Source organism: Hemiscyllium ocellatum, chromosome 6 (assembly GCF_020745735.1).
Source record: "Hemiscyllium ocellatum isolate sHemOce1 chromosome 6, sHemOce1.pat.X.cur, whole genome shotgun sequence".
Taxonomy (NCBI): Eukaryota; Metazoa; Chordata; class Chondrichthyes; order Orectolobiformes; family Hemiscylliidae; genus Hemiscyllium; species Hemiscyllium ocellatum.
In genome coordinates this window covers 3,581,717-4,396,716 of record NC_083406.1, presented here as the reverse complement: position 1 = coordinate 4,396,716, position 815,000 = coordinate 3,581,717, and the positions used below count along the sequence as shown (strand labels likewise).

Below are 815,000 nucleotides of genomic sequence, written 5' to 3'. Positions count from 1 at the left end.
ACCACAATAGAATGAGAGGCTGCTGCCAACATCACAGGTGTTCTTGGGTAACCATAGGCGCTGTCAAATCCAGGTGAGCCCACAATCTCAGCAGGGCTGTGCTGGCAAGCCATGTCAAGCAATGTGTGTGGGGGAGGGCAGAGGGGGATGGGCAGTGGATGTGGGGACATCTAATTGGCAGTGGGGTCCAGGAATAAAACATCCATTACCTCTAACCCCTTCGTTGACAAGCAGGACGCAAGCTTAATTAAACCTGAAGGATATGTGGTGATGTATCCTTTCTCATTGCCTATTAAATCAGAGTAGCAGCAGAATTATTGGATTTTATTGGACACTAATTGCCTACCGAAGGGCCTCAGTTGTGGCATGGGCCTGTGGTCCATAGGTGCTTCCCCCAACATGGGTAAACATGTTAGAACAACAGGTTGGCATTGTACACAAATGTACATGTCAACCCCATCTGCCGTTATAGGTGGCCAGTAAAATCCAGCCTGGGGTTCACACAATCCACCTTCAGCATAACTCCACACATGTGTGTATTGGGACATATTTAATAGCTTTATCTTGCCTGTCCTTTCACATGATTGCATGTACTTCACACTAATAAATATTGTCAATATGATAATTTAGAAATTATAACAGCAACATAATTATCAAACATCCTTTACTGTGATGAGTGTACCTCAGAAGCTAATGCCTGGGTACTTGTTTACAGATTCAAAAAGCCTGTACAATCTAACTCAGATAGAAATAAATTAATTGAAGAGCTTGTTTCAACATTAATTAGGAAATAGATACCGCAGTGATCTGACTGTCCTCGATATCTTCACCCTCCTTCATTGGTCTGAAGACTTATATGTTGATACAGGAGATGCCTGGGGAGAAATTAGCTTCTATTAATTGAAGAGACGATGTTGTTAACAATTTCTGAAAAAAAAATGTAAGAGATATTTTAAACTGGAACTGTGCTATGAAAAGATAGTTACATTCCAGGCTACAGGGAGAAGACTTTGCTTTCAGTAGATGCACCATAGGAATCCTGTTTAATTAAGACGACCAGATGTTAGCGAATGAAACAGACAGGAGGGTTAAAGTGCATGGCTGAATAAAGAATTTCTCAAGAGGACATGAAGATATCACTCTATTCCTGGATTATATTGGTCTGGATTTTTGTTTGACAGGATGAAAATAAGGATGAGTGGGAGAATGGGAGCAACGGGGCTGGCAAAATAAGTGTCCTCATCAGTTTGACATCACTAAGGGAAACTGATGCAGAGATCCTACAGGAATGAATCTCATCACTTTCCTTCAGGACTGTCTGCTTTTTGATGTGGGGATATTATTGATGGAAATTACAATAAAATGATAAAAATGTACATTGAGTTGACTGAAACTACTGTCCATCCTTCATATCACTGGTGGTGATCAAAACTGTTTGAAATTTTAGGATTGTGGCCTGAGTTTCCAATTTAATGGGGCCTGTCGGAGCAGGCATAATGGCAGGAAGACCAGGAGAATCCAAAAGGAGTAAACAGGGGAACAAACAACCCACTCTTGTACCTAATCCTCAGCCTTCCCCTCCTTTGCTAATAATTTCTCCCCAAGGGCCTCCACTGATTTCACTCTCCATAAGCAGCTTCAGATATTCTATTCTATTAAGTGCGCTACATAAATGCAAGAATTTGTCATTGTTAATTTTGTGAGTTGCTATGATGAGTGCACATTTTAGTTCTGCATTTAAACTACACTAAGAACAAGAAAATATTGCCTATGTTTAAAATGTGGTACGTGTATGGAATGAGTTGCTAGAGGAAGTGGTGGAGACTGGTACAATTACAGCATTTAAAAGGCATCTCGATGGGTACATGAATAGGAAGGGTTCAAAGCGATATGGGCCAAGTGCTGGCAAATGGGACTAGATTAGTTCAGGATATCTGGTCAGCATGGATGAGTTGGACAGAAGGGTCTGTTTCCAAGCTGTACATCTCTATGACTCTATCTGACCCAGCTAAGAAACGCAAGGCCAATTTTGTCTACACATACCTGAGACAGGAAGGAATTTCTTCAGTGGTGACTCTGTGGAATCCATTGCTGCAAATGGCTGTGGTTTTTTTTTCCCAACAATGGATTCACATTCATCATTAGACCCTTAATTCCAGATTTTACTAAATTCAAACTCCTCTATCTGCCATAGTGGGAGTTGAACTCAAGTCTCCAGAACATTCCCTGAGTCTCTGGATTAATACTCCAGTGATAACTTCACTTGACCATTGCCTCTGTATTTAACACAGAGTTAGTTGGTAAGTGGATCAGGGGTTACAGGAGAAGGTAGGACAGTGGGGTTGCGAAACATATCAGCCTTGATCAGATGGCAGAGCCAATCCGAAGAGCTGAATGACCTAATTCTGTCCCTGAATCTTACAGCAGTAAAATAGGAGTTATTCTATGGCAAAAGTGACTGTAATAACTTTACAATAAATTCCCAGCATCAACCTAAAATAACCTTCTTGACCTCTTTCAAGAGTTACAAATACTTGAGCTTTTTGTAAGATAGTTAATTTGGAGTTTCAAAAAGCTTTTGGCAGTAGTTGACAAGAAACACTTAATTAATTAAAAGCCACTGAAATGAGGGTAGAACATCAAACTAGATAAGACATTTATTTGAAAAGTAGGACACAGAGATTATTTGTGACTAATGTCATCATGGAAAGAAATATTTAATAAAGCCCCATAGGAATCAGTGCTTTGAAGCATATTTTTTGTAATGTTTACTTAATAATGAAATTTTACTAATGATACAGAGGCTAAATGTACACTTAAAAAGTTTGTGGTAATACTAGCAGAGAGAATACAGCAAAAGTTTTGAGAAACAAATAGATTGGGCACAACTGGACTTAGCAATGGAGATGTAAAATGTTACATAATAATCAAAAAAGTGCGCAAATATACAGTAAGCAATGTTAACTCAGATAGGAAGAACTGGAAAGGAACTTGAGTGATAGAAAATTCATTATTTTCCACATACAGAGACAATACTGATGCCATTAATAAAGTACATTAAATGACAGCAACAACAAAAACAAAAATTGTTGGAAAACTCTGCATGTCTGGCAGCATCTGAGGAGAGAAATCAGAACTATTCTGAGGAAGGATCACCAGACACAAAATGTTAACTTTGATTTCTCTTCACAGATGCTGCCAGACCTGCTGAGCTTTTCCAGCAACTTCTGTTTTTATTTCTGATTTCAGCAACCTCAGTTCTTTCGATTTTTATAAATTAGCTGCCAAATCGTGTAGCCAGAAGAACAGAATAGAAAGCACGGCTGTTCGGACTATCTAGAATAATCAGCTGACAATTTCCTCTAGTGGCAATCCCTTTGGAGGCTTGATGGGGGTAGGACTTCCGCCTACACAGTTGCAAAGCAACTGACTTACAAACTTCCTGGAGTTTGGTTAATTAACATTTCGACAGACTGTTCTTCGTGATCTTCCAGTTCGAACCATCAATATGTCCCAGGAGGCAGGGAACAGCTGCTGAGAACTTCAGGCACCTGCATATCACAGTGGATGCAGCTGCTTGGATAGCAGTAATAAGGAAAGTATCCTATTGTGTGAGAAACGTAGCAATCCAATGGTGTGGAATAGTATGGTCCTATTAAAGTAAAGATTCACAACTAGAAATGTGATTATCATTCTAACTTTCTTTGGAAACCTAAAATGAGAGATTGCTTCTTTACTTGTTAGATGAATAGTTTATTTAATATTGAGTCAGCATGTTCAAGAAATAGACTTTCATCACTACCATTATTTTAGTTCATTCTTCCCCAAGGTGTGATGTTTTCACTGGTCAGGACAGTATTTGCTGCTACTGCCTATAGCTCTTGATAAGGTCACCTTCTTGAAACCCTGCAGTCCATTTGTTGAAGCTCACCTAAACCCGTTAGAGAAAGAGTTCCACAATTTTAAACTGGCAACAGTGAAGGGATAATTAAATAGCTGTAAGTCAGGATAGTGTGTGGCTTGCTGGGAAATTCGCATACAGTGGTGGTCTTATGTGTCTGCTTACTGATAGAGGGTATGAGCCTGAAAGGTGTGGCCAAGAGAGATTTGGCAAGCTCCTATAGTGCAGCCAGTAAGACCAAAAGACCATAAGATATTGGAGCAGAAATTAAGCCATTCAGCCCATCAAGCCTGCTCTACCATTCATTCATGACTGACAGGTTTTTCAATGCCATTCTCCCACTTAGTCCCCGTAATCCTTGATCCTCTTGATACTTAAGAACCTATCCATCTCAGTCTTAAATAAACTCAATGACTTAACCTTCACAGCGTTCTGGTGCAGTGAAGTAGAGGGAGTATTTAGCGAGGTGGATCCCTACTGGTTGAGCAGCTTACTTACAACAGCTTAATGCTCTTGAGACCTTTTTAAAGCCACACTCATCCAAGCAAATGGAGCATATTCCATCATGCGCCTGATTTGTCGATGGTATTCAGGCTTCAGAGTCAGGAAGTGAGTTATTAACAGTAGAAATCCTAATCTTTGACTTAATCTTGTAGCCACAGTATTTACATGGCTTATCAAGTTAGTTTTCTGGTCAATGCTAATCCCCAAGAATGTTGATTGTTGGGGCTCCAGTGATATTAATGTTGATTGTCAAAGGGGGTGGATACATTGTCTCATGCTGGAGACATTCATTGTCTAGCATTTGTGCGCTACGAATTTTGTAATTCTCAGTCCAAGTTTGAATGCTACCCAAGTTTTGCTGCATACAGGGACACATTGATGCAGTAACTCACGCGTCACAAATATTACTGAGCACTGTGCAATCATTAATGAACATCCCCACTCCTGACCTTATCATTGAGGGAAAGTCATTGATGAAACAGTTGAAGATGGTTGGCAGTACTATTGATTTCATTACTTTGCTGATGATTAAGTGTAGATTGGTGCAAAGGTAATTGGACAGATTGAATTTTTTTCCACTTTGTGAAAATTACCTTAGCAATTTTCCACATTGACATGTAGACATCAGTGCTGTAGCTATACTGCAATAGCTGAGTTAATGGCAGAACTAGTTTTGGAACACAAACCTTCAATACTACAGCCAGTGTGATGTTAGGATCCATTGTCTTTCCTGTATCCAATACACTCACCACTTCTTGATATCTCATTGGGTGAATCAAATTTGTTGAAAACAGCCATCTTGCTGAGACTTTGAGAGAAGGCCAAGAGGGTCATCAACTCAGCACTACTGGCTGAAGGTGGTTGCAAATAAGTCAGCCTTGTTTTTGCCCTAATGTGCTGGACTCCCTCATCATTAAGCTTCTCCCTCCAGTTGGTTGTTTAATTATCAACCACCATTCATGACTGACCATAGCAGAGCTTTAATCTAATCCATTAGTATATGATCTCTAACAACTCTTTTATTGCATCCTGGTTATGTTTGTAGCCCTGTGCTGTAGCTTCATCTAGTTCGACACTTTGATTTTAGGTTTACCCGATGCTGTTCCTGTCATGTTTCTGTGAATTCTTCATTGACTCGGCATTGATCCCTGGCCTGATAGTAACAATAAAATGAAGGATGTGTTGGGCCACAATGTTAAGGAGGGCAGTTTGTGATGATATTATGGTTTTAAGAGGTGTATTTTGTCATGGGATTTTTATTTGAAGAGAGGTTTTCAGACAGGTAGAAAGCTGTCTATTGAAAACCAATAAACAGCTTATGAGGCCATGGTTTTTGTTTTAAGTTGGAACAATAGAAGCAGGCTGAATGGGTGGGTCAAGCTCCCATACACCAAGATTTTTAGTTTTAGTTCTCAGCAGTAGTTGCTGGGGTTTTGAAGCTGGAAGCTGTCTTTCCTCCCATTGTGTGGTGAAAAGTTTCCTGCTGCCGAGGTTACATATGAGATAATCCATTTTTTCTGATTTTGTCTTTGTCAAGGATGTGTTTATAGAATGTACTATATTGGAACAGTTACTGTTAGTTGTTAAATAATCTATTATTCCGTTAAGTTTTCCATTACAGTTAAGTTATTCCAATTTCTTCTTTCGTTTGTGGTATTCTAATTATAATGTGTGAATAAGGTGTATTTTGCTTAAAGTCAAGTAGATTGACCAATCAAATTGCATCTGGAATTTTCTTTAAATTAGGAAACATTTAGGATCGAGACTATCTTCTGAAATTTAAGGGGATTTGGTCTGATACATAATGGATGGAATATGACCCTCCACTGTTAATGCTCCACAGTGCCTCTTAGATGCTCAGTGTTTAGCTGTTCGATCTATTAAGAGATTATTCTGCTTCGCACAATGGTAGTGCCAAACAATAGAATGGATTTTATGCTCAGTATGAAGACAGCATGATTTAATTAGTGTTATTTTATTGTTGCAGTTTATAATTAGCTGAAAATACTTCACAGAAGTAAAATTAAACAATTCTACAAATGCATTTCTGTTTGTTTTCAAAAGAAAAATCTGAATTCTCAACACATTTCAGGCGAATGAAGAACATCTTACATGTGCTTATCTTGTTAATGAAATTGCAAGTTTATGCTCTTAATTTATCTTTGTGGTTTTGGAAGTGCTTTTTTATCTCAGTGCAGCAACTTGCCCTGACGATACTAGAATTCTACACACTGATGATCCATTTTGTAACAGAAATGTTTGCAATTATGTAAGTAATGTTAAGCTTATATCAATTTAGATGACATTTACAGTTTCAAGATTGGTCTGCAGATTTGGGTGCGTGGCATTTTCACCTTTCTCTTCTGTTAGATGTCATTGTACACACACCACTTCCCAGGCCAAAATGCAGACACCACCTAATTCCAAACACAGCCAACAATATTCTGTGGCCAGACCCGAGGCATCTCTTTGTTTAAGATTTAAGAAAACACTTGCCCGGCAATCTAGCTGACACCAAAAACTCACTCTGGGGGGTAATTATATGTGTGACATAATTGTATTTGTAACTTGAGATAAATCCATAAGATATTCTCCATTTACAGCACCTTAAATTGCTGTAATAAAAGCTATATTTCACAAGATTTTTAAAACTATCTTTGTCATTCCATACTCTTGATCCACCAAATCTTGACTGCAATCTTTTACAAGTTTGTTTCTTCCAGTACAGCCATTACATTGAACTGTACATTTGCAGTCATTCCACAACTCGATGGATTTCAGCATGTGTGGAGAATTTTGGGCAGGTTTCAGGAAAATCCAAAAAAACTCTGTGAATCAGATATTGACAGTTTCAATATTACTCATATATGGCAGCACAAAAGCTATTGTCACACAGAGATTGCAAAGCATCAAGTCGCACTCAAGAAATGAGTGCTATCACTAGAATGACAGGAAAATTGCAATGAGGACAGGACATGTTACACTTAGATTAATCGTCCTGCAGGATCTCATTAAATCAATGCTATTTGTTCTTTATGAATAAGTGTTGATAATGTGCTATTATTGGACAAGCTAGCCACCATACTAGCCTGGTTTTTCACTTCTTTTGTAACCAGCTAAAAACTATAGATTTTGTGCCCATTAATATGTTTTCAACAGGTAGGCACTGAGTTAGTTATAAATGATCATTTTATACCAACTCTCCTCCTTTCAGACTACAGTTCCATGAGTTGTAAGCAAACTCTGAGTGATTAATCGAGAGGCCACATTCTACAAGTGATCGGAGGCAGTTACTGCTGGAAGACTGACCACTGGGCATCATAAACAGCCCAACCCCATCCTCAGCCAAAATCTGCACTTGGACGTCATCTGCAGAGAAAGACAACTGCTGTAATTTTGTTTGATTACCCTGTTCTGATTCAAAGGTACTGAGACAAATTTCTGCCCCTTTGTTAAAGCCAACTCATGCAGAGCAGATCAAAAACTGGATGCGACATTGCTTAGTTTGTATGGGGAATCTGGTATACTAATTCCTCCTGCTTTTCTCCATATTGATTTAAACAAATTTGGTCCCGCTATTTCATGCCTCCCTGTGTAATTTGCAAATACCAAACTTATTGGACAAGAGCAAAATACCAAAATCGTTCCCTGGTTTTGTTTGAGAGAAGGGTAAGGCCATAAGACTGTAGGGACAGAAGTAGGTCCTTCAGCCCTACAAATCTGCTCCATCAATCAATGAGAACATGGCCGATCTGATAATTCCCAGCTTTCACTCTACTGCCTTTTCACAACAATCCTTGGTTCCCTTATGATTGAAAGTCTTTCTGTCACGGGCTTGAGTATACTTAATGACCCAATCTCAACAGCTCTCTGCAGTAGAGAATTACACAGGCTTATTACTGTCTGACAGAAGAAATTCCTCCTCACGTCTGTCTTATACATGTGACTCCTTATTCTGAGATTTTGCCTTCTGGTTGCAAACTCTTCGAAAAATGGAAACAACCTTCCTGGATCTACCCTGTCAAATCCTCCTAACAACTTGTATATTTCAATAAGTCACCTCTCTTTCTTCTGAATTGCAATGAGTACCACTCTGTTCCTTTTTAAAATGTCTTCACAAAGTAGCCCGTGCTTCTGTGACTGCTTGTATCATCCTCAATGCACTGACTGACAGAAATAAACAATACCGTTTATCTTAGCCTGCTTGGCTCTCTCTCTTATTCCTGATGAAGGGCTTATGCTCGAAACGTCGAATTCTCTATTCCTGAGATGCTGCCTGGCCTGCTGTGCTTTGACCAGCAACACATTTGCAGCAGAAATAAACAATAATCCTGAATAATCAAATACCATGAGTTCTTGATCAGATGAGCCAATGGGCCGAGGAGTGGCAGAAGAATTTTAGATAAATGTGAGATGCTGTATTTTGGGAAGGCAAATCAGAGCAGGACTTATACACTTAATGTAAGGTCCTGGGGAGTGTTGCTGAACAAGGAGACCTTGGAGTGCAGGTTCATAGTTACTTAAAAATGGAGTCTCAAGTAGACAGAATAGTGAACAAGGCATTTGGTATGCTTGCCTTTATTGGTCAGCACATTGAGTAGAGGTGTTGGGATGTCAGCCCTTCCTGATGAAGGGCTCTTGCCTGAAACGTTGATTTTCCTGCTCCTCGGATGCTGCCTGACCTGCTGTGCTTTTTCAGCACCACTCTGATCTAAGCTCTGGTTTCCAGCATCTGCAGTCATTGTTTTTATTTAGTTGATTTTAACCCTACTGTGAATCCTCTTGCAAGGATGCCTACCTTGAAGAAGTTTTCCTCCTCTCTCCACAACAATCTCAGTGAGTCTCTCTCTCATTACAACCCCCAGGTCATCTCCTCTGCCCTGAAGCTCTTCAACCATGTCCTGAAACAGTCTCGCTACCACAGCCACATTTGCTTTCTCAGTGCCTGCCTCCGTATCCAACTGATTCCACTTGGACTCCGGACCACCTTTAAACCAGCAGAGTTCGGACCCTAACAGGACAAACAGTACAGACTACAGATTCAAAAACACCAGAGACAGTTCTCCTTCAGGATCCTCAGCTCCACGCTTGCAGCAATGCGCTGGCATCTAACCTCTCTACAGTCAGCCCTGCCTCAGCTGAGGACCACACTCTCTCAGAATTGCAAAGGACCCACTCTGTACTACATCCTCAGGAGAATTCATACTCTCAACAAACAGTATTTCAACTCCATCTCAAACATCAAAAACTGTAAGTACAACAAACTTTTACACATCCACCTCCATAACCAGCACTCCTAAAACATTCCAGAAGATTTCCCTGGCCTCTAGAACTGCTCGGACACCATTAGCTGTGTGGCTGGTACAGCTACCATCCCCATGGTGATCGATGACGTCACTTCCGCTCCCATCACGGCCACTTCCACAGCCACTTCCGCCCCTCACAATTCTTCATGTACCACACGTGACATCACTTCCGCCCCCCACCCACGTCATTGCTGATGTCACAAGCTCAGTGATTTCTGCCTCCTCTACTGCTGTATTCACCACTTCTACCCCCACCAACGCCACTCACCTGCATTCTGCCAACATGCCCCCCACAGACCCCACTGTCACCATCCCCGACCCCCAGAACCCTGAGGGGAACACCACCCCTGCTCATGACTCCACCCCGATTCCCCCCACCATCACACCCACTCCAGCTACAGGCTCCACCCCTACTCTCAGCTCCACACACACACCAGATCCCAGCTCCCAGCCCTGCCAAGTTTTCACCATTCCCCAGGCCGTCCCCTCACTGAGGACGAACAATCAGTCCTCAGCAAAGGCCTTACCTTTATCCCCCTCCGTCCATGCATCAATAAATTTAATATGCATCGTGACATCGAACACTTCTGCCGCCTCCAAGCTTACTTTCACAATCAGGACTCCCACCCACCATCCGAGGACCCTTTCGCCCACCTCCAACACACTGCATCCACCTGGACACCCCGCGCTGGCCTATTACCCGCCCTCGACCTCTTCATTTCCAATTGCCGCAGGGACATTAACCACCTCAACCTGTCTATCCCCTCCCCAACTCCAACCTATCTCACCCTCACAACGTGCAGCCCTCCATTCCCTCTGCTCCAATCCCAACCTCACCATCAAACCAGCAGAGAAAGGGGGTGCAGTGGTAGTTTGGCGCACTGGCCTCTACACCGCTGAAGCCAGACATTCCTGATGAAGGGATTTTGCCCGAAACATTGATTTTCCTGCTCCTCAGATGCTGCCTGACCTGCTGTGCTTTTCTAGCACCATTCTGATCCAAAAACAAGAGTTGGGATGTCATACTGTAGCTGTCCCGGACAGTGGTTAGGCCACTTTTCGAATACTGAGTGCAATTCTGATGAGACTCCTGTCGGAAGGATGTTGTGAAACCTGAAAGGGCTCAGAAAAGATTTACAAGGATGTTGCCAGGGTTGGAGGATTTGAGCCATAGGGAGAGGCTGAATAGGTTGGGGCTGTTTTCCCTAGAGCATAGGAGGCTGAGGGGTGAGAGGCAATGGTGAATAGAAAGATCTTTTCTCAGGGATAGGGGAATCCAAAATTAGAGTGCACATGTTAAAGGTGAGAGGGTTAAGACTTAAGGTACAACTTTTTCATGACAATATTTAAAAAGCATCTGGGCGAGTATATGAATAGGAAGGGTTTAGAGGGATATGGGTCAAATGCTGGCAAATGGAACGAGATTTACTTCGGATATCTGATCAGCATGGACGAGTTGAACTGAAGGGTCTGTTTCTGTCCTGTACATCTCAATGACTCCAATTACATTGGATTGTTATTGAAGCACTCACATACTGGGACTCTGTAGGCCCTCTTACAACAGGGCAAGGGTGAAGCACTGATTGGATAGCTGTTTCAAAGGGCTAGCCTGAACATGATGGGGTTAATGGTCTCCTTCTAATCCTAAGGTAACAGCTTTTTGAAAGGATGTAATATATCAAATGTGATTCTACAATTTCCCACAAGATTGATTGCCAGTAAACTTCAATGTTCAAACATTATTGAAATAAATGTTAATAAATTTAGAATTTGACATTGTACACAGATGTACGATTTTGTGGAAAAGGGCATTGTACATTAGCTCTTTATTCCAAAGGTGAAAAATAATTCTCAATCTTGATTGCTGTGTGTGCAAGAACATTGTGAGTTGGTTGATGGGGAGGAGTAATGTAGATGAGAACATCTGCTCTCAAGAATAACAGCTGGCATGAAAATTGTTCAAATTGCTTCTTAAACAAGAATGTTTTTGTAATTTTACTCTCATCACAAGTTAAATTGATGCCAATATAAAAGAGAGACACACTAAAACAAAAAGATTCTCAGAAACAGGAAGCCATTAAAACTAATATTCTTAGAAGTTGAATTGTCTGTATAGCACGCAACAATAGGCAGGAGATTGAAGGGATGGAACTCTTCCCTTTCAGAAATGATGAGACCAACCATAACTTGGTAAATCAATTGTTTAAACACTTGACTTAAAGCAGAAGATAATGTGTTCTACCCTAAAGACAGATATCACTAAAATAGAATTTTCTGCTAGAAATAGAAATTTCTATTATAAACCCACACTATTCAACAAAATATTCTTTGCAAGTTCCAATAAGTAATGCCCAAGGCTCACCAAAAGTAACCTGAGATTTTATTGTACATTTTAAGATTATTCTTAATATAGTCACTGTGTGGTATGGATTCTTGGTAGCCTGTCACATATTGGCCGGTTCATGCAGTGCCAAAAGAATAAATGAAAAAGAGGAACTAGTAGTTTTCTAGTTTGAATCTCATTTGCATTTCACAGGCACATCTCACCTAATGGTTTTCCAACTGGTGTCACTGAGAAAGGAGAAAACAGCCAGGGTTCTCATTTTTGATCATTACCTATTGATTACATCTTGGGAAGTGTGGGTATTAAGTGAAGGTTGGTTCAGATTGAGCTGTGATACTCTGCTTCCAACTCTCAGTCCCATGGACCTTCGACATGAAGAATGGATATGAGCAAAATTCCAGAAAGGCTTTCTGTGACTTGCAAAATTTTTGCTTCTTGAGCCTTCCAAATTAGGACATCTGGGCCAGATTTTCAACTTACAATTACTCAAGCTGTCCAGTTTAACACAAGTGGGATTGTCGAAGTAACCATTCCAATAACAAACTATATCTCTGTAACATTTTGCAGATATCATTAGGCACACTGCACACATTACAGAAATATATGATCCCATAGATTTGGTCCTTAAAATGAATGCTAATAATGAATTTGACATTGTACACAGATGTACAATTTTGTGGAAAAAGGTATTGTATTCAGTGCACTCAGTCCCACAACCTTTTATTGTTGCCCTGTATCCATTGTGCTACACCTTGATGCAGGTTTGACATCTCATCTGCCTACATATTACCACATTACAGAACTGGAGAAGACAGAAAACACAACAGAATCTCAGCAGACATGGGTCATTCAATCCCTTAAGCCCATTCTGCAATTCAATTGGATTTTTGATTTGTATCTTAAATTCATTTACCTGCCTTAGTTCCACATTCCTCGATACGCTTACAAGATTCTATGAATCGCAGTTTTGAAATTTTGAATTAATCTAGCCTCAACAACGATTTGGAGGAGTCTCAGAATTCTACTTTCTCTGTGTAAAGAAGTCCCTCCCTGATATCACTGAACAGCCGAGCTGGAATCTTAAAGTTATGAACATTTGTTCTACACTCCCTCAACGGGGGAAATAGTATCTCGATATATAGTCTTGTAAATGCTTTAATCCTCTTAAATACGTCAATTAGATCGTACTTAATCCATGTTTAATGGAATACTAGGCTGGTGTGTGCAATCTGTCCGTAAAGCTTAACTCTTTGAGCTCTGATATCATGCTGACGAATCTACATTGTAGGTTCTACAAGGTTAGTGCAGCATGATGCCCAAATCTGAATGCAGTTTAACCAGATAGTTATACAATTGTAATGTAATATCTAGTCTTCATATTCTGGCTCCCTCAAGTAGCACATTAACACGCCTTTAGAGTTGTTTGTCATCCGTCCAATTCATTTCCATGATATTAGATTACTTACAGTGTGGAAACAGGCCCTTCGGCCCAACAAGTCCACACCGACCCGCCGAAGCACAACCCACCCATACCCCAACATTTGCCCCTTACCTAACACTACGGGCAATTTAGCTTGGCCAATTCACCTGACCCGCACATCTTTGGACTGTGGGAGGAAACCGGAGCACCCGGAGGAAACCCACGCAGACACGGGGAGAACGTGCAAACTCCACACAGTCAGTCGCCTGAGTCGGGAATTGAACCCGGGTCTCAGGCACTGTGAGGCAGCAGTGCTAACCACTGTGTCACCGTGTTGCCCCTAAAGTCTCTATACTATCTATATCCATACTTGACTCCTGAAGCTTCACAGTTCCTGAATTTATGATTTAGAAAATATTCTGATTGCGCTTCTCATGCCTGGATTAGATCACCGCACATATTCCCACATTGTGTTAACCCCTCATTTAAATTCTCAATGTGCTGTTGCAAATTTCTTGGCCTAACTACATCATTCTTCATAAGTGCTTAATGTCACAAGAAGACTTTGTTTCCTGGCAGTTCACTGGTTGCAAACAGGTTTCATTCTGGAGTCCGCGCGCAAGTCAATTTGTACAAATGTTGGAACACAATGCAGGACAATATAAAGGATCCGTTCATAAATGCAGGAAATGTTCATATGTTGAATCATTAAAATTACATCCCTGTTTGTGATCATGTTCATAAGTTCAAGTGTTAATAAGTCAGATGCTCAGCAATTGGGGAACCCTGTGTATGCATTCTTTCAGAGTTGAGAATGTGGTGCTGGAAAAGCGCATCAGGTAAAGCAGCATCCTAGGAGCAGGAAAATCGACATTTCGGGCAAAAGCCCTTCATCATTCCCGATTCTCCTGTTCCTCGGATGCTGCCTGACCTGCTGCGCTTTTCCAGCACCACACTCCCGACTCTAATCTCCAGCATCTGCAGTCCTCACTTTCGCCTTGTTGATTTTAACCTCACTATGAATTCTCTTCCAAGGATTCCTACTTTGAAGAAGTTCTCCTCTCTCTCCAATGATCTCAGTGAGTCTCTCTCTCACCGCAACCCCCAAGGCTTTTGACCGAAACATCGATTTTCCTGCTCCTTGGATGCTGCCTGACCTGCTGCGCTTTTCCACCACCACACTCTCGACTCTGATCTCCAGCATCTGCAGTCCTCACTTTCAACTATGTATTCCTTTATCCAAGTCACTTATAAATGTGAAAATTGAGATCAAAGTATAGATCAATGGATAGTACCACCAGTAGGATCCTCCAAAATGGAGTACATGTTAATCCTATTTTCTACATTCTACCTGTAGTCCTGTTATCAATTGTAAACTAATCCCATTGTCTGCTTTGTGTCCAACAATGGTTTGTTAATTAAAAAATAATCCCACTGACTCATTCTCTTTCAATTATCTGCTATCAATTACATTCTGATTTCATTACCCCATTCTGTCTCCATTGCCTGATCACAATGTAAGACCTCTCTGCCCCTGATATCTCTATTTCTCTCGATCAATCCCAAACTAATCTCATAGTCTGCCCACTCTATGTAGCCTTGCATAATGTGCTGCTTTAAACAAATCTGCACTTTTAATTAAAAATACAGTGGTCTCTGCCCAATAATTCCCTATGGCAAAGCATTTCATACTGCAACAATTCTCTGTAAAAGCTGCAAAATATATGATGCATATTTACAAACCAAGCAAAGGGGAAAGATTGGGTGATTACTTATTGAATAATTTAAAGATTTTAATAACTGTTGATTTTTTAAAACCCTGCTGTGATTATCAAACAAGCTTTTATTTTCTAATGCTAATTACAAACGCTGATTTCATTATTTAATAAGTTTTGTAAGTCAGTGTAATTTACATATACCAAACTAACAAATGTATGACTTCTCATTCACACGCAATGCTGACGAGCAGCAGTTAGAATAAAGATGTCAATAAAATGGTGACTCCCAATTTAGTGTTTGGCCGTATATGTATAGTGCTAAACTTTGAAGTGGTTGGCATGGGTTCATTCCCCATATTAATACGTGTAATTTAAAAACAAAAATATTCTACTGAATTATCTAAGCCACTAATAGCTAAAAACTCATGCACGCGTTACATTATCCCTTGGGCAATGTCGTGTACCCACCACGACTTGCCCCTGAGATGAATTTAATTCCTGGAGAAACTTATTGCTATAAATAACAAGACAGATAACTGAAGATTTCATCTCCTCTTGTTAGCATAACTTGCGCTGCTTCAAGAGTGTCTTAGAGCAGTAGTTTTGCATGTAAACGTCCAATGATGTTACAGTTTTGAACAGCACATTCCACATGGAGTATAAGGGATTTGGGTCAAGTTTGATGCGATCACCAAATCTGATGTTCATGATGTTATGCAAAGGGAACTAAATATAAAATAACTATTCCTAGACCGTCCCTAACCAGCTCCTTCAAAACAAATAAAGTAGTAACAATGGACAGATGGGAGTGAAACACACTAGTAGGTTCACATTAAGCTCCCTTTAAAACAATTAAAAAGTGAAACAATTCAGAAGAATGCACATGTTCTATAAACAATTTCAACAGATTAAATTGGACCTGATCAGAACTGAAGGCCTGAGCACAGAGGGTAGGAACAAAGTTTTCAACTCGCAGTCCCTGGTGAAAGGAGGAAAGCTACAACATCTCAGCAATCAGATTGCTACCAAAGCTGACTGTGCCCTGGTTGCACCTCTCAGCCACAGAATTAGCATTGCGCTTTCAGATTTTTAGGCTAATCAGAAAGAGTGGATTGGATCATGCATCAAACCTGACGACCTCTGGCAGGGTGTGAATGACAAGAGGAAATCCTGGGAAGCTGCAGAATGAAAATAGAACTACAAGGGAAAGTTACCCCAACCACTCTAACGCATCTCTGAAATCATGATGGAGACAGTGAGAGCCAGGAAATAAAGTCCTTTTTCCTGGGCAAGGGAGGAGAAGACTGGGCAGCTGTGCAAAACTAACAGGAAATGGACCTGGCACAGATGGGTATGGCAGGGATGGTCATGGCAGGGATGGTCATGGCAGAAATGGGTATGGCAGGGATGGACATGGCAGGGATGGATATGGCAGGAATTGGTATGGCAGGGATGGACATGGCAGGAATTGGTATGGGCATGGGATGGTCATGGCAGGGATGGACATGGCAGGGATGGGCCATGGCAGGGATGGGCCATGGCAGGGATGGGTATGGCAGGGATGGTCATGGCAGGGATGGATATGGCAGGAATTATTCAGGGATGGTCATGGCAGGGATGGTCATGGCAGGGGTTGACTTGGCAGGGATGGGTCTGGCAGGGGTGGACATGGCAGGGATGGACATGGCAGGGATGGATATGGCAGGAATTATTCAGGGATGGACATGGCAGGGATGGTCATGGCAGGGATGGTCATGGCAGGGGTTGACATGGCAGGGATGGGTCTGGCAGGGGTGGACATGGCAGGGATGGACATGGCAGGGATGTGTATGGCAGGAATGGTCATGGCAGGAATGGTCATGGCAGGGATGGACATGGCAGGGATGGACATGGGATGGTCATGGCTGGGATGGACATGGCAGAAATGGGTATGACAGGGATGGGTATGGCAGGAATTGGTATGGGATGGTCAGGGCTGGGATGGGTATGGCAGCGATGGACATGACAGGGATGGACATGACAGCGATGGGTATTGCAATAATGGGTATGGCTGGGATGGGTATGGCAGGAATGGACATGGCAGGGATGGTCAGTGGCACAATTATGGTGCCTAGGATTTGGAGCTAGTCCAGTAAAGGTTTCACTGTCTCATTTCTCATTCCCTCCGGAGATGCATATATCCTGCAAATCTCAGCTGGTTGCCATCACTGTCTCATCTTTTTAAAAAAATTTATTTATTTTAGTGGGACGTGGACACTGCGGACTGGACCAGCATTAATAGCCCATCCCTTGTTCACTTGAGACAGTGGTGGCGAGCTAGCTCTTTGAACTCCGTTACAGAAAACTTGCTGTGGGTTGACCCACAATGCCATTCGGGTGGGGGTTGCAGGAATTTGACCCAGAAACACTAAAGGAGCAGTGATGGAGTATTTCAAAGTCAGGCCGGTGAGTAGCTTGGAGGGGAACAGGAAGGTGGTGGTGTTCCCATATATGTGCTGACCTTATCCTTCTAGATGGAAGTGATCATGGGTTTGGAAGGTCCAATCTGAGCATCTTTGGTGAATCTCCCAAACGTTCTTCATGTAGGGTTCCTCTACTGACACACGTGCCATTACCCAAGTCCCTTTCACTCCAGCATTACCTCTCAAACCATCTCACAATGATTCAACATTTTCTTCAATTTTTTTTCCCTAAACCTCCTGGGTTTTTTTTCTCTTTTAACATTTTCTTCTATTAATTTCGAGAGGGCTGGAATACAAGAGCGAGGATGTAAACTGAGGCTGTACAAGGCTCTGGTCAGAGAGTATTTGGCATATTGTGAGTAATATTGGGCCCTGTATCTAAGGAAGGAAGCGTTGGTAATGAACGGGTCCAGAGGAGGCTTCTGAGAATGATCCTTGAGAGGAAGGGTTTGTCATTTGAAGAGCGGTTGAGGATTCTGGGTGTGTACCCAATGGGGTTAGAAGGATTCAGGAGAATCTACAGAATGCAGAGAGGCCTGGCTAGAGTGGATATGGAGAGGATGTTTCCATGAGTAGGAGGGACTAGAAACCAAGGGCACAGCCTCAGAGTAAAGGCATGATCCTTTAGAAATGAGATGATATGGAACTTCTTCAGCAACAGGATTGTTAATAATGTGGAACTCATTGCTGGAGAAGACTGTGGAGGCCAAGTCATTGTGTGTATTTCAGACAAAGATATAGGTGGGTAAGTAGGTCAAGGGTGAAGGGGAGAAGGCAGGGGAAGGGGGCTGAGGAACATACCAGCTATGATCGAATGGTGGAGAAGATGGGTTGAATGGCTTAATTCTGTTCCTATTTCTTATACAAGATATAAGATATAGCATATAAGACTGAGGATAAGATCCTCAGCACTCAATTTACTTTACGCACTTATAACTTTCTTGTTTCTTTCAAAAGCTAAGCAGAGGTAAAAAAAAAACTTGGGATAGACCTGCAGCTCAAACGACAGTGTCCACAATGGAGGAGGATGTCCTGGGGATTGGCAAGGTGTCACAAGCCATGGGCTGGCCCAACACCTATGAACTAATGTTTACTTTGTGTAAGGGGTTCAGCTTTGAATGGGTTAAAATTGTACTTCTGATGACAGCAACAGACATTACTTAGACATGCCTCATGTTGAATTAATATCAGCAATAACTTCACTGTCTTTGATGAGCACTGTGCTGAGATTGTACCCTTTCTCAATGTCAGACATAACCTATGTCTTTCATTTCCACAGGACCTTTATAGTGACGATGGAGATGATGGAGGAGCAGGATGAAGAGTCCTCCAAGAAAGCCGAGCAATCCAACAATGTACCACCTGATGGTTCTTGCGTACCCTCCACCAATACAGATACATACCTCTCGGGGGACTTTGTATTAGAAATAGATCATTTGACATATGATGAACATATCACATGTGAGCAACATCTGGAGACAGCGATAGTAGCGAGGAGTCCCTGGTGAAGAATACTAAACAATCCAAGGTGGGGCTGAGCTAGACAAAACAGCTCAGCCTCTGGAACTGGCCATTGCTGGAGCAGCAATAAGAAATGCCTGTGCTTCTGCCAGCAGTTCCCGAGTTAGTATGCAGCCTTGGAGAGAGTTTGAAGGAGCACAACATGAGCAGAAGTGTGATGATGTGCCAGGCATTTGTGCTGATCTCTGCTACCACACAGAGTGTGCCCACACACGTGAAGAATTGGCAACAACAGATCATTGAGAACAGACAAACCCTGACCAATGGCCTGCACACTGTCTGACACCTCACACAGGACAGACAACAGCCTCATCTCCAAAACTCTTCACTGGAATGCAACGGAGCAGGAAGCTGCAGGTGACATGGATAATGGAAAAAGGGTACACAGCTGTCAGGAACCTTGCAGTCCTCTGACTGAGCCTCCTCTTCAATGAGGGAGGATGCCACTGTGCAACTGCTGATGAGACAACATTTATCAGGGTCCTCAGAAACTCCAAATGCACAGGGTTGCACAGTGGCTCAGTGGTTAGCCGTGCTGTCTCATTATACCAGGGGCCTGGATTCGGTTCCATCCCCGGGCAGCTGTCTAATTGGGGCTTGCACATTCTCCCCATGTCTGTGTATATCCCCTCCGGATGCTTCACTTGCTTCCCACAGTCCAAAGGTTAAATGGACTGGCTAATGGAAATGCAGGGATAGGGCTAGGGATTGGTCTGGATGTGATATTCTTCAAATGGTCAATGGGCTGAATGGCCTGCTCCTACACTGTAGGGATTCTGTGATCATGCACACTTTGTACGTTCAGAACAGGGAATCAAGTGTCTAGCAATGCTGAAGTCACAGTGCCTACATCATCTATGGTTTATAGTAGACGTGAAAATTACTTACTAGCATCACAAGGGGATTCACTTTCACATGTGCAGAAATGTTCATTGTGTTATAGTAATCTTTATTTCAATGAAAGGAGTTGTACTCGTTCTCCTAGCCTCGGTTTTGTTGTTCTTGCAAACAAGGTGCCAGTCAGCTAAGGCAATGTACTTGAAGGCAGCTCACTATGATATCCTGAATCTGTCTCCTGCAAGTTCTGGAGGGAGCTGGAGGTAAACAAGTTCAATGTTGTAGTAGCTATGACACCCCCTGGGGATACATGACTACCTCATCCTCTCAATAGAAGATAATAGGTGTCAGCCAGAATACCCTGACCTTCCTGAAACACAGTCACTCTCTCATGTTTTGAGGTCCCTTAAACCTGATGCTGGGCTGGAGGTTTCCATCCCTGCTGTCTGTCTGTGGAATAATATGTACATTATGGCTGTCCTTGTTATTGCTGCTACTAGTTTGAATCATGGAGTCCCTACAGTGTGGAAGCAGGCCATTCGACCCATTGAGTCCACACCGACCCTCCATACAGCATCCCACCCAGACCCACCTCATCCCTGTAACCCTGCATTTCCCATGGCGAACATATCTAGCCTACACAACCCTGGACACTGTGCACAATTTAGCATGGCCAATCCATCCAAGTTGCACATCTTTGGGCTGTGGGAGGAAACCGGAGCACCCGGAGGAAACCTGTACATACACGGGGAGAATGTGCAAACTCCACACAGTCACCTGAGGGTAGGATGGAACCCATGTCCCTGGCACTGTGAGGGAGCAGTGGTAACTATTGAGCCACCATTTGCTTGTTAATATTGCTCCTCCTTAGAACCCTAAGTGACCACTACATACCGCCTTTCCATGCTGCAGGGAAGGATAATGATAAGGAAGATGAGATATTGCAAGTCACTTGGAAGGGAATGCAAAAGCTGCAAATTGAGCCTCAGGTTTCAGGTTGCCAGAACGAATCCTGTAAGTGCATGTCTTTTGTGGAAGTTCATTCAAGCTTGTAATTTTAGTCTCTAAAGCCTTCCCAATACCAATATGGCAGTGACCTTCCTGTCACACCTCCTCCAGGTATGCCCACATTGAAGAAGTTCTGCTCCTTTCTACCCAACCAACACTTTTCCAGCTACAATCAGTTCTGAAGAAGGATCACTGGACCCAAAATGTTAACTCCATTTCTCTCTCCACAGATGCTACCAGACCTGCTGTGTTTCTCCAGCAACTTCTATTCTTGTTTAAAAAAGAGAAGCAGCCCGATGATTGCACCATGTCCTTGTGTATGAGAAGAATCACAATGGCTTCATATGTGCATCTACTATTGGGGAAAGCTCACCGGTACAAAGAGAGACTTTTCACTCACTTGCCTCTAAACAGAAGCGGCTATACCTTAGTTTTGTCATTTTTACAACTGACTAATTTTGTTGATAGCTGACATGCACAGAAAACCAATCAGCCCTGAGTAACCATTTTTGTAAAAAAAAAGATGCTGGAAATCTGGAAATTAAATGTTTGAAATACTCTTTGGGCACTTCTCTTCACTTCACCTGATGATGGGACAGAGGTCTGAAAGTTTGTGATTTGAAATAAACCTGTTGGACTATAACCTGGTGACTTCTGACCATCCCCATCCAATACTGACAGCAAGTGGTTTAACGTGTACAGTGAATAAGAGTTAAGTTTTGGGCTTTGTCCCAGCTGGAATGGAAGAACCTGTTTTATGGTCTCCATTTACCGGCAGACTTGCTGAATAATTTCCAAAAACCAACTATTCTAAGATCAAACTAACAATACCGCACTTAGATCCAGAAAATGGGCAAAACTGGCCCAGCAACAAGTCATCCTTCAATAATCTTGATATGGAGATGCCGGTGTTGGACTGGGGTGGACAAAGTTAAAAATCACACAACACCAGGTTATAGTCCAACAGGTTTATTTCGAAGTAAAAACTTTTGGTGTCCTATGATCCTGCCCCACTAGCTCGCTGACCAAGGAGCAGCGCTCCGAAAGCTAGTGCCGCAAATAAACCTGTTGGACTATAACCTGGTGTCGTGTGATTTTTAACTTCAATAATGTGCCCCTCTCCTACCCCTGGTGTTGTATGATTTTTAGCTTCAATAGTATTCCCCTCTCCTCCCACAGCTTTTCTGTAGAGGTTGGGGTGGGTGGGGGGGGGGGGGGGGGGGTGGAGGTGGTTATATCCACTATCTTCAGGCTTTGCTACTCAAATGCCCAGTATTGGTGAGGAAAATGCAGAGAAGCTTCAGTGCAATTAAGACAGGCCGACTGTGTGGGTGAATGCTTGGCAGATGCAGAATAATGTGGATAAAGTGGTCAGCTACTTTGGAAACAAAAACACGAAGACTGATTATTATCTGAATGGCTATAAACTGAGGAAGTGGAATATGCAACGAGACCTGGCTGTGCTTGTACATGCAAATGCAGTGAGTGGCAAAGAAGGCAAATTGTTATGTTTGCCTTCATACCCACAGGATTTGAGTACAACAGCAGGGAGGTCTTGCTGTAATTATACAAGGCCTTGGCAAAATCACATCTGGACTATGAATGCAGTCTTGGTCTCCATGTGTGAGGAAGGATGTTCTCACTATAAAGGAGGTGCAGTGAAAATTTACCAGACTGGTTCCTGGCATGGTGTGACTGGGGTATAAGGAGAGGTTGAATCAGTTAGGATTATATTCACTGAAGATCAGAAGAATGAGAGGGGATCTCATAGAAACCTATAAAATTCTAACAGGCTGAGACAGGATAGATGCCAGGAGGATGTTCCTGATAACTGCAGAGTCCAGAACTAAGGGTTATAGTATAAGGACTATTCAGGGGTGAGGTGAAGAGAAATTTCTTCACCCAGGAAGTGGTGATTCTGTGGAATTTGCTCCTACAGAAAGTAGTTTAGGCCAAAACATTTAAAAATGAGTTGGAAATAGCAACTGGGGCTAAAGGGATCAAAAGATATTTGGGAAATGCAGGAGTGCAGGCTATTTGGAGTTAGATAATCAGCCATGATCACAGTGACTGGTAGAGCAAGCCCAAAGGGACAAACCACCTGCTCCTCTCCTATCTTGTTTCTATGAGATCAGCTTCTTGACCTTTTCTTCTCTCACTCTGTTCAGTTTAATGTTTGTGACAGGAGCAGATACTTTTCCTGTTTTTAAACAAGATATATTACACAAGAGAAACTTACTTTCCCTTAAATAAAGCAAAGAACTGCGGATGCTGGAAACCTAAACCAAAAACAGAAATTACTGGAGAAACTCAGCAGCTCTGGCAATATCTATGGAGAGAAAATAGAGTTAATATTTTGAGTCCAGCAACCCTTCTTCAAAACTTCCTTTTCCTTGTTGTCCAGAGTTGGGACACCTGTGCCTGTCTTCATACATGTTGTTCTACTATAACACATGTTTCGTTAAAGCTATTTCACTATAACAAGATTGGTGAACTGCGGGCAATGTTTCAATAGCACAAACTTTCAAAGCACATATTGGTTATAATGGAATTCTGGCTCCACTAGTTTAAATGGTGCTGCTATTGTGCGATTTTCTTATAACGTGGGGTTGCATGAGAACAGAACTACTGCATTATAACAGAACTGACCGTACAAGAAAACGATTCAGTGATCGCACCCTTCCTTCCATTGAAAGGCTGTGTTTCGGTTCCCACTTGTGTTTTGAACACATGCTCTTGTGCTACGTTGCTGGAGGTGCTATCTTTTGAGTAAGACATTTCAATGAGGTTCTTTCTATTTTCAGGATGTAAAGAACTCTTTCAATATTTGAAGTCGTGTTGCTGGGGTGACTTTCCCCATTGCCTTAACATTTTCATCCTTCAACCAACTTCATGGAATCACTGAAAGGCAAAATGAGAATGACTTTGGCAGACATCAACGCTGCATTTGACTGAGTGTGTCAACAAGCAGCCCTGACAATACTGCACTCAAGGGCAATGAGGCTGAACACTCTCCGCTGGTTGGAGTCATGGCTGGCATAAATGAAGATGGTTGTGGGTTATTGGAGGCCAGTCACCTCAGACTCCAGGACATCTCCGCAGGAGTTCGTTACAGTAGTGCCCGAGGCCCAACAACCTTCATCTCCTTCATCAATGACCGTCCCTCCATCAGAAGGGGGGATGTTTGCTAATGATTGCACATTAAACAATGCTATTTGTGACTCCTCAGGTACTGAAGTAGCCCATGAATAAATGTAGCAAGACTTGGACAATTTCCAGGTTTGGGTTGACAAGTTTCTATTGACATTCATGCTGCACAAATACCAGGCAAATACCATCTCTAAATAGAAAATAAGTAACCGTTGCCCCTTGACATTTGTTGACATTACAATTGCTGAATTCCTCACAATCAAGTGGTTACCATTAACTAGAAATGGTATGGCCATGTAAATACTATGGTTACAAGACCAGGTGGAGGATAGGAATCCTGTGGTGAGCAACTGTTTAGAGGGAGCAGATTTCAGACTAAATTGAGAAGGAACTCCTTCACCCAGAGGGTTGTTAATCTATGGAATTCCCTGCCCAGTGAATGCCACTTCAATAAACGTTTTGCAAGGTAAGGTAGCTTTTTATTAAAAACAATAAAGGAATTAAGGGATACAGGGAGAGCGCGGATAAGTGGATCCGAGTCCACGAAAAGATCAGCCATGATCTTATTGAATGGCGGAGCAGGCCTGCAGGGCCAGGCGGCCGACTCCTGCTCCTCGTACTTATGTTCCAAAGCCTGCGCATGAAACACAAGGCATAATTCAGCAGTGTGATGGAATACACTGCACTGGCCTGCAATGGGTGCAGCTCCAAAAACACTCAAGAAACTTGACACATCCAAGACAAAGTAGCCCATGTGATAGGCACCACATCCACAAACGTCTACTCCCTCTATCGCTAGCGATTACAGCAGCAATGTAGACCATCCTGTAAAAATTCATCGAATCTTCTTAAACAGAACCTCTGAACCCACCAGCACTTCCATCAGGAAGGACAAGGGCAGCAGATGCATCGGAACATTATCCCCTGCTAGTTCCCTTCCAAGCCACTCACCATCCAGACTTGGAAATATATCACCATTGTTGTGGTTCTGCTTGCCGAGCTGGAAGTTTTTGCTGCAAACGTTTCGTTCCCTGGCTAGGGAACATCATCAGTGCTGTTGGAGCCTCGTGTGAAGCGCTGCTTTGATGTTTCTTCCGGTATTTATATTGGTTTGTTCTTGCCACTTCCGGGTGTCAGTTTCAGCTGCAGTGATTTGTATGTGGGGTCCAGGTCGATGTGTCTGTTGATGGATGTTCTTGCCGTTTCCGGGTGTCAGTTTCAGCTGTAGTGGTTTGTATATGGTGTCCAGGTCAATGTGTCTGTTGATGGAGTTTGGGGATGAATGCCATTCCTTCAGTGTCATTGAGTCAATATCATGGATAGCGACTGCTGCAGTTTATAAAGGAAGTTCCCCAACACCTGATCAAGAATACTTACAAGTGAGCAGTAAATCCTGACCCAGCCTTGAAGGCCACCTTCCATGAATGATACCAGAAATTGCGTCAATTGGTCATTGCTGTTTTTGGGAACTTGCTGCACATAAATATGATGGCCAGCTTCCTGTTTTCGAACAATGATATGCTGCAGTAATCAATTGGCAATGAAGAGCTTTGCAACTTCCAGAGCTAATGAAAGACACAATTACACATTTTTCCTGATTGGGGTGGAATTGAACAGGGAGGAGATTATATACTCGGGTAGATTTGCCAATGACAATATAAACACAGGGATGGAGGTTACGTTAGGGCCCGGGTGTCCTTGGAGAAGGAGCACGCGGTGTCCACCAACACCCTGGAGTTGTTCAGGGAGAGGTGGGCGCCGCAGGGAGTGGAGTGCATCATTTCCCCTTCCAACTCTATTTTGATTTAGTCCCTGCCCTCCCCTTCACTGTTTGTTCACACAGCATTGCCCTTTGATGTGAAGGGCACTGCTTGTCACAGGCCACTCGGGTGTTTTTCCTACTTTTCCTGGTGGTGGAAATTGAATAAAGATTTGTACACCTTGTCTCTCACACCTGCACACATACACCATGGGTGCTGGGGATAAAAATAATAAGCACTACCGCAGTTAGGCGGTAGTGTGGGGGTTAAGAGAGAAAAAAAAATAAAAAAATAAACACAGGGATGGAGGTTACGTTAGGGCCCGGGTGTCCTTGGAGAAAGAGCATGCGGTGTCCACCAACACCCTGGAGTTGTTCATGGAGAGGTGGGCGCAGCAGGGAGTGGAGTGCATCATTTCCCCCTCCAACTCTATTTTGATTTAGTCCCTGCCCTCCCCTTCACTGTTTGATCACACAGCATTGCCCTTTGATGTGAAGGGCACTGCTCATCACAGGCCACTCAGGTGTTTTCCTATTTTTCTGGTGGTGGAAATTGAATAAAGATTTGTGCACTTTGTGTCTCTCACTTGCACACACACACCCCATGGGTGATGGGGGAAAAATAAGCACTACCGCAGTTAAGCGGTAGTGTGGGGGTTAAAAAAAAGAAAAAAAAAGAAGAAAAATAAATAAGTAGGAGTGTTCTGCCCTCAAAAAAAAACACAGGGATGGAATCGGGAACACAAGAACTAGGAACAGTAGATCATTCAATCCCTCAAACAAATTCCACCATTTGACGTAATCATGGCTGATCCTATCTTGGCTGCCACTCCAGTTTCCTGCCTGATTTTCACAACTCTTCGACCTGTTAGGAATTCAAAATCTGTCTGTCTATCTCATCCTTAAATTCACTCAGTGCCCAGCATCCACCACCCTCTGAGCAGTGAATTCCATAGATTCATGACCATTTGGGAGAAGTCATTTCTCCTAATATCTGTTTTAAATCTGTCCCCTTCCCCTCCAATCCTAAAATGATGATGAAGAGGTGAATGTGATACAGGCACTATTGTATTTTGTGATATTACACACTCAGGTCAGGTCTCATTTCACAGTACGCAGCACATTGTTTTAGGGCTCTGGCCACGTTGAAAGAACCAAAAACATTTGAATACAGTAGAGAGAAGCCACAAGATGAGAGACAACTGTAAATTCACCAGCTTCAAATGCACTGTAATGTTGTGCAGTAAGACAGCATGACCTTGTTAAATATTTAGCAAATTATTTAGAGTCATACAGATGTACAATACGGAAACAGACCCTTCGGACCAACTCATCCATCGAAAATAAATCTCATCCCCTTTGGCAGATGTCCCTCTAAAATTCTATTCACATACTCATTCAGGTGCCTTTTAAATTGTACCAGCCTCCACCACTTCCTCCAGCAGCTCATTCCATCCTCTGAGTAAAATAAAATGCCCCTTACCTTAAACCTACGCCCTCTAGTTCTGGACTCCGCCACCCTGAGGAAAGACCTTGTCTGTTTACCATGTCTCAAAATGATAACAAAACTGATTAAAGGCAAAACTGAAGCGTTTTCTTCATTGAAAGTAATGAACCAAACCTGCGTTATAACCCTCAGAAATGTATTTCCTCTTACTTTAAAAATTCTGTCACCTACATCAGATTTAAAAGCAAAAGTTCTAACGTTTACCGGATACAACATTAGGAATTTTAAAAGGCCTCCAGCATTTGTAGGTAATTTTGTTATGGATATCTGTGTCTGTGAGACGCTGCTCCCTAGACTGAGGAGCCTGAATTACACTGAGAAGGGACGATATCATCGCAGGAACAATCCTCTGGCCATTTATCACGATTTCAAGCAGAGAACAGAAATCCCCCAAAATTCTCCTGACAATTTTTTTTTGCAATTGGACCGTGCAGTGCGGTATCAGCCAATATATTAGTCACTGTGCACTTTAATTGCAAATCAAATGGCCAATGAATCCAAATGCGCCGTGGAAAGGGATGTTTAACGAACAGGAATGCGAGATTTTGTGTTGTTTTTTTTAAATGAACTTGTTTGATCCGAGCAGCTTTCAATCGCCCTGATTTCCTAAGGGAACATCATTTTATGTTAAATCCACGCACGCAGCAGCCACACACACACAAAAAAACCTCCAATGACATGTGAAGGTCTTTCGTTTGGAGAATCACTAATATAAATGAATGATATGACAGGGCAGCCTACTCTCGCGTTATGGAAATGGACTGCGGAAAATTCAGGGAGGCAGAGGAGGGGATAAAAACCTACAAACTCGAACGCTGAGCTGGACGCGATTTTATGGATCAGAAATTAACTTGCATCCATTCTGTGCTGTGGGGAAACAAAGCGCTGTCTTTGCATCGTGACATTTTGTTACAATTTAAATCCAAGCTTGCTCTAAGAGTCATCTCTTGCAATTAAAACAATGACAATGTCTACGCGTAAACAGAGGGGTTTTATCTTTCACTAAATCGGCTGTGAAACTCTCTGTGCTGTGGCTCACTAATTACGAGTGTCATATTATAAATAAAAGCATCTGTGCACGCTTAAGTCTAATGGGTAGCCCCTCCTGCACTAATGAATTATAATTGATGGCGTCCAGCGTGCTTTTAGCTTTCTTTGACGAGGTGGATGTGCCCTTCTGCTCTCTGTGAATAGAGTGTATGCAGGAGAACTGTAGGGCACGGCTGGTCACCATACAGAGAGACACACCGTTAGAGATTTCTGTTCATCAGTCATTTCCCGTCACAGCGTCCCTATAGTTTACTAATCAACTCTGGTCTGTGCTGTCAGAATTACAGGGACAATAGCTTACAATGCACTCATCGATTAAAGATGTTGGAAACCTCAAATGTTGCGTAGATGAGATTCTTTTTAATGGCAATGCTTGTTTGTGCATTAAAACTCCCCTTCTAAAAAATAGTTATATGTGTATGAATTTATTTCCTAATTTTCTGCATCATGAGAATAGGTGTGTATCAAACGCCGTAGTTTCTAAAACAAAATTATACACGTTGCTGCATTTAGAACTGAGGAATCCGATTTAGTCATACTGATTGGTTTAAAAACAAGTACAGAATATCTGCTGTGTAATCCAGAACAATGTATAAAATTGTTAAAACTGAGAAGGAAAGTTACATAAATTTCACTGACTTGTTGCTGTCATCACTGTTCAATTTTCAAACTGTAGAACTGGGCTAAATTTTAATAAAAGGCATATTTCAATTGCTAAACTCCACCCACACTACCTGTCTTTGAACTGTGCAAGGAAACGCACACAGACACAGGGAGGATGTGCAAAACTCCACACAGTCACCTGAGACTGGAATCGAACCCAGATTCCTAAGCCTGGGAAGCAGCAGTGCTAACCACCTTGAAACGAATTCCCTGCTAGCCTATCAGCTCTCGTAGTGGTGAATCTTATCATCCCGAAAGAGTCGAAATGGCACCAGAACGGGTCGAGAATTTTAATTCAGTTCTGAACCTCTGAGATTAAAACAGTGGGAGCAGTAAAAGTGATCATGAAGATGCCGGATTATCTTACCAAAAAAACTGGTTCGTTATCTGCATTTGGAAAGGCAAGTTGCCAAGATTACCGAAGTTGATCTATACCTGACTTCAGTTCGACACCAGCGTTTCCATCCTCTTTATTAAAACAGTGCATCATTGTGAGGCCACCTTCACCATATACACGGCAGCATTTCAAGGTGAATACACACTCTCACCTCAAGGCTAACTAGATATGAGCAGGACATTCCAGGTTAGCTGTCAGTATAACAACAAATCAAAAAGGTGTTTTAAAAAAAATAACTGCAGTCATCCTGATTTTGCTTGTTAGACTGACATATATTCATTCAACAAATGGTGAATGAGTTGGGAAGATTCTGATTGTTTGCTAACTAACTGGTCTGATTTTTGATTTGATTTATCATTGTCACTTGACCCAAGATCTAGTGAAAAGTATTGTTTTACATGCTGTCCAGTCAAATCATAATGTGAGTTCCCAGAATGAATCAGTGAGCCCAACAAGCTGAAGACATCTCTAGATAATCATAACCGTATCTCTTTTCCATCTCAGAAATCAGCCAACATCACTCGCCAAAGATCAAGATTACCTTTTGAACTGTGACCATGAAACTGCTTGTGAACACCCCTAGCATATCCTGAAAACAAGGATAGCAGATAATACAGCTCTTATGATTTATTTAACCAAACAGCTATTCATCATTGGAGAGCAGAGGCAGTCTCTGGTATGGGTCTGAAATACTTGTTGATGAATGTGAATGCTCCAGTAAAATTGACACCTGGAAAATGTTTTGTCCTCAGTCTATCACTTTGCATTTATGAAAAATGCCACAGCCAGTATGTCTGAGACCAAGCAGACGGGATGCCTTTTGAGAAAACATCGGATGATACTGATTAACACCGTAGATTCTGATTTAAGCAGTGCAAAAACACAAGTTAAACCATTCAGCACAGTGAAAAATCCATTTTGCTATAACAGTCTTGTGTGTTGAGAGTTCTGTATTATTCACTGTTCCCAAACTACACATCAAAATTCTTAATTGGCTGTAAACTACTTTGGGATGCTTTGAGGCCATGAAAGGCCTTATATAAATGCAATTCTTCTTGTGTTTTTCTTATTGTATCAATATATTTGGAGTGTTAGCAATGTTTGAAAAGATTTGGAGCTCAGGTTGAGCTTTTGGATGTGAGTTTCCTCCCTGAGCCAGAGGTTCAGTTTCAGATGTTACCATACTAGGTAACATCATCAGTGAGTCTCCAGTGAAGTGCTGATGGTATATCCAGCTTTGATTAGGTTCCCTATGGTGTGGAAACAGGCCCTTCAGCCCAACCAGTCCACACCGACCCTCCGAAGAGTAACCCACCCAGACCCAATTCCCTCTGACTAATGCACCTGACACTATGGGTAATTTAACATGGCCAATTCACCTGGGCTGCACATCTTTGGACTGTGGGAGGAAACCAGAGCACCTGGAGGAAACCCATACAGACACAGGGAGAATGTGCAAACTCCACACAGACAGTCACCCGAGGCTGGAATTGAACCTGGGACCCTTGTGCTGTGAGGCAGCAGTGCTAACCACTGACCCACCATACCTCCCTGATATGAATAGGAGGGATATAAGCTGAGTGCTGACAGATGGGACTAGATTGGGTTAGGATATCTGGTCGGCATGGACGGGTTGGACCAAAGGGTTTGTTTTCCTGCTGTACATCTCTATGACTCCAGTGTATTTATGGGTTTAGGTTTCTGTGGGAGGGTGATATCATTTCCAGTTCTTTTTCTCAGAGGATGGTAGATGGGGTCCAAATCAATGTGTTTGTGTATAGAGTTCTGGTTGGAATGCCATGTTTCTAAGAATTCTCGGGCATGTCTCTGTTTGGCTTGTCCTAGGATGGATGTTTTGTCCCATAGGAAGTGATGTTCTTCTTCGTCTGTCTGTAAGGATACTAGTGAGAGAAGGTCATGTTGTTTTGTGGCTAGTTGATGTTCAGGTATCCTGGTGGCTAGTTTTCTTCCTGTTTGTCTGATGTAGTATTTGTTACAATTCTTGCAAGGTATTTTGTAAATGACATTCATTTGGCTTGTTGTCTATAAAGCGTCTTTCAAGTTCATTAGCTGCTGTTTAAGTGTGTTGGTAGGTTTGTGGGCTACCATGATGCACAAATGAATAAACAAATGTCATTTACAAAATACTTTGCAAGGACTGTAACAAACACTACATTGGACAAACAGGCAAAAAACTAGCCACCAGGGTACATGAACATCAACTAGCCACAAGATGACATAACCCTCTCTCACTAATATCCTTACAGACAGATAAGGAAGGACACCACTTCGATTGGGACAACACATCCATCCTAGGACAAGTCAAACAGAGACATGCACATGTATTCCTAAAAGCATGGCATTCCAACCAGAACTCTATCAATAAACACATTGATTTGGACCCCATCTACCATCCTCTGATAAAAAGAACTGGAAATGGTATCGTCCACCCAAAGAAACCTAAACACATAAATAGAAAATGGGACATAACACCAGCACGTCTCTGGACGCTCACTGATGATGTTACCCAGTATGGTGATGAAATGTCTGAAAATAAACCTTCCAGCTCAGCGAGCAAACTCATTCATATTTGGAGTGTGGTGTAATGAAGTTACATAGCATTGATAAACATTTGTCTGCACACAGTGTAGTTGTGTTCAAAAATATGATTATCTACTGAGTATTAGTGTGTGTCTGTATGTGATGTGAAATTCTAGTCACCTTTGGTATCATATACGTTAAATCTGGTATAATCTAAGGTATTGATGCAGGCGGCAGAAGTAGCACACTTATAAACATATTCAGCTTCACTTCACTCAATATAAGCATTCACTCAAATGGAGTCGTTAAGATGTAAGTTGTAGTTTTTAGATTAATAGTAACAGGAGTAAAATGTTTTGGCATGGTGTTAATGCTGTGGAAAAAAAGTTATCACAATATCTGCCACTAATCCAGAACAAAACCACATCAACTTTGAAACAAAAAGAATGGTAATTCCTGTTACACAGGGTAAACCTTTGCCTGGTATAAAGAGGCAGGAAGATGCTAATCCAGTATTTATCTGCCTCATGCTGGATTACTTTGGAATGGGGTTGCTAGTGAGGTGCAGAACACTCAAAGGTGAGACATGCAGCCAATTAGGATAACTTCAAAGCCATTAAAGAGTGTTTTTTTTCAAACACATTGCACGCTGTGCTGCCAACTCAACAAATTAAGGAAGGCGTGCGCTTAGCAGGAAGTCATTGAAGACTCAACCCAACATCACAGACAATCAATAGACCAACCACAGTCAGCAGTGGCTGCGTCAGAACAAGGTGCTCTCCTGCACACAGGCTCGATCACAGGACAGGTATTGATTCATTCACCCTGTTGGAGCAGCAGTGCCTGTGAAGGCTGTCTCTGAATCATTAGGTGGTTGTTGATCTGTGCACTCCACAGGAGGCTGACATCATGTCATTAGAAGCAGGCCGACCCCTATGGCTTTTGGGGGTGGTGACCTTGGAATTTGTGCTCCCAGTTCATTTCTGCCACAGATCACTGCAGAATTCAAAATCCACAACACACAATTGCATTATCCAGGTCATGGATACCTTGATTTGAGGACCTAAAAAATATACATTTAATCATGTATACAGCACATCAAAGTGGAGGGTTTAAAACTTAATTTTGATGACTCTAGTTCCTTGGGCCAAGGGAATAAGGACCTGGACCCCTGTGACGACAAGACTCCAAATCTCCATCCAGATGTGTTTGGTAAACTCAAAGGCTAAATGTATGGCTGGTGAAAGAGAATCTTGCAGGTATGTGCTAAGTTTTCAGGGAGTGGAGCTGTCATTTTTCCTCTTGTAGCCCTCGTTTGCCTCAGGTCTTCCCACTTCCAGTGGCTTCTGAGGATGGCTCCTGATTTCTCAGATAATCTGCTGAAGATCTTGCCGAAGACACCTGTGCTAAATTGGATCACTGAGGTATGAGCGCTCCAATACAATGCTTTTGAAATACCATGGCCAGAGTGGAGGAAGCCAATGGTTTGTTCAAAATGTGGTTCAGGTGCCACCCATCACTGCTGGGCAGAAAGATAAAGGAGTGGTAAGCTGTACCCTGGCACTTACAGAGGAATGAGACATGGCACCGCCCTTTTCTACTGGTAAGATGATGGTGAGACTGTGGTTTGTCTGCTCTGTCTGCTTTTGCTTTGATTTCTCTCTTTTTCTCATTTCTTTCTTCTTTTTTACTGACCTGTTGTTGAAGAGTTCAGTCACAGTGATGGCATCAGTGGCGAGTGGGCGCAGCAACACAGACCTGAGTGGTCCCAGCAACACAGACCTGAGTGGGCCCAGCAACACAGACCCGAGTGGGCCCAGCAGCACAGACCCGAGTGGGCCCAGCAACACAGACCCGAGTGGGCCCAGCAACATAGACCTGAGTGGGCCCAGCAGCACAGACCCGAGTGGGCCCAGCAGCACAGACCCGAGTGGGCCCAGCAACACAGACCCGAGTGGGCCCAGGAGCACGGACCCGAGTGGGCCCAGCAACATAGACCTGAGTGGGCCCAGCAACACAGACCCGAGTGGGCCCAGGAGCACGGACCCGAGTGGGCCCAGCAACACAGACCCGAGTGGGCCCAGGAGCACGGACCCGAGTGGGCCCAGCAACATAGACCTGAGTGGGCCCAGCAGCACAGACCCGAGTTGCCCCAGCAGCACAGACCCGAGTGGGCCCAGCCGCACAGACCTGAGTGGGCCCAGCCGCACGGACCTGAGTGGGCCCAGCAGCACGGACCCAACTGGGCCCAACAGCACGGACCCAAGTGGGCCCAGCAGCACAGACCTGAGTGGCCCAGCAACATAGACCTGAGTGGGCCCAGCAGCACAGACCTCAGTCGACCTAGCAGCACGGATGTGGGCTCCTGGTGATGTCTGTGTCTGGTGCAGGTTCATTGATGTGGCGATGAAATGATGCTGCATGTTGGCGACTCTTATTTGAGCGGCAGAGCTATGAAGGGTATTGGTGCCTGTCCACAAAACCAATGGCGGGGCATTTAACAGGAAGGGCTGCCTGGTTAAACACTTTATTTGTTTCTTCATTTTGCTGCCTGTATATTCTACATTTTGGTTTATCTTTCTGTGGATTAAGACGACACCAGAGAGTGGTAACACTGTATTTACACTATTTTGTAACAAGATACACATGACAATAAATAAATCAATCAAATTAAATCAAAGAAGAAGTTAAAATCACACAACACCAGATTATAGTCCAACAGGTTTAACTGGAAGCACTAGCTTTTGGTGCGCAGTTCCTTCATCAGGTGGATGTGGAGTACACAATTGTAAGACACAGAATTTATAGCAAAAGTTTCCAGTGTGATGTAACTGAAATTATACAGTGAAAAATACCTTGATTTTTTTGTAAGTTGCTCATCTGTCAGATCGACCATGATAGTTTCACTTCTTTCATTTGTAAATCACAAAACATTTTTTAAAAAAGTTACATTCTCAGGTTAATTGTAACAATTGGTGTCAGCCCAGATAATATGCTGAAGGTGCTAGCTGTGATTTATATATGAAAGAACTGAAACTATCATGGTCATTCTAACAGATGAGAGATTTAACAAACCATCAAGGTATTTTTCACTGTATAATTTCAGTTACATCACACTGGAAACTTTTGCTATATATTATGTGCCTTACAATCGTGCACTCCACAACCACCAGATGAAGGAGCAGTGCTCCGAAAGCTAGTGCTTCCAAATAAGCCTGATGGACTATAACCTGGTGTTGTGTGATTTTTAACTTTGTCCACCCCAGTCCAACACCGGCATCTCCAAATCATGAAAAGAGACAGCTTTCCTGAGATGAGGAAGATGACCATATGGAGCATAACCATTGACAGTTTCAGTGATGTATTCCGACAAAGACCTGCATGCCAACAAAGCCTGGGGTACAATTGCAGAAACATGTTCAGTGCCACTCCTGAGAACTGAAGCTCTCTTTTCCATCAATGAAGACAGGAAATGGTGCAAAGTCAGGATTATAAGTGCAGTGACCTTTGATGAGCTTCTCTAGATGGGATTCACAATGTCATCACCAGGGCTGAGTATGAGTGCTGTCTGGGTGAATGAATGGCCGGAAACAAACCCTGACTCGCTCCTCTTTGTTTCTGCCAAGAGTTTTTTTTTAAACAGCCTTCCTGTACAAATAACTACAAATGAGATGACACTCACCCAGCAGCAGTTCTTAAAGGGAACTGCATTGTATTCAGGTCCTGAAGACTTCACCTCCTTAGCTACCTGCGGTCTCTATTGTTTGCCCACACTAATTGGCATTCTTCACCCACTCTCAGGAAATAATGCCTGCCTCCCTACACTTCCACAATTACTTCCCAGGAGCTGCCAGTGAAACACGTTGGACCATTGACCCGAAATCTTTACTCTGTTTCCCGCTTCACAGATGCTGCCAGACCTCCTCAGAATACTGCAGCATTTTCTGCTTTTATTCCAGCCCTTCCCCATCTTATTTTCATTACTCGCAGCAGTAATCCCTGTCATGATCCCAAAGATCAATTCTCAATTGGATATCTTCTGGAAGATTGAATGGGAGGATTTGCTATCACATATAGGGAGGCACACTGGCTCAGTGGTTAGCCCGGCTGCCTCAGAGCACCAGGGTCCTGAGTTTGGTTCCAGCCTTGGGTGACTGTCTGTGTGGAGTTTGCGTGTTCTCCCTGCTTGGGTTTCCTCTGGGTGCCCTGGTTTTCTCCCACTAGGGATGTGCAGGCTAAGTGAATTAGTCATGGAAAATGCAGGGTTGCAAGTATGGGGTGGGTCTGGGTGGGATGCTCTTTGGATGATTAATGTGGACTTGATGGGCTGAATGGCCTGCTTCCACACTGCAGGAATTTGCTGTTTCTAATGCAGAAATAGCTTCACACACGTGAAATTAGTCAGCATAATTCCACTTGTGTTTTCAGTGGAGGGATTCAATGGAGGTGCAAGTTTCAATTTAGTAAGATGTTCTTCACAGAACTTGTACAATGTAAAAAAAGTCTACACTTAAATACTATAATTAATTTTTGATAATGCATGGGAGCTTAATTTCATTTCATAGCACTCTGCTAGGATCTTGGTATTATGTTCCTATTGCAATGTTTTAAAAGATTTATTTTATTTCAAACAGGATAAGATGAACAGTAGATGTGTTGAAAATGGCGTCCTCATGTGAATGAAGTAGACAGGAATTGAATTTAATGTGAGTTCCAAAATCACTGCAAGTAACTTGAAACTGTTTGGAACAGTGGCATTTTTGATTTTCAGTTTTGAATATATTTCTGATATTAATATGATCAAGTTTAAAAGGTAGAATTCTTTTTTTTTATTTATTCATTCTCAAGAATATTCCATTAAATGCATAAATGAAAGGAAGCCAGAGATTAAATCCATCGCAGTGAAACCATTACTCCTGAGTGTGGAGACATTGACAGTTTTTTTTTGCTGAGAATTATTCCATTCTTTGTAAAAATAACCAAGTTAACAGTTTTATGAAGTTCAGTTGGATTCTTTCTCTGGATAAATACACATAAACAGCCAAAACGACTCAACAGTTTGAAGATTAAAAAATAGAAAAGCAAATAAAATATTCCTTTGGTGTGTACTTGCTCAGCATGACAACTTACAGATATACAAAAGCGAATTTTCCGAGAGCAGAAATTGAAAGAAAAAGCTTAGGGTGCCAACATTTTCACGACAGCTAAAAACTCTGGCAGCTTTTAAAATATATATATATATAGAGAGAGAGAGAGAGAGAGAGAGTTATTGACTGTATCACTGTGAACCATTTTCTTTAACAGATTGAAAGAAAACGTGCTTCTTATATTGTCCAAGTTCCCAAAGGAACTGGTCAGTTCAGAACAAAAACATTCAAATTGTGTCACTCTAAATGCAGAAGCTGAAACTGGAATTTTGGGCTCTGGAGATGGATAAGGAAAACAAAACAAGGCAGGAAGCAGGATGTAGATGACTAGACAGCCTTCTGATCAGACACATTTAGTCACTTTACAGGATAAGAACCAGGATGAATCTTAAACAATGGCCTAACAGGAAAAATTTTAACAACCATATGCATTTGCTTCCTTTCGATCAGCAGCTTGGCACGTATGCTGTCTGATAATTCTATATAACTAAGTAGCAAAGCATTCCTACAGATGAGTAGATCTGTAAAGGTAGTCTCAGGAGGGAGCCTTGTCAATATGTAACAATATTTTAAAATAAGGCCGTTTAAAAGCTATTTCCTTGACAGACCCTCGAGACAAACACGAGAAGTAATTCAATTCCAAAGTATTCTAACAGGAGAACATTTTAAAATTAGATAAGTTTAATGGGTCAAATACATAACTGAATAAATGTGAGCATAAAAACCATCAGATCCTTGAATGTTTGTCCAAGGACATTCCAGTATAAATAAATAGTTTAAAATATATTGACATATATGAACTTCCACACATTGCATGCCACGTTTTGCATGAATATTATTTGAAGTCTATTGGTGAACTCATTCAATTTATAGTCAGATCGAATACATCAGCCAGAACTCTCAACCCACTGAGTGCTGAGAAATACACTGGTTTTAAAATAATTGACTACATCCTTGTCATGGCGCCAGGTAAAGTCACAGTTTGTCATAAGAATGTGCAGAAAAACAGAGGTTCAAGTCGATGGAATCCAGTGACTTTGTAGTTCTGAGGCGCTGAGTGCTGGAGTCCCAGAGTCTTCCTTCACAGAAAAGGGAAAGATTATTGCGTGAAAAACAAAACTGCTATGTAATTATATTCAACCTTTAATGTAGGACAAAAGGTGCTTCTCAGAGGTGTAATTAGATAAAATTGAATACTAAGCCAAAAAAAACTGTAAAGCAAGGAATCTTAAAATCTGTGTTGAAAAATGTTAAATCAATGTTTAAAGGAAGACAGGGAGCTGGAGAGGCAGAGAGTTTACAGAAAACTAGCAGAGTAGGGGTCATTGAGATTTGAAGGCAGAGCCACCAAAGAGAGAGCATAGGAATCGATGGTTGGTGGGGATTATGGTTTAAACCCGAAAGGCAAAGAAATTCTTGTAGCTCTTGAGCGCCTTTTAGTGGTTGTTTGTAGATTGCAGCAGAATGCAAAGCATGCTGACAAACTCTTCATCAGAAGAAAATTGTGGGATAGAGAGAGAGAGAAGGATGTAAAATGAGGGTGTGCTTGTTGTGAGAGGGAAGGGGGGTGTAGTGGGAGGGTGCCAGCTGACCAGAAGCAAGGATTTTAAAGAAAGTAAAATCTGCTACTTCAGTTGCATTTTATTCATTTTTCATGCATTAATGGCAAAAGCCACTCTTAGTGTCTCACTCCTCTGACAATTCACAGATTTTTCTCCATTAAACTCAGCACCTGCCAAGATTGCAACATGTTTTTCATCCTGCAGTACACTGTGAGTAGGTTTGGCCCCTTTATCTAAGGATGGATATGCTGACCTTGAAGGGAGCCCAGAGGAGGTGTACACGTGCAATCCTGTAGATGAAGAGCTTATCGCATGAGGAGCGATTGAGGACGCTGGGTCTGTACTTAATGAGGTTTAGAAGGATGAGAGGGGATCTGATTGGAACTTAGAGAAGACTAAGGGTCTGGAGAGAGTGGACATGGAGAAGATGGTTTTACTAGTCGGAGAGACTAAGAGCTGGGGGCACAGCCTCAGAGTGAGGGTCAATCCTTAAGAACTGAGATGAATTGGAATTTCTCCAGCCAGAGGGTGGGGAACGTGTGGAACTCGTTGCTATGGAGGGCTGTGGAGGCCAAGTCATGAAGTCTTTATGAGTGAATTAGATAAGTTCTTGATTGGTAAGGGGATCAAGGGTGACGGTGAACAAGGCAGGAGAATGGGGTTAAGAAACAGTTGTGATTAGAATGTGGAACAGAGTTGAACAGAATCATCGTAACCTTCCACGTAATGTCCACAGCTTGAGCAGGAATAATAAACTAGATACTCACTGAGGCATCAGCTCAGGTGATGTCTACTTTTTTCCGGTGTACATTTCTCTTGGCAATACCTACTATATACTCCACTCCAGCGTGGTTGATGCACACATTGCTAATTGTTTTGCTCTCTTCTGACCATAGTCCAATCCATGTCCCTTTTTTTTCATTTCAGTTACCTGTAAACGAAAGCTGACCTGAGCAAAACCAATGTAGTGTACAAAATCCCATGCAAGGACTGCACAAAACACTACATAGGACAAACAGGAAGACAGCTAACGATCCGTATCCATGAACACCAACTAGCCACGAAACGACACAACCAGCTATCCTTAGTAGCCACACACTCAGATGACAAACAACATGAATTCGACTGGGACAACACTACTATTATAGGACAAGCCAAACAGAGAACAGCCAGGGAATTCCTAGAGGCATGGCACTCATCCACAGATTCTATCAACAAATACATCGACCTGGACCCAATATACCGGCCACTGCAGCGGACAGCTGGAACTGACAACCGGAAGCGGCAGATACAAATCACTATAAATGCCGGAAGAAACATCACAGAAGCGCTTCTCAGGAGGCTCCCAAGCACTGAGGATGTCACCTAGACAGGGGACGAAACGTCTGCAACACAAATTCCCAGCTCGGCGAACAGAACCACAACAATGAGCACCCGAGCTACAAATCTTCTCCCAAAATAGGAGAAAGGCAGTGAAGGTACAAGACACCTTCTGTCAATGGGGTTGACTTGCAGCCATCAGCTCAGACAGTAGACCTGTGATGCCAGGACTTTCCAGGCTCCAGTTCTGGGTGTGAAGTACATCTGCCTGCTGCAATGTTGGCATTACTGTGGCTAATTGCGTGAATGGGAATTCCATGGACAATGGGGATTGTGACATCTCTCAATGTGCAACATGGATTTGGCATCAGCAGCGACAATTTTGACCTGCTCACTTCAGCTAATGACCTCTAATGAAGAGTCACCTAGACGAAACGTAAGCTTGCTCTGTCTCCATGGATGCTGCCTGACCCACTGTGACCTTCAGCATTTGTTGTTTTCAGTACAGATTCCAGCATCTACAGTAATTGACTCCTAACTTCCCACTACATCTGTGCTGCAAAACGTATTCCGCAACAAAAGGAATAGCTTTTTGAAGAGATCGCCAACTACTTTCCAATTAGTTGCTCATTGATTTCTGTTGGCTCCTGCTGTGGTTTGATGGTTTGTATTCTTATATAAAGTTGTAAATGTAAAGGAGGAGTGTTCCATAACATAGGCCTTCCTTCTGACTTCAAGGATCCTTGTTACCTTGCCCCCAGTCATGAGTGCTGTATTCAGCAACCCCTTCATCAGCAGCATATCAGAGCAATGAGTAGGGATAACATGGGCAGGACCTAAGTGGGAAAGAGTAAATAACTGCATTTACATCTGAAATGGAATCAAGCAGATCATTGGAGGTCATCAGCAATGCCTCTGCTGCCTGATTGTTCTGGAAATATTCTGCCTATTCCTCTCTGTGGATCTTGTACAACTTTAGCACAATGAGCACAACAAGTCTACAAACTGCAGCTGCAGAGAACGTGGCCTCCACATCCCCTTTCTGACTGACCATGGGTTACCTCTCCTGCCATACTATCTGTGATCACAACCCAAATTTTCCATTTTAGTCTCCAACTCAAAACTTACCCTCCGTCTGTTCCTGACTCCTACTGTACCCCGTTGGAGACAATGGCGAGATAAAAGTCAATACAAACAACCATGAAAACATCATGTTTATCAAACATGCCATCTGATATTCCATACCATTCCAACTGGTTAACATTATGCACTCCTAGATGTCTTTCTTCCCTATACCACATCCATGTTATTGTTTGGCTGGTGTGAGACTGAAGGACAATCTAAAGAAACTGTTATTCTAGAAGGTGTTTCATTGAATTGCATCACTTGAACATGGAAAGAGCAGTATAAGCTGACCCTCTGAGTCTCCCTGTACGGATGAGGAAAAGGGCTCTGGACAGGATGAGCCAGCTGACCACGGCACCATGGTACAGAAGGCCATTCAAGAGGGGGGAGTAAAAAGACAAGTAGTGGTTATAGGGGATTCTATAATTAGGGGGACAGATAGTATCCTTTGCAAGCCGGACCGGGAGTCTCGCATGGTGTGTTGCCTGCCCGGTGCCAGGGTGCGGGACATCTCCGACCGGCTTGAAAGGATATTGGAGCGGGAGGGGGAGGATCCAGTTGTTGTGGTCCACGTTGGTACTAACAACATAGGCAAGACTAGGGTGGAGGACCTGTTTGGGGATTACGAAGCACTAGGAAGGAAATTGAAGTACAGGTCCTCAAGGGTCATAATCTCCGGATTACTGCCCGAGCCATGTGCCAATTGGCATAGGAATAAGAAAATTAGGCAGGTACACACGTGGCTAAGGGATTGGTGTAGGAAAGAGGGATTCCACTTCATGGGGCATTGGCATCAGTTTTGGAACAGGGGGGATCTGTACTGTTGGGACGGTCTCCACCTGAACTGATCAGGTACCAATGTTCTAGAGAAGAGGACAAATAGGGTGGTCAGTAGGACTTTAAACTTCTGAGTTGGGGGAAGGGAAAGTGAAAGCGACAGGGAGTATAGAGTTAAATGGAAAGATAAGCAACAGGATAGCATGTGTGCAGGCGGATTTAAACTCGAGGCAGACTGAGAATGCAGCAAAAAGGAAGGATAACTTAGGACATCTTATGACTTCCAATATCTCTAATGATAAAGTTAGCATTAAGGCACTTTACCTGAATGCTCGTAGCATTCGTAACAAAGCAGATGAACTAATGGCACAGATCATAGTGAATGATTATGATGTGGTAGGCATCACAGAGACGTGGTTACAGGGGGGGTCAGGACTGGCAGTTAAACCTCCAAGGATTTTCAACTTATCAAAAAGAAAGGGAGGTGGGCAGAGGGGGTGGGGTTGCCTTGTTAGTTAAGAACAAAATTAAATCTATGGCACTGAATGACATAGTGTCGGATGATGTGGAGTCTGTGTGGGTGGAATTGAGGAACCACAAAGGCAAAAAAACCATAATGGGAGTTATGTACAGACCTCCTAACAGTGGTCAGGACCAGGGGCGCAACATGTACCGGGAAATAGGGAAGGCATGTCAGAAAGGCAAGGTCACGGTGATCATGGGAGACTTCAATAGGCAGGTGGACTGGGTAAATAATGTTCCCAGTGGATCCAAAGAAAGGGAATTCATGGAATGCTTACAGGATGGCTTTTTGGGACTTGCAATGGAGCCCACAAGGGAGCAGGCTATTCTGGACTGAGTGCTTTGCAATGAACCAGACTTTATAAAAGATCTTAAAGTAAGGAAACCCTTAGGAAACAGCGATCATAATATGGTAGAGTTCAGTCTGCAGTTTGAAAGAGAGAAGGCAAAATCGGATGTAATGGTGTTACAATTAAATAAAGGTAATTATGTGGGCATGAGAGAGGAACTGACGAAAGTAGACTGGAAGCAGAGCCTAGCAGGGAAGACAGTAGAGCAAAAATGGCATGAGTTTGTGGGTATAATTGAGGACACTGTACAGAGGTTCATCCCCAAGAAAAGAAAGATTATCCAGGGAGGGATTAGACAGAATGGCTGACAAAGGAAGTCAGGAAATGTATTAAAGAAAAAGAGAGATCCTATAAAGTGGCCAAGAGCAGTGGGAAGTCAGAAGATTGGGAAGGCTACAAAAACAAACAGAGGATAACAAAGAGAGAAATAAGGAAGGAGAGGATCAAATATGAAGGTAGGCTAGTCAGTAATATTATAAATGATAGTAAAAGTTTCTTTCAATACATAAGAAACAAACGACAGGCAAAAGTAGACATTGGGCCACTTCAAACTGATGCTGGAAGCCTAGTGATGGGAGATAAGGAAATAGCAGGAGAACTTAACAAATACTTTGCGTCAGTTTTCACAGTGGAAGACATGAGTAATATTCCAACAATTAAAGGGAGTCAGGGGGCTGAGTTGAGTGCTAGAAAAGCTAAAAGGTCTTAAAATTGATAAATCTCCTGGCCCCGATGGGATACATCCTAGAGTTCTGAAAGAGGTGGCTGAGGAAATAGCGGAGGCATTGGTTGAGATCTTTCAAGAGTCACTGGAGTCAGGGAAAGTCCCGGATGATTGGAAGATCGCTGTTGTAACCTCCTTGTTCAAGAAAGGATCAAGACAAAAGCTGGAAAATTATAGGCCAATTAGCCTAACCTCGGTTGTTGGTAAAATTCTAGAATCCATCATTAAGGATGAGGTTTCTAAATTCTTGGAAGAGTAGAGTCTGATTAGAACAAGTCAACAAGGATTTAGTAAGGGGAGGTCGTGCCTGACAAACCTGTTGGAATTCTTTGAAGAGGTGACAAGTAGGTTAGACCAGGGAAACCCAGTCGATGTGGTCTATCTAGACTTTCAAAGGTGCCACATGGGAGGCTGTTGAGCAAGGTGAGGGCCCATGGTGTTCAAGGTGAGCTACTGGGATGGATTGAGGATTGGCTGTCTGACAGAAGGCAGAGAGTTGGGATAAAAGGTTCTTTTTCGGAATGGCAGCCGGTGACAAGTGGTGTCCCGCAGGATTCAGTGTTGGGGCCGCAGCTGTTCACATTATATATTAATGATTTGGATGAAGGGACTGGGGGCATTCTAGCGAAGTTTGCCGATGACACAAAGTTAGGTGGACAGGCAGGTAATACTGAGGAAGTGGGAAGGCTGCAGAAGGATCTAGACAGTTTGGGAGAGTGGTCCAGGAAATGGCTAATGGAATTCAACGTGAGCAAATGCGAGGTCTTGCACTTTGGAAAAATGAATAAAAGCACGGACTACTTTCTAAACGGTGAGAAAATTTGTAAAGCCAAAGTACAAGGGGATCTGGGAGTACTAGTCGAGGATTCTCTAAAGGTAAACACGCAGGCTGAGTCCGTGATTAAGAAAGCAAATGCAATGTTGTCACTTATCTCAAGAGGGTTGGAATATAAAAGCAGAGATGTGCTACTGAGAGTTTATAAAGCTCTGGTTAGGCCCCATTTGGAGTACTGTGTCCAGTTTTGGTCCCTACACCTCAGGAAGGACATACTGGCACTGGAACGTGTCCAGCGGAGATTCACACGGATGATCCCTGGAATGGTTGGTCTAACATACGAGGAACAGCTGAGGATCCTGGGATTGTATTCATTGGAGTTTAGAAGATTAAAGGGAGACTTAATAGAGACGTACAAGATAATACATGGCTTGGAAAGGGTGGACGCTAGGAAATTTTTTTCCGTTATGCGAGGAGACTAGGACCCATGGACACAGCCTTAAAGTTAGAGGGGGTCAATTCAGAACCGAAATGTGGAGACATTTCTTCAGCCAGAGAGTGATGGGCCTGTGGAATTCATTGCCGCAGAGTGCAGTGGAGGCCGGGACGCTAAATGTCTTCAAGACAGAGATTGATAGATTCTTGATGTCTCGAGGAATTAAGGGCTACGGGGAGAATGCGGCTAAGTGGAGTTGAAATGCCCATCAGCCATGATTGAATGGCAGAGTGGACTCAATGGGCTGAATGGCCTTACTTCCACTCCTATGTCTTATGGTCTTATGGTCTCACTAGCCATGAGGCAGTGGTAGGAGGATGAGGCTTGTCATTTACGACTGTGCATGGCATGTTCATCTCCACAAAGTTTTGCCACGGCTCTGGGCTGAGACTCAGAAATTCTAGTTATAGGTTGGAGGACATATGGCTGGACAGCTGTGAGTCTATGCTAGTATGTTCAAACAGCCTTATCAGCAGCTATATCAGAATGCATTTTCATAGTTATAAGTTGAGTTTACATGAATTCAGGCTAGATTTCCATTGCAGTTCCCAAATATACTATGGATTATGTTGATGATGCAATAGAAACAGCTACATTCACCATCAGGTGCTATATCATTGGTGGATCTACATGTATTCTCACACATTTTATCCAATTGGAAAGGATGTGCTCCAAGCACACTATAAAATCCCGTGGCAAGTTAATGATAACTTCCTCCACTTTCTTTGGCCACAGGATTTGTTGAAGGCGTGCCAACATACCCAGCCTTTTTTCTGCATTGTTATGACTCCAGCTGATGTTTTGACTGGACAAGTTGATGCCAATATCAGTGAGAGTTTGTTTCTCTATTATAGCTATAGGTTTAACTTAGCTGTGTTTTTTTTCACATTCTGTATGTTGAGAGTTTGGTAGTCTCTTCTTTGGTTATGTACAACTGAGTTTAGCCTTTCTCAGATTCGATTTACCCCATTAGGATTCTAACCTGGTCTGGAATTTTCAAACTAAAATTCATACACTAGGGTAACCTGGTGTATAAGGTAAAAACAATGACTGCAGATGCTGGAAACCAGATTCTGGATTAGTGGTGCTGAAAGAGCACAGCAGTTCAGGCAGCATCCAACGAGCAGCGAAATCGACGTTTCGGGCAAAAGCCCTTCATCAGGAATATAGCATTTTTAAACCATCTTGTTTTTTTTCCAGAGAAACTGCTTCACACATTTAACTTCCACACAGACCTCTACAAACTAAACAACAAAAGCTTTCATGCAATGGGTTTTTCCCTTAAGTAAAAAACAAAAACTCCTGATCATTCTAAACAGAAAGCAAGCTGGTGTTTCTTAAATTTTACTGTGGTTGTTGGTGAAACTTATCGATGCAAACACATTGCCTTTATCAGGCCAGAGTCACCCTTTTAAAAAAATCATAGTTCCAGAAATACTGACAATGTAATCATTAAAGTCCCTTATACACAGAGACCAAAGTCCACATGCCACTAGTTCAAAATCCACTAGTTAAATTTTTATTGAAATATATATAAATCACATACCTCATAGCACAGAATGCCAGCACAATGATGCCTTTATCTATGTCCACTGCAATAGAAATTACGTCTGACCTCTCCCCCTGGAGAACAAGTACATGACTAACCCTAGCCCCCTGCCCTGGTTACAGGCCACCCACCCACACCATTGACTCAGTACCTGTCTCACTGTTATCCTGTTAAGTGTGAGTGACATCACTGTGTGAGAAGATGGCTGTTGGTGGGCAATCATGTAACAAACCTTTACTGTCATTGGGCATTCTTCCTCTCACACTTCATGCTCTTCAAACATTGCCTTCCCAGTTCTTCAGTATCTGAAAGGAGAAAGGTGGGATTGTGGTTTTATACAAGAAACTATCGTGGAGGGATGTGTGAGTGTGTGTGTATATGTGTGTGTGTGTGTGTATGTGTGTATGTGTGTATGTGTGTGTGTGTGTGTGTGTGTATGTGTATCTGTGTGTATGCGTGTGTGTGTGTGTGTATATGTGTGTGTATATATGTGTGTGTATATGTGTGTGTGTGTATGTGTGTGTGTATATGTGTGTGTGTGTGTGTGTGTGTATATGTGTGTGTGTGTTTGTGTGGGAATGGTGGAACATTAAATTCAAGAAGGAGGATTTGAAAGACTAATGTGACAGCCCAGAATGTGCTGAGAAAGGGTCTCATGTTTTCAAAGGTTTCATCTTGTATTCACGGGAAAAACTCACGAATTACCAGGTAGAGGGAAAACAGCATTTAAGGAAGGTGAGTGCTCTTTGGTTGGCAGTAGGAGTCTGATTGGTACAGGGTTTGCCATGGAGTAATTACCAGTGAGATGATGATTGACCATTCACTGTCAACTTTGCTTAGTCCTCAATGTTAAAGCAGGCAGGTTGACTCTGATTGCTCAGGGCAATTCCTTGAAAAATTAAGCAAGAATGGCTGTTCCCAATTTTGTTGAGTTGAAACAATACAGTGCATGTACATGTTCTTTCTGTTTGTAAAGAACAGGCCCCTCACTATTATATATGGGGCTTCCAGTACATGCAAGTGCACCACAATGAATCCTGAATTGGTTATCAGTGTAATTCTTTGCACATTCAGGATGTTTTAGTAAGTATTGTCCAATTGTGTATTTACATCTAGTTCCACTGCATCTTGAATTCAGCAGGTATGGACTGATTGGGCCTGGTCAGGGATGGACTGATTGGACCTGGTCAGTTTGTAGTGTGTTAAAGTTTGCAGATGGTCAGGGATGGACTGATTGGACCCGGTCAGGGAGGGGCTGATCGGACCTGGTCAGGAATAGACTGAATTGGGCCCGGTCAGGGATGGGCTGATTGGGCCTGGTCAGGGATGGGCTGATTAGGCCTGGTCAGGGATGGGCTGATTGGGCTTGGTGAGGGATGGGCTGATTGGGTCTGGTCAGGGATGGGCTGATTGGGCTTGGTGAGAAATGGGCTGATTGGGCCTGGTCAGGGATGGGCTGAATGGGCCTGGTCAGGGATGGGCTGATGGGCCTGGTCAGGGATGGACTGATTGGGCCTGGTCAGGGATGGGCTGATGGGCTGATGGGCCTGGTCAGGGATGGGCTGAATGGGCCTGGTCAGGGATGAGCTGAATGGGCCTGGTCAGGGATGGGCTGATGGGCCTGGTCAGGGATGGGCTGATGGGCCTGGTCAGGGATGGACTGATTGGGCCTAGTGAAGAATGGGCTGATTGGGCTTGGTCAGGGATGGACTGATTGGGCCTGGTCAGGGATGAGCTGAATGGGCCTGGTCAGGGATGGGCTGATTGGGCTTGGTGAGGGATGGGCTGATTGGGCCTGGTCAGGGATGGGCTGATGGGCCTGGTCAGGGATGAGCTGAATGGGCCTGGTCAGGGATGGGCTGATTGGGCCTGGTCAGGGATGGGCTGATTGGACCTGGTCAGCCAGGTGAATAACTGAAGGAATATCCTGTTGAATATGTCCTGCCAGTCTTTGGGATACAGGTCACACTAGTTCTGAAATTTGCACTACATTACTCATTTATGAGATGGACAAAGGATTTTTCTGGCTTGATGGCAGTATCCTGTTAGTGATGAACATCACTCGTGTTACTATTGGACAGTAGCAGCTGAAGTCAGCCAGCTTCACCTGTCTCTCAAACATCTGAGATGTCTCACACTAAATCTGAGGTCAATTCAACATATTCAGGACCAAGAGCGACTTCTAAAAAGCCGTTCATGAGCTTGTACAGTTGGAGAGTGATCTGATCTTACTGCATCATCCGGCAGGAAGGCACTATTTCAGCATCAAACCCAGGAGGAGAACAAACTGCTGTCTGCCAACAATCAGCACTCCACAAGATTTCGGTTTAGGTATAGGTGTAGGTATTCATTGTCATCTGTACTCAAGTACAGAAATACAGGAGTACAGCGAAAAATGTATAATGTCACCACCCCGGCACCATCTGAGGTACAAAGGTACCTAAGTACAAAATCTTAGGTACAAAAGTAGAAAAGTAAAGAAATAAGTTTAAAAAATTCAACACTGCAGCCTCAGGTTAAATGGTAGCTCTCAGCTGATGGGACTTGGGCTCTTGCCAAGTTAATCTTGGGGCCAAATGCTACCATCCAGCTTAGTGGCCATTAGTTTGGCAAGCCTTCCCATAAAGAGATGGATCAGGACTCTGAACAGTTCTATAGCCTGTGAGTGAGACCCCCTTTCAACCCCACTGAATCGCACCCCATGTGTAAGTTGGAGTACACACCTGGAAATGGCAGCGCTAGCACCAAATATGGTGTTGTACATTGAGTGACCATTTTCTGCCTATTCAACCAGCCACCAGCAATCATTAGAGGATTCTTGTCGTCTAATGCAAACAGATAACAAGGTGTTCATACATATTACGCCATCAGCATCATGACTAGGAAGCTGATGGAATAGGGAATGAAGGATGGAATAATCTGTATCAGAGGACAATGCACTTGCAGAGAACCATATTACATACAAGAATGTACATGAAAGAGTTTACAGAAACCTACTAGAGTCCAACACTGGTTAGGTTACTGGCCACAAACTGCCATTAATACAAGGATAGTCCTATCCCCAGTGTGCACATTATAACCCCAAAGCCACAAGCCTCAAAGCAATGCAAACCACCCTTTACCAAGATGGTGCCCAGAACATTTCCCATTCAAAATAAGGATCACATTTTCAAGCAGGAGGCCATGTAGTAGCTAAAAAAATGATACTTTTACAGTCCAAATTTACAACCTTATATCTGTATATCTATGTTTTGTTTTTAAATTTTGCAATGAAGAACAATCAATGATTCAAAAGGCAAAGAGATGAATTTAGATGAGGACCTGGAAACAATTATCAGGGAAGAGGTCATGTTAGGAGAAAGTGAGGACTGCAGATGCTGGAGATCAGAGCTGAAAATGTGTTGCTGGAAAAGCGCAGCAGATCAGGCAGCATTCAAGGAACAGGAGATTCGACGTTTCGGGCATAAGCCCTTCTTCAGGAAAGGGCTTTCCTGAAGAAGGGCTCATGCCCGAACGCCGACTCTCCTGCTCCTTGGATGTTGCCTGACCTGCTGTGCTTTTCCAAGAGGTAGTGTTGGGCAAGCTAATCGAGCTAAGGATAGACAAGTCTCCTGGCCCTGATGGAATACATCCCAGGGTACTAAAAGAGATGGTGGGAGAAATAGCAAATGCACTTGTGGTAATTTTCCAAAATTCGCTGGACTCTGGGGCAGTTCCTGCAAATTGGAAAACAGCAAATGTAACGCCACTGTTTGAAAAGGGTAGTAGACATAAGATGAGGAATGAAAGACTGGTTAGCTTAACCTCTGTAGTGGGAGCCATGCTTGAGTCTATTATCAAGGAAGAAATAGCAAGGCAGCACGATAGAAATTGTCCCATTGGGCAGACTCAGCATAGGTTCATGAAGAGAATGTCGTGTTTAACTAATCTTTTGGAATTCTATTAAGACATTTTGAGCACGGTGGACAACGGTGACCCAGTAGATATAGTGTTCCTAGATTTTCAGAAGTCCTTTGACAAGGTATATCACACGAAGCTGCTGCATAAGATAATGATGCATGGCATTATGGGTAAAGCATTAGCATGGATAGAGGATTGATTGACTAACAGAAACAAAGAGTGGGATAAATGACTGGCAATCAGTGACCAGTGGTGTACCTCAGGGATCGGTGTTGGGACCACAATTATTCACAATTTACATCGATGATTTGAAGTTGGAGACCACGTGTAGTGTGTTAAAGTTTGCAGATGACACTAAGGTGAGTGGCAGAGCAAAGTGTGCAGAGGACTGTGAAACTTTGCAGAGGAACATTTCAAGGGAGTGGGCAAAGATCTGGCAGATGGAAGACAATGTTAGTAAATGTGAAGGCATCCATTTTGGTAGGAGGAACAGTAAAGAGGATTATTACTTGAATGGTAAAATGTTGCAGCATGCAGCTGCGCAGAGGGACCTGGGTGCCCTTGTGCATGAATTACAGAGGGTTGGTCTGCAGGGACAACAGGTAATTAGGAAGGCAAATGGAATTTTGTTCTTCATTGCTAAAGGGATTGAGTTTAAAAGCAGGGAGGTTATATTACAGCTGTACAAGGTGCAGGTGAGGCTACACCTGGAATACTGTGTGCAGTTTTGGTCTCCTTACTTGAGAAAGGATGTACTGGCGCTGGAGGGGGTGCAGAGGGGGTTCACTCGGTTGATTCTGGAGTTGAGGGGGTTGGTTAATGAGGAGAGGCTGAGTAGACTGCGATTATACTCATTGGAATTCAGAAGAAGGGGGGGAGGATCTTATAGAAACATATAAAATTATAAAGGGAAAAGATAGGATAGAAGTAGAGAGGATGTTTACACTGGCTGGTGAAACTAGGACAAGAGGGAATAGCCTCAAAATTAGGGGGAGCAGATTTAGGACTGAATTGAGAAGGAACTTCTTCATCCAGAGGGTTGTGAATCTATGGAATTCCCTGCTCAGTGAAATGGCTGAGGCTTCCTCAGTAAATGTTTTTAAAGCTAAGACAGATAATTTTTTGAACAATAAAGGAATTAAGGGTTAGAGGGCAGGTAAGTGGAGCAGAGTTCGTGAAAAGATCAGCCACGATCTTATTGAATGGTGGAGCAGGCTCGAAGGGCCACATGGCCTACTCCTGCTCCTGGTTCTTATGGTCTTATGAAAGTTTCCTGTGGATGATCGAAAAACCCTGAAACATTAACACTGCCGAATGTGGAGACCTACGGTTTCTTTTAGTGATGCATTAGAGATGTTAAAATAGAGCAGTCATGGACTTTGGAGACTCACCCAATCCCCACTAGCCATTTTGGTTTCCTTGCATTCTCCAGCTCCAGAATGTTCAATGTATTCTGTCGGAGCTAAGGTTACCAAGCCACCTGGGATGAAATTTAAATCTCCGGGAAACGGCTGTGAGTAATCCTGGAGAAAAATCATTGAAACATTAAAACAATTTAACAGTGTTGCTATTTTCTCTCAACATTTCTCACTCCCAGATATAAGCATATTGATAATAGGAGGGTGAAAACTATTGGTTCACACATAAACATCACCCAGTTAGTTATTGAGACTTTTTGCTTTCGAATTAGCCTATGAAAACAGTGTGTCATAAAGATGGATGTGTTGGTGGGCTAGTGGCTGGAGCCTGGGGCAAGTCATGACATAAAAGCTCCAGGAATACATTGAAATACCACTGGCAACTCTGATCGGAGTTATAACCTGGAGTAAGAACACGCTTGAAGCCTGTCCAATCTCAGACTAAGCTTTTCTCTTCCTCCTCCACTCTGAAATTTCCAGCAAATGTGCCCAACATTCTCTGACAACATCTACCCTCTACTAGTCACTTGTGGCATCATTTCAAAAACCGAGTAAAATATCCAGCTTCTCCCTCGATGGCACATGTTTGAATGATGGGAGGCCTGGTGCCACAAATAGGTAGCATTCCTGCCTCAGAGCCAGAAGCTCGGTGTTTAGGTCCTGCTCCAGCTCTGGTTGGCCAGAGAAAGCAAATTCAAAATGTCGCCAAACCGGTGAAGTGTCAACTTACTAATTCTACAAAGACATGAGGTGGGAGGTGATGGGAGTAGGAGAAGTTTCTGGTCAGCCATGTAATAGTGAGAAACTGGAACGTCCAATATCACTGTCTAAATCTGACAACATTTAAAATGTATCGGATTACTTACAGTGTGGAAACAGGCCCTTCGGCCCAACAAGAGCACACCGACCCACCGAAGCAATTTAGCATGGCCAATTCACCTGACCTGCATATCTTTGGACTGTGGGAGGAAACAGGAGCACCCGGAGGAAATCCACACAGACACGGGGAGAATGTGCAAACTCCACACAGTCAGTCGCCTGAGTCGGGAATTGAACCCGGGTCTCTGGCGCTGTGAGGCAGCAGTGCTAACCGCTGAGCCACCGTGCCACCCACTGCATATTGCCACTGCAGCTCAGACTCCCTCAGGGCCACTTGGCTCAGGTGACTAGATGGCTGGTGTTTATGCGGTTCAATCCCTATTCCAGCTAATGGGAATTTAGGACATGACCTCTTGGTGTGGAAAAAATTAAATTCCCTACAGTGTGGAAGCAGGCACCTCAGCCCAACAAGTCCATGCCCGCCCTCAGATGCTTTGGGAGACCTGTATTTGGACAAAGAACTCAAGGCACAGCAGTTCTGGAGTATTTTAGACATATCAGAATTGATACTAACAAACAAATACTTTGCCTTTACTTTTTGAGATTTTCCTCATGCTCATTTTCATTTGGATAAGAACCTCCAGAATACAGCAAAGCAAATCATCTGTAAACAGTTTTTATTAAGATTACATTAATTATTACCCAAGTCCTTATTTCCCACTGACAGGAGTATGACAGTGCCTACGTTGTTGCTCTTTACTTGCCTGTAAACAAGTCCATGAAGCAAGGACTGATTAAAAAAAGCCAAAAGGCAACACACTTTTAATTAAATTTTTCTGTTCATAAAGCTGATGAAAGCTCTCACTGGGGAATTAGGCCCAAATGACATTTCAGGGCCTCCAATTCAATCAGTGTCAAGAAGCCCCATGACAACATGTAAAACTCCACCTGTTCAACCACAACAGTCTGCTACAGTCAGCCACTCTCTGTAAAGCACTCAGCATGAATGTCCCCATCAATGACCTTCGTGGAAATTTCATTCCGTGAGATTAATTTAGTACCCACTTTGGAATACATTTGCCCCATGGGCCCTAAATCAATGAGGGAAAAAACATTCAAACTCTCCCAGCTTCATCCAGTTAGCAAACCGTGAAAAGAGGAACACTAACTGTCTGATATATTCAACAGGTCAGGGTGTGTGTGTGTGTGTGTGTGTGTGTGTGTGTGTGTGTGTGTGTGCGCGCGCGTAGACAGAAACAGTCAAATGGCTGAAGCTTCTGTCTTTTTGGCAAAGTGCAAGTTGCACCAATTGTGGTGGAGAAGCTGAGCACATTGACTGAATTTACAGCATTTCTTGTTGTTATTGCCCCTCAGGGATGAGTCACTCCAATGTCTGCCCATATTTACTACATGTCGTTCCTAGAACAACTTACCAGTCACCAGTGATCTGCTCTGGGACCAGAGTCTGCCTCCGTTGAGTCCGTGCCATCTCTGAAAGCCCACAGGCACTTGGGGCATCACCAGGCAACTGTCAGACTCTTTACTGGGGAGTGAGAAGAGACAGTCCCATTGTTTTCTGAGAAGGGACCTGTAGGTCCTGGTCAACAGGACAATGCTGAGGAGGACTATCCGACTTCAAAAGGACCAGCAGGGGAGGCCACACCTTGCCATCCTGCTCAGAAATCACTACCTGGGTCAGTGCCATCTGAAAGGGTGCTGAGGATCAGGCTGCCATACTGAATGAAGGACATTGACCTTCTTCACCCTGGCAGGGTAAATGCCACACACAGCTCCCTGCCACCCAGCTGCCACCAAAACTGACGCTATGACACTCCTTCTGTCACTTGCAATATCTTCTCTCAACCATTCGTATCACCCCCCCAACCCCCATCCTTCCATGCAGTTAACCCTGCATTCCCTCACACTGCCTCCTCACTCCCTCTGAAAGCTCATCCCCTTGCTCCACACCCACCCCATCTCACGTGCATCAGCAGTAACAGCTGTGCCATTTACTTACATCAAGTTCAGTCACCCCCTTTATGTACCTTTAGGAGTTGGCATCCCATAACCAGCTCAGATCAATGCCATCTGGGTCGGGGGGAAGGGACTGATACGGCATCCTCACCCCATACAAGAGAGGATACTTGGCCGGACAGGACAGGAGAAGACCAGAACCCCTCTACCAGGGGTATGGAGATATCCAAGGCCCAGCAGCACAGCAAGTGTCACTTGTTGTTGCACTGAGACTCTGACAATAGACAGGCAGGGAGTATCATGCATCAGGCACCTCTGATATAACCAGAGGCTGCGATGGCTTCTGCCTCTTGTGCTTACGGATGCAGCCAGTGTCACGACCACATTAGCAGAGAGCCACCATCTCCCCCACACAGCACACATCCTCAAATTCGCTGTCTAGGGCCTGGAGGAAGCAGCAACCAGGCCTGCCTCCTGAACCCCCTTACCACCAGCTCCAATATGGCAATGCTAGTTGGTTGTGTTCGGTGAACCAGGTGTGGCATTGCAGGTGGCACAGCACTTCACTGTTGTGCCAATGGGCCAGGGAGAAACAGCCGAGGCCATTGTCACTCGGAGGAATGCTGGAGACCAAGGCACCTGCCCTTGAGCTGGGAAACACATCGAAGCATCCCCCCACCTCACAGCCTCGCTGCAGCCCACATCTCCATACCTCCACACGGAGAGGTTGATGTGATACAACCCTCTGCGATATCAGCTAGGGCAGTACTCAGATCACCTTTCGGGGGTTTCTTCCTGTGAGGTTTGGTGCAGCTGTCATCGTTCCGCCAACACTTGGTGTTGTTGGCCAGGTGGCACTGTTTGGGTTTCTGAAATCAAAGTAGAAAGTTAGTTTGAGGAAACAGGGTGCAATGTGAGAGATTCACTGCCTCACCAACAACAGCTGACAGGTCATAAGTTAGAAATAAGGTGTTATCTTGAATGGTTTCAGTAGTACTGGATGTCATGACCTCTGCACCATGATACAGAGCACACTCAGCTGAGGTGATGGCTGTCCAACAAGTAACCACAAGGGGGCCACATCTTACCTTCGGTATGTGCTCAAACATTACAATAAAGAAACACCATCCCTTCATAACAAGATGTATGAAGCACAAACAATACGGATCTTAACCTGAACACCTCAGTGAATTTTCTCATTCACAAATGCAGCTATTGTGCATTATCTGCGGCAAATCAAAGTAAGTGAGAAAGCGATGTATCACTTTGTGAAGGACAGGATAGAGACTTTCAGATAATGCAATGATGGCAATGTACTTTTTCAAAAATAGATGCTTCCTAACCCGTGTAGAGATATTGCCATTACCTTAATTATTAAAATATGATCTAAAAGGACATCTTTGTTTTTGCAGAGTGTGTAAGTGAGGGACGTTCCCCAAACGGTGCTGTCTCCATTTTTGTTTTCATACAGGTGACTCCAAATGTTGTTTTGAGGCAAACTGCACTCCATCATTTTCCTCTCCCTGACCTTCCCTTGCCCATTGTCCCTCACCTGACCTCCCTGCTCCTTGACCCTCCCACTGTCTCAGATTGCACTGAACCTTCTGCTGGGTGCCTGTGTTCCACTGGCAAGTTGGAGGAGACACAGGTATTCCTCACCTTCTGCCTCTACCCTACCCCCTGGAGGTATTGGGCACTTGGTCTTGCAAGAAAGAAAAAAAGGATGTTAACGAATGCGTTGAACTATGTTGTGCTGTCCAGTGACTCACCTTACCTACACACCATAGCTGAGCAGCTGAAGGTATGTAAATGTAGGAAGTGGTGGGGGTGAGGCTGAGTGAGTTTTTGTGGTGGTGTAGTGTAGTGTTGAAGGTTAATAGTGTGATGGGGAGACAACTTTTGAAAATGCATTGACCTTGAATTAACCCTCCTGACCATTTACTGTAATTTCCTTTGTTACATGTTCCATTAAAGCGTCTCGTCTCCTGTGGTAACACGACAGTTGGAGTTTTACTGGAAACAAGACAGTGTTACCACCAAAAGTGACAGCAATGGCTTAGCCTCGCAAACATCAAATGGATGTGAGAATGGTATGTTGTCAGTGCCATGCAGGGCCGTAGTCAGGGGTATTAGGCATCGTGGGTGAGGGAGTGTCTGCTCCTGAAATGTTCGTGCCATCTACAAAAGGTCGCCAACAGAACTTGTTCACCGTTGGCACAGCTGAAAGGAGTTCAAGGGTTGCTCTAAGATTCAGTGATGCCATCATGGTGAGAGCTGCCCAGCTGTAAGAGGGACGTTCGGTCCCATAGCAATGAAGAGGAGACTGGTTCACCATACCAAGTAGGTCAGGTCAGAGATACCTGATCTACAGGGGCTCAGCAACTTTGAGCTGGTCGCAGTGTTAACCGAGAGTCAATGGCATGACGGGGTCTGACAAGGCAGCTGTAATGCATAGAATTCAGTTTGCAGTCTGAAACATAACTGGAGGTGAATAAGGAATCCACCAGATCTACCCTTTTATTAGACCACACCCTTTTATGTTTAGAAGTCAAACTAGAGACAGACCAGGTTAGGCCCCAAGCCCTGGTCACCCCAGGGAGGTGAGTGGGGAGCTGGCCCAAGATCAGGCTTTGGGTTTCACGAGCAAGGGCCGTGTGTTTGCTTCTGGTTGTGCACACCATGAGCTGGTCTCACTGGAGCTCAGAGCCTGGGTTTTCTTCCTCTCCCAGCCTGCCTTGTGGATAGGGTTTTAGGGAAGGAGAGGAGGAAGGAGGCAATGGAATTTGTGTTGAAAGCAAAAGACTCTGGAGATCACAGTGGGTCAGGCAGTATCCACGGAGACCGAGCAAGCTAATGTTTTGAGTCGAGATGACTCTTCATCAGAGCTGAGGTGAGGTGTGGAGGGAGCAGCATTTACTCAACAGTAAGGGGGAGTGCTGGGAGAAGAAAGGGAGTTGATAGTTCAGGTTAAGTGCTTGGAGTGTGAGAATGAACCTGCACTTTCAGCATCTTTTGTCCTCGAGTCATCCAGAGTTTTGTAGAGTCATTGAGACTTGTAAAGTTAGCTTGCGCTCTCTCCATGGATGCTGCCCGACCTGGGCCGGGCTCCGATCAGTCTGGTTTGGATACAGTGCATTCTGTCGGGGTTCTTTATTCCGTTCTTTGTGTTTCATTGTGTTATTTTGTGAATAAATTTTTGTCTGTTTTAAAACCTTGTCGTCAACCTCGCTAACTTCCTCTGGGTAATTTTCACTGTACACTTACTGAAACAAATTGCAAAGTTATGATCTGGGTTGCATGCTTAACAATGTTTCGAGTGGTCTGGCCTAGTCCATAACATTCCTCAGTAATATATGTTTGTCCAGGGTCAGCCCCAGGTTAACACTCTTTCTTCCTCCTTCCTTCTCTCACTTCCTCATTGATTCCCTTCATCAGGTCCCTTCTTCAGAGACTCATTCCTTACGTTACAGATTTATCTTTTCACACTCCCTCACTAGCATCTACATCACTTCCTCCTCCACTTCCTCCCCTTGTACCTCCATGAAAATTGACTTATTGGGAATAGTCATCATGGAGATGTTGTCTCATAAACGTGATTGAGTTCTTTGAGGAAGTGACAAAGATGATTATGAGGAAAGGGCAGTGGATGTTGGCTAAACGAACTTTACTGAAACATTTGACAAGCTCCCCCACGGAAGACTGGTCCAGAAGATTAAATCGCATTTGGATGAAAATGTAGGTGACCTGAGTCATGAAGTTGGTGGAGTTGTGGATAGTGAGGAAGGTTGTCAAAGGATACAGTGGGATATAGATCAGTTGGAAAGTTGGGTGGAGAAATGCTAGATGCACTTGAATCTGTACCAGTGTGAGATGATGCATTTTGGGATGTCAAATTGGGAAGGTATACTGTAATGGCCAGACCCTTAGAAGCATTGATATATAGAAAGAGCATGGGGTCCAAGTCCATAGTTATGGTAGGTTAAAAAGGATATGGCATGCTTGCCTTCATTGAGATTGAGGCATTGAATATAAAATTTGACAAGTCATGTTGCTGCTGTATATGACTTTAGTGAGGCCACATTTGGAGTATTGTGTGCAGTTCTGGTCCCCACACCACATAAAGGATGTGGAGGTTTACCAGGATGGTGCCTGGATCAGAGGGTATGAGCTATTTTAGAGGTTGGACAAACTTGGATTGTTTTCACGAGAGCATTGTAGGTTGAGGGGCGGCCTGACAGAATTATCTAAAACTATGAGAAGCATGGATGAGGTGAACGGTTAGAGTCTCTTTCCTGAGGTGGAATGTTGAATATTCAGGTTTAAAGTTAGGGGGGGATGTGTGAGGAAAGTTTTTTTTTACACAGAACGTGGTAGGAGCCTGAAATGTGCTGCCAGGGGAGGTGGTGGAAGCAGATATGTTAGCAACATTTAAGGCATGTACATGAACAGGCAGGGAATAGAAGGACACGGACCATGTGCAGGCAGATGGCATTAGATGAGGATGGTATCATGGTCAACACAGACATTGTGGGCTGAAGGGTCTATTCCTGTGCTGTATTGTTCCACGTTCTATGTGTTTAAGCTCTTGTGCCTAAAAGAATCAAGGAATTTGGGGGGAGTGTGGGATTTAGGTATGGGGTTCGATGATCAGCCATGTTCAGATTGAATAGTGGACCAGGTTGGAGGGGCAGAGTGGCCTACTCCTGCTCCTATGTTTCTATGCTCCTGTTTTATTGGCTAGGTCCAAGGAGTTACCATGCACAGCTCCTTATATTCGCCCGAGACATGGTAGACTGATATCAATCAGCACCATGTACAGTGTTTCTCCGGCCCCCTACAGGATTCTGTTCCATTGTAACCCCCTATTTACCAACAGCTCACCAACTGAGCGCACTTCCTGAAACTTCCACTCAGCCTCCTCCTGGCTGCCTCTTTCACCTTGGCTTCTCCTGGTGCCCATCCCATTCCCTGGCTGCCAACATTTTGGGGCTCATTCCTCTGCCCCTACCTGCCCCATCACTTGCAGGAATCTCCTGCTCTTGACTCGCCTGCTCACTGTTTTCTCCAGAAGGTCCTGTGAGTGAGAACTCTGGCAATGAATCTAGTCTGAGCTCTTATGCTAGTTAATATTATTAACAGTTCTCTCTCCTCACATTCTGTTGCCCCTGGCTTTACATCTGTCATCATCACAACCTCCTCAAAAACAAATCTTGCAAACTGTCGCCTCCCCCCTCCCCCCATCTCAAACCCCCTTTCCTATTCAAAGTTCTTAAATATTTTGTTGCTTCCCAAATCTACACAAATTTGCTTTCGAACTGCAAGTCTGAATCCCTTAACTAACATTTCTTTAATATCCGTAGTATCAAAATGGCTCTAATAAAGTTACAAATGACATTCTGTAGGACTTTGAGCAGGCAAGTCAAGAGCAGGAAATTCCTGCAAGTGATGGGGCAGGTAGGGGCAGAGGGACGAGCCCAAAATGTTGGCAGCAAGGGACAATAGACAATAGGTGCAGAAATAGGCAATTTGGGCCTTTGAGCCAGCACCACCATTCATTATGATCATGGCTGATCATCCTCAGTCAGTATCCTGTTCCTGCCTTATCCCCATAACCCTTGATCCCACTATCCTTAAGAGCTCTAACCATCTCTTTCTTGAAAGTATCCAGAGACTTGGTCTCCATAGCCTTCTGGGGCAGAGCATTCCACACACTCACCACTCTCTGGGTGAAGAGGTTTCTCCTCAACTCTGTTCTAAGAGTGGGACAGGCACCAGGAGAAGCCAAGGTATACGAGGCAGCCAGGAGGAGGCTGAGTGGAAGTTTCAGGAAGTGCGCTCAGTTGGTGAGCTGTTGGTAAATAGAAGGTTACAATGGAACAGAATCCTGTAGGGGGCCGGAGAAACACTGTACATGGTGCTGAGTGGGAACAGAGTCCCAAGGGAAAGAAATGTTTCTCATGGAAGGAGTGAGCTTGGAAAGGGCATTGAGGAAAGATAGAAAAGAAATGAGGAAAAAAAAATGCCATTTTATGTTTGGGCAGATGGTATTTTAGTCTGCATTGGAAAGAGTATAGGTTGAAGGATGAAGTTGAAAGGAGAGCACGATGATTATAATTTTGAGTGGTGCTGGAATAAAGAGACGTATTTATCATGATGGTACAGTATGAGGTTAAAGAGAAGTGGTGGGATATTGGGTGGAGAGGACATGAAGAGAGTCCCATAATATCATGCACTAAGTTGCAAACTCCTGCAATTTTAGATTCCCTACAGTGTGGAAACAGGCCCTTCGGCCCAACAAGTCCACACTGACCCTCCGAAGAGTAACACACCCAGACACATTTCCCTTTGACTAATGCACCGAAAACTATGGGCAATTTAGCATGGCCAATTCACCTGACCTGCACATCTTTGGACTGTGGGAGGAAGCCGGAGCACACCCACGCAGATGCAGGGAGAACATGCAAACTCCACACAGATAGTCTCCAATGGCTGGAGTTGAACCTGGGACGTTGGTGCTGTGAGACAGCAGTGCTAACCATTGAGTCACCATGCCTATGCAATAGTGGAATCAGAGATAATGAATGGAAGCAGAGATGATAAATGATTTTGAAAGAAAATTGGATAGGCATTTGAGGGAACAAATTGACAGACCTACAGGGACGTGGGAAATGGGACTGATGCATTGCTCCACAGAGAATTAGCAAGAACTAATGACCTGTGGATTTTCTGATATATTAACTTTATGACAGTGGATTCCATGGTATAATGCACAAGTAATCCTAAAGGAAGTTCTTCTACACTGTAATTTATTGCAGTAGGCATGGGTATAATTCAAAGTTATAAAGAAATATATTATTGTATGAAACCGTGATAAATTGGATAATATCCTGCCTCTGAAATGGGAGCTCCAAGTTGGAGTCCCACTTCAGGCTTTGATGTCCAAGGTAGATGGATCATATTGCAGCAAAACAGATTGAGTATGAATTCCTTTCAACGAAACCAATGGCAGGCATTAAGAGCGGGAAAGATTTCTGGTCAGCCATGTGATGAAAAGAAACTGGAGCTTCTATCATTACTGTTCTTAGCTCAAGTTACAACATGGTGAGACACATCATGTTGCTGTGCAACTTGGAGTCCTTGCAAAACCAATTGCCTGGATAGCTGGGGTGGTTCACAATGGTACCTTTAATTCTCCCTGTATTCCATGAGATCTAACCTTGCTAATCAGTCTCCCATGGGGAACCTTGTCGAACGTCTTTCTGAAGTCCATATAGATCACATCTACTGCTCTGACCTCATCAACCTTCTTTGTTACTTCTTTAAAAAAACTCAATCAAGTTTGTGAGACATGATTTCCCATGCACAAAGCCATGTTGACATATCCCTAATCAGTCCTTGCATTTTCAAATACATGTACATCCTGTCCCTCAGGATTCCCTCCAACAGCTTGCCCACCACCGAGGTCAGCCTCATCGGTCTATAGTTCCCTGGCTTGTCCTTACCACCCTTCTTAAACAGTGGCACCATGTTTGCCAACCTCCAGTCTTCCGGCACCTCACCTGTGACTATCGATGATACAAATATCTCAGCAAGAGGCCCAGCAATCACTTCTCTAGCTTTCCACAGAGTTCTCGGGTACACCTGATCAGGTCCTGGGGACTTATCCACCTTTAACCGTTTCAAGACATCCAGCACTTCCTCCTCTGTAATCTGGACATTTTGCAAGATGTCACCGTTTATTTCCCTACAGTCTATATCTTCCATATCCTTTTCCACAGTAAATACTGATGCAAAATATTCATTTAGTATCTCCCCCATTTTCTGTGACTCCACACAAAGGCAGCCTTGCTGATCTTTGAGGGGCCCCATTCTCTCCCTAGTTAACCTTTTGTCCTTAATATAGTTGTAAAAACCTTTTGGATTCTCCTTAATTCTATTTGCCAACACTATCTCATGTCCCATTTTTGCCCTTCTGATTTCCCTCTTAAGTATACTCCTACTTCCTTTATACTCTTCTAAGGATTCACTTGATATACCTGACATATGCTTCCTTCTTTTTCTTAACCAAACCCTCAATTTCTTTAGTCATCCAGCATTCCCTATACCTACCAGCCTTCCCTTTCACCCTGACAGGAAATACTTTCTCTAGATTCTCGTTATCTCATTTCTGAAGGCTTCCCATTTTCCAGCCGTCCCTTTACCTGCGATCATCTGCCTCCAATCAGCTTTTGAAAGTTCTTGCCTAATACCGTCAAAATTGGCCTTTCTCTAATTTAGAACTCCAACTTTTACATCTGGTCTATCCTTTCCCATCCCCTAAAACGAATAGAATTACGGTCACTGGCCCCAAAGTGCTCCCCCACTGACACCTCAGTCACCTGCCCTGCCTTATTTCCCAAGAGTAGGCCAGGTTTTGCACCTTCTCTAGTAGGTACATCCACATACTGAATCAGAAAATGGTCTTGTACACACTTCACAAATTCCTCTTCATCTAAACCTTTAACACTATGGCAGTCCCAGTCGATGTTTGGAAAGTTAAAATCCCCTACCATAACTACCCTATTATTCTTACAGATAGCTGAGATCTCCTTACAAGTTTGTTTCTCAATTTCCCTCTGACTATTGGGGGGTCTATAATACAATCCCAACAAGGTGATCATCCCTTTCTTATTTCTCAGTTTCAGCCAAATAACTTCCCTGGATGTATTTCTGGGAATATCCTCCCTCAGCACAGCTGTAATGCAATCCCTTATCAAAAATGCCACTCCCCCTCCTCTCTTGCCTCCCTTTCTATCCTTCCTGCAGCATTTGTATCTTGGAACATTAAGCTGCCAGTCCTGCCCATCCCTGAGCCATGTTTCTGTAATTGCTATGATATCCCAGTCCCATGTTCCTAACCATGCCCTGAGTTCATCTGCCTTCCCTGTTAGGCCCCTTGCATTGAAATAAATGCAGTTTAATTTATTAGTCCTACCTTGTCCCTGCCTGTCCTGACTGTTTGACTCACTTCTGTTCTCAGCTGTACCCGTCTCAGATCGATCTCTTTCCTCACTATCTCCCTCGGTCCCAACCCCACCACCACCACCTTACTAGTTTAAATCCTCCAAGCAGTTGTACCAAATCTCCCTGCCAGTATATTAGTCCCCTTCCAATTTAGGTGCAATCCATCCTTCTTGTACAGGTCACTTCTACCCCAAAAGAGATTCCAATGATTCAAAAATGTGAATCCTTCTCCCATACACCAGCTCCTCAGCCATGCATTCATCTGCTCTATCCTCCTATTCCTGCCCTCACTAGCTCGTAGCACTGGGAGTAATCCAGGTATTACTACTCTTGAGGACCTCCTTTTTAAATTTCTGCCTAATTCTCTGTAATCTCCCTTCAGAATCTCAACCTTTCCCTTCATATGCCATTGGTACCAATGTGGACAATGACCTCCTGCTGGCCCCTCTCCCCCGTGAGAACATTCTGCACCCTCTCTGAGACATCCTTGATCCTGGCACCAGGGAAACAACACACCATTCTGCTTTTTCTCTGCTGGCCACAGAAATGTCTGTCTGTCCCTCAGACTACAGAATCCCCTAATACAATTGATCTCTTGGAAGCCGACGTACCCCTTACTGCATTAGAGCCAGTCTCAATACCAGAAACTTGGCTGTTTGTGCTACATTCCCCTGAGAATCCATCACCCCCTACATTTTCCAAAACAGCATACCTGTTTGAAATAGGTATATCCACAAAAGACTCCTGCTCTAGGTACCTAACTTGCTTACCCTTCCTGGAGTTGACCCATCTATGTGAACTGTATCTGAGACTTTCCCCCCTTCCTATAACTGCCATCCATCTCATATTGTTGCTGTTGCAAATTCCTCATCGCTTCTATCTGTCTCTCCAACCAATCCACTCGATCTGATATGATTCGCATCCAACAGCATTTATGGCAGATATAATCCACAGTAACCCTTAAACTCTCCTTAAACTCCCACATCTGATAAGAATTACATATCACTGCAAAGGCCATTTTTGCTCCATCACAATCTACAGACCCAGAAAATAACACCGTCTTATTCCTCTACAAACACTGCCCCAGGTTAAATTAATAGTTATGGCTTATATTTTAAGTTTAATCAAGAGACTTATCTCCAAAAACATACACTCAAGAAAGAACCCACTGTACTCACTAATACAGCCTTTTTCTTGGACAAACTCAAAACAACAATTAACGTATCTGATTATGTGTTGTGAATTTCGCCCAAACCGGTTCCTCCAAGATTAGTTGTGGAATTTACAGTTTGTTAATTTTCCCAGAGGCACTCCGATGTCCAGTGACACATGAATTCAAAAACAGCAAAGGCAGTAACTGTGCAGGTTCTCTCTCTCTCTCTCTCCTGCACTGTCCTCACCATGTGCTTCCTTTGTCTGCTCTTCTCCCTTTTAAAACTGCTGTTGTTTTGACTTTTTTTTCCCAAGGTTTCCCACAATATAATGTAAGTGATAAGAATTTGATAGTATAGTAGATGGTATCCAATTTATAATCCTTTGAAGAGCAGGTTCTAATATGGACTGAAAATGAAAATGATGGAAATCACGATGGATCAGGCAGCATCTGTGGAGAGAGAGCAAGTTGACTGGAGATGGCTCTTCACCAGGATGCTGCCTGACCCACTGTGATGTCCGGTAAGTTCTAATATAGGTTTTATTCCAGTGTGTTTAAACTTTGACAGTAATGGGGACAGGCAGGTGCCAATACCCAAACCTGTTTCTTGAGACCCAGGGATTTTGGAAGTTGGTCACTGTGTACAACACCTGCCCAATGGGATTTTATTTTATTGTGTGACACCAACAGCTGATGGTAACGGCTGCTTTCACCAGATCGACAGGAACATTTGTACTTTTTTGTCAAAGCATTCCCTCTGTATCTGAAATGCTCACAGCACTATAACCTGAGGAGTCTTATGACCTTTAAAGATGAGATAAAAATTTCAATCATACAGAAGATGACCTAAAATGTTATAATTATAAGATATTCCCTCTAGTTATCATCCTAGCCAACAAACACATGAGGTTCAATGAACCCATTAGTGTACAGCTGTTATCTCTGATTCGTGGCCAAAACAAACTCTATGCAGAACATACGATTACATATGTAAACGTTTACAGTTTAAAAGTGAATATTTCTGGAGAACTTCAAAGACAAAGATCCCAGAATGATTCACAATAGATGACTTTTATCATGGTCAATGATGAAATACAATTACTTTGAGAATAACCATGAGAATAACCATCTATCCAAGTGCAGTGAAACGTTTGCCTTCTGGAAAATACCAGATCCTAAGGGTGCCAGAGCTCATCATCTGCAGTTACAGAACTTCATGTATCAAGTAATGATGAAAGCTTCCTGCAAGATAAAAACCCTCCACTTTTTTGTTCTCAGTCATCTACATGACTGTTTTACTCTACATCCTAACTGCAAATGCTTTCATAATGACGTAAATTACACATGTCCAATTTTTGTTTCAGTTGTGCACAGGGACTCAAAAGGTTTCTGACTTTGTCCACTAAAGCTATGACAAATACATTGTTTTAATGTTTGAGCTTTTACTTTGCCCAACTTTTCAAACTTGTTTTTGGTGAGCTGAGGTTTTGTGCATTTGTAGACAAAACTGCATTCAGTAATACTGGACGGTCCTCCCTACGCAGCTAAGCCTGGGCAAACGCTATGGAGACCTTGAGATGTCCAAATATTGAATTAGAATTAGAATTCCTACAGTGTGGAAACAGGTCCTTCGGCCCAACAAGTCCACACCGACCTTCCAAAGAGTCACCCACCCAGACCCAGTCCCCTACCCTATATCTATCCCTGACTAATGCACCTAGCCGACACATCCCTGGACATAATGGGCAATTTAGCTGGCCAAAATATGATATCCTTCCTTCCCAACTTCCCTGTTTGAGATAAAAAGGAATATACATCATATTTGACATCTGCTTTGTTGTAGGGGTTGTTGGAAAGATTACTGAATTAGGCATTAGTTCAGCTTTGGGCTCTACTCCAGACTTTCTATTAAGGTTTTCACCTTAATGATGTTTTCAGGAAAAGACGTGGTTGCAATGAACCAATTCCATTTTTAGTTTGTCATGCCTGAATATGTAATATACAAATCATGTGGAATGAGTAAATTTCAACTTGGAAGCCCACATCCTATATTAATTTTAACCAAAAAATTAAGTTTCTCAATATGCTTAGCATTTCCAGAACTTCTGGATTCGGATGCAAAACAATAAAACAATTACTAAAAGCTTAACAAATACAGTTGTTAAAGAACACGTGGAAAGGTAATAATAGATAAAACTAAGGCGGTTGGTTTCATAAGGAAAGGCTTTCAGTCCAGTTGAATAGGAGAACAAAGATTGTACAAACAGCAAATAACTCGTTACATAATGTGACAGATAAAATTAATTCCATTTTATCTCCAAACAGTGAGTGTTACCTCAGCTCAGATTTGCTTCACATTTTCTATAGATAAGATACTTACACACACAAAAAAGTGTCATATACTCAAGTTTCAAATGTATTTCTCTACTTAATGGAGAGTGAAGCATTTTACTTTTAATATCTAATGAGTTTTAAGTCCAATTTTCTGGAACAGGAAATATGGAGAAATTAATGTCCATTGGGAATTGAAAGATGACACCGAGAGAATAAATCTTGTTGATTTTCTGAATTTTAAACAAAAAAAAAGAATTATACAGGAATACGAAAGAATTTGACAACATCCTGGAACAGAGTGAACTAAATATGTTCTTAAGCCTGGTTTTCCGCTGTCATTTAGCAAAAACAGACACACATTTACAGAAAGTCATTCACATCAACCACAGTTTTCTGTATGGTAATGTTATTTTAAAAATATCTGTTAGTACATCATCACAAAACAAGTCAAGTGCATGCTAAAGTGTTCAGTCAGGCTATTTATATAATGTAAATAACAACGCGATTAGCACAGCTAATATTTTAGAATTTATTTCTCCACATGTTTAGTTGTGCCCATGTTAATGAAAACCTAATGAGGAAAACCTTTACAGAGGTTCTGCTGCAAAGCCTGACATTAGGCAACTGTCCCCAAACGTTCTTTCCCTGCATGAGGTGTTATTCTGTTGTATCGAGGGGGTGGAGATGATGAGTTGCTAATCCTTTTACTTGATTAGGAATTCACAGTCCCAGGATTCTGAAGGACCTGGCTATGAATCCCACATGGCAGACGGCAGAATTTGAATCCAATAAAGATTTGGAATTAAGAATCTAATGATGACATTGTCGATTGTCAGAAAAATCTATCTGGTTCACTTTAGGAAAGGAAGCTACCATCCTGTCCTGATCTGGCTGACATGTGACTCCTAATCCATAGCCTTGTGTAACCTCTGGGCAATTAGGGATGGACAATAAATTCTGACTTAGCCAGCAGCGCCCACATCCTGGGAATGAATAAACTTGGTGCCTCTTGTCAAATGTCACATGAGAGTGAAAACATATTTTGTGACAATTGGGAGCATGATCAACAACTAAGTACCCAACATGCTTAAATAACAAATAAAACTGAAGGAACTGCAGATGCTGTAAATTAGAAACAAAACAGAAATTGCTGGAAATGCTCAGCAGGTCTGGCAGCACATGTGGAGAGAAATCAGATTTAATGTCTGAGCGACCCTTCCTCAGCTCTGAGGAAGGGTCACTGGACCCAAAGCATTAACTCTGATTTCTCTCCACAGATGCTGCCAGACTTGCTGAGATTTTCCAGCAATTTCTGTTTTCGTTTGTATTTGCTGCTCAAATTCCAGGCAATTTTGGTATTTTAAAAGCCTCTAAGACATTCCTATGTCAAGAGTTGGCAAATTCTCAACCACATTAGGAACTGTCAAACACATAAAACAAACCTGCATGTGCTCCACTGGAAGTGTTTTGTGAACATAAAGCTGTTATTAATGGTGTGTCACATCTTTGGGTCATGTCTGCACTTAAAATATTCCTTTAAAGAAAAATTATGATTATTATTCATGGATCTAGACAAGAAACGTTCCCTGCCAAACCTGATAATGGTCAGATGTGTTGTCTACCTACATTTCTTTCATCCACCAACCAGCAAGCAGTACTCATTTTTGATTCGTTGTATTTAACAGGATCATGTTGCTTGTGGAATATGAAGAGTTGGTGCTGAAGAACTGGTAGGGAAGATTTTGCTGGTGAGAGGAAGGGAATATAAATTGAACCTGATGCTTGAAGCCTGATGAAGTGATCATGTGATCTTGAAGCATGTGCAACCATCACCCATATGTAGAAAAAAAAGCACCTTTCTGTTATCACATCTTAATCGTTCATTTGTCTATTTACATTTGGTGTCTAAATGATTAATTCAGATAACTGAACTGTTTGCACAATGTCAACTTCAAATAAAAAGAAAGATTTGCATGTGTACAGTTATTTTCATGATGATACAATATCCCAAAATATCCTATATCGAATGAAGTATTTTTGAAAAGCAACACTAGAAATGTAGCAGCCAATTTCTGAATGATAAATTCCCACAAACAGGAATGTGTTAATGACTAGATAATCTGCTTCTATGGTGTTGACTGAGAGATAAATTTTGACCGACACATTCCCTGTTCTTGCTCGAAATAGTGCCACATGATCCTGTATATTCACTTAACGGAGCGAGATGTAGCCTTGGTTTGGTATTTCATCATTTCTGACAGTACAGCACCTCTTCAGCGCTGCACTGGGGAACTGGCCTAGATTTCAGAAGTCAACATCTGGAGTGGCACTTGAACCTACAACCTTTTGATTTAGAACTTCTCCAAGTATCAGAAAACTTCCAACCTAAAAGCGACTTATTTGTTCGTATTTTAATCTGCACTTGTCACTTTGAAAGAGATACACAATAAATAAACCGCATCCGCAGTTCTCATGTTTTTTACATAATAAATAAAGATTAGTGTTCTGTGTAAATATAAAAACGGATGGAAATTTTGTAAAGTGCCATACTTCTGTTATTGCAATGGAATACCTCAATGTACAATGTTGCAATTCCAAAAACTGCAATGCAAGTGATTTATATTTTCCGAAAATCTTCTGGATCATTTATGTCTTTCTGCTGAAAGAATTCTGAAATCCTAAAAATACATCATGCAAATGTCAACACAGTCATTCCCATGGAAGACTGGAAAATGTAGGAGAAATTGGGAGAAGAGAGGACACAACCCCCTTTTTATAACATTAGCTGCCGTAGATAAGTTTGTGAAGCTCTCAAGTCTTTTAATGGTCTGCTGAGTGAATGAGTGAATTGGTGAGTGATTTGGTGGTTAACAGAGCAAGTCTGTAGACTGGGGATTCAGTGGGTGACCATCTAGGTGTAAATAAGTGGGTGGGTGTGTAGTCGGTAGGGATAGATGGATGAGTGAGAGAGGTCAGATTGGGGCATGGTCAAGTGCAAGGATATTATGAGTTGGGGAGTAGATTGGATGAAGTGTGATCGGGTTGTGGCATGGGGTTATTGTTGTGTTTTGTTGTGTCGCTCAGTTCAGTTATGCTGGTAAATCAGAGAATTAGACGAGGTAGTAACCAACACCACATTTCAAGGGTAAATACTCCAGTAAGTTCCTATGTCTCTGAGAGCTTGCACATTTTAAACCCACAAAGAACCAATTATCTTAAATATAAATTTAATTAAATTACACTTTCATTGACAATCTTTGTAGAGATTTTCTTCTATTTAAAACTATTAGATGCCCTACTGTGTGGAAATGGTCCTTTCAGCCCAACCAGCCCTCCGAAGAGTAACCCACCCAGACACATTTCCCGCTGTGGGCAATTCACCTGACCTGCACCCTTGGATTGTGGGAGGAAACCGGAACACCTGGAGGAAACTCACACAGACACTGGAAGAACATGCAAACTCCACACAGACAGTCGCCCAAGGCCAGAATCAAACCTGGGACCCTGATGCTATGAGGCAGCAGGGCTAACCACTGAACCACCGTGCCACCCTATCTTGGATTTACATCAAAACATAACAATGAAAATAACAATCATGAATAAAAGTGAACTGTGAAAGTGTGACATTTTGGCATGTGAAAAAAGGAACATGTATGTGATGAAATATGTCCACCTTCCCTCACTTTGTGATATTATTCATGTCCTTTCTTCTTTCTGGAGCTCAGTGTTGGTATCTTTTGTGGAGAGTTCTGAGAAACCAGCCCATCGGAAGTTTAAACTTTGGAGCCAGTTTCAGTGCCTGTGTGTGCGTCAGGGCTTCCACATGTTCCGGATAATTGCCCCCGAGATAGTCCAGATTTCAATGATCTGGATACTAAAGAGTTTGAGTCAATGTTTTTGCAAAGTTAAACAGAAAGCAACACATCCCTGTCAAACTCTGATTTTGAGTTTTTGATTTTGATTTGATTTTTGATTTCCACATGTACTCAAGTCCAGTGAATCGTTTTGATTTGTATGCAGAACAGGCAGATCATCCCATATCCTTGACAAAGGGTCAGTTAGACTCAAAACATCAGCTCTTTTCTCTCCTTACAGATGCTGCCAGACCTGCTGAGATTTTCCAGCATTTTCTCTTTTGGTTTCATCCCATACAAAGTCGATTAGGGTCATAGAACAGAGGCAGAAATATGGCTGCAGAGAAAGTGCACAGTGAGTGAAATCAACATTAAATTAAAAATTTGAGAGGTCCATTCAGAAGTCTAACAACAGTGGGGACGAAGCTGTTCTTAACCTGTTGGTCTGTGTGTTTAAGCTTTTGTACTTTCTGCCCGATGGAAGGGTTTGGAAGAGATTACAACCAGGGTGGGAGAGGACTTTAATGATGTAGCATGCCTTTCCAAAACACTGGAAACCACTCACTCATTCACTCATGCAATCACTCATTCACTCATTCAATCACTCACTCACTCAATCACTCACTCATTCACTCAATCACTCACTCATTCACTCACTCACTCATTCACTCAATCATGCACTCACTCACTGAATCACTCACTCACTCAACACTCACTCACTCATTCACTCAATCATTCAATCACTCACTGAATCACTCACTCACTCTTTCACTCACTCACTCATTCACTTAATCACTTACTCATTCACTCTCTCAATCACTCACTCACTTAATCACTCACTCAATCACTCATTCACTCACTCAAGCACTCATTCACTCAATCACTCTCAATCACTCACTCACTCACGCAATCACTCACTCACTGACTCAATTACTCACTCACTCACTTAATCACTCACTCAATCACTCATTCACTCACTCACTGACTCAAGCACTCACTCATTCAATCAATCACTTAATCACTTACTCACTCACTCACTTAATCACTCACCTTCTCAATCACTCACTCACTTGATCACTCACTCACTCACTCATTCAATCACTCACACACTCAATCACTCTCTCAATCATTCAGTAACCTATTAAAAGACTGAAACCTTTAAAAGCTTGCCTGAATATGACAGCTATTATCATTAAAAAAGGCTGTGTCTCAGGAATGACTGTGTTGAAAATTCCACAATATATTTTCAATTTCTGTATTTAACCACACGTCTGCTGTTGACTGAAATTACTGCAGTGTTGGGCATAAATAATGGTGAGCATTATTAGCATTTCCATTATTTTGACAGCAATCTTTCAGACATTATGTTACAGAAGCTGTAATGTGATTGTAGATCTGGGGACAGGATTCATGTGATGGAAGGGTTTTAAAATTAGAATTTGCTTTATAAAATAACACGAAGTTCATTTATGATGATGCATGAATGACATATTTATAATAGATGGTATAACTGCTGGTCTTCATTACAGATTTGTAAATATTACAGCACCTACGTCAGAATAAGTGAATACTAGGCAGAAAGGACATTAATAATATCACAAAGCGAGGGAGGGTGATCATATTTCATCACACATAAATCTTCTTCTTTTACATGTTAAGATACAACAACTTCGCAGTTCACTTTTATTTGTGATTGTTATTTTCACTATTATGTTATAAACGTAAATCCAAGATAGTTTGATGGGGTCTACAAAGGTTCTTCACAACTAAATGAAAACTTTGCATTTAATTCATGTTATACATGAGATAACTGGTCTTTTATGGGCCTATAAAATGCAAGGAAAAGTTTGATTTTGCTAATTGTGCTTCCTCTAACCGCAGTGTATTTAATCATTTTCATATTTGTACTTCGCAAAAACATATGTACAGTACTATATTAAAAAAATAACTAAAATATCTAGTTAACTAATATCAGAATATCTAGTTATTATAGCAAATACACCTGTTGATTAAAAATTTAAGATTTCCCCAGATTATGAGTGCCATTACTGATATATGATGAAATTCCCAACAAATTACACCCAAATCCCCCTGGAATCACTATTAAACAGCAACCAGTCTTAGTTAAACTTGCTCGTGCCCATTTCAAATCCATATTTTGTCCTCCAAGCAGCTTTAAAATGTAAGAAGGAAATTATGTCTCTTTTTTAACACAGTCTTTGAATATGAGTGTCACTGAAAAGGCCAGCATTGGTCATTCATTGCTAACTGTACTTCAGAAGGTAGTTGTGAGTCACCTTTGAGTACCACTGCAGTCTCTAAGGTGTCAATACACCCATAGTGCTATTAGGAAGAGTGTTCCTGTGCTTTAACCTGTTACCAGGGGAAAGTGCAGCTGATGGCATTCCGATGTCTCTTCCTTCCAGGTGGTAGAGGACACAGTGCTGTATAAAGAGACTTGGTGAGTTGCTGCAGAGAATCTTATACATGCTATGTACTCCTGCCACTGTGTGCCATTGGTAAAGGGAATGTAGGTTTAAGGTGGTAGATGGGGTGCCAATCAAGCAGGTTGCTTTGTCTTCCATTGTGTTGAGTTTCTCGGTTGTTTGTGGTAACTCATCTAAGTAAGAATATGTAATCACAGTATTGACTTTGCCTGTGGGCATCAGACAGTCGAGAAGTGAGCCCTCAGAGAGTCGAGAAGTGAGTTATATGCTGCAGAATTCCCAGGCATTTGTCAGCTCTGTAGCTACACTACATATGTGACCAGTCCAGTTAAGATTCAAGTCAACGTTATCCCCCAGAGTGTTAATGTATAGTGGGGAATAAGCAATGGCAATACAATTGAATGCCAATGAGTGATAGTTAAACTTCCTCTTGTATAGTAGTCATTGTCTGGCATTTGTATGGCAAGAATATGACTTTTTATTTGTTAGCACAAATTGTTGACCAGACCTTACATATAGACATGGACTGGATCTCTATCTGAGGAGTTGTGAATGGTACTGAACACTGTGAAATCTTTGCCAAACATCCCCGTTCTACAATCCCATATTGTTGAAACACTGAAGATATTTGGGCTGACAATGAAATCCTGAAGACCCCTGGCAGTATATCCTTAGATCGAGATGACTGACCTCAAACACCACAACCATCTTCCTTTATAATGGGTATGTCTAGCCAGTGGAGAGTTTTCTTCAATTCCCTTTGACTTCAATAAAAGCAAAGTATTGTGGATGTTAGAAACTAGGAATAAAAACAAGAAGTGCTGGAGAAAGTCAGCAGGTCTGGCTACATCTGTGAAGACAGAGACAGAGTTCATTTGAGCTTTGAAAAAGAGACTTATCAAACTTAAAACATTAACTCTGTTTCATCCTTTGACCTCAATCTTGCTAGTACTCTTTGCTGTCATTCTCAGTTAAATACTGTCTTGATGTAAAGGCCAGTTCCTCCTGGCTCCTGTTTGAAATTTTTAAAATTCACTTGTGGGACACGAGTGTCAGTGGCTGGGCCCAGCATTTACTGCCTGTCCCTAGTTGCCCCTTGAGAAGGTAGTGGTGAGCTGCCCTCCTGAACCGCTGCAGTTCCGGGGTCTTATTCCTGTTTGTACTCAGGTTGTGATGGGGTCAGAAGCTGAGTTGTCCTGATGGAATTGAAACGCAGAATTGGTGAGCATTCCTGAGTAATTACTGCTTGATAGCTGTCAACTTTGCTGTTCATTCAGTGTAGATTGATGGGGTTACTTGAGGTGCACTGATTCATCAGTTGAGAAAGAACAGCAGGAGATTCCTCATGCATGATTGATCATGCCATGAGACTTGAGGCAAAATTTCTCCCCTGAATGGCATCATTGAATAAGTTGGATTTCTATAACAAGCCAGTAATTTCATGCTTATTATTCTTAATACTTGTGCCTTTTCGAGATTTAATACTTAAACATGAAATTCACCATCTGTGGTGAGACTTGAATACACATCTCCAATGTGATAGCGCAGACCTTTGCAATTCTAACTCAGTAAACTTTACCAGAATAATATAAAACAAAAAAACTGTGGATGCTGGAAATCTGAAACAGAAACAGAAATTGGTGGAGAAACTCAGCAGGTCTGGCAGTATCTTCAGAGGGAAGGCAGCGTTAATGTTTTGGGACCAGTGACCCTTCTTTGGAACAGATCAGAGTGATGCGTGCATTTGGAATCTGAGTAAATGGGAGTAAGCGAGAATCTTCTCATCCAACCACATAGAAGAATTGTAATGTGAACAACGCAGGTTCTGGATCAAGAAGGGTCAATGAGAATTTTTAATTTAATATTATATCAGCTAGAATTAAAGTTATACAAAGAAAGATTGGATTAAAAGAGAGAGAAAACTGTGGGAAAGGACTGAGAAGGTGGGGCGATGGGATGTTGGGAATGTGGCTAATTTGAAATATTAGGCAGAACCTAATACAATCATCCATTCGGAGCTTAATGTTGGGGGCATTTAATCAGGTGGGAGACTGTCAGATTGGGACCCTGATGCCATTTTTAAAATTTATTTGTAGGACTTAGGCATCGCTGGCTGGGCCAGCATTAATGGCCCGTCCCTATTTGCCCCTTGAGAAGGTGAGGGTGAGCTGCCTTCTTGAACCACTGCAGTCCACCTGCTGATGGTTGACCTACAATGCCCTGAGGGAGTGAATTCCAGCTTTTTGACCCAGTAACAGTGAAGGAACAGTGATATATTTCCAAGTCGGGATGGTGAGTGGTTTGGAGAACTTGCAGGGGGTGGTGTTCCCAAGTACCTGCTGCCCTTGTCCTTCTAGATGGAAGTGGTTGTGGGTTTGGAAGGTGTTGTCTAAGGATATTTGGTGAATTTCTGCAGTGCAACCTGTAGATAATACACACCGCTGCTACTGAGCGCCTGTGGTGAAGGTATTGAATGCATATAGATGTGGTGTCAATCATGTGGGTTGCTTTGTTCTGGATGGTGTCAAGCTTCTTGGATCTGCATCCATCCAGGCAAGTGGGGAGTATTCCATCACACTCTTGACTTGTGCCTTGTAGGTGGTGGTCAGGCTTTGGGGAGTCAGGAGGTGAGTTACCTGCTGCAGTATTCCCAGCCTCTGACCTGCTCTTGTAGCCACTGTGTTTATGTGGTGAGTCCAGTTGAGTTTCTGGTCAATGGTTACCCCCAGGATGTTGACAGTGGAGGATTCAGTGATGGTAATCCTGTTGAATGTCAAGGGGCAGATGGTTGGAGTATCTCTTATTGGTGATGGTCATTGTCTGGCATTTCTGTGGTGTGAGTGTTACTTGGCACTTGTCGGCCAAGCCTGGATGTCGTCCAGGTCTTTGAGCACGGATTGCTTCAGTATCTGAGAAGTTGTGAATGGTGCCAGATATTGTGCAATCTTCAGAGACCATCCCCACTTCTGACCTTATGACAGAGAGAAGGTCATTGAGGAAGCAGCTGAAGATGGTTGGGCCTAGGATACTACCCAGAGGGACTCCTGCAGAGATGCCCTGGAGCTGAGATGACTGATTCTCCACAACCACAACCATCTTCCTTTGTGCCAGGTATGACACTAACCAGTGGAGTGCTTGCTCCCAGATAAATTGATTCCAGTTTTGCCAGGGCTCCTTGATGCTATACTCAGTGAAATGCAGCCTTGATGTTAAGGCCTGTCCCTCTCCCCTCCCCTCTGGAATTCAGCTCTTTTGTCCATGTTTGACTCAAGGCTGTAATGAGGTCAGGAGCTGAGTGGCCTTGGCAAAACTCAAACTGAGCATCACTGAGCAGATTATTGCTGAGCAGGTGCTGCTTGATAGCACTGTTGATGACATCATTCATCACTTTACTGATGGTCGAGAGTAGACTGATGGGGTGTTAATTGACTGGGATGGATTTGTCCTGCTTTTGTATACAGGACACACCAGGGCAATTTTCCACATTGTCTGGTAGATGCTAGTGTTATAACTGTACTGAAACAGCTTGGCTACGGGAGTGGCAAATTCTGGAGTACTAATAGGCTTCAGTACTATTGCCAGAATGTTCCAGGGCCCATTGCCTTTGCAATATCCATTGCCTTCAGCCATTTCTCGACATCACGTGGAGTGAATCAAATTGGCTGGTATCTGTGACACTGGGGACCACTGAAGGAGCCTGAGATGTATCATGCACTCGGCACTTCTGACTGAAGATTGTTGCGAATGTATCAGCCTTATCTTTTGCACTGATGTGCTGGGCTCCTCCATCATTGAGGATACTGGTGGAGCCTCCTCCTTCAGTGAGTTGTTTAATTGTCCACCACCATTCATGATTGGATGTGAAGGACTGCAGAGTTTAGATCTGATCTGTTTGTTGTGGGTTGGCTTAGCTCTGACTATTACTTGCTGTTTATGCCATTTGACATGCAGGTGGCCCTGTTTGATGGCTTCACCAGGGTGAAACCACATGTTTAGGTCAGCCTGATGCTGCTCCTGCCATGCCCTCCTGTAATTACCATTGTAACAGGGTTGATCCCCTGGCTTGATGGTAATGGTTGAGTGGGGGATATACCGGGCCATGAGGTTACAGATTGTGCTGGAGTACAGTTCTGCTGCTGTTGATGACCCACAGTGCTTCATAGATGCCCAGGTCTTGAGTTGCTAGATCGGTTCGAAGTACGTCCTATTGAACTCGGTGATAGTGCCATGCGATGCAATGGAGGTTATTCTCAACGTGAAGGCGGGACTTCATCTCCACAAGGACAATGTGGTGGTCACTTTTACCGATACTGTCATGGGCAGATGCATCTGCAGCCAGCAGATTAGTCAGGATGAGGTCAGGTATGTTTTTCCCTTGTGCTGGTTCCTTTACCACCTACTGCAGCTCTGCCCTTTGTGACCCGACCAGCTCGATCAGTAACGCTGCTGCTGAGCCACACCTGGTGGGGGACATTGAAATCCCCCACCCAGAGTACATTTTGCACCCTGACCACCCTTAGTGCTTCCTCCAAGTGTTGTTCAACATGGAGGAGTAATGGTTCATCAGCCAAAGGAGGACGGTACGTGATAACCAGTAAGAAGCTTCCTTGCCCATGTTTAACCTGAAGCCATGAGACTTCATGGGGTCCGGAATCAATGTCAAGGATTGCTAGCCCAACTCTCTACCGAATGTATCCCACTGTGCCACCACCTTTGCTGGGTCTATCCTGCTGGTGGGACAGGACATATCCAAGGATGTTAATGGTGGCGTATGGGGTGTTATCTGAAAGGTGTGACTCTATAAAATGACTAAGTCAGGCTGTTGCTTGATCGGTCTGTGAGACAGCTCTCCCAATTTCGGCACTAGCCCCCAGATGTTGGTAAGGAGGACCTTGCACGGTCGACAGGGCTGTTTGTGGCTTTGCCATTGTCTTTTCCGGTTCCAAGGTCGATGCCAGGTAGCCAGTCCATTTTCATTTTTTTGTTGTGACTTTCTAGTAATTATACAACTGAATGTCTTGCTGGGTCATTTCAGAGGGTCTGGAGTCATATGTAGGCCAAACCAGGTAAGGAAGGCAAATTTCCCTCCCTAAGGAACATTAGTGAACTAGTTGAGTTTTCCCACAATTGATAATGGTTTCATGGTCATCAGTCAACTCTGCATTCCAGATTTCTGCTATTGAATTCAAATACCACCATCTGCTGTGGCGGGATTTGAACCCAGATCCCCAGAGCCTTATTCTGGGTTTCTGGATTAATAGTCGAGCAATAATACCACTAGACCATTGCCCCCCCTGGTCTCCTCTTGCCTTGCCTATTCACCTCCAGCCTAATTCCATTTATGGCACAGAGACCCAATGAGAGTCTTCCCTCTCTGTTAAAAGCTAAAGTAGACAAACCACTTGAGGGCTCATTCCCCTTCTGCCAATATTACCCAGCAGGGGGCATGGTGTCATCATGTGGAGAATGCTGTAAGAAGCCCATCTTCCGGTTGTTGGTGAATTCCTGGAGTGGAGGTGTCCATCATTCAAACACAAGTTGTGCCCCATTGAGGGAGCTGGCACCTACTGACAATTACCCCCCTGCATCTAGTCACTCTTTTTCCCGTGAGACTTCCCCCTCCCCTGCACCACTAATCTCCCTTATTCCCACCATCACTCCCTCCAGCACGTGCCCCAGCAAGAATCCTGGGACTGACCAGCAGCTGTCCTTGTGTAGGACTTCAATCTGTGTGTGGTCCTTGGTCTAGGAGAAGATCTGCTGTCATCCAGGTAGGTGACATTTCATTCTCACAAATGGAGATGTGAGACTTCCACCGTCTTTTCAGGCTACAATCAACCCCAAGAGCCTTACCAATGCCATTACATCCAACTGATTAAAGTCAACATTTTCAGGAATGATGAGTGGTGAAGTTTTCAGTTGACTTTTGTATAGAACAGTTAATTTTGATTGCCAGACTTGTGTTTGAGTCGAGATGTTAAAAGTGGAGGAGCTTCTACTCAGAATCAATTCACGCTTTGATTTGAATAAAAAAGTTTTGAGTATCTCTTACTTGCCACACACTTATAATTTATTCATTATTCTTCCCTTCCGGTTAATCTATTGTACACACAACTCCAACAATGTGAAACATGTTGTAAGATTTCTGCAGTTTCCGATGAGTCACTGGGAAACGCATGAAATTGGAGATAAAATATAATCCTCACTCTGCCTTAGTTTACCCACCTGAGAATAATATACTGGCAAGAGCTGGTGAATTCGAACAATGGGTCAATACTGTTAGAGTCACAGAACATTATAACACAAACAGATAGAGAATTTGGATCCAGTTTAATGCCAGAAAGATATTTTTCACCTAATTAATCCATCTTAAATTCATGATCAATTAATTATTAAGCAACTAATTAATTATGGCATGGGTCCAATTTACAAAATAGCCAATACTGGCACATAGACCAACCTCCCTGCTTTGTGAGCTGCCACTATAATGTGCTGTCCCAGAATCTCAATCTTCTTCCTTGGGTAGAAGCTGGATATGACAGTCAAAGCTGAAACCATTACGTTAATGTCAACTCTATCCAAGTCTCCATTTAACCTTGTTAGAATGACACCAAATTTTGAGGGGATTTTTTTTTGTGTGTTCATTCATGGGAAAGAGCATTGTTGGCAAGGCCAGTGATTGTTACTTAACTCTCGTTTAACATCAGAAGGGAACTGAGCTCCCTTCATCACTCTGCGGTCACACGGTGCAGACACATTGGCAAGACGGAAGTAACGGAAGCCTTGCATGTCATCTCCTTTCACAAAGAACCACCACATTAAGTGCCATTCAGGCAGTTAACTGGGTTTAGATTAGATTACTTACAGTATGGAAACAGGCCCTTCAGCCCAACAAGTCCACACTGACCCACTTAAGCGCAACCTACCCAGATGCATTCCCCTACATTTACCCCTTCACCTAATACTATGGGCAATTTAGAGTGGCCAATCCACCTAACCTGCACATTTTTGGATTGTGGGAGGAAACCGGAGCACCAGGAAGAAACCCATGCAGACACTGGGAGAATTTGCAAACTCCACACAGAGAGTCATCTGAGGCGGGAATTGAACCCGGGTCTCTGGCGCTGTGAGGCAGTTGTACATCAAGGATTAAGGAGTCCCAGACCTAAACTCCCAACCCTGAGGACTGTGGGCCAATCTGAGGCCAGCAGCTCTACACTACCATCAGTGGGAAGTTGACTGTTTCTGGTAATGGCTGAAAATGTGTTGCTGGTCAAAGCACAGCAGGCCAGGCAGCATCTCAGGAATAGAGAATTCGACGTTTCGAGCATAAGCCCTTCATCAGGAATGCATTCCTGATGAAGGGCTTATGGTTGAAACGTCGAATTCTCTATTCCTGAGATGCTGCCTGGCCTGCTGTGCTTTGACCAGCAACACATTTTCAGCTGTGATCTCCAGCATCTGCAGACCTCATTTTTTACTCGATGTTTCTGGTAATGAACCAATAGAGGCCCAGGATTGTTGAGGAAATCAGGCTCCCATACAGTAATGGTTAGAGGACAGCCCTACACTGGGGGTCACTTGGAAAGGGCGATAGGCAACAAAGGTGACTCTGAGGGACCTGTACTGGGTCCACTCTTGTTTGTCATTTATATAAACAATTTGGATAAGAATTTAGGAGGCATAGTTAGTAAGCTTTTGAATGACACCAGAATAGTTGGTAGAGTAGTCAGTGAAGAATATTATTTGAGATTACAAAGGGAGTCAATTGGGTCAACGTGTTGAGGAGTGGCAGATGGAATTTAATTCGGATAAATGTGAGGTCGGCATTTGGGAAAAACAAACAAGGGCAGTACTTATACAATTAATGGTAGGACCTTGGGGAGTTTTGTTGAACAGAAAGACCGAGGGGTCCAGAGATGTAATTCTTTGAAATTTGCGTAACAGGTAGACAGGGTGGCTAAGAACACATGCCTTCATTGTTTAGACTTCTGAGTAAATAATTGGAATGGAGTTTGAGTTATAAAAACAGTCTGATAGGCAATTGGAGCATAGGAGGTCGAGGGGTGACCTTACAGAGGTTTATAAAATTATGAGGTGCAAAGATCAGGTGAATAGCAAAGGTCTTTTCCTGAAGGAGGGGGAGGTACAAGGAGAAAGGATGTGAGGGGCAACTGTTTTACAGAGTGGTTCGTGTGGGGAATGAAATGTCAGAGGAAGTAGTGAATGCAGGTATAGTTACAACATTTAGAAGACAGTTAGATAAGTCCATGAATAGGAAAGGTTTGAAGGGATATAGGTCAGGAGCAGGCAGGTGGGACCAGTTTTGTTTGGGACATGGCTGGCATGGAGTGGTTGGACCGAAGGGTCTGTTTCCGTGCTGTACGCCTGTGTGACAGGATCGACTCCACCCTTCCTGATGACAGCTTGTTTCTATTCTGGATTTTCCACGTCCCTTGGAGCATTCCAGAGCAGATGGCATGAAGCTGTTCTGCGGGCCTTCAAGTGGAAACGTAGATAGAAGCAGCAGGGACCTCTCCTACCATCCTCCCCCAAAACATTACATTGGGCTGGCAGGGATGTTCAGAAGGGAGTGTCAGGATTTCTGCTCAATGATGGATCGAAACTCCAGATCCTGATTGGAATTGTGGTTGGCTTCGAGGGAGCCTTGTGGGTGCTGGTGTTACCATGGCCTTTCTGGCATCAGAGGGCAGGGGTTTGCAAAGTGCTGTCAAAGTAGACTTGGTGTGTTGCTGTCAATGGTACGCATTGCTGCCGATATGTGGCAATGGTGGAGGGCACGATGTTTAAAGTGGCAGAAGGGATACCAATTAAATAAATTGTTTTATTGTGGACGTTGCTGAGCTTCTGTGGTGTTGTTGGAGCTGTACTCATGCAGGGGAATTGGGTAAATTGTTTCCCATCATCTCCTGCTAACTTGTACCTGCACATGGACTGGTGTTGCAGTGTCAGGAAGTGAGTTACATGCCATGACATTATTACTGTTGAAGGTCAAGGGGAGATGGTTACACACTCTCTGGTTATAGACAGTCATTGCTTGGCACTTTTACACATCTACATATGTTACCTGCTACTAATGTGCACAAACTGACAACATCATCTGAAATTAGTTGAAACAAAACTTCACTTGCCTCTTGTGGTTTGCTGCGACTCTGCTAAAAGCCTGTTAACTGAACTGGTATGAGGTGGGAATATTGCAGGAACACAATACAGTGTTTCTGTCTGACTGGCGTTATAACTTTATGCCTTTATGACTGCCATTCCTGATGAAGGGCTCCTGCCCGAAATGTCAATTCTCCTGCTCCTCGGATGCTGCCTGACCCGCTGTGCTTTTCCAGCACCACTCTAATCTTAACTCTAATCTCCAGCATCTGCAGTACCCACTTTCGCCTTTAATCCCACACCAGTCTATTTCTGATGAAAGCTCATCGACCTGAAATGTTAACTGCTTCTCTCTCTCTAGCTGCTGCCAGACTTGAGTATTTCCAGCATTTTCAGTTTCTTCCAATAGATTTTGTCTCTGAATCTTAAATTACATGTGCATCACTGCAGCATTTTGATACTTTGCAATTGGGATAGAGCTTCAATTTTTAATGTGAATTGCATAAAAGAAACAGAAAATAGAGGAATGAGTCACCAGTCAAAAACATGAACCTTTCTATTCTAAACCCAATTTCCAGCTTTTGGCCCATAGTTTTGGATCGAGTCAGAGTTTGGTGCTTCCCATGACTGGGGAGTCAAGGTCAGGGGTCACAGTTTAAGGCTGCAGGGTCGGTCATTGAGGAAGATGATTAGTTTCTTCACCCAGAGAGTGGGGAGCCTGTGGAATTCTCTGCCAGGGAAAGTGGTTGAGGACAAAACATTGAAGGGAGGAGTTACATAAGTTCAATACGCTAATGGGATCAAAGGGGAGAAAGTGGGAATGGGTTACTGAGTTAGAGGCGACTGACTGTGTGGAGTTTGCACGTTCCCCCCGTGTCTGCGTGAGTTTCCTCCGGGTGCTCCGGTTTCCTCCCACAGTCCAAAGATGTGCAGGTTAGGTGAATTGGCCATGCTAAATTGCCTGTAGTGTTAGGTAAGGGGCAAATGTAGGGGTATGGGTGGGTTGTGCTTCGGCGGGTCGGTGTGGACTTGTTGGGCCGAAGGGCCTGTTTCCACATTGTAAGTAATCTAATCTAATTGAACAGCAGAGAAGTTCAAAGGGGCTGAATGGCCTTCTCCATCTTCTAGTTTCAATGTTTCTTTGGGAATGAGTTGCTGAGTAATAACTCAGACTTTGTCTTGATTGCACTTGCTATTTGATACGCACTGTGGGTATTCAATTATAGTCTGTTACCCATATTAACATGGTCATTTTGGATAATCTGGTAGTATTATTGATGGACCAACCAAAGAAATGCAATTGGAGCACACTAGTATGTGAAAGTTAAGTCTTATTCACATGGAGGACTGGATGGGAGTAAAAGGTCAAGTAATGGTTGGATATAATTCAATAACTTGTGCTGCTTTTTCATTGGGCAGTTCAGAGTCAGCCACATTGCTGAGGATTAGGAGTCACACATAGAGCAGGTCAGGTAAGACAATCAGGTTTCCTTCCTGAAAGGACATTGGTGAGCCAGATGTGTTCTTCTGACATTTGGCTTGCTTTAATTCCAGACTTTTATTGAAACCACATTTCACCATCTGTTACAGTGGGATGTGAACCCATGTCCCCAGAACATTAACCCGGGGTTCTGCATGACTAGCCAGCAAAGTTACAGCCATGACACTGTCCAGGTAATGTAGCTCCGCAAATAAATGACATCCAAAATTCCCCAGTATCTTAAATCCTGTAATTTGCTAAGACAGTGGCAAACCAGTCAAAATAGGATAAGTGTTCCGAGTAAAGGTCCTCAGCGCAGAGCTGTAGCTGATTGGGTTGTGTACTGGCAATTTGAGTATAAAGGCCACTTTGTGATTTAACATTCACATGATTTTTTTTCCGTCCAGTTAATTTTAATGGATGAAGTATCTCTCAGGTTATCAATGGGAGTTGATAATCTGCGTTCAAATTCTTGATATGCATTTTTGAAACATGTATCGCTGCAAAAGTAATTGGTGAACATTTCCCCTTTGATTTTTGTCCAAGCAGTACGTTATTATGCTTTAGTCAAGACATCACCTGGGTTCTGGCCACAGAGACTCAGCGAAGCAGTCAAGCTGAGATAGTGGTGCGGTGTAAACACTGTGAGACATGGTGTCAGCTGGCGGGAGAATTAATTATGGAGACATTTTAGAAAAGCTGAGATTCTGAGTTTGAGACATGAGGACACAATTGACTGTGCAGAGATATACAAATTAAGTGGAATAGAAATGTCAATCTTGAGCATATTTCATTTTAAGCAACAAAAGAAAGACAAGTAAGTATAGTGTAAGACTGATGTCGAGAAGCACTTAACTATCTGAAGGGCCAGTTTTAGATAATGTGATCTGCTGGACATATGAACAGATGAGTTTGGAGCCAAAGTATATTTGGCACTTGAGCCAGCTCTATTATTTGGTAAGATCATTGTTGATCTGATTGTGACCTTAACCCACCTTCCTGGCAATCTCCTAAATATGTCTTAGAAACATTCAATGACTGAAAATGTGTTGCTGGAAAAGTGCAGCAGGTCAGGCAGCATCCAAGGAGCAGGTGAATCAACGTTTCGGGCATGAGCCCTTCTTCAGGAATGAGGAAAGGGCTCATGCCCGAAACGTCGATTCTCCTGCTCCTTGGATGCTGCCTGACCTGCTGCGCTTTTCCAGCAACACATTTTCAGCTCTGATCTCCAGCATCTGCAGTCCTCACTTTCTCCTAAAATATTCAATGACCCCAACTCCATTGCTGTCCAAGGAAGAGAGTTCTATGGACCCACAGCCCTTGCAGCAAAGAAAACTCTGAATAATCCCAGTTTGTCAGAACTTCACCTGATTTCACCAGTTCCTGAGCTTTAATGATGGAGAAAGCAGGAGTCTGAAAGGGAAGGGCTGGTGGATGAAAGTAGAATGTTTGGAAAGAATCCTCAGTGCTGCCATCCAGAGGTGGAGGATATGTTGCTGCATTTCAGTGAGGCACTGTTGTACCAAGGTGAGGTAAGGTGTTCTTCCATCCTATTTGAAATAGCAGACAGAATCACAACTCATTGGCCAGCATATACCCACTTACATGTCCATGTCACAATCTGGTTAGGGGTCAGTTAGCCTTTTTTTCAAAAATAGACAAAATGTGAGATCCAGAGGACTTTCGAAGAGAATAAACAAATGCATTTCCATGGTTTTGAACAAACAAAAATAAAGTTGTCTACGCAAAATTTGCTAAACTATTTAGAATTCAGGTATAACTTTTCTTCTGCTATCCCAAAATGACCATGTTAATATGGGTAACAGACTATAATTGAATACCCACAGTGCGTAATAAAATAGCAAGTGCAATCAAGACAAAGTCTGTGTATTACTCAGCAACTCATTCCCAAAGAAACATTGAAACTAGGAGATGGAGAAGGCCATTCAGCCCCTTTGAACTTCTCTGCTGTTCAATATGATCATGGTCCTTTCCACCAACAGTAACCTGTTCCCACTTTCTCCCCTTTGATCCCATTAGCATATTGAACTGTATGTAACTCCTCCCTTCAATGTTTTGTCCTCAACCACTTTCCCTGGCAGAGAGTTCCACAGGCTCCCCACTCTCTGGGTGAGGAAACTAATCATCATCCTCAACGGCCAACCCTGTAGACTTAAACTGTGACCCCGACCTTGATTCCCCAATCATTAGAAACATCCTTCCAGTGTGGACCCTGTCTAGTCCTGTCAGTTTCTTTGAGTTCTATGAGATCCTTACTCATTTCTAAACTGCAGTGAATATAGTTCTAATAGATCCAGTCTCCCTTCATATGTCACTCCTGCCATCCCAGCCATCACTCCCTCCGTCACCAGAATATCCTTCCTCAGACAAAAGATTGAAACTGCACACAATACTTGAGGCCTGGTCTCTTCAAGGCCAGTACAAATAAAGAGGATCCTTGAGAGCAGAACGGCAGATGTGTGATTTATATGGACTTCAGTGAGGCATTCAACAAAGTTCCCCATGGGAGACTGGTTAGCAAGGTTAGATTTCATGGAATACAGGGAAAACTAGCCATTTGGTTACAGACCAGGCTCAAAGGTAGAAGACAGAGGGTGGTGGTGGAGGGTTGTTTTTCAGACTGGAGGCCTGTGACCAGTGGAGTGCCACAAGGATTGGTGCTGGGTCCACTACTTTTAATCATTTATATAAATGATTTGGATGGGAGCATAAGTGGTATAGACATTAAGTTTGCAAATTACACCAAAATTGTACTGGACAGTGAAGAAGGTTACCTCAGATTACAACGGGATCTTGATCAAATGGGTCAATAGGCCGAGAAGTGGCAGATGGGGTTTAATTTAGATAAATGTGAGATGCTGCATTTTGGGAAAGCAAATCTTAGCGGGACTTATACACTTAATGGTAAACTCCTAGGGAGTGTTGCTGAACAAACAGACCTTGGAATGAAGGTTCATAGCTCTTTGAAAGTGGAGTCGCAGGTAGTTAGGATCGGGAAGAAGGCGCTTGGTATGCTTTCCTTTATTGGTCAGAGTATTGAGTACAGGAGTTAGGAGGTCATGTTGCGGCTATACAGGACATTGGTTAGGCCGCTGTTGGAATATTGCATGCAATTCTGGTCTTCTTCCTATCGGAATGATATTGTGAAACTTGAAAGGGTTCAGGAAAGATTTACAAGGATGTTGCCAGGGTTGGAGGATTTGAGCTGCAGGGAGAGGCTGAACAGGCTGGGGCTGTTTTCCCTGGAGTGTCGAAGGCTCAGGGGTGACCTTATAGAGGTTTATAAAATCATGAGGGGCATAGATAGAATAAAAATAGACAAAGTCTTTTCCCTGGGGTCAGGGAGTCCAGAACTAGAGGGCATAGGTTGAGGGTGAGAGGGGAGAGATTTAAAAGAGACCTAAGGGGCAACTTTTTCTCGCAGAGGGTGGTACGTGTATGGAATGAGCTGCCAGAGGAAGTGGTGGAAGCTGGTACAATTGCAACATTTAAAAGGCATTTGGATGGGTATATGAATAGGAAGGGTTTGGAAAGATAATGGCGGTACTGGCAGGTGGGACTAGATGGGTTGGGATATCTGGTTGGCATGGACAGGTTGGATCAAAGGGTCCGTTTCTGTGCTGTACATCTCTATGACTCTAAAACATTCTTGCTCCTGTATTCGAATCCTTTCGCTCTGAAGAACATACCATCTACCTTCTTCAGCACCCGCTGTACCTGCACACTTATTTTCAGTGACTGATGTACAAAGGCACCCGGGTCTCATTGCTCCTCCCCCTTGCCCCAATCTATCACCATTCAGATCATAATCTATCTTCTGTTTTTGTTATCTTGGGGTATATCCTCATAATTATCCACATTATTCTGCACCTGCCATGTATTTATCCACTAATTCAGCCTGTACAAATCTCACTGAAGCATCTTTGCATCCTCCTCATTGTTCACTCTCTCACCCTTCATAGTGTTCTCCGCAAATGTGGTGATATTACATTTAGTTCCCTTATCTAGATCATTAATGTGTATTGTGTGATGTCAATAGCAGACCTTAGTAACACAGTGGTCATTAAATTTCACATGGGTTTACAATTAGTAATGTTTGCCAATCTGACCTTAAAAACGCCTCTCCTGAGCCATTCTGTCACAGACTATTCTGTCAAAGACTGCTCCAGTTTTGGTCAATAACATCTCTTTCCCGTGTCAATGGGAAGTGTACTTCGACACTGACTCACTGCTAGTTGGCTTCATCAAGCTGAAATTACCTCTGGTATTTTCCCTGAGCTGTAATCTTGCTCCACTGCACCAAGCAAATACTGCCTGTGGGCTTTTCAAACTCTGACCCAGTTATTACCCACGGGGATTTTTTTTTTGATTTCTTTGAGACCTAACTCCATAGTGCTATCCAACTGCTGCGGAACTTCCCTGAGTCCCCAAACAGAATCTAAGTCACACAATTCTGAGGAAGGGTCATTCAATCTGAAGTGTGAACCCTGATTTCTCTCCACCTGCTGAGCTTTTCCAGCTATTTCTGTTTTTGTGCCCATGTCATGCAGTTGCCTTTCTAAAAGTAGTTAAAAGCTTCTCTCTCTCTCTCTTTCTGTCTCTCTCTCTCACACACAAACTTTCTGACTTTCCCATATGCCCATGACTTTTAACTGCCTTGATCTGCCACGAGTGACTAATTGAAAACCTTGCGACCAGCTCCATCCCAGCTTCTGGACAGAATTGTATGTAATTTATAATTTGGAATAGTCAAGTGTAGCAGCCCTAGAGTTGAATATGTTCTGAACATTGGAATCTCACAGAATGCAGCATGAAACTGAGTTTCCTGAAGAGGAACTGACCAGGCATGCCTGAACCTCCATGTAGGTGGACACTGTTTATATGGAGCTGGGCATTGGTGCAAATGCAAGACTGTTTCTGAAAATCCTGACAGGAACAATCACATGTCTCTTCAGCTTCGCAAATTCCCTTTTCATGGAAGGACCCTGGACCAGCCGCTACATCGATCTAAGTAGCATTTTGGGGTGATATTAGACCTCCCAGAGGATCTCCCCACTGCCGTCCCCATCACTGAACATGCAATATACATCTCACCATGTAACAGACTGGCCTTCTCTACTCCATACCCACCAAATTGTCTATATTTGCACTGATGCAGCACATGCCCAAATTATGTGATGATGCATCTGCAGAGTACTTGTCCTCCTCCAAGGATCCCTCTATCACCTTTGAGAGGTCTGTGGGAAATCAAAGGAGATGAGTTCATGCTGACATGGGTTAAGTCTAAAAACTCTACATTTGCATTTCATGGTATTTCAGTTTATGGTGACATCAACTTCATATGAGTTTCTATTATATGCCAAATGGTGTTGAAAAAATATCTTGTAATATCATTCAGTGCAAGGGACCCCCACCTTATAATGGCTAATCCCTGGGAGTGTGACATTCCGTAGATTCAGAACTATAGACTTGTTTGTTTGACACAGTGACAGGTAAGTTGGAGGTGATTCTAAAAGATAGCATTTCTATGCATTTAGAGAGACAAGGATTGATTAGGGATAGTCAGCATAGTTTTGTGCAAGAGAAATCATGTCTCACAATTGATTACATTTTTTGAACAAGTAACCAAAAAGACTAATGAGCACAGAGTGGTTTACTTGGACTTTGGTAAGGTTCCACAGGGTACACTAATTCGTAAAGTTTGATCACATGGGATTCAGGGTGAGATTTGGATAGAAATTGCCAGTTGGATCGAAAATTGGCTTAGCAACTGGAGATAGAAAGTGATGGAGTGTTGCTTTTCAGACTGGAAACCTGTGACCAGAGGTTCTCCGTGGGGATCGATTCTGGGTCTACTTTTGTCATTTATGTAAGTGATTTGGATGAGATTTAGGAGGCATGGTAAGTAAGTTTGCAGATGACACCAAAATTGGAGGCACAGTGAATAGTGAAGAAGGATATTTCAGATTACAAAGAAATCTTGATCAACTGAGTCAATGGGTTGAGGAGTGGCAGATGGAGTTTAATTTGGATAAATGTGAGGTATTTCAGTTTGGTAAAACAAACAAGGGCAGGACTTATACAATTAATGGTGGGATCCTGGTAGTGTTGTAGAACAGAGAGTTATAGGGGTTCAGGTACATAGTTCTTTGATATTTGCAACATATGTAGACAGGGTAGTTAAAAAGGTGTTTAGCATACTTGTCTTCATGGCTCCTTTGAGTATAGGAGTGGGAATGGCATGTTGAGGTTATACAGGATGTTGGTAATGCCTCTTGTGGAGTACTGTGCACAGTTCTGGTTGCTCTGTTAAAGGGAGGATATTATTAAATTGGACAGGGTTCAAGACGATTTAATAGGACGTTGTTGGGAATGGAGGGGTGACTTACAGAGATTTACAAAACCACGAGGGGCATAGATTAGGTGAATTGCTAAGGGTTGGGGTGGTTCAAAACTATGGGGCATATTTTTAAGGTGAGAGGACAATGATTTAAAAAGGATGTAAGGGGCAACTCATTTACATGTTTGTATGTGGAATGAACTGCCAGAGGAAGTGGTTGATGCACGTACAGTTACAACATTTAAAAGAAATTTGGTTAAATACATGAATAGGAAAGGTTTGGAGGGATATGGGCTAAATGCAGGCAGTTAGGACTAGTACAGTTTGGGAACATTGTCAGAGTGGACTAGATAGATGGAAGGATTTGTTTTTGTGCTGAATAGTTCCATGACTCTATAACATCTGTTCCTACACAGCTGTCTACATTACTATGATTTGGAGATGCTATGTTCTAGCACTTGAGGTCCAGTTTCCCCCATTTTTTGTTTCTTCCTGGAGTTCTGCACTGTTCCCTCAAACAATTGAAGAAAGCAGAGCTATCAGTGGATTATATCGAGAGAATGGAATGACAGTATTTGTAAAGGGGTTACTGTGAAGCACGGGTGCAAGGTGTTGATTGATTGGATTAGTGGGCAAAAAATCTGTCAGATAGAATAGAATGTGAGATAATGTAAAGTTGTTCTCATTGGCAGGAAGAATGAAAAAGCAGTGCATTACTGAAACAAGAACTACCAAACCCCGGATCCACCATTCTGCTTTGGTTTTGTAGAAAAATTTGCAGCTCATTTGCAGGTCTCTCATGATTAATAATTCCATAATGTTACATGAGAAGGATCATAGACCAAGAAAAAAAAGGAAGCCAAAAGAAAATTTATTATTTTTGTGATGTTTTATTATGTTGTTCTTCGTATGTTTTACTTGAAGACAGAGTTTCAAAATGTGGGTACGTATAAGCTGAAGATTTTGCAAGGAGTTGCTGCTCCTCTGTGTGTGTACTGCTACAGGTTTACTGACAAGCCTATCAGGAGCAAGTACAAGAGAACTCAGTTGCTGATTGGAGGAACAGTTTAATGCCTGAAGCCAGGCAGTGAGTCTTTGGCCTGGCTTTGGGAATAGGAGAATCTCAGGGAGAGGAGGAGGGGAAGGAAGTGAGAGCACTATAATGGGGAGGAGGCCATGAGTCGAACGGCGGAGGGGAACTGCCAGAAATCCAGTCCAAAATGGCAGCAGAGTTGGGCTCCTCTGCCAGAGCTCATCTACTGTAAGCACTTTGCTTTACTTTTCCCTCCCTTTTATTGTTTTCTGACTTATTTTCCTTGTCCTGGCTTGGACAACATTGACAGAGGTGAGCCCAGTGCTTGAACCCCAAGCAGTCCCGAGCTGGGACAGGGTGTAGGCCTCAGGTGGGCCCACTGCAGACCTTGAGTGGGCCTAGTGGGGAGGGCAGTGAGCTCCTACTTACTCTTCCGGAGGAAGCAGTGGACCTGAAATCGGCGGCTGCTCCAATGTCGATGAGGCAGGCCAGTGGCAAAACATGGCGCCTCAGGATCAGTGACTTTGATATTGGTTGGGTCTGGTGTAGATGGTGGCAGAGAGTTGGTGACACAGGTGTCCTTGATGACGATGAGCTGGTTCAGGACTAACTGATGGATGCTGTTCAAGCTATATCGTTCTTTATTTTCCTTATCCTTAAATTATTCAAAATGGCACCATTTCATGGCAAAAAATGGAAGCTTTTCATTGTGTTTTATTGCAGTCTAAAGTAAAATACACATGACAATAAAATTAAAGTTAAACTGTGAGCTGGGGTGTGACGATGAGTTTGTGCGCTAGGGGCATGATTCCATGAAAGTTACTCTGTGAAAGAAACCTTGGCCATTTTCATTTAAATGTGAAATGTTTGCAGGTGGGGTCAAAGGATGGGTGAACATTTTTTGGAGTTCGAAGCCCCATGAATTATTTTCTTGAAGTGAAAGAAGGCAGTGTAAGTCAGGGAGAGTGAGAGAAGGGGAAAACAGAGTGTGAGGACTAAAAGAGAGGGAAGGGGTGAGGAGAATGGAAGGTATGAGGAAGAGAGAACAGGATAAGAGTGTGAGAGAGGGAAAGAAGAGTCGGAGAGGGAGAAAGCATGTACTTGTATTGAGGAGGAAACCCAGATTGAAAACCAACTAACTTTGAACTCTCACTTTTAGGTGTATTTCACCGAGGTTATCTCTGAGTGAGCCCACCAGGGGTGACCCAAGGTCAACAATAGTTAAGCCTAACTCCTTAGCTCAGTCCCAGTTGCTGCTCCCTTTCCCTGGTGATCATGAATCGAGGGTAATCCTTTCTCTCTCTTGCTCTGTTAGTTGCTCATTTGTCTGATCAATTTACAGCTTTTGAGTTCATCAAATGGAGTTTCATGTTACTGTTGGGGCAGCCTTACCTTTCTGAAATGTGTTAATCCCCCCAACCACAAAGAGGTGAGAAAATTGAAACATGTCTTCCCCATGCTAGACATTTGAACAAGCCTGACTTAAACGGAGAACAACTGCAGAACTCTGAGGTGAGGAGGTAGCAAGGTGTTCTACTGTGTATCACAGAAGGTAGCATGCAGCTGCAAAATGTAATCAAGAAGGTTGATGTTGGTCATTTTTTATTATGACAAGAAGTGAACACAAAAGTTCTTATGGTGTCATTGAATACTTTCAAGGCAGAGTTAAATGAATTCTTGTTAGGACAAGGGAATCTAAGGCTGTGGTGGGTAGGTAGTAATGTGGAATTCAAAACAGAACAGACCATCCACAATCTCATTGAACGGTGGGCAGGCCTGAGGGGCTACATGGTCTACTTCTCCTCATGTTTCATATTAGCTGAGGGAAGTTGGGAGATGACAATCACAAGATTTTATTATGCATATTTAACCTGATATCATGAGACCTTGTTGAGTACCGAGTCATTATTGAAGACTCTCAGGGCCACTACCAGCAAATTATATACCACTCTGCCACAAGCTCTGCTGGACCCGGGATAATTGGTGTCTACTTGACATCCCTTCCAATTTTGGCCCAGGTCTCCATTTGTTAATGACTGAGTTGGTTGGGCCAGGTACACCGTTTTCATTTCTGGTGCATCAATCAGTGACAGATGTTCAATTGAGTTTTGTTCTGAAGAAGAATTCCATCCAGAAATGTATTCAAATGCTGGCCTTTATATCTAGACTGTTGGAGTCCAGAAGTTATTCTGCAGTTATCCAAAATCCTGGCTAGGCCCCACTTGGAGTACTGTGAGCAGATCTGGGAACCACACTTTGAGAAGGATACAGTGACCACAGAGGAAGTATAACATAGGTTTACAAGAATGGTATCTGGATTTCAGGAGTTATGAAGAAAGATTATACCAATTAAGCCTGTTTTCCCTAAAATTTAGAAGGTTAAACAGTGATCTGCTTGAAGTCTTCAAGATATTAACAGGAAAAGACAGGGAATATAAACTATTTCCACAGGTTGGGGTTTCTAGAACTAGAGACATAGTTTGAGAATTAGGGCCAGACTGTTTTGGAGAGATGTTAAGAAGCTACACACAAAGGGTGGGAGAGGTGTAGAACTCTCTTCCACAAATGACAGTGGGAGCAGATCAGTTGCGAATTTTAAATCTGTGATAAATATTTGTTAAGCAAAGATATTAAGGGATGTGGGCCAAAGGCAGGTATATGGCGTTAGGTCACAGATCAGCTATGATCTTGTTGAATGGGGCAGAATAGCCTACTCCTGTTCCTACGTTCCAAGGGTTGTGAAGTAGAGTCTTATCAAATTTGAAACATGAACTCGGTCTACAGATGCTGTAGACCCATTGAGTTTCTCCAGCATTTTCTGTTATTTCAGATTTCTAGCATCCACAGAATTTTCCTATATTTGAGCTTTGTTCTTATTGAACTTCTCTGAAGCAGTTTGATACAACCTGGTGACTTGCTAGGCTATTTCAAGCAGCAGTCAAGAGCCAACTGCATTGCTGCAGGCCTGGGTTCACATGAAAAAATATGGCTGGGGGTTAAAGATCAGCCATGACCTTATGAAATGCCAAAGTAGAATCAATTCCTGCTCCTATTTGTTTGTGTTGTGATCCATATAGTTGGGTCTTCTTATCTAAGAAAGGAAGTACTTGTATAAGAGAGATTTAAGAAGATTTGATTGTTTTCTTTTGTGCGTGTGTGAAGTTGGAGTGGGGGATGAGAGGAAGCGGTGGTGGTCATATCCTCTCACAAAAGATTGATGAGAAGGGGCATCTAATCATTGGAGTTTAAAAGAAATGGGAGGTGATCTCATCAAACTGTATCAAATTCTTACAAGGCTTGACAGGGTAGATGTTGAGTGGCTGTTCTCCCTGGCTACAGAATATGAAGTAAAGGGAAATGTCATCACAAGCGGGCTAAGATTCTTTGTCATTTTCAACTTGAGAAGTCTGTGGCTAAAATGTTGGACAAACAAGTGTTTAAGACCAAGATTAATACAATTTTTGGGCACTAAAGGAGTCAATGGAGAGTGGAGTTGTAGAATTTCAACAATTAATTCATTCAATGGTGGATCAAATGCGAAGGGCTGCACCATTGACTTCACTCTGATTTTTTTCTGTTCTTAAGTAGCAGCACAAGTATAATTTTAATGACATGATCATCCTTAATGACTGCCACACAGTTTCTTTTGTTCAAAAGGTAAACATAAATGCAGTCTCATACCTTCAGGTTGCTAATTATTTCTGGATTTTTAAAAATATTGCAGTTTCTCAATCGACACCTGCTTTGGCATAAATTCACTGAGTGAGATCCACCTTATCAGCTAGTGTATTTCTCCAGCTTCTGATCTAATTTGTTAGGGAGGTACATTGGTTATCCCATTATTAACCAAGACACCAGATGCTTCCTGCTCTCTTGCTCCATCAGTTTCAATACCTCACAATGTGGGCAGTGCAGTAGGCAAATAATAATGAATTGGGCAGTACAATCCCTAGTTACTCAATATCAACACCACAAGTGCATCTGCTACTATAGGACACATTAACTCTTTGAAGATTAATATAATTTCAATCATGATTATCTTTGCTTTCAGAGCCTGAAATAGGTTAATCGCACTGCAAAACTCAAGTTTACTTTACCAGAAACAAGCAATGGAACTTATAGAATTGACCCTTAATATAAATCACTTGATTCCTGAAGAAGGGCTCATGCCCGAAAGATCGATTCTCCTGCTCCTTGGATGCTGTCTGACCTGTTGCGCTTTTCCAGCAACACATTTTCAGCCTTAATATAAATCAGTCAATTAAATGATAACCAAGGTTTTTTAGCTATTTCCTCAAAGGAACAAATACAATGTATCTGTATAAGTCACATTTTCATTATAGAAATACTTCAGTCCTACATAATATGCCTCATCCCTTATTCCAGTGAGTTATTTGCTAACCACTGCTTTTGACAAATGAAATTCAGGAAATCAGAGATCAGAGCATCAGGTACAACGATAATATAAAGTCACAACTTTAGGTCTGTAAATATTTTCGTTCTACAATGACACAGATACAAATGTCATACATGGAACCATTCTCATACATTCTTGGATGTATTGCATGGAAAGTCAAGATAATTTGCAAATATTAAAATTCTTTGCAAAGTAATTTGTGTCGTCCATTACAGAAAGAATTGCATAACTTCCTCACTAACATACTAACATTTTTTAATAGAATTAATATTTTAATTTATTTTGTGGAATATATTTACATGTAAAATAGCAAATGACCAGGTGGAATTACAGATCAGAATTAATGTGTGGTCCCATATTTGTCCATATAGACCAACTACTCACACACAAAAACCAAAAAGGACTTTTATAACAATCAGCTATACAGTCCTTGATCATTGATTACTTGGTGTAGCATATACAGAGTACCTTGTTCCATCAGCACCAACACTGAAAAGTAGTGAGTCGTCAGTATGGAGAGGGGTGAGCAACCTGCTTCCAATAAAAACAATACACTTGTGCTACAAGATCCCAAAGGATGACCAATTAAGCAAGCAAGGTAAAATTCAGATGGGAAGCTTAGCAATCCTGGCCACTGATTCTGAAGACTTGGCTCCTAGAATACAAACTGAAAACCAGAACATGAGATGAAGGAGAAGGAAAATAATTGGAAATCAGGCTGCATATTTAGAAATAACATACAGAAGAAAATGCTCTGGAAATTATCTTTATATTCATATATATTCAATTATAATTGATGCCAAAATGTCAATACAATGATGGTAACCAATACCTTTCTGAATGGATCATGCAAAATATCCAAAATAAATTTCTGCTCTAACAATCAATGACTATAACAATTAATAGAGAAAATATATAATATGTTTTTGTGCATTTGAAAATATTTTAGGGATAACAAAGAAAAACTAAAGAAACTTTTGTTCTACAAAAGCTGATAATGGTATTCTTTGGTACATAAGCAATCATCTACTGTGCAATACTTGATAAGCATATATGCCACTGTAGTAGAATTATTATTGAGATATGTTGGTAGTAAAGGAGGGTATAGTTTGCACTGGGTGTCTGCTGGATATGTCTGTGTCAGTCCTGCAAAGGCACAAACTATATTACTTTATAAATCAAGATGGCTACAAGTATTAAAAATAAAAATCACCCAATTCACATGGCAAACACCAAATAAGTTTTATATTTAACATGCATCTGCATGAATCAAAATGCATCAATGAAGCATTCACTGTTGCAACTGAATTAAAATTTTCATTGTAATGCAAATATAAAGGTGATTAAAACCATAAAGCATCAGACAAATGGTCTGATGTGAAATCCTACTGACTTCCTGCAAATGCACTGCATGTGTCATATTGTGAATTGAAAACATTTGATGCATACATAACCTGATTTAGGGATAAGGTATTGTGCAAACAGCAAGGAAGAAGGAAGTCAATTTGGATAAGTAGACTTCCCATAGAAATTGGGCAAATAAATGCAAGCACACAAAGCAGATACAGAATTCCTGCTGCTTTGCTTCACCAGGACTGAAAAATAGATTCTGAACCGTAACCTCGTATTTTGTTATTATAGGTTCACCTCTACACACAAAATGTCTTTACGAGTTGTTCGGAAATTTGTATCTGACAGTGTTTATTACATTATTCAGAGCAACTTTAATATTTCGGCAGCTTTTAAGTCATAGTTAGATCTCAATGTTTACTGAGGTTTATAGAGCACGTAACCTAGCCAGGAGTGCTTCTACTTCAGGAACAGCATTATTCTCAGCGTCAGAAATAACAGTTCCCATCTCCTTCTTCCTTAGGTCTGAAAAAGCATGTCCCTCCCGTTTCCTGACAGCTTTACTCCTTGTGTTAGATGAATATGCTTCTGTTTCATAACTGGGCTCCTTGGTATTTGGAATTCTAGCTGTGTTCAAGTGGATATTCTGACCAGAATGTGACCTTTCCAGTTCAGCCTTTTGATTTTCTGCAGTGAGAAAAAAAATATAAAGGGAATGAAGTTACAGAAGAGCTGAAAAGCAACGATGTAATGTGGGACAAACAGCATGCAAGTAGCAGAGATGCAAACTGAAAGTGTTAGAAATGACAAGAAATGTCTATCATACACAGAGTCACATAAATATCACTAGTTAAATACAGGATTAAGCATAAATCTGATGATTCCAACTGAGCAATCATGCTTTTCCTCTCAGTAAATGCAGCTCTGGGGGAATGATGTCAACAAAAGATAACGCATCTTTAATAAACTGATGAACATTTACATGTCGAGTGAGACAGGTGGGATGTACCTAATAAAAATGTCAGTCCATCAACTCCCATTAATACAACAAAACTTTTTGTTATTACAAACTGCAGTGCAATGAGACCCACCTCAAAATGCTTCGAGGCACAGCAAAAGCACAATTAAATTTTCAAACACAATCTATTTTCTATGTATCTGATATATTTGCAGCATGTTACTAATAATTGACAGTGATCTTGACTTATCACATCTGCTATAGTCGTCAGCTGTACAGTCAATGATTTAATGGCTTTGCCTGATAGGAGCAAGAACAGAAATTTTATCAGCTAGTTTGCAGACATCTTGCAAACAATATGAATTATCCTCTCTCATATCTTCAACTAAAAAAAAGGAACACTCCATATTCATGTAACCTTGAGCATAGCCTGAAAACTGTCTCAACAAACTTGACATGACATTTAAAGTTTTTGGTTATTCTCTGAAAGATGTTCTATCATCCAAACAGTAATGACTTTGGAACAGAAGCAGTCACTCATGACTGTGTGTTTTATGTGGAAGCTGAAAATTCCTACAGAAAACAGCTTGTACTTTAAAAGGCTGCTGCTGAAGATATTTACTGCACTGTCATTTCATGACCAGAGGGCTCACGGTGATGGATGAACACTTTACACAGCAGCTTGGACAATCTCAGCAAACCTCTGTAGTATGATCACCTCTAGACCAGAGGCAAGAAAATAAACGTTTTTTTTCTAAAATATAGCGGCTTTCTTGGCTAGCAGTATTTCAGAATGGGTTTTTGAGAAACTGTTGGCATGCAGGCAGTGACATGATATATTGGACTATGATGTATTGTCTCTCTGCATTGTAGCAAAGCTCAACCCAGAACCTGATTAAAAGTTCACCACTTTGCATTGAGTTAGGAAGAAAATAGAGGAGGAACTACCAGCACAGACTCATACATTAAAACTTTTATATCAGTTTGTCCAATTTATTTCTTCTTGAATGAGTTTAAATTTAGAGGGAAAAAAAGACCTCAAAAATAGTGAAGTGTCGACGTCAACACTTCAAATGCCAGCTGGATATCCAGTAGATATTTTTAAAATGAAAGCTTCCACCTCGTATTATTGAGGTGATTTAATAGTTTTGACAGTATTAGGCAAGACCTTTCAAAAGCTGATTGGGGGCAGATGTTCACAGGTAAAGGGACAGCTGGAAAATGGGAAGCCTTCAGAAATGAGATAACGACAATCCAGAGACAGTATATTCTTGTTAGGGTGAAAGGAAAGGCTGGTAGGTGTAGAGAATGCAGGATGACTAAAGAAATTGAGGGTTTGGTTAAGGAAAAGAAGGAAGCATATATCAAGTATGGAAAAGATAGATCGAATGAATCCTTAGAAGAGTATAAAGGCAGTAGGAGTATATTAAGGAGGGAAATCAGGAGGGCAAAAAGGGGACATCAGATAGCTTTGGCAAATAGTTAAGGAGAATCCAATGGGTTTTTACAAATACATTAAGGAGAAAAGGATAACTAGGGAGAGAACAGGTTCCCTCAAAGATCAGCAAGGCAGCGTTTGTGTGGAGCTGCAGGAGATGGGAGAGATACTAAACAAGTATTTTGCATCAGCATTTACTGTGGAAAAGGACATGGAAGATATAGAATGTAGGGAAATAGATGGTGACATCTTGAAAAATTTCCATATTACAGAGGAGGAAGTACTGGATGTCTTGAAACACATAAAAGTGGGTAAATGAATTTATTGTCACGTGTACCGAGGCACAGTGGAAAGCTTTGTCTTGTGAGCAATACGGGCAGATCACAGAGTTAAGTAGCACAGATAGTAAATAATAGGTAAACAGCGGCAAAAACAAAAACACAGGTACAAGCGAATGTTAAGAGTTTGTGAGTCCATTCAGTATTCTAACAACAGTAGGGGATAAACTGTTACAAAACCAGCTGGTGCGTGTGTTCAGGCTTCTGTACCTTCCCCCTGATGGTAGAGGTTGTAGAAAAACATTGCCAGGGTGGTATGGATCTTAGAGAATGCTGATGGCCTTTCCTTGACAGCGGGCCTGGTAGATGGGAGGTTGGTCTTTGTGATTGTCTGGGCCAGGTTCATCACTCCAGGACCTGATCAGGTGTACTTGAGAACTCTGTGGGAAGCTAGAGAAGTGATTGCTGGGCCTCTTACTGAGATATTTGTATCATTGATAGTCACAGGTGAGGTGCCGGAAGACTGGAGGCTGCCTAATGTGGTGTCAATGTTTAGGAAGGGTGGTAAGGACAAGCCAGGGAACTATAGACCAGAGAGCCTGAAGTCGATGGTGGGCAAATTGTTGGAGGGAATCCTGAGGGACAGGATTTACATGTGTTTGGAAAGGCAAGAACTGATTAGGGATAGTCAACATGGCTTTGTGTGTGGGAAATCATGTCTCTCACAAACTTGATTGAGTTTTTTGAATGAATAATAATGAATATTGATAAGGGCAGAACGGTGGACGTAATCTACATGGACTTTAGTAAGGTGTTCAACAAGTTTCCCCATGGGAAGCTGGTTAGTAAGTTTAGATTTCATGGGATACAGGGAGAACTAGCCATTTGGATACAGAACTGGCTCAAAGGTAGAAGACAAAGGGTGATGTGGAGGGTTGTTTTTCAGACTGGAGGCCTGTGAACAGTAGAGTGCCACACAGATTGGTGCTGGGTCCTCTACTTTTTGTCATTTATATTAATGATTTGGATGTGAACATAAGAGGTAGAGTTAGTAAGTTTGCAGATTACACCAAAATTGGAGGTGTAGTGGACAGTGAAGAAAATTACCTCGGATTAGAATGGGATCTTGACCAGATGGGGCAATGGACTGAGGTGTGGCAGATGGAGTTTAATTTAGATAACTGTGAAGTGTTGCATATTGGAAAAGCAAATCTTAGCAGGACTTATAGACTTAATGGTAAGGCCCGAGGGAGTGTTGAGGAACAAAGAGACCTTGGAATGCAGGTTCATAGTTCTTTGAAAGTGGAGTCGCAGGTAGATAGGTTAATGAAGAAGGCGCTTGGCATGCTTTCCTTTATTGGTCAGAGTATTGAGTACAGGAGTTGGGAGGTCATGTTGCGGCTGTACAGGACATTGGTTCTGCCACTTTTGGAATATTGTGTACAATTTTGGTCTCCTTCCTATCGGAAGAATGTTGTGAAAATTGAAAGGGTTCAGAAAAGATTTACAAGGATGTAACCAGGGTTGGAGGATTTGAGCTATAGGGAGAGGCTGAACACGCTGGGGCTGTTTTCCCTGGAGTGTCGGAAGCTGAGGGGTGACCTTATAGAGGTTTATAAAATCATGAAGGGCAAATAGACAAAGTCTCTCCTCTGGGGTTAGGGAGTCCATAACTAGAGGGCATAGGTTTAGGGTGAGAGGGGAAAGATATAAAAGACCTAAGGGGCAACTCTTTCATGCAGAGTGTGGTATGTGTATGGAATGAGCTGCCAGAAGAAGTGGTGGAGGCTGGTACAATTACAGGATTTAAAAGGCATGTGGATGGGTATATGAATAGGAAGGGTTTAGAGGGATATGGGCTGGGTGCTGGCAGGTGGGACTAGATTGGGTTGGGATATCTGGTTGGTATGGACAAGTTGGATCAAAGGGTCTGTTTCCATGCTGTACATCTCTATGACTATAACAAGACAATCCATTTTGGAGATGCCTGATTTTTATGACGTGGGGAGATCTCAGTTAATGTTTAAAAATGGCAGGTGGGACCCGGATGTAGGAGTGTCAACTCCATTTCTGACATATTCAATTTTTGATGGTAACAGAACTGGACTGATCACTCATGAGGCAAACCCAAAGTCCACAAGGCCGTTTAAACTCGGTGCTGAGCTTGACTGTTGGAAGGCTGTTTGGCTACAAAATGCGAGTCGAAAAGGGTGGTGCTGGAAAAGCACAACAGGTCAGGCAGCATTCAAGGAGCAGGAGAATCGAAGTTTCAGGCATCAGCCCTTCAACAGAAATGGGAGTCATGAACTGATGAAGTATACACAAATACACTTGAAAGGCAGATAAAGTCTGTACAAATGTCATGATCTGATTTTGATTTTAAATATATGGCTCTTTAAGCTACTTGCAAGTCAGCAAACATAAGAATATAAGCAGGAGTGGGCCATCAGGCCCGTCAAGCCTGCTCCGCCATTCAATAAGATCATGGCTGATCTTTTCATGGACTCAGCTCCACTTACCCGCCCTCCCACCATAACCCTTAAATTCCTTTACCATTCAAAAATATATCTGTGTTTGCCTTAAAAATATTCAATGAGGAAGTCTCAACTGCTTCACTGGACAGAGAGTTCCACAGATCCACAACTCTCTGGGCAAAGAAGTTCTTCCTCAACTCAGTCCTGAATCTACTCCCCCTTATTTTGAGGTTGTGCACCCTCTTTCTAGTTTCACCCATCAGTAGAAACAACCTCCCTGCTTCTATCTTATCTATTCCCTTCATAATTTTATATGTTTCTGCAAGATCCCTCACATTCTTCTAAACTTCAATGAATATAATCCCAGTCTACTCAGTCTCTCCTCATAAGCCAACCCCCCACAACTCTGGAATTAACCGAGTGAACGTCCTTTGCACACCCTCCAGTGCCAGTACATCCTTTCCCAAGTAAGACGACCAAAACTGCACACAGTACTTCAGGTGTGGCCTCACCAGCACCCTATACACTGCAGCATAACCTCCTTATTTTTAAATTCCATCTCTCTAGCAATGAAGGACAATATTCCATTTGCCTTCTTAATTTCCTGTTACAAACCAACTTTTTGTGTTTCATGTACAAGGACACCCTGGTCCTTCTGCACAGGAGCATGCTACAAGTTTTCACCATTTAAATAATCGTCCATTTGCTGTTACTCCTACCAAAATGGATGATCTCACATTTACCAACATTGTAACTCCATCTGCCAGACCATAGCCCACTCACTTAGCCGATCTATATCCTGCTGCAGACTTTCAGTGTCCTTTGCACACTTTGCTCTACCTCCCATCTTAGTGTTATCTGCAAACTTTGACACACTACACTTGGTCCCCAACTCTAAATCATGTGCAATGTAAACAATTGCAGTCCCAATACTGATCTCTGAGGCACATCATTGGCCACTGATTACCAAACAGTAAAATAGCCATTTATTTCCACTCCTGCTTTCTGTTAGTTAACCAATCCTCTATTCAAGCTGATACATTACCCATAATGCTGTGCACCCTTATGTTCTGCAGCAGCCTTTCTGTGGCACCTTATGTGGTCTTTTGGAAATCTAGATACACCACATCTACCAGTTATCCACCGTGCTTGTAATGTCCTCAAAGAATTCCAGTAAATTAGTTCAATGTGACATGCCTTTCATGAACCCATGCTGTGTTTACCTTTTGGGACAGTAACGTCCTGTCATAAAGATTCAATTGAGTTCATTTTTCAGAATTTCCCATAGGCTATCATGATGTCAATAGGAATGCTTACTTCAAAAGTTTCAAAAGCTTAATAGCTCTGTGGGGGTTTTTTTTTAGATTAGACTTACAGTGTGGAAACAGGCCCTTCGACCCAACAAGTCCACACCGACCCGCCGAAGCGCAACCCACCCATACCCCTACATTTTACCCCTTACCTAACACTACGGGCAATTTAGCTTGGCCAATTCACCTGACCTGCACATCTTTGTGACTGTGGGAGGAAACCGGAGCACCCGGAGGAAACCCACGCAGACACGGGGAGAACGTGCAAACTCCACACAGTCAGTCGCCTGAGTCGGGAATTGAACCCGGGTCTACAGGCGCTGTGAGGCAGCAGTGCTAACCACTGTGCCACCGTGCCGCCCTAAAGTTCTTGGGTTCTAAGCTCCAAGTTTAATTGAGTCTATGAAAAGACTAATTGACTTGGAAGGTCAGTCTGAGTAGAAGTATTTTTTGTTTAATTAAGCACTTAAGGAGATTTTTAAACTTTGAATGTATTTTTATAAGTGGGAGGCTTTTCATGATCAAATGTATAAGGGTGAGAACTGTATTGAACTGTAAGACTTTTTTTTATTTCCACATGGTTCCTGGGGTCTACTGATGGTGGTGAGAGTGTGGAAGGCATGAGTTGGTGTGGAGGGCTTGGAGGGCAATGGGGGTTATGCAGGTGACGGAATGTGAATGTTCAGGGCATGCGACCCTAACAACTAAAACAACTAAAGTCCAAAAGAACTGAAATGGGTTTTCTAACCATCCGGCCTCCCAGATCAGGGAAACCCCAGTCCCGTGCCCATCTCCACTCTGTTTCAGGTGTTTGGCAAGCCTGCCTTTATATTGCAACTGTCCTCCCCAGATGATTTTGCATTTCAGGTGAGTTTAGTATGAGCTGGGATACTCCCTGATTCAAGATCCCTGACAAAAATCTGACCATTTATTTCAAGAATTATTCAGATCAGAATCAGAACACTGAAATTTTTAAGTAGGGACGTTTTAGCAGGATGAAACGATAGTAATGACTTTATAAAATGGCACACTCTGTGTGATCGAGAAAGAACAAAAGTATATAATTTGCTTCTGAAATTCATGCAAAGAATGTTAAACAGTAGAAACGATGAGATTGTGTAAAATCTATTTCAATTTTACTTCACATACTCTCTGCTGATTGTTCAGACTAGCATGGATTTTACCTAGACCAACGTTCAATATTTGAAAGAAAGGTTAGGTATCATCAAGGGACGTTAATTATGCAAAAGCAAGCAAAACGAATTTGATCAGAAAGGGGTAGGAAGGTTCTATTTCTTTCCAACAGCTGAGGTTAGAAAAACATTTATGTTAATACTGAAGCATCTGCTGATTACATCTGAAACTGTGGGACATCGACATTAAATCATTGAACCATTTTGGCAGCTTCTAGGTTCCTTAGCTCTACAGGGGCCTCATTTCACTGGTAATTTGCAAAGAATTTCACCAAAGTTTGACAGATGGCCAAAAAGATTTTGTTATAAGAAAGATATTTTTGATCATTTAAATGTCACATGATATTTAAAATAAGGCATGTTAAGCCTGCTGCAAGTAATCACTGGAGTCCAGTCCTTGTAAACGGTAGTGCTGTGCTTTTCCCCCATTGTGACTGTTCAGTGAGCAGTGCAGGAGAGAGGAGACCTGTGAAGGCAATGAGGAAGAGTTGCCCCTTGCTACCTTGTCGTTTGTGACCCTCAAATTTCGCTTGTGCTCCCACTTGGGGTAGTGAGCTACACTTTACTAGCTCTGTGGCAGTACTTTACAGGAGTATCAAATATTAAGATAGGTTTTAAAATGTTGTGATGCTCATTTTGGTGATAGCTATATTTATTCATTTTAATTAATTGTGCTTGCATCAATAAGTTTCAACATTGCATTCAGAAGGATCGTTTATTTGCATTTTACTGATCAGCTGTTTTTGGAGTGGCTTAAGTCAACACCAGCGAATGGCAATGCATAGATCTGAATGAGACATTGCAGTTAGCTTTTTAACAGCTCCTGACATATGCTTAATGGTGTGGTGAAGCATTGCTGAAATCAGTATATATTACTTTTTAATAGTCAGTGGCTGCAAATACGGATGTATGAATTTATACTAGAAGTTGTGCACTAACATACACTTAAAATAACACAGAAAGGGATAATGATACCTGTATCTAAAGCCAAAAGGGGATTTATAAAACATCTTTTGCATGGTTTATAACATCATAAAGGGTATGAGTAGGATAAATAACCAAGGTTTATTTCTAATGTGGGGGAGTCCAAAACTAGAGGGCATAGGTTTATAGTGAGAGGGAAAGATATAAAAGGGATCTGACCGGCAACTTTTTCACACAGAGAATGGTGTGTGTATGGAATGAGCTGCCAGAGGAAGTGCTGGAGGCTGGTACAATTACAACATTTAAAAGGCAATTGGATGTGTACATGAATACAAAAGGTTTCAAGAGATATGGGCTAAGTGCTGGCAAATGGGACTACGTCAGATTGGGATATCTGGTTGGCGCGGACAAATTGGACTTAAGGGTCTGTTTCCTTGCTGTATGACGTGATGACTCTCTGGTGGTAAAGCAGTTTGGGATATGCATCAGTGGGAAAGCATTAGTGTAACTTGGAAATCAGGCTGTTGTTCTGCCTCTTCATTGCACTGAAGCCAAGCTACATGAAACCTGCTCCAGAAAGCACTGTCACAATACTTTGGACTTCGCAGCAGATTGATGTATACTTCCAACCTAGTGTGAAGCCAATTTTAACAAGCTCTCCATTTGGGAAAACGGACCTACCAAACAGCTCCTTAAACTTGGTATTTCTTCTAATGTTTAGAAATTGACCACACATCAATCTATGTTACATTAACATTAAAAATTAATATTTGATCACATATCAGTATAATCATGGAATTTGAGGAGTTATGTAAATATGTTAATTAAATGCATACAGTGTCGACTGAAGGCAGGAATATAGAGGGTATCAAATGGACAACTGGGTCACATTAGAGGCTGGCAGCCTCTAAGGAGCAGAGGAATCAATGTTTCAAGCATAAGCTCTTCATCAGGGATCCTGATGAAGTGCCTATGCTTGAAACATCAATTCTGCTCTTCGGATGCTGCCTGATTGGCTGTGCTTTTCCACCACCACACTCTCCTGACTGATCTCGAGCATCTGCAGTCCTCACTTTCTCCTAGGATCACATTAGATGATATTTGGAAATATTCTTCTACATATCCATTCACTAACATCCCATAATATTGGGCAGCACGGTGGCTCAGTGGTTAGCACTGCTGCCTCACAGTGCCAGGGACCTGGGTTCGATTCCAGCCTTGGGTGACTATCTGTGTGGAGTTTGCACATTCTCCCTGTTTCTGCATTGGTTTCCTCCCACAATCCAAAGATGCTAAATTGCCCATGGTGTTTGGTGCATTAGTCAGGGGTAGATATTGGGTAGAGGAATGGGTCTAGGTGGGTTACTCTTCGGAGGGTCAGTGTGGACTTGTTGGGCTGAAGGGCTTGTTTCCATACTGTTGGGAATCTAATCTAATCTATTGGTTGTCTCAGCTAGCTCATAAATAACATGTAGCCAATAATACTAATATATTTTGAAGTGTGATGGTCATCACAGAACAAGCAAACAATTCACATGTTCAGAAAACCTCTGCTGCATTCTGCCCTGAAACCATAAAAGATGTTGACAGAGAAGCAACCAAAAAAAATCATGAGAAGAAATTAAGCTGCAGAAACGCAGTTGCCAACGGAAACAGATTGATGTTTGCAATTTCCTACATCCTGAGTTCATGATATGAACAGAGCCATTTGGGGAGATGGCAGTAACTGCCCCAAAAAAAGGAAGGGGGAAGGAAAATAAAAATAACAGTAAAAGGTCGGCAATTCTGCCCCTTCTGTTAAGTCTCAGCAATAGACTACACTATTAGCAGCCTCAGAGCAGACAGGTTTGTCATTTTGGTTTAGGAACAGACCACAATCCCTGGAAGCATAAACTAAATATAAACAAAGGATATGAATACTTTAAAAAAATGTCCTTGGCAAATGGAAGACCAGCCTTGTCTTTTTTATAACTGCAGTATCTTCGAGGCTTGATTGTAAATCTAAAATATGTATTTTCATCTAACAAATAGCACTTTAGACTTGGCAACAGCTTAGCACCTGACACAAAGGTCTAATGGATATGTTATCAACAATCAATAACCTAAACAAAATGCACATTTATTGCAATTTGAAAAAAAGTGTTTAATTTCTTGACATTTATTGGCATATCATGTTTAGTCAGGTACAATCTAATAATGAAGAGAAGCAATAGCTCAATGAGAAAACCGCTCTGCTAGATCAGGTAGTGTGAAATTACAGAGGGAATCAGTTAGAAAGTAAGTGCAATATTAAAACCACAAAACATTTTAGAGAGAAAATTCAACAGTGATGTTTCCTGGCATACATATTTTTATTTCAAAACATGATGTGAGAAAAAAATCGTATTATTGTTCAAAAGGACTCTGTTCCCGATGTATTCGCATAAGCAATGAAAAGGAAAGTTTGGGATTTATATCAATTTTTATTTTCAAAAATAAGTTTTGACCAGATACACAAACGCAATGCCATTTATTACATTTATCCTGAAATTATGGTCTCTAGGAACTGGTAAAATATGTAATTATTAGACAAATTATTATTATGCTGGTTGGAACTTTGATTCCAAAAGTTTAAAGAGACCACTTGAATGGGCATAGTATTTGTATCAAAACAAATTAATTAACGGAACCAATTGAGGTTATTGGCCATCTTACTACCATTTTGGAGACATGGTTACAAAGAGATAAAAGCTGAGAACTAAATATTCAGAGGTATGTCACTTTTCAAACATACAGGCAGGAAGAAAAAGATTGCTTTGTATATGCAGATGTAAACAAATAAGATAGCAAGAAAGGATCTTGGATCAGAATATATAGAATCTATATGGGTATATGCAGGAAGTAACAAAGGGAATAAGACACAGGTGGGAAGAGTCTTTAGTCCCCTAAGAGTACTTATTTGGTAGCACAGAGAATAAACCATGAGATAATGAGGGCATGTAAAACAGGCATTAAATTAAACATGGGGTCTTTAGTCTTTGTGAAGATTGAGAAAGAGCTGAAAATGTGTTGCTGGAAAAGCGCAGCAGGTCAGGCAGCATCCAAGGAGCAGGAGAGTCGACGTTTCAGGCATGAGCCCTTCTTCAGGAATTGAGAAAGACAAATTAGCAGATGTATGGGTAGGAAAAATATGCATGTATGTGAAGAATGCATTTGGAATAGTTTCCAAGAACAATATGTTGTCAATGCAACCAGGGATCAGACTATTTTACCAACATGCAATGCCTCATATTTATCCAAAGTAACCTCCACCTGCCACTCCTCAGTCTATTGATGAGATAAACCTTAATCTGGATTAATGTGATGTATCCATTTTGGTAAAATAAACAAGAATAAGGCTTATATGATTTATGGTAGGACTCTGGGTAGAGTTGTAGAACAGAGAGACCTAAGGGTTCAGGTGCATAATTCTTTGAAATCTGCATCACGTACAGACAGGTTGGTTAAGATGGCATTTAACGTGATTATCTTCATTGCTCAGACCTTGGAGCATGGGAATTGAGACATGGTGTTAAGGTTGTATAGGAAGTTGATAAGGCTGCTTCTGGAATATTGTGCGCAGTTCTGGTTGGCCTGTTATAGGAAGGGTATTATTAAATTAGAGAGAGTTCAGAAAAGATTACCAAAACGTTGCAGGGAATGAAGGGTTTGAGTTATAAAAATAGGCTGGGGCTTTTTTCACTGGAGCATGGAAGGTTCAGGGGTGAAGAGGTTTATAAAATCAGGAGGGGGCATAGATAAGGTGAATAGCAAGGGTGAATCCCTAGTGATGGAGTTCAAAACTAGGGGCTTATTTTGAAAGTGAGAGGAGAAAGTTTTAAGAAGGGCATGGGGGCAACTTTTTTACACAGAGATTGGTGCATATGTGGAATGAACTACCAGAGGAAGTGGTGGATGCAGGTAGTTACAATATTTAAAAGACAGTCCGGTCAGTACATGAATAGGAAAGGTTTGGAGGGATTAGGGCCAACCACAGGCGAGCAGGGCTAGTTTAGTTTGGGTCAGCATGGATTCATTGAACTGAAGGATCTGTTTCCCTGCTGTGTGACTGTATTTTGAATCTGACAATATGATATAATTCAGATTTAATAAAAGTTATCAGAGTAAAAGATGCCCAAAAAAACAATAAATGTAACATGGTAGAGTTTAGCATTCAGACTGAGAAGAAGAAATTTAGATCATTAACCATTGTGCTGCAATTATACTCCAATTAGCACCTCCCTACATTGTTATGAAACAGCTCTTTCATTATTAATGAGCATCAGTCATCTCTGAATCATGAAAATAAAAAATCTGAAGATCACAGTGGGTCAGGCAGCATCCACGGAGAGACAGCAAGCTAACGTTTTGAGTCTGAAAGATTCTTCATCAGAGCTGAAGTGAAGTGTGGAAGGGACAGCATTTATGCAATAGTAGGAGTCGGAGTTAGAGTGTAGGGGGAGAAAGGATGTTGATATTACAGATTAAGTGATCTGAATGTGAGAATGACAGAACAGTGGTGTGTCTAACTGTCAGATTTGAAAGAACAGACAGTCCCACTGGACTGGGTGACTGTCATGTTCTGATACACTATTGGTATTGTTTTCAAATGCTAACTTCCTACTCCTTGTCTGAAAGATGGGAGTGGAGGAAGCCTGATGGATCTCTAAGATACCTATTGCCAGTTAATGAACCAGCTATTCAAAGCCAGTTTAAGTAAACTTAGCTTGGACTCTGACTTAAATGTAGCCAATGAGCTGTGAGCATCAAGTGGATGCTCTGCTCCAGGTTTTGATCCAGAGAGAATAAAGAAAGTCTCTGAGCTGAGTTAGCCACTGGGCCCAGAGGGGGAGAATGGCCTTAGGTTGGCTGCAAGTCACATTATGCCTATGGGGCCGAAGGAGCTCTGTTGTTCCCCTGGCTCCTTAATAAAGATGATTTGTGGCCCTTCAGAGACTAGTTACTGGTGGTTTCTATACAGATTCTGGCTTCTCTGCTGACATACTTAATGTGTTACTGCACAATGTTAACAGAATTATGTACCTTCAATGATCATCTACAATACAGTTGTACAGTTGATAGTAAAGACGCAGGAGTTTATCTTCATTAAGCAGGGTACTCTGAGAGCCCTGTGTGCTGCTGGCAGAGGAACACTGAGGAAGATTCCTGAAGAAGGGCTTATGCCCGAAACGTCGATCACCTGTTCCTTGGATGCTGCCTCACCTGCTGCGCTTTTCCAGCAACACATTTTCAGCAGAGGAACACTGAGGTCCCGTAGCCTTGACTGGGTCCACCCAATACTGGTGAAGCTGCTTAAAGCAAATGTGCACTAGATCTGTTCATTCAGCATAATTCAAGTGGAGTAAAAAGTGAGGTCTGCAGATGCTGGAGATCAGAGCTGAAAATGTTTTGCTGGTTAAAGCACAGCAGGTCAGGCAGCATCCAAGGAACAGGAAATTCGACGTTTCGGGCCAGAGCCCTTCATCAGGAATGAGGAGAGGGTGCCAGGCAGGCTAAGATAAAAGGTAGGGAGGAGGGACTTGGGGGAGGGGTGATGGAGATGTGATAGGTGGAAGGAGGTCAAGGTGAGGGTGATAGGCCGGAGTGGGGTGGGGGCGGAGAGGTCAGGAAGAGGATTGCAGGTTAGGAGGGCGGTGCTGAGTTCAAGGGAATCGACTGAGACAAGGTCGGGGGAGGGGAAATGAGGAAACTGGAGAAATCTGAGTTCATCCCTTGTGGTTGGAGGGTTCCCAGGCGGAAGATGAGGCGCTCTTCCTCCGACCGTTGTGTTGTTATGTTCTGGCGATGGAGGAGTCCAAGGACCTGCATGTCTTCGGTGGAGTGGGAGGGAGAGTTAAAGTGTTGAGCCACGGGGTGGTTGGGTTGGTTGGTCCGGGCGTCCCAGAGGTGTTCCCTGAAGCGTTCTGCAAGGCGGCCTGTCTCCCCAATATAGAGGAGGCCACATAGGGTGCAGCGGATGCAATAGATGATGTGTGTGGAGGTGCAGGTGAATTTGTGGCGGATATGGAAGGATCCCTTGGGGCCTTGGAGAGAAGTAAGGGAGGAGGTGTGGGCGCAAGTTTTGCATTTCCTGCGGTTGCAGGGGAAGGTGCCGGGATTGAAGGTTGGGTTGGTGGGGGGTGTGGACCTGACGAGGGAGTCACGAAGGGAGTGGTCTTTGCGGAACGCTGATAGGGGAGGGGAGGGAAATATATCCCTGGTGGTGGGGATTCAATATAACGCAGTGTCCCATCTTAAGTAGCAGTCTGCATGAAAACATTATTTCATTCACCCTATCATTGTGCCCTCCAGGTTAGTCAGCAATTTGCAAATCGATGTGTTCAATATTGGACCTTAGACTGTGGGATCTCATTTGAAAAATAAAATGAACATTTGCTTCCTAATGTTTTACATTGCAATCTCTCAGCAGATCTAAAAGATCTAATGGATTCAATCAAGTCTACCCTCTCACTGATTAATATGTCATTGTTCCAGGACCCAACACAAGTAGCATGGCTAGATTCAGCCTTCATCATGCCACCCTCACTCTCCTGATGTCTGTTCATATAGAGTCACACAGCACAGAAACAGACCCTTTGGAACAAGTTTCTCAACTAAACTAGTCCCACTCACCAGTGTTTGGCCCATATCCCTTTAAACCTTTCCTGGTCATGTGCCAGTTCAAATGTTGTATCTGTACCTGCATCTACCACTTCCTCTGGCGGTTCATTCCATACATCCATCACCTGACCAAGCTGAACATACACTGGCAAAAGTCTCCTTTGGGATTCAAACAATTTGAGATAAATGCCCCCTTGCTTCCAGGAGTTTGATGATACCACAGCCTAGCTAAGCATTACTTGGCCCTCAACTTGCACCTCGGTGAAGTATGAAGATAAATAGAAGAACATAAGACTGGCACTAGGTGATACCCAGTCAAATCAATTTGTAACATGAAGCACTTTGTTCAAACATGTCATTTTTTTGTTTAATGTGATGCTTGTAAGCCACTTTACTCCCATTAGCAAATCTTTCCTGGTTTGCAGACGCTGGTGAAAGGATACTTCAAAACTGATGACGTTATTCTTTGGTGGAGCTTTAATGAACATGATTCTCATTCACTTTTCATCCTGCTCTTATTTTGCCTTCAGATTGTATGGACTGTTCATAGTGCACCTCATTGTTAGGACGCCTTAGCAAAGGGTGGGAACAAAACAGTTCCTTGCCTAAAAATACTGAGAGGCCACTTGCAGACTGCTTTTTGGCAGCATAATTAAGAAATTATATTTCCAGACATTTTAGTCAAACCAATATTCCAGATGAAAGTGAGTTGATGGACGTCCTACCAAGACACCCAGGTACCTGTAGTGTGTATTTTACAATGACCATAATTTAGAAATTGGAAGCAGGAATAGACTATTCAGTCATTTTGCCTGCTCCGATCTTCAATAAGATCCTGGCTGACCTGGTTATGATCTCAACTCCACAATCCGCTCCCCTTCTCTGTAAGGTTCAACTCTTTTATCTTCCAAAAATCTATTTAACTCAGCCTTCTTGAACCACATGCTGTAGGCAAACCCACAATGCTGATAGAGAGCAAGGTCCATGATTTTGACCCAGTGACAGTGAAGGAGCGGCAATATAGTTCTAAGTTAGAATGGAGATTAGCTTGGAGGGGAACTTGAAGGTGGTAGTGTTCCCATGTATCTGCTGCCCTTATCCTTCTCGATGGAAATAGTCATAGGTTTGGAAGGTGCTGTATAAAGATCTTTGGTGAATTGCTGCTGTGCATCTTGTAGATAGTATACACTTCTGCTACTGAACATCAGTGGTAGAGGGAGTAGATGCTTGTAGGTCTTGTGGATGCGGTGCCAATCAAGTGGGCTGCTTTCTCCTGAATGGTGTCAACCTTCTTAAGTGTTGTTGGAGCTGCACCCATCCAGGCAAAGGGAGAGTGTTTCATCACACTCTGGACCTATGCCTTGTAGATGGTGGACAGGCTTTGTGGAGTCAGGAAGTGAATTACTCACCTCAGTATTCCAAGCCTCTGATCTACTATTGTCCCACTGTGTGTGTATATATGGAGAGTCCAGTTGAGTTTCTGGTCAATGGTAACCTCCAGGATGCTGATAATGGGGACTCAGTGATCATAAATAATTGAATATCAGGGGGAGTTACATTGTCTCTGACTGGAGTTGGTTACTACTCTGCATTTGTGTGGTACAAATGTGATCTGCCACTTTTCATTGTCCAGGATTCTGTCCAGTTCTTGCTGCAAGTTAGCTGACAGAAAGCAGAGAGTGGGATAAATTGGCTTTTTTCAGTTGGTAAGCTGTAACAAGATGAGAGCCACCGGGATCAACACCGAAGCCTCAACTATTTATACTTTATAGGAATGACTTGTAAGCAACTAAAATCCATTGCAAGAAAATTAATCCTCTTCATCTACATCTTAAAAGTGAAGCCTCTTATTTTTAAATTAGATCCCATAGTTCTAGTCTCTCCTACAAGAGGAATCACCCTCTCAGAGTTTACCTCATTTAGTCCCCTCTGGATCTTATCTGTTTCACTAAATTCACCTCACATTCTTTGAAACTCCAATGATAAAAGCCGAAACTGCTCAACCTTTCTTCAAAAGATAAAGCTTTCACCCGATGAATGAGTTAAGTAAACCTCTATGAGTTGTGTCAAATGCAATTATAGTCTTTGTCAGATAAAGAGACTAAACTTGTACACAGTATTCCAGACGAAGACTCACCAAGGCCCTGTACAGCTGCAATAGAAATTCCCTCGTCTTATATTCTACTGCAATAAACACCAACATCCCATTTGTCTTTCTAGTCATCTGCTGAACCTACAAACTAAGTTTTTGTGATTCATGTACCAAGACACCGAGGTAACTCTGTATCTCTAGGTTTTGCAATCTCTCTCCAGGTAAATACATATTTTTGATTCTTCCTGATAAAATGGACAAATTCAGATTTTTCATGTTGTACACTGTCAAAACTTTTCACATACACCTGAACTATTTATAATCCTATGGGGACACGCCACCTCCTCCTGACAACTTCCTTATTTCCTTCGTGTGAATGATAAATTTAGCTACCATACATTTGGCCCCCAGATTATACTATTTGTTTTTAGAGTCTGTCAATCTTCAGACCTAGCACTAACTTTTGTAGAATTGAACAGCTTTCCTTTCAATACGAAATTATTTTTAATTTCCTCATGTAATCATATATAAGGCATCCTTCTCAGTCTTTCTCTTCCAGTTATTGATAAATCGTTGATGTGAGTCATCAAAAGTCTCCTTAAAAATCTGCCACTGTATCTGTACTGTGAAACATTTTAACCATGTTTACTGATTCACTTTAGCCAGTTCTGCCTTCACAGCACTACAGTTTCCTTCATAGGACTATAGTTTCCTGTATTTCGAATTAAAACATGAGTCTTATGGCCACACTTCTCCCCTTCAAACTGAATGTGAAATTCAACCAAGTTATTTAGCCTCAAAGTTCCTTTATTGTTAGGTTGTTGATCAGAAGCATAGGAACACAGGAACCAGAATAGGCTATTCAGCCCCTTAAGCCTGCAGTTCTTCATCAAAGCTATTTCCTGTGCTATCCTCCATGATGTCATCAGTAATGAGAAATATATCAAATTCAAGTACAATATTTACTTAACCATTGAGTTTTCACAACTCTGTAATTGAGAATTTCGAAGATTCACCACACTGAGTCAAGACATTCTTCCTCATCTCAAACTTAAATGGCTTGCCTTTGAATCTGAGAATGTGTCCACTGAGCTTGCACTCCACAGTCAGGGGAAAAGACCAATATTTGAACAGGTGCAATAGGAGCAGAGGTAGACCAGTTAGTTCCTTGAACTTACTTCACCATGTGATAAGATCATGGTGGATCACTTTGTGTTTTGAATTTCATAATCCCATCTACATCTGATCATTAGAGCCTATTACAAATCTATCCAATTCTGTCTTAAAAGTAGTTAATGATCCTTCTCAATTGCATTCTGAGGCAGAGTTCCAAAGTTGCAGATCTCTTTGATATGACCTGTCTGAATTTGTGTTCATCAAACTCAAACTTAGCAACTCATGCAGTTGAGATCAGTTTCAATGGCACTATGTGCGCCCAATTAAATGGCATTGCCAATGGATATCCTCTAGGTCCAGCCCTCGACAACACCTTTGTTGGTTCCCACGAAAAGCCCAGCTTTGATGGAATAGAACACCTACAGTGTGGAAACTGGCCATTTGGCTCAACAAGTCCACACAGACCCTCTGAAGAGTATTCTTCCCAGATCCATCCCCTTAAACCCATAACCCTACATTTCCCATGGCTAATGCACTTAACCTACACATTGCTGAACACTATAGACAATTTAATATGGCCAATTCACCTAATTTGCACATCTTTAGACTGTGGGAGGAAAGCAGAGTATCCAGGGGGAACCCACACAGACATGGAGAGAACATGCAAACCCCACACAGAAAGTTGCCAGAGGCTGGAATCTAACCTGGGACCCTGGCGCTGTGAGGCAGCAGTGCCAACCACTGTGCCACCATGGCACCTTGACCATGAATATCGTACCCCCGAAATATTTTTGATTTGGTGATTACATGCTTGTGATATTTGAATCCACAGATGCATTGAAGAATTTCTTAAGATAAATTCTACCTTGACTAAAAGTTACCACTGTAATGGAGCAATCAAATGGTTTGGTTGATAAATTTGTCAATGGGTTCTCAATTACTATCTACCCGAAGCCTACATCACTGGTCAATTTACAGGCTGAGATTCCCAAGGTCCCACATGGTACATGATCAACCTTACTGGCCACCTTGATTGCATATCTCTTTCCAGATGCTTACCATGGACTTGCCATAGGTCATATCAAAACTATCCAGCATGACAACAGATACCTTCATCAAATCATTACTTACTGAATGTCAATCTAATGAAAGGACAACATGCAACTCTTTTGGTCCCAAACTATGTGTACACTGGAAGGGGGAGAAATCTCACAAATTTGACCAACAGGTGAGACGAGCTGTCTCACATTGCTACTTTGCAGTAAATCCAACCGGTGGTTTTCTCCACTAACAGAATGCTGCCATGAAGCTAAAAAGGCATTCTGCCGACCACGCAAATGAGGCACTGTCAGAGAAAGTGGTGGAGGCTGGTACAATTACAACACTTAAAGGGCATCGAGATGGGTATATGTTTAGGGAAGGTTTAGAGCGGCAAGGGGCAAATGCTGACAAATGGCATTTTGTCAGATTGGGATGTCTGGTTGGCATGGATGAGTTTGACCGAAGGGTCTCTTGCCGGGCTGTATGACTCTCAGAGTATTGTAATATAGGAACTTTCAGTGCCAGAGTGATGCCAGGTATGAAGATGTACATTCCAATAACTGGCAGACCATATCAAGCAATATGTCTGATCATTCATTTTCAGCAAGTAGCATACTGATTGATGTTGCTCAATAAGCCCATGTTTGTAAGCCTCATAAACGTATATCCACCATCAGATGTCATTCTGCAACTGGAAATAATATACTAAATAATCCAGGATGTGCTATAAATTGCATCAGAAGCCAATTTAAGACTATCAGTGGGACTCAGTGTCATGTATTTGCATGTGCTAGAAGCTACACATATGTTGCCTGTTTAATGCAGGCAAAAGGAATTTGCCTTTTTCATAAACAAGAGGGTTCATTCACGGAGATGGCCAATCTCTGTTGCATCCCCATGGTAGCACGCTGGCCAATCAAAATCTGCCTGCCTGATCTGAGAATTAAGTTTGACATTTAACAATTCTTGCTACAATCCATGGCAATGATATCCTGATCTGTTAGCATCCTTATCTCATATGACACATAATATGTGCCTTCTTTCAAGTCTATTTTTTGTGTCCCAGTTCTGATGAGTGCAAGATAAAAAAGCTTCAAAACCCTGTCTCACTTTAACAATGTTTAAACACTAGCAGAAAGATAAAATTCTCAGCTTTGCCCTAAAAAGGCAATCCCTAATTTTAAAATAGTGTCTCTGAATTCTGGAATAACCCAATATCCTTTCCATATATACCCATAAAGCCACTCCACAGGTACCTTGGACAAGTACGCCACCCCCATCACAGACTTTATCAGCCACTATGTGGAGGACTGCATAGCGAGGGAGTCAATCCTGGTGTTCCCTCACAGGAAACCCTGGATGAAGGAGGACATATGGAACCAGGTGTGAGGCCTTCAGATCAGGAGACTCACTCAAATATAAGGAATCCAAGTAGGACCTTCACAGAGGCATTAAGACAGCCAAGGAACAATACTGATCCAAACTAGAGACCCAGACAACCGGCGACTATGGCAAGGACTGAATGACATCACAGGTTCGAAAAAGAGACAGTGCAAGATAACAGACGATGACACATCCCTCCCAGATCGTCTCAACACCTTCAATGCTCACTTTGAGCAGAAATTCAGCGGAGAGGTAACATCTACTCTGACAAGTCCTGACGAACCTATCCCAACAGTCATTGCATCAGAGGTCAGATCAGTTTTCCTTCGTGTGATTCCAAGGAAAGCGATGGGATTAGATGAGTGCCAGGCCATGCACTCAGAGCATGCGCAGATCAACTGGCTGAAGTCTTCTCAGACATCTTCAACCTCTCCCTGCAGCAGGCTACTGTCCCTGCATGTTTCAAGAGGACCAACATCATCCCTGTGCCTAAGAAGGCTCATGCAGCATGTCTCAATGACTACCACCCAGTGGCCCTAACTCGGTGGTCATGAAGTGCTTTGACAGACTGGTCATGGCATTATTCAACTCCAGCCTCCCCACTACCCTTGACCCACTCCAATTTGTCTATCGGACCAACAGATCCACATCAGATGACATATCACTTGCCCTTCACTTGTCCCTAGAACATCTTGACACCAGTTCAGCCGTCATCATTATTATCCCCTCGAGACTGATTACTAAGCTTGGTGATTTCAGACTAAGACCCACTCTCTGCAACAGGATCCTCAGTTTCCTGACCAACAGGCCACAATCAGTGAAGATTGGGGACAATACTTCATCCTCACTAACACTCAACACTGGAGCCCCACGGGATGTGCACTCAGCCCCCTACTGTACTCACTGTACACCCAGACTGTGTTGCCAAATACCAGACTAATGGCATTTACAAGTTTGCTGATGACACCACCCATAGTTGGTCAAATCTCAGATGGTGACAAACAGTCTACAGGCGGGAGGTGGAAAACCTGGAAAAATGGTGCACTAAGAACAACCTAGCTCTCAATGCCGGCAAAACTAGGGAACTCATTATTGACTTTCAGCAGGATGTTACTCATGCCCCCCTACACATTAACAGCGCAGAGGTGGAACGAGTGGAGAGTGTCAAGCTCCTGGGAGTGGTCCTCCACAAAAAGCTTTCTTGGATTCTTCATGTGGATGCACTGGTTACAGAGGCCCAACAATGTCTCTTCTTCCTCAGGCAGCTGAGGAAATTTGGCATGACGGTGAATACCCTTGCCAACTTTCATAGGTGTACCATTGAGAGCATTCTGTCTGGATGCGTCACTGCCTGGTATGGCAGCTGTACCATTCAAGATCGGAAACGGTTACAGAGAATGGTGAACTCAGCCCGGACAATCACAAAGGCCAAACCCCCATCTATAGAATCCATCTACCAGGCCCGCTGTCAAGGAAAGGCCGCCAGCATTCTCAAAGATCCATCCCACCCTGGCAATGTTTTTCTACAATCTTTACCATCAGGGAGAAGGTACAGAAACTTGAACATACTCACCAGCTGGTTTTGTAACAGTTTCTCCCCTACTGTTGTTAGAATACTGAATGGACTCACAAACTCCTAACCTTCGCCTATATCTGAGTTTTTGTTTTTGCCGCTGTTAACCTATTATTTACTTATCTGTGCTATTTAACTCTGTGATCTGCCTGTATTGCTTGCAAGACAAAGCTTTTCACTGTGCCTCGGTACATGTGACAATAAATTCAATTCAATTCAATTCACTCAGAATCTTAAACATTCTTTTTGAGTCTATTCTATCTCCTAACACATTTTGTTTTCCTATGCAATTGTCTCATGTTCTACTGAATGCCACAGAATACAGGGAGAAAGTGAGGTCTGCAGACGCTGGAGATCAGAGCTGAAAATGTGTTGCTGGAAAAGCACAGCAGGTCAGGCAGCATCCAAGGAACAGGAAATTTGACGTTTCGGGCATAAGTCCTTCATCACAGAATACAGGCCTAGATTCCTCAATGTCTCTTCATAGGATAGTACCACCTTCCCAGGAATCAGTCTGGTGAAGGTTCCCTGCAGCCCCTTTACGCAAACATATCTTTTCTTAACCAAGGGGATGAGAATTGCACATAATACTCCCGATGCAGGGATCACTAGGGTTTAATACAAGTGAAATAGCATTTTTCTGAGCCTTCGCTCAAATTATTTGCAATGAAGGGCCATTTGAATTATTGCTGCACCTGAATGCCAGCTTTCAGTGATTTATGAACAAGAATACCTGGATTGCTTTGCACATCAACACTTTCCAATCTCTCACCAGTTAAATAAATATTTTACACCATTGTACCTCCCAGCAAAGTGCATAATCTTACACTTATCTACATTATATTCCAACTGCCATGCTGCTGCCCAGTCACCCAGTGCTTCTAAATCTCCTTGAAGCCTCTTTGTATCATCTTCACAATCACATTCCTACCAAGTTTCTATCAGCATCAAAGTTGGAACTGGTCCCCAAAAGCAAATCATTGATATAGCTGTGAACAGCTGGAATCAAAGCACTGATCCTTGCAGTAACCCGCTGGTCAAAGCCTGCAAGCCTGAGAATGACCCACTCATCTCTATTAAATACTATTAGCCACTAACAGTCTCCATTAACAGCTATTCACCATCCCAGTCAAGTCGCTATCGATTCCTTTGTCGGTCCAACTGTTCTTCTCTCTCTGTGGCCTCTATCATAGAGCCATACAGCATGGAAGCAGATCCTTCGATCCAGTTTGTCCATACCAATCAAGTTTCCCAAACTAAACAGTCCCACTTGCCTGTGTTTGGTCCATATCCCTGTAAACCTTTCCTATTCATGAACCGCTCCAAATGTCATTTAAATGTTGTAATTGTTGTAAACATTTCATCTGGCAGTTCATTCAGTGTATTAGTGAGAGAGGTTTACTAGTCAGATAAACAGGATGTAGAGTGTGTTTAGGTGGTGTTAAGAAAGGACAAGGAGCAGAAAACATTGGTAAGGGTGGTTTATAGACCACCAAACATGTGATAACATAAGGCATAATATAGATCCTGAAAATCAGAGGTGTATGTGCAGGTGGAATGCAGTAATCATGGGTGACTTCAATCTACATAGAATCGGGATAAGGCATGGAGAATGTATTCCTGAAATGTGCTTGAAATAATTTTTTGAAGCAATCTGGTGTTAAAAAAAAATCTGGACAGGCATATGGACGTACATGGAATAGTGTAGGAGGGATGGGCTTCAGATTAGTATGACAGGGCGGTGCAACATCAAGGGCCGAAGGGCCTGTACTGCGCTGTAATGTTCTATGTTCTAAAATAACCAGGATACAGGCTAGATCCAGTATTAGGGAATGAATAAGGGCTAATTGATAAGTCTTGATTACAAGCGGTATTCAGAGCCTTTAAGAAATAGTGATTATATTCTGATTGAATTTTCTGTTGAGTTTGAAAAAATAGATTTCAACTTGAAACTAAGAATTTAAAGAAGAGAAATTATGAAGTTACAAGGAGGAAATTGGCTGTGGTGGATTATATTAAAAAAATCATTAAAAGGTTCAACAGCAAATCGGCAATGACTAGTGTGAGATTAAAACATCTGCCAGAGCCATGGCTAACAGCAGAGATTAAAGATAGTATTACATCAAAGAAGGGCATTTAGAAAATTGCCAAAGTGCAGAAACATAGGAAATAGGTGCAGGAATAGGCCATTCAACCTTTTGAGCCTGCTCCACCATTCAGTATGATCATAGTCGATCATCTAACCTCAGGACCCTGCTCCCTGTTTATCCCCATATCTTTTGATCACTTTATTCTGGAAGAACCGCATCTGACTCCTTCTTGACTTCAACTGCTTTCTGTGGTAGAAAGTTTCACAAATTCACCACTTTCTTGGTGAAGAAATCTCAACTTTAGAAGATTAGTAAAGTCAAACACAGTTCCATTACAAGAAGGGACAGGAGCATTTATAATAGAAAAGAGAAATAGTGGTGAAGCTAAATTCCCACTCTGCACAGAGGACAGAGGTTTCTCCAAAATAATTAAGCTCCAAGGGTCTAGTGAGAAACTCAGCAGGCCTGGCTGCATCTGTGGAGAAACAGTTAATGTTTAGGAGGTTCTGAAGCAGGGTCACTGGACTCAAAATGCTAACTCTGCTTTCTCTCCATGGACCTGCTGAGTTTCTCCAGCAATTTGTGTTTTTGTTTCAGGTTTCCAGTATCCGCAGCTCTTTGTTTTATTAAAGAATGGTTAGAGTTAGAACAGTACATTGGATGCTGGAAGCGCAGAATTCAACAAAATATCTGCTCTAAAATGCTCAGTGTAAAAGTACGAGACCGCAGCTTAAGCAGCAGTCGATAGTTTAATATCCAGCAATTGTGATCTATATCATAAAATCCTGAAGAACTCTTTTGGCCTTATTTTGGAATATTAGCATATAGAGTGTCAACTACAAGTGTTTTTTAAAGATGAGCCAGTTGTGACATTTAAGAAGGAACCAGATAAATTCTTGAAAGAATGAAAACATTACAACAGCTGAAAGGAAAAAATATTGAAAAAAAATAGCTTTGAGTTGAAGCTGGCACCTAATAGACACTGTGAGCTGAATAATTCTTTGCAATTCATTTTTATCTCAGCTTTGCATAAAAAAAATGAAAACTCAGCTTGTGTTCCCTGATATACCCAAAGGGTAAAAATGCTCCTTTAGTTGATCCTGCTCTCAGACTGGGGCGAATGACAACGAGAAAACAGTAATGATGGTGAAATAGACATAATCTGCTGGGTAAAATGGACATGGCATTTGAAGTTATTATGTAGCAAACACAATAGAAGATAGATTGTGTGGGCATATGCAACGTTCCCTATGCCACAGCAACATAGAATGGTATGTATAGGTTATGCACAAGTCTTCTCCCTTAGGTGTGAGTAAGGAGCATGGTCAATGCACACGAGACCTCAGCAGTGTGAAGTTAAGACCAAATGAGTATTCTGACGATACTGTTGAAATTTCATTCAAAGTTGGAATTTGGTGAAAAGGGAGACAGAGATCCTTTCACTAGGGTTTATTGCAATAAGTAAACTGTCCATGCTGAGAGGTAAATAGAAGGGGACAAAAGGTGTGGATCGAGACAGTGACCTTCAGCAGTGGATTAATGTCACAAACCACAGCATGACGAGTGCAGGGGAAAAAGCTAATTAGTGAGTAGGATTTAAAGTCATCTTTGAAGTAAAAGGACTTCAGTTTGTCTTCGGCTTTCCAATGCTTAGACCATAAGACATAGGAGTGGACGTTTGGCCATTCGGCCCATTGACTACACTCTGCCATTCAATCATGGCCGATGGGCATTTCAACTCCACTTACCCGCACTATCCCTTTAGCCTTTAATTTCTTGCAAAATCAAGAATTTATCAATCTCTGCCTTGAAGACAATTAGCTTCCCAGCCTCCACTGTGCTCCATGGCAGTGAATTCCATAGACTCACCACTCTCTGGCTGAAGAACTGTCTCTTCGTTTCCAATCTAAATTGACCCCTTCTAGTTCTAGACTCGCTGTGCTCATTGGTCCCAGTCTCCCTGCCTAACGGAAACAAATTCCCAGCATCCACCATTTCTAAGCAATACATTATCTTGTAAGTTTTTATTAGATCGCCCCTCAACCTTCTAAACTCTAATGAATACAATCCCAGGATGCTCAGCAGTTCTTCATATGTTAGGCCTACCATTCCAGGGATCATCCGTGTGAATCTCTGTTGGACATGCTCCAATGCGAGTATATCCTTCCTGAGGTGTGGGCCCAGAACTGGACACAGTATTCTAAATGGGGCCTAACCAGAGCTTTATAAAGTCTCAGAAGCACTTCGCTGCTTTTACGTTCTAACCCTCTTGAGATAAATGGCAACATTACATTTGATTTCTTAATCACGGGCTCAATCTGCAAGTTAACTTTTAGAAAATCCTGGACTAGCACTCTCGGATTCCTTTGTACTTCAGCTTTATGAATTTTCACATTGTTCAGAAAATAGTCCATGCCTGTATTCTTTTTTCCAAAGGGCAAGTCCTCGTATTTGCTCATGTTGAATTTTATCAGCCATTTTCTGGACCACCGTCCTCAACTATCTAGATCTTTCTGCAGCCTCCCTACCTCTCAGTACTACCTGCCTGTCCACCTAACTTCTTACCATCAGCAAACTTCGCCAGAATGCCCCCAGTCCCTTCATCCAGATCATTAATATATAAAGTGAACAGCTGCAGCCCCAACACTGAACCCTACAGGACACCACTTGTCACTGGCTACCATTCCGAAAAAGAACCTTTTATCCTAATTCTCTGCCTTCTGTCAGACAAACCACTCCACAGTCCAGGCCAGTAGCTCACCTCGTCCACCATGGGTCCTCACCTTGCTCAGCAGCCTCCCCGTGAGGCAATTTATCAAAAACCTTTCGGAAGTTGAGATAGGTAACATCCACTGGGTTTCCTTGGGCTAAATGATTTGTTACCTCTTCAAAGAATTCAACAGGTTTGTCAGGCATGACCTTCCCTTACTAAATCCATGCTGACTTGTTCTAATCCAACCCTGCACTTCCAAGAATTTAGAAATCTCATCCTTAATGATGGATTCTAGAAGTTTACCAACATCTGAGGTTAGGCTAGTCGGCCTATAATTTTCCATCTTTTATCTTAATCCTTTCTTGAACAAGGGGATTACAACAGCGATTTTCCAATCATCTGAGACTTTCCTAACTCCAGTAATTTTTGAAAAATCACAACCAACACCTCCGCTATTTCTGCAGCCACCTCCCTCAACACTCCAGGATGTAGCCAGAAGTTTTATCAATTTTTTAGACCTTTTAGATTTTCAAGCCCTTTCTTTTTTGTAATAGCTACCATACTCAACTCTGCCCCTAACTCTCCTTAATTGTTGGGATGTTATTCATGTCTTCCACTGTGAAGACTGACGCAAAGTACTTATTAAGTTCTTCAGCTATTTCCTTATCTCCCAGCACTAGCCTTCCAGAATCAATTTGGAGTGGCCCAATTTCTACTTTTACCTTTCTTTTATTTCTTATGTATTGAAAGAAATGTTTACTATCATTTCTAATATTATTGGCTAGCATATCTTCATATTTGATCCTCTCCTTCTTTATTTCTCTCTTTGTTATCCTCTGTTTGTTTTTGTAGTCTTCCCAATCTTCTGATTTCTCAGCGCTTTAGGCCACTTTATTGCTCTCTCTTTTTCTTTGATTCATTTACTGACTTCCTTTTTCAGCCATGGCTGTCTAAACCCCCCCTCCCTCCACCCCCGGATCATATTCCCTTTCTTTGAGATGAACCTCTGTACTGTGTCCTCAATTACACCCAGAAACTTCTGCCACTGTTGCTCTACTGTCTTCCCCACTAGGCTCTGCTTCTAGTCGATTTCCGTCAGTTCCTCTCTCATGCCCCGGTAATTACCTTTATTTAACTGTAACACCATTACATCCGATTTTGCCTTGTCTCTTTCAAACTGTAGACTGAACTCTACCATATTATGATCGCTGCTTCCTAAGTGCTCCCTTACTTTAAGATTTTTTATAAAGTCTGGCTCATGACATAGCACTAAATCCAGAACAGCCTGCTCTCTTTATGGGCTCCATCACAAGCTGTTCCAAAAAGCCATCCTGCAAACATTCCATGAATTCCCTTTCTTTGGATCCACCGCAACATTACTCACCCAGTCCACCTGCATACTGAAGTCCCCCATGATCACCATGACCTTGCCTTTCTGACATGCCCTATCTAGTTCCCTGTACACCTTGCACCCCTGGTCCTGACCACTGTTAGGAGATCTGTACATAACTCGCATTATAGATTTTTTGCCTTTGTGGTTCCTCAACTCCACCTACACAGACTCTACAGCCTCTGACCTATGTCATTCAGTGTTCGTAGATTTAATTTTATTCTTAACTAACAAGGCAACCCCAGCCCCTCTGCCCACCACCCTGTCTTTTCAATAAGTTGTCAATCCTTCCAACTGCCAGTCCTGAACTTCCTGCAACCATGTCTCTGTGATGCTTACCACGCCATAATCATTCACAATGATTTGTGCTGTTAATTCAGCTACTTTGAACATAGAACATAGAACAGTACAGCACAGAACAGGCCCTTCAGCCCACGATGTTGTGCCGACCACTGATCCTCATGTATGCACCCTCAGATTTCTGTGACCATATGCATGTCCAGGAGTCTCTTAAATGTCCCAAATGACCCTGCCTCCACAACTGCTGCAGGCAACGCATTCCATGCTCTCACAACTCTCTGTGTAAAGAACCCACCTCTGACATCCCCTCTATACTTCCTCCAATCAGCTTAAAACTATGACCCCTCGTGTTAGTCATATCTGCCCTGGGAAATAGTCGCTAGCTATCGACTCTATCTATGCCTCTCATTATCTTGTATACCTCAATTAGGTCCCCTCTTCTCCTCTCTTTCTCCAATGAAAAATGTCCAAGCTCAGTCAACCTCTCCTCATAAGATAAGCCGAGCTGAAAATATGTTGCTGGTTAAAGCACAGCAGGTTAGGCAGCATCCAAGGAACAGGAAATTCGACCTTTCGGGCTCTGGCCCGAAAGGTCGAATTTCCTGTTCCTTGGATGCTGCCTAACCTGCTGTGCTTTAACCAGCAACATATTTTCAGCTCTGATCTCCAGCATTTGCAGACCTCACTTTTTACTCATAAGATAAGCCCTCCAGTCCAGGCAGCATCCTGGTAAACCTCCTCTGAACCCTCTCCACATCTTTCCTATAATAGGGCGACCAGAACTGGACGCAGTAATCCAAGTGCGGTCTAACCAAAGTTTTATAGAGCTGCAACAAGATCTCATGACTCTTAAACTCAATCCCCCTGTTAATGAAAGCCAAAACACCATATGCTTTCTTAACAACCCTGTCCACTTAGGTGGCCATTTTAAGGGATCTATGTACCTGCACACCAAGATCCCTCTGTTCCTCCACACTGCCAAGAATCCTATCCTTAATCCAGTACTCAGCTTTCAAATTCGACCTTCCAAAATGCATCACCTCGCATTTATCCAGGTTGAACTCCATCTGCCACCTCTCAGCCCATCTCTGCATCCTGTCAATGTCCCACTGCAGCCTACAACAGTCCTCTACACTGTCAACGACACCTCCAACCTTTGTGTCATTTGCAATCTTGCTGACCCACCCTTCAATCCCCCCATCCAAGTCATTAATAAAAATTACAAACAATAGAGGCCCAAGGACAGAGCCCTGTGGAACACCACTCACCACAGACTTCCAGGCAGAATATTTTCCTTCTACTACCACTCGCTGTCTTCTGTTGGCCAGCCAATTCTGTATCCAGACAGCTATGTTCCCCTGAATCCCATTCCTCCTGACCTTCTGAATGAGCTTACCATGGGGAACCTGCCTGTAATCCTCTAGAGCTGAGCTTGACCCTAGCTTCCTCCACCTTTTGATGAGAAGCTCCACCGCTCTCGTCATCCAAGGTTCCTTTATCTTACCACTTCTTGCCTGTCTCAGAGGGACATATTTATTCATCACTTGCAACAACTGTTCCTTAAACAGTCTCCACATGTCTATAGTGCCTTTACCATGGAACAATCGCTCCCAATCCATGCTTCCTAACTCATGTCTAATCGCATCATAGTTTCCTCTTCCCCAATTAAACATTCTCCCATTTTGCCTAATCCTCTCCTTCTCCATAGCTATGTAGAATATGAGGCAGTTGTGGTCACTATCACCAAAATGCTCTCCCACCACAAGATCTGATACCTGCCCCGGCTCATTTCCGAACACTAAGTCTAGAATGGCCTCTCCCCTCGTCGGCCTGTCAACATACTGAGTTAGGAAACCCTCCTGAACACACCTTACAAAAACAGCTCCATTCAAATGTTCTGCTCGAAGGAGGTTCCAATCAATACTGGGAAAGTTAAAGTCATCCATTACAACAACCCTACTACGTCCACACTTTTCCAAAATCTGCTGACCTATGTTTTCTTCCATCTCCCTGCTGCTATTGGGGGGCCTGTAGTAAACCCCTAAAGAGGTGACTGCTCCCTTGCTGTTCCTAATTTCCACCCATACTGACTCAGTAGGCAGATCTTCCTCAACAATGGAAGCTTCTGTAGCTGTGATACCCTCTCTGATTAGTAGTGCTACACCACCTCCTCTTTTCCCCCCTCCTCTTTTTCCCCCCTCCCTATTCTTTTTAAATGCTCTAAACCCTGGAACATCCAGCAACCATTCCTGCCCCTGAGAAACCCATGTCTTTGTTATGGCCACAACATCATAGCACCAGGTACTGATCCATGCTCTAAGTTCGTCACTTTTATTCCTGATATTCCTTGCGTTAAAGCAAACACACTTTAACTGATCCCTTGGTTCCTTGCCAGGAAAATCCTTCCCACTAGCTGGTCTACCTCTTGCTATTGCCTCATCTGCATCAACTCTCACCTCCGGTATACAGCTCAGGTTCCCACCCCCCCTGCCATACAAGTTTAAACCCTCTCAAACTACTCAAGCAAACCTTCCACCCAGGACATCAGTCCCCTTCCAGTTCAGATGCAACCCGTCCTTCTTGCACAGGTCCCGCCTTCCCCAGAAGGCATCCCAATTATCTACATATCTGAAGCCCTCCCTCCTACACCAGCTGTACAGCCACGTGTTAAGCTGCGCCTGCTCCCTGTTCCTCGCCTTGCTATCTCGTGGCACCGGTAGTAAACTAGAGAACACTACTCTGTTTGTCCTGCTTTGCAGCTTCCATCCTAACTCCCTGAAATCACTTTTTATATCTTCAATCCTCTTCCTGGCTATATCATTGGTGCCAATATGTAACAAGATTTCTGGCTGTTTGCCCTCCCATATTCGAACCTTATACACCCGATCGGAGACGTCTCGGACCCTGGCACCAGGGAGGCAACATACCTTCTGGGAATCCCGATCCTGACTACAAAATCTCCTGTCGATTCCCCTAACTATCGAGTCCCCTACCATGAGTAGTTTCCTATTCTGCCCCCTTCCCTTCTTTGCCACAGTGTCACTCTCAGTGCCAGATAACTGACTGCTATAGCTTTCCTCTGGTAGGTCAGCCCCCCAGCAGTATCCAAAACGGTTTACTTATTGCTGAGGGGAATGTCCACAGGAGATCTCTGCACTGTCTGTCTGTCCCCTTTCCTCCCCCTAACTGTAACCCATCTATCCTTGTCCTGAGCCTTAGGAGTGACCAACTCCCGGTAACTCCTCTCAATTACCCCCTCAGCCTCCCGAATGATCCGTAGTTCATCCAGCTCCAGCTCCAATTCCCTAACACGGTTTTCAAGGAGCTGGAGTTGGGTGCACTTCCCGCAGATGTAGCCAGCGGAGACGTGTGCCATGTCTCCCACCTGCCACATTCTGCAGGAGGAGCAAGCAACTGTCCTAGCATCCATACCCCACTTATCTTAACACACACTCAGTACGAAAGTAGAAAGCTTAGTTCAAGTTGCTATAAAATCAATAACAAACTTAAATTCAATAGAGGAGGTTTAGAATGAACCTTACCTTTTGAACTAGGTTATGAATACTATGAGCATTCAGGTAAAGTGACTTAATGCTAATTTTCTTATCTTCATGATTTCCAACATCTCTAGTAATATGTCCAGTTATCCTTCTTTTTGCTTCATTCCTAGTCTGCCTTGAACTTAAACCCTGCACACATGCTAACCTGCTATTTTCCCTTATACTTAATTCCATACTCCCTGTCACTTTCCCTCTCCCTTCTCCCGACTCACAAGTTTAAAGTCCTGGTGACCACCCTATTTACCCTTTTCTCCTCTCTTTTCTCAAAAAATATTGCTTAAGTATTACATTGATGAAAACAAAATATTATTACAGTGAAATGCCAAGAGCAAGGAGCCTCAAGTTGTAAGGTCAAATAATATGCTAGTGATGGCAGGATGGGTGGTGTGGTACTACTGCAACATATGGAAGCTGGTGGATGCCAATGTGATCCAGAGAAAAAACATCAGAATATGTACCCAACTTGAGGAGCAGGAATCTGGGATGCAGACACTGTTCCATACTAAGTGGCAATTGTGAGCTATAATTGTTGATTTCTACATCATAGTCCTGCTCTCTCCCTATACCCACTGATACCTTCAGAGACGAGACGTCTAGTTCCTTTTCAATATATTCAGTAACTTAGCTTCTACAGATTATCTGTGGCAGATAATTCCACAGGGGCAGCACCTTGACAATGTACTCTCGTATTTTCCATACTACTGATGTTATTCGATAGTCTGTAATTCCCTGCTTTCTTTGTCCCTCCTTTTTTTAACAGTGACTTTACATTTTCTATCCTCTAATCTGTGAGGACTGTTCCAGAATCTACAGAATTTTGGAAGGTGATATCCAACTTATCCTTAATATCTAGAGCCTTCTCCTTCAGTACCCTGGGATGCAGATTATCAGTTTGTGAGGATTTATCAGCTATCAGTCCAATTGATTTCTCCCGCCCTATATTTTGCTAATCTGAATTTCTTTTACTTACTTCTCCTCAATACAGCATTGCTGTACTAGTAATTCTGAAAAATCATTTGTCTCTTCTTCTGTGAAGGAGGAACTAAGGTACAAGTTTAATTGCTCTGTAACATCTCTGAAACCATGTGAGCGGCACGGTGGCACAGTGGTTAGCACTGCTGCTTCACAGCGCCAGAGACCCAGGTTCAATTCCCGACTCAGGCGACTGACTGTGTGGAGTTTGCGCATTCTCCCCGTGTCTGCGTGGGTTTCCTCCGGGTGCTCCAGTTTCCTCCCACAGTCCAAAGATGTGCAGGTCAGGTGAATTGGCCATGCTAAATTGCCCATAGTGTTAGGTAAAGGGTCAGGGGTATGGGTGGGTTGCACTTCGGTGGGACTTGTTGGGCCGAAGGGCCTGTTTCCACACTGTAAGTAATCTAATCTGTAACGTCCTTGGTCTCCATTATCGATTCTCTGCTTTCAGACAGTAAGGGATCAACATCGTTTTTGCTAATGCTTTTCTTTCTCCATACTTTTAGAAGCTCTAAAAGTCTGCTTGCATTTTTAATGCAAGTTTCTTCTCATATTCCATTTCACGTATTTTAATCAATCTTTTGAACACTCCCCCTCCCCCATTGTTGAACTCTGTATTGTAAATGGGAGCTTATGGGTCATAAGCTTAGCCAGTACAATGTGTAGGTACAAGGGTGTCAGGAGAAGGGGTGTCTTACAGCCCCACACACTCTGGCAGGCAGGGTACCAGGGTTTCCCAGTGAGAAACTAACACCTTTTCTGCCCATTGGTGTTGCAGGTGATCAGGTTGAAGTTGACCACTTAAGGGCCTTAAATGGTACGAGGTTATCACTATCGGTGAGGTATAAGAGGATGAGTTTACATACTTCCTCTGCTTCCGTCTCCCAGAAGGTGAAAGTCACATCTTGTGAGAACAGATGGACAGCTAACATAAAATGAAATCCAGAAGTCTTCTAAAAGCATATTAGAGGTGGTACTGATCAGGAACCAAAAAAAGAGGTGTATCCATGGAGACAAAGAGAGTACGTAGGTACTAAGTGAGTGCTATGTGTCTGCTTGGAGCAAGGAAGATGTTGCTACCTAAGTTGTAGTATAGGAGGGTGAGTTAAACATTATTAAACCAAGAGATTTAAAATATTAAAAGGTCTGACTATTGTTAAAGTTGATAAGTCATGAGAACACAATGATTTGCAGCCTTATTGAAGAAAGTAAGAGTTGCAATGATCAGGGCACTTGCCTTTATCTTTCAATTGTTCTGAGATATAGGGGTGATACCAGAGGCCTGGAGAACTGCAAATGTTGCAGAAAGGCTTGATGCACCTTCTCCCATGTCTCAACCCCCAATACACGAGGCTGTGATATCACATGGTCTGCTATTACACACTGCACATTGTTAGCTACTAACTGTTCATATTAGCAGCCATTCATTCTTCCAGGCTTCATCATCCACTCCTTCATCTGTCCAACTGTTCTATCTCTTTAGGCTCTATCTCTACCTATAGTTTACACCCGTGCCCTCTCCCCCCACCCCCTCTTTACATAAAATCCAACATTTTCCTCACCACCATCAGCTGCGAAGAAGGGTTACTAGACCTGAAAGATTAACTGATTTCTCTCCAGATATTGCCAGCCCTGCTGAGATTTTCCGATTTATGTTTTAGTTTCTGATTTACAGCATCTGCAGTTATTTTGTTTTGTCATTTTACAAATCTTACACCATCATTTGAAGAAGTGTCGAAGAATATACCCAGCAATTACATGTCACAATTATAAAATATGCAGCTTGCACAGAACCTAGAAGTATTGTGAACTGTGGGGAGAATATTGTGATTTAATGAGTCATTTTCATTCTAACAAACTCATGTATTTAGTCCTGTAGTTACACAGTACCAACGCCTCCTGTATTTGGACTCTCATAGAAGCAAAATTCAAAGAATTCATCATGATCCTCAATAATTATCAGTCTTCCATCGAATTTAAAACCATAATGCACAAGGAAAACATTAATTTCTTAGACACAATATCTAAACTGGCACAATAAAACTGGTAAAAGTTATTTTTCTTTCAAAACAGTTGCTGCACTTTTCTATATAAAAAAAACTTAAAACAAAATCTCTGTGGCCGGTGATGTCACATTAAATGCATTTCCATTGCAGATGTGCATTGCTGGACATTTTAACCAAGCAATTACAACACTTTTTACTGCATCTCAGGAAAGTTTAACATTTGTCATAATTTTCATTTCAATAACATCCACTACATTTTCCCCCATACAGTAGTTCTTGAACTTATGTTGCTTTAAGCTGGAGATTCCAAATTCATTTGCAAGGAATTCATTAAGTCAGCGATTTCACAGTTTCCTGACTCCCCATTAGCTGAATATTCCTTTGTTGGAAGGTTCAAAATAGGTTTCTTTTGTTTGAAGCCTCCCTCTTCCTCTACCTTGCAAGTTCCCTTTTGCTGCTCCTCCCACAGTAGCCTCCTAAAGTCACAATTTTGAAACTTTAAAGGATTTTAAGGGAAGCAACAGCAAGTAGAATTGAGGAGAATAACTTAAGATTGGTGAATTCAACAACAAAATTGGTAGAGAAACAGATTAAAAAGTAGTAAAAAGTATAGGATAAAGAGAAGAAGAAATATGGAAGCAAACGGGAAAAAAAAATAACATAAAATTTGACACTTTTAACAGCATTCTGAGCAATTCAATACCTGGAGGAATAATACTCCATTCTTATAATTGTTGATTTTCAGTGCCAGAGAAATTGTTTGGCATTCAATAATGATCTCATGACCACTAAAAACCAATTTATGTTAATTCTTACTCCTAAATATATGAAGATAATTTATTTCCATATTTCCTCAGCTAAGGTTGCTGTATTATTTATTCATAAGTAACAGTAATGAAACCTCATTGATAGTTTGCAGCAAATTCTGCCTAGCAATGTTACAGGCAGCAATAGTGTGTTGTCTTAGGGCTGTGAGGAAACTCTATGAGGATCTTAACCCTTCCCATATACCAACATGACTGGCAAAGAGATTCAAACTGAAGCCGTGAAGTATTTCATAAACAACAGTTCTTATGCAAACCAAAGATCAAACACACTAACAGCTCCATCTTATTTTACTCACTTTTGAAATATGGGAAACTGTAGAACTGTAACCATACAAACTTATTTCAAAATAATATGTGATAGCATATCAGTGCAGATTCCATGAGAAACATGATCTCTGCAGCAATCTCCATTTTAATTTGCCACCAAAAAAATGCCTCTGTAATTATCTACAAATAATACTTTAAAACATAGAGTGCATGAAATAAATTAATGGTATACTAGGAACAGTAAAATAATGAACCGTAAAATACAGAACACAATCTTTTAAAATTTTCTTTGAGAATATTATCTCCAGTAACTTAGATGGTTAACTATTGCTATAAGGTTTATGCTGCATTTCATTTAGCTATTAATGAAGAATTATTCCTGTGTGATCTGAAGTCAGTCACTGATCAAAGATTTGCACTGCAGAGAATGATGAACTGGTCAAGATCTAAGGTCATATATGCTCTTGCATTCAAAACAGCATTTTTCATAAGACTTAAAATATGTCTCAGCATGCATCCCCTATTAGAAAAGAAAGCTTATTCCTGTGCAGACTAAATAGAGGATCACTGAGATGTGCCACAATGTCTGAGTATTTATTTAAATTAGAATTGGCTAAAAATTTTAAATGTTGTAGGTGTTTGAAAATTATTATGTCAAGCTTAAGTAATCTAAGCTAGATCTGAAAACAACTAGTTACTTATATGAGACTCATATTAGACTCCCCAAATTTCTTCCTCAATTCACATGAGCATGTTCTTTCCCCAACTAAATATTTTGCGCCTCTCAAATTAAATCAGAACATGCTGGAGAAACTCAGCAGGTCTGACAACATCTGTGGAAAGAGAAACAGGTAAGTTTTTGAGCGGGATTAGAATTTTTTTGGAATGGTTCCAAAGTTGCAAATCTGGAACTGTCTGCCTATAAAGGTGGTAGAGGCAAAAACCCTGAATGATGTGCACTTGGGATAACAATACATAAAAGGGTATGGGCCAAGTGATGGAAAATGGGATAATATTAGAATAGTTTAGTGCTTGCTTTGACCGGTGCAACCATGGTGGGCTGAAGGGCCTTTTTCTGTGTTGTACACCTCTCCGACTATGACACCTTGTGCCCTGACAAGGAAGTCAAGAACCTTGCACAACATCTTGCTTATGTTGACAGCGTTAGTGCTGAGTGTTTGGCATGAATACCAGCACATTTGCTGCCTACAGCAAATTTTCAGGACTTGTTAAAAGACTGGATATTCATGATTATGAGAAAACAAAACCTTTAGCAACACATCAAAATGTATTTCCTACAATGGACAAATAGTACCTTGTCCTAAATTTTTTTTTATTATTAGTCCATTCACAGCAGTCCAGGTTGAGCAATCATTTCACCTTAGCTGCACAATTGACTGTAATATGGGCTGACAATGGGAGAATACATCACTCTCAGAGATTCAGCTCACAAAATGAAATCAGTTGAAAGTTCCGTTCCCATTGTTATGGACCAGACCAGACTCCTCAAAACATTTGAAGAAGGTAGTCCAAACCATAACTTTGCTAGTTTTGTTTTAAGCAGGTGTAAAGTGGATGTTCCAGGTGAGAATCAGCTGGTCAAACCACTTAGTTTTAAACAAAACAGAATTTATTTACAAGGTTACTGAATAAAACACAAACAACATAAACCGAATACCAAATAACTTAACCCATCCAAAAACCCAACAGACCATCCCAACTTAATGATGCTGTTCCTATTACTTGCAACAATCTTGATAAACACCCTTTGGCACAAAAGGTAAAATCAAACATAATTTCTTACAGGATAGAAATCAGAGACAGTACCACCTGCTTCTGTGGGTCCAGCAGCTGTTTTTTCACACGACTGCTAAAAACTAAACCAAACCAGAGAAAGGCTGAGCCAGGAGAACTGGCCACTCCCCTTTCATTGCACAAGTGTTTTTTTTTAAACTTGAAAGCCTGTGCCTGATGCAGTCTCTGTTAGCTACAATCAAACTGGTCCTAAAACTCTTCAACCCCCAGATTTTTCCAAGTCTGTGTTGTTTACAAACTCTCTGAAAAAAAAAAGCTAAGGACTGCATAACCGTGTTAAAGGAGCAGCTTCGTCACAACATTTACATGTTCAAGATAGAAAATGTTTTGTGGCAACTATCAGAGGAGGGTACGGAGATTTCCTGGTGTTTTGGCCAACACCACCTCACTACCAAACCAAATCAGTTTCTGTGGCAAAAGTATGTTTGTATTGTCTGTGTATAATTTTGAAAATTATTACTTTGAAATGCTGGAAACATTGTATCAGGGCTTGTGCAAACTAATGGATCACAGAAAACCATTCTATCAGAACAGACAAGTTGTTTCTTTTTAAATTTATTCTTTTGTGGGATATGGGCATCGCTGGCAAGGTCAGTATTACTTGCCTATCCCACATTGTTTGAGGTGGTGCAGTCCATCTTCTTGAACTGTGATAGTTCATTTGGGTTACCAAGAGCCACAACACTGTTAGAAGGAGTGTGGTTAGTAAAGAAGCAGCACTCATAAGCTAGTTCACCCCAGTCCAACATATTAAACTCCATTTGCATCCTTTCAGCCTAGCTCTGCACCTTATCTATGTCCCTCTGTAACCTGCAACATCCTTTGGCACTATTCTCAACTCCACCGACCTTAATATCATCCAAAAATTTACTAACTCATGCTTCTACATCTTCATCCAGGTCATTTATAAAAATGACAAACATCAGTGGCCCCAAAACAGATTCTTGTGGTACACCACTAGTAACTGAACTCTAGGATGAACATTTCCCATCAACCACCACCCTTTGTCTTCTTTCAGCTATCCAATTTCTGATCCAAACAGGTAAATCACCCTCAATTCCATGCCTCCCTATTTTGTGCAATAGCCTAGCGTGGGGAACTTTATTAAATGCCTTACTGAAATCTATATATACCACATCAACTGCTTTACTCCCATCTACTTATTTAGTCACCTTCTCAAAGAACTCAGTAGTTTGTGAAGCATGATCTACCCTTCTCAAAATCGTGTTGACTATCACTAATCAACTTATTCCTTTCTAGACGATGATAAATCCTATCTCTTATAACCCTTTCCAACACTGTACCCACAACCAAAGTCAGACTCATTGGTCTATAATTACCAGTGTTGTCTCTACTCCCCTTCCTGAACAAGGGGACAACATTTGCTATCCTCCAGTCCTCTGGCACTATTCCTGTAGACAGTAAAGACAAGAAGATCAAAGCCAAAGGCTCTGCAATCTCCTCTCTGGCTTCCCACACAATCCTAGGATAAATCCCATCCAGCCCAGGGGATTTATCTATTTTCACACTTTCCAGAATTGCTAACACCTTCTCCTTGTGAATCGCAGTCCCGTCTAGTGTCACACAACATAATGGATAGTACCTTCAAATGTAAAGATGGGATTTAGCCTCCGCAACTGCACGATGGGCACTCCTACCGATACAGTCAGGCACAGATGCAGCCATGACAAGTAGATTAGTGAGTCTGATACCAAGTATGTTTTTCCCTCTTGTTGTTTCACTCAGTCTGCTAAGAACCCAGCCTAGCAACTATCTCCTTTTGGACTCAGCGGCTCAATCAGTGGTGGTGCAACTGAAGCATTCTTGATGGTGGGCATTGAAACATTCCAATTCAAAGTACATTCAGCCCTTGCTGTTCTCAGTGCTTCTTCCAATTGGTGCTTAATATGGAAATGTATTGATTCATCAGCTGACATGAGATAGTAGGTAGTATTCAGCAAGAATATTTCCTAACTGTGCTTGACCTAATGTAGTCAGACTCCATAAGGATTAGAATCAATGTTGAGGACTACCAGGTAACTCAGTCCTTATTATATACCACTAGGATGCCACCTTTGGTGGGCCTGGCCCGCTGATGGCACAGGATATACCCAAGGATGGCAATATTAGGGTCATTGCTTGTAAGGTATGATTCCATGAGTATGGCTATATAAGTTACCTGGGTAAGGTTTTTTTTTCTCTCCCCTTATTTAAAGGCGTAGGCGAGTCACCCGAGGCACTACACGAGTAGTGCCTCCCACCCTTCCACCTCCTCTAACCTAATAATAAGACCAATTGTGACTAGCGGGTAAGTGCTGCATTTTCCTTGTTTGTTTCTTTAGATTTAGTTGGTTTTTGTTGTTTTTTTTAAGGAAAGCTTACTTTTAGAGGGATGGCAGTGCAGAGAGGGCAATGTTCCTCTTGCAACATGTATGAGGTGAGGGAAGCCATTAGCGTCCCTGCTGAGTACACTTGCAAGAAGTGCACCCATCTCCAGCTCCTCCAAGTCCGTGTTAGGGAACTGGAGCTGGAGTTGGATGAACTGCGGATCATTCGGGAGGCAGAGGAGGTCATAGATCGGAGCTTTAGGCAAGTAGTTACTCCGAAAGTTCAAGATAGATGGGTGACAGTGAGGGGGAGTGGGAGGAGGAAGCCAGTGCAGGGACCCCCTGCGGTCATTCCCCTCAAGAACAAGTATACCGTTTTGGATACTTGTGGGGGGGATGACTTACCAGGGGCAAGCAACGAGGTTCAGGCCTCTGGCACGGAGCCTGGCCCCGTTGCTCAGAAGGGTAGGGTGGAGAAAGGTAGAGCAATAGTTCTTGGGGACTCAATAGTGAGGGGTACAGACAGACGGTTTTGTGGGGGCGACAGGGACTCACGTTTGGTATGTTGCCTCCCAGGTGCAAGGGTACGTGATGTCGCTGATCGTGTTTTCCGGGTCCTTAAGGGGGAGGGGGAGCAGCCCCAGATCGTGGTCCACGTTGGCACCAATGATATAGGTAGGAAGAAGGGTGAGGATGTCAGACAGGCTTTCAGGGAGCTAGGTTGGAAGCTCAGAGTTAGAACAAACAGAGTTGTAGTCTCTGGTTTGTTACCCGTGCCACGTGATAGAGAGTCGAGGAATAGGGAGAGAGAGCAGTTAAATGCGTGGCTACAGGGATGGTGCAGGAGGGAGGGATTCCGGTTTCTGGACAACTGGGGTCCTTTCTGGGGAAGGTGGGACCTCTATAAAAAGGATGGGCTACACCTGAACCTGAGGGGCACCAGTGTCCTTGGGGGGAGGTTTGCTAGTGCTCTTTGGGAGGGTTTAAACTAACTCCGTGGGGGCATGGGAACCAGGACTGTAGCTTTACGGTACAGGACCTTGAGTGTAGGGAGGTTAGGAATAATGCAGCGATCTCTAAGGAGGGTGCCTGTAACCAGAAAGGTGGATTGAAGTGTGTATACTTCAATGCCAGAAGTATAAGGAATAAGGTAGGTGAACTTGCAGCGTGGGTTGGTACCTGGGACTTCGATGTTGTGGCCATTACAGAGACGTGGGTAGAACAGGGACAAGAATGGCTGTTGCACGTTCCAGGGTTCAAATGTTTTAGTAGGATCAGACATGGGGGTAAAAAAGGGGGAGGCGTGGCATTACTTGTCAAAGACAGTATCACAGCAGTGGAATGGACGATGGAAGAGGACTTGCCATCTGAGGTAGTTTGGGCTGAGGTTAGAAATAGGAAAGGTGAGGTCACCCTGTTAGGTGTTTTCTACAGGCCTCCTAATAGTCCTAGAGAAGTAGAGGATAATATTGCGAGGATGATTCAGGAAAAGAGTGAAGGTAGCAGGGTGGTTGTTATGGGGGACTTTAACTTCCCAGATATTGACTGGGAGAGCTATAGCTCGAGTTCATTAGATGGGTCGGTGTTTGTACAATGTGTGCAGGAGGGTTTCCTGACACAATATGTCGACAGGCCAACAAGAGGGGAGGCTATATTGGATTTGGTTCTAGGTAATGAACCAGGCCAGGTGTTAGACTTGGAGGTAGGTGAGCACTTCGGGGACAGTGACCACAACTCGGTGACTTTTACTTTAGTGATGGAGAGGGATAATCGTGCGCTGCAGGGCAAGAGCTATAGCTGGGGGCAGGGAAATTATGATGCAGTGAGGCATGACTTAGGTTGTGTGGATTGGAAAAACAGGCTTCAAGAGAAGAACACTAATGAGATGTGGGGATTGTTCAAGGAGCAGCTACTGTGTGTCCTCGATAGGTATGTACCAATCAGGCATGGTGTAAAGGGCCTTGTGAGGCAGCCGTGGTTTAGTAAGGAATTGGAGTCCCTTGTGAAAGGGAAGAAGGCGGCATATGTAAAGATGAGGCGTGAAGGTTCAGTAGGGGCGATTGAGAGTTATAAGGTAGCCAGGAAGGAGCTAAAGAGGGAGCTAAGAAAAGCGAGAAGGGGACATGAAAAGTCTTTAGCTGGTAGGATTAGGGAAAACCCAAAGGCTTTCTATAGGTATGTCAAGAATAAAAGGATGACTAGGGTAGGTATCGGTCCAGTCAAGGATAGTAGTGGGAAGTTGTGTGTGGAGGCGGAGGAGATTGGAGAGACATTAAATCAGTACTTTTCATCAGTATTCACTCAGGAACAGGACACTGCTGATGTGAATATGGAATCACAAATAATTAGAATGGATGCCCTGGAAATATGCAGGGAAGAGGTTTTGGGAATATTGGAGAGGATGAATATAGATAAGTCTCCTGGGCCTGATGGCATTTACCCCAGGATCCTATGGGAAGCTAGGGAGGAGATAGCAGAGCCATTGGCCTGGATTTTTATGTCGTCATTGTCAACGGGAATAGTACCAGAGGACTGGAGGATAGCAAATGTGGTCCCATTGTTCAAGAAAGGGAGTAGGGATAGCCCTAGTAACTATAGGCCAGTGAGTCTGACTTCAGTGGTGGGCAAAGTCTTAGAGAGAATGGTAAGGGATAAGATTTATGAACATCTGGGTAGGAATAACGTGATCAGGGATAGCCAGCATGGTTTTGTGAAGGGCAGGTCGTGCCTCACAAACCTTATTGAGTTCTTTGAGAAGGTGACTATGGAAGTGGATGAGGGTAAAGCAGTAGATGTTGTGTATATGGATTTTAGTAAGGCGTTCGATAAGGTTCCCCATGGTAGGCTAATGCTAAAACTTCGGAGGTATGGCATTGAGGATACATTAGAGGTTTGGATTAGGAATTGGCTGGCTGGAAGGAGACAGAGGGTAGTAGTTGATGGATTATGTTCATCTTGGAGCGCAGTTACTAGCGGTGTACCACAAGGATCTGTTTTGGGACCATTGCTTTTTGTTATCTTTATAAATGATCTAGAGGAAGGACTTGAAAGCTGGGTAAGCAAGTTTGCGGATGACACGAAAGTCGGTGGAGTTGTGGATAGTGAGGAAGGAAGTGGTAGGTTACAGCGGGATATAGATAAGTTGCAGAGCTGGGCGGAAATGTGGCAAATGGAATTCAATGTAGCTAAGTGCGAAGTCGTTCACTTTGGTAGGAATAACAAGATGATGGATTACTGGGCTAATGGTAGGCTACTTGGTAGTGTGGATGAGCAGAGGGATCTTGGTGTCTATGTACACAGATCTCTGAAAGTTGCCACCCAGGTAAATAGTGCTGTGAGGAAGGCATATGGTGTACTGGGCTTTATTGGCAGAGGAATTGAGTTCCGGAGTCCTGAGGTCATGTTGCAGTTGTATAAGACTCTGGTGAGGCCTCATCTGGAGTATTGTGTGCAGTTTTGGTCGCCATACTATAGGAAGGATGTGGAAGCTTTAGAACGAGTGCAGAGGAGGTTTACCAGGATGTTGCCTGGAATGGTAGGAAAATCTTATGAGGAAAGGCTGAGGCACTTGGGGCTGTTCTCATTGGAGAAGAGAAGGTTTAGGGGAGATCTGATAGAAGTGTATAAGATGATTAGGGGTTTAGATAGGGTAGATACTAAGAACCTTTTACCGCTAATGGAGTCAGGTGTTACTAGGGGACATAGCTTTAAATTAAGGGGTGGTAGGTATAGGACAGATGTTAGGGGTAGATTCTTCACACAGCGGGTTGTGAGTTCATGGAATGCCCTGCCCGTATCAGTGGTGAACTCTCCTTCTTTATGTTCATTTAAGCGGGCATTGGATAGGCATTTGGAAGTTATTGGGCTAGTATAGGTTAGGTAGGACTCGGTCGGCGCAACATCGAGGGCCGAAGGGCCTGTACTGCGCTGTATCCTTCTATGTAAGTCTAGTCAATGGGATAGCTCTCCCAATTTTGGCAGAAGCACATTGATGTTAATAAGGAAACCATTGCAGTTTTGACAGAGGCAGGTGTGCCTTTGCTGTTTCTAGTGCATATGTCAATGCTGGATTGTCTGTCCGGTTTCATTTCTCTTTTCCACTTTAGAATAGAATTCCTACAGTGTGAAAACAAGCCATTCAGCCCAACAAGTCCATACCAACCTTCCAAAAAGCATCCCATGCAGACCCAGCCTCCCCCCCCCCCCCATCCTATTTGTGTAACCCTGCATTTCCCATGGCTAATGCATCTAACCTACATATCCCTGAACACTAAGGGTAATTTAGCATGGACAATCCATCTAATCTGCACACCTATGGACTGTGGGAGGAAACTGGAACACCTGGGGGAAACCCACACAGACACGGGGAAAATGTGCAAACTCCACACAGCCTGAGGCTGGAATCAAACCAGGGTCCCTGGTGCTGTGAGTCAGCAGTGCTAACCACTGATTTACCATACTGCCCCAAATGTAATGGCTTGATATAATTGAATGGCTTGTAAGTCAGAAGGCAGTTAAAAATTGACCGTATTACTCTGGGTCCAGACTTACACGTAGGCCAAACCAAAACTAAGGTCAGATGTCATTAGCTAAACGATAATAGCGAATCAAAGGTGACCTTAAAGAGTGTGTTCCCATAGCCAGTAAAATTGCATTGACTACTCTATGTTGGATTTCTTCCCAGTTATTAATTGTGTTCCAAAGATTGTTCATTCTGTTTATCTTAAAATGTCTTGAGCTTCACAAAATTTTGCTTTCTTCAATCCACCCAGTTTAGCAGTGGATCACTCAGGCTTGGATATCTTAGAGTTGGAAGAGACGGTGGTGCTTGGTCAAGGGGCATCTATCCGGGGCATGCACATTAGATTCAGCTGGTAAACGAACTTACACCTAGTTGGCCTCACTTGGGTTTTCAAATAAGGATGTGTGCAACTTTATTATCAAATGTAAAGCATCACCCTGTCTCCTTGCAGTAGATTAATTGCCTGCTTATCATTTCTCCTTCATTAAAACCAGGCAATAGTGGTTGGAGGTTTGGGATGGGATTCAGATTCTTTTTTAATATTCAAACTGCAGTTTTATTCAAATCAGCTTTTGAGTTAAAAATTCCCATTTTGGTTTAACTTTTATTTTCAGGCCGTAAATACAAATGAGTTTGTGATCAGATTTGTGCATTGAGGTTGGTATTAAATTCAATTCCTTATTCCTAAATGGTTTAGAATAAGTCTCCACAAACAGGTTTTAAGCAATTTTTACTCTAAAGACAACCTGAAAAATGTTGTTTTGCTGATTAAAATATAATGTTATTTTACAACACAATTCACATTCATTTATTCAATTGAAATCTCATAACATTAAACTGTTTTTGCAGGAATCAAATAAATTGGTGACCACATTATCCCTCTGCCTATTTCATTACAGCTTCTTCCTTTTATTACTAAAAGAAAGCAAATTACTTTACTAAGTTCCAGGTGAAGGGTGACACTCTTTAAAAAAATACTAAATGTAAATTGAAAATAAGTTATTTCAAGGAAAATGAGAATTTTAATTTATTCTTTGAAAAGAATTGCATTAATGACCCTTTTTAAATAAGTAAAAATGCTTAGATTCTAAATGAAGATTCTACTAGTTATGAAGAGAGATTTAGAGGATAAGAATTTGACCTTTTACTTTTGCACATTAACTAACTTCACAACATTATGAGTTGAATCTACTTAATATAAAGGAAACAAAATCAATTCTAGATTTAATTACTTTCATTCTAATTATTACTTTCCATTCACTAAATCATTTTAGTGAGCCTTATCCTTCTTTTTTCAATCAAATTGACTCTAGTGGGAATATGAACAAAATGCAATTTCACAAAGGACAACAATCTTCAGGTACAATTTAGTTTTCTTAACAATAAAACAAGAATCATATCCAGGAGCTTTATGTTAATTTATTAGCCTAGTAGCACTTAATATTTCCTGCTTGATTGTTAAAAAAATTACCAATGCTAAAATGAACAACAGTGGCATTATGCTGAGCTCGTGAGCAAATATTCTCAGCAATGGGTTAAACTCTTAGAGATAAGAGAATTGCAAAATGTATGATTGCAACCTTTACACATTGCATTTAACCTCTTTAGAAGTTCCATAAATATTTCTGCTTTTCTAAATATGCAAGCTTTGCCTATTTCACATGCAATGTGTAGGATTTTACTGCAGGTCTTACTGTCAAGGCAAATGGCTGTCATTGGAAAAATTTTGAAATTTTCCTGGAGGCAGCTTGCTAATTGATCACCTGCGGGCTCACTGACCAGTTATGGAGAATGAACGAGATCTAGGTGGCAGTGCAAGATGGACAGGTGGGCACGGTGAGGTATGTCTTGAATCAAGAAGATATGCTGACAGAGTGAAGTAAAAAATTTAAAATAAGCAGCCAAGGAGGTAGAACCCTTTGGATTATCCATTCAAGCTGTGGGGGCATTTGTCCCTGCCTCTTCTTCCTCTCTAGGGCATGGTACTAGTGCTAATAGTATCTCTGGTCATAGTGAGACCATTTTTTATGATGTTCGAGATAAGATTCCTGGGCAGCGGACTGCAGTGATAAGGATGATATTCAGCTGTGGCATCCCACTATTTCCCCATTCCTAATTCTCCCATCGACCACCTTGTAACTTCAGGACCAAGAAAACCCCAGCCAGACTGTTTGCTATTGTACAATCTCATTAGGGTCAGGTGGCTTCTCCTACTTCTGGGCCACTTACTTCCACACAGGGCACTGTAACAAAATCAAGTTTCCAATTAAATTGATACATTGTGAAGATGACTGTATTTTGTTTTGTGATAACTGGAAATATTTCTGCATACAGATTCATCACGATATAATTTTCCCGTCAATGATCCAGAACATTAACAAAGCTGTCCTGTTTAGGATAATGTTATGTCCCCTTGTGTTCTCCTTCATGAAAACATTTTCATTAGACTGGTCACCCAGATGGATCCAGAACTCAAGCCCTAGCCATTCTGACACTTCACAGGCGATCCTTCTTGACTTCCTCTATCTCCTCCCACACATTTACACTTCCGTGCCCCTCCTGCTTGACATTCCTCTCCTGACTGTTCACTTGCAGCAAGAGCTTGGATGAGGGACATCAAGTAAGATGGAGTGATTAGGTCTGTCTTTTAGGATCAAGTAGGGGCACTTTACCATCCAGAGTGGATCTGTAGACAGTTGACACAATGCAACAGAGGAGCTGGAGCATTGCATTAGGAAACTGAGGCAGAATGAGGAGAGGCTGATGCTTTACGTTATACAACAGGTCTGAAGAAAGCACTCAGTGAATCATCTGCCATTTGACCCTTGACAAATAGCACTCCCCTCACATCAGTCTAGCAAGTAAGGAGGGACTGCAGAATTTAGCATATCCTAATCAGCTCATGCTCGATACAGTTCTGGCACTGTCTAAAAGGATCATCCTGACTGACAGGCTACTCAGCCAAAGATTGCTGTTGTTCTGGCAGTGCGTGGAAAACATGTGTTTGAGCCAGGGCCCCTGAAACTTGGGCACCCTCCTATTCTGGGCCTTGCATCTCACCGTGAATTGATGTAACAGATTTCACTCGAACTGCTTAACACATTTTACAGAAAGAAAGGCAGCACATCACATAAAACTACTGGTTCAATTACATTTTATAATGTTAGCAGGGATCCAAATACCTTTAGCAAAAGTATTAAATGTGCCTTCTTCACTAATTTTTCAGATCATCACATACAATCTGCAATTTATCTGAAAAGTCATGACCCAACTTGAATCTGTTGCTATTTCAATGTTTCAACTTGATTGTTTACGGAGTCAAGAATGAAGACAAAGGCAACCTAGTGATACAGTACAAAATGGATTAAGGAGTAAATCGAAATTATTCTGCTATTTGTGGCAAAGTATTTTTCTGAAGCAGCTATTCTATGTCCTCCATGGTATAATATTCCCTCCAGCATGTAAATGAAAATCTCAGGCAGAGTTGGAATTACTTTCTTAAAATACAATAGTCCATTGTGATCCACGGTAGGAATGGTCCACTGAGACACAGCTTGCAAATTCTTTAAGTTATCATAAGCAAGTCCAATCATGAATGTGGGACTGTATCTAATCCAGCTGCCGGGGCCTCAGTGCTGATTGGAGAGGTAGTGAGAGCCCCATATTGCCTCTTCTGGAGAAGCTCCACTGTAGCAAGTGCCAGTCAGGCATTTAACTGGCCAGGAGCAGACTTTTCAACACTTGACAGGCAACCTTTCTTGACTTCCTCTACCTCCTCCCGTACAACCACCCCTTCTAGTCCCTCGAGGACCAGGAGACAGAAGTCCCACGCTGACAGCTGCTGGTCCAAGAGAAGAGGTGGCAGCTGTCCAGTGTAGGCACTGCCAGTGGAAAGTATGGTAGCTGTCAGCAATGCATCCATCTGAGGGTCAGGAGTGGCAAGGTAGCTCGACCAAAGGAGAGTAAGGATTGGACGGAGTTCACATGTGGAGAGGGCCACTGCCTGCACAGAGTAGGAGTGAGACAGGCTCCACAGAAGGGCCCGAGTCAGCTCTCAGTAGATCCTCTTTCTGGTGACGGATCCCTCAGTCAGCAACTGAGAGAGTTTGCTTTATAGTTTGCTTGGGTAGCCTCTGTCCCATTCGCTGCTGGTTGAATACCATGTGCAGCAGACAAAGGCAACAAAGTAGCCATTCATTTTCCACTTCAAAGGCCTCAATCAGACTTCATTGAGGCAGAGGCAGTGTATGATGGAGCCCTCAGTTGAATATTCTCACGTCTGCAAACTGGCCTTGGTAGGGGGGGTATTCAGTTCAGCTCATAATTTGCAACTTAGCTTTTAGTTGCCAGACTTTAATGGAGAGATTTTTATCTGCTAGGATCTAGTATGAATTGTGAAAAACATTTTGCACTTGATTTTAACACGTCTGTGCAAATATTTAGAATTTGATTGTGCAGAACGCTTTATAAAATGCACAGGTACAAATTAATATTACAATCATGATAAACCAATACTTCTCAGAGGTTAACACATTGCCATTTTTAGTTTTTTTTGTCTGTTTGTGGTGATATTCATTATTCTCATCACCTTGTTTAGATACAATCTTTATTATAAAGATCCAACACACTGCCTCTGTACAAAACATTTGTGTTCAACTCATACAGAGGTGTGTCACAGCATGTCTGAACAAGTTGATTTAAAAAGAATCAATGTACATCTATTTTCCACTGACTATGTCTGATTTTGAAAGATTGCTGACTTTGGTGGAACATACTCATTCTTTGAATAAACGTTGCTTCAATTTAAGGCAATACATAGAATGGCATAGTCTATATGGTACAGAAACTGATCGTTTAGTCCAACCAGTCCAGACTTGTGTTTGAGCTCCATTTGAACATTTCCACCTTTCTTTACCTAAATCTATCACGTAATCTTTTATTCCCTTCGCCCACACTGGTTTGTCTAGCATTTCCTTAATGCATCTAAACGAATCAATCCAACTATTCCCTGTGGTAGCTAGTTTCACATTTTCATCAGTCTTTGGATAAGAAGGTTTTACATGAATTTCTGATTAGATTTCTTGGTGCCGATCTTACATTTGGTATCCTATAGTTATACTCACATGCAGGAACATTCTCTCTGCACCTGCTCTATTCAAACCCTCCATAATTTTATTTATTGCATAAGGTCACCCCTCCGCTACATTTTTCAACAAGGAAGAGAGCCGGCTTGTGTGTACTTATCTGATATACTCACCCATTTCTCGTATCATCCTTGCAGATCTTGTGTTCCCCTCTCTTTTGTTTCAAGTTCTTTTATAATATGGCAACTAAAGTTGAACACAGTACACAGTAACTGAGCTTTGAAACAATTGTCACATAATTGTTGCTTGTCTTAAGTTCTCTCCCTCCAGGTACAAAACTTAGTGACAGTTTACCTTTTTGTGCCCATAACATGGCCCACTTATCTGTGCTTGGCCCATATCCCTCCAAAACTTTCCTATTCATGTATGTATCCAAGTACCTTTTAAGTGTTGTAACTGTACCAGCATCCACCATTTCCTCTGATAGTTCATCCACACACAAATCAACCTCTATGTAAAAACGTTGCTCCTCAAATCCTTTTTAAAACTTTCTCCTCTCACCATCTAGATTTGCAAGCTTCAAATAACATTCTGCCTACCAAAATGTACTCCCTTACATTTTTCTGTGCTGAACTTCATTTGTCAATTGTTTGCCCACTTTTAAAATGGGTCTCCTGTAATTGGTTGTGGTCATCTTCAATATTGATTATCCTATTATCAAAGGCCTTTTAAAACTCCAGTTAAATTATATTTACTGCTTATTCATTGTCCACTCCATTATCTTTTCATAAAATGCAGTCAAGCAAGATTTTCCCTTTTGAAATCACTTTCTAATTCTCCATTCATCTTTAAAATTACTGGATGTTTTCTATTTTATCCTTTACAAAGGACTCCTACCACTAATGTTAAGCTGACTGGCCTCTAATTTCCTGGACATGGTATGTTCATCTTCTTAAATACAGGAATTACATTGGAAATTTGCCAGCCGTCTCAAACTACACCTTTTCCTAATAATTTAAAAGTCTTTTTAGGAATGTCTGTTACTTCTTCCCTATTTTAAAATATATCGATACAATCCATCAGATCATTGGATTTTTTTTAGCTTATTTAATTCTCACCTTTTTATTTCAAATGCATTTTATCATTGCTCATCCTATCATTCAATGTCTTGTCTATCTGTTCTGCTTCCCTGATAAATACCAAAACAAAGCAACTATATAATATTTTCAAAATGTTTAGATTACTTACAGTGTGGAAACAGGCCCTTCGGCCCAACAAGTCCACACAGACCCATTCCCCTAACACTAGGGGCAATTTAGCATGGCCAATTCACCTAACCTACACGTCTTTGGATCATGGGAGGAAACCTGAACACCCGGAGGAAACCCACGCAGACACAGGGAGAATGTGCAAACTCCACACAGAGAGTCGCCTGAGATGGGAATTGAACCCAGGTCTTGGGCGCTGTGAGGCAGCAGTGCTAGTCACTGTGCCGCCCGTTTCTCTTGCTACTTATGGTATCATCCTCTTTCATTATGTTAGTATCTGACAGATTCTGTTGACAAATGTTAAACGCTAAATAGTTGAAGGTAATAAGAAACACATCCTTAGGTATTGATATGTTAATCACACTTATATGTGTACATAAAGAAGAGCATGAGAGGGGATTGTTTAGAGTGGAGACATTAGCTCCGTGGCAAGCAATAAAGAGTCTCCGCAAAGCATTCTCATGTTAGTATATTCTTCACAAATAGGCTTGGAGGTTTCCAGCTATGGCCCAAATCCCATCGCAGCCATCTGTTTTTTTAATGATGTGCCTGTAAGATATTTTATTATTTTGTTTCATCTTCCTTGATAATTAAATTTCAATAGTTCCTTTTACCATCCAATTTTTTTTACTTGTCTCCTAATTTCTTCACATTCTCCCTTATCATGCACTCCTCTGCAGTTGATGTACTAAATATATGCCTCTTTCCTGGTGCCTAATTGTTCCCTTATGCCTTTATTTATGCAGAAAAATCTCACTGGCATTTATTCTGTTCTTTCTTGTTAGCTGGATGTATTTTTCCTGCAGTCTGTTGAATATCATTTAAATTTTTCCTAACATTGTCCTACATAGTTGATTGCCAAAATTGCTGCCAATTTCTTCTACTTTTTACTTTTCTTATATGCTCTGCTTCACTCCCCATTACTTGATCTAACAGTGAATCTTACCTTGTTGGGTTTTTTACATATTATTTTATAAAAGAAAGTCTCGTTCACATTTTAAGTACTCTATTTTCATATTTCTTTTACTTACTTCTGTCTAAGTAATTTGAAGGTATTTGAAATTTCCAACAGTCATTATTATTGTTCAGTGACTTATCCAAGTTTGAGTAACTATGATGCACTTCCAGGTTATCCAGGACACAAGAAATGTCATGGAAGAAATGGGTCTTCACATTTCTTCTGGCGTTTGTTACAATCCTTGCACGGTAAGTCCTTGTCCTTACAAAATACTGTGCAAGGACTGTAACAAACGCTACACTGGACAAACAGGCAGAAACCTAGCCACCAGGATACATGAACATCAACTAGCCACAGAAAGACATGACCCCTCTCTCACTAGTATCCTCACATACAGGTGAGGAAAGTCACCACTTTGACTGGGGCAGTACATCCATCCTAGGACAAGTCAAACAAAAACACACACGAGAATTCCTAGAAGCATGGCATTCCAACCGGAACTCTATCAACAAACACATCACGTTAGACCCCATCTACCACCCCTGAGAAAAGGAACAGGAAGTGGCTTCACCACAGGAAATAATATCACCATAGGAAATGACATCACCAACCCAAAGAAACCCAAATACATAAATAGAAAGCAGGAATTTTCAGCATTGCTTCGCCTGAGGCCCACTGAAGATGTTACCTAGTAGGATAACGAAACCTCTGGAAATGAACCTTCCAGCTCAGCGTGCAAACGTACATTCAAAATGCAAAAACTAATTGGCAGTGTTTCAGCTTCCATTGCAGAACAGGCAGAAGCCAACCAAAGTCCCAGTTCTACACCAGTCATGGTGTTAGAGCTTTACTGATACCTAACAGGTTTCATCTTTATTAATTATCAGCAGCAATCTGAATGGAATCTCAAAAACATTAGTAAACATAGCTTTTATTTTGTGTGGAGTTTTTAAGATTGGAAACAATTGCAAAGACAAGGAAGACCTATGAAGAGAGTTCAACAGAGGTTTGTTCAAGGTGGTGGGTTATGAGCAAGATCAATGGAAGAAGCAGAATATCACATTGTACTGCTGTGTTATCTTTTTATACCTTTTATGTAAGCATCATTTAATAACAGAAAACATGAAAGGCTTGAAAATGTCGGATAAAGCAGCAGTCTGACTATTGCAAGGTGAATTTAGCATTTCAGTCAGCAACCCATTACAGCAAGAGGTACATCTCTGAGTACTAATGAAGTCGCTTAGACAATCATGCACTTAAACCCCACCATGCCACCTTCCTTCTAGCATAGTGTCAAATAAACAAAATAATTATAACTCCTAAACAATCACTTCATTTATTTTCACATACACAAATAAAAATTCTAAATGTTTTTCATGGCCATGCTGCAGCATGCATCATGAATGGTTTCAACCAATGTATATACATATACGACTCAAAAATGGCACATGGAATAGAAACGTTCTGCATTTGTGAGATCAGATTATTTCCTCATAAGCACAACATGAGTGCCCTTTAAAAATATTTCACTGGTGCTATGGAGATGGATTAGTCTTGACAAAAATGATTGACACTGGAGAATCACCAGTGAGAGAGACTCAATGAAGAACAAAGGTTTTGTTATTTTTCTTGATAAATTTACGTCTTACTGTATGCTTACTTTCACGTTCAAATGTTGTTTTACTCTTTGTTCACATTGCAGACATTGCTATATCAACGCAAACATCATTACTGAAATCAATATGCGCACAGTGAAGTGCATTTTATAAAATGTTACTTTAACAGACAGTAGGATTGAGATCACACCAGATATAATGAAATAGTGGAGCAGGTTTGAAAGGAGGCTGAATGGCCTTCTCCTGCTCCTAAGTCCAAAGTCCCAAACAATTTATTCAGTTACTAGTCACATGTGAATATTTCATCATCTCTTACACTAGTCAGTGAAGAGTCCATCAAATAACTATTGGCTTTTATAAAATCATAGAATCCCTACAGTATGGAAGCAGGCCATTCAGCTCATCAAATCCACATCAACCCTCTGAAGAGCAAACAGCTAAACCCACCCCTACGCTTTCCCTGTAACCGTGTAGTTTTGCATGGTTAACCCGCCTAGCCTGCACATCTATGGACACTATGGGCAATTTAGCATGGCCATGATCTGACCTGCACATCCTTAGACTGTGGGAAGAAACCAGAGCACCTTGCATAAACCCACATAGACAAGAGGAAAGTGTGCAGACTCCAGGAAGTAGTCACCCAAGGGTAGAATCAAATCCAGGTCTCCGGTTTTGTGACGTAGCAGTACTAACCTCTGAGTACAGCAAAGTCAGTATGAAACCAGATGGAAATTTTAATTTCCACTAACGCAAAGCTTGTAAGAAATTATTCTGTAGAACATAGAGACATTAATTCGATGTTAATTCTAAGAGTATGAGATACAATTTACATGGAAATATGTTAACTATTTGACAGCTGTATATTGTTACAAAATTGCTCCATCTTCTTGTATTTTCAGCTATAGGACAATGATTCATCAGCATAAATACGCTGAATTTGACTCAATTTATGTTCATTAATGTAGAATCACAATATTACATTGGATTGCAATATTCCATGCTTAAACTAAAAGAAATTGACAATATACATCAACTGGAACAGCTGGCATTCTAGGAAGAGGGGCCTGGAAAATTTCTACTGTCTTGCAATTTCAATTCTGTGGCAGCATTGCTTCTTATTAAAAAACTTGGGATGTCAAAATACTATCTAATTACCCTATTCATATTATAGAGAAGAAAGGGAAGGGATCCCCAGTGAATACTGTTAACAGAGAGTTCACATTTAAATTCATAATTTGGAATGTCTTGAAACTAGTGCCTTATTACAACCAATGTTATTATGTATTTATTCCCATTCTTTAACTATTTCGTTGCATCTTAAGAATATAAAAAATGTTCCTACAAGTAGGGCAATGAAAATTGGTAAGAAAATCATAATTAATCAATTTAATACATGCACATGTAATCCCATGGTGTTACTACTAATGAGTTTTGAATTATCACTCTCTGCAAATTGATCTTTCCAGACCATCTCTTAAACTAAAGTGTTCTATTAACATGATTGAAAATAACAATTCTGAAATTTACCCACAATGGAATAGCAGTATTGCCTCATTTCATCTGACATTGCATAGTTAATTAATCTTACAAACTCGGTTAATTTCATTATGTATGATCTTCTCCATGCTCTATCATCAGACCCACTTAGAGAACTGGAATATTTTGGTTCAGTGGTTGGATACCATTTGCACATATTTTGTTGTCGATGAGAAACAGTTTACCTTCCTTTGGCAGCATAACATACACTAGGATAACAAGTCTTTTCTGTTTGAAGGCTGCAAAGATATGCAACATGGAGCTTTTGAGCTCATCTCTTCAAGTTATATCTATTATTCAGAATAAATTACAATCACACATAATAATACAACTTGGTATTAGAGCTGAGACTTAGCCACTAAGGAAGCAACATACAGGACAATCTTTTCAAATGACCAGACTCACTGTATTGATAAAGGAGAAACTATACACATGATTTAGTCACAAACAGGAGTGAGCTAAATGGCTCTGGCGGCCAACCTCCCAATATATGTGATGTTAACAATGCTAACATGGATACATATAAAAGGGTTGAGAAGGTTAAATGACCTATATGAGATGGGAACAGTGAAATTTCTAGAAAGGAATCTATTGGAAATTTTTAAAAATACCGAGTTCATCTTCCATGATATTGATTACACAAGGGAAACCTTGGAGCATGTGGCAATTCAAACACAAGGTAGAGCAGGAAATGAATAGAAAGCAAAGTTGAAACCCGTTAACAATCAGAAGTGATGGAAAGCAATAGGGTAAAAGAAGTGAATGGCTCAGCCACTGATGGCAGTTAAGGAGATGCTTGTAAGGAAAGTGCTGTTAGGCCAGTGTTTGAGGCAATGCCATGACCATTAAAAATTGCTTAAATCTGAATACCATCTGTTCTCCTTTCTCATGCTGGACCACACCGCCCTAAACAGGGCCCTGGGGCTGCTCCTGTTTCTGGACCCTTTGTTCCAACCCCTACTTCAGTTATTCAATCTTCCTTCTTGAGTCAGTCTGGAAAGGCTGGGGTAGAAATGAAAATGTGTTGCTGGAAAAGCGCAGCAGGTCAGGCAGCATCCATGGAGCAGGAGAAACGATGTTTTGGGCATGAGCCCTTCTTCATGAGCGCTTTTCTAGCAACACATTTTCAGCTCTGATCTCCAGCATCTGCAGTCCTCACTTTCTCCTCGAAGGCTGGGGTAGAGTCAGAGGGTCAAAGGAGTATCTGAGTTGAGTTGGATAGTAGGTCAGATCAGACCAAATTGGTGTTGTGGGAGACAATCAGATGGTGAGGTTAGGAGTCAGGAAAGGGACTGGTGAATGGGAGGAACTATCTCAGGCGACCCCATTCCGACAAGACCACTCCCTCCGTGACTCCCTCGTCAGGTCCACACCCCCCACCAACCCAACCTCCACTCCCAGCACCTTCCCCTGCAACTGCAGGAAATGCAAAACTTGCGCCCACACCTCCTCCCTTACCTCTCTCCAAGGCCCCAAGGAATCCTTCCACATCCGCCACAAATTCACCTGCACCTCCACACACATCATCTATTGCATCAGCTGAACCCGATGTGGCTTCCTCTATATTGGGGCGACGGGCCGCCTACTTGCGGAACACTTCAGGGAACACCTGTGGGACGCCTGGACCAACCAACCCAACTACCCCGTGGCTCAACACTTTAAGTCCCCCTCCCACTCCACCAAGGACATGCAGGTCCTTGGACTCCTCCATTGCCAGAACATAATAACACGACGGTTGGAGGAAGAGCGCCTCATCTTCTGCCTGGGGACCCTCCAGCCACAAGGGATGAACTCAGATTTCTCCAGTTTCCTCATTTCCCCTCCCCCCACCTTGTCTCAGTCGATTCCCTCGAACTCAGCACCGCCCTCCTAACCTGCAATCTTCTTCCTGACCTCTCCGCCCCCACCCCACTCCGGCCTATCACCCTCACCTTGACCTCCTTCCACCTATCACATCTCCATCGCCCCTCCCCCAAGTCCCTCCTCCCTACCTTTTATCTTAGCCTACTGGACACACTTTCCTCATTCCTTATGAAGGGCTTATGCCCGAAACGTCGAATTTCCTGTTCCTTGGATGCTGCCTGACCTGCTGCGCTTTAACCAGCAACACATTTCAGCTGCTTGATAGCTCTGTTGACAACACCTTCCATCACTTTCCAGGTGATCACGAGTAGATTGATTGGGCAGTAATTGACTAGGGCTGGGTTTGTCCTGCTTTTTGTGTATGGGATATACTTGGGCGATTTTTCAATATGGTCAGGTGGTTGTCAGTGGTCTAACTATACTGGAAACAAAAACAAAAACAGAAGTTGCTGGAAAAACCTAGCAGGTCTGGCGGCAAGTGTGAAGAATTAATGTTTCGGGTCTGGTGACCTTCCTTAAAATCTGAGCTTTACCAACAAATTCTGTTTTTGTTTGTGATTTACAGCATCTGCAGTTCTTTCGGGTCGTAACTACACTGGAACAGCTTGACTTAGGGGAGCAGCATGTTTTCGAGCACAAGTCTTCGGCACTATTGCCAGAATGTTGGCAGGGCCCATAGCCTTTACATCGGCCACTGCCTCCAACCATTTCTTGATATCACTTGGAGGGAATTGAATTGGCTGAAGACTGCTGTCTACAAGACTATAAATCAAGAGTTGGAAAATGGATATGACTGGAATGTTGCATAGCTGGCAGAAATAACCTCATTCAGTTCGTAAATTTTATTGAGTCTAGTTGGGTTTAACCAATCAGAACTGGGAATGTAGTCTGCATTGAAAAATATCAGAAAGTTTGGACATAAACTTGGGTTGTTAATATTAGTTCCTAATTTACATTGTTTTCTTTTAAATAGTATTTAGTGCACACAAACAGACATCACAGTGCTCTGTACCAAGCAAGGTGTCTGGGTCTTCCATTTATTTTTCAATTTAAAAATAGTATCACTTGATCTCTACTTTTGCACAGTTCTACATTATTCTTTTCAAACCTCTAATTCCTACAAAGGACTTCCTGTTAATTTTCAAAGGAATGTTTGACGTTGGTGCATTGTCATCTCAGGTATAGAAACAACATCAAGGCCTCGATATCAGATGTGAACATACAAGTCAAGTACAAAACATCACAGCAAAACTGATGAGCAACAGGACCACGTGAAATCACTAGTTTCAAAACAGATGGAAATAGGGTTCATTCCCTGCACAGGCATTAAGCCCAATATCTGTTTCAGTCGGGTTTCCTGGAGCATTAAACTGACTAATCACTATGCAGTACATTTAATTGGACCTTCAGTGCCTGTTTTTCTCCTGACAAATTGCTCATCGGTCACAATGCACTAAGCTCAACATGTCTGCTTCCAACTTCCAAGTTTCCTGGTTAATTCTGAGATGCTACTTTTATTTCAACTTGATAAGTTCTAGTTTAAAAAAGCAAATACACTGAAGACAATAGAGGCAAATATAGACTCTGGCTGTGGCATAAAAGCAGCACCACAGCAGTTAATTTTATTTAAGTTGAAAACAATTGTCAGTGACCAGTGTTCAAACCAGGCTCCAGGGATAAATGGCCTGCTCCTATATATCTGCCAGATTACCAGTCAGCTTTGAATTATTGAACAGAACTATTTTATTGAAAATTTCCTAAACTCTCTGAATCATGAAAATTCTGGTTAGAGTAAACAGCATATCTCGACATCCCTCTCCCTCAGTTTTTCTAAATGAGTACAGTGTGATGCCAACAGCGTGAGTTCAATTCCCTTCACCAGTTTAAGGTTACCATGAAGGACTCTCCTTCTCAACCTCTTTTCTCGCCTGAGGTCTGGTAGCCCTCAGGTTAAAGCTCTAATGAGAGAGCTGTCGATGCTCTGGTAAGACTATGGTGACACAATACCAATGCTATACCACATGGCAAATACTTGCTGGTACTACTCTGAAGACAGAGTCACTAGTATATCTTGCAGGACAGTAAAGAAGTGACTCTTTATTGTTGTCAATGTTCTGTATCTTCTTTGTTTCAGTAAGATCACCTCTCAGAGGTTTTGGAACTCTCTTTCCCCAGGGAGATGAGGAAATGAGGTCATTGAATACGTTTGAGGCAGAGGTAGATTCTTGATTCATATGGGAATCAGAGGTTATCAGAGATAGACTGGAATCTGGATTTGAGACCACAATCAGATCAGTCACAATCTTCTGAATTCTAATTGATGCAGGCCCAACTTGACCAAACTTTTCTCATATGATAACCTATTCCCCACCCCCACCCCCACCTCCAACCAACCTCTTCTCAGATATAAGTAAAATAAACCTCTCCTGAATTGCTTCTAATGCAATTATATGCTCTTTTAATAAAGGAACTGAAACTATAGATGTGGCCTCACCAACATACTATATAAACATAGCAAATCATTTATACTTTCATATTCTATTCCTCTTAAAATAAACAACATACTATTTGCTTTCCTAATCACACTTCGTAGCTGGATACTGACTTTTTGTGATCCATGTACCAGCATACCAAGAACCCCCTGTTTGTTAGAATTCTGTAATCTCTCTCCATTTATATAATATGCTGCCTTTCTATTCTTCCTGCCAAATTGGGCACATTTTCCTACATTATATTTCATCTCAAATATTGCTTTTCAAATCAATTAATCTATGTCCCTTCATAGACACCTTATGTCTTCCTCACAATTTACTTATCTACCTAATTTTGTGTCACCAGTAAATTCATCAATGATACATTTTGTTCCTTCATCCAAGGCTTTCCTATGTCTTGGAAATAACCGAGGCTCCAACCTTATGGTGCAATTCTTGTCATATGCTTTCAGCCGAAAAATTATGCCTGCCAATCCCCAATCCTCTATCCATGGTAATTTGTAACATCTTGACCATTAGCTCTTATTTAGAATAAATTCAAAAATCATGCAATCTGTTGGACTTTCACCCAGTGGCATGCGAGTTTTGACTTTGTCCACCCCAGTCCAACATTGGCACCTCCACATCTTATTTTATCTTGTATATGTTAATATGGTATTTTGTCAAATGCATCCTGGAATCTAAATACACTATGTCCATTGGATCCTTGTTTTTTTTTATCTCTGTTGCTTGTTACTTCTTCTTTCCTCAAAGAACTCTATTAAATTAGTCAAACATGATTAGGCTAACCAGCTTATACTTTTCTGCTTTCCATCTCTCTCCTATCTTGAATAGAGGAATCAGATATGCTATTTCAATCTGATATGGCCTTGCCAGAATTTAAGGAAGTTTGGAAAATTAAAATCAATGAATCGTGAACAGTCACTTCTTGTAACATTCTAGGATGCAGTCCATCTGGCTCAGGGAACCTGTCACATTTTAGTTCAAATAATATTCTCAGCACCATTTCCATAGATGGTAACTATTTCAAGTCTGTCGCTCACTTTCACATTTTAATTCACAATCATTTCTGGGATATTATTTGTATCTACTACAGTGAAGGCAGTTTTGAAAGTGTGTTCAGTTGCCAATTCTGTTTTTTCTCAGATTCTCTTTCAAGAATGAACATTCACTTCACCTACACTTTTCCATTTTAAATACATGTAGAAACTCTGAATATCTATTTTTATTTTTCGAGCTAGTTTTCTCTCATTGTCTGATATCTCCCTCCTTATTAATCTTTTAGTCAGTCTTTATTGTTCTTTATATTCTGTCCAATCCTCTGGCTTGCCACTCTCCTTTGTGGAACACATACTTTTTCTTTCAGTTTAATAGTCTGCCTCACAGATGTGATCTATTCTCCAGATTAAACGACCTTCACAATGTTTCATTGATGTGCTTATGGAATGCTGCTCTAAGTGTGAATATCCTATTCCCAGCCTTGCTTTTTAATGGCTGGCACTTTGCCCAACCGACCTGCTCTTTGGCACTGACATTGTAGCAATCAGGGGCTTAAACCATCCTTTAGTTATCCCGTACACAATCAGAGGTATAGATAAGGTTGCATATCTCTCCACCACTGTTACAAATGATTGGCACTGTATCTTTTCACCGGTTCTGTAAAGGATTGGTGCTGTGTAGAAGCCATCAACTTTATTCACCTTAGCTGCTTTGTGAGAGATTACAAACGCAGATAAGGCTGCAAGCATACTCGCCTTCTTTGTGAGGGACTGCCAGTGTCCCCAATTGCTTGTCTATGAGGGATAATGTGTGCAGAAATCTGTCATGCCTAGTCACCTGCTCAGTGCAGGACTACTGTTGGGGAGAAACCTGCATCCCCATTGATCTGCTCTAGTTACTGTCAACTCTGCATGGGAATCTAAATTTCTCTTCAACTTTATAGTAACAAACCAAAAATGAATCCTCAGCAGGTTTAGGTTGTAAAAGAATGAAACGAGTAAAAGTTGTATGTGGGTCACAGGGCACAATGCTAAATTTATTTGAATTTGCCTTTCTGAACTCAGAACAGTACTTCACTTTGGTCAAGGACAATCATTAATATATTGATATTATTCTGGTTACTTGCTATTTAACAATTAATTGTTTACAAATTATAAAAATGGTGCATAACCTTGAATGAAAAAATGACACAAGCTTAATCACATATCTCACCATGTTTCCTATTCGGTTTTTAATATAATCTTTCTGAAATATTGTCCATGTAAAAATGTTGCTAACCTTTTTACAATGAGCAGTTGAAAACTAACAGTTACAATGCTGAAACTATAGCCCATTTATTTCAATTTGAACATATTTATTTGTACAGGCCTTTTTATGTTTCTGTGTTGAAGTTGCAAATTTCTGAACAGGTAATTACTCACATTCACTGTTGACAAAAACCTTTCAACCAGTTGGTATTGGTAATAATATCTATGTACTTCCTCATTCTACCTCAAAATAATTTCCATTTCTTTCTCTCCCATTAAAACAAGTAAATAAATAATTTGCATCTGAAGAAAAGTTTCAATTTGCTTGCATGCTACTCCTTTGCTTTTTTGTTATTCATTCATGGGATGAGGGCAGCACTGGCCGGGCCAGCATTTATTGCCCGGGGGCAGTAAATAGTCAACTGCATTGCTGTGGGTCTGGAGTCACATGTAGGCCAGATCAGGTAAGGATGACAGTTTCCTTCCCTAAAGGGCGTTAGTGAACTAAATGGGGTTTTCCAACAATCGACAATGGATTCACTGTCATCGTTAGACCCTTAATTTCAGATTTTACTGAGTTCAAATTACACCATCTGCCGTAGTAGGATTCAAACTCGTGTCCCAGGACATTACTTGGGTCTCTGGATTAAAAGTCTAGTGATAATATCACTAGGCCATTGCCTTCCTTGATAATTGGCTATCTAATAATAATAATAATAATAATAATAATAATTGCTATTGGCTGTGGTTTCAGTCAAATCAAAACATTAAATAAATTAACTCAGATCTAAATTATCTTGCAGAGGTATCACTGAGAACAATAACAATTATTCTTGGTAGCTAACAGTAAAACAGTCTTTTGTTATACTGACATTTATCATGTATGAATCTCAGTTTTATCAGTCAAAAGTATCTGTTAGCGTTACACATTCTATCTGTCCCAAACAGGTTTTGAAAGTTCTTGGAAACAAATGTCAGTAAGTTACTTGGAACACAATAGCTTGATTAATGAGAAATAAGTTAACATTGCAGTCTAGGTACTTTGAATAAAAAATGACAGTAAACACAATTTCCCAGATCTTCCACTTGTTGGACTCTGCAATGTTCTACAGCAAAAGGATAATGGACAGGCACTGGGGAGATAAGAGGTGAATTACTTGCTGCAGAATTCTTAGCTTCACACTGGCTGTTGTAGCCACAGTATGTATAAGCTTGGTTGGTTCAGTTTCCTGTCAATGGTAACCCCAGAGATGTTGACAGTGGCAGATTTAGTGATGGCAAAGCCATTGAATTTCAAGGGATGGTGGTTGGACTCTCTTGCTGGACATGGTCATTGTTTGGCATTTGTGTGTCATGAATGTCATTAGGCACTGATCAGCCCAAACCTGATCCAGGTTTCAACTGCATTTGAACATGGATTGCTTCAGTATCTGAGGAGTCATGAATAGTGCTGAACATTGTACAGTCAGCGAGTATCACTACTTCTGACCTTGTGATGGAGGGAAGGTCGTTGAGGGAGGAGCTGAAGATGGTTGGACCTCTGACACTCCCCTGGGGAACTCCTGCACAAATGTCCTGGAGTTGAGATGACTAACCTCCAAACACCACAACCAACGTTCGCTATGCCAGGTAGGACACATGCAGCAGAGAGTTGACTCCTGATTCCAGTTTTTGTTAGAACAGTTTTGTTAGGGCTGTCACTGTCACCTCACTCTTTTGTCCATTTTTGCTGTAATGAGGTCAGAATCTGAGTGGCCCTACCTGAAACCAAACTGAATATCTTTATGCAGGTTGTTCCTTTGCAAATGCACTTATTAGTACCCCTTGTATCACACTCAAGAATACAACGATAGGGTAATAATTGGCTACATTGCATTTGTCCTGCTTTTTGTGTACTGGACGTATCTGAGCAATTTTCATCTTTTTGGGTTGATGCCAGTGTTGTAGATGTTCTGGGACCACTTGTATATGGGTGGGGCTGGTTCTGGAGTTCAAATGTTCAGGGCTATTGTGTTAATGTTATTAGGGTCTTTGTCTTTGTGGTATTCAATGTCAGGTGCTGCATCCAGTTTCATTCCTTCTTAGATTTTGCAATGGTTTAATGGGCCATTTCAGTGGACAGTTAGATTCAACCACATAGTTGTGGGTGTGGATTCACGTGCAGGCCTGGCCAAGCAAGGGTGATAGGTTTCCTGCCCTAAAGGACATATGCTTACTCGATGGGGTTTTATGACAACTGGCATTTGGCTAGCTTTTAATTTCAATTTTGTTTTTTCAAATTACTTTTGAACCCATGTCCCCAGAACTTTGACCTGTTCCAGATAAGTTGTAACATTATTTTTCTATTAAATTCAAACTTCACCATCTCCAAACGGGATTCAAACCTATGTATCCAGAACATTAGCCTGGAGTTTTGCAGTATTAGTTCACTGGCATTACAATTACATTACTGCTTCCCTCTTATTGCTGTGATAGTTATCCAGGAAATTGGAGACTGAAAAATCCTAGTCTAATGCCAGTGTAACCACAGAACTGGCAGTCCCTACTAATCACACACACTACCCATGACTCCCCCTCAAAATCCCTTGATTTCCCACAACCTGAATGAACTCCACTACCCTAACTTCCCTCAACCCAACCCAACTAACCCTAGCTCTGACCTGACCAACCCCCAACACAACCTGACACCCTCCAATCTAACTAACCGTTTTGAACTAAGGTGACTCTCCCTTGGCCTACTACCACCATATCCACTTGCCCAGTTAGCTCACACATGCCAGCCCCTCACACACTTGCCTTTGCTCATTGGGATTTCAAAGACGCCTTTGGGGTAAATATGTTCACTACTTACTGGAATACAGCAGCTTGGGAAAATGATGATACAGTGATATCAGTCCCAATCCAAAACTCAACCGACTTGGGTTCAAAACCCACCATAGTGGCTGATGAAGTTTAAATTCAAATTAATAAAATGTGAAAAATAAAGGTAGTGTCTGTAATAGTGATCATGATGACTATTATCAATTTACTTCATTAGTGTCCTTCACAGAAGGAAGGACATTGTCCTTAAATGTCTAGTCTATATTTGACTCCAGGCACAAAGCAATGTATTTGACTTTTAACTGCTCCCTAAAATAGCTTTGGACATCAATCAGTTCAAGGGCAATTAGGGATGTGCAACAAATGCTAGCCATTCCAGCAATGCTCACATCTCATGAAAGTATAAAGAGAGACATGTTACTGTGAGAACTCTCAGTGTTGTTTATTCATTGGAAGATCTCTTAGAAAAACCAGGCAGAACGGCAAATGAGTACTTATTTCTGTCTGATTGTGGTTGGAAATGGGGTTTCTGATCCTGATCAGAACATTGGAGCTAATGTTTCCAGTTTTGTTCTGATAAACCATACAGTAATTAACTTTGTGATAACCATTCGGTTGACCCACTGTAGTCTCAGTATAAACATGAAGTTAAAGATTATGAATGTATATCTTCTTGGAATAGAAATTTCCTAGAGCCAAGCAAATTCATTTTTTGCTCTGATAGTACTTCAATAGTTGCAAATAACACAGAAAAGACAGGATAGCCATGGCATCTGCACTTAAGCCCTCTTGGGTGTCTGTTGTGTTTACTGCTGTGTTGATGCCTCCTAAAACAGTTGTTCTAATTTGACACAGACTCATCTCAGAGGGGCTGGTGTCAAATTAATCTTCCTGTCATCAGTCTCTTTTCCCCAAAAGATTCCAAACTGCATCCATTTTCAAGTCCCTAATCAACAATTGGCAGGACTGAAGCCAAGTGTACTTCTGCCCACACAGCAGCACTGCAAGTAATGCCGGCTGCTCGTACAATTTTGAACAGAGCAGCCGGTTGCTTTCAGCAGAACTGCTTCTGGGGGCAACATCATGCTGTTAGCCTGGAGATTCAGGCAGCTCTGCAACTGCGCAAGTTAAAGAACGACAGAAGGAACAACAAATGGCTGCAATTAGCATTTGCCCTGTTTTTGCAGCAGAATTCTATCACCATGGCAACTACACTAGCCAGACAGGACCCTAGCTGAGACATGGGTAGTTCTCAGGCTTCATGGTTTGCACAATCCTGATGTATGAACTGATAATGTTGTGATACAACTCATAATAGAGATGTGGTCATTCACGCTCTGCTTACAGCAACTCGAATCGGTTTTCAAGGAGCCATAAAATGAGGCAGAGAGATGTTAATTGTTATGACTGGGAGCAATTTGATACCCCTATCACATCTGTTGCACGAACACAGAGTAGGCTTGGCATTTAGCCAGTGAGCCTGATGCACAGCTCTACACAAAATGCAAATTTGTATTCAGGTGGTGTGCCTTTGTTCAAGCTAGTTTGAGGAGAGGGAGGAATTGATATTAAAGAGGCAAAGTCACAAAAGCAACTGTTAGCAGTGACACAATTAGCTTGATGTATGTGGGTGGGCAATGGCCTTCATGGCAAGTAAAGATAAGAGCAGAGTACAATTTAATTATCCTGAAGCAAAGGCAGCAATCAATTTGAAATGAAATGCAATTATTCACAAATATTTTCCAAGGATTTTGAAAATAGAAAGCTCCAGAAATGGATAAGAATGTGACATTCAACTCCAAACTACAATCTGAAATTTAAGGGATGTGACATTCTTCAACATCATAGACATATAGAGTCATTGAGATGTACAGCATGGAAACAGACCCCACGGTTCAACTCGTCCATGCCGACCAGATATCCCAATTGAAAATGTGTTGCTGGTTAAAGCACAGCAGGTCAGGCAGCATCCAAGGAATAGGAAATTCGACGTTTCGGGCATAAGCCCTTCATCAGGAATCCCAACCCAATCTAGTCCCACCTGCCAGCATGCGGCCCATATCCTTCCAAACCCTTCCTATTCACATACCCATCCAAATGCCTCTTAAATGTTGCAATTGCACCAGTCTTCACATCCTCTGGCAGCTCATTCCATACATGTACCACCCTCTGCGTGAAAAAAATTGCCCCTTAGGTCTCTTTTATATCTTTCCCCTCTCACCCTAAACCTATGCCCTCTAGTTCTGGACTCCCCAACCCCAGGGAAAAGACTTTATCTATTTACATGATCCATGCCCCTCATAATTTTGTAAACCTCTATAAGGTCACCCCTCAGCCTCCGACGATCCAGGGAAAACAGCCCCAGCCTGTTCAGCCACTCGCTATAGCTCAAATCCTCCAACCCTGGCAACATCCTTGTAAATTTTTTCTGAACCCTTTCAAGTTTCACAACATCTTTCCAATAGGAAGGAGACCAGAATTGCACGCAACATTCTAACAGTGGCCGAACCAATGTCCTGTGCAGACGCAACATGACCTCTCAACTCCTATACTAAATACTCTGACCGATAAAAGAAAGCATACCAAACGCCTTCTTCACTATCCTATCTACCTGCGACTCCACTTTTAAGGAGCTATGAACTTGCACTCCAAGGTCTCCTTGTTCAGCAACACTCCCAGGACCTTACCATTAACTGTATAAGTCCTGCTAAGATTTGCTTTCCCAAAATGAATTTATCTGAATTAAACGCCATCTGCCACTTCTCAGCCCAGTGGCCCATCTGATCAAGATCCTGTTGTAATCTGAGGTAACCTTCTTTGCTGTCCACTACACCTCCAATTTTGCTGTAATCTGCAAACTTACTAACTGTCCCTCTTATGCTCGCATCCAAATCATTATGTAATTGACACAAAGTAGAGGACCCAGCACCGATCCTTGTGGCAATCCACTGGTCACAGGCCTCCAGCCTGAAAAACAACCCTCCAACACCACCCTCTGTCTTTTACCTTTGAGTCAGTTCTGTATCCGAATAGCTAGTTTTTCCTGTATTCCATGAGATCTAACCTTGCTAATCAGACTCCCATGGGGAACCTTGTTGAACGCAATACTGAAGTCCGTATAGATCACATCTACCACTCTGCCCTCATCAATCTTCTTTGTTACTTCCACAATAAACTCAATCAAGTTTGTGAGACATGATTTCCCATGCACAAAGCCATGTTGACTATCCCTAATCAGTCCTTGCCTTTCCAAATACATATGCATCCTGTCCCTCAGGATTTCCTCCAACAACTTGCCCACCACCGATGTCAGGCTCACTGGTCTATAGTTCCCTGGCTTGTCCTTACCACCCTTCTGAAACAGTGGCACCACATTAGCCAACCTCCAGTCTTCCAGCACCTCACCTGTAACTATCCATGGTACAAATATCTTAGCAAGAGGCCCAGCAATCACTTCCCTAGCTTCCCAGGGAAGAATTCTAGGGTGCACCTGATCAGGTCCTGGGGATTTATCCACCTCTAACCGTTTCAAGACATCAAGCACTTCCTCCTCTGTAACATGACATTTTGCAAGATGCCATCATCTATTTCCCTACAGTCTACATCTTCCATATCCTTTTCCACAGTAAATACTGATGCAAAATACTCACTTAATATCTCCCCCATTTTCTGCAGCTCCACACAAAGGCCGCCTTGCTGATCTTTAAGGGGTCCTATTCTCTTCCTAGTTACCCTTTTGTCCTTAATGTGTTTGTAAAAACTCTTCGGATTCTCCTTAATTCTATTTGCCAAAGTTATCTCATGTCCCCTTTTTGCCTTCCTGATTTCCCTCTTAAGTATACTCCTACTTCCTTTATACTCTTCTAAGGATTCACTCGATCTATCCTGTCTTAACCTGACATATGCTTCCTTCTTTTTCTTAACCAAACCATCAATTTCTTTAGTCATCCAACACCCCTATATCTACCAGTCTTTCCTTTCACCCTAACAGGAACATACTTTCTCTGGATTCTTGTTATCTCATTTCTGAAGGCTTCTCATTTTCTAGCCGTCCCTTTACCTGCGAACATCTGCACCCAATCAGCTTTCAAAAGTTCTTGCCTAATACCGTCAAAATTGGCCTTTCTCCAATTTAGAACTTCAACTTTTAGATCTGGTCTATCCTTTTCCATCATTATTTTAAATCTAATAGAATTATGATCGCTGGCCCCAAAGTGCCCCCCCACTGACACGTCAGTCACCTGTCCTGCCTTATTTCCCAAGAGTAGGTCAAGTTTTGCACCTTGTCTCGTAGGTACATCCACACACTGAATCAGAAAATTGTCTTGTACACACTTAATAAATTCCTCTCCATCTAAATCCTTAACACTATGAATGAAGCATTTAATATGCTGGATGGAATTTAAATACCCTTCTTTGGTAAGTTTGGCAATGGGATCAGTATGTGATGGATGGAGACAGGAACAATCTCCCACCTTCACTCAGATTAAGTCTGAGGCATGAGGACCCCTGGATAGTTTTCCTGCCCTGTTGGCCACTAAAAGGCCTTATCTTGCTGTTATTGTTATTAATCCAGTGATAGGTGGAACATTCTTTATGCAGAGCAAAACTTGTGAGGGAATATTCCCTCCCAGTCTGGGAATACTTCAGTGGTCAAGGAAAGTCAACCTCTGATCTTCGGGTAAGTGTCCTCCAAGCTGGCCTTCAAGATACACAACAACGCAGAATCACCATGCAGAAACTGATAGCCAAGTTCCATATTACCAATGAAGATGGCCGTGATATTGGGTTCATGTTGCGCTACATGTTACCCCACCATACTGTACCCATAAAATCTTTCTTATTGTCCTGTTTTGACCCATCACCTTGACAAATTTTTATGATCTCTCTACTTTAGTTCATTTGTACAGTCTTGGATTATTTATTACTGATCTGAAAATGTGTTGCTGGAAAAGCGCAGCAGGTCAGGCAGCATCCAAGGAACAGGAGATTCGACGTTTCGGGCATAGGCCCTTCTTCAGGAATGAATCTGAATGAATCGGCTTATGCCCGAAACGTCGAATCTCCTGTTCCTTGGATGCTGCCTGACCTGCTGCGCTTTTCCAGCAACACATTTTCAGCTCTGATCTCCAGCATCTGCAGACCTCACTTTCTCCTGGATTATTTATTACTTTGGTTAGACCCTCGGCATCTGACTCTTATTCCTGTCAAATTATTCCAGTTATTTGATTAATCTCCAGCGCCACCTCATTTTTATTTTTTTGTAATTATCTCTCTGCCTCATTTAATTGGGTTTTAGGTCATCCCTCTGCTTGTTATTCAGCTATTAACACTTTACTGACGCTGTCTGACACTTTTGACCACCTCAGAGAAAGTGAGGACTGCAGATGCTGGAGATCAGAGTCAAGGGTGTGTGCTGGAAAAGCACAGCAGATCAGGCAACATCTGAGGAGCAGGAGATTCAATGATTTGGACACGAGCCTTTCATCAGGAATGAGGCTCTTGCCCGACACGCCGATTCTCCTGCTGCTAGGATTTTTGATCACCTGCAGGGACTTATTATTTGACAATCCACTCACACCAGTTGTATGATCTTTCGATCTCTCTGCCTATAAAATTCTGTGTCTGTGTGCTTCTCTCTCACTTCATCTGAGGAGGCTACACTCTGGACTGTAACCTGGTGTTGTGTAACTTTTGACATTACAATGATGGGAGTGGGTGCCTTTTCACAAATACTACCACTACCCTTCTAACCATGGGTCCCTGGTGCCATAGAAATATGTAGAACAGTGAATACAATGTTATTCATTGAAGTAACTACAAATGAACCATAGCGTCACTTGGGACTATGGAAGGTGGGAACAAAGAACAAGGAACAAAGAAAATTACTGCATACGAACAGGCCTTTCAGCCCTCCAAGCCTGCACCAATACAGATCCTCTATCTAAACCTGTCGCCTATTTTTTTTAAGAGGCTGTATCCCTTTGCTCCCTGGCCATTCATGTATCTATCATGTCCATCTCTACTACCTCTACTGGTAATGTGTTCCAGGCACCCAGCACCCTCTGTGCAAAGAACTTTCCAAGCATATCTCCTTGAAACCTTTTCCCTCTCACCTTGAACTCATGATCCTGAGTAACTGAGATCCCCCACTCTGGGAAACAGCTTCTTGCTCTCCACCCTGTGTACACCTCTCATGGTTTTATAGACCTCAATCAAGTCCCCCCTCAACCTCCATTTTTCTAATGAAAATAATCCTAATCTACTCAACCTCTCTTGATAACTTGCGCCGTCCTGAGAACGGAGGCGATGAACAGATAGGTGGTGCATCTCTTGTGCGTGTCTGAAAAGGAGCTGGTTTTCGGCATGACGGAAATGTGGACCAGGATCAGATGGAAACAAGAAGTCACTTTGGAATGTTGGAAATGGAGAGGAAGGGAGTGGTAGTGGTGTTGACATGAAAGTGTTAGAAATGGCATGGAGACTGTGAGGATGCAAAGTTACATTAAGGGAACCCTGTCATTGTCCCCACTCCCTTCCAACATGGTACGAACCTCTAGACTCTCTTAGGCCCTCCAAAACACTTATACACTGATTCCTACTCCACCACCAGATTCAAACACCTCCACCTCAGATGATCAAAACATCCCCACGTGGACAAGAACCCCAACCTTTACTCTAACCTCCTCCGAATCCCCATAGATCCAAACACTTGTGGACAGGATCCTTCCCCCAACCAGGTCTGCTGGATCCTTCCCCCAACCACCCTGTCTATATGACGCAAATTTCAAAGACTAATGTACCTGAATACCAAGACTTCTCTGTTCTCCAACACTATCCAGAACCCTACCATTAATTGTATAAGTCCTGTCCTTGTTTGTTTTACCAAAATGGAATACTTCACATTTATCCAAATTAAATGCCATCTGGAACCTTGGAGGAAATACAAATAAGGGACAGAACTGTCACCTTCCCCATTTTGCTCTGGCCTTTTAGCAGGCTGGGAATGTTTACCACCCCAAGTGATATTTCATTCCCCATTTTTAATAAGGATAATTTGGACATCCGCCTTCATTGCATTTTTCTCTGGTGATACAGGGTTTTGGAAGACTATTAAACTAAAAGGCATGTGCAAAGTATTTTCACATCTTCAAAGATCACTACTAGGTGCTATATTACACTGTAGATATATTTGTATGCATGATTTATCACAGGGAACTACGCTGCCATGGTAAATTAACCCTCACATTTATCAGTATTGTGAAATTGTTCACATGCATTGCAGTCATTTTCCAAAGGAGAAAGTACCATGTTGTGTTCAAGAAAATGCCCTTTGGCTACATTTTTTTAAGTGCTCTGAATTAATTAGATTGGCAGATTTAGCTGCTTCCGAAAAAGCTTTTGAAGGCAATAAAAAGGTCTGTATCTGCTTCTTTTCCATTTATCGACACGCAGTCTGCCTTAACATGTAAATCGCTATCTGCTCTGCTCTGTCAATGGAAATCAAAGCTTATGTTATAACAGCTGATCGACTATGACTTCTTGGCTGGGTTTCAAAAGCTTCATCTCACCAGGTGGTCTTATTGATATTAAGCTTATAAAAATAAAATATGTCTTTGATGTGGTTGTTTTACAAATGTGATAACACTTTGAAGGATTAAAATTATTCTTCCCTTGGGTTTTTGTCCAACGTTAATGAGCTTGGATTCTGGATTTTTTCTGCAATCTCAGAAGGTTAATGGTTTTCCATTAATTGAAAATAATACTAGTATTATTGCATTGTTACTGAAAACCAGACATGGTTCATCCTGGATAAGTGCAGGCACAGGAGTGGCGTGGGCAAATGTGAGATAGGATGTGAGAATGCAAAGGGAAATGGGACAATGGGAGCTGGCAATACGTTGGATTAGTGTGAGTGGGTGGGAGGGGAAGATGAAGTTGAGGTTTAAGAGGCCTGCAAACAATTTGGAGCTGCACTGCAATACTGCGTTACATAAGTGGCTCCTTTAACTGGATCGCCTCTGCACTCACACTCTGTGAGCATCACACTGCAGCTCACAAAATGCTCAGTGATTCCCATGACCGAGGATTGTATGTGCATTTTGTGAGCCTCAAAAGTGCACAGGTTGGCTTTGAAGCCCAGATGAAATTTTAGCTCTAGATTTTCCATTACTTCAATATATCCGGCATCTTATTAGGGACAAGGTACTGGCATGGTTAGAGGATTGGCTCTAACACTACCCAGAACCCTACCATTAATTGTATAAGTCCTGTCCTTGTTTGTTTTACCAAGGCAGGGAGTGGGGATAAAGGCGTCTTTTTCAAGATGGCAGCCAGTGACTAGTAGAGTTCCACAGGGGTCAGTGTTGGGGCCAAAACTATTTACACTATACATTAATGATCTGGACAAAGGAACTGAGGACGTTGTTGCTAAGTTTGCAGATGACATAAAGATAGGTGGAGGGCCAAGCAATGTTGAGGAAGCAGAAGCTGCAGAAATGCACGGTGAGTGGGCAAAGAATTAGACAGATGGAATGTAATGTAAGAAAAGGTGAAGTTATGCACATTGATAGGAAGAATAGAGGCATGGGCTATTTTCTAAATGGGGAAAGGCTTCAGAAATCTGTAGCAAAAAGGAGATTGGGAGTCCCAGATCAGGATTATCCTCAGGTGAACATGCAGGTTCAGCTGGCAGTTAGGAAGGCAAATGCAACATTAGCATTCATTTCAAGAGGGGCTCGAATATAAGAGCAGGGGTATACTGCTGAGGCTGTACAAGGCTCTGGTCAGATCCTATTTGGAATATTGAGAGCAGTTTTGGGCCCCATATCTAAAAAAGAATGTGGTGGCCCTGTGAAAGTTCTAGAGGAGGTTTACAAAAATGACCCAGAGGATGAAGGGCTTGTCATATGAGGTGCGGTTAAGGACTCTAGGTCTGTGCTCAATGGAGTTTAGAAAGATGACCGGGAATCAGATTGAAACGTACAGAATATCACAGGCCTGGATAGAGTGGATGTAGAGAAAATGTTTCCTCTAGTGGGAGAGACTAGGACCTGAGATCACAGTCTCAATATGAAAATACAACTCTTTAGAACTGAGATGAGGAGAAATTTCTTCAACCAGAGAGTGGTGATTATGTGGAACTCATTGCCACAAAGGGCTGGGCAGGTCAAGACATTGAGAGTATTTTAGACAGAGATAGATAGGTCCCTGATTGGTAAGGGGATCAAGAGTTACAGGGAAAAGGCAAGAGAATGGGGTTGAGAAATCTATCCTGAAGAAGAGCTTATGCCCGAAACGTCGATTCTCCTGTTCCTTTGATGCTGCCTGACCTGCTGTGCTTTTCCAGCAACACATTTTTAAGTTGAGAAATCTATCAGCCATGATTGAAAGACAGAGCAGACCCGATGGGCTAAATGGCCTAATTCTGCTCGAATATAGTATGGTCTTATGGTCTAATTCGTTGTAACTAAGATCAAGGCCATCCAATCAGGTTAGCCAAGTCCCTCCCTTTCACTTGTAATGGTTTCTCTGCCTGATCTTGCACTGTTACTTCTGGTGTCCTCCCCAGGGATATATCCCTAGTTTCGTCCTAATTTGAAACTACTAGTTATCCCATGTCAAGATAATTGAGAAGCTCAGCATTATTTCATACATGTACGCTAACAATGCTCTGCTCTACCTTTCTATTATCTTTCTTGACTCATTCACTGTTGTGAAATGATCAGATTGCTGTCTAACATTCAATATAGATGTGTAAAAGTTTACTCATACATTGGGTAGATTCAGCTGTTGGGGGCCTATTATGAAAGTTTAGCAGGAGGGCCAGCATTGACTCCCTTCGAGAAGGCCTCCTGAATTACAAACCAATGAACTAATTATTAGGCCAGTGCTGGGTCGTCCCTGCTTTTGTCATGATTGATTTTCAAACCTCAAAGTTGGGAATCGCAATGGTTCTCTGGCCTCAGTATGTAGAAATTCTTCCTAATCTCAGTCCTAAATGGCAGACACTTATAAAGAGACTTGTGTTTTTTAGTTCATCACAACCCAGTCAACACTGACAAACTCTGTAAAAATGTAATGTTTGTCAATGACTATAGCTTATTCTTCTAATCTCTAGAGAATAAAAGCCTGGTTTCTTCTATCTCTCCTCATAGCTCAATTTCCAAGAATGAGTCTGGTGAACCTTTGTTGCACTTGCCCCATGGCAAGTATATTCTCTCTTAGGTAAGAAGATCTAAACTGTATAAATACTCCATGTGTAGTCTCACAATCACATACTTGTGTTATGACTGCTTGTTAACATACCCTCAATTCACTCTAGCTTCAGTTCATCTGCTGCTGAAATTTTGTTCTTGCCTTTGATATCTTTGAAACCGAATAGTTCCAGCTTCATTCCTTGCACTAACTGGTGTCTTCCACTGTCTGGGCCCTAGGATTCATTCCCTACACTTCTCTGCCTAGTTACTTTGCTTTTCTCCTTTTGAGGTAACTTCCAAATTAACATATTCGACCATACTTTCAGTCACTTGACATATTATTTTTTTAAATGGCTCAGTGCTACATTTTATTTCAGAATGCTTTTATGAAGAGCCATTTTATTAAGTTAAATATACTATATATAGTTGATAGCCTGCATTTTAAATTTTGAGTTTGTTAATGATTGCTTTTTTGTAGAATAGCCATAACATAACTATTTATTGCAACATATGATGAAAACTATTTTTTTTCTCTAAACATTTAAACTACTGATGCTGAATGAATCTCAAATGGGAGTATTTATATGTGGTGCAAGTTAATTCAACACATCTGTACCCAGACTATAAGGACCTGTAAGCTATGTTCTGGGAAACAATGACTGCTTCTATATTTGTATGTGACCTGTTGTAAATCAATCTTAACATAATCGATGATTGCAAATCACATGCATTTGTAACTGCTTGAACAGTTTATAAAGTCACGACTGCTTATTGCACTGTTTAAAGTTTATGTTGGGGATTTGTTGATTTGTTTCATGGAACAATAATTTTGTAAAATGTACTGGCTTCTCTAATGTGACTTTTGTACAAGAATTATAAACCAGGGTTGCCCAACCTTTTCACACAGGGAGCCACATTGCAAATTGTCATTTGCTTTACTCAGGTCCCTGAGAGTAAATTTTAGACAGGTAAGATTGGCACAACAGTAACCATAAGCTTCAGGGGGAGAGAAGAAGCAAAGTCAATAACATCAATAAATGACTAATTAATAAAACTGACAATTAAAAAGTGCTTGCAGCAGAGTTAACTAATAAAACATTTATTGCCTTCTTGATTAAGAAGCAGAGCTGGAGACAGAAAGTAGCGAGACAGGGTAGACCAAATTTTCTGATTATCAGGAAAGGGGAGGGGACCAGGGTTGAGTTAAGATATTAAGTTAAACTAATATTAGACTTGTGAGGCAGAATCCAAGCTGGGCTCTGGACTTCATACCTCATACACATTGCCTTTCAACCTGTGGTCTCCTCCATTCTCCATCTACTTTATGGACAATGTTAGGCTATGGGGAGAGTGGAAGGGGTGGGAGGGGAGGGAGATTGCTTTGGCTCACTCTCAATCTCACTCACTTCACCCACTTGTGTGCACATAGTCTCTTTCTCTCCTCGTTCACTCAGACATGCTCTATTCCTTCCTCAATCATTCTCTTTCTCACTCATTCTCAACCCCTCTTTGACCCACATACTCCACATGCCCCCATCCCACATTCAACTCACTCATTCAATCATGGTCTCTTCCTCGTTCATACACTCTCTATCCCTCACCGACACTCACTCCCTCACTCACTCTCCATCACTCCTTTACCTTTCATCCCTCCACCATGTAGAGACAAAAAAGATTGCAGATGCTGGATTCCAAGATAGACAGGCAGGAGGCTGGAAGAACACAGCAATCCAGGCAGCCTCAGGAGGTGGTAAAGTCAATGTCGCTGGTGTAATCCTCCTTCAGGGCTGGGGATGGGTGTAAGGGGAGCTGCAGATAAAGGGGTAGGTGGGGAAGAGTTTTGGGTGAGGAGGGGGCGGAGTGATGAGGTAGTGATAGGTGAACATAGGTAGAAGGTATGGCCTGGTTGGTCAATGGGAGGAATGAATCCGGTTGGTAGCTGGAAGGAAGGGTCAGTTAGAGGAATGGAAGGGGGGGGGGGTGGGGGGGTCTGGAAAGGGAGTCGGGAGATGGGACGGGAGGTTATTTGAAATTGGAATCATCTGGGCTGTAGGCTGCCCAGGTAGAAGATGAAGTGTTGTTCCTTCAATTTGCAGTCTGATTTGCTGTGGTAATGGAAGAGGGTGAGGATGGTCATGTTGGAAAGGGAGTGGGAAGGGGAAATGAAATAGGCGGTGACTAGGTGGTCAGGTCAGTCCCTGTGGACCCAGCTGAGGCGCTCAGCGAAATGTGCCCTGAGTTTACATTTGGTCTCCCTGATGCAGAGAAGACCATATCGGGAGCACTAGATACAGTAAGCTAGGTTGGAGGAGAGGCAGGAGAATCTCTGACTCACCTGGAAGTCCTGGATAGAGGTGAGGGAGGGTGGCATGCCAGCATAATTTACACACATGCTCTCACAATCTCATCCTTACACATTCCCTGCCCCCCACCTTACTCACACACTCTACATCCTTCAGTTTCACATTCACACTAGCTTTGCCCTTCTTTGAGACACTCGCTTTGATTGCTACATATACACTCACATTCCAACCCTCCCAGGCACACATTCTAAAACGCTCGCTCCCTCTGGTGCACACTCCCTCATGCTCTTACAGACTTCCTCTTTCGCTCACCCTCTGGACACTCACTCTACCCCCAACACAACTTCTTATGATCATTCTACACACACTCTTTAAATGCTCGGATCCTCGCGCGCGCGCACACACACACACACACTCGCATCCTTCCACACATACCCATTCTCACAGTTATTCCCTCTTACATACTCTCTAAATGATAGCTCCTTTCCCCGCACACTCTCTAAATACTTGCTTCCTTCCATATTGTCTCACATTCACATTCCCTGCTGCACACTGTCTCACCCGTGCTTCCTTCTGGATACTCTCACCCTTTGGTTCTCCTGGACACACTTACTTTCACATTTGCTCCCTTCCACACACTCTGCCTCACAAGCTCGTTTCCACCTGCAAACTGGCTTTCTCATGCCCGCTCCTTTCTGCATACGCTCTCACATCCAGCTCCCTCTTCATTACTCACTCAATTGCACAATCTCTCATTTTCCCTTATTCACACACACACACACACACACACACACACACACACACACACACACACACACACACACACACACACACACACACACACACACACACACACACACACACACAACCCTAGGCTCAGCTATTCTGTTCTACCATCCTGACTGCTCCTTCAATGGGGCACTGTGTGAGTGGAGTGGAGAACCCTGACTTCCTCCTGACCCATTCTCCAACTTTCCCCTCCACCTGTTAGACCACTTGGAGCTTCTTTTCCCTACTCTGGACTGGCATTTCAGTTCCTCTTTCTCCTGCAGCTGCCTGGCAAACAGCTCATTTTTTGCACTCTCTGCCCCTATTCCCCACCATCCAGCCAATCTCATGGCCAACGTGGTTACTACTTCCCATGCACAGGCCTCAGTTTACTCATAAGTGCACTGCAAACTGCCCTTTCAATCAGAGGCTGTACTTTCTCCTAAAATGAAACAACAATCTGCTGGAAGGCTGCAACAAAAACAGAATATGCTGGAGAAACTCAGCAGGTCTAGCAGCATTTGTAGAGAGAAAGCACAGTTCAAAACAATTCTTCAGAATGGTCACTCAAAATGTTAACTCTACTTTCTCTTCATAAGTGCTGCCAAACCTGCTGAGTTTCTCCAGCATGTTCTGCTTCTAAGCTATATTTTCTCCTGTATTTGCTCTATCCAGGACCCCAAAAAGAGCATCTCCTTGTAGATTTGTCCATTTGCCCCTCCTGTGTTTGAAGCCTGGGTGGCTGGCTGGAGAGGATCACTTGGCAGGCTAAGGGTGGCTTATTGTTGCCCAAATCTGGTTTAAAGCCATTTACAATAGTGACATGATAGAAAGCTGCAGTCACCCTCAACTGAACATATGAAAACAGAACTAAGTGATGGCAATGAATGAATTTTGATACACCAAACAGTCTGTCTTTTCCTACCGAAGAGGATAACTGCCCACTTACCCATATTTTATTAGAATCATGAATGTGGATACCAAGATCCCTGTGCATCTCAGAGCTTTGCAGCCATTCACCAACTGGTTAATATTTCTTTTTATATTCTTCCTACCAAAATGGACAATTTCACAGTTCCTCACAGTATACGCCATTTACCAGATCATTGCCTACTCAATTACACAACCTACAAACCTTTGTAGCCTTTTTATATCATCATCACAACTAACTCTTCCACTTCCCTTTGTGTCATCAGCAAATTTAACAAAAGCTTATCTTTGCTCTCTTCATTCAAGTGATTGATATAAATTGCTGATATTTGAGTGTCCAGCACTGATACCTGTGGTACACTATGTCTGGCATCTTGTCAGCTAGCAAAGGATTCATTTATACCGACTCTCTTTTATCTTGTAGCTAACCAATGTTAATCATAAAATGGCCCATACAAAAATTGTTCCTATTTAACACTTTTATAACTTCTCATAAAAGGCATCATGCTTGGAAGATCTCCAATAATGTCTTGTAACAAGCACCCATTCTTTTCTTCAACAGTTCAACTGGTGACTTGTGTTAATCAACTTTCTTTTGCAAGTCTCTTTTTTTCTTTCTAACATTTCCTTTATGCTAAGCAGGTCAATCCTCAATCTTTCCTCAGTGACACCCTTTGTCAAGATTAGAAATATATGAGTAACTTTATTGAAACATCTAAGATACTGAAGGGTTTTGGAAGGATAGATGTGGAAAGGATGTTTCTTCATTTCGGATTATCTTGAACTAAGGGTTGCTTTTTTAAATGGACAATGCTTATTTTTAAACACAGATGAGGTGAATGTTTTTCTAATAGACTTTACCTACTTGAAACTCTCTTCCTGGAAAGACATTGGAAGAAGAATCTTTGAATACTTTTAAGGCAGATGTGGATAGATTCTTGGTAAGTTCAGAGGTGAAAGGTTATGTATAGGTAGGAATGTGGGTTTGTGACTATAATGAGTTCAGTCACAATCAACATGAATCTAGATATGAATGCACACTGTACTAAAGAAAGTCTAAGGAAGTGAGAGTAGCAATTGCAGAATAACCTTTCAGTCTCCCCTGGTCGCAAGGATGGTGCCAAAGGACTTGAATCATTCTATGAGCTCTAACTTTGCTCACAGTTCTGCTGTATACTGCTATTAAACACCACTAATCTTCGTAAAAGGAAATCTGAGTTGTAACAAAGTTAAAGAAGTCTATGTGTGCTGCATCATGTGCATTGCTCTCTTCAACCCCCCTGTTATCTCTTCAATAAGCTCCAGCAAGTTTGTTGAACATGATTTTCTATTAAATCCATGCTGGCTTTCCTTAGTTGACCTTCATTCTTCCACATGACTATCAGTTTTGCATCAAATTAATGTTTCTCTAGCAAAAGAAGAAAATGCTGGAAAAGCTCAGTAGGTCTGGCAGCATCTGTGGAGAGAAATCACAGTTCACAAAGGTCATATGACCTTTCCTCAGAATGGGATATTAGAATGTTTCTCAAAGTTTACCCATGACCAAAGTTAACCTGGCTTGTAGTTGCTAGGCTTATCTTTACACCATCTTTTTTTGAACAAGCTTAATTTTAAACCATTCTAATGTCTCAACAAACTCCTCTGTCATATTGCAAAATGAAAACTCTAAACGTTTAATGAAATATGATACCTGCCGATCAAGATCAATGAAATATGAGATAAACAGTTCTGGCATTAAGGAGGTTTGGTTGACCATTAACTCCATGAAATATATTACCAATGGGGTTGAAGAGGTTTGGAAATAGCCTGATAATATAATTTAGCCCACAGATTTCTTACTTTAAAATCCTTCAAAATCTCTTAGCACACTTCCTGAATAAAGTATATCTTGACTCTGATGACATGAACAGTGAAATTGTGTTAATTGAAAAGTGATTTGTAAAGAAAAGGAATCGTTGAGTAAATTTCTCTAGTGTATAAACATTGAATTACAAAAATTTACATAGGTTCATTTTTGAGAAAACTCCTGCAAATAATTCAGGTGAGTTAGACCCAAGCAATGAAAAGAGCATGCATATTAATATAGGATTTCTTTTTTTACCCTGGTTCCAAGATTTCAAAACAGGCCATTGTGATCTTGGACTTGTAGTCTTTTGAGTATCTGTAAGAGGCATGATACAAATAAATGAAATTGAAATGTCTGTTAATATGGAAATATGTGCCAAATATGAAAAAAGTTTATTTTTAGCATATTTCTTGGCATTATAAATAGCATGGATAGACATTAAGCACTTTACTTATCCAGTGACATTTATAGCCCAGGAACAGACCCTTCGGCCCTCCAAGTCTGAGCCGATTCAAATCACCTGTCTAAACCAGTCGGTCAATTCCTAAGCATTTGTAACCCTCTACTCCCCACCTACTCATGCATCTGTCCAGACGCATCTTAAATGAATCTATCGTGCCTGCCTCTACCATCACTGCTGGCAATGTGTTCCAGACACCCACCACCCTCTGTGTGAAATCCTTGCTGTGTGTATCCCCCTTAAACTTTCCACCTCTCACCTTGAAAGCCGGACCTCTTGTTATTGAATCCTTCACCCTGGGTCTCTATCCACCCTGCCTATATCATTCAATGATTTTGTAAATCTCAATCAGGTCCCCACTCAATCTCCTTTTTCTAATGAAAACAAACCTAACCTACTCAACCTCTCTTCATAGCTAGTTAATATGATAGTTAATTGTATTAATGCAAGAGATGGGTTGCATATGTTATTGAACATGAAACTTGTCAGTATGAACACGAAGTTTACTTCACAGCATTGATTTGCAAACAAGTGCTGACAATAGCCAAATGGAATTAACAACTTTCTGACAGGAGCCATCTGAAGAAGAATATTAAGTTATCTCCTGACATTGACAGGTTCTGTGCCCTGCCATTTTAATCTATTTTTGAAAATTTATCTTTTCTGGGGAACAGTATGAGCACAATGCACCTTAACTCCCTTTGAAACAACATCAAATAGGCACAGAACTCACCTTTAGGCCTTGCTGTCCGTTTCCTTCGGTCTCTGAATGCTTCACCTGACTGCAGGGCCTCTAGCAGGCTATCCATCACTCCTGTCTCATCACCCTCTGTGGGAAAGGATTGAGGGAATTTTATTAGCCCCAAGGGTTACCATAGCAATGTCAAATCGAACAGGGAAAGACCACTATGTTATGACTAAACCCAGCAATTTCAGAACCAGACAAGCCCTTAACTTAATCATAAATCAGTTTTCCTTTTACCAAGGTTAGTCATGTTTTAGATTTGGTCATAGCCAATAAATGAAGATCGAAGTTGAATTGATTCACCTTTGATTGTTACTTTCAATGGGTAAAAACAGTTAGATTGAACAGATTTTGTCACACGATGAGTTGCATAACATCCAGAACTGCCTGGTAGCTTTTTGCATGTTAAAGAGCTTCACTTCTAATAGACTGCAGTGTTCGTTGAACAATTGTCATGAAAAATGAAAAGACTTATTTCACAGATCAGAAATAAAGGTCAACACAATCTACTATTTATGCCACATTCTTGTCATGTTCCCTCTCCACTTCACCAGTCACATAGATGATGAGGCTGGCATTAACACAATCAATCATTCTTTAACACATCTCAAAAGCTAATACTTCCTGTATTGGCATTTTGTTTCACAGACAGGCAGGCTTATACCACAAAGCAAAGGTTTTATCTAAATAAATCACCTGTGAAAGGTTGAGAAAATTGTTGACCTTTATTTACTCTATGCAATTTTAAATGGGATCATTGTCTCAGGAATCATCTGTCATTCGAAGCAAACAAATTATCTAAATATTATTTGAATTCTATGTTAGCTGATTTTATTTGAAACCCTACACAAAACAGCAAGCAAAGAAAATGATGAAGCATACATTTCTCAAATGATGTCGTAAATGGAATGCTTAATAACTATCTGAATAAAATAAATCAAAACTGGAGTTTGACATTGATACATAACATTTGTGCAAATATTTGAACACAAGTTTAAAACAATAAATCATAAATATTTTATTCTAGCTAGGCTCACAGGATTACTTTATTTTATTCAGTACAAAACACTACATAGTAAAACATTATGAAGAAGAGAATAACAGAAAAGAGATAGTAACATAAAACAGATAGTAAGAGATTGAAGAAGTATTTAAAAAGGAAAAGAGTAACTAAAACTAGTGTTGTTTACCAAATGAATGAGTTTGGGAAAGCTGGAGAAGATACTTTTCCAAAAGGTTGAACTGTCAAGAGGTAAATGCGATGGAGCAATGTAAAATTATAATGCTCATCAGGGAAAAGGTGCTGGAAAAGTATTAGATGGTTGGTAGGGCTGTTTGTTCTAGTCTTTGCATTACCGCTTCTGCTATGAATCCTGATAGCGGAGATTCCATAGGTGTGCAAACAAACCAACGGCGCACCCAACCATCATAACAAAAATCTGGGTCCGCTACATAGATGTCACCTTTGTCATCACAAAACGAAACAAGATAGAAGAGACATTTAACATCATCAACAACACCCTCACAGGCATAAAGTTCACCAAGGAGAAAGAAACCGACAACAAACTCGCATTCCTGGACGTCACAGTAGAAAGAAAGGACAATGGAGAACTACAAACCTGCGTATACAGAAAACCGACAAACACTGACCAAATATTTAACTACACCAGCAACCATCCCAACACACACAAACATAGCTGTATCAGAACACTATTCCAACAAGCCACCACACACTGCAGCACAGACGAACTTCGGAAAACAGAGGAGAACCATGTATATAATGTATTTAAGAAGAACAGATACTCAAAAAATACAGTCCGCAGATTCCTCAGAAACAAACCACAACAAGCAGACCTAACACAGCCAGAAACCCTAACCACCTTAACATACATCAAAGAAGTTTCAGAAATGACAGCCAGACTAAGACCCCTCGGAATCCAAGTAGCACACAAACCCACTAACACTCTCAAACAAAAACTAGCTAACTTAAAAGACCCAGTACAACCCATGGACAAAACCAACGTCATCTACAAAATTCCATGCGAGGACTGCTACAAACACTACGTAGGACAAACAGGAAGAAAGTTAGCCACCAGGATACGTGAACACTAGCTAGCCACAAAAAGACACGACCCTCTCTCCCTCGTAGCCCTACACACGGATGAAAAAAACCCACCATTTTGACTGGGACAACACATCTATCCTGGGACAGGCTAAGCAAAGACATGCCAGAGAATTTCTAGAAGCCTGGCACTCCAACCACAATGTTGCAAAGCGAATATTGGGCAATTAGCACTCAGAGTTTGTCAGTTAGCTATTTAAGAATGTTACAGCATGGAATCAATAATACCACAATTATCAGTTCAAGCTTCGTATTGGCCAGTATTGCTTTTTATCCTGAGACCAGTGAATATTCAATGCTGCTTTAGTTCTGGGCCCACAGACACAAAGGTGGAGTTAAGGATGTTGTAAAGTGAACTCTAACCACAGCTCATCCTATGGGAAGATCAATCTGGTCCATTTGCACGAACCATCGTCTTTTTTGGTAGGGTTCTGCAGGGCCCCCTTGGTCTAGAGTGATTGAGGAAAATCATCTGGTCTCCTGGCAAGAGGCTCTTGTCTTAAACAATGTGTATTGTGTTAATTGGTAACACCTACGTAGACAATGGTATCATGGGCACTGTTAGTGATTCCATGAGGGAATCGTCAATTTTAGGTCTTACGCCTTTAATATCTAAAGCTATTCCTCTTTCAGGATTCTTGTGACATCTTTATCATTAAGGGTGTTGCTTAATAATCTCCTTGGCATGAACCCTTTTCGAACCTTACTTCCTTACACAATACCTTCCCCAAAACTGTTCACAGATTTGTGTTCACAATTATATTTATCTCCCCCAAAGTCTCTGAATTCAACACTTCAGGCAAACTGGCGTTCACTATTTTCCCAGAATTCGTTATCTTCAGATTTAAAGACTAGCCAGTCTCTGGGTTGAAGACTGTTGATTTCATGGACTCATTAAAGTTTACAGCACGGAAGGAGGTGATTCAGCCCAACGTGGCTGTGACAGTCAATTCCATTTTCAGCTCTTGGTCCGATGCCATGGAGACCATGGCAATGTAAATGAATATCTAAATAAATCTTAAATGTTACAAGAGTTTCTCAACCCTCTTTCAGAGAAAGATTTGCAGACTGCTAAAACCCTCTGAGTTGGAAACATTGCTCCTCAACTTTCCACCCAGCTTGTCTTGAATCTATGCTCACCGGTTATTGACCCCTTTACTTAAAAGTAACTTCCTTTCCAGTCTATGTCCCTCATTATCTGATACACTTCTATCAGGTCCTCTGTCAAGCTTCGCTGCTCCAAGGAAACCAACTCCAGCCCGTTCAATACATTTTGTATTCAGTTGTGGGATGTGGGCATCGCTGGCTGGGTCAGCATTTATTGCCTGTCCCTAGTTGCCCTTGAGAAGGTGGAAATGAGCTGCCGTCTTGAACCACTACAGTCCACCTGTTGTGGGTTGATTCACAATGCCCTTAAGGAGGGAATTCCAGGATTTTGACCTGGCAAAAGTGAAGGAACTCCTATATATTTCCAAGTCAGGATGGTGAGTGGCTTGGAGGGGAACTTGCAGGTGATGGTGTTCCAATATATCTGCTGCCCTTATCCTTCTAGATGGAAGTGGTTGTGGATTTGAAGGTGCTGTTTGAAGATCTTCAGTGAATTTCTGCAGGGCATCTTGTAGATAGTACACATTGCTGCTACTGACAGTCATTGGTGGAGGGAGTGGATGCTTGTGCATGCAGTGCCAATCAAGTGGGCTGCTTTATCCTGGATGCCATAATGTGTTTTTGGGGTTGCACTCATCCAGGCAAATGGAGGAATTCCATCACATTCCCAACTTGTGCCTTGTAGATGATGGACAGGTTTTGTTGAGTTACCCATTGTAGAAGTCCGAACTTCTGACCTGCTCTTATAGCCACTATGTTTATGTGGTAAGTCCAGTTGAATTACCCCCAGGATGTTGATAGTGGGGGATTCAGTGATGGTAACATCATTGAATGTCAAGGGCAGTGGTTAAATCGTCTCTTATTGGAGATGGTCATTACCTGGCACTTGTGTGTCACAAATGTTACTTGCCACTTATCAGCCCAAATCTGGACACTGTCCAGATCTTATTGCATATGGCTACAGACTGCTTCAGTGTCTGAGGAGTCGTGAAATTTGCGGAATATTGTGCAATCATTAGCGAACATCCCCACTTCTGACCTTCTGCTGGAGGGAAGGCCATTAATGATGAAGATGATTAGGCTGAAGATGATTAGGCCTAGGACACTACCATGAGGAGCTCCTGCAGAGATGTTCTGGAGCTGAAATGACTGACCTCCAAAAACTATGACCATCTTCTGAGGTGTCAGGCATGATTTTAACCGCTAAAAATTTGCCCCCAATACCCATTGATTCCAATTTTGCTAAGGCTCTTTGATGCCACATTGGGTCAAATATAACCTATCAAGGGCTGTCACTCTCACCTCTCCTCTGGAAGTCAGCTCTTTTGTCCATGTTTGAAGCAAGGCTGTCATGAGGTCATGGGCAGAGTAGGCAGAACCCAAACTGGGCGTCACTGAGCAGGTTATTGCTGAGCAGGTGCTGTTTGATGACGCTGTTCCATCACTTTACTGACGATTGAGAGTAAACTGATGGGGCAGTAATTAGCTGTGTTGGATTTGTCCTTTTTTTATGTACAGGGCGTACTTGGCCAATTTTCCACGCTATCAGATAGATGCCAGTGTTGTAACTGTCCTGGAATAGCTTGGCTAAAGCAACGGAATGTTCTGGAGCACAAATCTTCAGTGCTGTTGCTGGAATGATATCAGGGCCTATAGCAGAGAATAATTAACTAACAACTATTCACAACTCCTTCCTCTAACCTATCTTTTACTTTCCCTTCTATAATATTAGTCGGATAAAAGCCCCAAGTAAGATTTACAGAAAAATTCAAATTTCAAACCCAGCCAGCTGTTGAATCTTCTCTTGGTATCTTCCTCTGTAGATTTGCTCTCCAGGTCGGTCTCGATGCTTTTTCCTGTGCAAACTCCGTTTCCAGATAGGGACCTCTCAGAGAGAGTTTTCAATTGCAGCCTACATCTGTTGGTCTTTTGGCAGTTCTCCTCCAACTGTTCTTTTATACCTCAAAGCATCAGATCGTTTCAGTGTTTATTAATATTCTGGATCAGTGGTGCTGGAAGAACACAGCAGTTCAAGCAGCAGCCGAGGAGCAGTAAAATCGACATTTTGGGCAAAAGCCCTTCTTTTCCTGGTTATTAATATTGTCAATATACTAAATTCAAACTTGATTGGAGATTGAGATTTTGGGGTATAATTTAAACTGACAGGCTGAATTTGATTTGTTTATCTTGTCTCCAGGCAACCCAACTAATTTAGTTGTTCGACTAAATGTTACATTGCCACCTTGTTCAGAACACTTTGTGCGTTGTCAGGTAGTTCTGCTAGCTTTTAATGCTCTTAAAGGTACAGCACCCCTTACAACTTCATAATACTTTGCAGTATCCAATGTCTCCAATTGTTTCTTGCTATCACATGTAGTGAATCAAATTGGCTGAGAACTAGTACCTGTAATGCTGGGTACCACTGAAGGATGCCAAGATGGATCATTCACCCAACATTTCTGGCTCAAGACTTTGCGCAGATATATTGGGATCTTTCGTCCTTGAGTATGGGATATTTGTGGAGCCTCCTCCTCTAGTGAATTGTTTAATCATCCACCACAATTCACGACTGGATGTGGCAGGACTTAGATCAAATTAGATCTGATATGTTGGCTGAGGGATCATTTAGTTCTGTCTATCACAAGCTGTTTATGCTGTTTAACCTGCAAGTAATTCTGTTGGTAGCTTTACCAGGTTGGCAATTCATCTTCAGGTATGCATGGTGCTGCTCCTGGCATGCCCTCCTGCACTCTCCATTCTACCAAGGCTGATCCCCTGCCCTAATGGCAATGGCTGAGTGTGAGATATACCAGGCCGTGAGGTTACAGATTGTGCTGAAGTGCAATTCTGCTGCTGCTGATGACCCACAGAGCCTCATAGATGAGTCTTGAGTTGCTAGATCAGTTTGAAGTCTGTCCCATTTAGCACAGTGATAGCGCCACCCAACACGATGGAGGGTATTCTCAATATGAAGGTGGGACTTTGTCTCCACAAGGAATGTGCAGTGGTCACTCTTACTGATACTGTCTTGGGCAGATGTATCTGCAACTGGCAAATTGGTAAGGATGAGGTCAAATATGTTGTTCCTTTCACCAGCTGCCGGAGACCCAGTATAGCAGCTATGTCCATTAGAATCTGAGCAGCTTGACCAGTAACGCTGCTGCTGAACCACTCTTGGTGGTGGACATTAAAATCCTCCCCCCAGAGTACATTCTGAGCCCTTGCCAACATCAGTGCTTTTGCTAAATGTTATTCAACATGGAAGAGTACTGATTCACCAGGAGAGGGAGGATGGTATGTGGTGATCAGCATGAGGTTTCCTTGCCCATATTTAAACTGAAACCATGAGACTTCATATGGTCCAGAGTCTGTGCTGAGGAATTTCAGGACACCTCCCTCCCGACTGTATACACTGTCTCACCTCCTCTGCTGTCTCTGTCCTACCGATGGGAGATCATCAGGGATGGTGATGGTGATGTTTAGGACACTGTCTGTAGGGTATGATTTCATGAGTATGACCATGTCGGGCTATTGCTTGACTAGTCTGTGATATAGGAGGAGAAAGTGAGGTCTGCAGATGCTGGAGATCAGAGCTGAAAATGTGTTGCTGGAAAAGCGCAGCAGGTCAGGTAGCATCCAAGGAACAGATGATTCGACGTTTCGGGCATAAGCCTGAAGAAGGGCTTATGCCCGAAACGTCGAATCTCCTGTTCCTTAGCTCTCCCAATTTTGGCACTAGTCCCCAGATATTACTAAGGAGGACTTTGCATGATCAACAGGGCTGTAGTTGCCATTGCCTTTTTAGTCTCTTTGCTTGAGGAGGAATGTAGCTGAATTGGAGGCAGTTCAGAGGCAGGTTCACAAGGTTGATTTCAGAGATGAGGGGGTTTTTGTCTTATGAAGAGGGTTTGAGCAGTTTAAGCCTACACACTCTGGAGTTTAGAAGAATGTGAGGAGATCTAATTGAGATTTGTAGATACAAAATAGGCATGGAGACAATATTTTCTCATGCAGGGTAATCTGGAATGAAAGATCATAGTTTCAGGGCAAGGGGTGGCAGATTTGAAACAGAGATTAGGAGGAATTGCTTCTCTCAAACCGTCATGAATCTGTGGAACTCACTCCCCCAGGGTGCTGTGGATGCTGAGTCATTGAGTAATTTGAAGGAGGTCATAAACAGATTTTTAATTAATAATGGGTTGAAGCGTTATGGAAAGGCATGAAAGTGGAGTTGAGGCTAGGATGAGGTCAGCATTGATGTTAATAAATGGCAGAGCAGGCTCAAAGGGCTGAATTACTACCTTACGTTCCTAGTTCTTATATTCTAAAAGCAGCTATAATGTCATCAGCTCCCACCCCAATTTATTACAAAAGTGTACTTACTTTTCAATTTCTGATTTAATATCACATTTGTAAGTAATTGTTTATATGAAGAATTGCTATCACCAAGATGTCCAATTCTGTGTTCTATTTGACATCATCATATTAGTTGGAGCTTAATGCACTTCTCAACATTTAACCTTTCAGACCGTTATATCCTTCTCTCCCAGGGACCATGATCAGATCAGCCATCAACAATGTGGAGCAGAACCAAAAGGTTGATGGCTATTCCTGCTTCTATTCCTTACATTCTTACTTCTCATTTTCTATTCTTCTACGTAAAAATGCCGAGCTTTCAAAATAGCATTGTAAAATTGACATAATGTACATTTTAAAACGAATTACTGATGATTTAGCAAAGTTATATTGCTGTTGATAAAACTCTGGCATAATTTACTATTATTCAATATACTAATATTTAGTATTAACTTTGCAATTGACTTTAGATGACAGTTAATGTAATATGCACTTGTTAATAATCTTTACCAGATCACCAGGTAAATTAAGCAAATTGCACTGTGATACAATCTGTGAACATATTTCTTTCTGAACTGCTGAGCATGCTAACGTCATAAAGGTTATAATTTCCAGTTTTTTTTTCTTCCTATGGGATATCTTTTTTCAAATTTGTTATACTTCAAGAAAGGCAATATCATAAAGACTGCATGCTGTGAGCTGATTAAAACATGATGATCAGAGGATTAGATAGAATGGACAGTGAGAGCCTTTTTCCTCGTATAGTGATGAATAGCATGAGGGGACAAAGCTTTAATTTGAGGGGTGATTGATATATGACAGATGTCAGAGGTAGGTACTTTACTCAGAGAGTAGTAGGGGTGTGGAATGCCCTGCCTGCAACAGTAGTAGACTTCCAACTTTAAGGGCATTTAAATGGTCATTGGATAAACATATGAATGATAATGCAATAGTATAGGTTAGATGGGCTTCAGATTGGTTTCACAGGTTGGCGCAAAATCGAGGGCTGAAGGGTTTGTACTGCGCCGTAATGTTCTATATTCTATGAAATACAAGCTATTTTTGTCCAGCCATTAGTATTACGAATGCAATATAAAGATATTCCTAAGATTATGAGTTATCAGTAATTTAAATGACCTTTGTACTGCTGATGTTCTGTTAATTTTACCTCTGTAGGCATATTGTTATTTTTCTATAAATATAACAATATGTTGTTGCAACAGATTTTCCAAAACAGAGATTAAATCAGGTCACACAGATATTCCCAAGTGCAATAATCCAATAAGCAGAGTTCTGTGGATATTGGAAATCTGAAGTATAAACAGTAAATAGGGAAATACTCAGCAATACTGACAGCATCTGTGGGAGAAACAGAGTTCATGTTTCAGTTCATGACCTTACTTTAGAACAGCTTCAGGATTGAAGTTTTGAACAAATTGCTTTATTTCCTACACTCCTGGTTTACCCGTACTATTTTATTGCTATGCCTATTGCACTATATAATAAATGACAACTTTTAAAAATAAGTTTCCTGCAAGTTATCAAACTACCTTTTCAAAACAACCATTACCATTTAAAAGCAAAAAAAATTACTTAATAATATTGTAAGACTGACACTTACTATCAATCTGAGTAGGCCCAGAGAAGAGGGAAATCAGATAGGTGTACTTTGAGACACCTTTGTACTTTCAGTTATTGAAATAGGTGATTGAAAAAGGGGTCTCAGAGCAGATCCATTAAAAACAACCATTAATGGGAGAAAACATGAAATAAATATGCATCGGGACAAATCATTGAATCCCTAGAGTGCAGAAATAGGCCATTTAGTTCACTGAATCCTGCACTTACCCTCAGAAGAGAATTCCATCCAGACCCAGGCCCCACCCTATCTCCATAACCCCACATTTACCATGGCTAATCCATCTATCTTAGCGTGTTTTAAGAAGATTTGTATTTGCGAAAGATCCCATCTACCCTGAGAAAAAGAACAGGAAATTACATCACCACAGGAAATGACATCACCAACCCAAAAAAACCCAAATATATAAATAGAAAGCAGAAATCATCAGCAGTGCTTTGCCTGGACGCCCACTGAAGATGTTACCTAGTATGGTGGCAAAACGTCTGGATTTGAACCTTCCAGCTCAGCGAGCAAACCTACATCCATTTATCCTGTTCATCCCTAGATAGTCCAGGATAATTTAGCATTGCCCACTCACCTAACCTGCACATTGTTGGATTATGGGAGCACCCAACGGAAACCCATGCAAACTCCACACAATCAGTCACCACATAGCTGGAATCAAACTTAGATCCCTAGCGCTGTGGGGCAGCATTGCTAACCACTGGGTCACCATGCCGACCCTTTGTATAATATCCAGTTTTGCAAATTTTCAAATCAAAATGACAAGGGAAACCATCTGATCAACAGCAATGAAATCTCACAATATACAAAACAAACTTCATTATTTTTCATCTTCAATATCAAATTTCACAAAATCATTGTGAGTCTTGAGAAAAGTGTAGTAGTGCAGTTCTGTAGTGCACCAAGGCTTAGCCAATACAAGATATATTCCAATACTGTCATAATTTTGATTTGGGTCCTGTTTGCCTTTGAGTGGCTGAAGACCATACCTGGTCAATTAACTTCAATATTTCTGATGCAAAGAAAACTGAAGAGGCCAAGCCAACCAAGCAGGTTAATTCTATTATAAATCAATAATGAGCAATAAAAATATTCTCCACTTTGGAGACAAGGATATATCTTTCTTACATTAGTAAAGTGTACAGAAAGATGTGGTGCATAGGTTGCCCAATGATATGCAAAAATTGTGCCTCAATTCATGTCAAAGAATAGCACCAACTGCTATATATTATTTTGATGTTGCCATTATCCATATATTCAATATTCTCCAGATTTTTGTTCCCAATTCGAGTAGTGAAACTTAGATAATATCCTGGCTTGATGCACCCATGTCAGGAAAAGTGTCTTGAATGTCACAATTTTAGCTCTGGATGATGGTGGCAATGGGTTGAAGTTGAGTCTGTAGATAGTGCTTTGTACTTATATATAGACATGTCCCTCTAGATATGAAACGCAATGTTTAATTTCATTTCATAACAATCTTATCAACTTGCAGTACTAGTTTAAACGCTTTGTATATCTGTAGATCTAGATTCAGTTGTTGCTTTATCACACTTAAATGCTTATTATTCAAGTATCATCTTATTAGTGCACTGTCTCACTTTTCTACATTGAAATGCATATTACTTGACAAATCCACATCCATTTATGAATGCCTTTTGTATTCTGTTGAATTTTTCATTAGTAATAATTATACTTCCCAAATTGACCTTTGTAAGATTTAAATTGTACTTTTGATTGTTACATCTAATCAATATTAATATAAATCTTGAATAACAGTATCCCACTTAAGCATCGGGGAACTCTTGCCCCACAAATAAATTAAAATGTAAAATCTGAAATTTCATTCAGCTTGGTTAGACAGAAGTATTAAAGATTAATTAAAAGAGGGAAGATAAAACTAAGATACAGATCACTCATGGTTTAATTGAGTGATGGAATGAATTTAATTGAACAAATGGCTTGCTCCCGTTTCCATGTTACCTGAACACCAGTTAGTTGTGCAAAGGAAAACATTTCTGTAATTAAGGTTTAAATAGGATGAAAGGACTGTGTGGCATAGATAGAATACAGAACCAATCAAAAGAAGATTCACACGGTCAAACAGAAACTATGTGCAACAAAAAAGAAATAAGCAGTAAGAATAAATACGAAATGTTAGCTCAATGGTAAAGCCATTTGTCAGTGGCATGAGTATTCAGTTCTGTTATTGATTCTTACTTGGTTTCTTCTCTGCATGGAATCTAAGAATAGATACAGCACAGAAGAAAGTTTACGTGGAGTTGTTTTAACTTTAGGTGTAACCATATAATTTACAAGCATGGTGGTTTTCACACAGCAGGGGTAAGAGAAAGGTAAAACACATAATGTATTGTAAGGATTTGAATTCAAAGGTTTGGTTAATTATTGTATCCTGTCAACATTTCTAACTCGATAAAGTATCTAATTATAAGCATGAGAAAGCAAGAATATTTACTTTTAATGATTCTATGCAATGATTGACAAAATGGTTAAATGATTGGATGCAAACTGACTTTACTCAGCCAAGATAATTTTTTTTTGTTGCTTTGGTTGAATGATATTCAGAAGAAACCCCTTTGAGAATATTCTTGGCACTATAGCTCCATTACGTCAAGCACAGTACTCAACAAGTGCCTCCAACTTACAAAGTCTGAAATTGAAGGAGAGAGACAACATAATAATGCCAAAGCAGAAGTGCTTCGTAGCTGAGCAAACCACAGTTTTCTAGATTACAAATGGAATTCTAGGAAAATGCAGTGAAAAATTGGGATGACTTCAGTCTATTTTTTTCATGATAATTGAATGACTGTGATCGACAGTGCACATTCAAGCAAATTAACTGACGTCAGCCAAAAAGACTGAATGCTTCCTTTCTTTTCTTTTGCTTTTTAAAGGTTGAATCCATGCATGTTTGTTACCTAAATTTTTCTCCAGTAGAAGTCTTTTCTTTTGTTGCCTTTCTCGTTTCTCTTTCTCAATTTTTTCTTTGGCTAATTTGGCGTGTCTCTGTTTCTCCTCTGTCTCTCTCTGCTTTATGTTTTCCTTGACAGCTTGCTTTAATGAAAAGAATAAAGATTAGAAGATGATCATATTGGATGGAAGAACAGGTTTGAAGAGATGAATGGTCTATTTCTCTTCCTGTCTCTTAGAAAATGTGTCAAAGATGAAATTGTGAACAAAACTGGAAATAACATTTGTTGCAATTTCATTTGTGAAGTAATAACCACCTTTGTCATTAAGAGTAAATTCAATTACTTGGCAAGCTAAAGGAAAGACAGCTTTTGATTTGATTACTAATTAAAGATCAGTTTTTACTTTATACTAGAATGTAAGGCAATACAACTATTGGTATATATGGTTTGGAGTTGAGAGTGTGGTGCTGGAAAAACACAGCAGATCAGGCAGCAGGAGAATTGATTTTTAGGCATACACCCTTCATCAGGAATGAGGCTTGTGGGCCGGGGGCTGAGAGATAAATGGGGGGAGAGAGAAGGTAGCTGAGAATGTGATAGGGAGATGAAAGTGGGGGAGAAGGTGATAGGTTGGAGAGGAGGGTGGAGCGGTTAGGTGATGGACAGGTCAAGAGGGCGGTGCTGAGTTGGAGGCTTGGGATGGGGATAATGTCGGGGGAGGGAAATGAGGAAGCTAATGAAATCCATATTGATCCCGTGTAGTTGCAGGGTCCCAACATGGAATATGAGGCATTCTTCCTCCAGGCGTCGGGTGGTAAAGGTTTGGCGTTGGGTGAGGCCCAGGACTTGCATGTCCTTGGCGGAGTGGGAGGGGGAGTTGAAGTGTTCAGCCATGGGGCGGTGGGGTTGGTTGGTGTGGGGTCTCAGAGATGTTCTCTGAAACACTTCACAAGTTGCCATCCTGTCTCCCTGAAATAAAGGAAACCACATCGGGTGCAAAAGATGACAGTGGAGGTGCAGGTATATTTCTATCGGATGTGCAAGGATCCATTGGGGAATTGGATAGAGGTGAGGGGGGAGGTGTGAGCGCATGTCTTGCACTTCCTGCGGTGCAGGGGAAGGTGCCGAGAGTCGGGGTTGGGCTGGTGGGTTGGGGGTGGGGTGGTGTGGCTCTGACAAGGGAGTCACGGAGGACATGGTCTCTATGGAACGCTGATAGAGGTGGGGAGGGAAATGTACCTCTGGTAGGGGCAGAAGTGGCGGAGGATGATGCAATGCATACAGAAGTTGGTGGGGTGGAAGGTGAGTACTGGCAGGTTCTGTCCTTGTTGCGGTTGGAGGGGTGGGAGTCAAGGGCAGAGCTCCAGGAAGTGGATAAGATGCGCTTGAGGGCATCGCTAACCATGTGAGAAGGAAAATGCCCATCTTGGCCATTTTCAAAGGTGGAATTGGTCATCCTGGGACCAGATTCGGCAGAAACGGAGGAATTAGGAATAAGAGACTGCATTTTTACAGGAGGTAAGGTGGGAGGAGATGTAGTCTGGGTGGCTGTGGAAGTCCATGGGTTTGTAGTAGGTGTCTGTGGTTAGTTGTTTGCCAGAGATGGAGATGGAGAAGTCCAGGAAGGGGAAGGAGGTATCTGAAATGGTTCAAGTGAATTTGAGGTTGGGGTGAAAGGTGTTAGTGAAGGTGATGAACTGCTCAACCTCCTCTTGGGAGCACGAGGTAGCATCAATACAGTCATCAATGTAGCGGAGAAACAGGTGGGGGATGGTGCTGGTGTGGTTGTAGAAGATGGACTGCTTCACGTACCCAACAAAGAGGCAGGCATTCCTGGAGCCCATGGCTACCCCTTTGATTTGGAGAAAGTGGGAGGATTGGAAGGAGAGGTTGTTAAGAATGAGGACCAGTTCAGCCAGGCAGATGAGGGTGTCAGTATCAGTACTGGTTGGGATGTTGTGAGAATAAGAAACGGAGAGATTGGAGGGCTTCGGTATAACGGATGGATGTGTACAGGGACTGGATGTCCATGGTGAAGATGAGGTGTTTGAGGCTGGGGAAATGAATGTCTTGGGGGAGGTGAAGGGCATTGGCGATGCCCCAAACATAGATGGGGAGTTTCTGGACTAAGGGGGAGAGGACGGTGTCAGGGCATGCAAAGATGAGTTCAGTGGGACAGGAGCACGCTGAGACAATGGGTCGACTGGGGAAGTCAGGTTTGTGAATCTTCCGTAGGAGGTAGAATCGTGAGTTGCGGATTCAGGGACGATGAAGTGAAAGGCTGTGGGTGAGAGATCCCAGAGTTGATGAGGTTGTGAATGATCTGGGAGATGATGGTTTAGCGATGGGAGGTGAGGTCGTAGTGAAGGGGGCAGTAGGAAGAGGTGTCTGCGAGTTGCCGCCTGTTTGAAAAGGGAGGAGCCACTTTATTAATCAAGACTCCCCCCACCCACCGAGGACCCCTTCTCCTGCCTGAAACGCACCCCCCCCACCCCCATCCACCTGGACACCATGTACTGGTTGTTACCCACCCCCGACCTCTTCATTTCTAACTGCTGCCTCAACCTGTCCACTCTTCTCACCCACTCCAACCTCTCGCCCTCATAACCCACAGCCCTCTACCTCCTCCACTTCAACCCCAAGCTTACCATCAAACCATCAGACAAGGGGGGTGCAGTGGTAGTTTGGCACACTGATCTCTACATCGCTGAAGCCAGACGCCAACTCACACACACCTCCTCCTACTGCCCCTCGACCACAACCTCACGCCCCCATCTGCAAACCATCATCTCCAAAACCTCATACAAAATAACAAGTAAGATAAATAAAATGGTTGTTTCATTATTTCCAGAATTTCATATCCCACATAAACATACCATGAACATGGATCGGAAGTTACTTATATCACTAAAAAACTCCTCAGCTGTGACTTTCTTTGGATTGATAACAAAATAGTGCATCAAATCATGGTAAAGCTTCTCCATGTTTCCGTGCACGATGGCCAGTTTGTGGTGCTGTTCCTGGGCATGACGGGCAAATCTGTGATCTACTGTTAAGGAAATGTGTAATCATGATGACCTTAAAGAGAAAAAGCAAGAAAAATAAACAGAAGTGCTTATAATTTTTATAGTTTACGTTTACCCCAAATTTTTTCTCTTGTGCATCCTTGTTGGAATGTGAGAAAAAGACAAACATCAATATCATAATAACACTTCAAGACTAGGCTCAGAGAGTTTTCATGGCTAGATTTTCCACGTTCCCCATGAAGAATGAAAAATTACCAGGGTTGGAGGAAAAATAAAGGCATCCGCTTGTCTTTTGGGCTAATTGATTACATTAAGTGGCCAAATAGGACTTCCTCTCAGCCCTGTTATAGCTGTGCCAGTTCCACAATTATTTCATTGGATGGGAGTGGCTTATACCACCTGGAAATCAGCAACTGAAGCTGCACAGGCTAATCTTGGGAAAGCAGAGGGTGGGTGCATGGATGTAGGAGCGAATTTCCTCTTGTTTCCCTGTTCCCACTGGTACAATCTCATCCCAAAATCACACTTTCCCCTTTACCTTGCACCATTGGATTCACAAACTCAGACTCCAACCTCACATGCCAGGGCTGCCAGCCTGACATTCCAAAATTCTTCCTCAGTTGCTGTGGTCTCCAGCTCCAGTGATTATCTCCGCTGGAGTCTGCCTGTACTTCTAGCATTGACAACTGCTCCTCCTGGGACCAAATAGTTGCCAGCCACCTGACTGCCTGGCAGCTCTCAGAGATTGGACTCTTGCTCTGTTGGGGCATAAATCTCACCTCCAACCTAATAAGTAACAGCATTGTAACCCCTCTTCCCAAGTGGGCACCCACCATAAGATATGGGAGCAGAATTAGGCCTTTCAGTCCACTGTCTGTGCTTTGCAATTTGATCATGACTGGTATGTTTCTCAACCCCATTCTTCTGCTTTTAACCGTCAATCCTTTGGGGCGGCACGATGGCTCAGTGGTTAGCATGGCTGCCTCACAGTGCGAGAGACCAGGGTTCAATTCCCACCTCGGGCAACTGTCTATGTGGACTTTGCACATTCTCCCGTGTCTGCATGAGTTTCCTCCAGTGCTCTGGTTTCTTTCCACAGTCCAAAGATGTGCCGGTTAGGTGAACTGGCCATGCAGGGGTAAATGTAGGGAAATGGGTCTGGGTGGGTTGCTCTTCGGAGGGTCAGTGTGGACTTGTTGGGCCGAAGAGCCTGTTTCCACACTGTAGGGAATCTAATCTAATCCTCTTGCTAATTAAGAAGCTATCATTTTAGCCCAGGTGCAGACACCAGGTAACATCTAACACCACATTTAAGGACGGAGAACGTTTTTTTTTAAAGATAGTAAAAATCCTCTGTTTTTAAAGGAATTTCCATTGCTCTCCCTTCTAAGAATTAATATTTCCAAAAAGGACTTTCTCTGGACAATTTGTTCAGATTGAAGAGCTCTGAGATGGAGCAGCATCTGGGTGACCTAGTGCATGAATCACAAAACACTATTATGCAGCTACAGCAATAAATAGTAAAGGCAAATAGAATGTTATCATTTATCGCAAAAGAAATTGAATACAAAGCCTGGGAGATTATTCTTCAATGATAAATAGCGCACCTGCATTACAATATTGATCACTTTTTTCAAGGAAAGATGAAATGCATTTAGAGAAGACCAGAGGATGGTCTTATGAGAAAAGTTGAACAGGCTATGCTTTATTAGCATATGTTTAGAGGAGTAAAAGGCAACTTAATTGAAACATATAGACTAGACATGAAGAGGCTGTTTCCTCTTATGGAGAATTCAAAACTAGGGGTCACTTGTTAAAAATAAGTGGTCACACATTTCAAATAGAGATCAGGTGATATTTTTCCTCACAGAGGTCATGAGTCTTTGGAACTCTTCCTGAAAATGCAGTAGAAGCAGAGGTGAGCAAGTCTAGGTCAGCAAGGAGATGAAAAGTTATTAGGGAAAGGTAGGAATGTGGATTTGTGAGCACAATCAGATTAATGATTACTTTATTAAGTGACAGATTGAAAGGCTGCATGGCATGTTCCTGCTCCTTGTTCATTTGTTTAAGATGTTGGTGAATGACAATCTGAAAACAGCCAACCAGGAATGGTGTAGAAGTCTCAAGATACACGCGTCACTAATGTGATTCCCAATTTGTGGAATCACTTAGATTCTTCTCAATTCCTCAATGTGGTGATGTAAAGACTTCATATGCAGACCATTACAACTGCAATCCCCAGTGTCACTGATTTGAGACCCTGACAGCATTCAGCTAGTTTGACATTATTTCTGGGGAATTGATCTGACAAATATTGGGGGTAGAGAGGGCCATCTCAAACATCACCACGCAGTTCCATTTTGCAATTTGGGTGGCAGTGGTGCCTCTCAGCGTCAGGGACTTAAGTTCATTCAGGCCTTGGGTGTCTTATGTAGAGTTTGTACCTTCTCTCGGTGTTCGTGTGAGTTTCTGCTGGGTGCTCCAGTTGCCTCCCACAGTCCAAACATATGCAGGTTGGGTGGATTGACCATGCTAAATTGCCCTGTACTGTATAGGTTAGGTGGATTCACCACGGTAAATGCGGGGCTTTCTGCAAGTCACCTCTGTTTCCTTTTGTCAACCATCAAAATTTCACTTGTACTCCCACCCATATCATTTATTGTATCTGTTGCTCCCAATGCGGTCTCCTCTATATTGGGGAGACTGGACGCCTTCACAAGAGCACTTTAGAGAACATCTCCAGGACACACACACCAATCAACCCCACTGCCCCGTAGCCAAACATTTCAACTCCCCCTCCCACTCTGCCGAGGACATGCAGCTCCTGGGCCTCCTCCATCACCACTCCTCACCATCTGAGGGCTGGAGAAAGAACGCCTTATCTTCCGCATCGGGACCCTTCCACCCCATGGCATCAATGCGGTCGTCACCAGTTTCCTCATTTCCCCTCCCCCCACCTTACCCCAGTTCCAACCATCCAGCTCAGCACCATCCTCATGACCTGTCCCACCTGTCAATCTTCCTTCCCACCTATCTGCTCCACCCTCCTCTCTGACCTATCACCTTTACCTCCACTTCCATCCACCTATTGCACTCTTAGCTATCTTCTCCCCAGCCCCACCCCCCCCTCCTATTTATCTCTCCACCCTGGAGGCTCCCAGCCTCATTCCTGATGAACAGGTCCGGCCCAAAACGTCGACTCTCCTGCTCCTTGGAGGCTGCCTGACCTGCTGTGCTTTTCCAGCAACATACTTTCGACTCTGATCTCCAGCATCTGCAGACCTCATTTTCTCCCATCTTAAAACTGTGTCTGCTATTTATCAGCAATTCCTCTCTAGATTATGGCTTTCATGATCTTAATCATTCTAATCTAGTTTCCTTGATGAAACTTGAACACACACACACACACACACACACACACACACAGAAGGTCATGAAACAGAGATCCTTTTATTCTACTGGCATCAGATCATCACAAAATTGAAGGGAAATTAAAAGTGAAAAATGGAAGACACAGTACTTACGTGGAGTTACCCTGTGGTTTAAATCTCGTTGAGGAAATTTTTTGACTGTCTGACTCTTTAACCCATGTGGATTGCTTCACCCAACACTACTATCTCCCCAGAAAGGATGCATTTACCTATTCCAGCTTCTCTGCTTGGCACTCCTCCTCATAGTCACCGCTTGTAGCTGGAGGTCTCAGCACAAGTAGTCCAGATACTTGGTTCAGTGCCATTCCCTCACCAACACCACCTGCTCCTGGAAGTTCCCTCACACATTCCTCTGCTTGAAACTTCCCATTCCAATAACTACACATATTACACAGCACAAATACACCCAAACAAATTCAATGGGCAATTAAAAATTACTCACACCTGGGTCTTTAATGAGCAAAAGCTTGTTCATGTTTTTTTTAAAACGGTGAGAACACTTTCAATTTTTACACTGTGTTGCCTTCTGTGATACTGGTGACGTGTGGTGAAATGAGCCACGAGGGTACAGCCAAACTTGAATTTGTAACATCCAGTCCAATACTCCAGTTGGGATGGAATCAGCAGTCTGGATAGGTTTACACCAAACGTTTTTTGTTATCAATGCCTCTATGTTTTCAATCTCAGGATCATTAACTGATTTGCTAATCTGTCCCATCGTCTTCAAACATTTGTGTGCAAACTGCTATGATAATATTGACCTAATATAGATTTCCTCTACCTAGAAAATAAACTTTTGCAACAAGTTGTAATATTATGTATGCTCAATGGACTGCCACAAATTACTCACCAGAGCAGCTATTTCCAGAGTGCTCTCTTTCTTAGATGAATGAAAGCTGTTTAAAACATTACTGTAACAATAGTTGGAATTGATTACATTTAGGTTATTCACCGTTATTTAGCTTTACGATAACAATATACAGTAGAATTGCTTTAAAAATACAAAGTATTTCACATTTTTGCCTGCTTGGTTCTTTATTCAAAAATATTTATACTTTGAACTAGGGACAGGTGTTTATCACTGAGACCACAACAACAGTAAGGGATGTCAAATTTCTTTTTCAATAAAAAGTAATGTTGCCTTGCTAAGCTTGGAAGTGGACAGGGAGAATTAATTCCAGCCCTCTGGTTGGTTATTCAATTTCCAGCTTATGATTTAATTATTACAATCTCGCAGGACAAAACCACACATGAACACATTGCGCAGGTTAACAGAGGTACACAAAATACACACACAATGCCAGCACCAGAATCAATAACAAATCTGTTCCCCTTCAGTTTTGAGTCCATAAGCTCAATTGCACTATTTTTTTTTCAAATGTAAACTGCAATATATTCTAATTACACCTCTGCGGAAACATTTCAAAGGGCAGAATTCCACAATGAAAATGTCTGAATTCCACTGAAGGACGGAAAGAGCTCATCCTTGCAATGACTAGAGAACACAGACACGGTTTCAATCAAGAGATGCAAGGGGAATGAGACAAACAATGATTTTATGCAACATGTGACAATGACTAGGAACTCATTGTCCATGAGGTCAGCAGAGTGGGCAAGATCAGTATTTTCAAGAAGAACTCGAATGAATATTTAAAACAAATTAATACGTACAATTATGGGGAAAGGGTGGGGAATGGGACCAACTGGAACATCCAAGGGGAGCCAGTATAGACTGAATGGGCCAATTGAATTTCTTCAGGGGCTGCATGGTGGCTCAGTGGTTAGCACTGCAGTCTCACAGCACCAGGGACACAGGTTCAATTCCAGCCTCGGACAACTGTCTGTGTGGAGTTTGCACATTCTCCCCGTGTCTGCATGAGTTTCCTCAGGGTGCTCCGCTTTCCTCCCACAATCACAAAGATGTGCAGGTGGATCGGCCATGCTAAATTGCCCATAATGTTAGGTGCGTTAGTAAGGGGAAATGTAGACAAATAGGGGAATGGGTCAGGATGGGTTACTCTTTGGAGAGTCGGTGTGGATTTGCTGGGCCGAAGGGCCTGTTTCTACAGTGTAGGGATTCTAAATTCTAAAGTTCTTCTATGCCGTAATTGAATCCATGGGTGAAATCCTGCTGAGGTATGGGGTTCTTGCCCTAATGGATAGAGAGCTGGTGGGAAGCCTGCCCTGCCTCTCTTCAGCAAGGTACAACAAACGGCAAACCAATCAGGCATTGGCAAGAACACTATAGAGCCTCCCCTAGGAATCAAAATCCCAGTGTAGAGATCTCACCAAATGAGAGCTTTTGGCCAATCAGTGGCTGGCATAACTTACGCATGCCAGCACAGCTGGAGGCAATGGTAGCTGCAGGAGAAACATCAGGTGATCCTGGCCACGGGTAAATAATGTGTGCAGGACTGTGGGAGTAATGCAGAGATGGTGTGGGGACCAGCAGCAAGGGCAGGAATGGTTCTTAGTTGGCTCAGCCCTCTCCTCAGTATAAAGTCTGTTGGGAAATCTCCCTCACCACCTTCCCTTGCCTCCTAAGATAACAAGCTGACCACACAGTTTTAGCTGCTTTTTATGCCGGATAGCAACAGACATGCCTACTAGAGGATTAATACTGATGGTGGCATAAGGCCCTGACTCATCATTAAGTAGCCACTTAAAGGTTTTTTTCGATTAGATACTTACAGTGTTGCAACAGGCCCTTTGACCCAACTAGTCCACACTGACCCGCCGAAGCGCAACCCACCCATACCCCTACATTTACCCCTTTACCTAACACGACGGCCAATTTAGCATGGCCAATTCATCTGACCTGCACATCTTTGGACTGTGGGAGGAAACCGGAGCACCCGGAGGAAACCCACGCAGACACAGGGAGAATGTGCAAACTCCACACAGTCGCCTGAGTCGGGAATTGAACCCGGCTCTCTGGCGCTGTGAGGCAGCAGTGCTAACCACTGTGCCACCATGCCACCCACAGGTCTTAATGGGAAGCAGGCTTTGAAGCTTGACCATGGGTCTTACACCCAGGACTTAGTTCAGGTGGAGCTAAAGAGATGACTGTCTTCATGGTAGCTTCTATCCTGCCCAATGTTATAACCTTCCCACCTCCAAGCTCACCACCAACAAACAGAAGATTCTGCTCTTGACTCAAACTAATGTATTGATAGAGCGCTTTGTAAATGTATGTGTTCTTTTGGTAGGGCATGTCATGTTGCTAATATTGGTGCAGAAGAAGAATAAAAAGAATATCTTTCCATTAAAATAGTATGAAGAAAGGAAACTGCAGCTTGTTCTAAAGGACAAAACTGGTGGAAAATATTAATGGGTACCTCAAAGGCGCATTTTTAAAAAGCTATAATTTTGAACCTGTTAACTTGTGACAAGTGTTTTAAGCAAATGGAAAGTGTTATGGAGCCTGATACTATCAGGGATACAATCACTCACCGTGGTCATCAACTACTCATGTAGTTTTGATGTTTTGTTAATTTCATGGTTTTACTTAGTTTCTGTTCTGTCTGAGTTTGCTATCATCAATCCGGTGAACTCAATAAGACACCGATAAATATGAACAAACAAATTAATAAAATGAAGTTGAGTGCCATTCTTATATTAATTAATTTTTAAAGATGGTGCTCAGATCATAAAATGCTCTTCGTAAAGGAGAAGCTCAAAATGATTTAAACACAAACCATCCTATACTAACCTTTTACAACACTTCTTTCAAGCATTGCAATTTTACCCTGCAATTTATTTTCTTCATAGTAAATTACGTCTTTTCTTTTCCCAGGGCTACCAACAAGGAAGCAGACAAGGTGACCTACTTTCACTGACTCCAGAAATACTGTTCTGAGCAGGGGGTGTCTCTGAGCTGATTCTTCACCTGAGGTGGAGTCTCAGTGATATCAGTCTGAATCCACATCATACCTCTGCATACTGCTGCAATAAAATACTGTAACTTTTTAAAAAAATTTCAATGTCAAGGTTTTATGCCTTGCACTCTTAATGATTGCAGGACTGTGTCACATGAATACTCTTTCAAAGAAAAAGATTTTCTTCCTTGATCTGACTTGAACTAAGTTTATGTTGAGAGAGTTTGGCTGCTTTAAGTGATCTGAGCAATAAGCTGCTGACTGCAGAATTGAACAATTTAGTTAATTGCTTAATAAATAAAAGATCAGATAGACTGCTGCTTGCTTCTTTAAACAATTATCAGATATATGCAGCCAGGTGTTTCAGGGTTTGGGAGGGGTCCTTATACTAAACAATGTACATTCAATTCTTCAAAATAAACAAAAAAAATCTTTTTATGAAAGATAATGATTTATGCATTCAATTTATTTGAAAACCTTAATGTTTAAATGTGAATCATGGCTGAATGAAACTCAAATGTTGTTACGAGTGTAGCTGGAAAATTATGCATCTAAATCAGGGCAAACGCTGAACTCAGGTTCCAAACCATAGGCTGTCATCCCCAGTGGAGTGACAGAATAAGATCTTGGGGTCAAAGCTCAAAGGCCATGATGGCAATGATGGAATGGAAACTCTATCAGGAAAATCCTGCCATTGTCTTCAAGACTCAGTGGTATGTGCACTGGTTTGTTTTCTGAACTTGCTGGGAGGAGAGGGAAGCTTCAGAGTTTCACAGGTAACCTCATTGTCTTCATGAGGATGTCTTCTTTTTAAGTTCATATTTGGGAGCAAAGCAGAGTAAACTCTCAAGTGACAGCATGCATGACAGGATCACATCAAACGGAGGGAAACTGGATTGGAAGGTCAGTTAAATACGCTGGGAGGTCAGACTGCAATTGAAAGCTTGGGATGAGAGGGATGAAGCCTGGAAGTACTTCTCGTGTGCAGAAAATTCCTGATCTCTTCACTGCCATGGTACTCCTCTGTAATAAGGAGCTGAACAAGCTAAGGGTTATGTTACATCTACAGTTAAAATGAGATCTTTTAAGTTCCTTCAAGAGGCAAGCCCATTACATCATCAGTGTATCAGAGAATGCTATCCACATCTGTCTAGTTCTCATGTGATAAGATTGAACATAAGCATTGCAAAATCGATAGAAATATCCGACTGGAAACAAAGCCCACATCGTGGTAGCAGACCAAGAGCCATTTTGATAATTACCAACAACTTGTAGCTCATGCCAAGAACAAATTTCTTTATAGACCTTCTACTTACAGCAAGTACAAGTGTTTCAAGATCAAGCTCAAATGAGTAAAATAATTTTGTAAAAATATTATCTAAATTTAAGAACACAGATTTTACGTGTTTAAAATGGAACGTGTGCACTTTAATAATTAAATACTGATGGTTACTAGCCTGCTATGTTTAATTTAAATATCCTCCCCATCCTTCCTCATCAACACCTGCAGGTCACTGTTGCCTGATCAACAACTCACACCAATCTCAGAATAGAAAACCATCTTTCTTCAATATGGTTTTTACAGAAGCCTTCGAAGACCACTATAGGCTGCATTTGCAATTCATTCCAAACAACGTTCATTTTAAGGTGCTGATCTCAGTCCAGAAAACAATCATCAGGGTTGGGAGTGTGTGTGTTGTGGGGGAAGGATGGACAAAATCCTCCTCCCCCCCACCCCCGACCCTCCATTGAACCAAAATAGCAGTGTTGAAAATCTTGTTAAGAGCTTGTTAAAGTTACAAATTCAATTTTTTAAGTGGCAGTATATATTAACCATGCTTTCAGAAACGGATCACCTGAAAGGAGGTGGGTACAAAATGGGGAGTCAGCTACGGTTGCTCAAGGGTCTTATACTGGCCCAATAATGTGGTCAGTGAAGGCAAAGGGGACTGAAGCCTGGTAAGGGACTGCCCTTAATAAAGTCAAGAGTGTGGTGCTGGAAAAGCACAGCAGGTCAGGCAGCATTTGAGGACCAGGAAAATCAACATTTCAGGCAAAGCCCTTCATCAAGAATGAGGCTGGGATCCTCGGGGATGGAGAGATAAATAGGAGGTGGGTGGGGCTGGAGGGAAGGCAGCTAAGAGTGCTTAGGTGGATGGAGGTGGGGATAAAGGCGATAGGTCAGAGGAGAGCATGGTGCAGATGGGTCGGAAGGAAGATGGACGGGTAGGACAAGTCATGAGAGCGGTGCCAAGTTGGAAGGTTGGATCTGGGATAAGATGAGGGGAGGGGAAATGAGGAAACCGTTGAAATCCACATTGGTGCCATGGGGTTGGAGGGTCCTGAGGCAGAAGATGAGGTGTTCTTCCTCCAGGCGTCAGGTGATAAGGGAGTGGCGATGAGGGATGCCAGGACCTGCATGTCCTCGGCGGAGTGGGAGGGGGAGTTGAAGTATTTGGCTACAGGACGGTGGGGTTGGTTGGTGCAGGTGTCCCGGAGATGTTCTCTGAAGCACTCTGCGAGTAGGCATCCTGTCTCCCCAGTACAGAGGAGACCACATTGGGAGCAATGGATACAGTAAATGACGTGTGTGAAAATGCAGGTGAAAGATGTGGAAGACTCCTTTAGGACCTTGTATGGAGGTGTGGGGGGAGGTGTGGGTGCAGGTTTTGCAATTCCTGTGGTGGCAGAGGAAGGTGCTGGGAGGGGAGAGTGGGTTGTTGGCAGGCGTGGACGTGATGAGGTAGCCCTTAATAAAGTACAGGTAACAAAACAGGATAAGCATTCATGTCCTGAGCTTTGAATAGGGTCAGCTGCTATGTCACTACAATTATATCTCTTCATCCCAGCATTGAAGGAGGTAAGGGACAGGTTAGTGATCTCGGACTAAGCCCCACTCTCTGCAACGGGATCCTCAGTTTCCTGACGCACAGGTCACAATCAGTGAAGATTGGGGATAATATTTCATCCTCACTAACACGCAACACTGGAGCCCCACAGGAGTGCATACTCAGCCCCCTACTGTATGTGCTGTATACCCATGACTGTTTGCCAAATACCAGACTAATGCCATTTATAATTTTGCTGATGACACCATCATTGTCGGTTGAATCTCAGATGACGATGAAACAGACTCCAGACGTGAGATGGAAGACCTGTAAAAATGGTGCACTGAGAACGACCTAGCTCACAATGCTGGCAAAACCAAGGAACTCACTATTGGCTTTCGGCGGGATGTTACTCATGCCCCCCTCCACATTAACAACACAGAGGTGGAATGAGTGGAGAGTGTTAAGCTCCTGGAAGTGGTCATCAACAGCAAGCTTTCTTGGACTCTTCATGTGGTTACAAAGAACCAACAACATCTCTTCTTCCTTAGGCATGACAGCGAACACCTTGCCAACTTTTATAGGTGCGCCATCGAGAGCATTCTGTCTGGATTTATCACTACCTGGTAACTGTATCATTCAAGATTGGAGATGGTTACAGAGAGTGGTGAACCCGGCCTGGACAATCACAAAGGCCAATCTTCCATCTACCAGGCCCGCTGTCAAGGCCGCGAGTGTTCTCAAAGATCCATCCTGACAATGCTTTTCGACAATCTCTACCATTAAGGAGAAGGTGCAAAAGTCTGAACACATGCAGCAGCTGGTTTTGAAACAGTTTCTACCCTACTGTTGTGAGAATACTAAATTGATTCACAAACTCTTAGCATTCACCTATCCCTGTGTTTTGGTTTCTGCTGCTGTTTACCTATTATTTGCTTATCTATGCTACTTAACTCTGTGGTCTGCCTGTATTGCTCACAAGACAAAGGTTTTCACTATGCCTCGGTACACGTGACAATAAATTCAATACAAATTCAAGGAAGTCTACAGACAACTTTGAACAGAACAGTCATGTAAATGAAAAACAATGAAATGGGACAAAATTCGGTATTATCTTAGAGTCATAGAGATGTACAGCACAGAAGCAGACCTTTGGGTCCAGCTTGTCCAGGCCGACCAGATATCCTAAATTAATCTCATCCCATTTGCCAGCATTTGACCTAAATCCCTCTAAACCCTTCCTATTTTTATATCCATCCAAATGTCTTTTACATGTTGTGACAGTACCAGCCTCCACCACTTCCTTTGGCAGCTCATCACCCTCTGTGTGAAAAAGTTTCCCTTTTACTTCTTTGCCCTCTCACCTTAAACCTATGCCCTCTAGGTTTGGACTCCCCAGCCCTGGGGAAAAGATCTTGTCCATTTGCCCTATCCATGACCCTCATGATTTTGTAAACCTCTATACCCCTCAGCCTCTGAGGCTCCAGGTAAAACAGCCTCAGCGTATTCAGCCTCTCCCTATCACTCAAACCCTCCAACCCTGGAAACATCCTTGTAAATCTTTTCTGAACCGTTTGAAGTTTCAAAACATCTTTCCTGTAGCAGGGAGACCAGAATCACATGCAGTGTTCAAAAAATGGCCGAACCAATGTCCTGTACAGCCACAACATGACCTCTAAAGGAAAGATTTTGTAAACAACTCACTGCTGTAACCAGGGTAGAACAGAGTGGCAACCTGTTCCAAAAGACATGCCATGAGAATGGATTGACTATTTGAGACATCTGCAGCAACCAGCATCACTGTGACTATGCACTATTGCTTAGTAGTTTAATCAAGGTGTACCCCCCTGCTAAATAGAATGCTACCCACGTTGTTGTATGCTCTTGATTTCTTGGTGAACCTTCAGACCCAGGAAGGCTTCTGCTGGAAATCAGACAGGCTCTCTGATTTTGGGCCCAGTGTCAATGAAGGGAAATATCCTTCACAGGAATGACAGAAACCTGGGCACCAACTTTGCACCGGGGAGAAAGCAACGGCAGGAAGATGATGGTACTCTAACCTTCAATACTGTTCACTGATGCCCTTATTGCCAAAGCTGGACAGAACGGTAGACACAGACATACAGGGAGAGGGGTCACTCACTCAACGGTAGACACAGGCATACAGGGAGAGGGGTCTTTGGGTTTTGTATGGATTGCTGGATTCCCCTAGTACAGGGCATCAAAGATTGCACCCATACGCCCATCATGGCACCCAGTGACTCAAGTATAAAAATCATCCAATGGAAGGCTTCCACTCTTTCATGTTAAATTAGTCTGCAACAAGAGCTTCCCTATCTGTGCACTCATAGTCCCGGCAGCTAACATAATTGCTTCCTTCATCACTAGTCTACACTTTTTCAAACCTTCACAGCAGCACCAAAAAGTGTGGGGATAGATCCCAGCAGATAATGAAAATCCCTTGAAGAGATGATAATTCATACTTCTACTGGAGCTTCAGACGGAGACACAGCTTAAACCCCAATGCGAAGGTCTTAGTAGCACAATAACTGAGCAGGTCTTTGGTCTCGGGGAGTCGTAGGTGGTGACTTTCAATACTGTCTACAAGGGTTTTGGTCAGAGTAGCATGTTAAGTTGTGATAGAAAGTACTGGGATAAGCAGCCAACTTTTGTAATCTTTATGATGTTACTTAAGGGAAATGTACTAGTCAGGACTCTGGAGGAATTGACAAAATTTAAAATGGACTGGATAGTTTTTTTAGGCAGAGGTAGGTACTAAAGATGCTGCAGATTAGAGTTAAGATTAGAATGGTGCTGGCAAAGCACAGCAGGTCAGGCAGCATCGGAAGTGCAGGAAAATCGACATTTCAGGCAAAGCCCTTCATCAGAAAGCCCTGATTTTCCTGCTCCTCAGATGCTGCCTGACCTCTGTGCTTTGCAAGCACCACTTTAATCTTACATAATTTTTTAAACATTCAACTGTACTACGAGAATCAGCGCGGGGGGCCTCGATTCAACATCTCATCTGAAGGACAGTTTCTGAATTATCATTATGGAACTAGGAAATAGGAGTCAGGTTTCCTTTTGAACTCACTATCAATGGGTAAATGCTAGAAGTCCTGGTTTTCTCAGGGATGAGCCCTGAATTGGTTTGGAGACAATTACCTTCCATTCAGAGTTGGTGGGTCTGGAACAGAGGGGAGCCAGGCAAAAATGGGGCTTATTTGGACATTCAAAGCAGCCATCACTAAGACTGTTGCCTGCTCTATGGATGAAATCCACCTGCCACTCTATCAGAGGAAGGAAAAATGTTACAGAGTAATTGGTAGCTGGCACTCACCTTACTTCATTGATGCCGAAGGCTGTGACGAGACAAGGGTAATTCTCTTCCCAGAAGATAGCAGGAGCTAGGATCAATACCTTGAAACAAACACATGGCCTAGTACGAATAATTTTAGGGGCTCTCTGCCTCTGTATTCATCTTCAGGGGAGCTGATTTCTGATCACATAGAATCCTCTCAATAGTGGATTAAGATTTAGTGTTCAAGACTTGGAGCTTCAAGATCATCAGCAAACCTGTCATAACCAAGTTAGGCTAGCATTTCGGCAGGCCTGTTCAATGTAATGGTAAGAAAAAAGTGTCTGAATAGACTTGATACTCAGAATGTGAACCAACATGGAGGTGTCCTCAATAAAACTGATGAACTACATCGGTAAAGAAACATAAAGTCAAAACAGCCGACTTTGGGTCAAAAAGAAATGGGAGAAAATTAAATGTGCATCAGTCAATTGTTCCACATTGCTGAAGTGTGAACAATGCTTCTGACAAACATTGGTTAACTGTTTTAATCATGAGTGAAGTCTCTGCAGAATCCCAAAAAAAGTATACAATCCTATTGTGCCTTCATTGTCCTAAGATCAGAACAATTTATAGCAAGCACTGAACTAAAGCATGAATTTTCTGTTGCATTTTACTTTTATGTTAGTGTTTTGGTTTATGCCTATAATCATCATCCTTGCACAATCTTTTATTTCACTAGAAGGCAGTATGTGGCTCAGATTCTAATCTATTGAACAGATCTATTAACCAGTAAATGGATAAGTGAAAAGGAACAATGGCATGCTGTAAAATTTATAGCGGTCATACTCTTCATAATTCCTTCTTGGAAGAAAGAAAATAAACAGTTATGACCATGGAGTTAAACTGCAATGTGAACCAACTCAACAGAGACCACTAAAGCATCTGCGTTGAAATTAGTATCTTTATTGCAACAATACGTCTGTAAAATCCCTAATCCATGCCACTTCATCCTTTCCAATCCACATCACACCCATCTCATTTATTTCATCCTTCTTACAGCATCTTTGTTCTATTCCCCATTCCACCTCTTCTTCCTGTGCCATTTCCCATTCCATCCACCCCTATCGATCCTTACCAATATCATATGTCCCAGGTCACACTGACAATCTCCCTCATGCAATTGCTCTTCCCTCCGTGCTGTCTCCTAACCTCTATGCCTCCCTTACTGCCTTCCTTCTTTCCACACTGTTCCTTCCTTCATGCCTCCTTTTCACCCCTTCGCACGCTGTGTTCTTGCTCCATCCTGTGTATGTTGTCTCCTCTCAGTTTACAATTTGCATTTGCCTCACCCTGCTCCCCCTGCTATTTCCCCTTTTCCACGCCATCTCCCTTTCCCTCCACCACTCCTCTTTGTTAAGAGAACTGAGACCAGAGAATGGGAAGAGTTGGCGGTTAGTAAGTGAAGCAAGACGCTGGTGGGCTCGGAAATCAATAACCGAGGGCTGGGAAGCAGAGACAACTGTGCATTGGAACCCAGTAAGTAAGACTGGGGAGTGACAGGGGCTAGTAACTCATGACATGTGTAGCAGGCTCTGTTTGGCAAATCAAATAACAGACAAATTAGAAAATGCAGAAAAATCAAGAATATAAAGTGTTGTAAATAAACTTGGAGCCATGACATGTATCCTCTGTAAGACACAAGGCTGCAGACACTAATCTTAATTTGGTTATTTGTTGAATAGCCACAGAGTCTCTCTGGCCTATATAATTTGCCTCAAATAACTTCAAATTTGTTTTGAATTGTCATAAACCTCGTGATTCAGGTTTTATTTTACACTTTGGAAAAAGTTCTGTTCTTATCTGAACTGATCATTTTTGGCGTGTAACGGTTCACCCTTACCTATGAGTCACTACTCTCTGGTTCTTGTTTGTTTCTGGAAACTGTTATTGACCCTGCAAGTACATTTCACACTTGTGCAGACTATTCCATCTTTTCTTCACACTCTCTTGCACACGACTGATCACTACATCGTTTTGATATGCATCACTACCTCGATAACATATCCATTCTTATGATTTAACAATGTTCACTACTCAATTATCAGAAGAATGCATGACCATAATTTGACTGGAATAAGGAGGTTGAATATCTTTTGCAATCATATGTTAATCAGACATATATTTAAATAAGACCCATCCTTGTTTTGCATTTAAGTTGAATGTCTTGCTAAATCCCTCTGATATCTGACGTGCCGAACCATATTCCGAGCCAGTTTGCTTCAAAACAAACTGGGATGTTTACTGTAAAATGACCTGCCTTTAACACCACAGTTTTTATAACAGAAAGAAAGAAACAGTATCATGATATATCAAGAATAGATCATCAACAATAATTTACTCCAAGGCACTTAAGGAGATATAGCCTAAAAGCAGGGGTAAAGATATAGATTTTCAAGAATATCTTCAAGAAGGAGAGAGATTTAGAAGAAATTGTGGAGTTTAGAACCTTGACAGCTGAAATTGCAGCCATCAATGGTAGAGCAATTGAAGTCAGGCATGGGCAAGAGGCCAGTTTTAGAGAACTTCAGAAATACTGGAGAATGGCAATGCTGGAGAAGATTATAGAACAGAAAAGCTAGCAAGGCCACAGTGTAATTTGCACAACAAGAAAGAACCTGTCAAAAGTGACATTGCTGGACCGGGACCAAATGTAGGTTAGCCATTATGGGGGAGAATCAGTGAATTGAGCTTTGTACTAGTTAGCATAACAGTAGCAGAACCACAAAGAAAAAAAAACCATAAACCAAACTTAAATCTTTCAAAACAATGAGTTAGATTTTGCTGCTTTATCAGGTGAATAACTGGGTAAGTGAATTCTTCACCAAGTTTCTTAAGACTTGAACTATTTCCATAGGTAAGGATACATTGGGTGGAATTTTCCCAGTTTGAAATATGGAAAAAATGAACAAAAATAGAAAAACATTGCTCTAGAGGTTGCAATAGTGAGTTCAGAATCTAACTACTGAACAGTAGCTACCTCATTCCCATACAATTAAATCTCATTACTAACCCATATCTCCTCAAATCTATGCTTCTAATTCTCCTGTCCTTTACTGAGAAATTATTTAGCGCTAATTCCTGACATGAAAGCCACAGTAGTTGCTTGGAGGCAACAACTCATCATTTGAATCTTTGGTACTTCATCCAATGCAGTCTTCATCAGAATAAACCTTCATGCTCCATGGACATCATTCTCTTCCACCCCTCATCTACACAGGTTGCCATCAGCAAACCACCAGCCACACTATATCATTATAGCTTTCTTTAACCAATTCGCACACCACTTTAGCCCTTCAGGACTTCATTTTGGAACCCAGGAACACCTACAAATTGTGGATCTCTGCCATTTGCTTTGCATGCAGGACACATGCATTTACATAGAACACATCTCATGGCTCCAAGTTTCATTTTACAACTCTTACCAACTTTACACTGACTTGGAGGTGTGCCTTACATTGCTTTTCACTGCACAGGCTGTTCAGTGCTAGGTTACAGCCTGTCAGCCTCTGTGGCGTACATTAGAAATGCATCAGGATAGGTTTATCATGGCTCTGAGTATTAAACAGTAAAGGGAATGGACAGGTTGCAGTGGGGAACTGTGTTATGTCAGTGTCACACTTACAGCGTGAGCCAAACACACTGCATGCACTTTAACCAAAAACCATGTATGGAAGTCAAAATAGGTACCGAGTTCTTACTGTCCAAGAAATCAGATTAAAAATTATAACCTCAAGCATTCATGATTGTTGTATTATCTGCACCATTTAACTTAATTTAATCAAGTGCTAACTTAAAAGTCTCACCTGGGCTTAGCATTTCAGATTTACATTTCACATTTAACATTGGAAGACCACACTGTCGACCTGTCACATTCACTATAAGTTTGCATTAGTGTAGTCTGTGATATTTGAGGATGGTTTTTTTGTTGGGTGGCCATAGAGATGGTCATGGCCTGGTATTTATGTGGCATGAATTTTACTTGCTTCTTGTCAGCCCAAGTCTGGATATTGTCCAGATCTTGTTGCACTTAGACATGGCCTGTCTCAATATCTGAGGAGTCACGAATGGTGCTGATCTTTGTGCAATCATCAATGAACACCCCACTTCTGATCTTATGATGGATGGATGAACTGATGGAGCAGCTGAAAACAGATGAGGCTAGGACACTCCCTGAAGACGTCCTGCAGAGATGTCCTGGAGCGAAGATGACTGCTCTCTAACAACCACAACCATTTTCCTAAATGCCAGGTATGACTTCGGCCAGCAGAGAGTTTGCCCCGTGATACCCACTGATTCCAGTTTGGTGAGGGCTTCTTGATGTTTCACTCAGTCAAATGCGGCCTTGATGTCAAGGGTTGTCATCTCACCTTACCTGTGGAACTCAGAGCTTTTGTCTATGTTTGAACCAAGGCTGTAATAAGGCCAGGAGCTGAATGGCCCTGGTGGAACCCAAACTGGATGTCACTGAGTAGTCATTGCTGATCAGGTGCAGCGTGATAGCACTGTGGTTGACACCTTCCATCACTTTCCTGATGATTGAGAACAGACTGACAGGGCAGTAATTGGCCAGATTGGATTTGTCCTGCCTTAGTGTACAGACTCCTCCTGGGCAATTTTTCACAATTGTCAGGTAGATACTATGTTGTAGCTGTGCAGGAACAGCTTGGCTAGAAATGTGGAAAGTTTTGGAGCACAAGTATTCAATTATATTGTGGGAATGCTGTAGGCCCCATAGCCTTTGCAATATCCACTGACTCCAAAGGTTTCTTGATATCGTGTGGAGTGAATTGAATTGGCTGAAGACTGATATCTGTGATTTTGGAGACCTGTGGAGGAGGTTGTGATGAATTATCCATTTCTGACTGAAGATTGCTATCAATGCTTCAGCCTTACCTTTGGCACTGATGGACTCAGCTCTTCCATCAGAGAATATGGGATATTTAGGAAGCTTACTCCTCCAGTGAACTGTTTGATTGTCCACCACGATTTATGACTGGACGTGGCAAGAATGTAGAGCTTAGACCTGATCTGTTGGGGTGAAGTCGCTTAACTCTGTACTTCCTAAATCCTATATCATGCACAGGACAAAATAGTTATTTTATGCAATGTAAGCAAAAGCTAGAGTTTATAAACAAAAAACTTCACTCCTTAAGTTACTTAGTTGATAACTATGAAAAAAAATCATGAGATTGAAAAAAACTGACTGCATCTGTGGACCCCATAAACTGGAATAATGTATCATAGATCAAAGAGCTACCAACGAAGAATGGGAAAGTTAAAATTGTCATGATGAAGTACGTTTATGTCCCTCATTACATATTTAAAAGCACCTAGTCATTACATTCAACATTATAGATACATAATTAGGTAAAGATATCCTACACTTATAACAATGAAATTTGCAATTGCTGATTTCTCTCATTTTCCGCCCATTTTAATTAATACATATAAGTTATGCCATTCAAATGAACTAAATTTTGTTTTAGTTAATGTTTCATGTTGTATAAAATTAGCTAAATATGTTATATCATTTTCAATATTGCCCAAAATATTAACGATAACAATGTTGTTCTGGTCATTAATAAATGATTGTTGACCAAGTGCAACTTGGATCACATTATATTTTTCACCCTCCCAATCTATTTATTGCGATGAAAGTAGCCAGAAATGTACATATAAAGCCACTTTTAAGGATGATGAATTGTTCCATTAAACTAGTCATCCTTTTTGTATTTCTGAGTCTATTCTGACTTCTGTTGATAGAGTTGCTTTCCAATTATCTTTACTTGTCTATTTTTATTAGAGATTGGTCTCTTTTGTTAAATATTGTCAAATAAATATAGCACTGATCCACTGATCTGAACATGATTAATTTGAAAGCTACAATACTCAGCAAATTTACCAAGCACCAGCACGATTTTCTACATGAATTGTTTATGTTGTATCACTTCATCAATTGGAATCTGAGTTCAACAGAAGTGAATACTTTACTGAATCATCATATTTTTCATTACTACTCTTTGAAACATGGGGTCTATAAGGTTACATTATTTTTGGGACAATAGTTTTAAATTTAGGGTAAATTAATTTCATCAGAAACCAAATATTGTTCTGTTGAAGGAAATTCAGACAGTGTGAAAGTGTCAGAACCATTAAACTGATGAATGGCAAGGAATCTTCTCTCCCTCCTAAAATCTGCTATTTTGCTGGTCTACCTACCTGCGCAAGAAAACATTAGCTATTCAACTACAGAAGTCATTGTAGCTGCCGAATTTGGCTTCAGGTTTTCACCTCTTCATCTCAACAACATGAAATTCACACAATAGGATCCTATGATATATTGCAGAGAATTACTGTGACCTTCCTTTCATAACTATGCTTTTGTCTTATCTATACTTTTTAAAATTATAGTATCTGTAATTCTAGTTAATAGTCTTATCTCTTAATTCTTAAACAAACTTCACCAATAGCTTAAAATAGACTAACTTTTAAACTGCTTAAATAAAAGGTTCGAGTGCTGGTCTACTTTCACTTGAATCAGTTCAAATTAAAAAGAGGATCAACAACAGCTATTGTAATTCACTTCATTGGATACATCATGGACATGCCTGGCGATTATGCTGTAACATTTAAAGCTTAAAATGGAATTAGTATTGAATTGTACTTTACTTGTAAATCCTCTTTAGACCAAATAGAACTACCATTATTCTATAAGATAAATCAATTTTTAAAATTCCTTTAAAATATTTCAGTGTTATATTAGTCATTCATTCACTCACATATGAAGGTGTCTTAAGTTTACAAAATGACTAAGATCGGTAATAATGCAGCTTTGCTTATGCATTTCAAGGAGAAAATTAAGAAAGTAAGACTTAACCAAACGTTGTTCCACGAGGTGTTTAGTTGACTGAAAGGATATGGACATCTTTGTTACAAACTTGTCATGCAGGTCCTGTGGTGGTGGAAAAGTTTCCAAATCCTTTTCAAGCTGTTGAAGCTGCTTTTCCATCTGCTTAAGGTTCTTCTCCATGTTTTCTGCACATACTATGAAAATAAGACAATATAATATTAAATTTTTTAACCTTCAAGATATGGAAAATATAAAGGCAACTATCTTCACTTATAAGAATTACAAATTCTGTTGTACTTCAAGATTGCACAGTGTACTGTTAATGCGTCTTCTTTCCACATTGAAGAGAAAGCAACTTGTGTGAGTATATAGGACTGCAAACACATAGCTGATGTGGTATAATTGAATCCTTAAACAGCTCAAAGGGCTGGAGAAACTCTCATCTCCCTAGGGAAACATTTGAGTTTGTTTGCAGCTTGCCTATTGAGGAACAGAACTGAAATACCAGTACCAAATTAAAATTACTGTAACATCAGAGATACCTTTATGACTGTCGTACATCAACTGTAATTAAACAGCTAAAACATGAATTGTATGAAGTATTTACACAGTTCATTGCTTCTATTGCTTATCCTCTTTAAACATTTTAATTTTCCTCATTTCATCATTTATTAATTGTTCCACCTCTTTTCCGAACTATTATTGGCCTAGATCCTCTGGTCACTGCTGATACCACATGCACTGTCATTGCCGCAAAGATTTCTGCAACACAAGCTCTTTCTGATTCATCAGCCTTGACTACCTGCCCCGAAAAGGACAGCCATCCTCACTGAAGACCGACACATACAGCAGAAGATGTGCAAAGGGAGGATATATCTACTTTTTATAAGATTAGCTACTGTATTTAGATGTGCTTTTAAAGGTCACAAATCTTTCAGAGTGTTAATGATTGGGTGAGTGGATGGATTGAATGTGTGATGGACTTGGACTGACTCAGGAAGATAGCGAGATAGTGCCAGGAATGTGGTGGTGGGAGATGGGGTTGGGGTGGTGGTGCAGTGTCTATAATCTGGTTGTGTTAGTACGGATGGTAGGGAAGAATGTTGAGTCAGACCAGGGTGAAATTGCATTGGTCTGGCTTGAGTGGATGATTGGGAACATTGGTTGTGGTGTTCAATTGAGTTACATTTGCAAAACTCTGAATTAGACATTGGTATTATACAGTGTAAAATTTCCTGGGAAAGTATCTGGGTAAATTCCTGCATATCTGGATCAGGTGCCTGACCCTTGGTTCACTTTAGTAGAAGGTCTAGGGAATTGGAAATCAACCCTTTGGTAATTTAAACTTCCAGGACAGTTTCAGCAGACTTGAATTCCAGATTTTCTGTTGGGCCCTGATGTGCATCTCACAATTTAAATTTAGATTTTGACCATTTAGATCCTGGAAGACTGGACCATCAGAAATTTAAAATGCATTTTTTTTTCATGTTATGTCAATGGTAAAAGTATACTCATAGCGAGTAAAAAATCCTTGCATTGCCTGGAAATTGTTTTTAGTGACTGTTTTTCGAGAAACAAAAATACTTGATTCTGAAAATTGGCATGTATTTAGAACAAGTCAATCCTTGATAGGAATATTACATCGACTCTAAAAGAGACTGACAAGTAAACTCACCTGGGTCATCCCTGCTTTAATACTACTTTATCTGCAGATTGAGTATTAAATGTCATGTCCACTACAAAGTTATTGAAAATAAAATGTGTTTACAGAGAGAGAAATCAGATGTCTCATTCTTAGAATCTAAGGACATCCCTTTATTATGCGTTATGTGTAATTATTTGTTTGAACTTTACAAAATAATACATCTTCATAAAGAACTTGTGAATTTTTTGTAAATACTGAAATCCATTTACTATATATTTGTACATTACACATACTTCCTCAATATAAAACATTTGGGACATTCTTGCAGAAACAATGAGTTTTAGGACCAACAATAAACCAACACAAATTTAGTCTCCATTTCTCAAACACAGTTTGTATAATGCTCTCTGCAGGATACATCAATTGCTTCTCTGATCCATGAACCATTCACCAACACAAGGTTTGCAATACAGAAAACGTTCAAAGAAAGAAATGCAGATCATCAGCAACAACAATTCATGGTAACTGGTTTGTTGCACCCATGCTTGCAGAAGACATGAAATGGCAAGTACATAGGAATACAAGAAATACAACTAGGATAAGGTCATTTAATTCATCAAGGCAGTTCCATCATTCAATAAGATCAATACTGGCCTTCTACGTCAGCCCCACCTTCTAAATTATTCTTGTAAGCTTAAATTCCCTTAGTACCCAAAAATCTATTGTTCTTTATCTTAAATATGCTCAATGACAAAGTATTCATCGTCCTTTGGGATATAGACTTCTGGAGATTCATAACCCATTAAGTGAAAAAAACCACTCTACAAGTCCAAAATGGATGACCCTTTATTCTAAACTGTGTCACTGGCCTGAATTTTACAGTCCAAGGTGATGGCTGCAAGTCCAACCTTGACGTGCATGAAATGCCGATGTCTGCCTCTGAGAAATGTCTGATAATGTCTGCGATTGACCAATCAATTGCTGCAAGGCAGAAGTGAGGACTGCAGATGCTGGAAACCAGAGTCTAGATTAGAGTGGTGCTGGAAAAGCACAGCAGGTCAGGCAGCATCCGAGGAGCAGGAAAATGCATTTCTGATGAAGGGCTTTTGCCCGAAACGTCGATTTTCCTGCTCCTTGAATGTTGCCTGACCTGTTATGCTTTTCCAGCATTACTCTAATCTAAACAATTAATTGCTGCTGTCAAGGTAAATACCTCTTCAGTGGCTCAGTGATAAGTACTGCTGCCTCACAGCACCAGGAACCTGGGTTCAATTCCAGCCTCGGGCTGTGTGGAGTTTGCATGTTCACTCCGTGCCTGTGTGGGTTTCCTTTGGGTGCTCCAGTCTATTACCACAATCCAAAGATGTGCAGGTTAGGTGAATTGGCTATCCTAAACTGCTTATAGTGTTAAGGGATATGTAGGTTAGACGCATTAGTCGGGGTAAATGCACAGTAACAGAATAAGGGAACGGTTTGGGTGGGATACTCTATGGAGGGTCGGTATGGACTTTGTTGGGCTGAAGGGCCTGTTTCCACACTGGAGGGACTCTATGATTAATAGGTGCATTGAAAAACTAAGGCTCAAAATGGAGGTTGCGCATGGAAACAACATTAGGCATTGACTGATGTCACAACCTGTTCACTGTGTATGGTTCAGATCATTGACGGAAAAGTAGAAGTAGACCACTCAGTCCATCACGTTTGCTCCACTATTCACTAAGATGATAGCTGACCTAATAATCATCAACTTCACTTTCCTGCCTTTGATTCCCTAAAGATTAGAAATCTGTCTGTATCAGTGTTGAATAAACTTAATTCCCTAGACTCAACCGCACTCTGTTGTAAAGGATTTCACAGATTCACAATCGTCTGAGCTCATTCCTGTCTTAAATGTGACCCCTTATCCTAAGATTATGTCCTGATCCTAGACTCTCCCAGAAGGCGAAACCAACCTTTCCTGTCAAGTCCCCTAAGACTCAGTATGCTTTAAAAAGGTCACCTCTCATTCTTCAATACTCCGACCACTTAATGGTAAGGTCTGGGGACTGTTGCCAAACATAGAGACCTTGGAGTGCAGGTTCATAGCTCCTTGAAGGTAGATTCACAGGTAAATAGGATAAAGAAGAAGGCATTTGGTATGCTTTCCTTTATCGGTCAGAGCATTGAGTATAGGAGTTGGGAGTCATGTTGTGGCTGTACAGGACAATTGTTAGGCCACTGTTTGAATATTGCCTGCAATTCTGGTCTCCTTCCTATTGGAAGGGTATTGTGAAACTTGAAAGGGTTCAGAAAAAGTTTACAAGGTTGTTGTCAGGGTTGGAGGATTTGAGCTAAAGGGAGAGACTGAATAGGCTGGGGCTGTTTGTCCTGGAACTTCAGAAGCTGAGAGGCGACCTAATAGAGGATTATAAAATCATGAGGGGCAAGGTTAGGATAAATAGACAAAGTCTTTTCCCCGGGGTATGGGAGTCCAGAGCTATAGGGCATAGGTTTAGGGTGAGAGGGGAAAGATATAAAAGAGACGTAAGGGGCAACTTTTTCACACAGAGGGTTGTGCGTGTATGGAATGAACTGCCAGAGGAAGTGGTGGAGGTTGGTACAATTACAGCATTTAAAAGGCATCTGGGTGGGTATATGAATAGGAAGGGTTAAGAGATATTTGAGCCAGGTGCTGGCAAATGCAACCAAATTAGGTTAGGATATCTGGTCAGCATGGACAAGTTGGACCAAAGCATCTGTTTCCATGCTGTACATCTCAAAGACTCTGAGTTCAGGCCCAAAATAATCAGCCTCTATACCTGCTAACAGCCTATTGAACCTGTTGGGATTGCCTCCAATGCCAGTACAACATTCCTTAGGTTCACAGTATTCCAGCTGTGGTTTTCAAATCTGTCTCCTCTAAATTATCTGCTATTATAAGGATAACATCACTGTGGTCAGCCCAAGCAAATTTCGTGCTTCAACAGTTAGCATGCCTGTCATCGTATTCAGACCACAGTAAAGATTGTGAAAAAAAAAGGTTTTTCATGAGTTCTGTTTTTGAAACTTGTTGTAAACTCTACATAACTTTAAAAATTAAAAAAAAAAACGTTCAATTACTTGGATGAGAATATTTTCTTATCCAACAATAAATTGTGAAGTACCTGGCCTTATGCAACAGTTATGCACATGAATGTCATGAATCAGAATGGTCCAAATTTTAGGACAGAAACAAGAAGGTCACCTGTGCTTGTTATTATTGTGTAAATTGTTGCCGGTCCCTCGTTGCCCTTGAACTGATTGGCCTTCTTGGTCATTTCAGAGGGTAGTTAACAGTCAACCACATTTCTGACAGTTTGGAGTCACTTCTACACCAGGCCAGGTAAGAATGTCAGACTTACTTCTCTAAATGTCATTCATGAACCGAATGTTTTTTACAACATTTGCTCCTGCCACCACCATGTTACTATTTTACTCGTCTGTACAATCACAAGCTTTGGTAAACTGTTAGATTCAGCATTCAAGGACATAAAACTGCTATATTCACTCTGTTAATGCACCAAAGAGAGTGATTTGGGTGCATTTTAATGTAAAGTTTTTTCAACATACTGTAAATACTTCCTAACAGACGTTTGGGCCTGACAATGTAATTTTACACAGTTTCATTGAGTCATAGAGTCACAGAGATGAACAGCATGGAAACAGACCCTTCAGTCCAACCCGTCCATGCCAACCAGATATCCCAACCCAATCTAGTTTCACCTGCCAGCACCTGGTCCATATCCCTCTCAACCCTTCCAATAAAGGAAAGCATGCCAAACTATCCTATCACTATCCTATCTACCTGCGACTCTGCTTTCAAGGAGCTATGAACCTGCACTCCAAAGGTCTCTTTGTTCAGCAACACTCCCTAGGACCTTACCATTAAGTGTATAAGACCTGCTAAGATTTGCTTTCCCAAAATGCAGCACCTTGCATTTATCTGAATTAAACTCCATCTGCCACTTCTCAGCCCATTGGCCCATCTGGTCCAGATCTTGTTGCAATCTGTGGTAACCCTCTTCGCTGTGCACTACATTTCCAATTTTGGTGTCGTCTGCAAACTTACTAACTGTACCTCTTCTGTCGCATCCAAATCATTTATGTAAATGACAAAAAGTAGAGGGCCCAGCACCGATCCTTGTGGCACTCCACTGGTCACAGGCCTCCAGTTTGAAAAACCCTCCACCACCACCACCTTCTACCTTCGAGCCAGCTTTGCTTAAGGTTTTGATTATTGTTGCAGGCTGAAATTCTGTGCTATTTTATCCTTTTTTGATCTAATATTTTATGCTTTACTTAGTGTTCTTCGAGAAGAATTTCCACTTATTTCTGTCTGAAATTATGTCCTCTTATCCTAGACTCTCCCAGAAGGGGAAACAATCTTTCCACATCTACCCTGATAAGTACTTCAACAAGATCACCTCTTATTCTTCTATACTTCAAGTATTCTAATTCATATTTCATTTTTATAGAGTCCCTACAGTGTGGAAACAGGCCATTCAGCACAACAAATCCACACCGACTCTGTAAAGAGCATCCCATCCAGACTCACATTCAACACTCCCACCCCCCACAACCCTACACCTGTTAACTGCATTTCCCATGGCTAATCCATGTAATCTACATATCCGTGGACACTGGGCAATTTTACCATGACCAATTCACCTAACCTGAACATCTTTAGACTCTGGGAAGAAACTGGAGCACCCAGAGGAAACCCACGCAGACACGGTGAGCATGTGCAAACTCCACACAGACAGCTATCCGAGTCTGGAGATGAACCCAGGTCCCTGTGAGGCAGCAGAGCTAACTACTGAACCGCTCTTAACTTCTTAGTTTTGACTCTATCGCTCAGTGATGATTCTTTGAACTAATTGAAGTGGAACCTCACACACACCTGCTCCTTGGATGCTGCCTGACCTGCTGCACTTTTCTAGCAACACATTTTCAGCTCTGATCTCCGGTAACTGCAGTCCTCACTTTCTCCTCTCCTGCCAAGCACACAGCATTAAGAAGTTCCACAATAATATCCGTTGCCGTTCAAAAACACGCACACAAAAATCAATGGGCCAGTGTAAGCACAATAGTACTTGCTTTACCTTTGTCAGTGACAACTGACCAAAGTAACTGGACAATTATTCTCAATTACATAAGAATGGAATCGACCAGACTTGAGCTTCTTTTATGCAAACTACTGAATAAAGTTTCAGATTTTGTACCACATCATTTACTTATTGAGTAATGTTCAAATTGGTAAGTCCCATTTATTTTATATACTGTATCTTCTAAATATATTAAATGGACATTATATGTTCTCAAAACAAATTATTGGGATTTTGCCTGCAGAGAGTATAATCTTAGTTGCAAAATGGAAGTTCTAATTTGAACAAATAAATTTTAACAAAATGATTAAAAATATCAAATAACTCAAAAAATTATTCAAAATGTTAAATAGTTCCACCATAACATTTTGCATTCTATACTGTATTATAGTAACGTTCTTTCTCTCCCTGATTTTATTTATTATTTTCTTTGCATGTTTGATTCCTTTTACAACTGCCAACCAAATGGATTATTGTGAAGCACATCAGTGGCACACTGTAAGCAACTAATAGAAGTGACATTAGAGGAAACAGTTTGACTCCCCAATTCCTTTGTTCTTCAATACACTAGAGAGCATCAGGACAGAACAGAGACAGCCCTGTGTATAGGAGAAAGTGAGGTCTGCAGATGCTGGAGATCAGAGCTGAAAATGTGTTGCTGGAAAAGCGCAGCAGGTCAGGCAGCATCCAAGGAACAGGAAATTTGATGTTTCGGGCATAAGCCCTTCATCAGGAATGAGGAAAGTGTGTCCAGCAGGCTAAGATAAAACCTTTTATCTTAGCCTGCTGGACATACTTTCCTCAGCCCTGTGTATAACCTTGTATTCAAAAACATGTCTTGGTCTGCAGATACAACATATAATTAAGAAGGCAAAAGAAATTTTGTCCTTCATTGCTAATGGTATTGATTAAATTAGATTAGATTCCCTAGTGTGGAAACAGGCTCTTCGTCCCAACAAGTCCACACCGACCTTCTGAAGAGTAACCCTTCCATACTGAGTTTAAAAGCAGGGAGGTTATGTTACATCTGTACAAGGTGCTGCTGTGGCCACACTTGGAGTACTGTGTGCAGTTTTGATCTCCTTACTTGAGAAAGGACATACTGGCACTGGAGAGGGTGCAGAGGAGGTTCACTAGGTTGATACGGAATTAAGGGTGTTATGAGGAGAGACTCAGTAGACAGAGATAATATTTATTGGACTTTAAATGAATGAGGGGGGATCCTGCAGAAACATAAAATTTTGAAGGGAATAGATAAGATAGAAATAGAGAAGATGTTTCCATTGGCGGGTGAAACTAGGACAAGAGGGCATAACCTCAAAATTATGGCTGTAAATTTAGGACCGAATTGAGAAGGGAGTCCTTCAAGGAGGATTGCAGCGTTTCAAAAAAGTGAAAGGTCAGAAATGACACACTAATTGTTACAGGGCAGAATGCAGAATGAGGGCAGTAGACCAGCAGATGCAATCAAATCCCAATTCCTCCCGCATCAGCTCCCAGGAAGTCTAATTCCACCATAGAATATCCCAGATGGTCTCCTTCTTCAAGATCTGCAACTTCCCCTCCCATGTGGTCAATGATTCCCTCCACTGCATCTCCTCCACTTCCTTCACCTCCATCCTTGAACCCCACTCCTTCAACCACAACAAGGACAGTACATCTCTGGTCCTCACCTTCCACCCCACCAAACACTGGATACAACCCATCATCCTCTGCCATTTCAACCAACTATAATCAGACTCCACCACCAGAGATATAGTTTCCTCCCCACCACTATCTGCATGCCGTGGAAACCATTCCCTCCGCGACTCCATTCCCTCCATGTCCTCACCAATCCACCCTGCACTCCTGGCACCTTCTCTTACCAATGCAAGAGGTGTAAAACCTGCGTCCACACCTCTGCCCTCCCCTCCATTCAAGGCCCTACATCCGCAGAGATTTTCCTGCACTCCGACACATGTTTCCATTGCTCTCGATATGGTCTCCTCTACATTGAGGAGACAGGATGCCACCTTGTGGAACACTTCAGAGAACTTCTCTGGGACACACGCACTAAACAACCCCATCATCCCGTGGCCGAACACTTCAATTCCTCCTCCCACTCCACCAAGGACATGCAAGTCCTGTGCCTCCTCCACTGCCAAACTCGAGCCACCAAACCCATGGAGGAAGAACACCTCATTCTCCGCCTTGGGACCCTCCAACCACATGGGATCAATGTCAATTTCACCAGATTCCTCATCTCCCCTCCCCTGACGTTATTGCAAATCCAACCCTCCAACTCAGCACCACCCTCTTGTACTGTCCTACCTGTCCATCTTCTTTCCCACCTATCTGCTCCACCCTCCTCTCCGATCTATCACCATCACCCCTTCATCGACCTATCGCATTCCCAGTTGCCTCCCCCCAGCCCCATTCCACTGCCATTTATCTCTCAGCCCTCTTGGGGCCCCCCTCCAAATTCCTGATGAAGAACTACTGTACATGGGACTTCCCACAATGCACTTAGTTGAGATGAGGTGGGAAGTTAGCAGGGTCCTTCCCCTGTCCTCCCCAAGACCTTCTTGCTTGACTAAATGCATTTTCTAACACCCAGGGCATCATGATTTTGCCATTTGCATCTAGATTTGTACAGGAGCCAAAAGTGACTCATTGGTGATTCAGGTTATCATTTGGAATTCAAATAGCCCAGCAAATTTCAATCTTAATCTCTTCAAAAGATGGCAGTGAAACGTAATGAGAAGGATTAAAATATCCATCACCTGAACAGATGCATTCAAACTAATTAAAATAAAGGATGTCTTGCAAATGTACCATAAAGAGGTACAGAATTGACAGAGGTGAAATACATCAAAATAGATTTAATTCTGATACTTTCTATCATATGAGTGGTAATGTACGGTTATTAAATAAAAAGAAGATACTGGAAAGTTTTGTTTGTAATATATCCAGTGGAACAATAGGTACAGTAAGGGTGGAATTTCACAGTCTTCTCCAGGCTTGTTGATACTGAGGGCAGCCTGTAATATTGTCTGGAGGGCCTTCCCATTCCCATCATGCCTGTCCCAATGTGACAACAGGTTCACATTGGGCCTGCTTGCTCTTGATGTAATTGGGATCTTTCAGTGGGCAATAGCACCCAGGGCTGAAAAATATGTTGCTGGAAAAGCACAGCAGGTCAGGCAGCATTCAAGGATTAGGAGAATCGACGTTTCGAGCATAAGCCCTTCTTCAGGAATGAGGAAGGTGTGCCAAGCAGGCTAAGGTAAAAGGTAGGGAGGAGCGACTTAGGGGATGGGCGTTGGGAATGCGATAGGTGGAAGGAGGTTAAGGTGAGGGTGATAGGCTGGAAAGGGGGTGGGGGCGGAGAGATCGGGAAGAAGATTGCAGGTCAAGAAGGTGATGCTAAGTCCGAGGGTTGGGACTGAGATAAGGTGGGGGGAGGGGAAATGAGGAAGCTGGAGAAATCTGCATTCATCCCTTGTGGTTGGAGGGTTCCTAGGCAGAAGATAAGGCGCTCTTCCTCCAGCTGTCGAGTTGCCATGGTCTGGCGATAGAGGAGGCCAAGGACCAACATGTCCTTGGTGGAGTGAGAGGGGGAGTTAAAGTGTTCCACCATGGGGCAGTTGGGTTGGTTGATGCGGGTGTCCCAGAGGTGTTCTCTGAAACGTTCCGCAAGTAGGCGGCCTGTCTCCCCATTATAGAGGAGGCCACATCGGGTGCAGCGGATGCAGAAAATGATGTGTGTGGAGGTGCAGATGAATTTGTAACGGATCCCTTGGGGCCTTGGAGGGACGTGAGGGGAGAGGTGTGGGCGCAAGTTTTGCATTTCTTGCGGTTGCAGGGGAAGGTGCCGGGAGTGGAGGTTGGGTTGGTGGGGGGTGTTGACCTGACGAGGGAATCGCGGAGGGAGCAGTCTTTCCAGAATGCTGACAGGGGAGGGGAGGGAAACATGTCCTTGGTGGTGGGGTCTGTTTGGAAGTGGCAGAAATGACGAAGGATGATACGATGTATCTGGAGGTTGGTGGGGTGGTAGGTGAGGACCAGTGGGGTTCTGTCCTGGTGGTGACTGGAGGGGCGGGGTTCAAAAGCAGAGGAGCGGGAAGTGGAGGAGATGCGGTGGAGGGCATCGTCGATCATGTCTGAGGGGAAATTGCAGTCTTTGAAGGAGGAGGCCATCTGGGTTGTTTGGTATTGGAATTGGTCCTCCTGGGAGTAGATGCGGCGGAGGTGAAGGAGTTGGGAATATGGGATCGCGTTTTTACAGGCCTATTACCCTCACCTTGACCTCCTTCCACCTATCGCATTCCCAACGCCCCTCCCCCAAGTCCCTCCTCCCTACTTTTTATCTTAGCCTGCTTGGCACACCTTCCTCATTCCTGAAGCAGGGTTTATGCCCGAAACGTCGATTCTCCTGCTCCTTGGATGCTGCCTGACCTGCTGCGCTTTTCCAGCAACACATTTTTCAGCTCTGATCGCCAGTATCTGCAGTCCTCACTTTCTCCCAATTGCACCCAGGGGCTGGTTGTACTTGGCCTCAATTTTGAGGTTGGCAGCAAAGCTTCAGGGACAGGATGATAGCCTGGAGAGACTTCAGTTAGATGGGCACCTCCTCCAATTTGATCTTTGTATGTTGGGGGCATTCATTCCACCTCCATTCCCCGGATGCTCGCTATCCTTGAATCTGGTTTGTCATCATCTCTCTGGACGTGGAGTTTTCTCACATGTGAAGTCATATCAGACTCAAAATGTTGCTTCAATTTCTTTCTTTATAGATGTTGCCAGACCTGCTGAGCTTCTCCAGCAGTTTTGATTTTTCAACAATGGTAGCTTTTTTCTAACATTTACAAGGTATTGTTACCGATTCCAAGGATCTGTCTGCATTCCTTTGAAACCAACTATGATGGATTACACACTATATCTGGATGGCCAGAATGTCCCTCCCTATTTGGTTCTGTTTCCTCAACTCTTCAGCAGAGAACAAACAAAACACTACCAAGATTATCTGATTTGGAGATGCCGGTGTTGGACTGGGGTGTACAAAGTTAAAAATCACACAACACCAGGTTTATTCACAACACCATTATGACAGGGTTATTCACAACCACCTGATGAAGGCTTAGCTACGACATGTCCAACCCATGAACTAATTTAAAAAAACTTATCAATTCACCTTTGTCAGCAAATAATCTTTGCGAATTTTTAGGCCTGATCTTTGGGGTGGCATAGTGGCTCAGTGGTTAGCACTGCTGCCTCACAGCACCAGGGTCCCAGGTTCAATTCTAGCCTTGGGCAATTGTCTGTGTGGAGGTTGCACATTCTCCCTGTGTCTGCATGGGTTTCCTCCAGGTGCTCTGGTTTCCTCCCACAGTCCAAAGATGTGCAGGGCAGGTGAATTGGCCATACTAAATTGCCCAGTGTGAGATGCATTAGTCAGAGGGAAATGGGTCTGGGTGGGTTGCTCTTCGGAGGGTCAGTGTGGACTTGTTGGGCCGGAGGGTCTGTTTCCACGCTATAGGGAATCTAATCTTATATCCTCCAATAGCTTCTGGAACTCACTCTGTAACCACTCTTCCCTTTCAATTTCAATCAGGTATCAACATGATCCCCAAGCTGTTTACAAGATATGATTAGAGCAGTGCTGGAAAAGCACCTCAGGTCAGGCAGCATCCGAGGAGCAAGAAAATCGACGTTTTGGGCAAAAGCCCTTCAACAGCAATGAGGCGTCATTCCTGATGAAGGGCTTTTGCCCAAAACGTCAATTTTCCTGCTCCTTGGATGCTGCCTGACCTGCATCGCTCTAATCTGACTCTGATCTCCAGCATCTGCAGTCCTCACTTTTGCCCTGTTTCCAGGATATGTTGATGGGACTCTCACAACTTTGCTTGATATCAGAAAGAGTCTCAGAGTATTTAACTCATTATAAAGAGGGCATAAGAATAGTACAGTCTTGGCATCGATGTGAAAGGTGCCAAGCTTGAGCCTTTGCAGTATTCAGAGCTTGGTAATATTGTATGAAAGACAGCACAGTCTGCAACTAATCTAACCTGTAAAAACTGGTCACTGTGAAATCTTCAGTAGTTCTGGGAGTACTACAACATGCATTGATGAGTGTTCTTCTGTACAACATCGATTTAATCTGCACTTGTCAATAGAGTTGCCGTGCCAATCGTGGTGTACAGGGAAACAATTGCTTTAGCAGTGCACCATCAACACTGTGTTTTTTTTTCTGCAGCAGGCGGGGAGAAACACCAGAATATATATTTTGGGGTTAAAGCCAGATATGAGAATGAGAAGTCTTATATAGAATTTAATCAAGTGCCTGCAGCTGACCTTCAGTGAAGAGTTTTGGAATGTCTTCTGATTTAAGCTTCTCAACAGTTTCCAAGGCTGGGCACTTGCTCTTCCACATTTGCATTACCCTTGACTCTCTAGCATCTACCACAGCCACGTACTTATAACAAAAGCAGTCAAGGAAAGACCAGGTTGTCATCTAAGTCTTGTCATGACCAGCACATTAAAAAAACTATGTCATCTCATAGGAAAGGCAAACAAAATCCATGTCCAAGAAGCAAAAGAGATCTAGAGAAGTTACTCCAAGCAATTGAAACTAGTTGAGAAGAACACATGGATTTTCAAGAAAACACAATGTTCAGGACTTTTCTGAAGTTATGCTTCCACCAATATGCTGACAACTCTTAGTTCTGCACAATTTAGTTCAACCATTTCTGTGTGATCAGGTAGCTACCCTATGGTACTCTATGATGGTTTGGCAACTATGGCTGACATTGAATTTTAGATGAGCCAAAATGACTTCAAATGGACTATTCAGATAAGTCTAGTAATCAGCTTATATTGCTCATAAAAAGAATTCTGGTTTCTTTTCCATTTAATTCACCTCTATGGGATTCACTCAGGTAGCGTTGATGTTCATTTGATCATGTGCTAAGCCTTGAAGTCCAAATACTATTCATGGGCATGACAGCTTATTTTCAACATGGTAACGCATTTTCTGCCTTGTCCAGTCTCCATTAAAAACCTTATGCATTCTTTCTCTACTTCTGATATTGATTTAGAAAGCATCTTCCTTGCTGGTCTTCCATGTCTTTTCCTAGGTAAAAACAATGATTGCAGATGCTGGAAACCAGAGTCTAGATTAGAGTGGTGCTGGAAAAGCACAGCAGTTCAGGCAGCATCCGAGGAGGTTTTTCCTCATAAACTCTAGTATTTTCAAAATTCCAAACACGCTATATTTTACACTAAGTCACATCCAGTGCAACAAAACATTTCAACACTGCACAGCTTAACTAACTTCCACAGCTTCTGAGCTTTCAGCCTGGAGAAACTCATCGCTGTATTAATGAAAGCTTGAGAGCTTGGCATAATTTTTTTTTTAAATGTCATGAATTATATGGATTAAAAATAAATGATTTTATTTCTGAGCTCGAGGGATTTGCTGATAGACAGATGCAGATTTGAACGAGGCAAAATCTGGATCAAATAATAAACATAACAGACCTGCTGTAAAGAAAAATTCGATTTGATTTATTTATTTGATATATTTATTTATTATTATGTGTATAGAGTCATAGAGATGTACAGCATGGAAACAGACCCTTCTGTCCATGCCAACCAGATATTCCAACCCAATCTAGTCCCACCTGCCAGCACTTGGCCCATATCTCTCCAAACCTTTCCCATTCATATACCCATCCAAATGCCTCTTAAATGTTGCAATTGTACCAGCCTCCACCACATCCTCTGGCAACTCATTCCATACACATACCACCCTCTGTGTGAAAAAGTTGCCCCTTAGGTCTCTTTTACATCTTTCCTCTCTCACTCTAAACCTATGCCCTCTAGTTCTGGACTCCCGATCCCAGGGAAAAGACTTTGCCTATTTACCCTTTCCATGCTCCTCATAATTTTGTAAACCTCTATAAGGTCACCCCTCAGCCTCCGATGCTCCAGGGAAAACAGCCCTAGCGTGTTCAGCCTCTCCCCATAGCTCAAATCCTCCAACCCTGGCAAAATTCTTGTATCTTATTACAAAAAACAGAGAAAAGTGCTGTATAGTGTAAAATAATCTACTATATATAAGTTCCATCAAGGGACACCAGAGAATTATTTTAGATCTAAAACACATGCATCTTGCTCCAATATTAACAATGCAGAAGCAATTGACTTTGGATGTTGGATTGGAATTCAGACACTAGGGTCAGAAAAGGTCCCTGACTTCTCACAGTATTGGCAGCAGTCAACTAGCAACGAGTTGCCCTGGGTTGGGCAACTAGTGGCCAGATAGCCCTTGAGGATGGAAAGCTGGCTTTTGAAGCTGAAAAGCCTATTAGACCCTGCAACATGGAGAGTGCTGCTGATGGCTATTGCAGGTAAGGGAGAGACAGGATACCTTCATCTTGAGACATCTGCTTGGCAAACGGTAGAACCTTTAAATGAGAAAATAGCCAAAGCTGCAAGCTCATCATAAAGCAGAGTCGGGCCACAGCACTGGCCAGAAAAGGGAGTGCCTTAAAGCTTGCCCTTAGCCTTGGCTTTCTTCTGTGTACCATCAGGAGGCTGGCTCCAAGCAGCTGGCATGTTCTTGACCTCATTGTGATGCCTGAAGACCAATTAGAAAACTCCAGATAATTGGCATTAACTAATCTACGACTAACCTTCGTTGCCTATCCACCACTTCTAGGCAAATGGATCTTTGGCCTTTGATTCTGCCTTTGGAAAGGTTGCAGTCGATAATATGGTGCTGACAAAATGGCACATTACCCGGCTGTGGGATGCAACATGCCGTCTGCCTCTGTTCACATCCTTATGTTTGCAAGAAAATTCCACCTTACATACTTTTCATTAATTCAGTGGAGAAAGTGAGGTCTGCAGATGCTGGAGATCAGAGCTGAAAATGTGTTGCTGGAAAAGCACAGCAGGTCAGGCAGCATCTAAGGAACAGGAGATTTGACGCTTTGGGCATAAGCCCTTCTTCAGGATATAACTGAAGATATAACTTTTGAAGCAAACAGACTTTGAAAGCATTTATAGAAATGAAAAATGACTTGTTTTGGTTGCCTTGTTTGTGCAGTCTCAGATATTGCCTAACCAGAAGCAGGTAATTTTATTCTATCTCATGAGTGGGTACAACAAAAACAGTGATATAGAGATAAGATGCAGCAAGGTTTTACCAAAACCTGAAAAGAAACAAACAGTACAAAGTATTTCAGGCAGAATGGGAGCAAATGATGCAAACTCATGCAGTTCTGGCCCGATAGGGTAAACTATATTCTCTATTCAAACAAATAAGAAGGTGAAGCCATCCCTGGGCAAATGAAGAGCTATTGGACATCGAGTCCGCGTTATAATTTTTCCAGTTACAGTCACCAACATCAGTGCAAATGTGCTTTCTTCTACAGAGGAGGAGAAAACTTAATTCAAAACACTTCAGGTATGTTTAATAATAAAAATCAACAAATTTAAAATAAACACTTTTTCAAAATCTGCTTGCATTTCAATAAATCAAAGGTACTGTGGGAAATGAGAAATGTAACGTATATCAATTTTTAAATTAAGTCATTTTAGACTAAGAGCAAATAAGGCTTTGCATTACTGGGCAAGATAAATTCTGTTGTGTCTCATACCAGAAATGCAACATACTTTAAGGGACATGCCTACAATGTCATTATATCATGGCATGTGATTTTGTGGTATGAAGCTCCCAGTCTCCATCTTCCTGAGTTTTGTCCTCTTGCAGCATGGCACACAGAGAAGTGTGCTACAAAACAACTAAGCATGAGCCCAGACACGGAAGTGCTTGTGCTTGGAAGTATATATCTAGAAGATATGGGCTGATGTAATGAAAGTTCATTGACTCACAATTTACTCATATATACTGGGAGCTAACCAAATTCATACCACGATAGTTACAGATCACCAGATATCACATTGCACAACAAAGCTACATTGGCAGCATAGTAACTTGTGTTAACAAGTGTGACGCTGGAAAAGCACAGCCAGTCAGGCAGCATCCGAGGAGCAGGACAGTCGACATTTCGAGCATAAACTCTTCAGCAGGAATGTGGGAGGGGGACGCAAGGGGGCTGAGAGATAAATGGTGGAGCGGATAGGTGGGAAGGAAAATGGACAGGTAGGACACTTCAAGAGCACAGTGCCGAGTTGGATGATAAAGTAGGGAGAGGGGAGATGAGGAAACTGGTGAAATTGACATTGATCCCATGTGGTTGGAGGGTTCGAAGGTGGAAGATGAGGTGTTCTTCCTCCAGGCAATGGGTGGCTAGAATTTGATGGTGGCAGACGCCCAGGACTTGCATGCCTTTTGCAGAGTGGCAGGGGGAGTTGAAGTGTTCGGCCACAGGGCTCCAGCGGATCTCCTCCACTTCCCGCCCTTGAACCCCACCCCTCCAATCGCAACAAGGATAGAACCACGCCCCCCTCCTCACCTTCCACCCCACCAACCTCTAGATACATTGCATCATCCTCCGCAATTTCTGCCACTTACAGTCAGACATCACCACCAGAGATATATTTCCCTCCCCATTCCTTTCAGCATTCTGTAGAGACCATTCCCTCCATGACTCCCTTGTTAGGTCCACGCGCTTCCACCAATCCACCCTCTTCTCCCAGCACCTTCCCCTGACACTGCAAGAGGTGTAAAACCTGCATCCACACCTCCCCCTTCACCTCCATCCAAGGCGCAAAGGATCCTTCCACATTTTCCTGCACTTCCAAACACTTCATCTACTGTGTCCATTCCTTTCAATGTGGTCTCCCCTACATTGGGGAAACAGGATGCCAACTTGTGGAAAGTTTGAGAACATCTCTGGGACACACACACCAAGCGACCCCTCCGCCTTGTGGTTGAATGCTTCAACTCCCCCCTCCCATTCTGCCAAGGACATGCACGTCCTTGGCCTCCTCCATTGCCAAATTTGAGCTACCCAACATCTGGAGGAAGAACATCTCATCTTCCACTTTGGTATCCTCCAACCACACGGGATCAATGTCAATTTCAACAACTTCCTGATCTCCACTCACCCACCTTAGCCCAGATCCGACCCTCCAAATCAGAACCGCCCTCTTGAACTGTCTTACCTGTCCATCTTCCTTCCATCCCATCTGCTCCACCTTCCGATCTATCACCATCATCCACCCCCCCACCTTTATGTACCTATCACATTCCAAGCCACCTTCCCCCACAGCACTACTCCCTCCCATTTATCTCTCAGCCTCCTTAGGAGCCTCTACTACATTCCCGATGAAGAGTTCATGCATGAAATGTCGAATGTCCTAGTTCCTCAGATTCTGCCTGACCTGCTATGCTTTTCCAGCACCACACTCTTCAACTCTGATCTCCAGTATCTGCAGCCCTCACTTTCTCCTGAAGCTTGTATTATGAATGTACTATGTCTGAAATCATAGACTAAATGTTGACAGGTGCAATAAGTTATCTCGCTGTCTGATAGAATGAACGGTCTATTTTAAAGACTGGGCCTTATTAGCTTACAGCCCCAATTTGCATATAAAAGAATCTACTGCCTGAAACACACAAATGCTTCAGCAGCCCAAAGTGGGAGTATGACCATGCCTCTTGCATATAAAAAGTATTAAGTAATTTATTGGCTTCTACTGACCAATTTACATTGGGTAGCTTTTGTTTTTTTAATCCTGTGTCTATGAGAGAACTGCATAAATTCCAGTAAGTTATAGTTTTCTTTTGTGAATAGACCTCTTTCCACTTACTGCACTATTTTATGGTGCAATTCATTTACATATTTATATGCCGCCTCATTTTTTTTAATAGCTTGAATGCATTGTTGTAACTTTATCTTACATTTTTGCTCTTGCTATTGAAAGGTACTTTTACTACATCTCAGTACTGTCAAGTCCAGACTTGCAGGACTTATAAAATCTCTCCCAGGGAACAGCCATCTGCAATGCCACACTTCTTTCTACTATCTTGATCTGTTGTGGATGTTTTCATTTTCCCCATTGACTATTAAAGGCACTGAACTAATCTATAGGAATTGCACGATGATTAAATAGCAACAGGATGTAAACTGATAGACATTCTCATGTGAAATGGCAGGTTTTTTTGCACTATATTGTAAGTAGCTTATACTAACTTTGAATGCATAAGACTGAATGTCTAATTTTGGAACAGGCATAAATTGAAGCCAGACCTACTTTAAGACTTACCTGTTTAGGTCAGTCAGTTATCACATTTTTAACCCCCGGGTAAAGGTAAAAGTTATGAAAGTTTCTAACAAACGTCCTATTTCACTCAAAATATTGTGAATGGCCTTATGACTGTACGTTAAATTTGGTAATCAGAATATTTACAAAATCTTATGATAACGAGCCATTTTTACAAAGTTAAGTTTTATTGATTCCCTTTGCTAATAAAACACAGCTTTATAAGAAGTCTCAGTAGTAGTGCACAGGTCCCCCTATTGGTGTATGCAGATTAATGCACCATACAGTACTGTTCAATGGCTCTTGCTGTAACAATATTTTTCATCATTGTCAGGGGAAGTGAAACTAGTGATGATTGCTAAAAACATTTCATAAAAGCTTGCTGAAGGGATTGTATAATTCATATGTATATTTTTGTACCTGATAAGAAGCTGGTCTGTATTCTAATATCTCAGGTCATTGTCTCCAGAATATTCTAGTTGACGGAATTCTGCTTATTTATGAGAAGCGTTATTTGTAGCTCAATTTACTCAATCTTTTCACTTGACCAGAACAGTTATAAAACCAGAGAAAGTATAGTAACTGTAAAATAGTTGATATGATGTTTATGTTCTACCAGTGATCATTAGCCTTCGACTGCCTTATTTCCCACTGCAATTTACCATGACGTCTCATATGTCAGTGTCATGACAATAGCAACAGTCCTGATATGCTGTACTGCTGTTGCTTGAGGTTGACTAGCTGATTTGCTACTATGGTGTGAAAGGCAATAAGAAATCTGAGCATTGTTATTGTGGACCAGAGCAGCCATGTAGTCAAATGCTCGATAGTATGATCAGCAATTTACCTCAATACTGAATAAACAACATAGGAAAATGACAGTTTAAAGAATGCAAATCCCTAAAGAGAGAGCTCAGAAGAGCCAGGAGGCCTAAAGAGAGAGCTCAGAAGAGCCAGGAGGAGACAAGAGAGGTTATTGGCAGATAGGATCAGGATAAACCCTAAGGCTTTCTATAGGTATTTAAGGAATAAAAGAATGATGAGAGTAAGATTAGGGCCAATCAAGGATACTAGTGGGAAGTTGTGTGTGGAGTCAGAGGAGATAGGGGAAGCACGCAATGAATACTTTTCAACAGTATTCACTCTAGAAAACGACAATGTTGTTGAGGAGAATACTGAGATACAGCCTATTGGACTAGGTTTGATTGAGATTCACAAGGAGGAGGTATTAGAAATCCTGCAGAGTGTGAAAATAGATAATTCCCCTGGGCCAGATGGAATTTATCCTAGGATCCTTTGGAAGCCAGGGAGGAGATTGCCGAGCTTTTGGCATTGATCTTTAAATCGCCATTGTCTACAGGAAGAGTGCCAGAAGACTGGAGGATAGCAAATGTGGTTCCCCTGTTCAAGAAGGGGAGTAGAGACAATCCTGATAATTATATACCAATGAGCCTCATTTCAGTTGTTGGTAAAGTGTTGGAAAAGTTTATAAGAGATAGGATTTATAAACATCTAGAAAATAATAATTTGATTAGGGATAGTCAGCACGGTTTTGTGAAGGGTAGGTTGTGCCTCACAAACCTTATTGAGTTCGTTGAGAAGGTGACCAAACAGGTAAATGAGAATAAACCGGTTGATGTGGTGTATATGGATTTCAGCAAGGCGTTCGATAAGGTTCCCCATAGTAGGCTATTGTACAAAATGCGGAGGAATGGGATTGTGGGAGATATAGCAGTTTGGATCAGTAATTGGCTTGCTGAAAGAAGACAGAGGGTGGTGGTTGATGGAAAGTGTTCATCCTGGAGTCCAGTTACCAGTGGTGTACCGCAAGGGTCGGTGTTGGGTCCACTGCTGTTTGTCATTTTTATAAACGACCTGGATGAGGGCATAGAAGGGTGGGTTAGTAAATTTGCAGACGACATTCAGGTCGGGTGGAGTTGTGGATAGTGACAAAGGATGTTGTAGGTTACAGACAGACATAGATAAGCTGCAGAGCTGGGCTGAGAGGTGGCAAATAGAGTTTTATGCAGACAAGTGTGAGGTGATTCACTTTGGTCGGAGTAACCGGAATGCAAAATACTGGGCTAATGGCAAGATTCTTGGTAGTGTTGATGAGCAGAGAGATCTCGGCGTCCAGGTACACAGATCCTTGAAAGTTGCCACCCAGGTTGACATGGTTGTTATGAAAGTATGCAGTGGTTTAACTTTTATGAATAGAGGGATTAGTTCCAGAACCATGAGGTTATGCTACAGCTGTACAAAACTCTGGTATGGCCGCACTTGGAGTATTGTGTACAGTTCTGGTCACCGCATTATAAGAAGGATGTGGAAGCTTTGGAAAGGGTGCAGAGGAAATTTACTAGGATGTTGCCTGGTATGGAGGGAAGATCTTACAAGGAAAGGTTGAGGGATTTGAGGCTGTTTTCGTTAGAGAGAAGGTTGAGAGGTGACTTAATGGAGACATATAAGATAATCAGAGGGTTAGATAGGGTGGACAGGGAGAGCCTTTTTCCAAGAATGGTGACAGTGAGCACGGTGGGGGGGGGGGGGCATAGCTTTAAATTGAGGGGTGATAGATACAGGACAGATGTCAGAGGTAGTTTCTTTACTCAGAGAGTAGCTGAAAATGTGTTGTTGGAAAAGCGCAGCAGGTCAGGCAGCATCCAAGGAACATGAGATTCGACGTTTCGGGCATAAGCCCTTCTTCAGGAAGAGAGTAGTAAGGGTATGGAATGCTTTGCCTGCAACTGTAGTAGATTCGCCAATTTTAAGTCATCATTGCACAACATCGAGGGCCGAAGGGCCTGTATTGCTCTATGTTCTTTTGATTAGATTAGATTACTTACAGTGTGGAAACAGGCCCCTCAGCTCAACAAGTCCACACCGACCCGCCGAAGCGCAACCCACCCATACCCCTACATTTACCCCTTATCTAACACTACAGGCAATTTAACATGGCCAATTCACCTGAATTGCACATCTTTGTGACTGTGGGAGGAAACCGGAGCACCCGAAAGAAACCCACGCAGTCACGGGGAGAACATGCAAACTCCACACAGTCAGTCACCTGAGTCGGGAATTGAACCCAGGTCTCTGGCGCTATGAGGCAGCAGTGCTAACCACTGTGCCACCGTGCCGCCCACACGGTTTCTGAAAAGTACACATGCTTGATTGAGATAAATACAGGGTAAAAGCAAAAATAATTTCAAAAATGTTTTAACTCATAATCTTATTAAAATCTAAAATGAAACTCATCTAAAATGATACTCAGTCTGCTCATAACCAAATACATATATTATAGACCATGAATGTAGATTCTAACCTTGTGAGGACACTCAACCCTGTAAAGACCAGAGGTAATGAAGGGAAAATAATTTCATGGAAAAAATTCTAATGTTCTTCCGCCTATTAGAAGTAGATATACAAAAAAAAAACTGTCATATCTGCTCCAACAATCATTTCAGTTGCGTTTTTTAAGTCAATAAAAAAAATCAATTATTTGCAATAATGACTCTGAGCAAAGGGAAAATATTGGGAGAGACCACATCCTGTCTCTCAGCCCTCAGATATTGCTGTAGCATTTAATCTCTTCCTTTGATTTTGTTGCATTGTGTACTGAAGTGGGAGAATTACATTTTACTAGGAAAAGTGGAAGCAGTATCATTGGGACGGTCTTCACCTGGCTAGTGTTCTGGTTGGTTGTATGAGTAGGTGATAGAGAAGATTTTAAACAAATAGTGAGGGTCAAGGATCATGTGAGGAAGATGTAGGAAAAGGAACACAGGAACTAGGAAAGGAAAAGGCAAAAGAGTAAGGTAGCAATAAGGCACATAATAATCAGAACACAGTACGCATGGTGGCACAGTGGTTAGCACTGCTGCCTCACAGCGCCAGGGACCTGGGTTCAATTCCCGCCTCAGGCGACTGACTGTGTGGAGTTTGCACGTTCTCCCCGTGTCTGCGTGGGTTTCCTCCGGGTGCTCCGGTTTCCTCCCACAGTCACAAAGATGTGTGGGTCAGGTGAATTGGCCATGCTAAATTGCCCCTAGTGTTAGGTAAGGGGTATATGTAGGGGTATGGGTGGGTTGAGCTTCGGCGGGTCAGTGTGGGCTTGTTGGGCCGAAGGGCCTGTTTCCACACTGTAAGTAATCTAATCTAATCTAATAAGTTTAAGACTGCACCAGCAGATAAGGCTGGAGAATGAGCAAACTGCACCTTGTGCAGTGTCACAGGAGTCAGTGTTGGGGCTTCAACTATTGATAATCTGTACCAATGACCTGGTTAAAGGACTGAATGCATGCATTGATAAATCTCTTGATGGAACAATGATAAGTTGATGAAAATACTGTGAAGAAGGCTTAAGGAATCTGAAAAGGAATACAGATAGGTAGAATAGTGTGTTAAAGAAGGATTTGGGAATACTGAGACATGAATGACAAAATGTTGTAGGTGTAGCAAATGATTAGGAAAGCGAATGGAATTTTGGTATTTACTGCAAGAGGAATCAAATCTAAAAATACTGAGGTTTGACTACCATAGTACAAGGTGTTGATGAGGCCAAAAATAGAGTGTACAGTTATGGTTTCCTTATTCAAGAAATAAATATTACCGCATCGGAAGCAGTTGAGAAAAGATTCACTTATCTGAACCACAGATAAAAGGGCTATCTTACAAGGAAAGGGTGATCAGGTTAGATTTATGTTAATTCAAATTTGCAAGAGTTAAAGGCAATCTTATTGAAATATAAAAGTTGGCAGGGTTGTGCTGAGAGGAAGTTTTCCTCCAGTGAAAGTGACTTGAACTAGGTGGCACAGTTTAAAAAAAAGGAATTTCCTATTTAAGATGGAAACAAAAATTCTTTTCCCTCATAAGGTTATTCATGCATGGAATTCTCTTTCCCAGGCATCAGCAGAGGAAGGTCACGAAACATTTTTAAGGCTGAGTTAGACAGATTCTTGACTGACAAGGGTGCCAACAGGTATGGGGAAGGCAGAAAAGTAGAGTTGAAGCTACATCATATATTTTCAAAAGGGAATTCGGGAATGAAAGGCCTCTTTCCAGTTCAACTACAGACCACTCAGTTTAACTTTGGTCGTGGCAAAATCTGTGAAAACATGGGCTGGATTTTCGAAAGACCGGCAATCTCCTGCAGACAGCCGCTCTGGCCTTTTATTTTGTAACAAGGGAAGAGTGTTCCATAGTTCTGAGAGGAGATTGTGATCTGTGTCTATGTTCTTCAGAAACGTGGAACCATACTTCCACAGACAGTTCTTGTGCAGTGCAGAATAGTTGGAGGAAGGCAAACTGCCTCTTTTCACAGCTTTCAACTGCTGTGTTTTAACAGCTAAAGGCCATGGCCGTAACTGTGACATCGTAGTCAAATAGGAACTATATAAGGCAAGGTGTTAGGGTGCCAGCTGGGTAGGGGTAGTGTGTCACATAAGTAAAGGTGTAATGTTCCAGAAATAAGATGCCAAATGTCAAGGCATATGATGACAGGTAAATAGGGTAGGGGACCAGGGTGCAAAGTAAGTAATGCAGTTCTGGATGTAAGTTTTCTCGCTGAGCTGGAAGGTTCATTTTCAGATGTTTTGTCACCATACGAGGTAATCTCTTCACTGAGCTTCCAAATGAAGCACTGGTGGTGTAGCCCCCTTTCTATTTATATGCTTGTGTTTCCCAGAGTTGGTGATGTCATTTCTTGTGACATCATTTCCTATGGTGATATCATTTCCTGTTTTTTTGTCTGGGGGTGGTAGATGGGGTCTAACTCGATGTGTTTGTTGATAGAGTTCTGGTTGGAATGGCATGCTTCTAGGGATTCTCGTATGTGTTTCTGTTTGGCTTGTCCTAGGATGGATGTGTTGTCCCTACAGGAAAACAACTCATACAGACCAAATATTGAACTACAGAAGCAATCACCCCAACATTCACAAATGAAGCTGCATTACAACATTATTTCAACAAGCCAACACACACTACAACACAGAGTAACTACCCAGAGCAGAGGAAAATCACCTACACGGTGTATTCAGAAAGAACAGGTACCCAATGAACACGGCCCTCCGATTTCTGAGCAACAAACCCAAAAAAGCAGACAAAACAATGTCCAGAAACCCTAGCCACTCTCCCTACATCAAAGACATTGCAGAAATGACTGCCAGACTACTCAGACCCCTAGGCATCATGGTAGCCCACAAACCCACCAACATACGAAAACGCCAGTAATGAACTTGAAAGACCCTATACAGATAACAAGCAAAATTAATATCATGTACAAAATACCTTGCAAGAACTGTAGCAAACACTACATTGGACAAACAGGCAGAAAACTAGCCACCAGGACACATGGACATCAACTGGCCACAAAACAACATGACCCACTCTTACCAGTATTCTTACATACGGTTGAGGAAGGACACCCCTTCGACTGGAACAACACATCCATCCTCAGACAAGCCAAACAGAGACACATACAAGAATTCTTAGAAGCATGACATTCCAAACAGATCTCTATCAACACATTGACTTGGATCCCATTTACCAACCGCTGAGAGAATGAACCGGAAATGGCATCACCATAGGAAATGACATCACCACAAGAATGATATCACCAACTCTACGAAACTCAAACATATAAATAGAAAGCGGGCTACACCACCAGTGCTCCATTCGGAGGCTCATTGAAGATGTAACCTAGTATGGTGACAAAACGTCTGACAACGAACCTTCCAGCTCAGCGAGCAAATCTATATCCAGAGCATCAACCCGAGCTACAAATCTTCTCAAAACTCGCGAAGTAATGCAGTGTTTAAGAAACGTGGGGTATGTCCCATCAATGCTGTAATAATGACTATCTGACTGTTGGAAATAATAAATAGTCCTATGGACAAATTTGAGTTAAATAAGAAGAACCAGCATGGTTTCCTAAAGGAAAATCATGTTCAATTAACACGCTGAAGTTTGTTTTTAATAAAGGAGAGCTGGAACATAGAAACAGGAATAGGCCTTTCAGCCCCTCAAACTTATTCCACCATTCAATGAGATCATGGCTGATCTGTGGCCTAACTCCATATACCTGCTGTTGGCCCATATCCCGAAAATCTTTACTTAACAAAAGCTTATCTATCTCAGATTTCAAATTAAAAATGATCCATCATCGACTGCCATTTGTGGATGAGAGTTCCAAAGATCTGCAACCCTTTTTGTGTAGAAGTGCTTCCTAACATTTCTTATGTAAGTTGTGGCTATAAGTCTCAGACTATTCCCCAAGTTCTAGAATTCCCCAACTGATGGAAACAGTTTCTCTTTATTTACCCTGTCTTGTCCTGTTAATGACTTAAAAATTTCGACCAGATCACCCCTTAACCTTGTAAATTCTTGAGAAAACAGAACTAATTTGTATAAACTTTCCTTATAACTTCTAGCCCTTGAAGTCCAAGTATCATTATACTTACTCCAGGGCCGATGCATCATTCCTGGGGTGTGGTGTCGGAATCTGCTCATAGTATTCTCCTATGCTCATAGTCTCCTTCCAAGGCCAATATATCCTCCGAAGGTTATTGGGTATATGTGCTCAGATCAAATATCAGCCCTGATCGAACTGAATGGGGGAGCAAGAGGTTACCCCGTCCTTGCTGACCAGATATCCAACTCAATCTAGTTCCACCTGCCAGCACCCAGCCCATATCCCTCTAAACCTTTCCTATTCAAATACTCATCCAGATGCCTTTTAAATGTTGCAATTGTACCAGCCTCCACTACTTCCTTTGGCAACTCATTCCATACATGTACTACCCTCTTTGTGAAAAAGTTGCCCCTTAGATATTTTTATATCTTTCCCCTCTACCCTAAACCTATGCCCTCTAGTTCTGAACTCTCCCACTCCAGGGAAAAGACCTTGTCTATTTACCCTCTCCATGCCACTCATAATTTTATAAACCACTATAAGGTCACCCCTCAGCCTCTGACACTCCAGGGGAAGCAGCCCCAGCCTGTTCAGCCTCTCCCTGTAGCTCAAATCCTCCAACCCTGACAACATCTTCTCTGACCCTTTCAAGTTTCACAACGTCTTTCTGATAGAAAGGAGACCAGAATTGCACACAATATTCCAACAGTGGCCTAATTAATGTCCTGTACACCTGCAATATGACCTCCCAACTCCTGTACTCAATACTCTGACCAATAAAGGAAAGCAAACCAAACACCTTCTTCACTATCCTCTTTCAAATAGCTATGAGCCTGCACTCCAAGGTCTCTTTGTTCAGCAACACTCTCTAGGACCTTACCATTAAGTCCTGCTAAGATTTGCTTTCCCAAAATGCAGCACCTCACATTTATCTGAATTAAGCTTCATCTGCCACGTCTCAGCCCATTGGTCCATCTGATCAAGATTCCGTTTTAATCTGAGGTAATTTTCTTTGCTCACCACTATACCTCCAATTTTGCTGTCACCTGCGAACTTACTAATTATATCTCTTATGCTCACATCCAAATCATTTATATAATTGATGAAAAGTAGTGAACCCAGCACCCAACCTTGTGGCACTTCACTGGTCACAGGCCTCCAGTCTGAAAAACAACCTTCCACTATCACCCTCTGTCTTCTACCTTTGAGCCAGTTCTGTATCCAAATGGCTAGTTCTCCCTGTATTCCATGAGATCCAACCTTGCTAACCAGTCTCTCATGGGGAACCTTGTCGAACACCTTGCTCAAGTCCATACAGATTACATCTACTGCTCTGCCCTCATCAATCCTCTTTGTTACTTCTTCAAAAGACTCACTCAAATTTGTGAGACATGATCTCCCACTCACAAAGCCACGTTGACTATCCCTAATCAGTCCTCGCCTTTCCAAATACCTGTAAATCCTTTCCCTCAGGATTCCTTCCAATAACTTGCCCACCATCAATGTCAGACTCACTGCCCTATAGCTCCCTGGCTTATCCTTACCACCATGTCTGCATATACGTTTGTATTAAGGAATGTATGTGTGTGCATGTGCCAGTGTGTGGGTGTGTATTTGTCTGGATATTTGCTGGGACCAAGCCTCTACTGTGATGCTTCCATGGGTATGAAGCAATTTATGTACTGCATGTAGAGCAAAATGCTACCTCCTGGGGCTAAGTACCTATCTTGTGTCACACGTCATCTATTTCCCTGTCCCCCAAAATAGTGATGAGTAAAGGTGATCTGAATACAGGAAATGGCTCATTCAAACTGACTTGAAATTATTGACTTCATTTTATTTGGAGTTATGTTTTAAAACTGTGAAATAACTCCCCAAAGGGCGGGATCCCATCACTAAGTCACCCTTTATTTACACTTGCATATTATTTGACATTGTTTCAGCTCTCTCAGAGCCAACTCCTCGAGTGAACAGAACCTTTGACACTCCTGTTTATATCTGTCATCCAGGACTCCCTGACTGGATCAGGTTAACAGCCCCAATCAGGGAACTTATATTCTGAGTTTCACCTGGCTGACCTAATTCCAATCGCTACATCACCACCACCCCCCTTCTCTAAATCCTGGGATATAGGAGAACCCATGGGTTCTGACAGCCTTGCCTGATGTTCTGAAGTACTGAGTATGTTTTGCTCCTGCCATGTTTACAAGGATACAGCTTTCATGTGATCCACTTGCTTGTTCCGGTAGCTTCTCCTGAGGCATTTTTGCACCAAATTCAATTCCTCTGACTCTGCCTTGGATACTGGTGGCATGCACTGAATCACAGCCCATCTCTTGTGCTTGTAGTGTCTCAGCCAGAAATTCATCTTCATCTTCAAGTAATGGTGGAATCGAGGCTGTGGCATTGTCCATCTCTATCTCATCTTCAGAGGGTTCCTCGATGCTCGGCAAAGGGGAAAAGCCCAGGGGTTCTGACAGCCTTACCGGATGTTCTGAGGGGCTGGGTATATTTTGCTCCTGTCCCGTTTACAAGGTTGCAGTTTTCGTGTGATTCACATGCTTATTCAGGACTGCCTCTCCTAACCGACCTTTGTTTGTCACAGGACCTGACCTCGGGCTGACTACGCCTCATACCCATACAGGGTCATTCCCGCGGTTTTGACACCAAACTTCATCCCCCGAAGTAGATGTCACTTGGAGGAGTCTTGTGCCTGATATTGGTGTTCCATTAGAACTGGGTGACCATTTAACCAGACGTTCATTTTCATTGGTCCTGATTTGATGTTGCTAAGCAGGTTAACTGTTCCAATGCCACGTGCAGGTGTACTTTCCAGGGTGTGCATTCTCCTGGATACAGGCCTATGAGTTCTATTACTCAATTCAGGCCTAGTGGGACTCTTGCTGTCTTGAGTCCACATACCAGCAGCAACCACAGCAGCTGGCCCAGATCTTGGCAAAAATTGCAACCGTTTAGCTGAGGATTGGCCTTGTATTGGGGTTTTGCTGAAGGCCATCTTGCGTCCCTCTGTTCAGGATATGTTCTGAGTGAGACTATGCAATTACCTTCACTCAAGTGGTGTTCCCCAAACACAGTTGGCCTGGTGAAGGTGCCCACTTCTGTCAGAATACCCTATAACATAAGCTGTGCTTGCTGCATTTTCTAACGACAAAGCCAGTTGCTGTGCCTGCTTGAAGTCCAGGTGGGTTTTTCCCGACAATCAATAGTGGTCATCATAGACTCTTAATTCCGGACTTTTTTATTGGATTTAAATTCCACCATTTGCCATGTTAGGAATCAAACCAAGGTCCACTGAACAAAATTTGGGTCTCTGACTACTAGCCTAGTGGTAATAGCACCAGGTCATCAGCTCCCCATTTGTAAGGCTGTTGCTGGGTAAAAACAGTAGAGCAAATTTGATTCTTTTCTGATGCTGAGAATGAAATATTTTCAATTTTTGTTTTATCTAGTATCATACAGTTCTTATATTTTCTTGTTTAATAAACATCTTTTTGTGTGTTAAAGATGCAGTGGTGGCTTATACTGAACATGTTCAGTAACTGACCTTCACAGTTATAAAAAGAAACAAAGTCAGGATCTATTAAATTCTGAAGAAGGGTCAGTGGACCCAAAATGCTAACTCTGTTTTCTCTCCACAAATGCTGTCAGATCTGCTGAATTTTTCCAGTAAGTCCTGTTTTTGTTTCTTATTTCCAACCTTCACAGTTTATTGAGTTTTCAGGTTTAGAATCCATACAGTGTGGAAACAGGCTATTCGGTCTAACAAGTGCATACCGATGCTCTGAAGAGTAACTCACCCAGGCCAATTCACCTATTATTCTACATTTGCCCTGGTTAATGCACCTGACCTAATCGCTAAGCCACTGTGCTGCACAGTTTCATTCTAGGATCTGATTTGTCCAGTATTAACATCAGCTGGTATCATAATAATGTTTTTTTGGGTCTGGTAGAAGTTTTATGTTGGAATTCTTTTGGATTAGGATTTGGATCTTTGTTTTTTTCTGTATATAAAAATGATATAGACCTTAGTGTACAGAGCACAATTTCAAAATTTATGAATGTTACAAAAGTTGGAAGCATTGTAAAATACTTGAAGCATAGAGTAGGACTGCTGTAGGACATAGATTAGTTATAGAATGGCAGATAGCAGATGAAATTCAATGCAGAGAAGGCTGCAGTATGAGGAACATGCACAAACAATATTAAACCAAGACTACAAACACTAAATGGGGTTTAGGAGTAGAGGCATCTGGGTGTAAATGTCTAAAAGTTATTAAAGGTGGCAGGATATCTTGAGACAGCAATTAATAAGGCTTAATGTATCCAAGGCTTTGTCATAGAGGATGTAGAGTACAAAAGCAAAGGTTATTTTGAACATTTATAAGACACTAGCTGGAATTTTGTGCCCAGCATTGAAAGAAGTGCAGAAGCAGTTTAAGAATATTCCAGGAATGATGAATTTTAGTTATGAAAACCATTTGGAGAATTTGGGACTTTCCTTGGGCAACACTGACAAAGCTATGAGAAGTCTAGACAGAGTGTATCGGGAGAAAATGTTGTCACTTGTGAAAAGACTGAGAATGTGAGAATGTAGATTTGAAGCAATTAGTGAAAAAACCCAGTCATGCATTATGCAATTACAGGTTAGAATGCGCAGCCAGAGAGAGGACTGAAGGCAGATCCTAACAGGGCATTCAAGAGAATTAGACAGTTGTTAGAAAGGGAACATTGCGCAACAGTATGGAAGGCAGGAGAATGGTACTAAATGAGTTGTTCAATTTTTAAAGCTAGTGCAGACATAATGGGCTGAATGGCTTCCTCTGCGCTGTAGCAATTGCTTGTTTCTGTTATTTGTTCATTCATATGATCAGTAAGCGAAAATGCAAATCATCCCATACATCAATCTGATTGAAAGAATAAAATTTGGCCTGACTCATTTGGCATAGCTGTTTGCAATTGTTTAATAAAATGTGAATTTCAGAAGCTGGAATGTACGTCAGTTAAGTGTTTTGTCTGTATTTGTAATTACATTACACATATAGTTAGATAACATGAGAATGTGTTCATGAGCAGCAGGAAGGGTAGATTTGGTGGACAGAATAATAGAATAGCAATTGGCTTAGCAATGCGAATTAAAGTGAATTAATTAAATTATAAATTTAAATTTAAATTAAATTGTAAATCAAGTAAATTAAATAAAACTGCAAACAAAAATATTCATTCATTACCCCCGAATACCCGAAACCAAAAGAAAAGCAATATTGTATCTTATTTAGTTGCATTTGTAAAAGAATATACTTTTTTTTAGCAATACTATATGTAGTCAACTTTTAGATGAACTCAAAGTGATGGATTTTGGCAGTTTTTTATTCAGCTGTGATTTTGCCTGGAGTGTTTCCTGCAGCAATAGGATATTACTGAAAACCCAGCACGCATTCTTTGGACAGTCAGTTTAAATTAGTCAAATGATATCTTTATTGCAAGTGAAAGGGTTATAATTGCAATGTAAGTTTGTTTTTCCTATCACGTAGGCTTAGACATACAGGATTCAAGTAGGTCTAAAGCTCCCATTAACATTACTGTGAAATGATGGAGGAGATTTTACAGGCTTGCTTGTCAATTTCATGTGCTATTGCATTCAGGTTGTTCAATCAGTTAAGATCAGGAGATGGAAAATTGAACCAAGGTTGAAATGAAACTGCAAAATTCAGGGGTGAGAAAGAGACTTTCGTCCAGAAAGATGGCAGAGCAATGCTATAGAGTTGGGGACAGGGTGTACTGTACAGTGAGAGGAAGGGAAGACATTGGATGTTTCTTAGGTCTCAGAGAGGAGTTTGAGAGTTAAGGAAGAGGCTGTACTTTTGGGCATATCTACATTAATGAGGGGGAGAAAGAGAGATGAGGAAGGAGATCAGCAGGTTGGAAAGACATAGATAGAATGGGAAAAGTGGGATATGGTGAGGAAATAGGGAAGAATAAGGAAATGTGCTTGTTAGGAAAGGAACGGTTGGGGATGAAGTGTCAGACAACAAGGGATATATATGAAAGGCACTAGAAAGGGACTTGAATGATAATGTTCAAATGATGCAGGTAAGGGGATAGCAGAGGCACGTGGTTTTAGGGGACAGAGGAGGAAAAAGGAGTCAGCATGGGAGAAATAAGTCAGGAGGGGGATCGAGGTTCAGGTGAAGTCAAGAGATGGGAATCACAGTCAGTGCAGCACAAAAAAGAGGAAGTGACGGGAGGAGAAATGTGGTTTAGAAGAGAATGTGATAGCCAAAAATAAGAATTGAACTGAGAAAACATGAATAAAATGGAGATGGGTGGTTATTAAACCTAAAGTGGCCTTGCATGGAATCGGTATGGAAGAACATACTAGTTAAAATAATTCAAGAAAGTTGGAAAAATTGGTGTAGCTGAAATAAATAACAATGTAGAGTTAGTAAATTGAAAGGGTAATGACCAAAGTCTCCACTAAACTGTGTGGATATGTGACTGCACAGCAGCCTGAAAGTTACTCCGTCCTGTGATAAACAGCATGTATGCACTGAACAGCAAATATGTTTAAAAGTACTGCACACGGAAAGAAACAAGCTACACATAGAAATTAAGTTTTAAAGGTCAATAGTGGCCATTATGCAATTATAATCGGAATTCAACAAGAACATGAACTTCAGCCAACAAAATCAAAGATCAGTACAATATCATGCTTCTTTGAGCAAAATTACTTAAGCACAAGGCCATTGGGCACTGGATTTGCAAGGATGGGGTCAGAGAAACAACAACTGGCTTTCCCTCTTGACTAGATTATTGAAGGTGGTGCCATTCACCAACAGGGCTACAGTCGTGCTACAACTGTGAAATGGGCATAACTCTGAACAACAGCAACTAAGTAATAAGGGAGAAGAGCTCAGTGGCTAGGCTATGTTTAACAAATATTGGGGCAGAAAGTAGATGAAGCAGCAGAGATATGCTGTTCAACACTATGAAGTATCAAAAAGAGAAGTAACACATTCATCCAAGACTACCTGCACTATGGAAGCAGCACATAATAGAGCTAAACGATACCAAAACCAACAGATCAAACCTAATAAGCTCTACAGCCTTGTCCCATTTAGGCATGAATGGCAGTGCACAAATGTGGGGTGCGAACAGCTTTTTCACAATGCACTATTTGGGTTGTGGTGGAGGCAGTTTCAATTGAGGCATTAAAGACAACATTGAATGATTATTTACATCGAAAGAATGTGCAGTAGAGAAGAGAATGGCACAAAGTTGAAATGCTCAGAGACCCAATGTATTCAAGTGGGCCTCACTCTGCATCATAACAATTCCATGATTCACTGAGAATTAAATGACTACTGGAAGGGTAGAGTTCAGCAATATTCCCAGTCTCTGATGTCCAGCACATCAGTGTAAAACACAAAGTTGGTGCACTTGTAACCATTTTCAGCCAGAAATGCTGAAAGGATAATCCATCTCTGTATTCTCAGCAGCATCACAGATGCCAATCAACAGCTAATTTGATTCATTCGATAAGATATCAAGAAATGGCTGAAGGCACTGGATGCTGCAAAGGCAATGGGCCAGGACACATTGCAGTAATAGCACTGAAGACTTGATTTGATTTGATTCACTATTGTGATGTCTACCGAGGCACAGTGAAAAGTGTAATCTTACATGCCGATTATACTATACAAGTCCATCAGGACACAGTGCTATAGCTGCCAAGAAGATGAAGTGGGAGATCAATATCAACATTAAAGAGGTCCATTTGAAAGTCTGATAACAGACTTTGTACTCCAGGACTAGCTGTTTACCTGACCAAGCAGTTTCAGTACTGTTACAAAATGCACTTCTACTGGACAATGTGCAAAGATGTCCCACTGACATTCAGTACACAACAAAGCAGGGCAAATCCAACTTTGCAAAACTGCTGCCCAATCAATCTATTTTTAAACATCAATATATTGATAAAATGAGCAAGTACGACACCAGGTATTTGCAGTCAATGGGAATTCGGGGAAAAACTTTCCATGGGTTAGAATTCTACCTAGTACAAAGGACACTGTTGTGGCTTTTTAATGTCAATCATTTCAGTCCCAGGACTTCACTGCAGAACCTAACCACACCCCTTAGTATTTGGTGGCATTACCATCAATGAATTTCACACTGGAATTACAGTTGACCAGAACTGAACTGGACAACCAAACAAAGGCAGGTCAGCAACTAAGAGTTTTGAGGTGATTAATTCACCTTCTGACTCTCCCAAATCTGACCCATCCATTGACAAAGTTCAAGTCAGGAATGTGATGGAATGTTCTCCATTTTCCTGGATAAATGGAGCCTCAAAATCATCATCCAGAACAAAGCAGCCTGTTTCTTTGGCTCCCATCCACCAATTTCAACATTCACCTTCTCCACCACTAATGTATGTGGAAGCAGTGTGTACCATCTACAACCTCACAACAGTAAATCACTAAGGCTTCTCGTAAACCCATGACCTCTGCCACATAAAAGTTCAAGATCAGCAAATGCATGGCAGTACTAGCACCAAGAAGTTCCCCCCCAAATCACATTTGGAACCATATTACTGTCCTTCACTGTGATTGGTTAAGAAGCCTGAAACTCTCTTCCTTACACCCCTGTGAGAGAACATGAATCACATTGATAGTGTTGGTTCAAGAATATGGCTCACCCATACATCCTCCTGAGCAATTGCAGTTGGGAGCAATAAAGGTGCCTTGCCAGTGGCACCTCCACATTATTAAAGAATTCAAACAACACTGGGTCAAACGCAGAGCTCAATGGACTTAAAATTGCCAAGATACATAACATGTTCTGGCAAAGTAGTGTTGAAGGGTAAATTCCTGAACAATATTAAGTACAACAATTAGAACTAAAATGACACTTTAGTCTAGTTGATTGATGGAAATGTAACATTACAATGCATGACCATGCACTCAGCACCAATACAAATACCCATTGAACAGTGAAGATACCAGTAAAATTCTACTGGTTATTTAACATAGTAGAATATTGCACATTCAAATAAATAAAAAGGGAAAATACTAATATGAAGGAACCATATTACATCAGGTTTATATCTCTTTCGTGCACTCACAAGAAATTCCAGTGGGAAGGGGCGTTTCTAGATGTGATACTATTCCTGTTGAAGAGCTTTTGCCCGAACCGTCGATTTTCCTGATCCTCAGTTGCTGCCTGACCTGCTGTGCTTTTTCAATACCACACTCGCAACTCTGATCTCCAGCATCTGCAGTCCTCACTTTCTCTTTGTGACACTATTCTACATCCTTCATAACCCAGTCAGCTTAACAATAATGGGAGGAACACTATCGAACTCCTGTAGTTCCAGGATTTTGAGACAGAAATATTAGAGGAACAGTGACATACTTCTAACTCAGTGCCTCAGAGGGAAACTTGCAGCTGGTGCTATTCATATGTATCTGCTGCCCTTGTCTTTCCAGGTGGACGTGGTTATAAGTTTGGAAGGTGCTGTCTAACCATTGTTGGTGAATTTCTGCAGTGCATCTTATAGACAGCACACACTGCTGCTACTGCTGGAGGTAGAGGGAGTGAATGTCTTTGGATATGATGCCAATTAAGTGGGCTGGTTTGTCCAGGATGGTGTTAAGCTTCTTGAGTGCTGTTGGTGTTGAACTCATCCAGGGAAGTGGGGAATATTCCATCACATTCCTGACTTGTACCTTGTATGTGCTGTACAGGCTCTGAGGAGTCAGGAGATGAATTACTCACCGCAGGATTCCTAGACTCTGACCTGGTCTTGTAACCAGTGATAATATGGGTAGTCCAGTTCAATTTCTGGTCAGAGTGGGGTTTCAGCAGTGGTAATGCCATTGAATGTCATGGGGCGAGAGTTAAATCATCTCTTGGTGGAGATGATCATGGTCTTGCATTTGTGTAGCACAAATGCTTCTGCCTACTTGTCAGTCTAAGGCTGTACATTAGGTAAAAATAATGACTGCAGATGCTGGAAACCAGATTCTGGATTAGTGGTGCTGGAAGAGCACACCAGTTCAGGCAGCATCCAAGGAACAGCGAAATCAGGAATGCATTCCTGATGAAGGGGTTTTGCCCGAAACATCGAATTCGCTGCTCGTTGGATGCTGCCTGAACTGCTGTGCTCTTCCAACACCACTAATCCAGAATAAGGCTGTACATTATTTAAGTCTTCCTACATTTGGACATGGGCTGGTTCAGTGTCTGAGGAGTTGTGAATGGTGCTGAACAACATATAATCATCAGCAAACATCCCCACTTCTGACCTTAGGATGGATGGTAAGTAAGTAAAGAAAGGGGTGAAGATGGTTGAGTCATTACAGCATCAATTGCCACTTTTTAAAAATTAGTTTGTAGCATATGTATGTCACTGTTAAGACTTTGCAAAGATTATGGGGAGGCATCATCTCAAACTGCTGCAGTTTGTGAAGTGAAGGAATGTGAACTCTGGCGTTTCAAGATTTTAATACAATGGAGAAGTAATGGTGAAATAGTTCGTGATTTCCAGAGGATTCCACAGGTGGTAGTGCTCCAAAGCACATTTATTTTTATCTTTATTCCACCATAGGATGCATGGATTGCATCAGCATTTATTGCAGTCCTGAATCACCATGGAGGTGACGGTTCTACGCCTCCATCTTATACTGCTGCAGTTCATATGGCATAGGTACACCCAGAGTACTTAAAGGAAGCAAACTCTAGGTTTTGTCACAACACAATGAAGGAACAATGACTTACAAGTCAAAATGATGTGCCATTTGAATGGGCACCAACAATTGCTGTGTCTAGAGCCTTTGTCCTTCTGCACTATTTCTTGGAAATGGGACACGATATTGCAAAGGTGTGCTGGTGATGAAGTAAGTTAACAATTAAGGTGATGCATGGAATATCAATCAAGTGGACTGTCCTGGATTGTGCTGAGTTTCATAAATAGTGTTAGAGTCGCACTCATCAAGGCAAATGGATTTATCTCAGTGGTGACGCCTTAGAAATTTGTTGGCAGAATGTCTCGCCTCTAATTTGATTCTGGTTTTATATTTTAGGCCCAGTTAAGATTCTGCAGAGATGAGAGGAGCCAAAGACAAAAAGTTCTGATTATTTTTGTGAAAAAAGAATTATGTACACATTATGGTGCCAAAGATACTGTCAGTTGAGGGAGGTTGTGGGAAGTTGGGGGAGGGGGTGGGGTGCAGGGAAAGAAGAGAAGTGGAGAAGAGGGAGGGGAGGAAGAGAGAGGACAAAAGAGGTGGGAAGAAAGAGGGCAGAAGGAAGAGGGTGGTGAAAAGGACAAGTTGACAGACAGCAAAGAGGATAGAGAAAGACAGAAGGGAGTAGAAACCCTACATCTTGGTGTGTAGGCTGCCTTAACTTCTCCTCTTCAACCCATTATTGTTCCACTTGTCATAGATTTTGCCTCTGGAGGAGCTGCAAGGTCAGGGAAGTCAGAATCTGTCGTTAGAGAAACAGTTCTGTTTCTCCCAAGTCTATAATAACAGAATTTTCAAGGTCTTTGCACTATCCATAAATCACAAGAGAGGAATGTGATTAATCCTGGAAGATTTGCTTGGAAGAATGCACCTTTAACAACCTCATCCAGGACACCAATTGCTTGATCAATACTCCATCCACCACCTGAAATTCAGAGTAGCCTCTTTTTTAGACCCTGTTAGGTAAGTCAGAACAGGCATTTAAGATAGTGGGTTTCTAAGACTTGAGAGTCAGTAAACTGTCACATTCTGGAAACTTTCCATCTTTGTTTGTGGTCAATGTGAATGCAGCATGTTTATGGAAGAGGATTCACCAACAATAATGTTATTGCAATGGGCAGATTACTTCATTTTCCAGAACTTAAGTGATAATAACATTCACGCCAGATGTTAGTCTATTACTGAATTCTCTTCTAGCCTTGCCACAAGTGGACATAGACTGCTGTATTATCTGGGGAATTGGGAACTACTTTAAATATTGTGACATCAGTTGCAAACATCCCCACTCCTAACATTCTCATGAAAGGAAACTCACTGATGAAGCAGCTACAAAGATAGTTGGACACATGACACTGTTTGGAAAACCTCCAGTGATATCCTGGGTGAAATGACTGGCTTCTGACGTCCACAAACGTCCATTCATCTATGCACAACCTTGGTGTGAACCTTTAGGACTGAGATGATGAGAAACGTCTTCACCCAGAGAGTGGTGATCCTGTGAAATACACTGTCACAGAAAGGGCTGAGGCCAAAACAATGTATTTTCAAGAAAGAAGTAGATATAGCTCTAATTGCTAAAGGGATCAAAGGATAAGGGGGCATTGGCAAGATTAGGGTATTGAGCTTGATGATCAGCCACGATCATATTGATTGGTGGAGCAGGGTCAAAGGGTCGAATGGCCTTCTCCTGCCCCTATCTTCTACATTTCTATCTTTAATGTTCCCATTGATTTTAATTTTATTCTGGTTCTCTGATGTCATGACATGGACGGATATACGAGTTAGAAAAGGGAGTAGGTCATTCAATAAGATCACAATTGATCTGATTGTAACCACAAATCCATAATCCCACTCTACTCCAAGAACCTTTCAGCCCTTCGCTGAACAAGATTCAAACGACCTCCACGACTTCCTTGAATAATAAAATATTCAAGCACTCTGCTTCCACCACCATTTCAGGAAGATTTATGACCCTCTGAGACAAAGCTTTTTGTCTCAACTCCATTTTAAGTGGGTGACTCCTGATTTGTAAATAGTGACTCCTAATTCTATCTTTCTACATGCACCCTTTCAAAAGTCCTTGTGATCGTACATGTTTCAGTTATGTCACTGCTTACTCTTCTGAACTCCTGTGCATACAAGCCTGGTTGTCAAAACGTTTCTCATAAGGCAACTCTTTTAGTGCAGGTATTACTGTGGTAAACCTTCTCTAAACAACTTTTATTGTATTTACATCCTTCCTTTAAGAAGGTGCCAAGTTGCGCACAGTACTCCAGATACAGTCTCACTAGTGCTCTGTACAACTGAAACATAACCATCCCACTTTTGCATTCAATTGCCCTCACGATAAATGATTACATTCCATCAGCTTCATTAATTACTTGCTGATAACCAAAAGGTGACTGATGAAATAGCAATTGGGTGGATTGCCTTTGTTCCGGTTTTGTGAAAAGGACAGACTTGTGCAATTTTTCACACTGTCGGATGAATGCCAGTTTTATAGCTGTACTGGGAACAGCATGGCTAGTGTGCAACAAATTACAGTGCAAGTCTTCAGCACATTGACTAACACGTTGTGAGGGCCAGTCGCCTTCAATTTCTTCCTATCCTGTGAAATGAATTACACTGACTAAAGAACATCTGTGATGGTGGAAAACACGTGAGAAGGCTAAGATGAATTATCTATTTGCCAATTCTAGGTGAAGGTAGTTGCAAATGCTTTAGCACTATCTCTTTGGAGAAATGTATTAATGCTCTGGAATCATTGAGGATAGAAATTGGGCCAGCCCCCAGGATTTGCTTCCCATTAATTGTTCACTTGTTCATTAGGAAGTCCTGGGGCAGTGACAGCATCTTTACATACTGGTCAGAAAGTCCAGGTTCCAGCCACAGCTCAGGATTAGATGGCCATAGAAGTGTGTAGTAATGCAGCCAAGCAGGTTGTCAGTCTGTAAATCTATGTTATATCTGTCAGACGACAAGAGCAACAGTATTTCCTATTTAGTCAGAATCAAATGGTGGGTGTGGCATAACAGCCTCCTGACATGAAGACACCTCATGTATCGGTTCCTACCTGCAGCAAACATTATTCCCACAAGGGCCCACAAAAAAGATAGAAGTGTCCACCACCATTTACAACTAAATGTGGCAGACAGAAGAGTTTTAATCTGATCCATTCATAATGGGAACACATAAATTCTCAGTAGCATACTGTGTTTAGCATTTATGTGGGCATTAGATGTGAGAAATCAGTTTCTCCTGATGAAAGTAGTTAGTTTAGAACTGTTAAGACAAAGGTTATCTAAACGTAAGGAAGTTAGTTTGAAATTGCTGGATTTGAATTGCTTAGATGGAACCCTGATGAAGTTATTTGGAACTGATAAAGTCACGGTTCAGTTATCTGACTATTCAAGATTGAGGCTATCAACCTCTCAAGACCGGGAATTGAAATAAACAGTTAATCTAAATTTAGAGTAAAAAATGAGGTCTGCAGATGCTGGAGATCACAGCTGCAAATGTGTTGCTGGTCAAAGCACAGCAGGCCAGGCAGCATCTCAGGAATAGAGAATTCGACGTTTCGAGCATAAGCCCTTCATCAGGAACCAATCTAAATTTAGAGTAGAGAAGGGATTCTCTTTGGTGTTCGAATGCTGAAAAGAGATGCTAATAGGGAAAATGGGATTATATTTTACTGCTGTTGTGGTTCTGTTCGCCGAGCTGGAAGTTTTTGCTGCAAACGTTTCGTTCCCTGGCTAGGGAACATCATCAGTGCTATTGGAGCCTCCTGTGAAGCGCTGCTTTGATGTTTCTTCCGGTATTTATAATGGCTGGTTCTTGCCGCTTCCGGGTGTCAGTTTCAGCTGTAGTAGTTTGTATGTGGGGTCCAGGTCGATGTGTCTGTTGATGGATGTTCTTGCCATTTCCGGGTGTCAGTTTCAGCTGTAGTGGTTTGTATATTGGGTCCAGGTCCATGTGTCTGTTAATGGAGTTTGTGGATGAATGCCATGCCTCTAGGAATTCCCTGGCTGTTCTCTGTCTGGCTTGTCCTATGATGGTAGTGTTTTCCCAGTCAAATTCATGTTCCTGGTTGTCTGAGTGTATGGCTACTAGGGATAGCTGGTCGTGTCGTTTTGTGGCTAGCTGATGTTCATGGATGCGGATTGTTAGCTGTCTTCCTGTTTGTCCTATATAGAGTTTTGTGCAGTCCTTGCATGGTATTTTATAAACTACATTAGTTTGGCTCGTGCTGGCTATTGGGTCCTTTGATCTAGTGAGTTGTTGTCTGAGTGTGGACGTTGGCTTGTGTGCTGTTATGAGTCCTAAGGGTCGCAGTAGTCTGGCTGTCAGTTCTGAGACGCTCCTGACATATGGTAGTGTGGGTACACAGGAAACCAACACACACAGACCAAGTCTTAAACTATGAAAGTAACCACCCCAACACACACAAACGAAGCTGCATCAGGACACTATTCAAAAGGGCCACAACACACTGCAGTACACCAGAACTGCGAAAAGAGGAAGAGGAACACCTATACAAGGTATTCGCCAAAAACGGATACCCACGCAACTTTATCACCAGATGCCTAAGAGACAGACCACGGAACGAGGACATGCCACAACCAAAAGGACTAGCCACACTACCATACGTCAGGAGCGTCTCAGAACTGACAGCCAGACTACTGCGACCCTTAGGACTCATAACAGCACACAAGCCAACTTCCACACTCAGACAACAACTCACTAGATCAAAGGACCCAATAGCCAGCACGAGCCAAACTAATGTAGTTTATAAAATACCATGCAAGGACTGCACAAAACTCTATATAGGACAAACAGGAAGACAGCTAACAATCCGCATCCATGAACATCAGCTAGCCACAAAACGACACGACCAGCTATCCCTAGTAGCCATACACTCAGACAACCAGGAACATGAATTTGACTGGGAAAACACTACCATCACAGGACAAGCCAGACAGAGAACAGCCAGGGAATTCCTAGAGGCATGGCATTCATCCACAAACTCCATTAACAGACACATGGACCTGGACCCAATATACAAACCACTACAGCTGAAACTGACACCCGGAAACGGCAAGAACATCCATCAACAGACACATCGACCTGGACCCCACATACAAACTATTACAGCTGAAACTGACACCCGGAAGCGGCAAGAACAAACCACTATAAATACCGGAAGAAACATCAAAGCAGCGCTTCACAGGAGGCTCCAATAGCACTGATGATGTTCCCTAGCCAGGGAACGAAACGTTTGCAGCAAAAACTTCCAGCTCGGCGAACAGAACCACAACAACGGACACCCGAGCTACAAATCTTCAACCAGACTTTAAATATTTTACTGCGCATTTCAAAAACTTTAAAATTGTATTATATGTAAATAGTTTGGATAATTCTATTTGATCTTCAATTCTTTTGTGAAATAAACTTCTATTTTATTACTAAAATCCATTTTACAGGATTATATGCACATGTACCTGTGAAAGACCAACTTATTATATGAAAACACAACAAAATATAGTCTGTTAAGCCAGATATTAGTCAGGGAGCTCACTTGTCTAGTCATAACGTTAGCTAGGATCATAATACAAGAGATTTAAGTGTTATGGCGACAAACAAGAAACTTTAGTTCAGATCAAAATTATGTTTGCCATGATTTTATTGAAGGACAGACTTGACAGGGTACACTTTGCTGGCTTTACGTCTGTCATTTCTGGTTCTTCAGCTGGTTTGCTTTACTCTTATTCAACAATTTGGAACTGTTTGATACAACTGAGTATGTTCTAGGCCATTTCAGAAACCAGTTCAAAGCCAACTGTATTCAATCAAATTACTGTTTTACCATCTAGTATTACCACACTACTACCACCTTTATCTTCTACACTGTCTCTAACTTGTCAGACTACTTGTTAGCCGTCTCGTACCAGAGGAAGTACTCCCTCCAAATATTGGCAAATTTGAAACCATTGTCTTCAGTTCATACTGAACAATAAACTCCATTCTCCAGTAATTAACTTGATCCTTCTCCCTGTTCAGAACCTTGGCAGCATTTGACCCTGAGGTAAGTTTCAGACTGAATATCGAAGCCATCTTTAGCATTGCCTAATTCAATTTCTGTATCCTGCCATTGTCGCAATTCATATCCTATTCAAACTCCCACATGTATCGTTTCTAGCTCTGGATTTCCCTGTTACAATTCATTCTTAGTCAGCCTCCCCCAATCTAATATCCAGTGGCTTAGGATCAACCAAAACTCTGCTGCTTGCCCACGAAGTACTATTCATCCATGAACTGTGGCTTTGCTGATCCAAATCTGCACTCCATTTAAGTGGCACCTTAATTTTAAAATCCTCCAACAGTCTTACCTCCATTGTCATGACCATTGGTCAGAACCCTGAGGAGCTGTGGATAATTTTAACTAGTACTTCCAATTGATTTTTTACAAAGAGGGCTTATACAACAAAAAATGGCTGCAAATGTAAATTAAATGACTGTCTGAAAAGTTAGAGACCAATGAAATTTTATACTTATGGATACAAAGCAAACCCGAAGCAGCAGCCCGTCAAAGTGGGAGATGGATGAGCCAAGCCAAAACATACAAAATTGTGATCGCTTATGACTACAAAGACAATAAGGTGCTGATGACCTACTGCTCACCATCGAGCCACCTCTGGCAGATTATGTCCCAAACTGAGACACAGGACAGGGCTAATAAGCCGTTTCAAACCCCCAGGATTGTACTAAGGACTGAACGCTCTTATGTGTATCAACGCATGTTCAAGAATTATAATGCAATGAAGATCACAGGAAAAGAACCATCCCTTTGGTTATCCCTGTGTTGGAGACAAAGACCCTCACTTACTTTGAGTGCTTGAATTCAGCAAGCTAGCAGCCAGTAAAAGCAAGACCCTCCCTCACTCAGAGTGTTGTGAACCAGTTAAAAACAAATTAGAACAGTGGAACTTCAATCAGCCTATAAAACTGCGATTTGTAAAACTAACAGGTCAATTAGTAATGTCAATGCTGTGGTTCTGTTCGCCGAGCTGGGAATTTGTGTTGCAGACGTTTCGTCCCCTGTCTAGGTGACATTCTCAGTGCTTGGCAGTCTCCTGTGAAGCGCTTCTGTGATCTTTCCTCCGGTATTTATAGTGATTTGTACCTGCCACTTCCGGTTGTCAGTTCCAGCTGTCCGCTGCAGTGGCCAGGTCGATGTGCTTGTTGATTGAATCTGTGGATGAGTGCCATGCCTCTAGGAATTCCCTGGCTGTTCTCTGTTTGGCTTGTCCTATAATAGTAGTGTTGTCCAGTTGAATTCATGTTGCTTGTCATCTGAGTGTGTGGCTACTAAGGATAGTTGATTGTGTCGTTTCGTGGCTAGTTGGTGTTCATGGATGCGGATCGTTAGCTGTCTTCCTGTTTGTCCTATGTAGTGTTTTGTGTAGTCCTTGCATGGGATTTTGTACACAAGCCAGGGACACAGCCAGACAGAATGGATTCAGGATGATCCAGGTAATGATTACAGACGCACACAACAGACTACACACATACAGACAAGAAATTGCACGCCAAAAATCGTTAATTTCAAAAACCACCAATCAGGAATGGACCTGGATCATAGAACAGGCCATCACCTTAGTACAGAACAGGACCACACACCGCAAAAAAACGGCACTAAAAGAAAAAATGGCCAAACTAACACACAATAGAGAGGATACCACAACACACTTGTGGGTTAGAAACCTCTCCCACAGACAGCTCACAGACACGGAAAGAACAATACTGGCCACAGGGACGCCAAGACAGCAGACTTCCTAGCAGCACTAGAATGTACACTCAGAAACAATGGACTGACAGAAGAGACACAACAAACAGTGAGACAAAGTATCGTACCCCTGATAACAAGGAAAAGACAAACACATAACCTCAACACCAAGGAGAGGGAAGCACTAAAAGCACTAAGAAATGATAAGAACATAATCATACTACCAGTAGACAAAGGCAGAATGACGGTCATCCTGGACAAAGCAGAGTACATCCAAAAAGCGCAACAACTACTTGCAGATACCAACACTTACCAAAAGAGGGAGTTTGACTCCACCCTACAGCTCACCAATAGGATAAACAACACACTGAGGAACCTACAAAAAAATGGACAGATAACCAGGTTTGAAACCTGAAAGTAACAATACCCCCAGATTCTATGGACTACGGAGAGTGCACAAACCAGACATCCCACTCAGACCCATAGTACCACTACCAGGGACACCATCACACAAACTGGCTAAAGAACTACAGCAGAAACTGAAACACCTGATCAGCGGATCCAGACACTCTATACAGTCAACACAGGAATTCTTGGACATCATCAGAAATATACACATAGACAAGGAAGAAACTGTGGTCTCATTCGAAGTAGCGGCACTGCTCACCTCTATCGACAAAACCCTAGCCAGAGAAACAATAGCCAACCTGCTGGACATACAGAACAGACAACAAGACCGGGAACCTACCAACAAAGACTGCATACTCAAACTACTGGACCTGTGCCTCACAACACACTTCACATTCAACAATCAAATATATGAACAAATCAACGGCACACCCATGGGCTCACCCATCTCTGGACTCATAGCAGAAGCCGTAATGCAAAGGTTAGAGCAAACAATCTTACTGCAAATTCAACCCAAACTCTGGGTCAGATATGTAGATGACACCTTTGTAACCATTAAAAACACAGAAATAGAGAACACACACCGGATCATCAACGGCACACTCACAGGAATCCGATTCACTAGAGAGAAAGAAAAGGACAACCAACTCCCATTCCTAGACGTGATGGGACAAAGAACACTGAACGGAGAATTCACCACAAAGGTATACAGGCAAGCCACACACACAGACCAAGTCCTGAACTACGCAAAAGAAGTTGTATCAAGACACAATTCAAAAGGGCCACAACACACTGCAGTACACCAGAATGGCAAAAAGAGGAAGAAGAACACCTATACAATGTATTCGCCATAAACGGATACCCCCGCAATTTCAGATGCCTAAGGGAAAGACAACGGAATGAGGACATGCCACAACTCTAAGGACTAACCACACTACCATACATCAAAAACATTTCTGAACTGACAGCCAGACTACTGCGACCATTAGGACTCATAACAGCACACAAACCAACAGCCACGCTCAGACAACTCACCAGGACGAAGGACCCGATACCCTGCATGAGCAAAACCAATGTTGTGTACAAAATCCCATGCAAGGACTGCAAAAACACTACATAGGACAAACAGGAAGACAGCTAACGATCCGCATCCATGAATACCAACTAGCCACGAAACGACATGACCAGCTATCCTTAGTAGCCGCACACTCAGATGACAAGCAACATGAGTTCGACTGGGACAACACTACTATTATCGGACAAGCCAAACAGAGAACAGCCAGGGAATTCCTAGAGGCATGGCACTCACCCACTGATTCAATCAATAAGCACATCGACCTGGACCCAATATACCAGCCACTGCAGCGGACAGCTGGAACTGACAACCGGAAGCGGCAGATTCAAACCACTACAAATGCTGGAGGAAACATCACAGAAGCGCTTCACAGGAGGCTCCCAAGCACTGAGGATGTCACCTAGACAGGGGATAAAACATCTGCAACACAAATTTTCAGCTCGGTGAACAGAACCACAACAATGAGCACCCGAGCTACAAATCTTCTCCTAAACTTTGAACACCAATGTCAATGGTACCAGTAATCACTACAATGGCTGCAACTTCCAAATATCCACTTCTCATGAACAATACAGAGACAGATCCACAAAACTATCTTTGATATCTCACTTTTTTGGACTCACTGCTCATTTCTGGTTGGATTGTATATGTAGCATTCGTGTTTTTCTTATGTGGTGACAAATAAACTTTCCCCTTTTGTTAATTGAGGAAGGACCTGATAAATTGGCTGCTTTTAAATCGTAAGTTAATTTGGTCTGGGAGAAAGATATCCAGAATGGAAGGTATTTTTAAAAATTAACCTTATCACAACAAAACAAGAGAGTGGGTGAAGAAGGGAAAGGGAACCAGTTCATTCCTCCTCACTTGGGAACATAGTGGTATCCTGTCTGGAAGTGAAATGTACTCAATGTAGATTTATTTAATATTGTCACTTGTACTACAGTGGTAAGTGGATAATGTCGCCACGTTCCAGCATCATCTGGATTACAGAATACATTACTAAACAACTTGTATAAATGGCAAAATACTAAATAAATTAATATTAAATTGATATTAATAAAACTGAAACAGCTTCAAAAGTTCATCTTTCCCTCTCCATAGCCTTCACCCTCCCTACTCCTTCAGTCGCTGTCGTCCGGCATCGTTCCTGGGTCTGGGAAACCTGCTCCTTTTCTACTGTTACCAGCACCATCACTTCCATGTCCACCGTCTCCGAGCTGGAGACGCTGTCACTGTGTGGATTCTGCACCTCCTACTCCGACAGGATCCTGGCTCCAAACCGACTGATGGGATCCTGGCTCCGAGCCAACTGACGGGATCCTGGCTCCAAAACGACTGACGGGATCCTGGCTCCGAGCCAGCTGATGGGATCCTGGCTCCAAACCAACTGATGGGATCCTGGCTCCGAACCGACTGCCGGGATCCGGGCTCCAAAACAACAAATGGGATCCTGGTTTGTCTTCTGATGCTGCCACCCAAGATGGAGTGCAGGTGGAGACGCATAGGGCCCCATCATCCTGCAGGAGGACATCAGGAGGAGGCCCCAGAGCAACCAAAACAAAGTAAAGGTGACCGAGCTGGAAAGACAACGATGAAGTGCTGCATGAGCCATGAGCGGTTGTGCTCTGGAGACAGACGCTGATGACTCAATTGCCGACATCTTGGATTGTTAACTGCTGGGGAACCTCACCAGGGGTCTAGTTGTAATACTTTGTATGTGAGTAATCTTCTCCAGTCTAAATCTTCTGAGATTCTTGTGTTTCCTAAATTCCAAGCTTTTCACTGTCCCGAATTTAATTGTTTTTCTATTGAAGACTGTTTCCCAACTTTCTTTTGATGTCTTTTGGGATTTTTTCTTATGTTGAAGGTTCTACATAAATTTCTTCTGGTGTTATGAATAACATCACATTTTGCTCTTTTCCCGCTTTCATTTACCAATTAATTCTCTAACCTTTCATAGTTCTGATAAAAGGCTAACACAGTTTCTCTCTCCATAGATGTTGTCAGGCCTGAGAATTTTAGCATTTTCTATCTTCATTACCTGCTTCTGATGTTGATGTAACTCCATGCGTAAACAACAATTTATACACCAAATTGCTGTTGCCCATATATTTATAACCCAAAGGTCTGGTCATTATTTCATTTGAAATTAATGTTCCATCATTTTGATAATATTCTTTAATATAAAAAGTAGTCATTACCTTTGCTTGCTTTGTCCACATTTTGCAGATCATCTGGAAACTTCAAAAGATCTGGATATTTCTCCTCACAAACTTGTGCCAAGAAATGTAAAAATGTGGTTTTTTGATCTGCTGATTTGATATCCTTCAGCTGTGGAATATTAAGAAAAACTAATTTTAAGAATACTTAACTTGTGATATTTTGGTTCTCTTTAATTAATCATTTCAACAAAGTAACATTTTCATTTTTAGCTTGTTTTCACTGTGCATATTTAAGTAAGGCAATATAATGACATATGAGCTCCTGATTAATTCTGAGGCCTTGATTTTAAATTTGAATGGCCATTAGTTTTTCTATCAGCTTCAGATTTTCCATTTAGCTATCAGAACCACTCACATGTGCTCTGGGTTTTATGAAATCAACAATTAGGGAAATGAGTTTATGGGTTACATTTTCTGCTGTTCCTTCAGTTTTACAGATCATGCATCAATTACAACAAACAATAACTTAACCATGATAATACACAATATAATATTGTCTTTGTGATTGTGTTTCTCATGTACATCAAGATCAGGACTAAAAATTCGCAAAGATTATTTGTTGACAAAAGAGAATTGATAAGTTTTTTAATTAGTTCATGGGATGGACATGTCATAGCTAGGCCAACAGTTATTGTCTATTATTAACTGCACAGGGGGCACTTAATAGTCAACCATATTACTCAGGGTTTGGAGTTACGAATAGGCCAGACCAGGTAAGGATGGCTGATTTTCTTTCCTAAAGAACTTTCGTGAACCATGGCTACATGGTCACGATTAGGGAGTATTTTATTCCAGATATTTCCTGAGTTTAAATTCCACAATGGTTACATGGTCACTATTAGGGAGTCTTTTATTCTAGATATTTGCTGAGTTTAAATTCTACTATCTATCATGGTGGGAAACAAAACTATGTCCCCAGAACATTAGTCTGGGGTTTGGATTCCTAGTTCAGTGACATTGCAATGTGCTACTCCCCGTCCGTTACGTTTTAATTTTATGGCCACAGCACACATAACAGAAGACTAGCTTTATTCAAGCATATATTTCATCCAGTTATTCTATACATCCACTATAGCCACTTCAAGAATTTTACAAACCTTTTCATATGCAATGTAAAGACAAAGGAAGATGTACATTTACATATATACAGCACATCCAAAAACATTTCCCAGTCAATTAAGTACTTCTGAATTGTTTTGCTTTGGAATATAAGTTCAGTAACAGAGGGGCAGTGTGCATAACATTTATTTGTAGGCAGGAAGGCTTTTCCAATATGTTCATGTGGTGGTCAGCTAATTCAATATACATCCATGAGGAGCATTGTGAACACTGGAGGGTGCCGAGCTGGGTAATGGCCTTGGGCACAGTGCACTGTTAACGTGAAAATGTCAAAGAGAATGCAGCCTCCAGGACAAAAGGAACAATATAATGAAGCAAAATATGCACACCCATGAGGGAAGCCTACGCTCACTCAACAGAGGACAACAACCCATAGTTGTGTCAAAATAAGGTGATGAATCATTCAGCCTCAAATCTGGTGGTGATGTGCTTGTCATAGGCCTTTCAGCACCATTGTCCCATTGTTCTGGCGTCTGCCATTGCATCCGCACCATTCCTTCCCAATTTGCTCATATCATTTTTCCTACCACTTATCAGAGGAGATATAAAACATTAGAAATAGCGTAATGATGTGTCTTGAACTTCTCCATCATTCATTAACAACACGGCGCTTTCCTGGCAATCATCTATGCTTTTGGTTCTCCTTATTCAAGGATCAATCGGATCCCTCACTCTTCACTTCTGTGAATACCTCTCTTCTATGCAAAGTAGAGGTGGGAGAGGGTGCTGCACACCAGAATAATCTTAAAAATTTCAAGTTACCATCACACTTATTCTGGAGACTATTGAAATAATTTGCCTGAGCGGTCTAGGGAATTAACTCTCAGCACTAGCTGTCTGAAATGATCAAATGCTAAAGCATTTGCAACCATCTGCAGCTAGAACTGTCAACTGACTGATTCATTTCAGCCTCTTCCAGAGGCCCCCAGCTTCATGGATGGCAATTTGACTCACTTCATGTTATGTCAAGGGGTGGATGAAGACACTAGTTACTGTAAAGCCAAAAAATCCCAACAACATTCCAATGACACTAGTAAAAACATGTGCACCACTATTGACAGCAAACCTCACCACAACATCCAGGATAAATTTAATGTAATCAATTACCACTCCATCAGTCTACTCTCGATAATCAGCAGGAACCTTTGAAGGTGGAATTAAGCAGTACTTGTTCAGCAATAACCAGCTCACAGATCTCAATTTGGATTCTGTCAGGGCAACTCAACTTCTGACCCTGTTACAAGCTTGGTACAAATCTGGACAAGAAAGTTGAATTGAAAATGTGTTGTTGGAAAAGCGCAGCAGGTCAGGCAGCATCCAAGGAGCAGGAGAATCAACATTTCGGGCGTGAACTCTTCTTCAGGAATGAAAGGCTTCAGAAGGGCTCATGCCCGAAACGTCGATTCTCCTGCTCCTTGGATGCAGCCTGACCTGCTGCGCTTTTCCAGCAACACATTTTCAGCTCTGATCTCCAGCATCTGCAGCCCTCACTTTCCCCAAGAAAGTTGAATTCCAAAGATGAGATGAGGTTAAAAGCCTTGAGATCAAGGCAACATCTGGATGAGAAAGTTATCAAGGAGTCTTACCAAAACTGAAATCAATTAGGAATGATGGGAAACCTTTCCAATGGTTGCAGTCATATAGAGCACAAAAGAAGATACCTGTCAGAGGTCAATCATCTGTGACCCAAGACATCACTGCAATAACTCATCTGGATAGCTCCCAAATGGGTGGCATGATGGCTCAATGGTTAGCACTGTTGCCTCACAGTGCCAAGGACCGGGTTCAATTCCTGCCTTGAGTGACTGTGTGGAGTTTCTCCCCTTGTCTGCGTGGGTTTCCTCCGGGTACTCCGGTTTCTTCCCACAATGCAAAGATGTGCAGGTTAGCTGAATTTGCCATGCTAAATTGCCCATAGTGTTAGGTGCATTATCAGGGGTAAATATAGGGTAGGGGAACGGGTCTGGGTGGCTTACTCTTCGGAGGGTTGGTGTGGACTTGTTAGGCCAAAGGGCCTGTTTCCACACTGTAGTGAATCTAAACTAATCTAATCTACCCAGGATAGTTTCAGCTACAGTACGCAGAAAATGGGACTGCTCAATGTTCACCATTTCAGAGATTCTTCAGATACTGAAGTAGCCCATGTCCATGTGTAACAAAAACTGAACAACAGACAGGTTGGGCTGAATAGTGGCAAGTAACATTCATGCTAAACAAGTTCCAGGCAATGACCATCACCAACAAGAAGGAATCTAATCTTTTCCCCTTCATGTGAAATGGCATTACTGTAGCTGAAACCCTACAATCAATATCCCAGGGGTTTACCACTGACTGGAAATGAAATCAACTAGCTATATAAAAACAATAGATAGAAGAGCAAGTCAGAGCTAAGAATTCTGCACAGAGTAATTTACCTTGTGTCTTTCCACAGTCTATCCACCATCTACAATTCTCAAGGCAGGAATGTAACAATATACCTTCCACTTGCCGAGATGAATATAGCTCCAATAACATGCAAGAAGCTCAGTGCCATCCAGGAGAAAACAACCTGCTTGACCTGCTCCACTACCATAAACATTCACTTCCTCTACCTCCAATGCACAGTGGTAGCAATGTGTACCAAATGCAATAGGCACTGCAGCAACTGACCAAAGCTCCTTCAGCAGCACTTTCTAACACACAATTCTAACATTTTGAAGAAAACAGCAGCAAATGCATGAGAACATCAACACCCACAAGTTTTCCTCGAAGCCACACAGTCTTAAATTGGAAATATGTTGCTGTATTTCCAATGCTGCTGGGTCAAAATCCTGCAACTCCTTCCTAACAGCAACACAGGTCCATCTACAGCAGATACATTGCAGCAAATGAAGGAAACTCACTGTCAAGTTCCTCAAGTGCAGATATAGATGGATGATAAATCCTGGCTGAGGCAGTTATGCCCACCTGCCATGACTGAAAATATTTTAAAACTTAATTAGTTAACTGTTTGTTGCTTTCGTTGGGGCATGGGCAGCACTGCATCTCTGTTTGGTTGCACTTTGCAGGGTATGCACTGGTGTTAACAGCCAGGTCTTCTATTGGTTGTGTCATCAAAGATCCATCCCTGTGTGTAATGAAATGGAGCAAACATTCTGTGGCACTTGTAACTAAGAGTATATAAAAGTAACTAAAGGTAGTACCTACACATCTGCAGAATTTGGTCTTTGAGATCACAGATCAGGAGCATGTCCAGAGAGTGAAATCCCTTTCTGATCATGCTACTGCTGAACCTTAATCCTATTCCCCAAATGTGAAGGCATGAATTGGTCATTTGTGGATAACTTAATTGGGAAGGAGAATTTGACTCTGACAAGTGGCCTTTTAGTGAGCATGTATGATATACAAACATATGCAACAGGGATTCCCTTTGCTTTCAGTCTAAAGCTCAACCCACCATTAGTGTATGGAGAAATTAAGGCCTCACTTTCACCCTGCTCATGTTTGTCCTTCTGCACAACTGAACTCCCCCACAGCTTTGTATCCTGCTCATGGCAGTATCACAAGATTGCATCTACAATCATGGTTATGGTGGCAGCCACCAATTTGCACAAAGCAAGGCACCATGAGCAGCCAGGAGCACCATGAGCAGCCAGGAGATAACGAAGAGTTAATCTATTTCAAGCATTAAGTGTATGATATATGTTGGCTCGGAAACAAGAGGTAACTCTCCTTCCTTCTTTGAGTAATGCATGGGACCTTTTACATGCACCAAAATGACAGTAAAGCTTTGGCTTAAAGTCTCATCTGAAAAATGGCTCACGAAACAATGCAGCCCTCCTTTAGATCTGCACTAGAGCCACAGGTAAGAGATCTTATGCTCAAATCTCTGGCTTTGGGAATATGCCCACAGTCATTTGATTGAGAGGTAATAAAGCTAGTACTGAACCATGGTTGCCACTAATGCAACTAGAGTCACTTTATAATTAAAGGATTTTAGAAAAGTACATCGCAATTGATATGAAAATAAATAAGTTTCAACATGAACTAATAATTATGAACTGTTTACCTAGTCATGTCAACATCAGATTTTCTCTTGTAGACACTAAATTTATACAGCTGGTCAATTTCAGTTTCTACTCATTGGTAGCCCCCAGGATGTTGATAATCAGGGATTCAATGATGGAAATGCCATTGAAAGTCTGTTCTGTGCACAGATTCAGAGGCCCAGGACACCAAGAATGTACATGACTGGAAATAATTACCTATGTGCAATATGCCTGAATGAAACCCAATTCCTTCAATTTCCATCCTGTGATAATGCTAAGTACCATGTTTAGGAAGTAAGAGGTGCTGGATTTGTTTAATGGACAGAGAAATTGAGCAGGTTCCCTTGCAACTGTAAGATTATCTCTCTGCTTGAATTTGGTCTACTCCACCTTCTCTGCCTCGTGCACGGTGCTTCCATTGCTTGGCATGCACAGACTTGTGAAGTAGCTTACTCAGGTTGACAACTCATTTTTGGGTACTCAGGATGGCCTCCTCTATCGCCAAACACTAAAAACCTGACGCCTGGAGGAAGAATGCCTCATATTCCATCTTGGGACCATGCAACCACACACCAGGCAACCACACAGTATCAATGTTGATTTCAACACTTTTCTTATTTCCCTCCCCCTCCCATTATCCCAGACCCAAGCCTCCAACTCAGTTTTGGGTTTGCCTGATGATGCTCATGGAGAGCCTCTTTCCAAGGTTTTTTTGAACTAGGCTTAATACAATGGTCGAAGTGCAGGTAATACACTGGGTCATGAGGTTAGTGCAGTTCCATGTAATTGTGCCCCATGGATGCCATGTTTTGAGCCTTTCGCTCTGTTCTGAATGGTGATGCTGTCAGACAACCCAAACTGAACACAGTGAATGAAGAAAAAGATTTGTGCTGCAAATGTTAAAAGTAGCATTTTCAAGAGTTTGTGATTATGCTGTTGATCTACTATGCACTACACATATCAGTGATAATAGTGGCAGCGATAACCTGCACCGTCCAACAATTTGCACATTAGACAAGCAACAGCCTCACCACATCATCATGGCACATCTCAAATTCACTTATGGTTCAGTTCTCCACTTCAAGGTTGCATTTTGCAGCATGTTGCCATTGTGACGTTACCACCAGGTAACCTCGCACACAGGGACATGCACCAACGTGTGGGCTGGAGCAGACAGCATCTCAGTGGTCTTAACTTGCTTTCTTCACACATACTCACTTTGTGCCTACTTAGATGCTCATTTCACTTCTGCCATGCCTTGCATTTTTGCATTTTTCTATCTCATTCAGAACTTAAAGGTTCACAGTAATTCTGTTTTGCCTCACAGGTGAAAGCCAGGCAGCTTGACAGGGTTGCCAGCAATTATCTGTCATATTGCTATCCAGTACTGTGCTATCTCAATCTCACCATTATGCCAAGTGCCAGCAGCTTATGCTGCAAGCATTCTACATGTGCTTCAGCCAAATGGCCACATCTCAAAGTGGGAATCCCCACTCCACCACGAGCCCTATCTGAGTTCTCCTGTACACTCAGCCCCAGTCCTGAAGAAGGGTTATACCAGAAACAGTGACTTCTCCACCTCCTGATGCTACCTGGCTTGCTTTGTTCTTTCAGCCTCCTGCCTATCTACTTTGGATTCCAGCATCTGCAGTTTTTATGTCTCGAACAGTCAGTCAAGGGCAGCGTCCAAGCACAGTCTGAGGATTTTCAACAACAGTCACAATCACCCTGGCTGCGAATGTGGGGAAAATGCATCACACATGACTAAGTTGTAGGGTCAGGACTCATAGTAATATTGGGAGATGCAGATTTTCATGAAGACTGAATGAGACAATTTAGAAGCTCAGTACTAATGGGATTGACAGAAAGCGTTCAGAGAAAATGGTGCATGGAGGTTCAGGGCGGGCTGCTCAAAACCAGGCTGAGCCCACGACTCACTCTGCGAAGCAAGAACAATGCTATCTTCATCCTTTTCCAAATCACAAATGTACTCTGGAAATGGAAAATGTCCACGACTACACACAGAGTGAGCCGCAGAAATTGTATTCCTCTCTAATCGAATAGAAAGGGAGTCCACCGCCAGAGTCATTCTCCACCATTTCCGCCACCTACAAATGGACCCCACCACCAGAGATATATTCCCCTTCCTACCCCTATCAGTGTTTCGGAGAGATCATTCCCTTCACAACTCCCTCGTCAGGTCCACATCCCCCACCAACCCACACCCCACTCCCGATACCTTCCCCTGCCATCGCAGGAAGTGCATAACCTGCGCCCACACCTCTCCCCTCACTTCCGTCAAGCCCGCAAAGAATCCACGTCTGACAAAAATTTATCTGTACCCCCACCAATGTCATCTATTGTATCTATCTACTGCAAGGATGCCTACTTGCAGATTGTTTCAGAGAACATCTCTGGGACACCCATACCAACCAACCCCACCGCCACGTGGCTGAACAGTTCAACTCCCCCTCCCACACAGTCAAGGACATGAAGATCCTGGGCCTACACCATCGCCAACATTAAAAACCTGACGCTTGGAGGAAGAATGCCTTATATTCCATCTTGGGACCCTGCAACCACACATGATCAATGTGGATTTCAACACTTTCCTTATTTCCCTCCCCCCACATTATCCCAGACCCAAGCCTCCAACTCAGCACCGCCGTGTTGGCCTGTCCACCACCTTTCCCATCTGTCCACTCCAGTCTCCTCTCTGACCTATCACCTTCTCCCCTACCTTCATCTACCTATTGCATTCTCAGCTATCTTTCCCCCAACACCACCCCCCTCCCATTTATCTCTCAGCCCCCTGACCCACAAGCCTCATTCCTAATGAAAGGCTTATGGCCGAAACGTCAATTCCCCTGTTCCTCAGATGCTGCCTGACCTGCTGTGCTTTTCCATCACTACACATTCTCTCTAAACGTGCAGGCTCTACTCGTGGGCAATGTGAGATCGTTCAAAGAGTAATTCGATTAATCAGCCACTTACACATTACAAGCTAGAACATAGAACAGTACAACACAGAACAGGCCCTTCAGCCCACGGTGTTGTGCTGACCATTGATCCTCATGTGAGGTAAAGCTAATGTACGAACTCTCAAATTTCTGTGACCATATGCATGTCCAGCAGTCTCTTAAATATCCCCAATTACCTGGCTTCCACAACTGCTACTGGCAATGCATTCCATGCTCTCACAACTCTCTGCATAAAGAACCCGCCTTTGACATCCCCTCTATACTTTCCACCAAACAGCTTAAAACTATGACCCCTCGTGTTAACAATTTCTGCCCTGGGAAAAAGTTTCTGGCTATCAACTCTATCTATGCCTCTCATTATCTTCTGCACCTCAATTAGGTCCCCTCTCTTCCTTCTTTTTTCCAATGTAAAAAGTCCGAGCTCAGTCAACCTCGCTTTGTAAGATAAGCCCTCCAGTCCAGGCAGCACCCTGGTAAACCTCCTCTGAACTCTCTCCAAAGCATCCACATCTTTCCTATAATAGGGTGAGCAGAACTGGACGCAGTATTCTAAGTGTGGTCTAACCAAAGTTTTATAGAGCTGCAACAAGATCTCACGGCTCTTAAACTCGATCCCCCTGTTAATGAAAGCCAAAACACCATATGCTTTCTTAACAACCTTGTCCATTTGGGTGGCCATTTTAAGGGATCTATGTACCTGCTCAGCAAGATCCTGCTGTTCCTCCACACTGCCAAGAATCCTGTCTTTAATCCTGTACTCAACTTTCAAGTTCGACCTTCCAAAATGCATCACTTCACATTTATCCAGGTTGAATTCCATCTGCCACCTCTCAGCCCATCTCTGCATCCTGTCAATGTCACACTGCAGCCTACAACCGTCCTCTATACTGTCAACAACACCTCCAACCTTTGTGTTGTCTGCAAACTTGCTAACCCATCCTTCAATCTCCTCATCCAAGTCATTAATAAAAATTAGAAAGAGTAGAGACCCAAGAACAGAGCCCTGTAGAACACCACTCACCACTAACTTCCAGGCAGAATATTTTCCTTCCACTACCACTCGCTGTTTTCTATTGACCAGCCAATTCTGTATCCAGACAGCTAAATTTCCCTGTATCCCATTCCTCCTGACCTTCTGAAAGAGCCTACCATGGGGAACCTTATCAAATGCCTTACTGAAATCCATATACACAATATCCACCGATTGATCCTCATCAACTTGTCTAGTAACATCCTCAAGGAACTCAATCAGATTTGTGAGGCATGACCTGTCCCTCACAAAGCCGTGCTGACTGCATTTAATCAAGCCATGCTCTTCCAGATGGTCATAAATCCTATCCCTCAGAATCCTTTCTAAAACCTTGCAGACGACAGACGTGAGACTGACTGGTCTGTAATTGCCGGGGATTTCCCTATTTCCTTTCCTGAGGAGAGAAATTACATTTGCCTCCCTCCAGTCCTCAGGTACGACTCCAGTGGAGAGCGAGGATGCAAAGATCTTCGCAAGCAGCGAAGCATTCAAATTTCTCGCTTCCCAAAGCAACTGTGGACAAATCTAGTCTGGTCCTGGCGACTTGTCAATCTTAATGTTTGACAAAATTTTCAGCACATCAGCTTCCTCAATCTCTATCCGCTCCAGCCTGCTTACCTGCTCCTCAATGGTTTCGTTCACTACAAGGGCCTTTTCTTTAGTAAAGATAGAAGCAAAAAACTCATTTAGGGTTTCCCCTACCTCCTCAAACTCAATACACAAGTTCCCTATGCTATCCCTGATCGGCCCTACTCTTTCTTTGATCATTCTCTTATTCCTCACATACACGTAAAATGCCTTTGGATTATCCCTAATCCTTCCTGCCAAGCCTTTTTTGTGCCCCCTCCTGGCTCTCCTCAGACCATTTTTGAGCTCCTTCCTCACCTGCCTGTAATCCTCTGGAGCTGAGCAAGACCCTTGCTTCCTCCACCTTACGTAAGCTGCCTTCTTTCTTTTGACGAGAAGCTCCTCTGCCCTCGATATCTAAGGTTCCCTTATCTTACCCCTTCTTGCCTGTCTCAGAGGAACACATTTATGCATCACTCGCAACAACTGTTCCTTAAACAGTCTCCACATGTCAATAGTGCCCTTTCCATGGAACAATTGCTCCCAGTCTATGCTTCCCAACGCACTTCTGATAGTATCAAAGTTTCCTTTTCCCCAATTAAATATCCTCCCATTGTGCCTGCTTCTCTCCTTCTCCATAGCAATGTAGAATGTGAGACAGTTGTGGTCACTATCCCCAAAATGCTCTCCCACCGCAAGATCTGACACCTGCCCCGGCTCATTGCCGAGCACCAAATCCCAAATGGCCTCTCCCCTTGTTGGTCTGTCAACGTACTGAGTTAGGAATCCCTCCTGAACACACCTTACTAAAATAGCTCCTTCCAAACCATCTGCTCGAAGGAGGTTCCAATCAATATTGGGAAAGTTAAAGTCACCCATTACAACTACCCTACTACATACACACTTTTCCAAAATCTGCCGACCTATGCTTTCTTCAATCTCCCTGCTGCTATTGGGGGGCCTGTAGTAAACCCCGAATGAGGTGTCTGCTCCCTTACTGTTCTCACCCCAGGTTCCCACCCCCCACCTTACGAGTTTAAACCCTCCTGAACAACTCGAGCAAACCTTCCACCCAGGACATTGGTCCCTTTCCAGTTCAGGGAACATCTATAATCTTAGTATGTCAGTAATTTGAGGTCACAACTGCAAAATAGTCAGCAAGAGAGCTAAGGGTGAAGTGAAGAGAAACTTCTTTGCTTACAGAGTTGTTAGGATTTGGAACACCTGCCTGGGAGTGTGGAAGCAGAATCCATAGCAGGTTTCAAAGAGAGCTGGATATATATTTGAAAGTGATGAACTTAGAGGGCTACCAAGATAGGGCTGGAGAATGGGACACAAATCCTGGTCACTGGCAATTTTAACTGCGTCATAAGTCTTCACAAATTGATCACAGTCATTTGTGTAAAGCAGAGGTAATCACAAGCAATTACAAGCAGAGTGTCACAAAGCTGGTCCCTTTTTTCGAAAAGGATACTGTGTCCTTCATTGTTTTCAGAGGGGTCATAAACGAGGCCAGACTCCAATTAGATTGGCTTGGTACAGAGACTAAAGGGTATTGAGAGGCCTTTTTGTTTACATGTAAACAGATGAGAATTCAGGCCTAAGTGGTCATGTTTTAGAAGTGACCTGTAGAATGAAAGGGGAGCGGTCAGCTCTCTAGCTGAGCAGTTTAATTCAGTCCAGAGTTCAACAGTGAGCTGTGTGGAAACTCACTCTCTCTTTCTGCCCTTCTAACTTCAATCTGATTCTTTGTCAGATCTCTCCATGTCCCATTAGATGAAGGACTATGTTAAACCATCATGTGTGTGCAATGTGAATGCTGAGTGTTCATATTAGCGAGAACTCGTTTGCTTTCAAATATTCTCCACATAGCTTCACTGGAACCATGACCACTGGATTCCAAACTGCAGGCGTCATTGTTGCTATGATCACGGCACCACATAGTTGCAGAGAAATTGAGGAGTGTGCCAGCTAGCCCAGAAGCTGCTGCAATTTCCTGAGTCTGTCAACAGCCTTCACATGAAAACGTCTCAGCTGAGGTTTCCCTCAGAATGTAGAAATGCTTCAGGAGGACGAGACTCTATTGTTCTTAATGCCATTCTTCCAGATGAGTGAGGCACAATGCTATCACATACCGTGAATGTCCCAAGACACTGTTACAGCACTATTCCATATGCAAGCTGAAGGGCTGAGTGGCCATCCTGTCCCAGTAGCTGTCATGGGGTCAGCTGTGCTCATTTTTTCTGTCACTGGCTGCTTTCAAGAATCTCTGGAGGACCTGTGTGGGATCTTGCAATTCCAACCTCACAAATGTATCAAGGCTGAATCAATTACTAACGTAATTCACTCCAGATATTCCAATTCATCCAGTTTTCCTTAGGCAAGGTCAGTATTGCTTCAGACAGTAAGCTTTGCCAAAATAGCAGATCAGCCCAAGTGCAGGGTGCTACAGACTGTGTACATGCTGCACTTACAGCACCATCTCATAAGACAGCAAACTCATCAACACAGGGCTCCATTCCATTAAAATACAAGTGTTATGAAGATGTGGGTATACTTTTAAGAAAGTTAAAAGCTAGCAGAACTACCTGACAACACCAAGTGTTCTGAACAAGATATAATGCAACCTTTTGGTCCAGCAGCTAGGGTATCGGGTCTCTTGGAGACAAAAACAAGTTCGAATTCAGCCAATCAGTTTAAATTATACCGCAAAATACCAATGTCCAATCAAGTTTGAATTTAGTATATTGACAATATTAAAAACCAATGAAACAATCTGATGCTTTGGGGTATAAGATTGGGGAAAATTGAACAATTGGGGGAGAACTGCCGAAAGACCAACAGATGTAGATTGCTGTCTGAGAGGAACTTATCCAGGGAAGGAGTTTGCACAGAGAAAAACATTGACATGGACCTGGGCCTAGACAGCAAATTTGCAAAGAGAAGATTCGACAGCTGGCTGGTTTTGAAATTTTAACTTTTATCAGTAAATCTTTATCGGGGGTTTTATCGGACTAGTATTATGGAAGGAAAAGTAAAAGATAGGTTAGAGGAAGGAGTTGTAAATAGTTGTTAGTTAATTACCCTCTGTTACACTTTAAGAAATAAAGATGTTACTTTTACTTTAACTAGTTCTTGGCCTCTTGAATTTTCAGATTACTGCAAGGGATAAATCTCTTCCGTGTTGCTAGTTTAAATTAAGCAGGAGGGTTTACCCCGTGTCGTAACACCAAGTCATCTGTGATTGTCAGAACCCAACTTAGAAGCATCCACTAGGCACGCTGTAAGATGCCAACATGCTATAACCTCAAGAACTATCATGTTTCTGCTTTGTTTCAAGGGTAGGTTGCCCTACAAAGATGATTAACAGGGAACAAGGCCTACACTCTGTAACCGCGATGATAACTCCATTGCACAAAGCCTGGCCTAACAGCTAGAATAGATACTATGCAGCCCATTCTTCTCCAAAGGCCATCACAGCACAGACGATAGGGCCTCCTGAGGGTCATGTTCTGATGGTTAAATTGATATAGGAGTACCGTGTATCACAGGCCAGGCAGAATGTTCTGCACTGTCCTAGCTGTGTTTTGTACAAATTGTGCCACAAAGTGGGAAATGTGATGGACGCGAAGAGCTGGGAGAGAAGCAGCAGTCTTCCAAGGAGGAACATCACCATCTGCATGATAGGGTGTGCAGCACATGGAATCTTATTGATACCCGGTTCCCATAGATGTGAACTGGCTGCATCAAACATTCATTAATTATAACTTGGTCATTGTTTGTTTCCAGATATAAAAGCATAATTTTCTGTTTCTCTTTTCTCACAATTAATGTTTAATAAAAGCAAACATTTTAACTGTTTGAAAGCTTTCTAGTATGTGATGATTTGACAGTGAATAATGAGAAGATGTACTGCCATGCTGGGCATTAGGGGCAGAATAGCACTCCCTTAGACAGGGCTCTAAGATAATCTGGCAGTAAGGATGAGTAGCCTGTGTAGATTGACACTTGTAGCTGTAGTTACGATAACTGTTGATCAGACAGGTAATGACATTTATAAACGTGAGCTTGGTTTTGCAATGAGGTCTCACCTGTGCCACCTATGTGCCCTCAGAAGCATTTCCTTTTCATTCCCTCCCATTAGGTGCACTGTGGGAGGCAGTTTCTGGCTGGAAGTACGGTCGGGGATTAAATATGGCACGAGCGTTCTTGGAAGATCCCGTCAAGGTAAAACTTCCATCTTTGGGAGTGCACAATAGCATGTGCAAGGTGCCATAGAGGTGATGTACGTATATAATGAGGAGAGCAGTGAAAATGTACAGAAGAGTATGCCATGGAATTCCCCCAAATAGGCAATGAACTGATTTTATAACTATTATCCCTTGATAATTATTATCCCTTGCCATTCAAACTTTCTGATCCAGTCTGGATTCCCATTCCTTCAAATGGCAAATTGTTTTTGAAGATTTCCAAAATGTTAAATTTTATATTATTATTCCTATTTTACTCTTTTGTCCCTTTTTATGACCTTTTCCTTGTTCCAACTTGGCCTCCTCCTTTATATCTCTTTATGTGCCTGATTTGATCTTGGATTTACTCTCCCTAATTCTCTCTCTTTATAGTCCTTCCTTTATGTGTTTGACACATTAATATTATTGGTTAAGGAGATACACTTTTAGATGCCACTATTCACCAAGGTCTCAGACGCACTGTCATCCTGCAAACTGTAGCACAAACATTTGTGAACTGGATGCAGAGTCTAACGTACGTCCCATAAAGTGAGATTTCCTTCTCCAGCAAATTCTGATCTATTTTGTCAATCTGTATGTTTCATTATTTTTCATAAAATTTATTTGGAGAGTTTGGGGAGAACACTCTAGAATGATGCAGTTTTATCTATTTGATTGTGACAAGTCTGCACAGTATTGGATGACAGTTTTTTTTTCACTTGTATAGTTCTGCCTAAATATTTTGAGATATGGACTTACTTTGCACAGGAAGTTGATGTTGAAGCCAAATGTTTGAGCATTTCGAGACCCAGCATTCATGTAGTTTCCAATTAGTAACACCAGCTCCAGCAGGTTTCCAAATCTCTTACTTTTCTTTAACTCCTCACACGCAGTTGCAACAGCCATAATATCAGGTCTGATATTGTTCACCTGTTCCTCAAACTGAAGCTTGAACAGAATAGCATTCAGCCGTGGACGAAGATTTTTAACACTGCTCATCTGGTTGGATAGAAGAAAAGAATGTCAGGAATATAAGCTCTTGTCCCATTTTGGTACAAAACAAATTAATTTAATCAAAGATGATTTATTAACATTAATAAGGTATTGGAAGATCTTAACTCATAAAGTGTGAAAAAATGGAAGCAAGAATCAAAGACATTTGAGCAAGCAATTGGAATTCTATTTGCAGTTGCTAATAACAACTGCTTATTTTACAATAACTAATAAAAGATACAGTTCTACCATAGATCTGTCCTGACATCCAATATACTAAATCACATAAAAATAATATGTGCTTATGACCCAGAGTAGCAAAGCAATCAAAAAATGTTCATGTGGTAAACCTATTGGGTTACAGAAATATATTGCATGGCAAGGCATGAAAGATTTTTATTGACTAAATACAAATAAACAGGATCTCACTAACACAAAAATACATGCAATTACATCACTTACTACAAATCAGGAAAAGTTTGAGATGAAAACTTAAAATTTGTAGCCTTGTGCTAACTTCACCATGGAAAACTAGAAGATCAGACTAAAACAATGCAAACAATTATAAAAGCAAAATAATCCAAATGCAGCAGATCTGAACTAAAAACTGAGTGGTGGATATACTCAGCAGGAATGACAGTACCTGTAGAGAGAGAGACAGGGGAAAAGAGGGGGCAAAGTTCTGCCAGCTCTGAATGATTTGGGCAATATTGAGACAGTTGGAAAAATATGGAGAGATCGGAAAAACTAGATTCTCAAGAGAAAAGTTCGAATTTCCACCCAGGTTTAGAATAACGAAACAGGAATCCCACAAGTGAATGGGGTGAAATCTATCTGCTTGTATTAATTCTCAATCTTATCCATTCTCAACTCATTTATGTGCAGTTTGCTAATATCCTCGCAGTGGAGGAAACTAGATTATGATAATTCCCAGCATGAAAGGCAGAACATATATCTTACAGCCTCGGCTCACCACATGTTCCTCCAGGTGGAGTAAGTTTTTTTTCGAGAATGCAAGCTTTACTTGTGAGCACTGCAAAGCTGTTCAAGGTGTAACCAAACTAGACAGGTGCTGACGTAGTACATTGAAGACAACTGTAATCACAGTAATCCGGATGTGAAACACATGCAGTGACCAACTATGCGAAATACAAATCCTGGACACAAGGAATACTGAACATGTCACTGGCTGTTACAAATTGACTATATCATCTCTGTGATGCAGAGGTAATCACAGATGAAGTTAAAAGTGTCACCTTTGGTCTATATTTAACAAAAACAATCCAAGGTCTCATTAGGTGTACAAGGGCGAGCCTTAACGCTGATTCCCCCACACTAGGCTATGCCCCTGCATCCATCTCTCATGGTCACTCACAAGAACACAGGGAGCACAATAAGCACCCTTGGGACTTCTTCGCCATTTATCTGATGTTGTTTTCTTTCAGTGCAATTATCAGCACTACCCCCTTAATATCTTGAGCTTCTAGAAATGCTCCCTATGCCCCTTCATTGAGCTCCATGGACTCAAAATCCAAGCTATATCATTTCCAGGTCCATGATCTACAGTATAGTATGAACTAATGAAACAAGAAAATGTGAATTATTTTTTCCAGCAGAAATTGCATTACTGTATTTTTATTTCAGGGCAATAGAAATATCAATCTTCAGACCATTTCAAATCAATAGCAGAAACTGAAAGCATTCAAAATCTCTTTATTTTGTGTACATAAACATTGTACAACTGCCAGAGGAGATCAGAGAGACACAGCTGACAATCAGGCAAGTGAGATTTGGTTGAGAACCCAGGTAAATCAGGTTTTAAGCAAGTACAATGGTAGAGAAACCATTTGAAAAGGAAGAAAAGACGTACGGAATGTGGTGATAAAGTAGAAAGCGGAACTGATGAGATGGTAAAATAGCTGATTGGTTAGCAAAAAAAAGTGGTAAAGTGATAAGTAAACGAGACAAAATTGGGTCTAGGGAAGTGTAAACGGCAATAGCAGAATTAATACCACAACAGCTGTCTCTTAAACGGGAATCATATTTATGAACTGAAATTGTGGTCACATTTGGAGGCCGTAAACTACATAAAAATGATCATTGCTTAAGAATGCAGTCTAACAAATAACTTGCATCCAAAACATATTAAATCTTTTGTCATGTTGTGAGGGTTGTTTTTAAAAATCAGTTAGTCACTTTTTTCCTAAAATGATGTTATTTATGCAATTGTCAGAAAATTAGAGCTTTCACAACAAAATAATAACACACATGACAATTCAGCACTGAAAATTGGCATATCAAAACTAGCAAAGAGTCATTGATATAGTTTAGATTGTCTAATCCATTCAATAATAATGAAGCTGTCATTAGCTAAAAAGAATGTCACAGTTGTTTCCTTTGCTGGTGACATCTATACAACAACAAATATTTGATCATCTAGGTGGAAACAATATTTTTGTAATTTTTGCTCTACTTCTTGATGCCACAATGTTTATTTCTGAAGATTAATATGAGTGAAATCATAAAGAACTTGACTTTTTGTCCAGGGTACACTAACAGAGACTGTCAAGTGAACCTACTCCTGCAATTCAGAATAAACAAACACTAAGTATTGGATAGTCATTGCGATAAAGTATTGGGAAATAATAGCTAAAATCCTCCATTTTATAAGTCTCAATTTTGGAATAATAACTTGCCTTTTAAAATGGTTAAGCACAGTGACCATGAGAATGGAATAAGGAATGCATGAATCTTGGCATAATCAAGTATCTGTTTGTATTCCAGACAGTTGCGATAATGTAATACTGATTGTAACCTAGGTATTACCTCAGTGACACAAATAACACCATATTAACAGTATTGGTTATTTTAGTGTGAAACAACACTACTGTATTAATTACCTCATGAGAACCTAATTAAGACTAGAAACATTATATGGTGGGAACTGTAGAAAAATGATATGATTACACACATTAAGGGTACAAATTATGCTGTCTCTTTACTCAGAATTAAAAATCATTTATTAGCATATTCTAGGTCATTTCTGATTGATAACCTAGCCTTTTTGTTTATTGATCTCTCAGCTAGCTTGAGAACAATAAAAGAGTGCTATTTTGCAACCTATGTGTGGTCCGAGAATTTCCAAGTTTACAATTGGGACCAAAAGACAGAATGAAGACCCCTTGCAAATCAGAGACTGGAGAGAATGCCACTAAGATGTCATTGAAAATTGACAGGTCAAAACTTTATAGGTTTTGTGTACTAAACACTGTCCTAAATGAATGAAAAATGGAATAAATTATTGTAGCTGAGCACCGACCCCATTCATAGTTTCCAGCTGAAACCAATAATCACATTGATGAGAAATTCTTTTAAAATCCCCATACTGAAATTGTCACGGGTTCCAGCTGCTTTTACAAACTTAATAACTGATAATTAACAGGTACCAATTCACCAGATTCAGTTTGGCTATTTTCAATCAACAAATTAGCCATTAGTCAGTAGCAAGAAAAGGTCAAAACAGAAAGTGTAACAGTAATTGAATATTCTTGTCTGAGAGATTGGAAATCAATGGATTCCTTTACCCAAAACAGAATAACAAGCACACCATCTCCAGGCTCCATCCTGAATTTCAAAAGAATTCAAGGAAGCTGTGTGTGTTGGTTGTTGTGCGGAAGTGTTAGAGGAAAGAATGTAATTTTCTCTTTCATTAGACGGTGAATGCCCTGAAACCTAAGTGGAGTGAAATATCAGGAATTTAAATATCAATCCTGACATAAAAAGAGTTTTCTCAGTGGGACTGTTTCATCCTGTAGGCAAATACATTTTTCTTGGTTTAAATTTCCACATACATTGGTTTATTTCCTGATTACTGAACTAGCTGGTCTGCACGTTGAATACTCTGGCCAAGCGAGATATCAAGATCCCCACCATGTCCACAGCTACTTCTCCAAGAGTTGTGTTGCATCAATAGGACATTAAGAGATCATACATTGTTTAACAAGAATAATACTTTCTTGTTTGATTTTAAAATGGACTATGTGGCATTAAAAAGGCTGCTACAAATCACACAGTTGATGAGTAATAGAAACTTTCAGCAGACAAAGCTAAAAACTGACAGCCTTGTGGAATGTCATGGACACTGCAAACAGCAAAGGCACAAACCGTCCATCTCAAACTTGAACTGATACCAAAGGAAAGTCATTGAACTATATTTGCAAATGTGAGTGGCCCATCTATCTCCTAAGATGAATAATGGATTCTTGGTCAGAGATACAGAAGCCAATTGTTAAATTCAAACGGACTCTGTGATGGGCCAGTGACATGACCAAAACTCCTCTAGTTTTGAAGTGATTCCAATTGTACATTTCTGAACCCTTTTCTCAGTCTGCTTTTAATATTTGGCCTGACTACAATACCATCTAGGGACAGCTAGAGAGAGTCTGAGTTTCCTTAAAATCTCTCGCCCTGAAAGAATCCTGTATTCTTCTTCTACCTAATTTTTAAGAATCATCTTGCTGTGTCATCACAACTTGGAAGAAATTCTGTAAATCCTGAACAGTTCATGAGTTACTGAAGAAAGTCTAAAAGCATTTATCAGCCACTCTTTTTTCCCTAAACGAAGATCTGAAGAAAATTGGTAAGTCAGATAAAGAGAAAAAAAAACTCCCACCATTTATAAAAACCAATAATAGCATTAAAATTATTTTCTATTGCACGGATGAGTTAGTTAGTCTTATATGTTGAATTTTAATTATCATTGGCTTGCTCGATAAATGTTTAATAAATTTGTTTGACAAATAAAATCTAAAAATAAGCGTGGATCTGCTGCTTTTCAAACATAGAAGAGCATCCTGCAAAGACATGGAATCAAAATTAAAACTAAAATAATGAGAAATGAGATTTTATTTTTGAACAATGCTGTGAATTCTAACTCTCAATTCGAGAAAGTAAAAAGTATAATTTGTTTTGATATCAGTTGCTGTATGATATACTTACTAAATTATTTTGCTATACTAACTTAAATCAGTGTTCCACTCTCCCAATATCATTGTTTAATTTAAATAAATATTCTGGCCAAACCTTTGCCTTACTATTTACGATCGTACATAGTTTGATAAGAACTCCTCAAAAACATCTCTTTTCTTAGCTGGAAAGAAAGATCATAGCAACTTCCCTCAAATTTCAGGTTAACCTCAATGCTCCTCTGTGCAATGACTCCAGTGAATGACAGTCTCTTGCTTCATGGCATCCAGAGCTGAACATGGCACACAAGATATAGTGTGTTCAGAGCATCGTACACACTGATTATTACTTATATCAGACTTATCACTCTGATAACTGTCAATTGGAAGTAAGGCCATCTCTGATAATTTCCATGTTTCCCTCTCCATCATCATGAGAAGTCATGCTAAATTATACTTCCTTATGTATCCACCACCCTCAAAAAACTCTGCCAAATCTCCTTATAAATTATCAATTTATCCATTTTCTAGTCTTTAGTCTTCCGTTCAGCTAAACAGTTTTGCAGGTCCCAATATGCTCAACCATACTTTCATTCCACCTTTTGCTGTCACTGAGACTGATACTCGCTATCAAGCCATGGAGCTCAAGTCAAGGAAGTTCCTGACTCAGCACAGCCACCTCTCTTTAAAGTGTCTGGTCATGCACAACATTTGCTCTAGGCAGGAGATTAGAATTAGGTCTGCAAGCAGACGTTGTCAGGCTTGTTATCCCCCTCCCCAACTCAATTTTCTCTCTCTCCACAGCCCTTCAGTTTGGAAGGTAATAAGGAGTAGAAGGTAAAAGTGGAAACCATCTAAAGGTCTTGGAGAGTTGCCAAAGTGTAAATCAAGAAATGATGGAGTTGTGCAGGAAGGGTACCACATTGACATGAGTGATGTAAATCTGCATATTAACTGGACCAATCAGAGGGGTAGTGCTAACTACCTAAAGTGGTTGTCAGGACAATTAAATTCAGGATAGAGCAGTTGAATGCTGTGAAAAACATAATGTGGTTTGCTGTCCACTGACAGTTCTACGTGACAAAAGGATCGTCAAATCAAAGTAAGGTTTCATGTTTCTGAAGGAGATAGAGAGGAATCTCCTCCCAGAAACGTGGAGCTACTTCTTGTCAAAAGAAACAACCAGATTGGCAATCTGCATGAGATTTCCACTCCTTGGAAAATCTGGCTCATAATGACTTGAAAATATTTTAATTCTGTGCTAAAAAATAATGAGTTTTTAAGCACATAAAATAACAAGTCATGTTCACAGAACAGAAAATGAAAACTCTATTTACCTCCACTTTAGAACATAAATTCCAAAATGATAATATTATAAACCTTCATCTCACTACTATCCATATTGATCCTTTTCATGGATCGCCACCTTTCTCTGCTGGAGAGACTCGTGTTTCTATTGACTCTGGAAGTGAGGTCTCAACTCTTGGCAGGGCCACCCATGACAGTAAGGTCAGAGAGGAGGAACCAGGCAAAGCACTCCCAAAACAAGTGCTCAATGTAATCCAGGCAGCAGACATTTGTGTGATATCAATGGTAGATGAAGGCCACAGCAGTAGGGAGCTCTCCGGTCATAAAGATTTCCTTGTCACTGGAATTGGATCTACCTTCTGACAGCACAGTATCCCTGCTGCTGTGCAACAGCATCCCCGTGTTAAAAGATCTCCCACATAAGGCATTCCTGTTGTCAGTAGGAAGGGGCACTGGAATATCAGAGATTAAAGCTATTGGAAGTGATGCTTCTTTCCAGGCTGCAGAAACACTGGCCCGAATAATTTTCCTAGGCAAAACTCAGTACTGCAGATGCTGGAGATTAGAATAAAGAGTGTGGTGCTGGAAAAGCACAGCAGGTCAGACAGCATCCTAGGAACAGGAGAATTGACGTTTCAGGCAAAAGCCCTTCATCAACAATTTTCCTTCATATGCTATTAGTTTTTATGTGGACCAATTTGGTTTGGAAGTTATCCTTCCCCAAAAATGTTCTTCACCCTTCAAGATACACCTTCATACTTGACAGGGAATAATCACCTCCTACAAAGTGTGCTCCAGGAAATTCTCAATTTCCTGTAAGCCCTGTAGTGAGTCTTGCAGTCCTTCAAGATGAGAAGCTTTGAATGAGAGTTCAGATATTCTTATTGAACATGTGGTTATCAAGGACCCATGAAATGACTGGAGTTCCCAAATAACATAGAAATTGCCCGTACAAGGGTCTCAAGGGAGGTGAATTACAAGGGAAAGAAGTTATGATTCACCTGCATAAAATTGTAATCAAATGTCATCTGCAATTGTGCTCAGGTTTGAACATCAACTCAGAACAAAAGAAAAATAAAATGTTCTGGAATGTTCCACGGATTTGGTGATAACTGGAGAGGGAAAGAAAGCTAAATATGATTCTTCAGTAATGAAGACATTTTACTTGATTCAAAATTTTAACTATTTCTTTCTCCATTGTGATGATGCAGTCCCTTTAACAAGGTTATTCTGTCCTTGGCCTTTTTCAAGAGTCGTAAAGGCAGAGGTTCTGATATGTCTGGAGAAATCTACTTGAGAAGGCTTTTTAAGTTTTTGTTTTAAAACACTTGTACAATGAAAGAGGAGTGACCAGTTCTCCCAGTTCAGGGTTTTCTCTAGTTTTGGGTTAGTCTTAGCTGGAGACTCAAAGAAACAGCTCTGATATCTCTCTGATATCTCTCCTGTAAGATCCTGTGTTTGATTTTACCTTTTTGCCAAGGGGGAGTTATGGGATGTTGCAGGAAATCGGAACTGCTCTTTGTTAAGTTGCGTTTTTGTGTCGGTGGGTTTTCAAATTGTTATTCTAAATTTGGTTTTCTTTTTCTCATGTAAATAAATTATATTTTGTTTAAAAGCGAGTACTGTGTCGCTGTGTCGCTCCTGAAATATTCAGTTTAAATCTGCTTAAAACAACTAGAAAAGTTAGCTTCGGGGCTACCTTCTTAAAATGTTTTGAAGAGATCTGGCCTGGTCAATAACACTATAGATGCTGCCAGGTTTATCAGTTACTTCCAGTATTTTCTGTTTTCTTTCAGATGGTCAAAATTCACAGTATTTTACTGTTACCACGGGGAGGATTAAAAGGATTGAAAAGAATGCAGCTTCTCCAGAATGATACTGGGGCTAAGTGTGTCACTTTATGAGGACAAATTACATAATCTTAGTTTATATTCCTCTGAGAAAGGGCTTACCATGAACCAGGCGTTTAAAATGTTTGAAGGTATCAATAAGGTAGATACAGAAAAATCACGGATTTTGTGGGGGCTGGGTGGGATAGGGAATTAAAAACAAGTTGACATAATATTAAATAGAGTTCAATTAATTCAGGGAAGAACCAAAAACCACTTCTTCTGTACAAGGGTAATAGGAATCTGAAATGATTACCCTCACACAGCTGTGCATGGCAGGAACAATGCAATTTTCAGCAAAAACAAAAAAATGCTGGAGGAACTCAGCAGGTCTGACAGCAGCCATAGAGAGCAAAACAAAGTTAACATTTCAAGTCCAAAGATCTTTCATCAGAACAGAAACCACTTGGAAAAGGGTGGCATTTGAACTCATGACATGGTATGGCATGTGTCTGTGCCCTCATATGTGTGTGTGTGCATGTGCCTCTGTGTATGCTTGCATGCGGGTGTGTCTGTATATTTGCGTATCTGCATATGTGCATGTGTCTATGTATGTGTGTGTACATGCATGTGTGTGTCTGTCTCTACATATGTATTTGTGCATGTCTGCAGGTGTGTGTGTGTGTGTGTGTGTGCTGGGCGGAGCTCTGCAATACACCATCATGTTCCCATGCCAACATTTCTTCGATTGGCTGCAGTGTTCCAGCATACCTCATCTTGCGCCTAGGTACCTTACAGACTTCAAGATTCAACACTGTGTTGAACAATTTCAGAATTTGAACACCTCCATCCATGTTCATTACCAATCCCAAGCCCCAGATTCTATTCAATACTGGTTGCTCCCAGCACAGTCAACTCATTTTCAACTACTTACAGTTCCCATCATCACATATTCAGCTTTACCTTTTTCCTCTGGCTTACTATCAACAATTCCTTTGTCTGCTTCCCTTTTCCTTTTCTCTTTCCCTGAGCGTTGTCTCCAATTCTTCATCTCACTCCTCCTCCTTCCCACTCTGTCTCCCCCTGCATACCTCGTCCCCACCACCCTGTCATCAGCATAAATACCACCTTTTCCCAGCTGCTATCAGTTCTGATGAAGGAGGACTGGACTCAAAATGCTAAACTGCTTCTCTCTCCACAGATGCTGCCAGACCTGCTGAGTTTCTGCAGTACTTTTTGTTTTTGTTTCAAGTTTTCAGCGTCTGTAGTTGTTTGTTTTGTTACATTGAAAAGACTGTCATGAGACAAGGGGTATAGTATTACAAAGGTAAAAAGGGCTCAGAAAAGATTTACAAGGATGATACCAGGGTTGGAGGGTTTGAGCTATAACGAGAGGCTGAATAGGTTGGGGTTGTTTTCCCTGGTGCGTCAGAGGCTGAGGGGTGACCTTACAGACGTTTATAAAATCATGAAGGGCATGGATAGGGTAAATAGACAAGGTCTTTTCCCTGAGATGGAGAGTCCAGAACTAGAGGGCAAAGGTTTAGGGTGAGAGGGGAAAAATTTAAAAAGGGACCTTAGAGGCACTTTCACACATAGTGGGTGGTGCGTGTAAGGAATGAGCAGCAAGAGGAAGTGGTGGAGGTGGTACAATAAACATTTAAGAGGCACTTGGTTGGGTACATGAATAGGAAGATTTAGAGGGATATGAACCAAATGCTGACAAATGGACAAAATTAGTTTAGGATAACTGGTTGGCATGGACAGGTTGGACCTAAATGTCTATTTCCATGCTGTAAATATCTATGCTCTAAACATAGTTAGAATGCAGATCAGCTATAATTGAACTGAGTAATGGAGTTGGCCCTAAGGGTTTAATGGCCAAGTCCTATTCCTGTCACACTTAACTCTAAATAGTGCAGAAGAGATTTTAAATTTCTAACAATCAAATTAGATTGGAAAAGAGGGGAACACAGTCTGAAGATGTCAATGTATTTCCATAATCCTGTAAACTTCCAGATTCGATCACCTAGCCAGGTACCACTGCCCAACTGCAAAGCTTACCCATCAATAGTGGTGGCAACAATAAATCATTTATTAATTTTGTGACAGTTTTTTCTGGGAAATATTTGGCCTCTGTTCAGCATCCTCCAATTATTCTGCCACAACTGATAATCCTCCACTGAGAAGTCACATGCCATATTTGCATGTCAGAATGCTAGATGATTGAATCTACCAGTTGTCTTGCAAGTAGTATGCTCGTGCCTCTGGGAACAATCATATTTTGTAATAATACGTCAAGAGTCAAATTCAATTTAAAAACTTCCGAAAACAGATGGCTGATAGTGCATTAGAGGACTAACATGAGCTCCTGATGCAAATGTTAATCAACTGATCTGAGTTATTTCTTGAGGGTTATGGCATGATCTGAGTCACTTGATTGCACTAGTTTCCATATATGTTTTTAGCCCATATGCTATTCTGTAAGAAAATAATTCAGCAAGTCTGGCTCTTGAAATGTTCCTGCAACAATATAACAGGTGTTTTTTCAAAAAGAAAGCACATAAAATATAAAATTTCAGAGATGCCCATAATGGTTGAAGTGTGTGGATCATCAATGCACAAAGGAAGCAGCAAAGAAATAGAATTTAGAAAGTTCAACATCGCTAACACTAGCGCCAAGTGAATACCAATTCAAATGAACTGTATTTCCATTTTACATGCGCTGCATTCACAAATAAAAATTAAATTGACAGCTGCAGACATAAGAAATAAAAGATTAAAAACTTACACAGAAGTTCTAAACAATTAAGCTAATTTAGTATGCTTATATTCAACGCAACCAAGTGTACTCATGTTGTCACAAAACTAGATTAGGGTCAGGCTAAATCTAGCAAAGGCAGGTGCATCATTTGCAGCATGTTTTAACCTTAGCTGGCATCCATAACTTTCAATTTCATTATTGCATGATTGCACAGTTTGCGGACTAGGTGCATTGTATGCTTTTAAGACAGTTAGATGACATAACACGAAACATTCCAGTAAAAGATATTCACTTAAGTGGCCAGCATTATTATTGTTGTTGTTATTGTGATGACTGTATATTTGCTTTTTGCAATCAGTAAGCACAGATCCCAGACTGTGTCTGGGTTGAAGATCTTACAAGCTTTTAAATAGATAATGCTGTTGATAAACTTTAAGACATCTGTCAACAAGTCTTCTTGATACATGTTACATGGGTTAACATATAGGGGAGCAACCAGATCATATTATACTGGCAATAGCATTTGATCCATGATTGGTTAGTGTTTTTTATGGAAGGAATTATATCTGGTTACTTTTACATTTGGAGATTTTCAGGTAAAGTGAAATACTTTAAGAAGAAAGGCAAGGTTACAGTTTACAAGAATTTGTTTTGTTGTTGCTTCTTAAAAGAGCAACACACCTTCCATTCACACCATGCATGTAAAGAAAAAGGATAAAGAAATATAGCCTCTATCTGGAAAGTAGGGTATCAGCTTTGCTTTCCCGGATGGCTGGTTTGCAATGCAGAGTGATGCCGGTAGCATACGCTCAGTTCCCGCACTGGTTACCCTCGGATTAAAAATGTGTTGCTGGAAAAGCGCAGCAGGTCAGGCAACATCCAAGGTGTGGGTGAGAGGCCAGAGAGGGGGTGGGGGCGGAGAGATCGGGAAGAAGATTGCAGGTCAAGAAGGTATTGCTGAGTCCGAGGGTTGGGATTGAGATAAGGTGGGGGGGAGAGGGGAAACGAGGAAGCTGGAGAAATCTGCATTTATCCCTTGTGGTTGGAGGGTTCCTAGGCGGAAGATGAGGCACTCTTTCTCTAGGCCTCGTGTTGCTATGGTCTGGCGATGGAGGAGGCCAAGGACCTGCATGTCCTTGGCGAAGTGGGAGGGGGAGTTAAAGTGTTCAGCCATGGGGTGGTTGGGTTGGTTGGTGCGGGTATCCCAGAGGTGTTCTCTGAAACGTTCCGCAAGTAGGCGGCCAGTCTCCCCAATGTAGAGGAGGCTACATCAGGTGCAGCGGATGCAGTAAATGATGTGCGTGGAGGTGCAGGTGAATTTGTGATGGATATGGAAGGATCCCATGGGGCCTTGGAGGGAAGTGAGGGGGGAAATGAGGGCGCAAGTTTTGCATTTCTTTCGGTTGCAGGGGAAGGTGCCAGGAGTGCAGGTTGGGTTGGTGGGGGGTGTGGACCTGACAAGGGAGTCGTGGAGGGAGTGGTCTTTCCGGAACGCTGATAGGGGAGGGGAGGGAAATATATCCCTGGTGGTGGAGGTGGCGGAAATGACAAAGGATGATACGATGTACCTGCAGATTGGTGGGGTGGTAGGTGAGGACCAGCGGAGTTCTGTCCTGGTGGTGATTGGAAGGGCGGGGTTCAAGGCCGCAAGAGCAGGAAGTGGAGGAGATGCGGTGGAGAGCATCGTCAACCACGTCTGAGAGGGGATTGCGGTCTTTGAAGGAGGAGGCCATCTGGGTTGTTCGGTATTAGAATTGGTCCTCCTGGGAACAGATGCGGCAGAGGCGAAGGAATTGGGAATATGGGATGGCGTTTTTTACAGGGAGCAGGGTGAAAGGAGGTATAATCTAGGTAGCTGTGGGAGTCGGTTGGTTTATAGTAAACATCCGTATTGAGTCGGTCGCCCGAGATAGAAATGGAGAGGTCTAGGAAGGGGAGGGAGGAGTCTGAGACGGTAAATTTGAGGTCGGGGTGGAAAGCATTAGTAAAGTGGATGAACTGTTCAACCTCCTCATGGGAGCACGAGGTAGCGCCGATACAGTCATCGATGTAGAGGAGGAAAAGGTGGGGGGTGGGGTGCCAGCGTAGCTGCAGAAGATGGACTGTTCCACATATCCAACGAAGAGGCAGGCATAGCTGGGGCCCATGCGGGTGCCCATGGCTATTCCTTTGGTTTGGAGGAAGTGGGAAGATTGGAAAGAGAAGTTGTTTAGAGTGAGGACCAGTTCAGTCAATCAAAGGAGGGTGTCAGTGGAAGGGTACTGGTTAGTACAGCGGGAAAGGAAGAAGTGGAGGGCTTTGAGTCCTTCATGATGGAGGAAGGAGGTGTACAGAGACTAGATGTCCATGGTGAAATAAGGCGTTGGGAGCCGGGGAAACGAAAATCATGGAGGAGGTGGAGGGCGTGGGTGGTGTCCTGAACGTAGGTGGGGAGGTCTTGGACTAAGGGGGACAGGAACGTGTCAAGGCATGCAGATATGAGTTCGGTGGGGCAGGAGCAGGCTGAGACAATGGGTCGGCCGGGGCAGTCAGGTTTGTGGATTTTGGTTGACGATGCCCCAAGCGGACCTTTTCTTCCGCTACATCGAAGACTGTATCGGCGCGACCTCGTGCTTCCACGAGGAGGTTGAATAGAGTTAACACATTTTTCAGCTCTGATCTCCAGCATCTGCATTCCTCACTTTCTCCTACCCTCAGATTAACCCAACACCACATCTCTTTATGGTCTGGTAGAACTATGGCAAATTTAGTTAATTACCTCATTGTAAAGGATCCCTTTGGAGAAAATGGTTATGACATGGTGGAATTTCACATTCAATTTGAGAGAGAGAAACTTGGGTCGAAAACTAAGGATCTGCCTTAAACTTAAATGAAGGCAATTACAACAATACAAAGACTTAGCAAAAGTAGACTGGGTATAAGATAAAACAGTTGATAATCTATGAAAGGCATTTAAAAGAACTTAAAATAATCACAATTACTTCAATGAAAAATAATAGGTGAACTAGCGGAACTAATTGCTAACGAGTCCCCTGGATCTGTTGGCCTACATTCTAAGATCTTAAAAGGAATGTTGCTGAGAAAGTGAATATATTGGTTATAATCTTCCAAAATTCCCAGATTCTGGGAAATGCTGGAAATCATAACATAACCAGGCAAGTCAACATGGTTTTATGAAAGGGAAATCATTTGATAAACTCATTTGAATTTTTTTCAGAAGTAATAAATAGGATGGATAGAGGGGAAACCAATAGATGCTGTGAATTTGGATTTCAAAAGGCATTTGATAAGATGCTAGATAGCAGCTGGAGACACTGGATACAGCAAAAGTCATAGGCCCTGACAACCTTCTTGCAATAATACTGAACACGTGCTTGAGAACTTGCAACTCTCCATGTCAAGCTATTCCACCACAGCTACAATACTGGCATCTACCTGTCAATGTAGAAACGTGCCCAGCTATGTTGTGCACAGAAGAAAAGGGCAGATTTAACCCAGACAACTACTTCGGCATTAGTCTACCCTTGATTATCAGTAAAGCAATGGATGGTGTTAATAATAGCATCATCAAGCAGCACTTGCCTACTTATTGACAACTCAGTTTGGGTTCTGCCACAGCCTTTCAGCCCCTGACCTCAGTGCAGCCTTAGTTCAAACATGGACATAAGAGTGGAATGCCAGAGGAGAGGCGACAGAGAGTTCCCTGGACATCATGAAGTACTTGATAGTGGCATTCAGTAATATGAACAGAACAAGAACGTCGATTCTCCTGCTCCTTAGATGCTGCCTGACCTGCTGTGCTTTTCCAGCATAGCACTTTTCTCAACACTGAGTATGCTTCTATCTAGTTATTTCTTCCAAAGTGCATCACCTCATAGTTTTCAGGGTTAACTTGCACTGTCCTATCCATCTGACCAATCTGTTTATACCCTCCTGTAACCTAAGACCTTTTTCCTTGCTATTAACCATCAAGCCAAGCTTTGTGTCATCTATCAAACTTTCTCATCATCCTTCCCTCATGTTCTAGTCTATATCATTTATCTATATCACAAACAGTATGGGAGGCAGCACTGATCACTCTGGTATACCACTGGACTCTGGCCTCCAGTCACATGAACAGTTTACTACCACCAGTCTCTGTTTCCTGCCACCAAGCCAATCTTGGATCTAACTTGACAAGTTATCCTGAATCTCATGAGCCTTTACTTTCTTCAGCAGGTTGTCATAGAACATAGAACAATAGAGCACAGAACAGGTGCTATGGCCCTCGATGTTGTGCCGACCAGTGAAGTAATCTAAACCCTCCACCCTACACTATCCCATCATCATCCATATGCTTATCTAAGGATTGTTTAAATGCCCCTAATGTGGCTGAGTTAACTACATTGGCAGGCAGGGCATTCCACGTCCATTCCACTCTCTGAGTGAAGAACCTGCCTCTGACATTTGTCTTAAATCTAACGCCAGAACTATTGATGAAATCTGTATAAAAGACACTAACTGCACTACTCTCATCTCTACACCTGGTCACTTCCTTGAAAATTCAATCCAATCTGCGAGTCATGACAAAAGGTTTACTGACTATCCCTGGCCTCTCCAAGTGGAGATTAATTTTCTCCTTCAGACGTTTCTCCAATAGCCTCCCTACCACTGATATGAGACTCACTGTTCTTTAATTCCCTGAATTATCTCTACTACCCTTCCTCTAGAGTGGAACCACATCAGCTATGTTCCAGCCCTCTGTGGCTAGAAGGAATTAAAAATTTGGATCAGAACCCCTGCAATTTCCTCTGTTGCCTCCCACAGCAGCCTGAGATACAACACATCTGCACCTGGGGATTAGACCACTTTTAAGCCAGCAAAAATCTCCAAAATATATTCAATCTTTATGCCAAACTGTTCAGGAACCTCATAGTCTATCCTCCTGAATTCTGTAGTGAAATCCTCTTTCTCCAAAGTGAAGATACTGTGTGAATACCCACTTACATACCTTACCAAAGCCCTCTGGCTCCACACACATATTGTTACCTTGCTCCCTAATGGGGCCTAATATTTCCCTGATTATCTTCTACCTCTTAAGATACTCACAGAATATCTTGCCATTCTGTTACCCACCAGTGCTTTTAAAAGCCCATTCTTTGCATAATTATGTAAGGTACCCCTTTACACTTTCTATCCTCCACTGGGGGCTCTGTTGATTTGCAGTTGCTGAAAGCCTCTTTTATCCTATTTATCCAGTCCTGAATATTCCTCGGCATCCTGGGTTCTCTGGCTTGTTGCTCCTATATTTCACCTTGAAGGGAACACATTGGACCAGTATCCTCCCCATTTCTTTTTTGAATCACCCACTGCTCTGCTGTAGTTTTTCCCACAATTAACTGTTCCCAATGTTGGCTAGATCCTGCCTTATTTTTATAAAATCTGCCTTCCTCAAGTCCAAAACTCTTTTTTGCAGCCATTTTTGGTTTGTTTTTCATAGCAAGCTTTAAAATGTATGGTGTTCTGGTTGCTATTACAAAAATGCTCTCCCACTGCCACCTCGAACAACCTGACTGGCTTTATTCCCCAAAATTAGGTCCAGCCCCACACTGACCTTTGTTGGATCTTTTATGTGCTAACATAAAACTCTGTCCTGAATACATTTCAATTAATCAGCCCTCTAAATCTTTTACCCAATTAACACTGGGCAAGTTGAAATCCCTAACATGATCACCCTCTTCTGATTAACACCTCAGTGAATTGACTACATAGCTGACCATTTATTGCCCACTAACTGTTCGGTATTTTATAATATATTCCCGGCAATGTGACTGACACCTTTTTAGTCTTAAGCTCTACTCACAGGACCCTTCCAAGATATCATTCTTCCTTACAACAGTTACTGACTCATTAATTAATATTGCAGAACCACCTCACCTTTTACATCCTTCTCTGTCATGCATAAAGATCCTATACCCTAGAATTCTGAATTGCCAATCCTATCCCTTCCTCAGCCATGTCTCCGTGATGGCAATGTTGTGGGGAAAATCACTAGCCTCAGAGTCAGAGTCGGGGTTCAATAAACGGCAGAGTTTATTGTACAAGGAAATACAGGAGCTCCAGGGAGAGAAAGACACCAACAGCACAATGGGCAGCTGTGAGTCTCCCCAAGATTTACCTATCAACCATCTCCCGCTTCAGCAACAATATCACAATTCCATGGCTATCCATAATGCTCCTTGCATTGAAGTAAAGGCCTTTCAGTCACACCTTACTCCCTTGAATCTCAACATGGCTGAAATGACTATGTTTTGGTTCCTTTATTGAATCACACTGTGTCGCTACTGTGCTAACGTGCTGTGATCCCTTCCCCTGCCAAACTAATTTAAACTCCTCCCAATAGCACGAGCAAACCTATCTGCAAAAATGTTGATCCGTTCTGGTTCAGACACAGACTGTCGCAATTGCACACATCCCACCTTCCTCAGAAATGGTCTGTGATGCAGGAATCTAAAACCCTTTCACCCACACCTACTCTTGGGCCACACAATCACCTGCGCTGTTCTCCTATTTCTTCACTCAGTCATTCTTACATGAAAACAGGAAGTTACAATGGCAGTGTTCTAGAATGTAACTAATAAACAGTTTAACAGAAAATACAGAAGCATCAGTAGTGGAAGCTGTGTTGGAAATTGCAGAAGCATGTGATGGAAAATATGAACCTATTCATGATATGCTTTCTAAAGATATTCTGAAAGGAACAAAATAAAAACCGAAAGAACTGCAGATGCTGGAAATCAGACGTAAAACAGAAATTGCTGGAAAAGCTCAGCAGGTCTGTGAGGAAGGAAAATGTTAACTCTGACTTCGCTCCACAGGTGCTGTCAGACCTGCTGAGCTTTTCCAGCAATTTCTGTTTTCGTTCCTGAAAGGAACAACTGATTTAGAAACAGTCCAGAATAAGTTGGCCTGTAGTGCACATCTGTGTGCTCTACATCTGATATGGAAAGTTGATAAATATGCTGCAGTGGAAAAATGATGGTCAGCAGGAAAGCTCTGCTGCCCTACACAATACAGTGTATAATGCTTGGAACAAACTGCCATTCGACCAAACACTGGAACTGGATATTGATTTACAGACAAACAATGCCAAAATCAATGAAAGGTTAGAACATGTAACAGACCTCTCCCCATGTGTAGTAAAATCAAACCAGGCCTAGGCACAACTCTGCGAATACGTAGCAATGCAAAACACAGATTAGCAAACATGGGCGGTATTGGATGATAGCTGAGATCACTTCGCTCACTGCCCAATCTCTCCAATAAAGGGTTGGAAAACCTGTATGCAATGTCACTTGGGACAGAGAAAGGGCGAAGCAGAAGGGACAGATGAGCAACCCTGTAGAGAAGCCACATGTTTGAACAAATCTCTTATCCCTAGTGAAGTTAAAGTGACAACCACTAGAAACTGGAGCATATTCACAAGGGAGATTCCATGAGAGCATACCTTACATTTGAAATAAGTCTTCGTTTAAACAGGGTGTTCACAAACATTAAAGATTCAGATTTGATTTGGGAAAGAAGTTAAATCACTGGGAAAACAAGAATCAGAAATGGTGTGAATTTTTCTTTTAATTTGATATAAATTTAAAAGAAACATCCGTGCTGTTGAAAACTACAATTTGCTTCCAAGCAAACTAATAAGCTGAAGTTTGGCAGATATCCAATTTGAACTCAGATTTTAGAAATTGTTTTGAAGTGGAGAGAAAATTGAACAAAAGTCATATGAGAAATATTCTGTTCTGATGCTTGAGTGGCTTTTTATAAGCTACTCTAACAAAAAGGATGATAAAACAGTTCCAAAAATCTTTGGAAAGCTTGAGCAAAGTATAGGAAAGACAATTTGAAGAGAATGCTTCTTGTTTCTCATAACAAAAGTCTATAAAATACGTGATGATGTCGCTTGACAAATGTTTGTTCTGGCTCTTAGGTCAGCAGAAATTTAACTCTTTCGTTGATAACTTTTGATATTTTTAACCATAGTTTTCATATTGCTGGATGTGCAAATTACTAAATTTTACATTTCAAAGTTTACAGATATGTTTGGGCATTACTATCCCATTGGGTTTCTAACAAGAGCCACAGGGGATTTTGTTTTGCTGCTTCATGCATGGCATTGCAATCTTTTGCAATAAATTCTGTGTCTTATGATCCTGTTCCATAAACACCCAATGAAGGTGCAGCACTCCAAAAGCTAGTGCTTCCAAATAAACCTGTTGGACTATAACCTGGTGTTGTGTGATTTTTAACTTTGTCTACCCCAGTCCAACACCGGCATCTCCACATCATGCCTATTCACAAAAAGCAGGACAAATCTAACTCACCCCATTGGTATACTCTCGATCATCAGCTTCAGAGAGGAAATGAGCATGATTATCCCTGATTTGAGATGTCATTGGACTGAGTGTGGTCTCAAGGAGCCCTAGCAAAACTGGAAATGATGGGAATAGAAGACAGGGGAAATTCCTTACTGCTTACACACACACACACACACACACACACACACAATTGTGAGTGTTCAAAGCGAATCATCCCACTATAGGAACTTCTCTAGTTTATTTTCACATCAGAGATTTTATGGCACAATACTGGAGCAGGTAGGACTTGAAGGTATGCCCTCTGGCCTCGAGATAGGGGCACTACCGCTGTATCATAAAAGGCCCAGAATTCCTCCGGGCAGATATTTTCTAAACAATCTGTTCAGAGAAGTTAGTACATACTTCTGAAGCAGATGGGACATGAACTTGGGCACCCTGGTTCAGAGCTACTGTACCACAAGAGCCCTAAAATTTCTCAGGGTTCATATTTTCTAATCAACCGGTTCAGAGATCATACATCTTTGGAACAGGTGGGACTTGAACTGGGGTCTCCTAGGCAAATTCTTCAGGGTAATGTCCTCAGCCTAACCATTTTCAGTTGCTTCATCAATGACCTTTCATTCATCCTAAAAGGAGAAATGGGCATTTTGCTGACGACTGTACAATATTCAGCAGCATCCTATGGCTGAAGATATTGAAACACTCTGTCCAAATGCAGCAAAATATGGAAAATATTCAAGCTTAGGCTCATAAATGGCAAATAACATTTGTGCCACATAAGTGCCAGACAATGGCCATCTCTAACAAGAGAGAAGCCAACCAACTCTCCTTGATATTCAATGGCATTACCATCACTGAATCCTCCACAATCAACATCTTAGGGTTCCCACTGACCAGAAACTAAACTGAACTCAATCCTGTGGCTATGACAGCAAGTCAGGCACTCAGATTTGGGCACTCATCTACTAATTCATTAAGGTCTATTCACCATCTACAAAGGACATATCAGGAGAACATCAAAATACCTTCCATTTGTCTAGCTGAATGCAGCTCCTATAACACTTAAGAAGCCCAATACCATGCAGAACAAATCAGCCACTTATTGGCATTTCACCTAATATCTTCAGCATTAACTCCTACCAGCACCAAAGCAAAGTGGCAGCAACAATTACTATGCATAAGATGCACTGCAACAACACCTCAAGGTATTTTAGATTCCACTTAGAATGAGAAGGACAACAGATCTTTGAAAACACCATCACCTGGAAATTTGCCTCCAAGGTAAATGTTATTCCTACTTGGAACTATATCAAAGCAATGTCTTCTGAAAAGTGGTAAGAATGTAGCTACTCCGAGCCACTCTGCCTTGTTAGTCAAATCTGTTACAATCTCTCAGTTTCACCATTGAGAGTGGAGCAACTGGCAGTTCTGTTTACAATCACCTTTCATTTACACTGGTATTGGGAAAGGAGAAGTTGCAGTCATTGTTGCCTCTCTCAAGCTTTCATTGTATGTCGCTCCTTTATTCCAGTGTGTATCTCAGCTTTTTTCAATATTCCTGTGATCCTCTTTAGAATCTGTGTTTCTATATAACTCTTCAACACTCCATCGCAGCTTCCACATATGACACCTTGCTCCATGCTCACAAGACAGCATTCCTGTTTTTACTGTATCTTACTGAGGTGATTTTAAGATAGTTCTCTGTAGTGTGTGTGGTTCATGGGAGACCAGGAAGGACATTTGTACATGATTGCATTTCAATCCAAACAGAAGGCAATACATTAGTTATTAATTGTGAAATGTTTATGCTCTCGCTCTGAAAACCAAGTTCTACATACAAAACATTACAATTCGTTTACTCTTCAGACGTTTCTGAGATCTTCCAAAAAAATCTCACATTTCCTGCTTTTATTTCAGATATATATTTTAAGTATTTTCTTGCAGTTGAGCACTTTATTGACATGAACAAATAAGCTGCTTAGGTTGTAATCAATTAAGTGATTTTACATAATCACCAAAAGCTAAGATAATTTGAGAATACGCTAAACTTCTCGCACTACAGGAAAATGGAATCTGTCCAATTCTATATGGAAGAGTTGCATCTAGAGTCATTTTAAATTCATACTACATTATCTACAAACTTCTTACTGCTACCCAAAGGTGCACAACAACAGGACTTTTTGTCATCTTTAATGATTATTGAAAGTTCTGTTTTAATTCCTAGTAGGTTTATTCATGAATGGTTATGATGTATATCCTCAGTGTGTATAATTGAAAGCAGGTAAGTTCACAATGTCTTTACTGTTGTGTCTAAGCTATAAGGCTTATCTGGCAGGCTTTATAGCAAAAAAAAAGAAAACAATGGAATTCACTTTTTAAAAGCCAATATGACATTTGCTGTTGATGCACAAACTTTATTCCAGAAATCACTAGCTTTTAATGCTTTGTACAGCAGTTTCCAGATTTTGACAAATGGAAGTTCATGACTTTGCTATTTTTCATCATTTCAGTGACATTGGAAAAGTGAAAATCTATTCTTATTTTCATTTGTACTTTCCTCTATTCACTGTCTGCAAAACAGAAAAACATCATCAACTATCACATTCAACAGTGAGAAAACAATTGGCACCATAGTAGCTCAGTGGTTAGCACTGTTGCCTCACAGCGTCAGGGGCCCAGGCTGAATTCTACCCTTGGGTGACTGTGTGGAATTCTCACATTTTCCCCATGTCTGCGTGGATTTCCACTGGATGCTCTGGTTTCATCCCACAGTCCAAAGATGTGTAAGTTTGGTGGGCTGGCCTTGATAAATTGCTGATAGTATGCAGACTAGATGAGTCAGTCATGGGAAATGCAGTGTTACAGGGCTAGGTTAGGGGAATGGGTGTGGATGGGATGCTCTTCGGAGCATTGGTATTGGGCCGAATGGCCTATTTCCCCAATGTAGGGTTTCTATGAATTGTCTGAACCTTGAGCATCCACCAGAACCACTGCATCATGCTTAACCAAAGTGCAAAGTGATTTATTTTGGAAGGTCGATGTTGAATGCATACATCGTTAAAAACAGGATTCTTGGCAGTGTGGAGGAACAGCGGGATCTTGGGGTCCACATGCATAGGTCCCTCAAAGTTGCCACCCAACTTTATAGGGTTGTTAAGAAGACGTATGGTGTTTTGGCTTTCATTAACAGGAGGATTGAGTTTAGAGCCATGAGGTTTTGCTGCAGCTCTATAAAACCCTGGTTCGAACACACTTGGAATATTGTGTCCAGTTCTGGTCAACCCATTATAGGAAGGACGTTGATGCTTTAGAGGGGATGCAGAGGAGATTAATCAAGATGCTGCCTGGATTGGAGGCATGTCTTATGAAGACTGGTTGAGTGATCCAGGGCTTTTCACACTGGAGAGAAGAAGGAAGAGAGGTAACTCGATAGAGGTGTATAAGGTAATGAGATGCATAGATAGAGTGGATAGCCAGAGACTTTACCTCAGGGCAGAAATGGCTGTCATGAGGGGTCATAATTTTAAGGTGATTGGAGGAAGGTATAGGGGAGATGTCAGGGGTAGGTTCTTTACGCAGATAGTGATGGGTGTGTGGAATACACTGCCAGCTGGGGCAGTACAGTCAGAGACATTAGGGACATTTAAGTCACTTCTGGACAAACACATGGATGGCAGTAAATTGAGGGGCTGTGTAGGTTAGGTTTATCTTAGATTAAGATAAATGCTCGACACAACATCATGGACTGAAGGGCCTGCACTGTGTTGTACTGTTCTATGTTATAGCCAACAAGCAGTGCACTTGCAAAGCTGCAGGGCAGGCCTTTCCTCCAGCCCAAGGAAAAGCTTAGTGATCATAAAGGAGGTGGTGGAGGCTGGTACAATTACAACATTTAAGAGGCATCTGGATGGGTATATGAATAGGAAGGGTTTGGAGGGATACGGGCCGGGTGCTGGCAGGTGGGACTAGATTGGGTTAGGATATCTGGTCAGCATGGATTGGTTGGACCAAAGGGTCTGTTTCCATGCTGTACATCTCTATGACTCTATGCGTGGCCAAAACCTTGTCTCAACACTGGAGTTTAACTAAATACAATTGAAAGCTGCAATTTTAACTGAAGCTGCATCTGCTTAACTCACAAATCTAAAATAGTTTGGAAATAAACTTTGCTCAGTGAATCCTGTCAACTTAACTTTATTATGAATTCATTTATTTTTTAATTCCAAAATGTTCTGACATAGAGCTCAAGTGCAGAAATCTGGCTCCAAAAGTGAAGCCAAAACCAAACCAAACTATGCCAGACCCAACAAGATGCTATGGAAAGAAAATGTTAAGAAGGTGTAAAGACACAAACTCATCAACAAGGTTCAGAGTCAACTGAGTGAAAGACACTTTTTCAGAAGATGTCCAAGATTTGCACATTGTTGACCTCAAACATCATCGGTGGCACAGTGGTTAGCACTGCTGCCTCACAGCGCCTGTAGACCCGGGTTCAATTCCCGACTCAGGCGACTGACTGTGTGGAGTTTGCACGTTCTCCCCGTGTCTGCGTGGGTTTCCTCCGGGTGCTCCGGTTTCCTCCCACAGCCCAAAGATGTGTGGGTCAGGTGAATTGGCCATGCTAAATTGCCCGTAGTGTTAGGTAAGGGGTATATGTAGGGGTATGGGTGGGTTGCGCTTCGGCGGGTCGGTGTGGACTTGTTGGGCCGAAGGGCCTGTTTCCACACTGTAAATAATCTAATCTAATCATGTTGACAGTGTAAGATGATCAGATACTTCTACAGTCATTCACATCAAGTCCTGAAAAAGGAGAATGATGCACAAAAGCTCAATCTGACACAGGAACTGGTGCCAACATAATAGCACTATACATCCTGAAAGAAGTGCATCTCAGTAAGAGACAGTCCACAGTACAGACTGTGAGAGACTGCCTCACAGCACTTAACAGAACACCATTTCTGTGTACTGCACTGTAATATTAGATTAGATTACTTTCAGTGTGGAAACAGGCCCTTTGGCCCAACAAGTCCACACCGACCCGCCAAAGCGCAACCCACCCATACCCCTACATTTACCCCTTACCTAACACTACGGGCAATTTAGCATGGCCAATTCACCTGAATTGCACATCTTTGGACTGTGGGAGGAAACCAGAGCACCCGGAGGAAACCCACGCAGACATTGGGAGAACGTGCAAACTCCACACAGTCAGTCACCTGAGTCAGGAATTGAACCCGGGTCTCAGGCGCTGTGAGACAGCAGTGCTAACCACTGTGCCACCGTGCCGCCCACTAAATATGCAAGCTCATTGTAGTTTCCTAAAATCTTCTGTCTAACAGATATCAACTGTCCAACTTTGGCTAGGTTTACCTGTATGAATAGATTTCAGGACAGTCACAATACATGGCATTCAAATCACGACTGGAACATGCCACTCATGATGCAATGGAACCAATCAACAATCTCCAATGATAGGAGCTCTGAGGAAGAATCACTGGACTACAGACGTTAACTTTGAATTCTCTCCTTGGGTGCTGCCAGACCTGCTGAGCTTTTCCAGCAATTTGTTTTTGTTCCCAATGACAGGAGTTTGAATTGAGATTTAAGGGAAGGACCAAGATGATTACAACTGGCTCGATGAGCAGATTACCCAACACACAAAGAACAAGATATTTCTCTTATCTAACCAAACAAAATATCTTCGGATTCTGGAGATTTGAAATAGAAATTGCTGGAGAACCTCAGCAGATCTGGCAGCATTAAGCCCACTAACCCTGTTTCATATATTTCCCATGATCTATATGCTGATGGTCCTGACAACCAAGTTCAAGACATTCTCAAGTTTAAAAGCAAAGTACTGTGAATGTTGGAAATCTAAAGTAAATGCAGAAAATGCTGAAGAAAGTCAGCAGATCTGGCAGCTATGGACAGCAGAAGAGAATTAATGTTTCAAGACCAATGTAACACCTCTTCTATAGAAAAATTCTGTGTTTTGTTCCCATGTTCAAGTTTGACCTGAAAGGTCGACCACTAGTTTCTAAACAGTGCTCCCTATTGTTAAGCATTAGGGATACACAATCCAGATCTTACTGCAGTATTGGAGAGTGGTGAGGACAACTGTTAGGACATCCGTTGACCTGATGAAGTCTTTTTTTCAAGTACTCACTACCTTAGTTATTATAAGGCTGAGTTGGCACATCTCATCCCGTGCTGGATCTCCTCTTTAATTGTGGCCTCGCAGAGTATTTAACTGCCACATTTGATTGATATATGAGTTTTGATTTGGCAACATTACAGGAGAGCCGGTGTCTCTTGTAGGCAGAATTGGAAGAGATTGAGAATCGTAATTACTACACTCTTTGTGTTCATGTACATGCATGGAAAACTTAATTTAGACAATATTTCATTGTCACTTACTGTAGACTCCACTGAATACCATTTATTTCGTACTTTACTCGTATCTTTCACTCCCAATTGTTTCTGCCTCTTGTTTTTTCTGGTTTCGACATCCCTCCTTTACCACATCCTGCATTTATTCTCTGCCTGCATTTCCTTAAGTTGCTGTGCAAGCACATCTGTAAAGGTACCACCTCCAGAGCTCTTAGCCTTGGTTAGGCACTGCAGTGACAGCAATTGATACACATGCTCCAAACCCTGGAGACTAAGCTGCCATAGCAAATGATATTTTCTGTGATTCTCCAAAACAAAAGAAGTATCCATGAGTTCCCAAATAGAATTGGATGGGCCAATAGATTTTTGTTCTCCTCTCAGTCTCTACTGCCATCTTTTATCAATCTGTCCCAGACAGTACCATCATTGTCCCTGTGAATGTCCTACCTCACTATTTGACAACCCAGCAAAGGAGGCAGTATAGCAGTGTACAGTCAGGAGGGAGTTCCCTGGCAGTCCTCATCAATGACTTCACACTCCATAAAGTCTCATGGTATCAGATCAAAATTTGGCAAGGAAACCTCCTGCTGATTACCTCTTTTCACTGTCCCTCCTCCCCCTCAGCTGATGAATCAGTACTCCTCCAGTAGATCAACATTTAGAGGAAGCATTAAGGGTGGCAATGGTGCAGAATGTACTCTGGGTGGGGAGCATCAATTTCCACCATCAGAAGTAACTGGGCAGATCCACTAATCTTTGATCTAGTTCAAGAAGCCAAGTTAAAGATGGCTCCAGATATGGTCAACTCCTTGTGAGCTCCTCCATGCAGATCTAAGTTTCCTATTTCCTACAATCGTGCTACACTCTTTAGACTTAATAGCATACTTTTAAAATTACTAATAACAATGTTTTACCTGAACTCACAAGGTCGAAACTCCTCTGATACTCACAAACTCTTAGCATTTGCCTGTACCTGTGTTTTTTTTTGTTTTTGCCGATGTTCACCTACTATTTACTTATCTGTGCTATTTAACAATGTGATCTGCCTTTATTGCTTGCAAGACAAAGCTTTTTACTGTGCCTCGGCACACATGACAATAATTTCAATTCAATTCAATTCAATCTAGTTGAGTCCAAAAGGACATAGCTGCAAGACTGTGACTGTGGCAGTGGAAATGGAACCAAGAGAGAAGAAACTTGACCTCGACCTCAACAGTTTGCCCACGATCGATGTATCTGTCCATGAAAGTATTAGGAAGAGTGACCACTGCACAGTCCTTGTGGAGCTGAAGTCCCATCTTCACAATGAGGATCCTCACAGTGTGTTGTGTAGCACTATCATCATGCTCAGTGGGATTGGCCTTCAATAGATCTAGCAACTCAAGACAGGCAACCATGAAGGGCTATAGGTGATCAGCAGCTACAGTCTTGTACCCAATCACAATTTGTAACTTTATGGCTTGGCATATCCCCAAATCAACCATTACCATCAAGACATAGATTGACCCGAGTTCAATAAGGAGTGTAGGAAGGTGTGCCAGGAGCAGCACTAGGCATATTGAAAAACAAGGTGTGAATCTGGATTACTTATGGGCCCAACAGCATCAACATCAAGTGACAGACAAGGTAGCCAGCTCCACAACTGTGGACAGATCTAAGCTTTTGCAGTCCTATCATATCCAGTTATGAATGGTGGTGAACAACTAAACAACTCACTAGAGGAGAAGGCCAAAGGTAAAGTTAAAGCATTTACAACAATCTTCAGCCAGAAGTGACAACTGGATGATCCATCTCCACCTGCAGTGGTCCCCTATATCATTGCTGCTAGTCTTCAGCCAATTCGATTCACTCCACATGATAGCTTAAAAATGCTGAAGACATAAGATACTACAAAAGCAATGGACCCTGACAACATTCCTGCAATATTACTGAAGACCTGTCCTCCAGAATCTGCTTTGCCCTGAATCAGTTTCAGCCCAGCTGTGGAAAATAACCAAGGTACACCCTGTACACAAGAATCGGGAAAATTCAAGTGGGCTAATGACCACTCCATAAGCCTACACTCGATCATCCGTAAAATGCCAGATGTCATCAATAATGTGACCAAGTAGCATTTGCTCAGCACCAACCTGCTTGCTGCTGCTCAATTTGCATTATGCTCAGGCCATCAGCTCCTGGGCTCAGTAATGCCTTACTCCAAACATGGATAAAAGAGCTGAATTCCAGAGGTGAGATGACAGTGCCTGCCGTTGGCATCAAGGCTGCATTGGACCAAGTGTGATCTTCAGGAGCTTTAACAATACTAGAATCAACTGGAGTCTGGGAAAAATCTCTGCTGCTTGAAGTCATACCTAGTTCAAAGGTTGTGGTAGTTGGAGGTCAGTCATTTCAGGTCCAGAACATCTCCGCAGGAGTTCCTCAGGATAGTGTCCGAGACACAACTCTCTTCAGCTGCTTCATCAGTACCATCTCTCCATTCTAAGGTCAGATGTGGGATGTTTGCTGATGATTATACAACGTTCAGCTTCATTCATGAATCCTCAGATGCTGAAGCAGTTGGGTTCAAATGTAGCAAGATATGGACAGTATCCACGCATTGGCTGACAACTGGAAAGTAACATTTGTGCAACACAATTGCCAGGCATTGACCATCTCGAGCAAAATAGAAACTAATCATAACCCTTGACATTCAATGAGTCACTTCCACTGAATCCCCTAATATCAACATCCTGGGAGGTTACTATTGACCAGAAGCTCAACTGGACTCGGCCATATGAACATAGTGGTTACAAGAGCACTTTAGAGGTGAGGAATATTGCAACAAGTCACTCACCTCCTGACTTCCCAAAACCAGTCTACCATTTACAAAGCAGAGGTCAGGAGTACGATGAAATACTCTGCATTTGCCTGGTTAGGTTCAGGTTCACGAACATTCAAGAAGCTTGGCACTATCCAGGACAAAGCAGCTTGCAGGTTAGTACCACATCCACAAACATGCATTCTCTCCACCACTGAGGCTCAAGTGCAGCACTGTGTACCATCTGTTAGATGCACTTATTTATCAAGACTGTTTAGAAAGAACCTTCCAAACCCACAACCACAATCATCTAGAAGGGCAAAGGCAATAGTTACCTGGGAATGCCAGCATCTGAAATTTTCCCACCATCATTCCTCCTTTGTTGTCACTGGGCCAATATTCTGGAACACCCTTCCTAACAGCATTGTGGGTCTACCTATGTGAAATGGACTGTAGTGGTTCATAAAAGCAGCTCAACATTACTTCCACAGCAACTAGTGATGAGCTATGAACACTGACCGAGCCAGCAATCCCATATTCCGTAAGAAAATAAAATAAGTGTGAGCCAATGAAGGGAAGAACTATGCTGGGTAGAATTAACAAATCACTAAGCTGGGTAAATATCATAAAAGGAAAACCTCATGAACTCCATAGAATTCTGAAACATCTTTGATTGATACCAAGGTATAAAACATGTAGTGATCCACTCAAATAATTTATTATTTCATCTTCTGCTACCCAGAACAACCCAATTTCACTAAATATCATGTTTCAAATTTAATCAGCAGAAATTATTCCTATTCCATATTACACACAAAAATGGCATAACAGATGTTCACATGTTCTTATCAGCAAAACGAATATATTTCAAACTAGATTTACTGCCACCACCCATTCCCCTATCCCCAATAAAAAGAGCATTAGAAACCGGCAGGACTGAATTCCAGGTCAGTACTGCCCCTGCTATTGGTGGTGGGCATGTTGTTGGAGGGAATCCTGAGGAACAGGATTTACACATATTTGGAAAGGTAAGGACTGATATGGGATAGTCAACATGGCTTTGTGTGTGTAAAATCATGTCTCACAAACTTGATTGAGTTTTTGAATAAGTACCAAAGTGAATTGATATGGGCAGAGTGGTAGACGCGGTCTATATGGATTTCACTAAAGCGTTTGATAAGCTTCTCATGGGAGACTGCTTAGCAAGGTTAGATCTCAATTAGCCAAATGAATACAGAATTTTTTCGAAGGTAGAAGACAGAGGGTGGTGGTGGAGGGTTGTTTTTCAGACTGGAGGCCTGTGACCAGTGGTGTGCCACAAGAGTGCTGGGTCCACTGCTTTTTGTCGTTTATATAAAGGATTTGAATGTGAACATAGGAGATATAGTTAGTAAGTTTGTAGATGACATCAAAATTGGAGGTGTAGTGGACAGTGAAGAAGGTTATCTCAGAATACAACGGGATCTTGATCAGATGGGCCAATAGGCTAAAGAGTGGCAGATGGAGTTTAATTTAGATAAATGGGAGGTGCTGCATTTTGGAAAAGCAAATCAGGGCAGGACTTATATATTTTGTGGTAAGATCCTGGAGACTGTTGCTGAACAGAGACCTTGGAGTGCAGGTTCATAGTTCCTTGAAAGTAGAGTCATAGGTAGGTAGGCTAATGAAGAAAGCACTGAGTATACTCTCCTTTATTGGTCATAGCATTCAGTACAGGAGTTGGGAGATCTTGTTGCAGCTGTACAGGACATTGATTAGGTCACTTTTGGAATATTGTGTACAATTCTGGTCTCCTTCCTATCGGAAGGTTGTTGTGAAACTTGAAAGGGTTCAGAAAAAATTTACAAGGATGTTGTCAGGGTTGGAGGATTTGAGCTATAGGGAGAGGCTGAATAGGCTGGGTCTGTGTTCCGTGGAGCATTGAAAGCTGAGGGGTGACGTTATAGAGGTTTATAAGATCATGAGAGGCATGGATATGATAAATAGACAAAGTATTTTCCCTGGGAGTCCAGAACCAGAGGACATAGGTTTAGGGTGAGACAGGAAAGATATAAAAAGGACCCAAGGGGCAATTTTTTCACACAGAGGATGGTGCGTGTATGGAATGAACTGCCAGAGGAAGTGGTGGAGACTGGTACAATTACAGTATTTAAAAGGCATCTGGATGGGTATATGAATAGGAAAGGCTTAGCAGGATATGGGCTAAGTGCTGGCAAATGGGACTAGATTAGGTTAGGATATCTGGTCGGCATGGACAAATTGGACTATGACTCTGACAGTTAAGCACTGCAGTTTTGTATCAACTGAGCTGAATAAATCAATGTGTTTAAAGGGAACATACAACATTTTTTGACAAATGTTCACAAATGTTAATAAATAATTTTCATGATTTGTACATTTCCAGTACATGAAAGACTCACCACAACTCCAAACTGCTCTGGTTCTGACAAGCTATTGTAATCGTTCTTGAAACGTGCCAAGGAAGATACTTGCTCTTGTTCTGGTAGATGGCTTACCAAGTTCTGTCAATGTATCAAATATCCAGAATAAGGCATGGTTTAACAATAATATTTTGTTGCATATACTTGATTGAGACTTTGTAATATCTTCATTTAATACTTAATACACAGCAGGAGAGTTCTGGAGTAAATATGAGTCATTATTCTTTAAAATACACTCATTCAAATAGCCACAATGATAATGAATTCGATTACAGTAAATTGATGTAATAAAACACCTTGTGACTTTGAATTAAAAAAAAAATCAAGCCTTTGCAATAAACTAATTAATGCAATGATTCTGGTTCAAAAAAAAACCAACTTCACTTTTTATGTGAGATGAAACAGAAACAGTGTGAAGCAATGCCTCAATCCACAACACGGATGGTCTGCTGTGTTCAGACTGAGAAACTGCAGCATTGTTAGGGGCAAACTCAGGAAGAAGTGCATCTTTACAGAATCAATCAGTCAGAATTGCTGGCCTACTTGTAAAGAGGAGATTAGGGACCACTTTGGCAGCAGAACAGAACTGAAGATCAATATAGGGCAAGAGCATCATTAAGGAAATTACATTTTACTCTCAAATAACTAAGGTTTAGGGTGGACTCAACAGATTTGTAGCTGTGAATACTAGGGGCATATATTTTTGATCAGGTTAAACTAGAAATCAATGTTCCATAAGATACAATGAAATCATAGCATTCAGTGAGAAAGTGGAGTCCCACATTAGCATTCTGGAGGTAAACAAAGGTTTACCTTTGCATGAGGACAGATTTGACATGACTGAACTAGGCAGGAAGAGCCATCTGATGAGCAGTGGCACATATTTACAGAGCTGAAAATGTGTTGCTGGAAAAGTGCAGCAGGTCAGGCAGCATCTAAGGAGCAGGAGAATCGACGTTTCGGGCATGAGCCTTTCTTCAGGAATGAGGAAAGTGGGCCAAGCAGGCTAAGATAAAAGTTAGGGAGGAGGGACTTGGGGGAGGGGCGTTGGGAATGTGATAGGTGGAAGGAGGTCAAGGTGAGGGTGATAGGCCGGAGAGGGGGTGGGGGGGGAGAGGTCAGGAAGAAGATTGCAGGTTAGGAGGGCGGTGCTGAGTTCGAGGGTTGGGACTGAGACAAGGTGGGGAGAGAGGAAATGAGGAAACTGGAGAAATCTGAGTTCATCCCTTGTGGTTGGAGGGTTCCTAGGCGGAAGATGAGGCACTCTTCCTCCAGCCGTTGTGTTGCTATGGTCTGGTGATGGAGGAGTCTAAGGACCTGCATGTCCTTGGTGGAGTGGGAGGGGGAGTTGAAGTGTTGAGCCACGGGGTGGTTGGTCCTGGTGTCCCAGAGATGTTCTCTGAAACATTCTGCAAGTAGGCGGCCTGTCTCCCCATTATAGAGGAAGCCACATCGGGTGCAGCAGATGCAGTAAATGATGTGCGTGGAGGTGCAGGTGAATTTGTTCTGGATATGGAAGGATCCCTTGGGGCCTTGGAGGGAAGTAAGGGAGAAGGTGTGGGCGCAAGTTTTGCATTTCTTGCGGTTGCAGGGGAAGGTGCAGGGAGTGGAGGTTGGGTTGGTGGGGTGTGTGGACCTGACGAGGGAGTCACGGAGGGAGTGGTCTTTCCGGAATGCTGACAGGGGAGGGGAGAGAAATATATCCCTGGTGGTGGGGTCTGTTTGGAGGTGGCGGAAATGACGACGGATGATACGATGTGTATGGACGTTGGTGGGGTAGTAGGGTGAGGACCAGTGAGGTTCTGTCTGGTGGCGATTGGAGGGGCGGGGCTCAAGGGCGGAGGAGCAGGATGTGGAGGAGATGTGGTGAAGGGCATCGTCGATCACATCTGGGGGGAAATTGCGGTCTTTGAAGAAAGAGACCATCTGGGCTGTTCGGTATTGGAAATGGTCCTCCTGGGAAAAATGCGGCGGATACAAAAAAATTGGGAATATGGGATGGCGTTTTTACAGGGGGCAGGGTGGGAGGAGGTGTAGTCTAGATGGCTGTGGGAGTCGGTCAGTTTATAGTAAATGTCCGTGTTGATTCAGTCGCCCAAGATAGAAATGGAGAGGTCTAGGAAGGGGAGGGAGGAACCTGAGATGGTCCAGGTAAATTAGAGGTTGGGGTGGAAGGTGTTAGTAAAGTGGATGAACTGTTCAACCTCCTCGTGGGAGCACGAGGCAGCGCTGATACAGTCATCGATGTAGAGGAGGAAAAGGTGGGGGGGTGGTGCCAGTGTAGCTGCAGAAGATGGACTGTTCCACATATCCAACAAAGAGGCAGGCATAGCTGGGGTGCCCATGGCAACTCCTTTGGTTTGGAGGAAGTGGGAGGATTGGAAAGAGAAGTTATTCAGAGTGAGGACCAGTTCATGTCAGTCGAAGGAGGGTGTCAGTGGAAGGGTACTGGTTAGTACGGCTGGAAAGGAAGAAGCGGAGGGCTTTGAGTCCTTCATGATGGGGGATGGAGGTGTACAGGGACTGGATGTCCATGGTGAAGATAAGGCGTTGGGGACCGGGGAAGCGAAAATCATGGAGGAGGTGGAGGGTGTGGGTGGTGTCCCGAACGTAGGTGGGGTGTTTTTGGACTAAGGGGTACAGGACCGTGTCGAGGTATGCAGAGATGATGAAACACCATCCCATATTCCCCCAGACGGGGTTGACGATGCTCTCCACTGCATCTTCTCCACTTCCCGCTCTTCTGCCCTTGAGCCCTGCCCCTCCAATCACCACCAGGACAGAACCCCGTTGGTCCTCACACACATCATTTACTGGATCCGCTGCACCCGATGTGGCCTCCTACTTGCGGAACATTTCAGAGAACACCTCTGGGGTACCCGGACTGACCAACCCAACCACCCCGTGGCTCAACATTTCAAGGTGCCAGAGTGTTAGGTCAGTAGGACCTAACTATTTACAATCTATGACTAGGATGCAAGGGTAGAAGGTACTGCAGCCAAACTTGAAAATGACATTCAAATAGTTGGGAAACTAAGTTGCAATGAAGAAATAAGAAATTTACAAAAAATACGGCTAGGTTGGATGAATAGGTCAAGGTTTGGCAGGTTGAGTTTAATGTGGATAAGTATAAGATCAGAAGAACAGGAAGGCCACTTATTGTCTAAACGGAGAGAAATTTCAGAATGCTTCAGTGCAAAGGGAACTAGCATAAGTGAATTGCAGAAAATTAGTTCCTGGAACAGCAAATAATAAGGAAGGAAAATTAAAAAATTGGCATTTATTGCGAAAGGAAAAATGTTTAAAAGTAGAAAAATGTTGCTGTAACTGCACAAGGCATTAGGGAGACCACATTCAAAGTACTGCATATAGTTTTGGTACCCTTACTTGAGGAGAGATGTAACTGCATTGGACATTCACTAGATTGATTCCAGAAATGAGGGGTTTGTCTTATGAAGAGGAATTGTGCAGTTCCGGCCAATACACTCTGAAAGTTAGAAGAATGAGAGGAGATCTAATTGAGGTGTAAAAGATGCTAAAGGGAACGCACAAAGTAGATGTGGAGAGGATGTTTTCTCATGTTGAGCAATCTAGATTAAGACATCATAGTTTTGGACTTGGGGTAGCCAATTTAAAACAGAGGTGATAAGAAATTATTTCTCTCAAAGGGTTGTGAATCTGTGGAATTCACTCTCCAGACTATGGTGAATGCTGGGACATTGAGTAACTTTAAGGTGGAGATAGGCAGATTTTTCACTAGTAATGGTTGAATGGTTATGGATAGCAGGCAAGATAGTGGAGTTAAGGCCAAGATGAGATCAGCCATAATCACAAAGACTGGTGGAGCAGAGTTGACAGGCTGAATTGCATACTCCTGCTCTTAGTTTTTAAGTTCTTCTGATGGCTGTCCACCTTTTCTTTAACTAGATATTTCTATTGAAAATTTAACATATTTTTACAAATTTACAAATAAAAAGAACCCAAGTATAAAGATTAATATACAATTAAATCTTAAATAAATAATAACCAAAATCTATCAAACAGGAAAAAGAGATACTGAGAGAAAAAAAAACTCAACTAACTACTAATCTAACCTATAACTAACCAGAGTGTATAATTAAGTCTCATACATTATTCAGGGGAAAAAAACAACAGATAACGCAGAAATTGGATAGTGAGATACATGCTCAGAATGTATTAACATCAAATGTAACAAAACCCGTATTCATGCGGGATTCCTCTCCCAAGGGGCCCTGGACCAGCCAGGTTCGCCATCTCAATTAAATAATAGCCCTTGTTAGGATGGCCGAAATATCTGTATCTGTGTAATTCAAGAAGGGCTGCCATATTTTATGGAATAATTCGGTCTTTCGGTGCACCATGTTTGTAAGGAAGTCAAGGGGAACACATTCCATGATTATTCTGTGCCAATTCGTAAGTCCAGGGGGGCCCTCAGCCACCCAGTTTACCAAAATATTTTTCCTTGCACAGAAAGAGAAAATGGAAAATAATCTCTTCCCGTGCTCATCCAGGGAGGGTAAATTTGAAAAGCCCAAAAGGAGAGATACTGGATCCACTCTAATTTCCGTTCCTAAGATTTCTGTCAGAGCACTTGCGACTTTAATCCAATATCTACGGACCTTATGACAGGTCCATAAGCAATGTACAAGAGTGCCCACCTCTGTTTTACATTTGGGACACATTGGAGATGCTCCTGCCTTAAATTTTGCCAATCGGTTCGGTGCTATATGGGCCCTATGAAGTATCTTCAACTGAATGGCCTGAGTTCTGTTGCAGATGGAGATTTTTCTGGCATTTTCCCAAATGTCATTCCACATTTCTACAGAAATTTCCAGTCCAAATCCTGATCCCATGTTTTAAGCAGATTGTCCATATCTCCCGATACTTCAACATGTGATAAATGATAAATAGTGCTGCCGAAAGATACCCCCATTGGCCATAACACTCTATGTTCTCTGTCTGATTTATAAAGGCTATCTAATAGTGTAGTCGTCTTCTGTATGTAATCTCGAATTTAGAGGTATCGAAAGAGACCATCATTAGGTAATCCAAATTTCTGATGCAGCTGTTCAAAATACATCAGGACCCCTTCTTTAAACAGATCCCCTAAACAGGAGATACCCCTGGATCTCCAGAGTTTAAAAGTGGCATCTGTAAGCCCCGATTGAAACCCCCATGCTCCCACTATCGGAGTATAGGGGGATGTTTTATGTGAGTTGCCTTCATTTTGCTGCATTATATTCCAAGCTTTAATTTTATTTAGTATTATAGGGTTTTTACATTGATCCGTGATGATTCTCCTCTTGAAAACAAGAGGTTTATAAGTAGGCAATTTACTTGAGAAGCCTCGATGTCCAGCCAGACTGATTGCAGGTCAGACAAGACCCAATCGACTATGTAGTTTAATAGGGAACTTAACTGGTATTTCCTAAAATCTGGGAAATCCAATCCTCCCCTTGCCTGTGGAAGCTGTAGCTTCCTCAGCTTAATGAGGGGCCGTCTATGATTCCAGATAAAGAACCCAGCCAGCCATACAATCTGCGTAGTGCCAGTCTCGGCAGCATCACCAGGAGCATTCTCATAGGGTATAGGAGACGGGACAGGACATTCATTTTAATTACTGCTATTCTGCCTAACCAGGAAATTGGAAGGTCTCCCCATCCTCTCCAGTAAATGCACAAAGTTAGCCTTGTATAGTTGGCCTAATACTGGGGTGATAAAAATGCCTAAATATAAGAAACCCTCCAGGGACCACCGAAAGGGAAAGTGGGATCCGTCTAATAGGTGGGATATACTAGCAAGGCCACCCATTGGCATAGCCTTCGATTTTGAAAAATTAATTTTATAGCCTGAAAATGCACTAAATGTATTAATAACTTGGATTAAGTGAGGCACAGACATCAAAGGATTACTGAGAAATAGAAGAACATCATTTGCATAAAGGATAATTTTATGTTTACCTGTACCAATCCTCGGGGCGGTTATATTAGGGTCAGCCCGTTTAGCTTCTGCTAATGGCTAGATTATTAGCATAAATAGCAATGGCGAAAGAGGACATCCCTGACAGCAGCCCCTACCCACACTGAAGCTATCCGAGCCACTGCATTGGTAATCACAACTGCTTTGGGATCATTATGCGGTTTTTTTTTTTACGATTAGATTAGACTTACAGTGTGGAAACAGGCCCTTCGGCCCAACAAGTCCACACCGACCCGCCGAAGCGAAACCCACCCATACCCCTACATTTACCCCTTACCTAACACTACGGGCAATTTAGCTTGACCAATTCACCTAACCCGCACATCTTTGTGACTGTGGGAGGAAACCGGAGCACCCGGAGGAAACCCACGCAGACACGGGGAGAACGTGCAAACTCCACACAGTCAGTCGCCTGAGTCGGGAATTGAACCCGGGTCTACAGGCGCTGTGAGGCAGCAGTGCTAACCACTGTGCCACCGTGCCGCCCTAATTGAGACCCATTTGGTAAACACCTTTCCAACGCCAAACCTTTCCAATGTGTAAAACAAATATGACCATTCCACCACGTTGAATGCCTTTTCCGCATCTTGTGAGACTACTACTCCTGGTATCTTTCCCTGGTGGCAGGTCTGAATCACATTCAAAACCCTTCTAACATTATTGGATGGTCTATGGCCCTTAATAAACCCCATCTGATCCTCCTTTATGATGTGTGGCAGTACCCTTTCTAGCCTCAATGCTAACGTCTTAGAAAGGATTTTAAAATCTACATGATGGATGTAGATTTTAAACTTCAGAGCGGTCTGTATGATGCGCAATCTTCTGGGTCCTTTCCTTTTCTGAGAATAAGAGAGATATTCACGTCTTTCAGCAAAGGTTGGAGACAGCCCTGACTGTATGAGTAGTAATGCATGTCCATAAGTGGGCCAGGCTGTAGATTAGACTTACAGTGTGGAAACAGGCCCTTCGGCCCAACAAGCCCACACCGACCCGCCGAAGCGCAACCCACCCATTCCCCTACATTTACCCCTTACCTAACACTACGGGCAATTTAGCTTGACCAATTCACCTGACCCGCACATCTTTGTGACTGTGGGAGGAAACCGGAGCACCCGGAGGAAACCCACGCAGACACGGGGAGAACGTGCAAACTCCACACAGTCAGTCGCCTGAGTCGGGAATTGAACCCGGGTCTACAGGCGCTGTGAGGCAGCAGTGCTAACCACTGTGCCACCGTGCCGCCCGTGTATTCCTGTAAATTCTTTTAGAATTCAGCTTGAAAGCCATCTGGGCTAGGTGCCTTACCGCTCTGAAGTTGCCAGATTGCATCAAGTATTTCTTGGATTGTTAGGGGAACATTCAGGACTGATACCTGTTCGGGGTTAGGTCCAGAAAGGTCAAGTTTTTAAAAACATGACTGCATCCTCCTAGCTCTGTCTTTGCAATCCTGCGATTTATATAAGTCAGAGTAAAATTTTCTAAAGATTGCGTTAATCCTTATATGATCATGAGTCAGAATACCCGTACTTTCCTTGATAGACGTAATGGTTTGAGGGGCCTTTTTTCTCCTTTGCAAGAAATGGTAAGTATCTACCAGGTTTATTGGCAAATTCATATAACCTTTGTTTTGCAAATAATATTTCCCTCTTAGCCGTTTGGGTAAGCGTGGTGTTTAGAGCTGTCCTAAGGGCAGTAATCCTTTGTAATTTAATAACAGAAGGTCTGTTAGCGTACGCTGTTTCACTGCTTTTCAGCGAACTTCAAGCAGACACTGTTATTCTCCATTTAATTTTTTCTGGGTCGCTGAGTATGAGATGATCAAACCTTGCGCATAAGCTTTGACGGTCTCCCACATCATTGATGGGTTGCTAGCCATACCTGAGTTTTAAATTCTTGAGAGAAGTACTTTACAAATTTACTACCTTTCATCAGAAAGGGATCCATACGCCAATACCGAGGGAATGTCTCATTGTTCCTCGCCTTGATTTCCATATATACAGCAGCGTGATCAGAAATTGTTATACTGCCTATTTTACAGGATAATATGGAATTTTTAAAAAACATATCAATTCTGGTATGATATTTATGTGGATTGGAGTGAAAAGAAAAATCTCTGTCCTGTGGGTGAAGAGATCTCCATACATCTACTAATCCTAATTCTTCATTCAAATCCACCAATTGTCTGGATCTGGGGGATGCTCCTGCAATACTCTTGGGAATCCCATCCACTTCCGGATCCATAATACAATTAAAATCTCCCCCTATAATTGTATGATGAGCATCGAGAGCCATCAATTTTGAGAAGGCTTCCGTTATAAATTTAAAAGGGTGTGCCAGGGGACAATACTGATTTAAGATCCCATATTCCTCTCCATTCATAAGGGCTTTAATCAGAATATATTGTCTAGATTCGTCTTTTATCTGGTTTAAGATTTTGAAAGGGAAATTCTTCCGAATAAGGATAATAACCCCCCTACTTTTTGAGCTGAAGGAAGAAAAGAAGGCCTGATCAAATCCACCCTGCCGTAATTTCAAGTGTTCTTTATCCAATAAGAGTGTCTCCTGTAGGAGAGCTATATCAATCCTTTCTTTCTTGAGGTTTGATAATATTTTCTTCCTTTTGACTGGTGAATTACTCCCCTTGACGTTCCAGGTGCATAACTTAACCAACTGATTAACCATAATCGTCCGGGCAAGTCTGAGACCCCTTGGGAGAAGAAACCCTATCCAGAACATCCCGAGCATAGAGCATATAAAATTCACAAAAATAAAGACTCTTTAATACACTCACATTAATATAATGAAAAAATATTGCTAAATAAAAAAAACATATTTAAATGGAGATTTTCCCCCTTGTTCCCAGGGGGCATCACTTCCTTACCAAAAGCCCATCATATCCTCTCCCAGCCAGTGGCCCACCCTTGACCCAGGCACCCCAAGATAGGATAAAGAAGATTCAAATATACTACAGAGCTAGAATCAACAGTGAGCACCCTACTCCTGTGCCCCCCCCCCCCACCCACACCAACACCTGGATATATTTGGTAATGTTAATACCATGTATAAACATATATAACTATAAAATTACACAGTCTCAACAAGTAATAATTAAATATAGTAATACAAAATAATAGGGGAAAATAACCCCGCTCCTAAAGATAGAGATAAAATAGGATAAGGTAACCACCTCCCCCCACCTACATTAACTAGACCCCCCAGCCTATATATATTAAAAAAAAAGATGGGAGGGAAGAAAATCGCTAAATAGAGAACAAATAAATAAACCTCTCTCCCCACCCCCCGAAGATAATATTAAACAGTAAGGTAATGAAAGGGATTAATATAAAAAAAGGGAAGTGTAAACCGGGGTGGGGGGAGAGCAAAACAACATTAATTAACTCTTCCAATTTATCTAAGAGAGTTCAAAAATTCCTTGGCCTTCTCCGGCAATCCAAAGTTGTAGACGGACCCTTCATGGCTAAAGCATAGCGTTGCTGGGTAGTGCAAGGAGTAGTGAATATTTAAGTCCCTTAAACACTTCTTTGCTTCATCAAAGGCCTTCCTCTTTCGGACCAGAGCTGGGGAAAAGTCCTGGAATAACATAATCTTGGATCCTTTATAAATCATGGCTTGGGGATCTTTCCCGAAGATTTCTGGAAGCTTCTAAGAGCATCTGCCTCTCCTTATAGCTCTGCAGCCACAACAGGACCGGGTGGGGGCGCTGGTTCGAGCGGGCCTGCATATTGCAACCCGGTAGGCCCATTCCACCCTTACCCAGCCTGATCCAGCCTCCAGATTTAAAAGCTGTGGAAGCCACTGTTTGAGAAATGCTGTAAACTGGCCTTCCTCTTCCCATTTCGGAAGGCCCAACAAACAAATATTTTATCGACGACCTCGATTCCCGATCCACGGCCGATTCTGCTATAGTCTCAGAGGTCACGGCCTTTAGATCCGCCCCTCCGACTCGGTGCTTGATTTCCTCAATGTCTCGGTCGTGCTTTTGTAGCGCAGCCGAGAGTGAATTGCATCGGCTCCGGTACCCTTCGATGAAGGCATCAATCTTCGCATCAAGTTTGGAGATTATTTCCACGAGGCTCGCCACCGTAGGTGAGTCCCCCGGGGCGGCTGTGGATGCCTCAGCTGCAGCTGGGAAGGGTGGGGGAAGGGTTACTGCCTGCTGAGAACTGTGGGCTCCCTTCCCTTTAGTCATTTTTACAGGAGATTAGATTGTTTAAATTCAGTACCGAGCAACTAACTACATTAAGTAAAAACTACTTTAAGTGTTTTGGTGAGTGTGGAGGAGGAGGGTGGCCTATTTTGCCCAAGTCTTGGGAAGAGCACTACAGACTCAGACTTGCTGGGTCACCGCCATCTTGGATTCCTTCGGCTGTCCACCTTAACTCAGGTATTTTTTCTATGACCAAGGTGAATGTTTCATTTTTAGTGAACAGGTGTTTCAAATTAAAGGTCTATTTCATATGTAATGCCAATAGCTAGATTTCTTAAGTCATAGTATGGCTAAAGGCCATTCATTTCCACAATACATGTTCTTAAGATCTTGGTGTAATTCAGGGCAAATTTATAGTTAATTTTCATTTGATGGATTTCAGATTTCTTTTTGCAAAATATGGCAGGCAAGCAATAATGCATAAAATACTGTTCAACATGATTTTCTGACAATACATTGAGATGAATGGCCTTAAATTGGATGAACAGAACCTTTGCCTTTAGACTAACGTATGTAAGTGCTTTGAGGTGGGATAGTTACATTGAACTGTTGTTTTAATATTTATAACTGATCATTAATATAGTTTCTACATGCAGTCAATGAATTTTTTTTTTAAATCCAATATTTGTGCATTAGCATAATTTTTAACAGAGTAAGAATTAATAACATTTAAAAGAACCGTGACACATTAACAATGATTGATGTAGTACATTATAATTTCAATTACTAAGTTATAACTACTTGACACTTGGGCTATGCCTACTACATACAGTAAGAATTTTTACCAAGTGATTACAACCAAAACTAAATTAACAGAATAATTAATCAATATTGTTAAATGCCAAGCTAAACTTTTATCTTTTTTTCACACGACCAATATATATTAAGTAAAGAAAAATGTGTAGAGGTGCAAACTCTTTCAAACATAGTTTCAAGTCATATCAGTTTTATAAAACCTAAAGGCTAAAAAAGTAACCCTCTGTTACTGTGATCAGTGTTATCAACTACAGCTTTAATAAAAAAACATTATGCACTCGAGGCAGAGTTGAGAAAAAAAATTCAGAAATTACTGAATAAAATTTAATTTAAGAAACCTGGATTATGGAGTCATTCAATTGTTCTTCATCCACTTCCAATATAATTCTTCTTATTTCCTCATAAGGCATCCGAAAAGATCCAAGAAAAATGGCTATAAAAAACATTACTGTAAATGTTAATGATCATTGTTACTTTGAAACAAAATTTAAACTATTAGGAAATCGAACATCACAACCGTCTTTACACTTACAGAGATTCTGTGCAATCTTTGGATCTAGAACTTTAAGTTTTTTAACTCTCCTTTTGATGTCTTTCTTTTCTTCATATTCCTCATTGTTGTTACCTGCCAGATAGAGATCAGAATGTTCTATTTTATATTTCAATAAAATGAATTCCATTGCATTCTGCTTGTTGTGTGCATCACTAAACTACAACTAAGTTTATATTAAGCTAATATAAATGGCAACATATCTTTTAAAAGTGGGAAATGCACGAGTGTGTTTCCCTTCTATCAGTTAGTACATCACTGTTACTGGAAGAAGGAACAACACTTTCAAATTTAATTGATGAATGTTTTCGCACAACAAAAAGAGTCAATTAATACAAAATAAGAATCAAGTTATACCGTTAGTTAGACCAAAGAGATTTGTGGGAAAAAAGTTCACAATAAATAAAACAATAATGGTCGTTAATATCGTACAGGTATTGGATCAACACACATTCAATACTTTGCAATAATGCAGTAATTGATTTGAAGTACACCTTAAGCACTGTCGATTTATTTGATTCTTTCATCAGAAGGAAGTGCCGTTGGCAATCCGTAACTGCTCAAAGTGATGATACAAACTGTCTTCTTGAACTGCAGCAATTTTCTTTCTGATTCTGGAACTCAGGCCTCATAAATGGAGGATAGGTTATAGGAAATCTGGACAGGTGTTACATTCTGCAGAATTCACAGCCTCTGACTTGATCTTGTAGCGACTTTATTTATATAGCTGGTCTAGTTCAGTTTCTGGTCAGTAACAACCCCCAGGATCAGAGACAGGGGGAACAAGCACTGGAAATGCAACTGACAAATGAGTTTTTGTGGACAAGTGGTAATGTCCCTACCTCTGGACTAGGACACCAGGGTTCAAGTCCAACATGCTCCAATCTATGTAAAACATCTCTGCACAAATTGATCAGAAATTATCTACTTGAGGAACTTCTTAAATGTTCTGGAAGTGAGATGATCAGCCTCCAAAAGTCACCACTATCTTTGTGCATCAGAAATGCCTCCAATCACTGGAGATTTTTTCCCTGATTATCACTGACTGCAATTTTCAAGGCTCCTTGATGTCAACTCAATCAAATATTGCAAGGAAATGAACAGAAGCCTGAGCTTTTCCACTCTGCTCTTTTATCCGTGGTAGGACGAAGGCTGCAATGAATCAGATGTCAGACTATTGAAACTACTAAAAGCAAAAATGACCCTAAGTTTATGAACTATCTGGTTCACCATCAGCTAGTTTATGGGGAAAGGGATGGAGTTGATAACTAAGGAATAGAACTTATACGAGAGGCCAAAGTCAATGGCTTTATTTTCTAAATTTCTATTTTGAGGGAATTTCTATTCATCCATTACTGAATGTCATGCAAGTCTGAGGCTGTGTTTTCAGATGATGTCCACAAATGTTGGAACACAAATGAGAAATAGGAGGGGAAAAAAGAGTAGATCCCTTGAGGAACACTGAATACAAAGATAAATGAGAGAAAAGATAAGGTATGGTAGTTGGCACTAATGCTCTGATTAAATAAATAAGAATGTAAACAAGCAAGTGGTGATCCACTGGTTGATGGCAGCGGAGAGCCTTTGAAGGATGATGATAAAGGTCAATATTGTCAAAGGTGAAAAACTACACAACACCAGGTTATAGTCCAACAGGTTTAATTGGAAGCACTAGCTTTCGGAGCGACGCTCCTTCATCAGGTGGTTGTGGAGTACACAATTGTAAGACACAGAATTTATAGCAAAAATTTACAATGTGATGTAACTGAAATTATACATTGAAAAATACCTTGATTGTTTGTTAAGTATGTCATCTGTTAGATAGGCTGTGTTAGTTTGACGTCTTTCACAAAAATCACAAATTTTTTTTTAAAAGTTACATTCTCAGGTTAACTTTAACAATTGGTGTCAGCCCAGATAATATGTTGAAGGTGTTAGCCCCCTGTGTGCTGTTGTCTGTGCCATAATGTTTAGACTGATTGTAATCTAAAAATAAGTTAGCAGAGTCTTGTATGGATTCATGCAGGTTTTGAGCAAAGTACAATGTAACTCTGCAAGTACAAATTCAACCCACAAATGTATATGTGTATGTGTGTGTGTGCGTGTGCATGTGCATATGTGTAGGAGTGTTCGTGTGTGTATATCGTGCAATAGTAGTCACCTGTAATGTGACATGAACCCAAGGTCTCGTTTGAGGGCCTCCTTAAGGGTACCAAAGTTAGCTATCAGCCTCTGCTTGGCCACTTTTTGCTGCTGCCTGTCCGGAAGTCTGCCTTGGAGGATGTCACCCGAAGGTCCGAGGTCAAATGTCCTGGACCGCTGAAGTGCTCTTCACCTGAGAGGGAACCCTCCTGTCTGTTGATTGTTGTGCAGTGCCCATTCATCCGTTGCCATAGCCTCTGATTGGTTTCACCAATATACTATGCCTCAGGGCATCCTTGCCTGCAGCGTATGAGATAGACAACGTTGGCTGAGTCTCATGATTACCTGCCTCGTACATGGTGGGAGGTGTCCTCATGCGTAATGGCGTTATCCATGTTCACACTTTGAAACGTCTTGCAGCACCTACTGTGACAGGGTTGTATGGAGTTGTAGAACATAGAACATAGAACAATACAGTGCAGAATAGACCCTTCGGCCCTCGATGTTCCGCCGACCTGTGAACTATTCTCAGCTTGTCCTCCTACACCATCCCAAAATCATCCATGTAATGTCTGAAAGCCAGGCAGTTTGCTCCGAACAATGATCTGTTTGAGGTTTGGTGGTTGTTTGAAGGCGAGCAGTGGAGGTGTGGGGAAGGTTTTGGCAAGGTGCTCATCCTCATTGATAAAGTGTTGCAGGACATGAAGGACATTTCGTAGATTTTCAGCTTCTGGGAAGTACTGCACAACAAAAGGTATCCTGTCAGTTGCAGCACGTGTTTGTCTCCTGAGGAGGTCATTACGGTTCCTTGCTGTGGCACGTCGAAACTGGTGGTCGATGAGTTGAGTATCGTACCCCATTCTTATGAGGGCATCCTTGAGTACTTCCAAGTGCCCATCACGTTCCTCCTCATCTGAGTAGGTCCGGTGTACGCGTCGGGCTTGTCCATATGGGACGGTTGTTTTAATATGCTTTGGGTGGAAGCTGGAGAAGTGTAGCATTGTGAGGTTGTCTTTGGGTTTGCGGTAGAGTGTGATGATGCGGTGCCCATCCTTGATGGAGATGCATGTGTCCAAAAATGAGACAGATAGTAGAGAGTAATCCATGATGAGTTTGATGGTGGGATGATACTTATTGATGTCACTGTGTAGTTTTATCAGTGACTCCTCGCCATGGGTCCAGAGGAAGAAAATGTCATCAATGTATCTGGTGTATAGTGTTGGTTGGAGGTTCTGCATAGAGAAGAAGTCTTGTTCAAACCTGAGCATGAAGATGTTGGCATATTGGGATTTCAAATTTGGTTTCCGTGGCTGTTCCATGTATCTGGATGAAGAACAGTGTCAAAGGTTATACACTGATCAAATAGATCAAGGAGAGTTAGTTCATCTTTGCCACAGTGTTGTGAACTCTGCAGGGACTGCTATCTTTTAAAAAGAATTTTGAGCTCCCAGTTGAGGATGACGCAAGATTTCATGATATAAGAAAATCATTGCGACAAAAGCCTAAAAGCACCTAAAGCCAAAACACTATCTTTCGAGGCAACTCATACTTTAAACCACAAAACATTCTTCCTTTTCTTTCAGCCTAATTGAAGATAAAACTCTAAGAATATATTTAATACTGTCCTTTGAAGACATTCATTTCTCTCAGAGTGATCCTTCATTCCTAATAGTTTAGCTGAGGTGTTTGTCTTTTTCAGCCTGGGAACTCTTAATCTCAGAATTGCAAAAAGGGTTATTCTCAAACCAGAGATTCTTCCTATAGCACAAGCAAGACAAATCTGTCAATTTCATTTCAATGCCTAAAAAAGTTGGTCTCTCCTATTGTGATCTGTGAACGAGCTCTCATTGCATTTCTTCTTATTCTCTCATGGGATGTGGGTGTCAATGGTTGGCTAGCACTTATTACCTTTTCCAATTGCGCTTAATAAAGTGGTGGTGAGCTGCCTTCTTGGAGCACTGCAATTCATGGGCTGTGGATAGGCCCGATTAGGAAGCGAATTCCAGGAATCTGACCCAGTGACACTAAGGGAACTGTAATATATTTCCAAGTCAGGATGGTGAGTGGCTTGGAGGCGAACTTGTAGGTGGTGGCTGTTTCCAAGTATGTGCTGCACTTGTCCTTCTAGATGAAAATGGTCGTGGGTTTGGAAGGTGCTGTCTAAGGAATTCTGGATGTTTATGGATGTGGTGCTAATCAAGCAGACTTGATTATATGTCCTGGATGGTGTCAAGCTACTCACTGGAGCTACATTTATCAGGCTAATATTCCATCAATATCCTGACTTGTTCCTGAATTATTATCGTGATTATTATTATGCTTTATTGCCATGTGTACTCAAGTATAGAAGTACAGAAGTATGGTGAAAAGTGTACAAAGTTGGCGTTCTCTGGCACCGTCTTGGGTACAAATATCCAAATTTTAAAAAAACAGCCAAACCAGAGACAAAAACGAAAGCAACCATCAAAGATACGAAAATCATATATAAAAAAACAGAAAAACAAAAAAAAAGAGCCAAGTAGAAACAGAGGAAGCAACTTGATCACAAAGTCTTGTTTTGGGGGAAGCAGGTGGTGAGTTACTCGCCACAGTATTCCTAACCTCTGATTGCTCTGGTAGCCATTGCGGGACTGTTGTCATTCCAGCATGGTGAACCATGTGATAATACTTTGCCTTTAAGGTGTATACTTTGTCCTGGTTAATTTTTATGAAGATAGGTTGAGCCAGGGGTAGTGACTGGCATGCTCAAAGCCAACGAAGTAAACAGCTTGTAAGGCCTTGTTTAAAATTTGTAACAATAGAAACAGCCTGAATGGGTGGGGTCAAGCTTTCTGCTGTTCCAGGGGTCTTAAACTGGATGTTGAAGTTCTTATTCCTCTCTCTTTACAGCTCAAAACTGGGGTTCTCTTCCTGCTGCTAGAATTGCATGTGAGACAATCTGTTTACTGAATTTGCCTTTGCCAAGGGTGTGTTTATGGAATGTTACTACATTGAAACAGTTATTTAGTAGTAGTAGCATATATAAGCATTTTGATAGAGTTACAGTTAAGCCAATTCTTTTATTTTGCCTGTATTTCATTTGTTGTGTAAAAATAAGGTGTTTTGCTTCAAGTAAAATAGCTATACCAATCGAATTGCATCTAAAATGCAATGCCTGAAACACTTACCTTTAAAATCAGAAAAAGTTAAGGTCTAGTCTATCTTCATAATATATTTTGAGGTCATTTGGTCTGGTGTGTAACAGCCACATTATCATGCTGCTGTTGCTGTTGTCCATCTCCTAGATCCCAGCAAACTAATTTGTCTCCGTGTTTAATGGATTCCTTAGAAATGCTTAGTTCAGCAACATGGCAATGTGAACCATATGGGCCATGTATCCAGATAGAAATTCTGATCAGCTACCCTTGCAAATCCAGCTCTTATAAACAATAAACAGCTTGAAGCATAATGGTTTACAACTCAACATTCTCAAACATTTTGTGCAATTTTAGGGACACACAGTCCATCCACTTTTGAGATACAGATTGTTGCCATTGTCTCCGAATGTAAACACCATACATGTTCTTTCAGTGAAACAATCTGGGCCACCTTTAATTTCCAACAATTAAAACACCTAGATTTGCTGTCAGGCATATTTCAGAACACATCATTTGATCCCCACATTTTCACACAAATCAAAGCCATAGTACCAAAGTATTGAAAGCTTTCTAATCTAATAATTGTAAAAACAGTTAGAAAGAATGTCAATTTTGGTTTTGATTTTTGTAACGGGCATTGTAGCGGGCTGAAAATCTCATCAGCTAGATTCATACATGGCGTTCCAGGAAAGATAGGTGATTATTTAGGAGTTTAAAAACATCTTCAAAGTCTTTGAAGAGGTAAGAGGAGATTGAGATGGACAATAATTTGCAAGGGTTGTGGGATTGATAGTTTTTGGTGGAGGCCTAGTGACAACATGTACATCTGTGGTGCTGTAGATAAAGCTGTCGGGTGAGGTTTCCTGGACTGCCTTGTAATTCTCCAGCATTCCTAACAGTGGCTCAGGAGAAAATTCACAGTGGTGCATCATATAGGATAGCAGCACCTATTGTGGTCAGGAGTAATCCAATCAAAAAATGAAAGATCTGTATGCTTTGCTATTGGCCTCAAAGATTGATGTGTGAGACACCTTGGGACAAGAGAGGATAAAAATGATTGAGGTGGGAAGTCATGTGTAAACCTCTCTGGAATACATCAAACTGAAGTTAGCAACCTTAAGGTTATGACATAAAAGGTCAGTCCAGTGGCACTTCTGCGTAGCTGCAGATGTTACAAGGGCAAGGGCAGCAGCTTATATCAGCACAGTGCTTTCAAAGTAATAAAACATTCTTTAGGCTTAAGACCAATGAACCCTTTGAATCATTATTGTGGTGCACAGCCTTTTCACCTGAATGCACATTCTCTTTAAAATTTTTATGCAGTATATTAAAGGGCAACTTGTGAGCAGCCTGCATGGTAGCATCTTTAGCTGCCTGTCTGCAGTGTATACACTCAACATAGAGGAAACATTTGATTTGACTGTGTACCAGGTAGATATACAACAGGGAGAGTCTATTGACATGTCACTCACTGGAATGACAGAATGGTGATGCCCTGATGTGAGCATATGACATACATAACAAATTCATTGCGATTCTTCAGAAAAGTGGATACCTTGTGAGATAGGCTAAGTGTAAATAGTGTTGCTAATAGTCCTCAAGGTCTCTGTCTCAACAAGTTGCCTTTGTGGTAATTGTTACAAGAGCTAACCTATTGGACATACAAATGTACAAAATAGAGGTCAGTCATTTGGCCCATCAAGCTTAATATGCCATCCAATAAGAGTATGGCAGATATGCAAACATTTTGAATTTCACATTCTCATCTGCTCCTACCTGCAAGATTTTACCAAACTCTGCCTTAACAATTTTTAATGACTCTAACTCTACCAACTTTGGCGACAGAACTCCAGAATCGCGCAACACTGAGGGGAAAAAAATATCCACCTCATCTGTCCTAAAATGGCAAACCCTAACAATAAAACATTACCCACTGGTTCTGAATTCACTGATAAGAGGAAACATCTGTTCCAGTTCCTCATTGTTCAATTTAGTCACCCCTCACTCTTCTAACTGCAATGAAAGCAAGTCCTGTCCGTCTAACGTTTCTTCATAAAGCAACCTACTCATTCCAGGTATCAGAGTCAAAAAGCACAGCAGGTCAGGCAGCATCCAAGGAGCAGGAGAGTCGGTGTTTCAGGCATTAGTCCTCCATCAGGAATGTGCCTCCTTGGATGCTGCCTGACCAGCTGTGCTTTTCTAGCACCACATTTTTTGACTCTATCTCCAGCATCTGTAGTTCTCACTTTCTTCCATTCCAGGTATCGAACCAGTAAACCTCTTCTGAGCCACCTCCACCATATCTAAATCTATCCTTAAATAAGGAGACCAAACATGTACACTGCACATGAAATGTGGTCTCACTAATTCCCTACATAAAAGTAAATATGTTCTGCTTCATTTATGTGCAATTCCTCTTGTAATAAAAGATATCGTTCTGTCAGCCTCCTTAATTACTTATTGTAAATGCATATTAATTTTTTGACTAATACATGGGTCACGCCACTGCACTTCAAAATTCTGCAGTAATTCTTTGTCCAAGTAATACTCTATTTTTCCTATCAAAATGAACAACTTCACATTCCCCACGTTAGACTCCAGTAGCAGATTGTTTTCCCCACTCACTGAACCTATCTCAATTGGGATACAATAGATTGATGTCCTTGTCACAACATGCTTTCCTCCCTACCATTATGTCATCTGCAAATTTAGCTGCTATGCTTTTGCTCCCCTCATCTAACTCATTGATATAAATTGTAAAATGTTTAGGCCCCAGCACAGATCAGTGCAGAACACTACTCATCGCATCCTGTCAATCAGAAAAAAGACACATTCACACAAATTTTGTTTTCTGCAAGGCATCCAATCTTCTATTCATGAAAATATATTGCTCCCAACACTATAAACTCTTACTCTGCACAATAACTGTCATGTGGAACCTTGTTAAAAGCTTTGTGGAAACCTGTTTCCAGTACAGTCTCCTCCTTTACTCCTGTGTAAATTACTGCTTTAAAGAACACCAATAATTGGCTAAACACGATTCCTCTTGTTCAAACTTCTGCTAAGCACAGTTCATAGAGCCAAAGAGTCATATAGCATGGAAACAGACCCTTCGGACCAACCAGTCCATGCCAACAATGTTCCCAAACTAAACTAGTCCCACTTACCTGTGCTTAGCCCACATCCCTCCATACGTTTCTTACTCATATACTGAGCTAAATGCCTTTTAGAAGTTGTAACTGGACCCACATCTACCACTTCCTCCATACACAAATCACTCTGTGTAAAAAAACTTACCCCTCATGTCTTTTTTAAAGCTTTCTCCTTTCATCTGATGGTAGGAGCAGTGCTCCAAATGCTTGTGATTTCAACTAAATCTGTTGGACTATAAGCTGGTGTTGTGCAACTTCTGTACTTGTCCACCAGCACCTCCACATCACACCTTAAAAATATGCTCCTTAATCTTGAAATCCCCCATCCTTTGAATAGACTCCTGCCATTCATCCTGACTAATATTTTATAAACCTCCATAGGGTCTCCTATCAACTTGCTCTGCTCTAGTGAATAAAGTCCTTGACTATCCAGCCTTTCTTTATAAAGTCAAACCCTCCATTCTTGGTAACATCTTGGGAAATCTATTCTAAACCCTCTCCTGCTTAGTAATATCCCTCCTATAACTGAGACACCAGAACTGGACACAGTATTCCAGAAGAGGCCTCATCAAATTCCTGTACAATCTCAACATAAAATCTTCCTGAGGTCAAAGGTCTGAGCAATGAAGACAAGCTTGCTAAACACCTTCTTATCCACCATGTGTATATGTGATGCAAACCTCAAAGAATTATGTACCTGAACCCCTAGGTCTCTCTGTTCTGCAACAGTGCTCAAGCACAACTCTTCAGGATTACCTTGATTTTTTTTAAATGTAGTGAGTACCATTCTTAATAATCAATGTTATTCACTAAATGTTAAATATTTTTAGAGGAGTCCAAGCAGTCTCTTCCTAATTAGAGCTTTATTTGACCTGACCACACACCATAAAACTCAAAATCTCCTTTATATACATTTCAATAAATTATGTTTAAATTGACTTGTTTGGACATGTTACATGTTACATACCTCCAGAACAGAACAGACTCCATAGGGAAGGTTACTACAACACCACAAGGCAGTCTTTATACATTTAATGCAGTGAACTAATTAGTTACCTTTTACTCATTACCTTTAACTCTTAGTGACTGAATATCTCATTAACAGAATCAGATATTAAGAATGAATTTCAACATGCTCCCCATGACAATTTTCAAGCTAACTGGCCTATAGAACAGAAAGTTTCATTCACTTGAGTGGTGTGAGCCCAGTCAAACATGGGAAATGTGGCAAAAAAATGATAATATCAGAAATCTCAATGTCAAGAAAATTTCTGCTTTTTCCTCTTATCCATTTATATACTTCTTGCTTGCTTCCTGACATACTCCAATTCATTTCTCCTGATTAAACATTTAGTCCTCTACCGTTCTCTACTTTATGACCATTCATCTGACCTGCTACCGAGCTCTGTGTAATTATAAGCTTTTTCCTTAAGTATGATACTTTGTTCAACTTGAGTTAAGCACAGCGAGTGACTCCTCTGTATAAAGGGTTTTTTTCAGAGTAGGAATTTATTAATTCTAAGTATTCTAAAATATTCCCTTCAGTGTCTGCCACTGCTTCCATACTGAACTAGATCCTAACATAGTATGTCAATTCACTTCAGCTAGCTCAGCTTTCATGCCCTCATAGTTGCCTTTAGTTAGGTTTCAAATATTAGTCTTAGACCCACTCCTCCTTTCAACCTGAATACAAAATTCAATCATATTGTAGTTCTTTTTATCTAGGGATGCCTTTACAATGAAGTCATAACTAACTGTATCATTACATACTAACAAAGCTAATATCGTCTGCTGTCTGGTTGGTTCCAGAATGTATTGCTCTAAGAAACTATGTGAAAACCGTTTTCTGAATTCCTCTGCTACATTACAACTGTCAATATGATTTTACCAGCTTTATATATCAATTCAAATCACTCACGATTATTGCTATCTTTTTATCAAAGCACCCAATATTTTGTCTTGTTATTTTGTCCTTCATTCTGGTTACTCTTAGGGAACCAAAAATGCCTTCTGGCATGAATCTCATATGATAGTAAGGAACACCTTGTGGGGCCAAAGGTGCTGAGTTTGCACTTGACGTTGCCGTTATCTAGGTTGGTCCATCCTGGTTTCACTGCTTTGAGACTTCTATCATGGTTTGATGCAACTGTGGAGCCTGCCAGGCCATTTCAGAGGGCAGTTAGGAAATCAACCACAGTGCTGTGAGTCTGGAATCACAGGTAGGCCAAATCATGTCAGGCAAATTTTCTTCCCTAAAGGATATCAGTAAACAAGATGGATTTTTACAACAATTGACAATAGCTTTGTGGTAACTATGAAGTATTTAATTCCAGGTTATAGTTCAAAAATTACTATTTACCACGGTCAGATTTGAATCCAGGTCCCCACAGCATCACATGGATCACTGGATTACTTATCTTGTAATAATACTAGAGGTTAAATAATTTTAGACAAAGTCCAAGCATTCTCTTCCTATCTAGTCACGATTTGGAGATGGCGGTATTGGACTGGGGTGTACAAAGTTAAAAATCACACAACATCAGGTTATAGTCCAACAGGTTTAATTGGAAGTACACTAGCATTCGAAGCGTCGCTCCTTCATCAGGTGATAGTGGAGGGCTCAATCCTAAGACAGAATTTATAGCAAAAATTTACAGTTTGATGTAATTGAAATTATACATTGAAAAATACCTTGATTGTCTGTTGAGCCTTTCATCTGTTTGAATACCATGATAGTTTCACATCGTTCATGTGTAAATTACAAAACCTTTTTTTTAAAAGTTGCATTCTCAGGTTAGCTGTAACAATGGGTGATAGCTAGACAACATGTTGAAGGTGTTAGTCCCGTGTTCTCTGTCTATGCCATGATGGTTAGATTGATTCTAATCTAAAAAGTGAGATAACAGGGTTTTACATGAATTCACGCAGTCTTTGAGCAAAGTACAATGTAACTCTGCAAGTACAACTTCACCCCAAAAAATATATGTGTGCATATGGGTCTTTATCTGTGTGTGTGTCTGTCTGTCTGGGTTGGGGGTTGAGAGTGTGAGAGAGAGTGTATATGTATGTGCATGAGTGTAGAGTGGTCTAAGTCTCTGAGAAGATGTCTGTGTAAGTGTGGGAATGTGTGTGTCCGTAAGGGTGTGTGTGGGTGTCTGTGTATATGTGTGTCCGTGTGTATGTGTGTATTGGAGTGCCTGTGTGTGTCCGTGTATATGTGTGGAGGAGTGTCTGTGTGTGTGTATAGTGCAAAGGTGGTCACTTGTAATGTGACATGAACCCAAGGTCCCGGTTGAGGCCCTCCCTATGGGTACCGAACTTAGCTATCGGCCTCTGCTCGGCCACTTTTCGCTGCTGCCTGTCCCGAAGTCCGCCTTGAAGGATGGTCACCCGAAGGTCCGAGGTCAAATGTCCTGGACCACTGAAGTGTTCCCCAACTGGGAGGAAACATTCCTGTCTGTTGATTGTTGTGCGGTGCCCATTCATCTGTTGTTGTAGCCTTTGCTCGGTTTCCCCAATGTACCATGCCTCCGGGCATCCTTGCCTGCAACATATAAGATAGACAATGTTGGCTGAGTCCATGAGAACCTGCCACGTACAAGGTGGGAGGTGTCCCCACGTGTAATGGTGGTATCCATGTCCACACTCTGACACGTCTTGCAGCGCCTACCGTGACAGGGTTGTATGGAGTTGTCCTCAGAGCTGGGCAGCTTGCTATGAACAGCGATCTGTTTGAGGTTTGGCGGTTGTTTAAAGGCAAATAGTGGAAGTGTGGGAAAGGTCTTGGTGAGGTGCTCATCCTCATTGATAATGTGTTGCAGGTCACAAAGAACATGACGTAGTTTTTCAGCTCCTGGGAGATATTGAACAACGAAGGATACCCTGTCGGTTGCAGCACGTGTCTGTATCTTGAGGAGGTCATTACAGTTTCTTGCTGTGGCACATCGGAACTGGCGGTCGATGAGTTGGGCATCATACCTCGTTCTTGTGAGGGCATCCCTGAGTACTTCCAGGTGCCCGTCACGTTCCTCCTCATCTGAGCCGATCCGGTGTACGCTTAGGGAATGTTCATGGGGGATGTCTGTTTTAATATGTTTTGGATGGAAGCTGGAGAAGTGTAGCATTGGGAGGTTGTCTGTGGGTTTGCGGTAGAGTGTGGTGCTGAGGTGCATGTGTCCAAGAATGAGACAGATGGTCGAGAGTAGTCCATGGTGAGTTTGATGGTGGGATGAAACTTGTTGATGTCACTGTGTAGTTTTATCAGTGACTCCTCGCTATGGGTTCAGAGGAAGAAAATGTTGTCAATGTACCAGGTGTATAATGTTGGTTGGAGATCCTGCATAGAAAAGAAGTCTTGTTCGAACCTGTGCATAAAAATGTTGGCATAGTGGGGTGCAAATGTGGTCCCCATGGCTGTTCCGTGTGTCTGGATGAAGAACTGGTTGTCAAAGGTGAAGACGCTGTGATCGAGGATAAAGCGGATGAGTTATAGGATGGTGTTTGGAGATTGGCAGTTGTTGGTGTTGAGTACTGAGGCTGTTGCCGTGATGCCATCATTGTGGGAGATGCTGGTGTAGAGTGCTGAAACACCCATTGTGACGAGCAATGTTCCCGGTTCAACTGGTCCGTGGGTGCTGTGTTTCTGTAAGAAATCCGTAGTGTCGCGATAGAAGCTGGGGATCTCCTTTACAATAGGTTTCAAGATGTCTTCAACATAGCTGGAGAGATTCTTACACAGGGTCCCATTGCCCGATACGATGGGACGTCCTGGCTTTGGCTTGTTGGCTTTGTGTACCTTTGGAAGGCAGTAGAAGTCGCCTACACGAGAAGTACGTGACATGAGGGCGCGTAGGGAACTCTGAAGAACTGGATCCAAAGTCCTGATCAACGTGTTTAATTCACGGGTGTGTTCTTTGGTCGGATCAGCTGGTTGTTCAGTTGTTGGTACACTTCCTTGCAGTAATCCAACTGTAAATTTTTGCTGTAAATTCTGTGTCTTAGGATTGAGTCCTCCACTATCACCTAATGAAGGAGCGACATTCCGAAAGCTAGTGTGCTTCCAATTAAACCTGTTAGACCATAACCTGGTGTTGATTTTTAACTTCCTAGTTCGAGCATTATTTAACCTGACCACACACCATAAAACTCAGAATTTACAGGCTGATTCTCCTTTGTATAGATTTGGACATGTTACAAAACACCTCTGGAGCAGCTGGCATTGTCTAGCTCAGAGGGAAGGACATTATTATAACAGCACAGGGCACTCTTTATACATTTTATTACAACTAAAATCATCACTCATCTTGCTTACATCAGCAAGTACAGATCTCATATTTTTCAAGTCTGAGATATTAAACAATCTCAGAAATTTCAAGATATTTATTTCAACAAGAATCCAGTTTTTGTTATACATATTATGTGAGCTAACAGATACTAGTAGTGGTGTTTAACTCAAAGAAGCACATCACCAAGAGCAGTGGTAAACAATGTGACATGACAGGGATCTGGGTATTCACCCTCCAGCCTAAATAAATGAAATGTGGTTTGCTTGACCTTGACTTCAAACCCAGATATCTTAGTTTTAATATCTTTCAGTATTGCTCCCTTCTTATTTTTTAGAATAATGCATGCCTGATAATCGAGTAATAGCATGCTGTACATATGCTCAATTTAAAATTGAAAAAGCTCCAAGCTAATTTGGTTGTCAAGAGGGAAAACTTTCAGTGGTATCTTCTGCCAATGATCGAACTAGCTTTAAATCATTTAGATTATTAAAAGATTAAAATAGAAAAACAAATATACAGAGATGAAATCAGCTGATGATAACTGTCTAGTTCTTTTGCCCAAGGTTCAAAATCATAAAACTGACAGCAGGTAGTCTATGTTTCCTCCTTAACAAAAAATAACCTTGAGTCTTACAAAGCACAAATTGCAGACAGCTATTGTAGCCTAATAATTTGTTTATCAAGCAGAATACAAGCAGTTCATTATTTTAACTACAATAAAGTGAGAAGCATATGTCTTTTAATAACTAACAGCTCTCTATGGGCAATTTACTAGATGAAAGATACAATGCTCGAGATTAAAGGCTTTTTATGCACATCAAATAGTTCCCCTTATTACATTCAGCTTGAGTTTTCAGAAGCATAAGCAGGAAATGGAAGCACAATCACTGAATATGGTATTTATCATGATAAACAGATCTGAAAACATGGAAAAGTAAATAACATAATTATTTTAGCAGATCAGATGTCTAAATTCTAAGTAGTTTCATCTTCAAGTAACCGCAAAGACTTTAAAGAATTATTTTGATCTTATGTTACTTCCACAATAAACCATTAAATGAGGAGGAACATGCCAGAGGTAGCTGCAGGTAGTTCCACTTGGATGATGGGGACACTCATAGCTCAGCTTAGCTGGCTATGAACGCAGGGCTGCAGATGTCTCAGTGGAGGTTCTTAGATCACTTAGTCAAAAGTGAGTACTGCAGATGCTGGAAATCAGAGTCGAGATTAGAGTGGTGCTGAAAAAGCACAGCAGGTCAGGCAGCATCCAAGGAGCAGAAAAACTGATGTTTCGGGCAAAAGCCCTGCGTCATACTCTTAGATCACTTAGTACCCAATCTATTTAAAGGTCTCTGAGGCAGTGCTAAATGATAGTCGGAGAGTGCAGCCTATTCAGCTCATGTGCACCAAAATGCGTCAGGGTTTTGAGCACGAGTTCCTCCATTGAGTAATTGGTCAACCTACTGAAGAGCCATATGCAACAACACTTGAAATGCCTGCAGAAACTGTGCAGTAACATACTCAGGATATTACACAATTTAGCACGAATAGGTCAGTGGCAATAACAAAGCAGGAAAAGATCACAGTCATTGCCCAACTCATGACCTCTACGAGCTGAGAGTGTTACTGATTAGGATGTGTGTGCCACCATTAACACAGGCGTCCATTTCCATCTAAAAGACAGAACAGTTGTGCAGCAGGTCATCATGAGAGACTCTGCCTCCACAGTAATGCCAATGTAGCAACTCGTGGAGTGGATGGTCAGGAAAATAGTTACGCATTGGTGAAGCAATGAAGCATCTGTCGATAATAATGCTGAAATCTTCGGGAGGTTGCGTATCCTCCGTGACCAATAGAAATTTATATGATTGAGCTTGCTCTTCCATGGTTATAATAAATGCACTCCCTCAGATTGCAAACTACGATGTTACTCCTGCATCAGAATGGCACACTCAAATCAAGCTGGAATTAGGTGATCTATGAAGTTAATGGAATCTTAAGGAGAGCACCAAGCATAATTCACCAAGGCCCAACAATCTCCATTCCAAATAGGACCATCTTGATGTTAAAATCTGCTTACTCTCAATCTCTTCTTTCATGCTTTCACCCGTAGAACTGTGACACTAAAATGTTTCAGTCTCATCAAAGTCTACAGCTCTCTAAAGGGCCATGTTATGGAGAATAGAATATACTGGTCTTAGTAACAGCCTTATGGGAGGGCATTGCAGGGCACCACCTGCACAAGTAACAGAAAATCAATGGGCTACTCAATTCTGGTGAGCAAACAGCATTGGTTATATCTCTGTGCGTCTTAGTGTCATATAGATTGGGGAGCAACAATTATTTCAAGGGCACACTTGTCCCTGAGAATTCACGAGTGGGGTTTAAGGGGAGGGAACAGCTACTAGTCTGGAGTGACAGAGGTTAAACAAACATGATATGTGAAGGAAAAATCTTGGTGAAACTTGGAGGATATTATTGTTGTGGACACAAACCAGTTCTGGCCAGTCACTGGGAGCCCTTATCACCATATGGATGTAATTGATGCTGAAAATGTGTTGCTGGTCAAAGCACAGCAGGCCAGGCAGCATCTCAGGAATAGGGAATTCGACGTTTCGAGCATAAGCCCTTCATCTCGAAACGTCGAATTCCCTATTCCTGAGATGCTGCCTGGCCTGCTGTGCTTTGACCAGCAACACATTTTCAGCTGTGATCTCCAGCATCTGCAGACCTCATTTTTTACTCGAGGATGTAATTGATGATATGTTACATTTCAGGAGTCCACAAATGGAGGTGGAACTTGCTGCACTCTACATAGAACATAGAACAATACAGCACAGAACAGGCCCTTCGGCCCACGATGTTGTACCGAACATTTGTCCTAGCTTAAGCATCTATCCATGTACCTATCCAATGTCTGCTTAAAGGTCACCAATGATTCTGACTCTGCCACTCCCACAGGCAGCGCATTCCATGCCCCACCACTCTCTGAGTAAAGAACCTACCCCTGACATCCTCCCTATACCTTCCACCCTTCACCTTAAATTTATGTCCCCTTGTAACACTCTGTTGTACCCGGGGAAAAAGTCTCTGACTGTCTACTCTATCCATTCCCCTGATCATCTTATAAACCTCTATCAAGTCACCCCTCATCCTTCGCCGTTCCAATGAGAAAAGGCCTAGCACTCTTAACCTATCCTCGTACAACCTATTCTCCATTCCAGGCAACACCCTGGTAAATCTCCTCTGCACACTCTCCAAAGCTTCCACATCTTTCCTAAAGTGAGGTGACCAGAACTGCACACAGTACTCCAAATGTGGCCTTACCAAGCTCCTGTACAGCTGCAACATCATCTCACGACTCTTGAACTCAATCCCTCTGCTAATGAACGCTAATACACCATAGGCCTTCTTACAAGCTCTATCCACCTGAGTGACAACTTTCAAAGAGCTATGAACATAGACCCCAAGATCTCTCTGCTCCTCCACCTTACTAAGAACCCTACCGTTAACCCTGTATTCCGCATTCTTATTTGTCCTTCCAAAATGGACAACCTCACACTTGACAGGGTTGAATTCCATCTGCCACTCCTCAGCCCAGCTCTGCATCATATCTAAGTCCCTTTCCAGCTGACAACAGCCCTCCTCACTATCCACAACTCCACCAATCCTCATATTGTCTGCAAATTTACTGACCCACCCTTCGACTCCATCTTCCAAGTCATTAATAAAACTTACAAACAGCAGAGGACCCAGAACTGATCCCTGTGGAACTCCACTTGTAACTGGGCTCCAGGCTGAATATTTACCATCTACCACCACTCTCTGACTTCGACCGGTTAGCCAGTTCTCTATCCAACTGGCCAAACTTCCCACTATCCCATGCCTCCTGACTTTCCACATAAGCCTACCATGAGGAACTTTATCAAATGCCTCACTAAAATCCATGTACACTACATCCACTGCTCTACCCTCATCCACATGCTTGGTCACCTCCTCAAAGAATTCAATAAGACTTGTAAGGCAAGACCTCCCCCTCACAAATCCGTGCTGGCTGTCCGTAATCAAGCAGCGTCTTTCCAGATACTCATAAATCCTATCCCTCAGTACCCTTTCCATTACTTTGCCTACCGCCGAAGTAAGACTGACTGGCCTGTAATTCCCGGGGTTATCCCTATTCCCTTTTTTGAACAGAGGCACAACATTCGCCACTCTCCAGTCCCCTGGTACCACCCCCGTTGACAGTGAAGACAAAAAGATCATTGCCAACGGCTCTGCAATTTCCTCGCTTGCTTCCCACATAATCCTAGGATATATCCCGTCAGGCCCGGGGGACTAGTCTATCCTCAAGTTTTTCAAAATGCCCAACACATCTTCCTTCCTAACAAGTATCTCCTCTAGCTTACCAGTCCGTTTCATACTCTCCTCTTCAACAACACGGTCCCTCTCATTTGTAAATACTGAAGAAAAGTACTCATTCAAGACCTCTCCTATCTCTTCCAACTCAATACAGTTTCTCACTACTGTCCTTGATCGGACCTACCCTTGTTCTCGTCATTCTCATGTTTCTCACATACGTATAAAAGGCCTTGGGATTATCCTTGATCCTACCCGCCAAAGATTTTTCATGCCCACTCTTAGCTCTCCGAATCCCTTTCTTCAGCTCCCTCCTGGCTATCCTGTATCCCTCCAACGCTCTGTCTGAACCTTGTTTCCTCAACCTTATGTAAGCCTCCTTCTTCCTCTTTACTAGACATTCAACCTCCCTCGTCAACCAAGGCTCCCTCACACGACCATCTCTTTCCTGCCTGACAGGTACATACATATCAAGGACACGTCGTATCTGTTCCTTGAAAAAGTTCCACATTTCAACGACATCCTTCCCTGACAGCCTATGCTCCCAACTTAAGCTCCTCGGATCCTGTCTTGCAGCATCGTATCAGGTAATCAAGGATCTGTCTGCCCTGTGAATATAAAGGATCCGAAGATCTAATTAAAAGATAAGCAAAGTTCTCCTCAACGTCCTAAGTGAATGTCCACCCCTTAACCAACATTATAAAGAGATTATCTTGTGATCATCATATTGGTTGTGGGAGCTTACTGTGCACAAACTATTATGTTTTCAAAATTACAACAGTGCAGACATTTTCAAATATTGGTGATAAAGCACTTGGCAGCATGGTGGCACAGTGGTTCGCACTGCTGCCTCACAGCGCCAGAGACCCGGGTTCAATTCCCGACTCAGGCGACTGACTGTGTGGAGTTTGCACGTTTTCCCCGTGTCTACGTGGGTTTCCTCCGGGTGCTCCGGTTTCCTCCCACAGTCCAAAGATGTGCAGGTTAGGTGAATTGGCCATGCTAAATTGCCCGTAGTGTTAGATGTAGCGGAATGGGTCTGGGTGGGTTGCTCTTCGGAGGGTAGGTGTGGACTTGTTGGGACGAAGGGCCTGTAAAATAATGGGCAGCACAGTGGCACAGTGGTTAGCACTGCTGCCTCACAGCGCCAGAGACCCGGGTTCAGTTCCTGCCTCAGCGACTAACTGTGTGGAGTTTGCACATTCTCCCCGTGTCTGCGTGGGTTTCCTCCGGGTGCTCCGGTTTCCTCCCACAGTCCAAAAATGTGCAGGTTAGGTGAATTGACCATACTAAATTGCCCATAGTATTAGGTGAAGGGGTGAATGTAGGGGAATGGGTCTGTGTGGGTTGCGCTTCAGCGTGTCAGCATGGACTTGTTGGGCTGAAGGGCCTGTTTCCACACTGTAAGTAATCTAATCTAGTCACTGTTATCTAACTAGCACTGTGGGTTGTCTATGGTTGGAAATGATGCTTTTTAAACACCTCAGTTATTTCTTATATCAGTGCAGAAAGCAGGATGTGAGCCACAAGCCAAATGTTTATCAGTGCAATCCGTCCATGACCATTGCTTGCAACTGGTCAACAGGAGATTTCATTGAAAGGGAAAGCAGGAAACAAGAAAGAACTTGAAACAAAGTAAGAGTATATCTCCTCAGCAATGCATCTTACGATGCAGAGCAATTCAGTAAAAGGACTGATCTCTGAAGCACATTACTCTACATAATAAGAATAGGATCTGCACAAGCCCATGGCTAAGACTGCAAAGCATATGCATTGATGGATAGAAAGTAATTTAGACCACCTGGGAGAGGGCCAAGTTAAAAGAAGGAGGGCAATCATGGTCGGGGCAGTGGGTAATGAGTGACAAAAAAATAGAGGGAGACAAAGATCAAGAGGGGAAAAAGTAATTCACAAGTCAACAGCAACAATTCATGACAAGGATGAAGGGAAGAATTCCCCTATCTGATAGAATAAGACTGCATGAGAGAGATAGAGGAAGAGGATGTTATGATGAGCTTAAGGGAATCAGTGATCAACAGCCCCATCTGCAGTATGATGTATACTTTTTTTTAATAAATGCGATGATGTGGTGATTTAGATAACCAAGGATTTAAAAGAAATTTTTTAGCAAAGTAAGGGATTTTTCAGACCTTCTGCTCCAATGCAATGGATGCCCCCATCTTTGTTGATACAGATCTTTGATTCACCATTTCCCATGTTTTGCTGTTCTTCACCTAATTGGTCATTCTTTAGTGAACTAGTATTCAGCCACTGGTAGGATCTTATACAGTACCCACCAAGTGCACTGAACCTCTTATTCTGATTGATGTTGTCTTTTTTCCCTCATCTGGAGGTGACGAAGCCAATTGCAATGCTTTTCCTAGTTGACATTAGCTCAGCAATGCAAACTAAAAATTAAACCTGGGGCCCTCTGATTTCTTGAGCTCTGCTTCTCTCACAGATTAGTTAGTTCAGTTGGCAGGACAGCTGGTTTGTGATGCAGGGTAATGTCAGCAGCATGGGTTCAAATCCGGCATCAGCTAAGGTTACTACGAGGGGCGCTCCTTTTCTACCTCTCCCTTCTCCTGAGGCATGGTGACCCTCGGATTAAATCAACATCAGTTGTCTCACTCTAATGACACAGCAGCCCTAGAGTCTAGTAAGACTCTGTCAACTTTGTCTTTGATCTAACACAAATACTGCTGCTTATCCAACAGACCATATACTTAACAGCAACATGTTACAGAAACAAAATATACTCCTTTAAAATGTACCCAATTGCACCTTGTTTAGAACAAATAGTCTGCATCAAAACATTACTACATTGCTACCTGAGAAGTCTTCTCTTCTTTATCAACACTCTCAGCCACAGTCCAAACCTCTCAATTCTTACTTCATTTTTCTGTTTTTGCCCAAGGTGTTGATCCTTGCTGAGAAAAGGTTAAAGTGTCATTTCAATATCTCACCTAGCTTGGTCATTCATGAGACAGGGATGAGACAGCAAATATCAGCAGAATATTTAACCATATGGGGTATCACAGTTACTCTCAACTTGGTCCTGAACATAGCATTCCTGCCACCACCCAGTTCAAATCAGAGAAATGAACATAGTAATCAAACCTAGGACCCTGTTGTTCTCTGAAACACACATGGTCATTTAAGGTTTTGGCTATCAAACTGCAGATAATTAAATAAAGTATTACAGTTTTGCATGATGCATGTTTCAAACCATCTTGGCTGAATCAGTGCATTTGTTGCATTGTGATGTGCAAGCATACGACAAAGGGACAGGTGAATAACCTTGTAGATTTGTTGACACTTTGCACAATTTCTCAAAGCAATTTGTTTAACTTACATGAGTAATGTGGTTGCCTGAAGCCTGGCTGAGGTATGCTTCTCCAGTCATTTGTTGCGGTAGTGCCTAGCCGATGCCAAATGTTCTAAAATACGGTCCCTCTGGGCACTCATCAGAATCTCACAGGATTTACAATATAAAATCTCCACCAAATCTCTTTCTCCTCCTTCCTTTTTCTCAACAACATGCCTTTCCACTGACAGGTCACAGAATTCAGCAGCATAATCGTGCAGACATTTTTTTCTTCCTTCCCATGTTTAAAATATTATTGCTTCTACTTTTCAGATTATTTTTCAATATCACAATCACCTTTCCTCTCCAACGATCCCAATAACTATCTGCCTCTGTACTGTGCAATGAGTAGTCTTTGTAACCTTCCCTTTTATCCCATCAACATTTACTCCTCCCTTTCAATCTGTCTTCTAACTTGCTTTGTTCTATTTGCATAATGTCATAGCATGCAAGTCTTTTTTAAAACTGATTTTGGACCTTTACCGATTCCCTGATTTGCATTTAAATATTTTCAAATAAATTCTTTTCTTCTGATATTTTATACTTCTCCACTGCACACATTTATTCCCTCTTGTCCAGATTTCTTCATTAGCTGTTTTACATTATATTCTCTCTATTCACTATTTGACAATCTCTTTCTCACAGGTTTCTCTCTTATTTAATTTAGACATCATCACCCTACTTATTCTATATTGCTCCCCGTTGGCCTGTCTGCTTCACCTATTTCATCCTCTTCACTTTGTGGTCCTTATTAATATTCTCCGCGTTCCTTTTTCTCAGTATCTCACTGCTCTTGGATCTTGCCTTCTGCAATGTTAATAAGATGTCTTGTTTTCACCAGATACCTGTAGTCCTTTCTGGACCTTCCTTCTCCCCTTCTGCAAATGGCTCAATTCAGTTCTTTCATCTCTTCTTTGCAGGTTCTAAAATAGCCCCTTTCCTCTTATTTGAATGTCCCTCTTCAGTTTCTGCTATTCTACCTCAAGTTTAGAATTTTCTCCTGAGCTGGTTTTGTTATACTTCTTTCCTTTCCATCTCTTCCTCCCTCTTCAGTTTGTTGTTCCACGCATGCCCACTTTTCGTTTCGTTATACCTCCTCCACTGTTTATCTCCTCCTTCCCCGGTTTACTTTTCTACATCAAATGTGGAAAGATGCACCAGTTCATCGAGTGAAAGTGGAAAATAGTTAAATGGAAAATGTGAGTCAGAGAATGGCAGAAAGGGGCAGAGAGGGAAAAAAACCTATGACTTTTCAACAATGAAGCCATAATCTTACAAGGATAACAAAAAGACAAATTATACGCTCTATACTGGAATGCATATAGTATTCAGAACATAGTGAACACTGAAATAAGTAAAAGCCATACGGAAACATTGTTGCAAGACGACAGAGACTGCATCCTGGATATTGAGGGATATTTGACATTCAAGAAAAAATAGGGAGCAAGGTAAAGGTGGATGATCAAATGTGGCGTCTATGCAATAGTTGGAGATGACCTTCATTCAGGAAATTGGTTTGGGTCAAAGTGAGGAAAAATATGGAGAAAAAACTCACTGGTCAGAGTGATCTACAGATTCCTTAACTGCAGCAAGTGGGATAAAATATACAAGAATAGAGATAGCTACTTAAACCAGCACATTGGGGAACCAACTAGAGAGAAGATTGCATTACATTTGATATTATTGGGAATTACTAATACTCCTTGAGCCATGGGCAGCCCTAACAAAATTATGTAAGGTGATAGAATTAATTAATTACTTCAAAGTTAAAGGCAACTCTAGCTAACAAAAACTATAATATAATTTAATTGTACATTTTTTAAAAGGGAGAGATTGAGGTTAAGACTATTATTTCAAATCTATATAAGGACAATTATGCGAGCAGATTTTTCAGAACATTCAGAATAACTATATTCCAACTATCAGAAAAATTCTAAAGGGAGCACCTGTCGTTAACTGAAGTAGTTGGGGAAAGCTTTAAACTTAAAGTAAAAACATAATGGCGCAAAGATGAGTAACAGATGACATGTTTGGTCAGGAGATAAAAAATGACAGGGAATAACAAAGAAATCAGACATGAAGAAGATATTTGAGTATGCAAAGAAATTAGGTAGGAATCTGAAAACAAACAGCAAGAAATTCAACAAATATTTTTAAAATAACACAAGCCAAAGTAGATGTGGGTCTTCTACAAATAAGTTTGTGGATCTGTTGAGGGGAAGGCATGTGAACTTAAAAGAAATCAAAAGCTGCGCATTTAGAAAATCTCCAGGTAATCTGGAAGAATCAGCATGGTTTAATCAAAGGGAAACAAGACTTAAACAATTTATTGGACTTCTCTCAAGGAATAACTTGCACTGTAAATAAAGGGGAGCTTAATGACTTACTCTGCCTACAGTTTCAGAAGACACTTGATAACCTACTAAAAATGTTATTGTGAAAAATAAAAAAGCTCATTGTGTAATAACGTAAATAGAAGGTCAACTAGCTAACAGAATTCAGTGTATGCAGAAAACGATCTTTATATAATTGGCAGGATGTGACGAGTGGAGTCCTGCAGAGGTGTGTGATGCATCCTCCAATTTTGCATTTATATCAACCATTTAAATGAGGGAGTAAAGGCATGGTAGCTAAATGCACCGAAATCAAGATAGATAGGAAATCAGGATACAAGGAAGTGGCATACTGATGAGGATACATCAAGTAATTGGGCATAAAAACTGCTAGATAGAATATAACATGGGAAAATGTGATGCTGTTCACTTTGGTAGCAGTGATAAAAGAAGTACAGTATCATTTAAACAGAACAATTGCAAAATTCTGACATGAAGAAGGATTTATTGAGGCAAAGTACTGCAGATGCTGGAAATCTCAAATTAAAAAGAGAAAAAGTTGGAGAAACTCAGCAGGTATGGCAGCATTTGTGTACAGAGAAACAGAGTTAATGTTCTGAGTCCAAAACCTCTTCATCAGACATTAAGGACAAAAGGGTACCTAGGGAGAGAATATGGCCCCTTAAAGATCAGCAATGCCACCTATGTGCGAAACTCCAGAGGATGGGGAAATACTAAATAGGTATTTTGCATCAGTGTTTACTGTGAAGAAGGATATGAAAGATGGAGAATGTTTGGAAAATAAATAGTGACATTTTGAAAAATGTCCATATTACAGAGGAGGAAGTGCTAGAAGCCTTAAAACGAATAAAGCTGGATAAATCCCCAGGACTTGATCAGGTGTATCTGTTAAGCCTGTGGGAAGCTAGGGAAGTAATTGTTGGGTCCTTGCTGAGATATTTGTTACACGTGAGGTGCTGGAAGGCTGGAGGTTGACTAATGTTGTGCCACAATTTAGGAAAATTGGGCTAATTAGTGACAGGCAACATGATTTTAATGCAGGGAAAGTCATGTCTTACCAACTTAATAGAATTCTTTGAGGAAGTGACAAAGTTAAGAGAATAGGGAAGGGCTATAGATGTCATATACGTGGACTTTACCAAGGTGTTTGATAAGGTTCCCTATGGTAGGCTGATGGAGAAAGTGCAGTTGCATGGGGTCCAAGGTGCACTAGCTAGATGGATAAAGAACTGGATGGACAACAGGGAACAGAGAGGAATAGTGGAAAGGAGCTTCTCAAAATGGAGAACTGTGACCAGTGGTGTTCCACAGGGATCCGTGTTGGGACCACTGTTATTTGTGATAGACATTAATGATCTGAAGGAAGGTATAGGTGGTCTAATTAGCAAGCTTGCAGATGACACGAAGATTGGTGGAGTAGCAGATAGTGAAGGGGACTGTTGGAGAATACAGCAGAATATAGATAGATTGGAGAGTTGGACAAAGAAATGGCAGATGGAGTTCAATCCAGGCAAATGCAGGGTGATGCAGTTTGGAAGATCCAATTCAAGAGCAAACTATACAGTAAATGAAAAATCCCTGGGGAAAACTGATGCACAGAGAGATCTGGGTGTTCAGGTCCATTGTTCCCTGAAGGTGGCAACATAGATCAATAGAGTGGTCAAGAAGGCATACAGCATGCTTTCCTTCATTGGACAGGGTATTGAGTACAAGAGTTGGGAGGTCATATTACAATTGTATAAGACTTTGGTTTGGCCACATTTGGAATACTGCATACAGTTCTGGTCGCCACATTACCAAAAAGATGTGGATGCTTTGGTGAGGGTGTAGAGGAGGTTCACCAAGATATTGTCTGGTATGGAGGACGCCAACTATGAAGAGCGGTTGAGTAGATAAGGATTACTTTCATTAGAAAGATGGAGTTTGAGGGGAAACCCGATTGAGGTCGACAAAATCATGACAGGTACAGACAAGGTGGATAGCAAGAAGCTTTTTCCCAGAGTGGGGAATTCAATTACTCGGGGTCACAAGGTCAAAGTGAGAAGGGAAATGTTTCGGGGAGATATGTGTGGAAAATTCTTTACGCAGAGGGTGATGGGTGCTTGGAACGTGCTGCTAGCGGAGGGGTAGTAGCCAGCACGATACATGAATGGGCAGGGAGCAGAGGGATACAGACCTATATAAAATAGGCACAAGGTTTAGATAGAAGATTTGGTTTGCCGCAGACTTGGAGGACTGTAGGGCCTGTTCCTGTGCTGTAATTTTGTTCTTTGCTAAAGAAAAGCCAGGGATCTGTAAACCAGTGAGCCTGACATCAGTGGTGGGCAAGTTGTTGGAGGGAATCCTGAGACAGGATTTACAGGTACTTGGAAAGGCAATTTCTGATTCGGGAGAGGCAACATGGCTTTATGCGTGGGAAATCATATGTCACTAACTGGATTGAGTTTTTTGAAGTAGTGGCAAGGGGATTGATAAGGGCAGAGCGGTGGACTTCAGTAAGACATCCGACAAGGTTCCTCATGGTAGACCCTTGAGCAAGAATAGATCACATGGAATACAGAGAGAAGTAGCTATTTGGATACAGAACTGGCTTGAAGTTAGAAGACAGAGGGTGGTTGTTGAGGGCTGCTTTACAGACTGGAGGCCTTGACTATGGTGTGTCACAAAGTCAGTGCTGGGTCTATGCTTTTCATCATTTATATCAATGACTTGGATGTGAACATGAGAGTTTTGATTAATAAGTTTGCAGATGACATCAAAACTGGAGGTGTGCAGACAGCGAAGAAGGTTACCTCAGAGTACAATGGGATCTTGATCAGATGGGCCAAAGGACTGAGGTGTGGCAGATGGAGTTTAATTTAGATAAATGTGATGTGCTGCGTTTTGGGAAAGCAATTCTTAGCAGAACTTATACACTTAATGGTAAAGTCCTGGGAAGTGTTGCTGAACAAAGAGACCTTGGAGTGCAGGTTCATAGTTCTTTGAAAGATAACATAGGAAGGAGTTTGGTATGCTTGCCTTTATTGGTCAGTGCATTGAGTATAGGAGTTGGGAGATCATGTTGCAGCTGTACAGAACGTTGGTTTGGCCATTATTGGATATTTCATGCAATTCTGATCTCCCTGTGATAGGGAGGATTTTGTGAAACTTGAAAGGGTTCAGAAAAGAATTACAAGGATATTGTCAGGGTTGCAGGGTGTGAGCTGGTAGGGAGAGGCCGAGTAGACTGGGGCTATTTTTCCTGGAGCGTCAGAGGCTAAGAGGTGATGTTGTAGAAGCTTATAAAATTATGAGGGGCATGGATAGGGGAAATAGACAAAGTCTTTTCCCCGTGGTGGGGATGTCCAAAAACATAGATTTAAAGTGAGGGGGAAAGATATAAAAGGTTCCCAACTCCAGATCACGGTTCATGTGTGAGATTGTATGAAACACTTCACCTTCTGAAGCTGGTCCAGCTCCAATAGAATTGAGAAGGATTTAAAGTGTACACCTCCTGACTACAGCCAGCAAGGTCAGAAATGGTGGTTCGTAACACACAGCTGTATTCCACTCTCAAACATCGTTGGAGATGGGATAGGAGCTGTGAATCCCAGAATCAGGACCTGCTATCCACTTTTAAAAACTATCTCACAAAATTTAACCTCCCATTAGGATGGGAAAGTATAGCCCGAATTACCAGCATAAAATTGACTAGCATTTGGAAAAGTATGGTTGATAAATGAAAGTAGTAATGATTTGTGAAAACTAAGTTATATTCAGCTAGCCTAAAGGGACAGTGACAGCATGCATACAAAATCATATATGGGACAAGAAGCAAAGATTTGAAGTGAATGGTTGTTCTACAAACTGAAGAAAACATATCCAATGTTCCCTACTTAGAACCATTGCTTTTTTAAATATGTATTCATGATCTGAACTTGGGCTTCTAGGTTATCATTTCAAAGTTTGCAGATGACACAAAACTCTGCAATGTATTTCATACTGAAGAAGAAACTAAAAATAATACAAGATGGCACTGACAGGCTAGTGAAGTGGGCAGACAGATCCCACAGAACTTAAAGCAAGGAAGTGTAAAATAATACACTATAGGAAGAATGGTAGGAATTAATAATAATGCAATATCACCATTCCATGGGGTCTCCAGAAATTTTTCAAAAATTCATTTTTTTAAAAATGGAAAACAGATATAATACACAGCAATATTTAAAATAAAACTCTTAAAAGCTTCAACCTAATCAAGGAACATACAACCATGGTGGTAACATCACTGACAGGGAGGTACAAATACTCAACCATACCAACTGCTGTGGTAATAGCAAAATATTGAAAATGTCTTTCCTGCTAATTTCATGCTCATTTTATATGGCAGCTCCATATCCTAAAGTGCAAATGAAAGCAAAATGACATTCATTCAAAAACAGCTATTTCTGTTTTACTTCACCTTAAATTTCCAGATGTATGTCAGAGGTCAGGATCGGTGTCTAATATTGGATATTGAAATTAGCCAAGATAACCCTTGAAAAAACTACATAGCAGCAAATTAGTGCAGACGCTGGAATCTATACTGAAAACAAAAAAATGCTGAAAATCGCAGTGTACATGGAGAGAGCGAGCAAGCTAACATTTCGAGTGCATATGACACTTCATCACAGCTGCCTGACCCACTGCGATTTCTAGCATTTTGTTTTCACTTGAGGAACCAATATTTCACGCGGTAAGGTTTCCTTAACCTCCATAGTACTCTTCATTTTGTGAAAGAAAAATAATTCCTTCAGGTCAAGATTTAAAAAAGCTTCAATCTTGTGACGTGAACAGAAATTACTGTGCCAAGCAATCCTCCTGGACGGACTGCTTAGATGGCAGCAATCCGAATACCGCTGTAGAACGACACAACTCCACAAAATTATAGCAGTGGATGGGTAAACATTTCTACCCATCCAGCTAGCAATTTATTTATAAATAAACAGCAAAGTTATATTTGTTTTGGAAGGGAGGCATAAAACAAAGCTAGTCAGAGTTCACATTGACAACATCTTTTTGACATTGCTTCGAAAACATTTGTTTCAAGTTAAAAACTTAAGTTGTTTTGCTTATTTTCCATTTAATAACATTCACCAGATGTACATTTGAGTGAAGTCATTCTGTTTTCTAAAGACATGTTCTTGCATCTAAAGAAGTCTGACATTTTTGTCAAGGTTTGTTTTGTAAGTACTATATGTTTCATCAGACTTCATCAAACGTTATCACTTTCTCCATCAGAAGTTATTAGACTGCACAGATCATAAAAAAAAGTCCATAGGTTTTATTTCTTTTGAATCCACTGTTATTTCAGTGCCCTCAGAGTTAAAATATTGGTTTATTCAATTTTATCTTCACTTTTTGTGTTTAATAAACTTGTCTTCTTGTTAAAACCAAATCTGCAACACTGCATGCTTCTGTTTCAGTGAAAGATCATTTTGTTAAAACTGAAAAAAAAGACACACCCAAGTCAAATATTAGTGCAGAAGACATCTCTACTTTGTGTATCTGCAAACATTTCTGTGTCAACCACATCTGGGCGGCACGGTGGCACAGTGGTTAAGCACTGCTATCTCACAGCGCCAGAGACCCAGGTTCAATTCCCGCCTCAGGTGACTGACTGTGTGGAGTTTGCACGTTCTCCCCGTGTCTGCGTGGGTTTCCTCCGGGTGCTCTGGTTTCCTCCCACAGTCCAAAAATGTGCGGGTCAGGTGAATTGGCCATGCTAAATTGTTAGGTGAAGGGATTAATATAGGGGAATGGGTTGCGCTTCGATGGGTCGGTATGGACTTGTTGGGCCGAAGTATAGATTTGAGTTAATGACAAATTATTTTGAATGCAGGTCACAGAGCAGCTCTTGAGTTTCACTTAAAGAGAGGGAATTCATTTTGGATAAGCTTTTCTCAAGAGATTCAATTAATTGGGTGGAATCTATGATTAAGCAGACAAAATGCAGCCCAGTCATGAAGAGGAACCATTATTATTGGCTTAGATTAAAGATTTGCACAGACAGATAGGGTTTGAAGAATTTTCCATACTAACTTGAGGGAGTTTTAACCCCTCACTATTGGTAGGAACATGAGTAGACAGGGAAGGTTAAAATTTTGGAAACCTGAAATGAGGCCCCACATTTCCAATGTTATTAATCATAGAGTCATAGAGATGTACAGCATGGAAACAGACCCTTCGGTCCAACCCGTCCATGCCAACCACATATCCCAACCCAATTTAGTCCCACCTGCCAGAACCCGGCCCATATCCCTCCAAACCCTTCCTATTCATATACCCATCCAAATGCCTCTTAAATGTTGCAATTGTACCAGCCTCCACCACATCCTCTGGCAACTCATTCCATACACGTACCACTCTCTGTGTAAAAAAGTTGCCCCTTAGGTCTCTGTTATATCTTTCCTCTCTCACCCTCAACCTATGCCCTCTAGCTATGGACTCCCCAACTCCAGGGAAAAGACTGTCTATTTACCCTATCCATGCCCCTCATAATTTTGTAAACCTCTATAAGGTCACCCCTCAGCCTCCAACGCTCCAGGGAAAACAGCCCCCTGAAACAAATGACAATACACAAAAAAGCACTATCATTTATTGGAAAGCAAGGAATTTTGGGAGAAGACTCAAATGCAGCCTTTGAGTGAGCTAAGAGATCAATTTCAAGGCCCTTAATAGCTGGACAAACAGCCTTAGAAAGCCCATCTGCACTGTATGGCAGCCAGCTATTGTCTCTTGGCTGAGATTACTGTGCATTTTTACAGCTGTTTGTGAGGCTTGGAGCAGAAAACTGTTTTCTCTGTTTGTAAGAGACAAATCTTAAAGCATAACTAGCTAAAAGCTCACTCTCTCTCTCTTAAGTAGTTGGACAAGCTGATAAACTTTCAAATATCAGGACTCCAAACTATTTCCAGTCAGAATTTGAAATCTGGTCTGAAAAACTGCCATCAGTCTGTGACTGTCAACAATTTGAGCTCGTTGACAGGGAATGAAAGGAACTGGTGAGAAGTTGGCCCAATCTATCTTTTGAATTTATGCCCTTGACCTACAGTGGTTTTTGTCCCTTTTCTATTTCGTTCAAAGTCATAATATCCATGCAGAGTTGTGTTGTCTGAGAATGGATGTGTGCGCTTGGTTTTAAGGGGACACAGTTGAATTCTTTATAGTGGCTTAGTTGTTAACAATTCTATGCCACTTGTTTAAAAAGTAAGTCTTGTTTAACTTCACTGGAGTAGAGTGCTGTAAATCAAGCCTTGCTACTCTGGAGTCATCGTGAACGTTAATGATTTTATGTATATACACAAATTCCTTTAGACCCAGGTTGAAACAAAGCATGGACCAGGTTTCTGTATTAAACAAGAATTGCAAATTAATATATTCCAGCTAAAGGTAAACAATTATGAACTGTTGACTTATAAACTCTACAGCCTGATAAAAGTCCCTCTACACACATACATGTCATTTTTGTGTGTCTGTCACGGATGGAGGGAAAGGCTGAGAAGACAGTTCAATGAGGTGATCTCTTTGGCTTGGCTTGCTGCTCCTAGATCTCCTTCATCATGTACTTTAACTTGCTTGCAGGAGGCACAGGGAGGCTGATTCACACATACACTATCTCTGACTTGTTGGTTAAGAGACACAGTTTACAGCAATTATGGAGGAGAAATAAACTGGGTTTATTCAGGCTTGAGGTGTTTTTTTTTACTGCAGAGAAATAGGCACTCTTGTCTCTTATGAAGGAAATGGCTTCTAACCAACAGTCACACTCACAAGCTGTTCAGCCAACTACAAACCAATCATAAAATTGTTGGCAGGAATTTGTCATTGACAACTGGTCACCGCTCCACAGAGCAAGCAGCTACTTGTTGCCAGATTAGTCCACTTTTGTACACAGCCCTTGTCTCCTGCTTGTCTAAAGTATACCTCCCCATCTGCTCACACAATCTGCATTGCAAATAGCACCTAGAAAGTGCATCTGGTTGCTTGCTTTTTTAAAAAGGTGCTGCAATTTTTCAAAGCTTAAGATCGTCCTTTTGCCATTTCAGTTCACAATCAAAATTAAAGAAAAATAAAAAGACACTATCTTTAAACTTATAATAAAGGAGACATTTCAGTTAATTGAACAGGTCTGGTTGACATTTCTTTCAGTCTGGATGTAACAGGGAAAGACATTTGACAATTTTGGTCATTCAATGAAATATCAACACTTTTGCAATTGTTTTTGGGCTTGATTACCAGCACACTCCTGTGTCATAGTTGTAACACAAGCAACAACGTTTATCAGGGAGGCAATGGCCTAGTGGCATTATTGCTAGTCTATTAATCCAGGAACTCAGCTAATGTTCTGGAGACCCAAGTTTAAATCCCACCACGGCAGATGGTGGAAATCAAATTCAATAATAATCTGGAAATTAAGAATCTACTGGTGACCAAGAGACCATTATCGACTGTCAAGAAAAAACCCATCCAGTTCATGAGTATCCTTCAGGGAATGAAATCTGCCATCCTTACCTAGCCTGGCCTACATGTGACTCCAGACCTGCAATGTGGCTGACTCTCAACTGTTCTCTGAATTGGCTAAGCAAGCCACACAGTTCAAAGGCAACTATGGTTGGGCAATAAATGCCGGCCAGCTAGCTAAGCCCAAGTCCCACATGTGAATAAAAAAATGACAAAAGTTACGCTTTAGCGAAACAGTTCCTGAGTGAAACCAATTTATCTGGAGCTCTGCTGTCAGTTTTCTACATGCAATGCAGTTGTCTAATAGTTCAATCCTGGATTAATACTTAGATACCAAAATTAAGGAAAACACTGCAAAGCTACAGTTTAAAGTCAAGGAAAGTGCAGATAGCAAAAGATGATAAATCTAACACTGATCCTATTTGTTAGCTATCAATAAAAGAATAGAATTATCTGAATGCTGTGTGAACTACTAATGTGTCTGGTGACTTAAAATGCCAAATTAAGTTCGATTTAGGAATATCATTTACCCTAATTATGCAGTCATTCTGACCATTGGGTACTAGCTGTGATTGCCAGCCATTTTATCCAAGGAGGAATTGCTCTTTACACCGAAGGCTCGGCAGTTTTGGCTTTTTGTGAATGTTTTAAATTTCTCTTATGAGCAATCTAAGGTATCTACTCTCTCTCCCTTTTGCCTGCATCTCATTAACTCTCAAAACTTCTGAAGCCCACTTCTGAATGTAAACATGTGTTCTAGTCAGCCTTATAAAAATCTCATTCAACAAGTTGACAATTTGGCACAGGGTCAGAGCCCACAAACTGTCCCATCAGCTAGGTCCTGACACATTAAATAATAATCAACTTGTCATTTTTGGGCCTAGAAATGCCATTAAAAAAATCACCAGCACGAACATAGTACTGTGAACAAAGCATATGTCAAACTGTTTCAGCCTATCAAGAAGATGTAACATTATTGTCTTATAATACATTTTTATGTTGTACAAAATTTAACATTTAATGTAGCTTCATTCAGTCCTTGGTGGACAAGCAACAGTTAAAATAAATCAGATTATCATTGTTGCGATCAACGTCTATGATTGGGCTCTCTGACCTTAAAAGATGCGTCAGCCTCCCTGCCTGCAGGTGACAGGATGTCTATCTGCGTATACTTGCCTTAACTTGGAGGTGCCAGAGTTGGACTGGGATGGACAAAGTTAAAAATCACACAACAGCAGGTTATAGTCCAACAGGTTTATTTGGAAGCATTAGCTTTCAGAGTGCCGCTCCTTCATCAAATGATTTGATGAAGGAGTGGTGCTCTGAAAGCTCGAGCTTCAAAATAAACCTGTTGGACTATAACCTGCTGTTGTGTGATTTTTAACTTTGCATATATTTTCATCTTATTAAAAATACAACTTGCCAGAATTAAGTGCTCACTCCCTGAGAAAGCCATCTCCTCAGATTCCTGGGTACATGGTCTTCAGGGTAAGCACTTGTTACTTTGTCTTTCATCATGGCATTAATTTAAATGATGGCCATGTTGCGTTGTGGAATCAGGGCTCCAAACACAGTCTAAGTGGCACTGGGGAAGTGGGTAGATGTGTCCATGTGGCAGAGTGAAGTGAAAATGGCTAAGAGGAAGACATTGCATGCCTCTGTAGGCAAAATAAAGGGTAAGGGTGGGCACTACCTAGTAAAGACTCTGAAATAACTCCATAGAGGTCAGTGCCCCATCATCAAGACATCCTTTATTCACACATGAACAGTTCTTGACTTTAGTACTGTCTCATTCAGAATGAAGTAGTTGAGTGTCAATATCTCTGACACTTACCGAGCTTATATGACAGCAAGGGCTCCCTATTGAATCAGATTAACGGCCCTAATCAGGGAACTCATATTCTATGAGGTCGAGTAGATTAACCTCTTTACAATCACTACAGGCACTGTCCAGGCAAGAGATAGGGAGTGTCCAGTGCTAGATTTTTTGAGGTAATGGCAAAGGACAAGTATGGGGAGCTGTATATCCAGAATGTATTCCTTGATGTGGAATGCTCATGTCTGGTGTGTGTGTATGTGTGTGTGTATGTGTGTGTGTATATGTGTGTGTGTGTGTGCGCGCTTTGTGTGTGTTGTATATCTGGATCGTGCTGTGTCATTGTGTGTATGTCTGTTTCTATGTGTTTATGTTTATGGCTATGCCTGTGTGTGTATGGTCACATGGGGTCCCATGTTATCGGGGTGATATGGCTTATAAGTCAGTCTGGGCTGTAAAGAATGTGATGAGTTAGGTGGATGTGAGGGGTGGGTCAAAAATATTTGTTCTAATAATGAAAGTTAAATGCACTATCTTGACAGAACAAGACAAATTTATTTCAGTTTCAAATAAGGCAAAACACAAACTGGGACTCGGTTTCTTTTTGGTGGGTGAATTAATGCTAAAAAGTTTAGCTGACTGAACATGCATCTTTTAACTGTACGTCCAGTGGATGGAGAAGCAAACTCACCTGAGTTCCATTCCCAAATAGCCAACCTATCTCCAGAACTCATCACCTGGCATTCTGCACATCATGGGCTAAGACCCATCTCATCTCCTATTGGCTGAGGTATGGACACTGCCATGAAGTGGAGGAGATTGATACAATCTATGAAGTGTATCATTTACACAGGTCATCCATCAGAAGGACCATGCCTTTGAGATAGTAACACTACTGTCTGATATCCCTCTAACCTCCAGCCACAGGAATGCCTTAGTAGATGGCCAGGCTCTGACAGTTTGTGGGGGCCATGCTTGTGTATTTGAAGGCTAACTGCACTCTGAAATATTCTGAATGGCTGCCCAATATGGAGCAGCAGGCAGCCACCAGGAGCCTTATTTAAGGAAAACCTCCTGGACCTCGAAACATATTGCTTTGATTCAATTTTCCAGGCCTCACTCTTCCATCTCCAAAGCTGTCTCTCAGAGTTTGGGAAGGTTCTGCCAATATTTTACCAACAACAGCACTGTACTGTAAATACTTTGTTTTAAATGATAAATGGTGCTATTAATATACTCTGTTGCAACACTGTCAAAATATATCTTGATGGAATGTGCTGCTTACAGTAATTATCAAGGTGAATGAGTTTTGGATGCAGGATTTAAATTGAAAAAGGTAAAAATAAATACTACTTGGTCTCCAGGTGACAGTACTACATTGAAAAGGCATATACTGCTACATGACATTTTCTCACAAATATTTATCAGACTTTCAGTCTGAAAGTTAAAAAATATTATTTAATGACAAAAGATGGCTCAGACTACAAATGATAACATCCTGAGGAAGTTATCACAATTTATGCAATGGACTCAGAAGTTTCTACTTTGTACTAGAAGATATAGTTTTCTTTCAAAGTTTATGTGTTTCTGGGTGAGAATTTTCAAAACCTGTTGTGCAGCATATTGCGTAGTAGTTGTAAAACAATATTTTCCAAAACATATCTTTTATATTCTTATTTCTGCTCTGTGTTTCGGCGCCTAAGGGGCCTAAGCCTAATGCAGTTTCTGACAGGGAACTGTTGATGGAAGCATGAATGCAGTGGATGGATCTATTGTAATCCCCCATTGTGACTTTTCAATCTATTATACCTGAAAGAAATCAAATCAAAATCGGGCCTGAAGCTTTGTGATAAACCCTTCTAACACCCCAAATCTGTTAAAAACATCAATTCTGAAATTCCACAGGAGTTTGTTCCAAAAAGTCATGTGGTGTTTCATTTTTCAGTGTGGCTTTGGAATGGAATCCCAAGAGAAAACATCAACATTGTCTGAAATGCATACCAAGTCCTTAAACCCTCAACAAAGTTTTGAGTGTAAAAGTGCAACTGGCCTCTAAAGTTTAGAATATAAGTTCTTTTTAACATGGTGACAATCAAAAACAACCAAAGATGATCCTTCAAGTATTAATTTTCAAAAGTGTACTTTTTTTTAGAAAAGCCTCGATTGAATTATTGAAATACGGTAAGCATTTCATTAAAATTCAATTAAGAAGCACATTCTACAATAAGGTCAACTTACGTTATCATTAACTGTGCTTATACACACTAATAATCTTCACTCAGTAAAATCTCTTGCAGTCTATGAGCAACACACCATAAAAGCGGACTATTTTAGAAAACAAAAAAAAACTGGTGGGACATTGTTCAATAATTATAATAACTCTGAAACAAAAACATCAGCAAGTAAACTGAAACAAGGAACTGTGTTCCTGGTTTAATAAGCTCACCCTTCATGTTGTAGTAAAGCAATTCAAGCCGGAAAAGGGTGATGAAAAGAAAAGGTACAGGAGAGAATCATGTGGCACTGCTGATTCAGAGTTTAATGCCACGAGATTCATACAGCTTCCTTCGTTTCAATTCAATAAAAAGAGTCTTCTTCTGGCTTGCCCTCATTAATGAAGGGAAAAAAAATCATCTACAGTGATAGAGGTCTATGGCATAGAAACAGGCTCTTCAGCACATCAAGTCTGCGCTAGTCAAAAACAACCACCTAACTATTCGAATTCAAATTTTCAGAATTTGGTCCATAGTCTTGTATGCCTTGACACCTCAATACTTCTTCAATATTCTGAGGGCTTCAGTGTGTACCACCCTTATAGGCAGTGAGTTCCAGATTCTCACTACCCTTCATCTCCTCTAAACTTCCTGTCCCTGACCATATGTCTATGCTCCCTAGTCATTGACCCCTCCTCCACGGGGAAATGTTTCTTCCTGAATATTCCTCATCATTTTACACATCTCAATCATGTCCCCCCACCCCAATTTCCTCTGCTCTAAGGAAAGCAAACCCAGTCAATACAATCTCTCTTCAAAACTTTCCAGTCCAGGCAATATTTTGGTAAATCTCCTCCACGCCCTCTCCAGTTCAATCACATCTCATATAATGTGGATTCCAGAATTGCACATAATACTCTTCCTGTAACCTAACCAACATTTTGTACAGTTACAACATAACCTCCATGCTCTTAAACTCTTTCCATCGGTTAATAAAGGCAAGTATCTCACATATTATCTTAAACATATTATTGACCAGTTCCTCTACCTTAAGAGACTGAAACACCAAAGTACCTCTGATCCTTGGTATATCCCAGGGTTCTATCATTCGTTGTATATTCCTTTGACTTGTTCTGGTTCTATTTCCAATATAGGAATTTATAAAACGTCACAACCTGCAGTTTGTGTGCTTTTTAAAGAAAATAGAGTGTGTCAGCAAACACAATTCAGCAAATGCAAATTCACCCCACAGACTCGTACGTGTGTGCATGCATGTAAGGGGGAGGAGGGGAGAGAGTGAGAGAGAGAGATAAAAAAGAAAGAAAATGTGTGTGTGTGTCTGAGAGTGCGTGCAAGTGTGTGCGTGTAACGGAGTAGTAACCTATGACAAGGTGTGTGTGTTAGTGAGTGTGGGGGGTGTATGCGTGTGTGTATGTGAAAGAGTGTGTGTTTGAGAGAGGGTCTGCGTGACAGTGCATGAGAGAGAGAGAGAGAGCGTGTATGGTGTAGTGGGGGTCACCTGTAGTATGACATGAACCAAAGGTCCTGGATGAGTCCATCCTCATGGGTATCAAATTTAGCTCTCAGCCTCTGCACAGCCACTCTGCATTGTTGCCTATCCCAAAGTCTGCCTTGGAAGATGGTCACCCGAAGATCCAAGGCCAAATGTCCTTAACCGCTGAAGTGTTCCCCGACTGGGAAGGAACACCACTGTCTGGTCATCATTCTGCGGTGTCCATTCATCTGTTGTTGTAGCTTCTATTTGTGCTCACCAATGTACATGCCTCGGGCAGCCTTGCCTGCAAAGTATGATATAGACAACGATAACCGAATCACGTGAGTACCTGCTGCATACATGGTGGGCAGTATCCCCACATTTTATGGTGATGTCCGTGTCAACACTCTGACATGCCTTGCAGTGGTTGCCATGACAGGGTTGTGCGGTGTTGTAGTCCATGTTGTCCTGAAGGTTGGGCAGCTGGCTGCAAACAATGGTCTGATTAAGGTTTGGCGGCTGATTAAACGCATAGGGGTGCTCACCCTCATCGATAATATTTTGCAGGCTGCAAACAACATGGTGTCGTTTCTCCACTCCTGGGAGGTACTGGACAACAGAAGGTACCCTATCAATTGCATCCCGTGTCTGTCTCCTGAGCAGGGCATTACGGCTTCTTGCTGTGGCATGTCGGAACTGGCGATTAATGAGTTGAGCATCGCATCCTGCTCTTATGAGAAAATCCTTGGGTACTTCCAGGTCCCTGTCACATTCCTCCTCATCTGAACAGATCCTTAGTATGTGTAGGGCTTGGCTGCTTTAATATATTTAGGGTAGAAACTAGAGAAGTGCAGCATTGTAAAGTTATCCGTGGGTTTGAAACAGAGTGAGATGCTAAGGAGCCCATTCTTGATGGAGATGCATGTGATGAAACTTGTTGAAATCACTTGTAATTGTTTCAGTGACTCCCAGCTATGCGTCCAGAGGAAGAAAATGTTGTTAATATATTTGGTATATAGTGCTGGTTGGAGGCCCTGTGCAACATAGAAGTCTTGTTCGAACTTGTGCATGAAAATGTTGACACATTGGGACGCAAATGTGGTCCCTATGGCTGTCCATTATGTCTGGATGATGGACTGGTTGTCAAAGGTGCAGATGTTGTGGTCATGAATGAAGCTAATGAGTTGTAGGATGGTGCCTGGAGATTGGCAGTTGTTGGTATTGATTACTAAGGCTGTTGCAGCAATGCTGTCATCGTGGGGAATGCTGATGTAGAGTGCCGAAACTTCAATGGTGACGAGGAATGTTCCGTGGGTAGTTCGACTAGTCCGTGGGTACTGAGTTTCTATAAGAAAGCTGTAGTGTTGCGACAGAAGCTGGGTGTCCCCTGTACAATGGGTTTCAATACGTCCTCAACATGAGAACAGAGAGGTCCTCACATAGGGTCTGTTGCCTGACACGATGGGACATCCTCGTGTGTTGGCTTTGGGTATCTTCGGAAGTTAGTAGAAGCCCCCTATGCAAGAAGTACATGGGATGAGAGTCGTAGGGAACTCTGCAGGACAGAATCAAAAGTCTTGATCCATCTGTTTAGTTCATGGGTATGTTCTTTGGTCGGATCGGTCAGTAGTTGTCTGTAGTGTTCCTGGTTGTGACATTTTATGAATTCCTACTTTGGAAATAGAAGCAATCTGACTCAAGACTGGAATACAGATGGACTCTCACCTCAAACTTCTCAAACATATATGGTCTGCGCTGAGATGTCATCTTTTTTACTAAAACCTTAAGTTATCTCGGGAACGTGATTTGAACATAGTTCTGGGATTTACATATTAATGAATCAAAACCTACAATCATTTCTGAAAGATGTAACAGCAATTTAGTCGAAGAGTGTGGTACTGGAAAAGCATGGCCGGTCAAGCAGCATCCGAGGAGCAGGAGAATCAATGTTTTGAGCATAAGCCGTTCATCAGGAATGAGGCTTTTGGTCCATGGGGGCTGAGAGATAAATGGGAGGCAGGTGGGGTTGGGCGGATGGTAGCTGGGAATACAAAAGGTAGATGAAAGTGGGGGTGAAGGTGATAGGTTGGAGACAAGGGTGGAACAGATAGGTAGCAAGGAAGATAGACAGGTAGATGGGCAAGAATGTGGTGCTGAGTTGGAAGGTTGGATCTGTGATAAGGTGCGGGGAGGGGAAATGAGGAAACTGGTGCAATCCACACTGATCCCATGTGGTTGGAGGGCCCCCAAGGTGAAAGATGAGGCATTCTTCCTCCAGGCGCCAGGTGATTAGGGTTTGGCTGTGGAGGCCCAGGACATGCATGTCCTTGGTAGAGTGGGAGGGGGAGGTAAAGGGTTCGGCCACCGGGCGGTGGGGCTGATTAGTGCGTATGCTCCAGAGGTGTTCTCTGAAACATTTCACAAGTTGGCATCCTACCTCCTTATCTCCCCGGTGTAGAGGAGACCACATTGAGAGCAATGGACACATTAGATGATGTTTGTAGAAGTACAGGTAAATGTCTGTCAGAGATTTAACAGCAATCTAAGTTTGTTCAATATATCCTATCAGTTGCATGACACTATGATCTTGTGCTATAAATTCTGTGTCTTATGATCCTGCCCCACTAGCTGCCTGACGAAAGAGCACAGCTTTGAAAGCTAGTAGTTCCAAATAAACCTGTTAAGGCTATAAGCTGGTGTTGTGCGATTTTTAACTTTACAATGGATAATGAGCAGCTTCCCAAATTCAAAGATGCTAAAAAGGGTTTCTTGATGGAGTCACTAACACCAGAAAAAAGGTTGTCGTCTCCACTTGTAAAATAATTTACAGTATTCATGTGGGGCTTGACTGAAATTCCAAACCAAACAGAAAATCGTTTAAGGCTTTCAAATTTAAATTAGGAGTTTACAAAATATACTATTAAGCTAATAATATTTGATTTCTTTAATCTTTCTACAGTAAAAAAAACATGCTTATAATATGAAATCTTGTGACAAAAATCATTTCAGTTAATACTTGGGACTCAATTTTTTTTAAATGAACAATCTCCTCCAAAATTTTTGACAAATTTCCCAAATAAATTTCCTAACATGCATATATTTTATCTATGTTAAAAAGTCTTAAAATTTCACTGACATCCACCAGTGTTGACATTTTCACCTTTAATTTATCTGATAGATAATTCAAAATCATACAGAAGAATGGAATTCTACGTAAGAAATATGGTACCTCAAAGGAAGGGAAGCCTAGGATATCCCATTAAGGACTGAGTATCAACAATATGGATTGCAACTGCAAATGTGTTGCTGGTCAAAGCACAGCAGGTTAGGCAGCATCTCAGGAATAGAGATGCTGCCTAACCTGCTGTGCTTTGACCAGCAACACATTTGCAGCTGTGATCTCCAGCATCTGCAGACCTCATTTTTTACTCGAAGATTATATGGATTGCAAGGCAACTTGCATTGAATTAAGTCAGAAAAATTGACTAAAGTTCTCTTGTTAGTTGTCAAGTGAAAAGAAAGCAATGTATTCATGTTGGTGTCTTAAATGAAACTCTCCTCCAGCACTTGACACAAACAATGACCAAAATCATTGCTGACTTACTAGCTGCTGACATTTTTGGAAAAATGGATAAGTGCAAGTTGCCGAATATGATATCATTGATAACTTCAAACTAATTCATAACTTAATTAATGATGACTTTGATAGGGCAAACCCTGGGATAAGGAACCACTGTCGCCCATACTTAACTAGTCAGAGACAGAAAGAATGTTGATACGTTAGCACCTAAACAGTCTTGGTTGAACCAAGTAGGATAGCAGATATTCTTGTCTAGAAGCTGGAAAATTGATTGGAACCTTATTGTTAGTACAAAGTCTTTCGACATAACTGAAATGCAATGATAAAGCTCAGAAGATTTCTTTTCTCATAAAAGAAGTTCACTGTTCACAAGGGAATGACAAAAAAGGCTTTTGGAAAATCAAGAGTTAGCCTATTTATACAACAATGGAGGTGATCTCTTCAGGGCACAGTGCCTCATTATTTCCTTCAACAATTTCAGGCTTCCATTTTTTTCCAGAGGACAAATCAATATCATTTTTATGAATTACCTGTCGAGGACTAATTCAAATAGAAATTTTTGTTCAGAAGTCTGATGAGTAGAAATAAAGGGCTGAATGTTTAAACTTAGAAATGCACTGATGATTGAGAATGCTTTTCCATTTTGTTATTAAACTTTGCAATTCTTCTATCTCAGCCTGATTCTTATCCACTGAGCCATTCATCAATTCAAGTATTAAAAGTAATCTAATGTTGGTCCTAGCTTTTCAACAAAAGTAAAAACAAGTCAAATAAATTTGTTGCTTAGTCGATCTAGTCTAAGTGAAGTTGCTATAGTCATAGATCTAGATGAAGGTGATTTAAAAACCTTAATTTTTTAACATTACAATAACAAATAAGAAAACAAACAGTTGCAATACCAGAATAAAATGCACCAGTTCTGTTCACCATTGCCCATGATAATTTCATAATTTTTATTGAAATAATCTTGCACACATTGTTGATACAAGGATAATAATTTCTGAGATTTAGATCTAAATTGATTTGATTTTGTATTGTCACTTGTACCAAGATACAGTGAAAAGTATTGTTTTGCATGCCAACCAGACAATTCATGCCTTACATAAGTACGTCAGAGTAGCTGAACAGAATGCAATTGGATATTTGGTGCTCAAAAAATCAATTTAATTGAACAGATATTGTCTGATTTTTCTCTATATTATGAACTTTAATTTTCCAGTTTTGCATTTCTGATTGCTCTCACAGACAAGTCCTTCTTGTTTGAGGATTTCCAAGCCAATTGTAATGAATGAAGGAATATATGACTCCTATTCAATGAATTACCTTGTTCTGGATGATTACTACATGACCTCCCCCTTCCATGACCATAAGCTCTTTTGTAATTTCGAAATAATTTCCGAGGGTCACGTTCACTTGTAGATTCACCTTCACAATTCACACAACTTTTGGTCCCTCCAAATATTTATCAAAATTTACTAACACATGAAGCTTACCTCCTGTTCCTCATTTAGTCAATGTTCGTGTTTACTTTTGTTGTGGTGACTTTTGTCATTCTCTCTAAGACTGTGGCATTCATCCAATCATTAGGTTTTTCTGGCATATATGTCACTTTGATGCCTACTTTCAGTCATTGTCCTTGATTAGATTACTTACAGTGTGGAAACAGGCCCTTCGGCCCAACAAGTCCACACCGACCCGCTGAAGCGCAACCCACCATTCCCCTACATTTACCCCTTACCTAACACTACGGGCAATTTAGCATGGCCAATTCACCTGACCTGCACATCTTTGGACTGTGGGAGGAAACCCATGCAGACCCGGGGAGAATGTGCAAACTCCACACAGATAGTTGCCTGAGTCTGGAATTGAACCCGGGTCTCTGGCGCTGTGGCAGCAGTGCTAACCACTGTGCCACCGTGCCACCCACATGGTAAATAGCCTTGTGCTAAATTTCTTTCTTACTTGGTTCATCTTTTCACCTGCTATCATTTGGTTCCCATAATTGTCCTATATGTGTATTTGTGAAGTGCATGGTACCTCAGCATTTTCTATTGTCATGGCCACGGGCAAAGGAGTGCATCATTGCATTACTGAAGTGTCTCAACCTAAAATTTTTTTTTCCCAGTAACCAAGACCACCAATGAAATATCTCATATATTTCAGGTTTGAAACAAAAAAGATCTATCAAGCAGATTTCTTAATTAATACAATAATGGGACCTTTATCAAAACAAAAAAAATTGTAATTAAAGATGCAATAATTGGTTAACACACATAGTAACATAGAAGTATAAATCCTTAGAGAGAGAGAGAGAGAGACACACACACACACACACTCTCTCTCTCTCTCTCTCTCTCTCTTTCCCCACCCCCCTTCAGGACATAGGAAAAAATATTTCTCTCCAGCGACTGGTTTTCTGAAACAAAACACTTTAACCAATGGGTTACTTTTGAAGGCACAAAAGACAAACTGGAAGATGCGCCACAGTCTTTTGTTCTGATGTTTTGGTGCATGTGATTGTCTCTGAAGTCTTGGAGAGCCTGCCCACTCTGAAATTACTATCTGGTGATGTTCTTACAATCATGCTTTCAGAAGAACAAGTTGGTTTTACTGTTTGCCAATACGAAGGGTTTTTCTCTTCAGATATTGGAGAGATCAGCTGGACAGATTGTTCTTATCAAGCTTTCCTTTGACTCAAATAATTCCTCGCAAACTTTCCTCCAACTCAGCAAGAACACTCCAGTCTACTTAATGTTCAAGCAACCGAAGCAGGGTTTACAGCAAAGCAAGTAGTTATCACCAGTCATATGAGTTCTAGGAAGTCTTGTTTAAAAAAAAACTCTAACACCCATACTGAATTTTCACTGACCTGATAAAGAAATGATGAAACACATGGCTGAGATTATGGAGAAGTGTGTGCCTGTACTAATTTGGGGTGGCACAGTGGCTCTATAAGCCATAGGAGTGGAAGTAAGGCCATTCGGCCTATCGAGTTCCATCACTATCACTAGGTTGAAATTCTGAACCATACACCCCAGTAACAAGGTGAGTGCAGCTAAACAACATTGCCTGTTATTGTTGAAGAAAATAGAAGCATAGAAAATAGGAGCAAGAATGGGTCATTCAGTCCTGTGCACCTGCACCATCATTCAATATGGCTGATCATCCAATACATTAAAACAAGTAGAATTATCCTATGCATCCAATGGAATGCTCTGAAGATCAATGCATATGTAGACCTTGTTTAAATCAGTAAACAGTCAGATTTTATTTAAAAAATGAACATGCAAATAAATAACAATAATGTGATTCAAATTAATATACACAGTAAAAATCCTTCTCAAATTACTCAGAATACAGGATATAATCTGTTGTCAAGATCTTGTTTTGTAGAATACTTGCATGAATACCACAATTTTTGTTTTGCTTCTTATAACTGCAGGACCTGATGTTGCCTTAAACGATTCTTTTCTGTACTCCCAAATGTAACTTCTTATATATCCTTGAAAACCTTTTCTGTGAATTCCTGAAATTGAAAAACTGTTAATTATATTCAGAAAATCACAGAAATACATGGTCAGAAGTAGCTCAGATTTTTCTTCTCAGCTTTGTCAACAGCTGAACAAAAAGTTATCCAGTTTCCTATTAAACTTGGTGAATGCTCTTGGCTTCACCTGGTCCGTAAATTCATTTCACACTGAGTTTGGATTAAAACAGCTATTCGGACAAAATTAAGCAATGAAAAATAATGAATTTTGATGAAGTAAAAACGCATTTTGTTAAATATGCTCTTACATGTAGCAATATAGCAGAATCTTTACAAGCAGGCGATCAAAGTGCCATTAATCAAAGTAGAAGGTTTCTTTTGAATTAACAATCTTTCTTTAAATGCTCAGTAAAACAATAGACATTTAATTTATGCAAAAATACCAAATGTTATTTGCAAAGTAATAACTACTCCAGCTTTTGTCTCAAATCTTTCACTTTACTGCGCCTATGTTGCAGATGTATTTACTGCGCCTATGTTGCAGGTGTATTTACTGCACCTATGGTGCAGGTGCATTTACTGCGCCTATGGTGCAGGTGTATTTACTGCGCCTATGTTGCAGGTGTATTTACTGCGTCTATGTTGCAGGTGTATGTATTCCTTATTCCTGATGAAGGGCTTATGCTCGAAACGTCGAATTCTCTATTCCTGAGATGCTGCCTAACCTGCTGTGCTTTGACCAGCAACACATTTGCAGCTGTGATCTCCAGCATCTGCAGACCTCATTTTTTACTCGGTGTATTTACTGCGCCTATGGTGCAGGTGTATTTACTGCGCCTATGTTGCAGGTGTATTTACTGCGCCTATGGTGCAGGTGTATTTACTGCGCCTATGGTGCAGGTGCATTTACTGCGCCTATGGTGCAAGTGTATTTACTGCGCCTATGTTGCAGGTGTATTTACTGCGCCTATGGTGCAGGTGTATTTACTGCGCCTATGTTGCAGGTGTATTTACTGCGCCTATGGTGCAGGTGTATTTACTGCGCCTATGGTGCAGGTGTATTTACTGCGCCTATGTTGCAGGTGTATTTACTGCGCCTATGGTGCAGGTGTATTTACTGCGCCTATGGTGCAGGTGTATTTACTGCGCCTATGTTGCAGGTGTATTTACTGCGCCTATGGTGCAGGTGTATTTACTGCGCCTATGGTGCAGGTGTATTTACTGCGCCTATGGTGCAGGTGTATTTACTGCGCCTATGTTGCAGGTGTATTTACTGCGCCTATGGCGCAGGTGTATTTACTGCGCCTATGGCGCAGGTGTATTTACTGCGCCTATGTTGCAGGTGTATTTACTGCGCCTATGGTGCAGGTGTATTTACTGCGCCTATGTTGCAGGTGTATTTACTGCGCCTATGGTGCAGGTGTATTTACTGCGCCTATGGTGCTGGTGTATTTACTGCGCCTATGTTGCAGGTGTATTTACTGCGCCTATGGTGCAGGTGTATTTACTGCGCCTATGTTGCAGGTGTATTTACTGCGCCTATGGTGCAGGTGTATTTACTGCGCCTATGTTGCAGGTGTATTTACTGCGCCTATGTTGCAGGTGTATTTACTGCGCCTATGTTGCAGATGTATTTACTGCGCCTATGGTGCAGGTGTATTTACTGCGCCTATGGTGCAGGTGTATTTACTGCGCCTATGGTGCAGGTGTATTTACTGCGCCTATGTTGCAGGTGTATTTACTGCGCCTATGGTGCAGGTGTATTTACTGCGCCTATGTTGCAGATGTATTTACTGCGCCTATGTTGCAGATGTATTTACTGCGCCTATGGTGCAGGTGTATTTACTGCGCCTATGGTGCAGGTGTATTTACTGCGCCTATGGTGCAGGTGTATTTACTGCGCCTATGTTGCAGGTGTATTTACTGCGCCTATGGTGCAGGTGTATTTACTGCGCCTATGTTGCAGATGTATTTACTGCGCCTATGGTGCAGGTGTATTTACTGCGCCTATGTTGCAGGTGTATTTACTGCGCCTATGGTGCAGGTGTATTTACTGCGCCTATGGTGCAGGTGTATTTACTGCGCCTATGTTGCAGGTGTATTTACTGCGCCTATGTTGCAGATGTATTTACTGCGCCTATGGTGCAGGTGTATTTACTGCGCCTATGGTGCAGGTGTATTTACTGCGCCTATGTTGCAGGTGTATTTACTGCGCCTATGTTGCAGGTGTATTTACTGCGCCTATGGTGCAGGTGTATTTACTGCGCCTATGGTGCAGGTGTATTTACTGCGCCCATGTTGCAGATGTATTTACTGCGCCTATGTTGCAGATGTATTTTTCCCGCTCCAACAACAACTGTCGTTTACGTAGCTTTCTATACAAAAAATTATTGCTGCACATTTTTGGCAGAAGCATATTATAGGATTATGGAAACAAAGAAACGTAGAGTCTCTTTTTCTCCATGTTAGTTACCTATTCGAATTATGCTCAACAGCCAACAAAAACATAATTGCAACTTTTTAAACTTTTCATAATGTTGAAGTGCTTCATTGGGTCATGACTCAACTTTCTCAGCTTCAATGAATGAAACCCAGCTTAATTCTTTCAACACCATAAATCCTCATTCCTGACAGACTTTCAATCTGCACTACATGTTCTCCACAGATTTTATGTTCTTCTTATAAAGGTTGCCTTTTCTTCTTATGTATCTGCACTACAAGACTTTTCTGCCCTTTTGGCATTTAAAACTCTACCAATGAAGATGTACTTCCATCCTCTGACTTGCCTCAAGCACGCATTACTGAACAGTACAAAGAACTAGTACAAAGAACTAAACAAGTCGCCAAGCCTGTTAATGAATCATATCCATCAGCAGCCTTTCACAATTGCTAAAATTTACCATTTCACACAATTTGGCATTAAGGAAAAAAAAAATTGCTTTTAGTTATGAACTCCAAATCAGTTCTGTGCATACAATACAACAACATTTGCAATAGGTCTCTTGTATGCAATTCACTATCTGTCCTTCAACAAGCTTTTCTTTGCCATAACAATTTCATACAGTACCTTATCAATGTTTTTTTTTAAAAACCGATATAAATAATATCCATTATGCTTTTCTGCTTTTCTCCAACCATTACTCCTGCTTTGGGCACACATCAATCTATTATACTGTACTTTATAATGATGAAAGGAAGAATTCCATTAAAAATCACGTTTTAAAAAATCCCCAGAGTCTGCGTTACAAGTTAAGAAGTCTAGTGTTAGCCCTTGACAGTTTATGTATTAAAATTTACAACAGACAGTGTTCTTGGAAAAATTTGGTTTAAATTTTTGGACTCGCCAGTCTCTCATTTTCCCCTTCAGTGACTTAACTGTCAAGTTTCTTAAAACAATGTAGCACATCCCAGGATGGTCCTTTCTATCTCCAAGCAATGTCTCTTTAACAAATACATATTTGTCATTGTTAGTTATTTTTGTCTCTTTACCATTACACATAGACTGCAGATTTATTCTAACAGTAATATGGAAATGTAACCTTGCATCCATGACAAAAGGCTAATGAGTGGACAGTTAAAATTACCCAACAGGAATGAACCGTTATGCCCTACATTAATTCTAAAAGATTTGACTTATCCAGCAGAGCAACAAATATGAAGACTGGATTCCAATGATTTCATCAAGGCCCAACCACTCTTTTAACCAGAAATTCCAGGTGCACATAGAACATAGAACATAGAAGGATACAGCGCAGTACAGGCCCTTCGGCCCTCGATGTTGCGCCGACCGAGTCCTACCTAACCTATACTAGCCCAATAACTTCCAAATGCCTATCCAATGCCCGCTTAAATGAACATAAAGAAGGAGAGTTCACCACTGATACGGGCAGGGCATTCCATGAACTCACAACCCGCTGTGTGAAGAATCTACCCCTAACATCTGTCCTATACCTACCACCCCTTAATTTAAAGCTATGTCCCCTAGTAACACCTGACTCCATTAGCGGTAAAAGGTTCTTAGTATCTACCCTATCTAAACCCCTAATCATCTTATACACTTCTATCAGATCTCCCCTAAACCTTCTCTTCTCCAATGAGAACAGCCCCAAGTGCCTCAGCCTTTCCTCATAAGATTTTCCTACCATTCCAGGCAACATCCTGGTAAACCTCCTCTGCACTCGTTCTAAAGCTTCCACATCCTTCCTATAGTATGGCGACCAAAACTGCACACAATACTCCAGATGAGGCCTCACCAGAGTCTTATACAACTGCAACATGACCTCAGGACTCCGGAACTCAATTCCTCTGCCAATAAAGCCCAGTACACCATATGCCTTCCTCACAGCACTATTTACCTGGGTGGCAACTTTCAGAGATCTGTGTACATAGACACCAAGTTCCCTCTGCTCATCCACACTACCAAGTAGCCTACCATTAGCCCAGTAATCCATCATCTTGTTATTCCTACCAAAGTGAACGACTTCGCACTTAGCTACATTGAATTCCATTTGCCACATTTCCGCCCAGCTCTGCAACTTATCTATATCCCGCTGTAACCTACCACTTCCTTCCTCACTATCCACAACTCCACCGACTTTCGTGTCATCCGCAAACTTGCTTACCCAGCTTTCAAGTCCTTCCTCTAGATCATTTATAAAGATAACAAAAAGCAATGGTCCCAAAACAGATCCTTGTGGTACACCGCTAGTAACTGCGCTCCAAGATGAACATAATCCATCAACTACTACCCTCTGTCTCCTTCCAGCCAGCCAATTCCTAATCCAAACCTCTAATGTATCCTCAATGCCATACCTCCGAAGTTTTAGCATTAGCCTACCATGGGGAACCTTATCGAACGCCTTACTAAAATCCATATACACAACATCTACTGCTTTACCCTCATCCACTTCCATAGTCACCTTCTCAAAGAACTCAATAAGGTTTGTGAGGCACGACCTGCCCTTCACAAAACCATGCTGGCTATCCCTGATCACGTTATTCCTACCCAGATGTTCATAAATCTTATCCCTTACCATTCTCTCTAAGACTTTGCCCACCACTGAAGTCAGACTCACTGGCCTATAGTTACTAGGGCTATCCCTACTCCCTTTCTTGAACAATGGGACCACATTTGCTATCCTCCAGTCCTCTGGTACTATTCCCGTTGACAATGACGACATAAAAATCCAGGCCAATGGCTCTGCTATCTCCTCCCTAGCTTCCCATAGGATCCTGGGGTAAATGCCATCAGGCCCAGGAGACTTATCTATATTCATCCTCTCCAATATTCCCAAAACCTCTTCCCTGCATATTTCCAGGGCATCCATTCTAATTATTTGTGATTCCATATTCACATCAGCAGTGTCCTGTTCCTGAGTGAATACTGATGAAAAGTACTGATTTAATGTCTCTCCAATCTCCTCCGCCTCCACACACAACTTCCCACTACTATCCTTGACTGGACCGATACCTACCCTAGTCATCCTTTTATTCTTGACATACCTATAGAAAGCCTTTGGGTTTTCCCTAATCCTACCAGCTAAAGACTTTTCATGTCCCCTTCTCGCTTTTCTTAGCTCCCTCTTTAGCTCCTTCCTGGCTACCTTATAACTCTCAATCGCCCCTACTGAACCTTCACGCCTCATCTTTACATATGCCGCCTTCTTCCCTTTCACAAGGGACTCCAATTCCTTACTAAACCACGGCTGCCTCACAAGGCCCTTTACACCATGCCTGATTGGTACATACCTATCGAGGACACACAGTAGCTGCTCCTTGAACAATCCCCACATCTCATTAGTGTTCTTCTCTTGAAGCCTGTTTTTCCAATCCACACAACCTAAGTCATGCCTCACTGCATCATAATTTCCCTGCCCCCAGCTATAGCTCTTGCCCTGCGGCGCACGATTATCCCTCTCCATCACTAAAGTAAAAGTCACCGAGTTGTGGTCACTGTCCCCGAAGTGCTCACCTACCTCCAAGTCTAACACCTGGCCTGGTTCATTACCTAGAACCAAATCCAATATAGCCTCCCCTCTTGTTGGCCTGTCGACATATTGTGTCAGGAAACCCTCCTGCACACATTGTACAAACACCGACCCATCTAATGAAAATCACATCTGTGATTTTCCTGCCACATCCACCAAGTGATGAAGTTAGAAGAGGCCTGTATGTTTAAAATCATTTGTTGATTTTTATTATGTGGCCAGAAGGAGCAGGACTACTCCTCTCCGACTGTGAGAGTTCAGGAATTTCCTGCCCCAGCCTTCCACCATACCCTGATTTTAAGAAACTCCTGAGCTCCACCCCTTCATTTAGCTGATACTGGAAATGGTTCCTTTCGTGTTCTCTTGTTACATGCCATTGCGTTCCTGCCCAATGCCATTTCCTGCTGATTGTGGCTAGGATGACAGTCAGAATGAAAACAACATCCCGGAGTTAAAAGCTGTCCGGCCTCCCAATATCAAGGTTGAGACAGTTTGCCACACACCATAGCCTTCTAATACTCAACTCTTGTCCCAAATAAAAATCAAAGCTAATCAGGATTTAAAATGCCCACAACCTGAAAACTACTACCAGCATTTTACATTATGGCAAATCAGTCAAAACTTCAGGGTAACAGGTAACAATGCAAATATAGATTGGATCAATTTAGCATTTCTCACAGCTTATTAAAACAGTGATTAATTTAGTAAAATCTGTATACTGCGATCAGTTTCTGTGTAACATGCTCACAAAACTTAACAATTACAGTCCATTGTTAAAAGCATGTTGCAACATAATTTATTAATAATTGGAAATTGGTAACAGATTTTAGCAAGGCAAAGGTAACAAAGGGCTGAAGTTCTTATTTTAATAAAATTTATATAATGATTTGATGTGAACACAGAAGGTATGATTAGTAAATTTAGACAACACCAAAATTGGAGGTGTAGTAGACAGCAAAAAAGGTTAACTCAGAATACAATGGAATCTTGATCAAATGGGCCAATTGCCAAGGAGTGGCAGATGGAGTTTAATTTAGGTAAAACAAGGAGCTGCATTTTGGAATGGCAAATCAGGGTAGGACTTATACACTTAATGGTAATGTCCTGGGGAGTGTTTCTAGACAAAGAGACCTTGGAGTGCAGGTTCATTGTTCCTTGAAAGTGGAGTTCAAGGTAGACAGCATAGTGAAGTTTAGTATGCTTTCCTTTATTAGTCAGCGCATTGAGTATAGGAGTTGGGAGGTCATGTTGCGGCTGTACAGGACATTGGTTAGGCCACTTTTGGAATACTGTGTTCAGTTCTGGTCTCTGTGCTATAGGAAGCATGTTGTGAAATGTGAAAAGATTCAGAAAAGGATGTTGCCAGGGTTGGAGGGTTTGAGCTATAGGCAAAGACTAAATCGGCTGGGGCTATTTTCCCTGGAGCATCAGAGGCTGAGGGTGACCTTATAGAGGTTTATCTATAGTGGCAATGGATAGGGCGAACTCCCCGAGGTGGGAGAGTCCAAAACTAGAAGGCACAGATTTCAAGTGAGGAGGAAAATTTTTAAAAGGAATATAAGGGGCAACTTTTTCACACAGAGAATGGTTTTAAATGAACTGCCAGAGAAAGTGGTAGAGGTTGGCCCAATTACAACACATAAAAGATATCTGGATGGGCATACGAATATGGAAGGGTCTGGAGGGATATGGACCAAATGCTGACAAATGGGACTAGATTAATTGAGAATATCTTTTCGGCATGGACCGAAGGAGCTGTTTCCATGCCGTATAGCTCTATGACTCTATGAAACAATGCACAGTTAACTTCAATTAAGTATAAAAAGGACAGTGCCTCAGCTTATTTTTGAAGTCTAGCAAGAAACCCAATTCTTTTGAGAAAATTGAGGGGTACCTTGGCATTTTTTCTGATAAACCTATTAGTACAAGTTGATCTTTTACAAAACAGAGTGCATCCTACCACTTAGTACAATTAAGAACAACTCAAGTTTAAATGCTTGATCAAAATACCAAGAGGAAAACATAGGCTTTCGAAAGGTAAGAACTGATTTATCATATTGCAGGGAAATAAATAGCAAGGGGGAAAAGTGCTAATTTGAAAAGTGTGGGGACACGTAAACCTCATCAGTTTGATCATTGTCAGCAGCCTGATAAATATGTACTACCTGTTGCTTTACATGAAGTCTGCCTGCAGTTAGTCTGTTTATTGCCTGCAGGCATCTATTAAGGGGGCTGATATCATGAATGGCTTGTATTACTTAGAGACAGACTTCTCTTTTGAAGGAGAATTCATTGTGCAAGCAAGAAATGTTGTAAATAAATTGAAACTATGCTGTTCTCTAATGTTCTAATCCAGGCTAACATTCTGGGGAGCTGGGTTTGAGTCCCACAACAGCAAACGGGTACATTTGAATTTCATTTTAAAAAACTGGAATAAAAAGCTAACCAAATAGTGACCAGGTACAGTATGTGCTCAAGTAATAGTCGAAGTTTTTTGACTACATTTTAAGGTTAAGTTTATGGGGTTGACTATTACATGGATACTATTTTTGAGGGGCTGAAATTCATGCCTGTCAAAATTCATATTGCATCATTAGCAGAAGCTTAACTGCTCTCTAAATGAATAAAGAACAAAAACAAATTAAGATAATTCTGAAAATCCAGAGCTGACACAACAGCCAGTGGACTGGAAGAATGAGTGTGCAGCAGAATAACTAGCAGACTGGAAATCTGGAGCAGAACACGATAGCTAGCACACTGACTCACAAATGTTGATCTGCTATCTGTGAAGAACTAGGGTCGAATTTTACATGAGACATATGGAAAATTCCAGGTTATCTGGCAAAAAATAGGGGGTCAACTTTTACATGAGATCGATTATTACTCGAGTATAAATGGTAACTACTGTTGATTATTGTTATCAAAAAAATCTGGTTTACTGATATCCTTTAGGGAAGGAAATTTACCATCCTCACCTAGTCTGGCCTACATGTGACATCTGACTCACAGCAATGTGCCTGAGTCATTGTTACCCTCTGGGTAATTAGGAATCGGCAATAAATCTTAATGTAGCCAGTAATGTTCGCGTCCTATGAATCAAAATAAAAAATATTCAAGAAGCATGCAGCAAGTTTTACCGATGTCTACGAGGAAGTATTTTAAAAAAGAGACAGAAAGGCACGAGGCTCCCTGTGTTCAGGAGATAAAGGAAGGATATGATGGAAGAGGTCAATGTCACAAATGTTACTTCAAAAATATCGATGCAATGCAGGGAGAAAGGTAAGGATGGGACTTGTGCTTGACAAGACAAATGAATTCATTCATAAATGGCATATCTAGCCAACATCATCAGTAACATCACCACCTCACTGCAACGATGACTTGCACTTATAGCACATCATTAACATCATTAAACATCTCAATTCATTTCATATAAGCAATATGGAGCAAAATCTAATTCTGAACAACATGAGCAAGAAGAAGGAAAGACAACCGAAAGCTTGGTCAAAGAGATAGGCTTTAAGGAGCAGTTCAAAAGCAAGACACAGAGAGAGTGAGAGAGAGCGAAAGAGGGATCTCATAGCCTTGATGGCTGAATCCACAGCCTCCAATCATGGAGCAATTCAAATTGGAGATGCTCAAGAAACCAGAATTAAAGGAGAACAGATATCTTTGAGTGTTTGAGTGGGAGGAGATTATTGAGGTAAAAAGGAAAATGCCACAGATGAATTAGAAAACAAAATAAATTTGGTAACGTTAAAATCAAGCTTTTCCAGGAGCCAGTGTAGATCAGAGAGCAGGTGTAAGGTAGGTAAATCGGAATTGATGCAAGTAAGGACACAAGCTGGCCAGACCATTTACTGCCTATCCCTAATTGCCCAGAGGGCAGTTAGAAGTCAATCACATTGGTATGAATCTGGAGTCACATTTCCTTTCCCAAAGCACATCAGTGAATCAGATCAGTTTTTATGACAATCAAGAGTGGTAACCATTAAGTTAGTTTTTTTTATTCCAGATTTTCATTTCATTCAAATTCCACCATTTACCATAGGAGATTTCAAACTCGCATAATCAGAATATTAACTTGGAGCTCTGAATTACTAGTCCAGTGACATTACCACTACATGACAGTCTCCTCATGAAATGATCTCATGACGCATCTCATGATTTCTGACAGCAGGACTTCCAATTTGGAATTTTAACTTCAAACCCTAAAAACAGAGTTATCATGGAGAATGCATAGCACATAATACTATGATCAGAAATCATCTATAATACTGTTATAAATGGTTGTTCAATAAATAAGGTACTACTTAAGATTATATGGATTATGTGTCAGTTTGAATCAGTGGAGAACCTCATATCTCAAGAGTCAAAAGATTATGGGTTCAAGCCTGACTTCAGAGGTTTTTTCTTTATCTGCAGACAGAGTTAACGTCTCGAATCATGAATGATTCTTCTTCAGACCTTCCGAAGACATATTAGACATGAACTGTTAATTATTTTTCTCTCTCCACAAATGTTACCAGATCTGCTGTTTCTCCAGCATTCTCTGTGTTTCTTTCAGACTTCCAGCATCTGTGGTATTTTTATTTGAATCTTTTTAATCTGTTCATGGGAAATAGACTTTGGTGACCAGCATTTATTAGCCTTGAGAAAGAAGATGGTGGTGAGCTTATTTCTTAAACTGTTGTAATTCTTGGGCCATAGGACTTGAGCACATAATTGAGTGACATCCACTGTAGTTCTGAGGAAATGCTGCATTGTTGCAAGTAACACCTTTTAGCTGACATGTGAAGCTGAGGCCCATAAAAGATTCCACAGTGCAATTCACAGCGCTGGGGATAATTCGTCAGACGTCATTTTTATTTGTCAAGAGTATCTGAAACAGATGATCAGGGTATTTATTTCATTGCTGTATTGGAGAACCATCCATTACACAAATTGGCCAACTTGTTTCTACAGCAGTTTGTGAATTTGCAACTCATTAGGATATGGAGTAGTGGAAGAAAAGAGCAGACATATCTAAGGTAAGATGGATGAGCAGTTGAGGGGGGAAAGGCAATAAGGGCTATGCTGGTAGAATTAGATGAAATAGGGAGGAGGCTTGAGTGGAGCATAAACACCACCATGGACAGATTGGGTCAAATGACTTGCTTGTTTATTGAATATTCAATGCAAAACACTTTGGAATGTGCTGAGGTTGTGAAAGGTGCAATATAAATGGAACTTTCTTTATCGATTGTTCTATTTTATTGCCATCTTAGTTTATTGTGATAGTAGAGTGGATAATTGCTCTTTGTAAGCTCAAACTAAATATTAATGGCATTTCTAATCACTGTCATCGACACAACCCAAACTAAAAAGATCACTGATTTGGAGTAAAAAGACAAAGCATTAATGGAAATTTATTGGTCATACATGATATCAGCATATACATTATGAAGCATTCCCAATTTCACCTCCATGGATGGATACAGTTGGTGGAGACACTATATAAATGAGCAATGGAGATCAGAAAGTTCCAGTTTCCATTCATTATTTGATGTTAATGTAGTTGATCCCAGCAAAAAAAAGGCAGTGCAATCTGCTGGAGGCAAGGAAAAGAAAAATACCTTCACAGTTCACAATCCTGACTCTAAAGTGCCATCTACTGGCAATGTGTGCACAAATGCATGTTTACGTGCACCTTTCTGTGTGCAAATATCAAATTCAAAAGGATTTCCTTCAGTTTGATGTGCCACAATTAAATAAATAATCAAGGTAAAGTCTCTAGGTTAATACATAGTGAGCGCTCGTGTGGGTATACACCAAATGTATTTAGAAACATGAAACCATGGGGGAAACGTGGCCAATGTGCTTCTGGAAAGAGAGAGGTACATTAGTGGTTTCATAAATGAACTGGTTGCACTGGAGGACAGGGAATCTGTATTTCACAAGCTTAATATTCAAGCTTGCCATTTTCAAACTCCAACCATCTCGCCATCGTCCCACCATTTTCATTCCTACAGTGCTTTCTGAATAAGTACATCTACACTTCAAAACGACTCTAATGATTATGAAAAATCTTTGAACATGCTTTTATCATTCATTCTTGGGAAGTGGGCATTGTTGCCCATCAATCGGTTTTCTTCTTGAATCATCAGCAGCTTTATTGATTCAATAATTAATTATTTGCATTAGTACAATTGAGTTGCTTGCTGGGTCCCTTTGAGAAGTTAAGAGTTGATTAAGTTAGCATGATGTAAGACTGGAGTTACATTTAGATCCGACAAAGCAAGGATGGAAGTTTTTTTTTGGTCAACTTGATTTGCAGATATTTCAAAATAGCTACACTGAAATTTCAAGATAAATTCTCTGCAATACTGATATTTATAAATCCAAAATTAATATTCTGAATTAATAACCCAGAGAATAGTCCAGAGTGTATACACCCTCAACACTACCAAATACTAGAAGACCTGAAAGACCGTACAAATCTCAACTCAAGTATTGTTGAGTTTAATTGCAAAGAGAATGCAGTATGAAAGGATCTGTAGCTGTACAGGGCCATGTGGAATACTGTGTGGATACAGTTTTGGTGTCTGTACAAGACTGTCATTTGGAGTATCATCAGCCTGTGCAATCTTTCAACAAACCTTGAAGAACATTTTACATGGTCGCCACTTATCTAGATGAAATAAGAGAGAAGACCAAATGAGGAACACTTAGAGAATTTGAACATAGTCCATAGGCAGCTCACCCAGATGGGCGTATACCTTAGAAGGGAAATAAAATGTGTGTTCCAGACGTCCTAAGTGACATGCTTGAGCAACAGAGTCAACAAGGCCAGGTTACACCCATTGGAAGATAAAGTGAGGGTCATCCAGGGGTTTCCAGGGCCAAAATGGCATGAAGTTATGTCTGGTGGCTAGGATTTGATGCAGACACTGCCGTGAGAGTCAACAAAGACAAAAGGTACCACAATCAGCAGCTTCCCCCACAAGTATATTGTATCTATTGATCCATATTCATCTAGAGTAAAAAAAAACTTACAGTCACAGGCAGATTTAATGCGACCATACATTATTTTTGTCACAATCTTATGCTACATTTTTATTGCAAATACCGGTGTCCAAATTTAAAATGGAAACTACCAAAATTAATCTAAAAATTACATTCTTCTGTTGTTGTTTATGAAGGTTCCTTCAAGCCCAAAGCAGTATAGTTTAGATGAGGATAGTCACTATTCTGGTCTTACCAGAAGAGTTATTGAGTGAACAATAGGAAGTTCATTGCATTGCTATTTACATGAATATGATCCACATCACAGAAGAGATTGTTAAGAGCAAACTAGCCTCAGGCACCTGCCAGCTCTTTCTGTACTCTGGCCAAGTCCTTCTGAAATCATCACAGACAGTGGGGTTTGCTCCACTAAGTCAAGTGTTTACCCTTTTAGTCCCAAAGACACCTTACATTAATATGGCACATGTATTGTTATTCAGTTTCTCCAACTTATATTGGAAAGCATTCAAGCAATTCATGCAATTCCATTTTTCTACTTACAAAGTTCTTTCACCATAAAATAGTTCACTTCCACTTGCGGTCCTTACCCTATAAAATCTAAGCCAAAATAGTGACAACATATATGACTTGAAAATGGAGGCTATGATTTGCCACAGCTAATTATCCAGAATACTCCAATGCTACTTCACTTGAAGATCGTGCTTGGTCTTGACTTTATATGTGCAACTCCATGAGATATTAAACAGAATTAAAATTTGTGGAACGTACAGTTCCAAAAACTTAAAAGCCAAGTCCTCAGAATTTTTGATGAACACGTAATATAGACAGAGAAAGATCTCGTAGCCCCTCAAGCATGGGTATTTTTTCTAATGGAAATTTGTGACCTCTCCACAAAGAGGGTATTTCATTGTTACAACTGATGATCTCACTCCACACGACAATGTCAATGGGCAAATTCAAACTATCAGTGTTAAAATGGCTGGGCAATGATAATGGAAAGACATGTTTACCACAAAACTGATCCAAGATTATAGACTTAATATTTAACCCAAAAGGTGGGTAGGAGAAGGAAAGATAAAAAAGATTAAAAGAGGGTTAACAACTTCAAACCACCTGATATGAATTATGCTCCACCCTCCACAGCACATTACTGATGTGGTTAAACTAGTTCCCAAGTGCACATAGAAGTGCAATTTAAATTTTACAGCTGTTTATGTGGGTATCCCTCAACTTGGAATCCTCAACAGTAAAACAGCAATGGAAGATGTTGACACATCTAAGTAAATGCCTCTGATGGAACACTGAGTGTAGAAATACAGGAATGCTTCTGACCTCTCCCAGCTCCTCAAAGGAAACCTTTGTTCTCTCCTCTGCTTATCATACCAACCATCTCTCAATCATGGTTTTTAACCAATCTCCAAAAATTCACTTCTCACTCCCTCTCAGGGCCAAGGCTACAGTCCTTGGCCACTGACCATCCAAACCAGCAGTTAGCTACTCTGTCAGTTAGACCCATTAGCAAGCTGGAAGGAAAAGAGAATTAAAAATGTAGTGTTATTGTACATCAGAATCTCTGCATCCCTGTCCTTACTGGGTTTGCCCATGTTGCCCTTCACCTTTGTACCTTCTCCATAAATATCAGTCTCTGTGGTCTCAGGGCATGAAGCACTTAAAGCGCTATGAATAACAAAAGGACTTGCTGAGACCTGCACTCACTCCTCTTTAAAAGTACTAATACTTATAAATGTCTTAAATGGACAATTACCATATCCAGATACATAAATTGTTAGCCTCGGAAATTGGTAGAATTGGAAGTCCAAATTATATGAGAATCCAGAACAATACTATTCAGCAAATTTATCGCAAGCATCATTTTCAATCTGCTGAAACAGCAACAGGGAAAGAAGCGCTGTCCTGATAGGTGTCCACAGGTGAAGTTTCACCATGAGAAAACCATGAAGTAAGAACACAAATAGAAATGAATTTGTCATTTCGAACATAAAACAAAGTAAATCAGTGTCTGAGTGATTAACAAAAATATATATGATTTTATGCAACAGTTGTGAAAATCAGTAACAGCTGACAAAATGAATGAACTCATAACATTGATGTTAAGCAATTTGCAAGGAATAGATTAATTTGCTTAATATAATGAAATTCACATGGAATCTATACAATACCGCACAAAGTTTGGCAAATCAAAAGACTATTCCATAAAAAATTTAAGTCATTTTACTTAGTACAACGTTTGCCACAAGCATTATTAAATTTCAGGATACTTTTGGCAATTACTCATGAATGTCTTGATCACAATGAAGCCAAGCAGCTAAGATCCACTCTGTATTCCTGATGAAGGGCTTTTGCCCAAAACATCGATTTTACTGCTCCTCGGATGCTGCCTGAACTGCTGTGCTCTTCCAGCACCACTAATCCAAAATCTGGTTTCTAGCATCTGCAGTCATTGTTTTTACCTAAGATCTACTCCCATCTACAATCTACAAATCCTGTTAAGACTGTATGGGATTACTATGTACCATGTTTACTGCAGACAGTCAGCAACAATTTCTTGATATAATGTTAACACAATGTAAATCGCCATGCAATTCTTCAACTCCAATGTCATGCTTACTGTGACTAAAACTGTTTATATTTTTCTTATATATACATGGTGTGAGCATTGCTGGCCATGCTAGCATTTGATTTCCATTCCTAATTGATCTGGAGATAGTGATGGTTGTTTGCTGCAATCCTTGGAATATAAGGACATCCTCAATGCTGTTAAGAAGCGAGTTCCAGGAATTTGACCCAGGAAAGAACAGCAATATAACTCTAAGACGTGATGGTGTTTTACTTCGACTGGAACTTGGAAGTGCTGTTCCCATGCCTGTGTCCCTCCAAGTGTACAGGTTTGGGAAGTGCTGTCAAAGAAGTCTTGTTGAGTTAATACAATTCACTTTGCAGATGCCTTGGTGTACTGATGGATGCAAGGAGTTAAATTGGTAAATCAGGTGCCAATCAAGTGGCTTATCTTGGATAGTATCACATTTTTGAGTGTTGCTGGAGGTGCACTTATACAGGTCAGTGGAGAGAATTCCATCACACTCTTGGCCTGTGCCTTGTATATATGAATGACATGCAATTGTGAAACATGGCATAAGTTACTTTCGACAGAATTGCTTGTGTCATACCTGGTCTTGTAGTTATATGGCTGATCCAGTTCAGTCTATTGAATATATATTAAGATTTTAACTGAGTGTCATGTTCAAAACTATCTCCCAAAGCTGTACAGTCAGAACCCAATGTTCAATTTCCATTTCTATTTTGACAAACTGAATTTGTATCAACTTGCACAAGGAAGAAAAATAATTCCAAAAATAATTCACATCTAAGCAATGGAACTTTTGCGGTAGTGGCACGAGTGGCATTTTCCATGAATAGCAGAGTGCTATCAAGCCATAAAGATGTTCTGCAGATCAAACAGATGGTGATGTAGTACATGGATTTTAGTAGTTGTGTGATGCCAAATATATAGAAATGCACTGTTATTTAACTATAGTAACAGACCATTTGGCACTATTTCAAAACATCTTTCTGCAGTTATTTTGAAAAAAAAGCTTTGACAATCTTTGTAATTTGAACGTTATTTAGCCAATAATAGTTTCACATCCAAAGGGGCATGATTGTTGTTGAGTTGACGGCGTGAAGTGAGAATGAGTGAGGCTTGAGATGCAGCTCTTAGCTTTGCATCATTTTGGCTTCTCTAGCATTGTTTGTTATTTTACCATAAAATGATTGCAAACAGAATGGAGAGGGGAGCTTGCAAAGAGAGAAGGAATGTGTTTGCAACTTACTGCAAGGAAAGTCCATGATAAAGTGATTCAATATAGCATGAATTTAATTAGAGCATGGAGGGTCTCATCATTTCCAAGTGAGATGAAACTTTGTTTAAATCTTCATTTTGCTGTTTATGAGAAAATAGAAGCTTATTAATGTAGTCCAGTTATGATGTGGTTTCACTCTCTGGATCCCTACATCTGCGTTTTTAAATGTCTCCCATAGTATATCTGAGCATGTGAGCGACAGAAGACATGGATACATTTGAAGTTTAGTACACCAGTAAGAGAAATGTTACTGAAAACATGATGACAAGTGCTTTCACAGCAAATAACAGAGGTTAAATAAAACAAAGAACTGCAAAAGCCGGAAATCTGAAACAAAAACAAAAATTGCTGATAAAACTCAGCAGGCATGGCAGCATTTGTGGACAAAAAACAGAGTTAACATTTCAAGTCTGGTGACTCTACATCAGAATTGGTAACAGCTAGGAAAATCTGTTATTACACTAAAGACAAAGTGGTGGTGGGAAAGATCTCCACCAGATAGGTGGAGATGGGGCCCAGAGAGAGAGAGAGAGAGAAAAAGAGAGAGAGAGAGAGAGAGATATCAAAATGATAAGTAAACAAGGGGATTATTGATAGTATGCCAGGATAAAAGAGAAACTGAATAAGTGATAATGAGAGTTGAGATTAGGATATAATAGTTTGGCTGTGCTGAAAGCAACCTATGTCATGACAGGACTAAAGCAAAGTCTGAAATGAATGAACTCATGAATGAACATTACAGCACAGTACAGGCCCTTCGGCCCTCGATGATGCGTCGAACTGTGAAACCAATCTAAAGCCCATCTAACCTACACTATTCATTATCATCCATATGTTTATCCAATGACCATTTAAATGCCCTTAATATTGACGAGTTCACTACTGTTGCAGGCAGGCATTCCACACCCTTACTACTGCCTGAGTGAAGAACCTACCTCTGACATCTGTCCTATAACTATCACCCCTTAATTCAAAGCTATGTCCCCTTGTGCTAGCCATCACCATCTGAGGAAAAAGGCTCTTACTGTCCATCCTATCCAATCCTCTGATCATCCTGTTGAGCCCTAGAAGCTTCATGGTCCCCCAAGAGGAAAATGAGATGTTGTTCTTTGAGGTTATGCTGAGTCTTGCAGGAACAATGCAGCAGGAGAGATAGTTTCAGTGGCATATTTAAACATTAAGTAAGCAGTCATGCTTGTGTGGGTTTGCAGCTCAGCTCAGGATGCATTTACTAGCACTTTGACTTTTTCCCCCCTATGCAATTACCCTCAGTAATACCATTGTCTGTTATGGGTCAGTTATAAGAGCAGGTCAGAGGTTAGGAATACTTCTGTGAATAACTCACCTCCTGACCCCCCAAAGCCTGTCCATCATCTACAAGGCATAAGTCAGGAGTGTGTTGGAATACTCCCCACGTGCCTGGATGAGTGCAGCATCAGCAACACCCAAGAAGCTTGATACTATCCAGGACAAGGCAGCCCATTTGATTGGCACTATGTCCACAAGTATCCACTCCCTCCACCACGGAGGCTCAGTAGCAGCAGTGTGCACCATCTATAAGATGCATTGCAGAAATTCACTGAAGATCCTCAGATACCACTCCATTGGTTAAGGAGGCAACTCATTACCAAGCTCTCAACGGCAACTAGGGATACGCAATAAATGCTGGCCAAACAGCAATCCCCACATCCGACAAATGAATAAAAATTTAGCCCAGTTGGGTGAATAGCTAATTTGCTCTGTAAAGTAATGTCAATTGCATACTGGTTAAGATTATCGTGAAGGTTCCACATTTTCAACTTCTCCCCTCGCCTGAAGCAAAGTGACCCTCAGACTAAACTCACCATCTGGAGTCTCTCCCTCTGGGAGGAGTTCTACAGTCCTCTGGACCATGGTGACTTTACCTTTAATCCATCATCTATAATTGCAATGTTAAAGTGAAATTCAATTCAGTTTCTTCTAAATTTGCCATCACCAAAATGTTGTTTGATTGTCCAACATCTTGCAAGACTCTCTGGAGAGAAACACAACCCCTTCCTTTGGGCAAGGCAGGGTGAAACACGCTTTACTTTTCCGGATACTTCTTTATCGAGTTGAGAAATTGTAAAATATAGTTGACCTTGACATATTTTGTTTTACTTCAGAAATGTTTTTGTTAAACCTGTGAAGATCTAACACAGTCTTAGTTGGCGAACTTTAAGCATTTCAATTTGTCCTTCTAGCCATTCCTTGAGTAAAATAGTAATAAAATTTAAGAGGGCAGGTTGGTAGAACGGCTAAACATACGGCAAATGAAAACCAATGTAGGAAACTGTGAGGTGAGACGGTTTGTACAGAAAATGGAGAAGAGATCATTCAGGCCAAATGGTCCAGTTTTAAAGAGGGGACAAGAAAAGAGATATCTCAAATGCATGTGCACAAAGTGGGAGGAAGGGTTAACAAAACTGATAATAAGCTTTCAAAATATAGGCATAAAAACAAAAACCAGCAAGTTATGCTGAATCTATATAAATTACCAGTTTGGAATGCAGTATTACAGTATTTTGTAAAGTTTGGTAACTATATGTTAGGAAGAATGGGAAGCCTTTGGAAATGTATAAAGAAATCGTATGTGGGATAGATTGCATGCAGGATTACTGTTCCAAAAATTGACTGAATAGTAACAGTTATTCTCCTGAGAGCAAGAAAGCTAAAAGGAGATTTCATAGAGTTATAAAATTTTTGAGGACTTTCAAATACACAAAGGACAGGATGTGTAATGGCTAAAGGATTAATAACCAGAGGGCGGAGATACAAAGTCTGCCATTTCACCTCCTCCCTTTTCCCCCCAACACCAATTCCTAATAAAGCATCAATTTTTCAGTAATTCTTTCAATTAAGAAAACTTTATTTGTTGCTCATGAAATGGGCTTGTGAGATTTGAGACTCAAACACCAAGACCAAAGGCAACTCCCTGCTATTTTCCCAGCCTCCAACACATCTTCAATCCCACCACTCACCAGGAGTCAACCCAGGGAGCCAACTTTCTCCCAGGTGTCCTCTTAACTTGAAAATCCACATTTGTTGTTCTTTTAGTGTCAGCAGACAATCTCTTGATGATGTCAGCCCCATACAGGGTCAGTAGATCTAATAGCCTAGCAATTCCACTGAGAAAGGTGGAAGCTGATGAGGCAGGTGGGAAACCATGAGGGTGGTTTAAGATGGACGTATCATCTGAGGGATTAAAAAAAAGTACATTTTCTACAGGCATTAGGAAGTAGAACCCTCAGTCCCAAAATGGAAAGGAAACTCCCAGAACAAATTGTTAGGGTTACTCAGCAGCCATTCTTCCCTGTGGCCCTGTCAATGGATATAGAGTCTTTGATCCTAATGATTCATCTAGCCTGATAGAGGGAAGCCACCTCCATCAAACTGGCAGTGTGCCATGTGACAAGGAGCATTCTGCCACCAGTGAAACTGATGAATCACCCCTTAGCTGATGGTATGTTGCATCCCGGGTGCCAAGATCAGGGATATCTCAGATCGAGTCTACAGACTTCTTAAGGGGGAGGGAGAGCAGCCAGAAGTTGTGGTACATATCGGTAACAATGACAGAGGTACGAAAAGGGAGGAGGACCTGAAAAGAGTGTAGGAAGTTAGGTTGGAAGCTAGAAAGCAGGACAAGCAGAGTAATAATCTCAGGATTGCTCCGCTGCCCTATGCTGGTGAGGCTAGGAATAGAGTGCAGATGTACACATGGCTACAGAGCTGGTATAGGAGGGTGGGATTCAGGTATGTGTATCATTGGGATACCTTCTGGGAAAGGTGGGATCTGTACAAGGAGGACGGGTTGCACCTGAACTGGAGGGGCACCAATATCCTGGGTGGGAAGTTTGCTAGAGTTCTTCTGGAGAGTTTAAACTAGACTGGCACGGGGGTGGGAACCCGAGCTATGGATCAGTTGATGGAGTAGGTAGTGAAGAGCCAGATACAGCGTGCAGAGAGTCTGTGAGGAGGGATAGGCATTTGATAGGGCAAAGGTGCAGCCAGTGTGATGGGTATAAGGATGTCTATTTGAATGCAAGAAGTATCAGAAGTATCAAGAATAAGGGTGACAAACTCAGTGCATAGATTAGTACTTGGAACAAAGATGTTGTGGCCATTACGGAGACGTGAATATCACAGGGGCAGGAATGGTTGTTGGATATTCCAGGTTTTAGATGTTTCAAAAGGAATGGTGGGGATGAGGGGAGGTAAAAGAGATGAAGGAGTGGCATTGCTAATCAGGGATAGTATCACAGCTAAAGAAAGGGAGGTTGTCGAGGAGGGTTTGTTTACAGAGTCAGTATAGATGGAAGTCAGAAACAGGCAAGGGGTAGTCACGTTATTGGGAGTACAGCGCCCCCCCCCTTAATAGCAGCAGAGATACGGAGGAGATTGGAAGGTATATTTTGGAAAGGTGAAGAAGTAACAGGGCTGTTGTCTAGGGTGACTTTTACTTCCCTAATATTGATTAGAACCTTCTTAGTTCAAATAGTTTGGATGGAGCACTTTTTGTCAGGTGTGTCCAGGAAGGATTCAGGTGTCAGATCTCTTGGTGGGACAGCATTTCAGTGACAATGATCACAATTCCCTCATCTTCATTACACTCATGGAGAGGAATAGAAGCAGACAGTAAGGGAATGTATTTAATTGGGGGAGGGGGAATTACAATGCTCTTAGGCAGGAACTGAGGCATCTAAATTGGGAACAGATTTTCTCTGGAAAATGCATGACGGAAATGTGAAGGTTGTTTAGGAAGGACTTGCTGGAGAGGTTTGTTCCACTGACTCAAGGAAGGGATGGTTGGTTAAAAGAACCTTGGGTGACAAGGGATGTAGGACATCTAGTCAAGAGGAAGAAGGAAGCTTACTTAAGGTTGAGGAGGCAAGGATCAGATGGGGCTTTAGAAGGTTACAAGGTAGCCAGGAAGGAACTGAAGAATGGACTGAGGAGAGGTACAAGGGGGCATGATAAAGCTTTAGCAGGTGAGATTAAGGAAGACCGTAAGGCTTTCACGCTTATGCGAAGAACAAGAGGATGGCCAGAGTGAGGTTAGGGCTGATCAGAAATGCTGGAGGGAACTTACGCCTGGAGTTGGAGGAAGTCGGGGAAGTCCTTAATGAATACTTTGCTTCAGTATTCACTACTGAGAGGAAACTTGGCGTTTCTGAAGACAGCGTGAAACAGACTGATGTGCTAGAACAGGTTGTTGTTAGGAAGGAGGATGTGCTGAAAATTTTGAAAAACATAAGGACTTCTGGGAAGATGAGTCTAACGGTTTAAAACCTTGGTTCAGCCATCGGGGCTTCCATTTGCCGAGAGGTGCCAGGGAGGAACAAAGGACTTCTGGGGAGTTTTTAAGTGGATGAGATCTAAACCCGAGACCCTACACCGTAAGGCCTCCCTCCCACTCACCTCCTCTAACCTTAGTAAGAGTCTGTAAACTCAGTAAGTTTTCAGGTTTCTCTCTTTTTCTTCTCTTCCTTTGTTTAGTTCTGTGCGGGCTTTCAGAATAGCGGGATATGGATGTCAGGGCAGTTGCATGTTCCTCCTGCAGAATGTGGCAGGTGAGAGACACTTCATATGTCTCTGTCAATTATATCTGCAGGAAGTACACCCAACTCCAGCTCCTCGGAAACCCAGTTAAGGAAGTGGAGCTGGAGTTGGATGAACTATGGATCATCCGGGAGGCTGAGGGGGAAATTGAGACGATGTACAGGGAGGTGGTCACTCCCCAGGCACAGGATAAGGACAGCTGGGTTACTGCCAGGGGGAGGAAAGGGAACCAACGGTCAGAGTAGGGATCCTCTGTGGCCGTTCCCCTCAGCAATAAGTAAACCTGGTGGGAATGCCTACCAGGGGAAAGCCATAGTTGTCAGGTCTCTGGCACTGAGCCTGGCACTGTGGCTCAGAAGGGAAGGGGGTGGGGGGGGAGGAAATAGAAAAGTGCTGATGGTAGGGGACTCAATAGACGAATTGACAGGAGATCTTGTGGTCAGGAACGAGACTCCTGGAAGGTATGTTGCCTCCCTGGTGCCAGGGTCCGGGATGTCATTGATCGGGTTTACAAGATACTGAAGGGGGAGGGTGAGCAGCTAGAACTCGTGGTACATATTGGCACCAATAATATAGCTAGGAAAGGGATTGAGGATCTGAAAAGTGATTACTGAGAGTTAGGTTGGAAGCTGAAGAGCAGGACGAGTAGAGTAGTGGTCTCAGGTTTGCTGCCGGTGCCACAAGATAGTGAGATGAGGAACAGTCAGCGTATGCAGCTTAACACGTGGCTGCGAGGCTGGTGCAAGAGGGAGGGCTTCAGATACCTAGACCATTGGGATACCTTCTGGGGAAGGTGGGACCTGTACATGAAGGACGGGTTGCACCTGAACTGGAGGGGCACAAATGTCCTGAGTGGGAGATTAGCTCGTGTGATTCGGGAGGGTTTAAACTGGTTTGGCAGGAGGATGGGAATCGGAGCCACGGGTCTGAAAGGGGGTCAGTTGCAGACAGGACAGTGACAGGATATACTGAATCTATCAGGAAGGTTTCTCACGTGATGAAACAAAGGGATCGGTTGAAGTGTGTCTGCTTTATTGCAAGGAGTGTCTGGAATAAGAGTGATGAACCTAGAGCATAGATCAGTACTTGGGGCTATGATGTTGTGGCCATAACGGAGATGTGGGTTTCACAAGGGCAGGAATGGTTGCTTGATGTTCCAGGGTTTAGAACATTTAAAAAGAACAGGGAAGGTGGAAAAAGAGGAGGGGGTGTAGCATTGCTAATCAGAGACTGCATCACAGCTACAGAAAGGAAGGTTGTTGAGGAAGGTTTGTCTGCTGAGTCAGTATGGGTGGACGTTAGGAACAGCAAGGGAACAGCCAACACATTGGGGGCATTCTACAGAGCACCCAATACCAGTAGAGAGATTGACGAACTCATAGGCGGGCAGATTCTGGAAAAATGCAGAAGTAGCAGGGTTGTTGTTATGGGTGATTTCAACTTTCCCAATATCGACTGGAACCTCCTAAGTACAGATGGTTTGGATGGAGCCCTTTTTGTCAGGTGTGTTCAGGAGGGTTTCCTTACTCAGTATGTAGACAGACTGACAAGGAGAGAAGCCATTTTGGATTTGGTGCTCGGCAACGAGCCAGGACAGGTGTCAGATCTTGCGGCGGGAGAGCACTTTGGTGAAAGTGATCACAACTGAGTCACATTTAGCATTGCCTTGGAGAGTGAAAGGTGCACTGAGGAAAGATATTTAATTGGGAAAAGGAAATTATGACGCTATCAGACGGGAGTTGGGAAGGATAGACTGGGAGCAATAGTTCCTCAGAAAGGGCATAGCAGACATGTGGAGCCTATTTAAGGAGCAGTTGATGCCCAAATTTGTACCTCTGAGACAGGTAAGAAGGGGAAAGATTAAGTAACTTTGGATGACGAGAATAGAGGAACTTCTCGTCAAAAGGAAGAAGGCAGCTTACGTAAGGTGGAGCAAGCAAGGATCTAGCACAGTTTTAGAGATTACACGCTTACTAGAAAGGAGCTCAGAAATGGACTGAGGAGAGCCAGGAGGGGGCAGGAAAAAGGCTTCGCAAAAAGGATTAGGGAGAACCCGTGGGCATTTTACACATACGAGAGGAATAAGAGAATGATCAGGGAGAAAGTAGAGCCAATCAGGGATAGTAGAGAGAACTTGTGTGTGGAGTCTGAGCAATTAGGGAAAGCCCTAAATGAGTTTTTTGCTTCGGTTTTCACCAAGGAAATGGAACTTGTTGTAAATGAAAACTTAGAGGAGCTGGGATACAGTCTTGACCAGATCAAGATTGATGAAGATGATGTGCTAGAAGTTTTGGAAAACATTAAGATTGATAAGGCCTCAGGGCCAGACCAGATTTATCCCAGGCTGCTTCGGGAAGCGAGAAAGGAGGTTGCTAAGCCACTGGCGAGGACCTTTGCCTCCTCACTCTCCACGGGAGCCGTACCGGAGAATTGGAAGGAGGCAAATGTTGTTCCACTTTTCAAGAAGGGTAATAGGGAAATCCCTGGCAAGTACACACCAGTCAATCTCACGTCTGTGGTCAGCAAAGTTGTGAAAAGAATTCTGAGGGATAGGATTTATGACTATTTGGCAAAGCATAGTGTGATTAAAGGCAGTCAGCATGGCTTTGTGAGGGGCAGGTCATGCCTCACAAACCTTATTGAGTTCTTTGAGGAGGTGTCAAGACAGATCGACGACGGTCAAGCGGTGGTTGTGGTGTGTATGGATTTCAGCAAGGCATTTGATAGGGTTCCCCAGGGTAGGCTCATTCATAAAATCAGGAAGTATGGGACACAGGGAGATTTGGCCATCTGGATTCAGAATTGGTTGGCCGACAGAAGGCAGAGAGTGGTTGTAGATGGAAAGTATTCTGCCTGGAAGACAGTGTTGAGTGGGGTTCCACAGGGCTCTGTTCTTGGGCCTCTGCTCTTTGTAGTTTTTCTAAATGACTTGGATGAGGAGGTTGAGAGGTGGGTTAGTAAATTTGCAGATGAGACAAAGGTTGGAGGTGTCGTCAATAGTATGGGGGGCTACTGCAGGCTGCAGTGCAACATAGACAGGATGCAGAGCTGAGCTGATAAATGGCAGGTGGAGTTCAACCTGGATAAATGTGAAGTGATGCATTTTGGAAGGTCAAACTCGAATGCTGAATAGAAGATTAAAGACAGGATTCTTGGCAGTGTGGAGGAACAGAGGGATCTGGATGTTCAAGTACATAGATCCCTCAAAGTTGCCACCCAAGTGGACAGGGTTGGTAAGAAAGCATATGATGTTTTGGTTTTCATTAACAGGGGTATCGAGTTTAAGAGCCGCGAAGTTTTGCTACAGCTCTATAAGTCCCTTGGAGTATTGTGTCCAGTTCTGGTCGCCCTACCATAGGAAAGATACAGAGGCTTTGGACAGGGTGCAAAAAACATTTATCAGGATGCCGCCTGGACTAGACTTATTGCCTTATGAAGGAAGGGATGGATAAGCTCAGACCTTTCTCTCCGGAGAGGAAGAGGAAGAGAGGAGACCTTATCGAGGTGCACAAAATAACGAGAGGAATAGATAGAGTCAATAGCCAGAGACTTTTCCCCAGGGCAGGATTGACTGGTACTAGAAGTCATAGTTTGAAGATATTAGGAGGAAGGTATAGAGGAGACATCAGAGGTAAGTTCTTTACACAGAAAGTTGTGAATGCATGGAATGAGTTGCGAGCTGAAGTGGTGGAAGCGAAGTCATTGGGGACATTTAAGTGACTGATGCACATGCACATGGATACCAGTGGGTTGAGGGGTGCATAAGTTAAGTTAGTATATTTTACATTAGGATTAAGTCTCGGCACAACATCGTGGGCCTCAGGGCTTGTTCTGTGCTGTACTTTTTTATGTGCTATAAATCTCTTGGGCCAGACGGGATATACCCAAAGTTTCTACAGGTAGCAAGGAAAGAGATTGCTTCGCTTTGGTGATGATCTTTGCATTCTCACTGTCCACTGGAGTAGTGCCAGATGATTGGTGGGGAGGGTTGACAAATGTTATTCCCTTGTTCAAAAAAGGGAATAGGGATAATCCTGGGAATTACAGACCAGTCAGTCTTATATCAGTGTTGGCAAAGTATTGGAGAGAGATTCTGAGAAACAGGATTTATGATTGCTAGGAAAACCATAGTTTAGTTCAAGATAGTCAGCATGGCTTTGAGTAGGGTAAAAAGTGAGGTCTGCAAATGCTGGAGATCAGAGCTGAAAATGTGTTGCTGGTTAAAGCACAGCAGGTCAGGCAGCATCCAAGGAACAGGAAATTCGACGTTTCGGGCCAGAGCCCTTCATCAGGTCATCCCTCACAAACCTCACTGAACTCTTTGAGGATGTGACAAAACACATTGATGAAGGTGGAGCAGTGGATGTGGTGTACATGGATTTTAGCAAGGTGTTTGAAAGGTTCCTTATGGTAGGTTCATTCAGAAAGTGAGGAGGCATGGGACACAAGAAAACTGGATGTCTGGATACAGAATTGGCTGGCCCATAGAAGATAGATGGTGGTCATAGATGGAAAGTATTCAGCCTGGAGCTCGGTGACCAGTGGTGTTCCACAGGGATCAGTTCTGGGACCTCTGCGTTTTGTGATTTTTATAAGTGATTGGATGAGGAAGTGGAAGGGTGGGTTAGCAAGTTTGCCCATGACACAAAAATTGGTAAAGTTTTGGATAGTGTGGAGGGCTGTTGTAGGTTCAAATAGGACAATGATAGGATGTGGAACTGGACTAATAAGTGGCAAATGGAGTTCAACCTGGAAAAGTGTGAAGGCATTCACTTTGGAAGGTTGAATTTAAATGCAGAATACAGGGTCAAAGGCAATATTCTTGTCAGTGTGGAGGAACAGAGGGCCCTTAAAGTTGCCACCCAAGTTGATTGGGATGTTAAGAAAGCATATGGTGTGTTGGCTTTCATTAGCAGCGGTACTGAGTTTAAGTACCAAGAGGCTATGTTGCAGCTCTATAGAGCCCTGGTTAGACCACGCTTGGAATATTATGTTCAGTTCTGGTTGCCTTATTACAGGAAGGATGTGATTGCTTTAGAGAAGGTACAAACGAGATTTGCCAGGGTGCTGCTGGACTGGAGGGCATGTCTTATGAAGAGAGGTTTCGGGAGCTCGGGCTTTTCTCATTGGAGCAAAGAAGGATGAGAGGTGACTTGATAGAGCTGTACAAGATTTATGAGAGGCATAGATAGAATGGATAGCCGGAGACACTTCCCCAGGGCGAATATGTCTATTACAAGGTGGCATAATTTTAAGGTAATTGGAGGAAGGCTGAGGGGAGATGTCAGAGGCAGGTTCTTTACACAGAGAGTGGTGGATGCGTGGAATGCATTCTTGGCAGTCCTAGTAGAATTAGATATGTTAGGGACATTAAGCGACTCTCGGATAGGCATATGGAAGATAGTACAATGAAGTTAATTAGTTTAGTCTACTCTAAGCTGGCACAACATCAAGGGCACTACACTGTTCTATATTATGTAAGCAGGGCCTTAAGATGACTTCTCATGTCTGTTCATCAGGCCAGTCAATGCACATCCTAAGAGGCTTTAATGACAGCAGGCATGCCTCAGGAGCCATCCTAACGTGGCCGTTTTCTGGTCCTCTCCAACACAAACCCATCATCTTGAAGCGTGAATATTTCAGCAGCTGAATGCTGTTTCTCACTTCATGGATACTGCCTGAGCTCAACACTATGTTTATATTACATATCATAGAGTCATAGAGCGCAGAAACAGACCCTTCGCTCCAACTTGTTCATGCCGATCAAATTTCCCAAAAACAAAATTCCATTTGGCTGCATTTGGGCCATAGCCCTATAAACCTTTCCTCTCCATGTCATGCCTGAATGTCTTTTGAATGTTGTAACTGTACCTGTATCTACCACTTCTTCTAGCAGTTCATTCCACAAACAAACCACCCTCTGTGTGAAATGTTACTCCACTGGTCCCTTTTAAATCTTTCACCTCTCACCTTTACAGTGTGGAAATAGGCCCTTCAGCCCAACAAGTCCACACTGACCCTCCGAAGAGTAACCTACCCAGACCCATTTCCCTTTGATTAACACTATTGACAATTTAGCATGGCCAATTCACCTAACCTACACATCTTTGGACTGTGGGAGGAAACCGGAGCACCCTGAGGAAACCCACGCAGACACGGGGAGAATGTGCAAACTCCACACAGACAGTTACCCAAGGCTGGAATTGAACCTGGGACCCTGGTGCTGTGAGGCAGCAGTGCTAACCACTGAGCCACCGTGACGCCCAGACCATAGGGATGCACTCTCATTAAAGAGAGATGACTGGAAGTTGTTCAACCTGAGGGTCACCAAGTGTCAGGCAAGGGGACAGGTTGAGAAGGGGTGTCCTTTATAGTAACCTCAAACAGTGCCGGAGATGAACCCACACTCTTCATATCACTCTGCATCACAAGCCAGCTATCCAGCCAACTGACTCCCATGCAAGCTAACGAACAAGATTTAGACATGACAATTTGGCATGCATTCCTGAAATAAATGAAGAGGCTGATATCCCATCACCAAGTCTCCCTTTATTTACACGTGCACAGTACATGGGCTGTGACCAGCCAGCACAAAGCCAGGCCCTAAACTAAGGAGTCCTTCTGAATTTCCCGTTTATTTTTTTTTCAGAACCTCTGAAGCTCCTATTTATTTTTTATTTTTTCTTCCTTTCCTTTTTTTTTTCTTCTTTTTTGACACTCCTATTCTTTTTCTTTTACCCCCCCCCCCCCACACACACTACTGCCTAAGTGCGGTAGTGCTTATTTAATCTCCTGTTTATATCTGTCAGCCAGGGCTCCCTGATTGATTTGGGTTGTTAACCTGGGCCAAAGTTAAAAATCACACAACACCAGATTATAGTCCAACTGGTTTATTTGGAGGCACGCTAGCTTTCGAAGCGCTGCTCATTCACCAGGTGGTTGCGGAGTATAAGATTGTAAGACACAAAATTTATAGCATAAGTTTAGTGTGATGAAACTGAAATTATATTGAAAAAGACCTGGATTATTTGTTAAATCTCTCATCTTTTTGAATGACCATGATGGCTTCAGTTCTTCCATATGTAAATTGCAAAACTTTTTTTTAAAAGGTATATTCCCATACACTCACGCAGACCCTCTCTCATATGCTCACACACACACTCCCACACTCACCCCCTTTACACTCACATTCACACACATACACACGCTCTCTCACAGACACTCACTACGCACCCCCCACCCCCCCCCACCCCCCACATACACACATTTGTGCGGTGAATTTGGACTTGCAGAATTACATTTTACTTTGCTCCAAAACTGCATGAACTCATATAAGATTCTACAAATCCATTTTTTAGATTAGAATCAGTCTGACCATTGTGGCACAGACAATCTCAAACAGGGCACCTCATACCTTCCATGCATTATCTGGGCTGACATGACACCTATTGTTAAAGTTCATTTGAAAATGTAACTTTCAAAAAAGTTTTGCAAGTTACATATGAAAGAACTGAAATCATCATAGTCATTTGAAAAAATGAGAGACTTAACAAAAAATCCAGGTTATTTTCAACATATAATTTCAGTTACATCACACTAAACATTTGCGACAAACTCTGTGTGTTACAATCTTACACCCCACAACCACCTGATGAAGGAGCAGTGCTCTGAAAGCTAGTGCTTCCAAATAAACCTGTCGGACTGTAACCTGGTGTTGTGTGATTTTTAACTTTGTCCACCCCAGTCCAACACATGCATCCCCAAATCAAAACCCAAATCATAATCTCATCGTCAATGAGATCCACCAGGCCCTCATTCCAATCACTACAAGTCCCTACTAGGGTTGACAATATAGACTCCATAGCAGCCTTCAAAAATTAATTGGATACGTATTTGGAATACTTGAAGGAGAATAAAACTGCAAGAATATGGGTAAAGGGCATGTGAATAATTCTAACCGGATTGCTCAATGGAATATCCATAGTGGATTCAACAGGTTGAATTGCCTCTTTGTTGTTATGTTATTCTGATTGTAAAACAATACAGTACAATCTATGAAGCCTGACTGCCACTGTTAAATTAGACATTCCAATCTGACTTCTGTCTTAGTAGTGTCCAATTAATGTACACCTCCCAATCCCTCTGGTGTCAGTACAGCTCAGCACTGGGTAATGTTGCAAACAACTGTGCCTCTTTATATTTATCAGAGACGCCACTGCATTGCAAGCTTGCTTTATCATAATTCTATCTGCAAACTTAATTTATTTTTAAAAAAGAAAATAATTAAAATATTGAGCCACATTGGGTGTTTCGTCTCTGTTCAAAAACTGCCAATGGCCTCCAGTTGAAAAATGATGAATGACATTGGTAATCAGTTGCTTGCTTTTTTCTGAAGTCTGCATAATAAGCAAACTTTACAATGTTAAGACGGGAGTAGAAAATCTTAAGATCTAAGAAATTAGTAGGACCTGTTTTTATTTTTTTTGCTGTGAGCAACAAATTTCGCAAAACAATTTAAAACAAAGCCCACTTCAACTTCGGAAACAACACTGCAGCTGCAATTCTCCAATACATCCAAGGTCAGCTGCACTGAAATGCTATCAACATGTGCAAACCAATTATTTACACAGAAACGCTGAATACTGCATTATTCCTCATTTTCATGACTAAATCAAAAACTGTCAATCAGCAGCATTTGTTTGCATGATTTCATTAGGACATAGATGCCTGGATCTGAAACAGTGAAGAAAAATGTGTTTGGAGAACATTTGTATCTACTTAACCTTCATCAATCTGTATTCACCGGGCTCATTAAAGTTCTTTATCTGTAAGCAGTGCAATGCAGCTCATACAGAAACAATGTTCTACTAATAATTGATCCAGACAATAGCTGGACAGGCAGGTCACAAAGGTGAACTATTCCACCAATTGCAAGACACCTCAATGTATCACAATTATTATAGAAGTCAGCTGCTTTGTATTCAATAGCTCTCAAAAAATTCATTAGTGACACGAATGACCTCTTATATTCTTGGAGTTTAAGCATATAAAATATTCCATTCACAGAGTTAGAATTTACAAAGAGTTTTGAGGTGAACAAGCAGACAAGCAATATTCATGGATTTCCTCTTTAATGCTTTCTGAAGCATTTTAGATGCAGCACCATTGCTCACAAACCAATGGGAGCAGCAGCTTCACTTTTCATCAGAAGCCAATTTAAAGGCTGCCTTGAGAATAAGGGAAGATTCTAAACCTTCCAATTTCAATCCATCTTTGTGAAGCTGCCTAATAAACGATTCCATTGCAGTACTTCCTTTAGTGAAATTAAATGTCATGGTTAAGTGGGACACCCAATGTGGAAATGCAGTATGTTGGTGAGCAGGAATGCCATATAAATTATTTTTCCAACTCTCAGAGCATCTGGTGACTTTGAAAACATTAATAAATCAAAAGCAAACAGATCAAATGTTTGCAGTGCAAGTACGGATATTGTTAAACTTAATTTAAAACTAGTATGCAAATACTTTCCTGGTATATACAATATATGGTTTATGTTATATCCATCCATGTTACTATGCCAGATTTTTAAAAAATCAACTTTGACAAAAATGCAAAATCTCCACAGGAATATGGCTATGGTGCATTTGAAGGATCAAAATGAGTCCTGACAACTGTTCTTGGTAACATCCTTTCAGCAATCTTATCGATGTAGGCAAACTTCAGTCAAAAACTTGTAGGAGACAAAATATTTAGCTAAACAGTTTTCAGATAAGTGATTTATATTTGAGACTCAGTTTTCGAGCTTCTATGAGACAATGGCTTGCTTGAATTTTATTGACTAAAAAATGTGTTTTTCTTTATGCATATCAAAGAAGTAACGTGTTTATAGATCAACAAATAATTATGAAAATACCAAACTCCGATGAGTCTAACTTTGAAAGCAACAATTTAAGTCTATGCTCTACATAAATTCAATAATCTATGGTAATGTCAAAGATATTATTAATTATTATTACAACTGATGTCATTAACTGACATCCATCAATGCACCTAATATTTTTGAAGCATCTTGCTGTGTAACTTGATTTTAAGTAACTCAAAGAACACCAATAATTAAAGCCTGCAACAGATTTTTCGAACTTTATTTTATACCATGCATGAGGCCTGACATCTGCCCATGGTAGATACTACATAAGTTGGCATGGTAGGTATAAAGTCAAATGGGAATGGATTGTGGTGGGTGGGGCGGGGGGTATAAGTTGTTACTAAGTTACTATAGGGGCTCTGTGGAGGGACAGAAGTTAGAGTGGAGGATAACGCGGTCATGGGGTGGGGAGAGTGGAGGGGTATATCTTGCCCGGGAATATGAGGAGCCATAGAGGGTGAGTGGGACAATACCACTCCATTGAGGTCCATGGGATTGGAGACAAGAGGGGACCAAAAATGTCATCTGTTTATTTCATTATCAATAAGTTCCATCGGCAACACTTTCCAGAATTTGTTATTATAAGTGAGATTATTTGGAATGTTTGATTGAGTTTAAACCACTTATCTCTGCCAGATTTTGATTTGACAATTTTAATAAGTTAGTAAAGGATTGTCTACCTCTGATATGAATAGTGAAATAGTTTGTTTTTGTTTTCCCAACAGATAGACTATTTCAGGGGATTTACACTTTTAAAGCTAATATATGAATGAGAAGGTGGTTGAGTGAAGACTCCATTACATTGTGTGAAGAATATTATTTTGCATTCTTCTCAATTTCAAAGATATTGCTCCAGGGATATACCCACTTTGGGACTGCATGAGTAACTACAGAGATAATACTAGGGGTGAGTGACTATGGAGGGGACATAGGGATTATAAATTGTCATGGAGCAAACTTAGAGCGATGAGGGTAAATGCAGGTGTCAACAGCAAGGGAAACATTAATTATCGATCACTGATTGCCCTTGGACTGAATGGCTTGCTAGGCCATTTCAGAGAGCAGCTAAACATCACTAACATTGCTGTGGTATTCGAGTCATATGTAGGCCAGACTGGACAAGGCCAGCAAATTTCCTTCCCTAAAGAATATTAGTGAATCAGATTTTTTGTATATGAAATCATCAATGGTTTCATAGTCACCATTACTGAAGCTAGTTGTCAATTCAAGGTTTTTGCATTTAATATAATTTCTACTGGCTGCCGTAGTGAGATTTGAACCCATGCCTCCTGAGTGACCTTGGCCTCTCAATTATTTATTCAGTGACAATACATCACTATTGTCTGGTTGCCAAAAGATCGGCCATTAGAAACAGTTCAGTTTCATTTCTTATGCAGACTCTCCATGATTCTAAATACCTCTATCAAATCTCATTCTTTTTCTTTGATCTTAAGTGAATAGCCTCCATGCTATGATTCCTGACAAAACCACCACATATACAGCTCGGGGGCCAATGAAGTCTTTTTAAAGTCAATGAAGTGCAAGACCTCAAGTAATTACAGACAGAATAAAGATAGAAATTTTAATGATTTTAACAACTGAACTTTCCTATAGAAAATTAGAACAAAGGAAGTCTTCTTCATATATACGTTCAATAAAGATCTTCTAACTTTCCTAACTTATAAATATTTTCACTTTTTTAAAAATTCTCACTTGGAATAGAGACATCATTGGGAAGACTAAAATAGAGAACTGCAGATGCCGGAAATCTGAAACAAAAACCAAAATTGCTGAAGAAACTAAACAGGTCTCGCACCATCCGTGGAGAGAAAGCAAGGTGGTTAGGGGTAAAAGAAGAACTAAGTAAATAGATGGAAATGGAGCACTGAGAGACAGATAGTTAGGCAGGCAAAGGGAGTGATAATGGTAAGTCAGGGAGAAGGGAAAGCTGATAATGGGGACCATAAGTCAGTGAAAATGAGTTGGTTGTGCTGAAAGTGCCCTTGTCATAACAGACTTTGGAATGTGGAAGTGGATAAAGGACAAAAAAGATGTTCAGCTTCTTAGATTATTGAACTTGATATTGATATTAAGGTTGCAGAGTCCCCAAGTGAAAAATGAAATGCTGTTCTTCCAGTTTGCACTGACCTCACTGGAGCACTGCAGTGAGTATGAGACACAGACGTTGGCCATGTAACATGGTGGTGTGTTGAACTGAAAACATGGTTATCCAACCCTAATTGTTCTTCGTTTGCTAGGCTATTTCAGAGGGCAGTTAGAAGTCAACCACACTACCATGAGTCTGATGTCACATGTCGGCTAGATTAGATGAGAATAGTAGATTTTCTATTAGTGGACCAGATGGATTTTATGAAAATCAACAAAGGCTGTGGGGTTTCCATTGAATTAGCTTCGAATTCCAAATGTTTTCTTAACTGAATTCAAATTTCACCATCTGCCATGGAGGAATTCAAATCCATGCCCCCAGAATATTGGGAGAAAGTGTGGACTGCAATGCTGGAGATCAGAGTCGAGAGTGTGGTGCTAGAAAAGCACAGGTCAGGCAGCATCCAAGGAGCAGGAGAATCGACATTTCGGGCATCAGCCCTTCCTCAGGAATATTAGCCCAAGTCTGTGGTTACTAGTTCAGGGATATTATCATTATGCCACCACATTATTCTTAAACCCAGGATTATCATGACATAAATATGAGCAAACTTATGAGCACTTCCAATGGTCAATGCAATCAAGACTGATCCCATCCAGATGTTGATGGAACTATGAGGTGAATGCTTCATGAAATGCTTCATCAAGTTCAGGAATTCAAGTGTGACACTTTGAAGATATGTGTCACTTTGAAAAGGCTTCAGAAATGTGATAATACACTATCAAAGCCTTTCCGACTCTGACTGCCTCAATAACTGGTCTTCTCGGTTGTTCAAACCTGTTTCCATGAGCCACTGAAGACTGTTTCTAATCATTTTGCACCGAACTATCAATGTCTTCCAGTAATGCTTTCCACTCCCACTGCCTGCAAATTATTGCCCTTAATTAAGTTTACTGAATGTTTTTCAGCTAATTTGTCTCGCTGTCTATCTGGATCGCAATTATTACAAAGTCTTTAGACACCACATCTCCATGTAAGTAAGCCACCTGCTATTTTTATATTCATCTCATCTGTTCTGACCCTATTAAATACACATTGGGAGACTAATTAGCTGCCATTTGTTTTAGATCTACTTAAGCCTAAAATTGGGGGGCTCTGGTGGCACAGTGGACCAGGAGGCCCAGATTCAAGTCCAACCTGCTCCAGAGGTGCACAATGACATCTCTGAACAGGTTGATTAGAAAATATTTAAAGCCCAGAAGTTCAATTAATTCAGCTTCAAAGCTGATATCCTTTCAAGCAACATGACACCCAATATTGGAAGTGCGCTAGATGCCAACATGTTACCTTTATCCCAATTTTTACGGTTAAACTGTAATTCCTTCAACTAAAAACTAGATACTAGACTACACACATCATGTAGTAAAAAGTGAGGTCTGCAGATGCTGGAGATCACAGCTGAAAGGGCCCCTGAAGGGCTCTGGCCCGAAACGTCGAATTTCCTGTTCCTTGGATGCTGCCTGACCTGCTGTGCTTTAACCAGCAACACATTTTCAGCTACACACACCATGAACTAGATATTCACAACACCAGATTGTCCAATCTACGTCGTAACCACAACAAATCATAAGGAACAAATACCAGAAATTTATGAGGAACAGTCCCTTTGGTACAATATCTTAACTGGTAATCAGGTACTTTGGGGGGTCTTTCAAATCATGCAAACAATAAATTTCTAGGACAACACACGTAGGTGACAGTCACAAGGATATTAAAAAATTGCTTACTCCAACGAAGTGGAGGTTTGGACATCAAATTCCCTGAATATTTGTTCTGTATACAGAGTGAACAATTTTGTGACAATATACATCTTGTTATACTCTTTTCTGCATGCATACTTGATTATCTGATTTGATTTGGTTGATTTATTGTCATGTGTACCTAAGTACAGTGAAAAGCTTTGATTATGAGTAGTACAAACTGATCATAGTAAGCAGATGACATACAGATCATAGGATGAGAAAAAAACTAGACAGAGACATACAACTTACATTGCACAGGACATGTGCTAAGCAAAACCAACATTAGCAAGATCAGCATTATTTGAAGTTGGAGAGTCCATTCATCAGTCTAATAACAGCAGGGAAGAAGCTATTCTTGAACTATCTGTTACGTGTTCAAGCTTCTGCATCTTTTGCCTGACGGAAGAGTTTGTAGGAGAGCATTGCTGGGTTCCGATGAGTCTTTGATGAGGGTGACAGCCTTTCTGCAGGATTGGGCCATGTAAGTGGAGTCCTTGGATGGAAGTTTGACTTCCATGATGGTCTGGGCTGTGTGCACACCTTCTGTAGTTTCTACAGTCCTGGGCAGAGCAGTTATCATACCAGGTCATTATGTACTTGTATAGTACGCTTTCAATGGTGTATTTGTAAATGCTGGTGAGGGACCTTGTGGACATCCCAAGTTTTTTAGATTAGATTAGATAACTTACAGTGTGGAAACAGGCCCTTCGGCCCAACAAGTCCACATCAACCTGCCGAAGCGCAACCCACCCATTCTCCTACATTTACCCCCTTTACCTAACACTACGGGCAATTTAGCATGGCCAATTCACTTGACCTGCACATCTTTGGATTGTGGAAGGAAACCAGAGCACCCAGAGGAAACCCACGCAGACACGGGGAGAACGCGCAAACTCCACACAGTCAGTCGCCTGAGTCGGGAATTGAACCCGGGTCTCTGGCTCTGTGAGGCAGCATTGCTAACCACAGTGCCACCGTGCCACATGAGGAAGTAAAGGTGTTGTTGTGCCTTTTTGACTGTTGTGCCTTCTTGACTGTCGCATCTATGTGGGAAATCTGGAACATGTTGTCAGTTATCTCACACCTAGCAACTTGATATTCCCCACCCTCTCAATCTTAGCTCCATTGATCTAGATAGGGACATGTTCCCCATCTTTCTTACTGAAATCAATAATAAGTTCTTTAGTTTTGCTGACACTGAGAGAGGGAATGTTCTCGTTGCATGACATCACCAAGACCTAATTTCCCTTCTGTATTCTGACTCGTCATTATCTGATATCCGTCCTGCCACAGTGGTGTTGGCAGCGAACATGTAGGTGATGCTCTACAAGTGGCGTCTGATGCTCAGTTTGATCCCAATATAAGCTGAGAATAATTCTCATTTTTGAACTGTAGATGTCATCTTTCAGAAATGGGTCATTTAACTTTTGTTGATAAAATAATCAAATAATTTTTCATAGTTAGCAAACTTTGTAGCTCAGGTTGATGAGAAGTATGTAAGTTAGCTCACTGAGCTGGAAGGTTTGTTTTCAGACATTTCATCACCATGACTAGGTAACGTCATCAGTGAGAGTCTCCGGTGAAGCGCTGGCATATGACCCGCCTCTCTATTTATAGGTCTTGGTTTCTTAAGGTGGGTGATGTCATTTCCAGTTCTTTTTTTAAACAAGGGAAGATAGATGGGATCTTGTCAATGTGTTTATTGATGAAGTTAAGGTTAGAATGCAATGCCTGTAAGAATTCTCTTGCATGTCTTTATTTTGCCTAACCTAGGATGTGTGTGTTGTCCAGGTCAAAGTGGTGCCCTTCTTTGTCTCTATGTATGGAAACTCATGATTGTGGGTTATGAACACCATCTAGTCACCAAAAAACCCACTGTCATGAGTTTCCATACAGCCACCTTAAGAAACTAAGACTATAGAGAGGCAGGACACACCACCAGTGCTTCACCAGAGACTCACTGATGATGTTACCTAATCATGGTAACAAAAACATCTGAAACAAATCTTCCAGCTCAGTGAGCTAACATACATACTTTTTCATAGTTGATGAAACATATACAAATGTTCTTATTTGCTTCGAGGTGTTTATCACATACCGATCTTAAGCTAAATATGCCATCTCTTGTTTGTACTCCAGGTCTAAAATCAGACAACTTTCACAAATATGTGCTTCAAAACTCAAGGAACAAAAAACAAAGAAAATTTACAGCCCAGGAACAGGCTTTTTGGCCCTCCAAGCCTGAGCTGATCCAAATCTACTATCTAAACCTGTCGCCCATTCCTAAGCATCTGTATCCCTCTGCTCCCCACCTACTCATGCATCTGTCCAGACACATCTTAAATGAATCTACCATGTCTGCCCCTACTACCACTGCTGGCAATGCCTTCCAGGCACCTACCACCCTCTGTGTAAAGTGCTTGCCGTGTGTATCCCCCTTTTCACCTCTCACTTTGAAAGTGTAACCTTTCGTTATTAAATCCTTCACCCTGCGAAAAAGCTTATCTCTAACCACCCTGTCTATATCCTTCATGATTTTGTAGGCCACAATCAGGTTCCCCCTCAATCGCCTTTTTTCTAATGAAAACAATCCTAGCCTACTCAACCTCTCTTCATAGCGAGCACCTTCCATAACAGGCAACATCCTCGTAAACCTTCTCTGCACCCTCTCCAAAGCGTCCACATCCTTTTGGTAATGTGGCAACCAGAACTGTACACAGTATTCTAAATGCAACCAAACCAATGTACAATTTTAACATTATCTGCCAGCTCTTATACTCAATACCCCGTCTGATGAAGGCAAGCATACCATATGCCTTCTTGACCACTCTGTCCACCTGTGCAGCAACCTTCAGGCTTCAATGGACCTGAACACCCAGATCTCTCTGCTCGTTAACTTTTCCAAAGGCTCTTCCATTTACCGTATAGTTCACTCTAGAATTAGACTTCCCAAAATGAATCACCTCACATTTGCCTGGATTGAACTCCACCTGCCACTTCTTCACCCAACTCTCCAGGCTATCTATATTCCCCTGTATTCTTTGACAGTCCCCTATGCTTTCTGCTACCCCACCAATCTTCGTGTCATCTGCAAACTTGCTGATCAAACCAACAGTGCTCTCTTCCAGATCATTTATGTGTATCATAAACAACAGTGGCCCCAGCACTGATCCCTGTGGTGACATAGAACATAGAACATAGAAGGATACAGCGCAGTACAGGCCCTTCGGCCCTCGATGTTGCGCCGACCGAGTCCTACCTAACCTATACTAGCCCAATAACTTCCAAATGCCTATCCAATGCCCGCTTAAATGAACATAAAGAAGGAGAGTTCACCACTGATACGGGCAGGGCATTCCATGAACTCACAACCCGCTGTGTGAAGAATCTACCCCTAACATCTGTCCTATACCTACCACCCCTTAATTTAAAGCTATGTCCCCTAGTAACACCTGACTCCATTAGCGGTAAAAGGTTCTTAGTATCTACCCTATCTAAACCCCTAATCATCTTATACACTTCTATCAGATCTCCCCTAAACCTTCTCTTCTCCAATGAGAACAGCCCCAAGTGCCTCAGCCTTTCCTCATACGATCTTCCTACCATTCCAGGCAACATCCTGGTAAACCTCCTCTGCACTCGTTCTAAAGCTTCCACATCCTTCCTATAGTATGGCGACCAAAACTGCACACAATACTCCAGATGAGGCCTCACCAGAGTCTTATACAACTGCAACATGACCTCAGGACTCCGGAACTCAATTCCTCTGCCAATAAAGCCCAGTACACCATATGCCTTCCTCACAGCACTATTTACCTGGGTGGCAACTTTCAGAGATCTGTGTACATGGACACCAAGATCCCTCTGCTCATCCACACTACCAAGTAGCCTACCATTAGCCCAGTAATCCATCATCTTGTTATTCCTACCAAAGTGAACGACTTCGCACTTAGCTACATTGAATTCCATTTGCCACATTTCCGCCCAGCTCTGCAACTTATCTATATCCCGCTGTAACCTACCACTTCCTTCCTCACTATCCACAACTCCACCGACTTTCGTGTCATCCGCAAACTTGCTTACCCAGCTTTCAAGTCCTTCCTCTAGATCATTTATAAAGATAACAAAAAGCAATGGTCCCAAAACAGATCCTTGTGGTACACCGCTAGTAACTGCGCTCCAAGATGAACATAATCCATCAACTACTACCCTCTGTCTCCTTCCAGCCAGCCAATTCCTAATCCAAACCTCTAATGTATCCTCAATGCCATACCTCTGAAGTTTTAGCATTAGCCTACCATGGGGAACCTTATCGAACGCCTTACTAAAATCCATATACACAACATCTACTGCTTTACCCTCATCCACTTCCTTAGTCACCTTCTCAAAGAACTCAATAAGGTTTGTGAGGCACGACCTGCCCTTCACAAAACCATGCTGGCTATCCCTGACCACGTTATTCCTACCCAGATGTTCATAAATCTTATCCCTTACCATTCTCTCTAAGACTTTGCCTACCACTGAAGTCAGACTCACTGGCCTATAGTTACTAGGGCTATCCCTACTCCCTTTCTTGAACAATGGGACCACATTCGCTATCCTCCAGTCCTCTGGTACTATTCCCGTTGACAATGACGACATAAAAATCCAGGCCAATGGCTCTGCTATCTCCTCCCTAGCTTCCCATAGGATCCTGGGGTAAATGCCATCAGGCCCAGGAGACTTATCTATATTCATCCTTTCCAATATTCCCAAAACCTCTTCCCTGCATATTTCCAGGGCATCCATTCTAATTATTTGTGATTCCATATTCACATCAGCAACAGTGTCCTGTTCCTGAGTGAATACTGATGAAAAGTACTGATTTAATGTCTCTCCAATCTCCTCCGCCTCCACACACAACTTCCCACTACTATCCTTGACTGGACCGATACCTACCCTAGTCATCCTTTTATTCTTGACATACCTATAGAAAGCCTTTGGGTTTTCCCTAATCCTACCAGCTAAAGACTTTTCATGTCCCCTTCTCGCTTCTCTTAGCTCCCTCTTTAGCTCCTTCCTGGCTACCTTATAACTCTCAATCGCCCCTACTGAACCTTCACGCCTCATCTTTACATATGCCGCCTTCTTCCCTTTCACAAGGGACTCCAATTCCTTACTAAACCACGGCTGCCTCACAAGGCCCTTTACACCATGCCTGACTGGTACATACCTATCGAGGACACGCAGTAGCTGCTCCTTGAACAATCCCCACATCTCATTAGTGTTCTTCTCTTGAAGCCTGTTTTTCCAATCCACACAACCTAAGTCATGCCTCACTGCATCATAATTGCCCTGCCCCCAGCTATAGCTCTTGCCCTGCGGCGCACGATTATCCCTCTCCATCACTAAAGTAAAAGTCACCGAGTTGTGGTCACTGTCCCCGAAGTGCTCACCTACCTCCAAGTCTAACACCTGGCCTGGTTCATTACCTAGAACCAAATCCAATATAGCCTCCCCTCTTGTTGGCCTGTCGACATATTGTGTCAGGAAACCCTCCTGCACACATTGTACAAACACCGACCCATCTAATGAACTCGAGCTATAGCTCTCCCAGTCAATATCTGGGAAGTTAAAGTCCCCCATAACAACCACCCTGCTACCTTCACTCTTTTCCTGAATCATCCTCGCAATATTATCCTCTACTTCTCTAGGACTATTAGGAGGCCTGTAGAAAACACCTAACAGGGTGACCTCACCTTTCCTATTTCTAACCTCAGCCCAAACTACCTCAGATGGCAAGTCCTCTTCCATCGTCCATTCCACTGCTGTGATACTGTCTTTGACAAGTAATGCCACGCCTCCCCCTTTTTTACCCCCATGTCTGATCCTACTAAAACATTTGAACCCTGGAACGTGCAACAGCCATTCTTGTCCCTGTTCTACCCACGTCTCTGTAATGGCCACAACATCGAAGTCCCAGGTACCAACCCACGCTGCAAGTTCACCTACCTTATTCCTTATACTTCTGGCATTGAAGTATACACACTTCAATCCTCCTTTCTGGTTACAGGCACCCTCCTTAGAGATCGCTGCATTATTCTTAACCTCCCTACACTCAAGGTCCTGTACCCTAAAGCTACAGTCCTGGTTCCCATGCCCCCGCGGAGTTAGTTTAAACCCTCCCAAAGAGCACTAGCAAACCTCCCCCCAAGGACACTGGTGCCCCTCAGGTTCAGGTGTAGCCCATCCTCTTTATAGAGGTCCCACCTTCCCCAGAAAGGACCCCAGTTGTCCAGAAACCGGAATCCCTCCCTCCTGCACCATCCCTGTAGCCACGCATTTAACTGCTCTCTCTCCCTATTCCTTGACTCTCTATCACGTGGCACGGGTAACAAACCAGAGACTACAACTCTGTTTGTTCTAACTCTGAGCTTCCAACCTAGCTCCCTGTAAGCCTGTCTGACATCCTCACCCTTCTTCCTACCTATATCGTTGGTGCCAACGTGGACCACGATCTGGGGCTGCTCCCCCTCCCCTTAAGGACCCGGAAAACACGATCAGCGACATCACGTACCCTTGCACCTGGGAGGCAACATACCAAACGTGAGTCCCTGTCGCCCCCACAAAACCGTCTGTCTGTACCCCTCACTATCGAGTCCCCAAGAACTATTGCTCTACCTTTCTCCACCCTACCCTTCTGAGCAACGGGGCCAGGCTCCGTGCCAGAGGCCTGAACCTCGTTGCTTGCCCCTGGTAAGTCATCCCCCCCACAAGTATCCAAAACGGTATACTTGTTCTTGAGGGGAATGACCGCAGGGGGTCCCTGCACTGGCTTCCTCCTCCCACTCCCCCTCACTGTCACCCATCTATCTTGAACTTTCGGAGTAACTACTTGCCTAAAGCTCCGATCTATGACCTCCTCTGCCTCCCGAATGATCCGCAGTTCATCCAACTCCAGCTCCAGTTCCCTAACACGGGTTTGGAGGAGCTGGAGATGGGTGCACTTCTTGCAAGTGTACGCGTTTAAATAAGGGGAGAAAAAAAACCTTACCCAGGTAACCTAGCGCGCCTTCCGGGTCTGCTACCGCTTTTTTTTAAAAAGGAAAACTTTAAATTTACAACTATTAAATAAGCGACCAAACTTACCCACCAGTCGTCGCGAAGTCTTCCGAGAGACTGAGGCCAAAAACTCGGAGCCCGCCTTTAAATAAGGGGAGAAAAAAAAACCTTACCCAGGTAACCTAGCGCGCCTTCCGGGTCTGCTACCGCTTTTTTTTAAAAAGGAAAACTTTTCTCCATTTCGAGAAACTCCCTTCAACTACTACTCTCTGTCTCCTGTTGCTCAACCAGTTTTTTATCCACCTAGCTAGAACACCCTGCACACCATGTGACTTCACTTTCTCCATTAGTTTACGTGGGGAACCTTATCAAACGCCTTACTAAAGTCCAAGTATATGACATTTACAGCCCTTCCTTCATCTATCAACTTGGTCACTTAATTGGTACGGCATGATCTCCCCCGCATAAAAGCATGTTGCCTATGACTCATAAGCCCATTCCTTTGCAAATATAAATAGGTTTTATTCCTCAGTTGCAAATGTGTTGCTGGTCAAAGCACAGCAGGTTAGGCAGCATCTCAGGAATAGAGAATTCGACGTTTCGAGCATAAGCCCTTCATCAGGAATAAGCTGAAGGGCTTATGCTCGAAACGTCGAATTCTCTATTCCTGAGATGCTGCCTAACCTGCTGTGCTTTGACCAGCAACACATTTGCAGCTGTGATCTCCAGCATCTGCAGACCTCATTTTTTACTCGAAGATTTATTCCTCAGTACCTTCTCCAGCAACTTTCCCACCACTGACGTCAGGCTCACTGATCTGTAGTTACCTGGAATATCCCTACTACCTTCTTGTACAGGAGGACAACATGAGCAACCCTCCAGTCCTCCAGTACCTTGCCTGTGTTTAAGGATGACACAAAGATATCTGTGTGGGCCCCAGCTATTTCCTCTCTCGCCTTCTTCAGCAACCTGGGATAGATCCCATCCGGTCCTGGGGATTTGTCCACCTTAATAACCTCTATCCTACCCAACACATCTTCCCTAATTATGTCAACCTGATCCAGAGTCATCAAACTTCTATCTCTAATCTCAATATTCATCATGTCCCTCTCCTCAGTGAACACTGATGCAAAGTAATCCTTCAGAAATCTCACCCATTTTCTCAGGTTTGACACACAGCCTTTCCTCCTTATCTTTTAGTGGACCAATCCTTTCTCTCGTTACCCACTTGCTTCTTATATAAGAATAAAAGGCTTTGGGATTCTCCTTAATTCTGCTCGCTAAAGTTATTTCATAACCCCTTTTAGCCTGCCTGATTCGTCGTTTAAGACTGGACCTACTCTCCCAATATTCCTCCAGGGCCTGCTGAATTCTTAGCTGCCTTGACCTTATGTATACTTCCCTTTTCCTCTTGACTAGTCGGATGCTTTCTCCTGTCATCCACAGTTCACGAATCTTGCCCTCCCTATCCTTTGCTTTCAACTGGACATGCCAATCCTGCACTATCTTTAAAAGCCTGCCACATATCAGATGTTGACTTCCCTTCAAATAGCTGTATCCAATCCATATTTCCCAGCTCCTGCCTAATTTTGATATAATTGGCCTCGGCTCAGTTTAATACTCTTCCCTTAGGACCACTCTCATCTTTATCTAAGAGTATTCTAAAACTTACAAATTGTGGTCACTGTTCCCAAAGAAATCCCCCACTACAACTTCGACCACTAGCCTCGTTCATTCCCCAGTACCAGGTCCAATATGGCCCCTTCCCTCGGACTATTGACATACTGCTCCAGAAAACTCTCCTGGATGCTTCTTATAAATTCTACCCCATCCAGACCTCTGACACTAAGTGTATCCCTGTCCATGTTGGGAAAATTAAAATCTCCCATCACCACTACCCTACTGCCTCTACATCTTTCCATAATCTGTTTACCTATTTGTTCTTCTACCTCATGCTCACTGTTGGGAGGCCTGCAATACAGCCCCAACAATGTATCTGCACCCTTCTTATTTCTCAGCTCCACCCATAATGCCTCATTAACCAAGCTCTCCATAGTGTCCTCCTTTAGCTCAGCCATGATATAATCCCTGACCATCAATGCAACTCCGCTCCCCTTTTACTTCCCTCCCTGTCCTGTCTGAAGCATCTACATCCTGGAACATTTAGTTGCCAATTATGCCCTTCCTTCAACCAAGTCTCTGTGATTGCAATAACGTCATACTCCCAGGCACCAATCCAAACCATAAGTTCATCTACCTTACCCACTATGCTCCTTGCATTAAAGAATATGTACTTCAAGCCACCAGTTCTTTTGCGTTCATCTGCTCTCTGCCTATTTGTCTCTTTATTAAAGTTAACTTCATGATTCTTACAGTCTCCAGTTTCCACCTTGCTGTCTACTTGTCTTCTCTTCTGGTTCCCAGTCCCCTCCCCAACAGCAATAGCAAAAACTCCCCCAAGGACATTAGTTCCAGTCTGGTTCAGATGTAGACCGTCCAATTTGTAATAGTCCCACCTTCCCCAGAACCGGTCCCAATGTCCAACAAATCTGAAACCTTCCCTCCTACATGTTCATCCTGTCTATTTTTTTCATTTCTACGCTGGCTAGCACGTGGCACTGGTAGTAATCCTGAGATCACTACCTTTGAGGTCCTCCTTTTTAACTTCTCTCCTAGATCCCTGAATTCTGCTTTCGGAACCTCATCTCATTTTTTACTAATATCGTTGGTGCCTACATGCACCAAGACAACTGGCTGTTCACCCTCCCCTTTTAGAATGCTGTGCAGCCGATCGGTGACATCCCTGAACCGAGCACTGGGAGGCAACATACCATCCGGGAGTCCTGTTTACAGCCACAGAACCGCCCATCTATTCCCATTACAATACAATCCCATATGACTATGGACCTATGAGTCTTTTTCCCACTCTTCTGAACATCAGTGCCCGCCACGGTGCCATGATCTTGGCAACTGCTGCCCTCCCCCGCTGAGCCATCTCCCCCAACAATATCCAAAATGGTATACCTGTTTTGAAGGGAGATGACCGCAGGGGACACCTGCACTACCTTCCTACTATTTTTCTGCCTTTTGGTCACCCATTCACGGTCTCCCTTAGCAATTCTAATCTGCAGCGTGACCAGTTCACTAAACATGCTATACACGACCTCCTCAGCGTCGTGGATGCTCCACAGTGAGTCCATCTGCAGCTCCAGAGCTGTCATGTGGTCAAACAAGAGCTGCAGCTGGACACACTTCCTGCAAGTGTAAGAGTCAGGAACATCAGCCACGTCTCTGAATTCCCACATCAAGCAAGAGGTACATGCCACAGGTCTGAAGCCCCCTGCCATTGTAAGCCTTAGCTTTATATCAACTAACTAAAACCAAATAATGCACTTAAATATATGAAATAAAAAACTCCTAATATTTCTTTCCACTGTGATTTTTGACATTATTTTAATGAGGTGACTCATCAAGCATATCAATCTCAAATGATTGCACTCCAATTCTTTAATTGGTAATTTAATTAAATCATCTCGAGTTACTTGGAATTTATCATTTGGCATATATATGCTCACAAATTTCCTTATGAACTTCTAATTCTAAATTTAGATTAGATTAGATTCCCTACAGTGTGGAAACAGACTCTTGTGGGCAGCATGGTGGCACAGTGGTTAGCACTGCTGCCTCACAGCGCCAGAGACCCGGGTTCAATTCCCGACTCAGGCGACTGACTTTGTGGAGTTTGCACATTCTCCCCATGTCTGCGTGGCTTTCCTCCGGGTGCTCCGGTTTCCTCCCACAGTCCAAAAATGTGCAGGTTAGGTGAATTGGCCAGAGCGTTCGGAGAAGGGACAAATGTAGAGGAATGGGTCTGGTGGCGGGTCGGTGTGGACTTGTTGGGCCGAAGGCCTGTTTCCACACTGTAAGTAATCTAACCTTTGGCCCAACAAGTCCACACTGAACCTCTGAAGAGTAACCCACCCAGACCCATTTCCCTCTGACTAATGCACCTAACACTATGGGCAATTTAGCATGGTCAATTCACCTGACTTAGATTTTCTGATGTTTAAAAAGTTAATTTAGAAGATGGCCCAGAATTCATTGTCTATCCCTAATTACTCTGGACAAGGCTGTGAACGTAAGTTGACCCACAGTGCTGTTAGGAGGGAATTCCACGATGTTAATTGAATTACAGTGAAAAAATGGTGAGGCGTTTGAAAAGATGGTGTTGTTAATTCATTCATGGAACTTCTTTCCCCATACTCATCAATTTCACAGCATTCTTTACCTCTGCTCTGAATATTTCATCAGTCATTCATCGCTATATCTTGAATACCTTAATTTGGGTCATCATACAAATTCTGTATAAGTTCTACCCATCTTTTACCGCTCCATCTCTTTCTAACAATACTGCATTATTTGGTAATTATATATCAGCCGAGTTTGTTATCATTATTCTTTCCTTTCTATGTCGAAAGTGTGGTGTTGGAAAAGCATAGCAGGTCAGGCAGCATCCAAGGAGCAACAAAAGTCCTTTATCAGAAATGAGGCTGGGAGCCTCGGTGGTGGATTAATAAGTGGGAGGAGGGTAGGGCTGGGGGGAACGCAGTTAGGAGTGCAAAAGGTGGAGGGAGATGGGGGTAAAGGTGATAGGTTGGAGGGAAGGGTGGAGTGGATAGGTGGAAAGGAAGATGGGCAAGTGGGTCAGGTCATGAGGGCAGTGCTGAGCTTGAAGAATGGAACTGAGATAAGGTGGGAGAGGGATAATGAGGAAACTGGTGAAATCCACATTGATGTCATGGAGTTGGAGGGTCCTGAGGTGGAAGATGAGGTTTTCTTCCTCCAGGTGTTGGGTGGTAAGGGAGTGGCTATGGAGGCGGCCCAGGACCTACATGTCCTCAGTGGGGTGGGAGGGGGCATTGAAGCATTAGGCCACAGGGTGGTGGGGTTGATTGGTGCGGGTATCCCGGAGATGTTCTCTGAAGCACTCTGTGAGTAGGCATCCTGTCTCCCCAATGTAGAGGAGACCGCATCGGGAGCATCGGATACTGTAAATGATGTCTGAAAGTGCAAATAAAACTTTGCTGGATATGGAAGGCTCCTTTGGGGCCTTGGACAGAGGTGAGGGAATTGCAAAACCTGCCCCACACCTCCCCGCTCCGTTGCATGGCATCAATGTGGATTTCATCAGTTTCCTCTTTTCCTCTCCCCCAACCTTATCCCAATTCCAACTTTCCAGCTCAGTACTACCCTCATGACCTGTCCATCTTCCTTCCCACCTCTTCGTTCCACCCACACCTCCGACCTCTCACCTTTACCCCCACCTCCATCCACCTATTGCTACCTTCCCCCCCAGCTCCACACCCACCCTATTTATCTCTTCACCCCCAAGGCTCCCAGCTCCATTCCTGATGAAGGGCTTTTGCCTGAAATGATCTTCCTGCTCCTTGAATGCTGCCTGACCTGCTGTGCTTTTCCAGCACCACACTCTCAACTGTAATCTCCAGCATCAGCGGTCCTCACTTTTGCCTTGTTGATTTTTTCCTTTCTATGTGTCAAAGATTGCATCTTGTTGTGCATAACCCTGATATTATAATTAATTTCCAAGTCCAATACTTCATCCCTCACCTCAGGCCACCACTTCTTGTTCATCTCTACAAGCAATCCTTTATTCTCTTTTCAATGTTATTAACTTGAGTGTACGTCTTTTCCCTCCTCTTTTTTTATAATCACAGCTCGGATCTCTTCCAAAGTCCATACCTGGTTTCTTTCTCATTTCCAGTTTGGTAATATTTCCTTTCCAGCATGCTGTATATTCTTTCATGATTTACCATTTGCCATCTATTTCTTGTTGTGAGTCCTTTGTTCTCATCCCTCAATCCTAAGGTACTCATACTTATTTCTCTACATTGAGAAAATGCCAAGGCCATAGAAAAACAATGGGCATTCCACCTCTGGTTTTTTCCTGATATTTTAGATGCTCACTACCACTGCCTCCATGCCGGTCTCCAGAGGATTGTTGAAATCTACCCCAAGGTCAATGCACAAGAGTTCCAAAAATCATTTGACACTGCACTTTCTTTAGAATTGTGTCATTCAATCTATATTACCTCTTCCCATCTTTTTTGACAAAAAAAGCATCTGTTCATATTTCATCTACCAATTATTTTCACATTCTGATAGCCTATTTCGAGGCAAAAACACTGCAGATACTGGAATCCAAAGTAGACAGGCAGGAGGCTGGAAGAACACAGCAAGCCAGGCAGCAGCAAGGATGCAGAAGTAGCCAATTCGGGTGTAACTCTTCTTTAAGACTATTAATAGCCTGTTGCAGTCTTTTTATTACCTTCACTGTTTGCTACTCTTCCCAGTTTGATACCATTGGCAAAGACTGAAACTTTTCTCATTATCCAATTTATGTCACCTCTTATCGAAAACCACACTTACCAGCACAAATTTTGGGGAGCATTGCTGTCTACCATGAACAAGTCTGAAAACAACCATTCATCAACAAACATGCCCATAAAACCTACATTTTACTGATTTACCTATTCCATGAGTCTCAATTGGACCAGCTTTTATGTCGCAAATTGTCAAATGCTGAATTGAAATTCACATAGACGACATACATTGTACTCCCTTCGTTAACATTCTTTATTACTTAATTTTAAAAAGTGAAAATATAAAAACAGGATTTTTTTAAAGTGATGAGAGAGTGGGAAATTATTGTATTAACATGGTCCTTGTACATGAATTACAAAATGAATATGCACATAACAACAAACAATTAGGAAGGCATATTATACTTAATTTTGTCTTACAAAGAATTTGGAGTACAATAACAGGGAAGTCTTACTATAATTATACAGAATAAAAACTGAAAGAACTGCAAGTGCTGTAAATCAGAAACAAAATCAGAAATTGCTGGAAAAGTTCAGCAGGTCTAATAGGATCTGCAGCAAAATTAGAATTAACGTTTCCAGAAAAGTGACTGTTCCTCAGACCTCAGAATATTGCTGACATCATAGCAATGCAGTTTTGGTTTCCTTACCCAAGACAGGACATACTTACCTAGGGATCACTGTGAAAGGACTTGATCCTCGGGATGACAGGATATCCAATCAGAAGAGGTTTAGTAGATTAGGTTTATATTCCTTGGAGTTTAGAACAATGAGGGGGAATCAAATTGAAACATATGCAGTTCTAAAGGGCACGTCAAGTTACATGCTGAGCAAAGGTTTTATGTTAACTTGTGAGCTCAATACATGCTATCTCATTTCAGAATAAAAGGTCAGTTATTCAGGGCTGAAATGAGGAAAATGCTTTTCAAAGAATTGAAAATCTTTGGAATTCCCTCCTTCTGAGACTAGACTCAAGGAATTAAGACATATGGAAAAGGCCAAGGAATATGGTTTTGTGGATGGAGATCAGCCATGATCTTCTCAATTGGCTGAGCAGTCCTAAGAGGTTAAATGCTTGACTCCAATTCTAATGTCCTATGTTACATACCTCAGCAAACCTACATACTTTCACAATCAATATTATGTTGGTGACATTGGCTATTTAATTTCTTTTTCAATCATTCTGCATTACATTCTCATTAATGTGTGTTAGCTGTGTAACACAAGTCTTGTTTATTATTATTCCTAGGGTTAGAATGCACAGGTTGCATTGTGTTTATATGCTACCATCATTTATACAGATTAAAATGTCAGAGAAGTGCCTGAAACATTGCACTAGGACTGAGTTATGTGTCAATAGAGAATTTGTTTAATGCATACTTAATAGTTTTAAATTGGTCGATATGGACCATATTTTTATGTTACTGCTGATTTCATCAATTCAAGAGTTCCACAACTTGAAATAAGCAGAAAGAATAGTCCATTTAATTTGATACAAGACATACAGCATTTTAAATGCCTTAAAATTAGTTGTTCTCATCTGTAAAACAACTTTTTCTTTTCGCAAACCTGTGTAAATGAGTAATAGTGCCCATTTGGAATGATGACGATTGTGGGTACAAACAGTGGGCTGCATTGTTGGGCCAAAAATTGTTGTATATGTGACTGAAAATTTTAATTCTGAGGAGTTCCAGAAGCACCGCTTACTATGATGGTGTCATTTAACCTGGGGTCAGAACAGCCTAGGACATCAACTGCATCTATTATCTAGCCCTCTTCAAAGATGTATTAATAATGCTAATAAGCATTAAACTATATCTTTTTTAACTAGGAGAGAGCCTTCTTGTAAAATGAATAAACATTTTTCCTCTGTTGCAGGAGAACAAGCAGACCCTATAGTATCCTGCACTGAAAGAGGATTGTAGCAGCAACATTATTCATGAGCTCACACAGAATAGTAAGCTGGCATGGTTATGCAATTGGATAAACAATGGTGTGGATTTAATTTGACCGATCATACATCATAAAGAACAATGGTGTGACAACGTCAGACTCAGTTTTAAGCTATGTTCATTGAGCAGAATCATGAACAAGGAAGAGGTGAAGATTCAAGATCCCAACAGAAGAAACTCTTATGGCAATCTTCAAGATGGAAGAACATGACAGTAAATGGTACATATTTCAGACCTGGAACGGGTTGTGCAGCAACAGTACAGAATTGTAACTCCCTGATGAACAAGAATTATTCACTCTAAAGCAGATAAAGGTTGCATTGCAAGGCATTGGTTTGTGGCAGCAGTCCAGAGTTAGAGTTCAGTGGTAAATGAACAAACATCTGCGATTCTATGAGTAAAGCTTAAAATCCCTGGTGCGTCAGCAGAAACAGCGCAGAGATCCAGGTTGGAAAAGTAGCAAGTTACAATATTATTACTTACAGCACAGAGCAAGTATTGCCACCACAGAGTATGAATACTATGAGACATGGCTGCAAAAACTGAAATAAAAGACCACAAAGAAAGTATTAATCTGAGGGCACTGCAAAGCCAGGAACAAAGTAATAGCATTGGGAAGATTAAAAGCATAAGAAGACCTGGTCTAATGTAGGGAGAAAGTTTTATTCAGGCCACATAAAAGGCAGCAGATTATTCATAAAATTGCAACAAAGCAAAGATATGTAAATTGCAAGGAGCAGGAATCATTATGACCATGAGTAAAGTAAGGGAATTGTTTAATAATGTCTCCCACAGCGAAAACTGTAAAAAGGGTGTGATCCTACATTTCAGCGACAAATGATGTGGAAATTCTTCTGCAGCTGCAAAACATGAGAAAACCTACCAGTACAGCAAGAAAACAGCTGTTGAACTACTATTAGTGTGAAATAAAAGTATTTTAAGCAAACAATATATATTATACATTTGACAGACACTTTGGAAATAATTTTGCCAGGAAGACTTAATTTCAGAGAGGAGTAAAAGGGAACTAGAAAAATATGAGCAAACAATTTCTGCGTTGTAGAGGACCTGCCAAATTTGATGCTAAATTAGAAGCTGATCAAGCCAATACACTTTGAGACTCCACTGAAAATAAAGCTGATGACATTATAATTCATCAAGGAGTAAAAGAAGCATAAATTCTTTTGAAGATGGACTGAAAGGCTTAACCTCAGAACTAATAAATTTCTTGAAAGAGCAAGATTTAATACAAGAGTTCAACATCAAGTGGAATCCACAGATGATTTACTTTACGATCCTTGCAGATTAGTGGAACAATATGACCATGGTGACTCCAGGTCATAAGAGAGGAATAGTTGCAGGAGTTGATATTAAACTTATTACAGCTTGAAGAAGAATTGACTCTAGAGAAAGCCATTCAGATGATGAGTGAAGCAGTGCTCTGGAAGCAATACAAGTCAATCTTCAGGGGAGAAGATTAAACTTGGAACAGGTTGTCAAAATCCATTCAATTTTTAAGGTGCCAAACCAAAACATCATACATCAAGAACCAGTACTGCAATTGGAACAGGTACCAGACACAAGGTCTTTATCAATACTATGGAGCAAAGTAACTTCACAGGCACAGATAAAGCCTAGCTTCAGATGCTTGCTATCATAATTCAATGCTTTAGCCACCACACAATAGGTAACTTCCAAAAAACGAACAAAAAAGCAAGAAATCAAAAGGCTACCCAAACAAAATGATTAATGAGCTAGAACAATCTACAGCAGAAGAAACACTGTAAGTGTTTCAAGGAGGGAAAATAGGTTATTCAGATTTTACATATTGGCAAGCTAATATTGATAGGTAAAAACAATGACTGCAGATGCTCGAAACCAGATTCTAGATTAGAGTGGTGCTAGAAAAGCACAGCAGTTCAGGCAGCATCCAAGGAGCAGGAACCCTTCAGGCACTCTGCTTGTATGCTGTGCTCTTCCAGCACCACTGATCCAGAATTCCTGATGAAGGGCATTTGCCCGAAACGTCGATTTTCCTGGTCCTGTGATGCTGCCTGAACCGCTGTGCTTTTCCAGCACCACTCTAATCCAGAAACTAATATTTATGTCAATGTTTTCCTCACAATTTTCAATCAGACACAGAGACACTGCATTATCACAATAGTTAACAATGGGTAAGAAAACATTGTCTGTAACCATCAACAGTGTGACAACATGACTCAGGTCACGTCAGACTCAAGGTCAAAGGTATGCCATGTAGTAGGAAAGCCATATGTACTTCACAATCAGGAATTCATATACTTGAAGGGGAAAGAATTCCTTTGTTCAACCTTGTTCGAAAAGTGGACAAGGGCAAACAGCAGATGCTAAGAAGCATCTTTGTACAGAAATACTCAAAATTATCTTTACACATAAAAATTCTGCAACTCTAATAAAGCAAGTTGAGAAGCAACTTGCATAAATGAGAAGAACAGGCATTATTTATGTAGTCCGAGTTGTGCTTAAGCTTGGTCACTGCATCCAAGCCAATATAAATACAAGTTTATATTGACCTTACACATCTTAACAAGGAAATGATAAGAAAAAGCCAACCTATGTCTACAGATGATGAAAGTTTAGCCCAACTATCCAAGAGCAAATTTTTTGCTTTAGCAAGCAGTGAATTCTGACAGTTACCATCGGACAAGCAATCAAGATTGCTTATTACATTCATAACTCCATATGGGTGAATTTGTTTCAACAGAATACCATTTGGGATTGTCTTGGTCCCAGAGATTTTTCAATAGACTCTATACAATATTTTATAAGAGTCTTCACAGCATGATAGGCACCATGGATGTCATATTGTGTGAAGATGCAATTGCTTTGAGAAGTGTATTTTGTCCTCATTTTTTTTTGAAGAGAGGTTTTAAGACAGAAGTATCAAGTTACCTCTTCCAAATCAATATTTAGCTTGTGATGCATGGGTCTTTTTAAAGTTAGAATAATAAAAACAGCATGAAAGGGTGAAATCAGGCTCCCACAGAACCAGGGTTTTGATTCAGCTCTCAGTTGTTGAAGTTGGTTGTGAAAGCTGTTATACATCACTCTCAGCCACAGTAAAATGCTGGAGTTGTCTCTCTTTCCCAGAATTTTCTCTTGGTACTCTTTTCTCCTGGACTGAAGAAACATCGCATGTGAGACAATCTATTTTACTGAATCTGCCTTTGCCTAGGGTGTGTTTGTGGGATGTTACTACATTGGAACAGGTGCTGTTTAGTAGCTGAATAATCTATTATTCTGTTAAGTTTTCCAACAGAGTTAAAGCATTACCAATTCTTTTCTCTAGCTGGGTGTAAAAATATAGTGTTTTGTTTAAAGCCAAGTAGTGTGACTAATTGAATTACATTGGGAACATAGCATCTTATACTTGTCTTTAAATAAGATTAAAGTGCGAATCAAGGCTATCTCCTTGATATATATGAAGGGGGTTTGGTCTGGTCCATAATAATTGTTACACGATGAAACAGCTAAACAGCATGCTCAGAAGAGTGAATTTTTAAAAGTGTTGGGAAGTATTATCCACAGTGAAATTATGATGACGGCTCCTCAGAAGGCTAAAACCATATAGACTTTCCCACACCAGCCTGCCTAGAATCTTGAAATACTCTAAGAGATGGTAAGCCAGTTAGTACTTTTTTTCAAATACACAAAGGACTACAGATGTTGAAAATCATAAACAAAATCAGAAAATGGTGGAAAAACTTATCAAGCCTGGCAGCATCTGCAAAGAGAAAGCAGAGTTAACATTTCAGGTCCAGTGACCCTTCTTTAGAACTGGTGGTAGTTAGGAAACGTTTTAATGCAAAAGGTAGGGTAGGGGGCAAGGAGTAAACGAGAGAGAGAGATAGAGCCCAAAGAGAGAGAAAAGGAACAGTTGGACAAAGGAGTGGATAACGGTCAGCCTACGAAGGCTGTAGAGTTTCCAAGAGGAAAATGAGTTGCTGTTCTTCCAGATTGCACTGCAGACTTCTGGACTCATGTCATCGGCAAACTACTAAGCCACCCTTCCATTTCCTCATCCAAGTCATATATAAAAGTCACGAAGAGCAGAGGTCCCAGAGTAAATCCCTGCGGAACACCACTGCTCACAGAGCTCCAGGCTGAATACTTTGCATCTACTATCACCCTCTGTCTTCTGTGAGCCAGCCAATTCTGTATCTAGAAATCCAAATTTCCCTCAATCACATGCCTCCCTACTTTCTGAATGAGCCTATCATGGGAAATCTTATCAAATGCCTTACTAAAATCCATGTACACCACATCTACGCTCTACCTTCACCATTTTTTTTGGTCATATCCTTAAAGAATTCATTAAGGCTTGTGAGGCATGACCTGCCCCTCACAAAGCCATGCTGACTATCTTTAATCAAACTATGGTTTCCAAGTAAACATAAATCTTGTCTCTCAGAGTCCTCCCCAATAATTTGCTCATACCAGGCGAAAGACTGACTGGTCTGTAATTGCAAGGATTATCCCTATTCCATTCCTTGAACAAGGGAATAACATTTGCCATCCTCCAATCATCTGGCACTACTCCAGTGGAGAGTGAGGATGCAAAGATCATCGCCAAAGATGCAGAAATCTCTTCCCTCACTTCCTGTAGTATCCTTGGGTACATCCCATCTCGTCCAGAGGACTTATCTATCCTTACGTTTTTCAAAATTTTTAGCACATCTTCCTTCTTACCATCAACCTATTCAACCATATCAGCCTGTTTCATGCTGTCCTCACAAACAACAAGGTCCATCCAAGTAGTGAATAGTGAAGCAAAGTAGTCATTAAGGACCTCTCCTACCTCCTCTGACTCCACGCACAACTTCCCTCCACTATATCTGATCAGCGCTACCCTCACTTTGGCCATTCTCGTGTTCCTCACAGAGGTGTAGAATGTCTTAAGATTTTCCTTAATACTACCTGCTAAAGCTTTCTCATGCCCTTTTTATACCTATTCTAAGTCACTGGGTTGGGGGAGTCCAGAGCTAGAGGGCATGGGTTTAGAATAAGAGGGGAAAGATTTAAAGAGGACCTAAGGGGCAATTTTTCAATAAAGGTTGGTGTGTGCATGAAATGAACTGCCGGAGGAAGTGATGGAGCTTGGTTCAATTATAACATTTAAAAGGCATCTGGATGGGTACATGAATAGGAAGAGTTTAGAGGGATGTGGTCCAACTGCTGGCAAATGGGACTAAATTAATTTAGGATTCCTGGTCAGCATGAAAGAGTTGGACCAAAGGGTCTGTTTCTGTGCTCTACATCTCTAAGCCTCTATAACATGCAACAAACTATATCTTGATAATAAGACACTCATCAAGTTTGACCACAAAATGTTTTTCCTCTACCACGCTAGTCCAGGGAGGCCTATTAGTGTCCTACACTTAATGGAGGCTGGTGGTGCAAGCTTCAACATGAGTAACAGCTCACAGTGCATTGAACAGGCATGCCCCTTACAACATTATCCAGAGGCCAATACAAAAATTAGAGAAAATATGAATTCAAATCTCTGAATTATTAGTTCAAAATTTCAGTTTCATGTAAAATATTAAAAAGAAGTCTTCAAGTAAATGTCTGGCATCAGTAAAAATGGCCACTGATGTTCTTCAGGAAAGGAAATTTGCTTTTTCTTAATCAATAGATGGCTTCTATCTAATTCCCATTCCACACAAAAGCAGATGGACTTTTGATTGTCCACTAAAATGGATCAGCAAGGCAGTGACACCAAACTGCACCACAATCTGTTCGGCGATTAATTATTGACATTAATTTTCAGTGTCTCCCACATTCTGGTGTGAAGACAAAACATTTAAAATTGAATTCGCAGCTTGTTAAATGCACAGGCAATTTTCTGTTCCACCTGCATCACAAGACGTTACCTAAAATAGCCTGTTGCTTTGAAATTATCTGTTCTGTTATACTTTCAACATCAACTAATTTTATCATCATTCAATCAAGTGGCAGACAGGAACTGAATTAATCGAATGTTGATTCATTCCTGGTTTCTTCATTGTATCGCTCTTGGTGTTAATGTAATTCTTGTACAACTGGCTTAGTCGCACCTTCAAGCCGTAAGACCCTCTATTGGAGTCTTTGTATCATAGACAGACAAAAATTGCTATTTCCATGTGATTCAATTACCTTGTGGTAACAAACTAGAAACCACATCAAAGGGACAATCTGTTATTACAACCTCTTGAAACTAATTCATTCTCAAGTGAATGAATCACTTATTCTGCTGAACGTCATTCATACTTGAAAATCAGGCAAGCATCGATAATAGCCAAAGCTGCCCAAACGATAGGCTACTTTCTGGAAAGGAAAAACTTGAGGGTGCTTATTTAAATTTCAAAGCACAACACCTAACAATTAACGTAAGGATGCTTAGGTTTCTTCATGTAAAGATTTATTTTTGTGTCCAACTCAGTTTTTGTATAATTACTGCACAATACCCAGAATCTGAGTAACCAAAATGTGATAGCATTCTCCAAAAGTTTGAAAGAAATGTACCCACACAGAAACTAATGTCTTTAAATCAAAACAAAAGGAACTATGAAGATGCGAGGGGCAAATTCACAATAGTGGATTTGGAATCTACATTTGAAGGTATGAAGGTAGCCAGGCAATGAATAACATTCAAAAAGTTAAAACCATTACGCTGAACAAAAATATATTCCATTAAGCACCAAAACACAGGAAGGAAAATGTCCCAACCAGGATTAGTAAAATAAATCAATTATTGTATTAGATCAAAGGAAGATGTTTGTAAAGTTGCAAAAAAAGGTAAGCGTGCAGAATAGGAACATTTTAGAATTTTGCAAGGGATGGTTAAAAAAAATGATCAAGAATGGGAAAGTAAAGAGTAAATTAGCATCAAACATAAAAAATGGACAAGAAAAGCAGTCACAGGTACATAAAAAGAAGACCAGCAAAAACAAATCTGCATCCATTACAAGCGGAGACTGAAAATTTCTAATAAGTAATGAAGAAATGCCAGAGACACAAAATGAATAGGTTGTACCTGTCTTCACAGAGGAGAAGATGAAAAACCTTTCAGAAATAATGGTGAATCTAGGGACTAGACTAACAAGGAACAGCAAGATATTAATGTTACTACAAAAAAGACTAGAGAAATGAATGGGACCAGATAAATCCCAATCTCTAGCAAAGGATGCAACAGCATCAACATGGATTCATGAAAGGGAAATCATGATTGTCACATCTGCTCAAAATATTTCAGGAATTAACGAGCAGCATGGCTAAGGGAGAACTGATGTGTTTAGTCTGTTTTGATTTTCAGGAGTTGTTAGGTAGAAACAATGTCTGCAGATGCTGGAAACCTGGATTAGTGGTGCTGGAAAAGCACAGCAGTTCAGGCAGCTGTGCTTTTGAGGAACAATAAAATCAAATGTCTCTCCACCCTTCAAGCACTCTGTCTGTATTACTGATGAAGGGCTTTTCCCCAAATGTCGATTTTACTGTTCCTCGGATGCTGCCTGAACTGCTGTGCTTTTTTATGAGTTCTTGTCAAGTTCCAACATAAGTTCTCTAATTTTGTTAATTAACATAAGACTTGGGGAAATGTATCGGCGGGGATCGATGTGTGGTTAAAAACATAAAATAGAGAGTGGAATCAAATGGGTCAATCCAATCAATGATTTGGATTTGGGGATTAAATATAATATTTCTAAGTTTGTACATGATAAAGCCAGCCTATTAAATATCATCACATTCCACAAATGTATGCAACAATGGAAGTAAAGATCTTAACCTGTTAAGATATGTTATGATACATCTCTGAAACATGTTGGACTTGAATCCAGGCCTCCTGGCTCAGAGGCAGGACATTAGCACTGTGCCAAAAAATCTCCATACTTTTATACTCCATTCCCTTTGAAATAAAGGCCACTATTTCACTTGCCTTTCTTATTACCTGCTGAGTGGATGCTAGAACTTTGTGATTCACTCACAATCATACCCAAATGCATCTGTTCTGTAGCTTTTTGTACACTTAGTCCATTTAAATATTTCTCAGTTCTTCTCTTCTTTCTGCCAAAATGCAGAACCTCACATTTTCCTCCATTATAATCTATCTGCTAAGTTTTTGATCATTTGATCAACCTGTCTATATTCCTCTGTGTATTAATTGTGCCATCTTCACTACTTGCTGATCCATCCATCAATGTGTCATCTGTGAACTTAACTGTATACATTCCTAATCCAAGTCATTAACATTTATTATAAATAGTCCCTATGACACACCACTAGTTACAGGATACCATCCTGAAAATGCTCCCCTTATCCTAACTTTCTGGCCTCTATAAATTAACAAATTTTTATTGATGCTAATATACTCCTTCTAACACTGTGGGCTCTTATCTGATTAAGTTACCTAATGTATTGTAACTTATCAAATGCCTTCTAAACATCCATATATTACATCCACTGCCTCTCCTTTATCTATCCTCTTGTTACCTCCCTAAAGAATTCTGTAAATTGTCAAGCATTAAAGCACCTTCATGAAGCCATGTTGACGCTGTTCAATCATTGAAAGTGAGGGCTATGAATGCTGGAGATCAGAGTCAAAACGTATGGTGCTGGAAAAGCACAGCAGGTCAGGTAGCATCCAAAGTGCAGGAAAGTTGATGTTTCGAGCATGAGCTCCTCATCCTGATAAAGAGCTCATGCTTGAAACATTGACTGTCCTGCTCCTCGGACGCTGCCTGATCTGCTGTGCTTTTCTAGCACCACACTTTTCGATTCTGTTCAATCATAGCATACATTTCTAAAAATCTGCTATTATATCCTTTACGATAGAGTTCAACAGCTCAGTCCTTTGAATATAGGAGTTAAGAAGTCACGTTGAGGTTGTACAGGACACTGGTGAGGCCTCTTCTGGAATACTATGTCCAGTTCTGGTCACTCAGTTACAGGAAGGATATTATTAAGCTGGAGAGGGTTGAGAAGGTATGGAAGGTTTGAATTACAAAGGAAGACTGGAAATTTATTAACTGGAGCTTAGGAGGATGAGAGGCGGCCTAATAGTTTATAAAATAATGAGGGGTATAGATAGTTAATGGCAGTTGTCTTTTCCCTAAGGTAGGGGATTTCAAGAATAGGGGGCACATTTTTATGGTGAGAGGAGAAAGATCATTTAAAAAAGACATGAAGAGCATTTTTAGTTTAACACAAAAGGTGGTTTTCATATGGAATGAACTTCCTGAGGAACTGGTGGATGTGGGTACAACTACAATGTTTAAAAGACATTTAGATAAGTTATGAATAGGAAAGGTTTGGAAAGATATGGGCCAGGAGCAAGCAGGTGGGACAGGTTTAGTTTGGAATTATGTTTAGAATGGACTGATTGGACTGAAGGGTCTGTTTTGGTTCTGTATGACTGGATGACTATTTTCACAATAATAGACATTAAGATAAATGGCCTGTTTTCTTTTTGCTTCCTTCCCTGTTCAAATAAGAGAATACATTGGCAATTTTCCAATCTACTAGGATTTTTCCAGCATCTAAGCATTTTTGAAAGATTACTGTCAGTGCATCCACTATCTCTGTAGCTATGTGCTTTAATAGTCTTGAAATCATCCCCTCAGGTCCATAGGGCATATTGGTCTATAGCCCCATTAATTTCCTAGCAATCTTTTCTCTAGTTCTGAGAGATTCCTAGGATACTAACAGTGACACAGGGAAGTACCAGAGGCAAGAAGTCTAATATCCCTTTCATCCTCTCCAACAAGGAAACAAATCATATCCTCTGTATATGGACCTTAAGGAGCAAACAACGGTTTGACTAAGATCTTTATGAAGTTTAATATAAGGTTTTCTGAACATATAGGTATTTTTTGGGATAACATCTACAATTCTTTTGAGGTTAACTCAATCTAAGATCTTATGTTCAATTCCGGATTCTGAAGAAGGGTCACTGGACTCAAAATGCTAACTCTGCTTTCTCTCCACAGATGCTGCCAGATCTAACGAGTTTCTCCAGCAATTTCCAGCAGCATACTATCTGCAACAATCAATCAACATATGCCTACAAATCACTCTTAGCTTTTGTAACTGCTTCAATTCAGAGAATAATTAGTTGTTTTCCTCTTGTCAAACAGCACTACCTCACAACTATTGGCTTATTGGTTTACAATTTGTGAACGAACAAACAAGCAGAAGAAATTCAATACAGCAGAAGAAAATGTTGGTAAAGCAAATGCAGCATTAATAATGTGAAGATATTTTTAAAAAATGAAAAGTTCCACATCCTCACAAGTATTATAAATGTTTACCTTCTAAACAACTCAAACATAGACACACACCAATGCACAAAGAGGAAAACAAAATAATTTATACTTTCAGAGATTCATTTCCAGTGAAAAAAAATCACTTATTAGCCAATAAACCATAATACTCAAAACAAAAAAAAAGGAATATTCCACCATCTGAACATTCTGTTGCATAAAGATGGATGCAACCAGACATGAAGAGATGTCCCTGGAGTCTTTGCCAATGCAGCTTGCTCAGGAAACAGTGTATTAAGGATTTTTCGTGTGCTCTTTGAGTAGTCAATCAGGACTCGGTCTTGATGCACAACATGAGGATTTTTTTCAGAACAGGGGAGTTGAGCTGGGAAATTCCTTACTTTCCGATGTTGGCCATCAACTGAAAAATCAAACAAACATACTCCAGGAGATGCAGAATGACCATTGTAAATCCAGGTATTTTTGCAGTTACCAAAGTTATTATAAAATAGGTGACTTTGAAGAAAGGTTCCATGTCTTTTTATTGCAGTCTTTCAAGAAAACAATTTACAATCCCTCAAACTCAAGTTCACAAAACTTATTAAATGTGAAGCATCATCATATCACTATGCAAAGCTCTTTTAAGATATTTAAATGAAAGAATAATCACCTAAATTTTAAAATCATCACGAATGAGCAGTGCAAACTGTTGGCAAAGTGGCTCAATGGTTAGTACTGCTGCCTCACAGCACCACAGATCTGAGTTCAATTCCAGTCTTGGGCAATTGTCTGTATGGAGTTTACACGTTCTCCCTGCATCTGCATGGGTTTCCTCATGATGCTCCGGTTTCGTCTCACAGTCCAAAGATGTGAAGTTGTGCAGATTAGGTGGATAGGCCATGCTAAATTGCCATAGTGTCTTAGGACATGTACGTTAGGTGGATTAGCAATGGGAAATGCAGGGTTATAGGGATACAGTAGGGGGAATGGGTATAGATGTGATGCTGTTTGGAGGGTCAGTGTGCACTCGATGGGCCAAAGGGCCTGCTTCTACACTGTATGGATTCTATGATTAGACTTAACCAACAAACGTTTGAAGGGCATTAGCACCAGAACACACTGATTAGAAATTCAAAACAGTGCAGATCTTCTAAAAAAAGATCTGGGTCCAATCAACATGTTACATAATGTTGCTTCTCCTTAAAGAACTAATTAAATTAAAGTAATATTACTTTAGTAGTCTGAGAAGTTGGTAACTGGTATTAACGAGCTGCCATGAAAACTCAAGCCTTTGTGAAAACTGGTGCCTTTTAGATCATATGTTAGAAATGTTGTCTTCCTCCAGCCATATCCCCCAGTCTATTCGCCCTGCCATATAAACCAGCATGTAACTTGCTGCTGGCAGTGTTTCACTGTTACTGATGTTACAGTTTCCATTGCTTTACATCAGAAATGCCAGGACAGCCTCAAACTGCACCCACAAAATTGTAAAATCTAGTAGCAGCTCATGCAACTGAAGTTGGTTGAAATGCAAAACAGGGGACATAACTGTGAATGATTTGGTGTTCACCTGATAAGCGCAGATAGCACTCTAATAAGGCATTCTGCGAGCAACAGGCTCTTCCCTGGCCATGGCTGGAGTTGTTGAGATGTACAGTATGGAAACAGATTCTCTACATGTCGACCAGATATCCTAAATTAATCTAGTTCCATTTGACAGCATTTGGCCCATATCCCTCCAAACATTTCCTATTCATGTATCCATCCAGAAGCTGTTTAACTGTTGTAATTGTGCCAGTCTCCATCAGGCAGCTCATTCCATACTTGCACCACCCTCTAGTTTTAGATCCCCTAGCCTGGGAAAAAGACCTTAGCTATTCACCCTATCTATACCCCCCCCATGATCTTATAAACCTCTCTAAGATAACGCTCAGCCGCCGATGCTCCAGGGAAAATAGCCCCAGCCTATTTAGCCTTTCCCGATAGCTCAAACCTGGCAACATCCTTGTAAATCTTTTCTGAAACCTTTCAACTTTCACAATATCTTTCCTACAGCAGGGAGATCAGAAATTCTAAAAATGGCCTGAACACAGTCATGTTCTTCGATTTTGCTGATCAAAGCTTTTCTGGCCTATTGGTTTCATTGAAAAATCTCTTTCTTTGGTGACAAGCAAGTGATCAATAACTTGTAAATTAGATCCACTGGCGATTAAAACAAAATCCTTTGTTAACAAAGTACTGAATCACAAAATATAAATTATTTCCCCTGATAGTACCTCAGGGGTTCCTGGAAGTGGGTTAGATTATTCAAAGTAATGAGGTGGAAGTGCCAGTGCTGGACTTGGGAGGACAAAGCCAGAAGTCACACGACACCAGGTTATACTCCAAGGATTTCCTATTGGTGTCTCCAAGGATTTCCAGTTCATGTCTCCAAGAGTTCCCTGTTGGCAGCTCTGACGTTTTCCAGTACATGTCTCTGAAGGTTTCCAGTTGGTGTCTTTGAGGGTTTCCTGTTTGTGTGTCCAAGAGCTTCCAGTTTGTGCCTTTGGTTTGATAACTTCAAGAGTTTTATTTTGATGAGTTTGAGAGCTTAGATTTGATGCCAAGGAAAGTTTTGATTTGATATCCACATGAAGAGCTTTGACATATGGAGAGCTTCATTTTGTTGCCTTAATTAGAGAGAATACCTTTGAGCACTTCAAAATCTTAGAGCACTTCATTTATTCCAAATGAGAACATGTGTTGTCAAATGGGAGCTGCACCATTTTAAGAACATTGAAAGCAAAAATGAGAGAGACTGAAAGGGGTTTCTGAAGCAACAGGAAGCAAGGAAGAAAGGATTTAAATTCTTTGATCACTGGGGTACATTTAACGGTAAGGATAAATTATACAAGAGGGATGGGTTGCATCTTAATAGGTGTGGGACCAGAATTCTGGCAGGTAGGTTTGCCACTGCAATACAGCTGCATTTAAACTAAAAAGCCGGGGGGGAGGGGACAAACTGGAAGTTTAAGAATGAAGTTAAAGGGAAAGTTAGAACAAGAGAAGTCAAGAAAGACAACGGAATCAATGGAGCAGAAAACTCCAAAAAGTATCATGCCGTAAGGTCAAGTGAAATAGGGATTGATAGGAAGGGTGAGGGGAGTAACAAATTAAAAATATTATATATGAATGCACGAAGCATTAGAAATAAGGTGGATAAGCTTGAGGCTCATTTGGAAATTGGCAACTATGATGTTGGGATAACTGAGACGTGGCTTCAAGTGGACAGGGCATGGGAAATGAATATTCAAGGCTATACGTGCTATCGTAAGGACAGACTGACTGGCAGAGGGTGTGGGGTGGCCCTGTTGCTAAGGAATGATATTCAGTCCCTTGTGCGGGGCGGGGGGGGGAGACCTAGAGGCAGGGGATGTAGGGATGTAGAGTCAGCGTGGATAGAGCTGAGAAGTTCTATGGGTAGAAAGACCCTAATGGGAGTTACCTACAGGCCCCTAAACAGTAGCCTGCATGTAGTGTATAAGTTGAATAAATAGCTGAAATTGGCCTGTCGCAAAGATATTATTACAGTTGTTATGGGGGAGTTTCAACATGCAGGTAGACTGGGAGAATCAGGATGGTACTGGACCCCAAGAAAGGGAGTTTGTGGAGTGCCTCCGAGGTGGATTCTTAGAACAGCTTGTGCTGGAGCCTACCGGGGGAAAGCAATTCTGGATCTGGTTGTGCAACGAACCGGATTTGATCAGGAACCTCTAAGTAAAGGAGCCATTAGGAGGTAGTGACTACAATACAATAAGCTTTAATCTGCAGTTTGAAAGGGAGAGGGTAGAATCGGAAGTGACAGTATTTCAGTTGAATAAGGGGAACTATGAAGCTATGAGGGAGGCCAAAGTTCAATGGTGCAATACCGAGCAGAGATGACAGTGGAGCAACAATGGCAGGTATTTCTGGGTATAATGCAGAAGATGCAGGATCAGTTCATTCCAAAAAGGAAGAAAGATCTTAAGGGGGGGCAGGGTGTCCGTGGCTGAAGAGGGAGGTTAAGGACCATATAAAGACAAAAGGGAAAAAGTATAAGATGAGTGGGAAATCGGAGGACTGGGAAGCTTTTAAAGAACAACAGAGGATAACTAAAAAGGAAATGCGCAAAGAAAAAATAAGGTACGAAGGTAAACTGGCCAAAAATATAAAGGAGGATAGTAAAGGTTTTTTTAGATACATGAAAAGAAAAAAAATGGTTCAGACTAAAATTGTGCCCTTGAAGACAGAAACGGGCAAATTTATTACGGAGAACAAAGAAATGGCAGAAGAGTTGAATTGATCCTTTAGATCTGTCTTCACTGGGGAAGACATGAGCAATCTCCCAGATGTAATAGTGGCTAAAGGACCTGAACTGAAGGGAATTTATACTAGGCAGGAAATGGTGTTGGAGAGACTGTTAAGTCTGAAGGTTGATAAGTCCCTGGGATCTGATGGTCTGTGCCCAAGGGTACTGAAGGACGTGGCTCTAGAAATCCTGGATGCATTGGTGATCATTTTCCAATGTTCTATAGATTCAGGATCAGTTCCTGCGGATTGGAGGGTGGCTAATGTTGTCCCACTTTTTAAGAAAGGAGGGAGAGAGAAACCAGAGAATTATAAACCAGTTAGTCTGACCTCAGTGGTGGGAAAAATGCTGGAGTCAATTATAAAGGATGAAATTATGACACATCTGGATAGTAGTAACAGGATAGGTCAGAGTCAGCATGGATTTATGAAGGGGAAATCACGCTTGACTAATCTTCTGAAATTTTTTGAGGATGTAACTCTGAAGATGGACAAGGGAGATCCAGTGGATGTTATATACCTGGACTTTCAGAAAGCCTTTGATAAAGTCCCACATAGGAGGTTAGTGAGCAAAATTAGGGCACATGGTATTAGGGGCAAAATACTGACATGGATTGAAAATTGGTTGGCTAGCAGGAAACAAAGAGTGGTGATAAACAGCTCCCTTTCGGAATGTCAGGCAGCGACCAGTGGTTTGCCGCAGAGATCAGTGCTGGAACCTCAGCTTTTTACAATGTACATTAATGATATAGATGAAGGTATTAAAAGTAATATTAGCAAATTTGCTGATGACACAAAGCTGGGTGACAGAGTGAAATGTGAGGAGGATGTTAGGAGATTAAAAGGTGACATGGACAGGTTAGGTGAGTGGTCAGATGCATGGCAGATGCAGTTTAATGTGGATAAATTTGTGATTATCCACTTTGGTGGCAAGAACAGGAAGGCAGATTACTACCTAAATGGAATCAAGTTAGGTAAAGGGGCAGTACAACGAGATCTAGGTGTTCTTGTACATCAGTCAATGAAAGCAAGCATGCAGGTACAGCAGGCAGTGAAGAAAGCTAACAGCTTGCTAGCCTTCATAACAAGAGGAATCGAGTACAGAAGCAAAGAGATCCTTCTGCAGCTGTACAGGGCCCAGATGAGACCGCACCTGGAATATTGTGCGCAGTTTTGGTCTCCAAATTTGAGGAAAGACATTCTGGCTATTGAGGGAGTGCAGTGTAGGTTCATGAGGTCAATTCCCAGAATGGCAGGACTATCTTACGCTGAAAGATTGGAGCGACTGGGCTCGTATACAGTTGAGTTTAGAAGGCTGAGAGGAGATCTGATTGAGACGTATAAGGTTATTAAAGGATTGGACGCTCTGGAGGCAGGAAGCATGTTTCCGCTGATGGGTGAGTCCCAAACCAGAGAACACAGTTTAAAAATAAGGGTTAGGCCATTTAGAACAGAGTTGAGGAGAAACTTCCTCACCCAGAGAGTGGTTAGTGTGTGGAATGCTCTGCCCCAGAAGGCTATGGAGGCCAAGTCTCTGGATACTTTCAAGAAAGAGTTGGATAGAGCTCTCAAGGATAGTGGAATCAAGGGTTATGGGGATAAGGCAGGAACAGGATACTGACTGAGGATGATCAGCCATGATTGTAATAAATAGTGGTGCTGGCTCGAAGGGCAGAATGGCCTACTCCTGTACCTATTGTCTATTGTCATTTTCTGGTAGGGTGGCTTCACATGTGTGCTTTGAAATTCATATGCATCCATTTACCTTGTCACTTAATCTATTAATATCTCTCAGCAATCTTACACTTCCATTTATGTTACTGACTTTTTTTGTGTCACCTTCAAATGGACCAGGCAAAACATATCTCAGTGTTTCAGTCACTGCTGTATAACGAGGAGTCACTACCATCCAAATGGCAGGGGAAGTACCTGCAGATATTATTCACTCTGGCCAGAGATAAAGCAGGCAGAGCATGTATGTGGTTTCAGCAAAGAGAGTAGTATTCCCCATGATGCAAAATTCACATCCTTGTGGGTGCTACAAAGTGTTCTACTTCCTGAATGTGCACAATCTGCACAAACTTGGAGTCAGAATCCTCCTCATTTAGTAAAATAAATTACAAGCTTTCCGGAAAGCCCAACATACTAGACATTTTTGCTGTCCACAATAACATAGGAGGTACGTTAGTAAGTTTGCAGGTGACACTAAAATGGAGGTATAGTGGACAGCAAACAAGGTTACTTCAGAGTATTATGGGATCTTGATCAGACAGGCCAATGGTGGAGAAGTGGCAGATGGAGTTTAATTTGGATAAATCTGAGGCGCTTCATTTTGGAAAGGCAAATCAGTGCAGATTGTACTTAATGGTAACGTCCTGAGGAGTGTTGCTAAACAAAGAGATCTTAGAGCACAGGCTCATAATTTCTAAAAAGTGGAGTCACTGGTACAGAGGATAGTGAAGAAGCATTTGGTATGAGCATTGAGTATAAGACTTGGGCGGTCATGTTGCGACTGTACAGGACACTGGTTCAGCCACTTTTGGAGTATTGCATGCAATGCTGGCCTCCCTCTATAGGAAAGATGTTATGAAACTCGAAATATTTATGACAATGTCATCAGGGTTGGAGTGTTTGAGTGATGGGAAGAGGCTGAATAGTCTGGGGCTACTTTCCCTGGAGCAACAGAGGCAGAGGGGTGACCTTATAGAGGTATATAAAATCATGAGGGACATGGATAGGGTAAATAGGCAATGTCTTTTCCCCGGTGTTGGGGGGGAAAGATGTAAAAGGGAGCTAAGGGGCAATTTTTCACACAGAGAGTATGGCGTGTATTGAATGAGCTGTCAGAAGAAGTGGCGGTGACTAGTACAATTACAACATTTAAAAGGCATCTGGATGGGTATATAAATAGGAAGGTTTAAGAGGGATATGGGCCAAATGTTGGCAAATGGAACTAGATTTATATAGGCTATCTAATCGGCATTGAAGAGTTGGACCAAAGGATCTGTTTCCATATCTCTGTGACTCTATAACAGCCTATGTAAGCACCCATCAAAGTCCTTTTGAGTTATCTGCAGCTGAATATGTCTGCCATCTAGCCTTCCTACATTAGATTGCATTATTTGCACTCCTTCACCCTCCGCTGCACCATTGCAGACCATACATACTCAGTGATTTACAATGTACAGATCCTTCTTCCGTGCTACGCTCTCACCTACATGCAGTGCCCAATATCTGAGCTAATAGTTATGAATGTTAAATTAAATTAATTCATAATCTCTTGCACCTCTTGTAGTTTACCCTTCTACATGAGCTGCTTTCAGTAATGTTTGCAGAAAACAGATTACAAATGCACAATAGAAGCATGCAACATTCAGTAAGGATATTTCAAACATAGTCAGTCATCCAAAACAATTTTTTTTCAAAGAATATTATCATTTCTGCAGCAAGTGACCTTTAAATATACCAAGGATCCATAATGTTCACATATTATTGACCTAGTTTAGGCACTAGAGTATAGTAATAAATCTTTACAGCTTTATTGATCTATGCTATGATATGTTCAATGCAACAGATGCTTAATTAGCCATATCCCATTTGTTTTTTGGCTTAATTTAAGGTGCTGTTATTTATTCTTGAACATAAATGCTTCAGTATGGAAGTGTCATTGGTTTAGATCAATACTAGCTGTCAAATGTTAATTTTTCCCTCAAATTAAAAGAACCTTATAAAATAAGAATAACAACTGGAAAAGGAATGGCTAACTTATGTCTGCATTTCTATTTCTCTCATCTTTCTTCACATGTATTCCATTTCCATATCATACACAGGTTACCTTTGTTACTTCATTCTATTCCTCAGCTACCTGAAAATTTATTAATGCTCAATATTTATTTTTTCACCTATTAGAGGAACAAAATCTATATCATCTGTTGTGAATATTAAGTTCATAATTTACATGCTTTAGAGTTTAACTTCTGGTTTTAGGAATGAAAGCCTTAACTTTAGGGGTTGCACGGTGGCTCAGTGGTTAGTACTGCAGCCTCACAGCTCCAGAGATTCAGGGTCAATTCCAGCCTCGGACGACTATCTGTACGGAGTTTACACATTCGCCCTATGTCTGCATGGGTTTCCTCTGGGTGCTCCAGTTTCCTCCCATAGTCCAAAGATGTGCCGCTTAGGTGAATTGGCCATAGTGTTAGGTACATTAATCAGAGGGAGTCGCCCTGGGAGGGTTGCTCTTCGGAGGGTCAATGTGGACATGTTGGCCAAGGAGCCTGTTTCCACACTGTAAGGAATCTAATCTAACTGCAGAAAAGTGAAAATATCTGATTGAGAAATCCAGAACTGCACATGCATACAAATGCAGAACCACACAAATACAATGATCTTGCCAGGATTAAATCCACGCATGTGCAGCATCACACAGAATTCCAATGACATCTTATGCAAAAGAACTACGCAAGTGCAGAAAATAAGCACAAAATTAAAATTGCATTCATCTGCAGGGAGTCAGGAGAGTCAAGATTTAGGGCAGGGGAGTATGAGGAGTGCTGGACCCACTTCCCTCTTCACAGCCTCATACTCCCTCCCACTATCATCTCCACCTTTCATGTAAGAATGCCATGTCTCAGGCCTCACTCCCTCATGTTAGTCATGCCTATCTGAATGCTATCATGTTTTATATCATGTTTTAAATTGTATGCCATTCTGGTAAAACACATACACTCAAATTTTGAATTGATGCATAGTGCACATGCATGTCCTGACACTCGACACAGCTGAAATGATATAAATACCAACATCAAAAATATAAATTTCTGCAGTTATTGAAATATAACCTAGTAATGCAGGGTATGACTTATCACGATTTCCAATACAGTTCTTGTGACCTTGATTAGAATGGTGTTGGTGTTGCTTCTGATAATTATTGTGATCCTGTCACAATTAAATATTCAATGGTGTACTTAGAGCAATTCTACTGAAGCAAAACCTCACAGAATTGCAAACACGCAAAAGTGTTGTGGATCCAATGATCTGAAAAGATAGAGATCAAAAATGGAATATCATTTTTCTTATATAGAACTCTATAGGGACAAATGACTTTATTCTTTCCTCTGTAAAATTCTGTCTTTCTGAAAAGTAACTTGCATTTACACACAGCCTTACTATATCTCAGAGCATCCCAACTGTTTCTGCAGGTGAGGAAAAACTGAGTAAGCCCAGTTGTGGTTGTAATTTTGCACAGGGCAAGGTCCCTTCGGAAACAATTACTTTTTCTGATGGGCCTAGGGTTGGTGGAGATGTCACAGCTGCAGAAATTCAAAATTGCAAAATGAACAAAAGTGGAATTTGAACAAATTTCTTTACACTCAAATTAGATTTTCCACCTACAATCCTCAGTTCAATCAAAGTACATTATCCCTTCAAGTGGGATTAACTAGTCATTTCAAAATAAAAAACATTGAAGAGTGTGTAAAATGAAAAAAATCTGATTAGGCTCATGTGGAGAAAAATAATGCAAAAGAACTGGGATAGCAATAGTGTGAAATAATTTGACTGGGTGAAATTTTTAAAGTGCATCCAGGAAAACTTTTTGCGCCAGTATGTAGATAGTCATATGAGGCAGTGCTAGACCTCACCTGAGGCAATGAAGTCAGTCAAGTGATTGAAGTTTCAGTGGGCAAGCACTTTCAGGATAGTGACCATGATTCCCTAAATTTCCAAGTTATTATAGAAAAGGATAAGGAGACTACAGAAGTTAAGTATCTAAATTGAAGTAATGCAAATTTCAATATGTAGAATGGGAGCAGCTTCTTGCAAGTAAGTCTACAGTTCAAATGTGGGAATTTTTAAAAAAAAGCATAGTGAGAATTCAGGGTCAGTGTGTTCCTCAGAATTAAGGGTAAGGGTAAGAATTTGCTAAAAGTACAGCACATTAAAAACAGGGGAGACCCTTCAAAAGTGTAGAGTGTGTGGGAGGTTGCTTCAAAGTAAATTATGAAGGCAAAGAGAGGTCACAAAATATCTTTGGCAGATGGGTTCAAGGAAAATCCCAAGACGTTGCCTAAGTATAGTAAAGCATTATCAGGGAAAGCGTGGAACCTATTAAAAACCAAATGGGCAACATGTGTATGGATCCAGTAGACATGGGTGAGGTCTGAAATGAATACTTTTTATCTTATTCACAAAGAGGAAGTCATTGTAGACGGGGATTTCAGTTGTGATGGTAAGGTTCTCAAACACATTAATAAGGAAAAGGTATGTATTAAAGATATTGGATGTTTTAGCAGATACAAGGGCTGATGAGCCACACCACCTATGAGAGGTTAGGGAGGAGATTGCTGGGGTGCTGTCAGATATATTTAATATTTGCTGGCTATAGCCAAAGTACCAGATAACTGAAGGACAGCTAATGTGGTTCCTTTGTTCAAGACGTCCTTTGAGTATAGGAGTTAGGAAGTCATGTCGAGATTGTACATGATATTGGTGAGGCCTCTTCTGGAATATTGCATCCAGCTCTGTTTGCCAAGTTATAGGAAGGACATTATTAAGCTGGAGACGGTTCAGAAGAGACTCACCAGGATGTGAGTCTTACAGAAGGTTTGAGTTATAAAGAAAGGCTGGATAGGCTGGGACGTTTTTCACTGGAGGTTAGGAGGTTGAGAGGCAACCTTATGGAAGTTTCTAAGATAATAAGGGGTACAGATGGAGTTAATGATATTTGTCTTTTGGGGGAATTTCATGACTAGGGAGGACATTTTTAAGGTGAGGGGAAAGAGATTTTAAGAAGACACGAGGAGCATATATTTTACACAAAGGGTGGTTTGCACGTGGAATGACCTTCCTGAGGATGTGGGTACAATTACAATGCTTAAAAGATATTTCGATAAGTGTATGAATAGAAAAGGTTTGGAGCAATACGGGCCAGGAGCAGGTGAGACTAATTTAGTTTGGGATTATGTACGGCATGAACTGGTTGGACCGAAGGGTCTGCTTCAGCATTGGATGATTCTCTGATTCTAAGAGCAGCAGGGGTAGGCCAGGTAATTACAGACCAGCTGTCTGATATGACTGCTAGGGAAATTACTGAAAAAAAATTCTGAACAATAGGATTAATCATTACTTGGAAAAGCAAGGATCGATCATAGGATCACAAGGGGGCATAGCTTTAAATTAAGGGGTGGTAGGTATAGGACAGATGTTAGGGGTAGATTCTTTACTCAGCGAGCCGTGAGTTCATGGAATGCCCTACCAGTAACAGTGATGGACTCTCCCTCTTTATGGGCATTTAAATGGGCATTGGATAGACATATGGAGGATAGTGGGTTAGTGTAGGTTAGGTGGGCTTGGATCAGCGCAACATCGAGGGTCAAAGGGCCTGTACTGCTCTGTATTTTTCTATGTTCTATGTTCTATGATCAGCACAGACTAGGGTTAGTAAATACTATTCATAAGGGTAGTGCAGTTGATGTGGATTATGTTGACTTCATTAAGGTGTTTGACAAGGTTCCAAATGGAAGTTTGGCCTAAAAGGTAAGAGCCCATGGAATCCAAGACAAGTTGGCAAACCGGATCCAAAACTGGGTTACAAATTTTCATAAAGTGGAAGCCTGTGACCACCACTATAGATACTGGTGCTGGGTCCCTTGCTGGTGTTATGTACATTAAGAATTTGAAGCGAATGTGGAATGTTACATTAATAAGTTTGACATTGACACGAAAAGTGATGCTGTTTTTGATAGTGAGGAGGAATAATCTCAGGTTCCAGTCTGATATTGATAAGCTGGTGAATTGGGCAGAGTAATGACAGATGAAATTTAATTCCAGTAAGAGTGAAGTGATGCATTTTGGGAGGTTTTATCAGGGGAGGATACTCAAAATGAATAGTTGGTCCCTAGGGATTACTGAGGAATAAAGGGACCTTGGAGTACAAGTTCATAGATCCTTGGAGGTGTCAGCACAGGTAGATAGGGTGGTGAAGAAGGCATTCGATACTTGTCTTCATTAGCCAAGGCATGGAAAAAAGGAGCAACTTTAAAACTATTACACATATGTAAAACATTGATTAGGCCACAGACGGAATAATGTGTTCAGTACTGGTCACCACACTATTGGAAGGACATGATCGCACTGGAGAGGCTACAGAGTGGATTTACCAGGACGTTTCAAAACGAGAAATTGCTAGAAAAGCTCAGCATATTCGTGGTCCAGTGACCCTTCTTCAGAACATGTTGCCTCTGATGAAAAGACTCAGTAATGAAGAGAGACTGGATAGGCTGGTACTGTTTCCCTTAGATGAGTCTGAGGGGAACATGATTGAAGTATGCACAATCATGAAAGGAATAGATAAGACAGATCATGAGTCTCTTCTCCATAGCCGACATGTCTAAGACCAGAGGGCATAAGTTCAAGGTGTGGCACAAATGGTTTAGAGCAAATCTGAGAAATATCTTTTCACCCAGAGGGTGGTGTAAATATGGAAGGTGCAGCCTGAGATGATGGTGCACGTAGGTACTCTCACAACATTTAAGAAGCATCTGGATGAGCACTTAAGATGCTGGGACACAGTAGGCAATGGCCCAAGTGCAGGTAAGTGAGATTAGAGTAGTTTGATGTTTGTTCATCAGCATAGTCATGGTGGGCCGAAGGGCCTGTTTCTATACTGTATGACCATGATTCTCTGACTAAGAAAACATACAAAAGGGCTGCTTCCATGCTGTGACATGCTATGATTGTACCACTTTCATTCCTTAAATAATTTATGTTTTAAATAAAAACACGTAATTGATGTGCATTCCATTGAAATCTTTGAACAAAGCTTGTTTTTTCCCTCTAGTTCCCAGATAATGGTCATTCAACACCTGTGACCACAACAGCTTGCATTTGTAGCACACTTCTGAACTAGTTAAACATCCTGAGGCATGTCCACAGGAGCATTACCTTTGATGTAATAAAACAATCCAAGTCACTTCACAGTAGCATTATGAAACAATATTTGACAGCAAGCCACATAAATAAACATTAGGCCAACAGCCAAAAGCATATTTAAAGAGGTAAGTTTTCAGAAGCAAATTTAAAAAGGTAGGAAAGCAAAGAAGTTCTGAAATCCAATGTATCATTGACAGCGCACAACCCTCCACATAACGTAATTACTCTGCTATATAACGACCATTAACATATTCTTTGGCCGATGCTTTCATGACAACTGACAGAATGTATTTCCAATAAAGTCAGTCAATCATCCATCCAACATTTGCTCTGTACAGCAAGGTAAAGATTGGCTTCCCAAGTCATGAACTATGTCTTGCACAATGAGCATACACAGCATTTTTTTGAATCCTTGCAGCAGCAGCACATCAGCACTATTGTTCCACAGCAACCTTCGATCAGATTGGACACCAAAGACATGAAACAACAATTCAGATACTTAGACAGACATCCTGAAATACAACTCAGAAATAATTACACATGCTGTAACCTGAATGACTCTAAATTAGAACATAGTGTGTAATGCCAATGCCAAGATGGACAGTAAAGGTGACCTCATCTGCTTGTGCGTACCGAGGTGACAACAACATCATCAGCAAAACTGGGGAAATGATGGCTATTTTTTATTCTTTCGCGGGATGAGGGCATCATTGCCTAGCCCAGCATTCATTGCCTATCCCTAATTGCCAAGAAGACAGTTAAGAGTCAGCCACATTGCCGTAGGCATGGAGTCATTTGTCGGCCTGAACAGGTAAGGATGGCAGTTTTCTTCCCTAAAAGACATTAGTGAACCAGATGGGTTTTTCCTGACAATCAACAAAAGCTTCATGTTATCATTAAACTCTTAATTCCAGCATTTATTGAATTCGAATTCCACCATCTGACACAGCAAGATTTGAACCAGAGTCACCAGAACATTATCTGGGTCTGTGGATTAACAGTCCAGTGATAAACCAGTAGGCTATTGTCTCCCCTTGTCACATGTACACCTAGTAGTATTATTGCTAGACTATTAATCCAGAAACTCAGCTGGTGTTCACAGGTTCTGGGTTTGAATCCTGCCACGGCATCTTCCATCCTCACAGGAATGTGATAGTCCTAAACTCTGGTCAACTGACTTTCCAAAGACTCCCATATCAGATTTGGATTTACTTTCTAATAGCTATCCCCAGTCCAAATTTTTCAGTTCCTGATTCATACTGTTGTAATTTGCCTTTCCCCAACTTATCATTTTCAATCGAGGACTAGCCATAACGGTCTTAAAACTTACTGAATTATGATCTCGGTTACCAAAATGCTCCTTCTGCTAAATCTTCATGTCTTCATTTGGTCATGCCAGTCAATGCAACACACAGATATTGTTCATTCCCCAAATCTCCTCTGGCCTGATGTCTCTTTTCCTGCCCAGGACATCCTTTCTCATGCTTATTTTTCAAAACAAAGTCTACGGAGACGGAAATAAACCTCCTTTGCCTTGCTATTGCAAGGTATCTATAACAATTAGAAATACCAGTTGGAAATGATGTCACTTGATTATACACCCCCGCCACCAAAGCAGGTGAAATTCTCAATTTCTCTAATTTCCCATGCTCAAACTCCTTTCAGATATAAACATTTTCACTCCAAGTTGGACTAAAGCAAGAAAAACACGGTAGGCTTGATACTTAACTATTTTGCCTTGGTTCTACATCCAACTAGGACTCAAGTTCTGCTAAGCTGTTTATCTTCTAGTTCTCACACACCAAAATGGCATTTGTAGGCCCTGTTACACTTCTGTTGAAGTGTGCCTTTCTACCATTTGATTCCTTTCAAAGCTTCCACAATCAAAACTATGTAATCAATGAAGCACCAAGTGACAATTTCTCAGCAAATTAGATTTTGGTCATAGCATGACAACCCATTGTTGGGATTTCTCACACTTTATATATAAACGAATAGCATCTGACTACAAAATCCTTAAAACTAAACAGACATAGATCGTTACAAATCAGTGTTAGTGTCAAACATTTTGTTTCTAATTAGTCAGCTATCTTTGAAAGAAATGTTTGCTTTCCTCATGGAAAATATGGGCAAATTGGAAAGTTGAACAAGTCCCTGCCTCTTCCTCCATGCAATGAATGCGAAACTCCTATAGGTTTTACACCAACAGACTAAAATGAATCCAGTGATATTTCATACATTTATTGTACAGAACACGTACATGTTACTACTTCTGATGTTAGATAATGCTTTGGTGAGAAATTACTGCACAAGCCTTGAAAACATTTCAAGTACGCTGCTAAGTCAATAGGATATGTTTTGCACCTCCATTTAATTTGGCATTACAAAATTCTTAAATTCATTCAGTTAATTGATACTTGAGTGAAAGCATGAACAAAAATATACTCATTTATGCAATGGAACTTGATGTTTTTTCGAATACTTTGATTGACATTGACCTATGAAATGTGACAGTCCGAAGAATGCCTAAAATCCCATGCCTGCAAGCAACCCATCAATGCTATGGGAAATATTAATAAACATCCCTACAGGCATTAACGTTCAAAATCTCCTCTGACCTTTGCAAACTATTAGAACAGAATCTAAAGTGAATTTTTTTTAATATGCGTAACAACTTGAAAGTAATAATTCAAATCCACACAGAATCATAGAATGGCTGCTGGACAACAGGAGGCCATTCAGCCTATCACACCAATGTCAACCCTCTGGAAGAGCAGCATAAATAATCTCATTTCCCTACCTTCCTCTGAAGTCCTGCAATGTTTTCTCAAGGTACCTACCAAATTCCCTTTTGAAAGTCTTGTCTAAACCCCCTAATGTCACACATGCCCAGGCAGCGCATTCCACATTTTAACCAATTAGTACGTAAAAAACATTCTCTTTTTACCACCTTTGATTATTTTTCCAAACACTTTACAACTATGTCTGCAGCTTCTCAACCCTTCCACTAATGAGAACAGTTTATCTACGTAGAGACAACTCAAGATTTTGAACACCTGCATCCAATCTCCTCTCAACCTACTATTCTCGAACAGGAACAATACATATTCTCCAACATATCCAAAAAACTGAAGTTCCCTACCACTGCAAATCTTGTTGAAAATCTTTCCGTCCTTCCTGAAGCGGGTGCTCAGAATTATACACAACACTCTACTGGAGACCAGAAACTGTTTTGTAAAAGATCATTATAACTTTCATGCTGTTGTCCCAGGATCTCATGTGGTTGTAATGCTCTCTCAAATTGCCCCATCACCCTCAAAGACTTGTACACAAGTACACCCAGGATTCTCTGTTCCGACATTCCTTTAGAATTAAGTCCATAACTTTATGGCCACATCTATTTCTGCCTCAATAAGGGAAACATATCCTGAAGGCGCAACCAGTGGTGCCTCTAAGCTCTTGAATCACAGAATGCATTTTTTGGAAGTTGTTGACCTCGTTCTGTAGGGTGAGAGTGATACGAAGAAGTGCATGAATTACTGGATAGCTAAGCATAAAAATGGTCCATACCTTCACTGTAACACTTTAAGCCAACCAGAAATGCATCAGGAATAGTTGGGCGTTTTGACCACCAGTAACCACACAGTGTCCCTGATGTTTTGTAATAGATTCCAGTACTTAGCATATTTTATCTGGTCTGCTCATATTTAAAAATGCACTCACCCCTTCTGATACATCATCAGAAAATCTCAGTTGAGTTAGCTAAACAAGTTACCTTTAATGAATCATGCTAGTTTTCCTTAATTAAAATACATCTGCAAGTGAACATTAAGATTTATAAAAGTTAACATTTGTAAAATTGACAGGCCTAAAGTTTCTGGATTTATCTTTGCAACTATTTTTGAATTGGAGCAAAACATTTCCAATTCCTCTGGCACCACACTTGTAACTAAGGAGGTGTAGTGATCAGAACCAGGTTGACCTCGATGACTAAGAGGTTGTTGATTCAGGTTGTTAACCTGGGCCAATCAGGAAAGCCTTGGCTGACCAAGAAACCAGGAGACTAGAATTTCCTCAGTTGAGGACTGACTCCGAGCTGCCTGGCCACAGCCAGTCTACTGCACACTGGTAAATAAAAGATGACTTGGTGATGGGACACTGGCCTCCATGCAGTTATGTCAGGAGGATTGGAAAATCTTACGTAGTACTTTCACAATTTCCACCCTCAATTCCTTCAGCATCTTCAGATGAATCCTAACAAGACCTGGTGATTTAACAATTTTATGCAAAGTATGACTTTATTGTACCTCCTCAAATATATTTTAGCCTATTCAGTACAGCAACTACATCCTTTCACAATGACCTTAGCAAGTAACAAGAAGGTGCTAAAGACAGTTGCAAAGTACTTAATTCATACTTCAACATGCATGCCTCGATGTTCATGATTCCATCTTAGTTGATCATTAGGCTGACCCCATCTCTTAATATTTATATGCCTACAGAAGACAGTAAGACCATAAGACACAAGAGCAGTTCTGTAGGTAATTTGGGAGGCACAGCAGACTATTATCCCAAGGAAGAAAAACGTACAAAGGGGAGGATGAGGTAACCATGGCTGACAGTGGAAGTCACAAATAGCATAAAAACTAACGAAAAGTTAGACCTTTGGTGAACAAAATCGGGAAGTCACAGGATTAGAAAGTCTTTAAAAACCAGCAGAGGATAACTAAAAAGCAATAAGCAGGGAGATGATGAAATATTGGAGTAAACTAGCTCCTATTATAAAAGATGATTACAAGAGGTTTTCTTTTATATACAAAAAAGGTGAGAGAGAGGCAATAGTGTACATTGGAGCAATGGAAGATGAGCTGCAGAAGTAGTAAAGGGGAACAAAGAAATGTTGGAGGAACTGAACATATACTTTACATCAGTTTTCACAGTGAAAGAAATAAGCAGCACACCAAAACATCAAAAAAGTCATGGGGCAGAGAGGAGTGTGGTGGCATTTATTAAGGAAAAGGTGATGGGGAAGCTGAAAGGACTGCGTAGTGAGTGTAACAAGGTGGACCTCACAGAAAATGAGTTCCCTAATTGAGGCTATTAATCTGGTCCAAAATGGAGCCCTGACTGACAGATAAAAACAGAAGTCTCTTTCCCTTGTAAATTGCTGTTTATTGTATACAGCTGCTAATGTTAACTTTGTTTGCGATGCATACTGGTTAATAAAATATAAAAAAAGAAGTCTCAGTCATCCTGTTCACTCTGAGAGCTGGCTCTGAGGAAACTGGATCATTGTCAAGGACTTTCCACGTGGAAATAAAGGGGGACTTGGTGAAGGGATACTGGCCTTTGTGGAATTGTTTCATGGCGATGATAGTGGAACTAACGATGCAACTATACAAAAACACCTATGAGCTGAAGCCCAACTGGACTTCAAATAGACACTACGACTGGCTTTTTAATTGGAAAATGCAACAAGTGGGGCATATGAGTTACAGGGTACTCTGATGGATGTGGACACTCTTGTCTGGTCCACTGAGCTTGGGAGATATCACCTGACTGAAGACAATTGCATAATCTCACTCAGGACATACTCTGACCAGAGGAACTCTAGGTCAGCCCACAGCAAAATCCCAAAACAAGGTCAAGCCCCAAGCAAATGGTTAACATTTTCTTAAGGATCCAGGCAGGCCATTGTAGTTGCTGCCAGTATGAGAACTCGAGACAGCAAAATAGCCCCATTAAACCTAAATTGAGAACTCAGAACTGGGTATTCAGGATAGTGCTCATCCTGGAAAGTCCACCCACTTTTTTTTTGGAACAGTTCAATTGCTTAGCTACATCCAAATCAGAATCAATACTATTAGAAGATAAAGTGAGGGTGATCAAAGATGTGCCAGCTCCCACATCTGTACCAGAGCTTAGGTGTTTTCTTAGGCCGGTGAATTATTATGGTAAGTGTTATGTAACCTGGCCTCCGTCCTGGCACCTTTGTATCAACTCTTAAAAAAAAGGTTAGCCTTGGAAATAGGCAAGTAGCCAAGCCACAGCTTTCAGTGAAGAAACAGCTGTCATCCTTTAAGGTGTTGGCACACTATGATTCCAAGTGAGATCTAGTATTGGTGTGCAATGCCTCCCCATAGAGCATTAGGGTAGTATTAATTCATAGATGGCACAATGTAGATGAATGCCCATAGAGAATTTATCCAGGACTTTGGCTAAGTGTAATTATGCGCAAGAAAAGAAGGAAAGTTTGGCATTCATATTTGGAGTTACGAAATTCCACCATACCTTTACAGACATAAATTGGTACTATTAATGGACCACAAACCCCTGCTAGGTCTGCTTAAAGAGAAGAAGATGGTGCTGCCCATAGCCTCAGACTGAATTCAGTGGTGGATTGTCCTGGTTGGGAGTGATATGGGAAACGTAAGGGCCGTCACAACCAGATTTGAAACTTTTTTGGACAAGGAGAGACCAGATCATAGTAGAGGATAGTATGTTGTTATGGAGCAAGAGTAATTGTCCTGAGCAAAGGCTGTCACCAGATATTGGCCGAACTCCAGCAGGGTCATTCAGGAGTTTTCGAAATGTACATGTTGGCGAGAAGTTATCTCTGATGGCCAGGATTGGATTCAGACATAGTCATGTTGGTGAGGCAGAGCCCAGAGTGCCAACAAGGACAAAATTCACTGCCACGAGCTCCATGGGAATGACCAGGTAAACCATGGACTCGGTTACACAGTTACTATGCAGATCCCTTCAGGGTAGAAAGTGAGGACTGCAGATGCTGGAGATCAGAGCTTAAAATGTGCTGCTGGAAAAGCGCAGCAGGCCAGGCAGCATCCAAGGAGCAGGAGAATCGACGTTTTGGGCATGAGCCCTTCTTCAGGAATGAGGAAAGTGTGTCCAACAGGCTAAGATAAAGGGTGGGGAGGAGGGACTTGGGGGAGGGGCGTTGGAAATGCGATAGGTGGAAGGAGGTCAAGATGAGGGTGAGAGGCCGGAGCGGGGGTGGGGGCGGAGAGGTCGGGAAGAAGGTTAGGAAGGCAGTGCTGAGTTCGAGGGATTTGACTGAGGGGTGGGGGGGGGGGGGGGGGGGGTGGTGGTGTGTGTGTGAAATGAGGAAACTGGAGAAATCTGAGTTCATCCCTTGTGGTTGGAGGGTTCCTAGGCAGAAGATGAGGCGCTCTTCCACACAACCCAGATGGCCTCCTTCTTCAATGACCGCAATTTCCCCCCTGACGTGATCGACGATGCCCTTCACCGCATCTCCTCCACTTCCCGCTCCTCCACCCTTGAGGGATCCTTCCATATCCACCACAAATTCGCCTGCACCTCCACACACATCATTTACTGCATCCGCTGCACCCGATGTGGCCTCCTCTATATTGGGGAGACAGGCCGCTTACTTGCGGAACGTTTCAGAGAACACCTCTGGGACACTCGGACCAACCAACCCAACCACCCCGTGGCTCAACACTTCAACTCCCTCTCCCACTGCACCAAGGACATGCAGGTCCTTGGACTCCTCCATCGCCAGACCATAGCAACACGACGGCTGGAGGAAGAGCGCCTCATCTTCCGCCTAGGAATCCTCCAACCACAAGGGATGAATTCAGATTTCTCCAGTTTCCTCATTTCCCCTCCCCCCGCCTTGTCTCAGTAAAATGCCTCGAACTCAGCACCGCCTTCCTAACCTGCAATCTTCTTCCTGACCTCTCCGCCCCCACCCCCGCTTCGGCATATCACCCTCACCTCCTTCCACCTATCACATCTCCATCGCCCCTCCCCCAAGTCCCTCCTCCCTACCTTTTATCTTAGCCTGCTGGACACACTTTCCTCATTCCTGAAGAAGGGCTCATGCCCGAAATGTCGATTCTGCTGCTCCTTGGATGCTGCCTGACTTGCTGTGCTTTTCCAGCAGCACATTTTCAGCTCAGATCCCTTCAGGGGTTCAATGTTCTTAATCTTGTGGACACCCACTCAAAGTGGCTGGACATGTATAGAGTTCATTTGCTAAATAAGGGGACAACGAGAGAAAAGCTGTGCACGTCTTTGCAATATGCAGACTCCTGGAAATGTTGGTCACAGATAACAGGCTATCATTGACCAACAGGTAATTTGAATATTTTCTAAAGTCAACATATATGGTATTCAATATAAGGTCAACTCATACCATCCACCATCCAATAGTTTGGCAGAAAGAGCAGCCTAAACTTTGAAGACAGGCTTAAAGAAATAGCCCACAGCTTAATTTGATACCAAACTGTCCCGGTTCCTATTTGATTAGAGGACCGCCCTCATGCAACTACAGGAATAGCTCCAGCAAAGATGCTAATGGGGTGAAGACTCCACAGCAGGTTAAATCTGTTCTTCCCAGACCTTGTGGAGGTGAGGATGAACCGGTATCACAAATGCCAATGCCGGACACAAGGCGCCGTTCAGAAGACAGACAGTTTGCTTCAGGGGACGATGTTCTGTGTAGGAACCATGGAAAATCCCAGCACTAATAAGAGACATGGTAGATGCGAGTTCAGGACAAGAGACATATAAAGTTCGGGCAGGTGCAACAGTCCCAAACAAGTATGTGAAGCACATAAAAGCTGCAAATTATCAAATGGTACAGAAGCAAACTGTGCCCGGCTCCTCAACAGCCTTTCCAACTGTTCTGGAACCCATGGGTTCACCCTCTCCATCAAGCATGAAAGATGCCACAGAATCTGAGATGGACCATGGCAAATGGCACTGCTTCAACACCTCTGCCACCGGGAGAAGAGACACCCCAGGCGCAAGAAGCAAGCTACTGTGCGTTACCCACCACCTGTACCAGAGGCAGAATTGGAGGATCTGACTCTCCCCAGAAGGAGCTACAAAAACAAACTAGCCTATGTCCTTGGAGTCAGAGGGGGTGCAGTGCAATTATTGTAACGAGGTCAGCCAGGTGGATCTCATTAAATATGAGTTCCCTGATTGAGGCTGTTAATCTGGTAGTCAGGGAGCCCTGGCTGACAGATGACGACAGAAGTATCAACAGTTCTGTTCATTCAGAGCTCGCTCTGAGGGAGCTGGATCAGTGTCAAGGACTCTCCACGTGTAAATAAATGGTGATGTGGTGACAGGATGCCATGCTCTGTTGTGTTATTTCAGTCTGAAGGCAGAATATTCACCTGAACCAGATGGATTGCCCCCCAGAATTCTGAAGGAGGTAGTTGAGGAGATTTCAGGAATCACTGGAGTCAGGAAGGGTCGCAGAGGACTGGAAGATGGCTAATACAATACCTCTGTTTAAGAAAGGAGGAAGGCAGAAGCCTGACTACAGCCTAAGATTTTTAATTCCAACTTTTAGGATGAGATTGAGGAGCTTCTCAGAGTGCATGGGACTCAGTCAGTACGGCTTTGTCGAGGGGTGGTCATGCTTGACAAATCTGCTAAATTCTTTGAGGTGATATTAAACAATTTAGACAAAAGAGAGCCAATCGATTTCCAGAAGGCCTTTGACAAAGTGCTGCACAGGAAGCTGCTAAATAAGATACAAGGGCAAGGCACTGGCATGGATGGAGAATTGGTTGACGAGCAGAAGGCAGAGACTGCAAATAAAGGGGTCTTTTGCAGGATGGTAGCCAGTGACAAGTGAAGTTCCACTGGTGTCCATGTTGGGACCAAAACTATTCACATTGATAAGTTTGCAATGACACAAAGTGTGAAGTTATATACTTTGGTAGGAATAGAGATGTAGGCTAATTTCCAAATGGAGAAGGCTTCAGAAATTTGAAGCACAAAGGGACTAAAGAGTCCTAATTCAGGATTCTATTTAGGTTAACACGCAGGTTTGGTTCGCACATGCAATGTTCACCTTCGTTCAAGAGGGTGAGAATACAAGAGCAGAAATGTACTGCTGAGGCTCTGGTCAAACCACATTTGGAACATTGAGAGTAGTTTTGGGCCCCATATTTAAGGAAGGATTTGCTGGCATTGGAAGGGGTCTGTAGGAGGTTTAGAAGAATGATCTGGGGTTGAAGGGCTTGTTAAATGAGGAGCAGTTGAGTACATTGGATCAGTACTTGATGGAGTTTAGAAGGATGATGGGAGAATCTCATTGAAACTTACAAAATACTGAGAGGCCTGATAGAGTGCACATGGAGAAGATGTTTCCATTAGTAAGACCCAAGAGCACAGCCTCAGAGTGAAGGGATGGCCCTTTCGAACTGAGATGAGGAATTTCTTCAGCTAGAAGGTGGGTTAATCTGTGGAAATCATTGCCGCTTAAGTCTATGATTACACAGACTGTCATCGATTACATTTAAGACATAGAGAGATAGGTACTTGATTACTAAGGGGATCAAAGAACAGTGTTGCGATTCATTTCAACCATGATTGAATGGCAGAACAGACTCAATGGACCAAATGGCCTAATTCTGCTCCTTTTTCTTATGGTCTTATGCTCTGACATGAGACCATCACCCTCATAATGTTTCTCTTTACTTGATATTGCTCCTTGTCATTTTCCATAGCTAAACTAAACTTTGTAATGTGATGAATACTGTTCTCCAAATTTTCCCTTCTATCATTTGCCACCTCATTCCCTAGAACCACATCCAGTAATTCTAATTTTCAAATTATGCCAGGAAAATCAAGAAAGTTGTTCTGAACACATCTCAAAATGCAAGTCAGTATGAAAATAACAGGAGATGCAAACTAAGACTGGAATGTTTACAAAACCAGATTTAATTGCTGTGTATCTGCATGCAGAATGAGGATGCTCAATATTAAAATTAAGAAGGTACAACATTGGGTGCAATCCCTGTACCAGTGTTTGAGTGCTGTCTGAGCCAGATTCCCTTATATTCTAGCTCCACTAAGATAATATCCAGCATGTATTATAGACAATATGTAAAATTTCTAAACATTCAGAAACATGCAGAACTCTGAAGTAATTGACAGTTGCAAACTACCTACAAAATTAAAAGCAGGCAACAGGAAAACTATTCAAAACAAATTGCTTTCGGCAAATACACAGATAATGTTCAAAGTGAATATGGTACCTCGTTTTTGCGCACCAAATCTAAGACTAATTTGAGTGAACAGGTCGGGGCTTTCATATTTCTCTTCATTTGCTTTTATCCAGAAGCAGTTCTCAGGCATTTCAAGTGGTCTAATCTGTGAGAACAGAGCACAAATCAAAACATTGGGGTTAAATAATCTGTGTTTGATGTTTGATTCAATAATTTGATTCCTTAAAGCTAAGTGGATAAAATTTAAGCAAAAATATTTTGGTAGCTATTAGCAAGTTATATATTTTTAATAAATGATGCATCACAATTCTACTCGGTTTTAAGTATCTTGATGCGTATACCAAATCATGGCTGCCCCGCCCTGACATAGCGTTGAACCCTCTTGTGATGAAGTGGTAGAGTACCTTCCTCTGGGTTGGGAAGCTGAGGTTCAAGTCCTACCTGCTCCAGAGGTGTACAATAACATTGATGAACAGGTTTATTAGAAAAATAGGCTAAATCACAAAAAGTCAAGCCTATTAATGTTCTGGCAGAGAAGTGTGCAATGCAACATTATTTTTTTTCTACAGCACGTAAGAAGTGTTTCCTAATGACTGCCTTTTATGAATTAGAGGATAATTTTCATTTCAGATATTTATGATTGACCATTAAAGTTTCGATAACACTCTAGATCACAACACTGTACTAACTGCTGACCTTTCTCAATATTGTGATGAAATTCATTTCCAGCATTCTGTGAGAATATCCTACATTTGATTGTTTCAAAATGTTACTAACATTCAATTCTGCATCACAATTACAGTAGGTTTTCAACAGATCATTCAGGCTAGTTTAGGGTCACTAAAGAGGAATTCAAAGGTTGCATATTGGAGAAAGAGGCAGAGAGAGAGAGAGGAAGGAGGGAGAAATAGAGACAGACAGACAGACAGACAGAGAGAGACACAGATATTGATTCCATGTTAGAACTGCTGCTAGCTGCACTGCTGGAAAGCCAACTGAGCAACACAGAATCGGAATAGAGTCAAGTGTGGCTTGAAGCAATGGTCTGGTATGTTATTGTCGAGACTTAGGCAATGTTCTGGGGAACTGGGGTTGAATCCCAACATGGTAGATAGTGAAATTTGAAATCAATAAAAAGTTTGAATTAAGCCTAATGATGACCATGAAACCTTACCAACTGTCAGAATAACCATCTTGGATAACACAAATCCTTTAGGGGAAGGAAACTGATGTCATTTCCTGGACTGGCCAACACAAACCCATTGTAATGTGCTTGACTTTTAACCACTGTCTGAGCTGTTTAGGATGGGCATCAATTCCTCCATTCCCACAAATGAACATCAACAAAATAGTTGGATGGCTCTGTACTGCTGGAACGAGGAGCTAAAATATCAGGAAGGTTGCTGGCTTTGTTTCAGGGGAAGGAATGTGGGGTTTGGTCACAATCATCAATACTTCAGTGTAGCTGAGAGACATTAAGTGAAAAGGTCATAAGCAACATTTGCTTGATGCAACTGAACTAAATTAGAGCTCAGAGAAAAGTCTAAGAGCAGTTTTAGTTGCTGAAACAATCTGTCATTGAAGAACTGAGTTAAGTAGAAAACATAGAAAACATAGAACAATACAGCACAGAACAGGCCCTTCAGCCCACGATGTTGTGCCGAACATTTGACCTAGCTTAAGCACCTATCCATGTACCTATCCAATTGCTGCTTAAAGGTCACCAATGATTCTGACTCTGCCACTCCCACAGGCAGCGCATTCCATGCCCCCATCACTGTCTGGGTAAAGAACCTACCCCTGACACCCCCCTATACCTTCCACCCTTCACCTTAAATTTATGTCCCCTTGTAACACTCTGTTGTACCCGGGGAAAAAGTCTCTGACTGTCTACTCTATCTATTCCCCTGATCATCTTATAAACCTCTATCAAGTCACCCTTCATCCTTCGCCGTTCCAATGAGAAAAGGCCTAGCACTCTCAACCTATCCTCATACAACCTATTCTCCATTCCAGGCAACATTCTGGTAAATCTCCTCTGCACCCTCTCCAAAGCTTCCGCATCTTCCCAAAAGTGAGGCGACCAGAACTGCACACAGTACTCCAAATGTGGCCTTACCAAGCTCCTGTACAGCTGCAACATCACCTCACGACTCTTGAATTCAATCCCTCTGCTAATGAACACTAATACACCATAGGCCTTCTTATAAACTCTATCCACCTGAGTGACAACTTTCAAAGATCAATGAACATAGACCCCTACATCCCTCTGCTCCTCCACCTTACTAAGAACCCTACCGTTAACCCTGTATTCCGCATTCTTATTTGTCCTTCCAAAATGGACAACCTCACACTTGACAGGGTTGAATTCCATCTGCCACTCCTCAGCCCAGCTCTGCATCATATCTAAGTCCCTTTGCAGCTGACAACAGCCCTCCTCACTATCCACAACTCCACCAATCTTCGTATCATCTGCAAATTTACTGACCCACCCTTCGACTCCATCTTCCAAGTCATTAATTAAATTACAAACAGCAGAGGACCCAGAATTGATCCCTGCAGAACTCCACTTGTCACTGCGCTCCAGGCTGAATATTTACCATCTACCACCGTCTCTGACTTCGACTGGTTAGCCAGTTCTCTATTCAACTGGCCAAACTTCCCACTATCCCATGCCTCCTGACTTTCCACATAAGCCTACCATGAGGAACCTTATCAAATGCCTTACTAAAATCCATGTACACTACATCCACTGCTCTACCCTCATCCACATGCTTGGCCACCTCCACAAAGAATTCAATAAGACTTGTAAGGCAAGACCTACCCCTCACAAATCCGTGCTGGCTGTCCCTAATCAAGCAGTGTCTTTCCAGATACTCATAAATCCTATCCCTCAGTACCCTTTCCATTACTTTGCCTACCACCGAAGTAAGACTAACTGGCCTGTAATTCCCGGGGTTATCCCTATTCCCTTATTTGAACAGGGGCACAACATTTGCCACTCTCCAGTCCCCTGGTATCACCCCCGTTGACAGTGAAGACAAAAAGATCATTGCCAACGGCTCTGCAATTTCCTCTCTTGCTTCCCACATAATCCTAGGATGTATCCCATCAGGCCCGGTGATTTGTCTATCCTCAAGTTGTTCAAAATGCCCAACACATCTTCCTTCCTAACAAGCATCTCCTCTAGCTTACCAGTCCATTTCATACTCTCCTCTTCAAAATTACGGTCCTTCTCATTTGTAAATACTGAAGAAAAGTACTCATTCAAGACCTCTCCTATCTCTTCCAACTCAATACACAGTCTCCCACAACTGTCCTTGATCGGACCTACCCTCGTTCTCGTCATTCTCATGTTTCTCACATACGCATTAAAGGCCTTGGGGTTATCCTTGATCCTACCCACCAAAGATTTTTCATGCCCTCTCTTAGCTCTCCTAATCCCTTTCTTAAACTCCCTCCTGGCTATCCTGTATCCCTCCAAAACTCTGTCTGAACCTTGTTTCCTCAACCTTATGTAAGCCTCCTTCTTCCTCTTTACGAGACATTCAACCTCCCTCGTCAACCAAGGTTCCCTCACACGACCATCTCTTTCCTGCCTGACAGGTACATACATATCAAAGACACGTCGTATCTGTTCCTTGAAAAAGTTCCACATTTCAATGACATCCTTCCCTGACAGCCTGTGCTCCCAACTTATGCTCCTCAGATCTAGAGTGCAATTTCAGAGTACAGCACAGCATAGCCCTGGAGGAGAGTGATTGACTGTCATTGAGGCAGCATAAGATAGAGTTTCAGGCCATACTGGCAAAATTGAAGAGTTGTGATGCCTTGTGAACGTTAGTGAGATTTAATGATCTACAGCTTAACTAACACCTTTGAGGAACTGTTCAGAAATCCTCGGGACTTATCTTGGTTGCTTTTGCTATTTGATGTGTGGAATTTTTGATCACAGAATATTATCAATACCAACCACATCTTAATTATGGCTGTTTGAAATAAGCTGCACTTGTATTGCAGATTATATTACTGTTGTAACATCGTATACTGAAGTTCGTTGTCATTCGCTCATGACCATGAAATATTGTGGCATTGTTCTCCTAGTATGTCTCCTGAATACACTATATCTACTTTCAAAAAAAAAGTTACTGGTCCCTAGCTAAGCTCTATTATAAATATGCTGGCTGTGATCATAACATAATAAAAATGAACACACATTTGTCAAGCACCACCAGAACTGTTCCAGCTGTACAATAGTTTACACTTGACTTGATAACTATTGGAATAAAGTGTGACACAAAACGTATTTCAAGATTTGGAGGTGTCGGTGTTGGACTGGGGTGTACAAAGTTACAAATCACACAACACCAGGTTGTAATCCAACAGGTTTAATTGGAAGCACACTAGCTTTCAGAGCGCTGCTCCTTCATCAGGTGGTTGTGGAGTACACAGTTGTAAGACACAGAATTTATAGCAAATGTTTCCAGTGTGATGTAACTGAAATTATACATTGAAAAATACCTTGATTGTTTGTTAAGTCTCTCATCTGTTAGAATGACCATGATAGTTTCACTTCTTTCATATGTAAATCACAAAACTTCTTTTAAAAGTTACATTCTCATGTTAACTGTAACAATTGGTGTCAGTGCAGATAAGATGTTGAGATTTACATATGAAAGAAGTGAAACTATCATGGTCATTCTAACAGATGAGAAACTTAACAAACAATCAAGGTATTTTTCAATGTATAATTTCAGTTACATCACACTGGAAACTTTTGCTATAAATTCTGTCAGAATGAAGCAGCTCTCTGATGAGGATGTGTTGCACATTTGTCTTGGATTTCAAGTGAGCAAGACTGAACAGCTTTCCAATAATTGTGGAATGTAAATAAACAGCGTCTGTAAATGACCTGAAGAGATATGACTGTAGCAAAGACAAGAATATGTCAAAGAGCAGCAATGCTAGAATACGGCTACAATGCAGATCTCAGTGGGTTCCAATGTTGCCCAGCATAATTAACCTACCCTACCCATCATTTGATCATAGAAAGCGATCGCTTTGAACAGCTTTGACATGCAGCCAATTTCCTCCAGCAACTTAAGACAGACAGCTTCTACTCACATAATTGAATATCTTTGTGACATCGATGAAGGCAATATATATATATTAGTCACATCTGTAATACTTGCTCACAGCATATCTCTTCTCAGACTGAGAAGATCATGTCAATTAAGAATCTTTTATGATATGATTTTTACCTGGATGGCAGTATGACAGGTGTTCATATGGTGAAAGCATTTCTACTTTTCACAAAACATTGCAAGGGTAATTTAACCCTGATACACTTGGGGGTGATCCATATCAGAGCCAGCATGTGTATTGAGAACATTGTTTCAGAGTTATATCTCTCTGAGATCCAGCAGTTGCCAATGTCCTGATTTTGAATGTTTCCAAGACATCTGGTGACACTGTTTATTCACAAAGGAGGTAGTATCTACAAAAAGCTCATGCTAGCGGCAAACTACAAGTTCTCATTTATCTTTATCTGGGTCATGGTGTCTGAGTGCGAAGGACTACGCCTCACGATCTATATCCACACTTGTGTTGAAATCCTCCACTAAGTAAAGCTTTAGGGATTCTGCTGAAACTAGTGTCAAGATTATCATAGAACTGGCCTTGCATCCCTGTAGTGGAGCACACATTGGAAGGTATAGATACTCCTGGGATGTTCAACTTAGGAGGTGGATGGAAAAACATGTTCTGGATGAGGTACGGGATGTTCCACCATTGAGAGTAATACTCACAATAAAGTCTAAATTTTTCTAACATTTCTTTTCTGCCACATAAATATGTAATGTTTTGTTTCCACACCTAGCAGGCCTGTTCACTTGTAGGAAAACTATGGGAATATTCAGTCTATCAAATTTCACATCAATCATAACCTATTTGCATTATCAACAATCAACCAGTCATCTGTTAGTTTCATGCATACAGTCCTGACATTCCATTTTGCCAATTTAAGATTTGACATCTTTCTTCTGTTGGTTTACCAGTGAGATGGATGCCATCCACTTGTTCACTGTGAGCTTTAAGCACTGATTGAAGCAAACAAATGATGGCGAATAGCTCTTACTTTAGGAAGCCTTCCTATTTTAGATGAGCAGGGGCTGACAAGTACGGTCCAACCCACAGTTGGAAGCAGACCATAACAATAATTCTCTACCAAGTTCAGCTTATCCTCATAACTGCTATCTATTTAAGGCTGTGTAGCAAAACTAGAACGTCTTCTCCATGTTACAAATCTGAGAAAAAAATCATGGGGATCCTAGGCTACCCAAATGCTTGAGTTTGTCTCTCTACCAACCACCGGAGTTCTTGATGAGGCAGGGGATCGAGGATTATGGGGAGAAGGCAGGAGAATGGAGTTGAGAAATATATGAGCCATGATCAAATTGTGGAGTAGTTTCAATTGGCACAATGTTCTAATTCTGCTCTTATATCTTATGGATTGAGCTCAACTAAATAAAAATCACAACTTTTGGTGCCCACTTGGTCAGAAGAGTGAGAAAAGTAAGAAAAGCAGAAAGCAATGAGCTCTCCTTGGAGACATTAGAAACATCATTAGAAATTTGGTGGCACGGTGGCACAGTGGTTAGCAATGCTGCCTCACAGCGCCAGAGACCTGGGTTCAATTCCCGACTCAGGCGACTGACTATGTGGAGTTTGCACATTCTCCCTGTGTCTGCGTGGGTTTCCTCCGGGTGCTCCAGTTTCCTCCCACAGTCCAAAGATGTGCGGGCCAGGTGAATTGGCCATGCTAAATTGCCCATAGTGTTCGGTAAAGGGGTAAATGTAGGGGTATGGGTGGGTTGCAAGTCTGTGTGGACTTGTTGGGCCGAAGGGCCTGTTTCCACACTGTAAGTAATCTAATCTAATCACATCAATCTGTTAGAAACACTTGAACGATCAGAAAAGTAATAAATGAGTTTTTAAAATTGGTGTTAAACACGGAATTAAATGCTTGATGCCAAAACAAAATACTACAGGAAGTCAAAAATAAGAACAGGAAATGCTATTAACACTCAACAGGTCAGGCAGAATCGAGGGAGAGAATCAGTTTATATTTCAAGTCAACGTGAAACAGTATTTCCATTCCTCTGCACAAAAGCTGTCTGATATGCTGAGTATTTCCAGTATTTCCTGTTATTATTGCTTGATCTGATCCTGCTTAACAGGATGCCAATGTACTGGTGTTTTTGCAGGCTCCTTGTAAAGGTCAATGCCTGCACAAATAAATGTTGAGATAACTTCAGTCATGGTATGTATAGGGATGCCATTAATGGCTATCACATCTCAAAAATGCTAGTCCACAAATGCATTCAATCAACAGCACATTTTATTTCAGTTGTTCATGCTTGGGTGATGCTGTGGTCAACATTTACTGCACGAGTCTGCTGCCCTGAGTAAATTTAGTTCGTAATGGGTTATAGAGAGCAGGCAGGAAAGCAGGGTTGAGGCCACAATGAGATCAGCTATGATCATATTAAATAATGAAGCAGGCTTGAGGGGCTGAATTGTCTCCTGTTGCTCCTAGTTCTTCAATTCTTATGTAGGTAGGAAACAGATAAACTTAGAGATTTGGCTCTGCTGAACAGTGTTTTAGGCCAAAAACAAAAAAAAAATTAGAAAATGACTCATGCCTGAAACAACCAGAGGGAGATGAGGAAGCCAAATAAAAACTGAGCGTACTCTGCTGTCATATATACCAAATCAGGTGCATTTCTCTTTGAATGGAGGTGGTGGCACTAAGATAGGATACAAATACCCTTTCTTCTATTATATTATTCTGTCTTCTTGATCAGATTCAAGACATACATTTTAAGAACAGTGCCTTTTGCTTGCATTAGACAAAAAAAAAATTTTGGCTTGGAAATAGATCACTTTCTCATTTCAGAAAATCAAGTGTGAGCACCAGAAACTAATTTACACATATGTAATACAGCCGAGGCAGATAAAAAATATTCAACTGTAAACCAATCTACATATTTCAGCTCCAATATCAATCATTCCTGATTGTAACAATCTGATCCCAGTACCTTCACCAGACACCTACATGGATGGAATTTAATATCAAATTTTGGGAGATCAAATTAAAGCTCCATGATCACTTTGCAGTGGTCTGAGTCATTAAAAAAGTATGCTTACACTTCCAAACCAGCACTGAAAAAAAAGAGATCAGAAACTCATCAGCTTGATTTGCCCCAAATCCAAATTGTCGAATTATTCTCTTTAGTCTTCCACTTAATCCACGTTACATTGTGTTACTATACAAGAGTAAGTGAAATAAAATTAGAAAATGCTAGAAACAAGCAGTAGGTCTGGCAGTATTTGTGAAAGGACAGTTAATGTTTCAAGGACGATGGTCTTTCATCAGTGAAAATAAAAGAATGTTTTCCCAATTTATGTTGCTCTATAAGGAGCTTGCCACTATTTTTCTGTTTCAAGGGCTGTTTACTACATATCAATGCTTCTAATGAAGAAATCTGCTCTTGTTAGGGAACCACTCAATACCAATTTATAACAAGAAAAATGTTTTAAAACTGCTGGAAAAGAACTCTCACTTCAAGTTTAAATTTACTTCTTCAACAACCACAAATAAAATATATGTGTGGTGGTTATCTACCTTTATCAAAGTGTAAGTGGTTAACTGGCTTTAGAGATTAATAAAATCAAGTTCCACTCGTGCCTAACACCTGTCTTAAAATAAGACTTTTTTTATTTTTTGACCTTCAGAAGTCTAAAAGAAATGCAATCATTCACTGGTTCATTTTTAAATGGATTTAACTAAATATCGTGAATTGCATTACGATTGTTTGATGCTTTATTTAGGCAGCAAAGAACCTCCATAAATATTAAATTAAAATAGACATAAACACCAAGCAGCCTCACATAGACATGTGGTACTGAAAAATACAAATCAGAATTTCTGACCAGATGTAAATCTTGCGCAGAGGTGATGATTCAGCAATTAGCAATAGTGAAAAGAATGTGACTCCATGAATTTCGCAAAATAACTAAAGATGTGATATTACAGTCCCTGAGGTGGCAAGGATTTTCATTACCTAGGCAAACCTTCACAATTAGCCGTCCATCTTTAGGTGGCAAGATAACCTTCTCATCATCAGAAGCTGCAATATATGTATTCATATCTCACTAATTACCCAGAATTACTACATGAGATAGGAGCTCATGGTCTGAGTGGTAATATATTAGCATGGATTGAGAAGTGGTTAACACAGAAAACAGAGTCAGGATTAATGGATCTTTTTCAAGTTGAAAAAAATTAGTGGAGTGTCATGGGATTATTAATTACCAGAATTAACTTCTCCTTCTCAAGCAAGATATTCAATGTGCACATGGCACATTTAATCCTCTGCATCCAAATGAGTACACATTTGAGAACATGGCCAATCCTTTTGTAATGCTGTCTCCCTTTCATTAGGTTGCTACAACTGCAGAAGGCATCTGCATAGCGACCAAGGCACAATGTGTACCCATCTGGGCAATGACAACTGGGCAGCAGGAGCTTCTCAGGAGTAACCTTAGCAGACACTACCAGCAAGTAGCTTTTCTCTCACAGAGGCCATGCAGCAGAAAGAGTCACGCAGCTTCGCAGATGGCAACTTTGTGCATAAGGCAAGATAGGCAGCTGCTGAAAGGGAAGCATTAGCACTGAAGGAAAGACAGAAGCATGTGGCTGCATGGTATAGTAACCAGTCAATGTGAAAGGAGGAGACATATGTCCATTTTATTGTAAGACTTAAGTATCACAGGTGGTTTATGAGCAAGCAGATTCCATGGTCAGTAAAGTGCATGTGTGTGAAAAGAAAAGGCAGGCATTGTGGCCCAAGGCTGGACTTAAGTGGGTCCGTCAGTCCATGGGCTGGTCCCAGTCAGTCCGACAGCTGGTCCAACTCAAAACTGGGAATAGGACAATGCTCAGCTATGGCCTTGCTGGTTACATGGTCCTGTATGCAATCAGGGTTATCCTACAAAGTCTGTCCAGGGGATTGGCCATGGTTAGTCAAAGGGTGGGTCTCACATAATGCAGTAGGTTTTTTGGGTCACGCCTTAGTGATGAAGCAGATTGGGGACTGTCCTGATAGTATTAGGCAACTGAGAGAGTGGTCACAGTTATGGGGGCAATTGAATATTGTAGGTTGGGATCTGATGGGATAGACAGGATAGACATGCATATATGATATATATTTACATTTTTCGGGACAGCTTAAGAGGTCAAGATTACTAATTTGCATAGGAAGGGATCTTGTCAGGCTTGAAAGCAATCCTACAACATTAAAAGCCTACAAACTCCTGTGGCAAGAAGCTATCTCTCAAAAAACACAAAAATGGAAAATCAAATAGCACACATGTTGTAAGGGAACTTGGCAGATGCAATACTGCGCCTTGGCAGGGGAGGAAATAATTAAGGCCCTAGGATTGATCCTTGTGGCAGTCCACTAATTACATCTTTCCAATGTAAAAAGAAACATTTTAAACTTTGATCAATCCTTAATCCAAGCTAATTCATTACCTCAATACTGTGAGGTCCTATCTTCTACAATCCTATCTTACCAAATGCATTCTGTATATGCCATTGCATAATATCAACTCTTCTTGTTACATCCTCAGAGATTGCTAGTAATTTTATCAAACATGATTTCCCTTTCACAAAAAGAATGTTGATTCTTTTTGATTATTGCTAAACCTTTCAAAATATCCTGTTATTTCTACCTTAGTGAGGGGACTCTTGCATTTTCCCAGGGACAAATGTTCAGCTCATCGGCCTACAGTTTCCTACTTTCTCTCTCCCTTCCTTCTTGAACAGGGGTGTCCTATTTGCGGTTTTTCAATCTGTTGAATCCCTCCCAGAACCTAGTGAATTCTAGAGTCATTCAACTAAATGCCTCCATGCTGTCTGTAGCAACTTCCTTTAAAACCCTTGGTTATAAGTCATCAGGTCCTGGTGACCTGTCATCCTTCAGCTCCTTCCAAAGGGCTTCGGCATGGACAAGGAAAGCAGAAATGTGTGTAGCATTCAAAACAAAACAAATGAACAAGTAGAACAAACCGAGATAAATAAGTTTGATCTCATGATCATTGCTGAGATGTGGCTGCAGGGTGAGCTAGTTTGGACCTGAACATTGAAGAGCAGGTGATGTTTAGGAAAGACAGGTAGCTGGAAAGGATGGAGAAGATTAAAGATGATATTGGTACAATCAGGAGGATGGCCTAAATTCAGGAAAACAAGATAAAGAAGCAGTCTGGGTAGAGATGAGGAGTGATAAAGGTAAGAGGTTACACGTGGGAGTTGTCTCAAGGCTCCTTAACAATAACCACATAAATAGGACAGGGTATCAAATAAGAAATAATGAGAGCTTGTCAAAAGAATACTATGATCATCATGGAGGAATTTAACACACATGTAGACTGACAAAGTCAGATGGAAAAATATGGTCAAGAGGTGGAATTCACTGAATATTTTCAAGACAATTTCCTAGGCCATCTTGTTTTGGTACCAACCAGAGACCAGGTGACATTAGACCTTATTTTGACCAACACTATAGGATTAATTACTGACCTCATAGTGAAAGCACTCCAGAGTAGCAGCAAATTTAACATGATCGAATTATACATAGTTTAAGGGAAATTCCCCAAAGTACAGAATAGATATATACCAACAAATAAGAAAAATTCTAAAGGGATAACCCACCATCCATGATTAACTAAAAAGTCAAAGAAAGAAAGAAATTGTGCAAAGATATATAGATCAGAGAATGGAAGGTTATAAAAACAAGTATAGAATTACTAAAAGGTTGATAAGGAGGAAAAAAGTTAGCCAAAAATATAAAAACAGACAGTAAAAGCTTTTTTCAGATATTTAAAAATGAGATGAGTTAACAAACTCATTTTGGTCCTATAAAAAGGAGTCTGACAAATTAGTAAGGATGAAAAGATAGCAGATAAATTGAGCAGATATTTCGCAGTGATCTTCACGAGACGTGGTAAAAGTAATATCTCAAAAACAGATCTAAATCAGGAACTGAAAAGGAGGAAAAACTACGGGGAATGCTGCCACACCGCCCATCCACTACCCAAGTAATGCAAACCAACTAGGGCTTCAAAATCAAATGACAATCACAAAAGTGTCCTGTGCTTCCACACTTGGAAGGAGCAGCAATGTTCTGGGTATTACAGGGACATGGATCCAGAGGCAAACATGCAGCATTACCAATGGCAGTGTGATGTTACAAATGACAACATGATGCTTGATGACCAGCAGGAGTCTGAGGGGCTGCAGGGCTTCATTTCATACTGTAAAATTCTATCAAATCAATGTTCTTAATTTATTTAGAGAACAAATAATAACAGCCAATTATTGCCAAAAAAAACACATTTTGTAAGAGCCTTACTTGAAACTCAAACCAATCAGTATACTTCAGAAGTATACAAATTCAAGAGAAAAAAAATCAACATTTATATGTATGACACAACAGTGCTGATTGGTAAGTGGAATCTGAGTGGCAGAAGTGTTGCCATGCAGAATACATCCAATAATGCTGACTCACAGTTAACTGTCAGATTTTGTTTAATGTTTTTCATCAGGCAGGATGACTCTTGAGTGGTCAGGGCCGTGAACCAGTGAATTGTTGAGCTGAAATTGGTGCAGTGCATGTGCATGTTCTTTCTGTCTGCAAAGGACAGGGCATGTATTTTAACGTAGCATATGAATCTCCATGACATGTACGTAGCCCTTATGTCCCTGAGACAGCCATATTAAATGAAACAATACATCACATCAGTGATTCACAACAAGCAAGGGAGTGCCTATACCCAATCAAGTTGTGCTTGCAAAACACTGTCCAAAATTATTTGTGATTAATTTTACAATCAATTTAAGATTGTCAGCTGGACTCAGTGTGTGTATTGAAAGCTACATATATTAATACACAGGACCCTGTTCTTTGAGACAGACAGAACATTTACACACACGGTAACTGTTCCAACTCAACAAAATAAGTAATAACTATTTGCTGGCCCATTTGTCAGGGCAGTGCCTTGATCAATCAGAATCAATCTGCCTGATTTAAAAGATAAACAGAGCTTGACAATTAACTGCCTATCAGCAGTAATGGGTGTAATCTCCATCACAATATCTCAATCAGAGTCAACCTCCAACCAAGCAGCATTCTCTGCTCATGCATTACTAAGTTTTTTTTCTCTTGAATTGGTAATCTCGCAAAATGTCCTGAGTGCAAGATAAAAAGTTTCAAGAAAATGTGTCTTTTAGTGATACTTAAGCTATTTTTAAAGCCAAAAAACTATTTGTATAACTATTAACTTTAAATGGAAGTTGTCAATAAGAATGGGTACAATCATCTCATACAGAAAACAAATAATCTTTTATTGCTTACTGTATCACATCTCTATGACACTGGACTCTTTTGGCTATAAATTTCTGTGAGCATTATCTTAACCTCCACAACCACCTCCTCAAGGAGTGGTGCTTTCAAAGCTAGTGCTTCCAAATAAACCTGTTGGGCTATAACCTGGCGTTGTGTGATTTTTAACTTAATCCACTCCTCAGTCCAACATCGGCACCTCCAAGTCAAAAATCAAATACTGCAACTCAATGATTTGAAATTCTAGTCAGTCAATATAAAACGCAATTGAACAATGCAAATCAATTTTCCAACTGTTAATGATTACATTAAGAGTAATTGGACCATACAAGTTTGATGGGACGAAGAATGAAGAATAGTAAATACATGATTTGGCATACAATGTGAGAAATTTACAAGAAAGATGACTGTTCAGAAATACACATTTGTTAACTACATCACTGATCAGAAAACACAAAAATAAAGAAATGTATTTAAATTTTATATTCAAAGGAACATAAGTTGCCATATTATTTAAACTACCCTAAAAAGACTGTTTTATTAGTGCACACAGAACAGTGCCCATTAGACATTTAAAAGCCAAAAGAACTGCGGATTCTGTAAATCAGAAACAAAGACTAAAGTTGCTGGACAAGCTCAGCAGATCTAGCAGCATCTATGAAGAGAAATCAGAGTTAACGTCTCAGGTCCGGTGACCCTTCCGCAGAATGGTTCTGAGGAAGGGTCACTGGTCTCGAAACACTAACTCTGATTTCTCTTCAAAATGCTGCCAGACCTGCTGAGCTTTTCTGCCATTTCTGTCTTTGTTCCATGAAATAATTCTTTTTCAAAAACACATACCTTACACCAGTTGACTCTCTTCATGTTGAGATCCAGTTTAAACTCTTTCTTCAGTTTTAATCCATGTGGGAGTGTAGCAGGAGGTGGAGACCAGTGTCCTCTCTTAAACCCTGTCGCAAGTGGTGGTGGTAGTGGCGGTGGTGGTGGTGGTGGTGGAGGGGGAGGAGGGGGAGGGTAAGGCCCAGATGTAGGAGGTGGTGGGGGCACTCCACCTGGAGCTGAAGATGTAGAACTACAGGATGTGACTTCACTTTGTGTGCCAATCAAGGTGGGCGTTACATTAGGTGGTAATGCTGAAAACTTGGAAGAAAAAGTTAGAAATAAATTCCAAACAGGAACAGAAAAAATAGAATTACAATCCAATATCAATCCTATTTCTTTTCCCCTAGTTTTCTCCCTCAGCTTTCTGAAGGTATGAATTCTTTGTTGGTTGTGGTTCCATTGATGCTGGTCATCGTCAAATAATCTTTCCAAGTAGCTGTTAGTGTAAAAGTTTGATATGCTGTTGTCAAGAAACATTTCCAAAAGGTGTCACTGGTAGGTCATCAAGAATCAAACAGCCCCGTTAACTTACTCCTCCATAACAAAGGTGACCCTGTCACATTGCAAACCCAAGATACTGCAGAAAAACTTCCACATGAAACCTGAAATTTTTCTGGTTAAGCAGCTATTCTGGCCACTGTGGAAACCACTGAACTATCAGTGGAGCATTTTTTATTTGTTTATAGGATGTGGGCATTGGTGGCTAGATCAGTATTTATTTCCAATCCCTAATTGCCAATAGGGCAGTTAAGAATCATCCCTGTGGGTCTGGAATAATATGTAAGCCAAACCAGGTAAGGACAGCAGATTTCATTTCCGAGGGGACATGAGTCTGTTTGTAATTTCTGTTTGTAGTTTCTGTTTGTAATTTTTATCTGTTTGTAATTTTTATTAATGACTTGGAAGAGGGAGTCGAAGGGTGGGTCAGTAAATTTGCAGACGATACGAAGATTGGTGGAGTTGTGGAGAGTGAGGAGGTCTGTTGTCAGCTGCAAAATATGATGCAGAGCTGGGCAGAGGAGTGGCAGACGGAGTTCAACCCTGTCAAGTGTGAGGTTGTCTATTTTGGAAGGACAAATAAGAATGCGGAATACAGGGTTAACGGTAGGGTTCTTAGTAAGGTGGAGGAGCAGAGGGATCTTGGGATCTATGTTCATAGATCTTTGAAAGTTGCCACTCAGGTGGATAGAGCTTGTAAGAAGGCTTATGGTGTATTAGCGTTCATTAGCAGAGGGATTGAATTCAAAAGTTGTGAGGTGATGTTGCAGCTGTACAAGAGCTTGGTAAGGCCACATTTGGAGTACTGTGTGCAGTTCTGGTCGCCTCACTTTTGGGAAGATGTGGAAGCTTTGGAGAGGGTGCAGAGGAGATTTACCAGAATGTTGCCTGGAATGGAGAATAGGTCGTATGAGGATAGGTTGAGAGCGCTAGGCCTTTTCTCATTGGAACGGCGAAGGATGAGGGGTGACTTGATAGAGGTTTATAAGATGATCAGGAGAATAGATAGAGTAGACAGTCAGAGACTTTTTCCCCGGGTACAACAGAGTGTTACAAGGGGACATAAATTTAAGGTGAAGGGTGGAAGGTATGGGGGGGATGTCAGGGGTAGGTTCTTTACTCAGAGAGTGGTGGGGGCATGGAATGCGCTGCCTGTGGGAGTGGCAGAGTCAGAATCATTGGTGGCCTTTAAGCAGCAATTGGATAGGTACATGGATAGGTGCTTAAGCTAGGACAAATGTTTGGCACAACAGCGTGGGCCGAAGGGCCTGTTCTGTGCTGTATTGTTCTATGTTCTATGAGTGAAACTGGCAGGTCTTTTTCACAATACGTTGAGTGTTGCAAAGTTACCATGCAAGCTCATTCCAAAATTCATTGAATTTAATTATGACAATCTGCCGGGTGGAATTCAAACAGATGTCCCCAGAATGCTGGCCAAGGGTTGTGGATTGCAAGTCCACCATACCACCTGATTTCCTCTGCTTTTGCTTGCCAAACCAGCAAGGAGCAATTTTGCATTAAAATCAAGATTTTTCTTTTTTCACAAATTAAGAGGTTAAAAATGATGTCTGAAAGAATTTAAACAGACTGAAGCGTTTAAACCACAAAACTGAGAAAGTTACACAGTATAATGTAAGATGGGAGGATTATCAGACTGAACTAGAGAGTTATGGACAAACTAAAATTTCATCAAAATTGGCCGTATTGCAAAGCAGAATGATCAGTCACTCTGGAAATAGATCATCATCAGCTCTAGAGGGATGTTTTCATCATCATGATCATTTGAAATCACAAAAGGACATCTAGTCACGTGTTTTGTCAAGTATTCTGCTCTAATAATAGGCTAAGATGCTTTAATTATCCAGAATCGCAAAATTTGTTTTCACCAGCATCTTATGAACCAGCACTCTCGATAAACTGGCATAACTTAAGTACCTGAAATACGAAAAGTTTACTGTATTATCGCAATATCTGTGATGTCCGAATAGTCAATTACGGTGCGAGAGAGAAGGCTCTCTGCTGGTAGGTTTTATTTAAGGCAAAGTTGCATTATAATTTAAATGATTTATGCTGTAAATAAAGTAGAACAGTGATGTGTGTACTCCCCGCATTATGTTTCTATTATCTAGTGTTATTTTTGTATTGGTTATGCAGATCTTTTAATCAACGGCACACTCCTGGTACCATTGGTGCCAGCTAATAAAATGTTTATGGAATTTGTTTACCACTAATACATAAGTGTGAAACCACAACATACATACACAAAACATGAATCAACTAAAGTTGTCCAACTACCCTGCATTAAACTTGGCACAGTCGCACCAAATTGTAATGCAAAGCAATGCCAACAGCATGAGCTCAATTCCTGCACTGGCTGTGCTTACCATGCAGGACACTCCTTCTCAAGCTCTCCCTTTGCCTGCGATGAGGTGACCTTCAGGTTAAACCATATCCAGTCATCTCTCTTTAAATGCAGAGCATCCCTATGGTCTGGTAGGATCATGGCAACTTTACTGTGACCCTGCCTTGATTTGACCAGCAGAAGAATTAAAAAAACATTCATACTCTGCACCTCCATATGTTTGTGAAATATTTGTCAATTACACCTCAGTGGGATACTTTAAAACAGCTTAAAAATTCAAAAACACCATTACAGTACATACCTGTATCTTTAATAGCTTTTTTGACATTAGTATATGTTTTATTCAACTCTCTACCACAATGACAATAAGTGGGTGAATTCAGCTTAATGACATTCAATATTTGTTCAATGCCGCTGTTCTACACTTATTTCCCACTATAATTTCTCATCCTTGAGCCTCAAAGGAAGACCATGTTTGCTTTCTCTTCCTTAATATATACTTTGAGAAATTATTTCAATTAGATTTTATATTTCTTTGCCAACTTATTCTCAGATTTTATTTCTGTTGCTAACAATTCCTTGGATATCCTCTGTTGGCTTTAAAACCATTCTAATTCTTGAGATCACTACCCAGTTTGCATTATAAATTGATTCTTTTTGCGTAAGCTTATCCTTAAACTCTTTAGTTAGCTGCAGATCAGTAATTTTTTCCCATGGTGTGTTTATTTCTCATCAAAATGTATATTTGTTAATAACTTTGAAATACTTTTAAATGCTCTCCATTATCTACTTATTATTTTATTAATTTGATCTTTTAGTCAAATTTGGGAATCTGCCATAACCAATTCAATCCCTACCAAAGTAATTGCCTTTACTTAATCTTAACAGTCCAGTTGCACATGATGCATGTCATTCTCAAGCTCAATCTAATATTTTTATATTGTGACAACCTGTGCCCCAGAGATTACTAAATAACCCTGTTTCTTTATTCACAACTAGATCGAAAACAGGCTTTTCACTGGTTGCCTCCATAATGTAGTCTTACTCTAGGATTTTGCCTTGTATATATTCCATAAACACCTTCTCCAAACTGTCTTTGCCAATTCATTTCTCCTGTTTGTATGATATTTGAATAATTGGTGCATTGTCTTTGTTACAAGCTTCCTGCATTGCATGATTAATGATTAATTAATTCAAAACTACTATCGACAGGAGGATCCATAAACCACTCTCCATGATGTTTTCAATACCTTACTATTTCAAATCTCATCCACACTGATTTGTCTGTTATTGCCAGCCAAGCTCCTTTCTCACAATTATTTTTGTGTCATTCTTCGGCAGGTCTACCACCCAACTTTTCCATTATGTCTGACCTTTCAAAGCACCAACAGCCATTGATCATTAAGTACGTAATTTTGATCATGCTGCAACACGTTTCTGTAATGGCTACTCTATCAAACATATTAATCATTAATTGTGTCATTATTTCAACGAATTATGAACATCTTGTGCTTTCAAACAAAGGTTATACAATTTTAACTTACTTTAAACTCATTTTCTTAGATATACCTTCTTTGATCAGACACTATTAGATTAGATTAGATTACTTAACAGACCCTTCAACAAGTCCACACCGACTCTCCAAAAAGCAACCCAACCAGACCCATTTCCCTACATTTACCCCTTCACCTCACACTACGGGCAATTTAGCATGGCCAATTCAGCTAACCTGCACATTTTGGATTGTGGGAGGAAACCGGAGCACACAGAGGAAACCCACGCAGAAACAGGGAAAATGTGCAAACTCCACACAGACAGTTGCCTGAGGCAGGAATTGAACCTGGGTCTCTGGCGCTGTGAGGCAGCAGTGCTACCCATGGTGCCACCATGCCGCCCATATTACTGTTGGACAGTGACAAAGATTGATCCAATTAAGGGCCACACGAGTCAGAATTACTCTTGCAACAAAGGGAAGGGACCCTTCTCCAACAATTTTGAACAGAAAAGGAAATGGGATGCGTTGAAATGTGTGCAAGCTGCAAATTTATGTTGCGAGTACTACACTGGAAATGAGCATTTCAAACATCCGGAATTTAAATCAAGGCAGCTGTATTTTAGAAGCCTTCCTCAATCATGCCATGCAGAGCCAGTGTGTGACCCATGGTTTGGAAGTGGGAAGAGTTTTAAACAAAAATTATATTGCTTCATTTACAAGTCATTATGAAAAGCTGTAGTCGAAATTGAATCAAGAGCAAATTATGACAGTGCTGTGATTTAAGACATAAACTACTGTTAAATAATGTGGTTATCAGGTTGTTCCTTCTGACAACAGACATCCTAGTGACTGAAGACTCTAAGCACTATAAGAATCTAGACTAAGAGTAACTGTTTAAAAATAAGGGAGTCATCCATTAAAGACAGAAATTAGGATTTTATTTTCTTCTCGGAGGGTGGGGAGTCTTTGTAATTCCCTTCCTCAAAAGGCAGAAGAAGAGTCTTTGAAAATTTCTAAGGCAAGGGAAAATAGATTGCCAAAAGAAATGACGTGAAAGTTTGTTGGGAGTTTGTCTATGGTCTAATCAGATCGGCTATGATCTTACTGTCTGGCAGAACAGGCTCAAGGGGCTCAGAGATCTTCTGTTTGAATATGATTCTGCAGAGGATAACTTTTTAAAGTTATGTTCAATGGGTATTTACCGACTAATTTATAAACTATAAATTCTAAATTTTATCAAAAGGATTGAGAGTTTTGTTGTAAAGTGGATAATGGGTGATTGAGTTGGTAAGGTAGAGCAGATACAGGTAATCCACAGATTCGTAAGTGCAAGCATTTGTAAGTCTGACGTTTGTAAGTCAGGGACTAACCATATCAGTAAGAAATGGCCTTGATCGCTATTTCAATTCAACGCAGAATTTGTTTCTTTAAACAACAATGGCAAGATTATTACCTTCTAGTTCCCCTTTTTAATATAATAAATGCAAAAGTTTCTGTGTTAGTGAACAGAATTGTTACAAAATAACCTTTTCCAATTTATAGCATTTGAAAATAATTCAAAATAACAATCAAATACATGGCTGTTTGAATAAGGTAATGTTCTCCTCAGAATTTATCTTGATCCTTCCATGAATTGTTGGACTTACATGTATTTATTATTAAAAATTGAAAAAATATTTTAATATTCTCACTCAATCCTATGTGATCTTTTTTCTGCAGAAACATAAACCATAGGGAGAATCAAATAAATAGCCTAAGAAATAATTTCCTGTATTCAGATAAAGATCTGTAATGATGCACTGAATCAAAGTGCAGTGGACCCTCCACCCTCCATGGTTAATTACTCAGGAAATGTGTGACATGAGGAGCTAACAACTACTGAAACAGAAGCAAAAGTTTAATTAACAAGAGTCCAAAAAAAACTTGAAATCAATCTTGAAACAACAGAGCTAATTAATAATGCACAACCATTGCATTACACAGCCTTCAGCATTTTGGGCAGAAGCTTGCAAGATGGCAGCTTGCAAATCTTTGAAAAAGCAAAACGGGAACAGAATACCAAACAATTTTTTTAAAGTTTACATTAAGAGTATGAATTGTAACCAGTTGCTAGATTGTAACCACCAACAGTTTGAAACCCAAAGAAAGCAGTTAGCAGACTTGATTACCTGTGCTTTGAGACTTTGCAACTCAGCTTCAAGCTCATTGATTTTCTCTTCTCTCTTCTGTATTTGTGCCTGTGCCTCTTGCCGGGCTGTAAATTCTTCATCAAACTGAAAGATAAAGGTGCATCAACCTAAGCTCTGTGGACTTCTGCATTATCAAGTTTGCTTTATTTTTGAGAACGCTGTGGTATCTATATTGTCATTTGGAGGTACAACACAGAAACAAACCCTTTGGTCCAACTCATCCATGCCGACCAGATATCCTAATTAATCTAGTCACATTTGCCAGCACTTGGCCCATATCCCTTTAAACCCTTCCTATTCAAATACCCATCCAGATGCCTTTTAAATATTGTAATTGTACCAGCCATTTGATTAGACAGTTCATTCCACATACTCACCACCCTCTGCGTGAAACAGTTGCCTCTCAGCTCCATTTTAAATCTTTCCCTTCTCACCCTAAACATATTCACACCCCCAGGAAAAGACCTTGTCTATCTAACCTATCCAGGCCCCTCATAATTTTATAAACCTCTACAAGGTCACCTCTCAGCCATCGACGCTCCAGAGAAAACAGCCTCACTTATTTAGCCTCTCCCTTTAGCTCAAAAGGAAAATGTGTAGGACAGATAAAGGGGAACCAGCAGATGTAGTATACATTCCACTAAAATAAGATTAGCATATTGGATAAGGGCACATGGAGTAATATTTTTGGACGAAGGAATGTTTAAGTAATGAGCAAGAAGCAGAAAGTAGGGTTAATGGGACAGTGAAGTTGGCAATTGAATACTCCAAGAAAGATTTCTGGGTCCTTCATTATTTCAAATTTATATTAGATTTAGGCACAGAAACAGACAAAGTGTATTCACATCAGCTGACTATCATAGAATCATAAAATCCATACAGTGTGGAACCAGGCCCAAGTCCACACCAACCCTTCGAAGAGTACTCCACCCAGACCCATTCCCCTACCCTATTACTCTACATTTCCCCTGACTAATGCCCTAACCTACACATCCCTGAACACCATGGGCAATTTAGCAAGTCCATTTCACCTAACCTGCACATCTTTGGACTTGTGGGAGGAAACCAGAGCACCCAGAGCAAACCTATGCAGACACAGGGAGAACATGCAAACTCCACAAAGACAAGTGCCCGAGGCTGGAATCGAACCTGGGTCCCCAGCGCTGAGTGCTAACCACTCAGCCATCGTGCCGCCTTATACACAGTTTCTAGGAACATAAGCTGTGTGGACGTCACAAAGTCACTCAAAGTGGTACAGGCAGATTGGCATTTAGCAGGATAAAACTTGAGTATTGCCAAAAAAAAACTTATTATGCCAAAACTTTACTTCTTGCAGTCAACAACACAATTTCCAAGAATACCAATTCAAGGGGAAAGCTCAGCTTAAATAACATGAGAGAACAATGGTGATGGGTTAACAAGTAGACTCTGACTAGTAGATTTGCCATGGAGAATGTATCAGCTGATGCTGATTGTTCATTAACTACCAGGCTGTATTTAAATTTTAAATGAGGCAAGTTAATCTGGTTGAGACAGGTTAAGGGTTTATGCTCGAAACACCGATTCTCCTCCTCCTCGGATGCTGTCTGACCGGCTGTTTTTCCAGGACTACACCTTTTGATTCTCATCTCCAGCATCCGCAATTCTCACTTTCTCCTAGGTTAATCATTCATCAGGGGATTGCCTTGATTAAATGAACCAGTGAAGACTACCAACTATATTGTCGTAATGAAAAAGGCATTGTGTACATTAATGTTCTTTCTGGCGGCAAAGAAGAGGGCCGTTTGTATTCATATACATTGCATCCAGTACATGCAGTTGCACCAAATTGCGAGCCTGGCTGACAAGCCTAACTTCGTTGTCAGTGTAGCTCTTCATACACTCCAAACTATCAAGCAAATAAAGTCCAACTGCAGAATACTATATGATGTTGTATTGTGAGTTTTGAAGAGCAAGCCGATCGGATCCAGTCAGATCCTTGCTCATCATGAACAGCTGAAGACATATGCTGTTTCTTACAACCAACCAGACTTTGGAATATGGGGAGAGGTTGATCCAGCAAGTTAAAATAGCCAGGTTGAGAATAAAAAATAGGATGAAGAGAGATGGACCCAACCAGTTAGAACAGAACTAGCCGCAATTTCTGAAAATCAAAATGTGATGTCAAAAAGTAATGACTTGTTGGTGAACACTTGGAAATTTTTATTCCAAAACTCTAACAATGTATTGGTGATTATAGAGTTTTATTCAATATCACTGGAGATTGTCAATATTAGTTTGGTCTATTAATAGTCATAAGCATCACTATTAATGGATGAAACTTTATTAATAAGGTCGATTACCATTAACAAAGATATAAGTTAAATTAGGGGTAGGCAAGGATCCTCCAATATTGAGAGTGTATATCTGTGCAATGAGAGAACTCCAGGATACTTCTCATGTCCTGGGTAACCACTAACATGGAAAGTGTTGTCAGTTGTAGCACCTTGATCTCTGTGCATCAGAAGTTGAGCATTAGTTCTGAAGGATGTGGGATATATATATAAGCTGAATAGGTTGCATCCCAGTTTGCTACCATTACTGGACAGAGTTTAAAGTATGTTGGCAAGTTATACAGGAACTTGAGGGTGAATTCTGATAGGACAAAATCAGAAATGGAAATATAAGGCATTAATGAACGCTTCTTCTGCCTTTCAGACCCAAAGGTTAGAACATACAAAGAAAAAGTAAGCAGTGCTTAGGAGAAGAAATAGACAAGCTGAGGGAAGAGACAGAAATGCTATGGTATGATCTCTCAGCTTTTACAGAAACTCAGCTTGAAATGGGACAGGAATAGCAGCTTCACATTCCTGGTTACAGCGGTTTCAGACAGGATAGAGAATGGGATTTTAAAAGGAGCGGGAGAGACAATTTACATTAAAAGAACAATTACAAGAAGAGAAATGATATTTTGGGAACGGCATAAAATGAGCTCTTAGGGATTGAACAAAGTAGCAAAAGAAAACATGCAATCACAAAACTGGGAATGTATATAACGTGCCAAAACTGGTATAGCCTTAGCATGAAAGTAAGAGGGAACAAAATATTGCATTTTGTATATAACAAACCCAACATGGGAAAGTGTGATTCTGGGCCTAGTTTTAGGAAACCAAACTGAACAGGTTAAAGGGTAGCAATGGAGAACACTTTAATAGTGGTGAAAATCATAATTCAGTTAGTTTTTAACATAATTATGGAAAAGGACAAGGATTCAACAGGACTTAACATTCTAAATTGGGGTAAGACCAATTTTACTAAATTGAGGAGTGATTTCAACTGGGGATGCATTCAAAAGAAAGATTCAAAGAGGTCAGAGTATGTACCTAAAATAAGAAAAGGATCGGATGGCCAAACTTAGAGATCCTGATGTCAAGATGCATATATGGCAAAGAAGAGGCAGAAAAGGAAAGTGTATGTTCGACACTGAGAACATAATATTTCAGAATGCCAAGAAGAATATACAAAGTGCAACAGTGAAATCAAAAGGGCAATTAGGAAATCAGAGAGAGTGCAAAGAAAAAAATTGACAAGTAAAATCAAGCATAATATCAAAATATCTTATCAACTCATTAAGAATAAGAAGATAATTAAGGAAAGAGTAGATTCCAAAAACCTACTTATGTATGCAGACAGAGAATGTGGGAATAACTCTGAAAAGGTATACTGCACCAGGACCATATGAAATGTACTCTAGGCTGTTAAAAGAAGCTGTCAGGAAAGTATCAGACACTCTGACTCTTGTTTTTCAATCTTCACTGAATGCAAATATGGTAATGGAGGATTGAAGGACTGGTAATGGTATCATTTTGTTTCAAAAATGAAACAAGAGTTACACTGGAAAATTACAGCAGTGAGTCTAATCTTGGTAGTGCCACATTATTGGAAAAACTCTAAAAGACAATATTAACAATCATTTAGAGATGGACAAGGTAATCAAGGACTGTCGGCATAGATTTTTAAGGAAAGTTCCTATCTGACTACTTGATTTAATATTTTGAGGAAGTATTGCGAATTAATGAAGGTAGTGTCGTTGATGTGGTCTACATGGATTTTAATAAGCCTTCTGATGAGGTCATACCATGGTAAACGAGTCTTTTTTTTTGAAAAGCCCATAGAATCCAGGGGAATGTAGCAAGCAGGATACAAACATTAATGGCTGATAAGCAAGTTTAAGACTGGAAGGCTGTTCCCATTGATTTTTTGCACAGCTCAATATTAAGCCACTTGCTTTATATATATATATATATATATATATATACACACACACACACACACACACACACACACACACACACACACATATATATATATCAACGATCCAGATGTAAATCACAAGAGGGATGATCAAGAAATTTGCAGATAACATAAAAATTGACTGGCTCTTTGAGAGTGAGGAGAGATGCTTTGGACCACAGCAAGATATCAGTGCATTGGTCAGATAGACAAAAAGTGGCAATTGGTATTCAGCCTGGAGAAGTGTAAAGTGATACATTTTGGGGAATTCAAAGGAGTGAAGAACCTTGAAGTGCATGTTCATAGAATCTTGAAGACAGCAGGATTGGTCTATAAGCTGTGTTAAGAATTTTTCTCCTTATTAGTTTATGCACAGAATATAAGTACAGGGAGGTTATGCACATCTGCTCTTGAGGTGCGTCACAATACATATTAACGAGATGTTTAAAAACGGTCAAAAACAGTAATTCATATTAGCATCTAGGATTACCTGAAGGAATGCCAGAGACTTAATGGAATGAGGGAACAAATGATGGATATATTGATTAAGGGTTAAATGGGTGTGAAGTGACTGTATAAATATGGGGAGCATATAATCAGTGGGATGGGAAATTTTTGGAGTGTGATTAACTGAAATAAAGTTCTCACTAAAAATGTGGACTCAACCTCTATTTAAAACAGTTATGTTCTTGTGTAACAGTTAGGTCACAGCTTGAATACTGCATGCAATTCTGTCGGCTCATTACAGAAAGGATGCAATTGTACTAAAGAGGGTTCAGAGGGAATTGCCCAGGCTGTTGCACAAAATTGCTGTTGAGAAGAAAGATTGGAAAAGTTCAGGATATTCTCCTTTAAATATAGGACGCTAAGAGGAGATTTGATTGAAGTGTACATGGTTATGAGGGGTCTGGATAAGAAGGATTTGTCATCTTTCACAGAGGGGTTTTTAAGTGACTGGTAGATGAGGAAAAGGTGGGGATCTGGAAATGATTGCCTGAGAGGATAGGAGAGACACAACCCCTAAAGTAATTTCAACAGAATCTGGCCACACCCCTAAAGTCCAATAAGCTCCAGGGAAATGGACTAACGGCTGGAAAATGGGTTAGGCTGGGTAGTTAATGTCTCAGCAGGAACAACTGTGGTGGGCAGTGTGGGCATCTCAGCACACATTCTAAATATCTGAAGAGTGGGAGTGTACAGGGATATGGAGAGTGGATTGGAGAGCAAGACTATATGAATTGCTCCTTCGAAAGGATAGTGCAAACCCAATGGGTCAAATGGCTTTCTTCTGTGCTACAACAAATCAATGAAAAACAATTTTTAAAAATGCATGATACTTGTAAATTCATAGACAGATATACAAAGAACATAAAGTTAGCAAGCAGGTATAACAAAAATCAGAAAAATAACTGACATCTTTTTATTGGAAGAAAAATGGAGGACAAAAACAAGCAAGTCTTGTATAATTACGCAGGGATTTGTTCACACCACACCAAAGGCAATACAAACAAACTTGGTCTCCATGTCTATACTTGCCATGGATAGGCTGTAACATTGGTTCATTAGATTAGTGTCTGGAACAGGATGCTCATCTTTCATGAGACATTGAGTATATTGGACCTATGCTCATTGAAACAGGCAGTGTGGAAGCAAAGAGTATGTTTACCTTGCTGAGGAATCTAGAATACTGAGGCACAGCCTCAGGAGGATAAAGGCTCAAACATTTGAGTTTGAGATAAGGAAAGATCTCTTCAGTTAGAGGGCCTTTGTATTTGGATTTCTCTAACATTTAGATGCTCCATTATTGACCACACTCAAGGCTGAGAAAAACATAATTCAAATCTATTGAGGAATGAAAGGGTATGGGAACTAAGCGGTCAAGTAGAGTTCAGGCAAAAGAAAAGTCATGATTGTATTTAAAAGCCTAGCAGGCTGCAAGGGTCATGGTCTACTCCTGCTCTTACATTTTTACATGTTTTATTCACATCACTTTGGAATGAGGTTTCCTGCTGGTCCACAGTTTAAAAAAGCACTAAGGCCATCTATCATCTCTTCATTTATCTCAATTCCACCCATAATTTCATTAAGACACATGTATTTTAGATTATAAGGCAAATTAAAGTGAAGAATGCTCCTTTCTCAACAGCATGGACGATACAATGGTATTGCGTACCTTTCTAGTAAGTTCTGAAAACTTTTGTTCACAATCATCGACTCTTGCTTTGTCAGCACAAATTTCTGCAGAAAAAATAAGCATGTGATCCAGGTTCATAATCTTATTGTTCCTTATGTTGTTGTATCAAAATAAATATGATTCGGCTTTTTCTCCAAAAATATTCTCACCAATAAGATGATCAAAGTTTACATCTAATCGTTTCCGGTATGTAAAGTCAGGATCCATGCCACTACGGTGTAACACTATCTGGGAAACACATTCTTCTATGATCTTGAAATACTGTGGCCTGCAATAAAAAGAAGCAAATTAATTCATTTAGTCTGAATTGAACTTGAAATTCACAAATTGTTGTGACTGTGTCCAGTATTGATACACAGATCTCATTTTGTTAGATGATCCATTTTTCTTCAGAAGTCAGATGACACCGATTATAGTCCAACATGTTTATATGAAATCACAAGTTTTCGAAGCATTGCCCCTTCGGCAGAAGTGAGAGAGAAGCATGCAGGGACAGAATCTATAGGCGGAGAGATCAAAAGATGTGAGTGGAGTGTCAACAGACTGTATAATAGGTCTGTGCAGGTGATTAAGAATGTCAGACGGTGGAAGTAAAACATCAACAGCTGAATAACAAGCAAAGGGATGACCTATAATCCGATTAAATGAGGCAGCGAGATAATTACAAAATATTGAAAGTAAAGTAGTACTGGAGACAAGCCAGACCAAATGACTCGAATAATATAATATGGATTACATGCCGAGGGTCTAATCAAGCTAATAAGTAATCTAAAACTGTACAAACTTATTAAGATAGAGAGATCATAACAACTTATCAAGATGATGGTGTCAACACAAAACAGTAAAATTTTACAGACACGGAAACGTGGTGGAGTCACATGTAATGCGACATGAACTCAAGATCACAATTGCGAGTGTCTTCACGGGGACAGAACTTGGCTATCAGTTTCTGCTCAGCAATTCTCACTGATACACAACAATGCAGAATCGCTGAGCAGAAACATGAAGACGGCCTCAACCGTGATCTTGGGTTCATGCCACAGTACATATGACCCCATCAGGCATCTGTATCTATAAAATATTCATAAGTGCCCTGTTTTGACACCATAACATTAATAAATTGTTATGAACTCTCCATATTAATCAGTTTGTAGTTTAGCATTACTTATTAGTTTGGTTAGACCCTCGGCATGTGACTCTTATACCTATTATGTTATCCAGGTCATTTGGTTTGTCTCCAGCAACACCTAACTTTTAATTTTTGCAATTATCTCTCTGCCTCATTTAATTGGATTATAGGTCATCCTTTCATTTATTATTCAGCTGTTGATACTTTACTCACACCATCTAACACACTTGATCACCTGCAGAAGCATATTCTTCTGTATGTCTACACTCTACTCACATCATTTTTATGATCACTTGATCCCTCTGCCTATAACTTCTGTGTCTGTATGCTTCTCTCTCACTTCACCTGATGAAGGGGCAATGCTCTAAAAGCTTGTGATTTCAAATACATTTGTTCAACTATGACTTGGTATAATCTGACTTCTGACCTTGTCCACTCCAATGCAACACTGGCACCTCCACATTACATTTTCTTCCTTTCTTCAAAAGAAGTGCAACTTCTGTGTCGAGGTGAGAACTACTGTCATTGTGTGATCAGTTGGTAATACAGCAAACATTTTTATTGACCAACATCTATGGGACCAGAAGTGTGCCAGTCAATCGAACATTCCGGATAATCAACAGGTCCACATCACCACAGTAAACCCAACCAAGCAAAGCTGCAAGGCATCAAGTCTTTTTTAAAAATCTATGCATAAACATCAACACACCTCCTAAAATCATTGTACAAACACACAGTAAGTATTAGAAAGGTAATGCAGGGAATATACCCACCACTGTAATTAAAGCATAAATACTGGGACATCTCAGTAGATCATGGTTTGGAGGTATATAATTTTCATTGGATGGTGCTGCATTGATTGGTGATTTATCAATTAGATCTTGAAGAAGTTTTATTTCAGGACATGATCAATATATTTTTATATCTGTTTCTTTAGTGTTTAGTTTCTTCCTTTGTTTTATTGTTTATGTCACTCTTAATCACTATCGCTTGGCCTTTGTCAAATGTCTGTCTTTCCATACCTCCTGCTGTTTCTGACTCTTCTCTCTCCCTCTTTTTTAAGCTACCTTTTTTTATGGGACGCTGACTTTGTATACATCTTTGATCTTTTTTGTTGTGTTCACATTTTAAATTTATGTTATTTCCATTTCATTCAGATTTTTAACTTTCATTGTCAATTTCTAGTTGGGTTCATTAGGTTCATTGGGCTCCAGCATCGATCATATGTATGTCTCAGGTGTGAATGTCAGGCAAAAACATAGTGCAGTTGAGGCAAAATTCAGTACAGTACAATTCAAATTTTGATTATTTAATTAAGTTTGCCCAATTCACAATCTGTAGGTGCTGGTGATGAGACAGTGTAATGCTAAAGCAGATTCATATAATCAGGTTGAGTTGTCCATTTAATTAGTCATCCTAATTAATATCAAAGGGTTCCTGCACCCATTGCGAATATGTATGGTAAGTGTGTATATTCAATTGACAAATGAACTGTGGCATTGATAGAATACATCATAAAGAACATCTAGGAATAAAATGTTCCTAGATGTAATATTTTCCGTTGACGCAGCCAATGCTCCACAGATGGTGGAACTTATATTCAATTCATATTATCTAGAAGGTACAGGTATTCTTAGTGATGGTAACATGAAACTCTCATTGATTGTTGCAAAAATCCATCTGGTTCACTAATGTCCTGTAGGGAGGAAGATATGCCATCTTTAACAATTCTGGCCAACATAGGATTCAAGACTGTGTGGGTCTGCAGAATAATATGGTTCACCCTTAAACGATTGCTGAAATGCCAAAGCAATTGCGACCAGCAACAAATGCTGGCTTCACAACATCCAGTGAAAAATAAATAAAAGAAAATAAATCAAAACTTACCTCACAAAATAGTCATTTGTGATCAATAACATGTGTTGAAGAATGGAAAGGAAATGACTTTCAGCTGCCGTGTTCTTCAATGTATTGAACAGCATATTATAAACATCATTAATTTCAGTGCAGCAAACGTTAAGGGAAATACATTGCAGGAAGTAACAGATTAGCATACATTGATCAAGTTTTTAATCATTAGATTAATATTTCCAAGCCATAACAGAAAGTATACTGATAAATGTTACTTTCCTCTTCATCAATTGGTGAACGCTAACATGAGGGGACATAGCTTTAAATTTAGGGGTGATAGATTTAGGGCAGATGTTAGGGGCAGTTTCTTTACTCAGAGAGCAGTAGGAGCATGGAATGGCCTGTCTGCAACAGCAGTAGACTCATTAAGGGCATTTAAATGGGCAATGGACATACATATGGATAATCATGGAATGGTTAGGTGGGCATCAGATTATTTTCACAGGTCAACGCAATATCGAGGGCCGAAGGGCCTGTAATGCACTGCAATGTTCTGTGTTCTATATTAATTAGTATTATGGATAGCATTAATATGTCAAAGAACCAAGAAACAGATGACATTGTAAAAATAACACCTGAGGTAATGAAACAGGGATTTGTGATAACTGCCAATACAAAAATCGTGGCTTTGTGTCTGCTACAACATGTATGTTTCATACAAAACCTCTTCCTGTCCAACTTTCTCTTTCAGTTTTGATTTTTGCATTTATGGAAAATCTGGAAGTAATGAACATAAATTTCTTCACACTTTCCCTTCAAACAGATTTGTTGGAGGCATTCATAGAAGGACATCATACGTATTCATCACCATTATCTAATTGCTGTAAATAATGAACATTATAAATTAACTATAGTTGATCAACAAAAATATAGTCAGGCAGAATTTGCTCAAAAATATGAATTGGTAATCCACAATAATCAACATTTTTTTATTAAATATACCAATCAGCAACCAGAAACTGCTACAGGACAGGTACTTAGATAGAATTCCCTGATTTTATTTTAGCAGCCACATTGCTCCTCCAGCTGGCACACAGTATATACCCAAGAATACAGCTTATAACCTTCACACAGAAAAGCTTAAATATCATTTCTGTAATAACAGCAAACGTACACATAACAAATCAAATTAGAAATTTATCCAATAGATTTTGCCAATTTCCAACGGCTTCAGTGCTGACTTTGATCTCTTTCCACTGCTTATTTTCTACAGTTGTGACTTCCACAATCCTTTGTTACTTAGTATATACTATTTAACTCTCCTCCACAAGAAGTACATACAGTATAAAAATGGTCATTCAGCCCAACTATTCTATGTTTGTCTTTATACATCACTCCTAACTTTCATCACGCAAATCTACCTTCATAACCCTCTATTCCAATCTCCCTCAAATAATTGTCACTCTCCCATATCTCACTGTGATAGCAAGTTTTACATTCTTCGTGAAAAGCAGCTTCTTTCGTATTTCCAATTCAATCTAATATTGATACCATCTGGTTATGCTCTTGTCTCAAGTACAAATAATCTCTCTCTCTCTCTCTTCATTCAATCAAAACCTTTCATAATTTTGAAGATCTCTATTAAGATAATCCTAAAACATTTTTTTCAAATAAAAGAGACCCAACCTGTTCATCTTTGCCAGCTTGGGTGGGGATGGGGTTGTGGGTCAGGTGGGCTGCAAATCAGAGAGTTTGTACAGACTTCATAGGCTAAACTGGGATTCTATGAATCAAGTTATTAATGGCATAGGGTCTTTTTTTTCCCACACTGGGACCTTGAGTAACAGCCCCAGCTTTCAGCAGTTGAACCAGTGTATAGCTGGGATTTAAAGACAGTGAGTCGGGAGTGTGGTGCTGGAAAAGTACAGCAGGTCAGGCAGTATCCGAGGAGCAGGAACATCGACATTTCGGGCAAAGGTCCTTCATTCAAAATGAGGCTTGTAAGCCGATGGGGTGGATAGATAAATGGGAGGGGGTTGGGGGGAAGGCAGCTGAGAGTGCAGTAGGTGGAAGGAGGTGAGGAGAAAGGTGATGGGTCGGAGGGGAGGGTGGAGCGGATAGGTGGGAAGGAAAATGGACAGGTAGGACACGTCATTAGGTCATGCTGACCTGGAAGGTTGGAACTGGGATAAGGTGGTGGGAGGGGAAATGAGAAAACTAGTGAAATCCACATTGATGCCATGCGTTTGGAGGGTCCCGAGGCGTTCTTCCTCTAGGCGTCCAGTGGTAGGAGAGCAGCGTTGGAAGAGGCCCAGGATCTGCATGTCCTCAGCAAAGTGGAAGGGGGAGTTGAAGTGTTCCGCCACAGAGCAGTGGGGTTGGTTGATGCGGGTGTCCTGGAGATGTTCTCTGAAGCGCTCTGCGAGTAGGCATCCTGCCTCCCCAATATAGAGGAGACCTCATCAGGAGCAACAGGCACAGTAAATGACGTGTGGAAATGCAGGTGAAAATGTGATGGATGTGGAAGGCACCTTTGGGGATTTGGACGGAGGTGAGGGGGGAGGCATGGGCACAAATTTTGCAATTTAAAGGTAGTGGCAGAGCAGGAATGCTGGAAGTTCTGACAATGGCGAATAAATCTGTCTCTGGCAAGGATATAAAATGAGGCAGCAGTGAAGAAATATGTGTAAAACCCACTAATGCTCAGGAAGAGAAACCCTCCATGAAACTCCACAACATTGACACTGAGCTGATCTTTGGTCAAGTTTAACACAGGTTATAGTCATATAGATGTTCAGCATGGAAACAAACCCTTCGGTCCAACTAGTCCATGCCAACCAGATGTCCCGATCCAATCTAGTCCCACCTGCCAGCACCCGGCCCATTTCCCTCCAAACCTTTCCTATTCATATACCCATCCAAATGCCTCTTAAATGTTGCAATTGTACGGGTCTCCACCACCTCCTCTGGCAGCCCATTCCACTCACACACCAGCCTCTGCATGAAAATGTTGCCCCTTAGGTCTCTTTTATATCCTTCACCTCTCACCCTAAACCTATGCTCTCTCATTCTGGACTCCCCCACCCCAGGGAAAATACCTTGTCTATTTATTCTCCATGCCCCTCATGATTTTATAAACCTCTATAAGATCACCCCTCAGCCTCCAATGCTCCAGGGAAAACAGCCCCAGCCTATTCAGCCTATAGCTCAAATCCTCCAACCCTGGCAACATCTTTGTAAATCTTTTCTGAACCCTTTCAAGTTTCACAACATCTTTCCGATAGGAAGGAGACCAGAATTGCACGCAATATTCCAACAGTGGCCTAACCAATGTCCTGTACAGCCACAATATGACCTCCCAACTCCTGTACTCAATACTCTGACCAATAAAGGAAAGCATACCAAACGCCTTCTTCAGTTTCCTATCTACCTGCGACTCTACTTTCAAGGAGCTATGAACCTGCACTCCAAGATCTCTTTGTTCAGCAACACTCCCTAGAACCTTACCATTAAGTGTATAAGTACTGCTAAGATTTACTTTCCCAAAATGCAGCACCTCGCATTTATCTAAATTAAACACCATCTGCCACTCCTCAACCCACTGGCCCATCTGATCAAGATCCAATTGTGATCCGAGGTAACCTCCTTCGTTGTGCACTACACCTCCAATTTTGGTGTCATCTGCAAAGTTACTAACTACACCTCTCATGCTCACATCCAAATCATTTATATAAATGATGAAAAGTAGAGGACCCAGCACCGATCCTTGTGGCACTCCACTGGTCACAGGCCTTCAGTCTGAAAAAAACCCTCCTCCACCACTCTCTGTCTTCTGCCTTTGAGCCAGTTCTGTATTCAAATGGCAACTTCTCCCTGTATTCCATGAGATCTAACCTTGCTAACCAGTCTCCCATGGGGACTTATCTAAGTCCACATAGGTCACGTCTACCACTCTGCCCTCATCAATCCTCTATTACTTTTTCAAAAACTCAATCAAGTTTGTAAGACATGATTTCCCATGCACAAAGCCATGTTGACTATCCCCAATCAGTCCTTGCTTTTCCAAACATATGTACATCCTGTCCCTCAGAATGCCCTCCAACAACTTGCTCACCACCGACGTCAGGCTCACTAGTCTATAGTTCCCTGGCTTGTCCTTCCCACCATTCTTAAACAATGGCATCAAGTTAGACAATCTCCAGTCTTCCGTCACCTCACCCGTGACTATAGATGATACAAATATCTCAGCAAGAGGCCCAGTAATCACTTCCCTAGCTTCCCACAGAGTTCTAGGGTATACCTGATCAGGTCCTGGCGATTTATCCACTTTTATGCATTTTAAGACATCCAGTACTTCCTCCTCTGTAATGTGGATATTTTTCAAGATGTCACCTATTTCCCTATAGTCTATACCTTCTATGTCCTTTTCCATCGTGAAGACTGATGCAAAATACCCATTTAGTATCTCCCCCATTTTCTGTGGCTCCACACAAAGGCCGCCTTGCTGATCTTTGAGTGGCCCTATTCTCTCCCTAGTTACCCTTTTGTCCTTAATGTATTTGTAAAAACCCTTTAGATGCTCCTTAACTCTATTTGCCACACTATCTCATTTGCCCGTTTTGCCATCCTGATTTCCCTCTTAAGTATATTCCTACTGCCTTTATACTCCTCAAAGGATTCACTCGATCTGTCCTGTACCTGACCTATGCTTCCTTCTTTTTCTTAACCAAACACTCACTTTCTTTAGCCATCCAGCATTCCCTATACCTATCAGCCTTTACTTTCACCCTAACAGGAATATACTGTCTTTGGACTCTCGTTATCTCATTTCTGAATACTTCCATTTTCCAGCTGCCCCTTTATCTGCGAACATCTGCCCCCAATCAGCTTTTGAATGTACTTGCCTAATACCATCAAAATGAGCCTTTTTCTAATTTACAACTTCAACTTTTAGATCTGGTCTATCCTTTTCCATCACTATTTTAAAATTAATAAAATTATGGATGCTGGCCCCAAAGTGCTCCCCCACTGACACCTCAATCATCTGCCCTGCCTACCTCTCCTACCTTTCCTGGAGTTAACTCATCCATATGACAGCATTTATGACTTTTTTTTTCCTAAAACTTCCATCACACCCCCTTGTTCTTGTAAATTCCTCATTGCCTCTAACTGTCGCTCCAAGCAATCCATTCGATCTGATAGGATTTGCAACCATCCATTTATTGCAGATATAATCCTACGTAACACGAAAACTCTCCCTAAACTCCCACATCCAACAAGAAGAGCATATCATTCTACAAGGTCCATTTTTTCTTTTTCCAATCTATAGACCCAGAAAATAGCATTGTCTTATTCCTCAACAAAACACTGCTCCAGGCTAACTTATGGCTTATATTTTTTAAGTTAAATAAGAAATATATCTCAATAAAACATGTAATCAAGAAAGCACCCACTCTACTCACAAATGCAGATTTACAGCAATGCCACACTTAAACATATTTACTTATCTGTTTCTGTGCTGTGACCTCTCTCAAACAGATTCCTCCAGTTGTGAATTTCACTATTTGTTAATTTTCCCAGATGCACTCCGATGTTCAGCGATACATGAAGTCAACAGCAAAGGCAGTAACTGCGCAGGTTCACTGCTGTGTCAGTTAGCAGTGTGGGTTTCTTTTTCTCTCTCTCTCTCTCTCTCTCTCTCTCTCTCCTGCACAGACATGTGCTGCCTTTGTCTGTTCCTCTCCTTTTCAAAAATGCCATTGTTTTGACTTTTTTTTCTCTTCAAAGTTCCAAAACAATGCAACAGCATATAAAACAGTAAGTGCTGCTCCTGGAATTCGAGGAAATTCTTTATTCTTTGATTAGGCTACTCAACACTTCCCTCCTTTTTATTTGACCTGCACGCATCCAGTCAGTCATCTCATCATTCAATATAGTATCTACTAAGAAGACAGAAAGGATGTTCCCAATAATATGTGGAGCCCAGAACCAGGGGACACATTCTAACAACACAGGGTAGGCCATTTAGGACTGAGATGAGGAGAAAGTTTGTATCTAGACAGTGGTGTGCCTGCAGAATGCTCTGCTGCAAAAAGCAGTTAAGATCCAACTATTGCATGCTTTCAAGGAGATATATATCAGTCTTAGGAATAAAGTAATCAAAGGATTTGGTCAGGAAAGTCGGAACAGTGTATTAAGTTGGATGATCAGACTTGAACATATTGAATGTTAGTGCAGGCTCGAAGGGCCAAAAGGCCTACTCCTGTACTTATTTTTCTCTCTTTCTATGGATTAAATATTAAAATAAATAAATTATTAAATGTTTCTGCTGCCCATTGTTATCAGTACATCTCTCAATGGTCCTAATCCTACTTCTAGTTGCCCTTATTTTAACGATAAGCTTGTAAAATATTTTGCTATTTTATGTTCATTGGTAGTTAAATTTTGTTGCTGCATTCTTTGTCTTCCTAACTGCTTATTGATTTCTCTCCTAAAACCTTTGTGCCGTCTCATATAATGCACAATTTTAAAATACTGCTTTAAATGCTTCCCATTATCTGCCTTTATTTTTCCCTATTTTGTTTTCCTAAGTTCTATTTTCACCTAATTACTGTGAGCTTTTCTCCAACCAATTAACATCAGCGATCCATCAGGGTGAAATGTTGCCTCCTTGGTGCCAGGGTCAAGGATGTCTCCGAGAGGATGCAGAATATTCCGAAAGGTGTACAGTGACCAGCAGGAGATCATTACACATGTTGTACCAATAATATAGGTAGAGACTTGGATGAGGTTCTGCATAGAGAATATTGGAAACTAGGCAGGAGGTTAAAAGAAGGTCTTTGAAGTTGGAAATATTTGGATTACTAATAGTGCCATAGGCTCATGAGAGTACGAATAGGAGAATACAGGAGATGAATATGTGGCTGAGGAACTGGTGTGGGGGGCAAGGATTCGCCTTTTTAGACCATTGGGATCTCTTTTGGGGTAGAAATGACCTGTTTAAGAGGGATGGTTCCACCTGAATTGGAAGTGGGCCTTGCAGGGAAATTTGCTATTGCTTCTCAGAAGGCTTTTAACTAGGAACAGAGGGGAAACCAAAGCGACAGTAAATTAGAGAAAAGGCTGACGCCGGTACAGTAGATAAGGGAAACAAATCTAATGGTCAATGCAGACAAGAGCTTCGCAGAGAATGTGGTAAGACTGACAAATTAAACTGTATTTTCTTTCATGCAAGAGGTCTGACAGGTACAGGAAATAAACTTAGGGCAGAAACATGGGGCTGTGATATTATAGCTGTTATACAAATGTGGCTCAGGGACGGACATGATTAGTAGATTAATGTTCCAGGGTATAGATGCTATAGGAAGGATAGAAAGGGAGGAAAGAGAGGAGGGAAGTGGTGTTTTTGGTTAGGGAGAACATTACAGCTGCACTTCAGAAAGATATTCCTCAGAGATCATCCATTGAAGTTTAACGATGTAACTTAATAAGAAAGGGATGATCATCTTGTTGGGATTGTATGATAGCCCCTCCAATAGTCAGTGGAAAATTGAGAAGTCAATATGTAAGGAGATCTCCGATATCTGTAAGGCAAATAGGGTTGCAATGGAAGGGGATTTTAATTTTCTATAGACTGGGACTATCATAGTGTAAATGCTTGGATGGAAAGGAACTTGTTATAAATCTGTACAAGAAAACTTTCTTATTCAATAAGTGGATGTACCTATTGGAAAAAGAGTAATGCTTCTACTACCCTTATACTCTAGGGATTCACTTGATCACAGTTGGCTATACCTTTTATTGCTGAAAATGTGTTGCTGGAAAAGCGCAGCAGATCAGGCAGCATCCAAGTAGCAGGAGAATCGATGTTTCAGGCATGAGCCCTTCTTCAGGAATACCTTTTATTGGGAAATAAGGCAAAGCAAAAGACTGAGTGTCAGTGGGGAAGCGCTTTGGGGCAAGTGATCATAATTATATTAGTTATAAAATAGTTTTAGAAAAGGATACACCAGATTTAAAAGTTGAATTTCCAAATTGGAGTAAAGCCAATTTTGATGGTATTGGACAGGAACTTTTAAAAGTTGATTGGGGAAGGCTATTCACAGGTAAAGGGACAATTGGGAAGTGGGACACTTTTAAGAATGTGATACCAAGAGTTCAGAGACAATATGTCCTGTTAGTGTGAAAGGGAAGGCTGATAGGTGCAGGAAATGCGAGAAAAATTGAGTCTCTGGTCAAGAAGAAGAAGGAGGTATAGCCAACAGGGATCGAGTGAATCCCTAGAGTATAAGGGCAGTAGAAGTATACTTGAGAGGGAAATAAGAGAGTGAAATAAGGAGGACAAAAAGGGGACATGAGATATGTTTGGCAAAAAGAGTTAAGGAGAATCCAAAGAGATTGTGTAAGTACAATAAGGGCAAAAGAGTAATTAGAGCGATAGAATAGGATCCCTTAATGATCAACATGGCCATTTACATATGGAACCATAGAAGATGGGTGAGATACTAAAAGAATATTTTGTGTCAGTATTTACTGTGGAGAAGAACATGGAAGCTAGGGAACTTGGAGAAATGTCTTGAAAACAGTTCATATTTCTGATGAGGTGGTGCTGGAGATGTTAAGATGCATCAAGGTACATAAAACCCCGGGACCCGATTAGGTGTGTCCCAGAACTTTCTGGGTAGCTGAGAAGAGATTGCAGGGCCCCTTGCTGAGATATTTGCATCATCGATAGCCATGGGTGACGTGCCAGAAAACTGGAGGTTGGTTAATCTGAGGCCATTATTTCAGAAAGGTTGTAAGAAAAAGTCAGGAAACTATAGCTCAGGGAGCTTTATGTCAGTGGTGGGTAAGTTGTTGGAGGGGATTCTGAGGGACAGGACTTACATGAATTTGGAAAGGCATGGACTGATTAGAGATAGTCAGCATGGCTTTGTGCTTGGGAAATCACATGTCACTAACTTGCATTGCAGAAGATGCTATAAGTATACAGTGTGCGCAGCATATCCAGGGACATCAAATATTGTCAATTATTTTAGGGTTATATAGCATACTGGCATGCTATAATTGATCTGAAGACATATGCAAATCATTTTTAAAAACTCACATACATCGGTTGACCACTGAAGAGATTCTCTCAAAGACTATCAATATGGAAATTTCAGGGTTTAACATGCATTGTGAATGCAGTGGCAGGAATCCTCCAACTGCATTCAGCAAATATGTTTTACCTGGCAATGAGGTGAGAGTGACAGACCTTAACATCAAGGCTGCATTTTGCCTAGTATGGCATCAAAGTGCTCTAGCAAAACTGGAATCAATGGGTATCAGGGGGCAAATTCATGCAAGTTGTACCTGGCACATGGGAGCATGGTTGTGGTTATTGGAGGTCAGTCAATTTAGCTCCAGGACATCTCTGTAGGGGTTCCTTAAGCAATATCCTAGGCCCTATCATTTTCAGATGCTTTATCACTGGCTTTTCCTCTACCATAAAGGTCAGAAATAGGGATGTTCACCAATGATTGCATAACGTTCAGCACCATTTGGGATTTCTCAAATACTGAAGCAGTCCATGTTTAAATGCAATAAGATCTATATAATATCCAGGCTTGGGCTGACAAGTAGCAAAGAACATCTGTACCACACAAGAGCCAGACAATAACTATCTCCAATAAGAGACCATCTAACCACTGCCCATTCATATTTAATGGTTTACCATCACTGATCATATTCAAGGCTAGGATCGACAGATTTGTGGTATTTCAGGGAATCAAGGGACACACAGGGAACAGGTGAAGAAGTTGAATTAGGAGTGAAGAAAGGAGTGAGAGGGCAGGAGACCAGAAGAGCAAGATAACAGTGAACTACAAACAACTAGCAGGACTTTAGTCATCGTGTAAAGATTAGATTAGACTTACAGTGTGGAAACAGGCCCTTCGGCCCAACAAGTCCACACCGACCCGCCGAAGCGCAACCCACCCATACCCCTACATTTACCCCATTACCTAACACTACGGGCAATTTAGCATGGCCAATTCACCTGACCCGCACATCTTTGGACTGTGGGAGGAAACCGGAGCACCCGGAGGAAACCCACGCAGACACGGGGAGAACGTGCAAACTCCACACAGTCTGTCGCCTGAGTCGGGAATTGAACCCGGGTCTCAGGCTGTGTGAGGCAGCAGTGCTAACCACTGCGCCACCGTGCCGCCCCTGAAAGTACAGTTATAGCAAGTGATTTTGAGTTGCAAAGTGTTGGTGAGGCCACATTTAAAGTATTTTGTAAAATTTTGATCAGGATATTACAAAAGGATAGAAATGTGTTAAAATACTTCAAGGAACATTCACACAATTCATATATGGATTGGGTCATTATGTTATGAGGAAGGGTTGAACAGGCTGAGCCTGTATCTGCTCAACTTCAGAAGAATAAGAGATGATCTTATTGAAACATAAGATTCTGAGGGGGGGGTTGACAAAGTCAATACTGAAAGAGTATTTTCTCTGATGCAAGAGACTAAAATTGGGGACATGGTACAAAAATAAGGGCTATCCACATAAGGTGAACAGGAACGTCTTTGTCTCTACAAAGGTCGTCAGTCTTTGGAAGTCTTGTTGTTAGATAGCAGTGAAAGCTAGATCATTGAATACTTTTATGACTTCGTCATTATAACTTGGAGAAACTTGATAACAATCCTTAAGAATGGCGACAATTTGATCATCAAGCTACATCATGCTTGAATCACAATGTGTAATAATACTGAAGAACAGTGGCAGAGAAGGAATGAAAAGGAAACAAATCCTGCACTCTGGATTCTACCGTCTTATAGGGTTGCCTTGCCCCATGTGCCCAAACACTTGCCTGTTCCAGCACATAGCAGAAACCCATGATTCTCAATAAATTTAAACCTGCAAATGACACTCAGCAACATCAATGGCATATATTTAAAGTTCAGTCTCTGCTGTTGAACCTGGAACATAACTAAGAGTTAGACACCAAAAGCCAAGATGAAATACTTCAGTGGTCAGGAAATGGAAAGGCTCTACTGTGCTGTGCAGGATAAGCATCAAATGCAGAGTGAAGCATCCCTGATCACCTTCAAAGGAAAAGGCTATTTGCACCAATGTTAGGTTTTGGTCTTAATTTCAAAAACAGTTAACAATATATAGAGTGAAATGACAATTTAGCCACAAATAGCAAGATTTTTTGCATGAATTTTCATTTTGTGGGAACTATATTGAGGTTGCTCAAACCAGTGAACTTAAAAAGCTCAAACCAAGCAGAAAAGAGACTTTTGTTGCAACTGGAATGGCTCACTGTGCCATATGCTTTGCAGCACTGAATGACTGGAAGTGAAACCACAGATATTTTTGCTTTCTACCCAAGAGTAAGCAAAGGCTACTGGTTAGAATCTATAAACTGGCAATGGGTCTTCGATTGTCTGTTTGAATCAGTAAGTTGCAGCATTTTTGAAGGTAAGTGAAAGCATTGTTTTATTACAGTTTTCACTTCACGACAAAAGGTTTCTAATTTCCAGTTATTCACCTGTTACTACTTTTTTGCTTTACTAGTAAAGGACACCTTTAGAATAAAGAAAGAGTTCAAAAGAATTTCACTCATCAATGCAAGTCTTTCCTCCAAACAATAAATCTTCTCTCACCAGCTCATTAAATCTCAAAACATTCAGAATTTCAGCATTAAGATCAACAGTAAACTTTCCCAGTTAATTTTAGAAATAATGTGTTTGAAATTCATTTTTGCAAACTATTTCTGACCTTGATAGTATTTAATACTTTCGATGTTTCTGAAAATAACTAAAAACAAAAGCAATAGGCACATGGTGACCAAAACATCTAAATTGTATATCCTGCCAGTCCTCATTTTGAGCTTTTAGTTTTGTCTAACAACTTAATATTATAGATTGGGACTATGACAAACTCAAACAGCAGTAGGTTTACTCAAATTTAATAGTAGCAGACTAACCAATTTTAAGGGCATTTAAATAGTCATTGGATAGACATATGGACGTACATGGAATACTGTAGGTTAGATGGGCTTCAGATTGGGCTCACAGGTTGGTGTAACACCAAGGCCGAAGGGCCTGCATTGCTCTGTAATGTTCTATGTAAAAAGCATCTTGCTAAGTAGACACTAGAAAGATTCGTGGCTGTTCTATTTTGTGAAATTGAACATAACCCTGTGTATTTTCCAAGAAAATTTCTTGAATTCTTAGAATTTGATAAACCACCACAGGTGATTTTCTTCACTTTCATCTGTAGTATGCCAGCTTACAGAATGATTATGGAAATCTTGTTTTGCAAGAAAAGGATATTCTAATTCAGATCGTACATCATCTAAGCGATGTGAAAACTCAATCATGTCTTCTTCTTTGTGCTCATCAAATACTTTTAGTTGGATGTCCAATGCATCATTTTCAATTAATCTCAACTCCTGTGAAAACAAATTAGCAAAAATAACAATTTCAGCCCAATTCATATAGCATGAGAAAAAAATTAATATCCGTGTGGAAATTAAATTATTTAAACTTGCAGTATTACAGCAATAATCTTTCAGCATTTCAAAGATTTCTGTATGCACTTAAATAATTTAAAATTGCATTGCAAGTAACTGAGAATGCACAATTTGAATTTTAAACTAAATGCTTGTTTTTTGTAAGAATGTGTATCATTTTATTTCATGTTGGCTAAATGTCAATGTTACAAACATTGTTTACATATTAGAATGGGCATTAGAATGCCTATGAGCATCTTATAGATAGATGTTATCAATGTACACAATACTAGCCAAACCAACCTCTCAGCTGGATCAGTTGTATGCCAATAATATTACTGTTGTTTCAAAAAAAGGACAGCAACCAAAGAAAATTGACTTGCATATTTTGAGACGCATCCCAACAATTCATTTTTGCTTTCACTATTTTAATATAAACAATATTTACTGCTTCGTTATTAACTCCACTAATAAATATCTCTCCATTTCATAAAATTAAGATTGAATAATATTTGTTTGGTAATGATACTAAGGGTTATGGAACAAGTTGATGGAATTTAAGCACATGTTAGCCATAACCTAACTGAATGGTAGAACAAGCTCACTAGGATGAATACATATGCGACAGTGTCCCATTTCCATCCTTTTGAGTTTTGGTTAACATATGAACAGAAGGTCGATCAAATACTAGTACCATTGTAGTAAATGTTCTGTATCTCCAACTACTGAAGAACAATTTTAGACAAGTACATTGCTCTTATATTACCTTTTACAAGAGATGACCATGAGTAAAAAAATCCATAACTATCATTATAACCTGTTCTACAGTACTTTCATTTAAACCAGTACTTTAACAAACTGAAAACTTTGATTTATTTTAGGTACTGTGTCACACAATATCCTTCAAGCCTCAGTGCTGAAAGAAACATGGATTCACAAGGTATGAGGTGGATCAGGAAGCTCTCACAATTAATAAGTAGCAGAAAAAGCACGTTATCTCTTGGGAGATCTGTAATGAGATGCACTGAACAGCAGTTTAAATGACAGTATGAACTGTTCTTTATAAAAGCTCAAACAAGTTCCCTCCTCTCAATTCATTTCCATTTCCTTCATTCACCCGTAATGATTACATACTTACTACCCTTCCATTAATGTTTTCTTGATTTAGTTCTTTTAAACTTTACAAATTATTTTTCAAGATCTGAAACTTAACAAATGCTTCTGTCCTCTCTCCAAAGACTTTTTGATTGTATTTTACATACATTTACATCAATTTACTTCATCACCAAGCTGTCTGACATTTAGTAAGTCAATATACTTATGCAGATTTCTTCAGAATAAACCAATATTAATTTGCACTATCCTTACCGGCAGTATCTCTCTCAATCCACAACGCACAAATTCATTCCGTAAGTGTATTCTCAAATCTAAATCATCAGGAGTGGTCACAAGTGCATTAATAAGCTGCATACAAGCCACCTAGATATGGGACAAAATAGAGTTGGTATCGTGAAGCATAAAATTAATCAATATTACATTAGCTGAATATCTAATAATGTTGAGGTCAGGGTTAAGGCACAAATTAAACAGAACAGAAATTCAGAACCAAGTATGCAAATTTTAGTACGAGAGTGCTTAACATGGACTAGTCACTTTGAAAGTTCACATTCTGTTTTCCAACACAGATGTCCAGAAGAGACAAAAATATTTTGAATGACTTAATAGTTGCTTTAATTGAAATTATTGAACATTGTGGAAGCTAATAAACTGAGGCAAAGCTTTGACTGTTTAATTTAAATTAAATTGGGAATGGCAGAAATGTACTAGGTATTGTCATTGCAAAATGTTTCATTCTCATTAACCAATTATTCACCACTCATATCCATGTACTTGCGAGGTCAGCAGTGACTCCATTGTTTTTCCTCATTGGTTCGCCCAGTCTGATTGCAACAACATTTGTGTTACCTGGAGAGTTATACAGGAGCAGATCTGCATCTTGTGTTATTTATGTGAAGTCCATTCTGCTAGCTATGTCAGTTTAGTAATCAAGAGACAAGGCTAATGTTCTGGAGTCAAGGGTTTGAATCCCATCTCAACAGTGAAATTAAAATTCAATAAAACAGCTGGAATTAAAAAGTTAGTCTTTGAATCCATAAATCATCCTTAATTGTCCTTAAAACCTATCTGGTTCATGACTGCCCTTTAGGGAAGGAAATCTGCTACATTTGCCTGGTCTGACCTACATGTGACTCTTGACCCAAAGCAAGATGGTTGTATCAAAATCATTACAATGTCTAAAGACAAGGTTTTCCCAACCCTGCCAGCCTGGCAAAAAGATCTGGAGGCTTGTGCCAACATTGGGAGAGTGATCCCGTAGGCTAGTCAAGCAACAGCCTGATACTGTCCATAAATCATGATTCTGTGAGTATGACTATGTTCAACAGAGCATAGTCAACATGCCTGAGTATCTCCTGTCCCACTGGTAGGCCAGGTCCATGAGAGATGGGAGCACAGTTGTATTGAATTAGGAGGGAGTTGCCTTAGGAATCCTTAACATGGACTCTTGACCCCGAGAAGTCTCTTGGTGTCTACTACAATCTGAAACTTCAGGGTTCAGTATCTGCCCATTGCTACCAGAACCATCAAGCTGAGAGCTCAACTTTTGACAATAAAAAGTGCAGGAGGGCATGTCAGGAGCAATACCAGGAATACCTACAAATAGTGTGTCAACCTGAGGAAGCAACAATGCTGGATTACTTGAGGCTAAACAGCAAAAGCAGCATGCTGCAGGGAAAAATATTGGGTATGGCATGTGTTAGTCTGGATTAGAATGAAATAATGACGTTTAGTGAGCTTAATAAACAACAATCTTAATTTTTTTTTAAGATTCATTTTCCATTTATTCTTATTAAACAAAATTAGTTTGTTTAAAAAGAAGAGAAAGATACACAAGGAGGCTCAGGTAGAACAATATAGTAGACAGACAGAAGCTTATAAAAATACAATATGGTTGAACTAGCAGTGAACTAAGGCCTTATTTGGAGATGAAAGGTGAAGATGACCCTGTACCACATTGTAAAAACAAAACAATGGGATTTTTTTCCAAAGATGGGAATAAAACACAGGTTCTAGAAAGTAGATAGAGAATGGCTGGGAACTAAGATATTAGGTGCCTCTGCAAATTTGGAATGTGAGAAAAACAAGATATAAAATCATAGAATTCCTGCAGTACAGGAGGTGGCAATTTGGCCTATCGCTTGTGCAATGACTCTTTGAAAAGCATGGATCAAGGAAACAAAAATAACTAAAAACGTCAGATAGGAATGTGAGTTCAAGACCAGGTGGTACTCATAAGGAAAATGTAACCGAAGATTATTTTTGCTCTATAAAGGAAAAGGAGGGATCAGTGACTAAAGTTAAAAGAATTAGCTGAAATATCTGAGGAGCAGAGAAGACAAGATATTAGTCAAAAAATCATTAAGAGCTTTTGTTTTATTTTTTTTTCTTGGGAAGTAGACATTACTGGCAAGATCAGCATTTTTTTTTCCCCAAACTTTAATTGTCATCGAGTAGCTTGGAAGACATTGTAGAGGGTAACCATGTTGCTAGAGGTCTGCAGGCACATGGAAGCTTGGCCATCTGTGGAAGGCAAATTTCATTTGGGTTTCAGATAGGTTTTTACAACAATCCATGATAGCTTTGTGGTTTCCAGTTGGTTCCTTAGAGCAAGAGGTCAGTCAAATGTATGAGATATGTAAGGAGAGGAAAAGGGATCAAAGGGGAGAAACTAGCAAGTTCAGACATAGGATCTAGGCAAGAGAAGGAAAAGCACTGGATTTTATTTTTGTTCGCGAGAGAAGAGTAGCAACAAGGTCTGTATTTCTTGTCATTTCTATTTGCCTTTGAGAAGGTGGTAGTGAGCCAGCACATTGATGCATCAAATCATTCAAATGATACTTCTGATGTACTCAAGTACACTAAATATTTTATTAGCCAGCACCTATGGGACCAGCAGTATTCCAATTGATCAAATATTCTGGATAATCAAAAGGTCTATATAAACAATGTAAAAACGCATACTAAGTAATAGAAACATAATTTGGGGATACCCATATCATTATTATATGTTAGTTACAGCACAAATCACTTAAAAATTAATGTAACTTTGCCTTAATTAAAACTTGCTAGCAAAGAGCCTTCTCACTTCCACCCTCAATTGGTTATTCGGACATCATGGAAATCATGATATTTGAGGAGAAATTCACTTGAAATTGAATCAACTGTTGATATTTCATGTAGCCATTCTATTTAACAAGTATATTTACTTTGAGTTGAATAAATTTTTAAATTTATTGGATAGAGTAACAGTAAATTTCATGGTATTTGCGGTTTACAATTTTTGCTGGTTTATGAAGAGTGCCAGTTCGGAAATCACAATATTTAAGGATAAATTCACTTGAAATTGAATCAACTGTTGATATTTCATATAGCCATTCTATTTAACAAGTATATTTACTTTGAGTTGAATAACTTTTTAAATTTATTGGACAGAGTAACAGTAAATTTCATGGTATTTGCAGTTTACAATTTTTGCTGGTTTATGAAGAGTGCCAGTTCACAGGGTGCTGGTTAAAATGAAATTTGCTGTACCTCAAATGTGATGTTTGCTCATGAGTGATGCATTTGTTTATTGCTGAAGATGGGCTATTTATTGAGCCTCCCCTCCTCCATCTAGTTGTTTACTTGTCCTAGATTAGATTACTTACAGTGTGGAAACAGGCCCTTCGGCCCAACAAGTCCACACCGACCCGCCGAAGCGACAACCCACCCATACCCCTACATATACGCGTTACCTAACACTACGGGCAATTTAGCATGGCCAAATCACCTGACCCGCACATCTTTGGACTGTGGGAGGAAACCGGAGCACCCGGAGGAAACCCACGCAGACACGGGGAGAACGTGCAAACTCCACACAGTCAGTCACCTGAGGCGGGAATTGAACCCAGGTCCCTGGCGCTGTGAGGCAGCAGTGCTAACCACTGTGCCACCGTGCGTGTCCTCCACCATTCACAACTGGGTGTGGTACAAGTGCAGAGTTAGAACTGATCCATTTTGCAGAATCCAATGGTTGCAGCTCTATTGCACATTTGCTATTTAGCATCTGATTAGTCCTATGTTATGACTTCACCAGTTGGCTCCATATTTTTGACTAAGTCTGGTGCTGCTCCTGGCATGCCCTCTGGCACTATCCATTGAACCAAGGTTCACAAAAGAATAAGGGGCATGCCAGGAGATGAGGCTTCAGACTGTGGTTAATTATAATTTTGTTGCTGATGGTCCAGAGTGGTTCATGACTGTACAGTTTTGGTTGGTAACTTTGCTTGAAGTCCACCCGTTAGAGGACATCTACAACATGAAGACAGGACTTCATCTGTTAAATGACAGTGCAGCAGTCATTCCAATTGATACTATCATATACAAAAGAGTCGGAGATTAGTAGTTTGGTGAAGATCAGGTCAGGTAGAATACTCTCTCTTGGTGGTTCCATCACCATTTCCCACAAACCTGGCGTAACATATACAGCCTTTAAGACTCAGCCAGCTCAGTCAGTATTGATGCTCCCTAAACCACTCTTTGTGGTGAGCACTGAAGTCTTCTAGAGTATATTCTGTACCTTTGCTACCTACAGTGTTTTATCCAGGGTGTTCAACACAGATTGTACCAATTCATCAGCATGAGGTTTCCTTGCCCTTGTTTGACTTGTGGCCAATAGACTTCATAGCATCCTCAGGGAAATGTTAAGGACTCCCAATGCAACTTCTACCCAACTGTATACAATGGTGCCATCACTCTGTCAGTGAACCAGGACATACCCAGCAATGGTGATGGTGGTGTCTAGCACAGTCATACCTTTCCACAGTGTCAGGGTATTGCTTGATGAGTCCATGGGACAGCTGTCCCAATTTCAGCAAAAAGCCCCCAGATATTGACAAGAAGGAATTTGCTGGCTTTGAATGGCTGTGTTTGCTATTTTTCTTTTTGCTGTGAGGTTACTGTTTTGGTTTCTATCCTTCCTTTAGTCTTTGTAATGCTTTCACATGATTGAGTAGCTTACTGGGCCATTCTAGAGGGCAGTTAAGAGTCAGTCATATTGCTATGGGTCTGGACTCGCATATAAGCTTGACCAGAAAAGGAAGTAATTAGATTTGTTTTTTTATTCCAGGTTAGCAACTCAATGTTCAGCATGTTAGTTTGGGAGAGAATGCTGCTTTTATATGACATTTTGTTTGATTTAGGGGCTTTTACAAAGGGACCAGTGTTGGTACTTCTCTGGTACTCTGAGATGCCTGTCGTAAATTGTTCCAAGTTTTTGAAACATCTAAGACTGTACAGATCATTGATTGCCCAGCAAATGATGACCTCATTTTCAGGTTGGAAATCCTAGTCCTCAAATACGTTGTTGCTTAGCCAGCCAAAGACTGAAGTGGCAGAGTAGAAGCAAAGATGAATTTTATTGTTTTGTCAGCCTTTATAGAGAATAGACTCTCAAGAGATGAAAAATAGTCTGCATTTTCCAGACCTCTAGCAATGAGATGAAGTATTTTGCTGTAGGAGTTAGCTAGAAGATGACTTTAGTCATCCAGTCGTTTATTGGAAGTTCCACTTTCTTCAGAGAAGTCAACAATGATCTGAAGCTCAACTTCTGAGTTATGGCACACCACAAAGATCACCTGCAAAACAAACCTCAGTGGCTGAGCTTGCACTAGAGTTAGGCTGATTCTGTTTTGGATTGTACAGGTTGGTCATGTTCACCTCTGTCCTATAGATTATCACCATAGATTATCACCATAGATATGGGGAATTTGAAGTGAGATGTAATTTTGCCACCAGCCAAATGAAGAAGAGGGATGGCTCAATGACACAATCTTGTATGACCCCAACCTTCAGAGATAGACTATGTGGCTTTTCTGATGGTCAGGATCACAGTTTCTAAGTCATTGTGGACTAAGCGGAGCAATGGACAAATTTCTGAGTGCATCAAATTACTGAGTGCAACCAAATTTGAGGGAAATATTCCTTTAGTCTTTGGACTGACAGAGTTTGAGCTTTTTTTTAAATATCAAAAACAGCCATGTACATTAGTCGACCCTGTCAATTGCACTTGACTTGTACTTATCATGCACTAAATATCATTCTATGATGCCTCTTGAAAAGCAAGAGTCACAATGCAACTCTGGAAGGAGTTCTTCAGTCACTAGGAGAAAAGGGATTGAGAAGGAAGTGTTGAATGTGGGTACAATTACAACATTTAAAAGATATGTACATGAATCAGAAAGGTTTGGAGGGATAAGGGCCAGGAGCAGGCAGATAGGACTTGTTTAGTTTGGGAAGGGGCTGGTTGGACCAAAGGGTCTATTTCTGTGCTGTATGACTTTATGACTCTGTAACTAAGCCACGGCTGTGAAACCTCTGGTCTATAACAGTAAATGTAACCTGGTGCCCATTAAATCAGAATTCACTAGCTCCTAATGTCAACATGGATGAATACGTTCAGAACAAAAACAATACAACAGAGCAACATTTAAATTAATGATAGAAAATCAGACTCTGCACTTCAATGTTCCAATCTTCACACTATCTCCCAGGGCCAGCAGCACTCAACGAAAGAACCATCTATAGTCAGTTAAATTTCTCTTTCAATTTCTGAATTCCTGAATGCGTGACAGCACAAGCTTCAAAGTAGCCAGTTAATTCAATAAGTAATTAACATTCAAGGTGAATGTATGCCACATCTAATTGTGCCATCTCAAGAATAAACAAACCTTTAATTGAACAGAGGTGTCATGTAGACCTTCCACAATGGGGTAAAATCTTGCCCATTTCCTTAATTCCCCTGCTGTAGTTATGGCTTCCAAAACATTTTCAAGGCTTAAAGATAATTCAACAACAGTGTCAAATACAAAAACAATTGAATACAACATTGTTGATCTATTATATATTATATAATTAAAGAAACTTTTAAAAATGGGCAACTGACTTGCAAACAAAAATTTTAATGACACAATAGATTGCAACATTGGAGGTGGAACAAACATGCCTTATGCAGAGATACATTGGTCCAAATTTTCTGATGGCCAGTCAGTCATGAGTGCAACATTCCTGCAGAATCTCCATCACAGCACATTCCAAAAGGAATTGCCCATGGAATTGAAGATTCCACCGGGCAATTTCTCTATCGCTGGAAACCTCCAGAAGTCTCTATTTAATATGGAGAATTCAGAAGGTTCCAAAAAAATTAAATGATTAATTACGCAGGAATAGTTAGACTATTAACTATATAGTCTAATTCCTGAGTAATTGTTCAGCTGACCCCATACTCTATAAACTCCTGGAAGTCAACCTGTCTTCATCTGTTCCTGACCAAATAGCTCTTGACCTGTTCCGGACATAGACCTTGTCCAGGAGGAGCTTAAAAATGTGTTGCTGGAAAAACACAGCAGGTTAGGCAGCATCAAAGGAACAGGAGAATCGACGTTTCGGGCATAAGCCCTTCTTCAGGAATGAGGAGGGTATGCCAAGCAGGCTAAGATAAAAGGTAGGGGGGAGGGACTTGGGGGAGAAGCGTTGGGAACACGATAGGTGGAAGGAGGTTAAGGTGAGGGTGATAGGCCGGAGAGGGGGTGGGGGCGGAGAGGTCGGGAAGAAGATTGCAGGTCAAGAAGGTGGTACTGAGTCTGAGGGCTGGGACTGAGAAAAGGTGGGGGGAGGGGAAATGAGAAATCTGCATTCATCCCTTGTGGTTGGAGGGTTCCTAGGCGGAAGATGAGGCGGTCTTCCTCCAGGTGTCGTGTTCCAATCTATTTTCCCTAATTCCATAATCTAAATATCGTGTTGCCATGGTCTGGCGATGGAGGAGGCCAAGGACCTGCATGTCTTTGGCAGAGTGGGAGGAGGAGTTAAAGTGTTCAGCCACGGGGCGGTTGGGTTGGTTGGTGCGGGTGTCCCAGAGGTGTTCTCCAAAACGTTCCGCAAGTAGGCGGCCTTGTCCACCTCTAAACCCCATCTCTCTGAACCTGAACTCTTTTCCCCACTCTGGAACAGACCCCACTTCACCTTCTTTGGAGCCAACCCAAATTCACTTTCTCCAGACTTGAACCATTTTTCCATTTTGTATCCTCCTCCCACTCTAGATTCATTCCTCTCTCTCACTGCCCTTGATCTCCTTGAACTCCTGAGACATGGTTGAAACTCACTTTTTAACCCTCCCGCAATGCACGCCTGACCTGCCCCTACTTCCCACACATCCTCCACTTCCCTGTTCATGAACTGATCTGCATATACACTGCTCCATCACTGACCTCTTCTTACCCTCCACCAGCCTTGGTCCACCTCTTAGGACCATATCCCAAACTGCCCCACCAGACCCAGTTTCTCATAGCTACCCCACATGAACACAGTGCATCACTTGCCTGGCCTTTTGGTTGCCTGGCACTCTACCCCCGACCCAGATGGCATCCTAGCAACCTGACCGCTTCCCGCTTGGCTTCCTATTTACTTGACACGCACAGGCTCTCTGTGTGAGATTGCCATTCCTTGGGAGTTAGAGTTAGAGAGACATGCAACTTAGAAACATTCTCTCTTTCTCTCAGTGTGTAACCATTAAAAGGACAGCAGTTTATCAAAGGGACATGTTTTAATGCTATATAAGAACTGATTTTCAACTTCTAGATTATAAGCAATAACCTTTCCTATTTGGAAGTCAAAGCAGTATATGAAGAAAAGTTAGAAATGAGAACAGGTATTAAGCATGTTATCAAGCTCAATAATTCTCTAACAGTAATATCTGATCTTACTTCAGCCAACACCAGTGTTTTGCGCTTGATGAGCTTGCTTCACAGTTTTGTCTCGATAACCATTCCAATCTATTTTCCCTAATTCCATAATCTAAACACACTGAATTATACAGCGTTTTTAAAATTAATCACAGAAGTTTTCAGATAGGATGTTGACCTTCCAAATTCATGTTTTCTTTTTCTTACTAGGTTACTGCGTCTGATTTTCTTCCAAACTATCCAAAAGAATATACTTCATGATTTTACTTGTTCTTGAGGAAGGTTAAAAAAATATGGTTTTGCCTGGGTTAGTTTTTATATTCCTACTCACTTCTGACACTCAACTCCTCTAACCAATGCTCAGCTATTCAATTGTGAAAATAAAGCGATGAATATTTCCTAAAATATATTGCACATTTCTCATATTCCATTTTGTTTAAGAACGCTAAGACTAGGACCTTAAAAGGGACTTTCTATTTGAAGGAGTACTCACTGCTCTTCCTTTAATTACATATTGCTGTTCTTTCCAATTTTTCAAATTACACTTTATGTCAAGATTATACTTAAAATAATTCATGCCCAATTAATAACACACGAATAATAATTTATCAACAGAAAGCGTTAATATTGTATGTTGATTTTGTTTTCCATTGCTTTTTAAATGCTGAATTAACAACTACACATGTAACATTCCATTATCTTTTCTCTTTCAAATACTGAGCAGATAGTTAACATATATTTAGCATATTGTCACCGTAAGCATGCTATACCATGATTTATTCAGTAAATTTCGTAAAATCTATAACTATGACTGTCAAATCCATTTCTGCTTTGTAGAAACTAACAAAATTACCCATAAGTACTCTAACGCAATAATAAGATCAAGATAACTTAATATGTGTATCACATGTCAACTTTCTCTCTCATCAATGCTTTATCAGCTATCAATGGTCAAAACTCATGAACTTTTATTGAGATCAAACATTTTGGTAAGGTAAAGGCAGCAAGTGCATCTATAATGAATGGAAAGATGCTGTCGTGAATAAAAGTACCGAAGACCCTTGGACCACATCCTGGGACAGGAAAATAAGTTGGTAAAGTAGACAAAGGAAATTTGTGTTTTATCAGCCAAGGCACAGAGAGAAAGGTTAAACATGCTATGTCAAACTGCATAAATCACTAGTTGGACCATAGCTGGAACGCTATTTGCAGTTCATGTTCCTACACAATAGGAAAGATGTATGCCTTTCAGATGGTGCATGTACATTTCGGGCAATAATACCTGGACTGAAGAATTTTAAGGTCTGAGGAAAGATTGGATGGGCTAAGGTCATTATTTGGGAGCAGAAGAGTTGAGGGGAAACCCATCAAAGAATGAAAAATTGAGGGGTCTAGATAGAGTGGACAGAATGCCCTATACTCCTTCACTGAAAGACCCATAACCGGGCCTAAGTGGTATGAGGTTTACAGGTGATTTGAGGAGAAAGATTTCACCGGGATGTGATGGGGATTTGAAATTCATTGTCTGAAAGCTTGATAGAGGGTAGAAATTTCTATTTAATTTAAAAAGTAATTGAACATGCACTTGAAATGTAGTAACCTACAAGCTATAAAACAAGAGCTGGTAGGTTGGATAAGGCTGGATAATTACTAGTAGCCTGGCACACAATAGATCAAATGGCCTTTTTTCGTATTTTAAGTTTCTATGATTCTATACATAGTGAAGAAAACACTTAAATACTAATTGTGATGAATGGATGCAAACTGCAATAACATGCTAAAAGCACAACTAATGTGTTGACACCAAATATAATTGGAATTTAAAACAGAGCGGATGACCATCAACTGCAAACTCTTCCAGTGGAGGAAAAACCAGTATAAAAAAATCACAGTACCACAGGAATTAGGTACAAATTTTTTTCCCTTGTCCTTACATTGTGACAATGCATAATAAACAAGCCCAGTTAACACAAGTAACATTATGTCCTCTGACGTTTGAAACAAATCTTCTGTTAAAAATAACTATCATCATATAACGTTTTCAGGATTGGCAGCAATTAATGCATATTATTTCTTCAAATGTCCTGTATAGCAATGCTGCCTCCTGTGAAACTCACATTCAATTGAGGTAACAAAAAAGATCACCCACTTACATATTTTCTTCTCCCACAATACAAATTGCTGACAAAAGCTTGATTGCATCTGTCATCATGGTAGGCTGCCTGGGATCAACAGCTCTGGCCAGCAAGAATATACTTCGTTCTTCTTCCAGGATTCTTTCCAATCCATACTAAAATTAGTGAGGTGGCAAATTTATTGCATATTAGTCGCAAAGTTACTTTTTCAAGTTCACAGAGTAAGTTGCAATCAATACTAAATAAAGGAATTTGTTTTTTCTCTCTAATCAGTCAAATGGGCTTACTACAGACCATTAGTGGCAGCTCAAATTGTCTGCTGTCTTTGCATATGCAACAACTTCATTTTGACAATTAGGCAAAGGATACATAAATTAAAAGATTTGGACATGTACCCCATCGCATTCCGCTGGTCCATCATGTTTTCATTTTAGAAAACATAGACACAAAAACTTCAAGTCAATCTTTCCAGGCTTTAATGTATTCTTCTACGTAATCAAAAGCAACACTCAATTTTTCAGGAAAAATTAACTATGATTTGTAAAATAATCTATGTCCACACATTCAATGAAAAGTCTGTATTAGAACATTAAACTTAATGCACTAAACAAAGACTTCAAAATGATAACTTTAAAATAAAGTTCATTATTTAGGACAAATGAGAAAACATAAGGCATCAAATCTAGCAAATCTGAAATAATATCAAACATCACAGCAATGTAATGTCATTAAGTTACCTTGTTGTTCATGAATGCTCTCAAACACTGAATCACTTTATGTTGACTTTTGCGGTCATTTTGTTCTTGACTATGATGAGGATAAAACAAAATATTTATTATAATTCAGGAAACAAAAACGATTTCAAAAAGCAGATGATCGGGTAACTTAAAATATGGCATTAGAAACTGCACTTACTTCCTTGTGAGTAATTTCTCCAAGACATCCAAAAGCTGCTTTAAACCTTCATTTCCAAAGCTTCCAACCCAACTGAAAACAGAACAGAATAAACTGAACCAACAAACTAAAACATTGGGAAGTCCAGAAACCTCAATCTCAGCAAAGTACTGAATTAGTTTCAAAGAAAAAAAATATTTTATTTAATATTGAAGAATTTTAATGGATATTATTTTCCACTATCAGGTGTGAGTCATAATGACTAAGCAGCATATATTAAGATAAGTTGCTTCATGTGTTTTAATTGTTCATAGAAACGAGAGGTGAAATTCAGTTTACAAGCCAAGCAGGGAATGGGGTCGGGTTGGTGATAGCAATCAGCCTTCTCACACATCCGCCAGCTTAGGGCCTTATTTTCTTGAACGCATTTAACAAATTCCTCCCCATCCAAGCCCTGAACATGATGGCAGTCCCAATCTATCTCTGGAAAGTTATAATCTCCTACTATTACAACGTTAGTATGCTTACAGATATTGGAGATCGCCTTACATATTTGTTTCTCAGTTTTTCACACTACTTTTTCTGGGGGGGAGGGAAGCTATAGTTCAATCTCATCGAGGTAATCATCCTCTTCTTATTTCTAAGATCCACATATAGTTTCACCAAAAGTCTAAGATTCCCAAAGGAAGGCAAATAAGCACCTGATTGGGATTTAATGCTGCCATTAATCATAGAAATGGTGCGTGCAGGATTGCCAGTGTCTGTACAGCCAGTAAACAGGGCCATAGGTATTAAATTCAGCTCCACACTTTAACTACAAATTATTTATGCCAGGCATTGCCACAGCAAATGCTTAAGTCAGTAAATGTCAATATTTCCATATGAAACAGATAAGCACTTAACTATCTTTCAAAAGAAAGTATTGCAATGTACAATACGTTCCTTTAAAATAAAGTGTTAAATATATTTTCTCCTCATTGGAATGATTGTGCACCAATATCTTTTACATCAAAAAATAAGTTGTGGATAGAGAGGAACCCAATCTGACTTTGAGTCTGATATAAAATTGGGCAGACTTCTCAAGTTCAAGTTCATATTGACAATGTCAAGCATTCAGTACAGTTTTTAGACATGAACGTAGAGCAGGTATATCAAAAATGAAAGCCTAAAGTCAGTTACCCCTGTAGGTAACAATTGCTCAATTATTACTTTATTTTCTCATTAAAATCTACACATAATGATTTTTTCCAGACAATAATTTTTGTTTTGAAAAATATTTGACAAAACCCTGGGGCAGGCAGAAACTCACTGCCTATAATTGCAACCTATTGCATTTCCCCAGCTCTATAATCTGTAATTAATTTATGCAAATATATATTGATACAACAAAGCCAATCTAGTGAAAATAGAATAAAACTATATAAGTTCTATTCTGTATTTTTCATGATTTGAGACATGTACTTATCCTTCAGTGAATAAGGGCAGGCCAAAAACATTGTTATTTAGCTTTAGCTCGATGTAATAATATGAAAGTTATTGTCATTGATAGCCAATCACTAACGAGGCTGATGGTCCACCCAGGAAATTCTGTGTCATTGCTAATGGACTCTGTGGGTCCTTGTGGAGCTGATGAGCCTGATCCTGGACCCACATCTCTGACCATACAGTTGGCAGGTGTTTCTGGGAAGTGGAAGTGGTCCTTAACCTTGAAATTATTGCTATTCTTTTTCCCTTTTCTTTCCTATACTCCACTGAGCATTTTCAAAGAATCGTGTCCCTTCATACAGGAGTTTCCTCCAAGTTGGTTTCTTCCAAACGAAGGTCTCCCTTGCATTTCTTGAGAGAAGCCTTCAGAGTCTTTGAATTGCTTCATGCATCCTTCTCTCGCTCAAATGCCTTTTTTGAGTTGGATGAAGACAATTCACTGTGGCAATTGAAACTCAGGCATCCTAAGCACATGGACAGCCAGCGAGGTTGGTTTCGATTATTATGGCCTCAATGCTGATACTCTTGGCTGCTTTGAGGACCCTGATATTAGTACGCATGTCCTCCCAGTTGATGCATCAGACAGAATCTGTCTCAAATGGCATTGATCTTAAGGGCCTTGAGATGGTGTTCAAATGTTTTTGGAACCGGCTAGTAGAGTCAGAAGGATGACTGCTTTACACACAAGGATCCTGGTATCAGCACAGATGTCACAGTCATCGAAGACTCTCATTCTTCAGCATTCAAAGGCAGTGCTCACTGATTAGATGCAAAGTTGAATCTCTGCGTGGATATCAGTCTTAGATGAAAGGTAGCTCACCAGGTCAGGGAAATGTTCCACGTTTGGGAGAATTTCTCCATTGATCTTAATGAAGGAATGAACCGGAACTTGATAAAGGACTTTAGTCTTATTGAGGTTGAAGCCGAGAACAGTTCTTCGCTAGGCTTTCATGAAGGCATTAAATCAGGCTTGACGAGTCTCTTCTGAGAAGACAGAGATGACCTTGTTATCCACAAACAAAAGATTCACAAGTGGGGTCAAATTCATTAGTTCTGACCTAGTTCTGACTGGTGTCCTGTTTCCGAAGAGAAAGACTCAGTTGGATCAACTACAAGTTGACAATTGTTCTGGCATAGATAGATCATGTCAAAAGTTCACTTCAGATACCTGAAGGATATAATCACCAACAATTCAGTTAGGAGCAAAATCCTATATTGCCTTCCGTGATTTATATTACCTTCTGGGTGGGAGAACATTGCAATCAGTTTCTTTTTTGCACAAAGGTCTATGAGGTCCATCAAGGCCAAATTCTGAGATAAAATTTGACACAACAGATAGCATTTGAGAGGAAATTTAAAGGCTAATAAAGTAATAAATAATAATAGGGAGTTAGTACATACTCAACATAGAAATCAAAGAATCAAGGCATACTTCTCAAAATTAATTGAAATCAGGAACAAACTCAGATTCAGAGCAGTGAGACAAATCAACAGGGATTTTATACCTCAAATGTTCCTGTGATTCATGATTAAAGTCCTGAGAACAGAATAAAGTTGGTCGAGTATTAGATAGGGATAATGTGTAGGAGCATAACACAAGGCATAGAACTAACAAATCTAAAGGTAAATTTTCCAGTGTCACCTGGAACAAATGGTATTCTGCAAGCATAGTCATAATATGGAAAGCGGACTTGCTGAGAATTAAAATAGAGGAAACTGGACTTGCTGAGAATTAAAATAGAGGAAACCTCAGATTTATAGGGGGCAGAGTGGGAAACAAGCTAGAAGAGCACTGAAATGAGTAAGTCCAAAAGTAAAAAAGGCATAAATGGGGGTTTTAGCAACAGATGAGCTAAGATGTGGACATAGGCCCTATTAGTCGTGGCACAGGATCAGACGTAACACCAAGGTTGAAAGCGAGCTTGATCACAAATACTTTGCAGGGCAAGTGCTGGAGTCAATAGTAAGGGAATAGAATCTGGAGCAAGGACAGAAAACCATGTCTTTAGTATCCCCAATATTTAATTGGAGGAAATTCCTGTGCCTTCAATACAAGATTTCAGAAAAGCAGTCTCAAAATTTAGCAACTTGAGGACTCCAGAGTCATAGAGTCCTATAGCACGGCCCAAACTGGTCCAGGCTGACCAACATGTCTATCCACGCTAACTCCATTTCCCAACACTTGGGCAATATCCACCTTTCCTATTCATGTATTTTGTCCAAATGCCTTTTAAATGTTATTGATGTGCCTGCCTCAACCACTTCGCTGTGTACCACCCTCTGTGTAAAAAGGTTGTCCATCAGCTTCACTTTTATTCTTTCCTGTCTAGCATGGAATGAGCTGCCAGAGGAAGTGGTGGAGGCTTTTACAATTACGCCATTTAAAAGGCATCTGGATTGGTATAGGAACAGGAAAGGTTTAGAGGGATATGGGCAAATGGGACTAGATTAATTAAGGATATCTGGAGGGCATGGACAAGTTAGACTGAAGGGTCTGTTTCTGTGTATCTATGATACCCTCTAGTCCTCGATTTTCCAATCCTGGAAAAAAGGCTGAATGCATTCACTCTATCCATGCCTCTCATGATCTTCGACACTTCTAGAAGGTAAAAGACAGAGGGTGGTGGTGGAGGGTTGTTTCTCAGACTGGAGGCCTGTGACCTATAAGGATCGGTGCTGGGTCCTCTACTTTTTGTCATTTACATAAATGATTTGGATGCGAGTATAAGAGGTACAGTTAGTAAGTTTGCAGATTACACCAAAATTGGAGGTATAGTGGACAGCGAAGAGGGTTACCTCAGATCACAATAGGATGGGCCAGATGAGTGCTATAAGGATCGGTGCTGGGTCCTCTACTTTTTGTCATTTACATAAATGATTTGGATGCGAGTATAAGAGGTACAGTTAGTAAGTTTGCAGATTACACCAAAATTGGAGGTATAGTGGACAGCGAAGAGGGTTACCTCAGATCACAACAGGATGGGCCAGATGGGCCAATGGGCTGAGAAGTGACAGATGGGGTTTAATTCAGATAAATGCGAGGTGCTGCATTTTGAGAAAGCAAATCTTAGCAGGATTTATATACTTAATGGTACGGTCCCAGGGAGTGTTGCTGAACAAAGAGACCTTGGAGTGCAGGTTCATAGCTCCGTGAAAGTGGAGTCACAAGTAGATAGGATAGTGAAGAAGGCGTTTGGTATGCTTTCCTTTATTGGTCGGAGTATTGAGTACAGGAGTTGGGAGGTCATGTTGCAGCTGTACAGGACATTGGTTAGGCCACTGTTGGAATATTGCATGCAATTCTGGTCTCCTTCCTATCGGAAAGATGTTGTGAAACCGGAAAGGGTTCACAAAAGGTTTACAAGGATGTTACCAGGGTTGGAGGATTTGAGCTATAGGGAGAGGCTGAACAGGCTGGGGCTGTTTTCCCTGGAGTGTCGGACACTGAGGGGTGACCTTATAGAGGTTTACAAAATTATGAGGGGCATGGGTAGGGTAAATAGACAAAGTCTTTTCCTTGGGGTCGGGGAGTCCAGAACTAGAGGGCATATGTTTAGGGTGAGAGGGGAAAGATATAAAAGAGACCTAAGGGGCAACTTTTTCACATAGAGTGTGGTACAGGTATGGAATGAGCTGCCAGAGGATGTGGTGGAGGCTGGTTCAATTGCAACATTTAAGAGGCATTTGGATGGGTAAACGAATAGGAAGTGTTTGGAGGGACGTGGGCCGTGTGCTGGCAGGTGGGACGAGATTGGGTTGGGATATCTGGTTGGGATGGACGGGTTGGAGCGAAGGGTCTGCTTCCATGCTGTACATCTCTGTGACTCTATAAGATCTCTCCTCAATCGCCTATGCTCTAAAGGAAAAAGTCCTAGCTTGTCTGACCCCTCCTATAACTCAGGCCCTTGAGTCCTGGCAACATCCTTGCAAATTTCTTCTGCACTCTTTCCAGTTTAATAATATCCTTCCTGACCAAAACTGAACACAATACTCAAGGTGCAGCCTCAGCAACATCCTGTATTACTGCAACATAACTTCCCAACTTTTTTCTCAATGCCCTGACTAATGAAGACCAGCGTGCCAAACGCCTTCTTAATTGCACTGTCTACCTGGGACTCCACTTTCAGAGAACCATACACCTGAACTCCAAGGTCCTTCTTTCCATTACACTCCTTAAGGCCCTACCATTCACCATGAAGTTTCTACCTTGATTTGACTTTCTAAAATGCAAGACCTCATACTTATCTACATTAAACTCAATTTGCCATTTCTCACCCACTTCCCCAGCTGATCAAGGTCCTGCTGCAATTTCTGATAACCTTCCTCACTGTCCATGATGCTGCCTATTTTAGTGTCATCTGCAAACTTACTAATCATGCTTTGTACATTCTGATCCATATCATTGTTATAGATAGCAAACAGCAATGGGCCCAGCACCAACTCCCGTGGTACACCACTAGTCACAGGCCTCCATTCCGACAAGCATCCTTCCACTATTACCCTCCGCTTCCTGCCATCAAACCAATCGTGTATTCAATTTGCCAGCTCCTTTGGATCCCATGTGATCTAACCTTCTAGAGCAGCCTACCATGTGGAACCTTATCAAAAGCCTTACTAAAATCCATACAGACTTCCCCTACCACTTTGCTCTCATCAACCTTCCTGATCACTTCATCAAAGAACTATAACAGATTTGTAAGGCATGTACTCGCATGCACAAAGTCATGCTGACTACTCCTAATCAAACCCTGTCTTTCCAAATGCATGTATATCTTATCCCCCAAAATCTTCTCAAGTAACGCACCTCCCACAGATGCTAGGCACACTGGTCATAAGTTCCCAGGCTTTTCTTTACAGCCCTTCTTGAATAAGGGCACAACATTTGCTACCTTCAGGTCTTCCAAGACCTCACCCATGGCTAACAATAATGCAATAATATCAACCAGCGACTCCACAATTTTTTCTCTAGCCTCTTGCAGTGCTCTTGGATATGTCTGATCAGGACCAGGAGATTTATCCACCTTCATATACTCTAATATGTCCAACATCTCCTCTACTGTAATATGGACTGTTCTCAAGATATCACCATTAACTTTCCAAGTCTTCCTGTCTTTCTCCATGGTAAATATTGAGGACCCCGCCCATCTCATCCGGTTCCACATATACCTGTCCACTTTGGTCCTTGAGGGGCCCTATTCTCTTTCCCGTTATTCTTTTTCCTTTAATATACTTAAAGAACCTGTTTGGACTCATTCTAATCTTCTCAGCCAAGGCTACCTCATGCCCCCTTTTCGCCCTCCTGATTTCCTTCTTCAGTAGTGGGCGGCACGGTGGCACAGTGGTTCAATTCCCGCCTCTGGCGACTGACTGTGTGGAGTTTGCACGTTCTCCCCGTGTCTGCGTGGGTTTCCTCCAGGTGCTCCGGTTTCCTCCCACAGTCCAAAGATGTGCAGGTCAGGTGAATTGGCCATGCTAAATTGCCCGTAGTGTGAGGTAAGGGGTAAATGTAGGGGTATGGGAGGGTTGCGCTTCGGCGGGTCGGTGTGGACTTGTTGGGCCGAAGGGCCTGTTTCCACACTGTAAGTAATCTAATCTAAACTCCTGTATCCCCTATATACCTCCAAGGATTCCCTTGATCCCAGCTGCCTGTACCTGAATCATGCTTCCTTCTTTTTTCTGGTCAATATCTCTCGTCATCCATGGTTCCCTCTTCCTGCCAACCTTGCCCTCACAGGAACATACAGACCTTGAACACTAGCTATTTCACTTTTAAAGGCATCCACCCCTTGCCAAACGTCTCTTTGCCTGCAAACAAATTACTCCAATCAACCCCTGCAAGCTCCTGTCCAATTCCATCAAAATTTGCCTTACCCCAATTTAGAAACTGAACGCATGGATCGGTTTTGCTTCTCTCCATAACTATTTTAAAATTAATAGAACTATGGTCACTGGTCACATAGTGCTCCCCCATTGTCACCTTCTTATCACAGTTTTAAAGGGTCGTCCCTTCACTCTGAGACTGTTCCTTGGATCCTCGTCTCTCCTAACAATGGAACTATCTTCTCCACCTTCATTCTATCTAGGCCTCTCAGTATTCCGTGTGTTCCATCGAGTACAGACCCAGAGTTCTCAACCACTCCTCTTATAATAAGGCCTTCATTCTCGAGATCAGTCTCGTAAACCTCCTCTAGACCTTCTCCAACGGCAGCACACCTTTTCTTAGGCAGGGAGCCCAAAACTGCTCACAATTTTCCAAATTGACCTCAGCAATATATCTCTGCTCTTGCATACTAGCCATTTTTAAGAATTCTGACAATGCATTTCCCTGCCTATCCGACAACTGAACATGCATGTTAACGTTAAAAGATTCCTAAACTAGGAATTCCAATTCCTGTTGAACTTCAGATTTCCATAGCCATTCATTTAGAAAATAATTCACACCTCAATTCTTCCTACCAAAGTGTATTCTTTGTCTACTCACCATTTCCTCAACAGAACCATTCCCTGTGTCATCTGCAAACTTAGTAACAACGCCCTCAGTTCCTTTATCCATAGTGTTAATATTTAATGTGAATAGTTGCAATCCCAACACTGATCCCTACAGAACTCCACTAGTGACCAGTTATCATCCTGAAAGAGCGCTCTTTATGCCCACTCTCTGCCTTCTGCCAGTCAGCCAATCTGCTATCCATGCTTGTCCCTTGTCCTGAACACCATGGGTTCTTATGTTATTTAGCAGTCTTGCATGCGGTACCTTATCAAAGGCCTACTAGAAATTCAAATAGATCATATCCACTGGCTCTCCTTTAGCCAATTTGCTTATTACCTTCTCAGAGAATTCGAACAGATTTCTCAGGCATAACTTCCTCTTGAAGCTGTGTTGGCTCAGTCCTTTCTCACCATGCACTTACAAGTACTTTGCAATATCATCCTTAATAATGGACTCTAAAATCTCACTAAAGACAAAGGTCAGGCTTACCAGCCTATAGGTTTTATTTTCTCTCTTCTGCCTTCCTTAAATAGAGATGCTACATTCCAGTCGCTTGTTAGCCTCCCTGACTCCAATGATTCCTGGAAGATCACCATTAATACCTGTACAATCTCCTCAGCTATCTTCATGAAAACTGGACCGTAGCCCATCCAGTCCGGGTGATTTATCCACCTTCAGTCCTATCAGTCTCCCCAGCACCTGCTCCTTAGTGATGGCCACTCACCTCTGCCAATGAACCTCTTGAAGTTCTGGTATGCTGCTGGTGTTTTCCACCGTGAAAACCGATGCAAAGCACCTATTCAGTTCCTCTGCCATTTCATTTTTTATTATTACTATTTCTCTAGCCTCATTTTCCAGCAGTGCAATGTCCACTCTTGCTTCTCTTACCTTTGAGGTATCTAAAAACATCTCTTACAATTTTCTTTTATATTACAGCCAGCTTACTTCCATATTTCAACTTCTCCAATAAGCTTTTAGTTAACCTCCACTGATTTTCAAAGCTTTCCAATCCTCTGACTTTCCACTAATTTTTACTACATCGTATGTTTTTTCTTTTGCTTTCATGCTGCTCCTGACATTCCTTGTTAGCCATGGTTCCCTTGTATCCCCCCCCCCACTTTAGTATGTTTCCTCTTTCTTGGGATGAATTTCTGCTGTGCCTCCCGAATTACCCCTAGAAACCCCTGCCATTGCTGCACTATTGTCTTTCCTTATCATCTTTCTTTTCTTTCTTCATCTTCAAGGCCAGCATGGTGTCAGCGGGGCAATGACTGCAAAGTTAGCAGTGGATTAGGGGTCGGGGTGGTGGTGGCACTGCCTGGACCCTGGACTCTTGGCAGCGATGATGATAGGACAAGCCTGGACTTTTGGCAGCACCGATGTCAAGAGCAGAGACTACGGACGGCAAAACGTCCGGAGCCTGGACGTTTGAAGGTGGCAGAAGCACCAGCAGTGCCCGGAATAGGGTCTCCCGGAAGTAATAGGCCCAGAGCCAAGACTCTTGGTGGCAGTAGTGCCTGGAGTAGGGAGTCTTGGTGGCAGTGGAGCCAGGACTCTTGGTGTCAGATGCTAGCAGAGCCAGAATCTCCTGGGTCATTGGCATCATCCCTTGCTGTTCCCAGAGCAGGATTCCTCGAGGACCAGAACTTTTTCCAGAGACCTTACAGAAGCCCTGGAGCCCTGAATAAGACCACAGTTTGAACAAAAGATGAAATGGTATTTAAATCACTTTTTTACTCTTTTTGTAACTCAAAATGGCACCGAATTGTGCCACAAAACACTTTTCACTACATCTTCAAGATATATGTGACAATCAAATCATTCATTCATCATTCATTAATCGTGTTGACCCTGAGGTAATTGGTTTGTAGGTCAGATAATAATCCAGAGATTATTACTTTTCTAGTTCTGTTTTTTTAAATTTAGCCCTCAGCAGCCGATATTCCCTCAGCAGAACTTCTTTCCCCTTTCTACCTATATCTTTGGCACCTATGTGGACCACAACAGCTGGATCTTTCCCTCCCATTCCAAGTTCCTCTGCAGCCCTGATGAGATATCCTGAATCCAGGCACCAGGCAGACAACACAGTCTTTGGGTCTCACGATTCTGACCACAGAGAACAGTGTCAGTTCCCCTGACTATACTTTCCCTGATTACAATTACATTGCTCTTTTCTCCCCCACTTTGAATGGCTCCCTGTACCATGGTGCTATGATCAGTTTGCTCATCCTCCCTACAGCCTCACTCTCATCCACACAGTGAGCAAGAATCTCAAACCTGTTATACAAGCTCAGGAACTGAGGCTTCTTCAGCATTACCTCCTGGATCCCTCTTACTGCCTCACTCCAAGTCACACCTCCTGTCCCTGACCACTGACTGAATTCATGGTAGTTAATATAAGGGGTGTGAGTGCCTCCTGAAACACAGCCTCCAGGTAACTCTTCCCCTCCCGATATATTGCAGTATTCGAAGCTCAGACTCTCGCTCATCAATTTTGACCCAGAGTTCGTTAAGCAACTAACCTTTGCTAAAGGTGTGGTGACAATGAACTACAACGGGGTCCAAATGTTCCCACATCATGCAGTTACAATATATTGCCTGGCTATCCCTCTTTTAATTACTGGACATATTGATTGGAAAAGTTCGTAAAATACCGGTCTTTGTACGTCGAAGATAAAATACAAATGGTCATGTGTTAACTACAGCTGCACAAAGTTCTGGTTGCACCAAACCTCTTGTAATAGTCACAGGTCTGGGCATCACACATTTGGAAAAATACATAGGTTTTGGAGGAAGTGAAAGGTAGGTTGACAAGAACTTTACCTCGCTGTCAAAGGTAAAATTTTGGTAAGTGTTTGAGAAAACTGGTTCTATTCACAAGCTGGAGATAGTTGTGCGATGATTTGATTGAAGTTTTCAAGAAATTAAAAGGAACCAATTGGGTGGAGAGAAGAATAGGAGAGAAACTGTATCTACTGGTTGGGAAGTCTACAGCTAGGAGCTATTATCCAAAAATTAGAACAAGATCTTTTAGAAATGAAGTAAGGGAAAAACTACATCCAAAGAGTGGTAGAAACTTATAACGTTTTTCCACAAATGGATTTGATACTAGGAAAATTAACTTTAAATTTATATTTGCTTTCAATGATATGAAGGGATATGGGGGCAAATGTATGTGTGTAGAGTTAGGTCACTGATCACATTTGTTTATATTGATGCCTAAACATGTTGGTAGGGCTGAACGTTCTGATAACTATGTTTCTTTTAACCTGGAAGGTATGAAATGCAAAAGAAGGGAAGGAGGAATGTTTTTTTTTTAATGGCAAAACAGTATAACATTCAGTCAGCACTTAATAAGGAAAGTCATGATGTAATTAGAGTCTTGAAAGGAAAGGAAAGAAATACAGGCTATGACAGTGAAACATCAGAAATATGAAATAATCTCATTGCCTCAGCATTCATCAGGAAGACAGATCAATTGACATGACACCAAAAGATAAGATTAGAAAATATATTAATACATTTAAAGTATAAAAGAGACAGTATTATAATTATCCAATTATCTTTTGGAGGCCTCAACTGCATCAGTCTTCACTGCTCTTCAGCAGTGGAGATCCTAAACATTCACTGTATAAAAGATTTCTCCCAATGATAACGTTGGTGCTTTTATCAGTCGCTTTGAACCAATTTAGAAAGTCATGGAATTAAAGCATTGCTGGAAGATCCAGCATTTATTCTCCATCCTTAATGTTCTCAATCAGATAATGGTGAACCACCTTCTTGAACTATTGCAATGCATGTGCTGGAGGGAATTACAGAGTGCTGTTTAGGAGGCAGCTCCATGATAGAGACAAAGCATCATGAAAGAATTGCAATATATTTCCAAATAATGTTGGAGAAACTTGATAGTGATGATGTTCCCTTGTCCCTGCTGTGCACTTCTTTCAAGGTGCCAAATGACATGGATTTAAAAAATACAGTTGAAGAACCCTTGATGAACTACTTCAACATGGAAAACAATGTAATCAAAATTCACTATGAGTTAATGGAATAACTGTTTACCCTATGATTTGTGCCAATCAAATGCTCTGCTTTCAATCACAGAGAATGCTGGAAAATGTCACATTGTGGAGAGAGAAACAATTAAGGTTTCAAGTTTGGTATGACTCAGAGTCATATTATACTAGAAAAATTAGCACTATTTCTCTCTCCACAGATATTGCCAGACCCGCAGAGTTTGTTTCAAACTTCCAGCATTTGCTTTTCTTGAAATAATCTGCTTTGCCCTAGTCAGCCTCGCAGTTCATTGCAATTGGTGGAGCTACACAAACACAAACAAGTGGAAAGCATCCTATCACTTTTCTGACTTTCTAGATGGTGAGAACGGTTTGGGAATTTAGAAATGAAGTTATCTACTATGGAAGCCTCTGCCTTATTTTTGCAGCCATATTACATATGGTGCTGGACGGTTCAGTTTATTTTTCTGCAACATGGCTGTCACATTGTTTTTAGAAAGAGAGAGATGGCAGGGTATCAACAATGGCAGGGCTATTGAACACGCCGCAAACAGGCACAGAAGCTCCTGTTTTGGAGATAGCCATTGTTTAGAATTTGCATCACTCAAATCTCATGGGGCTGAGTTCTGCGGGGCCTGTGCAAATATGTTGGGAAGTGGAAAAGGCCAGCACCGTGGGATTGGAGGAAATGTCTTCTGCCAAAGGCCAACTGTATTACTCAAGTGGCTGACAAAGGCCCTTTCCACACTACTAAAAGAGGGGTAAAAGAGGGGGAGATGTGGCATTGCTTGTCAAGAATAGTATTACAGCGGTGGAAAGGACGATGGATGAAGACTCGCCATCTGAGGTAGTTTGGGCTGAGGTTAGAAATAGGAAAGGTGAGGTCACTCTGTTAGGAGTTTTCTACAGGCCTCCTAATAGTCCTAGAGACATAGAAGAAAGAATTGCGAGGATGATTCAGGAGAAGAGTGAAAGTAATAGGGTGGTTGTTATGGGGGACTTTAACTTTCCAGATATTGACTGGGAAAGCTATAGCTCGAGTACGTTAGATGGGTCGGTGTTTGTCCAATGTGTGCAGGAGGGTTTCCTGACACAATACGTAGACATGCCAACAAGAGGTGAAGCCATACTGGATTTGGTTCTGGGTAACGAACCAGGCCAGGTGTTAGAACTGAAGGTAGGTGAGCACTTTGGGGACAGTGATCACAATTCGATGACTTTTACTCTAGTGATGGAGAGGGATAAGTGTGCACTGCAGGGCAAGAGTTATAGCTGGGGGCAGGGAAATTATGATGCGGTGAGGCATGATTTAGGATGCGTGGCTTGGAAAAGTAGGCTTCAAGGGAAGGGCACAATCGATATGTGGAGCTTGTTCAAGGAGCAGCTATTGAGTGTCCTTGATAAGTATGTACCTGTCAGTCAGGGAGGAAAGGGTCGTGTGAGGGAGCCGTGGTTTAATAAAGAATTGGAATCCCTTGTTAAAGGGTAGAGGGCGGCCTATGTAAAGATGAGGTGTGAAGGTTCAATTGGGGCAATTGAGAGTTATAAGGTAGCCAGGAAGGATCTAAAGAGAGAGCTAAGAGCAGCAAGGAGGGGACATGAGAAGTCCTTGGTTGGTAGGATTAGGGAAAACCCAAAGGCTTTCTATAGGTATGTCAGGAATAAAAGAATGACTAGGGTAGGAATAGGTCCAGTCAAGGATAGTAGTGGGAAGTTGTGCGTGGAGGCTGAAGAAATTGGAGAGACACTGAATGAATACTTTTCGTCAGTATTCACTCAGGAACAGGACATTGTTGCCGATGTGAATATTGAGTCACAATTAATTAGAATGGATGGCTTTGAGATATGTAGGGAAGAGGTGTTGGAAATTCTGGAAAGGGTGAAATTAGATAAGTCTCCTGGGCCTGATGGCATTTATCCTAGGATTCTCTGGGAAGCAAGGGAGAAGATTGCAGAACCATTGGCCTTGATGTTTATGTCCTCGTTGTCTACAGGAATAGTGCCAGAAGACTGGAGGATAGCAAATGTGGTTCCCTTGTTCAAGAAGGAGAGTAGGGATAACCCTAGTAACTATAGGCCGGTGAGTCTCACTTCTGTTGTGGGCAAAGTCTTAGACAGAATTGTAAGGGATAGGATTTATGAACATCTGGATAGGAATAATGTGATCAAGGATAGTCAGCATGGTTTTGTGAAGGGCAGGTCGTGCCTCACAAACCTTATTGAATTCTTTGAGAAGGTGACTAAGGAGGTGGACGAGGGTAAAGCGGTAGATGTGGTGTATATGGATTTTAGTAAGGCGTTTGATAAGGTTCCCCATGGTAGGCTACTGCAAAAAATACGGAGGTATGGCATTGAGGGTGTGTTAGAGGTTTGGATTAGGAATTGGCTGTCTGGAAGAAGACAGAGGGTAGTAGTTGACGGTAAAGGTTCATCTTGGTGTGCTGTTACTAGCGGTGTTCCGCAAGGATCTGTTTTGGGACCATTGCTGTTTGTCATTTTTATAAATGACCTGGAGGAGGAGCTAGAAGGTTGGGTGAGCAAGTTTGCGGGTGATACGAAAGTCGGTGGAGTTGTTGACAGTGAGGAAGGATGTGGCAGGTTACAGCGGAATATAGATAAGCTGCAGAGCTGGGCAGAAAGATGGCAAATGGAGTTCAGTGTAGGTAAGTGTGAAGTGATTCACATTGGTAAAAGTAACAAGAAGATGGAGTACTGGGCTATTGGTCGGATACTTGGTAGTGTGGATGAGCAGAGGGATCTTGGTGTCAATGTACACAGATCTCTGAAAGTTGCCACCCAGGTAAAAAGTGCTGTGAAGAAGGCATATGGCGTACTGACTTTTCTGGGTAGAGAAATTGAGTTCCGGAGTCCTGAGGTCATGTTGCAGTTGTATAAGACACTGGTGCGGCCGCATCTGGAGTATTGTGTGCAGTTTTGGTCGCCATACTATAGGAAGGATGTGAAGGCACTGGAACGGGTGCAGAGGAGGTTTACCAGGATGTTGCCTGGTATGGTAGGAAGATCGTATGAGGAAAGGCTGAGGCATTTGGGGCTGTTTTCATTGGAGAAAAGAAGGTTTAGGGGTGACTTGATAGAGGTGTACAAGATAGGGTATACAATGAGAACCTTTTTCCACGTTTGGAGTCAGCTATTACGAGGGGCCATAGCTTTAAATTAAGGGGAGGTAGGTATAGGACAGATGTTAGGGGTAGATTCTTTACTCAGTGAGTCGTGAGTTCATGGAATGCCCTGCCAGTAGCAGTGGTGGATTCTCCCTCTTTATGGGCATTTAAACGGGCATTGGATAGGCATATGGAGGATAGTGGGTTAGTGTAGGTTAGGTGGGCTTGGGTCGGCACAACATCGAGGGCAAAAGGGCCTGTACTGCGCTGTATTTTTCTATGTTCTATGTACTACATTTTATGAGGGGGAGGGAACCCATGAGTAAACAATTTGATGCAATCACCTATTGAACCTTGCCATGTGGACTCAAGAGGGACCTTCAAAGTGGCCCACAGGAGAGTTTCAGTTCCACTGCACAAAAACACAACCATACTGTACTCTCCAACTACTCCCCATTCCAATACAAGGCGTATATGACTGGCCACAGCCACATATGTAGATAAATTGTGGACCAGTTTTAAGCTGATTCACCAAACTTTCAGGAAATAATGTCAACATAGCCACAAACAATCCTCTGATGCTCATCAAATTAGCTGGAGACCAATTTAGAATTGATTGTTGCATATCCATGGGTCAACAAAGAGTATGCATTTTTCATATTTAATGCATTACTATGTTAACATAGCGAAAAGCTTAACATAAGAAGCCAATTAATAGAAACAAACATACCTTGGCAAGAAGTTGAAAAATTAGCCCTAATCAGAAGAGCGGGCATTGAACATTCACCTTTTTAGGTTTACCACTTATTGCAAACTTTACGATTTCACCATTAAAGATAGTTGGATTCGGATATTTTAAAAATTACAAGAATAGTAAGTCCCTATTTAACAGTGACTTATTTATCAGTGTTTCACTTTAACATTGTTAAAGTCATGTCAATAAATCTTTTTAATGCTTCCAGTTTCACTTTAATATCATTGCCACGGAGTTATTGATAAGCCTCAATACATGACCATTCCTACTGTGCTCCTGCCTTTGCTAACAATCCATCTCCTCCCTTCTTTTGGCCTTGTCCCCTGCATTGGTCCCTGCCTAGCCTTAACCCTTGGAATGGCTCACCTCCAGCAACCAACCTTATCCCATCTGTTCTTACCTTATACACAAGATATTTTCTTGAGCTGCTCTTGGCTCCTTCTGAACTCTCATTGAAGATGTGGATTCTACTTAGTGGCAAATATTGGTCGATGCATGTAATTCTGGGACTTCAGCTATCAATTGCATTGAGCAACAACTACCATCAAATGGGGTCTAGTCACTCTAAAGTCACAACATGGTAGGTGAGCATATTTTAAAGAAAATTACATTTTATTATACATTATATTTCTTTGAATGAAATGGTGTATTTTTTTAAATCCATATTTTGAAATATGCTCAGATCTTGTTACGTGCAGGCGTGGACAGTTTCATTATCTCAGGAAGTACGAATGTACATTTTGGAAACATCAAAGAATATTCCCATACCTTATTACAGAAAGAAGGCCATTGATGAAACAGCTGAAGATCTTTAGGCTTAGATCACTACTGCAAGATGTGCCTTGAGGCTGATTCTCTGCATATTTACATGACTAGCCTAATGAGACAGCTCTCCAATATCAAAGAAGTACCCAGATGTTAGCAAAGATGATTTTGCAGAGTTGGTGGCGCTGGGTATCCAATATCAGAATGCACTGTCATCTAGCATGTCATTTTATTCTCACACATTGTCGTGATTTGCTCACCAATTTCAGAGGGCATCTGAGAGACCAGCAAACTGCTTTGGTCTGGAATCAAGCATCAGGTAAACTAAGTAAGGACAGCAGATTTCCTGACAGAAGATTTCCTGACAATGTCTCAGAGTTGACAGCCGAGATTTGTGCAAAATTTCTTGCAGTTGGAATTTGAAATCACAACCTTCAGAGTCAGAAGTGAATACCACCATTAGCAAAAAACTTATTTTTTTAGAAGAATTGATGTGCCTGTAATTTTTTTCTGCAGTTTAAGCGGCATAGTTGCTTCAACAATGCTGGCAATATCAACGCTTGAAAACAATAGCTCTAAAAAAATGAAGTAATCATCTTATGTTAACTGTAAGTGCATCATTAAGGAAGCAATAACAATATAAGATCAAGAATTAAATTATGCTGATTAGCAAACGCAGCATCAAAATCTATGCACTGCTTTGATTTAATCGCAAATAGTGAGCCAATATTCAAGCCCTACTATTCCAGAAGCCATCACAAATGTGTAACTACTCAACTAAACCACCAAGTTGATCGAACTGCTTGACAAACCATGATTCAGGACAAGAGTAATTCGCATCAGGTTTCATCATTAACAAGAAAATAACTCTACTCTGAATGGCAATAAAATGGATTACTAATTTACAACAATGTGACTTAAGCTGTACCACTTTAAAATTCCAATACACACACAGATTCACAAATTAGTCATACACAAGTTTTATGGGTGTAAGAATATAGATTGGGCCAGCAAGTTTAGTAGATCAAAGTACAGCCCACAAGAGTAGTTTTCGTTTTTTTTTTATTTTACCAATACTGATCATTGATTCCAGGAAGCAAGATGGTGGGCAAGCCCTATCTACATCAATGGATCGGAGGTGGAAATGATCAGGAGCATCAAGTTTCAAGGAATGATGATCACCAACAATCTCTCCTGGTCTACCCACGTGATGCAACAGTTGATGCTCTACTTATCAGGAGACTAAGAAAATTCAGCCTGTTTGTAAATATTCATACTAATTTTTATAGATGCCGCATAGAAAGCATTCTATTTGGATGCATCACAACTTGGTATGGCAACTGCTCTGCCCAAGTAAGAAACTACAGAGTTGTGAACATAGACCAGTCCATCAGCTTTCATCTGTTGACTCCATCGATACTTTTTCCTGCCTCTGAAAGGCAGCCAACATAATCTACTATGATAGTTGGTAAAAGAACAAGTTGCCACCCTGGTTATAATCTCTTTCAACTCTTCCATCAGACAGAGCTTAAACACATATACCAAAATATTCAAGAACAACTTCTTCCCTGCTGTTATAAGGCTTATGACTAGACCTCACAAAATTCAAATTTAATGGTGACCTCGCTCTTTGTGCACCTTCTCTGCAACCATAACACTGTATTCCTCACTCTGTTACATTATCCTTAAGCATTTTGTATGGCATGATTTGCCTGTACTGCATGCAAAACAAAACTTTTCACTGTTCCTGGGTACATGTGACAATAATAAATCAAATCAAATGACGAGACAATTTTGGCTGCAGAGCGATGTCAATCTTGATTCTATAGATGATCAGATGGGCCCATGCCTTATTTGTGTTAGAATCCTTTCTTTAGACTGTAGTTTTTTTTGTCTTTTTCACTCAAGAGAGAGATGGTGAGAGAAACTTCTTGTTTGCAGGCATCTGAATATCTCGGAGTCCTCTCAGGTCTGTAATAAACTGCAGTTATACCAATCTGTTTCTAAAAATAATATCATCCTTTGCAAATTAACGACGCACCACACAATGCTATTTGATCTTCAACATACAAAATACTTTTGATAGTTTGGCTATAGACAGTGTTCAACTTTCATTTGCTTGTTCATAATCTGTAAGGGAAAATGTGATCCTTACAGCATTTTAAAACTGACAATCATACAACAAAAACTGTAAATTACATATCATCACAAGTTACACAAAGTATTCATGAGGCAAATGTATTAATGAAGTACTCATTAATTAAAATTTTGCATTGCCTGCACACAGTTTATATGCTTTTGTACCCATGACAAAAACAGAGGAGCTAGTTAACTAGCCATGGAGAATTCATCTTTTTTTCCTTCAACTTGTTCTTTTACCAACTATCACAGTAGATTTGTAAAATCCACTAATACTAGTTCCATTGATAGGAAAATGATTCAAAAGATTGATCTCACTTCATGGAAACAATAAACGCAAAAAATTTTACATGGTCCCAAAAGAGAATTTCATAGATTTAAATTCTAATTGATCTTAAATTATACAATGCATTCTAAATATAGATTATTTTGATGTCTAGGAAAATAATCTTAATGTTTAAAATGTGAACCAACTGAACAGAATTTCAGAATAGACACTATGGACCTTGAAATCTGAAAGTACAGTATTACACATATTAATTATCAAGGGGCAGCACAGTGGCTCAGTGGTTAGCACTGCTGCCTCACAGTACCAGGGACCCGTATGGAGTTTGCACATTCTCCCCGTGTCTGCGTGGGTTTCCTCCGGGTGCTCTCTGGTTTCCTCCCACAGTCTAATGATGTGCTGGTTAGGTGAATTGGCCATGCTAAATTGCCCATAGCGTTAGGTGCATTTGTCAGAGGGAAATGGGTCTGGGTGGGTTATTCTTTGGAGGGCCAAATGGTCTGTTTCCACACTGGAGAGAATCTAATCTGTAGGAGTGTAATCTAAAAATGTCAGTGTAAATCTGGTTATTGATTTCAGTGAAGTTTCAAACTTTAGTGGCACACCAGCCATGATTGTGTTTATGTGATACTGAGTTAGTTATTTTCTCTTTCGAGAAGTACAAGCTTTTATTAGGAAACAAGATCAAGATGGGGAACTCGAGTCCTGACACAGATTAGAAATGATGAAAGTGAATGACAGAAGAGGGTCAAAATAGTTTACTCCTATTAGCTATTTCCTGCCCAGGATAAAACCTGACTGAAAAAAGACCACAACACCCTAAGGTGTAGGAGCAGAAGTCAGCCATTCAAACCATTGAATTTGATCAACCATTCAATGAGATCATGGCTGATCTGATAATCCTCAATTCCACTCTACTAACTTTTCCCTATAACCTCGAACTCCCTTACTGATTAAAATTTTCTCTATCTCAGCCTTGATTATACTTCATCCCCCCAGCCTCCACAGCCCTTCGTGGTAAAGAATTCCATAGGTCCACTACCCTCTGAGAACAGAAATTCCTCCTTTTCTATGTCTTAAATGTACAACCCCTTTTCTGAGGAAAGGGGAAACAAGCTCTCCATTGCGTCCCTGTCAAGTCCTCTAGGAATCTTGTATTTTTCAAGAAGGTTTGGATAACTTTTTTTAACTAGTAACTAGTGGGGTGCCACAGGGTGCAGTCTTTGGACTCCAGCTATTTATAATCTATACTAGCAACTTGGATACAGGGATAGAAGGCTGTACAGCCAAAATTTGTGAACAACACAAAAATAGGCAGGACGGTAAATTACAATGAGGAAACAAGAAAGTTATAAATGGATATAAATAGGGTTAGAGAGTGGGCCAAAATATGGCAGATGGAGTTTAATGTAGATAAGTCCAAGGTCATGCATTTGGATCAAAAGAATGGGAAGATGACCTATTATCTCAATGGAGAGACTTTGGTGTGCTCCGGTGCAGAGGCATCTAGACGTACTCAGTCATGAGTCGCAGAAAACTAGGATGCAGGTACAGCAGATAATACAGAAAGCAACTGGAATGTTAGCTTTCATAGCTAAAAGAATATAATATAAAGGTAAGGAAGTAGATTAGATTAGATTAGACTTACAGTGTGGAAACAGGCCCTTCGGCCCAACAAGTCCACACCGACCCGCCGAAGCGAAACCCACCCATACCCTTACATTTACCCCTTACCTAACACTACGGGCAATTTAGCATGGCCAATTCACCTGACCTGCACATCTTTGGACTGTGGGAGGAAACCGGAGCACCCGGAGGAAACCCACGCAGACACGGGGAGAACGTGCAAACTCCACACAGTCAGTCGCCTGAGTCGGGAATTGAACCCGGGTCTCAGGCGCTGTGAGGCAGAAGTGCTAACCACTGTGCCACCGTGCCGCCCATTAGTACTGTTGCAACTATCCAAGGTATGGGTGAGACCATACCTGGAGCATTATACATAGTTTTGATTGCCTTACTTGAGGAAAAATGTAGTGGCACTGGACGCTGTTCAGAGGATGCTCACGAGATTGATCCCAGGGATAAGGGAGATTGTATGAAGAGAGATTAAACAGTTTAGAATTTAGAAGAATGAGGGGAGATCAAATTGAGCTATTCAAGATGATAAAAGGTGTAGATGAAATAGATATAGAGTGGATGCTTGCTCTTGTAGGATATTCTAGGGCAAGAGGTCATAGTCTTAGGATAAGGGGTAGCAAATTTAGAGCAGAGTTGAGGAGAAACTACTTCTCTCAAAGGATTGTGACTCTGTGGAATTCACTACAAGTGCAGTGGATGCTGGGACAGTGACTAAATTAAGGAGGAGTTAGACAGATTTTTAATTGCGAATGGATTGAAGAGATAAAGAAAGAAGGCAGGAAAATGGGTGTGAGGAGCATATCAGCCATGATTGAATGATAGAGCAGACTCGATGGGCCGAATGGCGTAATTCGGGCTCCTGTATACTTTGAACTTACGAGGACCATCACTCTTCTTCTATATTCCAATGGGTAAAGGCCCAACTTACTCAACCCCTCCTCATAAATGAGATAGTCCTTACATGCCTGTAGCTCTATGTTTCCAAACCTGGTAGCAGCCTCATGATACTCTGGATTGTCCCTAATGTATTTCCTCAGATAAGTGGTCTAAAACTGTTCATAGTATTTCAGCTGTGGTCTGACTAGACCTTTGTAGTTTTAACAGAGTTTTCCTACATTTATACTCCATTCCTTTTGAAATAAAGGCCAACATTGCATTTACTTTCCTTTTTACCCTCTGAACTTTGGTGCTAGCTTTTTGTGGTTCCTAAGTGGGGACTGCCAAATTCTGCTGTTCTGTAGCTTTCTGCAATTTTTCTCCATGTAAATGAACTCAGCTCCTCTATTCTTCCTGCCAAAGTGCACAATTTCACATTTTCCCCACATTATATTTCAACTTCCAAGTTTCAGCCCACTCAATTAACCTGTCTGCATCCCTGTCCAGACTCTCTAGGTCAACCGCATTAATTGTCTTTCCACCTATTGTTGTTTATCCACAAACCTGGACTACAGTATTCACTTGTTTTATCTAATACGTTGAGATATCATGTAAATAATTGTGGCCCAGTACAGGAGAAGAACATGCCCCCGTCGACATCAATGGAGTGGAGGTTGAGAGAGCTGAGAGTGTCTCAAGTTCCTAGGAGTGTTGGATAACCAACAACATGTCCTGGACCTCCCATGTAGATGCTATGGTCAAGAAGGCAGAACGATGCCTTTTCTTCCTCAGGCAGATTAGCAAATTGTGCATGTATACAAGGACTCTCACTAACTTTTACAGATGCACCATAGAAAGCATTCTATCTGAGTCATAATGAACTGGTACAGCAACTGCTCTATCCCGGACCGTAAGAAACTACATAAGATTATGTGCACAGCCCAGACCATCACGGAAAACAACATTCCATCCATGAATTCCATTTACACTTCTCATTACTGCTGAAAGGCTGCCAACATCATCAAAGACCACTTCCAGCCTAGTAATGTTCTACAACCTCATCAGTCAGGCAGAAGATACAGAAGCTCCAGCACATGCTCCAACAAGTTCAAGAGCACCTTCTTCCCTGCTGTTATTAGACTAAAGAATGCACTTCCTAATTTCAAATAATGTTGTTCTTCTTAATGTTGATCTTGCTTCACACAGCTCCTGCACAGTATAATCTGTATGTCTCACTTTGTCTAAGCACCCTATGTTTTGTATATCCTTGCATACCATGATCTGCCTGTACTGTTTGCAAATAAAGCTTTTCACTATACTTAGGTACACGTGACTGCAATAAATCAAATAAAATAGAATAAAATCCCGTTGCACACTACCAAGTTACAAGTTGCTATTCTGAAAATGCTTCCCTGATCTCAAATCTCTGTCTTCTATTACTTAGCCAATCTTCTACACAAGCTACAATACTACCTCCAATACTACCATGGGTTCTTACCTTATTAAGTAGCCTAATATGTTAACAATCACCTTCTGAAAATTAAGCTTTCGTTTGGCACAGATAAATTAACACTCCTTGATCAGTACATACATCTCAAATTCTTCTCTGTTTAAACAATCCTGTCAAAATGCTGAAACACTACCCCATAGCATTTCTGGAGCACTATTAGAACACATATAGCAATGTTTCCAGAAACTAACCAAATGTTACTTTGTTAATGGCAACAAGGAATGGGCAATAAATGTCAGCCTTGCTAGCAATTCCCACATCCCATAAATAATACAAAACTACTCAAGTTTAGCCAATATTTGTTTCTTATCGCTCGCTTGGAAAGGTGCCACAAATTCAGAGGACTTCAAGAACTGAAGTATCGATTGAATACATTAAGATTGCAAGAAGAACTAATATTTGGACAGTTCTTTTCTCAAGAAACTTTAACCCAAAAATAAGTTGACAAGTCCAGATCATCTATACTGGCAATAATAATGTACATGTACATCACGTATTCACCTCATTAGTGAATTAAGAATATAGGAAATCCAATGAGATTTAGCTCCAAAATTAAACTTCTACATCACCATGTTTTCACTAAGTCTTTTAGACAGCACCCTCTAAATCCATGACCACTATTATCTAGAAGTACTAGGGTACCACTTCCAAGTTCCTCTGCCTGAGGAACTATCCTGACTTGGAAAGGTATTGCCATGAATTCAGTGAAGCTGAAATTCCATCCCTAACAGCATTGTGGTTGTACCCATACCAAATGGTTTGCAGCAGCCAAAAAGGCATCTCACCACTACCATTGCAAGTGCAATTAGGGATGGGAAATAAATTTTAGAAATTTTAGAAAATGCATGCATGTATTTACTATTTACTGCTACTGGCATCTTATTCAAGGCTAATTTATTTATGAAAAAGATAGAATAGGAACGATATCCAAGTGCAGAAACTGATTTATATCCTTGGCACTACCAGTATAAAATTACCAAATAAAATAAGTTATCACAGTTAAGCTGCACATTTGTTTTAAAATGCTGAGCAAGGCATCAGTCACTGGAAAAATCAAATAACTATAGCCCAAACAGCCCCATAGACCATATGAAATTGAAACAAGAGTAGGCCATTCATCCCCTCAAGTTTGCTCCACCAATCAATAGATCATAGCTGATCCAATATTCTTCACATACACTTTCTTGCCTTTTCCCCATTAGCCTTGATTTCCCAAATAGCTGGGGAAAGAACACACAAAGTTTGAATGACCCATGCATTCAAAATTCAAAAGTTTCCAATTACATAAATAAAACTCTCGGGATAACAGTTAAGAGGGAATCAATTTTACTTATTTTAATCTTGGCTTTAATGCTCTTGCAAAAATATTGGATATTTCTGGATATGTTTATATGCAAATCCACGTTAAGTAATTTTGATCAATGGGTTGTTAAAAATAACTGCTACTCTCGCAGCAGAGTAAAGATTGGCATTATTTCACATTATTTGTTCTAAATGAATGCAATTTCTCAACATACTAATATCTGCAAATTGAACAGATATTTCGGCAATATTTTGCTCAGGGTGAATTCTATTTAAACACTGATATGGAGATAGCTAGACATTTCTCACAATTCACCAAAAGTGAGTTTTGTAGGAGATGACAGGATCTTAAGACACTCAACTTATTAACCTACAAGCAGTAAGTGAATTTGTTCACAACTAATCAAATACAATTACAATATTTCAAATCATAGCCTGCAAACTTATATAGCACTAAGTAATTCATTACAAATTTTCACATAATTTTATCATTCTGACTATTTTTCTGAATGTGTGGTGAGCAAAGCACCTGTTATTTATGCACTACATTAGATACAATTACTCCAAAAGAGAAAATGTATACCACAGTATATATGACAAAATAACAAATTTGGTACCTTCAACTTGAAGGTCAGCTTCAATATAATATCAAAAACCAATTTCCACTCCTCTGTCAGAGTCATTTATCACCCAAGTTTAATACAATTATAGACTATGCCTAGCCTTCAATTGCGCATTCTCTTCCTTGAACTACTAGGTGGTAGAACACTTCATGTATATCCTTGGAGACTTTATGTGAAGTAACACTGATGCATAATAAATCAGAATGCAGAGATAATCTCACATTTGAAAGTGACATAGCAAAAATGAGAACAGTAATGACACTCAAACACCAAGAGACCATGTCAAGATCTTTAACAAAATGCAAACATTCAGAATTGTTAAAACTCAGCCCACTTCTTCAACCTGACTCACCCACAACCCACCACCTCCTTCCCCCCCCCCAACAAGAAAACAATTGCTCATCCAAAAAGCTTGAGCTTATGCAATATTCCTTTCCATGGGTGAATCAGCAGGAGATTTTAATTTTACATCAATTAAGGTCCATCTATCTCTTTTCCATGATTCAAATATGCTGGCATGTAGATTTTATAATGAAACCGTGGACCATAAATATAATTGATCCTAGTGGGCACCATCGGTACAATATTTGGTAAAGCATCAAAATTTAAGCAGAAGAATGAAAATAATATTGTTTTTACACTTTAATAAGCAATTCTCTGGAACATTCTTACCTTCTATATTTCACATTATTATAAAATTAATTACAATTGCTCTGCACTGGGGTGACACAATGCAGACTAAATGAGCAGTGTGGAATAAATCATCAAGTTCACAAACATGACCCCGGACTGACAGTGGCCTGCCTTTCTACTTCTCCACGTTGCTGTCATGCCAACATTTCTGTCCGGACCAAACTACAGTGATCTGATGAATCTTTGTGGGAGTTTAAGGAATAGCATTCGGCGCTTAGCCTTCTGGAATCAGCATTAAACATAAATTCCCATAATCTCTGTAATTATTTAATTTCCTGTTGTTTGCATATTCCATCTTAAAACTTTTTTTTCTCGTTTTTACTTCTGCACAACAAGTGATCATTATTCCAGTCCACCTCTGCTAGATAATTCTTTTGGGTTTTTTTTCCCCCAAGTCTCATTATTAGTCTCTTTAGCACTGCCCTATCAATTATGTCACTTAATGTTGCCCCTCTTCCTCCTTCTCTCAGAAATCCACTTTTGTGCTTTTCCATCCTTCCTCAATTGACCTATTTCAAATCTATTACAATTCTAACTATTCCCAATTTTGAAGACTTAAAACATTAACTGTTTTTCTCTCCACAACTGCTGCTAGACGAAAGTATTTCTAGCATTTTATCTTCTTCTGCAGATTACCAATAACAGCTGCATTTTATGGTGGCTCAGTGGTTAGCACTGCTGCCTCACAGCGCCAGGGACCCCCCAAGTTCAATTCCACCCTCTGATTACTATCTGTGTGGAGTTTGCACATTCTACCCATATCTGCAGGGTTTCCTCCGGGTGCTCTGATTTTCTCCCACAGTCCAAACACGTGCAGGTTATGTGAAATGGATATGCTAAATTGTCCGTCAGGTTCAGGGATGTGTAGGTTAGGTGCATTCGTCAGGGGAAATGTAGAGTAATAGGGTTGGGGAATAGGTCTCGGTGGGTTACTCATCAGAGGGTCGGTGTGGACGTGTTGAACTGAAGTACCCCTTTCCACACTGCAGGGATTCTGAGAGTCTATGATTTGCTATTACATTTTCAAATTTACGTTTATTTGCTGGAAAAAAAAACACTAAATGACAGTTAAATTAATTCTGGAAATAATTTCAGTAATGCAATTGTCTTTCATTCCTTTGCCTTTTATAGGTGGCAATTGATTGATACTTTCTGGTAAGGATATATGAAAACTGTTTCATTGGCATTTGCCAGTTGTTTTTTGGCAGCAATTTGCTTGTGACCTGTTAGCATATTAAAATTGAGTTTATCAGATCCAAGTGTGGCACAGTTTAAAAGTGACCAAGAGTCTGTATTGTTAAAACTTGACCAAATATTGACTAGTTCCACTGGGTAACCTGCAAAGCCTAGCCTAGTTTAATAAAAGGGAAGCATTCATAAAGAGTAAAAATAAATGGTGTTTTGCAAGATGACAAAGTCGGCTGCATGCATCCTCTACTTATTTTTCTAATAGATGGAATGAGGTTAGGATTTGAAGCAAGAAGGGAAATTTGCACCATGTGGTATGCCTGAAACATTAATTGCAAATTCGTGAAATTCAGATAATTAATCTACATAAATTATAAAGGGAGTACTTTGTGCTCTTAAAAAAACACATTGCTCTGTCAAAAAGCATCAGAGTTTGTAATAACTAAACATCAATATAGTTTTGCAAAAAAATGTAAATTCACTGTGACTTCTTCATGGTAAAATGCTATAGTCCATCACTGCAAGCAGCAACAGACTTCTGTCAATTAATAATGCTTTACAAGTCAGCAGACTAAAAGCATTCAACTGGAATAATTTCTGCTATATAGGGCATGGCTGGTCTGGATTTTGTACAAGTTGCTGCTATGAGAAATGTTGCCACCAGCCTCTTTCAGAGCAGGAAACTGTAGTCCAGTGCAGTTGAGAAAATAAAATTTCCTGATTTACCTAGAAAAGTCATTTGGCGTTAACAAAGCATACCTTATTGTATATTAGCAACTAGGTAGAAGTGACATTGATATTAGATGGTATACTGATATTACAGGTGTTAGGTCTCAATCCTTTGACATCTGAGCTATTCTGCCCACATATTCACATAACATCATCAGAATGGGTAGTGTTTATAACATTCCTCAATGATACGTCTTTCAGCCATGTAAGTAAATCTTCCCACATTTGGACAAATTGTCTGTGGGTTAAAAAAAGAAACGAAGGACTGAATTTTACAGGGCAGTGAGGGGCTGATGGGATTTTGAAGTTTGGGCTTTATGCAGGCATCATAATTAATGGGCCATATTTTCTGAGGGGTTGGGGATCAGGACTATCAGCAGGGCAGAGGTGTCAGGTCCATGGAGAATAAGTTTTTTTTGGAGGTGAGAGGAGGGGACCAAGTTGGGTTCAGAGCAGAGGAAGTGAGGGATGAGGTCTGGAGCAGGGGAATTTGGGGTCTATTGGCATAGGAAGGGGGAATCTGCTACTGAAGTGATAGGGAGAGTGCAAGGTCAGGGTCCAGGACATGTAAGGGGTCCAGACAAGGTGTTTTTGGGAGGTGGATCAGAGGGTTTCGCTGAATATTACTCAGGAGTTAGATGGGCATTTAATAGTCTAACTTCTTCTGAACAAATATTTGTTAAACCTTAATAGAATATTCCAAATTTGGCCCAAAGAGTCAGTTTCCGTGCTGTACATCTCTAGAATTCTATGACTCTCCAACTGAAATGTATACTTCTGGAGGGTTCTAACTGTAGGACAATTGCCTAATGGAAATTTCAATTTCCAGGCATATCTTCAGTGTTTGGAACTTTGGGGAGCCTGCAGAAACGATCATCTGGCCATAGAAAATCCACGTCAATTTTGTTTTTGTGGACTCGAGTTTGAAAGATTGTGAAGATTCCTGTCCTATTTTCTTTAAATCAGGTAGATGAACGAATATTATAACATTTTGTTATCAAGACATTTCTTGATAGTCCTAGGTTTCATGATTGACAAATGGTCTCCAGCTGGTTAAGTTTACAACAGTGAGGCTTCTGCACCTGTTTAAACTATTTGTTTGGAGTAATTAGTCAAGCAGGAGGCTGGAAAAACATAGCAAGTCAGGCAGTATCAGGAAGTGGAGAAGTCGACGTTTCAGGTGTAACCCTTCAAGACTGGGGGTGGGTGTAAGAGGAGCTGCAGATAAAGGTCGTGGTGGGGGGCTGGGTGGTGAAGTGAGGATAGGTGAAGACAGGTAGACGGTACGATCTGGTTGGTCAATGGGAGGAATGTAACAAGTTGTTGCATGGAAAGAGTGGAAGGGGTGTTTCTGGGAAGAGTCGGGGGGAAGGTAATGGAGGTTATTTGAAATTGGAGAACTCAACGTTGGCTCTTCCGGGCTGTAGGCTGCCAGGCAGATGAGGTGTTGTTCCTCCTATTTGCAGTTTGGTTTGTTACGACAATGGAGAAAGCTGAGGATGGTCATGTCAGAAAGGGAATGGGAAGGGAAATAAAATGGGTTGTGACTGGAAGGTTCAGTTGACCCCTGCAGGTCCAGCTGAGATGCTCGGCGAACCATTCCCTAAGTTTAGGTTTGGTCCCCTCATTGTAGAGAAGACCATATCGGAAGTACCTGATGCAGTAAACTGGGTTGGAAGAGACGCAGATGAACCGCTGTCTCACCTGGAAGGACGGTTTGGGGCCCTGGATGGAGGAGTAGGGGGTGGCATGCTAGCAGGTTTTGCATCTTTTCCAGTTGCAGGAAAGGTATCTGGGAACAGTGAGGAGAGTGGCGCAAACCAAGGACTGGTGAAGGGAATGGTCCTTGCGGGAGGGATAGAGGGGAGGGGAGGGGAAGATGTTCTTAGTGGGGAGTCTACTTGGAATTGGCAGAAGTGTTTAAGGATGATGCGTTGGATGCAGAGACTGGTGGTAGTTGAAGGAAACCTGCTGAAGGAAAAGAGCTTCCCAGTTTAGCTCTGCTGATATTGGAAATATTTGTGTTGCGAGTCTAGTGTGGCACCTGAAACCTAGGTCCAGCTGCTCTTGCATGAAAAGGCTCCAGAAAAGTTTGTCAATATTTTCTGAATGACTGCATCTGCAAAGGTCCCCAATGACAATAACGTGCATTTAGTAACAAGCATCCTTGTACATTTGACCAACACCTATCTGAACATCCCAAACTCCATGATTTTTGCCTTCAGCAATTTTTATTAATCAAAAACGTTTTTCTCTAATGTGAATCTTTGCAAAAGCCAGAACTACAAGACTGAAACTGGAGCTATGCAGGCAGACTAGCCTGTCCAGAAAATCTGTTTTATCATGTATGATTTACAGCTCCCAACAAGTACAATTTACCTGTTACTTTATTGTAACTTCTAATGATTTTTACTCCTACTTATGTAAAAATTACAAAAAATAGAAAGTTTTGGTGACAAGATCTTTATTTTGTGCATCAATAGATCAACTTTGTTATTTGAGTACTTGTTGTCACATACCCACACAAAGCAGAACACCAAAGAAAGGGACATCATCAGTTACTCAGAAACAAAATTTGAAACAGAAACTCTTCATAATTAAGTTTGGAAGAAGTTTGTTCTCATCTTGAACTGGATGTCAGATAAGCAGTCTGATGATTTAGCAACAATGAAGTCACCAAGAGGGGAGGTGGTGAAGTAGAATTGAATGTTTATAGTGTAAATGTAAACACATTACTGTACTTTTGGATAATATTGCTGGGAGATGATATGTAAATAAGAAGAAGGAGGAGAGCACCAAAGACAGACCCTTGTTTGACACCCGAAATAATAGCATTGGAACTTGAAGAGGCCATTAGAAGTGTTAGTCTGGCAATAATTAGACAAATTAAAATAGAATCAGGTGAAAGCAATTCCAAACAGTTGGATGGCAGTGGAAGGGCAAAGGAAAGCGATATTGTTGTTGAACACATGAAAACAAGGAGCAATGACATTTTACTTTGCCATAGTCATAAAGGAAGTTCAGAGTTCAAGCTTCACCTAAAATTCAGGAACATTATCAAGAATGACACTTTGCTGCAGTGCTGAGATAATGTTGAATGATCAGGTGGGCTCCTTTGGATGAAACATTATACCTGCCTGTTAGGTTGGATAGGAGAAAGTGAATAGACAACACTATTTAAAGAGAAGCAGAGATTTCTCTGATGTCCTATCAAATACTCAACTTCTAACCAGCAGCAGCAAAGAAGCCTTAATTATTTGATATCTAATTTGATTTCTACAGTCTCCTGTGTGTACATGAGCTACGTTGTCAATCTATAAAACGCAGTTCATCAGGAGCAATGCATTTAGAGATACTGAGGAAGTGAAAAGGAAGAATTTAAATCGAAACACTTCCAATGTCTTCTTAATTACTTTTTCTATGATCAATCTCTAGAACTGAGTGGCACGGTGGTTAGCACTGCTGCCTCACAGCGCCAGAGACCCAGGTTCAATTCCCGCCTTAGGCGACTGACTGTGTGGAGTTTGCACATTCTCCCCATGTCTGCATGGGTTTCCTCCCACAGTCCAAAAATGTGCAGGTTAGGTGAATTGCCCGTAGTGTTAGGTGCAGGGGTAAATGTAGGGGAATGGGTCTGGGTGGGTGCACTTCGGCAGGTCGGTGTGGACTTGTTGGGCCAATGGACAAGTGAGTTACAGATGACCATCATAATGACCATTATGATTTACAGTCATAATGCCAAACGGCACATAAACAGACCCTTCAGCCCAACTTGTCTGCATTGCCCAGCATTTGGCCCGTAACTTTCTAAACCCTTCTTATTCATATACCCATCCAGGTGTCTTTTAAATGTTGTAATTGTACCTGCCTCCATCACTTACAATCACACACCACCCCTCAGGTCATTTTTGAATCTTTCTCCTCTCACCTTAATCCTATGCTCTCTAGTTATGACTTCCTCATCCTGGGAAAACTACCTTGGGCTGTTCACCTTATCCATGTCCCTCATGATTTCATAAACCTCCATAAAGTTACCCCTCAACCTATGATACGCCAGGGAAAACAGCCACAGTCTATTCCGTCTCTCCCTATAACTCAAACCCTCCAGTTTCAGCAACATCCTGGTTAATCTTTTTTGCACCCTCTCAGTCTTGCTACAGAAGGGCAACCAGAACTGTACAAAATATTCTAAAAGTGGTCCCACCAATGTCCTTCACAACTGCAACATGATGTCCTAACTCCTATACTCAATGTTATGACAAATGAAGGCAAGCATGCCAAATGTTTTCTTCATCACCCTGCCTATCTGCAACTGCACTTTGAAGGAATGTGCACCTGATTCCCCAGGTCGCTTTGCTCGATAACAAACCTCAGGGCCCCACCATTAACTGTATCAGTCCTGTCCTGGTTTGCCTTACCAAAATGCAGCACCTCACATTTATCTCAATTAAACTCCATCTGTCACTCATCAGCCTATTGACCCATCTGAACAAGGTACCATTGTACTCTGAGATAATCATCTTCACTGACCACTACATCACATACTCTGGTGTCCTCTGCAAGCTTACTAACTATACCTCCCATATTTACATCCAAATAATTTTAAAAATGATGAAAAGGAGTGGATCCAGCACCAAGCTTTGTGATACACCACAGGTCACAGGAGTCCTGATTTCCCTCTTAAGTATACTCCTACTGCCCTTATACTCCTCTAAGAATTCACTCGATCCCAACAGTCTATATCTGATATTTGCCTCCTTCTTTTCAGAACTTCAATTTCTGTAGTTATCCAGCATTCCCTACATTTACCTGCCTTGCCCTTCACAGTAACAGGAATATACGGTTGTTAACTCATTTTTAAAATTATAAGTCAAATAAGACCAGGTTGTAGTCCAAGAGGTTTGTTTAAAATCACAATTTTTCAGAACAGTGCACTGAAAGCTTGTGATTTTAAATAAACCTGTTTGACCACAACCTGATCTCGTGTAACCTCTGAATTTTTCCACCCAGTCCAACGCCAGCATTCCCACCTCATTTTTAAAAGCCTCCATCTTCCAACTTCCCCCCCTTTACCTGTGAATAGCATCCTCTAATCAGCTTTTGAAAGTTCCTATCTACTAACATCAAAAAGTTCTATCCTTTTCCATAACCATTTGAAAATTAACAGAATTATGATCACTTGCGCCCTGTGATGCCCTGCAAGGATCTGCGATAGCGCCTTAATCATTTGCTGTATTCATTAAGAGTACACCAGAGACATCAAGAGGCAAACTCTCTTCACCAACAAACCAACACTGTTTGAATAGCCCCCTTGCCCTGTGGACACCTTGTCAGAGTTGAAGGCCAAATGATTAAATTCTTGAGAAAAGAAAATCTAGCAGCAGAGTCCAAGGGTCGACTGATGTCAAAATTTCTAGTGTTCACAGCAAGTACGCCAAGCAAGCTTGTGCCAAACAAAGTGTTGTGCATTCCTTTGGATTCAACCAGGGGAGTTTAAAGAGGATCCATGACATTTGAGCAGCTGAACTTCTCCATAGACCTTGCCCAGGCCTATGCATTGGGGGTGGACAATTCAATTTCTTATTTATCTCACACTTAATTATTCTTTCTTAAGTTCTATGTGATGAAAAACAGAATGAGACTTAGAATCCTTCAATTGCAATGCAATGAGAGAGGCGTATATGGTTTATGAAATAAACCTAAAAATATCTACAACACCAGTAATTCAAAACAATAATATTCTAAGTAAGAACAGCTTTGAGGGCCATCAAGATGGATACAGTTTACAAAAAGATAGCAATAGGTTAAATAAGTGGACAAAAAGTTGGCAAATGGAGTACAATGTGGGAAAATGTGAAATTGTTCATTTTGGAATAGAGGACAAAAGAACAGTATTATTTAAATGGAGAGAACTGCAGAATTCTGCAATACAAAGGGACTTGTGGGCACTTGTGTATAAACACAGAAAGCTAGCACACAGGGACAGCAGAAAATCAGAAAGGCTAATAGAATGCTGGCTCTTATTTCAAACTGGTTGGAGAATAAGAGTAGGGATATCTTATTGTAACTATACAAGGTGCTGGTGAAACCACATCTGGAGTACAAAAGAACAAAAGAAGAATAAAAAAGAAGTACAGCCTAGGAACAGGCCCTTCAGCTCTCCAAGTCTGTGCCAATCATCGTGACCTAATTAAACAACAAAACAAAACTTCTGTCCTTCTTCAGTCCATATCCCTCTATTCCCTCCCTTTTCATGTAACCATCCAGATGGCTCTTAAATATCACCAACATGCCTGCTTTCACCACGTCTTCTAGTTCCAGGCTCCTAGCACCCTCTGCATGAAAAACTTCATTCGCACATTTCCCTTAAATTTTACCCCTCTCATCTTGAATCTATGCCCCTTTGTAATTGAAACCTCAACCCTGGGAAAAATCTCTGACTATCCAACCTAAGTTTTGGTCCCATTATTTAAGAAAATATATTATTTCATTGGAGGCAGTTTAGAGAAGGTTCATGAGGATGATCTCTGGTATTAGGATTTAGAAGAGTGAGAGTGACCTAATTGAGACATACAGGATACTTACGTAACTTGACAGGGTAAATGCTGAGCGCATATTTCCTTTCATAGGACCAGACAGCATAATCTTGAAATCAGGAGCCCAAATTTAAGGCAGAGATGAGAAGGAATTTCTTCTCTCAAAATGCTGAGCATCTTTGGAACGTCTTGCCACAGGGAGCTGTGGTGGTAGAGTCCTTGTGGTATTGAAGGCTCAGATAGACAGATTCTTGATAAGTAGGAGAAGCAAGAGTAATGGGGAAAGGGCTGGAAAGTGGACAGTGGAAGTGCCAGACCAGCCATGGTCCGACTGAATGGCAGAGCAGACTCCAGGGCCTGATCTGCTTGCTCCTATCCCTATGTTTTATGGCTTTAATAATATGCTGTTTGCTGACATAGCTCTCCAACATAAACGTAAAATTAAATTTAATTTACAATGCAGTGATTTCCAGAGATTTCTGCATCAATCATATTTGCAACATCATTGAATAACAGGAAAGCATCAGACAAGGGCATGAAAAAGGAAATTAAACATCCAGGCAGAGATTAGTGGACTTTAAAGGATTTATAAATCTTTCAAAATAGAAAGAAAAGCTAATTGTCCATTAAACAATATCCTGATCCAGTTCTACATAGCAGCCATCTCTTGATAAACAAAAAACCTCCATCTTTATTGCATATCATCAAAAAATGCATTTATTTGACTATTAAACAAATCACAGATTCCAATTTTTAAACAGGATTAATTTTATAATCTTAATCTTCTTTTTGATCAAGAGTGCAACATTAACTTCTTACAAAAAAAGTGCTGTTTCTTTCCTGCTGCATCCCTAATTGTAAAAATGAAAACACAAATACTTTGATTAAAATTAGTACATAACCAAAGCAAGGTCAACCAACTGAACTTTCATACCAAACCTAATCCTTACAGATTGAAAGTTATTATTAGTAATCATGATTTATGACTTGATTCAAACTCTCTACTAATTCTTTTTATTCAGATACAAATGACAGCTAAATTGTAGTATTCAGCACCATAGTACTGTAGTAAAGATTGTTGAGAGCAGATGTGATGGCAATCAGGTTTTTTTTAGTTAAATTTATCATGAGACAACAGAATTCCAGATTATCCGAGCCTGATAAATTTATAGTCTGAAAAGGATCTGCATGATTATCTATACTCAAACTTTCCAAGGCACTCACAATTATGCTTCCTGGTATGAAGCACACTGGTCAGAAAACTGGGAAAGAAGAAAAATAAGTCTCTCAACCATTTTTAGATTTGGATCTCTAAATTTGAAGCTTTGTTTAAGACTCGGTTGTTCAAATTCTGATTTTGTTAATATTCCACTGGACGGCAAGACAAGCATCCTGATTGTTCAAAAAGAGTAAGTCATGAAATTCAGATTTTAAGATTAATTTGCAACTCAAAGATTTCTAGCAGGAACAAAGAACAAAAGAGCACATGATAAAAGTAAATGAAACTTGAATTTATTGTTACCTCCTAAAGTACTTTACAACCAATCACTTCAGTTCAAATTCATACTGCATTTAAAAAGGATGTACACTTATCTGAAAGCTATATCAAATTGTTCATGGTAGAACCCATGGCTGGTATGATATATTTTCACATAAGCAGAATTCACTAAAAGATAATTAAACAATACTGTTTTATTCCATGATTAATGAATTATCTCAATGAAGGCATCCTAGGTAGCAATAACAATAATATGCGTGTATTTTTCACTCAATGTGAGGGAGAGAGGAGTGGACACAGCTTAAATTTAAAATGATACAGGGCAATTTCCGTGGCATAAGGGCAAAGCTGGTTCAAGCAAATTCCCCAAACTACGTTAAAAAGTTAGATCAAAGAAGATGCAGTGATGGACATTCAAGAGTACATTGCAGAATACACAGAAAAGATATATTCCAATGAGTAAAAACAATTCCAAAGGTCAGACCCATTATTCATGAGTAAATGGAAATAGTTAAAGGTAGCATCAAATTAAAACAAAATACAATTGTGCAAAGACAGATAGAATGTCAGAAGATTGCACAGAATATTTAAAATGGTAAAGAATGGTGAAAGAAGAAATAAGGAGTGAAAAACTATAGGACAAGAGAAAGCAAGCCAGAAATATCAAAATAGATGATAAGAGTGTTTACATTCTTCTTAAAAAAGTTAACAAACTGAGTGTTCTTTACAGAAATTATCTCTGGAAAATTGATAAATCGTTATAACACAGTGGGTTGGTGTGCTGTAATTAAAATCCCACTCTTCCTGGAGGTGCCACAAAAGTTAAATATTTTAAGAAGTCCACAAAGTTCCTCAATTTGCCTGACTTTCAGACTCAAATTGATAGAAAGCACAGACCAAGCTTCTACACTGAACAAGAACCCCTATTTATTTGAAGGAATTGTACTTTGGCTACAAGTAAACAGTTATGAACTGTTGAGATATAAGGCAACTAATTGAAGTTCTAATTCCTTTATGAACTCACCCTTAGACACACAAACAGACAGGGTAAAATAGATTATTGACAGAGGAAAAAAATTGGAAAGGTAGTTCGACTGTCCATGCGTCAGGTTCTGTTGTTGGGATAATCCTGATGACCCTTCTACTGGGCAGTATATTGGTTTAATCATCTTCCTTCAAATCCTTCCGCAGGTTGGTGAGTGACACAGTTGACTGGTTACCTCAAAAATGTCTCTGATTTATTATTCAAAGCCAAAGCATACCACAACTATGGTTACAAGAAAGATAAATTAGTTTTCTTTATATTTATTGTCAGTTTTTACAGCAGAGAACAGGGAAGCCATTTTGAGTTGGGCAAAAACCGAACACTTTTCTCTACCCTTAGCTTCAAACTGTTCGACTAACTGAGAACAAATCATATAGTTATTGGCTGACAGAAAAGGTCTCTTTAACCGATCCATTAGATTTCTTTGTAGAAGTAACATGTCTTGTGGATAAAGTGGAACTTGTGGGCGTAAAGAACATGAATTTCCAGAAGGCATTTGATGAAGTACCACAAAGGTTAATGTGGATGGCGAAGAGGTCAGCATATTAGCATATTTAGAACATTGACTGGCTAATAAGAAGCATAGAGTAAGTATAAATGAATCTAGCTCCAGTTGGAAAGATGCAACAAAGGACGCGTCACAGGGATCAGTACTGTGGCCTCACCTGCTTACGATTTTAACAAAGGATTGGATGAGGGACAAAGTTATAGTTGCAATATTTCCTGATGACAGAAAATGTGTCTTCTTCATAACTCAATTTCATGCCATGCTAAAGGAGTATGTACATAGGTTAAGACAGTCAGAAAAAGACTCATAAATGGAGTGGGAAAATGTGAAATTATCCATTTTAGCAGGAAATTTCAAAACATATCATTTAAATAATGGTAGATTGTAGACGTTTTGAGATACAGAGGAATTTGGGTGCCTTTGTACATAAATCTTTAAAGGCCAATATGTAGGTACAGCAAGTGAATGTAAAAGCTAATAAAATGCTATTCTTTATTGAAAGAGCAATTAAATATAAAAGTAGGGAAATTATGCTTCAGTTATAGCAGGCACTCGTGAGATCACATCTAAGTGCTACGTACAATATTGGACTCCTTATTTCGGGAAAGATGTAAATGCATTGGAAACTGTTCAGAGGAGACTGACCAGAATAATACTTAGCATGGGAAAGTCGTCCTTCAAAGAAAGATTCAAAAGGCTAGGCTTGTAGCTGCAAAAGTTTAGAAAAGTAGAACATGATTTGTTTGAATATCAAATGCTGAGGCAAATTAACAAGGTGGTGTGGAGAGAATGTTTCATCCTATAAGAAAATCTAGAATGCGGGATCACTGCTTTAAAGTAAAGGGTTGCCCATTTAAATCAAAGGTGAAGCAAAAAATAACGCTTTCACTGAGTGGCATGGAATTGTTCTTGATAAGCAAGGGTTGGAAAATTATCAGAGGTTGTGAAGGGATGTGGATTTGAGATTATAATCAAATTTGTCATCACTTTATTGAATATCAAATCAAGTTAAAAAGACCAAACTCCTGCCTGCATTCATATATTTGTATAGATTGCTCTCTGGTTGATTCTAATGCTGCTGTTCTAAGCAACTACCTCACAACCATCTTATCAACTCCACATCTACATTACCTGAGTGCATTCAATTTCTGAAGTCCATATCTAATTGAAAATTTCCCTAGAATTATATTAATGACTGCATTCACTTGTCTCGACATAAAGCACGAGAATTCCCTCCAAAAAATTCTGTAAATCACTTCTCTTTACCATTTTTAAGTAGTCCTTTAAACTCTTTCTTTTTTAAAGGTTTTAGTCATTCAGCTCTTACACAATTATTTATCTTGTTACATTCCTGTAAAACATCTTGCATGTTTTCTCATGCTCAATGTTGTTAAATTTTACAGCAACATTTTACAGTAAATGTAGTTATAAAACAAAGAACTGCTGGAAATATGAAACAAATACAGAAATTGTTGGATAAACTCAGCAGATCTGGCAGCATCTGTTGACAGAAATCAGAATTAATATCTCAAGTGACCCTTCATCAGAACATGTAAATGTTGTTCCTGCTTTGGCAAATGCATGTTGGTTACTTCAACTGCCCAGAATGCTGCTTTTAGAATTATAGTTTTATAATGCAAGGATTAAGTCATAAACCACAGAAACAGATGCTTCAGTCCGCCATGTCTATGCTGACCAACTCAAGTTACAAACAAAAATAATTTAAGTGAAGTGAAACTTGATGAAATGCAGTTAAATACAACTTCTATTCTTTGATCATGGAAGTTGCATGAAATAGCAACTAATGGGATTCCAAGTCCTGGACTGCGAAGATTTTGGGGAACGAAGCTGAACAAAAAGTACAAATTTTAGTTGGGGTGCATTTCAATGATTGTGACCATACTCAGTAAGATTTAAAGTAGTTATGGTGAAAGACAAAATTGTAGTGGAAATGATGGCCCTTGATTGACAATTTTAACACAATATGACAGGCTAGAACAAAAGTGGACTGGGAGAAACTACTTGTAGGAAAAGCAACATCAGAGCTGTGGTAGTCATTTGAAAAGGAAATGGTAAGAGTGCAGGTCCAATGCGTTCTTGTGAAGGTAAAGGGGGATCAAACAAGTCCAGGGAAATATGGTTGCTGGGGGACACACAGGAGTAGAAATGAAAGAAAATAGAAGCTTATTGGCAAACACAAAGGGTTAAAAAGAAGAGAAATCCTACATGAGTATAAAAAGTGCAGAACAGAAAGAAATTAGGAGAGCAAAGAGGGCCATGAAAGCAAACATTCGCATTTAAAATAAAGTATTAATCAAAGGCATTTTCTAAATACATTAGGAGCATAAGAATAGCCAGGGAAGAATAGGTGCCATGAGGGACTAAAGTGGCCACTTGCAAAGGAGCCAGAAGACATAGGTTTGGATTTAAATTATGGCTTTGTATCTGTATTCACTATCAAAAAAAACCATGTAAATATAGAAATTACACAATCACACAAGTGTGATGGCATAGGAGACAATTCAGCTCATCATGTCTACACCATTTTTCAGCTGAACATCATTGCCTAGTACAACTCGCTTGCCTTTTTACTGTATCCTTTCACATTTCTTCCATTTACGCACTCCTAACAGACTGTTTTGAAACATTCTACCAGACCTCCTCTTAGTCTAACTCCTCTCCAATTCTTCAATTTATCTTCATAACAAAGGTCCCTCATCCCTGGAACCATTCTCATAAATTGCTTCTGCACTCTCTTCAACGTTCTAGATTAGATTCCCTACAGCGTGGAAACAGACCCTTCGGCCCAACAAGTCCACACCGACTCTCTGAAGAGCAACCCACCCTCGACTGACTAATGCACCTAACACTATGGGCAATTTAACATGGCCAATTCATCTGACCTGCACATCTTTGGATGGTGGGAGGAAACAGGAGCACCCGGAGGAAACCCACAGTCACCCAAGGCTGGAATTGAACCTGGGTCCCTGGTGCTGTGAGGCAGCAGTGCTAACCACTAAGTCACTGTGCCGCCCACATCTTTCTTTAAACATCTTTACATAACATGTTTACATCTTTCTGACAATGTGCCGCTCACAGCTACTATGTCTGCCAGGTGCTATATCCAACTCCTTCTTGGAATGATCCAATATTTTGGCCTCAATGTAATCTGCCTGGACTTCAAGAAGGCTTTAAACAAGGTACTGCATGGGTCACAGCCATTGGGACCTCACAGTGTATGGGAGTATATTGTGAATGGTAGGAATCTGGGTAGTACTGAGGGTCAGTGGAACCTTGGTGTACTTGTACATAGATTATTGAAGGCTGCAGGACTGGTGGATAAGGTTGTAAAGAAAGCATCTGAGATAATTGCCTTATTTAGTCGAGGCATGGAAAACAAGAAGTTATGAAAGAGCTGTTTGTATAATGGTTAGGCCACAGCTAGTGTACTGTTCTGGTCACCACACTACTAGAAAGATATGATTGCATTGGAGAGGGTACAGAGGAGATTTGCCAGGATCCTCCCTGAGCTGGAGCATTTCAGCTCTGAAGAAAGATTACACCGGCTGGAGTTGTGTTCCATGCAGTAGAGAAGCCAGATAAGGACTTGATCAAGATCTACCCCATTATAAGAGGCATAGATGGGGTCAATAGGAAGAAACATTTCCACTTGCTAGAGGAGTCAATTAAGAGGAAGCTAAAATTAGATTTAAATTAAGCGGCAGTAGGTTTGGAGAGAATTTAAGGAGAAATTAATGGTGGGTATCTGGAATTCATTGCCTGAAATGGTTACAGAAGTCAGACCTATCCCATCATTTACAGAGTATTTAGACAAACATTTCAAATGCCAAGGCACACAAGGCTGCGAGCCAAATGCTGGGAAATGGGATGAGAGTAGATAGGAGCTTGATGACTGGCATGGGCATAATGGGCCAAAACGTCTCTTTCTGTGTTGCAATGTGCTACGACTCTAAAATGCTAAATCGGAATAAACAAGTTAAAGAACAGAACTTGGAGCCTATAAAGTAAGTGTTAAAAAGACAAAGTAGACTTATGGGAAATTCCTGCAGGATATATTCTGCAGCAGTGAGAAATAAGAAATATACTCTAGCATATGGTGGTGCTATTCTCTTTCAAGAAGAAAATGAAACCTTCTTTGCTTACTAAATTTAAAATCAATCAGGTTAAAGTATCTGCAAGATGTACAGTATCTGCAGATTTACAGCAATACTTAACTTCCTGAACAAGTCTAAGAAATGATAATTTATTTTTTTAAAAGCAAAAACTGTACTTGCATATATCTTCTAATAAAAAGGAAAATTGAAAAGACATAATACTGGAGAAGCTAGTGGGACTAAGATCCAATAAAAAAATCTGGACATGAAAGCTGGCATTCTACAGTTTAAAAAAGGAATAGCTACAAAGATAATGGATGTGTTAGGTTTGACATCCCAGCATTCCCAAGATAATAAAACGGCTTCCATCGATTAGAATGTTGCAAATGCAACCCCAATGTTCAACAAAGAAGGGAAAAAGAAAACAGGGAAATGTAGAACAGTTGACCTGACATTAGGAGTTGAGAAAATGTTGAATCTATCATTAAGAATATGATAACAGAGCACTTGTAATGTCACAATACCATTAGGCAGAGACAACTTTATTTCAAAAAACTAAAGACAAATGTGTTAGAGACGTTTGAGGGTATTACTGGCCATACAATGGGGATGGTATATTTATGTTTTCAAAAATATTTAATAACATGACACAAAATAGATAATTAAACAGGCTATGGTTTAAGTGATTAGGAAAATATGCTAGCAGGAATTGAGAATTAGTAAAGAGAACAAAACAGAATACCAAAATGGTGCACTTTTGGGCTTGCAGAGTTGAATAAGGACACAGTTCCGATTGCAATTAACCAATTTTGCTGATGACACTAAATAAGGTAAGAAAGTAAGCTTTGAGGTTGTTGTAATATGGTTGCAAAGTGGTATAGGGTGGTTGCACGAGCGAGCAAGGCAACAGTGATCAAGTTAAGAAATGTGGGAGATCATGTCCCAGGATCTTGATTGAGTTTTTTGAAAAAATAACAAAGAGGATTGATGATGGCAGAGCAGTGGATGTGATCTATATGGACTTCAGTAAGGAGTGCAACAAGGTTCCCCATTGGAGACTGGTTAGCGAGGGCAGATCTCATGGAATAAAGGGAGAACTAGCCATTTGGATACAGAACTGAATCAAAGGCAGAAGAAAGAGGGTGGTTGTGGAGGGTTGTTTTTCAGACTGGAGGCCTGTGACCAGTGGAGTGTCACAAGGATCGGTGCTGGGTCCACTACTTTTCACCATTTATATAAATGATTTGGATGTGAGCATAAGAGGTATAGTTAGTAAGTTTGCAGATGACACCAAAATTGGAGGTGTAGTGAACAGCGAAGAAGGTTATCTCAGATTACAACAGGATCTTGACCAGATGGGCCAATGGGCTGAAAAGTGGCAGATGGAGTTTAATTTAGATAAGTGTGAGGTGCTGCAATTTGGGAAAGCAAATCTTAGCAGGACTTAGACACTTAATTGTAAGGTCCTAGGGAGTGCTGCTGAATAAAGAGACCTTGGAGTGCAGGTTCGTAGCTCCTTAAAAGAAGAGTCGCAGGTCGATAGGATAGTGAAGAAGGTATTTGGTATGCTTTCCTTGATTGGTCAGAGCACTGAGTTTAGGAGTTGGGAGGTAATGTTGTAGCTATACATGACGTTGGTTAGGCCACTTTTGAAATAATGCATGCAATTTTGGTCTCTTTCCTATCAGAAGGACATTGTGAAACTTGAAAGGATTCAGAAAAGATTTACAAGAATGTTGCCAGGGTTAGAGGATTTGAGCTGTAGGGAGAGGCTGAACAGGCTGGGGCTATTTTCCCTGGAGCATCGGAGGATGAGAGATAGCCTTGTGGAGGTTTATAAAATCTTGAGAGGCATGGATAGGTAGACAAGGTCTTTTTCCTGGGGATGGGGGATTCTAAAACGAGAGGGCATCAGATTAGGGTGAGAGGGGAAAGACATAAAAGGGACCTAAGGGGCAACGTTTTCATACAGAGGGTGGTGTGTGCATGGAATGAGCTGCCAGAAAAAGTGGTAGTGGAGGCTGATACAATTAGAGCATTTAAAAAGCATCTGGATGGGTATATGAATAGGAAGGATTTAAAGGGATTTGGGCCAAGTGCTGGCAAATGGGATTAGTTAGGTTAGGATATCTAGTCAGCATTGGACAAGTTGCACCGTAGGGTCTGTTTCCATGCTGTACATCTCTATGACTCTATAACATTCTACAAGTGCCTGATCCAAACACGTAATATATCTTCTTTACCTGATAGGATTGCTGGTCAAGGATACACGGAGGGATTCCAAAAAACTGCAAAGTCTTTCATCTGCAACGCCAGATTTTAGCTCATGGATGAATTCATGGGGTAAGGTAGCAGTATATTGTCTGTTTTTCAAAGAGCCCTGAAAAATAACAAAAATCACACTGAGAACATGATTTGTAAATAATAGTGTTCAACGCAACTGTGAAAAGGAAAAAAAAACATTTATTTAATATTTTTGAATTGTTCTCAAAATTAACAAATATTGATTGATTGTTTTATAATCAATCTAAATAATGTTCATAATATTTCAAATGTTAAAGGATATATATCCTTATTCCGCACATTACGTGTGCTGTATTGGGCTACACATTCTGTATTTATGTCATCAAATTCTACGGCGAGATAGATCAAACAAATAATTATTTAGATTGACAGACAAAATCCAAAGTCATCTTCCCTTTGAAATCAGATTTCCCAGCTTTATTTGGGTTTATTTTTGAATAACTCAGAGACAACAAGACAGCACATAGCATCTTTACAACACAAATTAACAAATATTAGCTGGATACTATAAGGTCACACTATGTGTGTTTTCAGGACGATGGGGTAAATATAGAGCAGGCACCTTGCCCACCATCTTTGTATCCATTTTGGAACTTGAATCTGTAATGTGAAGTATGGACTGGCACCAATACTGGCCACAACTAAATAAATAATTAAGAGTTAAATGAAACAAATATTACTCCACCAACTCATTATCATGGTTGACATGGGTGGGGAAGTTGAAGTGACAATCTGTTTTTCTCACAAACTTTTTAAAAGTGCTGGAAGGAAGGAGAAGTGGTATCTTCAGAAGATGCACTTTGCATATCAATGGCACCCGCGCAAAAGTCAGTTTGTCCCCAGAATCTCTGCTCAGTAATTACACTGTCCCTTGTACTGCACCAACTCACACATGACAGTACAGGGTAGACTTCATGGAGTTCAGGCATAAATTGCCCTAAACTCGATGGCTGTGATTTCCCACCTTCACATTTCCTATTTATGATAGAGCAGATAGTGATAACACACAATCAGGAAGGAGCTACCTGGAGATGCCACAGGATGAACTTATGATTCTGTGAAGTCTTCTGGCATGTGTTCAAACAGGGGTAGGAAACTTTCAACTCACTGTCACCAAGCCCTGTCCTTCAACTAATAAATCAGTAATTTTCCATGTCGATCACCATTTTGAGAAAGGACAATTGGTAGCAAGTGCACGGAATGTACAGAATGAGTAAGGGACTTCAAAGTCCACCAGCAAGAGTGACTCAGCAGCACCAAGATTGACCAAGCTACTGAGTCTCAATGAACATTGCTGCTAAGCTATATCTTGAAAGGAAGCAAGGGAAAAACTTATCTTTACCTGTTACAGATGCACCTGTTGAATAAAGCATCGAGAAAAGTGACCATGACACATTCATTATGGAGGCCATGTCCTATCGTCATATTTAGGATACCATCGTATCAGGAGACACGGCCAGTTGTGCTACATAGAACAAAGTTTGTACAAATCTAAGTCCTCAAAACTGGGCCCCCATGAGGTGCCAAATCAAACGGTACCTTCATGGTTTGGTATATCCCCCAACTTGACTATTATCACTCGGCCAGAAGATCAACCCTAGCTCAATGAAGAATGCGAAAGAGCACGCCAGGAGCAGCACCAGGCATACCTAAAAATATGGTGTCAATCTGCTGAAGCAACAACATGGATGCCATAAAGCATAAACTGCATGCAATTGACAGGACAAAACAATTCCACAGCTAACAGACCAAATTTAAACTCTGCAGTCCTGCCATATCAGATCATAAATGATGCTGAGCAATTAAACAAGAATAAGCACAGGAGAATACATAAACGTACTCAGCAACAGGAAGCCCAGCTCATCAATGCAAAAGGTGTGGCAAAAACATTTGCATCCATCTTCAGGCAGAAGTATGGAATAGATTCATTTCAGTCTCTTCCAGAAGTTCCCAGCATCACAGATGCTGATTCACTCGGCTTGGACTAAAGGGTCTGTTTCCATGCTGTAGATATCAATAAACAGTTGAAAGTACAGCATCCCAGAAAGGTAATGGAACTTGACAACATGAGGGCTTGAACTTCAGAAATAGCCGCAAATCTAATAAGGCTAAAGTAAGGACTGCAGATGCTAGAGATTAGAGTCGCGAGTGTTGTGCTAGAAAAGCACAGCAGGTCAGGCAGCATCCAAGAAGCAGAGAGTCAACTTATGCCCAAAACATAGACTCTCCTGCTCCTCGGATGCTGCCTGACCTGCTGTGCTTTTCCAGCACCGCACTCTCAACTGCAAACCTAATAAATCTGTTCCAGTTCAGCTACAATATTGACAGCTACACAACAATGTGGAAAATAACCTAGGTAAATCCCATCAACAAACAGCAGGGCAAAATCAAATTTACCAATTGCTGCTCTTCAGTCTACTATCAGACCTCAGCAAAGTGTTGGAAGGAATCACTGATACTGCAATCAAATAGCATTTGCAAAAGAATAACCTGCACACCAATGCTCAGCTTAGGCTCCACAAGAGCCACTTAACTCCTGAATTCATTACAACCTTGATTCAAACATAGACAAAAGAGTTGAGCTCTGAATGGCAGATTACTGCCCTCAATATCACAGAACCATTCAAACAGGTGTGGTATCAAGGAGCCTGAGCAAAACTAAAAACAATCAGAATCAGTGGAAAACTGTCTGCTGCTTGGAGTCATACCAAGCACAAAAGAAGAGGGTTGTAGGCGTTGGAGGCCAGTCATCTCCATTCCAGGACATCACCACATTCCCTTGATCCAATCAATTTTAGTTGCTTCATTAATAGCTTTTTCTCCATTATAAGGTCAGAGGCAGGATTATTCGCTGATGATTGCACAATGTTCAATACCATTTGCAATTCTCATTATACTGCTGCCAAATGTAGCAAGATCTAAGCAACGTTGACTTTTGGATTGGCAAGTAGAAAGTATCATTCATGCCACAACAGTTCTGAATGATGACCATCTCCAACAAGACAGAATATAATAATTTTCCATGACACACCAGGACTGAGCAATGACCATCTCCAAAAGAAAATATCTTCCATGTCATCAAATGCCATTACCATCACTGAATCTATCACTGCCAACATCCAGGGGATTACAATTGACCAAAAACTAAGCTGGACCAGCAATATAAATACTGTGGCTACAAGAGAGGGTCAGAGGCTGGGAATCATGCAATGAATAACTTTCCAGTTGTCTCCCATTTCCTGTCCACCATCTACAAGGTACAAGTTAGGACTGTGAAGGAATACCCTCCATGGATGTGGTTGACTACAAAAAAAAGTCAACAAGCTCACAGAACAAGGTAGCCAGCTTCATCTATCAGCCACCAATGCAAAACAGATACTCAATTCCACAGTGACTGCAATATGTGACTGCGGGGTATACTGCAGCACTCATTCAGACTCCATCAATAGTCTACTAAACACACAAAGGACAAGGGCAAAAGACACTTGGGAACACCACCATTTATTATTTTCCATCCAAAAAATACAAGCAATTTTGACTTGGAACTAATTTACTGTTCCTTCATTGTAATTGTATCATCCAGAGTCTGGATATCTCGCATTATCCTCCGCCATTTCCACCACCTATAAACAGGCCCCATCACCAGAGATATATTTCCCTCTCCACCTCTATCTGTGTTTCAGAGGGACCATTCTCCTCCGTGACTCTCTTGTCAGGTCCACGCCCCATACCAACCCACCCTCCCCTCCTGGCACCTTCCCCTGGCATCCGAAGAAGTGCAAACCTGCGCCCACACCTCCCCCTTCACCCCCATCCAAGGCCCCAAAGGATCCTTCCCCATGTGACAGAAATTTGCCTGTACTTGCACACACATCACCTTCTGTATCCGTTGCACTCGATGTGGTCTCCTCTACATTGGGGAGACAGAATGCCAACTTGTGGATTATTTCAGAGAACATCTTTGAGACACCCTCACTAACAAACCCCCACCACTCGGTGGCTGGAAATTTTAAGTCCCCCTCCCATTCCACCAAGGACATGCAGTTCCTGGGCCTCTTCCATTGCCAAACCCTAATCACCCGACAACTGGTGGAAGAATACCTCATCTTCCGCCTTGGGACCCTCCAACCACATGGGATCAATGTGCATTTCACCAGTTTCTCCATTTCCCCTCCCCAACATCTTATCCCAGATCCAACCTTTCAACTCGGCACTGCCCTCGTGACTTGTCCTACCTATCCATCTTCCTTTCCACCTCTACGCTCCAACATTCTCTCTGACCTCCCACTTTCATCCCCACCTTCATCTACTTTTCGTATTCTCAGCTGCCTTCCCCCCAGCCCCATGTCCCTCCCATTTATCTCTCAGCCCCCTTGGCCCACAAGCCTCATTCCTGATGAAGGGCTTATGCCTGAAACATCGATTCCCCAGCTCCTCGGATGCTGCCTGAACGACTGTGCTTTTCCAACACCACACACTTCCACTGATCTCCAGCATCTGCAGGCCTCACTTTCTTCTAGTAAAGATATGACCTTTCATAAAGTGCCTGCATGGCACTGAGCTCCACAGGTAGAAAGAAGGTTCACCCATACCATCAAATGCTATGGCTGCAATCACAATAATTGTTTTAAAAGAGTGGATATCTTTAAAAAGCCAGCATTTTAAAGCAGTGATCAACTGCTTCTAAAAGAATCCTTACAGAAAACAAACACTTTCCTGGAGACATCACAAAAACTGAATATCAAATTAGAGCACTAACATTGAAGCTAACATACATCATACATTTAAATTAGGCACAGAAGCAGCAGCCACAACACTATCCAATGGAATTAAAGCAATTGTAAAGCAATTGTCCCATAGTCTCCATTTTAGCAAACTGTAAGGTCCATCAATCCCCATGCCAAATGTCTGCTGGCACAAAGATAGGGGTAATCTCAAAAAATGTGCATTTTATTCTCAATCAGCCATGTTTAATGCTAAGCAGGAAAACTTGCAAAGATCTCAACCTCATTCTCAAAGTAGAAGTCTACAAACAGGAACCAGCTCGTAAATTCTTCAGATGCCACTGATACTCACATCACTGCTGAGGTCAATATTTGCTGGGCGTCCCTAATTGCCCTTGAACAAGGTGGCTTGTGAGGAAATTACAGAGATAGTTAATAGTCATCTATATTTCTGTAGGTCTGCAGCCTCGTGTATGGTAAACTTCCTTACTTAAAGGAAATTTATAATTTATAGCAATTAATAATAGCCACAATCAAGATCTTATTTACAATAAACCTGTTAGGGCATGCAAACTTTTTATGAACAATATCTTTTCTACACCGGGGAGACCAGAACGAGAACAGAATGTGGTATTCTAAAACAGCGCCCGGAACACGGGTTCAATTCCCGCTTCAGGCGACTCTCTGTGTGGAGTTTGCACATTCTCCCCGAGTCTGCGCGTGTGCTCCGGTTTCCTCCCACAATCCAAAAATGTGCAGGTTAGGTGAATTGGCCATGTTAAAATTGCCCGTAGTGTTAGGTGAAGGGGTAAATGTAGGGGAATGGGTCTAGTTGGGTTGCGCTTCGGCGGGTCGGTGTGGACTTGTTAGGCCGAAGGGCCTGTTTCCACACTGTAAGTAATCTAATCTAAAAAACTCCTATACTCAATGCACTGACCAATGAAGTCAAGCTTGTCAAGTACCGTTTTTATTATCCTTTCTACCTGTAACTCCACACCTGCACTCCAAGGTCCCTTTGTTCAGCAGCACTCTCCAGGACCTTGCCATTAACTGTATCATTCTTGCCCTGATTTGCCTTACCAAATGCAACACCTCACATTTATCTAAACTAAATTCCATCTGCCACTCCTCGGTCCATCTGATCAAGGTCCCATTGAACTCTGAGATAACCTTCTTCACTGCCTACAACACCATCGATTTTGGTGTCATCTCCAAACTAAGTAACTATATTCATATCCAAATCATTTATATAAATGATGAAAAGCAGATCCAGCACCAATCCTTGGGATACACCACTGGTCAGAGATCTCCTGTCTGAAAAATAACCCTCCGTCACCATCCCTTAAATAAATTTAAAGACTGAGATTCCTATACCTTCTCGGGAAATACAGTCCTTCACCTGCTCAACCATTCCAACTTTGTCATTGACTGCTGAATTCAGTAAGAAGTCAGTTTGCCAGAAAATCAGTTCAGACTAGAAACTTGAATTTAACTCACTTTGTTTGGGTCTGGAATTCTAAAAGAAGAAAATAAATGGAAGTTGTATAATTTACTGGCCCTGAGTGCTTAAGGCACAAAGGGAAACACATTAGCAACAAAACTATTTGTTGATTTCAGTCACAACATTGCTGGCTTCGCAGTTTGTTTAAAACTTCAATAATGTACCTTCTACTTGTACCAAACATATGCTTGGACTTTTCCACTCACCTCCATACTAAGTGCTTTGACTGTCTTATCTGCTGCATCTGATGCTAGCCTATAAAGTCAATGATACGCAAACCCATAATACAATTCAAAATCTACTTCACTTCAAATAAATACTTGAAGTCTTAAAATGAAGAATTACAATTAAACAGTAGTCATTGTGACAAAACAATCATTACTAACAACTTTTATAGTAAGTATTAAATTTTGTCAATGATTGACCACAGTATGAAGATATCTGGTCAATTGGCTAAAGTTGTAAAAATAAAGACATTAATTGTAATTACGACTGATCTTAAAATGTTATTCCTTCAGGATTTGAACTACTTTACTGAAACTGGTAGATGCTCATATTAGTAAAATTAAGCAGAATGAATCATATTAATTAGTGAGTGCGCCAAATTAAGTGCAGAAGCAGTTCTAAGTGGGACACAAGCAACATGAACTGTATTACTGTTAGAAACACTATCCATCACCTTTAATCATCATCTGTCATATCAGGCTTTTCATAGAGAAGCATTCTGGAAAGTCAAGGCCAGCACGGAATTGGTTTTCTTAATAACCTAACCTAAAGCCATTTGGGATTTCAAATGTTGAGGCTTTCAAAAATGATCTGCAGTAACCTTCTGCCTACACACTAATTCTTCCCCAAAATAACCTCTAATTATTTGGCTTCAAATGAAAATGTATGAATCACAAAATAAAATTTCAAAATTCAACTATTTTGAAGGGATGTTTATTCAGACAGATTCAACATTTTTATGTAAAGCAGTTTTCAAATAAAGAATCAGCTCCTTTTTTTTGAAAATAAGGTTGTTTTTATTGTGAACGCCATCATGAGCCAGAGCAATGAGCATGAATAGGCAAGAACTCGGCACAGCAGTATAACATCACAACCAAGGAATAGAGCAGCAGCAACAGCAGCAGCTGCCTGCTACAAATATGGCGCTGCAATATCATTATGCTGCAATTATATCAATGCTTCCCATCTTTCCAAGCGAGCATTTCTCCACCTTCCCAGACTGAATCTGTACAAGAAGCTGCAAGGGAGTGTGACAAGAATCTAATTGTAATTAAATATAGATGAGTCACTGCAAAAGCACTGGCATCAGTAAGTGGAAAATAAGGTGATGCTAACAGTACATGCACTGGTGAATGCTAAAGCCTGTTGCAGCCAGCTGATCTCACCATTCTTGCCTGTGCCAAGTAAACAGCTTTTTTGGGGTTCAGAGTAATTACTGTGTAAGATGGAAGCTCAGTCGGATTAAATGTGCATTCTTAAAGGAAGATAATTTTATGTGCACTGAACTGAATACACAATTCTGGAAGGAATCAATTTTATGTAATTACAATGACAAGTCAAATAACAGCTCAGTGTACAAGACAACACCATTGTTAGTAGTGCAATAGGATTCATGAAATATTGATCCTCCCTCTTTACATATGAACTCTTTAAAGGAAAAATTAGAATTAGAATTAAATTTTATTGTCACATGTATACAAGTATAGGGATATACAAGTATAGGGATACATGAGTTCAGTGAAAAGTGTACAATGTTGCTATTCTTCAGTTACAAAGTTATTTAAAAAAAACACACCCATGAAAAACAACGTACCTTTCAGGCAATCAATTCAATGAGATAGTAAACTGACCAGGATTCCACATATACCACAACATTAATCTACCTCAGATCTGGATTTTCAGAAACCTTTGACAAAATGTCGTGTAGCAAAACTATGAACCAGAAGACACGGAGCTGAGGACAATTAACAGAGCAGTTTCAAGACAAAAGACAGAGAATATGGGTAAAATTCAGTTATGCAGAGAAACAAAGTGAGAGAAGTGGTATTTGTCACAAAGCTAGTCCTCATTTTCCTAAAAGCTCTTCCTTGGCTCAAGGATACTCTGTTCTTAATTTTTTTCAGAGGGGTAATAAACCAGGCTGGGCTCCAATCAGTCTGGGTTGGTACAGAGATGAAAATGATTTTGACAGGCCTTTTGTTTATATGTAAACAGATGAGACTTCAGGCCAAAGTGGCCATGTTTTAGAAGTGACCTGTAGAATGAAAGGGGAGTGGTCAGCTCTCTAGCTGAGCAGTTTAGTTCAGTACTGAGCTGGTTGGGAGTTCAACAGCGAGCTGTCTAGAAACTCTCTCTTCTGCCCTTCTAACTTCAACCTGTGAGCATTTTTTCCATTTTTACTGGTTTTTAAGAATGTTTGTTTATTGGGACTTTTGTGTGTATTCAGAACAGCATAATTAAGTGTAGTTGAGAAAGACTGAGTTCTTTAGGGGTTCTTTATTCTGTACTTTGTGTACTATTGTGTAATTTTGTGAATAAATTTTTTGTCTATATTTAACTTACTCTGGGTAATTTTCACTGTACACTCACTGAAACAAATTGCAAAGTTATGGTCTGAGCTGCCTGCTTAAGAATGTTTTGAGTGGTCTGGTCTAGTCCATAAGATATTCTACAATGACCGCTGCTGGGACCATGGTGGCTCACAACTGACGTTAACGATTTGTACTTCAGAATCAAACACTACTTGTAAAATTGCAGTTGACATTAAATTTGGGTGGAATAGGAAAGTGAGGCGTGAATAATCAAGATGCAGTACAACAAATTACAGGCTGATATTAACAAACCTTTCCTATTCATTCATGGGATTTGGGCAACACTATCTGGGCCAGCAATTATTACCCACCCCTGGTTGACCTTGAGAAGGCAGTGGTGAGCTGAGCACTTGGTGTATACACCCCCAATTCCATAACAGAGGAAGTTCAAGGATTTTGATTAGCAAAATTGAAGAAAGTGATACATTTCAAGTCAGGGTGGTGAATGTTTTGCAAGGTAAGGTGCAGGTGATGGAATTCCTATGTGTCTGCTGTTGCTATCCTTCTAGATGATAGTGGCCATGGGTTTGAAAAGTGCTGACTCAGGTGCTTGATGAATTTCTGCTGTGCATCTTGTAGACTGGACCCACTGCTGCTACTGAGTGAACGTTTGTGGGTGGAATGCCTAATAATGAGACTGCTTTGTCCTTGATTGTGTCAAGTTGGAGTTGTTGTATTGTTGGAGTTGCATTCATCCAGCAAATGGGGAGTATTCCATTACATTCCTGACTTGCCCCTTATCGATGGTGGACAGGCTTTGGGGCGTCAGGAAGTGATATACTTGCTTCAGAATTGCTAGCCTCTGACCAGCTCTTGTAGTGAAAGTATTTATATCACTGGTCCAGTTAAATTTCTAGCCAATGGTTACCCCTAGAATGATAAAGACACTGAATGTCATGTGGCAATGATTATATTTTCTTATGTTGGAGATGATTATTGTTTGGTATTTGTTTGACATGAAAATCACTTGCCACTTTCCAACGTTAAAAACCACACCTTATTTGTGACTGTGGAGTGACCAAGGACTGTGTATAAGCCAAGGACTGTAGAAAAAATTGCTGCACATTTTTAAAGTGAAGTTACCTGAGACTTATTGCAAGTGTTGTATATAATGCTGTCTGTTCGAGAATTGCAGGGGGGAAAGGACAGATATTGAACTGGAGCCAAGAGCCGTGTACAAAGAAGAATTCAGGCAGCAACAAGTAATTGATTGGGCTGTGGAACAGTGACCAGTGACATCAGAAACAAAAGCCTCCTGTATGCCAACAACTATGCGATTTGTTCCCAAACAGGTGAACAGCTGGTGAATATGAATGTGTGATCAAATGTCATCAGACCTCTAAAACAAAAGGTGCTGTATTTCACCTTGCAGTAAAAATGCAACTCAAGCTTCAAGAAAGCCAGTTGTATTTTTATTCGTCAGTTGATGTAAGCTGTGGTTTTTAACAAATAAGTCAGAGACTTTAGAAGTCTGAATCAATCACTCTGTGTCTCCTACTTACAAGTGAAAGTACCCAGAGAAGGAAAATCAAGCTGTAGCAAGTCCTGACCAGCCAAAAGGATCATCTCAATTAACCTGGGGGCAGGGATCACTGAAGTGCTTTCCCAGTTTTCCTTCTGTCCAAAACACCTTTTTTTTTGAGTCTGTATAAATGTATGTATATGTGTATGGAGTAATAGGTCCAGTTTTAGACAGTTCATAATTGAGTACTTGTAGCTAGAATCCATTTTTTTCATAAGTAACAATCCTTGTTACATATAGAAACCTGTTTGGCATGCAATTAGTCCTGCGTGGTCCCTTCACCAGGTTAACACCTCATTTTTAAGTATGCCAAGGGTGCTCCTGGCATGCTTTCCAGTACTCTTCCTCAAACAGGAGTCAGTTCCAAAGCTTGATGAAAATTGTGAAGTTGGGAGAGCAGTGTCAGGCCACAAGTTAGTAGATTGTGTTTGGGTATAATTCCACTGCTGCTTTTAGCCCACACTGTTTCAACAATGCACAGTCTTGAGTTGCTAGAGGTTTCTCCCATGTGGCATTGTGGTAGAGCCACAAAATATGATGGTGGGCATCCTCAATGTGAAGACAGGACTTGGTTTCCATATGATATGGTTATTCCTGCCAATTTTGTCATGGACAAATGCATTTGCAGTAGGCCAACTGGTGAGGGTTCGGTTAAGTATGTTTTTCTCTCTTGTTGCTGCAGAAGTGGTCCAGCAGCCATGTCCTTTAGAACTTTGCAGCTCAGTCAGTCGTGGTGCTGCAAAACCACCCTAAGTGACTGACATTGAAGTGTCCAAGGCAGAGTACATTTCATGTCCTTGTCATTCTCAGTGCTTCCTCAAAATGGTGTTCAATGGAGGATCATTGATTCATCAGCTAAGGGGGCTGGTACATGGCAATCAGCAGACGATTTCCTGGTCTATGTTTGAACTGATGTCGTGTGATTTAATGGGATTCAGGCTCAAATGTTGAGGATTTGCCGAATAGCCATACAATTAGCAAATAAATTTCAACACTGATAATTGTGAGGCATTACGTTTCATGAAGAAACATACTTGCATAAATATCTGGAAAATAACAGTATAAACGGAATAGAGCAGCAAGAAGGTCTGAGAGAACAGAAAAACTTCAGGAAAACTTAACAGAATAGATCTCATTTTCACTTATGAAAGAGTATAAGACCAGAGGGCAGAATCTCAGAATAAGGGGCCACATATTTAAAACAGAGAAGAGGGTGAATTTCTTCTCTCAGTGGGTAGTGAATCTGTGGAATTCTTTATCGCAGAGGGCTGTCAATGCTGGGTCATTTAGTATATTTAAGGCTGAGGTGGATCGATTTTTAATTAGTAGGGAAATCAAGGGTTCTGAGGAAATTGCAAGAAAGTGGAGGTGAAGATTATCAAATCAGCCATGATCCATTGAATGGCAAAACAGACTCAATGGAGCAAATGGCTGGCTTGTGCTCCTATGGTGCTATGGTCCAGACAGTACTGACGGGGAGAAATTACTTCCACTCATAAATGGATCAAGATCCAGATGATGATGCAGTTTTAAAGTGATTACAAAAGATGTGAGTTCAAGGTAAGAAAACAACTCATACAAAGTGAGTAGTTAGGATTTGGAATGCTCAGCCTGAAAGCTGGTGAAGGCAGATTCAATTGAAGCCACTGGATGGTTAGAAACAACGTGCAAGGTTACAGGGAAAAGGCAGTTGATCGACACTCAGTTAAAATTCCGCAAAAACCAGTACAAAAAGTGGGATGAATAGCCTATTTTTCCCTGAGGTGACTTAAAATTCCTTTGTTTGTTCGCAAAGAAAATAAACGTAAATTCAGGGAAAGCAATTACCATTTCCTTCCCATATAAATGCACCTGTAGGAGGCACAAAGAGGGCACAAGTACAAAGAGGTCAAATGAATCTTGTTTAATACTTTGCACATGAGCCATTTCTAATGCTTGAAAAATCTGATGAAGTGATTGTGTTGAAGCAGCTTTCTTTAACAGTTTTACCTGCACCCACTTGATATAAAACTAATGAAATCCTTCATTATAAGTTCCAATTTTGATCATCTTATTTCATTGACATCTAAGCTGAACAAATCAAAAACCCTAATCTCTGAACTCAATTTGATCAGCTGAGGCAAGACTTTGCCAAAGACAAAATAGACACAAGGATGCTTCAACTAAAAATACTTTCAACTTCCATTTACCTGCCAAATAAATTATCAGGTTTGCTGATAATGATTACTTTTCCTTAGCTATTACATGGATTTCCAACCTGGGCAAATGCCAAGAGTTAATGACATCATCTGCACGTAGGTAGAAGGCAGCCACTGTGTGGACCATCCTGGCATTTGCAGCATAGTCCACATTGTAAGCACAAGAAATTTTTCATACAGGATAATTGTTAACACAGAGATGGGGAATACAGAGTATAATGCATACAAATATGATTTTAAAAGGTTTACTTTAAACATTATCAGGCAATGCCAATTAAATTACATTTTAAAAAGAAACTAGGTGGTGGAATTGAATCAATTTCAAGAAAGTCCAAGTTTCATTAAATCCACCTGAAGATATTCAGCTGTCTTGATATCTGGAAAAGCTCTTTATCATCCAACTATGCTTGTTTCTTTCACTTTAAATGTCAACTGCATCGATAATCATACCATATATCAAAAAAACTTACAAATGGCTATATTTTACTTACAATGTTAGAAGTCGCATCAATGTATTGCACAACCATTTCTCTTTTAATACTCAAGTCCTTCTGTCGTAGTGGAGCCTTTCGTTCTTCATTTAAGTTCATATCTTCCTGTGAAGGTAATTAACTCAAGTTAACTTGATAGAAATGCATTGTTTTCTATGTCACCACTTAAAACATCTACTGAATATTATCTCAAAGCCTTTATTAGTTGATGTACTCATTTACCTACTGTAACCTTTAAACATCAATATTAATCTAGGTTCAACTAATAATTTCCCTGATTCCTGAGGACTGCACAAAAGCTCACCGTCTAAATTTGAATAAGAAAATCTTCAAACTTTCCCAGTGCAAAGTTTCCCAGTGCATTACCAAAAATTAGATCAGTTAAAGGTATCAAGAACAAAAGCACTCCTATTTTTATGTTTTTCTCTCATTCGCAGAATGCTCCAAATGCTATATCGCCAATGAAGAATTTTCTTTATTATGTGATCAAAATGCATTCTCTGTAGCTACGTGTGCAAATCCAGCAAAAAATCAATGTGCAACAAAATTCCACAACAATGAGAACCATTCACCTGCTGAATTTTGTTAGCTTAAGAAGTAAACATCAATCAAGACACAAGGAATACCCCTTTTTCTTTTCTCGAAGGTGTAAAGGAGAGAACTTGTAACCACTTAAGCTGACACTTCCACATTTCAAAGTCTCATGTAAGAGGCAGCACATCAGATAAAGCAGCGATCTCTCAGAAAAACAACAAAATTCCACATAGATAAAAGTGACTTTAGTATCTAGAGTACAAATTAAATTCTCAACTTGCTAAATCGGACATGACTTGGAGGTGCTGGTATTGGACTGGGATGGACTAAGTTAAAAATCACAATACCAGGTTATAGTTCAACAGGTTTATATGGGAGCACTAGCTTTCCAAGCGCAGGTCCTTCATCAGGTGGTTGAGGAGGTTAAGATCTTAAGGGCAGATATCAAAGGTAGTTTGTTTACTCAAAGAGTAGGAGGAGCATGGAACACACTGCCTGCAACGGTATAGGCACACCGACTTTAAGGGCATTTAAATGGTCATTGAATAGGCATATGGACGAGGATGGAATAGCGTAGGTTAGATAGGCCTCAGATTAGTTTCACAGGTCGGCACAAAATCGAGAGCTGAAGGGCCTGTTCTGCACTGTAATGTCCTATATTCCATGTTCTAAATCTGTTGGACATAACCTGTTATGTGATTTTTAACTAAATCGGACATGGATACAATGACAAGCCCAATTAGCAAAAATGTCATGACTGCACTGCAAGGGGAATGGAGTGTGAAGATAGGAAAATCTTGGTTACAACTGTACAGGACACGAGAGACCGCACTGGAATTACTGCGCAAAGTTTTGAATTCCTTGTTTGAGGGGGAGATAGTTGTATTGGAAGCAGCTAAGAGAGGGTTCACTAAGGCAATCCCAGAATAAAAAGGGTTGTCCTTGGAAGAACGGTCAAGTAAATTCAGCCTATACTCATTTGAGTTTAGAAGAAATCTTAAGACTCCAAGAGAAACTAACAGTATAATTGCTGAAAGTATGTTTTCCTTTGCTGGTCACTCTAGAACAACAGGACACTTTAATATAAAATGGCTTCCGATGTTAACTGGAAACAAGAAAGAATTTCTTCTGTTATGTTATGTCCTCCCCCAAGAGTAGTGGCTATGCAAAGCTGAGTTAGACAAATTTTTGATTGACAAGCAAGTTCAGAGTTATGAAGGACAGACAGGAAAATGGAATTAAGACCATAATCGCATCAGCCTTGATCTTACTGAATGACAAAGCAGATGCACTGAGACAAATGGCCTATGCCTGCTCCTATTTCTCATGAACATATGATTGAGTGTAATCAGGATGATCTTATTAATAATTAATTGTAGACATTTGCTGCATTAAATATGACTCAAGGGACAGCATTACAGTGACATAATTTATTGAGAGTGCCCTGAAGAGGAGGGCGAATAAAGGCACACATTTAAAGATGAACATAAAGCTCTGAATTAATAAAATCAAACTAAATATCATAACTATTCACTTGCACATAATCTTCTGCAACTTCTATTATACTGGAGTTCTATTATACCCACATGACTCATTTAGTTTATAAAAAAATTAAGAAAAAACAACTTCCCAAAAAAACTGCATATAATAACGGTGGGACACTTTTCTCACCAGCAATTTCATACTACACATGCATTAAACATTGAAACACAGCACTAAGTAAAAATAAAATTATAGCTGGTTACAACATTGGCATTTAATGTACTGAATGCTCCGGCTATCTGTAAAAGACTTCAATGGGTGCAGCTCATGGAGGAAAAACTGATGGACTGTCTATGAAGTTCACACTCAACTTTGCTTGAAAAACCGGTCCATAGTTGTCTGCTTGGAAAACTTCTGCCTTTGGATGTAGATTGCTCTAAAACATGTAATAGATTTATCCAATTCATGACAAACACTGAAGCTGTAATTCATCATGGTTTCCATGTCTCGAACAATTAGCTACGGAAATGCAAAGCAACTAAGTAACTTACTTAATATCATTGTAACTTTCCAAATTACTTTGATCTCTTCATTGTCTCTAGCATTGTCATCTTCACTCAAAAACCACGGTATTCTTAAGGAGAAATTCAAACCTGACACCATCAGACAAATCTTTTAAGTGTGTGGATAACCAATGGTATTGTCTAGAAGCATCAATACTTTTTGGACAAGTTTCCTTATCTTTGCAATGAATTTGAACAACAGGGCAGAAATAAGAAATAAACCAATTTTCAAAAATATTTCAGGTAACCTATGTTTTTTTGCAAGACCAATGGCATTAGCAACATTAATCACACGCTCACCTTGTTCATGATGCCCAAGCACACGTAAGTTAACCTCCAGATGAATAAGTGTGAGAATTGAAGTACGTTGTTGTTGGTATATAATTCAGGTAAATTCGATATGTTATAAACCACTTATTCTACAATACCATAGAATTCAGCTAGATTCATAACTTGCAGTGAATGTCAAATTAAAATTTAAATATTCCAAATGCAAACAAACCATCCAGACAGTGACGTACAATCTTCACAGAATTTGTTTGTGCAATGTCAACAATGAAAACAGTTCGAGTGTGGTTTATAACACACGCATAGAGCTTTAAATCACAAAGTTCGCTGTATAGTGCAGTATGTATGTGTTACTTTTACACTTGTTCAAGGACTGAGGGCATACATTGCATGCTCAGAAACAGTATTCCAATCAAAATGAAAATTGTTTTTAATTAAGGTGATCAACTTATGATTCATATGAGAACATAAAAGGTGTTTTCAGGGTGTGCTTTAAATGGAAGCCACCAAATCACTGAATTTAAAGAGACACCGGCATTACTTTCCTCAACAAGCTCACATGCAATTCTAAAATTACCTAATATTTTTCTCATCTTGTTCAAAGGAATTAAATAAATAAAACTATACTGTGCAAGCAGTAGTCCTTATTGCAAAAACAATTACCATCATCTTTTCAAAGAGTGAAATAACGTCCTTCTCTGGAAGCTGCTTTGAAAGATATTCATATTCTGCCGATTGTGCAGACCAGCCGCGATTCGAGGGATGTGCTTGTCTGACACGTGGAAGAACTGGTCTGCCTCGTTTGCTGCCTGGAACTCGGATACTGGCAAATCTGTCAAACTGCAAGACATTTTTCAGAAAATCAGATATTTACAACCAGCTGTCTTTGTACATTTAAATAATTGGACACAAAACTTCAGACTAAGAAGTAGGCATATCTGTATCAGGTCCAAGAAATACAAACGTTATGAGCAGTATACAGTTCGAAGAGTCTGGCTCTAGAATCTTCCACTTTGACCACTGACTCCTTGAAGTCTCATGGCATCATATCAAACATGGAAAATAATTCAGGCTACCATCCTGCCTCAACTGATTAATCAGTTCTCCTCCCTGTTAAATACTATTTAGAGAAAACATCTGAGGGTAGCATGGGCACATAACATACTATGAGTAGGGAACAATCATGAAGAATGGCAGTGTAAAATCACCACTGTCCAAAAATCAGAAGGACATAATTGAAACACTGATCATGTTTGGTGGGAGAATCAACAAAAGGGAAAACATACTTGATTACATTGTCACCAATCCATTGTTAAAGATGCAGTATTTGTCGAGCAACCAACCCAAAACACTATGAAGACAAAGTCCTGTCTTGAAGTAGAGGATACCTCCAGCAAGTCATGGCGGCAATACAATTGTGCTGAATTGGGTGGATTCAGATCATATCCAAAAACTTGACATCCATGAGTCAATTACAATGGCTCATCATTGTAATCTCTAACCTCACATCTTGGCATATCATTCACTCTACCATAACCATAATCTCAACGGATAAACAATGGTTACATGAGAAATGTAGGGTAGTACGGTGAGCAACGTATGAATAATGCTTAAAACCCAACCCAACAAAGCTACAACAATGGAGTTCATGCCTGGTAACAACGGAAGCAGCACACAATGCACAGTACAAAACAAACCAAAATGAATCAAATCAATCAGATCAAAGCTCTGCTTTCAATCCACAAAAGATCCTGAATTGTCATGAGGTGTTAAATAATAAACCAAGATAGACTGTGACGATACTATGACTTTAAGAGGTGTATTTTATCCTGAGATTTTGAGACAGAGCTGTTTAGTCGAAGCCAATGAAGTAAACAGCTTGTGAGGCCTTGAAGTCTGTTTTAAAGTTGGAACAATAGAAGCAACATGGTGGTGTCAGGTTCCCACAGACTGGGCGTTTAGTTTAATTTTCAGTAGTTTTTGGGGTTTTGAGGCTGTTATACATCTCTCCCTTCTGAAGTAAAACCCTTGAATTCTCTCCCTCTGCCAGAATTTTCTCTTGATGTTATTTCCCCCTGGATTGGAGAATCATTACATGTGAGACAATCTATTTTACTCAATTTGCCTTTGCCAAAGTTGTGTTTATGGGATGTTACCAAATTTGAATAGTTACTGTTTAGTTAAATAATCTATTATTCTGTTACGCTTTCCAATAGAGTTCAAATTATACCAAGTTGTCTTCACTTGTTTGTATTCTAACTGTAGCGTTAGAATAAAGTGTGTTTACTTAAAGCCAAGTAGTGTAACCAACCGAATTCTATCTGAGCTACAGCGCCTTACACTTGCCTTTAAATAAGACAGAAGTTAGGATGAGGCTACTTTCTTGATATTTTTGAAGGGGGTTTGGTCGAGTCTATTACAAGAGGCTCCATAGACATTTTTCTACCCTCAATGTCAAGGGAGCTCAGAACATCAATGCAAAAATACCTGACGATGCTAGTAAACGCTTCAGTCTGAAATACTGAGCACCTGATTCACTTGGCCTCTCCAACAGCCTCACAAGGCTTCAGGCAATTAAACCTATGCTAAATAATATTAAAACACGGCTATGCGTATTGGAGAAAGCTAAGAAAATGGGTCCTGTCAGTCAGAGTTTTTTATGCAGGCATGGGGTGTGGGCATTACTGGATCAGTCACCGTTCATTGCCCATCTCTAATTGCCTTGGAGAAGCTGCTGCTGAGCTGCCTTCTTGAGTTGCTGCAGTGAATGGAATATACAGACAACTTCAGTGCAGTTTAGAAATGAGTCACAAATTAGAAAATGATATTGAAGGAACATCAATATAATTCCAAGTCAGAATGGTTTGTGGCTTGGAGGGGGAATTGCATGTAGTAGTTTACATATGTATCTGCTGCTGTTGCACTTTGAGGTAGTGAAAGTCATGCATTTGGAACTGGTGTCGGAAAAACCTTGCTGAGTTACTGCAGTGCACCTTGTAGAGACACACACTTCTGCTCCCATGCATGCATGTTGAAGAGAATGACTATTGAAGGGAGTGAATAGATTGCCAATCAAACTTGCTGCTTTGCCACAAATGCAGTTGAATTCCTTGACCTGGTCTTGTAACCACGGTATTTATCATTTCATTGATCCAGTTCAGTTTCTGGTCAATAGTAATTCCAGGATGTTGACAGTGGATGAAACGGCAATGCTAATGCTTTTGAAAATCAAGGACCAATGGTTCAACTCTCTATTGTTTCTCAACGTTGTAACAACTAGAACAGGTTGGCTAGTTCTAGACCACAAGTCTACATTACTATTGCTGGAATGTTATCAGGGCCCATAGTCTTTCCAGTATCCACCATCTTTAGCCATTTCTTAAAGTTACATCAAGGTTTTTTATTCATTTATGGGATGTGGGCATCACTAGCTGGCCAGCAATTATTGCCCATCTCTAGTTGCCCTCGAGAAGTGGTGATGAGCTGCCTTCTTGAACAGCTGTAGCCCACCTGCTGTAGTTAGGATGGAAATTCCAGGATTTTGACCCAATGACAGTGAAGGAACATTGATATAACTCCAAGTCAGCATGGTGAGTGACTTGGAGGGGAACGTGAAGGTAGTGATGTTCCTATATATCTGCTGCCCTTATCCATCTAGTTGGAAGTGGTCGTGGGTTTGGAAGGTACTATCTGAGTATCTTTGGTGAATTTCTGCAATGCACCTTGTAGGTAGTACACACTGGTGCTACTGAAAGCCATTTGTGGATGGAGTGGATATAGTGAAAATCAAGTGGGCTGTTTTGTCCTGGATGGTGTCAAGCTTCTTGAGTGTTATTGGGGCTGCAGCCATCCAGGCAAACAGGCAGTTTTCCATCACACTCCTGACTTGTGTCTTTTAATGGTGGACAGCCTTTGAGTTAAAAGGTACGTTGCTCGCTGCAGTATTCCCAGTTTCTGACCTGCTCTTATAGCCACTGTGTTTATGTGGTAAGTCTAGTTGAGATTCTGGCCAATAATAACCCCCAGGATGTTGATAGAGAGGGACTCAGTGATAATAGCACTGTTGAACAGGATGGGGTGGTAGTTAGATTGGCTCTTACTGATCATGGTCACAGCCTGGCATTTATGTGGCACAAATATTACTTGCCACTTGTCAGCCCAAACCCAGATATTGTCCAGATCTTGTTGCATTTGAACATGGACTGATTGAGTGATTTGAATGGCTTGAAGACTGGCATTTGTTTTACTGGGGTCCTCAGGAGGCTAGGATGGATCACCTATCTAACGCTTCTAAGTGCTTCTGCCTTACCTTTTGCACTGACATGCTAGTTTCCTCATTCGTGGAGGGTGAGTATCTATGGAACTTCCACCTCTTGCTAGTTGTTTAACTGACCACCACGATTCAGGACTGGATGAGGTAGGTTTGCAGAGCTTAGATCTGATTAGTTGAGTGTCGGATCTCTTTGCCCTGTTTATTGAATGCTGCTTCAGCACATAGTGCAGAAGATTCAAGCTCCAAAACCAGTATAAACTCAACGCAGTATTTGTGGGGGATATTGATCTTCACTCTGAGTAAATTAATTTTTTGCAATAGTAAGTTGGAGCATGAGTTCATAGAAAATAAATAAATTGCTTGAGATAAGGTATGTCGTATTCACCACTGTGACTGTATTTCTGCTCTGCCTATCCTCCCATCACAGTATCTCATTAACATATTGACTTGAAACATATATTTTTATCCCACCTGGAGCATTCACTACATAATTGACATCATTGGCTTAAGAAGGTTTATTGAATCTCACGTTAAATGGCTACCCAGAGACAAATGGCAATATCTATACCTTGTCCCAGGAACAAAATTCCAAGCTCTGGCTATTGATTTCACTCTAATTTTCATTGTTTGCCGAGAACATGTCAACTGATTTTTGGCCAATCATGCTTTGACTAGTTTTTCTCTGAAATGTGATGTAAAGATCAGAAATGCAGTGTCTGAACTTAGTTAAAAGGAAAGTTATGAACTTTAGAGGTGCTCTCAGCTCATGCCCTCTTAAGAGTTCAAAACAGTTACATAGAACATTACAGCGCAGTACAGGCCCTTTGGCCCTCAATGTTGCGCCGCCCTCTCATACTAATCTGAAGCCCACCCCACCTACACTATTCCATGTACGTCCATTTGCCTGTCCAATGACGACTTAAATGCACTTAAACTTGGCACATCTACTACTGATGCAGGCAAAGCATTCCATACCCTTACTCCTCTCTGAGTAAAGAAACTACCTCTGACATCTGTCTTATACCTATCTCCCCTCACTTTAAAGTTGTGTCCCCTCGTGTTTGCCATCCCCATACTTGGAAAAAGGCTCTCCCTGTCCATCCTATCTAACCCTCTGATTATCTTATATGTCTCGATTAAGTCACCTCTCAACCTTCTTCTCTCGAACGAGAACAGACTCAAGGCCCTCAGCCCTTCCTTGTAAGGCAATCCTTCCGTACCAGACAACATCCTCATAAATCTCCTCTGCACCCTTTCCAAAGCTTCCACATTCTTCTTATAATGCGGTGACCAGAACTGTACACAATACCCCAAGTGTGGCCATACCAGAGCTTTGTACACCTGCAGCATAATCTCCTGATTCCAGAACTCAATCCCTCTATTAATAAAGGCCAAAACACTGTCTGCCTTCTTAACAACCCTGTCAACCTGGGTGGCAACTTTCAGGGATCTGTGTACATGGACACCGAGATCTCTCTGCTCATCTGCACTCCCAAGAATCCTACCATTAGCCCAGTACTTTGCATTCTGATTACTCCGGCCAAAGTGTATCACCTTACACTTGTCCACATTAAACTCCGTTTGCCACCTCTCAGCCCAGCTCTGCATCCTATCTATGTCTCTCTGCAACCTACTACATCCTTCGTCACTATCCGCAACTGCACCGATCTTAGTGTCGTCCGCAAATTTACTAACCCACCCTTCTAAGCCCTCACTGTCATTTATAAAAATGACGAACAGCAGTGGACCCAACACCAACCCTTGTGGTACGCCGCTAGTAACTGGACACCAAGATGAACATGTTGCATCAACTACAACCCTCTGTTTTCTTTCAGCAAGCCAATTATTGATCCAAACTGCTGTGTCTCTTCCACAATCCCATTTCTCCACATATTCTATAATACCTTACTGTGGGGAACCTTATCAAATGCCTTGCTGAAATCCATATACACCACATCAACCGGTTTAGTCTCATCGACCTGTTTGGTCACTTTATTTAAAACTCAATAAGATTCGTTACGCACGACCTACCCTTCACAAAACCGTGCTCACTGTCCCTGATCAGATTATTCTTTTCTAGATGGTGATAAATCATATCTTTTATAACCTTTTCCAACACTTTATCAACAACTGAAATGAGACTCACTGGTCTGTAATTACCAGGGTTGTCTCTACTACCCTTTTTGAATAAGGGAATCACATTTGCTATCCTCCAGTCCTTAGGCACTATTCCTGTAGACAATGATGATTTGAAGATCAATGGCAAAGGCTCGGCAATCTCTTCCCTTGCTTCCCAGAGGATCCTAGGATAGATCCCATCCGGCCCAGGGGACTTGTCTATTTTCACACTCTGCAGTATTTCTAATAACTCTTCCTTGTGAACCTCAATCTCTTCTAGTCTAGATGCAAGTATCTCTGTATCTTCCTCGCCAACATATTCATTTTCTATAGTGAACACTGTCAAAAAGTATTTATTTAGTGCTTCCCCTATCTCCTCTGCCTCCACACACAACTTCCCACTATTATCCTTGATTGGCCCTAATTTAACTCTCGTCATTCTTTTATTCCTGACATACCTATGGAAAGCCTGCTGGCTTTTCTGATCTCTCTTTTTAGGTCTTTCCTGACTTCCTTGTAACCCTCAAGCACCCTAACTGAGTTTTCACATTTTGTCCTAACATAAGCCTTCTTTTTCTTCTTGACCAGGGATTCCACTTCCTTAGTAAACCACGGCTCACGCGTTCTATATCTTCTTCCTTGCCTGACAGGTACATACTTATCTAGGACACACAGGAGCTTTTACTTGAATAAGCTCCACATTTTTAATGTGTTCATCCCCTGCAGTTTCCTTCCCTATTGTACACTTCCTAAATCTTTCCTAATTGCATCGTAATTTCCCTTCCCCCAGCTGTAACTCTTGCTCAGTGGAGTACACCTATCCCTTTCCATCACTAAAGTAAACCTGACAGAATTGGGATCGCTGTCTCCAAAGTGCTCACCTACTTCCAAATCTAACACCTGGCCAGGCTCGTTACCCAGTACTAAATCTAAAGTGGCTTCGCCCCTTATAGGCCTGTCTACATACTATGTCAGGAAGCCCTCCTGCACACACTGGACAAAAACTGACCCATCTATAGTACTCATATTGTAGTGATCCAAGTTAATATTTGGATAGTTGAAGTCCCCCATGACAACTACCCTGCCTCTCTCACTCCAACGAGAATCATCTTTGCTATCCTTTCCTCTACATCTCTGGGACTATTCAGACACCTGTAGAAAACTCCCAGCATGGTGACTTCTCCTTTCCTGCTTCTAACCTCAGCCCATACTACCTCAGTTAACAAGTCCCCAAACATCCTTTCTACAACTGTAATACTGTCCCTGATCAACAATGCCACACCTCCCCCTCTTTTACCATTTTCTCTGTTCTTACTGAAACATCTGAATCCAGGAACCTGCAACAGCCATTTCTGTCCCTGCTCTATCCATGTCTCCGTAATGGCCACAACATTGAAGTTCTAGGTACCAACCCACGCTGCCAGTTCACCCACTTTACTTCGGATGCTCCTCGCGTTGAAGTACACACACTTCAAACCAGGTTCTCACTTGCCAGTGTCAGATACTTGATTTGGGAACTCCCTACTCTCATCTTCTTCTGTACCTGTCCTACAATTTTGGTTCCCATCCCCCTGCTGTATTAGTTTAAATCCACCTTAATAGCTTTAGTGAATTTCCCATCCAGGATATTGGTACCCCTCTGGTTTAGATGAAGACCATTTTGTTTGTAGAGGTCCCACCTACCCCAGAAAGAGCTCTAATTATCCAAAAACCTGAAACCCTCCATCCTGCACCATCCCTGTACCCACATGTTCAACTCCTTTCTCTCCCTACTCCTCACCTCACTAGCATGTGGCATGGGCAGCAAACCTAGCTCTAAGCTTCCATCCTAGCTCCCTGAATTTCTGCCTCAAGTCCCCATCTCTCTTGCGACCTATGTCGTTGGTGCCAATGTGGACCACGACTTGGAGCTGCTCTCCTTCCCCCCAAAGGATCCTAAAAACACGATCAGAGACATCACAAACCCTGGCACCCGGGAGGCAACACACCAACCGTGAGTCTCTCTCGCCCCCAATTGAATCCTGTGGACTCATTCGGGCATCTCTAACGGTAGAACTCCGCTTCAAATTCTGAGGACAACCTTGATGAAAATTCTGGTTGTAAACTCTGATATCATCTTCCTAAGGCACATTCAGATTGTGGACGATAAATTAAAGACGCAAATTGCTTTACTCCCAAACCATTCATTTCCAATATTTGAGAAAGACATTTTTACCTTTATCTGATTAAATTTCTTAGGGTATTCCTTATGTTATTCAAAAAGGAAATAATTTTTCCATTACCAATATTGTCATTTTTTTACCCCAAAAGGCACTGCTTCAAGAAATGTATCAGCGAGGGCTAAAGTTACCTGGATTATCTTCACCAGAATGCAGTTACACCTCTTGGAGAAGGCCTTCTTGATTAGAGTCATAAAGATGTACAGCACAGAAATAGACCTTAAGGTCCAACTTGTCTATGCTGACCAGATATCCTAAATTAATCTAGTCCATTTGTCAGCACTTGGCCCATATCCCTCTAAACTCTTCCTATTCATGTACCCATCTGGATACCTTTTAAATGTTGTAATTGTACCAGACTCTACAATATTTTCTTGATAATGTGTATAGGGATAAGCAGGCAGGAAAAGAGTTAAGTGCTGAGTTTTCTGAAACAATAGGTTCAGCTGAGCAATACTCAGATTACATAAGAACTTGCAGTTAACAATGGGGTGCTGGAGGCAAGGTAATGGGTTAACAAGGTGGAAGAGCATTCATTATGTAGAGCCGTTTAACAAAATCAAAATCAGAATCATTCAGTATGTAACATCAGTTAACAAGATGAGAAGTATTCATTATGTGAGGCCAGTTAAGGTTGAGAACATTCTTTGTGGAACAGCAGATGGCTTAATCTTTATTGTTGACACTCGCTGATTGTAATGGTCACCCAATCAACATGTATATTGCCTTATCTGGATGCTCCTCCCTGTAAAATGACTACATAATTCAATCAGAAACTGCTATTCTACATGGGTAATCGTTCTCTCTCCCTCCAGGGCCCAGAATGAAGATGGAGGAGGTAAAAGTACTCTTTGTATCTGAGAGCTTTGCTTCGAGTGAGGAAGGGAAATTGGACGACACTCTGGCAGCTCATTCCATACACATACCAACCTCTGCGTGAATACGTTGTCCCTTATGTCCCTTTTAAATCCATCCCCTCTCTCCCTAAACCTAATCAGTGCTCAAGGACAGGAGAGTATGACCACAACTGAGGAAGATAAATGGGCTTGAGAAAGCAGAAGCACAAGGGCCTCTTCCATACAAATGTCCAACCCATTTGAAGTTCCTTAAGCTTGTTTATATCAGAGTGGGGATTGAAGGGTGCATCAGCTTACTGACTACGGCATAGTCAGTGGATTGAGCGAAAAGGACTGCAATATTGGGAGGATATTGTAGCTTGAGATTGTGATGATACTATGGCTTTAAGAGGTCTATTTCATCCTGGATTTTTTTACGAAGAAAGCTTGAGACAGAGGTTGCGAAAAGCCTGTTCGAAAGCCAATAAAGTAAACAGCTTGTGAGGCTTTGATTTTCTTTTAAAGTTGGAAAAATAGAAGCAGCTTGAATGTGTGAGGTCAAGCTCCCAGAGAACCAGGATTTTTTTTAGTTTTAGCCTTCACTTGCAGTTGAAGTGAGAATGCTTTTAGAGTATGAGCAGGTGGGGAAAGAATTAAGTTTTGAGTTTTGCAAAACAAGAGGTTCAGCTGAACATGACTCAGGTCAGGTAAGAACTTGCAGTTAACAATGGAGTGCTGGAAGCAAGGATAATGGGCTAACAAGGTGGAAAAATATTCATTATATGGAGCCATTTAACAAAATTGGAAGCATTTTGTGGTTTGCTTCCACACAGGTGGGAACGGGAAGACAATAGAAGCTGGATGTGGAACCCATTATTTGTCTCTCTTTTACAGCTAAAAGCTGGGGTTCGCTTCCTGTGAGAATTGCATGTGAGACAATCTATTTTACTGAATTTGCCTTCACATAGGATGGTGTTTATGGGATGTTACTATTCTGGAATAGTTAATTAGTAGTAGTTAATATATAGTATTTTGTTAAGCATTTTGATAGTTACAATTAAGCCAATTTGTTTATTTTTATTTTATCACATTTTAATTATGGTGTAGGAATAAAGTGTGTTTTCTTTCAAGCCTGGTAGTTTGACCAACCAAATTGCATCCAGAACACAATCCCTTCCGCTCAGCTTTAAAATATGAAGAAGTTAGGGTCTAGACTATCTTTTTAATATATTTTGAGTCCAGACAGGTGCACTTCCTGAATAGTTTCAGCATTCAGTACATTTCTCTGAACTGGAAAGAAACTTGCAGTAATGTGGAGAAGATCTAGTTCTCATAGGCTATATAGCAAGCAACCTCACAGACAGGACAAAGGAGGAGATTCTGCATTATCAATATGAGAAGCTAGGTACAAAATTGAGAAGCATAACTTTAAAGGTCATAATCACTGTATTAGTACCTAAACAATCGCCAAACTGGCAAAATGCAAATAAGATTAGAGATAATTGTACAGTTCAAAGCCTGTTTTGGAACAAGTGGTTTCTACTTCATAGGGAGCTGGGACCAATATTGAGCGAAATGTATACCACACCATAGTATCATCTCCAGCTAAACAATACAGGGATCAGATTCCTTGTGATCTGCATAGAAGGGGAAGTAGAAGGTTTTTCAATGAAATAGTATGGTGCAATTGCATTTGTTTTATGCCTCAATCTACTCAATCTAATTCAGCTATTATAACATTTGCAGCTTATTATCTGGAATTTATATTTATGCAAGCTACTTCAATTTGACTATGGCATTGATTCAATTAATGTTTGTAAGTTCTGGTTAACATTTAAATTGTGACTTGTCATAGTTAAAACTGTCATGGCATTTTCATTAAAATAAAGTTCACAACACTGATTCGTGGGCCACAACAAGCTGAATAGACCTAAAGAGACTACCACAGAAATTTACAATTTTTTTTCTTCTTGGTTTCAGACCAACTCTAAGATATTGTCAAAGGTGGGTCTTCTTATAGAATCAAGACCCTCATGCTGAATACTCTGGAAGAGTTCACAGAAAACCATTTGAGATAAAGCAGCCATGTTTCAGATGAACTTTAAAATTGTACTTTTTCATACAGTTCAAACAATCCCAAAAGTTCCTTGGAATGAGAGGGATGGGTAAAATATTTGTGCCTTTCCTGGTACTCAGGGCAAGAGCTGAAAGAGATACACTGAAAATAGAACCGAAATCCCAGCACAGATCAGTCCCTGCAGAAAACTTTGTAATCCCTTCACTGATGCAGGTAGAACATAGAACAATACAGCACAGAACAGGCCCTTCGGCCCACGATGTTTTGCCGAACATTTGTCCTAGCTTAAGCACCTATCCATGTACCTATCCAGAAGGTACTTACACAACAGTATCACTGGCCACAATTCTGAGCTGTTAGGGGCAAAATAAAAGTTTCACTTCTAAAAAAAACAGATGGAATGGAATAGTGCAAATTTATTAGAACAAATAAATGCATGTGCCTGACACTTAAATCTTTGTTCTTGTATACAGCATGAAAATGGAGGAAATCATGGGTAATTGTTATTTACAAAACGTCCCAATACTGGCTGATCATAGTGATCAAAGTCAGTGTCACAGAGAATGTCCAAGTATGAAGAATATCATTTGTAAGAAATTTAGACCAACAGTTTCACAAACATTTTTGTCTACAGTGTTAGTTTATTGGTCACGTGATATTATTTATCACATGTTGCAAATGCAGAATCCAACCTGGATATTGCTGCCATCTGCAGGACTGACAAAGATGGACCTTTAATCTTAATTACATCCTAAACAAAATGTTTATGTAAATTACTTAATTATTCTAAGAGAATTGATTGACTTAATATCAGTTGACAAAACAAATATTAATCCAATATTAACAGACAATTAATTAATGAGCTGTAGCACTAAATTACGACTCTGTAAAGTCAAAACATAAGGATGCTAAATATACAAATATTCTCACCATATCATCTGTCAATGTTTTAATATTCAAGTTCTGCAAAAAAGAGAAAAAAACTATTACTACTTAATACTTATTCATAATACAATGTTGTTTCACACAAATTATTGCTTGCTCAAGAAATACAACAAATATGACACAATAAACTTTTCAAGGTTTGCTGGTTTTGAAACCAACCTATTGTTTTTTTTTTAGCATTCAAAAGGTGAGATAATTGGACATTAATCACAGCAGTAATGAAGAAAACAATGTGGATTGGTAGCATTCGAGACACGATGTTGTAATTCAGATTAAAATTCCAGTAATCCACTATTTAACTCTTTCAGTTTGTACAACTTTGTTGTTGATGGTCTAAGACCATAAGATCATAAAGTATAGGAGCAGCATTAGGCCATTCAGCCTATCAATTCCTCTCCACGATTCAAGAATGGCTGATATGTTTCTCAATCCCATTCTCATGCCTTCTCCCCATAGCCCTTGATTCCCTACCAATCAAGACCTATCTCGGTCTTAAATACACGCAATAACTTGGCCTCCACAGCCCTCTGGGGCAATGAGTTCCATAGATTAGCCAAACTCTCGTTGAAGAAATTCTCCTTCATCTCAGTTCTAAAGGGTTGTTACTTCACCCTGAGCATATGCCCTCCTAGTCTCTCCTACTAGTTGAAACATCCATGTCCACTCAATTCAATCCTCTCAATATTCTGTAAGTTACAGATCCGTCCTCATTCTCCTAAACTCCAAGTGCAGACACAGAGTCCTCAACCACGCCTCATATAACAAGCCCATCATTCCCAGGATCATTCTTGTACATCCCCTCTGCATGCCCTCCAAAGTCAACACATCCTTCCTTAATTATGAGACCCAGAACTGCTTGCAATGTTCCAAATGCATCTGACCAGAGCATTATACAACTTCAGCATTACATTTTTGTTCTAATATTTTCCTGAAGATAAACTTTACCTTTGTTGACCTCCTCTTAATCTTTAGGAATATCAGGGGTTAATTATATCAGTTGGCTGGATGGCTGGTTTGCAATGCAAAGCAATGCCAACAGCGTGGGCTCAATTCCCGTGCTGGAGGAGGTTACCGTGAAAGACTTTCCTTCTTAAACTCATAGTTCATAGTTGTGAAGACTTTTAACAGGATAAACTTAAGTCAGGATCAGCAACCCAGTACAAAACCAAGAATGAACAAGAGGTTGCCTGTAAAATAAATCTGGGGAGGTAGTAATGCAGAAGAGGGAAATAGCAGAGGAGTTAAACAGATATTTTGCATCAATCTTCATAGTGGACAATACTTCGAACATTCTATTAATACTAAAGAATATGGGGGAAGAATTAAGTACCATCACCAATACTAGAGAAGTAGTACTAGACAAATTAATGATGCTTAAATCAGATATTTGCACTGGCCCTGATGGCTTGCATCCTTGGATCCTAAAAGAGGTAGCAACAGAGATAGTGAATAAGACTATAAGACCAGAAGAAATAGGGACAGAAGTAGGCCATTCGGCCCCTTGAGCCCACTCCACCATTCAACAGGATCATGGCTATCCAATACTCCTCACGCCCACTTTACTGTCCTTTCTCCATTTCCCTTGATTCCCTAACTGATTGAGAATTTATCGAGGTCAGCTTTAAAAATATACAAGGACACTTCCTCCTCAGCTCTCTGTAGCAAAGAGTTCCAAAGGCACTCAACTCTGAGAAGAAATTCCTGTCAGTCTTAAATTGTTGTCCTTTATTTTGAGACTACAACCTTTAGTCCTAGACTCTCCCCTGAGGGAAAACATCCTCTCAGAATTTGCCCTGTCAAGCCTCTTAAGAATCCTATGTTTCAATGCGATCACCTCTCATTCTTCTAGATTCAAATGAATAGACTCCCAATCTATTTAGCCTTTGCTCATAAGACAATCCCTCCATGCATGAGGGGGGGTCTTGGTAGTAAACCTTCTCTGAAACTACCTCCAATAAAGTATATTTTCTTAAATAAGGGGACCAAACTGCTCACAGTACTCCAGATTGGTCTCACCAGCACCTTGTATACTTGCAGTAAGACTTCCTTGCTCTTATACTCTAACCCCCTTGCGACTCAACACTCCATTAACTTTCCTGATTACCTGCTGGACCTGTGTGTTAGCTCTCTATAGTGCATGTACAAGTACCTCCAAGCCCCTTTGTATTGCAGCTTTCTGCATGCTTTCTCCATTTAAAGAATTACTGCTATTACTTCCTTCATAATTGAGTCTAATAGTTTTCCAGCAACAGATATTAGGCTAATCAGTCTATAGTTACCTTCTTTTTGTCTGACTTCCTTTATGAATATGGGTGTCACATCAGAGTTTTCCAATCCTCTGGCAGTTCAGCAGAATCAGAGGATTTTTGGAAAATTACAACCAATGCATCCACTATCTCGATAGCTATCTCTTTTAGGATCCTTGGATTTCCTTGGCAGAGACAGCTACGGGGACAAAGTCCTTATATATATTGAACGCTGAGGTAGATAGATTCTTGATCAGTAAGCAAATTAAGGGATATGGGGAAAGGACAGGGAAATGGATGTGAGGTGAGTTTGATCATCCATGATTGTATTGAATGGTGGAACAGGCTTAAGGGGCCGAACGGTCTAATCCTGTTCCTATTTCTTATCATTCTATGATCGAAGACAAGTTGTGAGGATGACACTAAGACTTTGCAGAAAGATATGGACAAGTTAGAATGTGTTTGAGAAAGGTGAGGTTATACATTCTCACAGGAAGAATGGGAGAACTGAATGTCATTTAAATGGAGCAAAACTGGAGAAATCCATAACACAGATTTGGCAGTCCTCACGCAGAAGTCACAAAAAGCCATACTACTTGTTCAGCAGGTAAGGCAGAATGCAAATGAAAGTTGGTCACAATTTCAAAGGGAATAGAATAGAAAAATATTCTATTTGTGAAATGTAGAAGATTCTTCAGAGATTTGGCAGGTTTTCTCTACTTGTTGGAGAGTCAGCTGTCACGACTCACTGGAGTACAGCACTGGGAAATCAAGCCCACAAATGTTCAAGTTTTTAAATAAATTCTGTAAAAACTTTATCTTTTTATTTTTGCATCTTTAAAACCTGTGGATTGCAATGAGGAAAAACCGTTTTTAAAAACAGGGATTTACTAAGGTGACTACATAATATCATAGCAAGGAATTTGATACTTTTGGTACTGTGCTTTGTGGCTGAGTTCCCTCAAAGTGCAGATGATCAAGAGTTGTTTACAAGTGAAGTTGTCAGCTAACTAAACAGGTTGGAACTGGAAACATGTCGCAGATATACAGGCACAGAGAGGAAAACACAGAAGCGTGTGCAATTGTTCTCTCAAGAAGCAGCTGCCTGTTCTCTGCAGTAAAACCTCAGTTTAAATTTGAAGAAAACCAGTTACTGATATGACATTTAGGTTTCAAGCCAGCATAAAGCTAAGGGCTCATGCCCGAAACGTCGATTCTCCTGTTGTTTGGATGCTTCCTGACCTGCTGTGCTTTTCCAGCAACACATTTTCAGCATAAAGCTACATTATACAATCAAAAGTTTAATACATAAAGTCATAACACATAAGAACAGAAGTAGACCATTCAGCCCATTGAATCTGGGTTGCCATTTGATGAAATCATAGCTGATTTGATCATCCTCAACATGACTTACTTTCCTTTTCCATAATGTTTGCTTTCCTTTCTTATTAAAATCTCTCTATCGCAGCCCTGAATATACTTAATGGCAGAACCTCAATAGCCCTTTGTGGTACAGACATCCACAGATTCACTACCCTCTGAGAGAGAAAGTTCTTCTCTCATTTCTCACCTAAAATTTCATGATGTATAATAAATAGTGATTTCTTCTTTAAGGACAGAAACCTAGTCCATGCTTTCTATTAAACTGGATCTGAAAATGAGACAGTTTGAGGATTTTGTGTTGCATACCATATGGTTACATACCATAAATAAAGTTTTGCTATTCCTGGAATCATACTAAATGTTAAAGTTTTCTTAAGATATGCATAGCACCGTAATTTCCATAACATTTAGACCAAGGTTGATAGAAAGAACAAACCTGGTTTTTGTACTAAAGTAAATAGTCCATAGCTATAGGCAAACAGGTATAAGCCTTTGGTGTAAAACAGTCCTAACTAAAATTCTGATCCTTCACAAACTCCATCTTTTACACACATACATGCATATACAAACAACCAAACAAATAAGTAAGTAAATAAGGAAAACATATTATCTATACAAGTAGAAACAACTGGAAAACCAGTTCAGTAGCCTTTCTTCTCGATACTGATATTCAGGCACTAATTCTGCAGTTTGCCATATCGCAAGTGTTCGGTTGTCTTTCTCTGGAAATTTTTACTGGTTTGTAAAAAGTACAGAGTGACTGATTTACTTGAAAAAATCGCTGTCAAATCAAAAATCATAGCTGTCAATATCTGCGGGAAAGGTAACTGGTTTTCTTCAATTTTAAACTGAGATTTAAACAGTGATTGTGTGGAGTTTGCACATTCTACCCGTGTCTGCATGGGTTCCCTCCAAGCGCTCCAGTTTCCTCTCTTAGGTTAGGTGGATTTGCCATGCTAAATTGCCTATAGTGTCCAAGGATGTATTGGCTAGGTGGATTAGCCATGCAAGGTGGACGGTTGCAAGGATACAGGGAGATGCTCTTCGGAGGTTTTCTGTGGACTTGTTAGGCTGAATAGTCTGTTTCCACACTGTAGAGATTCTATTGAAGCAGGATTGAGACAGGTGAACTCTAATCATGGCCTCTCAAACCTTCTTGGACATGGGATTGTGTGTGACCAAAGCTGTAGGCGATAGCAACGTCACACCATTTTTCAGAAAAAGGAGGAAGAAATCTAGGAACTTAAGCAAGTCAGTCTAATATCATGAGTGGTAAAATTATCAGATACCTTTGTTAAGAACATGATTCTCACTGGAGAGGTGTGAGTTAATAAGGGGTCATGGGCTTGAATTAATGCTTGAATAAAAGTGCCAAGTTGTGGGGAAAGAATGGGACATCAGATGAGCTCAATCAATCTTCCAGAAAGTTGACATGCACTCAATGGGCTGGATGGTCTCCTTCTCTGCCACATTATTCTTTCATTCCAGAACTGAAAACAACTACATGTGAACATGTATCTCAGCAGGTGAACACATGGGAGTACACATTATATTCACATATAATAATGTTCTATTTCATTTTAAAACTCCTACAACCAAACTACATAAAAATGTAAGCCTCAAACACAAAGACATGGAAACTGTGTAGTGGTGGTGGTGGGAGGTGGGGTCATGGTCAAGGGGGCAGTAGGACGAGGTGTCCGTGAGCTGGCATTTAGCCTCAGCAATGTAAAGATTGGTGCACCAAACTACCAACTCGCCTCCCTTGTCTACCAGTTTGACAGTGAGGGGTTGGGGTGGAGGGCTGTACGTTGCGAGGGTGAGAGTTTGGAGTGGGTAGGAGGGGTGGACAGGTTGAGGCAGTTAATGTCGCGGCGGCAGTTGGCTATGAAGAGATCGAGGGCGGGTGAGAGGCCAGCACGGGGTGTCCAGGTGGATGGGGTGTATTGGAGATGGGAGAAGGGATCGTCAGAGGGTGGTTGAGAATCCTGGCGGAAGAAGTAGGCATGGAGGCGAAGGCGGTAGAAGAATTGTTCGATGTCTCGCCGCATGTTGAGCTCGTTAATCCGGGAGCGTAGGGGGATAAAGGTGAGGCCCGTGCTGAGGATTGATCTTTCATCCTCAGAGAGGGGGACGTTTGGAAGGATGGTGAAAATACGGCAGGACTGGGAGCTAGAACCAATTCAAATACCGAACAACCCAGACGGCCGCCTTCTTCAAAGACCGCAATTTTCCCTCAGACATGGTTGACGATGCTCTCCACTGCATCTCCTCCACTTCCTGCTCCTCTGCCCTTGAACCCCACCCCACCAATCGCCACCAGGTCAGAACCCTACTGGTCCTCACCTCACAGTGTACCTGGAGGTTGGTGGGGTGCATCATTCTTCGTCATTTCCGCCACCTCCAAACAGACCCCACCACCAAGGATATATTTCCCTCCCCTCCCCTATCAGCGTTCCGGAAAGAACACTCCCTCTGTGACTCCCTCATCAGGTCCACACCCCCCCACCAACCCAACCTCCACTCCCAGCACCTTCCCTTGCAACTGCAAGAAATGCAAAATTGCACCCATACCTCTCCCCTCACTTCCCTCCAAGGCCCCAAAGGATCCTTCCATATCCATCACAAATTCACCTGCACCTCCACACACATCATTTACTGCATCCGGTGCACCCGAAGTGGCCTGCTCTACATTGGGGAGACAGGCTGCCTACTTGCGGAACGTTTCAGAGAACACCTCTGGGACACCCACACCAACCAACCCAACCGCCAAGTGGCTGAACACTTTAACTCCCCCTCCCACCAAGGACATGCAGGTCCTTGGCCTCCTCCAACGCCAGACCATGATAGCACGACGCCTGAAGGAAGAGCGCCTCATCTTCCGCCTAGGAACCCTCCAACCATAAGGGATGAATGCAGATTTCTCCAGCTTCCTCATTTCGCCTCCCCCCACCTTATCTCAGTCCCAACCCTCGAACTACACACCGCCTTCTTTTTTTTTTGTAGATATTTTTATTGAAATTTAACATTTTTGCAAATTTACAAAAATAAACAAAACTCTCAAATACAAACATTGATGTACAATTAAATCATATATACAATAGTCATAATTTAACAAAGAAAAAAGAAAGAAAGAAAACAAAAAAAGAAAAAAAAGAAACGAAAAAAGAAAAAAAAACTCAACTTTCTACTAATCTAACCTATAACTGACCAGAGTGTATACCTAAGTCTCTTACATGCTCGGAATGTATAAACATCAAATATAATAAAACCCGTATTCGCACAGGATTCCTCTCCCAAGGGGCCCCGGAGCAGCCCGGTCTGAAATCTTCACTAAATAAAAGCCCTTGTTAGGATAGCCGAAATATCTGCATTTATATAATTCAAAAAGGGCTGCCATATTTTATAAAATAATTCAGTCTTTCGGTGCACCATATTTGTGAGGAAGTCAAGGGGGATATATTCCATAATTAATCTGTGCCAATTTGAAAGTCCAGGGGGGCCCTCAGCCACCCAGTTCACCAAAATATTTTTCCTTGCACAAAAAGAGAGAATAGAAAATAGTCTCTTCCCATGCATATCCAGAGATGAGAGGTTCGAAAAGCCCAAAAGGAGAGATACAGGGTCCACCATAATTTCCGTTCCTAAAATTTCTGTCAGAGTATTTGCCACTTTAGTCCAGTATCTGCGGATTTTCTGACAAGTCCACAGACAATGTACAAGAGTACCCACCTCTATTTTGCATTTGGGACACATTGGAGATGCTCCTGCCTTAAATTTTGCCAGTCGAGCCGGAGCTATATGGGCCCTATGAAGTATCTTTAGTTGGATAGCCTGAGTTCTGTTACAGATAGCAATTCTTCTAGCATTTTCCCAAATGTCATTCCACATATCCTCAGAGATTTCTAGCCCCAAGTCCTGCTCCCATGTTTTAAGCAGGTCATCCATGTCTCCTGAGCCTCCATCATGTAGCAAATGGTATATAGTACTAACGGAGGATGCCCCCGCTGGTCGTAAGACATTACGTTCTCTGTCTGATTTATAAAGACTATCTATTAATGTAGTCTTCCTCTGTATATAATCTCGAACTTGGAAGTATCGAAAGAGATCCCCATTAGGTATTCCGAATTTCAGACGCAGCTGCTCAAAGGACATCAGGATCCCATCTTTAAATAGGTCCCCTAAGCATGAGATGCCCCTGGATCTCCAGAGTTTAAAGGTGGCATCTGTAATCCCCGGTTGGAATCCCCATGCGCCTACTATTGGTGCATGGGGGGATGTTTTATGTGAGTTACCCTCATTTTGCCGCATTATATTCCAGGCCTTAATTGTGTTTAATATTATGGGATTTTTACAGTGGTCTGTAATGATTTTCCTCTTATCTGAAAATAAAAGGTTAATAAGTGGGTATTTTACTTGGGAGGCTTCGATATCCAGCCAAATTGATTGTGGATCAGATGAAACCCAATCAGCTATGTAACTTAGTAGGGAGCTTAACTGATATTTCCTAAAGTCTGGGAAGTCCAGTCCTCCCCTTGCCTGTGGAAGCTGTAGCTTCTTCAGCTTAATAAGGGGCCGTCTATGGTTCCAAATAAAGGAGCCCAACCAGCCACATAATTTACGTAGGGCTAGCCTTGGCAGCATCAGCGGGAGCATTCTCATAGGATATAAGAGACGGGGCAGAACATTCATTTTAATTAATGCTATTCTCCCTAGCCAGGAAATCGGAAGGTCCTGCCTTATCCTTTCCATTAATTGTACAAAATTAGCCCTATACAGCTGATCAAATACTGGCGTGATAAAAATACCTAAATATAAGAAGCCCTCCAGGGACCAACGGAAGGGAAAAGGGGATCCGTCCATTAAGTGGGGTATCATAGCCAGACCACCCATTGGCATGGCTTCCGATTTTGAAAAATTAATTTTATAGCCTGAGAATGCACTAAATGTATTAATAACTTGAATTAGACGAGGCACTGACATTAAAGGATTACTGAGGAATAAGAGAACGTCATCTGCATAGAGGGTAATTTTGTGTTTACCTGTACCAATCCTCAGGGCCGTTATATTAGGATCAGTCCGGATGGCTTCTGCTAATGGTTCGATTATCAGTGTAAACAACAATGGTGAGAGAGGACATCCTTGACGGCAGCCCCTACCCACACTGAAGCCATCCGATCTTAACCCATTAGTAATAACAGCTGCTTTGGGGTCATTATACAATGTTGAAACCCATTTGGTAAACACCTGTCCAACGCCAAACCTTTCCAATGTGTAAAATAAATATGACCATTCAACCCTATCAAATGCCTTTTCCGCATCCAATGAAATTACTACTCCTGGTATCTTTCCCTGATGACAGGCTTGGATCATATTCAAGACCCTTCTGATATTATTGGATGATCTGCGGCCCTTAATAAATCCCGTCTGGTCCTCCTTTATAATATATGGCAGTACCCTTTCTAGTCTTAGTGCTAATATTTTTGAGAGAATTTTAAAGTCTACATTTAGTCAGGATATTGGTCTGTAAGATGCACAATCTTCTGGGTCTTTTCCTTTTTTGAGGATAAGAGAAATATTTGCTTCTTTCAGCGTGGGCGGGAGACAGACCTGACTATGCGCAAAATTATACATATCCATAAGTGGGTCAACCAATATTCCTGTAAATTCTTTATAGAATTCAGCTTGAAAACCATCCGGGCCCGGTGCTTTTCCGCTCTGAAGTTGCCTAATTGCCTCAAGTATTTCTTGGACTGTTAAAGGGGTATTTAGGGCCGACACCTGTTCCGGAGTCAGGCCCGGGAAGGTCAAATTTTTAAAAAATGACCGCATCCTCCTAATCCTATCTTCACAATCCTGCGATCTATATAGTTCAGAATAAAATTCTTTAAAGGTCGCATTGATCTTTTTATGATCATGAGTCAGGGTACCTGTACTTTCCTTGATGGTCGGAATAGTTTGAGGGGCTTTCTTTTTCTTTGCAAGAAATGCTAAGTATCTACCCGGTTTGTCGCCATATTCATATAATCTTTGTTTCGCAAATAATAATTCCCTTTTAGCCGTTTGAGTAAGCGCGGTGTTTAAAGCTGTCCTAAGAGCTGTAATCCTCTGCAATTTTGTGATAGAAGGTCTATCAGTGTATGCTGTTTCGGCTGCTTTTAGGTGAGCTTCGAGCAGACGCTGTTGCTCTCCCTTCATTTTCCTCTGGGTCGCTGAATAGGAGATGATCAAACCTCGTGCATAAGCTTTGATGGTCTCCCACATCATTGACGGATTGCTAGCCGTACCAGTATTAATTTCTAAAAAAGTTTTAAGTTCTTGGGAGAAGTACTTTAAAAATTTGCTATCCTTTATCAGGAAGGGGTCCATACGCCAATGCCGAGCAGATGTCCCATTGTTCTTTACCTTAGTTTCCATGTATACAGCGGCATGGTCAGAGATTGCTATAGTACCTATTTTACAAGTTGCTATAGAGTTTAGAAAAATCGATGGGGCAAAAAACATATCAATTCTTGTGTGACATTTATGTGGATTAGAGTAGAAAGAAAAATCTCTACCCTGTGGATGGAGACATCTCCATACATCTACCAATCCTAATTCTTTATTCAGGTCCGCCAATTGTCTAGATCTGGGAGATACTCCAGCGGCACTCTTGGGAATCCTGTCTATTTCCGGATCCATAATACAATTAAAGTCTCCCCCTATAATTGTATGACGGGCACCAAAGGCCATCAGTTTTGAAAAAGCTTCCGTTATGAATTTAAAGGGGTGTGCCGGGGGGCAGTACACATTTAAGATCCCATATTCCTCTCCATTTATGAGGGCTTTAATCAAAATATATCGTCCAGATTCGTCTTTTATCTGATTTAGAATTTTCAAAGGGAAGTTCTTCCGGACAAGGATAACGACTCCCCTGCTTTTTGAATTAAAAGAGGAAAAAAAGGCCTGATCAAATCCGCCCTGTCGTAATTTTAAGTGTTCTTTATCCGACAGGTGTGTCTCCTGTAGGAGAGCTATATCAACTCTCTCCTTCTTAAGATTTGATAATATTTTCTTCCTTTTAACTGGCGAATTACTCCCCCTGACATTCCAGGTGCACCACTTAACCGACTGTTCAGCCATAATCATCTGGACAGATCCGAGACCCCTCGGGAGGGGAAACCCTATCTAGAACATCCCGAGCATGGAGCATACAAGATTTACAAAAGTAAAGACTCTCTGATACACTCAAAACAATATAACAAAAAACTCTTTCTAAGTATAAAAAATATAAAACATTCCGAATTGGAGATTTTCTCCCTTGTTCCCAGGGAGCGTCACTTCCTCTCCCACAGTCCATCTTACCCTCTTCCAACCAGTGCCCCACCCTTGACCCAGGTGTTCCTCAATAAAATGAGGAGAATTCAAATATAATATAAAGCTAGAGTTAACAGTGAACACCCCACCCCCACCCACACCCACATCTAAATATATTTGGGAATATTAATACCATATATAACTATAAGATTACAATCTCAACATGTAATACTTAAATATAATACCACAAAATAACAGGGGAAAGAAAAACAACCCCGCTCCTAAAAACAGAAGTAAAATAGAATAAGGTAACCACCTCTCCCCATCAACATTAACCAAACGCCCCAATATATATACATACACACATAGGGGGAAAGATAAGAAAAGATGAAGGGATGTAAACCAAAATAATGGGAAAGGCAGACCAGCGTCCACAATCTCTTACAGTTTATTTAAGAGAGTCCAAGAATTCCTTAGCCTTCTCCGGTGATCCGAAGTTATATATGGATCCTTCGTGGCTAAGGCGTAGCGTCGCTGGATATCGTAAGGAGTACTGAATATTTAAGTCCCTTAAACGCTTCTTCGCCTCATCGAATGCCTTCCTCTTTCGGACCAAAGCTGGGGAGAAGTCCTGGAACAGCATGATCCTGGATCCTTTGTGGGTCATAGCTTGGGGATCTTTTCCCAGATTTCTTGAGGCTTCCAGGAGCATCTGCCTCTCCCTATAGCTCTGCAGCTGGAACAGGACCGGGCGTGGGCGCTGGGTTGAGCCGGGCCCACGTACTGTGACCCGGTAGGCCCATTCTACCCTTACCTGGCCTGATCCATTATGCAGATTTAAAAGTTGTGGCAGCCAATGCTCTAAGAATGCTGTCAGCTGACCTCCCTCTTCCTGCTCGGGCAGGCCCAACAACCGAATATTTTTTCTACGACATCGATTTTCGAGGTCATCAATGTGGTTTTCTAGGTTCTGGACTCGATTCTCGAGAAAACGGATGTGGTCGGCTGTTGATTTTATCCCAGTCTCTGAGGCTGCAGCCTTCGACTCCACCTCTCTGACTCGGCACTCCAATTCCTGAATGTCTCTGCCCTGCTTCTGCAGCTCGGCTGATAGTGCTTCTCTGCTCTGCCGAGACTCATCGATAAAAGCATCAATCTTCGCCTCCCACCTGGCAAACATCTCCTCAAAGCTCATCTTCATTGGTAAATCTCCTGAAGTAGCTGAAGACACCTTTGTTGCAGCTGAAGAGGGAGAGGGTGGGGGAGGGGTCCCTGCTTTCTTAGAGCCGCCTGTTCCCTTCCCTTTACTCATTTTCCAGCTAGTATTAGACTATTTAAATGTACTAATAGGTAACTATTTAAGGTTAACAACTATTATAAATGGTTTAGTGAGTGTGGTGGGGGTGGATAGCCCACTTTTCCCAAGTTTTGGGTAGAGCACTGTGGACTCAGTCTTGCTGGGTCGCCGCCATCTTGGATCCCCACACCGCCTTCTTGACCTGCAATCTTCTTCCCGACCTCTCCGTCCCCACCCCCTCTCTGGCCTATCACCCTCACCTTAACTTCCTTCCACCTATCGCATTCCCAACACCCCTCCCCCAAGTCCCTCCTCCCTACTTTTTATCTTGGCCTGCTTGGCACACCCTCCTCATTCCTGAAGAAGGGCTTATGTCTGAAATTTCAATATTCCAGAAAACAGCAATGAAGTGAGACTAATTATGCATTTTGATGCTTACTAAGACACTTACTTTTGCTATAGTATGTGGAGTAATGGGGCTTGATAACCATCTCATCCTCCAGTCAGTCATGTCACTGGTCTTTGCAAATCTATCAAACCCTTGAAAATGTGATCCTGCCAACACCACTTCCCCCAGCCCCAAACCGTGCTACATAAGGTCCTCTCCACTCCGCCAGTTGTAGAACTTGTAATGATTGCACTACAGAGTCATCAGCATGTTGCCTTTTATGGAGCAGTTTAGTTATGAAGAAGCTGGGAAAGATGGGCTTGTACTCCTTAGAGCAAAGGTAGCTGAGAGGGAACCTAATTTACATGTATAACATTATGAGGGACACAAATAGGGTGAATAGAAAGCAGCTGTTCCCCTTAGCTGAAGAGTGAACAAGGGGGAATAATTTGAAGATAAAAGGCAAGAGGCTGAGAGGGAATTTGAGGAAAAAACTTTCACCCAGAAAAATGCACTGCTTGGAAAGGTAGTTGAGTTGGGGGGTGGGAACATCAGTGTTTAAGTAATACTTGGACAAGAACTTGAAATATCATAAAATTCAAGGCTATGGGGTCAACTGCTGCAAATTGGGACTCACAACAATTGAGTACTTTTTTTTAAGCAGTGTAAACTCAGCGTCTGTTCTGTACTGCATGATTCTATGAATCTATTAATCTATAAACAGTAATCCCAGAAAGGTTCGGATGTAGATCATCTGAACAGTATCACACCGGCACAGTGGCACAGTGGTTAGCACTGCTGCCTCACAGCGCCACAGACCTGGGTTCAATTCCCACCTCAGGCGACACACTGTGTGGAGTTTGTACATTCTCCCCGTGTCTGCATGGGTTTGCTCTGGTTTCCTCCCACAATCCAGAAATGTGCAGGTTAGGTGAATTGGCCATGCTAAAATGCCCATAGTGTTAGGTGTGGGGGGATTGGTGTGGACTTGTTGGGCCGAAGGGCCTGCTTCCACACTGTAAGTAATTAAAAAAAACACATTTACTCAGTATTGAAATGATGGAAATGTCTCATGTTGCCTATCCAACAACCATGAATTGATTCTTCAACCAATTTATATATTAAAAACATTTTACCAGAGTTCTTGTGAGTGAGGCAGACAGAGGGACACAGAATTTGGTTTTGGGTTTAAATTTGATTTTATTAACAAAATATTCCTTATTATAAACACCTGTGAGCATTACTGTGAATAGACAATATCTATTCTTTACCGAGCTTTGCCTGTCTATCACTCACAATCATCCACCTATTTGAACAGGACCATTCGAATCTCCTTTCTCTAATGTAGAGCCGGCTCTGTTCCACAAAGGTGGGTCTCACAGGTTAGGGCAGATCTTCTCCTGGGTCTTATTGGGATGCTACATGGTCTTCTGCCACAGGTCGTCAGCCACGGGTCTTCACTGAGCTGGGGGGCTTCAAGGTTTGTTTTTAATTCCCTTCACCCTGGATCTTCCAGAATGTTTTGTGGAATTTGGCAAATGGAGCCATGAGCAAGATTCAAAGTATCCAATGGGGTCTTGCCAAACAGATGTAAAGTGCATCGCCTCAAGTACTGGCTAGAAGTCAAGGTGCCAGGCTGTCTGATTAAAATCTCTCCAAACAGAACCCATAGCTTGTTTAGCTGGTTCCCCATGAACCTTTGTAAACTCTTTGAGCTTGGTTTCCATTGTGCTGTGTAGCCAATATCTGTTGGCTGTTTTTAATTTTGTTTGGCCAACCTTCTAGTCAGGTTCAATTTCTCCAGCTGTGGGTCAATCTAGAATGATGTGGAGATGCCGGTGTTGGACAGGGGTGGATAAAGTTCAAAATCACACAACATCAGGTTATAATGCAACAGGTTTATTTGGAAGTACCAGCTTTTGGAGCACCACCTGATGAATGAGCAATGCTCCAAAAGCTAGTATTTCCAAATAAACTTGTTGGACTATAACCTTGTGTTGTGTGATTCTTAACTATTTCCTTTATGCAGATCAATAAGCTGAACAGCACTATATGCAAATAACTTCATACATAAATTAAGAATTAGCCATGATTTACGTGCATTGGCTCACCCTCAAGCCTCTGATGATTAGCCCAGGACTTGATACAGCAAAATTTATACCCCGCAACAATTTACAGTTCCTTCACAATTTACTCCAGATTTATTCATTTCTTGTCTCCTGCTCAAGGAACAGTTAGTCCTAGATGAGTTCCTTCTTCCAGCAAGTGAATTTAACCATGACGACAATGAAGTAGATCAAAGTAAACAGAATGAACAACAGCTGAGTATGACTGGTGACATTCCCACATGTATCTCTATATGTTTGAGCCCTAGTCCCAGATGTAAATCCCACCACTTAGTCATTTTGATTTCACTGAAACCTTTTTGAATTTACTGAATAACAATAGCATAAACTTTATGTGCACATGTCAATTGTGTCCAGACCTGCTGCAATTTTTCTAGTGGGAATTTGATGCCAGTGTCATACTTCTTTCAGTAATCTCTTAAAGTTTGTCTGACTTCGTCACTGATATTGACAAAGATATGACTATTCCTGTAGACATCTGACAGTGCAATTAGCCTACCATGGCTGGTATTTGTGGTCTAATACAAAAGGTGATGTTTGGAAGTTACATATGAAGGTCCTATACTACTAGTGTTTCAGGAGGGTTGTGATGCAGTATTCTCCCTTCTCACTACCCTGGTGATGCCTACGTTCAGGCTCCAGCTCTCTACTGTCAAATTTAGACGGCGTTTATCTGAAAACCAGATGGGGTCTGTCCATTTGAATATGAAGAATGGGCACATAACTACTTCTTCGCTGACATTTATCCAGAATAGTACCTATGAGCCTTTCCATTCTCAACAGATTGTGGAAGGGTGATGTCATATTCTAGTCATAGTTCTTCTCCGATAATGCCAACGTTTTCCACCTCAAAGACTTGGAACCCACAGCACAAGAATAGGTCCTTCAGCTCATGACGTTGTGCCGAACATGATGCCAAATTAAACTAATCCCTTCTGCCTAACCTGGCCCATATCCCTCCATTCATGTGCTTATTAAAAAGTCCCTTAAACGCCCCTATCATAATCAGCCTCCACCTCCACCCAGCATGTCCCAGACTCCCACCACTCTCACCTTAAATGCATGTCCTCCAAAATTAGAATTTTCAACTCTGGGAAAAAGATTCTGACTGCCAACCCTATCTCTGCAACATCCTGGTAATCCTAGGGTCCCTTAACAATCATTGTTAAACAAACTTAGTCAGTTGCCAAAAGTGACAATTTCAAATATTAGGGTGTCTCTTCCAGTCAAAAAAGCACTATCTGCTCACTACTGATCCAACACAAGCCTGGTCTTTGCTTTGCATGCTTGAAGTTAAACCTCAACTGTTCAATCATCCATTCAACATAGATGCTCCACAGGATCCTATTCTGCTGTGTATTATAATCTACCTTTCCCAGGTTGATACTTTTTATGATACCAGGTGTCGGTCTGCCCAATTTTCTTTTATTCCCACCTCAGCAGATCACTGACTGCCCAGATTAATTTTATCTAAAGTCTGCTAAACTTGCTGGGTTAAAATTCTGAGCTTGTTGTCCAAATTAGCCAAATCAAGGGTATTGATTGTGGACCCTCCTGCTCCATATGCTATTGTCAAACCATTCCAACATGTCACATTTCCTACACCATGCTGGCCCATGTCTGGTCTCCCCAACGTCAATCCCAGTTTTCCATCCTAATAGCTGAAGTCAAGTATGACAGTTCTGGCAGTTGCGTTCCAGATGTATCTTTCAGCACAAATTGGTACCAGTGGTATTATGCTTGTCGCACAGGGTTTTGCCTGTATGTTCTAAAGCCACCCCATTTTGTGGTCTTGGAGTAGTCTTATGAGTTGCAAAGCACGAAAACAGACCCTTTGGTCCAACTCGTCCACACCAACCAAATATCCTAAATTAATCTTGACCCATTTGCCAGCATTTGACCCATATCACATTCAAACCTTCCAATTTATATATCCATCCAGATGCCATTTAAATGTTGTAATTGTACCAGCCTCCACCACTTCCTCTGGCAGCTCATTCCATACAGGTACCACCCTTTGTATGAAAAAGTTGCCCCAGAGGCCCCTTTTAAATCTTTTCCCTCTCACGTTAAACCAATGCAGTTCTGGACTACTGCACCCCACGGAAAAGACCTGGGCTATTCATCCTACCATGCCCCTCATGATTTTCTAAATCTCTGTAAGGTCATTCCTCCGCCCTCGATGCTCCAGGCAAAATAGCCCCAGCCTATTCAGCCTGTCCCTACAGCTCCTTGAGCAAATGTGTGGTGGTACATATTTTAGCCCACTTCTAATTTCACATAGGACATAGATTCCACCCCCACCCCCCCCAACCCATGATCTTCACAGGGCATCATTGCTCTATTTCAAGCCTTTTCTCCAGACCAGTAACCAAATATCCCATTTCTGTATAACAGTTTGTGGAAAATCCCTATCAGTCAACCATGGTGTCTGTGCACAGGTAGCAATACTCGACTTCCTATTTGTCTTCCTCTACACAACCCGCTAGCTATTACACGCAAACATTATAAATTTAATGGAGTGGACCCACAAAACACTGTCTTCACATTCAGCTGCCTATTGTTTGGCAGACCACATACAGTCAGGATATATGCACTCTTAACCAATTAGCGTGTCTGACAATTACATCCTTGCAACTCAGGTCTAGGTCATCATGTTGAAAACATGATGCAACCAACTCTAGATACTTTCCCACACTTTTCCATCTGTGGAGTTTTATTTCTAACTCTACCTCGGTCTTGGCCTGTCTCGGCCAAATTCCTCTAATTTGCTTTCATCAAATTCTCCCAATTCCCCTTTTGTCAGTCAATTGCATATGTGTCAGGGCTGACATTTTTAATCATCCGGACTGCTGCCAGTGCTATTCCACCTACCCATTTCTGGTCCCCCTCATTTTGAATTAAATGCTTAGGCAGCAAGGTGACTAATGGCCAAAGACAAAAATGTTAATGATATTTCTCTATCAAATTGTATGATGCTGTCGTCATATATGACTGGTTGGACTGGCACTTGCGGTTACATAGGTAGTATAGATTCATGATAATGTTCTTTTATGACCATGTAGAGCTCTTTGTGCCAGGTACTTGCTTCTCCACAATGTATCAGTGAGTGTGCCTTCATAAAAAGCTTGTCTTGGTCTCTGGCCTACAGCACCGCAAGGAAGTATCCTATCTCTAACCATCCCTGTGACTTCAAGGCTGCTGTGCATGGAAGCCTCCCTCTCCAGGTTGGAATTGGTGGGGCCACTCTGGCTCAGTTTCAGAGACTGGGACAACAGAAGGAACAGTTTCCAGGGCTGGCTCAAGATCATGGCCTGGATGGGTAACTGGGGCTGATCCTGGATCAGGATCAGGAACAGGAACGTGAAATGAGTCTGGATCAATGATTGGGCAATGTCCTGGACAAGGACTTAGGTTAGGGTCCATTTCCCTCAGTTCCAGTGGACGCACACAAAGTCGGTGATTGTCCATAGGTCTTTTACTGATTAGTGTGGTGCCACCCAATTTTTTTATATCTAGCAAAATTCCGTACACAGATGGTCTGGCATGGTCCACCACTGAGTGGAGACCTGAATATCTGGAAGACAAGCATGTTCCTGTCTGAACAATTTGTAACATTACCAACTCCATACCTCATATTCCAGTAGATTCACTTTCCCCAAAGTATGCCTTGCTCCACTTTTTCTTTTTTTCCAATCCAATAACTGCAGCTTTATATTCAGTTTATACATTTGTTAATGGAATTTTCAGTTTTCTCGCAGCAGAGGGCTTTGAACTTGAGTTTACCAAGTCCAGTCCTACTAATGGTTTAATACCTTAGAACATGGGAGTGTGGGTGAGTCCAGTTGAACTGGAAGAAGCATCAATTATGAGCATGAAGACAAAGGGTAAAACTACATTCCAAGTTGAGCTGGTTTGCTGAACAACCTTTGAAGGTTTTATTCATCCTGTCTACAATCCCACTGGATTGAGGATGGTAGCTGATGTGATGTGGAACCATTAGTTGACACCAAATACATTCATCACCGTCTGCATTACATGGCTGTGAAATGGGTTTAATGGTCCAAACCTATAATCGGGAAGAAGCCTTCTAGTGAAAATGTGCTGAATTAAGATGCCTGCTGTAACTTTATTTGTTTGAATGGAGAACAATCTTGGTTTGGTCACAGCAGTGTCTATTTGTTCCAGAATGGTGGGAGTGGGGGAAGAAGCTGCCATGGTTCTGCTCATGGGCACCTAGTTTAATCAATTATTCTGTACTCGTGTCTAGTTGGGGGAGTTGGGTGGTACTGTATTCATGTCCTTGGGCAGTTTGGAAAATAAATTTGGAACAGGGATTCAGACAGTAATGGTTTTCTGCCTGTCGAGGTGAATCCTCTAGCAGTGACAGGAAGTCAATTAAAATGTTGCAGACGTACATGCTGTCTGAGCGTATAAATGCTGGTAAGGGAATGTTTTCAGCATGGCTGACCAGGTAGGTTACACCTGCCAGTCCAGCAGCCCGAGTGCTAATTTTCTTGGGCAGCATCACCGCTACTGCTATTAGGGGTTTACCTTTGTTTCTCCACGTACAGCACATCACCACATCCTGTATTTTGGTGTCCATTCTCCACCTAAAGAATCAGTCTATGACTATTCTTACAGCTTTGGTGGAGGTGGGAAAGAGGGGTTAGTGGATTCTCTCTTCTGCTCCATAGGTTCTCAAGTCTTCCCTCATTTTATTTTGACACAAATGGGATCTTGGAATCCATTTGTTGATATTCATGGGATTATCCGCTGTAGTTCAAACTATCAACTAGGTTGACAGCAATATCTCAACCCTGTAATATTAGAATCCAGCACACTATGTTATTTTGGCTGAACACACTGTTTTTAATCCTACCATCGCGCAAAAGTTAACTGGAGTGTGCTCCGTGCAAACGGTTAGGAATTTCAGCTAGTACTGCAGCCAAAATGTTGTACTGTCCAGAACACAGCCAGCAATGCTTCTCACATGTAGTCCAGGAACCATTGGTGTCCACAAGCACATCACAATGCAAGGCCTGTGTCTTGAACTGGCTCCTATGGCAGCAGTAATTGCTGGGTACATTGCAGTCCCTTGTGAACTGGCCTGTGAGCAATTGTAGCAGTTCCCTTATGGCTGCAGCTGCTGCCTCAGACTTCTGCCTCAGACTTCCCCACCTCCCACTACAGGTTAAGTGTATGGGGGTGGATGGATCTTATAGTAACACCCCTTGTTTCAGTTGCCCCCTTCAGACTCAACATGGAACCGCAGTTTGGTGGTTTTTGTGAGTATGGTATTCCTTGCCTGATTTGGGACACTGATTCATAATTTTCTGTCCGAAGCCCAGGATCCTCCTTAGTATTCATCATTCTTTCTGGGTGTTGCCTGTGGCATCAAAATTTTCACACGCTTTCTTCTCACAGTAGCATGCAAGACAAGCATTTAGGTCCCGTTTGCCCAATTTTGCAGTTCCAACACAATCCAATCAAGGTTTCCGAAGACTCATATGAATGGTTTTCACAGCTACTGCACAAATGCAATTGGCTGCTCTCCCTTTCACTGCCTACATATTGAATCCCTCCAGGAGGTTTCCCCCATACTATCAAACAAGAGCTAGGATTGCCATTTACCTTGCCTCCAGTTCCCTGCCACCCACATTCTAAGGAATGGGCAAGGCAGAAAAAGATTGTGGAGTTGAGGCGCATGAACATTAATTTCACCTCCTCATTACCGTCAAGCCCACAGAGAACCCTTTGTGGGTGGGTGTTGTTAAAAACCATATGAGGTCAACTGCAGACTTAAATACACGGATCCTTTGAGCACTCCTTAAACAGGTTGTATAACATTGCATTGTTGTTCTGGCTGTCCTGACAGTTTGTAGGCCAGTGGGTTCCTCAGATTCATCCTGCAAGTGCTAAAGGATTGACTCCCTCCAGAAAGAAGATTTGAGGGTCTTGTTCCCAATCCTCACTGTTCTCAATGTAGTTACTTTCCCATTCTTCCATTCCCTCAGTCTATCCCATAAATGTTGTCGCCAACGGCTTCTATTGTCCCAGATGTGCATATTATTCCTTCTTGCACAGAAAGTTGGGACTTAAATTTTTCAATTTCATGCTGGCATTTTTAATTGCCCACAGCACAGGCTGTGTTTTCTTTGCCTACCTGGTGAAGGACTCTGAGCACCAGGCAGGCATAGTAGATTTTTGCAATTTTTGGTCAGCTCGGCCGCAGCTTTCTGGGTTACATTCTGTTCACTGACCACACTGTGCCTCTTGGTACACTCTATCACAGCGGGTCTCAAACTATCCCATGTGTATCATATGCACCTTGCTCCTCTGTCCCTGCTCTACTACTTCAATCCTTACTTTTTCCAATACCTACTGTACTTCCTCCAGCTCCTTATTTGCTTCACCTTCTTCAATATACCACCTTTGGGCTATTCCATGAAGCTGGCTATCACTATAGCCTTGATAAGTTTTAAAGCATGTCTCCCTCCAGCACACCACACTATATCCCAATATTTCTGTCGCACAGGCTCCGGACCCAATATTTGCTCACTGCAATGGTTGACCCCCCCGCACCCACCCTCACCCTCCAAACAGATCACTAACTTAGCTATTTTCTTAGTAACTCCTCCAACTCTGGGTGCTGTGCCATTTCTCCTATTTCTTTTAAATCTTCTACTCTCCTTTGTTGCCATGGGTCCCTGACCTTACCATCAACTGCTTTCGTGCTTCTCTACACTCTGGATCCCTAACCCCTTTTCACATTTCATGTATCCTCAAACCTACTCTAGCTTCTCTGTATTATTCTGGATTCTCAACTCCTATATCTGCCTTCTCACCCCATCATGGGTCGTCTAATCCTGTATCCAGTTTCTTTGCTTCAGTTTTCTGCAGGTTCCCATAGGTTTTGGCCTAAGCTAGATTTCCTTTTCTGTGGGCTCTTGATGATGTATTAAGTCTGGCTGTTTGGCCTCCTCACATTTCAAGCATTTGATTTAATGGCTTTACTGGTTGGAATTACTGGTTGGAAATCTTCATTGTCTTTCACCAGCTTGAATTCTGGCTGCCACACAGAGAAGCTGTCTTCTTTAATCATGCTCAGGCTAGCTATATAAAAGAGTTCAAGGTTTGTAGATTGGTTCAACTTTAGAGACTATACCAACACTTCCAACTGAAGACCACCAGAGATTCCAATGTTCTCCATGCTTTGGACATTATCCAAACGTTGCTATCAGCAAGTTGGAACAAAAGGGCATGGAATTTGGTTTGTGCATCAACTCAATTTTATTAACAAAATATTCTTGATTAAAAACATCAGTGAGAATTTCTCAAATTCCTACAATACTTGCTCATTATGTAGATCTGTCTCAGAATGGATATTATCCACAATGATCCGCCTGCTTGAGGTGAACCGATCGAACCTCCTTCCTCTCAGTTGCAGGGCTGGCTCTCTTCAACAACAGTGGCTGTAACAGGTCAGGGAAGACCTTCTCCTGGGCCTTCTTGGGATGTCACATGGTCTTGTCATGTGCCTTCAGAGGGGGTAGCTTCCACACGTTTTTTTTTCCTCTCCCTTCTCCCTGGACCTTTTCGAGTGGCCAAAGGCCACAGAACAACGAGGTAATGGGAGGGTTTTGAAGCATCCAATGAAGCCACATTAACATCCTTCACTGTTGCCATGCCAAAGGAGGTGTAAAGTTCACCTCGGGAACTAGCTGAAAGTCAAGGTGTTAGGATGTCTGATTAAAACCTCTCCTGAGAAGGTTTGTAGCTCAGATTGAAGTTCTGAATGCAAGTTTGCTCGCTGAGCTGGAAGGTTCATTTTCAGACATTTCGTCACCATGCTAAGTAACATCACCTATACAGTATATTCAAAAAGAATGGGCACTCCATGAACACAGTTTGCTGATTTCTCAGCAACAAACCCAAACAAGCAGACAAAGGGCATCCAGAAACCCTAGTCACTCTCCCCTACATCAAAGACATCTCTGAAATGACTGCTAGGCTACTCAGACCCCTTCGCATCATGGTAGCCCACAAACTCACCAACACACTCAAATAGCGGCTAACGAACTTGAAAGACCCGATACAGACAACAAACAAAACTAAAAGTCATTTACAAAATACTTTGCAAGAACTGTAACAAACACTGCATTGGACAAACAGGCAGAAAACCAGCCACCAGGATACATGAACATCAACTGGCCACAAAAGGACATGACCCACTCACAAGTACCTTTACATACAGATGAGGAAGGACACCATTTTGACTGGGACAACACATCCATCTTAGGACAAGCTAAACAGAGATATGCGCGAGAATTCCAAGAAGCATGGCATTCCAACTGGAACTCTATCAACGAACACATTGACTTGGATCCCATCTACCACCCCCTGAGAAAAAGAACAGGAAATGACATCATCAACTCAAGGAAATCTAAACACATAAATAAAAAGCAGGCCATACCACCAGTGTTTCACTGGAGGCTCACTGATGAAGTTGGTTTCCAGCATCTGCAGTCATTGTTTTTACTTAGTTGATTTTAACCCTACTGCGAATCCTCTTACAAGGATGCCTGTCTTGAAGAAATTTTCCTCCTCTCTCTACAAGAATCTCAGGGAGTCTCTCTCCCACTGCAACTTCCAAGTCATTTCCTCACCTTCATCCCCTCCCCCACTCATCTATTGTACTCTAGGCTATTTTCTCCTCACACCCACCCTCCTCTCACTTATCTCTCCAACCTTCAGGCTCTCTGCCTGTATTCCTGATGAAGGACTTTTGCCCGAAACATCAATTTTACGGCTCCTCGGATGCTGCCTGAACTGCGGTGCTTTTCCAGCACCACTCTAACCTAGGCTCTGGTTTCCAGCATCTGCAGTCATTGTTTTTACCTACCTCACTGATGAAGTTACCTAGTGTGGTGACGAAACGTCTGAAAATGAACCTTCCCGAACAAACTTATATCCTGAAGCCTCTTGAATACACAAGCCATTGCTGGTTATAACTAGCTTTCCATGAACCTTTGTAACCTCTTTGATCTTGGTTTCCACTGTTCTCTGTAGCCAATAGCTGCTGTTTATTTCAGTTTGGTCACCTTCTGTCATGCCCAACGTCTCCGGCTGTAGGCCAATTTAGCATGCGCAATTTTGGGTCCGTGGTCATATGACCATACTCCGGAATCACAATCCATATACCCCATGCTAATCTTTCAGCCATGCATTCATTTCTCGAATCTTAATTAGCAAATTTCAATTTGTCCTCGATTAAGCTAATAAACTAGAAATTACCACCTTTGAGGCTCTGCTCAAACTACCTCAGCATAAACTCAGCAACGATGGACATTCAAAACTAAAAGAACTGTGGATGCTTAAATCAGAAACAAAACCAGAAATTCCTGGAAAGACTGAGCAGGTCTGACAGCATCCTTGAAGAGAACTCAAAGTTAATGTTTCAGGTCCGGTGGTCCTTCCTCAGAACACTGATGGACATCCAGTTTGCCTTCCACCAGGATCACTCAAATCCTGACCCTCGGACAGCCTTAGTCCAAAAATGAACTAAAGAGCTGAACCGCAGAGGACAGCTGACAGTGATTATCCTTGCCAACAATTTGGCTGGCCACAGCAAAACTGGAGTCTGGAGAATTAAGGAAAACAATTCAATGGCTAGCATTGTATCCAATACAATAGAAGATGGCTGCAGGTCAGCAATGTCATGTTCATAACATCACTGCAAGACTTTCTCAGCGCAGTGTCCTCAGTCAAATCTTCTTCAGCTGCTTCATCAACCGACATTCCACCTAACATAAGATCAGAACGGGGATAGTTGCACAATAGTCAGTACCAGAGCGAACTCCTTTGATTTGGAAATAGTCTAATATCCTTCAGGGATGGAAATTTGTCATTCTTACCTGGTCGTGCCGACTGCTGATGCCATGCTTTCAATTATGCTGTTGATCCTTAACTGACCTCTAAAACAGCCTAGCAAACAAATCAATTTGATTCATTTAGAGATGAGAAACAACATGTGGACCTTGTTGACAAGGTCCACATCACATGAAACTCTAAAGGAAGACATATGGAACAAGACCTACACAACTCCCAAATTTTGGGTGAGAAGGGACATGTATCTTTTACACTAGACAAGTGACAGATAATCTCCTTTGAATCCTCCCACTTCATTCAGCCCAAAGGGGTAACCATGGGCTACGGCTGACTCTTCATAGGATACATGGAACAGTCTATCTTCTGCAGTTACAACAGCACCATCCCCAACCTTTCCTGCCACTATATTCATTAATGTATTGGCGCAACTGGTGCTCCCACGAGGCAGTTGTGGCAGTACACGAACTTCACAAATATTTCCACCCTGACCTTAAAGTTCACATGGACCATTTCTGACACCTCATTACTCTTAATTCCTCCACCTCCACCGTATCTGCTCCCAGGATGAGCAATCTGACTCCCAGATAGCACAGATTGCCTCCTATTTCAAGGACCACGATTTCCCTTCCCACATGATCAACATCGCCTCCACTGCCTGCACCTCTGTCGTTGAACCCCATCCCTCCAACCACAACAAAGGTAGAACCCCTCAGTCCTCACCTTCCACCCCACTAATCTCCAGGTACAACGCATTGTCCTCTGCCATTTCCCCCAACAATCAGATTCCACCACCCAAGATATATTTCCCTCCCCAGCCCTATCTGCGTTCTGCAGAGACTATTCCCTGCCTGACTCCCTCGTTTGGTCCACACTCCCCACCAACCCACCTTCCACACACATCACCTTCCCTTGCTGCTGCAGGAGTATAAATCCTGTGCCCACACCGCCCCCTCACTTCCATTCAAGGCCACAAAGGATCTTTTCACAACCAGAGATTTTCCTGCACATCCACTATGTCATCAATTGTGTCCGTTGCTCTTGAGGTGGTCTCCTCTATACTGGGGAGACAGGCGCCAACTCGCAGAGCGTTTCAGGGAACATTTCTAGGACATACATACCAAAAAACCTCTGGTTGGCTGACCACTTGAACTCCCTGCCCACTCCCCCAAGGACATGCAAGCTTCCTTCACTGCCAAATTAAAGCTACCCAACAACTGGAAAAAGAACACCTCATCTTCCACCTTCAGACCCTTCAACCACACGGCATCAATATTGACTCACCAGTTTCCAAATCACCCCTACCTCATCCTAGATCTAACTCTACAATTCAGCACCGCCCTCTTGACCTGTCCCACCTGCCCATCTTCCTTCCCATCTATCTACTCCACACCCCCCCCCCACCAACCCATCACTATCACCAACCACCCCCCACTGCATCCACATATCACCGCCTCCAGTCCCATCCCTACTCCCCTATTTATCTCTCAGCCCCCTTCCCACTCCACATTCTGGATAAAGGGCTTATTAGCAATACATGACTCTCCTGTTCCTCGGATGCGGTGGTTTTCCAGTGCCACACTTTTTGACTCTAATCCTCCACCATCTGCAATTCTCACTTGCTCCAAGTGACAGATAATGACCATCTCCAACAGAGAATCTAGTCATGATGAAATTGACATTTGTTCTCTGCTTCAGCCTATTTCCTATTGCTTTGGTCATTCAGGGAGCTCTGGTTTGGTTACCTCTTTGCAGCAATATCCCGTTTTTGTACCTACATTTTCTCCTCGTTAAAACATAGCTTCTTGTTCTGTTATAGTTTTGCTCATGAATCTTAGATTCAAATTTGCCAGGACAAGATTTGTCCTCACCAAATTGCGTCAGCCCTCCTCAAATGCATTACCTTTTATCCAGATTCCATCTTGCTCTTTTCTATAACTAACCTAGACCTTCTGATACTGTGATTGTAGTCCCTTAAATGTTCCCCTCCTGACAATCCATCTTAGCAGAGGCAGTATGATAAGCTTCATAACATCATTATCGCATGGGACTAGAGCTTTAAACCTTGGGATGAATGAGGGGCTTATGTGCTTTATTCTACAGTACACCTGTCAGCAAATCTGAGTGGTTTGCTTGTTAGCAACAGAAAGTGGAGTTTGTTTAATTGACAAGGTGGTGCAAGGTGTCAATTAAACAAACTGATCCCTGAGTTTACAATGACTAAACTCTGAGTCTCCTAACTTCCCAGAAAGGTGGTGTTGTTAATTTCAGACTGTAAACTTTCATCTGTAAACTGTTCAGTTACTTCTAAGGTGGGAGGGAGTTTGGGTCATGAATGAGTTATCAGCATTTCTAACTAAATGCTCAGCTCATGTGTGTCATGTTGATGCATACAGTTCTGGCCACCGCATTATAGGAAGAATCAGGAAGCCTTGGAAAGGGTTCAGCAGAGATTTACTAGGATGTTGCCTGATATGGAGGGACGTCTTATGAGGAAAGACTGAGGGACTTGAGGCTGTTTTCATGAGAGTGAAGGTGGAGAGTTGACTTAATTGAGACATACGAGATAATCAGAGGGTTATATAGGGTGGACAGCGAGAGCCTTTTTCCTTGAATGGTGATGGCCAGCATGAGGGGACTTTAAATTGAGAGGTGATGGATACAAGGCAAATGTGAGAGGTAATTGCTTTACTCAGACAATAGTGGGGAGGAATGTCCTGCCTGCGACAGTAGTAGACTCACCAAATGTAAGGGCACACAAATGGTCATTGGATAAACACATGGATGAAAATAGAATAGTGTAGTATAGATAGGTTCAGATTGTTGCACTGACCTGCAGAACCATAAAGGGCCGAAGGGCCTGTACTGTGCTGTAATGTTCTATGTTGCCTTGAGTAGGAGAGCAGAGAATCATTTTTCAGATCAGGCTGCAGGCTTGCCTAAAAGTCAATGAATATCTCAGACAACAGTTTGTTGTCAGCCACAACTAATGTGCTACAGGGAAAGAGATCTGCCATTCTCATCTGGTCTGGCCAAAATGTGACTCCAGACCCATAGCAATGTAGTTGACTCTCAATTGCCCTCTGAAATATCTTAGCAAGTCACTCAGTTGTATCAATCACTACAAAGTCTCAAAGAAATGAAACTGAATGGATCACCTGACATGAACCTAGGCACTGGAAAAGACAACAGTAGAAACAGCCCTGTCAACCCTGCAAAGCCCTCGTTACTCACATCTGGGGCTAGTGCCAAAATTGGGACAGCTGTCTCACTGTCTAATCCAGAACAGCCTAACATGGTCATACTCATGGAATCATGCCTTATAGGCAATATCCCAGACACCACCATCATCATCGCTAGAATGTGTATCTTCCCATTGGCAGGACAGACCCGGAAAAGAGATGGTTAGAGACAAAAAAAAAACTGCAGATGCTGGAGTCCAAAAAAGCATTACACCCAAAACATCAATATCTCCACCACCTAATGCTACCTGGTTTGCTGTGATCTTCCAGCCTCCTACCTGTCCAATCCAACAGAGATGGTGGCACTGTTGGGAGGGAGCTGCCTGGGAGTCCTCAACATTAACTCCAGACATCAAGACATTTTATGGCTTCAGGTTAAACATAGGCAAGGAAACCTCCTCCTGATTACCACGTACTATCCTCCCTCCCCTCTCCATGTTGAGCAACACTTAGATGAAGCACTGAGGAAGGCAATGGCACAAAATGTACTCTGGGCAGGGTATTTCAATATCCATCAGCAAGAATGGCTCGTAAGCAGTACTACTGATTGAGCTGCACAAGGCCGAAAGAACGTAACTGTTAGACTAGTCTTCAACTGGTCATGAGGGGACCAACAAGAGGGAAAAACATACTTAACCTCATCCTTACCAGTCAGATGCATCTGTGCATAGCAATATTGTCAAGAACAACCACCGTGCAGTCCTTAAGACAAAGTCCAGCCTTCGCACTGAGAATGCCCTCCATCGTGTTGTGTGGCACTATCACCGTGCTAAATGGGACAAACTTACAACAGATCTAGCAACTCAAGACTGGACACCCATGAGGTGCTGTGGGCCATCATCAACAGAACTGTACTCCAGCACAATATGTAACCTCATAGCTTGGCATATCCCCCATTCAACCATTACTGATTGATTGATCAATTGAATTTATTGTCACGTGTACCAAGGCACAATGAAAGCTTGGTCTTGCAAGCAGTTCAGGCAGATCACATAGTTAAAAGCACAGATAAGTAAATAATAGGTAAACAGCAACAAAAACACAGGTAAAGGAGAATGTTAAGAGTTTCAGAGTCCATTAAATTGCAAAACTGGCTGGTGCATGTGTTCAGGCTTCTATAACTTCTTTCCAATGGTAGAGGTTGTAATAAAGCATTGCCAGGGTGGGATGGATCTTTGAGAATGCTGGCGGCCTTTCCTGGATAGTAGGCCTGGTAGATGGATTCTATAAATGGGAGGTTGGCCTTTGTGATTATCCGAGCTGAGTTCACCACTCTCTGTAACTGTCTCCTACCTTTAATGGTACAGCTGCCATACCAGGTAGTGATGCATCCAGACAGAATGCTCTCGATGGTACACCTATAAATGTTGGCAAGAGTATTCATTGTCATGCCAAATTTCCTCAGCTGCCTGAGGAAGAAGAGATGCTGTTGGACCTTTGTAACCAGTGCATCCACAGGAAGGGTCCAAGAAAGCTTGTTGTGGATGACCATTCCCAGGAGCTTTTGACACTCTCCACTCGTCCTACCTTTGTGCTGTTAATGTGTGTGTGTGTGTGTGTGTGTGTGTGTGTGTGTGTGTGTGTGGGCATGAGTAACATCCTGCCGAAAGTCAAGAATCAATTCCTTGATTATTGAGAGCTAGGTTTGTTCTCAGTGCACAATTTTCCCAGATCTCCCACCTCCCATACATAGTCTGCTTCATCGCCATCTAAGATTCAACCAACTATGGTGGTGTCATCAGCGAACGTATAAATGCTATTAGTCTGGTATTTGACTACGCAGTCATGGGTATACAGCAAGTACAGTAGGGGGCTGAGTACAAACCCCTGGGGAGCTCCAGTGTTGAGTGTTAGTGAGGATGAAATATTGTCCCCAATCTTCATTGATTGTGGCCTGTGGGTCAGGAAACTGAGGATCCAGTTGCAGGGAGTAGGGCTTAGTCAGAGATCACTAAGTTTAGTAATCAGTCTCAAGGGGACAATAGTGTTGAAAGCTGAACTGTAGTCAATGAGTAGGATTCTTGCATTGCTGTTCTTGGTGTTAAAATGTTCTAGGGATGATCAAGGGCAAGTGATATGGCATCTGATGTAGATCGGTTGGTCCAATAGGCAAATTGGAGTGCGTCAAGAGTAGTTAAGCTGTCAGAGGAAGTGGTGGAGGCTGGTACAATTTCAACATTTAAGAGGCATTTGGATGAGTATATGAATAGGAAGGGTTCGGAGGGATATGGGCCAGGTGCTGGCAGGTATGACTATACTGGGTTGGGATATGTGGTCGGCATGGACGGGTTGGACCGAAGGGTCTGTTTCCATGCTGTACATCTCTATGACTTTATTGGGAAGCTGGAGTTGACTAATGCCATGACCAGCCTTTCAAAGCACTTCATGACCACCAAAGTTAGGGCCAGCTGGGTGGTAGTCATTGAGACATGCTGCATGAGCCTTCTTAGGGACAGGGATGATATTGGCCCTCTTGAAACAGGCAGGGAGAATGGCCTGCTGCATGGAGAAGTTGAAGGTGTCCGAGAAGACCTTTGACAGTTGATCTGCGCATGCTCTGAGTTCATGGTCTGGTACTCCATCTGATCCCATCGCTTTCCTTGGATTCACAAGGAAAACTGATCTGACCTCTGAAGAAGTGACTGTTGGAATAGGTTTGTCAGGACTGATCAGCATAGGTGTTACCTCTCTGCTAAAATTCTGCTCAAAGCGAGCACAGAAGGCATTGAAACGATGAAGCCAGGGAATCAACACTAGTGGCACACCAGGAGCTTCACCATGCATACCTGAAGAAGAGATGTCAACCTGGTGAAGCCACCAACAGGACTACTTACATGCCAAACTGCATAAGCAGCAAGTGATAGAGCTAAGCAATCCCACAACCAAAGGATCCTCATCCAGTTGTGAATGGTTTAGACAACTCGCTGAAGGGGACAGCACCACAAATATTCCCATCCTCATTGATGAAAGAGCCCAGCACATTAGTGCAAAAGATAAGCCTGAAGCATTTCAAGCAACCTTCAGCCAGAAGTGCCGAGTGAATGAGCCATCTTGGCCTCTTCCAGTGGTCCCCAGCATTACATGTATTTATCTTCAGCCAATTCAATTCACTCAACATGATATCAAGAGACTGCTGAAGACATTGGACACTGCAAAGGTTACAGGCCCTCTCAACGTTCCAGCGATAGTGCTGAAAACTTATGCTCCAGAACTTGCTGCATCCTTAGCCAAGCTGTATAGTTACAACACTGGCATCTACCAGACAATGTGGAAAAATACCCACGTATACCTTGTATGTAAAAAAACAGAACAAATCCAATCCAGACAATTACTGCTCCATCATTCTACTCTCAATCATCAAGTGATGGAAGTAGTCATCAATAGTGCCATCAAGCAGCACCTCCTCGATAATGATGTCCAGTTTGGGTTCCGCCAGGGTCATTCAGCTCCTGACCTAATACCAGCCTTGGTTCAAACATGGGCAAAAGAGCTGAATTCCAGAGGTGAAGGGGGAGTGACAATCTTTGTCATCAAGGCTGTACTCAACCATGAGGCATCAAGGAGCCCTCGCAAAATTGGAATCAATGAGTATCATGGCAAACTGTCCACTGGTTGGAGTCATACCAGATATATATGAAGATGGTCATGGTTGTTGAAGGTCAGTCATCTCAGCTTCAGGACCTCTCTGCAGGAGCTCCTCAGGGTAGTGTCCTAGGCCCAACCATCTTCAGTTACTTCAATGACATTCCCTCCATAAGGTCAGAAGTGGAGATGTCCGCCGATGATGACACATCGTTTAGCACCACCCAGGACTCCTCAGATACTGAGGCAAGCCATGTTCAAATGCAAAAGGCTCTGGACAATATCCAGGCTTGGACTGACAGGTGGCAAGTAACATTCACCTCATAGAAATGCCAGGCTATAAACATCACCAATTAGAGACAATCTAATCATGGCATCTTATTATTTAATGGTGTTACCATCACTGAATCACCCACAATCAACTCTGGGGGTTATCATGGACCAGAAACTCAAATGGACTCACTACACATACAGTTGAAAATGTGTTGCTGGTTAAAGCACAGCAGGTCAGGCAGCATCCAAGGAATGGGAAATTCGACGTTTCGGGCATAAGCCCTTCATCAGGAATGAGGAGAGGGTGGCAGGCAGGTTAAGATAAAAGGTAGGGAGGGGGGACTTGGGGGAGGGGCGATGGAGATGTGATAGGTGGAAGGAGGTCAAGGTGAGGGTGATAGGCCGGAGTGGGGTGGGGGCGGAGAGGTTAGGAAGAAGATTGCAGGTAAGGAGGGCGGTGCTGAGTTGAGGGAACCGACTGAGACAAGGTGGGGGGAGGGGAAATGAGGAAACTGTAGAAATCCGAGTTCATCCCTTGTGGTTGGAGGGTTCCCTGGCGGAAGATGAGGCGTTCTTCCTCCAACCGTCGTGTTGTTATGTTTTGCCCGTGGAGGAGTCCAAGGACCTGCATGTCCTCGGTGGAGTGGGAGGGAGAGTTAAAGTGTTGCGCCACGGGGTGGTTGGGTTGGTTGGTCCGGGCGTCCCTGAGGTGTTCTCTGAAGCGTTCCGCAAGTAAACGGCCCGTCTCCCCAATGTAGAGGAGGCCACATCGGGTGCAGCGGATGCAATAGATGATGTGTGTGGAGGTACAGGTGAACTTGTGGCGGATATGGGAGGATCCCTTGGGGCCTTGGAGGGATGTGAGGGAGGAGGTGTGGGCGCAAGTTTTACATTTCCTGCGGTTGCAGGGGAAGGTGCCAGGAGTGGAGGTTGGGTTGGTGGGGTGTGCCGGGAGTGGAGGTTGGGTTGGTGGGTACAATAGGTTAGTGGCAAGGAATACTGCAGTAAGAGCTCACCTCCTGATTGCCACAGCTTGTCCAACATCCACAAGACACAAATCAGGAGTATGATGAAATAGGAGTATACTTAAGAGGAAAATCAGGAGGGCAAAAAGGAGACATGAGATAGCTTTGGCAAATAGAGTTAAGGAGAATCGAAAGGGTTTTTACAAATACATTAAGGACAAAAGGGTAACTAGGGAAGAGAATAGTGCCCCTCAAAGATCAGCAAGGCAGCCTTTGTGGAACTGCAGAAAATGGGGGAGATACTAAACGAGTATTTTGCATCAGTATTTACTGTGGAAAAGAACATGGATGATATAGAATGTAGGGAAAGAGATGGTGACATCTTGAAAAATGTCCATATTACAGAGGAGGAAGTGCTGGATGTCTTGAAACACATGAAGGCGGATAAATCCCTAGGACCTGATCAGGTGTACCCTAGAACTCTGTGGGAAGCTAGGGATGTAATTGCTGGGTCACTTGCTGAGATATTTATATCATCGATAGTCTCAAGTGAGGTGCTGGAAGACTGGAGGTTGGCTAACGTGGTGCCACTGTTTAAGGAGGGTTGGTAAGGACAAGCCAGGGAACTATAGACCAGTGAGCCTGACATCGGTGGTGGGCAAGTTGTTGGAGGGAATCCTGAGGGACAGGATGTACATGTATTTGGAAAGACAAGGACTGATTAGGGATAATCAACATGGCTTTATGTGTGGGAAATCATGTCTCTCAAACTTGATTTAAGTTTTTTTGAAGAAGTAACAAAGAGGATTGATGAGGGCAGAGCAGTAGATGTGATCTATATGGCGGCTCAAAGGTAGAAGACAGAGGGTGGTGGTAAAGGGTTGTTTTTCACACTGGAGGCCTGTGACCAGTGGAGTGCCACAAGGTTCAGTGCTGGGTCCACTACTTTTTGTCATTTACATAAATGATTTAGATGTGAGCATAAGAGGTATAGTTAGTAAGTTTGCAAATGACACCAAAATTGGAGGTATGGTGGAACAGCAAAGAACGTTACCTCAGATTCCAATGGGATCTCGATCAGATGGGCCAATGGGATGAGAAGTCGCAGATGGAGTTTACTTCAGATAAATGCAAGGTGCTGCATTTTGGGAAAGCAAATCTTAGCAGGACTTATACATTTAATGGTAAAGTCCTAGGGAGTGTTGCTGAATAAAGAGACCTTGGAGTGCAGGTTCATAGCTCCTTGAAAGTAGAGTCACAGGTACATAGGATAATGAAGGTGGTGTTTGGTATGCTTTCCAATACTGGTCAGAGTATGGAGTACAGGAGTTGAGAGGTTATGTTATACAGGACATTGGTTAGGCCACTGTTGGAATATTGCATGCAATTCTGATCTTCTTCCTATTGGAAAGATGTTGTGAAACTTGAAAGGGTTCAGAAAAGATTTACAAGGATATTGCCAGGGTTGGAGGATTTGAGCTATAGGGAGAGGCTGAACAGGCTGGGGCTGTTTCCCCTGGAGAATTGGAGGCTGAGGGGTGACCTTATAGAGGTTTACAAAATTATGAGGGGCATAGATAGGATAAATAGACAAAGTCTTTTCCCTGGGGTGAGGGGAGTCCAGAACTAGAGGGCATAGGATGAGAGAGGAAAGATATAAAAGAGACCTAAGGGACAACTTTTTCACGCAGAGTGTGGTACATGTATGGTATGAGCTGCCACAGGAAGTGGCGGAGGCTGGTATAATTGCAACATTTAAAAGACATTTGGATGGGTACATGAATAGGAAGGGTTTGGAGGGATATGGACCAGGTGCTAGCAGTTGGAACTAGATTGGATTGGAATATCTGGTCGGCATGGACTGGGTGGACCAAAGGGTCTGTTTCCGTGCTGTACATCTCTATGACTATGACTATGACTGCAGCCCTAACAACACTCAAGAACCTAGATATTATTCGGGACAAAGTAGCCTCCTTGCTTGGCACTACATCCACAAGCATCCACTCGCTCTGCCACTGACACTCTGTAGCAGCAGTATGTACTATCTAAAAGATGCACTGCAGAAATTCACCAACAATCCTCAGACAGCACTTTCCAAACCCACAACCACTTGCAACTAGAAGAACAAAAATTCAGCAGGTCTAGCAGCATCTGTTGAGAGTAAGCAGAGTTAACATTTCAAGTCCAGTGACTCATCTTCAGAACACTTGAGCCGAAACATTAATACTTTCTCTCAATAGATGGTGCCAAATCTTGAGATACTTCCAACAAATTCTGTCTTTATTTCCGATTACCAGCATCTACAGTTCTTTGGTTTCTTCCTTTTAAAAGGTTCTGTCTCTCATATCATCAGTAAAGATTCCTCCAACAAATTTTAGGGGATGCTCTGCAGCATACAAAAGAAACTGCTCTTCATGTTATTAATATTCAAAACAGCTACCTGTCCTCCTTGTCTTAAACATCTTATACCTAGGAACCCCAGTTTGTAGTCCTGCCAGTTGAGGCAGGTCTCCACTTTTCCTACAACATTCATATCTATACGTAGCTGGTCACAACTACAATTCACCAATGTTAGTCACACAATTCTGTATGTTCAGATCTATGCACTCTCTTACTCAGAACCCACGTAACAACACACTACTTCTTACGCTCAGATTCTTCTAATTCTGCATGCCTCCTGGTTTTCTCCTTACTGAAGTTAGGAACTAATTTCCATTCCTCTGTCAGGCTAGTTTAAAATCTTTCCGAAGATTATGTCCTTTCACATGAAAAAAAATGATCATTTTGACTTGTTTAAAAACAAAAATCACACAGCACCAGGTTCTTATTCAACAGGATAATTTGGAAGCATGAGCACCAAATAAACCTGGTGGACTATAACCTGGTGTTGAGTGATTTTTAACTTTGTCCATGTCAGTCCAAAACCAGCACCTCCAAGTTTTGACTTGAATGCACTTACGTCTGTGAAATAAAGTAAATTTACTTATTTATGCTATTTTACTATGTGATCTGCCTGTATTGCTTGCAAAACAACGCTTTTCACTGTGCCTCAGTACACGTGACAATAAATTCAATTCAATCCCATCCCAAATAGTGAAAATTAAGACCCAATTTGAATAGTGAACAATTACTATCAATTACCCATTTGATCCTTATACTAAAAGATTAATACAGCAGATAGTGGGCATTTGAAATAAAAATGTGACACTGGTGAGAGCCATGCCAAAACATCAGCATTTTTTACACTTTGATGCTGCCCAAAAATTTGAGGATGACAATTTTTTCTGGCACCAGACAACGAGATCGTTTCCACAAAGATCTATCATTTTGCAGATACAGAGCATACAGCAGGCACACAGATACATGCATCTATCAAATCAAGGTATTTTACTGCCAAAGCAATGAAAATGGGAGCAGAGATAGTGACCTTTATTTGTACCCCACAAATCAAGATAATTATTTTGTATCATCTAGTGTTGAGAGCATAAGAAAGCCGCAGGACACAACCAAAAATTAAAGGAACAAAAGAAACTTTGTTTAGAATTCATCTTACAGGACAGCTTGCATACATAACTTTGAAACATGAAGAAAATTTAGAATTTACTTTTCTTAGCCACTTTTCACAAAGCAAAGTTGCTCTGACAGGGCTACATTCAATATTCAAACAAGCTATGATTGTCCCCTCCTGGCATATTTAGAATATTTTCATAAATTGTGAAGTGAGGCTGGTTTACGGTACCACTTCTACAGACTGCTTACTAACATCTTCTAGCTAGGTGGATAAAGAACTGGTTGATCAACAAGAGACAGGGGCAGTTGAAAGGAGCTTCTCGAAATGGAGAAAAGGTGACCAGTGGTGTCCCACAGGGATCAGTGCTGGGGCCACTGTTGGTTGTGATATACATAAATGATCTGGAAGAGGGCACATTGGTAAGACGAGCAAGTTTGCAGATGACACGAAGATTTGTGGTGTAGCAGAAAGCATAGGGGACCGTCAAAAATACAGGAGAATATAGATAGAATGGAGAGTTGGGCAGATGGAGTTCAATCCAGACAAATGTGAGGTGATGCATTTAGGAAAGTCTAATTCTAGAGCGAATTATACGATGAATGGAAGAACCTTGGGAAAAGTTGATGAGCAGACAGATCTGGGAATGCAGGTCCATTATACCCTGAAGGTTGCTGCACACGTGGATAGTGTGGTCAAGAAGGCATATAAAATGCTTGCCTTCATCAGACGGGGTATTGAGTCTATGACTTAATTCCAACCTTCTACGATTCTGGCCCTCTCTCACACATAGACACAGCTAGGGGATAACAAAAAGAGAGACATTTAACTATTCAGTTCACATAAGCAGTCTGCAATGATCCAGAACATCGGAGACATGAAGGATTATATCTTGTTTGATTTCTGAAGAGCCCAGTCAATGCTAATAGCTTCCAATAGGCTCCAAGGAATATTCACTTCATATTTATAACTGATACCTATTTTCCAACTTTAAATAATTTGACAATGGGAGGACAATCAGACAACAATCAGTAATACCTGTAATGTGGGAGTCACAATCCTTTAGATAGTTCAAAAACTTGGATGTTTTTCTTCAATATAATTGCCCCGATCTCATTGTGATGGTTCATTAACATTCAAAACATCCTCCATCTGCTTAGCATAAGGCATCTCCAGAACCGAAACATCGATAGTGTTCTATGAACAAGGGTAATCTGCAATTAACTTCCAAACCTGGCCTCTTAAACAAATATCACTTTGTTTGTTCTCCTCTTTTTTAAAACAAGTTGCTGCTCACTGCTTTAAGGTCATTTCTAGCTCTCAGCTCACAACTCCAAACCAAAAATAATAAAAATGAAAGAGTGTGAGAGTTCTACTCAGGGGCTAAGAAACAGGCCAACTGAAAGCACTGCCACTTTTCATTGTCAAGGAACCACAGCTGCATGGGCCCTTTACCAGACTATTGGAATTTATTTAACTATGTACTAGTCAAGAGCATTGGAGAGAGAAAATACGCAAAAAAAAACTATTGGCAGATTGGTATTGTCATCAAAAACCTTACTCAACAAACATGAATGGATTCAAGATTGTTATTTGTTAATTATCTTGTTTATTGCAGATCAATACTTCCATTCTGATCCTGATGTGACATACATGGCAATCATCATATATATTTACAACAAATACTTCAAAATAATATAGAAAAAGCAACTTGGATATTGTCCTGTGAGCTCGATACTTCAAGATGCGAGATGAAGCATCTTTAAGCAAACTGAGTCTTAAATCTGAATTACACAAATCAGTAGAAAATGATTCTGTAATTCTGCTAACAAAATTAAAAATCTAATAATTCCACTCCACTTTTATAATTTTTCCAGTCCACAGTCCCAAATTAAATGTATTCATTGCATAGGAGCAGCATAACACAATCATTCAGGTTTGTGGCTCAAACAAAGTTCATTGAGACCTATAGAAGTTCTAATAATGAGCCAACAATGTAGTACCCTAAGGATGACTAATTACTTGGGCTAGGTCATTACCTGTGACTCAAAAGCAAAAGTGCTTTTAATATATGCATATATATTAGAATTGCTAACACAGGACAAATTGTCACTTGGGCAAATGCAAATAAAGCCATTAAAGGCTGTATTTAGAGGAAATCGTGTTTAAGTAACCTGCTGGAGGTTTTTTGATGAGGTAATAGATGAATTTGATGATAGTAATGCTGTTAAATGTGGTGTAAAAGACAGTTGATGATGGACGACACAACAGAGCTCATCATCAATTAAAAGGAAGAGTCAATACGTGGATACAAAATTGGCTTACAGACTGGACACAGGGTAGTGCTTCATACATTTCTTTAGGGTGAGCAGGAGGCTCATAATGATATTTCCCTGAAATAAATATTGGTGCCCTTGCTTTTCTTGATACATGTTGATGATGATTTTGGTGCACAAAGCAGAATTGTAAAATTTGAGGGAGATACAACAAAAAAAACTTGGAAACATTGCGGACTATAAGGACAATGTAGAACAACAAATGGAGTTAGAGTGGTGAAATAGGCAGACAAGCGTTGGATGAAACTTAATAGGCAGCTGTGAAGTGGTTTGGTAGAAAGAATACCGAGAAAATATGGAAAAAAAAAAGTAGTTTTTGAGTGAGAGAGAAAAACAAAGGGACTTGACTATGTAAGTGTCATTGAAGCTGGCAGCATAGACTGACCGAGTTGCTAATAAAGCAGGCAATATCTAGCCAGAGAGTATAAAAGCAAGGTAATTACATTAAACCTACATAGAACAATTAACTTCAGCTGGAGTACTGCATCCAGTTTGGGGCACCACACAAGTAAAAATGCAGAGGTATTACAGAGTGCTGCAGAAAAAGTTCACGAGAGGGATTCTCGGAGATGAGTAATGCAGATAGATTGGAGAAATTGAAATGGCTTTCCTTGGTGAAAAGAAGGGTGGGGGTTGTTTGATACATGTATTCAAAATCATGAAAGGTCCGGACAGACTGGAGAAAGAATTAATGGCTCCATTAATGGAAAGATGGCAAGTAAGAACACATTTCGCTTGATTGACAAAAGTAATAACGGCTACATGAGTATCAAACGTTATCACACAGCAAGTGCTTATAATCCAGAGTGTGGAATCTGGAAACAGATTCAATTCAAGCAGAGAGAAATGGATTGTTATCTGAACTGCAAAATGGGCAGGACTACAGATAGAAGACAGGGATATGGAACACAGTAAATTGCACTGACGGACAGCCATCTCAGATACAATGATCAAACTGTCTCAGTTTTTGAGATTCTGCAAAAGTTGAGTTAACATGAATACTCTCCAAAACTGGTCAAATTTACACATTATCAGCCTATTTACAACTCTTGACATAATTTTTAAATACCAAATGAATATTGAAGCAATTTTACCAATCTTTCAATGCAAACTTCTTTCAAGTGTCTATCTTACACTTATATGTCTTACAAGTATAGAGTGAATAATATCCAGCAAGCTGATTTTAACAAATAGCAAGTACACCTAATGCTTGAGGATACTGATGTCCCTCCAGGGACAAAAAACCAGGGGGTCAGAAATGACTCCAACCTCTACCTATGTAACTCTGGTGAGAGGGGCAGCATGTTTTAAGACTGAGATGACCACCATCGAACATAGATCAGGAAACCAGAGTCTAGATTAGAGTGGTGCTGGAAAAACACAGCAGTTCAGGCAGCATCCGTGGAGCAGTAAAATCGACGTTTCGGGCAAAAGCGCTTCATCAGGAATAGAGGCAGAGAGCCTGTAGGGTGGAGCGATAAATGAGAGGAGAGTGGGTGTGGGGAGAAAGTAGCATAGAGTACAATAGGTGAGTGGGGGGAGGGGATGAAAGTGATAAGTTCAGGCGGGGAGGGTGGAGTGGATAGGTGGAAAAGAAGATAGGAAGGTAGCACAAGTCATGGAGACAGTGCTGAGCTGGAAGTTTGGAACTGAGGCGAGGTGGGGGAAGGGGAAATGAGGAAACTGTTGAAGTCCACATTGATGCCCTGCAGTTGAAGTGTTCCGAGGCGGAAGATAAGGCATTCTTCCTCCAGGCATCTGGTGATGAGGGAGCAGTGGTGAAGGAGGCCCAGAACCTCCATGTCTGTGGCTGAGTGGGAGGGGGAGTTGAAATGTTGGGCCACAGGGCAGTGTGGTTCATTGGTGCGGGTGTCCCAGAGATGTTCTGTAAAGCGCTCTGCTAGGAGGCGTCCAGTCTCCCCAATGTAGAGGAGACCACATCGAGAGCAACGGATACAATAAATGATATTGGTGAATGTGCAGGTAAAACTTTGATGAATGTGGAAGACTCCTTCAGAGCCTTGGATGGAGGTGAGGGAGGAGGTGTGGGCACAGGTTTTGCAATTCCTGTGAAGGCAAGGGAAGGTGCCAGGATGGGAGGATGGGTTGTAGGGGGGGGCGTGGGCCTAACCAGATAGTCACGGAGGGAATGGTCTTTGTGGAAGGTGGAAAGGGGTGGGGAGGGAAATATATCCCTGGTGGTGGGGTCCGTTGGGAGGTGTTGGAATTGTCGGCGGATGATTTGGTTTATGTGAAGGTTGGTAGGGTGGAAGGTGAGCACCAGAGGGGTTCTGTCCTTATTATGGTTGGAGGGATGGGGTCGGAGGGCGGAGGTGCGGGATGTGGACGAGATGCGTTGGAGGGCATCTTTAACCACAAACATAGATCAGTAAGTGCAAGAACAGGCTGTTCAGCCCACTATGTCTGTGATGACCATGATGCTATTCTAAACTAATCCTATTTGCCTCAGTACAAACCATCTTATGGCACAGAAGGTTGACAACGGTCAATCGTTCATATGTGTGTGTGTGTGTGTTTGGGGTGGGGTGATCCTTCTTAAACAAACTTGGATTGTTTAAAGGAGGTGATCAGGTGTGAAGATGTCGATAATACATTGATTTCGGTATTTCGGTAAAGCTTTTAACAAGTTGTCACACAGGAGTCTGGTCATGATGATAAGAGCCCATGGAATCTAGGGCAATTTGGCATATTGATCCAAGATGGTCAAAAGTCATTTTACATACTAGTAGCCCGTGTTCAGAGCCACATTGTGATATTGACACTTAGCCCCTTACTGTTTATTGTATTTGATATCTATCACTAAGTTTGCAGATAAAATTGGTGGAGTGATAAATATAGAAGAGGAAAGTCCTACTCTACATAGATGGGGTGGACAAATGTGCAGAAAAGTTTCAAATGGAATTTAATCCTCAAGAAGTGTAAGGTGTTGTATTTTGAAAGGACTAACAAGGCAAAGGAGTTAATTAAGAAAAGTCAGGAAAGTAAACATAACAAGTGTCTGAACAGCCATGATCCTAAAAGGTACAGACTAGCAGGGGCTGATTGGCCTATCTTGTTTCAATTTCATATGGTCTAATGGCCATATGCTTTGTGTAATTCCGATTGCCACGCATAGAAAAGTGATTGCATTAGTGTGCAGAGGAGATTCACAAAAACGCTGCCTGAGCGGAAATGTTTCAGCTACAAAGACAGAACAGATAGGCTGGGTTTGTTTACCTTAGAACAGAGAAGGCTTTGGGGGTGGCGGGAGGACACCTTATTCAGGTGGTGTTCAAAATAATGAGGGGCACAGACACCTATCCCATTAGTAGGGGGTTCAATAATCACATATCAGAGATTTATGCTACCAAAATAACAACACATCTCCTGTCCCACCAGGGGTACAAACATCCTTGACCATTACTATACAACTAAAGATGCCCACCGCTCCACTCCCTGACCACATTTTGGAAACTTAGATCATAATGCTGCAATCCTCCTTCTAACTCACAAACAGAAATTTAAGTGTGAGGACCCAGTACCAAAAGGAGTGTCATATCTGAAACAACGAAAGGGCTTCTATGGAACTGCTTAGAGTTGGTAGACTGGCCCATATTCAAGAACTCAGCTGTGAGAGATATTGTATCATCAGCTATCTTTATTAACTCACTCACCAGCTCCATATATTCACTAATACTGGGTTCCCATTCATTCATTACCCTTCACTAATCCATTATTTACTATAACACTGTTTCATCCATTCATTAATAAAACCATGGTTCTGTAGTTTTCAAATTTAAACCACTGCTGTATTCAACATTCAGGACAATACCGTCCCCATCATGTCTCCACAAAACATTATAGTATTAACCTGTTAAATACCTTTTAAATGGGCCATGATTCATTTAAGAAACTAACTGACAAAACAGTACTTACGTGAAATTGCATGAATGAAAGAAACATACCAGCAAATAGTAAATAAATCTCACCACACAGCTGCAGTAATCAGTTTAACATTCTTGATTCTTTTATTTTGATTTTTAACTTATTTAGCGAAGAAAGCCTAGTATGTTTTACTAACATTTACTAATTTAAAAAGTCAAAAGAACTAACCAGACAGACATCGCATCACAAGTAGCAGCCTACAGTTAGCACATTCTTAACCCATCTCCTGTCTCCCTGGACAAAAGCTCTTCAAACCACTGTGTACTATAGATGAAAAATGCAACATTATAGTCATGATAGAACAGTGTATAAAAGGGACTCTTGTAAGAACTGTATTGCCACCTTTAACTTGTGCTGTGATTGCTAAATAAAGAGGCTATTTTCGCCACTCACTGATTTTGGTCATTATTTGAACATAGTCCCACAGCTAGGAGAAAGTGAGCACTGAAGATGCTGGGGATCAGAGTCGAAGAGTATGGTGCTAATAAAGAACGGCCAGTCAGGCAGCATCTGAGGAGCAGGAAAATCCACATTTCAAACATAGCTCTTCATTAGGAATGAGGGGGTGGCCTAAGCAGGCTGAGATATAAATGGGTTGGCTGGGGAAAGTAGCTGGGAATGTGATCTGTAAATGAAGTTGGGGGCAAAAGTGATAGGTTGGAGAGGAGGGGAGAGTGGATTTTAGGGAAGGAAGATGGTCAGTTGGGACAGGTCAAGAAGGTAGTGCCAAGTCTGAAGGTTGAATCTGGAATAAGATGGGGGGGTTTGGGGGAGGGAAAAAAAGAAGAGGAAACTGGTGAAATCCACATTGATCATTTGTGGGTGGAGAGTGCCAAGGCAGAAGATGAGGTATCCTTCATCCAAGCGTCAGGGTGGTAAGGGTTTGGCAGAGGAGACGGCCCAGGAAGTGCATATCATTGGCAGAGTGGGAATTAAACTAGGAGGACACGAGGTCTGCAGATGCTGGAGATCAGAGTAGAGAGTGTGGTCTGGAGAAGCACAGCAGGTCAGGCCGCATCCGAGGAGTTAGTGCTCAGTCACGGAGCATTTGGGTTGTTTCATTCGTGTCTCCCGGAGACGTTCTCTGAAGCTTTCTGCAAGTCGGCATCCTGGCTCCCCACTGTAGAGACCACATCAGGAGCAACAGATACAGTGGATGATGTGGGTGGAAGTGCAGGTAAATCTCTGATGGATGTGGAAGGCTCCTTTGGGGTTTTGGACAGACGTGAGGAGGGATGTGGGAAAAGGTTTTGAAATTCTTGTAGTGGCAGGGGAAGGTGCCGGGACGGGAGGGTGAGTTGGTGTTTGGGGGAGGGTGGAGGAGTGCACCTGACGAGAGTCACGGAGGGAATAGTCTTTACATAACGCAGATAGGGGTGGGGATGGAAATATATCCCTGGTGATGGGGTCCGCTTGTAGGTGGCGGAAATGGCAGACGATAACGCAATGTATCTGGAGGTTGGTGGGGTGGAAGGCAAGGACCAGGGTGGGTTCTGTCCTGTTGCATTTGGAGGAATGGCGTTCGAGAGTGGAGGTGTGGGAAGTGGATGATATACAGTGGGGGGCATCATCAACCACATGAGGGGGGAAATTGCAGTCTTTGAAGGAGGAGGCCATCTGGTATGTTCTGTGCTGGAGTTGGTCCTCCTGGGAGCAGATGCGGCAGATGCAGAAGTATTGGGAATAAGGGATAGAGTTTTTACAGGAGGCAGGGTGGGAGGAGGAGTGGTCCGGATAGCTGTCGGAGTTGGTAAGTTTGTTGGAGATGTCAGTGTTGAGTCGATCACCGTAAATGGAGATGGATCTGGGGGTTGGTGCAGTGGTGGGCATTGTCCTCCGACATTTCTGCCACTTAAAAACAGACCTTGCTTCACAAGACCTCTTTGGATTAACACATTTATGTGCATCATCAGCCACTTGAACGAATTGGTGTTATCAACAAAATTAGACAACATTTGTTCTCTAGATCATCACTTATGCAAAATATATGAACAGATATACCCCTATTGTCTACCACAAGACTCCAATTTGCTATATATCTTTAAATTTAAGGCTCAACAATTCAGCTTAATACTGAATTCTCAACAGGGCCTTCTAGGCCACACAAAATGGTTGGAACAATCAGATTTCTAGGCAAGGGTTGGGAATAAGAGTAATATATTTCCAAGTCAGATTGATAAGTTTAGAGGGGTATGTGTAACTCTTCACGCCCCTGCGCACGTCGAATATTCCAAAGCAAAAACCAAAGACGACTGCACAAAATGCCAAAAGAACATTGACAAGTTGGTGAAGTGGGTGGAAGGTGGCAGATTAGGTTTAATGCAAAAATGAGAGAGATGGTGCATTTGGTTGGAAGAACATTGAAATAAAATATAAAATGGTGGATAAAATTTTAAAGAGGATGCAGGAGCAGAGGAAACTCTGTTTCTGTGTGCACAGATCATTGAAGATTGTACGCCAGGTGAATGCAGTTCATAAAGCGTTCTCTGTCGCTATCTTTATTACTAAGAGTATAAGGGCAATATTGAATTTATATTACAACTTAGCTGAGGTATTGTGTACAGTTGTGGTTGTCACATTATAGAAAAGATGTGAATGCATCAGAGCGTGCAGTCTCATTCCTGGAACTGTAATGTTAAAAGATTAAGTTGGAATATCCCTCTGGACATTAAGGTAACATTAAAGGGTTAAACTGCACTGACTGAACATTCTGGAAGTGGGTGGGAACAACATTCACGCAGGAATGCAGATGGCTCCCACTCCATTTAGACAGTCATTTGCTACTACTCGAGTAAAAAATGAGGTCTGCAGATGCTGGAGATCACAGCTGCAAATGTGTTGCTGGTCAAAGCACAGCAGGCCAGGCAGCATCTCAGGAATAGAGAATTCGACGTTTCGAGCATAAGCCCTTCATCAGGAATAAGAGAGAGAGAGCCAAGCAGGCTAAGATAAAAGGTAGACTACTCCCCTACTATTAGCACCTTCCACTCATATGCTTTCATAGCCATCCCCTGAAGGTAGGACATATCACACCTACATTGTCTTCAGGAATCATTAAGTCAGGAAATAGTCTGCATAATGATTCCCCAGGAATTACGGCAATTGCACTATCACTGAGACTGACCTCATCCTGCAAGCAGTTTAAAGTGAGTAATTTAAACATTTAGAATCAAAATTTTACATTACAACAGCATCGGTACCTGGAGTAACATGTGACTGTGAGACAATAGACAATAGGTGCAGAAGTAGGCCATTCTGCCCTTCGAGCCTGCACCACCATCCAATATGATCATGGCTGCTCATCCTTAATCAGTATCCCATTCCTGCCTTATCTCCATAACCCTTGATTCCACTATCCTTGAGAGCTCTATCCAACTCTTTCTTCAATGATTCCAGAGACTGGGCCTCCACTGCCCTCTGGGGCAGAATGTCTTTCCTCAAATTTGGAGACCAGAACTGCACACCGTACTCCAGGTGTGGTCTTACCAGGGCCCTGGACAGCTGCAGAAGAACCTCTTTGCTTCTATACTCAATCCCTCTTGTTATGAAAGCCAGAATGCTATTAGCCTTATTCATTATCTGCTGTACCTGCATGCTTACCTTCATTGACTGGTGTACAAGAACACCCAGATATCTTTGTACTGCTCCTTTACCTAAATTGATTCAATTTAGGTAGTAATCTGCCTTCCTGTTCTTGCCACCAAAGTGTATGACCATACATTTATCCACATTAAACTGCATCTGCCATGCATCTGACCACTCACCTAACCTGTCCAGGTCACCCTATAATCTCCTAACATCCTCCTCACATTTCACCCTGCCATCCAGCTTAGTATCATCAGCAAATTTGCTAATGTTATTACTAATACCATCTTCTATATCATTAATATATATTGTAAAAAACCTGAGGTCCCAGCACTGATCTCTGCGGTACCCCACTGGTCACTGCCTGCCATTCCAAAATGCCACTCGTTGTTTCCTATCAGCCAACCAACTTTCAATCCAAATTAGTACTTTGCCCCCAATACCATGCACCCTAATTTTGTTCACTAACCTCCTCTGTGGGACTTTATCAAAAGCTTTCTGAAAGTCCAGTACACTACATCTACTGGATCTCCCTCGTCCATCTTCAGAGTTACATCCTCAAAAAAATCCAGAAGACTAGTCAAGCATGATTTCCCCTTCATAAATCCATGCTGACTCTGACCTATTCTAGTACTACTATCCAGATGTGTCATAATTTCATCCTTTATAATTGACTCCAGCATCTTTCCCACCACTCTGAGGTCAGACTAACTGGTCTATAAATTCCTGCTTTTTCTCTCCCACCTTTCTTAAAAAGTAGTACAACATTAGCCACCCTCCAATCCGCAGGAACTGATCCCGAATCTATCAAACTCTAGAAAATGATCGCCAACGCATCCACAATTTCTTGAGCCACCTCCTTCAGTACCCTGGGATGTAGACCATCAGGCCCCAGGGACTTATCAACCTTCAGATCTAACAGTCTCTCCAACACCAATTCCTGGCAAATATAAATTCCCTTAAGTTCAGGTCCTTCAGCCACTGTTACCTCAGGGAGATTGCTTGTGTCTTCCCTAGTGAACACAGATCTGAAGTATCAATTCAATTCTTCTGCCATTTCTTTGTTCCCTGTAATACATTCTCCTGTTTCTGTCTTCAAGGGCCCAATTTTAGTCTTAACCATTTTTTTGCTTTTCACATACCTCAAAAAGCTTTTACTATCCTCCTTTATATTTTTGGACAGTTTACCTTCGTACCTCATTTTTTCTCTGTGTATTTCCTTCTTAAAAATCCTCTGTTGTTCTTTAAAAGCTTCCCAGTCCTCCGTTTTCCCACTTATCTTTGCAATGTTATACTTTTTCTCTTTTAACTTTATATGTTTCTTAATTTCCCTCGTCAGCCACAGCCACCCAGGCCTCCTCCTACGATCTTTCTTCCTTTTTGGAATGAAATGATCCTGCATCTTCTGTATTATACACACAATTATCTGCCATTGTTCCTCCACTGTCATCCCTGCTAAGGTATTGTACCATTGAACTTTGGCCAGCTCCTCCCTCATAGCTCCCTTTATTCAACTGAAATATTGTCACTTCAAATTGTACCTTCTCCCTCTCAAATTGCAGATTGAGGGAGTGGCCAGAGTTTCTGTGAACATTACCAACCAACCTGTACAAAGGTGATGTGTTTTCTTTGTTTGGGGCCTCCTTGACTAGACTTAGCACACCTGCGAAGAGGGTCAAAGGGGTCACCTAGCTTGTACAAGCATTAACCCCTTCCCCAGCGACTTAATGCTAACTTTATCATTAAGAGATATTGGAAGTCATAAGATGTCCTAAGTTATCCTTCCTTTTTGCTGCATTCCCAGTCTGACTCGAGTTTAAATCCGCCAGCACATATGCTATCCTGTTGCTTATCTTTCCATTTAACTCCATACTTCCTGTCACTTTCACTTTCCCTTCCCCCAACTCAGAAGTTTAAAGTCCTACTGACCACCCTATTTATCCTCTTCGCTAGAACATTGATACCTGGTCGGTTCAGGTGGAGACCGTCCCAACGGTACAGATCCCCCCAATTCCAAATCTGATGCCAATGCCCCATGAAGTGGAATCCCTCTTTCCCACACCAATCCCTTAGCCACGTGTTTACTTCCCTAATTTTCTTATCCCTATGCCAATTGGCACATGGCTCGGGCAGTAATCCGGAGATTATGACCCTTGAGGACCTGTACTTCAATTTCCTTCCTAGTGCTTCGTAATCCCCAAACAGGTCCTCCACCCTAGCTTTGCCTATGTTGTTAGTACCAACGTGGACCACAACAACTGGATCCTCCCCCTCCCGCTCCAATATCCTTTCAAGCCGGTCGGAGATGTCCCGCACCCTGGCACCGGGCAGGCAACACACCATGCGAGACTCCTGATCCGGCTTGCAAAGGATACTATCTGTCCCTCTAATTATCGAATCCCCTATAACAACTACTTGTCTTTTTGCTCCCCCCTCTTGATTGGCCTTCTGTACCAAGGTGCCGTGGTCAGCTAGCTCATCCTGTCCAGAGCCCTTTTCCTTATCCATACAGGGAGCAAGAATCTCATACCTGTTGGACAAGATCAAGGGCTGAGGCTCCTGCACTCAGGTTCCCCCTACCTGCCTCACTTACAGTCACATTCTGATGTCCCTGATCACAAACTGAATGTGAATTACTTAATCTCCCAGGTGTGACTGCCTCCTGAAACAAAGTGTCCAGGTAACTCTCCCCCTCCCGGATGTGCCGCAGTGTTTGAAGCTCAGATTCCAGATCATCAACTTTGATCCGGAGTTCTTCCAGCAACCAACACTTGCTGCATGTGTGGTCACTGCCATTCACAATGGGATCAGCCAGCTCCCACATCATACAGCTACAGCACATCACCTGACCAGCCATCTCTGCTTAGTTAATTACTTTGTTACTTTGTATAGGTTGTATAGTTAAAATACTTTCTGAAACCTGTCTGCTATAGTTTTTTCCTAAAAAAGAATTAATAGATAAACAAAAAAAAGTAAATTTTTGACCAGTCACTGGTAAAGAAATAGAAAATCCTTACCTTAAAAAACCAGAGTACTTAAGGAGGTTAGAGGAGGAGGGTGGGTGGGAGATACTACAGTTGTAGAGTCTCGGGTTTAGCATTACATTCCACAATATCTTCTCTAGAGTTTCTCTATTCACAGGTAAAGCATGCCTTTGGACCACTGCCCACCTTTCCACAACCTGATTCAATCAGCTCCATCATCATGAGCATGAAAAGTGAAGAAGCTAACAACAATAAAGAATGTATGCTTTTTGTCAGTGGCCTTCCTCTGGACATTGAACCACGTGAACTTTACCTTGTCTTTCGGTCATTTAAATGATATGAAGGTTCGCTGATCAAGCTAACATTACCACAGCCAGGCTTTGTTACATTTGAACAGTAGAGTAGGAGTAGAAGCAGCAAAGAAAGCTGCGTTCGTCTATGCTGCAGCTGTGGCTGCTGTACTTCACTTAGATGCGCTGGTATCCTCCATCTGAAGCATCTCTGGAAAGATGGAAGACTCGTCAGTTTTGTTACTGCCTTTATCCAAGAATTCAGATTTCTCCATGGAGTGGTGTACAAGGACTAACTGGATTTTGTATTCAGGTTGTATTTCAGGTGAAGGAGGCTTTGGATAACTGGCTTGTTTCCACTCAATTTGGAGGGAGTGGAGTGGTTACTAAGGATTGTGGATTAAAGAACTTTACTGGCGAATTATTTTTCCATGTAGGAAGATCCGAACTACTGCATGGACTAGTAATTTCTGGCATTATAATAAATGTATGTTGTGTCAATAACTTGCTTAAACTGGCAGAAAGGTTCTTATGAAGAAAGTAGTGCAGGTACAAGATCCTTTATCCGAACATCCAAAAACCAAAAAGCTCTGAAAACCGAAGAATTTTTTTGTGAAGTTTTTTTTCTCTCGTTAACAAGGTTGTTTGGCGAGCAAACAGTTCACACAAGCTGACACCCATTCGATGTGTGTCACTCAGATGCGACACGGGCAGGGGGCATGGCCAAGCACATTCTTAGTTAGAAATCTGCTTGTCTGGTAAGAATTTTTAAAATTTCACCATTAAACTGTCACATTCTGAAAACCAAAAAATTCCGAATTCTGAAAAACAACTGATCCCGAGCATTTCAGATAAAGGATCTTGTACCTGTCGCCCCATCTAGGTGGTTATCATGGAATGATAAGCGTTAAAAGATGTTAAAATGTTAAAAGATTAAATTGGAATATTTCTCCAGACATGAACATTAAAGGGTTAAACTGCACTAACTGAGCATTCTGCAAGTGGTTGGGGACGACATTCATGCAGGAATGTGGAGGACTCCCACTCCATTTAGACAGTTATTTGTTACTACTCCCCTATTATTAAACTATCATTTAGTGCTTTCCATTCAGAAGTGTTTTTACGGCCATCCCCAGAAGCTAGGACATATCACACCTACATTATCTTGGGGAACCACTGAGTCAGGAAATGGTCTACATAATGAGCCATCAGGATTAGGGTATTTCCATTTACATTCTCTGAGGATGACCTCATCCTATCATTGTACTTGGAGTAACATGTGGCTGTGAGGGAGCGGCCAGAGTATCTGTGAGCATTACCAACTGACCTGAATAAAGGGAATGTTTCTTCTTTGTTCGGGGCCTCTGACTTGACTTTGCATGCCTGCAAAGAGGGTCAAAGGGGTCACCTAGCTTGTACAAGCTTTAATAAACTTTAACTGTTTGCAGAAGTTAGTGTGTGCAAATTGCATCTCATGTGTGAAACCTCAGGAAAAGGACTTAACAGAACCAGTGAAAAGGATAGTTTAAAGAGGTTGGGCCTGTTTTCCTGAGAGAGGTGGTGACTGAGGGGAGACTTGACAGGAAGTTTTCAAAATCATGACCAAGCTGGATAGAGTACATAAGGTTCCCTCTCATAAAAAAGGAAGAATGATAGGGTGTTGATTTAAAGTGATCTGCAAAAGAAGCAAGGGTTATATGAGAAAAAGGTTTTTACACCAAATAGTTACAGTATCGAATGCACTGCCTAGAAATATCATGGAAGCATTTCAAGAAGCATTGGACGATTATTTGAAACGAGAAAGGGAGCAAGTTTATGAAGAATAGGCAAGAGATTAGCCATAAGTAAGAGAGCCACTGCGGGCACAATGAATCAACAAGCCTCCTTCTGTGCAGTGAATTTCAGATTGTTTGGAAAGTGCTGTCTAAGTAGTGTATACATTCATACATGTTTTAAATTCATTTTGGAGAGGCCCTTTGCTGGCTGGGCCAGAATTAAATTCCAATCTTTCATTGTACTTGAGAAGGCAGCAGCGAGGCGACTTCTTGACTCAAGTTGGTACAGCGACAATGTTGTCAGGGAAGAATTCCAGGATTTTCACACAGTGACACCGAACTGATGGCAATATCATTCCAAGTCAGTGACTTGTGGAGGCAAATGTAGATGGTGGCCTTCCCACATGTTACTGCCTCAACATAGAACACTCGTGATGTGCCGGCATTGGACTGGAGTAGGGTTGAAAGTGTGGTACTGGAAAAGCGCAGCAGGCGAGGCAGCATCCAAGGAGCAGAAGAATCAATGTTTTGGGCATAAGCCCTTCATCAAGAATGATCCTTGTGGCGCCAAGGGAGCTTGGAGATAAATGGGAAGGGTTGGGGTTGGGTGGGGGGTGGGGCTGTTGAGAAAGCAATAGATAGATGAAGGTGAGGGAGAAGGTGATAGGTCAGAGAGGAGGGTGGACCAGATAGATGGGAAAGGTGAAGGACAGGTCAGGAGCACGGTGCAGAGTTGGTGATTCAGGAATGGGATAGCGTGGCGGGGGGGGGGGGGGGTTGAGGAAGCTGTTGAAGTCCACATTGATCCCGTGTGGTTGTAGTTTCCCAAGGCGGACTATGAGGGGTTCTTCCTCCAGATGTGGGTGGTAAGGGTTTGGCTATGGAAGAGGCCCAAGACCTGCATACCCTGACTTAGTGGGAGGGGGAGTTGAAGTGTTCAGCCACGGTAGGTGGGATTGGTTGGTGCTGATGTCCCAAAGATATTCTTTGAAACGATCCATAATTAGGCGTCCTGTCTCCCCAATGTAGAGGAGACCACATCGAGTGCAACAGATACAGTAGATGTTATTGGTGGGAGGTACAGGTTAATTTCTGTCAGATGTGAAAGGATCCTTTAGGGCCTTGTGAGGAGAGCGGCATGGGCACAGGCTTTGCACTTCCTGTCCTGGTTGCGTTGGAAGGGGTGAGGTTCAACGGCGGTGGTGCAGAAAGTGGAGGAGATGCGCTGGATGGCGTTGACCACATGGGAAGGGAAATTGTGACCTTGGAAGAAGGACACCATCCGGGATTTTCTAAGGTAAAATTGGTCATCCTGGGAACAGATGCAGTGGAAGCATTGGGAATAAGGGATGGTGTTTTCACAGGAGGTGGGGTAGGAGAAGGTGTAGTTGTGGGAGTTGGTGGGCTTGGAGTACATGTCTGTGGTTATGGAGACGTCCAGGAGATGGAGAGGTCCAGGAAGGGGAGGGAGGTGTCCAAGATGGTCCAGGTGAATTTGAAGTCGGGGTGAAAGGTGTTGGTGAAGTGGATGAACTGTTCAACCACCTCATGGGAGCACGAAGCGACACCATTTCAGACATCAATGTAGCGGAGGAACAGGTGTGAGGTGATGCCGGTGTAACTGTGGAAGATGGACTGTTCCACATACCCAATGAAGAAGCAGACATAGCATGGCTACTCCTTTGGTTTGGAGGAGGTAGGAGGATTGGAAGGAGAAGTCGTTATGGAAAGTAAGGACTGCAGATGCAGAGGACTGGAGTGGATAAATTTAAAAATCATAACACCAGGTTATAGCCCAACAGGATTATGTGGAAGCATTAGCTTTCAGAGCATTGCCCCTTTATCAGGTAGCTGTGGAGCAGGATCGTAAGACACAGATGTTTTTGCAAACATTACAGTGTCATGCAACTGAAATGATATTTTGAACAAACCTAAAGTCTTTCAACTTTTGGAACGGGTTGTAATGACACTAATGTTTTGCTATAAATTTCTGGGTAATCCAAGATGGTGGACAGAAAAAAATTGTGGCCGTCATGAGAAATTTTAGGTGTTGAAGGTGATCTCCTCGAATTGCAAGAGCAGCTTTACTGTTTTAATAAGCTGTTATGTTGTTTTGGAACTTTGGGGGAAAAGATCAAACAAACAGGATTTTTGAAAGGAGGAAAACAGACAAAAGGCAGCAACCACATGGTAAGTGAGGGAGACAGAGTGAATCTGCACAGTTACTGCCTTTGCTGTTTGTGTTCATATATCTGTGGACAATCGGAGTGAGTCTAAGAAAAATTAACAAACAGCGAAATTCACAGCTGACCTTGGAGGAACCAGTGTGGGTGAGCTCACAGCACAGGAACAGATAAGTACATAGCTTTTAAAATGTAAACTTGCAGTAAGATTACAGTAGTGGGTAGACATCCTAGATTATATGTTTTATTAAGATCTGTCTCAATTAAATTTTTAAAATATAAACCATAACTACTAAGTTAGCTTGAAGCACTATTTTTCAGAGCAAAAGATAACAATGATTAATTGCTGCAACTGATAGTAATTTTTGTTGTTATAATCATTGCATGCTGTGTGTCAATGACTTGCTTAAATATTGGCAGTTAGAGTCTTATGAAAGCTGGTAATGCCATTGGTTATCATGAAATGATAAAGGAGGGAACAAGAATGTGTATGGGGAATAAGCAGGCAGGGAAAGTTGAACATAGAACATAGAACGGTACAGCACAGAAAAGGCCCTTCAGCCCACGATGTTGTGCTGACCATTGATCCTCATGCAAGGTAAACCTAATGTACGGACCCTCAAATTTCTGTGACCATATGCATGCCCAGCAGTCTCTTAAATATCCCCAATGACCTCGCTTCCACAACTGCTACTGGCAACGCATTCCATGCTCTCACAACTCTCTGTGTAAAGAACCCGCCGCTGACATCCCCTCTTAGTTTTAAGCTGTTTGGCAAAAAGTATGACCCCTCGGGTTAACAGTTTCTGTCCTGGGAAAAAGTCTCTGGCTATCAACTCTATCATGCCTCTCATTATCTTGTACACCTCAATCAGGTCCCCTCTCTTTTTTCATTGGAAAAAAGAAGGAAGTCCAAGCTCAGTCAGTCAATCTCTCTTCGCAAGATAAGCCCTCCATTCCAGGCAGCACCCTGGTAAACCTCCTCTGAACCCTCTCCAAAGCACCCACATCTTTCCTATAATAGGGCAACTAGGACTAGACACAGTATTCTAAGTGCAGTCTAACCAAAGTGTTATAGAGCTGCAACAAGATCTCACGGCTCTTAAACTCAATCCCCTGTTAATGAAAGCCAAAACACCATATGCTTTCTTAACAACCTTGTCCACTTGGGTGGCAATTTTAAGGGATTTATGTACCTGCACACCAAGATCCCGCTGTTCCTCCACACTGCCAAGAATCATATACTCAATTTTCAAGTTCGACCTTACAAAATGCATCACTTTGCATTTATCAAGATCAAACTCCATCTGCCACCCCTCAGCCCATCTCTGCAACCTGTCAATGTCATGCTGCAGCCTACAACAGTCCTCTATACTGTCAATGGCACCTCCAACCTTTGTGTCGTCTGCAAACTTGCTAACCCATCATTCAATCTTCTCATCCAAGTCAATAATAAAAATTAGAAAAAGTAGAGGCCCAAGAACAGAGCCCTGTGGAACACTACTCACCACTGACTTCCAGGCAAAATACTTTCTTTCCACTGCCACTCACTGTCTTCTGTCGACCAGCCAATTCTGTATCCAGACAGCTAAATTTCCCTGTATCCCATTCCTCCTTACTTTCTGAATGAGCCTACCATAGGGAACCTTATCAAATGCCTTGCTGAAGTCCATATACACCACATCCACTACTCGACCCTCATCAACTTGTCTAGTAACATCCTCAAAGAACTCAATACATTGTGTTTTGTGAAACTAGAGCTTCAGCTAAGCGTGACTCAGATCAAATAAGAACTTACAGTTAACAATGATGTGCTACAGGCAAAGGTAGTGGGTTAACAAAGTGGAAAAACATTCATTATGTAGAACTACTTAACAAGATGAGGTAGCATTCAATGTGTAACGGACTAGTAATTTTTGCTGTTAGTGTGAAGAATCCTCCCACACGGACAAAACATTCACCAGTAAAGTTCTTAGATTCATAGTGCTTAGTGACCACTCTCCAAGTCAAGTGGAAACGAGCCAGTTCTCCAAAACCTCCTTCAGTAAAGTATAACCTGAAAAATAATTCAGTCTGCTCTTGCATCACTCCTCAGAGAAATCCGAATTCTTGGATAAGGGCAGTTAAGTGCTTCACAAAACTGACATGTCTTCCCTCCTTCCAGAGATGCTTCAGATGGAGGATAGGAGTGCATCAGAGTGTGCAGTGCAGCAGCTGCACCTGCAGGCTAGGTGAATGCAGCATTCTTTGCTGCTTTTGCTCCCACTCTGCCATTTAAAATGTAACAAAATCTGGCTGTGGTAATGTTAGCTTGATCAGCAAACCTTCATATCATTTAAATGACCGAAAGACAAGGTAAAGTTCACGAGGTTCAAGGTCAATAGGAAGGCCACTGAAAAAAAGCATGCTGTCCTCCTCTTCATTGTTGTTAGCTTCTTCACTTCGCATGAAGGACCAGCACTCTGAAAGCTAGTGCTTCCAAATAAACCTGTTGGACTATAAACTGGATTTGTGTGATTTTTAAGTGGATATTCATGGCCATGAGTTGGAAAATGCCATAGAAGGAGCCTTGGTGAATTCAGTAGTCTATATTGTAGATGATGCATAACTGGTGGAAGAAGTGAATGTTATGGCAATCAAGTAGGCTGTTTTGTCTTGAATAGTGTTAAGCTTCTTGAGTGTTGTTGGAGCTATGTTCATCCAATCAACTGGGAAGTATTCAATCACATTCCTGGCTTGTGCCTTGTGGATGGGTACTGGGGAGCACTCAGCGCTGCTAATTTCCTCGTCTCTAGCCGGCTCTTGTAGCCACAGTACTTACTCGGCTCATTCAATTAAGTTTCTAATCAATGAAAACCCCCACAATGTTGATATTGGGGGAATCTAGCAATGGTAATGCCACTGAAAGGCAAGGGACGATGGTTAGATTTCCTCTTGTTGCAAATAATCACTGCCCGGCATCTATTTGGCAAACTGTAAGTTGTCACTTTACAGCCAAGCCTGAATGTCGTTCAGACCTTGCTGTCAATGATGAAGCAGCTGAAAATGAAGATGTTTGGGTGTCGGACACTACCAAGAAACTCCTGTAAAAGATGTCCTGGAGCTGAGATGACCAACAAGCAAGAACATCTTCTTTTGCAAAAGGTATGATTCCAACCAGCTCAGAATTTTCCCCAATTTCCATCGACTGCTGTTTTGCTCACCATTTTTAATACCACACTTGGTCAAATGCACTCTTGATGTTAGTGGCAAACACTCATTTCACCACTGCAATTTAACTCTTTTCTCCATGTCTGATCGAAGGTTGTAAATGAGGTCAAGAGATGATTTGTCCCAGCAGAATTCAAACAGAACATCAGTGAGCAGGTTACTGCAAAGCAAATACTATACTTGGTGACATCTTCCATTCACTGATGATCAAGAGCACATTCATGGAGTAGTAATTGACCAAGTAAAAACCAAAACTACAGATGCCATAAACCAGAAACAAAAACAAAAACAAATTTCTGGAAAAGCTCGAGCAGCATCTGTGAAGAGAACTCACTGGACCTGAAATATTAACTCTGATTTCTCTTCACAGTAATTGGCCAAATTGGATTCATCCAATTTTCATCTTCCACATTGCTGGAAAGATGCCAGCATTGTAGATGTGCTGAACAGCTTGGTTTGATGCACAGCATGTTTGGAGCACATATCTTCAGTATTATTACTACAACATTGTTAGGTCTCACAACTTTGCTCTAATGTCTTCAGCTGATTTTTGATATGTAGAAAGTAAATCTAATTGACTGAAAACTGGCATCTGTGATGCTACAGATCTCCCAAGGAGGCTGGGTTGGACCATCCACTTGGCATTTCTGCCTGATGTTGTTTGCAAAGGTTTCATCCTTGTTATTTGCATTGATAAGTTGGGTGCCCCCATCATTTAAGATGGGGACATTTGTGGATCTTCCTATTCCAATAGGTCGCTTATTGACCACCACCATTCATATCTGGATGTGGCAGGATTCCAGTGCTTAGATTTGATTTATTTGTTGAGGGATCCCCATCTACACTCGCTGCTTATGCTGTTTCACATGTGAACTCTCCTATGTTGTAGCTTCATCATGTTAACACCACGTTTAACTAAGAATGGTGGTGCTGTTCCTGGCATGCCATCCTGCACTCTCATGAACCAGAGTTGATCCCCAAGCTTTACAGTAATAGAGAAACTGAGTATACGCCAGGCCATGAGATTTCAGAATACGTAGAAGTACACCAACATAGAGACTAGCAAAGGAACTTCAACGCAAATTGAAATATCTCGCAGAAGACTCCTGCCACTCCATCCACTCCACCAATAAACTCCTCAAAGACAAAGACACCAAGGTAAAGGTCAACAAGGTCATGCTTTCCTTCGACGTGACGGCCCTGTTCACATCAATAAATATCACCCTGGTCAAAGAAAAACTGGCAGTTCTACTAGACGAACCAAGGACACAAACAGACAGCACCAACTCCATCAGCAAGGACATGCTTCCATGCTGTACATCTCTATGACTATGACAGCATCCTCAAACTAGTAGATCTGTGCCTCACAACCCACTTCACCTTCAACAAGACCTACAAACAAATCAATGAAACACCCATGGAATCACCAATATCAGGATTCTTGGCAGTAGCGGTTATGCAGAGGTTGTAAGGAGCAGCCCTCCCCAAGATCCAGCCCAAGCTTTGGATCCGCTTTATGGAAGACATCTTTATCATCATGAAACAAAGCAAATTAGAAGAAACCTTCAAACACCTAACCAACATCCTTACTAGTATAAACTTCACCAAAGAGTAACAACAACAGACTCCCCTTCCTCGATGTCACAATAGAACAAAAAGCCAATGGAGAACTGCACACCAGTATCTACAGGAAAGCAACACACAGAGACAAGATACTCAACTACAGAAGCAATCATCCCAATACCCACAAACGGAGCTGCATCATAACATTATTAAATGAGCCACAACACACTGCAGCACCCATGAACTGCAAGATGCCACAGAAAAGCACCTACACAACGAATGAAAGAACAACGGGTACCCGAGAAAACACAGTCCACCAATTCTTAAACAAACCTAAACAAGACAACATGCCCAGAGCCTGTAGCCACACTACCATTAAAGACATCTAGGAGATAACAAGACTACTCCAGCCCTGGAATGAACATCATATACAAAATACAAGCACTGCAATAAACATTACATTGGACAGACTGGCAGGAAACTAGCCACCAGGATACATGAGCACCAACTAGCCACCAAAAGACATGACCAACTGTCACTTGAATCCTTACACACAGGCGATGAGGGACAGCAGTTCGACTGGGACAATATTTCCATCCTGGAACAGGCTAAACAAAGACAAAAACTTTGGAATTCCTGGAGATCTGGCATTCAAACTGGAACCCTATCAATAAACACATCGATTTGAAGCCCATCTCCCAACCTCTCAAAAAAAAAGCACAGAAGTGATATCACCTACCACAACAGACCAAAACACAAATAGAAAGCGGGACAGAACACCAGCGCTTCAGCGGTGGCTCACTAATGATGCTACCTATCATGGTGACAAAATGTCTGACAACAAATCTTCCAGCTCAGCGAGCAAATTTACAACCTTACCCTTCTGTCCCTAAATGTATTTATAAAATCTCTTTGGATTCTCCTTAACCCTATTTGCTAAAGCTATCTCACATCTCCATTTTGCCTTCCTGACTTCCCTCTTAAGTACACTCCTTCTGCCTTCATACTTTTCTACTGATTCACTTGATCTCTCCTATCTATACCTGACATATACTTCCTTCTTTGTCTTAACCAAAATCTCAATTTCTCTAGTTATCCAGGATTCCCGACATCCAACAGCCTTACCTTTAAAAAGAATATACTGTTTCTGCTCACTCATTATCTCATTTTTGAAGACTTCCCATTTTCCAGCCATGCCTTTATCTGCAAACATCTCTCCCTAATCAACTTACAAAAGCTTTGCTTGTTACAATCAAAAATGGCCTTCCTCTAACATGGAACTTCAACTTTTAGATCTGGTCTATCCTGTTCCATCACTATTTTAAAACTAATAGAATTTTGGTCACTGGTCCCAAAGGGATCTCTCACTGACACCTCAGTCACCTGCACCGCCTCATTTCCCAAGAGTGGGTCAAGTTTCACTGACTCTTGAGCAGAGAAAGATGCTGTTAGGCCCAAATGGACCTAAAGTCAAATTTTGGAGTGCATGAGGAACTTTGATCTCTCCATTAGTAGATCCAGCGTTTTCTCCAGTGCGTTTACCTAATTTCTATTCGATCATCTACATTACATTGCTTGCGAGTACATTTCAAGTTAGGTGAATAACTTTTCCCAAAACTCCTATGTATTTATTAAGACACATTCAATATTGCACTAATAGCAATACAATCCTGTCCAGATAATTTCTTCAAATAGTGTTGGCGTCATCTTCGAAATACTGACACTGTAACTTGTCGTTTTCGATTAACAGAAACTGATTAATTTCTTTTAGTTAGCATTATCGTATGACTAAAAGAAACAAGTAATTCACGAAAATGGCAGAATTGAGTCCGGCAATTTCCGAGGAGAAAGTGAGATGCTGCAGTATCAGAGCTGAAAATGTGTTGCTGCAAAAGCGCAGCAGGTCAGGCAGCATCCAAGGAACAGGAAATTCGACGTTTCGGGCCAGAGCCCTTCATCAGGAATGAGGAGAGGGTGCCAGGCAGGCTAAGATAAAAGGTAGGGAGGAGGGACTTGGGGGAAGGGCGATGGAGATGTGATAGGTGGAAGGAGGTCAAGGTGAGGGTGATAGGCCGGAGTGGGGTGGGGACGGAGAGGTCAGGAAGAAGATTGCAGGTTAGGAAGGCGGTGCTGAGTTCGAGGGATTCGACTGAGTGCAGCCCAGATGGCCTCCTTCTTCAAGGACCGCAGATTCCCCCCAGACGTGATCGACGATGCCCTCCACCGCATCTCCACTTCCCGATCCTCTGCCCTTGAACCCCGCCCCTCCAACCGCCACCAGGACAGAACCCCACTGGTTCTCACCTACCACCCCACCAACCTCCATATACAGCGTATCACCCGCCATCATTTCCGTCACCTCCAAACGGATCCCACCACCAGGGATATATTTCCCTCCCCTCTCTAACAGCGTTCCGAAAAGACCACTCCCTCATCAGGTCCACACCCCCCCCCCACCAACCCAACCTCCACTCCCGGCACCTTCCCCTGCAACTGCAAGAAATGCAAAACTTGCGCCCACACCTCCTCCCTTACTTCTCTCCAAGGCCCCAAGGGATCCTTCCATATCCGCCACAAATTCACCTGCACCTCCACACACATCATTTACTGCATCCGCTGCACCCGATGTGGCCTCCCCTATATCAGGGAGACAGGCCGCCTACTTGCGGAATGTCTCAGGGAACACCTCTGGGACACCCGGACCAACCAACCCAACCACCCCGTGGCTCAACACTTTAACTCTCCCTCCCACTCCACCGAGGACATGCAGATCCTTGGACTCCTCCATCGCCAGACCATAACAACACGACGGTTGGAAGCAGAGCGCCTCATCTTCCGCCTGGGAACCCTCCAACCACAAGGGATGAACTCAGATTTCTCCAGTTTCCTCATTTCCCCTCCCCCCACCTTGTCTCAGTCAATTCCCTCGAACTCAGCACCGCCTTCCTAACCTGCAATCTTCTTCCTGACCTCTCCGCCCACACCCCCACTCCGGCCTATCACCCTCACCTTGACCTCCTTCCACCTATCACATCTCCATCGCCCCTCCCCCAAGTCCCTCTTCCCTACCTTTTATCTTAGCCTGCCTGGCACCCTCTCCTCATTCCTGATGAAGGGCTCTGGCCCGAAACATCGAATTTCCTGTTCCTTGGATGCTGCCTGACCTGCTGTGCTGCAATTTCCGTCCAAGTCAAATAACATCTTAAAATAAACAAAATTCCTTAAATTTCTAAAGACAGTGCCCCTCCCTCCAGATACAATAGCACATACAGATCAGATTAACGCAGATTCACAGGGCTCAGAAAACTCAATGTAAAAATCCAACACCTCAAGATGTGGAAAGCTTTTAGGTATCAACATCAAGCTCACAAAACTGCAACTTCAAACAAATGTAACTTACTGCCTATAAACAAATAACGGACAGAAAAATGTCTAAGCTGCCCCGTACTTTGCTGTTGCTGCAGTGTTTAGTTCTCAATAATGCGCAACAGGAGGCGATTCTCTACAAAGCCAAACTGTCTCCAGGTCCTGGCTGAAACAGACGAAAGTTTGCTGCAGCACTTACGAATTTATTTCTTCTCTCTGAATCCTCACGTTGCGGTCCGAGGGCAACTTCCCGGTCGCAGGGCCCAGGAGCTGCCAACATTTTCTTGCGATTGTCATCGTTCTCCCCGCAATGGGCAGCATGGAGGTGGTGACGGTGGTATCGCTCCATGTTTATTTAACGCACCGTCCGTTCACTTCGGTTTTCGTTTTTAAAAGAAACCTCTCGCTCTTGCAATCGCTGACCATCCACCCCCGACGTGACAAACTCGATCTAATCGTGTTGAACCTCGCTAATTCTGATCCAGGGAAAGCAGCCGGGCGCGAGTGTCAGTGGAGAACCTCCGCCGCGCTCCCGACACCGGCTTCCCGTTCGCGGTTATTTTTTCCAATCGGGAACGGCCGCCCTTGTTCGGACCAATCACAGGAGACGTGGCGCAGGCAACCAATCGGTGCGCAGGCAGGGCGGAGCACGCGTGACGTCACTGGCTAACGGTCGTCGTGTCTCGCTCTACGTTATTGCGCTCTCTCGCGCCCTGTCCCGCCCTTTCCCCTCTGCCCCACCCAGAACTGGATCGCTTTTCCTCTCACTGAACGCAGCGAGAAGGCCATTCGGACCCTCGAATGTGGTCCACCACCATTCAATTCAATAGCTGATCATCCAACTCTCTACTTTCCTGATGTGGGATATAGGTAAATTAATGTTACTTCTGCAATTATAACTGATTATACAAAAAATAAATGAACTCACATCAGTGTGTAATTGTTTCAGTCAGGAGCTGAAAATGTATGCAAGAAAGAAACGAACTGCAAAACAATGGTAGAAATACAGGCACTAGAGGCAGTTAAACTAGTTATGCCCATATAAATGATAGGTATAAACATCTGTTTCCCACTTTTACAGAAACACCGGTACAAACCCCAATTAAAAGGGCTGAGTGATAAGATGCTGTGATGGGCAGCACAGATGGAGGGAACAGCAAGAAATGCCTAACAATAACCCACACCAGGACGAGGTCAAATGGCCTGTGAGGATAGAAATAAGCATTTTGTCACAGACAAGGCCGGATAAGACAAGAGATAAACAGGAGTAATGGGTACCGGTTCTTAGGGAAGTGGAGGAAACTGGGGGGGGGAAACAATGAAATAAGAAAAAAAATGTAGGAACCAAATTATATAAATATCGAGTACTTGTTGAATTCAGTGTGTTTTGTCCCTGCCTTGTGGACATCACACCCACTTGCAAGTGTGAAATAAAGGACACTGATGATTTAGATCTTGTCTCAGACTGAAATTATTGAAGTGAGTGAGCTTTGTTTCTCACACTGATGAAGGGCTTCTGCCCGAAACGTCGATCTTCCTGCTCCCCGGATGCTGCCTGACATGCTGTGCTTTTCCAGCACCATTCTAATTTTGTTTCTACCTTGATCCCCAACCCCAAGACTACCTGTCTGTTCCTCTCACTGAAAAGAGAAGATAGGAGCAGGAGGAGGTCATCTGCCTCTAAAACCTGCTCAAAACCCTAATGTCTCTTGCTGAAAATGTGTTGCTGGAAAAGTGCAGCAGGTCAGGCAGCATCCAAAGAGCAGGATAAGCGACGTTTCGGGCATGAGCCCTTTTCAGGAATTCCTGAAGAAGGGCTCATGCCCGAAACGTCGATTCTCGTGCTCCTTGGATGCTGCCTGACCTGCTGCACTTTTCCAGCAACACATTTTCAGCTCTGATCTCCAGCATCTGCAGTCCTCACTTTCTCCTCCCTAATGTCTCTTGCCCACCCACGTGGCTGGTTTACTCCCTGTCTTGCTGAATAGAGAAACTTCCAACATAGGAGCAGGAGGAGGCCATTTGACCCCTCGAACCTGCTCTGCAATTCAATATGTTAATGGCTGATCATTCAGCTATACAGGCTAATTCTGCCCTCCCCAGTGTGACTTGACCCCTATAGCCACAAGAACTTTCCTTTGGGAATTAAACCGAGAAGGGCTTCTGTGCCACTGCTATGACTAAACAGAAAAGTTACTTCATATTTCAGAGATCACAATGTGTTGCTGTTGGTAAAACTGAAGGTAAAGAGAAGAAACCTATTACACCACATAACAGCTATTGAATAAGGCATTCTTACTGACTGGGTTAACTCGGAAGCTTTGGAATAGCTCTGCAGGCCAATATATAGATGACTGTCTCCGGTAGTGTGAGAAACAATACAGTTGGTTTGATTGTTGTTGATTGTTCGTCAACCTATTATAGATGCATAATATTATAAATGAAGAACTGCAGATGCCGGATGTCTAAAACAAAAACAAATTCTTCAGTGAAGAAGTCACCGTACTTGAACTATTAACTTTGCTTTCTCCCCACAAATGCTGCCAGACTTGCTGAATTTCTTCAGCAATTGCTGTTTTTGTTTTAGTATATAAACATGTTCCATACATCTAATTACTCTCAGGAGATCCACAATAGTTTTACAGTGTCAATGCAGTTAATTGGTCTTACATAAATGTGTCCTGTTGACGTCTTATGTAATGAACAATTTCTTGTCACTCAAATATGTAATGATAATCCTTCATCACGTAATACAAGTCAGCCCCAGAGACAAATATTACAAGAAGACTGATGGCACCAAATCAATCTAAAGGAGATCCAAGCAGAACCAAGTGCGAGCTGCAGGCATAACTTAGAACAGTAACAACTAATATTTATATGTATCTTTGATGTAATAAAATGTCCCAAAGCACTTCACAAGATCAAAATATAACACTGCATCATGAAAAGAGGCATTGACTTGAACAGTATAGTCTCAATAGCAGCAAACACAGTTGTATAGGAGGCCATGCTGACAGTTTTGGAAGGACCTATCAGTGTACAGGCATTTTCAAACAACTTGTTGAGACATGTTGTGGCACACTTTTGGAGCATGAGGTACTTGAACCCAGGCCTTCTGACTCAGAATTAGGGTCATTATCATTCCCTCTCAAGAGCCCTCCTGTCAGCATAAAAATATAGGCTGTTTGCCAAGTATGCACACTGTTATTTACAATGATGTACTTCAGGTAGTTGCCAGCTAAGAGTGCCAAAATGCCTCACCCTGGACTTTTTCCTTTGAATCATAGAATCCGTTCAGTGTGGAAGAGACCATTCGACCCATTGAGTCCACACCAACTCTCCAAAGAGCATCCAATCCAGGCCAATCCCCCCTTCCCCTCTCCCAACTCCCTCTCCACCCCACCATATCCCCATAACCTTGCATTTTGCATGCTAATCCACCTAGCTTGCACACCCCTGGACACTATGGATAATTTAGCATGGCCAGTCCACCTAACCTGCACATCTTTGGACTGCGGGAGGAAACTGGAGCACTAGGAAGAAACCCACGCAGACATGGGAGAATGTGCAATCTCCACGCAGACAGTCACCTGAGGTTGGAATGGAACCCAGGTCCCTGGTGCTGAGGGAGTCATGTTAACCACTGAGCCACCATGTGCCCTTTGCATTCATGATTTTCTATAAAACTGGCTGAGTTGCATTCCTATTTCCCAGTGCTATTTTTTCTGAGACCTCATTTCTTCCTCATCTCTGGAAGTACTTTGTTTCTGCAATACTTAACACATTGCTGCTGATTGATTTTTTTTTCTGTTGTTACCTGCATGCCATGAGCCTTCACCCACTCTTTCTTAAGCTTCTGCGTGGTCTACTCCATTTCACAGTTCAGTACTTACAATCATTGAATCATAGAGCTGTACAGCATGGAAACAGACTCTATGGTCCAACTTGTCTATGCTGACCAGGTATCCTAAATTAATCTATTCCCATCTGCCAGCATTTGGACCATATCCCTGTAAACATTCATGGATCCACCCAGATCCTTTTAAATAGCAGCCTCCACCACTTTCTCTGGGAGCTCAGTCTATCCAACATCACCCTGTGCATGAAATATTGCCCCTTGGGTCCCTTTAAAATCTTTCCCTTCTCACCTTAAATCTATATCTTTTCATTTTGGATTCCCCTAACCTGGGGAAAAGATCTTGGCTATTCACCCTATCCATGGCTCACATGATTTTACAAACTATCAGTTCACCCCTCAGCCTCTGATGCTCCAAAGAAAACAACTCCAGTCTACTCAGCCTCTCCCTAAAGCTCAAAGCCTCCAATCCTGCAACATCCTTGTAAATATTTTCTGCATCATTTCAAGTTAAACAATATCTTGCCGAAAGCAGGGAGACCAGAACTGTATGCAGTATTACAAAAATGACCGAAATAATGTCCTGTACATCAGCAGCATGACATCCCAACTCTTATACTCAATGCACTGACCTATAAAGACAAACATACCAAATGCATTCTTTACTACCTTGTCTACCTGCAAATCCACCTTCAAGAAACTATGAACTTGTATCCGAAGGTCTCTCTTTCAGTAACACTCTCAGGGACCTATCATTAAGTGCATAAGTCCTGCACTGATTTGCCTTACAAAAATGCAACACCTCGTGTTTTCATGCTTACGTGAGCCTCAAAGTCCATTCGTAGCTGGTCACAACTGCTGAATTCGACTTTGGATATTGCCCATCTTGGAGTTTGTATTATTGACCTGGCCTCATGGATTTCTGCCAATGGGTTTTACTTCAGGCCTTTCGTGTTCATTTCTGGTTCCATGTGTCTGGTTATTATTATCACCATGTAACAGTGTGAATTCTCAGTTCTTGTGAGTGAACAGCAGTGTTCATTATGACTGTTGACACTACATTTGAAGTTACCACAAAGTATTTTGGACAAAAAGACAAAATTAGAGGAATTTCAGCATTGACTGCTGTCATATCTGAACAGTCACCCAAAAGCAGAACATCATTCTTATACTTCAGGATTGCTAAAGATTGTTTTGCATAATTTTGGTTCCTTCATAGAACATAAAACATAGTAAAGTACAACACAGAACAGGCCCTTTGGCCTACGATGTTTTGCAGAGATTTGTTCCTAATGTAAAAGTATAGTAACTTAACCTATGCACACCTCAACTTACTGCTATCCATGTGTATGTCCAGCAGTTGCTTAAATGTCCCCAGTGACTCTGCTTCTACCACCACAGCTCGTAACACAATCCATGCATTCACTACTCTCTGCATAAAGAACCTACCTCCGACATCTCCTTTATATCTTCCTCCTAATATCTTCAAAGTATGACTTCACATAACAGTCCATCCTGCCCTGGGGAAAAGTCTCTGACTATTGACTTCATCTATTCCTCTCATTTTGAATGAACCTATCAAGGCAATCTATATGCTACCAGTTCAAAGATCATTGTGTCCACTGCATAAAGTAAAGACAACGGACACATCTGATGTTCTTTTCATTAACACTGCTGGCCATATGACTGGCTTCATCATAGGAGTATGTGAAGAATCCTGTTCACACTAATCTAGAAAAGTTTCAGGGGGATCTAAGATGTGCTGCACCATGAACTGATGAGTGAGGAACCACAGAACTTTCTTCCTGAAATGAGAAAATTGGGTCAGATTATAATGTGTTATCGGGTTCACCCCCTTAATGTATAGCTTTGTTAAGGATCTTTTCCAACATAGTGGAGGATTTTAATGCTGATTAACTCTTGGAAAAGCTAAGTAATTCTTCACAAAATGCCATGTAGAGCAGAATCTTACCAGGCTTTCGGTAACTTGGGCAAAGGCAAAATGAGTGGTAGAATCGAGCAAGATGGTCATCTCAACACTGAGATTGTCTTGCCATAACTTTCCCACTTTGCTCAAGTTGCTCGGCAAGAATCTCACCAGGGAGTGATAAGTTCCTAATCGAGACTCTATTGATTGTTAAGAGGCTTGTGAACAGTCCAATTCATAATGGGTTACACCAAACGCACCACACAAGCTAGCCGTAAGGTCAGTTCAATGTGAAAATCAGATTGGGTTCTTGGTGGACTCATCCCCTGACACTTGCATCCAACAGGTGCCAACCTCTATAAACCCTCTTGGCATATTTTCAATCTATCATACATACAGGATATTTCTGCACCTCAGTGCTAAAACTCAAACTGCACCAGCAAATATCATTGCAAGGACACTTTGCATCCAACTCATGGACAGCACCAGGCTATACCTCCAGGCTGTTGACTTGCTTTCATACCATTGACTCAATCTGAGCCAACCAGGATGTTCGCAGTGTCTCTCTTGCATTGCCTTATCTATTGATGCTTTGGCCTCTCGGCCAGAGGTACCTAGCTCATATTACTCCAGTCATGCCATGCCAATTAGCACAGACACAAAGCCAGGAAGTTTGCCATGGTTGTTAGCAGGCCTCAGTCAAGTCAAAGGAGACCGCCTTTGAAACCCATCCTAGCCTTGCTTTGGGCAGTCAGAGTCACAATCCTGTACTCAAAAGAGGAAAGGAACCAAATGACAGTAGGACATGCTGGCATTCTAAAACAACTCTCAACTGTGTGATAAAAGATATGTGATTTATATACTATATTAATCTTTTTGAGTTTTGCTTTGAAATTAGTGGCATATGGGTCTTGATTTATTTTTGTGAAGGTCTTTCCAGAACTGTGACTGAAGACCCGTATGTGTCAGAGAGCCTGCAGGTTACTAGAGCATAAATGGACGTTTGATTATATTGTGAGCAATTGCAGCTGGAGGAAGAAAATATTAAGCCATTGGCTTTAGCAGAATTTAGGGTGTTCAATTTTTTGTTAAATTTCTAAAAAAACGCATGGTTCCATTCAAAGGAGAACTGACTATGTTCAGAAGCAAATGGTATCTCCTAGAAATAGAAGTTGTTCAGGAAATTATGGAAATACATTACATTGGTGAAAGAGTATCATTTATAAGACTTCCAGACCAGGAGCATTTGATGCATGTTCTGTGGATTATTAAAATACTGAGAAAGTCTAAGCTCTCAGTTGTTTAAGTATTCCATGAAAAAGACTTCACGGTTAACAAGATAGGAACTGAGAGAAGCGGTTAAACGTAAGGAAGGAAATTCCTGAATTTTGATTAACTAAACAGTGATGGTGTTGGGAATTGGATGGGATTTTGTTTTGTGAAATTATTCAAACCGTGTTATATTTAGATAGCTTGATTGGTTTATTTTATTGCTTCTTTTGCATCATAAACTTCTGCTTTCTTATTACAAAGCATGTCTGCAGCCTTTTGTGCTATATTTCAGTGAAATAGTGCTTGTAATAATTTTAAAAATTGAGCGGTTTTTATGAGGCAATCTTGAAGTGTAAAACTGTTGAAGATGGCCACAGTGAAAGCATTGAGCAGATTCTGCTGAACAATCTTGTCAGTTGCGATACTTCCTTGCTCCTCATTGCCAGCACATCAAACGGTGGTAAGCACACTTTCGCTGTTTTTGGCACCCTTTTTGTTTTTTCGGAGAGACATTTGAGGGCCTATAAATAAAATTAAAATGTAAAATAGGTCAGTTCACTAAGAGCCAGCTTATGCAAACAAAACATTGAGAGCCTAGAGAAACTCAACAGGTCGAGCTGCTTCTTTGAAGAAAGAAACCATTCATATTTTGAGTACAATATGACTGTTCTTCAGAGCTGAAGGTTGCAGGAAATCTATCTGGTGTGCCATTGACAAAGGTAAAAGAGGAGCAAGTGGAATCTAGGGTAAGCATACCCAGAACAAAAGAAAAATGGCTTTTAATGGTGGCAAAGGATAGATATAAATCAAGAATAGGTGTGAGTAGCAGAAAATAGATCAGTTCCATTTAGAGCATGCCCATGCAAACAAAACAGAGTTGGGGGTAAGAGGCTGTGATCAAAATAGAGGAAAATGTTCATGTTCTAAAGTTGTTAAACTCAACATTGAGTCCCAAAAGCATAATGTGCCTTTAATAGAAATGAGGTGTTGTTGCTCCATCTTGCATTGGCTTCATTGGGCCACTATAGCAGGCCTAGGACAGAAATGTTATAGTTCGAGTAAGATAGTGTATTGAAATGGCAAATGGCTGGAAGTTTAGGATCATTTTTATGGACTTACCAGAGATGTTTTGCAAGTGATCACCTAGTCAGTTTTTGGTCACAGCAATGTAGAGGAAACTCCATTCTGAGCAGGAAATATATTAGAAAAATTGAAAGAAGTACAAGTAAATTGCTGCTTCACCTGGAAGATAAATTTGGGCTCTTAACAGGACAGAGAAAGCAAAGCAGAAAGTGCTTTGGAAAGCTCCATCAGGGTGGGAGCGATGCAGAAGTATAGTGGGCCAAAGTTTTGCAGAGGGAATGTACAGAGGTCCCTGAAGAATGCTGGGAAGGAAGGTGACAGAAAAATGTGTCTGATTGTACCATCCTACTGGAGATGGCAGAAATTGTAAAAGATGATCTTTCGAATACAGGGACTGGTGAGGCAAAAATTGTGGACAACAAAACCCAGCCACTGCTCTAGGAGGGAGGGGAGGGGATAACCACAGAAAAGTGGGAAGTAGGTCAGACATGGTTGAAGGCCTCATTAGCAGTGGTGGGAAATTATTGAGGAAAAAGGACAATATGTTGGAAATACCGTTGGGAAAGGATTTGATAGGGATGGAGAAACTGAGGAATTGATGGTCTTCTTAGTTAAGGTAAGTGTGAGAGTAAGTGAACAATAAATAATGGTGGAAAAAAAACTATCCCCAGAAATGAAAACATAGAAATCAAAGAAGAGAATGGAAAAGTCAAAGATGGACCAGGTGAAGCTGGGAAGATGGAAATTGACAGCTTTTTTTTCAATTCTGGACCAGAGTAGGAAGCAGCATCAATGATGTTACCGATGTACTCAAAGAATTGTAGTTAGTGGCCCGATTAGGACTGGAACAAAGAATGCTTCACATTGCCCAGAAAGAAACAGGCATTGGTACCCATGTGTTTTACATAGGGAAAGTGAAACAGATTAAGTAGTAAATTGTGTGAAAATAAATTCAGCCTGGCACAGAAGTGTGATGGTGAATGAAGAAGCAGAAGACCTTCAGATCATCCTAATGGGGATTGGATATGTAGAGGACTTGCATTGCGACGTTAGGGTCACCAAGGCTGGGAAACTGGAAATTGTGGAACTGATGTAAAGGATCAGACAAATTTTGAATGTAATCAGGAAAAGATTGGATGAGTGGAGAAAAATGCAGTCAAGATGGGAAGAAATAAGTTAGTCTGGAAGAAGCAAACTGCAACGTCAGGTCTACCAGGGCAATCGTGTCTGTAGATTTTGAGAAGAAGATGGAAGTGGACTATGTCAGGTTAGGGGACTATGAAATGAAGGTAGGAGGGGAACTGTGGAAGGAAGATCTCCGTAAGTGATAAAGTCAGTGGCAGCCGTGGCCTAGCCCATTGATAAGCTGAGACTGAGAATTGGCATTGCATAGAACTGTCCCATAGTGACACCCTTTGTGTTTGGTCTATTTTGATTGTTGGATCACCTGTTCAAAGGTTAGCTCTCATTCTGTCTGCAATAAATCAGGAAATATGCAATTGAGAATTAAAATAAACTCATCTCCTTAAGCCACACCTTTACATGAATTCATACTATATGTATCTTCAATGGAGAGTGTCAAGACCACTGGCAGCTGGGACCACTGGTTGGACGAAGCATATGTTCTCAAGATTAAAATAAAGATTGGAGGCTGGTAGTACTGACTGAAAATTTCTTTCTGTACCTTGCCTAATGAGGATCTTATTGGCAATGGGGCTCCCTTCGTATTAGAAAGTACTGACCCGGGGTTGTAGTTGCTTCAATAGGCTGCTCTGTTCCTGTGGAATTGCTTCTTTCATACCTCCCATTTAACTGCTTAAGTTGTTCCTCAACAGCATTACAGAGCTTTAGAAAGGATAGGCATTGCTGACCTCGTGTAGAATTGCTTCCATTTTGCTTTTATGTCTCATTTTGCTTCACTTTGATTAAGTCTTCAACAACTTCCCACCATTTCCAGTAAGCCATCATGTCATCATGTTCAGAAAAATCTTCAGAGGATTTCTTTCTCAATTCAACAATGTATTGAGGTTGTTCAATGTTGCTTTATGGTTTCTCAGATTCCACTGAGAAAAATACCATCTGTTGTGGTTCTGTTTGCCGAGGAGGGAATTTGTGTTGCAGACGTTTTATCCCCTGTCTAGGTGACATCCTCAGTGCTTGGGACTCTCCTGTGAAGTGCTTTTGTGATCTTTCCTCCGGCATTTGTAGTGGTTTGAATCTGCCGCTTCTGGTTGTCAGTTCCAGCTGTCCGTTGCAGTGGTCGGTATATTGGTTCCAGGTCAAGGTGCTTAATGATTGAATCTGTGGATGAGTGCCATGCCTCTAGGAATTCCCTGGCTGTTCTCTGTTTTGTTTGTCCTATAATAGCAGTGATGTCCCAGTCGAATTCATGTTGCTTGTCACCTGTGTTGTGGCTTCAAAGGATAGCTGGTCGTGTTGTTTCATGGCTAGTTGGTGTTCATGGATGCGGATCGTTAGCTGTCTTCCTGTTTGTCCTATGTAGTGTTTTGTGCAGTCCTTGCATGGGATTTTGTACACTACATTGGTTTTGCTCATGCTGGGTATCGGGTCCTTCATTCTGGTGAGTTGTTGTCTGAGAGTGGCTGTTGGTTTGTGTGCTGTTATAAGTCCTAGTGGTCGCAGTGGTCTGGCTGTCAGTTCGGAAATGCTCTTGATGTATGGTAGTGTGGCTAGTCCTTTGGGTTGTGGCATGTCCTTGTTCTGTTGTCTTTCCCTTAGGCATCTGTTGATGAAATTGCGCGGGTATCTATTTTTGGTGAATACATTGTGCAGGTGTTCTTCTTCCTCTTTTTGCAGTTCTGGTGTACTGCAGTGTGTGTTGTGGCCCTTTTGAATAGTGTCTTGATGCAACTTCTTTTGTGTGTGTTGGGGTAGTTGCTTTCATAGTTCAGGACTTGGTCTGTGAGCAAAACCAATGTAGTGTACAAAATGCCATGCAAGGACTGCACAAAACACTACATAGGACAAACAGGAAGACAGCTAACGATCCGCATCCATGAACACCAACTAGCCATGAAACGACACGACCAGCTATCCTTTGTAGCCACACATGCAGATGACAAGCAACATGAATTCGACTGGGACAACACTACTATTATAGGACAAGCCAAACAGAGAACAGCCAGGGAATTCCTAGAGGCATGGCACTCATCCACAGATTCAATCAATAAGCACATCGACCTGGACCCAATATACCGGTCACTGCAGCGGACAGCTGGAACTGACATCCAGAAGCGGCAGATTCAAATCACTACAAATGCCGGAGGAAAGATCACAGAAGCACTTCACAGGAGGCTCCCAAAAACTGAGAATGTCACCTAGACAGGGGATAAAACGTCTGCAACACAAATTCCTAGCTCAGTGAACAGAACCACAACAATGAGCACCCGAGCTACAAATCTTCTCACAAACGTTGAATGTTACTAATTTAGAACCAGCTTCCAATTAAGCTAAGCCTGTTGAGGTTTCAGGCTGACTGACTAATTGAAGCTCAGTGGAATTTGAGCAGGTAATAATAAAATGAAAAGACAAATTCTTAAAAAATAAGATATCAGAAGAGGTGCCTTCCACCTTCAGTCATTGGGGAAATTTAAAAAATGTGTTTAATGAGTTCCTTTCCTTTATCAAGCAAAGTTAATTCTGAATATTATCATTTCTGACATGTTATTTTCAATTTAATGATGTCTAAAAAATGAAATGTACCAGAGATTGGGACTCCTTATCTGATTGCTCAGGATTTTACATACTTGATGTAGAACTTATGTTATGAAAATTAAGCTATGTAAGATCTACCTGTCAAAATGAGAAATATTATTTTGGAAGGTGAAAAGGACGGCATAAAAATTTTGGGCTCAAGTGTTATGAAATTGAAGGCATGTATTGTACCTTTAAGAGAAAGTGAATGTTGTTCTGAACTAAGAGCTTACAAGCACCTGTGATGACTAGATGGCAGCCCCACAGTGTACTGGAAAATTGAAAATATGTGACATTTGGCTGCGAAATGGATACCTGAGTTTGTTGTTGTTTTCTTCGAGTAAAAAATGAGGTCTGCAGATGCTGGAGATCACAGCTGCAAATGTGTTGCTGGTCAAAGCACAGCAGGTTAGGCAGCATCTCAGGAATAGAGAATTCGACGTTGACAACAACTCAAATTTAACTGATCAGTTTAAGTTATGCCCCAGGATACGACAATCCAATCGAGATTGAGTTTATTGTTTTGCCAACATTGAACCAATGAGACGATCTGACACTGGGGAAATGGGAAGCCTTCAGAAATTAGATACAGAATCCAGAGAAAGTATTTATGTAAATAACAAAACGTAGTGGACCCAGCACCGATCCTTGTGGCACTCCACTGGTCACAGGCCTCCAGTCTGAAAAACAACCCTCCATCACCACCCTCTGTCTTCTACCTTTGAGCCAGTTCTGTAGCCAGTTGGCTAGTTCTCCCTGTATTCCGTGACATCTAACCTTGCTAATCAGTCTCCCATGGGGAACCTTGTTGAATGCCTTACTGAAGTCCATATAGATCACATCTACCGCTCTGCCCTCATCAATCCCCTTTATTACTTCTTCAAAAAACTCAATCAAGTTTGTGAGACATGATTTCCCACATACAAAGCCATGTTGATTATCCCTAATCAGTCCTTGCCTATCCAAATACATGTACATCCTGTCCCTTAGGATTCCCTCCAACAACCTGCTGACCACCGACGTCAGGCTCACTGGTCTATAGTTCCCTGGTTTGCCTTTACCCCCCCTTCTTAAACAGTGGCACCAGTTACCAGTGGCACCTGTTAGGGTGAAAGGAAAGGCTGGTAGGTATTGGGAATGCTGGGTTTGGTTAAGAAAAAGAAGGAAGCATATGTCAGGCATAGACAGGAGAGATCGAGTGAATCCTTAGAAGAGCATAAAGGAAGTAGGAGTATACTTAAGAGGGAAATCAGGAGGGCAAAAAGGGGACATGAGATAGGAGAATCCAAAGGGGTTTTACAAATACATTAAGGACAAAAGGATAACGGGAAAGAATTGGGCCCGTCAAAGATCAGCTAGGCGTCCTTTATGTGCAGCTGCAGAAAATGGGGGACGTACTAAATGAGTATTTTACATCAGTATTTACTGTGGAAAAGGATATGAAGGATATAGAATGCAGGGAAATAGATGGTGATACCTTGCAAAATGTCCATATTACAGTGGAGGAAGTGCTGTATGTCTTGAAACACATAAAGGTGGATAAATCCCTAGGACCTGATCAGGTGTACCCTAGAACTCTGTGGGAAGCTAGGGAAGTAATTGCTGGGTCACTTGCTGAGATATTTATATCATCGATAGTCTCAAGTGAGGTGCTGGAAGACTGGAGGTTGGCTAACGTGGTGCCACTGTTTAAGGAGGGTTGGTAAGGACAAGCCAGGGAACTATAGACCAGTGAGCCTGACATCGTTGGTGGGCAAGTTGTTGGAGGGAATCCTGAGGGACAGGATGTACATGTATTTGGAAAGACAAGGTCTGATTAGGGATAATCAACATGGCTTTATGTGTGGGAAATCATGTCTCACAAACTTGATTTAAGTTTTTTTGAAGAAGTAACAAAGAGGATTGATGAGGGCAGAGCAGTAGATGTGATCTATATGGCGGCTCAAAGGTAGAAGACAGAGGGTGGTGGTGAAGGGTTGTTTTTCACACTGGAGGCCTGTGACCAGTGGAGTGCCACAAGGTTCAGTGCTGGGTCCACTACTTTTTGTCATTTACATAAATGATTTAGATGTGAGCATAAGAGGTATAGTTAGTAAGTTTGCAAATGACACCAAAATTGGAGGTATGGTGGAACAGCAAAGAACGTTACCTCAGATTCCAATGGGATCTCGATCAGATGGACCAATGGGATGAGAAGTCGCAGATGGAGTTTATTTCAGATAAATGCAAGGTGCTGCATTTTGGGAAAGCAAATCTTAGCAGGACTTATACATTTAATGGTAAAGTCCTAGGGAGTGTTGCTGAATAAAGAGACCTTGGAGTGCAGGTTCATAGCTCCTTGAAAGTAGAGTCACAGGTAGATAGGATAATGAAGGTGGTGTTTGGTATGCTTTCCAATACTGGTCAGAGTATGGAGTACAGGAGTTGAGAGGTTATGTTATACAGGACATTGGTTAGGCCACTGTTGGAATATTGCATGCAATTCTGATCTTCTTCCTATTGGAAAGATGTTGTGAAACTTGAAAGGGTTCAGAAAAGATTTACAAGGATATTGCCAGGGTTGGAGTATTTGAGCTATAAGAGAGAGGCTGAACAGGCTGGGGCTGGTTCCCCTGGAGAATTGGAGGCTGAGGGGTGACCTTATAGAGGTTTACAAAATTATGAGGGGCATAGATAGGATAAATAGACAAAGTCTTTTCCCTGGGGTGAGGGGAGTCCAGAACTAGAGGGCATAGTATGAGAGAGGAAAGATATAAAAGAGACCTAAGGGACAACTTTTTCACGCAGAGTGTGGTACATGTATGGTATGAGCTGCCACAGGAAGTGGCGGAGGCTGGTATAATTGCAACATTTAAAAGACATTTGGATGGGTACATGAATAGGAAGGGTTTGGAGGGATATGGACCAGGTGCTAGCAGTTGGAACTAGATTGGATTGGAATATCTGGTCGGCATGGACTGGGTGGACCAAAGGGTCTGTTTCCGTGCTGTACATCTCTATGACTATGACTATGACTGCAGCCCTAACAACACTCAAGAACCTAGATATTATTCAGGACAAAGTAGCCTCCTTGCTTGGCACTACATCCACAAGCATCCACTCGCTCTGCCACTGACACTCTGTAGCAGCAGTATGTACTATCTAAAAGATGCACTGCAGAAATTCACCAACAATCCTCAGACAGCACTTTCCAAACCCACAACTGGGCCCGTCAAAGATCAGCTAGGCGTCCTTTATGTGCAGCTGCAGAAAATGGGGAACGTACTAAACGAGTATTTTACATCAGTATTTACTGTGGAAAAGGATATGAAAGATATAGAATGCAGGGAAATTATTGGTGATACCTTGCAAAATGTCCATATTACAGTGGAGGAAGTGCTGGATGTCTTGAAACACATAAAGGTGGATAAATCCCCAGGACCTGATCAGGTGCACCCTGGAACTCTGTGGGAAGCTAGAGAAGTGATTGCTGGGCGTCTTGCTGAGATATTTGCATCATCTATAGTCACAGGTGAGGTGCCAGAAGACTGGAAGTTGGATAACGTGGTGCCACTGTTTAAGAAGGGGGGTAAAGGCAAACCAGGGAACTATAGACCAGTGAGCCTGCCGTCGGTGGTCAGCAGGTTGTTGGAGGGAATCCTGAGGGACAGGATGTACATGTATTTGGAAAGGCAAGGACTGGTTAGGGATAATCAACATGGCTTTGTGCGTGGGAAATCATGTCTCACAAACTTGATTGAGTTTTTTGAAGAAGTAATAAAGGGGATTGATGAGGGCAGAGCGGTAGATGTGATCTATATGGACTTCAGTAAGGCATTCAACAAGGTTCCCCATGGGAGACTGATTAGCAAGGTTAGATGTCACGGAATACAGGGAGAACTAGCCAACTGGCTACAGACCTGGCTCAAAAGTAGAAGACAGAGGGTGGTGATGGAGGGTTGTTTTTCAGACTGGCAGCCTGTGACCAGTGGAGTGCCACAAGGATCGGTGCTGGGTCCACTACGTTTTGTTATTTACATAAATGTGATGTGAGCATAAGAGATAGGTTAGTAAGTTTGCAGATGACACCAAAATCGGAGGTGTAATGGACAGCAAAGAGGGTTACCTCAAGTTGCAACAGGATCTTGACCAGATGGGCCAATGGGCTGAGAACTAGCAGATGGAGTTTAATTCAGATAAATGCGAGGTGCTGCATTTTGGGAAAGCAAATCTTAGCGGACTTATACACTTAATGGTCAGGTCCGAGAGAGTGTTGCTGAATGAAGAGACCTTGGAGTGCAGGTTCATAGCTCCTTGAAAGTGGAGTCGCAGGTGGATAGGATAGTGAATAATGCGCTTGGTATGCTTTCTTTTATTAGTCAGAGTACTGGGTACAGGGGTTGGGAGGTCATGTTGCGGCTGTACAGGACATTGGTTAGGCCACTGTTGGAATGTTGTGTGCAATTCTGGTCTCCTTCCTATTGGAAAGGTGTTGTGAAACTTGAAAGTGTTTAGAAAAGATTTACAAGGATGTTGCCAGGGTTGGAGGATTTGAGTTATTGGGAGAGGCTGAACACGCTGGGGCTGTTTTCCCTGGAGCATCTGAGATTGAGGGATTACCTAATAGACAATTATAAAATCATGAGGGACATGGATAGGATAAATAGACAAAGTCTTTTCCCTGGGGTGTGGGAGTCCAGAACTAGAGGTGATAGGTTTAGGGTGAGAGAGGAAAGATAGGAAAGGCATCCTAGGGGCAACCTTTTCAGACAGAGGGCGTTGCGTGTATGGAATGAGCTGCCAGAGGAAGTGGTGGAGGCTGGTACAACTGCAACATCTAAAAGGCATTTGGATGGTTAGATGAATAGGAAGGGTTTGGAGGGATATTGGTCACGTGCTGGCAGGTGGGACTAAATTGGGTCAGGATATCTGGTCATCATGGATGGGTTGGACCGAAGGGTCTAATTTTAATTGTAATTTGTAATTGACTTTAAATTGAAATTTGTAGTTTAAAATTCCGCAGTAACAAACTTTGGGCAGGCTTATTTTCAGTGGGTATATTAAAAATGAGCCTAATTAAGAATGAATGTAAATGGATCCTGATGAATGAATTAGTGAATGCAAGGTCTTCAGTTTGTGTTTGGGTCTCATCTTTTTCTTGTTCTCTTTCTTTAAGAAAAAAAATCACTTGTTAAATTTAAGGTTGATACCACTGTGTTAAAAAAGGGAGTAAAATTTCAGTAAAGGGCTAAGATTGGAAATTCTTTAAGTATATCTCTATGACTCTGTGACTCTCAATCAAAATGCAGGCATTTTGAAAATTGGAGACAGAGCAACTTCCATTGACAGAGATCCAAGAAATTAGGAAACACTCTCTATCAAAGGTACCTTTTCATATGGAACATAATCGCAGTAAAAAAGAAAGACTCCCCGGGAAGATCCTCGGCCAGAAGAGGAAAGACACTGAAGACGACAGCCACTGTGTGGTTTTGAAATTAAGCTGATGTAATTTTAGTAAGTGTCTTATTGGAACAGCATAATGTTATCGAGTTTGAGACAGGTAATAAGCAATTAAGAGAAAGGGGAATTCAAGTTGTGAATAGTTGTTGTTTAATGTTCACTTTTAGAGTTAAAGAATAAATTGATATTATTTTCTTTAAATAGTGGAACTTGGGAGTTCTCTGTCACCCATATTTTAACAGATTATGAGGTTAGGTGAACTTTTCTATGTGTTTGGTTTAATTAACAGAAGGGTTCACCGTTGTATCACAACACAAGCCTTTGAGGTAGGCAAAATGTTTCCAAGGCACATTGACATCCTCCTCACCTGCCACTGTATCAGACTGAAAAAATTACTCATAACCTAAATGACCTAACTGAATCTGAGCTAAGCTGCAGCGTCTTTTCCTCTTCATGATTTGTTGTATTTACTGTCTCCCTTCAATGTTGGATTCAGTTCATCTGTGGTTAAAATAATGGTCGATGCTTGCATTGCAATAACTACAGACTGGACTCCAGTACTCTGCTGACTAGTGTCATGTCAAATATAACTCAATGAAACTATACTGTCTGTATGTTGACCTCAAACCAGGTCCCATTCCACCATTACCTCTCTGTTATTGATCAACATTGTCTCCCAGTCCAACGATGGTTTGGTTCAGCTATCTAAACTATAAATTCTGGGATTCTTTTCCCTCAACCTTTGTCTCTCGACTTCGCTCTTTTAGGTGCTTGTTTAGATGAACCTTAGAATCTCCTTCTTTGACCAAGCTATTGACCACAAGCCCTCATGTCACCTTTCTGGCTCAGTACTAATAATATCTGGTTACAATTGTGAAATGTTCAGAATGTGTTACAGCATTAATGCTTCAATCCAAATATAAGCTTTAGTGTAAATGTAATTTGGTAAAAAGACAATGCACAACAGCAGTATTTGATGGGTTCAGCCTCAAAGAAGATCAGCTAGGACCCCCACCCTCACTTCCATCTCCAGCCCCACACCAGGTCCTAGCTCCCAGCCCTGCCATATTTTCACCATCCCTCCAGACCTCCCCCTCTCTGAGAATGAAAGATTAGTCCTCATCAGAGGCCTCACCTTCATCCCCCTATGCTCCCGGATTAACGAGTTCAACATGTGGCGAGACATTGAGTATTTCTTCCGCCGCCTTTGCCTCCGTGCCAACTTCCTCAACCAGGACTCTCGCCCACCCTCTGACGACTCCTTCTCCTACCTCCAACACACCCCATCCACCTGGACACCCCATGCTGGCCTCTTACCCACTCTCGATCTTCCGCCTAGGAGCCCACCAACCACACGGGATGAATGTAGATTTCTCCAGCTTCCTCATTTCCCCTCCCCCCACCTTATCTCAGTCCCAACCCCAGGATTCAGCACCGCCCTCTTGACCTGCAATCTTTTTCCCGACTTCTCCGCCCTCATCCCCTCTCCGGCCTATCACCCTCACCCTCACCTCCTTCCACCTATCGTATTCCCAACGCCCCTCCCCCAAATTCCCTCCCCCATACCTTTTATCTCAGCCCGCTTGGCACATCAGCTTTATTCCTGAAGAAGGGCTTATGCCCGAAACATTGATTCTCCTGCTCCTCGGATGCTGCCTGGCCTGCTGTGTTTTTCCAGCACCACAGTTTTCAACTAAAGTTATTGATTTGACTGGAAAAGACATTCTGCTGAAATGCTTGAAAGTTAGGAGCTAAACTAAAAAGAAGACCATCCAAAATAATTTCAGGATTACTACTGTGTCATGGGTAAATTGGCATAGGGTGAATGAAGTCAAGGGTTTAGATGTGTGGCTTTAAACTGGTGAGGCAGGAATGAGTTTCAATTCATGGGGCACTAGCATCAGTACGTTAGTAGATTGGACTGGTTTTCGTCAGACATGCTTCACTTGAATTGTCTGGGCCAGTATCCTGATGAATCAAATAACTAGGATCGTAAAAAGGGCTATAAACTAATCAGCCGTTTGGTGAGGACTTATGTACACTTACAGCAAAACTTGTTTGTAGGGCCTCTATTTTGATAATGCTATCCAAAGTGGAAAAGAAAGGAACAATATGTACATTCATAGGAAAAAACTGCAAGTGTGGTCAAAAGGGAAACAAAAGGTAAAAAGGTAAAAATTAATAGATTTTAAATGTGTGTAGTATTCAGAACAAAATAAATGAATTAACAGTACAAATGGAGGTTAATGAGGATGATCTTATCGCCATTGTGAAGACACTCCATTCATAAGTCTGATAACAACAAGAAAAAAGCTATTCTTAAATCTGTTGGTAAGTGTTTTCAGACTTCTGTATTTTCTCCCTGATGGAAGAGAGTATAACTGGGGTGGGAAGGGTCTTTGATTATGTTGGCTGCTTTCCCAAGGATGCATGAAGTATAGATGGAGTCAATGGATGGAAGATTGATTTGTGTAATGGACTGGGCTGCCTTCTTGGCCAGAGCAGTTGCAATACCAAATTGTGACACATCTGGATAAGATGCTTTCTATGTAGCATCTATAAAAATTGATAAGAGTCGTTGTGGACGTACCAAATTTCCAAAGCCTTCTGAGCAAGTTGAAGCTTTGGTATGCATTCTTAACTGTCACGTAAAAGTGGGTGAACCAGGATAGATTGTTGGTGACATTTACTCATAGAAACTTGAAGCTCTCCACCATCTCCACCATAACACCATTGATATAGACAGGAGTGTGTCCTCTGTTCTGCTTCCTGAAGTCGATGACCAGCTCCTTCATTTTGCTGACATTGAGGAAGAGATTGTTGTCTTTACACTGTGTTACTAAGCTCTCTAGCTCTTTACTGAACTCTGTTTTGTCGTTGTTTGAGATCCAACCAATTACAGTGATGTCATCAACAAATTTGTAAATGGAGTTAGAGCTGAATTTGGCCATACAGTCATGAGCATATAAGGAATATAGTAAGGGGTTGAGTATGCAGCCTTGCAGGGTACCGGTGTTGAGGATTATTGTAGAAGAGGTATTGTCACCTCTCTTCACTGATTGGGGTCTGCAGGTCAGGAAGTCAAGGATCCAGTTCTGGAGGGGGCAACAGAGTCCTAGGTCTCGGGGTTTGAAGATGAGTTGTTTGGAATTACAGTGTTGAAGATGGAGTTAGAATCAATAAATAGGAGTCTGACATAGGTGTCCTTGTTATCCAGATGTTCCATGGATGAGTGTAGGGCCAGGGAAATTATCAGATCAGCTAAAATCTCCATAAACAGTGGAGCAAACTTGGTGGGTCAAATGGCCTACATCTGCACATATGTTTAATGGTCTTACTAACATTACAGGGAGAAAGTGAGGCCTGCAGTTGTTGGAGATCAGAGTCGAGAGAGTGGTGCTGGAAAAGAACACAGCAGGCCAGGCAGCATCCGCGGAGCAGGAAAATTGACATTTCAGGCAACAACCTTCATTGGGAATGAGGCTTGTGAGCTGAGGGGGTGGAGAGATAAATAGGATGGGGGTGGGGCTGGGGGAAGGTAGCTGAGAGTGCAATAGGTAGATGGAGGTGGGGATAATGGTGATAGGTTGGAGAGGAGGGTGGAGCGGAGAGATGGGAAGGAAGATGGACAGGTCATGAGGGCAGTGCTGAGTTGAAGGTTGGAACTGGGATAAGGTGGAGGGAGGGGAAATGAGGAAACTGGTGAACTCCACATTGATGCCATGTGGTTGGATGGTTTTCAAGGTGGAAGAGAGGCATTCTTCCTCCAGGCATCAGGTGGTCGGGGTGTGGCAATAGAGGAGGCCCAGGACCTGCATGTTCTTGGCAGAGTGGCAGTTGGAGTTTAAGTGTTCAGCTATGGGGAAGTAGGGTTGGTTGGTGCGGGCATCCCGGAGATAATCTGTGATGTGCTTTGCAAGTAGGCATTATGTCTCCCCAGTGTAGAGGAGACTGCATTGGGAGCAACGGATACAGTAAATGACAGAGGTGGAAGTGCAGGTAGAGCTCTGATGGATGTGGAGCCCTTCTTTTGGGCCATGGGCGGAGCTGACAGGGGAGGTGAGCGCTCAGGTTTTGTAATTCCTGCAGTAGCAGGCAAAGGTGCCGGGAGGGGAGGGTGGGTTAAGGGGAGCATGGACCTGACAAGAGAGTCATGGAGGGAATGGTCTTCACGGAAAGCAGGTAAGGGGGGGGAGGGAAATATATCTCTGGTGGTGGCATCCTTTTGTCAGTGGCGGAAATGTATATGGAGGAAGGTGAGGACCAGGGGCATTCTGTCCTTGTTGCGGTTGGAGTGATGGTGTACCAGTGTGGAGGTGCTGGTAGTGGATGAGATGTGCTGGATGGCATCCTTGAGCACATGGGAGGGGAAATTGCAGTCTTTGAAGAAGGAGGCCATCTGCTGTGTTCTGTGGTGGAACTGTTCCTCCTGGGAGCCGGTGCAGCAGTGGCGGAGGATTTGGGAATAAGGGATACCGTTTTTACAGGAGGCGAAATGGAAGGAGGTGTAGTCCAGGCAGCTCTGGGTTTGTAGAAGATGTCCGTGTTTAGTCAGTCAACATTGATGGAGATGGAGAAGTTCAGGAAGAGGAGGGAGGTGTCTGAAATGGTCCAGGTGAACTTAAGGTCAGGTGGAATGTGTTAGTGAAGTTGATTAACTGTTCAAATTCCTCGTGGGAGCACAAGGTGGCACCGATACATCATTAATGTAGCAGAGGAAAATGTAGGGAATGGTGGTGGTATAACTGTGGAAGCTGGATGTTTCACGTAACTGATAAAAAGACAGGCATAGCTGCGACCCATGTGTCTGCCCATGACTACCCCTTTCATCTGGAAGAAGTGGGAGGATTCAAAGAAGAAATTCTTGTGTGAGGACCAGTTCAGCCAAATAAGAGTGTCAGTGGAGGAAAACTGATGGAGACACCGGGAGAGGAAGAAACAGGGCCTTGACCCTTATTAAGGCAGATGGAGGTTATTAGAGACTGGATGTCCATGGTGAAGATGAGGCACTGGGGGCCAGGGAAACAAAAATCTTGGTGGAGGTGGAACGCGTGGATGGTGTCCCGAACGTAACTGGGGAGTTCTTGAACCAGGCAAGATAGGACATTAGCACAAAATGTAGAGGTGAGTTCTGTGGAGCAGGAACAGGATACGGTGGGTCAGCCGGGGTAGTCAAGCTTGTGGATCTTAGGTAGGAGGTAGAACCGGGCGGTGCAGGTTCCCAGACCAGGAGGTTGGAAGCTGTGGGTGGGAGATCCCCTGAGGTGATGAGGCTGTGTTCAGTCTGGGAGGTGATGGGCTGAGAGGTCATTGTCAAGGGGCAGTAGGAGGTGTCTTCAATTGGCACCTGGCTTCAGCGGTGTAGAGGTCAGTGCGCCAAACTACCACTGCACCACCCCCTTGTCAGCTGGTTTGTTGGTAAGCTTGGGGTTGGAGCGGAGGAAGTGGAGGGCTACGCATTGCGAGGGTGAGAGGTTGGAGTGGGTGAGGGATGTAGAGAGGTTGAGGCGGTGCATGTCCCAGTGGCAGTTTGAAATAAAGAGATCGAGGCACGTAACAGACCAGCACGGGATGTCCAGGTGGATGGGTGTGTTAAGGCAGGAGAAGGAGTTCTTGAAGTTGGGCAGAAGTCTCGGTGGGAAAAGTAAGCTCGGAGGCGGAGGTGGTGGAAGAAATGTTTAGTGTCATAACCCGTGTTGAATTCGTTGATCTGGGAGCAGACGGGGTTAAAGGTAAGGCCTTTGCTGAGAACTGATCGTTCATCCACAGTGAGGGGGAGGTCTGGGGGGATGGTGAAATCAAGGCACAATTGGGAGCTAAGACCTGGTATAGGGCTGGAGCTGGGAGTGGAAGTGGAGACTGTAACTGGAGAGGAAATGGTAGGAGAGAGACCGAGGGTGACATAATTTACGGAAATGATGCTCACCCCGGGCGTTTGGGTGGTGGAGGTGGTGACTGCGAGATTCGCAGGGGCGGAAGTGGTGTAATGTGTGTTGTAGACGATTATCTTGGCAGTGTTCAGATGAGTGGGGGTGGAAGTGGCGGCAGCTGCAACAACGGGGGCAGAAGAGATGTTCTGGTTAGGTCGTGTGTTGGTGTCGGGGGCGGTGGATCTTGCAGTGGTCACGGCAGTGGCATATCTAGTAGCAATCGGTGGCCACCCCACCAGTCTCCACATACATCACATCATCCTCCGCCATTCCCGCCACCTACAAACTGACCCCAGCACCAGAGATATATTTCCCTCCTCACACCATCTGCTTTCTGGAAAGACCATTCCCATCTGTGACTGTCTTGTCAAGTCCACCCCTCCCCCCTCAACCCCTCACTGCCTTCCGCCTCAAAAAACCCACCCTCCCCTCCCGGCACCTTCCCTGCCACCACAGGAATCGCAAAATCTGCATCTACACCTCACCCCACACTTCCATCCAAGGAACCTTCCACATCCATCGCAGTTTTACCTGCACTTTCATACATGTCATTTACTGTAACCGTTGCTCCCAATGTGGTCTCCTCTACATTGGCGAGACAGAATGCCTACTTGCAGAGTGCTTCAGAGAACATCTCCAGGACACCTGCACCTACCAACCCTACTGCCTAGTGGCCGAACACTTCAACTCCCCATCCCATTCTACTAAGGACATGCAGGTCCTGGGCCTCCTCCATCACCACATCCCAACCACCCGACGCCTGGAGGAAAAATGCCTCATCTTCTGCCTTGGGACCCTCCAACCACACGGCATCAATGTGGAGTTCATCAGTTTCCTCATTTCCCCTCTCCCTCCCGATCTTACCCCAGTTTCAACCTTCCAACTTGGCACTGCCCTCATGACCTGTCCATTTTCCTCCCCACCTATCCACTCCACCCTCCTCTCCAACCTATCACCATTACGCCCACACTCAACTACCTATCGCACTCTCAGCTACTTTCCCCCCAGCCCCACTCCACCCCTCACATTTATCTCTCCACCCCTTCAGCTCACAAGCTTCATTCTTGATGAAGGGCTTTTGCCTGAAATATCGATGTTCCTGCTCCTCGAATGCTGCCTGACCTGTAGTACTTTTCTGCACCCTCGACTCTGACTAATATTACAGTCAACCTGCTAGAAAGATAAGGCTGTACATCTGAAACTCATTCCCATTCCCAAGAAAAATCAATCTGAATATTTGAATGCTGGAAATTTATAAGTGAAGCATTGAATATGTCAATAGGCTTAATATTATTAAGTTGTGGTGTATTTTTGAACTTTGAACATTACTCATAAATTGTTCTCAAGTAAAATCCAATTAATGACAAAATATTTGGGTATATTTAAATTGCTTCTGTGCTAATGGTTAATTAGACTGAGAATCACTACATATACATTTCAAACTACCTCAGTTCTTTCTGCTACTTCATGTTTAACCTGAATATATTAATTGTGCTATCAGAGCTATTGAATAAAGCAGTCTTAAACAGTAAAACTGATTAATTTCATTTTAACTATGTCAGTAGGTAATTGCATACACTTTATTCCATACTGTGCTATATTCCATGTTCATTGTTTTGGATGACTTAATACAATTTAAGGATGTTGTCTGGATTGGAGGGATTGAGCTCTATAGAAAGGCTGACTAAGCTGGGGATTTTTTTCCCTGGAGCATCGGAAGCTTAGGAGTGACCTCATAGAGGTTTATAAAATCATGAGGGATGTGGATAGGGTGAAGAGCCAAAGTCTTTTTTCCTAAAAGTGGGAGAGTCCGAAACTAGAGGACATAGGTCTAGGGTGAGGGGGCGACCTGAAGGGCAACTTTTTCACGCAGAGGGTGGTGCATGTGTGGAATGAGATGCCAGAAGAGTTGGTGGAGGCAGGTACAATTACAATATTTAAAAGGCATCTGGAAAGGTACATAAATAGGAATGGTTTGGTGAGAAAAGGGCCAAATGCTGCCAAATGGTACTAGATCAGCTTTGGATATCTGGTCGACATGGATGAGTTGGACTGAAGGGTCTATTTTCATGCTGCATTACTCTGACTCTCCGACTTTATTAAGATGATGCAAAAATATGCTAATGTAGGCATTTCATAAACCCAGACTGTGAACAGTAAATTTCAGTCCAGTTTTCCAAATATTTAGAATGCAAGGGTATAAGATATAGAAGCAGAGTTAGGCCATTTGGCCAATTAATTGCTCCGCCATTCGGTCATAGCTGATATATTGTTCATAGAATCCCTTCAGTGTGGAAGCAGGCCATTCGGCCCAAATCCACACCGACCCAAAGAGCATCCCACCCAAACCCATTCCCCTCATTTCCCTTGACTAATGCACCTAACCTGCTCATCCCTGAACACTGGGCAATTTAGCATTGCCAATTCACTTAACCTGCACATCTTTGGAGTGTGGGTGGAAACCCATGTAGACATGGGGAGAATGAGCAAATTCCAAACAGACAATCACTTGAGGCTGGAATTGAACCCAGGTCCTTGGCATTGTGAGGCAGCAGTACTAATCACTGAGCCATCATGCTGCCTCCGTTCAACCCCATTCTCCTGGCTTCTTCCCGTAATCTTTGATCTCCTGAATTAAGAACCTATCTATCTTTGTCTTAAATACTCTGTGACTTGGCTTCCACAGCCTTCTGTGGCAATGAATTCCACAGATTGACCACCTACTGGCTGAAGAAATTCCTCTTTATCTCCGTTCTAAAGGATCATGCATTCATTCTGAGGCTGTACTCTCAGTTCTAGTTTCTCCCACTCGTGGAAACATTGTGGGGGTAGCACGGTGGCTCAGTGGTTAGCACAGCTGCCTCACAATGCCAGGGACTCAGGTTTGATTCCAGCTTCGGGCAACTATCAGTGTGGAGTTTGCACATTCTCCCCGTGTCTGCGTGGGTTTCCTCCGGGTGCTCCGGTTTCCTCCCACAGTCCAAAAATGGGCGGGCCAGGTGAATTGGCCATGCTAAATTATCCATAATGTTAGGTGCATTACTCAGGGGTAAATATCGGGTAAGGGAATGGGTCTGGTTGGGTTACTGTTCAGAGGGTTGGTGTGGAGTTGTTGGGCCAAAGGGCCTGTTTCCACATTGTAGGGAATCTAATTTAATCTTCAATCCACTCTATCTAGGCCTCTCAGTAATTTGTAAATTTCAATCCCTTGTCATCCTTCTAATCTCCATTGAGTACAGAACCAGAGTCCACAACTGCTCCTCATATGATAAGCCCTTCATCCCAAGGATCATTCTTGTAAACCTCTTCTGGGTCCTCTCCAAGGCCACCAAACCCTTCCTTTGATAGAGGACCCAAAACTGTTAACAATATTCCAAATGCAGTCTGACCAGAACTTTATAAAGCCACACCAATTCATTGAGTCATAGAGATGTACAGCATGGAAACAGACCCTTCAGTCCAACCCATCCATGCCGACCAGATATCCCGAACCAATCTAGTCCACCTGCTAGAAACTCCAAATCCATCCTATTCATATCGCCATCCAAATGCCTCTTAAATGTTGCAATTGTACCAGCCTCCACCACTTCCTCTGGCAGCTCATTCCATATATGTACCACCCTCTGTGTGAAAACATTCCCCCAAGGTCTCTTTTATATCTTTCCCCTCCCACCCTAAACTTCTGCCCTCTAGTTCTGGACCCTCCAACCCCAGGGCCTATTTACCCCATCCATGCCCCTCATGATTTAGTAAACCTCTATAAGGTCACCCCTGAGCCTCCGACGCTCCAGGGAAAACAGCCCCAGCCTGTTCAGTCTCTCCCTATAGCTCAGATCCTCCAACCCTGGCAACATCCTTGTAAATCTTTTCTGAACCCTTTCAGATTTCACAAAATCTTTCCGATAGGAAGGAGACCAGAACTGCACACAATATTCCAACAGTGACAGTGATCTAACCAATGTCCTGTACAGCCGCAACATGACCTCCCAACTCCTGTACTCAGTATTCTGACCAATAAAAAAAAGCATACTAAATACCTTCTTCACTATCCTATCTATCTGCAACTCCACTTTCAAGGAGTTATGAACCTGCACTCCAAGGTCTCTTTGTTCAGCAATACTCCCTAGGACCTTACCATTAAGTGTATAAGTCCTGCTAAGATTTGCTTTCCCAAAATGCAGCACCTCGCATTTATCTGAATTAAACTCCATCTGCTAGTTCTCAGCCCATTGGCCCATCTGGTCCAGATCCTGTTGTAATCTGAGGTAACCTTCTTCGCTGTCCACTACACCTCCAATTTTGGTGTCATCTGCAAACTTACTAACTGTATCTCTTATGCTCGTATCCAAATCATTTATGTAAATGACAAAAAGTAGAGGACCCAGCACCGATCCTTGTGGCACTCCACTGGTCACAGGCCTCCAGTGTGAAAAATAACCCTCCACCACCACCCTTTGTCTTCTACCTTTGAGCCAGTTCTGTATCCAAATGGCTAGTTCTCCCTGTATTCCATGAGATCTAACCTTGCTAATCAGTCTATCAAGGGGACCCTTGTCGAATGCCTTACTGAAGTCCATATAGATCACATCTACCGCTCTGCTCTTGTTTTCAATCTCTGTCAAAATCAGCATGAGCATTGCATTTGTCTACTAAATTGCCTACTGAACCTGCATGTTAACCTTTGGTTACTGAACGAGGACCAATAAGATTCTTTGTGCTTCTCAGCTAGCTTGCCTCCAATGCTATGCCCCTCCCAATTACCCTCAGCCCCCTCCGGCCCACAAGCCTCATTCCTGATGAAGGGCTTATGACCAAAATGTCAATTCTTGTACTCCACAGATACTGCCTGGCCTGCTGTGCTTTTCCAGTGCCACACTCTCTACACTCTTAATTACCTAGAATTATCTTGCCATTATCTCTCTGCTTACATATTCTGTGCCTGTATGCTTCCCACCATTTCACCTGACAAAGGAGCAATGCTCCATAAGCTTGTGATTTTAAATAAACCCGTTGCACTATAACCTGGTGCCACGTGACTTCCGACTAACTTTTGTGAACAAAAGTTTCATGTGTGTCTGATTTACTTGCACACCTACCAGGACTCGCTTTACACTAATAATGAGATATTGGTTTTTTATCATTGAAACACAAGATATATACATGCAGTTCTATGAAACCTGTCTTTCTCTCTAATCTCCCTATTTATTAACCTTACAGTTCTTAAAGCACTGTGGTTTAAAATCTGCTTTCGGAGTACAAGATGATATTACAGCAAACTTTATTTTAACTGGCACTCTTGCTAAACCATCAAAACCTACATACGTGAATTATTGCAAGTGTACTGCATTATTGTGAAATCCAGAATGTGCAAGTAGTCACTTGAGGATGTGAGTGAGAAGGCTCTCTGCTGGTAAGTTTTATTTATTGAAATGTTGCAGTATAAGTTAAGTGATTTATGCTGCAAATAGAGTATAGCAGTGATGTGTATAGCCCCCGGTATTAGATTTTTATTACTTAGTGTTTGTTTTTATGTTTGTAATGTGGACTTCTTGATCAACCAGAATATTTGATCAACCAGTACATAGAACATAGAACATAACATAGTCCAGGCCCTTCAGCCCTCCATGTTGTGCTGTCCTTTTATCCTATTTCTAAGATTAAACGAACCTACATTCCCTTCATTGTACTTCCATCCATATTCCTATCCAAGAGTCGCTTAAATGTCCCTAATAAATCTGACTCTACTACCACTGCTAGCAGTGCATTCCACGCACTCACCATTCTCTGAGTAAAGAACCTACCTCTGACATCTCCCCTAAACGGCAGCACGGTGGCACAGTGGTTAGCACTGCTGCCTCACAGCACCAGAGACCTGCGTTCAATTTCTGCCTCAGGCAACTGTCTGTGTAAAGTTTACACATTCTCCCAGTGTCAGTGTGGATTTCTTCCAGGTGCTCCAGTTTCCTCCTACAGTCCAAAACTGTACAGGTTAGGTGAATTGGCCATACTAAATTACCTGTAGTGTTAGATGAATGGGTAAATGTAGGGGAAGTGGGTCTGGGTGGGTTGCTCTTCGGAGGGTCGGTGTGGACTTGTTGGGCCGAAGGGCCTGCTTCCATACTGTAAGTAATCTAATCTAAACCTTCCTCCAATCACTTTAAAATTATGCCCCTTTCTGATAGACATTTCTGTCAAGGGAAAAAGTCTCTGGCTATCCATTCGATTTATGCCTCTCTACATTTGTACACCTCTCTCAAGTCACCAGTCATCCTTCTTTGCTCTAATGAGAAAAGCCCTAGCTCTCTCAAACTTTCTTAAAACATGCGCTCCAGGCAGCATCCTGGTAAACCTCCTCTGCACCCTCTCAAAATCTTCCACATCATTCCTAATGAGGCGACCAGAACTGAACACAATATTCCAGGTGTGGTCTAATCAGGACTGTATAGAGCAACACCATAAACTCAATCCCCCTGTGAATGAAAGCCAACACATCATATGCCTTCTTAACAACCCTATCAACCTGGATCGCAACTTTGAGAGATCTATGGACATAGACTCCAAGATCCCTCTGTTCCTCTACACTGCCAAGATTCCTGCCTTTAACCCTGTATTCTGCATTCAAATTCGACCTTTCAAAGTGAAGCACTTCACACTTTGCCAGATTGAACTCCATCTGCCACTTATCAGCCCACTCTGCATCATGTCAATGTCCCATTGCAACCAAAACAGCCCTCCACAACCTTCATGTCATTGGCAAACTCACTATCCCACTCTTCCACTTCCTCATCCAAGTCATGTGTAACAATCACAAAGAGCAGATCCCTACAGAACACCGCTGGTCACTGAGTTCCAGGCTGAATACTTTCCATATGCCATCATCCTCTGTCTTCTATTGGCCAGCCAATTCTGTGTCCAGATAGACAGACAGTTTCCCTGTATCTCATGCCTCCTTACTTTCTGAATTAGCCTGCCACAGGGAACCTTGTCAAACACCTCGCTAAAATCCATTTACACCGCATCCACTGATCTACCTTCAGCAATGTGTTTTGTCACATCCTCAAACAATTCAATAAGGATTGTGAGGCAGGACCAGCCCCTCACAAAGCCATGCTGACTATCTCTAATCAAGCTATTGTTTTCCAAATAATCATCAATCCTGTCTCTCAGAATCTTCTCCAATACTTTGCCCGCCACTGAGATTAGACTGATTGGTCTGTTATTCCCAGGATTATCCCTATTCCCTTTCTTGAACGAGGAAATAAAATTTGCTATCCTCCAATCATCTTGCAGTACTCCAGTGGACAATGAGGATGCAAAGATCGTCATCAAAGGTGCAGCAATCTCTTCCCTTGCTTCCTGTAGTTACCTATAGTTTGTCCTGTCTGGCCCAGGGTTTATGTTTTTCAAAATTTCAACATTAACCTCGCATATCCGTCTGTTTCAAGCTGTCTTCAGAAACGTCAAAGTCCCTCTCAGTAGTGAATAGACAATAGACAATAGGTGCTGGAGTAGGCCATTCTGCCATTCTACCATTCTGCCCTGCACCACCATTTATTATGATCATGGCTGATCATCCTTAATCAGTATCCTGTTCCTGCCTTATCCCCATAATCCTTGATCCCACTATCCTGAAGAGCTCTATCCAACTCTTTCTTGAAAGTATCCAGAAACTTGGCCTCCACAACCTTCTGGGGCAGAGCATTCCACACACTCACCACTCTCTGGGTGAAGAAGTTTCTCCTCAACTCTGTTCTAAGTGGCCTACCCCTTATTTTTAAACTGTGTCCTCTGCGGAAACATGCTTCCTGCCTCCGGTGTGCCCAATTCTTTAATAATCTTATATGTCTCAATCAGATCCCCTCTCATCCTTCTGAACTCAACTGTATACAAGCCCAGTCGCTCCAATCTTTCAGCGTAAGGTAGTCCCGCCATTCTGGGAATTGACCTCATGAACCTACACTGCACTCCCTCAATAGCCAGAATGTCTTTCCTCAAATTTGGAGACCAAAACTGCGTACACTATTCCAGGTGCGGTCTCACCAGGGCCCTGTACAGCTGCAGAAGAATCACTTTGCTTCTGTACTCAATCCCTCCTGTTATGAATGCCGGCATGCTATTAGCTTTCTTCACTGCCTGCTGTACCCGCATGCTTGCCTTCATTGACTGAAGCAAAGTATTCATTAAGGACTTCCCCCACTTCTTCGGACTCCAGGCGCAAGTTCCCTTCCCTATCCCTGATTGGTCCTACCTTCATTCTGGCCATCCTCTTGGCTCTCACGTAAGGGAGGGTTTTCTTAATCCTACTCGCTAAAGCTTTCTTGTGCCCCCTTCTCACTCTCCTAAATCCATTCTTCAGCTCCTTCCTGGCTACCTGGTAAACCCTGAAGCCCTGTCAAATCCTTCTTTCTCTTGACTAGTGTAGGCTTCCTTCTTCCCCTTGATTTGGAGATGCCAGTGTTGGACGGGGGTGTACAAAGTTAAAAATCATACAACACTAGGTTAAAGTCCAACAGGTTTAATTGGAAGCTTTCGGAGCGACGCTCCTTCATCAGGTGATAGTGGAGGGCTCAATTCTAACACACAGAATTTATAGCAAAAATTTACAGTGTGATGCAACTGAAATTATACATTGAAAAATTGATTATCTGTTGAGCCTTTCATCTGTTAGAATACAGTGGACTTTGGGACAGGCAGCAGAGAAACATGGCCGAGCAGAGGCTGATAGCTATGTTCTGTACCCATAGGGAGGGCCTCAACTGGGATCTTGGGTTCATGTCACATTACAGGTGACCACTATTGCACTATGCAGACACACAGATACTCCTACACAAACACACTCTCACACATACACAGGCAGTCCTATACACACATACACACGGACACACGTACACACAGACGTGCACACAGACACCCACACACACCCTTACAGACACACACACTCCCACACTCACACATGCACCCCCTCACAGACTTAAGACACTCTGCATACACTTTCTCACACTCACAACCCCCAACCCAGATAGACACACACACACATACACAGACAGACAAAGACCCACATGCACACATATATTTTGTGGGGTGAATTTGTACTTGCAGGGTTACATTGTACTTTGCTCAAAAGCTGCATGCATTCATGTAGAACTCTGAGCTCAAAAACTGCATTAATTTATGTAAAACTGTGTTATCTCACTTTTTAGATTAGGATCAATCTAAACATCATGGCATAAACAGAGAACACAGGGGGCCAACATCTTCAACATATTGTCTAGCTATCACCATTGTCAACAGCTAACCCGAGAATGCAACATTTAAAAGAAAAGGTTTTGTGATTTACACATGCAAGAAGTGAAACTATCATTGTATTCTAACAGATGAAAGGCTTAACAATCAATTTTTCAATGTATAATTTCAGTTACATCACACTGTAAATTTTTGCTATAAATTCTGTGTGTTAGGATTGAGCCCTCCACTACCACCTGATGAAAGAGCATCGTTCTGAAAGCTAGTGTGCTTCCAATTAAACCTGTTGGACTGTAACCTGGTGCTATGTGATTTTTAACCTACTTCCTCTTGGGTGCACTTCTGGTCCCACAGGTACCAGTTAATAAAAGCTTTGCTGTACCTCAGTTCCAGCAGTCCAAAGTGTCTGCTTCTTGCTCTGACATTGTCTCTAGTGCCATCTCCTCTGATTCGAGTGGCCCCTTTAAATAGAGTTCTCCAGGTCAACCCCAAGAACAAAGGCTTACTATTTCGGCATGGTAACTGACATGCAGAATCTTCCTATGTAGCTGCAGTAGTTTGATGCAGCTATGTAATTAGCATAATTCAGTTACTGCATGTTAATGAGTTTCTGTCTGTGGGAAAGGTATTACAAAGGATAGTTTTGGATATTATAATTTCCCTTGGCAAAAGTGAGGACTAGATTAGAGTGGTGCTGGAAAAGCAGAGCAGGTCAGGCAGCATCCGAGGAGCAGGAAAATCAACATTTTGGGCAAAAGCCCTTCAACAAAAATGAGCTCATTCCTGATGAAGGGCTTTTGCCTGAAACGTCGACTCTCTTGCTTCTCAGATGTTGCCTAACCTGTGCTTTTCCAGCACCACACTCTCTCGATTATAATTTCCCTATTGATTGAACCGACCCTAGGAGCCAGACTGTCTCAAAACTCATTCTACAGAAGCTCCAAACCATTGTTCTATCTGAAACCTTGAGGCATTGACTCATCAACAACTATTCAATGTCATCAATCAAGGTTAATGACTTGCACATCTGTCTGACCCTGATCTAATTTGACAGTAAATTCTGCAAGCTTCCTGGCTTACTATCTCGGTTCCCTTCTCAGGTATGCTGAGCTGGCCAGTTTGCCCAATGTGCCGTTCAGTTGGCCAGTGTTGTTTTGGAGTCCCAAAAGAAATGTTAATTTATTTAAAAGGGACATTCCATTCCCTACACTGGCCCATTATCTCCTCAAACAATTGTAACAGATTCATCAGGTATGATCTCCCTTTGACAAAGCTGTGGTAATTCAGTCCTATCCTGCCTTGCTCTCTGCAATTTCATCCTTAATAATGGAATATAATGTCTTTGCAACAACTCAGGTTAGGCTTACCAGCTTATACTTTCCTGTCTTCTGAGTCCCTCCCTTCCTATTCATTAGATTAGCCATGTTCCAGTCGCATGTGACCCTCCCTGGCCTCAGTGATTCCTGAAATATCACCATCACTGCCTCCTCCACAATCTCCTCATCTATCTCTTTCAGAAACCTGAGGTGTGGTCTATCCGTTCTGGGTGGTTTACCAGCTCATGCATATTTTATGTATCCTTACATTGCCTGTTAGAGAAAGGTGGAAAAGACTTACGTAAAGTTCCTTAAATCACTTCAATTATCAGATGAATTTCAGATTCAATAGAATTTACTTGATTGTTTCAAATTTATTGGTGTTTTTGTGAAAATGAGTCTGTTATACATACATTCTCATTTGTAATTGTTGTGATTGTGTCACTCACTCCCAAAACCTGTCCTCAAAATTGGCTCACTCTGTATGATCAAATGCTCTGAATTGGTCTCAGCAACGAATACTTATGGCTTTCATACATGTATACTTTCAATTTTTCTGAAGGCAGACAGAAGGAACTCTGAGGTGAGGTCAGATGAAGTTGGTGATTTTTCAAAGTAATGATAAAATAATTAATCACAAACAATTCATTCAATCCAATTTTCATTTTTTCCATTATAAGTAACTCTTGATTAGATTGTAGTTTAGGAGAAATTTGGAGTAGAAATGAGGTTTAGTGGACCTTGAGGATGAAATGTTATTGTTTTAATCAATATAAATCTGTATATGCACATAATGCAGTTTAAATGATTTTATGCCATAATGCAACTTTTAAAATTTGCATTGTAGTAGTGACAGTGAGTTGCATCTTTCCCAAGTCCACGAATTTGGAAAACATTACGAATTGCATTCTGCAATTGTGTATAAGAATGTCAAGCACCAGGTAGCTTTATGGCACTGAATGACATAGGGTCAGATGATGTGGAGTCTGTGTGGGTGGAGATGAGGAACCATAAAGGCAAAAAAGACCATAATGAGAGTTATGTACAGACCTCCCAGAAGTGGTCAGGACCAGGGGCGCAAGATGTACCAGGAAACAGATAGGGCATGTCAGAAAGGAAAGGTCACGGTGATCATGGGGGACTTCAGTATGCAAATGGACTGGGTGAATAGTATTATTGGTGGATCCAAAGAAAGGGAATTCATGGAATGCTTACAAGTTGGCTTTTTGGAACAGCTTGTCATGGAGCCCACAAGGGAGCAGGCTATTCTGGACCTAGTGCTATGTAATGAGCCAGACTTTATAATAGAGCTTAAAATAAGGGAGCATTTAGGAGGCAGCGATCATAATATGGTAGGGTTCAGTCTACAGTTTGAAAGAGAGAAGGTAAAATTGGATGTAATGGTGTTAAAGTTAAATAAAGGTAATTACAGGGGTATGAGAGAGGAACTGACGAAAACCAACTGGAAGCAGAGCCGAGTGGGGAAGACAGTAGAGAAACAATGGCAGGAGTTTCTGGGTGGAATTGAGGACACAGAGGTTCATCCCAAAGAAAAGAAAGATTATCCGGGGATGGGGGTGTGTGGTGGAATTAGACAGCCATGGCTGACAAAGGAAGTCAGGAAATGTATCACAGAAAGAGAGAGAGCCTAAGGAGAGGATCAAATAGATCGCAAATTGTGTAATTTTTGAGCAAAATTGTATGTATCTGCAAATATAATTCTGCAAATGCAAATTCACCCCATAGACTTACATGTGCATGCATGAGAGAGAGTGTGAGTGTGTGCATTTGAGTGTGAGTGCAAGCGAGAGAGTGTGTGTTGTGTGTGTGTGCATGCTTGGTAAAGTGTGTGTGTGATGGAGTATAAGCCTGTGAGATGGTGTGTGTGAGTGTGGGAATGGTGCATGTATGTGTGTATGAGAAAGCGTGTGTATATGAGAGGATCTGCATGAGTGTGTGAGAATGTAAGCGTGTGTGTGTATGTGTGTGTGTGAGAGAGAGAATGTACAGTGTAGTGAGGTTATCTGTAGTATGACAAGATCCCAAGGTCCCAGTTGAGGCCATCCTCATGGGTTCTGAACTTGGTTATCAGCCTCTGCTCGGCCATTCTGCGTTGATGCGTATCCCAAAGTCCGCCTTGAAGGATGGTTACCTGAAGATCCGAGGCCAAAAGTCCCTGACTGCTGAAGTTATCCCTGACTGGGAGGAGCTGGCTGACCACAGCCAGTGTACTGCAGGTAAGTAGAGTGTTCCCTTGGATAGGGAGATGTTTGAAGAGAAGAAAAGAAATATATAACCAACAGGTACGTTCGGCCCCATGTGTTCCTCAAGAAGGAATACGCGGTGTCTACCAACACCCTCAAGATTTTCAGGGAGAGCAGGGCACTGCGGGGTTGTGGCGTGTTTTATTTCCCCCTTTGACTCTATTTTAATTTAATCCCTGCCCTCCCTACACTTTTTTGCTCACTTGGCATTGCCCTTTGTTGAGAAGGGCACTGCCTGTCACTGACCACTCAGGTGTTTCTTTTCTTCCTGGTGGTGGAATATGAATAAGGATTTACACACTCATTGTTCCTCACTGTGTCCAACACCTGCACACACATGACATGGGTGCTGGGAAGTAAAAATATATAAACAGGGGATTCAGAGTCTTCTGATTTGAGGGGCTGACTCCAATAAAAAAGAAAAAAATATAACCAGGAGATACATGCGGGCCTGGGGGTCCCTAAGGAAGGTGTCTACCAACACCCTGGATATTTTCAGGGAGAAGTGGGCACCGCGGGGCATGGTATGTTTTATTTTCAGCTCCGATTCTATTTTTATTTAATTCCTGCCCCTCACTTTCACTTTTTGATCATTCAACATTGCCCTTTGTTGAGGAGGGCACTTGACAAGTATTAGTGTAGGGTAAAACAAAAGAAAAAAAAGGAAAAAGTGTAACCAGGAGGTGTCACTGTGGCTTAGTTGGTTAAACCGCCCATCACATAAACAAAAGATGCTTTGTTCAAATTGCAGTGGTGCCTGTCCTTTATATTGACAGCTTATTGTTTAAACTTCTTGCAAATGCCATGTTGTTGATCGAGCATTTTGAAGGAAACAACTATAACCAGGAGGAAACGCTGGCCAGGCGAAAGCGTTAGTCAGTACGCGGGGTGCTGAAAGGCCAGTAACCCACCTGTAGGAAAGCAGGTCGAGGGTGGTTTGGTTGGTATGCGGGGTGACTGGGAGCTGGGAGGCTAATGACCGGGCCGGAGGAAAGCAGGCGTGGAGAGGATCAGACAGTATGCAGGATAGGCAGAGACCTGAAGACTGACAACCTAGTCATAGGAAAGTGGCCTGGATGGTCTGGTCAGTACGCGGGGTGACTGGGAGTTGGGTGGTTGACAACTGTCCGGAGGAAAGCGTGTCTGGGAAGGGTTGGTACGCAGGGTGGCCAAAGACTGGAAGGCTAATGACTGTCCTGCAGGAAGGCTAGCAAAGGAGGATCTGATCAGGACATGATGTGGACCAGTGTCAGGTTCCCAGTGACAGGAGTGTGGCAGAGAAAGTTGAGTTGTGTAATCAGTGGTTTTTTATTGATGAATGTTGTTGTTGGCTATATTGTGTTTTGTAGACAGCTTTCCTTTGTGCCTGGGTGCAGGCAATGTGCAAACCGTTTGCATTTGTATATTGTGGGCTTCAGCCTGCTGTAAACTTTGCCCTCAGGGGCTGAAATGGACTCTTTTCTGGATTTCTGTCATTGTGGTACCTTTAAGAGGACGGTGACTTGTGTGAAAATTCTGTGTGTGTTTTATGTAGTGCTGTTGTTTTGTGAAATTTTGGGTACCTTATGGTTGTGTCCCTAATTCTCTTGTGTATTGTTATTGTTGTATTGTATAGAAACAACCTGGACATACCCCGTTTCTTTGCAGTTTTTTTGACTGTTAATTCTTAGTCAATTTGTGAAATGTTGGACAAAAATAACCAGGAGGCTTAGAATCTCTGAAGTTCAGGGGTCTGAATCTGAGCTGGCTGGCGATAGCCAGTGTATGCTGTATAAGTAAATAAAGAGTGACCTCACGATGGGATATTGACCTCTGTGCAGTTATTTCATCTTTGGTGAATACAGATGCAAAGTACTCAGTTAAATCCTCTGTCTTCCAATTCCACACACATTGTTGCTTTGGTCCCTAATGGATCCCACTCTTACCCTGATTATTCTGTTGCCCTAAATATATTTACAACATGCCTTTGGATTTTCCATAATATTGCCTGCCATGTTGTCTTTTTGCACCCCTAACTTTCTAAAAAATAATATCCTGCACTTTATACACTCCTCTCGAGCATCTACTGTTTTGAGCTCTCAATATCTGTCGTAAGCATCATTTCTTTTCCTGACTCAATCTTTATGTCCCATGACATCCAGGGTTTTCTGGATTTTTTAATCTCATGCTGTCTTTATGGAAACATGCTGGCCCTGCACTCTCACTATTACCCTTCTGAATAACTTCCACATCTCTAATGTGGATTTTCCGGCAAGTAGCTGTTCCCACACTACTTCTCCATATCTTGATGCTGCCTGGCTTGCTGTGTTCTTCCAGCCTCCTGCTTGTCTATCCATACCACCTTGGCCAGATCTTTTCTTATCAAATTAAAATTTATTTTTCCTCGATTCCATGTCTTAATTTCTGGTCCTTAACCATAATTACCTTAAATTTATTGAATGATGGTCACTGTCAACAAGATGCTCCCCAACACATCTACTATATACCCAGCTTTGGTTCCTAAAATTTGGCATCTCCCCATATGTTGTCGAACTTTCTATGTACTGCCTGAAGAAAAGTTCTTTGGGTCACACTTTAAGAATTTTGCCCCTTTAAGCCCTTCACACTTTGTCTGTACTATTTATTCTTGGAAAGTTGAAATCCCCTACCTTTATTATCCTGTTATTTTTATCTTTCTTGGAGATTTGCCAGCAGCTGTCTTTATAGCTAAAACTTATATTAATGGGGGAAGGGGGAATGAAACAACGATCTTACAGGGATAAATCTGGCAAATAAGGTTCTAAGTTGAGGGTGTTTTGGATATACAATGTTTGGAATGAACCAAACAATTCCATCATTCGTAACATTTAAGTCCATCGTCTGAAGTCCTTCTGCTGAGGTACATCGAGGTTAAATAAATAAAAAATTAGAGATGTTGGAATCCAAGGTATACAAGCAGGAGACTGGAAGAACACAGCAAGCCAGGCAGCATCAGGAAGTGGAGAAGTCATCGTTTCAGGTGTAACCCTTCTCCAGGACTGGGGGTGGGTGTAAGGGGAGCTGCAGATAAAGGGGGTGTGGAAAGCAGAGTGGTGAGGTGGGGACAGGTGAACACAGATAGAGGGTACAACCTGGTTTGTCGATGGGGGGAATGTATCACATCTGCATGCTCCTGCCCCACTGAACCTATCTTGTCCTGTCTCTACTCCATCCTCTTCCACATGGTTCAGGCACTTCCCACCTACATCCGTGACATCAACGACACCCTCCACCTCTTCAGCAACTTCCAGTTCCCCGGCCCCCAGCACTTTATCTTCACTATGGATGTGCAGTCCTTATACACATCCATACACCACAAGGATGGCCCTCAGGCGCTCAGCTTCTTCCTCTCCAACAGACCCAATCAGACCCCCTCCACCAATACCCTCCTCCGCCTTGTTGAAGACCTTACCTTTAATAACTTTTCCTTTAACTCCTCCTTTTTCTTCCAAATAAGGGGTGTGGCCATTGGCATTCAGATGGGCCCCAGCTATGCCTGCCTTTGTTGGCTATGTCAAACAGTCCTTCCTCAGTCCCTACACAGGCACTGTGTCCCAAATCTTCTGCTGTTACATTGATGACTGCATTGATGCAGCGTCCTGTACCCAGGCTGAATTGGAGTAGTTCATTGACTTCACCCACAACTTCCACCCGTCCTCAAATTCACTTGGTTCATTTCGGACACCTCCCTCCCTTTTCTTGACCTCTCCATTTCCATCTCCAGTGACAGTCTCCAGACAGACATTTACTATAAACCCACAGACTCTCACAACTACCTGGACTGCACCTCCTCTCACCCAATATCCTGTAAGAATGCCATCCTGTTCTCCTAATTCCTCTGCCTCCACCTCAACTGCTCAGATGATGAGACATTCCACTCTCAAGCATCCCAGATGTATACCTGTTTTGAACAACGTGCATTTCATCCCTCTGTCATCTGGCAGCCCTCCACTGATCCACCTCCACTCCCCATTCCACTGCTCTCCCCCACCCAAACGCAATAAAGACAGGGTTCCCCATGTCCTCACCTACCACTCCACCAGTCTCCACATCCAACACATCATCCTTAAACAGTTCCACCAACTCCAACAGACCCCACCACCAAGAACATCATCCCCTCCCCACCTTTCTCTGCATTTTGCAAGGACAATTTCCTTTGACAGTCCTTGGTTTGCACCATTCTCCCCACCAACCCCCTCGAACCCCCAGGTACCTTCTCCTGCAACTGGAGAAGATGCAAAACCTTCTGGTACACCATGTTCCTCACCTCCACTGGGGTCCCAAAGAGTCTTTCCAGGTAGACAGGTGTTCACCTTCCTCTCCTCCAACTTAGTTCATTGTAAAAGGTGCTCCCGATGTGGTCTTCTCTACATTAGATTACTTACAGTGTGGAAACAGGCCCTTTGGCCCAACAAGTCCACACCGACCCGCCGAAGCGCAACCCACCCATACCCCAACATTTACCACTTACTTAACACTACGGGCAATTTAGTATGGCCAATTCACCTGACCTGCACATTTTTGGACTGTGGGAGGAAACCGGAGCACCCGGAGGAAACCCACGCAGACACGGGGAAAATGTGCAAACTCCACACAGTCTGTCGCCTGAGTCGGGAATTGAACCCGGGTCTCCGGCGCTGTGAGGCAGCAGTGCTAACCACTGTGCCACCGTGCCGCCCACCCGTGCCACCGTGCCGCCCACGGGGAGACCAAATGAAGGGAATGTTTTGCTGAGCATCTCAGCTGGCCCACAGGGACCGACCTGACCTCCCAGTGACCGCCCATTTTAATTCCCCTTCCCACTTCCTTTCCAACATGACCATCCTTGGCCTCCTCCACTGCCACAACATATCAGATTGCAAATTGGAGAAACAACACCCCATCTTCCGCCTAGACAGCCTACAGCGCAGAGGACTCATCATTGAGTTCTCTACTGTCAAACAACCTCCCTTCCCACCACCCGACTCCCTTCCCAGCCATTCCCCCTCCCTTCCATTTCTCTTATTGACCCTTCCTTAGAGTCACCAACCGAATTCATTCCTCTCATTGATCAAACAAGCCATACTGTCTTTGCCTATCCCCACTTTACCACCTTGTCCCCGCACCCCCTTCATGTGTAGCTTTTGTTACACCCATCCCCAGTCCTGAAGAATGGTTACACCTGAAATGGTGACTTCTCCACCTCTTGATGCTGCCCAGCTTGAAGTATAATGAGAGTCCAGTGAATTCTTGAACAAACAGGTGGATGAGGGTAAAGCCATTGAGTGGTGTATATGGATTTCAGTAAGGCATTTGATAAGATTCCCCATGGTAGGCTATTGCACAAAATACGGAGGCATGGGATTGAGGGCAACTTAGCAGTTTGGATCAGAAATTGGCTAGCTGAAAGAAGACAAAAGGTGGTGGTTGAGGGAAAATGTTCATCCTGTAGTTCAGTTACTAGTGGTGTACCGCAGGAATCTGTTTTGGGACCACTGCTGTTTGTCATTTTTATAAACGACCCAGATGAGGGCGTAGAAGGATGGATTAGTAAATTTGTGGATGACGCTAAGGTCAGTGCGTTGTAGATACTACTGAAGGATGTTGTAGGTTACAGAGGGACATAGATAAGCTGCAGACTTGGGCTGAGTGGTGGCAAATGGAGATTAATGCGGAAAAGTGTGAGATGATTCACTTTGGAAGGAGTAACAGGAATGTAGAGTACGGGGCGAATGGCAAGATTCTTGGTAGTGTAGATGACCAGAGAGATCTTGGTGTCCATCTACATAGATCCCTGAAAGTTGCCACCCAGGTTGATAAGATTGCTAACAAGGCGTCTGGTGTGTTAGCTTTTATTAGTAAAGGGATTGAGTTTCGGAACCATGAGGTCATGCTGCAGCTGTACAAAACTCTGATGTGGCCGCTTTCAAAAGGGTTCAGAGGAGATTTAAAAGGATATTGCCTGTTATGGAGGGAAGGTCTTACGACAAAAGGTTGAGGGACTTGAGGCTGTTTTCGTTTGAGAGAAGGTTGAGAGGTAAAATTGAGACATATAAGATAATTGGGGGTCAGATTGGGTGGACAGTGAGAGCCTTTTTCCTCGGATGGCAATGGCTGCCACAAGGGGACATAGCTTTAAATTGATGGATGATAGATATAGAGCTGAAAATGTGTTGCTGGAAAAGCGCAGCAGGTCAGGCAGCATCCAAGGAACAGGAAATTCCTGAAATTCCTGATTCCTGAAGAAGGGCTTATGCCCGAAACGTCGAATTTCCTGTTCCTTGGATGCTGCCTGACCTGCTGCGCTTTTCCAGCAACACATTTTCAGCTCTGATCTCCAGCATCTGCAGACCTCACTTTATTCCCGGACTATAGATATAGGACATATGTCAGAGGTAGTTTCTTTACCTAGACAGTAGTAGTGGCATGGAATGCACTGCCTGCAACAGTTGTAGACACGCCAACATTACGGCCATTTAAATAGTCATTTGAGAGGCATATGGACGAGATTGGAATAGTGTAGGTTAGAGGGACTTCAGATTGGTTTCACAGGTCGGCGCAACATGAAAGTCTGTACTACGCTGGAATGTTGTGTTCTATCTATGTTTTACCCCTCGTTGACTCAAATTGAATGGAAATAGCTCGTGCATGAGTAGAAAAAGTTTATTTTTGCAACAGCAGGGAAGTTCTGAGGAATGTCAAAGACTGTACCAGTGATTTGTTTTCTCAGCAAAGATTCGACAGACTGATTTAGTACCTTTGTAAGTACTTGCATATATTTTAAATGCATAAATTATATTTTTGCAATTAAAAAATCATTCTTAGCATTTTGAAATGCATGTGCCGGCACTGTCCAAAGATAAAGGAACAGAAATAGATGGCTTTAATTTCCTAATTGACCTGAGCATGCTGATCCTGCTGCTGACTTGTTGCAACAATCTCACTCCACCTCTCAGCTCTGATCACTCACGCCAGTTTATGAATGGCAGCTGGAGACCGGGTTTCCTGACGCCGATTGGTTAGCTGGACTGTCAATCAGCGCACGCGACGTGGCCGTTGGCACTGCGTGTTGTGACGGCGGCCGCGTGGGAGGCGGGAGCTGGTGGAAGCGGCCGCGCTCAGGCCCCCCCCCCCCCCCCCCCGAGCGTGCGGCGGCCGCGCTCTACTATGAGGTTCACCTTCCTCTCGCTGGGGAGAGCTGTCGCCGTGACTCGCCGCTCGGTTTCCTGTCGTGCGTCGGCCGTGCCGTGCTCGCTTGGAGGGTGCCCGCGTGAAGATGGCGGACACGGGCCTGGCTCTGGCCCAGGAAGGCTGGTGAGTGAAGCTTGAGGGCGGACAGCCGGGAGGCCTGGTTGGGGAGGAGACAGCTGGACAGAGGCGGCCAGGGGCTCAGGCTGTCACGCTTGGAGACTCCGCTGTCAGTGCATTGAAGTTACAACTACCTCTACCAACTTGGCTGCCAATGGGTATGCTAGGCCTCATCCCAAATCTGTTAGTATGGGTTCGTGCTCGTCTTTTATGCTCCCTTAGCTTTAAAATGAATATTTTGTAATATTGCTGGCTACTATGGGTTGGGTAACCATCAACTTGGCTGAAAGGTGCTCAAATTGTGAGCTGAAGGACTTCATTTTCTGTTTCTAGGAGGTGTATTTGGTAAAACTTTAAGGCAAGATTATTTGGCCACATTTATGCCATCACTTAGACTGCCTATCTCCACCTCCTAGTATATTGCATTACTTCACTCGTCTTGACAGATAAACTCCTGAAGTTCTTATTTGCACCTTCATTTCTTTTTCAACTATTCCAATGTACTAGGGTTGGCCTTCCATATATCCTAGGAGAAAGGGAGGACTGCAAATGCTGGAGATCAGCGTCAAAATGTGTGGCGCGGGAAAAGCGCAGCAGGTATTCAGGAAAGCTCATGATCAAAATGTCAACCCTCCTGGTCCTCGGATGCTGCCTCACTGACTCTGCTTTTCCAGCACCATGCCTTTTGACTTCCATGTATTCTGTAAATGTAAGGTATTCTGCTCTACAGTCTAGTCTTAACTTGAAACAATTCTGGCTTATTGTCCAGTGATGGCTTAAGGTCTACCTTACGTTGGCTCATGTAACATATCAGTTTTAAAATTCCTGTTCTTCTCATCTCTACATGACGTTGTATTCTAACTCTGAACCTTTTGTGAAATCACAGTCAAAATTGTTGGTCATGCCTTCAGTTTCCAATCTCTATATTTGTTTTCCCACACTTGTTTGCCTTTCTACCTCAATTTTTCTCCTTAACTTATTTTCTTGACCAAGCATTTGATCAGTTGATCTGACGTTTCCTTATGTCACTTGGTGTCATACTTCATACTGCTTTTGTGAAGTTTCTTGGGATATTTCTGTCTATTAAAATTGTTGCTTCTTTGGTACCAGCTGGTCATTTAAAGATCTAAAGACAATTAGTTTTTTTGTCTATTTGCTAAGTTCTGAATTTCCTTACTTGCACCTTTTGAGCCGTCTACCCTTTAAAAACTTGTCTTTTTTGTCACCAGTTCTAATGCTGCCTCCTTGACTCTGTTTTTACAGTAGGCTACCTATAACTGGCATGTTTGAGAAAAGCGAACATTATTTTGTTTTGGCGCACATTTGTCGATAACTTGGACTGTAACAAAATGAATAAACAGTCATTCATTACTGTTTGTGAAAATGCACAAATTGTAATGTCCACCTGCATACTGATGTTTTGGAGATGTGACATTTTCTAAGGGTTGGGATCAAGCGTTTATTTTCTTAATGCTCTGTAGGAAGCTTTGAACCTTTTTTGAAAATGTGTAAACAAATAATGGAGATAATATTCAACCAATGATGCAGCAAAAATAATAGCTTCAATCTCCTCAATCTGTTGATCAAAATTTCTACTCATTTAATATTTGATGTTGGACGAATGGTATGAAAATCAGTGTATGGAGAGGTGTAGATTCAGACTCCACAGGCAGGAAGGGAATGAGTTACCAGGAGGGTGAAGCAGGCAGTGGAAGAATCTCTGTGGCTATTTCTCTGTAAAACAGAATATATACCATTTCAGATGCTATTGAAGTGAAAGGCCTCAAATTCATGACACCAAGGTTGGCTGCGCTGCAGAGGAACTGAGTGATACACATACAAGTACTACAGTTATAGGGATGATAAGAGGAATAGATATGCATTTATGTGGCTGCAAGTGAGTGTCCAGAATGGTGTGTTGCCTCTGGAGCTAGGAACAATTGCAGGACATTCTGGAGTGGGAAGGCATATGGCCAGTGGTCATGATACATGTTGGTACTAACGACAAAGGTTTTAAAAAAAAAAGGTGAGGTCCGAAATGTAGAGAAATAGGAAGAACGTTGAAATGTGGGACCTCAAAGGTAGCTATCTCCGGATTACTACCAGTGCCATGAGGTAGTCAGAGTAGAAACAACAGGATGTATAAAATGAAAACATGGCTAAAAGATGGTGCGAGGGTTCAGATTCATGGGGCATTGGGACCGGTTTTGGAGAAGGTGCGACAAGTACAACTGGATGGGTTACACCTGGGTAGGACCAGGACTGATGTCCGTGGGGGGTACTTGGTAGAGGGGTTGGGGAGGGTTTAAACCAGTGTGACTGGGGGATGGGAGCCAGAGGAGTACAGAAGGATGAAATTGAGGGAGAGGTAGAAACCAAGGCAAATATTACTAAAATCAAGAACAGGCAGGGAAGTGCTGCTGAAAAGAGTAGGGGATGTTGGCTGAAATGCATGTGCTTTAATGTGAGGAGTAAATTAGGCAAGGTAGAAGAACTTAGCACTTTGGTTCGTACTTGGAGCTATGACATTATTGCGATTACAGAGACTTGGCTAAAAGAGGGACAAGACTGGCAGCTGAATGTCCCAGGGCTTAGATGTTTCAGGTGTGATAGAAAGGGAGGTAAAAGAGGTGGGGCAGTTCGATTACTGGTGAAGGAGCATCTCACAGCTGTACTGGGGGAGGATACATCAGAGGGCTCTTGCAGCAAGGCAATATGGGTGGAACTCGATTAGGAAAGGTGAAATCACAGCGCTGGAGGTATACTACAGGCCTCCCAACAGCCAACGGGAGATAGAGGAGAGAATACAGGTTGTTCGGTTTTAATGTGTGTTTTGTCAACACTGGTTGTGATGAGATTGACAAATTGGGAATGCTGTTTTTACAGCAGGAATTTTTGAAATGAATGACTGTAACACAATTACAGTGCCATCACTTTCAGCGCTGTTTCTAAAGCACAATCTTTCTATTTCATGGGATTGCACAAGAATGCAACCATCATGTTATAGATGAACTAACTATATTGGCAGATTTTGGGGAAAATTTAAAAACAAGATTGGTGATTTTAACTTCCCTGTATTGACTGGAATTCACTGAACTAGAGGCTGGGATGGGGCAGAACTTGTAAGGACCATTCAGGAGGAAGTCTTGGTACAATATGTAAACAGTCCAAGCAGAGAAAGGGTTATATTGGACCTGGTTTTAGCAAATGAGCCCAGCTAGCTGAGTGAAGTTTCAGTGGGCGTCCATTTCAGGAGTAGTGACCATAATACTGTGAGCTTTAATATACTCATTGGCAGGGATCTGTGGGGGAAGGTGAAGATGGTGGGAAGGTAACTACGACAATATCGGGCAGGAACTGGGCAATTTTGATTTGAAACAGCTGTTTGAGGGTAAATCTACATCTGACACCTGGAGTATTTCAAATTACAGTTAATAAGCTTTCAGGAGCGGCATGTTCCTGCAAGAATGAAGGATAGATATAGCAAATGATGTAATGACCTTGGTCGGAAAGAAAAACGAAGTATACATAAGGTCTAGGAGGATGTATAAAAAGCAAGAGGGTATCTAAGGAAAGGGTTGTCCCACTCAAGGACAAAGGAAGGAATCTACATGGAGCCAGAAGAGGCATGTGAGGTCCTAAACGAATACTTTGGTATTCATCAAATTGAAATAATTGATGGAGGATGATCTCTGGGTAAAGGAGTGTTGAGTTTCTAAGTTGCTATTAAAAAGGAAGAGGTCATGTCCAACTTAAAAAGTAATAAGGTCGATCCTATCAGGACCTGGAGACTTACCTATCTCCGAATATTGAGGGGAATTAAGAGAACAAATTGTTGCAGCGTTACATACATCTTTGTATTGTCTCTGGTCACGGATGAGGTTCCAGAGCTAATAGCTAATGTTCCATTATTTAAGGAGGGTAGCAGGGATCTTCCTGGAAATGACAGGCCTGTTAGTTTTACGTCAATGGTAGGGGAATTATTGGGAAAGATTCTCAGGCTTAAGATCTGTACGCACTTAGAAGCAAATAAACATATTCGCAATGAAGTTGTTGGTCTGTTTGCCAAGCCAGTTGATTTTTCTGAAAATGTTATACCTCCTGACTGGGTGACATCTTATTAATGATAGCATTGCTTTGTGCAGGGGAGTTCTGCCTCCTAACTTAATCGAGGTTTTTGAGGTTATTGAGGGAAAAGCAATTTATGTTGTCTACATGGACTTCAGCAAAGCCTTTGACAAGGTCCCTAATGGCAGACTGGTACAAAAGGTGAAGTCATGTGGTATTGGGGTGAGCTGGCAAGATGGATGCAGAAGAAGTGGCGTAGTCATAGGCGACAGGGTATCTCGGAATGGAGGTCTGTGACTAGTGGTATTCCACAGGAATCAGTGCTTGGACCTCTGTTTATGATCTGCATAAATGATTTGGAGGAAAACACAGCTGTTCTAATTAGTTTGCGGATGATAAAAAGATTGCTGGAGTTGTGGATAAAGAGGTTTGTCAGAAGATACAGCAGAATATAGGTCAGTTGGAGCCATGGGCAGAAAAATGGCAGATGGAGCCTAATTGGGACAAATGTGAGGTGATGCATTTTGGAAGGTCAAGTATCGGTGGCAGTTATACAGCGAATGGCGGAATCCTCAGTATGCAGAGGGACCTGGATGTGCAGGTCCACAGATCATTGAAAGTGCCACTGCTGATAATGAAGTAGTAAAAAAGCCTTCTGGTATGTTTGTCTGCAATGTAAGGGGCATTGAGAATAAGGATAGACATGTTATCCTCCGGCTTTCAATAACTTAAGTTAACCATACTTGGAGTATTGAATACAGTTCTGGTCACCACACCACCACAAGGATGTGGATGTTTTGGAGGGAGTACAGAAAAGGTTTATCAGGATGTTGCCTGATATGTGAAATTTTATTTATGAGGAAAGGTTAGATAGGTTGGGTTTGTTTTCACTGTAATGCAGGAGATTGAGGGGAGACTGACCAGAAGTTTATAAGATTGAGTGGCACAGATAAAGTGGAAACTATGAGGCTTTTCCCAGGGGAGAGGAGTTAATTACGTGGGGACATTGGTTCAAGATGCGACGGGTCATATTTAAAACATGCGCGAGGCAAGTTTTTCAACAAAAGATGGTGAGTTCCTAGAATGCACTGCCAGAGATGGTGGTGGAAGCAGACACAATATAAGCATTCAAGAAGCACCTGGGCGAAAACACGAATAGGAAGGGAATAGAAGGAGATGGCTCCTGTAACGTGGAAGGGCAAAAATGTGGCAGTGCGTTTTATAGGGCCAAAGGCCTGTACCTGTACTGTATTGTTCTTGTTTGCTCTTTGGTGTGAAGCGATGCAAATGATGAGCTAGAGTAGAGAGACCTCAGCCTACATGTGGAATCAGAAGCATAAGACATCACTGAGAAACATTTGGTTGTGGGGTTTGGACGTTGCTGACGAGGTCAGCATTTCTCACTCTGGAACAAGTGGTAACTTGCTGCCTTGAACTAATGCAGTCCTTGGTGTGTCGGGGCTCCCACAATGCTGTTGGGTCTGGAGTTCCAGGATTTTAACCCAGCAAAAATGATATTATTCCATATCCGGATGGTGTGTGGCTTCAAGGAAAACCTGCAGGTCCCCAGTGTTCTGGTGCATCTGCTGCACTTGTCCTTTTCCATTGGCAGACGGCCCAAGAATGAAAGATCCTGTGGGAAGACTCTTATTGCTGACAGCAGTATATCTTGTAGATGGTACATGCCACTGCTACCAAGTGTCACTGGTGAGTGTCCACAGACAAGTGGACAGCTTTATCCTGGATGGTCTTGAGTTTCTTAAATGTTTTTGGAGCTGTCTTCATCCAGGCAAGTGGGAGTATTCAGTCACATTTGACCTTTTGCTTTGTGGATTTGGGCAGGCACAGGGGAAAATGGGAGATGAGTTACACACTACAGAACTCCTTGCCTATGACCTGCTTTTGTGGCCACAGTATTTATTTGGCTGTTCCAGTTCAGTTTCAGTGAGAGGTACACTCCATGATGTTGGTAGTGGGGTATTCAGTGATAGTCATGCCATTGAATGTCAGGGGGCAATTCTTTGTTGGAGATGATCATTGACCCCATACAAGTGTCAAGCAATGTTATTTGTCACTTAACACCCAAGCCTGGATGCTGTCCAGGTGTTGCTTATTTGGACATGTGCTGCGTCAGTATCTGAGGAGTCGTGAATGGTAGCGGGCATTGTGTGAACATTTCAGCTTGTGACTTTACAAAGGAGGGCAGATCATTGATTGGGCCGAGAGCACTAACCTGAGGAAGAATTTGGTGATGGGGGAGAAAGAAGAGTTGAGTTGTGTGTCGGTGCACTTCTGGATATTTAAAACAGAACTGTGAGGAAGGAGGCACTTGTGGTACAATGGAATATCCCTATTTCTGACCCCCGAGTCCTGGGTTCCAGTCCTATCTGCTCCAGCAGTATGTAATAGCATGTTTGAACAGGTTGATTAGAAAATAGGTAAACCTGAGAACTTGTGAAATAATACCTTGAAATTGAAATTTATTGACCTCCAGGACCATCTGCCATTGTAGTGGGTATGATTCTGACCAATAAGCAATTTTTCCCCCCTCCACCTGAGGCCCACTGCCCTCAGTTTTGTTGGAACTCCTTGCAACCATACTGTTGAATGCTGTATTGATGTCAAGGGCATTCGCTCTCACTGCACCTCTGTCATTCAGCTTGTTTACCCATGGTTAGACCAAGGAGTTGAGTGCTGCTAGCAGAAGTCAAGCTGAGTAAAAGTGAGCAAATTATTCATTTGCCAGTGTCAATTAATGAGACTCTAGCCCCTTTTATCACTATGCTAATGATCACGAATGAATTAGTAGAAGGGGGTGGTTGACAAATTGGATTTGCCTTGGATTTTATGGACAGAACAAATCTGGACAATTTTCCACACAACAGACTAGATGTCAATGCTGCAGCTGCCTGGAACAGCTTAGCTTGTGATGCAGCCAGTAGTCTTCAGTACTTTAATTGTTATGAAGTTGTAGAGGTACTGTACATTTTTGAGAGTTGAAAAGCTAGCAGAAGTACCTGACACAGCAGTGTTCTGAACAAGGTAACAATCTAACATTTTGTCGACCAGCCAGAGTAGCTGGGTTGCCTGGATATAAAACCAAATTTGAAATCGGTCAATCAGTTTAAAGTATTCCCCAAGATACCAAGCTCCAAACAAGTTTGCATTTGGTATTTTAACAGTATTAAAGCCAATGAAAAGATCTGATGTTTTGGAGTATAAATATCAGACATTTTGAGCAGTTACCTAGAGAGGCAAAGAGAACTGCCAAAAGACCAACAGATGTTGGCTGCTAGTAAGAACTCTGAGGGGTACCTGTCTGGAGAAGGAGTTTGCACAAAAAAAAATCGACATTGAGCTGGAGAAAATCTACAGAGGAAAATACAAAGAACAATTTCGACAGCTGGCTGATTTTTGAAATTTGAATTTTTTGTAAATCTTAATTGGCGGTTTTATTGGACCAATATTGTCGAGGGGGAGGTAAAAGATAGGTTCAGAGAAATGAGTTGTTTGTTAATTATTATGTTAGCCCTAACAACTTTTTTTTTTAATTGTTACTTTAAATAGTGACTTTTGGGATAAGTCTTTGCCCCTTGAATTATAACAGATTACAGCATGGGGTGAATCTTTTCTGTATTGCTGGTTTAAGTTAGCAGAGGGGTTTACCCCATGACATGCCACAATATTGTAAAGGCTGCATGTGTGCTTCAGTCCGTAGGAAGGCCTATAGGTGAGATTTCATGAAAGAGAGAAAAAGGACAAAGATCAATCTTTAAGGAAAGCCAGAAGAAACAGTTTGAGCTTGAACAAAAGCTGTTGCACATGTTTCTCTTCACTTATGCCAAGCCAGGGCAATCCCATCCAGCTGGATGAGGAAGAGACATTGGTATAATCGACTGTGCAGAAAGTTGGAAAGGCCAACTTACTTCACTCATACTTGACTTTTTAAGTGCCTGGCCCGATATTTGTCTTGGAACATGGAAACTGATCTCAAGCGTGAAGGGTTAGGCTGAATGGGGAAAAGCTTGAACTTTACACTTGAGAGAGAAGATGCTTCGGAGATGTCATTTAAATATTAACTAAAGTTCATGTAGCTCAGTACAGACGACTAGAAAGTTGGCTAAGTAATTAACTTGAGGCATGAATGGAAATTAGTAAACACTGAAGTTATAGCATGACAATATCTTATGTATGAATGTGTTTGACAATGACTGGATGAATCTGAGGAGTATTTGCAAAAATGAGTATTGCACCCTGAGAGGCAATCACACTTGCTATTTTGTTCCAAAATGAGAGAGCAATTTTTGTCTGCCCAGTATTGATGAAAAGATGAAAACAGCAACTTTTGTTGAACTGTTCTCAAAGTAAAAGTCACACACGTCGGAATACTGTTGCATCCCATGGCATAATATCTGACTAATATTTGATAATTCAGATATCAAACATCTAACTCTTAATTTGATGTATTTTGCTTCGTATCTTGTTTTGAATGCAGAGTTTGAAGGAGTTAAGATTAAATTTGAGTACTTGGTTAAACAAATGTACTGTGAGGCTTATGATTTCATTTTTTATTAGAAATGAGATGAGATTACAGGATTAGTTGACCATAACTCATGAGAATCTAAGCTATTTAACCTCATATTTATCCACACGTACTTTATCTACCATGCATATGCCCAGTCATTCAACCTGTCTAAATCATACCAAATATTCTCTGCATTCTCCTCATGTTCACTCTTCCATCCAGCTTTGTATGGTCTGCAAATTTGGTGCTAATACATTTAGTTCCCTCATTTAAATCATTAATGCATATTGTGATTAGCTGGGATCCAACGAATTGCTGGCTTAGGCCTGGAAAATGCCCCACTTATTTCTCTCCATTGTTTCCTAACAATCTGTGGGTGGCACAGTGGTTAGCACTGATGCCTCACAGCGCTAGAGAACCGGGTTCAGTTCTCGCATCGGGCGACTGACTGTGTGGAGTTTGCACATTTTCTCCGTGCCTGTGTGGGTTTCCTCCGGGTGCTTCAGTTTCCTCCCACGGTCCAAAAATGTGCAGATTAGGTGAAGTGGCCATGCTAAATTGCCCGTAGTGTTAGGGGCAGGGGTAAATGTAGGGGAATGGGTCTGGGTGGGTTCTGCTTCGGCAGGTTGGTATGGACTTGTTGGGCTGAAGGGCCTGTTTCCACACTGTAAGTAATCTAATCAGCCCGCTATCTATCGGTGTCAGTGCAGTATCCCCAGTCCCATGTGCTTTATGTTGGCAAAGTATACATTTAACACCTCAGCCATACTTCTTACCTCAATGTGTAATTTCCTTGTTTTAAGAGTCAGTCCTACTGCATGGATGCAGGCACTTCATCCCAAACTGGTCCATGCTGACCAAAATGGCCGTCCACTCTAATCCCATTTCCCTGCACCTGGCCCATGTCCTTCTAATCCTTCCTATCCATGTGTTTATCCAAAAAGCTTTTAAATAAGTCCCCAATTCCTCTGTGTTTTGCTTTTTGTTTGAAGGCAACCTTTTTATATGTTGAAACAAATTTAAAACCTCAACGAGTTGTTTGTTTTGTTTCATCAATTGAACCCATGTCAGAAATATGCTACCTGAAAGCAAGCTCTTTCTGTTTATTAGGTACCTTTCTCCAGAAGGAATTGAAGCTTGTACTACTACTACTACTACTACCACTAAAGTTGATGTAAAGGATATCATCCGTGTTGCTTTGAATGTAAGTGACGTAAAGGCTGATTGTCTTGTTTTGACCTCATTTGCTTATTGTGCAATTTCTGTTTCTCTTTTTATTTCAACTGTTTCTAAGTCAATTCTTCATAAAATTACTTCAATTTTATCTTCATAGATTTGAATTAACTGCATTAAATAATGTAATGATTTTTTAAGTGACTTGTTCCTGCTTTACTAATGGTGGGTCCTATGTTTTCATAGCAACTTGCTTCAGGTTAACTGGCCTGCAACTGTTTTTTCTCTTTCCCTCCTTTCTGAAATAACAACATTATTGTGCTGGTCATCTTCCAATTCACTGGGGCTATTAGAGAATCTGGAGAATTTAGGAAGAGTAGAAAATTGCAGCCAGTGTGTTCCATCTGTCTGTTTCTTCAGACTTCAAGGATGTAAGTAGGCAGATCCAATAGATCACCAGTTTCTCCAACGTGGACTCATAGAATTCAACAACGCAGAGGAGGTCCATCAAGTCTATGCTGACATATCAGCACAAATTCCACTTTTCAGTACTTGGCCCACAGCCTTGAATGTTATGACGCTTAAAAGTACTCATCCAGGTACTCCTTTTAAATGTTGAGGTTTCCTATCTCAATTACCCTGTTAGTCCATGCGTTCCAGATTCTCAACACTCTGTTGATTAAAAAAGCATTTTCCACAAAACCCCTCTAAACCTCCTGCCTTGAACCTTAGAATGATGCCCATTTGTTATTGACCCTTCAACTAAGGGAACAGCTGCATCCTATACACCTGTCCATGCTGCTCATAATTCTAAACGTCAATCAGGTCTCCCTCAACTTTCTGACAAAACAAACTGAAGCTATCCAGCCTTTCTTTATAGCTAAAATGTTCCAACCCGGGCAGCATCCTGTCAAATCTTTTCTGCATGCCCTCCAGTGTAATCGCATCCACCCTTGTGTGGCAACCAGAACTGCGCGCACTACTCCAGCTGTGGCCTAACCGAAGTTTTGTACATATCCAACATAACCTTCCTGCTGTCATAATCTATGCAACCACTGGTAAATGCAAATGTTCCAAATGATGTCTTCACATCCCTGTTAATATTTCCTGCTGCCTTCAGGGATCTGTGGACAAACACCACATGATACCTCTGTTCCTTTGAGCTTTCTAATGTCATTCGTTTGAGTTCATGCAGCTAATGCAAGATTTTTTTTCATGCTTGAGTTCCAGATGTAAAAGAGTATGTTGTTTGTTTTGGTATTAGTGATCTGATTTGTAACAATATTTTGTTTCCAGAGTGATTTAAGAGCCATTGGCAAGAAATTTCTTCCAAATGAAATCAATAGTGGACGAGTGGAACAGGTAGGATCGAAGAGTAGAGTTGTACCTGCCAAGTCAACCTATTGCTTCTACAAACTTCACCTCCCCTTGCTGAACGTAGCATTTTATTGTTGTGCTAGGATGCCTCAACAGTGATTGCAGTATGTGAATTTGAAAAGCATTAGTTTACAGATGGTAAGGTAGATGTCAGTGTTGTAGCTGTCAGTTCTGGAGCGCACACCTTTTGGTACCATTGCCAGAATATGGTCAGGGCCTATCACTATTGCAGTATCCAGTCCCTCCAGCCACTTCTTCACACCATGTGGAGTGAATCATATTGACCAAAGACTTTGATGCCAGGCATCTCATCCATTCAGCACTTTTGGCTAAAGTTTGTTATGGTTCTCTTATCTAAGTAAAGGTATATTGCCACTGGAGGCAGTCCAGAGAAGCTGCACTACATCAATCCTAGGTATAGACAGATCCCCTGATGAGAAAAGGTTAAGTATGTTAGGCGTACTCATTTGGAGTTTAGAAGAATGAGAGTTAAACTTTTTGAAATATCTAAGATTCTTGAGCTTGTTAGATAAGCATAGAGAGGTTGTTTACCTCTGTAGGACTAGAAACTATAATCTCAGCATGGATTTGCATTTTTAACTCTGAGGAGGAATTTCTTCTTTTGGAGGATAATGAATCTATGGAATCAGCTATGATCTCATTGTGTGATTGGTGCAGACTTGATGGGCTGAATGATCTGTTTCTGGTCTTATGGTCATATCATCTTATAGGTCCTTTGATCTGCCTGCCCCTTTCACATTAGATAGCCACAGATAACGGACATGGAGCTGAAGTGCAAAATGTGGAAGATGGATAAATCTCTGGGATCTGGTCTTGTGTATCCCAGTAATTGTGGAAGTGAGGGAGGACATTTTGGCGTCAGTTGTAGAAGTATTTGAATCATCGATAATTACAGTGTGAGGTCTCGGATGATGAGAAAGTGGTTAATGTTGTGCCTTTGAAGAAATGTACAGAGAAGCCTGAGAACCATAGACCAGTAAGTCTGACTTCATTGGTGGGTTAGTTGTTGAAGTAACCAAGAAGATTGAGGGCAAACCAGGAAGTGTTGTTTACTTGGACTTTAGTAAAGCTCTGACAAGTATCTGCTTGGTAGACTAATTAGTAACGCTAGATCACATGGGATTCAGTGACTTGGAAATTGGATACCAAATTGACTCAACGGCAGAAGACAGTGTATTGTAATGGTGAGAGTTGCTTTTTGGACAGGAGGCCTGCTATCAGCGGTGTTTCAGAGGGATTGGTGCTGGGTCCATTTTAAGATAAAATGATTTTGGATGAAATTTTGGACTGATGGTGAGTAGATTTGTGGATAACACCAAAATTGGTGGTATGGTGGACAGTGAAGAAGGTTATCTAAGATTACAAAGAATTTGATCAATCAGATCATTGAACTGAGGAGTGGCAGATGGAGCTTAGTTTGGGTAAATGTGAGGTATTGTAGTTTGGTAAAACAAGCAAGGACAGGATTTGTGCAATTAGAAGTAGGGCCTTGGATAGTGTTATTGAATGGAGACACCGAGGGAATTAGATACATAATTTGTGACCCATGTAGACAGGGTAGTTAAGGCATTTAGTGTGCTTGCCTTCATTGCTCAAGCCTTTTTGAGTATAGGAATCGGAACATGTTAAGGTTGTTCAGGACATTGGTGAGGTGTCTTCTGGAATGCTGTTTCCAGTTCATGTCATCCTATTGGGGGAAGTGTTCTGCAGAAAAGATATACCATGATGTTGCCAGAAGTGGAGGGTTTGCGTTATAAGGAGAGGCTGGATAGGCTGGGATTTTTTTCACCAGAGCAGAGAGGAGTAAGGGTTTTTCGAGGTTTACAAAATCATGAGGGCTATAGATCAGTTGAATGGCAGGTGTCTTTTCCTTCAGATAGCGATTTCCAGACTAGGGGGCATATTTGTAAGGAGAGAGAATTTAAACAAGACCTAAGAGGCAATATATTTTTTAAGTGGTTCATGTGTGAAATGAACATCCCAAAAGGAAGTGATAAATGTGGGTACAGTTACAATGTTTAAAAGACATTTGGATAAATACGTGAATAAGAAGTGTTTGGAGGGATATGGGCCAAGCACAGGCAGGTGGGACTAGTTTATTTTGGGATTGTGGTCAGCATAGACTGGTTGGACCAAAGAGTCAGCTTCCATCGTATATGACTAATGGGAAGCTAATTGTAGGCTTAGATGGATCAGTACCAGATTAGGAAATGGGTGATAGAACATCAGTTGGTGATGTAGTCAAGGATGTGGTGGAATTGGGACTACCATCATTGGGCAGATTGTCATTAAGTGCTGCTTGATAGCACTCTTGATGACACCCTCCATTTATCACTGAAAAGTGAAATGATGTGAACTAATTGTCTGGATAGGGTTTATTCTGCTTATTTTAGATAGAACGTTATTGGGAAATCTTCACATTGTCTTTCTTATTGGGTTTTGAGCATGGCTAAGCTATAATTTTTGTCCAAGAAAGTGGCTGGAGCAGATTTTTTTTTTTGTCTGATACAGATGTCGATTGACAAAACCAACTTGACACTTTGTGAATCGTGCAACATAAACAATGTGCTGTTACTCCCATCACTGGTAAAACCCAACAACTGTGATGCAGACATGTTAATCCTCAGCCCCAAAAGATGACAAACGTGCGTGGATCTCTTTATTTCACTTCACTTCAATGCTATTTGATATTTTGGTTGTCATTTATGTATCCAGTGGGAGTACCTAACCTGCATCTTTATTCAAGTTTATGAACACGCAAGCAGAAATGGGTCACAAACAGAACTTAATTGTTAAGCCATAGAGTCAGATATGTACAGCATGGAAACACACTTAAGTCCAACTTGTCCATGCTGACCAGCTATCCCAACTCCATCTAGTCCCACCTGCCAGCACCTGGCCCATATCCCTCCAAACCGTTCCTGTTCCTATTCACATACCCATCCAGATGCCTTTTAAATGTTGGAATTGAACTAGCCTCCACCACTTCCTCTAGCAGCTCATTCCATACACATATCACCCACTGCGTGAAAAAGTTGCCCCATAGCTCTCTCTCAATCTTTCCCCTCTCACCTTAAACCTATGCCCTCTAGTTCTGGACCCCCCGACCCCAGGGAAAAGACTTTGTCTAGTTATCTTATCAATACCCTCATTTTGTAAACCTCTATAAGGTCACCCCTCAGCCTCCGACGCTCTGGGGAAAACAGCCCCAGCCTATTCAACCTTTCCCTACTGCTCAAATCCTCCAACCCTGGCAACATCCTTGTAATTCTTTTCTGAACCCTTTCAAGTTTCACAACATCTTTCCGATAGGAAGGAGACCAGAACGGCACGCAATGCTCCAACAGTGGCCTAACCAATGTCCTGTACAGCCGCAACATGACCTCCCAGCTCCTGTACTCTACTCTGACCAATGAAGGAAAGCATACCAAATGCAGCCTTCACCATCCTATCTACCTGCAGCTGCACTTTCAAGGAGCTATGAACCTGCACTCCAAGGTCACTTTGTTCAGCAACGCTTCCTAGGACCTTACCATTAAGTGTCTAAATCCTGCTAAGATTTGCTTTCCCAAAATGCAGCACCTCACACTTGCCTAAATTGCTCAAGTCTACTTCATTCAAAAGAATCGGCTGATCTGATAGAAATTCAAATCTGCATTCCCTCCGACCCCTAAAAACCTTGCACCCTCCAATTTCACAAGGGTCTTCTTGAGTTCTGCTCTCAACACCTGTAATCAAGAGCTCTTTTCGAAATGGTGGTAGAAACAAAGATCCAAGAACTGGCGAGCCTGACAGAGGAAAGATAAATGCCTAATCTCATTTTAAGTGGGAAACCCTTAATTTTTAAATAGTGACACTAGTTCTAGATTATCCCATAAAAGGAAGAATTGCCATTATGCCTTCACCTATCCTGAGGATTCCATTTGTTTAAATCAAGTGGCCTGTTACTTCAACACTAAAGCAACATTTTCTCATAACCTTCTTGTTCCAGATAATTTGCTGGTAAACCTACTCTTAACTGCTCCCAACGCATTTATGTTGTCCCTTAAAGATGTGACAGTTCTCTGGTCATTGGTCTCACAGTGCCCTGTATAAGTAAAGAATAATCTCAATCTGTAATCCGTTCCTTTGCAACAAGTAACCAATTCATGTTGGTTTTTTTTTAATTATCTGCTATACCTGCATAGCAACCCATGTGATTCACCCAGATCCTGCCATAGCTCAGTTCTGCAATCTTTTGCCATTTAACAACTATGCTTTTTCTTATACTGCTTGCTAAAATGGACAACTTGACATTTTTCCTCATTCTACTCCATATACTGTGTTTTTGCATATTCACTGAATCTACTTAGATATTTTTGTAGCTTTCTTGTGTCTTCACAATTTTTTAGTTTTCTACCTACATTTGTTATCAGCAAATTTAGCAACCCTTCCTGTGTCTTTGTCTAAATCTTTCTGTCTTAACAATTTGAAAAAAAATTAGGCAGAAGTGAGGGCTGCAGATGCTGGAGATCAGAGTCAAGAGTGTGGTGCTGGAAAAGCACAGCAGGTCAGGCAGAATCAGAGGAGGAAAATCCATGTTTCGGGCAAAAGACCTTGTTAATTTTTTGTTTTTACGATTATTGATTCTAAAACCATACTCTTTACTGTAATTAAATAAACCAACTTCTAATTGCCAGGACTGTCCTTACACCATTCTTAAAGAAGTGGCACATTTGTCCTTTCCAATCTTCTTGCTCTTCTACCATATTGAGGGAAGATTTGAAGATTCTGCCAAACCATTCTTCCACGTTCACCCCCCACGTCCTTTAGCAACCTGGGATGCAGGTCATCCAGATGCAGTGACTTTTCTGTTTTAGGAATAGCCAACTTTTCCAAACTATCTCTTTTTTTTTTCAATTTTCACCTGACCATTGTCTCTGCTGCTTCTGTTTTTATAGAAATCTCAGATTTGTCCTCCTTTTTCAACACATACTAAGTACTCATTACTCCAAGTATTCAAATTTTAGTCTGCACTGCAAAGCATATATCATCCTTTTTCTTCAGTAGAACTGGTTCTACCTTTTATGAAGATATTGATGGATTTGGTGCAGAGCTGACTTTGTCACAGATCATTTACAATTGCATAAGGAACTATAGTTAAATGGCCTACTCTTATTCATATGTTATGCTGTTTTCACTTAGTGTCCTCATAACTAATTACTCATCTCTGATATGTCATCTTAATGGACCTCTTTTGATGTTTCTGCCATATCTTTGTACCTCAAAAATATTACAACATGCTGGACAATTCTCATTTGCACCTAACTGTTAACCCAGTGACTTGGCTGTATTCAAATTACCTGTTAACTTCATTTTTTTTGGCCTGTTTTGAAGTTGAGGCTCCATATTTTCAAAAAGCTTTATCAACTTATTCTCCCTTTTTTAAAGGTTGTCAATATGAACCCCTGTGTATTGACACAAAGGTCGAAGGAGTATGGAGGCTGCAGAAGGACTTGAACAGGCTAGAAGTGTGGGCAAATAACTAGCAGATGGAATACAATGGTAGAGTGAGAGGATATGCACTTTGGTAGGAAGAGCATGGGTGTGACTATTTTCTAAACAAGTAAAGGCTTTGGAAATCTAGGTCACAAGGAACTTTGGAGTCCTAGTTCAGGATTGAGTGGGGATAAATGGGTGTTTTTCTGCTAGGAGATCAGTGGCTAGCGATTGACCTCAGGAATCAGTGTTGGGAGCACTATCGTTTACAAATTACATAGATGATTTGGAGTTGGGGGCTAAATGCAGTCTGTCAAAGTTTGCAGGTGATAGGAAGATGAGTGTAGAGCAAAATGTGCAGAGAACACCCAAATCCACAAATGGATACAGATAGGCTTAATGAGAAGGCAAGGGTCTGGCAGATGGAGTACAATGTTGGTAAATGTGAGGTTATCAATTTTGGTAGGACTAACAGCAAAATGGACTGCAATTTTTCACTATTTAAATAATAGTATGCTGCTCTGCAGAGGGACATATGTGTACGTGTGCATGAATCAAAGTTGGTTTGCAGGTACAGCAGATAATTAAGGCAATTAGAATATTGTCTTTCATTTGAAAGAGCGATGGAGTTTAAAAACAGGGAGGTTATGTTATAGGGTGCTGGTGAGGCCATACCTACAGTACTGTGTACAGTTTTGGTCTCCTTGAGAAATTTGTACTGGCACTGTAAGGGGTGCAGAGGTGGTTCACGAGATTTTCAGATTTGAAAGAGTTGGCTTATGAAGAGACAATGAGTAGACTGACAATACTTGTTAGAATTTAGAAGAATGAGGGGGCATCTTACTGAAACATTTAAATTATGGAGGGAATAAATAAAGGGGAGCAGATTTAGGACTGAACTGAGGAAGAATTTCTTCTCCCAAATGGTTATGAATCTGTGGAAATCCCTGCTCAGTGAAGCAGTTGAGGCTCAGAACCAGTAATTGCTAGAAAAGTTTCAGGTCTAGCAGCAACTGTGGGAAGAAACCAGTTAACTTTTGGGTCCTGTGACCCTTCGATCAGTTCTGAGGAATTTTACAGCATCTGCTGTTCTTTTCATTTTTATTTAAGTAGTTGAGGCTACCTTGTTGGATATTTTTGAGGCAAAGATGGAGTTTTGAACAGTAAAGGAATGAAACATTATGGTGAGCAGGGTGGGTAAGTAGAGTTGAGTCAATGAAAAAGATCAACCATGATCTTACTGAATGGTGAAGCAAGCTCGAGGGACCAGATGGCCTACTCTTCCTATTTCTTTGTCTTGATTCTCTTCCGGTTAACATGTGGGTTCATTTGGCAGTTAGGAAGGAAAATTAAAAATCACAACACCAGCTTTCAAAGCGAACCTAGTGTGCTTCCAATTAAACCTGTTGGACTGTAACCTGGTGTTGTGATTTTTAACTTCGTACACCCCGGTCAGTCCAACACCAGCATCTCCAAATCAGGAAGAAAAATGTTTTCTTACCACCAGAGGGTGCTATAACATGCAGTATGCCCAGTCATGAGGCTATTTGGAGCCACTGAAGTATTCGGGACTGATGGAAGAAAAACTGGACCTCTTGAAAAGGCTAATTAATTTAGCAGTCATATTCCACTTGACAAAGCAAAACATCTCAAAGGGTGGAGTTCTTTTCCTTAGATGATAGGGAAGTAGTATCTTTGAATATTTTGAAGATAGAGGCTAATAGAATTTTGGAATGATGGAAATTTTGTCAATAAACAGAACGTGGAGTGCTCAGATTAGCTATGATGGTGATGAATGATGGAGCAGGCTCAAGCAGATGGGTGGCCTGTTTCTGTGGAAACCTTCAGAAATGAGATAATGAGAAACCAGAGACAGTATAATCCTATTAGGGTGAAAGGAAATGACGGTAGGTGTAGGGAAAGTTGGATGACTTGAGAAATTGAGGTTTTGGTTAAGAAATAGAAGGAAGCATATGTCAGGTAGAGACAGGAGCAATCTAATGAATCCTTTAGAGTATAAAGGCAGTAGGAGTATACTTGAGAGAAATCAGGAAGGCAAAAAGGGGACATAGCTTTGGAAAAAAGGCTTAAGTAGAATCCAATGGGATTTCATAAATACTTCAAGGACAAAAGGGTAACTAGGGAGAGAATAGGACCCCTCAAAAGATCAACAAGGCAGCCAATGTGTGGAGATGGGGGAGATACAAAACGAGTATTTTAAATCAGTGTTCACTGTGGAAAAGGCATGGAAGATACAGAATGTAGGGAAGTAGATGGTGACTTCTTGAAAATGTCCATATTACAGGAGGAGGAGATACTGGAGGTCTTGAAACGCATAAAAGTTGATAAATCCCCATGACTTGATAAGGTGTATCCTCGAACTCCATGGGAAGCTAGGGAACTGATTGCTAGGCCCCTTGCTGAGATAATTATATCATTGAAATTTATAGGTGAGATGCCAGAAGACTGGAAGTTGGCTCACATGGTGCCACTATTTAAGAAAGGTGGTAAGGAAAAGTTAGGGAACTTGTAGAACGGTGAGCCTGACATCAATGGTGGGCAAATTGTTGTAGGGAATCCTGTGGTGCAGTTCTGGTCATCTTCCTATTGGAAGGATGCTGTGAAACCTGAAAGGGTTCAGAGAAGGTTTACAAGGATGTTGCCAGGGATGGAGGATTTGAGCTAAAGGAAAGAGGCTGAATAGGCTGGAGCTGTTTTCCCTGAAGTATCAGAGCTTGAGGAGTGAACTTCTAGAGGTTCATAAAATCATGAGGGGCATGGATAGGATAAGTAGCCAAGGTCTTTTCCCTGAGGTGGGAGAATCCAGAACTAGAGGGCATAGGTTTAGGGTGTGAGGGGAAAGCTATTAAAGGGAATCAAGGGGCCACTTTTTCACACGGATGGTGTGTGTATGGACTAAGCTGCCAGAGGAAGTGGTGGAGTCTGGTACAGTTACAGCATTTACGAAGGTATCTAGATGGGTATGTGAATAGCAAGGATTGAGGGGGATATGGTCCAACTGTTGGCAAATGGGACTAGATTAAGTTGGGATATCCGGTTGGCATGGGCAAGGTGGACCATAGCATCTATTTCCGTGCTGAACATGTCTACGGCTCTATGACTGTAAGTGTCCTTTGAAAATTGATACTTGTCCTGAATCTTCCACATCTGACTTCCACAGACAAGGCTACCTTGGGAGTTTTGTGTTCCTTAATTCTCAACGGCACATTGGTCTGTCTCCTTTCCTTTCAAACAAAATAGTTGATACGTTCTGCTTCTCCATGACAGAAGTTGCTTTCTTCTCTCAACAGCAGTGGTTTCTTTGTGTCTCCCTAGTGCTGTACAAGTGTGAAAACTGTTGATTTCAATATGTTTCTTCTGTCGTTCCTCCCAACTCAACAACAAGCATGTTTCTGAAGTGGGATATTTCTGGATTTCAAATTTTCTTTAACTTTGTAGGAGTCACTTTTAGACTGACCCCAAATAGTGGCTACAAAAACAGATCAGAGCCTAGGAGGACTGCAGTGAGTAACACACCACCTGACTCGCCAAAGTCTGCTCACCATCTGTAAGGCATACATTAGCAGTGTGATGGAATATTCCCCCTTGCCTGGATGGGTGCAGTCCCAGCAGCACTTAAGAAGCTTGACGCCATCTCGGATAAAGGAGCCTGATTGATTGGCACTGCATCCACTCCCTTCATCTCTGACACTCAGCAGTGGGAACTATCTGCAAGGTGCACAGCAGAAATTCAGAGATCCTCACCCAACACCTTCCAAATGCATGACCACTTCCATCCAAGAAGAACAAGGGTAGCAAATATATGCGAACATTACCACCTTCAAGTTTCCCTCCATGCCACCCACCATCCTGACTTGGAAATATATCACCGTTCCTTCTCTGTTCAGTCAAAATCCTGGAACTCCCTCCCTAATGGCATTGTGGGCCAACCCGCAGCAGGTGGACTGCAGCGATTCAAGAAGGCAGCTCATCACCATCTTCTCAGGAAGCTGGGGATGCGCAATAAATGCTGGCCAGCCAGTGATCCCACATTATTACATTTTGTAAAAAAATCCCTCTAAAAGAGTCCAGCTATCATGACAATTGGAAGGCTCTCCAAAGGCTGACTGTGATGTACAACATTGAAGTCACCATGCAGCTATTTTGATATTAGGAGCCCATTAAACCTGCTGGACAGAAGTTATTAGTTAAATAGCATAAGTCTTTGAAAACTGTGCTTTAAGTTTCTATGAAGCTGATTGGATAACGTTGCGTTTGCCACTTCCTTCCATCTTGTTAAGGGTTGGGTTCAATTAGAAATACCAACTTGAACCCATCAGCATCATTTGCATTTGAAGCAAGCTCAATAACAGAATCTTGTTGGGACACCGGGCAGCATTACATTCGAGTCAAACCGTTTGTGAGCAAAGCAAGTGGCAGCACCTGGATCTCCATTTTTTTTTTACAACATAGAAGGAGGCCATTCAACCCATGTCCATGCTAGCTCTCCATATAAGCATCTGCTTTGTGATTCTTTGACCTTTTCTTGAACCTTATGCGTGTTTATGTATGAAAAGATCTTTCTCGTCACTTTTTGGCTTGTTTTAATCATAAATTTGGATCCATGCCCCCTCTTTCGTATGTGAGAATGCTTTTCTCCCTGTTTGTTGTGTTCAGACCTGTCCTGATTTTGAATGGCTCTGTCCTCCTAACTGAAGTGTTAAACCCCGGAGCTGTTCTCTTTAATCTATCCTACGTTCTCACCAGTGCTTTCAGATCTCTTCTAAATTATGATACCTAGAACTGAATGCAATTCTTCAACTGATGCTGAAATTATAATGGTATACACATTCAACAGCATCTCCTTATTGTGGTAATTCATGCAGCTATTAATAAAACCAATAGCACAGCATGTTTTATTAACTGCTTTCTCAAATTGTCTTGCCACCTTTCATGACTCATGCACTTCACATCCAGGTACCTCTGCTCTTCAACTTACTTTGGAATTATGCCTTGATTTTATTCCTTCTGGAGGCAGCAACCATACCCTGTCATGCCATAAGTATTTTGTAAATGTCATTTATATCAGTTTCTGTCAAAGAAACCCAAACATATAAATAGAAAGCAGAAATCATCAGCTTCACTCAGAGGCCCACTGAAGATGTTACCTGGTAGGGTGATGAAATGTCTGGAAATGAACCTTCCAGCTCAGTGAGCAAACCTACATCCAGAACCCCAATCCGAGCTACAAATCTTCTCAAAACTTACCAAAACTAACTGACTGACAGAAAACAGAGCCCCCAGTTAACGAATGTTATGGAGGAGTTTGACACTGGTCAATATTGCAAATCTTGTTTTTTCTGACACTGCTACTGATCTACTTAGTGTAAAAGGACACAATTTGAAAATTTGCAGCCAATATTAAACATGGTTGCAATGTCAATTGTGATGTTGGTGCAGTGAGCAGATAAGTAGCAGTTGAAGTTCAATGTGGACAAGATGAGATTTGATACATTTTGGAAACAACATAAAATCAAGGCATAATTCCAAGGTAAGTTGATGAGCAGAGGTACCTGCATGATGTGAAGTGCATGAGTCCACCTGATAAAAGAGCTTTTAGTTCTTTCGACGTTCGTGTTTCTTTTTATGTGGGAAGCAAACAAAAAATTTTTTTGAATTACTTACTCTTTCATAATCTACTTATTTCTAGCTTGAAGGTCCATGTGTCTTACAACTACAGAAGATTAGGAATATATCTGCTCCAAAAGATCACGAGGAGTCTCAAGCTGCACCAAGAATGTTGCGTGTGCAATTGACAGATGGGAATGTGAATTGCATAGGAATAGAGTTTAATCATCTGTCTAAAATCAGGTGAATTTTACCCTTCTTTGAGCCAAAGATTATAAATATCAACCATAAAGATGATATTTCAGAAGATTTGTTTATCCGTTTTTGTGCTGTCAAGTGAAAGTTTGAATAAATGTTGTATATTTTCATATTTCTGAGCACTAAATGTTAATACATAATTTCATTTGTGTGGCAGTTATCATCCAGCTTTATCCTGAGGCACTCTGAAATATTTGTTTGTTGATCTAACTGTACTGTTGGATTGGAAAGCTGTACACCTGGTTTTTGATATTGTCCTCATTTCTCACTTTTTTTTTTCTCCTGAATTTACCAAACCATGTTTTATTTGGTAACCAAGCTAAATTAAATGCTCTTGATGTGAGACTTGCAGGCTGTCAAATCAGTGTTAGCACATTCAAATCTCTTTTGAGCCAGAAACCAAACCCAGGTCCTTGTCTGCAGGGTAACTGGGTAGCAATCATTTGAATCGTGATGCCTTCGGTTGATTTTAAACAATATGTGCTTATTTCCTTTTTAGCCCAAGACCTGTGAAGTTTGTGTTTGCATACAGATTAAGACTCCATAAGCCTTTGGATTGTTACTGTTAGCAGAATATATGCTCATGTACTTGCTGACTACCTTGCAAATAATTTTTATAGGATGGCAGTTCAGAGCCTTTTTGCATTAGTTTGCGAGTACTACATGAAAGTAATTTGTAGCAGTTTGATGGGAACATTTGCAATCAATGGGTCAAATGGCTTTTTTCTATTCATTCATGGGATACTTGTGTCACTGGCTCAGGCAGCATTTGTTGCCCTTGAGCAGTGAAAAGTAGGTATTGCCCATTTTTCCCTTGAAACTTGCCCTGCAATTTCATAAGATCATGGACAGTCTGATTGTAATCTCAAATCCACATTCCTGCCTACCCTGTTAACCGTTGACTTCCTTTCTGATCAAGAACCAATCCATCTCTGCCTTAAATATTTAAAGCTTTGCTTCCACACCCTCTTTGAGGAAGAGTTCCAAAGACATACGAATCTCTGACAGGAACAGTTGTACTTCATTTCAGTCTTAATGGGAAACGCCTTATTTTTATACAGTAACATCAAGTTCTGGATTGTTTTACAGGAGTCAACGTACTTTTCACATCCACCCTATCAAGCCTCCTCAGCATCTTATGTTTCAACCAAGTTGACTCTTTCTTTTATAAACTCAAGTGAACTGCCTTGCCAGTCCAAGAACTCGCCAGAAGCAGCCTGCTCATTGCATTTATGAGCTGAAAAAGGTATTGCTGGAAAAACTCAGCAGGTCAAGCAGCATCAAAGGAACAAGAGAATCGACGTTTCGGGCATAAGCCCTTCTTCAGGAATGAGAAGGGCTTATGCTCTCTCATTGCACTCCCCAGGTTGTCATCTCTTCTGACCTGCTGCGCTTTTCCAGCAACACATTTTTTTTTATATAGATATTTTTATTGGGAATTTAACATTTTGACAAATTTACAAAAATAAGCAGAATTTTCAAGCACAAACATTAATATAAAAATAGATCTTAAATATATAATCATCAAAATTCAACTAATCCACAATCATCCAGAGTGTATAGTTGAGTCGCTTACATCCTTCAAATAAGAGAAAATGTTCTCTAATACACTCATAACAGTATGATTAAAAGGAAGCTATTTCCAAACAATAAGAACAAACAAAAAAAAATTAAACATGTTTGAATGGAGATCTTCCCCCTTGTTCTCAGGGGGCCTTACTACCTTTCCAACGTTCCACCATATCCTCTCCCAAACAGTGTCCCACCCTCGACCCGGGCGCTCCTTAATAGGATTTAGATATAATACCGAGCTAGAGTTAACAGTGAGCGCCGCACCCCCACCCCACCCCACCCATACCTGAGTATATCTAATAGCATCAATGCCACGTACAAACACACATAACTATAAAATTACAACTCCAACAGATTACAGTTAAGTATAATAACATAGCAAGGAAGACAACCCCGCTCCCAGAGGCAAAAGTAAAGTAGAATAAAGTAACCATTTCTCCCCACGGAGTGTGGGAGAGGCAAGCCAACATAAATTGTCTCTTACGATTTATTTAACCGAGTCTAAAAGTTTCTTGGCCTCTTCCGATGATCTAAAATTATACTCGGATCCTTCGTGGGTAAAGCATAACGTCGCTGGGTAGCGTAAGGTGTATTGAATATCTAAGTCCCTTAAACATTTCTTCACCTCATCAAACGCCTTCCTCCTTCGGGCCAAAGCCGGGGAGAAGTCCTGAAATAACATAATCTTGGATCCTTCATGAATCATAGCTTTAGGATCCTTTCCAAGCTTTCTGGAGGCATCCAGGAGTATCTGCCTCTCCCTATAACTCTGCAGCCGGAACAGGACCGGGCGTGGGCGCTGGTTTGGGCCAGATCCGCGTACTGCGACCCGGTAGGCCCACTCCACCCTTACCCGGTCAGTTTCAGCCCCCAGGTTTAAAATCTGCGGCAGCCATCGCTCCAGAAATACTACTAACTGTTCTTTCCCTTCTTGCTCTTGAAGGCCCAGCAGCCGAATATTCTTTCTCCGATTTCTGTTGTCAATATCATCCATGTAGATTTCAAAGGCCCTGACTCTCTGCTCCAGAGCTCTCACCTGTTCTGCAGCTGTTTGAGCTGCAGCCTCGGAGGTCGTGGCCTTTAGTTCCACCCCCTCCACTCGGCCCTGCAGCTCTTCCATGGTTTGATTCTGTTTCTGCAGCTTTTCTTCGAATGCATTCCATCGCTGTCGGGATTCTGCGATGAAATTGACGAGTGTCGATTCCAGTCTAGCAATCATCTCTATAAGGCCTGTTTTTACATCAGCTGCAGCCAGAGGAGAGGAGGGTGGGGGAGGGGTCTTTGTTTTCTGAGAGCTGCGGGGTCCCTTTGATTTATTCATTATCCACTCAGTATTAGACTATTTAAATATAATATTCAGCAGCTAATTAAGATTAAAGAAATTTTTTGGGTGGTTTGGCAAGTGTGGTGGGGACAGGAAACCCACTTTACCCAGGTTTTGGGAAGGGCTCTGTAGACTCAGACTTGCTGAGTCGCCGCCATCTTCAGCAACACATTTTTAAGCTCTGATCTCCAGTATCTGCAATCCTCACTTTCTCCCCATTGCATTTATTAGTCTGTCAAACACATTTCTGTCCTTCATGTGAATACTCTGTGCAGTACACCAGGTGTGCTCTCAATAGTGTCCTGTATAAATGAAGCATAACCTTGCACTTGTGTATACAATGCCCTTGCACAAAATGGTGACATTGAATTAGCCTTACTAATTACTTGCTGTACCTCAGTCAGAGCCCTTTGCAATTAACCTACTAGGAGAACTAAATCCTTGAAGCTCTGGCGTCTTAACATTTACCATTAGAATTATCTTTATTATAATGTCTATTCAAATGAGTACCGTGAAAAGTATATGGGTCACCACTTGCAGCACCATCTTGGGTACAAAGGTACCTCTATGCAGATTCTTAATTTAGATAATATGCTTAATTTCTTCATGTCAAGGACAATTTCACATTTTCCCACAACATCCACCATTTGTCAGATCTTTACCTATTCACGTAACTATCTGTGTCACTTTGTAGCTTTTGTTTTGTCCTCTTCACACGTGTGTTCTGGTCTATGTCCTATCAGTAACCTTGGCAACCGTACCATTGGTCCCTTTGTCCAAGTCAATAAGGTGAGGAGGCGAGGCACACCACTTGCTACATCATGTCAACCAGGAAAAGATCTATTGTTCTAACTGTGTACTGTTAGCTAGCAATTGTTCTCTCTATCCTAATGTATTAGCCCCATCACTATCTGCCTTATTTTCTGCAATAATATCTGATGTGGCATCTTGTCACATGCCTTCTGGGAAACAAAGTAGTGTCCCAACTGGTTGTCCTTCATCTGCAGTGAATGTTATTCCTTGAAAAAAATTTGCATTTTTCTAAGTACCCTTCTATAACATCATCAGAACTTTTAAAATCCTTAGTGGTAGATGTTAAGCCTGCTAGCTATAGTTTCCTGCTTTTTATCTCCATCCTTTCTTGAGTAGAGGAATCATTTGCAAGTTTCCAATCAGATATGACTATTCCAGATTTAAGGAGTTTGGTTTTATTTTTGCAACGTATCAACAATGTCACCAGACCCCTTTTTTGGTGAAAGATCCTATGATGAAGTCCTGAGAGGGGGGAAAACACTGAAGCATGTGATGGATGTTGCAAAGTGATCCTCCAACATGGATCAAATTGAAGTTCTACAGAACATGGCCACTTATGAAGGGTATGGACAATTAACCCATGAAATCTCCATCCTCACTAGTTGGAAGCCCACCAGATCAGTGGAAAAAAAAACAAGGCTGAAGCATTTGCAATTATCACCAACTCAAAGAAACCCAAATGTATAAATAGAAAGCAGGAATCATGTACAGTGCTTCACCTGAGGCCCACTGAAGGTGTTACCTAGTAGGGTGATAAATTTCCAGCTCAGCGAACAAACCTTCATCCTGGATTGACTATCTCCGCCTTCTCCTGATGTCACATTATGATATGAGTCTGTCTTTGGCCAATTCAGTTTAATATGGGTGATAGCAACAGAATTGGATAAAGTGCAGATCCATGGTCCTGCCAAAATTCTGACTGTAGTGCTGGAGACTTGTGTTCCAGAATTAGTCATGCTCCTGGTCAAGTTTGTCCAGTGTATTGAATAGACAATGTGAAAGATCGTGCAGCTTATATCATGCTGCAAAAAAATTTAAAATCCAACCCAACCAGTTATCAACCCATCAGTCTGCTCTTGGCAATCAGCAAATTGATGGAAATATTTAGGTTTAGGATGGAGGTAAATGGTTCTTGTCCTCTCTACAGCCTTCAATGAATAAAAAAGATGAATTCCTGAAGATAAGTGAGATAACTATTGTTGACATAATCTAATGCAATATTTGATTGTGTTGAATCAAAGACTCTTTGGAAAATAGAAGTCAAGGAAACCAAGAGACAAAGTTCTCCAGAAGCTGGCGTTATATCAAGTATTAAGGAAAATAGTTTTGGTTGTTGGAGGCCAATCTTCTCAGCCACAGGACATCATTGCAGGAATTCCTCTGTACTTTTTTTTTCTGACTTAACCTGTTCATATGTTATTACACACCTTTTGGAGCAGTTGGGACTTGAACTCAGGTATCCCTGTTCAGTGCTAGGGACATTACCATGCACCACAAGAGCCCATTGTTCCTGAGGGTAATGTTTTCAGTCCAACCATATTCAATTCTTTTTGTATCAATGACCTGCTTTACATCATAAGGTCAAAAGTGGGGATGTTCATTAATGCTGAGTGTTCTAAAATCTATAAAATTCTGAAGATGCTTTGTTGGCATTCAATGCATCAATTTTCATATTTTTATACACTGGAAGTACTGTAAGGTCCAAGCTTTCACTAGGTTATGAAGAAGCCTAACCACCACACTTTGTCCCTATTTATAGCCTCATCCAGCATATGAAGCCCTTCATCCCATGAGTCTGAACCAACTCCAGTGCACTAACCCCACTTCCAAGCATTTGGCCCAGAGCTTTTAAATGTTATGATGCTTGATGTATTTTGTCGCATAACTGAAGATTGTTATACCTTAATACCCTCCCAGGCCTTGCATTCCAGATTCCTATCATCCTTTAGGTGAAAAATACTGTCCTCCAATCCCTCTAAACCTTCTGCTCTTGACTTTAACTTTCACTCGCTCATTATAGCGACTGTCCAACCATAGCTGATTCCTCTTCACCCTGTGCATACTCCCCCAATCCAGTATGCCTTGATCAGCTCCCCCTTAGCCTTCTCTGCTGTATAGAAAAGAACCTGAGACTATCTAACCTCTCTCCATAGGTAAAATGTTCCATCGCAGTTGAAACTCACTTGCAGCCCTCCAGTGCAACTACATCTTCCCCTCATGTGGTAACCAGAACTGCAAACAGTACTCCAGTGTGGCCTTACCCAAGTCTTGTACAGTTCCAAAATAACCACCTTGCTTCGATTCAAAAGACAGACACAGGACATTACCAGTAGAGTACCCTTTGTCGTTTCCCTGGCGCAGAGAAACTACACCATGTTCTCAGCAGCCTTCAACATGTCATGAATGATGACGAACATCGCACCAAGATCATCCCTACACCTCCACTTCTCGCCTTCAAACAAGCACCAAACCTCACATTGACCATTGTTCACAGCAAACTACCCAGCCTTCAGGACAACATCGACCACAACACCACACAACCCTGCCATGGCAACCTCTGCAATGTATGTCAAGTTATCGACATAGGTGATGGGTGATATTCCACATGTTAGCACCTATGTGGCAGATTCTCGCGTGATTTGGCCAATGTCATCTACCTCATACGCTGCAGGCAAGGATGCCCCAAGGCATGACATATTGGTAAGACCATGCAGATGCTACAACAATGGATGAATAGACACTGCTCAACAATCACCAGGCAGGAATGCTCCCTCCCAGCCAGGGAACACTTCAGCAGTCAAGGATATTCAACCTCCAATCTTTGGATAAGCATCTTCCAGGGCAGCCTTCAAGATACAAAACAATGCAGAATTGCTGAGCAGAAACTGATGATCAAGTTTTGTACCTCAACCATGATTTTGGGTTTATGTTGTGCTATATATAACTCCACCATACTGTTCTGTATTTGTAAAATCTTCCTTACCTTTTACCACCATCACCTTGATAACTTTTCATCTCTCAACGTTTAATTAGTTTGTATAATTTTAGATTATTTGTTATTTTGGTTAGACCCTTGGCATGCGACTCTTAGACCAATCATGTTTTATACAAGTGTGGTGTATGTTTGGATGCACATTATTTAACTTCCTTTATCTACATTGCATCTAACCCCAAAGATGTCAGCCTTTCCAAGACGAGAATGCTGAAGAAATGAGGAAGCAGGCCTATGATTGCTGTCCTTACTACCATTTTAAAAAAAGTATCTCTGATTTATCTACTAGCTCTTTTAACACACAAAAACCAAATGCTACCATACTGGACAACTGCAGCATAAACCAAAAATGCTATCTGTTCTCAACAACTTTGGAAGCATCTGTGAAAAACGAAACAATTAACATTTCATTTTAACCTTTCTTCATATCTGTCGCTCAAACTAATTGAACTTTGCATTAATTGGAACAAGGAATTTTCTGACAATTTGACTTTCCTTTGATTTAAGGAAATCAATTTTTGTAACATTATTATTGTTATTATTATTATTATTATTTAGTTATTTGAACTGTTGTTTTGAAATTCCACGAGCATTATCTTTGGACTTCCTGCAAAGCATTCAGTACTGGTGATAGGCCTGACATTTTCAGGGAACACTGATATTTGAGACATCATTTTTGCCTTCATGCTTATAATAAAGCTTGTCAATTTAACATCCTGTTTGAAGCTGTTAAAAATAGTATGTCGGAATTTTTGCAACCTAGTGTTGCACTTCACTCAATTTGAGCCAATTATTTGCAGTTTTGTTCATGCTTCAATTAAATTTGTTTGCTTAATGAAAATGGTTTTCTCCATTTGTTTTCTGTTAGCCTCAACACCCCACCTGGCACAAAAGTAAGATTATTTGGAACTGTTAAAATAAGGAATGGATTTCTATTGTTGAGTGATGCCAATATTTTTGTCCTTGGTGGTGAAGTGGATCAACTAATTGAGAAGTGGGCATTGCAAAGGGTGAGGAAACATTGATATTTTCAGCTGGAATGATACTTTGATTTCAGGAAATTTATGATTTAGTTTTCCTGAGAAGCAAGTTGTTCATGAAACTAGAAACTGAACATTTCGCAAACAGTTGGTTGAAATGCTAAATTATTTCATTCACACTTGGCTGTTTTCCAAACAAATTTTAAGTTTGCTTTTCAAAAACAACCATTGTGTAAAGCACTGGTCTATTCACTACATTTTGACAAAAAAAAACAGACTTTATTCTTGGTTCAGTATCTATAGAATCCTTCTACAGACACAACAGTCAGCACCTTGGTTCCCTTTCAGATTGATGCTGAGTACAACTTAATTGAATTTTTTTGATGAGGGCAGAGCAGTGGGCCTGGGTCTATATGGACTTCAGTAATGTGTTCAACAAGGTTCTTCATGTTAGACTAGTTATCAAGGTTAGATCACATGGAATAAAGGGAGAACTAGCCATTTTGATACAGAATTGGCTCAAGGTAGAAGACCGAGGGTGATTGTGGCAGTGGAGAGTTGTTTTTCAGACTGGCAGCCTGTGACCAGTGTTGTGCCACAAGGATCGGGGCTGGGTCGACTGCTTTTCATCACTTTATACAAATGATTTGGATGTGAACATAGGAGGTATCATTTAGTAAGTTTGCAAAGGACAACAAAATTGGTGGTAGAGTGGATAGTGAAAAAGATTGCCTAAGAATATAACTGGATCTTTATCAGATGGGCCAGTGGACTAAGGAATGGCAACTTGAGTTTAATTTAGATAAATGTGAGGTGATGCATTTTGGAAAGGCAAATCAGAGCAGGGCATATACACTGAATGGTAAGGTCCTGGGGAGTGTTGCTGAACAAAGGTTCCTTGGAGTGTTCCTTGAAAATGGAGTCTTTGGTAATAGGATATTGAAGGAAGTCTTTGGAATGCTTGCCTTAGTGGTCAGTGCATTGAGTATAGGAGTTAGGAGACCATGTTGTGGCTGTCATGGACATTGATTATGCCACTTCTGGAATACTGTGTTCAATTCTGGTCTACCTGCTCTAAGAAGGATGTTGTGAAACTTGAAAGGGTTTAGAAAAGATTTATAGAGATGCTGCCAGTTTGGAGAGTTTGAGCTATTCGGAGAGTTTGAATAACCTGGGGCTGTTTTCCTGGGAGAGTTGCAGGCCAACAGGTAACCTTATAGAAATTTATAAAATCATGAGAGATGTGAATAGGGTAAATAGACCAGTCTTCTCCCTGGTGTGGAGGAGTCCAAAACTAGGAGTAAACGTTTAAGGTGAGAGGGAAAAGATGTAAAAGGACCCTAAGGGGCAACCTTTTCATGCAGAGGGTGGTGCATGTATGGAATGACCAACCAGAGGAAGTGGTAGAGGCAGGTACAATTACAGCATTTAAAAGGCATCTGGATGGGTATATGAATAGAAAAGGGTTTGAAAGGATATGGGCCAAGTTCTGTCAAATGGGAATGGATTAATTTAGGATATCTGGTCGGCATGGACAAATTGGATTGAAGGATGTGTTTCTGTGGCTGTACGTTTCGATAACTGTCTATCGGAACACCCATTTTATTGCAGACAAATTTGTGGCATAAGAAATGAGCTCCAAGGTAGGAGTTTCAACTGACTGACTGACTGTAAAACTGGTGCAATCCTTGTTTGTACCTGTTCCCCCACATTGATCATCTTCATTTCAATTTTGTAATGAAACAAAGGCATTAGTCTTGGGTTACAATGCAAATTAAAATGTTCTGCCATAGCTGAGCATTAGTTCTGTAGTGCATTATTGGTATGCAATTTTAGGCATGAAAATGTAACTAACTCATTTCAGCATGCTGTCTATGCTGACCAACAAACACCAAATTATACCAATTCCGTTTACATGAACTTGGTCCATAGCCTGCTATGTCCTGGCAATTTAAGTGCTTGTCCAGATTCTAAAATGCTGAAGAGTACCTCGACCATGGTCTCAGAGATCACTTTGCCAAATTCTACACCCTCTGGGTGAAAGAGTTTTCCTCTGATCCCCTCTAAACCACTTACTCCTCACCTTAAACGTCAGTTGGGGAGAATTTGCTCGAAAGTTTGTTATTTGTGCAGTATGAATTGTCCTTTTAGGATATTTAAATAAATTTAATTTGTTCTTGTCGTTGACTTTTTTAAATATGCTATTATTCGTGCATTATTGTGCTACAGATTTGCTACCACTTATTGTTTGTAATGACAACCTTTTTAAATGTATGATCTCTCAAGTACTCAAAATTTCTAATGAATCCTTTGATTTGGTAAAGAATACTATTGACTAGTTAGATAAAGTAAATGCCTAATTGTTATATTATTTATTAAAGGGTTATTAAAGACTCTCTCTTTGAAAAGTATATTTTCTTCCCCCAGAGTTTGGCAAAATATAACAGAAGTAATATTGGAACTGAAGGTGGACCGCCTCCTTTTGTCCCTTTTGGTCAGGTATGACAAATTAGACCTTACTTCTCAGTGAATTATAAGTTGTGAAAGAAAAGAACTTTGCAGTTATGTTGTCCTTAACATGTCCTTTGAAGATCTCCAAGTATTATGAAACTGAGCATTTTTTAAAAATTCCTTCTCATTGTTGATTTGTAAGCATCCAGGAGTCCATTGTAACGTGCTGCAATTTCAGTTGCATTATCAATTCACATTTTGATCTGTGACTGTGGGGTAAATGTTGATCATGCTACTAGGGGAATGTGCTGTGTCAGAACTTCAATTTAATGTAGTACACTGAAATCTTTAAATTATTTTCTGTTGTGAAGTCCTGCATAGAAACAGGCCCTTCAGCATGCTGTCTATGCTGACCAACAAACACCAAATTATACCAATTCCGTTTACGTGCACTTGGTCCATAGCCTGCTATGTCCTGGCAATTTAAGTTCTTGTCCAGATTCTAAAATGCTGAAGAGTACCTCAACCATGCTGTCAGGGATCACTTTGCCAAATTTTACCATCCGCTGGGTGAAAGAGATTTCCTCTGATCCCAGGGACCTGGGTTCGATTCCAGTCTTGTGTCTTTGTGAAGTTTGTATATTCTCCTTGTGCCTGCATGGATTTCTGCCAGATGCTATGAGTTTTCTCCCACAGTCCAAAGATGTGCAGGTTGGGTGAATTGGCCACGTTAAATTGCTCTATAGTGTCCACAGATGTGCAGGATAGGTACGTTAGCCGTAGTAAATGCTGGGCTGCAGGGACAGGTTGGGGGTCTTCGTGGAATGCTCTTCTGCGGGTCAGTGCGACTTGATGAGCCGAATGACCTCTTTCCACATTGTAGGGATTCTATCTCTAGCCTAAATCTCCATGAAATCAGCTGATCATCTTCATTACTGAATAATGGATTAGTGGTGCTGGAAGAGCACAGCAGTTCAGGCAGCATCCAAAGTGCAGCGAAAGTCGACACTTCGGGTAAAAGCCCTTTTATCAGGAATAAAATGCTTTTTATTCCTGATGAAGGGTTTTTGCCTGAAACGTCGATTTTCGCTGCACTTTGGATGCTGCCTGAACTGCTGTGCTCTTCCAGCACCACTAATCCAGAATCTGGTTTCCAACATCTGTAGTCATTGTTTTTACTTCATTACTGAATAACCCAAGTCTTCTGATAATGGAAATGGTGAATGACTGAAGTGCTAGATGTGCCTTTGTACCCAGAGTCTGTGTGGGCATGGAGTCTTAGCATGCACACGTGAGCTGTACTTCTCGAAGCTTTAACTTTTACAGATTTATCCCTATACTGATTACACAGTTCAATGTAATGGTGCAATCAGATGGCCAAAACTGTTAAGACTTGACTGTTTCAAAAATGTTTTAACATATGTGCTTTAGGCTTTCAACCTGCTATGAAAAGTTGTAATCAGCAGCATAAAACAAGTAAATCCTCTCTAGTATCAAAGCACAACAGTAAAATATCTTTTTGAAGACGAGTGAGCCTGACATCTGTGGTGGGAAATTGTTGGAGTCTATAATTAGGGATTGGGTAACTGAACACATTGAAAACTCTTAGTTAATCAGGGAGAGCCAACATGGCGTCATGACCAGGAGGTCATGCCTGACAAAGCTCATTGTATTCTTTTAAAGCAGTGACAACGATATGGACAGGGAATTATCTATGGACACTTAGAGACTTCCAGAATGCATTTAATAAAGGCCTTTGTAAAAACCTGTTAACAAAGGAGAAGCCTGTGGAATTGAGGGCAAATTACTGACATGGCTGGGAAATTGCTTGAATGACAGGCAACAGAAAGTAGAGATAATGGGTAGGTAATCAAATTGGCTGGATGCAACCAATGGTGTCTCGCAGGTATCTGTGTTCAGCCCTCAATTCACATTTATTAATGACTTGGGTCATGGCTTAAGAAGTCCTAAATTCAAATTTGCTAATGACAAAGTTAGGTGGCATTGTTGACAGTACAGATGATGCAATTCAGTTGCAAAGGTGTGTTGACAGACAAAATTGTGGCAGTTGGAATTCATTGAAAGCAATTATGAGGTTATCCATGTTGGATTGAGAAAGAATAGATCAGGACACTTTGGTATGAAGTTTTAAAAAGAAAGTGGATTGAAAATACACTCCGACTTGGGGGTTCAGGTGCATAGTTTTTAAAATGTTAGGTACAGGTGCAGAAAATCAAGAAAGTTTATGGGATGCTGGCCTTTATCTCGAGAGCTGGAATACGAGGGTGCAGAAATTGTTAGTTATATAAAACCTTGGTTAGACCCCCACTTGGAGTACCGTGAGCCAATCTGGGCACGACATCTTGTGAAGGTTTTATTGTCCTTGGAGGAAATACTGTGTAGGTTTGCAAGAATGATACCTGGACTTCAGGGTAAAGTCATAAAGAGAGATTGCACTAATTAAGACCATTTCCCTGAGAATTAAGGAGGTTATGGGGTGATCTGATCAGGAGTCTTCAAGATATTAAGAGTGGAAGACCGAGGAGGTAAAGATCAACTATTTTCCCTGGTTAGGGATTCAAGAACTAGGGGGTGTATTCTGAGAAGTGGTCATAGAGATGTACAGCATGGAAACAGACCTTTTCAGTCCAAGTTGTCTATACTGACCAGATATCCTAAATTGATCTACTCCCATTTGCCAGCATTTGGCTCATATCCCTCCAAGTTTTTCTGACTTATTTACCGATTCAGATGCCTTTTAAATGTTGTAATAGTACCAACCTCTGCCACTTGCTCTGGCAGTTTATTCTACACGTTTACCACTGTGGGGGGGAAAATAGAAATACCCCTTTAAGTCCCTTTTACATCTTTCCCCTCTCAGCTTAAATCTGTATCTTCTAGTTTTTAAACTCCTGTACTCTGGGTGGGGAAAAAGATCTTAGCAATTTACCCTATCCGAGCCCCTCAAGATTTTATAAACCTCTCTCCGATCTCCCCTCAGCCTCTGATACTCCAGGAAAAACAGCTCCAGCCTATTCAGCTCCTCCGAGTAGCTCAAACCCTCCAACCATGGCAACATCCTTGCAAACCTTTTCTGAACCCTTTCAAGTTTCACAACATCCTTCCTTTAGCAGAGTGCCCAGAATTGAACGCAGTATTCCAAAGGTGGCCAAACCAATGTCCTGTAAGCTGCAATGTGACCACCCAACTCCTATCCTCATGCACTGACCAATAAAGGCAAGCATACCAAATGCCTTCCTCACTATCCTGTCTACCTGGGAATTCACTTTCAAGGAACAATGAACTTGCACTTCAAGGTCTCTTTGTTCAGCAACACCCCCAAAACCTTAAGATTAAGCCCTGATTTGCCTTTCCAAAATACAGCACCTCACACTTACCAGATGGGAGTTTAATTTAGCTATTTCTTGGCCTATCTGATCAAAGTCCTGTTGTGGTTTGACATAACCACCTTCCCTGTCCACTACACCTCCAGTTTTGGTGTCATCTGCAAATTTACTAACCATACCTCTTGGATTCACATCCAACTCAATTATACGAAAACAGGCCAGACCATTCGGGCAGATGTTAGGAAGCACTTCTGCACACAAGGGGTAGACCTTGGGCACTCTCTTCAACAGAGAAATGCAGCATCAGGTGTTAATTTTAAATTTGAGGTAGATTTTTAAAAATTCAGCAAAGGTATTAAGAGATTTGGGCCAAAGGCAAGTTATGCCACAGATCATCCACGATCTCTCTGTGGTGGAACAGGCCTACTCCTGTTCCTATTTTCTATCAACTTCTTGACATGCTAAATTGTGAAGAATGGTCATCTTTGAAATAGAGGAGCTTAATTGACTGTGGTTCGTGTTTGTCATGGTTGTCTGGAAATTCCTGTTTGAAGTGCTTGTGTTAGTTCTGGACAGTATTGAATCTTAAAGATCTCACAACACCAGGTTATAGTCCAACAGGTTTATTTGAAAACACTACTTTTTGGAGTGCTGCTCCTTTATCAGGTGGTTGAGAGGTATAAAATCTTATACTCCACAACCACCTGATAAAGGAGTAGTTCTCTGAAAGGTAGTGCTTACAAATAAATCTGTTAGACTATAACCTGGTGTTGTGAGATTTTTAACTTTGCCTACCCAAGTCAAATACCGGCATCTCCAAATCAGTATAGAATCTGATTCTGATAAGTGCTCTTATTCTATTGTTTGCTACTATACAACATACCAGGGGTAGCAGAGGACTGGGCACTTGCACCAGGCTACAAGTTCACAAAAAGTTTAAATTCTTATGGTAGAGAAAACTAAAATACAACTAAACTAAAACTAGCAAACAAAAGTTAACTATTTTGTCCTATTTGCAGTACTGTCTGTTTCTGAGCATTAGATAGTTCTTACCTGTTTCTATTTGCTTTGAATTGATTGCCCATTACAATCAATACAGTATATGTTTCAGGGTGTGCACAGTAGTCTGCTGGACCTGTGATTTTCACCAAAAGAAAAGTCTCACTGCTGTGTTTTTTTTTCTGATTTATTAATCCTTAATAGAGATAATTACTTTGAACAAAAAGCAAGCTGAATTTCTCTTTTTTGTTGTTTTAAAGAATTTATTTTTCAGCCACCAAAATCATTGTGGCAGGTAAACTTTTTTATGCACTTTATTTGACCACCTTCATTTTTGTATTCATTCAAATTTTCTTTTGCAGAAATGCTTAACACGTGATCAAGTTGATAGCAGAGATCTTGATAAGAGGAAAACATTACAGGTTTCTAACACACAAAAAACTGGTGGAGATGATGAATTTGAAAAGCAAAGGATTGCTGCTATTGCAGAAATTAGCAAGAATAAGGAGGTACAGTATTAGGTTCCTGACAAATATTTTTCTCTGTTTCGATGTGATGTGTCATATTTAGAAATTATGGTTGAAAGTAACTGCAGTTGGAGATTATATACCCGTCCAATTATATTTACTTAGGCAGAATTAGGTTTGAATAGGTTTATTTTGAAGGAACTTTTTTTTATTGCTACTACTCACATGAGCTGAGGAATTCAGAATATCTCAATTTATTGAACTTGTGTTACTGGCTTTTCTTCTGTTGCATCCTTTTGCAGCAAATGTCTTGGCTCATTTCACTTGACCAATTTCATATCAATCTTCATTTTGACTTAGCTCACAAATACATCTGATGTTTTCTAGCATCTGAACATTACTATCAGATTTCCAACCTGATGGGTGAGGAACGTTTTGACTTGTTTCCACCATGGACTTGCATGTCTACACGTATAATTCATCCAAAAGCTTCCTTGTGGTCATTGTCTCTTTAGCTTACTCTATTTTTGGCTCAAGGAAATGTTTTGAAGGCAAATTCAAAGCCTTTATGGAAATCTACTTTATTAACATGAATACTTAGGAGTTCGGTACCCAGTCACAAACCTAATGGCACTTAATCACCAAACATCAGCTACTAAGAGATAACAGCAAGATACACAGAAGGCTATTACTTGAGGCAATGTTTTGCTTCTGATGTACAGCCCAACAAGTTATGCCACCTTCACTGAATAGCTGTCAAGATTAAAAAGATCTTCTCAGCCAGCTGCCAACAACTGGGAACTCACTTAAAAACAGTCATTTACAAAGAAGAATCATCCTCCACGCATGAAACTACCCTTTAATTTGGATATTTGATTCACCTGGAATTCTTGTCACGTTTGAACAGAGTAACAGTTGTGATCTTGGATGTAGGTTTGCTCGCTGAGCTGGAAGGTTTGTTTTCAGAAGTTTCGTCACAATACGAGGTGACATCTTCAGTGAGCCTCTGGATGAAGCACTAGTGGTATAGCCCACTTGGTGGTTATAGCAGGCTATAGCACTAGTGCTTCATCTGGAGACTCACTGAAGATGTTACCTCGTATGGTGACAAAACTTCTTAAAATGAACCTTCCAGTTCAGTGAGCAAGCCTGCATCCAGAACCTCATCCTGAGCTACAAATCTTTTCAAAAGTTGTGATCTTGTGATTTTGGTCTCTTTCCGAAAGTTGATGTATTTTGGAGACAACTGACATTGGAAACTCAGTTTATTCAGGATAAGTTACGTACATAGAACTCAGCAACTCTGACAACTTTCCTGTTGATGAATGTTGCTTCTTTAGCTAAACGCGTTCTATTTACAGAAATAAATTTGAGCCTGCATTTTATCATCTGTAGTTGTGACAAAATGCATGTGCTTCACTGTTTTATTAGGCAAAATCTACAATACAAGTGGAATAATTTTGAATCTGTTCAGATCCTTGCATTTAAATCAATAAGGTCGCACGCAATAGATTTTGATAACTTGCCAATATTTTTTTCTTAAAACCAAGGCAAAGATATTTGGTGGAGGAAGCAGTGTCCGGAGCAATTTGAATTCGAGTGGTGCAGGCACCAAGAACAAGGATCCTTTCCAGAAAAATAGAGAGGAAAAGTATACAAAGGCAGATGGGAAACCTGAAGGAGTATATCGAGAATTGGTAAGCTTTTAAGGTTTATATAAAATAATGCATTTACTTCAATTTTTTTTCTTGTATTGATGGTGTTAATGTAATAATGCAATGACAGTTCCTGTCAAACTGGGACTCTGAACCACTTGAGTATAGTTAGAAATTCAGTGATCAGTATTCATAGAGTAAATTCCTGAAGAGTAGAATTTCATAATTGTAAACTGGTTGAATGGCTTAGAAAATGAAGTTGGTCAAGGTTTCAAGGTGTGTTTTGATAATTCATTATTTGCTGGAATTTATACAGTGAAGGCGCTGTAGTTAACTGTGGACACGCATACATTAGGAGTAAATTAATTGACTTGGATTCATTTTCCCCCCAGTTACTGTCCATCATTTTGTACATGTGTACATAATAGCTTGAATGGATGGGGTGCACTCACTTATGTTGTTGCTACACTTCAGAGCATGAATTTTGTCAAATCTAAACTAATTTTGAAAAAAATCCACATTTTTGTTTTTATTTTCTATAAATTTGATTCCAAGACTTAATGTTATTACAGCAACTTTTGTTTTAACTGGCACCTTCTCAACTAGCATTCTTGATAAACTGGCAGAAAAAATACATCGTTGTGATACACAGCGATGTCTGAATATTCGTTTTGAATAAAGTAGGATAGTGGTGTGTATATCCCCTGAATTATCTTTCTATTATATTCTGTGTATAATTACATTGATTTTGGGGTGTGTGTAAATGTTTTACCTCCGGTTTTTTTTTAAAGGATGTTGAAGTCATGAAGCTTGACTTGGTCAGGGTTTATTGCAGTTATGCGGACCTCTTGATTATTCATAATACTTGAATGGGCGGCACGGTGGCACAGTGGTTAGCACTGCTGCCTCACAGCGCCTGTAGACCCGGGTTCAATTCCCGACTCAGGCGACTGACTGTGTGGAGTTTGCACGTTCTCCCCGTGTCTGCGTGGGTTTCCTCTGGGTGCTCCGGTTTCCTCCCACAGTCCAAAGAGGTGCGGGTCAGGTGAATTGGCCAAGCTAAATTGCCCGTAGTGTTAGGTAAGGGGTAAATGTAGGGGTATGGGTGGGTTGCGCTTCGGCGGGTCGGTGTGGACTTGTTGGGCCGAAGGGCCTGTTTCCACACTGTAAGTCTAATCTAATCTTGAACAACAGGCACTCTCCTGGCCATGGAAACTGGTTAATAAAATATTTGCTATAATACAGATGCTTATAAAGGGAGTGTCCCAACCATTTTGGTCTCTGTAAAACTTAATTAAGAATGAAGAGAACTAAGTGCAATTTACTTGCGAGTTGTTGTCTGAGAGTTCTTCATTGGTGGCTTGATTATAATCACTCTTGCCATGTTCCTGGTAACGCTTTTGACTTGGATTTACATTGAAACTTCACAAAAGGTGTAATTTACAACACAAATTGTTGTTATTTGTGAAAAACCTACTTAACTATTCGTTTGGATTTTATAATCAATATTAAACCAACTGCAGAAAGTAAAAAGGGGAAATGGCTCTGATTCATCTTATTTTTAAGTGTCCATTATCACTGTTCCTAATAATAGATTATGGTGTATTTTCTCCCAAAATTGACATTAAACTCGGAAATTGCTGGAGAAACTTAAGGTGGTAATAGTCATACAGTATGGAAACAGAACCTTTGGTCCAATTTGTCCATGCCAACCAGGTTTCCCAAACTCAATTAGTCCCTGCGTTTGGCCCATATCTGTCTAAACCTTTTTCTATTCACGTACCTGTCCAAATGTCTTTTAAATCCAGTCACAAAGATGGAAATTTTCTGCAGATAGTACTTTTTACCAAGAGCAATAGATATTTTGAAATTTTCTCAACCATCTCACTCCGTTTCTAAAAATGTGCATGGCTGTGCAGGTTGGAAGGATAGCCCACAGGAAATATAGGGTTATAAAAATAGGGTTGGGGAGAAGAGGGAAGGAGAGTTGGGATGCTGTTCAGAAGGTCAGTGTAGACTTGATGGGCCAAATGGTCTGCCCCCACGCTGTAGGCATTCCAGAATTCATATACAATTTTGTAACTGTTCATGCTTGTACCATTTCCTTGGGTAGTTCGTTCCATAAACCCACCACCATGTATGCAAAAATGTTGCCCCTCGGGTCCCTTTTAAATCTTTCCCCTTAAACCTGTGTCCTCTACTTTTGAGCTTCCCTACCCTAGTGAAAAGACCTTCTCTATGCCCTTCATGATTTTATAAACCTCTATAACGTCACCCCTCAGCCTCCAGTGCTCCAGGAAAGTAGCCCTAGCCCCTTCACCCTTTCCCTATAGCTCAAATCCTCCAATTCTGGTAATATCCTTGTGTAAATCTTCTTGCACCCTTTTCAATTTAATAACCTGCTTCCTTTACAGGGTGACCAGAATTGTACACAGTACTCCCGAAGTGGCCTCACCAATGTTTGGCAGCATGTGGGAAGAGAAAAGAGTTAATGTTCTAAGTCTGATGACTTTTCATCAGAATGGCAATTTGTTTTTTGTTTTAAATCTCCAGTTCTTCAGTTGTTTTATTTATAAACATTAAGCTCATTAGCCTATTACTGTTTTCTTCATCCCACTATAAAAAAAGTGGGATAATGTTTTCTATTTTGCAACTCATGAATGCCATTTGCCACCTTGTAAAACCACAGGCTTTTGACTGGTAATGGATTTGTCAGCTCTTAGTCCCAGTTTGTTCAGAAAATTGTTTGGATTATTCTTAAATTCCCACTACATCCCAACAAGTGTTTTGTGGGTTTCTTTCTGAATAGAGATTCAAGAATTAGCTAAGTGCTTCTCTTTCCTTATTCTGAATGGCCTGAAGGTGGATAAATCACTTGGACTGGATGGACTACACACCAGAATTCTAAGAGAGATAGCTGAAGAGATAGTGGAGGTGTTAGTGGTGCTCATTCAGGAATCACTGGAGTCAGGGTGGATCCCAGAGGACTGGAAAATTGCTAGCATAACATCCCTGTTTAAAAAAGGAGTAAGGGAAAAGGCAGGAAATTACAGATTGATTAGCCTAACCTCGGCCATGGATAACACCCTGGAATCCATCGTGAAGGATGAGATTTCTGAATACTTTGAAAGTGTATGGTAAATTGGGCAAAGTCAGCATGGTTTCATCAAGGGGAGGTCATGCCTGATAAATCTGCTAGAATTCTTTGAGTAAGTAACTAACAGGATGGTCTAAGGAGAGCCAATGGATGTTATACACCTAGGGTTCAAAAAGGCCTTTGACAAGGTGCCGTGCAGTCCTTTCTGGATATAAGTTGCTTGCTGAGCTAGAAGGTTAGGTTTCAGACGTTTTGTTACCATGCTAGGTAATATCATCAGTGAGCCCCGAAGCACCAGTGGTATGGCCTGCTTTTTATTTGTTTAAGTTTCCTTGGATTGGTTATGTCAGCTCCTGTTCTTTTTCTCAAGCGATGATAAATGGGATCCAAGTCAAATGTTTGTTGAGTGTGTTCCGGTTGGAATGCCATGCTTCCAGGAATTCTTGCATGTCTCTGTTTGGCTCATCATAGAATGAAGTGGTGTCCTTCCTCATCTGTATGTAAGGATACTAGTGAGAGTGTGTCACGTCTTTTTGTGTCTAGTTGATATTCATGTATCCGGGTGGCTAGTTTTCTTTGTCCAATGTAGTGTTAGTACGTTACTGAGTAAGATAAGGGCCCGTGGTGGTAGAAGCAAGGTGCTTGGGTGGACTGAAGCTTGGCTGTCTGACAAAGCAGGGAGTGGGGTAAAAGTGTCTGCCTGAGGATTGCAGCTAGTGACTAGTGGTGTTCAGCAAGACTGTGTTGGGACCACAACTTTTCACTTCATACATTAACGATCTATATGAAGGAACAGATGGCATTCTGGCTAAATTTGCAGATGGTACAAAAGTGGCGGATGGAGTCCAACATGAGAAAGTGTGAGATCATGCACTTTGGGAGGAAGAGTAGAGGCATGGACTCTTTATTAAATGAGGAGAAAATTCAGAATTCTGAAATGCAAAGAGACTTGGGAGTTCTCGTCCAGGATTCTCTCGAGGTAAACTTGCAGGTTGAGTCAGTAGTTGAGAAGACAAATGCAATGATGGCATTTATTTTGAGAGGGCTTGAATATAAAACAGGGATGTACTTGAGACTTTGTAAGGCTCTGGTCAGACCACATTTGGCGTATTCCGTGCAGTTTTGGGCCCTGTACATCAAGAAAAGTTTGCTGGCCCTGGAGCAAGCTCACAGGAGGTTCATGTAAATGGTCCCAGAAATGAAAAGCTCAAAATGTGAGGGACATTTGAGGACACTGGGTCTATACTCAATGGAGTTTAGAAGGATGATGGATGATGAATCTAATTGAAACATTTCAGAATACTGAATGGCCTGGACAGAGCAGATAATGGGACGATGTTTCCATTGGTAGAAAGAGACTAGGACCCAGGGCACAGCCTCAGAATAAAGGGATGACCTTTCAAATAGAGTTAAGGAGAAATTTCTTCAGTCAGAGTGGTGAATGTATGGAATTGCCACAAAGCTGTGAAGGCCAGGTCATTGAGTTTATTTAAGACAGATTCTTGAGTATCAAGGATGACAGGAAGAAAGTGGGGGAAAGGAGTTAAGAAACTTAAACTTAGAAGCAATGATTGAATTGTGGAGCAGATTTGATGGGCTGAATGGTCTATTTTCTGCTCCTGTGTCTTTGCAATTTTTCATGCTCTGCCTTCAGAGTTCTTTTGGCTAATCTCTTGAGAACAAAATTAATGGTGTTTTCATTCCTGGGAGCTATTTTGTTACCAAGTTATGAACTTAATACCGCACAAGTTTTGATCAAAAATAGGACGTGCCTGATGACTTGCAGTACTAACCAAGAGCACTGTCCTGAATGAATTCCGTGAAATTATCTTCCATGTCTGTTTCCACTGGCCAGAAGCGTGTTAGAATAGACATGTATAAAATCTCCAAAGTTTTTGATGAGGGTTTCATAAGCAGATGAGCAGGAGTAGATTCAGGCCGATTTGTGAAGATGGAAATAAGTCGAGTTACTGATAATACAGATATGGAGTCGGTCACCTTGAGTCAAACATATCAAGGTTCTAAGTTTTGAACAGGGATAGAGTTGATGGCAAGGAAGTGGAGTTTGTGACAGGGCAATGAGTTATTTTCCCAATCTTAAATTTGATGTTTCTGCTCATCCAGTACATCCTTGTGGAGAAACAGTCTGATGCTTTCGGTCATGGGGCTGTCAAGAGATGTAGAGCTATGTGGTTACATAGGAGGAGAAAGTGAGGACTGCAGATGCTGGAGATCACAGCCGAAAATGTGTTGCTGGAAAAGTGCAGCAGGTCAGGTAACATCCAAGGAACAAGAGAATTGACGTTTCGGGCATAAGCCCTTCTTCAGGAAGGGTTATATGCCTGATTTTCTGGATGGTTTTTTGGACTACTTTACTGACCTATAACATATGCAAAAGAGGAGTGGGTGAAAAGTAGAAACTTGAGTAGGTAATTCTCTGGCAATCATTAGTTGTGTACAGTGGGTTGTGGTGTGTCCAGTTTGATCCAGCTGGACATCAATTAGAATCAGGTGTTAATGTTTAATGGTTTCTAATGGTTATGTTGTTCTGAGTGCTGGACATCACACATTTGGAAGTTATTGTTGAAGGAGCCTTGGTGAGTAATTGATTTGCAGTTCATCTTCTCATGGTGAAGGTAATGAACGTTGAAGGTGGTGGTTACAGTACCAGTCAAGATGTCTGCTTTGTTCTAGGCAATGTTAAGCTACTTGAATATTGTTGGAGCAGCACCTATGCAGACAAGGAGAAAGTGTGCCATTATGCCTGGGTTGTGCCTTTTTTAGATGGTAGATAGGCACTGGAGAATCAGGTGCTGCAGAGTTTTGAGCCTCTGGCCTGCTGTTGTGGGTCCAATATTTATGTGGCTGGTCAGTAGTAATCTTTTGTGAAGGCTTCGCTGATACCGGTACCGTTGAATGTCAAGGGACAGTGGTTAGATTCTCCCTTGTTTGATATGGCCATTTCTTGATATTTGATTTGATTGACTATTGTCATGTGTACCGAGATAGTGATAGATGTTGTTTTGGGTGCGAACCAGACAAATCATACCTCGCGGTAGTGAAATAGAATGCAGAATATAGTGTTACACTACAGAGAAGGTGTAGAGAAAGATCAACTCATAATATGAAGGGTCTGTTCATTAGTCTGGTAACAGCAGGGAAGAAGCTGTTCCTAAATCTGTTAATGTGTTTTCAAAACATTGGAACTTCTGCCTGGTGGAAGAGAATATAACTGGGATGGGGGGATCTTTGATTATGTTGGCTGCTTTCCCAAGACAGTGTTGACGAAGTCAATGGAAGGAAGGCTGGTTTTTGTGATGAACTGGGTATCAGTTGCAACACACTCTAATTTCTTGTGGTGTTGACAGATCAAACTGTGATGCAACCGATAGGATGTTTTCTACAGTGCATCTATAAACTTGGGAAGAGACATTGTGGAGAAAGTGAGGTCTGCAGATGCTGGAGATCAGAGCTGAAAATGTGTTGCTGGAAAAGCGCAGCAGGTCAGGCAGCATCCAAGGAACAGGAGATTTGACGTTTCGGGCATAAGCCCTTCTTCAGGAATGTGGACATGCAAAATTTTCTTATCCTCCTCAGGCAGTAGAGGCATTGATGTGCTTTCCTGACTGTAACGTTGATGTGGATGGGCCAGGATAGATTATTTGCAGTGTGAATGTTAATTGCCACTGCTCAGCCCAAGCCCAGATGCTGTTCAGGCCTTGCTATGTAAGAATGTGGACTGACTCAATGTCTGAAGAGTTGTAAATGATGCTGAACATTGCACGATCGTCAGCAAATATCCCCATTTCAGGCATGACAGATAATGATGAAAATGATTGGGCCTAGGTATCATGACAACAGATGACAGTTTCCTGGTGCTTACTGTTGAGGCCAATTTTACTTGAGCTACTTGATGCCACACTCAGTCAAATGCAGAGTTGATATTATGGGCAGCCATTCTTTTTTCTGGAGTTCAGCTCTTCTATCTATGTTCAGACCAAGTCTGAGATCAGGACCCGAGTGGAACTGTTACAAACTAAACTCTCAGTAGAATGTTATTCTTTTGCAAGTGCTACTTGACGAATGAATGGCATTAAGAAGTGTGTTTGGTTCTTTTCAAATGAAGTGTTTGAGACTGAGGTGCTGAGCGTTCAGCTACATGTCAGTAAGCAGGTTGTGAGGTCTCGTGGTTTTATTTTTAGAAGTTGGAACAGTAGAGGCAGTCTGAATGGTGGAGTCAAGCTGCCACAGAATTAGAATTTTTTTAAATTTTCGCTTTCAGTAACAGTTGCTGGGGTCTTGAAGCTGGCTGTGGAAGTTCTTACTGCCCACTCTGTTACAATCAGTGGGCGGCACGGTGGCACAGTGGTTAGCACTGCTGCCTCACAGCGCCTGTAGACCCGGGTTCAATTCCCGACTCAGGCGACTGACTGTGTGGAGTTTGCACGTTCTCCCCGTGTCTGCGTGGGTTTCCTCCGGGTGCTCCGGTTTCCTCCCACAGTCCAAAGATGTGCGGGTCAGGTGAATTGGCCAAGCTAAAATTGCCCGTAGTGTTCGGTAAGGGGTAAATGTAGGGGTATGGGTGGGTTGCGCTTCGGCGGGTCGGTGTGGACTTGTTGGGCCGAAGGGCCTGTTTCCACACTGTAAGTCTAATCTAATCTAATCTAAAAAAAAACTAAAAGCTAAGGTTCTCTTCCTGCTGCTAGAATTACCTGTGAGACAATCTACAGGTAGTTTTTCTAAAATGTGCATTTTGTCTGCATGAATTGGTTATAATGCAACTGATGAATTGTGGACATTTTGCATAATCTGAACTTTCTGCTCAATGGGTAGAGCGGGTTTAACGTAGCGCAATTTTCTGTAGTGTGAAATTGCAGAGGAATACAACAGATGCATTATAGAAGACCAATCTGTATTTTATTGATGAAAGGCCCTGGCCCGAAACATCGATTCTCCTGTTGCTCAGATGCTGCCAGACCTCCTGTGCTTTTCCAGCAACACACTCGACACGAGTCTTGTAGCTATATTGGAACAGCTTGGCCAAGGGCATGACTAGTTCTTGAGCTTGAGTCTTCACTGCCTTTGCAGGAATTTTGTCAATGTCAAAGGCTTTACATTATCTGAAGCCTACTGGCATTTCTTGATCTAACATGGCATGAATCAAACTGGCACTTTTGATGCTGAGGACATCAGGAGGGGGAGGAGGCCACTTTATAAACACCTGGATGTGGCATCTGTGACACACTGCTATCCTATCTTCACCTGTCTCATTCATTTAATTCAATCTTGCGTATTTGATCAACAACTTTTTGGTAAAATTGATAATTTTAACTCAGCTATTTTCTAAGTAAATTAACTTAAATGTTAGCTTGTGATTTAGCCTAGAAGCTCACCTTATCTTGTAGCATCCATTTGCAGCATTTTTCTCCTGTTCCCTCCATGTTGCTGTTACACTGCTTCAGTAATATATAAGCAAAGGTTGCATACAAAAAAAAACTTCACCCAACAAAAGTGTGTGCAGTGTTTGCTTGTGCCAGACTTGTGTCATTTAGTTATTATTTCCATATTTAGATATTTGCAAATAAGTGATACAGTGCATGTGTGCAACTTTTATGCCAAGTGTTTACTACTACTCCCAATTTTTTGAATCATGAAGCAGTTCATGCTGAAACGCTATAACACTCAGGCTGCAAAGTGAACAATAACACGTATTCCACAAGTGTGGGACAGGTTCCACTTTTAATAAGAGGGGCCGAACCACTTGTGTTGTCATTTTTGTGGCATTACCTTCATCCATCCTCCAAAGATCACCAGGTGTTGAATCAAGGGAGCCGTTGGCAGCAGAGTAACAGGGCTGTGTGCTGGCTTGAGTCCAGGACTCATCCACTGCTGTCTACTTTCTTTTTCTTCTTACTTTTTTTTTATTATTTCTTCTGTTTTTTCGTTCATTTTTCTTTTTGTTTGCGGCGGGTTAATCGGTGGTAGTGGCACACTGGCTCCTCCCAGTGGTAGTAGCAGCAAGAACATTGTCTTAGCATTTGGGGTCAGCAATGGCCACAAAACACCTCAAGCAATTGGAGGCAGTGGCAACAGAGTTATCAGGATGGCAGTGCCGATAAGGCATTAGTTTGGAGGAGGGTGGTCAGAGTGGGACTCTTGGTGAGGCAGCAGCATCATCCTGGCCTGGCAGTGGAGCCTCCTGGTTGCAGTAGGCCTCCTGGTTTTGGCGAGATGGTGGCAGCAGCATAGTATGCCTGGAACGTAGATTGCAGGCATCATTGAGGCAACAACCGATCTGGAGATCCTGATTGTGGTCACGACAGGCCCAGATAGGGATCTCCTGGTTATTGGCAAGATGATGGAAGCAGCATCTGGTTGTGGTAGGCCTGGCGCCAGAGACTCCTGGTTACGAGGGGTGAGCGTGGGTTCAGTACAGGAGCTGGCATTAATGGCAACGAAGTGGGCCCAGTGGCAAAGTGGTCGTGACTCCTATATTGATAGGTCTCGTGCAGGTGACGGCGAGACAGTGGAAGAGGATTGGAGGTGCAGGTATCGTTGGTGTGTCAGCTGAGGATTCTTATTATTATTCATTTACGGGATGTGGGGAGTGCTGGCTAGGCCAGCATTTACTGTCCATCCCTTATTTCCCAGAAGACCGTTTGAGTCAACCACATTGCTGTGGACCTGGAGTCACATGTAGGCCAGACTAGGTAAGGACATCAGTTTCTTTTGCTAAAGGACATTAGTGAACCAGATAGGTTTTCTCTGACAAAAGACAGTGGTTTTATGGTCAGTAGTAGACTCTTAATTCCACATTTTGATAGATTCTTGATGTCTCGAGGAATTAAGGGCTATGGGGAGAATGCGGGTAAGTGGAGTTGAAATGCCCATCAGCCATGATTGAATGGCGGAGTGGACTCGATGGGCCGAATGGCCTTACTTCCACTCCTATGTCTTATGGTCTTGTTTTTATTGAATTGACATACCACCATCTGCTTTGGCTAGATTCAAACCTGGGTTCCCTGAACATTGTGGGTCTCTAGATTCATAATGTAGCAATAATGCCATCCCCTCCCAAAAATATACTCTTTCAACTACATCTTTTTGTTACTAAGCTGTTCAAAGGGTGCTGGATTGTGGTGACAGTTGAAGCTTTCCCTTGTTTTTTACTGTATTATTCACTGTAAAAGGCAACTGACAATCGTTCAGTTCAGTTCAATTCAATTCATCAGTAATCAGAGACTCATAAAGTCTTCTGGAGTGAGAGCGGTTCAGAAGCTAGGTAACCTACGTTAGATGGTTGACTTTCTGAATCTTCCAAAACCAGCATGCCATTTGTAGTACAACCCAAATTTAGTATTTACAAAAAGCTGCACTAGTTTTCTGCCTGTAGAGTGCTGATAATTACTTGCCTCTTGATGAATTAAATTAGTTTGACATTTTATCTGAAATCAGGCTTTGAAATACAATGCTTAGTCGTTTATTGAATATGAAAATAAAGTAATTCCTGTGTCTGATGCTGAGTGACAATCGTGTTTTCTTCATTAACCTAGCCATGTTACTGTGCCTATAGTTGAGATGCTGTAAGGTGTGGGGAATTGGAACTTGCTTGTAACAGTGATTTTTTGATGCGGCACTCAAAACATTTCATAATATTGTGGTGAGCAAAGGCCTAAAAATGTAACATGATTTTGTACTTTTGGTCCCTGTGCATTTGAGCATTGGTTTGAAATTGATCAGGAATAATTTCAGAGAATCCTTTTACACATAGAGCTGAAGTAATGCCAGTGCCCCAAGTGCATATGTGAATGAACGCTTTCAGAGAAGTAATAACAACCGAAATCGGTGACTGGTGAACATAGCCTCTTATTCAGCATTCACAGCACAAGTTTGAGGCAGCAGTAGAATCCCAAACTATGGTCTTACAGGAACCCTTTTGATACACAGTTCTTACATATATTACAATTCCATTACTATGGTGTTATACTTTTTATCTCTCGTACACAAAGGTTTGTAGGGCTTCTGTCCTGGGAGACAGGAGATGGGTTAAAACATGTTCTAAGTGCTGGCTGCTACTTGTATAGGATGTTTGTCTGGGCTGCTTGCATACTTAGAATGTGTTGGTAGTCCTTTTGTTTTTTAGGTTAGTAAATATTAGTAAAATGCTAGGTCTATATGATGTAAGTAAGTTAAAGATTGTTCCTATACTTAATAAAAGAATAAAGGATATTAAACTGATTACCCCAGCTGGGTTGAGAGATTTATTTACTATTTGCCAGTATAAATTCCATTCATTCATGCAATTTCATAAAGGATTGTTTTGTCAGTTAGTTTCTTAAAGGGATAAGGACCCAGTTAAAAGATATTTAACAGGTACTTAATCTGCTCAGATCCAGGAAATGGTTGGTATGGGCTGATTAATTTTATAAGGTTTCGTGGAGACTTAGTAGAGATGGTATTTTTCTGTATGCTACACTGATTCAGAGGTAAATACTGGTTGTAGCAAGTTAATACAAGCTTGTAGTTTATAACAAAATGCAGTAATGGGTTTGAAAGGGTTTTTGAGTTTGGGTACTACATAACCATGGTTTTATGAATGAATGAATTACGAAACCATGTTATAGTAAATAACAACAGGTTAGTAAAAGGTTATGAATGAATAAACAGGAACCTGGCATTAATGAATTTGGCGAGCTGGTGAGTGAGTTAATAAAGGTAATCTATAAGATGTCATCTTATAACATAATATCTCACATAGAGCTCAGGTGATGCCAGTGCCACAAGTGCAAGTGTGAAAGAACTCTTTCACAGACGTTCTTTTGGAAAAATGTCAGTTTCTGTTCCTTTAAAAATTGACATACATTGGTTTGATTAATTCTTTCCAGAGGAGATGCTAATATCAAAAGGAGGGTTGAAATTTATTCAACATTAGTAATTAATAATACAGCTGCAGTGTAATAAAATGCTGTCCAGCACTTCTATGTTGAGTATTAATGACCAAAAGTATATTTTATGTAAAAGCAAAATACTCCAGATGTTGGACGTCTGAAATAAAAACAGAAAATTGTGATTGTGAAAATGCTGGAGCAACTCAGCAGGACGTTACAATAGTACAGCATCTGTGGGAAAAATAAAGAATGCTTTGAGTCTGGTATGATTCAGGTCTTTCAAGCAGACTTTTCTATTGTAGGTTGATGAGCGAGCTTTACAGAACATAACTGAAATGGGTTTCAGCAAAGAAGAAGCAAGACAGGCCCTAATGGATCATAGCAATAATTTGGAAAGTGCATTAAACTTCCTTATCAACAGCAACAAAGCACCACCAGCAATGCATAATCCACCTGCAAGAGGTAAAATCTGCATTATTGTGTACATGTATGTATGTAAAAATAGCTGAAATGTAATTTGAGGCGACTGAATCCTCATCAATAGTATCAGCATCCCTTTATAAAATGTTTTTTTTGTTTCATTTCTACTTCAAAAATTATGCATCCTCATCAAATCTGGTTCTAGCTCTAAAGATATACATCAGATATCAATGCTGACATGGCAGCACAAGGATGAGAATTGAATTTTTACAACTGAAGAGTTAGTTTATAAACTATCCCAAGTCTTGGTTAATCTCGGGAAGAGCTCTGATCAAGCCATATCTTTTTACACCATCGCTACTTTTGGTCACTAAATCTTAAAGGAATCCTTCTGATGCGACAGAGAAGAGCTATGAGCTGGATCCCACAAGTCTCAGTTTGGAGTGTAGACTGGAGGGTCTGGAGTTTCAGTATTGGAGAGTTGTATATGAATGGTAAATAAAGGCTCCCAGGAGGACCAGTTCCACCACAGAACACACCAGATGGCCTCCTTCTTTAGAGACCACAATTTCCCTTCCCACATGGTTAAAGATGCCCTCCAACGCATCTCGTCCACATCCCGCACCTCCACCCTCAGACCACACCCCTCCAACCATAACAAGGACAGAATGCCCCTGGTGCTCACCTTCCACCCTACAAACCTTTTGCATAAACCACATCATCCGACGACATTTCCACCACCTCCAAACGGACCCCACCACAAGGGATATGTTTCCCTCCCCACACCTTTTCACCTTCCGCAAAGACCATTCCCTCTGTTACTACCTGGTCAGGTCCACCCCCCTCAACAACCCACCCTCCCTTCCTGGCACCTTCCCCTGCCACCGCAGGAATTGCAAAACCTGTGCCCGCACCTCCTCCCTCACCTCCATCCAAGGCCCTAAAGGAGCCTTCCACATCACAAGTTTTTACTTGCGCATCCACCAGTACCAGTTATTGTATCCGTTGCTCCAGATGCAGTCTCCTCTACACTGGGGAGACTGGATGCCTCCTAGCAGAGCGCTTTAGGGAACATCTCTGGGACACCCTCACCAATCAACCACACCGCCCCGTGGTCCAACATTTCAACTCCCCCCTCCCACTCAGCCAAGGAGATGGAGGTCCTGGGCCTCCTTCACCGCCGTTCCCTCACCACACGACGCCTGGAGGAAGAATGCCTCCTCTTCCGCCTTTGATGCCCTGGGGTTGAAGGGTTCTAATGTGGACTTCACCAGTTTCCTCATTTCCCCCCAAGTCACCACAGTTCCAAACTTCCAGCTCAGCACTGTCCCCATGACTTGTCCTACCTGCCTATCTTCCTTTCCACCTATCCATTCCACCCTCCTCCCTGACCTATCACCTCCATCCCCATCCCCATTCATCTGTTGTACTCTATGCTACTTTCTCCCCATCCCCACCATCCTCTCATTTATCTCTTCACCCTGCAGGCACTCTGCTTCTATTCCTGATGAAGGGCTTTTGCCCAAAGCATCGGTTTTCCTCCACCTCGGATGCTGCCTGACCTGCTGTGCTTTTCCAGCACCGCTCTAATCTAGAATCTGGTTTCCAGCATCTGCAGTCCTTGTTTTTACCCTATAAATGGTAAATAGACCAAGCTGTGCTTCATGACAATGAAACAAATGAGGAATTTGTTTAACCAGTACAATGCAAATTTCAGATTCATATTGAAAGCCATCAGTGTGTGAAATAGGTTTCTAAGGATGATTCTGGAGCCACAAATGTTGAATGATTTAAGAGGTGCAGGAGCATTAGGTGGGAGAAAAGAGTAGTGAACTGAAGGATTGTTACACAAGCGTCAGTTAGAATAAGGTAAATGCACGCTCTCGGTAATGCAGAGTAAGGCTCCACACCCACTCAGATAATTGCCAACTTGCATTGTCGTGAACTTCCCAAGAATGAAATGGAACAGAGCCAGAGTTGTGGGAGGTGAAGGAATGTGTGGTTCAAGATGGACTTTGAGATTTGTGTGGAAAAGGAGGAAAGTGATGTCAGGGTTGTCTGTAAAGATAAAGTTGGGCTCAGATGACTGATGACCTCCATTAGTACAGAATCCACTGGAGGCCAAAACTGGTGTAATAGAGAGCACATGCTGGGACCTAATGTTTCCAGAGGTGCTGCATGTGGGTTGAAATGGAGATATTTGTAAGCAGAGACAACTGTTTTACTGTTGCTGTGAATGGATGGGAAAGTATAATGGTTGACTACAAGGTTTCTTGCTATTACTGCTTTGCAGCAACTATTCGTTCATCTCTCGTTTCGGTTTATAGGTTGATGAGAAGCTAGGAATCTTCATAATTTCATCATATGTAAAATAGAATTTGTACAGCCCAGAACGAGGCTGTTCAGCCCAGAATGTTTCTGCTGGCTTTCCACAGGGACTATACTTTCCTGATTCCCTTCGACATGTCTCTACTTCATCAACCATGCACCACACTCCCAAGGCAGTGCATTTTAGTCCTTAATCATTAATAACCTAAGACTTTTAGCTTCACAGTACATTTTTGTTTCTTGTATTCCTTCATTTAAATCTGTCCCCTTGTTCTTGACCCTTTAATGAGTGGAAGCCCTAATAACCCTGTTCAAACCTCTCCTGCTTGTCAAGGCCTCCAGCAGACTTCCTCTTGACTTGCTCTTAAAAAAAGCAGAACAAGCTTCTCCGATCTATCTCCATTCTCTATGGCAATGTCATATTCTTGAACTATCCCCATAGCACTTGATGTCATTCACAATTAAAAATCTTTCCTTCTCTTGCTTTGAGCCTATTTATGACTGAGTTTTCTAAATAGTTAGGGAAGCTATCATGAATGAACTTAAACTCCACCCTAGTAGTGTGCATTTGTTTTACATCACCTTTGTGAAGATGAAAGCTCAGGTTTCCATGTTATCCTCATTGCGTTCACTGCAAATCTTCTGAACTACATTTTAGATTATGGAGAATTGCAGCGTAGTTTAGGCCCCTTGGCCCTTGATGTTGCGTTGACCTGTGGAACCAATCTGAAGCCCAATTTCATTCTTATCCATATGCCTACCCAATGACTATTTTAAATGCCCTTAAAGTTGACGAGTCTACTACTGTTGCAGGCAGTATGTTCCACACTCCTTCTGCTCTGAGTAAAGAACCTACGTCTGCCAACTGTCCTATATTTATCACCCCTCAATTTAAAGCTAGCTCCACTCATGCTATCCATCGCCATCCAAAGAAAAAGGCTGTCACTGTCCAACCTATCTAACCCTCTGATTATCTTTTATGTCTCAAACTTTGCCTAACATGATCACTGCTCTTTTAATCAAAGAATTTCTGTAGTGTGGAAGCAGGCCCATACAGCCCATCGAGAGTACACTGACCCTCCAAAGAGCATCCACCCTGCCCTCTCATCCCTGCCTTTATCACGGCCAGTCCACCTAACCTGCACATTCTCATATCCAAATATGTGCAAGTTAGGTGGATTGGCCATGCTAAATTGCCAGATAGTATTCAGGGATATGCAGACTAGCTGGGAATGCAGGGCTACAGGGATAGGGTTGGGCTGGGTCTTGGTTAGATGCTCTTCGGAGAGACAGTGTGGACTTATTGCGCCGAATGGTTTGCTTCTATGCTGTAGGGATTCTGATATTTTGGATTGTGGGTGAAACTGTAGCGGACGGAGGAAATGCATGCAGACGTGAGAAAGTATGAACTCTATGCTGACTTCCTATACTGGAATTCCTGATGAAGGGCTTATGCCCGAAACGTCGAATTTCCTATTCCTTGGATTCCTGATGAAGGGCTTATGCCCGAAACGTCGAATTTCCTATTCCTTGGATGCTGCCTAACCTGCTGTGCTTTAACCAGCAACACATTTTCAGCTGTGATCTCCAGCATCTGCAGACCTCATTTTTTACTCTATGCTGACTGTCACCCAAAGCTGGAATCTAACCTGGGTCCCTGGTACTGAGCCACTGTGACCCCTTTTGGAGGTCTGTGATTTCATCACGTGATTGCTTTCTGCTCTGTACATCTTACCTCCACTTAAATTGATTCTGATCAATTTTTTTTTCATGTTAAGGCTCTTTCTGCTGCCTGTCTATCTCGTATCCTATATCTTCAGCCCATTCCTTCTCAATTTTGCGTAAATGTTCGTTTTTAAAACGAAGTATCCTGAACTATTCCAATCTTTGTCACTACATAACCATGTCTCTATGATGACAGATTAAACCTATTAGTTTTATCTGCGTTAATAAGTAACCCATTTTATCATGAATGCTTTGTGTGGATGAGCTTAACTTTTTCCCCAGGATATTATGCCCCATAACCGTTGCTAAATTCTCTGTCCGTTTCTCGTGCAATTGTTCTGCGTAATTGTACTTAGATTGCTCTTTTACTGAAAACCGTGACTTTTTTATATGGCTATTTTGACTCCTGCCTCTTATTTTTCTCTCCCCTTGCCCAGACCCAGTTTTGTGCAAAGCTCTTATTTCCTACCTGAGATGTTTCAACACCTAGGTTCGCCAAACATGGATCCTTCCTTCCTTTATTTTTCCCACTGTTTCATCCTTATGTCTGTATCATGACTTTATTATCAGGGTTGTATCTGCCTCGCCACACTCTTCCATCAGATATACTGAAATTCGCATAATTAAGACTGTAAGACCAAAGGAGTAGAAATTAGGCCATTTGGCCCATCAAGTGTACTCTGCCATTCGATCATGGCCGATAGGTTTTTCAACCCCACTTTCCCGCTTGCGTCCCATAACCCTTGATCCCCATGGGAATCAAGAACTTATCTATCTCTCTCAAATATACTCAGTGACCTCACCTCCACAGGCCCTCTGTCGAAATGAATTCCACAGATTCACCACTCTGGCTAAAGATGTTTCCCTTGCCTCTGTTTTAGAGCTGTGCCTTCGGGTCGTCGCCTCTCCTGCCAATGGAAACGTCCTCCCACCTTCCGCTCTGTCCAGGCCATTCAGTATTTCCATCAGATTCCCCCCACCCCATATCCTTATAAACTATAGTCCCAGAGCCCTCAAAGGCACATGTCAAGCTTTTTTGTTCCTGTGGTCATTCTTGTGAACCACCTCTAGACCCGCCCAGGGCCAGTACATCATCTTGAGGTATGGGGCCCAAATTTGCTTTCAATGCTCTAAATGTTGTCTGACCAGCACCTTCTAAAGCCTCAGATGTACATTGCCTTTTATATTAAAGTCCTCTCAAGATGAATGACAACATTGTATTTGCTTTCCTTATTACTGACTCAACTTGCAAGTTTATCTTAAAATCCTGGACTAGAACTCCCAAGTCCTCTTGTACTTCAGATTTCTGAATTTTCTTCCCATTTAGAAAATAGAGCATGCCTCCTCTTCCTGCTGAAGTGCGTGACCTCAACTTTCCCACACTATATTTCATCTGCCACTTCTTAGCCCACTCTTCTAACCTGTCTAAATCTTTCTGCAGCCTCCCTGCATCCTTAATACTACCTGCCCCTCCACCTATCTTTGTATTATCTGCATACGTAACCAGAATGCCTTCAGTTCCTTCATCCAAATTGTTAATGTATAAAGTGAAAAGTTGTGGTGCCAACACTGACCCTTGTGGAACATCATTAGTCATTGGCTTTCGTCCTGAGAAGGACCTTTTTAATCCCCACTCTTTGCCTTCTGCCAAACTTTTATCCATGCTTGTATCTTTCCTCTAACACCATGGGCCTTTATCTGACTCAGCAGCCTTCTGTGTGGCACCTTATCAAAAAACCTTTTGGATGTCCAGATCGATAACATCCGTTGGCTATCCTTGGTCTAACCTACTTGTTAACTCCTCAAAGAATTCTAACAGAGCTGTTGAGCATGACCTCCCCTTGATTGCTTCTCAATCCAGTATCCACAATAGCTATTCAATTTCCAAGTATTCAAGAGTTGGAGAATATTGGATCTGCTATCTTGGAAACCAGTGTAAGCCAATGAACATCAATGAAGAGTAGGTGGGGATTTGAAAGGGAGAGAAGGTACAAGATGATACACTCTGTTAGTTCGATCTATAAAATAAATTACTAGAGCCCTAACAATTGAACATTGTTATCTCTAAGTACTTAAATGTTGTAGATGAGGGCTTGCTATTAGACTTCTGAGACTGAATATGTTTTTAATTTAGCTGCTGCCATTTTTAGAAGACCTGAGCCATTCTTTGTGATTCTAAATTATTGTTTTAAATACTGACTTGTATACAATATATTAATGTATTGAAGTTTAATGCACAGTATTCACTTATGTGTTCTTTCTTAACTAATTTACTTTCATCTGTTGGACATTCCTTTAGGAAAAGGAAGAGGTAGAGGCAGGTCAAGACCCGAAGATGATGACAATTTAACAAATGCAAGGCCATCTGCACCAAGCACGTTATTTGATTTCTTAGAATCAAAGATGAGTTCCTTAAGTGTTGAAGGTAGGTACTTTTGGATTGTGAAGAAGAGCAAGAAGAATGCTTGACTTGTCTATTTGAAAAAGTTTTGTAAGTATGCGTTCATGATTTTTATTACTTTTGTATGACACGTGGTTGATGCTTGACAGGTCCGCCTTTATTGTTCCATCTGTACTTTTTCTTGAAATTCTCATCAACACACTGGGGTTTACAATTGACTGGAAGCGGAGCTGGACAAACCGTGTAAACAGGGTGGGCACAAGAGCACATCTGAAGCTGGGCATTCTGTGATAAGTAACTGCACCATGACTTCTCAGATGGTTGGGGGTAGCTCCATTAAGAGTCAAGTGTGTGGTGCTGGAAAAGCACAGCAGATCAGGCAGCATCCGAGGAGCATTGGCGTTTCGGGCAAAAACTGATGAAGAGCGTTTGCCCGAAACATTGATTCTCCTGCTGCTCGGATGCTGCCTCACCTGCTGAGCTTTTCCAGGACCACACTCTTTATTCTGATCTCCAGCATCTGCAGTATTCACTTTCTCCTTGTAGGTCCATTAAGTGCTGCATTTAGTGTAGTCCAGGACAAAGCAGTCTGCTTCAATGGTACCCCATCCATTATCTTAAATATTCACCCCTTTCTACCACTGAGCATACAACTAGCAGCAACATTTATGAAATATACTGCAGCAACTGAGGGTCCTCAAAATCCATGATCTCAATCACCTAGACAAAAGCTTAAAGGCTAACTGGCCTATTCCTGGTCTTATTTTCTACATAATCTGATTACCATCTTCTACACCCAAAAGATTTGAATCAAAAATTAATTAGGAATTGAAATCTCTCAATGGAAGGGAAGTTGTTGATAGAATGCAAATACCGTGACCAGCAGAGATTTGATTTTATAACATGGTTGTTGAAATTTCCTGGCAGGACCTTTGCTGTTAGTGATTGATCACCTGACCATCTCAACTTGGGTATTGATTACTAGAGTGTTTTGTGCCAAATGACAGCGTTTAGCATTCTGTTCTTTGTTTTATTTTAAAAGAACAGTACAACATAGGAACAGGCCCATCAGTGGACCAATCCTGCACCAACATTTGAGTAAGGAAAGGTTTGGAGGGATATGGGCCTGGTGCAGACAGGTGGGACTAGTTTCATTTGGGATTATGTTCAGCATGGACTGGTTGAACTGTTTTACTCTAAGCATGACTCTGACACAATGCCTTTTTAAACCACAAACCATGTCCCTGTATAGTATACAGTCCATATCCTTCTATTCCCTGCCTCTTAAACCTTGCTATTTTGTCTGCCTTTACCATCACCTCTTCTGTCAGCATATTCTAGGCTCTTTGCCCCCCTCTGTTTTTTAAAAAAAAGTTTCTTATCCTTAAATGTACCCCTTTACCATAAATCAATGTTTCCCAGGAACTGAACTTTCTACCACCCCCGCCAGGGTAGAAAGAAAATTCCAACTATCTATATTTTATCTATGCTAGGTCACCCTCCGCCTCTGGCATTGAAATGAATACAGCCAAGCTTATTCAGTCTGTACTCATAGTTCATACCGTCTGGATCAGACAACAGCATGGTAAACCTCTTCTGTACTCTGCCAAAGTCTATTTGTAGTGTAGCAACCAGAACTGTATGCAATATTTCAAATGTGGCCGAACAGAAGTTCTGTTCAGCTGCAATATGACTTGCCAATTTTTGTACTCTGTGCTGTGACTGTTGAAGACAAAAATGGTTACCTGAAGAGAAAATGACTGGTGAAGACAAATATGTACCTCACAGTTATTCAAGTGAATTCACTTGACCCTCTGTCTCTCAGCATTGCCAGAAGGTTATTTGTGTGGCCCTTAGTGAAGACAGATCCAAAGTATTTGTTCAACTGGTCTGCCATCTTTGTTGTCCATTATTTTTTAGATTAGATCTAATCTAATCTAAAAAATAATGGACAACAAAGATGGCAGACCAGTTGAACAAATACTTTGGATCTGTCTTCACTAAGGCCCACACAAATAACCTTCTGGCAATGCTGAGAGACAGAGGGTCAAGCATGAAGGTGGAACTGAAGAAACTCCTTTTTGTCAAGAAATGATATTTGGAAAATTGGTAGGATTAAAACCTGATAAATCCCCAGGGTCTGATGTTCTGCATCCCAGAGTACTTGAAGTGGCCCAAGAAATAGTGGATGCATTGGTGAGCATTTTCCAGCATTCTGTAGGCTTTGAAAGTGTTCCACTGAACTGGAGGGTAGCTAATGTCACCTCGCATTTTTTTTTTAAAAAAGGAGGGTAAGAGATAATGGGGATTTATTGGCTGGTTTGCCTGACATTGGTGGTGGGGAAAATGCTGGAGTCAATATTAAAAATGTAATAACTAAGTATTTAGAAAGTGGTGACAGAATCGGTCCAAGTCAGTATGGATTCACTAAAGGGAAATATATGCTTGACAAATCCTCTGGAGTTTTGAGGATGTGAGTGGACAAAGGTGAATCAGTGGATGTTGTGCATATGGACTGTCAAAAGACTTCTGACAAGGTTCCACACAATCCAAGATGGTGAGTATGGCAGCATTTGGCTCCTGAGTGTAGGACTCATTTGGAATTTAGACGATTGAAGGAAGGTTCTCAGAAACACAAAAACCTGAGGGACTGGACAGGCTCGATGTGCGAAGATTGATCCAATTGTTGGGAAGTCCAGAACTAGGGGTCATAGTCTAAGAACAAGAAGTAAGCTATTCAGGACTGCCACAGAAGAATTCTTCACTCAGAGTTGTGAACCTGTGGTCAGCTTATTAGATATATTCAAATGGAGCTAGATGTGGTCCTTGTAGCTGAAAGAAAGCTGGAATGGGGCGATACTGAAATTGCATGGTCAGTCATGCTCAAATTGAATGGTGGTGTGGGCTTGACGGACTGAATGGACCACTCTTGCACCTGTTTTGTATGCATCTATGTTTATCCATTTGTGTTATCATCACTTTCAGGGAACTGTGGACCTGTGCCCCTTGATCCCTGTGAATATTAATATTTCTAACTGTTCTGCCATTTACTGTATACTTCTCTCCTGTAGTTTGGATATTCCAAACATTCCAGTGATTTGCTGACTTTGTCTTCAATTTGCTTGATATTAGTTTAATGCACAGTTTGCCATACCTGTGCTTGTCTGTAAGATTTTTGCATTGGGCCTGTAATAGAGCAATTAGTGCCAAATTTTGTGCAAGCATTTTGGAAAGTGAGCACTGTATGGTCTTTGACCCCCCATTCCTTGCTGAAGTTAACACTTAATGTTGATCTACACCAGGTTTTTGATCCTTTTGTCTAAATATGTGCAGATTTGGTGGATTGAGAATTGGGAATTGCGGAGTTGTGGGTATATGGTAGAGGGTTAGGTATGGGTGCGATGCTTTTCAGAGGGTCAGTGTGGACTCAACGGCCTGAATGGCTTGCTTTCACATTGTAGGGATTCTATGATTCTTTCCTTTTGGACACCTGGTAAATGATCCTGTTTGTTTTGCTGATCAATCTAATTTGCAAATTCTTAAAATTGATATGCATGCTTTTTGACTTTGCAGGTCAGTTTTTAATTGGTCAAATTGTTGAGTCAAATCAATGTATGCATCCCAGCCCCGAACATTCCTGCTACATATGCATTTTTTTCCTTCCAATGCTCATCCCATTCCATTTGGAAAAACTGTTAGACTTTGTCTCCATTATCCTGATGTGGTTCATTCTACAACATAACCACTTGTCGATAGTGTTTTTTTTCCTTGTGTTGTTTGTAATTCAATGTCTTTCTTTATGACTGTTCTATCAATAGGCCAATTTCTCGATCTCTACTCTGGTTATTTTCTGATCAAATTGTTCAGAGATGTTATTATTGCAAATGTCTGAAGCAGGTGGGACTTGAACCTAGGCCTTGTGGTTCAGAGATAGAGACACCACTGCACCACAAAAGTGCTTATCTGTCGACTCTGTCTAGACTCTCATGACATTTGAGCACCTGGATCAAGCCTCCTGTCATTTCATTTTAAGGAGAAGAGCACCAACTTTGCCAGTCCACCCACATAAATTAGCTAAATCAGCATGGATTTAGAAAAGGGCAAACAAGTGTTTGATTAATCTTCTGAAATTGCAACTGAAAGACAGTTATGAAGTCAGGTTTGTAACTGTGCATTGTCCTATAATAAAGCATCATAGGGCACTTTGTAAGAGCATGATAAAGCAAATTTGATCTAGAGCCAGTGTTAAGTGGGTTTTGGGTAGATGACTAAAATTTTTGAGGGGTCAAAATAATAGGTTGCGAGGACCATTTTAAGGGTGGAAAGGTTCAACCACAGCAACAACTTAGTTATGAGGTTTCATTGCATAAAACCATGATATAAGGTATTCACAAATTGTAGATCTGGAACTCTGAAGTTTTGGGCCCAGACAGCTGAAGACAGCCGCAAATAGTGATAAAGAAAGGTCATGGGTTATTCAAGAAACCCAATTAGACAGCAAGTTTCCCAGTACTCAGTTTGTGAAAGTTGGGGAGATTGATGTAACAATTAAGAGCAAGATCATGAAAGAATTTTAAAACTAGGATTAAAAAAATAAATTAAGGTATTACTTTACAAATGTCAATCAACAAGTATTAATGACGGATTAGCATGACTTGTGAGAGCTTAGACATCAGCATCAGCTTGAAGAATAATCTTGTGGGATGTGAACCTTTTTGTTATGATTCCAGTTGATATTATTGATGGACAGTTCAGATCCCAGAATAATGTCATATTTAGTTTTGTCTAATTTAATTCTAGCTCCCCTTCAGAAAGTTGCCAGGGAGAGGAATAGGCCTGAGAAGGTAGTGGTTGTAGTGTGTTTGGATTTTCAAAAAGCATTGGTTGTTTTAGAAAATTTACAAGTGCTGAATTGTGGAATAGAAATTTGAGGATTAATTAGTAGACACAAAGCAAAATAAGTGCATATGCCCTTCAGGTTGGCAGACTGCAAGTAGTGAGCCATTGTGAGGATCAGTGAATGGGGCCTCTATCATTTACAATCACTATCTGTGACTCGGTGGGAAGGGGGAAAAGCATATAATGTATGAAATTCTATCTAGCTGACAATATCAAATTGAGAAGGAAAGTATCCTGTCTGAAGGACGCGAACAGGCTGGGAAAAAAAACCCACAAGTTTTGGTGACTTTTAAGACAGTCGTGAATGGAATCTAATGTGGAAATGTTTAATATCATCTACTTTGGGGAAATATAGAAAAGCAGGATACTTATTTAAACAGTGAGGAACTGCAAAATTTTAGACTGCATATGGACTTGGATACACTTGTACATAACTCGACAAAAGTTAACATAACAGAGTAAGAAAGCAAATGTTATGTTACGTTGCAATTGCTTTTCAATGAAGAAGTCCTCCTTGCAATTTTGTTGGAGCCACATGTGGAACACAATGTACATTTCTGGTCTCATTATTGACCAAAGATGTACAGCTCACTGATTCCGAGGATGAGGGGTGTTAAGTAGATGAGTTTATTATCCTTGAGTTTGAAAGTATTCAATTATTTCATTGAACCTTAACGAAATTCTTAAGCAGTTGACAGGGTATTTCCTCTGATTCTGGGATGCGAAATAGGTATAGTTTCAACACCTGAGTGACCATCAAGAACTGAGTTGAGAAGTTTCTTCACTGAGTCATGAATCTTTTTAATTCTCAATACCAGAAAAGTATAGATGCTGAATATAAATAAACAAATATTCAACAGAATTTTGGACATCAAGAGCGTTGAGGGATAGGAGAATGGAAAGGTGAAGCTCAAGTAAGTAATAAGATACAATTGCAATGAATGACAGAGCCTGCTCTAACAAATGACAGGCCCACTTTACATTTCTTGGTCTATGAATTCATCTTTGTATAGTTTGACGAAAACTCCTGGATTGTGTGGAATGCAAACCTTGATCATTCTGAAAATGAAGATACTGAAGGAAATTCTCATAAATGTCTTTAACTTCCAGGGCTCACTATAATTTTGATTGAGAATAAAGAAAAAAATAGTAGTTACTTCATGTGTAAAATTGTCTTCATCTTCCAGATGTCAATATTGCACCAGTCCATCCTTGTGGTAGGTTTATGTAGTGGTTAAGAGCACAAACCTCATCAGAAACCAGAGTAAACCATTTAACCACTCATGTCTTCTCTGCCACTCAATAGGACATTACTGATCTGATTGAAACCTCAAATCCGCATTCCCACCTATCGCTAATAACCTTTTGCGTCCTTGCTTAACAATTATGTTTCTATTGTTTACTTGCTAAATATCCAAGAACTTTGCTTCTGCCATCCTTTTGAGAAGAAAATTCCAAAGACTAGTGAGAGAAAAGAATTTGCATGTCTGTTTTAGATGGATTTTTTTAACAGTGAACCTTAGTCCTAGATTCTCCCATACATGGAAGCAGCCTTTCTGTGTCGACCCTTGCAATACTTCTCGACCCCTGATATGTTTGAATCAAGGTGCCTCTTATTTTTGCACTGGAGTTTGGAAGAATTTGGTTTCGTCAGTGTGAGTGGTTGCTATCTTGCCTCCTGACCTTTCATAGCATGTCTGAGGTAGTAGACCATGTAAATGAAACCAATCATGAACATGCCAAGAACTGCAATATAGAGATTTTAGATTATTTCTTTGAATTTGAACAATACGAATTTTGAAGTGGAGTTGCTTTTCGCTTTTCAATCTGAAGCACTGAAAAGCTTTGTCATTGCTGTATGTTAGCAGGTCTATTTGCTTATTTATTCATTTTTGTTAAAACCATGCATGTTTGTAAAAACTAATAGCCTTTTATTTTAGCAGAGGTAGATAAATATTGGACTGGGATTTACTGGAGGAGGGCAGTGTTACTGGGACCACTCACTGATTGGTGAGGAGGCAGATGAATCTTTGAACTGCAGGGTAATTTATGTACTGTACTCAGCTAATGTGATTGGATTGAGTAATAAGAGTGAATATGATTAAAAGTGATTAAATTCAAATCTGTTACTGTAAAGTAAATATAGGGAAAGTAAGATAATAAATTTAAAACGAGACTTTAATATTCCAAAACCTTTTCGCTAACAGCAAGTTTATAAAATGTACAGGGAGATTAGACATGAAAATTCCGTTTTGTGTAGCTAATAGTGATGTAGGGCAAGTTATTTTACAAAAATGTGGCAATTCCCAACTAGGAATTGTTTATTGCTCGAAGTTGCAGGGTGATTCACTCATTAGTAAGGCACTATTTGTCTATATTTAAGGCAAACGTGGACAAATATTTGATGGTTTTTACTTGTTCATGGAATGTGGGTATCGCTGACTGGGCCAGCATTTAATACTCCTCTCTAATTGCCTCCAGGGCATTTGAGTGAACCATAATGCTGTGGTGTTGCCTGGAGGCTAGACCAATTAAGGATGGCAGATTTATTTGCCTGAAGGGTATTAGTGAACCAGCTGGGTTTTTAATGATAATCCTAAAAGGTTATGATCCCCTCTAAGCAAATCTTTGATTCCACACTTCTTTTTTAATTTCAAATTTGCTATCTTGCCATAATGGGATTTGAGCCCAGGTACCCAAAACACTAGCTTGGTGCTCTGGATGACTCATTCAGTAATATTACTGCTGTCACTGTCTCACCCTAAACTAAACTAACTAGGACTTTGAAAAGTAGAAAAGAGAGGTAGCAAAGTCAAAGCCAGAATTGGATCAGCCGTTATCTGACCAAATAGCAATAGATTTGTTAGCCCACTCCTCCTGTCCCTAACTTGGATGTGCTTATGTTTCGAACTCTGCTCAATTGTAAGATTGATTTAAAAATTCTAATCATATTATGTACAGAGAGGTCTTTATATTGGATGGGATTTGGCCAGTGCCTCCTGTATCAAATTGTCGGTCCAAGTGTGAGGTTCCCTTCTTGAGATACTTGAATGTTTGATGCAATTGCAATACATCAACTTCTGTGAATAGCCACGACTTATTTCAGCAATCACAGCTTTTGGAGGATCGCTAAACACAATTCACGATGGTTGCGGAGTATGTCAAGCGGGGCTCCCTGAACAGGGTTTTACATCAGTCAGTCATGCGTGCAAGATGCAACCCCCCTGCCATTTCCCCAGAGTCACATGCTGTCCAAAAACAATGTGAAGTGATTTAGGTTATTCCTTAAACTGCAGCATTTACAGAGTATGATTAGATTGTCACATCCTGCCTGTAAGACAGAAAAACATATCCCTAGGACATCCAATTTCTTACTTGTCAGTAGGACAAGTTAACTCTTTAACATCTTATTCCCTTCTTTATTGTTCTATGATAACCAACTAAATAGAACTGAAAAAGGTGCTACCGGCTTATTCATAAGAACCTGACAGCCAGTATTTAAGCAAGTTATTGACACACAACATAAAAGATTATAACAACAAGAATTACCAGTCCATGCAGTAGGTAGGATTTCCAGGATCCTTCCACATGAGGGGAAAAAAAGTGTTCACCAGTAAAGTTCTTATATCCACAATCCTCAGTGATCACTCCACTCCCTCCAAGTTTAAGTGGAAACGAGCCAGTTATCCAAAATCTCCTTCAGAAAAGTCCAACCTGAAAACAAAATCCAATTTAGCAGGGGTCAGTTCTTTTGTGGATAAGGAGCCCAGGCCTCTGGAGATGCAGGGATCAGTGCTTTTCCTGCGAGGTCATAGGCGTCCTGTGCAATAAATTGTGCTCCCAAGGCAGGATGCGTATTTGTCAATTTAGGTGTGGCTATCAGTTTGCTTTTGGCCATCTTTGTGTTCACCTTTGCAAATTCCAACTGGGGAGTCTGAGGATTTTTGGGATCAAATCGAATGCCATTTAATGTATTCTTTGCTGCTTCCACTCTTCTGTCAAATGTAGCAAAGCCAACTGGCCATTTTGATATCAGCTTGATCAGTGAACCTTCATATCTCTTAAATAGTTGAAAGATAATGGAAAACCCATGTGATTTAATATCCATAGGAAGGCTGTTGACAAAAAGTGTACGGACCTCCTCCTCAATGTTGTTAGCTCTATCACTTTTCGTGCTCAGGACTGGGAGCTGATTGATTCCAGTGTGTCCCATTACTCCGGGTAGACTGTGCTGGTGCTGGGGGAGCAGGAGTAGTTGCCAGAATGGCTGCAATGCATTCTGTGGTCAGTTGTCTTTCAGAAGCGCTAAGCAAGGTTCCCAGGAATGTGACTTTGTGCTGAGTGTGCAATGGGTAACTTTTCCAGGGGGCTGAGTAAGTGGAGTGAGGCTTAGATCAGGTTGTGGAGGGTTGGTCGGTGGTCCATAGGCGTGCTTTACCTGTGAATGGAGAAACTTTAGAGATGGTGATGTTAGCTGTTGAAAGTATCTCTGCATTTCCTCTCTCATTCCCTCCTTACCAAGGTGGACAGCAGTATGACGGCAGTTAATAAACATTTGTAACAAAGCATCAAGTATACACGCTTGGCAAACTGGAGTGATGCAGAGGCCTTTTGACACAGAGTGCAAATACTGTCACCGTGCAGCATTTACAGGAGGATGTCCCTGACCCAGAAAAAACAAATACAATCTCTGGTATGCCTGTTTTCACAGCAGGTGATCGATTTAGTGCCTGCTGGTTCATAGAGGTCACAATTGAATTGGGAGCTATTGCCATATTTTTGACAGCTCGATCAGCTTTGGGATTGCCAGTGCTGATGTCCGTATTGTCCGTTACATGGGCAGCACATTTGAATATGGACAGTTGCTTGGGGAAGAAAGTGGCTTTGAGGAGATTTTGGACATCTAGTGAGTTCTGAATAGGTGTCCCTGAGGAGGTCAGAAATCCATACTATGACCATAGCTGGCCACCGGTATCATTATTTTGAAACGTTATTGGCAGATGAACCATGCCTAGACGCTCCTCCATCCCATCCCCACCTGACAGTCTGGCCTGGTGCCCCAGAGGGGGCAAGGGCTCGACTGAGTGGGTTTAGTGAGAGAGATCAAGGTAAATCTTAGCTAGCGGGGTCCAACCATCTCATTAGCGTCACGCAGGCAATCAGTTACTCAATCCACCAAGAAACTACATATATATTGGAATCTCGCTCTCGGCACCAAATGTGAGGTTCCCTTCTTGAGATACTTTCACGCTTGATGCAACTACAATACACCAACTTCTGTGAACAGCCACAATTTATTTCAGCAAGTATGAGTTTTGGAGGATTTCTTAACACACTTCATGATGCATGCGGAGTATGTCAAGCAAGTTACCCTGATCATACAGGATTTTACATCAGTACATTATGCACGCAAGTCACAACTCCCCCAGGGTCACGTGTCACCCAAAAACAATCTAAAGTGATTATTTCCAGAAATAATCTAATGTGTGATTAGGTTATTCTTTAAAACAGTGAGAGATTAGGTTACTACTTAAACTGCAGCATTTACAAAGTATGATTAGATTGTCACATCCTGTCTTAAGACAGAAAAACACATCTCCTGGGGCATCCAATTTTTACATGTCAGCCGAACAAATTAACCCTTTAACATCTCACAAGCAGCGCATAGTATTATAAAACACTTGAAACACAAAATAAGCTATGCCAGAGCAATTTAGTTCATCCAACTCAAATCTTGCTTCAACTTTGCAAGCAGTACATTGCGGATTGTATCCACTTAACCCAATTCTGATTTTTTTTAGTCTTTGGCCAGTCTGTACTTTCTCGTTCTTGATCCTTCTGCCAAGGGGTCAGTTTCTCTCAATTCTGTCTTAACTCAAGAGTTTTGTTACAGATGTTCAAAATCCTATCAGCTGCCTTTTCTCCAAAGTGAAGACTCCAGTTTTTCCAATCTTGTTACCTCAACTGAAGTTCCTCAGCCCTGGAACTATTCTTGTATATCTTCTCTGCATCCTCTCTATCCCTTTTAATGTCCTTCCCAAAATACAGTACTCCAGTTGAGACTGAACCAGTGTCTTATAAAGTTTGTCAAAACGTCAGCACTTTAGTACTAATCAAGCTTGATTTATAAAGCACGGGATCCCATATACCAAATTAATCACTTTGATTTATTATTGGTACATGTACAGAAATGAGTAAATGGTATTGTTTTGTGTGCTTTCCAGCCAAATAATGTTTTGCATGAATATGTCAGGGCAATAGAATGCTGATTGTAGTCGTAAGAGTGCAGAGGAATATCAACTTCACTGAGAGGTCCATTCAAAAGTTTAAAAGTCTTGAATCTGTTGGTACATATCTTCAAATTTTCATATCTTCTCCTTCACAGAAGAAGGTAGAGGGAGTATAAGTGATGTGGAAGGGGTCTTTAATTGTGTTGGAAGTCTTCCTGAGGCAGCAGTCAGTGCAGATGGAATAAATGGATGGAAGGCTGGTTTGTGAGATAAACTGGGCTACATTCACAACGTTCTGTAATTTCTTGTAGTCTTGGACAGAGTAGTTGCCATACCAAGCTGTGATGCATCTGGTTAGGATGCTTACTAATAAAAATTGGTACGAGTCACTGTGGACATGTTGAATTTCCTTAGTTTACTGAAGAAGTAGAGCTGTTGGTACGCTTTCTTGACTGTAGCATTAACATGGATGGACCAGGACAGATTGATATTTATTCCGAGGAACTTGAAGCTCTCTACCATCTCCACCTCAGTATCATTGATACAGATAAGGCATATGTTCCATTTGTTTCCTGAAGTCAATGACCAGCTCCTTCATTTCGCTGATATCGAGGGAGAAATTTTTGTCTTTACGCAATGCAACTTGGCTCTCTTTCTTTCGTACTTTTCATTATTTAAGATCCAATCCAATGTGGTGGTGTAATCAGCAAACTGGTAAATGAAGTTAGAGCAGAATTTGGCCAGTCCTGAGTATGTAAGGAATTTAGTAAGGAGCTGAGTACACAGCCTTGTGGTGCACTGGTGTTGAGTACTATCATGGAAAAAATGTTGTTGCTATCCTTACTGACTGCGGTCTGTGGGTCAGTAAGTTAAGGATCCAGTTGCAGAGGGGGTAGAGAGTCCTGGGTCTCGAATTTGAAGAGTCTGTTTGGAATTATAGTGTTCAATGCAGAGCTAAAGTCAGTAGGAGTCTGTGTGTGGCTATCCTTGTCATCCAGGTATTCCAGGGATGAGTGTTGAGGCCAGGGAGATGGTGTCTGCCCTGGACCTATTGTGACAGGTGAATTGTATTGGATCAAGACAATCTTGGAGGCTGGAGTTAATGTGTGCCTAGTGTCTCAAAGCACTTCGTGATGATGGATGTCAGAGCCACTGGGCAACAGCCATTAAGGCATGCTGCCTAATTTTACTTTGGCACCAGGGTGATAGTGTTGGCTTGAAATAGATGGGAATCTCCGATTGGATTAAGGAGAGGTTTTGCAATCTTTTCACTTTTAATGGTCTGTGTATATATGCACCGATGACATTTTCATCCTCCACTCCCTTTAAAACCGAACTCCTTATTTTAGGTTTCTATTGGCTGTCCTTGTTCTTCCTACCATAATGTATCATCTCACATTTCTGTTATGTTGCACCTTCCAGCAATCTGTCCATTCTATCAGCCTGTTTAAATACTCGATCTATTATTATCTGGCTCTCCGTTTCATAGTTTAGTCCGGTGACAAATTTTGTAACTTTTAAATTTCAAAACCTGGCCTTGAATGATATTATCAAGCAAACGCAAAATCCTAATATTGAGCGCTGATGAACCCCACTACGTGCTGTCTTCCTGTCTGAATACAGTTGGTCATCACTCATTCATCTTACTCTGCCAACATAATTCCCATTCTGTATCAAATACCTTTTAATTCCAGATAAATAGTGGCAATACCAATACCCTTAAAATGTTATTTTTAGTTCGAGGTAAAATGTTTTGCCTTTAACAAATTTGTGCTGAATTTACTTAGGTAATCAATGCATGCCCGGGAGAACCATTCCTTTTGTTGTAGATTATCATTTCTTAAAAACTTTACCTTCACGGAGATACAGCCAAAGCTTATACTTTGCTATTTTCCCGCCTTGTATTAAATTTGTGTGCAAGCGTTTGCAGTGCTCAAGGCCTTTTGAGTCACCTGTCTGAGCTGGTTTGGAAGAGTGTGGCTGTTTGTGTTAGGGCAGTTAAATACTCGATTTCCCTACAGTGCACTTTTCCCAACTTTTGATTCCTACAGATTTGCTCCCCTGTATCTCTCTCTCATATTAGTTCCTAAACTATAGAATACACTCAATAGTGCAGTGATATCTTTGGTTCTTGAGCACTCCAAAATAATTTCCCTCCAGCACTGAAATATTCCCTGATAAATATTTCTTTTCTAAATACCTTGTATTCGGGGATATTTCAGACACCATTCTGCCCATTTAGAAACTACTCTGATGCCAAGATTTTCATTCCTTTTGGGGGAGAACCAAAGCCAAGTTCACTAACCTTACAGTGCAACTTCTGTTCCTATGCAAGCGCAATTAATTGCGCATTAGATTTTTGAGATTTTGTCTGACCCTTATCCAATGTACGTAATGCCTCCTTTTTCTAACCCTTGTGCTATCTGTCTACTGTATACCTGCATTTTGCTTTGCTAGTGCTACATCCTCATTTCCACCCCCTTGTAAAATTAGTTTAAACACCGTGGGTGGCACGGTGGTAGTGGGCGGCATGGTGGCATAGTGGTTAGCACTGCTGCCTCATAGCGCCAGAGACCCGGGTTCAATTCCAGCCTCAGGCGACTGACTATGTGGAGTTTGCACATTCTCCCCGTGCCTGAGTGGGTTTCCTCCGGGTGCTCTGGTTTCCTCCCACAGTCCAAAGATATGCAGGTTAGGTGAATTGGCCATGCGTAGTGTTAGGTGTCGGGGAATGGGTCTGGGTGGGTGCACTTCGGCGTGTCGGTGTGGACTTGTTGGGCTGAAGAGCCTGTTTCCACACTGTATGTAATCTAATCTTAAAAAAAAGTAATCTAATCTAATCTAACTCTTTGACAGCACTAGTACATTGACCTGAGAGCGCATTGGTCTCACCTGCACCAGACTGCCTCAAGTTTTCTGAGCATCCCCACACCAGTGAAGACTACCTGAATTCTAAACCATTATTTCCAGCAATGGTCCTCTGATAAGGTCAGAGGAAGAAATCATTAAATGATAACAACTCTGAGAGGATTACAGTGATTCGGAGAGAGGTCCAGAGATTACATGAAGTGAAGGCTAAGTGAAGATGACTGGCAACACTTGGTTGAACTGTGCAGGAGAGGGAGGATCATTGCATCTCCCGTTTCCGTACTCAACTAATGATTCCTTTTAAGTTCATATGGTCCTTTTTTAAGTAGTATTGGTGTGACCTGGCTTTCTGAATGCAGCTGACCTAATAACAGTTTTGTTGGAATTAAGTTGCAAAGGTGGGTGTCAAATGGATTTCGAATCCTGCAAAAAAACCCCGAGGGATTGGTGTTTCACATATTGGCTGTGGATGAATCAGGCTGACACTTTTAAACTTAAGGGGTTGTTATTCTTGCCTGCCTTTAGATTTTAAATATTTCTTTCTATGTTGGTACTCCTTTTGATATTTCTGATTCCAGAATAACTCTGGCTTTTTCTTTTCTCATTGTGGATAGTCCATTTAAGATGCATAGAAATATTTCCAAGTAAAATGTCATGACACAAATCTACATTTGTCCTTTTAAGTATTTTTTAGTAAATGATTTAATATTAATACTATGATTTGAGATGTGATGGAGAGAGTGTATTCTGCATAGATTTCTTTTGGTGCAACATTCCAAACTTTTTCTTCCCTTGGTATTCTAACCCCGTGGCTTGTTGCCAATCTTGTGTGCTTTGTTGTTTGTTGAGATAGCTCCTTCATTGTAATTTTTTCAGGAGTTTTAGTTGGACATCAGTTCCTCCTGTGCTCTGACTTGAACTTGCCTGAGATTTGTTTCCACAGCTAGCTCAGAAATTAATAATGGAAAGAAAATTGTATTTTTTCACTGGTGGCAATTGCTGAGCAAAATTATATTTTAAGGGTTTAGAACTTCACCTTATTCCCCCTCTGTAAATAAGTGAGAGAGTGCAGAATGTCAGCAAAAATTGCAGCCATGTCTGCTGCCATTTTAATATAATTCTGGGCTGAATGAAGTTGGCTACTGTTGGCTGTTTTAAATAATAAAATAAACCCCTTTTGTTTTATGTTCATTATATGCAAGGGATGTGATCTCTCTGCTTGTTTTGAACATTGTAACGCTCACAGTATGCTGAAGCTTGGTTTGAGATGTGTCATTTGGCGAATGTGTTGTGCATCTGGATTAATCTGTGTCATATTGATGCTGTAGCTGCATGCGTGCAATCCATTGCTGTGAGGAGCAATGCTGCTCTGCTGTCTTGACTGGCAATGCTAGAATTAGAACATAGAACGTTCCAGCAAAGTACAGGCCCTTCAGCCAACAATGTTGTGCCGACCTGTGAAACCAATATGAAGCCCATCTAACCTACGTTATTCCATTATCATCCATATGTTTATTCAATGACCATTTAAATGCCCTTAATGTTGGTGAGTCCGCTACTGCTGCAGGCAGGGCATTCCCCTGCCTTACAACTGAGTAAAGAACCTACCTCTGACATCTGTCCAATATCTCTCACCCCTCAATTTAAAGCTATGTCCTCTCTTGCTAGCCATCACCATCCAAGGAAAAAGGCTTACACTGTCCACCCCACCTAATCCTCTGATCATCTTGTATGCCTCTATTAGGTCAGCTCTCAACCTTCTTCCCTCTAACAAAAGCAGCTTCAAATCCCTCAGCCTTTCCTCATAAGACCTTCTCTCCATACCAGACAGCATCCCGGTAAATCTCCTCTGCACCCTTTCCAATGTTTCCACATCCTTCCTATAATACAGCAACCAGAACTGTATGCAATGCTCCAAGTGCAGCCACACCAGAGTTTTGTACAACTGCAACATAACCTCATGGTTCCAAACGCAATCCCTCCTGTAAAAGCTAAGTTTGGGAGAAGATTTGTAGCTCGGGTGCTCGTTGTTGTGGTTCTGTTCGCTGAGCTGGGAATTTGTGTTGCAGACGTTTCGTCCCCTGTCTAGGTGACGTCCTCCTGTGAAGTGCTTCTGTGATCTTTCCTCCGACATTTGTAGTGGTTTGAATCTGTCTCTTTCGGTTGTCCGTTCCAGCTGTCCGCTGCAGTGGTCGGTATATTGGGTCCAGGTCGATTTGCTTAATGATTGTGCTTATTGATTTGAATCATCCACAGATTCCCAGCTCGGCAAACAGAACCACAACAACACTGTATGCCTTCTTAACAACCCTCTCCACCTGGATGGCAACTTTCAGGGACCTATGCCTTGGACATAGATTAGAAATAGTTACACTTTTCTACATATAATTCCATATGCTACCTCTCAGTCCAGCTCTGCAGCTTCTCTATGCCTCTCTTAACCCACAATATCCTTCATCACTACCCACAACTCTACCGACCTTAGTGTCATCTGCAAATTTACTAACCCATCCTCCTATGCCCTCATCCAGATAATTAGTAAAAATGCCAAACAGCAGTAGCCCTAAAACAGATCCTTGCAGTACACCACTAGTAACTGAACTCGAGGAGGAATATTTCCCATCAACTACCACCACCTTTCAGCTCACTAATAACTGATCTAAACTAATAAATCATCCTCAATCCCATGCCTCCGTATTTTCTGCAATAGACTACTATGGCAAACCTTATCAAAGGGGAGGGGGGGGGGGGGGGAGGGGAAATGAGGAAGCTGGAGAAATCTGCATTCATCCCTTGTGGTTGGAGGGTTCCTAGACGGAAGATGAGGCGCTCTTCCTCCAGGCATCGTGTTGCCATGGTCTGGCGATGGAGGAGGCCAAGGACCTGCATGTCCTTGGCAGAGTGGGAGGGGGAGTTAGTGTTCAGTCATGGGGCGTTTGGGTTGGTTGGTGCGGGTGTCCCAGAGGTGTTCTCTGAAACGTTCTGCAAGTAGGCGGTCTGTCTCCCCAATGTATAGGAGAGGACAATGTAGTGTTAGAGCTCCAGTATTAGGAAAATGAAAAAGACAACTGGGATGATATTATTGAGGTATATATGATCATTCATGTTATGGGCAAACTAAGTTTGCTGAAAGATTTCAGTTGCAAAAGGAGAATAAGTGAATCTGACTTCAAGCTGATTCAAAGTGAAATTAGAGCTGATGTCATGAAATTATTTATCCAGTAATCAACAAATTTGCTGGACTTCCACTTTGGAGTATCGGATTATTGTGATAGCGAAACAGTGACCTGTTTATCGAAGTGGATGAGCTGAGGTTAATCTTAGGGACATCCATTTGTTACAGATGGATAGCTATGTATTCAATTCAGATCCTTCATAATCTTGGAACATCTCTATTAAACCTCCTTTTTTCACCAAGATGAACAGCTTGAATTTATATAATTGAACTAATTTATTCCTGAAATCATTCTAACAATTTTTCCTCCATCCTTTCCAATTACTTCACAACCTTCTCTAAATCCACTGCTCATAAGTCGACATTGTATGCAAGCTTAGACTGGAAAAAAGCTTTATAAAAGTTCACCTTAACTTTATTGCCTCCACTGATACTTCTCATGTATCTCCAGGAACTTTTGTTCTTGCATGTTCTTTAGAATTTATTTTAAACAGCCACTTCTCATTCATTATATGAAAATGCATAACTTTGTACTTCAGTGTGTTTGATTCCTTCTGCCATGTCTTCCCATTCTACTTGCTTTTGCATATCCTTTGATCATCCTCCTCCATTCACTATGCTCCCAAATTCCAAATTTTGAAATTGGGACCCACTTGCCAAAGTGTAAGTCATTTACATAAATTGTGCGAAGCAGTGGTCCTTTGTACTGACTCTTGGAAAAACTCAGTCATTTTTAAATTCAACACAAAGCTACTTGCTACCCCTCTGTTTCCTGTCACTTAGACAGCTTTATATCCATGTTGCGCTTTTTATTCCTTGGTGTTCAACTAGAGTTGATACAAGACGTTGACAGTTGAAAACTTAGCTTCAGCTTCTGTATCAAACATGAGAATAATGAGCATTAACTAAAGTAGTTTGCATTTAGTAGCACCTTCTAGAAAAATGTCTAAGCAAGCTTTGCAAATATATAGTCAAACAATAATGGCTGATGAGCCATAGAAGAACATTTTAGGAGTATGAATAGAGATGTAGGTTTCAGAGAGGAGAGAATCTGATGCATTAGGGAGTAAGTTCCAATGCAAGGTCTTGAGCCAATGGAAGACACTCACCATTGAGCAAAAGGAGATGAATTCGTAACTCTGTACAGTGAGAGTCACACAGCACGGAACCAGACTCTTTGGTCAAACCAGTTCATGCTGACCACAAACCCAAACTAAACTACTCCCACCTGCATTTACTTGGCCTGTATTCCTCCAAGCATTTCTTATTCATGGACTTATCTAGATGTCTTAACTGTTGTAACTGTATCTGCATCCACCACTTTCTCTGGTAGTTAATTCCACACAAACCAGTGTTTAAAACAAAAAAAAATTGCCCATAGTGTCTTTTTCTTTGAATCTTTCTCCCCCTCATCTTAAAAATATGCCCCTGGCCTTGAAATCTCCCATTCTCGGGGAAAGACACCTGCCATTCACCGTATCCACACTTAATCATGAATTTATGAAACTCTAATAGGTCACTCCTCAACTTCTTACGTTCTAGTGAAAAAAGTTCCAGCCTGTCCAGTCTCTTATTATGACTCAAGCCCTCCATTCACAACTGCACTGCACTCCAGAAGTGGCCTCACCAATGTCCTGTACAACTTCAACATAACGTGCCAACATGTATATTCTTAATCACCCTATCTATATGTGATGTTGAAAACATTCAGCGAAGTTTAGCTTGTGGATGACCCCTTTAAGTTTGCTGGACTACACATTCTTCTTTGCTGCTTTAAAATATGAAGTCTTTTGTAAGAAAGAACATTAAACATATGCTTTTATTATGTACTTTGGGAAGTAGAGTTACGGACTGAGAGACTCCTGAAAATGTGCATCTTATGAGATATATTCTCTATCTTTGTTAGTTTATATTGAATTGAATTGCATTTATTGTCGTGTGAAAAGGCACAGTGAAAGGCTTTCTTATGAGCGATACAGGCAGATCACATCGTTAAGTAGCATAGATATGTAAATAATTGGTAACAGTAGCAAAAACAAAAACACAGGTCCAGGTGAATGTTGAGTTATATGGTGTGTAAAATAAAAAAATTATTGGAAGTGAACCAAACTGAGTCTTACTTTATTGTTTGTATTTGTTTCTTAGAATCAAAACTGCAACTTGCGCATCACCCGAGCACTGACAAAAGTATTGGTATGAAGGGCTCTCAGCACAAGAATGCTCCATGGAGTAATGATCGGCCACAAAAACACGACAGGCCACCTCGCTTCCAAAGGGAGAATGTAATTGCTAGACAAGCTTTGGAGAACCATGGTACACAACGGGTCAGAGGCTCTGAAAGATACAATTCTACTGGATCTAACCAATGGATAGATGATGGAAGAAGAGGTGGCAAGCATTACCCTGGCAATGAAAGGCTAAGAGACTACGAGCAGCAAATTAGTCACTTGACTCATGAGTCAGCTAGAAAGACTAAAGGAGAAAGCCAAATAAATAAACTAGGAGATGGTCTGGGTTCACTGGACTTTAAAGGTAGCCAGATTAAAAAAGAACATTTGGATAACAGTGGTCAGCAGCGAGGAAAATTTGAAAACCAGAGGCATAATTATAATACTTTCAATGACCGGAAAGGTATTGAACTATCTCAAGTAATTGGTAGTGGAATCTCTGGAAATGTGAAAAACTCAAGGGACTTGAACTTACACGTTGACAACACCTCTACGCGAATTGTTGATTCATGTAACATATCTAATGGACAATTAGAAGATTCCTTTTTGAGGAGAAGAACAGGACCTATCAAATCATCAGAACCTAGCCAGTCAAAGTTTACTGAATATTCTCAGAGCAATAATGGGATTTATGATTCCGGGTCAAAGAAAAGAACCGGACCAATTAAACCAGAAAGAACATGGGAAAGACCTTATGAAACTGATTACCCTTCTTCAACAGTGTCAAATAAATCACAGTTTAGTGATTGGAGACCAGGGGATCAGTGTTTAGCTCTTTATTGGGAAGATAACAAGGTAAGATTGATTATCTTGGATTTGACATAATTGATTAGAGTAAATTTCAAGGATAATGTGAAGTGGAAACAAACCATTTTTTAGGTGCTGAATGTCAATGTTGAGTTTTCACAAGTCAGTTGTAACACAGTTTCACTCTAAAGTAAAAGTTCCTTTACCTTGCTGCACCAATGTGCCTTAGAAAACATTACATTGTGGTGTTAGGCTATGACAGAACAATAGAAAGTCTATGAAAGGAAGTGGGAACAAATCATTGGGACATTTTTGCTTTGGACTGCTATCCGTTAACAACTAGTTTGAAACTATCTCGGTCCTCAATCAGGACCTGAAGTTTTCCTTTCTATTTCAGGAAACAATACAAAAGAGTGTACCATAGTGAAAGTCTAATGCACCAATTTTCCTCAACGTCGGTTCCGACAAGCAGTAATTCAATTTGTTTTTGTTCATGTCTTTTTTTTTGTTTTCTTTTGTAGCTGACTAATTCTCTCTCTCAGATTTATCCACACTGGTTGATGACTTAAAACAATGTTGCCTATCCACTTCAAGTTCACCTATATTCCTTTGGTTCATAAGATCAGAAGTGGCAGCAGGTGTAGGCCATTCAGCCTATTTAGGGTATTCTTCCATTATATGTAATCATGGCAGATCTAGTTGAATATTTTTATACTGGATCGCATCCATTTTTTTTATCTTTAGAAATCTACCAATCATTGTGATTAACACCGCCAATGATTAAACCTCCAGCTATCTGGGATAGAAAATCCAAAAGATTCACACCCTCTCCATAAAGAAATGCCACCTCCTCTTAGTTGTAACTGACCTACTCCTTCATCTGAGATTCTGTTCCCTGGATCTTATACCCCACTACAAAGCCAGGGAAAACCATTTCTTTATTTACCCTTTTTCTTTACCTCTTAAAAAGTTTGCTTGAATAAGATAATCTCTCACTATATTATAAATTCCAGAAAATATAGGACAAGTGTACAGAATCTTTCCTCAAAGACAGTCAGTCTCACCATCCCAAGAATTAGTTCAATGAACATTTGTTGCACTCCTGCGATGGCAAGTATATGTCTTGTGTAGATAAGGAAACCTGAACTGTACATAATATTCTAGCTGTGACTTCACCAAGGCTCTATACAGTCACAGTCTTTAATCTTTACTCCAGTGCTCAGATCCTCTTGCAATATAGTCTAAGATGCAATTTCCCACCTTAATTACTTGCTGTGTCTGCACTTTAAGTTTGTGACTCTTGACAAGAATATCCAAATCCCTTTGAAGTGCAACACTTGTGGCCTCTTGGCATTTAAAAAATACTCTATTTGGCTTTCCTACCGAAGTATGCAACCTCTCATTTCTCCAAATTGTATTCCATCTGCTAATTTTGAAGCATCCTTCCAACTCTCCTTCCTATCTAGAATTATGACATCTGCAGACTTGAAAATGTTACATATGATTCCATACCCACATAATTGCTATGTATTGAGAGTGGCTGACGCCAAAAGCACTGCTTTGTCATGCGTTTACTCGTAACAGGATACCAACCTGCAAATGAACTATGTTTTCTGTCTATTAATCAGTTCTCAGTCCATGCCATTATGGTGCAGTCCCATGTGTTGTAATTTTATTTACTAATCTGTTTTGTGGTACCTTATTGGAAAGTTTCTAAAAAGCTAACTACGCCACATTTACCAGTTTCACACTTATCCATTTTGCAAATTACATAAGACTGTAGGAACCAATCAGTTCAGTGGCCAGATTGGGGGAATAGTAACAAATTTAAATCCAGAAATGGTTTAGAACATAGAAAAGCACAGCACAGAACATGCCCTTTGACCCCTGATGTTGTCCTGAGGGTTAATCCTAATGTGAAATAAAATAACTTAGCCAAGCACCCCTCAACTCACTACTATCCATGTGCATGTCCAGCAGTCACTTAAATGTCTCTAATGGCTCTGTTTCCACCACTGCTGCTGGCAAAACATTCCATTCATTTGCAACTTTCTGTGTAAAGAATCTTCCTCTGATGTCCCCTCTATATCTTTCTCCTAATATCTTCAAACTATGACCCCTCATATCCTGCCCTGGGAAAAAGTCTCTGGCTAATGACTCTATCCATTCCTCTCATTACCTTGTATACCTCGATCAGGTCATCTCTCTTCCTCCTCCTCTCCAGAGAGAAAAGTCAACGTTTCATAAGACAAGCCCTCCAGTCCAGGCAGCATCCTGGTAAACCTTCTTTGCACCCTCTCCAAAGCCTTTATATCTTTCCTATAGTAGGGCGACCAGAACTCTACACAATATTCCAAGCGTGGTCTCACCAGGGACTTGAAGAGCTGCAGCAAAACCTCGTGATTCTTAAACTCGACCCCCCTTTAATGAAAGCCAAAACACCATATGCTTTCTTAACAACCCTATCCACTTGAATGGCAACTTTGAGGGATCTAAGTACTTGCACACCCAGATCCCTCTGTTCCTCCACACTGCCAACAATCCTGTCTTTAATCCTCTATTCAGCATTCGAGTTTAACCTTCCACAATGCACTACTTCGCATTTATCCAGCTTGAACTCCATCTGCCTTGTCTCAGCCCAGCTCTGCATCCTGTCTCTGTCAAGCTGCAGCCTGCAGTCTCCGTCAATACTATCAACGGCACCTCCAACCTTTGTGTAATCTGCAAATTTACTAACTCACCCCTCAACCTCCTCATCGAAGTCACTTATTACAAATACAAAGAGCAGAGGCTCAAGAACTGAGCCCTGCAGGACCCCAGTCAACACTGACCTCCAGGCAGAATACTTTCCATCTATAGCCACTCTCTGCCTTCTGTCAGCCAACCACACCTGAATCCAGATGGCCAAATCTCCCTGTATCCCATACTTTTGAGTAGGCAAAGAGAGTTGTTGAATTTAGAGTGGGGTTTGGAAGGCTTTAGTAGTTGGGAGTTATGTAGGCAAGGAGGCAGGCTTACTGCATGATTGGGGTTAGGGGAACAAGAGTTGAGCGTGAGGTGAGTTGATGAAAAGACCTGCTTTCTCCAAACAAATACCACCAATGTATTCACAGACGTGTTTGCCCTAGCACTTTTGCTTTGCAGAGTACTCTAGTAGGCCACAAACACCAACCAAAACAAAGCGGAGATTAGACAGCGCATCATAGCTGTCAGAAATCTGGGCAAGGCCTCAAACCATTGCTTCTGAGCAACCAATACCCCAAAACCTCATTGTGACCCCACTAACAATTGTGAACCATCATTTGGGAAGCTCTAACAGAGAATATAAGGGCGTGGAGAATATGTTAGAAATAGGTAAAATATTTCTCTGTAAGACTGCAATTAGAGTTCTGGTCAATGCATTAATCGAAAGATGTGATTTTACAAGACAGAATATTGCGTAGAATTGGGAAGTTTAGTTGTGAACAACAACCTTTCGTTAACCCAGGTTGTTTACTGTGAAGTACTGAAAAGGAAAGACTGGTGTTTAAATCATGCCTATCACAACCTTTGGCCATCCCAGAGTAGTTTGCAGCAAATAAGCATGTGATGTAGCAAATGCACCAGCCTAGTTGCACGAAGAAAATACCTGTAAACTGCAATATGCTGTTAATCCAAATTTGTTTTTGTATCGTTAAAAGGATAGATCTTGATCAGGGTGCAAAAGATTTTCTCCTGCACTTTCTTCTGAAATAGTACTGTTATAACTTTATGTTCATGAGAGAAGATAGATGATTTTAACATAAGGCAACTTCGCAGTCTCCCAGTCCCGCACTTTTATTTTTTGAGCTTAAATTCTGAAGTTGAAACCTCAATGTCCTGACTTTGAGGCAAGTGTGCTATTAACAAAGCTGCAGCTGAAAGGAAGCTATTGGATGATTTAAATGAGGTGTCTGATATTGAGGAATCTAGATCATGAGGACATAAAGCAGTGCAGACTATAACCACTAAGTGTAGGTTTGAATTAACTGTGAAACTTTTTTTCACCCAGAGGTGATGGGGGTCTGGAGCTCCCACTGGAAAGGCTCTGAGGGAAGAAGCCCTTACTCTATTTAATGAACGCATGGGTTTGCAGAAGTATGGACAAAGTAGTAGAAAGCAGGGTGAAGTTGGATAACTAATTTGTTTTCAATAAAAATGGGACAGATTGAATGATCACCCCCCTCTCTTATAGAAGTTCTTCATAGATACATAGAAAATCTATCTCACTCTGTTCTCCACCTGCTGATATGCCAAGTCATCAATATAGTGAAGATGTACAACCTTAACATTGTTAACTTTGGAGAATAGCCATCCTGTGATCATTTACACGTCCTTCAAAAGACAGTGGAAATATATCCTTTGGTTCTTCTATGATGTATGAACCAAACTACTGCCTTTTGGGGTGGCCAGATGCATTGAATCTGACATTCTCATCCAACTTGAAAGTGAAATTCCCAAACATTTTCCATGGCTAAACAACTTTGAAGAGACTATTTACTCTTTATATTCTTTCCCGTATCCTTGTTGAAAATTACAGTGGCTCAGTTGTTAGCAATGCTGTCTCTGTGCCTGGGACCCTGGTTCGATTCCAGTCTCTGGTGACTATCTGTATGGAGTTTGCACATTCTCCCCATGTATGTGTGGGGTCCCTCTGGGTGCTCCGGTTTCCTCCCAGAATGCAATGATGTGTCGGTTTGGTAAATTGGCCATCCTAAATTGCCCATAGTTCAGGGATGTGTAGATTAGGTGCATTCATCAGGGGTTAATGAATGTAGTAAGGAAATGGGCCTGGGTGGGATACTCTTTGGAGGATTGGTGTGGACCTGCTGGGCCGAAGAGCCTGTTCCCACACTGGGGATTCTATTCTATTATGTTCTTCTATTCATCCCCTAGGTGGAAAGCTTGACCAATTCCATGTAGTTTCTATTTACTTTGACTTGTACAAGTGTCACGTGTTGACAATAGCACATCTACTTTGGGATGACCCAACCTCTGGAAATACCCCAAAAATCAGAACGGTGTGTTGCTTGTCCTTTTGTAGGCATGGCAAGTATGTTGCCTAGGCTCAGACCTGAAATCTCCCTTCTCTGCATTTCCACAATTGTTCAAGATTGTTCTATTTCTACAATTAGTGATGTTATCTATAGAACTTCAAAGACACCAAGAACTCTAACTGTAACGAAACATTGGTTTAACATTTCACTGATTCTAATAAAGGATATACAAAACTTGCATAATTAAATTTGCTATGATGCAATTTAGCATTCAACTTTTCATCTCGATTTAGTACTGAAATTCAATCCAGTTATACAAGTTTTGAATCTTTCAAAGTCTCAAGCATTTTTTCCTTAATTTATGGCAATAACAATTAGTTTTGCCGGACAAGGATATGTGATCGAATGACACCTGCGCCTACTAAAAGTTATTGTTTAACAGCACAAAACATGCAGAACAACAGGTCCCACAAAAAAATTAAAGGGGCTGTAAAGTTTCTAGTCCCTGTACACTCCTAAATATCTTGTTTCATCTGTACTCTAACTGTATTCAGTATTCCTTTTCCTCCCTTTTCATGTCAGCTCCAATTGTAAAGCTCCTTGGTGGTTTTTGATTCTTATCATTTTGAGTGTTTAGTCTGTTGAACTTCATACACAGCAATCCTTTCAAGTTCTGTTGGTTTCTCCTTCCAAGGAGGTTAATCCTTTATGTTGATGCACAAATTATTATTTGAAGTGCTTTATTTATACTTGCAAAAGATAAATAATAAAGTTGACTTACTGAAAGAAACTTTTCTCATTATAATCATAGAGCTGTACGGCATAGAAACAGACCCTTCAGTCCCACTCATCCATGCTGACCAGATATCCTAAATTAATCTAGTGCCATATCCCTCTAAATCCTTCCTATTCATATACCTATCCAGGTGCCTTTTAAATGTTATAATTGTACCAGCCTCCACCACAACCTCTGGCTGCTTATTCTGTAAAAGCGCCACACTGTCTGGAAAATAGTCCCTTATAAATCTTTCCTCTTTCACCTTTATGCCCTCTAGCTTTGAACTCCCCTACACTTGGGGGGAGAAAAGACCTTGGCTATTCACCCTATCCGTGCCCCTCATGATTTGTAACCTCTATAAACCTCTATAAAATCACCCCTCCGCCTCTGACACTTCAGGGAAAACAGCCCCAGTCTATTCAGCCCCTCTCTATAGCTCAAACCCTCCAACCCTGGCAACCTTCTTGTAAGTCTTTTCTGAACCCTTTCAAGTTTGACAATATCCTCCCTATAGCTGGGAGTTGTGCATCATGTAATAGTGTTTTGATTAAAAAAAATCTCCATTTTCAGTTGTCTTTTCTATTTAATGTTAGGATTTAGTAGAATTTTTTATTACGTCTGATCTAAAAATCCAATGCTACTGGATTTGAGTTACATGTTTTCATATTTATGGATTTTCAAAAAAGTTTTGATTGTAATGACCTGACAGTTTCATATAGAGTTGAAATGTCCTGTTACTGAATGCCATGATTTGCTCTAAATTTCATTTGTGGCCTGCAAATATAATTTTATTACCCATGCAGCTTGGTTTTCCTAATTTTGTTGAATTCAATTTGCAGTTTTATCGGGCAGTAATTCAGGCGCTTCATCCTTCAGGAGTGACAGCAGTTGTTATGTTCAGAGATTATGGCAACTATGAAGAAGTTCTTCTAAGTAACATTAAACCACTTCAGGAGGAATTTTGGGTGGGTATACACTTGCATTTTTATTTTGTGACTATTTTGTTGCAGTAATGAGATTTACAAGATTATATATCAGGATTGTGCATCCAGTTTAGGGGCAAAGGTTCAAGCTATTCATACAAGGAGATAAAGATTACATCATCTGTGTTTACAATGGTTTAGCTTCTAGCCTTCAAAATCCTAAGATGGTGTTAAAAATGTTGGTTTATAAACAATTATGCATTAAGTTCATTTACCCCCAAGTTTTCAGAGTTGGAGTCTTGAGATTGGCAAATCAGCACATCTTCAGCGCAAGCCCCACATTATTAATATTGCTATAGTGATGGGCTTTGTGTGTAAAGGTTTTGAGGATATCCTTTAAACGCTCGGACTCGTGCAGTATGCCAGGATCTGGGGTAGAGGTGGGGGGGAAGCTAGAAGCTAAGAGTCTTTGCTTCACTGCACAGAAATGTGATTGGGAGGTTACACTTGGATTCAAAATACCAAATGCTTGAGGATTTGAAACTAGGCTGGAGCGGTTACCTAGTTAACATGAGTTTAAAAAACCATCACTGTTACATTGTTCTGGGACTGAAAATTACCAGGCTGGGAAAGGAAAGAAATAAAGAAGAGTCACTTCAGTCTGACGGTGGGGGAATTGAATGTTGGTTTCAGGGATAGTATAAAGATGTAAAGTAGATTTATTGGTTATATTAGAAATAAATGATCTCTTCTGTTATACAAGCTGCCTGCGTCAATAGTATTTGGTGTTTGTTGCAGTAAAAATTTTAATGTTAAATTTTGTCCAATCGTTTTCAGCTAGAAGTTTGAATTTCTTTTTTAATGTTATTGGTCTCTAAGGGGATCGTAATACTATTTGTGTGTGTTATTGGAAATGTAATGTTGCTCTACATATTGATCTCATGTTCATCTTTAACAGTGGTTCATAAAATTAGACTAATTTTAAACTTAAGTTTATACTTTCAAACTGAAGGCAATCTTTCAAAACTGGTATTTACCTTTGGGGTAATTTGAGAAGCTCAGTATGATGTCAGCAAATAAACAGTTATTCCATAAAGTTTTCATCCACTTGTCTACAACTTTAATTGCAAATACTTCTTGTGATGCAAGATTTATATGATATGGATACAAACCCATTGTGAGCTTAAAATACCCTTCTTATTTATGCCCATTCTTCACCCAAATCATTGGTTTCTGACTTGTGTAAATCTTCATATTGCAAAAAACCACTACTGCTTTTCATTGTTGTTGTGACAGAGTTGATAGTGTGGTGCTGGAAAAAGCACAGCAGGTTGAACAGGAGAGTCGACGTTTTGGGCAGGATCCTTCATCAGGACTGGACCCAGTAAGACCTGCTGCACTTCTTCCAGCACCACACTTTATCGACTGACCCTCCAGCATCTCAGTCCTCACTATCTCCAATTGATATTGTGATCTGTTTTCCTCTATTACAATTGAACTACTGTGCCAGCTGTTAACAGTATCCTCAATGTCAGTCAAGATCTGGTCAGGTCATAGGTGAGATGAGATACAAAGGCATGTATGGCAGAAAAGTTAATGACATGTAGGAGGTTGCAAGTGGTGGGGACCCCTGCTGAAAAGGTAGAGGGCAGAGAAAGTTAAGATTAAGGGAGTAGAGACTTTAATACAGAAAAATGAATGATGGATGCTGGGTGAAGAAATGTACATGGGAAGAGCGGTGCCAAGTGAGGAATGAATGACCGTTCCATTTCCTGATTTGCCATGTTAAAATTTAGTAGCATTTTTAGTTACGTCTGCTTCAGACCAAATTTCCCTACACCTGCAATTTGGTAATTCAGACTGTTTCCTTCTGTTTAAAAGAACAGGTTTTTGTTCTGAAAAAGGCAATGTTCATTTGAATTTAAGTAACTGTTTTGTCTCCATGATTGCATTCTTACCTACGAATCAGAGCATTACAGGTTCCAGCCATGCACCTTCAGGGAAACCGTGAGGGACCAAGTAATGTCAGATAGTTCATGTAGTGTCATATGTAAAATAAAGCCAAAGTGCTGGAGAATCTTCAATCCAACAGCATCTTTGGAGGAACAATAAAGCAATTAGCATTTCAAATCCAATATGGCGGTTGAGATCTGAAGAAGTCACATTGGACTTAGCATCTATTAAGCTAAAAAGTTAACATTTTGTCAGACCTGTTGTATTTCCCCAACAGTTTCTTTTTCTCATTTCAGATTACCAGCATCAGCATGTTGATTTTGTCAGAAGTCTGTCAGATTTTATCAGAATTACTGTCCAAAGTATTGGTGTTTTCTGCATGAGTCTTTAAAATGCAAATTCTTTGTTTGCAGAGATGCATTGTCCTTTGTGAAGGGTGCTATGTAATTGCCAGGTTGTTTCTTGCTTATCAAATTGTGAAGTGTGAAGACTCTTGCAAATTTGATTTCTAGTTTTAATACTTGTGATGCATATTTCATCTTGTGCACTGCAGTCAAAACCAAAAGCATGGTTTTTAAAACATTGGATTGCCATCTAATGTTCTTGCCTAACTTCACTCTTGCTGTTGTTCCACTTGCTGTTTCACTGTCATGAAAGCTCTATGTGAAATTTTACTCTACGAATGACTATGATTGTGATGAGATGAACAGCTTTGACTTGCAGGGTTGCACAGATAAGGTGACCCACTGAAGGGAGTGTCATTGAAAGGGGAGGTCAGTATTAGATTAGATTAGATTACTTAGTGTGGAAACAGGCCCTTCGGCCTAACAAGGCCACACCGACCCGCCGAAGCTTAACCCACGCATACCCCTACATTTACCCCTTATCTAACACTACGGGCAATTTAGCATGACCAGTTCACCTAACCTACACATCCTTGGACTGTGGGAGGAAACAGGAGCACTCGGAGGAAACCCACGCAGACACGGGGAGAAAGGCAACTGACTGTGTGGAGTTTGCACAGAGGCGGGAATTGAACCCAGGTCTCTGGCGCTGTGAGGCAGCAGTGCTAACCACTGTGCCACCGTGCCGCCCAATTAATTGCAGGGTTCAGCAAGACCAGCCTCACAATGACTGGGAGGGTCAGGAAGTTGGAGGAGGCAAATAACAACAAACAAGTTATGCAATCCTATTATCAACTCTGAACAAAGTGACACTAAAACAAAGTAGCTAAACAACAATGATAGCTAATAAGATTCACATTCAAAGTGGGGATTTGATGAACACCTTTCAATAAATTCATGATGCTTAGTGAGTTTTCAGTACCTTTTTGAATATGCTTCAGTGACCACTGCATCTCGATTTGGGCTGCTTCCAAAATTTGTATTCATTACTTTCTTTCATTAAGTGTATCGACTTGCTCATTGTTTTTCCCTAACATCTTTCAATGAGGATGATGAATTGTATGCTGAATGTACATTGTCAGTTCTGGACCATAACTACCCAGATTTAAATACATAATTTTTATTATTTTGATAGGAACATCAACATCTCTGGCAAGGTTGGCATTTGTTGTATTTGTTGAGCTGACTTCTTGAATGACTGCGGCTATATTACTGTTTGGAGTAGTATTCGAAAATTGCAATGAAGAAGTGTATTTTCGGGATCTTGTATTTGGGGGAATACTTGTCAGTTGTTGATGTTCTAATGCATCTGCAGGATTGAAGCATGCTGTCAGGCTTCCTGGTGTTATAGGAGCCAGTCCTATCAATGCAAGTAGAAATATGAGCATAATAATAATGAGGAAGAGAAGAAGGCTGTTTATCCCTCAGGCCTGCTATGCTGTTTACTAAGATCGTGGCTGATCAGATTTTACCCTCACTTCATATTCTCAACTATCTGATAACCTTTCATTCATTGCTCATCGAGCGTAGAGTTACCTTTGCCAGAAAAATATTCAAAAATCCTTCCACTACCACCTTTAGGATCTGTGTTCCAAAAGCCCATGCACCTCAGAAAATAAATCTGTTAACTGTGCAACCACTTATTTTGAAACAGTAATCCCTGGTTCTAGAATCTCCTTAATAGCGAACCTCCTTTCCACATTGATTCTGTCAAGACCCCTCAGGTCTTGTCTGTGTCAAAGAAATGATCTCTTACTCATAAAATCCAGAGGCTACAAGCTGAAATTGTCAAAACTTTCCTCTTAAGACAATGCACTTATTCAAGATGCTAGTCGAGCAAACCTTCCCTAAACAGCTTCCAATGTGTTTACATCCTTCCTTGAACAAGGAAACTGGATGTACCTACTTATCAACCTCTTGCAAATCATGCAGTTGAAAACTTGAGAACGTTTAGCATCTCAGCTCTGCAGTCTCACTATTTAAATATTTTGCTGCTTTTATGTTTCCTTCAAAATAGACAATTTTGCATTCTTCCCATGTCTGACTCCTTTTGCCAAATCTTTATTTTTACTCACTTTATTTTTATACAGTTGCACCTCCTTTTATCCTCTTTAAAATGTATCTTCCTATCTATATTTCTTCAGAAAATTTGGCAACCATCCTATTCGTCCCTTCGTCTTAGTCGGTTGCATAAACTGTGAACAGTTGAGGTCTTAACAATGCTCCCTGTGACACGCCACCTGTTATTTCTCGCCAACCAGAAATTGACCCAATTATGCTGACTCTATATTTCCTGTCAATGAACTAATCATCTCTTCATATCAATGTGTTACCTCCTACACCATGAGCTTTTATTTTCTACAAGTGTATGTAAAACTTTTGTGAAGTGCCATGATAGAAATCAAAGTACAGTATATTCACTGGTTTCCCTTTATCTATAATGAGCCCTTTGAGCAATCCTAATAAGTTGTCTAAGCATGGTTACCCTTTCACAAAACTATTTGACTCTGCCTGGTTACTTTGAACTTGTCTAAGTCCCTGCTGTGGCAACTTTAATGGCTTTGACCTTTTTCCATATGACAGATGTTAAGCTAATTGGTCTGTAGTTTCCTGCTTATTTCCATCTCTTTTGAAATAAGAGATCTGCTATTTTCTAATCTAGAAGAAATAATCCTTCATTGATTCTCTTTCAATTTTGAACATTTAAAACCAATACATCAACTTTTTCACTAGCCACTTGATTTTTGAACCCAAGGATGAAGTCCATCAGGACCCACAACTCCAGCAATGTGTTCAGTGCCATTTCTCTGGTGAATGTAATTTTCTTGGATTTCCTCCTCTCTTTCCCACTTCTTGATTTACAACTTATTCTGGAATGTTACTTGCATACAGTTTAGTGAAGGCAGATGCAAAATATCTGTTAGACTTGATTTGTGTCTTGTTGATGGGTAATTTGGGAAGGTATATGAGTTAACTTGCTGCAGAATTGCCAACCCCTCATTACCATCGTTGTGGGGAAAATCACCAGCTTCAGAGTCAGAGTTGGGGTTCAACGACAGAGTTTATTATAGAGTCATAGAGATGTATAGCATGGAAACAGACCCTTCGGTGCAACCCGTCCATGCTGACCAGATATCCCAATCCAGTCTAGTCGCACCTGCCAGCGCCCGCCCCATATCCCTCCAAACTCTTCCTATTCATATACCCATCCAAATGCCTCTTAAATGTTGCAATTGTACCAGCCGCCACCACATCCTCTGGCAGCTCATTCCATACAAGTACCACCCTCTGCGTGAAAACGTTGCCCCTTAGGACTCTTATATCTTTCCCCTCTCACCCTAAACCTATGCCCTCTAGTTCTGGACTCCTCGACCCCAGGGAAAAGATTTTGTCTATTTATCCTATCCATGCCCCTCATAATTTTGTAAACCTCTATAAGGTCACCCCTCAGCCTCCAACACTCCAGGGAAAACAGCCCCAGCCTGTTCAGCCTCTCCCTGTAGCTCAGATCCTCCAACCCTGGCAACATCCTTGTAAATCTTTTCTGGACCCTTTCAAGTTTCACGGCAACCTTCCAATAGGAAGGAGACCAGAATTGCACGCAATATTCCAACAGTGGCCTAACCAATGTCCTGTACAGCTGCTACATGACCTCCCAACTCCTGTACTCAATACTCTGACCAATAAAGGAAAGCATACCAAACGCCGCCTTCACTATCCTATCTACCTCCGACTTCACTTTCAAGGAGCTATGAACCTGCACTCCAAGGTCTCTTTATTCAGCAACACTCCCTAGGATCTTACCATTAAATGTATAAGTCCTGCTAAGATTTGCTTTCCCAAAATGCAGCACCTCGCATTTATCTGGATTAAACTCCATCTGCCACTTCTCAGCCCATTGGCCCATCTGGTCAAGATCCTGTTGTAATCTGAGGTAACCCTCTTCGCTGTCCATTACACCTCCAATTTTGGTGTCATTCGCAAACTTACTAACTGTACATCTTATGCTCGCATCCAAATCATTTATGTAAATGACAAAAAGTAGAGGACCCAGCAACGATCCTTGTGGCGCTCCACTGGTCACAGGCCTCCAGTGTGAAAAACAACCCTCCACCACCACCTGTGAGCCAGTTCTGTATCCAAATGGCTAGTCCTCCCTGTATTCCATGAGATCTAACCTTGCTAATCAGTCTATCAAGGGGACCCTTGTCAAATGCTTTACTGAAGTCCATATAGATCACATCCAATGCTCTGCCCTCATCAATTCTCTTTGTTACTTCAAAAAACTCAATCAAGTTCGTGAGACATGATTTCCCACGTGCAAAGCCATGTTGATAGTTCCGAATCAGTCCTTGCCTTTCCAAATACACGTACAGCCTGTCCCTCAGGATTCCCTCCAACAACTTGCCCACTTCCGAGGTCAGGCTTACTGGTCTATAGTTCCCTGGCTTGTCTTTACCGACCTTCATAAACAATGGCACCATGTTTGCCAACCTCTAGTCTTCCGGCACCTCACCTGTGACTATCAATGATACAAATATCTCAGCAAGAGGCCCAGCAATCACTTCTCTCGCTTCCCACAGAGTTCTCGGGTACACCTGATCAGGTCCTAGGGATTTATCCACCTTTTAACCGTTTCAAGGCATCCAGCACTTCCTCCTCTGTAATCTGGACATTTTGCAAGATGTCACCATCTACTTTCCTACAGTCTATATCTTCCATATCCTTTTCCACTGTAAATACTGATGCAAAATATTCATTTAGTATTTAGATTAGATTACTTAGTGTGGAAACAGGCCCTTCGGCCCAACAAGTCCATACCGACCCACCGAAGCGCAACCCACCCATACCCCTACATATACCCCTTACCTAACACTACGGGCAATTTAGCATGGCCAATTCACCTGACCCGCACATCTTTGGACTGTGGGAGGAAACAGGAGCACCCGGAGGAAACCCACGCAGACGCGGGGAGAACGTGCAAACTCCACACAGTCAGTCGCCTGAGGCGGGAATTGAACCCAGGTCCCTGGCGCTGTGAGGCAGCAGTGCTAACCGCTGTGCCACCCGTATCTACCCCATTTTCTGCGCCTCCACACACGGGCCACCTTGCTGATCTTTGAGGGGCCCTATTCTCTCCCTAGTTACCCTTTTGTCCTTAATATACTTGTAAAACCCCTTTGGATTCTCCTTAATTCTATTTGCCAAAGCTATCTCATGTCCCTGTTTTGCCCTCCTGATTTCCCTCTTAAGTATACTCCTACTTTCTTTATACTCTTCTAAGGATTCACTCGATATATCCTGTCTATACCTGACATGCTTCCTTCTTTTTCTTAACCAAACCCTCAATTTCTTTAGTCATCCAGCATTCCCTATACCGACCAGTCTTCCCTTTCACCCTGACAGGAATATTCTTCTCTGGATTCTTGTTATCTCATTTCTGAAGGCTTTCCATTTTCCAGCCGTCCCTTACCTGCGATCATCTGCCCCCAATCAGCTTTTGAAAGTTCTTGCCTAATACCTTCAAAATTGGCCTTTTCCCAATTTAGAACTTCAACTTTTAGATTTGGTCTAACCTTTTCCATCGAGATTTTAACACGAATAGAATTACGGTCGCTGGCCACAAAGTGCTCCCCCACTGACACCTCTGTCACCTGCCTTGCCTTATTTCCCAAGAGTGGGTCAAGTTTTGCACCTTCTCTAGTCGGTACATCCACATACTGATCAGAAAATTGTCTTGTACACACTTAACAAATTCCTCTCCATCTTACCAACACCTTCCACCCGACCTCAAATTCACCTGGTCCGTCTCAGTCTCCTCCCTCCCCTTCCTAGACCTTTCCATTTCTATCTCGGGCGACCGAATCAACACGGACATTTACTATAAACCGACTGACTCCCACAATTACCTAGACTACACCTCCCCCCACCCTGCCCCCTGTAAAAACGCCATCCCATATTCCCAATTCCTTCGTCTCCGCTGCATCTGCTCCCAGGAGGACCAGTTCCAATACCGTACAGCCCAGATGGCCTCCTTCAAAGACTGCAATTTCCCACCAGACGTGATCGACAATGCCCTCCACCGCATCTCCTTCACTTCCCGCTCCTCCGCCCTTGAGCCCCGCCCCTCCAATCGCCACCAGGACAGAACCTCACTGGTTCTCACCTACCACCCCACCAACCTCCATATACAGCGTATCATCCGCCGTCATTTCCTCCACCACCAAGGATATATTTCCCTCCCCATCCCTATCAGCGTTCCGAAAAGACCACTCCCTCCGTGACTCCCTCATCAGGTCCACACCCCCCACCAACCCAACCTCCACTCTCGGCACTTTCCCCTGCAACCGCAAGAAATGCAAAACTTGCGCCCACACCTCCTCCCTTACTTCTCTCCAAGGCCCCAAGGGATCCTTCCATATCCGCCACATATTCACCTGCACCTCCACACACATCATCTATTGCATCTGCTGCACCCAATGTGGCCACCTCTATATTGAGGAGACAGGCCGCCTACATACGGAACATTTCAGAGAACACCTCTGGGACACCCGGACCAACCAACCCAACCACCCCGTGGCTCAACACTTCAACTCCCTCTCCCACTGTACCAAGGACATGCAGGTCCTTGGACGACTCCATCGCCAGACCATAGCAACACGACGGTTGGAGGAAGAACGCCTCATCATCCGCTTAGAAACCCTCCAACCACAAGGGATGAACTCAGATTTCTCCAGTTTCCTCATTTTTCCCCCCCCCCCCACCCCCCGATTGTCTCAGTCAAATCCCTCGAACTCAGCACCGCCTTCCTGACCTCTCCGCCCCCACCCCACTCCAGCCTATCACCCTCACCTTGACTTCCTTCCACCTATCGCATCTCCAATGCCCCTCCCCAAGTCCCTCCTCCCTACCTTTTATCTTAGCCTGCTGGACACACTTTCCTCATTCCTGAAGAAGGGCTTATGCCCGAAATGTCGATTCTCCCGTTCCTTGGATGCTGCCTGACCTGCTGCGCTTTTCCAGTAACACATTTTCGGCTCTGATCTCCAGCATCTGCAGTCCTCACTTTCTCCTCTCCATCTAAACCTTTAACACTATGGCAGTCCCAGTCGATGTTTGGAAAGGTAAAGTCCCCTACCATAACCACCCTATTATTCTTACAGATAGCTGAGATCTCCTTACAAGTTTGTTTCTCAATTTCCCTCTGACTATTGGGAGGTCTATAATACAATCCCAATAAGGTGATCATCCCTTTCTTATTTCTCAATTCCACCCAAATAACCTCCCTGGATGTATTTGTGAATGTCCTCCCTTAGCACAGCTGTAATACTATCCCTTATCAAAAATGCCACTCCCCCTCCTCTCTAGCCTTCCTTTCTATCCTTCTTGTAGCATTTGTATCCTGGAATATTCAGCTGCCAGTCCTGCCCATCCCTGAGCCATGTTTCTGTAATTACTATGATATCTTAGTCCCATGTTCCTAACCATGCCCTGAGTTCATCTGCCTTCCCTGTTAGGACCCTTGCATTGAAATAAATGCAGTATAATTTATTAGTCCTACCTTGTCCTTGACTTTGTTTGTTTGTTTGAAAAAACAAACTTCTGTTCTCAGCTGTACCCATCTCAGATCGATCTCTTTCCTCACTATCTCTTGGATCCCCCCGCCCCCCCACATTACTAGTTTAAATCCTCCCAAGCAGTTCTAGCAAATCTCCCTGCCAGTATATTAGTCCCCTTCCAATTTAGGTGCAATCCGTCCTTCTTGTGCAGGTCACTTCTACCCCAAAAGAGATTTCTAATGATCCAAAAATGTGAATCCTTCTCCCATACACTAGCTCCTCAGCCATGCATTCATCTGCTCTATTCTCCTATTGCTGCACTCACTAGCTTGTAGCACTGGGAGTAATCCAGATATTACTACCCTTGAGGACCTCCTTTCCAAATTTCTACCTAACTCTCTGTACAAGGAAATACTGGAGCTCCGGGGGGAGAAAGACACCAATGGCACACTGGGCAGCTGTGAGTCTTCTCTCAACTCAAGAGCGCATGTCAAGATACCTTTATACATTATGTGATACAATAGGTTAGTGATGAGGTTATTATCTCTGTAAGACAGTTTGTTTTTTGTAAATATTGCAGAATTGCGGATAGTTTCGGTGCAGTCATTGTCAGTTCTAGTGCAGCCTTTGTTAATTTCAGTGTGGTCGTTGTCAGTTTGTCTGTGCGCAAGTCCATTGCTGTAGTAATGGGCAGTAATTCTTCTTCCTAAGGAGGACGATTACTGCAACCCTGGCTATTAAGCACTTTGTATTGAGTCTGTATCAAACAGTTAGCATTTCTATCAAAGGTGTTGGCTGGACCCAGACACTTCGGGCAGTATAGGCTACTCATGTGTTTTCTCCCCCGCCACTCGCCTTAAACCCAGCAGCTAGGTTGTGAGTGCATTGTGCTGGCATTCTGGTGGCCCCTGGCAGTATCTGTGTTTTCTCTGCTATCTCTCTCTCTACATATTGTATCCGGCAGCTATCTTACGTGTCAAATGGCCAGCTTATGGCTCAGCGGGCATCTTGTGTGTTCGTGTGCCTCGTGTCACCTTGTCCTGTGCCATCTCCCACCACCAACTTCAGCAGTCTCTTGAATAGTAGATAATTTACTTCCACTCTAGTTTCAGGAGTTTGGATGAGAGTGATCGATCCAGTGAGTGATCTATAGGCTCTGCTGTGTGCAGGCAGTTTTGGTGGTTGAAGGATTGGGTAAATGGTTGTTTGGAATTTTGTGTACTCCTGATACCATATCCGTATCTGTCTACATTCTCAATGAAGTCTCTTGCTATGTTTGGTTTCTTCCAGGATTGAATACCACATGCAGCCACCCTTTTTACAAAATTAGTTTAAATCAGTTTCTCATCTGTACTAACTTGATGATATTGATGGTGGAATAGTGCCTGTAGTAATGCTAGCGAGTATCGAGCAGAGATGGTTGGATTTTCTCATGTTGAAGATAGTCATTACCTGGTATTTGTTTGGTTTTAGTATTAAATGTTACAGGTGCAAAGGAAATTAACCAGTATATGAATTAAATTTCCTTTTTTATCTTTAGACTGGTTTTGCTGCTTGTTTCTGTTATACTATTTGTCACATTTAGTTTGCAGAATTTTTTTTAAAGTTTATTGGATATTATTTTTATTTTGACTGGGGCTGAAACCTGCTGTATAAATGTTTTCTCTTTATAGTTTTTATTTCAGTTTAAATAGTTTGAAATATGAACAGTAGGTTGTGTGTGTATTCCCAAGTTTCTTTAAGGTTTTCTTATGCTGCTGCTCCTTGAACAGGGAGTTTTGCCTGCATGAAAGATATTTTCCTCAGAGGCCCTTCTTCCTTCCACCAGCTAGTTTAAGTTCATGCTCCTAGTTATTAACATCTATGTACCATCCCTGCATTGTTGTTGAGTCAAAAGCCTGGTGCAACTTTGATAGCAGCATTTTGTGAGTACCTACAAGTGTGATGCAGCAGTTCAGAATCTTTGCTCATGTAAATAGACCCTTCCTTCCTGTACACTGTATCGAGGAATATCATAGTTTTATCCCCCACAGGTGCCTCTGTTCTGAAGAAAATAACCCCAACATATCCAGTCTTTCCTCATTGCTAGGAATAAATAATTTTAGCTATGTCCTTGTAAGCTGTTTTTGGAGTTGATCTTTTCAATATGGTCACAATCTTGTGTAATGTACTGCCAGAAGTGTATGCTGAACTTTATCTGCAATATACATTCATAGAGTTCTCTAACATGGAGACAGGACTTTGGCCCAAACTGATCCATGCTGACCAAAATGTCCGTCCACTCTAACCCCATTTCCCTGCACTTGGCCCATATCCTTCTAATCCTTCCCTATCCATGTATTTGTCAAAATGCCTTTTAAATGTTAATGGAGCTGCCTCAACCACTTCTGTTGGCAGCTCATTCCTTATGTATACTACCTTTGTGTAAAAAAAAATCGCCTCAGCTTCCCTTTTATTCTTTCCCCTCCAGCCTTAAACTGATGCAGTCTAGTCCTTGATTCCCCAACCCTGAGAAAAAGACTGAGTGCATTCACCGTATTCGTGAATCTCATGATCTTACATACCTCTATAAATACCACCCCCCCTCAGTCTCCTATGCTCAAAAGAAAAAAAGTCGTAGCTTGTCCATCCTCTCCCTGTAGCTCGAACCATTGAATCCTGGCAACATCCTTGTAAATTTCTTATGTACTCTTTCCAGTTTAATAATATCTTTCCTATAACAAGATGACTAAAACTGTACACATTACTCCAAATGCAGCCTCACCAATGTCGTGTACAACTGCATCATAATTCCCAATTTCTATACTCTATGTCCTGACTGATGAAGGCCCGTGTGCCAAAAGCCTGTGACTTCTTCACTTTCAGAGAACCGTGCACCTGAACTCCAAGATCTCGCTGTTCCACTGCACTCCTTAAGGCCCTATCATTCACATGAAACTCATACCTTGATTTGACATTCCAAAATGCAAGACCCCACACTTAAGTATATTAAACTTCATTTGTCATTTCTTAGCTCACTTCCCCAGCTGATCAAGGTCCTGCTGCAATTTCTGATCAGCTTTTTCATGTCCACGATACTACTACTTTAGTGTCATCAGCAAACTTACTAATTGTTCCTTGTGCATTCTCATCCAAACCATTTGAGATAGATAACCAGCAGCAGGGCAGCACGATGGCACAGTGGTTAGCACTGCTGCCTCACAGCGCCAGAGACCAGGGTTAAATTCCCACCTCCGGCGACTCTGTGTGGAGTTTGCACAATCTCCCCGTGTCTGCATGGGTTTCCTCTGGGTGCTCCGGTTTCCTCCCATAATCCAGAAATGTGCAGGTTAGGTGAATTAGCCACGCTAAATTGCACGTAGTGTTAGGTGAAGGGGTAAATGTAGGGGTCTGGGTGGGTTGCGCTTCGGCGGGTCATTGAGGACTTGTTGGGCGGAAGGGCCTGTTTCCACACTGTAAGTAATCTAATCTAATCAGCAATGGGACTAGCACTGACCCCTGAGGCACAAGTTGCAGGCCTCCTGTCCGACAAGCATCCTTCCACTGTTACCCTCTGCTTTCTACCATCTATCCAATTTGCCAGCTCCCCCTGGATTCCCCATTACCTCACCTTCCAGAGCAGCCTGCCATGTGGAACCTTATCAAAGGCCTTACTGAAATCCATATCGACTAGGTTTACTGCCCTGCCCTTGTCAACCTCCCTGGTCACTTCATCAAAGAACTCTAACAAATTTGTGAAGCATGATCTCCCACTCTCAAAGCCACGCTGCCTATCCTAATCAAGTCCTGTCTTTCCTAATGCATGTATATCTTGTACCTCCAGAATCTTAAGTAACATACCTCCCACAGATGTTAAGCTTACTGGCCTATAGTTCCCAGGCTTTTCTTTGCAATCCTTTTTGAATAATGGCACAATATTCACTACCCTCCAGTCTTTCATGACCTCATCTGTGGCTAACGATGATGCAAATAAGTCAGCCAGAGCCGCCGCAATCTCCTCTTTAGCCTTTTGAAGTATTCTTGGATATATCTGGTCAGGACCAGGAGATTTATCTACCTTCATACAGTTTCTAATCCAAACTGCTAAATCACCTTCAATCGCATGCCTCTGCATTTTCTCCAATAGCCTACCATTTGGAACCTTATCAAAGGGTTTAATGAAGTCCATGTACATCATGTCAACTGCCTTCCCTCCTCCACGTGCTTGGTCACCTTCTCAAACTCAGTGAGTTTGTGAGACACGACCTGCCCTTGACAAAACCATGTTGATTATCTCCAATCAAATTGTTGCTTGCTGGGTGATTATAAATCCTATCTCTTGCAATCCTTTCCAAAATTTTTGCTAGAACAAATGTATGGCTCACTGGTCTATAATTACAATTGTACAAAATGCTAGTGCAGCCTCACCTGGAATATAGTGTACAGTTCTGATCGCCCCATTACAGGACGTGGATGCTGTGGAAAAGGTGCAGAGGAGATTTACCAGAATGTTGCCTGGTCTGGAGCGAAGATCTTATGACAAAAAGCTGACAGACTTGGGTCTGTTCTCAGTGGAGAGAAGGTGGCTAAGAGGGGATTTGATGGAGAGACACCAGATGATCAGAGGATTACATAGGGTGAACAGTGAGAGTCTTTCTTCCTAGGATGATGACAGCAGCTTGTGCAAGGGGCCAAAAATCTATCACCCCTCACATTTGTAGTTAAGACAGATGTCAGAGGCTGGTTCTTTACTCAAAGTGGTAAGAGCATTGAATGCCCTGCCTGCCAATGTAGTTAACTCAGCCAAATTAGGGGTATTTAAACAATCCTTGGATAAGCAGATGGATGATGATGGGATAGTGTAGGGGGGGTGGGCTTAGATTAGTTCAGAAATCAGCGCAACATCGAGGGCCAAAGATCCTGTTCTGCTCTGTATTGTTCTATGTTCTATGAGGTCTATGTTCCTGTGAGGGCAAGGTTGGGAGGAATAGGGAACCCTGGATGACAAGATATATGGAGACTTTGACCAGAAACAGTTTTGTCCCTCTCCATAACTGTTTTAAAATTAGACGAACTATGGTCACTGGTCCCCAAAGTGCTGCAGCACTGTCATCTCTGTCACCTGTCCTGACCTATTTCCCAAGAGTAGGTCAAGTTTTGCTCCTTCCCAAGTAGGACCCTCTATACTGAGGAAACTTTCCTGAACACACTTTACAAATTCCGCTCCATCTAAGCCCTTAATGCTATGGCAGTCCCAGTCTATGTTAGGAAAATTAAAATTCCGTAATATGACAGCCCTCTTGCTCCTGTAAGCCTCCACAGTCTCCCTGCCGATTTGTTCCTTGAATTCCCGTTGACTATTTTGGGGGTCATAGTACAACTCCAGTAACATCACCATCTCGTTCCTTCCTTCCTTCTTAGTTCCACTCACAAAGCCTCACTGGATGATCCTTCGGTTATTTCATCCCCGCTACTGCTATGATACTTGCCTTAGTCACTCCCACTCCCCTCCTTCTATCACTCCTGTCCTGCCCGAAGTACTTGTACCCTGGCATATTAAGCTGCCGTGTCCCTCCCTTAGTGATGTTTCAGTAATGGCTGTAACATCCTCGTCCCACGTAGCTATCCACACCCTGAATTCATCGGTCTTACCTATCAGCCCTCTTGCATTGAAATAAATGTAATTTCATCCAACAGCCATTCCTTGCTCCTAGTCATGTTCCAGCCTGACCTGTCTCTTCCCTTTACTATTTCTGATTATGGCAAATCCTTCCAGCCTCTCTCTCGCCTCCTTGATGTTGAGGATCCCACCCCCTGCCAATCTAGTTTGAACCCTCCCTTGCAGCAGTAGCAAACCTGGCCGCTGACATATTGGTCCTCCTCCAAATTAATTTTTTTTATCGTCTTCTCTTATACTTCAGGCCTTTCCAATAAAACAGGTATGATTGAAAGACAGGAATTAATGGGATTCAGGATGCAGTGCTGGAGGTTCCATAGCTATGACTTCATCTATAGGTGGAAGATATTTTCAACCTGTTGTGGAGGTTGATTGCTGCAGGGTGGTTGAGCAAATTGACAATTCCATTGTCGTATGGAAAGCCATTTAAATACGGAAGTGAAAGAGTTTGAAGGGTCAGTATCCAAATTAAAAGTCAGAGCCTGAAAGGATATAATCTCAGAATTCTTAGTCTTGCCACTTATCTATCGTTATGATATGGAAGAAGCCTTCGGCCTGTTGAGTCTGCCACCAAAACTACACTAAATCAGCAGTAGTCCCACTTCCAGTATTAGGCCGCTAGCCTTCAATTTTATGACAGTTCAGGTGCACATCCAAGTACCTCTTTCAAGGCTGAGGTTATTTGCCTCAACTAAACTCCCAAGCAGTACCTGCCTCAGGTGAAAACAGTTTTCCTCAAAACTTCTAAATCTCTTGCATATTACCTTGAAAGTATGCCCCCTTGTTATTGACCTTTCAACTAAGGGGGCAGCTGTTTTCTATCCACCCAGTTCATGCACCTCATTCAGGGCCCTTTCTCAATTTTCTCTGCTCCAAAGAAAGCAATTCTAGCTTATCCAGCCTCTCTTCAAAACTGAAATGCTCCATACCAGGCAATATCTCACAAGCAATGCAGTGTTATAGGGAATTAGATCCTAGAAATTCATCAGCTTTTTGTTTCAAATTTCTCTAATTTTGAATTCCTCATATATACTCGACTCTTAATTGGATTTTATTTCTTGTATCTAACAAACTGTTTTCCCTTGTGCTGGCAAATGGGACTAAATTCTGGGATATCTGGATGGCATGGACGAGCTGAACCGAAGGGTCTCTTTCCATGTTGTACATCTCTATGACTCTATGATAATTTCTCATGTTTCTGGCTTGAGGGACCAAAGTATTTACTTCAACCACCGTGTCATGAGATATTCTGGGGCACTGGGCCTACCTCTCTCCCCCGCCCCACCCACCACCGTCCCATTTATCTGTCCACCCCCAAGGCTCCCAGCCTCATTCCTGAAGAAGAGCTTTTGCCTGAAACATTGATTTTTCCTGCTCCAAGGATGCTGCCTGACCACCTGTGCTTTTCCAGCGCCACATTCTCTACTCTCATCTCCAGCATCTGCAGTCCTAACTTTCACAAACAATAAGGGACCCACCTCTGATACCTGTGGAAGTCATATAGACAGCCTTCTGCTACTAAGTTAATTTTGGATCTAACTTGCAAAGTTACCCTGGATCCCATGTTCTTTTTCTACCTTTGTCGTTCTCCCATTTGGACCTTGTGAATGGCTTTTAAATTCATTTAAACTATATTAGCTGCACAACTCAAATCAACATACTTGGTCACCACTTTGAAAGATTCAGCCAGATTTGTTCAGAATGACCTCCCTCTGATAAAGCCATGCAGACTACCCTGATGAAATCTTCCTTCGTTTAGCATATTAGATTAGATTAGATTACTAACAGTGTGGAAACAGGCCCTTCGGCCCAACAAGTCCACACCGACCCGCCGAAGCGCAACCCACCCATACCCCTACATTTACCCCTTACCTAACACTATGGGCAATTTAGCATGGCCAATTCACCTGACCCGCACATCTTTGGACTGTGGGAGGAAACTGGAGCACCCGGAGGAAACCCACGCAGACACGGGGAGAACGTGCAAACTCCACACAGTCAGTCGCCTGAGGCAGGAATTGAACCCGGGTCTCAGGCGCTGTGAGGCAGCAGTGCTAACCACTGTGCCACCGTGCCGCCCACAAATACGATGCACGTGATGCAGTGTGGTGTTGAAGGGAAAGGTTTTGATGAGCTGTTGCAAAGCAAATAAGTAATCCTGAGGATTTGGCATGTTTCAGAAACTAGCAACTGGTGATCAATTTGTTAAAGACTGGAAAAAATAGTCAGTGTAAATGGGCCAGGAATAGCAAAACCGATTCTAAAGCTTTTACAAGTATAGATGGGTCATGAGAAATGAAGAAAGGGAAAGTAATTTTTTAGATACAGGAAATAGAATCCAGTCAAGGGTTGGGTGGGTATGAGGAATTCCAATTGTTTCCTACTTAGAAAAACTTGAAACGAAAAGCTGATGAATTTCTAGGATCTGATTCCCTACAATAGTGCATCGCTTATCAGGGATTTAGATTTGAAGAATAAATTGTTGAATTTTCCATAGGAATGATGCACTCATTTTATGTTAATCTGTATGACTTGCCAATCATACTTATTAACATTTGAACGCACTCTTGTGCATTATGGCTGACTTTTTAAAAAAATTCTATGGCCACAAGAATTAATTTTAATGTATTTTCTGCTTCTCCTACATTAATTACTGTTATTGGGTTGCAGCTCTTCACGTATTGGCATAGATGTGATATGCTGCCAAGCTTAAAACAGAAGGGGCTGCAGATGTTGGAAACGAAAACAAGAAATTGCTGGAGAACTCAACAGATCTAACATCACCTGAGGAGAGAAATCAGAATTAACGTTTTGGGTCGAGTGACCCTCATTCTGATTTCTCTCCACAGATGCTAAGTTTTTCCAGAAATTTCTATTTTTGACACTGGCAAGTTTCATGATCAAGGCCATGACAGCAGAGTATGATCCTTTCTTCATGAGATGTCAATGTACACCAACAAGGCCCTTGTGTGGTGCAGTTGAGGGTGTAGATTCTAGTTTACTTAAATTGCTCTTAATTTTTAAAAGATTTTTCTTACCTATTTCTCTGAATTTACATTGAAAGACACATTCCTCATTTTAAACAAATATAAGAAATTCACAACACCTGTCTCCTTTTCTAAATATATGCCAATACCTGACTCATTTATTGTTTGCATTTTCAAATTTCTAGTCATCAACTTAAATTTTACGTGCTCGTGTGACATGTTTGTGGACCTGACTCTCTTGTCAGGCACATCAAGTGGCAACGGCACCAAATTGTTTTAGAATATCGAGAATTGGTGACTGAGCTCACCATTTTCTGACTTGTGTTTCCTGCAAGTTAGCTTTGCCAAAGAAATATTTTGGCTTATAATTGACCCTTTATCTGCTTTTTCAAGCTTGTGACTCTGTTTCGTGTATTTTACTTTGTTACTTAGTGGTGTGAATATGAAAATATCTTTAACCCTTGTTGCACACTAACACACTAATTGCTATTAAGAAAAACAACACATGACTGACAGAAGAGAATAACATTTTGGGATATAATAATTATAAATATAATTAGAGATAATGGTTGATTTTGTAACCATTGCTGTAAAGTGAAGGTATGGATTCTGATCTTCAGTGGGACATATCAGTGGTTCTAATTGTAATACTGCAACACCTGAATAAAATGTAAAATCTATTATTCAGTCATGGCATTTTATTTCCAATTTGATGTGAAGTTTAACCAAAGTTTACAACTAACAGCAAAATATCTCATTTTCTGGTCATGCTCATAATGAACAGAGTTTAAGTATCTTGCATGCTAATTGTGAATAATTCATTCAAAGTTATGCATAATATTCATTTTGCTGGCCCCCAAGACGTTGTAGTATAGGTGGTTTGCCAGCTAACACTTTTCAGCCTTTAAAGTGTGGAACTGATTTGTCAAAATCTACCAGTTGCTCACTACATGAGCTTCAATATTGGACTAAATCACAATGAATATAGAATTACATTTATTTCATTTTGGTTTCATTCAGTAAGCTAGTTGCACAAAACTAGCTATAACAGGTAACATTTTATTTTATTCACCATATTATAGAATGTCCTATTGGAGTGAAGGACCCCCCCTATTGTTCGACCATATCGGAGTGTGCACCGACGATTGCAGCCTTTAAGAGATGACCCAGTTTCGCAACACAGCATGATTGCTCTTTAAAATAAAACCTCGAATCATAAACAGTGAAAAATGTATTAAAATGTATTATCTGCAATAAAAGTTTTATACATTTTGTCACAACATTTTCAGTTTTGCTGCAGTTTATCTTGTGTGTCTGGTAATATACAATTGTACACCATCACCAAGACAGTTAAAGAGTCTTTACCCTGGAAAATGTAGCTATTATGTATGATTTTGATAATGTAGTCACAAGATCTCTTTCTCTCTCTTTCTGTCTTTTTCTCTCTCTCTCTCTCGCCGCCCCCCCCCCCCAAGCATGGAAACAGACTCTTCGGTTCAACCCGTCCATGTCGGCCAGATATCCCAACCCAATCTAGTCCCACCTGCCAGCGCCCGGCCCCATATCCCTCCAAATCCTTCATATACCCATCCAAATGCCTCTTCAATGTTGCAATTGTACCAGCATCTACCACATCCTCTGGCAGCTCATTCCCAATCACTTTAGAAACATACATAATTTTGCTATTCACTTGGATGATTGATCTGGAATTTAACTTCACTGTTCATCAAATAGACCGTTGGCCTATATACTTAAAATATATCAACCTTTGTTTTAAAAACTTACATATGGTTTAGCGTCAGTTGTTGCAGCAAAATATCGCAAATGCCTACCATTCTGAAAAAATGATTCTAAGTGTCACCCGTGGCAGATGGACTCCAATTTTTACATTGCCCACCATCCCGAAATGGTTTTCATCCATCTAGATGTTCAGTACTCCTCATTATGTTGAATACCCATCTATGAACTCCCAAAGCCCTCTTTGCCTTGCTTTCCTTCTATCCCTCTGTCTTTCCCTCTCTCAGCCCTCCCTATCACACTCTTTTTTCCACCCCCCCCCCCCCCCCCCCCCCACCCCCCCTCAGTTGATATTAGCGTGAAGGAAGAAAATTTAAAGGTCTTTATTATGAGTTGTCTAGCTAATTCGTTTAGGAAGTTATCAGCTAGGATGATTCCATTTTCAGCTGGCACCTACATATCCAACTTTACAATACTTAATGTTTTTTAATACTTTTGTCTGACCCATCAAAATTAATTTGCAGACCATAATTTGGCATTCAAACAAGAACTTCCTTGTCTATTTGACTGTTTTATACATGATATAGTTTTCACATCAGCTGAGCCATTCATGGGGGAGACCTTCATAATCCTTAATTAGGAAAGAATAGTGGAATTTAGGACTTTGTTCTAGATTACAGATAGTAAATTGGAATTGATTTCTTGAAGATTTTTTAACGAACTGTTTTGTGAATAATTTTGGTACAGTCTGATTGGATAAAACATGTATATGAAAGCTATTTCAAACAAAGAATGCTTGTAGGTAGCTTAATTATTCTACACCTATAATTACTGTTACTAATTTTCCAACTGGCCAGCAAGCATTGCCTCGCTGTAATTACTGAACAGAATCACCGCTCCCAAACTGTACCCTGGAACCTAAACGAAGATGAACTGCAGGCTTCCTGATAGACAAGCTCAATGACCCTGTTTCTTATGTTGTGTTCTTTCTGCTATTATAGTAGTTATTCATGTAAGATTACTCTGCCAAAGCATTTACAGGACTGTAGCCTCTGGTAGTGACACAAAGTAGGGGGTAAATAATGCTTTAAGATTGGTCTGACTGAAACAGAAACATTGGAGTTTTGAGGAAAGTAAATGCAAGGTTAAACTTTAAGTATGGTATATCTAACTAAAAAGTAAATCTTTTCTTCCCAACAACTTTTTCCAGATTTCAAATTGTACTCAATGCATATTTTAAGGGATACATATATTTGGTTGCAATTCATGGAGATTCAAAAGTATTCAACTTGTTTACAACATTTAATAGTTGCATCAGCCACTGAATAAATGTGTTTGCAATGCACAATGGTAAAGCTTAAATTTAATATTTGGATGTTTTTAATCTGAGAAATTATTCATACGTGGAATTCCAAGATCCAGTATTTTAATTTGTAATTTATTGCATTTATTCCTGTAGTTGGACGTTGCAAATGATTAAGACTAACCTGAAGTGTTCTCCAAAGCAAAATTAGAATGTTCAGATGAATATTCATTCAGTTTGCATTTGGTTCAGATTTAATGATTTCCTAAATGAATCTGTGACTATATTGCTGGGAAAAAAAGTTTTGAAAGTTTTTGTCTTGTCCTCGCCCAGACAATTCCCAAGATCCCTACCCTGAAGGGAAACAAGTTGTGTTGATTGGTTAGACAGTGGACTCTAATTCATAGAGGCATGCCATTGAGAATGTATCAGTTAATAAATGGCATTTAACTACCAAGCTTTTTTAAATTTTTAAACCATGGATAAAAGCAAATTACTGCGGATGCTGGAATCTGAAACCAAAAGCGAAAATGCTGGAAAATCTCAGCAGGTCTGGCAGCTTCTGTAAGGAGTGAGAAGAGTTGACGTTTCGAGTCTAACTGACCCTTTCATAAAGGCCCTCTTCTCTCCTTACAGATGCTGCCAGACCTGCTGAGATTTTCTAGCATTTTCTCTTTTGGTTTAAAATTTAAAACCAAATTTGATTCTGACTGGCCAGGGCATTGCCGTGAGATTTGTGCCAATGAATGGCTGTTTTGAAATGGGCATACTGCAAGTCCATGTTCTTCCTCTTTACAAAGAACAGGGTACCGTGTACTGTTATATGCAGCTTCCAAAACACACACGCATGCTGCACTGTTGGCCAGACATGCCCAAAACTCATCTCAGCATAATTTTTGCACACTCAGAATTTTGTAGCAAATATTATTCAATCGTAGAATCACATCTAATGTTGGACACTGAATAATGCAAGCACAGCTGATTGGAAATTGTTAGTACCTTGCTTGTGGGAGCTGGCAAAGGATATGTTGTTTGACATGATCTGCCAGGCTTAAGAATATGAGGCTGCATAACTACTATTACACTGGACATTTGCTTGTTCAATTCTGTGGTTTGGGAATTGCACTATCAGTCAATTTCACTGATATGAAATTTTTAAAAGCTTTGTTAACTGTCAATTGTCATTGAATGGCAACATCTCTACCAATTAAAATTCACTTATCAACAATTCTCCTGTCATTACAATATAAATATTTTCCCTTACATGGATATTTTTGCAAATTGTTCTGATAGTAGATGAAAAGTTTCAAGAAATTTTTTTTCAGCAGTAATTAAGTTCTGCATTATCAAATGGCTATTATATTTCTACTGAGTTGGGGGCCAAACACTTGGGAAAGATCAGACTCCTGAGCAATTGTAAAAGAAAAATAAGCAAAATATAAAACAATCTTTCTGCATTTTAAATAAACCTTATCTTCTGTTAACAATATTTGTTTATAGTGTCTGCACTCTGTACGCAGTATAATCATATTTATGTTGAATTCAATTTGTGCTAAACCATATGAAAGAGCTGCAGATACTGAAAACCAGAAACCAAAACCAAAATTGCTGGAACGTTTCAGCAGGTCTGAAGAAGGGTCACTTTACTTAAAATGCTAACTGTGCTTTTTTTTTCTACAGATGCTGCCAGGTCTGCTGAGATTGTCCAGCAATTTTTTTTTGTACTGAATTCTATTTGAGCTTTAACTTTGGTTCTCCAAAATTTTCATAGCAATTTTAGATGTGGTCATTAATCATTAACTATCAGTTTTGAAATGAAATATTTCAAATGAATCTATCTCCCTTTAATCAATAAGGCTGTTCTCTATATTTTTGTATCTCTATTCTGCATCCATTAAAACTAAGCAGTTCTACAACCTTGTCCTTCTCCAATGTCTAGGAGCATTAAGATTATAAAATCTCTTTTTCTCTCAATTCTGGCTTTCCCAAGTGCTCAAAACTGGAAGAAATTGATCTTCCTCCTCCTTGCTGCCCTTAGTGATTAAATATTGCAAAGATTAAAAATAAAATTATGATCCATTTTAAACTTTGGTGTATCCATTGGTTATGGACTTTGGCACTTCAGGGTTTTTTTTTCCTCAGTTTCAGGGGCATGCTGAACACAAATGAGAGAAAAGGAAACTAACAAAAGTTCCAGTTTCGCTAAATCTCCAGTTTTCTCCAATCATACAGGATTCTCCAGAATGTCACGTTGCACAAAACCAAATGTGGTGGCTTGAACCCACTATCACTTTTTTCAGGTGGTTCACCAATCCATTGTTAATTGGAATAGATGCAGCAGTTCATTTATGCATTGTTCTGTGGTAAATATTGGGTTGGTTTCTTGGTTAGTTTTTAATAATGGATTAATTTTCTAACTACTTAGGATTTTGTTAAAATATTAACCTGTTTGGAAGCAGTTATTAATAGTGCAAATGCAGAGCTGTGCTGAGTGCTGTCATTGACTCTGCTTTTCACACTGGTCTAGTATTGAACTGTTTGAACAGCCTTAACATTGCCTCATTGGCAGAATGATATTCCATAACAATGTGTGTAGTGTCAGCACTGTGCAGAATCCAATATGACTGAAGGCTGACACTTTACTAAAGCCAGAATCTGAGTTGTCATGCATTCAGCGCTTTCACTAATCTTGACTTGTTGATCCTGACCCCCTCTCTTTGAACTCTTTTGGAGATGAATGATGCTATAAATAAGTAATTACTGAATATGTATTAGAAACTTAAAGACTTAAGAACTCAAGGAGGAAACCAGATAAGTGGTTGCCAACTTTTGACTTGGTCCTAGTTTACCTCAACGCAGAAGATTGTTTTCTTCTCACTTCTGACCGCATCCTACTGTTGTAAGAATAGACCAAGTTGTGCTGATCAGGAGTACAGTCATGCCATCTCAAGAGACAACTTTCCATTCTTTTTATTAAGTAAAAATAGGCATATGTTCTCTCCTATCGAGACCATCGATGTCTGTAAGGTGTGTCGATTTTAATTTACAGCTGTTTCTAGATGTTGTGTGTCTTTTTATCTGTGAATATGTTATAAATGTCCACATTTTCCAATCACTCTTAACTTTTCTACACCAGGCACTTCTTAGGAAATGTGTTGAGATTTAGCTTATTGTGAAGTTATTTTCCAAAAAGCTAAAAACCAAAGTGTCTGTGATAAGTCATTTGTGTTTTAGAATAAAAATAGAAGATCTTGAAAATGCCTAATGGGCTCCTCAGCACTGGAAGGAATAATATGGAGTCTCAGCATACAAAGGGAAGAACCTGGTACATTGCTGTGCTGCATTAAAACATAATGGGCTGTACATGTTTACATCGATATCACTCCACTGTATTAACAAAATTCTGTTCGAATAGATTTTGAAGGAAATACTGTAACATCATTTAGTAAAGTTATAATTAGGTATAGTCCATGCAGGTCCATTAGACATGATAAGTTTGTTTTTCTTGTGCTTGACTGGCACTGCTTCACACTGAGTGTGGGGCATGACAAAGAGGCAGACCTTCAAGAACTATTACCACTCTTAAAGGGAATGAGCTCATGCTGATATCATTTTGCATCACACTCTGGTCTTTTGGAAAACTGAACTCACCAACCCCTAACATTCATGTATATTTTTGAGTGTCTCTTATCTAAATTTTGTAGAATGCTATTTGGTTGTACTTATCATGTTGAATGTTTATGTATTTGTTGGCACCCTTCGTTATTAGCTGCAGTGTCTTGGTTGGAATTATGACCATGAACATTAGGTGACTGCTGTAGCAACAAGAAACAAAAGTTTCCCATATCAATTCAGCAAACCTTTACAGGTTGCTAATATTAAACTTCATTGTCTGTATAATGCAAAAATATGCCATCATGGAAGTATCCATTAAATGTAGACTTAAGAATAGGAATCAAATGCATTGGAGTAGGGTTTTTCTATGGGTTTGCTTAATTAGTGCAGAGAAAGGGAAATCTCGCCAGAGGATGTCCCACTGCTTACAGAATTCATCATTTTCTGTTTGTCTTCTAATTTTAATGGCAAGAAGGTTCTGTAACAAGCATTCAATCAATCAGCTCTCCTGTTCTTTCTGCATAGAACTCTTCATATGCAGCTTGAATCATGAAAAGTGCAAAATAAGTGCAGGAGAAGGCCAGTTGGTATCAGAGACTCTTCTTCCATTTAATAAAATCATAGCTGATCTGAAATCCACTTCCTCGTTATCCCCATTTACCATTTGTGACTCCCTTGCCAACTAACCTGTTTAGCTAAACCCTAAAATTATTAGATGATTCTGGCAGCACTGTTCTCTGGGAGCAAAGACCATAAATCAATAACCCTCTGAGAGAAAATAAAATCCTCCTTTCTATCTTAACTGGAAGATCCCTAATTTTGAAATAATTGCTCTAGTTTTTGTCTTTTCCACAAGAAAAAAATATTGTTTTAGCATCCACCCTTGTCAAGTCCCCTCAGGATCTTAGATCTTTAAAAAAAATCACCTCTCATTCTTCAAAATACAAGTGCACACAAGTCTGACCTGTCCAACCTTTCCTGCATTGAAAGGATTATCTCTTAAGGAATCAATCATGTAACATTTTCCAAAATGCTGAACAGCCAAAAGTAGATGTTTGTTATTTTCCAAATAATAATTGAATATATGAGAAAGAAACATTTGCAGGGCTATGACCAATAAATAAGAGAATGTAGGTAATTAATTACCTCTTTCTGAGACTTTGGCATGATGAGCTGAATATCCTGTTGTATAATGGTTGCACCTTAAGCTTGATTGCCATTTGAGACAATGCAAATAAAGATGAAAGTCTTCTCCATTCCAGAATGTGGCTGGTGTGATCTGCACTAAGGAGAGCCATATATTAAAGTTTGCTGTTGACTCCACATGCCATATCTCTCTCTGCACCTTCCCGGCAGCTGTAATATCAGATCCTGAATCCTGTACTGTTACCCTGATGCACTTGTATAGTACAATCTGCCTGTAAAGCGCATACGACAACACTGCAGTGTACCCTGATACATGTGACAATATGAAATTAAATTCTGAAGCACATCTAGGAGTAGAAAAAGTCACTGATTGAACTGAGTGGGCAAAACTGGGTTAAATGGCGATTAGTTATGGGAAGGGTGAGATTATCTACTTTGCACACAAGATAAATTGATGTTTTTGAAAGGGCAAGTGGCTATGAGGCACTGAGAAATTTAGGGGTTCATGTATAAAAATCACTGAAGACAAATATTCGGATATTTTACTAAGAGGGTTTGAGTAAAAGTGTAACATTGAAAAAACATGGCAAGTCAGGCAGCATCCAAGGAGCGGGAGGGTCAATGTTTCGGGAGTGGAGGCTGGGACATTTTTCACCGGAGTGTTAGAGGCTGAAAGGTGACCGTATAGAGGTTTATAAAATAATAAGAGGCAACGATAAGGTGAATAGTCAAGGTCTTTTCCTCAGGGTAGGGGAGTCCAAGGCATGGATTTACAGTGAGAGGGGAAAGACTTATAAGGGGCAAGTTTTTCTCACAGCTTGGTGGGTGTATGGAATGAGCTGCTGTAGGAAGTGGTAGAGATGGATACAATTACAACAAGTGAAAGGTCTATGGGTAAGCATGCGAATTGGAAGGGTATTGAGGAATATGGGTCAAATGTGGGAAAATGGGATTAGTCCAGTTTAGGAAACCTGGTCAGCATAGACAAGTTGAGCTGAAGGATTTGTTTCCATACTGTATGGTTCTATGACTCTAATTCATAACAGGAGGGGAGCTATTATGGCACAATGGTAGTATGCTTACCTTTAACCCAGGTTTGAGGTTTAAGTCCAAACTGCTCCTGATGTATCTCCTAACATGTCTTTCACAGTTTCAACCTGTCCAGACAATTCAGGTGGAATTTTCACAATTTACATTGTTAGCTGTCTGTCATGAGTTACAAGACCAATTAGATAGATGGAATTAAGAACAGGCCAGCCATAATCTAATTTAAAAGCAGGAGAGGCTCAATAGATGTCTCCTGTTCCAAACTGAATACACAACTGCAGTATATAGAACAGAATAAACTTTGACTTGTTAGAAACTATTCAAGTTTAGGATGGGGAAAAGTAACACTATTCTTAATTGTGTATGTTTTTCTGAATATGTATTTTGTTTGATTTGCAAATTATGTTTAACTGTGTGTTTGTATCTGAGGGCCAATGCGAGCTGAGTTCCATTTGTGTTACTGATCGCAGATTGTTCCCTTAAAAGAAGGGACCTATTTTAATTCATGAAAATTGACAACATTTGCTTGCTCCCTTTTTACTTATTAGAAAGAGAAGACTTGGAAATGCTGTTTTTTGGAATTGTACCCAAGTCTCATGAAGACCTTTAAATATAAGCAATGCCATACTTGTGATTTAAAAATCTGTATTGTTATATGGTTTTGAAGTTTCATTGCATTTTTAAATATATGCAACAGGAAGAGGAGGAAGAATCATTTGAGGGAACGTTAGAATTTTGTCGAGGTGGTGATGGACAACCAAGGCGTTCAGCAAGACCTACCCAACGGTATTATCAACCCCCTGGAGCAAGAAAGTGATGCAGGTAAATAACTGTTATTAGCAATCCATATTTAGTTAACAAACTTAATTAGAAGCCTCTATTCCTCATGAAGGGCTTTTGCCCGAAACGTAGATTTTCCTGCTCCTCGGATGCTGCCTGACCTGCTGTGCTTTTCCAGCACCACTAATCTAGACTCCTTAATTAAAAGGAGCCAACTGGAATATGCAAGCACAGACAAACCAGTTGACATTCTGCAGAATGTAGCAAATGATTTTATTGGGGTTATTTATGATCCAAGATCAGATGTGCGCAACAGTTTTAAGAAGATTGCTATCTTTTGTTCAGCAGCTTGAATGGTGTTTGTTAGGATCTTGGTTTATAAGTAATTTCAGCACAGTATTGTAACAATCTGCCTTAAAGTTATTGCATTGGCAGTTTTGGTGACAGCATACATGAACTTTGTATTTCACAAAAATTTACAATGCAAAAATATGACCATATTGATATTTCACATCTACAATTTAGTATAATTATGGTAGAAAAACAACTTTGAAAATACTGTAGATCTAAATTGTACTTTCTCTCTGATCCAAAGCAGATTCTTGCATCTTGTAAACTGCATACTGTCAATGGAATGCATGCTGCAATCCAAGTATTCCAAACTAAGACTTGTCAAGATTCAGGAAACATCTCATCTATGAATACAACCCCCTTTTTAATATCTACAGTTTGAGCAACATGAAACACACTTTGTTTAGGATGTATGTGTTCAACTCCAAAGTATCAATTTTGAGGGCACAAAATTTACAGAATTATAACTGAAAAAAGTGAGTCCAGTTTGTCAGGTTGACATTTATAATGTAAATTAATTCCAATCAACCTTAGATTTTGTTTAGTCAGAATTACTGGATCCTGTTAACTCTGCAGTTAAGAGAACTGCAAGATTCCAGAGTATGGCCATTTGAAAGCATAATTATTGCAGTTCTACACTGTAAAGAAAGTAGCAGTGCAATAACCAGCAAATTTCCTCTTGGTAGTGAACCATATGTGAAAGAACTTTCCAGTGAAGTAATTACTGTAATAACTTTTCAGGCATAGTTACTGTTTTTAGATAAATAGTCACTTTGCATAGATCTGCAAACAGTGAGCTCATTATTAATTTGTCGTTTTTTGTAGCTAACGTTGGTTGAGGGATAAATGTTTGTCAATGCACTGGGTAACCCAACCCTCTTCAATTAGTGCAACAGCTTCTTTGCCATCCATCTGAAACTATACGTGGTATTAGTTAACAGTTCCTTCGATAAATAACCTTGGCAATGTAATATCTGCTCAGCCCTATGTTAAGCCGAGATAATGTTGAAGACTGTGGGATGACGCTTGAACCTACAACTTTTGAATTCAGATGGTAGTGAGTCAAGCTGTCTGGAATGCAGTTCCATCCAATAATTTGAAGGAAAGTTCTCATGTGAAACCATTCCATACATAGGAACAGGAGAAGGCCAGTCAGTCCCAATTCCACTATTCAATGAGACCATGGTTGATCTATGGCCTAACTCCATTTACCTGCTGTTGTCCCAAAATCCTTACTACCTTTATTAAGCAAAGATGTGTCTATCTCAAATTTTAAATTAACAAACGGCCCAGCATCAGCTACCGTTTGTGGAAGAGAGTTCCAAACCTCTACCGCTTTGAGTGTAGAAGTGCTTCCCTCCTGAATGATGTAGCCCTAATTCTCAATCTGTGCCTCATAGTTCTAGAGTCCCAACCCAGTGGAAATTATTTATCTACCCTGGCCTTTCTAGTTAATACCTTGGAAACTTCAAACTAATCGCCCTTTAGATGGTTAATGAGCCTAATTTGTGCAATATCTCCTTACAATTGAACCCCTGATGTCCAGATATAAACTCATTCAGACTATACAAAGCAGACTTACAATAGGCTCTTTATTTTGTTGGTGTGAATTATTAATTTTCAGCCTTATAAGGTAGTCACAGAATTGGTTATAATGCCAAATTGAAGGGTGATGTTCATACAAAATAATTGTTTTCCAAGTTTCTAGCAACAACATTCATAAAATACTTACAGAAGGACAAAGTGAATTGCTGTTTCAAATGACCCCTTCGGCATCTGTTCTGAGGGAGTAACCTGTAGAATGTTGCAAAGACAACACAAATCTCCTTTAATATGAATCATTGAGTAAATGTGCGAGAAACTCCGATGGTGTCAAGAATCTTCAAAAATGTTGTCTGCGAGCTTATGTAATGTTTTCTAATAAATATCCGAAGTCAAACATGAGCTGTATCCAATATCTGAATTTCACCAAAGTGTTATCAGTTGTGAAGGCACGGATTTATATATCTGGGAGTACAGTTCATTTTAACTACAATTAAAAATGTTAACTAATGGTTTACCTTCACAAAGTAGCAATGAATAAGAACAGTAGTGAACATTCCTGGTGGGAAGGAGACTCATCAGTTGTTTCAAATATTGCTCTCTTTTGCTATCTTGGTTAAGATAAGTTGCAGTAATTTCAAACATTGTGTGTTCTGCATTTTCAACCCATTCCATGTACTTCATTCAGAATTATTAATAAATACAAATTGTATGAAGGAAGAATAATTCACCAATCACAACACTCATTACCATAATGATTACAAAGTTTCACCACCTTGAATTGGTAATAACATTCAGACTATGGTGATACAAGCAGATGACCAGGATATCTGAATAAGTGGAATTTTTCTAAAATTCCAGCTCCATATGCTTCAGGAGATAACTTCAGTGTTTCACCAAGTTTATCCTTCCATAAAGGCAGCTCAAACTTGAAAAATAGAAATAGATATCAGTTACCGAGTACAGTGACATACTGCATTTATAGGAGGATAGAATCCATACAGTGTGGAAACAGGCCCTTCAGCCTAACAAGTTAACACTGACCCTCTGAAGTGTAACCCACCCAGATCTATTCCCATATCATATTTTCCCCTAACTAATGCACCCTACATGCACATCCCTGAACACTATGGGCAATCTAGCATGGCCAATTCACCTAACCTGCATGTCTGAGAGGAAACTGGAGCATCCAGAGGGGAGTCACGCCGATACGAGGAGAACGTGCAAACTCCAAACAGACGATTTCCTGAGGCTGGAATCGAACCCGGGTCCCTGGCACCGTGAGGCAGCGGTGCTAACCACTAAGCCACCGTGCCGCCCCAAAATTTTATATCTCCGTTTGCTACAAAGTTGTAATGCTCTTAGAGCACCATAGGGCTGCGTTCTCAATCGAGAGGTAACTGCAGGGAAACTTGACCTCTGCGAGAGCGAAGTTGGGAAGCTGGGACCTTCACGGTGACTTCAGCTATTACAGAAATGGAAGCCGACAATTGATGTCACTCAGCATTTCATACCAGTTATCCAGCCAATCCTGCTAACTGACAGCATTTCCCCGCCCCCAACCTATTCTCTGGGCCCGTAACAAGATGTGCAATTATATTTTGTCTTTTCTTGCTTCTACGTTATTATTTAAATGTTTGATTTACGTCTCTCTTATTGGGGAGTTCTCGATTCCAATATATTTGAGGTGGTTTGTCCTTACCTTGAGATTTAACAAATCCCAGCTGATTGCCTTGAGCTGTTAGATCTATGCTTCTATCTCTCTTAAATCAACTAAAAATGCAAGAGAGGATTAAATCAAGTCCAATCTTATTTCATTAGTTAGGGCAATTGAGGCATTTCTGTGACTGTCGACATGATTCCAGGATAATACGTTGCCTCCTTGGTGCCAGAGGAGAAAGTAGGAATTGCAGATGCTGGAGATCAGAGCTGAAGATGTGTTGCTGGAAAAGCGCAGCAGGTCAGGCAGCATCCAAGGAGCAAGAGAATCGACGTTTCGGGCATGAGCCCTTCTTCCTGAAGAAGGGCTCATGCCTGAAACGTCGATTCACCTGCTCCTTGGATGCTGCCTGACCTGCTGCGCTTTTCCAGCAACACATTTTCATCTCCTTGGTTCCAGAGTCAAGGATGTCACAGAACATCTACAAGTCACTTTTTTCAGGGAGAGAATGAACAGCTGGGGTTGTGGTCAATGTAGGTACCAGTGAAGAAAGAGCCCCATCTCAAACTAGCCAAAATATCTTTTTTTTTTGTCTTAGTATGAATGCCTAGTTATGTTCCCAACAGCTGGCAATAATGGACAAATCAGGTCCCAAAGTGATGCCTTCCCAGACAATAAGTTTTCATTTTTTGCAATTTAGTTAGCATAGTAATCAGATCTCTCAGATTTTCACAAGAGGCCAGCAGCAATGTACCTTTAGCAGAGGAGCATTAACATCATTGCACCAAAGGTACGGAAAAATCTCAGGTCTACATATGAGAGAGCGCGCTGTCTGGAAAGATCTTATCAGCTGAAAGATTTAACTGTTTTACTCAATCTGTGTCACCTCTCAAATTTCTTATACAACTGACAATGTCACAAGCATTTCCTTTTGGTGACATTCAGTGCATTTGCTATCTGTGATTCTCTGTGTCTCCCTGAGATACAGACTAACTCTACCTGTTCTCACTGAACTTAAAGAAAAAACTTTTTTGACAACTTTAGGCTGCTACACATCATATCTGCTATTATGGGTCTTTTATTCTGAACTGGGTTTGCTGCTAGTCTCTGGCTCTCATTGGCTGTAAAAGCTCAACTTAATAAACACCAGCAATTATCTCTGCACAGAACTTGTCGAGTCATTTAACATTCCAGTGTGATTTTTTTTGGAAATGCTGTTTGACTCACTGACTGAAACATAAAATGAGTTTAAAAATACTCACAGAACTAAGCCATAAACTCATTTGCATCTCCTTGAGAACCCAAATTCCCAAGTAGTAAGAGTATGTGGGAAATGAGATATGGAAATAATAATGGGGAACCAGGAAATGGTGGAGGATTTGAGTAAATATTTCACAGCAGTCTTCAGGGCAAAAGACTTTAACAGAACTCCAAAAATACTATATTAAGGGGTGAAAGGAGGAGAAGAATAAATACAATAGCTACCACTAGAGAAAAAGTGATGGGAAACTAATGGGATTAAAGACTAATAAATCCCCTGGACCTAATCGGATGCATCTTAGGATAGTGAAGGAAGTAGCTACAAGGGTAGCAGATGCATTTCTAGTAATGGGAATGGGGCTAGTTGGAGAGTTCTCTTGGGAGTCAGTAGAGACCCAATAGGCCAAATGGTGTCATTCTGTAATGCAGAATTCTACGATTCTAATCTTCCAGGAATTCTTAGATTCTGGCAAGTACCTGAGCATTGGAAAACTGCCAATGTAACACCTTTTTTAAAAATAGTGAAAATCAAAAAGAAGTAACTTTAGTTAGGTTAACATCTGTTACTGGGAAAATGTTAAGTGTCTGAATTACTAAATGTTCTGATATTTATAACAATCATAAGGTCTGGCTTCATGCATGGGAAATCATGCCTGACAAATTTACTACCTACTAGAGGTACAAGCAAGATAGGTATAAAGGAGAAGCACTGGATAATTTGATTTTCAGAAGGTGTCTAATAAGGTGTCACACTTTGGGCTACTTAATGAGATGGCCCCAGATGCTGGAAGTACTTCAATGCTGCATTGTCCTGACAGGTTATGTTATGGAGCATGTAGTGGTGTAATGTGCTTCATATTGAAGACATTGGGGAGGGGGAAGCTTTCCTTGTATGTTACAGAACTCACCTATGTCAGATGCTGAAAACTAGACAGAGCTTGATTGGCAGCCCCAGTGACTCTTCATCAGATTCAAAATGATAACTTTGTTGTTTTCTCTCCATGGATGGTGCCAGACTGACTGTGTTTCTCCAGCAGTTCTGTTTTTCATCTCGTAGATGAGAGCTGGGTGCAGCAGACAGCTGTAGAATGTAAATTACTCATTGCTGGTTGTGCCAATATTTTGTTTGTATAGTAGGGGGTGAACTGTAATCTATTAGTTTTTGTTACATTTGCTTTTGATGGCTAAAATAAACTTTATCTTTGCAATTGTCCAACTGCTGGCGTGTCTATAACCATCCTTCACTGCACAACACTAGGATCCTGGCCTGTAGTGGGCACTGGGGACAGAGCAGCAGTGACTTAAGAGCGTAGTCTCTGGCATCTGAGTGAGGGCAGGTAGGCTGTGTAGGCAGGTGATTAGACAGCAGTGGGGACATGCAAATGGCGCTCCAAGTACCAGGAGGTAAATAGTGCTGTGAGGAAGGCATATGGTGTACTGGGCTTTATTGGCAGAGGAATTGAGTTCCGGAGTCCTGAGGTCATGTTGCAGTTGTATAAGACTCTGGTGCGGCCTCATCTGGAGTATTGTGTGCAGTTTTGGTCACCATACTATAGGAAGGATGTGGAAGCTTTAGAACGAGTGCAGAGGAGGTTTACCAGGATGTTGCCTGGAATGGTAGGAAAATCTTATGAGGAAAGGCTGAGGCACTTGGGGCTGTTCTCATTGGAGAAGAGAAGGTTTAGGGGAGATCTGATAGAAGTGTATAAGATGATTAGGGGTTTAGATAGGGTAGATACTAAGAACCTTTTACTGCTAATGGAGTCAGGTGTTACTAGGGGACATAGCTTTAAATTAAGGGGTGGTAGGTATAGGACAGATGTTAGGGGTAGATTCTTCACACAGCGGGTTGTGAGTTCATGGAATGCCCTGCCCGTATCAGTGGTGAACTCTCCTTCTTTATGGTCATTTAAGCGGGCATTGGATAGGCATTTGGAAGTTATTGGGCTAGTATAGGCTAGGTAGGATTCGGTCGGCGCAACATCGAGGGCCGAAGGGCCTGTACTGCGCTGTATCCTTCTATGTTCTATGTTCTAGGTGTTAGCTATGTGCTGTGCCATACATTGCCAGTGAAGGGTCGCTTCAGAAGAGCAGTGCTTGGCCAGGTGCTAAGTCACATTTTAAAGATGATGCTGGTGCCAGGGATACTTCAGAATATCCAGCGAATGACCAGTTTCTGTGACCACAGTGAGTGATAGAATTGGGCTAGCATCGGGTTTTAGAGGCACTATAGGTGTCGGAAAGATAGTTAATGAGACACGTTTGAGTCAATATGGTAAGAAATCTTGTAAACCTCATGGAGAGAAACATTGTAAAACTCATCAAAATTGACATGCACCACATGATATTTAAACTTGTATCACCACAGATTGTAGTTTAATTGTTTCTGCTTTTAAAACTGTTAATGGAACTGTGAGAAACTCACCATGAATTCATGACTGCTTACTGAAAAAGCATTAGCTTCCAATTAAACCTGTTGGACTATAACCTGATGATGTGTGGTTTTTAACTTTACAACCCAGTCCAACACCAGCATCTCCAAATCATTGCTGAAAAAGGACTTTTACTGCAAACTTTCAGGCTGGTTGATGAATACATTAATTTTTGTTTGAGACCCAGTTACCTTTTTCTTTAATTTTGTATATTTAACTATGTTTGTTTCCAACAGCACCACATATCAATTAATATTCAAAATGTCAGTTCTCCGAGAAAATAGTCTCTCCACTGTGAAAGTTTCTCCATATTTAAAAATCACAACACCAGGTTATAGTCCAACAGGTTCAATTGGAAGCACTAGCTTTCGGAGCGACGCTCCTTCATCAGGTGGTTGACTATAATCACCTGATGAAGGAGCGTCGCTCCGAAAGCTAGTGCTTCCAATTAAACCTGTTGGACTATAACCTGGTATTGTGATTTTTAACTTTGTACACCTCAAATTATCTCCAAATCATCTCTCCACATTATTTTTGATCAACTGGAGCATTGGAGGCTGAGGGGTGACTTTATAGAGGTTTGCAAAACTATGATGGGCATGGATAGGATAAATAGACAAAGTCTTTTCCCTGGAGTGGGGGAGTCCAGAACGAGAGGGCATAGATTTAGGGTGAACTGGGAAAGATATAAAAGAGACCTAAGAGGCAACTTTTTCACGCAGAGAGTGGTACGTGTATGGAATGAGCTGCCAGAGGAAGTGGTGGAGGCTGGTATAATTACAACATTTAAAAGGCATCTGGATGGGTATATAAATAGGAAGGGTTTGGAGGGATATGGGCCGGGCGCTAGCAGGTGGGACCAGATTGGGTTGGGATATCTGGTCGGCACGGACGGGTTGGACCGAAGGTTCTGCATCGGTGCTGTACATCTCTATGGAAAAGTCAAAACTTTAAAAGCACATTACCCAGAAAAAAAACAGACTATAAGAGGTGAATTTTTCAATCAAGGATGCAATGACATATTCTGCACATTTTTATATCGTATGAGATAGAGGAGTCAGGATGTCAGACATATGTGCAAAAACTAGAGTGGTGTTAAAAGGATAGCGGGAATCTTTTCTGTAATGCATTTCAGAAAATTTCCTTGACCAGTGTATTTTTGTTACAACTGGGACGGAAGCATCTTGGAATGAGATGCACAACTGGCTCAAATATGTGGGAGGACACCTGAGTGAAAATGATCATTATGTCATAAAGTTTAGATCAGTAATGCAGAGCAATCTCAAGTAGGATTTATACAATTGGTCGATACTCAATTTCAGTTAGAAGAGTCAGGCCAGGGTAGAAGGGAACCAAATTTGATTGGAATAACTAACTAAATAATAGATGATATTTAAGAAGGAAATGTTTCAGCTTCAGGCTGCATTCATCCCAACATGGTCCAAAGCTAGGAAACAGGAAGCTGGGGTTCCTGGGGTAAAAGGGAGGGAGACAGTATGATGGAACGAAAGGAAAGTGAATTGTTCCTGAAAACCAGGTCAATACAATACTTTTAAAGGGAAGGGGAGGGACAAGAAAAATAACATTGATAAAGAATGAGTATGAGAATAGAAGTGCAATTATAAAAGAGAACACTAAACGATTCTACAGAAATATCAGTAATAAGAGGTACTTTGATTAATACCTTAATGTAACAAAGCTTAAAAGGAATGCTCCTTGTCTGGATTTTAAGAAAATGTTTGACAGCATACCACATAAAAGTAAGGTTAACAGAATTGTGGCTCATGGAATAAGAGGATCATTTGTTTAAAAATTTGGTTTAAGATCAAGAAACAGTGAGTCATGGAAAGTGATTGCTTTTACATCTGGGGAACACTATTATCTACCATCCTAAAGGGTCAGCGTTAGAATCACTTTTTTGAGATTTGTATATGACTCATATTACAATATAGAATAGCATTTCAAATTGCCGCTGATACTAAACATGGAAATGTGACAGATTAGATTAGATTAGATCACTTAGTGTGGAAACAGGCCTTTCGGCCCAACAAATCCACACCGACCCGCCGAAGCGCAACCCACCCATAACCCTACATTTACCCCTTACCTAACACTACGGGCAATTTAGCATGGCCAATTCACCTGACCCGCACATCTTTGGACTCTGGAAGGAAACCGGATCACCCGGAGGAAACCCACGCAGACACGGGGCGAACGTGCAAACTCCACACAGTCAGTCGCCTGAGTCGGGAATTGAACCCGGGTCTCAGGCGCTGTGAGACAGCAGTGCTAACCACTGTGCCGCCCAGATGATACCAATTAACAGCTGCTGGTTATAGGCTAGAATAATGGTAAGGCGAGTGGCAATGGAATTTAAGAGCGAGAGTAGAAGGTAAGTTATTTTGGCAGAAACAATAAGGAGAGACAATCTAACTTTAGTCACACAGTTCTTAAAAAGTGTACTTGAACAGATGGATGTGTGGTTTGGTGGGCATGGATCATTGAAGGAGGGAGAACATACTGAGGGAGTAGCTAGCAAAGCATATATGATCTTGGGATTCATAAGAGTGATTATGCACCAACAAGAGAAGTTATAAACTTTGTAAACCCTCTGTTTAGGCCAGAGCTGGAGAATTGTGTCATCAATTCTAATCATCATACATTAGGAAAAACATAAAGATCCATGAAAGGATGCAGAAGATATTTGCCAAAAAGGATCAAGTTTCCGGATTTTAACTACAAGGTTAACTGAGAAACTAAGCTGGTTCTTCTTGGAGCAAAGGAGACTGAGGCGAGGGTTTGGTGGAGGTGTAAAAGTTTATGACAAGACAAGGTCTGCAAAATAAAACGCTGTTCCTGTTTGCTATTCGGGGATGCAAATTTAAGCCTTTGCTCAAGAGATGCAGCAAGTGAGGTAAGGCAGAATGTTGTGGTAATTGGTCATAACCTGGTTACTGCCCATGAGGATGGTGGAAGTGAAGACAGTCAATAATTCCAAAGTAAATTGAATCAGTACTTGTGGGTTTATGGGAATTGTGCAAAGGAACATGGCTGCATTTCTGTCCCCTAGCATGGACCTACATTGGAATAACCTGGCTCATTCATAAATACCAAAGCAGTGAATGTAAGATACTTTTAAAAAGTCATTTATAAAATTAAACATATAAACAATATGGATTTATTTATGAGCAAAGGAGCTAAACATTTCAATCTTCCATCCATTTCTAATCTAAGCACTTAAAGGACTGTGCTGCCACCTAGTGGAAAAATAGAAATTCAATTTATGATGGCCCTTCACGGAACAACAAATCAACATGAGTTTGCTGAAGATACATACTACACAAAACTTTGATTTGAAGTCTTGTTTGTTTGTAATTCAGTGCACAGAATTAATGAACCAAGCACTGATTCCTGAGAAGGCTCCAAATATAAATTGCTAAACATCTTGGGTGAACCATAATTTTGTATTAGGTATCAAAAGGTGAATTTACAATTATAAAAAAACTTGTCTGAACCTGCTATTGGGGAAAGTTCTTACATCTGCAGTGGTACAATTTCACAGACCAGTCCCTCAGTAAATCTCAAGTGCCTCTCTCCTTTTGGAAGGATGTTGTGAGTGACTTTTATAGAGGTTTATAAAATCATGAGGGTGTGGATAGGGTAAATAGGTCTTTTTTCTGGGGTGGGGGAGTCCAGAATTAGAGGGCATAGGTTTAAGGTGAGAGAAGAAACATTCATATACCCATCCAAATGCCTCTTAAATGTTGCAATTGTACCAGCCTCCATCACATCCTCTGGCAGCTCATTCCATACAAGTACCACCCTCTGTGTGAAAAAGTTGCCCCTTGGGTCTCTTTTATATCTTTCCCCTCTCACTCAAAACCTATGCCCTCTAGTTCTGGACCCCCCGACCCCAGGGAAAAGACTTTGTCTATTTATCCTATCCATGCCCCTCATAATTTTGTAAACCTCTGTAAGGTCACTCCTCAGCCTCCGACACTCCAGGGAAAACAGCCCCAGCCTGTTCAGCCTCTCCCTACAGCTCAAATCCTCCAACCCTGGCAACATCCTTGTAAATCTTTTCTGAGCCTTTCAAGTTTCACAACATCTTTCCGATAGGAAGGAGACCAGAACTGCATGCAACATTCCAACAGTGGCCTAACCAATGTTCTGTACAGCCGCTACATGACCTCCCAACTCCTGTACTCAATACTCTGGCCAATAAAGAAAGCATACCAAACACCTTCTTCACTAACCTATCTACCTGCGATTCCACTTTCAAGGAGCTATGAACCTGCACTCCAAGGTCTCTTTGTTCAGCAACACTCCCTAGGACCGTACCATTAAGTGTATAAGTCCTGCTAAGATTTGCTTTCCCAAAATGCAGCACCTCGCATTTATCTGAATTAAACTCCATCTGCTAGTTCTCAGTCCATTGGCCCATCTGGTCCAGATCCTATTGTAATCTGAGGTAACCCTCTTCGCTGTCCACTACACCTCCAGTTTTTGTGTCATCTGCAAACTTACTAACTGTACCTCTTATGCTCTCATCCAAATAATTTATGTAAATGACAAAAAGATAGAGGACCCAGCACCGATCCTTGTGGCACTCCACTGGTCACAGGCCTCTAGTGTGAAAAACAACCCTCCACCACTACCCTCTGTCTTCTACCTTTGAGCCAGTTCTGTATCCAAATGGCAAGTTCTCCCTGTATTCCATGAGATCGAACCTTGCTAATCAGTCTCCCATGGGGAACCTTGTCGAACGCTTTGGTGAAGTCCATATAGATCACATCTACCACTCTGCCCTCATCAATCTTCTTTGTTCCTTCTTCAGAAAACTCAATCAAGTTTGTGAGACATGATTTCCCACGCACAAAGCCATGTTGACTATCCCTAATCAGTCCTTGCCTTTCCAAATATATGTACATCCTGTCCCTCAGGATTCCCTCCAACAACTTGCCCACCACCGAGGTCAGGCTCACCGGTCTATAGTTCCCTGGCTTGCATCTACCGCACTTCTTAATCAGTGACATCACGTTAGCCAACCTCCAGTCTCTGGCACCTCACCTGTGACTATTGATGATACAAATATCTCAGCAAGAGGCCCAGCAATCACTTCTCTAGCTTCCCACAGAGTTCTCGGGTACAACTGATCAGGTCCTGGGGATTTATCCACCTTTAACCGTTTCAAGGCATCCAGCACCTCCTCTGCTGTAATCTGGACATTTTGCAAGATGTCACTATCTATTTCCCTACAGTCTATATCTTCCATATCCTTTTCCACAGTAAATACTGATGCAAAATATTCATTTAGTATCTACCCCATTTTCTGTGGCTTCACACACAGGTCGCCTTGCTGATCTTTGAGGAACCCTATTCTCTTCCTCATTACCCTTTTGTCCTTAATATATTTGTAAAACCCCTTTGGATTCTCCTTAATTCTATTTGCCAACATTATCTCATGTCCCTGTTTTGCCCTCCTGATTTCCCTCTTAAGTATACTCCTACTTCCTTTATACTCTTTTAAGGATTCACTTGATCTATCCTGTCTATACCTGACATATGCTTCCTTCTTTTTCTTAACCAAACTCTCAATTTCTTTAGTCATCCAGCATTCCCGATACCTACCAGCCTTCCCTTTCACCCTGACAGGAATATACTTTATCTGGATTCTTGTTATCTCATTTCTGAAGGCTTCTCATTTTCCAGCCGTCCCTTTACCTGCGAACATCTGCCCCCAATCAGCTTTCGAAAGTTCTTGCCTAATACCGTCAAAATCGGCCTTTCTCCAATTTAGAACTTCAAATTTTAGATCTGGTCTATCCTTTTCCATCATGATTTTAAAACGAATAGAATTATGGTCGCTGGCCCCAAAGTGGTCCCCCACTGACACCTCCGTCATCTCCCTTGCCTTATTTCCCAAGAATGGGTCAAGATTTGCACTTTCTCTAGTAGGTACATCCACATACTGAATCAGAAAATTGTCTTGTACACACTTAACAAATTCCTCTCCATCTAAACCTTTAAACTATGGTAGTCCCAGTCGATGTTTGGAAGGTTAAAACCCCCTACCATAACCACCCTATTATTCTTTCAGATAGCTGAGATCTCCTTACAAGTTTGTTTCTCAATTTCCCTCTGATTATTTGGGGGTCTATAATACAATCTCAATAAGGTGATCATCCCTTTCTTATTTCTCAGTTCCACCCAAATAGCTTCCCTGGATATATTTCTGGGAATATCCTCCCTCAACACAGCTGTAATGCTATCCCTTATCAAAAATGCCACTCCCCCTCCTCTTTGGCATTCTGTAGCTGATTTCTACATTTCCCCACCCCCACCCCAACTTGATTACATGATGTCTGTGTGTTACCCTGCCAGAGATTAGATACCTGAGCACAAGATGTATAACCTTTGGTGCCTTAGCATCTCGGGCTGAAAATGTGTTGCTGAAAAGCGCAGCAGGTCAGGCAGCATCCAAGGAACAGGAGATTCAACGTTTCGGGCATAAGCCCTTCTTCGGCTTATGCCCGAAACGTCGAATCTCCTGTTCCTTGGATGCTGCCTGACCTGCTGCGCTTTTGCGGCAACACATTTTCAGCTCTGATCTCCAGCATCTGCAGACCTCACTTTCTCCTGCCTTAGTATCTACTTAACCAGTGTACCATCAAGAGTGAATGAGGCCAGATTTAAATTCATGGTGATTGGCACAGTCTAAGGTTTATTACTTATATTTCAGAAATCCGTCTAGCCACTCAGAGGAAGGGAATACTCTGCTTCAGTACATTAGGTTTTAGGGATGAATTTTGTTCATTGGATCTTGGCATTGTCAATATTCATTGCCCACCCTGATTTGCCATTGAGAAGATGGTAGCCAGCGAATCCATACTGTGGATCAGCATCAGAGTAGACAGTTCGGCCCATCTAGTCCACACTGACAGCATTCCATCCAGACCCAACCCCTATTCTTTCTCTGTAACCCTGTATTTCCCATGGCCAATCTGCCTAACTTGCACTTTTTTGGACTGTGGGAGGAAACCAGAGCACCCAAAAGAAACCCATGCAGACACTCGAATCAAACCTTGGTCCCTAGCATTGAGGGGTAGCAGTGCTAACCACCGAGTCACTGTGATGCTCCACTGTGCTGATGGTGACCCAGTTGAATCTCTGACATGTTTTTATTTACGTGGATTTGTCCACTTCTCATTTAAGTGGTTCACTGTTTGTTCAGATATGTATTTTCCAAACAAATTAGACACTTTCAATCTTAATGAACAGCACATGTTTAAACAAAATTTGATTAAATATTATTTAGTGGTGTATTATTCCAAAATCATTGTTGCAGTCAAAAGTCACTTGGATTGAGAAATGTATACCAAGAGTAAGTAATCAGATTAAATGTGATGATTTGGAGGTTGTCAAAGTGTGCGATCTTCTTGGAGATCCTTTCCACTTTGAGTTGGCAGCGAGTGGTGTCAATGTTAGTCATCTCCAAGTCATGATTAACATCGACACCACTCGCTGTCTCTCTCTCTCTCTCGCTTCCCCCCCCCAACCTGCCTTTGCACCTGTTATTCTATCAACTGAAAATTAGGCTGAACTACCTTTTCTTTCTACCCCAAAGTTATTAATAAGTGTTGCAAAGTTCATCATTTGCAAGCATATGGATCTTAACTGTGGTCTTAGAACCCCTGCAACATATATTGTCACTTGTATTTGGAACCAATTTACATCTTGCTTGTTTTTGTTTGGTGTGTTTCAAAATTTACAGTGCACCATGTAATTAGTTGCACTGAAGGCGTTGGTGCCTTTTTCAGTGTGGAACAGTTATGTTGTGGAAACTTTAAAAATGTTCGGAAGTGCCATGTGGTAGATTCTGTATATCAAAGTTTCTCTTTGTCTCTCCTTTTCTTCAGGTTCAGCAGAAAAGGGTTCCAGAAGCAGAACTTGATTCCAGCCATTTATTTTACAAATTTTGAAGATGTAGCAACGTGCAAAGAACACACAACGATGAACTTTAGTTTGCAGTGTATAACATCAGCAAAAAGAACTCGTAGATAAAATAATTAATTTTTAAAATCTTGTTCATAAAAATTGTAGTGCAATGTATTATTTGTTTTTTTTGTATTGAACTACAATATTCTGCAATCACAAAGATTTGATATAATGTCTGAATTTTTTTGTTTGACATCTTTTTAAAAGCAAAAATTTTAGTTCATAGAAGACCTTATTAAATATGCAAGAGGCATACACTTGTGCCTTTTCGAGGTTTGATCCAAAACCATACAACAAAGCAATTTGTGGACGAGAGATTGGGAAAAGGTTTAGGGAAGTTTATGAAATATTTAATTTAAAATGACCCTTTTGAAGTACATTTTTAAAATATTGTGTTCAGTTTAACAGTTTTGATACAAAATATCAGCATAAAGTAGTTCAAGAATTAAATTCTTTGGTGTAGAAAAACCTTTTAGATGGAATTTACTTTCAGATTATGTATTGTTAGCGTGATTATTAAATATAAAAGCAAATCTCTCCTCAGAGGTAAATTGAATTTTCTTTATTCATTCAAGAGATGTGGGTATTGCTGACTTGGTCACCATTTATTGTCCATCCCTATTTGTCCAGAGGATAGTTGAGGGTCAAGCACATTTGCAGCAACTTTCATTCAACATTTTCTTATAGTGTTATAAATAGTTCCACTATTGTCAACAATGTGGACTATTACCGGTTTCATTTGAATGGCATACATTATTCTTGTATATGTTCCGTGTTTAGTTCTGAAATGAAATAATCTCAAAAAAAATGGTGTGGTAAAGGAAAACTGGAAGAAAGCCAAGGGCAAAAATAATTCAGTGTTGGTAAAATGTTGCAGGGATGAGCTGCTGCTGTGTAGGTTTGCTGCCTTTGATGGGTAATGTTGGATGGTGGAAGTATTTATAGGACCTTAAATGTAGCTGAGAAAATGCAAAGTGGCATGCTTTCAGAAAAGATCTAATACCCAACAACTGGCCATCCATGAGGTACAGCCAAACCCAGTAACCGAATTGTATTCAGACACAATCAGTATAATAGTTCAAGATGTGCCTTTACTATAACTATCAACATGTAACCAACCTAATTCAGGAAATACAGGAGAGCCTAGCAGCTACACCTAAATGTAGTGCTTACCCCTTGAAGCTATGCCAGGGCTACATGAAAGCTAAGAAACAAAAGTAACATGAGGGAGTTAAGTAATCCCACTGCCAGCAGTGCAGATCAAAGCTCAACAGTCCTTCCTGAACAGTTGAAATGACAATGGGCAGTTAACCAGCTGGGGGAGAAAGATTCACAAAGAATTCTCATTCTCAATGAATGGGAAGCCCAGAAACGCAGTGGAATTGATGCAGCTAAAACATTTGCCATCACCATCAGCCAAAGTTTCTAACTGGATTGTTGTAAGGCAATGTCCCCTGGTTCTAAACCCAATGTCCAGGAAAATCGAAACGTCCAGCATCTGATTTGTCGAATGTCAAACCCTGTTCAGATTCTATATGTTTGAATGAGATGGCTTGTCATTCTTCTAAACACCAGAGAAAATGGGCCCCTGTTGTTTAACCATCCCCTGTAGGACAGTGCCTGCATCCTCAGAGTAAATTTGGTGAGTCATTGTTGCCCTCCCTCTATGGGGTATATCTTTTTCCATAGATGAGGAGACCCAAATTACAAACACTGCACATGTGGTCTCACCAAGAGTCATTATCATTGTTGTAAGATATCTGCACTTCTGGTACTAAATTCTCTTAGAATAATGACCATCATGCCATTTGCCTTTTTATCTGCATGATAATTTTGTGATTAATGAACAAAGATACCCAATCCCTGTTGAAGTACAACATTTCCCACCCCCTTCAATCTAGTCATACAGCACCAAACAGGCCCATTGGCCCACCATGTCTATACCAGCAACAAACATTGAAATACACCAATCCCATTTACCTGCTCATTGTCCATCTCCTACTATGCTCCATCTTAAGTCTTCATCCAGATGCTTCCAAAGTATTGTGAGAGGACCTGCCTCCACCATCCTCTTAGGCATATTTTTACCAGCCTCTGGGTGAAAAATCTTTTCCTCAGATCTCCTGTAAACCACTTCCTCCTCACCTTAAACCTATGCCCTCTGGTCCTGGATACATCAGCAAT

At 41.4% G+C, this 815,000-nt stretch overlaps 2 protein-coding genes across 5 annotated transcripts; one reads left to right on the top strand and one right to left on the bottom strand.

Annotated features, from left to right (window-relative positions):
• Positions 1–96,558: 96,558 nt before the first annotated feature.
• Positions 96,559–641,730, bottom strand: LOC132816349 (protein diaphanous homolog 3-like). Its single transcript, XM_060825802.1, has 28 exons — positions 641,387–641,730; positions 579,742–579,774; positions 567,952–568,128; positions 564,422–564,526; positions 551,328–551,464; positions 507,788–507,859; positions 507,610–507,679; positions 506,891–507,027; positions 502,728–502,833; positions 496,270–496,380; positions 494,723–494,841; positions 482,427–482,543; positions 479,560–479,678; positions 479,390–479,454; positions 472,924–473,028; positions 466,359–466,658; positions 452,083–452,197; positions 320,943–321,035; positions 320,749–320,843; positions 309,406–309,507; positions 278,343–278,582; positions 263,609–263,738; positions 215,051–215,174; positions 194,483–194,648; positions 191,613–191,748; positions 179,432–179,527; positions 178,494–178,553; positions 96,559–97,788 (listed from the first exon to the last, which is right to left on the bottom strand). Exons 1-28 carry the CDS (start codon positions 641,534–641,536, stop codon positions 97,529–97,531), a joined length of 3,540 nt encoding a protein of 1,179 aa, XP_060681785.1. The 5' UTR covers positions 641,537–641,730; the 3' UTR covers positions 96,559–97,528.
• Positions 641,731–684,374: 42,644 nt separating this feature from the next.
• tdrd3 (tudor domain containing 3) lies at positions 684,375–813,291 on the top strand. 4 transcript variants are annotated; one of them, XM_060826451.1, is made up of 14 exons: positions 684,375–684,542; positions 694,240–694,333; positions 695,599–695,664; positions 706,889–707,049; positions 714,634–714,775; positions 717,173–717,244; positions 721,905–722,051; positions 723,560–723,706; positions 735,952–736,111; positions 742,422–742,547; positions 761,841–762,718; positions 769,303–769,428; positions 797,491–797,615; positions 812,738–813,291. In XM_060826451.1, the coding sequence occupies exons 1-13, from the start codon at positions 684,505–684,507 to the stop codon at positions 797,608–797,610; spliced, it is 2,277 nt and encodes a 758-aa protein (XP_060682434.1). In that variant the 5' UTR covers positions 684,375–684,504; the 3' UTR covers positions 797,611–797,615; positions 812,738–813,291. The 4 variants fall into 4 exon arrangements, with proteins under 4 accessions (XP_060682434.1, XP_060682436.1, XP_060682438.1 ...); XM_060826452.1 differs by lacking the exon at positions 684,375–684,542 and adding an exon at positions 684,588–684,719; XM_060826453.1 differs by lacking the exon at positions 695,599–695,664.
• Positions 813,292–815,000: the final 1,709 nt, after the last annotated feature.

Excerpts from the sequence above, each read along its gene's own strand:
- LOC132816349 (XM_060825802.1), bottom strand. The coding sequence starts at position 641,536 with ATGGAGCGATACCACCGTCACCACCTCCATGCTGCCCATTGCGGGGAG. Across the intron at positions 579,775-641,386 it reads CAGAGAGAAGAAATAAATTC|AACTTGAATATTAAAACATT; the intron begins GTAAGTGCTGCA and ends TCTTTTTTGCAG. Across the intron at positions 568,129-579,741 it reads AAACATTGACAGATGATATG|TTTGACAGATTTGCCAGTAT; the intron begins GTGAGAATATTT and ends AATGTCTTGCAG.
- tdrd3 (XM_060826451.1), top strand. The coding sequence starts at position 684,505 with ATGGCGGACACGGGCCTGGCTCTGGCCCAGGAAGGCTG. Across the intron at positions 684,543-694,239 it reads GCTCTGGCCCAGGAAGGCTG|GTACCTTTCTCCAGAAGGAA; the intron begins GTGAGTGAAGCT and ends TCTGTTTATTAG. Across the intron at positions 769,429-797,490 it reads CACTTCAGGAGGAATTTTGG|GAAGAGGAGGAAGAATCATT; the intron begins GTGGGTATACAC and ends TATATGCAACAG.